The following is a 1,153,433-nucleotide window of genomic DNA, read 5'->3' as shown; positions in this document are numbered from 1 at the left end:
TCCATTTTAGTATAAAATCACACTAAAGTAAGATATTTGTCACTGCATAGATATGGTCAAGCACAGTGATATCTTCTTTAATACTATGCACCTACAAGATATTAGATCAGGTAATTAATATTGCCTTGAAGGTCAGTCACATCAGTGGTCATTGGAGATGTAAACTAAAAAGTCAGTCTAACATTTCTAAATTCAACATAAAGATACCATCAGAAATGCAGGCTTTAACCGTGGGAAAAGGAAATGCCTGTCTTGTGTTTTTTTTATGAGTCATTTTAAATCTTTAATGCTTCAAAAATTCATTACATTAATTACAGCGATAGGCTGTTCATTTCTTTTGTGTGGGATTGCACTGTGCTGTCATGAGAAGAATCTTTAGAGGGGTAGCTCAGGTTTCTTAGCCCCCAGACTCTAACATTAAAACACTTCATTTATTGTATTAAATTACCTGGTTTGGGCAAAATAAGAGGTGTGTGTAAAAGCACAGAAATATTTAGTGTAGGTCTAATTAATCTTTATATTTTCTTGCTCGGGATTTTCTAAGTCAGTGCAGTAATGTCCATGTAAATGTTTGTATCATCTCATGGTTGTACTTTTCGCATGTTTCAGCTTACAGAGAGCGAATATATTTGGTGAATTCCTGGTAGGATATTTCTCTCAAATGGAATTTTTTTTTTTGGCTGCATTGGGTCTTCGTTGCTGGGCGTGGGCTTTCTCCAGTTGCGGTGAGCGGGGACTGCTCTTCGTTGCGGTGTGTGGGCTTCTCACTGCGGTGGCTTCTCCTGTTGCGGAGCATGGGCTCTAGGTGTGCGGGCTTCAGTAGTTGCGGCATGTGGGCTCAGTAGTTGTGGCTCGCAGGCTCTAGAGTGCAGGCTCAGTAGTTGTGGCGCACAAGCCTAGTTGCTCTGTGACATGTGGGATCTTCCTGGACCAGGGCTTGAACCCGTGTCCCCTGCATTGGCAGGCGGATTCTTAACCACTGCACCAACTAGTAAGTCCCTCAAATGGAGTATTTTTTAAAAACAAATTTTTATCCAAAAACCTCTATTATTTCAGATTTTTATTTAAGAAAAGAATTATTATCTGTATTTGTCCCGTGCCATTAGTCTATCTGTGATAACTCAATATATACTTTGAAGCTTGCCCAACTAACTAAAAATCTTAAGAAAATATGAGACAGAAGCAAACAAAACAAAACACTGTGAACTATAGGGCAGGGACCTAGTCTGTTTACTCACTCATATCCTCTGACCCTAGAACAGGTTCTGGCAAATAGCTCCTCAGGTTTGAATAAAAGTGACTACAACTGAGACCTGGCGCAGCCCAAAATACATACATAAATAAATAAATAATTAAAAAGTGGCTACGGGGGTGACAAGCACTGGGGACAATGTGACAGAGGGATTTTGAGGGTTATTGAAAATCAATATTTAATTGATATCAATTAAACAGATAACACAATATTAAAATATTTAAATACATAATACACGAGAAAATTTAATTGGAGGATTACACTAAAGAAATACTCTTGGGACATCCCTGGTGATGTAGTGGTTAAGAATCCGCCTGCCAATGCAGGGGACACGGGATCAAACCCTGGTCCGGGAAGATCCCACGTGCTGCGGAGCAACTAAGCCCGTGCGCCACAATTACTGAGCCTGCGCTCTACAGCCCTCGAGCCACAACTACTGATCCCACGTGACACAACTACTGAAGCCCAAGCGCCTACAGCCTGTTCTCCGCAACAAGAGAAGCCACCGCAGTGAGACGCCCGCGCACCGCAACGAAGAGCAGCCCCTGCTCGCCGCAACTAGAGAAAGCCCGTGCGCAGCAATGAAGACCCAATGCAGCCAAAAATAAAATAAATAAATAAATTTATGAAAAGAAAGAAATATATTTGAGTGCCCATTATTTGCCAGACATTAGACATATAGATGTGAACACAAAGGTACAGTTTCTGCCCCAGAGAACTTCAATGGTGAACAGAAATAGACAAATCTTTTATAAACACTTAGGATGGTGCTGGTGCAAATGCTGAGAAAAAAAATAAAACCGAGTAAAAGGGATAAGGAGTCTCCAACATGCATTTGTTTTCACTTGGCTACTTCAAGTGTGGTGGCCAGAGAAAACCTCAGCAATGTGTCGACATTTGGATTGAGATAAAAGTGAAGAAGCAAAAATATGAGAACGTATGAGGAAAGAGACTCCTGGGTTAAGGGAATGTTCATGCAAAGGCCCTGAGGGGGGATGCTTTAGACTCTTCAAGAAACAGCGAAGAGGTCAGAGTGGCCAGAGCAGAGGGCGTAAAAGAAAGGAAGACCCACAGCAGTGTGGGTCTCAGAGGCCACGGCGGTTTGACTTTCATCATGAAGGAGATGGGAGTTACTAGTGGGCAATGAGTGACGTGGTATGAATTCTCTTTTAACAGCGTCTCCGGCTGCTGTTGAGATCAGTTGCTAGAGGGCGAGGATGGGATTAGGGACACAGGTGCAGGACTCTGTAATCATCGAGGTGGGAGCCACTTGCGGCTCAGGCCATGCTGAGGGTGGCGGGAAGTGGCTGGATTCCGGCTTTATGGTGAAGGCACAGCTGGCGGAGCTTGCTGGTTACTAGGCTATGTGGACTGAGTTGGGGGTGACAAAGGTAACCCCAAAGATTTTAGCTTGAGCAACCACACACACAAAGTAGCTTTCATTTGCTGAATCCTTCTGAAGCAGCAAGGTTGTGAGGTGGAAAATCAATTTATATATTTAATTAAGAGACTGAGGATTCAGTCTAACGTGGGTTGCCACTACTGCAACTTAAAAAATAGAGATTGATCCTAATAGGTGGGAATGCTTTTGAATTTCCTTTCTGTGTGACTCCTTTCAGCAGATGACTTTGGTGAGGGTCATCCAGGAGCAATTCATTGAGTCGGGGTACGGAGGTACGGAGGCACTCAGCACCGTGTGACACCTGATGACAATTAAATCGTAAGTAATAGTGAAAAAGATTTAACTTCAGCAATATGCATCCATGAAGTTAAATTTTCATTAGCTTTATTAATAACGTCCTCAAATTTCCAGCAGAGGAAAGAAAGTAAATATTGCTCTTGGACATAAAATGATCCTCCATTTGAAGTAAAGTACCTACTTCCATGTACAAGATGGTCATTTACTATTGAAGGTGCTAAAATGAACCTTAATGGAAGACCCGAATCCATGCGTTCTCCACAGGACCATCGTGCCTGCCCCCCAGGGGCAAAAACCGGTTGGGTAAGTTGTTACGAAAAACTCTTGTATTACAATGGTTTTTGTTCCTCCAAAGGGCACAGTACACAAATAGATACACACTGGTATTAACACCTAGTCACTGTAATTGGATATAATTGGGTGGGTGGTGATTCGGAAAAGAAAAAGGTTAAAAGGCTCCTTAGGGGAATAATAATGAAAAAAAAGTTTGAGAAATACTGATGATACTAGGTTTAGGGGCAAGGTTTACAGAGAGGAGGACTTTTCTTAAGCTATAGATTCAAAGTTTGTGTTTTCATCAAAATCAAACTAAACAATAGCTGGAGAAAGAAAAAATGGCGGACACGATGAGAGGAAACAACTTGAGCTGACTCCCACCGTCATCCTTGTGGCCCAAAGGGCCAAGCTTGTTTACTCGCTTAGTCTAATAGAATCACTAACTATCCTCACGTGTGCACAGGGACGGGGAAATCAGTCACTTGGAAGCTTCTGGTCCACAGAGAGCCCGAGTCAGGTCTGAAAGGGACAACCACAGATGTGTATCACACGGGCCAGTTTGCCGTACTGTCAGGTTACCCTACATTCTCACTGTCCGCATACCTGGAGCCAGACAAAGGGCTCAGGATAAGTGAAAAGGCATGGAATCCACATACCGTTCTAAGTTAACAGGCGATGAAAAACCGCTGCGTAAAGAAGACAGAAATGAAATGTTGCTGGGATTCTCCCCATTAGCACGACACAGACCCGCCTTCTGGTAATGTTAAGAAATGGGCCATTTACATTTGCTAGCTTCCTGCGTTCACTTTTCCTCTGTTGTATCTCCTGGATTCGCCTCCTGTGTCTTCCAGGCACCTAACACGAAACCTTATTTCTTTTTTTCTTTTCTTTTTTTTCTAATATGTATGATTAATCTATTTGTCTTTGTACCAACACAGTTGTAAAATATGTTTTGATATTTTTTTTCTCAGCACTGCTGGTGTAATTTGAAATGTGGTCATTTCTTTTTTAACACCTTTTTTGGAGCATAATTGCTTTACAATGTTGTCTTAGTTTCTGCTGATGATACCTTACTTCTGACTGCTGCAAACCCAGCTCTCCTCTTCAGTCGACAGCTCCTTGTCCACCTATTTATCAAATGAAAGCAAAGGGAGCCCAGAGGCATTCTCTCTCTGACCTCCTTCTAATCCCACTGTGGTTGTTTTAGCCAAACCAAAACGCTCCCATGACCACAGCTTCTATGCTGAGGAGTTCCAAAAATCAGTATTTCCAGTACTGGCCTCTTTTCTTGAGTTCCCAGCTAAAAGTTTGAACCTACTCCCAGGCATAACCAGTAGGTCCGCAATAAAATACATCACTTCCTCTATTTTTCTCTCCACTTTTCTCTCTTTCTCTATTCCTTACTTCAGTCAATAGCCCAACTTCTAATCCACAGTCTAGAAACTGAAGGAACATTTCATATTCCATTTACCCTTAGAGTTGGGTAAATAGTACCCCTCCAAAAAAAAAAGTTATGTCTACGTTCTAATTCCCAGAACCCGTGAATGAGATTTCATTTGGAAAAAGTGTCTTTGCAGATATAAATTAAGGATATCAACATGAGATCATTCTGGATTATCAGAGTATATCCTAAACCTAATGATAAATGTCCTTATAAAAGAAGAATATGTGAAAACAGAGGTAGAAATGAAAGTTATGTAGCCACAAGCCAAGGAATTCCTGGAGCCACTAGATACTTCACGAGACAAAGAAGGATTCTCCCCTAGAGTCTTAGGAGAGAGTGTGGCCTTGCCAATACCTTGCTTTCATACTTCTGGCCTCTAGAACTGTGAGAGCATAAACTTCTGTTGTTTCAAGCCACCTAGTGTGTGATAATTTGTTATGGCAGCCCTAGGAAATGAACACACCGTTCCACTTCTTACAGCCAATCAGTAAATAAATCTGGTTTACAAGGAGATTATATTTATTCATTCCCTAGTTCAGGGTTTTATTTTCAGACAGGCTCCTGTCTAATAATAAATAAAAATAGCTCACTAGCTAATTTACCAAATTACTAGTGAATATCATTTTTCTAGTGAACCATCTAGTGAATATCATTTTTCCTGACAATAAAAATACGTCTCTACTTTTATTTCATGTATTAAGGGGGAAAAATTGGGAGATTTCTTAGGTCTTATTATAGTGAGTGGCAACATAAAAATTAGCCTCTGCATGCATTGGTGGCTCTAAGGATATTCTGATCAAAATAGCTTAGAGGTTAAGACATGGCTTCTGAATTTGAATTGACCAGGACTGTATTCTGGGGTAATAGCTCCCATGTGACTTTGAACAAGCTATTTACCTCTCTAGACCTCAGTTTCCTCACTGACAGAACAGGAATATTAATAATGTTTCTTTCCTATGGTTGTCGAGAGGATTAACTGAAGTACACAGCGCAGAGCTTGACACATGTTAGGCTTTCAATAAACAGGAGCACTTATGACCACGGCCACTAAGAGTAGCGTCCACAGCTCGATCTGATGTCAATGTCAGTGAGAGGCTCTGATGACTAAGGAAGGCTCCAAAATCCATGGAGATTACAAGTAATCTCTGCTTGTTATTGCCTGGGATGGGGGTGAGGGTCACATCCCATGGCTCTGGGCAAAGATTCTAAATTTCAAGACACTCAGAAACTGAACATATGGGCTGTTTTTCTTAATAATTTCTTTTTAGATAATGTTGATACTTTTATATAATCTTTCAAATAAGTCTCCAGGTTCTAATATTTACAGTGACAAATAAAGTGCCTGGCATCTCGCCTCTCTCCTGTGCTCCTCAGTTAAGATGAGGCAAATGGAGAAAAACACAAAGCTCGCCACCTGCCCTCTAAGATTACCTGCAAAACTGAAACTTAAGAATTTTGTTAAATGCGGGACATAGTTTGTGAAATACCTGCCAATACTTAGTTTTCAGTAACAATGCCTAAATGGGCACTTGAATATTTTCAATATTTATGTACTTTTAAATGTCTAAAAGTAAGAAAGAGATACAGGCAACCTTTTATATCTGTAGAAGCCTTGTGTGAGATAACCCTCCACCAGAAGAGAACAGATTCTGTTTCAATGGCGTTAAAAGAGAAAAACACATCAGAATGAAGTGTGTCTCAGTACAATTCCTCTGTAAACAGCTTGTAGGAAAAAAATGTGCTGCTAGAAACGTACCACTGATTACAATTTCTAAAAGTTAAAAGGTTCTCCAAGACTTTCAAGTATGTTTCTTTCCAGGAGCAGTTTTCTCTAATGTTCAAATTCATAGAATGTCACAAATAATAACCTGAGATCAAGTTTTTCACAAAAGTTAATATGATTTAGATAGTTGAGTTTCGATTTATGAAAAACAAAAAAACCTAACTAGGTTTATAATGTGTCCTTACGTTAGCAGGCTTCAATACTTCATCCTGGCTGATTAGCTAAGGGTCACAACTGTGACCCTTCCAAACTTGCGGGACTCTAAGGCAATTCTGGACACGTGGCTAAAATGGGGTACCAGAGAGAGGAAACGAGCAATCAACTCCGTGGACTGGAAAGAAGAGTCAGGTGACGAAGAGAGAGCTGCCTCTGAGTGTGTGATACCGTTCCTGGCCTCAGCACTGCTGGGATATTTAAAACAAACAAAAACAGTAACTCCAAACATCCCAAACCCTGGATCAGACCTTCCAATTTTCACCGTAATGAAACCTAGTTTTATAAACTGCTCTTCTTTTTAACGGTATAAGTGTAAACAAGCAGGTCCATGTAATATTTAGAAGCAGAGACTCTGAACCCAAAGGTCTCCATTTGAATCTGGGCTCTACCCTAACCTCACAAGACCTTGGGCGGGTGCTCTGATTCTCTGTGCCTCAGTTTCTTTGTCTGCGTAATGAGGTTTCGAACAGTACTGCCTACGAAAAGATTAAAACAAGTTAACACGTGTACAGATTTTACAACAGTACCTGGAATATAGGAAATGCTGTGTGAATATTTGCTATTATTATTTTATTTCATACAATTGAGATTTTGCTTCCCAAATCATTAATTAATAAGGAAAGCAGGAATAAATTACATGCATGATAAATTGGAAGTTGGTATAACTACAGCACAGGAAACAACCAAAAGCTCTAATTCTACCATGTAAATTGAATATTCCGGAAAGGAGTAGAGGAAGTAAAGTTTTGCAGAAAAGAGCCATGGTTCAGAAAATAAGCTATAGGCCACTTGAATAAGGACTTTATTTGATCCACATAAAATATATCTAAGGGAAGTACTGTTAGTCTCATTTTAAACATACGAAAGGCAAAATGGTAAGTGATTTCTGTAATCAATGCTCAAAAACATGTAGTTTAATGTCAAGGCTTCACTGCAAATCCTTCCCCCACAAAGTGCGGATGACAGCAATAACTACCTTAAAAGTTATTTTCACTGAGAAATGAGTTTACCTAGGAAATGATGCTCAGAACGCTGCCTGGTCGTTGATAAACACCCTGTAAATGTCACTGAACAGACAAACACCAGTTTTAGGTATCTATCCATACATGGTCTTCCCTGTTTTTGTTTGGAACAACAATTAAATCTTTCTACCCAAGCCGTTTCCTATTTGGTTGCTCTCTGTGGGTTAATGGCAAGAAAGCAAGTTGTTCAAATGTGGGGCTCATTTGCTCATGATATCATGGACTCCCAGCTCTCAGCCGTGTCCTTTGCTATGCACCAAAGGACCGAACTGTCAAAAAGAATGCATGCCATTCTTACGTGACCCCAAGCGCGAGAGAGGGAGTTAGCATCTCAGTCATATATCCCTACAGAGCCGTGAAATTGATCCCTTGGGTAGCACACTTGTGTATGTGAGAGGAGAGGAGTTTCAGCCAGGAGCATGAGAAGGCAGCCGTACCTTCAGAGTACAGAGGCCTCTGCCTTCAGGTTAAGGAAAGAGACAGAGCTGCCCTCCACTCTGTCCTCAACACACTGCGTCCTCTTTACCTTATTTTCCCTTTTCCGTAGAACTGTTTCACCATATAAAATACTCCCCCTCCTTCCCTTCCTTCCTCCCTCCCTCCCTCTCTCTCTCTCTATACACACATATATATAAATAATTATTATAAATATATTATATAATTATTACACATTGCTAGCAATGTAAGCCTCATAGAGGCATACATCGTTGTTTCTTTTGTTCACAGGAAACTCCTAATGTCCAAGAAGAGTGTCTAGCACACACAGTAGTAAGTAACCAACGTGTGTGCAATGAATGAATGCAGATTATCTTTCTTCTCGTACAAGTGTGATCTGTGAACACTTAGGTTATACCGAAGCAGCGTTGTGTCACTTTGAGAACGAATTTGTCTAAAGTAGACGATGTATTCTGGGGATACACAAGAGCAGTGACCTGTGCCCCAGTGGGAAACTACCCGCCCTCTTGCCCAGGAAGGACAGCATGGAGCTCTTCAGTACCGTTGGATAATTTAAAGCAATTTGTCCCAAATACCTCAAGGGAGATCAAAGAGTTCCCAATGCCAAATGGCAAAACTCTCCAGACATTCTATCTCAAGATGGAATAGGCATAATATAATAACAAGAATGAAACTGAAGCCAAAAGGGAGAAGGAGAAATTACAAGGAGGGAGAGTGAAGCGAGAGGGTCCTAGCGAAGACACTGGTGCTGGCGTCTGGCTAATGAAATCATTCATCATGAGAAGTACTGGTCGACCCAACCTAAGAAGACAAGTACAGCTGACCCTTAAACATGGGTCTGAACTGCACAGGTCCACTTATTCGTGGAGTGTTTTCAATAGTAAATACTACAGAACTACACGGTTTGCAGTTGACTGAATCCCTGGGTGTGGAACCACAGATACCGAGGAAATGTGTATATGGAAGATCAACTATCAAAGTTATATGGGTATTTGTGTTCTGTGCAGAGGGTCAGTGCCTCTAACCCCTGTGTTGTTCAAGGGTCAACTGTCCTAACAAGATCCTTTAGGCCAGCACTAATGTGGCTAATACGGTCTTAGCTACAAACCCTCTTTTATGGCCACAGAACTTGGTGTTTCCCTTCATCTAATTTAGTCAAAATTATGAGAGAGAATCTTCATTGGTAGAGAGAACCCTCTGCTCCAGTGTCCTTTGTTCCTTTTTCTGATAGAAGAATGAACACAAAAATAATTACAATTTGAATCAAATTTAAAATACATGCAGCGCCTGATTTGGAAATAAATTCACTGGCTAAACCCAGTAAACTCAAAATAAAAAAATGGAATGGGAGGTACCCATGAGAGTATCAAGTTCTGTTTCCAAATGACACACAGACCATTTCAAGTATTTCTTTCCTTTCTAAAGGCCTTGATTCTCTGCTAGATAAAGAGACCACCTCTGTGGCACCTGCTGCCAGCAAAGCCCATTGTCACTGTCCCCTCAGAACCGGCACATAGAAGATGATCTGGGAAGTGGCCGCAAGGCCAGCAGAATCCCAGGCTACCCAGTGTCTACCGTCATGCTTGTGATGCTCTGACCAGGCTTCCTTCTGCAGCAAAAAAGCAGAGGACACCCTGAATGAAAACAGTAGAACATACTTCTTCACTATGCCAGTCCCCCTCTTTCTCTCATTGCTTCTTTGTTTTACTTGGCTTTAAGGAAGCTCACACTATCCCGTAACAAAAGGCAGTGGTGACGGCAGGAAGGTAGGGTAGGGCCACGCAGGAGAATCAATATTTGTAAATGAAACAGTGTGGTCATCTTGGTTCTCTGAGTAATAAAATCTCCCTGTTCACCTCAGGCTCCTGGGCAAATAGAAGATCACCTGAGCGTGGTTTTCATATATCTCTAAACCCTTTACTTCGCTTGCTAATGCGGGCTCAGATTCTTCAGCGTCATCCATTTTATAAGGATTTGGTTTCCTATCGTAGATCTAGGGAATGGTATAATATGATAGTTCAAGGGAATGGAAGCTATTCTGCTTTCACAAAAGAAAAGAGAGATGCCACAATTTAGAAACCCTGGAAAGTGTAAAAAAAAAAAAAAGTGGGGGGAGCACGATAGAGTGAAATGCACACAGAAAAGGCACATCCTGTGATGTTAGTTCAAAGGAGTTACACCCCTACAGAAAGAAGTCCATTTATATGATTCTCATTCTGTGTTCAGACATTTACAAGTAAACTACTAAATATACTAGATTACAAGTTCGCTGAATCAGAAGAATCCCAGCTTCTGGTCTGATTAAGTTTTAATTGTATTTCTCCTTCGGGATCATTAGTAGCTAATAAGCCCATGAAAACAGGTCTTTAAATAGCGGGAGAAGGAAAAGTCTCTCTGTGCACTATATTTTGATATGCTTGGTTGCCTAAGGCATTCTGCTGCCTGCAGACTCAAGTGTTTAGTTTTCATATCAATGAAATATCTAAATAATACTCAAAAAATCCTCAACTTTGAAATGAGGTGATATCAGACAGGTAGCGCATATCTGACAGGTAGTGCATATCAGACAGGTAGCGCATGAGATTTTTGTTCTTGTTAAACTAATCAATAGTCTTTTTAAAAATACTACTAAATCTTATTTATGAGAAAAGCCAATTTATAAGAGACATACCCAAAGGCACGTTTCATAGCTTTAAATAAATATATTAGACTAAAAATTTCTTCTTTCCTGCTGTGTCTTTGAATGCTACAAGATAGATACCATGTGTACGCACCTTTGTCTATAATAAGTCTAACTTTCTAGGTTGCTCAGTGTACTCTGATAATACACTAGTTAGTATCTTTTCATGTCATAAAGGTATCATCGAATAAACTGTAAATATCCACTATTTTAAAAATAAGTAAATAAGAGTAGAGTAAGAAATATGCAAACTCTTCCACGATTGCATTTTTAATACAGTGGGCGTGTGTAGGGGACATTTACGTAATTTGTCAAATTTGCTCACATTTTCTAAAAACACAAGAGTATCACTACAAGGAAGATTATTATTAATATTTTAGTTTCCTTAGGAGTACACCAGTTCTCAGAGCTATTCCAAGTTCACTTTTGGGCAAACTGGCACAGATAGAAATATACAATAAGTGCTAACGTTTTTTTGGCTGAAAGTACACTCAGATCAGCTTGCCTATCAGTCTAGCTCTGCCTTTCTCCTTTGGCTAAAATCCTTTAGTGTTGGGCCATTGCCTGCAGGTACGTCAAGTTCCTTAGCAAGTTTTACACCATTCATGAGCTTACTTGGGCCCAGTTTACTCTAATTTCTCTCTACTTTCTCATTTTCTCAAGCCATCCTATATGAACTAGGATTACTAAGCTCCCTATGGTAAAATTGTTAAGAGATTTCTTTTTGTTGGTCCTTTGCATAGGTATGGCCTTTACGTTTTTTTTTTAATTTATTTATTTTATTTATTATTTTTGGCTACGTTGGGTCTTTATTGCTCTGTGCGGCCTTTCTCTAGTTGCGGCGAGTGGGGGCTACTCTTCATGGCGGTGAGCGGGCTTCAGTAGTTGTGGCATGTGGGCTCAGTAGTTGTGGCTCGCAGGCTCTAGAGTGCAGGCTCAGTAGTTGTGGCGCACGGGCTTAGCTGCTCCACGGCATGTGGGATCTTCCCGGACCAGGGCTCGAACCCATGTCCCCTGCATTGGCAGGCAGATTCTTAACCACTGCACCACCAGGGAAGCCCTGCCTTTACCTTTGATCTGACAAATTTCTACTCACATTTTCATACTCATCTCAGACAGTACTTCTTTAAGAAGCTTTCTTAATGGCCTTCTTCACATATATAAAATTGTTCTCCCTCTTCTTAAATGGATTGCCCTTGTTTGGACTGACACGTCACAGTGTGGTATGTGTGCATAAATAGATGAAGGGATATCTTAATGGAAAGAATTGCATGTAAATCATTACAGTTCAATCCTCAGCACCTAGCAAGGTACCTCCGTAACACAGTAACATGTCAGTATCTGCTTGTTGAATGAAATCATTCTAAGAATTCTGAGTGTAAAACACAGTAAAAGGCTTCCCTGGTGGTGCAGTGGTTAGGAGTCCGCCTGCCGATGCAGGGGACACAGGTTTGTGCCCCAGTCTGGGAAGATACCACGTGCCGCGGAGTGGCTGGGCCCGTGAGCCATGGCCGCTGAGCCTGCGCGTCCAGAGCCTGTGCTCCGCAACGGGAGAGGCCACAACAGGAGAGGCCACAACAGTGAGGCCCGCGTACCGCAAAAAAAAAAAAAAAAAAAAGCACATAGTAAAGAATTATATGAGCATAAAATGAGCACTGTAAAAATTTACTATAAATATAGATATAGATGCAATATATTTGTCAACAGTATATTTCTACAGTAGAGGAAGTTTTACTTTTGGACGGCCACATTTATGCCTAAAAATTAATAAGAAATTTGATTCTTTCATAGAACAAGTTAAGTGTTTGAAGTTAAGAACTTTCCATGCTACCCCTCTCCATCATATAACAAACAAAAGTTTATTTTATTTTTTTTAACAGTGCCCGTTAAAGAGTTTACAGCCCCTTGGCTAAAAAACAGTGGAAAAGATGTTCTTATGGTATTTTTGACCTGACATGACATATATGTCAACAGAATCATTGCAAAAAGCAGCTCCCCCAGGATTACCTCCCAATTTTGAGAAGGCAAGAGGTCTGGATATGCATTTCAAAGCTAAGCCTTTTGAGGTTAGCTCATTATTACGATATTTCCTGCCCCAATCATTTTTAGGCTGCAACTGTCACTTCATTGATCATGTCCCTTTGCCCACAAAATCAATATCATTGAGTACCCAGAGAAAACAGTTGTAATAGACATGTAAGACAGACCTCCTGACCACAACTGAACAAAATATATCAAAGCACATTAACCATGGAATGATCTCTGAAGTTTATTTTGGTTAACAGGGATAATTTAAAGTAGAGAGGTGGCCCAAGAGAGAGATTTCCCAGATTTACCAACTTCTCTCTACTTAGGAACCCTAATTTCCCACATGTTCACAGCTCTCCCTGGTGACTGTCTGTGGTTTAATAACATATGTTGCCTTGAGGGCTACTGAAGAGCAGAGGCATCCGATTCGATGTTCCACTGTAGAAACTGGGAAAGGAAATACTCCAGCTTACAGTACTGAAAATCATTTCAGGTAAAATGCTAACACTTCTCAGATACACAATAGTTCTTAAGATTGTTAAAACATGGAGTGTTAGCAGAATTTATCTGAAGAAAACTTTTCCTTATTAAAAAAAAACACTTATTTAACCTAAAACTTCTTTACTCTAAAAACTTCTTACATGACTTACAAATATTCATGTTAATGAAATAGCTATTTCTCTCAAAAAGATGAAGGGCTTGCAAAATGTTTTGACTTCCCACCAAAGAGCAATCTATTTGTTTCCTGATTACTAATGAAAATCCAATTTTATAATAAATTCCAGCAAGTGACTATTTTAACGTAATAGTAAAGATAAAATGAGCTATTAGCCTTGAATTCAAAAAGGACCCAGACCTACTCATTTCTTAGCATCTCATGAAGAAATTGGCTTTTCTCTGTATAAAACTCAAGATGACTTTTAAAAAATTCCATACAGGTTTGGTAACAAAATTGTTGAAAATGAATTGCCAACGGTTAGGGAAAAAAAGGAAGGCCTTAAGAGATGTGAAGGGAGGTTAACAGATTTTAATACAAATGGATAGTGTGAAAGCATGCCCTTGGCTACAACCTTTTTTTTTTTTTTTCTTTTAACATCTTTATTGGAGTATAATTGCTTTACAATGGTGTGTTAGTTTCTGATGTATAACAAAGTGAAACAGCTCTATGTATACATATTTCCCCAAATCCCCTCCCTATTGTGTCTCCCTCCCACCCCTCTTGGAGGTCACAAAGCACTGAGCTGATCTCCCCGTGCTGTGTGGCTGCTACCCACTAGCTATCTGTTTTACATTTGGGAGTGTATATATGTCCATGCCACTCTCTCACCTCGTCCCAGCTTACCCTTCCCCGTCCCCGTGTCCTCAAGTCCATTCTCTACATCTCCGTCTTTATTCCTGTCCTGCCCCTAGGTTCTTCAGAACCATTTTTTTTTCTTTTAGATTCTATATATATGAGTTAGCATATGGTATCTGTTTTTCTCTTTCTGACTTACTTCACTCTGTACGACAGTCTCTAGGTCCATCCAATTCACTGCAAATAATTTCATTTCTTTTTATGGCTGAGTAATATTCCATTGTATATATGTGCCACATCTTCTTTATCCATTCATCTGTCGATGGACACTTAGGTTGCAGCCATGTCCTGGCTATTGTAAATAGTGCTGCAATGAACATTGGGGTGCATGTGTCTTTTTGAATGATGGTTTTCTCAGGGTATATGCCCAGTAGTGGGATTGCTGGCTCGTATGGTAGTTCTATTTTTAGTTTTTTAAGGAACCTCCATACCATTCTCCATAGTGGCTGTATCAATTTACATTGCCAGCAACAGTGCAAGACGGTTCCCTTTTCTCCACACCCTCTCCAGTATTTATTGTTTCTAGATTTTTTGATGATGGCCATTCTGACTGGTGTGAGGTGATACCTGATTGTAATTTTGATTTGCATTTCTCTAATGATTAGTGATGTTGAGCATCCTTTCATGTGTTTGTTGGCAATCTGTATATCTTCTTTGGAGAAATGTCTATTTAGATCTTCTGCCCATTTTTGGATTGGGTTGTTTGATTTTTGATATTGAGCTGCATGAGCTGCTTGTATATTTTGGAAATTAATCCACTGTCAGTTGCTTCATTTGCAAATATTTTCTCCCATTCTGAGGATTGTCTTTTCGTCTTGTTTATGGTTTCCTTTGCGGTGCAAAAGCTTTGAAGTTTCATTAGGTCCCATTTATTTATTTTTTTTTTCAAATTTCCATTTCTCTAGCAGGTGCATCAAAAAGGATCTTGCTGTGATTTATGTCATAGAGTGTTCTGCCTATGTTTTCCTCTAAGAGTTTTACAGTGTCTGGCCTTACATTTAGGTCTTTAATCCATTTTGAGTTTATTTTTGTGTATGGGGTTAGAGAGTGTTCTAATTTCATTCTTTTACTTGTAGGTGTCCAGTTTTCCCAGCACCACTTATTGAAGAGGCTGTCTTTTCTCCACTGTATATTCTTGCCTCCTTTGTCATAGCTTAGTTGACCACAGGTGCATGGGTTTATCTCTGTGCTTTCTATCCTGTTCCATTGATCTATATTCCTGTTTTTGTGCCAGTACCATATTGTCTTGATTACTGTAGCTTTGTAGTATACTCTGAAGTCAGGGAGCCTGATTCCTCCAGCTCTGTTTTTCGTTCTCAAGATTGCTTTAGATATTCGGGTTCTTTTGTGTTTCCATACAAACTGTGAAATTTTTTGCTGTAGTTCTGTGAAAAATGCCACTGGTAGCTTGATAGGGATTGCACTGAATCTGTAGATTGCTTTGGGTAGTAGAGTCATTTTTACAATGTTGATTCTTCCAATCCAAGAACATGGTATATCTCCCCATCTGTTTGTATCATCTTTAATTTCTTTTGTCAGTGTCTTATAGTTTTCTGCATACAGGTCTTTGTCTCCTTAGGTAGGTTTATTCCTCGGTATTTTATTCTTTTTGTTGCAGTGGTAAATGGGAGTGTTTCCTTAATTTCTCTTTCAGATTATTCATCATTAGTGTATAGGAATGCAAGTGATTTCTGTGCATTAATTTTGTTTCCTGCTACTTTACCAAATTCATTGATCAGCTCTAGTAGTTTACTGGTAGCACCATTAGGATTCTCTATGTATAGTATCATGACATCTGCAAACAGTGAGAGTTTTACTTCTTTTCCAGTTTCGATTCCTTTTATTTTTTTTCTTCTCTTAATGCTATGGCTAAAACTTCCAAAACTATGTTGAATAATAGTGGTGAGAGTAGGCAACCTTGTCTTGTTCCTGATCTTAGTGGAAATGGTTTCAATTTTTCACCATTGACAGTGATGCTGGCTGTGGGTTTGTCATATATGGCCTTTATTATGTTAACGTAAGTTCCCTCTGTGCCTACTTTCTAGAGGGTTTTTATCATAACCCTCTAGATGGGTGTTGAATTTTGTCGAAAGCTTTTTCTGCATCTATTGAGATGATCATATGGTTTTTCTCCTTCAATTTGTTAATATAGTGTATCACGTTGATTGATTTGCATATATTGAAGAATCCTTGCATTCCTGGGATAAACCCCACTTGATCATGGTGCATGATCTGTTTAATGTGCCATTGGATTCTGTTTGCTAGTATTTTGTAGAGGATTTTTGCATCTATGTTCATCAGTGATATTGGCCTGTAGTTTTCTTTTTTTGTGATATCTGTGTCTGGTTATGGTATCAGGGTGATGGTGGCCTTATAGAATGAGTTTGGGAGTGTCCCTCCCTCTGCTATATTTTGGAAGAGTTTGAGAAGGATAGGTTTGATAAAATTCGCCTGTGAAGCTATCTGATCTTGGGTTTTTGTTTGCTGGAGGATTTTTAATAGCAGTTTCAATGTCAGTGCTTGTGATTGGGCTGTTTGTATTTTCTATTTCTTCCTGGTTACTCTCAGAAGGTTGTGCTTTTATAAGGATTTGTCCAGTTCTTCCAGGTTTCCATTTTATTGGCATATAGTTCCTTGCAGTAATCTCTCATGATGCTTTGTATTTCAGCAGTGTCAATTGTTACTTCTCCTTTTTCATTCCTAATTCTATTGATTTGAATCTTCTCCCTTTTTTTCTTGATGAGTCTGGCTAATGGTTTATCAATTTTGTTTATCTTCTCAAAGAATCAGCTTTTAGTTTTACTGACCTTTGCTATCATTTCCTTCATTTATTTCTGATCTGATCTTTATGATTTCTTTCCTTCTGCTAACTTTGGGTTATTTTTGCTCTTCTTTCTCTAATTGCTTTAGGTGTAAGGTTAGGTTGTTTATTTGAGATGTTTCTTGTTTCCTGAGGTAGGATTGTATTGCTATAAACTTCCCTCTCAGAACTGCTTTTGCTGCATCCCATAGGTTTTGGGTTCTCGTGTTTTCATTGTCATTTGTTTCTAGGTATTTTTTGATTTCCTCTTTGATTTCTTCAGTGATTTCTTGGTAATTTAGTAGTGTATTGTTTAGCGTCCATGAGTTTGTATTTTTTTCAGAATTTTTCCTGTAATTGATATCTAGTCTCATAGCATTGTGGTCTGAAAAGATATTTCATATGATTTCAATTTTCTTAAATTTACCAAGGCTTGATTTGTGACCCAAGATATGGTGTATCCTGGAGAATGTTCCATGAGAACTAGAGAAGAAAGTGTATTCTGGTTTTTTTGGATGGAATGTCCTATGAAAATCAGTAAAATCCATCTTGTTTAATGTGTCATTTAAAGCTTGTGTTTCCTTATTTATTTTCATTTTGGATGATCTGTCCATTGGTGAAAGTGGGGTGTTAAAGTCCCCTACTATGATTGTGTTACTCTCAATTTCCCATGTTATGCATGTCAGCATTTGCCTTATGTATTGAGGTATTCCTATGTTGGGTGCAGAAATAATTACAATTGTTATATCTTTGTCTTGGATTGATCTCTTGATCATTATGTAGTGTCCTTCTTTGTTTCTTGTAATAGTCTTTATTTTAAAGTCCATTTTGTTTGATATGAGAATTGCTACACCAGCTTTCTTTTGATTTCCATTTGCATGGAATATCTTTTTCCATCCCCTCACTTTCAGCCTGTATGTGTCCCTAGGTCTGAAGTGGGTCTCTTGTAGACAGCATATATATGGGTCTTGCTTTTGTATCCATTCAGCCAGTCTGTTTCTTTTGGTTGGAGCATTTAATCCATGTACATTTCAGGTAGTTATTGATATGTATGTTCCTATTACCATTTTCTTAATTGTTTTGGGTTTGTTATTGTAGGTCTTTCCCTTCTCTTGTGTTTGCTGCCTAGAGAAGTTCCTTTAGCATTTGTTGTAAAGCTGGTTCAGTGGTGCTGAATTCTCTTAGCTTTTGCTTTCCTGTAAAGGTTTTAATTTTTCCGTCGGATATGAATGAGATCCTTGCTGGGTAGAGTAATCTTGGTTGTAGGTTTTTCACTTTCATCACTTTAAATATGTCCTGCCACTCCATTCTGGCTGGCAGAGTTTCTGCTGAAAGATCAGCTGTTAACCTTATGGGGATTCCCTTGTATGTTATTTGTTGCTTTTCCCTTGCTGCTTTTAATATTTTTACTTTGTATTTAATTTCTGATAGTTTGAATAATATGTGTCTTGGGGTATTTCTCCTTGGATTTATCCTGTATGGGACTCTCTGAGCTTCCTGGACTTGACTATTTCCTTTGCCCTGTTAGGGAAGTTTTCAACTATAATCGCTTCAAATATTTTCTCACCCTTTTCTTTTTTTTTGTCTTCTTCTTCTGGGACCCCTATAAGTCGAATGTCAGTGCATTTAATATTGTTCCAGAGGTCTCTGAAACAGTCCTCAATTCTTTTCATTCGTTTTTACTTATTCTGCTCTGTGGTAGTTATTTCCACTATTTTATCTACCAGGTCACTTATCTGTTCTTCTGCCTCAGTTATTCTGCTATTGATTCCTTCTAGAGAATTTTTAATTTCATTCTTTGTGTTGTTCATCATTGTTTGTTTGCCCTTTAGTTCTGCCAGGACCTTGTTAAATGTTTGTTGCATTTTCTGCATTCCATTTCCAGTATTTTGGATCATCTTTACCATCATTACTCTGAATTCTTTTTCAGGTAGACTGCCTATTTCCTCTTCATTTGTTTGGTCTGGTGGGTTTTTACCTTGCTCCTTCATCTGCTGTGTGTTTCCACGTCTTCTCATTTTGCTTAACTTACTGTGTTCGGGGTCTGCTTTTTGCAGGCTGCAGGTTCGTAGTTCCCATTGTTTTTAGTGTCTGCCCCCAGTGTGTAAGGTTGGTTCAGTGGGTTGTGTAGGCTTCCTGGTGGAGGGGACTGGTGCCTGTGTTCTGGTGGATGAGACTGGATCTTGTCTTTCTGGTGGGCAGGACCACGTCTAGTGGTGTGTTTTGGGGTGTCTGTGAACTTATTATAATTTTAGGCAGCCTCTCTGCTAATGGGTGGGGTTGTGTTCCTGTCTTGCTAGTTGTTTGGCATAGGGTGTCCAGCAGTGTAGCTTGCTGGCCATTGGGTGGAGCTGGGTCTTAGCGTTGAGATGGAGATCTCTGTGAGAGCCATCGCTGTTTGATATTACGTGGAGCCGGGAGGTCTCTGGTGGTCTAATGTCCTGAACTTGTCTCTCCCACCTCAGAGACTCAGGCCTGACACCTGATCGGAGCACCAAGACCCTGTCAGCCACTCCACTCAGAAGAAAAGTTTGAAAAAAAAAAAAAAAAAGGAAGGAAAGAAAGAAAAGAAAAAAAATAAAATAATGTTATTAAATTAAAAAAAATATTAAAAATAAAAAAATTATAAAGTAATAAAGAAAGAAGAGAACAACCAAACCAAAAAAGAAATCCACCAATTATTACAAGCACCTAAACTACACACAAAAAAAAAAAAAAAACAAAAACGGACAGACAGAACCCTAGGACAAATGTTAAAAGCAAAGCTATAGATAAAATCATACAAAGAAACAAACATACACACAAAAGGAGTAAAAGGAAAAAATATATATTAAAAAAAAGGAAGAGTGCAACCAAATCAATAAACAAATCTACCAGTGATAATAAGCTCTAAATACTAAACTAAAATAAACAGAAAACCAGAAGCAAATTAGATGCAGAAAGCAAACCCCAAGTCTACAGTTGCTCTCAACGTCCACCTCCTCAATTTGGGATGATCCGCTGTCTATTCAGGTATTCCACGGATGCAGGTACATCAGGTTGATGGTGGATATTTAATCCGCTGCTCCTGAGGCTGCTGGGAGAGATTTCCCTTTCTCTTCTTTGTTCTCACAGCTCCCGGGGCTCAGCTTTGGATTTGGCCCCGCCTCTGCGTGTAGGTCGCCGGAGGGCGTCTGTTCCCGCTTAGACAGGACGGGGTTAAAGGAGCCGCTGACTCGGGGGCTCTGGCTCACTCAGGCCGGGGGGAGGGAGGGGCACGGAATGCGGGGCGAGCCTGCGGCGGCAGAGGCTGCCATGACATTGCACCAGCCTGAGGCACACCGTGCGTTTTCCCGGGTAAGTTGTCCCTGGATCCCGGGACCCTGGCAGCGGCGGGCTGCACAGGCTCCCCGGAAGGGGGTGTGGAGAGTGACCTGTGCTCGCACACAGGCTTCTTGGGGGCGGCAGCAGCAGCCTTAGCGTCTCATGCCCGTCTCTGGGGTCCGTGCTGTTAGCCGCGGCTCGCGCCCGTCTCTGGAGCTCCTTTAAGCAGCGCTCTGAATCCCCTCTCCTTGTGCACCCCGAAACAATGGTCTCTTGTCTCTTAGGTAGTTCTAGACTTTTTCCCGGATTCCGTCCTGGCCAGCTGTGGTGCACTAGCCCCCTTCCGGCTGTGTTCACGCAGCCAACCCCAGTCCTCTCCCTCTTGGCTACAAACTTGAAGAGTGTGCACATTCCCACACAAAAGCAAAACTGAAGATTCATGGAATTTTTGAACAGACTCAGCAACTCAGCAAATAAACCCCCATACATAGACACACATGTGCACAAACACATAGACAAATCTCAAATCTCAAATTTAGGGGAAAGGTTGCACATCACTCCTTTTCTACTGACTAGCTGAGGATGACACCAGCAACTTGCTGTGTTAGTGCCCCCAGCATGCAACCCAGGTAGTGACCATAACACTCATCTGGGGAAGCGCATCTTTCTAACTATGAAGAGCCAAGTCAGACCTTTTGCTTAGCTCAGATCCGGGTCTCTTCTCAGCAGGGAGCACCAATTGTGCCAAATGGTGCTGAATTAATTGGGGCTGCTTGGCTCTGCCTCCAGTTGTGCGTGTTTGTGTGTGTGTGTGTGTGTGTGTGTGTGTGTAATTGAGATTCTGGAATATATATATATATATATATATATATATATATACATATATATATATATATATAAAAGAAGGAAAAATCACCTTGATATTTTTTATCCTTTGTATCACATATCCAGCCACCTTGAGTTCCGCTCAGATGTTTAATAAACTGACCACTCTAGAGCTTGAGAACTTTAACACAATACAGAAAAAAGTTCTTGTTTATTATGGTTTATCACTACTCTACCCACTAAGTATCATTTTGGATATAAATCCTGTTGGCATGGCTAATTCAGCATATTTTCAATTAATAACAATATTCACTCCATATAGAAATAAATTATAACATGATATTAATATTGCTATCATGGGGGGGCTTTTTTTTAAAAAACAAATGCTCATATGTACTATGAAAAATAGGTGGTAATCACCCATTCGAACATTTTGAACAATGTTGCCCATAGAAAATAGGTGCTATAGTTTGAGATAGACCACTTAAACAAGTTTTCTTGGAGTTTCTACACCCAAAGAAATTCCATTTGACTGGGAAGTCCCACTGGGTTAAGAATTCTTAACATCTGAAAGTACATTCATATACATATTCCAGAATCTCAGCTTGGTCCCATTCTAACTATGCAACTTGAGTTTCACATTTTTGCTGACATAGAAACCTGTTTTTAGTCAATACGCTTGATACTTCCTACTGTATTTTCTGGATTAATTCTGACTCCCTGAATTTTCTTCCCATAGAAAAAGCCTTCCTTCAAGGCTTGCCACAAGTCTACCTGCTTCCTGAAGCCTCTGGCTCTGGCCCATGTGGGTCTACCCTTCTCTTTTAAATTCTCACTATGCTTAGTGTTTTACAGAAGGTGTAGCCTCTGGTTACATCTGTGTACTGATGTCTTCTATTTCCTTCATGTGTGTTAACCTTGTCTCCTCAAACAGATGGTAAGAAACTTGAAAATACAGGTAAGATTTTAAAATTCTTCTGTATCCCTTGGAGGATGCTATTAGATCCATAGGAGATGCTATCTTAAAATTAAACAGCTGTTCCTGAGGAGGGTGTGAGTCCCTTCTCCCTGGAAGTATCTTGGCCTTAGATAACACAGCCACGTTAAGGTGCCATGTGAGAGGGGAACCTTGCACCAGGTGCACAGTTGTGCTACAAAATATGGGATTTAAATTTTATGTAGTTCCTACAGTTACTCCAAGTACTTTCTTAGGTACTGTAATTACATAGTTTCATTTTAGTCTGCTTCCATGTGTTAAATATAATAAACCTATTTATAATTGGAAAACCTGAAACTCAGAACAGGTGATTTCCTGAATACACGTAGAAAATACATACAGGAAATGCATGAAACACGATGTTTATCTTCTGGTTCTTCTTGTTTGTAAGAGACCCATTTTTTACCCGTTAAGTATTTTGAAGCAAATTTGTCATTATCTTACTTTCCTAATCTGTTACTCAGTATTCACTTCCTAATTGAATGGTGGCGAGTGGGGCTATTATCTTGCATGCATTTTGTATCAGCACGTTAATTATGTCTATAATGTCCTCAAACTCTAAAGTGAAAGGCAGACATTTCCAAGAAATGTAAATGAAGACATGGGAGCTACTGTAAAATCCATCAGCAAATTTATACAGAAGGTTATTCATATCTTCATCCTTAGAATCAGGAGTACACAACAGCATAAATCCAATATCAGAGAAGATGGATTACTCTGTATGTTCTGATGAACAGATTTTGCATATATTGTTCTCCTTACCAGTTCCAAGTAACTAAAAGAAGGTAAAATACCTTTAAGTTTGCTGGAAGACAATATTCAGTCTATAGAAATAATGCTGAGAAGTTTATGCTGTAATTTCTGCTTCACTTTGTTAACTCAAAACCCGAAAATATAAAATTATGCATGGTTCAACTCAGTTATTCATTTGTGCATCTTTTTACTTGGAGCATGTGTTTACCACAAAGCTGTATCTATTTAAATCTCTTTTTTTCCCATAATGAGATAATATAGAGTCCACTAAAAAGAATGAATTTGATTTAAATTAAAAAATAAAATAAAATCTATAAAAAATTTAAATTGTATCATACAGGTGAAAGGATGCTCTTATCCTGCAAACAGTGCAGAAGGTAAGAGAGGTTAAATGATTGGCCAGCATCTTTGTCCAGTGATGGAGAAACAGACTCCTGATAAGTTACGTCACTTAATCAAAAGCCACACAGTCAAAGAAAAATGATTAGAATCCAAGCTCTTTGTTTCTGGTGCTCACCTTGTGTTGGAAAGAGATCTGAAATTCTGATTGGATGAAAAATGCTCTGCCTAAACTAATTTAATCCTTCACTGGAAAGAGTATTAGGAAGATATTTTCATTTAAGCCAAAGCAACGTGAAGTTTGGAGTTATACAAATTCCTTTCTCTTCCCTTTTAAAGGACTGTAACAGGTTTCAGGTATGGATGGACTACGTTTCCAAGTGTAAAAGGCACTCCCTCGGTTGGAAAATAACCGTCTGAAAATGTTGACAGTGATAACTTGTTATCCAGTACCTATGCAATACCTTGGTCCACATACTGATATATAAGAGCGTCAGCTGGGTATGAAAAATGAGAGATAACCGCTTTGGAAAATTGTTGACAGTTTCTTATGAAGTTAAATGTGTACTTATCATATGACCAAGCAATTCCACATCTAGGTATTCATTCCAGGGGAGTAAAAACATATGTCCACAAACAGACTTGTTACAGGATATTCGTAATAGCCCAAAACTGCAAACAACGAAAACGTCCAGCAGCAGACAAATGAATAAACAAATTGTACTATACAATAGGACGTCACCCAACAATAAAAAGGAATGAACTATATGTAGCAACAAGGATAAAGGTTGGACTCAATAAATACTTTCATCCTGTTAAAAGGTAAATTAGAATATGATGATTTGTTTTTTCCCTTGTTCTAATAACTTGTATAAAGATATATTTACTTATTTTAATTGCATTCTTAAGCGACGGTGAGCTCTATTTAGTGCTGCTAGAATCATTGTTTTCAAAACAAAATGTGTGAGGTATTACCTCACACCTGTTAGAATGGATATTATCAAACATCAAGAATAAAAAGTGCTGGTGAGGATGTGAAGAGAAGAGAACCCTTGTGCACTGTTGGTGGGAATGTTAATTGGTGCAGCCACTATGGAGAACAGTGTGGGGGTTTCTCAAAAAGTAAAAAATAGAACTGCTCTATGATCCAGCAATTCCGCTTCTAGGTATTTATCCAAAGAAACTGAAAATACTAACTAAAAAGATATCTGCACCCCATGTCCACTGAAGCCTTATTTACAACAGCTAAAAAAAGGAAACAACCTAAGTGTCCATCAGTAGATGAACGGATAAAGCAAATACCGCACAACACATACACACACACTATGCATTATTCAGCCACAGAAAAGAATGAGATGTTGCCATTTATGACAACGTCGGTGACGCTTGAGGGCATTAGGTTAAGTTAAATAAGTCAAACAGAGAAAGACAAATACCATGTGCTCTCACTTCATGTGGAATCACAAAACAAACAAACAAGCAAACAAGCTCACAGATACAGAGAACAGACTGGTGTTACCAGAGGCAGGGGAGAGTGGCGGGTGAACAAAATGGATTAAGGGGGTCAAAAGGTACAAACTTCCAGTTAAGAAATAAGTAAGTCATGGGATGTCATGTACAGCATGGTGACTACAGTTAATAATACTGTATTGCGTACTTAACAGTTGCTAAGAGAGCAGACCCCTGACGTTCTCAGCACAAGAAAAAAAATGTCTGTACCTCTATATGGCGATGGATGTTAGTTAGGCTATTACAGCAATCATTTCCAAGTATATATAAATATCAAATCATTATGTTATACACTTGAAACTAAATAATGTTATATGTCAATTATACTTCAATTAAAAATACATAAAAATTTAGTTGGTATTTATAAGATGCTCTTTGCAGAATTAGCTAGAGTGAAAACATTAGGAATCACCTAATCACCCAACATTGGTTAAATACATTCTGCAGTCAGTAAGAGTTAATAGCAAACATTTAAGAATGTGTGATACCCTTGGAAAATGCTCAAAACATATTAAATATACCTACTATACGTATACACCTAGAGAAAGATTCTTAAAAAGTCACCAAAGGTTCACAATTGTTATCTCTGGTGGTAAAATTGAAGTGATTTGAAATTTTTCCTTTTCTGTATTTTCTAAATCATGTATAACCAATGTCATTGGTTTTATAAGCAGAATATAAAACACATGTCAGTCAGTTTGTTTGGGCTCTAAACATACAGAGATGACAGATAATGTGTATTTCGCATATTCTATTTTTTAAACCCAATTAATGATGCTCTTGAGGTTTTCCTTCCTAAGCGTAAAAAGCAGATGAAAGGACGATGAGAAATGCAAACTAAACGTCAATAAAAATAACCGCAGAATTGATTTAAATTAATCATAATTAAACATGTCTGACAGAAACATGCTCTTTCTCATCTCTTTCCCTTCATGCAAAGAACAAAAGCAGTCCATAATCATCCTTCCAATAACCTTGGCACTAACTTGATTTTGTCCGATTCCTCAATGCCACTTATTTCCTGCATTACTTCTGCTGGCGTGATTACTGAAGGCGCATACTATGAAATTCAAAACTTCTAGATCCTGGAAACCTTCAGGTGGTTACATGCAGGACACTTCAATTAGATTCCAGTCCCTGACACAGCAGGTTAGCACTAAGCATTAAGGGGGTCAGGGAGGGGATTTCTGCAACTTTCATCTTTTTGCTAAATTAATTGTTGTTGGTTACTATCTTCATTCCACATCTCTGCTATTTTCTTTCCCTTTTTAATAGTCCTTTACTTATCTAGGGTTACTTTGTGGTTTCATCAGTTATTTAGAATTTTTGAGAGATGTCAGTTCTGCATGTTCTCTTCTACCCTAGGATGATATATTTGGTTTCTAAGACACAATATTTGAGGAATTTGGGGTAGCATTTATTACTTTTTAAACTTCATCCAAAATTTTTAGTTTTGAAGCTACCTGCTGTTCTAGAAGATTGCTTAAAATGATTCCCTTTTTCTTAGGATATTTTGAAATTAATACACATACCTAAGTAAAGAGAAGCAACTGATAGCCCAAATGGAAGTCAAAGAACTGAAGAAGATACTTAAGTTTCAGTGGTAAGTATAAAGCCCTCCCAGTGTCTAACATCTATTTTACAAAGCATTATATTTCTCAGAAGTATTTATTTGGGCTATAAAGAAAAAAAATATGCATAAACTCATATCCTGTCTTCTAGTACCTTTCACTGAGTTTAATAACTATGTTTCCTCATCTATATTTTACCTATATATATAAATAAGTTATATATATATATATATATTTTTTTTATTTAGCCAGGGTATCATTAGAAGAAAGTGTTTGAGACAGATAACAAAGGTGAGCAAAACATTTCAAACAACATTCTATGGAACGTCTCTGATGCGCTGTAACCGTTCTACATGCATTGTGCCTGCAGCTGTCTGTACAAACCAATGTTTTGGGTATAATGAATACTAATGCTTCCTGGAGGTAACTGTCCTATTATATTCAGAGTTCAGCAGTCAGGTTTATTAATATTAGGTGGTACAATGTTTTTAGCTAGGCAATCAAGTTTGCTTCAAAGCGAGCTACTTCAGGTTACAGTGTTTACTGACTCTCCGGAATGCAATTATGAAAATATCATTGAATTTTCAGTGTTCCTGTGGTTAAAATATTCACTTACTGCAGGGTTGAGCTTCTACTATAAAAAGCTTAAAGCTACTGACCCTCATTTAGCAAAGTTCGATCTGGAGAACGCATATTCTTTCCCACAGCTTCTGCAATTATCAAAGCAAAACACGCTATTAGGTTCTTCAATCAATGTTTGTTTTCTACTTGCAGAAGCGGCTGCCCCGATAGGATATTTAGCACCTGTAAGGCTAATTTTAGGCTGTGTTTGACTCTTAGGGTTCCTGGGGTCTTTTATGGCAAGAGCTGTACTAATTTTCTAGCTCTCCCTGGGAATACTTGACCCTGAGAGCTTAACCCAGAGAGCAGTGGAAATGAGAGATGAAGAGAATAAAAGGATAGCCCAGCTCATCCTCCTGACAATGTAATGCTGATCCCTGCACCACAGGATTGGCTGCACCAGGTTCAAAGCCGTGAGGCTTCTGGAAATGACTCCAGCTACTTTCAATCTCATCCTCCTCCCTCTGTTTTCCTCCCTCCCTCCCTTCCTTCCTTTCTTATTTACAATTGTGACAATGTCAATTACTGCTGGTGAAAAAAATCGCGTCTCCAAGTCAAGCCTTAGTAGTTGAGAATCCACCTATTTAGCTGTAAAAATTTCCAGCTAGTTTCAAATTACTGACAATAAACATTTAAATGGTTGTGATTTTTGTATTTTGTTGTGGTGCTTTGGGTTGGGCTTTGATTCTTTGGATTAGGCTTCCCTGTGCCGGTGAGGAAGAATTCTAAGCATGGATTCCCTCTCTTCATTCTTGGAAAAAGTGAGGATGAAGAAAGGATTGATGAGTTCAGCTGGCTTTACAGAATAAGTGTTTAGTGGCCACGGACAGGACACTTGCAGATACCCACCTTAATGGCTGTATAGTCTGTTCTAAGTCTTTGCTTTCAAGAAAAGCAATATCAAAATATCATTTTAAATATTTCAGAAAAATCTTGAACCATAGTCCTTGTGGTTTTTCAGTGAGCTTTGCATGAAAAGATTAAAAAAAAAGAAAAGGTAACCACTACCATCTTGAGATAGAAGAGAGCAAGTGGGTAAAATGGTAAATATAGTTGAGACTGTCAACGAAAGCATCTATAGAAACATTTTAGAAGTCCGAAGAAGAATAATTCTGTTATGTGATCTCATGCATCTTTCCACGGATTGCTTGCTTCCCAGTTTATGGAAGAGCCAGTCTTTGTCATCACTTGATAAAGAAGATGAAGTAGGGGTTCTGAAAGGTTTAAAGCAAAACTGTCTAATAAAACTTTCTGCAATGATGTAAGTTTCTATAAACCTGTACTTTCCAATAGGGTGGCCACTGGCCTCATGTGCCTACTGAACAGCCGCAATATGGCTATTACATCTGAGGAAATGAATTCCAAATTTTAATTAATTTAAATTTAAGTAGTAACATATTGGCTAGTGGCTACCATATTGGACAATGCGGGTGTAAAAGGTCTGATAGCTACAGACTATTGCAAGCAGTGAACAGATTCTCAAAGAGGTAGCATGTTGCTTTTGTTTTATTTTAATTAGACTTTGAGGGGTGGAGTGTCGTACTCAACTGGTAATCACTGGTAACCAGTAACCAGCCTCGTTGGTAGGGAGAGGCTAGGCCTGTGATTCTGAGACCTTAGTGTGTTTCAGAAGCTCCTGCATAAGGGATGTGGGAGGTTTATCCCCTGTTTATGCACTGGTTGGAAATCCTGGGCCTGGAGACAGTTAAGACAATGTAGCACCTACTGGGATCCTTACACAGTACAAGAGTGTTTCCTGTCTTTAATCGGTGCCAGTGAATACCAGAAAGTTTCCTTTTCAGGAATTCAAAATTTAAGTATGAGTATGCATGCAGGTACTTTGTTAGATCTGATGAAACATAATCTTCTTAAAATTATAGATCTTGCGTGGAGTAAAGTTCTGATAGAAAATTTTCAATGAAAATGCTGATTACTTTGCCATTTTTAAGAAATTGGCCCTTTTAATTTGTTTGCATTCTTTTATTCAACTGATTTTTTTAAAAAAAATTTAGCTTCACTTACATAGTTTCAGGATTTTAAACAATGTATTTATTTTAGGGTAAAACACATTATCTCATCTAAATCAAAATAATCAAGAAGTGTGCAGATTTGGAATACTATTATTTTCCTCTTGATTGGAAGAGATCTCATCTCCATAAACTACAAGGAAATAGGTCGTGTCAGTATTCCCCAAGCTCCAAACATGTAGGAGGCATTTCCTGTAATAATATAGTTAACTTTGATTCACTGACCATTGAACCTACTGATCTGGAATTGTTTTTAATTGTAGGGGTTTAATGTCCTAGGAGGGAAATGATGGCTAACAGAGGGAACCAGTTTGTAGAATAAGATCCTAAAGTAAGCCAGAAAGAGAGCATACAAGGTCATAAAAAGAAGGGGCCAGACAGAGGGCCAATTTTACAGGGTGGGGGAGAGGAGAGGAGAGGAGGGGAAGGGAGAAGAAATAGGAAGAAGGGGGATGAAAATACAGATAATTTTGAAAAGGCATATATATTACTGGAGAAGAAAATTAAAGGGTCTCATTTTGACCAGTCTAAATCTTTCAAGTAGGAGACCAAGTTATCTGTCATACATGAAGAGGCCAAGAGAAGAGCTGGGGGCCTGAGATCAATAATGGTAAGGCTAACATATTAATTAGAGAATATATTTTATAGAATACTTCTCAAAAAAGTCCAATGGATTAAAAATATTTAAAGGACCAATTTTAGTACATTTTAAAATGCAAAAAATGAAATAGTATATCTACTACATACTATCTAGTATTTATACACGTTGTGAGAACTCCTCCAAACCAGACAGAAATAGTTGAGCCCAAGAAAAATGATCTGCATTCAAAGGGAGTAGGTCTAAAATTCTATCCGGCACTTTGTGCAAAGACCAGGTGGGAATGCAGGCAACCTACCCCTAATGTTTGTTTGTCAACTTGAGCTCAGTCAATGATGACTGGAAATACTGTTTTCGCTTTCTCCACTGAAATCATTTTGGATACCAAGTTGAGGTAGGAAAATGTGTATAGTAAATTCGTATATACTATTGGAGTAATATTTGTGTCCAACCTAATTCAGCAGTTGCTCACATTTCTAGATTCACTCAGATATACGTCTCAAATATACCTCAGATAATTAACACAGAGATCACAACATTTGCAAACATTTTGAAACATCTGATATGCATACTTAGCTCCTGGTTCAGGGAGTAAGGGTATAAAGTGTAAGGCAAAGGTGTTCAGAGTTTTAAAATATTCCACAAATTTAATATAAATTAATATAAATCAAATTAATGAATCTATTAGATAGCACTATAGTAATCTGATAAAGAAACAGATGTAGGGACAACACTTGAATTACTTTGGACTACGAACTGAACTTTAAATAAATTATCAGAATGGTATAAAGTCTCAGATACATAAAGAGAAATTTTCTAAAAAATGTCGATTTTTCAAAATGTGGTTTGAGGCACAACTTTAAAGAAGTATGTATATTGATGTGAAAAGTACATTAATATAGGAGACAATTACAGGCATATTTCACTGCTTTTTGATCTATTTCTAAGTAAATTTCACAGGATTTTAAAATTGGTAACTAAATTTATTCATTTAGAATTATTAATCTGTTCAACTGAGCAGTTTGCATAAAGGGAATTGATATGTTGATATAGATATAGAACACATGCCTATATACTAAAATATGAACTTTAAAATGCTAAATACCCAACATTTGTATCATACTCATAATTGCAAAGATTAACTTGGTATTTTTTCCTATTTAAATATGCTTTAATTTCATTGATGATTTTGAAGGTATTTGGAGATCCTATCTTGTGACAGTCATCTTCTATACTGTAACGACACCCTGAATTCCAAACCTTTATTTTAGTAACAGAACTCTTTCCACAAACAAAATATTATAAGGAAGCCAATCATGTAACACACACACACACACACACACACACACACACACACAAACCCAGCAGAGTTCAGAGTGAGGCAGGGTGAGGAACCTGGGTGCCCCAGGTCCTGCCTCTCTTCGGAGTCCCTGGGAATTTCTGGACAACACCCTGAAACTACCATCTAGAGAAGCCGGCACAAATTTTTCTCCAAGTTGTTTTGTATCAAATCGACACCATTATCTTAGTGACTAGTTTATCTTTACAAGATGGGATATTAAGAGGGTAAGATGGTGGGATTTTAAATAACCATGGCTTTTACTTTCCTTTCCTGTGATTAAAATTCAAAAGTAAACCTTCCCAATCAATCTAAAAATCTAAGTTTCTTTTGGTAGATTTAAAATTAGGAGTAAATGTAGATTCAGAAAAAGTGAAGATTTTTATAAGTTCATTCTAAATAGTAAGGCCGCTAAAAAAATAACTTGAACTAATGTTTTAAAAGATCCTATCAAAGTTGCTGGTTTATTTATCACTGAGATGGAGTGTGTGATTTTTCTGCCATTATTGCATTGTGTATTGGAGATACTGTGGTGAAACGGCCTATCTGTGAACCGAGGGCTGCTTAGACCGTTGGAGTCTTGCGAGTACACTTCAGGCAAAGTCTTCAGAATCTGTGCTAGAAATTCAACGTGTTGATACTAACTGTGCAATCATCTGTTTCCATTTGTCCCTGTGGTTGGCAGGGATTAACAGGCAGAGGCAGGAGATGGGCACAGCACAAATGGAAAATAATGGAGCATTTTGCACCAAAGGAGTCAGAGGATAAGAACTACAGTGGGCGAGGCCAGAGGAGGTGAGCAGGCTGGAGGCGGTGGCATGTGTCAGCGAGAGGCTGCGGCAGCCGGGGACAGACGCGGTTCAGCACATCCGCCCCTAATGAAGCCAGGGCCCCCCTGCAGTATGTCACGTTACAGTGTTGTTTTGCAGGACAGTCTACAGGCGCTTCTACAGGGTAGCCTAATTATGGATTCCCTGGGAAACTCGTGAGCAAAATCTATTTGGGTTACACTTGTTAGCGTTTCAGTGGAAATGATGTCAATGGACCCAACTGTACAGAAAAACGTTGTAATTATCATCCAAAATGTGGACTCATTATAAACAACAGATAAGTCATTTAGGTTCACAGGAGACACCCCACAGAGAAGCAGTTTTCTCTTCTGTGCCTTCAGTCAGGCGTCAGGATAGACACATGCCCATCAGTCACTCATCAAATAGGTGTTCAGTATCTGCTGATGTGGGCTGTGGAGTGGACTCTGGTGAGACTCAGGTGCTTCCAGGTTCCTAACGAAGTGGCTAGTAGAGTCCAAGGAAAGTTGAACAGAAAAAAAGAATGACGTAAAGAAAGCTATACCCATTTAAGGAGGATATATGTCTTGGGTAACTGTTTTGTTCTCACAAAAAAAAGCAACATGGGTAGGAATAAAATCGGGGAGGAAAAAAAAAAAAAGAGTCAAAACCCACAAGTCTATTAGTTTGCCATCATTGCTCCCAAGGGGAGTGAATGGCCAGCCTAAGTACTGTGGATCACCTCGGCTGCAGTCTCGCTCTAGTGAGGAGTATGGTAGACCAGCCTGTCCTTTAGGAGCTCTGATTTCATGCCCTTCTAAACTGTAAACCTTATGAGAGTGTGGACTGGGTTTATGGAGTATCTGTAGTACGTATCTACTACTATTTCTTGTAGATAGTCAAGAAATATTTGTTGAATAAAAAACAATGACTTATCAAAAAAGATGTGTACTGTAAATATGATAGATATTTTAGATGAAAGAAAATGAAAAATATTGAGATCACTGGTACTTAGCACCTCTAGTATAATTATAATGAGAAAATAAAAGTAAACTTGGGATACGCCCCTTTACTAATATGGGAGTGATTCTTCACAGGGAATATGAGTGCAGGCATGGAAGAGTTCTCAGGCCCCTTCCACTCTATGAATTTGTAGTTCAATAATTTTGCAAAAGTTGCAGAGTGAAGAATGTCCAGCTGACCTTCATTCCCACGTCATCACCTCTGCTACCAGTGTGATTGCCCTGAGCGCCTCTGTGCTCCATGTGGGACAAGAGAAATGGGTCTTAAAGGAATAAAAACTTTCTGTTCAACTTAAAAAAAAAATTACTGAGATCAAAGAATATCAACGTTGGAGTGGATCTCTTGATCAGGGATACAACTATTTAGAAAATCCTTTGTGTGACCAATTAAATGAAAACCTTTCAAAACTGTAAAATACATATTTTAAAAAATAGAAATATTTTATCCTTATACTTTAAATGGGTTTTCATAAACATTTGGTATTATGAATCCATAATGTGGAGCTGCTTTTTGTTAATTTTGTGCACATTCACAGCTAATGCCATTAAAGCTCTAAATGAGCATTTCCAGTGAGCAAACGCCTGCTAAGATTAATACACAACATCCTGATATCTCTCAACTGTCTCATTAACATGATAACAGGCCCAAAGGAGTTTCAAATCCCTTAACACACAAAAGACATATTTTCTCCCATTTTTCGTTCACACCACCATAAAAATGGAAATTAAACCACATAAAAAATCTTCCCAAAACATCAAGGGGCCAATCCAAATACATAAAATACTGCTTTTTTGTGTTTTTTTTTTTTTATATTAAACTACAAAAGCCTGGTTGAAATGCTACTAAGGAACTGACTTACTACACAAAAACCAAGGCGATGGACAGTTAGTTTATATTTTATCCCAAAGCCCAAATATTTAAGGCTATGGAAGAAATTGGGAAACAGTGAATGATCTAGTATATTAAGCTATTTGTTCTCCACAGATACTAAGCACCACGCGTGAGTTAAAGATGGACTTTCAGAAATCTAATTGCGCATGTGCTTTCCAGGGTTTAAATCAAAACCGTAATGTTATTGCACCAAATCCCTTTGTGGTCTAATAAGGAACAACATAAAAACAAACGACCCTCTTTGTTACGGAGGATGTGCTTTACGATATCGCTGCACGGTGACAACTCCGTGTCCTCTTGTCACTGCCTGTCCTTTAGAACATACTGCAGAAAAGCAATTTTCTGCCTCAAAAGCACTCTATTTTTTTAAAGTTTGTCTCTGGGCAATTTTCAGGTCTACTAGAGCTGTACAACTGTATACAGGTGAGAAAGACCCCAAACAGGGCAATTTATTTGATTCCTCCTTCTTCAAAACATTCAGCTGAGACTGCATATCCAACAGAGAAAGCCCAAAAAGAAAATTCAGGAGCAACCCACAGTGACATATATCCTTTTTGTAAATTTGCATTAAACATAGTTTCCAAATAACGTAGACATCCCGGAGTTGTTTTTCGTTTAATGTAAACCTTTAATGTAAAATTTCTCTAGGATATTAAAATCGAGTTCTACTAAATAAAAAAGGGCAAATCCCTAGAAATAGGTAGTTAAATACAGCATATGGAGTTTTCAGATGAAGAATCACTTAATTTTAAGTGGTCTGCTCATTTGAATCAGCAGTTTGGTTTTCTGGTTGAGGAGTAAAGGGCGCCTTTGATGCAAAAATGTATTCCTGAAATGTTCAGTGGCTGGTAATTTCACACTTACCAATGCCTGGTGCTGGCATGACCATAATCGCCTCCTGATGTAACTCTGCCCTCACACAGTATGGAATGTTCCACACTGGTCTCTTACCCCAGTCGGAAAACAAGTTTACCTATAATAGTGTCTGCACAGATGAATGATTTAAAAGTCGGATTTTTAGATGTAACACTCGCTGACACATTTTAAAAGCATGTAGTCTTTTTTTAATCATTAACTCTCTCAATGCTGAATTATTACTCTCTATTCATCATTAATTTTTAATGTGACGATAAATGTTTCCTTCAATCGAATATGGTATTGTACGATACATTAGAAAGTGAGCGAGATTAAACACGCTTCTGCTGACTAGCTAGCAAATCCCCACATCCCAAACTTAGGACTTTTAATTAGAAAAGAGTCAGGAATATAAACACAGTTTACAGAAAAGCCAACTCAGTGGTTCTATTATGCTCTGCCTTTCTTCCTACTGGTATGTGTGTGTGTGTGTGTGTGTCCGTGCGCGCACTCGCGTGTGTGGTCGGGTGCACCTGTGTGTGCACATCTGTTTACTTATCAGTCTCCCTCTCTTTTTCTTTCTCTCTTCTTTGTTCTGTCACTCTCTCTTTAATTTCTCTCTGCTTTGATGTACCTAGAGGCAGTTATGTGCTCTTAGCTTAATGCTAAACAGACAAGTAAGGAATTTTTTTAAAAAGCAATGGAAATTCTATATCAGGTATAGCTCTCGTACAAATGAAGTAATTTCAAGTCCAGTGATTTTTTTTAGCATAATCTAAAATCTAAAAGCCTTGTTAACTCTTCACAAGCACCATAAAATTATGTGACCAGTCGTTTCGTGATCTTAATTCCGTCTCACACAGTGGTTCCTAAACTATGTTTTCTTATACTGCCCCCGATTCTTCTCACAAAACTCCCTTTTCAAGTTTGAATCCAGCTTGTGCCCTTGTCACTGGGGAGAAACTGACCTTCAGTGAGGTCTCTGATGACCTCATTACAACTAAGCCCAAGGGCCAGGCCAGTTTCCACCCTCATCTTTCCTCACCCTCTTTGCAGAATTTGTCACATTCAACCATCTCCTGTTTCTCAAAATACTTTCCGATCTCAGCTCCTGATTTCTACTTAGCTGTCTCATTTTCTTCATCGTCTGCAATGTATTTCCTTTAGTCATTCTTCTTAGTAATGCAAAGCAAAAGTAGCCAAGTTGACAACTCTCTGCATTTCTCACCTGAGTCTAGGTGCTTAAACGTGAACCTGAAAGGTGTTCATCATTTGCATCATCTTCACTGTGTTAGGCTAAGATTTGCCATATTTCAGTAGACAATCCATCATCACTGCCTTTGGTCCTTGTCATTTCATGGGCCACCCCAGAGATGTACCACTTTGGCAGGATTTCAAGGACATAGCTCTAAAATCACTTATTTCCAACAAGTTACAAAGTCCTTTAATTTTAGACAGACTTAGTAAGTTATCTATACACACATCTCTTCCACGTTTTGCCTGATGCACTCTCCTTGCTAGGACAGGTATTCCTCATTTCTCTATGGCTACGCATCCCTCTAACACCTAAAATATGACATTTTTCTTCAATCAACGTTGGCTCAAGAAAAACCAGAACGCTTAGTCTCAATGAGTCTCAATAAACTTTAATCCATGCCATCTAAGAATACAACAGCTCAAAATTATATTTACGTGCATTGCAAAGAAGACCCATCCTTAAGTTTCATCTTTTCTTTGTAGAGTTCTGGGATTTGGGAATGCACTTTTTTTTAAAACATCTTTATTGCAGTATAATTGCTTTACAATGCTGTGTTAGTTTCTGCTGTATAACAAAGTGAATCAGCTATATGTATACATATATGCCCATAACCTCTCCCTCTGCGTCTCCCTCCCACTCTCCCTATCCCACCCCTCTAGGTGGTCACAGAGCACCGAGCTGATCTCCCTATGATATGCGGCTGCTTCCCACTAGCTATCTATTTTACGTTTGGTAGTGTATATATGTCCACGCCACTCTCTCGCTTCGTCCCTGCTTACCCTTCCCCCTCCCTATGTCCTCACGTCCATTCTGTACGTCTGCGTCTTTATTCCTGTCCTGCCCCTAGGTTCTTCAGAACCTTCTTTTTTTTTTGGATTCCATATTATGTGTTAGCACATGGTATTTGTTTTTCTCCTTCTGACTTACTTCACTCTGTGAGTAGGGTGGATCTACGTCCATCCACCTCACCACAAATAACTCAATTTCATTTCTTTTTACAGCTGAGTAATATTCCATTGTCTATATGTGTCACATCTTCTTTATCCATTCATCTGTCGATGGACATTTAGGTTGCTTCCATGACCTGGCTATTGTAAATAGTGCTGCAATGAACATTGGTGTGCATGTGTCTTTTGGAATTATGGTTTTCTCTGGGTATATGCCCAGTAGTGGGATTGCTGGGTCGTAAGGTAATTCTATTTTTAGTTTTTTAAGAACCCTCCATACTGTTCTCCATAGTGCCTGTATCAATTTACATTCCCACCAACAGTGCCAGACGGTTCCCTTTTTCCACACCCGCTCCAGCATTTATTGTTTGTAGATTTTTTGATGATGCCCATTCTGACCTGTGTGAGATGGTATCTCATTGTAGTTTTGATTTTTTGATTTGCATTTCTCTAGTGACTAATGATGTTGAGCATTATTTCATGTTTGTTGGCAATCTGTATATCTTCTTTGGAGAAATGTCTATTTAGGTCTTCTGCCCATTTTTGGATTGGGTTGTTTGTTTTTTTGATATTGAGCTGCTTGTAAATTTTGGAGATTAATCCTTTGTCAGTTGCTTCATTGGCAGATATTTTCTCCCATTCTGAGGGTTGTCTTTTGGTCTTGTTTATGGTTTCCTTTGCGGTGCAAGAGCTTTGAAGTTTCATTAGGTCCCATTTGTTTATTTTTGTTTTTATTCCCATTTCTCTAGCAGGTGAGTCAAGAAGGACCTTGCTGTGACTTATGTCATAGAGTGTTCTGCCTATGTTTTCCTGTAGGAGTTTTATAGTGTCTGGCCTTACATTCAGGTCTTTAATCCATTTTAAGTTTATTTGTGTATGGTGTTAGGGAGCGCTCTAATTTCATTCTTTTACATGTAGCTGTCCAGTTTTCCCAGCACCACTTATTGAGGAGGCTCTCTTTTCTCCACTGTATATCCTTGCCTCCTTTATCAAAGATAAGGTGACCATATGTGCGTGGGTTTATCTCTGGGCTTTCTATCCTGTTCCATTGATCTATATTTCTGTTTTTGTGCCAGTACCATACGGTCTTGATTACTGTCGCTTTGTAGTATAGTCTGAAGTCAGGGAGCCTGATTCCTCCAGCTCCGTTTTTCTTTCTCAAGGCTGCTTTGGCTATTCAGGGTCTTTTGTGTTTACATACAAATTGTGAAATTTTTTGTTCTAGTTCTGTGAAAAATGACATTGGTAGTTTGAGAGGGATTTCACTGAATCCTTAGATTCTTTTGGGTAGTACAATCATTTTCACAATGTTGATTCTTCCAATCCAAGAACATGGTATGTCTCTCCATCTGTTTGTATCATCTTTAATTTCTTTCATCAGTGTCTTATAGTTTTCTACATACAGGTCTTTTATCTCCTTAGGTAGGTTTATTCCTAGGTATTTTATTCTTTTTGTTGCAGTGGCAAATACGAGTGTTTCCTTAATTTCTCTTTCAGATTTTTCATCATTAGTGTATAGGAATGCAAGAGATTTTGTGCATTAATTTTGTATCCTACTACTTTACCAAATTCTTTGATTAATAGCTTTCTGGTAGCATCTTTAAGATTCTCTATGTATAGTAACATGTCAAATGCAAAGAATGACAGCTTTACTTCTTCTTTTCCAATCTGGATTCCTTTTATTTCTTTTTCTTCTCTGATTGCTGTGGCTAAAACTTCCAGAACTATGTTGAATAATAATGGTGAGAGTGGGCATCCTTGTCTTGTTCCTGATCTTAGAGGGAATGGTTTTAGTTTTTCACCACTGAGAACGATGTTGGATGGCCTTTATTATGTTAAGGTAAGTTCCCTCTATGCCTACTTTCTAGAGGGTTTTTATCATAAATGGGTGCTGAATTCTGTCGAAAGCTTTTTCTGCATCTATTGAGATGATCATATGTTTTTTCTCCTTCAATTTGTTAATATGGTGTATCACGTTGATTGATTTGCGTATATTGAAGAATCCTTATATTGCTGGGGTAAACCCCACTTGATCATGGTGTATGATCCTTTTAATGTGCTGTTGGATACTGTTTGCTATTATTTTGTTGTGGATTTTTGCATCTATGTTCATCAGTGATATTGGCCTGTAGTTTTCTTTCTTTGTGACATCTGGTTTTGGTATCAGGGTGATGGTGGCCTCGTAGAATGAGTTTGGAAGTGTTCTTCCCTTTGCTGTATTTTGAAAGGGTTTGAGAAGGATAGGTGTTAGCTCTTGTCTAAATGTTTGATAGAAGTCACCTGTGAAGCCATCTGGTCCTGGGCTTTTGTTTGTTCGAACATTTTAAATTACAGTTTCAATTACAGTGCTTGTGACTGATCTGTTTATATTTTCTCTTTCTTCCTGGTTCAGTATTAGAAGGTTGTGCTTTTGTAAGAATTTGTCCAATTCTTCCAGGTTGTCCATTTATTGGCCTATAGTTGCTTGTAGTAAACTCTCATGATTCTCTGTATTTCTGCAGTGTCAGTTGTTACTTCTCCTTTTTCATTTCTAATTCTATTGATTTGAGTCTTCTCCATTTTTTTCTTAATGAGTCTGGCTAATGGTTTATCAATATTGTTTATCTTCTCAAAGAACCAGCTTTTCATTTTATTGATCTTTGCTCTTGTTTCCTTCATTTCTTCTTCATTTATTTCTGATCTGATTGTTATGATTTCTTTCCTTCTGCTAACTTTGAGTGTTTTGTTCTTCTTTCTCTAAGTGCTTAGGTGTAAGGTTAGGTTATTTATTTGAGATTTTTCTTGTTTCTTGAGGTAGGATTGTATTGCCATAAACTTCCCTCTTAGAACTGCTTTTGCTGCATCCCATAGGCTTTGGGTCTTCATGTTTTCATTGTCATTTGTTTTTAGGTATGCTCTGATTTCCTCTTTGATTTCTTCTGTGATCTCTTGGTTATTTAGTACTGCATTGTTTAGCCTCCATATTTTTGTACTTTGTACAGTTTTTTTTTTCCTGTAATTTATATCTAGTCTCATAGCGTTGTGGCTGGAAAAGATACTTGATACGATTTCAATTTTCTTAAATTTACCAAGGCTTGATTTGTGACCCAAGATATGATCTATCCTGGAGAATGTTCCATGAGCACTTGAGAAGAAAGTGTATTCTGCTGTTTTTGGATGGAATGTCCTATGAAAATCAGTTAAGTCCATCTTGTTTAATGTGTCATTTAAAGCTTGTGTTTCCTTATTTATTTTCATTTTGGATGATCTGTCCATTGGTGAAAGTGGGGTGTTAAAGTCCCCTACTATGATTGTGTTACTATCAATTTCCCCTTTTATGGTTGCTAGCATTTGCCTTATGGATTGAGGTGCTCCTATGTTGGGTGCATAAATATTTAGAATTGTTATATCTTCTTGGATTGATCCCTTGATCATTATGTAGTGTCCTTCTTTGTCTCCTGTAATAGTCTTTATTTTAAAGTCTATTTTGTCTGATATGAGAATTGTTCCTCCAGCTTTCTTTTGATTTCCATTTGCATGGAATATCTTTTTCCATCCCCTCACTTTCATTCTGTATGTGTCCTTAGGTCTGAAGTGGGTCTCTTGTAGACAGCATATACATGGGTCTTGTATTTTTATCCATTCAGCCAGTCTATGTCTTTTGGTTGGAGCATTTAATCCATTTACATTTAAGGTAATTATTGATATGTATGTTTCTATTACCATTTTCTTAATTGTTTTGGATTTGTTTTTGTTGGTCTTTTCCTTCTCTTGTGTTTGCTGCCTAGAGAAGTTCCTTTAGCATTTGTTGTTTGGTGGTGCTGAATTCTCTCAACTTTTGCTCATCTGTAAAGGTTTTAATTTCTCCATCAAAACTGAATGAGATCCTTGCTGGGTAGAGTAATCTTGATTGTAGGTTCTTCCCTTTCATCACTTTAAATATGTCCTGCCACTCCATTCTGGCTTGCAGAGTTTCTGCTGAAAGATCAGCTGTTAACATTATGGGGATTACCTTGTATGTTATTTGTTGCTTTTCCCTTGCTGCTTTTAATATTTTTTCTTGCTTTTAATTTTTGATAGTTTGATTAATATGTGTCTTGGCGTGTTTCTCCTTGGATTTATCGTGTATGGGACTCTCTGTGCTTCTTGGACTTGACTATTTCCTTTACTATGTTAGGGAAGTTTTCAATTCTAATCTTTCAAGTATTTTCTCAGTCTCTTTCTTTTTCTCTTCTTCTTCTGGGACCCCTGTCATTCGAATGTTGGTGCATTTAATGTTGTCCCAGAGGTCTCTGAGACTGTCCGCAATTCTTTTCGTTCTTTTTTCTTTATTCTGCTCTGTGGTAGTTATTTCCACTATTTTACCTTCCAGGTCACTTTTCTGTTCTTCGGCCTCAGTTATTCTGCTGTTGATTCCTTCTAGAGAATTTTTAATTTCATTTATTTTGCTGTTCATCATTGTTCGTTTGCTCTTTAGGTCTTCTAGGTCCTTGTTAAATGTTTCTTGTATTTTCTCCATTCCATTTCCAGTATTTTGGATCATCTTTACCATCATTGCTCTGAATTCTTTTTCAGGTAGACTGCCTATTTCCTCTTCCTTTGTTTGGTCTGGTGGGTTTTTCCCTTGCTCCTTCATCTGCTGCATATTTCACTGTCTTCTCATTTTGCTTAACTTACTGTGTTTGGGGTCTCCCTTTCGCAGGCTTCAGGTTCGTAGTTCCTGTTGTATTTGGTGTCTTCCCCCAGTGGGTAAGGTTGGTTCAGTGGGTTGTGTAGGCTTCCTGGTGGAGGGGACTGGTGCCTGTGTTCTGGTGGGTGGAATTGGATCTCGTCTTTCTGGTGGGCAGGGCTGCGTCCGGTGGTGTGTTTTGGGTTGTCCATGAACTGAGTATGATTTTAGGCATCCTGTCTGCTAATGGGTGGGATTGTGTTCCTGTCTTGCTAGTTGTTTGGCATAGGGTGTCCAGCAGTGTAGCTTGCTGGCCATTGGGTGGAGCTGGGTCTTAGTGTTGAGATGGAGATCTCTAGGAGATCTGATTGATATTACACCGGGCTGTGAGGGGATATCTCTGGTGGTCCAGTGCCCTGAACTCAGCTCTCCCACCTCAGAGGCTCAGGTCTGACACCAAGACAGAGCACCAAGACCCTGTCAGCCACATGGCCAGCTACATGGGGATTTTGTTGCCTTTTGGGAAGTCTGAGGTCTCCTGCCAGCGTTCAGTAGGTGTCCTGTAGGAGTTGTTCCACATGTCGATGTATTTCTGATGTATTTTTGGGCAGGAAGGTGATCTCCACGTCTTATTCCTCTGACATCTTGACGGTCTGGGCATCCATTTATGTGTTACCAAATACTTAAAATTCACGTGGTAACATTAATTTATAATATAATAACATTAAAAGGAAAGTATATAATATGTGTATTTATATAAATCACTCTTCAGCGCTCCATGATCAAGAGAGAAGAGAAAGCATCAATCATTTGAATCTACATAGATTTAGGGCCTCATGATAACTAGTAGCTTCTATCTTTTTCACCTATACATGCCTTTGAACAGAAATAGTGATTTTTATTTAACATGGTAAAGTTGACTACAGTGTTACTTGTCTCTCCATTTCTATCCATCCTTTGAAAGGCAGTCAAGTGGGCGTAAGTGAATAGAACAATGAAGAAGAATGAAATGTTTTAGATAAATCACAACTTGAATAATTGAGGGTTGCTTACTAATTGATACAGAATCACAATATTTGGCCTCAAGTAAAGAAGAAGAAAGTCAGGCATAACCCATTTTCGTTAGGATAATCTCTTTATAAATACGCCAAAAGAGACAGCTAGAAAATGCATTTAGAACTAGCTTACCTTCTGCTTTTCCTGCACAATATCTAATTATGCAAGTTAAAAGTACCACAGTATGGGTCTTCCAGGTGACAGGTAACATTTCATGCCGGCTGGTGGCATCAGTCAGGCCTCAGTGGACATAACGCACAGACAGTTTAAGGTCCAACCACATGAGGCTGCGGGGTTCACTTTGGTTTCTTTAAAAGTAGGAGGAAATGGAAGAAAGGCACTGATGCATAAATTTACCTAGCCTGAAATCCTTTCTTTTCAGGAAAAAAAAAAAAAAAGAAAGAAAGAAGGAAAGAAAAGAAAAGTTGAGCTTTGCCTTACATTTGCATTGCACTGGTGGTTTACTTTTGTTGTACAATAAATATTTCATTTTAGCATATGTATGCATAGGAAAACAGTGAGACAAAGGTGACTGAAATCAAAACCCCTCATAACTGTGTGGGGCATAGAATGTAATCACCTTGCCTTCACACAGAAACAGGAATTTAGAATGTTTTGGGTTGTTGTCAGTGTGCATGTCAGACACATATTCAAATGATTTTCCTCCAAAACTGTTTTAAAAGATATTTAAATATTATGATATTTTGTGAAGAGATCAGAGAACTAGCCTATTAAAAACTTTCTGTGGTTCAGTTTCACAGAGCAGAAATGCTTTTGTATGGAAAGCACTTGTCCAGCAGAATGTTTTCAATAAATGTAGAGCGTCAAAGTAAATAAATGGTATTAGTTTAGACATTTCTAGAAGCCACGTGACCGCTCAGGTGTTGGCTATCATATATAATAGTTCAGCCTCAAGTTATACACAATGAGATCAGTCCTTAAATCTGCCGCTTTCTGCCCTCCACTGTGATCTTGTTTAGGCCGGGAGTCCTGCTGCTGCCCCTATAATGCGGCATCACATTTGAGGTCGGGAGTCCCACTGCTGCCCCTATAATGCGGCCCCAAATTTGAGGTCGGGAGTCCCGCTGCTGCCCCTATAATGCAGCCCCACATTTGAGGCCGGGAGTCCCGCTGCTGCCCCTATAATGCGGCACCACATTTGACGCGTCGTCTTTCTTGAACGCATCCTTTGCAGCTACCACTTCCTTTCCACTTCTTTGATGATTATTAAAACTTAACCTTTAATTCTGCTACTGAGTCCATCGTTTGAAGCAATATCCGTGCTCTGCCATAACTGCAGAGTAGAAAACATACAGTTTTCACCTTAGTAGCTAAAGGTCCCTACAAACCTGATTGAACCTCGTCTCTCACAATTGCTGTACAAAAACCTTTAATCCAGGCAATCCGATTCCAAACAACCTTTTCTCCTTCCTGTCCCTGGAACTTGCTTACATGATTCTCCCCACCTGAAATACTCTCCTCCCTTCCCTCTACCTAGCCAAATTCTCCATGTTATTCAAAGCTCATCTTAAGCTCCAAATTCACTGAGAAATCATTTCCCATAACTCCAGCCTTGGCCATCTTCTTATCCTCAAAATGCAATAGCAAGTCTACGTATCATTCAATCAACACTTCATCAGTTATTCATTGCGCTTTACCGTTAGGATTGGCTACGTAATTGCAGGACTTAGTACACAAAGAAAACGGGGGAACTCTAACTCAAATTTTTCAAAACATTTCAAGACAGCAACAACAGAACAATAAAGCAAGCATGGGACCCTTCTAGGTGCATGGCCCCGTGAGACTGCATAGGTGGTGTACCCATGAAGGTGGCCCGGTGTGCCTGTTCTATTGTCATCAGACATTTGAGATATATAATAAGCATTAGCTTCCCTATCTGGATCATAAATTGTTTCCGGAAAGAGTCGGGTACTTTGTTATTTTCCATAGTACCAATCATTATATCAACATTATAACGCTACAATAACTCATTTATTGTATATTTAGATCATGCCTTGCTAATAAACATTATTATCATAGGTATTATAGTAAATCAAGCTTTGAAACACATCTTGTTGAATAAAATTTACTTCAATAGGAATTTCCTACCCTGTCCCTCACAGGAATGACAGTTATGCAAGATGTACACATAACGCACTGTAATCAAGCAGTGATTATGCCATTTTACACTTTTTAAAATCTAAATATATTTGAAATACACCAATGTGTAAATTTAAGGTGTGAAACATGTTGAGTTGATACATTTATATATTGTAATATGATTTTCATTGCAGGGATACTCAGCACCTCTATCGTATCACATCATTATCATTTCTTTTTTTGTGGTTGGAATAATTAAGGTCTAGTCTCTTAGCAAGTCAGATGATGATAATAGAATACTGTTGTCTATGTTCACTCTACAGCACATCAGATCTCTAGGACTAGTTCTAAGAGATTATGCCACTTTAACTTTAAGGACATGTCAAAATCTTCTAGGCTTCATGTTATTTTTTGGTGGTCTAACTTTTACTAGGTTCCAACACAATATGATGTGCTTTTAAAGGCTGATACTAGGTGTCTCACTTCAGTTACTTAAACTACAGCCTACTTATCCACCAGTCACTTTAGCTTTTAGAGAGTGATAGGAAACACCAAGGGAAGACAAGAGGAACCAGTAGGTGGGGGGGGGGGGGGGGGAGCAGAAGGAACACTCTCAGTTGGTCGGAACCTTCTGAAGCTTCCAAAAGAGACCAGAGATGCCACATTCCCCTTGCCTCTTCTCTTCTCGAGCACTTTCCCAGTGGAGAATGGAAGTGAATGAAGGATGATTTGCAAAGCATAGGAGAGACTCTCACTGGACACTGTTCAACCTATGACACAATATGGTATCACTCTTAAAACTAATAAAAAAATAAACAGAACGGCATTCCCCCAAAGAGACTGACTGTTCATCTTCATTCAGCCTTTCAAAGTGCTTCACTTCAAGGTGACAGTGCTAAGCGTGGCCCATAAATCCGTCTCTGGCTTGCCTTCAGAGTTATAGGATATGTTAGATTTCTTTGCTCTGAGCAGTGCTCTAGACTAACCCTTGTTAAAAGTATTACTGTAGATATTTCAGTACCTCCAACAAAAAATGTCATCTTTGAAGTTATTTTCCTGCAAAATTCAAACTACATTAATCTTACTTCCATAGGTATTTGAAGTTTGGGCTTCCCCGAGTTGAAACCATTTCTCATGATACTAAAATAAAAATCAAGCTCTGTAACTTAAATGCCTCAGTAGCAGTAGGAAACAGACCAAAAATAGCCTTAAAAATCACTTTTAAGCAGGGAAATGGCAATTGAGGAAGGAAAATCAAGGGGAAATATCCACCTCCACACCAGAAATGATACAAGAGTGTCTAAGTGGAGTTCTTGGTAATTCATGAGAAAGTTTAATTGTATCATATATTCTTTAGATATTGCTGAATTATCAGCTGATTTTATTTTGCACGTGTTTTGAAAAAGCTCCTTTTAGTATAATGACTTACAAAATGTTTCATTGTAGAAGAATTTGCATAAAACTCATTTTAGATTCCCTTTGGTAATCAGGCACAGGAACCCATCACGTATTGTCTTGGATGACAGAGGAGCTACTTCTCGTGATTTGAAACGTTGAACTTGATGTTTTTTCTCTATTTTGCTTCCGAGATGACCGCATAGTTATGAAGCTTTATAATGACATTTTTCCCCCACATGTTCAGGTATTGTAAAAGCTACCTTTCTCTTGAGAAATCATTTTAATAATTATTTATCAAAAATGAGATACAGTAAAAATTTCTTCTCTGAATGCCATGAGAAATTGTAGGTAATCATGGGCGTTCAGAATGCAAGCTGCTCTTCTCGGGACATGAGACAATGAAATGTTAGATAAAGAGAGAGTTCTGAAAGTACAAGCGTGTCGCTTTTATTGTAACAATGAAAACAGAAACAAAACAACCATTTTCATATGTATTGGGGGAAAACTGACTAGAAAGTCAACGCGGCAATTCAGGAATCGGCGCAGTGGAATTCAGTACAGACTAACTACTCAGATGCTTTCCTGAATTCAGATCAATATGGAATATAAAAATGGAAGTAAAGTCAAACATGAAATTGAAATAACATAAATTTGAAAATTAAAGGAACGTGAGATGGAATACAGTAAAATGTAAATTATGCTGTAACTTACTAAATAGTAATAGTCGTTAATTTTACAAAGGAAATATCTGTCTTAACAACTATTTGGGGAAAAGGGAAGGGAAAATAGAATTGTCCCTTCAGAATTTTTGTTTATAAAAATTAAAAAAAAATGAGTTGGGCAACTGATTCTAACCTCTAATTCTTCAATAACTACATTTAACAAAGGCCAGTCCGGTAACTGCTCCCTTATGTCTTTACATCAGCTCCTAACCCATGGAAATATGCATAAGATATATACATATTTTCAAAATTTATACCAAAAGACTGCCATCAGGCTAGAGATACCCATATAGATGAGTGGCAGCAGGAGGTCCTGGCCATCCCTCCACAGAGCCAGCAGCCCACAGTATAATTTCCCTGGACACAGAAAGTAAGCATCATGTCGCTCCGTTATCCTTTTCCACCGTTATCCTGATGAGTAATCTTGCCAGTTAACACACAGCAAGTGTGCAGTTATTCTAACTGGTTCTAGATATTTTAAACAAAAGCTTCTTTGCCATAAATATCTTTGCCATGAGCGCTTTCACCGCAAATATTTTTGCTGCCTAACTAACTGGCTGTAAGGCAATTTTGCCGTAAAAGATAAAATAACTGGTTGACAGTTTGGCTTTCTCAAGCTGACAGATGCTAATGATTTGCCCCCCGAGTTGGCTTCTTATTTTGAAGCACACTACATTGGAGGCGAAAGACACCGAGGGCCTCGAAGGAGCAGAGTCGCACCCACACTTCCCATAAAACTTCAGAACGCCCGTCAAGAGACGTGTGACAACGCGCCAAGAAACAACAGTGCAGAGGATCTCACAACACAACGCAAGGCTCAGTTACAAACATGCATCCTAGTATTCGCAAGCTGATACCTCTCTTAAAAAAGGAAGACATTTTAGTGAAAAAGAAAAAGTGCAATGCTAAACGAGGAGACAAATCAACAAGCAAAAACAATGTACGATACTATGAAGAAAAGACCTGGAAGACAAGTTCTTAGAAACAGCTCACAAAATAAAGTCTGAGGTCTGCAAAGTATTGCCATGAATCTACATACATTTTAAATGTATTCAAACATTTTGTATTTCACAATAAAAGACTTTTTAATTTCGCTGTTTACTTTTCATGTTTTGCTATGTCCTTTTAAATGTCCCTCTTTTGCTTTTTATTATTTTATCATTTACAGCAAAATTGCCTTACAGCCAATTAGTTATGCGGCAAAAATGTTTGCGGCAAAGATGTTTACAGCCACAGAAGCTTATGGTGAAAATACTGAACGTGATTCTAGCCCCAAATGGTGATCCATTTTGGTTTGTAGCCACATCTAGAGGCTTAAGGGCCCGCTGGAAATGCCACCTTGAGCTCACTTGGGTAGAATATACTAGCTCCCTTCCTATACAGTATCTAGGCACTGCACTCGGTGCTTTTCCTCACAACAAATCTATGAGGTTTGAATCATTATCTCAGTCTTGCAGTGGAGGGAACTGAGGCCAAGCCTCTGGGAAATGGTAAAGTTACCATTTAAACCTCAGTTTATTGACTTCAATGAGAAATAATGCTATATATAAGGGTTACTATTCTGGTTCCACTATACTTGGTATAAACTCACAGACTAGCCTATGGACTTGAACCCCATTTCTAACAAACTGTTCATGGAAAATAAAATGCAGCCTCCAAAATAAGTTGAAATTTATTTTCATAATCATTTTTAGAATTTAAAAGCCATTGTCCAATGCATGGATGTGTAATATACAAAAAGTTTTGTTTCCAAGTTAATTTCTGGAATGTGGGTTGCAGGTAAATGCCATGGTCTCTTTTTCCTGTCTGTATATATATATATATATTCATTTCACATTTTTTTTCTACTGTACTCTGGCCAGGAAAATTAAGCTTCCATTTTCTGGGCTTTCAATTATACATCAATATCCCCTCATGAGATGCTGAATTTTAAGAACCCAAGGATTTCCATATTGGTCAGATTCATTGAATCTAGTTAAAGAACTATCTCCCTGTTACGTGAAGCACCACTCTTGACCTGGCACTGCCTACCTTTCTTTCTCTCTTGGGAAGCTTCTCTTTGCTACTCTACATTTTTTTTGGTTAAAAAAAAAAAAAAAAGAGTGGGAGGGTAGAGAAAGAGAAATCAAAATGCAGAGAAAGTAAAAGGACCAAGTTTGTGAAGACAAAGGAACAGTGAGAAAAGGTAAAAGAGGAAAATACTTAAGAAATGAGAAAAATGGATTCATCAAGTGTGGGGGAAAAATTACTACAGTCAATGACTTATTTTCTGCTTTCACTCATTCCAGAAATATTTCCTGGTTTTCCTCTCTTTAACCACTTTTCTTACAGATGATATGTATTTAAAGACAAAGATAAACAGTCCTTTTTCTAAAGAACTTTATACGTACAGTAGAAAACCTCAAGAAGGTTCTCAGACCTCCATTAATCCTGAGGGAACTTTTAAGTGTTTGCACTCTCATTATTTTCTTCTACGGGCTTAGCAATAACTAATAAGTCTTACAATATTTATCTAAGAAACATGCTGTCTTTGAAATCTCAAACACTGCACTGCACATACCACCCTCCTCAAACCCTGAAGTTTGAGGCTCCTCATTAAAAGGGCAGGTGATTGTAGTGTCATTGGTGGGGAGATGTGGGTAGTGGAGGATGGTAAGGTATAAGTTATTTATTGGTAAGAATTAAATTCTCAAATGCCATCCTACTTAAACTCCACCCTCTTTTCTAGAGGATTCTACAGCACTTTAACTGGGAGCTTCATTTTTTTATGATTACCAGACTTCACTTGCTTGCATTCTGCACAAACCTGTGATTCTATCCAAATCAATCCTCTTTCTTCTTTTTCTGTAACTCGAAGACTATCCTGACCCCCTCTCCCAACATATTCCTTCCTGCTTTCCTAGGGTGGCCCCGTGTTGGTTTCTCTTCTCGCTTTGCCAGAGACATCATTTGTAACCCTCTTCTCCTACTGTCAATTAAAAAAAAAAATGGGTACCTTTACTTTTCACCTTAGATTTCTCTCCGCCACATGAGGCTCTATTATTTGGTCAGCAGCACCATCGCGGTGTCCGGAGAGACGCGAATGCCGCAACAGCTAAGGAGCAGTAAATGGTGTTTTTGGCTTCTGTCACGATCTTAAAAAGCCAGGTTGAGGTTGAAGGACACTCCCCTCTGGCCAGGAGTGCAGTCCTGGTCCTCGGAGTCACTTTATCTGAAACAACTGCTCGAGCAATGCCTCTACATGATGGCTCATAATGCAAATGCAAAACGTGACCTTTATAAAATGCTCACCGTATGGTCCATTTGCAAAGAAACACAATGCAATAATCAAATGTGGTTCCGAAGCGCTTCACCTGCCCTTTCTCAACCAAGTAATGGAGACGGCTAAGTCGCAGGAATACTTCTGACAACCCCTCTTTCTCTCCCATCCCATTTGCTCCTGCAATATCCTCCTCAATACCTTAAGGAGTTGAAGTCCCTGAGTAGTTCCCCTTTTCCTCTAGATTCTGCAATCTGAATGGTCCCCCAAGGGATGTAGCAAGTACCTCCTTAGGATAAGGAAGTAGAAAACACTGACGAAACAAGGATAGGTCCTCTTTTGCAAACAGAGAAGAGCCAACCTAGGAAAAGGCTTCATTGGCACTCTGGTCCCATCGTACGAATCACTGCTAACTGTACTTGTAGTCTATAATACAGATACAAATACAGACCAGATACATCCAAGGTGTCCAGTGGCTGTGTTTTACCCCATTATATATTGAGTTTTCCATTTTGTTACATGAAACAAAATACTTCTCCCCAAAATGTTGTCTTTCAAACAACCTAGGTAATTGCAAGTTGGTTTTTCCCTCAGCTATAGAAATTAAGCAGATTTACTTTATTTGCAACGCTAGGGTTGTTCACATATATTATGTTATTTTACTGTATTGGCATATAGACTACTTGCATGTTCCTACACAGGTTATCTGATTCAAAATAATACCACTAGTGTAGATGCCTTGGGAAGGGCTAGATCAATCACGCATTAAGTATATTCGTCTATTAAATTACGAGAAGCTTCAAATACAAACATATCAAATCAGATCAATCAAAGTTTAAATAAAATCTGTTCCTCACCAACAAAAAATGTGCTGATTTCAGTGCTCAAGTCACCACTTGTCATTATTATGAAGAGAAAAAGTATGCTTTCAATATAATCACTTAGGAATTTTTTTCCATATCTAACAAGGACCAAACAATTTTCACATGCATATGATAAAAACAAAATGAAAAAATTAATATAAATATCCACTGAGCTCAGAAGTTTGATGTAAGATTTCTTAATGATTTGAAATATTTTTCAATTTAACTATTTTAATCCAGTCATCTGCTGGTCTTGTGGACGATCTGCTTGCCGTCGTGTAGCTTTAAAGACATTGAAGTATAAATGAGTGAGTCACATAACCTGGGATCTGAGTGCACTACACACATAACTACAGACACTATTTCCATCAGTCGTGGGGGAGGATGAATAATTGGACAGAATCGAACATGAATTTCCCTATGTATCCTTTTATGGGACCACCGTCGTAAGTGGAAAACCCATGGCAATCCAGGAAATTCTTATTACGGAAGAAAAGGCAGTAAGCTTTTCTTAAACATGAGAGGTAAATGTGCTTTTAAGACTCATGTTTGAGATTACTCATCCTTCCGTAATGCACCCGAATATTTTCTTGCCCACCTCTGTAGTTGATTGAATTTTAAATAGAGATTGCTTAAACATGCACAGCTCATAATAAATCTTTGCAGTTATTTCCTTGAGAAATAAATATGAAATAAAGGTATGGTAAGTCATAAACTATATAGCAAATTTATTTTACTTTTAAGTTTACCAATAGAGTTTATTCACATGATAACTAGTCAGCTTGAAAGGGTGCCTATGTTCATTTTGCACATGGAGACACTCAAGTGACTAGCTCTCCAATCCCAGGATGGTTTGAGAGACTGAAACCTACTAACAGCCAAAAGAAAAGAATTCGGCGGTATCCCCGTGGTGCCCTGGGCTGCGGTGGCAATGATAGTTTTATGGTGACAGTGGTGGCCGAAGCAAGTTCCCCAGAACTTCCTGTGCCAGGCGTAAATAGTGAAGATCGCGTTATTTGCTTTAAAGTGCACAAACCTTTCTACAAAATACAAACCATCCCACCCCGCGGCCCCGCAAACTGATAATGAATGATTATCCTCCTCTCCGTGTGTAGAAATAATCAAGGACCAACCCTACAGTTTGAAACCCTAAGGTTAAGTTTGTGTTTGTAAAGTGCCTTGTGCCTTGCTTCACACTCTATGGAAGTTCAATTAATATTAACGGAGGGACTTCCCTGGTGGTGCAATGGTTAACAATCCGCCTGCCAATGCATGGGACGCGGGTTCGAGACCCGGTCCGGGAAGATCCCACATGCCGCGGAGCAATGAAGCCCGTGCGCCACAACTACTGAGCCTGTGCTCTAGAGCCCGTGAGCCACAACTACTGAGCCCACGTGCCGCAACTACTGAAGCCCTCGCGCCTAGAGCCTGCACTCTGCAACAAAGAGAAGCCAACACAATGAGAAGCCCGCACACCGCATCAGAGTAGCCCCCGCTCGCCGCAACTAGAGAAAGCCTGCACGCAGCAACAAAGACCCAACGCAGCCAAAAAATAAATAAATGAATAAAAATTTAAAAAAATATATTAATGGATGTCCTGAATATTTGCTGATGCTACTCTATGGGTATTTTGTTAGTGAACTGGTTACTTGGCCTGGTGATTTCCTCTCACACTTTTGATATTTAAATACAATCTTCAACCTGCTTTGTGTTTGTAAAGTGAAATGTACTAAAGGAAGCCCAAACATGATGAGGCACTGAATTTTTTCCAAGTTTCCTTTGCGTGCATAGTTTTCCTTCACTGATTCCATTAAAAAAAACAAAACAAAACAAAACAGAAAACCCCTGCAATTGTAAGCACAGCACTGTTCTTAAGTCCCCATAGTTTAAAAATTATTTTTTAAACTTTCTCTTACATGGTGACTGCTTTCCCTGTGGTAACACCGATATTTGAAAGGCAAGGTCACTTTTAATGCCATAGAAGATGGAAGAAAAAAAACAAAAAAAACAAAACCCAAAAAACATGGGGGCTTTTTTTGTCTTCACTGATTCTGCCAAACCGAGAGCAGACATTGATGTTACGAGAGAGAAACGTTGTCACAGTCCCTTATTCCCAGCCCTGTCCTAGAAACAGCGAAAGAGAAACATTTTTTTCCTGCCGTGTATACAAAATATAATACAAAATATTAAAATATGTATATCCTTCCAGAGAGCAACACGATTGTTAACATTTGCTTTGAAAACAGCTTTCTGAAACATATGTAAAATTCCAAGAGTCAAAAAGAGCCTGAGAAACGGAATATACTTCTATGAAATTAATTAATCACTTTGAGGATTTAGCAGGAGGACATGCCATAAACATTTTATATGCTCAGCTGGTGGCAGAAGGAGGCTGAAATGACAATTTTGTTTAAAAAAATGGAAAGAGAGGGGAAGAGACTGAGATTTGGGATAAAGATATATATGTTTGGGAGAAGCAGAAAGAACATTTTATACCTACATGGGGCCTATAGAGAAGAAGGAGAAGGTTAATGAGGAGGATTTATTTATTTTTTTGCATTTTCTATCGTCTATGTGAATTATTACCTAGATGCCTGATATGTCCTAAAAGAAAAACTGTGATGAATAAATAAACAGCTCTCGAAATCTTCAATAGGGTGCTTTACCTTGCAGGGAATATTATCATTGGCTTTTGATACAATTTCTGCTGCAGGGAAAGACTTTCAAAGCTCAGAACGCTGAAGCATTGCCTGGTGCTCAAAGACCCCCTGCAGAGCGCGTCAAACTAAGAAATCTCTCTGAACTTGTCGAATTAAAAGTCATCTCCCTGTCTCTGCAACCCCTGCATGAGCTGGGAAGCTCTGTCCTCATTTCTTTTGGCCCCACCATGATAAACAAATGGAGCCTAGAGCATCTTTATTCTTTACAGCCATGCAATTAAAATTCTTTTAAAAAATGTAATTGAAGGCAATGAATTTCAAAAGGAACTTCCAATTAACAATGAGGGCGAACAGTCGGAGTGGGCCATATTCAATTGTGTTTCAAAGGTAAACGCAAAACACAGCTTGTTAAGAACCAGAGAAGTGTCCTTTTTCTATTTTTAATATTTTGATTGTACATCAAGAGTTTGTTCTAAACTTAAAACATCTCAGCAGGACTTATGGTTTCTGGAATGCCAAAAGACTTAATTAGTCAGACCGAAAAGAGGAGTACACTATTAACATGCGAACAAAGCCGTAAGAGATCCCTGTTTGCTACAAATCATTATTTACCTATTGCCACACAAATGAAAGAAGTTTAATTTGTGTTTGCCTTTTTAGGCACCACACTGCACATTTCTTTCTTCCCCCTAAGGTGTGTTCATAGCACCAACACCATGGTGACAATTTGGTACTCTGCCTGGTACTGAATTGATGGGTCATTACTATTACAAACAAATGCGGCAGCAAAGAGTTCCCAAATCTTTTACTGATAAGCAAAAACGAGGAAAGCATTTTAAATGCTTTCAGGAAACCGGAATGGGAGTGAATAACCAGTTTCAAGTGTCAAAGATAAAAAGTATTATTTTTAAAAAGGTTGAGAGTGCTACATGAACTCTTTGGGGAAGAATTTCTAAGGATCATGTGTTCCTTGGTCCATATCTTTATAACAGTACTTATACTGGTCTTATTAATTGCCCTCTGGGGTCTGAAATACAATCTTTGACGGTAGGTATGAGAAGCGAGGGGAGTAATGTTGAACCATCTGTCGTTACCCGATGAATCAGGGATTGAAGACGTGTGTGTGTGTAATTTTTTTAAAGCCTGTTTTGTTTGTAGGACTCACCCTCCTTCCAAGTGAGCGCCGTTGGTCAAGGCAATGGGGCAAAACCCATGGTTTAAGCCTGAGTATTTCACAGTACGTTGTTACCAGGAACAGAAATAACACATTCAGGTCAACGAACACACTGCGTAGCACGATTTTTAGTTACTCTGAATGCAAGGTGACGTTAAAGGAAGAAAATATTCAAACAGAGAGGAACGGGGCCTGGGAGAGATGTTATAAAAGGCGATGGGTCATCAGCATGGGGTCTCTGAAATCACAGGAAGTTGGTGAAGAAGAAGGAGCATCGATAGCACGAGATACCGAAGAGCAGCTGATGAGAATGAGACCAAGGAAAGGTGGTGGAAACTACTGCTTAGCAGCTTACCGCTTAAAGAAGAAAACGGTTCACTACAAGGGGTTAAAGAAAATATGTTTTACAAAATGCAGACGATGAGGAAATTATACTCATTGGTTTGGTATTTCTCAGTAAAGGGAAGAACAATCATTTGGTTGAGAGAGAGGATGATGGAATCTAGTGGGAAGATTTTGCTTTTGATTCTGTTTTTAAACATATTCAACACGGGAAGGAGATAAATGAGGACACCAGGTTGCGAAATAAGAAAGTGAGTGAAGATGAAGGGCCTGGAGAGGGAGCCAGTCGATTCAGGACCCAGGGCGGGTAGAGACCCAGGACCCAAAGCTAGCTTTGTAAAGAGGGGAGGTGTCTGTTGGTTTCACGCCAGCCTAATGTGAAAACAGTACATTAAACCAGAAAGAATACACATAGCTGATTCGCTTCGTTGTAGAGCAGAAACTGACACAACGCTGTAAAACAACTCTATCCCAGTAAAAAAAGAAAACACTGACTTACGCAACTTCAGCAGTATCTCAAGTAAATTGTTCCATAAATGTGTCATAAATAAAATCGGTTTTAACTATACAATGAAATTTTGTTATTTTAATTGAGTTTTAAATAAAATCATTCGGTAAATTGGACCAAGGTAAATATTCAAGATAGGCAAGGAGATTTTCTTAACACACCAAAAAAATAAATATTGTCACATCATTCAAAGTCAATCATCGGCAGCAGTCGGAATATTCCAATAATAGGACATAAATAGTTTAAAATTTTCTTTCTTAGTGTTTGGGTTATTCCTTGTCCTTCATTTTATTTAAGCTTTTGTCTTCGTGACATGGAACTAAACATTTAAAGTGTTACGGAAAATTGTTTTTAACTAAAAAAATTCTCTTAGAGAACAAAGTGTTGTGAGTTTCTCTTTCATTTTACAGAATCCAAACATGTTCAAACCACAACAAACTTATTTTTCTGCTTGGAAAAAATCAAATAAGAAACATAACATTCAGATATACATTTAAAGGAAGACTGTAATCTATTCAGAAGTCCTCGCTGATACACCACACATCTCAACCCGTTTCAGAAGACTTCCCCAGAAGCTTTCCTCTAGACACGTGTGTTCTTCAATCAGAACAAAGAGGGATCTCATTTTCTGATATTGCAGTAAAATGTAAGAGCAGCCCTCTAGGTTAAATTATGTGAAAATTGTTTCTTTGAAAAAGGATTCAGGGAGAATCAAGCAGAATTAGAATTGACTCGGATATCTGAGTCACAGTTCCAACACCCAGCGGATTATAAACAATTATCTCACTTGATTTTATTTACCTCCCTCCTCGGCCCCTTTTATTTTGTTTTATTTTATTTCTTTTGATGTCTGGGTTTGGAACGAGTTTGATTAGAACAAGTAACCGTTATGACAGGCTCTGCTATGAATCAAGGACGAGGAGGTAGCTCTCACAGAAGCGACTGCAGCACAGTCTGTAGCTCATTTTGCATTGAAGTTCTCAAATTATGTGCTTCAGTCATACTGCTGACACAGAACCGCTTGTCGTCTAAACGTGCTGTTGTCTTTGTCAAGGTGTACACGTGTGCTGGGGGTGGCCAAGCGCAGATGAACTGCTTCATTACTAGAGCAATAAGTTACTTTTTCTTAACAGTTTGACCCCCTCCAGGATGGAGCAGAAATCACTGTTATCTTTCATTTCAACAAAAGAGTATGAAGCAACGATAAGCTGCTAAAAGCTCTGTGAAGCACAGGAAATGCACAGACGGTTTCTCTTCTTAAATAACCTACCGTTTAGCCTCGGACTAATCTTCTCTCTATTGTAATTTTTATGTCTGGAGTTGTGTGGTGGACGTTCATCATTACTCTCGGGCACCTAGGCTTTGAACCACTTTCCACGTTTGAGAAAATTTCTATTTTACAAGTTTCGATGGAAGACACTCTCTACTACCTGCCCACGGCAGCCATGGAGGGGGCAGCACTCAGGTCTCCACTCAAGAGCGGTCCCACCGCAGGACGGAGTGTAGCTAAGCGTCAGCTGCTGCAGCCACGGGATTCTCACGGCGCCGACACTCAGGCCACGCTTTCCCGGGGCTGCTCACGCCTGAGGCCTGACCACCAGCCCAAGTGGAACGCAATAGCCTGCTTCTTTCTACCCATCGGGGGATGCTTCAGAGGAGGGCCCTGTGCCCCGGAGCTCTCCATCAGCCTGGCCGGGACAGACTCAGAGCCACGCTGTGGCCGGGGACCACTGCATGAAGCCCTTCTCCTACGACTCTTCTTTCCCCTTGCAGGTGTCTGAATGCCCTCCCTGCTCACTCCTGCCTTCTCCCGCCTTGATTCTTCACAGACATCTTCCTCAATCAGTCTTTTGTACATGGAAGTCCATTCTGCCATCTGTTTCCTGGAAGACCCAGACTGAGAGAATGCCAGTCCTCCAGCTTGTGCTGCATTCAAAGGATTTTTCTCCCCCACAGAAGGTCCGTGCACTTCATCAGCTTGGCCTCCCCCAGATGTCGACAAACAGAAGTAGGTCTAGCCTCACGCACTTCCCATGATAAGATATTATGAAGAGCCACCATCAATACGTCTGTTTCAAATGCAAATAGTTGGTTGTAGCCCAGGCGAGAGATCAGATGCCAGTGCGGTCTCTGGAGTGTTTCCCTGACTGAAGCAGCCATTCTTTTTGCAGAAATGCAAGAAGGAAAAGTGTAAAAATGCCAGTACTGTAACTCAAGGAATAACAAGGCTCATGGAAGTTTTGGCTTGTCTTTCATGTCGCAGGTAGTTGAACTATTCTATCATGTTACTCACTTGCTCGAATCTACTGGATTCCATGTGAAGAGAAGACAAACTGGAATGTTGAAAGGCCCTTTTATTTCTCAACCTTGGCTACATGTTTGCATTTACTCGGGAGTGTCAAATATTGATCTTTGTAGACAGGGTCATGAACACAATAACCACACTAGTCTACCAGTTTAACAGAGCAACAGTAGTTCACAAATCTCATAGGTATTGTCTGGGCACTGGAAAGATTAAACAGCATTAATCTATACTCAACATTCCCATAGCAAGTTTTTAAGGCAGTCTTCCATTTGTCTATCCATTTATGCATTTGTGGGCAGCAGACCATATAAGAACCAACAGAACAGGTAACTGCCTTCAAGGTGAGCCTGCGGGTACCGGAGGGGCCAGATGAACCGGTGTCATAGGGTCTTGAACAGGAGCTCTCTTAACGTCTGCTAAGAAGTGGTCAGAATCAGCGTTCCGAAGAATGATGAGACGTGAGCACTGCGCTAGGCAGCTCCTGCACTCGACTCCGTGCACACTGCATGTGCAGACACAGGGGTCAGAGTCTTGGGCCTCCTCCCGCAGTCTGCAGTCACTCTCTTGCCTGTGAGCCCCACAAGACGAGAGGGTCCTACGGGGTGGTTGAGGGCTCTGCACTCAGGAGGCCAGCTTCCGGACTGCAGCATTGCAGGTTTGGTCTGTGCTCTGCTCCAGCTAAATGGCCTGGATATTACGGTCCCAACGTGGCTCTATTGACCCGTTCATCTACACGAGACCAACCCCTCTGTGAACTTTAAAGACATGTGGCTGTGGCTCTCCCACTCAGGGTATCGCGGCAGGTACGTAACATTTAGCCGGAGGCAGTAACCCCGGGTACACAGGACTGCCCAGCACTGCTTCCGAAATACTGTAAACCCGCTGCCCAACTTAGTAACCTAGATTTCAGTGTCCACTGAAACCACTACTCTAACACTTCACTTTCTGTCTCACCAGTTCTAGCTCAAAGGCCCCTTAATTCACATTTCTAAATGCCCTTCAGAGATTGGTGTACTCAGAAATTGAGATAAAGGATTTCTTGGTGATCTCTGATATCTCGAGAATCTACCAGCAGGCCAACCCAAATCCCAGACCAGAAGGAAGTAATTTGGACTCGTGAGACTTCTACACACGGGTTTTTATTCCGTCTCACTATCTAGGAAAGGAAGTGAAACATAAAGGTGCGCCTTGGGCAATTGCTTTCTTGTTATCCAGGGCAAAGCTGTGGGAATGTAGGTATGGGGCTGCCTTTCCATCTTTTTGTGTGCTCTACAAGTCAATCAGTTGGCCACAAGGCCCGGAAGCATCTTTGGGATTTGGGGACTCCATGGCCTTCATATAGCAACACCATCAGGAGTCTGGGAATCTCTCACATTTGATTACCAGCCATACAGGAACCAAAAGAAACCAAAACCACCCCTTGCTAAGGTAGCTTGTGTGGACAAGGTTTGGAGCACAGGGTAGTGGGCTCATTGGCTAGGTGCTGCGGGTACCATCAAGCCAGGTTATTGAACAGAGCATGGACGTTTTGAATCTACACCATGAAAAGAAACCATTAATACACCTGCTGTACCCTCAGAAGACACACATGAGCTGCTTGAATACTGTCAGACCCCTGGTATCTGTTTCATACGGCTGACGTGAGGACTATATGAGTTAATATAAATCATGAACCTAGAACAATGCATACCCTGTGATCAGGACTACGTGTCGGTGTTCTTCTTGACAGATTTTTGCCAAATTTATATCGGGGCTTTCAAGGCTATTCCAAGGAAGCAGAGAGATGCCAGCGCTTCTGAGCTAAGAGATCAGATTATAGAGGGAGGCAAAAATAGGAAAGCAGATAAGCAAAGGCGGACCGGAAGAGACGCTGTGAGGGTTCCTCTGCCCTTCATGTGGTTGAAGGGGAAGAGGGGCGGGAGGGAATTAGAGGAAGATTTGTGGAGCTAGGGTAATTCTTAGAAAATTCATTCCCCAAGGACACTCGAAGGTCAAATCAAATTTGCAAGGTAAGGGAAACCTACAGGCATTTCAGGGCAGTAGTGGTTCATACAGTCAAACGATTCTGAATTGTGGGGAAAGGTGATGGGGTTTGAATCCAACACTAGTCAGTGGGTGGTGATCAGGGAAAGGGTCCAGGCTTCTAGGGACTGAAGTCTAGCAAGGACTTGCAGTTTGTCAGAATACCAAGCAAATGGGGCAGGGCCCTGCCTTAGACCGAAAGCTTTTCTCTCTCCATGAATTCTTAAGAAAATTAGAATGCTCAGTGTTTCACAGAGAGCCTCCTCTAATAAGTACTGGTTCAAAGAGACAGATAGTTTTTCTTCTGGAGCTGACCCAAATGTCTTCTCATTGCTTCTGTGTGTGAACACACACATGCATATGAGTATTGGCATGATATCATGTTTCGATTTTAACCTCAAAATTCTGGTGATTATAGGACATAAGGCAGGAAATGTTATAGAAATGAATGTATCATAAGACACGTTGCAGCAATAATATATATGGAATCAGATAAACATAGGTTTGAATCCTAGCATTTACTCCCTGAGTGAACTTAGAGAAGCTTATATCACTTCTCCAGAGTTTCTTCATCTGCGATACAGAGATGATAATATCTACTTCACGGCTCGTTGGAAAGATAAATTAAAATAAGGTACGCAAATTACTTATCGCAGTGCAGTGGTCTAGTGACTTTTCTTCTTAATCTTGGTTTTATGACAATGTTCAATAATCAATTAATTTATCCCCAAATTAAGGAATATTTACTATAGAATCCTGTTAGCCTTTCTACAGTATATGTGGATTCAGCAGGTATGGTGGAAATCATAAGGACTGCTATTAAGATATTTCTGCTAGACCAGGGTCAACATACTGTGGCCCACGGGCCACATCCAGCCTGCCTCGCACTTTGGAAATAAAGCTTTGCTGGGCACCATTATACTCATTTGTTAACATGTTTTCTACGGCTGCATTTGCATGAAGCCGTACAGTTGAGTGGTTATGAAAACTACAGTATGGCTACAGCAAAGCCAAGAATATTTACAATCTTACTCTTTACAGAAAAGCCTGTTGACCCCTCTTTTCGACTGTCAGTCCTAGATTTGAACAAAAATCCACTGGCTGACAAAAATGATAAAAATTTATAATACAAACTTTATGGCATAAATGCGGTTTCAATAACACTGGATGGATAATCCATTAAAGAAAATAGTAAGCATTATATGAAGATGTACGATGTATCAGTTAAACATAATGTCATCCAATTATCAGGCTCAGCGTAACCACTGATACAGTATTTAGAGGTACGGCCTGCAATGCGATTGTCCAACTCATCATAGTAACTCAATACTTCATCAGAAAATACTACTATTGGAAAACTATAATCAGAGGCAAAGGGATTCTGCAGCGTTACAAGGACATATTCTTCACTAGTCGTTATTTACTCTCAAGGCTGCTACAGAAGTAGCAGTCGCAGCACCATCAGCATCAGCTTCAGGAACTCATGCAGGGAGTCGGATCCACGTTCCTGATCAGTAGCAGGGGTCACGACTCCAGCAGAAGCAACAGGAGCGGCAACGGCCTCACCAGCGATGTCAGTGCAGAGTGTGGGCTCACGGGCTCGGAGCAACGCCACCTTCTCTCATTTCCTCGCCAGCCTGGAGAATGAGGGGAGCTGCCTCCTGCAATTTCTTCTCTCTAGCTAACACCACATCGCGCCTTTTCTCCCCTAGCTTCTCTAACAAACACTCTGAAACAACAAACATTTATTTCTCACAGTTCTGGAGGTTGAGAAATCCAAGATCTATGCACCAGCACACTTGGTGTCTGGTAAGAGCCTATTTCTTGGTCTGTAGACAGCTGTCTTCTCACTGTGTCCTCATATGGTGGAAGGGATGAGGTGCGGGGTCTCTTTTATAAGGTCACTAATCCCATTCATGAGGGCTCCACCTCCATGACCCACTCACCTCCCAAAGGACCCACTTGCTTTTACCATCACCATGAGGATTAGGTTTCAGCATGTGCAGCTGGGGGCACGCAGACACAAACCATCAGTCTACAGCAGACACTAACTGATGTACGCTTTATTTTTCAAATAGCCTGTAACTACGATAAATACTTTACAATACAATCAAAGTGAAACTATATTCCCACCAGGCCAACATATACTAAATCTGTGTGTTATTCCATTGTTTTCCACATACACAGTGGCAAAGGGCATGGCCTCTGGAGCCAAGCTGCCTTGTCTTTTTTTCTGTATGTATGTATGTACTTATTTCTTTATGGCTGCGTCAGGTCTTAGTTGCAGCCCGTGGGATCTTTCGTTGCAGCCCACAGGCTCTTTAGTTGTGGCGCGCAGGCTGAGTTGCCCCACGGCATGTGGGATCTTAGTTCCCCGACCAGGGATCGAACCCACACCCCCTGCATTGGAAGGTGGATTCTCAACCACTGGACCACCAGGGAAGTCCCAAGCTGCCTTGTCTTAAGCCCAGGTCCTCATCTAGCTACCTGGGTAACCACCATATGCTTCTTTTTCTTATCTGTATAATGGGGGAAATAAGAGCATCTACAGAGTAGCTGTGAAGGTTAAATGGCTTAAATAAGCATAAAGTCCAATCTTACTGTCTACCTACATGGTTTTTAAATTGACACAGACCTACTTTAAATTACATAATATACATTGATTTACTATAGTTAGCACCATACTAAACATCTTCACATATTTCTACAACAGGTTTACCAAAGGATGATCAGAAACCGATACCATCCTGAAATCACAAACCCTGAACAAGATTACTGTAAAAATTTCAAAACTCAATGAAACATGGTTCTATGTTACGCTTTCAGACTTCTTTTATTGAATCTTCACTTCATTCAAAGCTATGAGGTTTAATGTGATTTGAGGACTTTATAAACTTCCTGTATATTATCAATTCTGTTCACATTTGAGCCATTCTGGAGGGGGAGAAAAACACTTCTGCTCCATTATTATAAATGTTAAAATGTATTATCTTTAAAATTGCAATTATCTGCCAAAAACAGTTTTTCACTACAATCAAGTCTGAGTGTTATTGGGCAAAACAACTATATAAACGATCTCTGTGGGGTTAAATAATTAGGGGCGAGTCATGTCCCTTATTCAAGTTAGGCTTTTGAAGTGCTAAGCTGAAAAAAAGAAAAAGAGAAAAAAAACAACAACAACAGATGAGCTCCACTTTCTAAAGGCACAAGTGAGAGGATGAGAATGAACAGGTGACTGAAACCTCAGGTCCCCATAGAAGGCCTGAGAAAGCTAGTGATTCAGTGATCATTTTGACAGAACTGAATAAACTGCCCAGAATCCTCTGTAATCCGTGACTGAGAAACGCAAGTTTTCTCTCCTTTTTTTTTTTTTTTTTTTTTTCTAGCTGCATTCATACTGTAGTCTCTAAGGTTAGAGTTCAACCCAGCCGGCCAGAAGGTGAATGCCATGTTTTCACAAAGATCAGAAATGTGTTCTCCATGAACTTTTCTCTGTTTTGATGAGCTGACCAAGAGCATATATGAACACAGAAATGACTTCCTTGCCGAGTCCAGTGTTACATCCCCCTTAGCCTTTAGAAAACAGCCCCTCTGTTCACCCGCCATTAGCATTGCCACGGGACCACTGGAGATGTAAGTGGCCGCTAGGAGAATCTTGCTTAGAAGAGCTGAAATCACATCTCTGTGGCAATCAGGGTTATTAAACCACTGTGAGGCCAAATGCCTCCAGTCCTGACCTGGTGTTTCGCATGGGAAACTAGTCAATGTTGTTAAACCATTTGAATCCCGACATTCAAAATTATAGATGCAGACTCACTCTACTCTGACTCCAATAAAGAGGCAGAATTCAATCATCCTCATGACTTGCTTTTTGTGAGCAAATACTTTCTATTCCCTATAAGACCTAGGCTTTCCTTGGCATCAATGCTACCATTAATTCGGTCATTATTTTAGTGACTACACCCCCAGGATACCTGGGGTGCTGGAAACAGTATCAAACTAGGAGGCGCAATACCTGAACGCTTAGTGCTTAGTCCCGCCCTGGGTGGCCTTGGGTAAGTCCTTCAGGCCCTCTGGGTCTTCGTTCATCTTGACACGAGAAATCCAGACCACCTGGCTTCAAACGTCTGTACCATGTACAATATTTTATGAGTTTGTATAGAACACCTCTAACCATTTTATTCAGCAATTTCCCCATGTTTTTGTAAACCATTTTCACCCATAAGGTTGCCTTAAGAGTTAAAGGTATTACTGAATGAGGAATTAACAGAAGAGAGGAAACAGAGAACAGCTAAAGACTGTATTTAAAAGAAGTTGTAGCCCCACTTAAAACAAGCAAAGCTTAAACGACCAGTCAAGAAGATGGTGAGCGAGCTTGCAACAGTAGAGACGAGGTAGGCTCCAAGAGCAAAGGGACAGGGAAATCCAACTTTCATGGAACAGACAAGAGGGAGAATTGTACCTGGTGAGATCCAAGAATGAGAAGAAGACAATTTAAAGAGGGGGTGGTAAACTTTAAAAAGACAACCCAATGAGTAATGAAAACTATACTTCCAGATGGTACCTTTTCCAATTATATACAGGAAGCCTCACATTTGAGAAAGTCAAATGCAGTGTAGTCACAGCAGTCAGGGAAACAGGGCTGTTTGATCTGGATTTGCTCCTGAAAATATATCAAAGCGAAAAAGGCAGAACAGGTGAGAATATTATTTCGTGCTTCCATTCCGTAAGTGTCCCTGAGAAGGTTCTTCTTATTTTTAAGCTAAGTGAAATGCCACTTTACATATTACTTCTCATTCTCCAGCATCTTCTGTAGAGAATCCTGGCACCAGTGAACAATGGTCTATCATAGAACTGGTCTCAACAGTGAATCTGCCCTAACATAATAATTTTTTATTGCTACTTCACCTCACATGAGACACAGTTTATAACGGTATTTGATGAACAACAGTACAAGCACTAGAAAATGATTTTCAAATAATACTGGAGAAGGGCTAGGAAGATCAGCGTTCTACTGTCATTGTTACTTAGTAATCACGCAGTCTGGCAAGTCACTGTGAATCATTTTCATTATATGCAAAATCTGCATTGCTTAATTCACAGAATTGCTGCTGCAATGAAGTGAGCTATTTATGCACAACCCTAGATTAAAAATTAACTTTCAGAATGTCTGTAGGCTGATAGGAAGGAATCAAGTCACCAGGGAGAAAGAAGCAGTGAAGACACAAAACCTAGAGGATCTGGGCACCACACTTACGGTTCCTGACGAGGCTAGAAGGAATGACACTCAGAGTACAAGATGCAGTGACTCATTTTCTCTTGGCTGAAAAGGTCTGGGGGACGGAGACCAGAAGAGGTTCAGGGAAATTAGTAGATTTAGTGGCAGGTCTTTTGTTTCCACCAGAAAATGACTCTAATTGTAGGAGGTCAGGCTGCTGGCTACCTGTGAGAGGTGTAGTACTCTGCAGATACAGAGGAGGACTTGAAAGGGAGGTCCAGATTCATATGCAATTTTAATTAATGTCAATAAAATGCTTATTAAAGGAGACAAGAGTTTGAGGTATGTCTCCGAACACATCCCTCAGTTCTTTCCTGGAATCTATCACTACTTTGTCACTTGAAGCTTGAAAAGTTCTCTCACACACAATGCATATTCCTCTTCCTTTTAACCATGAAATGGAAACAATTCTAATTGATTCCTGCTTATTATATAATGTTATGATTGAAAGAAATAACTGAGAAGTTTTCTTGCAAGAAGAAGAAGGAGGTTCTGGAAATTTAAGACTTTTAAAATTATATTCACAATCCTGTAGAACTAAGAGTATCAGGTTAGGACTTGCAGAGGGGATTCAAGAAGGCTCTGATGTGAGACCCGCCTCCCCTGCCTGGTAATAGGCTTCCTAGGGGAGGATTTCCAGGAAGCCAAGTCATGGTGAGGCAGATGTGCGAGGGAACGGGATTCTTCAGAGTAGAGAACAGTATGAAATAATTCAAAGGGGTAAAACACGGAAGTGATGGAAAAGGATGCATTCAAAAACCATCGCGAGCTATGCACCACGTGGAGAGCATAAGCGGATCTGTACCTAAACCACTGGAGGTCGGTTTGCACGTCTCTGGAACTCTTCCTTTTTGAGACGCAGTAAACAGTCCTGCACACAGATTTCTTAATATATTCCTTCTGAGGAATATTTACAATGGAGGGAAGTTTTCCTTGGTTATATTCAAGTCCCTGAATAGTGACAGTTTAAAAAAAGTAATAAACATGCTATTCCAAAAAAACAACCTCTGAAAACAGAAATAAACCTTGTAATAACTTGGAAATGATTTCAAACCAGCCTTAAAAGGTAAAGGTAATGCTCCTTCTGCTGTCACACAAATCCTTCTTGGCCATACTCACATCTGAGTGGCGTCTACCTTTAAAATTATCCTATTTTCAATATAAAATATAAACTTCGAACTGTTTTCTTAACACTCAGGTTGGGCTGTATTAATCTATTACGGAGAGCATACACCAGTCACTATGGGAACGAAGTTTCCTCTGAATATATTTATTCCTCCAAAATTCTGAAGACATGAATATTAAATAAGATTAGAACTTTGAGAAAAACGCAAAGCAATCCCAACAGTCCAAGTGAATGTAAATAATGAATTAAAGCATCTTAGAAAACTGCTTTCTGCCTCAGTTAAACAGGAGAGGCCAAATACCTTCAACAATATGGAGGCATCTTGAAATTTTTATCATCATGCCTCATTGTTCTTCTAAGCACAGATGGGAAACTTTTCTGAAATTATGGAATAAAAGTGATGCCAAGAACCAGGCCACCTTGCTGCTAACTTTCCATTGCTCTGGTCTACAGCTGATTTCTCTGGGAAGAACACTTTTCTCTTACTTTTTTACTGCATCAATTTTGAGTATTTTGAGGGGCCGATTAGTGAAGAGGCGCCTGTCAACCTAGAGGAGAGAATTACTTGCTGGCAAATTACCCCCTGAATCTTTTAAGTTGATATAAATATCAAATGTTTAAGGAACAGTTTGTACAGTGAGCAATAAACTTATGTATTTTTGCCAAAAGCTGATGAAGTTAGGTGAAGAAAGAGGGGCACAGGTTTAGGGACAGGTAGTTATTGACTAACCTCTTAAAGTTTTTATTTTTCATCCTTTTTCACCAAACATTTCTTGGAAGGGTGTTTACCAGATATTTAGAATATATAGCTCGATAGTTGAGTGTCTAAATTTTTATTTAAAACATAACCTATGCTATAATTAAGGAGTTAGATGTCTTGTGGATAGAAACATATTTAAAATAATAACAAAATTTGTTCAATATGGTATTATTTAAAAGCAATACATGTGCATTAATTACCTATAAAAAGGTTTAAGATACTTCTGAATCTCTCACCCAAAGTCCTAATTTAAATATATTTAGTAATGCTAAATATATGTCTATATACACATAAATGTCTAAATATATTTAGTAATGCTATTGGTAATAAACAACCTAAGTAGTACCGACTTTTACTAAATAAATCCCTTTAAAAATAATCATGTCTTCAGCTAATGTTGAACACAGGGTTGTTATTTATTAATATGGGAAAATATAAGATGATGTTTTTTAGGAAAACATAAGGAAAATAATGATTTTTTTCCAACCCACTACTTGGCTCTTTTCACCATATCCCAAATTATAACCAGTTTTCTTTCTGTCTGTAGTGACTGGAAAATTCAGATCACTTTAGATCACAGGAAGTTAATAAAGAGCTTCATAAACACATACTGAGCTCCCAGTACCAGGGTCTGCCAGGTGCTGGGGTGCAGAAGGAAAAAGATACGGTTTCTGCTCTCAGTGGTGATAAACCAGCTGCTGGCAAACAACTGAAGTGTGTTACATAAGAGGTATAAGAGAGGAAAGTATAGAACCATGTCCAAGTAGGAGGAGTGCCTTCTGCTTGGGGATGGAGGGAGAGGAGCGGGTATGTGAAAACCAAAGTCACACCGGCCTTGCAGGATGAAAAGGGCTTTGCCAAGTGGACAGGGCAGTTAGGGTCCCAAACAGGAGAGTAGCACCTAGGTATACAGAATTAGTTAATACATATACGATTATTAGCAAGGTACCTGGACTGTATCAGAAAGGAAAAAGCAGAAATCTCAAACAGGAGGATTCTCTGGCTATAAAGACATGAAATCATGCACATCACATGCGTAACAAACCATATAAAAACGAAGAAGGTAAAAGGGGGGAGACAGGGAAACTGAAGGAGAGTCTAGGAGGTGGCGTTCCCACTTTTGCATTCAACTGCGATCCTGAGAAATTTTCATGTTGAGTTACAGAACACAAATCAATATTAGACCAGAAGTAACAGAAGTGTAAATTAAAAAAAGCACTCACTCAAAGCACTTCCACTGCAACAGATACAACTGTCTTCCCTTTTCATAATGTTTTCCAGTTCTTAATCATATAGACACCATTTCTGGATGATTATATAAAAACATACAAACAATATATTCTTTCTCAGTTAAGGAGAGAATGATCATATATTAGTCTTATGTCTGCCATATATTCCTGAAAATATTCTTTTAATCTGTGGATATGCTATAAAGGTTTTAAATATTTTTAGAGGTTGTACATTGTTTGAGTAGATTTGCCAAAATTTACTTGGAGTTTACCTGTTTAAGTTAAAGGCAATATTTTGTTCTCATAAACAATGTGGCAATAAACCTGCTTATGCATTTTCCCTTTTGAATTAGTTCCTTATGAGTCCTTCTTGGAAAAGAATGAATAGGTCAAAATATGTAAATATTTTAGTAGCTATTGATAAATATTTTTGTATTGTCTCTATAAACCATGCATGTTTAAGCATCTCTCTCCCAGCTAGTGTCCAAATTATTTGAGGCAAGGGACCATGCCTTTTTATTCACGGAATCCAGGACATAGCACGTTGCTTGGCACACCAAAGAGAAGCTCAATACTATTTGTTAAACTATTTAACAAATAATACTTGTTAAAATATTTGTGTCTGATTGGTATTCGCCACCAACTATGTATTTAAGGATCATAATTTGGATGTTAGCTGGTGTGTCATGAACCCACCTTGAAGGTAACCTCTCTTAATTTACCAAGCAAGCTATGTGTAGCTAATGTGAAATTAAATCCTGGCCGACGAGTACTGTACAAGATTTCCAGGGAAGTTGCTTAAAGGATGACAACCTAGCTGGCAGATTGCCCTTTTGTCTTTCCTATAATCATCTTTCCTGATGCCTGGAATGTAGAGGTGGTAGCTAGAGCTCCAGCAGCCATTTTAGAAAAGGAGTTAACATTGAGGATAGAATCCAAGTACTAGGCTAACAAAACAAAAAATAGAAGGAGCCTAGATCCCTGATAACCATGGAGTTGCCACACCTTCCCTTGAATCCCTGTCTTAAGACTTATGTTACATAAAAAGAATAAACATCTACCTTACTTAAGCCCATTTTATTTCAAGAATTGGTTGCTAAACAACTGAACTAAATAGCTAATGATAAAATAATATTAAATGAACTAAATGACTGATAAAAATAATGTCAATGGAAAGTATATCATCTGACCTCAACCTTGACTAGATATATATATATATGTATATATATATTTATGTTGGGGGTAGGAGTTTAGTAATTTATTTACTTATTTTTGCTGTGTTGGGTCTTTGTTTCTGTGCGAGGGCTTTCTCTAGTTGTGGCAAGCGGGGGCCACGCTTCATCGCAGTGTGCGGGCCTCTCGCTAGAGCGGCCTCTCTTGTTGCAGAGCACAGGCTCCAGACGCGCAGGCTCAGTAGTTGTGGCTCACGGGCCTAGTTGCTCTGCGGCATGTGGGATCCTCCCAGACCAGGGCTCGAACCCGTGTCCCCTGCATTAGCAGGCAGATTCTCAACCACTGCACCACCAGGGAAGCCCGACTATATATATATTTTAATTTTAGAATTTATTCACTGTATACATTGGAAATATCAACTCAGATTTTTAAAATTACATTTAATTTATTATTAGGAATGCTTATTTTACTAGCTGTACTTAATATTTTTGTGAATTGACTATCCATCACTTGACAATGTACTTATTTGAATCAGAACTCTGTCATCTGTTTTTATGAACTTTTCATATGGGATACAAAATACAGCAAAACATAATCCATGCCGCCACGTGAACTCTTCTCATCTGTCTTTGTCTATATCTGAGCTATTTATTGCTTTTGTAACAATGCACATTAGTATATAATGTATTACTAATTTTTCTTTGTAACTCTTCACAGAAGATAAATTTATGACCCTACAGAGAATGCCAAATATTCACATCTATTTATACTAGTTTTCCTAAAATTCGTTTTGAAATCCAAATCCACCTGAAATTGAATTTAGAGAATTGTGTCTTGGAATCAATTTTATTTACATTTAATTTTAACATGTCCTTGTATATTAAACATAGCAAATCACAGGAATGTGAATCCTGGTTCTAAATGATGCATTTCTTAACCTCATTATATGTCAATTTCCTCATGTGCAAAATTGACAAAATTTTAAGGAAAAACTGGGGTTAGAAATATAAAGTGTTGGAAATTGGTTCAAGATGGCAGAGTAGAAGGACATGTGCTCACTCCCTCTTGGGAGGGCACCAGAATCACAACTAGCTGCTGAACAGTCATCGACAGGGAGACACTGGAACTCAGGAAAAAAAAAAAAAAACCATATCCAAAGATAAAGGAGAAGCCGCAGTGGGACAGTACGAGGGGTGCAATCACAATGAAATCAAATCCCATAACCTCTGGGTAGCTGACTCACAAACTGGAGAACATTTATACTACAGAAGTCCAGCCACTGGATGAAGGTTCTGAGCCCTACATCAGGCTTCCCAACCTGGGGGTCCAGTGATGGGAGGAGGAATTCTTAGAGAATCAGACTTTGAAGGCTAGCGGGATTTGACTGCAGGACTTCGACAGGACTGGGGAAACAGAGACTCCACTCTTGGAGGGCACATACAAAGTACTGTGCGCATCGGGACCCAGGGGAAGGAGCAGTGATCCCATAGGAAACTGAACCAGACCTACCTGCTAGTGTTGGAGGGTCTCCTGCAGAGGCGGGGGTGGCTGTGGCTCACAGTGGGGACAAGGACACTGGCAGCAGAAGTTCTGGGAAGTACTTCTTGGCGGGAGCCCTCCCAGAGTCTGCCATTAGCCCCACGAAAGAGCCCCAAAGAGTAGGCTGCAGTGCTGGGTCGCCTGAGGTCAAACAACCAACAGGAGGGAGCTCAGCCCCATCCACCAGCAGGCAAGTGTATTAAAGTTTTACTGAGCTCTGCCCACCAGAGCAACACCCAGCTCTACCCACCACCAGTCCCTCCCATCAGGAAGCCTGCACAAGCCTCTTAGATAGCCTCATCCACCAGAGGACAGACAGCAGAAGCAAGAAGAACTACAGTCCTGCAGCCTGTGGAACAAAAACCACATTCACAGAAAGACAGACAAAATGAAAAGGCAGAGCACTATGTACCAAAAGAAGGAACAACATAAAACCCCAGAAAAACAACTAAATGAAGCGGAGATAGGCAACCTTCCAGAAAAAGAATTCAGAATAATGATAGTGAAGATGATCCAGGACCTCGGAAAAAGAATGGAGGCAAAGATCGAGAAGATGCAAAAAATGTTTAACAAAGACCTAGAAGGATTAAAAAACAAACAAACAGAGATGAACAATACAGTAACTGAAGTGAAAACTACACTAGAAGCAATCAACAGCAGAATAACTGAGGCAGAAGAACGGATAAGTGACCTGGAAGACAGAATGGTGGAATTCACTGCTGCGGAAGAGAATAAAGAAAAAAGAATGAAAAGAAATGAAGACAGCCTAGGAGACCTCTGGGACAACATTAAATGCAACAACATTCGCATTATAGGGCTCCCAGAAGGAGAAGGGAGAGAGAAAGGATCCAAGAAAATATTTGAAGAGATTATAGTCAAAAACTTCCCTAACATGGGAAAGGAAATAGCCACCCAAGTCCAGGAAGTGCAGAGAGTCCCAGGCAAGATAAACCCAAGGAGAAAGACGCCTAGACACATAGTACTCAAATTGACAAAAATTAAAGACAAAGAAAAATTATTAAAAGCAACAAGGGAAAAATGACACACAACATACAAGGGAACTCCAATAAGGTTAAGAGCTGATTTCTCAGCAGAAACTCTACAAGCCAGAAGGGAGTGGCACAATAAAGTGATGAAAGGGAAAAACCTACAGCCAACATTACTCTACCCTGCAAGGATCTCATTCAGATTTGAAAGAGAAATCAAAAGCTTTACAGACAAGTAAAAGCTAAGAGAATTCAGCACCACCAAACCAGCTCTACAACAAATGCTAAAGGAACTTCTCTAACTGGGAAACACAAGAGAAGAAAACGACCTACAATAACAAACTCAAAACAATTAAGCAAATGGTAATAGGAACATACTTATCACCAATTACCTTAAATGTAAATGGATTAAATGCTCCAACCAAAAGACACAGGCTTGCTGAATGGATACAAAAACAAGACCCATATATATGCTGTCTACAAGAGACCCACTTCAGACCTAGGGACACATACAGACTTAAAGTGAGGGGATGGAAAAAGATATTCCATGCAAATGGAAATCAAAAGAAAGCTAGCTGGAGTAGCAATCCTCATATCAGATAAAATAGACTTTAAAATAAAGAATGTTACAAGAGACAAGGAAGGACACTACATAATGATCTAGGGATTAATCCAAGAAGAACATATAACAATTATAAATATATATGCACCCAACATAGGAGCACCTCAATACATAAGGCAAATGCTAACAGGTATAAAAGAGGAAATCGACAGTAACACAATAATAGCGGGGGACTTTAACACCTCACTTACACCGATGGACAGATCATCCAGACAGAAAATTAATTAGGAAACACAAGCTTTAAATGACACAACAGACCAGATAGATTTAATTGATATCTACAGGACATTCCATACAAAAACAGCAGATTACCTTTTTTTCTCAAGTGCACACAGAACGTTCTCCAGGATAGATCACATCTTGGGTCACAAATCAAGCTCAGTAAATTTAAGAAAACTGAAATCATATCAAGCAACTTTTCTGACTACAATGCTATGAGATTAGCAATAAATTACAGGGAAAAAAACATAAAAAACACAAACACATGGAGGCTAAACAATATGTTACTAAATAACCAAGAGATCACTGAAGAAATCAAAAAATACCTAGAGGAAAATGACAACAAAAATACGATGATCCATAACCCATGGGATGCAGCAAAAGCAGTTCTAAGAGGTTAAGTTTGTAGCAATACAGTCCTACCTCAAGAAACAAGAAAAATCTCAAATAAACAATCTAACCTTACACCTAAAGGAGCTAGAGAAAGAAGAACAAACAAAACCCAAAGTAGGTAGAAGGAAAGAAATCATAAATATCAGAGCAGAAATACATGAAATAGAAACAAAGAAAACAATAGCAAAGATCAATAAAACTAAAAGCTGGTTATTTTAGAAGATAAAAAAAATGATAAACTTTTAGCTAGACTCATCAAGAAAAAGAGGAAGAGGACTCAAATCAACAGAATTAGAAATGAAAAAGGAGAAGTGATTATGGACACCATACAAAGCATCATAAAAGGCTACTACAAGCAACTCTATGCCAATAAAATGGACAACCGGGAAGAAACGAGCAAATTCTTAGAAAGGTATAACCTTGTAAGACTGAACCAGAAAGAAATAGAAAATATGAACAGACCAATCACAAGTAATGAAATTGAAAGTGTAATTAAAAATCTTCCAACAAACAGAAGTCCAGGACTAGATGGCTTCACAGGTGAATTCTATCAAACATTTAGAGAAGAGCTAACACCCAACCTTCTCAAAGTCTTCCAAAAAACTGCAGAGGAAGGAACACTGCCAGACTCATTCTATGAGGCCACCATCACCCTGATACCAAAACCAGACAAAGATATCACAAAAAAAGAAAATTACAGACCAATATCACTGATGAATAAAGATGCAAAAATCCTCAACAAAATACTAGCAAACAAAATTCAACAACACAGTAAAAGGATCATACACCATGATCAAGTGGGATTTATCCCTAGGATGCAAGGATTCTTCAATATACACATTTCAATCAATGTGATACACCATATTAACAAATTGAAGAATGAAAACCCTATGATCTCGATAGATGGAGAAAAAGTTTCTGACAAAATTCAACACCTGTTTATGATAAAAACTCTCCAGAAAGTGGGCACAGAGAGAACCTACTTTAATATAATAAAGGCCATATATGACAAACCCACAGCCAACATCATTCCCAATGGTGAAAAACTGAAAGCATTTCGCCTAAGATGAGGAACAAGACAAGAAGTCCAATCTAGTCACAATTATTCAACATAATTTTGGAAGTCCTAGCCACGTCAATCAAAGAAGGGAAAGAAATAAAAGGAATACAAATTGGAAAAGAAGAAGTAAAACTGTCATGTTTGCAGATGACATGATACTATACATAGAGAATCCTAAAGATGCCACCAGAAAACTACTAGAGCTAATCAATGAATTTGGTAAAGTTGCAGGATATAAAGTAATGCACAGAAATCTCCTGCATTCCTATACACTAACAATGAAAGATCAGAAAGAGAAATTAAGGAAACAATCCCATTCGCCATTGAAACCAAAAGAATAAAATACCTAGGAATAAACCTACCTAAGGATGTAAAAGACCTGCACTCAGAAAACTATAAGACACTGATGAAAGAAATCAAAGATGACATAAACAGATGGAGAGATATACCATGTTCTTGGATTGGAAGAATCAATATTGTGAAAATGACTATACTACCCAAAGCAATCCATAGATTCAATGCAATCCCTATCAAATTACCAATGGCATTTTTTATAGAACTAGAAAAAAAAATCTTACAACTTGTATGGAGACAAAAAAGACTCCGAATAGCCAAAGCAATCTTGAGGGAAAAGAAACGGAGCTGGAGGAATCAAACGCCCTGACTTCAGACTATACTACAAAGCTACAGTCATCAAGACAATATGGTACTGGCACAAAAACAGAAATATAGATCAATGGAACAGGATAGAAAGCCCAGAGAGAAACCCACACACCTATGGTCAACTAATCTCTGACAAAAGAGGTTAGGATATACAATGGAGAAAAGACAGTCTCTTCAATAAGTGGTGCTGGGAAAACTGGACAGCTACATGTAAAAGAATGAAGTTAGAACACTCCCTAACACCATACACAAAAATAAACTCAAAATGGATTAAACACCTAAGTGTAAGACCGGACACTATAAAACTCTTAGAGGGAAATATAGGAAGAACACTCTTTGACATAAATCACAGCAAGATCTTTTTTGACCCACCTCCTTCAGTAATGGAAATGAAAACAAAAATAAACAAATGGAACCTAATGAAACTTAAAAGCTTTTGCACAGCAAAGAAAACCATAAACAAGACGAAAAGACAACCCTCAGAATGGGAGAAAATATTTGCAAATGAATCAACGGACAAAGGATTAATCTCCAAAATATATAAACAGCCCACGTAGCTCGGTATTATAAAAAACAAACAACCCAATAAAAAAATGGGCAGAAGACCTAAGTAGACATTTCTGCAAAGAAGATATACAGATGGCTAAGAGGCACATGAAAAGCTGCTCAACACCAGTAATTATTAGAGAAATGCAAATCAAAACTACAATGAGGTATCACCTCACACCAGTTAGGGTGGGCATTATCAGAAAATCTACAAACGTCAAATGCTGGAGAGGGTGTGGAGAAAAGGGAACCCTCTTGCACTGTTGGTGGGAATGTAAATTGATATAGCCACTATGGAGAACAATATGGAGGTTCCTTATAAAACTAAAAATAGAACTACCATACGACCCAGCAATCCCACTACTGGGCATATATCCTGAGAAAAGCATAATTCAAAAAGACACATCCACCCCAATGTTCACTGAAGCACTATTTACAATAGCCAGGTCATAGAAGCAACCTAAATGCCCACCGACAGACAAATGGATAAAGAAGATGTGATACATATATACAATGGAATATTACTCAGCCATGAAAAGGAACGAAATTGGGTAATTCATAGAGATGTGGATGGACCTAGAGACTGTCATACAGAGTGAAGTAAGTCAGAAAGAGAAAAACAAATATCGTATATTAACGCACATATGTGGAATCTAGGAAAATGGTACAGATGAACCAGTCTGCAGGGCAGAAATAGACCCAGATGTAGAGAACAAACGTGTGGACACCAAGCGGGTGAAAGCGGGGGTGATGGTGTGATGAATTGGGAGATTGGGATTGACATGTATACAGTGATGTGTATAAAATGGATGACTAATAAGAACCTGCTGTATAAAAAAATAAAATTGTAAAAATAGATGAACTTTAAAAACAAAACAAAGAAAAAAAAAGAAATATAATGTGTTAGCATCATGCCCAGCCTATACCATTTAATTCAATATAGCCCTTTTTCTACAAACTAAGGCTTTTAGGGTCTTCATAAAAAGTAAGTTGAAGATAATTACCTTAGCTCAATCTTTACGTATTTTTAAGTACTAACATTTAAATACTAAAATTTCAAATAAGGCTGTATTTTAAGACTTACTTTTTAAATTTGTACTTTTTTAGAGGACCATATGTCATGAACATTCTTTTTTTCAAATCAGATTACATGTTCCTTGTTTTTACAGAGGGAAGCAGGTGTCACTCTGGTCATAGCAGTACAAGAAGGAAACAAATAGCTGAATAGTTAACACTCTTCTTACTAGATAGGTTTTTCCACTGTTTTCCAAAATAGTTGGAGGTGATTAATGCCTATTCCTGGGAAATTGATAAAGTTTTCTGGACTCTGGGTTTAATGGAAACATTTAAGTGGAGAAAGCTTCTGAGAGGTAAAACATTCATTTTCCTTTGCATTTAGTTCCCAAATGGAGACAAATAGCTTAAAAGCAATATTAACCTCAATGTGCTCAGGCCATTTATCTTCATAAGAAACCAGTCTGAAAACAAGGAAACAAAGCCCATGAAAATGATTTTATTTAATCACAGAAGTATATCTCACCAAAAATCTTTAGTTATTTCCTTAGGGCTTAATTCTAACCTCAGTAACTCATGCACAAATTCTATGGATGTCAGTGGAAGCCGTGCACGTGGAACTCTGGGCCAAATCTGGTTGTCATGGATGAATTAGCCAAAGGAGGCATTAGATCAATTTTTTAAAACATAAAGTGCTCTCATTCTGTAATCCTTTTCCATCTTTCCAAATTTATTGACCTAACCAGTAATAATTATTGAATATCCACAGCAGACATCAAACCACACTTCCATGCATGCGTCGTAGAGTCAGTGGCCTCAGAACATTTACCTTTCCACAGAAATGTAATAATCTTGCAGTAATATTTCATCCTAGCAAAAAGAGAGTATTGTGACATGCTTTGTGAGAAGGTCAGTTTCACTTCAGGAAAAATGCTAACGTTTTAAAAGTCAGCCATTAAATTGGAGTTATCATTGCATTTTTGTTATCTTATTACAGGACAGTCGTCTGATTTCTCTAGTGTCACAGTTATTTAGGTAGGCTTAAAAATATTGATTCAAAGTCAAGATGTATAAGTGAAAAGATCTGAATCATTTTCTAAGTTCCAAAGAAACTGTGTTTAAGAAAATCTGCCTTTAAAAATGTTTATCCAGATATTTGTGGCATGCACAGGTTTTCCTCATAAGCTAAAAGTTCTTCAAATTTCATGCAACTTGTTAGAATAATACTGCTTCCCTCAGGGTCTAACACGAGCTCTCTCCTTAGTGAGTAAATTCAACGTTAAATGTCTTATGTACCTTGAGCTACAGGTCATGACTGGTCTTATACCAAGTCTCTGCACCATCTAAAGGGAGAGCTTAGTGACTCATCCACTTTACCTGAAGTCATTTACTGTCCTTTTCTCAAGTTCAGTGCAAGAGTCATCCACAGACATTTTGACGGATTCAGTTACACTCAAATTGTAGTGTGCCTTAAGGGTCTTTTGCAGATGAAGATTCTTGGGCCCTGCCTGCCAACATTTTTAGTTCTGTGGTCTGGTGTGAACTCTGCATGTTTAATAAGCCCTCTAAGTGGCTCTGACGCTAGTCATCCACAGACTACACTTTGGATAAACATTGGTGTCAAGAAAGTGGAAGCTGAGTCTACAATAAAGAATGTGGTGAGAATTACAGGGACAGGAAGGCTATGTGTACATCATCATCATTTTGACAAACGCAGGGAAAGCTTAGTGTTGGGGGGCCTTGTAAGCACACCTGGCCTACGTATGGCCCTCAGTAATCGGGAATTAAATTAAATGCTATTTTTTACTGACTCTGCTATGTCTAGCAACATTGCCACTCTGATGCTATATGTTATGATTCTCATAACACTGTTATCCATGATTATGATGGGCTAAATTATATAACCCCCAAATTCATATAACGGAATCTTAGCCCCCCAGTTCCTCAGAATGTAACCATATTTGGAGATAGCCTTTAAAGAGAGTTTAATTAATAATTACACCAGGATAACAGTCATAAATGGAGACTGTCCCAGAAAACTGGGACCTCCATGAACCTCACTGTAAGACGTATCTAGCTGGAGCATAAAGATATCCTCAGGTTGCATTTCATGGCATTTGGCCTCATGAAAGAGCCAACCTGAAGATAAGGTAGCTTTCATACCTCCTCACTTCAAAAGCATGTGATTCACACCTGTGGTATTTTTTTGTGGACTGTACTTTTTATTAACATAAAAACACATTTGGGGGACTTCCAGTAATGGCAGCAGAGTGGAGTGTCATGCAAACCCTTTCGCAGACAATGATGAAATTTGAAGAAAACTTTAAGTACTATTTAAAGGACCTGGGAAGCATGCAGAAGTGGATGGAGTCTTGAAACTGCCACTAGAGGAGGGCGTTTATTGCTTTTTCGCCCAAACACGCATCCCAATTCCCAAGATTACGGGGTAGAAAACCACAGCCTTACTCTCTTGGGTTGGAGTGGCAAAGAGAGTGCAGAGCTGAAAAAACAGCAGAAAAGCATCAAAAACCAGACAGATGTCACTGAAGAGAGCACCCTTGAAAAGCTGCTGTGGAAAGGGCAAGGTCTGTGAGCTTCTCGCTGTCTTGACCAAGCCTGCTCCCTGAAACCTAAGGCAACAGAAAAAATGTAGCCTTACTCGCTTGACTAAAGGTGGCAAGGAGAACGCAGTGTCGGAGGAGAAACTCCAAATTTAAAGAGAAAATTCTGGAAGTGAAAAGAAAAGAGTAAGAACAGACGCCATATCTGAATGTAAATCTGCCCAAACCCTAGGCAGACTTCTTTTTTTTAATGAATTTTTGAATTTTATTTATTTTTTTTAATACAGCAGGTTCTTATTAGTTATCCATTTTCTACATATTAGTGTATATATGTCAATCCCGATCTCCCAATTCGTCCTAGGCAAACTTCTAACCTCTACGTGGGCAGGGAAGACCCAGGGGGCTTGGGGCAGGGGTGGGGCAGGCAGATACCAGAGCGAAATTTACCTCTGTTGCAACAAGACTCTGTTGCGCTGGCAGAAATTCTGTGAGTTTTTGCTGCTTTGGAATGGAAGGCGTTTCCTAACCCATGCTCCGCTTTGGTGGCAGAAAGCTGGAGTCTTACTGGGTTGAGGTGGCAGAAGCTAGAGTTGAAAACTGGCGGAACAGATGAAAATTGAAGAGGATTTCCTAGAGGCCAGGAAGCTACAGACAGTGTGAGCCACACCGCGGGAAGGTAAACGTTGCCCACGTGCTCCAGTGACCAGCAGATTCTACGAGCACAGGGGACGTGCGGGAGGGGCAGGCTGAAGACAGGAGCAATGTCTGAAGTTAGGGTCCAGACAAGGTAACTGCCTTTTTAAGACGAAAAAGGAAACAAGAGTCCTCTGCTGGAATGAAGAATACACAGGCAAGATGAAAATGAACACAAAGCAACAGGGATGCAGGGGTCCGCCTGGGTGCAGAGGACAGCTGAGGCCGAGGAAGCCCTTCTTCACCTGCCTTCGCTGCACTCAGTATGACAGGGGGAGAAAAAGCCCTGACCCTGGAGAAGAAGTGACAGGGTTTTATTCCCTGCTTCACAGCGTACTAGCTGTCCCAACGTTAGGAAACTGCTTAACTCCTCTGTGCCCGTTTTCTCGTCTCTAAAATGGCAGCAGTAACAGCACGTCCTGTCTCAGGCACTTGTGAGGATGAATGAGTTAACATATGCAATGCAGTTGAAAAGGGCACGTATCACGTTCACTGGAACGCTCGTGATAATATCAAAGACCATGATGATAACACAACCCTCCACCAACACCCACATGCAATCCTGGAGTGAACGGGGAGGAGCTGCAGGGAGAGACCTTGAATTTATTAAAAACACTCTGAACTGCCTTGATGTTAAATTACACCATAACAGAAGCACAGTATATATAGTTACGTGGAAAAATGTCTTATTTTGTTTCCTTGGACAACTCAACTTGTGGCCTTTCGATTTGTGCCTACTGCTGTTTACACACATACACACACATGCCTACATGCAAGCTCACACGTGCTCTCAGCTCATACAGGGTGCACTGGATTCTACCTTGCTTTTTTCATTCTGACTATTTCATAAAGAGCCTAATGGTAATTTTGACTTTCTCTCTTTTTTTAATCTAAAAATTCAGGAAGGTATTTAACAATTTGTATCTTTTTAACAGTTTTGTTCGTTTCCTTTCTGATATGACAGCATTCTGGGAAGAGGATGCCATTTATAAAACATACGGTAATAGTTTCAGTTCAGTTTTTACCAACGATAAGTTACACTTCTCACATCCATGTTTACTTTGTCTTCCTTGATCACACACGTACTCAAACCCTCATGGATGCTTTCCATGGATGTCTTGTCTGCTAAATATAAGGATGCAATGACGAAGAAAATCCAGTTTCTACCCTTAGAAGTCTCACAAGGCAATAGATACGCAGACAGACAAACGACACTTTAAATAAGTCATAGCAACATTAGTTGTAGGCAAAACGTGTGGTGATAGCATTAAGCACAGGATAATCAGCTCAAGAACTCGAAAGGTGGATCCATCCGCTTTGACGAAAGCAGCGCTGTTCGGGCACTGTTAAAGCACCAGGGGTATTTTCTAAATAGAGGAGAAAGGAATTCTAGGAGCAGTGACGGCTATGGGTAAGTCACAGCAGGACAAAAACTATGCAACTTTAGGAGTCTGTAAGTAATTCCAAATTTTTAAGCACCGGGGGAGTAAAGCCAGGAGATGTGATGGGCAGACAGGATTCAGATTGTATTTTGATTTAACTGTATGTAATGAGAGCCTGAAATTAGGTCCTGGAGTGAAAATTGAGACAAGAAAATATATTTTAAGCATGTCTCTACTAAGACTCAATAACCGGTCTGCTATGTCAGAGGAGAGAAGATGGTGTTGGGCGTGGATGTGAGACCGTGGGAAAAGTAAAGTGTCCAAAGGAACTTGTTTATTCAGATTTTTTGCCTTCGGTTGCTAATCACTTTATCAATGAACTAAGTTTTTATGATAAAGTATAAGCTGAGGGGGGGGAAGATGCGTCTGTGCTTGTGCACGGTAGCTTCAAAGTTCCTGTGGGATACCTGCGTGGTGCTGCCAGTTAGGGGGTTAGAAATGGAACCTGAAATTTGGGGTTCAAAATAGAGTTATGGGCTAGACACCTGTGCTTGGAAGAGAGTGAAGTTCTGAGAACTCACTTATGTAGAGTGAGACGATCAGAGAGCCAGACAGAGCCTTACAAGGCCCAGTTACCTAAGAGCAGGCAAAGAAGGAAAGTGGCAAGTGAAACCACACTAGGGTTTCCCAGAGAAAGAGAACCAATGAGATGTTTACAGGTGTGTCTGTGTATTATTCACATACACACATGTACACATAGCTCTACCTAGCTATCTATCAATCGATCTCTCTATTTATCTATCTTTCTAGGTTTATTTTAAGGAATTGGCTCATGTTATCAGGGAAGCTGGCAAGTCCAAACATCCACAGGGTAGGCTGGCAGCCTAGAAACCCAGGGGAGTTTCACTTGGCGTCCAAAGGCAGTCTGCTGGCAGAACTCCATTCTCCCAGGCAGAGGTCAGCCTTTGTTCTATGAAGGCCTTCAGCTAATTGGATGAAGCCCACCCACATTACGGAGGGTCATCTGCTTTACTCAAAGTCTACTGATTTAAATTTTAATTTCATCTAAAAATACCTTCACAGAAACATCCAGAAAAATGTCTGACCAAATGTCTATGTACTGTGGCCTCATCAAAGTAACACATAAAATGAACCATCACAGAAAATGAGGAGTTTTCAGTAATGAAGAGAGAGAGAGAGAGAGGGGGAGAGAGGGAGAGAGAGAGAGGGAGAGAGAGAGAGGGAGAGAGAGAGAGGGAGAGGGAGGGAGGGAGAGAGGAGAGAGAAAGAGAAAGAGAGAGGGAGAGAGGGAGAGAGGGAGGGAGAGAGGGAGGGGGAGAGAGAGAGGGAGAGAGGGAGGGAGGGAGGGAGAGAGGGAGAGAGAGAGAGAGAGAGGGAGAGAGGGAGAGGGAGAGAGGGAGAGAGGGAGGGAGAGAGGGAGGGAGAGAGGGAGAGGGAGGGAGGGAGGGAGAGAGAGAGAGGGAGAGAGAGAGGAGAGAGAGGGAGAGAGAGAAGGAGAGGGAGAGATGGAGAGAGGGAGGGAGAGAGAGAGGGAGGGAGAGAGAGAAACGGAGGGAGAGAGGGAGAGGGAGGGAGAAAGAGGGACAGAGGGAGAGAAAGAGAGGGGGGAGAGAGGGAGAGAGGGGGAGAGAGAGAGAGAGGGAGAGAGGGAGAGGGAGAGAGGGAGAGAGGGAGAGAGGCAGAGAGGGAGAGAGGGAGAGAGGGAGGGAGAGAGGGAGAGAGAGGGAGAGATTGATTTCACTGCTAAGAGAGGAAAGAACTTCAAGAAAAAACAAGTGGTCTAGAGGTTTTAAGCAGGATGTGAACTAAAAATAGGCTACTGGGTAAAGCAACAGGAAGGATGCCATTCTGATCGAAGAAATGGCCTTTGGCAGAAGCCAAAGAGCAAAGCGTTAAGATGTTAATGGGAGGTGAGAAATTGGAGACAACGTATGGCTTGTGAATAGAAGATACAGAATGACGGCTAAAGGGAGAATAAGGGTGAAGGGGATCTGCTCTTTCTAGAGGACGTGGAAAGAAATAAAATAAACCTGCTACGATTAATACCTTGGCCGACGACAGTCAAAGTGACTGTAGCTCAACACGTAACAGTCGAGGTGCAGCTGCAACTTGACAGGGATTCACAGAAACAGGACCGTCTCATCCTGAAGACTGCTTCTCTAAGAGTAAAATTTCAGTGAAATTTGTGGGAGGAGGGAAGATTTTCAATGCCTTTTAAAACAAAGTCACAAAGGGAGCTGCCTCTTTTGCAGGGCAGCTGGGGTGAAAAGTGACCATGAGAGTGGCTTGCCCACTTTTCACCATCTCCCCCCAAACTATTTTTCATTAGTGGTTAATACTATAATGGCTAACAAAGGGTATTTTAACATTCATAAGCAAATTCTTCTTCTATTAAAAATAACATTCTCATTTATTTCACAGCTCTTAGGAGCTAACCTTCTGGGAAGGTCAACACAAAGTAGTGGAAAGACAATAAAAATAAAATGTTTTGATGACTGGGCACACACATTGTCGTCAGCAGTGAGATCTGGACTTAGCTTTCGGCATCCAGGCCAGTATTCTTTCCTTTTGAAAAACCTATTCCAGTCTAAAGTTAGGAATGAATACACATCATAGATACATGATGCATAGATGAGTCTATTTCCTATTATGACCAATTATTCTCACTTATGTCGTAAAATAAGTCATATGCCCTATGTATGAAAAAAGCTCACATGATTTATTATTTGTTGTATAATACTGGCAGCTTCATGTGGTTCAAACTAAAAGTATTCCCACCTATGTATTGTTTTGTTTTCTTCAAAAAACTAATGCCCCTAAAAGAGGAAGAAAGTAAAGTCTGAGGTCCAGATTTTCATGCCATAAATGCATGGAAAGTATAAAAAAATCTTCCCTTGTAGGACCTCATAATGGATGTAAGTCAATTTTGGTCACTGCCACACAACAAACTTCCAACCGCCAGCAACGCGCATCTGACTTGAAGCCGGGAAGTAATCTCACTTGTTCCACTTGAGTTGGGCAACCTTGTGCTTTGCTGCGTTTAAAGAGCCTCCATTCAGTATAATGGGTTGGGGTCACTTTATCTAATGTACCTCATTAAGGGAACATAATGATTTCGGTAGCTTGTTTTAGATTCAAGAATGAGCAATTTTAATGTACCAAGGAAACTAGTCTCAACTTGTTTTAGTATCTGATAAAATACCAGTTCATGAGCCTTCCTTTTTTGAAATACCTGGATTTGGATGAGAGTTCAAAATAAGATTCAATCCTGAAGAATTTATTACCAAAATCTGTCCTTCACCTGATTAAGAGATTTGGGGGGAAGGGAGATTTTAGCATTTTAGACACCCTAGCATTCTCTTCCCTAACATGGAACAACCAGCAGCAATTTATTTTCGGTATGGATTCTTTATGTCAATGGCCAACAGCCAACTCAGCTTTTTCTAAGGGATAGAATAGGGACGAGGTAAAGGGCATTGACATCTGTACAGAAAGGACTCTGCACGTGTGATTTCACGTCATCCTTACAACACTCTCACGAGTCAGGTACAACTAAGATTGAACCATATGAACTCGCTTTGTAGGTCCAAAGTTGTATAATACTGGCAGCTTCCTGTGGTTCAAGCTAAAAGTATTCTCACCTTAACAACAAAGAAACTGAGGCTCACAGGGCTTAAATAATCTACTCAAGAGAAACAGCTGGTGTAATGCACTGTTATAGGTCAAACTGGTTTCTTTCCTCTGCCATTCACTTCCTTAGGAAGATAAGATTCAAAAAATCAGACTTCTAGAAAACGTGGAGTTGCAAAGGTCTTAAAATCCACTGCTAGATTTTATTTTCATGTTATGCTTAGAAGCAGCCCAATCAGGTATATCAAATGGACACAGAAGCCAAATGATAAAGCTCTCAGAGCCCAAAGCTGGAACAGTTTGAGCCAGTAAATAGGCAAAGTAGCACTGCATTGTAAACCACAGTGTCACGTTCATACCCAGCAGTCCACACTGATGTAAGTAAATGATCGAATGAATAAACAGGTGACGCAAAACAGACAGATTTCCCCTGCAAAATCCCAAACACTTTATGTGGGTCCCCTGGCCTCAGGGAGGCGGAGCTACGTGCCCAGTGCAGCAGCGAGAGCTGTGCGTAGTGACTTTCCTTCAAAGCGGGTAGCATGGAAAGGGGGAAAAGAAAGCAACGTTACAGCCAAGAAGCCTGACAAACATTAACGATCAAGGTTAACGTCAGTGGTGATAAGTCGTGCTGATAATATATCCCCTTGATGTGACGTGACGAGAATAGCACTTCACCTCTGGGACCTTCCTCACAGAAACTTATAACCCCAGTGCAATCATGAGAAAAAACCAGACACATCCCAACCGAAGGACATGCTACAGAATAGCTGACTAGTATTTTTCAGAACAGGATGAGTCTGAGAAACTGTCAGAGCCAAGAGGAGCCTCAGAAGACACGACAACTAAAAGTGCTGCAGTGTCTGGGATGGGGTCCTGGGACAGGAAGAGGGATGCCTGGTAAAAACTACAATCAGAACGAAGCATGGAGGATAGCTGATAATAACGTATCAACAGTAGACGTTAACTGTGGCCAGTGTACTCAACTGCTAGGAGAAACTGAGTGTGGGGTGTAAGAAGGATGATGGATTTTTACTAGCAATAGAGAAAAGTTGTAAGGACTCAGGCCAAATGGGAGAAGGTAATTCTGAATAGAATACGATTTTAAGCATCTCACATACATTATTAGATTATATATTTGTTATAAAACTTAGACTTCATAACTCACAGTGATGTGAGCTTTTAAGAAACCCCTGGTGAAAAGCTACAGATACATGGAGGCATTTCCAAAGAACATAAAGACTGACTAAACCGTTAGCAATATACAAGTGCTGTATTATATCATAAAACAAGGTACTGAGAATAAATAACAACATGTGCACGCTATGAATTCCCTCAGTGCGTTTTTCCTAGTGCAAGGCTGGTTCTGCTGACCATTCCACAGGCTGGTGAGAGAACTGGGAGAAAAAGAAGTTCACTTAACAGTGACATTCAAGTGTTGCTTCAGTGCAATTAGAGTAATTTAAAGCATGACCTGTTATTTAAAGAATTGGAATCTTTTCTAATAAAATTCAAGGTAACACATGCACCTCAATGTTCACTGCAGCACTATTTACAATCGCCAGGACACAGAACCAACCTAAATGTCCATCGACAGATGAATGGATAAAGAAGATGTGGTACATACATACCACGGAATATTACTCAGCCATAAAAAAGAACGAAATAATGCCATGTGCAGTGACGTGGATGGACCTATAGACTGTCATACTGAGTGAAGTAAGTCAGAAAGAGAAAGACAAATATCATATGATATCACTAATATGTGGAATCTAAAAAGAATGGCACAAATGAACTTATTTACAAAACAGAAATAGAGTCACAGATGTAGAAGACAAACTTATGGTTACCAAGGGGGGAAAAGGGGGGAGGGTAAATTGGGAGATTGGGATTGACATATACACGCTACTGTATACAAAATAGATAATAAGAACCTACTGTATAGCACAGGGAACTCTACTCAATACTCTGTAATGACCAACATAGGAAAATAATCTAAAAAAGAGTGGATATATGTATATGGATAACTGATTCACTTTGCTGTACAGCAGAAACTAACACAACATTGTAAATCGACTATAATAAAAATTAATTTTAAAAAAGCAATCTTTCAAATACTGAAATAATGCAATAGTGTTCTTGCCACAAGCATTTACAAAGACCATAGCTTCTTGGGGTTGATGTATTCACAGTCAAGGTTTATCTGCTCTCTGTGACCATTCCCATGCCCTCCCAGAGTCCAGCACAGATATCAAAATGTCTCTCGTCCCACGCTTATCTTATCAGGATTCCTGTTTCATACACTGTATCTGGAATGTTTTTCAGACTGGTTAATCAATTCAGACGTAGTAAAGAACTTGAATACTTTCAACAACTGTGCAAAGCACACTTGAGAACATGAGATATCTTCAAAAACCTCCAAAATAATTAGAATGCCCCATAAGACTTCCTGAAAACTCAGGTGAAACTTGATTATATATAAAACCCCTTAATATACAAATGCTTAAAGTTTATCAGATGATGTTGCCCAAGTATGCCATGTATTACATGGCTAATATTCTTCTGGTTAAAAAAAAAAAAAAAGCCAGGAGGAATTTATCTCAAATGTAACACATTCCCTTTTATATAACATCTTTAGAATGTAGTCATTTCATATCATCTATCACCTCTGTCACAATTTTCTTAAGATTTCTAACCTCTCAAACTTACTTCTCTTATTACAGACCACATGATTTATGAGTACCGCTAGCTCTAGAGACAGCTGTGAGATTAGCATTGTAACCCACTGCAGATCACCTCAGAAACAGTTTCTTCTGAAATGTACTGTCACATTGAAATGGAACCACAACACATTTTGGGGGCAATTCTGACATGTACTTTTAAACCTACTTGCTCAATTGCAGAGAAAAAAAAAGTATAGAAACGGGGGAAAACTGGGTTACATTTATTCACTTTAACATCCTGTAAAATCATATATAGACTTTTAATCAAAAGTTTACTGTAATGAGATATACTTTCATTTATCTAGTGTCTTACATATTTTCTATGTGTATATACATAAATGATTACACAAGTCATTAAGAAATCCTCAGACAAGAGGATGGATTTTAATATCCCATTGGGAACATACTAAAGTCCATCCTTTTGTGAATGATTTTGTGCCACAACAATGTTTTAAATTTCAAGGAAAGGAAATTTTCTTTTTTTTTTCTTTTTTTAAACATCTTTATTGGAGTATAATTGCTTTACAATGGTGTATTAGTTTCTGCTGTATAACAAAGTGAATCAGCTATACATATACATATATCCCCATATCCCTCCCTCTTGCGTCTCCCTCCCACCCTCCCTGTCCCACCCCTCTAGGTGGTCACAAAGCACTGAGCTGATCTCCCTGTGCTATGTGGCTGCTTCCCACTAGCTATCTGTTTTATGTGTGGTAGTGTATATAAGTCCATGCCACTCTCTCGGAAATTTTTAACTACAACAGTACACTCTGATTTGACATTGTGTGAAGGACCTGAGGAAGAAAATGTGAGAATGTGTGGCCTGAAAAAAATGTAAAGGCCAATATTCTGGGATAGAACTGTAAGAGATTTACGGCAACTTCTTACCGCATTTTTCTCTTTACCTCCATGTTCAGTAGAGCAAACATCAACTAAAGGTGTCCAAATGGCATATTGTTGCAAACCCAAAACAGAACGGCCAGCTCCAGCAGGAATGGCCCTAATATTTCTAGAAGAGACAGATGTTGGAGTGCAGGTGAGCAGCTCTTTACTGAAGATCCAGAGTGGCTCAGCTCAATAGCTTTCCCCAACAAACACTGGCTGCCCTGTAAGCTGTTATCTTGTCTTTGCTACTCAAAGTGTGGTCCACAGACCAGCAGCATCAGCATCACCTGGGAGCAGGTTAAAAATAGAAAACCTCAGGCATCATCCCACATAGATTCCCAAGTGCTTGATATTCACGTGGAAATCTGAGAAGGACTGACTTGTATCAACCATGGTTATCATCCTTGCCTGCTATGAGAATTAACTGGGGACATTTAAAAAATATCGTTGTCCAGGCTTTACCCTACACCAATTAAATCGGAATCTCTGGGTTTACAGCCAGCCATAGATATTTTGTAAAGCGTGGTTGAGTTAAAGTTGTCTGAGAACAGGACCAGGTTGATTTCATCTGTTCATTCCCACAGCATCTGAAATTCTTTCTTCCTAAGGAAGTGCTCAAAAAGCATTTAAAAAAAATGTACACTATGCTCCAAATTTATTTTACTCAATCAAACTCCAGAATGTGTTCTCTCCTTTCCCTTCCCCCACCTAACGTCCCCGTTCCCACCACAAATTCCTTCTGGTATATATGCATATACATATGCATCCTTTCCCTCTTTTAATTTTCAGAGGAAAGGATTTCAGGCCAAAGCCCTGGATTAGCCAGAAGGGTCTCCATCTCTAACCACAGTCATTCTGTTTTTCTCCACGGCCAATACAAAATCTTGTTGCTTTATAGGGGGTGATTTGACTTGATGATGGAGGTGGAGATGGCGGATTTGCTTTAAAATCTACCATCGGGGCTCCTATGCCTGGGTTAGATGCCTGGGTGCCCCTATGCAGAGCAGTGACAGAGCAGACTCTTAGGTCCCATGGATGGACATTTGCTGTAAACATGTCACGTTCAACCACATTGCTTACCCTTTCCCACACTCCCACTCCCGGGAGAGTTTCACATAAATTACAATGTATCACATCTTGAGTGACAATGGGGGAGGATAAACTACGTCACCTCATCAGCTACTGACTGTCTTGACCCCAAACATTCTCCACTGCTACCTACTCTCTTCAAGAGTGAATCTATTCAGAAAAACCCAAGCTGGCGGCCTTGGGGATTAGAAGCTGCTTCCTCTTTCTCGTCATTCAGGTCTGAACCAGTAGAGTGGCCTCTGGATATCACTGGAATCCATCTTACTCAAGGTGGAACATTTGATTTCTTCACCACCAGGGCTCCTTCCACTTTCAGAAATAATCCTCTTTCAATCCCTACTTATTCAAATAAAAATACCATCTCATATGAATAACATCTTTCCCAAAGAACTGCAAATCACTTTTTTAGATATTTCTTTAATCCTCACAGCATTCCTTTGAGGTAGGTAATGTCCATACAACAACTCTTCTCAACCAGGTCAGAATGATTATGCCAGGGTATTAGGTGCCCATAAGTATTATTGGACTGACTTTCGTTTCCTACAGAAATGTATTTACTGGAGATTGAAGCAGTACATTTATTTGAAAAATATATATAGGGGCTTAAGGATAAAAATCTGCCTTGGAATAATGACTGTGTTGTCCACAGTACTTTGACACTGATAAAGATACACAGCTTCCGGCGAGATGCAGTACAGCTCATATGGATACTGTGAGTACACATTTCTAGGCGGGCAGTTATTATTTATCAGGTTGAAAATATTAAAGGTACAATTCATGGATTACATAAAATAATATTTTTGGTATAGTAATTATATTTTTAAAAAAATCATTCTTTTTTCAAACATGTTATGGTTATTACAAGGGAAAATAAATTTTTTAAACTTTAGAGTATTTATAGAGATAAGACTGTCATGCGGTGGCCTAATAATTTGATCTTTAGGCATAATACACATATTTACTAAGACTAAAGAAAAAGTTATGAATTAAAATGGCATTACAAAACATTTGAACTGGCTAAATAAAAATGATTAAGTACACTATTTTAAGCATATTCGAAATACGTTGTTAGGTTCAACCCAAAAGTTAGACTAAAGACGGCCTCCTTCCCCTGGTAGAGTATAAAGATAATAATAGGTAACACACATAGTGCTGACTATGGGTTAATGTGGTTCTCAGCACATTAACTCATTTCTTTCCCCAAATAACAATTATCACCCTCATTTCCAGATAAGAAAACCCGAGACTCAGTTCCCATCACATCACGCATCTGAGGTGGTAAATTAGGACCTGAATCCATGCTCTCTGGCCATCAGATCATCATTCTCTGACGCTACTCTTCTGCTGATACATAAATACCTAAGACGTCAGCACGTGTATAAGAAGCATTTTTGTTTCGTTTTGTTTTAATGAAGAAATGTGAAGAGACTGGTATAAAGTGGGAACGACTGCTAAAGTGGATTACGGGATCTCTTTCCTTCCTTCTTGGGGAAGAAAGCTAGATAAATCCAACGTGCATCACACGCATAATTCAGTGTTGGAGACACTTTCTTCAGAGGTGCTCAGAGGCTGGCAATCCGCCCCACATAGTTCCTACTGGTGTGCACACCTCAACCGCCCCTTGACCTCAGCAGTGATACAACTATGTTCTCTAAAGGAGGACTGGAGGTTTGCATGGGCGCGAATGGACAGGATTAAAAACAACCTAACTTACAAAAATCCAAACTGTCTCCTGTGCCGTGGTCTGGAAGATGAAAATTTCCAGGAATTTTGATTTTGAATAGAAGAATTCATACTCTAAATGTCTCTTTCAAAATAACAGATCAGTTCACTTAAGGTTTAGGAAAAGCATAATTTACCAAATTTAATTTAAAAAAAATAATGTGCTGATTCACCTATGATTAAAATATAATTTACTTCCATGCAATTAAAATAATAGAAGTAGCTAACACTATCTGAGCATTAACTATATGCCAGTTACTGTGCTGAGTCTTCATATGTATGATGTGATTTAATTTTACAACATTACTATAAAGTAAGCAAAATTATTATTCCCATATTTCAGGTAAGATAACTGAGGCTGAGATAAAGGAAGTAAACATATCAAGTACACAGGAACAGTGTGTGACGGAGCCAGGATTCAAAATAAGTTTTCCTGATTCCTAACTTACCAGAACTATATTATTTAATAAATGTTTACAAATTTCTGAAGTTAATGAATATTCAGTGTAAAGATACTTAAAAGTAGCACTTCAAAAAACAGGTACTTATTTTCTAATCATAGCTAATATTTCCTTCATTCTGGAAAAAACTTCCCCTCCCTGCGACTCCTTGATACGAAAAGGCTTCAGAACTCACCGCAGGCCCACTCTTCATTGACTGGCATGGTGCAATGTCACCCATGAATATAAACATCTCAAACAAAGTATTAACGAACTACTATAACAATTTAAAAAGTAAATCCCACCCAGGATGGTTTTCTCTCAGAAAGAAATACAGAAATATATTAAAGTAATGACATACATACAATATATTGGTTTTGTCCTACAGAAATAAACTGAAGGTGGGGAAAATATATCGTATGTCGATAAATGCAGAAAGACATTCAATAAAATTCAATGTGTATTCTTGACTAAATCTATTTTTAAAAACTATAAATAGAAGATATACTTAAGCTGATGAAGAATATTTACAAAAACTCTGTAGCGATATTATATTTAATTATAAAATGTTTAAAAGCATTCTCATTAGAGTCAGGACTGAGACAGTTTCTCGCATGGAATATTCTACTCAAAGCAGTAAGTCAAGTAAAAGAAATCAGTATAAGGACTAGAAAGAAAGAAATCAAACTGTCAGCTGGCCGAAGAAATAACTGTAACCCCAAAATACCTAAAATATCTGCTGGACAAAAGTATGAAAACTTCAAGAATAATAGGAGAAAATATACAATGATGGCTTTATGACGTGGGGTAGGGAAAGACTTCTTCTGTACAACACAAAATTCACAAACGATTAAAGGAAAGGAGTGGTCCATTTGACTACATGAAAATGAACAATTCTGTTCACCAAAGGATAACAGAGACGAAGTGAAAAACCTAATCATAGTTTTGGGAGAAGATATTTTCATTTGAAAACATATAACCATAAAACATCTATGTGAAATTTATGAGCAAAAATACAAACAACTCAAAATGAAAAAATGAAGCAGCACTTCTCTAAAGAGGAAATCCTAATGGCCTTAACTATTAGAGGGACATTACTAGTGATCATGGTATGCATATGAAAATCACAATGGCGTGCATGTCATTTTGCGTTCACCACATTGGAACGATTTAAGAGTCCGCCACAACAACTGCTGCTGAAGATGTTACCCAAGTGCACCCTGGAAACTGCTGTGAAAGTGTTAATTTTCTAAAAACAAATTTTGAAACCAATTTGGCGTCATCTTAGAAACTGTATGTGCTTATACCCTATGACTCAGCAATTCCACATTAGAAAAGTACCTGTACTGCTGTGCTTCATATATATTACCACAATCCACAGTCAAAATGTAATACGTTACACACACATATAACAGAACTTGTAGAAAATAACTTATTTGTACTAAGTGTTATAAACTCTGATATCCTCTATTTTCTTCAAAATTACACACACAAAATATAAGGGGTTTTAACTCAGTGAACTGATTTCACAACCCACTAAAGGGTTACAGCTCACTGTTTGAAAAACACTGTCCAGGAGAAACTCCAGTGCATGTGGTCCAGGAGACAGATAAAAATGCTCATGGCTGTGTAGTTTTTAGTAGCAAAAGGTGGAAATAACTCAAATATCTATTAGAGGAGAACAAATAGGTATATTGTGCTACATTTAGAAAGTTAACAACAGCTACATACAGGGTACACCTTTAAGATTGTTAAGTGAACAATGCAAATTGTAGTAGGATACATGCATTCTAATTCAACATATATAAAGTTAGAAACATGTCAAACTAAGAACATACTATTATATCCACACACGGTAAAAATATTACAAACACAGAAAATAAGAAGATGTTTTACCTACAGGATTGGGGGAGAGCTGTTTGTGATCGGGGAGGGCAAGGTAAAGGCTTCAAGGTATTGGTTAGATTTTACTCTTGGGTCAAGGGTACCCTAGTTTCCTTATTTTGGTTTTTAAACCCTCCCACATACGTCATATGTACTCTGCTATGTGAGAAACATTTTGTTTTTTAAATTGGAGTATAGTTGCTTTACGCCGCTGTGTCAGTTTCTGCAGTACAGCCAAGTGAGTCAGCCACACGTATACGTATTTCCCCTTTTTTTCGGATTTCCTTCCCATTTAGGTCACCGCAGAGCACCGAGTAGGGTTCCCTGTGCTATACAGTAGGTTCTCATTAGTTATCTATTTTATACGCAGTAGTGTATGTAAGTCAATCCCGATCTCCCAGTTCATCCCAGCGCCCTCCTTCCCCCTTGGTATCCGTACATTTGTTCTCTACATCTGTGTCTATTTCTGCTTTGCGGATAAGAACATTTATACCACTTTTCTAGATTCCACATATATGCGTTAATGTACGATATTTATTTTTCTCTTTCTGACTTACTTCACTCTGTAAGACAGTCTCTAGGTCCATCCACATCTCTGCAAATGACCCAATTTCGTTCCATTTTACGGCTGAGTAATATTCCACTGCATAAATGTACCACATCTTCTTTGTCCATTCTTCTGCTGATGGACATGTAGGTTGCTTCCTACGTGTGAAACATTTCATAATTTTTGAAGTGTTTATGTGCATATGCACGTGTAAACATATGGGGGATTTGTTTAAAGAAAAGTATGGTATCGACTAAACTGAATATCAGGCATGTATGTTCTGGGGTTCTGATTAACAGTCACTGAAATAATTCTGGGTTAAGTTATAAACACCTAAGAATAAAACTGCTTTTGAAGTTTCGCCTATTTTCGGTCAGTGAACTGTCATTTGGCTTAAAGAGATTTGTTCAATGTTTTTAAAAATATGTTAGCAATGCTCTATAAAGAAATAGATGTCCAGTCTTAGCAATATCTTTCTAGATCTGTCTCCTCAGGCATGGAAAACAAAAGCAAAATTAAACAAATGAGATTTCATCAAACTGAAAAGCTTCTGCGCAGCAAAGGAAATCATCAGTAAAAGAAAAAGGTAACCTATTGAGTGGGAGAAGATACTTGCAAATGATGCATCTGATAAGGGGTTAATATCCAAAATACATAGACAACTCACAACAGCAAAATAACCTGATTAAAAAGTTGAGCAGAGGAGCTGAAAAGATATTTTTCCAGAGAAGATACACAGGTGGCCAATAGACACATGAGAAGATGCTCAACATCATTAATCATTAAAGAAATGCAAGTCAAAACCACATTAGATATCACCTCACACTTGTTAGAAGAGCTATTATGACAAGTCAAGAAATAGCAAGTGCTGGCCAGGATGCACAGAAAAGGGAGCCCGAGTGCACTGCTGGTGGGAAGGCAAAGGGGGCAGCCACTGTGGAGGACACTACGGAGAGTCCTTCAGAAATCAAGAAGAGAACTACCACACGATCCAGATATCCCACTTCTGGGTATTCTCCCAAAGACCACCAAAAAACGAATCTGGAAAGTTATCTATTCCCCCATGTTCACTGCAGCACTATTTACAATAGCCAAGATATGTAAACAACCTAAGTGCCCATCAACAGACGAATGGATAAAGAAGATGCGGGGTGTATATATACACACACACACACACACACACACACACACACACACACACACACAATGGAATATTATTCAGTCATAAAAGTGATGAAATTTTGCAATTTGGGGTAACATGGATAGAGCTCGAGGGTATTACACTAAGTGAAATAAGTCAGACAGAGAAAGACAAATACCATACGATTTCACTCGTAAGTGGAACATAAAAAACTAATAAACAAGAACAAAACAAATGAACAAACCAAACCAAACAAAAACAAACACGTAGACACAGAGAACAAAGTGGTGGTTACCAGAGGAGAAGGGGTGGCGGTGAGGGAAGGGAAAATAGGTAAAGGGGATCAAATGTCAAACACGTAGACACAGAGAACAGAGTGGTGGTTACCAGAGGAGAAGGGGTGGTGGTGAGGGAAGGCGAACATAGGTAAAGGGGCTCAGATGCATAGTGAGGAATGGAAATACATTTTTGGTGGTGAGGACGTTATAGATTATACAGAAGTAGGAACATAGTGTTGTATGCGTGAAACTTACATAACGTTATAAATCAATATTATCTCAATAACAAAAAAAGAAACAGATGCGAAGAAATGCAGGACGCTACTTTACGAGACTATTATTTACTAATTGTAAATAAGCAGGAAAACTATTATATACGCTATTGATATTTTCTTCTTGCCAATCTGTGATTACATTTCAGAAGTCTTGCTGTAAAAAAAATCGCACAAATGAACTTATTTACAAAACAGGAATAGAGTCACAGACGTAGAAAACAAACTTATGGTTACCAAGGGGGAAAGACGGGGGGAGGGATAAATTGGGAGATTGGGATTGACATATACACGCTACCACATATAAGATAGATAACTAATAAGAACCTACAGTACAGCACAGGGAACTCTACTCAATAGTCTGTAATGACCTATATGGGAATAGAATCTAAAGAAGAGTGGATATATGTATAACTGGTTCACTTTGCTGTACAGCAGAAACTAACATGACATTGTAAATCAAGCAGACTCCAATAAAAATTAATTTTAAAAAATCTGTAAGAAAAAAGTCTTGCTGAACAATCATATGGTATGATCATAGCATAGGGTTTATGATGTGTTTTCATAACTTTCTAAAAACTCATACAATTTTATAAATAAAACATTTAATTTGCGCAATTGTGACAGTCTCTTCAAACGCAATGCTTACTGCTGGGTAAACTGTACCAAGGGCAGCACTTCAACGACGGAGTTTTCTATAAGCCTCTTCTCTACCTCCGCATACTGCAGCAATGGTCTCTCTGCTTGGAAGCAACTGCTCTGGGAGAATTTAACAAGCCAAGTAGGAGGAACAGTATTGCCTGCAGGTCTAAAGGTACCTGAATCTCAGCCTAACTTCCAGGAAGGTCAGGGAAATGTCAAGTTCTCTTTGGAGGACCAAGTGTTTTCTTATAGACCCAGAGTAGATCTGAGCATAGCAGCTTGAAAGCAATAGTTCTGAACCTTCTCGACTGCTCAGGAGCTAACAAGACTGCTCTGCTTTCCAAACTAACCTAGCCTTCTCTTGAGGGCAGGGCAGATCCCTCGAAGAGTGAGCTCTGGCAATGCAAGTGATCCTAGCAGATGCACGTCTGCCTAGTATGTGCCACTTCATGTTGATGATTTACTACTCATTCTTCCAGTTTTCTGTACCTCTAGACTTTTTTTTTTTTTTTTAATCAATGCCTTTCTGCTTTGGGACAGATTTGAAGTACTAATTTTAAAATAACTGAAACAAGATATAACCTTTACACCTGATAATTGTATAATATGAGATCTACAGATGACAGAGTGGTGAGATTTTTGTTAATTGAGAAAAGTTTCCTTGATGTTCTCAGCTAACCTAATGACCTTTCCTGTGGAAGTAGGGGAGGTGAAAAGTCATCTTATCATTAGAGAGAAGCATAAGAAATCTTAAGTACTTAGTGCTGTTGTTATTAAAGGAAAATTAAGATTTTTGGGGGATGGGATATCAGAGAATGAAAAATGAAGGGAATTGCAGAGTACCTAACAACAACGACAAGAGTAATAATAATATTCACTAATTATCTACAGAAAGAAAAAATAACATGTCTATTAAAATTTCAAGTTCTGATCTCTCTATCGGTGTCTACTGAGGATGAAGGATGAGGGCTGGTGGAAAACAGCTGCCGAAGCAAAGAGTTGAATGTATGTGTGCCAGTAACCAGGAGGACGGGATCCAGCGTGGCTCCATTTGAGATTTCAGGGCTAAGAGACAACACAACTAGAACTCACTCATTCAGTACCCATCACTGGCCCCTGCCGTGAACAAGATACTGTGACAAAGCAGGAAACACTCTCAAGGCATAACTGTAGCTCAGAGACTAACTACAGGGGTGTGTCCAGCATATGATGGGAAAGATATTCAGACCGCAGAGAGGCAGCCAGAGGCAGTTACTGGGAGGGATGACGGATGCCCAAGCTGAGTTTTAAAGATGCCCAAGCTGAGTTTCTTTCAGTAGCAAAAGCAGCCTTAGTAGACCTGCCAGTGCAGAAGTATCACCCCCCTTCCTTATCTTCGATCCTGGCGAGAGCTTCTGGTTCACAGAAAAATTCTTTCATTTCAACTAAACAAGATTGCTCCTCTGCTAATTACTGTAAAAGTAAGTTACCCAGTCTGGATTTAGAATCTGAAGCTTAGAGAGGTGGATTTTGCTCATCTCTTTAGGACTCTAGGGAGCTTGGCCATCGAGCTTGCTCCCGCCCAGGCCGTGTGAAAAGTAGACACAACCCCCACTGCTCCACAGAGAGCTGACTCCAATCACTAGGCAGGAAAATAAAAATGCTAATCACAGAGAGCAAAATTATGTTTCAAATTCTGTCCTTTATTCTTGGAACAAAAATGCAGTGATCACTTTGGTGGTAAAACACTTTGGCATCTCCTCTGTCCTTGAAACTGAATGCATACAGATTTGTATCATTGCATAGTGTACACTGAATTTCAGAATTAAACGTTAATGCTCTGGACCTTCGTTTTCAGAAGAAAGCAGACGTAATTTAAAAACTTTTTTCAGGAGAATATTTTTATATTTTTTAATAGTTTAAGCCAGGTTTATCATGTATCATTGTACGTGATTCTTAGATGTAATACTGAGGGCTATAAGTATTCATGTAATTACCCATGGTATGAAAAAAAACAACTATTGCTATATTATGATTATTTCAACATACCAACTCAATAAGCGAAATCCATTTTTTAACAATTTATAAAATTTATCTTCAAGCTAATGAAAAATATCATTCATATTAAGTGAAAAATAGAGTTGAAAATGCACGGAAAATGCCAGGTAATTGAACCCGTGCTATCTTGCCAGCTTTTCTCTCAGTCACGGGAATGGGTAGCATCTTAAATAACAGACGCCCACGCTGCTGGTGTGTTTAAATAACACCAGCCTAACGTATCTGTCATAATAAAGAAGGGAAGGTAAAGGACTTCAAACCAGCCCTACTCGCTTTGTCCCACGTGGAGAGGAAGCACGGGAAGGCTCACCTGCAAACGTTTAGTCTGTCCAAAGCACAGTTATGTTCCCCTCCCCGGCAGCACGCACAGTATACTACCTAACACGCGCCCAGACAGCAGGTGTCGATTAGACATTTGCGCTCAAAATGAGAATCACCAAACAAAGCTACAGTTAAGTTGGCCCCTTTTCACTCTAGATATAGATTTAATGAATTCTGTAAGGGCTGAGAGATTCACAAAATTCAAATTGAAGGCGGGGTGGGGTGGGGTGGGTGGAAAAACACAAGTAGGAAAAAAGTGAAATAATTAAATTAACTAAAAACTATTGAAAATTCAGGGACCAGATAGTCACTGTTAGACAAGCTATCATTAGCTTTATACTGATGTTACATATATTAAACATATACAAACATATATTAAATTAAAAAAATAAAACTCTCCATTCTTACTAACCAATATTAGTTAGTTAGTCACGAATAATTACTAATTTATGCATTATGGGTCATGAATCTGCTCTTACAGAACCATGAAGCGTAACAGATCTCCCTCATGAGTGGTGGGATGAACTGGGAGACTGGGACTGACATATACACACTAATATGTATGAAGTAGATAACTAATAAGAACCTGCTGTTTAAAAAAAATAAATTAAATAAAATTCAAAAAAAAAGGCAATCTCATTTTTGGACTCCTGTTCTTTCCATTTAATTTGTTTTGGAAATCTGCTCAAGAGTAAGACGCATTTTTGCATCGAGAGTCCTAAGATGCAGGTCCAATTTCAATGTAATGCGTGTATGAGGCGCCTGTGAGTAATAATATACATACACTCATCTTTGGGCATGGAGAGAAAATCCGTTTTAGGCTTCTCTGCAGCATTGCAGCACTTGCAGAAGGTGTAGGTAAACAAGGCATCATCGTTACAGTTATGCGCTGTACAGTTATGCGCTGTACAGTTATGTACAGTTATGCGCGGCCGAGGCCGCCTACCATAGTGAAAAATGAAAGGGTTTGGCCTTGGATGAAACTGGGTTCAAATCCATGCTTTTCAAGCTTAATGTCTGAGTTTTTTGGGGGGGAAATTTGTGATTCTGCTTAACCTGTTATTTTCCAGCTCTGAAATGGGAATAGTAATAGGATTAAGTAGGAGAGAGAGATGTGAAGGGCCTACTTCACAGGTGCTCAAAATGGGCATAATTTTTATTATAGTTATTAGTTATTCTAGGTATGAAACAGCAGTGAATAATTAAAATCTTTTTCTTTTATCAAGATGGCATTTTGGTAGAATAATAGGTGGTTAGCAGACTGTGTACAGTAGGAAATGGTGTAGTCACAAGTTACAGTGGCAACGCAGCTGTTCGGAGACATAATTTTTCCTACTTCTGTCTGTTTGACATTTTACTATTCTTCAGGGAGGAAACGCTTCACAAAGGGTTCCATTGTTCCTGGGAATGCAGTTTCTGGTGGTATTTTTTAGTAACTCAAAGATGAGGCGTGTGTACAGAACCCACTATCAATAACAAAGCTATCACTACACATAAAATCCTTAAAAATAAGATCTACAGTCGTCAGTTCCTGGAGGGTTTCTAACCATGTGGCTCAATTTATACTTCATGATTCAACTCCTCTTAATGAGCACGAAAAAGGAAAAACACAGAACAAAATTAGTTATTTTCCACTCGTGATTAAACACTCTTGGCCCCTTACGGAGCACGCCAAAATCTCTGGGCAAGGAATATCCCAGCGTAGCTTGTGGACACAGAAGCTTTCAGGGAGCTCCTAGGATGGTGGATTGCAAGCTCATGGGAATATGAGCCTTAGGCGGTGCTGGTGGTATGTGTTCATTGGTAACTTTTCCCACTGTTAGGAGACTTTGCATGCCATGAAAACAAGCTCCCCTGCTTTATTGTATGTAAAGTTCTGACCTACAATGCAGGAATAACAATAACGCCATCATAGATTATTAAAGGGTATAATACATGTATTGTACTTAGCATATGTCTAACACATAGCGGGTGTTTCATAAATTTTGATTCCTTTCCTCATTTCTCAGTCTCTCCAGTACCCCAGAATCTAAGGTTCAGAGAATTTCAAGAGATCTCATGCTGGGTAATGTGCTTCTCATGGAGGACAAGTAGTAATTTTTGAAACAAAATCCAGTTCTCTTTTGAGATACTACTTCCATCTTTTGTCTTACTGTAACATATTGATAATGGTTATTTTAATGTCCTTGCCTGCTAACTCCAGTATCTGGGTAATCTGTGGGTCTGCTTTTTTTTTTTAATATTGATTATTGGTCCAGATGATGCTCTTTTACTCCAGAGGAGGTTATGTTTTTCCCTGGGGATGTACAGAACAGACACATCGATCCCAAGGGCTGTCTGGTTCGGGGTGCGTTGCAGACTGAATTTAAATCAGTCCACGGCTGCTTCATCCCCGTCCCTGAGAGGTGGCCTCCTAGACTTCTAGATTGAGATTCTGGCAGATCCGTGTCCACTGAGCCCTGGAAATTAAGTTACGCCCTTCAGAGGTTTGATTTTATTAGTTTAGCTCCCTACCCTACACAGCTTCGAACTTTGGCAAAGTCTTGGCAGGGAACCTGGTGTATGTTTGCGGCAGGTCATCTCAAGTGGGATCTCGTTTTCTAATCACTGCAAAACTGCAGGACAGTCCCTCAGCCTCCCATCCCACCTAGAACACTGTAAATATTTCCTGGAAAAAGCTGCCTTTGTGTTTGCAGGTTCCTTAGATGCCTATTCATCATGCCAAGCCACTCAACCACGAAAGCGCTGTTGTTTCGTCTTGCCCCCAGCGTCGGCGTGGCTGGGCCGAGCCCTGTCCTGGAATCCACACATGCCCTAGGAAAGAAGATCCGCTATCGACTTCAGCTCCCCTCATGAAGGCTCTTCCTTTTGGAGATTTCATTTTCCCTAGTCCCTCTTGCTTCCGTAGCTTTCCACTGTATTTAAAAATATGATTTCACTGCAATGCATCCACTTACTTTCTAGCTGTTGCCATGGCTTAATATATCATATCCAGAAAAGAAAATCTCAAAGATAAATAATTTTAAATTTCACTTAAGGTTCCATTTTTTTCAACCATATAGGTGGAGCGCATAATTACAGTAATGGTTGGCTCATCTAGCAGCTCTTTGTACGGACTACCTCTGAAACCTGCTGTGTTCTTCCTATAGAAAGGCAGCAGCAGATCTAGAACCGAGTTGCTTGAAGGAATGATAGACTGAATTTAAGGTTAGCTTCAGAGGATTATTCTTTTCGGGATGAGTATCTTTAGAGTAACCAGGAAGGACTTCGGAAGCTCAGACCCGTGGGGTATTGAGTCAGGGCTGTACCATAGCACAGCAGATTACTCAAGAGTTGAATTCAAGTTGAGATGGTAACGATCTGTGATTAGTCAACCAGCAACCTTACATGTTAAATATTTTCCAAGTCTCAGTTTTACTACCCATGGACATCATAACTAAGCACTGAACTTTCAATTACATTAAGTCTAGAAGTAGATTGATTTCCCAATAGAGGAGCACAGAAAGAGCTGGTGTGAGAGCTGTTTCTCCCGGAACTTCACTGCGGCTCATTGATTAATTTGTGCCCTCCTGCATTTTTATAAAATAGGAACAATAATGGTACCTGCCTCTTGGGGTAGTTTTGATAAGTACGTTTATGTATAAATGCTGAGAACAGTCCCTACCAAATAGCAAATTGTTATGTGTGCTTGCTGTCATTATCATCATCAATATTGTCATCGGCAAAAATTACAGGGAAATAATCACCCGAATTTGAGTCACCAGTCTCACTTAGTGGACTCGGGTTATGGCCTGCACTTCTCCATTTGCTAACTGTAGCAAATTCTTAACTATATTATTTTATATTCCCACCAGAGAAATGCATATGATCATTTATTCTTATTTGTACAATAAAAGAATGGTCCTTTCTACAGTGGAAAATTGATACATTAGTCAAAATGCTATGGAACAAATTTGTTTTTCAAGGTGGTGATTTTTCTCTACCTAGCCCAATGAAATGCTCATTTACAGTGATGAGGGCACTAAAAGCTATTGGCAGTGTGAGTTATACACACGGGACATGTGGCAAAAGACCACACAGGCTTCTTTAGTATTGAAAAATACCACCAACTATAGAGTCTGTCCTACTTTCAGGAAAACAAGAGCTATTGAAATGAGAACTGCTATTGCAGTCTCACTGGCAATACAGACTTGGATTACCCAATGGTTTTTTAGATATTTTAAGAAATAATTCATAAAAGGAAATTTGATGCCTAATATTGTCTCTTCGGTTCCTAAGACATATTCAAGGCACATGCTTTATTGAGTTGTTGAATGAGGAATTGTATCCTTCGTTGTCCTTGAGTTCTCTAAATTCCAGTAGAAAAAGAAATACAGTGCAGTGGAAAGCCTATGTCTGGTACAGCGAATGGTTCATTCTAGTAACGTAACTGGATATCCAAAGGCGGGGAGGCATCATCTGTTGCCTTAGAAAGCAACAATGACACCTTCCAAGGACAAGTTATTTGCAGATGGGCTACAACAGACAGAAGATGTCTTTATCTTTGCTTTAACATACTGAGAGCAGCTCAAAGAATCAGGCATATGAACTGTTGCATATATTATCTGGATCACAGGTGATTTTATTGGGTTCATAGGTATGTACCTGCATAGCTGAGTAAAAAAAAAATCTACTGAGTGGACAGCTACGCTCACTGGGGTGAAGCATTCGTGCTCAGTTATTCTGAATTCAATTCCCTTTAAGCATAATACTAAGAATTAAAACCATCTTCAGTTACAAACCTCAACATCTACATTAATATGAATTTACTTTCCAGGAATATCTTGCCTTGGATGATAACAGTTTGTTTCAGGAACTTACTAGAATTAGATTTAATCCTGATGTCCACAGAGCTAAGATCACGATACTAAAGAAGAATGGAGGGAGTTACTGCACAAAGTCTTAAAACCTAAAAAAAAAATCATTATAATGTAAACAAAAATAAAAGTTCAGCTTGACTTTATAACTACTTAAAAATAAACTACAGAAATGGATTTCAATTCTGGCCCATATGAATTAAAAGTACCTATGATTAAATGACTTCAAGTCAGGAACCTGTGTCAAAACATGAGTTACACCTAGAATCCCAATTCACGTTCCCATTGTTCTCACTAAAAGTCAATTTGCTTAAGAAAATTAAAGATGTGTCCATTAAGGGTAGTGGTATCTATCTAATAATTTTTAAAGTTTCCAAAAAGTTTAGGTTATTTAAAACAGACTCTTCTTTTTTATGTAAAATAACTTTAAAGTTATAAGTCAAAGAAAAACATCTCAACAAAGGTCTGGAACGTAAATGTGGTGATATTTTAAAGGTAGCTAAGAATTTAAGATGGAGGAAACAGAGTCCTGAAGGAAGTCTACACGTTGAATAATCCACTTACCCAAATGTCCTCCCCGCTACCAAGAAGTCATGTGCTCTGCTGTGTGTCCCAATGCAGGAAGCTGGTGAGCCCATCAGTTAGCAATAGAGAATCAAAGAGAAAACTTCCTTCCCAGATTGCCAGGAAAATGACAAGTGTTATTATGTAAATAGTCACACTTTTCCACAGAGGGTGGTGAGAAACAAGTACACCACGGACTTTTAAAGAAAACAAAAAAACAAAACAAAACAAACAAAACAAAAACTAAGTGAGGGAAGAAGATATTCATAGTTCCCATTTGGAATGATTCTTTGAAATAACTGAAAACCATAGGAATATACAGGAATATATAAGCATCCTTGACAATATCCTTTGTCACTCATAGATAATTTCAGCTTCGCTTGTGACTGTCCCTTTCATAATACTAATAATAACAAAAAAAAATTCACGGCCAAATGTGTTCATACGTTTAACTCCAGTGACAAACACAGATAAACGAAATCCATGGCTAACAACAAAGCTTTGTATTATGCCAACACTTCAACTTTCTAACTGTCCAAAAAGAGAAAACTGATTGAATTGGATTCTTCTCGTTCTCCTGTTCATTTTGTATTTCCAGGACTAAAGATGAGGCAGAAAAAAAGAGAGAGGAAGGGAGAGAGAGAAGGAGGGAGGGAGAAAGAAGGACAGAGAAGAAGACTGAAAGGGAAAGATCGGTCCTGGCTGTTTACATCCCCCATACCATAAACCAGAATAATTTTACACGTAAAATTATAATACGCCAAAACCCAGTACTCATGCGAAAGAAACTATATGCTGAGCAGAGAAAATCCCTTAGTCCATGTGTTTTTGAGCCTCAGTAAGCCATACCAATAGATAATTAGATATGATTTTGAAAATTAATGGGTCAGAATCACATCCTTTGTAATTAGGTCACCTAAGATGAAAATCTGACTTTGTTCTTGTTCACTGTAACAGTAACCTTTTGCTCCCCCTAGATCCCAAAAGGCAACAGAATGATTCAACCTTCCTAAAATCTCACCTCCAGTAATCCATTATACCTTAACTTACACATTAAGGTTTTAAACCCTCCATCTGGTGGACAGAACTTGACCCCTTTTGATTTATAGGCAACCTGTTTTCACAGGTAAGCACATTTCATTTTCCTTGACCACCTGGCTGAGGCGGGAACAGCTGAGGCAAGTCTGCTCTCTAGTGAGCGATTCCTGCACCACCAACATGCCATTCAGAGGCACGGATGCGGGGTGATCTACCGGTCTGTGGAATTAGAGCTTACGTTACTCTTGGAACCTAGAGGCTTATGAAATGACTCCATTTCATATTCCTAATCCGTGGGGAGATCTGAAACACAGACTACGTCAGCAGCGGGGGATTCAGTCCCCTTGCCTGTGTGCGCGGGATGAGCGGTGCTCTTGGTGGTTGAGCGAGGGGTACGAGGAACAGTTCCAACTGTACCCAGAGGTTAAGAGAGATGCTGTTACAGGCCGGGATTTCTCAGAGTGGGTCCTGCTGATCACTCACATCAGCATCATCCGGAGCTGGGATGGAGAGAGCGTCTGCTGAATAACGCAGCTTCTCTATATTCTTCCTGTCATTCTGAAAGTGATTACATATATATATATATATAAAATATAAATAATGTAAATATATACATAATATAAATATATATAATATATATAAATATATAAATATGTGTATATATATATATATATATATATATATATATATATATATATATATATTCCCCCTTCCTCACGGGATCAAAAAGTACCAGTTATATAAGGGCATGTGGGCATATAAGAGGAACCACAGGGGATAGTCAGGAAATGGGCTTTTTTTTTTCCTATTCATTTGTGTGAATAATCAAGTGAGGACATCTCGTGGAATAGGTGAACAGTGACAATGTTAAACTTTACCTGAACCTCGTATCTGGAAAACAGCGAAGGTTAAGGTATCTCCCCATCCTCTTCTACTCCAAAATACCCACCCTTTCGTGTCCCCCCAGGTGGCCAGGCGACAGGACGCTCTGGTCCGGCACATCCCCACCTCCGCCCTTCCTCAGTGACTCACACAAGACTCATCCCCATCCTTGTACGTGAGTCCCTTAAGACTCGTGGATAAGCCCCCTGCCTGCCTGTCTCTGTAAGCCCCGGCTCCCTTCCCTTCCTTGGAGACTTTCCTCATTAGTGAACGCTCTCCCTACTACAATAACTTACAGAAAAGCACCTCCTTAATCGTCCGGCGCATTCTGCATCCTTCACAATACACAGTATCCTCATCACGCCTAACCACTCTTCACAAACACCGCTTTGGAAGAGAACATGTGGACGATGAATTTACAATAGCCAGAGATTCACCACAAACCGGAGCCAACCAGCACAGAGCACTGGGGAGGCCAATGACTACCTGGCTGTGCTTTTAACTAGGGAATTACGATCAGGCTTGCATTTCGTGGAAAGGCCATTTTGGCAAGAGCACTAAAGACGGTTTGAAGAGATGAGACCGCATCTGACAGCCCACGGAGCAAGCTATTTGAACTTCTCACCTAAGACAATGAAGTTCCATTGAAGAGAAGGAGAGCGCCTTTAGAGAGACGCAGGAGTTAGAAACTCTGGGATCTTAGGAAATCATTGACTTTGGGAATGAAAATAAGGAAAAGCCAAAGATGACTAAGGTGCTTATCTTCTGAGCCACTGATTGAGCTGGAGAACGCAGGAGAGCATCAGGGTTAGTGGGATTGACTTATTTTTAAATTACCCACAACCAGATATGTAAAAATGATGCGATTTAATGTGACTTAGAGATATAGAGTATGATAAATGAAAATTTACGAAGTAAAATGAGTAAGCAAATTAAAAATTTAGGAACGTAATTACAGGAAAAATAACACAAAGCCTAGAGTGAGGTTGATGAACAAAATGCACACTTTAGATCCTATACATCTGTCACACAAATGAGTTTTCTGGCAGCCAGTGCAAGGAAGGGAACAAAATCAGCTTGTGAGACCCGTCTGTCTTCTCAAGAGAAGGATGATTACTTGGGAAACTAAGTATTGAATGACGGAGAGGTTTCTTCCCAACATGTTGAGTTTGAAGCTCTGAAGTAATTTAGACAGAATATTAGTTTAAAAAAAAAAACAGAATTTTTGTTTCAATTTAATAGCTTAACAGGCTGACAACTTATAATTGCCAGGAGGATTGGATAAATGGAAGTCAGAATTCCTGTGTCATGACAAAAAGAAGAGGCTGGAAAAGGAATAGAGTTGAGTGTTGAGCTTATTTTTAAATTTGGTTTTACCAGTTTACAGCTGAAGCAGATAATTTTTGACACTTAAAAAATATCTAGGTTTCTATCTGATTATGGTTTTCTTACCTCCAGGACATTGCTGAATAAACTACTTAATATATAAATAAATAAAATCAGAGAATCAGAACTTTGGGTTTTCTCTTTATTTTAATCCCTGTTACTTTCAAGGGTTACAAAACAATGTAAAATGTGGATTTAATCATTTCTTTTTGGCAAGAAGCCTGTGTAGGAGGTCATTTTAGTAGGTGCATTAATCATTTGAAAGTTTGACGTTTTATGAACCTCAAAGTAGCATATTATACTAAGAGGATTAAATAAGTCATTATGAGAAAAGGGAAACTTTTATTGACAAACTGTCTAATGGAAGAACAGAGTGAAGGTAAATTATTTTAATTTTTTGATAGATTGTTATGTGGATCATATTGTCATCTATGAAATTCAATGGTTTTTAAAAATTAGAATGATCTTTTTCTTAATTACTTAAAAATTATTTGAGATAGAAGGAGGGACAGAGCAAGAAAGACAAGTTAACCGTTCTCTGTTGTAACCATGCTGTGTGTCGGGCAGGATTTAGGCAATGACATGGCTGTTGGGGCTTTAAAGGAAGACGTCTAAGGCATAAGGGTTCCACCACGTACCGATGAGGAAACACAAACTCAGCTTCAAAGCTTGGCTTTAGGTTCAACTGTAAACAACTTTAAGAATTTGGACTGCAAGTCATGTGTCCTAATCCCAGATCAGTGCTCCGGATTCTACTATGCTAGAAAAACATCAAAATGATTCATTTTCTTTATTTTCATCCCCTAATAACGAGATTGAGGATTTCACAGGAAACAAAAACATTCGCCAATGCATAATGTTAAAATATCATCTTTTCTTAAAATGTAAACATGGCAAACAAAAATAAAAGCAAAGGAAGAGGCGACACTGATTATTTATTTGACAAAGTTTTACGGAGCGCCAGTCACCCTTTTTTAGACGAGAAGAGGATGGATGTATAAAGACATGAATGACACTATCCCTGCACTCATATTTAAGTTTGAAATTCAAATCATCCTTGGTATAAAAAAGTCAAGGCAGTATGTTATCTTCCACCACGATTTTCTAAACCTAACTTACGCATGTGAAATGGAGATATGAACTTTTACAAACTCAGGTATTTCACTTGTTGTAAAATGTTTTTAACCTGCAAGGTGAGGGCTGTGCAGAGATTAAGAGCACAGATTCTGGGGTCGGTACTGTCTGAATTTACATCTCCTTTCCACCCGTCCCCGGCTGTCATCTTCAAGCTTCAAGATGTTTGCCTGGAACAGGAAGGTAGGACGAGCACCTGCCTCGCAGCGCCCTTGAAAGCCTCAAATGAGGTGGGATGGGGCGACGGCCAGCAATGTGCCCGGCACACAGCAGTCATTTGTTCTAATAAGCTACTGGTGGTTACACTACTATTAGCAGCAGTTTGTGAAGTCCAAATGGAAAAGGTGCAACCAGCTCCTATTTGCAGTTAGAATAAACTCGGGAGTCTGGACTGCAAAATAGGTTGCTTTATCCCCTTCTGCCTTTGCCCACACCTTCACATACTTCTGTGGAACATAAGAATGAAGAAAGGATATATATATATATGTAATGTAACATGTAATATATGATATATAGATTATACACATATATATTTTAAAATTTCTATTAACGTCATATTGCCACTAATCTCCTAATCTGTCTTATCGTTCTGATTATTTTATAAACTCTTAGAGGACAGGTGTTGAAATCATCTTGTTGTTGGGCAGAATATTACGTCTCTACTTGGAACATCACGTACTTGAGCAGTTAATTGTTTTTGACTATATATACATTCAAGTCGATTTTACTATTATTATTTTTTAAGATAACAGCATGTGAAGACAGAGCGGATCAATGGCAGCGCTTCAACAGCAAAATCTTGAAAAGGACAGACTGCGGGAGAATTCTGTCGGCATCACCTTCCTCCCACTTTTCTGCTGTTCCTCCTTCCTCCTCTCTCTCCTCCATTTCAAGGACCAGCACACCCAGACACCATTCTAATTACGTGTGTGAGGTGTTTGTAGCTTTTGAGAAAACGCTGCCTTATTTGCAACCCACGATGGAGAAGAGACCTAAGAAAAACCACAGCTCAGAAATTAAGTGATCAGTCACTCAGCTCTCAAGTCGTGGAGGAGCCATTAAATTCCCTAATAAGTGAAAAACAATGTCATTCTTTATGCGTTATTTTCTCTTAACACTAATGATTCACACTGAAGATTCCATCTGTATTTTGAAGACAATTGGGTGTCTTAGATTAATGATGTGATCTGCCTGGGTTTTCTCCATTACTCAAAACAAGGGTGAGTCAGGTACCAGCCGGGCTGCCCCACCGATGGCTTGTGTCACTGATTTCTGAGAGGGAGGTGTTCAAAGGCCAGCTGTGAATGAGCTAGAATTCAATCACACCAACAGACAACAGTGACAGCCTTGGAATGATGTTGAAATTGTAAAGCTGTAACTTCTTGAAACTCTATTTTTTTCATACATCATAGATGTCCTAGAGCAGGATGGAATAATTTCCCAATTCAGGGTCAAAACAAGAAAAAGAAACAAGCAAAAAAACAAAAGTAAAAACAAAAGCAGGAAAAGTCTCTTCATGCCTTCACCTTTAGCCTTCTAGAACGTATTTACTTCATGAACTCTTCACTCCTGCTAGGTTAAGTGCCAGGGAAAGACTCTAAAATGCTAGTAGAATAAAGGCCATTCAAAATTCGATGCAACTCATTGTCAGTTTATGCAGAGAAACTGATTACCTTGTAGCTTCCTATGTGAAATGATCCCTGCACCAGCTTCTGCTCTATGCTGGGGAATAACTCAAAAATAAATATTTGATTGGGTTAACAATTGATCTAGATTATTTAACGTTCTCTGCATGTTCATTTGAAAATGTCTCTTTTCACCTTCTAAAAAGAATGTAACCATTTTATATACAAGTTGGAAAACAAAGAAAAGAAAAAAAAATGTCCATCATCATTTCACCCTAAACTGATACAGATATGAACATATGATACAGTTACGTGTACATATCATCAGTTTTGCTTTGTTTGGTGGTCAAAATCATAGTGCACATTTAATAGCTGACATAAATGTATATAGCTTTAATTCCTGCTTTTTCCCCTTTTAATAAGGACATCTTTCCTTGTTACTACATGGTCTTCAATAGCATCAGTGGCTGATGACTGATAGAGAACATCCAATAACTGTATCAATGTTTACCTAAGAATTCTCCCGCCATTGGATATGTGTTTCCAAATATTCCCTAAAGATACCAAGCAGCTATCCTTCACGATGTGTTTATGATGCCATTGTGATTATGGAAAAAACATTAGAAAACGATATATTTTTTATTTCTCCTTTATGAAAACAACTTTTTATGCAAGTCCATTTTATTGCTAAATTTAAAAAAAATTGGGAGTTTGGGATTGCCATGTACACACTGCTATACTTAAAATAGATAACCAACAAGGACCTACTATATAGCACAGGGAACTCTGCTCAATATTTTGTAATAACCTAAATGGGAAAAGTATTTGAAAAAGAACAGATACATGTATATGTATAACTGAATCACTTTGCTGTACACCTGAAACTAACACAACATTGTAAATCAACTATACTCCAATAAAAATTAAAAAAAAATTAAAGATAGAATTCCATATATTACTATGACACGTATGATATCTTTTTAGATTTACACTCAGAGTCACATGGATTCGACGGAGACTGGTGGAATAAATACCAACTCATACTTTCCAAAGAGAGTCTTTTCACTGATCATGTTTACTAATGTCCGCCAGCAGATTACGACGTCTAGTACCAACTCGCCAGATAACCTCAAGTTACCTCCATTCCTTCCTTCAAAACTTCCATTCCAGCTATATGGGAAAGGAATCTAAAAAAGAGTGGATATATGTACATGTATAACAGAGTCACTTTGCTGTACAGCAGAAACTAACGTAAGATTATACATCAGCTGTACTCCAATAAAAATTAAAAGAAAAATTCCGTTGCACACCCCGGAATCCCTCCTTCTTGGAACATTGTGTAGGTGGCTGGCTATCTGTCAGAGTACAAGCGAAGCAGCCGAGCCATCCCAGCGGTTACGCGGCAGCCTCCTCGGCCTCCTACAGCTCTGTGCACGAGGAAGAGCCTCAGCACGAATTCTCCCCCCTAAAGTGTGGCCAGCGTAAGAACTTCCCGTGGTTCCTCCCCTGTGACAACAGTGCATTCGAACCTCAGTGGAGAAACAGAATGAACAGGAGATCAGAGTCGATGGACCGAACCCCAAGTGTTAGTAGTAAAGTGTACTTTTCGGATATAGGTACTTAGAGAAGTTTTTTTTTTCTCTATAAAATATGATTCCTAACAGGATAAAACAAAATCTTAAAACAGTTTCCCCTGTGAGGCATGACTTGGGGGAGAGAGATTACATCTATGTAGCATACATACATGGAATAAATATACAGCTTAGCCCAGATCTGATGAGGCTTCAGGCTTCTTGGGGGGTAGTTCCTGAATCTGGGACAAGAAGAGTGTGTCTAATCAAAATTCTACAAGGTATTCCACCTTGTGGAGTACTGCGCGGAAGGCCAGCTTTAGGCTACATCTTTTCTTGGGTAAGGGTTGTCAGGGAACCGGCTCTATTCTGGGAAAATCTTCTCTCCCCAGTCAGGCACCAGTGCCCTCCTTTCCTCTTTTTGTAATCCCCAGGTCAAAACTAAAATGTGAATGGCTGATGACAGTTTAAAGTGTTACACCTCCCATGGGGAAGAGAATTTGCATAGGCGTCGGAGCTTTTAGCTAACGGGTGAAGTTCAGAGGAAGAAATCCCAAGTATCAGGAGATGCACTTTTTATGCTATGGCAGGTACAGTAGGACCCGGGAGAGCACCAAGGCCTTCCCAGCATCCTGAGCACACACCTGACACACAACCTTCCACTCTGTTCATATTTAAGGCCCAAATCTTGTAAGTACATACTGTATGGCGAAAATGTATATCTTTTTTGAGGCAGGTAGGGCAGGGAAGGGAGTCGCGTCCATGATTTAAAATCCCTTTGGCTTGTGGCAGAACCATGGGGTCTGATTCCTTAGGACTCAGATCTCTGCATGTATGCCGCTTACTAGTCACATTTTAGGCACGTCGGTTAATAAAATATAAATAGTAGTTCCTAACTTCCATAGTTGTTGCATGCGTTAGATGCAACATACATAAATGTCTTTGCACTCAATAAACAGTACCTCTTCTTTGTCCTTGGTTACATGCTTCTGAGGTATTCATGGTTTGGGGTCAGAGAACTTTAAAAGTCACGGCTATTAATACTCTAGGCTGGTGTGTCTGTACGTGTGTCTTAGCATCAAGAGGCACTTAATGCATTATTATTTTTTTAGGTCCCACATGGAAGTGATATCATACAATATTTGTCTTTCTCTGACTTACTTCACTCAGTATGATCATCTCTAGGTCCATCCATGTTGCTGCAGATGGCATTACTGCCTTCGTTTCGAAGGCTGAGTACATAAACACACGACTACATAAAACAGTCAGCGAGGATTATTGCACAGGGAACGCTACTCGAGTAGAGCACAGGGAATTCTACTCACTATTCTGTAATAACCTACATGGGAAAATAATCTGAAAAAGAGTGGATGTATGTATAATTGAATCACTTGGCTGTACACCTAAAACTAACACAACATTGTAAATCAACTACACTACAATATATAATAAGATAAACATTAAATTAAAAAAGACGCATTGAATGATGATATTTTGAGAAATCAAACACAGAAAGTGCTTGCAATGATTATTGCACCGTTTTCCTTATTAACCCTCATCCCTGTGTCCGTCCATTTGAGTAATCCGAGCTGTCTGTGTCCACATTAATGATTGTAACACTCCAGTGGTGTCTGACAGAGATAACAGTCTATAGTGGCAAGAATTTATATGAAGGATAGCATCAGGATGTGTCTGAGCAGATGTTATCTTAAATATTTAAAGACTGAGCCGTAACCATTAATTTTAGTGTGAATCAAGAGACTGCATTTTAGCGTGCAAGTTCAAAAACTTCTCTCTAAGTTCCGCAGGACTCTGAAGGGAAAACAAGACCGTAAACGTCGTGATTGTTTTCCATCGTCACTGAACTCGTGCAGAAAGCATTGTATATCTGGCACTTTTTAATGGTCTTCTGCATTCGTGGTCTTTTTTCAGCTCTTCCATTTCCCCAGATAGAGGCCAAATATGAATACAATCTTTAAATTAGAGTGAATGTTGGTAATACCTAGTACGACTAGAGCAGTAATTCCTAATGCCAAGGGTGCCTCACGATCACCTGGTCAGAGAGCCAGTTAGAAATACAGACTCGTGACGCTACCACTCCAGATGATAAACTGTAATCCCTAAGGTGGGAGAGGTGCACCTCTTCAAAAAAAAAAATCTTCGCAGGTAATGCTTCCTAGTAGCCAGCTCTGAACAGGTGGTAGGACGTGTGATTACAATGCACATGGCAGCTCCCTGTTGGTTCATGTGCAGACTAATAATCAAGAGGGACAGCAGAGGATGGGATTGACATTTGCTGCACGTGTACCTTAGTCACGTGTGACACTAAACATTTCTTTCCCATTTAACCAGCATTACTGGAAATGAGTACCGTGATATCTATTTTGCAGTTGGAAAACATGGCTTCAGGAGGTTAGTGATTCTGTCCAGTTGGGACATTTAAACATTCCATCAATGGTGGAGCCTGTATATGAACTCAGGTATATCTCAAGAGGCTGTTCTTGCTATAGGACCACAATGCCAAATATAAATGATGTGAATTCAGTGGGTTAGACCTTGTTGAATCTCTTTTTCAACCTCTCCTTGGTTAACTGCGTTTCTCCTAGTGCAAAATGTATAGCCACAAATCAATGATTCCTTTTCTAACATATGAAAAAGTCTCATGATGTGGAAGGTACTGGGAAAGCAGCAGAGAGGGATGTACAGAGCAATGAGAATAGAGTCCTGGCTTCAGGTAGCCTACAATCTATCTGGTTGTGACTGTGACAAATTCACAAAGAAAAAACCAAAAAAAACAAAAAAACCCCACAGAAGTCAATGAAAAGCACTAAGCACGTGGCAAAGAAAATCTTACACCTCATCAAATTGATCATTTCTCGTAAGACTTGCTATTATTAACGATACATATTATTCTGTATCCCATTAAGAAAAAAAAACATACAATTTAAGTTTACCAGCATATTAGTCCTGCAAATGCAGGAATGGCTCCTACCAGCGTCTTGTTGCTTTGAAATGTCTTTCATCCGTTCTCAGGGATTTGGAACTGCTCCTGCGTGGCTTGGCATGTGATAGCAATCCTTGTGCAAACTTCTCAATAATATAACAGCTCGGCTTCATCAACTTGTGGGTATTTTGCTTTCTTAGGTCCCATAAAGCACTTGATGGTTACTTTGAAATACCTGCTTCACTAATATCAAATTCATAGCCCTCCACTCTGTTTCCGCATACATACCCAGTAACTTGTGTTTTAGGAGTGAAGCATAGCGTAGTCTTTTAAAGGCATTTAATTAACCTTAACATGTTTAGGGTCAACTAGGTACATAACTCAACTGAAGAAATGAAAGGACCAACAGTTATGACCAAGCCAGCACACGCCCAGGCAGAGACCGCGACCCTGTGACATCTGCCTCATCGATTTCAAGGTGCATCTGGATTTCAGACACATAAAAAGGGGAAAAGTCATACATCTAAAACCAATTTAAGGTGGTGGTTGAAGCCTAATAAGGACTTCTGAATGGGATGTGGAGGGAAAGCACCGCAGAGGGGTTACTTCTGAGCTCATCAGGGACAGTGACGGCAAATGGATGCAGCGAGAAGCGAGAGAACTGCGGGCGAGAACTGCCAAAGCCAAGGGTGCAGTGGGGGAAACACGAGGAGTCCGGCCGGCGATCCCCAGACACAGGGAGCACGGCACTTAGAACACGCCGGACACCAGCGTCGGACGCTCTCACCACCAGCACAGAGGGCCTGCTGCTTTCTACGGGCTGTATAATAAAGTACCAAATCTGCAGAACAAGATCCAAGACCTTCATGCACTGGCCTCAGACTCCAGTTCTGTTTTCTCTCTCACTTAGCCCAGGGGTGCTTCATGTTTCACTATCTAGGGGAGCAAAATTTACCACCCCCAGAATATCTCTTTGGCATGCAGATTATTTCCATCTGAAAGCAACCAAGTCCCAAAAGACACAGGAAGAAATTTCGCTTCCCCTCTAGCTGCCTGAAGAACGCAGTTAGAGGACCTGCTCGGGAAGGGAGCTGTAACCATAGATCACTAGAGTATGAACCAGGCGTGTAGACGGAGGCGAACGCCGAAGAGTCTGTTTGTTAAAATTCCTCTCTGGGTCCCACTGTCTCTGCCTGGCCCAGCAAACGCTTACTTAACAAACGTGTGCTTTTCCGTTTCCATCTCAGTTGCCTTCCTTCCCTTTGAGGCCCATTCCGCTCACCACCACCCCCACCCCCAGCCCTGCTCACCGCCCACCAACATCCTCTTTTGCTTTAGCTGAAGACGGTGATCAAGGTGAGGGTTTGGCCATTTGGGCGAGTTACTCAGTTTTCTAGGGTCTCCCCCGTGTATACATGTCATTCAACCTCTGCTGGATTTTCTCCTGTTAATCTGTCTCATGTCAATTTATTCTTAGAGCAAAACCAGAAGAACCCAGAGGGGCAGAGACAAAAGTCTTCCTCGCTCACATGACCTCCCTGCATTGCCTGGAGCACCCAGTTATCTGAACACGGGTCCTCTGACTTGAGGACATTGACCATCATTCACAACGATGGCAGGAATGGGCATTTCATGACCGGCAAACCCTTCCGCAAGGCAACTACACACAGACTGCCTGATGGTCTATGCTCGTCAGAGCCATGGGCGGAAGCAGGGGCCACCTAGCTGCTGTGACTGCCTGTTAGGCTGGTCAGCCTGAAGAAGAGCCATCCTGATCACTCCATGCGCAGAGAGGGTGCAGAGCCATTAGAGGCTGCCGGCACGACACAGGCCTTGAATTACTTTTCTCAGCGTGACAGTCCGTGCTTCTCCTCTACTGGGAGGACGACGAGGTGGTTACCTGGAGTGTGCACCGTGTATGTTTATGTGGTGTTATTCAGGAGGTTAGACACGATCTCAGCCGACGTCATGGTTTGTCTCACTTTAGTGAAGCATTTCCTTGAAAAATTGCAGGTACCGTAATTGCATTTTAAAGATACATAATAAATTGCGATGAGGCTCTGTTTAGAAGGTATGCTGAGGTGTGAACTGACCATTTTGTTCCTTTCTCTCTTATCAATTGTTCCTTCAAACCCCACAGTCTTCGGAAGGCAAAAAGATGCACCGGAATATCAAAGGCTGCAGGTTTATTACTATACATTGTGAATAATCTAATGCCGTAACAAAATAACACCCTGGTAAAAGCCAACCAGTAATATTCTATTCAGAGCTGACTGGATAATCAAAGCCATTGAAGGTGCTTTTTCTAATACTAATTTAAAATTTGCATTATGGCTTTTTGCCATTATGGCTTTTGCCTTTCCAAACAATAACCTCCTATTTGGTGAGGTACACTGTACACCCTTTAGAGACCTTTACAATTGGGTTCAAAAGTACACTTTCACTATGTGCACCAGAAGGAAAATAATTCACATATAAAGAGTAATTTTGCCTTAACTATTCCATCTTTTCCTTATTCTATTGGCCTAGTATTTGAAATTCTACTGTCTACAGGTTTTCTGTAAAGTTCCCCAATGACTGTACTGACCACAGAAAAGAAACTATATAATACCATAATTTCATTAAAAAGTTAAAATTAGGTCACTGAGAATTGGCAACCTTCAAATATACATTGGTTGTAAAACTGGTTGGCCACACTGTGTAGACTGCAAACCATCCTTGATTACACTTTCCACTGATGTACGGGGTACGTCCTTCCCCATGAAGTCTGCCTACTTGATTTTTAGTAGATGGCTTTCCCAGTTGATCTTAGATGTTTTACTTTGTCTTTATACCCAGAGAAACACACTATTTACAACCTGTGGTAACAGGATATAATCCTACTGAAGAACACTGGACCAAGCTCTTTAGTCATCTTTGAATGAGTTCGTTAATCACTGGGCTGTGTTACGTTTAGTTTTGCTTTGTTTTGTTCTCCCATCCTTGCTGTCTGTAGTAGACAAAGGAGGAAAGCTCAAGGTCGCTTTCAGTTCTTCCAGTGATTCAGATCCTTAGGAAGACATGATGCTTTTTTCTTAAGGACTTAGACGACACTTAGCACATTAACTACTCACAAGGGACTGATTTAAATATTAGCCAAAAAACCAAAAGATACCCCATGTTCTCTTCTCACACACAGCATGTGCGTGATCGAGAACAGAATCACTGAGTTCTAATCATCAGTCACACAAAACGAGTGTCAGAAAGGCTAAGAGACATTTTCTGAGAGAAGCCTCTTGGGGCTACTTTGCAGGTAGAGGAAGAATGGAGATTATAGGGACAGCAGGTCTCCTGAGGACCAGGGTGTAGGTGCAAACTGCGCCTTCCGATCTGCCGCTTCTGCAAGCCTCACTCCCAGCTGGGAAATGACTGGTACTTTCTGGTGGAGCCAGGCCTTTTTATTGATCTCCATACACTCTTATCTGAGGACTTAAATCTGTATGTCAGTCAGCTACAGCTTCATAGAACTATGCCATCTTTTAAGTAATCAAAGCAGAGAATCTCTGAAATCAGGTGATAAAATATACAAGTAATGAGATTGATTTCATTCTGTTTCTTTTGAAGCAGCTGAATCGTAAAAGACTAAAGAAAGAAAACCCAAGCCTTTTCTGAAATGGCTCAGGCTGTGAGGCCCGCATTTTCATTTCTATTTAGACAGCAGCTTGAACATATTTGAGGACAGTTAATACAGAGTAGACTCGCCTATAGAAGAAAGTATCTGGGTGTTATTCAATATGCTATCCAACAGATCAGCAAAAATGTAATTACAATTATTCTTTTTCATTTTCCTTTTTCTTAAGAAAAGCTTCAAGTCAACTTTTATACTTAAATACAAATATTTAAACCCTTTGGATCAGTTTTCTATGACAATGAAATCCAAAGCTTCTTTGTAAACCTTTAAATGTCTTATCAAATGACAACAGATGATCAAATATTTTTACCTCTATTTAACTCTTCAAAGTAAGAAATTACAAATAGTTTATGTAGTCAGTAAGTCCTTTTTGAACATCTGCTTTATACAAGGCCCCAGATTATTCCTGGAGGATAAAACAAACATGAAGAGGATCATTTCCTTCAAGTCTAGCAATTTATGATCTAATCAGGCTTAATGTTTTCATGTTATCCTTTTCTTGTCGTTGTTATTCTAAAAAACACAGTAAACTAGCAGAATGTCCATTCAGTAGGTTAAGTCTGACTGTAGTAGGTTAAGTGTTGTCTGCTGTATTATGGGAATGAAGGAGAAGTGACGTTTATGAACACCTACTACAGGTCACTCATAGGCCAGTGCTTTACAAGCATAGTCTCATTTCCGAAAAACAGTTTCTTAAAAACAATTTCAAATGTACCGACAAACTGAAATCACAGTACAAGGACACTGAGAGACTTTGTTCAAATCTCACTCACCTTTCTGCTGACACCCTTGAAGGCAAAAGGTCCTAACCCAGGATCACATACTGACTCGCCAGTCCTGACTGCTTAGTCCCCTTCCATCCGGAACCATTCCTCAGTCTTTTCTTAACTTTCACGACCTTGACCTGTCTGAAGGTGACGGGTGAAACACTCTGTAGAATGTCCACCAGTGCAGGTTTGCCTAATGTTTTCCCACGACCGATTCAAATGAGGCACTTTGGGCTGGTACAGCACAGAAGTGAGGTTGTATACTCCCTACTGCTTCCTGTTGGTGGTACATCACGTTTATTCATCCCTTTACTGACAAACTCACTTTAAATAAACTTTATTTTCTGATTACAACAGGAATATATATCCGTTCTAAGTTCAAATGCCGCAAATACTACTAATGTGCAGAAGGAACGTTAATGATGGCTTCCCTGCCCCACAGCCACTCTAACAGATCGGCATAAAACCACCCTACGACTGTCGGCATATCTTAATATGCAGTGATCCTGCTTGTATGTTTCAGATTATTTCTCTTAATTCCCATAAACGACCGTACAAGGACTTTATTTTAACCACCATTTGCTAGAAAGGACATTTGCCCAAGGTCACACACAGGGAATTAGGATGTGAAAAGAGGACTTTTGACACCAAGCCCCGTGTTTCATTATTCACTGAGTTATATCAAGTAGAGTGGGCATGAAAAGGCTTCATATGTCAAACCAAACATCTTTACTATCTGTGAATGAAACAATTCTTTTGAATTAACAGGTACTGTTAACTATGGAGGTAACACTGTCCAATTGTGTGAGGAGAAGATCTGTCGTCTTTACAGTACTGATCCGAGTACTTTTTAAACATATGACTGTTTGCCGAACCCTCCGGATGGCTTTCTGCTTATGTCTTCCCTTTCACTTTGTCTACATTATTTGCAGCCAAATATTTAAAATTTTATAGCCAGTGTGTTCTGCTGAAAATAGTCCTGAGGTCAATGTTAAAGAACCCGGATCCTACTTCTAGCTTGTCGCTGACCAGTTATGAGACCTGAGGTCATTTTCTTAACTTCTCTGCGCCTCCACTTCTCTCCTGTAAACTCAAGAGAACGCCTCTCCTTGCTCTTCCGCATACTATGAAAGTTAGTGCGCTGCAGGCATCAGCATGTGAACGGGGGGGGGGGGGGGGGGGGACGGGGGGGACGACTTGCTTTCTCATCCTTCTGCTTTTCTCGTCTTTCTCCTGAACTTCTACCCAGTGAATCATGACCAACTGCGCCTTTGCTACTCAGGGTACAGGGGCCATAACTCGCCAGGATGGGACGAAAACCCAGTTTCTTCTCTGTAGGTTCAACCTTTAAACCAAAATGTGTTACTCCTTGTCTTTCTCGTTCTCATAAAATGATGTTTAGATGCCTTGAGGACCCTGACCTTAGAAAAAGAAAGGCCTGGAATAAATAGGGAAGGGGCTGCTGGCTGGTCAGGGAAGAGAATAACTTTCAATCCTGCCAGAAGGTTTTTTTCAAGAGTGAGACACAAGCTTAATCGAATCCTCAGTTGGTGGCTTTGCTGAGCTCAACTTAGCGTGCGTGAACCCCCCTTTCTTCCTCCGTGTCTTCCCTCTCGTCTCTCCCTCTCCACTTCCTTTCACCACACTCCTTCTCCCAGAGGGTTTCAGGTGTTTTTCTAGGAAGGCTCTGTTGCCTCTTCCCCTCCAACACCTGTCCTTCCTTCGGCAGAAGATGAAAATGAGAGAAAATATCTTCAGTCCATACAAAGTTGGGTGAAGTGTATACTTGGGCTTTCTGAAAGACGTTGCTTATTTTCTCGAGAGTGCATTCTCGGAAAAGGAGGGTGGTGAGTGCGTGAAAGGAAGCCCCGTGTGCTCGAAAGGCATGGAGGGGCAGGGAGCAGATGGGACAGCCCTGAAAAAAATACGAGAAATTCTCGTACGGGTGGCCTTGATGGTGATGCCTCCACCCATCTCTGATGATGATATATACCCTCTACCTGCAAAGCTCCACAATTCGGGCAAATACCTGTGTGTCCTTTAGCGCATGACTGGTGCGTGGAAATGAATTACTTGACCCCAGAATTAAATAAGTGATCAATGAATACACCTTAAGTAATATTATAAGTAGGTTTTTTTAAACATGTATTTTTTTTTCAACATCCATTAAGAACCTTAGATCATTAGAGTAATATTTCTTAGTAAGTGAATCATTTAAGATTTAGGTCAACAATTTTATAATTTAAAAATGTGGCATATGAGTCTCATTTTTTAATTTTCTTTTTTAAAGTATTGCCGATTTGAGGGAAGGAGTATACCCAGCTAGGATCCATCCTGTTCAAATCATAGCCTTATTAACTGGCCAGGAGAATGTAACAGGACACGCACGGTACCTCAGCCTTCATTTCAAGTGTCTGCTTCAATTCTGGGGTAATTTCCAGACAACGTTTTTAGCTGCTCTGAAGTAAAGAGGCCTCTCATTATACCACCGGCGTGCACCCTGCTTGAGAACGGGACTCCCATAGTAGCTGTGCACAGAAGCATATGCCACTGCGTCTACTCACATCCGAATCTGCTTCCATTTTCAAGTCCTGGGGTTTCTTGAAGGTTCACTGAAATACGCTGTCTGCATTTTACAAATCTCTTTGACCACCAAGCACCTCACTGGCCTGTGCTCACTGACAGATGGATTCTAATGTGTGTGCGGGCACTGGGAGCGCCCTGATAGGTGACGGATGAAAACTGGCCTGTCTGGGAAATTTCCCGGAAATCTGTCAGTCTTCCTCAGGTGCCCTTTACACAGCCAGCAGAGGTCACAAGTTAGAGGCAGACTGCTAGAGCTAGCCTGCAGATGCTTTCTTTTGGACCCACGTTGTATTTTTAAATATTTTTAATTATTGCTCACATTTAAAAATTAATAAATCTCCTCTAAAACTTATCTATTTGGAAGTTGCTAAGAGAGTAGATCTTCAAAGTTCTCATCCCAAGAAAAGAAAATCCGTTAACTATGTACGGTGCTGGATGTCACCTAGACTCATCGCGATCAATTCACAATATATACAAACATCGAATCGTTATGTCGTACAGCTAAAACGAATACAGGCAGACCTAGGAGATATTACGGGTCCAGTTTCGGATCACCACAATAAAGTTAATATCGCAATAAAGTGAGACACACAAATTTTATGGTTTCCCAGTGCATATAAAAGTTATGTTTACACTAGACTGTAGTGAATTAAGTGGGCAATAGCTGATGTCTACAAAAAAGAATGTACAGACCTTAATTAAAAAGACTTTATTGCTAAAAATTGGGAACCGTTATCTAGAAATCCAGAGTTGCCACAAACTTTCAATTTGTAAAAAAAAATGCATATGTGAAGGGCAACAGAGTATGCCTGCATAACGTTGTATGCCAACTGTACCTCAACTAAAAACAAAACAAAACAAAAGAAACAATCTGGGTTTCTGGCTTCTCTTAAAACAACAGAAGTGACCAAACTGGTCCCATGTCCCCATACTGGGGGCTGAGCGGAGGCCCTATTACACAGTAGTGAAGAGCACGGACACCGGGTTTATTCCTGATTCTGTTCTTAACTGTGTTCCACAGGCAAGTTATTTCCCTTCTCCCTGCCTCAGTTTTCTTGACCTTAAAATGGGGATAATAATTGGACCACCTCATTCAGCTTGTTGTGGAGATCAAATGAATTAATACCTGTAAATTACACAGAAGAGTGCCTGATGCATGGTGATGAGTTAAGTACCAGCAAGTCCTTGCGTGCTTTAGTTGGGACATCAGCTTGCTTTCTTTTTTTTAAGATGTTTTTGGTGTGCACCATTTTTAAAGTCTTTACTGAATTTGTCACAATATTGCTTCTGTTTTATGATTTGGTTTTTGACTGTGAGGCATGTGGGATCTTAGCTCCCCGACCAGGGATCGAACCCTCACCCCCTGCACTGGAAGGCGAAGTCTTAACCACTGGACCGCCAGGGACGAACCTGGAACATCAGCTTTCTACTTTGCCCCCAAACCCATACACTCCATTTCACGGACTATTCCGTAACTTGCAGATGTTGGAATTTTTAACTCTTTGAATCATCACCATTTTTTTTCCTGAAATGAAATGGTTGGTATAGGCTAACTAGTCTCCATAGACTAATAAATAAATGATTCAAAAGTTTAAAAAAAAAACAGTTTTTGTGAGAAAAAGGCAACATCCTATGAATTGCTAAAATATCTAAATTACCATTTGGAGAGGCAGATACAGATTTTATAATGAAGTTACATGCCAAAGACAGCCAGATTAAAGAATCTGAGACTCACGTTCTACCATCAATAAAAACAGCTTACGCGTGACAAGGCAAGCTTTTGTTCACCATTTTAGTATTTTTAGATTTAGTTGTGGAACTCTGGGAGCGGAACGTAGATATTTGTCTTTTTTTAAAAAATTAGATTTGATGGTAATAATGTTTCATGTTGAAAAGGACATAAAATTGATTTTCTGATAAGAGTTCAATTGCTCCAATTAAAAAACCATTAAAAGTGATTATGATAAGTAACCATAATACGTTTTCCAACCTTGTGGTTCCACAGGCTCTTTCTCACCAAAAGCAGCGGGTGAGACACAGCACTGCAAGAGGAGTCGGAGCCTCAGGTCTGCACTCTGGTGCCGCCACAGGTATCTGAGCGCTCCCCTTAACCCTTCCGGAAGCCTGCTATTCATCGACGCGATAGAGGATTCCCGTGCCAGGGCGTTTAGGAGGGCGAGAAGCATCATTAGATGAAATAAGGGAAACGTCATAAATTTTAATGACGTGCATAAGGCTAGTGGTTGGTTTTAGTGTTTTATGCACAAAATCCAATAAAATAAAATAATTGAATGAATCATCTAAGGCGTTTTACATTTTTCAGTTTTTAATGATCCTTCAAGTCTTTGACCTCCTCTTAAATACCCAGCGTATCACGTTAAGTGTATTGCATCTTATAAAAAACAATGTGCTAAGCAAAGGGGAGAGAAATCTTGTCAACCTCTCTTTCCGACAGTCTAGACTCTATTTGGTACCTACGAATACACAAAGCTAATAGAAATTGATGCTGGATTTCACTGTGCTCCCCAAACCAGTAAAAACCAGTGTCAGTGAAACACTAGGCTTTCTAGAGGCGAGATGCTGGGAAGAAAAACCATCCCACTCATTATTCTGGACAGATAAGAATTCTCCTGGGAAGCCTGTAAAAATCTACTGCAAAGAATAAAGCTATGATATACTGTCAGCAGCAATTTGCCTTGGACAAATTGTTAGGCGACGGACAGCACGATCTAATAGTCCCTTTTACTTCTAATTTCTATGATTCTATTTTTTTAAGCCTTACACAGTTCTCTTAACCCAGTTCTGTTACATACTGAGCCAGAATCCCCCTGTGTTTGAGCCGTTCTCCAGGGTAGCAGGTACTTCTGGAAATTGCATTTAACACTTTGCTCAGTGGGTTAACTCTTTTAGGACTTACATGCTCTGAAGAAAACCTCTGTGTTTACATGCAAAATATGATAATTCTTACAAGCTGATACAGAAAGTGCTTTTCTACAGGGTCAAGATGAGCAAAGAGCTGGAACTGGAGCTAAACTGTCCTCCTTATGTTTAGCTCTTACTAGTCACTGCCTCTGAAATCCTATTCTTCTATAGCAACACTGCTACTGCATGTCTCCCTACTACACAGATCTTGTTTAAAAACTCTTCGGGTCTCTTAGTGTCTACAGGAGAAAGACTAAATTCACTAAGACGATAATCCCCACAATTCCTACATTAGCTTATAGAGCATCTGTCTGCGTCAGGCACTGTTCCAGGTGCTGAAGATACAACAGTGAAACACAACAGACAGGGAGGCCAACTTCGTGTGGCTTTTGTAAATAAGTGAAATATAGAATATCCGGAGAGTGATGAATGCAAAACAGAAAAAAATACAGAAGGAAACAGGGACATGTGATGTACTAGGTGGAAGAAAGTTCACTTTAGCTCGGGTGACCAAGAAGGCTTCTTGCCACCATTGTACCTATATTGTACTATTTTTATTTTTACCTGTGTGTCCCCCACTCAGAGGAAGAGGCACTGTCTTCTACATCTTTGTATTCCAAATGCCAGGTAATATTAATAAATAGTAGTTAATTAAACGGTACATTATGATCTACACATCTTCTGGGTTTTTTTGGTTTGTTTTTTGTTTTTACATCTTCTGTTCTTAAAACAGAATCTGAATCTACTTTCTAAGTTTAGCAAAGATAAAATCGGGGACTCATTCTTGGGTGTTTGACTTTTACGAAAACCACAAAATACACGTTCTAGGAAGGCAGGGATATTGCCTGTCCTATTCACAACAGAATCCCGAGGGTGTAGAACTAGGTCACAGTTGGGGCTCAACACCTTTTTCAATGAATGAATGAAACATTTGGACAGATGAAAATCCAGATGTGCTACCAACAGAAAAGGAGATGACGGTGAGCTTCCCCTTGGCAGTTACGTGCTGTGCTACCTACCACTTGACAGAATCTGAAGACAGGAAAGCATATATGTTATTTTGTCCTTCTGCCTCTGATAAGACAGGATATTCCTTTATTCCAAGGAGAAAACGGAACAGAAACTGCTACTCTAAAAATCTACCATGTATGGAAAACACGTCTCATCGCAGATGTGCTAGAAAAGGACTGACTTCTCGGCTTAAATTAAAAAAACAAAAACAAACAAAAAACCCCACAGGCTCTTGTGACAATGAAAACAGTATTCCTCTACCTAATTACTTAGAATACAAAAATCCCAGTGGAAGGGAAGAGGGGTCAGAACTTGACACTTTTAGTGGTCATCATTGCTCTTTTAAAAATTAATATCAATGAATTTCAGATGGTTTCCTCTGGAGGAAATTTTCCATGGGATGATAATAGGAGGCAGTGAAGAGAGAGAAAGGAGATGGAGTACTTGCTGGGGGAAGGGAAAGGGGGTATCTTTCTTGTCTGTTTCACATGCTTGCCTGGTTCTGATTCTGTTTAAATTGGCTACTGGCAAAAACAAATACTACAAACGGAAACATCCACTAGTATTTTACACAGAACTTTTTGAACTGTACTTCTTAAAACCCAAAACAGCAAATGAAGTCTGGAAAAATAACGGTTAATACGTCCTTTAGTAAGAAAGAAGAATCGCAAGTCAGAAGAACTGGGATCAAGTCTCGGCTCTAACTTTACTAGTTATCTGTTCCTGGACCCAAATCCTCTTTGAAAACTAATTCTGTTATCTACTCACTGGAGATAAAAATACAATTACCAAGCATACCTTATAGGACTTTGTGAAAATCAAGTAAGAAAGTGAGAGGTCAGTGAAAGAATGGTGGAAAAATATTTATACAAATACTAGGCATGGGCCAAAGAATAAAGCAGACAGCTGTCTCTCATGCACTGATTATGCAGGAAGTAAAAAGGAGGAACATAAATTATATTTCTTTTTGCTGCCTATATATAATTTCCATTAGAATACCTGCTTTATAATAATTTAAAAAGTATGCACACTGTAGGCTGAGCTGATTGTTTCCCCCTGTAACAGTGTAGTATCTCTAGTCTTCCTGTCATTATGTAGCACTGGATTTTTTTTGTTGTTCCTTTAACATGGTTTTAGATACTGAATATATTTTCAAAGCAATTTTGGTTTTATGGATGATAATTTTTTTTTTTTTTTTTTTTTTTTTTTTTTTTTTTGCGGTACGCGGGCCTCTCACTGTCGTGGCCTCTCCCATTGCGGAGCACAGGCTCCGGACGCGCAGGCTCAGCGGCCATGGCTCACGGGCCCAGCCGCTCCGCGGCATGTGGGATCTTCCCGGACCGGGGCGCGAACCCGCGTCCCCTGCATCGGCAGGTGGACTCAACCACTGCGCCACCAGGGAAGCCCTATGGATGATAATTTTTAAAAGACTACACAAGCAAATGCTTGATAAAAATATCAAACTATAGTTGCTTCACTTCTTAAATTTAAAACTATAATTCTGCATAGAGTTCCTTGCAATAAAAAGAAAAATGATACGTATGATGGCTGTGTTAGCTGGCTGGTGGTGTGGTGACTATTTCCAACTTATACCCCTCCACAGCTTACTGGCTGAATTAGCATATATACCTTTACTGTTTTAGGTTACTCTTAGCTAGAGAAGTAAAAGTGCAGATAACTTTATTGCTTGTTTTCTGAACGTACAGACCAGGGACAGCACAGGAGGCTCCTCGAATCTACAAGACACGCTTTGAAAACCTTGCCTTGTTGTGTCCACCCGCCGTCGACCATTAGATCGCCAACTCGCCCAATCTTAACCAAGGTCCTGCTCAGAAGTTTCCCAAACCTCAGCAATATTTTCCCTTTCCTTTCCCTCTCCGAGATTCTTACTAAGATTCTGTAAATGTAGTCATCACTTAGTGCAATAAACAATAACCATGATTTTCCTCACCAAGAGGTGATTTTTGTGAGCTATACTCAGGGAATTGGAATCTGGAAAACTTGAAGAGATTTAAAAGGATTAGCAGCAAGCTTTTTTTTTCAGTTTGAGGAATTATTCTAATATATTCAAACATCTTTCAAATTGAATTATGAGGGCAAGAAATTAAATTATTAACTCCAGGAAGTGGGGTTTTTAACGTGACTTATACTTCTCAATACACTGAATCAATGTTCGTTTTCATATAAAAAAATACTTGATAAGCTAAAAGTTTGCACAGCAAAATCAGCTGATTACTTTGGCAAACCACACGACCCTTGGTGATAGTCTGTGGACTGTGCTACGTTTGCAAACGCAACTGGGTTGCATTTTCTGAATTCTGCCTTCATTATAATATGTGAGAATTTAATCCCGAGAAGCTTGGACTAAAACAAGTTTTTTTTTCTGACTTTGTCGCACAGGTTAACTCTTCTCACCTGAAATGGGTGTTACACATATAACAAATAGTGAACAGACTTTCATTATCTATCTATCAATCATTCACATTTATAAAGAATCCTTCATGTGTGTATTTTAAAGTGATGTACTAAAAAATGGAAATTATGCGTTCAGGTAAAAGCAGTTCTAAAAATATACTAAATGTGGGTTTAAATTTAGATAATGTGGCAGTAGATTTCACTTAAAAGGGAGAGGATTTCAAAGTGAAGGACAGCAAAGGAGGCCTACAGTCATACCAAATTTGTGTTTGACGGGTAGTAAGACTCATCAAGTCTATGCGGAGAGGTCTTGAAAACTAAATCTTAATGAAAACATGGGCATAGAGACTATGGCTCTAGGAGCATGTGACCTAGTCCCTGATGTCAGGCATCTGGTATTTGAGTGTGGCTCACGACTAACAACTTTATGAGAAGCTTTTTTTTTTTTTTTAATTGAAGTGTAGTTGATTTACAATGTTGCGTAGTTTCTGCTGTACAGCAAAGTGATTTTAAGCTACTGTAAACTCTCTCTTGTTTCTGTAGCTTAGGGAGTGTTAATAGAGAAATCAGTCTCCCTCTACCTTCCAGCAAGGCTACGGGTAGTTTCTGCTCATTTAAACAAAAGAACCAGAAGAATTCCCACCTAGGACTTCCAATTCTCAACCCTTCTTGATTCGATGGGTGGTCAGTTAAGAGGACAAAGGGTTTAAAGGATGGAGAGATGCCTGGGAGCACACATGAGTATTTTAACAACAGCTGATACAACTCCTAAGTAGATACCCAGGGAAATAATGGTTTACAGTCAGTAAACAGCTGACCACTGATTTTAAAACCAGTGGCATGTTTACTCCAAAAGCAGACTAATGAGAAGGTGTTGATAGACATTTCCAACCTTGAACAGGAAAAAAAAAAAAAAAGTTTTAGTTCCAAATAACTCCAAAAAAGTGGTACCAGAAAAAGTTATTTTAATTATCTAAATAGTATATCAAGCAAAAATGTTTACCTAGACCCCAAATCACTAACTTCATTAGCTGCATGACAGAGGTCAAAAAGAAAATCAAAACAATTACTGAAATAAAAGGAAAACTAAACTTATTGTTCCCGTCTCTCCCCAGTGCCTTGAGTCATTATTCTTGTGCTAAGTTCCACCAAGCACATTTACTATTTGGGGCCACGAAGGTGTTATTAATTCTACTGCTACAATAACATACTTTTTGAAAATTCTCATTTGCTAAAGAACCATCCTGGCCTTATAGGAGAACACGGTCCCACTGAGTTGAGATGACCATGATACCATTATTGGGGAATAATATGACATTTTTCAGTGCCTAGAGTTTTAGATGTTGGTCAGAAGAGTAAAGATGGGGAAGCACCGGAAGAAGGAGAAACAGAGGCCAGGGTAGGTGAAATATTGTGCTTTTAGTCATCAAGTGAGTGGCACGGATGCCGCCTCTCGTTCTCTGCACGTTAATGTAATTGTAAAGCCTGACAAGACGCTCTCCTATTAGCGAGGCCAGTGCAGGCTGCCACTGGATGGACAGCTGCAGATGTTCTTCTGGGGCTGGGTTCCGAGCCCACTCGAACACTGGAGTCTGCCTAGCAAGAGCGTCACACGCCAGAACCTGACCATGTTCGAGTAACGGTTCTAAACCTGTTAGTGTTGTGTTTACTTCACATCCAGAGAGGGTGAATTTCTAAAGTGTGTCTCTATTTGCATACGGTTTAATAGGCTCCCCCTATTTTGAAAAACTCACTTTAAATGTCAAACCTCTCACGGAACTCCCATTTTTAGTAGTTCGACTGTTGAGTGAAACAAAAATATTGACTAAATATACTATAAGGCAAACCTGTTTTAGGTGGATTTGCGTTTTATTTATCATAACACCTATATGCAATGAATAGTATTATGTGGAGACAAGCTATTTATTTAGTTCCCAGAATATGCCTGTTGGGAGGGACCCATATGTGTACTAAATCTGATACTCCTCTAAATATCTACAACTCACAGGTTGGAAACAACAGGCCTCAAGGATAGTAAGTGCTGAAAATCAGATCCACCTGCCTTTCAAACCGCACTAGTGTGTTAAGCGGATAAACAGATAATCTAAGCACAAGTGTATTTCCCCTTGAGCAAGAGATTTAACTCTTTCAAATTCCACTTGGTAATTTCAAAGAGTGTTTTGGTGAGAATTAGATAATATAACGAGCAAGACGTGTAGCACACTGCCTTGACACACAGTAAGTATTCAGTGTCTCTTAGCTCCTATTCTTTCTTTTAAAACTTGAAATTTTTAGATTCTCAATACATCTGTGAAAAACTGGACGGACTCAAAGTTAGAGAATATTCACTCCACAGAAAGAGTCGCAGTAGGACTACTTTGTACAGTAAACGGTGTACAAAGTGTATTTATACACCATATATAGCGTGTTTGATATACTGCTTAATTTGAAAACTTCTCACACGTGTACATATGGGTCAGAAGCATGTCCTCTGAATAGGGGTGGATGTCTCTCAACAACCTAGATAAACGATACTTAGCATCTGGTAGGATCATCCTCACTGCAAGTATGACTTAAAACATGCTGGTGCTTCCTAGTGACCTGAAAAGGTACGTGGCTTGTGAAAACGGGACCGTGATACTATAATAATCTGCTGGGATTGTTATAATAAGATTGTTTTTGTTGGTTTACAAGGGGAATATACACTGAAAGTATCCCATCATGCAGCTGCACGAAACCGTTCCGCTGGTCTCAGCTGACGCTTCACCTCCCGCCGTCCACTGCGGGAGGAGAGATTTTTCTAGTAGCAGCACGTGGCTCGCAGCAGCAGACACCACAAGCAGTCATGCTGGTAATTCTGAAGCTGCCGCTATGTTAGGACACTGCTGATAGGCCACACTGTCCAGGTAACTGTAAACACCAACTTGATCTTCTATTTTTCCTAAACACTTGATTTCCGGGGCAATGAACCTCTCTCTCTCCCTCTTTTTCTTTCTCTTTCCCAGTATAGTGCCCTGGGCATGGTCCACCGTGATAAACACACGGTCTTTCAAATGAGTATCTTATACCTTGATCCTGCCGTGTCCACTTTTAATGCTTTACCCTGTACGACAGCGGAACAAATCTCAGAAGACGATTTCTAAAGATGTTTTTATATTATACGCCCAGGAGGACAGCAAAAGCCTACAAAGTGCTTACATACATGTGCAGGACAAACATCACCTTACTACATTTTCATTCAATTCGTTTTATCACTTTGGTTTTGAGGGTGCCTTATTTGGTAGCGTTGCTTCATTGTTCTACTAGTTCTTTGGGTACTTAATATTCAGTCATTATAAGAGTTGTCATCTACCAAGCACTTAACTTTGTGACAAACAGTAGACCAAGGTCCGTTGATGTATTAACATTTCACGGAAGTGTCTGAGCCTACGTGTGATTTTTATTCCCATTTTACAGATGGAGACATTAAAGCTTAGAGGATTTCAGTTATCTGCCTAAGGCCATTCGGTAAGTGTTAAGTCAGGATTTGAACCCAGAGCTATGTATCTAAATTACTTCTTGGTTTTAACTATGTTAGCTATTTTCAATTGTACATATATGGCTTAAAACGTGTTTGGGGGATGGTATGACAAACCTCACTTTCTACAGTATTTTCTTGACAGCCGCTGAAAAAAACCTGAACTCCAAGTCAGCAAATAAAAAAGGACGGCAGAAACTGGTCAAAATGTGTTGTCTCTATCTCCTCAATTCAATAATTGTAGAATTTTATTTCTTAAAGTAGAATGCTAAGATGCAGAAACCGGAAAAACAAAGATTCTATGCAACCCTATGGAACAGCCTAGCTTCTGGAGGAAAGGTAACCCTATGGAACAGCCTAGCTTCTGGAGGAAAGGTTGTATTTGAGTAAAAAACATTTGAAAGAAGCGCTATTTAAAGGCGTTCTTTAAAGTGGAAGAATACAGTTTTCCATCTGAACCAAAAACAACTATAATAATAATAATAAGTTAATTGATTACCTAACTAACTTATGTAAAAACGAATCCACACGTCTTTGACCTCTTATGCTATTTTTTTTATCCCAGAAGGTAATGGAAATGCCAAAACCATGTTAGCTCTTGGGGCACCAACAGGGCTTCACCCTGTACGAACACGCTTTCTTTCGATGTTTTCTTCCCTCTTCTAAGCTGAACTCAGGAGGACAGAGGCGGGTCTGTGGTAGGACTGCTGGGAACCGCTGACTGCAGAAAAATTAGGCGAGAGTTTTAAACTGACAATGTTTAGACTGAGAGCTTCATTCCAAGCTCCTTCTGCGTTTCTGTGCTCCGCTTTTAATTATCGCTTCAAGTAAGTGTACTGGATATATACTTATCAACTCCTCATTTCCCCTGTGGACCACACTGTGGGTTACAAAATACAATTTCCATTTTGTCTGTGGATGGCCTAAATAAAGTACACACAAAACAACAAGGATGGGCTCCTTAATTTAGCAGGATAAGGTGCTCATGTAACAGTGGCCCTGGGGTTTAGACTAGAGGAGAAAGAGAACTAGATTCCACCTCAGTGGAGTTGAATAATTTCTAAAAGATTTAGCACAGAAGAACTGGGCCATCCCACACTATGAACACTTGGAAAATCTAACAATAACAGATTAATTTTTCTCACATTCTTTAATACGGGGATCCGTGGCATACATGCAATTATATCTTATGATATTTTAAGCACAACTATCACAGGAACAAAACTGAAAAAGAAATGTTAAGGAAGTGAATATCATGGCAAGGCTGTATTAAATATATATTGGATTTCAAAATATATTACATGCATGTCATGCATCACTGAATTCCTAACATTAGCCTCTCCACTGTGTAAGTAAACAATATGATAACATATCTTAATACAAAAATATATAAAAATAAAATAAATAAATAATTCATGCTTATTTTTAAAATGAATTTTCCCACCAGTGAGCTATATTATTTAGTTTATCATATTTCCTCCCAATATATGTGACCCCTTTCTATTCCAAGCCAACACATGTTCCAAGCCATAGTTCTTATCATAATCATTACTGTCATCAGCAGTGGCAACATTTAATGAGTACTCATTATCAGCTGGGTCTTAGGAATTCAGAAAGTTACACAATAGAGTCAGGAGTTAGCATGTTAGTGGGACTGTCAATGTATGTGCCAACCAGTGGAAAAAGCACGGTGCTTTGTGAAGGTCATGAGACTTCGTGGAGAAAATAACCCTTGAGATGAACCTTGTATAGTTAGGAATTATATAAGAACATAAGAATGAAAAAAATACTTCACTCCTGAAGCACGACTGGAACAAAGGCATACTCTACATAAGCCACTTGACTCTGAAGTTTTACATGATGAGAGATGAGAGTTGAAGGAAAAAACATTTTATGGTGGCTACTGATCTACGTATGGTATTTGTACTTTACACTGGAGGCAGTGAAGCTCACTGAAGGTTTTTGAGTAAAGGGAATGATAATGGCAAGTTTTATATTTGGAAATTTATCCATGGCCTGAAGGGAAGAAGCTATAGAGACCAGCTGGGACAAAGGAGGACATGTCTTAAATGACTTGGCATTTTCACGTACATATATGTTACATGTTTTGTTTCCACACTAAGGAGAAGATCAAACTTATTTGCCTATACTTCTGGAAAGTAGGATAAATGACACTTTAATACAAGGACACAGAGATATTCCAAGTACACTATAGATGCCACTGCCTAAAGAGAAGTAGACCTTGAGTAACAGAACATTCCAGATGACAGAAAAGATGTGAGAATGCCAGCAGAGCATCAGAGGAGACAGGGTTTGAGCTGGTTCTGTTCAGGTGTGTACGTCCTTAGGTCTTTATCACACAGTTTAAAGGGAAGTAGAAAACAACTCAAGTAATTCAAATTTGATTTTGATGCACTGATTTTCGTTGTTTATCTTCCCAGTGGACACAAATCAATTTGCACTCTCTGAACAGTGCTAGACAGTGCAGAGGATACACACACTGGTTGATAAAAACCAGTTTAACTGTAACGTATTGTTGATGATTCGGACAGGCATTTGCATTTACTTAGTAAGAAACGATTGTCTAATTTCAATTGTACCTTAGACGTTCTCCATGTACCTGTGGACACATGCCAATTTTTTAACATCTACCACCAAACAACAATTCCATTACCATTAATTCTAACTACATTTAGTGAATATTAATTTAATCTGATAATAAATTAAGAGCAAGGCAAGAGCATAATATATAGTGAGGATAACATCAGCCTGACCTCCAAACTGACCAAACATTAGGAACGTAATGTAGCGTGGAACCCGCATGAATGAGATTAATGCCCTTATAGAAGGGCTCCAGTGAGATCCCGAGCCCCTTCCTCAGGGTATAAGGAGAAGTCTGCAGCCCAGAAGAGGGCTCTTATTCGACCATGCGGACACTCTGGTCTCAGACTTCCAGCCTCCAAAACTGTGAGAAATACATTCCAGTTGTTTCTGAGCTACCCAGTCTCTGGAATTCTGTTACAGCAGCCCAAACAAACCAAGACGGCTGGTATTTACTGAACAAAGTGCTTATAATTTTCTTTGAGTCCTATCAGTCTGCACCTGTCTTCTTTGAACACCCTGAGAAAACCATAATTCAAAAAGAGTCACGTACCAAAACGTTCATTGCAGCTCTATTTACAATAGTCTGGAGATGGAAGCAACCTAAGTGTCCATCATCGGATGAATGGATAAAGAAGATGTGGCACATATATACAATGAATATTACTCAGCCATAAAAAGAAACGAAATCGAGCTATTTGTAATGAGGTGGATGGACCTAGAGTCTGTCATACAGAGTGAGGTAAGTCAGAAAGAGAAAGACAAATACTGTATGCTAACACATATATATGGAATTTAAGAAAAAACAATGTCATGAAGAACCTAGGGTAAGACAGGAATAAAGATACAGACCTACTAGAGAACAGACTTGAGGATATGGGGAGGGGGAAGGGTAAGCTGGGACGAAGTGAGAGAGTGGCATGGACATATATACACTGCCAAACGTAAGGTAGATAGCTAGTGGGAAGCAGCCGCATGGCACAGGGAGATCAGCTCGGTGCTTTGTGACCACCTAGAGCGGTGGGATAGGGAGGGTCGGAGGGAGGGAGACGCAGGAGGGAGGAGATGTGGGAGCGTATGTATGTGTGTAGCTGATTCACTTTGTTGTAGGGCAGAAGCTAACACACCATTGTGAAGCAACTGTACTCGAATAAAGATGTAAAAAAAAAAAAAAGAGTCAATGGAGACAGAGCTGAAAAAAAAAATTGTAACTTTTACCATTGTTACCCCTCATGCAATTCGTAAGTTTCTCTCTTTATCTGCTAATCAGTAATTTTTCATCTACATCCAGAAGGGTTGGAAATCCTCCTAAACAATATGTTTATAATGATGTGGTGATGGTATTCAAATCAAGCATTCTGTGATCGGGTATTTTAAAAAAGAAGGAAGAAAGGAAGAAAAAGATTCTTAGCAGAAAAATAAACAAAATATGTCTGTCAATATGCTAAGATTATATTTATATGTCCCCTTCCTTCCCACATCTCATTCTCTCTATAGTAAAATGATCTCAGCACTCCACTCTACCCTCTGATTACAGTGAGATTGCAGGACCTTTGCAGCCTTGCTACTGTAGCGCTATTTCCAACACCACACCGCTCCTGAAGCACCTGCCATACCCTTAGGCACCTGTTGTGATTCCTAACCATGCTCCCCTCCCCCCTTTAAAGACGAGCTCCCACCCAATAATCGGTCTAAAAGTAGGACACACAACAACTGAAGAAATGCAGAACTATAACTTGAAGTCTATTAAATGGCAGACTCTGCAGAGATCGGCGACACCTCAGCCTTTGGGTTCAGGTCAATAAAATCACAAGGTCTGTTTTTCATGAAGTAGCTGCTTTAGCAAACTGGCCACAGCTTCTTCTCTGAATTCTCATGCATTTTTTTAATCTCATGAATATGTTTTCCAGTGACATGTCATTGTCTTCTATCTATCCACCCATGGGCTACAGACACACACATATCAGGCAGGTGAAATCTTCTCCCCTGACTCCCTCCCTTTCCACCAGGGCCAGCCTGGGAACCAGCAAACACAGAGATCTGAGCCAGGCGTCGGCTTAGGGAGCTGAGCCCAAGCTTCCTGAGCGGTTCCTACAGGCACAAGCACGTGAGCTTCCTTTGCTTCTAGGAGGGAACGCGGAGCAAGTGCCTCGGCGGGAACCCTCTTGCCCACCGGGCACTCAGCTAGGAGTCCCAGAATATCAGACACAATTATATTCAAATGTAAGTACAAAAAGTCATTTTGACTCGAATATAAATGATTCTAGCGGCCATGTTGTATCACCCCCTCTACTGCGCCTCTCCATCCGCAGTGATAATCGAGCAATGACTACGTGCACTGAAATGATAATGTGATTAACGGTGCATTTACCTATCTTGCTGTTAAGCACCTGCATAAGGGGATTGTTTCCTATAGGTCATTATCACCATCACCTTCAGGCGCAAGCCACTGTGTCTGTAAGGTCCAGAGACAAACTATTACTGCATCTCGTGACAAGCACATCATTTTATCACTGTTGACCTGTGGGCACCTTGTCAGCTTTCATTAATAAGAAATAAGAAATGAATGCCATTGCATGAGAGAGAAGAAATGTAAACCTCTGCTCTCTCCTTTCGGAAACTGTGTATCATTTATATTCTTCTCACCCATCTTAACATTAGACCATGGGCTTCTTTTATCCAGTCATGAGATTTAAGGAGTAGAGTTTGTGATTTTGTTTTCTTTGAAATTATTTTAAGTGCTACCATTAAAATGAGGAGCCAGAATACTCAGCCACAGACGCTGAGATAGAGGAGAGAGACGCAGAGGAGAGAGATGCTGAGATAGAGGAGAGAGACGCAGAGGAGAGAGACGCTGAGATAGAGGAGAGAGCGCTGAGATAGAGGAGAGAGACGCTGAGATAGAGGAGAGAGACGCTGAGATAGAGGAGAGAGACGCTGAGATAGAGGAGAGAGCGCTGGGATAGGGGAGAGAGACGCTGAGATAGAGGAGAGAGACGCTGAGATAGAGAACAGAGCGCTGAGATAGAGGAGAGAGCGCTGGGATAGGGGAGAGAGAGATCTGTTTTTTCTAAAACAAACAGACAAACAATAAACATCCCTGTATCTGTCTAACAGTGTAATTCTACAAAGTACGTTCCCAGCATCTGGCCTATCTTGCATTAAATCCACCCAGAAGTTATAAAATTATAATTAATGATGCGACCCTATGTGTAGTACACTGACACCCTCACTAACTTAAATCTATATCTTATAGGTAAACAGAGTAAGTTTTATGTGTAATCATCTTATGAGACCACTCAGAAGGAAAACATACAAAGAGTGAAATGGTACATTTTCTTTTCTCTCCCACTTTATATTTTGAGAATATCAAAAGCACTAAGTGCTGTAACCCTTGGAGAAAGTCACGCCTGGTGGGACAGCCTTCTTTGTGTTTATTAAAAGAAGAAGAGCCTTTGTTAACGTGCTTTCCCTACGACTTTAATTTCATGTTGGCAGATCGCTACTCTCAGACCCCTGTAGACTTCCTGGTCCTGGAAGGAAGCTTTCTTCTTTGGTCCCCTGAGTAGGCTAGTGACAAGTGAAAACACACAGGTAAAACTAACACAGAGCAGTCGTTTCAGAGCCTATATTCTGCGGTGGCAAAGGTGCGCAGGCAGGTTCCTACCTGCCGGTGGTTGCAAGGAGCCTTTTCTACAGAGCAACACAGCCCAACTCACGTGAAACAGGGAATCCTTTGGGGAGTAATTTCGTCTTCATTGTTTCATTTCTCCTTAGTCTTTGGAAAATAGCATTTACATTCCCTCTGCTCACATTTATAACAAGGAAACATGACTTACATAATTCAGAGAGTAAGTAAATTCTCATTTCTTTGGCAAAAGAAATCACCGGTTTCCTCAATTAAATTCAGAGTGAAATGAAAAGCACTCAAACATCCGGAGAAACACCAGAGCAGGGCGTTATAAAGTCATTTAATGGAAAAGACAGAAAGAATAGTGGAGAAAGCGTGCCTTGCAACAGAGCTACCCTTGAACATATCAGTGGCTTTGGAGATATATTATGCTATTTAATATGCACACAATATCCTTGGGAGGGCAGGTGTCTCCCCATGTTATGGTTGAAGAAACGCAGAACTGGGTTATGTGCACTACATAGCCGGTAAGAAGAAGAGGCAGAATTCAAGCTCAGGTCCGAGTTCAAACTTCACGTCCTTCCTATCATATCTAGAGTATACTGAAAAAATAACTCGCATGATGGATGGCATTTCTACCCAGTGAGAATATTTCTAGCTGCTAGAAAGTAGGACAAAAATAAAAACTGTATATTATAAAAATTCACATTCATATCTATAATTTAAAGAAAAATATTTTGTTGTGAGGAGAAAATTCAACTTTTTCTCTTTATGGTAACTTACTTTTGATTCACAGTTATCGGACATCACCACTCCCCTAGTGTTAAGTAAACTCAGACATCAAGAATTGGGAAGAGAACGTGAAGCTTAGGGAGAAAGCACAAACCCAATGTTATCGCTCAGAAATTAGAAATAATCACAAAAGAATATGATGAAATTGTGACATTAAATAGTAGAAATAGTTGCTTGATTATGCTTTTATCAACCTCTCAGATGATGCAACGTAGATGGTCCCAAACTCCGAAAGGTCCTCCCAGGGTTCCAGGGAGAAGTCTGATAAGGCTTTGCACCCCTGGACAGTCCTGGCAGACGTAAGGTTGTCCCCGAGGGCCGGCTACGGGCCAAGGGACTGTATTTTACATCATTGCACACACGTGTAGACCCCAAACGAATCAGCGAAGAACCCTCACTGCACATGCCATCAGTGCGTAAGGTTAGGGACTGGAAGACGCAGATTATAAACCAAACCCTCCCACTTACCAGCCATGAGACCTCCGTCACATCCATCTCCCCTGTGAGCCTCACTGGCGAACTGAGGACACGATTACACTAACCCCACACACTTGGAGAGTCATGAGGGGTTCAAAGAAGGCAAAACTCATGGGGACATTCTGTAATTGTAAACACCATTCAAATGCAATTATTATTATTGTCAGGGCTGTTCTGTAATTTCTGAAACGCCTGCTACGATACTATTGCTAAAACAGCTGGCTACCAGGAGGAACCTGTCCCCTAAGCAACTCCCACCCAGAACAGTTTTCCTCCGCATCGAGTGGGTTTCCATGATGAGATGATTGCCCTGCATGGCTGGCAACCTAACGCCATGACCGTATTTTGAGAAATCAGTCATAAATAAATAGATTTCTTACATAGGAGGTACCTACTGTGATTAAGCATACACTACAGACTTGGGAGTGCAGTAACATCCTGATGACTAATAAAGCTTCACAACATCAGGTGGAAGGGGAGACATTTAGGTAAAAATACTTTAGGGTAAGCAGATGGAAAAATCTAAAACAGCACCATTTTAATAATTACATAAATATTCTCTCATCAGATTTTGGAACAAGCTGGCTTCTGTTAAAAACAAATCACCACCACCACCAACTCTGCTTGCTTTTACCCTTTATTCCTTTTCTAAAATAATAGCCTTTTTCTCTCCCTCTTATGAGGTCAAAAATCCCGAGTTCTCGCCACCAGAATCTTGGGTTTAACCCCTTCTGATTGTCCTGCACCAACACTTCATTAAAGGGGTTGAAGTTAGGGAAGTTTTCTGTATTGAATCTACATCGTGTCTGTGTTTTTGACCCATTTCCTACCTCCCAGTGCCATCCAATAATGATACCTTTTTAAGCTGGTTAAAAGAGACTCTGAAATTTTAAACCTTTTTATTTTTTTCTTTCCTCTGAGCTAGCCAGAAAAGAGGAGAATTCAGACTGAGCCATAGCTCCATCTTCTGGAAGTGTGTATCACTAGCAACAACTGAAGACCCAGAGGCACCCAAGACATTTCCTCACTGAAGCACTCACGCTCAGTCTGTGTGCAAAAGACCTTTTATATCTCACTCACGAAGCGAGATTCTTCTTCACTCCATCAGAAGGAGAGGAACACCCACCTTAGAAAACCTTCAGTTACTGAGGGAAATAACTTTGCCGGAGCACAACTCAAAGTAAGCCCCTGGCTGGCGATAAACCCCCTTCATGAACGCAGGCTCCGTACACCGGAGAGCTAGCTTACAGCCAGATGAAAGAACCCTTTGAGACACACAGAAATCACAAGTTATTTGATGAAATTCCCATGTCGGAAGAATTTTCAACTTCATTTAGTGCCATGTTCCATTTTAAATGTGAAATGACGACTTGCGCCGCACACCTGGCTTCTGGTGACTGTTTTCCATAGTGTTTTGCTATCGAGCATCTGCTTTTCTATTTTCATGTTAGAAAAATAAGGATTGGTTATGCAAACTTGATTTCTAATTTTGCATATTTGTGTTTCTATATCAAGCTGAAATGCGTCTGCGGTTCCCACGCTTTATTTTAAAACTCTGAAACAGTTACTGTCTATACTGTCCACTCGTACTTAAAAAAACAAGACAATGGGTTTTACTGCTTCCAATCATTGATTCCATGTTTCTCTCCCTTTGAGGTAACTTGAGGCTACGTAAAGTCTGAGAGGCTCAGGTTATGTCCAAATATATAATAGAATCCCCTAGTCTTCTCATCTTGTACATCATTAACACTTTTCTTGGTACACTGGAGCTTGGAAGGATATAAGCTGTGCTATTCGGTATGGATCAGCTGTTTATTAACAGATTATTTCAAAGATTTGAGTAATCAAGGTCAGTGAGCCATTAAGACTTGTTTCTTTTACTCTCCTTAAATGTTTCTCTCTTTTTCCACACCGAGCACTCCAGGGAAGCTAGACACCCACCTTCGTATTTTCTGTATTCTTTAAAATTGTGCTGGAGATTGAGATCATATTACATAATTGGTTTCTAATCTGGAAATAGAAAAAAAAATCTATATAACTATTAAAGGTGAATGAACTGAAGCCAGCACTCTGGTATTAGTAAAATCACCCCAATACACAATAAAACACAAAGTCCAATTTATTAAACAGGATTGGGAATATGGCCCTTTGGCAGAATGAATGTTGTGAGAAAACTAAAACTCACCATATTTGGGTGGATTGGATGAAGGCAGTCAAAAGGCACAAACTTCCAATTGGAAGATACTTAAGTATTAGGAATGTAATATGCAACATGATTAACGTAATTAACACTGCTGTGTGTTATATGTAACACCCGTTGAGAGAGCAAATCCCAAGAGTCTCATTACAAGGAAAAATATATTTTTTTCTTGTTCTTTTATTTGGTATCTATATGAGCGAACGGGTGTTTGCTAAACTTGTGGCAACTGTTTCATGATGTATATAAGTCAAATCCCTATACTGTGAAACCTGAAACTTACGCAGTGCTGATGTCACTTACATCAATAAAAGTGGAAGAAAAAGCCCTCCAAATCACCACATTCTTTTTAATTTTCAAGGAATTAAATATACAGAGACTACACTTAACATTAAAATTAGCTTAATCACGATGCTTCAGAAAGAATACGGAGGGCCTGCAGACCATTATGATAAACACCAGGTATCACTGTCAAGTACCGAAGAACTAGAGGACACAAGCGCTCACTCTAATGTGGTCCTGGAATCAGGAGATATTCCTTTAAAAATATTTCAGGGTACCTGTTTCTGTGCTTCTTATGGGTCTCTTTTTCATAAAAATGAAAGACAGAAAATGTGTGTGTAAATCTGACAGTTTCAACGGGGCTACGTGGATTTTGAATAAAACGAAAATGTGCCTCATGGTGAAAGTCTATACCTGAAGTCTCCCCGTGTCGTATGTGGCTTTCTTGATTAACGTGCTTCGTTCAGTGGCCTCAAAGGAGCCTGCATTTTAGAGGAGAGTTTTCTGTGGGCTTTTGGATGACTGGCTTGCAGCCAAAGCACTTACCCCACTATTCAGGATATACTGTAGAAAACCATATAACTGCACCTAAGAGTCTTTAATTGCTAATTGTTCCTAATAGCTGTTTAGTATATAATGCAAACTATAATACGTGATGTCGATTTGAATTTCAAGGTTGTTATTCAAGCCCGAGTTTCCGCTGTGTTTGTTCTCTTCCTGTGGTTAATGATGTCTGAAAAACCCTCGTGGAAAAAACAGTCCTGGCTTGGGTAAGGGGCAAGGCCTGTATTCCAAGAATAACAATAAAAACATAGAAAATAGAGGTTTGAGTGATAGCCTACTGTATGTCTGAACACAATATCGAGTACTGTACACAGTGAGATGAATGGCAACCTCTGTGCTTCCCATTACACGTCTCAGTGACCGTCCAGAGATTAACCGCGCTGCGGATTACCAGTGGAATTTGGCATCTCCTTCATTGTCACCCGCATCCAAAGAGGTTCCGTTATGCTCTGGGAATCACTTTCTCTAGGTCTTATTCTTAAAGAATGGAGACAAGAAGCTTTCATTACTTCTGAGGAACTCTCTCACAGATAGATGCTCATTGATCTGTTCTCCCTTCTCCTCACACTGGCTTAAGCAAGAAGATGGGAGCCTTCTTATAACAGGCAACGGAAAAAATGCAATGGGGCCAAACCCTGGCTAGCTAATAGTCTCTCAAGTACTCCTCCCTCTGTTCTCTCTGCAATTCCAGTCAGATTTCCCGCACTTGGGGTTTAAATGTCCTCTAGCCCTTCAGAAGCTGGCATCGAATTGCTTCTTCACGTTGTCAAATGACGAGTGTTTTCTTCATTGACTTGGTTTCTGCCCGATTCTGGAATAGACGGTAAGCAGGATGAGAGAGACTGGGGAAGTATAAAACTCACTCAGAGAAGGAAGAGAGCAGATCTGGGAGTCGGGGAGTGAACAGGGGGAGAGTACAGAAAAGCCAAGTAAAAAATTGAAAAACTGCAGATTGGGCAAAAGAATGGGGAATAAGCTTAGAGTGGAGTGTTGTTAGGGAAAAAATCTGCTTGTGTTTGAAAAACATGAAATGGGAATATCTATTGACACATGTGCGTGTGTTACCTACACATGGTGAGACATGCAGAACAATGTTCTGTCCTTCCCTACCGCCTTTCGGCACGAAAAGCACAATAAGCTATTTGGTTCATCAGTCCCGTTCTCCATTGCTCCTTATCTAATGCTGGTAGATCACAAAATGGCCACATCTTCCCTTTTCCTCGTTTGTGTGCCTTTTCCTTCGGGATTTAGAAGCTCCTCCCAACAACATACAGGTGTTATTTCTCTTCCCTTTGAATAAGATCTGCCTTGTGACTCGCTTAAGCCCGTACAATGTGGTGGAAGTGATGCGAAGCCTCTCTTCCGTGCTTATACGGGCCCTTTCAGAATCCCGCTCAGATGTTACGTGAGCAAAAGCTCGGCTAACCTGAGGAGATGAGATTCCACGCGGAATACAGCTGAGTCCCCCTAGCAGAGGTGATCCTAAGCTCGCCAGCTCCCAGACAAGCTGGCTGCACACACAGGACGCATGAATGAATACAGTGAAAAGAACAGAACTACCCAGCTGAGCTCTGCCCAAGTTCCTGCCCAGCAGAGTCAAGGGTTAAATTAATGTGTGCTAAGCCACTAAGTTTTGGGGTGCTTTATTATGCATCAAAGGCTAACTGCTGCAATCACCAACTTACATTGCTTGGGTAGCTTCATTTTTGTGTAGTGATACTGCATTAAGTATTAAACCTGTTATTTGGAATTCACATTTTTCTTATAATCTTCTTACATGAATCTCCCAAGAGCCTTACATGAACACCTGGATATATTAATCCTATTCGTGGTTCAAGATACAAGATGGTTTGAGAGATACTAATCTGTAATTCTTGCATTTAAAAAAAAATAACTTCAGTTAAGACGATGCCTATGGCACAGAATGAAGTCAATTATCCACTTATTTGTTCAGTACAAATGTTCATTTCCTAAAATGCAAGGCCTTTTGGTCTTGAATCCTAGCAGGTATTTTAAGACTTGGATTTTGGGGAAAGGATACACTTGGGGGAAAAGAGTTCCTGATACGGGCAGCCAAGATACATGGGCTCCAACTCTCATGAGTTTCTTCCTCCTCTAATTCATCAAAGAAGCAAAACTTCGGAGAAAGCTAGATTGTTCACCTACTATAATAGCACACAGATCTATCTGTCTGATCTGTGCTCTTCACAGCATCATTTCAGGATTCAATACCTCCTCAAAAAATTATTAGTTCTACCAACCTCATGCACTCAAGCAGTTTATTCATCGTCAGAAAGCTTCTTGGCTTCAGTGGCTCTGGTAACAGACAGAGGTGGTAATGGCATTACCTAATTCTGTGATACACAATTAATTCAATTTTTTCTCTATGTTTAAAATGGAAATGCCTCACAACTTAGAACTGCTGGTAAATAATGGGCTACAAATTCCACCTGAGTTTCAGGAATCGCACCATATGCTTGTGAGCAGAAACTTGGTAGAGTCGCTTTCAGTTGAAAAAAAAAAAAAGTAGCAAAATTGGTTCTGAATATAAAAAAGAGTATAAATGGATGAAATTGTACAAAATTCCAAAGGTTTCTGTTTCCATCAGGATTTAGGCAGGAAATAAATGGCATTATCATAGGGAGTCATCGAGGAGAGGAAAGACACTAGTTGGCAACCTGTGGGCAGGGGCTCCGTGCAAGGACTCGGAAATTAGGAGTAGTAGGCGGCGCTGCTGAACCCCTAGGGAGGGGGCAGTTGCTAAGCCCCAAAAGAGCTGCTTGGAGAGGACCACCTAAGAGGAGCTACGGATTCCCTGGGCAGCCACCAGGAGGTGATCTGTCAGGAAAGGGAACAGGACATAGCCCGCCTCCACACGCTTTCCATCCTTTCATCTGTCAGTGCCACAAATTGGCTCAACTCAACAAGAAGCCCAGGGGAAGCCCACTCATTAATTATATTCATTCAATTCAGCCCCCTGAGACGTCAAGCAGGGTGGAGGAGAGTGGAGAGTGGACCAGAGGGACCGTGGAAGACGTCCAGCACAGTTCCTTCACAAAGAGTAAGAGCTGAAAAGACATTTTAATGAGTTTTTAATTCTCTGAGAATAGTGGCATATCTAGCTGAAGGAACTCCTATCATACTTGTTTTTACTTAGAATGGTGTAGGGAAGAAAATCAAAAGACTGGAAATGTTAAAAACAGTAGGATGCAAACGGCTCTTTCCTCGCTAGTCCATTCTTAAAGCTCTTAGAATTGTACTTTTATGATCACCTTTCGAGTTCACTGCCATTTTCCCCAACATCATCATCATTTTCTAAACTCGTAATTATTAGAGTAAAATCATTTATTTTTTTCTGCTATAGAAATCTATAGAACCATCTATATCCATGAAAAGGAATGAGTCAAACTCATTCCTTTTGGTGTCGTTTTGGTTCTGCCTGTAACATGCTGCTAACCTGAGGCAAGTTGACAAACCTTTTCTGGCCTAAATTTCTTCATCCGTACAGTAGAGACAGTAAGAGTCCCTACCTCACAGGGTTGTTGTGAAGATTAAGAAAATTCTTACAGGTAAAGCGCTGAAAACTGTTCCTGGCACACAGTAAGCACCCCCAAAACGTTACCTAGTGGCATTAATAATGAGGGAACATTGATTCCGAATTTTACTATTGGATTAGTATTGATTTTCTTTTTTTTTTCTATGATGATCCAACGAGGTCTCAGTGCATCTTACGTGGTGAGACTCGGAACTAGGCAGCATGAACCACCTTCCCTAAACCCCTCACCAGGCTCCAGCCAGACAGGCAACACGCGTAAGAAAGACAGACACATCCGTTTAATCCGAGGCTTTACAAGATTTTAAGAACAGATTTTACTCAGCACCATGGTGTGGCGACGCAGGACGGAATGATGCAGAGCCGTGTGTGGAAGATGAGTTCCCAGAGGCAGAGTTCACAGCGGGACTGGTTCCTTTATTTACAGTCTCCACAAGCAGGAAAAAGACACACCCACTTGTAGATCTCAGAATTAAAATATATTGCCAATCAGAATGCAGGATCTGTGGATTTTAAACTCAGCACTTCGACCACCCCCTGGGTGCCCAGATCAGGTGCCCATCAGGGCTTCACCTCAATCCTCGCCTCGGGTCAATCTCCAATCCCAGCTCATCGGAGATGCTCTCTGACACCTTCAGACACGACACCCTCCTTGATAAAAATAGATTATTAGCTTTCTTTGTCTGGAGGCAATCAAACACTCTAAGAAGTGAAAGAAATGTGCTAAAGACAGATAATCAGCTAATTGGAGCTTTCTCTACCAAGTAATAAAAGAAAGAAACTCAAAGAACACTGACAGTGGGAGAGGAGTGAGGGGGAGTATACAAGTACTTCATCGGAATTACAATTCTCCCTTCGAGGGCAATTGTGAGGACAGTATCAACTTGGGTTTGGATCATCTATACTTCTTCCAAAATCAGAGATAATTGAGAAATTCTCACTTGGGCACTGAGGTGACTTTGTGAGTCTCCTTTTGAGATGCAGACAACTGCTCCAAGACGGAAAACCACAAACCACCTTTGACCCCTGCTGATTTTTCTATTATACTTCACCATCTACTCCGTCGCAGAAAATACTGGTTCCTGATGTCTACTGAATGAATTTGATGAAACCAAGGGCAGCTTTACTAGTACCACTGTCAGCGAAGGGCCTTTCGAGTTATCTGAAATACAGAGAGCACAAAAAAGGTAAACTAGTTCTGCTATAGCTGGAAAGAAGGGATGCGGGAAACCAAAGCAACACACAACAAGCAACACGATGTACAGATGTAACAGAAGAACGTGGAGCAGAGAGATGGGTAAACGGGGGCCTGGGGGAAGCTGGAAACTCTGATGCCTTCATATGTGCAGAAGTTCAGTCACCACGGATCCCTGCCGAGCAGTAAGAATAGTTAAAGGACTCCTTCCTCCTGTCATGAGAACAGCAGCAATGGACCTCACTGATAGAGCACTTACTCTATGCCAGCCATTAGCGTGGTAAGCGTCATCCTGAGCAATATAGTTATTTAGTCTTTTCAACAAATCTGCAAGGTAGATACTATTCCCACCCCATTCTACAGACAGAGAAACTGAGACACAGAGAGGGTCAGTAACAGGTGAAGATCAGACCATCCATTCCAGGATCTAGACTCTTAACCACACTTTATAGTATCCCTAAGACGTATAATAATCCACCATGAACACAGGGAGGGGCATTCCAGTGTCCTCTATGTACGTGACCACTAAGAGTGCGTGTTACAAAGAGAACACACACACACAGATAGGAGAAAGACACTGGGAGGCAGCAGGTGGAGATGCTGCATGTAAATGTGACGGGAAGTGGGAACCATCACCACGTTAACACACTAAGGCTCTCAAGAGGCTGCAACAAATGAAGTCGGAGGAGAAGCTTGGAAACGGTGAGTAGCTGCGGGGAGACCCGTAAACCTGAAGGGAAGCGAACAAGAAGGAAGGAGCCAGAGGAGAGGCCAGAGAAGCCAGGAAGGGACCACCTACCCCAGGCCCTCCAGGAAGGGCGACCATATGTCCCAGATTCCTTGGGACAGGCGTAAGTTATCCTCGTCCTGTTGTACTTGTTACAACTGTTCATTGTACTCTCCAGTATCCCAGGGTGAACAATACATTACATGATCACCTTGCCTCTCCGGCACGTTAAAGACTTGGGACTCGGGCGCCCTAAGTCGCTGAAGTGTTTTCCGGCGGGAAGGGGAGGGGGCGGGGAGGGGTAAAGATAGTCTAATATTTGACTTACAAGAGAACCGCTTTGGACTGCAGTGGGACAAATAAACTAGGGTAGGGGCAATAGTGGGTGAAGATATTCAGTGGTTCAGGTTTGTGAAGAAGGGGATAGAGGAAACTAGTCTGAAAAGTATTTAGGAGATAGAGTCAATGGGGCTTAGTGAGGCAGGAGACAGGATTCTTTATTTCCTCAGCATTTTAGCCACAGACTGTGTTACTTGCCAATACCAGAACTATGGGGAGAGGAACAGGTTTGCGATACAACCCAGGAAGGGGTTCAGTTTTAGACATGTGGATGAGGTGCCAATAAGGCTGTTTGCTCCCCGTGACTGGAGATACTGATCACACATATTCTCTATATGCCCAGAACACAAAGGAGGCATCTAGCAAGTTCTACAGAGACATCAAAATGTCAACATCAAAATGCTAGCTGAAACCATGGCAATGATGGAAATAATCCAAGTGCAGAGTTTGGAGTGAGACACAAAGATGATCAAGACAAGGTCTGAAGAATTCCGATGTTTAATAACGGAGTAGAGACAGTTAGACAAGGAACTTGAGGTCAAAGCTCCAGAGTGGAGGAAAGGAAGAGGAGATGACACGGAAATCCAAGGCATGGAGGAGGGAGTCAAGGGCGAGGTATGTCTAAAAGGTCGAAAAAGATAATGACAAAAAATGACCAAATCAATTATCATGGAGCATTTCGCGGGGTGGTGGGGCCGAGACAGATCAGGACGGCGTGAGGACACAGTGCACTCGGCACTTTAAACAGGAGGATGGTGGGAAGAGCGTGAGAAACAGGACCGCCTCTAGAGCGAGACGTGGGTCAAGTGAAGACCTGCTCACAGACGGAAGTTCATGCTTGAATGCCAAAGGGAAGAAGCCACTAGAAAGGGAAAGGGTGAAGATGTAGAAGAGATGGGATAATTGGTCACGCAGTTACCGAGGTGTTTGGGCACACAAAGAAGAGGGGACTCCTGACCTTAAAAGCAATGCCTCCTCCGCTGTTAACGTGAGAGAAGAGAGGACGGAGGCTGAGGCATCAGGCTTATGGATCTGGTGGTAGGGATTTGAGGTAGTTTCCCATATGCCTCCACTCCCAGGAAAAATGCTATCTCTTGTAGCAGAATATTTGGTCGTAAGAAATAAAACAACCTCAACAAACTCACTTGGCGTGTCAGAGAGAGACACTTCGATAGAGACAATGCCAGGCAGTCAGTGTGCGACTTGAGAGCAGGCATTTCATTTCATTCATCTCTGAATTCCCGAGGATGTAGCTCTGTGCCCTGCACATAGCAGAGTCTGGAACGAACGCTGATGAAATGGGATAGCCTACAAATAACACGCAGCTTCCGTGTCTAGATCTAGAGGATCCTTTCAGTTCAAAAGGGCAGAACAGAATTCGTGAAGCAACCAGGCAATTCACAAAGGGTTCCTGGGCATTCTTTGGCCTGGGCCTTCCAGACAGCTCTAAACCAACCATCTAGGTTCCCCAGGCACTCCCCTGTGTTCTCCTGGCACCCCAAGCCCGCCTGCTCCAGGGCAATCACACTGCACCACAGTCACCTGTTTGCACGTTCAACGTCCTTCAGTATCACTCGACTCTGAGTATTTTGACAGCAGGGACTGGACCTCAGTGTCATTAATAATATTCAGGAGAATAACTATAATCTTCTCATCTAATTCTCTCAACAGCATTATAGGTAGTGAAATTATTCCCATTTTACACTTGAGGACACGAAGGCTTATAGAGAGATTAAGTAACTTGCCTAAATTCATACAACTTATAAGCCAGCAAGTTTGGATTCCAATCCAGGACCGCCTGACTTCAAATTTTAGGGTCTCAATTACCAGCCCTTCCTTATCTGTCTGTTGTTTCCCCTTCCTTCTTTCCTTCCTTCCTTCCCTTCCTTCCTTCCCTCCCTCCCTCCCTCCCTCCCTCCCTTCCTTCCTCCCTCCCTCCCTTCCTCCCTCCCTTCCTCCCTCCCTTCCTTCCTCCCTCCCTTCCTTCTTTCCTTCCTTCCTTCTTTCCTCCCTTCCCTTCTTTCCTTCCTTCCTTTCCTTCCTTCCTTCTTTCCTTCCTTCCTTCCTTTCCTTCCTTCCTTCCTTCCTTCCCTCCCTCCCTTCCTTCCTTCCTCCCTCCCTTCCTCCCTTCCTCCCTTCCTTCTTTCCTTCCTTCCTTCCTCCCTTCCTTCTTTCCTCCCTTCCTTCTTTCCTTCCTTCCTTCTTTCCTTCCTTCCTTCCTTTCCTTCCTTCCTTCCCTCCCTCCCTCCCTTCCTTGTTCAATAACTAGCATAGTATCTGACACAAAAGTGACATGATGACATTTAATGCATATTTGTTCCAAAAACGACTGGATGGCGGAAGTTCAAGACAGAATCACGATCATGAAGCCGTTATGTCACCTTCCACAGACAACACATACCAATGATCCAAGAATGTGCCACCTGAAACACTTTCGGAAGCACATCAAACTACGTATCCTTCTATAATGACATGCATTTGGCATAAGACTGATCCTTTCAGGTAACATTCAAGGAATGGATTTTATTTTATTTTTATTTACTTATTTTTTAATATTTTTGATGTGGACCATTTTTAAAGTCTTTATTGAATTGGTTACAATATTGCTGCTGTTTTATGTTTTGGTTTTCTGGCCACAAACCATGTGGGATCGTAGCTCCCCGACCAGGGATCGAACCTGCACCCCCTGCATTGGAAGGTGAAGTCTTAACCACTGGACCGCCAGGAAGTCCCAAGGGATTGATTTTAAAGAGCGAGGTTTTGTACTCAGTGACATGAAAAGCATAAAGGAAAGAGCACTACCACCAGCCTCCTGGTGTTCCTTCCACTAGTGATACTGACAGCAAAACCCAGGCACTTGGTGGTAATAATTCCTAATAATGGAATGCATCACCAAAGTAAAAAAGAAAACAACTTTTCTTAAAAATGAAGGACAGAGAGTGCAGGATATGGACACAGCATGATCTCAGAGTCTGTCCCACACTCTTCTCTCCGTTTAATTTATGAAGAGAAAAATTACTGTGATAGATACAAGTTGGCAGTTGTGATCATTAACTGAGAGCTACTGCCCATGGGTATGCAATAAAATGTAGTACATATTGATTTCTTTTAACATTAACTATTTTGAGGTTGTGACTGAAAATTACTGTTGAATTGCAGATAACACTAGCTGTGCTCCACAAACAATAAATATAGTAAACTGGTTATAAGAGCAGTTATTATTATGTTTGTGTCATTAGATTTACTTTACTGGCATAAACAGTTCAAAACAACACACATGTATATGTCATTTAAGTACTATCTATTCAACTTAGTTTAACAAATAACACCGTACGCCATGCTACATGCAAATGCAAGAACGCAGGCTTCTTTCAACTTGACTGAGCAACCACTGCTCTTCTATTAAACTATTTTCATATCATTTCCATGGCACGCTTTCAGAATTAACTTCTTTGTCTGTGAGAGGAACTGCTCCTCCAAAGAGGGGAAAAAAGAGAAAGAAATAAAGCTCAAAGAAGGAATGAAAGAAAGGTGGGTTTACTGCCTATATATTCTGTGAAACAGATTGAATAAATTCAGAGTCAAGCAGCAGAATGCTTCCAAGCTGACAAAGTCTCCTCAGTAATTGGATGAAACCTACATGAAAAGCATCCAAACAGCTGTTTCTTCAGCAGCGTCCCTTTGAACAGGACGGCCTACGAGCAGCTCCCAGTGGAGTCCTTCTGAGGGCCAGTCTCTCGGGGTGCTGTCCAGCTCTGCCAGCCGCACCCCATGAGGTTCCGAGGCTTTCGCAGAGGCCGCCTTTGTGGTGAAGAGCCGGCATCTCTGCTAGGAAGATTTCATGGGGAAAATATCCTTACAGATCCAGCCTTTACACAGGCTGACCAAGACACTAAACTCTCCTGCGCACAAAGTGAATGAAAAGGGCTTTCTTAGTGGCCGTGAAAAGCCAGCGCATATCTTAGCTCACGTTCCGCCCTCTGACAGCAAAGAGACGCACTTATATGTTCATTCCACACCCCGATGGCCCTTGAGAGATGGCCTTTAGTCTTCTGTTCTCCTCTCTGTAAAACTTCTAAGGGGATGGTTTGGGACCAGCATCTTCTCCTTGTCCTTGGACAGCCTGTCATGAGGTAGCTTGGGTACCTCCCGAAGTGGATTCTCATTTGAGAGGCAACAACGTGTCATTCGCATCACACACCAAACCCTGAGTGTCGACAATCCAAGGTGGGCTACAGCCGCCCTTGCTTGAGGAGGGGCCTCAATGGCGAACGGCTCCCTAGGCGAGGAAGTACCGTATCTTCCTCTACAAAACCCCTCACTTCTGTGAGAGCTTGGCTTTTTAAAACACAGAGACGGGAAATTTGGACTCTTATGAACGAACACAAGTGGTAACGTGTGGGTATAATCCATAATTAACACAATCTGAAAGACAATGCTGGGAAATGATGGAAAACATTTGCGTAGATAGAATGGCAACAGGGATGTTACTTCTTCCAGTCAGAAAGGAAAGACGCTACTGAATTACTCAAGAATTCAAATGTAAGCTCCACGAGCGCAAGATGTGGGCAACACCTCCAAGGCCTAGCACTGGACACATAACACTAAACACACAGAACACATGTGGAAAAAAGATATTGAAGAGAAAATCAGTTTTGTCTACTTTTGCAAAAAATATCCATTTGGCACTAAATTACTGTCTTCTGCACATGCGATTTCTTGTGTACGAGCGTTACAACAAAAACACTCTTGTCTATGCTGTAAACCTCACTTTGACCGGACGCACATGTACGTTGATACGTGACTTAATGATAGTAGCTGTCAACTTGAGGACCGGTTGGTGGCTGCTTCCTTCCTAGCAGCATGTTGTGTTTTGTTTCGTTTTGAATCATGAAAATGACTCGGTCCTCATGTGCCCTCCGCCAGCCGCTCCATGCTGCTTGGCTTTTGAGCTATCGCTGGCTTTCCTACATCACTACACAGTATGTTCACCGCGCCCTTGAAGCATTTCTTTTGTCCCTATTCAGTCAGCATGCCCATCCTCTGCTGCCCACGTGGAAATCGCTTTGATAACCTGCTGTCAGCCATTCTCTTTACACGACCAACCTACTGAAACTGAATTACCATAAGTATGGCTTTCCCACCAGTGTACTGACGGTGCTCTGGGCCCTCATTAATGCACATCATTTTGCCATTTAATTTTAAATATAGCATACAGGGAGAATTGCCTAGGAACTGGGTATCGTATCAGTGACAGGCCTGACCAGAGCTCAAAGAAGTAGAATCCTCTGCAGTCTGCCAGGCCCTGAGTTCTCAATTAGAATTTCATGGAAGAAACCAGAATTGGTCCTATCACAGCCATTCTCTCCTCTTCTCTCTACTGGTGTTTTTTCTATATATTCTAATTCTCCTTTCTGTAACACCCTTCTGTCCTCTCTCACCTTACCATCCAACAGGAAAAAAGAGGGACGTGAAACAAACTTCTAAGCTGTCGTTATTACCGGTAGTTCCCTTATCAGTCTTCATTCAGACTGCAGGTGCCCTAGGTTCTACCATTCTAGGAGAAGAATAAACTAATCTTCATAATCCTCCCATGCTCAGGAGGACTTAGCTTGGGTGTGCTGCTTATGACAATCATTTTGTTTCTTATTTCTATTTGTTCAGATATCTACATATCTTTATTTTATCCATTTCTCTTCTGTGTTCTGTTGGATGCCAGGTTGGGGAAGTGGGTCATAGGGTAACATTTAATACATTTAAAAAACGTATAAGTAGATACAAAATTTAAAAAATGAGCGAGAGGAATGAATGGTAAAGCAATGGATCAGAAGTCTGTTTTGGGAGAGAGAGAAGAACTAGAAAAGAGGAAATAAAAGTATCTTCGTTTCTAACTTCCACAATCACCCGCTAACCTGTAACAGCAGGCTTCTGGTCTTATTAAGAAGTTAAAGGTAAAAAGGAAAATAAAACAAAGATGATCTTGCTGCTTCTCAAATGGGGAACATGAAATCAAAGATTTGAGATGTCCGTCCTCAAGAATGGTAGATGAAATTTTACACATCAAAAAATTTAAAAAGACAAAGCCATGGTTATCTAGCATTGGTGGAGGATGTCATTCTAAATGAAAACTTTTCCAAATAATTGAAGGTAGAGCTTCTTAAGCACAACCATTCTTTTCATTTTAACTACCTGTGATGCAAACCTTCTTAAAGTGCAAGGACATGTCCCAATCTTCTTAAGCAGAGAACACTGAACGTAATCTAACCTTTCCTTTTTGCCCTGGGGTTATCACTAGGAACATCATCTAGTGCATTTTGCTGTAACAGGATGATGCCCTCGGGGACTGCCTGGTGCACGCACAACTGTCCGACCTGACACAAAGTGAGTTCCGACGCCTGATCTTCAATAATTTTAATTTATTTCACTTTTTAAAAATGTAGGCTTTTAGACATTATTTGTTACGACTATCAGATGGACCCTGCTTACAGCAAAGTCACCCACTTGCCATTTGCTGTGGACCGGTAAGCCATAGCTTCAGACTGTGTGTGTGAATGTGTGTGCACTCTCACACACACATCATACATGTAATGTGTATATATATACATATGTCTATTTACATAAATAGACATATGTAGATAAAATTTGGTTCTGCAAGAGAGCCTAAAGGGCTCTTGTATTAATACACGCACAGTCCTTAGTGTGCACTTCTGTGGTATATACTTACTCTAGTCAAAGGGCCTGTTGTTTCCTCGTTCTGATTCTTACCTGCATTCCACAGCAGAACTTCTCAACTGTAAAGGAGCATTAGCTTCATCTAGGGAACACTGCTAAAAATGCAGATTCTGATTCTGGGTAGGAGCCCGAGATTCTGTATATCTAACAAGCTCCCAGAATCACACTCGGAGGTAAGATCTGAGGTTCTTTTTGGCAGTGAGGTAAAGCGATCTAGATCAGGAAGCAGCAAACTACAGCCTGTGGGTAGCCCACCACCCATTTGTTCATGGCCTGTGAGCTAAGGATAGATTTTACATTTTTACATGTTTGGGAAAAGGATACAAAGAGAAGAGGAAGATTTTGGGACACACGATCATGATACGGATTCTAACTGTCCGCCAGGGGAGTTTCACCGGCACACGACCACACTCGTGTAGCTGTTCCTGTGCTACAACAGGGCAGCTGCAGCAGAGACAGCACGGCCCAAAAGCCTGAAGTGTTTCCTCTCTAGCCCTTTACAGAAGTGGCTTACAACCCATGAGGCAGATGCCTGTACTTCATATTTGAACAGCACCTTGTAAATTACAGAGGCCTTTTCTCCCCTTTGGTCCTGGTGCTGCGATAGATGGCGCTGGTGCAGGACCACCCCGTGCAGCTGGCAGAATGCTCCCTGCTCGAGAGGACGCTCTGTGGGGAGCATCCTGCTTCAGAGTCACACGGGTAGCACAGCGGCTAGAAGATGCCCATCAAAGATGACAAGCAGCTAGTCCCGAACTACATGGCTGACAAGAAGGGCTGCCAGGACAGCGCGTGAAGTCAGCGCCTTTCCACCGCTACAAGGCAATGTGCTGGTGAGAATTCTTGTGAGGACGTTTCCAATTTTTTTTTTTTTTCTTCAACTAAAGTGTTTCAAAAGTAATGTATTTTCAATCATTTCAATATAAGTGATGGTCTTTTCTTCTGATGGTTAAAACACCTTTTAGAATGATAAAGTAGGCCCAAAGACATGTCAACTAATATTTTCTTCTGAAGTTGTGAGAGCCAAACCAAAATGAACACAGCAGAACTGATGTTCATTGAGAAACATCTATTCATCTTTTCCATTCAAACATTTACTGGCTTGTTTTCCAAACGCTTATTTGATATAAAACAGATTCCATTAAAACCCTAAACTCCACTTCTTGGATTTAAAGGGCAGCTTTCAAAATAATAGTAAGTCTTGGGTTCATCACTTGTTATTGTTCTTATGAAAGAGATTTTAGATCTATTGAAAATATTTGTTTAAATTATCCCCTAATTATTTAAAAATATTTCTTAACGGTTTATACGGTCTAATACAATATTTTCTCTTCCATTCTGTGATCTACATAATTTAATCATGATGGTTTTACAAATAAGAATGAACCATGGGAACAAAATCATTTCTTTATTAAACTTATGGAGGTAGTTTTGTCCTTATGTCAGCAAGGAATGTTCTGGATTTAGTTTCTTTCAGTTCCCACCAGAAGAGCTAAGAAAACAAGGGAATCCTTAGCTTCAGAAAGGAAGTATCATAGGCAACACAAATCCTCCTTTATTTCATGCAAATCTCTCTACTCTCTGTAAGGTTTCACATCAGATTTAGCCTCCATTGGATGACACGTTAAAGTTTATTACACTGAAATGTGAATACAAAGAAAACGGAAAGCAGAGCACAAAGAGACCAAAAGTCTGGCCAATCAAAATATATATTCTAAACGCCTGCATTACTGGCAATGCGCTGACAGACAAATTATTTGTCAGTGAAAATTTCTGTTGTTGGAATTGAGCTCTTTTGTTTCCAGCACTCGCCCACGGAAGAATGCGACAGCATTACCTTAAAGAACTAGTTTTTCACCTAAATGCTCAAACAGCTTGTGTGAGGCCTCTAAGACTCGCTTTTATGCAATAATATTCTCATGCTTGAGATGTTCTTGATATCTTGGTAGAATTTGACCTGGGTAATTGGCATTGACACTTCTGAACCTCAAAATCTGCTAGTTTCTGACATAATTATGTTTCATATATATATAATTTCTTCATAATTAGCTTCCTGCTATTTTCCGAATTTGCTTCCTTACTCACTTCGTAGAGAAAATGAAGGGCCTACTGTCTGACTGCGGTCTCCCTTGGGCTTTCTCCATCACTCGTCTGCCAAAGTACTTCAGTTCCAGGGAGCTGTTTCCTCCGCCTGGAATTTTTCCATCCTTCTCTCTCCCTCATCCTCTCCCATCCTGGTCCGATCACTCTGCCTCATGTGGTAGGGACTGACAAGTTGTTTACCAAAGCACTTCCTTTTTCCTTCTGGGCACACAGCTAGATTACATTCTTCAGCCCTCTGCCATGTTACTAGGTTCTGGACAGTGGAATACGGGCAGAAGTGATGTAGGTCATTTCCAGTCTTACCCACCCCATAGAAAGATGCAAGCCTACCCCTCTGTGCTTCCCTGCAAATGAATCTCCATCTATCTGTGCTCTCTCCCCATCTGCTGACTGAATGGAAAGAACTCCTAGAGCCTAAAGGAAAGCCCTGTTACAACACGGAAAGAGCCTGGGTCCTTATGTCACCGCTCAGAATGCTGCCCAGAAGAGACGCTCTTCCAAGGATTCCCATTTTGGACCACTGTGCAAATAGAAATTATTGAGGTAAGAAAGACGGTGAGACTTGAGTCCCCCTTAGTGGCTTAACTACAACAAACATTATGATATCATAGTTTCTGTGGGTCAGGAATTCAGAGATGACTTAGCTGACTTCCTCTGGCTCAAAGATTCTTACGAAATCAGAGTCAACCTACAGGTCGGGGCTGTGGACCCACGTGAAAGCTCCTCTTGGTGGAAGAGGGAGCATCTGTTTCCAAGATCACTCACAAGGCTGTTGGAAGGTCTTGGTCTTTTGCTCAGTGAGCTTCTCCAAAGGGTTACCTCCTGACATGGCAGCTCACTTCCGCAACAGCAAACAATGGGACAGAGACAGAGATGGGGGGTGGGGGGGAGGGAGGGAGGGAGAGTGTGTGTGTGTGTGAGAGAGAGAGAGAGAGAGAGAGAGAGAGAGAGAGAGAGAGAGATCACCCAAGATGGAACCAGTCTTTTCAAAACCTAAGTCCATCCCAACAATATTCTATTTGTTAAAAGGGTTATACAAGCTGTGAATTCTAAGGTAAGGGTCACTGGAAGCCGTCCTGGGAAGCTGGCTCCTATGCTGTACATTTCCTGATGGTCCCCCTTTTCTGGAGCAGAATTATTCAAGACCTCTGTCCTACTGTGCTATGTGAACATGCTCAGAGATGCCATGTGTAAACGGAAGACTGTATTACACGAGAACACTTAGTCAAGAGTTCAAAGGGGCTGAAATTCAGCCCATCCTCCTGAGTCACAGACTCTCAAAGACACCATACAGGCTAGAGATGCCCTTTATGGTGAAGCCCTCACCAAACTCGGAATAAAGGAAAACAGTTTGCAGGAAGTGATTCACTCCTCTATGTCTGGTTCCCTATACTGCAAACTGCAGTGGGTATCACCTCAATAAACATTTGTTGATCAAAAATGAATGAGTGCTTGAATGATGGATAAATTCTAGATACTTTAGATGGCTAGTCTGTGAACAAAAGTCTTATTTGGGAGGAATTTCAAGAAACTGGCTCCAGAAATTCTGGCAAATATCAAATACTGATTCATAGCTCCCAGATCAAAATGCACAGGGCGTTTCTAAATGCTTAAAGTTTCTCGGTGGTGTTTACATATATGGGACGATTAACTAATGGATATTCTGCTTGTACTCTGACAGTAATTGAGCTATAATTTGAAATCACAGAAATTATAATATTAAAGAAGAAAATTCCACAATAATGTGGACAATTTTCAGAGACATCTTTGCCTCTTACATATGCTTATTCAAGACAACATTCAGATCATAATATTTTCTAATTCATAAGAGCTTCTGTGAATGGATTTGACCTACTCCACGGATGATACACAGACTTTGGTCAACTGTAGCCATTTGAATTAACTCCACAGTGATATTAAGTTTCTTGGTGAATAACTATTACTATGACTGAGAACATGAGTGTCAACTAGAAAACTGAATACATGGGCACATGTATAAAGATAGACTGTGCCTTTCTTTAGTATTCTCTCCACTGAATTCTCAGTATTCAAAGAAAATATTGAACTTCTGTAAAGATATTGATGTTTACAAAGGTCACAGAAAACAAACATCGATACATTGTACTAATTATTGCAAATTTCCGCTACCACAGATGCAAACTTAGAAAACTTTCTATATAGCTAAATGTTAAAATACGTTACCACATTTATAGTGTAGCATATTAATAGCATTTTTAATTAAGGAAAATAGATGAAACTATTGCTAATGTTATTTTATAAGAGCTTAACATTCCAAAACCTGTTTGATTTTGTTTTAGTTGATGATTAATTTGTAAATATTCACCTATTCTTGAATATTGGGAAATTCCATTGTGAGAAATTTAGACAAAGCTATTATCGTAGAAAGAGGTTAGAATTAGACAAAAATTGAGAAAAAAATGCATCATTTGGGGAGAGGAAATACTACTAAAATAAGAAAGTCTCCCACACTCTAAATCCCTAAATTTATATTTACAATATCATCAATCTAAGCAAATTTTTAAAACAATTTCCCTTTAATGTCATCCATATAATAAATAATAAATATTCTTACAATTGCACTATTAAGGATCTTAACCGCAATACTAATTACGAGGTTATTAATCTTAAGGGCAACATTTATGTATTTCTACCAAGATGGGAGGTGATATGAGGTAAATTGCCTTGGCTTTTTTTTTAAAAGATAAGCTTTTGAGATAATGACAGTAGTTCATTAATCTTTGATTCCACGATGGCTGACACATGAGACATGCTTATAAATATTTCCTGAATAAATGAGTGAATGAATGAAGAAGAGGAAAGGGCATGGAAAGGAAGGGAAATAAATGAGTGAGGGATTAAATACGGAATCCAAACGTCTAGATCACGTAAGTTCTGTGAGCCAATCATCCTTGAGATGATTTGGACAAAGATCCCAGTAGTTGGAGGGCTTTACTTTTTTTTTTTTTTTTTTAAACACTCACTCTTACCTAAAGGAAAAACAAAATAATTCTACTACCCCTAAAGAGTCAATTCCATCAGTTGCCAGATAAGAAGCACAATCTTCCAAACATTATGTACAGTGTATTAGACTGAACATTTTTCATACACATAAAAACTGTATTTCCCATGAACATTATCGTCTCTCAGTACATTATGTGTTTCTGAGGATCAATAAATAACGGAGAATAACAATAACAACAACATCAACAAAGCCCCCGGAGACTACGAGGCTTGCACTCAGGCTAAGGTTTGAGCAAACAGATCGCTTCTTCCTTGTGCCCTGAAAGCAAGCCCCGTTGCCTTCTATAGAGCCACGAACGGCAGTAAATCCCTAAGCAACTGGCCTTCCATCGAAGACAGTCTGTATCCGGTCTCAGGGAGTTCACGTTGAGGGACGTGTGGCCAAGGTGTCTCTCAGTTGATCACTCCTGTAATGGGGCAATTACAGGCAGAGAGGTTGTCTGTGATGTAACCCAAGCCTCATTTCTACACAGCTGTGCAGACCATCAACTCAAATTGTACCAAGAAGGCAACTGGGAACCTATTCAGAATACGGGATATTTACTGGCTGAGGAAGGGGAAAGTCTATTTGTTCAACCACAGTGGAATTTACCTTTGTTAGCTCTGGGTGCGGACATCTGAGCATGTGCAAATAGCAGCGCCCCTCCTGCCTAGCAGGCTGCTCTGGGCTCTCCTCTGACCTGACTCTCCTGGGCCCTGTCTGTCACTCCTGTCTCAGACCAGCCTGCTCCAGGGTTTCCCTTTGTCCAACCTCTGACTCCATCAGCTTGTACATGCAGACCTCTTAACTTCTGTGACTGTCCAAATGGGTTTTTCAGAATTTTGATGTTTAATCAATATATAAGGATAAAAGGATTGCAAGTGGCAGTGAAGGCCCAGCTGACATTAGATGGCATGATTTTTTAATAGACTTTTTTTTTTTAACTTTCTTTGATAACCTTTGGCCACTTGGAAGTAAAACAGAGATTTGGTAGTGGGATTTTCCCAGCACCAGGGATTGGCACACTGGGTAAGCCAAGGAGGCAAAAGGTTTAGGATGGTGTTTAATGCACTGTTGTGACACCTGCCAACAGGTCGCAGACTAAGGAAGGGGTCAAGGGTACGCAGGGCAAAAATGATGGTGTGGTAACAGATGGAGGCCCAAACAAAGACTGTGGTGAAGATAAAGATGAGGCTTGTGGGTAAGGGAGTCTGAGAGGTGCAGGCACAGAGGGTCGTGATTAGAGAAGGAGAATTGAACACTGAATTCTGGAAGGAACCTGGCTGTGAGTGGTGAGAAGGTCTAAATTCTCCTGCCTTCTACTCCTCTAATCTGCAATAAACAGTTGATATGGACCTCAGGTAGTGAAGCTGGGTGTAGCAGGGGGAAACAAGGAACATTTCCTTAATCTGCTTCCACTGGAGGGGCTGTGAGGACAGAAGTAGAGAAAAGTCAGGATTCAGGTACGTGAAGAAAAAGGAATCTACAGACCACTTTCAACATAAAAACGCGCACATCTCTTATTACATGCGTGCAACTATTTGGTTGAAACCAAACTGAGCATTGCGTTATTATTAGAAGTCACAGCGGAATCCACAAATGTTAATGGCTTTTTAGTTCTGAAAGAAAAATGTCCAAGTCTTTTAAGTCAGGTACTCGGGTGGAGGCAGAAAGCAGGAAAAAAAGAGGGGGGGGGGGGAGAGAGAGAGAGAGAGAGAGAGAGAGAGACGGAGAGAGAGAGAGAGACAGAGAGAGGGAGAGGGAGAGGGAGAGACAGAGAGAGAGAGACAGAGAGAGCGAGAGGGAGAGAGGGAGGGAGAGGGAGAGGGAGAGACGGAGAGAGAGACAGAGAGAGAGAGACAGAGAGAGAGAGAGACAGAGAGAGAGAGAGAGAGAGAGAGAGAGGGAGAGAGGGAGAGAGAAAGAAGACGAGAGAGAGAGAGAGAAGAGAGAGAGAGAGGGAGAGAGAGAGAGGGAGAGAGAGAGAGAGAGAGGGAGAGAGGGAGAGAGAGAGAAGACGAGAGAGAGAGAGAGAGAGAGAGAGAGAGAGAGAGAGAGAGAGAGAGAGAGAGAGAGAGAGAGAGATGAGTCGGAGGGGAAAAAGGAAGATGTGATATGTGATGGGACAGGAAGACTTGGTCTTCTTTGTGTGGGGTGTGTTCCTGGGGCCACATTAGCACTGCTGACTCTACTGTGAGTGTGAAATGTCTTAAGTTGTCTGGAGTCAGTCTTGAGATTTGGGTCAATGAAGACCTGAATGTCTACAGCACTGGGCGGGGGGGGGGGGGGGGGGGGGACTTCAGGGCTCACTTTAATGAATGGGGTGTCCATGGAGAGGGTGGAAATGAAACTGCAATTTTCTAAGTGGCCCACAATGAGAAGGGCAGCACACAGGAACAGATATGTTGGAGTGGAAGGCAGAAATCACCCAGAAACTGAGAGAGAAGAGACGGGCCTTCTAACCTCCTGATTCCTCACGGTGGCTGCAGCTAAGACAGATATGGGACCCCTGAAAGACCAGACGCAGCAGCTCAACCACCTGTCTCTGGAGTGGCGGACTTCAGAGGGAAGCTGAGCTCAGGATGGGGCCTTTGCTTCATCCTACTTAAGTCTTCTGAATCCTTTTAAGCCCAATGGTTCTTTTTTCTCCTAAGCCATCCCAACTTTCTAAAACATTTTTGCAGGATTTTATAGTTATTTTCTTCGTAGGACACTTACTAGAAATGAGAACTTTAATAAAAAGTAATGATGTATTTAGTAGCAGTAGAAGTTAAATGGAGATGATAAATGCTTTCAAATAATCTAAATAATATCAATGAATTAGGGCCCTATAGGAAGATGGTACATGAATCTCTGTTCATTTTTGATAAAAAATGAAGCAAAGCGACAAAACCTAAGAACAACAACAAAAACACTATATTGGAAACGTTTATTTCTCAAGTTAAATGAACCCTTATTTGAGTAACATAGTCAACTCAGACACACGTGCTGGGTATGACGTCAACGGCCTCACATTCTACCTTTGTTACTGGAACTGACTTCATACCATTAACGTAAGGCTTTTGGCAAACAATCGATGCTGTACGGTAAAGAAAAGCACATTTTGATGCATTTCATGGAGATATAACAAATCTTGCTATTTTTCAGACTCTTCATACATAAGATATGAAAACCAAAATGATAATAAATGGAAAACCCTGGGATTATCTCAGAAACCTAACAAAAGACCTTAGAACTCAAGTTCACGCTCTTATTTTTACTGATAAGAAAACCTGGAATGAGCACGAGGGCCTCTACCAACTACCATGTAGTTGGTTGAACGCATAAGGCTGAAATCTGGGTCTCCTCGCCCCACAGTACAGCGTTATTTCCATTTTGCTGTTGCTACCAAGTAATTTATGGTCATCTGACCTTATCAAGGAGAAAACAAAGTATGTTTGATAAAGCAAAGTGCACTAGTAGAGAACTGTAATTTTTTTCTGGAAAGTGATCACTCCTTTCCAATTCACCTCTCCACTCAGCATGTAAAGGAAAGAAGCATGGATCTGCTGTCTGTGCCTTTCTTAGGTTTTAGACATTCAATAAGGCACTGATGGTGTGAAAACATTATTCAGTTGAATCAGGGAGCCAATTTCTATCTTAATTCTTAAAAAATGTTCACAGAACAGGAGGGATCAATTCTAAGCTTACCTTTAATCACAAATGGGGGGAAAATAAGCTGATTCATTTCAGAAGCAATAATGAGCACAACTGTTAATAATATTTCTAGTTTGAATTGAAATTTACAGGCTAATCTAGTCATCACTTATTGAAATTCTCCAACACTCACCCAGACACCGCGGGGCATGTTGACAAAGCATCAGTGATGATCAGAATTTCTTTAATTACTGAAAAGACGTGATCTATATTCCTAACACTGAACTAGGATAAAAGCTAAAGAACAAATCTGTGATTAAAGTACTCCCTTAAAATAAATGTGGGTTTTGTCAACTTTTCTATCTTTACAGAATGTTGATAAGTAGTAAACATTCAATCCCTCCTGAAAGAAATTGTGCATCCATGTGCTACCATGTGAATTATAGCTGAAGGAAAGAAAAAGCTGACCAAGTAAGAAGAAATCAGAGTTCCCAAGACTATATCCTGTTTGTAGGCACCAACATTATTCATATAGAGGTGTACTTCCACCACATTTATAGAAATGATGCATTGATCCAAATAATTGATTGACCACATGTTTCTTTTAATATACACAACTATTAATGTACTAACATCAGCGTGTGCCTAAAAAAGAGCAAAAGAAAGAACAGCTGGATTTTGAAGTGGTTAGAAAACAGAAGTACCTACATTTCTGCAAATCCCTTATGCCGCTTCAATTGGGCTTATTCGTCTCCAGTTTTAATAATGCTGTGTTAATTGTGTTATAAAACTAATGTTGTTAAATAAGCTCACCTGTCTGATATTGATTTGTATTGCTTACAAGTGACAGAAACATAATTACAGATACAGACAAAAGTTTTGTCAAAAAACAAAATGCTCTGAGGTGAAACAAACAGGAGGATGCTAAGGCATTAAGTGCAACCTTCTTACCTAATTCATCAGAAAGTTCTTCCACTTTTTTCTCCAAAAAAGATCCCAATTCCAACTACTCCTCCCTACTGAAACTGAGCAGGACCCTGTGGACCTCTGCGGGGTACAAACAAAGCCTTTCCCTGTCCCACATTTTCTGTTTGTAGGAAAAAGGCTTTCAGCCTCCTAGACCATCGCTGAGTTCCAAAGGGCAGATTTAAATGGTTACTAATTAGGGAAGTGAGGGAAAGCAGAAAGAAACAACAGTGCAGCCTTGGAGCAGGGTCCAGGTTCCTGCTCAAGGAATGTACAAAGCAATCTGATACAGATCTCAGAGGTTCTCCACAGGAACTAAGCGCCCTCCCCCCCAGGTGGAACATGGTAACTTCAGGCTGAGCACCAGCACAGGGACCCCAGGCTGCTGGGAACCAGAGGCAGATGACTGAGATTCCTGGAACACCACCCTGTCAGCTCCCCACCAGCCAATCAGAAGAAAGCCACACACCCTGCAGCTCTCCCGCCAAACCTTGCTTATAAAAGCTCTTCCCTGAAAACAATCTGGGAGTTTGGGCTCTTTGAACACGAACTGCTCTTTCTCCTTGCTTGGCCCTGCAACAAACCTTTCTCTGCTCTGAACTCTGACCTTTTGGCTTGTTCGGGCACATGAACTTGTGTTCCACGTGACCTCTACCACCTCCAGCCTAGCTCAAACCACCATCATCTTTCACCCAGACTATTACCAGAGCTTCTCGTTCCTACTTTTGCCTCAAAAGCCACTGTCCACATAACAGAAGGGGTGAGAGCTGACTCATCCTAGCCTGTGAATGTAGACTGTTAAACTATCCCTATCATGAGGGATTTTGTAAGCCAGTTGTTAATCACGGCAATATGAAACATTAAATTATATATACAAGTTACATTAAAAACAAAAGTAATCTCTCAATACTCATCACTTCATTCATGTAGGAGTATATTTTTCTATCATTTAAGCTCTTAAGATTATTATATTTACTCTGCCTGCATGGCGTAAATCACTTATAGTGGTGGGCTACTGTGCGTTCCCAAATCCACATGCAGTGACGTCACACTGATAGCTTCAAGTCAGCCATGATGAGGGAATTTATGTCATAGAAATTGGCAAATGCTACAAATCAGGAGTTGACCTACTATTCTGTTCATCATCTAGACCTAACAAAACTAATGGAGAAAATATTAATAATGTAGATTATGCTTAAAAGTGTGTTGAGTCTGTAGCCCCTATATTTTAAATAACAACAACAGAGAAATTGAGGAATCAGTCTTCCAATATTTGGAAACCATTATCTGTTTCAGCAAATAAGTGGCTCACATAACTGATGAAAGAGTAAAGTTCCAACACTCATCTTTGTTGTATCAGTTTCATCTTACTCATTATTGTAAATAAAAATATCAATCAACATTCATGACAGAATGAAATGTTTTTTGAGCATCTATCATATTCCCAGAATATACTAGGGGCTCAAAAAAACACCTCTTGAATGAATTCATTAACATAGGTTGAAATTTTCTCAATTCCTTTCTTCTCTCCCTTCCTTGTGTCATCGTAACATAGGAACCAGCGTCAGTCCTATTTCTACAAATGCCGGAATCACCAAGCACACTTTGGCCAGCTACTTAGAGTCTTTTTTCATCTATTGTTTCTATACTTCCTGCACAAAAACACCACCATCCCCCAACCATCACCTCAGGACATTTCTAGAAACTCAGTTGAGAACTTTACTATAAAAGCTGAAACTGAAAATAGATCCCCCCCCCCCGCCCCAGGGCAACTACAACCTAAGAAGTTTGGGAGGACCTTCAAAATATGATGTTTGCATACCTTCTTTAACACTTAAAATTCGCAAATGCAAGTCTCTTGTGCAGGAGATTACTGTTAAATGGTGAATGCCAATTAAAGTTGAATGGTTAATCTTCACTAAATAAGAAGTGCTTCATATATCATGCAAAATTATCTGCCATAGCATTAACACAAACCGATTAGTTAACTAGCTAAACAGATTAAATACAGATTTTCATGTTTATCGGAAATGAATAGGCCTTAACTTTAATAGTATGGAATATTCTTTCGTTAAATTTTATGACTCCTCATCCGGTTTCATTTAAAATGTCAAAATTGTAATGGTAGTGACATTCATTTTATAATAGTGTTTGAAACATATGCAGTAAAAGGGGTTGTAATAATAATGCTACAAATTACATGCTTATTTTTCCAGATCATACCTAATAGACTGTAATATCGTTTGCGGTCACAGTTCACCAGAGTTAAATTTAAAGCATAATATTAAAGTCAAGGTTCCTTCACATCTAATTAGACATTAGAACAAATGTGGCCAGGTCTGCATTCTGTTCAATATACGCAAATAATCCCTCAGAGGTAACAGAATCATTTAACAACATTAAAGGTAAAAGTAACCTGCTCTAAAGGTATACGATAAATTAGTGCAGATACACCTTCAACATCGTGCAATGTGATACCTCAGTTGCCGTAACACACCCCGAAGCATAAATCGCACCCAGCTTGTCTCACTGCAAAATATTCAGGACAAACATAGAATATTTTATGCTTAGAAGCTTAACTTCTGGAAATTATGCCAGCAAGCGAGGCAGTTCAACAAAGCACCTATCACTGGGGTATGGACAGCACCACTGCAAATCATGGCACAGTCATTTATTTTCAGGAGCAGCAGGGAAACGTGAAAAAGAATGCATTCTGTTCATTCTTCAAAAATCCATATAAATAAGTCTTAGTTATAGACAGTATGTTAGAGGGCGAGGACTGTTGTTTTTGTTTTTGTTTTTTTGCTTGTTTGTTTTCTAAACCCACTGTCACAAATGGTTGTGCTGTATTCATCCTCAGAAATGGATGGGGGAAAATATTTCCCTGAAGTTCCATCATGTAAGATCAGAGTTAGATTCTTCTCTACTTCCGTTTTTTTATCATCTTGGTAAAAATGAAATTGGGAAGTAAAGATGGATTTTATGACATTTGCTAGCCTGCCATATAGTTTGGCATGCTGACTATAGTTTTCCAAAGACTTCTGATTGGCTCTCCGTGGACCAATCAAATTCTCTCCCTGTCTTTAACCGCCCTCTTGCCATATTTAGAAAAAGAAGGCACTGGAGGCCTGTGATACATCATTACCTGAAAATGCTTGTCTTGAATATTCCTGTAGTATCCAAACATACGAAAAATGATTCTTTCTCTTAGCCACTATGTATATAGATACTGAAAACACTGTAATAAGCACTTGATATATAAATAGAAGTTCTTAATGAACAAAAAACCTACTACACCTCCATCTGATAGATCAGACCTATTGAAAATAGAACTTTAGGTTTTGTTTATAAACTTCAAGTACAATCACTTAAAAGTAAAATGCTTAAATAGTGGTCATCCAGTCAGTCTCCTGGTACCAAGTCTTGAATGATGGTTGTGTCAGAATTTTAACTCTGCTGTGAACCAGTCAGCTGCAGAGGAACTCTTTTCTAGATGCATTGCCATAAAATTAGGTCAACAGAAAGGTTTGGACATTCCAACTGACCATGATTTCTTTACAGCTGAGGACCAAACAATTGTATTTCTTGATATTTCTCTAGTAATAGTCCCCCTGCAGGGCAAATCCTGCCCACAAAATATCCCAGGATTCTTCATTTCTGTTGTGCTTCGCACAGTGACAGACCCAGGATTAAAAGTAATGCTAAGCCCAGGACGGCCAGCACTTTGCCTCCGTTAACCTTGGTGAATAGGAATTTGACACTTTACAGAGGAAAAGCTCCTACCGCAGCTATAACTAGCTTAGTTTGAGAGAGAGACTTTTGCTACTAAAACTAACAGTAATTCCAATTATAACATATATTAATTTAAGGATCCCCTTCACCACCTTTCATAGTATCTAATAGAAAAAATGAAGCTAAATTTGTATTTTGCCCACTGAACTGACTGAAGGAATTGCATAAAAGAAAAAAATGTAAATCGTACCTCCATAATTTTTAAAAAGGCTAATTACGGCTCTTGCTCATCAGTCAGGTATCCCATGCTAATGATGATCTGGGAAAAGATTCTTTCATAAGGTGAAACAGAACTTTCCAAATCATTTCTGTCTCCATTGGGTCTTGATTTTTGTTTTAGAACCACCAATGTACCAAATGAATTCATTTTGGGATTTGTATTTCTCCTAGAAAATTACTGCCGGACAGGTGTAGGAAATAAAAGTGCTACGGATAAGATTTAAAGAGAGAGCCACCCTTGCAAAAAATATTTCGTTCTGCATATCTAAGCACTTTCAACTTGCTAGCATTTGGGGACATCATCATTTCTCCAAAAGAACGAGGCTACTAACATTAACATTTGCTCTAACGCCTGATGAGCTGGACACGTGGGGAGTCTTGGAACCTATTTGCGATTCCAAGATAATATATGGAAGGCTGGGTGTAAGAGAAATAGTGAAAAAGGAATGACTGTTTCCTAGTGAGCATGATGAATAAAGCAGAAAAGAGTCTGAAGAAAAGACCTGCAATGATTGTCCAAACTGCACCTGTACAATCCATTCTGTGTAAAAGACCTGAATAAATACGCAATATTGTTCCCAAGGAAAGATAGTGTTTAGATGTTCCTAAGATCGGAGAGACCATTCTGGATAAGACGACACTGGTCAGAACACGAAAATACAGCACATTCTGCAATATTCAAACAATGTGAAGATCAGAAAATCCCCTGGTTCCCATTCCAGTCCCACCAGTAACTGCCCATCGGGCATGACTTAGCATCAAGGAGAGAAAGTATGAGCTGAGGCAGGTTCCATTATCTCCCTGGATATGTTTCTTTATTTTAAAAGCGAGAGAAAAAGCCAAGATACGGTCTGAGGTCTTCTTTTGTTTTAACACTTGATTATTTTGGTAGGTAAGGGATCAGTAATTTAAGAAACTCTGGGCCTAAATCAGTAAGGGGCTTCAAAAGTCAGAGGATTCTGGGCCACAGGAATGTAGCCTCTTTAGATAATAAACGTTTTAAAGAATTTTAAAAGAGACTTGTGCAAATTGCTTAGAAATACAAATGGATCAATTGTTGAAACAAGTAAAGAGCTGTTATTGGCTACTGACAAGAGCTGCTTTTGCTTTCCTCGTCTTTGTGGTTGTTTTTAACATCACTTTTGCACTCCTCTCCTGCCTGCACGCCGGGGTCAGCAGGAGGGAAGGTGTACAGACTCCACTGGAATTCCCAAGCCATACTTCAGACTGTAGTTGCAACATTTTTTCTCTGCAAAATCTTTTTCAGAGCAGGTAACACGTGGGACAATGGACTGACTTTAAGTTGCAGCTCTTTGTTTTCCAGGGCCTTCCCTCTGGCACAGCAGCCAGAGGGCCCCAGGAGGCTTGGAGGAAAGGATGACAAGAGGGGACTCACGCCTTTCATAATGACTTGTGAACAATCAAGAGCTGGTGGTATTCGTGAAAGGTTATTATTTGAATTAATGACGCAAGTTTAAAACAACTTGGCATTTCAGAATGTTTCTAGGTAGGCGTAGTTTCCAAACTGCAACTGCTGGGGAGTGTAATCCTGGCGTTCTGGGAAGGGTGCGAGTCTGCGTGCCTGGAGGGAAGGGGGTGGGGTCTGTCTGGATGCAGCCTCTGTCATCCTTTAAGGGAGACTTAGCAGGGGCCCAGGCAGATTCAAGCAACTTCAGGATGCCTTCTTCTTTGTGACTTGGGGAGAAAGGAAAGGAGGGGGGAGAAGGGGAAGAGAAGATGGAGAGAGGGGAGAGGGGAGGGACTGGGGAGGAGAGAAGAAAGGCAGACCTAAGGTCTCCTATAGCTCTGTGCTAACTGGTGAGCCAAGCAAATCACTTCCCTTTTCTCTTTGTTTTGGTTCTCCTATCTGTAGTAAAGATCTGATTTACTGCACAGAAGTATTGAGGGAATCAAATGAGGTAATGCTTGTGACAATAAAGGAACAATTCAGTAATACTACAGAGTCTGAGAAAGGCGACCTTAAGTAGGTAGGGTGAGTGGAATATGCGCCCGCCTTATCTCTCTTTGAGGCTGAAAAGTGGTTTATTGTAAAAGAAAAAACATTAATTGAGGGCCTACTGGGAACCAGACACTGGTCTAACCTATGTGCTAGCCAAGGTCTAGGGAATAAAAGATGGATAAGACATAGTCGCAGACATTCAGGACCTTAGAGCTTAGCAGGAGAGACAAATACTTAAACCGTTCTGATAAATTACGGAAACTGATATAATGGTCTGATATAAATTAACATAGAGGCACACAGGAAACCTCCGGCCTGGTCCTGGGGGCTTACGCTTGAGCTGGGCTTTTCAGACCGTGTATGCAGAGAGCAATGGTCTTGCCCACAAAACACCCAGGGCACAGGCTCAGAGATGGTGTGAAGCGTGCTGTGTGCCCTGCCGCTAACGCACAATCAAGTGCTAAATTCGACACAGACCTGGCAACCAGGGGGTCAGCGATGAGTCACCAGGGCTAGAAATGGGTGTGTTTAAAAGTGGGTTTGTGTGTTTGGGTCCCTAAATTAAGTAAACCAGAGAATTAAAAGTCTACTTTTGATGCACTTCATTAGGCAGGGATATTAATGACAGGCAGGAGGGTTATTTTTTCGGTTCGTGAACTTCATCACAAAATTTTGAGATGGAAGCATAATAGCGTTAATGACCTTTCTGTCCATCCTTGATTTTAGTGCTTTTAGTAAAGGTGCGCTAATGGTACCAGCCCTCCAGCTACTGTCTGATAAATCCATGAATCAAAAAAAAAACGGTAATGGTAGTTTAATTGTCCTATATTTTAGAGCTGGTGGAGTCATGTATTTTTGTGAAGCAATTTATAATTTCTGAGAACATTTTAGTATGAAATAACTCTAAGAGAGCAATATTCAAATACACGTAACTTCAGTTGTTTTCCAAGGGACTGCAAGGGAATGAATTCACAGAAGATTTAAAACAACTGTACATTTCTGGGGCAGCATATATTTAAGGACAAATCATTTCTAGAACATTACTAACTATGTGTGTTCCTGCAACATATCTTTAAAAAAGAAAAATATACTAATTGTCCTATGTACTAGAATATGAATAAGTAACCATTTAGCTAGTAATATAAAATGTATAAGCAAGCATGGTAGAAAAGGAAACACTGAAAAAACCTACCACAGCAACATGGATGGATCTAGAGATTATCATACTGAGGGAAGTCAGACAGAGAAAGACAAATACCATGATATCACTTATATGTGGAATCTAAAAAAATGATACAAATGAACTTATTTACAAAACAAAAACAGACTCACAGACATTGAAAACAAAATTTATGCTTACCAAAGGGAAAAAAGTGGGGAGGAGGGATAAATTAGGAATCTGGAAGTAATGTACACACACTACTATATGTAGAATAAACAAGGACCTGCTACGTAGCACAGGGAACTATAGTCAATATTTTTTAATAACCTATATGGGAAAAGAATCTGAAAAATAATATATATGTATATATAGGTATAAGTGAATCACTTCACTGTATGCCTGAAACTAACACAACATTGTAAATCAACTATACTTCAATTAAAAATAAATAAATACCCCAAACTCTTGAAAATGTCAAATATTTCTGAAACCAATTTGAGAAGTAACTTTTAAAATCATTTTAAAGTTTAAAAACTTTCTCAGGAATATGTGCCACTGCTGGAGAAAGAATAAATATCCAATTATGCCCCTTTCCTCAAGTTCCACTGAGCGGGCTTCTTTCCTGCCTCTATAACATGTATCAATCAACACACATTTACCGTGTATCTTAATTCCCTACAGCCAGAATGAACAACCTTGGCTAACAAAGTGGACAAAGAAAAACAATTTAAATGACTCAGCCGATTATTTAAACAATTAAAAATTCTTTAATTTAAATCTGATGGTTGTTTTTGTTGAATAGTCATAAATCCACACTTATGGTAAGATGGAGACCAATATTTCTGTGCCGAGTGGATGAAATAACTTTCTAATTTGTACAGTTCATAACCCCTTGCCCGCCCAGGCATAATGATATTCCAGACAGGAAAAATGATCAGAATAATTATGATGTCAAAAGGCTCAGGCTGTCATCGTCTCACAAAAATTACAATGTCTTCACTGAAAACCGTGACTGTCACATGATTCTTGAGAGCTGTCCTCACTGGTACCACAGGAATACTTTTTTTTTTTCTTTTTTTTTTTCAGTACGCAGGCCTCTCACCGCTGTGGCCTCTCCCGTTGCGGAGCGCAGGTTCCGGACGCGCAGGCTCAGCGGCCATGGCTCATGGGCCCAGCCGCTCCGCGGCATGTGGGATCTTCCCGGACCGGGGCACGAACCCGCGTCCCCTGCATCGGCAGGCGGACTCTCAACCGCTGTGCCACCAGGGAAGCCCCACAGGGATACTTTTGATTTTGCCACAAATACTGCTTCCAGGAGGTTTTAAACATTGGCTTGGGGCTGGTACATCCTCTCCCAGGTATCTCTTTGAAAGAAAGCCCTTTAGGAAGGAGCTTTTGTACGTTTAATCACTGCTTTCGTTTTGCTTATAAAAGCAATAGCAGCAGCAGAAGTACCCGCAGCTACATGACTATGTGGAATCACCTGCAGAGGCTGGGGAGAAGCACCCACCCACCTTCTGCTTGCTGACTGCAGTGTGACTCGGCCTGTGGATTTGTGCTGACTTGCAAATGGCCACTTAGGACCTCACAGGATATTGGCTGAATGGTTCTTGCACATGGCCTGAGAAAACGTTTCCTTAGCATCTTCCCCTGTATTGTCCACGATCTTCTTCTATTATTGTGTTGTATAATATGAGGAACAGACTTAAAGATACGGACTAAAGAATCAGGAGAAAAGATAATCATTACACACCTGCCCCACGCACATGTGACCCATAACTACAATTACCTGTCTTGAATGCTATAAGCTGTTACGTACATTATTCACCCTGTGCTTCTGGTTTTCATACTTGAAACAAAGAAAGAGGCCTATTAAAGTGTTCATGTAAACTTTGAAAGGCATAAAGAGAAAAGCCACGAGAGCAGGTCTGTTCAGCGTTCATTGCTGTGCAGTTAAATTCTATGTTAGTTGACACTGGAAAGAAAACCCTTTCAGCTACGTGCCATGTGCCAAACAGAGTATAGGATATGATTCTTTCTCTCAATCACATTACAGTTCAGCAGTAAGTACACACATCCAGTGAACTTTTAACCACTGCTCTACTCCTCTCTCACATGGATCTAGCCAGAACCTTGTTTTTACTGAAATTGTTCCACCAAAAATCACTAAGTCAAGCATCCTATTTTCTGATCACAGTTTCCTCGACTTTACAGTTTAATTATTCAACTACTCCCACCATGACCATTCTTCAACGTATTCAAGGATCCAGGAGGCAACTATCACTACCTTCACCCTGTGTACTGCTTGCCCTCCTGACCTCACAGGTCTCTCTGTCCAGATTACATTCCATGGTCTAGTCAATAAGCCTTTTGCCACTGACCTAACCTTCCTTGCTCCTCTGATCTTTGGCCGTTCCTCAAACTGGGATGAACCCAAATATCCTTTTTCTCCATACTTGCCTCCAGGCAGCTGAGTTCAACTATAGAAATGAAAGTGAATTATTAATAACTTATTAATAGGTCAGGATAACCCGACTCACCTGGATTGGTATTAAAATGAAGTCAGGATAACCAAACTTAACTAGACTCTCACTGCTTCATGAGGATGTTACTGAACTCCTCTGTCCGATCTTTCAGACTCTTTGCAAAGCTCTGATTACATCATCTTATTCTCTCATTACCCTCAGCAGATGTCAGGCCACCGAATTCTTGGAGAAAATAGGAAACATCAGACGGGAACTCACTCAAGTTCGCAGTATCAAAAATATACTTGCATTTGTAACCGTTTTTTCACTCATCTTCATCCATAACAACAGAACAGATATACATCCTTCAGGTTAAAGTCAACTATCCTCTGATTTCATTCTACTTCACCTTCTTAGGAGCTTTTTATTAGTATCTGCTCTGTCCCCCTGCATCTGAACCTTTTTTTAATACAATGAGCTTCCCATCAACATATGAAAATGCTTCTCTCTCCCTGAACCTCACTCTCCTCCAACTCTAGCTATTATCACTTTCTTCTTCCCATTCATGGCAACGCCTGTCTAGAAAGTTGTTTATACATATATTCACGAGTTCTGTTTTGTCACGTTCCACTTACTCAATCCAGCTTCTGCATTCATCACATAATTACAGGCTGTTGCAAAGTGATCCAGAAATTCTATTACTAAAAGCAACAGTGGTGCCTCAAGTCTTCGTCTTATTGAGACTCTCAGCTGTTTGACAGTGTTGACCATTGTCTTTCTTGGACCCTTTCTCATCTGGAATCTTGCTTCCTTCTTCTTTCTTGGCCTGTATTTTCCCATCCTCACTTATTGGCTTATTTTTCTCCATGTGGACGTATGCTCCTCAAATCTGTAGTTCTAAGTACACAGAAACATCTGGAAAATGTATCTCTTCGGGCAGCTACACACCTGCCCATGGCGTCAAGTGCCTTCTGCACCCAGACGATGCCAAACTTCAACTGCACATCCACAGCTTTTCCTCTGAGTTCCAAATCCATGTCCATCCCTATCTGTCATGTCCACTTTCATATTAAAATCAAACCTCAAAACCAGCCTGTCCACAGTGGTCCTGATGATTTTCTCACCCACACCAGTCCTTCAGCAATTCTGCTCTCAGTGAATCTACTCCTTCTACTTACACACTACAGAAGTAGAAGCCAACACACACCCAAATTCAATCCATCAAAAATAACTGTTAATTTTATCTCCTAAATGCCTCTCAAACCCATCCCCCCTCTTTCCATGGTCACCAATAATCCCCAATCCTAACTGTATCCCTAATATGCTTTGTCTCCTGTAATCCTTTTATGAGGTCTACATGCACTTACTGTGGCATTTTTTAAATGAATTTTCCACAATGCAGGTGAAAAGATATTTTCGAAATACAGAGACAGCCTTCACTGGCTACCGATTTCTCTCAGTACAGAGAACTGTATTCTTTACCTGGCCCACGGGGCACTCAGTGATCTAGCTCCTGACTCCCATTTCAACATCAGAAAGAGCCCTTTCCCTCTTATTTTCCACTTGCTGGAAGACTGGCCTTTGGTCCTCCAATTGTTTCTTCTCTTTTCTGTTTCCTGGGCTTTGTACCTGTGGTTTCCTCGTCTGGATTATTTCCCTCCTCCCACCTTCCCCTAATTAACTCCTACGAAGTTTAGGAGTAACATTGTCATTTGAAACTCATCTATCCACTCTTTTGTATCCTGCTCTCCAAACCAGGTCAGATATCCTTAACTAGTCCAGGGCGCCTTTCGATATGCAGTTATAAAGGTATGTGATATTTTTGATCGATATCTTCCTAACGCATTAAAATGTAAATTCTATGAATAGGGAGGCTGTAAATATTTTGTTCCCTATTGTGACCCCAAGGTCTAGGCCTGGTGCAAAATATGGAGATAGGTATTTGTTGGATGAATGAATGGATGAAATGACAGGAGTAGGTTGATGTCGATTGCCACATGCTGATGGAATCCCATGCCATTTGATGTACATATTAAATATCATTGAGTGCTGTTGGTTTAATTTGACAAGAAATCCTCGTACATATTTGACATGGCCCTTCAGTGAATGTACTTCACAGGGGCTGCTCACTAAATATCTGTTAATAAATGGCGATAGGCAGAAGAGAAGGCAGTTGCACATATTAAAAACCCACAATAACTCAATGCACAGCTGGTGAAATATGTTAGAAGGGAAAAAAGTCACCGCTCTTTTCTTCAGCACAATGAAAGTGAACGAACAGATGGCTTAACATCTTCAAGTTTATTAGTTGTTTCATACTAATCGTCTCGACTCAACGTTGCTATTCTCCAACATGTTAAAAGAAAAATAAATAAGTTTAAATAAGTGGGTTTTTTGTTTTATTTTTTTGAGAGACAGAGGATGAATTCTTGACATGAGGGTCTGGTTACTGTGTGGTGTTGTAGGATCTCTTTCTCTGAAGATTGTTAAGAATTGATGACAGTTTCAGTAGAGTTCTGCCTGGAGCGATGGCAACTAATTGGATGACCCTCTACTGATCAGCTTCCGCTGTGAAGAGTGCTACAGGAGGTCTCCCCGGAGATGGCCCATAGCAACTAGGACAAAATAGTCACCCGTCCAGAAACGTCAATAATCAAATGTCATGAAATGCATTCCAAAGAAGAGTTGGTTATTTATCACAAATATCTGAAGGATCTGGAACGGTTTACATTTTATATAATCTCCTTATTTTTATAGCCTGTATTAAGTTACCATTAGAATTCTGCCTACCCCAGTCCCTTAGTTGGATATAAATCAGTCAACTATTCATGGAGTGGCCACAGGGTGTTTGACAAGGCATTAGATGCCTGGAATTAGTTGCTCCTTCAGGATTGATCCATTAGTAGGACAGATAAAACCAGTGAAAACAAACTCTTCTTCGCTGACATAACAGGCAAAACCAGTACATACAGAGAAGTGCAATTATTGCGGAGGTGAACATGCAACTCTATAAGCACCATGAACAATGGGAAATATTTTTGGAAAAAGTAATGAAGAAGACGCTTGGGAGCTGTACAGAGAGGAAATGATATGTTTGTCAGACAGAAGGGGGAATTTATGTGACGCTCTTGGAAAGGCCTGGAAGACATTTCCACGAGTGGGAAGGAAGATTGTATAAGCAGACGACAAGACGATGGACGAGATTACTGGGAACAGAAGGTGCAGATCTGGTTTACTTGCGTTCAGGAAATAAACTGACCCTTTGGGATGTCTGTCTGGCTTCTTTAACATATGCGTACGGTATCCTTGGCAAGGTTACAGCCATTGTTCCCGGGAGCACTGTTCCATTGGGCACTGCCTATATCAGAGCTTCTGCGATGGCGTAAGAGCGGATTCAGTGCAGTCCAAAACCTAAGGTTATCACTTAGTTCAGCTATATTCTGTACTAGCCGTGCAACTTCAGGTAAGTTACTTCAATTCTCCAGGCTTGTCTCTTCATCCACAAAAATGAAGGTGTAGGATCAGACAGAGGTTCTCAACAGAAGCAGTAATGCCCCAAGGGACTTCTGAAAATGTGTGGATAAGCAACTTTTGGTGTTACCATGTTTGAATGCACTACAGTCACCCACTGGGTGAAAGCCAGGAATGACAACGCCCGGCAATGCACAGGACGTGGCAGACGGAGGGAAGGGAAGTCTCCCATTGTGTAGAGCTTCGGAGTGTAAAGTTTCAGCAGGGAACTCCTGTTTGCAATTATCGAACCCTATCACCTAACTCCCTTTAATTATGAACACAGGATATTTTTGGCTAAGTTTTAATAATCATAATTTTTTCCAGCAGTGCAAAATCACATAATGAAAGACTGCACTCTTTGTTTAGGATTTTACTAAAACTTATTCCTCATTACAGAAAATCATACCACCAATGGCAATCTGTGTTAATACACTGATAAGATTGCATTTATAACTGTGCATTCACTGTGCCCCTATGTGTAGGTGCAAGACGAAATGAGTTTACAGTGTCTTCTATTATAGAGACACACGAGTATTTATGTGCATGTAGACATATGTATTCTTCTATTACAAATTACTTTTATCTCTTCTTTATATAACTGCCTAATGTTAATTTTTTAAAATGATGATTATACGCAAGTTATATTTTCCATGAATTTCATTTCACAGAGTTTTTATAATAAACCATTTGGTGTGAAAGGGAGCTTTGACTCTGATAGGGCTGAGAACCAATGGATTGGACAATCTCAAGTATCTTTAAGCTCTCAAATCCATGGGTTTATAAGTTTTACTTTGATCTGCAAGGAAGGAGAAACTCTTAAATGATTTTCACTAGTGATATTCAGTTCAATGTCTAAATTCTAGAGTAAGAGAAAGAATGACTGAAACAGACTCTATTTATTTTACTATCTTTCCACTTAGTTCAACTGAGATAGGAGACTAATAGATAATCAGCACATGAACACGAGTTGAGAACTCACTGCACCAGGTACTGATAAGAACTCTAAAGAAAGAAATGAGAAAGTGTGTGTTGCCCTAATGACATCACTGAGACCGAGACTTCATTTTCTCAGACAATAGATTTCATTTTCTTTAAAGAAGGAAGAACTTTACTGTGTGTTAAGAAGTTAAATCTTTTCCTGTTACACTAAAATTCCGTTCAAGATTAGAAGAGGAAATAGGACACCGAGGCACACTGATCCCTCAGAGCACGTGTCGTATTTCATCATTTTCACTACTCTGGCATCTGGCTAACTCCCCTCTCCTTTGCTTTCTGTACACACATACATCCACACCAATCACTAAAGTAATTAAGTCAGGCAAGCCCACACCACCTCTATGGGGAGGACGTTGAAAGGTCTTCTAAATATGATGGCGTACAAATATTTTAGTAGTATAATCAATAAGTTCCATTCTATAGGGCTTTCTAATTTGCACGTCACTTCTTAAGAGTAAAGCGCAATAGAATTGGGCTTCTTACAGTCAAATGCCTCAATTTTTGTCTCGTACTTCACCTCTGAAATATGATGATCTACTAAAACAAAACCTACGGGGCAGAAAGGCATTTTCCCGCTTTGCAGATCAAGCAGCAGCATGAATGTCTTCCAGGATCTCTAGGAGCTCCGTACAGAGCTGGGCATTTCTCATCCCTCTATTAATGTGACCTTCAAGTGACAGAACTGGTTCAAGAATAACACATTTTGATGGTACTTGTAAAAGTAATGGAGCTGCTGTCAAAACCACCCAGGATGACAATGAAACTTTAATACACAGTAGGTACTGTGCGGGCGAGAGTAGGCACAATGTCTGCACCGTAAATGTTTCCGCCTAATTAGTATTTAACTCACAAACTTCTTTGACATCCAGTTTCAAGTGATTAAAAAACAAAAAAAAAATATAATTGGTCCAGTGGAGCCACTATGAGTGAAAGAAAGCTGTAACTGCCTAATAATGCTGGTGCATGCCACACTGACAGGTTCACTTACTCACTCATTCAGATATATTTATCAACGATCTACGCAAAACACCACTGAGTTGCTAAGGGAGATAAAACAGGGGCTAACGCTTTATTTACACTCAAAAAGGGCTACTGGTTGAGTCTAAGGAGCTAAAACTATTCCGAGGAATGTCTGCTTAGTGTCCTATTTCATATCACACGTTAGTCCATTGAAGAGGGAAAGATAACTTCAGTTTTTGGAATGATTGTAGAAGGCTTCTTGGAAGAGGTACCATTTGAACTAGCCCACGAGAGATGCACAATGATCCCAGCAAATGGCGCTCCAGTCAGGTGGAACCACATAAAGTCAAACACTCCAAAATGTTCTCTGGGGAATAAGGAAGAGTTCTATTCGACTCTCGGGTAGGGTCGTATTAGAAAAGAAGACCAGAAGTTAGGTTGATGACACTGCGGAGATGGATAACGCAAGGATAACAAATTTGGGTTATATTTAACAGGTAACTAAAAACCAATAAAGCATGTGCTCTAAGAAGATTTTTTAAAAGACGAATTAGCAGGGTGAATATGACATTTCTGTTCTTAAGTCTGTGCTCTGGGACTGATAACTTTTAATAATCCCGTGTCATTCTGTCACATCTTAATCATTCCCCAATCCTGGGTAAACACAACTATGATCTCTCTCTGTGCCGGGTCCCTGCAAAAGGGATGTTGCTGCTTTGGAAAGGAGTCTATTTAACTACCTGAGAGCTTGGGCTGCTCAAAGAACATTCTGAGCAAAGCTCAACACCTGATTCTACCTTGGCACTCACAGCTGATTGCACCAAGCACAGCAAGTTCACACGCCTGCCCTAGGAGCTCTGAGTGGCCAGCAGTTACAGCTCTGCCTCACAGGTTCCAGACGGACCGGATGGACTGATGAAGCTCTCTCCTCGACCGGTTTCCAAAGGAGACTCATAGAAAATGGACAGCAGAGAGGAGAGAAGCCAGGAAAGAGAGAAGGTGTCGGCAGAAACGAGGAAGGGGCAGGATATCTAGATAAGCAGAAATCACGAGGCAAAGAGAAAGAGAAGAGAGAAACAGGAAGAGTGAGAGAGGCGGAGTGTGAAGGAAGGGGCTAACCTAGCAGGCCTGACCGCTGCCCGCTGCGAGACTGCTCACAGGTTTAGCCCTTGGCTGGCACGAAGAACTTGGATTTTGAGAGGGCGTCCACCAGCCAAGCTCAGAGTGGCCCGCTGGGCCTGAACTGTCTGTGCAGACTTCCTAGGATGTGCTGAACACCTGCTCTCCTCCTGGGAGTCAGGACCCCTGCAGTGCTCCAGGCAGTGGCTGTCTATGGGAGCCTGCTGCAAGCAAAGCCCCGGCGCTAGGGCTCCCCGGGCTCCCCTGGCAGACAGGGTTTCCCACGTGCTGTTGGGGCTCCCTGCTGGGGTCACCCAGAGTGTCCTGTGACTCCGCCGCGAGACAACCCCTGGCAGCTTGTGCCTGGTCTCCTTCAGACTTCCCCATGCTTTGCCTTTGCTCCTTCCACTGTAATACATCATGGCTGTGAGGCTGTGAGTGTGACTTTGGTTGCGTCTTGTGAGCGCCGGTGAAACACTGAACTTGGGGTTGGTCTGGGGGACGCGGACACACAGCTGTGTTGTCAGTTGACAGCGAAGCCCATTCATTTACTCATGTTTGTAGGTGAGGAGAAAAGCACGATAAAAACAGATCTGGACGCCAGCGACTGGGGCTTGGTGCTCGGTGGTGGTAAAGCATTGCTTGGGGTCTGAGGTATCCTGAATAATTCTGAATGACTTTCAGTTTCACTGCGGACTCCAGGAAGATTCATTATATCCCCACACTCCTTTATCTGCAGTAACCCCCTGTTACTTAAGGCTAAGTCAAACAAGGCTCTAATTGTTTCCTAAAAGAGCCAAACAATTGCCAAAGCAAATCATACGGTCAGGTAAAGTGACTACGTGACCAGTGGATGGTTTCCAGCCTCAGTGAAGCCCTGGAGCTGCCCACAGTGCTGTTGGCTGGCTGGTTGGCTTTGCCTTTATTCAGCAACCTTGTGTTCTATCATGAAATGTCTTCTAACTTCAAGCTTCAGCTCGTCTTAGTTCTCTCCCGTGATTCTCTGCTGAGCAACTTAATCTCTTTGAAGAAAATGATATCCATTAAAGGTATGACTTCCACCTCCAAACCTACCTGCGGGGACCGCATTCTAACCGTCTCACCTCCAGTTCCAGAGGAACAATGGTCTCTTTTCCTGCACACGTGAAATTGGGGATGTAATTTCCACACCGTCTCTATCTTTCTCTTTTGTCCAAGTCCCGGCTCTCTCCATCGTCCCCTCGTCCCTAATATCGTTCATCTCCCGTCTTCACAATGTCTTTCCTCTCTGTACACACAACATTCAAGGCTCTTTCACCCTGACATAGCAAATCAATACAAACAAAAAGAAGTCGCTTCCTGTGACACAGCTGCTGTCACCTCGCAGAAACTCTGCAAGGTGGCCCACGCTTAGTCTTCACTTACTAAAATCACACTCATTTCTTGGTTTCCATCCTACAACCTTATTCAAAGACCTGTTCACTGCAAAATTCAATGTCTTCTTTCAGTCCTAGTCAAGCTTGTACCTGCCTGCATGACCACTTTAATTTTTGAAAGTTTCTTCTCCCACTTGTTCTCAAACTCCCTTTTTTCCCTGCATTTTCTCTGCCTTTTCTCATGTCCTCAGTAACTTCCTCTGCCTCTGCAGCTTGCCTTGCTAACACTGAGGGCTCTGCTTGTCCTCCCCTCTGCCTACATATGAGGCATCTTCCCGTGTGCTCTCCGTTTCCTCCCAGAGGTCCTACACCACCCTCCTCTGATGGCCCCCAGACCTGCATCTCTCCAGCTCACCTGTCCTCCCATGCTCCAGACCCGTCCTCCCAACGACTCCCTGAGTATTTCCACTGCGAGGAGAACTTCAAGTCAACGTGCCTGCAGTCAGATCCAGTAATTTCTCCCTAAGATGTGCTCCTACTTTTACTTTTGATCTGATGAATAAAAAGTATCATGTCTACATTCTTTGAAGCCAGAAGATTAGAATACAGAATATATTAGAATAGTAGAATATAGAATAGTAGAATATTCTCAACCTCTTTCTCTCCTTCACACAACCAATTAACCCCTAAATCCTATCACCTCACTTGCTCCAGTCCCAAAAAGCTCTCTCAAACTCGCTACTTCTTTCTTTCGGTATTACTACGTCCTTAATGTCCCCGTGAACAATGGCTCATCTAGGAAATGGCATGAGCTTTCCTCTTGCTCCTCGGGCGGCTCCCACTCTAACCCACCCTCTACAAAGTCGTCAGAGCTCGCATACCAGAAAACTAACCGTGAGCTTGGGCTTTTGAACCAGATCCCCTAGGTTTGAATCCTGACTCTGCTACTGTCTTGCTATGCAGCCTTGGGCAAATAATGCGCCTCCTCTGTGCCTGTCTTGATCGGTAGAGCAGAATACTGCTAACAGCTAAGAAGATTAAGTGAGTTAACATACGTGAAGCACCTACACGTGCATCTGACGTGCAGTAGGTGATCAGTAAATGTTATTTTATAATCATATATATATATTTTTTTCTTTACCTGTTTTGATACCAAACAAATATGCAACATCTCAGTGAAGCTTACTGCAACCATCCCCAAAAGAGTAACTGCTTCCTTTTCTGGGTCTTAGAGCTATGATTTCTCTTGTCATCATGGAATATGCACACCATACACCACATCACAGGCCTGCTGCAGAAGAATACAGGCTCCTGATCAGACTTATGTCAGTATTCCCAGAATGAATGAATGTGTGTGTGAACACTTGGATGTAAGCCATTTTATCACGGTCCAAATGAAATATTATTACATTTTTTCTGAAGTACCTGTGATAGATGAAAGTATCAAAAGGCAATACAAGATCAAAGAAACAAACAGCAAATCCACATGTAGAAATACCAGTGAGTATTTAGAATGAAAACACGGGCCTTCTCGAAATCTTTTGGAATTTATTCTATTAAGTAAGGGAAGTTCTAAAACTGTTAGAACAGCAGCTGAACTACTCATATAAATAAACGCTTAGGACTTCCCTGGTGGCATAGTGGCTAAGAACTCTTGTTTCTGAGATTTAATTCGGTGTTGCGGTACAGAGGCCGGATTCGGGTTCGGTATTAGTAGGAGAGCACGCTTCTCGGGGAGAGGCAAGAAAAAGAGTAGAAGAAATGTCAGAGGTGTGGTAACACCAGGGCCATCAATCTGGCAGCAAGTGAGAAATACCACAAAGTATACCGAGAGCATCACAGCACACGGCTCACCTTGGAGCCACCGACCGTAATTGGTGACTGAGAAAAAATTCACTGAACGTGATCTGTAGTGACACTTCCTAAATTTGGGGGTAGGGGTGTAGATCGGCTAAAAGACAAACATGCTGGAAATATTTTGGGGTTGCATCTTAAAGCACTAGATTGACAAGGGACAATTTCAGTGAAGATAGAACAGGCTTTGATATTCAAACACAGCATTCAAAATAACACCCCACGGACGGAAGGCAGGCAGGCATTCCAAACACAAACTCCCAACACGAAACGCTCACGGGGACGGTTAACACGAGCCTCCACGGGGCAGCTTCGTTCACTGTCCTGCAAATTTACGGTGAGTGCCAAGCAGCAAATTCATTAAAACCAGGAAATGGCTTACGTAGTTTAAAGTGACAAACAGTTCTAAAAATAAATGTTTGAACTACATGGATTCCAAACAGATTTATCACAATCAGAACCGCTAACAGCACACCTATCAGGACTAGAAAATTAATTCACGATAATAACGTGTCAAACTGTATGTTTCTTAACGTGTTCCCCCCCCCCCCCCCCCGCCGTTCTAAAAAAGAACCCACTTGTTAAGAAGCACGTTCCATCTCTACCCACCGTCACTCCCAGTCGCTGGGCCGTTTTAAGCGCGTGCTGACTTTTTCCCAGCCTACTTTGTCCTCTTCTACATTGTCGAGAAACGGCTGTAGATGGGAGCGCAGATTATCATGCAACAGGGATGCTCTCGCGCGTTTGAGGGAGCCGTACAGTCTAGTCTAACTGTGCTGTGTTAACATCACCCAAGTGCAACACTTTAAAAATGTGTACACAAATATTCACATTTATGCTTCATTATGGGCTGTTTTGCCAGAAAAATATCACACTTTATTCAGATATTACAGTTGTGTTATTCCCGTGGACATTTATTTTACGCAATTAGAAAGCACAGGAAGAGTGAGATAGCTACATGTTACGACCACACAGCCGCCCACGGCTGAGGCCCTCTGGTCGCGCTCCTCTGCCACGCACGCCCTTCAGAAGAGCTCACCCTCCCCTGCACTCTCTCCACTGAATCCGAAGGGGCAAATATAGCCCATGAGATACAGATGCAGTAGCTCCTGGCACACAATAATGACCGACAGCAACCTCAAGGGGAGCGGACAAGGGTATCCTAAATGCTGAGGTTAACAGAAGCCTGGCTTAAATACCATTAGTCTATGCAAGTCAGAAATTCCCAGCAAGTTTAGAAAACACAATTTTCTCTTAGTGGACTCCTGATTTTTTCTAGAATCTAAGATACCTTCTTTACTTCCTTCCAGGATCACTACTGGGAAGGAGAACACAGCCAAAGGAAAGGGTGGGGAGCCACGAGGTTGGGATGATTTGCTTCTCCTTCCCACCCTCAGAAATGTTTCCTGGGAATGGCGGCTGGTATAGTCTCCGAACTTCTCTGCAAGTGTCTCTTAGTAGACGGCCCCAAGAAGCAGCCACGTCATCAGTTAGCACAACATCAAGGCCAGTTGATTATGGTCACATCATGTTAATACATGACATTCAACATTAAACCTTAAAGCAGTCTGCGTAATATTTCAAGTATTGAATTTTAATCGGGGGGGGGGTGCATTGAATAAACAGCAACCTCAATGATTCACCTGAACATAGCATAGTTTTTGTGTTTGTTTGAAATATTGTTCTCACTGGGCTCTAAGTAGTTAGTTAAGTATGCATATTAATTATTACCAAAGTATAAGAATGTTCCTAAAAGGGCATCTATTGTCCACATAAATATCAAAGAAATTTTTTTATGATCAGCATGGTTTCAGTGAAAACCAAGTGAATTAATGTCATTGGTAGGCAGATCAAAGAAGAAAATGGGTTTCTCACTATTTGAAGTTTTCTCACCTGAATTCACTTAGTATTTAACTTATAATAATAGTATTCACAATACGTTATGCTATTTGTTGAAAGGTTTTTAGGAGTATGATTGTCATAAACCTTTAGAGGATTACTTTCTTGACAATGATGCTCAGAGAACATATGTATACACCAAATTCGTAAAATCTCCAAGAAAGTCTCAGCAAATATAAAGAATTGTTTAGGAAAAATACATTCCCCTTAGAATTATTTTTATGTTTTATGTAAAGAGGTAAAAAATAAACAGTGGAACTTTTTAGCAGCTCTCAATTTTAGGAAAAGGTCATAAATTTACTTACAAGGAATCTAGAAGTCAAGAGTGAAGTTCCATCACCAGCCTGCAAATGAACAACAACAAAACCTAAGACAATATGACTATACTCAGGCCACTTATTTGAACAAGACAGAAAAAAAAACAAACATGATCATATGCTTTATGATTCAATGATATAAATTTAGAGCATTGGCCACAGTAAATAATAATGGTAACAGTAATAGCAATGTCACGATCCTTTTCTCCAAAGATTAAACGGAGCATACCATAAGTCTTTTTTTTTTAAGTGCTTTTCTTCCACATGCTAAGTAGGTCAAGCTGTTAGTTTGTTTACATGCATGCTAAGGAAAACAACCAGAAGATTAATACAATAATTGAGAAGAAAACAGTGGAATCGGTACTCTGAACTATAGCACAACATATATTCACAAACCCAATTAAGATCACAGGAAAAAAATGATTTTCTATGTCACTGAGGTTTTCCAACAAGTTTTCACAAGTCATTGCATCTAGATATGAATACGAGCTAATCTACGGCCTCTCAACCACCACTGATGCAGCATTTGTAGTCTGGGCTGCAGGAAGCCAATGGGGTGCTGCACTGATGTTAGCTCTGCTGTTCTGACACTCTATCCGGATGCTCCAACTTTGCTTCAGCGCACTCAGAGCTGAGTCTGAATCCTCAAAGCACGGGTAGAAAGAGTTATGGTTAAGGCAGGGTTAGAGGTGCAGTGAGCCAGCATGACCTGCACTGATTTGCAATCCTAAAACTGGTGTGAAAACAGCATGGTGGCCTTGACTGGACACTCACATGGCTAAGGGCAAAATGGGACAGATATGAATTCAAGCGTTTCTCTTTCTTGCTCTCATCATCTCTCTTCTACACCATGATGGCTCAGTGTACAATCATTTTATGATAAAAGATACAAATTCGATGGAAGGATCTGTATTTTCTATAGCAGATAATCTATCGGGATGTTGTCTGTTAGGTGCTTAAATGTGTCGGTGCTTGTACGTATAACGTTAACAGCCTTAGGTTGACCTACATATATTATCAGAAGATTTAACACGGGTTTTGCTAAATTCCTTGTCTCTTTTAACCAGGGAAGTTACCATGAAGGTGATGCACAGAGCGCAAGCACAGATCTTTGATCTGGGAGGAGTCTCCAACAATAAGATGAGTTTCAGCGTAGATAGCAGCTTTTGTGCACACTGCATGTCAGGATACTTGACAGAGTTAAGTGATACAATTGAAAGTTAACTAACAGAAGGGAGAGGCAGTAAGGGGCAAAGAAAAGATAGAAAATTCGTGTTTTCAGATGAGATCTGTAAGGAGGAGGAGAGTCATCTGGGTAGGGAGACATAAAAACCCTCTACAGTTAACAGGAGCTGAAGAGAAATTGATTTAGAAAGAACAGAGGCATAATCACCGTGCTGAATAGCGCATTCAATAATGAGTCTGATTCTTGGAAACGCCGAGCTAAAGGTGGAGCCGGTAACTCTGAGAATGACACATGCCATGATTTCTGCAGAAACAGAGCCACTCCCTACCCCCCATCGAGAAAAGTCTACACAGCACAGTCTCAGAAGCTATGCTGAGTAGTAAAACTGAGGCGAGAGGGGAATGTACAAGTCTGAGGGATACAGCAAAGTGATGGAATTTCAAGAGAGCCCTGAAAGCGGTGGAAACACGCCACAGATCAGACTCAACAGTAACATTCGAACGTGCGGATAATACTGTCACCTGTCTTTAGGGGAAGGCAGCTGGATATAGCTCCGTATTTTGCAAAGATGTCAATTAAAAAGTCCCTCAGAGAGGGAGAAGATCGATAAAAGAACGTCAAGGTATAGCTCATTTGAAACTATCACAGAAATAAGGAAATGGTGCTGATTTAGTGACAGCCTATGTTCTCACAAACATCAGGTAGGAAGTGAATGTGTGTCTCTGTGGAATCACTTTTGATACCAAAATCTTTGCGTTCACAGTCAAGCATAACCACGTTCTGAAGCAGTAACCCAATGTAAGACGCAGGAGACGGGGGCAACGCTACACACACTGGGGCCGCCTCCCGCGGTCTGGCGCCCGGCAGGAGCTGGGACGGGCATGGACAGCCACGAGACTCTCAGCTGCGTGCAGACACCCAGCAGCCCCTCCGCGGTCTGTCCTTGCGTTTCGCATTCTCGCCAAGTGTGCTTCTGGCTCCTCATCCCCTCCCCTCAGCGCCTCTCTCTTTCCTGGCTTCCCCCGTCCCGTGGCTTCCGTAGACGTTTCTACACCAGCCTGTCGACACAGTCGGGCTCGTGAGCCTCGTGCGAATACACCTCAGCTCTGCCCACTGAATTCCATCCTTCTGTGCGCTACAAAGTCAGGTACTGCGTCCTGATTTGGTCCATTCCTTCTCACTCACCCGAGTCCTCTCACCACCCTCTTCTCCACCACACACCCATGTATACATACACCTCTTCTCCCCTGACCAGTTTGCTAAGCCATATAGCTATATATACACGTACATATATGTCCCTTGAGTCTAAAATATTCCAGAATTGCACTTTAAATTTTTATTATTCTAGAATGAGGCACTTGGAAATTACTCTAAGTTTATACTTTGTTCCAGAATTATATTGTCTAACCTTTCGGCATGTAAGAATTGATTCGGTGGGAACGCTTGGGAAATACAGGAAAGAGCACAATCTATCTGGGGTCTGCTATTTGTCCCAACTGCTTAGATTGTTTCCATTTTTTTAATTAACAGAACAGTGTCTGGCATCTGCGAATACAGCTCTGACAAACAGGAAGACTTGACTAAGAGAAGCTGGCATGTGGGTCGAATACTGAATTCATCAGGGGTGACTCTGTTTCACTTCGATGGCAGGACGCCCTTACCAGCTTGACTCCCCACGTTAGGTGCCTGTAACTTCTTTGTCTTAATCTTCAATTTTCAGTCCTCTTTCTCAGATTCCAGTCTCCTCTGCTCCCCTTCCCTGCTCTTGGCCTCCATGGCCCATCATGCACCATCTGCACTGTACCCACGTGGTGAATTTCCTGTCCACTTATTCATTCACCTTGCTGTGCACTTCTGAATTAGGCATGGGGGCGGGTTGATAAAAACGCACATTCACACTCTCCTTTCATAATCTATAACGAGGTGACAATCTAATTGTTAATCCCAGGATGTTTTCTCATGAAAAGCTTTTAGAAAATCATAGCAGACTATAATCGAATTCCAGATGAATAATATAGAGCTGTAGAAGGTAAGAGAAAGTAGGGGTCATGGTGCTTTACAGCAATTCATTCATTCGTTCATTCAACGCACACTATATCAGGCACTGGACTAATGTCGGGAATGCTAAAGTTATTAAAAAAAGAAAGACTAGACCACATAGAGTTTTCAGTTGGAGGGAGACACGTATAATGTTAGATATCAATGAATGCTGAAGAAAAAAGTAATGCAGTTGAAGGAAATAAAAAGAATAATGCAGGTGAGGGAGAACTTTCAATTTTAGATGAAATGGCTACAGAGGTTCTCACGGAGAAGACAAGATTTAAATAAGGACCTGTGCAAAGTGAGAGACTGAGCCACGTGGATATTGGGGGTAAAAGCACACAAAGACCTTGAGCTGGGCACGTCTGCAGCGTTAAAGTAGGAAACCTAGACGCGGAGCACAGGGGGACCAGTAGAAGATGAGGCTGGAGAGCACCGGGCCCAAGATCACGAAGGGACTTGTGGGTCACAGTAAGGAGGAGGGCTTCTGCTCAAAAACAGATGTCTCTGGAGGGCTTTAAGCAGAAAAGTGACATGATCTGACCCCCATTTTGACAGGATTGCTCTGGGTGGTGTGTTAAGAGTAACCTGATGGAGGGGAAGGAAGGACAGAATCTAGAAGACCAGTCAGGGGCTGCGTTGTCAGTCCGGGAACGAGCTGACGGCAGCCTGGAATAGGGTGGTAGCTGTGGGATGATGAGATGCTTTCAGATTTGGGGGGTATTTTGAAGGGAAAACCTGAATATTTGACTGACCAATTGGATACAGGATAAGAGAAAAAGAGGTACTGAGGCGGAAGCCAAGATTTCTGGCCTAAAAGCAAGTAGAAAACCAGACAGGTGGAAGGATCTTTAGCGAGGCAGGGGGGAGGGTTTTTCAACTTCTTCTTTGCCAAGTCAAGTGTGTTAACTAGATACCAAGTGGAGGTGCCAACTAGGCAGCTGGTCATACTAGTGTGGATTATGAAGAGACTCAGGATTGAAACATCTGGGAATCGTCAGCGTGCAGAACCCGTGAAACTGGACAAAATCAACGAGAGAGGGAGTGTAGACTGAAAAGAACGGAGATCCAGAGATGGAGCAGAGTGACATTTCAGCATCTGAGGGTGAGAAAAGTAAGGAGGAAGACGCGAAACGGTCTAAGAAAGATCTTCTGGAGAAGCAGGAGGGACGGCACGCCCCAAGGGTCCTGGAAGCAAAGTGAAGGGAGCGTCTTCAAGAGCAATGGTACGGCCTCATTTTGCCTTTTCAACCTCTTTTCCTGCATCACCTGTCCAAGTCTCTTTTCCATTTCTCTGTGCCCTGCAAAATGCCGAAGTGGTTCACCACCCTCTGCTTTTCTTCCTGTGCTTCCTGAAGAGGATTCGTGGACGGTGGTGAGACCACACCCGGGTGTCAGGCCACCAGTTCTGACACAGGCTTCAGCTATCCCTAGGGCGTTATTTAACTTCTCTCTGCTTTAATTTCCTCATCTTCAAAACAGGCACAATAATAGTAACTATTTGGGCCGGGAAGGACAACTAAATGACAATATATGTGTACGGAACTTCAAACGCTGCCTACACATAGCAAACGTTACCTAATTACACACAACTCAGAGCGTTTCTTCTCTCCACCTTGCTTCACTGAAACCCAACCAGAGTCCCCTCCTGCATTTAGTCAATTCCGTTCTTTTATTTCTCTAAAATCATTAGAAAGGCATGATCCAGGATCTGAGCTGCATGTTATTTTATGTAGACTAATCTTTCTTTCTACCCACCCATCTCTACTTGTGAAATTCCTGTGGAGAGACACACCTCTCCAATGCTTCAGCGTTTCTGTAATGCCTTTGTGCTTTCTCACTTTATATATTTGGCATAAAGCTCTAACGAGGGAAGATTCTTTCCTAAGAAGGACGCTATCAATCCACAGACGTCCAGACCAAGGATGAGGGTTCTGCTGCCGGCTTCATCTGGGTTCAGGAATCACCGCACCTTCCGACGCAGAGGGCCCATCGGTCATCCTGACAGAGCTGGGCCCCGGCCCTGGGGGAGGCTGGCCATTAGGAAGGAGATAGCAACAACTGGGCAGCATGTACAGAAGCCTGCTCTGAGCAACTGTGGCCTGGAAGCGGGGCGAGTGGTCTAGTCTCGGGAGTGAGCCCAGCAGGGGAGGCCGAGGTTTGGGCAGGGCCAGAAAGCGGTCCCAAGACCCGTGATTACACGCCTCACAAAAAACTGGGTTTGGGTTTGCGTCATCCTAATGGACAGTGTGTGCTGTCCTCACAAGTCAGCATTGTAGAAGCGGTAGTTACTTATTCTAGACAAATGACATGGGAAAGAAGTGGGCCACAGGCATTTATAATCTGCGTCTCCTTTACCTACTGTACCGTAATACACACTGTAACAGGCAGTTACAAACACAGCAAAGCATCTGACCAACCCTGTCCTTTCAATGCTTATATATTTGCCTTACTATCCTGAGAGATGAGGTTATAAGAACATATTCTAATTGCTTTACCAGCTCATATTGAGAGAAATAATACTTAAGAAAAAAATTCATAGAGTGTGATATTGCAGGGATGGGCTTCACTGGTATACCCAACCGGAAGGAACAGTATTAAGAGCTATTTTTGACTTGGGGCAGAGATCACTTGATCTTAATGAACGGTTTTTTCTTTATTAACGTCTCTGCAAATGAGTTTTATACATAAACCTGAGGGGTTTTGTGAAGTTTATCAAGGTAATATTTATAAACTGCCCTAAAATCCCTAGCTGAAAGAGAAAATGTCATGCAATATTACTTGTCGAAAAATGAGACCTTTTGTAAGCCTTAATTATAAATTTAAATTCCCTTATATCAAGGAATGTGAATCAGTCAATTATAATGAGCCATGACTGTGTGCACATGGTAAGTTCTTTAGGGCCAACAGGTGAGTCACTCATTTCTTTTTTCTTCTTCCACAGCATATACTCTGAAAATTGTTGTTGTTTATGATGGTAATACTACTACTGGTTAGTAATAATAATAGCAGTAATAATAATAATACTCTAATTGTCTAGATCATGGCATACACCATTCATCTTGCTGGGAATTATTAAACAAGAGGGTGTCATTCGTGGTTTACTGATTGGCTTCAAGGCACACGTCAGCATCAAAAATATAGTTACCATTAAACTTGACTCCATTTAAAGATGCCAAGATCCAAGGTGGAACACAGAGAGTAAGATTAGGAGTTGGAAAGTCACAGAGTACTTGGGCAGAGGTCAGAAACCAGCACAGACCCAGGGCAGCCATTTAATTTGTCTGTCTGTCTATTATTTTTTAACAACTTGGGGCGCCAGACGCCTATCTTGATGATCCTTCCCCTTTGTAGAGAATCCGCAGGAGGTTTAAGCTTCCCGCCCTTGCTAATAAAGTCTATTCTTCTTATTGAATAGAATGATCTTATTTGTTTAAAATTTGGTAGTATCCAGTTGAAAAGAGTTCTGGTGGGCCTGTGGTATTTTGGAGCAACGTTCTGCGATCATCAGGGACACAGATCATCTTCTATAGATTCACCTTTGAACATCCAGCACCTCGTACATTGCATGACACTTGCAAGAATAAACACATGTGGACAAGTGATGACATCCTTTGCCACCTCTGTCTTGTCGGTAGGATTAGGCCATGCAGAGAGGGATGGTTTTCCTCCAAGTCCTTCTTAATGTCTCCATGTTTTCTATCTTATGCATGACCAATACTTCAAGCCACTATGTTTAGTTCTGATATTCATGAATGTATTCATTTACATTTTTCCAGTTTAACTGAGATACAGTTGACATAAAACATTGAGTAAGTTTAACATGTGCAGCGTGTTGATTTGATACACATACACACACTGCAAAACGATTATCACAGTAGAGTTAGTTAACACATGTATCCATCACCTCACATAACTAACAGTTTTGGTGTGTGCACTCGTGTGTGGTGAAAACACTGAACATCTGCTGTCTTAGCAACTTTCGAGAATATAAGGCTATATTACTAACTATAATCACCATGCTGTATACTAGACCCTCAAGAACTTATTCATCTTAGAACTAGAAGTTTCTGCCCTTTGACCAACATCTCCCCAATTTCTCCCACACTCTGGCAACCACCATCCTACTCTGTTTCTCTGAGTTCGATGTTTTAGATTCCACATATAAGTGATATCGAATAGTATTTGTCTTTCTCTGACTTACTTCTCTTCACATCATGCCCTTAAGGTCCATCCATATTGTCACAAATGGCAGGGTTTCCTTCTTGTTCATGGCTGAGTAATATTCCAGTGTGTGTGTGTGTGTGTGTGTGTGTGTGTGTGTGTGTGTAATGTATTACAGACACACTTATATACATATATACGCACATGTATTTATACACACACATATATACATACATATATGTACACACACACACATATATCACATTTTCTTTTCATGCATCGATGGACACTCCGATTGTTTCCATGTTGTCTTGGCTATTGTGAATAACGCTGCAATGAACATGGGAATGCAGATATCCTTTCGAGATAGTGATTTCATTTCCTTTGGTTATATACCCAGAAGTGGGATTGCTGGATCACACGGTAGTTCTACGTTTAATTTCTGAGGAAACTCCATACTGTTTTCCACAGTGGCTGGACCACTGTACGCTCCCACCAAGAGGGCACAAAGGTTCTTTTTCCTTTACATCCTCACCAGCACGTGCTATGTCTTGTCTCTTTTATAATGGCCATTCTATCAGGCGTGCGGTGCTCTCTCAGTCGGTCTTGGTTTGCATTTCCCTGAGGATGAGCGATGCTGAGTACCTTTTTCTGTCCTGTTGGCCATCTGTCCGTCTTCTTTGGAAAAAGGTCTATTCAGGTCCTCTGCCCAGTTTTCAAGTGGATTGTTTTTGTTTCGTTTCACTTGACTTGGTATTGAGTTGTATGAGTTATTTATATATTTCGGATATTAACCCTTATCTGATATATACTTTGCAAAAATTTTCTCCTATTCCACAGGCTGCCTCTTCATTCTGCTGATCATTTCTATTGCTGTGCAGAAATTTCCAACATTGTGATGTAGAGTGGGCCTATGATTTACTGTCTATACCTAGACACTTTGAAGAGCGCAAAGGGGTATTAGTGTCACCTGTACCAGGGCAACAGACATCCTGTCCTGGGCTCAACAATTGTGTATGGTTACCGTAATTACCTGACCTTAGATGGCAGGGGAGAGTGTGCCTTTTGCTACTGTCTCCCATGCTTAATCAAAGTGGACTTTACTTACGGTAAAATCCAAGTACAGACCAAGGTATCTTTATTTCTCACCTTGTCCACTCCAGTAGTGTATATTCTGCTTCACCTGCAGACCATTCTTCAGAGAGTACTTTAATCACAGGTCACAGCAACATGCCTTTGCTCTCCGTAACCCCCCTGGTTTGCACAGCTCACACCTTTGACTTTGTTTATGGTCAAATATCACCTCTTCAGAGAGCCCACGTCAAATCATTCTATCTAGAAGTTAAATCTCTCACTTCCTCTCCTGCTTTGCTTTTCTACATAGCGCTTTTTCACTTCTGATGTAACTACGTGTATTTGTTTATTTTCTGTCTGTTAAACAGGCCACGAACTCCATCAAGGGAGGGACATCTTCTTCTACTTGTGACTCATTTAAGTAAGTTCTGGCACACAGCAGGCGTCCACTTCCTAGTTATTGGGTGAATATATAAATAAATGAATATGTATAAGGGTACAGATATTAGGTCAAATCTCAGATGGAAAAATTCAGAAACAAAATCTAGCACTAAAATCTCTTCCTCATTCAATCTTTTACCCTCTCCACGGGGACAAGGTGAGAAAAAGATCAAACAAGGAGCTAAAGCGTTAAGCCAGCATGTGCTAAAAGGACTGAAGGCGAGAAAGGAGAGAGCGCGCTGTTTATCTTACTTTAATGTAAAGCTTTAAAGAATCTGAGATTGTCCTCACTGAATGCATCGTTCCTTGTAAAGACTAGACATTCCTGCTTTTCAACCCTGATTAAAAGATGGGCGTCCTGCCATGCCCCAAAGATCACCGGATTAGTTCTACGTCGGCTAACGGAAGGCAAGGCGGTCCATAAGCAAGGGCCTGCTTTGGAAGACTCCCTGCCTCTGGCTCCCAGTAGATGGGTGCTGGGAAATGCTGGCAGTAGTACCCCAGCTGATCTCAACTGCCCCGAAGTTGCCCAGTGAGGAAGGCTGATCTCTAAGCAGTGAGGGCCCAACCACTTAGTGCTTTACAGACCACAGACAATTGCACTCAGAAGCAGAGGGCCAGTCGGTACTGAACTTCCGCGCTCTGATGGAAAATGTTCCCTGCAGCTCAATGCACACAGTAGCCAATCGACCCCCAGTTCTGCCCTAGGGGTCACTTCTGGATTTCTTCCAAGGGAGAGCAAGTTGCTTAATCCAACATCAGTATGGAGTTGCACAAAACCCAGCATCACTTTCTAAGTGAGAAGTGTACTTAGCTCACGACTAGCCTTTTGATGGGAACCACGGAGCTCATACCATTCAAAAATTATTTTTAATCGGGATGCCTTCCTGTCAAACAGTAAAGTTACTAATAATGCTGTAAATCTTCCAAATAAGTTTTGACAAGTTTGCTTTTTTGAAGAAAAGCTGAAAAACCAGAAATGTAGTTGGTAATGTTTGAACAGAGCTTTCAAAAGACCTTTACAGACAGTTTTTACTATGAATTCATTAGTTTCCTTTTTCAAATTTCAAAAAGTACATCATAATTTGCTAATTAATATGTGATTTTTATAGTTTGCCTGTATTTTTTTATCTGTACTATTCTCTATGTTCATGAACACCGCTTGGTGCGGTGCTGGTAGAATAAATTTGAATACAACAGTTCAGAAAAAGCGAATCACTTTCCCTATAACCTTGGGAAAGGTTAAAAATGTGCCCTTCACAAATGGGTAGCAATAAGGGCCTGTTATCATCCAAACCTGATGACCTCTTCCTCATGTTTGAAAATATTAGGACCTAAATGTAGTCATGACATATTCCACGTGTCTTACGCTTTCTGTTATAAGCTGCCTATGTATATATTATCATACTTGGTCTTCACAGCAGTCTTGGAGTTCTTTTCCTCAGTTTGCAAAGGAGGCTACAGAGACTCAGGGAGTTTACATAACTTGGCTACAGACACAAAATGAGTAGCAGAGTTGGAACTGGGCTGCAAATCATCGGTCCTAACCTTCTCACTGCTTATGTGTCACCTCCTTACCGTTGTCCATTGCGGCTCTGTGCCTTTTTTCCCAGCACTTCTGCATGTGCAAGTTTCCTACGGTGGAGCGATGCTGTGTCATGTAGACCACAGCTTTGATCTTATAACTCGTTTAAAAATGGCCTCAAATCCCAATATCAGAACACAGAGAAATTAACCTGTCCAAAGATACACAACACTGAGTCTTTTAAAAACTGTGAACTATTAAGAATATTTTCTAAATACGTTAAGTGCCTATCTCTAAAATTAATGAAATCAGATATCTTATTAAGACATGAGGGATAAGATTACTCTCGGCACAGTTCAACACAAGTGAACTTTAATTGCAGCGAAGACTCAGATGGCTTAAGCAAGTGGATTCTGACTTTGTGTATGGTGCTGGGAATGTAAAACGTACACCAGATTTGAAGACTTTGTACAAAAGAAGAATGTGAAATATCTCATTAATCACTTTTATACTGATTACATATTGAAATGATATTTTAGATATATTAAGTAATATGTATTACGAAAATTAATTTCACTTGTTCCTTCTTGTTTTTCAAAAAGTGGCTACTAGAGATAATTGAAATCTACACACGGGACTCCGAGTATATTTCTACAGGACAATGTTGGTCCAGAGCATGGTGGAGATACCTAAGACATGACTGCTGTCCTCACTAGAGGAGGAGACAAGGCTTATGTATGTGAAACAGAGGTGGAAGGACATATCTGTTTAAGTAACAAGTGATTGGAAAAGGAACATAGCATCTCTGAGAAAGTTCAAAGAAGGGGAGAATCAGTGTGGTCTACAATACATGGGGAAGGGCTGATGTTAAGGGTTGCAAGAGACTCTTTGGATGAGCTTGATGAGGAAAACGGACAGGACAATGTCACTGTCAACGTCCAGCGAAGGAAAGGAAGAGAGAATAAAAGGCGGCAGGAGCACAGTGGAAACCCTGACCCTTCATGAGCAGAGAAGGAATAATCACTACTAAGAAAGGAGTCCGATGTTTTCCTAAACTCTCTATTAATCCAATGTTGGCAAGTCAAATACATAACATTCTAGGCAGCCATCTGATACGATTTTTTTGTTCCTTAAAAGAAATAACGTTTGGTAGTCACAGCTGGAGTTTCCTCTGTCTCTTTCTCTTTTCTAAATTCAATTTGCCCAATTTTTTCTCAAAGTATAGGCGAGTTACAATATTGTATCAGTTCAGGTTTATAACAAGTGATTCAAAAGTTTTATATATTATACTCTTTTTAAAGTGATTATTAAAGAACTGCTATATTTCCCCCCGAAATAAAAAACAAATAAATAAATTCCATTTGCCCCTTTATTTCTACAAAATCTCCCATTCTGAAACAGCTTTGCAAATGATTACAAGCTTTCAATGTTACAGGGCTCATTGCCCTATGCATTTGTCAAAATTTCTGCAAGTAGAGAGATAACCTAAGGACATAAAAATTAACACATGTAGATTAATCACGGATTCTAGTTTTGGCTCTGAAATCAATACTAAAAAGAAGTCAGATTTTAAGCTTCCGTTAAAAAAGACATACCCAGAAGAGGTATAACTGATAACCTGGCTTGTTTCAATAAGAACACGTGCTGAAACCATCTGTCAAAGAACACCAGAAACACACCCGCGAGAAACGTTTGGTTTTTAAATCTGAAATCAAAATGGTAGCGTTAAAGCTATGTTTTATTCTAGTCTGAGAGAGTTGTCTCATTTATACGAAACACCGAAATAATGAAGTTGTTTCTGGGTTATTGGCCCCTTAATCTCGTATATTAATTCAGGTAATGCATCACTACTACTATCTTCCATTTAATTATTTTTTATTTATGTACCATTAAGCTCCATTTTCATTACGCTTGGAGGACAAAAAAAGGCCAAACCCAGGGCATTTGGGCAGAGCCATCACTTCCTTTACAATCCTCAGAAGACCCTTTTCTTGGTAGAGAACACAAATGACGGTCCTTGACGTTTTTTAAAAACATTTTTTACTTCTTTAATTAGGAGTTTCAGGCAGGACCTTCTGCCTGAAGCCTTAACGTTTTCAGATTCTGCCTCACTTCTCAGCCGGTTCTTCCTAAGTTTGTGCTGAATACATTCTTGCTTTGCAAGAAACCTGCTCTCAGGCCCTTTCATGTTCTGCTATAATCTCTCGGTAATTACAAAGTCTCTCTCTGCGACGCTGGGCAAATCCAGGAGGAATTCCGAAGCTAGCCCGCACATGTAAACTTGTATTTGGACATCTCAGCTCAATTTGCACCCTCCCGGGGCCTACAACTTAGAAAACAGTCCTGTCAGAAATGCAGAAAACCAGAGGAGCACAAAGGTTACAATGACAATAACTTTGTGTCAGTGCAAAACACTGGTTAAATAACGCAGGACACAGCAACTTTCAATGAAATATTTCATTTAATAGTGGGTGAATCCTAACCATAGAAGGTGCAGTTACTAGGATAGCAAATTCCAAACCACTTAACGCTCCACACATGACAATTTCTCACCCTTATGTGTTTCCAACCATGGGGAATTCGTACACCTCTTCCCCCTCTTTGCTTTACTATAATTACTTGTACACTTTTCCTCTTATTCTTTCTTTTCCCTTTCAGTCACTGATATAAAAGCCATATTAGAAATTCTTTAATGACACAAACGCAAGAACATCAACATAATATTTGTGTAATTATCTCATGTTTGGCTATTTGCAAATCATCTTATCACTAAGCATCAGTAATTGGCCATAATTGTTATGTTAGAGTTTTATAACGTGCTTTTTTCTCTTTCTTTTTTTTTGGTCATACATTACAACAAAATATACAGTTTGCAGAAATCCATTACATTACGATTTGGGGAATTTTTAAGTTTCATTCACCAAAATAACGTAAAATGTGTCTGGTTTTGTTCTAAAGGCAAGTACATAATACATTTCCTGCGGTCATCTGGACGTCTATTATTGAGATCGGAATTGGTAGGTAGTAAAAAACGTATGGCTCTGTCTGTTCTTTTATACTAAGGTAAGTTTAAATTGGTTTAGTAATGTAATAGAGGAATTGTCCAAATCAAGAAAGTAGAAAGCTAAGAAATGCTACTTCACATTTTTGCACATGCATTTTTAAAATTTTCCATTAGACTGTGAATTTTTGAGGAGCTGATTAATGTTCTTTTCTGCCCCGTCGTGCTCAGCGTCTATGCACTGAACATCACCTATGATAGCTACCCGCTTCACAATTTCTCATAACACTAGTAATTTCATGTCACTTCTAGATCAATTGAAAATACATACAGAGAAATAACAAAATCGTACTTATTAAAGATAGCACATAGGTAGTCAGAAATAAGTATTCTTGAGGGGCTTCTAGAGTGTTTTGCTTCTGTTTCACTGTAGGATAAAGTAAACACAGGGATTTTCAAACAGATCAAGAAGCACTGAGACATGACGCAACTTCTTCCTGTGATCCTGAGAATTTTTGACAGGTAAGTGGCATGTCAATAATCCTAATAATATTGAACTACACGGATGCATACAGGGTTAGGGAACTGGACCTCATGTGATCCAGAATTCCAGGGTACCAGAGCAGATTTTTTTTTAAGCAACCACAAAACAGACTGCAGGATGGATGCTAGAAGTCTCAGGCTGACGAGCCTCTGGCATTTATCCAGATTGTAGATTCTGAGACTAAAGGAGACCTAAAGTGTAGCCTCTATATGAAGGGGGAGACAGGAAAAGCCAAGTGACATCCCTTTAGTCAGTTATGTCCACTTTCACCAGATGTGAAGAAAACGATAAAAACTTGAGGATTAAATCTCAAGCAAGCACAGAGCTGGAGAAAGTGTTAAAAGCCACGATTAAGCTTTGGAGAAACACAATATAAATTGCAAAGAAAAATCATTCACTGTAAGCATTTATATACTCAACCCAACGGGCTTTTCAATAAACCATTCAAGAGGGGGAAAATGTACAAACATACATTTCCACTGGCAAAAGCTTGTTAAATCTCCGAAAGCAAGTTTTTGCTTTACCCCCTGCTTCCAAAGGACTCAGCTCAGTCTTAGAAACTGGTTGGGGTGGGAAAAATCAGTTCCTTAGGTCCTCGTAAACATTTCACTTTTATTTTTAGAAAAAAGAGATTATTTTCCAAACACTGCAGGTGTGAGGAACCTAATATTGAAAGTCTCCCGTGAACTGTTCTACACCTTACCCCATCAGAGTGCCCTTGGAATAAAACAAATTGGATGAAAAACATAAATCTTGTAGCTTCAGATACTCAAAAGCTTATTACAGCTGAAAATGAGTAAAATATTACAGCCACCAGGCCTATTACCATAGAGAACAGATCTACCTTAGGCTCAGATGTAAAAGTAACCTCATTACAGCCTCCAGAAGCAAGGCGACCTGTGCTCTGCTCTTCTACACGGGCTCCCATTTAACCCACACTTTAAAATAGTCTCGGTTTTCAGTTTAAATGACTAGTTAGAAGAGAACAAGCCAAGTGTTTACTTGCGAGAAAAGAAAATCTTAAATACAGAAGAGAACTGAATTTTATTCACTATTTCCATTCATAGGTAAAGAACACAGTCTCTCCCCAAATGCTACTGAATTTTAGTTTCGACATTCAACACCACTCTTATACGCTTAACACTCCCAGACAGGCACTGAGATACGCTCTTAGTTTACCAGAAGTACAAAACACATCTCTAGTGCAAGATTTTATGGGGAACTCATGTACAAACAACATTTGTTTTTTTCAGATTGACTAAAAGGTAAAAAGTGATTGAAATCTGTATACAAACATGGATTGGGATATTTGGGACAGGCTAGGCTCCCGGCTGAAATACAACTTTAGGATCCTTTTTCTAACTTCTACAGAGAAGTCACCTCTGACTCCACAAGGAGAATTCTCAGGTTTCAAAAAGAAATGTCTTCCTTTGATACATTTGCTACACACACACACACACACACACACACACACACACACACACACACACACACACACACACACGCTTTGTCAAATAAGTATATGAATGATAATAAAGAGAGATCAAATCATTTGCTCCTGAGGTTTGCCCAGCACTGTGGCGGGTACTATGAGAAAAATAAAAGGAGTCAAGAACCACCCTCAAGATTAGACCTTGTGAAGAAGGCCAAAGTGAGTGGATTCCTAACTTTGCTCTTGCTTTCTCGTACTTATGAGGATCTTTCTTCCTTTCCTCTTTCTTGAGTTCTTACGGGACTGAAATTTGTTACTAAGCCTACTCTAAACATATTCCAATAACAAAGTAACATTGATTTTTTCAGTCTCCTATATAAAGCTTATTTTCCAATAATTCAGTTTCTTAGAACATTTGCTTTCTGGGCTCTTTCCAGGTTTTCAAATTGTTTCTGCATGGAAACATAAGCTCAGCTCTTGGACCGACATGAACAAGGGTGCAAATAATTTTCTAATTGTGGCAAGTTATATCCTGCGTGTTACTAAAGATAAAGAATGTTGCAATTGGGAGTAAATTCTAAATATTTCATACTGAGATGAGGAAACTGATGCTGAAAGGGACTAAGGGATGTTCCTAAAGGAACGGACAGAACCGAGAATACAATGAGCTTTAGAATTCCAGGTCCCGTTTCTTCTGCGATGTGACACCCCATTCATGGTAACATTTCAAATAAAGGCAGCATATAATTTTTTTATCATTGGGTAATTTGTTTATGAAATTGCATTTCCATTAAGCAAATATTCTTTCCATGTGCTGGGGTAGAGGTGGTGTGCCCTCTGTTAACGTTTTTCCTGATGCAGTCAGTCAAAGCCATTTCTCTGAAATATTTGAAAGTGATCAAAAGAAAGTAGGGCTTTACCATTAGCATTCCATGAAAACCAAAAGGAATATAGAACTGTAATCACCGTGCATAACTTCTTACAGATTTTAGTAAACTAACAGCATCTACAAACTTGCTTAGCACCCAAACTCACCCACATCAATGACTAAGTCATAAGGGTCCTGGAGCTGCACCTGTATATTCCAGTTTCATGTGGTAATGGAAATCTGTGGATCCCTTTGACTATTTCACCATTCCCTAATAAAAGAAGTCATCTGCAAAACATTATGCATTTGCCTATTTATTTTTAAAAATTTGCTTAGTATCTACTCATGTCAAGTGCCTGATTTACTCCCAGGAATAGGAGAGTGACTGAGAAAGTGAGGGAAGCTATCCCCACTGATATGGATTTCAGGGGACCTGCTTGGGCTTGGAAGAGCAAAGACAGTGCCCAAGGTCAGAGCCAGAGACTTGTGTCCACATCTCAGCAAAGACTTCAAGTGGAATTGGGATACGGAGCCAGGAGTCAAGGGGTTGGAAATCAGTGGAAGAGTGGCTTGGAACAGCAAAGAGAAGGATATGTGAGCAAATCCACAGACAAATAAACCTGTGGTGAGTCCTTTCCGTGCTCCTGGGGCAGGCTGGTGGGGAACTGGATCCATTTAAAGGCTCTGAGCGGGCCACTAGGGAAACAAACGTGAATAAGACACTGCCTACTGTTCCGTGGTCGAGGGAGGGTCCTGCGGGGAGACAGTCCATAGCAGATCGCTGGGATCCCTGAGGAAGTGCCTGTAGATGCAGTACAATAACACGGACGCACAGAAGGAAAGTGAACCACTGTGTCCGGGGGTCTGTGTGAGTCGCCTGCGGACGCTGTAACACATTACCGCGTATTTAGAGGCCTAAAACAACACCGCATTTTTTTTTTTTATCTTACGGTTCTGAAGTTTAGATCAGAAATGTGTCGTCTTGTGGTAAAGTAAGTGCGTGAACAGGGCTGCGTTGTTTCTGGAGACTCTCAGAGACAGTCTGTGCCCGTGCCTTGGCCTGTTTCCATCATCGGCTACTCCAGCAACAGCTGCTTGAGGCTTTCTGATATCATATCACTCGAAGAAACGCCCACCTCCCTCTTTCACTTATAAGGACCCTTGTGATTGCAGTGGGCCCAAGCGGATCATCTAGAATAATCTCCCCGAGTAAAGGTCCTTAATCCAGTCACATCCCATTAAATTCAGTTAAATTATGTGTAGTCCCTTGGTCCCTCTGTAAAGTAACATATTCACAGGTTCAAGGGACTGGATGTGGACATCTTTGGGGCTGGGGGCATTGTACTGTCTACCACAGTGTCAAAGGAGATTAAGGTGACCTGGGAAGATTTCACATGAGCTGATAATGGTGGAGTCTTGCAGGATGAGTAGATTTCCAAAGAGACAGTGAATATGGGGTGGGGGACGGAGGGAGGGAGGGAGGATGCAGTCCAGGCAGAGAGAGCCCTAGAAAAATCAAAGTCAGAAGTCTTTCATCGTTGCTTCCTTGTTAAATATACAATCTGCTACATAAGCAAACTGCTCTGACACTTCTAGGCGTTGTGCTCACTACCAGCATCTGTTACTCTCCTGGAGATTTTCACAGATTAATATCGTATTTCCATAACTAGCTAAATACTAGGGTTAAGCGAGCTGATCTATTCAAAAGGTTCATTCTTTTCCCTCTCCTCTCTTTAAAAACGAATACAATATTTTCTCTTATTTAGAGTCCAAACATCTTTTCATCATTCAAACAGACCGAATACTATAATTACAAATAGCACTGAAATACAATCCGCCTTCCCCTTAAATCAACAAAGATCTCCATCATCTGGTCCTGTTGATTTGCATACACTATTTACATACTACTTAGACTATATCTATTTATATATATTTTTTATTTACAAAGTAATCGCCTCCCTCAATGGTTTATTTTGAGTCTTAAACCTTCCACAGGGCCAAATGGATTGGATGCAATCTATTTTTATTTGCTTTTCACCCAAAGAGGCTGGGTGAAGAGTACAGGAAAATGAATCAAAAGCAGAATTAACAGGAAGAGCAGGGAGCCAGACTTGGTAAAGCCACGATCACCCTTAAAGATGATCAACAACAAACTGTCAACACAATACTGCCTCTGGTTACCCAGCCGAAGTCTGGGGACATTGCAGCCAACCCCGCGCACCAGGCAGCACACACGTCTGCCAAAGATCAGCCTAAGACAGAAACATCGCGGAGTCTGGGAAGTATAATCAGAGTTGCCACTATTGCATAACTCAAAACCAGTAACCACGCTCCAGTCCAAAACTCACTGGAGATGTCTAGACGGTTCCAGCCTAGGGCTGGCTTACTTCTTCCAAGAACATTCAGCAGGATGTCTGAATCTGAGAGTTCCACAGAGTTTTCTTATAATTTACGGGTCTCAGATCAATCTAGATAATTGCAATGTTCCCCTAAGAGACTTAACATTTTGTAGTAGACTTAAGACTGTCTATTCTTAAATATCCCTCAGGTATGAACAAGCCACAAATTTAACTAAACCTCAAAGGTAATGTCACTAACCTCAAAGGAGGTATCATGACACAATGCAATTGGGGGTGATGTCCAAAATCTTTCCTTTTAACCATTATTTTTCACAGACTTGCTTGATTCTTTTGTTACGGAAAATATTTACTTGATATCTATCTATCTATATCTATATATATAAAATTAAAGAATATTTTTATGTTGCCTTTCTATAACAACATTTCTGTTTCTTTCGTGTTTTTGTCCCCTTACATACGTCCCTACCCTCTTGTGCTATTTCTTCGGATCTTTCCTTGGTGACCTAGCCTAATTTCCAAGGATAGTTGCATTCCCACTTGCTTTTCAGATTTCATATTGCCCTGATTTTTGCAAAGTTTGTATTTTTCTATTGTTTTAGTCTTTTCTACGCTTCGGGAATTTTGGCTATAGTAAAAGTTTCCCTTAAAAAAGCAACAATGCCATAAGGATTTATTTAACGAGTCATCTGGAAAATATCGCAAAATATATCCTGTGATCGTTTACATCTTGCTATTCATGACAGTGTCCATGGCTGTGTGAGGAACTCTAGGCATTAAAGGAACAACTGATATTTAACCAACGCCTGTCCTGTGCCAAGCACTGTGAGGAGAGCAGGGGTGTAAGGAGGAGAAGAGTGAGCGATTTAAGGATGTGCAGGGTATGGCTCCTGCCACGAAGAAAAAAGTCCAGAAAGGACACAGATATGCAAATAGTTATAATGCAATGTGATAGGTGCTTTCACAAATGTATGAACTAACTCCTCTGGGAGCACAGATAAAGGAGCAATTAATTCAGCCTGAAGGAGTTCGGGAAGCTTCAGATGAGAGGTCACGTTTCAATTGGGCCTTGAAAGAACAGTAGGACTTCATCAGGGACTTGGGATATCTAAGGATAGAAGGGAAGGAGGAAAGGTATATATATAACAGGTAGAAGGGTCAGCATGGACAGGCGCTCATCAAAGGTCAGTCCCTGGCACATGTTCAACTGCAATAAATATTTTTGAATGAATGACTATGAATGAATAAATATTCAAAGAACTGGCTACAAACTTACTATTCTTTCCCGGTGTAAAGTCTGGGCGTTTAGGAGAACAGGGCATAATGGTGGCTGATGACATACTACTCAAAGGGGTGACTAAGCTGGAGCTCCTCTGCCACAGTTACCATGACTGGACATGGAGACGGACGACGAAATCTCACGCTTTTTCCTTTTTGACAAGTAATGAGTGGGAGGTGCAATGCCAAGGAACTGCAACCTTAGTATTCCTCTGCTTAGCGCCGTAGCTTCTTCCTAGACTAACAGGCAGCTCCCAGGCAGTGATTTAAGCACTGGATTTAGAGCCAGGTAGCTAATAACGAGCTAAAGAGGAAGGGCGGGGGTGGGGGGGCGAACATGCCAGGTAGTCCGAACAGCAAATAAAAAGTCTTCTGAGAAAAGGAGCCTGGCTGGAGTGCAGAGAGCAGAGGAGAAGACAGTCACGGAGGACCTGGAAAAAGAGCCAGACACCAGGCTCTGTAAGACCTTGGAGAATAAGTTGAAAATATGGGTCTAGGAGGGATGAGAAAATTCAAAGTGATTTAGGTAGGCTTTTAACATGAGAAAGTTTGAGTTTCAAAATAAAAATCACTCTGCTTCAGGAAGGCCTGTGGATGGGGGAACGTGTATGTGGGTTGGTATTTGCGTAGATGCTGAGACAGGAGCCTCTGGTGCTCATTCAAGCAAGAGGAGAGGGCAGTGTGGATTCGGTGATGGCAGTGGAGGAGAAATGGACGGATCTGAGAGAGATCTGGAAGGTAAAACAGAAACTGTAAAACACCTATTACAAATTTAAGTATTTACTATATATTTGTGAAAACATTCAAATCCTTCCCACTAGGGTATTCACTGATTCCTTCACCTTTTCAACACATATCTACTCAGCAGCGATTACGGCCAAGGCACGGAGGACACAGTTGAAGCCAGATAAACAAGATCCCTCATCTACTGGAACTTACATTTTGGCAAGCGCGCAGATGATACACAAATAACTGTACGGACAGAATAATTTCAGATAGAGCCGTAAAGTGGGGCAGCAGGAAACTCCTTTAGATCCAGTGGACAGGAAAGGCGTGTTGGAGAAGAAATCTGAGGTCACTTGAGCACAGGAAGCCACAACCATCAGGGAAAGAAACACATACACCCTCATCTTGGAGCGAGATTTCCTACCACCCTCTTTATCATCTTGCTTGATCTCTCTCTTTTTGGAAGATTCAAAAGGTTTTTTAAACATGCCTATATTCTCAAGAGTTTTGGTCTACATGTAACCCCTCAGCGTCATGGCAATGAAACTGCGAGGGTCAGTGATCCCTCCCTCAGACGATGTTTTGCTGCCTTCTGCCGCAGTAACAGAAGGGACACCTATTAGCCTTAAATAAACATCAAAAGAATAGGGGCTTCCCTGGTGGCGCAGTGGTTGAGAGTCCACCTGCCGATGCAGGGGACACGGGTTCGTGCCCCGGTCCGGGAGGATTCCATATGCTGCAGAGCGGCTGGGCCCGTGAGCCATGGCCGCTGAGCCTGCGCGTCCGGAGCCTGTGCTCCGCAACGGGAGAGGCCACAGCAGTGAGACGCCCACGAACCTCAAAAAAAAAAAAAAAAAAAAAAAAAAAAATCAAAAGAATAACGTAAATTAAATAATTCTCTATCACACCACACAAATCCTTCTAAAAGCTGTTTGTTGAAACAGATTTGGGTTTAAAACAGATTGGTTTCATTATCTATTTCCTTTTTTAAAGAAACTGAATAAGAGCTCAGCATACATTTAATTGCTGATTAATCATTTGAACCCCTTGAATTCAATAATATTTATGGAAATACCAGATGTCTGGAGAAGTATTTCTCCAAAGGGTTATATATATTTTTTAACGTCTGTCAACTTTGAGTAATTTGTTTTGAGTCACTTATTTTAACTCTTCTAAAAAATTATTCTAGGTTGAAATCTTGAAAATATGTTGCATATTAGGGATTCATAATGACTAGAATTCTTATAATTTGGAAATAACCAAAAGATAGATGCATAAGTTAGTCTTTCTATACACCTATATCTATGCAGATATATTTTTATATACAGGTAAACCATTTTTATTTAGTAAATACCATAGAGTATCTTAGAATACAATCATATTGCTTGGGCTACTTCTATTATGTTCTGTCTGTAATGTTCATTCTAATTTCCCATGTTCTTGTAGACAAAGAATCCAAAACCTTGAGGGAAAAGGAAAACATACAAACGCTATTAAGGTTCACATTTCTGAGCAGCAGGAAGTCAGGAGTAAGTGGCAGAGATTGATCAGAATTGGGTTCTATATATAAACAACTGTCATCAGGTGTGCCCTGCTACGAGGGCATTCGTGCACCCCAGCAGTAATTTGAGCAATTTAGAACTTCAGGCAGCCTAGAGAGGGAATACATTATTGAAGAGTTTAACTTCAAGTGTAAAATGTATCCTTATGGCAGATTTCTCAAAGAAACAGATTCTGTCCTTTCACATTAAATTAGTTAGTTGGATCAAAATTTTTTTAATAATTTACATACACACACAAAAAATGTTGCTGCACCACTAGTTTTGCAGAAGTGGGAGATGGCCCCAAAGTGAAGAATAGATATACATCTATATTTGGTATTTTCTACCCACAATAATCTGTAAAATTAAAAAAAAAAGAGCTTATTACTGAAGACAAGTTGAGTTTTATCCAAACTTTGCTATCATTTTTCACACACTTGAATCCAAAGCCAATAAAGAGAGAAACAGGTACTAAGAATATGGGTACTAAATTCTTCTTTCCAGACTGCAACTCTAAATCATACTTATTTCTAGACTGCTCCTCTAAATTTTTATCTATTATTGAAAAAATAGTTAAGAATTCATTGCAGAATCCAGAATCTCAGATTACATTGTTATTAGCTTGGAATCCACGTCAGTCAATTGGCGCGTTCTTCATGTCAGAGAATTCACCTACGGCAGATTCATACACAATTTTTTTCCCCCATTATATCAGAGCTCCAGAGTTTTAGATTAGGTAAATAACTGCATTTCTAAACCTCCCTTAATAATGAGGACACATGACAAAGTTATGGTTACTGGGATACGAGTGGAAGTGGTCTGGTCCCACTGGCTGCACCCCTAAACAGAACGGGCTTGGCCTGAACTGGCTCATTCCCACTGTCTGGGATGCAGATGCTTTGTCTGGAGCTGTGACAGCCATCTTGAGCACAGAGGCAAAAGCCTTCAGTTCTTATTGGCTCTTGCTTGCTACACGAGAGACTGATGAACTCTTATTCAAATCAGTGTTTTGGGATCTACTTAGTCTATAACCTAGTACACACTTCTATATCATCAGCATCCATTTAACTCTTTCTAGTATTTTCCAACTTCAAAAATCTTACTCTTTATTTTATAATTTATAAAATGCTCACTTCGATTAGGAATTCATTTTAAAGCACTTAATATGAATCATTAAATTTGTTCTAATTTTTACAGACTTGTGTACCTCAAATGCAAATGAATGCTCTATTATTTTAAAATTGAAATGCACTCTTGTTAGGTAAAATTTTGAATGAATACGGAAATGCTAGAAGTACACATATAGCTCGTTGTATGACTGAAGCGTAGCTTTGCAAGACCGTGTTTGTGACGTTCGCTGTACCAGGAACTATACCATAGGACAGGTATGGAACCACGAGCCATCTCTGAGGGCTCTTCTGGTTACTACAAGCCCGCAAGTGAAAGCTGGAACGAACCGGGGACGGCACAAGACTGAGGAAGAAGAGGCGTGATCATGTCCCGAAGTAAATATAAACAAGTCACATTTGAAAAATGTTACAATACAATTTATAGCTTTTGGAAATCAAATTGCACTCTAGATAAGACAAACTCACTTCCCTTACTCGCTCTTAAGATTGAAAACTCTGAGGGCAGAGTAGCCACTTCTATTTCATTCACTGCTGTATTCCTGAAGCTTAACACAGAGTTTAGGTTAAAGAAACTTAGTACTGTTTGTTGAATGACGGAATTCATACCACTTATTTAATGTGATATTTGATGCTGGAATTCATCCTGTCTCTCTCTGTTCTGCAGATTGGCATCAAAAGAGAATATGAGAGTACAGAAGCGTAACACAAACATTCTGATGCTTAAAAAGTGATGCCTAAGCTGAATTTGAAAGAATGACTAGGAGGGGAGAAGGAAAGAAGATGGTTCTGTGGATGAAATAGGTCGTAAAAAGTCAGCCAAGCATGGGACGTGGACCAGTGAGGACCACACTAGTGACCCTAGGAAGATACAGGATCTGCAAAGTTAAGTAAAAAGATAACCTAATGAACCTACAATTCCACTCGTAGGTAACCCCCCCCCCAAACGGAAAACAGGTATTCAAACAAGTATACGTACATGTGTGTTTACAGCAACATTATTCACAAGAGCCAAAAGGTGGAAATAACCCAAATGGTCATGAAAGAATAAATGGATCAAATCGTGGTATGAACATGTGGTATATTCCATACATATATGATGGAATACTTAGCCACAGAAAAGAATAAAATACTGATGCATACTCTAACATGGATGAAAACTTGAAGACATAATGTTGAGTGAAATAAGCCAGACACAGAAGGTCATGTATTGTACGATTCCACTTACAGGAAAGAGTCAGAAGGATCCATCCACAGGAAAATAACACAGACAGGTGGTTACCAGGGGCTTCCAGGAATGGAGAGAAACTGCTTAATAGGTAAGGGGCTTACTCTGGAGGGATGGGAACACTTGAAACTAGATAGATACGGTGGTTGCATAACACTGTGACTCTGGTAAATGCCGCTCAATTGTTCATTTTAAAGTGGTTAATGATACGTTACACGAATTTCATTTCAAAAAATCGTTTTAAAATAACCTCTGCCTCAGAGTTCCATCAATCTCTTTTGAAGAATGTTTTCAGCAGCATCACAGCAACTCTACCATTGCGCCTGCATCTTATTTATGTGTCCCGAGTATATTTACGTTAGAGTTACAATAATCAGTTCCTGCTAGGTCTAGGCACAGATTTTCTCAGTGAAAACATTAAGTTCCTTAAAGTAGGCAATTGGAAAAAAAAAAAAAATCCCAGTCCTCTTAGTAAGAGGTAGCTGAATAAGACGGAGATAAAGAACCTGTGTGGTCCCCCTCCTGGAGACCATGTTGACAGACAGCGCGGCCAGTACCCAGCGGAGGCCTGAGCAGGGCCCGCTGCAGATTAGGTGCTGCCCCTCCTGTGAGCGGAGCCCCTGTTCCCTCCTGCATCGCACAGGGGACAGTGTCCTCTGCCCCTGGATCCTGCAAAGGCTTCCCCTCGCTGTTACGCACACGGAGGAACTGGAAGATCCCGATCACTAGCCAGTGGGAAGCAGCGGCATAGCACAGGGAGATCAGCTCTGTGCTCTGTGACCACCTAGAGCGGTGGGATAGGGAGGGAGGGAGGGAGACGCAAGAGGGAAGAGATATGGGAACATATGTATATGTATAACTGATTCACTTTGTTATACAGCAGAAACTAACACACTATTGTAAAGCAATTACACTCCAATAAAGATGTTAAAAAAAAAAAAAAAGAGGCAGCTCATGAATTTTCATCACGTGCACAGATGCAGGTACGGGTCAAGGGGGGTTCCGCTGAGTGTGAGAGGCGGTGTCGACACCTCCCACTCCCTGAGGGGGAAAGTCAGAAAAGGGGGCACTTGTAAGTTTTACATTTTCAGTAAAGCTGTCAAAATGAATTAAGCGTGATGGGAAACGGGAAGTGAGGTTCGTAAAGTAAACAACTCTTGTGCCATTGACACAATTACGCAATTACTAACAGTTTTACCAGATGCTAATAACGTGCAGTGGGAAAAGGTAAGCTGGTTATTAAAGAAATTGTATATATAAACTACCTCTGAATCACCTGTGATTGAGAAGAGTGATGTGTGGTGGGGTGTTCCAACTATCAAAGCTGCTGTGTATTATCCACATCATTGCTTTACGAGGGGACTGACTTGCGGAGTCCACATTGCAAAGGTAATGATGAAAACAGCGATAACAGGCCACATGGCTTGAATGCTCACTGTATCAAACGCTTTAACCTCATGAAGTTGAATTGCGTAAACATCCTTTTCTAGTATCACATAGGGGTTAAGCACACAGGCACTGGAATCAGACAGTTTATGGTCCCATCCAAGCTCCAAACTTACGTAATCTCTATGCCTCAACTTCCTCATCTGTAAAATGGGAATACCAATTCTACATACCTCCTAGGGTTCTTGTGACGGTCAAATGAGTTAATACACGGAAAGCACTTAGGACGGTACCTGGCGTACAGCAAGCACCATATAAGGGGCGCTCACCCTTCCTTGACAGAAATCCCATCAGTGAATTTGCTAAATGTTGCTCGGCAGAAAAGAAGTAAATCAAATTAGGTGCGGGAAGTTTTGAGACACCGAGAGTTTCTGCATCTATCCTTCGCCCTGCACGGTCACAGTGGCGCTGAAATGGCTGCTTTTGGCGGAGCCCCTGCTATGACCCAACCCTTCTCATGCCTCACTGCTAAAGTGCACCAGGCAGCACACAAACAGGGTGATAAAGGAGTCATTTGAGATTAAAAGGGTACTGACCAAAACAACTCCCCCAAAGCAGAATCCCCCATGGTTCTGACGAGGCGTATTGTTTTCAATTGCAGATGTCATTTCCACAAATTCTCATTCTGGCATCTGGCACACGCATGCTATGTGAAAGCAGTACTGCACATGTGCCGGCTGTTAACGTGACATTCTCTGGGGACTGCTTCCCACAAATGAGGTGAGAACTTATCTTTGTAAAAGAGTGTCTGTCACTGACCATTATGGTGACACCCCGCCAATGCCCACAGTGCGAATACAGAATGTCAACATGTATTTCTCAAGTTTTATGATTCAAGGAGGAAACGTCAGGCTTGAATGGAAAACCCCAGCTCGGTCTTCCAACTGCTGCACTTGTGTTGCCATTACTTAGCAGAAGTCACATTCGGATAAAGAGGTGAACAAGCTACAATCCCCCTGCCACAAAACGGGTCACTGCTTTAATGAAAGAGGGCCTTGTTCTTAATGTATCTGGAGCCCAAATCAAATAATGTAGGATTAGAGACTTTTTTTTTTTTTGACTTAACAGTCTTTTTTGTTGCTTCCGAAAGGCTTGCTTTTGTGCTGAGCTGTTCAACGGAATTTCTTTGTTAGGAAGATAACCAGGACATTTAGGCTCACATACCAGCTTTCTGCAAACTTTTCTATGGAATATTTTAGCATATATAAAAGCGACCTTAAAGTGTGTGCTTAGGGTTTTGAGTTGAATATAAAAGCCAAAACTCAAAGTGATACTTAGTTTATTGTTATTCACAGTGACAATTTCTTATGTGTTTCCTGAAAGCTTGATATGAACCTTGGCCTTTAGAATTTGAGGTTAATATTTTTAAGTCATAGCCCTGGTAACATATTTTAAATGAAACCACCAGCATCCCGTTACGTTTGACATTTCCCTTGCAATTTCTTACACAGTTTTTTAAAGCTATAATGGGACACGTGTAATGTACCAAATAAATGTTTACTTACTGTAAAACTGATATGTGCAAAAATATTTTGGAAGGCATTATGAATTTTAATAATATTACTTTTAATGTTCATTAATGCAAACCTGTGAAACTCTGGCTAAATCAGTGGATTAGGAGAGCTTCCGAGCTGAAATCATGGTCATTAAGTTTCAGATCTAGTACAAAATTTAAATACTGTTCTGCCTTGTTTTCTCTTTCTGGTTCTGGCAAATGTGACAATCAGCTCTGTTGAGCTAAGAGACAAGGGACGAGTCACTCTTTTTCCTCTACCGGCCCCCAGTTCTTGGCAAGTGTTATTTTATGATCATGCCAGTAGCTTGCTTCATGGAAGGTACAAGATAAAACAATTTCCTCAGTTACCATCAAAGGCTGTCTGCAGGGTATGGGATAATAGCAGAAGCCTTATCCTAGGATCATTTTGCCAATTCTACTCCCACTCAGGCAGTAAATCCCAGCTAGGAGCAACCAGGAGTAGCTAATCGTTATTGAGCGCTTTCTATACGCTAAGTGCTTGGCTTGTATTATTTCACCGAATCCTTGCACAATTAGCAGCTCCACTCCACTTCCACAGGGAAAGCAGGCTAGAGGCCAGCTCTCAGCGGCTCATGTTTATTGAGTACTTACTTTGTGCTAAGTGTGCTGCTTGCATTATCTCATTTAATCTTTGCACCAACCCTATGGTCTTGTAATCGTAGATTATTTCAGCTCACTGTAATTTACTGGGAGACCACGGTCCCTTGTCTTTGCTTCTCTACCTCATGTAAATCTGATGCATCCTGGACTGCAACTTGAAAATGAGATGACTAAAGAGAAGGAAACAAAAAAGAACTTAAAGAAGGAGGGAAGGGGAGAAGAAGGAAGAAAACTAATTTCTTGGTTTGCCTACTAGGTGAGAGGACTCAGGCTTCATTTCTCCTAATTTTCTCTGTAACTTTCAAGTTAGGTATATTTATTTTTCCCATGTGAAAAATGAGAACATTGAGGCCTGGCGAGGTTAAATACTTCTGGCAGGTCAGCATGACCTGCAAGTGAGCTGTCAAACCCTGGAAACCCACGTTCAAATCCTCAAGAGCACAGGCCAGGCACACCCATGCTGCCATGGCCTGACACCTGTGCAAACAGGCTGAGCCACAGGCCATCCAGAAGAGCGGGGTCACGGCTGCTTTCTCGAGACCCTGTGCTGAGGAGAAGCAGCAGGGAGAAGATGAACCTTCTGCCTAGTGGGACACAGCAGCCCTAGAGGCAGGCAGCTGCCCGTCGTACGATAAGTTATTGTGCAACGACCAAAGCACTGGCTTTGCGCAGCTCTGCTCACCGGCTCCACCTCCCGGGCCTGAGAGAGAGAGTGCCATGCTGACTCGTCACGCCTGACATAAATGCAGTCTCCTTCGCCTCTATCCGCGTCGTTGATTTTTAAAACTGTTATCTTTGTACCTATCTTCACAATTTAAGATGTCTCTCTTTTCCTTTAAGGGACATAGGGAGTGGTCAGTGGAACGTGAAGAGAGTTACATTATACGAATGTATTGCACCGTCTTTGGCCATTTAGTGTAACTGCTTTCCCTGGGCTTTGAGCATCTCAAGGGCAGGGACTTATTTTATGTATTGAAGAATCCCCAGGACTCTTCACAGGGCCTGGTCGACCCCATAAGTGCTTGCTGGATGATCTAACCAACACCACTCAGGTTTAACAGAAATACCGCATACATGAAAAGACCGAGAACCGCTATTTGAGTCACAGCCATGACGTGCTAGAAAAAATACTACGTCCTCAGACATTCTGGTTCATGCCTCCGGGGTTGAACTTTCCACCTACTTTTCTCCCCACTTTCTCTGATGCTGCCTCCTATGATTCAGACTCTAAGAGGGTGAACTCTGAGTTAGATCTGTCCTTGACACGTTGGCATTGGGTAGTCCAGTGGTTAGCGTGGCTCACTGCAGCCTTTATTCCATGATTCGAAGGCCAACTCGTTAGTCATTTAAAATCAGGCATCTATTTTTGTTTTACACCGAAATCATAAAAGATGGCTTAACTTGGAGCAAGCGCGTCATGCTGTCTACATAATCATCTCAGAAGATTTGAAGCACCATAGGAAGCTGATAAATTGTTTTTAAAGCTAAGCGAAGGCTTGGTCTAATGTAGACTGAATTGATTCAGTTAAAACACCCACCATGAAACACTTGAAAAGGTGATTGTGTTCTGCCCCTAAAGCCCTGAATAGCTGCCCTTAGTAGTAGGTTAAGATGAGAAATTGTTAAAAGTAAGCAGTATGTTTATGAAGGCTAAGGAATATTTGAGAGCAGTATTTAAATATTTTAAAAATATGTCTGATTTCACTTTCTCTTTAGAGTTACTGAGGCGCAAGATAAGACTAAGAATGTTCACCCGGCCATGTATATTTTCCTCCAAACATGTCACTTCAGACATCTTTCACCATGTATCTGGAATATGGAAAGCAATCTACGGAGGTATGGTGTGTCACAGCTCATTGACATGTTTATGTTTGTAAAGTCAATCAGATAAGGGCAACTATGAGGACTGCTTTGTTTTTTTTTATTTTTTCCTTGTTTGAGTGAATGGAGTCTAAAATGTTTTACTAAAAACAAAAATAAAAGAAACATGTAATGCATTTGGTCTATTTATCCTTAATTTTTTTTTTTTTTTTTAAGGAGAGAAATCTAGAGAATGATTTAGGTTATCATGTTCAAAAAGACTGGAATAAATGGCCAACCTGCTACAATATAAATACACTGATACACACTTTAGAAACTGGTTTCCAAGGCCAGGTTCTCACCCTACGTGCCAGAAACTTTCAGGAAGTCCAGAGCTACTAGAACCTCAGGTGTCTCTTCTAAAACGATGGCAAGAAGTACAGCTCTCCGCTTCCTAGAATGGTTCTAAGGATCCAATGGTATAAAGAGGATACACAAAATCACTTTAAAAAAAGTGTTCTATAGATAAATATTTAGTAGCAATGTAACAATTGTAATTATTAATTAAAACAAGTTATTGTCTTGGAAATGCTTCACCATTTATCATATTCTTAGTGTCTACACCCTGGAAAGAGAAATGCATGTTTGAAAGGACGTTTTTAGAAAACCGTACTGAAATGAAATGTATCTTATGGCAGAAACGGGTGAATGTTAGGCTGGTCAAAGGCAGGCTTTCTTTTAAAATTAGAATCTCAAAGGAATAGATTTTTACAATAGTCGTAATTCCTAGTGAAGATACGAATTTAATAATATAGGGGACAAAAGAAAGGAAGAATACCTGAATCTTTGTGCAGGAGAGAACTAGAGGAACCCGCTGTAAAGCCGTGTAAAAGGGAGACGTGCCTCCAGGCAGTAAAGAGCCCTATCAAAGGACACCTTACCGAAGTTTCCCAAAGTTCCGTTTCTTAACTTTCTTTAAACATCTTCTGATATATCAATTCCAGCAATATTTTGGCAGCCTAAAATTACACCCTTCTGACCTTGACATTAGTATTCAACAGCACCGAAGAAAGAATGACAGCTTCTCCATCCTAGTGGGTGAGCTTGCAAGCTTTTACCCTCATGACGATGGAGTTTCTGTCAAATGTGTTTCCAGGCGAATGATCACATTCTTTTGCATTATGAAGTGGCTGCAAACTGTGCTAATTGGGTCTGCAATGATGTCACTGATAAGGATCAAACAGCCTTGACTGTCTTAAAGTCACAAATATATGTCATTCTGTTATACATGTATATTCCACTTAGCCTAATCCGTAACTGCAGTCATGCAGAATTGCTTTGTTTAATTAAAATCGTCATTAAAGACCTTAAGATGAATTAGGGGCAAATCATAAAGAGATGAATGGAATAGCTGAGAGCAACTATAATGAAAGGTTAAATATCGTGATTATTTTTTTCATTATTGATGAAGTGTGAACAATATGCTTGGGAGTGAAGAAAAGAGTGAATAAGGTTCTACCTTCGCCCAGAAGAACTGAGCTACAAATGCAGTAGAACAAAAAGCACGTGTCAAGCCACAGAAACCCTAAGAGATAACGGCCTGAACTAAAGCAGCCGTTTCCTTTGGGGCATTACAAAGGCTTTTCTGTATCTAAAGACCCTGTAAACAGTAAGCTCCCAAAAGGCAGGGAAAGGACTGAGAAGAGTTTGTCATTTGCACCATGACTTCGTACGGTACGGTGGCATTGGTACCCTGCGTGCTTATGAATTACTATATGACGTAGACAAACAGTCACTGTGAGATTCTAGAAGACGACAATGAACTTCTACATAAGGTTCAGAGATCTCTAACCACAAAATTATACTGATACTTTAAATGGGTAGGATCTGAATAAAGCAGTTACACTTGGTAAATGTATCAGTGAGGTACTAAGCCACTGAACATCAAAGTGTAATAAATTCATTAAAAGATAAATTCGCCTGAGCTGCTCCATGAATTTAGTATACGCGCGTTGAATCGCTCATTAAATAATTTTATCATGAAAATTTTCATACCGAGAGAGTACAGGGATTGATATTTTAGAAACCCGGGTTCAAGTGCAACACTGAGGTTTTAAAAACACTAAGATTTTGCTATATCTGCTTTTTTTTAAATAGAGCAATACAGATATGATCACCGTGGCCTCTGTGTGTTCTGGTTGCTTAATCCCTCCCCCTCAGGGGGTGAGCGCGCTCCTGAATTTGCCTGTCCTATTTGTCCGTGCTTTGGTATCTGTGTATATTTTTGTGTTCTCCACCAACAACGTATAGTATTTTATGTGTTTTGTAATTTGTACTAATGATTTTATAGTTACTCCTACAACCCCCTTTTTTTTCATTCAGCATTAATTTTGAGATTGTCGATACTGATATACATAACTCTGGATCATTTATTTTAGATTTTTTATAGTGGCCCCGTCATTACTCATCTTTCAGTTAATTAACTATTTATTGAGCATCTACTACATTCCAGACGCCAGTCTGGATGATAAGGCCACAGCAGTCAACTAAACGGACACAACGGTGGCTGTTTAAAAGCTTCTTTCCTAGGGAACAGATCCCAGTGCATGCACCCTTTCTTTTAAGGATGTCTTCAAGTTTTTACTGTTACAAACAGCGCCACAATGACCAACCGTAACCATTATTACTTGTGCATTTGTTTGAAAGGAAACAAAAGAGGTGGGATATTGGTTTTGTAGGTTGAGCACACCTTCGATCTGACACCGTAACGCAAATTGTTGGGTAAATCAAAATTGTTATGTTCATTTTACACACACACACCAGGGTATATACAGCTCCCATGGCTTCACAGTCTCACCACACTTGGTCTTTTCAAACTTCGTAACTTTTGCCTCCTGATGGATGTGTAATGGTATCTCATTTGCGTTTTCCTGATTACACGTGAGTTGAGCGTCTTATATGTAATTGCGGATCACTCCTCATTTCTCTCCCATGGATTATCTGTTCTTATCTACTATCTATGCATTGGGCTGTCTTCTTCTTGATATTTTAGGAGTGTCTGTGTACACTGGAAATTAACTTATTGTTGACCAGGTGGGCGGTCTGTGTCCTGCTGTATGGCTTCCATTCTTCACTTTTTTAAAACATACTTTTGTCATGTGAAGGCATTTTATTTTAGTATAATAGTATCTACCAGTACTGTTTGTTAGCAGTCTGGTTAGTTCTCCCTCTTGCAGGAAATTATCACTTAACCTAATGCCATAAAGACACGCTGCTATATTTTCTAAAAGTTCTATGGTCCGATTTTTCGTGTATGTTTTTAACGTACCTAGAATATACTTCTGTACCTGAGGGAAGGGGCTAGCTTTAGTTTGTCTTATCACGTTTCTAGCTAAGGCAGTTACTACGGGTGCTCACGTATTCTAGTCGTCTTCCTGCTGAGCTCCCAGGAGGGGTGCTCTCTCCCAATCTCTTTGGCGCTAGATGTGCCCACGTGGCCTGCTTTGGCTGATGGCCTACAGGCAGAAGGATGTGTATGCACACCCAAGGTGATGCGGCTGGATCCAGAAAACAGGCAGGGAATTGGCCTTCCGCCAGCGTCCCCTCAGAGCAGAACTGCAAAGCAGGCAAAGCTCTTTAGGATGTGCTCTCTCTCTTCTACCTCCATCAGCGTTCCTCTCCCTCCATGTTCCCGGGTCCTCGCCAAGGTAAGGCCTTACAGGACTGACGTATACAGACAAGACCTTATCCTTGTGATTCACCTCTTCACCCAGCACCCCAAAGCAAAGCAAACACAACGTTATCTGTCCTAAGTTCCACTCTCCAAAGAACACTAAAGCTGTAACCACTGGACAGGAAAATGACTAAGAAATTAACTCCTGCTTTTTTTTTTTGCTAGTAGTAGATTCATGTTAGTAGGCTATTTGCATTATGATAGGGTATAATACGATAGAGAAGTCTTTAGAAATGTACTTCCCGGGGCTAGGGTTAGGGTTACTTCTGCCACGCACTAGCTGTGTGACTTCTGACAAGGTCCTTAGTCACCCCACACCTCAGCACCCTCAGTTGTACAGCGAACACAAGGATGCTTGTATTACAGTGTTAATACGGGAATGACAAAGCAATACCGTAGGTACTGCAAGCCTAGTATAGTGCCCGGCACCTGGTAGACACTGACCAGCGAGACTATTATATTTGTAGTGGTGGCAATGGTATGCGTTGATATTAGAAGAAATGGTTTAAGATAGAATACTATCCTATTATCCTGAAAGCACAAGAGGCAGGCAGCCTCCTGCTTTGCCCATTGAGGAGAATTATTCATGGGATCATTATCTCTTTTGAAGCTTCAGAGGTAATACAGGGAGGTCAGGAATTGATTATTTAGTCTAAAGCAATAATTGCAAATTAACTTGGCAAGAGTATCTTACCTGAAAAAAAAAAGGAAATAGGCGGACACGTATTTTTACTATCTTTTCCACCTTCGTCTTCACTGTCAGCTAATGCAAAAAGAATCCGTTAGCTCTCTAGAAAAGTAAAAGCACGTTCTGCCACTCTATCTTGGAACACACGTTTCCATTCATAGATCCATTTCCTTTCTTCCAGGAGAGAAGGTTAAATAAATCCAGTCAGAATTTTACATAGTGAGAGGTGGGACCTCAAAGTGTTAACGAAAGTACTAGAGATTTTAGATTCTGATTTTATGTCATCTAAATGGTATTTTTATCTCTATTAGGTTTTTAGAAATAATTCTTCCCACTTCAAAATAAATCAAATAAATTTTCCTTGCTTATGTGATTTCTTACAGAATGAAAAGACACTACATATAAACATCTCTCTTTTCACTTCAAAGGTTCATAGCAGTCAGATTATTTTCAAAGCTTACAAGTTGTTAAATAATACGACATATTTATTAGAAATTGAAATAAGAACAGTTGAAATACAAGTCAATAAAAGATGAAAGAATTTTCTAGTGATTAAAAGATGAAGGGATTAAACTCATCCTAAGAACCAGTTAACGGTGTTGATTGTGCAGGTCTCATTATTCCATGAATTATTAATTCATTTTCAAATAAGAAAAGTGTGAGACAATTTTTACAAAATGTTTGATGACATTATTAGAGGAAATGTGGATCAATATTACTATCACTTTATTTATTCAATGTGATTACAGCTTTCCTTAAACCTGTTTACTTGGAAAATACTTTTGAAAATAACTTGGAGAGTAAGTTTTTATGTATTGGTCTGTGTTGGTAAGAAATAAGCATAAGTCCCGAAAAATCACCAATACGGCCAATACTAAGCAAAATTAATGTCACCACCAAATATGTCAGCCTGAACTTGATTTGCAAGTATTTTTTGTGTTAATGTTTCACCTATAGAAGTTCTTCAGTGGACTAATAAACCTAGGAAAAATATTTTATACTGCTATACTATTTTTAGGTTTACAAAGTGCTTTCTCGGGTGTCCCTATATTTAATCCAGGCAACATCTTTTGAGGTAGGAAAGGAGATAGGGAACTCTCTTTTTATGAATGAAAAACTGAGGTTCCCTGAATTGTGCTATGATCCAGAGCTGAGAAGTGGCATCAAGACGAGAGCCCATTTTCTCTTATTCCTTGTGCAGTGCTCATGCCAGAGCAAGCATCTCATACTTCTTGAAGCAGCTTCACCTCGGAGCTCAGACTGCTGTGCACGTCGCTGCAGTGATTTAGCACGAGGGTGTGTAAACGTGTGTGCGTATGTACTATGCATGTATGTATTTCCTTCACCTATGAGAAGTGTGACCAAAACAGAGGATCATATTAAATAGTTATAGCATGATTTTGCATGTTTTAAAGCATTTTATAGTAACTCATTAAGACTTCAAAGTCATCAGCAAACATACGGAAAACCTAACAGGATGAATTGCTAAACTAGAAGAAAGTCAGGGTTAAAAGTTAAATTTTACTCTGGGTTCTTGCTTGAATATACTCTCCTGTCTTACTGAAGTATGGACTGGAAAGAGGCTTGTCCTTTTATCCCATAGTATAAAGTTTATACTTTGGGACATGCAGAAAGTAACCTTTATTTTTCCACAGGGTAAAAATGAGTCCAGGAATCTTCACGTTCAGCCAAAGTCCCTTTGAGTTAATAATTACTATTTGTGTTTCTACCAGAAAAAGGTAAAACAAACAAATAGAATTTTAAATCTGAATGATCAGAAAGGCTTAATATAGCACCAACTCATCCCTTGCTGAGAGATCCCAGATGGTAGGGGAAGAGGGGTTGCAGAGGAAGCCGGGTAAAGTGTATTGTCCTGAAAGTAACCACAGTTAATATCAATAGCATGACAAAGACATTGCTTTTACTAAAAACTCTAATTTTCTGAAAGGTTTACGTTGCTCTACAATGTGGTCTTTCTTAACTACAACCTCCACTTGTGCTGGAACCATTCTGATCGGGATAAACATCAATTTCACCACTGCTCACGTTCTGTCATTTATGTTAAATGATTAGAAATACAAATTATATTCAGCTCCTACAGTTGTATACTTGCATGGTTATGTTTCTAAGATTCACTTAAATTATGCAACTAGTCTTCACATAATCATAGCTTCTTTCTTTACAAAATAATCAGCATTGAATTTTCCTCCTTAGATCTCAAGGAGTCAACTTGATAACTGGATAATCTGCTAATGATATAATTGCACCTTTAAAATTTTTGATCATATCTGAAATCATTAAATGATGCTTTGAATACATGATTTTTAAAATTGACCCCTTCAGAGACTGCATTGATATGGGAAATGAGTCAGATACACCGATCATTGAAACTACACAGGGAAGACTCTATCATCGTACTGATGAAAATGCAAAAAGCTTAAGACCTATGTTAGAGATTTCCAATTTATAAATATATTTCTTGGCACTTCCCTGGAGGTCCAGTGGTTAAGACTTCTCCTTCCAACGCAGGGGGTGCGGGTTCGATCCCTGGTCGGGGAACTAAGATCCCACATGCCTTGCAGCCAAAAAACCAAAACAAAAAACAGAAGCAATGTTGAAACAAATTCAACAAAGACTTTAAAATTGGTCCACGTCAAAAAAAAAAAAAAAAAACTTTAAAAACAAAAACACAAAATAGAATATATTTCTTAATGTTTATTTTTAAATGAAATAGTGTAAAATCTCTTTTGTATCTCAGTCATCAAAGAACGCCAATTAAATTTCAAAGAAGTGAAAACAAACTGAATACATTCAATTCAAAAAAAAAAGAACAACAACTGTGATTAGTGTAAGTGATGACTTTTACGGCTCTCACCCAGTGAAACATTAAGGATTTGACATTTTCGGACTAATGCAGGGTTTCAGGAGTAATGCTGATTCATTCATTTGGTTAGCACACGGGCCCACTTAAAAGGCACCCTACCTGCTCTGACAGTGGCCGATTCCTGCCCACTAATGTCCGCACAAGACTCGGTTTGGGGTGACAGGATGACTCTCCTTACCATGCCTGTTTCCCTCCTCAGTACAAATGTTTGTAACCTTATTACCATTGGCATTTGCTCTTCATTAGGTGGCAACTGTAACGCCAGTCAGAGGCTTGTCTCAAGTATTTTTAGCGCAGTTTTTCCAAGGTCAAGTTGCTGTGATGAGTGGATAAGAAATGTTGGACCAATCTGAACACTACTGAGAGCGCTGCCACATTCACAGGTAAAACTAATTAGGATCCCGTTCATGCCACTTCATCACAGTGACACAAGCACACTCCTTCACACACATCTCTAATTTCTGTTCTCTCACGAAATGAAGAGCTTCCTACTTGCTAGGAGGCACGCTGTTCCAGCAGAAGGCCGGTGGGAGAGAAGAACTAACACGGAGAAAAAGGAAAACAGAGAATCCAGCCGGCAGTCTGGATAGAACAACGGGAAATGGAATTAATGGAGGTGTTTGAACCAGAGGAGATGTTTCCAGGGACGAGAAGGCCATATAGAAAAGGCCAGGCCATGAAGAGGTGCAAGGAGGTGGAAAGGCATCGCCAGGGAAGTGAGAAGACGAGATATAAGAAAATAAGATGAGAAAATCCCCCCGGAAGCCACATCCTGGAGAGAGATGATGGAAGGAGAAGCCAGGGAGCAAACATGGTCAGTAAGCAACTGGCATTCCGTCATTTTTATCAGGAAGAACTCGCCAAGGTGGGCGAAACACAGGCTGAACAAGCAGAGCCTGGCAATTCCGTGACTTCTTTTTATTTAAAGAGTAGTTCCAAATTCCTTCTGGATGAACGGGAATTTTATCATGCGTTTTGGCAGAAAGTTCAAGCCACAGAGTAGATGCACTGCAAGTTCATTAACAGACTGTTTCAAGGGAACTCGTCTACCAGCCTCAGGACTATGAGAAAAAAAATCATAGAAAACATATATTTTTCCTCTCGTGTTTCTGGGAAAACAGTTTTTAGAAAATATTTTATAAGAAACTTCTGAGTAAAGGAGAAAGGAAAAAATAAAGCACATGTCTGTGGTTACATAAAACCTGATTCAACTAATAACTTTTTGAGGGAGAACCAGATCAGTGTAGTTACAGGGGTTCAGGGCATGGGTTATATTATAGTTAGAGACAGAACTTGGCCTCATCAGTTTCTAGTTGTATGACATTAAGTCAGTTAAACCGTTAGCTGCTAGTAGCTCAAATGTAACATGAGGATAAGAACATGTATCATTTAGACCCTATAAGAAGGAAATAAGTTAATACCAACACTCAGCTCCAAGTAATACTTAATAATATCTATTAGTCATTAATAACCTTACAATCTAAATCATGTGATTTAGCATCAATTTTGTTTCCTATCAGCACCAATGATGAGCAGATTCAGGGTGTGTGTGTGTGTGTGTGTGTGTGTGTGTGTGTGTATGCGCACATATAATAAAATGTATAGTGACAACTCAAAGAATTCTTAGTCTCTTATCCTGAAAATGCCATTGCCCTGAGTGGGGCTCGTCCATGTATTTCCACATCCTGACTGAATGTATCGTCCTTTTCTTTCGATTACTAAAATACGAAAAATCCCCTGCTAAAGTCTTCCAGAGCCATAGTAAAGGCTACAGTGTCAGTTGCTAAGCAAGTTCTCGGTATGCGGAGAGTACATTTAAACAGTGCAGTATGGACAGGACAGATGAAAGGTGGAACGCTGCCGCAGGCCATCTTAGTCCACTTTTTCCTTTGATTTACACACTTGAGTCAGAAAGTAGAAGACGGAACGGCTGGGAAACTCCTGGTTCTAATGTCACCCACTTACAAAGCCCACACAACCAAAATGCCTGCAGAAATCTTTATGGGTGCTACCCCAAACTGGTGACTAGAATTTGGATTCCCGTCATTTCATTCGCTGAGGTGGTTGGGATAAGATCCAGGAGTTTCTGCTGGGCGGCCTCGATTATTTTGTGAACAGAACTGCTCTCCCCGTGGCCTCCGACAGCCCAGTCGGTTGACGGGCAGGTGCCCTGTCTGTTAAACTTATGAGTCTATCATATTACCTGACATCGGTGTTGGATACACGGTAGGGATTTGATATGTTCCTAACACTAAACCGCACCGTTGTTGGGCTTGCAAAGCACATCGCCACGCGTGAGTCTTGGTTAATTTTTAATATCTTGGTGGAAAATTCCCCTAGTGCATAAGACACGATGAAATAAGATGAGGAAATTTGATGTGAATTATGAGGAGTCTTAGACATCTCGGATGGAAAAATGAAGCATATTGGTAGGATCTAGAAGGGAGCCCAAGGAGAGTGTGGAAAAGAAAACAGAACTTTAGCATAAGAGACACAAGAACGCATAGAAAGAACACGTGTCGTATTGTCGTCCTGAGTTAACCAAGCTTCCGGGTAGTTAGGCTGAGAGCATCCATTAAAAGAAACGCCAATGACAAAAAACCTAAACCACCTATTTTCTTTTCTCGAGACATAAGAGAATCAGGACATTAGAGTGCCTCAGAAAACAGAACATATGAAATATTTTATAATAGAATTCCAGATTCCGACACAGCATTTCACTAAGCAACGGAGAGGGTTCTCCGTGGCCACGTCCTCCCATCCGCCCCCTCCCCCTGTGCGCTGGCTTATTCCTAATGGAGGATGGAGGTCCACCGCCCCACAGAGCTACGTGAGGATGGCGCTGTGGCCATGATGTTCCAGCTTCATTCTGTCACGGATCATCTCTAGAAGCCAGGCATGTCAGTCCTCTGAACTGATGAGGTAAGTAGTGATTAAGGCTAAGTGGATCTTGTTAATTCAGCAACGCTTTAAAATAATTGAACATGAATAAATGGCAAATTATAATCGAAGTCCTTCGGGAGTACATCTGAAAGCTCCGTAATGCCACAGTAGTTCATCATGACTAATACTATAACAGTTAATAGTAAATGATAAAATAATGACTGGCTTCGTATTCTGAATTTTCATGCTAGGGAAGTGATTCCCTGGCATCTGACACTGGAGTTAGGGGTGGGGCCAAAGGACGTGGAAAATGGAAACAATCACTTCATAGCACAGTTTTTTTAAACTCAGCGTTTCCCTGTTGAATTGCTTGGTTGGCCTATTCAGTAGTTGGACCAGGATGCTCTCCATTATGCTACGATGTTTAAAAAGAACAGAGACAACGCTAAGAGTCTCCTGAAGTGAATTCTGAGGTTTTAATACCCAAAGCGTGCAGGAGGCAGTAACATGTTTGCTTTAAGAGCCTCTGAGATGTAAGGAGTGACCTTTGTGATTCCAAGAAGGCCTGATAATTGAATGTAGACGCGGCATGTTGGAAAATAAGGTACTTGTAAGGCAGGAACCGTACTCAACCAGCCCCTGTAATTGAGGGGCACAGTTTACCCAAGACTGTGAGCCCTGCCTCAGAGAACCTCAATAATCATAAGCAGTGGGGGGATTAGCACCTTCCATGGCGAGGGCAGCGTGATGCTTAAAGCAGGTCGCTCAGAACGGGAGTAAAGAAACACACTGCAGCCGAAGCCGGGGTGTTCCCACGACACGGCTCCCGGAAAATGGGTGCAACATCAGACTCCCGAACACAGAATTCAGATTTGTGAGAGTATTTTTAGCCTATTTTAGAGGCTGACCGAAATCCAGCAAACAGCTGGCAGAAGAGAGAAGCAGAGGAGCACAGAATAAAAAACTAAAGTAAAAAACAACAAATGCACACATGGAGCTGAGTGGAGACGGGCGAGGCGGGCGGTGAACAAACGCACACGCGAGGCTGAGTGGAGACGGGCTTCTGTCTTTCGAAGGGGCTGGTGCTCTTTGGCTGGATGATAGTGAAGATGCCTTAAGTTCTTCAAAGCAGAAACTGACAGTCTGCGATGATTTGTTTGTTTAATGACTGCGATTTACCGCTTCCCCGCGAGGCATGTATGACCAGGACACATTTAGGTCAAGAGAAGTGAGCCCTCTGTTCAAATACAGTTCGCTGTCCTTTTGTGAACCACGGCAATGGATCTTCCCCATTCAGCGATTTTAAACCTCAAGATGTTAATTGGAGCTTCAGTCAAGTGTCTCATATTCCACCCACATCCTTTTTGCTGAATGTCCTTTTATTTTACCTTTACTACGGTGTGTCAAACGGTCCAGCTTTCACTGAAACAGAATGGCTGCCTGTGCATGCAGGTTCACTTTAAAACAACTGAAAGAAAGCTACAATCTCTGTTTTGCAATTTCATAAAACAATCAGCAAAGGCATGCCGTCTGCAAGTCCCATTTATCTGGCTTCTGAAAAAAAAAAAGTTTCCCCTAAAGAAAAAGAATGAAATGTGGTAGGTTTTACAAGGGTATAAACTCTGCTTTGTAAGTAGACTGGGTGAGAAGCTTTATAAAGGACAACTTGAACTTGAGCCTGTATTTCCTTTTCCTGAGTGCTCCCTTCAGTTCCAGAGGTAACCACTGTGACCCCAGATCGTTCCTCCACACTCTTCATTGTCTAAACTTCAGTGTCTTTCCCAGTATTTACGGGATGTTTGACCTCCTCGGCAGTGTCCTTAGTTAATTGGACCATAGTTTTGAGCTGTTAGCTTGACACCACGGGTGGCTGTGCTTTTAAGAAACATAATGTCCTTACCAAACTAAAACTAGAACTACCATATGACCCAGCAATCCCACTACTGGGCATATACCCTGAGAAAACCATTCAAAAAGAGCCACGTACCACAATGTTCATTGCAGCTCTATTTACAATAGCCAGGACGTGGAAGCAACCTAAGTGTCCACTGAAAGATGAATGGATAAAGAAGATGTGGCACATATATACAATGGAATATTACTCAGCCATAAAAAGAAATGAAATTGAGCTATTTATAGTGAGGCGGATGGACCTAGAGTCTGTCATACAGAGTGAAGTCAGAAAGAGAAAAACAAATACCGTATGATAACACATATATATGGAATGTAAGAAAAAAAAATGGTTCTGAAGAACCTAGGGATAAGACAGGAATAAAGACACAGACATAGAGAATGGACTTGAGGACACGGGGAGGGGGAAGGGTAAGCTGGGACAAAGTGAGAGAGTGGCAGGGACATATATACACTACCAAATGTAAAACAGATAGCTAGTGGGAAGCAGCCGCATAACACAGGGAGATCAGCTCGGTGCTTTGTGACCACCTAGAGGGGTGGGATAGGGAGGGTGGGAGGGAGGGAGACGCAAAAGGGAGGGGATATGGGGAGATATGTATACGTATAGCTGATTCACTTTGTTACACAGCAGAAACTAACACACCATTGTAAAGCAGTTATACTCCAATAAAGGTGTTCAAAAAAAAAAAAAAAATAAGAAACACAATGTCATGTTCCTTTCAGGTACAGCTATGAATTCACATTCTGCCCTAGTAAAGCCTCAGGAGAAACCCATCTAAGAAAACACTGTGCACAGAATGGGTATAGCTAAGTAATGAAATTTCCACAGTCACAGATGGAGTATAACCCTTTCTAAGAGCTCAGCTGAAATAAACTAAAATGCCAAACATACACAGCACCGAAAATCATATCTTTACACTAAATTTCAAAGGCAGATAATGAGAAATAAAGACTTACAATCTCTAACATGTTACAATGTTTCAGCATATTGCAAAATGTTCCAAAGCACGGTTATGTGTTTTTAGCATAATTTTATTAAATAATTACTAAATTAGAATCCCCTCCTGTAGTTACATGAAATGAATAGATATTGTTCAGATAAAATATTAAGATGTTCAGAGGAGAGAGGTAGTAAAGCATTCCAACAAAAATAAGACCAGTTCATACTTTAGTGGATATCTATAAATGAATAACTACATTCAATATTGCCTACAATGGACCAAAACTCCACCTATCATGGCCAGAAAGGACGAGCTCCAGCCCCCGGCCACAGGTGTATGCATTGGTCACAAACAGCATAGAAACCGTGGAGCTTACTAACGCAAGTATTCTTTCTAGAACGCCGAGATAACCAGTTATACAGCCGAATGCTTTCTGTGTCATGCAGCCACATCAAAACAACTTCTGTGCAACTTTTTTTATACTCCAACTTACTCCTTCTAACCTTTGGTAGAAATACGGATCATCAGCAGACTTCTGTCCTCCCTTACTTCCTCCTTTCCTTCCTTCCTTCCTTCGCCCCTCTCTTCTTCTTTTATTTTATTTTATTTTTGCGGTACGCAGGCCTCTCACTGTTGCGGCCTCTCCCGTTGTGGAGCACAGGCTCCGGACGCGCAGGCTCAGCGGCCATGGCTCATGGGCCCATCCGCTCCGCGGCATGTGGGATCTTCCCGGACCGGGGCACGAACCCGGGTCCCCTGCATCGGCAGGCGGACTCCCAACCACCGCACCACCAGGGAAGCCCCCCCCGCTCCTTCTTTCCTCAGACACCAACAGACAAGCTAATTCATCACTATTATTGTCCAGATGAGAAATGCAGGCCAAGTGGGACTAGCAGCTTGCTCAGCTTCCACAGGTAATAAGATTCAGATACTGAATATGTACCTTCTGCCTCGTGGCACACAGTTTCCTCTTTTCTACCACACCATCTGATACCTGTAATTTCTCACAGGTCTTTCCGTGTTTTTTACTAGAAGAAACACTCTAAGCTACGCTTTATGCCATTAGTTATTCAAGCATTTTCCTCCAACTTCCCTTTGACGTGCGCTCCGGAAATGCCTTCCCAACCACACAGCTTCCGAGGAAAACTCTGCCAGGGGTGGGCATCTGTGGAAAGGGTGGTAAGCAGATTTTGATTCCAATTATCCATCTAACCATTATTTCAATAAGTATTTTCTGATCACCTACTTTGTACCAGGCCCTGTTCTAAACATCGGGTTTAGCACAACATACCAAAACCATCATCATGGATCACAGGTCCTCACAGGGATACAACACACAAACTGATAGAGAAATAGATAGATAAAGAAAAAAGGGAGAGAGAAAGAAAGAAAGTCAAATTAAGTGCTGGTAATGTGATAAGTCTAGGGAGAGAAATGAAGCCAGGCAGGGGTTTCAGGGAGAAAGGCTACGATTTTATACAGGTGCTCAGAGAAGGCCTCAGGGACAGGGATTATTTGAAAAGATGACTGAAGAAAAAGAGAAAGGTCATGCAAAGATCTGGGGGAAGGATGCTCTAGGCAAAGGGAAACAAATGCCCTGAGGCTGAGACGTGCTTCACCTGTTCCAAGATGTCTGTAAGGTAGGAGCCAATAGAGTTAAAGGAAGGATTACAGGGAATTTAGAGGGAAACATATGTTGGAGAGAAGAGGTATGTGAGCACAGGTAGGTCTTTTAGAGCCTGCAGGATCTTAGTAAAGACTCTAGTTCTCTCTGACTATTGTGGATGAGATCGCAGAAATGCAACAGAAGAAGAAAAGGCTACTGCGATCCAGCAGAAGCTGACAGTAGCTTGGGCAAGAGGTAGAGACGGCAAGGTTTAGGAGGTACGACACTGAGTCCAGTCTGAAGGTAGAGCCAACAGGGTTGGCTGGTGGCATGGACTTGCCATGGGAGTGAGAAGAATCAGAGATGCCTGTAGCCCTCCCACTGGATATGTCAAGTAGACCATTGGATGTGCGAGTGCAGGGCTCGGGGGAGAGGTTTAGTCTGAAGACGTAACGTTGGGATTCATCAAGCTTAAAGGTAATTGAAAGCCATGAGGCTGGATACCATCACCTAGAAAGCCTCAAGCTAGAGAAGACATCCAAGGCTAAGCTCTGGGACACCCCACAGTGCAGGCATCAGGGAGACGACGGGGAGACAGCAAAGTAAACAGAGGAGGGCCTGTGGGGTGGGAGGAAAACCACGGATGAGTGGCGTGCAGGGTACCAAGGGGAAAACATGAAGAAAAGGAGGAATGACCACCTGTGTCCGATGCCACTGACAGAGTAAGAGGGGATCTGTGAGATGCAGCCAGCTTTGCCAAGGGGTTAACGGTCTTGTCCAGAGGGGTCTGGTGAAGTGGTGGAATCAAACCCTGCTGTTTTATGTGTCCAGTAGAAAAGGGGGACATGGGGAACAGAGACAGGTGTGGGTTGACTTCTGACGTGCTCCACGAGGGTGGCTGAGGAAGGCTTCTTCCAGGAGGTAAGAGTGAACCGGGCCCTAAACTTTGAACCAAGCTCTGACAGGTAAATAGCCTGAGGGGAGCGGTGCTTCAGATAAACTGAACTGCCTGGAAAAAAAAAAAAAAATACTGGTGGAAAGTGAAAAACTTGCTAGAACGATGACACCTAGATGAACACAGAGATACCAGAGATAAAGAAAGTATGGACTAAGGTGGTGACAACTGAAATAAATAATGAAAAGTGAGAAGCGGTCAGACTGTTCCGGAGGTTGGCCTGACAGGAGCTGCTAACTTCCTGGGTCTACACAGCGTGAGATGGGGAAGCGTGTGGAGCTTCTGGTGGTGTCATTACTGACGCAACAAACAGGACCTTCTAAACAGTGAATCTGGGATCAGAGTTAGATTTCTGTGCCGCTAACAAGGTTTGTGCCATTCATTCGTTCCCGCGTTTCCACTCTCACCTGTTTAGCTGCAGTAATCCACGATCTCAGTTACACTGATAACGACTGCAGTCTTAGCCTATTGCGTCCGAGGGATCATCAAGAAATCGTCAAGCACATATCCAAAGGGCATATAGAAAAGGACCTAAGGAGAACCTCTAAGAGTGGCCAAAACTTCGAGATAAATAATTGAGGATCGAGTAGAGAAGGATCTGTTTAGCTCCCGGCTGGGGAGTAGGACCTAGTCACGGTGGAGGCCTCCAGAGCTCCAGAGGGGTTTGCGCCTGGCAGCCAGAAACAGCCTCTGGTGGCTCCTGGCCACGCCTGCCTTCCAAGGTCTGCCCTCTGTGCCGGTGTACACAGAGTTGCCAGCTCCCCCTTGAGAAGCAAAGCCCTGGTCCCTCCATGGACACTTGTATGAAGCCTAAGCTCCTACCCATTTGAGAGAGACTCAGGCCAAGTGTTTGTAAAGGACAAAGAAGTTCTCCCACCCTCCTGTGTCATGCATTTCTCAATGTGTTTGAATCTACGCCAGATCTTTCCGCTCGCTTGAGTAGGGAACGTGTCCTTGGGGGCAGGATGCCTGGAACACGGGAGATGCCCAACAGATATGTGCAGATATGAGCGGCCGGGGCGCTCAGAGGGCATGGATACTGAGATCAGAGAAATCTGCTACTTTCTCACATCCTTGCTGTACGAGGCTGGACATAAATGAACAAAAGGCCAAAAGCAAACAGGAAGAGACAACGCCCTGCTTCTACATGCAATGCCTTCTAGAAAATACCTGTGAAAGGCAAACGGCAGAGAAGCAGATTCACGGGCCAGAATAAGGCCTTTTTCAGTAAAGTGAAATACTAATTTGATCTCGCCTCTGGATATAATTTCAATACAGTATTCTGCGTATCCTTGCCAACGTTTTTTTCCCCGTCCCTGCCTCTGTTCACATTGTTGCCCACATTAGGTCCAATGACAGGCTGAGTCTGAGAACGTACCCCCGTTAGCACACCGAACATCTGTCTGTTTCCATCACGTTGTGTTTATGAACGAGCTGCTCCTACAGCTAGTATCCGCCTTTGCTTATTTCAGCATTCCATTCCGACTTCTTAAGAAGGACAAAATGCCAACAAGTAGCTCGCAGGCACTGCGTCCAGCTGAGAACAGGTGAGCTGGTGAAATGGGGCTGGTGGCTGGCAGGGGGAGGCCAGTGACATGCGAGTAAGCGTTCACGGGTTCGTGAACAAACTTCCAAGCATGCTCAAGAAATGCGGCTGGGGCAGCGGGCAGCAGGGAGGCTAACACGTGCCGGTGCTTCTGGAGGTAAAGCAAGAGGATTGCGGTGTGCTTGTGAAATACACTCTAACTTTATGAATCTGATCGGACAGTTGTAAGACTGAGGCAAGGTACTAACATCTGTTGCATACTGAACTGTGCAGTAGGCGTCCTCCATAATGGATATATACTTTATATACAAATATATATTACACAGAAGAATACATGTACTGATGATTTTTTCACATGAGAAAACTGAGGTTCCAAGGTATTCATAACCTGCTCAAGGTCACACAGACCATCCCTGGTGAACGTGGGGGATGCGTGTCTGTCAGAGGCACTGCCGGCTGCAGCGCAGTTTGGGGGTTCTGTAACATAACCCAAAGCAGGAAGACTCTGTCTCGGGAGTTCTTGTCTTCAGGCTCTGCGTTCTTTGGGATTCTGCCATGCTGGAGCGACTTCCTTGCAGCAGAGAACAATTAGGTTCCCGTGAAAGACCCTGGCATCTGTCCATCCCCCACGAATGGAGCATGACATAACCCCCTCCACAGCCGTCACCGAAGACATACTGGGTTCAAGGCTAATACGTTATTTTAATAGTGAATTCTGGAAGCCTACCAGGAGCAGTCATCGTTTGAATTTGGCATGATTTCACTGATGCTTGTTGCTCATAATTTCATTATTCTCCAGATGTTAACACATTTCTCTGTGATGCTAATTTTTCTTTTGCCAATTATCTCTGTCAGAATTGTAAGGCGATGATCGTTCGGGCTGTTGATTTCCACATTTCTTCTGTTGAAATGTAAGCTCCACGAGGGGAGGGACCTGTGCTTGTCTCGCTTAGTGATTATCCCTTCAGAGTCCTAAAACGGTGCCTGACAGAGAGTATGTCCCATAGATACCAGCTGAGGAAATAAATAAGTGAAAATTGTACCCTCAATTTTACAGTTGTGTGGGAGCTATTCAAGTGGAATACTTCGAAATATTCTAGATTATTAGATGATTAAGAGGAAGTCAGTTCTCATGTTTCTACCCGTAGATCATCTAGCGGAATCTTAGGTTCTCAGGTGGACCCTTTGGATCTTAACCCCAGGGCAGCTCCCAGGCCCATCATGTGTGCTGGGCTCCAAGAAAACAAAACATTTTTTTAAGTAACCATATTAATATGAAACGACTGATGCTAAAAATTGTCCTATGTATTTTCAAGTAAAAATTGTACTCCGAATAATCCACTTTTTATTTTCTATATCACCTCTCCAGCCTGTGTGCCTCCTTAACTGGCAATCTGTTATCTCTATCTTTAATCACCCCATAAGAGATGGCATTAATTTTTCATAAGTCTTCTGTTTCCTCGGCTAAACACATACTTTTAAAAAATGGTTTTAAAATATGGTTCTTGTTAGTCATTTTTCTGTCTTTAGTGCTGAATTTTCAGTTGGCATTTTGGAGGCCTAGGAGGCACTGTTGTTCTTCTCGTTCAAGTTTAAAACCATCCTTTTCCTTTCCATACGAGCAACTGCAGCTCATACGATATCGGACATGAAGTGTTTAAGAAGTACTGTTCAGAAAGACCGCTGCCTGGGTATGATATCATGTAAAGTGTCATGGTGCTGTGCAAACAGGATATTCATTTTCAATTCAGACTCCGAGCCAGAAGAGACTTTTCCCTGCCTCGTTAATAGAGCGTGCACGCAGATTCGGCCAGCAAAGGAAGGATGCAGCCACCGGCCTGGAGGGCACCGAGCCCACGTCTGACACCCGGATTAGAGGACCGGCTCACAGAGCAGCGTGGGCGCTAATACGGTTAACAAGTCAGTCTCCAGACTCGTGGCCTCTTCTGTGGACAAGCCTGTAAGCAGAGAGTTAAGTGCCGCGACTCAAGAAGTAGTCATCTCAGATCACTTCTTAGGCCTCGGATTGGAGCAAGGAGGCAGAACAGAAACTCTTCTGTGCTTCTTTCCTGAGGAGGAACTGAAGGTGACGAAATAACCCAACGGGCATCCTTTCGGTTCTCTGTGCACTGGTCCCAATGGTAAACATTACGGGCTCGGTTATTATTAACACAAATGCATCTGGGGTATAAAGTCTGCGATGAAATCTCCTCTGTGAGCATCACATATAATGTTTAGATGCAGCTGGAGGAGCCCCGCTTCATTCACTGCGTCCAGATGATTTGCCCAGAACAGTCAAACCTACGTAGGCAAAGGTTTTCTGAGCATCTTCTTTCTGACCGAGACGTCTCAAACCTCAACACACATAGGAATCACCTGGGGATCTGGTGAAATGCAGCTTAGGACTCAGCAGGTCCGGGTTGGGCTTCATCCGGCATGTCTAATAAGCTCCCAGGGGACGCGGATACTTCCAGCAGGCGGACCACACTTTGAATGGCTCTGGAGTATGCAACCTTGTGAACAAGTGTTACACAAAAAGGATGCTGGTTAGAACTTCATGTGAATTTTTACTTTATCAGGGAATGACTCCTCTCAAGCCACCCGTGAATACTCATCGTTACAAGCTTTTTGAGTTTTTTTGTTTGCTTTTATCTTTTTCTTGGAGTGGGAGTCTCCCACCTCCTCTACTCTGAGGCTAACTCTTCACTCCGTGGCACCCGAGAAGGTTTCTGTTCACACTGACGGCCTGTTTGTCATTGTGCTTTTCAAATAAATTCGGATACCTTTGGTCTTGAGGACACAAAGGCAGTCACGTGACTTGGAATTCCTGGTGGTACCTTGAAGATGGCTGCTCCGTCGCTCAAGGAAGGAAGAGCAGAATAACATATGGCTGTGTTGCCGGGCTGCCCGTGCCATCTCCGGAACTGCCAGACCACGTCAGAAGGTACGGCAGATGGCCGCAGCAGCGGGACGTGCCGCACGCTGCACTCCCGCGCCCCTCGACAAGGCGCTCGCTCAGGTAGCAGGAGCAGAGCTCAAGAATGTGCTTACGGCCTTTCACAAGGACAGATGATCCGGCAACTCTTCAGACGGTGCTATCAGAATCATCGTACAGCGTGACGATTCACCTCAGCTACACACTGACAATTCAACCTTGCATCAGGGGTGGGGGGCGGGGAAACACTTGTCAAAAGTCTTGCACATATGAACTCTCCTTCCTGAGCTTGGGCGAAAAGCGCTCTTCTCCGATGATTTCATCCCTTACAACAGAGAGAATGAGTTCCATTTCCCATCACCAGTGAGGCTACCCCTCCCTTTCTGGTCTCATCTAACGTCCTCTAGAAGCCTTCTGTTCTGGACAGCGTCTTTCATCTTCTCTTCTGACTCACCTTTTCTGGCTGCCATGTTTTTCCTCTGAGGTTGGGTACCTTTCCGATCACACTTCGTGCTGCCTTTGAAGTACTTACATTCTACTCATCCTTGAAGATACATCTCACACATTAACCCCTCCTAGAGTTCTTAGTCTTTTCCAACCTAAAGAATATGGCCTTCCTCTACCCTTCTCATCAGAGTCAATCATTTGGTAGGTAAGTATCTTTTTATGATAATTATTTTATTTTTTTCTTATTTAATTTTTCAAACGGGCATGATTTCTCTCCTTATTTAACCTATCAGCACCTTAAAAGTAGCAAATTTTCTCAGAGTTTTAAAATCTATGAGAGTGGATAAATACATTTTGTACTTAGGTTTTGAGGTCGATCATGGAGTAAATACAGACAGCGGTCCTCCACCCGAAGGCCCAGGTCACTGAGCCTCAGCTAGAACTTCAGAGCTCGTGAGCACCACGCCAAAGGCAGTAGAGCTGCCAAGGCTGGGGCCTGTGTCCTCTTTGGCCACAAGAGGGAAACAAGGACAAAGCCCTGCTCCCTTCGCCTCCAGCAGCTCCAGCTGTTTGCTTCTGCTTGCTCTTCGGGGCGGAGTGCGCCGGGTTATCTGTGTTCACTCCCGAGGGGAGCTGATGCTGCCCCGTCTCGCGTCTTACTTCCCTTCTGATTACCCAGGAGACTTCCTCTTCTAGAAATTCCATAACCCGGGTCTTGATTTGTGTAGTGTGCATTTGGTTAAAAAAAAATTATTGTTAGTTGCCACAATAATGCCACAGAAAGTCATTATTTTGTTTTGAATCAAATCTGAAACCCTTCCTTGGAAGGAGCCTCCCCTCGGTTCAAGCCAACTGGCCTAACATCTTCATCACCCAGTCGTTCCACACACGCCGTTTCCAAGCTGTGCCGCATTCTTGGAATGCTCTCTCTTCCTGTCTGCCAAGTTATCGCTCTTCCATCATCCAAGGAACCCATGCAATCCCACCTTCTCTTCACAGTCTTCCAGAACTATCTGGAAAAGGTCTAGTAGCTTCTCCGTGCGCCGTCCGGTGTGAGCATTAGCCACGTGAGCCTCCCTCACTCCTCACTGCTCTACGAGTGTACGCGCTCCTGAAATGGACACCAAGCGCACACTCTGTTCTGCATTGTTCTGTAGTCTTCATGTCTTCGCCCTTGTATATGCTGTCTTTACATTCAGATATTTTTAGCCTCATGATCTATCGCTGACAGATTCTCCAGAAATAAGACTCCAGCTAAAGCCCTCTGCACCGTGCCGAGAATAATATCATGTAGAAACAGACACTTAATACATAAGGAGATTTCTCAGGTTTGCTTTTTTTAACGTACAAGGAATATGGAACATATTTAATATTTCACAAATCCACCAGGACCTGCCAGAAGAGCTCTTTTAGCCTGGGGCAAGGATGGTGATTTCCATGGGGGTTCATTTCTCAGATGGCAGTGCAGTGGCTGCCGCTGGTGGTGACTGCAGGCAGTACGGAGGGGAATTAATAAGATGCCCTCAGCGCGGAAGGACAAGATCCTGAAAGCTCATTCTCTGAGAGGGGAAACCAGTAGGAGTGTTGAATGGCTTAGAGCTGCAAGCTATCACAACTTCCCTTCTTTCTGAGAAGCGGAAGAACCACGCTGCTAGAAAGAATTGGGAAATCACCTTAGATTTCGCAGGTGCCTCACGCCAGATGCGTGCTCAGTGTGGATTTATCAAGTGAAAGAAGGAGCTGACTATTTAAAGCAACGACCCAATGGGTGCGCTCCAGCCAATCTATCTGAGGACATAACTTGCCGACTGAATGTTCTAAAAGGTTACAAAATGGACTAAGGAGGAAGAGGAAGTGTCCGTGTTTATCCAGCAGTGATGAAAAAAGAAGCATCCTCTGACTCAAAGTAGGTCTGGCCACATAATCTGCATTGCCCAGAACAAAACTGAAGCGCAGAGGCCCCTTGTCCAAAAGTGATAAGAATTTCAAGATGGCGGCAGCAGAGCGAGAACCTATCCCAAGCGTGGGGCCCTTCTAAGCACAGGGCCCTGCGAGACAGCCCAGGGTTTATGCCATGGAGACGTCCCTGTCCAGCAGACACGTTTAGTGTGCCTACAGATCGTGAGCACACGTAGGTCCCTGGACTAACCCAGAATCTGGACAGAATAACCCTCTTCACAACAAACCTTTGCTTAAACAAGACACATTTTGGTTGCAAACTTAATTTTCTAAATACCTTTATACCGTCAAGAGCAAACTCTGGATAAAAACGAAGGGCTCAGTTTCATTTAATCTGGTGCCTCTTTCTGCTTCTGTATCAATCATCTGAGACTTCAGTGAGCACGTAAATTGTCTCTGTTTCTGTGTTCTCTTCGTAGTTGGACGATCTTGTGTGAAAACCCTTGAGTTTCCCTTTCCTCCACTACTTCATCTGTCAAATGGGGACACCTCAGTGTCTCCCGAGCCGCACAGGTGATTCTCTGGCACCTACCAGTCACTTCCTTTCCTGTTTCTTTGCCTCCTTTTTGGCTGCACAGGTCCTCAAACTCACAGCCCTGCACGTGAATCTGCCATCTGGTCCTGGATGAGTAACCAAGTTCCGGGGCGTGCAGTGCTGAGGGCCTGCTCTGCACCCCGATGATCAACCTGGGAGGGACGTGCCTCGGCAGTCAGCTGGCCCACTGTCTCTCTTGGACACCCCTTAGCTGCAACAGAACCTACTAGGAGAGTCTGCAGAAAGTCTCCTGGGGAAGACGGAGATGGGAGAAAAGAACAGGAGCCCCAGATATTTCTGTCCCACTTCTCACTCTGTGGGCACTACCCAGTTCAGTCTCCTGACAGTCTATGTCGTCCCAGGGAGGAGGTCCGGATAAAAGAATGATGGGTATCAGGTGAGGACACAGGGAGAAAGCGAGACGGAAAACAGCGTCAGCACTTCGGCAAGCTGGGTGCAAAGATGCTCTAGTCTGTTCGATCAAAGTAGGGGAGAAAACGCTTCTGTCACACTGTCCGCTTTACTTACAGGTGATGCCACTCTTGCACGTCATCTGCCTCCTCGCATTAACGCACTTGTGTCTACATTTTTTATTCACTGTTGGATGATCAGTGTCCAAACGCATTTTTTTTTCTGCTACAGACTTATTTAAATTTGCTGAACCCTTAAGCCATCAGCTTACAGAAACTCCTATAATCTCTTCTTTACTCACATCCAAAGGCACGTATCACACGAGGAATAACAGAAGTACGAGCGGGATTAGGAGAACCTGGTGTCGCAGCGGACGAAGCACAGTCCGTGTGGTGCTTTAAAATAATGGCTTTTCTGTCTCATGGGCCAGGAGAAATAACTTCTCCACCACATAATACATTTATTAGACTTTCCGACCTCATCATTCCTACCTTAACTTAGATACAGCCTGAAAGACAAGAACATCTGTCTGACAGCTTTTTAACCTTCCCCTCTCGCTGCTCCAAGGTTGCTGCATGAGCGCCACCTGGTGGGGAAGCTGTTAGTTGCTCAACGTAACTTAAAAATGTGAAGAGTCTTAGGTTGGAACTTCCGCTACCCAAGGACTTGCTTTGGAAGAGCAACCAGACGCACTTAAAAGCCGATCCTATTCGATAACTGCTAACTAGAGCAACTGCCATCTTTGCACACCTTCCTTCTACTCACTGAAATGTTCCTGTTTTCCCTCTGTTCCTTCTTGTTCCAAACTATTTCTCCCCTGTGTTCCCAACTCCTTCCAGACAGAGCTGATCGTTTAATTTCTCTAGAAAGCTTCCCTTGGTCCTGCATCAGTCAAGGTCCCCAAGGAAACAGATGGCACGCTAAAACTGGATGATTTGAGGAGAGTTTAATTGAAAAGCCGCTGACAAAGAGGTACGCGGGGTACAGGGAACCCACAAATGATGGTGCGGAATCCTCGTAATAGTTACAGAGGCCTCTACTACCCTAGTTCTGAAGGCACAAGGGGACAGTGGGCTGTGCAGGAGGAAGGGGTGACACAGGTGTGATCTCTGCAGAGGGACTGCACTTTCCCATATCCTATAGGTGCCCCTCGACGGCCAAGCCCAACAGCAAACCAGAGGGCAAGGGGCCCCATCCAAGTTCATCTGGGGAGATACGGGGAGGGGAGGAAAGGTGTCGGTAAGCTGTGGAGTGACCCAACAGAAGACATCTGTGACTGCCCACGGCCTCCTCAGTCCTGGGCACCCACTAAACAAGACTGCACTTACAGACAGAAGACTGAAATGTTACATACAGAGAGCTCAACAGTTACGGGGAAGGACTGAATGATGGAACAAATCAAGATTGCCCACCATTTATAACTTCCTTCTTCTCAGAGTGACATCCACCCACGTGAAACCCCGTTTCAGCGCTGTGGCTCTTGAGAGATGTGTTAGCGGTCTGTTAATAGCAGCTCTGCTTCCGGTTCTGCTAGGAAGGGCCCGGAGTCATTCATCACTGAGGACAGACTAGAAGTCTGAGGATTCAGTCTGATAAATTATTGTTAATTAATATCTGCCATGTCTGGTCTCTCAGTTTTTGAAGGGTAGCTCAGACTTCCAGAGTCCTCTCTCCCTCTCTCTCTCTCTATCCATCCATCCATCCATCTATCCACCTACTTCCCTGTCTGTCTGACTGTCTATCTATCGTTTTTGAGATCAACATATCTTTGGAAGGTGCACAGGGTATTTAGGTAGGAGAAAGTATCAACAGCTTTAAATTCCAAATCATGAATGTGCACCTGGTCTTCCAGAAGGCTTTCACTTGCAGATCGGTGCATTTGTCCCAAAGAGGGGGACTCGCTAAACTAACATGTGGTTCATAGATATGCTGATCTATGGGAAAGGGTGGAGTCAGAGGAAAGGGGTGATATCAAAGCTTTGGAAAAGGCCGTTGTTGACAGTCACATATTTCTCAGAGCAGCTCATGTATTTTTTGTTTCTTTGGGGCTGCGTTGGGTCTTGGTTGCTACACGCAGGCTTTCTCTAGTTGCAGCGAGCAGGGGCTACTCTTCTCATTGCGGTGGCTTCTCTTGTTGCAAAGCACGGGCTCTAGGCACACGGGCCTCAGTAGTTGCAGCATGTGGCCTCAGTAATTGTGGCTCGCAGGCTCTAGAGCACAGGCTCAGTAGTTGTGGCGCATGGGCTTAGTTGCTCCGAGTCATGTGGGGTCTTCCCGGACCAGGGATCAAACTGGTGTCCCCTGCGTTGGCAGGTGGATTCTCAACCACTGTGCCACCAGGGAAGCCCCAGCTCATTTATTTTTGACAGGACAGTGCAGTAACCTGAACAATGGAATTTGATCAAAACTAACGTCTGGGCTTCCCTGGTGGCACAGTGGTTGGGAGTCCGCCTGCCGATGCAGGGGACACGGGTTTGTGCCCCGGTCCGGGAAGATCCCACATGCCGCGGAGCGGCTGGGCCCGTGAGCCATGGCCGCTGAGCCTGCGCGTCCGGAGCCTGTGCTCCACAGCGGGAGAGGCCACAACAGTGAGAGGCCCGTGTACCGCAAAAAAAAACAACAACAACAACAAAAAAAAACTAAGGTCTGTCTTCAAACAAAAATATATCCTATCAATTACTCATATCTGTAAAGCTTCCAGAAGATCTTACAAAATCCCATTCTTTTTCTGTCACTTGGTTGATCTAGTGTTGTCTCGACAAACAGCCCCATGATTATCATCAGAATAACAAATACTATTAATTATACACATTCTAATTTTTGTATGATCATCAAAAATCCCTAGCTATGAATTAACACAATGCATAGAACAATCAGAAACTGTTAGGCTATACTTTAATTATTTCATAAATGATGAGATTTTTTTAAGTCAGGAAGAAATTTTGTAAAATACTAATTCATACCTCTCAATTTTATAGGTGAATAAAATGGGATCAGGGTTTCAGTCACAAACCCAAAGACAGGGGCTAATTAGTTGCAAATTTAAAGCCACAATCCACATCTCAGGAGCCGTCTACCCAGTGCTGAGAAGGTTAGAGCAAAATGAAAGTTTACTATGCGACGGGGTGATTTTACAAAAACAAAACATGTAGTTATTGTTGTTATTGTTGTTCTGCAGTAGAATAAACAGAAAGACTGAAATCATTCTCTTTCACCCCTATCTTTTCACCCCTCCTTCTTACCCAATATAGCGAGAAAGTAAAAATACATACTTTCTGGTTTTGTGGTTCAGAGGCAGAGGAGGATTCTAGAGTAAATGTGGGGACTCCACAAACAGACCTCTACTGAGAGACGGTTGACTCCTAACAGACTGGAAACTGGGTAAAGGGGAAACGATGGGAGGGCGGGAGTGAGGGAGATGTGTGTGCACGTGTGCTGGAACACAAGTGTTCTGGGGTCCTTGAGGGTCAGAGACCTGCTCCCATTCTTGAACCTACACTTCCAGTACCAAGACCTCAGGGGAGGGATGGCACTGCAAGCCCCGAGTTCTTCATCTGCAGGGTCAACCAAGGGCAGACCAAAATTATTATTATTGTTTTAATTCCAGAAGCTTCCAAGACGCAAAATTTGAATTTACCACTCCCCAGAAACTAGTTACATAGCACTTACATTGTATTTACACGTATTTACATTGTATTACATATTATAAGTAAGCTAGAGATGATTTAAATATATATGGGAGGAGGGGCACAGGTTATGTGGAAACATTACTTCTTTTTATATGAGGGACTTGAGCACCTGAGGATTTTGGTATCTGCAGGGGTCCTGGAACCAATCCCCGGAGGATATCAAGGGAGGACTGACTCTACAGTGAACTGGGGAACCTTGTCGAAGTTCTCATTACTGATCATGGCATGGGTGGTCCGATTCTGCTAATAAAACTAGCTTCCTGGGCAAGTATCAAAAAGCCACCACACACCTAGTCTGTGTCTTTTGCTCTTTTTCTGTCCTGTGTAGAAGCCGCGGAGTTGTAATACGAAGGGCAGGAGACGGCCCCCCAAACTGACCGATAACGGGCTTCCTGTCAAACTTGATGACAGCAGCCTTACAGTGGATTTCATCTGACTTAGAAGAATGCAGGTGACGTTTCTTGCGCCCTGAGTACCACGGGGCAAGCAGCACCTGTGGTTAAGTGTAAATTTTCTGCTCCTATCATCTAATCATTATTTTGATGTGTCAGGGGTGAGAGAGCCAAGTACCTAGTAGATCTTTCTATCCACCAACTTTTTTGAAAGAAAGCACGTTTTGAAAGGATAATGTTTCTTACTGTACCATTTTTTTGGTCTACCTAAAAAAAGAAAAAAAAAATGGCTTTTTACAATTGTTTCTGTAGTAACATAAGCTCTTCAGGACATAGGGCTTGTGCACTGAATTGGAGCCCAGCATGAAATTTTATAGCTGAATTCCAAATCCTGCCAATAAAAGTTTACAACAGAACAGCCTGGCTTTTCTGGCTTTAGGACAGGGGTGGAGAGAATATACACGCTGTAACAGATATGATTATCCTGGAAATATGATATTAACGGCTGCACAATTTGAGAAAAAAGAATGAAAATGTCAGAATGAAGTTAATTAGAAATATTTGAGAGATGTGTCACGTACACCTTATTTACTTTGTACAAATGTAAACTCAGAATGATTTGACATCTCTTTCAATTTCAAAATTAAATTAGAAGATTTGCGAATTTGCAGGTTTTAAAATGAAACTTCTATTGACTTTAAATTATCCTTGTTGAGAAGGTAATAGAATGAATAAATTGAATTCACTCAACATACCACAGTATTGTATCATTAATTTCCCTCCCAAAGATGACTCTTTGCCTACTGAATACATTTACACTACAGTTACCCATGTAATAATGGATTACCCATGTAGTACTACTCCAAAGAATCAAAAGGGTATACGTTTTTTAAACACAGAATAATATAACTGGCTATAACCTATTTCTTATTTTTTTGGTTCGGTTCATGGGGGACCCCAGACAATTGAACAGAGTTGTTAGGTAAAATACATTTGCCAAATTGGTAAAAATAAAAAAAAAATAAGGTGCTCCATTTTTTTGGTTTGATTTTTAATAAAACTCTTGAATCTAGCATAGACTCTTCACAGGCATCCTCTCAACACAACTGTGTTTGAACACAGCGTGTTTACCATCCAGAGCACGTAGGAATTATGACTTGGATTACAGAGTACGGAGAACACCAGGGACGGACAGCCTGTGACTCCACCGTGGGCTCTGCCCTTCACAGCAGTGGGACCTGCGGAGTCGCCTAAGGGCCGAAGCCTCAGGCATTCTCCGGCTCCATGGGGATCACCACCCACCATAACCGAGACAAGCCTGGACTCAGCGTCTCAGCTAAGAGAGGACTTAGGCCATCAGAGCGATGTTGGGAGGATTTGCATAGGGTGTTACAGCAAAGCACTTTGTACACAAAAAGCACAGAGGCGTATATTAGCATTGTTTTTCCTTCGGGAAGGCCCACCTCTACTGTGAACTACAATAACCAGGATAATTTGTTTCAGGGATGAAATGGAAATCATTGCCACTATCAATAAAGGATGTATTTCCCCTGGGTTCCGCTGGACAAAGCCTTGTTTTCTCACGCCGGGGAGAAGCAGGCAATCGTGCAGTCATCCCTTTGTCTGGTGGTCGCCAGGGATTTAGCCTTTCCTCTGGGTCAAACACTGAGCTCACTGCTGGAGAGTCTGACAGAAATCTTGACTCTCCAGGAGCTTACAGCCTTAGTGGGGAGGCACCAGGCCAGCAGACAGACACACCTTAGAGTTACTCACAGCGTGAAACAAGAGTACTTGGGGTGGTATCTGCTGAAACAGTGGGAAGGAGGAACAGAAGACTTCTTAGAGGAGGTGACACTTGTTTAATCCATGCAAGTTCAGTGATGAGGACCCCTGGGCAGAGGAAAGAGCAGAGTGTTCAGGGAACTCTACCTGGTGACCACTCCTCCAGGGGTGGGTGGAGGCTGGAGAGAGTCACATCAAGAACTAGAGTCACATCGAAGAGTTACTTTCGCTAAAGGCAATGGGATCAGGACAACATTAGACTGCATTCCAGGAAGACGATCCTAATGACACAGGAGAGTGGATTAAAGGGGAGGAAGAAGGAAGCCAAAAAAACGAAGGCTGCTGGTTTTCTAATTTTCCACAATGAGCGAGACTTCTAAGTTCAGAACCCAGCTGCAGTGGCCATGAGAATGTACCCCTCAGATCTCCAACCACAAGGAGTGTATGTGCCCGAGGCCCGCTGGCTGAGCTCTGGGCCCTGAAATCTGTCACAGCACTAGCTCCAAAGCCACACTTCCAGCTGGAGCGGGGGATGCAGCCCACCTCCTGTGATGGAGAACTTTGAGAACTTCCAGCGGTCGCCTTGAGCCTTCGGTAGACAGCAGGACCAGACCCCCTCCCCCTTCTCTCTCCTTCCCTCTGGGTCAGACTTAACACTACAGTCAGAAAACTCACAGCTTTCTCCCGCTCCCTCCGCACGCTCTCTCACATCTATCTCCCCTAATCAAGTCCTTGCTGTGTTAGCCCATCTTGGCATCTGCTTCTCAGAAGACCTGGACTAATATGCTGGTACAGTATGATTTACTAAATAAGAATTCCTTATATAAACACAGAATTGTGAATAACTCGAGATTAAGATTGCCTTATTAATTCTCACTTTTAATCCCATTACCTGGCAAAGAAGACAGCCCAGCAGTTTGGAAAGAATAAATGAAACCAGGTCACGCCACAATATGTTTTCCCTTATAGTTCAGGGTGATCTATCAACCGTGCTAAGTTTTGACCAACACAACAAAAAACTTCAGAAGTTTTGTGCTAACTTTTGATCACTGAGCTTGACAAGAAAAGCCCTCTTGTCCAACGTGATTGGAACCAGTACTTTAGTTGTTTAACTTTAAAAAGTCAGCTAAAAAGGGGGAATCACAGAAATGGTTCACACCTTAACATTTTATTATAACTCAAAACATGTTAATGTGCACTTATGTGCCAATGTTTCATAGAGTCAAGAACTTTTCTTTGAGTGGGGTTCACAGAATGGACTTCTGCGCAAAACACGTCCATAGTATATTACCTAGAATTACCTAGTATATTACCTAGTATATTACCTAGAATGTCTGGCTTTGATGCCTTAAAGTTGAATTAGAAATTCAGTCTGAGTGTAAATTCCTTCCTGATTATAATGATTCTCCCTACATAGTTGATAGCCGTCTTCCCTCTACTTAACGTACAGCAATTGTGTGTGTGTGTGTGATTAAAACTTGCTGACAAGGTGCTTGTTTCCATCCGGAACAAAATCATTCAGAGTTGATCCTGCTGTGGTCACTCTCCCCAGTCTCTAGAGCAGGAGAAAAGGTAGCTGCTGGTTGAGTTCACAAGAAGCAGCTAAACTGGTTCAGATCACATACACTCGGCCCTCGGTATCCATGGGATCTGCATCCACAGATTCAAGCAACCACAGATCAAAGATAGTTTTTAAAAATTCCCAGAAAGTTCCAAAAAGCAAAACTTGAATTTGCCACGAACCGGCAACTATTTTCATAGCATTTGTATAGTATTAGGTACTATAAGTAATCTAGAGATGAGTTAAAGTATACAGGAGGATACACATAAGTAATATGCAATTATTACACCATTTTATATAAAGGGCTTGAACATCCTTGGATTTTGGTATCCTTGGGGGTGCAGGGGTGTCCTGGAGCCAATCCCCCGAGGATACCTGTGGACAACTGTAGTTTCTTTCTCATGAGCCCAACCTGTCCTCATGATAGATACGTTTCTGCTTCTCCACAAAGATGAGCTTTTCAGCCCTGCGGGAGAGCTCACCAGCTGCCCACGGCTGCCTATGACGGCACAGGTATGGCTGGGAAATTCTGGAATGACGCATTCCAGAGAGTGCTGCAGTAGCACCACTAAACGACATACTTCCACCTGAATTTTACTGGTAAAAACGCTGACATTTTGATTTCCACCTGCCGAACTTCCGTGTCCTCACTTGGGAGGTCAAGCATCCGTGACTCCAGCCATCTCTACAGCCTTCCAAATTACCTTCAGTGGAAATCATTCTGCTCACACACACATTTCATGTATTATCTAAGTTCACTACGTGGCACATGTGCAATATCAAGTACCTCGGACATAAACAGATTTGAGAAATTCACAACTGACTCTTGACAAATACTCCAACCAACACGCGGGAGCTGAGGTGAGAAGCCTCCTAGCCCAGAACATACGAGCAGTGTGAGTGCCACCCACCACCTGCCTTCAGAGGAGATGGAGAGCATCAGGGGTTTGGTGAGTCGGTTACGTAGAGATTGATTAAGAGAGCTTCTACTGCATTTAAACAGACAAACGACTGGCTAGAGTAAGACACAAGACCTGAAGTGCTACCAGCCGAGGCACTCATCCAGAGTGTGACGTTGCAGCTGGGCGTTGTTTACGTGCAGCCCAGCAGGTGCAGCGCCGTTTCCTTTCTGTCGGAAACTACATCCGACATAGATCTTCCCTTGATATCAGGCTTGCTCAGACCATGTGGACTCTTTAAAAGCGTGCCAGACTTTTGACACAGTGTCTTCACATCTCCATCAATGCTTAGAATTCCACCTCATGCCATGCCTTCCAAGACCTATAACCCCTCAACCTTTTGCCCTTTAGCATTTTGACTCCTTCCCCCTCTGCTGACTCCATCCCTGGGAATTTCAAACATATTTTACTTCAACAGCATGAGAAGTTTCCCTTGATCCTGCTGTGCTTTCTGGTTGACACCTTCCCATCCCCCCCCCATTTCTCTGCACCTGTTAACATGTCAAACTTCCTAAAAGCCCCCCTCCTCCCTCAGCATTCCTGAAGCTGCTCTTCTGAATGACCTTCTTGACAGAGCAGGTCTTTTTCTCATTTTTCATTCCCTCTATCCTTCCTCGACCATGACTTGAATCATCTCATCGCTGACTCCTGCTAAGTCCCCTTGAACGTGATCGAGGTGGTCTGTTACCCCCTTCCCCTCCTGCCGTCCTCTCCCGGCCCCCTTCTTCCAGCTGCCAGGAGTAGCCAAGTGTCAGAGGCCAGCACACCCTCTGCATCAGGCTGCCTGCGGCCAAGCAAACTACTCGCTGTGTCATCTGAACGGTGGGGATCATGTTAGTCCTTGCTTCAAGCTCACCGTGTGGACCACGTTAGCCAGGATACTTAGGGAGCAGTGCACATCGTCTGATGCACAGTAAATGTTCAGTGAATACAGCTGACTACATAGAAGCTGCCTTTTTCTTGCTTTTTGGTCCTTCTTTCTTTAGACTCGTTCTTCAATGACTTAAAAATATCAGGCTTCATGGACTTCGATATTCTTGTTTCCTAGTTCTTCATCTCTAAACCTGAGTGATCTCATTTATACTCTAATCACATGTTTCTAATCATCTTTAAAGCAAAAACACTTCAATATTGTCTTTGTTATTTCTGCTTTGGGACAGACTCTAACAGTGATCTTCTTGACCAACTTCCTTGGGTAATGCAAGTATTTGAAGAATGAAAATATTTCCATTCTTTGGTCACTTTCCAACCCTCCTCCAATCTTGTTCTGAGGTTTTCAACACCTGGCTCTTTAATGCTGGGATATAGCCCATTAATTGATCTTCATGCCTCGAGCCTCCCGCCACACACCCATTCACTTTAATTCGGTCAGTATTTATTGAATGTCCATCATTGGCCACTCGTTGTTCAAGACCCCTGGGAGGCTTCTGCAAACAAGACAGACAGGGTTCCCACCGCATGGGTCTCCCTACCCTATACCACGGCTCTTACTTTGGCTGTACATCGCCATCACCTGTAACTCTTTTGTCTGTATCCTAATGATTTTTATAATCACTTAAAAAAATTTGTACAAGGGATTATGATAAGGTGCAGGGTGAGAAACTCCAGTAACTCTTTTCCCTTACATAGCTCTCAGTCATCTTCCTAAGCCAGTGGTCTTCTCGGGTTAAACACAGGAGAGCACAATGGCTCTTCATCTGCCACTTTACCAATCCTAACTTGGCCTTGCAGAATTCTCATTATTCCGACCTCACCACGTCCGTCCAATCTTCTCAGGCTCTCAAGCTGTGTCTGCGCCATTTCTCAAACTACATCTCACGTATCACATGCCTTTATTTTGCATTTCAATCCACAAAGACTGGCCTTGAAGTCGCACCCTTACCGCAAAGCCACCGCAGACTGTAAGCTACGCTGACCTGTCCCTCTGTGTACACCCAATATATTTTAGAGCACAGCAGAAACATTAAGGGCACCCGTTTGTTTGGGAATCTGGCTGAGGTCCAAAGACGCCTAGAAGATGATCTGGCCTGGTGACCTAGTCCATCATGCACTTCGAGCTAAGGAGGTAAAGGAACAGACTGAAGGTGATAGGGGTGGGGTATTCCTCTGGAAAAAGCTGCAGGAGTGGAGTGTGTGACCCTCACCTCCCTTCCCACATGTAAATAAGCGAGAGCATATGAAGATCTCCCGCTGCCACCTCAAGTCAAACGAGTGGGGCTCTGAGAACACCAAGCAAATAATCGGGAATATCTGTCAGGAGAAGCAACTGCATCTCCCCGTCCCGCCCGAGCAGGGCCACTGCTGATCTAGGGAAGTCTTCTGCTTTCCCACTACAAAGGGTCTGGAACGGAGCTCAGGGTGAGCAACTGGAAACACCGTCCTGTTCCTCCTCAAGTCTGTGGCGCTCAAAGGCTGCTGTTCCCTGGAAAAGCCAGTCTACACAGAAGGCTTCCTGAAGTTCCCCACGTGGGCACCCTGGAAAGAGAGGGCTGGGGCGGGGTATCCCACGCTTCCCGATCTTATCAAGGTCAAGTGGACACAGTCAATGGCAGCGGACCTGGGTTGCCTGAGAGGGAGCCGTTCGAAAAGACCACTTGCCAAGAGTCAGAGACCCCAAGTCAAAGAGCTTCCTCGGGTGCAGGCAGGAGCAGGGAAGTGAGGAGGGAGTCACGAGCTCCCAGCCAGGGTGGGCACGGCCCACGCAGGGGCGGAGCTCACCACCTTCCTTCCTCTCCCACCGCCCACCCCGAAGGACCACAGGCGGTGAGAAGGGGAGAAAGAGCAGAAGAACAAGATGAAGAGAAGAGTCAGCGACGAAACCCGCGCCTGCTATGCGGTCCTGGGAGCCTGCGCTGAACCAGCGCTGGGGACGGAGGAATTCTTCACCGAATGAGAAATTAGAGTTTGCTTCAGATCAGACATGATACCGTTTGTTTAGAACCTGAGGGCGACCAGGAGAACAAAGAAGACCCAGCTCGCGGTTTAGTCTAAGGGTAGTGGAGGGAGAGCTCAGCAGAGCGCGTTACCACGTCAGCGGTGAACGTAATTAAGGTGTCTCCTGCTTGGCACCCTCCCAGTCCCCCTCTGTCCGTAACGCACGCAGAGGTGTCCACAGCTTACCTGACCCTTTTATTACTGCAAAAGAACAAGGTGGTGAGAGGGAAGCACTAGGTGCTCCTCAGCTACTGTTGAAGTCTCTCTACCCCAGGGCTCAGGGGAGGCCCCTCCTTGCCGTTCCTTCTGACTGATGGAGCATTTCCTCCCAGAGCTCTCTTGGGTTACACTCATTTTTTCGTTTGATCTATTTAATGTGAGAAGCACATGTCCCCCTCCTAGGAATGTTCTTCCTAGTGGCGCAACGCCCTCCCTGAAAGAATTCAAACAGCCCCTTCCTCTCGCCTTCTAGAAGATGCCTTCATTGCACAGTTGACACAGAACCAGACCCCAGTCGGGGATGCTGGAAACGACAGGGTCCCCTGGTTGCCCTTTGAGCACCTCCTGCAAACAGCAGATTCATCCTGAAGGCTTTGATGTTGTGGTGTATTGCTGTTTAAAATGTTTTTTTCTTCAACTCTGTGAGAAGATTTAATCCTTGACAAGGTGCCAGAGGAGTTTCGTTAGACAACAAATCCATTCAAGTCAGAAGGGGACGTTCCCTATGTTCTCCACCTTTCTGGGATTATTTGTCCCCCTCCCTTGGAAACGGATATGTTTAGTCTCAGGTACATTTAGTTCCTTCAAACCTCATGCCTCCCGGCAGACTGTCCCTCCCAGACGCCCAGGAGAAAGCTTTTGGAGTTGCTTTGCCTTGGTTTCTGCATTTAGATTATACAGTTCCCCACAGAGTTTTACACTTTACACATAGTTTCTAATTTCCATTTGTGTTTTTATAAATGATTCCCTAGGAGTTTATCCCCACCCCTACCTGTTTCCCTTTTCTTCTTATGATTATAGTTTGCCTTTTTTTTCCCCCAAAAGAAAGACTCCAAATGAATTGTTTCTACTTAGACTCCTTTAATTTTGAACAAAGTTGCTTAGCTAAACTCAGGCACGCCCGTTCTAACGTATCAGCCTGACTCAGCAAAGCAAGCCTGCTTTGAGCTCTGTCTTCCCTCCAGCACAAGGTCAAGGACATCTGTGAGTGTCAGCTCTTGACCACTGTCGGAAGAGACATCACATCCTTTCAGATGCGTCTCCACACCAGCTGACATACAGATTCACACACCGCGAGAGAACCAAATAATCAGTCTCTCTCTCCTCAAACACGAACACACACACACACACACACACACACACACACACACACACACACACACACACACACTTTAGAGCACCTTGAATCAGTCACTGCCTAACTGTCAAAAAAACAGGATCCTCTGAGTAGAAGGAGGTGGTATGATTCCAGATCCAATGTTGGGGGTACTCAGGTTTTTTTTGAGGGTTTTTTTTTTGTTTTGGATTTTTTTTGGCCATGCCACACGGCATGTGGGATCTTAGTTCCCTGACCAGGGATCGAACCCATGCCCCCCCGCAGTGGAAGCGCAGAGTCTTAACCACTGGACCACCGGCGAAGTCCCTAGTCTTTTTTTTTTTTTTAAGATAAACTTATGCATGTATTAGAGAAAGAGGTAAGAGGCGGTGAGTTCTGAGGAAACCAGTTAAGCCCAGAGAGAGAAGCTTTTGGAACTGTCTCTCGGGTGAGGGAAGGCAAATGGTGATGACTTTGAGTCACTCTCAGGCAGGTGTGTTCACAGTCTGACGAAGAACTCAGTTAACTTGACCATTGGAGCTTTTCTTACACACAGACACAGTCTTTAATAAATGCCTGTGTATTTATAGTTGTGCTGGAAGAGCCTCCTTAGGCCTGTTAACACCACGGTACTAAGGGGCCTAATAAGAGAGAAGACCTGCATTTGAAAGCTCTCTTATGAACAAACGTACGGACACCAAGGGGGGAAAGCGAGGGGGGAGGTGGGATGAATTGGGAGATTGGGACTGACATATATACACTAATATGTATAAAACAGATAACTAATAAGAACCTGCTGTATAAAAAAAAAAACTAAATTAAATTAAAAGAAAAAAAGTATAACCCCAGACTAACCCTGAGAAGGACGTCAGACAAATGCCAGCTGAGACTCACTCTACGAAACATCTGACGAGTACTCCGCAAACTGTCAAAGTCATCAAGTATCAGGCAAGTGTGACCAACTGCCACAGCAGCGAGAGGCCAAGAGGCTGACCCCAAAATGCAGCGTGGGGTGCTGGACGGGACCCCGGAGCAGGAGAAGGACAGTGCGTAAAAACTGAAAAGATGGGAATCAGGGATGGACTTACAATGACGTATCCACATTGATTCCCTAACTGTAATAAACATAGTATGTCTGTAAAGTGTCTGTAAATGTAACGTGTCTGTAACAGGGGAAACTGGGTGTGGGACATGAGAACTCTCTGTACTATTGTCACATTTTTTCTGTAAATGTAAAGTTTTAAACAACAACAGAAAAGCTTGTCTCTTACGCTCCTGAGTTAAAGCACCCTGGCAGGTGACGCGGCAGATGAGCCTGGAGGGTGTGTCAAGCTCCACGTGGAAGAAAACAGGGTGACCTTCTTATGGGCTGAGTGCACTGTCCCCCCCAAAATTCGTGTTGAAACCCGATCCCCCCGACACGTGACGGCATTAGGAGGTGCACCTTGAGAAGGCCGTTAGGATTAGAGGAGGTCATGAGGGTAGAGCCCTCGTGAATGGGATCGGTGCCCGGCAGGAGTCACGCGAGAGCTCTCCTCTCTCTGCTCTCCCCCGTGTGAGGACCCAGTGAGAAGCTGGCAGCCTACGACCCAGGAGGGAGCTCACACCAGAACCCGACTCCGCTGGCACCCTGATCCCGGACGGCCAGCCTCCACGCCTGTGAGAGATCACTTTGTGTTGTATGTGAGGCACTCCGTCTGTGGCAGTTGGTCAGAGCAGCCTGAACTAAGACTGATCCCTTGGTCCCCGTTCTTTACGCACGAAGAAGCCACACAGGAGAGGTGATTACGGGCATGTCGCTCTGGGCAAGCACTGAAGGCAGACTCGGAGCAGTGGAGGGAAAGAGAGAGATCTCCCCAGCTGTGTGGGCACATGTGGTGGGGAGGGACGACGGGGGCAGGGCCACGGACCATGTCAGGACGAGGAAAAGGCGGAGAAAGGTGTGTTCAATAACACGCTCTGCGAGCACATCCCTCAACGCACCTGACGCGCTCCTGAAGGCCGATCAGGGAGCGTTTGCTGAGCCATGAACGGCACAGAGCATTGTGTCAGAAACTACAAGGAGAGCATCGTTAAACAAAACAGGCAAAAATCCCTATTCTGACAGAGCTTCAATTCTAGCTGAGACGAAATAAGTAACATATTTAATATTATTAAATCATAAATAAGAAAACTAGAGTTATTATTAATGATATCTAGTTAGTTACATCACAGACTGTGATTGAATCCATGGAAAGGAAAAGAAAAACTAGATCAGGGTGAGGGAGGCTGGGAATACCGAGGGGGAGGTGGCTGGAGATGGTACACAGGGCAGTCAGGTTGGGTGTCCCTGAGAAGGAAGCGTCTGCGGGAGGATGTGAAGGAGGGGAAGGTGTTAGCCATGCAGGTGTCTGGGAGGCGCGAGAGGCGTCCAGCAAAGGACAGGGCAGTGCAGGGGCCTTTGGAGGAAACGAGAAGCTTCTGAATAGAGTAACAATGACAGGCGAGGAAGGCCAGTCTCTCCACAAGCGTTCCGCATTATTTACTCAACTGTTTGTTCTCTCTCCCTGCTGTTTCCTCAGGCTTCTCCTCTCAACTGGATTCTTCCTGTCAACATTAAAACGAGCACTCTGAATGCTTTGAACTCTACCCCTTTACTCTATCCTCCTCCACTTTCCCACCTAACATCTCCCCCGTCCCGGCTGCGTCTCTCGAAGGCTGACTGACGCCACTGCCTCTCCTTCCCCAGGTACCACCCTACGATCCAGTCCGCGCTCTGCCCTGCCACCACCACTCTGCTCAAATGATTCTTCCGCAAGTCATCAATGAACCTCAGGTTTCTACCTCCAGTGGAAACTTCTGCTTTCAATTTGCTTGACCCATCAGAAGGAACTCCCATCTTCTTGAAAACATTCTTCTGGGCTTCCAGGAGCCTATGTTCCTCCTAATCCTGTCAGATCATTACTTCTGGGCTTTTCTTTTTCTCCTCCTTCCTCCTCCTGAGCTCCATCACCAACAAATAGAGTTCTTCAGGGCTTAAGCTTGGAGTCTCTTCTCCTTTCACTCTACACACTCTTCTAGGGCATTATATCAACTCCGGGGGTTTTAAATTCCATCTACTTGCATGTCCCCCACATGCACATTTCCACCTCAGATCTCTCCCCTGGGCTACAGATGAAGCACATCCAACTGCCTTCTTGGTATCCTGGCTTGTTCTCTTCCAGCCACCTCCAACTGATTTAACAGGGCTACATCTCAACTCAACCACCCTTCCCCCAAACTCCCATCACAGATCTGCTCTCTTCCAGGGCCTTGAATTTCAGAGGATGGTACCTTCATGAAACTATTTGCACAAACCAGAAATCAAGGAGTTATGTCATCATTCGTACTTCTCTCTCCCTCATCACCCATATCCAATCCATTTTTCAGAAAAATCACTTGATTAATTTTCCCAAACATCTGTTTCCTATTCTTCACCCTACCTGCACTGCTATAACCCTATTCCAAGTCACTGTCGTCTGTCACCTGAAATACTGCCGTCTCCTTTAACTAGTCTCTCCACTTTACCCTTGGCCCTCTTCCATCCACTCTCCACAAGGCAACTGAAGTCATATTTTTTCCAAACACAAAATGCCTTCTGTTCCTTCCTCTGCTTAAAAGCCTTCAATTGCTTTTGAATCCAAAATCCTTAATCGAGTCTACAGAACCCTGCATCGCCTCATTCCTGTCTGCCGTCCTAGCCTCAAGCCAGCCACCCTCCCGTCATTAAGAAATCCAAGTCGCACAAGCTATTTGCTTTTGCTCGTTCCCTGTCTTTCCCCACCCCCCTTCTTTTTCTCCATGCTTCCTTTCCTCCTGCTCTCCTTTCCTTTTCCTTCCCCTCTCGCTTTCCATCTTCAAGCACGGAGACTCTATTCCTACCCAGGAACTATGCATGTTCGACTGAAAAGAGTCCCTTGGTCCTCAGTCCCTGTAACTCCTCAGCCCAGCTCCTTCACCCTTCAGGTCTTTCTGAATCCATGTTTGGATTGGCTGTTGATACATTAAAAACCTCCCCCCAACCTTAGTGGCTTCACACAAAAACCATTTCCTTTGGTTACAAATTTCATCAATCTGGACTGAACTCAGGTGGCCCTTCTGCTGGGCCCTATTCATACTGCCACATGCAGCTGGTGAGTCCACTAGTGTCTGGGACCTACTTCTTTCTCTCTTATCCCTCTCCACGTGGTGATTCGGCACACGGCTGCAAGGGGTCCCTCCAATAAAACACATGGCTGCTCAGGGAGCCCAAGGAGGCAAGGGCTGAACCAGCATCACTGTCACTTCCGAGCCATTCCATTTTAGGGACTATACAGAAGGTGGATATTGGAAACGTGTTCACTGAAGCCATCAATGTACATAATTATGACAATTCACCCTAATATAACTTAGCTGTTATTTAAAGGGGGGGACCTAGCCTGACAATACAGAAAATAGGGACAAATCTGAAACTGATTTATGGACTTATTACAGCTTCATATAGGAGAGAAAAGATAAGGAAATCCAATGATAGCAGCATGAATTTTGGTCTTGGCGACTAAAGATTTTATTTCAAGGGAAGAAATGGAGTCGTTTCACTGTGCTTTTTTTTTTTTTAAACCAACTTCTCTACAAAATCTATAAATCAGAGAAATTGGCATTGGCCACATGATTGGCAAAGGTTTACATTTACAAAGGAAAGTCCACTTAGCCACTTTCAACAATTCAACCGAAGATAATAACGTTGGGTTAAAGAGAGTCACTTAAACATTTTCAACGACATCTGTTGAAATTTTCTTTGCACGACTGAAGGATGGTCAGCGTCTACCTCGAGCAAACACAGTACGGTTGTAGCCGTAGTATCAGTATTACCGTCATTATTAATACGCCAGTTAATAGCGGTTTGGTCCAACCAGAGCGAGGAGAACAAATGGCGTTTGATGGTAGTGACGTGTCAGGCACAGCGAGAGGTATGAGGTCTTACAAGTGAGTAGTCATGGGCCCACCCCTGAGCTGCCCACGGTCTCTGCTAGCTTTACTGTAACGCCTGACTGTAACCCATCTCTATACAATTAAATAAACCTATCAGAGAAGCATGGAGAATGGAAATATAACGGAACAAGACTTACTGAGAGAGCGTTTTGTAATAGGTAGATTGCTTTATATATTTCAAGTCCTAAAAGATTCTGCCATAGATATTCAGGACTGTTCCTCACAGTTTTCATGGAACTAATGAAACGAGTACTGGTGAAATGCTTGGAGACTGAAAATGGTACTTGAAACTAACTTCATGTCTTCGTGTGTGTCTCCCAAAGCCAGTCTGGCTTCCAGAAGCATTACTGAGCGTGTCAAAGTTTCTGGACAATGCAATGACATTTAGAGAATTGGCATCCCATTTTCACAACTGAAAAACATCTCAAGATGGTCGCTGAACATTTTATAGGTTAATGAAAGTAACTTTGTAAAGAAAATATAACACTGTGTTTGAAACAAATGTCCTATTAGTAGCCCAAATCAAATGTTTGGCCTAGGGCTTCCCTGGTGGTGCAGTGGTTGGGAGTCCGCCTGCCGATGCAGCGGACACGGGTTCGTGCCCCAGTCCGGGAAGATGCCACATGCCGCGGAGCGGCTGGGCCCGTGAGCCATGGCTGCTGAGCCTGCGCGTCTGGAGAGGCCACAGCAGTGAGAGGCCCGCATACCGCAAAAAAAAAAACATACAAAAAAAAGGAATAAAATAAATTTCTTTGTGTAAACTTAAATGTTGTGGTGTTCATATTTCATTACAGGTTTTTATTTTATACATCCTGAATCTTTGAGAATATTTTTATCTTAATTGAGAGAGAAATACCCATCATGGAAAAATAGATTCCAATGTGTTTTTCTTTATTAATTGATATTTGTTAAATACTTCCCATCCAAAAGAAATTCTAACTATATCATAAAAAACAGAGTGGAGTGGACAGGAGAAAAACTGCTAATAGGAGATTCCCTTTAAGCTTGACATTTGGTTTTACTAACACCTCTAAATATCTACAGACACTGTCTTTAATCAAACATTTTTCCCTGCAAAACTGAATTGGAAATTGCTTGCTAATGCCTAGTTAATAGCCCTTTCCTAACAGCTAAGAAAAACCATGTATCAGAAGAGAATGAACTAGAAAATGACAATTCTTGCAACATATGACTTCTTTCCTAGCTTGCATCTATACCTATCTAAGCTCTTCCTGATCAAATTGAATAAAAGCAACATTCCCTTTAAAAGTCAATCTAACCTCATTCCAGACGTATATTTTGGACAGCTTGTACATTGTAAAAGGGAAAAAAAAGCCATTTTCGTGTCTTCTTTTCCATTTCCTTAACTACGGAAATCAGGATTTTCTTGATTCTATCAGGATATAATATGTATGTTTCAATGTGTCAGCTAAAGATACTATATTAAAATGTCATTTAACTCTTACAGAAAATAAACATTTACAAATCATTTGCTCCTTTACTGCATTTTGCTTTTTAGGTTTTTTATTTTATTTAATTATACTTTGAAACAAAAATCTGATCTAGCACTTTAGAGAGTTCACAGAATGTCTGGACACTATAAAATGGCACTCAGTCCATTAGGGACAGAACCGATCCGTATGCATAAAGGCACTTACTGCGTCCAGAGTTAAGACAGGAAAGTAAAATGTAAACTGTAACAAGCAACCCCACACTTGTCTGTCTTCATGCTTATAAAACATACTTAATTATTCACAGAGTATAAAAAGACAAGTATATTTCTTCCACTGTATTAACTCTGCTGCTAGCCAAAAGACATTTATTTTCCTCTTTTTACCTCGATCCTGTAAATCTCTCATTGTTCTGCCTTATAGCAATCAATAAATCACATCCTAGACGTTAGGGCTGAAGGTCCATTCTAAAATAACCACTGGGGTTCTGTCCCTCTATAAAGTTTGCTTTGTGATATATTAAGTGTATAGAAGCTGATGGTGGAAGGTGACAAACGTGTTTCAGAAAGTTTCCTGTGGACATTCCCTCATGAATTTATTCCTGGCCTGTGTCACATCAGGAAATGATGAAGGTTTGCCAAAAATAAGTTTAAAAATGTTATTTTGTTCTATAAATGTAAGTCCAAAAGAGTGTGTGATAGATTGTAAACTCCTAAGAGAAAAGGAATCATGCTTACGTATGTGCGGTAAAATGGAAAGACAAGAAGATTTTGGAATTAGAACAATGTACGTGGGAATCTGAGCTAAACCACTGGGTAAGTCACTTTGCTTCTGTGAGCATTAGTTTCTTCATCTGTAAAGTGAAAATAATATATAGCATATTATATATTCTATAATATAAACTTCATGGAGTAGGCATCTCCTTCCTGCAACAGGGCTTGCTAATACCTTTTAAAAACTGTCCACACGTCATCTCATTATTTTCCACTAATTGTTCACATCTCACCTGAATTGCCTTCTCCTTGGTAAAAATGTCACTAACTCCCCTTGCTCACTTTGGAACAAGTTCATTTTTTGTACTTTCACAGGACGGGAATTCTTTTCTTTAAGAGCCGGGATTGGCAGACTACAGGATTGAGCCAAATTCAGACTGTCACTGGCTTTTGTAAACAAAGTTTTATTGGAATATAGCCACACTCGATCATTTATGTATTACGTCGTGGCTGCTTTTAGACTGCAACTGCAGAGTTGAGTAGATTCAACAGAGACTGCATGGTTGGCAAAGCCTAAAACCTTTACTAGCTGGTACTTCACAGAAAGTTTGCTGACCCCTGCGTTGAAGAATTTATTTTATTTTCCATTGGTGCACTATTAGTGAGGCTATGTACTGCAGGACTCTCTCCCCCGTTAGGATATAAAGTTTAAACTCCATTATAAGTTGGATCATTTTTCTTCTTGATCTTCATTGGTTCTTCACACAGGTCAAGCGTAATTTGTCTAGAATATAGTTACCATTCAATAAATGTTGAATGAATGAAATGAACACGTGAATCAGTGAATGCATGAACCAACAGATACATTCATTTGAATTTAAAATTACCCTAGCATAATAATGAGTACACCATAAATAAAAGTGGACCACATGTTCATATGTCCTCCATACATTAAGATAAAACCACTGCAGACATAACCGGTTTAAGTGTTACATTGTACATTCAACACTGTCTAACCTACACACAACAGTTTGAAACAGGACTTGGTAATGAATGAGCGGCTCACGAAGCTCATGCATTATGGACTTTATAAAACATGCATAAATTAAATAAGCATTTGTCCCATATTAAAATACTTCAGTGACATGAATAATATGTAGGCAGAGGCTAGAGAGCTAATGACGATGGAATTACTTACGTCTTCGTCAGTTACTTTTGGCATCACCTCCACCGCTCTTCCGCTTTATTGTATCTCCTTGCCCCTCCTCCCATCTCTCTACTTTGCATAAACAATGTATCAGAAGGCACTTTACAGTGGATGCCCAGCAGCTCCTGGCCCTGAAGAGCTTATTCGCCTAATTGTGCACCCCTTGTGGATTTTTCACAATACTTTGCAGATCTAATTTAAATACTTTTACAAATTCATCAAATACATTCTCCAAGGCACATTTACTTAGCTTACTTTTGAAACTTCTAATGAATTCTCTCGATATGTAATTTTATACTCAGCATCATGATTTGAATTAAATATTATTGAACAAGGTATTCATTATTGGATGTGAATTATAATTAGAATGATAGGCAACCTTAACTCTGATAATAGTTTTAGTCAATTTCCTATGGGACTGCCAGTTTTCAATCCAGTACAAAGACCAATACCCTCTGCTCAATGTCTGTTATAAGGGTTACAAGTAAATTAAGCAATGTCAGTTCTAGCTGCTTAAAAGCTAGGATTAGCAGATACGATTTAACTCTTGAGAGGCAAATAGCAGGCTGTCATGGTGGTGCAAATCGGCGGCGCAGGATAGCTGACCTGCTTTACACGGCAATTTAGCACCTGATACTGAGAGATGACCTAGATTTTCCAGGAACCACATGTGAACCTTATAAACAACTGCTGCACCCATCCATTTCCCGTATGCGCCAAAGGCAGCCGAGAAGGTGGACTGTAAAGGAAATCTGAGCTACCGACACACTTGCTACTAAAATATGTTCCTATCTTTACATTATCAGGAGATAGCTTGTGTACATAAAAACCTTCTCTTTCAGTAGTTCTGTCAGAGTGGTAGACGGAGGACTTTTTCTTTACAAATATTGAAAAATGTAGGCATTACTCTTAATGTGAAAAATACATTTATAAATGAAGGGTAAGACCTACTATAATCAGGTATCACTGATTTATTTCTACTCAGTGAGCATTTTAACAAAATGTGATACACATCTACAAGAACACAGTGGGTTTCAGATCGTTGAGGCTGGATTGTAAGGGGAGACTCTAATTATCTTCGTAAGTACCTCCTGTCTCATTATAAATGACCTAGGACATGCCTTACACATAATAGGTGTTCGTTAACACCTTCTCCCCTTTGTGCATAATTATTCATCGGTCATGATTAGTGAACATATTAATTCTTTCTCCTTTCTATAACTTGGTATCTTCATTTATAATTTAATTACCTGGTGGTAAATGTGCCATTAACTGGACAATACCTCAAAGTAATGTTCACTGGAGATATAACTCAGAAATAAGAAAGAACGCCTGTCAATACGTTACTTTACTCCTTTTAATTGGTATTTTTCACATGGCATGTTGGGGACATTGAGGGGTTCCCTGCACTGGAGTGGACCATGTTTATGACATTTTTATGACACAGCCTGTCAAAATGGTTTTAAAAACTAAAGCTGGGTCACCTTAGTAGTATTTCACATCACCCATTTCTTGTAATGTGTCAGCCCATATCAGCTCTATTTCCTTTTACCATCAGCCTTCCTTCTAAAGGACACTACAAGTCCAACCCAGAATGATGTCTCCTCTTTCAGCCTTTAATCCCAACTATCTCCATGTTCCCCCATCTCTTGTAACCTCATTTTTATACCAGAACTCAGATGAAAACAAAATTCCTCTTTTTATCTCAACAATATAGTAACAATCTTTCCCTTCCTCATTTTGGATATGCTTACTTGTATGTCAAAGTATACGTATGTGTGTGTGTCTGTGTGTCTGAATACATGTTGCTTTTTACGTAGAGACAAGATGAGTCTTGTTGGGAGGAAGGAACAATCAGGGACTTGGTAAAAGTGTCTCATTCCCAACAATTGGAATAAACCATAAACAGCAAAACTCTCAGATAGTGATGATTAATTCATGCATCTCTTATAAGTAAGTAGATCACACTGTGGTTTCTCACACTTAGAGGAAATGTATTTCCCCATTTCAAAGATGTAGGTTGCTTAGCACAGGAAAAACAAAAAGATTTCCTCTTAGCGCATAACATACTGACATATGACTAATTTGCTTTTTTATGCATTTCTTTTTGTTGACTCAAGAAACGGGAGCCCAGCATCTGTGACCCAGACCCACTTTATCACCTTCAGAACCTGTATCTCATATTAAGGTACTGAATTTAAGGATTTCACAGGAAAGGCATAGAGAAGAGGCTCCCATCCTCACTGTTTCTTTTAAAAACTCTTTAAAGAGAGAAGAGAAGTTCTGAAAATTCGAGCACAACTTCTGTTGCCTCAGTTACCAGAAAAAAATAAACCCCCTGCTTTTCTACTTCACAGCAGGGTCCCCAGATATGTGGCAGACTTTCCTAAAAAAAGTTTCAGAATTTACAGCAACACGGCAGACCCCTTATAATACACAGAAATGTTGTTTAAAATGCAATAAACATTTATTTTATATAAATAGATATACTAAAAAAAGAAAAAAGAAAAAAATCTGTAATCTAAGTGCTGGAAATGAAGGGAGAAACTCTAAGACAGAGCTGCAAGTACATGAGCTGATGCCTCGGGGACTACGGAGGCTACAGTCTGAGGTACAAGGCCTCATGGAAGGAGCTAGGTGTGAATATCCACCAGCTGTACCACTGGTCTCTCTCTGCACCAGACAGGCAGCTGGAAGAGAAACCCTTGCACAAGCCAAAATCCCAGGAGGTGTCTCTTAAAGGAGAAAGAGCCTCTCCAACTACAGACTCTGGGAAGCATGAAGGAAGTTTTTCATCTGCTCTGGGTCTGGCTGGAAACTGAAACCTCAGTTTTCTACAGATTGAAACCTACTTTATGCAAACTGTGGAGTAAAAGAGGCTAAATTGAGAAATTAGCATCAAAAACTTGTCCCAGATTGATGAAAATACTGGGGTTTTGAGAAAAACAACTGCAGAACTCTACAGGGTTATTCTAGAACTTGGGGAGCAGGAGAGTTCTGTAGAAAAGGAAACTCACTGGAGATGAAGCCACAAGAACACTGTAACCACACGAGCAAACCAGCCCCCAAGGGATAAGGTGTCCTGACAATCAATGAGTCGACATACGTCTACGTGAACTTGCGATGGCAGAATAATGTTTCAAATCATCCAAAATGCTTCTGTTTAAAATGACTGCAAATATAGAACACTAGATTCAAGAAGGGTATTTGTAGATTTAAACTGGCAAATGTGAAAAAGAAACAATTTACAAACGTGAGAAATATAGTCACTTAAATTCACAATTCAACGGATGAGTTCAAAACACATTAAATACAGCTTTGGAGAGTCGTGAATTTGAAGATAGCTCTGTGAGATTACTCAGAATGGAGCTCGTTTTGATTAGAGATGGAAAATATGAACTTGCTACATGGGGGTGAGAGGGAAAGCACAATACATATCTAAAGGGTGTTCCAGACGCAGACGATTATTAGAAGTAGAGAGAGGCAATATTCTAGGAGTTATCAGCCGAGAATATTTTATAACTAAGAAAAAACTGGACTCCTCAGCTTGAAGAAGTTCATGGACCCTGATTAAGATTCATTCTTAGACTCATTTGCTGAAACTGTACACCATTCAAGATGAAGAGAAAATGTTTAAAGAGATTATACTCAAAGGAATAAGAAAGAGTTAACTGGCGGCAGGCTTATCAACTACAGAGGCCAGAAGACAAAGATATTCCATCTGCAAACGGCTGAGATAAGACAGGACAACAGGATCAACTGTAGGGCCTGTAAGACCTCTGCCTTGTTGGAGGAAAGAACAGAAACAATATTAACTGTTTACTCCATTAAAGGAGAAGAGAAAACACTAAAGATTAGTAATAATTATTTATAACTTCCAGGATTAAAAAGAGAGGAGAGTGAAGAAAAGAGAATTCAATCAATGAAATATTTGATAGAAGTCAGAAAAAAGGAAAGCATGGTCATTAAAATAATAATAAAATGGAAGGAGTGAGGCCAAATATATTGGTAAAAGAAATCAGTGAAAAAGGATTACGTCACCTATTTAAGGAGCAGACATTCTCATGTTTGATTTTAAGAAGACCGTTCAGAACAAAATTAAGCTATATGTTACCTAAAAGAGATAAACTACAAACAGGACGGCACCTACCTAAAAGATGAATATAGAGATACTAAAACACATGTGAGGGAAACACCAACTAAAAGAAGAAGGTGCAGCAATACTAATAATAGACAAATCAACAAGACAAAAATACACTTTTTAGTCTAAATGGGTCATCACTTATTTTAAAACCAGATCAACTCACATGGAAAAGGTAACAATCCTGATTGAACACTAAGCACCTCGAAGTCTGCAGAGCAAAGTGGTCAGAGAAATTGACAGCACCATAAACATTAACATTTCTGAATTTCCGGTTGATCGGCACAGCAGATAAAAAACCAGAACTCACAAATCTAAAGATCTGAGCAGCACAATTAACAAAGCAAACTCCTGGACAGACACAGCGGCCTCTCAAGGAATGCTCAGACGACATACGAGCTAGGTAAGAAGACCACACACACATTATTAAAAAGATGAATCTCTACACTTACCAAATAATCATTTACAAACAGATCACACAAGCTGACCACAATGGAATATACAGGTGACCCGTGAACAGCATGGGTTTGAACTGTGTGGGTTTACTTATATGCATATTTTTTTCAATAGACATACTGGAAAATTTTTCCGAGGCTTCTTACAGTTTGAAAAAATTTGCAGATGAACCATGTAGCCTAAAAATATTGAAAAAATTAAGAAAAATTTACGTACGTTAATGTGTAAAGTATATGTAGATAGTAGTCTACCTTTGTCTAGGCATAAAGTGAGTGATAGCTAATATAAAATTAATAATATGCTACTTTTCTTACTGTCTTATAACTTTGCTTTCAAAAATTACATTACCATACAGTATCTCTCTCTCTCTCACTAGTGTATAGGCCAGGCTACTGTGAAGCTATTGTATTGATTATAATAGGCTACCATAAGGCAATTATACTGCTGCTTTTTCATTATCAATGCATCAATCATGATACTTATAATAGTAAACATGATTTTTCAAATTATCTTTTCATTTTTGATATTTACTGTTAGCAATAAGTATAACATCTACAGTGTTTTGTATCCGATAAGACAATATTAATGCAGGTACTGACATACAATTCATCTTATAGACAGACAACATAAACTTAATGGTATTGTTAAATACAGTACAGTACTATAAATGAATTTTCTCTTCTTTATATTTTCATAATAACATTTTCTTTTCTCTAGCTTACTTTATTGTAAGAATACAGTATAACAACATGTGTTATATATAAAATTGTTCAACTGTTTATGTTATTCGTAAGGTTTCTGGTCAACAGCAGGTTATTAACAGTTAACTTTTGGGGGAGTCAAACATTTTATGCAGAATTTTGACTAGGCAGGGGTTAGCGCCCTTAATCCTGTGTTGCTCAAGGGTCAACTTTAATCTGAAATTGATAACAATGTTATCCCCAAATAATTATTCATTTGAAAATTTAAGAATTCAAAACTAAACAGTTCATGGGAAAACAGCAATCATAATGAAAATTAAGAAATATTTAAATGAAGTCAATGAAACACTACACATCCAAATCCAGAAATACAGCTAAAGGAGATTGAAAATGATGTCAAGAGTTAAAGAGGGGGCTTCCCTGGTGGCGCAGTGGTTAAGAATCTGCCTGCCAATGCAGGGGACATGGGTTCTAGCCCTGGTCTGGGAAGATCCCACATGCTGCGGAGCAACTAAGCCCGTGCGCCACAACTACTGAGCCTGCGCGTCTGCAGCCTGGGCTCTGCAATGGGAGAGGCCGCGACAGTGAGAGGCCTGCGCACCGCGATGAAGAGTGGCCCCCGCCCGCCACAACTGGAGAAAGCCCTCACACAGAAACGAAGACCCAACACAGCAAAAATAAATAAATAAATTTTAAAAAAGAATTAAAGAGGAAAGTAGATAATAAACAACTCAAGAAAGTAGAAAAAAAAATCAGAAATTATTTTTAAAAGAGAAAGTACAAAAACACAGCATAAGTAAATGAAAATACTAGATATTAGAAAATACTAATAAACTAGGGAACCTTCCAAAAAAATATGAAAGAATAAGATAAGTGAGCTTTACTAGGAATTGCAAAAAGGATAAAACTATCAATATATTAGAAACATGTAAAGAATGAACAAGTAAGTAATATTTCTGTGAATATATACAAAACCTTAGAGAAAATGAACATTATAGAAAAAGAATTTAAAATACATAAAACTTTTAAAACCTACAACTATTACTTCAATTGAATCATTAGTGAAAAATTCTAACCCCAAAGCACAATGTCTACATAATTTTAAAACTTTGAAAATACAAATGGTGTACATTTTTTTCACACTGTTCCAGAGAATTTTTTAAAAAAGCAGTTACTCAACTCTTTTTTTTAATCTGTAATAATATTAACACATACGCCACCCAAGAAAATTAGAGCAAAGGTAAATTATTGATGATTACTTCAGAAAATCCTGAACTAGTAGCAAGCCAAATGAAAAAGATGTTAAAGTTATGCTAAGATAAAGTAAGAGTTTTCCAAGGAATTCAAGTACTTTTTAGCATTCAAAAATCTGTTAGTGAAAGTAACCACATTCCAGATAGAGGGAGAAAATCATGTAATCATCTAAAGAGATATAGAGAAAGAATTTTATAAAATTCAGTATTTTTCCATGATAAATGTTAGCAAACAAGAAAATAAAATAAAAATTTAAAATACAGGGATTCCAACAAAACCAATACAAAAAGCATGATAAACGGGGAGCACCCTGGAATGTCTGGTATTACCTTTGTTTAACATTGGACTAAAGATATTAGATACTGCAGTAAGTGAAGAAAAGATAATATACACTGTTAGGATAAAAATAAAAATATTCATTATTACAAATGATTTAATTATCTTTGATGAAAATACAAGAAAATTGATATTCATTACTAATAATAAAACTTAGCATAGTTCCTGGGCACACAACCATTTCTTTAGACCAACAGAAGCCTATTGGATAACTTAATATAAAAACCCCATTAACAAGAGTGAGTAAACTCCTCTAAAATGAGTGGGAATCAATTTTTAAAATGTAGTGCAAAATGTTTATAGAGAAATAATAAGAAATTTGAAAAACATAGAAAGATTTCTCTCCTCGATAAGATTAAATATTTAAGATGTCATTCTCATCACATATTCTCTATAATTAATGTAATTGCAATAAAAATGTTCGCTGCACGCGCGCATGTGTGTGTGTGTGTGTGTGTGTGTGTGTGTGTGTGTGTGTGTGTGTGTGTACTCGCATGCAGGTATGCGTGACTCGTCAAGCACATCCTAAAATTCGCTCTTGGAGAGAACAGCCAAGAAGATAATAAAGACGGATAAAGAGGGGGAAAAATAGGTTCTGCTCTATATGTATTCTGTTTTTGTCTGTGATTGAATTATCTGATTAGCTAAAATTTCAAATATATTATAAAATATATGAATTAAAATTCATATTATTGGACAAAGGTTAGACAAAAATAGCCTAAGAGAACAGATCCAAGAGCTCAGAAACATGCCCATATGGGCATGAAAAGCTGGTTGATGGCAGAAATGGAACTTCGACATAGCAAGATGGATAAGAGAAATATCCAGTAAATAATCGAGAAACTTTGGTTATCCACATAAAATATAAAATTTGATCCCTAGTTCACAAAACATATAAAAATAAATTTCAACTATCTTAGCAGATGTTATGGGCACCCCATCCATATTCCCTGGGCATCGAATTTCAATACATGCCAGTGTGTCCTATGCAGGCATAGGTATTCTACCTGTGGGTTTTCACTCACTGATGGGGGATGGGGGGAGGCAGGAAGTACCTTGGAGTTAATACCCCTGGGAGAAGCCTCAGCCAGTGACAGATGGATGTTGGACTTTCTATTTCTGTCCCTCAGGAAGGATAACTCTCATATCCTACACTGTCTTCTAGGGTTTCCCAGATGGACTTAACCACAATGGCCCAGAGCTATAATTATTTGAAAATGTATCCTTTATTGGTTTCTTCCCTTTCCCTGTCTCATGTTCTCATTTCTCCATCAGTGCTGTGTTGTTCTAGCTCCCATATAAACTTATTGCAATTTAATCATTGCCTCTGGGCTTGATTTTAAGGAAGTCCAACCTAAAACAACTCTAATACTTTTAGAAGATACTTAACAATATATGATATTATAGTTGGGAGTGTGTTAATTAGATAGAGAAAGAGATATAGATAATCGGATACAGATATAGAAAGACATAAATTTAGTCAAATTATATAATATCAAAGTTAGAAATTAAATAAATGAAATTTTAAAATTTATATGAAAACTATATATAAAAATACCAAAGGTTAAAAACAATCTAAAGGCTAGAAGATATCTGCTGCACATATAATTAACCAAGGGTCCATATGGAGAATAGATAAGAATTTATAAAAATCAATGACTAACACAGGGAGGGGGAAGGGGAAGCTGGGACAAAGTGAGATAGTGGCCTGGACTTATATATACACTACCAAACGTAAAATCGATAGCTAGTGGGAAGCAGCCGCGTAACACATGGAGATCAGCTCGGTGCTTTGTGACCACCCACCTACAGGGGTGGGATAGGGAGGGTGGGAGGGAGACGCAAGAGGGAGGGGATATGGGGATATAGGTATACATATAGCTGATTCACTTTGTTATAAAGCAGAAACTAACACACCATTGTAAAGCAATTATACTCCAATAAAGATGTTTAAAAAAATCAATAACTAGAAAAATCAAACATTAGAGAAATGGGCAAATGCTACGAACAGGTAATTCACAGAGAATGCTAACAACCTGCTGATGAAAACATGAATTTCTCCTTTTCATATGCAGGTCAGCTGAGGTTTAGGGGGTGAAATAATTTCCTGAAGGTCACATAGCTAGTAAATGGCAGAGGAAGGATTCATACCCAGATATATTTAACTTCTAATCTTACATTTTCTACTTGTTTCATTATAGCATATCAAATGTCTTTCCATTACTATGCAGCTTCAGAAGTATCTAAGTTGAGGGGTTAGGCTATATACGTAGGATGCAACTCATCATACAGGATATCTGTCTCTCTTGATCTCCTTACTTACGAAAATCTTAAGGATTATAACTTTGCAGCCAAAAGTTGATTGTTTGTACTAGTGAAGAAATGACACTAAATGAAATTAATAAATGGTACCCAAATGACGTTTAAGCCAATATTTTAAATATTGAACATACTAAACACTTCTCATAAGATTTTCTAGAAAAAACAAAAGTTGATTTGAATTCCATCTTTTTGCCTACCTTGGGTTTCTCTCTTAGAACAATAACTACCCAAACACACACAGGGCTCAGCACTGTAAATCCCACACCAAATTCAACGATGCCAAGTAGATGCTTGGCTCTTTCTTAAAAGGCCAGAATCTACTGAAATTCGGGATAATTTGTATTTAATTCAACAAATACTGAATGTGTTCTGTATACAAAGATACATAAAAGGTAATTCCCAATCCCCGAATCCTCACTGTTTCTTATCTAAGTCAGTAGTTAGAATAAGACAAGTACACAATGACTACAGGAAGAAATAAAGCAAAAGAATTGTCAAATAAGGGCACAAATAAAATACATTTGGAGTGTGAAAGACGGGCCTTTCATTTTGCTAAAGAAGCATCATTTTGTATGAATAATATTCTGATATTCCTATATCGAGTTGCTGGTATTTTTAAATACAGGCTATCACTGACATTAAAAAAGAAAAAAAACAGATCTTACTCATAGAAAATCCATACAGTGGCATAACCTACAGCCCCTAAAAATATTAGAGCAATTTACTATAAAACAAAGTGCATGTAAATGTAAAATTTTTAATCCCATATTAATATTCATAGTGCCTTTCTGCTAATGGACATGTTTCCTCAGTGCAGGGGCCCATGGCAAACCTCGGCCTTAGAATCAGCACTTCCCGCTCTAAAATAGTGGCTTGCTTTTCCCTTTCCACAAGAGAGACATCTAGAATAAGTCAGCATAGGTGGTGATGGTTTATTGCTCTAGTTCATCTTATCCCATCTCTTCTTCCACTTCTAATTTGTTCAATTATTAATTAAATCAATGTTTATCAAGCATCTACAATATGCCAGGTCCCATTCTAAGTGCTGGATATACTGTACCGAATAGGATATAAATAGACCGTGAAACACATGGCATATCATACACTTAGATAAGAACATCAAGTCGCAATTCGTGGTATATACTACAGCGGAAAAGGACAAAATGCTCTGAAAGGGAACCATGGTGATTTATTTTAAATTGAATAGTCAGCAGAGGCATCACTGAGAAATGGTCCAACCGTGAACAAAGAGTGAGAAAAATCATTGCAAACAAAGGGTAGAGACGAGATCACATGCGAAGGTTCTATGGCAGGACTGTGCTTAGACTTCGGCAAGAGTGAGGCACCGAGAGAAGGCAGAGTAGCCAGGTGGCAGAGGGCACGATGGAGACGGGTGTGGAAAGGGCTGGCGAGGAAAGCAGGGATCCCCTCATGCAGGTCCTTGGTATCAGTTCCTCGGTATTCTAAGGTCAATCATAAGCCATTAAAGGGTTTTAATCAGGGGCATGATCCATTTTCTGTTTTCAGAGATCCTTTCATGGTTTGTGGGTAATGGGTCGGAGGGAGGCTAGGACGGGAATGAGAGGACGGATGAGAAAATCTCACTGGTCCACGGAGGAAACGGGAGCATGGCTTGGGGCAGTGGCGGTAGATGTGGAGATTAAACGATAGACTTGGAACCAAATAATCTGAAAATGGAAATGACTGGACTTCATATTAAAATTCCTGGTGAAAGTGAGATCCAAGAAGGAATCTGAATTAGAGAATTCAAATTAGAAATCGGAATTAGAAAAAGAAATTAGAATTCTCTTTCTCAGAATACACCACTAGCCTACTGCTGATACAATTCTGATTAAACACAGACACATGCGCTCACTGGAAACAGGTTACACGTTCATTATGACCCTTACTCTACCTTTCCTTGTCATCAGCAGTAGATCATTCTTAGCACTGCTAATGAGTACTTCTTTCTGAACTTCTTCATCGGGACCATCATCCAATTCCTCTGCCCTGTTCTGCACATGATCAGATGCCTTCTCAGTTCTCTTTTCGAGTGAGGTCGGTCCAGATCACACTTCTTTGGGATGCGCTGGTTTGCTACACCTTTCTTTGTTCCTGCTTTGCAAGGCTCCTTGCCTTCCATTTGTGAACATTCTAATCCTCTTCCCTCTGTCCTCTACATAAACACAGTTCTTCACCGACCGTGATATTCATTGGAGTGGCCATCAAATCAGACTAAACCTACAGGAAGACCTACTCAAGTAATTTCTGGATAATTACTAATCAATCTCAGAAATATTCTTTGGTTTTAGGGCGTAATAAACTCTTTAAATTCTATTGTTCAATATTAACAAGAGGGCTTCCCTGGTGGCGCAGTGGTTGGGAGTTCGCCTGCCGATGCAGGGGACACAGGTTCGTGTCCCGGTCCGGGAGGATCCCACATGCCGCGGAGTGGCTGGGGCCGTGAGCCATGGCTGCTGAGCCTGCGTGTCCGGAGGCTGTGCTCCGCAACGGGAGGGGCCACAGCAGTGAGAGGCCCGTGTACCGCAATAAATAAATAAATAAATAAATAAAATTAACAAGAGAAACTTTCAACAAATTGAGTACTAAGTTTAGAAAATCCTTTTTTTTCAAAACCAATTACATCTCTAACTTTCTCTCAATGCAGTTCCTTTATTCATCTGTTTAATGCTCACCCAGCGATCAAGTGTTCAATTATTCATGCAAAAGAATTTTTGCCAGTTACTTTCTTGGTGGATGTAGTGAATAGTTATTCTATCAGCATATAATCCCTCATTTTCATATTCTTGACGGGGTAATGACTTTAGACTTCCCCCCAACAAGATGCATTTGATGTCTTTTGCTAAAATCACTTAAACAGTAAGATGAGGTTCATATTCTACACCTGAGACCTCCCTTCTTACTCTAGGAAAAAGCACAGTAGCAATAGTTTTGAATATTTATTTAAAATTTCTCATATATTCATATGCCAAGTGCCCTAAGTCTTTTACTGCCTAATCCCAGTTCCCTAGCTAATCAGTAGTATTGTAATATATCCTCAGTCATTTTTTTGTAAAAGAATCAATTCCATTAGGTTGGTAATTTGCCTGAAATCTTAATAAATTGTATTTTAGATTAAGAGTTTATTTACCTGATTAGCGATTCTACTTATACCACATTTTAAAGCTACATAATCATTATTTACATAAGAAACATCACAGACAACTTCTGCAAAAATATCAACCATTTTCCTAGCTCACAAATTACTACACTTTTAAACTCAAAGGGTTTTTCATTATAATTAAAATACCCTTCCTCCTGGGGCTTCCCAGGTGACACAGTGGTTGAGAGTCCGCCTGCCGATGCAGGGGACACGGGTTCGTGCCCCGGTCCGGGAGGATCCCGCGTGCCGCGGAGTGGCTGGGCCCGTGAGCCATGTCTGCTGAGCCTGCGCGTCCGGAGCCTGTGCTCCGCGACGGGAGAGGCCACAGCAGTGAGAGGCCCGCGTACCGCAAAAAAAAAAAAAAAAAAAAAATACCCTTCCTCCCTAGCAATGACCTAGAAGCATTTAACAAGACTATAAACGCCAAATCCATCAGCAACGCAGGTCGTTCTGTTGGGGAAAACAACTGTGATGAATCTTCAGCTGTGTTTCTCAAAATCAGAGTCCATAAAGACCACCTATTGAAAAGATCAGCGTGCACACTTGTGAAGCAGTATTCCAAAGGTCTGAAAGGGACCTATGACTCCATCTTTACAACAAACCCCCTCGAAAGGATTCTTATGCCCACCAACATGTGAAAACCCTGGTGTTAGAATAGGCCGCCAGGCAGGTATTAAACGACTATGTAACAGGTCACTAGAAAGAGGATAGGATTAATCTATTAATTCAGCAGAAGGCTGTGCTGCTGATATAAAGGACATTACTACAGAAATGACATTTTTCTTTATTCCAGCCCTTACATAAAAGCAGAGAGAGAATCTGTGGAATCACAGTAAAAATAAAAATCTTGTAAAAATAAGTGAGTAAAGAGTTACCTTAAAATTTTAGGACTATAGCATCACACACAGAATTACAAACACTTCTCTCATCAAATGAAATTAAAACACGTTAAGCCTAACAATAGCTGCCTCTTGAAATCAATGGTATTGTCTGTGACGGCACGAATTCGCCACGATTTAAAGAGTGACAGCGCCACACAGCCACTTGCTGAGAATATTGCCTGTGAGTCGACCTCCCTCCTTGCCCAGCTGTCATTACTGTGTAATCAAAGAGATATCAAGTTATTCCTCTGATGCCTCTTTCCCATTTTTCTGAAATTTGTCCTTTTCTTGTAATGAGTGATGAGCAAAATTCTAACTGCAATACTGCTACACCTAAGGAGGTGCTTTCTTAGAAGAAAAAGAAAGCTGTGATGAAAAAGTCCCTTTTCCCTATGCATACTTGGAAGTAGCAATCTATTTGTAGGGATCTGGGGAAACTATATTTTTTTGTGCCTTAAAATTCAGAGCCCTCACCTACACACACGATGACAACACATAAAGAAGCAAGACTCATCTGACACACAATATATGTTTAATGAATGCTTGAAGAATTAATGGATGGAGAAGTAAATGAGATTTGACAGAAATCTAAAAATTAGAAAAATAAAGTCATACTTTGGATATGACTGGATACTTCTGAAACAAAGAGGGGGATGCCTAATCCCTGCAACCCCCAGAGCCTTTGCATATTACATCAATGTGGAGCATCAGAGCAAAACTAGGGTGCTCTTAGCTGGATAACAAACCCACGAGTTTTCCTGGTAACAGAAATAGGTCAAAGAGAAGTAAGTTGGTTTCTGGTAAAGCTGAAAATGTACGTCTTGAGCTTGAGATGATGACATGGCGATATAAAGCTGGAGCTTACAGAAAGATTGGAGCTGGAGAAAAATACTGAAGAGTCACGTAATAACACACGGGAACTACCACGTGCCAGGTGCCGTATTAAGCAGATTTGTCATCCCTCTTTGTCATAAAACCCTTGAACTGGGGTTGTTATCCTCATGAGAAACTAAGGCTTGCTCAGGGCCACACAGCGATTAGTGCTCACACGTCACAGGCAGTTAAGACATTCTTTGCAAACATTTCTGCAAAGCCAACATAGGACACACGTCATCGGACACCAAGACCCACCCTCATCCGCTTTCCCACACGGCGCCTCCCCCAGTGCTTTGCTGGCAGCATGTTTTGCATCCTGGAGCTGAAATGGCATCCAGTGGAAGGAGAACTGGCTCTCACGAGCCCAGGATTTAGCTCTATGTGTGCGTCTTATAGCGGGCAACACTTTCTGCCACATATTCCACTGATAATCATGTCAGAAGAATTGTTGGGAGATAAACGTGAATTAAGCATAGCTTCTCAGCGTTTGGAAAAAAAAAAGCATAGTACAAACTCAAGATAATTAATATTTATGTGTTTCCATTCTTGCATTAAAAATAAACTAAATAAAACTAATTTAATTATCTCTATATTCACAACATCTAGCATCCACAGAAGAGAGGGAAGGAGTTAAAGCCATTTTCTGCTGTCCAAAGTCATAAGAATTTTAAGGTGATTTCCTGTAGGGAAGCACTTTATAGAATATACTAAAAATTTCTGATTAAGAAAAGAAGTTTCTCAGTGCATTTTCCTTTCATCAACTCCACTGATCACCCTTATACTTTTGGAGCCTTGTATCCTGCTATAATGTTTTCCTAACTCTAAAAGCTATGCTGTCTTCAGACATTGTACATTTTCTCCATTGTCCACTCTATTCCTTTATTCAGCATATAGGAATTTCTTCCGTGTTTGAGAAATTCCCACTTCATATCCGAATGTGCCACTTATAATTGATTCTAAAAATGATCATTATGTTCAACAATTATTTCTTCAATGAAATGCACTGGGCAACAATTCTGTGCACACAAATGGAAAATTTCAGAAATCTATATAATTCAGATAGTAGCTCGAGTTGTCCAAATTATCATACAGCCCAGGGCTTCCCTGGTGGCACAGTGGTTAAGAATCCGCCTGCCAAGGCAGGGAACACAGGTTCAAGCCCTGGTCTGGGAAGATCTCACATGCTGCGGAGCAGCTAAGCCCATGCACCGCAACGACTGACCCTGCGCTCTAGAGCCCGTGAGCCACAACTACTGAGCCCGCTAGCCGCAACTACTGAAGCCCGCGCACCTAGAACCCATGCTCTGCAACAAGAGAAGCCACTGCAATGAGAAGCCCGCGCACCACCATGAAGAGTAGCCCCCGCTCGCCACAACTAGAGAAAGCCCGCGCACAGCAACGGAGACCCAACACAGCCAAAAATAAATAAATAAATAAAAATAATAAATTATAAAAAAAAATCATACAGCCCAGCACCAGTGCACATATGAAACACTTATTAAAATGTCCAGTGTTGTCAGAGATGTGGAGGAACCAGCAGTCACACCCACGCTAGCGAGAATTTAAATTAGAAGAGGTACAGCCGCTCAGAGAACAATCTGAGGCATCTCAGCCACAGTGAAGACGTGCACCCCTTTGACCAGGCAATCCCACTTCTAGGAACTTCCTGCACCTCAGCATTGGCCTAAGTATAGAAAGATACATGGACTAGGATTTTCATTATAGAAGATATAAAAGTCACAAAATGCCCACTAGCAGAAATATTAAATAAAACATGGTCATGTAAAGTATGTAATGGGATCATATGGAATAATAAGAAACATAAACAAATGGAAAGATATCCACAGTATATTGCAACATAAAAAAAAGCAAATCAGAGAACACATTTTATAGTACAAAGTCAAGAAAAAAATCTAGATCTATCTGTATATGTGTGTGTACATGTATGCAGACTTGAGTGTATGGAAAAATACCTGCAGAGACACCCAGCAAATCATTAGTAGTGATTACTTCTGGAGAACGGGATTGGTCGGGAAAACTGGGGTGAGAGATTTCATTGTATACCTTGTAAACCTCTATTATCTCCAGCGACAAGTGTCAGTTTTGTAATTGAGAAACTCAAAGCTGTATAGGGGTAAATCATGTACATTAAAATTCTTAGATATGAGAATGAGAAGATCCAAATCCAAGAACATATATTTGTGGCAACACGGTGTGGTGTCTTAAACCTCTAGAGAATCACCTGGGTAAACAAACAGGGGCGTTCAGAAGTTCACACCTAAGGATGATCCACACAGACTTTCCCTTGCAGAGCCGTCTCCTGAATTTAACTTCCGGGAAGGGGAAATACTGTGACGCCACAGGCAGTTTCTCTCCCTTGGTGACAGAATATGGGGTATGATAGCAGTAGAGGTGATTTACTTCATTGTGCCAGTGTGTCTCTATTATGTTTCTAGTTTGTTATAACAGTACGGTGTCATACTTTTCCTTTCTTCCTCTCTGTTTCTCTTTCTCTTTAAGGACAAAAATAATGAATTTTCCGAGCTGAAGTACTGAAACACACATTTTTCTCAGACTGGAAATGTAAGAAAATCACTTCTTAATACTGCATATTTCTTATAGTGTGCAAATCCCTACATCTAAAAATATTAAGAATGTTGCCATCAGACTTATAAGCACCTTATTTCTCCTGCAAATTTTAATGTACATTTATCTACATTAAAGAACTTACTTTATGCCATTACTTCACATTGGCACAGGCATATATAAACATTATTTGACAACAAATAAATTATCCTCGTGCCTTTTCTACTTTGCATTGATTGTCTCACTCCTGGTCCAGGGCCATGAATCTAGGGCTATTTATTAGTTCTCACTGATCGATTGACTCAGTTACTTAAAGGCTACATCTTGCTAGCTGTTGCTTTTCAAGTCAAGTAATTATAACTTGATTTTGTAAATGCGGCTTTAAAAGTAGAGAAAGAGAAAAACCTTTTTTTTTCATAAAAAGACTCAAGTTTTGAAAAGGTACAATTCAATATAATTACAGCAGGCGATTACAAAATGTCTACCTCATGAATCTGAATAGATTACCTATAATCACATGAATGTGATTGTAGCCTAGATTTATAAAGCACAGTTGATGAAGATGTAACATGCCTTCTCACACCAAACCAAGCACGGTCTATCTTTTTAAAAACAGAAACAGGAATACATGCCGCTGTAACTTCACTCTCCATTTTCCGCTTCAGTCTGGTTGTACATCATTAAGGTTTCCTAGGCAGGGGATGTTATTGTCTCAGGCTGGAGGCTGTTAAAGGCTTCTTTCTAGAGCAGCGTCACACCTGGTGACTGCTGGGAGGGGGTTATGACTGCAAGTTTCAGCTCTCATCACTTTAGGTCTAACAGGACAACTAACAGGTCAGGTGGGATGTTCTGGAATGTAATTTTAAATATTGCTTTAAGTACTCCTGACCAAACCCATTAACCTTCCTACATCTCTACCAGAAAAGCAGAAAAAGCTCTTCTGAGGCTCGGCCGTGCTGTGCCAGGCAAGTGCCCCAGCCCTTGGTGGCAGGTGGCTGGATCTGTGGTAACGAGAGAGATGCCCATTGCGGATGATCAAATTTTGCAGAGTAGCAACTGAGAGACGAACGTGATTTAAAAGGCAAGCATATATTTGTTTGCGTGCTTTAATTTTCAACAAATGAAATTCGAGTTTTCTAATTTAACTGGCTGGTATAATAGAAAGATTCAACGGTTTGGGTGTTTTTCTGTGTGTGTCACGCTCTTCAATTATCTCAGTTTATGAAGTAAACAGCTCTGGCTGCAATTTCAGAAGTAAGCATAATTATTTCAACAAATGTGAACGTGAGATTTAACGTAAGTGAATATGCTATGTAATCTGCATACCTGCTCATATTCTGTCGTAAAAATTTCTGTTTACATTTTACAGACGTGAAAATCCGTATCTTGTTACAAAGTACCTAGGAGGTGTAATTATCCTCTTTACACTTTCTTAAAGTCCCCTAAATACGATGAAGAAACCACCTCATCAGATTTGCTGCTGTTCTTAGCTCAAGTCACCGTGTGGCTCAATGTTCTAAATGAATTCACAGCACTCACATCATAGATGGAGACGTGGTAACCTTTGATGATTACTAACAGAGGAAAGACTTAATTCAAGCACATGTGGAACAGAACATAGATAAAATGTCCAATTACATGGAAATTCAGAAGTATTGCTAATTTTTCTTGATATGACAACGTGAAGAATAATCTCAAAATTTAAAGAGGCAGTGTTCTAACTAAAGCAATTTATAGACTGAATATTTTGTGTAAAAACACAATGTAGACCTCCAAATTATCCGTTATGATTTACATTTAAAATATTGGTGTGGTCCTCAGTCTTTTGAATTGAACCTACTGCCTAACATAAGCTCCTTTAATTAGCTAAGTAGATTTGCAGCCTCTCTTTTATTGGGTGAATTCCAATTTTACATCAGTTGGAACACTGCCTGTATCTAAAATCATTTGAAATAGCTGAGTTAGTCTCAAAAATATTAATAGGTACTCTAAAACTGCATGTATTACTAATACTGCCTAATGCTACACATGGTCTCTAATACCTTGTGAACAATTAATGAATATTCATAAAACTGAATTGACACCAATAAACATGAATAGTGTCATCTATAAAATACATTGGCTAATCATTAACATTAGGATCCATGTTTTTATCACAAGCTACATTGATACATTATTTTATTTTTTTGAAAGTCAAACAAACTTTAGAACTGTACCCTCAGGGTAATCTCTTACTATTTAGTATAGATATGTATAAACCCTAATGAAAGACAGTTACACTTAATATGATGAAAGGAATTTCACATTTAGTTTTCATATTCCAAGTCTACTGTGAATTTCAGGTTAAGAAATCAGAAGCAGCAAGATTAGATGCCATGAGGTTGATACCCAAATACTCTAGTTCACTGAAATTCATAGAGCTTCAGTTTTTATATACGCTCCTAAATTCTTGTTACTAAGGTGGCCTATTTAACTGGTTCATTAAATATTTCAACTCCAGTCTAGAAGATCCCCTTTTCAAAAGAAATCAGCATGTATGTATATAGCCCTTACTATATATATTTTTATGTAAAAAAGTGCAGGTCATTCATGAACTCAAAGGTGAATTTTACTCTAAATGTATGTTAGCCAGATGCGTGTTTGATTCAGAACAATTTATAACCCCGTTCCAAAGAAGTTCTAATATTTTACTTTTAAAGAGTTGTGCTAAAATGTTCTGATTTTATTATAAGTTAGATATCACCCTTCTGCTTAATTTTAAAGACAGTGGCTCAAAAATGTAAATGAGGATTTTCAAGATAAACATAAGGGTTAATATTCAAGCTTGGCCAGTGTCTCCCAGTACCTAGCCTATACCTGCTCTTACAAAATGAGGGGAGGAAACACCCATTATTATGTTTTATCCACTATCTCTTTCAGCGTTCCCTTCAAGCCTATCCTAAAGAATACCCGTAATTCTTTAATTTTTTTTTTTAAGTCAAATGTGTTCAGGTCACATGGTGCTAAGGAAATGTCATCTGAGTTCTCTTTTGGAGATTCTTAAGGCCAAGAACACATAAGTTGTGAGAAATCCTCCAATAAAAACCCAAAACAAACAACAACAAAGAAGCAAAGAGAAAACCCCCTAAAACTAGCTATATTCTATTTTTACCAAATGATTTCCAAATTTTTGAACAGATCTAATATCTGTCTATTAGCAGTCTGATATCTGGGACAATACCATTCTATAAAATAATTTTTCAAAATTCCCCAACCAGTTTCCAAGGCTCTTCAGAACTTACTTCATATTTCATGAATGAGGCTCATTTTTATTTATTCTTTCTTATGTCACCAGAACCTATACCCCGATTACTTTTCACGTGGTTTATGGAAATACCCTTTCCTACCCTTCTGCTTCAGTTTTGCAGCCCTCAAATTCATCTCACCAGCGCACGTCCAGCTTCATGTTTGTAAAGCAGTATTTCGTATAGTTACTTCATTGCAAAGATTCTTATATGTATAAACGCAAGCTCAGATTCTCAAATTTACAATTCTAGACATCTGCAATGCAGCCCATTCTTGTACTTAGTCCACCAGTTACCACGTGAAGCCCTGTTCTAAGTCCCTGACCACGCTGAACGCAACTTTCTGGCTTATGCACCTTTGCTCATTCTGCCATGTTTCCTAGGATGTGCCCTTCATTCTGATCCATGTAACCAGGTCTGCCTCTCTTCTTCAGATTCTCTCTATCCAAAGGAGCCTCACCAATCATATTAGTTTAAGGTGCTGGCTCCTTCCATGCCATTCTATTAGACCTTAACAACTTTACTACTCTTAATTGTTACCCTGAATCATCGGTGGGCATACCTGTCTACTGTTATCTCTTTATTTGTATGCCTTTATTCCACAAACAAATTTGCCTCCTGGTGGCCAGGAACGTACGTTTAATTGTGTTTTTGCATCGGGAGAGCCTCTAACCTTGTACCTTCCAGCAGTCACTCAATACGCACTGCTGCTTACACTCTCCATGTATTTATCAATCACTTATCCTTGAATCGTTCACCAAATATCTAGTGCCTATTCGCTGCCGAGTCCAAGGCTTGGCACATTTTATTAAGAGCGGCCAGAAGGTCTCAAACTCGTGTTCTGTTCATCTTGCTGCAGCGTACGGGTGTAGACTGCTGTTGAAGGACGGAAGAAGAGGTGATAGCAAGCAGTGAAGTATTTTGGAGGGATGAGGGCCACAGTCATGGGAGAAGCTACACAGAGAAGATCACGGTGGCGGCCTTCAGCCTGTGCACAGACAGCGTGGATCACAAAGCGTCCAATTCTCTGTTAACGGCACTATTAGCAATGACCGAATGACACAAACTTCTCAGCTAGTGAGATGAGGAATTCGGATTAAAGTCTGTTACAAAGCATGCTATAATTCTATAACCGCTTAATATTTTTCAAAGGATTTTACATGTATTATTTAATCAAATTTTATATTAACATCAATAAATCAGAAGGACCTGGCACATCTGGTTGGTCCGATCTTCAATTAAGCAGTGACTCCTCAGTGAAGAACCTGAAATATAACCCCACTATAATTAGACTGTCCTTACAGTACTAGTCTCCTTTGAGCAAGTTTATACAGACCCACTGTTGCGTATTAACTCTTTCAAGCACAAGGTTATCATCTATTTAGTCTATGAAAGCAGTATCCTACTGAACAGAAATCGGGTAAACTAAAGACTTGTTGCAAGTTCCCGAGATCCCCACTTTGTCTCGTGGGGACCCGCGGGGCCAGCCTCTGAGAGCTGTACCTTTCAACAGATCGAGACGACATTTAAAATCAGTTCCTTCTGTTATGCTATGCTTCTAGAACAACAGGAACGCTCCTCCAACAACGTAGGCTAGAACAATTGTGTGCGTTTCTCTAAAGGTAATAATAATACGAAAGCAGAGCTGGGAGTTGGGGACTTTAGTTTACAAACACCAGTTTACTGAAGCTGCTTCATATTAATACCTAAGTTCCAAAATGAGTCAAACAGAAATGGAATGCTGAACAATTAAGACTCTCTCCCCATAAGCCCATCTCTATCATTTTATTAAAGGCTACTGGGAAAACCCTTACTGAATAACTAATTCTAAATTATATTCGATGAAAACAAATTAATGTAATAATTTTCTTTCTGAAATTAATTTAAATCTCTGTGGATGCTGCAACAAATTTAGTCTTTACTATGCATACAAAAAGTTATGAAAAGCCTTATTGCACTCAAAGATTCATTGTTTCACAGTCGCTGGTAATGGCCATTATTTCCATTTAGCAAACTTGCTTTAATCAATCATTTTTGCCTATCTGGCTCAAATCTTGAAAATTACTCTGTATTTTGTCCATATATATAGCACACTTGCAAAAATGCTATTGGTACAATGTGTACTGTTTCCAAAAGGCTCTGTTTTGTTTCTAGAAATCCTCCCCCATGTATATTTTTCTCCACTTTTATTCTTCCCACTGAATTCAAACACAGGAAATACAATCTTCATGCACATTATAAAGTTCAGATGCTGCTTTTAGTTGATTATTTAAGTGCAAAATGAATCTTCTGCACTTACAATGGGGTTATTTAAGTGAAGAATCACTTTTGCTTTAGAAATGTTTCAAATTTATATCTGAACATCTACACTAAAATTACCCTTTTCTTCTTTTTAATCAAAATCATGCTATTAGGATTTAAAAATATATTCACATCAAAAGCACGTTTGCCATGCCTTAAAAAAATAAATCCATTCATAATTAATCTAACAGCTATACATATTAACTCTATAAAATACTGAATACAGAAAAAATTAATTGAAAAGTCACAAATATTTTTGATGGTGTGAGGGAAAAAAACATTTAGAAATTAATAAATTAGAATGTTAGAAAAATCTATTGGCATATGCCTGGTGGTCAGGACAGTGGCCCAAACAGGCATGTGTCCTGTCAATTCATCACCAGGATGGGGCCCTAGAGTCAGGGGAGAGGAAAAGAGAGTCCCATGTAACTCAGCAATCTCAGGGCAGTTTATGTAACCACAAGTCCAGTCCTTCAAGTTACCTCGATCTCTGTTTATAAGAACCTGGAGTGTTCTACTGAGAAGACCACAGATGAGCCCAACTCCAGATCAAAATAAGCCCACGGATGCCCTTAATCAGTGTCCTGACTACTACTGTGTCTGTCCCCTCCCGGCAGGGAGCTCCCCGGGGCTTCCATTAACTGAAGACCCCCAACTGGGAAATTCTTCCCAGGCTCTGAAAGCATTTCTCAGGGGACTGGCCTCTGCCCAGAGGTGAAGTCTCTGCTGCACTGTCCTGTACAGGCAGGTGCTGAAAACCTGCCAGGCTCAGGGAGTACTGAGCAGTCTCCAATGAAAGGCGACTGATCCTCTACTGCGATTTTCACCTTTGCCTTTTGCCACTGACACAGGCAGATCTCCACCGAGCACTCCACCGAGTGCAAGAAAACGTGTGCCACCAGCACTGCTCAGTCGGCCTTCCAACCTCCTTCCTTGATGATCTACAGACACAGAAGCCCTGGCTGTGGGCCGGGACAAGGCTGAAGCCCCGAAGCCTCTTTCAAGGCCCAAAAGAAGTAACCACTGTGACACATTGAAACAGGGGGTAATGAAGGTGTGAGGACTTTTCAGGGACCCTGAAGCCTGAACAGTGCTCCTCACTCCCCACTGTGTGCTGTTACCTATTTTATTTCCTAATGCTGTGCTTTCCTCCCTCCCTCCCTTCTTCCCTCCCTTCTCTCCCTCTCTGCCTCCCTCCCTCCCCACCGCTCTTTCTTCCTTTGCCATTGAGGCTCTTTTATATTTAGCCTCCCCTTTTTTCCTTCCTGGCTCCGCTCATTAAAAACTACCACTGTGCACTGAGTTTGTGTAGGTCCACTGTGTCAACAAAAAGGAAGAAAAATGCCTGGCTTCTGCCCTGACCCCATAATGAGCAGGGAAAAATGTACGTAGTATTCTAAGCATCTAGTTTTCCTAAGAGAATAATTTAAGCATGAAATCCATATGAGCAGGAAATTCAAAACAAAATTAAATCTTTTGTTAAAATAGAAACATAGGGTTGGAGGGTCAAAAACTGAGTGAGTCATTGGGAAACCCTATAAGCATGTGTTTTATAGTTTGTAAAATTTAATAACAATAAATTAAACAAATCTATGTCATTTATCTTTTTATTGGTAATAATCAACACTGTACAACTACTTTCCATTTGGTAGGCCTTACTCATAGGGCATTTTTCTAGATCTAGCCCACAACATAAACACTCTCCTCACAAAGTAGTTTACTTTGTGTTAGAAGGTGGGCACAAAGGCTCTCCTTTTCTGTGTGTGTGAGAACTTCATCTAAATGTTCAATACTCGTCTATGTGACTTTACTGTTAAAGGTCTCTGAATATGTGCCTTGATTCAGAACTTAGCATAGCTTGCAGCTTACATACTGAAATATAAAAGTGCAAGCTTATTGATACAGAGAAAAGGGGCGGGGGACAGATGGTCACAAGTGGTATGTACTTGATCTGATTTTCATTTTACGTAAGGGAAATCTGGATAGAGAAAGACCAGCATATTTTATTTATTCTAGTTTTGATTACTTTCCTCAGTTTCCTGCACATTAATGGAGTGAAACTACCCAAGCTGGTCCTCCTCCCTGGGTGCTAATGGTAGTATCAGAACGGGGCCGGGTTCCTGGGAGGCACTCGCCTTCCCAAACCTCAGCTTCATTTTCTACAGCATTTTCTACTCTTTCATCTGCTTAGAGAGCTGGTTACAAGTAAACGAGGGTGGGATGTGTGTGCTTTGACAAAACAGTGCTACAAAACAGCATAGTCTTCCTAGTTAATTGTAGCTTACTGAGATATATGGCATCATGTCACTGGATTTACAGTTTGTGAATGAAATAAATACTGATATCTTGTGATTTTCTTAGTGACATGGCAAATATCTGGAAGTAATCTTCAGATACATTTGGAAAAAAAGTAATAAGTTCCCGAATCTGAAAGAAGAAGATGCAGTTTAAATACACTGTCTGATCATCACCGTAAAAGAACTTAATTTCCACACATGCTTTAGTCCCTCTGCCAAAGCAACAGACAGGTTTTTCATCATCATCATCATCTTTTAGGTAATTCACGAAATGGTTTGTCAATGGTATAGTGGTAATAATTTAGCCAACTGAAATATATGTGATACAGTTTAGTAAATATAAAATATATATAATTTTCTTCTTATGTGTTAGATTCTGCGTATCTTAGGAAACAATCATTGCATTATATATATTTCATATTCTTCCATGGAATTTTTCTAACTTTTTAAGATGACATAATATAACCAAAGGACAAATACTCTATGTAACATCCCCAAACCATACTTTATGGCACGGCTTTTAGGACATTGTCTTAGTGGTATGTTAACTGTTCTATCAGTGTGAGAGGGGCATCGGAAAGAGCTAGGAGCGTCCACTCAGCCCATTACAGAGGCACGGTGACCAGAGAGAAGGAATCACTGGCTGGATGTGTCAGTTATAATATCACAAAGAATCCAAGAGTCTAGAGGATGGCAAGGGAGTATTTAATAAGGACGGTACATTGCCTTAGTCAACCTTGATTAACTCTGGAAGAGTATTTTAAACATACTGAAATGATAAACTCTTAAGGCTGATTTATAAAAGTTTTCATAGTCATCTTGGTCTTTAGCCAGATGGAAAGTTGGATTTAAAAAAAAAAAAAAAGGAACTGTAAAGAACTCAAGCAAGAAATAATCACACTTTAAATATGGAAAGTCATGCTGCAAGGTGCATCGTGCTTCCAGCAGCGTGCAAAAGCTGGGATTCTGATAAAGACGAAGACAGTAGCAGGCCCTCTCTCTTCCCCAAGAGACACTTTACATCCATCAGACTCTCAAAGCGATTGATGAGAAGTAATATCCCTGCTAACAATCAGTTCTAAAGTTATTCCTACCTATGAAATGAACCAATTTACAACTCTGTATATCTCAGTAATGACTATGTGCTTATTTAAACATAAAATCTATAAAACACACGCACAGAGACAAGCAATTCAGCAGCGTTAAAGCTATAGGAATTGCTAGAGGCAGTCGATGAAGTAATGCTGAATCTGATCCCATTTTTATTCAGGTAAATATTGTACCCATTTGTCTGTGAACTACTTTTTTTCCATGCTCTCTTTCAATTATTTCTCAGTGAAAGAGGACAAATCCCTTTGCTTTAGACCTTTGCTTTAATGGCAGCGTTAATTTGAATTCTCAGACCATTGGTGGCCTTGTGTTAGCGTTTATTAGGCAGTAATACATACACAGTCACTTCATCAACTGAAGTTAATATTCTCTGTGTATTTAATTAGATTTGAGAAGAAGAGGAAAATCAGGTAACAGTGTTAGATTTACTCCAAAAATAAATCCAAACATGGCCTAGATTAAATGTGGATAGGGAATAAATTGATGATTGCGTGCACTGTGGAGATGTGGAATCATTTAAAAAGGTTCGGTCGCGAAAACTGCATTTCCAGACTCACAATTTCATACGACACCATGTAAAGCCCCAATTCTGGAGGGGTTCTTTTAATTGTAGATTATTACAGTTTTACTTACTATAGACATTTAGGTAAACAGCCCACTGAGACAACCAGAGGAGGTTCTCATGGATTTCATGAATACACATGAAAAAAATTGCCAAACAGGGAAGCTATGATACAGAATCTGCGACATCACAATGGATCATACTTTAGTAATACATCACTTAAACCGCTGGTTTGAAAAGATAACTTCTTATGTGGATGTACCCCCTTTGTTACCTGAAATGTTACAAACATGGTTTTCAAGCAACAGCGGCCCAGGCCAAGTTCTAGAGGTTGCTCAGAGGTCCCCAGCCACTTAAGACAGTGTTCGTGTTGAAGGGTAAATTTAATCAATTAAATGCTATTAGATCACATATAAAATACCACCAACTTCTCATTAAGTGCCGTCAAAGCAAAAAATAAAACTTCCTTTCCTCGGTTTTCCCTCTGAGGTATCAGTTTGCTAATGCAGATGTTACAGACTCAGCTCCAGAGAGAGGACTTTTATTATCTCCCCATCACAGGTTTTCCATAGGATGGGCCTCCTGTGTAGGTGTATTTCCATTTAAAATTTTCTTTCCTGTATATGAAACCTCATGGCTGAATTTGGTCACCCGAGCTGGGTTTTGTTTTCATTGACAGTTAATTGTCATAAAAATAATATCTTACGTGGTATTTCCTTTTGTACCTTATAATCCTATTTTCTGGGAGAAGAGGTCAAAATTATTTCAAGGAACTCATTAATAGAACAACAGGTATATGGGAGCCTCTGTCTTATTTCTTTTTAAGCTCAAACAGTCCATTTATTAGCCGAATACTGACAGTTTATACTATTTCAAACTGTTTCCCAAAGTACTGCTGCTAATACTACTGATACAACTACTACTTCTGTGATTTCCACAAATAATAAAAAGATTCTTTAACTGAGAGCTTAACAGTAATAAGCACTATTCAGAATATTTATACAGACTAGAATCCTCACAACAATTCTATGACGTCAGTACTATTATCACCTCCGTTTTACAGACGACAAAATGAAAACAAGCGTTAAGCCACTTGTACACAGCTAGCAACTGGCCAAGCATTTGAACCAAGGCATTCTCCCTCCGCACTGACATGTTTCATCTCTAAGCTACCTCTGCATATATAACACAAGAATAAATTGTTCAGGTAAACAGAAATAGAACAATTTCTTCAAATAGTGAAATATAATTTATGATTGAAAAAATATAATACTTTTCAAATATTAAATATCAAAAAACAACATAATATTTAAAAGTAGGTTATATGTGACAACTGACATCTTTTTACATAAAAAATGTAAAAAGCAGCTGGGGCGCAAAGACATGAAATTATTTTCTTAGTTTCTAGTAATTAGTAGAAAGAACGAAGAGAGAATGCTTACTCTCAGAGGCTGATTTCCCCTCACTGAATTATATCACTATTACTAAGATGTTCCAGAAAAGTTAATTCATCTCCAGCAAGTTTTGATCGGATGTGAGGAGCAGCCTCTAGATGACTCTCAGGGACCCCTGCCTCCTGGCACTCATGCCTTTATGGAATCTCCTCCCTTAAGAGTATGGGCTAGATTCACACACTCACTTCTAATGAGTGAAATGCGGGATGCACTTCTGAGATTAGGTTACGAAAAGACCATGGCTTCCATACTGGTGCTCTTTCTCTCTCTTTCGATCCCTTTATCAATCAGTCCTCACTCTGGAGGAAGCCAGCTACTATATTGTGATGAGCCACATGGAGAGACCCACACAGCAAGAAACGCTCTCTACCCACGAGTGAGTACCTGGAGACAGTCAACAGGCACATGAAAGCGCTTGGAAGAGGATCCCCTACTCAAGCCTGAAAATGACCGCAGCCCCAAGCAACACTTTGATTGCAGCCTCAAGAGGAGTCAGCCTGAATCACAGTTAGGCGTTCAGATTCCTGGCCCACAGAAACTAAGTTCTGCAGGGCTTTTGGTGTTTGGTTTTTTTTTAAGCAGTAACACAGAACTACTATACCATGCATATATTTTAAATATATAGAGAGAGAGGCAGGCACAAATACTTAAACCCACGCAAATATACTTAAAAACACATACCTTCAAAGACAAAATTCTATTATACTTGAGTTAATGAAATTGTCTTTATTCCAAGTTATGTCAACTCATGACAAATCAGACCAAAAAAATAAATTTTGTTTAAAAATGAGGTCTAATTAAGAGTTAGTAGACAAAAGTTATTCTCCAAGGAGATGGAGAAGTAGTTAAAGAGGTTCCAGTTTTTCAACACAGAGATGGCCAAGTTTCTTCCCAAATGTAAGAATTCATTCTTCCACTTCCACATTCAGAAATTAGCCAAACCCATGTTCCTGTCTTTATGAAAATACAGCCACAGTTTAAGAAGTATCTTTTGTACTATTAAAAATATGCTGTAATCTTTTCATATAATAAATGGGATGTAACTATATTGCATTGGCAAATGTATTTTGAAAGTGATTCGTTGCCCACCTCAAAAAAATTAATCTCCAATAATTTGCACTGTTAATATCTCCTTGTTACTTTTATAAATTCAGCATCTTTTTTTAGAGTTCAAAAACAAAATTGTAAAGTGGATTTCTGTAAAGTGAATGAATTCTGAAATTCATAAGTATATGTTCAATCCTTAACCATTTCTTATGACACTTGTAGAGTTATCAACAGACTATGGGTTTCATCCCTAAGTACTGTCTTCAAAAAATAAATGCAAAGTAATAAAAAAACTTTTAAAAAAGAGAAGTCCAAATCACAGTGGAAGTTTTTACCAACATCTAGTCCAATCAAATTTCAGAGGAAATGCTAAGTATTTATCCACAGAATTTAAATGTGACTTTTCAGGAGCCTTTATGGTAACGTTCAATAGCTGTTCTATAGGGTGAAGCTGTGAGAAAATCCAGTTGTGATCGAACAGCGCCCACTGGGCACATTCAAAGAGAGGGAAAGGATGATGGGGAAGAAAGAGTCTGTGCATTGCTTTTAAAGTTTCAAAGCTGAAAGAAAACTGCAGTGTACACTTTACATAGCACATATTTTCCCCAAATTCATCAATCTCATTTTCATCTGTTCTTAAAAACACATCTCATTTTCTTCCTAGAGGCCATAACTCCTACTGAGAGAAGCACTACATAGGGAAATGCTAAGAATAAGGAGAAGCAATTCAGCTTTCACAGTTATAACCGCAGAAGCACTTGACTAACTAAAGGCAGGTTTTACGTAGATGCATTTTCTTCCATTTTACTTTCTTATTCACCAATATACTCATTACCTGACATTAATTTTTTAAGTTCCTTTAATGCCTTCATATTTATGTCATGATTCTTCCAAGTATTTGAAGTAAGCAAAACAGGAAAAAATGAGAACTTCCCGTGTCAATCTTCATTTGCGCTTAATGAGTACCGTTCTTCAGGTTAGTGCTATTGTTATCAGTGGTACATTAATATGTCCTGATTTGTGCTCGGGATTGTAATAACGAAAAATTTAAAAATTATAGAAAATAGTAAATGGAAGTTAAAAAAAAAATCACCGCCAATGGATATCTCGAATGCCAACTTGGGAAAAGACCATGGTAGTATTAGTATTGCCTTAAAAGGTAGATCAACAGCACTGACAAAGGAGGAAACTGCAGAATGGTTACGGTGGAGAGAAACATGGCCGGTCAGTCCCTCTTTCTGGTATGAAAAATTAGTTCAGCATTTCCTCCCTATTATTCTTGAACAAAGATATTAGATACAAAATATATTGATACACATATATATATTACATATAAAAATATATATATTTTTAGAAATCAGGCTTACTTTTGTTTTCCCCTTTAAATGACACTACTGGTATCTGTGTAGTTCAATAGACGTGATAGAACAATGTCGGTACATCTACATTTTGTAGTGACCCTACTCTAGTCTAGGGTCTGGCATTTGCAAGAGGGCAGGCAGGGATCCGACTGCAGTTTGTGGTACAGCAAACTGGCCCTGCATGAGCCATTTCAACACCACAGACACTAAGAACGGTTCTCACTGCACATGTATTTGGTTCTTTAAGTTTACCTTATAGACCGATAATTAGTAAATATTTAAAATGGAAATGACTACTATTTCTTATGATCACCTTTCAGGTCACCTTATATAGATAGAAGGAAGAGGTAAGAGCAATATAGCAACCAGAGTGATTAAAGGGTATTAAACCTCAGATTAGTAGGCATTCAAATGCAGAAACAATAATTTTTTAATGCTTCTTAAATTTGCATATAACATTATCAATATGAAGACCAAAAAACACATAAAATAAGGTAAATACATTTACATATATATATATATAAACTATGAGAAAATGCATAAATTTTAATATGGGACATGTAAATATGTATGCAAGAGTATTTAGACCTGGAATGAGTAAAAAACTAAAATTTTCTTGAACTGTTTAAAAAACAGTCCTGCTAGCGTCTTTCAAACCTACACATTTTAAAAGAGAAACCGATTCAGAAATCAGCTGTTTTGATAACCAATCAGATTTTTAACAATGACTCCTTTGGAAGGTAACAACAAAGGGATTTACTTAGCTTGCAGTTCAATATTTAATTCTAAAATCTTGTCAGCTGAGAAGTGGTGTCTTGCCTTAAGAAGAGTAAGAGGGATGATTTCATTATTGGATGTTTTGACTGTGCTACCATGATGTTGTTATTCTTTAAATATGTACTTCTTAGGACAGGAGAAGCTATATTTTAAGCTTCCCCTAAACTTTTCTTTACTTTTAGTAAGAAGGAGTACTTACAAGTAAAAAGTTAGACAACATTCGCCCATCAAAGGATTTTTTGAAATTAAAATTCACTGATCCATTACTTCTTCAGGGCCTTACATTATATCTCTGCAAGATATCGGAGAATCTTTTAGAAGTATCGCGCATACTTATTCTTCTAACAGGCTGCTTGATGACTTGCACAGAATGCCACGATTCTAAGTTGGTAATAAGAGCAGATGGTCCTAATTATGTAAGTAACTTGCAGTAAGCATGCAAGGGAATTCAGAATATTGTGTGTGTGTGCATGCATGAGTGTGTATGCAAAAAATAGTACGGAAAACCAGAGAGAGAGAGAGAGAGATGCAATAAATACACACACAATGTATATCTACTCTATAGTATTTCCTGTACAACAAATCCTTCAGGCTTGAAATATACTGAAGAGAGCAGTATGCTCTGTAGTGTAGGAATAGACTGCAAAAATAATTTCCTAACCTTTGTGCTTCCCTGTTTGGACGGTGTTCTGATGTCTTCGAGCGTCACATCAAAAGAAGGGAGAAGTGTTATTCACATTCATTCTACAGCAAACTATTTGCCATTTTAGGAATTGCCAAAGTGTCACACATTTAATATACATTCCCATTTCCCAATTTTGTAGAACTGACAACACTATAACCTTTTGAAATTAACTTTGACCCAAAGATTCTTTCCTTGCAAAAGCTACTGTCAATACCGACTGCAATGAATATATTAAATTGTATTCAATCCCTGGATTTGAAACTAAAATCACACAGAAATGTACGCTACATACTCATTCTAGCAGCACAAAAAGATTTCAAAGACTGACATACTTCAATTAAAGCAAATGAGTAGACATAAAATTGTAGAATGCCACATCCCTCCATAATTATGCACTTAACAGTCTGAGTTCAGTTTTGCCTAGTTAAACTCTGTTCCTGTGAGTAGTATCCCATAATGCCCAGTACAATGAGATTATTCAAATTTGTAACAGGTGAATCAAGCACTGGAGAAGCTGAATAAAATAATATTCAAATTATAATTTATGCATATTTAAAAGAGCTTAAGGTGTATTAAGGTGTAAGGTATAAACTACAATAAACGTTAATAAATTATTAATGGTGCATTCTGACAATAATTAAAGATGGGCTTGATTCAAATAGAATTCCTGCAGGGGAAAACATGCACATTTTATTTTATGATTTAAATTCTGCAGAGAGCACAGTTTGATATGCAACACTTCAGAGAATTACAAGCTCTAGAAACAATCAAGTTTCATTTAAATGATAAAAATTAATACAGATGTTATTTTAAATTAAATTTGAAGCACTTTTATAGGCAGAAAAAATGATTATGGAAATTATGAACCTTAAAATACTTGTAATCCACCAAAGATGATGTTTTAAATTGCAATCAACCTGTCATAGTAATTTTCCTCTTTAAAAATATATGTTAAGAGAGTAATTTTGGTTCAGAAAGTCAGTTTTCAGCTCTTTGTCATCTTTATTCCCAAATTAAAACTTGTAAGATTGATGATTTACGGGTCAAAATGTGAAGGTTCACAAAAATACTAAAAGTTTTTTGTGAAGAATTAAAGCAACACAGCTGAATAAAAGTTAAGGAAAAGATGGTTACACCTCAGAAAGCAAATAGGTGGCAAAAAGCAGGAAGATTAAAAACACACTCATACCAATGGCAAACTGACATTTTCCACCCGTACAGAACATCTTACTGTTATTTCCACCTGTACAGAACATCTTACTGTTATCATAGACTTGATGTGGAAAAGTATTTATTTACCAAATGGAATATGTACAAATTCTGTTTCCTTAAGACACCTAACACAGAGCAGTGAACAGGTGAAGATACCTTAAAATACCCTTTGAGTTGGCTCTGGCTTTATTAAAACTGAAGGAAAAACAAAGCCATACCCATCGGAAAGTGCACTGTGGCCACGAGGGAAAACCTGTGGACCTTTAGTGGGATGAGGGTTCAACAGGTCACGTCATGAAATCCTGTGGCCTCCATTCTCCAACACCAGACAATAAAAAACCTCATGTTCCTTTCAAACTCCCAGCAGGTGAACCTGAATGAGGAGCCCGAAATTTAGCATGGGGAAAACTAAACACTGAGGTTCAGCCAGATTTTCACTGAGTGGTTTTGGCAACGGTGGATAAATTGTGCACACGCCAAAGGTATTTCCAGACATCAGGCAGCCTTCACGGTAAAGGATGCTTTAACCTCTACTCCAAACCTCACTGTTCTATACTTTAAGTGTATTTTAAGTTATCTTTAAGCACTAAGACGTACCATATGCGGGATGTTTAATATCTAGGCCCAGAATGTCACGGCCCCAGGAGCAAACGCTCTGAAATGCAATGCCAGTTTGAGACGATGTTTCAGCACGCAAGCCATCATGCCTCATTTAACTTTCCTTAAATCCCTGAAATAGATGAGCGATAACACAGTGATTGTCTTGAATAATTTATAATGTATGGTATCACGTAATAAATTTGAAGGCTCAACCCAAAATTCCTGGTTGTGTGATTACTGGCCATTTTTGGATGTTTGTTAGATAATAAAATGCATTTCATTAAATAGATTTCCTCTGAAGTAACTGCATACATCTATATTTACGTAAGTCCATTGAAATGTACTTTTTCAAAAGGTTTTTAAGGATCTATTCTTCCTGTAGCGTTCTGAATTTTCTGTCTCTGTAGAATGGTAAAAGGTAATCTGGAGATGCAGAAGGAGAATGCATTATTCCTGTCCTGCCCCTTGTTCAACAGAACCATTTTTTTCTTTTTTTTTTCTTTTCTTTTTTTTTTTAAGATTCTGTATATATGTGTTGGCATACGGTATTTGTTTTTCTCTTTCTGACTTACTTCACTCTGTACGACAGACATAGCACAGGGAGATCAGCTCGGTGCTTTGTGACCACCTAGAGGGGTGGGATAGGGAGGGTGCGAGGGAGACGCAAGAGGGAGGGGATATACGTATAAGCATAGCTGGTTCACTTTGTTATACAGCAGAAACTAGCACACCGTTGTAAAGCAATTATACTCCAATAAAGATGTTTAAAAAAAAAAAGAGAGAGAATACATTACGTAAGTATTACTTTATTCTCATATCATGCTTAATGTTTGCAAGGTAGGGTCGTAGGTATACAGTAATAGTATCAATGTAGAAATAGTAGGTAAACAGGCTTTGTGTCCTTGTCAGTGACTCAGTTTATAGTAACAGAATATTAAGGGAGAAACTCGAATATAAAGTCACTGCTCAGCCATAAGAAAAGACTAAATCTTCCCATTTGCAATAACACGGATGGACCTGGAGGGCGTCATACTTGGTGAGGTAAGTCAGACAGAGAAAGACAAGTACTGTATGTTTCCACTTATATGTGAAAAATTTAAAAAATAAAACAAATGAACAAATACAACAAAACAGAAACAGACTCACAGATACAAAGAACAAACTAGTGGTTATTTGAGGGAAGGGGCTGGGGAGAGGACCAAAACAGGTACGAGAATTAAGAGATACAAACTACTAGGTATAAAATAAGTCACAGGGCTGTAATGCACATCATAGGGAATGTAGCCAATAGTATTTTAGAAAAACTTTATAAGGAGTATAAGCTATAAGAATATCAAGTCACTATGTTGTACACCTGAATTAATATAACACTGCAAGTCGACTATATGTCACGTAAAAACACAGTCACTTCTCTAGCTTTATAGAACTTTGATTTCACAAAGCTGTAACTCTGGGAGGGGTCTATGAATATAAAAGGGTATGTTCGAGCCGGTATATTAGGAATATGAGTTAATGCTTTGTTTACGTTTGGGTCCAGCCTAAATATTTTAACTGGCCAATATACTCTTTAATCTGCCCTTAAACTTTAAAAACCTATTTAGACTCTTTAGACTTTGCTTTATACCGGTATCTGTTTTAATAAGGCTACATAGGGTTAAAAATGTTTCAGTAATAGAATCTTTCAGTACAGAATCTGATGAAACTCACAGAAGCCAAATCTGCCATAATAATAACTCATACTAACATTCTATTTTCAGCTACTTTTGCTTAATTACAGAATGTACGTACTACCTTTGTTTAAAGATGAAAAATATTCTATTGTTGAGGGTTTAACAATATTGGGCTTAATAGCGATAACTTTATATGTATCTAAAAGTTACCTTGATTAGGAAAGACTATCGATTCTTACAACAGATAAATACTATGTTTAATTGTTAAGAAGAGAGTTCTCATTATTCACATATGTTGCAATGGTTTGTGAAACAGACATCTAAGCGTATCATTTTGATGAGTCTTTTGTCTTTAAACTATGTCATTCTTAAATAGTTGAATAACCATAAGAAATACAAATGAAATGCAACACAACTTGCTGACAGACCTCTTTCACTTAATAGAGCTTGCTTAGCACCTGGGATAAGATAAAAATTGTAAGTCTGCTACAATAGGCAAAGCCATAATAAAAAATGAGAAATTTTGGAATCAAACCAAGTTTCATCTCCCCAGGTAGAGAGATGTGGTCTGTGATCATCTGGATAACATATAGTATCAGCAATCAATTAAAGCTATATGATAACTGAAAATGTTGGAATGTGGTCATTTTTTTTAATCTAACATTTTATTCTGTCATAACTTTTTGTAATTTTTCAATAAAACCTCTATTTTAGATGTGCTCTAGATACTAAAAACTATTACGGCAAAGATCATGCGTCATGATAAAAGTAGGTAATTTACTTTTTCAGGACATCGAAATAGCACTGAATAACTTACTTCTTCACCATCTTTCTATGGCAAAGGATGCATCCTAGTTTTTGACTCACCCTTTTAACCCATCTCCCTTCTGTTTTTTTGTTTGTTTGTTTTTTTTTTTGCCATGCCACGTGGCTTGTGGGACCTTAGTTCCCCAACCAGGGATTGAACCTGGGCCAGGGCGGTGAAAGCACTGGAACACCGGGGAATTCCCAAACCGTCTCTCTTCCAGTCCTACTGTCTGAAAGGAAGAGGGCAATTCTGTGTGTGTTGGGCTCTGCACTGTAAACCAGCTCTTGGCATACGGCCTGGTCCACTAATATCTTTCAATAAACATTTATTGAATGGATAAATGAATGGAAACCAGACTCTAGTATATAAAACACAAGCCAATATTTGTTTTAAAATATCAGTAACCTCCAATAAGTCCAAGAATAGGAACTATCACTTATAAGTGGCTTTTTTCACAATCATCATCAAGACTGAAATAATTTTGAACTTCCTTAGAAAAGACAAATTGACATGATGAAAAGAAAGAGTACTTTGGACTGTGAGTAAAGAATCCTGGATTTTCATTTAAAAAAACTATGAATATACATCTGCCTCTAAAACTCTACAGTGACACTTGATATGAATTACTCAGAATGCTTTTCGAGAAATAAAGGTATTAATTAATGTGTTGCTTTATTTGTTCAGCAACAGTTTAAGGCGGGGCCTCCTCTATCCTGACCCCTGGTTTTACGTATCTTCTAAACAAAAAGTGGGGTAAAGGGTGAGACGCCAACTCCGTTACAATCTGCTATACTCAAGTTCCTACAATCATAAGGAAACTATCAGTCATGGACACTTCTGTTGCTGTCTTCTTAGCCTGAGGGAAGCCAGGTTAGAGCCCTATACATGGCATCACAAGTCCTGGTTTCCTGGACTTGGTGTGTTATCTGCAGATCCAACACACAGAGGACAAATTCATGTTTGCAGAAGCTAAGCTCACTGAGAAGTCAGTCAAATCAAAATCCGGGTCACACTGCTTGCTTAGTTTTATAAAGTCAGTCTTATTTTGATAATTGGCTGGGGATTCCCTGGTGGCGCAGTGGTTAAGAATCGCCTGCCAATGCAGGGGACACAGGTTCGAGCCCTGGTCCGGGAAGATGCCACATGCCACAGAGCAACTAAGCCCGTGTGCCACAACTACTGAGCCTGCGATCTAGAGCCCGCGAGCCAGAACTACTGAGCCCACGTGCCACAACTACTGAAGCCCGCGTGCCTAGAGCCCATGCTCCGCGACAAGAGAAGCCACCACAATGAGAAGCCCGCACACCGCAATGAAGAGTAGCCCCCCGCTTGCCGCAACTAAAGAAAGACCATGCGCAGCAACGAAAACCCAAGGCAGCCAAAAAAAAAAAAAAAAAAAAAAGGCTGGAGCTCCATTAAAACACCATTACAAAAAAGAAAAGTTTTAGAAACCTTTGAAGTTGAAGGGTGATGATGTTTCCCTAGAATGAGACATTTTGGATGGTAATTAATACAAAGTAGTAAACAGTCTTAGAACTTCCAGCCAGTGTGATGTTGGATGAGAGACCTGTTCTCTTTGGTTAGATTAAGTCTAAGGTCTTGTAGAGATGGATGATTCTATAATTTTAATACTTCAGATTCCATTTAAATGCATGTACCAGGAAAAAACAGTGAATTGGGGTAATTGGGAACATAAAACAAACCTTGACAAGTCTGACTTTAAGAGGTAAGCAGATTTGCTCTGTATTTATTCTCCCATGGATTTGCCATAGAAAGTGAACCTGAATATCCTTAAAAGAAACAATTATGAACTAATGAAGTTCCACAGCTCTGTAGTCCATCCCGCTTCACCAAATCGCTAGAAGTCATGCCTGATTGCTGTTAATCACAAACGAGGCTTCACTGAGTTCTGTGGTTTGCTCACATGCTGCTCAGGCCCATCATACACCTGAGGTGGAATTCTTCTCCAGTGCCAAAGCACTGTGCTTCATATTAATAACAAAATTACCCCGCCTAATATTAATAAAGCAGACACTGAGGAACTGGAGAAACTGCTCCCTGGAACACTGAGACCCCAAGTCATTTAGATGTACAGCTTCTCAACTGCACCTATTTGTTATTTCAAAACACCTCAGTCTCTGCAGCAGCCCTTGAAAACACATTTATAATGAAATCCTGAGAAGGTAATTCATCAAATTGTGATGTGAATTGGAACAGGTCTTACAGTAGTTTTGTTGTGAAAAAAAGAAGTCCAAAAAGCCAAAATGAGTAGCACTTTACGGAACACACAGAAGTGGGTAATATCAAATCAACTTTCCTGCTACAGGAATCTCCAAGGTCTTTACAACAATGACGAGTATCGGCGGACATCAGCTGAGGCCAGGGACAGTCACAACAGCACAGCTGCGAGAGCAGCCTCCTCCTGGTCTGGGCACCAAGGCATAAATAAAGTGCAGGGATTTCTGAAAGGGCTTCGTTTCTTTCTTATGTTTTATTATTTATTTAACAAATGTTCAAATGTAGACAACACATCCCTTGGCCACAATTTTCCATAGATTAGCTTTTAATTTTCAGCCAGTGGTCTTACCTACTGCGGGTCTTAATATTGAAAGTAAACAGTGATTCTGATTGGAATGAAATGTTATGGCAATATTTCATACTGGGATCACTTTCTGCAGATGTTTTCATTTTATTTTCTGTTTATTCAACCTTGCAGGGAAGCCAATATTAGTAACATACATGATATAATTCAAAACTTTATTTTTTGAGTGCAGAAACCGTTTGAGAGGGTATCAAATTACACTGAAGGTTATGTTTATATAGCAAAATTGCAGAGTTAATTTATGCAGAATGAAGGGAAATCATTAGCCTACATGCTTTATGAGTTACTTGTATAACAACTGTCAACTTTTTAATGAAAATAACAGTATGGCTATATACGTGTGTGTATGAGTGTGTGTGTACATATAAATACATGTATGTGTCCATAAACTGCAAGGGAATTTAGTGTTAATCACTATATCTGGATTTATTTTAAAATCTAAGAGAACTAAAATTCTACCATTTATGGAATAAACTCATTTAGTATGATGCATGTTACTGGCAGATTTATTAACATGTATAGCTGTCTCATACATATTCATACTATAAAAGACCCTCAAATTGCAAAATGCAACTTCTATAAAAAATAATGTGCCCTATCTAAAAAAGTACCAAATCCGAAATACAACATCCCACACCGACGTGCTAAAATACAGAAGGAAAAAATCAGCATTTTAGTATTTTAGTAATAAGCACATAGACTGATTTAATTTACATATTTTGTTCTATTATGTAAATTTTTGTATGATTTTATGGAAGTGAAATCTAAATAGTTTCATGCCACTAAGAATCTTAAAAACTACCTTTTATCATTTTTGTAGAACATTTATCTAAACCAACAAGCTCTACGATAGAGAAAAATTATGCGGAAGTGTGTGTGTGAGAGACAATGAGCATGCCACTTAGAAATACCCAAAGGAAAAGTTTTGTTTAAAAGCGACACGGACTGCAAGCCTTCTACGTATCAGCGCTTCCACGTGAAAAAATCCAGCATGAATCTCTGTTCACGTTGTTATGGGTTGTATTTCAATACAGGTGCACAGGTGATATAATTTTGTGATAATCTGCATAAAAGATGTTTACTTTTACCCAGAAAATACAGAATATTTCTTCTCTGTTTACTGCCCACAAAAGTTAACCAACACACTGTACATATATTAGGAAAACATAGGTAAAACCTGTTCCTAATCTAGTTGAAAAGATGAGAATGTTCAGACACTGCTTTCAAACTTAAAATTTGAAGCAAACCAAAAACAAAATATATTTTTTCTGTGATTAACTAGGAGTATTATTATTCACCTAAATACTTCTTTTCTCAGGACGCACAACCAAGAAGGTAACACACAATTCATACTGACTTTTTAAGGACTGCTCATTATTAAACCTATTTAGAAAAATGTATTTTCAAGAATATGTTAAAAATAAAATAAAGCAAGGCCATTTTAGAATTCTCTACTAGGAATACAAGTAGTGAGCATTTTTTAAGTGTCTCTTTAATAGAATGATTTTCTTTCTCTCCTTTTCCTTCTCCCTCTCTTTCTTTCTTAATAGAAAACATTCAGGTGAATTTTACTCTGGAGTTCAAATACCTTTCTCCTCCTTAATAAAGAGCTAAAACAGCCTTTTTAACAAAGAGATAAAACGTCATTTGAAACACAGGGAAATGAAAAACACACCTTCTAAATCCTTCTTCTAAGAGTACTGTTTCTCTATGAGTTTAAATTATCTTTGTCATATTTCAAACTTCATTTAGCCCACTCTGTACTTAACAACAGTCACCACTGTTTTCAAAGCACTGTTACAGCACTGTGATTAAATTTAAGAATTTTAAGGGTTATTTTCACACTTTTTCAACAGAAGCACTCAAAGACATACAGGAAGTGAAACAATTCATCAACAGTCTGTGCCCATCATGATGCAGCGATTATTCCAACTCCCGCTATTTTTTCCCTAGTCGATATCATCCCGATGCTGTGGTTCAGTTATATACAGAAAAAAATGCACGTCATGTCTGCCTCCATTAGCAGACCCTGCACAAAAAGGGTTACCGTTTATCTTTGTGAAGATTTCTCTTAGGAGCCTTTAAAAAAGTGTGAGCATAGGCAGAAATGCATATAGCTATGATGTCTGAGTTCATATTTGTAGCAAGATTCTTTTTAATGTACCTATTAGTGGGAGCTAAACAGTTTGAATGTTGAAAGGAAGGGGCATGTAATTGATGTATAGTTCAACGGTGGATGGAATGCAGAGCTCATTAAAGAGAATACATTTTATATAGCATCTTGAATTTTAGATAGTTCTGAAACCCTGGTGCTTAGTAACCATGCTAGTTCGAAATAAAGAATTAAATGTGCAACATCTTTGCTCTCCTTCACATAACTCACTCACTAAACTGGGGGCAAAATGAAACTTTGAATTCAGCCTCAATCCAATACGATGATTTTATTTAAGGAAGAAATCTGACTGATTTACAATAGTTACAGATTGTAGAAGTTTTTAATAAGGGCATATTATCTCCCAAGGGGTGCAATGTTATTGCAAATTCTACGGTGCCAACCACATTCCGACTCAAACATAAAGGGAAAAAAGGACTTGTTCAAAGCTAGCCCTAGGGGGAGCAAATTGGGTTCTTGCCTAGGGCACACACGCTTTTGGAGAAGGGATGGAATTTGAACACTTGCTACAGGTATTGCTGTCCGTTTCATATACTAACCTGCGGCTGTCTGTGCCAAGCTTCCAGGAGGCTGCAAGACTTCATGCTTAGAACTGCATCAAGACAACCTGACACAAGCTGGATATAGGATGCCTCAGGGCAGCCTTGAAGCGGAGTGAAGGTTACTGTGGCTAAATGAATGAAACTAGACAGAAAAACTGTTGGTGGTGGCTTAGAGAGAGCAGGTGATTCTTGGTAGTTTCAGGCATAAAATTTTTAGGGTAAGTGGTCACACCGGCATAAGGTTAGATGACTATCAAACCTAAGCTGACTCGTCTCCCCCAGTTGCTGTATTTATTGCCACCTACGTTATGGCAATGCTAATCTATAAATGAGTCTGCTGTTTCGCTATTCATGGGTCCTAGGGCCATGCTGCCACGCGATCCAGTCCAGAGTCGATCCAATGCAGAACGTTTACTAAAATTATAAACCGCTGCCTGACCTTGGTCTTTAAAGACAGAGGAAGCAAAGGAAATAGACGCCATTTTTTAAAAACTGGATTGGGAATTACTACGTGAATTAATTTCACTTTTAGCATTCCAAAATAAACATATAAGAAATACGACAGATAAAAACATACTATACTAAAAGGCGCTGTGAGATATATCACCATAGGGAAATCACTAATAATCAAAGAAAATGCATAGAAAACTTTCTGATTCAATGATTTACATCTTTCTGATTCAGTGATTTACATGTGAATTTTAGTTCTATAGTGCCAATTTAATAGGTTCAAGGTAACACACACACGCACACACACACACGCACGCACACGTGCACACACACACCTACGCGCACGCGCACACACACGCACGCACGCACGCACGCACACACACGCACGCACACAGGATATGGCACCTGATTCCCTATCCCATAGCTCAGAGACCAGGCTCTTGTAAACTTGGAGGGGGAAACTGTCTGTGGGCTTATGCACAGCTGAGGGTCTTGTAAAGCTGTCTTGAAAGGAATTTTGAAACTACACACTCGCATATCCCAGAGACGCACAGAATTCTCTCTCTAACATAGGTGGAGAAATGCATTATGGGAGCCGACAGCTGTGCAGCATGGCAGCTTGAGGAGAGCTCTTCTCCCTGGAGCTAAGGCACAGATTTGTGTGCTTCTGGAAGAAAATGCGAGAGGGGGATGAAAGACACACTACTGTACCCGATCTGGAAGGACTGAGCTCTTTCAGGGCTCCAGGGATAAACATACTATATTGTTCTGTGTTGTTTTTTCAGCTTTTTTTTACAGCTGCATCATCGGTAGATCAGGAATACGGAGTCGACGGTTTTTTGGTTCCCTCTACCACCTCTACCGCATAATGCCCCTTTCTAATTATTATGGTCAAATGGAGGTAAAGATATTGCAGTTACAAAGTAAACCAGATAAAACAATCACTTTTGAAGTATATATTTCTTTGACTTGGGAAGGTAAGTTGGTAAGGTGTGGAAAATATAAATAATTAGCATCATCGTTTATTGAAACAGAAATTCATATCTCTGACATCACTCATGACGATTTCAGGAAAAAAATTACTCTTCACTCTTTCAATCCAGCAGAATAATCTGAACTTTTACAAATACCTTGAGTGCCAAACTATGATTTTTGGTGAAAATTACTTTTGTTTCTGAAAAATTATAGACCCCAGCAATCACAGAGAAAAATAGTAAGGACTAATATTAGCCACAGACCAGGCTCAACATTAGTTGTTTTCCACAATTACCTCCTTCAGTGCTCATAACAGGTCTTGGAGGTAATTTTATTATCTGCATTTTACAGATGAAGAAACTGGGTCTCAAAGAGGTGAAGTGACAAGTGACCTTGAAGGCATCTGTATGATGTCACTTTCTGCAATGCTTCAAATGGCCAAGCACTGTCACCAAATTCTGCATCAGGTTCAAATAAAACAGCAGCAACAACTAGAAGATGCACTGAGATTCCAATATTCTCAACCATGGGCGGGAGGGGGAAGACAGGTATCTCTTCGGTGAAGATGTTAGCAGAAATTAGGTAGGGAATGCAATGAATCCAGTGTTTTGAGCAAAACTGGGCTCACCTTGCAAGTGCCATTCAAAGAAAAGAGAGGGCTTCCCTGGTGGCGCAGTGGTTGGGAGTCCGCCTGCCAATGCGGGGGACGCGGGTTCGTGCCCCGGTCCGGGAAGATCCCACACGCCGCGGAGCGGCTGCGCCCGTGAGCCATGGCCGCTGAGCCTGCGCGTCCGGAGCCTGTGCTCCGCAACGGGAGAGGCCACAGCGGTGAGAGGCCCACCTACCGCAAAAAAAAAAAAAAAGAAAGAAAGAAAAAAAAGAAGAGTATTTCTTAGTTTAAAAAAATCATACTTAATAGAATGTTTAAAAACGATATCCAATAAAATTAGCAAGTACTCTGTAATAGAAGACAGGTAGAAACATGTTTGCAAACACAACAAAGCTTAGGCTGTAGGTGTTAACCGATTACAGTGTTGGACACGGCAGATACCAACAATAATTTGTAAACTAGCAAAACATCCCAGGGAGAAATCCTAGATGCAATCAACCTCTGATGATGAGCAAGAGAGGAAGAGAACAGGACGGAGGAGAAAGAGAAGATGTAATGCATGTGTGCACACACACACGTGCCCACGTGACCAGGGTGCTTTCAGTGAAAAGGAAAAACGAAAGAAGCCCTTAATAAAGGCAGAGAAGCTCTACCAGAATTACTGGATAATAATTTTAAAAGATCTGTAGGAAGGCAGCTGCATAAGGTAAACTGATGGAATCAAATATTCTTTGGTGGCTGTGTGCAATTACTCGTGAGACATTAGACATCGTGTAAACGAGGATACATCCTTCCTTTGATCAGAACAACGAGGAAGCGCAGATGAAGCCTCTTCGTTGTACACATTCACCACAGTTTTCTCTCTTCTGCTTCATTTTAATAAAACAGCCGCACCACTAACAGCTGTGGAATTGACTTTAAAAATTACGAGTCTAGTGATCACTATTAAATTGGAATGATTCCAACAACTTAGGGAGGAAATATAAGTAAATATAGAAAGACAGGTTTCAGAAACTCAGTTCATGTCTCTATGTGTAAAATAAATTAACCATGATTCATCCTATTGATTCCCCAGAGCCGCCTTATTATACAGACCCATGGACCTAAGATCTATTCATCTTACGTGATTACTACCAAGTCAGAAGTTTGGTAAAAAATAAGATGATCATATACAGGTGCATCTGGGCGTCTGTTTTTGTGATTTTATCAAAAGCGCTCATAACTTAACTCATCAGCCTCTGTTCAGTTCATAGGAGTCTTGTGTGTTCTCCAACATCCAAGAGACACCAGTCAAGTATTTTCGCTTTGGTGCTAGTCATGAAAAGGGATAATTAATAAAACGCCTTGCCCAGCACGTCAAAAACAATCACCATAAAAAAAATCCTCTGATCTCTGTTCCTTACCACTCATGTTTTATCACAAAAATGGTAATAAACAACACTTGACTTTATGCAAATTCAAAATCCACTGTTTTCTACAATTATAAATATGACAAAAAGTCTGGTGCAGATATCCATATTACAACTTTTTAATTTACCTGCATTATCACTTGTCACAAAATGAAAAAAATGCATGTCGCCAATTAATTTTTGAGAGGTTTTTGTAAAAATAAAGACGCTGTAAACCATCAACTTATCTGTAGAGATTCTTCAGCTGGCGCTCCATGGCTCCGCTGAATGTTTCATCGTCATACAAAGTCACATCATTTTAAGAAAAGGCCAATGGGACGTGACTGTTTAACATCTTAGAAGGCCGTGCTTTCAGAACACAAGGGACATGGGCTTTTGAACTTGGTTTCAAAAACTGGCTCCATCGTTTAGAGATCCTGAGCGAGTCATTCGACCTTGCTGAACCTCAGTCTAATCAGGTGTAAGTAAGAAAAAGACTGTTTATTTTCCTGAATATAAGATAAAATAGATAATATGTGCATCTCATTCTTTCAGCATTCAGTGAATACTGGTTATCTAGCATGTGCCAGACACTGTTTTCAGTACTGGAGGACACAGTCTTGAACGTGGCAAACCTCAGCCTCACGGAACTTACTTTCTAATGGGTGGAAGAGGGACAGCAAATAAACATATTACAAATTAATTAAAAATACATACATACATACATATATCAGTATAATGTTAGGGACAAATGCAATGAAGGGATCAGTGATGGGATGAGTGGGTATTACCATATATGTTTAGATTCTCTACAAATATTAATATATTTTGTGTTCTTTCTTTTATCCGTCCTTCCTTTGAATCCTTCTTCTAAGGATTACAACCAAGACCGAAAACATGCACACATGCACACGTGCACACACACATACACAGCAAGTTGGATACTGGTTTGGACTATGTTAGTGAGTATCTCTGTATTTTAAAGCTATTTTTCTTAGGCTATTTTTTTTTCTCCTTCACTAAGTACATAACCATTCTATGTATTATTGCGCAAGCATACTGAGGTGGAAGGCATGCTGTGGCCTTGTATCTTTCTATCTTCTTTGTAACCTTCCCCAACATTTTGGAGTATATACGTGCAAGTGTGTAGGATATGATCTGTACAGCTTAATTAAACACTGCCCAATAAAACAGAAGTACATTGAAAAAAACAGGATAATTAATTTTTACTTCTTAAACAATTTCCTGATCAACTGTCTTAGGGATCCTTATTCTTCAAAAAGGTCGACTTAATTTTTTTTTGTCTAAAATACTGTATGATTTCAAGGATTTGCTTGGTCAAATAAATATCACTGTATAAGTAATCATATATAATGACTGTCATTATCATATATAATGATTGTCATTGCTCTTTTAAAATTGCTATACTTACTTTTCTTCTTCCAGTTTTATTTTGTTGTAATTGATAGACGGCACTGTATACGTTTAAGGAGTACAACAGTGATTTGACTTCCATACATTATGAAATAATGACCACGACAAGTTAGAGAGCACCCATCATCTCACAGAGATACACAATTTAAAAAACAGAAAAACTATTTTTTCCATTTGATGAGAACTCTTAGGATTACTGTCTTTACAGCTTTCGTATGTAACACCAGCATTAATTCTATTCATCACGTTGCACGTTACATCACTAGCACTTATTTATCTTATAACTGGAAGATTGTGCCTTTTGACCGCCTTCATCCAATTCCCCCTCCCCTCCCCCCCACCTCTGGAAACCTCAGATCTGATCTCTTTTTCTATGAATTTGTTTGTTTTTGAAGTACAGTTGAACTACAATACTATGTTAGTTTTTCTTACACAACACAGTGATTCAATATTTCTACACACTTCAAAATGATCACCATCCTACCTCCAGTTACCATCTGTCACCATACAAGGATGCTACATTAATTACTGACTAAACTCCCCACAACGTATACTCCCCATTTACTTTGCGACTGGAAGTTTGTACCTCTTAATCTCCCTCACCTATCTCTCTCCTCCCTGGATCCCCTTCCCCTCTGGCAACCACCTGTTTGTTCTCTGTATGTGTAACTCTGTTTCTGTTTTACATTTGTTCATTTGTTTTGTTTTTCAGATTCCACATATAAGTGAAATCATACACTATTTTTCTTTCTCTGTCTGACTTATTTCACTTAGCACAATATCGTCTAGGTCCATCCATGTTGTCGCAAATAGCAAGATTTCATTCTTCAGTAATATTAAAATTGCTATACTTATAAATGTCATTCACAGTTTCTAACCACCTGAGTTTGCCAATGTTACAAGTCAACAGGGAGTTGGCATAACTGTAGCAAAAGTGCAAATAACGTATCAGTCATTCATTTCAACCTTCACTGTTGTGAAAATTAAACTACATCTAAATATACATATATATGTGTATGTGAGTTTATACATATATACAATTTACAACAGAGTTGCGTATACAGTAAGTGCTCAATAAATGTTAATTACTTCCAGCTTTTCCTATCTAAGCTCTTACAATACCTTCCATAACTGATTTCCTACCTCTAGTCTCACCAGGCTTTGTTCCATATTCCAACTGTCACCGGGTAACCTTTCTAAAATACAAATGCAGGAGTATCACTGCTTTTAATGTTTCCTTATCACTTTATCATGGAACACAAAGCCCTTAGATACAGAGTAAAGGGGTTCCCACTCTTCTCTGTGTATCCCCAGCATCTCCTTCTTGCCTCCCTCCGGGGCTGACAAAACTCTATGACAAGTCATCTTTCCCTGTTTTTGTCACCATGATTACACTGTGAGCTACTCCTAACAGGGAACCCATCTCATTCACCCTAAGAACTTAGTGGGTGTTCAGAAGCTGTTTGGTAAATGAATGGACAGTTAATTGAACAGATAAAAATATGTGCCAACAATAGGTTGCAAACCAGACATGAACATTTGTTCATTGTTTTTAATAATTTGTGTAGTTGAAGGTCTCTTTTGCACAAACCCATCTGTTGAAGAAACATATTTTGCAGAAGTGCTTCCCTGATTTGGGATGGTTTTGCCCTTAAGATGCTGTTGTTGATATCTACACCCAGGAATCATTCTAAAGAGAATTGTCACCTTGCTTTCCCCATCTCCCCATATTTCCGTAATAGACACACAGCCTGTAAAAGGACACATGGCATCTCTCCAAAGTGCTGCTTTTAGAAAGAGAGAGAAAGCAGCCCTCTTGCTTAGTTTACACGTCTTCCCCTATGAAGACAAGATTCTCACACTGGCACTCAAGAGCTCCCTCACAGAACGCCCTCCTATCTTTTCAATGTCGTCAGCAATGGCCCTGAACTCCAGCAGGTCCTTATAGTGACTCTGACCCTCAAACATAATCTTGCTGATTCTCTCCTCCAATGTTTTGCTTGTCTCTTTCTCACACAAGGAAAGCGATGGTAGATGTGAAGACGTACGGCCCACGTGTCCCTTTAAGTAGGGACTGTGTGCCCAGCCTTTACCTAAATTGAGGGCAGGGCATCAACAGACAGCGTCCCAGCAGCTTCAGGATAGATCAACCTCAGCTGCAGAAGAACACCTGGCCCAAAGTAAGCTCTCCCATTTCTGACGACCAATCGAGAAAGGGTCAGAAGGTCCGTTCTGGCCGATTCAGGATCCTCTTACGGGGAAGACTGGCTGCAGGCTTCCTGTGGGCTGGCAGAGGCTGGGCCGCGCTATTTCCTAGTTCTGCTTCTCTCTGCGCAGTCCGGACTCTGCCCTGCCTTTCCCTCACATACACTCCTTCCTAATACACATCTTGAACCCCAGCTCCATCTCAGCATCTGCTCCCAGAGAACCCAACTGGCGACAGATGGCCCACATCACCCGTCATTTCACGGCCAGCTCACATTCTCCGGGTCTCTCTTGACTGATAAGGCCCAGCTTGAACGGATCCTGCTCTACCCTTCCTAGCACTTGCTACCTTAGCAGTTCATTGCGAGCAGCGTTTCCTCTTATGTGTATATAACTCATGAGTGTCACTGTTCCTTATCGATGTGAAGCCACGTCCTAAGGTCAGGGCTCATCTCACTCTTTCTCCTTCTGTCCACGGCAGGTGGTACAATACTTCACAGGAAGAACTACTTAATATTTACTGAATGGAAAGTAATACATCTTAGATAATTCATTTTTCCCCCTCCACTTATCTGTAAGTCATTTTTAAGGTAATTTGGTTAATCTTAAATTTGAAAAGTAAGTTCCTATGCATATTTCTCCATATATATATAATTTGAGTAATGCAACGCACTTCTCTGGAAGTGCTATAAAGGAAAACATTTAGAGTTTAGAAGCATCGTTACATTCTCGGTTCAAGATCTATGTATCAACCGAGGTGTAATTTTTAAAATCCCACATCCAGGGGTAAGATGAATTAACAATTAACGTGAAATCAGCACTGGATAATGTAGTAAAAGAAAGCCTAAACAAAGCACTAGCAAACACATTAATATCTCTAAATTATATCTGACAGAATCAATTCTGTTTGGTTATGATGTAGCAAGTTAAATTTCAGGCTTTATTTGAAACAAAGTATAATTTAAATTACTAGCAAAGGTATTGCAGATAGCTGTTATCATAAAAAATAAAGGTGCATTTAACTCACAAGTAACAAACCACCTCCTCAGAAGATGGGATGGTCTTCTAATTATTTCTAATAGAAACAAGTGGCATTTTTCCTTTTATTTTTCTATGGAAACCTGGGAAGATTAGGGGAAATCTTTATTTAGATGTTTGATTCTTACTCAGCTCCTCTGAAGCTTTCAGTTAAATCTAGAAATTGTGATGCAAGTTGGCAGAATGTAGATTTAAACTTAAAAAAAATAAAAGTTTGCAATAACATAAATGTGTGTTCCCAGAAATGAAAACCCTACTTTAACTTCCTACATGTGTCCTTCTGTTGATTAGAACAGAGCTGTGCTCCAGCTGTTAGTTTCTTTTATTCTTTTCAGAGTTGAAAGACACACATGCTCTGTCCTTGAAACTCTTAATAACTCTGCCTCTGATTGCTTGTTTTTGAGGAAATATTAAGTTTTGTTTCTGTTTTTTTTAAACTGTTGCTCTTTTTCTCTATTGCTACTTAGAGTAGTACGATATTTCTATCAAAGTTTCCTCCTTTTAAGAGCAGTAAACTAGTATATAATTTTAATCCTTTGGATACCACTTTGTTGCATGGTAAAACTGATTTTTGTCTGAAATATATAGGTTGCAGACAGCCTACGTGTTCATGTCTTTCTATATAGTACTTTAAGGCAAGATAAGCTTAAAAACGTGCTTAATGGGATCAATGATTAGCTGATGGCCTTTCTTATGGGAGAGTTGCACTTGTATTGGCAATCACTTATGGACAGAGAAAATAAAGCTTGGATTGGAGTCTGAAAACTATGATGAAAGCCCACCTCAGACCATCTTTTGAGCATAGAGAAGGAAAATTTCTTTGTCCTCCCTTGACACTTTGGCTTTGGGAAAGGAGCAGGGGTCTAAAACAGGCTAAAAGGATAAATAAACATATTTGATATATTAGTTTACGGAAGAGACTCTCAAAAGATGGATACTCCTTGTTATCTGCACAAACAATATACCATGTTTTCTAAAACACTTTACCAGAACTGTTGTAGTCCAAGGGAAGAGGAATTTCCCCTGAGATAACAGCACACACTCTGAAAGTAATCCCAGGTATGAGGATTAGAAAGATAACTTGAAGCTTCATTTCTTTTATCTTATCACATCTTTGCTCCCTCATAGGAGTATAAGTGATAAGTTCTGTTTCAAAGAACACCGCATTGGAGCTGTACAAACTGAAGCAAAAATTTTTCCCAACTTGTTATGGGTGAGAGGGAAGGAAAGACTGTCTGTCCCTTACTGACTCTCGGAAAGTTTATATAACGCATGTGACTGAAACGTCCCATCTTCAGGTCTGTGCTTAAACCTGGAGAGGGCAAATCACAGCGAATTTGAAGCGGCACATTCAGCGCTTTGGCACCGAGAAAGACAGTACAATTTAACCACAACAAGAATTTTTCAATACAGAAGACTTCTGGCATTGGGGTACGAGAGAGAGAGCGGCCGGAAGGGCACATCTCATCCTCCCTGCTTTGCATCCCCTTCTTAGGAAGAAGAGGACTTACGTGTCACCAGTGGGTTCTGAGGTTTGCATCAGAAGGTGCTGAAACCAGAGCTTCGGGTCTGGCGTGGGGAGCTGGGGAGACCCTGAACCTCGCACTTCTCTTTGGGAAAAGGGATGCTGACTCTTTAGTTGGTTTTGCTTCCCTTTAATTTTTGGTGCTCAAATAAAGTAATACACCTAAAGTAATTTATTAATGTGGTCTAAAAAGCAAAGTTAATATATGATGATATAGTAGAGTGATGCATGAACCGCATGACGAATAACAATAAGAAGAACTTTGGTGATGAAAAAGAATACGTATGTGTATAACTGAATCACTCTGCTGTACAGAAATTAACACAACATTGTAAATCAGCTATACTTCAGTAAAATATTTTTAAAAAGAAGAATTTTGGTGAACATAACTTGACATAAGTCAACTACTTTTAAAGGGATCAAGTTTAATACATTAAAAACGTGGTATAGTATAACATTATTAATTTAGACGACACACATCTTAATATTTGTGATCGCTGTATCAGATCTAGGTTGAAATAAATGCGTTTACTATCCGTGAGGAAAAGGCTTAAAAAACTGAACAAGATATGTGTAAAAGGAACAGAAATTTCAGAGGCCAAGGACTAGGGAAACGTGATGTAATTCCATTAAACAGAGATCGGAAATGGGACATATTTATTTTGGACACCAGCTGGAACATTTAATTACTAAGTCACCAAAAGGACCTTATTCTATGATGACCTTACTTATAAAGCAGTTTCATGGCTTGCACTCAAGGACGTTATTACAACAGGGCTCACAACACATCGCTCATATCCATTTCCTTTAATAATCTATTAGGGACCTGAATAGAGTGAAAAAGCAGCATTTCTTTTAAACTCCTCTATAATTCAGATGTTATCAGTGTGGGCTAAACCTGTGGTCAATTAAATCTGAAGTAGTGCAGTCTTTACGTTCCTTGAATCTAGTGGACTTGAAAGCAAATACTATTTTATGATATGTTAATAACACAAGGAATTTTACTAGCAATATTTAGTGGAACATAGAGACACCTAAGCTCTAGCTATTTGCACAGCAGCAGAATGGATCTCAGAACGGTCCCAACCATAACTCTTAGTCAAACACATTAGCACAGTCCATTTACACGGGAGAATTCTCAGTAGAGACCTGGAAATATGCTTTAAAGTCACAATCAGAATGTTACTCCAAATGTCCTTGTGTGTATAAATACCAAGCCTGGACTGTGAATCAGAAACCGTAACAGGTGGCTCTAATTTGCTGCAATCTGAAAATCATCTAATTTGCAGCTGAACCAAAGTTTTGCTTCTCCCCCAATCCTGAGAACCGATTCAAAATAAATGAAACCTTATTTTTTTTCCCCCCAGAAATGACTGAACCATACATTTTAAAACATCAAAATATTCTCAGAGCCCGAGATGGCCTCAGTATTTTATTTAACTTAGAACTCTGAGAGACAAACACTAGTGCCAAAAGGGACCATGTGGCCCAATTAGATTGCAGGTTATCAGTGGAATAATTCTTATCAATACAAAGTACAAGTAAAACCCATAGAGGTAAAGGGGAATTTTTTCCTTGCATCTGTAGTCTATGGATATACTCATTCCAAATAAGCCTATTCTATTTTGCTTCCTAGTTTCTTTTCCCTTCTGTAACTTCATACAATCAGAATGCAAGATCATTTTCTACTACCTGGATGATTATTTTATTAAGATCAAGTTCTCTTTTGTACAGAATGTGCGTGGTGTTATGCGTAATTAAGCACTTGATGAAAGCGACTCTTATACAATAAGATTATTATATCTTCAAACATTTAATCAGTTTTGCCCTAAATTATAGCTTATTATCAATATCCCACTTAGCCTCTGATAATCTGCTATCATGTTGATAGATGCTCTGATATAAAGATTTTTATGAGTGTTGATCAGTATATAGAATTGAAGTAACTATATTATGGCTTAATTTAAATGTTCTCATAGATACAGCCATTTGGTTCAGTTCTGATATGAGTTCAAACTGGAAAAGCTTTGAGAATATAATATTTAAAGAAGAATAGCACACTTCATGAATTTAAACATCAAATTGTATTGTATCAAGGGTTGTTTTAAATATTAAGTAGTATAACGTGGGAAACATGCACTGCATTATCAAAATCTTAGGAGAAAAAGATTTCTGTCTAAAATGTTAACATAAATTCATTTTCATTGAACATTATATTTTGGGGGGAAGAGTGTCATCTTGTAAGATCAGCATTATATTGCATTTAAGGAAAAAACTTAGAGATTGGTTGAATCTTATCTTAAGCTTCTCTTTTCATCTTTCATTACATACTTTCCTTATTAAAAAAAAAAGCCTTTTAACTCCCTTGTGAGGTGTTGATAGAACTTTAAAAATGAGAGTCAATTTCTGCTTGATTCAGAGGCACAGAGAGGGTAGGGCATGGTGAGGAATCCAGCTTCAAAAGGAAACAAAGCATGAAAGAAAGTCACCTTGTTCGCTGGCAGAGCAGTGTGTTTGCCTCAGGGATCGAAGTTGTATTGAATATTCCTGGTTTAAATGGTCACCATAAACTATGCCATCATTACCTACCTGCAGGTCCTAGATGAATCTATGCACCTACACAGATAGATGACAGGATTGCTGGAATTGCTTTATCTTAGCTCAAAATAAGCTAAGATACGATAAGAGAAATATGCACAGTTTTGCTGATTCAAATATTAATTTGGAAACTCTGGCCTTAAAGGGGTGAGGGAAAAAACAGAGGACCTTGAGTAATGGATATATTCCTGCCTGCTTTATTAGTTCTGTGTATTCCCACTGTATAATGGGGGATCAAAACATGTCTGGTGAATTTTCTTAAAAAAGTACAAGAAGAAGAAATGCAGACACTTATCTTCGAGGCTTAATTCAGTGTTCAGATTACACACAAACTACAACTCTATTTTATACATCAATTGGACAAATAATTAAACAATGTTGTTAATATACTACGCTTGGAGAATTTTATAACTTATTTCCTATATAACCTTCTTGTTGTTCAAAACTTTCCAGGATGGTGAGCTAAAGGATCATTCCTATAATGTTCTAAGAAAGGAAACTTGGAGTTACATATTATAATAATTGCCCCTCTTTGGGTACCTTTAATTGTATAATTTACCAAGTCATGCAGAATTGTTTCTATATAGTTCATATGTGGTGCAGTCTGTTTCTACCAAGGTTACTCAAGAGGGGTATCCTCTCTCTCCTGTATCCCTGCCATGGTCTCCTTGTTTGACCTCTGTTAATTCTCATTGTCTCCTCCCTCTTTTCACCAAACCCTACCTTACCAAAGGTGATTCTACATTTTGAACATAGTCTGAATGCTGAAGATACAGCAATTAAAAATCCCTTCCTTTAAAGAAGGATTGGAGACAGAGGGAGAGAAAGGAGCAGAGAGAGAGAAATTGAGCAGGCAAAAAGGAAACCGTAATTTAAATGCTGCTACCACAGGGCTAATCAAAGTTGCGTAGAGCCTATAGGAAGGGCAACTATGCTTTGAGGATTTCTTAGAAATAATAATTAAGCGAAGATTTTAACAACAGGATGGTTTTAGCAAGATTTTCCCTCTTTGGCAATATGTAGTTATGGATAGAAAAGCTTCTCTAGGCAAGGCAAGGCTCAGATGTGAGAGAAAAAAACTACAAATAGAACTACCATATGATCCAGCAATCCCACTCCTGGGCATATACCCAGAGAAAACCATAATTCAAAAAGACACATGCACCCCAACGTTCATTGCAGCACTATTTACAATAGCCAGGACATGGAAGCGACCTAAGTGTCCATCAACAGAGGAATGGGTAAAGAAGATGTGGTACATATATACAAGGGAATACTCCTCAGCCATGAAAAGGAATGAAATAGTGCCACTTGCAGAGACATGAACAGACCTAGAGACTGTCATAGAGAGTGAAGTTAAGTCAGAAAGAGAAAAACAAATATCATACAATATTGCTTATACGTGGAATCTAGAAAAATGGTACAGATGAACTCACTCGCAAAGCAGAAATAGACACACAGATGTAGAGAACAAACTTATGGATACCAAGGGGGGAAGGGGAGGGTGGGATGAACTGGGAGGTTGGGATTGACATATATACACTACAATGTATAAAACAGATAACTAATGATAACCTACTGTATAGCACAGGGAACTCTACTCAACGCTCTGTGGTGACCTAAATGGGAAGGAAATCTAAAAAAGAGGGGATATATGTATACGTATCACTGATTCACTTTGCTGGACAGCAGAAACTGACACAACATTGTAAAGCAACTGTACTCCAATTAAAAAAAAAAAAGAAACGAATAACCAATGGAGACAGGGCTCCTTAGAGAAAGTAATTTTCAACTTGAAACCTGGAAATCATTATCGTTTTACTTTGATTCCATCTTCAAGCCTTCACTGCATGTGAAGATGGAATCTGAGGAAAGTGGGAAGCTCTGGTAGGCTCCATTCTTCGAAAGAGTTATTTCCAATGATTTTCTCATCTTAGTTTTTTTTTAATTCACTTATCTATTTCTTCATTTATGGCTACGTTGGGTCTTCGTTGCTACGCGTGGGCTTTCTCTAGTAGCAGCGAGCGGGGGCTACCCTTCGTTGCAGTGCGCGAGCTTCTCATTGCGGTGGCTTCTCTTGTTGTGGAGCACGGGCTCTAGGCACGCGGGCTTCAGTAGTTGTGGAACGCGGGCTCAGTAGTTGTGGCTCGTGGGCTCTAGAGTGCAGGCTCAGTAGTTGTGGCACACGGGCTCAGTTGCTCCACAGCATGTGGGATCTTCCTAGACCAGGGCTCGAACCCGTGTCCCCTGCACTGGCATGGAGATTCTTAACCACCACACCACCAGGAAAGTCCCTCTCATCTTAGTTTGAAAGCTGGAAACTACAGGCCAGAGCTGTGACTGGAGCACACACAGCAGGTGCTGGACAAACTATGTTAAATCAGGGAAAGAATAAATATTCTATTCTTGGTGAAGCACTATTTAAACCAAATTGCATAGAGGTGAAGAACAATAAACATGGATTTTTATCCAATTATGGTAAATTGTTCTTGAAAATTCAATCTATATCATTCACACCTGTATTTTGTCAAAAAGTGTTCTATCTTGTACCTACTACTCACAGAATAATTGTAATAGGATAAATACAGATTGTTCCTCCATATTGGAAGCTCCCCTGTAAGTTTTCTGATCTTCATTCACTTTTTTGCCCAAAGAATTTGTGAGCCTTTGCAGACATCTGTTAAAACAAAGAGTTGTCCCCGTGGTTGATGGTTCTTTGATATACGGTTGGGATTTTTGGAGAAAGGACACAGAAGTCTTTGTCAGAATCATGTATTAATATACATGCTATTATCTAAAGGTTTGATGTAAACTGGATTTTACGCTTCTTTGCACTTTTAAAACATTAAAGAAAGAAAAAACTCCCTGGGTCAAAATTTAATAATAGATGTCATTAATTTTTGTTTTAATCCTCTAATTCAGTCTGTTAATATGACAAAAGCCAATAGTTCTCTGATATTTTAGTGACTTTTTTTGGTGAAGATTTTATTTGTCATTTTCATCATGTAATTGAGACAGCAACAACCTAACTAGTCACTAAATTCCAAAACTTATTATAATTGTTGACATGGTTGTATTTCTTACTTTAAACCAATATATTCAATGAAAAAAATTCAATGAGGTAAGAACATACAAATGTATAAAATCAACATGACAGTAACTTAGAATTATATAACACAATTTCTGCCTCGAAAAACAAAAAATTACATTGAAAAATTTTTAAATATTTGAGAATTTCCTAAGAGAGTTACAAAATATTCTCACATGAATATATCTAAAATGTTCTTTTAAAAAAATTACTTCCACTAATTTGCTCCATTATATCAGCAGCAAAACATTAATTTTTCAAATTAGATTAAAATCTTTTAAAAGAAGACTACAGGACAACACCACTTACTACTCAACACAGTTGCTTAAGCAATTTAAAAAGTGCAAGTTAACGATTCTGTTCACAAGATTTTACAGATCATTCCCCGTTTTGCAAAAAATTACTACTCATACAAATAACTTTTTTTTTTTTTTGCGGTACGCGGGCCTCTCACTGCCGTGGCCTCTCCCGTTGTGGAGCACAGGCTCCGGACGCGCAGGCTCAGCGGCCATGGCTCACGGGCCCAGCCGCTCCGCGGCATGTGGGATCTTCCCGCACCGGGGCACGAACCCGTGTCCCCTGCATCGGCAGGCGGAATCTCAACCACTGCACCACCAGGGAAGCCCCATACAAATAACTTTAATGTTCATACTGTCAAGTATTATATTTTCCATTTAGTGCTTTTATATACAATTTCCTTTTCCCAAGACTAAATATATATACTTTTCATATATATATATATATATACATATATATATATATATATATATATATATATATATATAATTTAAATAAGTAAACTTTCACCTTTGTCATAAAGCTCTTCCAAACAGACCAGAGGAAAGCTACCAGGTTATCTCTTTCACTGTGTTCTCTTCTTGAAGAATTACAGCCCTAGTCTCTTCATTTGCTTGTGTTTGCACTTGTTCTGTCATCCTATAAAGCACACCTAAACTTGTTATCATCCTTCCATATTTTAGTCTAATGCGGCTCTACTGCAGTGTGTATATATTGTGAACTTCTCTACAGGTCTTCCTGTTTGAAATGACGTATTCATAAGAGATGAGGGTGGATGACTATGGCTTAATAGACAGTGGCCCAGGAGACCAAATCCCCCTCCTTTTTTAATGACATCACCAGAAAACAATCACAGGCAATACGCCCATGCATTCTATATTGTTTTTGATTCATCCTTACTTTCTTAGTGTGCTACTGGGCAAACCTGCTTATTCTAGAGAGAAGGGACATGGGCTCTCTGGAGGAAAGAAAACAAACGAACAGTGGACCATCTGATACTATTTAGTTTAATGATGAAAAGAGTAATGGATGAGTTAAGGGACATTAAAGGGGCACTTTCATGCCTTAGAATCTGTTTAGACTGAATCTTTTCAATAGTCTCGACTGCCACTAAAAAAATTATGTGAGAAAGAAGGATTCTTTTCAACTTCATCACACATTCTAATAAAAATTTATAACTTTTGCAGGTTTTTAGACATTTAATCTTGAGCAGAGTGCCTTTTTCCTATAGGAATTCAATATTGGTTGAACTACACTAAATAGTGCACACACAAAGTCTGCTCATAGCAAGCTTCATTCAAGTTCCTAAATTCTAAAGTGAGTATTCTCCATTAACATTTTTGCTTGGATTTCTTCTGGGAGACACATGAAATCATACTTTTTTAAGATTATAATGTTATATATATTATGTATCACATACATGAATGAAAACTTTTTTCATATTTAAGTCCTTGAGTTTATTTTTTCCTTTAAATCTTTAAAATAACCTGTTCAGCAAAATGATTTTGTAGTTTTAGCCATCTGAGGGTCAATAATTGGGGGTTAAGTCATATGATACAAAATACGTAACAGAGTAGTTCGCTGAAGTGAGTCTATTGTAGTAACAATACTTTAAGAGAAGTAGACACAATCAAACTTACAGATAAATGAATTATGCACTAGTTTCACTGTCTGATATCAAACTGAGCTAAAAAATAAAGTTTTTCCTTCTCTTTTCACCAGTTAAAATAAGCAAAATTATATTTTAAAATCTATTAAACACTAAGAATTTTTCATATAGTGGGAAAAGGTTTAAAGTACTCCAACTGCTCAAAGTAATGCTTTTAATTTGAAAATATAAAAAAAAGTAAATACATTCTTGATAAATATAAAAAATATTAATAGTTCTTCCAAGGAGTATGCATTTTGGGATTCTTTTCCCACAAAAATGTATGTGGAGACCAGTACATTTCAGATAAGTTAAAAATCGAACAGGGACTTCCCTGGTGGTCCGGCAATCAAGACTCTGCGCTCCCAGTGCAGGGGGCCTGGGTTCGATCCCTGGTCAGGGAGCTTGATCCCGCAGGCCACAACGAAAAGAGCCCGCAGGCCGCGACTAGGACCCAGCTCAGTCAAACAAATAAATATTTTTAAAATAAATTAATTAAATAAAAATCAAACAATTCCAGATAAATTGAGCTTTCCTAGAAAACTTCTACCAGTAATGAGGAAAGGTAAATGCTATATCAATTTAACGTATATGCCACATGGATACAATTCAGACAAAATAACAGCACGGTTTGAGTGACATCACAGAGATGAGGGTTAATGCATGAAAGCCAGCCATGGCTTATCCCACAAAACAGACGGGATAACAGATCATTTCATGAAGATCTCCTACAAAGTACAACCTATAAATGCTCACTAGTTTTCCCACACTCCTTCCCACCCTCCCTATCCCACCCCTCCAGGCCGTCACAGAGCACCGAGCTCATCTCCCTGTGCTATGCGGCTGCTTCCCACTAGTTATCTGTTTTACATCTGGTGGTGTATATATGTCCCTGCCACTCTCTTGCTTCGTCCCAGTTACCGGGTGCTGCAGACTTTAAAAACAAACAAATAAAAATGAAAACCTGAGTGTCCTGAAGACAGATGATTTCTGGATCCCAGGGAAGTGCACTGTGGATCATCACTGCACGAATGAATAAATGCATGAAGGAAGGATTCATTTAGCTACTTGTACTTATCATTTGGACATTTAAAAAATAGTGGATAAATGCTATTAAGTAAACTAACAGAAAGTACACAAAATACCATGTATTTAACATGCACTAGGTACTTTAGAAGTCTCTTCTTGTTTAGTCATCAGGGCAACCCCCTCAGTGTCAACATTATCATCCTCGTTTTTCAGATAAAGAAACTGAGGATATGCGATGTTATTGGGATATACACAGATAATAAATGGAAAAAACATATTTTCCTCAGTATTGTTCTCTCTTCCCTATCTGCTGGTCTGCCATTACATCCTGAACCATTCGAGGAAAGAAAGTATTGATATTTCTCTTGTAACAAGGAAACACCTGGCATGATATGCACTTGACAAAGCTTAGTTCATCAATTACCATCTGACACTTAGCAAGGTCATCTTAAGTGAATAGATTTAATCATTTTATTATTATTTTCTTCTCTTTTTTCTCATTTCTTCTTTGGCCCAAGGGGTTCTTTGACAGTTTTATTACAACATTTACTGCTTTCCTCTCTAGCTGCTTTTGTCAAACTCAAATGGAGAAGAGTCAGGAGCTTGCCTTGTTATGTAGGAACTTAGAAAAATTATTTAACAAGCTGTGGGTATTGCAACACTAGACAAAACGTCTTCTGAGCCCTGGTCCGGTGGTCTTTTCATAATATTACGTTACTTTTCACGTCGTGTCCCAAACTTCACATCGTGTTCACAGAGTAGGCACTGAAATGTCATAAAGATACAGACACAGAAACAGCACACTGAATGAAGTAAATTACATTTTATGGTAATGGGCTGGGTCTAGAAACTTTAGAACAACACACAAATTCTAATGCTACATGTGTCTGTGAAAGAATAATATAGAATAGTGCTGGTCCTTGTTTCACTGGGGTTAGAGCGGGCCCCTTTTCGCCCCATAATTCCCCTAATTAGTCTCCACTGTGTTCTCCCTCGGAGTCTGCAGGCCAAGACAGTATCTGCTTTATTGCCATGGGAAGCAAGCTTGCTCTTACTGAGCTTTATTAGATGCTCCATTCTCTCATTTAGAATCCTATTAAGTTTCCCCTTGGCATTTTCTAAATCAATTAGTTTTAGCCTTACCCCCCTTAATGTGCTCCTTTTGGAGGCTCCTAATTTGAGTCCCTAACTCTGGTATTTGTAGTTGCCTTTCCCTTTTCTTTTGGGCAAAGATTTCAATCAATTTTCCCTGCAATACTGCTTTGCTAGCGTCCCACAGAGGCCTATCTGTGACCTCACCATTATCACCGTCTGCTAAATATTCAGCCCATATGTCTTTGAGCTTTTCCCTAAACTACTGCTGCCGAAGGAAGTAATTATTACTTTACCATCTTAGCACTCCCTTGTCACTTTTCAAGGGAAATAATTCCACACCCAAATGAATCATTGCAGGGTCCGAAACTAGAATCCTCGCAATAGAATAGCAACTTTGCCCTCAGTCTCTAGCGGGAATAAGAAAAAAAAAAAAAAGTTCTGAGAAAGGAAGAAGAGTTTATAGAACAAAATGTGACTTGTGGTCATAAGCCTATGCTTATTTGTTGAAAAATCAATAGAGATGGTTAGCAGATTGTACAGTCACAAAGAATTAGAGGGTAATGAAATGTTAGCACCATGAAGAACATGAGAATTCTCTATAACTGTCAGGGAACTGTTTCAGTAATTTATTCTGTAGTTCAGGCATTTGTTTTTATAAACACACATAAATAAAATGCATAGTAAGCTCTTAATTCACTTAAAATAAATTGAAAAAAGACTGGAAGGAAATATATAAAATATCATTTCTAATCTTATTTTTAAGAATGGATAATTATGGATCATTTTAATTTTCAAGTTAATACTTTTCCAAATACTCAACAGCAATCATATTTATCATTAGAAGGAAATTAAAAAAAAAATAGGGGCTTCCCTGGTATCGCAGTGGTTAAGAATCCGCCTGCCAATGCAGGGCACATGGGTTCGAGCCCTGGTCCGGGAAGATCCCACATGCCTCGGAGCAACTAAGCCCATGCGCCACAACTAGTGAGCCTGTGCTCTAGAGCCCGCGAGCCACAACTACTGAGCCCACACGCCACAACTACTGAAGCCCGTGCGCCTAGAGTCTGTGCTCTGCAACAAGAGAAGCCACCGCAATGAGAAGCCCACGCACTGCAACGAAGAGGAGCCCCCGCTCGCCGCAGCTAGAGAAAGCCCGCGCGCAGCAACCAAAACCCAACACAGCCAAAAATAAATAAACAAATTTATAAAAACAAAAAACAAACACATTAATACCTATGGACTGTGATCTGTGTAATTTGTGTTCTCTGAGATTCACAGACTAAAACTGTGATTATCTTACAGGACTAAGAAAATTGAGTTCCATTGCTTTGCAACTGTATATACTATGTTTCCAGTGAATGTACTATTCTAGAAATATGCATTACCTATTTCTGTTAAAATAATGTATTTTTCCCCCAAATAAGCTTATATGGTTTTAAGTAAATAAACTGAGATACATATATGGCACTACCAGCTAGTGTCACGGAACCGGAAAAATAAATTCTAGAAAAGATCGCATAAAGAAAAACACACAAACATAAAATCAGTGATGAGCCAGACCACAAGAATGCAATTGTTACTTTCTAAATAATTTTCAATAAGGCATGTAAAAGCTAAAGAAAAGTATTCAGTATTCAGTAATTCATTAAATACTAGATACCATGTTTTTGTAGGAATATGACATTTACGACGTATCAGTAGTTTGCAGGAAACACCATGCAATGTTCTGTGTTCCAGTATTTCAGTTGTCACTACAAACTTCACTTGGTATTGATGGGGAGGTCCACTGCAGTCACCATCCCCCTAGAGCACACTTAACATAACAAGAAAGCATCCAATAAAACCTTAACTAAACACATTTCTTTTCAAATTGTTTGGGAAGTTGAATCATAAACCCCGCACTAAAGGTGGCCCAGAGTGGCACTAGGAATGTTAAGTGCCGTAATTGCCGCTATGCCTGTGTTGTTTCCAAGTGTTCTGTTCACTAAGGACGCTTCTCCTCACACTTAAATTCTCCTATTACCATTTTATCAGCATCCTACAAGCCTTCTACATAGAGAAGTTTGAAATCCAAAAATGATTTTGCTGTAGAGGGGTCACAGATACTGAGAACACAATTCAATTAAAGATAACATTTTAAAGATCAAAATTGGGCAGTGGCATGAAGCTATTTTATCTGCATGTAGCTTTTTCCTTTGGATTCTAATGTTAGTTGTTTGGGCCACAATCATTTTTAAATTTTTATTTTCTGGTGACATTTACTTTTCAATTTATTGCATTTTACGAAAGCAGTGTCCAAGACAGATAGAAAATTTACAAGAAAATGTTCCTTCAACAAAATAGTTTGAGAAACACTGTCCTAGGCCATAAAAGACGTATCCACAAATGTCAAAGTTTAAATTTCACACAGACTACGTTGAATGACTACAACTCATTTAAGAAATAAATTAATAATTTAAAAAAATCAAAATAAACAATCAAGGGCAGACTCATGGGTCTAGGGGAGAATCACAAAGGCATTGAGGAATCACTTACAACTGATCAATAACAAATCAAAACTCGTGGGATCTAGATTAAGGCAGTGCGTGGAAAGAAATGTGCAGTGCTAAACGGTTAACTGGAAAAAAAAAAAGGAAAGCTGAAAATTAAATAAACTAAGTATCCAAAACTGGGGGCTCAAAAATGACAATAAAATAAGTCTAAAGGAAGTAGGAAAGAATATTGTGATATGAGCAGAATTAATAAAAAGGAGATAAAAATTAAATAAATGACTCAATAATCCAAAGCCTGGTTTGTTAAAAAGTTTCATAAACTTGACAAACCTAATCCAAAACCCAATATATACATATATAAAGCTGGCTTTCTTTGAGACACAGAATATTTTTGTTTTTTTCTTTTTTCAGAGGAATAATAGTTATTAGTAATTTTCTCTTATTAGTTATATTTGTTAGTCCCTATCTATATTCCTATTGTCAGCAGGACTGAAAGACATTTGCAAAAGAAACTACCAATTTCACTAGTCCTCTGAATGCAGTGAGACACTGCCTTATTCTGCAGCTAGTCAGTAGGTGGGAGTAGCGAGCAAGGGGAGATGAAGGCTTGCCCTGGGGCCTCAAGAACAGGAATAGAAAGCGAGGGCTTGTGCCAGAGGGAGGTATTGTGTTTTCAGTAGGACAAAGACACAGGGAAAAAGAAACAATCAAGTTATTTGGTGGCAGAGGGGAGGGACAAATATATTTCCGGTTTATTTTTTAAGGAAATGAATAGGTGAGTCTGCACGAGCCATTTGGTTTACAAGAGAAGCCCTTCTGAGCACAGCCTGGATGGCTAAGAGGACAAATGTGTTCCGAAAAATGAAGCAGAAGAATGTCGAGTTTCCAAATGCAGCTCTGGAGAGAGGGGTCATGGACCTGGGAAGAGGGAGAGGTAGGAAGAGTTGAGGAAGATTTAGGGTTGGATTCAAGAAGGAATCATCACATCGCTGGGTCACTGGGATGAGGGGTTGACTGGCAGAATACCGTCAATGGGAGAACTCCGACATGAAACACAAATTTTAAGCAGTTCCCTGTATTTTGATTTGCTGCAATATCTTTCCACAGTACCAGAACATCTGGAAGTGTCTTGTCTTAGTCATCTTCTGAACAAGGGAACAGAGGCAGTGTGCAGGGTTGGATAAAGTAGGATGAAGGGGGGAAAGGAAGGCCCTGGGTTCTCCGCTCTGTGTGAAACGGGATGCTCGGACATTTTTATTCAAATCTTAAGAGACAGAGAGACCTAGGAGGATGCAAGAAGTCTGAGAACCACCATAGCAACGCGGATTTGAATTACAGGGCCTTGAGGTACAGAAGATAATACCTAAGGCAGAACAGCAACTCAACATGTTTTTAGACGGTAAATAACTAAAGAAATAAGAAACATACTGTGACAGGACAGGAAATCCATTAAGTTATTAACATAAACTATATGCTCTTAAATTCCTGGTCTTACCTCTAAAAACTTTACTTTTATTTATAAGGACTAACTGACACCAAAACCAGGATGCCATCTTCAGTAACTTTACCCCTTCCCCACAATACATTCTTCCAGCTGAGCTAAGCAGGAGCTTAAATCTACATTCTATTTTCCTAGACACTCTGCTGAACCGCTTTTCTCGTAAATAATCCTTGTGCAGTGGCTCAGATCCCAAACATTTTCCACCACAAACTCTTCAGTCCTTTTGATTTGGGGGCAGATGGCTGTGTTCAGTTTAGTGAATTAGGGACAATGAATTGTCACCAGACATGAAAGCCCACCGGAGCCCAAGTGACTGGCAGTATTATCTTGCATTGACTGGACTCACAGTAAATATGAACATCCACAGTTCAGCTAACACATCATCTTTTTTGTTTTTTTAATAAATTTATTTATTTTATTTATTTTTGGCTGAGTTGAGTCTTCGTTGCTGCGTGGGGGCTTTTCTCTAGTTGCAGTGAGTGGGGGCTTCTCTTGTTGCAGAGCATGGGCTCTAGGCACACGGGCTCAGTAGTTGTGGCTCGCGGGCTCTAGAGCGCAGGCTCAGTAGCTGTGGCTCGCGGGCTCTACAGCACAGGCTCAAAAGTTGTGGCGCACGGGCTTAGCCGCTCCGCGGCCTGTGGGATCTTCCCGGTCCAGGGTTCGAACCCGTGTCCCCTGCACTGGCAGGCTGATTCTTAACCACTGCGCCACCAGGGAAGCCCAAACACATTGTCTTTTGATATATTAGCCTTCAGACTTTAAACGGACCTATCATCTCTCTCATAGAGTTCACTGATCCTGTACAAGGATACAGGTACAACTAGGGTGGGCAAGAATATGTGGCCATATTGTCTACGATAAAAATCCTTCAATAAGGAGTTAGGCAAAACTGGTTTAATATACATTTTGTATTTTATCTACCTAGGGTATTCCCAGTAAAAGGAATAATTTTTATCAATAGCATTTATCATTTGTTACGTATACTTTCCCATTTTGTGCTTTCATGTATATTATTGGCTGCCTCCAAACTGCCTGTTTCTCTCGTATCTAAAATACGTAAGCATGAAACTCTACGATAGCCATCCATAGACTTACGTGTTCTATCTGATCCTTTTATTAGTATCAGTATTATTATACATTAACTGGAACACAGAACCACACCTTCTATTTTCCACAAAGGCTAGACCCTGTAGCCGTGGGAGTCTTACACATAGTAAATTCATAACAATAATTTTTTGAACCAAGGACCTCTTTTTGAATTAAAAAATGGGAGGTAGTATAATCCTTTCTACCATGTCCAGCGATTCAAAAGTGATATAACTTGTCTGTCTCCCACACTTTACCCTGTCTGATTTCTGCTTTCCACGCTGGAGAGGGAGATGGGAGAGTTAGGGAAGAGTATTCCTCGCTTCCAGCGTTACAGTCCTCTTTCTTTTCCCTTCCAAGCAATTGATACAGAAAATGACAAAGAAGAGAGAAAATTCACAATTATACATACAAGTCAAATAAGCACAATCCTCCCCTTCTCCCCTTTCCACTATTTAGCACATTAACAGTAAGACGGACTACAGAAGGGACCCTAGGGGCTCCCACACAGAGTTTTCCCCCCTTACCCTGCCCCGTGAGAGTTATTCAACGCGCGTTTCTACAGCTATGATCCCTGGTTACGAGAAAAAGGCTCCTGCAAATATCCATTCTCATGCAAAAACGTAAGCAGATTTCAATCACTGCACAGAGTGTTTTACACCTTTATTAAAAATATTACAAAGCACGAGAAACAAAAGCTCTGGAGAATGAGAGGAGGAAGAAAGAATCCTAGCTTTTTTTTTTTTTTTTTGAATCCTAGCTTTTGAAAATAATTATCACTCTATAAAAATTAAAAATCAGTGCTATTGTAACAAGGATGTTTGTTATGCTGTAATATGCACATCGAATGCTGTATCTGAAAAGGGTTAAAGAACCAATCACAGGGGTCATCCTGACACGTGCTCCAGAATGCCCTTGATGGACGGCATCTCTCCCTAGTGCGTTAGGTACAGAGGCGCAATCACTGAAGCAAAGTTTATCGTGGTCACATCTATCAGCTGTTCAAATAACCAGGCCTTATCCAATCCTGTGTCAGCCTGGTGGACTTCGCTAGTTAAACATCACATCCTTCCAGTGCATTAAAAACTGTCAGTCTCCTATCTGGCCACCTGACCAAGAGAATGAGGTTTTGAGGCAGAGCATTTGATGTGACTGGGAATAACAAAATATTTATCTGCATTCTTCTTACTGAGGAAATAATGCAAGTTCATAAAATCAGGATGATCAGATCTCCTATTGTCAACTAAGAATGGATGGGGAATTTTTTAAAGATAATTTCAAGACTGAAAGCATGACTACCTTAAATGGCAAGGCTTCCAACAAGACCGGACGCTCAGGCCTTACACACGTAATAAACAAGCATTCATGTTGACCCAGAACTCTGCTGAAGACATCCAGGTAAGATTTTATTGAATTTGTGTTTCATTAGTTGTGAGACACAAAAAGCTGCCAGCTAGGACTTGTACAACTTCACCTCCTGTAGGACGATTCAGTCCCAAGACCTGAGCAAGTGTTTACTGTGGAATTTACCTGTCTCCACCCCAATACTTCACAGCAAATATGTGCTGGGTTGCTCATGTGGCATTATTTATTAAAAGTTCAAATCTTATATAATTTAGCTCTAGCAAACCTTTCTCAAGTAGATGTTTTTTATTATTCCTGTTTCACTGATGAGGAAATTGAGACATATTTAAGTAATTTGCTTGAGAGTAAACAACAAGGAAATATCAGAGCTAGGATTTAAACCTAGATATTATGACACCAAAATTGCTTTTCTCTGAAAAGCGTTTTAAGTACTTATGCAATCCTCAAGCTTATTCTGGCCATAATTTTAATCTTTTACTTAACAAAGAACTGAAGTCTGTTTCTTATAGGCTTTGAGAGTACTTGCGCAACGTGTTCTCCTGCATGTAGCAGATGAATCTTTTTAGAATATCCGAAGAATCATTATAGGACCAAATATCCATCATCATGTGTGCTTTTTTATATACCCTAGCGAAAGACAGAGCATTTCATTACAGGGATTCCTGCTTCCCTACTCATTCTCCTCTTTAAGAATGGCTTCCCACTAAACTCATCATCTGAGACTGACACTAGAGGGTGAAGATTACAGTCTACCAGGATTGGTCCTTTTCATGCTTCTCTCATCATTATGATGTAGTTCAACCTTAACTAATACTTATTAAGATGCTTTATGACATTTTGGCCTTATGCTGGATATTGTAGATTCAAGAATTCACGTTTAACATCTAGGACAGATCAACAGAGCTTGTATGTAAAGTATTCATTATCTAGTAAACCATCTTGAAAAGCTACTAATTTTCATCACACCTATGGGGGCCAAAGCCAAATGTTTTCTCCCTTAGCTGAACCCCCTATAGTCATGGTGGAAAAAATTGGAGAAAATTCCATTTCTTGGTACATGCCTGCATATACAAAGATTCCACAAAAAAATACTGCAGAAATCACATAACATCAAAACACTCGACTGCTGTAAGAACTATGGGATGGGGCTGACCTATATCTAAAGGAAGAATGAAGCAGAGAACAGAGCACCTGGGAAAGCTGACTGTGCTCAGATGTCAGTGGGAGCTCTGTGGGGTGTAGAACAAGATGAGAACTCACTGCAGCTGCACCAATAATGTGGATCATCACACAGCACACTGAGGAATGTTTTGTTAATGCTACCAATTTACCTTATCCTGGCTACAGGTATTTTTTGACAAATATAATGGAAGTATATGTGACAAAAAAGTGCTGATTTTGTAAGAAAAGACTTGTGAAGAAAGAAAAATAACAGGATCTATGTTTACAGATAAAAGAGACAGTGAAAACTGGTTTTTAATATAAACACAGAATATAGAGAGATGACTGAAGGCATTATGATAATGGATTTGCTTAGCCACAGTCGATGAAAAAGAAAATATACACATGTTGAGCATTTATGTATTGAACGCTTACTATATGGGTCTTATGGTGCTGATGAACCTAGTGGCAGGGCAGGAACAAAGACACAGACATAGAGAGTGGACTTGAGGATGGGGGGCAGCGGGGAAGCTGGGGTGGTCAGAGTAGCATGGACGTATATACACTACCAAACGTAAAACAGATAGCTCGTGGGAAGCAGCCGCATAGCACAGGGAGCTGGAATAGGGAGGGTGGGAGGGAGGCTCAAGAGGGAGGGGATATGGGGGCATATGGCTGACTCACTTTGTTGTACAACAGAACCTAACACAGTATTATGAAGCAATTATACTCCAAAAAAGATGGATTAGAAAAAGAAACTACATTCAAAGACAGTTTATTAATATAAATCCTCAAATGTAATGATTTTATTTTTATGAAGAATATTTCTGAAGGAAGTATTGTTGAGCATTTATATTATAAACTGGATCTTACAAGGAATAAAGGGGGAAATTTTCCAATGACAAAAGATTTTGACTATACACAGCATCAGAAACTCAATGTAATTTTTTTCTTATAGAGAAAATATGTCAACTCACCTGGAAATATGACCAGATTCATATCAGACAAAGCCAGTATCCTCACACTACAGATTACCTTAGAAATCGATGCATGGCCACCGTGACACTGACGTTTGCTTCTTCCGTATCGGATTCTGAGTGTTATTTTAAAATATGAACTGAATCTTCAAGAAGTCAGACATTTATAAACTGGAATGAACTGGCTATACTATCTTATTTATTTCTTCAATAAATATTTGCTTTTTGTTGGATCTGTTAGCTTTTAATAAAACTGATCTCACCTAATTGTATTTACAAATTCAACAAGAGCTAACAAAGGGGGTTTTATTTCCATTATAAGTTAGCCAAAAATAAAATCTGTGAATCAAGATCTAGACAGTTCTGTCACCAAGGTTTGTTACTTCAAATGAAAGGAGAAAATGAAAAATATACCATTTTGATTTCTCAGATAATAATAATTACTTCAATGATAATAATAATAGCCAACATTTATCACGGTTTACCACAAGCCAATGACCAGTTAGAAGAATGGGATTCCCATGGTTTGTTCAGACTAATCATTTCAGGTGGAAGTGCTATTAGAAAATGAACCACCCTGTTACTGTTTCCATTATACTCATATTACCAATGAGAGAACTGAAGTTTTGCGAATGAGGTCACCTGCTATAAAGGTGGAAGCCAGGCTTTAAAGTCATGGCAGCTCCCCACGTCACAGAAGAGTTCAGCATATCAATTACTGCTAAGTTTACATAGTTATGACATATAGTCTTACTCTTTATAAGTTATTACAATTTATTGTCCTTCCTTTCACTCTGTTAATCCTGAACAGGATCAAATTGAAGGGACTGAACACTAACATATATTATTTGGTATAAAACTTATTGAACCTTCTATATTATATTCAGTTACACCCTAAGCTTCAAGGAGTGATGAGTTGTTTCCATAGTCAAGTACAAAAGCCTTAATTCATAAAACATTTTCCTAGTTGAGGAAAATGAATGGCATGAGGACAATAAAAAAGTAAAAGTTACATCTGAAGTGAAGTGCAAGAGAATTAGAGACAATATATCCTAGCAAGCTGCATAAAAAACAGTGTGTGAGGGTGAAGTACTTGAAGACAGAATGAGAGGGAGGGAGAGAACAGTAAATTAAAGTGGTAATTAGGCTAATGACTTTTATAAAACCCACTATGTTGTAAAATACTCATTCTTTCAACCATAAACTCCAGAAACACGGTCCCTTTATAGAAATGGTTTGAGAAGACAGCTAGAGTGCTTCCATGAGGGATGTATTTAAAGTTTTTATATGTCTGTATAGGCAAATACATCAACAGAAACCTGGAAATATAACACTCACCATCATTGTCTGTGACATGTATTTCACTTTCCTTTCTAGCTTTGAAGAACACAGATGCTTAGTGCTCTATATGTGTGTGTGTGTGTGTGTGTCTGCGAGAGAGACAGCACGTGCACAAAGCAATGACTGAAGTTACACAGCAGAGACTTTAAATATTATAAAGTGACTGTACCACTCTTACAGAGATAGTCTTATAATACTTCTAATATTGTCTGGCTAATGAGAACCCTCCACCACAGATTTCTCTGTCAATACTTTTTTATTATTTTTACCCTACCTCCCTAATCCAATCAAAACCTCCCTTCAGCTACCACCAGCCATCACTTAGAAAGAATCTGATAAATTTAACTGTACAAAAGAACTTAGGCAGGTGCTGATATCTTCAAATAGTGACGAGCGAGGGTTCTAATGGAAGATAACGTGTGAGATGATAATTCTCTAACAGAGGAATGCGAGGTACAAGGAAAAATCTGAGGTCCGTTGACCCACAAAATCAAGGAATATTGACTGATTCCCATCTGGAATGAGTCTAACCCTAGTTGATGTATTTTCAAGCTATTTTATCATGCTGAAAATTTCGAATAACAAAAATATCTTGACAGTTCCATGGTATATAAGATTATTAATGTGAAGCCATTTCAAACTCCTTTTTAGAAAGTAAACACTTGTTTCAAAACCCCACACCTGAATTATGGTATACATACATATTTTATATATATTTATAAAATGTGTACAACTTACAAATATATTGACAATCCCCAGTGGCTTAATATAAGGCCAGCATTTACATATGAAATGTTTTAATACATTAAAAAATGCTGTAAATGAAGGACTCCAACGAATAGATCACACACAACCTTTATACTTACATTTGAAGAGCTATAGTAACTATTGTTTGTAGCTGAAGAGGTTCAACTGCAGGGTCAGTATCTGGCAGAAGCCATCATATTCTTGCAAGTAAAAGCAACTAGAGAGCTGTGAAATCCACCTGGCTGAAGGCCAGTAGCTGGGGTGTGGTTTATCACCATTGGAGCTGGAACTGCAGGTGAGAGTGGCTGACCAATATATACAGTGTTTGTATAAGTATCACTGAAAACAGAAGTCTCCTCAGTGATGCCTGCAGTAATTGATAACCTTTACACTCTGGACTGTATTGATTAAACCCTTCAGGAGACACCAAATTATTACAATGGGACTTTCCGGGTCAGTGATGCCCGCACAAAGCATTATGTCCTTATGCATGTTTTCAGTGATGTCTGCCGTAACTGATAACCTTTACACCACCCTCACATTGGTCAAGGCATTCAAGCCACATCAAACCATTACAAAGTGTATTTCTGGATCAATGACTACACAAAGCGTTATGGACAGTATCACATTCTTTTTCTCAGTAATGTCTGAAGATATATTGCATACTAGTGAGGAACAGTGTTTAGAAAATCAAACAATGTGCTTCTTTGAGGGATGCGTTTATTTTATTTGTGCTAAATGGAAACTTTTCGTAATGAACAACTTATCAGAACACACAAAGCGTTGAACAGCGGCATTACTGACTGGGTTAGGCTTTGCTTGAACTACTTGGTTGAACTGTAATGACCAAGCTGCCTACTGGGGATTCGATTTTTAATGACTTAATTTAATGTGCTGTCCATTCAAATGTCACCTTGTGAAGTGACAACTTATCGGCTTTCAGCTTTAGTGGGCGCCCGAGCACAGACAAGCATCACCTGAAACACAGCCCCCTCGGCAAGCCTGAATCCTACGGGCTTAGATTTGAAAGTAAGGTAACTTCTTCCCCAATGCAGTTTCATTTCTAAGTTGGAGACTCCATTCTGGGGATGAACAAGGAAGTAAAAATATAAACACAGCACACCTCGTACCTCCCCCGGCCACCCACCTTTGTTTTTTAACCAACAGCCCTGAAAGACCCTGGTATAAGTCAGTGGACCACTGGTACCCATTCAAACTGGATCACTGGGGTGGATGCTAAAACTGCAAGCCAGGTGGCATACTGAGAGCCTCAGTTCCAACATGGTGGGTGTACTTGCAGCAGGGAAATCAGAAAACAGTACAAATCAGAGCTACCCCCAGAGCCGGCTGTTAAACATGTAGCAGCACACCAAGCCCTACAAGGGATCAGCGTTAAGTTCAACAAATGCTCTTAAATGCTTTCTGTGATTGTGATGGATTGAATTGTATCCCCCATTCATACGCTAAAGCCCTCACTCCCAGTGCAACTATATTTGGAGATAGGGCCTTTAAAATGGTAATTAAGGTTAAATGAGGTCATAAGGCTGGGGCCCTAATCCGCTATATCTAGTGACCTTATATGGAGAGGGAGTGACACCACAAATTTGAGTGCCCAGAGGAAAGGCCATGTGAGGACACAGGGCGAAGATGGCCTTCTGCAAGGCCAAGAGAGAGGCCTCAGGAAAAGCCAAACTAGCCAACACCTTGATCTTGGACTTCCAGACTCCTGAACTGTGAGACAACAAATTTCTGTTGTTGAAGTCACTCAGCCTGCGGTATTTTGTTCGGCAGCCCTAGCAAACTAATATAGCGATCAAAGCGTTCGAGTGTGAAAAACACCAAGATGCATAACATGCAGCTTGTGACCTGAAAGAGCCAGTCACCTTGTTTGCCAGAGACATATGTGGAAGTTATAACGTGTACGTGTGCAAGTGTGCATGTGTGGCCCAGAGGACTAAAGCATTTGACTGGAGGGAGAGGAAACTCTGGTTGGAAGAGGAGGCAACTGAGCTGGGTCTTAAACAGAATTCTGACGGGTGACAATAAAAGGGAAGCCCAGGGCTTCCCTGGTGGCGCAGTGGTTGGGAGTCCGCCTGCCGATGCAGGGGACGCGGGTTCGTGTCCCGGTCGGGGAAGATCCCACGTGCCGTGGAGCAGCTGGGCCCGTGAGCCATGGCCGCTGAGCCTGCGTGTCCGGAGCCTGTGCTCCACAACGGGAGAGGCCACAACAGCGAGAGGCCCGCGTACCACCAAAACAAAAACAAAAACAACAAAAAAAAGGGAAGCCCGTAAAGTCAAAGGCAGAGACACAAGATAAACAAAACATTTTAAAACATTGTTGGTAATGTACTTTTGTCATAGCTTGGGCTGCAAGGTATAACAAGCACTGCACACAAGACGTTTTAAGATTCATCGGTGAGCTAGAAAGGACCGCTGGACAAGGGCACTGGTTTAAACATGAAAAGAGAGATGGAGGCCACACCTGAGGTCAGGAAACCAGCAGAGCCCAGAGCTGAGGACAGATTCTGGAGCTGAACCACCTGTGTTCAGAGCATCGCTCAGAAGTAGTGAGTACAGGAAGAGTGCTTAGATTCATTCCTGGCATGTGCTAAGTGCTATGCAGTCATTAAAATGAGGGCAGACAAACAAAAAGTTTTAATGAACACGGTAGGGATACGGGTTTGAGAGACGATGATCGTATTAGTCAGCTGGGGCTGCTGTAACAAAGCACTGAAGACAGAATGGCTTAAACACAGAGATGTATTGGCTCACACTTCTGGAGGCTGGAATTTCTAGATCAAGGGAGAGGCAGGGCTGGTTTCTTGAGGCCCCTCTCCCTGGCTTGCCGTCGCCCATCTTCTCCCCGTGTCCTCACCTGGTCTTCCTTCTGTACCAAATTTGTGTTCAAACTTCTTTATAAGGAGAGCAGTTACCTTGAATTAGGGCCCACTGTAATGGCCTTGTTTTAACTTGACTATCTCTGAATTCCGTCTCATTCTAAGGTATTAGAAGTTAGTACTCCAATGTTTGAATTTTTAGAGGACACAACTTAGCCCATAACGATGATAAACAGAAAATTAGAAAATGGTGTAACCACTGGTATGCTGTAGTGACTGTGAGAAGAAGAAAGAAAATAAATGATGCTTCCAACACGGGGGTCTATGGACACGACTGGGGTCCACTGGCATGACGATCTACAAGAGCGCAAACACTTTCCCCATCAGGTCATCTTGAAAGAGTGAAAAGCACACACTTTAGGATCAAACAGATTCAGATTAAATCCCAACCCTGCTCTAAGACCTGGAGCATCATCTCTCTAAACCTCAGCAAACACGTCTACAAATAACAAATTATAAATATTCGCTTTGTAGTACTGCCAGGAGGATTAAGTCAGAGAAATTCTGTAAGAGGGTGCAGAATATTACTGAGCACAGAATAAAAGCTGGAGGATTTTTTCTTCATCATGATTCTTGCTGTTATTACAATGTTATGGGGCAGCAGGGAGATAAGTAAGCATGCCCTCACCCCCAAGGTCTACCTCAACATTAGAACTCTCCCATGAAATGCTATCTTTTGCGACGTTGTGTTTATAGGAAAGTGTATTTACACATAACCTTACCCAGCCCCTAGCAGTCATCTGACTAAGGAAGGGTGTGGCATCAATAAAAAGAAGTATATAATGAAAAGATGACGAAATTTACTTTAAACAATTTTGTTCTAAGACTGACCATGTTTACAATGACAATTCTTCCTCTCAAAATTAAATTGAAAGTCAATGTTTACATTTTAATTTTGTTTCAGTCCACTTTGAAACCCCATATGATACACATGACTTGAATGATCTCAGTCTCATTTCAAAAATAAAGAGAAGACGGTGATCGTGATTTGTCTCAAGGAAATGAAAGCACTATAACGAACAGTTTAGAATTTGATACTCTGCTTAGTGGACCATGAAATGCAAAGTAATTAATTTAGAGCTTACGTATTACCACTGGAGCTGAACTCAGAGTGGAGATCGTATTTCATAGCTGAATGTCTGGTGCAGGCAGCACCCTCTCTACACGGCCTCTAGTTAGTATTATGCTACGGAGATACTGCGTTACAGAGCCCAATACAGTGATGATTCTATCAAGAATTGTATAATTCGGTCTTTATATCCACGGAGATGAAGGGAATACGCTGTACGAGACCTTTCCTTCTCCCTCTTCATAGAGTAGCCGTCTTACGTAACTTATAAAGTATCTAAAATTTCAATGTATCACATGGCATTTGCAATAGTTTTATTTTAAATTTAGGGAAAAGTGGCTACACTTAATTGACACACTTAAATGGTATGATACCCTGATTTTAATCATCTTTTAAAAAATGTTCTTAATGACAAAATGTATGCTCCTGCTTTCTTAAATAGAGTGCGTCAATACTCATCTCATTTTCCTGGATGCCTTAGAGTTTTCATTATTTACTGGTACATTTCCCACCCTAATGCAGGCTTAAGGACAAATTCAGGACTAGCGGGCTGTGCAGAGGGGACCGGCTTGCCCCCCCACCCGCCTCCAAAGTGTCTTAGAGTTCCTTACTTTAGTGAATCCACATGCCTGGATTTTTCTTGACTTTGGCTTTTCACTTGTCTATACTGGGCTGTCAGCTCTCTTTCATTCTTCCTTGTGTCCGCTCATCTGATTTATTTATTTTTTATCATGCTCAGAGGAGGGAGGTAATCCTCAAACACAGCACCGCCTATAACAGCACTCACCTTGGGCAAGTCACTCTCCGGAAATCCGGGGAGGGGGCAGTGTGGTAGAGGAGGACAGATGGAGGGACGCATGGCACATGAAGATCACCTGGCTTACAGAGGTGCATTTGCAGTGACTGCCCAAGACGCTCCTCATTAGTGACAGCTATCTGCCTGCATTCATGAAATTGCCAGAGATTTTCAAAACAGCACTGTGTTTTGAATTTATATGACCAAGAATGATATACCTGAAGAGTATCACGGCCCTCCACTCAAGGCAAGGAATAATGCCCGTTGTGTGTGTTCATTTAGTCCATGAGGAGAGGCATGAGATGGAAAGATAATTTCATGAGCTATTAAACATTATCACAACTACCACAAAGCCCTTTAGTTCAAGATATGAGACTATGAGTCACTAAATTATGTTTTATTCATAGGCATTGCATATCCCCTAAGGAGTCTCAAATCTGGGCTTCCCTGGTGGCGCAGTGGTTGAGAGTCCGCCTGCCAATGCAGGGGACACGGGTTCGTGCCCCGGTCTGCGAGGATCCCACATGCCGCGGAGCGGCGGGGCCCGTGAGCCGTGGCCCAGCAAAAAAAAGAGAAAAAAAAGAGTCTCAAATCTGTGAGGAAGAATACTTTTGAAGATTGCTTAATGATTTACTTGTGCATTTGCTGACAATGAAAATCCACTCCAGCTGAAAAAAGTCAAAACAAAATAAAATTTTTTCCAGCCATAAAACCCAAGAATGAACTTATCATAAACAAAGGACTATGTGTTACTTGTTTGGATGGAACAGGGGACAAAGGAAATTTACTATCCTGCCCTCTTTAGATCAATGAACCTCGATAACTATTTTGATAATTAATCTGAGTACCATTTATGTAGCATGGTAAGAAATCAGTTCTGCTCCCCGAAAACTTGCCTTTTACAAACGTAGATTTCTGGGCTTTGCCTCAGAACTACTAGACCAATCTTTTGAGAATTCTGCATTTTAAACTAGTTTTCCCTGCGATTCTTACGCATATAAAATTTGAGAAGTTCAGCTTTAAGCCTGGCCTTGTGATCTCAGATTTTATTTGTGTTAAATCATTAGAGTATAAAGGAATGCACCCATACAGGGTGCCCCAGACCTTACATGGATTCTTCGATGCAACCAATGTTAAATAAGCAATATCTCTTCCTAGTTATTCATTATAGAGGAGAAGGGAGCATGTGTCTGTGTGTTATCAACTCATTTAATCAATACCTATCAATTTATTTATTATCTCTTTGTTAGGGAATGAAGCAGTATGCCAGTATGTGTTGGGAATAAAACAGTGAGCAAAAGGAGACCTTGTTTTGCTCTCATAAAACATATAATAAAAACATATTATTTCTCTGATGCTGTAAAAAACATGAACGCACACACACAGGTTTTCATTTAGAGAATTAAATTTTAGCTAGTCAGAGCATATGACAGTGGAAAGACCACGCCATCAGTGAGGATGGGTTCATTCTGACACTGCACCAGGTTCCTGCAGCCAAGCCTGCAGGTGGAATGTCTGCCTCCGTTACTAAAACTCTTCAGTAAGTATGGGAGGTGAGGTTTGGGTTTGTAGTTCTGGCTGTAAAAAATTTCCTTTATCCCCAGAAAAGAATTCAGTCCACATTTGGACACCTTGGCATTGGATTAGCAACTTTAGAAAGCTGTAACAATTTAATCCCCAAAGGATTTTTCATACCAATATAATGGTTGGATTATCCTGAGGAAATAACTAGAAGGTTCCAGATAGAACTATACCCAATGGGGCTTTTTCAATCTCAGTGTATTAGCAATGGCTAATAGTTATCTGTTCATATTTGGAAAGTCCTCCTTTTTCTTCACCTTCTCTCCCAAAATACACACACACAGACACACAGACACACAGACACACAGACACACACACACACACACACACACACACAGGAGAGGTCTCGGACATGGCAGCAGTCAATATATTTTAAAACTTACATAATAACACTAAATATTGAGCACAAAATTTATAGAAAACCACTTGTTTAGACTGCATATGATCTCTAGATCTTTACAAAAAGCTGGCAATGAAAAGTGTTTTCACACCTACTTCATAGATGAAGAAACGCAGAGAGACTAAATAACTTGTCCAAGGTCAGACATCTGGACAGGAGTTACTCTGGGCTTTGTCTTGCCAACAGCCTAAGCACTTTCATTACATCACCCACAGCAAGGGAAGCTCTTGGGCACATAGAGGGGCTTGCGATGGAATTCGTACCTTGATGTTTCAGGGTACTCTCTTCCCCTGCTCTGATTTTCACATGTTCGTGAAACAGACAACAAAACTTAAGGGGCCTGAGTGAAGTAATGTAAACCTCACCTCCAACATCACATCTCCTTTTTATCGTGTGCTTATTGAGGGCAGGGAGGAATGAATGCCGTCTCCCCACACTTTGTATCTGGCACGGTGCTTTCCTGCCGCACCCTGAGGCGTGATTCTTACTCCATATGTGAAAACCGTTGTTGCCAGTTCCCTCCTGTTGCAAGTTCTGTGATTTCTATTAAGTGTCCCAGCAAGTTAGGGGCATCTATTTTTATGGCAGCCTACCAGCCTTTGATGGAAGATTCCGGAACAAAAATCTTATCATCTGTGTTCAATTGGTTCATCCAGGGTTGAGCACCCCCTAACTCTTTAAAAATATCATTGTCAACCCCTTCCTCTTTCCATTGTGCTCGCAGACAACATTCATCTCCACATATTCCTTTTCAACAACAACCCTCAGGCAGAACTCAGAAGTCTTTTTAGCTATCAGCAGTCAGATGGTCCTTTACTTCCAAAAATAAAAATAAAAAAAAAATGATTCACACAGGGTACTTTTTAAAGGCTGTCTTTGGCTATTTAATCACACGTGTTTCTTCATCCTTTAATTGGAGGCCTTGCTTTGAGCCCACAAACCCTCCTCTTCATGCCACAGGCGTTCTGTTGCTACACTAAGTTCTGTCTTCCACACTTATTTATCCTTCTGAAGACTTTTTAAATTATGCTCCCCGCTTGGATTCCATATGTTCTAACTCCTTCCCTAATCTCCAGTTCTGTGTTACGTCCTCTTTCTTGTATTCTTTTTTCTCAGACTTTGTTTCCGGCCACGCCGGGTCTGTTATTTTCTTTCTCTTTAATCATCTCCTCCATTAATTTCCCAACCTTCACCACCCCACCACCTTCCTCTTGTCTTCTACAGATTTCAGAGAAACCTACTTCTTCTGAAGTAAGTATTCCCTGATTCCTTTCAAATGTTTAAATTTTTCTTCCTTGCTGTTTTCATACCTAAACTGCATTCACCTCAAGCCTCATCACATCCCCTCCCCCTGTGGTCCATCACCATCACTCGCCATGCATCGTCTGAAGCCCCTATCAGGGCGTTCCCTTATCTTCATCCCCGGAGACATTGCCGCCTTCATAATGGGAGGTGTTACTGCTTTCTGATTTCTCTTCTCCCTTTTATTTTATTTTATTATTATTATTATTTTGCGGTATGCGGGCCTCTCACTGTTGTGGCCTCTCCCGTTGTGGAGCACAGGCTCCGGATGCGCAGGCTCAGCGGCCATGGCTCACGGGCCCAGCCGCTCCGCGGCATGTGGGATCTTCCCGGACCGGGGCACGAACCCGTGTCCCCTGCATCGGCAGGCGGACTCTCAACCACTGCGCCACCAGGGAAGCCCTCCCTTTTATTTTAAATTGTTGAATCTATCCCAGCTGTGCCTGCCTCACTTATTACGATATGTGTTCAACCAGTTTGCACAGGTGTGAGTCTTTTCCTTACACAGGTTACTGATGATTCTCTTTTTTTCAGGAAGCAATGCCGTGCCCTTGTTCTCCGTAACTAAAGTAACGTTCCTTGCCACATGTTCATGTATTTCAATGGATTGTGGAATCACACACACAGCGTGGAGGACTCCTACGCCAGCCAAATCCCTTCTTTGACTAGCAGCGGTAATCCTCATTCTGACTTGCCAGTTTTATTTTAATTTTATGTGACACTATGTAAAATCCTAAACTCACTTTCTGATTTTAGCTGAAAGTGTTTAAATAGAAAAAAAACCATTACAAACAAGATCACTAAATTTTCCACGTTTGCTTCAATGCTGAGAAAAAGAAATATCTTTGTCCTTGACTTGCTAAACAGAATGACACAGTTCTCTTTATACTTCGAGATTTTTTTCTCTTGTTGTCACCTCTAAAGTCAACTTTATCTCTCCATTGCTTTGAAGCTACTTGTTTTATTGGATTTGAATTAAAGACAACATATCCTCCTAGGTCAATTCTAATTAAATTAATGATCAGGGTCCCTTCCAAGACCAGCCTGTTACAAAGCCAATTGTTGTCCTTTCTGAAGGAGGAAGACACACACACACACAGAGAAGAACTTTTTAAATTCAAACACCTCTTTTTTTAAAATTAATTAATTTTTTGGCTGCTTTTGGTCTTCGTTGCTGCACCCGGGCTTTCTCTATTTGCAGCGAGCGGGGGCTACTCTTCATTGCGGTGTGCAGGCTTCTCATTGCGGTGGCCGCTCTTGTTGCAGAGCATGGGCTCCAGGTGTGTGGGCTTCAGTAGTTGTGGCTCACGGGCTTCAGTAGTTGTGGCTCACGGGCTCAGTAGTTGTGGCTTGCGGGCTCTAGAGCACAGGCTCAGTAGTTGTGGACACGGGCTTAGTTGCTCCGTGGCATGTGGCATCTTCCCGGACCAGGGCTCGAACCCGTGTTCCCTGCCTTGGCAGGCAGATTCTTAACCACTGCACCACCAGGGAAGTCCCCAAACACCTCTTGATATATTCTTAGAGTAACAGCCTACTAAGGCAATATGCTCAAATATACAGATTATTAATATGCTCAGATATACAGATTATATACAGATTATCTAGTTGAATTTCCTCCTTCTCCCATTCATCTCACACATGAAAAAAAATCTTTCTTTTGAAATGATTTTAGAACATTCCTCGTCTTTATGAAACCTTAAAAAGAAAATCAAATAAACAAATCAACTTTCTTTCCTTTTCCATTTCCTGTTCTCTGTTTTTCTTTCTTTCTCTAACACATTTTTTTTCATGGTCTTTTAAATAAATTCCTCCAAAATTCTCATTGACAAATCAGAACTACAGAGAGGAGAAGAAAATACTGGGTCTGTTACGTCCAAATTCTGCACTTCTACTTTTTCTGCTGCCGTTCTGACAGCCCCTTGCCCTTCCGTACTACCCTGCCCTACACGTCCACAAGCCCTGGTCCACTGGCCTGACTTGCTACGTGATCTCCTATCCCAGGTCAAGTGCTCAGCCCACAGGATCTATACTGGATTCTTCGCATCATATCCCAGCCATTCCTAAGTGAGAGAAAGGGAACAGTATTCATGTAGAGGCTCTTTTGTACGTCTGTATGCCAGATGTTCACTTTTGCTTGTTTCCTTTAATCCTTCAAGTTCAGATTAATCTAGAGTAGACTCAAGTATCAAGAACATCTGCTTTCACACACACAGCATTTCTATGACGTTAGTGAAGAGCATATACTATTACTCCTCTTTTCATAATTAAAGACTTGCAAACAAAGAAACCAAATAATCCGATGAAGTTCCTCAAGAACATCAGTGAGAACGCACGATGGGATGCTCGTCCTCTGACAGGTCCACAGCTCTAGACCCGTAACACCACCGGACGTGCTCACGGCCCTACTGTCTGCCCTATGCGGTGGTTTTATAAGTTACTAAATCACACGTACAGTCCTCTGGTGTGTATGTGAGGGTGTGCGTGTGTTCAGGGAGAACTGAGAGAATGGCAGGGTAAGTCTACTTGATTTTACTGACTTTTGGCAAATTCTCAAGGAGTAAATCAAAATCCTCTTTCGAAATAATTAAAAACTACATAGTTTTCCTTCATACGTACAATGGGCTAAAATTCATAAAATTTTTAAAATTGGGAACTAGTAGTTTTAATAATTTGGGGGACTATTTCAACTATTTCCCATGAAATAGATATTAGAAGTTAAATATAGGAACTCAATTGTGTATAATTCAATAAATATAATACAGCTCATATTAATGAAATGCTACCAACAGGCCAGGCAGCATGCCGGGCAGCTTATATGTCCTGCTTCACTTCATCCGTACAACGGCTTTATGAACTAGGTGGCTCTGTTACCCTCATTTGACAGATGAAGAAACTGAGAATAGTAATTGGTATAAACCTGAACAGTGTCTTATAGTAAATAACAGGTAGGGCTGCAATTCAAACCCAGAAGTCTGGCTACTCTTAACCATCAATGCTACATCACGTTACAGATATGTGTATATTGCTACCATATATAAAATGTGTTACTGCAAAGCTTCCTCAGATATTAGAAATATTTTCTGTAATGAGATCCCAAAGTGACTTTTGTGTATATTCATTTATTTTTTGGTGTTTTGTTTTTGTTCTTTATTATTACATTTTTCTATATATGATACATAGATATTCAAAAGTGTGACTCTGCCTAGGGGGCAGTTCTGACACAAAAAACTATGCTCTTAAAGGAAAAGCACTTTTTACATTTGAATTTCAGCATCTAATATTAATATGACTACTGTTTGTTGGTTTGAATCAGTGTGTATTATTTGTGCAACTATAATCTATAGCAAGATATAATTAAGCCGCAGAAAAATAACACGGTAATACCTTGCAAGATCATCAGGTAATACCTTGTTTTGATTCCCTGAGGAACTAATATCAGTTCAGTCTTTTTAAATGGGGGAAACTGATAAACATTTGCTATTAACAAAAACGACATACAGAAAAGACAGAAAAAGGAGGCAAACACAGAAATAAGTAAATATCTAAAAGAATTATGTTCAAAAAGAAGCAGAAAATCAGATTTAAAGATAGTAAGAATTAATTAAAAGGCACAAGACTTTCTTAAAAAGACATCATAGTAAAAATGAGAGATTGCAAATATTTCATTTTGTAGTCCATGTTGAAAAAATTAGATTTAGCAAATATTTTGGAATGTGTCAGTGCAGATGAATAAAATGTTGCATTTTAGAGGTTTAATTGTTTTTAATGTCTGAGCAATATCTAACAAAAGCATGTTTATTAATAAAAGCAATTATGCATGTATTTAAACATGCATGTCGAACATGTGTTTTGTGTGAAGCAACATACAAAATAAACTACATTATTGTTGTTTAAAAGCTCCTGTACATTTTGGTAAAACACATCTTTTAAAACTACGAAGAAAAAGAGAAAGAGAAGATAGAGCTTTATATACTTAGAGCACAAACCACTATAAGCACTATTCACCACCCTACCCTGAAAAGAAACTTTGAGTTACTACAGTTGACTGCCCTAATGTTATTTATCAGAGCAGTTCACTTAATCCTGTATGCTTCCTGGGAACTGCTAATACTGGACTCTTCCTCCTTGAAGGTACTAATGAACAATGAAATGACTCATTTTATTAAACTTAGCATATAATATGTAATGCATATCAGGAACAGATACACATGTCCTGATTATAAATAAGGGTGTCTGCCAAAAAATGTGTGTATTTCAGCACTGCTATAACCATCAAACCGGGATTTCATAACTTAGACCAGTCTTTCAGAAAAACACTTCCAGACTAAACACATCTAAAAAGCCATAGATACTCTGATAGCATAGATAAGATACGGCTAGTCTAACCCTTAATGAGCAAATTAACCCTGGTCATGTGCAATCAAACTGTATACGGATGAATAAATTCAAATATCTTTATAATGAATGAGAATTTCAAAATATGGGTTATATTGGACCTTTGTAGGAAGACTGTGGTCTACTTTTACCTTCACAGGTATCCTGTTAATATCCAATCAAATGCTCATGATTCCGGAGTGACAAGGAGGCACAGTCAGTAGCAGAGGGTAGATAATGACTTCTTAAAGAGTCAGCCCCTCATCTGACAACATGAAACTCTGTATTTGTGACCGTGACCCTCTGGCAGCCTGGATGAGAAGGGAGTCTATGAATCTGTGATTACTTGTATAGCCCTTTGATTTTAGAAAACAATAGAAAGGGACAGAAAAGTATATTATTAGGATGTAAAACTATGGAAGGAAAAAGAGAGTAGGTATTCTTCAAGTAGGATGTATCACAGTAGTACACATTCAGTTTTTACACAGTAGTGAGTTGAGAGATTTATGCATATTTACAGAATGTTAGGGAAATTTTCTGCTAAAGCAGAATACAATTAAGATCATATAGATTTCCAAGTAAGACAATCTTCTGTATAGAAAACCAGTTCAAGTCAAGGCTTCTGAAGAAACTGCAATCAGCTTCAGTACTTTTAAATGTTACAAGCTATAAATGTGTGTGTGTGTGTGTGTGTGTGTGTGTGTGTGTGTGTGTGTGTGAGAGACAGAGAGAGAGAGAGAGAGAGAGAGAGAAATGGCTGCAATGAACTGTCATCCTGGGTCTGGACAGTTACATGTACTTTGGAGCCAATCCAGAAGCATTAGATGAGCCTTTAACTAACTGAGGTAATTATGCTGATTTCTTTTGGAATGTACTTCTTTGAAGTCATGTTTAGTTTTCCTTCCAACTTTCATGACATGTTTATTGAAATCAAGTATAATTACTCAAGGTTTCCTTTCCGTGCCAACCGACAATTTCTTGGTGGTGTTTTATACTAGTATTTGCTTCTAGATGATGATTATTCAAGAGCTGAGTATTAACAGTTGTCACATGACTGAATATCTGGTTTCCATATTCTTTAACACTATGAATAATAGTTTTTAAACAACTGACAGAATGGCTACACTTAATTTTTGATTACCACGCTCTAACTTATTTAAAGTAAATGAAAAACATTATAAAGTAATACTGAATGGACTCTCTGTTGACTATATTTAATGGCATCTTGCAGAAAATAACAATCCATCATGTCGTGTGAATCTCTACAGTGAAAGAAGTGCAAGTTTTGCTCTTCTGTTGTAAAGAGTATTCACGTGACAGATCTAACCCTGAATTAATGCAAGGACACTATACTTGGTTTAAACATTTGTATTTATATGAGGCTGTTTTTAAAGGAAAATGTAAGTTTTATAAAAGAAAAGGGTTATGATATTTTGAACGCCTTAACAGTCAGAGAAGGAGGAATCGTTTTCTAAATATGAAAATAGTGTTCTTAATTGTTAGGGCTTTTCTTTAGCAACAGTTGCCAGCCCAAGGGCAAGTGCAAGACAGAGCAGACATAAAGAATCTCAGCGCCACTATTTTAATTGCTGGCATTCATAGCATTTAGCAGTCGGAAGTCTCAAAGGAAAACAACTACTTTCATTTCACCTCCTGCAGCCACCCTGTCAGGGGAGAGGTCTGGGCTCAGAAAATGCGGCTCATTAAAATGAAGAATTTTCCCCGACTTTGATATTCACAGTTCACTGGGGACTCACTACCTGTTCACCGCGCCATTTCGTCTGGAAGGAGGTTGCAACACAGCAGACTCTACCTTAATTAAACTTCTTTAATCAAATTCATTAGGTCTCTAACATTTATAAAGCATGTTGAATTATGCTACCGATATTCTTAGTATGTATTTTTTAAACTGTCAAGTTTTTTCCTTCCCTTATTTAATTGGTGCACTGAGCAAAATTCAGAACAATACTTTCATCTGCCTCATAAATGTCTTACTGGCATGCAAGGTACATGCTTTTTGTATTTTCTTACAAACAACTACTGCTGCTCTCAGATGCCTGTACCTATTTTCTCAGCCCATACACGTTTAGTTTTACAGTCATTATCTGGGAATGGAGGATTTGTTATTTCAAATTGAATTTTGTAAATAAAAAAGTCTTAATATTCTACTACTTACCTTTATTACCATATTGCAATTAGAGGAGAAAGGTTTAAAACATAGTCATTCTTCTAAAAAAGCTCAACATGGTAACACACAATCACATCAACACACTAATTGAGTAGTAATTGTTTATAATAGAGATATTGACTTCAGACTTGTAAATATTTCTTCTGACTAGCTGGCTTCTGTGGGCAGACTACAGAAGAACCCACTCCTGTGCTCCCTGAGACATTTTTGTTCTCTCTTTAATAGCTGCGAATAACTTTTTTGGCTTTTGGCACAAAAGGGCTTTGTAGCTTCTTCAACATCCCAGCAGAGAAAATGGAATTTCTTGGGCAAAGTTTAGTGATCCCTAAAATTCTTACTCTGTATGTAAATGTCAATTTATAAAATGATAGCCCAAAGGACATGAACTGGGGAGACGGATCATCTGTTCTGAGTTGACAGGAGACTATATTAAGATCATGATAAAAACAAGGAGTGAAGGTAGAAGATATTTTGAAAGAACACAACCTGTGGAAATGCAGAACTAGATATATGGAGAGCGACAGTAACCTGATGTAAAAATTCGGCAGTCTGACATACCGTACAACTAAGGAGGTCATAAGAGTACGTGAGGGCTTCCCTAGTGGCGCAGTGGTTGAGGGTCCGCCTGCCGATGCAGGGGACACGGGTTCGTGCCCCGGTCCGGGAAGATCCCACATGCCGCGGAGCGGCTGGGCCCGTGAGCCATGGCCGCTGAGCCTGCGTGTCCGGAGCCTGTGCTCCACAGCGGGAGGGGCCACAACAGTGAGAGGCCCGCCTACCGCAAAAGGGTACGTGAGAACGCTAAGGAGAGGAGAGAAAAGGCAAAGAAAGGAATTGAGAATTTAATTCTGGGAATACTCCACATGGTATAGGTAGGAAGAAGAAACATGTATAATTAAGGAGAGAGAGTTGTCAATAAATTAGGAAGAGAACTAGAAAAGGAAGCATCCTCATTAAAGCCAACAAAGGAAAGAGTTGGAGTAGGAAGGCTCATCGAAGAGTGAAATACCAGCAAGGATGAGAGAAATCAAGGCTGGCGACGGCCAGAGGACTTGGAGATGTGGATGCCATGGGTGAGGACAAAGCAAGGCTACAAATCCGGGGCACACTGGGCAGTAAAGACACGCGGCCCAGGTTAGGGTTAGCCTGCTGAGAATGGCAGGGTGTGAGAGACAGGGAAAGAGTTATAGAACAAAACGAAGGATTTTTTTTTTTTAATGAGGAGGGAGATCTAAGTTTATTGGGATAGAAAATGGAAACAGAATGAAGAAGGAGAGACTGAAACTGGTGAAAACGTAAGTGCAGGAGTTAATGGAGGAGAAGTGAGAAGTCATGGGGCACGCCTTATACCACTGATCCTTCCTCTGTATTGGCCACACTCACTGCACACCTGAACACCCATTTTTATCAGTGACCTAGAACTATTTTTGCAGTGACCGTGTTCGTAGTGAATCCACTGGGAGTCACAGTATATTAACGTATTATATTGTAAGAGGGGGTAAACCTGAGCAGGTGCACCTTTAGTGGACTTTTCTCAAGTTTCCTGTAAGTTCAAAGTATCAACCCAAAGAATACATATTTACTAAGGTGCACAGAAGAGCACTCTGATAGTGCTTGTAATGATAAACAATATCCTTTGAACATGTAGTTTTAATCAGAAAACCACAGAGGGAGGAAACATAAAACATTTGTGACACACACTCACAGTCACTTTGAGAACTGTTATCTGCGAACAGCCACTTTAACATGAATGATGTAACTTTGCGCTATTCCTAAAAAAAAAAAAAATCCCAGGGGCCATAGCTCCTAAGCATCAGAAGTCTAAAAAGAATGTCCAATTGTTATAAATTATGAAGCTAAATACAGGACATTTTGTTTGTGTCCAGTAGCCAGTGAGGAAGAACTATAACTGGGTCAGATTATGATTCACTTATTTCCCAGGGGATGTTTTTTCCCTAGGTACATGGGAAGGAATAGCTTTGAGATTTTCTGTAACCCTCTCCTTGATCTCAGTGAATTCACAGCTAACCACATTTCTCCTCTCTAACACCTGCAAGTAAAGCCATCCAAATCACTTAAGATCACCCTGGGACTACATTAAAAAAAAAGTCTGCTATCATTTCTTGATCTACAGAATTCAGAATTCTCCTAACCTCTTCTTTGCCTTTTTCATAGCTTTTACTCTTAGATTTCCAATTTTACCAATCCAAACACATTTCAGCTCCAATTTCAGTTGAGTTCCTTGAATTGACAACTATGATTTTGACCTAACATTCCCAGCTGACTTGGGCATGTCTTTAGGTCATAAACTCAAGGTCTACCTTTATCCTTTATAGGACACGACATTAGGTACAAGGTACAAATGGGAAAGTGGAAATGACCAGTTTGGCCCAAGCTACAGTCACCCAACATCTAATAAGAGAAGAGGACCAAACAAATTATAAATCAGGACTTAATTCTCAGATCTGTCCATTTACCTGGCATCATCTGAAATTTGTTTTTCAAGGAGATTGTGAGTCATTTGGTGACAATGTTTTACTCCAAAAGAAAACAAATCCAAATCAAAATATAAGATATAAATATGGGCAGGAGAGCCTGAATAGCTAAGTTACTCTTCTGCAACATTTCCACTATTGCAGTAAGAACAACATACATACGTATATACGAGCTACAAGTAGGTAATTTTGGCGATTCTGCATAGGATTAAATGCTCTTTTATTTGTTTTCAAAACTGGCATTGCACAATATAAAGATGAATGTTAAAATTTATGCTAATAATTTAATTTTTTTACTTAGAATGGTATTAAATAAAACATTTTTTTAAACACAACTTCAAATTGTGAGAGGGTCTGTGGAAGAAAACAGAAAGCTTTACATTGTAGTACCTTCAAACATACTCTTTTCTTGCTTTTTGAACAAAGGGTAAAAGTTTTTCACTGTGCCTCCCAAATTTGCAGCAGGCTCTGCTCTATGACATTGGAGGTGAGATCTTCGTGACAAAATTTTTCAAAACTGAAAAGACTGGAGACCTCCATTTCAGGCATAAGGAAACATCAGTGCAAATGACTATAGACGGGAACAAGTCAACTGTGTTTGTGAAACAGAAAGAAAGCCAACATCTCTGTAATAGCAAAGAAAGTGGTCCAAAATGAGGCCAGAGTTGTAGGCTGGGGCCAGATCACATAGGCCTTGAAAGATTTTCTCCTCTCTGTATTGGATAGTTTATTGAAAGTTTAACACAGAGGAGGCGCATGATTGATAAAGATCATAAAAAGATTATCTTGTTACAACAAAATGGACTGAACTATTGCCAAAGGATCCGCTCTAAGTTGTTACAAACACTTAGAAATGATATGTAATATGTAACAACAATCACCAACACTTAAAAACGTTGAGAGCTCAGGGTTTGAAATACTTTTGCTTCCACACAGAATAGAGAACAACTCACTGGCACAAGGAAGTGGAGAACAGGGTTGGAGTGACTCAAAGAAACCAAAACCTCCTACACAGATCGTTAAGATGAATCAGAACCCGATTAGTAAGACGGTGGGAGATTTGAACACCATATGCAAACTGGATGCAAGAGACATTTATTAGAATGTATGCCAAAAAGCGAATGCATATTAATTTCAAATGAAAACATGCATAAATATTCTTAAGTGACCCTGACAAAAAGCCAATGAAGTAACAGCAGATAGGCCACATAATCTGACAAAACAAACTCAACTAGACAGCTAATATATCCCATAGATTTTCAACTATGAAGCACAATTATAATAATTCACAGATCATATAAAACATGGAAATAATTAACTATTTAGAATCAAATGACTTTGAAGCACTACCCACCAAAATTTATAATATATCTAAAGTGGGATTAGAGAGAAATGTATGAAATTAGATGTAAGAAAAAAAAAAGCTGGACATTTAAGAGAAAAGCGCTCACTTCAAGAGGTTAGAAAAATGACAAAAGAGGAAGAACAATGAAAGTAAAGTGAAGAAATATTAAGATAGAAGCAAAAATGTAAAATCGAAAATAAATATATCATAAAAGATCGAAGAAACCAAGAATGGATTTTTTTTAAAAAGCTAATAAAATGGACAAACCTCTAACAAGACTGATCAAGAAGTTGCTAATAAAATTTTAATAACAGAAAGTGGGCAAAATTAAAGAAGGAGACAAACAAAAGTATCATAAAAGAATACTCAGAAGAACTTGACATCAATAAATTTGCAAACTTAGAAAACAGAAAAATCTTCAGAAATGCTGTCACAGATTTTATCAAGTCTTCAAGGGACCAATCACTCTTTTGTTGTAGAAACATACTCAGAGAATATCTTTTTATGAGACTAGTTTATTTTTACAGAAAACTTCATTAATGAACATTATAAAAATAAAAATGGTTGCATGAATACACATGCAAAAATGTTAAATACTATATTAAAAACTGGTTTCAACCAAATATAAAAAGTACCACATGCTCAAGTAGGGTCCACACTGCAAATGCAAGGACGAGGTAACATTAGAGAATCGTTCACTGTGATCTACCAAAGTATAAAGCGGGGGAAAAATACGATCATCTCAAAAGTGTGTAGTAGAGCACTTAATGGAATTCAACATCCAGTCACATGTATCTACAAAATACACAAATCAAGCTAGGAATTGTGTTTAATTTTATTAACTCTAAAGGGTTTCCACTAAAATTCTATAAAACATCATTCAAATGATATTTAAATTACTCAGAAGTCCAATTGCTCCATCACGCCTTCCTACTCAACATTACAATGGAAGGTCCAGTCAATAAGACTGGACAAAGAAATATGGGCATAAAAAGTGGACGAAAGAAGAAAGAAGAAGAAATTTCTTCTTCTTTTAAGAAGAAATTTCTTCTTCTTTTAAGAAGAAATTTTAAAATATTGTTCAGTGATAATATGATTATTTGCATAGAAGTAGTGAGAATGTATAAATAAGCTAGACAAAGACAAATAAGAATCCTGGATACCAGATACCTTTTAAAAAAACAACAGCATTCCTCTGTAACAGCAATACCAAATTAAATGGTGTTATTTTACTAATCCTAATCAAAACCGCACAAACCTTTAAAGTAACAGGTAATAAATCTAAAAAATGGTATGGTGTTTATATAATTACTATAAAATTGTATTGAGAGACACAAAAGGAGACCTAAATAAATGAGAAAAGAGGCCATGATTACGGATGAAAATATCTGAGAGTAAGACTGTCCACTGCCTACTAATTAATCTATAAAATGAGTTTAGGTTCTCCCCTAACATAGATTTTTTTGTTCTTAAATTTTTATTTTTAATTTAAAAATATATTTTGAGGACTAAGTCCGACAGGAATATATCTGGCTTTGAATGAGAGGAAAACAAATAACAGCTTCAAGCAAGCAAGACCAGAGGCTGACAGTCTAAGTCTGGCGCAACGGCTAGGGGAGGTCATTAAGGCAACTCCTACCGGCTCCATCACCCTGGGTGTGTGGCTTCTATCATGTTTAAGAGCGGCTCCTGTAACTCCAGGCAAGTGGTTGTGTTATACAAAGGAAGAAGCGAGAAAGGGCAAAATAAGACAGATGGGGAAAAAAGCAAACAAACAAACCTTCAATCCTACACTTCATCTACAACTCTGACAAATGGCATCCCAAGAGCAAGAAATTCTGAGAAGAGAGGTTTTTTAGGTTTCCAGTTCTCTATTACAGAGAAATTCAACAGAACGTGAGCTTTGTGAAGGCGAAGATCTTTGTTTTCTTTAGAGATGCTTTCCAATTGCTGAGAAAAGCATCAGGAATATAGGAGGCAATCAATAAATAACAAATTCAAGGCAAATGGTCATTCTGAATGAATATGGGTAGCCAGTTGATTGTATCTTCCTAACAGAGCAAAAGGCCAAGAAGAGTCAAGAGAATGGTGGAGAAAAGAATAGTTTGATTGAGATTGGGGTGGGGGATTGCTCTTCGAGATGTAAAGATTTATAACACAGTTATACGTCTTAAAGCAATTAAAAGAGTGCAGTAGTATATTTTATTACGTCAATGGACAAAATAGAGAAACTTAAAACAGACCCACACAAATATGGAAAATTGGCATATGACATGTAGCACTGCAGGCCGGCCAAACGGTGTTTGGACAATTAGCCATTCATGAGGGGAAAGAGTAAAGTAAGATGTTGACCTCACATTGTATATTTTAAAAAATCCACATGTATCAAGAACATCAATGACAAATTTAAAATTTTGAACTTTTAGAATAAAATCTAGAAAAACATCTTTGTTACCTTGAGATGATAAAATTATTAAGTAAGATTAATAAATTATACATCATAAAGGATAATACTGATAAATTCAACTATATTATAATTACAATTTCTTATTTGAGAAAATACACACAATTAAAAGACAAGCCACAAACTAGAAGAAAACTTGTGACTTTAACAGTTGACAAAGCAATACTACATATGCTTTACGTACACATGCGTGTGTTATTAGCATACAACGAGATCAATGAGAAGAGCACATATGAAGATCAAAACACAGTGAGGAAACATGGGTATTGAGAATAAAAAGAAATAATAATTTTTTAAAAAGTCAACTTTTTTACATTATTTCATCCTCCACAAAGTAAAGCTACGAGGTTATTATAACAAAATGTTAACACCTCTTAATTCTATGAGGTAGACATGGGGATTCTGTTGCATTATTTTCTGTACCTTCCTATGTGTCAACATATTCCATTTGAATTCATTCTTGTTTCCTACAGAACTGTCCTACCTGCTTTGTTGGGAAGGAATTGTAGGTGGCTGGCTTTGGAAGCAAGGGAATCACCCGGGCTGCTGAGGCAAGAGTACAGAAAGGAAGATGTTGGGGATTTGGTTTGGGGTGGTATTTGTAGGAATGAACCTAGGATATGTTTGGACTTAGAGACTGACTGGCTAATAATCAGAAGGAAGTGTGGCCAAATAAATTTGATAAATGCAAAACAACCCACAGGTTTTGGTTTGAGGGACTGAGCAATGATAACGCCATTTCAGTGATGAGAAGGGCTGGAGGAGATGCAGGTGTGGGACGAAAACCTGACTGGGGGCGGCGTCTTTTTCAGTTATGCTTGCATGCCTGTTAGACATCCTTGTAGAGATACAGTTGGATGTACAGTTTGCAGTTTAAGAGACAGGTCTAGGTTGACCTTGTAAATTGTGCTGTTATCTGCACTGAGATGGTTCCAGTCAAAAGCCTGGATGAAATACCTAGGGAGAGAGTACAGATATGAGGGAAAAGAAAGGGCCCCGGCTCAGTATACTTCAATATTTAGAGGCTGGAAATAGAAAAAGGAGGAGGAATCAGAGGAGGACGAAGAGAGGAAGGGTGGGAACAGAAGAAAGAAGGAAGTAATATCGATACGGAGATACAGGGAGCAGGTGTCAGTAAAGACCCAAACTTCAAATGTGTAGGAATAATAAACCCTTTCCGAACACTGACTGTTAACTGGGACATAAGTAACTAATGGATTCTCAGCCACAGGGAGTAACCTTAAGAAGTAGAGCGGTGAGAACGGAAGACATCTTAAAATTGCTACACTATGTTTTTACGCAGACAGGAATGGTCCATCGGAAAGGGAGATATTAAATATTTGGTGGAGAGTCATAACTGTTGGGTGAATTGCCTGAGAAAGCGAGAGTGGATATGATTCTGAGCAGAAAGGTCACTGTTCCTTCTATTCATGGTGAGAGATGTACAGATAGCACAGGTATAATTAATATTGGTAGTTGGTAGATGTCTATGAAAGGAAGAGAGAAATTCCTCCTTGTGATATGAAAATAACATAGTTTTTATCCTAATTTCTAATTACTTTGCTATTGCATACAACTGGGTGGCAAATATGGGAAGGTCAGATCCGGGGACAATTATGTTGGCGTTATCTTTTATATACTGGAAGTGGACTGCAAAGCTTCTTCCAGGCCATGTTTTAAATTTACCCAGTTATGTTTTACTGAAGCCAATGTCCAGGTATTTCTCACACTATGAAATATTCTAATGACTTTTTATTGCTAAAGTTTGTCTATTTCATGTATACTTTTATAGAAACTGCTCCGATCAACTGCCTCAGATCCAATGTCAAATAATATGACGATACTGCCTTCAAAATCATTTGAAGCTAAGTACTTCCCTGGGCCTGATAGCAGTGTAAAAATGTCTGAACCCTAGGGAATATGTGAATGTTCAAAGTACACCATTCCCTTACCCCTTACTCAACTCTCACTGAGTGAGAAATAAACAAACACTGTGTTACATATAATGAATTCTATGTGAAAGGATTTCTACATTTCTTAAAATAACGTATCATTTAAGTAGCAAACTGTTACAATTAGGTGAGCAATCAGGATGTATATTCCAACTCCCCCAACTGTTCCAACTGATTAGATTCATGTTTGAAAGGATACTAATCTTTCTTCTAATAGTTTTAAAGTGGTATTACTTTAGACCCAGAGACAAGAATCGTAGCTTTATTTACTGATGTAGAATTGTGGAATGTTAAAAGCTGGAGGAGATTTAGAGATTTAATCCAATTCCCTCTTTTTTCAAATGAGGAAATTTAGGAATTTTAAGTTCAGTGATTTGCCTGAGTTAGGAAAAGAGCTGAGATACAAATTCTAATTTCTTATTTAGGCAAGAGTTTATTCCAGCTTACATTTATTAGGTCATTACAACATGGACTCCATGTTGTAAATATATTTGCTATTTATCACCTGCTGCTGAGTTTATAAACTGTCTGCACTGATGCTAGTTGATTTATGTTGATGCTTCTCAACCATTTCTAACGCAAACCTACTTCTGAAGAGGACACACCTCCTGGGAGTGGGGTTAACCTCCCCCATTTCTATCCCCAACTCTGCCGAGACTCACTGCTGCTTCTCTGACAGTGAGATTTTGAGGAATTGTATTTTCCAGCTTTTATTACAGAAATTGTTACAATACCAAGCATTTTTTTTTCCCAAAGTACACGTCTTTAACCTACTCTGATTGTTACACACAACCCCCCTTCACAACACACACACACACACACACACACACACACACACACACACACACGTACTGAATCAGTGAATCTCATCTCTGATTAAGATGAAAACTCCTAGAGGGTAAAATCTGATTATTTTAGCCAGTTTGTTAAAGGACCCAATGAAAATCCCTCTCTCAATTATGTCCTTAATAATAATGTTGAATATTTAACATTTGATGAAATTATTATCATCTAGTTGGCATTTTTCACAATTTGTATTTGAAGAGTTTTTAAACTCATATTTGTCTTAAAAATCAAATTTATTAATAAACTATCTAAAATCTAAGGAATGTAATAATCCAATTACAGCAAACTAATGCTTTAGAATAATAAAATGTTCTTTTATATCCTTAATTTTAAATGAAAATTAACCTTCATTACTAAACAAAAACAAGTTTTTTTAAATGAATGTTTACTTGAGAAAATTACAGATGAGTCTACTCGATATTACTCTCAATAGTTTTTTGGGAACTGCATGAAGTGTAACAGTTGTTTGGATGAATGAGTATCATGACATCTATTCAATGACCTGAATATTACAATTTCTAAGTATTAAATTTAAAGCTTCTTATCTTCATTTAATTGTTCATGCATCAGTTTAACAGTTCAGCACACAATTTCCAATTTATCCCTCACAAAATGAAACTAAATAGCTTAGTGGGGGTTGGAGAAAAATAAAATTCTCTAGAAAGAAACAGAGTAGTTTGTAAAGTCTTTAAAATTCATAATTGAATGGATTGAGTTATGATATTAATAGGATGTAGATGAAGTAAAAATCATATAAGCAGAAAGATGAAACGAGCTTTGAACTCTCATTAAGTTCTTAAAAAAATATACTGAAATCCTTTATTACCAGTCTCTTATTGTCAGTGTTACGGTCCACTTTACCAGTTATCCTAGCACCCACTTATAGAGTAAAGCTTTACTTCCTTGATCCCCTTACAACGAACTGTTCCGGTTTTAGTTCTCTATTTTCACCAAGTTTTGACTTTTTAAAAAGCATATTTTGTATTTACTACTTATGCACAAAGCAGTCTTTTTTCCTAGAAAATATGCCTTGAGGATAGGGTCTGTCACATATCTTTACACCAATTACACATTTTAACTAAATATTATATACAAATTTATGACCTTCAGAGGGTTTTCAATTTCCTTATTTAAATTATACCTGGATTCTAACACTCTGGTTTAAGTATTTCCTGTATGTAGAACTTGCTTCTGTACATATGCCCACATACTGAGGTTTCTTAATTCAACACCCTAATTAAGGAATAATAAATTAATTATAAATAACAAAAATAACCATTTCTAAAGTACCACTGCCCAACAGAACTTTCTGCAGTGATGGGAATATTCTATATCTGTGTCATTCAATACCTTACCTGCCAGCTGCATGTAGCTACTGAGCACTTGGAATGTGCTTACTGTGACTGAATAACTAAAAATTTAATTTAAATCTTTTTTTTTTTTTTTTTTTTGCGGTACGCAGGCCTCTCACTGTTGTGGCCCCTCCCGTTGCGGAGCACAGGCTCTGGACGCGCAGGCTCAGCGGCCATGGCTCACGGGCCCAGCCGCTCCGCGGCATGTGGGATCTTCCCGGACCGGGACACGAACCCGTGTCCCCTGCATCGGCAGGCGGACTCTCAACCACTGCACCACCAGGGAAGCCCATAAAAAATTTAATTTAAATCTTAACAGCCACATGTAATTTTTGGCTACCATATTGGAGAGAAGAAATTCAAAGTACAAATTCCTCATCTTGGCTGGTTTTGATAGGTGCTTTGGAAAAAAATGGGGGTTCTATGGTCAATTTTTTTTTTAATTTGTGTAATAATTCCTTTCTTAAGAATTTCCTGTTCACCTAGAGAGTTCTGAGGAGCCATATAGTAAAACTATATGGATGTATATAAATTATATATATGTAACATTATATAGATACACAAACAATATGATGACACGAAGGTGTATATACATGTAAATATTTAATATATAGATTTAATTTATTTAGTTTTGCCCAACATAACTTGAGCATGAAAACTTCCACCCTACAATCAATCTCTTGGCATCCTGAGATTTTGTTTTGTTTTGTTTTTTTGGATGCCATTTGGTTTTCTTATTTTGGTTCTACTTTCTGCTTAGAAAGGCTACATTCTGATCTAGGGAGTAATGTAAAAACCCTTTAGCATGTCCTGAAGGTCACTAAAAAACAAAAGGCAAGCTCACAATATCTGCTCCAGTAAGACAGTTTATTTGTTTATTCTGCCTACGCTAAACATTTCCCACAATCTCTCATTCTGAATATTTTCTGTGCTACTTTCTTTCTTCTATTTAACTAAGGTCTGTGCACTTCAACGTAGAAAGAATCTCTCTTTAAAAGACTAAGAACCTCCCTGTTCTTTAAAATCTAATAGCACTTGTTGCCTCTGTAGACTATTACAGCCGTTAGAAACTTGTAAGGCTCTTTCTTCTAACACCATGCTTCTATTATTATCTCAGGCTCCATCTTAATCATTGTTAGTTATTTGGACATTATCTTCCTTATTAGTCTACAGTGACCTTGAGTGAAGGGACCATATACTATATTTCTTTTTTTTTTTTTTTGCCTAATGTGCATAGTCATTGAATGTGTGCAATAAATATCTTTGATCTTGTAAGATAGTCCTACTTTTCAATGACCTCAAAGAATACTCTCCAATATATCCTATTATTAAATGTATAGTCTTTTTTGTATCTACTGTAAATGCTTTGTGCCGAAAGGTTACTCTTCTCCTATTTTGAGGCAAAATAGGTGGGCCTGACTATTTTAAAATTAATTCTTAAATTTTATTCTTAAAAACCAATTCTCATATCCTTTTGTTATCATGAAAATTATCCTTTCCCTTCTCTTCTTTCAGCTCAATTATCCCAGTTTCTTTCTGCCTAGTCATCAAGTCTTCACCTAGCTATGCAAAATTTTAGCCATAAAGGAAGACAGAAAATAACTTGTAGTAAGAAATAAGGGAGGGATATACCTCGGGTTGGGGCAAGGTGTTACTATCCTCAACAATCGACCCCCAATCGTAAAGCTAGTCCCTGTGCTGTTCATCCTAAAAGAACACCTAAAAAGAAAAGCAAATGAAATTCAGTTTCTTTCTTTTCGGCGAGAAAAGATTAAGTCAGTCTTGAAGGACGATTTGACACTTAGACCAAAGACCCCTTTGATGGAAATGGCAGCAAAATTGTTCGTTAAAAACAAAAAAAACAAATAGTTGATCTACAAAACGGAAGAGCCAACAGGTATTAGAAAATTTCTGGTCTACAGTTCCAAACATTTCTCGTTTCTGACATTTTCAGGAGATTCAGTAAACAACCCGAAGAGAGTAAGCACTGGTTTATTTCCTTTGCATAATTTATCTATATGTTATCATATTTACTTATTTATTGATAATCTCCTTATATATGCTCAGAACTGCTTTATTTGGAAGCAACTGAAAATATACGCCAAGCTACATTATGCAAAAAATAGGAATTCATGGGCTACTATAACTGAAAAGGTGAGGAGAAGAAGTAGCTTGCTGGCAGCTTGAAGCAGGAGACCGAGCAGGACCTTGACTCTCTATCATGTTTCTCAACTCCGCTTCCTTGGAGTTGACACCACTGTCACGGAATGCCTCCACTCACACGTGAAAATGTTAGCAGCAGCTCTCACGGCGCATCTCCTCAACTCCAGGACAAACACCAAAATTTAGTACTCTTCCTTCAGTCTTAATCAAATCCCTGATAATGACTGAAATAAGTTAGGTTACATGCTTGCCCTGGAACCAATCACTATGGCTTAGGGATGAAATGCACTGATTGATGTAGGACACGCCCTACTGCTACAGTCTGAAGTGGTGACAATTTGACTCAAAACGAACGGACTGGACTGGCCATGTGAGAGGGATGGATCTTCAGAGTCAATTTAGGAGACTTTTATTATAGGACCAGGAGCAGATGGTAAACCACAGAACACTGTCAGCATTACGGAGGCAGAGCTCCTGCTTCTTTTCCTCCATCATGTCCCCGGTATCTAACATAGTGCCTGGACCAGAGGAAACTAATGAAGTTGCAGAATCAATGATGCATGAATACATTCCCACTGCTTCATCCATCTCTTACTTCTTCTCTTGCCCCAGCCCAGTTCATACATATTTCAATTCCTATAGGGTATGTCTATGTTGATGTTGTATCAACAGGTAAAGCAAAGTGGTGAGGCCCTTCTCCACACATTTCCTATTTCTGATTCCTGTCAATGGACTGCTTTCCTTAGAAATCATCGACCCACTTCCATCCTTGGCACACTTCCAACACATGACTTAATCATCAGTACTTGACACCCTAAAGAGTTAGAGAACCCCTGCCCGAGAGGTGCTGCCAACCACCCCTTATCCCGCTTCCGGGCTGAGATGCTCATTTCCTAGCTGCTGTGTGTTCCGGCTGTCATAGGTGAGAACTTCTAGGAGTTACCTTCAGGCAAAAAAAAAAGTGTAATAGTTTCATTATTTTTTTTGGAAATGTCTAATTTTGTTTACTCTTATGAAAGATCAAAGCATTGCAGAAACAATCTCAGATGTTATCTATTCAAATCTTCCGTTCAATGAAAAGATTTTAATATTTTGGAAAGGGGAAGATAGAAGAGTCAAAGGATCTCATAGGAAATGGGATGCTTCGTAAGTGTTCAAAGATGTGCAGTGAAAGATTTATCAGAAGAAAAGAAAGGAAAGAATATGAGCAAAGGGATGAAAGCAGGAAATGACATTTTATCATTAGAAACAGAAGAAATTTACTAGAACCACAGAAAGGGGTGTTTTGATATTTGGTAAGAAATGAGGATTCTTTTAGACTACATTAAAGGTCTTAGACTTTAACTCTTGGATAATTTGGAATCACTGAGGGCTTTGTAAAGACAAGAGTGACATAAGAAACATAATCAGATTTTATTTTAGAAATGCCTGTGGGTACATGCCATCAGTTCTAGGGAAATTAGAAAGGAACTAGGAAGGATTATCTGAACTACAATGAAGTGACAGTGTCTAAGTAGAGAAGGAAACAGATGTGAGGTGTTCATGTGCAGTAGTATCAAGTACCTATAAACTACTAATTGTGATATGAGATGATCAGGCAGAAGTGAAGATAACAAAACCTAAATACTTTGACATGTCTGTTCCTTAACCCCACTTTAAGTTGTCTTAACGCCTCTAATCTTACACTGAAGATAAACTGGAAAAATACAATCTTTATCTTTATGATCAAAAGCCCATATAAAATGCAGGTTAAGAAACAAGAAACTTTTAATAATGAATATTTTTGCATATGACATAGAGTGGGTTTCCCAGGATTCAGACTCTGAGGTTCCAGCATTTAAACGCAAGATATTTACCCAGGAGCGCTTTGGGGAGTAACACCGTGAGGAATGGGGAAGCAGGGTGGGGCAGAGAACTGCAGTCCAGCAATGCAGTGAGCAGGCATCGTAATCCAACGGGGAGCTCTGCACTGGGACAGCTCTTTGGCGATGTCCCGACTGGAGGCCCCCGCATATGCCTGTCCTTGGTTGCAGTGCACCCTGGGGAGGAGTGTGGCCTTGGATGTGGTGGCTCTTGCTGTGGGTTGAATTGTGTCCCCCCAAAAGGTATATTAAATTCCTAACCACCTGTGCTTGCAAATGTAACTCTAGTTTAAAATGGGGTCTTGGCAGATGTAATCAAGTTAAGATGAAATCATGCAGGATTAAGGTGGGCCATAGTCCAAAGACTGATATCCTTATAAAATGAGTGAAACTTGGACACAGACAAGCAGGAAGAACGCCAAGTGAAGATGAAAGCAGAGATTGCAGTGACGCATCTTTAAGTCAAAAAATGCCGAGGATTGCTGGCGACTTCCAGAAGCTGGAAGAGGCAAGGAAGGAGCCTCCCCTAGAGCCTTCAGAAAGCACGGCCCTGACGATACCTTAATTTTAGACTTTCAATCCCCCAGGATGGTGAGACAGTAAGACAATACATTTCTGGTGCTTTAGGCCATCCAATCCGTGGTGGTTTGCTACGGCAGCAGTAGGAAACTATTACACTTATTTTTGCCTGAAGGTAATTCCTAGGAGTTCTCACCTATGACAGCCGGAACACACAGCAGCTGGGAAATGAGCATCTCAGCCCGGAAACGGGATAAGGGATGGTCGGCAGCACCTCTCGGGCAGGGGTTCTCTAACTCTTCGGGGTCAAGAGACCCCTTTACAGTCTTAGAAATTACTGAGGACCCCAAGAACTGTTGTTTATGTGCTTATTATTCTTAAACATAACAAATATTGTAAACACATTTTCTTTACTTTAGAATATTATGTTCTAAAATAATATTTTAGATTAAAGCTTTAACATTTAGAGAAGTTTCTGAAAAGGGAAAGGGCAAAGTGTTCTTACTTGTGTTTCTAAGTATTTGTAAGGAAAACTTCAGTGTTTCAAAAATAAAGTCTTACTGGCTAGCGATGGCGAGACTGCGGCCTATGGCCAAAAGCCTGCTGCCTGCTCCAGGGATTCTCATGAGCTAAGGACGTTTTTTTAAAGTTTTTAAATAACTGAACAAAACACATCAAAACTAGAATAATTCATGACATATAAACATTGTATGGCATACAAATTTCATCGTCCATAAATAAAGTTTAATTTGAACATAATCATGCTCTGTTTACTCATCGTCTAAGGCTGCTTTCTGGCTACAATGCAAAGTGGAATAGTTGTGGCAGATTCTATGACCCACACAGCCAGAAAAATTTACCATCTGGCCTTCTACAGAAAAAGTGTGCTAACCTTCATACTACGCAAAAGTGAGGTTATAGCAAGTAAGAGCGAAACAGAAGTACTGGGAACAAATGGAACTAATCTCTGAAAAAAAACATATTTACACCTAGTACCTTAGAACATTCTAGAAAATACAAGAGTACAAAAACACACATTTCATTAACCATCAGAGAGATATTATCACATATCATGATTCTTCTGGAAAACCCCACTGTATATTCAAAAGGGAATGACAGTGAAACAGGGAAATAACGTTTTAGTATTGTTATTATACGAAAGGAGTTTTGTTTTCACAGACCTCCCGGCAGGGTCTCAGGAACAGTATTTTCTGAGCTACTATACTTAAAAAAAGAGAAGACAATGAACAGATAGTTTTTAATGTGCACATAATTTAAATAATATATAGTATACATAATATAGACATAATTCACGTATATAATATTACTACTGATCATCTCAAGTTTTAAAATGTCTAACATGATAGAACTTTTCAAAAGTGAAAAATCCTAATTGTAAGAATTTACAATTAATTGTAAGTAACTGTAAGTAAGGCTTTACCTTTAAGTACAAAATATAGAGCTGGAGTAAATTTTATACAGGATTGAGTGAAATAAATGGAAGGCTAGAATTTAGAAATGAAAATCCTTTGTTTTACCACAAGCTTGATAGTGTAAAAGGCCATTTATGTCAGCCCTTATGTCCTCGCAAAATGGCCTTGACTGATAAGACGGCAATTTGAGACTGAGGTACTTTACTTTTGAACTGAAGAGATTGCGGAAAAAAAAACCACAAGGCTTCTACTTTAGCACAGATAAGAGAAACAGAAACTGTAGATTCTTAAATCAAAACTATAAGAGGACAGAGGTCCAAGGATCCACGCAACAGGTAGTATTAATGAACAAAATCAGAGAAATGTCCCAGGACATACAGGTACCCATGAAAGAAATAACTCATTCAAACTGTGAGTGTACAGCAAAGGTGAATAAAAAGCCACCCTTCTGATTGGCATTTCTAGCCAAGTAATCTTGCCTCAGACCCTAAAGACTAGCTATATCAACCCAGTACAATGACATTTCCTGAAACAACGTATTTCACCAAGCCTGTTCCATTCCAGATTATTTTCCAAACACGCTCCATCATGCCACCATATGCTTTACCCATGTATCCTCATGTGACAGGATGTTTCCGCAACCTTTCTATTTATAATATACTCCTCTGGCCCATCAATTCACAAAGGTAAAAAGGAATACAGATAATGTATTTAGAACAAGAATGCAAATTTCTGTCTCACTGTCTCTCTTTTTTGTGGGCTTAAGGAAGAGAAAGATAATTTTTAAAAACTGCTTCTCTTATTTTTTGAGACTCGATTCTTGGTATCATAACTGACAAATATATCAAATATATCCTCTAACTTATCAATACATAGTAGAACAAAGATGGGCTTAAAAATATGTGAGCAGCAAAAAGATACAATATAAAAACACGTTATTAGAATATTACTACTATAACTATTTTGTATTTATGCTATATCGTGAAAAATACATCTACTTCAAATGGATGGCTTACTCAAGATTTAATTTTTATTTTAATATATGAAAATAATTAACATCACTCATCTTAATAGATCTATATATTAACAATAGGTCAGAGCATTTCAAAATATCACACAGTATTTTTCATCCAATTCTGCAGCGACCCGTTCTTTTTTATATAAGGCTACATATACACAGTATTTTTAAAGCAAATGGTACTTTCTGAAAACCTAATCTATGAAATCTACATAAATTCAAAAAGTCTTTTTGCTTCTAAAAGGAACAAAATGAAAATTACATTTTCTCTTCGCTTAATGTGTAACGTGCTCCTGATCTCCTTGTGCCTGAGGGTTTATCAAATTGGAAGCTATTATATAGATCCATGAAGAAAAACACGTCTAAAGCTAAGAATATGTAACCAATTAATGATAATAATGGGACATGATTCAACATCTGAAATGATTTTCTTTGATCAGATAGTTCATAATCTCCTTTGCCCTTTCTGTTTAAATCACAGAAGTGAAATTTCTACTTAAAATGAATTGAAAGTACACATTTTGTAAAATCGAAACGACAGGTACTCAACATCGCAAGTCAATTCTGTGACTTGCCTATAACCAATCTGCATCACTAAACCTTAGTAACTGCTCATTAAGGTCCATGAGCAGAGCTTCAGGGCCCTGAGTCCATATCAAAAGCTATACAACTGTTTGTAAAAATCAGCAGACAGAGTCTGACTTCCATGTTTTTACCACATTACGATACTTCAAGAAGTTCAGGATCCATTATATAAGCCACAATTCTATCTTGAAGGAAAAACAGACCTCTATCAGCCTTAATCAAGGAAGTTATAGTGCGTTATCCGAGTCCTTTATACAATATATATCCTCATATTTATCATAATCTGAGTAATGTACCACGTTCAAGTTTTTGTGTTTTTTTCTTCCACAGAGTCTGAGCCAGTTTGATGATCCTGAGCCGCTAATCAGAATTCTCACAGATACCAGCTGCTGCTTCTCCACCTTCAACGAAGCACTAAGAAAGTGCCTTTTGAAATAATCTAACCCTGTGACTTTACGCAATGAAATCTGAAAAGCCTGCAAACTATGACTAATGAGAGGGATTCTGGCCTATGAAAATCTGGAAAGAAAGCACATTTATATTTTATTTAATCATCAGATGACATAAAAAACGGGAATGAGGTAAGGTACCCCAAATAAGACCATGTCTTGAATAGGTATTTAGAATGGCAGAAGAAAAGGAAATTTCAAAGCCTGTTGCCATAATAAATACCAGAAATGTCTGCACACTTTATATAAAATGATTCTATGTTTTATCAAAGTGAAACTCTGAACGTCAAGCCCCAGAATTAATCGAAGTGGCTACAAAGCATTTGAGCAGAAGCAGAAGTCTGACAAAGATGAATTGTGCAAAGAGATGATGCTTCCAATTTTAGAAGAAAAATATTATACTCACCTTAATGAAGAAAGAGGTTTATGCATAGAAAACTCAGTAAGACTCCACACTCACAACTTGCTTGAAAATTCTGCTTACTGGAAACATGTGTATCTTAGTCCTCTATTCCACTTCATAATTGAAGTCTTTATGGGACTAGAGCTTCTATCAGCAAATTCTACAGTAACGTGCTGTTGTGTCCCAAATGCACCCCTGCACCTCGGCGGTTCATATGTTGAAGCCCTAACCTCCGGTGTGACTGTATTTGGAATAAGGAAATAATTTTAAGGTTAACCAAGGTCATAAGGATGGGGCCCTGATCCAGCAGCATTAGTGTTCTTCTAAGAAGAGACACCTGAAAGTCTTTTCTCTCTCTCTTTTCTCTTTTTCTCTCTCTCTCTGCACACACACACACAGGCCATGTGAGCACACAGAAAGAGAGTGGCCCCCTGCAACCCAAAGGGAGGGCTCTCATGAGACATCAACCTTGCTAGCTCCTGGATCTTGGAACTCCAGCCTCCAAAACTGTGAGAAAATAAAGTTCTGCTTTTTAAACCACCCAGTCTGTGATATTTTGCTGAGGCAGCCTAAGCAGACTAAGACATGCACATACCACACATGTCAAACACACACAGACACACCCCCTCACAGAACAGTAAAGAGAAATACTAATTATTGTGTGGAACAAAACCAGTAATAATCCTGTAAGTGGAAACTGAGGTGGAGACAGGATGATAAATACATAGATACAGCACTCCGGCAACTGAGAGCACAATGGAATGGAAACTAAGCAGAAAGAATCAAGGGCAGGTGAGAGTGAGAGTGGACATCATGTCAGCACTTACACTACCAGCAGGACTCTGCCTTCCTTCCCTGCCATCCCTCCCCTACTTGCCACCTTCTGCAGCATTATTCTTAATTTTTGCTCAATAGTTCAGTCATAATTGTGTAAGTAATAAAAACAAGCATTTATAAATATGTTGAGCTTTATATATATATAAATTATTTACTTTAACCAGCAGTTAATTAACTTAAGTAAACTCTTATTAAAAATGCACAGGACAGTTTTTTCCCTATTAAAATAGGTGTAATATCTGTCAACTAATCAGCCATTCCAACAAGTTTTCATTAGCCCATGTATTCAACATGGAGGGTCTATAATGTTAGACTCAAGCCCGGGCAAGGGAGAGATCACCATGTATAAGGAACACTCTGTTTCTGAGGACATCACAGTGTAGGAAGACATTGAAAGAGAAACCACAGTACAATATGATGTCATAACCAAAGTTGTGGTAAGTTCCGTGAGAGAGTTGAGAATAAATGCTGTGAGAGGCCCAAAGGAGTCACAAATCCTGTCTGCTAGAGGAGGGAGGACTTCACGGAGGAGGTGACACTGAAGTTTAGTCATGAATAGAGTCTCTCCACATGGAGACGGGGCTGGAGTAGGAGGATTCTCGGCAGAGAAAAGAACTGATAAAAAAAATTAAGACGCTGTTTAAGAAAATGGCACGTTTGTTCAATGGAGAGTGGTCTGCTGTGAATATATTTAAGTCCTAAAGCGGACAGGCAAGAGGTGAGTTTGAAAGTGAACAGAGGGTCCTTGAGAAGAACACTAATGGACCAGCATAGGAAGGTGAATTTTGTAAGTGTGGACCCTGGAACTTCGGGCCAGGAAGTCACATAGCCAGATATACTTTACAACAGCAAACCTCACGTCAGTAGAGGGGGAGAAACGTGCAAGATGTGATGAGCATGGGGAGGCCACCTGCGGAGACCAACTGACTTTTGATAAAGTCAGAGCGGGTGGAGATAAAATCCTGTATAAGAGCAGTAACAGAATCTTGGTATTTAGACATGAGAAGCATTCAGAGGGAAAAAAATATCTGTCTTTGATTCAACATTACAGGTAGTGAAGTAGCAAAAAAAAAAAAAAAAAAGAGAAGGATGTTTTTATTCATTAGATCCATTTTTAGGAAAAAACAATAATATAAGATAAATTAATTTTTAATTTTTTAAAAAAATTTACAGATAGTCACCCAAAGGAGGTAGTCTCCTGGGAAACAATTTGTGGAACATAATCATAAACTGATAATTTTCTCAAGATTCTGTCACGATTCTAACCCTAAAAACAAGTTATAAACAAAGAGAAAGAAGAATACCTGCCTATGAGTGCCTCGTAAATCTATTCAGTTGATACAGAATGAAGAAGAAATACGCAAACTTTGTGGAAGAAAAAGCCACTTCTGTTTGCCCCCCCCAGATTTCTCTATAATACACATTGCAAATGGGGGACCATGCTGAGGGGCGAAAAGGGGCATATGGACTAATTTATGATGGTTTCAGACTATAAGTAAGTATTATGAGAATAAATTACGGTTGGAACACTATAAAATAGGGCTGGCCATGATCGTCTTTTTCAATTATGCACTGAAGATCTTAATATGCTATGTTGTGTTTTTTTTTAAAAAAAATTATTTTGTTTATTTGTTTATACAGCAGGTTCTTATTAGTTATCCATTTTATACATATTAGTGTATATATGTCAATCCCAATCTCCCAATTCATCACACCACCACCCCTCCGCTATGTTCTTGTTATGGTGACTCATTTTTAGCAACCAAAAATTATTAGCAATATTATCCGGAAAATACATCTCACGATTTTTGCAGATCAGGATGTTTCACACTGTGACACATAGTAAATACCTATTAGAGAGCGTCCTCAGCATCTCCATGTGTATTTTAATAGGATTGGGAACTGTGTTAAACTCAAACTGCTTGTCTACCCTTGGGCAGACTGATATATTTTTATTTGTTTATTTACCGTAAATCCATGTTTGCCTAAATTCTGCTTATACGTGTGCAGGATCATTAGGCATATTCGCTGTATGATCATTACTTCTGAACTGGGTTTATAACTGGGACGAGAGCCATGTCAGAATAAAAACAATCTTTGAATCAGGAGCTTGAAAACTGGCCTTTGATTAGAGGGCGGAAGATAAGACTCTTATTTCTTGGGAGCTTAACAGGGTTAATCATTTCTCTTTTCCTCCTCATTCTGCACTTTTAGTGATACTTGATATATTGAGACATTTGTTGCCTCAGCAGCCCTGATTTTAGCTACATAATAGTAATAACTATGAGTAATTGAGCACTCGCTATTCATCAAGGACTGTGCATAGAATATATATAATTCGTACATTTTTTAAACAACCCTGAAGGTAAGTATTTAGCCCCATTTCACACCTGACTAAACAGAAGCAAAGAAAAATTGTGTGAGTCCAGGTCATACAATGAGTGTGGGAATTTGGACTCAAACCCAAGCCTGATCAAAGCACAGCCCACTGTCCTCTTCCCACTCTGCCCGCTGTTTCTCTGCAATTTGAAGCTCAAGGGTGGGGAACTTAATACACCTATACAGACCCAGATGTTCTTCAAGGCCTACAGACTCTGAAATATGTCAGAAGGAAATCTGTGGCTTCCTCCCCTTGTTGAATACCTAATTTTTTTTTTTTTTTAACTTTCTCAACCAAAGGTCTAAACTTATATTGCCTTCGCACTCAATGATGATGAATAGGAACAAATCATGTTGAGTGTTGAGGGGCTTGAGAGAGAGTCTATTCTTTCTATTCTTCTGTTACCCCAATTTTTTCCAAGGACTGACTGAGGCCCAGAGAGAAAGTGGTTTATCCAGAGTTTCAGTGAATTTTAGTGGCAGAACTGGAACTTGGACACTGTAACTCCTTACTCTGGGTTCACTGTGTCCCCTTCCTACTAGTATTTTTCAACATTACAGTTCATATGCAGACACCTAAACATTCAAAAAGCATTCACTGACCGTACAGTATGTGTTGTCAGGCGTGTGTATAGATAGGTAGAGACAGAAAAATCGTTTATTATATTCCCTTCCCTCGAGAATTTTATAGAGTATTGTAAAGACAGATGTGAGACAATGAATTTAAGCACAGTAGGAAAGTTGGTGTAATAGAAGAGTTTTGAACAGGGGAATAACAACAAAATGGTGTCAAGAAGGTTAAAGTAGGTATGGAGAGTAGAATGAATGAGATGGACAGCATCTGGAAATGGAGTCGTTAGAAGGCTACGGCAATTCTCTAGATATGACCACAAGAACACATTTCCCCCAGCAACTCTTCCAGCCCCCATCTGACAGGTGTTTTTGGTCTTACTTGGCAACTATCCATGTTGATTCACCCCACAACAGAAGCGCTTTTTTTTCAAAATCCTGGATGTGCCACTGAAATTCTGAATCATTCATTCACTGATTCATACTTACTTTTGCTCAAGAAACACCCATTTCCTGCCTACGACGTGTCTGACAGTGTCTGACACTGGAGAAACAAGAGCAAATGAAAGAACATGGTATCTGAGTTCAAGAGGTTTACGAATCGCCATCCAGTTGAGGAAAACTTATGTGGGGGAAAAAAAAAAAGAAGAAGAACACTGAGTGAATGGGAGAGACGGCAGGGAGAAGGGAAGAGAGGACGGACGTGACAGACACTTGATAATGAAAGGGAAAGCATCTGTTTCAGAAACTGTCTCTCATAAAACTTCTTTGAAAATAAAAGACAACTTACTACCAATGTAGTGGTATGTCAGCCTGAGAAAAGTCAACAAAAAGATAATTTTTCCTCTTTTCTCTGCCTCAGAATTTATCCCATGTAACTCCCTCATCAAAGAAAAATGACTGCACCAATCCAGTGCATAACATCTGGCTTTAAGGTTACCCCAAGGGGCAAAAAAGTAATATGCAAAGAGGCAGAGCCGCAAGCTCATATCCTGGGCTTTTGAAAAGACATATGATTTCCCCTGACATAGAGCAGCTGAACATCAATGACAACAAAAGTAAACAATATTTCAATCCATTTATTTAAGTACCTGGATAGATGTAAATTAAATTTCTGCAAAAACAGAAAGATAAGGAATACCTCTTATAATCGGAGATGTTAAAAACCAGGCAACAGGACTGGATCTCCTATATGTTGTTTGAAATGAATATTGTATAGGCATTCCATTGCCTCTTTATACAATAAAACCCGTACTAAGTAACAGAGGCAGAATGGCTATACTTTCCCTTGATAATCCTTTTGTGACGTCTCATTACTCCCCAGGGACGCGCATCCCATGTCCCCACGCATAGCACACAGATGCCCAGCCCTGGTACCTTGATTCACGCTGGCCGTCTGTGTCCCGCTGCCCTCCCTCTTCCCACGGCTCCCTCCTGGAGTCCCCGTCCTGAACTTCTTCAGGTAGTGCGGAACCTACCAACCGCGGTGGTGGCTTGTAAAACACCATCCCCTCTGTGCAGCACCGTGACACACTGACATACTGAACTCTGTCATCAGAACGACGAGCAGAAAAGTATGGTTTTACCATATGCACCCAATAGAGAATCGCAACCACTAGCACGCATGTTCACACACACAAAACAAGCTGCCTGGCTGTTTCTGAGTTTTCTGTTAAGATTCATTTGCTACTTGTTCATTCATTGTATCATCTGCTAGTTTTTGCTAGCAGGCAAGTTGGAGCCAGTGCCAAGGGCTTAAGGAAACTGTACAGAAAAAAAAAAAAAAAACAACTAAGGGAATTCTATGCATTTCCTTAATTTTATTTAAAAAGGGACGAAGGGAGAGCATTGCTTTTATGCCTGTAACAACTTAATGCAACTAATGGACCAAACTGGCAGAATTCAGAATTGGATGGCCATTGCATTCATTACTAGTGCTATTAGCCCTAGGTTTTCTGGGGCTGGTTTCCCAAGCGAAAGTCTACATTGCTCACACTCTTCTCTAATTCATTTTCTTTTATACCATGCATTTAATATCTCAATAAAAAAGAGCAGATCTTGTGAATCTTGGCTTTAACAACAGCTTCAATTGGTTGAGACTAACCCTGACCACCAATAATATGATAAAATTTGTAAATGTACCTGAATTTAATTAGCGCTATGAGGCTAGTGTGCAGGAATCTTCATTTATCTTGAGATTGAGCTTAACCCACAGCCTGGAATCTTTCACACGAGCTTAGGTGCTCTCTTCTGGTCACTACCTACAAGTGACTCATTAAGATTCCAAGGGGGAATCCCAGAAAGTTTCCAGGTATATTTCACTCTATTTTAAGGAAAGATATCTAAAATTGGTATTGGGATATTCAGGGATTTGGGAATGCTCTAAGGTCTCAGAGACGACACCTTGGGAATTTCAATGATCTTAATTCCTGTACTGTACTTGTTCCCTTTATCCCACACTCATGTGGTCTACAGCTCATTTATAAAATAGGGGGATTGGCAGGTGATAAAAACATAGAAGAAACTTATTAAATGCTGTATCAATTGTTGATGGAAAATTCAGTTTTTGAAAATATGTGTAACTTGCCCTATAACTTGCATTCTATTCATAAATACAGGTGCCAGGACTTTGCAGCGGTGTATTCCCTGCTCCCCAGTCTCATCATGATACTTAAATTACAATGAATTTTTTTTCTCTAGTAGTCAAAACAAAGCACAGACACTTTCGTATATGGTTTGTATGATCTTTATACACCACTTTGATGCTCCAGCTTTACTTGGTAACTATTGCCAAGGATCAACAGAGATTTGCAAATGAAGGGCAATTTTCCCCAACTGTTCCTCCTGAATCACGTAAAATACATTTTTCCTCCATAGCCGTGGTCGTATGGTAATAAGATGATAATGCAACTCATAAAATACAATGCAGTAATCCAACTAAGTGCAAATAATTAGATTCAGTCCTAGCATTTGAATATGTTATGTTTGTCCACACTTAAATTCAAATCTTCTTTACTTAGAGACTAATTTGTTAATCAGTCAAGTCACCCAGGCTAGAGAACATATCTATGAGAGTAAAGTTCTTATGTTAAATGTAGACATCTTTATTTTCTCTGCTGACTAATTCAATATTCATTATGGGTATAAAGGAAGATTTATGGAAAATAAATATTCTGAAATACAAGAACAGTCATAAGGAAGAGAACGAGAAGGGCTAACGCAGATTAAATGTTCCTGGCCGACCGTTATGCTGAGCACATTAAGTGCTTAACTGCTTTAGCCCTAGAACACTCCTAAATATTAGAGACACTCTCTCACCTCCATTTTCATGTGAGGGGATGGAGACACACACAAAGAGCTAACAAACGGTGGCAAATCTCAACTATCATGATTATTACCTCCCTAAAGAAACTTAGAATGTTTCTACCACTTTCTTTAAAACAAGAGCATAGTATATTCCAAAAAACAAACTGATTATTTCCTCCTGCGTCAAACCTCAGTCTCTCAGGCACACATTTACATGCATTTTCTGTTAGTATTTCCAGTGATATGTATAGCAGATGCTCATACCTGTGGAAGTTATTTTTATACACTTAAGTTTATATTCACTTATACCTTTCTTCTGAATCTTTCCCGAACCTACCATATTTCCTTCTTATCCTGAAGTCTATGATAGAATAATTACTAAGGATTTAATCAGAATTGTATATAATGGGCAATCCAATATTTCTATGCGTGTTATTATTACTGGGGTTATTATTGTGTCCTAGTAGCATTCTTCTGCCTTTAACTATGGTATTAGCTAATGACTCCGAATCCCTTTTTTATATTTTTTGCACTCCAAGACTATTTAAAAATGTTTCTATTACTTGCCCTGCTGCAACCCGCACTGGACTTACTTGTATACTAGTATTTATTTTCCCCTGACACCTCACTTACTGGATCTCACAGGATCTGCGCTCTGGAGTTCTGGGTTCTCTTACAGGATGGGACTTCTGGAGTGGGTTCAAAAACAAGCTCTTTCATTACAGGCCTTGAGGTCTTGGATAAGTAGACAATTACTTCATGTCCATTTCTTGGTGTTCTGTGAAATGAGGTTACTCCTAGGACCCACCTCACACAGTCGCGGGGAGGGTTAAATGTTCACGGCACTTAAAACAGCCTCTGGCACAGAAACAGCCCAGCCACTCCTGCTCCGCTGCTACTACTGTACCATTTTCCGTATAAGCCATTTTAGCACTGCCCCTTTCTCAAGCCCCTGCCTTAGTCAGTTCAGGCGGCTGTAACAGAAATACCACAGGCTGGGTAGCTTATGAACAATAGAAACCTACCTGACGGCTCTGGGTGCTGGAAGTCCAAGGTTGGGCTGCCCAGCGTGGTCAGGGAAGAGCCCTCTTCCAGGCTGCACACCTCTCACTGTGTCCTCACATAGCAAAAGGGGCCTGAGAGCTCTGTGGGGCCTCTTGCATGAGAACATTAATCCAGGTCATGAAGGCTTCACTCTCATGACCTAATCAGCTCCCAAAGGCTCCACCACTTAGTACCATCACCTTGGGCATTAGGATTTCAATACGTGAATTTTGGGAGACACAAACATTACAGCCATAGCATCCCTTCAATTCTCATCTAATCCCTCTGTCTCAACATATGACCCACCCATCTTCAGTTTTCCAGAAAAAATAGAGGCCAATGGGATCAAACTTTAACTTCTCACCACACTCCCCTCAAACTAAGGGACCTTATCTCCTCTTTCCTCCATCTTAGAGGAATGCCCTTCTATAACTTCCTTCACCTTTGCTCATAAATCTTAAAAGGAAAGAAATAACAAACAAAAACAACTCTCCTGTAAGTTACTGATTTCCTCCCTTTTACGGTCATAACTCTTGGTTTTGTTTTTCTTTTTTTCCACTTTAAAAAATTATGTAAGTTTCAGGTATACCGCATTGTAGTTCAACATCTGTATAACAAACAAAAAAACTCTCCTGTAAATTACTCATTTCCTCCTCTTTACAGTCAGGATTCCTGGGTTTTTTGGGGTTTTTTTCACTTAAAAAAATTATATCACTGTCAGGTGTAACGCATTATAGTTCAACAACTGTATACACTACAAAGTCATCACCACTGTAAGCCCAGTACCATCCATCACCATACAGCTGACCCCTTGCACCAATTTCAACCAGGCCCTCAGCCTCCTTACCCTCTGGTGACCCTATCTGCTCTGTGAATCTATGAGTTTGCCTTTGTTCAATTTGTTCATTTGTGTTACTTACTTTTAGATCCCACATATGAGTGAAACCACACAGTATTCGTCTTTCTCCATCTCTACAGTCAGGGGACTTGAAGGAGAATCTGCCCGAATACTTTCCCCCCAACATCTTCGCTTCCATTCATCCCTCAGTCACTGGAGTCTGACGTTCCCTGGAAGCACCCTCCTGAAGCTGTCCATGAGCTGTCCAGTGTCATATTTTCTGGACATTTCCTGTTCTTTATTAGAGCGAACCTCTTGGTATATGCAACATGGCTTGATCACATCCTTCTTGTTGTAATGCTTGATTCTTGGTTTCCATGACGCCACAGCTGTCCTATCTGTGTTTTCACTTTCCATTTCTTTTACTGGACTCTTTCTCCCCAACTTTAAATACTGATATTTTCAACTTTCTCTCTTGCTTATTCTCTTTTCAATTTTATACATCCTCATGATGGTTTCAATTTATCTATAAGCTAACATTACAGATCTCTTTTCTAATTGTGGACCACATACTTAAAAACACACTGGACATCTCCACAGAGTCTTATGAAATCCACCTTCTAATCTCTCTCAGGCCCATTTCTGGCTCTTCATCCCTACCGTAGGAGGGAGGATAATACAGTGAAAGGAGCCAAGGACTGGGACCCAGGCTATGTTTCAAAACCACATGCCATCTATGCTGGTACACAGTCTCGATGGAGATCCCTATCCTCTCCGGACCTCGGTTTTGTCTGACTACTGTAATTGGACATAATGACACCAAAACCATAGGATGCTGGTGAGAATTTAACGAGTTAATGTTTGGAAGGGACCTAAAACAGTGTTCAGAACTCAGTAAGCCATCAGTAAGTATGTCTTCCTCTCACGTAGAACAGGCTTTCACAGACCGTTGTGTGGACTGAAACAGTGGCTCCTCGTCGGACGCTCTGGCTCTACTCTCGCCTCCCTCGAACCCCATCTTCACACTGTGCCGAGTCAGAGCTCTAAACCCAAATTTTATCAGCTCGCTTGCCTACACGAACTGTTCCGTCAGCTCCACAGTGCCTGAAGGATGAGGTCGATTCTCCGAAGCTTCCAGCGCGGGCCCTCGTGACTCCTTCGCCAGCATCTTTTCCTGCTAGACGACTGCACTCCCTGGTCCCTTAAGTCGCCTGCTGGTTGCTGAAAGCCCCGTGTTCCCTCAGGCTGCTGTTTTCTGCCACCTCTTCTTCGTCCTTCACTTCCCTCTGGTCGACCTGGTAAATTTCTAGTAACTTTTCTGTTAAGATTCATCTCACGTGCGTCTCCTCTCTGACATTTGTCTTGAGATGGTAAGATTAGTCCTCCACTCCCATCCTAGTTACGCACCCTCGGGCTGAGTTCTTCTTTCACTGGATTGACATCATTCCTCTACCATCTCATCTCTCTTTCTCAGAGTTTTATCTTATCACACCTGTAGTCTCACCTTTGATAGAAAGTAGACACTCCCTAATCATTTGCTGAATTACTGAAAGAATAAATGGTTCTATTCAGCCCATCATACGTTCACAATACACTTACCTTTGTATCCCCTGCATCATTTAACACTTGTAAGTATCTCAAAATACTGGCTAACACTTACTGATTTCTCACTGTGTACTAGGAATAGGTTTAAGCATCTTACTGCATTCATTTAATTTGCTCAATAACCTTCTAAGTGCGGTTCCAAGGGTTCCAACGTAGAGAAGCTGATACATTTTCTTAGATGGAATAGCTTAGATTAGAAGCAGTCAGTTAACTCCAGAGCCTGGACTTTTAACCACTGTTCAGTATTTTGATGACTGTAGGAAGTATACGGTTTTTCAAAAAAAAAAAAAAAAGCAATTGTTTTAAAAGCTATGAGTATATATGTGTCATGATTTACCACAGAAATATTTTTTAAAAGAAAACATGTTCTTAGCTTCTAAGAAATTTTTTTCAGTTCCAAATTGAATAATTCAGGTTATCTCACCAACTTTAAATCCTTCCTTTTATATGGAGCCTCCAAGGAGTCAAATAGTTGGGAATATATTAACTGCAGGATTTAAATTACATGGCGGAGTTTAACACAAAGAAATTAATTGAAAAAGTTTTAAGAAAATCATGTTCTTCTCCAATAAATGTTGCTACCTGGGGGCAAAGAATAGCTAGAGGGTTTATTATACTTTTTTTCCTAAACTAATCTGGGATTTGCTGTAAATAATATATGCACCTACCATGCTACCCTTTCATTTTTTAAATTCTATATAAATAGAATTTTTTAATTCCATACAAATATAATGAGACTTCTGATTAAATTTCTCTGGAATAATACTCTCTCATGTTACCTTTAAAAAGAATTCCTCTCTTTTAAAACCTTTTCGGCAATATATTTTCTTGATGCAAATTTATATGATATAGCAAGACCTTACTATAGTGAACTTAATCTTCTGTCACTTGTGAATAGCATTTATGTTGAAATAAATGGTATTTCAACATAGCTGTAAGTTTATTCTACAAGTCTCCAGAGAGAATTTTCTATATTAAGTATATTCCAAAAAGAAAACAAAACAAATGAAAAACGCTGTCCTCATTTACAATAAAGTAAAATTTTTAAAATGCAACTTCATTCAATTAACAAAAGGAAAATAATCAAAATATCATACACAATATCTTACAGATATTTTCATAAGGAAAACAATTCCATGTACTTCTAATACTGCTGATGATAAATATCTCTTTCAGTATCTACATTTCTCTGTGGACATTTGGAAAACAATAAATTCTGAGCTTTTGATAGGCTGGTTTTTCTTCTAAATCTACTCGCTGTCAAGGCTGATAATATAAGGTGTGATAAATCTAAAATTTAACTCAGAAGTATCTTAATTCTGTCAACATTGTAGGAAAAGAAATGCTTCCATCCTACACAATTTAAGAAACAATTCCTCATTCTAAACCATCATTTAAAATTTTTCACGTTTCCATTCATTTGCTTACTAAGCTTCCCAGAGGAAATATATTTGCTATGAACCTACTGGTGAAGAGCCTACAAACTGAATATTTTTTGGAACTCAGGTCATCGACTTATTACTTAAAACAATGCTGCTCCCAGGACTGAGTCGGTGCATCACGACAGCAGTAAGCAATTCACTGGTTAGTCCATCATAAGAAATGATTTTAAAGCACTACCTAACTCATACATTTATAACACAATACACAACTTAAATACTACTAAATACCTTTTATGAGCCAAGAACTCTGACAAGGGCTGGGATAGAGAACCACGGGAAATTACATTTTAGAGGGAGAAGAAAGTCCCCTTTCAGTCATTCTCTCGTTTGAATCTAGACAAAGAAATCTAATAAAGAATGTAATTATAACATAAGTGCCTCAATTCAGATAGGTAAATGGATCCACCGGCTATCAGAACAAAGGGTGGCATATAATTAGGAGCAGAATCAATCCAATAAATGCCTGTTTAGATCCTTCTCAGGATCCAGGACTCACACGTCTGCAGTTGCTACAATTTGCTAAGAAAGTTTGCTATTGCCTTGTTAGTGGTCAACAGCACAAGTGCCCATTATTCAGTACCTTTAAACAAAAAGTCTGACATCTGTGTTAGGCTTTCTACAGTAGTGAATGCTTTATTAATAACTGTAGCCATGTACCTTACACCAAGAGGAGTAATAATTCAGATAAACTTAATCATCTTCGCAACAATGTCTAAACATGAACAAACCGCCAGTTAAGGTAAGTTGGGATTTACACCACGTCTTCTTTTCTTGACTGCAACTTTCCCTGAGCTGCTTCTAAGGCAGTGGCCCTGGGGTGCGCAGATATAAGCCACCTGGCGGTAACCGTCTCTCCACCTTCCACCGAAGAGCCATGTGTCCAAGGCAGTGGACTGCACCCAGGCCCTGGTAGTGTTAACTATCGAAGCAGAGCCTCTGTCTGTTCAGCTCAAGGATCACTCTCAACTATTAACTAAACATGGAAGAAGGCCACGTCCACCTGAGGCTCCCTCACTTCTTCTTAGTTAGGATGAGGAGCCTATGGACGCCAATGGCTGGGCACGGCCTCTGTGCCGGTCTGCACGCGACGTGCTACGGAAGGATACATGCGCACGCTACCTTCCAGTCTGCACGCAACGTGCTCCGGGAGGACAGATGCGCACGCTACTTTCCAGTCTTCCGGAGCTTGTCAGCTTCACCCATGGGCTTGTGCATTCAGCAGCAGAGATGCTTCTTCCATAGTCTGAGGTAAGTTTACCAATTAATCTCTTATTTAATGTGTGTGCCAGATAAAGTGAGCAAACAAAAAGTAGCAACAAGTCCTCGGTGAGAGTGGTATTTCCAGATGAGTATTTACTTGTATCAACAGAGAATGCTGAAAGTTTCTACTTATCACATTTATCCAATGTGGCAGCAGAAGAGGGCTCTTTGATGTGGGATTCTGAAAAGCTGAGATCTGTGCTTACCGTATTCCTTCTATTTTCAATGTTAGGGCCAGTGTAATTTCTGGTCAAATCTGATTTAAGTCATTTTACTCTCCCTTTTAAAACTCTCCAATGGCTTCCGATCTCACTCAGACCCTACATGGTCTGACCCCCATTCCATACTGGACCCTAACCACACTGGTCTCACCAAGGCTGTTACCGCTACCTAGAAAGCTCTTCCCATAGACGTCCAGGTGGCTCAGTCCCTCATTTTCTTCCAGTATTATTCAAATGCTTCCAATTCCTTTTTCCTGCTTAATACTTCTCTATAGCGCTTCTCACCACTTAATATAACACCCATTTTATTTCTTTTCTATTTTCTCCTCCTCTTCTAGAATACAAGCCCCATGCAAGCAGAGATTTGTCTCTTTTGTTCACGGATGCAGCCAAGTACATGGAAAGTATTAAAGTATTGGTGCAATGAATGAGTACATAATTTAACTTACTACAGAATATTTCACTCTTGCCTCGCCCTCAGTCTGCACCTGCCACTGACACTGCCTCTGTCTTCCTTAGTATGAGGATTCTCTTCATGGCTTCAACTTGGGTGCTTTCCTTCCAGTAAATGCATCTATATTCCAGGAATGAATACAACCATGGACTGGAACAGAAGCAAGGAAAGCATGCACAAGACTATTGCAATAACCTGCTAGAGAGATGGTAGACGCTTAACACATGTGCTGTAGCGATGGACACGGTAAGTACTGGTGAGACTCTGGGTGAATGTTCAGTATACAGCAGAAGAATATCGTGGTGGATCATCACGGGAATGTGAAGAAAGAGGGAAATTGAGGCTGATTCCAAGACCACTGGCTGAGGAAATGGAAGAATGAAGCTGTAACTTACTGAGGACTCACAGGGAGCAAGTTGTGACCACAAAGTTGCATGTTTTAGACATGTAAGTGTGAGCTGTCTGTTAGGATATGAAAGTCTAGAATTAAGGCAAGAGGCCTGAGTTGGGGATATACATTTGGAAGCATAAACATATTGACAGCATTTAAAATCAAGAGACTAGAGTGAATGTAACAGGAAAGGGAAGCCCAAACAGAGCGTGAGCACGTCACTATTTAGGGGACAGGAAGCTGAGAGAAACCAGCAAAGCATTCTGAAATGCAGCAGCTACTGTAGTTCCAACTTAGTGACCTGGAAGCCAAATGAAAATGTCTCAAGAAGCAGGGGAGTAAACAGCTCCGTCAAAGCTGCTGTCTCAAATTAAAATGACTGAACAATAGGGTTGTCAGCGATGATCCTGAACAAGCATTTACATCAGGTGATGGGGGCAATAGAAAACAAAAACGGATTGGAGTGGGCTCAAGAGAGAAGGAAAGGAGAAGAAATGGAAACCTCTCTCACGGACAACTCTCGGAGTCTGACCGTAAAGAAAGAGAGCGAAGTGTGCCTGGATGTAGAAGTAAGGATAACAGAAGCTTTAACGTTTTTCATTTGCTTTTTTAAGATGGAAAAAATAACAAATTTATAATCTGATGGAAAGATCCAATCGAGTGGGAACTACAAATATATTCATAGAAGCATATGATAAAAAAATGTCAGAAATAGAGCAAATATAAGTGAATGCATAGTAACAGATTACTGCTTAAGTTAAATACAGTGAGCCCAGATAATGGAAGTCTGTGAAGCTATCTAACACGGTGTAGTAACAGAACATGTGCTGACTTGGAAATATATTGGTAAATGAACAGAAGCAGGTTACAAATAACATGCAGAGCACAGGGCCTATGGCATCCAACGCACGAAGCCTTTATTTCATGTTTCAAATGTGTACGTGTGTTTGATGAACCAAAAATAGCACAAAAGATGTATATTAAAGAGTGTCGTATGCATGGTGGGATTATAGGTAAATTTTACGGGTAATTTTTCTTCTCTATTTTTTATTGTTTACCTATTATTTTCCAAATTTCTGTAGTAATCACACAACATATAACATTTAGAAAATGCTTAAATTGATATATCTGTGTGTGCATGTGTGTGTGTATAATTTTTGTTGATTTTATTCCCCTGCACACTACACTCCAACTTGTTGCTTTAATCAGATTGAGTTAGTATTTTTGAGAAAAATCAAATGATGCCTATACCCCTTTCTGTACTATTTATGTACACAGTACGATATACACAAACATTGTTAGTCATGCCATGGTATCACCTTAAAATGCTTGCAAAGAGCTTTCCAGTATAATCTAGCAATGGTATTAATTTTTATTTTTAACCACCACTTGATCGAGGACTCTTGGGGAACTGCCAAAATTAAATTTTAAAAATTAATGGTATATTTCCGGGTTCTTTCAGCGTCATAATGTTGAAATCTTTTCTGCCACAGCATCACCGTTTACTTGCTCAGAGGCTCTATCAAGCAGTAGTCATGAGATGTGGAACAGCAGTCAGACAGCCATTCACAAACATTCATGCAAACCACATGTACTTTTCCTACTTTAATAAGGAAGCGAAATATTAGGATGATTTGGGTAAGAAAACATGGGTTTTCAGGGTATGATCTGAATCATATTTTTTTATAATAAAGAAAAACAATTATGTGAAGATTTATTTTGCCATATTTTCAACTGGGGTTTCACACGGCTCAGAAAACTCCCACACAAGATACTTCCTGCCAAAGATAAATGAGTGCTTTATGACCTGTATGTGAACCCCAATATTGGACGTACGTTCAGAAAAGATGGTGCTAGTATTTTTATCCCTAACATTTTACTTAAAATTGAAAGAAACTTCCATTCCAAGTGGAATGTGTAATTGAAAATCCTAGGCAACACCACACTTGTCTATTTCAGATTCTGAGATAACTAAACTCTATACTTGCACATTATATCTACAGGCATATTTAATTGCTCAGACCCCACTGGCATTAGAGAACTAAATATAACTTTTATACTTTCATTTGAAAGAGGGATTTTTAAAGCTGAAGCAACTAAAACTCAAGACGATTTGGAAAATGTTCAAAGTTATACAGCTTTTTACTATCCACGTATGGTCCAAAACCCAAGTCTCCTGATGCAGAGTCTTGCGATTTTCACTTGTTTTTAACAGCCTGAGCTAAATGTAGAATTTATCTTATTTACTGCAAAGAAAGAACACGAGTACCCACTGAAATATGAGCATGTACGTGACTCTGGTCTCATCTTATGGCTTATTCTAGGTTGCCTGATCTCTGTTAACAACAAAAGAATAAGACTGTAGAATGGAAGCTCTATGAATTACTGATTTCTTGACCTTCACTGAAAAATGCTATGGATAAAAACACAATACACGACATTGTGGACCAAAAATCCTAGATCTGTTTTTCATATCAATCATCAAGAATATAGGCACTCGAGTCACATAACTAACAATTTTAGACAATGTGTATTTAAAGATATTTTAATGACCTTCATTTGAACAATCTGTAAGCTACAGACATGCAGTATCTTAAAATGTGATCCATTCACTCCGATACAAATTATCCAGGTAAATGAGGACATGCAGACAGCGTTTCCAGTTTAAAACCCTCTAATCTATATTCCGCACAGTCACTCGAGTGATCTTCCTAGAAAAGCAGATCTAAATATTTCACTCTTCTCTTTATAACGTTCTGGGGTTGCCCGATTACCCATTGGATAGAATCTACAATCATTAGCATGAAATGCCAGGCTCTTCCTGACCCTGCTCTTCGCCTGCACTGCTGGACACAGCTTTATCCCACCCTGTCCTCCTTCCCCTGAATGTACCTACAATTCAGCAGCACTGCATTTCTGGAAGACCTGTCAGGTGTTTTCCCACAGTAGTCTGTGGTGATTACAGCCATACCACAAAATTATCGTGTTCTGGTTACTCCCTTGCCTGTGACACTAGACTCCAGGTTCCTTATTGGCAAGGACCAAGTGGCATTTGTCTACGTATCTCCAGGGCTTTGCACAGTAATTGGAACTCAAAGAATATATACTGAAAAAGTAAAATAAAATAAAAGTAAATTGGGACTAGAAAAAATTTCACTGATTCATTTGAATATCTCATTTTGTCAAGTAGATTTGTGTTGGGAACACAAATTCCAAGTCCCTTGGCATGTTAAAGCATGTCCACACTTGCAACTCCATTTAAACAAGTAACTAGATAAGATACAGACCGCAGTTTCCTGTTCCAAGTTTCATTATAAGGAAGAACCCTCATTGATGTTTCCTGCCAAAATGCAAATCTCCCCCATCCCATCCCAAGATTACAATGCAGTCACTCTGTGGTGTAAGAGTCATGAAGAAAAAAGAAAGAAAGAAATAAAACATATAAAGAGATCTCTTATCATGTTTTCTGTGATAACCTGTATTTTGGCAATTCAAATATTTCCCTGCCAAGCACCTAGGTGTTAGATAAATGAAGATTTACTATTGTTTTATGCATTTAAAAGCCATTTAGTCAAACTACACTCATCAGTGCAATTAAATGGTGTCTGCCAACATGCAGGAAAAAGAGTCAGCAATTTTCTTTTTTTTTTCTTCCCAGCATTGCTAGATGGCTTTGATACTTTCTTCATGCCATCATCTACCAATGTCACTCACCAGTTAAAGTGATCAAAGGAAGCCGTGCATACAAAGAGAACCACTGTTAGCTGATCCACATTCACATTACGTAAATAAGCATGTACTACCGGTGTTTAGCTAATTGTCCTGTTTCTTTCAGAAATGCAGAATGAATAACTGTGTAGGAGGAGCTGAATAAACATATATTACTCCACTAACATCTTTTTCCTTCCTTCTTTCAATTTTGTTAATATATATTTGTGATTGCAAATTACTCAAGCCGTTCAGGTTATGAAACAGTGGGTCCAGCTGACTTAAAAATACAGAACTATGCCACGCAGACTCTTCGAGGAAGCTCTTTAAAAGCTTCTATTATCTGCCGAAGAACTAATGCACTCCCTTAATTGTGCCTGTTGGGTGATCCAGCACAAGCGCTGAGGAATTCAGGCCACAGAAAAATGCAAGGCGGCAAAAAGGACATTCGCTCAGCAAGAAAGGTTGCAGAAGCCCTATGACAAATGAGACAAAGCAAGTCAAGTAATAATAGAAGAGCTTTTTGAACATTTTCAGTAATTTGGTTATAACTAATTCTAGAGTGCATTAGCAGAAGATTCTTAATCAGACCCTACTTCTCCATTAGAGAGACTAATTACAGTGTGTCTTTTATTGGTAGATTTATTTTTCCTCCATAAAAAAAGCTTAGCAAATATAAACTAATTTGTCTGCATTTCCCTTAGCCCAGACCTCTGTTTTCTGAGCGACCTGATGCTGTCACATCACAGACTGCACACACAGAGGGCACTGTTCACTAAATAATCTCCGTTCTGCTGGCAACCGATTAAACCAAATCCACATGAATGTGAGATCAACTCCCATCCCTCAAATGTAGTGTCTGTTGTAAAATCTTGTTTTCATAAGTCTGGTTGAATTCTGCTATCTTAATTCCATTTCTTTTTGAAAAATTACTTTCAATCTGAGTGATTTATTTTCCTCTTGCTGAATCTATCTGTTGCTCGGCCAGTGATCTGCTTAAAAAGCTTCGAACTTGCCAGGCTGCCTGCGAGAAGGGGTGTTCGTCTCATGCCTGGGTGACTAGGATCACACTTAATCCAATGTAATACGTTTGTGAGATGCGTTCTTCATAGGAGGCAGAGTAACCCCTGCCTTGCAGGTATGATCTTGAAGACACAACTTGTAGAGAAAGAAAAAAAAATTAGGAAGATGCTTGAGTTCTGTTTAACAGTCAGTTTCACTCGCTTTTTTTCAATAAAGCAGTATTAATGGATTTCCAGTTGTATATGAGTCATTAATGGAAGAACCATGCTGAAGTCCAGAACCAGTTAAAATGAGAACAAAGAGCTGTGGGTATAACAGCCTATTAAGCAAACTAGGCAATGAAGGTTGAAAGTATCTGCATTACTTCACCCATGGTTACTGCAAAATTCAAGTAAGATTTTTCTCAATAAATATTTAGCAAACATATCATATGTATTATGTGCTGAAGACACAGTGACAAACAAGACAGTCTTGGATCCAAGATTTTTGTAGCCGACATTAAAAATAAAGTGTGATGAAAGTTATGGATTTTCTAAAAGCTTTGAAAACGTTTAGAATTACATAAAATTATTTTTTATGTATTTTTGGTTTCTCAGTCAAAAAAAGTCAAACATCAGCAAACTCACACGTTTTGGTCTAACTGCAAAATGTAGCTAATCACTGTGAAAACATTTTGCAACAACTGAGTATCTTGTAAGCTGTAAACTGCTTGATACAACTTAGCTATTATTACTGTGGCGTTAAAATAACTTTTAAACTTTTATCTTGATAGTGACAATAATAAAATCTTATCATGACACACTCTATTTGAAAAGTCAAGAAAATATATTCTTCACTATTTTTTTCATTATTTGTACATTTGAGAAATTTTAGGAAGACATCAGCTATGTTCTCCTTATCCTATTGTATCTCCTGTGTTTGCTGCTTCCAGATTTGTTTTACTTTCTTGCATTCCTGATATTGCTACTTATGATTTTGTAATTTAATACAGAAATATTTCCCTTTCTGCCCTATATGTTTGCTTTCCATTTAGTGATACATTGCAGAACAATTTTTTTTTTTTTTTACTGAAGGTAAAGTTTTATATCTAAGATATCCAGTCTAAATTATTGTCAGAACATAATAATTACACTTTATTGAGCATCTGTTATATGTCACCTTTTAACAGTTATATAAGTGTTATATATATATATATATTTAAGAGTTATATATCTAACTCTTGGAACACAACTTGATAGGTCTATTAGCTTAATACCCATATATGAAAATGACAGAATTCAGTCTCTGTCTTTCACTTAGGTGTGTATGGAGGTAAATATGCATATATACACACACATATACATATATATATTCTTCTATGCCACATTTTTACACTCAGTCATTCAGTAAATATTTTTTGAGCACCCAGGTTAAATAGTGAGGATACAACAGTGAATAAAACGACAAAATACTTGTCCTCATTTAAATGTGCATTTTAGTGGGAGCTGAGTTCACGAAAGAATTTAAGCAGTACAGAGTTACATAAACTCTAACCAGAGCATTAATTAATAAAAGCATAAAGAAAACCCTGGATTTACCAAGGAGCCAGAAATAGCACTAAATGTAATTTCCTCACAACCTGCACTGTTTTTCGAGGGTTTTATGAAGAATTAAATAAAATTATGCCATAAATCTTGTACGATGCCTAGTATTTGACAGATGTTTAATATGTATTGATCATACTGATGGATATTTTACTTATTGATATTATTAGTGGTGTTAGTATATATGGAACCTACATCTGGCTTTGGACTTTAAAATAGTCAATACAAAGAGGTAAATGTTGAAAGTCAAATGTTTGAAAAATTTCCTATAATAAAATCAACAATTATTCCAGATAAGCACCCGAAGTTATTTCTGGTCCTAAGACTTCACTGAAATCTCTCCCACCGATCAAAGGAAAGAAGGCAGTGTTTGATTAAAACCCTGACATCTTTCTTATGCTAGAGTCTGTACTGACTACATGGTTTTCCTATTACTCCTCAAAAAATACTGGAAGATACCAAGTGACTATAATCAAATGGGAGGATGAAATAAAATGAGTTCTGTTACTCAGCTCCCTAAGTTAAGAAGTAGTTTTCTATAATATATTATAGATACGGACTACGTGTCCTTTAAGAAAAACCTCTTAAAAATATTTCTCCTAACTCAGAGATAATATACGAGAATTTAAGATTACGCTGAACAAGAATACCTGGATTACACTTCTTTTTGCTGCCAGTTGAGTAGTGATCCACACGATTTAATAGATAAGTCAGCCAGAGACTTGGCCAACCTTTCCTTAGAAAGATGTGTTATCCAAAAACGTCCATGACTAAAGAGAGAAGACCTCTGCATACAACTGATGCTGTCTCTTTAAAGCGCCACGTTAAAATCTGTAAGTGACAAATAATGAAATCTGAACTTCAACCCAGGTCTACCTGATGCCACAGCAAATTTTTTTATCTTTCACACCAATATACAGAAATCTGTGTTAGACTATCGAATGTCAAAATCAGTTTTATTGTGTTTAATAAGTATTAGTATACTCAATAGTTACAAGCATACTTTTTGTATTTTTATTCACAATATAATTTCTAAACATTAAAAATTATATAAGAGAATAAATGAGTCGACAAGAGACAGAATTAAGCTGCTGTTACGCTGAGGAAATGTTGAAGAATAAAATAAAACAGTATTTGACTCAACTGAACCATGCTAGCATCAATCCACATCTAGAGTACTTGAAGTTAAAACTGGTCGCAAATGAAATTTTTTCTGATACAAACATGTATTAAATAGAAATGATTTTTACTTCTATAAAGCATTATTTACTAATATACAACTAGTCCCTCTATCTTTGTAAGTAAACACAGGAAGGACTTTTCCATAATTAGTAAGATAGAATATGTTCAGTAATAAACATATGTGAACTATTTATTACTTTTACTGAAGGCTATGGGGATGGTTAATTTTATGGGTCAACTTGGCTGTGCAACTGTGCCCAGATATTTGGGCAAATATTATTCTGGATGTTTCTATGAAAGTGTCTTTTGGATGAGATAAGCATTTAAACCAGAGGACTCTGAGTAAAGAAGATTATCCTTCATAACACGGATGGGCCTCAGCCAATCAGCTGGAAACCTTACTAGGACAAAGGCTGACTCCTTGGGCAGCAAGGAGTTCTGCCAGCAGATGGCCTTCAGGCTTGAAGTGCAGCTCTTCTCTAGGTCACTAGCTTCCCAGTCTGGCCTGCAGATTTTGGATTTACCAAAAGCTTCTACAACTGTGGGAGCCAATTCCTTAAAATAAATCTGTATCTTTGTCTCTGTTTCTCTCCCTTTCTGCACAGACATACACATACACACCCACATCCCCCTTGCTGGCCTGTTTCTCTAGAGAAACCCAACTAAATACGAACATAAATATAATTTGCAGATGAGTCCAAATTCATCAGTTTCTAGAACGTAGAAAATCTAAACACATACTGTATAATTCTTTGGATAATCTGGTAAATTTTTATTTTAAACGAATATAAATATGAACTGAATATAAATTAAATACAAGTGTATTTGGGATAGTTTAACTAAAGAGATACAAGAATAATTATTACACATCAATATAAATCAAGAGCAGAGGGTCTAGAGTGGACTAACTGGATGAATGAATGAATGAAAAATTAACTGATACTAAGCTATCACATGTGACCAGTAGGAAAAAACAAGTAATAATTAAACTACATTGAGCACAGAATGGCTCTTAACATTGAGACCAAAAAACAAAAAAAAAAGGTGAAGAATGGAATGAAAATATTTCCACAGAAAAGTTTTATTAAATGAAAATTTTAAAAGGAAACTAGTCAATTTTCTATAGGAGTTTTTATAACTGACCTTCATAAAACCTGCAAAAACATTTTCCTAAAGACTAAATTTGGCTGCATTAGAGTGTCTAGTGTGTGGCTGTAATAATTGAGTGCACACTACAACCGTATGAGGGAGGAATTACGTCTCCATTTTACAAACTGGGTAACCTGCCCACGATTACCTAACTAGAGAGCGCTGCAGAGGACATTCAAACTCAGTCTGCCCAGCCCCATCCTCCTAACACAGTATGGTGAGAAAGCCATACTGTGTTAGGAGGATTGGATTCTTAACCTTGAGTGATTTTCAAGTAAGTCAACAATGACTGTCTATCCTATTTCAGCTTAGCCCTCTCTACTATGAGCGTAAGAAACAGCTAATTTCCTGAGATCGTTTCCAGGTTTACTCTTGTATATTTGTTTCTGAAGTAATTAGTTTCTGTAATTTAACTAACCTCTAAGATATTGCAAAAATGAATCTTGTTTTCTGGGTAAACGCGCTCAGGATATTTAAACTGGCAACCAAAAGTGATCAAGACTACACTGCTGGGCTTTGAGGAAAAAAAGTAATTTTGTTTGAAAAGCATCTTTGTACCACACACAGTACATGGTTTATTTCTTGCATACATGTTCCCTCCATAATCATGAAACCACATTTAGGTCTCACTTCTCTGGGGAACACTCTGATTTTGAAAACAGAACTGCCTTTGTCCCCCTCTTCATGCACTTAATTGTCACTAATAGCTATGTAATAATGAACAAATGTGGGCCACAGTTTTATACCCTGAAGTAATTATTGGTGCCACAGAGATAATTTTAAAAGGGTTTATTCCACTTGTCGTTAAGTGTCAACACAGATCCAAACAACTGTATGAAGTCGTACAGGAATACTGCGTGCGCGAAAGGTGTACGTTTAATATGTAGCCATGTCTGTGCCTGCACACAGTCTTGATTTTATCACACACAAGGGCAGGTTCTGAATATTTTTATTTTTAAAAATGTGTTTTTGACACAGTATGTTTAAATATAGTTTGTCAAACTATCTCAATGTTTTGTTTTATATTAAATCAACACATTTATTTCTCCAAAACTAAATCAGTTGTTTTGCAGAGAGTCAGGGCAACAGCAGATGTCAACACCAGTTTTTGTAGAATTCCTACTTTTTCCATCATAGTACCATCAGATAATGTGACACATGTAAAGGTTAGGGGAAAAAAAGGCGGTGAGGCATTGTCTCTAGAACTGCTTGTATGGCCAAAAAACTTGGATGTCATCCTCCTACATATCAACAAAAGTAGGCAGAGTTTGTTGAGAAGAAAGTACCTAATTTTCAACATTTATAACATGAAACACTTATGGGGTTATCAGACTTCAGTTGAGAGTTGGAGTCAGATAAAATAAAACTAAAAAAATAAAAACTTCAGTTTGAGTCAGATAATATATTATGCTGAATTCTACGACTTTCTTGGTATTTGACCATGTGATCTACAAAATGGTAATTCCACAGGTTTTGACGTACAGGTAGGTTTTAGAGGAATCAGTGCATAATCATGACATAGCTTAGAAAGCCCTGGTGAAATGGTCAAAGAGAAACTCAGGGGAAGGTGGACTCATTTACGAAGCTCCAGTTAGCAACACCCTCACGTGTGGTTATGCACAGACCTTCCTTGGTTTAGGTTTTTATCACTGATTAATAATCAAACTGGAAATTGAATTAAAAATGATTTCTTCTCTAGTGATAAGCTGCCACTGGGTCACAGAAGTGGACAGAGAAGAATGAACATAGTTTTTCATTATGTCTCACTGCTCTGGAAAGGCAAGAGTTAGTGAGATAGTAAAACATCTAAACAGAAGAACTTTGGTTTATCTCTGGGCCAAGGAGAAGGAAAGGTGACAAGTTATTATGGGTACTTATGGCTTTCGAAGCTCAGCTCTCCTTCTGCCACCAGTATCCTCAGAACCACTCTCTCTTCCATAGTCTCAGAACAGGTCCTTAGGATGGAGCATACGCTTTTTCTTGCTCCTGTTGCCAAGTGAGAATTGCGTGAATCTGGCTACAGCTATTGCTTGAGAAATGTGTGTGACCCAATTTAGGCCAACGTGAGTTACGTTCAAGTCTTTGGTTGAAACCCTTGGGAAAGAGTTACTACTCTACTAGACTTGAACCTGGGACGATGCAGGTCTGTAGATGCTAAAGGCTGCAACGTAGGGAAGCACACCCTGAGAGTGAGGCCAACATGGAGGAGAGAAGAAGCAAGAAATGGAGGGAAACTGGGACTTGAAGTTTCTTTTCAGTTACACGGGCATACATTCCTTTTGGTTTAAGCAAGTTTCAAGCAGATTTTCTGAACTTTCCTCTTAAGAAAGTCCTGAGTAATACGACGAAAGGATGCGATGGGCAGAGGAAAGTGAGAAGTTCCTTCTGGATATACTCTTGGAGATAATGCTCCTTGCGGGGAGGGGGGCGAGTCTCAGCATCTGGGGATACCACCAGCCTGCTTTAGCTGTTCACATGCATTGTGCACAGGCTTACAAGTGTTACCCTTCAGGATCAAAAAGAAAAAAACATTATGAAATCCTAGATCCCTCTGGACCATTTCTCAAACTGCACCTATATAAGTATGATAATGGAGGTAAATGCAACTTCTATTGCATTCACAGACCCCTATCATTTTTCAGAACCTCTTACTGAAAAACTCTATTCCTACCTATACATTTGTAAAATGTATTCAAAACTTTCTTCAATTTGAAAATCTTTGTCAGAAAATAAATCATTCTTATAGCTCATGCTTTCAATCATTCTGTTTTCTGAAAAGTTCTTTTACTCACTTTTTCCCATAAAAGATCTTTCTTCCTTTAAGCTCAGATCAAATACCACCATCTCAGTGAGACCTTGAGTATCAGCTTTCTCTTTCAACCTACATCATAAAACACATATTCATTCACTTGTTTTTTTCTGTCTACAAATATTAATTAAATACTTATTAATGTGTTGGGTGCTTTTTTCATTACTAAGGATTAAAAAAAAAAATTCTAGAATATATCTCTGCCCTAAAAGACCTTACAGTCCAGGGGGAATTACAAATAAGTACATTAACAATTTACTAACCTCTGAAAAGACCTTCCCAATATATAATTACAAGTGAGAAAATCAGAAGGAAACAGGAGGTGCATGAGGTGATGAGGGAGGAGGTGACAGCTGATAAGGAGAGATTCTACTGAAGCAGGAAGTAGATATCAGGTCATGAAGATGCCTCTCTGCCCTTCGTGTATCATGAAGGGACGTAGAATGGAAAACCACTGGATGATTTTAAGTAAGAGAGCAACGTAACCAGGTTGTGTTTTAAATGTTCACTGTGGCATTAGGATGGAGGATGAATAGGACAATCTTTAGCACTGATTTGCCTGGCAGAGACTTTGGTACATGTTTGTGGTTTTGGTGTAATTATGAATTGCCTCCCTTCATTCTCAATAATGTCCTGTCTTGGCCAGTAAATTCTGTGGTCACCTTAAGAGTGAATTAAGAGACCTTCAAGATGGCGGAGGAGTAAGACGCAGAGATCACCTTCCTCCCCACAGATACACCAGAAATACATCTACACGTGGAACAACTCCTACAGAACACCTCCTGGATGCTGGCAGAAGACCTCAGACCTCCCAAAAGGCAAGAAACTCTCCACATACCTGGATATATATTTTTTTTCCTTTTTCTCTTTTTGCGAGTGTATATGTGTGTGCTTCTTTGTGAGATTCTGTCTGTAGAGCTTTGCTTTTACCATTTGTCCTGGAGTTCTGTCTGTCCGTTTCTTTTTTTTATTATTATTTTTTAGTATAGTTTTTAGTGCTTGTTATCATTGGTAGACTTGTTTTTTTGGTTTGGTTGCTCTCTCTTTATTTTTTAAATTACTTTTAAATTTTTAATATTTTTTAAAATTTTATTATTTATTTATTTTTTGCGGTACGCGGGCCTCTCACTGTTGTGGCCTCTCCCGTTGCAGAGCACAGGCTCCAGACACGCAGGCTTAGCGCCCATGGCTCACGGGCCCAGCCGCTCCGCAGCATGTGGGATCTTCCCGGACCGGGGCACGAACCCGCATCCCCTGCATTGGCAGGCGGACTCTCAAACACTGCGCCACCAGGGAAGCCCTAATTTTTATTTTAATTATTTTATTTTATTTTTTTCTTTCTTTCTTTCTTTTTTTCTCCCTTTTCTTCTGAGCCGTGTGGCTGACAGGGTCTTGGTGCTCTAGCCGGGTGTCAGGCCTGTGCCTCTGAGGTGGGAGAGCCGAGTTCAGGACACTGGTCCACCAGAGACCTCCCAGCTCCACGTAATATCAAACAGCGAAAATCTCCCAGACATCTCCACCTCAAGGCTAAGACCCAGCTCCATTCAACGACCAGCAAGCTACAGTGCTGGACACCCCATGCCAAACAACTAGCAAGACAGGAGCACAACCCCACCCATTAGCAGAGAGGCTGCCTAATATCATAATAAGGTCACAGACACCCCAAAACACACCACCAGATGTGGACCTGCCCACCAGAAAGACAAGATCCAGCCTCATCCACCAGAACACAGGCACCAGTCCCCTCCACCATGAAGCCTACACAACCCAATGAACCCACCTCAGCCACTGGTGGCAGACACCAAAAACAACGGGAACTATGAACCTGCAGCCTGAAGAAATGAGACCACAAACACAAAAAGTTAAGCAAAATGAGAAGACAGAGAAACTCACAGCAGATGAAGGAGCAAGGTAAAAACCCACCAGAACAAACAAATGAAGAGGAAATAGGTAGTCTGCCTGTAAAAGAATTCAGAGTAATGATAGTAAAGATGATTCAAAATCTTGGAAATAGAATAGAGAAAATACAAGAAACATTTAACAAGGACCTAGAAGAACTAAAGAGCAAACAAACAATGATGAACACAGTAAATGAAATTAAAAATTCTCCAGAAGGAATCAACAGCAGAATAACTGAGGCAGAAGAACAGATAAAAGACCTGGAAGATAAAATAGTGGAAATAGGGCTTCCCTGGTGGCGCAGTGGTTGAGAATCTGCCTGCTGATGCAGGGGACATGGGTTCGAGCCCTGGTCTGGGAAGATCCCACATACCGTGGAGCAACTAGGCCCGTGAGCCACAACTACTGAGCCTGCGCATCTGGAGCCTGTGTTCTTCAACAAGAGAGGCTGCGACAGTGAGAGGCCCACGCACCGTGATGAAGAGTGGCCCCCGCTCGCCGCAACTGGAGAAAGCCCTCGCACAGAAACGAAGACCCAACACAGCCAAAAATAAATAAATAAATTTATAAAAAAAAAAAATAGTGGGAATAACTACCACAGAGCAAAATAAATAAAAAAGAATGAAAAGAATTGAGGACAGTCTCAGAGACCTCTGGGACAACATTAAACGCACCAAAATTCAAATTATAGGGGCCTCAGAAGAAGAAGAGAAAAAGAAAGGGACTGAGAAAATATTTGAAGAGATTATAGTTGAAAACTTCCCTAATATGGGAAAGGAAATAGTCAATCAAGTCCAGGAAGCGCAGAGAGTCCCATACAGTATAAATCCAAGGAGAAACACACCAAGACACATATTAATCAAACTATCAAAAATTAAATACAAAGTAAAAATATTAAAAGCAGCAAGGGAAAAACAACAAATAACACACAAGGGAATCCCCATAAGGTTAACAGCTGATCTTTCAGGAGAAACTGCAAGCCAGAAAGGAGGGGCAGGACATATTTAAAGTGATGAAAGGGAAAAACCTACAGCCAAGATTATTCTACCCAGCAGGGATCTCACTGAGATTCAACGGAGAAATTAAAACCTTTACAGACAAGCAAAAGCTAAGAGAATTCAGCACCACCAAACCAGCTTTACAACAAATGCTAAAGGAACTTCTCTAGGCAAGAAACAGAGAGAGGAAAAGTCCTACAATAACAAACCCAAAACAATTAAGAAAATGGTAATAGCAACATACATATTGATAACTACCTTAAGTGTAAATGGATTAAATGCTCCAACCAAAAGACACAGACTGGCTGAATGGATAAAAATCAAGACCCTTATATATGCTGTCTACAAGAGACCCACTTCAGGCCTAGGGATACATACAGACTGAGAGTGAGGGGAGGGAATAAGAGTGAATTATACTGGAAGATAATTAAAATGCAACAAACGAGAAAGAGAGGCCAGTTGGAAGTCTGCTGCATGAACACTGCCTAGAGAGAAAGGTACCTAAACTAAGTTAGTGGCCAGGGAGATGAAGAAAAACAAGAAGCATTTTCTTTCTACTAGAGCCAATTACTTGTACCTTGATCTAGCACTTAATACATTTTGTTTTGTGTTAGGATTCATTGTTTATATGTTTATTTTCCCCAATCAATCTTAAATTCCTTGAGGGCAAGAACTACATCCTCCAGTTCTGCTTTCCTTCAGAGATTAGTGCAATGCCTTGAACAAACTGCTTACTGAACAAGTATTGATTTGAATTAATACAATTTTACCAGCATATTTTACAAAGAGAAATAAATGACTAAAGGCCTTTGCAGAGTTCTTTACTATTCATGGGGAGCAGAATTTTATCGTCATGAGTCAACAGCATGTAACATGTACAGTGTGTAATTTTAAGTCCTTCCCCTTAGTTCTACTGGAAGACTTCATCATATTGGGCCATCAAATGAGGTCTCTGCTACTTCACATTAACTCAGACTCTTGATATGAAGAGAAGGGGTGTCTACCACCAACTGCTGGCAGAGGGTCTTTGGGCTTCGTAAATAGTAGGGTCTCGACAAAAATTTTTTGAATGAATGAATAAATTCTCCATTAGTATAGTTGGCACAGATAAGCCTCTGTCCCTTCTATTCTATGCTTCCATACTATCTTACACATCACATTCTTTTCTACATGGCTTATAACATTGTATTAAAGTTACTTGGATATATGTCCTTGAGCTCCTCAGGGTAAGACCTATACTTAATGCATCATTACATTCCTATTGCCTGGAAAAAATGCCTGGTACTCAACCCGGGTTTATTCCTGTGGAAGCATCAACATTTAAGTGTTGACCTTTGTAGAAATGGTGCCTTAAACAAAACCATCCAAATAACAATCATTCATCTAAACCACTATCAGAGTAAAGAGGGTAATATTCAGAATGGTCAATCTGCTAGTACATGCAAAAGCAAGGGAGTATCACATAAGGCTGTCTATCCACCTAGTATTCATGATACAATAAGTAGAACTCCATGAACTACTATAATAAACATACAATATCAACTTACAGTGCTCAGTTTAAGCTTTCTTCTCAAATTAAATCGTTTTAGGGTTTCCTGGGGAATTTCTGTCTACAGTCTACCAGCAGGATAACTACGATTCCATACACGGAATCTTGCATTAAGTAGCAAGACCGCTTGTTACTTGTTGCTACAGGGTCCAACCATTTTCGTCTTCTTTCAGTACTACAGTTTCTCTCACCCCGAAATATCCACGATTCAATACTGTGTATGCTCAGTCATATTTAATTTGTCATGCTAAGAGCATAATTGCTTGGCAGACACCTTCCACATGAATCATGCTGACACCCACTCTTTACATTTCATGACCATCTATTCTGTCTCATTTTTCCAGAACTCAATAAAAATTATTTATGCCAAAAACTTCGTGATGGATCTATAACTCCCTCATATTTTGACCTACTTTTCCCCAGCAAGCCCAAAAGGTCTTGACCTCTATTATCAAAATCTCAATGCAGATGGAAGCTCTGATGAGATTCTAATTAAGTGAAAACCTTTCTGTAATTATACATGCTCACTATTTAATGAGAATCTTTCTATAATTAGAAATTTATTTGGCCATTTTAAAATTTCAGAGGCTGTTTCTGGAGTGTCCTAATTCAAGCAGTTTTCATTCATGAGGGGGCAAAGTTCTCTTCCCCACAAATGTATCACTGCCAAGGGAGAGTTCTCCTTTAATTAAGTGTGCTCTATTGTTGAATGATGACCCCGCAAAACTTATTTTCACTCTTCTTTTTCTCTTCTTAACACTTGGTCCAAGTTGGTGCCCTATGAGGTGTAACACTTTGGGTTAAGAATAAAGTGTTTAATGGCGGCCAAATAAACTTATAATTATTGTTTTAAAAATACTATGCAAGTTTTACCTTGGAAAGAGCCACAAAAGCCTTTGAGTTGGGGGTAACGGGGACAGTGGCAAGAAAAGAGAAATAAGGGGAGGGAACATGGACGAATATCCTCTTTGGCGAATGACTGGACCCGGCTGGAGGGAGAGAAAGCCTGAGACACGCCGTTCACAGTGGTGACGCTTCCCCCAGAGCTGTTTTCTTCTCGCCTCCTTTCTACACCTTGGATCATGTCATGTTACATCAGTTTTTCTTAAACAGTTTGTCCTTGTTCCTTCCTCCTCAATACTCTAGAGAAATCACACTCCTCCCAGACTCACGCATCCACAGGAAACCAAGTTTTACTCACAAGTAGAAGTTTCCACACTGTGAACCAGAGACTAATAAAGGACTAAACCAGGGCTGGGAATGAAGCCGCTGCACGATCCCGACCAAGCAATGGGGCTGGGTCTGAGGAAACCTTTTCTACGCTTTCAAAAACATATTAAGGCCTTTCGTTCGTTGGCCTGCCCTGGTTTAACATCAATTCTTCCCTTTCCAGCTGGGAGGATGCCAACACTCTTTCGGTTCATTTAGAGAATCGTAACATTCCCCATCGCTTAGAATAAACTTTAGTAGCTTTGGTGCAACATCTGAGGAAAGAAAGACACTGAGAGAAATAATTTGCTCCAAATATCAAAGCTCCTAGGTCCGTAGGACCAAAGTACCCCAAATCCCGCTTTGCGGAGCAGGGGAATCCAAGCAGCATTAAGGAAAAGATTCAAGAGAGTCAATAAGTAAATGAAATGTGCAACCTCTTTTATGACATTTACAGGGTCAAACAAGACAAAATTGAGCTATTGTTGGCAATGCTTATAAACATAAATCCTACCTGTGTGTCAGGTATTTTTTTTCTTTTTTGGTATCTAGGCATTGCTACTGCAGTACTTTACTTCTGATTTGCTGTGAATCTTGAAAAACTTGTTTCATGTGTGCGTTTAAAATTAGATTTTTAAGTAAGTAATTTGAGAATAAGGATGTGTTTTCTTGGTTGGACTGATAGGGTGATGGGAGTAGATACCTCCTCCACGCTGAACGTTAGTACAGTAAGTTAAAAGTGCCCCTTTTCTCCTGGGATAAACCGTAGTGGAAAAGAATACTTTAAAAAAGAATGCATATATGTGTAAAACTGAGTCATTGTGTTGTACAGCAGAGACTGGTACAACACTGTATATCAACTATACTTCAATTTTTAAAAATGAATGAATGAATGAATGAATAAATAAATAAAAGTTCCCCTTTTCGATGCAGAAACTCAACCGTGTGAAAATATAAATGGCTTTCCAGTAAAAGCACATATTTTTCAATGCATCAAAGATTTCTTATGTTTAGAAGATATGCAGATGATTTGACTATTGTAAATGTAAATCAATATTGCCCTGTATTGGAGCTTTCAAAAATTTTCAAACAGAAGTAGTATACCTATTATCTACCCTGCAGTATTTACACAGACTATTTAAATTCCTTACCTTTCAATTTCTTTGCCTCAGTGACTATTATTTACTCCAAGAGAAAGTTCAAGTTTATGGATAACATCATTTATTTGTGACAGAATAAATCTTTTAAATCTGATAAAAATTACAAGGTTATAAAGTATATTAAGTCCTCTAACAGATGACTTAACTTCTACACTTTGACATTTTCTGCAATAACATTTTATTTTAAATGTCAACCATACATAAATTCAATCTCGTCACAGACACTGAGATGTTCTAAAGTTCTCAATTTTAGACAGGAAGATGAGGGGCGACGGGGAATCAGGCCAGAGAGACAGAGAAAGAATAACTTTAAAATCCTGTATCTGAAAAAGCCTTAAAATGTTCATCTCTTCTGTAAGTTAAAAAAAAAAAAAAATGCCAGCCTGAAATGTGGCAATAAATTATGCAATGCATCATAAATTTTGAATTGCCCATAGTCACTGTCGCACAATGTTTCAGAAAAATGTCACAGAGAAGGAAACATTAAATACCACTTCTTCCTGCGTTTGCAATATAATTTCTTTATATATATTTATGGAAAAATAATAGCACGCATTTAAATTAAAGCAATCAATATTTTAGAAGTGAGATAGTTCCAAAGATGCTCAAAGAAGCACATTGACTTCTGATCTCATAAGTTTTAGAGGCCAAAAATTAATTTGTTTTATGGGCTATGAGTTTATATCTAGTTCTGATATGTAACAGAACTGGAAAAGTTTTGTTATTTTTAATTACTATAAAACACTGATGATATTTTGGGCATAAATTTTAACTATGAGCTACTTGAAATTAATTTTAAATATTGTCTATATAAAAGGATTTTAAGATTTTTTCTTAAAAATGCAGATGTTTATTAAAAATAGCACTAACTCAATAGCTAGTGATATTACACATTTTTAAGATTACTTCTTGTCAATGTGTACAGTTTCTCATACTCATATTCATTAACTTATAGATGAATTGCTAGAATAGAGCTCTATTTCTATTCTCCTTTATCCCTGCTGGGGGCAATGTCCCTCCATTGCTACTTAGGAAATGACTAGAAACTACTCATAGAGAAATAGAATGTTCTTTTAAGCAACAGTCTCCGTCAATAATGTTAAAGGGAGGCAGCATGCCAAATACACGTCCTAATGAAACATTTTAACAATTGCAAACATGTAAAGTTTATGCTTATTGCTACAACCTGCACAGTAAAACATTTAATAAATGATGCAATAATGAATAAAAATGAATTCTTTTTTCCCACCTGTGTGATAATTTTACATAGAAACTTGTTTATTACTAAATTCCATAGAGTCCCTAAAACTACCTATACATTTCCTTCTTGATACTTCTTAGAGTTCGTGAAGTTGAAGGGATGCGAGACAAGAAACGAATAACAGATTGGAAAGGATACTCTTAGCTACAAAGAAAAGTATGCCCATCTATGTGGTTGCATTCTTATTTCATGTAATTGAAATTAGTATTTTATAGTTAAATTTGATTGTATTCCTTTAAAATATATTTTGCAACACTGATAATTATTTAAGAATAATGTATAGTGATAAAGGTACAATTTAATTTTTTAAAATCCTATGCTAAAAATTATGAAACATCATGATGAAATGCATTTCTTATTTGATATACAGCAACTATTTTAACATTGTTTCTTCACACGAAGTTAAACGCAAACAAACACCACGGTCTTATTAAAAAATCTTTAAATACACACTCACACACACATACTCCCAATCAAACAGAGAAAAGTGTTAAAACACTATGTCTTACAATTTTTAAAAGCTTGATTAACCAGAATTCAAACAGCCAGCAAGAAGAATATTATTTCCCCCTTATCGATTAGGTCTTCTCTGATAATTTTGGGCTGGGGTGCTATCTCTCCTCTTTGATTCACTAAAACTACCGTTTTTTCTGGAATTATTTAAATGTACAATTAGAGTCCACACTGTATTTCCTTTCACTGTGTTCACATTTGTCTTTTACTTACAGGGACTCCTCACACACAACAACTGTGATATATTTAATTCATTTTTCTTCCTTTTACCCATGATTTCTCCAATGCTTGCAGATATGATAGTATATGTATAACACATTTTTAAAATGTTTTTCCACAAAAATATATGAAACAAGGTAGGAACAAATCTGACAGTTTTCTCTTAAGTTTTAGGTAAGCATGCTCTTCATTTAATAAGAATGAATGAATACTCCAAAAGGTTAGCAATTTATTTTATAAGCATTTAGGACTTGATATCAGTACCTAGTTTTTCTCAGTACTTGAACAGTCTCTGGTTAGAAGGATGTGACTATCAGTACTCTTCTAGCCACAGAAATAAGGAAAATTAAGTTATCTTCTCAGAATCAAATCTCTCTCGCGTGTGCGCACGCGCGCACACACACTGGCTAGATCATAAATTTGCAAAATACAGTTACAGGTAGAATGAATAGCAGGAAAGAATAAGAATTGACAGTAAGAAAATACCTATTGCTACTAATAATGGTGAAAATAACAGTCAGGAGTGTGTTGGGCACGTTAGTCTCCATGACACGGGGGGAAAAAGCAAGAATCAAAGTGGATGCCTGCGAGGGTCTCTGTCTGCACTATCACTCGCTTTTCATGATGAAGCCTATAGTTGCCTAATGTGGCTGCTCTAGATTGTTCCCCTACAAATTAGATTATTGGTTAAATGGGAGAAATTTCTTAGACAAAGGTGAGCTATTCAGTTAATGGAGTATGAGGAAACATAGCCTTACTGCTGGAACCTGCAAATAAACAGTCAAGATTTGAATGTGAGGGCGCGTGAGAAATACTTTCACAATTTTCCTCCCAAAACTCTCAAGGGAAATATGTCTGTCCTAGCAAATGAACTTACGCACTTAGGACACTGTGACAATCCTACTGCACTGTAGAGATGAAAATGAACTTATTGAACTTTGGGTCACCTGGTAGCTCTCCTTGCTTCAAAACCATACTGAACAAGCAACTATCTGATTTAAAAAAAAAAAAAGTTTTTTCATGTCATTTGGCCCAAACGGAAGATATGTATTTTTTCATACAGATAGGAGCATTCTGGTATGCATGACAGTGGTCAATTAATATCAATCATTTATTATGCTAGCTTATATATCAATCTCTCATAAGCTTCAGATAATGAGAATGCAGATTTGAGTGATGGGACTTATCTCACCGTGTGGATATAATCAAGATTTTCAGCCTCTAAAAATGAGCAACAGACCTCTTGGTAAACTAGAGTTTTACTCAATTTGGCAACCAGTAAATACTCATTCACCAAAGATGAGAGCTGTAATTCATTGTTTTTTATTTTACGTGTGTACATACGTATATATGCATGCCTGCATGTATATGCTTATGACAGAGTCATTAGTAAGTCCTACCAATTATATATAGATTTATTTAATCCTGGAGATAAGGATCGGCTGAAAACTGTAACTGATTGCTTCTCTAGTCATAATATAATTCTTTATTTCCACTTTACTATAAGAGTTCTCTTAAACATTCCATCAGCAGCTCTGTTTCAACATGGTTAACAGAAATCAAAATATTCCATTTGAAACCTGGCACTCCCTCTAATTGTTAATTACATGATCATCTTTCTAATTACTCAGGCTTAAAATCAGAGTCATCTTTTAGCCCTTTCCTCAACAGATCATGAGCTTTGGGAGACAGACATAACTGGCTTCTGGGACTACAGGCAATCTATTTCACATCTCTCATCCTCCATTTCTTGTGTATAAAATGGGGCTAATGATATAGTACTTGCAGTATTGTTCTAAGGGGGAAAAAAATGTGATGATGTCTGCATAAAGCTGAGCACAGTTCTGGCTCAAAAGAAAAGCTCAGTAAATGCTTGGCCAAAGACATTGCAGGTATATTATAATCTTGATGTAACCAGAAGCAGTACATGCCACAGTTATGCCAGGAAGACAGCTGGCTTTTTTCTTTACCAAACCACAAAATTATGAGATTTCTGTGGAATGGTGCCTGTGAAAAACAGGCAGGAGAATTCTGAGTGTAAGAGTGGTATTAAGTTAGGTATAAATCTTTTTTTTTTTTTTTTTTTTGCGGTACGCGGGCCTCTCACTGTTGTGGCCTCTCCCGTTGCGGAGCACAGGCTCCGGACGCGCAGGCTCAGCGGCCATGGCTCACAGGCCCAGCCGCTCCGCGGCACGTGGGATCTTCCCGGACCGGGGCACGAACCCGTGTCCCCTGCATCAGCAGGCGGACTCTCAACCACTGAGCCACCAGGGAAGCCCAGGTATAAACCTTTTCAGACACTGCAAACAACTGGCTGGGTATGTATTTCTGCACAATGGAAAACACGATTCAAACTGTCACCGTTTTTAAAGAATAAGTCTCCACGCACAAAACAACTTTGAGCTCTGGTGTATGGTAACCTCAGATGGTAGGCTGGTAACCTCAAAGCTGTTTTAGACATACTGAAACAGTCTCATAACTTGTGCGAGCAGAATGGAATCGTAGATGCCATCCAAATGTCTTCTTTTGCCGTTGAGGCTAATGAGAATTAGAGCAGTTAGGCTCTGTTTGCAAGGTCACCCTGTTGGGTAATGACAGTGTGTAAACTGGAACTCACGCTCTTTCCTCGTAAGCCTATGGTCTTTCTCTTCACTGAATCACTCCATCCCCTAAACCTGACTTTGAAGGTCAATGACCATGTTTCCCTACTAAATTTTATTCTAGGGTCCACTGGCATTTTCTTAACTCTAAATGCAGTGCAACAATATTATATATCTTTAAGGTACAAAGGATCAAACATGGAATTCTTGTCAAACATGTTCAAGTAATAACTTTCACACCCTCATGGTCTGTTTTTTCCATCTGTAACAAAATTATTATTATTTTTTTTAACTCAGGTCTACTAGTCAAGTGTTGGTTGTATATTTTTAATATTGATTTGATTTGTATGAAACATACATCATGTAATGTCACATACGATATTTTTAAATGAATATTGTATATACTGTATATTCAAATACTGGAGAACAGGGTTTGTTTGAGTGGGTGCAGGCAAATTTGGTAACAACAGGTTTAACTTCATGCTATCTTCCCTTATATCGCTACTAAAATTATGACATTAGAAATCTTGTATGTGTATGAAGATTTTTCCCTTCCACACAGAAAACAACACTGTTGAATTAAATACAAAATTAAAGAAAGCAATTTTTAGTAGGAAAAGAACAGCTTGTGGACTAGAAAAGAAATATTCATATAAATATTATTCACAATTTCTCCCATATTTATTGCTTATTTACTTAAACGTATGTTAATGTCTTTATATCTTCTGTCTTGAGGCAATTTTGTATTTCTTAGTTCTTGCCATTCAGATAAACAGTTGAATCAAACATTATGATCTGTAGTAAATAAAATCATCCCAATATTTTTCCTTTATACACATGGCATATCATCTAATCTGTCAGAGATTCTGAGATTAGGTAAACTTCCATGACATACAGCCAGACATTCTAATTTTCCACACGAGGAAGCTGAGACCCAGAGGGTTAAGTTTATTTGTGGCAGAGTTAGGACTATAATTTAGGTCTACTGACAAGTGTAGCATTCTTTGGGTAATTTTAATCTCTCTATGCATCGCTGGACAGGTTTTATTCATTATTTTATTTCTTTACTTCCTTTTGTTCACCCTAAATCACTTTTCATGAGGAAACCCTTGAGAAGGAAAAGAAAAAAATCTCCTAAACAAATCTACCAGTAGCAACCACAGCAAAACTCTATTATGACAAATTTGAAAGGAGGAAATCAAAAGAATGATGTTAGCTCAGCGGGTTTAACTGTTAACAGCATCCTAAGCACATCTCCATGATTTTGTTTATTCTATCCTCTCCACTTAGAAAGCTTTTCCTCCAGTACGTATTCCATTTCTCCCTCTTCTCTGAGACTAAGACCAAATATTATCTTCTCAGTTAAGCTTGCCTCGGTTTTGCAGTAAGAAATTATCACTTCTAAATTTTCATAGCACACTTCTCTTTACCCAGATGGGCCTACCACACAGTGTGGCATTTTGGTTGAATAAACGTGGCTTTTCCCACTTCAGCTGAAGTTTTGACTCAGTAAGAGCAGGAATTAAATCATATATCCCCCCTCCCGGCCATCCAACACTCAGTGAAATATTTTCTGAATAGAAGAAGCCACTCTCATGTTTAAAGGGGGAAGAAAACCCAATACTATAAATTCTAAGTATAACAGATTTGTTTCAGCTAACTTACAGAAAATAATTATGGTGAACTGGTACATCCTTCTGTGGTATCAAAGTAAGTAATCTAAATGATTCCTTCAAAAATTATAAGGCCTGCACATTTCAAACCCAGATACGCCTTAACTGAACCTGCTAAAAGACAGAATGCATGCCCAAAAAAAGGTAGAAAGGACAAACAAGAGACATGATGGGGAACTAACTTAAACGAGAAAGATCCTGAGAACATTTTTTCCTAGAGCCTGTGTTTGGGGCAGGTGGAGGCAGCCAGCCAGCCAGCCAGGGGTTTAAAGATGTGTGTATCCGCACATTGCCAGGGCCCTGCCCATAACCCCTCAGAAACCCCCTTTACAAGACAAAGACAGCTGACTGAGAACACCTACCGGGCTGCCCCCAGTTGTTTTTCTGTTCTGGTGGCCGAAGCAAAGTCAGCCCTGCCAGAACGTTAACGCCACTGGAAGCAGCCTCAGACAATGACGCACGTGGAGTGGGTGCAAAATTCTCCAATGGCTTTGGCTTGTTTAGAATAAATCTCCAAGGTGCGTTCTACCTCCCAGCATTCCTCATCCAGACAGAGCTCAGTCGTCCACAATCACAACTCGCTTGGTAACCGCCTTGGATACCTTCCCTTCCCTGTCTTACCTCCTCACTCCTATGCTGTTCATGCCTGGGGTCACGGGTCACCTCCCACATAAATTACTTAGACTTACATTCTTATCTCAGTGTCTTCTTCTCAGGAAAACACAAAACAAACACAATATCTTTTGCTTATGATGTGTTTCAGATGAAAATTTGCTGGTTATTTCTATTTAAGATGTTGACTTTAAAAATAACTCTCTTTCTGGTATTATGAATCTTCTTTAGAGTTTTACAGTCCATAAAATCCTTCATGGTCTAACATGTTTCTTATCTAAGCTAGAGCCCAAAGTTGGCTCTTGCCTTTTTTATAGATGACCCCACAGAATATTTTCCTCCCATGGCCTTCCAATTATAGGTACTGGGAACTTGAAAATCTGGCAATGTCATGGTTTAAATCAGAAATCTAACAAGATGAAATATGATATATAAAATAAACTATGACAGCAAAACATGGCTCATAAAGAGAAAGTCATTGACCCTGCTCATCAGGATACTGAAACTACTTTTTTATGGATGTCAAAAATCTGGGTTGGAAAGACGTGTGAAAGCGCTATCATGCTACACTTTAGGTATCACTGCATCTAATTCAAGAAAAACTGTAGCAGACAACTGCAAATTGGAGTTAATCAGACTAGTGTGAATGATGTTTTAGTGTATAATCTTTTAAATTTTATGAATATGCTAGTTGAACACTGGCTTTCTAATTGAAAAAAAAATAAATACATGTCCCACCATACCATTAGAGTAAATTATTTTCATTTGTAAACAATAGATGCATGTCTTTTTTCATTCATTCATTCATTTATTCATTCAAAAACATCAGTTCAGTCCTACCTAGTATCTCTGGTATTCTGCTTATGGGGAAAAGAGAGATGGTTTGTGTTACTGTTTTACTATCTAGTGGGTTTTTAATTGAACTTCATATCACACTTAAATGCTGAGCAAATACAAATAAATTCTACTTTAGTCATCTAGGAGATTTTATTGGAAAAATGTATGAAACTTGAATAAATATAGCTTTCAGGTAAAAATCTGGAATGCTACTGAGACAGTTGTTTATAGATTTATAAGAGATTGTGCCATTAGAAACAGAGTTGTAACAAGTATTTTTATACTTTGCGTATGTATTAAAATAAGAGATCTTTATTTTTATTTTATCCTGAAACATAACTGCAACAGATTTATGAATGACCTAGTTCTGTATCAAGTTTTAGCAATAAAAACTTTATTACAACACTTGTTATGAGAAATGTGACATAAAATTTTAAAAAGCAATTCTCAAATATTGTGTTTATTGCCTTGGCCTTCAAAGCTATTTTTCCCCATGATTAGCATGCCTCTGTAATTTTAAGTGCTTCACTGGTTTATTGTATGTTTAATAATTTAGGTAAGCATGAAAGCCAAGATAAGAGTTCAGATAAAATATCTACTCCCTCTACTCCACTCAAAGATCCATGAATCTATTAAAATAAATGTTTATACTCTTCACCATCCCAGAGTTCATTTACAGTATGTTAAATCACTAAATTTTATAATGTATAGGGCTTTGGGTCTTCAGAAATGGTAGTTGCTTTCTTAACTTAAATTCACTAAAGATAGGGAATAACGTCTTTTGTTTTTTTATAGGTATTTCTTAACTTTCAAAAAATCTAATGTGACCTAAATTAGAAAACACAAAAATCCCACCTGCTGCTACACTATCTCTGGAAAAAGTAAGATGAAATATAATGCCTAAATGTTAAATAATTCACTAAACTTATCTGATCAAATTTATTGGGGAAAAAAAACATAATTTAATGGAAATGCTGATTATTTTAAGGATTAAATGAGACAGTGCATGTGATGGCTTGCAAAATGTGTACCTCATAGGAAGTGTCTAATAAATATTCTGTCAAAAAAATAAAATAAAATAATTCTTAAGTATTTAAACATTTATATTAGTGTACAGAATCTTTTAAATATAACAAGAAAAGTCTAAGTAGGTTCTAAATAGATACAAATAATGCAATATATAAATAAAGTTAGCAGAATACAATTTCTCTAAAGGTAGAAATACTGCATATTTTCTTTGTTTCTCCAGAGTATCTTTTTCAGGAGGTGACCATAGTAGATGTGACTCAATCAACATTAGTTAAGAGAACTGCGACATAAGAGCTGGTAGCTAATGGAAAGGAAATAAACTTATGTAAAATGTCCCATAAATAAAAATATTTCATCTATTTGAAGCTTTATCCAATAAGAAGCATATATGTCACTCTTGATATGACAGAGTCATAAAATAAATGTGGTTTTACTGTATCTACTCATAACAGATTGTAGGTAACCTTTATAATCTTTTTTTTCATAAACCTAATATACTTTATGCATTTACTCATTCAGAGGAGGTCTGGATTCCTGATTTACAAATCTAGATGTCTGCGTATGTTTTTAGGTCTTTGCCCTATGTTGAACTGGTAGGACAAAAGACAGAAGAACTAGAGAAAAAAAAGAAAAAAGGTTTAAATCCACTATTTTTATTTGTACAGGAGGGAGAGTCAAGGCAATACCTAAAGGGAAAAATGGATTGATTGATGTCTGTTGTTACTCTATACGGCTCACTACAACCATCTTAAGTTTATACCTTTACAGCTGGAGAAACGCTTTCTATAAACCATGTCAGCTCCCTCACTACTGGGCGTGATAGATACAAGTGTTTCTCCAGACACAAAACCGGACACAGAGAGAAGAAGCACCTGCTGACCTTCGTAAAGCCGGCAAGTCAGGGAGACAAGACTCTGAACTCACTTTTCCCCACTGGATATCAGGCACGGCGTGTCAATAAAGCAGGCGTATACTTAGAAATAAACACCTGTGTTTGAGCGTGTGTGTGTGTGTGTGTGTGTGTGTGTGCGCGCGCATATGCATGTGTGCAGATCAATTACTTTATTTTTTGAATTTCTAAGTCTCATAGTGGCTGAAGGTACCACAAGTCAGGGTAGGAAGTTGAGATGAAAAAACACTGACTACAGACAAAGAGGTAAGTGGAAAAGAAGGATCCTTCTCTATGTTTATTTTGTAAATTGATCTTATCTCTGAGCTTCAAATTATATCAAGTCTCAAATCGGTACCAATGGATCTGATGCCATCTTCAGGTCTCCATTCCCAAGTGTTAACAAGTTATTTTCATCTTGATGCTTTTGCTGTCATTTCATAGCATTTTTGAAACATCTCCCATCTGTTTTCTTTGTCCTCGAAAGGACTTCACTCCAACTTACCCAGGTCCTCTGACTACTTCACCAGGCAATCAGCCAACTTCGGTATTTAAGCTATTAAACATTCCTTTGAAAACTTCGACAATTCATCCTTTTCTCTCCATTTTCTCTTCTATTGCCTTAGATTTGCTACTGCCTTAGACTTGCTACTAAGTAAAACAAATTTGTATCCTTTTCCCTCTTCTCTTCCCTTCCTCGTCTAATCCATTTTAAAGAGCCTAAAGATTTTACAGAAACGTCAACTTGCCTTTTTTGTTATCTTTCTCCTTTCTTTTCTCCTCTAGCTCTCTCTCCTCCTTTTATGTCTTTTGCTTCTTCTCCTTCTTCCTCTCTGAAGTCATCATCATTATTACCGTCATCATTATTTTCATTTTCATCACCCTCATCAATATTTATTGATCTTGTATGCTCAATGCTCTACTGAAAGTTTTACATATAAGACCTTATTTAAGTCTCACAACTATTATGTAGGTCAAAATTGAAACCCTGATGTTGGGATGAATGGTGCACTTATTTTTACACAGACAAATACAGGCAACGTGATTCCACTGACAGGTCATCACTGCTCCCCAACAAAACCTTCTAAAAATGTCTGATGTGGAACACAGAACTTTCTTCATGGGAAAGTATCATTCAATGGCCCATTAAACCTTCTTCCTCCAGACAGTGTTATCAGACTTCTTGTTCCTGCTGGTATACGTCTACCTGTTCTGAATATCCTTTCTCGTAAGCAGGTGAACCCCCTACAGAGTAGAGACTATTATCTAAACTTCCATCTACCCCTGGGTGCCAAGAGGAGGGCTTTTTCATGGCAGGCACTCAATACACACCTGGTGGATGGACCAGTAGGCTTTGCACAATCCCCAAATTCAATCATTGCACAACAAGCAGCTTAATAATAATGATCCTTTTCATCAAAGTCTTTCTCCATAGTTTTTCCATCATCTGGAGGAATATTTGTGTTTCTTTACCACCAGTACATGTCAATAGTTTCTCTTAAATGCAGATAAAAAATTCTCTCAGGGAAACTTTTCCTTGAGAAACTTACTTTATACTAACATATTCTTGATTCTGTGTTCAAAATGATGTTTCATACTTTTCTTCCCCTTTTCTATGTACCTTGCCTATCAGCAATACTGCAATTTTTATGAAAAAATCTCTTAAAAAATACCAATTTTTTGTGTCTTCTACATGCTCACTAAATTCTTTATAAAAATAAATATCTTCAGAATCTTCATTCTTAGCTATAAGAAAAGAATGAATAATACAGAGCCCTGAAAAGTATAAATTTTATTGCTCATAAGAAATTTGAATCTCTTCACAAAATAACAGGCAATACTGTGTATCTTAACTTCTGACGATATGAATGGCTTTCTTTATTGTCCTTTTTTCTCTTTATCATGACAAACTTCTATTAAGGATCTGCTAGATGCAAAGAGCAGTGTTTTTCTGTGGAATGATGATAATAGTAGAACTTGTCCCACAGAAATATGTGCTTCTTGTGAAGTATAAAACCAGCACATGCATTAGTGGAAGCACAGAAAACAAAGCAAACAAACAAAACCCAGCAAGGAGTGCCGACAAGAGCGTCAGGACGGTGTAGCATGCTGTGCGCGTGCTGTGACGTTAGAAACGCACAGCAACAAGGTTTCACCTGGGGGGCCTGGAAGGGTTCTTAAAGCTGTATATATTCTGGTAATGCACTTTCAAGTGGACAGATGAAGAAAGGCAAACGCTGAATGACTTGTTTTCGATCTGAATCTGGATTTCTGACAGCCACACAACTGTAATCTAGAGCTTTTAATAATTCTGTATATATTTAATCTCATTTTTATAACATGTTTTATATGGTTCTAGATTTGTTTCACATGTGTAACAGACAGATGATAAATAAGCCTGTAAGTATCCTAAGGGCTGGAACCAGACCATACACTTCTTTGATGTCCCTCAAAATACCAAGTAGGATGCTAAGCACAAAACCACTTTTCCTCAAAGTGTAATTTACAAACCACCCGCATCAGGACTATCTGACATGTTGTTCAGCGTTTAGGTTACTAAGCCTCATTCTAGACCACGTGAATCAGAAGGAATTAGAATTCCTAATAAGAACCCCAAGGGATTCCTAGAGCACATTAGGCTTAACAGTCACTAATACAATGGGTGCTAAGTACACGCTTAGTGACTGATGCAACACGGTCATATTGACTGAACTTTCAAAGCCGCTGTCTTGACAATCTAATTGGCATGTGTTTCAAACTGAGCGTTTGCAAGAGCATTTCTCTTTTGAAGGCTTTGCAAAATCATGCTGGAAAGGGTGCCTCAAAATTTAAACTAAGTACTTCATAATTCAGGCAAAGAGGCTGGAGTGCAGAGGATAAAGGGAAGACGAGTAAATAAACCAAAAATTCTGATTTTATGTGCTATACTACAACTCCCAACTAGTTCCCCTATCCCTGTCCCCAGCCCCAGCCCAGAACACAGTATGCAGGAACACATATGAATTCATAACACCCTAAGAATTTTCATTAAAACTTTTCTCTTCAATTTGGAGAGATGTAGTCTAAAGAATGAGCATGCAGCCTTAGGAAAGTCAGGAAAAAAGAACAATCTGAGCATGGAAATATTTAACTACCTCACTAGGACCTCAGCACAGATGTGAAAAATGACCAAAGTTTCCCAATACACTATGTGACATTAGGTTATGTGTGCGGAGGGGAAGAGAAAAGGCCAAAACCAAGCACAGAGGGACACACTCTCGAGTGAGCAGAGCTGACTACAAGAGGTGACTAGTACTGTTGAGAAGACAGAGTCCAAATCTCTACTCAGCTCCAGTGCAGAACATCTTCACCAAACGTATATGCCCACAGGCCGGAAAACTGGATAGAAAACAGTGCTCAGATTTCAAACAGGAACTACAGTTAGGAAACAAATCATTCTTTAAAATTAAGTCTCAGTTGAAAACATTTATTATATATTATATCAAATAGAAGGTCAGATAAATTGGCCCTTATTAAATAAGCATAAGCAAGAAGGGGCATGACAGATCTAGCATAGCACAGTACAACAAAAGAGGAAGTGCTAGGGTTGGAAGAACTGAAGGAAGAAACAACAGAGAAGAGAGAGGGGGAGAGAAGAGACAAAGAATCAGGCAAGTTCCTATTCTAGAATTAAAAGCAAAAAGCTAAAGAACAGAAATAGATTATCTAGGTAAGCTTCAAGCTCTGAAAGAGTTTAATAGGAATATAAACTTAATAATAAGATGGTGTTAAAAGCTAAGAAGACAAAACAACAGGAGATGAAAAGGGAGATTGCAATGCCCACATGAAAACCAAACTAAAATCTCTGTGTATCTAAATTGATTATAATAGTGGATTTCACTGGGACTACCTCAGAAGCTTTAGAAATACCAGCATCTTGGTCGCCTCAATATTTATTGACCTAATAGTTCTGAGGTGCAGCCTGGGCCTTGAAATTTTTTATAATCTTTACAGGTGACTTTAATGTGCAGACAAGATTTAGAATCACTGAATTAGTGACATCAAAATATGACAGCGATGTACTGAAACTGAAATAATGGAAATAAGAGCTTAAAATTCAAGTGAATGAAGAGAAAAGCCAAAGAACTGAACCAGAAAATATATAATAGAACAGAGGACAAAGAAGCTCTAACATAAGGATAATTGGTGTCCCTGAAGTAGATGGTAAAAGAGGGAAGAAAGTGATAATCAAAAGTATAATTAGTGAACATTTTTCAAGAATTCAAGAAAAAAGTCAATATGAAAATCAAAAATACACATTACATCAGGAAACTTTTATATAGAACAAGCAGCATGAAGAAATTTATGAAGTAAATTATTCAACTCTAAGGATTAATAAACAAATACATTTGAGGCATTCTTGCAGAGAAAAGTCACTCAAAAGGGACAGGGAGGGGGCCAGGGATGAAGAAGCAAGGTAATATCAGAATTCAACATAGCATTTTTGTTGGTAAGTGTAATGCAGTAATAGTCAACTAAAATTAGCAGGAACGGCAATAAGGTTTTCTCAAATGTAAAAAGAAAGAAATAGCAAGGAAACACGACACCAATAAACCATGCTTGAAAAACCCAGTCATGCGTAAAATCAAGACCACCTGCCAAGCCTCAAGACTAGCTGTGAACACCAAGTGCATCTGTACAGAAAGCTACGACTAAAGAACTGAACAAAGTACGGATGCAGAAAATTATGTTTCACTTTTATTTGATCAATAAAAATATGAAGTAAAAGCAATATAACATCTCATTGCTCAAAATTCCCAGATCCCCGAGTATTCTGGTCACTTTCTTTTTTTTTTTTTACTTTCTCGAAGGGGGGTTGACAAACATATTCTGTAAAGGGCCAGACAGTAAACATTTTAGGGTTTGTGGTCCTTACGGCTCCTGCCAAAACTCAGATCTGCTGTGACCCAAAGCAGGCACAGCACCCACGTGGCTATGTTAAAATACAACTTTCTTTGTACGCACTGATGTTTGCATTTACATACTTCTGTGTGTCATAAATAGGATTAATTTTTATTCAACCATTTAAATATTATAAAACCACTGTTAGCTCATGGGTCACATCAAAACAGGAGGTGGATCAGATCTGACCTGCGAGCTGTAGTTTGCCAACCTCTGCTCTGGACCAAAGTTTCTCATCTTCAGCACAATTTACATTTGTGGCTGGATAATCCACTGTTGTGGAAAAGTACCCAATGCATTGCCGTCTGTGTAGCATCAGCTCTGGCCTGTACTCACTAGATGTGCATAGTATCCATTAGACACTGAAATGTCTTCTGGTTGAGAACCACTGTTTCAGACCATTAAGCCAGTATGTACCGAGCACAGATAATTCCAAGTGTAGACTTTATTAACAGAGGGACTTTTCCCTCCATCTGAACACTAACTTCATGAGGGCATTTTAAAATTACCTGAGCTGCCTTTACGAGATTTATATAAATTTAGACAACTAAGCTACACCCCCGCCCCACAGTTTTCCTTCACTTGAACCACTGTAAAGTCAATCCTTCAACCTATACTGCTCTCTAAGAAATTCCATTCACACTGGCTTTCTAGGCACACTGATATAAATTAAAACTGAATAAGTAGCATCATTTAAAACATGAAAGCAAAGGGTAGAGGTGACTATTTAGCAAGACCACACACAATGTCTCTATGTTAAGTAGATGGATTCCTATAAATATTAGTTTAAGGTGTGAAACTACAAAAGACAAAATGGTTTAGGCATTATCAGGTCTAAATTTTAGTGGTTTTCCGATCTATTCAGCAAACGTGATTTTCAGTAGGACCTCATCTGTGTGGTGCCATCAAGAAAGGTAAATATGTGAAGAGGATTCAACTGTCCAATGAGATAATTTAAGTGAAAATACTTGGTGAACGGTAAAGCTATGCAAGCAACAGGTATGTCATTTGCATGTGTGCACTTGTGTGCACTGGTATTTGCATGAGTGGATTTGTGTGTGTGTTCAACTGGCTTCTGGGCCAGAAAGTCAGCATGAAGTAAACGCTTACTGACTGGCATAACATATAGTGCAATATCAACAACTCAGCTGACTTTTCCCTTTCCTGTTGCTTCTGTCATTACCTACAAATAACATTTTAAGTGGGCTTCACATTTCCAGTGTGACTCTAGTTCAATCTCGCATGCACAGATTAAATGATTGCATCCATGCGTTCACTTAGTGTTAACTGAGAAGCAACTATGTTCTGGGCATTGTGCCCAATCTTGGTGACCACGGAAAAGAATACAGAAAAATATATCAGAATTTATAGTCTTGCGGTAGGGATAATCATTGCGATGTCACCATAGAAGTCTCCAATTTAAGATCAGCAGCATTGCTTGCTTAAGGATGACAGTCACACTCTCTTCTGTGTCTTGTCCTTTACTGTCCCTTTCCAATTTTATTCCATGTACCAAAATAAAATGTTCCGTTTTTCCTTTCCTTGCTCCCCTGGCTACTGCAGATGCGTTAGCTCCTATGTTGGTCATCAAGGGATGAGCACTGTTTACGGCTACCTGAGGTTCTACATGTCCTATCAGTGAGAACAGCAATACGAACATCATAAAATCCATGAGAAAAAAAAAATCTAGTGAGCATCATACGCCAAATTCAGAACAGAAAATAAACATATTTCCTTTTTTATATAGTCCTCATAATGTCAATCTGACCTCTGGAAACTGTTCTGAGGAGGCTTCTTTCCCAGGGTTAGCCAGAGTCCATTTGTATATTTTATATATAACTTACAGAATCCAAGAGTATACCTCAGCAGGTCTCCAGAATTTGGGGGTAATTGAGGTCAACATGGAACCTGCTGGATGGGGGAACCTATGCACAACCAGGAAAACGCAATGAAAAATAAAATTTAAAACATGGCTCAATAAAGGCTTTTCACTGCTCAGAAGTCAAGTTCACCTGCTAATGGTTTGTTAACTTGGCAGGTTTTCTACACTGGTAAGTCTTTCGGTGTTAATTATGACCACCTGCTATCATCCATCCATGAGGCTACTCCACTCTCGTTGCCTTAGTGGATAAGAGACGCCAGTATTCAAACAACTACTAAATTTCAAGGATTTTTTTTTTTTTGGTAGTAGCGTTTCTGCAAAATCATCACATTCAGCTTGGGGAAAATTATTCAGGAAATAACTTTTCAATACATGTTTTGATAATCTGAATGCACCCAATTCCTTCAGTCATTAACTGTTTTCCGAATATTTTCACAGACTATTCTCTCCTGTCAGTATTTAAAGATAATACCTCTTCTAATCTTCATTTTCTGGAATGACTTGCCATATTTCTCCTCAAAAGACATGTGGTGTAGGCTAGAATCTTTACTTCAAATTATGACAGTGATTATTACACAATTTTTTTAAAAAAATAAGAGATGGCCCAGCTCTAATATTATACCAGGGTAAGTTTTGTAAACGTTCTGATAGAAGAAATTTATTTGATAAGGATTGATAAGAAAAGCAGATGAAGTGAGATTATAAACTGTTCAGAGTCCCTATCTCTTTTGGCATACCAACTCTTAAGAACAATACTGTCTGGAACAGAATGGTGAGGAAAGGATTGCTAAGATGTTTAATACAGTTCAGAAAATTCTGCTTGTAATCCTTGAAGATTCCTAATCAGAAACTTCTTAGCGATCCAGAATTTCCTCCTAATATTGGACTCTGAAATTATCATTCAATAGCCGCAGGAGCAGGGGATGTTATCTGCTTCCCATACCATGACACAGTCCTTAGGAGGAAGGCCTAGGGTTATGCTTATCTTCCAGTGAGAAATACTCGTAAGCACTATGGATGAGAGCTTCCCAGCTCCTGGTTTTAGGTACGAAGGTGCTATTATCACAACACCGCTAAGAGAGCATCCTCAGGGAAGCAGCTTGGGGCGAAGTGTCATGATCCACTTTTTAAGTTAATAAAACTCCAGCTTCACGGAGCAGATCCACCAAGAATTCTCTGGAGCCTTTACTGCCCCAGGGTCTCAGTATCAGGCTGGTATGCAGTGCTTCACCCACAGTAAACTTGAGAGAATCACTGAATTCAGAATCAAGGTATTTTTTCTCTCATATGTTACTGAACAGTGACATCTGATATGATTTTCATTTATGATGTGTAAGCACTCAAAGATAATTAAATCAAGGAGCTAAATATTATTTGTATTCTTTCTTCATTCATATTTTTATAGAATAATTTTGGAATTGCAATCTTAAAGAATAACCAGAATTTTTTATTTTGTCCAATTTTCCAAAATTTCTGTTTTTTTTAAAAAGGGGAAGCATATAATAATAATTATATAGCATTTAGAATTTTTTTCATAATAGTCACCAAACATTTATCGACTGCCTAAAATGTGTTAGAATTATAGATATATCTGTTTAAAAATGTGACTTGCCATTCTGTGGCCTATGATCTATTTAAGAAAAGATGAGGAGTACATACAGGACCACAGGGCAACTTCTCAATCAGTAACTCAGATGATTAAGCACAATGTCAAACAATGGTGTGCTCACCATGCATCTAGAAGGTCTTTTTGTTCCCTGAGGAATTCAGGCTGGAGACCAGTGTTTAGACTAATAGATGGTTGAAGAACACTCCACATAGTAGAAACATTAATGAGATATTTTCGCAGTACTTAGCATCTACAGTAGAAATGGAAACTCAAAATAGCTCAGTAAGCTTCTAAACATTTCCTCATTGAATCGAGAGCCAACAGTTTGATTATCCAAGTAAGTCTGTGAAAGCTTTGGCTTATCCCGGGTCTCTGCTATTAAATTTCATAATCTGAAAATTCCAATCAGTGATCACTTTCCTGGGGAAAAATATTCATTCGAATGAAAGAAAAAACTAATGATAATGAACAGAGTTCATTATAATGAGTGAGAGTTCCCATTACAAACATATACAGAATTCAGATGCCAAGAAGTGGGAAAGGCCTGAGACTTTACTGTACTTGCCGGCTAAGAAGTTAGTGTGCCACGGTGTAATGGATGCTGTCAGAAGACAGGCCATTTTAGGTCAGAAACAAGGGACAGGTTATTACCCACATGAATAGCAGAAGCTAATGTAGCAGCATTTGGAACCCCCGTTCCCACAGGGTCACACACAGAGGGCCAGATGATACTTGCTCGTGCAGTGGGCTTTGTTACTGGAGAGGAACCCTGAGGTTAGGGAGCCTGACTCTTTCATAACAGGCAATAAGCAAACCTCACTTCTGCTCCAGACAAAGACATTATCTCTGCTTTCCAAAGCCATTCACTCTATGAACTTCCTGGAGAATACAACCTACAACAAAGTCAGGTGGTATCTCCGCTGATAAGACAAAGACATGATCAACCCATGAAGAACTGCCTCTAAAATTCACATTAATAGCAAATATTTATATCTGAAGTCTCCTTACAAGTCTTTTGTAGACATTAGCAGAATACGAACAACTAGCCTCTGAGGTTACGACTTCAGGTGGAAAAGTGCAGCAAAGAAGAACGAGCAACTATCCCAAGGTGAGACAACGTTTCATTGTGAAACTGAACTGAGAGCCTGTCTTCACCACCATGAGCTACATCTAATGAACTGTATATTGTTCTCCTCTGCTACAGATACTAATCAGACTGTCACTAGTGCCTCACATAATTCATTAAGCTAGAAGACGGAGCAGTTCAGTCTCTACTTGAATACGGAACAGGATTACCTAACGTTTTACATTCAGATGTACCTCTATAATGTTTCAATTCTGAAAACATGATGCATGTTCAAGGTTTCAGGGATTCCAGCACAGTATTATCTTTAGTTCCTTTTGTAATAGGCAATCGTAGCATAATATTGGATCAATCATTAGGAAACCTGGGTTCTAGACTAACTGTAACATCACAGGAAAACAATGTTCTCCCTGTTGCTTCTGAGATTCCTTATATGTAAAGCAAAGTGATGCTCTCTAAAGTTGTTCTAACTCTACATTAAAGATGATTTCGTGTCCCTCCTGATTCCAGTATTTAATATAATTCTGTATCTCTAACGATGTTAGATACTTGGAAAGCTACAGAAAATATTAACTACTGTATACCTGAGGAATAAAACCTTCAGAACGAAAGAGACATCCCCTGCTCATCCTAATTGACCATGATGCCCTCCAGCTAAACTTCGCTCCAATACAGAGAGTTCTTTCTCAACGGAGAGTTCCAGGCAGCTGCTAAATATTGATTAGAATTGGTCTGTGAGAGAAAAGCACTTTCTCTCCTTTTCGGAGAATACTGTAGATCAACACTTTGGAATTACTGAGCTTAACAGAATGACAGTGAAGAAACTGAACCCTTTTACCATTTATTTATTTAAAAATGGGGGAGATCCAGTGATGAATAAGACTGCTGCTCTCCTGAGGGAACTTAAAATCAAGTATGGAAGAGGACACGTAAATAATTACATGTGATAAAGTGTGTTAAATGCTATGCTATAGATATTTATAATTAGCAGGATGATCAAAAGAAGAGAGAGATCAAATATTCTTAGAAGACTGCAGAGAAATAAAATTAGACGTGAAAAAGTTTATTAACTGGACATAAAGAAGAGAGTATTGCAAACTTGGAAAATACATGAATGTAAAGCATCAAAGTGGCTAATTCGGTGTGGCTAGTATGGAGGTGACAAGGAACGTGAGGGTCAAAAGGGATGCCAAGACTCGTATGCCATTAAGGGAATATTTACTCTCTCCTATAGAAAATCGCATGTAAATGGACATTTGTAGAGGCAGAGGGGCTAACATGATCACATTGTAACTTTGAAAATTTATTCTGGCTGGAAATATGATGAAAGCTAGTTTCAAAGGGCATAAGAACAGAAGCTGGTAGCTAGTTACAGGTTATTGTAACGGTCTAGGGAAGAGATACGCAGTTTGATCTCGGGCAGAAATAGGAGGGATGAAGAGGGAAGGAATGGCTTGAGAAGCATCTAATTAACCTGGGTACCTAGTGGACACTGGGCATGGGAGGAAGAGAGGCATCTGGGGTGACAAGTTTCTGTCATGAGGAACTGAGTGGTCAGAAAAATAATTAACCAGGGAAGGATGACACAGAAGGATAAAATCTGAGATCCAGAATGAGGAGGAGAAGCATGACAAGGGCAGTGTTGGACACGACAATTTTAAGATACTGAGAACCATCCTAGGAGAGACAGCAAATGGAAAAACTGATTTACAGACCCGAATTCTGGTAGCAGTGCTGTGCCACAGAATTGCTTAGGAAAACAATAGTTTTAAGGTTAAGAAAAGAACCAGGAACTGTATTGCCAAAAATTCCAACGCAAAATAATACAGTATTTCAAGTAGCAAGGAGTATTAAAGAGGAAATCCATCTTCTTCTATTAAAGAAGAAGGAAAGAGTCTCTCTGGAACTTGGTAAAAATGCACCGGTGCCCTTGGCCACAGCTGCTTCTTTGGGAGTTCTTTCAGCTATGGCCGGAGCAGGCAGAGGACTGAATAAGAGGAGGAAAAGGTGGTCTGCGGGAGACAGGTGCAAATTAGGGTGCTTTGTGATGACGGCAACAGAACCCAACTCCAAATAGCTTTGTACGAGCAGACTTATGATTTTACCTAACAGGAATTCAAAGGTTACGCAGGCTTCAGGGCTACTTAATTCAGCATTTCAGTGTAATCAGGGCATTTGTCTTTGATCCCTGCCATCTTCAGCAGGCCTCATCCTAAAACTGGTTCTTCCATGGCTTGAAGATAGATTGTAGGTACAAGTTTCTCTATTTACATTCCAGAAAGAGATAGATGGAAGTGCACACACTATCATGGACTAAAAGACAGGTCTTTTCAGTTTTGTTAGGCAAACTCAGGAAACATGTCTACCATGGGCCAATAACAGTAAGAAGGGAAAATCCAGGTGCTGTCCAACAAAATCCATATCTGAGGATGAGTCTGGTGGAGAGCTGGACAAAATGAAGGTTCTATCAGGAAAAAACTGGGGCGGGGGGAGCAATATGGTAGGTAGGCAACCAAGAGTGTCCACAGTAGGTAGGCTGTACATATACAGTGAAGAAAGACCATTCCCACAGGCCACCAGCTAACGGGGAAAGGCATACGAGCAACTTTGTAAGTTGTGCTTCTGTTTTGCGTTCTTTTTCCCATTGTTTTTTGAGATTTGAGCATGTTTCTATGCTGAAGGCATGTGTTGGGGAGGAAGAAGTTGATAGAAGAGACAGTAAGATCTACGGAATGGAGCCTCGGGAGGGACAGGAGTCGCGGGGATTAATAGCCCTTGACGGAGAGATCACTGGTGAAGAGGAGGAACTGGTGGACACGTGTGCTTAGGGTCTGCGGGGAGGCTGGGGCGAAGCGGAAAGCATCCTGACTCCAGAGGGCCTTTATTTCTCCTGTAGAGTAGGAGAGCGCAGGTCATCAGGTTAGAGTGATGGAAACGGAGCTGCTAAACGAGTCTGTAGGAAAAGTTCCCTTTCTTGCTGCTGCTTGCAATCCTTGCTCCAGCCCTAAGTCAGAGCGTCCGCGTGGTGCCCTTGGCCTTCGGGAGGTGCGCTTGGGCCCACCCTGTCTCACAGCTGTGCTCCCTGGACATCCTGGCACCATCAGTTTTAATCCCCTGCCCCTGCCTGTCTGCTCTCATGCCTCCTGGCGCCCTCACGCCCTGCCCTTTGCCTCCCTTGCTCTCCCTCCGGTGCTTTCTGCTCACGTCCGTATTTCTCCAGGGTCTTCTGTCGAGACCTTCCACTCCACTGTCTCAGAGAAAGCTAAAGGCTCCGTTTGAAAAGGATGAAAATAATCTTATTTTATCCAAAATAGCTTTTACTACAAGAGAAGAGAGTTGGGGGGCGGGGAGGCTGATACTAAGAAAATATAGCCCCAAATTCCATAAGAATAAATTTTCTAATTTTTTGTCATGAATATCTTATTATTTAGCACTTGAGAAATAGTATATTTATACTAGAGAATGGTAAGCTATTAAAATATAAAGATGAAAATGAAACTTCGTTTCGAATAAAGTATTTAGGATTTAAAGCATTAGGTAGTTATCTGATGTTTTTACTTTCCTCCTCATTGCATAAGTTTGATTTATTCAAAATTAATGACAATTCATACCAGAAACTTTCTCATTTGCCTAAAAGGTTTGCCATTAGAATAGTAACACACGTGGCTATTTTATGTAGCTTCTTCATTGGTGCAAATACTACTACGCAATATAAACAGCTAGATTTTTCAGTTACATAAAGTGTTTCAGAAATAGACCAAAGACTAAATTTTGGAGTGGGCCAAGTTTGCTTTCTCTTTTATAGGAAATGTACATAGACCTATTCTCCTTTCAGTGGCAGCATGACTATAGAAATTGTGTGGAGCTGTGATTTTCCTCAAGTTAGAGGGAGAAACAGCCCCTCCCTCCCTGCCCTCCTGCTGCCACGAAAGGGGAAGAAATGATCACAGGAGCTCTGAATACAATTTTTGTTGAGCTTTTTTTTTTTTTTCTCACCTTAGGTGACTAGATCGATAGACAGTCCGGCAGCAGAGAAAAAAAAATCAGATGACTGGAATACAGCCAGAGGCAGTTTCTCTAGTGCAGCAAGAGTCCATTCTGATATTACAAAATTTAAAATAAACGGTATCTAAGCAGACACTCACTTCTCAATAAATTTACAAAGGGAAATGCAGATATTAAAATTACTCATAATAATACTAATGTCAGAATCGCTCCTCCAAAAGATCTTATATAATGAAACAGACTTTCCAAGGCCATGAGTGGTGGTTTCCCACCTTTACAAGGTGTGTGTCTTCCGGGAGACTAACTAGTGTACGAGAAGCAACCATGGGGTGCAGGCTCCTCTACTGCACTGCAGGCCAAGAGGGCAGTGCACAAGCCCAGCCTCTGCACAGTGAGCAGCTTGGGTGCCCGGGAAACAAAGTGCAACGTCCAGTCTGAACACCAGCTGTCAGCTGGACTGCAGACGCAGTCTTCCTTCCCTGTCTGCACAAGGCACGCAGCTCCTGAAACTCAACTCGCTCAAAAAGGATGAGGACACTCGTGCGTCCAGCCCTCCTCTCCACTCTGGGAAATGTACTCACTCATCCACTCAGGCAGCCATTTATTCAAGAGCATTTACTGAGCTCCTATGGTTGGAAAGGTATCACAGGAGTCAGCACATCACAAAAATTTCAGGGAGGCGGGGGCTTGCTCCTGGGCCCAAGATATGCTTCTACATCTTAGTCACCAGACTTTCACCAGTTTAAAAAATTCACCCAAGTTCTTATCTTTTCTTGGAAGTCTTGACATCACTTCCTTGTCCGCCAAAAATCCTGAGAGGTATCATCTTTCTTATATTTCTTTATGCTCTATTTTCTACTATAATTTGTAAGGTAAATGACAGTGTGAATAATCAACGTGTACTGTTTGCCCTGTGTAAGGTGTGGCACTAAGTGACATATCTGCACAATTTCATTTAACTCTTGCAGCGACCGGCCTCACCCACACTGAGAGCGCCTCTTCGTGGCTACGACACGATCCTCCGTAGACGCAGGAGGTCTGCGGGCTCACGGCGCTCCTGAGACAGGCCCCTCCTCAGCTGCCTCGACACCACCCAATGCCCCAGGACTGGCAGCTTCCTCACAGACGGGGGGTCCTGCCTTCGGTGACCACCAAAACCTTCAGGAAAAGCTAGTGGCCCAGCTTTCTCACACTCTGCAACTTGAACTGATGATCTATCTTCCTGTGAACCCAAGGGTCCCTCAGAATCATGCCATCTTCCCTTATGTGCTTGTTTAGTTCAGTTACTTTAAAAAAAAACTCCCAATTTATTCAACTATTTTGATAAGTCTTTCTAGTCATCACTCTACCACTTGAGAGCACCGAGGAAGAAACTATGAGACACTGAATATGTACTACACATACTGAATTATGTAATATTCATAGTCACCACCATGAAATACATGCTAATATCCTCATTTTATACAAGAGGAAACTGAGGCTCTGTGGGCAAAAACTCCATTTAGTTTTCACAGTAGTAAGTGGCTCTGACCAGGATTCACACCAGGACCATCTGACTCCACAGCCTTTGCTCCCTTCACCTTTACTGTGTGTCCCTCCGCATTCCAGCTCTACAAAGCTCAGAGTAGATTTAAATGTGTTTATACAGTGAATTTAAGTTGTATGCCCTGTGCAGACTCACCATCTAAAGTAGAAGTTCCCTGCAGACAGAGGACAGTCCTGTGACTCAGTGATCTATACCTAGAGCTCTGCAGGCGGCGTTAGTCCCTGCATATCAATGACTCCCTAATATCTGTAACAGTTTTTGTCCAATTTGCATTGATTTATTTGGACAAAAAGCTCTTCAGGAAAAAAGTGTCTTTTCCCAGAAATTCTTCAAGAATGCTAATTCCAGTAACCTCCATATATCATTAATAGTCTGCTTTTATGGATTCAAATTTGAAAATAATGGAGCATTTGATAAAAAGTGTAGGATAGTAAATTCAAAGGCCTAATTTCACAAGCACTGGAAATGATACACCTGTACTTCCTATAATGAGAAATACACTGCTTGCTCGGATGTGCTATGAAGATATGGCGAATTAACACTGCATAGGCACTTGTATACAAAACATGACTTGATATCTCCCTGAACAGAAAAGGAATTTATTTTCTAAATTTCCATGTATTTAATACTGAAAGTGCTACGCTATACCTGCGTATGTGCCTAATGTGTACAGATATACTCTCTATAGCATGTGCACACTTACATATGTACACAGTAATGATAAACGGGACTATTCCAAAGGATATGCCTATTTGAAATTTACATCTAATGTTTTTTTAATGATCTTAAGTGGACAGTTATAGCATTTTTTTGCTGCTATGAAAAATGATTTTAAGAATATTTCCACAATGTGCATTCATCAGACAGCTTAAAATGTTGTTAATAAGCAATTAAACTGTCATTGGTATTCAGATGCTGAATCCATTTGCTGAAGATACCCCCACCTTAATGTGTTAGAATGTGCATTATATTTCCCTCATTCTTATTCTAGGAACTATGCCAAAATTCTTTCTCCAAAGGGGAAAAATGTAAGAGGCATAAATATTGTCTTGAAACAGAATAAAACCTTTGCCGAGGCACAAAAACAATTCTGTAAAAATTGAGGCTAACTTTTTAATCGTTAGCAATTTGAACATCTACATTTAATCTTATTAAAATCATAATTACTTGTATTATAGTGAGATAGGATTTTTTGATAAAAGAAAAAATATGGAATTTTTGGTTTAAAAAAACCTACAATGGACACAGATATAAATAAGCAGTACTAGATTTTCATCACATAAATTATTTGAAAAATTCATATTCTCAGAAAATTTTTTCTATTTAAGTGTTATTCTCAATTGAATGTTCTACAATTATTCTTGTAATGGGAACATTTCATAGTATTATCATTTTCAGGGAGGAAAATCCCCACAAAATTCGGGTTTGAATGACTTAAAACGTAGTGTTAAATATTTGTCCATTTTAATCATATCATAAAAAAGTCAGTCCCAGTATAATGGACCACTATTATTTATTTATTTCAAATGCAATTTATTAAAAATGCAGTCACTGGCTGAAGGCCTTTGGGAAAACACATGAAAACACAAAAGTACATGAATTAAATATATCAACAGCCCAACTCCTCATTAAAAACAATAATGGGTTGAAACAATGACACACCAAAAAGCTATATTCTGTGTTTTATGTATCTATAATTTAATGATGGTAGGTTGTTCACTATACAATCTCTACTGAGATTGATATAAGGATTTAGTTGGGTTCTGACTTCTCAATTTTTCTGACTTCTCAATTTTTCTTTTTTTAATTCTTAAAATTTTTAAGAGTGTGTGTCTATTCCAGTCATGAAGTGACCGTTAGCTATGGAAAAGCTACTATGGGGCTTTTCTGGTGCACAGAAAGGTCTTTTGGAACTTTATACGGGGCCAGATCCTGATCATTTAACAGTTTCCTTGGCTATTACCTAGTGTAATACTTGCTCTTCTTAACTGACTTTGAGTTCACTCTGCATTCTAACAGGATGAAAATACATGGCATCTACAGAAAGGGCCTAGTTTGTTAGTAAACAGTGTACGTTGAAGCCTCTTTGCTTTTCACTTAAGACTTCATAGGACCCCATCTGCCCCAAATATCTTCTCTGCTGATTATGTATGACACTTTAATTGCCAAGTAATTAAAAAAGTAAACACAGGGGAAGCTGAAATAGGTGACTATGGGTTGTAAATATCACACAGGACAGGAGGGAGGACGGTGGGCGAGCCTTCTCCGTTAGCAAAAGCGTTCAGATGAATTCATCAAATTTATCAGACTGTCTGGCTTTCACACTGGAAAGCAACAGTTAACATCCTGAGGGAGCTCAATAGGTAGATCTGAGCTGGAATGACACGCAGGTGAGGGAAGAACCTTTAGCACTGTGTTGGGGGCTTCTAGCAGAAAACAGTGGGAAAAAAGGAAAAGCAAAAGGAAAGAAAAGTGTTCAAGAGTATCTCTTCCTGCTTCCCAGTTTTGCTCAAGGCTAGCTCGGATCTGTTGCCAGACTGGTCTACTCCCATAATATTTTTTACTTTCTTTAAGTAAGTAATGTCACGTTGGGACTTTCCTGGTGGTGCAGTGGATAAGAATCCGCCTGCCAATGCAGGGGACACAGGTTCAATCCCCGGTCCGGGAAGATCCCACATGCCGTGGAGCAACTAAGCCCGTGCACCACAACTACTGAGCCTGTGCTCTAGAGCCCGCGAGCCACAACTACTGAAGACCCTACGCCTAGAGCCCGTGCTCCGCAACAAGAGAAGCCACCACAGTGAGAAGCCCGCACACTGCAACGAAGAGTAGCCCCTGCTCGCCACAGCTAGAGAAAGTCCACGCGCAGCAACGAAGACCCAACGCAGGCAAAAAAAAATTAAATTAAATTTTAAAAAGTCACATTATTATTATTAAGAAACACTAATATTAACATATCTTTAAAACAATTTTGATGGCATCTGACAATTATTATCCAGTGATTATAGGTCACAAAAGCACTGTACTCAGACTGGCTGGGTCTATAAAGAGAAACTGCTTCTATCTGAAAGAAGCAAAGAAAACTTAGTATTGGGTTGGCCAAAAGGTTTGTTCGGGGTTTTCCATTAAGACGTTACTGAAAACCCTGAACAAACCTTTTGGCCAACTGGATATTACTCCGAATGCTGCTTGTGATAAAGTGGATAATGAAATTGGATCCTGATTCAGAAATAACAGAGCTCTGATTTAGAATCTCACCCCTCTCCAGGACCAGGCTCCCAGCTACTCTCCAATGGTACCTTTCACCGCTTGCCTGGCTCACTCTGATATTCAACACCAAGACACCAACCTTGCTGTTCCTCAAACACAACAAGTCTCATGACCTTTGCACGTGTTCATCCTCTTCACCTACTCTCCTCTCTGTGTGACTGGCTCCCTCCTTTCCTTCAGATCTCCATTCAAATGCCATTTATTAGTGACGCCCTCCTGGACAACTCCGGCACTCTCATCCCACTTATCCTGTTTTATTTTCTTCCAGAGCACACACTGGTACCTGTCATACTCTATATTTAATTTTTTATTTTCTTACTTCATGACTTTTTGTGCCAATTGATGATCATATTCCCAATGTTTATACAGTTACAAGTTCATAGACACTGTTTAGTAAAGATGTATTGAACCAAAGAATGGAAGATACCACCACCCTATTGTACAAGTCAGAAACCCGGGTGTATTTCACCTTTTATCCTCTTTTAAATGCCCATATCGAATCAATAACAAAGTCCCAATGACTGTACTTCTGAAAGAGTACTTTGCCTCTCTCCACTGTCACTTCCTAGATCAAAGCCCCATCACATCCTGACTGGATTAATGTGACGGCTTTTAACTGGCAGTAACAGCTTCTAACTACCTACTTGAGGTCTAGCTTCAGTACATTTGCTTTAATAATGCAGTTAAGTGATATCCCTAGAATACAAATCTGACCATCTAGTTCTTTGCTTAAAATTTTGCATTTTCTCATTTCCTTCAGGTAAGACCCAAACACTTAACACGCTTGATTTTTTTTTTTTTTTAATCTTCAGCCTCATCCTTCTCTGACCTCTCTGCTCATTCCAAGCACCTGATTAGAGACACTTCCTCCAAGAAGTCTTTACCAGTCTCTCTAAACTGCATTAGGTGCCCTAGCTAGGGATCATTCTAAACTACGTTTTCTTTCATGTTGAACTTATCATACTGTATTCTATTTGCTTGTTTAATTACACCATTGCTACTAATTTGGGCCATGAAGTCAAAGAGCATATGTGTCTTTTTCGTTACTGGGCCTCCAGGGCCTGCATCTCAGATGTCGCCTTAATCTTGCACTGGACATTTTGGTGTAGTTACAGAAATAAGGTTTGTTTGCCTGGGGTGTCTTGAATTGGTCAGCAGCGGTCTTGAAGTAGTTGATGACATCTGGATAATAAAATTACGTAGCTGTACACAGACTAGACAAGCATGAACTCCTTCAGCAATTCTGTACTGAGGACTAACTACATGCCAAGCACTCTTTTAGGTGCTGGAGAGAGTGGTGAACAAGATAGATAAGGTCCCTGGTCTCCCAGATTACAGTAGTTAGGGAGACAGACAATGAACAAGTACATATATCAATAAACAGGATCATTTATGACAGCAAGAGCTGTTATAAACATACTAAAACAGGACGTGATGGTACAGAGCACCTGAGAGGGGAGTGTTTTTACATAGAATAGACAAGAAAGGCTTTTCCTCTGCGATGCAAGAATGAATTCTGATGTGAGTAACAATATGGACCCACATATGCAAGGAAGAAGAGGTTTCCTGGAAAAGGCCCTTTGGTGGCGTAATTTTGGAGTGTTTCAGGGACAGAAAAAGTGGTGTGATTGGAATGCCGAGACTTGAGGCAAGGGGCCACATTATATGCACCTCTAGAGCCATTGTGAGTGAGGGTGATCTTATTTTAAGTTGAATGGGAAACCATTAGAGCACAGCCACCACTTACAAGACCAAAGTTCATCTACACAGAGCCCAGTAAAACTAATACAGTGATTCACGCAGCACACACACTTCATACTACTTTGGTTCAGTTAACTCACAAATCATTATGATTAGGAGGCTAGTGGAAACACTGCACTCTCCACCTCCCTTTTCTTCCTTTCTTTCTTCTTACTCGTAAGCTCCAAAATAACTAGCCCTGGGGGGAGATAAAGTGATGAATGACCTCATTCAGCTCAAAGAAACAACAACAAAAAATCCCCAACTGAACGGTTCATTGCAAACAGCAAAATGGTCATTGTTTAGTGGATGACGTTTCCTCTCTTTAGTATCCAGGCAATGACTGATGATTTTCCTGAAAAGCTCCCACTTTTAAAAGAATGGATAAGCCCCAAAGGCCTCAGAGAGATAAGTATTACTTTCCTCCTGGTAGCTCAGCTAGTGACTGAGAGGGAAAAAGAAACTGGACAATATTTCAAAGCCAAGACCTCTATAGGTAACAGTAGATACCGCACTTCTATATTTCTAAATTGCTTGACACCCAAACATGATTTGTGTGTGTTTGTTTTTTACGGCATTCTAGGCATTTTCTGCCTTATCGCAAACTTACTCATCTGAAGTGGTTTTCCCTGAGTATGGTTCTGGGTGCCCTCACGTGAGCGTGACTGGATTTCCTGTGCTGCAGAGAGGAAAGCCATCTCCGGGACCCGGCGCAATGCTCAGACTCCTGGGAAGCTGGATGATCAGTGGTCCTACTGCACAAATAGGTGTTGTACCATACTTAGTATTTATTTGCATAGTTTTATTTTCTAGGGACAACTTTCAAACAACAGTAACAACAACAAACTACTCCAAAATAATTGCTTGCCTTTTTGAAGCAAAATAGCCCACTGATGGCTAATGGAAGGTTCAATGCATTCCTTTCATTCTCTCCTCTCTATAAGGAAAAATGTCAGGGGTTAATATATTTGTGCCCCACTGAGAATTAAAGAGGAAACACAGTACTTAGCGTTTGTAATGAGGCCACGCATTAATGTAGGAAGGTCATGCCGGGTCACATATAATAGATGTGGCAACGTCATTTTCCACAGTAGCCAAAGGGGACTCAACTCAATGATGGCATGGCTTTGAGAAATATTTACTTTTGATGTGAAAGGCAACAGAGCTAGAGCATTTTGGTTGAAGGAAGCCATAAATAAGATTTTCCCACAAAGGAGCAGAAAGCAAAAATGCTCTTCTCACAAACTGTCACCTCGAATTTCAAGGACTGGGGTGAAGGGATGGCAGGATTTTGTGATGGCGGTGGAATACAATGCCGAGGTTTCACACACTGAAATCGGTTTTAGTTCGTGGGAGAAATTATCAGATAAAATGACCCAAACATTGGTACTAGAGGTATTTTTTTTTAAGTTATAGAGAGGCAAAATACCTAAATGGAACATACTTCCACATATTTGAATTAATCAGCTAAAAATGAACATGGGCTATTTATAATATTAATCTTGTCAACAACCTCAGTTCTTATGGATTCCAAATCTATTTTGGAAAAAAACAACTTGATTTGAAATTTTTAAAGGTAACAGATGTAAATAAGCACCTTCAACACTCAGGATAAAAACTGAATGTATTGCATTTAAAGAAATAACCATTAATATAAAGTAGAATTTGTACGGGAATCTTTACAGTGTTTCACACCTTACAAAAACTCTTTACTACATACACTGTATTATAAGATGAAAATCCTAGGAAATAAATATAGCATATTAACTATTTAAAGAAAGTAGGGCTAACCTAAAAAGGTAATTCACAAAAGAAGACGTAAATGGTCACTAAATATACACAACAGGTTAAATACCCGCAGTGGGCAAAGAAATGGGGGAAGAAATTGTATCAAGCCTTTTTCTTTTTAATAATAAATCGTAAAGATTAAGAAGAACTACTCGCTGTTATACTGACGTTGCCAGGAATCTAAAAATTTCTCAGGAGTGTGATAATTTACAACACTGCTTATGGGCATTTGCATTATTAATTGCCTTTCTGGAGGGAAATTTGCCAATATATACTAAGTAATTAATCTTAACGAAATAACTATAAAGAAATGCAAAACATTGGCACAAAGATATAGCAAAATACTGTTTTTAGTAGTGAACTTTTGGAAACAAAGTATCCCACAAGAAAGGATTAATTTAGATACTGATGTTATATTTGTAGTAACAAAATACAACACAGCCATTAAATGCAATACTATATTTTGAGGGACGTGGGTGGAAACATTTTCATTCTCAATCCCTATGTTTCCCTCCAGGAAATTTAGTTAGCTGACACTCCTGATTCCTCTTCATCTTGTCACATTTCCTTATCATCAAGAAACGGCTGACTTTGATCAATAGAAAAAGAGTATAAAGAATGCTGCCTTTTCCTCTTGGGAATGAGTTTTCCTGCAGGTAGCATTAGCTCTCCTTTACTCCTCTAGTACTTAAAATTGTCTGGACAGGAGTGTTGCAGAGGAAGACCTACATCAGATCAGGACCATCTGTTCCTGGATGGATAAGCTGCTTAACTTGGGGTTCAGTATTAATATGGCCCTTTGACGGCATTTATAAGTCACATTTGCCAACCTAGTCTTCATCATACTAAAGATGAAATTTTGGCCCCATTCCACCCACACTTTTGTCTTAACATCAGAGATGGTTAGAACTCTGGCAAGAAAGAGAACTGCCCTCACCCCACCCCTGTCAACACAAGAGGATAACAGAAGGATGTTTTAACTCATACAAGTGTTCACAATGCACTGTTAAGTTAAAAAAACAAAAAAAGATACAAAAAACATAGAATAAAAGGCTTTAGGCAAAACTTTTTTTAAACATCTTTATTAGAGTATAATTGCTTTACAGTGTTGTGTTAGTTTCTGCTGTTTAACAGAGTGAACCAGCTATACGTATACATATATCCCCATATCTCTTCCCTCTTGCATCTCCCTCCCTCCCACCCTCCCTATCCCACCCCTCTAGGTGGTCACAAAGCACCAAGCTGATCTCCCTGTGCTATGTGGCTGCTTCCCACTAGCTATCTATTTTACCTTTGGTAGTGTATATATGTCCATGCCACTCTCTCACTTTGTCACAGCTTACCCTTCCCCCTCCCCATATCCTCAAGTCCATTCTCTAGTAGGTTTGTGTCTTTATTCCTGTCTTACCCCTAGGTTCTTCATGACCTTTTTTTTTTTTTTTTTAGATTCCATATATATGTGTTAGCATACGGTATTTGTCTTTCTCTTTCTGACTTACTTCACTCTGTATGACAGGGTCTAGGTCCATCCACCTCACTACAAATAACTCAATTCCGTTTCTTTTTATGGCTGAGTAATATTCCATTGTATATATGTGCCACATCTTCTTTATCCATTCATCTGTCAATGGACACTTAGGTTGCTTCCATCTCCGGGCTATTGTAAATAGAGCTGCAATGAACATTGTGGTACATGTCTCTTTTTGAATTATGGTTTTCTCAGGGTATATGCCCAGTAGTGGGATTGCTGGGTCCTATGGTAATTCTATTTGTAGTTTTTTAAGGAACCCCCATACTGTTCTCCATAGTGGCTGTACCAATTTACATTCCCACCAGCAGTGCAAGAGGGTTCCCTTTTCTCCACACCCTCTCCAGCATTTATTGTTTGCAGATTTTTTGATGATGGGTCAGAATAGGCAAAATATTTTAACAATACTTTTCTCTGCTTATAGATTGATGAGTGCTTCACATTTAACTTCCTGTATTTTAGTTTGTAGTTTTTTCCAAGTTTTCTGCAATTTGTTTGTGGTATTTTTCTATTTAGATTCAAAATGTTACTTTGGTGAGTTTTTGCAGAATTCAGGAATCTCCTTCTCAAGAGGTTATTACACATGAGTAGAGAAACTTGTTTTTGTGAGATGACAGCCCTGATTCTATATGAAGACAAGGTAACAAGTTACATGAACTCTCTAGTCCATCCATCCCAGAACTAGGACCAGTCACCACATATTTGATGACCTGTTGGTGAGAAGGATATCATTACTGGATTTTTTTTTTTATTTTTTAATTAATTAATTATTTAGTTTTGGCTACATTGGGTCTTTGTTGCTGTGCACAGCCTTTCTCTAGTTGTGGCGAGCAGGGGCTACTCTTCGTTGCTGCGCGTGGGATTCTCACTGCAGTGGCCCCCCTTGTTGCGGAGCACAGGCTCTAGGGGCACAGGCTTCAACAGTTGTGGCTCATGGAATCAGTAGTTGTGGCTCGCGGGCTCTAGAGCGCAGGCTCAGTAGTTGTGGCTCACGGGCTTAGCTGCTCCACGGCAGTTAGGATCTTCCTGGACCAGGGCTTGAACCGTGTCCCCTGCATTGGCAGGTGGATTCTTAACCACTGTGCTGCCAGGGATGTCCTCATTACTGGATTTTTAAATTGCTTTCCCTGACAATTTTACCACAGGAAAACTGAACACCTATGTGAACTTTTAATTTTTTAATCTATTCAATATCTGACCAGAACTATGGGATATGATGGCTTTGTGGCCAGATTTATCCAAGGTCTCTTCCCTTTGCATATTTAGCTATTCAGAAGTTCAGTGGAATTCTTCAGATTTGTGTTAAAAGGCAGACATTCCTCTCCAAAAAGCGATTCTTTAGAAATACATTTTGTTCATTAGTGACTTGAAAAGACTGAATTTTAGCATATTTTCCTTCATGAATGTATCCGTGAAACTTTATAGCCTGGTCATAACTCCATAGTGGAAAATCCTAAGCAACTCCCCATGAAGAGTTTTTCCCTTTTCTGCTCAAGCTAGCCCAGCTCTGTCTGGTAATAAACTCTGGGAAATTTGTAAATGTGCACAGAACAAATTTAAATTTCAGTAACCCCGGCTACACACACGTCAAAAACATTATAAGCATGTAAGAGCATAATTAGCAAAGTTTAAAAGCAACACACGTAAGATGCTTTATGCTTTCAAACAACGGCCATAGTTTATGATGTAGTCAAACGAATTTCACAATTTGTCGAAGACGTTTTCCACTTGCTGCTGCATGATTTCAGAAATTACATTCGTAATCCTAGTCCTATGCTCTTCCCACATGTTTAGCTGTGAGGAATGAATAGCAGTTTAACGTGCTTGTTCGCCTAATATTCTTGTCCATAGAAATTGGGATTTAAACTTTAAAAGAATTAAATATATTGCGTGGTAATGTTTACAACTGAAATAGACTCTTAGGAGGCTTCTTCTTGGAATCATAGAGTTTTATATTTGTAGCCAGTATCTGGTCTCTTAACATGCGCCTGACGAAGAGATGATACGTTTCTGGCCTATGTTATATACGAGCACTACCAACGCAGATGTACATTTATTAAGAAACTTTGGCCATTAGATGAGTCTCTCTCCCTTCAACAAAGTAGGTTTCTGAGCTAAAGCACTGAGCATAGAACAGCTCCAGAGCACAAGTCCAGGGGGACCCACTGACAAACTATGAGGTGGATGGTATCCCCACAGCATCATTCCTGTCTCTTCTCTAGGTCTACCAGATGTCAGACGTAGCCCCAAAGGGCAGAAAGCTTATAGTTCAAAACTAGCACAGCCCAAGGCCAGAAGAGCAAACTATGGTGGTGAGGGGAATCGTATATATCTTAAGGGGTCTTGGTATATTAAAGAGTGATTGAAAGTTCCACCCTTCCTGACAGCATTATAAGCTCAGATCTAATTTGAAATAGAATTATCAGTAGACATGCACAGCATTAAATAACGCACATGGTCAGAAGGAGCAAAGACAAGAGGGAAAAAGAGAACTGAGCGCGTTACTCTAGTTGATTATGGTTTCGGGCAGTGTACACTTGGTTCTTCTAACAACAGCCGTATGGCAACTTTATATAAATAAAGGTTTTGTGGCTTAAGTACAATGGAAATAGCAAAGTTATCAAGTAACGTAAAGAAAGAAAATGTGAAGGAGGGAAGGGAGGGAGGAAGGGGACAACAAATGGAGTAAAACAAACTCTATCCCTATGCCAGCAAGCCGCTAGGTTTATCTGGCATTAATGTGAGCCCAGGTTGTATGAAGGAGTTAAGTCCTGTCTTTTCCTTATTCTTTTCAATTCCAGAAACTGAAAAAAATTTGAACTTCCCAAAATGATGCAAATGATGCTTCCTGCTAATGGGAATATGCTCATTTGTTTAATTTTCCTTTGTTGAAATACTCTTAAGACATTTATTTCAATATACAATTAATAGCAGACAGCAAGGGAAGAAACAGTAACTCACTTTATTTTTGCATTAGATTTTGCCATGGGGCCTGACGTTTGAGGTTAAAAGAGCAATAAAACACAAGGACTATCATTCGTTCCTGCTGAAAACAAGGCTAATCGGGGATCAAAGTCTGGAAAATGAACAAGACTGCGTGATTAATTCATACATTAGCCTCAGTATCTTCTAGAGGGCATTAAAGTGCTCAGCACCTTCACAGTATCTCCCTTTTTTTATATCTAAATCCATGCAGGTAGATTTTTCTTAAGAAAATTTAGTTCCCCAAGAAACAGATGGAGATGGTGTAATTCCCTCCATCTGCACTTTCCCCAGGTTGTTAATGACAAATGCATTATATTTATTTATTACAAATAGATTAAAGGTGTTGGTATGGTTCAATTCACAGCAATCTTACACTTTTAACATGTACTGGGCACTGGGCTTCTTCCCAGTACTGACAATGCACACGACTGCTTTCAGGGAGGCTACGTCCCTCAAGAACACTTTTCTTTATGTTTATGACTTTAAAGAGTGAACGCACCATCTGCTCTTTGCTCATGGTTGTTTAAATTGTTTGGAACCTGAGGTCATGATGAGAATAACTATGGCGTACTTCCATACAGTTAATTCCATCTGTAAATAATTAGCTCTGCAGCTCTTTCTTTTAGCCTTGCAATGGATAACAATGAACCCAAAATGACCTGTAGAAGCAACACATTTCCCAGGACAGACCTCTCCAAGTGGTCTGCTGTAGCAACAGAAAAGCAGTTTTTCTTTTATACCTCAGTGTCATAAATACACATACACCACACAAATAAAATTCTTTATGATTAATTTATAGCATATAACGTTAGATAAATACTTGCATTTAGAGACTCTATTTAATCTTTCTTCTGAAACAGTTTAAGACAGGGGACAGACACAGGTCAAAAGGTACATCATGCAGACATGATAATAATTAGTCTACGCCTGCACATTCATTCCATAAACAATAAAACTATTTAAAATCTACTTTCATAGGAGCTATGCAGGCTGTAACATTCTCCTTAATAGCTAAACAATGGAAATGGGCAATAACAGAAACAGAGAAATATGCAGAATATCAAAAACTAAATGCACTGTAATTGGTTTTAACCTAAGGTCTATGAATATCCTGAAATTATATGCCACAATGTGGGATTTCCATGTATTTGTACATTTTCTGAGAAAGGATCCATCTGTTCGTTTTATCAGCTTGCCAAAGGTCTAGGATCTCTAAGAGTGTATAAATTATTTCATCACCATGTATTTTAATAAAATTTTGTATTTAATTATTCAATTCTTTTAAAGTTTGTTTAAAATGAAACACTGTTTAAATACACCAGGTACATGGAGACTAGATTCAGAAAACATCTGTCTTTTTTAAAAAGGATGGTAAACTGCAGGGGAACACAGGGAATTTAATAAGGAGAGACTGTTGTAAGTGTTCAAACTGTTAGAAAAATAGACTAAATGAAGCCAAAGCTGAACGTTTGTTCTGCTTGAGAAATGGGCATCGACTTCATAACTACGGTGCAGTAGCGTTTGATTCATATATATATATACATACATATATCTCCCCTTGTTTCCAACACTTTGTTTTTGTGGATGTTAAGCTTACTTCAGGCCCATCAGTGAAATGAGTGTGTTGCCATGTTCATATTCCTGATATTTTCACATTTGACAAGTTCTCTTTGTATTAACAGGGAGAAAACTATACCATATCTCTGGACTCAGAGGGAAGATGTTTCTTATATAACCATAACTATATTTTAAGAGAAACAGATTTAAGCATTTGTAGGCAACAAACTTACCTGAGGGCTTAATGGGGGAACAGGATGAGGGTGGGGTATTCTATAACTGTTATGGCTTCACGCTTCCTGACAAATATAAAAACAAATACCTGGCCTGTATTCAAGGTAACTGTATCAGACGTTTCAGTGAGAAAAACTGTTAACAGAGAACAGTTTCGGTATCCACCTTAAGAAACACATTCTTGCCTAGCTCTGAGCCCCTCCTGTTTGCCGGCTCAGACACGGGGAGGCCTTGCTTCTTCGTTGAAACACCTAAGACATTTTAGTGTAATTATAGGACTCTTTTCTCTCCTTTAATATTGTCTGTCCCAGTAAATCTTATTTAAGGAAGTAATTTGAGTGCTTTAACCCACATGGCTTTTCTATATAGTCTAATACAGAAGTGACTTGGAACTTGCTCACAATGACCTAAGAAGAAACAGTTTGAGGATAGGATGAACCCCAAATTTAAAAGAGAATGTTTTCACACAGAGATTTAAGTAGACATCTGTATCACAAAATAATATGGACCTTAAGTTTATTCTATTCTAATTCTTGTTCACAATGTTATTTCATACCATGTGTGACTTTGGGCAACCGAAAGTTACATTGCGTAGAATTGCGTAGAGCCTAGTGGTTACTTTAAATTTCTTGAGTTTGAGGGTTTTCCAGAACATGTTTCATGTACAATGCCCCACAGGCCTGGGCTGGGCAGTGGAATATAAAATGAAACAAATAGGTCACAAGCAGAAAGGATATCGCTGTCTTTTTTTTTTTTTTTTCGCTCTGTCTTATATATTAGTCTTCCCTGTAAGCTTCCCCTCGATTAAAGAGTTTCACAACTGTAATTTTCTTTTAAACATTGCTTTGTTCCAATTCTTTATAGAGATGAGGGCTAAAGAGGCCACATAATATGCCCAAACTCATATTACTAGGTAATGGAGAACTTTTTCCCCATTCCAAATCAGTTACCATTGAGTTCAATGTCCTAATTTATCTTTTTGGCACTAAAAAGTTTTGTAAGTTCAAATTTATTCACTACTTAACTAAAATATTGGATAAGGAATTAACATCTTGTAATTCTAGTAACCTGTATCAATTACTGTACTCATCAAGTACAAACTCTTTTTTTTAATGTTTGTCAAAAATTGTTTTATAGATTTTATAACTTTATTAATTGGTTACTGGAAAGTTAAAATAAAATTAAGTAAATTAACCAAGCAACATAGTGAAACAGGAGGGAAGGGAGCAGGGCACAACCTTTAAAAGAATGATACAGCCCAAGGACACGACATAAACTGATTAGAACCAAATGGGTCCAAGATGGCAGACGAGTCTGACTTCCACTAGACCCTGAGCCTCAGTATATGCTCATTTAAACACATCAGCAAACCAAATGACATACCCACCGGTGCCATGACAGTTCCGAGGCCAAGCACAAAGGTCAAAACGCAGGTGGCAGCCCAATTCCTGGAAATCACCACTCCTTCCCCAAAATAGCTGGAATACTCTTCCCACTCATTAGCCTATGAAATTACCCAGCCCTATAAAAGCTGACAACCCCATACCCTGCGGCGGCTCTCGCCTTCTGAGATGGCCCACACTCTGTCTGTGGGGTGTGTTTCTCTCTAAATAAATCCACTTCTTACCCATCACTTTGTCTCTCACAGAATTCTTTCTGTGACAGGCATCAAGAACCTGAGCTTCATTAACTCCTGAGACCAGGTGTGTGATCTCAGTTAAAAGAACGTGGGTTCGAGTCCCAGCCTGAGTTACACAGTTTCAATGACGCATGGGTCACTTTCATGCATGGGTTAACATCAACTTACTAGTTATTACATGATCAATTTCAGCACAATCGAATGGCTCCAACACTCAGCACAATGACAAAGACTCTCTCCCTGACCAAACTTTAGTCAGGGTCCTCTTAACCCTGAAGGGTTAATCCTCAACTAGGCCTCAACTTTTGGACTTCCAGGTCTGTCTTTGCATGACCTAATTTTAGCAAAAATTCTGCTAAATGAGTATAGTCAGAATCTCCTACTCTAGATGATATCTGGTCACATTTCGCACCCCTCACTATCTCTCAGGTGACGCCTGGTCACCCTTGACCTGCCTTCAGCAAGAATCCTATCAAATCGATTTAATCAGAATATACCCTTGATGTTTCTCCTTGGCTGTAAATCCCCACCTGTGCTTGTTGTACTGGAACTGAGCATGAGTCTATGCTGTCTTTATGCCCCTACGGCAACAGTTCCTGCATAAAAAAATCTGGTTTTGCCCCTTTACTGCCAAGCTCTGGGTTTCTTTAACATGCATCGTTACCAGACGAGGTTTTCTGTTGTTGTTTTTTGTGTTTTTTTTTACCTCTTATGTATGTAGGATTAATGAATAAAGATATTATTTTTGTGGTTTGCTTTTGAAAGTTTCATATATGTGGTACCAGGACATATGTATCATTAGACCCTCTTACAGAACTTGTCATTTTCCTTCGGAGAATTTACGACATTTTGTAAATATACTTACTTAAGTACTTATTTGATGAACGTGACCAGAGTAAAAGATTTCTGAAAGGAGTGACCATGTTTATTTCGCTCATCGATTATTACATATCGAAGGTATTCTGACTAAAGGCACTGCTGAGAAGGAAAGCGTCTTCAGAATAGAATGAGACATGGACCACTTGAACTCACACTCAGAAAAGCTTCATAGTAATATTTGGGGAAAAAATATTTTTTAAGATCGTGGCATTTTTCCTTCAAAGCATTCATTTATCACCCATCCTGTGCACTGACATTTTATTAAGTCATACGGAGGCCAAACTAAAAGACACGTTTTTCTGCTTTCAAGTAGATAGAACTTTCCAAGAACATCTGGAAATTCTTCTTAGAAACCAACATATTTGGCAGACTTCACTTCAAAAGTAATGTCCTCGGGTACTACAGGCTCAAGGATATACTGTGCAACATGGGGAATATAGCCAATATTTTGTAATAACTAAATGGCAAGTAATCTTTAAAAATTTTATAAAAATTTAAAAAATAATAAAAATAAATAAATTTTTAAAAATCTCTACCAGAAGCAATAGCTCACTGTGTAACCTTAGGCGAATTACTTAATTATATTGCCATTAATCACTCCTGTTTTCCCACCTACAAAATGTTAATAAAAAGAGTAAGTGTATCATTACAGAATGCAGCTACTATATGTGTTGTGTGGACCCCAAATATGTATCTATATTCTACCTCATGTTGAGTTTAAAATATCTGATGAAAAAATTAATAAATCTGAATATTTCCAGTGTTGCCGTGCATATAAAAAAAGGTAAAATCTCGTTATTATCTACTGAATCTGTTGTAACCCAGGTCTTGTCATAAGGCAGCCTGCAGTACGTGCTTAAAAAGTGACTCATAATAAATTACAAATCTTAATCAGTAACTTCAAAAGGATTCCTACACAGTTGCTCACTTCATTAACTGCCTTTACATTCCAAGATTTTCGTAACTAAACATCAATGTTACTTTTATGGATATCTGCCTGTACATGACAGAAAGCCTTCCACATACAATGATGATCCATCTGCCCTAAAGCAGGAACTCGATTCAAGATAATGGCCTACGTAGACGTGAAATTGGACATGTATGCAGAATGGCAAGACATCACAGATATATTAACGAGAATGCTTATAATTACAGTTATGTGTTTTCCTTATAATAAACTTTTGAAATGAAAATGCACATGTGATTTGTCCATATGCTTAATGAAGGGGAAAATTCAATCTAATTACATTCCCGATGAATATTTACTCCTAATGCAGTATTCTTTTATTTTTGCAATATTTTACTTTAAAGGCTAGCTTTAATAATAAGCAAAACATATTAAACCAGGAAAAAGCAGTTTTCTCGAAAACCAAGAAAATGATTTTTTCTTCCATTATACATTAAAATTACTCAAACAAAAATATATTTTAAACCTAAGGTTTACTTATGTAAAACTATACAAATATATTCATGAACTTCTACATATTCTCTTATAGAGATCACTTAGAAATAATAATCTTTCAGACTTGCCTGGTGGTGCAGCAGTTAAGAATCCGCCTGCCAATGCAGGGGACACAGGTTCGAGCCCTGGTCCGGGAAGATCCCACATGCTACGGAGCAACTACTGAGCCTGTGCTCTAGAGCCCACGAGCCACAACTACTGAGCCAGCACGCCACAACTACTGAGCCCACGTGCCCAGAGGCCATGCTCCGCAACAAGAGAAGCCACCGCAATGAGAAGCCCGCGCACTGCAATGAAATGTAGCACCCACTCGCAGCAACTAGAGAAAGCCTGCGTACTGCAACGAAGACCCAACGTGGCCTAAAATAAATAAAATTTTTTAAAAATTCTAAAAAAGAAATAATCTTTCATGTTAAAATTAAATGATATATACTTTCAATATTTTTAAAATAGCAAGCTATAATAGCAGTATATTCACCTATTTGATTTTGGTCTTCTTATTCTTTATCACTTAAGTTATTATAAAGGGTGATAAATACTTTGTTTTCATAGAATCTAATTATAAATTATATTTTGTTAGACTGCTATTCATGTGAGGAATTTAATAATCTTGTCAAACTTTTATTTTCCATCTAAATTGAAGTCATTTCTTCTACCTACTCATTAGTCTTCAAATCCTCTAACTACCAAAAAAAGCATGTGTTTGGATAAAAACAGACATTATACGCATCTGGGATACAGGTAAACATATTTCTCTATAAAATTTAAATCTGATCAGGAATTTATTTTTAACCCCACATGAAGACAAATCACACATGCACAGCTGGCTTGCATATCAATTGTGAGTCATTTTCCTCTCTGCCATATGCTATCTTTTTGAGGCAATATTGATGTGATAATAGAGGGGAAAGTAACAATGGATCGAATCCAGTTAGAATGGACAACTGCTGCTCCCAGTTGCTTTCAGAGTATCGTTTTTCTTTTCTCACTTTTAATTTTGAGGAGAAAACAAAAGGGAAGGGGTTGGGTGGGAAAAAATGATATTTGAGGGTAAAACTCTTTACGAAGAAACAAAACACAAACTTTATGAAAGGTAAGGGGTTCTCTGATACCCTGCACTTATTGGAGGATGGCAGCCCAGTCAACTTTTGTATGCAGAAGGGTGCTTAGTATGAATATATTAAATCAAAATGGCAGTGGTCTGGGCTACGAACTGGCTGTGCTCCACCAAATTATTTTACTTTGAAGTCCTCTCAATATGATGGTATTAGCAGGTGGGGCCTTTGGAAGATAATTAGGTTTAGACAAGATCACGAGGGTGCAGCCTCCATGATGGGAGTGGTGCACTTAAAAGAAAAGGAAAAGATACCAGAGCTTCTTCTCTCCACCATATGAGGACACAGCAAGAAGGCAGACATCTGCAAGCCAAGAAGAGGGCCCTCACCCAGAACCAAATCCCCTGGCACCTTTGATCTTGGACTTCCCAACCTCCAGAACTGTAAATATTAAAGTCTGTTGTTCAAGTCACGCAGACTATGGTATTTTGTTGTCTGAGCTAAGACAGTCTGCTATTTCTGTTTCAAGCCTACCAGAAACAGGAAGTCGCTATTGGCAGCTAAATACTTACTTGTGGCACTTGCTAGGAATCTGATAAAGGGGAATTTTGAAATCATAGTTGTTTTTCTTATTGCCCTTTCTAGGGCTGTCCCATTACCACAGTTTCTCCCCGGGTTTGTTTCCCAAACGGCTGAGCAGCAACTTTTGGTATCTCAGCATCTTCTTAATCAGGCAGCCCCTAGCTCAATGGATTAAAAACAAAAACAAAAGCAAAAAAAAAAAAAAAAAAATCCTTTTTTATACACAGGAATAAGAATAAAAATAACTGCCATTAGCACTCACTATGAGTCAGATTTGATACTAACTCATTGTACCCTAACTCATTTAACGCTTAAAAACCACCTTTTGAATTAGATAATATTATTGTCCCCATTTTACAAATAAGGAATAGAAGCATAAAAAGGACACACAACTAGGAAGTGTTCAGTCCAGGACTGTAATCTGAACAAGCAAGGTTCCTCGCTTTTTAACTGACTCACATTTAGTTTCTAAAGTATATAAAGGATAAAAAATTCAAGTTTAAAAATACAAAAATTTAAGTATTTAAAGGATAAAAATACTTGTTTATTGCTATTAGAACCAGCTGTATACATTTATAAATAACTCTTAGCACGGAACTTTCTAATCTCATCTTTCATTAGATTTTAGAAAGTATTTTTAAAAGTAGAGAAATTAGAAAATAAAGGATAAAAAATAAAAATAAAATCGACTATACTTCCCTCCTCTGATTACCATTCCAGCTTATTTTCTTTTTTTTTTTTTAATTTATTTATTTATTTTATTAAGTTATTTTTGGTTGTGTTGGGTCTTCGTTTCTGTGCGAGGGCTTTCTCCAGTTGCGGCGAGCGGGGGCCACTCCTCATCGCGGTGCGCGGGCCTCTCACTGTCGCGGCCTCTCTTGTTGCGGAGCACAAGCTCCAGACGCGCAGGCTCAGTAGTTGTGGCTCACGGGCCTAGTTGCTCCATGGCATGTGGGATCTTCCCAGACCAGGGCTCGAACCCGTGTCCCCTGCATTGACAGGCAGATTCTCAACCACTGTGCCACCAGGGAAGCCCTCCAGCTTATTTTCTTACAGTTATTTTTCTAATAATGGAATTATATTTTTCAAAATTTGGGCCAAATGTTATTTACTTAAAACATGCAGGTGACATGATTTTTCTAGTTTCATATGAAAAGCTTCCTATGAATAAGCCCTGGCCTCCTTTCTTTCATTAAAAGCAATTTAAGGTAGATAATGTCATGCTGTAATTATTCAGTACATGACTTTCTGATGTATTAAATTCTAAGCTGGAGATATAAGAATAAACTCATATTAATGAACTAGTAACTTTCCTTTTGGTAGTTTGTGTATGGCAGGAGAGTTAGTGCCTAATCTACTTATCCTAGTTTTGTATTTCATTTAGGTCTATACTGTGAAGTTGCCAGATAAATTACAGGATGCCCAATTAAATTTGAATTACAGATAAACAACAAATAGTTTTTTAGTATAACCATGTCCAAGGTAATATATATTTTTATTTGCAAAATCTGGCAACCCTATGTGTACTCTACTGTTTAACACTGCACCTGTGAAGTGTCTTTGTGCCTGTCTGATTTGGATGCCAGGATTTTTATTCTGAAAGGTTCTATGATGCAATAATACTAGCATTTTGAAAAATAGCCAAAGTGCCTAGGAACTGAGCTTCAAATTAAGATCTGATCAAAAATCAGTGTAATATTGTTTGATATAAAGTTGGAAATGAAAATGCAGAGTAAGATAAAATTATGAAAATCATGGAGTTTGATAATTATTCTGAGTCCAGCAGCCAGTATAATAAATAAATAAAATATATGGGCACAGAGCATGAAAGCATGTGAAGTACAAGGAGTAGAGTTACAGCGAATCCATGAGAAGCCCCTCCACCTCCAGCCCTCCTGGTGCGCGCGCGCGCGCGCGCGCGCACACACACACACACACACACACACACACACACACACACACACACACGCTGACTGGATTTAGTTTCCTTTTGTCCATCCTTCTCCAGCTCCGGCCACTGCCTGTGGAAACTGCTACTGCTAAGGCTTTCTTAAGATGTGTTAAAGACCATCAACACATCAACATTTAATTGAAGTTTTCTCCCAGAAACAATGATAAAAATCACTGGGGAAAAAAAAATACCATTTTACGCTGAATACACTATTTGTAACAGATTTTTCTATGGGCAAGGCTTTCCAGAAACTTGTGAATAGAGAAAGATGACCCAGTGATTGAGGGTAGGATCAGACTGTTCAGTTAGACCATATTTAATAGTATTTTCACACTTATTAACTGAGGCATAGAAATTTTAGACAATCATGCTTAGGGATATTACGTATAAGCTATTTTCTACTTAAAATAGCTTCCAGAGATGTCAAATTTAGGAACAATGCATTTTTTTCAATTTTGTTGTTTTTTTTTTTAAACAAAGGAGGCCCCATTTCATAGCTATTAAACAAATGCTAATTCACTTTTTTCCCAAATGCCTTGGCTTCTGTTAACTCCCTGAACCTGGCATATATGTTGTTCCCTCCTCAAAGAGGTTTTTTTTTTAACATCTTTATTGGAGTATAATTGCTTTACAATGGTGTGTTAGTTTCTGCTTTATAACAAAGTGAATCATGCCTCCTCGAAGAGTTTTGATATAAAGTTAAAAATGTTTTCTAGACTGAAACTATTTTATTTATAGCTCGAAAGAAGTTGATCCTCTTTGACAGTCATTTGTGGCTTATTCCATTTTTTTTTTTTTAATCACCAGCAAATGGTATAGTGTCTTTCATAGTGAGCCACCAACACATGTCCCTAAGATGATGGGTGAGTGAATGAATGAATGAGCTAAAAGCACTTCATGCTGCTCATCTAGGCTTTACTGTCCTGTGCATATGTTGGAAATTTCCTTTGGCTAAGCCACAAAATTGGTGGGCTATTTTCAGGGGACAATAGGAGAGTATTATAGGAAAAAATAATGGAATGATAAGTGAGAAGACATACAATGATGCAAAGGTTCTTTTCTGTTCTGGATGAAGAGTCTCAGGTAGACCTGTTCTCTCTGCAAACAAAAAATGCCTCCTCATATTAGATGTAAGAGTATAAACTGAGGGGCTTCTCTGGTTGCGCAGTGGTTGAGAGTCCGCCTGCTGATGCAGGGGACATGGGTTCGTGCCCCGGTCCGGGAAGATCCCACATGCCGCGGAGCGGCTGGGCCCGTGAGCCATAGCCGCTGAGCCTGCGCGTCCGGAGCCTGTGCTCCGCAACGGGAGAGGCCGCAACAGTGAGAGGCCCGCGTACCGCAAAAAAAAAAAAAAAAAAAAAAAAAAAAGTATAAACTGAAAGCAAGGGTCAACTGGAAACCCTCAGCAATGAATACATATAATTGAAGAACTGCATGTGGTTTCCAATTCTATCTTTACTCTCATAGGGATGCTTCATGTTGAACCAATGCATGTAACTACTGATGAAAAGGAATAATAGCCTTGTCATGAAGGTTATGGTTGTTTTATCTAAAATTACATTAAACCAGAAAATTCAATTGCCAAGTGCTGGGTCTGCCTTATACACAGGTATCTAGGCTGATCCACTGTCAGTCAAATGGGTTTTTGGATAATTCACCCCCCCGCCCAGGATGAATCCGTACTGTTTTACCCAACTTTGCATGAAACATACTTTGCCAAGACTGGGCTTGAATTCTGAACCACACAAGTCTGTGAATATCCCAGCTAGTCAAGAGTTAACCCTGAGAAGCCTGCACCATTACTACTTGCAAAAGCCACAAAGTCAGATGCTCAGTCAAATCCAGGATGCTACTTTTATTTCCACAAAAAGGAACTGATTATCTAACTGGGCAAGAGTACAACAACAGTTCTTTAACACTCTGTTCTTGGTATTTAAAAAGGCTGGGTTATCGAGCTGAGTGATTTCAATGAATATGAATTGCAGTAATTCAAAATGGAGCTCATTCTTACTTTTCATTTTTATCGTATTGCCAATTCCATTTTTGTTCTCATTTAGGCTTCCCTTTGTTTATTAAGGAATATTGACAAGTAATCTATCAATGCCCTACTTATGCTACAAATTGAAAATAAAATTTCCCAGAGATGGATTTAAGTCACAGTCTTGATATGGTATGTTTGAACATCCTAAGTTCTAGCTCTTTTTTTTTTCCTAACATCTTTTAAAAGCTTTTCAGCTCCCATAAAAGTATATATGTCTTATGGGTGATTTGATAACACAAATCAGGTGCCCTAGAGTTGGTGGATTTTTGTTTTGTGATTATGAAGTAGAGGTATAGCCTCCACTTCAGACTTATTTCACCCCTTCATGTCTATCCAACAAGGAGATGTACTATTTTCACACTAGCAAATACCACCCCAAGGAAAGTAAGACAGGTAGTAGTTATGTCCAGATACTGGGACTTGAGTAACTATAAAAATCGATTTTTCTTCTTTACAGTTAAATTGATTATCTACTTGATAATACTTAGAAGAGTCATTAGCATCACAGCGGCAAAGCTATTCTTTGTCTTAATTTCTGCCACACTGCTTTGGCATTATAGACTGTGATGTTGAAAAATCATGAAAGGATGCACAGAGTTGTAAATAACAAACGTTCAAAGCAGTTCACAGCTTCACAGAAACATGAAGACAATTTTTCCCTCCAAGGAATGAAGAGGTGTCTAGAGACAGACAGTACTGCCTGGATGTTAATTTCCTTTACAGCCTCTTTCTCTTCAAGGACTATCTACATCATCAGGTATAGAAACTGATTCCCCTTTCTGACTGACAATCTTCTGTTAGATTCCCGCCTCTGCTCGGTCCTCTCGGGTACATGTCCCCAACTTGTGCATTGGGAACTGTCTCCAAGGGAACACAGGTGAGCTAGAACTGAATTAGGACCTGACCTAGTTTTGACTTTGCTTATGCATGGCGACTTCTCTTACACCCTTACAACCGATCTTCTCCTCTTTACCCATCCATCCCTCTCTGCCTCAGTTCCACAGACTTCTCCTTTCTTGGCTCTTTCAATTCCAGTTTGTATGTTCAACATAACCTCAGGCTGACAATCGCAACACATGTAGTTAGGAAAGAACCTGTTTTCTCCATCCTGCTCTTAAGAATCATTCCTCCATAGATATTATCTTTAAAGTATATTATCAAATTCTTCACACAAAATTACAAGTAATATGTATTTAATTAAAAATTGAAAGATCTGGAACTCTGACAATATAGTCACAAAAAAATAAACTATTTTTACTTCCATTTTCGCAGTCACACAGAAAACAATATAAGGAATAAGGGACCTAAGTCAACAAGCCTGTGCTCTGACAAAATACTTCCTTTTCATTTGGGAATCAAATAGGCATGCAAAAAAGCACATTACTGGCATACGCTCACATAAATCCCTCGACTGCAAGACTATAAATATATTAATTAAATATGTTTGATTATTTAATTATGCTCTGCCTCCTTAAAAAAATATGTGAGGCAATTATATGAAAATATAATGGTAATACTTAAATGTAATATTGTATCTTATATTGAAATGTGAAAATATTAAAATATAGCCGCATGCGTGTTCTGAGATACTATTTGTACATTTAATGTATTGTCCATGTGGCACTTTCTCTGCACCTCTGAGGCTTGACATCACTGTAAGTTTCTGTAACTTGAGAATGCATTTTTTACTAATTATCTGAGTGATCATTACTTCACGTCGAGCAACACCAGGATTCTGTCTCTTCCTTTTTCTTATCCTTCCTGTTAATGCCCGTGGGGAGAGCATGTCAATGTATGATAAACCCACACCTTCCCCTTACTGGGGCTGTTTTATGACTTGCTAGATTATCAACATTTTGTTGACTTGGCAAAGGCACCTTATTCATCACTCACTGGTATTCATTATTATTTGGCTTTTCAACTACTGATTTTGAGGAAGACGTCTAATTCTTTTTCTCCTTACTTTTCCATTCATTTCCCAAAGTAGAGAATTTACAGTTCATAATATTGTTTTGCTAATTTGCTTTTCATTTCTTCATTTCATTGTCTACATGACTTATGCCAAATTCTTGTAAATTCGAACACTGTAGCCCTATGAGATTAACAGATACAAATTGCTACACGTAAAATAGATAAGCAACAAGGACTTACTGTATAGCACAGGGAACTATATTCAGTGTCTTGTGATAACCTATGATGAAAACTAATCTGAAAAAACATATCTATATTTAACGGAATCACTTTGCTGTACAACTGAAATTAACACAGTATTGTAAATCAAGTATACTTCAATTAAAAAAAAAAGCCAAACACTACAGCCCTAGTCAAAATTAGAGGCATGTTTGTATTCAGCCTTTAAATCCTTCAATTAAAACTGAATGATTTCTACTGAACGAAGCACAATGAAACCTCCCGCTACCTTACCAGCCCTCGTTTTAAAAACACACATAAAAAAGGTAATGTTTGGTTAACGTTAATTATGTTTTCAGGATAATTAATCTGAAAGGCATTGCTGGTAATCTTACTTCTTGTTCCAGACTATCTCCTGTGTTGCGTGCAATGAACAAGGGCCATGAAGCGAAGTCACTCTGACTCAGTGATGCTGCGCTAGGGTGTGACAGGCCTCAGTCACTAACTCTCTCAGGACTGAATGTTTCCTTTGGTAAACTTTCTCATGCTAAATGGCATTACAATCTGATAGGATCTTTAAAAACAGTTTCTCACTTTGATGTTTATACCTGAATAAAACATTTTTAAGTTGTATTATGAGCCTGGTACCCTATTTTAAATCTGCATACAACTGTCCCTGGATACTCTGATTTTCCCACATACTGACTATGGAAAATTTTTCACACTTATCTACTCAAGTTGGTAAACAGGAGCATATGGACAAAGTTAGAGAACTGGCAAGTGTTCTAGGGTTATCATTCCTGGTGTTCTCCCCTGCCAGTGTGAGTGAGTGAGTGAGTGTGTGTGTGTGTGAGTGAGTGAGTGTGTGTGTGTGTGAGTGAGTGTGTGTGTGTGCGCGCGTGTGCGCGTGCGCGTGCGTGTGTGTGCGTGCGCGTGCGTGCACACTGCCATAGAAAACCTAATTGCTTGATCTTCTCTCATAACAGCAGAATCCTAAGTGGAACAGTAGAGGTAACATTTATTTTTTAATACAACTTTCTCAACAGAAGCGCTGTGTCTCAGAAGAATGTCTTAAACGTGCCTCTTGTTCTTGCTGGGGGGTGGTATGTGGTAACATGGCTGCAGCACTCGGTAATTAGATTAGATATAAACGTTTAAGTAAAACTTTATATCTGCCACTTCTGCCAAGGCTGCAGTACTATGCACTATGCAAGTGAATTCTTCAGCGTTCTTAGCCATAAAGAAGATCATTTTTGGTCAGTAAACCAGAAAATATAATGGCCTGACCTGGTTTAGCTACAGCCCTGCTGAGCGGTATGAATATGCTGTCTAACCTCTTACGATACATTCCGTGAAGCAGCATTGTCATGACTACTGTTAATAGTTCCACGGCCCTAACATAGGATTGATGAGGATGTATCTCAATGACCTTGTATTTAAATCCTGCACCGGCCTTCTTTTTTTAATAAGCAGGGACCGAGTAGGACCTCTGAGATGAGGCACACGAATCTTCTGCTGACCTCCATCCCCACATCTGCTGCAGATAACAGGGAGCTTCGCAGTTCTACCAGCTCAGAGCACCATGGCCTCTCCCGAGGCCTCCACCTTCCAAGCAACAATGAAGTGGGAACCCCGGAACTCTGTCTCCTCTTGGTTGGGCCCCCAGCTCTCCTTCCTGTCACATCACTCACAGCCGTGCCACCACAAACTGCCTGAGAGCAAGGGGACTAACCTCACCCTGCCCTCTGCTCCTCACCTGGTGTGTCACCAAAGCAAGCCCTGGTCATCTGGTTCACAATACTTCTCTCTAGTGAACCTCATCCATCACTACTCTCCAACTCCGAAGCTCTTCCCATGGGCCCTCCGGACCTCATGGTCAGTTATTAGCAAAACACCCTGTACCCTCACCTCTGACCATTCTCTCCCCTCACTGCTCGTCCCTGGAGACACTACGTCCCCTGCAGTCCTCGTAAGCTGTAATGTGAGTTCCCTTTGGCCCTACCTACTTTGTATGACTAGCTTCTACTTGAGCTGACATGTTTTTAAAAAGACTGTAAAATTGTATTTTGGGCACTTTCCCACCCACGTTTTCCTTATCCCCATAATTCCCATTCTAAACTTTCACATTCCAGATGTCTAGAGTTTCATTTTCTTCATCATCCTCACCAAGGTACACCACCAGGCTGATCTTCCTTAACCCAGATTTGATATTTTTCAATCACCCCTCTCCTTCACAATAAATACCCTGAATTACAGGAAGAAATTTTTCGATACAGCACTCTTCCTCTCCTTTGAACACTTGGAAAAATTTAAGAAGCAAGGAGGTTCACTCTGTCAGCCAACCAGGACCCATTTCAAGGACTCTTCCTTCCACAAGCAGTGTTTATTTCTCTATGCTATCATTAGTGAGCCTTAAGGTACTGTACTCTTAGAATATGGATGACTTATCTGATCTATACTACATATTAAGATGAGATGAAATGTTGGAGTTTGAATTGATGATTGGATTAGTTATGATTCTAATCTATAAACTCCTATAAACCCCTCTCTTTACACAATTAAAAGGGAGATTGCTTTCAGCAAAAATGTTCCCAGAGCTTCACTCCTTTACTACAAATGTCCTCTGTATTAATTTCCGATGATTGCTGTAACAAATTACCATAAACTTAGTGGCTTAAAATAACATATATTTATTTTCTTATAACTCTGGAGGCCAGAAATCTGAAATTAGTTTCACTGGCCAAGATCAAAGTGTTGGCAGGGCCATGCTCCCTGCAGAGACTAAAGGATAATGCGTTTTTTGCCTCTTCCAGCTTCTGGTGGCTCCTGGCATTCCCTGGCTTGTGGCCATACCACTCTGATCTCTGCCTCCAAGGTCACATTGCCTGTTTCTCTGTGTGTTTGTAAAAGCTCCTTCTATCTTCCTCTTACAAGGACACAGTGATGGAATTTAGGGTCCACCTGGATAATTAAGGATAACCTTCCCATCTCAAGATCCTTAATTTAATAATACCCACAAAGTCTCTTTTACTGCCATATAAGGTAAGGATCACAGATCCCAGGTAGCAGGATGTGCATATCTTTCGGGAAGCCATCATTCAGACTCATATACCCCACAATCTTTTACACAAATGCCAAGAACTATGTGTAAATGCTATAACTTAAGTGAAAAGAACAATTAACTTATTAAGTCATCAACAACTTTTGTCACCGTTTAATTTATTTCAAATTTTGGATTTCTAAGTCTTTATGAATCATCTTACCCACTCTTCATTTTGCCTATATATAATTGAAATTATAATTCATAAATGAGTAAAGAGGAAATGTATAAACTCTGGAACTTTCAAATATACATCTGTTGGTTTTCTATTTTGCATGTATGGCTTCTTTTTCATAAGCATCAGAGTATAATTCTAAAAGTTTAATGAAAATGGACAAATACTATTACTCTATTTCAACTCTACAGTCCTGTATGAAAAAATAATTTGCACAGTATTTTCAATTCCATTATTACGGTTTTTGCCAGAAGAATGAGGTGTCAGATTTTTATTGTCTGATATGTATTGGGAATTAGAATTGCATGCACCACCACCCTGACCTTTATCCATACTCTGCATTTTGATTGGCTAACCTTTCTACTTCTTCCTATTTGTAGCTTTACTAAACTAAGAGGAACAGGTGAAATGTCCAACCAGTAAACACACAGAACAGAAGGTCAAGCTGAAAGGAAACAACCAAATTGCACATCGGGTGTGTGACATGCCAACGCCAGGACCTCACGCTCAACCAAAAATTTAAATTACAATATAAAACAGCATAACTGAATCCACTCTCTAAAAATGAATAAAAGAAAGGTGGCAAGTTTAACCCACTCTACATAACGTTGCAATTCCCTGGCCTTCCATGAAAACATCCTTGAAAGATGACTTGAGGTCACGAAGTCAGTTTTCATTATCACTAAAGTGATGCATACATTTGTATCTTAAGCCCTGTGTAAGGAAAACTGTTTCAGATCTGTCTTCTTTCTTGGGTGATACAAAATCACAGATTCATTATGACTTTCTCCAGCTCTTTCCTAACAGACCTTGTGCAGACGTACTCTTGGCAAAACTACAGTTCATGACTAGTAAAGACTAACAATTTTACTCCAAAGACCTGTATCACCATCAAACTTTTCTTCACACTTTTTTTCGAACCCAGGATTTCACTTGCAAGCAAACATCCACCTAGACTAACCCAGATCCGTTGCTTTAAGTTACATTAGTATTCTTAGTATATTTGTAATTAGAACAAGAGTGCCAAAAATTACCACCTAAATTTAGAATACACTATCTTTTGGAAACTGGACACTAATGACATATTTAAAAATAAATCTAAATTCCCCCTGGATTTTGAAATACAGCAATTAAGGTTATCCTCTTACATGTATATTTAAACAAATAAAAAAATCTTATATCCAGCAAATTTGTAAATAAATGTTGTTTCAAATGCAATTTTAAAAGATTGCATTACACAAGCCAATAAGAAAATAGTAAAGATTCTTCACAATTTCTTCTACACCTTGATTCAGTATGCCTGAAAACTTTGTTCATGGGAAGGTAGTTAAGTGTAAACTAATTATATACTTAAATTTTCCAAAGCCTTCCAGAAACATACATCTTTGAAGAGCATTCCTACTGTCTTTAAAAATAGGTACATAGTAAAAATATTAAAGCATAAACATATTTTTGTCTGGCCAAGGGAAACTAATAAGGTTTATACCATTATATTATACCATATATTATACCATCCTAGTATAATAGAGCTTACCAGAGACAACCCCTTATTTTTAAGGGTAAAGAAACTGAGTCTCAGAAACTAGTCACACAGTTAGATAAATTTCTTCCATCAATTCAAAAGACAACTAAGCTATATCAGCAAAATAAAATACAGTCTAAAAGATTTTTTTTTTAATTTTTAGAATGTAACAGTGCTTCTTCTTATTATTTACTTTTCACTTAAGTAACTTTATATTTGTATTACATCATGCTAAATTTTATCAGCATTTGGGGTCAAAACACAATATACTCTCTACTATACAGCATATCATGTATCTAGTCTAGTATGATATACATAGCGCATCATATGTCTCTAGAGAGAGACGGACATAGCTGGAGTTAGCTGGAGGGTGATGAGAAACTGGACAAAGATCTCTGTGTTTTTAAAAGTGTCATAGGATTTTAAAACTGTTTATTTAAAATCTAGTGGGAAGAATCCACTACAGAAGTAGAGGTTGAAAACAAAAGAAAAAGGATAACTAGACTGGAAATTTCTTGAGAGTGTGGAAGGGTATGTAACTGAAGCACATTCGAAGGATCTGGCCATGAACTGAGGACTCAAGGAGGATAGTGTGCATTTGTATCCAAGTTTAGGAAACTGGCAGTTCTACTGAAATCAGGGGTAACAAAACAGAAGTAAAAGAGGAACATAAGTGAAGGACATTGCTGACAAAATGGAAGAAAGTAGAAGAGTCAATGGAAAGAACTTTTTTTTTTGTTTTTTTTTTTTGGCTGTACGCGGGCCTCTCACTGCTGTGGCCTCTCCCGTTGCAGAGCACAGGCTCCGGACGCACAGGCTCAGCGGCCATGGCTCACGGGCCCAGCCGCTCCATGGCATGTGGGATCTTCCCGGACCGGGGCACGAACCCGTGTCCCCTGCATCGGCAGGCGGACTCTCAACCACTGTGCCACCAGGGAAGCCCAAAAGAACATTTTAATGAGACTAAAAACAAAAACAACAACAAAAAATCCCAACAGTCATAACTAAACAGTCATAGGAACATGACTGCAGATCTAGCTATTTGAACGATGCAGCAACTACAGATAATGAGAGGATTCTAGGTATGGACTGAGATGATGGTACCTAGTTTGTGGTAAGGGGTCTTTCTGGCAATCCAACATCCTACCAGAGAAGCAGTAATTCTTGCCTAAAATCTAATATTGGAAAATTACTGATTTGAAATTCTTTCTTTACATGTTGGTACTCAATGCGTAATAACTTACAGATTTTAAGGTGCTAAGAGCTAGTGAAAATAGAAAAGAGTATAGCATTTACTGAACTGAAAAAAAAAAAAAAGGAAAAAGACTAATGAACCAAACTGTCCAGTATGCATTTCTCTAAGAGGAGACAAATAATCTGGTAACTGCAGAGAGAAAAATCATTAGTTATACAGATTCTGATTTTTAGAGGTAATCTGACTTCTGAAGCAACAGATACAGGGTTATCCTGGGCAAAATGCCTTCACATATTATTTTTCTCTTTTTTTTTTTTTTACTTTATTTGTAATTTAAATTTTAATACCCAATAATTTATTTAATACCAGTATGCCCTGAGTTATAGAATTCTATCAGGACAATTGAAAAAAAATCAATGAAGCAAAACTTTAAAAGGACATTTGAAATTCTCAAGTCTTTATTTCACAAATCATAATATGAAACATCCTTTGAATGATAAAGTTTTCTAAATACACTTGAAATGAAATAACGAATCCTTGATCTTCATGCGATATGTTAGAAACAATCTAATACTAATGCAAAGTAGGAAAACATACTCAAATTACATCAATTTATTCCATTTTTCTCTTATTTAGAAATATGGACAGTATAAAGTATACAAATGTGGTTAAGATCTAAAAATGGAAGTTTTTAAAAGCCCTCGATTTGACTGATTACTGATAGCTATATTAATATACGCCAAACGATTTTTACAATGAATTGGCTTCACTAGTCAGTTGACTGGTATCAAGGTGTATCATTACCATGTGGGCTTATTTTATGTACAAACATCACCCTAACAACGAGGAGAACAAAACAATACTGATAGAGCATGGCCTGATTATGCTTAGACTACATTATTCATGATAGAAATTTCAGACTTTAATAGGGACTAGTGATAAGCAGTTTATGTTATAAAAGAATACAAAACAGATGAAAGTTGTGGACATTTTGATAAAGGAAATATTTATTTGAATTGGGTGAATAAAATGCTTCCGAATCTATAGGTACTTATTTGTAGATTTTGAATTCTATAGTTTCTCAGGATAAAGGACACGTCAAGATACCTAATCCAAGAGTAAATACAAGTCCTCAGTTGACCAGTAAGCTGAAGAAGCTATTTTGTAATCCATGTTTCCACCTATTTACAAAGAATAACTTTTTTTTCCTTTTAATCAATATTCTATACTTTTAGTTAAGGGATAACTTATCTACACTTCAAACTTATAAAGAATTTAAAACATTTCTCAAAACAATTAATTTAAAATCTATCATATTATATATAAATAACCAAATAGATATTTAGATATAATATAACCATAAAGGAAAATCAGATAGGAGAAATAAGAACAGGTATGAGTTTGGTGCCCAGAATTGTATACTGTTGCCTTGAGACAGTTACAAATTTGACTCAGTGCTTCACAGTTGCCCAGAGAAAAGGAAGTCCTATGAAGTTGCTGGAGTTGAGTTATCAATGAAAATAAAAGCGAATTGAGCTGGTCAGGAGTAGAACAGCAGTCTTGGGAATGAGATCCAGGAGGACTTCTTTCCCAGCTGGCTTCTCTCCGGTCAATAATGTCCCTGACAACTATATAAGCACCTGCATCTACGTTTTGTCAGTGACATGCTGTATACTGACCTGTTCTGAAGTACCTGATACACACAACCTTATTTTGATCCTTATAACCACTTAATTATTGTTAATAAGAAAGTGATATGAGGATCAAAGGGTTTACTCAACTTTTCTAAGTTTGCATAATTAGAAATTAGCAGACTAATTAGCGCTAAAAACAGATATGTCTGATTGCAATCCTCTATTCTTACATATCTACGTAATAGTGAATTCAACTTTGCTGAATTATTTCTTATAAATACATATGGAAGAATCATTTCACACCAAAGCATAATTCACAGAGAGTATCGCGAGAGTGCAGAGCAGAGGAAGACAAAGGGATGAGACCCAGCTTTCTGACTGTCTAGAATAATTTACGGGTCTTTTTGTTTTGTTCTGCTTGTTTTTAACCTAAAGAAATGGATCCCTATGAATACAGCTGATTTGTTTTGTGGTGGTGTTTTGTTTTTCCTCTTCAAACAGGTGGTACTGATTAAAAGATCAAATTTCCTAACAAGTATATGGAATGAGAGTGATTCATGCTGTCAGTTAAAGTCAGAGCCACGTGACTGGACAGTCAGTCGACACCACTCATAAAAACTGAGACAACTATCAAGGACACGGTCTGAAGGTAAAGCCAAGCTTTCTCAAGGCAGGATGGCCACACAATTCCCAGAAGGCAGGCTCCTCCCCCGGACCCAGTGCAGTCGCTCCACCTGCTCCGGTTTCCATTCCATTGGCAGAGTCCATCTTTCTTCCCATTGTCCTATTTAGAATATCCTGTTTTTGAACAATGACCAAGCTCCAAGCTAGGTTTACTGATAATTTCTCATTTTCTCACCTTCTTACCAGACACTTTTCTAGTCCACCTTAATGAGAGACAGGCTCTCACTTACCCTAGCCAGTAATTCTGTTTTCACCCATGGCCTACACTGGGTGCAAGCCACTGCAGGGGAACACAATGTGCCACCCCAAAAGATCTCCTTGGCATGTGGATTCTTTTGAGGTGAAAACAATCGAGGCCCCAACGACTCAGGAAGAATGCTTGAACTTCTCCCTAACTGCCTAAAGAATAGAGATAGAGGACCTCTTGCAAGAAGGGAGCCGTCACCACAGGTAACTACCTACAGTACGAGCCAGGTGTGTGGACACAGAACTGCGTTGTTAAGATTGCTCTCTGTCTCCCGTGTCTGTACACAGCCTAGCGACCATTCCTTTATCAAACATTTGCCTTTTCCATCTTTATGTCAACTGCCCTCCTCCCCTTTAAGGTCCCAAACCACTACCCACAACATTCTCTCTCGTCTTTAACTGAAGATGGTATTTAAGGTGAGAGTTTCAGCCATTTTGGTGAATTAGGGTCTCTCCCACGCATACATGTTGTTAAACTTTTGTGTGATTTTTCTCCTGTTAATCCGTGTCGCATCAATGTACTTCTTAGACCGGCCGGAACCTAGAAGGTACAGGAACAGGTCTCTTCCTCCTCAGTAGCTAAGGATACAACATTCTCTAACTCAAAGGAGCTGGAGCACTTACGTTAATCAGGCTCAAATGAGCCATTTAAACTGAACCAGGACATTGTAAGGGGAGGAGGGGGGCTGTAGAGGAGGAAGTGGTTTCACTTTGAAGCTATACTTTGAATTCATGAGGATAAAATCAAACTGGTACAGTTCTCACAAACACTGGATCAAGTTACTCTCTACACCAGAAGCTGCCATTTTGAGGAACGAACACAATTGAACGTGCTCTAAAAAGGGTTGGCAAATACAGGCCACACAACTTTGCATGTGTACATTACAGTAGTTTATTTTCTGAATTTGCCCCGTGGGTCAAATCTCAGGTAACTGCATCTAATCTGAGTTTATCTCTGCCGCTTGTCTTCCTGTTTTGGAAATCCCTCCACCGTTCCAATAGCTAATAGCTGCTTTTCCCCTGGCTGTTAAAGTCTCCCACTGCCCCATTTTTTGGGTCATTCTTCCATCACAACCTGGCTACCCTTGACTCCAGGCCACGGAGATCACTTAATACATGAAGTGACAATGGAAGATCACGTCACATAAAGTAAGTTATTTGTATGAGACACAGCTGGACAGCTTATTGCATCTGCTAGATATACTTCCAGAAAACACCGAAGTGGTCACTAGGAATTTCAAGCACTTGTATTTCTTCTACATAAGATGTAGCTAAAGGATGTATTTTTTGGTTAGAAAGGCCTCTAGGTAACTCTCATGTTACCTAAGTTCTTTTATCTTTTTTTTGCCGCACCGCGCGGCATGCAGGATCTTAGTTCCCCGACCAGGGATCGAACCTGTGCCCCCTGCAGTGGAAGCGTGGAGTCTTAAGCACTGGACCGCCAGGGAAGTCCCCTAAGTTCTTTTTAAACACAAAAGTTGACCTCCCCAACATACTGCTATGAGCTGTGAAGTCCCTCCAGTCATCTTTAATTGAAAAACCAGTTTAAAAGCAATTGCTAACAAAATACCTTGTTTTTCATTTTCACTGAATGAAATGTTTATTATAAACCAACACAGAAATAACCACATTAGTTACTTCAGATAATTTAATATTTATAGGCAGGTAAATCAAAACCCATATTCTCTTCAAAGGTAACTGCATGAACACATTAATATTATTTCAGAAATTGACCAATCTTTAGACGTACACAGTATCAATATTTATGGACCTTAAGGCCCTTTAGAGATTCAAGGAAGAAAATCCATTGTCCCAGCATTCTTGAGCACAATAAAAAGAACAATAATATTTTGCTAATTCGATCCACAGTGTATCTAAGGTCAGTATGGATCAATGAGCTGACCATGGAAGGCTGCAGCTTAAGGTTACCTGTCCTTTGAATTCTCAGTCAATAAATAGTTAGAGAGTTTATTACATGACAATTACCCTCAAGCAAGCTGAGAGGACATGACTAACAGATTTAAGTAAGCTTTTATTATTAATTCCATTTCTTGTCAAGGATGGTCACAAGGGACCATGTAGATGTAGCAAATTAATAAACTCTATGAAAAGTGAGGAATATTGGGTGGAATTTAAGCTACTGGAGACTAAAGCTATCTGGATAAGGGTGCCAGGAAGGCGAAGGGCTCTGAGACAGAAAAGAAGAAGGCTGAGAGGAGGCAGCTGGAGGACCAGTGCCCTTCCCAAGTGGAGGAGAACTGAAAGAGGATCAGTCACTTCATTTAAGCGACTGGGTGTAAGTTGTTATAGACCTACACAGGTTGGACGGGCTCTGAACGCAGGTTAAAGACAAACTGTGTTCTGCAGCTTCAATGTACTCCCTAAAGGGCTGTGAGCAAATAAATAAGTAAATAAATATTTTTAAAAAGAAAAAAAAATTTAAAGTGATATGACAAAAACAATACCTTGGATTAACCTGCATAGGAAGAAGAAAAATGTGTAATCAAAGACACCAACCATGAAGCTCTTTATGACAGAGGGGAACTGGAATTCATTTTAAAATGTTAAAGTTGAATTAGACAAAATCACTGATAAACGTTCCTTAAGAGAGTGAAGTATGGACTTGTTTGTTCTAAAGGATGATCTGATTATATATATACATATATATGTGAAACTTACATATATATATATATAAACGTACATATATAGACATACAAGTTAGTTTATAGTGACAATTTTTATATTTATATAGTAGTTTGTAGTGTTAGACAAATAGCTAAATGCAAATAGCTTAGAGCCAGTAAATAATATCATGGGGAGGATTCTGTAAAAAAATAGTCCAGGGCCGAAGTTACAGATTAACTCAGCTATTCACTGCTTCTTTTCCTACACTGCTTCCAACTGATTTCCCCCTGTGAATATCTCATCTGCAGATAATGGTAAAAGAAGATCAAAACTCCATTTATAATGAACATGCCACCAGGTGCGAAACATCCGTTCACCTACAGACCACAGGTAATGAACTCGGTTGTGTGCCATTAGAATAGAGAGCAACTTCATTTTTCCCTGTAAGATCCAAGTGTATTTCCCTCAGAAATAAGATATTCCATCATTTGGCAACACTATTATGAAAAGCTGGCATTACAGGTTTTTTTTATCTCATACATTTTAAGAGGTCAAGAGTAGTGAACTGTATTTTACACGCTGAGTCCTAGAAGTTGCCCTCGAATAACACTGTCCTAGAAGTTGCACTCTAATAACATTTTGTTACTCCAAATGTTACCATCTTTCAGTGAGAACTAACATCAATGAGTTTTATTAATGAATTTCAAGATGGAACTTGAGATTCTGAAAAAGCATTAGGAAGGTAGTTGAGAAAACTGTCTTGTTCTACAGTGCCTGCCCCCTTTGATTTGTTACCAAGGGCTTTTTTGTCAGTTCTGTAGGAGCCAGGTAGCTTTTGCTTATGCCCTTTATACTGATAAAGAAGAAAAAATCCTCAAATTATCAATGAGAAGGTTTAAAATTTTCTCGTTCTATTAAAATTCAGATGTTATTCACCAACATAACTGATTATGGAACAAGGATATAATTAAGTCTCTCTACTTCTAAAAGGTAAACGTTAAAATACATTTAGTCATGCATTTACTTTTGTGATTCAAAATCCGCATTCTTTTATGAGTGCTCTGAAAATCTAGATAGAACTGCATCGTTCAATATGATTTTTGGCACCATACGTGCTGTCCAAAAGGGTAGCTGCTCTCCACATCTGGCTACTGAGAAGCTGAAATGTAAGTGTGACTAAGGAAATAAATTTATAATCTGAAGTAATTTTAATAGTCACATGCGGCTAGCGGCTACTCTATTAGACAGTATATGGATGACAGAACAAGTGGTCATAACCATTCCAGCCAGCGGGTTCTACCTGGGCTCTGAACTAGACTCCATGAAGACTCCCGGTACCTCCCAGAGAATGAGGAAGAGGCTATTACCCTAACTTGAACAAACTCTTCCTGCTCTTACAACGATTCATTCTAAAATTAGCTTCTCTCCTCCCTCAACCCACTCCCCCTGTCATGAGCCTTCCAATCAATAATCAACCTGTAGGTTTCCTTCTTCACGCAGGACAGGTAACCTCAAGTAAATAACCTGGTCTCCCCTGTTCAGAGCTCAACTTTTTCAAGGCTTTGCTCTACCCACAAAACCACTTCCTTTGATGAGTCTGTCTAATCCTTCTTCAAAATCGCTGCTCTACTGGTATTTCCAAAATGCAACTCCAATGTTTCTTCCTGTTATAAAATTCACTAGGGCTCCCTTTTGTTTTCTGGGTAAAAATGAGATAAGATGCAAACTCCTCAGCACAGTCACAGATGTAATTTTATGCTCTAGTTCTCGCATTTCCTGTCACTCTGCAACTTTTCTTTTGTGCTCCCTAAGCATGTGAAAATGTTCTCATGTCACCTTGATCTTGCTGTACATACTGCACAGATAGCCTTCCCTTCCCATAGCGCCTGAAATGATTTCTACAGCCCCTTCTTCTCAATCTTCTCACCCCTATGCCCTCACTTTGGAATATACACACACAATCCAACACCACTACTTCAGTTACACACACCTATTGTGGTTCAAGAATTACCTCCTCCAGAAAACATTAGCTTTAGTTCTCCAGGATGACCTGAGAATTCACCCCTCTATTCCCCATTTTATCCTGATTCGATCACAACTCCTACCACAATGAACTGAAATGACTGTTAAATGTTTGTATTTTCTCCATCATCCTGTGGTCAGCTAGAAGATAGGAACTTAATCTTTCCTCCCTCTATCCCCAGTGTCTGAGACCACACACCTAGCTACACAAAAGCTGTTAAATATATCAATAAATGACAGAATAAGAACAGACTGAGACTGAAGATTTAGATATAAAATAAAAATTAGAATGATCCAAAGATAAATAAAATTCTGTGTGGGTATTCAAAGTTTCCTACTTGGGAACCCTAAGATATGATTTTGCTGATATGTGTATATACGTGTATATTTATATAAATATATATATTTATTTAAACACACATACTTATACTCGACTGCTCCTAGAAAGTATATACGCATAATTTGACGATTCAAAAATACTAGAAATGACTTCTAAGGAAAAGAGCTTTTAAAGTAAATGGGTTATAACATCATTTGTAAAACAGGCAGTCCTGCTGTGATGATTTCTATTCCGTTGTAGGGGAGGGAACACCCCGGCACTGATTTATGAGGCATTTTCTGTCCCTGTCGCCTCTTCCACATCCACAGCAAGACAGAGAAATAGTCTGAGTCATTTTACCAACCATTTTATATCATTTTTAGTCTATCGCAAAGCTAATACCAACTAACACTTTCTAAAGATCAATATAGTCTATTCACCAAAGCCTTTACTTACAACAGTATTAATAAACAAGAATTCCCCCAAATAGAAAATAATTTCATTTATAATACAGCATATCTCCGAAAGAGACTTGCAGACATTTGGTAAGTATAATCACTATCTATTCTACAGAACAACATTTAATGAATTGTACTCAAGGAAGACCCGTCATTGCCTGAGGAGGCCATGTCAAATTGAAGATCACTGGATAGAAGTTTTGCCAAACAGCTCAATGGTTGAGTCAGGAAGACACCCAGGAAATGGTATCAGTAAGAAACGGAAACCAGGATATATCCCAGATTACACAACACCCTAGAAACCTATCTGAGTAGAAAAGATACCAGGATCCAAATTACTTAGAAAATCAAGAATTAGAATTTGGAGAGCATTTTTGTCTCTCTAGAAGTTGCACTGAAACGGATACCTCTGGCAGTGAATTACATCTTTTTCTTACAAATAGAGTTTCCATTTAAAACCTCATATCTTAAATTACTTTAATTCCTGGATGAGCACAGAGCCTGCAGCAAGCTGATATTTCCCTATTCAATTTGGAATAGAGATAATTCCCAAGTAATTACATTAATGTAAAGGAAGGCACAAGATAACGCAGGGCTGGCAGGTAAAACAAAAGTTACTTACGCTCACATTTGAAATAAACACACAGATTTAAACCATTATGAAAAATATATTGCAGAAGAACTGAGAAGCTACTATTTAATCCCAGTTGGGAGAAAGAGGCCCCTCTCTTACCTTTTGTGAGATGAATACAAGAGTTAGTGACTCACATTGGCGTGAAAACAATTTAAAATGCACCGTTACAAAAGACGAATTTGAGTTGCTCCAAAGAAGTTATGAATGCAAAATAAATGTCCCAAAATTTAAAAACCAATTGTCAAATAATTGCCCATAGAAAACAGACTCTTTGTAAATCAGCTAATCAAAGAGATAATTAATGTCATTAATGCATAAGTGAAATTTATATAGCAAGACTGACATAAACATACTGGACAAAATGGAAAGACTTGGCTGTGGGTCTATTTTTCCTCATTATTAAAATGACCTGACATTAATCTATTAAAATTCTATGTAAAATGTTATTAGAGTGAATACAACTTATTGAAATTATAAAATGATAGGGTAAATTTAAATAACCATATTAACTTTTTTCATGCATTCAAGCATAATGGAGTTCCAAATATTAAGATGTTGCAGTTTTTAAAAAGTTATTGCATATACATAAGCACTTACTGTTACTTCCTTGCAGCAAGAATCTATATCCACCACAGGAGCTTGAAGTTACTGCCTGTTAAGTCACAAAAACAAGAATATGTTAATTTAAAATACAATAAACTTTAAATTGCAATAGCTAATAGGATTCTTTTATGTTCATAAAGAAGAAATGTTATAACTACAACCTCTTGATTTTGGTTTATTTTCATGAATTAAAAACTACAAAAGGCAAGTGAAAATTATTTCCCAATGCACACCGTAAGTTAAAAATACTGCTGAAAAAGGAAAAGAAAATTTCCATTAGAGAAAAGCAAAAACATCCTAGTCGAGTAAAGAATGTGTTAATGTCCCTCCCTCCACCCTTAATGTTCACAGGTAACTTGATCATTGGTTTATACTGAGTGAATAAAGAACAGTTTGAGTTATGTACTCATTAGAAGCTTATCCTTTAATATTTATCCAGAACTCTTTGATTGAACACATCTTTCCTAATCCATCAAGCAAATTTGAAAATAACAATAGAAAAAGATCTCATCGATTTAGAGACACACTACTTGAGAACAATTAGGGATTATATAAGGGCAATACACAGGGCAAATACACTATTTCACTCAATATTTGATCAATTTACTGAAGAAAAAAATAAATTGTTTATCGTATGCTTGATGTTGACTAGTATCTGAATATTCAACCTGAAAGAAAGAACTTAAGTAATTATCTAAATCACTCAGGCCAAAAGACTAATTTACAAAAATTACTCAGCTCACTGGGGCAAACATTACTGGAGAAGTCTTTTCCTTGAATTATTTCTTAAATGCTAATTTTACTTTTCACGGTTCGATGTTACCAAACACAGAAAAAAACCATAACGTGGTTTGAATTCGACATACATAATCACAAATAAAATCATCTGAAAATATATTTTTAAAAAATAAATTTTTAATCTTAAAAGATTACAGAAAATACTAAATCTGAAAATTATTTAATTTCTCTGAAAATACTTAAAAATATACTCCTCATTGAAACTTGATTTGAATTTACGTATCATTCCATTGTAATCATGCATTTCCACTTTAACTGTTGATCCATTTTAATTTCTTTTCCTTTTCCAGCTACTGTTAAGAACACAAGGCAATTTGCAAGTCTTTTCTCCATAATATGTGCAATGTTAGTTTTAAAAGCTTGAGATCTTGCCAAAATATGTCCTGCTTTATACAGCAGAAGAGGTAACATTTAATACAAAATTGGAAATGTTATTTTGTTTAATAAGCTTTTTCTCCCCCAATTAATCAAAATCTGCTGACATAGTGGAAGCTAAAACATTCTTTACATATTTCTCTACTATGCTGAGATTAAAAAAAAACACATCATACTACTTGAATTTGGAGAAAACAGTATCTTAAAAAAAAGTATTAAAATTTCTATAGTAAACAAGAAATAGTCTTCCGTTATATAGGCAAATTTTTTTTAATATTTTAGGGAAATAAAGTTATTTCCTCAAGGAAAATAACAAGATAAATAATAAATTATTTACTATCAAACCTCTTATTCAAACAGCTAACAGTTAACGACAGTTAATTTGAGGTTAAATTTAGAGAACTTGAATACAAATAATTACTAACCAGGAACTCCTGCGCTTTTAACGTTTTTGCTAGGACATGTTAGCATTTTGACATCGTGTCCTATAAATGCAAAACACTATTTTTATTAATGTAGGACAAATCTTTAAAATGTATGGTGTAAGTTTGCTTTTTTATTTTAAAATTAAATTTACACCTTATTATAATACATACAAATAAACTAATTTTTATTTCATGTAATAATAAAGCCACAGCTAGTCAAAATACCTTTACGATTAAAAAGAACATTCCTTTCTCTTTTTTTGAACTTTATTTTTTTATACAGCACGTTCTTATTGGTTATCTATTTTATACATATTAGTGTCTACATGTCCATCCCAGTCTCCAAATTCATCCCACCTCCACCCCCACCCCCCACCTCCCAACTTTCCCCCTTTGGTGTCCATACATTTAAGAACATTTCTCTCATAAAATTCTCCTAACCATAGGAATTACTGAGATATATAATCTTTCTTTGGGACAATAGAGACATCATGTGAGATAAATTTTAGTTTCCTTGTTTTGCTATACAGTTACATCTTTATTCCTTCACACTCCTTAATCACCCTACTCAACAGAAATACACCTGGACCACTACATGCTTTGCTCCTGCTGAGATGGCAGAAGTGACTAAATCTTGCTACTATTAAATGGGAGGGAATGAGAAGTTCCTGATTTTTAGATACGGGTTGAACTTAAGGTGGTTGAAGGAAGAGTAATCATGAGATGCAACACCCACAGTGAACTTCTTCAATATCCCCATGCTTCTATTACTCAGTATGATTACTTTCCGTTGGTCAAATGTCCTATCCTGGGTCTACTCTACCTGATGGCATCGTGGGTTCTACCACTGTTGAGATATCTGTGCTGTGGAAAGCTTTCTTTACATGAAATACTACTTGTAAACTGGAAGTTGAATGGAAGTCTCAGAGCCCTGTCTGCTCCCTGTATGCCCTCCCCACCTGCAGCTCAGAAGCTACCCCGGGATTTTCAAGGAGCAAAGTCTGAAATCCACTGCTCCATTTCCATGTTTCTTTCCTTTCAGTCAACAAACAATGGGTGAAGAGACATGGGAAGCTGTCACTTTTCGAGGAAAGAAAAAGGAAATGGAAGGTAAGAAACAAGGCATAGGATCTGAGTAAAAATAAAGGAAATAGAGAAAAAGACAATGTTTCAGGTAAGTTTGCCACGTATGGGCCAAAGTTTTAGAAAACTGGTTGGCAAACACAGCCCTAAAACAAAGGTACTGAAAAGAAATACTACAAATAAATGGAACGTTACAGACAACTTGCATAACTTCATTCTCGCAAATGTTTTATATATTTAAACCTCTGATTTTCTGGTATTTCAGGTGCTTTACAACATGACCCACATGATTCAATCTGAGACAGATTTTAATGGAGTTATCTTCCCAAGACAAAATATAAAATACTGGCTCACACCTAAGCATTCAATGACATCTGGCCACCCTCATATTATGCTAATTGCCTTGAAATTCTGCCACATCTTAAATTACAGAGGTTTATAGTTTAAGAACTGACTCAGAAGGTAGAGCTGCATTCCCTAAAATGTGACTGAGGTCCCAGACACCCTTTAGGGATGCTCTTCGTTATTGAACTAACATCTAATTACATTTGGGAAGAGGAAAAAAAAAAAGAAGAAGAAAAAATAACCCTCAGGTTCACGCAGCTGCTCTAGGATTCACACCCGAATGCCTGCAGAGTTTGGACAAACATTCTCGGCTTCCTCTGATGTTAATTCTCTTCTTTAGAGTGTTGGGAAGCTCGGCACCAAACCCTGCTCTCCAGCTTGCCAAAAGACATGCTGGTTTCTTGGTACGGTTTTCCAGCTCTTTTGTTATTAGTGCATGATTTGACAATATGCTGCCACGGTAACAATTCATTAAGGGCTTTCTGTTTTGTTCTGCCAATGAGAATTTTTGCCTGCATGTAGCGCTGGCTTCTGAAGGTTGCTGCATAGTATTTGTCTTATAAAGTCTTGTCCATCTCATAGCATGACTGATGCTACAAAATAAACCATAATGAGACACGTTCTCCCAGCATGAGCCACTCCCTGAGGGTAAATTAGGCACTACTAGAAAACACATGAACTTCCTCATCAAACTCAGGTGCTTCAAATAGACTACAGGAAAGTGGATGCATCATGCAGTCCCATCTTGCACCACTGCGTTTGTGGAACGGATTAGGAATGTAATCCTTCACGTTCATTCTTTACCATATCCCATTAGGGGAAAAAAAAATTTCATATTCTGACAATTTTCTTTGTATAGTCATTTCCAGAGGTAAGGTTTGCTCAAAATAATTGTGTGGTTGATACAGTAAAGGAAAAAAAAATGTCAATGTTTTAACCAAAATTTTCCCATGTGATTTCAGTAAAATACTTAACATACCTTGTTATTTTCAACTACATTTTTAATACCGCATAATTATATTGACCACTTGTTCTGTTTTTCACTATTGGATTGTTTATTCATCTTTTTTTTTTAACGGTGTGCAATAGCAATAGCTTAAAAATCCTGTGAAATCTTTTCATGCTAATGAGGACAAAGTCATGGGGCCAGTCCTCCTGGGGATTGGCTGGTTCCAGAACGAAGATTAAACTTTCCCTGCATTCTTTCCTTATATGTGTGTACGCGGTATTAGGGAGAGACTGAGAATGAATCGGGGAGCAGCCCAATAAATACACAGAAAAATAAATCAAAGTATACAATTGGATAAAGAGATGAAATGAGCACCACGTTTATTCAGGGCAGTGCTCTTCCCAATCGGGCAATCTGGGGCCACAGGGGGCACTGGACAATGTCTGGTCATATTCTTTGTTGTCACAACTGGGGGGCAGGGGTGTGCCACTGTGATCAAGTGGGCAGAGGTCAGAGATGCTGCCAAGCTGCTACACTACATGGGACAGCCCTCCCCACCCCCACCCCACCCCCACACACAGAATGATCTGGTCCAAATGACTACGGTGTCGCAGTTATCACACCCCGGGTTAAGGAAAGCTGGAAAAGAAGGGGAGAGGTCACATCTCACCTGTCTACACGTCACTGTAACTGGCTTACAGGGCAAGGAGGTGGAAAGAGATCTGCAAGGAGAACTGGCCTTAGGCTCTGAGGAGGGCACGATCTCTGCGTCTCAGGAGAGGTGAATCCACGGCTTCTCCGCAGCAGGCGAGAAGAGCGGAGCTGCCACACCACCAGCGTGCTCTGCACAGGCGTGTCTGCGCGGCACCCTGACAGAGCAAGCCGCAGATAAAGGTCCCACCAGACGGCCGGCCTAGCTGGCAGCTGAGAAAGGTGGCGCAACCATGGCTCTGAACCCGTGCCCCGCAGAGGTAGCGGAAGCTCATAACTAATAGGAACTCCTGCGCTTGTGCTGCAGAACAACGGGGAACGGAGCGGCTTGTTCAAACCCCTTCGCCTGTAAACTGCCTTCGCTGACTAAGCTCGCTTTAGCTTCTACGGGCGTCTTTCTCTCTTTTTTCCTCTCCTTAATTGCGTACCTTCCCAGCTTCACACGGCCTGGGTGTTCTCCAGGAACCCGGAGTCAGCTCCCACCAAGCGCGAGCCGGCTCAGGCTGGTTGGGACCACGACGCTGAACCTGGGCCTGCGCAGACGTCCCCCGACCGGCCTGTTGACTCCACCCTCAGGTCACGCAACATCCGCGCTTATGAATATGCAGAGGCACGGAACCCCTTTGCGCCTGCGCAGAACATCCGTTACCGCCCCTCTTCCCTGCCTCCCATCCCCTTTCCCCAGTCCTGAGGCCCTCCTGCTTGTCCCGTAAATGTCCCAAACCCCTGTGCCTCTCGGGAGGCGGAAATGAGACTTGCTCTCTGAGTCCTGGCCTGGCCGCCTTATGAATAAGCTCTTTCTCGGCTGAACCTCGGCGTCAAAGCGGCCCACTTGCAGCGCATCCGGCAAAGGGCCCTGGTTCCCTAACAGCTCGGTGTGCTCTTTGTCCTGTCCCTTCTCAACATCTTTGCCCCTTGACTACTTTTGTTATGTTACACTGTCAATGACAATTTTTGTTAAGATTCTGATACACTATTAAGTTGGTTTAACATCCCTTTCTGGGCTTTATTTATTTTTAAAATAAATTTATTTATCTATTTTTGTCTGCGTTGGGTCTTCATTGCTGTGCGTGGGCTTTCTCCAGTTGCGGCGAGCAGGGGCTGCTCTTCGTGGTGGTGTGCGAGCTTCTCACTGCGGTGGCTTCTCTTGTTGCGGAGCACGGGCTCTAGGTGCACATGGGCTTCAGTAGTTGTGGCTCGTGGGCTCTTAGAGTGCAGGCTCAGCAGTTGTGGCGCACGGGCTTAGTTGCTCTGAGGCATGTGAGATCTTCCCGGACCAGGGCTCAAACCCATGTCCCCTGCACTGGCAGGCGGATTCTTAACCACTGTGCCACCAGGGAATTTCCCTGGGCTTGTTTTAATATGTCCGGGAGGAAGAAATTTTCCTCTACCCTTCTAGGTTCTTCTGGCTGGTCTAAGAATTACATTGACATGAGACAGATTAACAGGAGAAAAATCACACAAAAGTTTAATAACATGCGTACACAGGAGAGACCAAAGAAAACTGAGTAACTCACCACAAGGGCTGAAAACCTCACCTTAAAAAACATCTTCAGCTAAAGACAAAGGAGGATGTTGAGGGTAGGGGTTTGGGACTTCACGGAAGAGCAAAGGCAGTTGACATGAGGATGGAAAAGTGAATAGTTGGTAAACAAACGTTTCCTGGGCCAGGCAGAGACAATGGGACCCAGAGAGGAATTTTAACAGACTCTGCTAAGTTGCCCTGTCTACACACCTAGTTCCTACTGTAGTCTCTATGGTGACAGCTCCGTTCCTGGAAGAGGTCCTCTGCCTATACTTTTTAGGCAGTTAGTGGGGAGGTCAAAAGTTCTTCCTGAGTTTATTAAGCTTGTTTTCAGCTTGAAATAATCCACATGCCAAAGAAACATTTTGCTATGGCAAATCTTACTTTCCTACAAATTCTTACAAAACGTTCATATTTAAAGATTCCAGCTCATTTTAAGAGATCGTGTGTGTAAATACACACACACACACACACACACACACACACACATATATGTAACTTAGTTGGTTCCTTCTCCTCATTCAAAAGACAGAATTTTCACCTTAGCATCATTATTGGAGTACTTTGAGGTCTCAGAGAACAGACCTTCTCCTGCTGAAAATGACTTATGTAAAGTAATAGTGTTTCACTAAGTGCAAGTAGTATTCACTGTTAACTTAGCATCACTGTCTCTCATTTCTTTGTCCTTTCCTTCACTCCCTCCAATCTTTTTTTTTCTTTCTACCTCTTTCCTCATCCTTACATTTATTGAATGTGTGCTCTATGCTGTGTTGCTAAGACACAAAAATAAACAGGGCATGATCCCTGTCCAACAGGCATGGAAAGCAGGGTGGACAGAAATGGTATATATCAACTGAGAGAGTGATGTCATCTATAAAATGTATTCAACAACAGAACAGATTTTTTTGTTTTCCCCTATAAGAATTTGTTTGGGGCTGATAAATGGTTTTGTTATGTTTTTTGATTATTTTGTTTTATACCATATTAATTCTTAGGTAATATATTTCAACTATACATGAACAATTGAAAATGATAATTAGTAATTGAGGAAAATTCAGAGTTTTACATTTTATACCATTTATAAATGATATCAAAAAGGCTGATTAAATAATATTTTTAACTAGCATCTTGTGATTTAAGTAAAAAGAGAGGTCAGCTGAGAGTGACTATCTTTCTGCTTGAGGAATTGGATGCAGGTCTGGGTGGGACGCCCAACTCTCATCACATTTTCATGTAAAGTCACATGGGCAAGCGTCCAGCCAAGAAGGAGAACAAAGACACGAAAAATATGGTAAGAAGTTATTTTAAATAAATGCTACTTCTACTCTTAGATTGCTTTAACTGAAGACATATTCTCTTCTTTCAAAGTTTGAAAAATATATCAAATAAAAGGCTTAATATCTTCTAGTGCATCTAAAGATAATCAACAATGTTTCCCATCACTTCAACTTCTGTTCTGATAACTATACAATATTTCCCTCACACAAAATAGAAATAAGTATTCGTGTCTTCTGCTTTCTCATAGAAGTAGAATCCAAATAGTTAAGCATTTTGATGATTCTAGCAATAAATCCTGAAAATGGTAGACAGTTTTACTGATTCACTGGAATAAATATAAGTAATTATAATCTGTCATTAATGTTATTTTTAAATGCTATAAAATAGTAGGATGATTTTATTAGATTAATGTAATTTTATTAGTTTATAAAAAATGTTTCCTTCTATAATCTATGGATAACAAAAAGGAAAAACTATATGAAAAAAATGTTTGAGAACGTATATCTAATATTGACTATTCAAATTAAAAATAAAACTATACTACAGTGGAAAGCAATAGGAATTTTGGGATGTATATTTCATAGTAGTAAAGAAGCCAATTTTCTCTAATGAAATAGATGTAAAGCTTGGTCACACACACCAAAAAAAAATACTAAGAACTCGGGTAGATCATATTAATTTGTAGTACATTTTTAAATAATGAGATTATTTTCCATTTTAAAAATATCAATATAATTGTTAAAGTATAAAATATTTAAAATAATAGTGGTTCATATTCTGATATCAAAATATTCATAATGATATCTACATAGGGGAAGATAACTTGATGAAATGTTAAGTCGCACATTTAAGTAAAATAAAAACAAATTAATGTAAAATACAAACAAATTAATGTAAAATACCATCTTCTAATAATTTTGTTTCAGGTTATAAGGAAATATGAAATCATTTCAGTCTTCTAATAAAAAATATCCAAAAAGATGCTAAATGACATTACATTCATGAAATAATTTTAGAATATCTAGAACTAAAACAAATGAACTATCAATGGCTGACACTATCTGATGTCGGTAATCATTATCAAAGAGGTAGGAAGGTCAGATACTAATTACATGGACTCTGGAATAAGGCTCAGGGTTTGAACTCTTGTTCTGTTACTTCTTACTTTTACAAACTTAGACATATAATCTCTAGCATCCTCAGTTTCCTCATCATCAGAATATAGAGATAAAACTGTTCCCTATTCATGGAACTGTTGCAGGAATTAAATGAGAAAATACAAGTACTTAAAACAGAACCTGTCACTGATTCAGCATTTGCTAAATGCCATTAGCATTTTTACATGACCAAAATGTTCCATTAAAATCAAAATCTAAGAGTTGACATCAATATGTAAACAGAGAGCCCCAAAGATTAGTCCCTTGCCCTGTAGCCATATGGCACCTAATAAGCATCAGCATCCTTCCTCAGACCATAAGCAAACCCAATTACACTCCCTGTTCAAACATCACTTTTAAATTGAGGAGGCTGGACTAAATGCTTTACAAGATTGTAAGCTCCTGGAGGGCAGGCAGTTTTAGACTTCTCTGATTGTATGATAAACTCCCAGAGACAGAGTTGCCTACTGGAAAGAAAAATAATGTTTAGAATATAATAGAAATAACTATGGGTGTCCACTGTTTCCTAGGCAGAGTGCTGGACACATAACTAAGACTTAAAGTATTAAGTAGCTTGCCACAGTTAACCAACCAGCAACTAGTTGGTTCTGGAGCCAGGACCCCCTAAATCTTTCCCAGGCTTGAAATTGAAAACAAAAACAAAAAAAACCCCATTATTTTTGTGAGTTTAAATTCTCGCAAAAATATTGATCACTGCAAATCAGTAAATGATTGCCAAATAGGAAATTAGCTTCACACAATTTGTAAAATCTTCATCAGTGGTTTCTACTTGAATCACTCAGTATAAGCTACTGTATTCCAATACCCAAATTGTTTAAAGTGCACATTGCTACCTGCACAATTTAAAGTTTCGAAACAGCTATTTTGGTATCTAGAGAACAGTGACTTGCGCAGACTACTGAGAATCACCCCCTTTCTTCCAAGCTTTTACTCTGCAGCCGGCTAGCTCATCTTGCCTCTGGATCCATCTAAGAGGGGCCTATTGGCTGCCTTTCCAACAGGGCCCTCTTGGTGTGTGACCTAATGGATAATTTTTATAAATGGTTTAAAGAAAAGTTAAAAAAGGATACTTTAACATTTTCGTGGCACACAGACTAATTGAAATGAAAAACAGTAACAAAAATGATACTAAAACATTTTAAAATAGGAAGCTTTCTAAAGAAGGCTACATGCACTCTGATTTGGGAGACAGTCCCATCAAAATCAAGGGAATAATTCTCCCGACCCAAACAGGATTGATCTAAAATTAAACAAGAAAACCGAAAACCGAAAAGCACAAACTCCAGTGTTGTATAAAATTCAGGAAAATGTGAATTATCCTGTGGAAGACATAAAGTCATTCGTGAACCCTCTAAGATCCTGTAAAATTGTACACAAAATTAATTTAAAATAAAATAACGAGAGTGCGCCAGAATTAAAGAGTATGGATGTCCGCATCCAATAACTCTATTCCGTGCTCAGGGTGCCTGAGCCTATACAGCTCCAAAATGAAAAGGCATCTCCACTTAAGCCTCCATTGAGACTGTTGTGACTCTAGGCAAGACAGAGTTCTGAGTTCTGCTCTGTATCTACTATTGCCAATAGGCCTGACGTATTATTAAGGACATTCTGAACTGTGATCTCAAAAGGTAATACCATTTTCCAAACCCAATATAACTGTTAAAGAAGGATACCACTCCTGCATCCGATGGAATAATCACCATGATAGAGAAACACTGCTTGGATGTAAACACTGTGACAGAAAACACTCGTGAGACATCTTAGTGGATCATAATGTAAAAAGTATGAAGAGATTGTCTCAGGAATGTGAGGCAGTAATAGAGGATCCTGGGCCACTTGGCTGTAGCATGCTTCTTCCTCTGGATCTATAGCATTATCTGTTTCTAAGGAAACCAAATCCAAATTCCTCAGCTTGACTCCTGACAGTTTTTACCAAGTAATCCAAGGTTGAATCTCTCCAACAACGTCTCTAATCGATCCACACAAGGTCAGACAGAGGTGACAGAGGAGAAAAAAACTATAAGTGTATTCTATTTTCCTCTCTCAGGTCTGGAGCACTCTAAAAATAATCCAAAATAATCCAAAATACGTTTTAAAAACGCAAGTAGCTTTTACATAAACTCTCACAGTAATCAACGATCAAGGGGCTTTTCGTTTCAAAACCTATGGTATCTTAATGACTCTTCCTTACATTCAAAATTCCTCTTGTCACTGTGAGGTCCTAACAGGTGAATGACTATGGTACAATATACGAGACAAAAATTAAGTCATGCAGGGTAGTATGTGGAAAAGCAAAGATTCCTGAGCTCCTCCAGTCCAGGCTCGGCCACTTCACTATTGTAAGGCCTTGGACAGGCCCCTCAATCCTACTGATTCTCAGGTCCCTCACCTGCAAAATGAATATTTATAACTATCTTCCTCTTTTGTTGTGAGAATTAGACATACAGTATGTAAATAAAACCCATGTTTCACTGCCAACCACAAAGAAGGTGTGTAGCAATTGGTTCCCTTTAGTAGTAACAGTAGCAGTGGTCACTGTAAGAATAATTTAGAATGGTAGTGATTATTAGTAGCAATAACCTTTATAATCCTTCAGTGGGAAATAAACAATCCTGCAAACATCTGGAAAAGCAGAAAAGAGCAACAGTGGTATAAACAGAAGGCATGAATGCCAATGAAGAGATTAAATGCACAGGAGAGATGGTCACTGTGACGTTGACCTTCACGTGTCAACGCGGCTGGGCCACGATGCCCAGGTATGTGGTCTAACATTATCTTGGATGCTTCTGGGAAGGTGTTTTTTGGAATGAGATTAACATTTGAATCAGTAGACTTTGATAAAGCGGATTACCCTTTATAATGTGGGTGGGCCTCTTCCAGTTAGCTGAGGGCCTTGATAGGACAAGGACTGACCTCCCCCTGACCAGGAGGAAATTCTGTCACTGGAATCCCTCTGCAACTCTTCTCTGGGTCTCCAGCCTAATGGGCTAACTTGCAGAGTTTGGATTTAGCAAAAGCCTGAACAACCTTCTGGCCGTTTAATCATCAATCAATCTCCCTCCCTCCTCTCTCTCTCCACACACACACACACACACACCCTGTTGCTCATGAGACCCCTGACGAATACAGTCCCTAAGGCCTAGCAGCAAACTTTAACCCAATAAGTAATAATTAGCATCTCCAACGTGGAAACCCGTGGAACACTTTGTAAATGTGATATTGCAGCACTGTATCTGATGTGTAACTTTAAAAAACAATTAGACCATTCAACTGCCTTCAGAGTTAGGTAAAAGATGTATAAACACTTGACCATCTTGATCTTTGATATTCACCACTAACACATAAAAGGGAGAATAAAAATAACCGCTGAAGGCTTCCCTGGTGGCGCAGTGGTTGAGCGTCCGCCTGCCGATGCAGGGGACAGAGGTTCGTGCCCGGGTCCGAGAGGATCCCACATGCCGAGGAGCGGCTGGGCCCGTGAGCCATGGCCGCTGAGCCTGCGCGTCCGGAGCCTGTGCTCCGCAACGGGAGAGGCCACAGCGGTAAGAGGCCCGCGTACCGCAAAAAAAAAAAAAAAAGATATTTCAGTAAATTTTATTAAGCATGGTTTTGGCTGGAATTATTCTGCATGTTTAACGATTTTATGGTGTAAGTACTATGGACTGTTGAGGAATCCAAACACAGGGAAGACGGTGGCCTCTCCCCTTGGAAATGCTATCAGACATGCAAAGTTTTCTTCCATAGTTTCCATTTGCTTACTTTCATGGGCTTTCGTGAATTTCCTTCTGACCTAAGTCTCCTGTTTCTTGAGTCTTCTCTTCTTGTCCCTCTGTTCTCTGCAGCCTCCTCCTTGGTAAATGCATTTATTCTCACTGCCTTAACTTTCACCTGACATAGATGACTCAAGTCCCACAATATAGCTAACCCATTTCACATGTGCACATCTACAAATTAAAATAGGTTGTCAGACGGGGTGACAGTTACTAAGAAAAGCTTACAAATCCCTTCCAACTCTCCCTAAGAGTAACGTATGTGTCAGTCAGTTGAAGACACAGGTTCAGCAATATTTCCTAGAAGTCTCCTAACTGACAGCATGATCAGCCTTTTGTTCACAGGATATATTTTGGCATCAAATTAATCTCCCTAAAATAGACCTAATTTAAATTTCAGTCGAAACAAACAATTTGTTATTTTTGGACATACTCAGTATTTGCCTACTTTTTTGCCTTTGTTCACTCTTTTCTGTTTACCTGAAATGTTGTTACCTTCTGAGCTCCACTCTCATTTTTTAAGTATCTACCGTCCATCAAGCCGTAGCTCAAACACAAATTCCTCCAAGAATCAGAAACTGCCTCATCACCCACGGAGATGCCATCTCACCTTCATTCAACTCCACAGTACTTTCTTCCCATCTTCTTATTGCATGGAGAGATTGCCTTTCTTTGTACATTTACACTTTTTTCTGATCATAATCACGAGAGGAAAACCAGCGACTCTCAGAAAATACCTAGTCTTCTGTCTTTTCAGCAGCAGCTGCCTGTGACTTTCCTGAAGCTGTAGGAAACCGAACCCTAGCAGTGAATCTCCTTTCTGCCCCAGCCATTACTCTTATACCTTAGACACTGAGCAGTGCCTCCGAAAAGGCTGCAGATGTGTGGCTGCAAGGAGGGACCATCACATTTGATTTTTTTCCATCCAGAAATAGCAAAGCCATGCTCCACGTGTGGTGGTGAAGCAGAGTAGAAACCGTAATGCAACTGAAGGTCTGCTTGTGGACCTTGTTAATACACCGTTTCAACAAGAGGATTAACACACACCTGGCAACTTTTACTCAGCTGATTTGTTGGAAAGACAACTTTTGTTAACCAAAATGTCAAAAGGAGAAAATGATACATTCAGATACTGTCTCCTCCTAGACATCTTCATTTTAATGAACTCTGACAATGCTCTTTATACCTCACATTCAATCCAGTTTATCTTCTCAGTACCTTTCTGACTACATTCTGACTGTGATCTGGTTCATGCCTCTGCCTCCTGTGTCTCCTCTGCTTTCCGTAGAGTATCATTCTTCTCTTGCTACACAGTTTTGGTATATACTCTTCCTGCTTTCTCTGGAATTCTCTTCTTCTCCTTTTGTAATTTCTCTGCATCCTCCAAATCCCACTGTAGAAGTCACTGCCCTAAGAGAGGTCTTCCTGATGCTCCAAACTCTTTATTATACTTTTTAAGAACCATTTTACTTTCATTGATTGTGGTGGACTCAGTGTAAAATTATACACTCGCTGGTGTAATAATGTGAGTAATTTTTTCTCCGAGAAAATGACAACTCCCTGAGCTCAGAAACTCTCTCTTCTTTTCTTAATTAAATAACCTGAGGCCAGCACAAACCCCTACTAATAGCAGGCCCTTAATACATGCTAGCTGAGTGAATACACAAATGAATGAATGAATGATTGAACGAGCAAACACAGGCATTTTAGTTGCTAAATGTGACACGTAACTTAAAGGCAAAGTTATCTGACTCCAAGTACGCTGGTACAATTCTAGAGAAAAAGGAGGAAAATGGTCTCCAACTTTTCTCCCATAACATCATCTGAAAAGAATAAATGCGACTTTTTCTAAAGCAAACAATACTAACAACAACAATACTGTCTCTTCCCCTGTTATGTCTTTCTCCTTTACAACCCTCCAATTTGCTCACCTTATCACCTGCCTCAATCAATGGTGCTTAGAGCTTCAAACTTCCTTCTTATTTACCCTGTAGAAATCCTGAAGAGCTATTTTTTTCACAACCTCTGTTTTGTGTCACCTTTACTCTTTTCAAAGTCCTCATCATGCAAGTCTAGATTCCTACCAAGGACTTTAAATTGACCTCTCTTTCAAGACTGAAATCTCTGCTTTAAATACCCTATTCAGTGTGTTATTTTGCTCCTCAAACCCATTTACTGGCTCTCAAAACATAACATGGGACTCATTTAACAGATTTCAATGCCTTTAATTAGTAGATATTATTCCTCCTATCAAATTTATTTTTCTTACTACCCAGACTTTCCACGCATATGTTAATTCTTGCTACTCTAATTTTTTTTGAGGTACTTGTTAATAAGGAATATTTGGAAATACTTATCTAGGAAACCAGCACAGGATTGAAAATGGACAGAAAAATGGTCAAACTAATTTGCTCTCCTTAACTTCTCAGAATTATTTTATTAGCTGTTTTGGAAGTTTTAAATGGCCTCAATGTAACAAATCATAACATTTTTCTCCACCAGGATATTTGGAGGCTGACCCAATCTACGACTTTAATAACACATTGAATGTATTCTAGCTAAGACTTATTTTAACATTATGGCAGTGGGTATACTGATATATGTTCATTACTATCATAGGCATATTACCTAATAAGCTCCTTAATTTTAGGCAAAATTTATAGAGTGTAAGAATGATTAATGCTTCCAGAAATGGAAGAGTATAAGAATGATTTATGCTTTCAAACCCATTTTGCAATGACAGAATTACCCTGATATCAAAACCAGACAAGGATGCCACAAGAAAAGAAAATGACAGGCCAATTTCCCTGACGAACATAGATGGAAAAGTCCTCAACAAAATATTAGCAAACTGAATTCAATAATACACGAAAAGGATCATACACCACAATTAAGTGGGATTTTATTCCAGGGATGCAAGGCTGGTTCCACATCTGCAAAGCAATGTAATATACCCAAAAAAAGAAAGGACTAAAGCCATACGATCATCTCAATAGATGCAGAAGAAGCATCTGACAAAACCCAACATCCATTTATGATAAAAACTCTCAATGAAGTGGGTACAGAGGGAACTTACCTCAACATAATAATGGCCACCTATGACAAGCCCACAGCTAACTCAAACTCAGTGGTGAAAGCTGAAATTTTTTTCTCTAAGATTAGAAACAAGACAAGGATGCTGACTCTCACCATTTTCATTCAACATGTATTGAAAGTGCTATAGCTAGAGCAATAGGCAAGAAAAAGAAGTAAAAGGCATACAAACTGGGAAGGAAGAAGCAAAACTGTCACTATTTATAGATGACATGATATCATATACAGAAAACCCTAGAGACTCCTCCAAAAAAAAAAATGGTAGAACTGATGAACAAATTCAGCGAAGTTGCAGGATACAAAATCAGTATACAAGAAAGTGTTGTGTTTCTATGCACTAGTAACAAAACATAAGAGAAATTAAGAAAACAATCCCATTTTTAACTGCGCACACACACATGCACGCACACACACACAACTATAAATAAGTTTAACCAAGGAGGTGAAAGACCTGTATGCTGAAAACTGTAAGACATCCATGAAAGTAACTGATGAAGACATAAATAAATGGAAAGATATTCTGTGTCCATGGACTGAAAGAATTAACATTGTTAGAATGTCCGTACTACTCAAAGCAATTTACAGATTCAGTGTAATCCCTATCAAGTTTCCAATGACATTTTTCACAGAAATAGAACAACCAACCCTAAAACCTAGTATGGAACCATAAGAGATCTCAAATATCCAAAGCAATCTTGAGAAAGAAGAACAAAGCTGGAGGCATCACACTCCCTGATTTCAAACTATATTACAAGGCTACAGTAATCAAAACAATATGGTATTGGCATAAGAGTAGGTCAATGGAACAGAATAGAGAGGCCAGAAATAAACCCACACATATACGGTCAGTTAATCTATGACAAAGGAGTCGCAAATATACAATGAGGAAAGAACAGCCTCTTCAATATATGGCGCTGGGAAAAGAGGACAGCCACATGCAAGAGAAGGAACCTAGACCACTTTCTTAAACCATACACACAAATTAACTCAAAATGGATTAAAGACTTGAATGTAAGACCTGAAACTATAAAACTCCTAGAAGAAAACGTAGGCAGTAAGCTCCCTGACATAGGTCTTGATGATGATTTTTTTTTTAATTTGACACCAAAAGCAAAAATAAAACACGTGGGACTACATCAAGCTAAAAAGCTTCTGCACAGCAATGGATGTCATCAACAGAACAAAAAGGCAGCCTATTGAATAGGAGAAAATATTTACACATCACATATCTATTAAGAGTTTAATATTGAAAATACATAAAGAACACATACAACTCAACACTGAAAAAACAAACAATCTGATTTAAAAATGGGCAGAGGATTTGAATAGACAGTTTTCCAGTAATGGCCAACAGGTACACGAAAATGTGCTCAGTGTTATTCATCATGAGGGAAATGCAAGTCAAAACCACAATGAGATACCACATTACACCTGTCAGAATAGCTCTTACCAAAAACAAACAAACGGGCTTCCCTGGTGGCGCAGTGGTTGAGACTCCGCCTACCGATGTAGGGGACACGGGTTCGTGCCCCAGTTGGGGAAGATCCCACATGCTGTGGAGCGGCTGCGTCCGTGAGCCATGGCCACTGAGCCTGCACATCCGGAGCCTGTGCTCCGCGACGGGAGGGGCCACAGCAGTGAGAGGCCCGCGTACCGCCAAAAAACAACAACAACAACAAACAAACAACAACAACAAAAAAAACAAGAAATAACAAGTGTTGGCAAGGATATCAAGAAAAGGGAACCCTTGTGCACTAATGGGTGCAGCCACTATGGAAAACAGTTTGGTGGTTCCTCAAAAAGGTGAAAATAGAACTACCATATAATCCAGCAATTCCACTTCTGGGTAGTTATCCAAAGAAAATGAAAACACTACCTCAAAAAGATATTATCATTTGAATCAGAGCTAATGTTTGGAGTTGAAGATCATTTTGCAAACAATAATTTTACTGTGAGCACTGATTCTCTATCTATATAGAAATCTCTCCAGAGGTCCATGCCTCCATAGAAACTCCTCTAAAGTAATTAATCAATCTTTCAGCAACTGAATGCCACTGAAAGTCCTAGGGTGGACTTACCTAACTTAAAATAATTGTAGAACAAAATTTTAAGCTGTTTCCAAAAAAATAATGCATATCAGATTCAACAACCAGTCTAGATCATACAGAATGAGATAGTTAAAAAAAATCTATTGCAGAATCTATAAAAAGTTTATATATGGATTTAAAGATAACTGCAATTCTCTTCAAGAGAAGCATTGTTCAAATTTACAGTGTTCAGATTTACCAGCAAAAGGAAATTAAAGAAGTTCATCTTCTCTGTGTGATTCATTTTTAAAACAAGTTTTTAGTCCCTTAGGCAACAAAGTTGTCTTAAAGTCTCACATAAATTTCTAATTAAAAAAATAATAGGTGAGGGCTTCCCTGGTGGCGCAGTGGTTGGGAGTCCGCCTGCCGATGCAGGGGACACGGGTTCGTTCCCCGGTCCGGGAAGATCCCAACATGCCGCGGAGGGGCTGGGTCCGTGACCCATGGCCACTGAGCCTGCGCGTCCGGAGCCTGTACTCCGCGGCGGGAGAGGCCACAGGGGTGAGAGGCCCACGTACAGAAAGAAAAAAAAAAATTGGTGAAAATTTTTTGTACTTTGAAGTGCTGCTCATAATGATGCTTTTGTAAACAAAGTACTATAACAAATGAAGACTGCTTCATAGCCTTCGGATTATTTTTTTATCTAATACCATGCAAATATGTTGCCAAGTAGCAACTAGAGGAGGGCAGCAGCAAAATTAAATGCCTACAATTGCCATTAGCAATTGCGAAAAATTATTAATCTGTCTGCAGGAAACTAATGGACATGATTAGAGAAACCAGAAGTCTTTATCTTATTGAAATCAATAGCCTAGATGTATTCCCATCAGATAATGAATTACAGTTTCGTGAGCTGAAGATTAAATATGCCTTAGTATATACAGCCTGCCCACACCTATCAATTTTATGTCTCTATTACTCCATCTGGTTTATACTAACACTGTCTCATAGCTAACCATCTCTATTTTCAAAAATGATAGTTATTTAGACACTACATAAAAAAGATACGAAAGTAAATCCACGTTTTGTTTCCTCAGGGCTTATAAACCAAATCAGCAACAATGGAATTCTAGTTAATTTATATCAAGTAAGGTGACTGGGAAATGAAAACTCGTTTCTTTTAACCTTTTAAAAACACACAGGCTATGTTTACATGTGTGCAGTTATATGAACTCAAAGTGAAAGATTTATGATTACGATGAACTCTAGATTATCCACACGCACATGGAAGTAAATGGAACAAAAGCCTATTTTTGAGTGTTTCATGGAATCACAAAGTAGACTGTTTGTGTCTAGTCCCTTTTGTGTATATGAATCGAACCTAAATCCAAATGTGAACATGAATATATTAAACTTTTATGCAACTGTGCTTTAGTAAATATCTACTGGAGTCTGGTTAATTGAGATTGGAACTTACTAGAAAATCTTTTATAGGATGCATATTTTATGCCAGAAGAGACATCTACTAAAAACTAACTGTGAAACAGGTCACATTAAGACAAGAATTCTGGGAGAGAGTGGGGAAAGTGTTGAGTGTACCTTGGATACCATTCAAGGATATTCAATTACAGAAGAATGAAAAGACTATTGTTGCAGGGAATCACGTATATGGTTTTCTCTATAAGGTGGTTTTAAAGTAGGATTCCAGTGTACTTCTGTCTGAGAACAGTAAACTTCTACTAGCTCTGGCATTCCCAGAGGAAGATGAATACCTGAAAGACACTGATTTGAACTAAAGTTTCTCATATAGATCCCAGTAAGGAAGGCTTTTCTTTATACAGTGTATTGCAAAGTGTTGCCTTTGATAATGTAAAATCTCTACCTCTTCAGCTCTTGGGTAAGAAATTTTTGTACTGAAATCCAAGAGCTGAGGGTAGTGGCCACAAAGTAGGAGAGGGCTCGAAAGTGGGTTTATTATGTGAGAATCCACTATACTGGTGGAGCAAATCACGTTGGCAGGACACTGTGAAGTTTAGAGTCACGTACTGCGAGTTGCCGTCTAGCTGATCTCAAAGATAATTTAAAGAGCTAATTTTAAAGAGGCAGTAGGTCACAGTCCACAGATGGGGCAACAATCTCTGTGTAGTTCTTAGTTACTAACTGTGCTTCCACAATTTCCTCTCACTGGGTATCAGTTTTCTCTTCTGTAAAATAGGGATTACACATGCCTGTTGCCCTGTCCACATGGTACTGTTCTCTAATGAAAGGTGGTGCTTCTTTTGATCATTTTAACATATATAAAGTAATAAGAAAATAATATAAGAATTAGCCAAGAGAAATAGCAAATATTGTTGGTTAATGCAAATACTAATGACCATTTTTCATGTCTGCAACTCCAAGGACCTAGTTACTTTCAGCTGATAGTCTCAGCCCTCTGTCATGTAACTGTTTGCTGACATAGTAAAGAACTGGTCCTTACAGACTCGTTATGTGGTGATGGGCTGCTTTTGCAAAGTGAAATAATCTGTGCTTTATGTGACGGAGCAGCAACTACCATTCAAAGAGCTAAATCAGCATAAAATTTCCCTTGTGAATACCATGGAGGGAAACTCATGGTTTGTGCAGGGAAACCTTTTGTGTCTCGTGAGCACTGGTGATGTTATTTTCAGTGCCGTCAGCCTTGTGTGTGGATCTGGTGACAGGTGTCAATCAACTCCAATCATTTACAATTTTGATTCGAGTAGGAAAATGTCTCTCACATTTGTCCTCTGGCAAACTTTCTGCAATATTCATCTAGTAGAGCAAAATTGGGAGGAAGGGCAATGACCATCTCCTCAATGACCCCTTAGTCCCAGGAGCGAAGTCTTTTGCCCTTGAGAATATCTCAGAATATTTTAGGTGGAATGGCTAAGCAGAAAATCAGAACTGGATTCCATACAGCTTATCACATTGTTTTCTACACTATAAAATGTGATTAATGCAATTGCAATAAAGTCACATTGGTAAATCATTTCTTCCCTCTATCCCAGACCCTTACATGTTTAATCATTTTTTCTCTGTGCTTATATGTTTTTCAATCATAAAAAATGTCTCGCCACACTTAGATCATACAATCTGCTCTCGTAGCCATGGATTTGACTTATTTATTACTAAAGATCTGGTGCATGGACTATATATTTGATGCCTCCACCTTCTTAGAATCTATTCACTTCCTCCTGAAAACACTGTCACTAGCCTATAAAGGCCTTTATGCCAGTGAAAAAAACAGTGTTCTCCATAAAAACATGTGCTGTCATCTGCCAGAAAATTGTCATGATCGCTATATACATCTGCACTTCTTCTGATGTAACCGACGCCTCTTAGATTTGGGTCCTACACAGCCTGCACAAACATAAACTTTGATGCTGAATGTAGGAAGAAAAGGAGAGAAATCAAAGATAACTCTTGCCTGAAACCTGAGAGACTGGGAGAAAAGCATTGCTGTTAATAGGGCTAGAGTCATCCGGAAGAGCTGTTTGGAGACTGGGAGACGATTACTTCAATTCTGGATAAGTTTGAAAAGTACTAAAGTATCAGATAGGCACGTCCAGTGTGCTGAATAAAACTCTAAGGCAGAATGTGAGGGTTAGAGGTAACGGTTTGGGATTTCTCTGCAAGAAGTGATATTTAAAACAAAGGGAATAGAAGAAGAGTGAGTTCCAAAAGAAATTAAAGACAAAGAAAGACCCTTGATAGGCCCGTTTTCTTAAAATATGGAAGGAATAGCAAGATTTTAAGGAGAGGATCCCTGCATACAGTTGCACGGTTGTGCACTGCACAACTCTGTCTGGTGCCAGCCATATCTTAGTCATCATAGATTCTCTAGGAGATGGCAGTAAAATGTCTTGATGGAAGGAGTCCTCTTTCTAACTTATAGAGAAGAATAACAGACTAGCATTTGCCACACCATAACGATCTTATCTTTCAAAATTTTTCTTGACTACATTCTCAAATAATCTTAAAGTAAATCTCTGACTAGGCCACAATCCATGTGTGACCCTTTAAAAATTCTTCAGATTTCCACACACTAATAAATAAAATCTGAACTCTTTAGACGTACATTCAGGACTCTCCACAGTACTGTCCTTTAAGAATTATGCCTTCCAGCTCAAATAAACTTCTCACTCTCCACCAAATATATCCTATACTTTCCTGATTTCCAGAGTTTTCCCATGCTTCAGCAGAGGGTATTATTATAACTGTTTTACAGATGATATAACTGAAGTTTAAGTTAAGTATTTGTCCAAGTCATCCATTTCTAAAGTCTGTGCTCTTTGTCACAAGGATATGCCGTTCATACTAACTGAGTCTATGTATTACTTGTATTTGTATAAATTACCTACAATATCATGTATATTTGTTGAATCAATTGCTTTATATATGCTAACATGTTTAAAACTTGAAATATGTGGAACCATTAAATATTTAAATTTATTAATATTATTATCCAGTTGTCAGCTTATGCTAAAGTAAAAGTCTCTGGGCAAAGAAAACATTTTGTGTTATTATTGGAATTTATAGACATGAAGTATCACAAAGCGTTACTAAGTATAAAATGACAGGTAGTCATGAAAATATTTCTTTGTTGCTCATGCCAGTAGACCTATTAAAGCTTCCAATAACCAGAGTCAACTCTCATTTGTAACTGTTGAAAATGATCCATGGTGGGGCCACAGGAGCTCACTCCTGGTGGGAATTCAAAACGGTAGTGCTACTTCAGAAGACGTCTTTCAGTTTCTTCCAAAGGCTAACAGTCTTACCATATGATTCACCAACTGCACACCTACGTATTTGCACAGGTTAGTTCAAAGTTACTTAGGTCCATAAAAACCTGCACATGCATGTTTATAACAGCTTTATTCATAATTGCCCAAAATTAGAAGCAACCAAGATATCTATCAAGATAAGTGAGTGGATAAACTATGGTATATCAGACAATGGAATATTACTAGGCAATAAAAAGAAATGAGCTATCAAGCCGTGAAAAGGCATGGAGGAACCTCAAACAAACATTGGTAAGTGAAACAAGTCAGTCTGAAAATGCCACATACTGTATGATTACACCACATGACATTCTGCAAACGGCAAAGCTACACAGAGTAAAAACGTCAGTAGTTGCCAGGGATTAGGAGGGAAGCGGCGGAGCACAGGGGATTTTGAGGGGACTGAAACTCTTCTCCATGATACTATAATGGGAGATAAATGCTGCTATGCGTTTGGTAAAACCTACAGAACTAACTGTACAACACAAATAGTGAACCCTAATATAAACTATGACCTTTTCCTAATAATCATTTATCAAATTGGTTCATCAATCGTAACAAATGTACTATGTTAACAATAAGAGAAACTGTGATGGAGGGAGGGGGGGAATACATGGGAACTTCGCAATTTTCTTTTTTTTTTTTTGGTAAACCTAAAACTGCCCTAAGAAATGAAGTCTATTTACTTTACAAAAATCAGTATTAAAATTAACACATATGTGACGTTATAAGAAATAAATATTTGGCCTCTGCTCTCAGTTTCTGGCAAGGAGGTTCTAAAACCCTTGGAATTTCCTGAGGGACTGAATGAAAGGAATATCTTTCCTTGTTCACACTACTCCCCTTTCAACCTGCCCTGGGTCTATGCTAATGAGGTGACTCCTGAAGGAGGGTCTGGCTGTCGCAGGAACCAGCCATGTGCCTAGACGGTGGGGACTCTCAGGGCCACACCACCCCCTTCCAGGAAGAGGAGGGGATTTAATTCAATCAATCCTCATTGGCCAATGATTTAATCAGCGGCGCTTCTGTGGACTCTCCGTAAAAATCCCCAAACAATGGCATTCGGAGAGTTTTGGAATTGGGTGCTGGGAGGGCGACTTGCTGGACAGGGCAGGAAACTCCCCCATCACTCACCCCCGTACCACCCTTGTGGGATGCACTTCTTCCATTTAACTGTTCATACGTTGTATGTGACTTATAATAAAACACTAATACTAAGCTGAGTATTCTCAAGTTCTGAGCCAACCCAGCAAATTCTGGAACCCAAGAGGGGCTTGTGGGAAACCCTGATTTATACCAGGTTAGTCAGAAGCGTGGGAGGCCCAGACTCGTGATGGGTGTCTGAAGTAAGGGGCAGTCTTCTGGGACTGAGGCTGTACACTGTGGGCTCTGTATCAACTCTGGGTAGTGTCAGCGGTGGTGTGGGTACAGTCATCTAATAGACTCTGGCCATTTTCCTGTCTCTCTCCCCTCGCCAGATGTTGGGGGATGAGACTGAAAGTCTCAACCCTCGAACCACTTGGTTGGCTCCACTGGCGTCCAGCCGCCATCCTTAAGTGCCTTCTAGAAGTCACCTCATTAACATATTCTAAGAGACACCTTCAAACTCCCATCACTTAGAAAATTCCAAAGGTTTGGGGAGCTATGAGGCAGGAACCCTGGATGAAAGCCAACTATATATGAAAAAATATTCCAGACATACTGGGTCATCTAAATGACCAAATCTATTTTTCTTGTAAATCGCAATATCACACCAGCCTACCTAATTGCTTAATAAATAATAGTATTAGTAGTAGCAGGAGTAACGACTTGACCAATATTCCTTAATTCCCCACTGGATTGTTCCGTGCTCCATCCCTTTTAAGATCTTCTCCCCATCAGCAGTTTTAAGAACCACACCCTGAGGGGCAAGTTTCAATTCATCAGTACCATGCTATTGGTTCTGTAGTTCATACATTTGATAAGGAAGTTTTATCCATCAGTATGAGAGGAGTTAGTCCCAAAGTTTATGAGCTATAGTCCAAGATGCTGCTTTCTTTTTAAAAATGTGCTGTAAATATAGCACTGTAATTTAAAATAGTGCCTCTAAATAGCTTGGAGGATAGAGTAAACCAATATAAGGTTGCCATATCTGCAAGGTGATGTTTTAGGTCCTCCTCAAGTTTCTCCATTCCTGATAAAATCCTATCTCAATGATTATTATATAACAGCTCTTATCATCTCTGAATTCATCTTAGTTTCATACACACACATACACCTACCTACATATAACTTAACTATTGGGATAAAAATGGACACAGTACCACAGGTACATACATATAAAAATCTTTTATGCTATCTGTAATGAATCATTCATTATATTGACGTTGCACAACAATTTAATCTTTCTGCTTGAAGCATAACGTTCTTCTCAAGGACAAGACTCTTAGATCCCTTTCCCTTCCTGCGGCATAGCAGAAAGCACAGACACTATTCACACAGTTCTTGTCTTAAAGTCTGGCTTCTCTCATTTACTGGTTCATTGATGTTAGCTAGTTACTGAAAGGTCTCTGAAACTCGGCTTTATACTTAGAGAGTTGTACGAGGATCGAAGGAGAAAATGATACTTAAGGTGCCAAGCATATTCAATGCACTTAATTGATGATGCTTATTATTATAGTTTGGTTGGCTTAGTCTCTAAATTTATTATACATGTAATTAATACTCACCCCTTGTCATTAGAAAAGTATGTCCACCAGAACAAATCCTAAGATAAACAAAACATGCTCCTTGATGGAATAAGCCATTTGTTAGGCAGAATTATAAAGATGACGCCTTACAATTCCTGTTCTCAAACTCTAACCTAGGTATTGCAGGGATTCTGTAGTTGTAATTAAAGTCCCCAGTCAGTTGACTTTAAAATGTGGAGATTAGCCATAATGTGCCCGATTTAATGACACATCCTTTAAATGGTAGAAATGGAAGACACAATGAGAAGTCAGGGATATTCAAAGTGTGAGATGGATTGGACACACTATTGCTGGCTTTGAAGATGGAGAGAAACCACAAGCCAAGGATGCAGGCAGCCTCTGGAAGCTGAAAACAACACCCAGCCCCCAGGCAGCTAGAAAATAGAAACCTCAGCACTACAACCGCGCTGATCCTACGAGTCTTCCTCCCTCTTCAGATAAGAGCCCGGGCTGGTCCAAACCTTGATTTTGGCTTAAGAGACCCTGTACCGGGGCCCAGGATCTCTGACCTATAGAACTGTGAGCCGATGAACAGGGACTGTTTTAAGCCATTCAATGCTTGGTAGTTTGTTGTGCAGCAAGAGAAAACTAAGTCATATTCTTTTGTTTCTGATGCTTTTTCTGGTGCAGTTCCTGGCTTATTGCGAGTGTGCAGCAAACATCTTTCCACGGAACGCTGAAATACGTTTTCAATGCCTATACTTATATTTTAAGAAAAGATATTTAAGATATAAAATACTATTTGTCCAGGATCCTACTGATGAAGAGGAAGGAGAGTAAAAAAAAATCAAAGAAGTGTATTTCTACATCATTATATGGGGACACCATTGCTGGTTCCCTCTGGGGATTCAGATTTTAAATGAGCCAGTTCAAAGGTGCCTTGATATCCTTCTCGATGTGTCTCACACTCTCTAATATATTTAAATTATATGCAAGTTGAAATCCCATCCTATTTCTATGATACAAAGTTATTGATCCTATAGCTAGCATGTTGCTATCCAATAAATGCCCAATTCTTCTAATTTTCCTTTCAAGTTTATTTTAATTTTGTACCTTAAGCGTCTGCATCATACTCCAATCATTTAAAGTAGTGTTGATGAAGACTCCTTTAAGGGCAGTTTAGCATGCTAACCTAGAAAGAAAACTCTCCTTCTACTTGAAACTGTTCACCGCTGTAGCTGCAAGCCTGGGGCAAGTTACTATCCCTCCCTGTGTCCCAGTAGCCTCATCCACAGAAAGGGGTGAATCACTGTGCCTATTTCAAAGTTTGTTGTGGGAAAACAGGGAGTGAATATACGCAAAGTCCTTAGATCAGCGCTCGACACCATAAGATCCACACGAGTATGTTCCACCATCACTTAATTTTGCATCTCTATATTCAAAAGTCAAACACTGCCTTTACATAGGATCTAAGCAGTTAGGAGCATCCCTTTGGTGGTAATGCTGTGAAATTTCATTTTTACCCCTCTGATGGCAACAAAATCGCTTTGAATTGCGCTTTTTAATACTCTGGCGTCTCTAAGCACTCACATTCCCAAAGGGGAAAAACTTTTTTTTTTTTTTTAAATTCAAAATCCTTCCTCCTATGAGAAGAATGTTAGCTTTTCTATAAAGTTAAAAAAAAACAAAATAGTGAATTCGAGGTCCATGGCCATGACATGCCAACGGGAGGCTGGACAGTAGCTGGTGTGTCCTCTGAAGACTGACACCACTTCCAACATGCACCCCTCGGTCTCTCGTAAATTACTGCCGAAACGTGCAGCCGAGGGTCACGGGCACGTCAGCCCACCGACTGGAACACAGAAGGCGACTTCTGAACTCGCTTTTCCAGGACTGAAAGGATAACGCAGCAGCGCCACCTAGTCGTCCAAGTTCAACGTGCTCCTTCCTTATACTTACAGGGAATTCAGGCTGCTTTGACAAGCAGGAATGTAACATCTGAGTTTCTGTTACTGCTGACGTCACCCCTGTATTTATTTTAAGAAATACTCCTCTTCAGCAAGCGACAGAAGTGATAACTTCAAGGTTCAGGTTAAGGTAACCATTCCTCTTGTTTGCTGCATTTATACCAGAGGGTTAACAAACTGCACCTTCTTATTCTCAATGCTGTTCTTGAATTTTGCTTGTATCTGAATTACGCATCTGCCGCAACAGCATATTCACTGTATATTACTGTCTGTCCCAGAGTTTCCAGCGTCACCAAGTAGGGCCTATGCTTTCCATTAAAGTTAAGACAGTATCTAGAATATTCCAAGGGTGAAATCAGGCATTTTATTACACGCTGCTTAAGAGATAACTGTTCGATTCTGTAATAAGGCACACACACAGTTAATGGTCTACATTCTTCACTCAGCCTGGGGGAGGTTTGCAGGTAGAATTGGAAGCTCACAGGTGACTAACTGCTACATACACTCAACAGAAGCGGGTTCTCTGAGTCAGAAGCACCTGCCGTCCTGCCATAGTCAGACCGGACTTGCACACCTGGGGTCAGGCCTGGGGATGTCTGTGCAGTGAGCTGGAGGAAAGTACAGGATTCTCAGAGGTGAGGGAGGGCCCACAGGAGGTCCAGCTCCATAAGAGCTGCCATGTTGATTGACAAGTGGTGGGAGTGGAGGAAACCACACCAGCAAAGTTATGTCTACAGGAGTAACCCCTAACCTATGACGTTACTGTGTCACCCAACTTCAGGATGAAGAAAGCAGAAATACCACCGATGAATCACCATTCCATCCCCTTCAATGTGCGCGGACAGAGTCCTCCTGAGGTGGGAATATGCTGCCAGCCTCCCTTCCTGTGCCAAAGAGGCTGGGAATCTGTTGCTAATTCTAATAGCCACAGGACGAGCGGTGAGGAAGAAGAAACCCCAAGACGTTGCTCTCAGGCAGCCCTTTCTTCCTTTTTATAAAGCACGGCTATACTCAGACTAGAGTAATATAATCCCTCTCCTTCTGCCTTTTCTTTTTTCCTTCTTCCCTTACATCTTTTAAAAAGAAATTTCTATTGAACTCATTTACTTGCTAAAATTAAAGACATTTCTGAGCTTTTCAAAGCTTCCCTTCTTTACCAGAAGATGCAGATTCAATACTTACAAAAAGTAAAAATCATGAAGACCGCTTTAAATCAAGGATAGCACTTAACAAAGTATCACTCAATCAAATAGTACAATGGTATTAGGAAAGTAATTTAAACACAGGAAATAGTTTAAGCTTCTAGGAAATCTATTTTCCTTAAAACGACAACAAAAGCCTATATGTACATATTTCATGTAAATTTAAAGTACACGTTCAGATCAACTTGTCAACCCGCTCAGATGTCGTCCACAACTGTAGGTAACTTTACAGTATTGATGGAAGATGGAGAGTTACGCAGGACTAAAGCAAAATACCTACGTGCGGTATTATCCCTTCCTCTCAAAGGATGCCTTAAGATCCCATATGAGTATAGATTAAAAACTGAGAATCTACACAAAGGTCTCGCTTTAGAGTCTGTGCTCTCATCCAACAAGTTCACATAAACCAGCTTCTGGAATGTATACCTGCAGCAAATACAGAGTTAAGTACTCACGGAGATTAATGTTCATGGGACGGAATACAGTCGATAGTATTACTGAAATCTTCTGGCAACCATTTTCCTTCCACATGGTGATCTGAGTGCTTGGCATTTAGTGTCTGTGGCGGCATCTGCTAACTGATCTTCAAACCTCTTACTACTTCTTCCAGAACAGACAACCTATATTTTCCTTTCTCCTTTGCGGTAACTTGCAGCGATAGATTGTGACAGGAAGTAATGTGCAGCACCTACAGACCTGACCCGTTTAAAAACAAAAACAAAACTGTGTTCCTCTTCACCGGCTGCTTGATGCAGTAAGCAGGGAACCTTGAAAATCAAATATTGAACATGGCTGAGCCGTAAGAAGGCTGGAAAAACATAGAGCCATGCTATAGAGTGGCAAAGGTGATAAATCCATGGTCCAGAGTAACTGGAAGGCAGATTAAAGGTAGCTCTAGCCGAAATGAATGGAAAAAGAACAGTAGTGTGTGTGGATGTTACTTTTACTTAGCAAAGAACTACAAGAAAAGGATGAGTTTAGGCATGGATTCTAAGCAGAAACGTAAAAGACGTGAGAGAATCTAGAAATATGGGAACTTTAAGACTGGAAAGGCCAATTGTTTTAGACCTCAGAGTAAGAAGTAAGGATGACAGGGGCTTTGAAAGACAGAGCCCACTAAGACCCTGACAAGGGCATCAATCAGATTAAGGGTGTGGACTCCCCCAGCTGGTCTGTTATCTCCAATGGCCTCAGGGTGGCTACCAAATGAGGGGAGAGAACGAGAGAGACGAAAATAAAGTCATAAGAATTCTGTCTGAGAAAGAACTTTGGGTTTGTTACTGATACACAGAACTTACTGAAAGCACATAGAAAAGTCAACTAGGTTTCCAAAGAAACCACAAGCTTGGACTCTCTGAATTTTAATCCCACCAGCAGGCCCTCTAGCAAGAAGGAGAAAGAGATTGTGAAAGTTTGCAAGCCTAGGAAGAGGGCCTGGTGCCCAATAGATATGTCTATGGGGAATAAAAGCAAGGAAGAAACTCCCAGTGGCTACAGAGAACAAGGCACAAGGTAATGCCTCACACAGTGCTGAACCGGCATCTAATCAAGGAAGTTTCCCTGCCCCCAGCTTAAAAGAACCTCTCCGTGATCACCCAGAAAGATTCCATCACTGTCTTGGACCAGTGACTGCTGTGTGACTCCCCTTCCTTCCTTTTCTAAAGGGGAATGTTTCTGCAGTTACCTTATCCTTGCCTCTCCAGTATGTATTACATGTCGAAGAGGAACTGATAAGCCGTCAGTTTGGTCCATGGGTCTCTGAACCACAAGGACCAATTTATAAAGGTGGCAAATTTAAATGCCTTGAGAGGCCAGGTTGCCAGCACAGGTGAGTTAAACACTGCATATATTTGAAGAACTGTAGAGCCTCTGTTGGACTGCAGAATGAGAGGTGGCTGCCACGGCTCATTTTCTAAACAGTTTTTGCCATGTAGAAGTGATGTTGCGGTTCCTTCCTTTTTTTTTCTTTTAAAGAATACAGAAATCTGGATTTTTCTGTAATGTTGGATCAAAATATTAAAAGGAATTTTACATATCATCAAAAAGAACGCAAATAACAAATGTTGGCTAAGATGTGGAGAAAAGGGTACCCTCGTGCACTGTTGGTGGGAATGTAAATTGGTGCAGCCACTGTGGAGAACAGTAGGGGGGTTCCTCGAAAAACTAAAAATGGAGCTACCGTATGATTCAGCAATCCCACTCCCGGGTATACATCTGAAGAAAAAACCCACTAATTTGAAAAAACACATGCAGCCCAATGTTCATAGAGGTATTATTTACAATAGCCAAGGTACAGAAGCAACCCAAGTGCCCATCAACAGATGGATAAAGATGTGGTATATATGTGTGTGTACACACACACACCCCCCCACACCCACACACACACACACACACACACACACACACACAATGGAATATTACTGACCCATAAAAAGGAAAGAAATTCTGCCATTTGCAACAACAAGGATCAGCTTGGAAGGTATTATGTTTAGTGAAATACATAGAGAAGGACAAATACTACATGGTATCCCTTATATGTGGAACGTAGAAAATGAAACAAACTAGTGAATATAACAAAAAAGAAATGGACTCGATATAGAAAACAAACTAGTGTTTACCAGTGGGGAGAGGGAAGGGAGAGGAACACATTAGGCGTAATGGATTAAGAGGTACAAGCTAGTATGTATAAAATAAATAAGCTACAAGGATATACTGTACAGCACAGGGAATAAAGCCAATATTTTGTAATAACTATAAATGGAGTATAATCTTTAAACAAATACATTTTATGGCTAACAGCAACATTTGCATAGTTTAAGCTGACCTGTGGGCTACCTGTGACAGTGCTGTGTTTTTGTTTTTTAATTTACTAATTTTATTTTACTGTGGTTAAGAACACTTAACATGAGATGTACCCTCTTCACAAATCTTTAAGTGTACAAGTTTTTAAGACTAATCAAACAGACAATGCCAGAATAAGATGATCAGGAGTAAGGCATCATTTTAGAGTAAAACATCCTGGAAGAATGCCAGTGAGCTCCTTAGGTGATGCAAATTCTAACCGTGAGTCGTCATAAAAATATTTTAAAAATTCAGATATCCCACAGAGAAGAGCCTTCATTCTTTGTGGGGGGGGTCCTATGTGCTACGGGGTGAAGTTGGAAGGCATGTTACCTTCAAAAGAGCAACAATAATCCTTAAAACCAAGAGTCAACAAATCAAGAGAACAGCAAACTTTCCGATGAAAACACCCTGAGTGTATAAGAAGGAGAGATGCTTATTTCTCACTTGTTTTGTCTGGATTAGTAATACCATCAGACTGAGAGTAAGTTTTCTGAGATGATTCCTTGCAGCTCTTGTTTTGAAAATGAACTTTGTTAATAAAGTATTTATTCAAATTTAAAATACACTTGAAATCTGTAATCATCTAAGTTTATAATTTTGGTACCTAACAGCATGGCCTTATTTTTGAGGGTGGGCTTTTTGAGTAGTTTTTAAAGAAGAAAAATCAAGGAAATAGTAGCCTTTGACAAAACAGCGATGTTAAGATGACAAAATTAAACCACTGACCAAGATGAACTCTGTAACGTATGTTTCTATTAGGAATAGAGCTAATGGAATACATTCTGATTGACTGTTTTTAAAATCCCTGTTGTACATTCTGTCATTCTGTTTTAAACACATATGAATTTTTCCATGAAATGACAACTTATTGATAAGAAAACAGAGCAAGTCGACAGTAGTAAGTCAATTCTAGCTACTTGTTATTCTTCACATTTGTATGTTTTGCTTTACCTTCAGAATCAAAGCAAAATGCTAACATCATTTAAATTGTATCTTTATCAGTAAGAGTGTAAAAATATCAGTAAATGAAATCAGCTGCAACTATGATGTTTTATTTACTGTTTTACTCAATTTATGACTTTTTCTGAATTATTTTGATCAGAATGTTTATAGGCAATAGATAAAATTAAGTTACTTTTTTCCCATCAATGCATATTCTCTCTGAAGCTATTTAAAAATTCTAACTCTGCATGATTTGTGAAGACACAACCTAAACAATTTTGAGAGTTGGTCTGTAAATTAGAGAAGCATAACAACTAGAATGAAATAAAAGGTATTCTAAATTCCTGGATATAGTATTAGTTCACAACGCTTAAGTCTGAAAAGAAAACTTTAAACCCATCCTAAGGTAACTGATTCCCCAAGTCTTTCACTTTATGTGTCTCATATTGCCCTTAAGTGGCCAAAGGATCTATTTACAGTATTAGAGGAGATGTACACCAGCTACATGGTTCTTCTGTCTCAAATATGAAAACACAACCAAGGATTTTCAGGTATTTGGACAACCAACAGCAGGAAAGAAAAGACCAAGTTAAGTGAATAAATATTAAAGAGAAAGACACTGGAATGGACACTTTGTAGAACAGACAAGACTTTTAAAATTCTCACTGAGAGTGCCCTCTTGATTTTATTGGTGGAATCATTTTTCTCCATGTTACCTCTAAATATTTGAGTTCCTCAGGCTTGGTCCGAGATCCTTCTCTCCTATTCTTTCCCTCTACCTATGTGATCTCATCCAGTCCTATGGCATCAAATAACATCTATATACTGACTACACCCAGTGGTGTATCTTCACTTTTGACCCCTCCTCTGAAACGTATATCTAACTGCCTACATTGCATCAGTGCATATCATATACACTGGATATCTCGGTGTATTTCCATTTTCACAGGTCTCTTACTACACCTCACACCCCAACATGCTTGTCCTAAGTCTTTCCCATATCTGTAAATGTCCTAGCCCAATTACTCAAGACAAAATGGATATCAACTTTCTTTCTTTTTGTTTTCTCTATTTGACCTCCCACATCTGACCTATCTCAACTGCTTCCTCAGCGTGAAAGAGTCTTCCCCAGATCTTGACATGGTTGCATCTTCTGACTTTCATGTCTTAACCAGCTTGTCACCTGCTTAGTGAGACTCTCCCTGATGATCCAATCTCAAATGCATGCGTACGGACATCAGTGAATTGTGAAAAAGAGGAAAAAGGATGGAAAGGATGAGAGAGGTTAGCTCTATTAGATATGCGAATATATTGTAAAATAATGGAAATATACGATAATGATACTAAAATATAGATGGCTCAAAAGAGAAATATTATTATAATCTAAAAATAGCAAAAGTGGAGAAAGGGAATTTACAGATATTATTTTAGCTTCACACTTAATTACTACCATAAGTCAATAAATTCCAAATAGATTGCAGAGTTAAGAAGGAAATCAGCAGAGAATGGACTACATTATTTATCCCCAAAGGTATTGATTTTAAAAGAAATAATTATAAAGACAACTCAGGTAAAGGAGAAAAATCTGCCATACAAGAATGACAAAAAGCAATAAAATAAAATGGAAAATGACTATAAAATATTTGTACAAACGGAATCAAAATTTATTACATCCTAAAGTAAGAATTTACATATGAGAATGTCACTTAGACAATAGATAAGCCCCCTCCCTTTAAATCCTGTATGAGAGGAAATTCAAATATTAACCTAATGTAACGAAAGTGTTCAATTCAATAGTAATTAAATGAAATTTACCTAAAACAGTTCTTTATTATTTTAATTTTTAAATAATCAACCTGAAAAAATGTAAAATACCATTCTGTCAGTGTATATACCCATAAGGTAATAAAAAAATCATTTCTTTGATTGCCTCTGGGACTTTATTCTAAGGAAATGATCATAAGTAAGAAAACTGTCAATATATATAGGAAAATGCTTATTGTAATTTTTTCCAATTGAAAAAATCCTGGCAGCAACGAAAATACCCAAGTAAATTATGACATCTTAATGTGAAATGTGTTATAATCATTAAAAAATTATGAACAGCATGTGGCAACACTGATTAACCTTAGTGAAAAAATGCTATGATAATTACGTAAAATACACATGTACTTACAGATAAAGACTGAAGGGTCATATGATATAAGGGGAATATGTGGATTGTTTCTCTTTTTAAATTTCCTTTAATAAATTGTGGATAATAGACACAAATATTTTTAAAAATTCTGTTGTACACAATAGAATAGGGAAGGGCACAGAAATCAATAAGCATAACTTCATCTCCATTTTTTTTAAAAAAGATCAAAACATATGTCTTAAGAAAATCAATTTAGCACAGTTAAGTAATGATTTGGTACTAACCTAGGAACACCCATATAGAAAGATATGGGTAAACTCACACTAAGTTCATGAAACAGCAAGTCCCCATTGTGCCTCTACCTATAGACTAGTTTAGGGCCATTTCTTTGTGTACCAGAGAGTCCGCTGAGTGCAACGGTTTAAACACAGCTCTGGAGCCAGTCTGGGTTTGGATCTTAGTTCTACCACTCACTTGCTACTTACTAATTCCTTAACCTTCTTTGGCTCCAAATCCATGAGATGGAGTATAAGTAGTATATCTCCTAGGGTTGCTGTAAGTCTTCAATGAATTAAGGTTTTTAAAACACAACAGCGCCTGGCATACAGGAAGTACTTAGTAACATGTTAGCTACTGGACACAAACGAAAAAACAAAAACTAAAGTTGCTCTTCTACCAGTCACTGATTTTTACCTAACCACGTTTTCTTTCCTTTAAAGTAGAAATCACTATCTGAATTTAGTGTTCTTGTATATGTTTGCTCACAATTCAACAGTTTAAGGGGAAAGCCAATGAAACAAGAATATCATAGTCCAAATACGGAACATACAGAAATGTGGTATTCGTTGAAGCTTTGATATTAGCCAAGTACTGACGAAGCACTGATGAAGATATCGTGATATTAGACCAGAGAGGAAATATAATCTAATGTACCACTTGTCCTGATACTGAATAATATTAATATACTCTTAATAACGTAAAAAAAACTACTGATTTAGAGGCTATACACACGTAAACATCCATAATCATATATACACACAAATATATGTACAAACAGAACGTATATTCAATACCTATACTGTGCTGCAGGACAGAATGTACACCGAAGAGCCTTGAATGTGTTCAAGTAACAGAAAGTGAGACACTAGGAAGAAAAACAAAATGGAGAAAAGGGCAAGGACAGTAATGGGATTATCAAGAGAGACTGTTAAAAGTGTACGGCAAGGGCTTCCGTGGTGGCGCAATGGTTGAGAATCTGCCTGCTAATGCAGGGGACACGGGTTCGAGCCCTGGTCTGGGAAGATCCCACATGCTGTGGAGCAACTGGGCCCGTGAGCCACAACTACTGAGCCTGCGCATCTGGAGCCTGTGCTCCGCTACGGGAGAGGCCGCGACAGTGAGTGGCCCGCGCACCGCGATGAAGAGTGACCCCCACTCACTGCAATTAGAGAAAGCCCGTGAGCAGAAACGAAGACCCAACACAGCCAAAAATAAAATAATAAAAAAGTGTACGGCAAAAAGTAGTAAAGTTTACATACATTATTTAAAATCATAATAGCAACTAATAGGAGTAATAATATAAATATCAAGTTTTGGGAAGCAAGAAATCAAGACGAACTGAATTCTCATCTGTTATAACTGGGAACCAATAGATAATTATCTGAAATTGAGGTCAGGAAACAGAGGTTTAAGTATAATTTCTAGACTCACAAAGGTAAACCTAGTAATAAGAACAGAAAAACTTAGTAGAACTTGCCCCTGGGGGTGGGATAGGGACAGAAGGGGAGGAACACAATCCCACTGCTTTCCCTAAGTTTCTCTGTACTATAGCATTTGTTCATATGTGAATGCATTACTTTGACTTTTTGAAAAGTTGAGTTAAAAAAACAGAAATTGCAGTTTGCTTCTTTATTTATACTCTTCAATAAATTAGGAGTTTGGGGGCATCTTTTTAATTAATTTTTATTGGAGTATAGTTGATTTACAATGCTGCGCTAGTTTCTGCTATCAATAAATTGTTTCCATAAAACATCCTTTTCCTACCTATCCTGTGACTGGTGTTCTCTTTATTCTATGTGCAGAGCCTTTTGTACTCCCTGCATCATGTGTGTTCTCACCTTAGCCGTCTTTGAATAGGGAAAGTTCTAGCCAGGCACATCGTTTACCCATAAACAGTGTGGGTGGATTCTATTCTTACAGCCCTTCTGTGAATGTCAGAATCTTCTTTTCCAACATTAACCTAGAGGGCGGGCAGTCGATATGCATGATCAAACAGCACTGTCCATCCATCATTTATCTGCTTTGGCTCCGCTGGTCTAAGGAGGGATCTCTTGTTCCTGCTCTCTGGTCAGTTGACCAAGCTGAGTGGAATTTACTGCTGAAGAGGTTAATCTAGGCCATGCTTCCCTCGTCAGAAAGAAGGCACGGAGCTCTTTGTTCCTCAGAAAGCCTGGCTCTCTTGGTTCTTCCCATTTGTGTTCCTTCCTGTTACTAACTTCACAGCTCGAGGTGAAATAAACTCTCACCACTTCGGTGCCTGTTTGTTCTGCACTGTTCTACGCTGTAGCTTCCACAGGGGTGTCCAAAAACGTTAATGTGGGGGCAGCTGGTGAAAAGGTACCGTGGCCAGAAAGTAGTGTCTATACAGTAGAAGGGTTTCTGTTTTCTGCTCCACGAAATTCCATAAGGAAGAATTTGCAGGCAAAGGGCATGGAAAGTATTATTTTACCTCCGTGCTTCTGTGCCACTGTCTGTCCATGCTTTGAGAATGGAAGTGTGTCCCAGGGTCCGGGAGAGCAGTGACCCTAATGGACCATGGCACACTTAAGATGGGGGAGGACAAACTTGCTTCCGTCTCAGCCATAAGTCCATTATTTGTATTTATCTATTATGCAAAATTTCATCCTCGTTATCCAACCATTTTATTTGCTTTCTCTGATTAAAGAAAATGTCAGACAGTTGAAGGCATCCTGAGGCAGGTAAAACAGAAGCCTGTGATCTGTTCTAAGCAGAATGGGAACAGTACGATGCTTGCCTGCCAGAGGGAGGGGCCTAACACTTGACCAAGGCTACAATTCTGAGCCTGGCCTTCAACTCCCCCCTCTACCACCCAGGCAAACTTTTAACTCCAAAATTTTACAAACCTAGAAAAATTATGTTAGCAGACCGTAACAAGGAAAATATAAATAAGTCATCAAATACAGGATTGGTAGGTAAATATTGTTCTTGTTTCCAAGGTGAAGTGATTGAATATGAAGGGGTTTGGGGATAATGTTGGCCCTTCCGTTGTTTTCTTCTTTGTTGGTTTATTAGTTGTCTTAATGACACAGCTGTACACCCTTAACATTTTAGTGTATGACATTTACTATGTAACATGCTTCAACAATTACACCCCAACCTGAAGGTCCAGGTCAGATAGTAATTGGTCATTCTGCTGAGGCACGAATCAGATGGATATTGATATAAGGCAGAGGACAAGAGCAGACTTCCAGGCAAGGGTATGCACCTTGCCACTTCCCATCATGCACATCTTACTGTGGCTGTTCTGGTTTTCTGCTTTTCCTCATGTGTGAACATTCAGCTAAAATATATATATATATTCCCTAAGCATAATTGTAAATAAAGAGATGCGAGAAAAAGTGACATTTTCAAAGCACAGTCATACTGAGTGAAGTAATCTAATCATCTCTGCATGGTATAACCACCTTTAAACAAGGAGGAATTTTGATAAAATCACTATCGATAAAACCATAAAAGTAAGTCACGTAATTAATAAATGTCATTTCCTGATGCTTTTCATTTCCTGAGTTTCCCCTTACCCGGTTTCTCAAGCTATACAGACTACTTCTTTCTGGTTTTAATTTATGTCAGAATATCATCTAATAGCTTTACACTTGATCTCAAAAAAGTTAATTTGATGCTGACTATTATTTTTCTAAAAGAGTTTAATGCTAATTTTATTTGTATTTTATAATACATATATATATACTTATATATATATGAAATACATATGTCAGGAGGAAACTTCAGTGTGCATTTTCCCCCTACTAAAAACCCCCCAAAATAAACATGTGAAAATATATTGTAACTAATGTAAATGAAGACTGCTGATTTTCAGAAAAAGAACCCAAGGATAATTGCACTGCTGACTCTCTAGTTATTGGGTTTGGGAAATTTGAAATACCTTCATCTTGGGTATCGTATATCTGTAATTGTTGGAAAACTTAGATGCAAAATCACTGCATGCAAGCTAATATTTTAAATAAATTTTATGTAAAATGTTATGAATTTATTAATTATTCATCTGAATATACCACTGTAATAATAATTTCCCATAAATAATTTGTTTCTAAATTAATTTTAAAGAATAGAATTGGTGAAGTTATCTTTACTTATTAAAGGATTAAAATGCTTCAGAAGTGAACGTTTTACCTATGTCTTCACAGGAAAAAACTTAACATGGAATTTCCAGCAAAGTACAATAAAAGTGTTTATGTCTCTCTATCCTATTTATATGACACCAATCAACTCATAATCCCATAAAGCATAATATGCCTGGTGTTAGACTTCAATCTTCTCTCAAATCTTCATTGATATTGCAGACCCAAGTGCAACAGAAGAGCTCCTTTGAATGTGCATTTCCATTGGTATATGAGGGCTGTGAGAGAGACTGTGAAATCTGAATCACAAATCTCTCTGACATAAGTCTCACTTTTCCAGATCCACATCCATAACGAGACACCCCCTGGAAGCGTCCCCACGCCCACGGAAACACATCTTCCGGGCAAAGAACCAACTGACTCCACGTGCAATGGGACACAGAAAAGAGAAAAGTGACAGGAGAGAAGGATGGCTATCAAACCATTTCTCTAAGGTTGCAACTGCACAAAACTTTTAGTCACCCCACTGCAACTAATCTCCAATGTTGTAAAAACAAGCGTCTTTGCTCATAAAATATTGTCATTGAAAACAGTGTAAAATTGTCTCAAATGTGACCTTAGCCAGTAACAGAAGTCATTCACAATAAATAAAAGTTCTATTATCATTTATAAAATAATTTAGAAAGAGAACAAAGCTAATATGTTAGAATTGTCTAGTTCATCAAGATAGATCCGTTTATGAAAGTAGTTTATTTTATTCTATAATTAGGCAAAGGCACTTAATTTTCTGCTCTATTATTTGATAGAAACAAAGTATGGTCTTTCCAGATTTCTTAACACAAATGTTGAAAAGCACAGTATCAACATTTTGTGTACATCAAAGTCACTCTCTTTTCCCCAGCTCCCTTGTTTGTTTCTGCTGAATCTCACACAGGGTGACTGGCTTTGTTTTATAGTTTTAATTTTGTATCTAGGGTTCATGTTTGACTAGGTTTTATTGTATCTTGAGCAGGTAGATTGAGCACACAGGCCTGCAGAATATAGCTCCTTCTACTTCTTCCGGCACTGCTAACCTGGGCCGCTTCATCTCCTAGCCTGTGTCCTGGACACTAGTACGGTCACCTCAAACTCTAAACCCACGTGAAGGCAGTGAGTGGTCAGGACTTTTATGCGCAAAAACGTGTCACCACATTTCTTTGTCCTTTCCTTTTGGGGACGGGCAAGTTATTTTCCAGTACACTCTTTGAGAGTCTAAAATTTCAAGGGTCATGGATAGATATTTGGAGTTCTCAGTCCCCCCTCCTCACCTTGCAAGGGTCCAAGGCCTTGTGTATTTTCCCTACATGGTTCTTCAAAATATGTTCCTTAGTTATGGAGCCGGGCACATGCCCCTCAAGGGCAGTCACAGTTCAGCACTTCTCACTTCTCCTTTTCAGCTCTCTTGTCTTTGGGGGTTTGGGAATTTCCTTTTTCTATCCTGAAACTCGGATATGTTATGAAACAATTTTGTTCCAATGTTTCCAGCATTGCTGTGGGTTTGCAGAAGGATGGTCTTAGGTTTCCTAATCCTCTTTATTTCAAGAAAGAGCAGTTCCTCCATTTGTTAAGTGAATGTAGGACCTTTTGCTTCCTTTGTCCAGAGAGAAGAGAGTCATGAGTCAGATCAAATAAGTGTCTTGCATGCTAAAAATAAACAAATAAAATAACTTCTAAGTAGCCAGGTAGGAAGAAGGGATAGCAATTTTGACTCCAAGAGGAAGCTAAAGATGAATGCTGAGCTCACCAAGTACCCTGGAAAGGACTGCACACGTGAAAGTACTTGGAACTTGGTCCTTCAGAGGCAGGAATCCTCTCAAGGGAGCATGAAACCAAGAGATTCACTCATCCTGGAACCTCCGTGCCTAGCTTTCCCCAGTACCATGCGCATTCAATCTCTGGGAACAGGTTTCCACCCCAAGCAGTCCTTCCCTCCCCTTTGTGAATGGTGGGGCTACCACTGAGCCTCTTGGTCCTTTCAGCAATGACTTCGGTATTAGCGGCACTAATCCAGGTCGTCTCCATTTCTACCTGGCCTCTGTGAAGTGACTGATAGAGGAGCCTCTGCTACGCTCTACCTCCATGAAAGTGGTCGCGTGGAGGAGAGTTGGGAGTGTTTGTGGCACGAGAGCAAGTTATTTGACAAGGAGCCCTCTTCACTGTGCACAGCTACAGAAGGAATCCGCCCATCTCTCCAGACCATCTGCCACTGAGTCCAGAGCCTGCCGTTCAGAACTCTGGGCTGGCCCAGACTCTGCCACATTCCCTGGATTCCACATGCAAAACTTTCCAACCAAGGTCAACTTGATGACTGCAGCTGGCTGTGGGAGGAGCCCTGCAGGAGAGGGAAATGTGAAGAAGGTCCTCTTGATGTGACTGGCATGTGAATTACCACGGACACTGCCCTCTGAGGGCGATGCAACACGTTATTTACACTAGAAACCATGTAAAGGAGATGCCTTGGTTACATAAGAGCGTGCTTAAATACCCATCACCAGAGATTTTACACGTATTAGCATCAACTCCCTAGTATCCATATACACAGGTTTCACTCTGGACAAGCCCTAACCTGTATTTAATCCCAGAGTGCTATATGCTGACACCATCTACTTCTAAATGCATTTATTCACTATAGTCTACAATAAAGAAACTTACTGTGATATTAACAGAAAACACACATAATTAGCACGGTAAATGAGCAGCACCCCCAGAGTTCTAAAATGCATTGCAAAGACAAGTATGGTTGGTGGTTGCATTGTCGTCTATTTTGTATATACTTTAAGATGAACAAATGAAATCAACCCTATACAACAGTCAATATTATCTGCCTCCTCTAGGCAATCTCTTCTACATCCCTCCAGACAGAACCTCAGATTTTTATCAAAATGTCCACTCGTCCCCCACAGAGCCAAAGGCATGTGTGTAAAGTGACCATCAATCTTACTTCAATGTAGCTTCTTATTTTTCTGAGATTAATATTATGCCTCTTGCCAAGTGCTTGTTGAGGAATGGACATATGATGGAACTCTGGCCAGTATACTACGGAAAGTTGCCTTCTGTGGGATTCTAGGAATAGTTTCTTCCCTTCCAGGAGAAACATACAAGAGTAAATGTATTGTTTTACCTTTGGGTTTCCTGGTAAGTGTGAGATAAATCTCCTTATTCCTTGAGTCAACTGGAATCAGAGTTCCTGTAACTTGTAGCCAAGAGCATGTTAACAGATAAACTAGGAGTTCAAAACAATTCAGAATTCTTTGGGCTGCTAATCCAAACAAGATAGGCTACAGTGATAGTTTATATCTACCATAAGATAAATAACAGTGTGATTAACATAGCTTAAAATGTACATGCTGAACTTGAAAGAAAAATACATATTTTTTTCAGGGATGATGATCTTAACTGCCGCTGATATCTATACCATCAGGAATGGGAAACCAGACTCTCGAACTCAATGGGAATGTAGATTTGGCTGTTTTCATTTGTAATGAGGTAATTGAGTTCTAGCTTTCACATATGTACTTTCACAATATGAAAAAGGATTTAGACCTATCTGGAAGGCTGTGTAAATATACACTAACAGGCTCCACATGTATGCTTTCCTTAGAGCTGGTCTAGTTTAGACTTCCTTTAATTATTTTTCTTCCTGAGAATCCCTCCTTCAATTCCTCTTCCTACTAACTTATTATATTCAAATATAAGACTATGATACACAAATGGTTGAAACCCTGTCACCATGACAACATTTGGAACACTTGTGCCCAAATGACAATGGTATGCTCTGGACTTGAACCAAGGCTATCTGAGAGCATTCCTGAAATCACAGGGTGATTAAAACAAATAATGATCTACTGAGTCAGCCTTTCTTCTCCGGAACTTCTTCTCTTCTCATTTATTAATGGTGTTTTTCTCCAACACCAAAGCACTACTGTATAACAAATTGCTCAGAAAGTAACATCTCAATATATGCCTTTATACAAAAGATCAGAAGAAATGCATTATTTGGTCCTCCTGAACACACTGCAGAAAAATCCCTAAATAAACGCTGCGGTTTATGAGTGTGACCCTTTCCAGCCATGACAGGAAGTTCACTCTATTGTCTTTTAAGCCCTCAATCTCTTCTCCACTTATAGTTCTGGCAGTCAGTAATGAAGGAGGAAGGTCAGCTCTACAGTAACTCTGCTCTTGCTGATCTCTAACATTTTCAAGAATGACAGATTCACTTCCCATTTGCTGTACCTGTGGAGACTATTCTGAAAGAAGCTGACAATTTATGCAGCTCCACAAACAATACAGCATAACTTTAAGAGACAAATGACACCTGTCTAGCGGTTCACGATGCTGGCTGATTAATGCCACCCTTTTTGCAAACAAGGGACTGATTCATCCTTTTCCATCTTCCTAAGGGCTCCTGGGCAAAGGCAAGGTGAAAATTTCATCTGTTCTGTCTTATAAGTGAGCGTGCTTATAATGATGGTATTGAATGTACCTTCAGACCTGTCTACTGGGCATTAACCTTGAGCTCTACCGTGTGACCAAATACAAATGCCAAGGAACAGTTCTATGAGCAGTGAACAGAATGCACTTCAGAGGAGCGGCAGCACAGGCTGCTGAGGCGACTTGGCGAAGCTTCCATTTATATCTCTTCCAGCCACTCAATAATTACTCTAAGTTAACTTAAATACAAATCAATAAATAGCCATACGTAATTTTTACTGCTATACCTGAACTTTCCTAATTCACATAAGAAAATACATTGTCCCAACTAAAGGAGAAAACATGACAGAGCACATGAAAACCACATAGTTGACTTTAATATTTAAGATATTTTTTCTCTGACCACTTTATTTTTGTTATCCTTGTATACATTACATCAAAATGCTGAATTTTGCTGAAAGAAGGAATTTAGTGAATAATGAAACAATGTACTTTAATCAAAGAAGTACATCAGGCATTTTTGCTTTAAGTACTTGAAAATCAAATAGTCCATAATTTTTTTTAAGTGTGACTTGTCTTATTAGGGAAGTATTCCTTCAGGAAGTATAATTAGTAAATTATTATATAGATTACAGTCTAGACTCTCTATTTGGATGTGAGTACCAAGCCTGCCAATTCCCGGCAGGATTCAGCTGGAAAAATTATTTAACTGTGACCTTTCCCTTCCTTGTTTACTAAATAAAGATGATAATAATATCGGATAAGATAAAGTATTTTTGAAGATTTAGAAGTTAAAAAAATCACTTATAACAATGCTTGGAACATAATAGGACCCAATAAATAAAAACTATTAATTAGTACTATTACCCTTCAAAAATGTAGTAACTCAGAGGATTTAGAATATGAGGATTTTAAGGGAATACATCAAGAGATGAAATTTTGCCTTTAAAAAACAGGAAAAGGTTATTAAGATTACTTTTTGGAGGAAGAAAATTAAATTATACAAAGGAAACAAATTTCTTTGTGGATACCCAACTCTATGTCATACCAGTTAAAATGCATACCATTAAGTAAAAAATTAAAACAAACAAAAACCCCTCAAATACAGAAAGACCTGGCTCTAAGTGAGTTCTGGCAATCATTCATTTAACACTATTGTTGCACACCTACTATTTGTCATATCAAGATGAGGATATAGTCCCTGCCCTCCTGCAGGATCTATTCTAGTGGAGAAAACAGACAATAAACAAACAATTACAGAATGTGGCCTAAAATGAAGAAATTAAGCACCATACTGGGAGAGAATGTTACGTAGTCAATGAAAGGGCGGTTACTCTAAGGATTATCAGAGACATCCTGTACAAAAACTCAGAGTTTCAGAATGAAAATTAGCTAGTCTTATACAAGCAGCAGAGAGTCAAAGATTCATATTTTCCGTTTGCCAGACAGCATAGGTACTAAGGATTCAGTGGTAACCTTACAGACAAAAGTCCTGCCGCTTCGAGCTTATAATTTATCCTATGCAACAGGAAAACACTGAGGGATATTAGCAAACATAATAAGGTAAATGCTTTTAAAGTTGGGTGATACCTTTGGTTGTTGACTAGATAGTGGGGTGTAGTCAGGGAAGACCAGCAGTAGAGAAACGAATGAGGCGGCCACGGGCATAGGTCATGTAAGATGAAGGGGGCTTAGGCTCCGACAGTGCAGCACCATGAGAACATACTACAGATTTCAAATAAGCACTGAACACGGGTCAAGAAACACAATGATGGGCTTGTTATGGGGGTGGAAAGGAAGAAGGAATTGATATGATACCCAGATTTGTGATTAGAGAAGCTACCCAGATCACGAAGTCACTTAACTGGGGAAGAGATGTGAATCAAAACAGGTTGAGTTAAAAATGTCTATGAGACATCCAAGTGGAACCGGCAAGATGATAAGTATAAAAATCTTAGACTCAGTGTAGAATTTATTTGTTTGTCTGTTTGTTTGTCTGTTTGTTGAGAAGTACCTAAAACCATTGGAATGGCTGAGATTACCTAGAGAGAAAAACAGAGAGAAATGGGACATGGATTATAACGAGACTAAATTTCGTGATCGTTAGGATCTAAGTGGGCTCTTCTCTCATCTGGAACATAACATTGACTGAATTCTCCTATTGGAAACACAAAATCTTCAATAGAGGAGAGGGAAGATGGCGGAAGAGTAAGACGCGGAGATCACCTTCCTCCCCACAGATACACCAGAAATACATCTACACGTGGAACAACACCTACAGAACACCTACTGAACACTGGCAGAAGACCCCAGACCTCCCAAAAGGCAAGAAAGTCCCCACGTACCTGGGTAGGACAAAAGAAAAAAGAATAAACACAGACAAAAGGATAGGGACGGACCTGCACCAGTGGGAGGGAGCCGTGAAGGAGGACAGGTGTCCACACACTAGAAGCCCCTTTGCGGGTGGAGACTGCGGGTGGCGGAGGGGGAAGCTACGGAGCCGCAGAGGAGAGCGCAGCAACAGGGGTGCGGGTGGCAAAGCGGGGAGATTCCCGCACAGAGGATCGGTGCCGACCGGCACTCACCAGCCCGAGAGGCTTGTCTGCTCCCCCGCCGGGGCGGGCGGGGCTGGGAGCTGAGGCTCGGGCTTCGGTCGGAGCGCAGGGAGAGGACTGGGGTTGGCGGCATGAACACAGACTGCGGGGGTTAGTGCGCCACGGCTGGCCGGGAGGGAGTCCGGGAAAAAGTCTGGAGCTGCCGAAGAGCCAAGAGAACATTGTTCCAGGTGCACGAGGACAGGGTGTTCAGATCACCGCCTAAACGAGCTCCAGAGATGGGCGCAAGCTGCGGCTAACAGCACGGACCCCAGAGACGGGCATGAGACGCTAAGGCTGCTGCTGCCGCCCCCAAGAAGCCTGTGTGCGAGCACAGGTCACTCTCCACATCCCCTTCCGGGGAGCCTGTGCAGCCCGCCACCGCCAGGGTCCCGGGATCCAGGGACAACTTCCCCGGGAGAACGCACGGCGCGCCTCAGGCTGGTGCAACGTCACAATGGCCTCTGACGCCGCAGGCCCGCCCCGCACTCCCTGCCCCTCCCTACCCCTGGCCTGAGTGAGCGAGAGCCCCCGAATCAGCGGCTCCTTTAACCCTGTCCTGTCTGAGCGGGAACAGACGCCCTCTGGCGACCTACACGCAGAGGCGGAGCCAAATCCAAAGCTGAGCCCTGGGAGCTCTGAGAACAAAGAAGAGAAAGGGAAATCTCTCCCAGCAGCCTCAGGAGCAGCGGATTAAAGCTCCACAATCAACCTGATGTACCTGCATCAGTGCAATACATGAATAGACAATGAATCGACCCAAAATTGAGGTGTACTTTGAGAGCAAGATTTATTATTTTTTCCCCTTTTCCTCTTTTTGTGAGTGTGTATGTGTATGCTTCTGTGTGAGATTTTGTTGTATAGCTTTGCTTCCACCATTTGTCCTAGGGTTCTATCCATCTGTTTTTTTTTTTCTTTAATTTTTTTTTCTTAATAATTATTTTTTATAACTTTATTTTATCTTACTTTATTTTATTTTATTTTATCCTCTTCCTTTCCTTCCTCCTTTCTTTCTACTTTTTCTCCCTTTTATTCTGCAGCACCAAGACAGGCTCTTGGCGCTGCAGCCAGGAGTCAGTGCTGTACCTCTGAGGTGGGGGAGCCAACTTCAGGACACTGGTCCACTAGAGACCTCCCAGCTCCATGTAATATCAAAAGGCGAAAATCTCCCAGAGATCTCCATCTCAGCACCAGCACCCAGCTTCACTCAACGACAAGGTACAGTGCTGGACACCCTATGACAAGGTACAGTGCTGGACACCCTATGACAAACAATTAGCAAGACAGGAACACAACCCCACCCATTAGCAGAGAGGCTACCTAAAATCATACTAAGTCCACAGACACCCCAAAACACACCACCAGACGTGGACCTGCCCACCAGAAAGACAAGATCCAGCCTCATCCACCAGAACACAGGCACTAGTCCCCTACACCAGGAAGCCTACACAACCCACTGAACCAACTTTAGCCACTGGGGACAGACACCAAAAACAACGGGAACTACGAACCTGCAGCCTGCAAAAAGGAGACCCCAAACACAATAAGATAAGCAAAATGAGAAGACAGAAATACACAGCAGATGAAGGAGCAAGGTAAAAACCCACCAGACCTAACAAATGAAGAGGAAATAGGCAGTCTACCTGAAAAAGAATTCAGAATAAGGACAGTAAAGATGATCCAAAATCTTGGAAATAGAATAGACAAAATGCAAGAAACATTTAACAAGGACCTAGAATAACTAAAGATGAAACAAACAATGATGAACAACACAATAAATGAAATGAAAAATACTCTAGATGGGATCAATAGCAGAATAACTGAGGCAGAAGAAGGGATAAGTGATCTGGAAGATAAAATAGTGGAAATAACTACTGCAGAGCAGAATAAAGAAAGAAGAATGAAAAGAACTGAGTACAGTCTCAGATACCTCTGGGACAACATTAAATGCACCAGCATTCGAATTATAGGATTTCCAGAAGAAGAAGAGAAAAAGAAAGGGACTGAGAAAATATTTGAAGAGATTATAGTTGAAACTTCCCTAATATGGGAAAGGAAATAGTTAATCAAGTCCAGGAAGCACAGAGTCCCATACAGGATAAATCCAAGGAGAAACATGCCAAGACACATATTAATCAAACTGTCAAAAATTAAATACAAAGAAAACATATTAAAAGCAGCAAGGGAAAAACAACAAATAACACACAAGGGAATCCCCATAAGGTTAACAGCTGATCTTTCAGCAGAAACTCTGCAAGCTAGAAGGGACTGGCAGGACATATTTAAAGTGATGAAGGAGAAAAGCCTACCAAGATTACTCTACCCAGCAAGGATCTCATTCAGATTTGATGGAGAAATTAAAACCTTTACAGACAAGCAAAAGCTGAGAGAGTTCAACACCACCAAACCAGCTTTACAACAAATGCTAAAGGAACTTCTCTAGGCAAGAAACACAAGAGAAGGAAAAGACCTACAATAACAAACCCAAAACAATTAAGAAAATGCGAATAGGAACATACATATCAATAATTACCTTAAATGTAAATGGATTAAATGCTCCCACCAAAAGACACAGATTGGCTGAATGGATACAAAAACAAGACCCATATATATGCTGTCTACAAGAGACCCACTTCAGACCTACAGACACATACAGACTGAAAGTAAGGGGATGGAAAAAGATATTTCATGCAAATGGAAACCAAAAGAAAGCTGGAGTAGCAATTCTCATATCAGACAAAATAGACTTTAAAATAAAGACTATTAGAAGAGACAAAGAAGGACACTACATAATGATCAAGGGATTGATCCAAGAAGAAGATATAACAATTGTAAATATTTATGCACCCAACAGAGGAGCACCTCAATACATAAGGCAAATACTAACAGCCATAAAAGGGGAAATCAACAGTAACACATTCATAGTAGGGGACTTGAACACCCCACTTTCACCAATGGACAGATCATCCAAAATGAAAATAAATAAGGAAACACAAGCTTTAAATGATACATTAAACAAGATGGACTTAATTGATATTTATAGGACATTCCATCCAAAAACAACAGAATACACTTTTTTCTCAAGTGCTCATGGAACATTCTCCAGGATAGATCATATCTTGGGTCACAAATCAAGCCTTGGTAAATTTAAGAAAATTGAAATCGTATCAAGTATCTTTTCTGACCACAACATTATGAGACTAGATATCAATTACAGGAAAAGATCTGTAAAAAATACAAACACATGGAGGCTAAACAATACACTACTTAATAACGAAGCAATCACTGAAGAAATCAAAGAGGAAATCAAAAAACACCTAGAAACAAATGACAATGGAGACATGACGACCCAAAACCTATGGGAGGCAGCAAAAGCAGTTCTAAGAGGGAAGTTTATAGCAATACAGTCCTACCTTAAGAAACAGGAAACATCTCGAAAAACAACCTAACCTTGCACCTAAAGCAATTAGAGAAGGAAGAACAAAAAACCCCCAAAGTTAGCAGAAGGAGAGAAATCATAAAAATCTGATCAGAAAAAAATGAAAAAGAAAGGAAGGAAACAATAGCAAAGATCAATAAAACTAAAAGCTGGTTCTTTGAGAAGATAAATAAAATTGATAAACCATTAGCCAGACCCATCAAGAAAAAAAGGGCAAAGACTCAAATCAATAGAGTTAGAAATGAAAAAGGAGAAGTAACAACTGACACAGAAGAAATACAAAAGATCATGAGACATTACTACAAGCAACTCTATGCCAATAAAATGGCCAACCTGTAAGAAATGGACAAATTCTCAGAAATGCAAAACCTGCCAGGACTGAATCAGGAAGAAATAGAAAATACGAACAGACCAATCACAAGCACTGAAATTGAAACTGTGATTAAAAATCTTCCAACAAACAAAAGCCCAGGACCAGATGGCTTCACAGGCGAATTCTATCAAACATTTAGAGAAGAGCTAACACCTATCCTTCTCAAACTCTTCCAAAATACAGCAGAGGGAGGAACACTCCCAAACTCATTCTACGAGGCCACAATAGCCCTGAAACCAATCCAGACAAAGATGCTACACAAAAAAGAAAACTACAGTCCAATATCACTGATGAACATCGATGCAAAAATCCTCAACAAATTACGAGCAAACAGAATCCAATAGCACATTAAAAGAATCATACACCGGGCTTCCCTGGTGGCGCAGCTCTATTTACAATAGCCAGGGCATGGAAGCAACCTAAGTGTCCATCAACAGATGAATGGATAAAGAAGATGTGGCACATATATACAATGGAGTACTACTCAGCCATAAAAAGAAACGAAATCGAGTTATTTGTAGTGAGGTGGATGGACCTAGAGTTTGTCATACAGAGCGAAGTAAGTCAGAAAGAGAAAGACAAATACCATATGCTAACACATATATATGGAATCTAAAAAAAAAAAAAAAAATGTCATGAAGAACCTAGGGGCAAGACGGGAATAAAGACACAGACCTACTAGAGAATGGACTTCAGGATATGGGGAGGGGGAAGGGTAAGCTGTGACAAAGTGAGAGAGTGGCATGGACATATATACACTACCAAAGGTAAAATAGATAGCTAGTGGGAAGCAGCCGCATAGCACAGGGAGATCAGCTCGGTGCTTTGTGATCACCTAGAGGGGTGGGATAGGGAGGGTGGGAGGCAGGGAGACGCAAGAGGGAGGAGATACAGGAACATATGTATATGTATAACTGATTCACTTTGTTATACAGCAGAAACTAACACACCATTGTAAAGCAATTATACTCCAATGAAGATGTTAAAAAAAAAATCTTCAATAGGGCATCACTAATATAAAAGTCTCTTTTGTTGATGATCATTATGCAACAATAAGTTTTGTATTGCTTTCTTTCCAGAAATGTCAAGGAAAACACTGAGTAAGATGTTGGTTGTTTCGAACTTTATTAGAGCTGTAGTATAAAAATTCCAAAAGTGTGTCAGTACTGTCAAACGCGAATCTACTTCAGCAATGAATATTAAAGAAAAAAAAAGACAGTTAATTTTCCATTTTTGATCACTGGTATATGGCATATATGATGATAATGTAATATCAGTATTTCTTAATACCTATTTTTTATTTTATAAAAGTCTATATTGTACATACACATACCTTTTTGATTACAAAAAGAGGGATTAAAATGGAAAGTATAAATTTCATGATAAAATGGCTCTGTGGCATTCAAGATATATTGAAGAAAATGTCCCAGAGGTTTCTGAAATATTGCATGGTATAAAATTGCTTGACATACTTATTTTGGAAACATTAGCATAATGGAATACAATCAACAGAATCTAATAATTAAAGCAAATCCATGTAATTCCCATAAGTAAACATGTGCTATACATGTTATACAAATTGCTATCCTATAAAATGCTTAATTGCATTCTATGTAAGGCAGTTCATCAGAAAACAAGACTATCTCACTCTTGAGAGCATTTCAGAGTTTATCTAACAGCAATAGCAATAAAGGACCAAATCTCCAAATACATGCAAGACCAAAGACTGGCACAACAAATATGTAATGTATAGTGACCTTCCACTCATATACAGTCAAAGTTTCTAAGAAGAAGGTTTAAGTGATAGCAAGAAAGAGGTTTCAAACTGAGGATTCCAGTAAAAAATACTAATAAGTAATATGAGAATTACCTCTGGCTTGGGACTTCCCTGATAGCGCAGCAGTTAAGACTCCACACTCCCAATGCAGGGGGCCCGGGTTCGATCCCTGGTCAGGGAACTAGATCCCCCACACATGCCACAACTAAGAGTTCGCACACCACAACTAAGGAGCCCGTGTGCCGCAATTAAGACCCGGCACAGCCAAATAAGTAAATAAATAAAAAAGAAAAGAGAATTACCACTGGCTCGCATTTTTAATGTCTTTAATGTGTGTTTATGTAAATACTTGTTAAATAAACTAAAATGACTTAATGACTTTTTCATTTCTACAATAAATTTCCAAGTTAATCAATAATGAGTATATATCGTGCTTGGTACCAAATAATTCAACGTGCTACATGCACCTACTTCACGTCATTAGCCTGTCGGACTTCATCCAATCCTGTCCCTACAAATTACACTTGCAGAAACAAATGGAGGAACAGAGCATCACCAAAAGAAACTATCCCTTCCTCCTTTTTTTCCACCTCTATCCAAGAAACACGTTTAAATAAAATTATGATGTCCGGACTAGACTGATTCCAAACCGAGATGATTAAAGTTTTATCTCGTGAATAGACTCAATAGGGGATTATATTTCTCTCCTGACTCCATTAATGTCTATTTTATCAGTACCTTATAAGTTAATAAGATATTTGGTGAATAGCAATCTCTCCATAGGTTTATTCTTCTAAGCACAGGAAAACTTAAGTTAATCACTGCTTCGAAATATTATACAATAAAACTAATTTAATTACACTTAGCAATGGCCACTAGACTCATTAAAATGTTAATGGAGCTTATAATTATTAAATTGCTTAATGATTGCTAATAAGAATAAATGACAAAATAAAATTTAAGTACAAAACAAAAATGCCCTCAGGTAATTTTTCTCAGCTTCAATCCCATTTGACATTGTATGTTAATATCCTAAGAAACATGGCAGATTTGAGACTTGTGATAGAGGACACAGCATTGAACAGTATTCCAAATAAATGTCTTTATGTCTAGCAAAGGCAATCAACTGCTTCATATAAAATTCCACAACTTATTTCCATACACTAATTAATTATTGATTAGAAACAGAAATATTATTAACAGAAATGGCATTCTGATATTTTGGTAACTGTACTTTGCTCAGCAAAGTGTATTATATTTACACATAGGTATATTTTTATAGCAATTAAATGAGTCAATATGTTTGAAATTCCATATCCAATTATTTTTATCTTTTAGGTTTATGCTTTGCTGCAATAAAGTTCTAAAATAAATAATATTTGCTTTGAGGTATTTAGATAAATTAAAATTAATTTTATTTTTAGACAATTAGATGTATCTAGGCTATTATAAAACTGGGCTCAGCAGTTACTCGTTTAGAGAAAAACTGTAATTAAATAATGGGAAATTATTATACACACACACACACAATATATATATATATATATATACACACACACGCACATATATATAAGGTTGGCCAAAAAGTTCATTCGGGTTTTTTCCATAAGATGTTATGGAAAAACCCAAACAAACTTTTTGGCCACCCCAATATATTCTTTACAAAGGTTACTGGCTATTTAATGTTCACTCGTATATCAGTTCCATTGATGAATTAAGAAACATGAACAAAACCAGGTCTTGCCATTCCTCTCAAAGACCCATAAAATGACATTGTGCTTTGCATCACAGTTTGAAGAATAACAATGAAAAATCTTCTGTCTCCCAAAACTTTGTGATGGTCTTGGAAACTTATAAGATAGAGTTGGTCTTCTTTTCTCAACTTAATAAGCCTTAGAAACTTAGAAGCATTCATTTATTTCTATTTATTTTTTATACTACAGTTGTAAACCTGAAACGGTCAAGGACTGTTCTAGCAACGCAACGCTGTTAGTATCAGGGTTCTGTCTAACAGCTAAAGGCTCTTAACTCCCAGAGTTTAAGTATTTCTTTTACACTGAGCAGCTGTGCCAGACAGAAGTATTAAGAAACCACGTAGTGCGCTTCCCTGGTGGCGCTGTGGTTGAGAGTCCGCCTGCCGATGCAGGGGACACGGGTTCGTGCCCCGGTCCGGGAAGATCCCACGTGCCGCGGAGCGGCTGGGCCCGTGAGCCATGGCCGCTGAGCCTGCGCGTCCGGAGCCTGTGCTCCGCAACGGGAGAGACCACAACGGTGAGAGGCCCGCGTACAGCAAAAAAAAAAAGAAAAAAGAAACCACGTAATGATCAGGACCCAGAACACAGTCACCGTTCCTCCCGTTTGCTGCCTATATGGATTGCACTCGGCTGTTTCTTCTGCCTCAGCCCACTTCCCCTTCCTCTTGCTCAGTATTTTCCAGCCACCTTCTTTTCCTTCTGTAAACAGCTCAGACTTGCTGTGAAATCTCAGGGCTGTTGGCCTTGTTGCTCTTTCTACTTCTAATAATGCTTTTCCCACAGATTTTCCTCTGATCTCCTCATCCTTCAATCTCAGACTGTCCTGCATGAGGTGGTCAACTACCCCCACATCCCAGCCCATCTTGTACATGGCCCCGTTATAATTTATTCATACCACTTACCCCTAGCTTAAATTGCTTTATACATTTGCGTACAAGTTTAATATCTGTCTCCTTCCATTAGGACGTTAGATCCTTCAAGGCAGAGATGTTGTCTCTGTTGTTTGCCGTGGAAGCCCCTAAATCCAAGGATGCTTAGCACATCGTGGACAATAAATATTTGTGACTGCTCTTTGTTGAAAACGCAGCTGAGAGTGAGGAAGCTGCGCACACAATTTATTCACTTCATGATCCCGTGCTGTTGTAGCTGCCTTTTAAAAAGCTAATTGTAGGGCTTTCTATGCAAGGTCATTGCTTTTATCCACTCTAAAACTTGTCTCGTTAGCTTTAACTCATTTGTCCAGACCTGATGAGGTTTTTATTGATTCTAATTGTCAAAGTTTTCTCCTCTGTAAAATATGTTTAATATCGACCACATAAAATTGTTGCGAAGTACTTAAAAATTATATTAGATACTTAAAACCATACTTAAAGGCACTTACAAAGTAAATGGTGCCAAGTGCATATTAAGTAACTTCTGAATGGCGGGCATTATGACTATTATGAATAAAGACAATAGCTGTAGTTTCCAGCCATCTCTCCGTTTATAGTTATGGCAGAGGAAGTACAAGCTTATTATCACTTAATGCAAACAAAATATGCGTTTCAGTCACTATTTCATAAGCACCCATATACTTTCACAAAACTGAGAGGAAAAAGTCCCTGCGAGTGAATACGGAGCTAGGATTCGTAATATAAACCGATCCGCTGCCACAACAGGCAGAGAGGCAATGGAGATGCAAGTTCCAAATGTTTCCCATTACCGGGCCCCATGTTTGCCCTACAAGGAGCATCTCTGCCAATATGGGTAGTTAAATCTCCATGGACCATTAAGTGCTGGCCTCCTGTCTGACACAGACAGCAAGGATACTACTTGTAATCACTCACATCATGAATTCTACACATAGCTCCTATGCACAGGAATTCTGTGTTCAACAGCTCATCTCATTGGGTCACTGATCAACCACTGTGTCAGTTTTAGATAAAACCCTGTTTGAATGCAGAGCCAAAGAGTAATGAGAGGTGAACTCCAGTACTGGCCACCTGTCATTCCCCTAGGCTATCAGATGACATCTAACATACAGTTGTTACTAGCTTAATAAAAGATATCTACTCGAAAACGAAAGTCAACATAAAAGATAGAAATCACGTTTTACATACGATTTCTTAAAACGCAACAGACACGTTTAAACTTAGCTAATAGAAATCATAGCAATAAAGATAATGTGTTATTTTGTCCCCTTTCTGAGGAGCTGAAGCTCTAATTATGAGATATTTGGGCCCCGAATCTATGATTACTTTAGGATATATTTCAACTTCCTAACATAATATTATGGTTTAAGAGAAGTGCATCCCTATGGGGTAGAGATGGGATGAGGAAACAAAGTCGTCTCTATGGCAATGAGCACATGGGAAGCCCACAGATACCCACAAAATGATCAACTCTGACAAGATGCATTAAATATAAGAGCTCAGTACATGTATCGATGGATCAATTAAAGCACCTACTGTGTGCTCGTCACATGCATCAACAACCATACCTGTTCCAGTAAAAGACATCTGAATGCCGGTTGACTCTCAGCATTCATGTCACACCAGTGAGGCGTGGGGACGGGTGCAACTGGTGCCCCATTGGTGTCTAAGGTGTTTTTCCAGTTGGTTGATTTTCATGGTTAACTTTACTAAGATAAACTACTTTCTCAGTAGCCTCTGTACTCTCTTAAGTCATAAGCAAAAAGGGCAAATGCATAGATCTAAAGGACATATAAGGTTCATATTGGTGTTTTGTGTTGTCAAATGCCAGTAAAATGCTTAAAGCAATAAAAGACATCCAAGGCCATATCCGTCTTACCTTGGTGCTGGTGTTAGGGTTTCATTCTAATTTAAAGAGGGGGGAAAAATAACCCAGAACTCTTGGGGGTAAGATGTGTTTGCCTTACCTGACTGTATTTCAAAAATATATAATGAAAGAATCATAGGTAATTTTCAGAGTCAGAAATAGAAATCTGACATACAGGAGGGAAGGGAAGTTGTATTTCAGAAGAGAGAAATGCCTAAAGAGACAGTCCAAGAGACTAAACTTAAAGCTTCGTCTATAAGGACTAATTATTAAAATGAATAAACCGTCATTATAATTTTTAAATGTGTGTGTAATTTGAGATGAAAAAAGAGTAACTAAAGGACCAGTAAGTACCCTGAAGAGTGAGCTACCTGCCAGGTGTACACACATAACTACTAAAATCCACCACCTTGCCCAGTCTGTATGATACAAGAAATGTTTGTCATCGACATTTAAACGCAAACCAATCTAACAACTAAAGACACATGCTCCTAGAAGGGAAAAAATGTTGTGAATCATTTGAATAGGATCTTGACTTGGAAACCACTTTCACTGTGTGAATCAGAAAAACGACTTTAATATGTATCCAGCTGTGCCCTGGCTGCAGCATCCCGAAGTGGGATCCTAGGAAAGAAGCACCCCCTTTTCCTCTGTATTTCTACAGTGTCAGAGTACAGCGATGAAGCCACAGTCCTCCCCAGTTGCTTACAGCAGGGAAGCACCAGTGTTCTTAGTTAGAAGGTGTTTTGCAGCCGCCTTGGGAGCAGCTGCAACCACTCTGGAAATGCCAACTATCAGAGAAACAGTGAACATGTACATCCAGTTCAGATCTGTTTACACTAGCCACAAGCAGAAAAGCTTTGCTAATAGAGCCAATCTGCCTCTGCACTACTGCAGGAAACCCGAAGGAGAGGAGAGGACCTTTTAATGAGACACCGTGGTGCTTCCCCTACTCAAGGCCAGATGAGGCAGATTGCTCTGATTCCCCAAATCCCTGCTCCCCCCCACTGCTGACTGCACATTCTGCCTGTGATGGGCTGACAGAAGGAAAGGACGGGTTAAAAAGCCATGACAATTGCTAGCAATGAGAAATGCCTCGTCTTCCTAAACCCAAACGTAGGGTAGAAAATAACCAATCCTTCCAGTTTTCTTTTTCTCCAGAGGAAGGAGCAGAAAAGTTGAGCGAGTTCTTTTGTATTAGAGCAACATATAAATAGAAGAGCTGTACCAGATCTCCCGATGCCTGCCTGATACTCGACGCCTGTCTGCAGCGAGACTCAATCCACCATGGACCTCAGGTAATTATGACTGAGCGTAAAAGGGTGGAAAGGGACAGATCCCAAGGTATTCATCACTCCTTTTGCAGATGATTCAGGAACCAGAAGTCAATCATTTAGATTAAAAAATCCCAGAAAGGACTGGTGAAACAGATGGAGTCATGTCATCCGTATGACAGGAAGTGGTAATGGTAGGGGGCAGACCGCAAGAAAAAAGAAGCTGAGGCTGTACGGCGTGTGGGGTAATCCCTCCAAAGAGAGGAATGGCGATGCGCCAGCCAGACCGCTGATAGGAGAGAGGGCAGATTTTCAGAGGTCTGGTTAATTAAACTGGCAACACATAACAGTAACACACTGAGAACAGTAGAATAAGAGACACCTATGGTATTCTGAAAGTGCCACCTCTCCACCTCTAAAGATAAGAGTCGCACAGGCGATTCTCAGAAGGTTGGTGGGAATGGAGATCCCAAAAGGCTGTGGAATCCCAGATGACAGATGACAAAAATCCCAGAGGACAAACATGGCAACAGAAGCTGGGACCCCAATGCCAGGGCCAACTTTATAGCGGATGGATTCCATTCGCATGTATTTCTTTCTCTTGACGCTGCTCTTAGAGAAGCAGTTTAACTCCATATGAAATTAGGTAAAGGACCCAAATGCTGCAACTTTTAAACAGCTAAAACCTTAATATGCAAATTCAGAAGACTCCTCTGCAGGCTGAAAGCATCTGAGTACAGTATACTACGGTGCCTTGACGGGAAAATCGTGCAGTCCTTTATCATCACAAAAACTAGTTAAATGCTTGAAAAAGTTTGGTATTGCCATGAAAAAAGCACCCTCCACCCACCTCCCTGGACAAACGCTTCATTTTATAAAGGCGTCTGTATCTTACTCTAATATCAAGAAACACCGAGGGAGCCGGAGTATGAAATCTCTACTGCTTAAAGAGGGGAAACAAAAAGCAAATGACTGAGCTATGGTAACTTACACTGACGAGATGAATTTCCCAGAGAGAAAGCTAACCAAATTGTGTAAATGGTATACAAGAAATCGGGGAGCATACAGCTGCTTTTTTTTTTTTTCCCCTGTCTGCCCAAACCTATTCAGAATGCAACGGTTCCCTTTGCAGGTGAAACACATTAGCTAACAAAGGTGTCATCAGTTTCTCTTAGCATACTTGGAATAATTCACAAGCGAACAGCGTTCACCGGTGATGGTTCTCACAGGACACTGGCATTCCTCCCCTCCAGCAGTTCATCTGCTCAGAGATTTCATGAATGCAGGCTAACTCTGCTGCCCAGAAGTTATCAGCCTGGTAAAGACATTAGGGGTCACGATCCTGCAGGCAGATGTGAAAGAACAAATTTTGTGGTGCACCTCTAGCAGCGTGTTGCATTAAAACTGAATTTTTAAAAAGCCTTCAGCAACGCTCACACCTGGACAACTGCCCAGTGAGGAGGGGCTGAATCACACCATTCTTTCTGGCCCTGAATATGATAGAGAATGAATTTGCTTTTCCTTATGTAAAATGGGATGTTTTAAAAAATTCAGTAATTTCATTACATTCTGGCATTATTTCTAGTAGTTTTAGGGGCGAGAAAGTGTAATAGATGTTTAGCTTCATGAACAGGTATAATAGAGTTGGTGTTCAAATTCACCTGATCAGAAGTATGAACAGGTATGATCGTTACTTACGAGAGACTTTAAACATTCCTGTTAGAAGGGGCAGTTACATGAAGGTGTCCACAGAGCAGAGAGGAGGATATAGTTATGGGTTTCAAAGTAGCTTTACGTGGTGTAGTTAAAACTTGACAAGTTTCCGAGGGACCTGTTTCAGCTAATTTCTGCTTTTCCTACTCACTCATCCAAGGAAGTTTTCCTCCAAGGCATAAATTAATGTGTTTTCCTCAGTTCCTGATAATAGTTTTCTTACTTTTATATCTCAAAAAGAACTTAAGGGCTTCCCTGGTGGCGCAGCGGTTGAGAGTCCACCTGCCGATGCAGGGGACACGGGTTCGTGCCCCGGTCCCGGAGGATCCCACATGCCGCGGAGCGGCTGCGCCCGTGAGCCATGGCCGCTGAGCCTGCGCGTCCGGAGCCTGTGCTCCGCAACGGGAGAGGCCACAACAGTGAGAGGCCCGCGTACCGCAGAGAAAAAAAAAAGAACTTAAAATAGTCTCCCTCTGTTGGTATTGGACAGACAGATATATAAACAGAAGAGATAGATTCTGACACATACAAAGGGATGTGGTTTCTGTTTGGGTAAAGTGAGGTATGTAACGTCAGATATTTTGTAGGTAATAGGAACCCGTGTTTTAACTATCATTGTGATCATTTTAAAACCAAGAAGCTGGCTGGTGTAAGAACCTCTGGGGGCTCTGGCTCCTGTTGGCTTGGCATTCCTTTTATAGGAGGTGAGATGAAAATCTTTCACTCTAGTCTGAGTGTGGATTTTTTGTTTATTTATAACAGAAAAATGAGCTTATTTCTTCCATTAGCAGATCATTCTACGACATTTCTATGACAGTCAATAGACGTGAATCGTCTTGAATCTCTTCATATGTGGGAATATCAAACGCCAAGTGAGATCACCCCAAACACTGTTCTAAGACTGAAAATTAACTTCTAACATTTAATGTCTTTACCCACACACAACATTTAATAACAGCTTTTTAAAAGCAGTGCTTCACTCTCCTAAGGCACTTCTGAAAATGCTTTGAAGGTCTAACGTATAAATGTCTGACATACAAAAATTAATATCCTTATTAAATTTATGGGAAAGTAATTATTACAGTCACTAATTTTTGCAGTTGAAGATTAGCAACACCTTCCCAGGAGGGGGCAGATGAGAACTTTCCCTGATGTTCCCTGGGAAATGGGAAATAGAGAACATAATTCAAGCACCTTCTTTCCCTCAAGCCTGTCGGGGCTGAGGCAGCCTGGAATCATGGAGACTGCTGGCTGGACTGTTAGATCCCTAGGGCAGGACTTCAGGTGCAGAGAAAGGGGTCAGGCTCAGCCTCAGTCCCAGGCAGTCTCTGCCTCTGTCTGTCTCTGCCACCTAACTCTTCCCCTACAGGTGAGGAAACTCCTTTTGTTGTCTGTCACGTTGGAGGGACCATGTCCCCCAAGCATGAGACAGCCTCAAAATATCTGTTCAACGACAAAGGTCACTTCTGTGTGAAAAGAGCAATTTGAATATGTCAATATACGTGAAAGCATCTACTGTGTGGCATTCAAATATCTAGAAGTTTGAAGTAATTTACATATGGAATTGGGTGGTCATGAAAGAAGTTGTAATGAAGTATCAAGTAAGATTGTTTCAGTTACTTTTGAGTTTATATATATATATATATATATATATAAAGTAAATGAGACAGAAAATCTATCCACAGATTAGCCTCATTAGGCCACAAACATTATATAATTTTAATAGACATGGGAGAGCATATTATCAATGTATTTTCTGAAAAAAATATTTACTTCTACTGTTCTCTAAACCTCCATTCTTGTAGTAAGTCCCATGTCTCAAAAACAAAAAATATTCACCCTGCCTACTTCGGGCACAAATCATTTCCTTAGTTACAGTGAGTACTGAAAGGAAAATTATTTCTTCTAAACTGAAATTCGAAAATAATACGTTTACTAAGTACACACTATAAGTCAAGGACTATGACACACATTTACACGCATTAGCTTTTTCTGTGGTATTTTCATTTGAAAACTGTTTTTCTGTTTCAAATTTCCTAGAACTTGAGAAACAAAGTAATTGAGAAAAATGTCTTTAAAATTCAAACTAGGTGTGAAATCTTAAACATTTATATACATTATTATGTTTTCTATAGGAGATAAGTATATATAATATACAGTATACATAAAATGTAAGACAACAAAGAACTTTTCTTCAGAAAATGAACAGGAGAAATCTCTACATGGTGTTTGAGACTGCAGCCTGACCTAAGTGTTCTTATCTGGAACTTCGGAATATTAAGTGTTCACAGTTTAGAGACGATTTTAAGAAGCTGCACAAAACAGGTATAAAGCATTTCTCAGACAAGTTCACTCTCTGATAAGGAAGGTCTAGATTTCAGCTTTCTATTTCTAAACAGGCTCAAAATTAAGATCAAATGTTAATGTTGACCTTGAAAAGTATTATCCATCAGTCATCATAGGAATTAAGGGCCCAATGCCTCGAAGTGTCCTGTTTTATTAACACTTGTTTCACTGTGGTCCCAAGGACTCTGTTTATTACGTGCCTGTAATTACATCAAGATCTTGCAGATTCATTTGTTTTCCCTAGTTGATTTTCAATCCAAGTCCCAAGTCCTTTGAGAAACAGGCAACACTGCTCCCACTATAGGATTTGGGTGCTTCTTGAAGAAATGCACCTTAAGGTGGTAGTTTTAGAAGAATGCCCAACAGTTCTGTCACTCAGACCAGGATTTTTGAAGAATACTCTGTGTTCCCCCCATATGTTCTGTCAATGCCCCACAGAATCTCTGTGTCTGTCTGTCTCTCACGGGGAAAGACAGAGAGACAGAGGAGACAGAGAAAAAGAGAGTAAGAAAAAGCGACAGAGACAGAGAGAGACTTCTTTACACATCAGGAAAAGACACTAAAGTCATTTCTTGCCCTTCCTCAGCAAAGGGCTTCTTTGCATGAGGTTCATGGCAGCTCAGGAGAAAAAGGTCAGTAATTTCTTCACCCCTGATTCTACTTGACTAGACTCCAGGGAAAGCCGCTTGAGGTATAATCCCTCTGCCAAGATGCAGTGAACGCAAAACCCGTACTGTCTTCTCCTGTGGTTACAACTCATAAAGCCAGTCCTGAAGACAAGCCGTAGTCTGTTGTCTGTAGTAAGAATTGTAAATGAATTGCTGAGACATCCTGCTTAGGGAATTCCGTTAAAAGAGGTTAAGTGTAAATTGCCCTTTGGATTAGTCTGAATAATCCCATTATAAAAGTTGCTGAAACTAGTAGGCTGAAATAAAAATTTCAAGGAAAAAAAAAAAGAATGCAGTTTTGGAAGGCAATGAAGAAATGTAAAAACAGGCTTATGTTCTCAGTAAATACTTATAAAATTATATCCATTAACAGCTTAAGTAATAACATCTTATTACCAGAGAAAAGGAAGTGAACCAAACGTTCATTTTAGAAAATAAATTCTGAATTACTACCAATCTAAAGAAATGTATTAGATTACTAAGAGCATACTGTTCTCGTAATACAAACTACATGACTCAAATATATTACAGTATTTCTCAAAAAAATCAGTGAAACTATATTCAAATTAAAATATAAATACAGTTTCAAAATTTCTAGGTCTTTATGATTCTGATTTTTAAAGCATGACCTCATTCCAACACATAAGGGAAATACTATAATTAAGATTGCCTGCCTTTTAAAAAATTTCATACAGAATGAATAATTTTACAATGTTAATATACTGTTACACATAGGAATTTTAATAATAGTTGTACAGAAGTATAATGAAAAATAATGGTCCCTGCTGTATCCTCACCCATCCCCAGGGCTGCTTCCCAGAGGCAAACACTTTTAACTATTTTTTCCTTTTAGTTCCTCTGGTACTTACTTCCGTATCTCTGGGTAATTTTTTGATTCATTAATATTAATCATGATTTATATACATATATATGTTTCTGCTATGATAGATGAGAATTAGCTGATTTCCTTTTCTTCTTTCCTACCACCCACTCATTTTTATGTTGCTATTTTAATTCAATTTGTGTTTACAGTTAGGCTTTGCAGAAGACAATTAAAATTGTGTCTTAGGTAATCAAGCTTACACTTTGTAAGATGCAGAAATTATTAGGGCTCCTGCTTTTCCTTCTACCTCTCCTTCCCATGTGCGTCAGCTGCCCTTAATTTTATATTTTAATGGTTGATAACATTCGCACTGCTTTGTATTTAACAGTCACATTATTTGTTACAAATTGACTCAAACACTGAAAATCACTTAGCAGCACTGATACCATTTTTATTATGAGAATATTGTACACTACAAAAGCCAGTTAAGGGCTAAGATGTCCTTCTCTGTGGCAAAACAGTCAGGACCTTTCTGCCCTTCCACAGAGACAGTTCAAACGGATTCCCCTCACTTCTCTGGAAGTCACTCAAAATAAATTTCCCTCATGTTTGACCATGAATTACTGGCATAGTTTTATTAATTTATGTATTTATTGTGTATATATTATTTTTTAAAGTATAAAGTTTCTTGTTAGGATAAGAAATACCATGTTATTATTATCTTTCAGATTCTCATTCATTCTGTTCAATATCCATTTCATTATATTCCTTTAAACTCAGTGACTTCCTTTTCTAATTTAATCTTATTTATTTCATAGTTGGACCATGACTATTTGAATAGCTTTTCTTCTTCCTGAAATTTCCAGGCACTTTGTTTTATTATTATATTTTGCACCTTTCTTTATACTCTAAAATTGCACTATTATGCATTTCAGCTGGGACGTTTTTAGTCTCTCCATTTGATGGGAGGATTTAAAGTCATCCATCTTTCTTTCTCCGGAAAAGTTTTCCTGTATCATTTCTCTGATAATTTTTGTGTAGTTCTTTCTGGAACTTGTATCAGTTGAACGTTGGATTTACAGGACTGACCCTTAGGTATCTTATAGTTTCATATTGACCTCATGTTGTCTTTTTTAAAAATCATGCTACACTACATTCTGGGGAACTCAATTTTCTGCCACTTGCACCATTTTTTAAAAAATCCATTATTTTTAAACTCTAAAAAAATTTCTTCTTTTCTGACTGTCCGCTTTTCATAGCATCCTTTTTTAGTCTTGTGCATACAGCACCTTTTCACATTTCTCTTAGGTTATTTTCAAAGAGTTTCACATTTCTGCACATCTTGTAAGTGGAAGTGTGGGCATCCTCCACTCCACATTATCTTTTCAAGAGCGTTTGTATAGCAAAAAGCTGTGGAAGATATAGTCTCCCTTTGGAACAAAGGGAAGGTCTGTTTACTGTCTAGTATAATAAAGATAATGTTGATTTACTCCGATGCAAATGTCAAGCAGACTTATTGCCCATTGTAAAAACTCCCAAGACCAGAGTTTCTCTCCTATAACTCAACCCATTGTATGGGACGGCATCACTTGGCAGTATTTGCATCAACTTCTGGGGATAAAGGCTTAAGGGATTGGTGAAAAAAATGTGAATATTCTGTCCACAGCTATTGTTGCGAGTAATTAACAGTCCTTTACTCTGACTCAGAAGTCTCATGTCTCTTTCAGCATCCACAAAACCATGACAGACCAGTCAAGGTGAGTAGGATAAAATCTCAGACCCGTCAAAATTCTTGACACATTATCTTTTAAGTTATCTTGTGCTGTTTTTATGATTTCTCCTTCCTCTGGAGTCAGTTTCTTTGTGGTTAATCATTTTTGTTGTTGTTTGTTTTGTTTTCTTTTGTTCTTCAGTCTTCCCTCAAATGTCTGGTTTTTATTTATCTGTTTATATTTAAGATTAGGAGAAACAGGAGAGAATTCGGCATCTCACTCTGCCTATGAGGGGCTTGAAATTAGCGAGCGTTTGAGGAGAGGTAGCAGAGAATTTAGATATTTTGCTGCAGTTGGAGTAAAGGGGTCAGAAGCCTAATGGCCAAATCTGCTGAGTTGGGTTCTGGGACATCCACACCTCTGCTGGTCTGGTTTTCAAAAAGTAGTTTAGAGAAGTTGTTTTGTTTCGTTTCCCCCCCAGATGGTAGAGGTTTGGCTGCTGGGTCTTCTGTACAGGGTGATGAGAGTAAGCCAGGTTTGCTCAGAGTAATTCCTTCACACGGAAGTCTACAATCAAGCCAGTGTAAGTATGTACAGTATCTCTTTGCTTAAAAATAAATGAGATGCACACACACATATATACACACACACACAATTTTTGTTCATGTTCAAAATGTTAGTGGTGTTCATTATAAAGAACTCACCCATAAACCCATAATACAGTGTTACTAAGTTTCTCCTATGGAGAACTAACTACTTCAGACTTCCCTCTTTTCTCTGACGTCTATTCATCTAGTCACCCCTACAACAATTTCTAAATGAAATAAGAGACTGGACTAAGTTCATGAAAAACATTAGAAACCCCAGATGCAAATGTTCATCATTTTCCCATCTGTTCAGTAGCTTGTTTTGCTTTGATTTCTTTCTTTCGACATGGGTGATGTGCGGCATACTTCTGACTCGAGGTTATTAGCGACCTTGAGTTCCTGAGCATTTTAAACTCACATACCAATGATTCAAGTGGTCTCACCAATAAACTACTAAACGAAAATATTCATATTTAAAGTATAAACATTTCTGTATTGTGTCACTTGGAGGGATAATTTTAAGAGTTTAAATATGCTTATTATTTTATATGCTAAAGGATTCCCCTCCAGAACATTCAGTAGTAAATCTTTATACTTAAACCTTCCAAAGAAATAGTGATTTTAACCTTGTCATTTGTATGTTTGATGACCCACAAACTCTAGGGTCAGACTGATTTACTTCATTTCATGTCATTATCTCTTATTTTACTCACATTAATCTAAGTAATTCTTCTACCACCTCAAGCCAGTCTTAGAAGTCTTCGCATTTCAATTAAGACTTGTGTTTTTAAACTATCATTTAGCCATATTACACCTTAATGGTTTGTGTTACCCTTCCATGAAATGTTTCCAAATGATTTTTACTCTGCCTGAGGGGATGGAAAAGGCCTTGTATAAAGGCATCAAGTTATGTAGAATTATTTGATGAATTACAAGGACTAGCAGGGTTTCTTCCTAAGTCTTCATTAGCATTATACTTGATCCAACTAACCAAAATTTTATTTCCCCTATTGCCTTGAACACTGACCGCTAAGGTGTCAGAATTCTTCTGTTTCAAGACAACACAAATTTCAGTACATTCATTTATTGTCAATTTGAACCAATTTTGGTAGAAATCATGCTAGTATACTCTTTCCCAATGTCTTAGAATTTTCTTCCTCTATCAATGTGTATATTTTAACAGAAACTTACATTTTATTTTTTTTTCTACAGCTGTAACATTTCTCTGTGATTACGTAAGGGTCTCACCATCTTTATTTTTATTTAATACACATTTCAAATGAAACCAACTGTTTTCTTCAAGTATATACTGATCACTTTTTATATGTGAGGTACTGATACTAAGAAATTCATGTTTTTGCCGGTTAGAACCTTACCATGCGGTTTCGCTGATCAGAAGATTATACTGTGTAACACTGTTTAATGTCACCTTTCTGTCCCAACTCTGATCATGTATTTACTAGAATAGTCTCCCAGCTGGTTTCCTGATCTCCAGGCTTGCCCCTTGAACTGATTCTCCATTCTGCTAACAGTAATCCTGCGAAATCAAATGCGACACTTGTACTTCAGCTCAAGCTCTTTGCATGGCTCCCCCTCTAGAGCTGTTGAAAATCTACACACTGTTATTTCTTTATCCTTCCCTTTACTGACACAGTCATAAAAACTGCTTGAAAATCTTCAAACATACCATTCTTATGCCTGTTTACCAATCTCCCTACACCCTCGCCCTTCTTCTTAAACCACCCTTCAGCAGTAGTCTTCTCCGGTAAGACCCTATGGATCTGGCCCTAGGTTACGGCTCTGACTACATTTCCTACCCCTTCTTCCATGTATTCATTCATTCAATCATTCATTTACTTCACCATAGTTTACTGACCTCCACATTTTTCCTCAAAAATATCAAGTATGTTCCTGTCTCATGGCCTTGACCTTTGCAGCTTTCTCTGCCTGGAGTGCCCATCCTTATTTGCAGGTTTCCTCTCTCCTCTCAGTGTCACCTCCTCAGAGAGCCTTCCAGATCACCCTTTATAAAACACCATTATGTCCACAACTATTTATGTGAATAGTGGGTAGTTTGTTCTCTATGGTCCTTATCAACACCTAACATCATATGTAACTTATTTATTGTCTGCTTCTTGTTCATGAATGTAACCTTTACAGGGACAGAGACTTGACCCGTTTGACTGACAGTGGTATCCTTAGTAATTCATCTAATGTTTAATATTTGGAGGGGTTCAGCAAATTTTTGATGAATGAATGAAATGAATGTGAATTTTTACTTGCCCTTCAAGATCCACTTTCAGTATTACTTCATTTATCAAAACTCACTTGATATTCCACACTACAAACTGACTTATACTATTTAACTACTCAAACTTGTATAATAGGGCTTCCCTGGTGGCGCAGTGGTTGGGAGTCCACCTGCCGATGCAGGGGACGCGGGTTTGTGGCCCGGTCTGGGAAGATCCCACATGCCGCGGAGCGGCTGGGCCCATGAGCCATGGCCGCTGAGCCTGCGTGTCCGGAACCTGTGCTCCGCAACGGAAGAGGCCACAACAGTGAGAGGCCCGCGTAACGCAGAAAAAAAAACTTGTATAATACACATCTTAATATTATTTTCCTTAATTGATGTGGAATGCTGTTTATCCTTTTAAATAGCAAAACACTATGACAAATATTTAAGACCATGAAATTAAGAGCTGATTTTCTAAGAAATATTTGTATGGGACAGAATAGAGGGCCCAGAAATATACCCACATGAATACAGTCAACTGATTTTTGACAAAGCAAGTCTTTTCAACAAATGGTGCTAGAACAGCTGGACATTCATAGGCAAAAAAAAAAAAAAAAAAAGTATCTAGACACACCTTACACCCTTCACAAAAATTAATTCAAAATGGGTTATGGTCCTAAATGTAAAACACAAAACTATAAAAATCCTAGAAAATAACATAGGAGAAAATCAAGATGACCTTGACTATGGCAATGACCTTTTCAGTGTAACACCAAGGCATGATTGACAAAAGAAATAATTAATAAGTGGGACTTAATTAAAATTAAAACTTCTGTGAAAGACAGTATCAAGAAAATGAGAAGATGACAAACCACAGACTGGGAGAAAATATTTGTAAACAACACATCTGATAAAGGACTGTTACCAAAATATACAAAGGACTCATATCTCAATTAGAAAACAATTAAAAAGTGAGCCAAAGACTTTAACAGACTCCTAACCACAGAAGATATACAGATGGCAAATAAGCATATAAAAACATGCTCTGCATCACAAGTCATCAGGGAAATGCAAATTACAGTAACAATGAAATACCACCGCATACGTAATAGAATGGCCAAAATCCAGAACAATGACACCAAACTCTGCTGAGGACCTGAAGTAACAGCAACTTTCATACTTTGTTGGTGAGAACGCAAAATGGTTCAGCCACTTTGGAAGACTGTTTGGTGGTTTCTTACAAAACTAAACATACTCTTATCATGTGATCCAACAATTATGATCATTGGTATTTACTCAAAGGAGTAGAAAACTTATGTCTACATAAAAAGACTGCATGTACATGTTTATAGCAGTTTTGTTCCTAAATGCCAAAAACTGGAAGCAATCAAGATGCCCTTGAGTAGATGAATGGATAAATAAACTGCAGTACATTGAGACAGCAGAAAACTACTCAGTGCTAAAAAGAAATGAGCTATCAAGCCATGAAAAGACATGGAGGAACTTAAAGGCATTCTGCTAAGTGAAAGAAGCCGACCTGAAAATGTGACACCCTGTATGATCCCAACTATATGATGTTTTGGAAAAGGCAAAACTATGAGGTAAGAGATCAGTGGTTTCCAGGGATTAGGGATAAAAAGTGGGATGAACAGGCAAAACACAAAGGATTTTTAGGACAATGAAACTACTCTGTAGGATACTGTAATGATGGAGACATGTCATTATACATTTGCCCAAAGCCGTATAATGTAAAACACCAAGAGTGAACCCTAATGTGGATGTATCACTGTAGGTACATCAACTGTCACTCAAGTTCCACGCTGGCAGAGGATCTTAATAATGGGGGAAGGCAATACATGTGTGGTAACAGGTGATATATGGGAAATACCTGTACCTTCCTCTCAAGTTTTCAGTGAACCTAAAACTCCTCTAAAAAATAAAGTTTTAAAAAGATTAGGATATCTCAGCAAAATGTAAATAATTAATTAAAATTCCTTTTTTTTTCTTTAGCAATCTTACCTCCCAGTGGTAACACACAACGCTGCAAGTGGTTGTAACCAAACCCAGAAAGTTGATGCTCCACGATTTAAATTGATTCACATTTTGGTAGTGTAGGCCTTTCTCTTGAATTCATTAATCAAAAGAAGCAAGGAAAAGTGTTCATTTCTTGGAGCAAAAATGCCCATTTGTCTTCAAAATCCCTTTTTTCCCCCAAAGGTACTGAAAAGAAGAAAATGGAGGAAAAAAGGATACTTTTTTTTTCCCCTTACACCCTTTTGGTTAGATGGTTGATTTGGACTATTAAAAAAATAAACACTCAACAAGACTCTCACATTTTTCTTATTTAAATTGTTTTACTCATATTTCAGTTTTATAAATATTTATTTCAAGGATTAAAAGCTGTACGTATATTATGAATAAAAGTAATATTGCAAGACATTTGAAATACTTCTCTTTTGAAAAAAAAGTGAAGTTATGAAGATAACCTTTGCTTTTTTCAAAGTTTGCTTTCATGCTAAAGAAACAATGTGAACTTAAGCCAAAGGCTGAATTAAAAAACATACTATAGGGCTTCCCTGGTGGCACGGTGGTTGCGAGTCCACCTGCCGATGCAGGGGACATGGGTTCGTGCCGCGGTCTGGGAAGATCCCACATGCCGCGGAGTGGCTGGGCCCGTGAGCCATGGCCGCTGAGCCTGCACGTCCGGAGCCTGTGCTCCGCAACGGGAGAGGCCCGCATCCGCAAAAAAAAAAAAAACAAAAACAAAAAACAAAAACAAAAAAAAACAAAAAAAACATACTATAGTCCCCAGCCAAGTAAGATGTTTGGTGTGTAGATTTGCAAATACCTAACAATGCAATACTGTTTTAGTATGGGTTTCAGTTCTTTCTCAAAGCCTTATATCTTTTACTTAACACAATCATATTAGAGGAGATTTAAGTCAGGATGTGTGAAAATAGTGATGAACATTTAACAGCCTGACCAGAAACCATGATTTTGATTGTTTGTATTTTTGCTTACCAATTCCTAGTAGTTTTGCTTTTCCTGAACTATATATTAGCAAACAACCAATGTGCTAAAATGTATATTCATCTCTGCATACATTTTCTTCCTTGTTGATTTTATTTTCTTATCTATGGTTGCAACTCTAATCTTCATACTTGTGACACTTAGCTATATTTCTGTAGGTTTCTCTCTCTCTTCCAGAGCTCTGAATACATTTCCAGTGGCCTATTTGCCATTTCCACTTGCTCTTTTTATTAACATATTTCAAGACTGACTTCCATTCACTCACGTTCTAAGCAGCTCCTCTACACATTTTATTATTTCTCTGCCTCACACTTTTCCTAGGTTGAAGTCTCTCAATCAGGGGTCAAAATGGGCAGCCCACGGACTGCGGCACAGCGGCAAACATGCTCTTTGTTTGTTTAATTTTCAGTTCTCATGATGTTGACCCAACATAGTGTTAACAAATAACATTTAAAAGGACCCCAGCACTGGAGGAATGGAGCAGCTGTGGAGGACAGGCAGAGACACAGATGGCCCGTTCAGCAACTTGAATGAATTCACAAACGTGCTGCCTTTTAACAGAGGGTCAAGGCCCTGTGCCACAGGTAAGGCTCAGGTGAGTGAACTACGGGCTACCATTTCAGCTACCACTTGCTTCCTCGGATAGGAGGGCTGTGTAGTAAGTCAGCTGACCATCACACACAGTGGATCTGGATACAGATGCTGAGTGCAAAACCATGGGTTCAGGGTGAAGCTGTAAAAATGGCTGATTCTAACAGGTATCACGAAGATGTAGATTGTGAGGTATTAGCAGGTGCTACCTGTGAGATACAGGAACCCTGTAAGCACTGGTTGCAAATCCTGCATTGAATTACTCCAGAAGATGACCAGGAACGATGCAACCTATAACTCCCTCCCTCCCCCCACCTAGGGTCCTGATTGCTCCCATGATTTTTTTTTTTAATTGCCTACGGACGAGTTCACCAAAACTACTGTTTCTGACGCACTAACCTCCAATTTGGAAATTTTTAATGGTCCCACACTGCCTACTTCCTAAAACCACTTAGGTCTTTTAGAAAGGATCCCTGATGACAATTAACATCTCATTATTTAGGATGTACCTTCATGATCTACATGTTCCAGTATAATTAAGACACTGGTATTTCCTGAGAAGCCCATGAATATACCAGAATATTTATCCCACTGAAATTGTATCTATGCTTCAAAGAATCTTTACCTCAGACCTTTTCAGGAAGCTCTTCTTATCACTCTAAATGATTGTTACTTCTTCTTGTTTATACTACAATAAATCTGTGTTTACACTTTACATAGGTTATGATATTTAGCATACATTTTCTGTATTTTAGATTAGGTTAAAACTTTGGGAAGTACAGAACATTACGTATTTTTCAACGTACTTGGCTTATTTTGTGCTACTCAATTGAAAATTCATTGAGGATAAGGATTTTCTTTCTTACTAAGACTTAAACTCCTGGAATGCCTACCTTGATACTACTTTCCTTAACTGACGTGCAGTTCTTGTACTGAATCGTCTGATTTAGGCTAATTTTATGCAAATATAAAGCAAAGTTTAGTAACAGATATCTTAGAGTATATGTCTATCTTAAATTTTCTTAGATTACATCTTTTTAACTTACAACACAAGAAAAATTTATTCAATAATACATCCAACAAATATTTACTAATACAGTGTTCCAGGAACCAGAATATATACTAAAAATATTTGTCATGGAATACAGACCAAACAGTTGGTTTAATCAATCAATCATCCCCTTTTCAACTGATTGTTTTACCATGATGTTTACACAACATACAGTCAGAAGTATAATAAGCTTTATCAGAAATGTCCTTTTTTTTTTACATTGTTTTGTAGAACACAGTTGGTATATACTCCTACTGCTCTAGGCCCCTGGGAAACAAGTTCTATAAGAAGCTTCATTATCATATGACTGTAATTTTCTCATAGCTAAGGAACAAGTCTCGTTTGTCTTTTTGTGTTCAGCAGTTAGCACAGTTCCTGAGCCAAAGTCAAAACTCACTGCATGACGCTGAATGACTGAACGAATGAACAACATGAGGGAAAATTTTTTATTTCTTTCTCCTCAGAAGTAGGCATGGATGAAGTTAAGAGCCAATGTATTCCTCCAAAAATAGAAAGGAAAAATATCTTATTTACATTTACACACATACACACACATACACATACACACACATATACATATACACACACATACTTCTCTCATCATTGTAAAGATCATATTGCCATAGGTACATGTGACCATACACACTGAATTATTACTGGTTGGTATTCATTAATTGGATTCTGTGATGACAGATACTATCCCCGACTTAAAACATTCTTCAGTTTTCAAAATGTAAAGTAATTATGCACAAAAAAAGCTGACCCTAGGTTTAACCTAGACAACAGAGCTATTTACCAATTTGTAAGAAATACAAGAGAGAAACGAAACAAGTTAACGCTACCAAGCAAGGAAGGTAAATTCAAAACGTGTGAAATTTTTACAGAATAACTGATCTGGTTTCTTTGAAAAGTCAATGGCCTGAGCAAAAAGGAGAGAAGGGACACTTACTCAACACTGCAATAAATGTAACCTACGGACCTTAACAAACAGACTGACTATGAAGAGATATTTTTAGGACAACTGGGGAAATTGGATATGAGCTGTGTATCAGAAGATACTAGGATATACTATAAATTTAGCTAAGTGTGGTTATGTAAGAAAACATCTCTGTTTTTTAGGATCACACGGCAGTATGTAGGAGGATATTGGAAAGATGTCTAGGACTTGCTTTGGCAAAAGAGTAAGTGGGGGAGGCGCCCACGTGAAGCGAGAGTGACAATATCATAACGATCATTGGGCGTGGGAGGTAGGGCTCATTATTCTCTACATAGTGCCAGTGTCCGAAATATTTCACACGCAAGCCATGTTCAAGAGTGCTCGGTAAAATGTTTACATCTCTATTCATTCCAATCTGAAGGAGGTTAAGTTAGGATGTTATTAAATGTATCTGTAAAATAATACGGTGGCATTGGAGGGGCCACTTGGGGCGAGAAAGATATACTAATACAAATGTACAACGAGCGGATAGAGGTGGTCAGGTGGAGAGAAGCTTGCAATTGCTGACTCTTCCCAAGAAGGAGTCTCAGCTCTGGGCCCCATGCTGTTTTCACTGTAATCTCCAGATTTGGTGAGCAACCGCATGCGGCATGGAAAACCAGCAGCAGAGGAAAGAGAAAGATATGGCATAGAGTCTATCAGCTATAAAAATTATCAGAGAAGGAGACAGCTGCACTGGGACCGAGACAGGGAAGCTGTGAGCAGCTAGAAAGTTTAGAACCAACTTTAAGAGACCTTTTCTTTTTTAATATCAAGCTGTTTCTTAAGCTCCGGATAGTCTCAGAGTGTCATATTATTAAGTGTCTCTTCAGGATTGAAAAAAATATATATATATATTCTAACAATTATAATACCTATGACATTTTAGACCTTATTCTTTGCCAGGCTGAGTTAAGTACTTTTAGTCCTTATTTTACTCAATCCTTAATCTCAGTAGGTAGATACTAATGGTACCATTTTAGAGATGAGAAAACTGAGGCTAACAAAGGTTAAAGAATTTGCTTGGATAAATAACAAGGTCCTACTGTATAGCACGGGGAATTATATCCAATCTCTTGGGATAAACCGTAATGAAAAAGAATATTCAAAAAAAGAATGCATATATGTGTAAAACTGAGTCACTCTGCTGTACAGCAGAGATTGGTACACATTGTAAATCAACTATACTTCCATTAAGAAAAAGAGCAATAAAAGAAAAGAATTTGGGGTGAGAGAGGGAGGGTGGGAGGGAGATGCAAGAGGGAGGACATATGGGGATATATGTATGTGTATGGCTGACTCACTTTGTTATAAAGTAGAAACTAACACACCACTGTAAATCAATTATACTCCAATAAAGATGTTAAAAAAAATTTGCTTAAGCTAGCAGTAGGCAGAGGTAGGTTCAAACACAGGTCTGTCTTCCAACATTTTGAAATAGATCTCTGAAATATAAAAATTACCATAATTTTGCTTAAAATTAATGTTATGTCAACCTTGTTTAAGATGCATTCATGATTTTAAAAATACATTTCATACATGTATATACACACATATGTATGTATATAACATGCATCCCTATGATGTTGCTGAGTCCTTTTTTAGCATCTTTATTGGAGTATAACTGCTTTACATGGTGTGTTAGTTGCTGCTTTATAACAAAGTGAATCAGCTACATAAACAGATATCCCCATATCCCCTCCCTCTGCGTCTCCCTCCCACCCTCCCTATCCCACCCCTCTAGGTGGTCACAAAGCACCGAGCTGATCTCCCTGTGCTATGCGGCTGTTTCCCACTAGCTATTTATTTTACGTTTAGTAGTGTATATATGTCCATGCCACTCTCTCACTTTGTCACAGCTTACCCTTCCCCCTCCCCATATCCTCAAGCCCAGTCTCTACATCTGCGTCTTTATTCCTGTCCTGCCCCTAGGTTCTTCATGACCTTTTTGTTTTTTTTTTAGATTCCATATATATGTGTTAGCATACGGTATTTGCTTTTCTCTTTGTGACTTACTTCACTCTGTATGACAGTTTCTAGGTCCATCCACCTCTCTACAAATAACTCAATTTCGTTTCTTTTTATGGCTGAGTAGTACTCCATTGTATATATGTGCCACATCTTCTTTATCCATCCATCTGTTGATGGACACTTAGGTTGCTTCCATGTCCTGGCTACTGTAAATAGAGCTGCAATGAACACTGTGGTATATGACTCTTTTTGAATTATGGTTTTCTCAGGGTATATGCCCAGTAGTGGGATTGCTGGGTCGTATGGTAGTTCTATTTGTAGCTTTTTAAGGAACCCCCATACTGTTCTCCATAGTAGCTGTATCAATTTACATTCCCACCAACAGTGCAAGGGGGTTCCCTTTTCTCCACACCCTCTCCAGCATTTATTTTTTGATGATGGCCATTCTGACTGGTGTGAGATGATATCTCATGGTAGTTTTGATTTGCATTTCTCTAATGATTAGTGATGTTGAGCATCCTTTCATGTGTTTGTTGACAGTTTGTGTATCTTCTTTGGAGAAATGTCTATTTAGGTCTTCTGCCCTTTTCTGGATCAGGTTGTTTGTTTTTGTGATATTGAGCTGCATGAGCTGCTTACATATTTTGGAGATTAATCCTTTGTCCATTGTTTCACTTGCATATATTTTCTCCCATTCTGAGGGTTGTCTTTTCATCTTGTTTATGGTTCCCTTTGCTGTGATAAAGCTTTTAAGTTTCATTAGGTCTCATTTGTTTATTTTTGTTTTTATTTCCATTTCTCTAGGTGGTGGGTCAAAAAGGATCTTGCTGTGATTTATGTCATAGAGTGTTCTGCCTATGTTTTCCACTAAGAGTTTTACAGTGTCTGGCCTTACATTTAGGTCTTTAATCCATTTTGAGTTTACTTTTGTGTATGGTGTTAGGTAATGTTCTAATTTCATTCTTTTACATGTAGCTGTCCAGTTTTCCCAGCACCACTTATTGAAGAGGCTGTCCTTTTTCCACTGTATATTCTTGCCTCCTTTATCAAAGATAAGGTGACCATATGTGCATGGGTTTATCTCTGGGCTTTCTGTCCTGTTCCATTGATCTATATTTCTGTTTTTGTGCCAATACCATGCTGTCTTGATTACTGTAGCTTTATAGTATAGTATAAAGTCAGGGAGCCTGATTCCTCCAGCTCTATTTTTCTTTCTCAAGATTGCTTTGGCTATTCGGGCTCTTTAGTGTTTCCATACAAATTGTGAAATTTTTTGTTCTAGTTCTGTGAAAAACGCCAGTGGTAGTTTGATAGGGATTGCATTGAATCTGTAGATTGCTTTGGGTAGTAGAGTTATTTTCACAATGTTGATTCTTCCAATCCAAGAACATGGTATATCTCTCTATCTGTTTGTATCATCTTTAATTTCTTTCATCAGTGTCTTATAGTTTTCTGCATACAGGTCTTTTGTCTCTTTAGGTCGGTTTATTCCTAGGTATTTTATTTTTTTGTTGCAATGGTAAACAGGAGTGTTTCCTTAATTTCTCTTTCATATTTTTCATCATTAGTGTATAGGAATGCCAGAGATTTCTGTGCATTAGTTTTGTATCCTGCTACTTTACCAAATTCATTGATTAGCTCTAGTAGTTTTCTGGTAGCATCTTTAGGATTCTCTATGTATAGGATCATGTCATCTGCAACAGTGACAGCTTTACTTCTTCTTTTCCGATTTGGATTCCTCTTATTTCCTTTTCTTCTCTGATTGCTGTGGCTAAAACTTCCAAAACTATGTTGAATAACAGTGGTGAGAGTGGGCAACCTTGTCTTGTTCCTGATCTTAGAGGAAATGTTTTCAGTTTTTCACCACTGAGAATGATGTTGGCTGTGGGTTTGTCATATATGGCCTTTATTTTGTTGAGGTAAGTTCCCTCTATGCCTACTTTCTGGAAGGTTTTTATCGTAAATGGGTGTTGAATTTTGTTGTAAGCTTTCTCTGCATCTATTGAGATGATCATATGGTTTTTCTCCTTCAATGTGTTAATATGGTGTATCACGTTGATTGATTTCTGTATATTGAAGAATCCTTGCATTCCTGGGATAAACCCCACTTGATCATGGTGTATGATCCTTTTAATGTGCTGTTGGATTCTGTTTGCAAGTATTTTGTTGACGATTTTTGCATCTATGTTCATCAGTGATATTGGCCTGTAGTTTTCTTTTTTGTGACATCTTTGTCTAGTTTTGGTATCAGGGTGATGGTGGCCTCGTGGAATGACTTTGGGAGTGTTCCTCCCTCTGCTGTATTTTGGAAAAGTTTGAGAAGAACAGGTGTTAGCTCTTCTCTAAATGTTTGACACAATTCACCTGTGAAGCCATCTGGTCCTGGGCTTTTGTTTCTTGGAAGAGTTTTAGGCACAGTTTCAACTTCAGTGCTTATGATTGGTCTGTTTATATTTTCTATTTCTTCCTGGTTCAGTCTTGGAAAGTTGTGCTTTTCTAAGAATTTGTCCATTTTTTTCCAGGTTGTCCATTTTATTGGCATATAGTAATCTCTCATGATCCTTTGAATCTCTGCAGTGTCAGTTGTTACGTCTCCTTTTTCATTTCTAATTCTACTGATTTGAGGTTCTCCCTTCTTTTCTTGATGAGTCTGGTTAATGGCTTATCAATTTTGTTTATCTTCTCAAAGAACCAGCTTTTAGTTTTATTGATCTTTGCTATTATTTCCTTCATTTATTTTTCATTTATTTCTGATCTGAACTTCATTCTTTCTTTCTGCTAACTTTGTTTTATTTATTCTTCATTCTCTAACTGCTTTAGGTGTAAGGTTAGGTTGTTTATTTGAGATGTTTCCTGAGGTAGGATTGTATTACTATAATTGTCCCTCTTAGAACTGCTTTTGCTGCATCCCATAGGTTTTGGGTCATTGTGTTTTCAGTGTCACTTGTTTCTAGGTATTTTTTAATTTCCTCTTTGATTTCTTGGTTATTTAGTCATGTATTGTTTAGCTTCCATGTGTTTGTATTTTTTACAGATTTTTTCCTGTAATTGATATCCAGTCTCATAGCATTGTGATCAGAAAAGATACTTGATACAATTTCAATTTTCTTAAATTGATAGTATGTGGAGCCAGAAGGTCTCTGGTGGACCAATGTCCTAAACTTGGCTCTCCCACCTCAGAGGCTCAGGCCTGACACCCAACTAGAGCACCAAGACCCTGGAAGCCACACAGCTCAGAAGAAAAGGGAGATAAAAAGAAACAGTAAAATAAAATAAAATAAAAAATTTAAAAAGTATTAAAAATTAAAAAGTAATTAAAAAAAAGAAAGAAGAGAGAAACCAAACCAAAATACAAATCCACCAATGATAACAAGCGCTAAAAACTATACTAAAAAAACCAACCAAACAAAAAAAACCAGACAGGACCCTAGGACAAATGGTGAAAGCAAAGCTATACAGACAAAAATCACACAAAGAAGCATACACATACACACTCATAAGAAGAGAAAAAGGAAAAAATATATATATATCTATAAATAAAAGAAAAAAAAAAGGAAGAGAGCAACCAAATCAATAAACAAATCTACCAGTGATAATAAACTCTAAATGCTAAACTAAGATAAACATAAAATCAGAAACAAATTAGATGCAGAAAGCAAACCCCAAGGCTACAGTTGCTCCCAAAGTCCCCCTCCTCAATTTGGGATGATTCGTTGTCTATTCATGTACTCCTCAGATGCAGGTACATCAGGTTGATTGTGGAGCTTTAATCCGCTGCTCCTGAGGCTGCCGGGAGAGATTTCCCTTTCTCTTCTTTGGTCGCACAGCTCCCGGGGCTCAGCTTGGATTTGGCCCCGCCTCTGCGTGTAGGTCGCTGGAGAGCGTCTGTTGTTTGCTCAGACAGGACGGGGTTAAAGGAGCCGCTGACTCGGGGGCTCTGGCTCCCTCAGGCCGGGGGGGAGGGAGGGGCACGGATGCGGGGCGGGCCTGCGGCGGCAGAGGCCGGCGTGACGTTGCACCAGCCTGAGGCCCACCGTGCGTTCTCCCGGGGAAGTTGTCCCTGGATCCCGGGACCCTGGCAGTGGAGGGCTGCACAGGCTCCCAGGAGGGGAGGTGTGGAGAGTGACCTGTGCTCGCACACTGGCTTCTTGGTGGCGGCAGCAGCATCCTTAGCGTCTCCCGCCCGTCTCTGGGGTCCGCGCTGGTAGCCGCGGCTCGCGCCCGTCTCTCGAGCTCCTTTAAGCGGCGCCCTGAATCCCCTCTCCTCGCGCACCAGGAAACAAAGAGGGAAGAAAAAGTCTCTTGCCTCTTCGGCAGGTCCAGACTCTTCCCCGGAATCCCTCCCGGCCAGCCGTGGCGCACTAGCCCCCTGCAGGCTGTGTTCACGCCGCCAACCCCAGTCCTCTCCCTGCGCTCCGACCGAAGCCCGAGCCTTGGCTCCCAGCCCCGCCCGCCCAGCCTCCTTCGGTATCTGCGGGGGAACTGGTTATGGGACCGCCCCCCATACCAAAATCTGCGGATGCTCAAGTTCCTTATGTAAAATGGCCTGGTATGGCTTGCCCTATGTATCCAATGGTTCCACATCCTGGAATTCAACCAACTGTGGATCCAACTTTGAATACGGAGGGCCAGGCTGTACTAGTCAAACGTTGAAGCTGTTGAGCAGACTGAATGCCTGCTCCTTGGGGCACTACCCGAGCAACTCTGGGAAACGTTACTTCATTTCCCTGTGCCTCAGTTTCCTCCCTTGGTGCACTACCTGAGCAACTCTGGGAAACGTTACTTCATTTCCCTGTGCCTCAGTTTCCTCCTGAATACGTTTAAATGTCTAAAATGGGGATAACTGTAGTTCTATTTTATAGGTTAGATGAGAAAATATCGATTTCTTTGCACAGCACCTGACTCAGGACAGTTCCTCAATACATGTTAACTGGTATTACCCATGTTATTACTCGTTTCCTTTACACTCAGCCGTGTCTTGGACCAGAGATGAATTGGGAATTCACGGGATATTAGTACTTAGATTGTATCTTTCAACAGTTACACGTCTTTGAATCTTTAGTAATTTGAACCCATCTAAACAAATAGGTTAAGAGAAAAAAAAAAAAAAACAGATAAACTAACCTTATTTTAATGATTCTCATACAGATTCTAAGAGTACTCCGCAAGTAAATCCGGGCTCCTTATTCCACTTAGATCAATTCAATTCACTTGCAACAGTGGAGCGACAAATCCAGACCCTCATTCGTGCACTTGATCACTTTACACGGATTAACACACAAGCGTCTTCCGGCTCCCTGGCTAGGAAGTTAGGCCACAACGTCATGGAATCCAGAGGAACACACAAAAAGGCTACTTTTAAAACCACCTGGGGAGAATAATGATGGAAATACCGAGAGGCTATCAGAGGAGTACCCCTGGCTGGGAAGGTTACAGAAGTTTCCTGGAGGAAGTGGTAAATGAGCCGCGTGGGACTTAGAGAGCTGAGGACGGCAAAAAGTAAACCTAGAAGCAGGTTGAAATAAAGTCACCGGGGTGAGAGTCAGAGTGGCTCGTGCAGAGAACTCAAGAAATCCAGCGGTGACGCAGTGGAACTGTCTGGCTGAAGGAGCCAGAGCTCGGTCTGGGGAAGGAGGTGAGGGCGGGCGGCAGAGGGTGCGCTCTGCTGCGCCGACGGGACGGCTTGCATCTCATCGGGATGACAACGGGCCGCCATTCAGAAGGTGCGGAGGCAGGTCAGTGACAAGGTGTTTCCGGACAGATTATTCTGAGCGCTGTAAAAGATGAACTTACTCGGATGGTGGTATGTGAGCCAGGTACGCGAGGCAAAGAGAAGAGGTGAGAGTTCCTGCACTAGTTACATGCAAGTTTGTTGGCTAAACCTGGGGAAGCTTGGCAGGGACTGTGAGGTGGAAAAAATAACTCATTATGATAATCTCTGGGGAGAAAAAACCCACAAAACGGTGACCATCAGTTAAATAACAGCAAACTACCCGAATCCGAGAGTAATTCAGACAAAAGCATGTCCTGTTAAGGAAGCATTCATGCAGGGGTGGCACAGCTACCGGGAGGGCACAGTCTGGCTCACACGGGACCTGCTCTCAGAGCAGCAGAGTCAGCTGGTGCCCTCCGCGTTGACTCTAGCGTTAGCCAACTCAATACCCCCTATCAGGGGACTTCAGTGTCTCATTCAGAGTTTCACAGCCTCAGTGCTGTTAACATTTGGGGCCGGATAATTCTTTATCGCAGGGAACTTTGCTGTGCCTTGTACGATGTTCAGTGGTAACCCCGGTCTCTACCCAAGTGACAACCGAAAATGTCTTCAATCTTGCCAACCTTCCTCTGAGGGACAGAACAGCCCTTCGTTGAGAACCCTTGGCTAAATTCGTCTTGAGAAGTGCTACACTAGCCTACCTACTGCAGTGCACACGGGACCCAGTTTATTCTAAAACGTCTAAGGGATGTCACGCGCACATGAGTGCATGTGTACAGGCTTTAGGAAGCAGTGGGCGTAATGAACGATCACCACCAAGTCTCACTGAGAACCGGTTCCAATACTATAAACGTCTGCTACGTTAGCGCCTCTCCATTAGATAAACATATTTATAACTGAACAAGTCACATCAAAAAAAAAAAAAACCTTCTGACTCTATTTGATGCCTCACTTTAAACAATCACAGGTTTTTATTTTCTGGAAATAAAAGAAAGCATTAGTTGTTAATATCAACACATCTAGAAATTGTGTTTAAAGTTCCACGTGAGGATGAATTACTAGATCGCCCGTTCACTGCCTGACTTACTAAAACAGAATCTCTGAGCCCAGAGCTTTCCTTCATTGCAATGGTATATAATGGTGTGGTTTTCTGGTATTTCTACAAATGCTACTACAACTAAGCAGTACCGTGTCCTACGAAATTCCCCGGAGAGAAATCTGAGCTACTCTTAACTGACCTTCTGACACCTCCAGCTCCACTGGAGGTCCCCGTGGTCCCAGCCATGCTAACTCTGATAGATGCATCAGCAGTGAGGTTGATTATTAAATTCCCTGGAAACTGTGCTTGACTCCTACAAAATGACCACAAACTCCATATACAAATAGCAAGATGTGATTACTAAATAAGTTAACAGAGCCGTAAGCATTCTTAGTAACTATGATATCCAATATACAAAAAAGAAGGAAAAAAGATTCTCACCCCTATCTGCATTTCTCAGTGTACGTCTAGAATATTATGGTTGTTTCTGCTGACATGTTTAAGAAGGAAGTTGATAAATTAGTGTCCAGAGGAGAACCACCAGAGTGGGCCTTCTAGAAGGTAACTTGCCACTCACCACATTTCACTCGTTCACACTGACACACTCAACGCTTGGAAACCCTATTCAGTGACACAGACGACTTACTCCGGCTAGGGATATTGCCATATGGTTCCTCAAAATCGAGCTGGTAAAAACAGAACCATGCAAAGAAGACAATGTGATACAAACATGGCAGGATAGCCCATGATGGAAACACAGTAGTTGGTGAAGATCAGCGATTCTGGAGATATTTTATACGTGGGCAGCGTGATCATGGTCAGTGTTTTTAAACCAGGTTTTGACACATCTCTTGAACCCCCTCAAACACGCCTGCTACTGATTGCTACTCATTTCACTCCAAGCTCACTTCATTATTACTGTTGCTAACAATACCGAACACGAACTAAGAACGCTGCCACGCACATCACAGACGTAAGCTCTGCCCCATGGGCTTACTGGCATCACCCCGAACCAGGATAAAATGCACGTCATGCAATAGAAAAATCAGTACAAGGGATTTTTAAAGGCTAAAGAAAATGAACATCACAGTGCAGGTTTTGCTGGCTCTGAACTTAATTTAAATTGAACACTGAAGTGTGCACAGCAGTCCTCTAGTATGATATATTTCAGCATTGTTTTACAGGAATTTTTTTTGTTTGTAGGGATAGAAACAAAAGCCTTTCCTAGTTGAATCATGAAGTTATCTCAACTCAAAACCACATATGAGGGAATGATTTATGTGAAGTACACTAAAAAACATGCAACCATTATAAAATAATGGTTTTGCTCAAAAAAATTTTCAAGCACAAACGATGACATATAAACATGGGAATAGATTATATGCTACCAAAAGTGTTACTTCAATTTGGTACTTTTCAGATGATTCACACCAAACATGTTTATTTTACATTCGAGTGTTTTTCAGTAGTGTGGCATTTAACTTCTCCCATCTTACACTTGTGTCACTTTGATATTCACTGTACATTTTTATATTCCAGTATTTTCCCTCACTGATAGAATAAATATCTCCAAATCTCCAAGAAGATTTTAAGTATTCTTCTCTACCTCCTTTTGAATTTAAAACTATTTAAAATCTACTGATTATGTTGAAGGAAAAAGCACTTTAAATTATAAATCTTCCTTGATTATCTCAAAGATTTTTATTTAATATAAATGCAAGCCAGAGGGAAATAAGAAATGTCAAAATACTGGATTATCAAATATGCGATTTGCAATAGAGTTAGTTTATTAAAATCAGCAATTATTATTCCACATAAAATTTAATTGAGGTCATTACCCTCCTGGCAAGTTATTTCAAAATTCTTTCCTGTAATAAGGTTTGTTATTGTAGCATTTTCCACATCACTGCTTCTCGCTCATATATACGCTTTTTATAACTATTTATAAAGATAATAGGCATTACCCATAAAGTTGACTGAATTAATAATCAAGTTATATATTTAAATGTCTGCTCAGGAAATGTGGTCCTTTTGTTTCCTTGCCGTTCACAAAACCAACGTGAAAAAGCCCAGCGAACATTTAGTGACTCCCAACAAGGCAAAATATCTGCGCATTCTGAACACATGAGACACAGGCATTGCAATTATGTTCCTGGAGAAACAATCCCTCGTAATATGTGAAATTTTCAAATTGTGACATGAGTTATGCATCACTACTCACTTCCAGACAAAGAGGAATCTTACGCTTGTTTAAAAGTCATTTCCCTGCTGAGGACCACTTGCCTGTACGAAACACTCTTGTTTCACTGACCTTAAACATCTGTTGATGAAGATCGTTTCCGTTTACATACGTATGTAATATTACATACGTATGTAATATTAATAATATGTAATACATATTACATACGTATGTAATATTACATATGACCTGCGATGAAAACTACGTAACATGCTGGGATTGTGCAGCAATTTGGTTTGACAACAGTCTATTATGGTACCTGGAGGTCAATTACCAACTTCCTTCTTTCCTTTTCTTTTCCTTTCTAGAAACATTGATTAGTTTTAGGCCAGTTACTGGGCTTTATATGGAGGCTTAAACCATTGACACAACACGGTCCCCACTCTCTAAGAGCTAAAAAGCCCATTAAAGACGACTGTCCTATACATAAGCAGTTATATTAATGTGTTTGGCATTATTGTTGAGAGACAAAGCACCCAGAGAAAAACCAGGACAACTGATTTTTTCCAAACGCGGAATATTTTAAGATAAATGTCAGCATTAAGTAAAAAACAAATCACAAGGAAAAAAAGCATACATTTCTCTTCGCCTGAGAGATTTGCTTTAGAAAAGTTGACAGCAATGTGAAGTTCTCTAAAAGGAATTCTACTTTCCAAATAACGTCTATTTTAAAATGGTAAATTTATTTCCATAACAGGAAATGTCCTTAAGTGACAAAAATAAATGCATTTAAAGAAATAAAACATCATTAGGCATGAGCACACCAGGTTCTGTAAGTGGTGGTATTTTTGCGGCACCTTCAAAGTATTTTCAGAAATACCTCAATTCTGGACTCACCCTATGCCTTTATGCCCTATTTATTTTTTACCTTTCAACTCGATTCCCTCTGTTCCAGCTTTCTATTCATATGATAATTGCTCACGTTTTTTTTTCTGACTCACAGAAAATCAATAAATGTTAGCTCTTCTTATTCTTATATGTATGCCTAAAAATCGGGGCTCAATTGTATGTAATATCAGTAGATATATAAAATTTTAACGAAAGGTCTACAAACTTATAGGTATTCTTGATCATAGGTATTTATCCCATTTTACTAGACTTAGATAAGAACACTTAGAATTAATTAGTAAAAGGACTGGATCAAGGTCAAATTGCTAATTGTCTCATTTGGGTCTAGTTTTCCTGAACATTATAACAGAAAGAGAATATAAGCTTTGGAAGAGAAGATTGATGTGTCCAAAACACAGATCAGTCACTTCCTAACTTTATGACCTTAACTTCCTTTAAGTCTCAATCCTGTTGTCTGGAAAACAGTTATAATTATAGGTTAGTCATAAAGCTTCAATAGGGTTTTGCATGCAAAATGTTTAGCACCATAAATCATGCACAGTTCGTACTCAGTAAATTATACTTGTTTTCTTCTTATCTATCAATAATGTTACTTCTCTATGTTCTCTGCTAGCCTGAATTAAGCATTCAAATGACTGAAAAGGTATAGCTACGTGAATAGAGTTCAACACTTGAATAAAAGAGATTTTATATATGAAAACTTTTTAAGCTTTATTTCAAAATACTTTGATTTTTAACTATTAATATAATAAATTCCTCCACTTCATGCTGTTGAGTAACTTCTCTTGGAGGTAAGATTTTTTTTTTTTTTTTTTGCTGTACGCGGGCCTCACTATTGTGGCCTCTGCCGTTGCAGAGCACAGGCTCCGGACGCGCAGGCTCAGTGGCCATGGCTCACGGGCCCAGCCGCTCCGTGGCATGTGGGATCTTCCCGGACTGGGACACGAACCCGTGTCCCCTGCATCGGCAGGCCACTGCACCACCTGGGAAGCCCTGGAGGTAAGATTTTTAATTCATGTATGAATCTCATTGATTCTTTGTAGTTGACTCAAAAAAAAAAGTTAAGAGGAATCCTGAGGTGAAGTCCAGGCTAAGTGTAAAAGAATATCATAATCACTTAATGGATTCAGTAGAGAGAGTGTTGATACAGTTTTATAACTTGTCATTCTTAATAAAAGTACAGGAATGAAATTCTTATTACAATATGTTTTCAGTCCATCCACCAAATCTTATTCTCCCAAAGTCACATTTGCCTTTTATAATAACTTAGCTTCTTCAAGTTGTGAGTGCATTTAACCATTTATTTATTCTGGAAATAATAAAATAAAAAATATCATACTACTCTGGCTTTTTATTTAAAATTATAGGGCGTGGTGGAAGGGAACTTATATTTACTGAGTATCTACTATATGTAAGTTCTCGTTTATATACAATGTAATCATCAACCCAATTAAGAAGACAATGTTTTGTCCATTTTATATGAAGGAAAACAAGTTCTAAGATGTTAATTAATTTTAGTTCTAATATATTAATTAATTTCCCCCTACATTTTACAGAATGAAGTGGAAGAACCAGAATTCAAGCCCAATTTGTCTGACTGGAAGCCAGTACCTTTTCTACTCTATATTTACTATGCTGTAAGCAACAGCCTAGCTAAAATGAAAGTAATATAGTCATGGGTTTATCATTAAATAATATATTTATAGTTTCTGCACTGAATTCTTAACTAGTGCATCTCAGTGTTTGATCAAGATTTCCGCTTGTCTAATAAGTACTGAAATTGGACCAAAACTCAACTCCTATGCCCCCTAAGCCCCCAGCGCTACTCCTACAGTCTTTCCCAACTCCATAAATGGAAATTCCAACCTTCCAATTGCTAAGGTCAAACAACTGAGCTCATACTCGAGTCCTCTCTTTCTCTTACACTCCACAACCAAGCAACCAGGGAGTCTTTTTAGATCTTCTACAAACCCCATCCTGGAACCTTCATGGTGTATCACTTTCACACCACAATCCTGATCTGAGCCAGCATCACTTCTAGCTTCGTTCATCCCAGTGGATTCCTACAACCTGTTGCCCTGCTTCTTCTACAGGAAATGTCTATTCTTAAACCAGCTGTCAGAAAGAGCATTACAAAACTCAAGTTGGATTCTTTCATGTGTATGACCCAAACTCTAGTGACTTCCTACTTCGCTCACAGTTAAAAATGAAGTTTTTACCATTGCCTATAGGTTTCCCATGATCTGATTCTGAACTAACTCACCAAACTCATCCCCTGGGCTCTGTCCTCACTCACCACACTCCAGCCACACTGGCTGCAGTTCTTCAAATATTGCCAACATGCTAGGGCATCATGGCCATTGTTCTTCCTACTTGGAATGTACTTCTTTTTATCTGCATTGACTCTCCACCTTTTCAGGCTTTTGCTCAAATGCCACCATTTCAAAAAGACCTTTGCGGGTTTCCTTCCTTACCCCATTTTATTTTCCCCATAGCACTTATCTGACAGAATGTACAGTTGATTCTCACTATTCTGTATTTGTAAGTTCACCTACCTCCTAAAACGTAATTGTAACCCCCAAATCAATACTGCTCTGTTTTCAGTCATTCACAGATATGAAGAGCAGTAAAAACCTTGTCGCCTGAGGTGCACACCCTCATGTGACTTTTTTTTTTAACATCTTTATTGGAGTGTAGTTGCTTTACAATGGTGTGTTAGTTTCTGCTTTATAACAAAGTGAGTCAGCTATACGTATACATATATCCCCATATCCCCTCCCTCCTGCGTCTCCCGCCCACCTCCCTATCCCACCCCTCTAGGTGGTCACAAAGCACCGAGCTGATCTCCCTGTGCTATGCGGCCGCTTCCCACTAGCTAGCTATTTTACATTTGGTAGTGTATGTATGTCCATGCCACTCTCTCACTTCGTCCCATCTTACCCTTACCCCTCCCCGTGTCCTCAAATCCATTCTCTACGTCTGCATCTTTATTCCTGTCCTGCCCCTAAGTTCTTCAGAACCACTTTTTTTCTTTTTTCTTTTAGATTTCATATATATATGTTAGCATACGGTATTTGTTTTTCTCTTTCTGACTTACTTCACTCTGTGTGACAGACTCTAGGTCCATCCACCTCACTACAAATAACTCAATTTTGTTTCCTTTTATGGCTGAGTAATATTCCATTGTATATATGTGCATCTTTTTTATCCATTCACCTGTCGATGGACACTTAGGTCGCTTCCATGCCCTGGCTACCGTAAATAGTGCTGCAATGAACATTGCCTCATGTGACTTTGGACAAGGTGACACCAGCTTCTTGTTTCAGCCATTTGTGGTCTACCCAGTGCCAGATTTTTCCCACATTTTTATGCTTCCTGTTGATAATTCTGCTGTTGAAAATGGCCTCTAAGCGTAGTGCTGAGGTGCTGTCTGGCTAAGCACAAGAAGGCTGTGATGTGCCTTATGGGGAAAATACTTGTGTTAGATGACCTTCACTCAGCTACGAGTTACAGTGCTGCTGGCCATGACCTCCATGTTAGCCAATATACAGAAACCAGGTGCTTTTTTAAGAAAGCACACATGAAACAAGGTTATATATTGATGGGTTAACGAAAATGGTGTGACCAGAGGCTCACAGGAATGTAACCCAGCATTTACCCTGGGAACAATGGTTCAGTAGTCACTAATTCAATGTATGTAGTGACTTTACAGAACACAACTACCATGAATACTGAGAATCAACTGTATGTTTATTTGTTTATTATGCATTATCTGTCTATTCCCACTAGAGTGAAAACTCCATGAGGGCAGATACACTTTGTGTTTCATTCACTGCTGTATTCCCAGTTTTGAAAAATAATAGCTCAAAGAATAATTGTTTAATGCCTAAATGAATGAATGCAGGAACCAATTATGATGATGAATAAGTAATGAATTAATAAATATAAGATAAATATCTAAATATAAAAATAAATGCAGTATAAATGAATGATAAATGCATAAATAAACCAATTACGACTGAAGCACAGGCCTTTATGCTAGGATCATAAAATTAAAAGATAAATAAGACATGAGTCTTACTCTTGAGTTTTCACAATTAATATAGTTTATAGTTTTGAGAAAACAATAACCTGCCCTTACCTTTCCAAACCAGCAGGTGGATATCATACCTATTTAAAAGACTGTTTTGCTCTCCAATGGAATGTTCTGTAAATAAAAGATGCTACCAGAAAACTACTAGAGCTCATCAATGAATTCAATAATCTTGCAAGATACAAAATTAATGCACAGAAATCTCTTGCATTTCTATACACTAACAGTGAAAGATCAGAAAGAGAAATTAAGGAAACAATCTCATTTACCATCACATCAAAAAGGATAAAATACCTAGGATTAAACCTACCTAAAGAGGCAAAAGACCTGTACTCTGAAAACTATAAGACACTATGAAAGAAATCAAAGATGACACAAACAAATGAAAAGATATACCATGTTCTTGGATTGTAAGAATCAATATTGTCAAAATGACTATACTACTGAAGGCAATCTACAGATTCAATGCAATCCCTATGGAATCACCAATGGCATTTTTCACAGAACTAGAACATTTTTTTTTCTTTAATTTGTATGGAAACACAAAAGACACCAAATAGCCAAAGCAATCCTAAGAAAGAAAAACAGACCTGGAGAAAACTGGCTCCCCAACTTCAAACTATACTACAAAACTACAGTAATCAAACAGTATGGTACTGGCACAAAACCAGAAATATAGATCAATGGAACAGGATAGAAAGCCCAGAAATAAACCCACACACCTATGGTCAATTAATCTATGACAAAAGAGGCAAGAATATACAATGGAGAAAAGACAATCTCTTCAAAAAGTGGTGCTGGGAAAACTGGACAGATACATGCACGTGAATGAAATTAGAACATTTTCTGATACCATACACAAATATAAACTCAAAATGGATTTGAGACCTAAATGTAAGACCAGATACTATAAAATTCTTGGAGCAAAACATACGCAAAACACTCTTTGACACAAGTCACAGCAATATCTTTTTGGATCCACCTCCTACAGTAATGAAAATAAACACAAATGAGACCTAATTAAACTTAAAAGCTTTTGCACAGCAAAGGAAAAACTACCAACAAAACAAAAAGACAACCCACAAAATGGGAAAAAATATTTGCACATGAAGTGACCAACAAGGGATTAACCTCCAAAATAAACAAACAGCTCATATAGCTCAATATAAAAAAAAAAAAAACCTGATCAAAAAATGGGCAGAAGATCTAAATAGACAAAAAATGGGCAGAAGATCTAAATAGACATTTCTCCAAAGAAGACATGCAGATGGCCAAAAAGCACAGGAAGATGCTCAACATCACTAATTATTAGAGAAATGCAAATCAAAACTGCAGTGAAGATCACCTCACACCGGTCAGAATGGCCATTATCAAAAAAATCTAGAAACAGTAAATGCTGGAAAGTGTATGGAGAAAAGGGAACCCTCTTGCACTGTTGGTGGGAATGTAGATTGATACAACCACTATGGAGAACAGTATGGAGGTTCCTTAAAAAACTAAAAACAGAACTACCATATGACCCAGCAATCCCACTACTGGGCATATACCCTGAGAAAACCATAATTCAAAAAGAGACATGTATACCACACTGTTCACTGCAGCTCTATTTACAATAGCCAGGACATGGAAGCAACCTAACTGTCCACTGACAGATGAATGGATAAAGAAGATGTGGCACATATATACAATGAAATATTACTCAGCCACAAAAAAGAAATAATGCCATTTGCAGCAACATGGATGGACCTAGAGATTATCATATTAAGTGAAGTCAGACAGAGAAAGACAAATATCATATGGTATCACTTATAGGTGGGATCTGAAAAGATGATACAAATGAACTTATTTACAAAACAGAAACAGACTCACAAACTTCCCAAACAAACTTATGGTTACCAAAGGGAAAAGGCTGGTGGGGAGAGGGATAAATTAGGAGTTTGGGATTAACATATACACACTACTATATATAAAGTAGATAATCAACAAGGACCTACTGTATAGCACAGGGAACTCTACTCAATATTCTCTAATAACCTATATGGGAAAAGAATCTGAAAAAGAATCGATATATGTAATATATGTAAAACTGAACCACTTGCTGTACACCTGAAACTAACATAACATTGTAAATCAACTATACCCCAATATAAAATAAAAATCAAATTAAAAAACTAATAAAAGACTGTTGATTCTGTGAATCTACTTTCGGTAATAGACAGGTTATCCTTAGGATGTGCCTTTAGTACCAAAACATAAACTTTAACTTAGAATGTATGCTGTTTCCCTCATTACTGCTATAACACCACTAACACGTAGCTTTATAAATACATAAAGTTTTAAAGGCTTACGTGTTCTTTACTGACAACTTGGGCAGTATCACACTGATGTTTTTAGCTGTGAGATCTTAAGCAAGTGACCTATAACCTCTTTGGATCTCAGTTTGCTTGTCTGTTAAATGGGGACAGGAATAACATCTCTTACAGGATTCAGTTAGTATATGTAAACCACTTAGAATAACTGTTGCGTGTTATGTGACCCAACTAAATCCTTTTCACATGGAAAAGGCCATACACTGCTGAAGCTTAAACTAAAAGAAGACAGAGGGCAGTGTACTGCCATACTAAGTGGAAGATATATGGATATAAACTTAATTTCCTGGAATATTTCAAGAGAGTTCACTGCATAGATTTTGTTACATGGAGGCATTTTTTTGTATTTAGTTTGGAATAAGTTTTATTACAACTTCATAATTTTGTATCAACATATGCAAATGTGCTCAGATGTTCCATTTCAGTGGTTACTTTATTATAAACTAAGAATGATTACTATGAATATCCATTTTCTTTCAAAATCTATCAGCATGAATTTTCCATTTTTTAGCAAAAGTGAATTATGCTAAAACATTAACTGTTGAGGTTAACTGTTTCCATTCTTTTAATCTTCCTCATTCAAAATTACTAAATGTTAACGTAATAAAAAGTTCTTGGTGATTTAAACATGTACCTATTTTGCTTTGTCTGTATCATACTTCAGTAGAAGAAAGACACCCAGATTCCCTACAGACTTCCTCCAAACCCAATTGTAGAGAAAGTTACACTCTTTTGGTCAGTTCAGGCTGCTATAACAACATAATACAGACTGGGTAGCTTAAACAACAAATACTCATCTCTCACAACTCTGAAGGTTGGGAAGTCCAAGATCAAGATGCAGGTGGATCTGGTGCCTGATGAGAACCCTCTTCCTGGTTTATGAATGACCACTTTCTTGCTATATCCACACATGATTGAAAGAGTATGTTTATTTAATTCGGGGAAGATGGGCACAGAGTTCTATATATGTCATTTGGAAAGAACTAGTTTTTTGTATTATTTACATCTTTTGTTTTTTTAAATCTACTTTAACTGCTAATTTATCAGTTGCTGCAAGTTGACAAAATTTCCCACGGTAATAATACATTTATCAATTTCTCTTAACATTCTGTCCCATTTTCCTTTAAATAAATGTATTACATATAATTTTAGATAAACACCTGTGTTTAATATTAAGATGGCTAAATCAGAGTTCTTTAGACTAGTAAATCATTGGCACTTTCCCCCATATATTTAAAACCTCGATTGATATGTTTTATAGATGTTACTTTTGTAAATAGCATTTACAGAATTTTTTAACTTAAATGTATGTTTTTATATGGCAGGTTCTAATTAGTCATCAATTTTACACATAAGTGTATACATGTCAATCCCAATTGCCCAATTCATCACACCACCCCCCGACACCCCCCTCCCCGCGCTTCCCCCCTTGGTGTCCATACGTTTGTCCTCTACATCTGTATCTCAACTTCTGCCCTGCAAACTGGTTCATCTGTACCATTTTTCTACGTTCCACATACACGCGTTAATATACAATATTTGTTTTTCTCTTTCTGACTTACTTCACTCTGTATGACAGTCTCTGGATCCATCCACATCTCAACAAATGACCCAATTTCATTCCTTTTTATGGCTGAGTAATATTCCATTCTATATATGTACCACTTCTTCTTTACCCATTCGGCTGCCGATGGGCATTTAGGTCGCTTCCATGACCTGACTATTGTAAATACTGCTGCAATGAACATTGGGGTGCATGTGTCTTTTTGAACTATGGTTTTCTCTGGGTATATGCCCAGTAGTGGGATTGCTGGGTCATACGGTAATTCTATTTTTAGTTTTTTAAGGAACCTCCATACTGTTCTCCATAGTGGTTGTATCAATTTACACTCCCACCAACAGTGCAAGAGGGTTCCCTCTTCTCCACACCCTCTCCAGCATTTGTTGTTTCTACATTTTCTGATGATGCCCATTCTAACTGGTGTGAGGTGATACCTCATTGTAGTTTTGATTTGCATTTCTCTAAAAATTAGAGATGTTGAGGAGCTTTTCATGTGCCTCTTGGCCATCTGTATGTCTTCTTTGGAGAAATGTCTATTTAGGTTTTCTGCCCATTTTTGGATTGGGTTGTTTCCTTAATGTTGAGCTGCATGAGCTGTTTATATATTTTGGAGATTAATCCTTTGTCCGTTGATTCATTTGCAAATATTTTCTCCCATTCTGAGTGTTGCCTTTTCATCTTGTTTATGGTTTCCTTTGCTGTGCAAAAGCTTTGAAGTTTCATTAGTTCCCATTTGTTTATTTTTGTTTTTATTTCCATTATTCTAGGAGGTGGATCAAAAAAGATCTTGCTGTGATTTATGTCAAAGAGTGTTCTTCCTAAGTTTTCCTCTAAGAGTTTTATAGTGTCTGGTCTTACGTTTAGGTCTCGAATCCATTTTGAGTTTACTTTTGTGTATGGTGTTAGGGAGTGTTCTAATTTCATTCTTTTACATGTAGGTGTCCAGTTTCCCCAGCACCACTTATTGAAGAGACTGTCTTTTCTCCATTGTATATCCTTGCCTCCTTTGTCATAGATTAGTTGACCACAGGTGCATCGGTTTATCTCTGGGCTTTCTATCTTGTTTCATTGATCTATGTTTCTGTTTCTGTGCCAGTACCATGTTGTCTTGATTACTGTAGCTTTGTAGTATAGTCTGAAGTCAGGGAGTCTGATTCCTCCAGCTCCGATTTTTTCCCTCAAGACTGCTTTGGCTATTTGGGGTCTTTTGTGTCTCCATACAAATTTTAAGACTTTTTGTTCTAGTTCCGTAACATATGCCATTGGTAATTTGATAGGGATTGCATTGAATGTGTAGATTGCTTTGGATAGTATAGTCATTTTCACAATATTGATTCTTCCAATCCAAAACCATGGTATATCTCTCCATCTGTTGCTATCATCTTTAATTTCTTTCATCAGTGGCTTATAGTTTTCTGCATACAGGTCTTTTGTCTCCCTAGGTAGGTTTATTCCTAGGTATTTTATTCTTTTTGTTGCAGTGGTAAATGGGAGTGTTTCCTTAATGTCTCTTTCAGATTTTTCATCATTAGCGTATAGGAATGCAAGAGATTTCTGTGCATTAATTTTGTAATCTTTAACTTTACCAAATTCATCGATAAGCTCTAGTAGTTTTCTGGTGGCATCTTTAGGATTCTCTATGTATAGTATCACGTCATCTGCAAACAGTGACTGTTTTACTTCTTCTTTTCCCATTTGTATTCCTTTTATTTCTTTTTCTTCTCTGATTGCCGTGGCTAGGACTTCCAAGACTATGTTGAATAGCAGTGGTGAGAGTGGACATCCTTGACTTGTTCCTGATCTTGGAGAAAATGCTTTCAGTTTTTCACCATTGAGAATAATGTTGGCTGTGGGTTTGTCATATATGGCCTTTATTATGTTGAGGTACGTTCCCTCTATGCCCACTCTCTGGAGAGTTTTTAACATAAATTGGTGTTGAATTTGGTCAAAAGCTTTTTCTGCATCTATTGAGATGATTGTATGGTTTTTATTCTTCAATTTGTTAATTTGGTGTATCATATTGATTGATTTGCATATACTGAAGAATCCTTGCATTCCTGGGATAAATCCCACTTGATCATGGTGTATGATCCTTTGAATGTGCTGTTGGATTCTGTTTGCTAGTATTTTGTTGAGGATTTTTGCATCTATATTCATCAGTGAGATTGGTCTGTAATTTTCTTTTTTTTGTAGTACCTTTGTCTGGTTTTGCTATCAGGGTGATGGTGGCCTCACAGCATGAGTTTGGGAGTTTTCTTTCCTATGCAATTTTTTGGAAGAGTTTGAGAAGTATGGGTGTTAGCTCTTCTCTAAATGTTTGATAGAATTCACCTGTGAAGCCATCTGATCCTGGACTTTTGTTTGTTGGAAGATTTTTAATCACAATTTCAATTTCATTACTTGTGATTGGTCTGTTCATATTTTCTATTTCTTCCTGGTTCAGTCTTGGAAGGTTATACCTTTCTAAGAATTTGTCCATTTCTTCCAGGTTGTCCATTTTATTGGCATAGAGTTGCTTGTAGTAGTCTCTTAGGATGCTTTGTACTTCTGTGGGGTCTGTTGTAACTTCTCCTTTTCATTTCTAATTTTATTGATTTGAGTCCTCTCCCTCCCTCTTTTTCTTGATAAGTCTGGCTAATGGTTTACCAATTTTGTTTATCTTCTCAAAGAACCAGCTTTTAGTTTTACTGATCTTTGCTACTGTTTTCTTTGTTTCTATTTCATGTATTTCTGCTCTGATCTTTATGATTTCTTTCCTTCTCGTAACTTTGGGTTTTGTTTGTTTTCTTTCTCTAGTTCCTTTAGGTGTAAGGTTAGATTGTTTATTTTAGGTTTTTCTTGTTTCTTGAGGTAGGCTTGTATAGCTATAAACTTCCCTCTTAGAACTGCTTCTGCTGCATCCCATAGGTTTTGGATTGTCATGTTTTTGTTGTCATTTGGCTCTAAGTATTTTTTTTATTTCCTCTTTGATTTCTTCTGTGATCTCTTGGTTATTTAGTAACGTATTGTTTCGCCTCCATTTGTTTGTGTTTTATGTTTTTTTCCCTGTAATTCATTTCTAATCATATAGTGTTGTGGTCAGAAAAGATGCTTGATATGATTTCACTTTTCTTAAAGTTACTGAGGCTGATTTGTGACCCAAGATGTGATCTATATGGAGAATGTTCCATGCACACTTGAGAAGAAAGTGTAACCTGCTGTTTTTGGATGGAATGTCCTATAAATATCAATTAAATCTATCTGGTCTATTGTGTCATTTAAAGCTTCTGTTTCCTTATTTATGTTCATGTTGGATGATCTGTCCATTGGTGTAAGTGAGGTATTAAAGCCCCCCACTATTATTGTGTTACTGTCGATTTCCTCTTTTATAGCTGTTAGCAGTTGCCTTATGTATTGAGGTACTCCTATGTTGGGTGCATATATATTTATAATTGTTATATCTTCTTCTTGGATTGATCCCTTGATCATTATGTAGTGTCCTTCGTTGTCTCCTGTAACATTCTTTATTTTAAAGTCTATTTTATCTGTTATGAGTATTGCTACTCCAGCTTTCTTTTGGTTTCCATTTGCATGGAATATCTTTTTCCATCCTCTCACTTTCAGTCTGTATGTGTCCCTAGGTCTGAAGTGGGTCTCTTGTAGACAGCATATATATGGGTCTTGTTTCTGTATCCATTCAGCAAGCCTGTGTTTTTTGGTTGGAGCATTTAATCCATTCACGTTTAAGGTAATTATTGATATGTATGTTCCTATGACCATTTTCTTAATTGTTTTGGGTTTGTTTTTGTAGGTCCTTTTCTTCTCTTGTGTGTCCCACTTAGAGAAGTTCCTTTATTTTAGCATTTGTTGTAGAGCTGGTTAGGTGGTGCTGAATTCTCTTAGCTTTTGCTTGTCTGTAAAGCTTTTGATTTCTCCGTTGGATCTGAATGAGATCCTTGCTGGGTAGAGTAATCTTGGTTGTAGGTTCTTCCCTTTCATCACTTTAAGTATATCATGCCACTCCCTTCTGGGTGTAGAGTTTCTGCTGAGAAATAAGCTGTTAACCTTATGGGAGTTCCCTTGTATATTATTTGTCATTTTTCCCTTGCTGCTTTCAATAATTTTTGTCTTTAATTTTTGCCAATTTGATTACTATGTGTCTCGTCGTGTTTCTCCTCGGGTTTATCCTGTATGGGACTCGCTGCGCTTCCTGGACCTGGGTGGCTATTTCCTTTCCCATGTTAGGGAAGTTTTCGACTATAATCTCTTCAAATATTTTCTTGGGTCCTTTCTCTATCTCTTCTCCCTCTGGGACCCCTATAATGCGAATGTTGTTGCATTTAATGTTGTCCCAGAGGTCTCTTAGGCTGTCTTCATTTCTTTTCATTCTTTTTTCTTTATTCTGTTCCGCAGCAGTGAATTCTACCATTCTGTCTTCCAGGTCACTTATCTGTTCTTCTGACTCAGTTATTCTGCTATTGATTCTTTCTAGTGTAGTTTTCATTTCAGTTATTGTATTGTTCATCTCTTTTTGTTCTTTAATTCTTCTAGGTCTTTGTTAAACATTTCTTGCATCTTCTCGATCTTTGCCTCCATTGTTTTTCCGAGGTCCTGGATCATCTTCACTATCATTATTCTAAATTCTTTTTCTGGAAGGTTGCCTATCTCCACTTCATTTAGTTGTTTTTCTGGGGTTTTATGTTGTTCCTTCATCTGGTACATAGCCCTCTGCCTTTTCATTTTGTCTATCTTTCTGTGAATGTGGTTTTTGTTCCACAGGCTGCAGGATTGTAGTTCTTCTTGCTTCTGCTGTCTGCCTTCTGGTGGATGAGGCTATCTAAGAGGCTTGTGTAAGTTTCCTGATGTGAGGCACTGGTCAACTCCTCCTTTTTTCTCTCACAGATTTATAACTTTTCCTTTTTCACTGAGCATTTTCAATTTCTCTATGCTGTGTTTAGGTGTAGACTGCCTTTTCTTCACCTCACCTAGGAGTCAAGGATCTATTTCAATCTGTTAAATACACACATTTATTTATTTGTTTGTTGGTTTGTTTGTCTGCCATACCACATGGCATGTGGGATCTTAGTTCCCCAACCAGGGATCGAACCCACACACCCTGCATCAGAAGTGCGAGTCTTAACTGGTGGACCACCAGGGAAGTCCCTTTTTTTAATTCTAGAAAATAATTTGGCATTACCTATTAGAAAAGGTCACTCCTGTATTCTCTAAATTTTTGTTTTGAGATCCTTCTTTTAGACATATGCTGGGCCTTCTCATTCTATCTTCCATTCTAGCTACTTTTCCTTTATATTCTCCATTAATTTCAATGTTCTGAAAAGTTTGATTTCTATATATCTACCCTTCAATGTATTGATTCTCCCTTCAACTATGTCTAAATACCTTTTAATCCAAATACAATTTTTATTTCAATACCTACTAATTCATTCCAAGAATTCTTTTTGCCCCTTTTACAAGTTTGTTCTTTTTTTCATTGTATATTGTTCTTGTTTATAGTTGATGTGGTTTATTTTGTATCTTTAAACACTGTAAATATGCTTACTATAATCTCCTTTAGATTATTATTGCATTTTATAAAGTTTTTCCAGTATTAATAGCCTTGATTATTGTGATTAAGTTTTCTTCATAATACCTTTAGACAGAACTATTTGATTTTGCCTCTGCCAGGGTTCTGATGGTTTTACTGTTTTTGTACCAGTTTTCCTCATAATCATGGCATGAGGTCCTATAACAAAGAGAAATGTAAATAGGGCGCACACCTGTGCAGAGACCAGAGTGAAAATTTGTGTTTTGCTTTCACAGGTTGGACAGCAGAGCTTTTCTCATCCCTGCTTTATGGATGAATTAGCGCTTTGAGGCTCTTGGCCTCCAGCAGTTCTGAGACCTGAGTTTAATTCCTCAGACATATTAAACTCCTTATCCACTGAGGTTTATATCCATGGAGTTAAACCCCCCACCAAATTACTGAGGTTTATTATTTATGTCTCTCTTTGCTGAGTTTCTACTTCTTTTTATAGCACTCTGATATGAAGTTTTATTTGTTGTGTGTGTGTGTATGCAGATGAGCGCGGATATGTGTTTGTAATTTGTTATTGTAAGTTTGGAATGGAAAGTGGGTTGGTTCATTTTAGGTCAGACTATTATATTTACTCAATCTTCACTCATTTTGTGTTTCCCATTCTCAATTTAATAATATCCATAAGGGGACTTCCCTGGTAGTCCAGTGGGTAAGACTCTGCGCTCCCAGTGCAGGGGGCCTGGGTTCTGTCCCTGGCTGGGGAACTAGATACCTCATGCATACTGCAGCTAGAGTTTGCATGCCACCACTAAGAGTTCTCATGCCACAACGAAGATCCCGCCTGCCGCAAGACCTGGTGCAGACAAAATAAATAAATATAAATATTAAAAAAAATATATCCATCTGGTAGGAGGGGAGATACTGAATGAAGAGAAGTACCTATTTCTTCCTCTTCACTATGTGATTTAGCTCACGGATTTATGGTACTCAAGTATAAAATATTTAACCACAATCAAAATTCAAACGTCTGTTCAGTAAAAAATATCAGAAAGGACATTACAGGAGATATTAAGTTGAAGATCAAATGTTTAAAATTTGGTGATTAGAAAAATATGAGAACAACCCCTCATGTTTAGCACAATTAGATAACTGTTACACTGAGAGTCTTTTGATTTTAGGGAAATTTTATGTTAGAATCAAGGGCTGGAGCACTTTTGAACATAAAGACATACCTTGTTTTATTGCACTTTATTGTGCTTCGCAGATATTACATTTTTTACAAATTGAAGATCGGGGCAACCCTGCACTGACCAAGTCTATTGGCACCATTTTTCCAATAGCATTATTTTTAATTAATACTGTTTTTTGCTTACTTGGGTTTTTTTAGACATAATGCTATTGCACACTTAATAGACTACAGTATAGTACAAAAAACTTTTATATGCACTGAGAAATCAAAAAATTGTGTGATCTACTTTATTTTGTTCTTTGCTTTATTGTGGTGGTCGGGAACTGAACCCTCAATATCTCTGAGGTCTGCCTGTATTTGGAAATAAACCTAAACTCAGGGTATATTTTGCTCATTTTTCTGAGTCTGGTTGTGTCTCTGTGATTTGCCCTTGGTTTACAGCAATATCATTCACAGCTCACAACCAGCTGTCTATTCACCTCCATTTAACATACTATGGGTTGGGACTGATATATACACATTACACATAAAATAAGGACCTACTATATAGCACAGGGAACTCTACTTAATACTCTGTAACAGTCTACATGAGAAAAGAATCTTAAAAAAGACTGGATGCAGGTATATGTATAACTGATTCACTTTGCTGTACACCTGAAACTAACACAACACTGTAAATCAAGTCTACTCCAATAAAAATTTAAAAAATAAAATAAAAAGTAACAAACTATCGGAACAGAAATTCACACCCACTCAGAACAACAACAACAAAAGGCACAGAATTTCTGGTAACAGAAATTTGTTTCCAGTCCCATTTATACACTTCTAATCAAAATGTCAGTCAGATTTCAGCTTTTTTTTTTATTCTGTAGACGAATAAATCTTGTTTGGTCTTAGCCATTAACATCTTTTATTCCAAATGAGAAAGAGGCAGAATTTAGGAAAATGAAAAAAGAAATTCCTTAAGACACATCTCATATACTTGCTTTTTCTGTAATACCAGATAAACAAATTATGCACATCCTTTTTAGAAACTATGTGGGCAACAGCAGAAAAGTCATTTATATTTGTGGCTCCTGATGTCACCCTGATCAGAATTTCTATTAAAAGTAACCAAGCCAGTATCAAAATCAGAGAAACTAGCTGCCTTTAATCGAGGACTTTGGCATTTAATCCTTTGAAGTATAAGAGAAGCAAAGATACGCTATATGCAAAGTAAAATCCTCTGCTCTCTTTGAAAATACCAAAGGTAACTTTTAAGTACACTTACCATTTTCACCTTTACAGATAAAATGTCTAGTAGGCAGGCTTATAGATGTTCATGGTTTTTCCCTACCACTTAAATGTTTTTGAAATGAACAACAAAAATACTTATCTTTTTTAAAAATCAAATAGCCCTTTAAACTACCTCTCTGTTATATACATATTTTTTAACATTCTGAGTTGACAAATATTATCCACTGAAATAGAGTCTTGTGTCTAGGTATACATCCTTAAAGCCACATTGCCTAAATTACATACATAAAATTTATAACTGAGTACAAAAACTGACTAATAACTTGCATACTTATTCATATAGGTACAAATATTCTACATGTCACAAATAAGCATGTTTAAACATATTACATATCTTATTTCCAGAAGCTTAAAAAATGGTTTATATAAAGCCTATGTTTCAAATAGAAATGCTTATATATAACATATAAAGCAAACTTTTCTGATGGTTATTTTTTGGAAAAGCTATGAAATTTAGCAAAATTAAATCGAATTTAATTTTCTTGGAAATCTTTTATTATTAATAATCTTTACCTTTCAAATTTAAAAAAAAGTAGCTTTAAACAAAAAATAGATATAAATATTTAGTTGTCTATGTGGGCCATTGCAGAAAAGGGACAGAGATCTTGTACTTTTATACAGAGACAATATGGCTGGTTCTTCTCTTTTAAAAGCATCTATTCCATCAACTGGCTATTACATCGTTATAACAATAGACGTGATGAACAAACACAACCCTAGTTTCTTGATTCCTATTGATGTTCAGTGTACTGATAATCAGGAGGAACACAGTTACCTCTCAATGCCTTCTTGGCAAGCTGAAAGAATGCTCCTGCCCTTAGAATCTTCGCTTCATTGAAGTGAGATTCTCAGACTTCAGCGGGCACGAGAATCACCTGGATGGCTTGTGAAAACACAACTTGCTGAGCCCCGTATCTAGAGTTTCTGACTGAGTAGATCTGAAGTGACACCAAAAATCTGCATTTCTAAATTCCTTCCTAAATGTTGCCAGCTCTGCTGGTCCAGGGACTACACTTTGAGAATCACTGAATTTTGGATTTTAACCATGCAGGGGAGTTAGAGCTTCTTAAACTTCCAGAAAGAGCAGTCATGAAACTTTTAAAATAATTAAGATCTGTACTATTAGGTATGTCAGAAAGAGAACTGACCTAACTTCTAATTTTTTTGGAACCTCCCCAGGAGATTTCAAAGCCAAGTGGAATTAATTAAATTGATAGAAACTGTAATCAGTAGAGCTCCCAAGAACATAACAGGAGCTACATTGCCTTATAGGAATACTTCTAACCTAATCTTTCATTCTGCATTTATCTTTATCTGCTAATATTTACTCAGTGATCAGGGAGAAAAGCTGGTTAAAAGTATGTCATTTGCTCAAAGGGCATTATTTTAAATGCCCTCCAAACTTGACTCAATATTTCCCAATGAGCTCTTAAGATTGTTTTGGGGAAAAAATGCAAAGTATAAATGAATTAAATTATATGCCTAGTTCCTCATCTAATGTCTACTTACAGTCCCCCAACAACTACTTAGAAGGCATTTATAAACTACGTAGTTTTTCAAAACTTTTCTTCAGCAAAGGAAACTTTGCTTCAGTTTTTGAAGACTGTTAGAGACAGCATCAGAAATGTGAGGCTTTGCGGGGACGAGGGAAGGAAATTCACCGAGAGGCATGAGATCTGTTTTCTATGTTGTCTTTGGCATTTATCAGGCGAGTCTGGTCTTGGGCAACTCTTTTAACCTCCAGCTGAACTCAGCTTTCCTATTTCAAAAATGACAATAGTAATTTCTTTCTACCACAAGACTGTTGGGAAAATCCAATTAGGTAGAGTCTTATTTTCTTATAAATAGAATTAAGTGCAATCTAACATATTCAGTGCTTTAAAAGGGTCGGATTGGTACCATGGTTAATACGAGAAGAGTATCTTTAGATCTCTGATTCTAATTCAGTCGTGTACTCCTAGCATTGCCTTGATTTTTAAAAAGTAATCGTGGTTTGTATCTTAGAACTGATGGATATACTACCTGCTTCAATCCGGATTTGGTCATGTGTCCAAATCTCATTCCAGTTCTGTGAAGTTTGCTGTTCTTCCTTGTGTGAGACAATGCTAGACTTGACAGCTTGTAATATCGTTTTTATCGCTTTTTAAAAATACCCAGTCAATATTCAGAATATTTATTCACTGGAAAAGTTATATTGTGGATAAATCAATGTTGATAATACTTTCCAAATTAACATTAAAGTAGTATGATTCAAGAGTGAAAGCCACACTGTCAGTGAACTATACTGTCTTCTGCTTTTTCCTCTTTTTCTCTGTGTGTACGACTGCCCTTCTTCTTTGCAAAACCCAGTATACATATCCACAGAAGGAGTTATTTCAGATTTCCTGTGTTAAATAATGTATATACGGTAGGGGCAAAAGTGAAATATCTCACTAGGAAATAAAGGTGTCTTATCAAAAAGACCCTCTGTCAAGAATGACGTCCTTTGTGTGCTCTTGGCCTCTGCTGATGACAAAAAAGTGGCAAGTCAGTGGCTCTGAATGGTGCTACTGAAAGCAAAGGAATAGTTTTGCAGGTGAACTTTGAGCCATGTGTCTGTATCACTTCTTTTCTAGAATGAGCAGCCTTATTAGAGGCAGCTTATTACGACTCTCAGATGATATTTAAACTAAATATGACCACCTATAAATGTCAGTTTAAAAAATCCTTCAAATTTATATCTATTACAACTATGTTCCAATTAAAGATGAAGCTTGAGTCCTCATCATCTCTTGTTTTCCTTTCACATTCTTTCTGAGCTTTTGCCTTTCTCAAGCATTGGTTAAAAATTCTAAGACCACATACTTCTTCCTGTGCTCTAGTCTCGGGAGAATGCAAAGAGCACCGAATACAGTAATTTTGAAACCAAACAGAAATGAATCCGCATTGGTTTTAGGAGCTCTCTCAAAGAGAAAAGAAAAAACACTGCCATCAGTGATTCCCCTGCTTCTTATCAACACATAATTCCCCAAGACACAAATATGTTTGATACGTATGGTTTGACACATAAAATCTGTGTTCAGCCATTCTGTGAAATCTCATAAAATTCTGAGATCCAGAGTACACAAACAGTATATTGCTGCCTCAACCCAGGCAAGATATAACTGTCAAGGGCTTCCTTTCATATGCTTTAAAGATGTATAAATGGGTACATAGGAAAACAGCGGCTGAAGACAGACTAAAAGAACTTTCTTGCTTTCCCACCTTTCCTAAAGTTAAAGAATATCAGATGAATTATTTAAGAATGAAGGCTTTATTTCAGTGCCAGGCACATAAAATCAAGATTGACCACCCTGTGGCAACTCTGATGCCGTTTATACCTTCACATACCGAGTAAAATAGAAAATGCCTAGTGGCAAATTCAAGACCAGCTGTTGGAGGTTTATAGCAAGCACTCTATTACTTTACAGTGTGAAACTTACCAATTCTGTCCCTAAAGAATGATTTTTAAGATGTGGGGTGTCTGAACCAGTAACAACTATTAATTGTAGATTACCACAAATCAAACAGGAAAACGTAATAGCGATGTCGGGATAAAATATTTTAAATATAAATAGAATGTTCATTCTTCTCCTCCCTTATAAAGACCAAATTTGTTTTTCAATATTCTCATGAATATTTAAAAGAGTATTTACAATTTTGACAATTTTTATCAATCAATAGGTCCATTAGATACAAAAATAGAAACTTTTGGGCTTCCCTGGTGGCGCAGTGGTTGAGAGTCCGCCTGCTGATGCAGGGGACACGGGTTCGTGCCCCGGTCCGGGAAGATCCCATATGCCGCGGAGCGGCTAGGCCCGTGAGCCGTGGCCGCTGAGCCTGCGCGTCCGGAGCCTGTGCTCCGCAACGGGAGAGGCCACAACAGTAAGAGGCCCGCGTACCGCAAAAAAAAAAAAAAAAAAAAAATATATATATATAGAAACTTCTAATAGTTGACAAAATTGCTATGATAGTCTTCTGTTACAACAGATACATCAGCAGAGTGGTATTGCTAGTATAGTAAAAATTAGAACTGCTACAATACAAAATTTCTTAAACAACAGTAAAATGACTTCAAGGAGGAATAATATAGGCAAGGCAACTGTATCTTCTATGTCTGATTCACTTTTCATTTCTCACACATTTACTCTTTTTTTCTTTACCTTTCCCTAAAGCTAGTGAGTTTAGATTGCCACTTCTATAAGAGCTTAATGGCTTTTGTGACATTTCATGTGGTGTTTCTTTAGACAGTTCTCAGCAGGACAGAACTTTGGTACTATGCAAGTGTGTGTGTGTGTGTGTGTGTGTGTGTGTGTGTGTGCATACATATACACACGTTTCTAAGCAAAGAACGTTCTCTAGACAAGTCCAACAGTTTTAATCTACAGCTGTACTTCAGACATTGCTTTGTGATTTAAGGAAAAAGAAATACATGAAACTGAAACCCCTACGTATTTAGGAAAAAGACGTCTGACATAGAAGATGCTAAGACAGAGGAATCACTCACACAGTGTGGGTGTCACTTCAGTTATATATGCTGGGTTTATGAGAAAGACAGCAATCTGAAGCTTCAATGCCTCGTCTGCCATTGAATGTCTAGTTTAATAACTTGAAATCTACTATGCTTTACACCAATGATGATGTTACCGTATAAATAGCTGCTTTGTATTTTCACTCTTCTCCCAAGTGAAGACCTCTAGTCCCTGGTGCCTTATTACTCGATGGTGATACATAAAGACAACCACAAAGGTCATAAACACAGTTTATGCTCTGGGAAGCAAGTTACCTAATCTCAATACATAAACATAGAGCTGAAAGTGTTTTCAGTGAGAAAAACTAGGATATCTATTTAAGCATTAGGCTTATTCTGATATTTAAAACTATGATATGGTCAATATGGTTGACATTTTAAAAGGAAGGCTGTTATCAGCTGATGAGATAGGATCTAGAACAGAGATTCCTAAACTTCATTTACCAGGGCAGCTCTTTCACACTAATACATAATCTCAGGGATATTTGTGGTAATTTTTAAAAATAGTTTACAATTCAGTGTTTTTGTAATTTTTTTCAGTAAAACTTATATTTAAGTCATTATATTATTAAATACTGTATTACAATGAAGCAAGATGGTAGATTTAAATGCAACCTATCAATATTAACAAATGTAAACAAACTAAGCATTTCAAATAAATGGTAGAGAACATCAAACTGAATTAAAAGAATACCCAACATGGAGCAAAAATTAAGTCAAAAATAAAAGAAGGATAAAAAAATATTATGCAACCCTAAGTAGAAGGTAGAATACTTATTTTAATATCAGACCTAAAAGACACCAAGACAAGCAGTAATAGCAGTTATAAAATGTGGCGTTTAGAAATGGTAAAAAGATAAAAATGTGTGTGCACCCAATAAGAGATCTTCAACATACATGAGCAAAAACTGGCAATACCAAAGAGAAAAAGAAATTCGTCCATTATATAATTAGAGATTTTAATAATTTCCTTTCAGCAACTAATAAAACCAACAGGAAAAAAAATCAGTAAGGATAGAGAACGGTGAACAACCACTATCAACCAAGTTAACCTAACTGACCTTAACAGGACTCTATACTCAACATGTACAGAGTATTCGTTCTTTTCACAGGTACTGGAACCTTGCAAATAGACACCATATGCCGAGTGACATTTATATTTATAGATAAGTATAAAAGTCCTTCTAACTATCTACCTATCTGTCTACATACTTGAATGTATATAGGTTCTCCAGAAGCACGTGCTAAGCCAGAGTTTGATATATGCAAGATATTTGCAAGACATTTACAAGGCAGATAAACCTGTGGAAGGTGCAGAGGGGTAGGAAGAGGTGGGCAAGGAAGCAGTCAATCTCTTCCAAGGCTTTGGTCAAAAACCTCAAGGGAAGCTTGGAAGCATATATGGCCTTTCATGCTTATCCCTCTTCGGGCTGAAACACCCAGGCGTTTATACTCCTGAGGTAATCAGTCACTGCATGTGGGTTTCTTCATGAAGGACATGGATTGGAGTGAAGGAACACACACACACACACACACACACACAACTTCCAAGCTCTGACCACTGAGTGGGCCTGGAAACAGTATCTCAAAAACAATGAGCACACCTAAATGCCATTCTCCACCAAAAGAATCCAGCGTTTCTTGGAATATTGGCTGTGAAAGGGAGAGTGCAAGACTGCAACAGAATTGGAAGATTCAGGAGGCCTAATATTTAAATAATATAAATTTCAGAAGGAGAAGACAGAATAAATGGAATATAAGCTATAATGAATACCTAATGTCTTTGATCTGAATAAATACTCAATGAGACATAGTTCACTTAGTTCAAGGACTGGTAAGGCAAGGTACCTACCAAATTCCAAGAACTGGTCAATTAATACAAAAAACACCAACAAAAAAAGAATAAAGCAAAATAAAAATGTCAACTTTCTGTCAGTAAAAAGTCACAAAAGAAATGAAATTCATCCAATAATGGACTTTACAACATTGGAAGATGGAAAGTGTTGGAATGTCATCTATAAACTGCTGAGAAAAAAATACATATATACACACACACACCATCATTTCATCTATAATACTTGTTTTGAAACACAATTTTGTTTCTATGTGACTGATATATTTGGGAACATTTAGAGCATTATATGAATTCTGAGTGAGTTCTGTGCTATTTCCTCACTAAAATCACCAGGTGGAAGCAGAAATCCTATGAGTCGATCCCAGGAATACACAAGATGCCCACATGCACACACCACAAACATTTACCAGCTACCTCAGGTCATTGCGTGTATCATCGTAAATGCTTGTGTTTTGTTATATTTTTCTTGTTTGTGAACTTTTCTATATGTTTTTTTTTTTTTTTTTTTTTTTTTTTTTGGTACGCGGGCCTCTCACTGTTGTGGCCTCTCCCGTTGCGGAGCACAGGCTCTGGACGCGCAGGCTCAGTGGCCATGGCTCACGGGCCCAGCCGCTCCGCGGCATGTGGGCTCTTCCTGGACCGGGGCACGAACCCATGTCCCCTGCATCGGCAGGCGGACTCCCAACCACTGCACCACCAGGGAAGCCCTATATGTATTTAAAAAACTCATTTCACATCTCAAATGTGTTTTAGCATCCTGGTTCAAAATGCCAAGCAAGGCAATGTGACAAGTAAATCGCTGTCTATGTGTTTAGACCTGAAAGGGACACAGCCAAAGCCTGCAGAAGTGACTCCTTATTTGCACCTATAGTGGCTGCTTCAGTGGTTTCAAACATCCCTACAATTTCCAAAGCCATCAGCTACGGAGCAAAGCTGCAGGTTCAAGGGAGATAGTTATAGTCATTAAAAAAAAAAATTCCACAGTAATACAGACAATAAAGAAGAAAGCTATAACACTGGATCAAATATTCAATTTTGATAAGATGAAGTATCTACTATAAGAACATACCTCAAAGGACCTATAAATCAAAGGCACACATCTGCACTAAGACCTAAGGCCATACAAGATGGCTTAACTGCCATGTTTGGGTCCAGATCAACAGCCCACACCCGTCCATACCTGGTGCTACAACCTGCCTTCCCATTTCAGAGCACTCCCCTTCCACAACTTTCCAATAACTGAGAAGCAGCAGCTCTTCCAACACTTCCACAGAAGACCTCAAAAACTTTATTTTGTTCAAAGGTGAAGTGTGTCATTTTTACCACAGTAATTATGTATTTTTAATCTACGTATTACAGATAAAACTACGCTACTGTTTTTACTGGTTCCTGTCTGTCTTCATTCGGTTTTTCACTGATGAAGATGGTGGGTTGTGTGCTCCAGCATCATCTTTCCAAAAGCCCTGTGGTTTTTATTGCTCAATTATGCACAGCATAGTGATTTGCAGGAATGCATGTAACATTATAGCAGAACTGATTGTGTATACATATATGCACACCAGACTCATCTGTATACATATAAAAACTGCATGTGATTTATAAGCACAAAAAACATTGGCCATGAAATAACCAGCTACAGGTGCTTCAATTAGGATAATACATTTTCCTAATTCTATTTTAGTTTTATGCCTTCAGATTTTAAACAATTATCATAAAGTAAAACAAATGAAGCTCTTTTCATTATGAAAAACAAAGTAAAGGAACAAATGTGGGGAAATTCTGGATTGTTCTAGCAGCAATTTTTTATCTCCTAGGAAAGGAGAAAACACCATTATGGGAGCAGCTTAGTATAGTTTAAAAGCACAATTGGATGATATTTAATAGCAAAAGCATTCATCTTGGGACAGCAGTGGGATCCCACAGCACTAGACAGCACACACATTCGGAAATGTAATGATGACCTAGCCTTATTATTATACTGCATTGTTCTACTTAGTGCCAAAATTTCATGAAAAAGTTACAAGGGTATGTGGGAGGATGTGCTGAGGACTCTGCCGGAATAATTTACTGGTACGTATACTATTTTGTTTCTCACTGAATTTTATCTTCCCACACCCACACCATCTTTGAGCACCTCTCCTCAGAAGAGGTTTGTTATTAAACAGCAAAGTAAAAGCTGTTTTAGAAGAAACTCCTTGGCCTGCCTTGTTATCGTGCAGTCTATTTGAAGGTTCTCCTAAGTGCCTTTGAAAGCAGCCAGAGGAGAGAGGGATGAGGCTTTAGAGGTTGGAGTGGTCTTGGGGGATGAAGACACCCAGGCTCACAGTCTTCGGGGACTGGGGAGACTTCAGATAACCTGGGGTCCCGCTGTGCCTGGTTAAATGGACCCTAGATTCTCAGCCTCAAAGGTTCTTGTGCCTCAATCACGACCAACAAAAACAGCGCGTCAACAGCTTGGCCAAGGAAGATATTAGGGATGTGACCTGAACACGGTGGAAGTGAGAGGCACTAGTCTCACCCACAAAGTCAAGTCCAGCAGCTCTGAACACCAAGAATAAAAACAATTCATCCAAACACAGTTGCTATCACCACTTCCTTCTTTACCTGACTAACTTTAGTGTGTTTCCATTCTTCTCCATCTCTCCATGTCCTGCCTCGCAGGCTCTTTCACTGCAACCACCTCTTCTTTGCTGTCGTCTGTCTCTGAGTCCAATTGTCCAGATCACAGCTAGAGTTCAATAGCAGTTTATAACGCCCCTAACTCTTGTCTTTTCTACCCGGGGCAGAACCGAGTGTAGAAAGATCACCTACCTCATATACTAGGATCTGCCAATTCACGACTGGGCGGGGGGAAGAGCAGTGAGCTACAGCCAACAAGGAAGAAAGAATTCCAGAATCTGACAGGCCCATCCAAGAACATACACGGCAAAAAAAAGTAATGCTCGTTTAATCAATTAGAATATGTACTCTAATCATTATCTACAATTAGAACAAATCTGCGAACCATGAGGGAAAATTCTAGGCTCTAATATTTGTAGCCTGTATACATTTAAAACAATAAATAGCTGTCTGCCATCATGGGGATCCTTTCTGTGTTTGCTTATTAATTCACTGGGATTCCAAAAGTGTCAAGGAATAGGTGCTATGCCTTGTCAGATGAAGAGAATGAACATACCGTACAAACGGCTTCAGAAAACACAAAAAGCTGAACGGCCTAGCTTCCCTGGAAAGTAAGTTACCTAAAGTAGTCCTCTCTATGAGCTGGGAAAGTTTATGTGAATAGACTAAGGGAAAGAGAACATAGTATATATTACACCCAATATTCTGCTGTACATTACTGAGCTTGAAAGATATTTTTCTACCAGGGAAGATACAGTCACTGCATTTTTCAAACCCTGTATGACATATACCATCACATTGTTTGTTAAAAGCAAGAGCCGGATCAATATGTGTACTTTCCAATTGTAAAGGCCTCTTCATTTTTCTGAGTTCAAGAAAAAGATAAACTAATACTCAAAAGTATATCAAGTCAACAGATATTTTCTTCACCCTACACATGCGTTTTTATTACACACAGTTCTGTAGCTTTCTGGAAGACATTTTATCTTGGGGAAAAAAATGTATCTTCTGTTGCTAGAACAACTGGCATCAAAGTAAACTGTAAATTTGTGTGTTCTTTAGGATAACCTGAAGAAGAAAACAAATTCACTTATTGTTAGTTTTGCGGAAATATTTCAAGCAAAACTAAGTGACCGCAACCTGGGAAGCAGGGGGTGGGTCTTGACTTTATAAAACTTGATTTTCTGGAAATGGTACTACCAGATGCCTTTTATTTGAATATTAACATCATTTATTCTATTGTTCTTTGATAACTTTATTATCCAATATTTCTGAAATAGGAAATAAATGATAGTCAGACTCCAGGGACATCAAAGTTTTTCTTTCCCTTTCAGGAATTTTATTTCCCTTTTAAAACTTCCTCAATCCTGAGCATCATAATGACCTTCAAACACTCCTGATGACCTTCAATACATACAGATGTCTGCATTCTATGTCACATTTTTAATGAGGCTAATTTTCAGATCTCTGTCTTGACTGAAAATTAATCATTCCAGATATGAACTGAGAGCTGTCAATAAAGGTGTGATTTCATGTAGAAATATTTCCAGCTTACTAAGTTGCCTTATTAACAGAAAATTATTTAAGACACAAAGACTTGGTAATAATGGAACTCCATATGATGGGGAAGCAAATGTTGGATGCTCATTACGTGTTTTTTTTCAGGGAGGGGTGGGGTAGTGCAAGCAGGTGTGGGGGGGAGAGAGCGCTGCTACTTCACGACCTCAGAATCATTCCACGTGCAAAGCCTTAGTGCTTCCACTGCAGGTCCTAATCCAAACTTACCAATGACTGGAGGAAACTATTAGGTTCAGAAAACCTCATACAATTAAGATTTACGTCAATGGATGAGCTGATTTCAGTAAGTTTACTTTAGGGAAATATGAATGGGCATGATATGACAGGAAGTTCTAAATATCATCTACAACAAATTTGCTGCGCTATATAAACTTGGAAAAAGAAAGATGAAACTGTATTTGCATATTTTTCAAAAGCTTTAGTCTCTTCATTTGTGGTTTTCTTGTATCTCCCTAATCCTCTACACTACTGATGGCACTGAATGAAAAAAATATTAGAAAAAAATGCTCAGCATACTGTGAAAATGTACACAGCCTCACCGTTTTGCATTTAAGTGCACTAATGATATCAAATACATACTAAGTACTGTGCTAGTTTGGTGAGAAAAGTCAGTATCCTTATAAACAAAATAATTTCAATAAAAATAACTGTATATCAGTTATGTCTCTAGGGTAAAAAGTAAAGTACAAACAGTAATTATTTTGAATTATCAATTTGTCAATTTATTTTTCATTGGCTATTGAATCAAAATGCCAAGTTTCTTGCTGTATATAACTACTAATTAAAAGCTGTATTACAAAGGGAGAATGAAACCAAACTTTTTAAAATTAACACACTGATAAATTTGTCCTTTGAGCTTCTTCATGTATAAACTAATTTTTACTTACATATGCTTTTCTACAATCTCATTACAACCTATCTGAAAATTTTGATATTGGTAGAATCTTTGCTGTATAGAGTCCAAAATACAAAACAGCAATAATAAAATTGATATAGAATATACCAAGTGCATAAAAAATGAAGGCAAGGTAACACACATTTCTCGACTGCCTATTTCAGCTGGTTATACACCTCACCTAATTGATTCATCTCAGTTGTCAGTAAAGGTAAATACTGTTATCTATATTTATATTTAAAGATAAAGTCAGGAAGCCTCGATGAGGTTGTATAATTTGTCTATGGCCTCACAGCTGATTGTTGGAGCTAAAATTCAAAGTGATTTCTGTGTGTGCTCTTTTAACGGGCAACCATACAATCTATAAAATGTATTTAAAACATGCTGATCTGTATTTGTATAAGGAACAGAGAAGAAAATCAATGCTATCCCCCCAATTTTTTTTTTTTTTTTTTTTGAGGTACGCGGGCGTCTTACTGTTGTGGCCTCTCCCGTTACGGAGCACAGGCTCCGGATGCGCAGGCTCAGCGGCCATGGCTCATGGGCCCAGCTGCTCCGCGGCATGTGGGATCTTCCCGGACCGGGGCACGAACCCGCGTTCCCTGCATCGGCAGGCGGACTCTCAACCACTGCGCCACCAGGGAAGCCCCTGAATTGTTTTTTTAAATGAGAATGAAAGTACATCTACTTATCTCTTTTCAGAACACACTACCCAGTGAAATTCGTATTATTTATTTTTCATGATTAAAATACAAAAACCATAGGATTTTACCTTTACCAAAATTCTAAGTTCAACAAAAATATATATTTAGTTCAAAATTTTGGGCGAAGAATCAGGATCTCACTAAAAGTTCACCAGCGAGTGCTACTAATAATATTCTCATGAATGGAAATACTTTTTCTTTGCTTTACAGATCCCTGCACTGAAGGAAAGTGCCTGGTTGACAAATAAAATTGGTATGTTTTGAATAGACTGAAAATAACACTTTTACTGAATGTTCAGTAGTCATACTAATGATTATCACTCTGGGTTTTCCAAGAATAGCTTGACTCTCAGAAGGCAATTTTAACAGTTTAATTAAAACTCAGAGACTTTCTTTTATTATGTTTTTTAGTGTACTGGATGGATACATATTTGGATCATCAGTTTTAGTCCTGGACATTCATGAAGAGAGGCATAAATTTATCATGTATTAAGGCTATCACAACTTAAATGAGTCTTGTATATAATTTCTTTAGTGTGAAATCTCACTTAACCTGTCTGTGTATGAACCTTAAATAAAAAATCACTATTGATATTTAAAATATCAACATTTCATCATACCTAACCATCATACATACCTCCTCTTTCTTTTATTTAAATTTAAACTTCTTAGTACTGCTACCTAACAAGGCACTCTAACCTAAATATACTTCACATGCACATACCTGAACTTTAACTGAACAATACCGTAAGATGACATGGCATTTAATTAATGCTTATGTGCAAGGAACGGCTTAATGCAGTAGAAAATTAAACAACAAAGGAGTTTTTCTTTCTTCCTTTCATACAACAAAGTATAGTTTCCCAAGAAGATATAACAGCCTTTGACATTTACACATCAAACAACAAAACGGTATTGAGATATATAAAGAGCGAACTATGAGGCATATAAGGAGTGATGTACAAAACTCTAGTTCTAAGGTTGCACTGTAGCATACAACTCTCAGAAAATGTTAGATCAAATAGATAAAAAATAAGTTAGGATATAGTCCGTGAATAAAAACAACACGATTTTATATCTATGTGTAGGGAGAGAAAGTTCTGCCCTGCATCAGAAAAAGAAAACACATTATTTCCAATACCATATGAACATTTATAAGAAGTAAATCAGACTAGAAAGAAAATCTCAAAAAAATCCAAAAAGTAAAATCATAAAGCCTACATTCTGACATAAATGCAGTTAAACTAGAGATTAGAAATAAAAGGATAGAAAATAAACTCTAATACTTGGGGCAAACAAACTCTAAAAACAGAATAATTGGCTACCTTTATGACATTTGGGATATTCAAGAAATAAATATTGAAATTATTATACATTTAGAAATGAACAATATAAGAGATACTGCGAATAGAGTACACACACATAAGTACATGTGAAAATTGTGACCTAAAATGTATAAGGGAAACAAAAAGTATAAAAATGACATAAGTAGGGCTTCCCTGGTGGCGCAGTGGTTGAGAGTCCGCCTGCCGATGCAGAGGACACGGGTTCGTGCCCCGGTCCGGGAGGATACCACATGCCGCGGAGTGGCTGGGCCCGTGAGCCATGGCCGCTGAGCCTGCGCATCCGGAGCCTGTGCTCCGCAACGGGAGAGGCCACAACAGTGAGAGGCCCGCGTACCACAAAAAAAAAAAAAAAAAAATGACATAAGTATTCTTTAAAAAAGATAAAAATAATCAACAATAAAAATGTGGAAGGAAGAAACTGATAAAAAGAAAATAATATTAGTAAGTTTAAAACAAAAGGAACTTCATCAATAAAATAAACTGCTTCTTGGAAGTAATCATAAACTATAACCTGCTTGTTGGACAAAGGGTCAAAAAAGGCATGGAAAATATAAATCACATTAATAATGAAAATGTCTATAATGCCGGATAGGGAGATACTGTAAAACTTTATAGAAAGAAAAAGTTTATACTCATTTGTATTTGAATATTTAAGTAAATATTAATTTAATGGACCTAGATTTAGAAAACGTGTAAATTAAAGCTCATTGAAAATGGTAGATGACCTAAATATCTTAATAATCAAAGAATAAAAAATTATTCAATTAGTGCCAGATATCTGTTTAAAATATATATAATTTCTATATTTTTTAAAACATTAGAGAGTACTTTAAAAAATGGAAATTTCACAACCAATATTCTGGTAACAAAATGAATAGAGAAAGTAAGAAGACTATGGATTAAAGTCACTTTCATGCAAAATAGATGAATAAAATATATTAATAAACAGGATTTAGCTGAGTACTAAAAGAAAGATACATCACGAGCCAGAAGGCTCCATCCAAGAAATGAAAGGATTCTTCAATATTAGGAGATCTAATATAACTTAGTACTAAAACAGATTAAAAGAGAAAAAAACATATGATCTTCTTAATGGATGATGAAAAGTCATTTGATCAAATTCAACAGCTATTACTAATTAAATTTTTAAAAAAGTTTAGAAAGCTAGAAATACAAAGACATGCCCATAACCTGATAAGGAATCTACCTGAACCTTATTATTGACAGTTAACATTAAAATAGAACCAAGGCAAATATGTTTATCATTAACACTACTTTCAATACTGTAATGAAAGTTCTACCCGATCCAATGGTATAAGAAAAAAAGATACATTAATCTTAGAATCTGTAGATAACACTGACATAAAATCTGAGCAAACTAACTGAAAAATTCTGAAAACAAATATATATTCTATAATGTAAAGAATGCAAGCTAAACATGCAAAAATCAGTAGCTTACATGCCAATGAGAAACCATTTTTGAAAGTTATGGCAAAAAAAAGAACCTACTCAACATAACAAAAACTGCAATATACTTAGGAAGTAAGCTTAAAGCAAAGTACACGATCTATATGAGTAAAACATAGAATTTTACTCAAGTACACACACATCAAAGAAACTGAATAAAGAAGTACACCATTCCCTGAAAGGGAAGACACAATCTTTAGAAGATATCAACTATGCCCAAATTCATCTACAAACTCAACGCCATTCAAATCAAAATCAAAATTGTCTTTAATACCACTTGTAACAAAATGAGCTCATTTTGAATTTCACATAGATGAGTAACTAAATAATGGCTAAGAAATACTTGTCAAAAATGTATAATAAGGAGAAACATGCTTCACCAAAAATCTATAAAGGTCTTGTGATTAAAATAGTTTAATCTTAACAGAGAAATAAAGAAACACAATAGAGAGCTTAGAAAGAGACAAATACATAAACAAATGGTATTTAAAATCTTGCTATAGGGCTTCCCTGGTGGCGCAGTGGTTAAGAATCCGTCCGCAGATGCAGGGGACACAGGTTCGATACTTCCCTGGTCCGGGAAGATCCCACATGCCGCGGAGCAACTAAGCCCGTGCGCCACAACTACTGAGCCTGCGCTCTAGAGCCCACGAGCCACAACTACTGAGCCTGCAAGCCACAACTACTGAAGGCCTCGCGCCTAGAGCCCGTGCTCCCCAACAAGAGAAGCCACCGCAATGAGAAGCCCGTGCACCGTAACGAAGAGTAGCCCCCGCTCGCCGCAACTAGAGAAAGGCTTTGCGCAGTAACGAAGACCCAACGCAGCCAAAAATAAAAAAATAAAATAAATAAATTTTGCTATAATGATGGACTATTTATAAATACAGATACAGAAAAAGACTGATTAAGAAAAAAGATATATGTCTCAGAAATATATGAATATATATTAAGAATTTATTTATAAGCTAATGATAAAAATAAAGCTAAACAGAACAAGAACAGATGAAGAAAGATGGAAGGGTGTGCACTTTCCCTACCTATTATGTTAAACTTAGGTAACCCGGTATGTTCAAACTTAAACTTAAATTTGGAGCTATGTGGCTAGGATTTACCTAAAATCCACTCTTGCATTATTGAGGGGTTGCAACACATCCAGCTAAATGTCCACGTTTCTCAGCATCCCACGTAACTAGCATGTATGACTGTATATTCTGACCCATCATATAGAAGTGAATGTTGTAGGGAAGGACTTCATGCAAGGCTTTGCAAAGAGGATCTGGCGGGTGTAGAACACCTTCCCCATCTCCCTTTTCTAGTTTTTGCTCCCTGGAAATCAGGTGCCATGGCTGAAGCACCAGCAGTCCAGGACAGTGGAACAGGAAGATACAAAGCGCATGGAGCTCAGTTCACTCCTGAATCTAACGTAACAGCACTGGACCTCCCATCTCTGGACTAGTTTCGCATGGGAAAATAACTGTGTGTTGAAGCCACTGCTATCTTTGGTTTTCTGTTATGTGTAGCCAACCCCAGCAATAAATTACTGAGGGTGCAAGGAATTTTGAGAGGATTGCAGATAATGATCTAAGTATGAGTGTTGTAGACCATACACGTTAGAAAGTAAGGATCTGACAACATGAACGTCCTCCCTGTTCAGCCTTACATCCTGCGTTTTATTATGGAATGAGAGCAGTTATTGTATTAAGGAGACAGTGAAATTCGAACAATTACACTGGAAAACATACTAGTAGGACTAAACACACCTCAAGGGTGTTCTTGGAATAAGTATACTCTAGTCCCATGTTGACCTGAACTTCATGAGACTTGTTTTCCCCTCCCTAAATTATTCCAGGATTTTAAGGGGCAGAGATTATACAGGACAAACTCCAAAATTCAGTAAAACCATGGTGTAAAATATCCAAAACCTTACTTTTAAATTGTTTTAGAAAGAATCACACTTTTACATGTGATTTATTAATCACACTTTTTTTTTTTTTTTTTTTTTTTTTTTTTTTTGCGGTACACGGGCCTCTCACAGTTGTGGCCTCTCCCGTTGCGGAGCACAGGCTCTGGACGCGCAGGCTCAGCGGCCATGGCTCACGGGGCCCAGCTGCCCCGCGGCACGTGGGATCTTCCCGGACCGGGGCACGAACCCGTGTCCCCTGCATCCGCAGGCGGACTCTCAGCCACTGCGCCACCAGGAAAGCCCCCGTTTTAAACATATTTTTAACAAACTGAAGCAATTATAATATTAGCATCGAGACTAGTGAACCATTAAACGACAAGGTCCTACTGTATAGCACACAGATCTATATTCAATATCCTATGATAAACTATAATGGAAAAGAATACAAAAGAAGAATGTATATATATGTTTGATTGAATCACTTTGCTGTACAGCAGAAATCAACATGACATTGTAAATCAACTATACTTCAGTTTTTAAAGATTGCAAGAAAAAGACTAGTGAACCATTTTAAAATGTTTTCTAACTAGAAGGCGCTGTGTTATACTGTTGATATTTTTAATGCAAGCACATATTTATAATAGTTATAAAAACAAAAATTTAACAACCTGACTTCATGAGTATGTGGTGGGAAATAACAGAAGGTTTATTTAAACCTTTTGTAGATTTGTTTTCCTCACAGCTTCTCAGTCAAATACCCAACGATTTCTGTAGCCAGGGGTTCCTACTGGCTACAGGACGATGGAGGATGGTAGCTGTGCAAGAGACCACCCACCAAAACTGTCAGCTCTGCTGGAGCTGACTGGAGCCCTCTCTGCACTCACTTAGAACAGCTCAAAGTGCAAAAGAACAGTGCCAGAAGCTCGGAGGCATTTGGGACGGATGAGATCTGGGGTTCAGGGAAAGAAAAACAAAGTCTGGTAGGCGTCTGCAATTGTAATTTTCTATATAATCTTACTTGGGACTCCTTTTCACTGTTGCTAGCATTAAAAAAATCCTGAAAATATTCTCATAACGAGAGACTGACGGTGGGATAAATGTCCAAACCCAGATAGCAGACGTGGGACGTGAAATCTCTCAAAATGCAGCCTGCTTTTCCCTCCCTGCTTCTACTGCCCATGGCACGTGCTACAGTCACCCGAGATTTTCACCAGCTTCTGAACATGCCTTTTGCTGTCACCCTTCCACACGCCCGAGGCTGACTGTTCACTCTGCTTGGAATGTCCGTCTCCATTTCACCTCCTGAGATGAGTCTAGACATTCTTTCAGGGCCTGACCTGAATCCTGTTTCCTCTTTGGCAAGTTAACTGATTGCTTCGTCCTCTTCCTTTCTCTCCTCTTCACATCAAGTATGTGGTTCACGGACCCATACGTTCATATGTTCCTCAGTGTAGCAGAGTATAATCTAGAAGTGGTTTGATGCGTTTCTGTCCCCCCTTCCCCCTCCCCATACACAGACACGGCCGAGAGGACTTCAAGAACAGGAATGCACCAGTATACTCGGGGCTCTGTGGTGCCCTGGATGGGTGGGATGGGTGCGGGGAGGAAGGTCCAAGAGGGAGGGGATATACGTGCCCACGCAGCTGATTCACTTCGTTGTACAGCAGAAAGTAACACAACATTGTAGAGCAACTATACCCCACGTAAAAAAAAAAAAGCACCTTGGACAGAAGGTTGCAGTGTGCTAGCTGAGAAAGATAACCTCACCAGAGGAACAGGGAGTAGTAATGAGAAGAGAACCGACCAGCTAGGCAAGTTCATCCCCTGCTTTAGCTACTCTCAAAGGGAAAAATGTACAAGCAGTTGACAAGAGCGCCCAGGAACATTCCACCTCTAAACCCTTCTCCTCATTTCCCCTGACTACTTCCCGCCTGTCATTTATGCCCAGCTTTCTGGCCCCAAAGCCACTCTCTATACCTAAAGTGGGAAAAAGAAACCTTGGATAAAAACTTGCCTTTAACTCTCATTTTCTTGGTGAGAGAGCTGACTTGTTCAAATACTCAAACCTCAAACAGTACAGACTGAAACCTGGAATACACCTCTTAGTAAGAGGGGCTTTCCTTTATCGCTCTGCTTTCTCTTAAAATTTAGAATAAATTATACTCTTCTGAGAGGTTCAGTAGTTTTTTATGAACGTCACTTTTTTTTTTAAGAATTGCGCAACTTCATTTTTTTATGTTCTGGATTAGTTTTAAGATTTTTTTTCTTTTCTTTTTTTTTTTTAGCTGCACAGCTTGTGGGATCTCAGTTCCCCGACCAGGGATTGAACCCGTGCCTCTTGCAGTGGGAGCGCAGAGTCCTAACCACTGGACCACCAGGGAAGTCCCTGAACTTCACTATTTTAAAACATTGTGTTTTTATAAAAGTCATTTGGACTTGTAAGAGAACTTACTTTTATAAAAAATAACACACTCTGTAAATTGATAATTTACTGTCTATAAATATAATGATACAAAGAAAGAGTGTGAATTCTATAGCTCTTTCTTTGATGCATCCTCAGAGCCCACAAGAACTGGGCAGATACTAAGATCCAGTGAACATTTCTGAACGATATGGCACGTCCTATTCAGAAACTGCTAGATTATTCATTATATACTCTCACAGGAAAATTAATGGTACAATATTGTACTTAATGTCTGTTGAAATCTTCTCATAGGAAGGTAGACACAGGAACAGCAAAGAGCACTGACTGCTGCCCGAGTATATGGGTGCAAATCCTGGTGCCAACACTCCCAAGCTCTTTGAACCGGGGACATTCTAATGCTGAGCACCAAGTGAGCGCACGTATCCCATTCTGCGATATTTCAATCTATCACTGGGCTGCACTCACCTAAAAAGAGAAGACTTCGTAATACATCCTGAGGAGATAGTTAAGTTCTCGATCGGTTGGTCGGCTACTCCTCTGATGACTTCCATTTATATGTATATATTCCTGAACTAGTTTTCTTTTTGTTAACCTATTGAAATTGTCACTATAACCGAAGAAAGTCGAAATGACATTTCTTATTAGAGACCGGATTTATGAATGTTTTCTATCTTTTTTCGAAACTATAAAGCTATTAGTTCAACTGCCAGCTGATGTAGAGATCCAATCCACACTGATATAATAATTCATTTGTTTAATATTGTACGTTTTGCATTTTGTTTCTACAGATATGAAAATGAGAAATATTTTTGTACTTCTCTTTAGAAAGAGAAGAAGAAGGTTTACTTAAATACCTCTCAGTAATTCCATAGTGGTTTTGGCATCATTAAATGCCAAAACTGGCATCATTTGGATTAACAGTCAAAAGCTTAAACGTCAAAAAAAAGGCATTGACATATATAACCACTGAATTTAATAGTCAGAAGTACTACCAATATCCACTGCACATATTAATTAATATACCTGAATCAACACAGCACCACACATGTAGAATTATAGCTTCCTAAATCATTATATCCACATTACTGCCACGGACTGTTTTCATAATCAGATAATGGCCAAATGAACTGCAATAGAGCAGAGCCTGATTTTGACATTTTTAATACTGTTTTTTCAGCATGCTGAATAAATGTCCAAGTCCATTATAAGAAAATAAAATTATGAGAAACACAAACTTTTACGTTTTAAAAATCCAGCTGACATGAAAATGTCTATTCATTTATCTTACCAAAGAGGCAACAACCCTAGGGCACTGTTCACAACTACACTGTTAATTAGCATATTCACATTTGACTTTAGAAAAGGCGGAAAAAACACCTCTATGAATTAGTGCAGTATGCAATTGGCACTGTCCTGTTCAACAGTTTTAGAGGAATTCTTGATATCAACATTGGTTCTGAACTATATTTCTGTGGTTCTTCATACAACAAAACACGGAAGAAAAAGTGAACTAAGAAAATAAATTGGAGGGCTTCCCTGGTGGCCCAGTGGTTGGGAGTCCGCCTGCCGATGGCGGGACACGGGTTCGTGCCCCGGTCCGGGAAGATCCCACATGCCGCGGAGCGGCTGGGCCCGTGAGCCATGGCGGCTGACCCTGCGTGTCCGGAGCCTGTGCTCCGCAGCGGGAGAGGCCACGACAGTGAGAGGCCCGCGTACCACAATAAATAAATAAATAAATAAATAAATAGATAGATAAATAATTAACTAATTAATTGGAGAACTCCTGAATAGTTCAGTGAGTTGCTGAGTGCTCTCTGAACTCCTACTGTGTGCCAAGCAGAAAGGAAAACAACAAATAGAAGACATAATCCTTAATGTCCAGGAAGCTCTCGATTTAATCAGGGAGAATAAAACAACCACGGAGCAACCTAGTAAGATACTTACATATATGTAGGCATATTTATGTGTAGCCTGGATTAATTTATAAATTTATCTATCTATAAACTTTATTATACACATATTTATTTACAAACTATAGATTGTATAAATATCAACAAATAGATATAACTAGATATATGTATATATTAATTTAACTGTCTATTTACAAGCTATCTATATAGGCATATATATACAATATATAAACTATCACTAGTTTATATTTGTGTGTGCACACACAAATATGTAAATGGTAAGTTCATATGATGTACTACTGAAAGATGGGCCATGTGGTGTCTACTATTGACAGAAAGGAACTAAGCACGAATTTGAGACCAGCTAGCTTTGTTCAAGGACAGTGTTTCACAGCCACTGAGGATGCAAAGGACATGGACAGATTACTCAGGAAAGACTCATTCCTACTAAAACGGTTTCACTGTATCACACCGTCCTCATACAGCCCCACAGCACTTTTTATGACCTTAAGTCACCTTCTTTCTTCACTGTTTATTAATAGTCGCAGTGTTAGTGAAACTGAGCAGAGCCCCGCGGTGGGCACCCCCAGGGTTTGTTTGTAGAAAAGCTCAAGTCTCCCAGGCCTCCCCGATTCACAAAAGAGCGGGGGCTCACGCAGTTAATGACTGGGCCAATAGTCAGAGAATCTTTCAGTGTCTGATGCACACTCCTGAGTTGTTTTACAGATACTCTAACTGCCACCAGAGGGAAAAACCTCACTGTATGATGACCAGACTGTAGCCATGACGTAAGCTGCTCCACCTGCAGTAGTTCGGAATCTATGGCCAGCACAATTCCAAGAACCGGCCTCTAGAGAATGGTATTAACACTACTGCCCATAATCATCTGTATCTTTGTGGGCATCAATGTAGTTATAGCTTGCTCTGCCCGCCTATGTAGGTGGGCACCTAAAACTGTCAGCAAAGGGATGCTACAGACCCACGTCGACGTTTTCCACTCTAAGAATACGGTGCCACGTGTCAGCATGAAGAACTTGCAGAAGACAGACCTTCACCCAAAATCCCATAGAAACAGATGCTGTCTAACAGTGGGGATTTGTAAGCGGCTCATGCGCCTCTTTCCTGTTGGCCTCTCTGCTCCTCTTAACCCTTAATTATAAACATGAGATCACCAGATAACAGTTAACCTGAATCTTGACTTACGATGTACTAAATGCATACAATACCTTGCTTGTTAACCTGTTGATTTTTTCCCCTAGATTAAAAGAAGTAGGAATGAAGAATTAAGTAGTTAAAGAATGACTAGCCCTCTACATCCCGCTTTTCCCTCTAGCAATCCTGCAGGCAGACCACACAGGCAAGATCACATCTGAACAAAGGTCATGAGGAGACAACCGTCTGCACCCAATGGAAAATGACACAGAACCTAACCTGCTGCCTGCATGATTCACTGAGATTCATTCTCCTTTTTCCTCTCATAACTGTCATGGCTGAGCAGAATCTTTAGAGCTGATTTGGGGACACGTGTCTACCTTCTGCCCAGGTAGCCATCTTCCTGATTAAAGCAACCTTTCCTTTTCCAACCAACGCTCGTCTCTGAAGTATTGGCTTTCAAGCGGCAAGCAGCTGAACGTGAATTTGGTAACATTAGCAATATTATTTCTCATCCTTCCCCTCCAGAATGTAAACTTCTAAGGGCAGAGACTTGGACATCTTAAAACTGTATACACACTGAACAGAGAAGCTGGCACACAGCGGATGATTAATATTTGCCAAGTGAATACATACATGAAGTTAAGGCTAATTCTTGGAGAGAAGATGACTTCGTGTATCAGATAATAATGATATTAATGATTATACCAAGATAAGTATTTTGAAAATGTAAATATACTTTCTCAAGCCCAGACACAATCCTTAGATCACGGTGGCATTCTTTTACCTGGGAGGACCCAGATGTTACAGAAGAATTGGAAACAAAAGAAGGAATATTCCACTGCTGATGCTGGTGTACAGTCCCTACCGCACTCTCCCCATCAGTTATTACATAAAGAGCCCAAACTAAAGCATCTGGCTTATAGGTCTACTCTGTAATTGCTAAAGGATATGCAAGGCGCAGAAAAGCTGACCCTTTTCTAGCCCAAGGGATTTAGGAAATGTTGAGGAGGGAGAGGGAGGGGGAGAGGAAGAGGGAACACCATGAGATCAGACACAAAAGACAGTGAAAGACGTTACTTGGAAAATCCTAGAAGTGGAAGATGGATAACCCTCCTGGCTACCCCACACTTACTTGGCACTGCGGGCTCTCTTCCATCACCATCAAAAGGGAGGTGACCCAACATGGCTGGGCAAAGGAGGGCCTGGGCCTTATTAAACTCATTGGGCTGTATCTTTCCTGAGGCTCCACCTTCCATCCCGAAGTGGCTTTAATGGGAAACACCAGTAACTGAAAAGGCCGGCTCTGGACTCGTGAGGGTGTACAGCGGAGCCACCACTGAGGTTGCCACCCAACCATACAGAGACTGGTCCTTGTTGAGCTCTGAACCCTCATAGGGGAACGACTGAGGCTGAGTCAGCGGAGGGTTCCATCCGATAAAATAGTGCCTGACTTCAACTGCAAGAGCCAGTAGGTTCGGCATCACCCCAGTGGACAGGAACATAAATCCTAGGGACAAGAGGAAGTAGAAGTATTACAGCCAAAGACCTGGACTTGTCATTACTGTGGGAGGCTGTGTAAGACTGTGCTCACAACCACACAGCTAGCGGCCGAGTTGGGGAAACAAAGCTGGAATTCAAGCCTGGGTCGTCTGACCCCGAGCCCTGCCATTTTTATCTGTACTTTTCCTCTTTTAAGAAACCTAGAACCCTTTCTCTTCACTTCCTGTTTTGTGCATTAACTTCCTACTCAACTTGATATACATTGCGGCAATCTAACTAATCATATTATGGGGAGAAGATGAATAGTAAAAGGGGGAAAAGGTAAGGGTTTCGGGGAGATACTGAGCTGGGTTTGAAGCCACGTTCCGCCTGTGGCTGGTTTCTACCTATGGTAGAATACCGCATTCTACCTGTGCGCCCTTGACCAAGTATAACTTTAGGTTCATTATCTATGAACACATATATTAGCAGTACTATTGCATAGGGTTATGGTAAGAGCACAGTGAGATAATGTGCGTAGCAGTGCACACAGGAAGAGCTAAGAAATGTTAGCTGTTGCTGCTGAGGAATAAAGACGTTGAATATCTTTTGGCGACACAGACACTGAAGAGAAGGTTCCAGTTCAAGTCTCCCCAGTCACAGCTAAACCCAGTTCTTTGCTATTTCTAACCACTGGGTTTCCTGTTCCAATCTGCTTCCCCCCAAAATTTGCCATCAATCTCTTTACCATATCCCTAAATGGCTTCCAACTTACGACCAGAACAAATGACATTTTGTCTGCATATCTTCCCCATACCACTGACTGGACATAATCTCCTCCTCATTTAAGTGATGTGGTACATGGTAACACTTCCAGGGCATTCGTCATTTCCTCCTCGGTAGTTATTTATGAATGGCACCTTAGAGGTGCTTGCGTAGAGAAGTACTTTCCTTGTTAGATAGTCAGCAAATGAAGGCGGGAAGCACACACCCACTTAAGCATCCCCTGTGAACTCAAAGCATATAGCTCTGCACGTAGCCGACCATCAAATCACTTACTGCAAGTGCTGGTGCCACCGTGTCCTCGCACTCTTCCTTACACACCTAGTAAGAGTTTTTTTAACTGACACAAGTTGGAACAGGAAATGAAAGGGTCAAAAGAAATTCTTCATCTTTGACTTTTTATAGGATTTTGTAAATGAGAAGCTTTGACTTTTTACCTGAGAAGCACGGTATTAAGATCTGAGAATGGAGAACTAGAAAGCATGGGTTGTACAACCATCCCTGCTACTCACTAGCTTTGTGACCTTGGACTAGTCACCTAACCTAGATTGAGCTGATTGCCTCTGAGGTGCCTCCTATCTCCACTACACATCCAAAGGTCCTTTTAATTCTCTAAGATACATAGAGCCTTTCCGTTTTAAACATCACTAATCTTAGCAGAGAGCCATCGTACTGGCTGTTATTGGCTTGGCCTTTACGGTGCAGAGCCCCCTGGGACACAGGACAGCACACCAGAAGTCACAGTCCACAGCTCAGACCAAAGAAAATACAGTTTTAATTATGGGTTGGCCACTTTCACAGTATCAACCTTAATGAGACAGCAATGTACAAGAAGTAGATCTCCCTTGCAAATACATACACACCTTGGCTTGCAGATTCTCTAATCCATAGTGACAGTACTGAGTTTAACTATAAATACATTGTGAACATTTGCAGCCCTGAAGCAACAGGAAACAATTTAATAAGAATATCTTGCAAGCTCCCAGCCTGTAGTCATAAAGCAAGACAGCCATTCTGAAACTCCTTCCCTTGCTGCCATTAGTGTATCCTAAATTTATTTCTACCACTGACTAGATATCCCATTTTCATCTCTTACTGCATGACAACCCTTCCTTCAAGGTCTTTTAAATAAAAATGCTAATGTCTATGAACTGCTTCCAACTAGTGTACTTAGTTTACCTAAAGAATAACATACCTTTATCTCACAAGCGTGGCAATCTCATCTTCTTTGATATGGTTAAGATCAAACCCACTCTTTGTAATCATTCCTGTGATGTGCCCCATGGCCAATCCAACCAGCACTGACCCCTTACTGTCTTCTCCAAGGCAGAAGAAATTATTGTGTTTCTTTATTATATTGAACCCCTCTATTTTTTCTCATAAGCTCATGCTTTTTGTAAAGATTATATTTGCAATGTCATCTTTTCCTTCCTTCTTGTTTTGAATTATAGCATGTTTATTCCCTCTGTAGATCTCTCCATACTTCACTCTGTGCTTAAGAGAAATAAAATATCTATTCCTAGCCTGCAGACTCTATGAGTTTGGACACTTGCCTAATTCTATAGCATCACCTCATTATATTACCTGTTTACCCCCCTTCAAATCTCACTCCGGTCACACCAAACCAGCCTGGTGGCACAAATACCCCAAAGTGGTATACTGGGTAGAAAGTTACAAGGTTCCTAGGAGAGAAGAAAAGATGTCTGTAACCATGTAACATCATACATTTGGGTGAGAACATCTAGGACCAGCTCTGTTTACAGTGACACATCACCAGTCATTGCCAATACCTCATGTCAACAGACTGCTTTGCTTCACCTCCTCTCTCTCTAACTAAGGATATCACTTCATTAATTGGCCCTTGGACTGGGAGACAGTTTACTCTCTTGGTATAGGGCATCCCACCAACTTACAGGGAGAAGAAGCATGCTTGTCAACACAACTTGCCGGATGAGTTCTTTATTGTCATTAACTTCTCATTTGCCGATTGGGATGTTTTAGGAGGATTGTGTCTTCAGTGAGTGTTCTGTTTCTTTATTATTTATTTGCATTTTCAAACATTTCAGGTTCACTCATGTCTGGATAACACCGGTTGACGTAGCAGATAAAGCAGAAATGAAAAGTCTGCCTCGTTAGTGAACCTGTACTGACCATCTGCACCCGTTACTTCTGTACAACACAGAAAAGTGGCTCATACTTACTGAGTACCCAGTATTATCCCAACAACCCTCAATGAGGGGGTGGGGGAGATATTACCCTCATTTTACAATGAGAGGAAAGCCAGGCGCAGAAAAATACAGCAGGTTTCCCGAAGAGATAGAGATCTGCACTTCTCCGTAAATTCCATTTTTTTGTACTTTTTTGTCTGCTGCTTCCATTGTCCACATTTGTAAAATGAAATCTTATGCTACCTATCGTATCTGACCCAAACGGGGAGAATGTGAAGATTATTCAAGCAAACGGCTGTCAACTGTCTTCTGTGGCTTGACAGGACTCAATATAGCATCAGCCTTTTTTCCAGCAACCTTTTGTTTATTGTTTGTACTAATACAAAGTGACAAAAAAGGATGGGGTCTCCTATTATTTTTAACCTCCTAGAATATAAACCCAATATTCATTTCTTAAAAAATCACTTTTGATTTAATCATTCTGAATTATGTGTCTCTTTGGAGTGTTCAAGAAATGAGATTAGGCCCAAGATAAAGTCACTCATGCTAAGCTCTACGTCGGCAAAACTTAACTACGTTTCCAAGCTCCGCCCTTCCAGAAGAGGAAGGCCTGGGACAGCCAATCAGCACTCGCCTGCTCAGCACAAGCTACCTGACCTGCTCCCAGAATTCCCTCTGCTCCATATAAGGGAAGTGACCCTGCTTGGACTAACCAGCACACGCTCGGGATAACTTCCTTGCTGCCGCTCACTTTGCACTATAAAACCCTCTTGAATTACACAACCCTTTGGAGCTCCTTTCTGTCTGCCAGATTGGATGCCCAAGGCAGGAATTACTGAATGAGGCCAATAAGAACTTTCAAATTTACTCAGTTGAAATTTGTTCTTTAACACGAAGAACACAGCCATGTAATTAAATCTATTTAAAGCATCTGTAGATTCAACAGGAGTGTCATAAAAAAATTAAAGGTTTATATTTATAGCTTTTTTTTTTTTAGCCTCACTGAGATATTTTTGAATGATAAGGCTGGTGTATCTGCGATGAGTCACTTAGCTCAAGTGAGCTTGGACCAAATCCCAGTGCCTCCTGAGTACGCAGCCAATACACACTTGCTGATGAATGATCTAAGAGTATCTTGTTTACTTTGTTTTAATCACTACGAACACAGTGCCTCTGATGAAGTGGTTTCAAAAACAAAAACCTGTCAATAGCCTAAGTTTTTGGTTCATGTTGTAACAGTAAATATGTACATTTTATACAGTTTATTTTGGTGGAGAATTTATTTTAATAGTTTTCTAGATGAATATAGAGAATATTTTTAGAAGACAAATGGATCACTTACATTTTAAACTTTTGTTACCACACTTTTGGGTAAATTTATATGTTTTGAAGAATTGCAGTATCTGGGGATTTAAGAGAGGGAATATATAACTAGAAAATGTCCACATTCTACTCTCGTGTGACGATAAAGGATTTTAATTTTAAATATTGTGAAATTATATAAATACTTTCTAATCGTAATACTTGCGTTATTTAGAATATCAGAAAATATGGATGAAAAAGTTTAAAACTATGTATGATGTACAACATGACTATATTTTCAGCTTCTAGTACCAGTAAAGATATAAAAAATGTATATTCATCACGTTCATTAAAAATGTGTCCTAATGTGGTAGTCTAGTGTTTTCACATACTTTTACCTCGTTACTATGTCATAGCAGGGGTAGTTTCAAGAGATAATGGAGGGAAAAAAAAACCCAAACCCCAGTATTTTCTTTCACCTTCAGTCTGACCTAGACTACATTATGTTCAAATACAAAAGCGAACTAGAAATAACATTAGCAAAATTCAGTATCATTTAAAAATGACACACTCTGGTTACAGCATTATAATTTAAGGAATGTAACTAATTCTCCCCTCGAGACCCAGGTCAGAACAGGAGTGGTTCTGCCTTTGATCTGTGCTCCGTCCTCCCCTGAACTCTGTCCTTGATTCTCCTCCAAATCTGGGATACCAGTTACTCTCCACAAAGCACTATCCACAGCTTCATTTATCAAACATGTTAGTATTCCACCTTCTGCTGTTCTTATTTCATAGTTATTTTCCGGTGACCATAATCTTCACAGCTCCTCCTTTACAGAACCATTAACCCATCCCATCATTCACATGAACTTATTAAGCACGTCTTCTGTGCCAACCCTACTTTTTGCTAATCCTTTCCCTTAATACTGCTTACATGTATTATTTATACATCAAATTCAGCCCCCTTTTCTTTCTCTCATTTTTAAAAATTTTCCTGCATATGACTATCTCTCCAACTCAACTGCAAATTTCAACAGGAACTCAAAAGAAAGAATACACTTCTTTTCCATCTCCCATTTTGTGTAGACTAATAGCAGTTAAAGAGTATTTACAAACTGCCCTTTCACTGACATAATTAATTTCATTGGAAAAGCGTGTTTGTGCCACGGAGATCAAGTGTTACCTCTGAGTGAGAAGCAGATTTGCCCTTTTCTTCTGAGGGATTATGCACTTACTATTACACACTGAACTCATGAATGACCATGGGTATCCTTTTCAGTTCACTAAAATTGATCATGTTCATTTGTAATTGTTAGGAATACCCTTAAAAGAGCGAGATAGCCTTGATTTCAATATGTGTTTAGATTTAATTATAAGAAATAAAGGTGAAATTACGTGAGCACGCATGCTGTGCTTGAAGATCCTTGAAGATTCCCATGGAGAAATCAACACATTAAAGAAGAGAAGAAATGAGGAGCACTTTTCCCATTTCAAATTAATTCTACTGTTTTTCTAATGAAAATTCACCTAAACACAAAGTACCTTACTAATTATCTAATCACAGCAGGAAAATAATAAATGGAAACTGTACGACTCTATTTAGACCTGTGCTCAGAACTTCCTCACACTTGGCTTCTCCCTAAGGTACGTGAACCAATAGTGCGGTTCTAAGCCATTATATCCTAACAAAACTCTAAATATTGATTTGTTTCTCCTCCTACCATTTTAAAATGTCTAAAATTTGTTTTTTTTTTGACCAGCAAAAATTTTGGATTCCATGCTCTCCCTCCTTTTGCAAGTTTAATTAAAGACTGGTTATGTATTATTGTAGGATGTTACAGTCAATGAAAAGAAACGTAAAGTTCAACTAATCAACACAAAATTCACCATCTCTTGATGCACATGAATTTTAGGAAGATTGCTAAAGTTACAATGGCTTGATGACAGTATTTTAGGAAAATTTTATTTATCCAGCAGTGCTTAAACTCTGAAATAGAGGAAAGACATTATTTAGAGAAAAGCACAAAGAAATGGCTGATTCTCAAAATAAGGGGTACTCCCGCTGAGTCTTATTTCTTTAGCCATCAACAATAAATGATTCTCCCTTTAAAAACTTAGGCAATTATTTCTTTTCCTTTCCTTTCTTCTCTAGCAATATCCCTCCCAGCCACAGTCAGAAGATAGAACTGTGCATGACAACTTGTGTAAGGATAAATCTATTTTATGTTTCTTTCTCTCTTTTTTCTAGCAATGAGAAGGAGGAGGCAAGGAGGTAATATATGGACTAAATTGGTCTAGGGATGATAATATTTTCAAATGAGTTCAAGATTTTAGGCCTCAGTGAACCAATCCCAAAAATGTATAAAAAGCAAATGCTATGATCTTATAGTTGCAACTACAAATATTTAAATAGTGGTTATTAGAAGAAGCAAAAGATTAGAAATGGGTAGACCAATTTTTCTCACATATTAATATCTCTTTTCTTATTTACATACACAAAATCTGAAAAAAATCATTAAACTATAGGACAGTGAGAAAAAAGTTGAAACACAAATCCTTTGAACATACAAAATAAAAATGATACACGCACTGGGAGGCAGTAAGTGCTACAAAACTCACATCAGTTACTTTAAGGATATGATTGGTTGGTTAGTTTATCAGGGGACTGCCATGGATTACCGTGATTTCAGCTGGGGTTTTGACAGGTCCTCCAAGCCTATTCTTGTAGAGACCATGTGCAGCTGGGAATTAGGTAACTTACTGTTTACTAGGCAATTAGTGTTTAGTGGATTGTCATCATCTTATATGGATATTTCCAAAGATATAACACAAGCCTAGGCAACACTTTGAATCAATGACTTAGCAAAAGGCACAGAAAATCTGTTTTACACCTGTGAAGATCACATTACAAAAAAATCAAGATTTAAAATTCTTTCCCTAGTTCACTACACCAAAGCTAACAAAATGGAATTTGAATTTTAACCCTAATTCTAGGGTTAAAAAATCAATTAAACAAATATAGGCAAAAGGTTCCTGAGACTGCAGGGATTCTTGCAAAAAAAAAGATCTGAATGCATTTTAACAAACTGTAATATAAAACAGCGATACAAAACTGCTTGAAGGTGAATATAAACAATAAGCATCAACAAAAGCTAAACGTAGCCTTAGTTGGAATAAACAGAAATGCAGTTTTAAGTCGACTGTTCACAGTTGGCACTAGTCAGACCAGCTTTACGGCACTGTTCCCTGTTCACATATTCATTGCGTGCTCCTTTACTATGATAAGCATCTTTCATATGCAATGTGAAAGGCCATTAAAAAAACATCCACCTGAATCGTCTTAAGGAAACTGACAGCTGAAGATTTCCAGGAGAAAAAGGCAATTAAAATGCTGAGGATTCTAAAAACCATGTCACATAAATAGTTAATGAAAACTGAGATATTTTCACTGACAAAGAAAATAGCCATTAAGAAAAAAACTTGTGCATTTGGAGGGCTACCATAATAATGTGGTTTGTGTTGTCTCATAAGGAAGAACCAAAGCTAACAGGTAATAATCATTGAAAGGCAAATACGAGACCAAAAGAATGAAGAATTTTCTAATAATTTGAGGTGTTTGGCAACAGAAGAGGCCCCCTTATAAACGTCCGTATTTCCCAGCGCCAGATTCCACAGTAAAGCAGGCTCTTAGGGATGGTGGAGGGTGTTCTTACCTAGGTAAAGTACAGCAGGTAGGAGTCCAGAACTGCCTTTGCAATTATGAATCTGCAACATGGCGTTCAAGGAAGGTACACGATCGGTCAGACACCACATTGCATAGATATCTTAGCACATTTTAAAAGATGTATCCTGTTTATCCTGGGAACAATCAGTTTTACCTTCTTCCATGTACAGATTTATCCCCAACTCTCCAAGCCTCAGGGTCCTTTTCTGCCTATTACCCCTTGTTCCACCTTCAGGGGAACTATTTCTGTGCTCTGGGTTCCTTACAGGATTTTTCTCTCAGGGTTTCAGTCCTAACTATTTAGCTTTACACTGAGTTCTCCGGAGCTGCCTGAACTCCAACACCCACTGATGCCTTGGTTTCCATGCTCAGAATATCCCTGACTAGCCTCACCTGTGTTCTAGGCACAGATCATCTCACTAGGCTCTTCCGAACTGAGCCTCTGTTTCCAAACAGCACATTCTGGGTTTTCCTTGGCCCTCTTTCCTGAACTTGCTTTTATGGATTTTCTAGGAATGAGCCGTCCAGCCATTTCAACACAACTCCATTTATCCACTGACTCTACCTTTTTCTCTAAATCCTAGGATTCTGAGCAACACATTGTCTCATTGTCCCTTCAGCTCGAACCTTCAAGGCATTCAATTTCTCATTAATTCACAATCTCTCTTTCAGTGGAATATCAAACATAGCCCTTTCAACTCTCACTTGTCGAGTACCTAGGCGCACTGAAGACAAAAGAAAATGTCTTTAAAATTGATTCAGATCAAAGGATGAAAAAGTGTAAAAGCCAAAAGAAAAATTAAATTAGTAACAGAAAACGGAGGGAGTAGTCATTTCTGAGGTTAGTGTCAATAATTTGGGGGAATAAAACAATCAAAATTCAGATTTCACAGAATAAAGGCCAGGGCCAGAGATGAACTAATGGAAACAGTGGTTGTAAACAGGAAAAGAAACTGAAGAGTAAACTGTTTGAAAAGGTAAGACATCTTTTTTTTTTTTTTTTTTTTTTTTTTGCGGTACGCGGGCCTCTCACTGTTGTGGCCGCTCCCGTTGCGGAGCACAGGCTCCGGACGCGCAGGCTCAGCGGCCATGGCTCACAGGCCCAGCCGCTCCGCAGCATGTGGGATCTTCCCGGACCGGGGCACGAACCCGTGTCCCCTGAATCGGGAGGCAGATTCTCAACCACTGCGCCACCAGGGAAGCCCCGAAGACATCTTTAAATTAGGATTAAGGATGTGTTTCATTACTGAATAGAAGACATTTGACAAGAGAAACTTTTTGGCAGGAAGAGAAAAAATTCTTGTATTGTGTATGGGAGAAAGGCTTCTTTAGGTATTTTATCTAATTTAAACCTCACCCATTTGGAATAAAACTAATACCTTGCCTTTCTTGTACCACGAGCAAATCATATACTAGAAATTAGACTATATTAATCCTTTAAATATATTAAAATATTTTAAAATGAACGATAATAAATGATTCAATACTAAATGGTAAAGCATTCCTAAGAAGGATGTTCATGGCTTTAAATGCTTATATTTAAAAAAAAAAGGCTTAAAATCAATGATCTACGTTTCCTCTTTAGGTAGCTAGGAAAACATCAGCAAATGAACAAAGAATAAGTAAAAGAAACTAAGTAAAAGAAAATAATAACCTGGGGGATTTGATAAGATATTTAAAAAGACAAAAAATATGAAAATCAACCAAGAATAAATTTGCTCCTTTTTAAAGATTAATAAAATTAGTAAAAGCTTTAAAAAACTCTAAGAGAAAAGAAATATGAATTACTAGTATAAGGAATAAAAATTAGAGGATTATGTGAACAACTTTATGTCAGTAAATTAAACATTCTGCATGAAATTTAAGAATTCCTTCAAGCATCCAATGTAACAGACGTGGCAGAAGAAGAAAAAGAAAATCTAAACAGTTCTGTAGCCCTTAAACTGAATTCATCATCGAAAAACCCTCCTACAAAGAAAATATCAAGCAGAGAAGTTTTCACTGGTGAATTGTTCTAAACATATAAGGATGAAATAACACTAAACTTACCATCTTACCATCTACATCTGTGAGACAGGTTACTTTCTTGTAATGTCATTATTGGATTTTCATATCAAGGGCATGCTGGTCTCATAAAAGGTGGTAACTTGTTTGTGGTTTGTGTTGTTTGTTTGTTTTTGTTTCTCTGGGTTTTTTGTTTTGTTTTGTTTTGGTCTTTAGACATAGATGGTAAAAGCCTTTGCAGAGTACGAGCAAATCCAATTCCATGATTTGTTGTACAGTTGATATATGAATAACGGTCACACACATCGTTCTTATCATCTTCCACAAACAGAAAATTCAAAGTTTATAAAGATATAATATACCATTTACATTAGTGATAAGTATCTAAGAATAAAATGAAAGATATTTAAGATCTCTACATAGAAAAGTATAAAACACTATTGAGGGCTTCCTTTGTGGCACAGTGGTTAAGAATCCACCTGCCAATGCAGGGGACACGGGTTTGAGCCCTGGTCTGGGAAGATCCCACATGCCGCGGAGCAACTAAGCCTGTGCGCCACAACTACTGAGCCTGCACTCTGGAGCCCGCGAGCCACAACTACTGAGCCCACATGCCAAAACTACTGAAGCCCGTGCAACTAGGGCCTGGGCTCCACAACAAGAGAAGACACCGCAATGAGAAGCCCATGCACCACAATGAAGAGTGGCCCCTGCTCGCTGCAACTAGAGAAAGCCTGCACACAGCAACGAAGACCAAATGCAGCCAAAAAATAATAAATACATAAAATAAATAAATTTAGAAAAACACTATTGAGAGAAATTAAAGATCTAAATATATCAGAAAGATGTTCTCATGTCTTTGGGAGTCTCAATATTATAAAAGTGACAATTCTCTTCAAATTAATGCTTAAAGCAAAACCTTTTAAAATGCCAGATATCTGTTGTTGTTGTTGGAAAAAACTGAAGAGCTAATCTAAAATTTATATGAAAACAAAACAAGCCAAGACAATCTTGAAGGAAAATATAACTAGCGTTTATTCATTACCAGATATCAAGATCTAATAAAAAAACTGTATTAGTTAAGAAACTATGTCAGTGGTACATAAAAGTGACCGTGGGACAGAAATGAGATTCTAAAAACATATCAACATGCATACAGTCATCTGATTTATGATCAAGATGACACTCTTTGGTAGTAAAGAAAGGACTATCTTAATAAATCATGTTGAGACAACTGGACACACATACCAAACCAAAAATCAATTCCAGAAGAACTGTGCATATAAATATTACAGGCAAAATGGTAAAGCCTTTTCTACAAAGTACGTGAGAACATCTTTGTGACCTTGGCACAGTCCAAGATTTCTTAAGCTGGAAACAAAAAAAGTACTTTTAATAAAACGAAAGTAAATAATAATCTGACTAAATATAATTATTAACTTCTCTTAGTAAAAGAAAAATAGAAGCCACCAATTAAGAAAGCACAATTAAGAAAGTACTCATATCCAGAATATACAAAGAAATCCTACAAATCAACTAGAAAAAGACAGACAGGGCTTCCCTGGTGGCGCAGTGGTTGAGAATCTGCCTGCTAATGCAGGGGACATGGGTTCGAGCCCTGGTCTGGGAAGATCCCACATGCCGCGGAGCAACTAGGCCCGTGAGCCACAACTACTGAGCCTGTGCATCTGGAGCCTGTGCTCTGCAACAAGAGAGGCCGCGACAGTGAGAGGCCCGCGCACCGTGATGAAGAGTGGCCCCCGCTTGCCACAACTAGAGAAAGCCCTCGCACAGAAATGAAGACCCAACACAGCAAAAATGAATAAAAACTAAATTAATAAACTCCTACCCCCAACATCTTCTTTAAAAAAAAAAAAAAAGACAGACAATGGGCACAATTCTTAAATTGACACTTCAGTAAACAGGATACATAAATGGCCAATAAGCATGAAAAAATGCTCAACTTCATGGGTTGATGAAAACTAAAACCACAAGATACAAAAGAACACCAGGATAGTAAACATTTTTTAAATAAATTAATTTTATTATTATTACTTTTTGGCTGCACTGGGTCTTCGTTGCTGTAGGCGGGTTTTCTCTAGTTGCAGCGAGCGGGAGCTACTCTTCTTTGCAGTGCATGGGTTTCTTATTGTGGTGGCTTCTCTTGTTGCAGAACATGGGCTCTAGGGGTGCGGGCTCAGTAGTTGCAGCTCGTGGGCTCTAGAGCACAGGCTCAGTAGTTGTGGCACACAGGCTGCGTTGCTCTACAGCACGTGGGGTCTTCCCTGACCAGGGCTCGAACCCGTGCCCTCTGCATTGGCAGGTGGATTCTTAACCACTGTGCCACCGGGGAGGCCCTGGAAGCATTTTTAAATTACAGCAAATGCCAAGTGTCTGTCAAGGATATGGAGGCATCTGGAACTCTACACACTGGAGCTGTAGGTGCCGGTTGGCTAACTATCTTGGAAAAGTGTAACTACTGAACACACATATATTCTGTGTCCAATAACTCTATGCTTAATAAGTATTCCCAACAGAAATGTATATGGATGTTCACCAAAAGTTATACAGTAGGATGTTCACAGCAGCGCTATTTGCAATAGCCTCGTGCTGAAATTTACCCAAATGTCCTTCAACAGTAAAAAAAAAAAAAAAAAAATGGGTGAATCTCACAAAAGACGAATGATGGAATCTAGACACAAAATAGTATATACTAAGGGTTTCATTATGTAAAGTAACAAAATAGATGAAATGAACCAAACTAATTGAAATCACAAGGGTGGGCGCCCTTCTGAGGAGAGCAGTGACGAGAAGATGAGTACTTGGGCTTCTGGGGCACTGCTAAGCTTATGCTCTTGATCTGGGGGCTGGGTGCGTGAATGAGTTCAATTAAATGAAGGTTTAGTAAACCATGTATTTATGAGAGTTGTATTTATCTTTATGTAAATTGCACTTCAATTAAAAAATTAAAGTACAAAATTTACACTGCATATATATACAAAACACTACATATTCAGTCCCAAAACACTGAATACACACTGTGGTTGATGTGTACAATCCTTTGCTCTGTTTGCTCCCTAGGCTCTCACTTTCTCCCACTAGCAATTCTGTCTCAAGCTCTGTTAGGGAACCTGCCCTAAGACTGAGGGGTAAATACTTGCAAGGGTGTGTGTAGGTGAGGTAGGTTATAATGTAAAATAGTGTTTTAAAAGTTTGAGGGCTCGACTTCCCTGGTGGCGCAGTGGTTAAGAATCCACCTGCCAATGCAGGGGACATGGGTTTGAGCCCTGGTCCGGGAAGATCCCACATGCTGCAGAGCAACTAAGCCCATGCGCCACAACTGCTGAGCCTGTGCTCTAGAGCCCGTGAGCCACAACTACTGAGCCTGTGCTCTAGAGCCCGTGAGCCACAACTACTGAGCCTGCGCTCTAGATCCCACGAGCCACGACTACTGAATCCCATGTGCACCTAGAGCCCGTGCTCCGCAACAAGGGAAGCCAACGCAGTGAGAAGTCTGCACACCACCACGAAGAGTAGCCCCTGCTTGCCACAACTAGAGAAAGCCCGTGCGCAGCAACGAAGACCCAGCGCAGACAAAAATAAATAAATTCACGTAAAAAAAAAAAAAGATTTGAGGGCTTCTTCTCTAAGGGGAATCTTGCAAATGTGCACAAGGAGATAGGTACAATAGTGGGCGGTGTCTGCTGTGAAAACTCGGGAACAGTGTATCAGCAGGAGCACGGATAAAACGTGCGTAGGGATAACAAACCCCGTGCTCACACATTGGCAAGGAAGGAGGGAATCAAAGTCAGGAGTGATGGGCAGGAATGTTCACTTACATCTGAAAGATCTGCTTTACAAAGGCTGAGGAAACTTGGGAAATTTTAGCCTTTATACGAAATGGGGGTGGGTGGGTACATGGGCGTTTCTCAGCTTTTCTATACTTAACCGTTTATTTGAAATATTTCATGAAAGAAAGAGATAGGGACCCTAAGTCCTCACTCAAACCACTCCCCCGCCCACTCCCTTGCCCTGATTAAAAAAAAAAAGAAAACAAAGAAAAACAAGTGTCGTAGTATACAGTGTGACACTTGCAGTTGTACCGTATGCTAACACGTATACATGGAATCTAAAAAAAAAGGTTCTTAAGAACCTAGGGGCAGGACAGGAATAAAGACGTAGGCACATGGACTTGAGGACATGGGGAGGGGGAAGGGTAAGCTGGGACGAAGTGTGAGAGTGGCATGGACATATATACACTACCAAACGTAAAATAGATAGCTAGTGGGAAACAGCCGCATGGCACAGGGAGATCAGCTCGGTGCTTTGTGACCACCTGGAGGGGTGGGATAGGGAGGGTTGTAGGGAGGGAGACGCAGAGGGAGGGGATACGGGGATACATGTTTGTGCAGCGGAGGCTAGCACAACACTGTAAAGCAATTATACTCCAATAAAGATGTTAAAAAAAAAAATAGCCAAGAAGGACCTACTGCATAGCACAGGAAACTCTGCTCAATGTTCTGTAATCACCTATATGGGAAAAAAATCTGAAAAAGAATATATATGCGTATATATACATATACATATACATGTGTATATATGTATGACTGAATCACTGTGCTGTACACCCGAAACTAACACAACATTGTAAATCAACAATACTTCAATTTAAAAAAAGGTTTAAAACAGTGGGCAGATAATAAACACAGAATTTTATGCTGTTATTGTCTGCAGAGGAAGCAGGGAGAGTAATGTGAGACGGGTTGCTGAGATCACAGGTAGCTCCCCTTTGATCTATAATATGTGGAAAAGTTAAATAAAGGTTTGAGAAACCAACAAAATAATTTTAATTACCTACTAGCTATAGTTAAGTCTCTAACGGCCAAATTTTACAGAGAACCATTTAGGAAAATAAAAACGGACCCGTTCAATATTAATTTATTCCTTCTTAAAGCAATGGCAATACTTCAATGGAATATTAAAGCATTAGTGAAAATATATGCAAGAGTCATATGAACAGTACATTAATTCATTCATAGTGGCACTAACACAAAATAAATTCATAAAGTTGCATATTTGAAATGCGTTGTTACCCAAGCATATTTTGTAAACATAAAATAATTTCCATCCTTTAAAAGCACTTTGTTGTTATAGATTAGCTGTCATGCATTTAGTAGGAAAAGAACAAGATTAATGTGCCCGTTCTAAAAGAGTGACCTGTTTCATAGCAAGTTATGTTGTATCTCTATAGATATTCAGAAAAAATTAGATTAACTTATTGTTAATTTGCATAATACTCATATACTCCCAGTCCCCTATCTCAGATATAATATAAAGAGTAAAGATAAAACTTATATTAGTTCAAATATTCTATTGCAGTTTTCATGTATCACTTTAACCTGCCTTATGGTTATTTTCTTCTGATGCATTGCCAGTTTTTCCCAATATTAAAACACACATGCACATTTTAATATTTTCATATCAAGGGTATGCATTTAGTAGAACTCAGGCTAGATGATAATCAGTATGGAATTTTCCAACAATCAAAATAATTTAACATAGGAATATGATTGTTCAGACCATTTAAAACTTTCCAGTACTAGTACGGTGTATCGGGGGGATATAATATTTTATTCTCATGGAAAAAAAGAAAACTGTGTATCCTACAGGTTTTTGTGACGTATGAGTGGATGCGAATGGACAGTATAGGACAATTCAAACAGAATATGGTTGAGTCATATTAATGGTAAAAAGACACTAAAGCAATGGCTTACTCTATAAAATCCAACTATCATGTTGGAAAGAATTCCTGAAATACCAAAGGCAAGTTTCACATTTGTTACTGTTGTAAATGCTACAAGCATTATCAAAAATTATTTCACTTTTACAGATGAGACCACTCATGCTCAGATACTTTGCGTGAATTGCCTAAGGTTAGGGATTCTGACACCTAGCCATTCCCATAGGTGTGGAATCACAACAATTCATATTTAGCATGTGCAAACTAAACCAAAAATAAAACAGAATACATGAGACAGAGGTAAAGACCATAAATAAAATAAACATTAATACTTCCTAAAGAACCTTCGCATCTAAAAGAGAACACGTTGTTTAATTCATTCAAAGGTGAAAGTCTATAGATGCTTTTATTTTTGAAATGATTTGAAAAACACCTAAAATGCTTTTTAGTAATGAGGCGAGGTATAAACAAGCAAACAAACATACATACATCTTATTCATTCGTTCATTTATTCATACATTCACTCTAATAAATGTAATGCAATTGAAGGGGATCAGAGTACACCACTGAAAAATACGACACTTTGGCATAAGGATTACTGAGAGCTGAAGGCAAGGGAGAAAAAGCAGACATGAAGAGCTCTCTACCCTTCCTTTATCTGCTTATAAGGCAGGGCATAAATCTCCCTTGTGAAGTGTTCCCTTCTCCCATACCAGAAGGAGAACAACCTTTATCATTGGAGAGATGGCACAGAGATGAGTCTGCACAAACAAACCTTACTAAATAAAATAATCCTTATCTACCTTTAGTTTCTCCCACATATTTTCTAGTCATCTTCCCATAATTTATCACCCACAGAGGCCCAAATACCCTTTCCTTTATCTAGTCAATCCCCACAATTTATTACTTTTTGTTAAAATGGGATATAAGTCCCAGAGTCTGCTTCTTTTTTTTTTTTTAACTTCTTTACCATGAGACCCCCATGAACATAAAGTTCAAAATACTGATCAAACTTCTTAGCCTTTTCTCCTGTGTCTTTTGTCAGTTTAATTCACAGGTCCAACAAACCAAATCTCAGACAGTAGAAGGAAAGTTTTTCCTCTCCTAGACATTATATAAATGTAGATACGAATTGAGTTTATAGAAATGCTGTCATTAAAATGAGAAAGTGAACCAATGTACAAACTACTCAAAATAAATTATTTGAGGCTTTTGATATACAGAATATGGTTTAGAAGAAAAAAGCCTACATGGTCATTTCAATCCTTAAATACACAAATCTGATTAAACCACAAAACATTACAGTGTAAAGCATAAAACAAACACTTTGTCACTGAATATTCTTCTCTGAAATAGAGTCTATTAAAGAGCAAGTTCTTATGTCATATTCTAGTCAAATGTTATAATATTGAAACTGAGCAGGACCCTGTGGGGCTCTCCCAGGTACAAAAGCCTTTCCATGTCCCCCGTTTCTTGTTCATAGGAAAAAGGCTTTCAGCCCCCTGGACCTTCCCTGAGTTCCAAAGAGCAGATTCAAACGGTTACTAATTAGGGGAGTGAGGGAGTGCAGAAACGAAGGAAAGGCAGTCAGGAAACAAGAGTGCAGCCTTGGGGCAGGGTCCTGGTGGTGATCGCTATGCACTTCCTCAGAGGATGCGCACAGCAACCTGATCTGTGTTCTTCCAAGAGAGCTGGGGCTCCCACCCAGGTGGAGAATGGTAACTTTAGGCTGAGCACAAACACATGGACCCCAGACTGGTTGGAACCAGAAGACAGATGACTGAGATTCCTGGAACACCAGTCTGTTACACACACCCGCCCCCCAACCAACAAGAGAAGGTCACACACCCTGCAGCCCTCGCAACAAATTTTGCCTATAAAAACTCTTCCCTGAAAACCATCAGGGAGTTTGAGCTTTTGAGCATGAGACACCCGTTCTCCTTGCTTGGCCCTTGCAATAAAACCTTCCTCTGCTCCAAAATCCGATGTTTCAGTTTATTTGGCCTCACTGTGTGTCAGGCGTACAAATTCAGATTCAACAATAATGTCAACTTTTACAAATGCATCGCAAGGCAAAGAAATACTTTCATGCAATTTTTCTAAGTTCATAAAGATAACTTTTTACTCTGTAGAATAGCTATTATTAGCTGTCTACATTTTTTATTAGATAGATAATGACAATATTGGTGTTTATGGAAAATGGTGACATTTCAACAATGATCCAAATTCTGAATACTGGCATGCACAAGTTAAACTACACGATGTGCCCCAAGATCTGGCCTAAACCAACTCGAGGCATGAAATCTAAAACTAAATTTAATCATGCCAGTATTTTTAGCAACATTTACACAACAAACTAAACAGAATTTGATAGAGATTTTTGTCTAAACCTGACAGAAGATTAAGAATTCTTGGCACATTTTAGCATTTGTTAGTTGCTCTTATCCTTCTTGATAATATTTTTACATAAAGCTGAGATAAATTATGAGCTTCCTTCTCTAATTGTATTTCTACTTTACCCTAAGGAAAACCCACTGTTATTCAAATCAATCTTTACTCCCAAAATGGTTGCTAGTGACACCCTGAAATTAGCATCTAACAGCCTCATCAATTCAGATGACAAAGAAATAAGTGCCCGTATTGTCTGATTAGGAGTTAGTTTCAAATCCAATGAATAGTCTCGATTAATTTCAGCATATTTTGAATCTTAAAAAAGTTCATGTCTTTAAAAGAATAAGAGGATTTTATGACAGATTCCGTTTTTACACAGGATATTTGAAATGGATACAACCTTTGCAGTTGTGCATGTGAAAACTGATTTTAATGTCTAGGATTATATTATACTTCCTGTTACACTCTGACAATATTTGGAAAACAATTTTTTTTTCTTTTTTTTGCTATTATAGGTTTCTTTGGTAAAGTCAAAATTCATTACCTTTAATTTTTTTTCCAAAAGGTTTTTCGCTTTTTACAACTATTAGAGAGAAGCTTGACTGAAAGCTTTCAGGTCAAAAACAGATCTGTATTTCAAATTCGAAAGGTCATAGTTTCTGGGTATTCCTCCCCATGCTGGAGAATATAGAATCGTCATATTTTGTTGCTGTTCAACTTAAAGGAGCTTGGAAGTTTTTCAAAAGACACTAATACACACATCTTTCCCTCCACTGTTGAGGTCCTTGAAGGGGGTGTGTGCTGCTCCATTTTCTTGGAATGGAATCACATTGGAAAAAAAGGATTTTTTTTTTTTTTAAGGAGAAAGAAAATAAGGTTATAATTCTAACTCTTGGCAGATTCTCTTATTTGAGAATATCAGTTTTTATTGGAGAGTTGTTCTGTTTTCACCATCTCTTTTCTTTTGAAAGGTACATTTCCAAAGACTGATTCTTTAATTACTTACTTCGGTGGTAAACAAAACAGTTGTTCCTTTCCTCATAGTCACTGTTCTAAGTATAACCAGGACTATTACGGGAGACAGGAGGGAGGGTTTAGATGCGAAGGCTATGAGAATGCTCTGCTTCTTCTAAGATCACAGCCTAGTCCGACCTTGGGAAACTGGACCTAAATTGACAAACACAGTGATATGGACTAAATTGGGTCACTGCCCCACCTCTCACCCAAATTCATGTGTTTGGAAATATGGATTTTAAAGAGGTAATTAAGGTTCAATGAGGTCATAAGGATGGGGCCCTAATCCCACAGGACTGGTGTTCATATAAGCACAGAAGAGATACCAGGGGTGTGCATTCACAGAGAAAAGGCCATGTGAGGACACAGCAAGGCAGCTGACAGCAAGCCAGGAAGAGAGGTCTCACCAGAGACCAACCCTGTGGGTACCTTGATCTTGAACTTTCAGCCTCCAGAACTGTGAGGAAAGACATTTCTTTTGTTTAAGCCACCTGTCTGTGCTATTGTGTTATGGCATACCAAGCAGACTTATCCAGACAGTTGGGATTTAATCTTCACAAACATCTAGGCCAGCGGTCCCCAACCTTTTTGGCACCAGGGGCTGCTTTGGCGGAAGACAATTTTTCCATGGACCAGGGGGTGGGGGGAGGGGGATGGCCCAGGCAGTAATGTGAGCAATGGGGAGCAATGGGGAGCGGCAGCTGAAGCTTCGCTTGCTCACCCGCCATTCACCTCCTGCTGTGCAGCCCTGTTCCTAACAGGCTGCGGGCCGGGGGTTGGGGACCCCTGGTCTAGGCAACAAATCCATATCCTGACAGTAGGGCAGGGAACATGAGGGGTGTAGGAGAACTGAACTCTTCACTCCAGCTCCACTGACCAGCCACCTTAAGTCAGGTGGCTTTTCACCTTCAAATCTATCTCCCTACCTGTCTTTCTTTCTTTCCTGTAATGCTCTTACTCTGCCTGGGAAGACCTTTCTGGATGCTTCTGTCCACTAAATCCTACACATGTCCTTACTTTCTCCATGAATTTACTCTCCATACAAGATCATTATTCCCACTCAAAAATTCTCATTGTAGTTACTGTCTTTGTCTCCCTTTCACACTCATTCTGTGCTACCCTTTGTTTATGCCACCCTCTTAACTAGGCTGGAATCTCCTACAGTATAGTGATCCATGATCATACATTTCTTACTATTCCCTACGGCTTAATAAACATTTGTTGGTTGGTTGTCATCTGACAAGAGAAAGAATTCCTCTTCTTACAGATTCCAAAGCTTCTCTTGATATTCAGATCCTCTCTCTATATATCTATATTGTTTTAAGAAAAAAAGAGTTTTTGAAATGCTTTAACTAAACTCATGTCTTTAGCACTGAGTTGAAGTTTTATAAGGTTTCTCTAATTTTTGATTATCTTTATATTCATTTTTGTCAATTAAGGCAAAAGCAACACAAACCAAAAAAATCTAGGTGGTATTCAAAAAATTAATGCCAAGGAAAATTTACCTTCCTTTAAAAATAAAAGTATTAAATATATAGTAATTATATACATGTGTGTATAAACATGGCTTATTTACATATGGCATATAATATATGGGTTATGTATTATCTGCTAGAATCATTGTCCTTGAGTTTGCCTTTCACATATTTTAAATAACGAAGAGACACTTTGTAAGTTGAGTGATGAATCAATTAAATATGAGTCCTTGAAATCCACTAGAATAAGCCATAATGTCTTTTTCCTAGGTTGGAAGAATAAACACGTTCCCCCCGCTAAGGTGAAATCTGTGTCATCTATTTGGTAGTGGGTCTGGTTGTAGTTATTTGGAGACCCCTCCTATATACCGGCAACAGGGTTCTCTCGTCAACATAACCCCTGGAGCCAACTTGGATGAGATAAATCTCTAAAAATGTAGGGTTAGGATGGTGGGCAGTAGCCTAGTTGGCAGAAAATACTCTGCTCCCTTGTTTAGCATCCTGAAAAAGTGGCCACCCACATAGTCCTCTCTGAACTTGTCTCCCTGTTGCAAAACAAAAGGGCTTTTTTTTCTTTTTTTTTTTTTCCTGCGGTACGCGGGCCTCTCACTGTTGTGGCCTCTCCCGTTGCGGAGCACAGGCTCCGGACGCGCAGGCTCAGCGGCCATGGCTCGCGGGCCCAGCCGCTCCGCGGTATGTGGGATCTTCCCGGACCGGGGCAGGAACCCGTGTCCCCTGCATCGGCAGGCGGACTCTCAACCACTGCGCCACCAGGGAAGCCCCCAAAAGGGCATTTTAATCCCAGTATGTCCTCTGTGGAAAGATGTGAGAGACAATTCCGCTGGTTTCTTTGGGAGAATATGCCAAGGGGAGTAGAAAACAGAGAGTTCAATAGCTTTACAAATCCCCTAGCCTAGACCTGTATTTCTTTTGAGTGTTTGCTGTAGTTAAAGATACAGGGAGAAACCAGATGCAGGAAGTTTGTAATACCACTCACTTTAAGGTTGATGTTGTCTGTCTTTTATTTCTCAGGTAATCAAGAATCAGAGACCCATCAGCATCTTTAGCCAGAACATAATATACCTGTGATTCAATGGTTTGGAGAAAATGCTAGGTTTAAACATTTCTACAGGACTTTCTAATCATTGTCAAAAGTGTTTCAAATTTTTTAGAACAGTTTCATAAATATTTACACCAGGCATCTTATCTAAGCCAATCTTGCAATCAGAGGTGTTTCTTGGCTGATCTAAATGGATTAGAAATCAATCACCCTTGTAAAAAATACAGTTCTTGTTAAGGATGCTTTAAATAAACTTTAATAAGTGAGAATTTAAACTTTTATGCTAATTCTCAGGTTTCTAATAACACAGTATTTGAACCTTATAGATCTTAGAAATCTAATTAGACAATGCTAAGTTCTTTCTAGTTGAAGCCACAGATGTTTCACACTGGGAAAATCAGTAAGCCCCAGGGTTTGTTTGGTCTAGAAGAGTGTCAAATTTTCATGGATAATTTACTAGCTAATAACTCTAATCCTTTCCCGTAACCAAGAGATGATAAACAAAGATTGCACTAAAACTGTAAAATTAACCCTCTAGGCTAATGAAATTTTTCAGGAACCACTGAGGAAATTAATTTCTGGTACTTAATGTTTCTTCTTTGCCAATCTTTCTAGTGTTGCGTTATACTTCATAATGTGACAGGAAAGGCACATAAACACATTGGAATGATGCAATTCAAGAAGAATTATATATCAAGGAAAGCTTCAAGTATCCTTCATCTCCTATTCTTACTGACTGATCTATTACTGGAAAAAAAAGAAAGATTCTTCAATTTGGGGCTTGGAGTGGCATTTCTGTTTTTCATACTTTTTGATTTGTGCCGCATCAGATAATGAGTTTTCCATAAAGAAAATTATATGTCCTTATGAAAAATGGAAGACGTGCATCAAAATTACATAGCATTTTGGGATACTTTGATGCGACATATTTTATTAAGAATATAATTGGTCAACTCAAATTATTACTACAAAATTAACTTCTGAAAATTTATATAGAATACTGGGGTTTCTAGGACTTAATAGTCATCATTAAAAAGAGTATAAACTATTAAAATGTCCTCTATCCCCGCCAATGATTCAATTTAAGCTGAAATAGTTTAATCTTTTAGAAATGTTGGATCAAGTAAAATTAAGCAACTTTCTGTTTTTAGTCTCTAAAGGAACAGTTATCAAAGCCTGCAGGTAGAAGTTAAGAGACCACAGGCTTGTTCACAGAGCATAACCCAACCCCAGAGATTTACATCATGTGGTTGAATCTCAATTCAACCTTCAAGCAACCTTGATGTTTGTAGCTTAGAGACAAAAGCTTTCCACCCAAAAGGAACTAGGAAATCGCATACTTTGAAATCATGCATTAGCACTTAGCATCTGGAAATCCCAGTTGCAATGGCTGGAGTTAAGTCAGTGCAGCTTTTTATAGCTAAGTGCACCCAAACATAGGGTAGCAAGAAGGCCCTTGGGTTAATACAGTATCATGCCAGACCCAAAGTTCCTCTCAATTAATGGAACACCTGCAGTATTCAACACCAGAGTTTCCTCACTAAGATTTACGATTTGAATCACCTCACTGAAAATTGGCCTATAAATGGTAGATACTCTCTGGAACCACAACTCTGGCCTCTTCTATAATGAGAGAGGAGAGTGCTGAGGAATTTCTCTAGACACCAATTTAAATTCTGTCTGTCTGAGTTCCTGCTATTGATTTTTCATAAAGGTTGAGATGAAAAATTTGATCATAACTCCAATAGGGCGAGTTGTGGATTAGGACAATAAAATAAATAAGAGATAAAGATAATGCAGACATTTTCTGTATTAAGGTTTGCAAAATTTACCTCATCATGTGGGGGGGGGGTTGGATTAGACGCATGGCTAAATCTGGAGTGCACTGATTTACGAGACAATGTGTTTTTACTATATGCGAAATCCTATTTTCTAGTGTTCTTTGCCATAAAGTCTTGGATAAAATAAAGTAAATAAACCTAAGCAAGATGAACAGTTTTTCAAATCACAAAAACTTCTACTAAAACTCACATAAGGGCTTCCCTGGTGGCGCACTGGTTAAGAATCCGCCTGTCAATGCAGGGGACATGGGTTCAAGCCCTGGTCCAGGAAGACTCAACAAGTCACAGGGCAACTAAGCCCGTGTGCCACAACTGCTGAGCCTGCACTCTACAGCTTGCAAGCCACAACTACTGAGCCCATGTGCCACAACTACTGAGCCTGCACTGTACAGCCTGTGAACCACAACTACTGAGCCCATGTGCCACAACTACTGAGCCTGCACTCTGGAGCCTGCGAACCACAACTACTGAGCCAATGTGCCACAACTACTGAGTCTGCACTCTAGAGCCTGCGAGCCACAACTACTGAGCCCACGTGCCACAACTACTGAGCCTGCACTCTAGAGCCTGTGAGCCATAACTACTGAGCCCACATGCCACAACTACTGAGCCTGCACTCTAGAGCCTGCGAACCACAACCACTGAGCCAATGTGCCACAACTACTGAGTCTGCACTCTAGAGCCTGCAAGCCACAACTACTGAGCCCACGTACCACAACTACTGAGCCTGCACTCTAGAGCCTGCAAGCAACAACTACTGAGCCCGTGAGCCACAACTACTGAGGCTGCATTCCAGAGCCTGCGAGCCACAACTACTGAGCCTGAACTCTAGAGCCTGCGAGCCACAACTACTGAGCCCATGTGCCACAACTACTGAAGCCCGTGCGCCTAGAGCCCATGCTCCACAACAAGAGAAGCCACCACAATGAGAAGCCCGTGCACTGCAACGAAGAGCAGCCCCCGCTCGCCCCAACTAGAGAAAGCCACGTGCAGCAACAAAGACCCAATGCAGCCAAAAATAAAATAAACAAATGTATACAAAAAAGAAATAAAACTCACATAAGCACAGAAGTTATTTAATAACTTACTATATATAGCTATAAATCAGGTTTCTAAGCTTTCTTTTCATCATATAGTTTTAGCTTACTATATTTCTCAGTATTTATGTAAACATGTAATTATCTATTTTTGGTTTACCCATATAAATATTCAGAAGATATCATTACTTTTCAAAACTCTAAACATACTGTTATTTTTCTTTGTGTTGGGAAATGTCAAATCATATACACGACAAGTGTAACCCTTCCCTTAAGGCTTAGTGGGCTCTTAAGCACAGCAGGTCACACTAATAACTAAGCAGCCAAACTCGCTTATGCCTGAGTGAGGGGTTTTTTTCAGATTTTCTTCTAGAGTTTGAACAGTGGGTTTTGTGCATCGTGGGGAAGCGATGCATACATCGAGGTAGTTGCTTCTGAGAAAGGAGCTGCCTTTCTCAATGCCCTCTGAAGATGAAGGAATCAGACATTTACAGTGACTTGAGGGAGGCACTGTGAGCTGCTTGGTAACTAAGGAGGATTCCCAGATGAAACAATAAAGCTTCATCAGCAGACTTGAAGTGGGCGATAACGGTACAGGGACAGTAGACTTGGAGTGGGCGATAACGGTACAGGGACAGCCGATGTGGAGGGCGGCGGCGCTTATTTCTCAATAAACTGGCATCTTGTAGACCTGCTGAGAGATGCAACATTTCAGCTGGGGCTGAATCTACCCATTCTTGATCTTGGTTCTTTCTTCCTCCACAAGCTACATTCATCCTCCCATCAGCCCTAGAAAGGGACGGCCCTTATATTTTGTTTGCCATTTTTTTCTCCAGTTTCATCTAAATGACTCTCAAATATGAACTCTAGACCTTAACTTTTCTTCTACCATCAGGACTCCTACACCTGTAATGTACTACCATTGCTTTAAAGCTCAAATAAGCCTAAATGAAACTTACTATCTCCCTCACTGCCCCCCACAAAAACCAGTTCCCTCTCCATATAATTAACCATAATATTGAATCTGTAAACCTTTGGGTGGCAGGAAATGATACACACACCTCTTTGATTCTCAACATCTGGTGGAGTGTCCTGTAATTGTCAAGTCAGTAAATATTCAGGATGAGTAAAGTGATATTTTAGGGGAGGATATCTCCCACGGTAGGCTTATGAATTTCTGAAATCAGTCTTTTCACAGAGTTCTTTAACTCTCTAGCCAGGAAGGTTATATCAGCCAGGTTTCACCCATGTCATGGGTGGGAATTCCGGTAGGTTGTCAGGCTCAGATTCCAATGACGCATCAGACTATGAAATGATTAGAATCCAATCCAGCACCTTTTGCCTTCTCTGTATTCTTTTTTCTTTTAGTTCTGAGTTTACACCCATGCAAACAGCATGGGAATATCACTCTGTATATACAGAAAATACAAAATACAGGACTGCCTGTTTCATGTAGAAACACTCCAGAAATATGAGATACCTAACAACAACAAAATCATATACCTAACAGATAAAAGTATACTTTTAGACGCTCCAGAAGAGATTTCTGACCCTATTAATTTTACTTTTCTTTTAGCATTTGTTAGAAGTTCATGATGATATAAACAAATTGGCTCAAGGTATACCTTCATAGGCAAGAGACAGAAAGTAAGGCAAATACAGCCTAAAAATACCTGCTGGTGAGAAAAGCAAGTTTTGGTGGAGATTGAGTCACTACCTTTCATGTGGCCAACAGTTGCAAGAGAGGTCCTCAAGAAGAAAAAAAAAGATTATAGCTTGAAAGAATGATGATATTCTATATAGCATATAGAATATTGAGGTAATTGTAAAAGATAATTTAGTAAACAAATATATATTCACCCATATATGTTTATATTTGAATTATCAAAACATGGTTATAAGCTCTAATATCCTATAATGAACTATATATATAATCAATTATTTTGTACTGTATTATTAAAAGTAATATTACTTATATTTCATTAAAAATGAATTTAAAGTTTTACACATACTAACCTCTCTTCAAATGTTATAAGCTTTCTATGGAAAATATCTCTAACAGCTGCTGAAGATAGAGAACTATTTCTGGAGTGTATTCATTACAGTTGTGTGTACTCAAAATTATTAAGTTTATTCTTCAGTATACTCTTGCTAAATGTGCCTACCTGTGCTATACGAATGCTGCTGTGTTCTGTGCTCCAGTGAAAGAGTGTTTCTTCTAAGTGGTAACCCATCACATATTTTAACTTACTGATCAAGTTGTCCCAAAGCCTTCTCTTTTCCTTGCTAACCATTACCAGATCCTTGACAGATTTAGATCTTTCACTCCATTTACTCTCCACTGCACATGTTGTGATTTCCGAACAATTCTTTGAAAAGACAGATCCAGGAAAGTAACATAATTCAGAGGAGTTTTAGACGACTGAATACATGGGACCATCCCTTCCTTAGTTTTAACTTCCAAAATGATAAAGCAAAACCATTCACCAGAAGCTTGAAATCACTGTAAGTTACAATAGAAATCTCAAGGAAAAATGGCTCTAACATTATAAATCAAGGAAACGTGCCCATTCAGAAAAATGTTCGGTGTTTTAGAATATTAGACTAGGGCTATGGTTAATAATGGGAGGAATTTTACTTTGTATTAGAATTAAAACAATGTTGTTTGGAAAAAAAAGTTTTCTCTTCTTTTTCTTCTTATTTAATTTCTCTCAATACTACCAGATAATACAGTTGCTGCATCTGCCTTTCCGCTTTCCTTGCTTTGTTTTCTGATTTTTAGATATGAAATTATACCACTAGCCCTAAAGAAAGAGAACTAATTAAAGGGCTTCACAGGATTATTAAAATTGGAAAAGAAATGCCACCTTGAATATTGACCATACAGCTCTTGTTGAAGACTCTCACTCTTAGCAAGGAGGACAGATCCTTATAAAAATTTTAAGAGTCTGAACTTTTCTGCACAGGATGGATGGTTTGCCAAAGCCTGTGGCACTTTGGCATCATGACTTTTTTTTCCTGCCTATGACGGAAAGAAAAAAATTTTTGACAACATGAAAAGGGAATATTCCACTGAGACTTCATTGTTAGATACTGTATTTGCCAATTCAAATAGGCAGAAATTCTGAATAAAGCATGAATGTCTTTAGGATAATGAAATCCAATTCTGTAGAGGAAAAGTTCCTTTAAAAACACAACAAAAACAACAACGACAAATAGTGCAGATATCTGCAAGGAACCAATCCTTCTCTTCTCTTTAGTCAGTCTCTAAAGGATGATTAGACGAACAAAACTGCCTCATAAAATATTCATACAATACAATTTAGAGGCAGCTTAATAAGGTGCCTACAATTCTTGCTGGCGAGAGTGACTGGAGAAACTCCCTTAAATTGCCAACAGAGAGTTGACTGGGGTAAAGGTTATACTACAGTTTTTCAAAGCAAACTTCTTCCTTCTTCTGACATTCTCCTGAGTATTCCATACAAATCCTAATTTTGGATTAATGCCACTCTGAGTTTTCTTGGATTCTACTCACTTTCTGCTGCACTCTTTGGTAGGAACACGAATAACCACAGAGCTCTAACCCATGACATATCCATTTCGCCCTTGGTGTTGCTTGGCAGTCTCACCAAACCACCTTCGCTTCCCTAGAACCCCTTCCTGAGCGGTAATTCTCAGAAATTAACAAGCTTCTTACACCATTACTTCAACTGTACAGCTCAGTTGAACAACCCTTTCTGGGTTGTTACCAAGTGTTGAGCCCTAAGGTAAAACAATGACTAAAAGAAAATGACTAAAACCCACAATTTTTTGTCTTCCAAGTGACTGCAGACTCATGTTGTGAACAAATCGAATGGTTTCACGAGTCACAGAACGCTCCTCTCCTCACTGTTCTTCATTTCAACAACGGTATCTAAGGTCTAACGTGCCAGTTTTAGAGAAGGGGAGGAAGGCTGCCCGTGAACACGTGAAAGGCTTCGTGATGGACCCCTGGGAATCCGCGCGGCAGACTTTAAAATGTGCATCTATATAGTCGTCCCTCGGTGTCCGCAGGGGATTGGTCCCAGAACCCCCGTGGATACCAACATCCTTGGAGGCTCAAGTTCCTTAAATAAAACGGCACATGGTGCATCAGGCTCTCCGCATTTGTGGTTAGGGAGGGCCGACGGTGCTTACATTTATAAATTTAATATTTGTTCCATTAAATTAATCAATCGATACAATAAATCAAGTTAAAGTCTCTGATAACCGGTTTTGCTCTTCCTTTCGTAGCTTTTGTCCGATTCCTCTTTTCATCTTCAGCGCAACGCGCTGAACATGAGGAGATGCCGTTCTTTGTTATTTAATATTTTTTTCTGAAGCCATCACTCCTGAGGTTGGCATACAGGCTGAACATTCTTCTGTCATTCCAATTCCTTCCTTCCTGTTTCTCCCCCGCACTGTTTAAGGAATGTGTATTAAAGCGAGAATTTTATAACCCAAATTATGTTTCCCTGTTCAGTTATCAATTCTGTTATTTAAAACAGAAGTGACATGCTGAGCTATTCCACGGTACAGAATTACAAAATTAAAGAAAGGAATGCTTTAAATTTTTGTGCTTTGCTGAAAATTCTTTTTCCCAGGGCCTATGAAACATTAATTTGTTTTCATATGTTACTAGTTTTTGTGGGTTTTTGTTGTTGTTGTTGTTCTTAAGTCAGTAAGTAATCTAGGACTAGCGTTATGTTCGCTAGACCCGGCGTTTGCTGACACTCAAGGTATTTCTACTTCCATCCCACTTCCTCTGCCACCATCTTGGCCGGGACCTCATTGAGTGCACACGTTACACTTGACATGATGGTTGATAATCTTGCTTCCATGAAATTTCATTCTACACGCACGCCGCTGAAAGACTTAGCACGTGACTCCCCTCCTCTGCCATCCCCTAGATGGTACCTCCTCATTTCATCAGATCTAAATTTCATATTAAAAGATTTCCATAAATATCTCTTCCCCAAATTTCTCAACATTATTGTTGTCACTGTTCCCAAACACAGTCTTTCCATTAGGTCAGACTCATTTATTTATATTCTTTGAATCTAACCTCCTAGCACATGTTAATGTTTTCAACCACGTTTGAAAATTCCACACCCCCCTTCTGTCATACGCCTCTCCGCACTCTATAAATTAACATCTTTCTGATGATTCCAAAACCATGTCTTTTTGGGGGGCTTTATCTCTCTATTCAGTATATATCAATGACTATACGAACATATATAACCAACCGATTATAGTATCATTGATTTTATATGTATAAACGGTAATGGTAATAATAATGGCAATAATATTTTACAACATTTAAGAGATTTCACTCACTGTCCTAAGGACGTTCCATATTTGTTAAGTGTAAGGGCAGATGCAAATTAAAAATAAGAGGCTTGGGCTTCCCTGGTGGCGCAGAGGTTGAGAGTCCGCCTGCCGATGCAGGGGACACGGGTTCGTGCCCCGGTCCGGGAAGATCCCACATGCCGCGGAGCGGCTGGGCCCGTGATCCATGGCCGCTGAGCCTGCGTGTCCGGAGCCTGTGCTCCGCAACAGGAGAGGCCACAGCAGTGAGACGCCCGCGTACCGCAAAAAAAAAATAAAAGTAAAAAAAAATAAGAGGTTTAATTCTCCCTGTTGAAAGTAAGGGAAGAGACTCTCTCCCCCTTCCTTCTTGCAGAGCATTTACCTTGGAAAGCTTGTAATTCTGAGTTTCTGGTCTCCTTGGTTGAGCTGTAGGTAAATTTTTTAAAAGCTCAATAATCTTATTCCAGCTTTGGGAGGCACAAATGTCTTTTTCAAGGACTTGGGAACCGTCTCTTTGAAATGCATTCATCAAGGAAGATGGCTGCGCTGTGTTCCAGTCGCTGTGGGAGTGCAGGAGCCTAGCTTCCGAGGGCACCCTGTTCCAAGCTGCAAAACTACCCTGTGTTGTAAAAATATGAAAAGTTTACCTATCCTTTAGAGAAAGCCAATTAACCAAACACACATCAACTCCAATGGCCAGATACATTCGGAATGAACGATGCGTGACTAATGGTGCTACCAAGTCCTCCTATTTGAGGACTACTTATTGTCAGCCTTGAGTACCTGTAGGTAATGAGTTGTACCTGCTTGGTTTTACAAAATGCTGAGATTTTGTTCTGTCTTTGTATTCTCTAGTAGATTGCCTGCGGGGAGGGGGGTGTTCTGGTTTAATTGTTGTCTGATAATAAAACGGTTTTCCTTCTCCTCTACCTTTGTGGAGAGGATTTTCTGGATTCATAGATTTTTTAAATTGTATCTCCCAACAGAACTAGTATTATCATGATGATGCCTATTTGACAGATGAGGAAACTGGTCATAGAGACATACTGCTACTGAGTGATAGAGCAGGAAATTATATCCGACTGCCTGGCTCTGAAGGCCATCATCTTACCCCTCTGCTATCTCATGCCCTATTTGGTCTCACGTGTGTAAGTCTCTGGAGTTTCACGGGGGCAGTAATCATACTTCATCTCCGCCCTTTTCACTCCCAAACTGATGGCACATAATGAATAACATTATTAATAATTTCTTTTATATACAGATACTCAATCTAGTGGGATTTACAGTAAGAGTGTATTTTTTTTTCTTTATAATATTTGTTAGAAGTCTATTCCTATTTCTCCGTTTCTCTCAAAAACAGTTTCTACTCATTCTCTTTGGAAACTTTACGTACGTTCCTGTTTGTGCCAAAGTTAAACAGCTTATTCAGTGTCTATTCAAATCAAGTTGGAGAGAAACTTACCCTCCTACAAAGACACAATAAATATGTCAAATACAAATTCAAAGAAAAAAGACACTTTTCTTCATTCTAACAGTATTCGAGAGTCATTGTCAATCAGATAAATTCCATCGATTGTTTGCGTCAAGTCTTTCTGCCTATTGAACTTTTGGGTTGTTTCATTAGAGCATGCTAAATTAGAGCACAGAAGTTAAAATCCAGGTTCTGAAGTAAAAAAAAAGAAAAAAAAAAGATCTTGGTTCCAGGCCCAGCTTACTTCTTAACAACTCTGTGATTTGGGGAGTGTGCTTTAACTTCAATTTTCTTATTTCTAATACAACTGGGATTGCCAGATGCAGCCAAAAAAAAAAAAAAAAAAAAAGTATAACCTTAACTTCAGGCTATGCCCAGTCGAAAGATGCATGTGAAGCATCAGTAGAATGTCAGGCGCCTTGTAACCACTAACAAACACTGGCTATTGTCATCATTACAATGCATTGTCTGAATGTCCTTCTCATTGTCTAATCCAAGTCCCGTCCAAACTTTCCTCCATTTGTACTTGAGCAACTTGAGTTCCATTGTTAACAAAGAATTCTATGAAATTACCCATGCCATCACAAAAATGCCCCTAAATCTTGATAGTTATAAAATACATTGTTTTAATCTTCTTCAAATAAACTCAAATAAACTTCAAATAAACTTAGACTTTACAAGTCTAAGTAATAGGTCTCTAATCCCTGTGCTAATTAGACAAATTTGAAATAATATAAAAGATAAAGAAATGTGATGAACCATTCCCGTCTTCCTGTTGATGTTTTCAACTATATTTGAAAGGTACATTTTGCTTAGCAACGCTTCACATCTGCTCTTGAACTAGACCCGCATTTTGTTTTCCGTGGCATTTTCCATCTGAGCAGTGTGACTTGAAATCTTCAGGCTCAATTATGGTGAATAAAGAACAAACAATTTTCCCTTATTTTCCTGAGGAAATTTTATTTTCCAGTCTGCAGTAGTAGGATAAAAGCAAATGTGGTACAGGAACAACATTTCAATAACGATAGACCTACTTATCTGCCCCACTAAAAGGAACTATTTTACAAAACCTGAACTTTCCTTTTTTCAGCTTATTCACCTCAAATTACTTTCACCTCAGTTTGTCTCCTTAATTATTTGCTTATGTGCATGGCCTTCCTGCTCATAAAAGATATAGACCTCCTCCTGTGCTGTCTTCAACCAAGAATACCGCAACACTACAAAGATAGGGAAGGGAGTCACATTACTGGGCACGCACACCTGTTATTCCCCAGGCAGAAGCCGCCCGTGGGGAGGAAGGAGGCAGGTAACTAAAACGCGCTTGGCCCTCTGAGAGAAGTTCAGGAGCCTGACCACTCAGGCTCTCACCCAAAACACAAATTTCTCTAGCAGCATCTTCACTTTATCAAAGGACCATGTTATTTAAAACAACTATGATGTGGATGCTGTCACCAGAAGGTAGATTTCTTTAAAGGAACCCTATCCAAGAGTTTCTGTTTTCTCATAAGCCAGATGTAGCTTATTGATTTTAAGTCCAAATCTTACAGTCTGGACTTTCTTTTGGCTTTACAGGTATTCATGATTGTTAACTATTTTATTCCCTCTACTAATGACTAATTTTCATTTTTTAGTTAAAAAATAAGAGATCTAAGAATAAACATATCTTCTTATTTCTCCATTTCCGTCTGATCATTTATCTCTTTTGATGCATATATTGTCTTTCTCAAGACCATGAGCGACATTTGAGAAAGGAGACAGAGATACATATGTGTGGGGAGGTTTTCCCCAAGCCTGAGACAATTAAGATTCTCTGGTGGAGTGTATCATTGATTCCTTGGGTATGGAAACTACCTTCCACTATTTGATGATCTACATAAAAAGTGCACCTCCAATACTCAAAAGGTCCCCTTATTAACCCATTATGTTTCTATCTCCATGAAAAAATTTGATTGCCTTTTGCACTCGTTGACACAGTCTGACAGAAGCGCTCAATCCTTCCTACACACAACTGTTGAAGAACATTCCTTGAGTGCTTCTCTCATCCCACCTCACATAGAATCCTTCACCGGTTTCCACTGCTGCTAAAATAAAATACTTCTTTGTTCTTTCACATCAGTTTATAATATGAAAAAAACAGTGGACCGTGAAGTCAGCAAATTGGCTTTCAGGTCTGGGCTCATTCTAACTGTGTATCTTTCAGCCACCAACAATTCTAGGAGCACTGAAGTTTTCCTCTGAAAAGGAGGTGATCAGAAGCAGTGATCATAAAAGCCTTTCTTCTGTAACATTCCACCCTCCCAGCCACCAATTTCTAAGGCAAACGGGACCTAGTTACTACTTACCCTGTAGTCACTCTGCTCTACCAAATGTTATCTGATCACTTTGCCCAAGTTACCTCTCCCCTATTTATTCATGGCCCATCCACACCTGAATTGCTACCTCAACTACAGCTCTCTCCAAAGAACCGTCTCTAAAACGAAGTAAAAATTCCCTCCTTTGAATTCTTGTCTCTGTTTCTTATGACACTTACCTATTCCCTCCTTGTATCACAATCCCCTGTGAATCTTCTAATCCATTTTCCTAAATTTTAAGCATCTTGAGAAAAGGAATTGGTGTTTACTTACACCTGTGTAAATTTTATATGTTGCAGATAAGATATAATTTGCATTTAAAAATCTAAGATTTTAAACTATGAAAATATAAGAGCTTTTTTATTAAATGTGTGAAAAAATTCTAGAAAATTCAATAGAGTGGAATACACATTTCAGATACAGTGTGATCTTTTCGTCTGTTTCTTTTCTCTTTCTCTTTTTATAACAGATCCCCCAAATTCAACAAGTTCTACAAAAAGTTTTTAACTCAAGTTTCACAGACCAGGCCATATCAGAGTTATTGTTCATTCAATTTCAATGGGTATTGGCATTTCAATTTGTACATGGTTACACATACTGTCTCATTTAATTTTGGTCATTCCCAATCGAACAAAGATATATAATTAAAAAAAATACTCTGCAACCCAGACTAGATCCAGTTTTATTACAAAGTATATGTACTCTGTCCCTGGCACCATCCTTCCTGGTTGGAATTTATGTATTAGAGAGACACACATCTATTCTGTCAGAGTAACAGTGGTGCCTTACACCTGCAAGGCGTTCCTTGGCTTCTCATCTCAAAAAGTCTCCCTTCTCTTTCTCAATGTCTCCCTTGCCACAGTGCATTTTTAAAGAAGCTGGTTGAAAGACAAGTAATTTGCCTATGACATTTCCCAGCTCCTAAAATCAACACTGCATTGTTAGAGTAAAGGGTGACAACACTTTTTGTCCATTTCTCAAAACATGCTGCTACATGTAACCAGAAAACGGTGAAGTTGAAATCCGCTCTGTTCTCTTACTTTATACACCATTTTGTAAAGCTCAAGGGGTCCTTGGAACAAGATTTATGCTTCTCTTATTTAAGAACTTCAGAGGGTCAAACCTATTTCCTGAAATTGGAGGGGCAAAACAAATGACTTCAGTTTTCAATTGCACAGGAATGTTCAAGGTCTAGCTCTGAGTTAGCACTTCCCCATTGGGTTCAAATCACCTCTGTCTTTCCAGTTGTCTACTTCGGTATTTAGTACAGAAGGAATATCCCCAACTGAAGCCAACCTTAAACACACAGGAGATGATGTCAACCAAACCCTTTATATATCAAGGCAAAGAAAAGGTCTCATTGTGGAGTCTGCATTTTTCTTGTTTTGGCCCAAAGTATAATGCTTTAAAATGCTCTTTAGGATAAAGTAACATGATTCATGATAAGGGCATGTTCATGCGGCAAAAGCAGGCTGCAAGGCATATGCTCGTACGTTGGCTTGGAATTTTGCCATCACCACGGTCGCTGTGGGCGTCTCTCTTTTTGGCCACACATTTTAAGCACCATTGCATGGCCCATTCCCAGCACAACACACACACACCCTGTTGTGTCTTTACTGCTTAATTACAGCTCACATTCCCAGCATATGCTTCATACTGTCAACAAAGGAAAAAAGCCTAGTTCAATTTGGACAAAATTCAGCGTCTTTAAAATATTCAAATATGCTGTTTTACAATAACATATGGCCATGAACAATGTTTTTCATTTTTTTTCCTAACAGTATCTCTCTTTAAGGATAAATCATGTATTCCAAGATTAGATTAAAGGGGCCCTGCTGTGAGAGAAAAATGCTTTTGTGCTTCCGCTCGGCTTTCTATATTCCTGTTTCTTAAATCTTTAAAAACTTAAATAACTGATAAACTTCAGGAATGTGAAAAATTACATGTGTTTATATTACAATGGATTTTAGCATATTAAGAAGTAACATTCAACCAAATGACTTTATCAACTACAATAACAGAGCTAGGCTTTAAGTGGTATTGTATCATGCTAACCTGCTTTATCAAACAAAGTTCTTGGATTTGCAGGCACTTATTAAAGCCTGTCCCATTTCCTTTCTTACCCTAGCAGCAGGCGAAGGTTGGTCACAGACATATCGTCCTCTGAGTAGCAGGGAAGGAAAGCCATCTTTCTATCCCCTCTTAATATTCACAACACTGTACAGTTACATTTCATTTTTAATGTTCTTCCACAACTGTGACCTCCTATCAATCTTACAACAAACTGTAGAGATAGTGGATCCAGTATTATCACATCACAGTTTTGATCTCACTATTCCTGCACTTACATGTTTCCAGTTGATACTTTCCTAAACACACCATCTAAAACAGATCCACCCTTTTTATTTTCTCTCAGAGCAGTGAGTTTATTTCCTTCAGGGCACCAGTGGCAACTTGTAATGATCTTATTTAAATATTCATATGCTTATTTATTTTCCATCCCCCTCACCAGAATATAAGATCTGTGAGGCCACTGTGTCCTCAGAACAGTCACTGGTTATGATAATTGAATGGATGCAGCTATGGAAGTTTCCTGTTCTCTCTAAGGTCATACAATGGACTCATCTCAAAATAATAATTGGAAGAAACAACCGTGGGGACACCAGCCAGCCACACTCTTCCGCCATGACTTTCATGCACAATTAGCTTGAGGACAATTAAGAATTATCCAGCGGCCCTTTGTAGTCTACAGTCATACTGAAGACCAACTACAGGAAAATTAGCTCAAGAGTAGTAATGGTTTGCCAAAAGACTGGGTAGGTCATAAAAATTGCCAATTTCAGATAAACAACTGTTTGGAATGGACACATTATTTTTGTTTCAGAATTATTCCTTTGCGGTTGGGTTGCCCTGCCACCTTGTATCATAGCAAGTAGAAAACAAGAGTTGGAAGCTACCTTGAGAAGTCATTGTAGCCTTTCCCTGCCCTATTATTAGTGCCCTGCTGTGCTGGAAAAGAACAAATTGGAAACAAACATCACATACTACTCTAACTTCCTGCATACTTAAACACTAATTCCATCCTATGCTTTAGAATACGTCATATACTATTAATGAAAAATCGCTCGTTGCAGCAATTACGCCCTAAAGAATACCCTAGGGACTGAAGGAATAAAGACGACATTCTGAACAAACGTCTTACTTTTACAGATTATCTTACTTAGATGGAGACTAACACCTTTGGAAGGCTTAATAAAATTTGCTTTAAAAATGCTAAGTAAGAGCTCAGCAAGGCATGAAACATTATTTACCTGTTTATTTGCAATGCTCTATTTTATTTCAAATAAGATAATTCGCAATATTAATTGGATGGTAGAGTAATTAGTATTCTGCATGAATGTTGAAACATTATATAAATGAGCGTTTTAATAGGATTATCTTGTAAATAAATGACATCTAATCAAATGGCTCATTTTGATATATACTGCCCTTCGTTATTAAAAGACACGTTATATAATTAGTCTAGCTGCATCCACAAAACAGGTATTATAAAAATACAGCAAAAAGTTTTCTTTAATAATAAACAAAAATGCATCACGTCTTTAAACAACTTTTTCTCAGTTTTCACAGAATCTGATTAGAGGATACACATGCATCTCATCTCTAAAACTACTTTCCCAGTGGATCCAAATCGGTCTTCACGCAGCTCCATCCCCTATCGCCTTCACCCCAGAACAGACATGTCACGTGGGTGATCCCCTGAGACAAGTAGGGAAAAGAGCTAAAGACAAAGTGGGCATCACAAGATCCATTAACGGTCTCATGTTCATTTGTCACAAAAAATCAAGTATAAATACTGAAGCAAAGTAGTGGTAACCTTGAAGTACTGAGGACAACAGGACATGGGCTTGAATGCCTAGAAAATGACCATCTGTGCATTCGGAGTCCCAGGACCCTGTCTGTTCGACTGATAATTGCCCTATTTCTCAACTACTGATGCACAGGATGAGCAATGGGTACCACTGTAAAGATGCTTAAAAAAATCCATTACAGGGCTTCCCTGGTGGCGCAGTGGTGAGAGTCCGTCTGCCGATGCAGGGGACATGGGTTCGTGCCCCGGTCCGGGAAGATCCCACATGCCGCGGAGCGGCTGGGCCCGTGAGCCATGGCGGCTGAGCCTGCACGTCTGGAGCCTGTGCTCCGCAGCGGGAGACGCCACAACAGTGAGAGGCCCACGCACCACAAAAAAAAAAAAAAAAAAAAAAAAAAAAGAATCCATTACAATTGGGCACTTGCTGACCCTGCTGCTTGAACTAGCAGAACTCTTTTTTCTTACTGTCCCGCTCCTTTCTACTCAACAGGGAAGGGGGGAAGATTTATAAGGACATTTCTCAAAGAGTTTAAAGAAAAATGGCACTTAAGCTAATTGATTAATGGAAACCCACTGCTGTCACTTAGACCCAAGTTTGTGGTGAAGTGAATAAACCTCAGACACACAGATGTCACTCTTGAGAATGTATTCAGGACAGGTCTCTGCCTTGGATGGCGGCTGAAGTAGAGAACTTCGGTCAACTGTTCCTTAAAACAGAAATTCCTCTGTTTTACTATATATTCACGTGAAAAGAAACCTCTACACTCTCTTGATGAAACGTCTGCATCTTCGTCTTACGGGTTAACGGGCAACCTTGCCATGGATAAGCTGTCGTGTGATCTGAACGGACTTCTTACCTCCATCACCTAGTTCTGCAATTACCAAGTACAATATGCCGAAAAGGAGACGTCAGCTTGGATCTGAGAACAACAGAGAAAAGCTTCTGAAGAATTTACTGATTTTTCTACCCAGGGATTAGAAGAGCAAAGGCCTGAGACAATGCTTCGTTCTTCACTAGCCATATCGCCTCTACTGGCCCTTATTTGACTGTAGAAAGGCAGCTCCCGTTTACAGAAGGGCTTTTGATGGGATGTTCAAAGCACAGAGAACACAACCTAAATATTTGTTGCAAACGATGTAAGTCTTTAGTTTCTCTCTTAATAGAATGCATGTAAATTGCTAAAAATAAGGATGCAGAGACCTCCCACAACCCACTCATTTGTTCCTTTCTGTTGATTGTGTGTAAGAGAAAAGAGTCGGACTCTAGCAGTATTTACTGAGTTCTGCACAGCAGGGTTGGAGGGTCCCTCTGTTCCTTCCTGCTCGTGTAGCCCCTCCCTTGGTAAAGGTCTTTACTGCTGTCTCTTGCCCTCTCCTCTGTAGGCTTCCCTTCCAAAACCATCAGTTACACTCTGCCCCCTCACACCCTGAGGAAAAAAAAACAACCTACGACCTTCATCGCATCCTATTTTGGTCATCATTCTGATCAGAATTTCACATAGGTATGTTTTCCCCCTTTTTCCCCATTTAAAGATAAAAGTAGAGTTGAAGGCCCTGTAGTAAGAGGATAAAGAGCTTGAGTTCTGGGACCAGGCTGGGTTTGGACTGTCCCATACTTTAGCAGATATACGACTTCGGACAAGTTACCTGACTTCAGGCAGTGGCAGCAACTGTTAGTATGTGTTTGAGTATAATTTTCCACGCAAAGTGCTCAGCCTCTGCTGGATACATTTTAAGTGGTCAATAAGCATTAGCTTTTTATTGCTAAGAATATCGCATTAAAGTGTATCCAACTGGGAGCTAACCCTACCACTTACACATTTTGTAAATGTGATACTTTTTTCTTTCCCCTCAGGATTTAGATTTCCTTTTGAATGTAACTAGAGAGAACATAGAATGGAGCAAGAGTGAATAAACTATAAGAAACTACCAAACTTAATTAACATAGAAAGTCTCAAAACCTAAGTCAGGAGAAAGAATACCTTCACCCCTGCAGAGACCACAGCACCTTTTCTTTTTTCAAGGCGAATTATTTTTTCAGCAATATGAAGCTTTCAGAGACAAGCGCTCTCTAGGCAACCCAGCACAACTGTTATAATCAAGTTTTCAAAAAAGTGCGAGAGAAACATGGGAAAGAAGTTATCCGACTGTGTGGGATTCCTTCCCAGAGAAGGTGGTATTTGAGATCAGTCTTGGGCCAAAGCATGTGAGGATGGGCATCGGGTAGGGGCTGCAGAAGGACCATTAAAAAGAGAAAAGGAGGTGAGAGAACATACACTATCTTAGAAGACACTATCTGAATAAATCACGGTGTGTATGGAGGAGGGTACGTGATGAAGGTGTAAGGGCAGACAGGGACTAGATTAGAGCAAACTTATTTCGTGCCCAGAAGTTCACTCCCTGCAGTAAATCCCCAATTCTTGGTTTCTCTCCTCTACACACCCATCACGTAAAACGACCCATTAAGTATAGCCACGCAGTATGTCATCTCACAAGGGTGTTGTAAGAATGGACTCTGGAGCCCAACTGCCAGGCCGACCGGCTGTATGAGTGACGTCAAGGTGCTTAAACTTTCTATGCCTCATTTCCTCTTCTATACAATGGGGATAGTTACAGTACCTCCCTTACAGGGTTACTAGGAGGATTAAATGACCTAACAATGGCCCGTAGCAAAGAGACAACTACTTTGTGAATTAAAAAAAAAACAACAAAAAACACTGTATTTCTTTCTAGGACCAGCTTAAGATAATTAAAGTCAATTCTACCAAGATTAACCTGAACCTGCTATTTTTAATTTCTTCTGAATTGATGTTTATGGTATACAGGGCAGAATCTTATAAATCCTCTATCCTTGAGACCCCCTAGTGAAGTTTACCTCAGTAGCTGTGCTCAAAATGGCTCTAGCTCTTTCATCCCACCATGCACTCAATGATTGTTTGTTGAAAGCTTACTAGGTACACTGACCTGAGGGATGAGTACGAAGTGATAAAGACAGACACTCTGGGACTTCCCTGGTGGTCTAGTGGTAAAAAATCTGCCTTCCAATGCAGGGGACACCAGTTCGATCACTGGTCAGGGAACTAAGATCCCACATGCCTCGGGCAACTAAGCTTGCGAGCCACAACTACTGAACTCTCGCGCCTCAACTAGAGCCTGAGTGCTGCAAACTACAGAGCCCACGTGCTCTGGAACCTGTGTGCCACAACTAGAGAGGAGAAAACCCGCACGCCACAACTACAGAGAAGCCCACACACCACAACGAAAAGCCCACACACTGCAACGAAAGATCCTGCATGCCACAACTAAGACCTGACACAGCCAAAAAAAAATTTTTTTTAAAAAAAAGAAAAAAGACATTCCTTGCCTTCAAGGGGTCAAGTCTAGTGAAACTGCTTCTTCATCTCTTCTTATACAAAATTGATATTTGCAATATCAAAGGGGCTTTTATAATAATTATTATATTTGTATTACACAGATGAGGAAACTGAACTGTACCAAAAAAAGTGACTTTCCTCAACTTCACAAATCTATCTAGAAATTGTGGGCAAAGTACAGACGTGATGGCAGCAGGGCACGTGTGTGGTTTACACAGCCAGCCTTCCTCCCTGAAGTGAGAACTTTCCATGAGTAGTGTTGCTGGTAGTGAGAATACTGGACACGGAAGACACTGGAGAAGACTGATGTCAACAAATGAACGGCAACAACACATAATTAACCTTAAACGAATGTGTGTTTACTGAAGAACCAAAACAGGAGGTGCACTGCATTGATTGCTGCTTCATTAAAACAGCGGGATACAGCATTTATGAACACATGCTATAGTCAATATTAATTGATAGATAATTACGTAGTATCTCATGCATTACTCACCACAACCTTATGAGGTTGAAATTATTACCCGTTTTCCCTGGGAGGTTCAGTCACTTGCCCAAGACCTTACAGCTAGGTGGCTGAGTTCCAGGACCTAACCATATTTCATCAAAATAATCAGTTAATACCCCTACACACAGTAGCATCAAGTAAGTACAAATATGCAGTCTCCGTATTGCATGTTGCGTATTTCTAGCTACAGAAAAAGTTAAACATGACTGTTATCCAGTGTAAACTGCATTAATCTCATCTATTTCTTGAGTCCCACATATTTTGTACTGCCGTCACCCATGGAGGGGGGGTCCTCTATCATGACACGTATGGGAATACGCAGACTATTCAAGGATCTGGACGTCTTTAAAGACGGCATCAAGCAATAACGAGCCGCACAGTAGCCTAACAGATTGGCTCATCTGGACTCTGAGATCCCAGAATGCTTCTTTTTTCCCCCTATCATAATCACGTTGAAATTTGTTTCAGAGATTACACAAAGAGAAATGGAAAACAGCATCTGAACCAGGAAAGGAACCTCAAAACAGCTGCTAGCCACCGAGCAGCTGTCGAACAAGGATCTGAGAGTCTTGTTCCTCTCTCCGCCACCACCAGATGCCATTCCTTTAAATAGGAAGCAAGATGGGAGAAGTTGAGGGTATGACAAGTATCTTAGTAGTTGGACAAACCGCATCACTGCTGTGCATCTCAGAGAAAGGGAGGAAAATCCCACCAAGTGTCCTGACGTGCACTTTATCATGGTCCTCTCTCCATTTTCGTGCGAAGGCTGACAGCTATCTTTGGAACAGAGGGCAATAAGGTAGATACTAATCTGATTTATATCCTAAAAAGAGGGGCATATGCTCCTTTTTTCATTCAACCTGCACCAGAGCAACTAGTGTTGTCATAAAGCTAATCACAGAAAACTAGTTTGGCTTTGTGGGTGGTTGCTAATTCGTTAGACCGCAAATTTTCCATGAAGAGTTATTTACATCTCACAAACCACTAGGTTCACACCTGGGGTGGGCAACACCTGGCAGTGTTCTTAATGAGTTCACCCCTGTTCCCAAAGAAAAAGCTGACATTAATAACTGTAATGTTACATTTATTGTGAGAAAAGCACAAACATAAATGTGGTGGATTAGTAAAGGTCACTGCAATCTAACTCCTTCTGGTGCTGATGTAGCCTGACAGTATCTGCATGCCGGGAAGGAGAGGGAGAAAAAGCCTCCTGTGATAACGAGATCTTTCATGGCGCTGCCGGAATGCATAAAGGCACCTGCTTAGGTGATTGTACCCTCAACGATGCTTTTGGCATTTTCCAAAATGGCACCTGAGTTTCTGTCACACTCTATCCAGTCTGTCACTAAATTCTACTGATGATTTTCTCCATATTTCTCAAGTCAGTCTCTTAATTTCCATTTCCCGGTCTGCCAGATTCCTGGCCTGACCTGACTGAATTAATTACTGCAACTGCATCCAAGAGAGTGAAGTAAAGGAGAAAAAGTGACTGACTTTGCATATGATGTTGTGACTAATCCTGAAACCCACGAATAATTACTGAACGCCGGTTAGGTACCCAGCCCAGGGCTTGCTGCCGAGGGAGCGGGCAGTTTCTACTCCCCAAGAGCTGGAGACTTAATCAAGGACACAAAAAACCCAAATAGTAGTCATGAGGAAGGGCAGCGCCTGGTAGGTATGAAACGAGTTGCTTAGATCATACGTGACAGGTGAATTCAGAGGATGGCGAGGTCATCGCTGAGTTTTTAGTTGACGCCTGAATTTCTTAAATTTCTTAGTCCTCAGTCTCACAGTTCTTGTTCCAATAAAGCAAAGCTCCCTTACATTTCCACAACCAGGTCGTTCTCTCGCGCATCCTGGGATAACACACCACTTCTGCAATACTGTTTACATCTTCACCTTCGCCATCAGTGTCTTTAATCTGCCTCTCATCTGGGGAGATGCTTATTCTTCCTTACCCGGTTACGGTCCTTTGAATTCACTCCAGGAACACCGTGTGTTTTATATTGTTTCTGTACTCACATCTGTTTCTATAGAGCTCTTACACTTCTGAACTGCTTTTTTTAATTTAACAACGATAAGCATGCAGGGGCTGGGTCCGTGTGTCTTTCTTTGTGCACGAAGCTGGGACAGCCCTGGGGACGGGAAAACCTTACTGAAGCCTTCCCCAAAGCACCTGACACAGCTGTGCCCCCTTCCCGTGTGGCACACGCATGCTCATCATCGCTGGCGGCCTCAACCCTGATTCAGCAGGCTAACGGGTGAACGAGTGCCCGCGTGCGCGTGAAGCTGGGTTTTGCAGGAAAGCTTCCTTCACCACGTCTACAGGGCTATTTCTATTCCTCCACAGCCTCTTTAGTGGAGCCACGTGTCCTCTGGCAAAATATGTCTGGACAGGGCTTCCCTGGTGGCGCAGTGGTTGAGAGTCCGCCTGCCGATGCAGGGGACGCGGGTTCGAGCTCCGGTCCGGGAAGATCCCACATGCCGCGGAGCGGCTGGGCCCGTGAGCCATGGCCGCTGAGCCTGTGCGTCCGGAGCCTGTGCTCCGCAACGGGAGAGGCCACAGCAGTGAGAGGCCCGCATGCCGCAAAAAAAAAAAAAAAAAAAAATGTCTGGACAAAAGGTCCTCTGAGAATAACCAAGATCAACATGCCCGTTGAGGGTTTCACACTTTGTCCCCAGGAATTCCTATACCTTTGATCTGATGACGGAGGCAGCAGCTCTTCCTCACTGCGCACTCTGTGTTAGCCCACCAGCCCCAGCCTCTCGCCTTGGGACGAGATCAGTGGATTAGTAGACGTACGTCAAGTTCTCAGAGGAGTCTTCCTTCAAGCCCCTCCCAACCCCTTCCTTTCCTGCTGAGCAAGCCGGACTCAATTACAGCTACATCTCTCTCCAAGTCAATCTGCACTTGCTCTATCCCATGCCTTTGGTATCTGATGTATCTTTGGTGTCTAAATTGAAATGCCCAGTCTAGCATCCTGGTACCCTAGTGTATTAAAATGCAAATTCGCTTAAGCGTCATTCTGAAAGCAGCAGGGAGCCATTGAGAAAAGTTAAGCAAGAGTAGAACTATCAGATGTGGATGGAGATAAGGCTATTGGATGGTTTTACTACAAACACTGGATGAGTTTTGAAAAATGTTCAATGCACATAATATTATATGTATAAATCATATGGACGATTTTGGGGGTGTGGGTACACACCTTATACAGACTAGACCAGTAACTTAGCTCCTCCTTTTTCTGGGATGCGAGAGAGAACTGGATGACATACCTGAAATCCCAATGGTTGCCCAGAGTTGATCCATCTAACCTGTAAGAACCCTCTTCTCTTACTCATCATTCCATGCCTTTCTTCATAAAAGTTCAACAGAATGAGTGACAATTCCAAATTAAAAACCTCCTTAGGAAACTGTAGTCCTATGCTACAAGCCTGAATTCCTTCTCAAATAGAAGTGCAGTTTATTTGTTCTTTCTTTCTTTCTTATTTTACTTATTTATTTACTTTTGGCTGCATTGGGTCTTCGTTGCTGCACGCGGGCTCTATCTAGTTGCGTTGAGCGGGGAATACTCTTTGTTGCAGTGTGTGGGCTTCTCATTACGGCGGCTTCTCTTGGTACGGAGCATAGGCTCTAGGCACGCGGGCTTCAGTAGTTGTGGCATGCTCAGTAGTTGTGGATTGAGGGCTCTAGAGCGCAGGCTCAGTAGTCGTGGCGCACGGGCTTAGTTGCTCCGCGGCATGTGGAATCTTCCCGGACCAGGGCTCAAACACGTGTCCCCTGCATCGGCAGGAGGATTCTTAACCACTGCGCCACCAGGGAAGTCCCCTATTTGTTCTTTAAATTTCTCGTTCATCCTACCTAGTTACACGGGGATCTTTCTTGTCCTTTTAGGTGTCTGAGGTTCTCTTCTAGTGTTCATCCAGTGCTAACTAAAAATAGAGCTACTATATGATTCAGCAATCCCGCTCTGGGACATACATCTGGAGAAAACCATAATTCGAAAAGATACACGCACACCTATATTCATAGCAGCACTATTTACAATAGCCAAGATGTGGAAATAACCTAAATGTCCATCAGCAGATGAATGAATAAAGAAGATATGTTACATATACAATGGAATATTACTCAGCCATAAAAAAGAACAAAATAATGCCATTTGCATTGACATGGATGGACCTAGAGACTGTGATACTGAGTGAAGGAAATCAGACAGAGAAAGAAAATATCATGATATTGCTTTCATGTGGAATCTAAAAAAATGGTACAAATAAACCTACTGACAATACAGAAACAGTCACAGATGTAGAAAACAAACTTATGGTTACCAAGGTGGAAAGATGGGGAAACGGATAAACTGGGAGAGTGGGATTGATGTATGCACATTACTATATATAAAATAGATAACTAATAAGAACCTGCTGTATAGCACAGGCAACTCTACTCAATACTCTGTAATGACGTGTATGGGAACAGAATCTAAAAAACACTGGATATATGCATATGGATAACTGATTCGCTTTGCTGTACAGCAAAAACTAATACAACATGGTAAGTCAACCGTACTCCAATGAAAATTAATTTTTAAAAAGTGCAGTTTGAAGTTTGGATTTGAGTGTAAAGGATTTACACATAATTTCCTAAAAGTCATAAAATCTCAGGATGTAACAAGTCAAAGTTTGGCAACTACTGCTTTGGAATTCAGGATTAAGAGACACTATGTTTGTGTGTTTGGTATTATTCATGGAAGCCGCCAGCACTGAATAAACAGCATGGGCTCCAACAACTCAACAATTCATACAACCTGCTTCAAAGTTTACATATTTTGCCATAACTGGCTTACAGAATGTATAAGGCTAATTCACTCTTTTAATAACTTTTTTCAAGCCATTACAGAATAACTGTAACCACTGGGCATTAATTTGTAACAAGGTATCTATAGTCATCTATTTATCATTTATAACATGGATAGCAAAAGCATTACCAAACATTTGTTAAGCATTTATAAATAATTTTTCCTACTTCTAGCATGTATTATAAATATATTATTCTTTCTAAATTATTGATAAGAAATCCTTGAGACTGAATATGAGGGTAACATTCATTATGTAAATGACATTTTGTCACCCTTGAAATCCCCGTCCTAGGCTAAGTATATGTCTATCAGTGGAAGCCACAGGCAGAGGTGAGGAAATGATATTTCTCATTATTATATGTGGAAACACATAATAGTTAAGTTAGCACTTCACAAGGATGATGTATTTAATATAAATTTCATTAAACCTGATTTCTAAGATTTCAAAGCGAAAATTCTATCACTTGATCAGGTGCTTTGATGGGTAATTGGGTTCTCTATGATCACTGTGTAATACTGAATAGAGATACAGGTTAATACACTGCATCTTTCATCTGTTTTGCTTATTTGCAACATATGCCATACACCCACCCAAGAGAAGATATTCATTGCACTAAGACGGTATAATGATGCATGTTAAATCTTCCAAGCCAAGTGAATATTACTAGAACATCAAAGAGGCGATACACTTTTAGGACATTGATTGAACTACTTAAGATACTTGGGGGAACTGACCCAGTATTTCTCCTCTTAGGCTATAGAGTAAGTATCACAATAGCCCCATGAAAAAATTGTCACACCTACTTAGATCTAAGTTGGTATGCTCCATTAGAAGGGGAAAAAACTGTCACACCTACTTAGATCTAAGTTGGTATGCTCCATTAGAAGGGGAAATGGCAACTTGTGTTTCTCCAAACACAAGAGTCATGGGAACTGGAGTTAAAATAGTAGTTGAGTTCCAGGATGACTTTCATGGTTTCTGACCACTTGAAGCACTTTTAGACTACTTTTCCTTGCCTGGTTCCCACTCCATAGATTCCCAGAGAGCCATCCAGAGATCGAGGGCCAGGAGAAATCTCTGTACTCCCCAGAAACACAAGAAAAATCAAGTCAGTGCCCTCAAGATTTTAGAACCTTATGTTGAAGATTTATATCAGAGCAAAACCAATTCATTATCTGATTCAAGGTTCATTTTTAAGAGAAAGCATTTATTTTCATGCCTTTCATAAACCACACTGTTTCTGGAAATTTTACAATTTGTTTCCTAGTTGCTGATTTAATTCCGTAAGTACACTTTACCTCCTTATTGTTGGTATATTATTGTCTTCACCCATGTTACAGAGAAGTTGGGAGAAGAGTACGTAGAATGATCCAAAATATTTGGAGTTAACATGATTAAAGAAACTAAGACCACAAAAAGTCACCATCTAACACTGAGGCTAAACAGTACTCACTATGCAATAAAATAACCTGAAAACGCCTACAGGAGTTTAGAAATTCAACTCCCTGAAAATATGACTGCACAAAAGTAGCTTTCTGCTTCCAGGCTGAAGATCTTAAAGTATCCTTTAACATGCTATCATGGTGGTGTTGCTGCTTAGTTTTTACCTGATTTTACCAAGACTTTGTGGTTTTTGTAAATGTGGGGCAAGGCTCACAGAGCCGATGAAGTGCTAAGCCCAGCCGTCTTTTCCTCCACTCCACACACATGCAATCAGTCACTTCTCAGTATCATCCCTGCTTGAATAGTGGGTGGTATTTGATGAGTACATTCATATCACACAAAGAAAGAAGCATACAGATGGCCAAAAAGCACATGAAAACATGCTCAACATCGCTAATTATTAGAAAAATGCAAATCAAAACTACAATGAGGTATCATTTCACACCGGTCAGAATGGCCATCATCAAAAAGTTTATAAACAATAAATGCTGGAGAGGGTGTGGAGAAAAGGGAACCCTCCTACACTGTTGGTGGGAATGTAAATTGATACAGCCACTATGGAGAACAGTATGGAGGTTCCTTAAAAAAGTAAAAATGGGGGCTTCCCTGGTGGCACAGTGGTTGAGAGCCTGCCTGCCGATGCAGGGGACGCGGGTTCGGGCCCCGGTCTGGGAAGATCCCACATGCAGCGGAGCGGCTGGGCCCGTGAGCCATGGCCGCTCAGCCTGCGCGTCCAGAGCCTGGGCTCTGCAATGGGAGAGGCAACAACAGTGAGAGGCCCGCATACCGCAAAAAAAAAAAAAAAAACTAAAAATGGAACTACCATATGACCCAGCAATCTCACTCCTAGGCATGTAACTGGAGAAAACTCTAATTTGAAAAGATACACGCACCCCAATGTTCACTGCAGCACAATTCACAATAGCCAAGGCATGGAAGCAACCTAAGTGTCCATCAACAGATGAACGGATAAAGAAGATGTGGTACCTATAAACAATGGAGTACTACTCAGCCATGAAAAGGAATGCAATAATGCCATTTGCAGCAACATGGATGGACCTAGAGGTCATCATACTAAGTGAAGTCAGAAAGAGAAAGACAAATATATGATATCACTTATATGTCAAATCTAAAAAAGATACAAAAGATCTTATTTAGAAAACAGAAACAGACCCACAAACTTAGAAAACAAGCTTATAGTTACCAAAAAGGTGGAAAGGGGATACATTAGGAGGTTGGGATTAACTATACACACTACTATATATAAACTAGATAATCAACAAGGACCTACTGTATAGCACAGGGGACTCTATACTCAATACTCTGTCCTAACCTATATGGAAAAAGAATCTGAATAAGAATAGATATATGTATAACTTAATCACTTTGCTGCACACCTGAAACTAACAAAACATTGTAAATCAGCTATACTCCAATATAAAATAAAAATTTAAAAAAAGAAAGAAAAACACATCAAAGCTAAAAAAAAAAAGAAGGAAGCAAACACTCCTATGTGTAGTTCACCACTATGTACAGTACGTGCGCTGTCACTCTGGCTACTGTCCCTTGTCTTTACTAAGGTTACATTTAAGACATTGGGAGGGAACTATCTCCACCTGACCACCAGTGAGTAATCAGTGCAATCAGTCCAGACAGACCAAGGATGAATCAGACATAGTCTTCCATTGAGAAGTCACCTTCTGCTTTGCAAACAATTTACACAGAGGACGCAAGAAGCCTCGGTTCTAGCCCTGGAGGTGTTGGCCCAGTCACCTAAACTCACCGAGGCTGGACTGCATCCTCTGTACACAGACACTGCTACCCCAAACACACGTCCCAACGTAGAACACACACGGTCTTCAAGATACGCAATTGAACTTCCCCTTCCTGTCCTTTGAAAGCAAACACGAGTAAAGCTAAATTAAGACACATTTGGAAAACTCAAGACCAGGAGTAAGGGAGGTGGGAGGAGACCAGACAAGCTCACACTGATAATACGAGACATTGAAGAAGATGGAGAAGTTGAGACAGAAGTGAACACCTTAGTGTTTTGCATCCAGGGTGGATATGTTTGGGGAAACCAGACCTGGAAGATACCGTGTAGTGTTTGCTTTCTTATTCTGGGCCATGGCCACGTCGGCAAGTAGATCAGGACTGTCCTGAGTGGGTTCCTTCCACTGCACCATTACCAGTCATGTCACCCCCGGACCTCTGCACGCCCCGTCCTCTTGGTCACCTGCTCCCATTTAGCTCTGCCCTCTCACTGAGCCATGAGGTCCTAGAGATTTAACTCTCCTTGAAGTCCCAGCAAAATGCTTCCATCCGTGTCCCCAACTCTTAGCCACCAATTAAGTTGATAGATAAATACAAGACACCAACCCTGCTTGGGTGGTAGTCACTCCTTCCTAGTCACTTCTTTATTAAGAGGCAAAGCCTTCAGCCAGGGGGAAGGAAAAAAAAAGACTCTTTAGAGCCAAAATTTTATGTCTTAAAACAGGAACTTCACCTACTTTGGAAGTTCACGAGATGGTAAGTTAGAACTCAGCAAAAGGGACAGTTATTTTATATTTTAAACAGCTGGTCACTATGCACTTGATACAGTACCTTACTCACTGGGCCTGCAGTTCGTGTTGCCCTGAAGTCCTCAGCCTTGTGGGGAGCAACACCGCTGTACTAGTGATGCTTTAACAGTGTCATGTGCAAAAGAACAAAAGAAATACTCTGATTTTGCTATTCTGAAAAAGAATGTGTTTATGCACAAACTGAAATTGACTATGATCGTGACATTATAAAATAACAGCCTTGTTTCAAGTGATGTGCTATTCTCATTTCACTGGATTGTCGTACCACATCCTCGAGACTGAAGATATGGTACCAGAGACACATGGATGTCAAGTGCATTTCAACTCCAAGCTTCACAATTACTATACACGCTCCTCCATACCTGAGCGTGGCAGGCAGCACTGATTCTTCAGAAACTTTTGGAAAAGTGTTTGGAAATTCATGCATCAACACTTTTCTCAAACATCCTTACCAATCTCAGACTCACTGCATTGTCAATCCCCAATTTTCTACATGAAGGGACTGCAGTAAGTTGTCTTTCAGTATCCGAACTGCACTTGTTTTATATGACAGTGAATATACCTGTATTATTCTTCCTTGAAAAGTCCGGAAAATTCAAGAGAGTTCAAAAGATAACTTTAGAGCTGTGAAACCCTGCAGTGAACTGCGAAAACTCAAAGCTACTCCGAGCTAAGTTGCAGTGTTTCCTTATTTCCGAGCCAGAGAAAATAAAGAAAATTTTCATTTCAGTCAACTTTGCATTGCATTATTGTCTTCACAAACTGGTCTTTGTATTGCTTGATATGGAGTAACTGACATGTACAATAGTCTCAATAACGTTATAAGAGCAAGCATATGTTGATAGAAATGTTTTCAATTCTAGTTCCATAAAATTAGTACATTTTTCTTTAGGTTGTACGATGAAGATCGATCTTTGTATCTTACAAGGATAATACAGCCTTGAAATGAGCCAGAACAGGTAAAAAAGTAAAGGAAGTGCACTTCTCAAGTACACGACAGGAGACCAATAATACTAATTAATTTGGGGGCGAATGCAGCCAGATTATACTTATGGATGATGTAAATCTCTTACAGGCTAGCAAAGAGATGGCAAAGGTCATCCAATCAATGCAGGTAAATAATGAAAGTCTTTAGAAAAAGTCAAAATGTGACAAGTGAGAGGGTGGTCATATCATTCCACTGGGGGAATCTAAATATTGAACAGTCAATTGTTTGGGCATTAAACTAAAATGTCTTGAGTCATGAGAGATGAAGAGGAAAGAAAATCTATGTGTTCCTCTAGGTTGCACGCTAGGTTCCCCCAGGACCTAAATTGTTCTCTAGGGATAAATTATACACTCTGGTTTGTCTCCTGTCTCTGTCATACCGTTACAAGCCCAGTAAGAACATCACCAAAAAGGAAGAGCTCTGGTTGCATAGCCAATCTCCCATCTTCCCAGGAAGAGCGGTTGTAAAACACAAAACAGGGTGCTGTCACAGACTCTTACCCTTCCAAAATGTGCCTGCTCTTCCATGCCCGTTATAATGCCTGATGCACGAGTTTAATAATGAATATTATTGTCCACAGGGATCCAAAAGATGTTCTGATACAATCCATCTCAAAAGTAATCAGATAAAGACAATGAAAACAGGTCAGGATAAAGGTTAGCAAAAGAGCATGAATTTCAGAGCCCATCTGAAGTTTTTTCCTGTTCTGCCACCAGGGGGCACTGTGAGAACAAATAAAGCCACACACCCCGGGCGACCTACCAGAAATGCACACCTAAAAGGAATCTGTGACACCCCTTTCCCTCCTATGTTATTATTCCCACCTGTTGGGGAAAAACAAAACAAAAAACCAAAACCAAAACCAAAAAAAAAAAAAAAAAAAAAAAAAAAAACAAGGAAAAAAACCCTGTAAGATACAAAATGAAATCTGAGAATTTATAGTCCTAGAAGACTAATGTTTTGAAGAGGACCAACAAGGAAGAGTTTTTCTAGGGTTGACGGGTTTTTTGTTGTTGTTTATTTTTTGTTTGTTTCTTTTTTTTACATACTCTTACATCACAGTATTATGAAACTACGGTAGCCTAGCAGTGTTGACCCATATGTAGTCCTAAAAATACTCTCATCAACCTCCCAAAACATGACATGCTAGCTTTCATCTACTGTCTTTCCCTATACTTTCTTCCCTACAATGGGTGCTTTTATTCTGAGACAGAGCATTTCCCAGACCTCACAGAACAGGATGGTGTGAGGCATGGCCCACGGTGCTGACAAGTCCTGGTTGAGACTGAGGAAAGCGTGGTAGATGTGCAGTCCTTCCTCTATAAGCAGCTGCAAACGTCAGTTCCTTTTCTGTCCCCTGCAAGTGGAGGAACTGAGAGTGGTTACATCAGGTTTTCTCTAGACCAGCTTCTCCAGAAAGGAGCAGAGTTAAGAATGAACAGGAAGCCGAATAAATAAGAACGTTTAGATTTCACACGTGCAAAAGACGTTTAGTCAGATGTAAACCTCTTTGGGCCTGAATTCGATTTTACTTTAGTGCAAGAAAAGTGATGAGAAGCAGGAAATAATTTTATTGATTTTTTTTTTTTTAACCCTGTGAATTGCAGATACTGTGTTTTGTATGTCAAAGAAGATGATAAAGACAGCCTGGAACATGAAAGTCTTCCAAAAATATATGAAATGGGATATTACAAGGTTCTCTACATAGCAATCCAAGAGACCAAATCAGCTGTTAAGAAATTAGGGTATTTCTAGGAAAGACTTTATAATAATCTACATAAATTATTCAGAACCAGGGCTTCCCTGGTGGCACAGTGGTTGAGAGTCCGCCTGCCGATGCAGGGGACACGGGTTCGTGCCCCGGTCCGGGAAGATCCCACATGCCGCGGAGCGGCTGGGCCCGTGAGCCATGGCCGCTGAGCCTGCGCGTCCGGAGCCTGTGCTCCGCAACGGGAGAGGCCACAACAGTAAGAGGTCCGCGTACCAAAAAAAAAAAAAAAAAAAAAAAAAAAAAAATTATTCAAAACCATACAAAAAGTATAACTTTTTGTTATGCATGCCTCTAAACATAATTATTGACAGGAAGTCTAATGTAGGAAATATATCACATGAATACATTAAGTAACTCAAGCAATGAGGCCCTTGATAATGTTCTAAGATTTGAATCATATGTGCCCATTTTCCCTTTAAAAAATTTTTGAGACAGATTTAAGCTTTATTTTTGTTTAGAATGAATTTTCAAAACACTGCCATCACTCATTTTTTTCATTTTTCATATCCTCATAAAAACATTTTCATACTGAACGCTTTAAATTAAAAATAGTTGCATGGTAACTTGTACTACTGTGTTGAAAACATAATCAAGTGTTTTCTTTGAAGATACAGGCAAACAAGCAGAATTTTCAGAGTTTGATATTCAAAGTAAATCATTTAGCACAGATATGCCTTTCCTTTGAATAAGGACAGCGAATATCAGGACGCATGAGGGGCTTAGAAACGTCAACACTGCAGCCTGAAGCCCTCCTGGCTGGGAGGAGACCATGCAAAACCATAAGTACGTGACTACGCTGCCACCTAGTGGTGTCGAGGACCAGCCTTCTAATAAAGATGGACATTTCCTTTATAAGAGTAAGAATTTTATACCAGATGGCTGAAAAGGCCTAATAAGAGCCTCTATTTCTCTTCTACGTATTCCTTTGCCGAAGCTTTATGATTCTCATTGATAAAAACCTCAAGTGTCTGCAGAAAAGCTCTGCAAACTCAGCATAAATATCCACGAGCTTCAAGCGTCTTTGAATAAAAATGTTACTTCTTATTGCTTTAAAGCAGTCTCTCTTTTATAAAGTCAGCTTCGGATTGAAATTAGATGATAATGTTTGAAGGACACAAGGCATTCATTCCACTCCATACACATCTCCTTTTTCCTCCCATGAAGACCCTGTGCTGCAAAGTCCATTTACAGTTACCTAATGTAATCCCTAACTTTCTTGATGTGGTAATAAGACCAGGGAAGTAAAGGCGGGCAGAGATGGACTAGGGTCCAAGTCTCTTACTTCCAGGTAACCCAATTCTCCCTCCTACGTCATTCTAGTCTCTCTGTACAAGTCTAATGTATTTTACAGTTTTCTGGGTTTTGTTTTAAGGCATGGATGATACCCTCAACAGTCCGACATTAAATTCTGCAGCACACAGTATTTCCAAGGACTTGGAAACTGTAGTATTCATTATTACACTACACTATTTTAATAAATATAAAAGCAATGTTTATTCACTTGAAGGTCATGACATCTATGAAGTGAAGGGTTTTCACAGCAACGAGCAAATAGTTAAATACCACACATGGAAGCAAAACAACCATTTGTCCACCTGGGCTGCTCAGTGCCTTAATTACTTATATTGCAACTTGTTTCAGACCCCTGAAGACAGGGCTATCTAAAAATCCCCAGGCAATTAAGGACAAAGCGTGTGCAAACATGAACAGCTCTTGAAGAAATAAACTGAAAGACCAGGTTTTATCTATAATGTTATTAGGTAGCTCAATCACTGGAAAGAATAAACGGGGGGGGGGGGGGGACAAAATAAAGTGCCAACTAAGATTAGCCCTGTACAAATCTCCCTGGAGAATATGCAGTTTTCCCCACGAAATCGATATCAGTTCAATTGAAGATAAATTACAAGAGAAATCAAAAGCGGACATTTCATGCCCAACTAACGATAGTATTGTTTCCTTCGTTACAGAGTAAGATCTGATCACAAAGCAGTGGGGAGGGGAACACTTTATATCTGTTCACTATTTTCTCACTCAATAACACAACTTTTGGAGACACTGATGTCAGAATGCCTTGTTGGCACTGCATTGAGTTTTTGTCTTTTTTAATAAATCTCTAAGTTTCCCCTAGCTAAAAAGAAACTGTTGTTTTGATAGGTTCTATTTTCTCCAGTAGAAATACTCAGATCATATATTATTCATGTTGAACATTCACAGAACCTTTAAAAATTGTCAGTGCATGTCTAAAGAAAAATATTTTAAATTTTTTCTTAAATTCTATTTCCTCTTCATTGTAAAAGATATTAAAAATCATCACACCAATATCCATAACTCTACCTACAATGCAATGAAATGGGCTCTATGCACAAACACATAAAATAACGCACCTACATAATAAGTCTACCGCTTGTGACAGGAACCAGTCCGGAAATGAATCAAAAGGAGATTGAGGTGATAAAAGATTTCAATACGCAGTGATGATGATAAAACCACATTTGAGTGTATGATACTAGCATGAATAGGTCTTTGAAACTACTTCCTTCATAGACATTGTTTGATATTGTTATTGATACAGACATTTAAATGCTTTCTTCTGAATGGGTATTTTTAACACAGTATTCCCAGGCATTGAACGGGAAAGGCCACCAAGCAAATTTTGACCTGAGCAGTGAAAAACACTATATATAGTTTGGTTGCATGTGTTTTTCAATTATCAAGAACAAACAAAAATTTTAGAAGTGAGAACTCATGTCGAGAAAACTTGAAGTATCTCTGGAGATGTCACAATTAATTGATTTTTCCCTATTTTCTTCTAATATATGTGAATTAAGTAAAAGCACAGAAATATATAAAGTTAGTGCTAGAAGTGGCCTCAGAGTCTGTTTAATAATCGTTTAATGTATAAATGGAAAAAGGGAGGCATGGGGACCATTTACAGTAACATTTCTGCAGACATTCACAAATGCCTAGATTTTTCCCTTGGCTTCAAAGTCTGGGATAAATGCTTCATCTGGGTTGACTATGAACTTGTAAAAGAAAGTCAAGATATAAATTTTCTAAAACAATTTCTGAATTCTCTAGTGTTGGAGATTAGTCTGTTCAATGTTGCTAGAAGGCAACAGATACGGATTTGAGAGGACTCATCTAATCTAGGCAAATGAACTTTTTTTTTTTTTTTTTTTTTGAGAACATGGACTAACTATTAGAGCCTCCTGAGTGGAGAGCAGAACATATGAGCACAGAGCTGGGTTGAGAGAAAAGTGGGTCACGTATGACTAGGACAGGACTTATGATGTTAAATCTAATCAAAGTGATCCTGTTCTTTTCAGAGAATGAATGGATGCCCCAAAAGATGGTGCACTGAAGAGATTTAAGGCCATGTCGCCCTTCTTCGTGAGGAGGGTGACCCACAGCTGAGAACCAATATGCTTTGATAGGTGAGAACAAGTAGACATGTTCTGAATAGAATACTGATTAATATGAATTTTCCATCATCTGCACTATCACGTGATTTAAGTAATTAGATGCTAAATCCTTTTTACAATCTATACATACCATTAGGTCATTGTTTTACATACATTAGTATGTAACGTACTAATTACATAGTAATGTAGATAGTAGGATAGACAGATAATACAGTTATGTATTAGATAGGATATGTATGTAGATAGGATAGACAGATAATACAGTTATGTATTAGATAGGATATGTATGTAGATAGGATAGACAGATAATACAGTTATGTATTAGATAGGATATGTATGTAGATAGGACAGACAGATAATACAGTTGAGGAATATAGTCTTACAATTAGCAAGTGAAAACCATAAAAGTGAAACAAAAAAGGCAGACATTTATGTAGAGGATCCAGGTATATGCAGAAGAAGAAGAGCACAGAATAACTAGTGGTGTTTCTGGGGTGTTAACTTTTTTAGATCCTCCGTAGTAGGACAAGAGCAACAGCATCAACGGCGTATCTTCTTTTTGGTGAAAAGCAAAATATGGCACATTGTATAATGGAAAAATTATTTAAAAATTAAGCACTGAAACTCATATAAATATACAGAATCAGGAAGTGGGAAATGACCTGAGGGCAACAGAGGATAATTTGCTGTTAATACTGCCATGTTTAACCTCTGAAGAAGGATGGGGGGGAAAAAAGACGCAACGTAAAAGAAGGAGAGGGACGGCAAATTAGCAGCGTTTCAAGTCTTGCAAGAATATTGAAGCCTGATATTCACTGAACATTCCAGAAGCTGAGAACTCGAGAGCTATTGGCTACAACTTGACAAGAGCTACGTCTTTCTTTCAAACACTACATGTATCCAGCATCAGACTTCCTAAGCCTTCCAGTTGAACCCAAGCATACGTTCCTTCACCCAAATTTTTGGCTGAAATTCCTGAACTAATGAATTCCCCATAGGAGAAATCTCTAAGGAACTGCAATCTGGTTGAGACCCTCTTCAGTCGTCTGATGTGAAATGACTTTCTGAATACCCCGAGAAGATGACTAAAGCTGAGAAATCAGAAAACGGTGCCCAGATGTATGTAGAAAACACTAGCCGTCTTCCACGGGGAAGATGTATGGTCACCTAGGCACGTCAGGAGCAATCTTATAAAGATCATCACTTTCTTTTCAGTCGCTCGGGAATCTGGGTTTTATCCTTACACCTTCTTTCATGAGCCTCATCCAGTCAGTTGCTGAATCTTGCGAACTGTTTCATTTGGTATCTCTAGATTCCGCCCACCTGGCACTAAGTCAACTACCTACGCTCTAGCCCCGTCTGCATCATTCTTTGCGCTGACTTCTATACCAGGCACCTAACTAGTTGTCTTGAATCACTTCTAATCTAGTCTTTACTCTTTAATCAGTCAGAAGGATTCATTTAAAACACCGATCTTCTCATTCCCCTTTTCAACCCCCTGAGATCACTTCCTTTTGCTCCTTAGCTCCAAGCTCCTTTATCTGTCCTGCGAGACCTTGCCTGACTGGGCCCCTGCTAACCTCCCCACCGACACTGAAGGCCATTTTCCGCTCTCACGTCGACACTTCAAGCACGTTGATCCTATTTTTACTTCCTGAAACATCACGAACATGCGTCTATCTCATAGATTTAGTTCATATTGCTTTACTCTTCCTTTTCCCAAACACTGACTTCTTTCTAATTACTTCTCTAGTAAAGTTAAACATCATTTGCCCCAAAGAAGCCTTCCTTGACCCTAATATCTACATCCGTTTCCCCAGTCATTCAGGAGACATCATTCTCTACTTCTTCATCGTCTTTGTAATGTTTGTAACCGTTCAAATCCGTATTCTTTGCTTCCTTTTAGATTCCACTGGAGAAAAGCCAAGGTTTCTGTCGTTACCTCTCCATCCCTCAACGCTTGGAGTATTTCCTGGTCCAGAGAAGGTGCTTAATAAATCGTTTTTCAAGGTACAGAAAATCATTAATACATACGTAACATACGTATCAAATGTAAAATAAAACATTTGAAAGTGATCTTTATACCTTGGTCCATACCTTGTTCCTTATAAGAGAGAACAAGCCACTAAAATACTAGGCATTGAAGCCTAAAGCTTATGTACTTTGGAAGGATTACTAATATACCTGCAGCTCTCTGATATTGACCGTGTATGATAATATTACAATAATTGACAATACTGACAATGCGCGACAGCACTGATATATGATGATATTACAGTACATGACAACGAGTCAACACTGGCAGTTTCCACTCTTGCTAGATGACCTCTTATATGCATGACGACGTTAATGTGCGGCCAGCTCCCCACAGAACTACAAAGCAGGGTTACGTGAGCCTCACATGCTGCAGAAGAGCATCACTAACTGACTGAGCAAATCTGGCCAATGAGCAACCATCGATCATTATGCATTCCGTCATCACATTCCAGTCATAACCTGGAACTCTGCAAGGTGCCAGCAATCCTGTTCAAGAATGTTAACAACAACAACTACGAACACCAGACCGGCCGCCTCACCGACTGGGGAACTCCTCCAGTGGTGAGCACTGAGCCATATGGTAAAGCAACAGAAGATCTGACTTTTTTTTCTGGTAAGAAATTAAAGTTATTTTTCTTCTCCAGCAGGGCTGCAGCTAGGGTAGGGTGAGTGAAGCACTGGCCTTAGACACAAAACTTCACACACACACACACACAGACACACACACACACAGACACACACACACAGAAACACACACACACAGACACACACACACAGACACACATACACAGACATATACACACACAGACACACACACAGACACGCACACACACACACAGAAACACACACACAGACACACACACACAAACACACACCCACAGACACATACACACAGACACACACACACAGACACACATACACACACAGAAACACACACACAGACACACACAGACACAGACACACACACAGACACAGACACACACACACAGACACACACACACACACACACACACAGACACACAGAAACAGACACATACACACACAGACACATACACACACACAGACACACATACAGACATACACACAGACACACACACACACAGACACGCACACACACAGACACACACCACACACACACACCAACCACACACCACACACACAGACACACACACAGACACACACACACAGAGACACACACCACAGACACACACACCACAAACCACACACACAGACACACACACACCAACCACACACACACACACACAGACACACACACCACAGACACACACACAGGGACAGACACACACACAGGGACACACAGACACAGACACACACACAGACACAGACACACACACACAGAAACACACACACAGACACATACAGACACAGATACACAGACATACACACACACAGACACACACAGACACGCACACACAGACACACACCAACCACACACCACACACCCACACAGACACACACACACACAGAGACACACACACAGGCACACACACACACCACACACACCACAAACCACACACACAGACACACACACACACACCCCAACCACACCACACACACACAGACACAGACACACACATACAGAGACACACACAGACACAGACACACACAGACACACAGACACACACACAGACACATACACACATACACATACACAGACACACACAGAGACACACACACACAGAAACACAGACACACACCAACCACACACACAGACACACACATAGACACACACACAGACACACCAGAGACACACACACGACAAACCACACACACAGAGACAGACACACACACACAGACACACACACACACACACACCAACCACACACCACACACACAGACACACACACACAGACACACACACACCAACCACAAACCACACACAAAGACACACACACACACACCACACACAGACACAGACACACAGACACACACACATACACACAAACACACCAACCACACACACACAGACACACACACACACCCTTAGTGATCAGGATAAATTATATTTAATGTACAATTTTAAAATTCAAAATGAATGCAAAGATTTTTGATATTCTCTTCATCACAGATGTGTTCTATTTCTTCCAATTTCTTAAGATATTGCCCTAAGCAACTTTCTGTCTTGATAACTGAGGTGTGTTTTCATCTTCTGCTGCCCCCTTAAACCTGTACCTCTCTCGCCCCAGTCTCTGTCCTGTGCTGTAATTCCTCAAGTTGGTGAGCAGCAGATGACAGGCAGTGCTTCGTCGGAGGCCTACCGTCAACCTCCCAGAAGGCAATACCGCGCCTCCAGGTCAGGGCGCGGAAAGGAGCCCCTTTCCAGAGCCCAAGGTGGTGCACAGAACAGAATGCAATCAGCCACGCCTGACCTGAGCACTCGCTCGGTGCTGTGAGGCTGGTGTAGGAGCCGCACTCAGAATGCATCCCCGTGCACTTGGAAGTATGTGAACATCAAATGAAAGACTGCAGCTGGAGGCTTCAGCTTTCCACATTATTGGGAAGAAAGTCAACTCCTCAACGTTTTCTCCACGATGGCCAACACCCTGTGGATGAACTCTGTTGCATTCAATAGCAGCCCCAGCTTAGCACATGAACTATATACTTTGCCATCTTAATAAATTCTGCTTTCCTCGAACTGTAGTGCAAGTGTTTGTGTTTTTGTTTGGCTTGGAAAAGCTAGACTACTTACTGTGGTGTAGCACCTTTTTTTTTTTTTTTTTTAAAGGACTTCACCTTTTGCGTACTTCTTTTAAAACCACCCCATTTAGTCACATCATCGACACAACATTCTTCTTCCCTGGAGATTCCAGTAGCAATTCTGGGACAGAATCTATGAATGTGGGAAAAATGAGAATACGCACGTGAATTCCTCTAGAGCAGAACCCAAGAACACAGACCCACAGCAGCTAGATGTTCCCTTAGGAAGCGTGGCCACGGAAGGTAATCGCTGTTAATAATGCAATAAGAACTACTCCCTTCTCTTCCAGCAAACTTACCACTTCAACCACTTTCATCAAGCTTCCTAACTGGATGCGGAGAAAGGGCACATATGGCTTTAAGAGCAGTAACAGCTAACGTTTGTACAGCATTTTATAATTTTCAAGGCAGTTTTCATAAACATAATCACTCCTCACAACCACAGGAGTAGTCAGGTGTTATGAAGATCATCTACATTTTACTAACGAGGACTCTGAGTCAGCAAGGTTATAAATTCGGAATACGGCTGCGTCAGTAAACCCAAATAAAACGTCTGGAGTGTACAGAGATTTATTGTTTACATAACAGGTCATCCAAAATTTACGCAGCAGCTAACGCTGGTTCACCAGTTCCATGATGTCTGCACCAAAGTCTCCCTATTTTTTTTCTTTACTTCGTGGCTCTAGGATGGCTACATTCTGGCAGTAAGAAGACAGGAGCAGAAGAAAATGGAGACCAAGCCCGCCCAGAATTACAAGGTAGACCCCGACCCCTGTGCTATTTTCAGACTGGGTCATGCGGTCACCTCTCTGGAAGGTAGAGATGGAAAAGGGATGGATAATGGAGACTGGGAAAGCCAACCATCACCTCCCTTAGAGTGGAATAAAGAAATGTTAATTTCCGTCGTCTTACTCCACAGTTCGTTCCTCTCCATACCAGACAGCACATCAACGTGAAAGGAATATGCAGTTTACATTGTTCGTATACTTATGTGTTTGCAATTAACTGTGAAAAATATCTAAATAGCTGGTTAAAAAAGTGAGCCATTGTTTACACGTGACTTACTTTTATTCTTAAAACTCCCATGTCTTTGAAGAATCATTTGCACTCATGACTCCCAATTCCATAGCTACGCAGTTCTCGCTCAGGTAATATATGTGTGCTTTTGATCTACTAACTAGATCTGAGTTCACAATTCTAACTGGCTAGGAGGAAACTTCCAAGTGAATTTCTCACTCTCTCAAATCCAGCCTATCTGAACATTTACCCCACGCTGTCAACTTCATTTCCATACTGCCATGAAGGCTTTCCATAATGCCAATATTCTCAAGGTCCTAGATGCAAAGGTGAAGTGATATTTGCTTCTCCAGTCCTTTATCCTTCTATGTCGAAGCAATCTCTTCTTCTGCCATTATGTTTATTGGTCCTGTGTCAGGCAGTGTTCGGTGCTACGGCTATGCTGGGAAGGTAACTTACATCAGATTCATTACAACACTGCTCTTCAGATCCTCCTGCATCAGATCTATATCATCACAAAAGATTTCACTTTCTTTTATCCACTCCACATAATAAGAGAATCAACTTTCTAAAAGAATAACATCTATTATGCTTGTCTCGATTTCAATAAATTGTGGCGTTTCCACAGTATTAACTGCCTCGACTTGGAACTGCTATGCATCCTGTGGAGGGAAGAATTAAATGTATCTGGAGAAGGTTCTGGCCTTTGCCCTCACTCGGCTCCAGGGGGGGAGATCGCTAGGCCTCTGGAACGCTCTGCCTGGTAGGAGTGTCTTTGTTTGCGTGGAGGCTTTGGTCCCAGGACAGTCCAACGGTGTGATTTACAACAGGGGTTCTGGGATATGTCATAGAGGTTCAGAGCTCCAGAGGAACTGGAGACTAAAGGTATTAGCTCTAACCTTCCGGGAAGGGCTGGAGACCAAAGGTTGGCCACATATGCAATGTGACAGAACCCTAGTCAAAACTCTAGCCACCAAAGGCTTGGGTAAGTGTGGCAATTTTCTATATGTATTGTCCAAAGGAGAAAATGCCATCCTTGACTCCATGGAGATGTCTGGAAGCTCAGTGTTTAGATCCCGCCTAGTCTCTGTCTTACGGGTCTCTTCCTTTAACCGGTGGTTATTTATATCCCTTCCCTGTAATAAATGTGACCACGCATATAATAGCTTTCAGTGAGTTCTGCGACTCTTTCCAGTGAATCATCAAATCTGACCGTGGCCATGGGAACCCTTGAATTTGCAGCCAGCTGGTCTGAAGCGATGGTGATCCTGAGGACTCCTGAACACTGGTGTCACAAGGGACAGCAACCTAATGGGGACTGTTCCCTCCGGTGTGAGGTTTGCCTAAACATTGCACATCTTTCTGCAAACTCTTAGCTTTCTAACCCAGGCTCATCGGCTCCATAGTTCGGTTTTGCCTTTATTCTTGTTGTTTTCCCCTTACCCTGAATGATTTCTGACCTTTTTTCTCTTTCTCCATATTTGTCACATCTTCAAGGAGAATGTCAAGTCCTGTGCCCTTCACGAAGCTTCCTTTCGCCAGACGACCCAAAGTACATGCACGCTGTTTCAACTAGGAGAGCTTTTCATCTCCTAGATCGTGCTTTGTTTTTCACGTGTTGTAATGTGACCGCACTAGAATGTAAACTTAGTAAGACGAGGGGACTTATGCGTCAGTTATGTAAGCCTCCTCCCTACAGGTGTTCTATCGGCAATAATCCCCGGACTCCACATTTGTAAATGCTGATTGAAGCACGCCTCTTTCTGTCCAAAAACAGAATGTGTCTACTCAGACACGCAGTGGTTTCCAGTCAAAAACAATGTGATTATTAAAAATAATATGGTAGATTTAATAAAGGAAAATATGTCCTTGAGCCACCCTCTGTGTCCCCAGATGAGCATAACAGGTTGTTTAAATGTTTCTTCTAAGGATTTACTATAAGCAAAGTAATGCATTCGCACCGCCTGAGCAAGTTTCCTTCTATAAAATCCACTACGTTTGCTTTGTTAAAAGCACAGACAATAATCAAGAACAACGCTCCCACGGACTGACCAAGAACTGAAACAAGCCCACTCAGCTCTCAGGCTCTGCCTGCCTTGCCTCAGACACTGTCCTAAGCGCTTCCTTTGGGCTGTGGTGTGTGCAGACAACTTGCTTCCCAGGAAAATCTATGAGGGAAGCGCTGTTGCCATCCCCATTTCACAGACGAGGAAACCAAGCACAGAGCTTAAATAACTTGCCCAAGGTCAACCGGCTAGTCAAGAGTTGAGTCGGGATTCTGCCCCAGGAGGTCTGGATACATCATCTCCGTTGCACTTACTACCACTTCCTAACTCCTGCACACTTGTGTAGAGCACAGCTGGACCCTGCTCACGTACGATCACACAATCTTGTCAAATCTCTTGCCACATACCAACGACCCTTCCCAATGAAAGTGCAGCTAAAATTTGAAAGTCTTTATTCTTCACGTGTGGAGCCACCACAGCAGGGCTTGTAATTCATGGAAGTGATCCTGCGCTGTCTTCTCTCCAGAACAAGTTCGTGGCCCACCCAGTGTCAGAGGAGGAAACAGAAGCAAGAAACAGATAATCTCATTTCATGTCAGTTACTCTTCTTGTATGGTCTGCCATTCAATGCTCACGTGTCATACTACTCATAATATATTGTTAAGTGGAAAGAGGTTAGAAATGCCTTTTGTACGTATTATCCCACGTTATGATATATAAGGGCATTTAGATATCCTCAGAGACGATATTCTTGAAAAGCGTTAACAGTGGCTGCGATTAGAAGTTTGGTATGTTCCCAGGTTTATTTGTTGCAGCCTTTTACTACACCAATTTTCTACAATTAACGTAAAATAATTTTACAAAACGTAACTGTTATAGTTTTCATGTTAGTCTGATTAGATGAGCCCACATTTAAAAAAAACAGAAACAATTCCAATTTAACTTGAGACCTACAAAAGCAATATTTAAAATCGTATATACATGTTATCATTTTTAGCCATCTTGTCTTTTAATAACTTGAAAATTATTCCTTACAATGATCTCCACATTTATAGCTATGTAACGAGTGTTGTAACATCAAAGTTTTAGAAGTCTCTTTCATGCGTGTATTCAAAGAGAAAAAATCCTGTAGATGAGGCCACTGATGTACAACATTCTTTAGACAGGCCAGTCAACATATTTGTAAACATTTTCCATTAATCTGTCTAAAAGATGCTGCCTGGATGCTGTCTTCTTTTGCTGCCAAATTCACAAAAAGCAGCAACAGAAAGATACAAAATCTCTCTCTTCTGGAACAGATTTTTCAATCACAAAAAGAGACAGAGTTTGGTAGTTGTCAGTTTCAAACCAACCAACAATTTAAGTCACAACCATGCTTTTTCCTCCTTTAGAAAAGATATCTAATTATATACTTACACTCACATTGAATTCATGATCAACCTCTGTTGCTCAATAAGTAGCTTCAGAGAATAAATTATAGAGCCAGGCATGTGAGCAGGTATTGATTAAAAAAAAAAAAAGACCACCTGCTATAATTTAAAAGGTATGGGGAAAAATTTTATACCCTACATTAAAACCAGAACCAAAAATACAGTAATTCTCTTTCACAGCAGAAATCCTTTTTTATATGCAACCCTTTGCATTAAGGAAGCTCTCTCTCTCCCTAGTGTCTTTAAAATTTCCTTTCCAAAATGTGTTACAGGAGTCTATTATTTGCTATGCAAGAATCATTAACTTACGATCTCACTCTTCTAGGCAACAGAAGGGACCCAGTAGCAGAGGAGCACCTCAGAGCCCTTTCACAGAAAAGAAGCTGCCTCTGAAGAACCACCTCCATGCGCTTCAAAGTTGTGCCCAGATGGGGGGAGACTCAAGGGCCCAGTGGCTCTGCGGGTGTCTCTATTTCCTGGTGATACAGTCAGTGTCAAAATCCCCTTTGGACATGCACAGATTAGTTTCTATGATTTACTCTAAGCCCAGAGTCAGGAATTTGTTTTCCACTGAGGGCTGCTGACACATGGAAGGAAGATGGATTACAGGCTCACAGAGATATAGACACTATCGAATCCAGAGAGAAAAAGAGACCAAGTTGGACAGGCAGGCGCAGGGAGAGGAAATAGAAACCGCTATCCAGGGCAGAGGGTGTGAGATGGTTTGCGTAGAGGCCCTGTCCTGTGGCCTGCTCAGTAATACTAGCCATCACCTCCTTGACGCAGCTCTGGCAATCACTGGCAGCAACACAGTTCTCATCTGAATATCTACTCCTTATTTCGTATAACAGATTGCTTGCAGCTTAAATATTTTCAACATCCTAAAATATTTGGAAAAATCTCAGTTTCTGTCTGTGATTGCTGTTGCTTTAGGCAGCATTTACGATGTTAATTCTAAAGGAGAGAAGCCATTTAAATCAGGGAAGTACTTCTTTGTGAAACACTTTGCTGAAGAAGGACATTTCGGTCAATTCGGATTACTGCTGTTTCAAGAATGGTAGTTATAAAAATATTTGACCTCAAAAATTTTGTAAGCGGTAGCATATTAATTTTTAGTAAAATATTGTAGGAGCAGCTGGAATTTAATATGATAGACTTTTAAAAATCTGAATAAAATATAAGTCCTCTGTTTCTTGAGCTAAGAAATTATGCATAATTCCTGATTTAATTTTGAATTATTTATGAGTTCTTATGGAATTAACTGGATTGCACATGACAAGAAAGCAACTGTTTAGAAAAAGCATACATGATATTTAAACACTGTTTCTATAATGATGAGAAAAGAGGAGGTCATTTATACTCAGCTGGTAGAATATATCAGCAAAAGTCCTAGGCTTTCCTTATTTTTTACATCTTGAAATTTACACTGAATATTGACTTGGAAACAGTTCCGCTGGCTGGCATTTATCATCTGTTGGTTCATATTGTCCCCTATATTCTTACTTGTTATATCTGCATTATATATCATGGTTACTGAAAGAAGAAACAAAAAAATTCAAATATTCTGCTGATAAAAAATACTATTGATAATATTTTAAAATAAATTTAATAACACCAACTAATTTTTTAAAAAATATTCTGTAAATCAACTATACTTCAATAAAAATATTTCGTAGCTTTTGAAGTGTTCTCATGGACTATTTCTACCTCATTATTTCCATCTTATTGATTGGAAAGCTGCTAATTTACTCTGAAAGTTATACTTTCTTTCTTTTAAACAAAGATGTGATTTAAAAACAAAAAGCCACAGTAGTTTGGGAATGCTAATTCCATGCTTGCTTGCTTTTCAAGACCCCTTGGAAAAGGAGAAATACGACCAGGCACATGGGAACAACAAGATTTCTCTTACGAGTGGAAAAACCTTCAAACACCACACAGTACAGTCAGCTCTCTGTATCTGCAGATTCCACATCCACAGATTCAACCAATCTCGAATTGAAAGTATTAAAAAAAAAAAAAAATGACAGAAAGTTTCTAAAAGCAAAACTTGAATTTGCTGTGTGCTGGTAACTATTTACATAGCATTTATGTTGTATCAGGTACTATAAGTAATCTAGAGATGATTTAAAGTACAGGCAGACCTCGGAGATATTGTGCATTTGGTTCTAGACCACCACAATAAAGCGAGTATCTCAATAAAGTGAGTCACACAATTTTTTTTGGTTTCCCAGTGGATACAAAAGTTATGTTTACACTATACTGTAATCTATTAAGTGTGCAATAGCAGTATTAAAAAAACAATGTACATACCTTATTAAAAAACACTGTATTGCCAAAAAATGCTAACCATCGTCTGATAGTGCAGAGTTGCCACAAATCTTCAATTTGTAAAACAATGCAATATCTATGAAGCACAGTAAAGCGAAGCACAATGAAACAAGGTATGCCTGTATACAGGAGGATGAGTGTGGGTTATATGCAAATACTACGCCACTGCACCTAAGGGACATGAGCATCAGAGTATTTTAGCATCCTGGGGGCGTGGGAGAGGGATGGTGGTGCTGGAACCAATCCCCTGCAGATAAACGTGGGCTGACTGCATTCTAACATTTAAATAGCCTTCATCAATTTATATTAAACAACATTTAAGGTCCAAGTGAAATGATTAAAATGGTTCTAATTAAGCCCATCTTGACTAATTCTTAAAATATTAAAACTAATTTTGCTCCCAATTAAAATAGAAATTGCATTCTATAATGATTCCTCTTCAAAACAATTTGTTCAATTTAGTACTACTTTCAAGAAACATTAATATGCTATACATAAAAAGGGTATTAAAATGGAAGAACAGTTACCATTTTGAGAGGAGAAAGGAACACTTACTGATCATGTTCTTTTATTCCCAGGAAGAAATTTTCTATTGCTTGATTTTTTTTTTCAGAAATGATTCGTCATTTTAATCGTAATATTCAAAGGCTTAAGGTAAACAGTAAGATGAAGCAGCTCCTTAAGAACGCTGCCTGCCTTTTCTTTCCCACATTAACTGGTATTCATCTCAACTAAATTGAAATTCTCTTCTGTTCCCAAATCAGCCTCATCCTTTATTTAATTCAGTGAAGAATGGCTAACTCCTCCATCAGTCCCCATATTTGTTTGAAAAAGACTCTGCATAACAAATGAAAACAATTTTACTATGTGGGTTTCATTCAGTAGAGGCGATATTCAACTTAATGCAATTAGCGATGAGAAGAGTAATTTTCTGTTCTCTCTCTATGGTGGCTTTCCCACTAAGAGTCTTAAACCTCAAACACCATCGCAGTAGCAATTTGGATACTTAACACAGGTTATAAGGTAGCATCCTTTCCTTTAATAACCCTAAAGTCTTAATCCAAGATTCTTTTTCTAAATGTCATAGACCTAACAGATGGCTGCACCTCACAAAAGATTCTACTTAAAAAAACTCCATAAAAAAATCAAAATTAAAAGAACATTCAGTATTTATGGATCAAATGACATCTTATCCACTGTGTGCCTATGATTGAAAAATTTAAGAAAAAGCTTAATACAGGCTTAATGAGTACATCTTATTCAAGGCACTTTACAGAAATAAATAGCAACATTATTTTAATGAATATTTGGGGTGACATAGGTGATACTGAACAAAAGGTAAACGGGGAATATCCTGCCTGACTTTATTAAAATTTAGCTTTGAACTGGATGAAGGGTTTTTAAATGCAGCGTTGATGTTTCTTGTGATTTACATTCAAAAACAATGAATGATAAATGATAACGATGAGGTCAAACTGCCAACAGCAGAGAACTGACTTTCCACCCCTCTTCGGTTCCACTTTATAAGCTTCCTAAAGTAATAAAATGTACAAAACTGAATCAGATGACTGAACACTCTAAGATGTACCAAAATACCCATGGCTGATTAAAGGCAAATTTTCTGTAATCATGGTTCTGCACGTGTCAGCATGAAGTCGGAACAATATGCAGTATATCTTGACCGGAAAACAAACATGAAAAAAAGCCCCACCACACGCGGTGGCAGAGGATGCTCTCTGAGCGGTTATTCTGATACCTGATGTATATTCTTTATTCTTCCTTAAGCGACTTTGATTCTGTGCCGGCCAAGATACAGCCCTGAAAAAAATGCTTCAAAGCACCCAAACTCTGAAAGAATCTCCAGTGTCAAGTAGCAAATTGTGCCCAAGTGCCTTACAAGTAGTCTTGATTTCAATTCCACGGAAAAGAGTCTCAGTCTCGTTGAACTGGGAGATGTGCAGCTGACTGGCCGTGTCCCTTACATTACAGGTAATCCTAATTGATAGCACTTGGTCCACTTTCAAAACAGTTTTTATGTTCAAATGGATATTAAATGTCATAGAAAGATCATCTATCACAGTTAAATATTCCCCCCCCCGCCAAATTTATACAGATTCAAAAAAAATCATGAATATTACCAGGGAAATAAAGAAGATATTTAGGAAAGGATGTAAGTCAGATAATCTTCTCGCTGCATGCTAGAAACAGGTACCCTGAATATCTTTAATTGACTCTAGAAGGATAGGATGTTGTTGAGAGAATTCAAGCAAAAAATACATTTTAACTTCCATTTACTACATGTTTCAAGCAAATATATCTAAGAGTCTGAATCTTTTGAAAATTATAGTTTCTCCTTTATACTTCATCGGACTTAGACATGCTTAACTTGAGACAAAACCTCATGTGAGTTTTAAAACTTGAACTCTGGACGTTGTACGCTGAAATATGTATTATTGGGTTGGCCAAACGGTGTGTTCGGATTTCCCGTGAGATGTTACGAAAAACCCAAGTGAACTTTTTGGCCAACCCAATATAATTTGGTATCAGTTATCTGACCGTTTTAGAATACGTGAATAGATAACACAGGATCGTGCTTCTGGCTGGAATGATCGTGACAGTTTTCTTAAACCTTCACTACACCCATAAAGATGTGACCATGGTTATATAATCTGAACACTGTTACTAATAATCCCTACAAAATAGCTGGCCATATTATAAAATACACCTAACAGGTGCTTCCTCTATACTTTCTTGTGTTGTTTGGCCATAGTGTCAATGTTATAATCAGTGATACTGTTAGCTGTTAACAATTTCAGTGTGGTTTAAGGCACAGTATAAGATCAAAGAACAAAAAATATCTGTTTGGAGGAAGCAGGTAGCCAGCAAAGGAAAAAAGGAAGGAAAGACATGAATCTATTTGTAAACCGGATGCAACTTGCTTTTTCTACATTAGTTGTGGCCTGAGTTACTCTCTTTCTGCCCAGCTACAAATGGGAATGAAAAGTCCCCAGTGGGATATTTTCACATCTTGGTACAAGAAGGAACAAGGGGAGAATCATGGCATGAACCAAATACCATCTGGTGTGTTGATACGTCCTTACAAGACAACCTGCATCACAAACCCTGATTTTCTCCTTAGTAATGACAGGGGAAATAAAACAGGGGTTCTAGTCGAACGGTTGAGGATCCATTGTTTGGTTGTTGCTTGTTCCTGAAGGGGCCAATGGCAGGGGATAAGGTAGGCACCTTTCTAAGTTTTGAGCACCTTGTGGCTGCAATATTGAAACGTAATCCAAAAAAGATGAGAAAGAAATAAACCCAGGCGTCTTTCTTGGCCCAGCAGTACCTGGAAAGTATTCGAATCTATTAGTAATCAACTTTGAACTGCCACTTTCAGCCTTATGTCAACTGTGCATGTCCCATCTTCCCTTCCATCCCCATCTCACACTACTATAAGCTGAGGATAAGCTATTTTAAAAATACCTTAAAATGTGCAAAGTGCTTTTAGCACTTACGGGTTCAAACAGTTCTCAAATGTTTAACAACCCCTCCCCCCTCTCAACTGACTTTTGATGATAAACAAGGTGTTATTACGCTTTGCTAATAAATGTTCAAATGCCATTAATTTAATCTATGGTAGACGGTACAATAAAAATAACCATTCACAGCTATCCACTCTAAAACAAATGGTGACATCCATTTTTGCTAATTCTTAGAATTTCTTTGTAAGGAAAACAAGAGGGAATGCAAAAGAACACTTTAGGGTGATTTATTAATTCAGGTGTCTACTTTCTAAAGGAGCAAAGTCAGCCAAAAAAAAAGGAAAAAGAAAAAGAAACTTTTTTGGTGCTTCTTACATATACTGATGTAAGAAAAAATTGCAGAATAATTTACAATACATAGTGTGCGTGTGTTGCCGAGACGTGTGGACAGCACCTGGACATAAGTCATTTCATAATATGTTTCACACATGTTCAGGGGTCCTTTCATTGATTACTTGAAATCATCAAGTCTTTGTGGTAATCGTCCTTTAACTGATAATTTACAGGTTTTAAAATAGTTTGGAAATGTTCTTTTCTAACAGCCTAGAGTATTGCTAAAGTGGGTCTAAAATAGTATTTATATTTACTATTATATATTTACATTTTATTGGGTTAAAATCCAAAGGGAAATCTTGTTTTTAATAAAAATTCCTACGACTTAGAAGTCCAAAATCTAGTCTTAATTTTGTTGTTACTTAACTCCTTTATTCTACTATTCTACCTATGGAGTTTTTATTGTCTCCAAGTTCGTTTTTTTCATTGCTGTACTATGCTATTACTGACTATCTGTAACCAGAAACACTTTATCCAGTACATATCTGGGAATTTTCATCCTAAAATACTAAATACAATACTCAACAACAAAAAAATTGTACGCCATCTTTCCCTGAAGGTGAATTCTTCAGATGCTTGATGCTGCCAATCCCATGGAATCAGACATTGCAGATGGTTTGCAAAGTTCTCATTAAATCTGGGTACAAAACACCACGCAGTAATGAAAACACAAACAGTCCTATTACTGCAGCGTTTGAATCCTTCTTACCAGTGATTCAGCAACATTCATCAATGTTATAAATAACAAAATGATATAGTTGCAGTGTTTTGTTTGATCCCTATTTATTTTTAAGTCATCAAAGACTATTGTTTTAGTTTCCAGAAATCACGTATCTTTTCTAACTACTATGACATAGTTCACGTGTTCTCTAGAAACAACCAACTTCAAATGGAATTCATTAAATGAATTGCATGCGCACCGTAAGACAACTTAAATCGGTTCTAATACATGATGTATTTATCTGACGGTAACAAATACTTTATTTAGAGTCTGTCTTCACCAAACACTTATCTCTATGGCCTGAAGAGGCGTTGTGACCTCCAGGTAGTAAGAGAACAGAGTATTCTTCCTGACCTACACGGCGTTTTAATTGAACTGTTAACCGAATGTCATATGTGAGATTACTCTGAATTCCGCAGCGAAGGTGAAGGTATCTTACCCAAAAATTGTAGAAATTAATTCAGTCACACAGAGTTCTTTGTTTACATACAGGTCACAATAATTCAATGGGGACTCTGCTAATTTTAAATGATACTTCTCAGAACTACATTCAAAAGGTCTTCTATGGCTGGGGTACAATTTTAGGGAATCTATTTGTTAGACAGCACAATTCTAATATTTCTTCTTTAAGATGGAACTTATTTACTCCATCAATATAACACACCGAACTGAATGATTCAGGAGAACTGAATTCTATCTTATATGTCAGAACTTTTCAGCAACTACCCATTGTTAGTTTTAGGTATCTTAGAGAAACAAATTTTACCTTAAAACATATATCAATACTTAACTTCAGCATTCCTCTAAATCTTTTTAGACCCTGTGCCTGCTAAGAATAGGACTTGCAGTTCTTTTGAAAATGTGAATCAGAAAACTTGGAAATAAAAAATGAATTGAAAGGAAAAGCTGAAATTAACAGAACGGGTAATTGTCCAAAGCCACTCTTGCTTGGGAACAATCTGAAATCTACTAACAATAGTTGTGTCCAAAAGTCACAAGTGGCAGAGAAATTAGATAGAAGAAGATGGCAGTAGGCAAAGTTCAAGTTTTCCTCAAACACCATTTCCTTTGTGGGCCCCCAGGGAGCCCGGCTGCAGGGGGCGGCGTCCTCGCCCTCAGGCGGAACCCACATGGCTCCAGAAGAGAGGGCACTACAACAGGCAAAGCCCAGCGGCGGAGTCAGGCAGAATTGGGTATTCGGTCGCAAAATTACTGGTGAAAATATATCTTCACGAAGCTGATCTCGAGTTAACCTCCAGCTTCTCGTAGAGATGAGGGCGTCCCCTCAGAAGGAAAATACACATTCCTAGAACGCTGACCTTCTTCAGTAGACCTTTGCAGGTCCTCTTCTGTAACCAGCTTCAGAACCACACAAGGAAGTCAGTCTCATTAATTTAACGTGAAGCCTCACACAAAACAGCAAGTGTGGCCTCTTAGGTCCTGCAGCCTTAGACAAGAAATTGGGACCCCGGAGCTCAGAATCTCTTTGGCCCTGTTTTCACTGGTCAGAAATGAACATGGAAGACAACCGTCCGTGGTCAGGTAAGCAAAAGTCTTTCTTGCAACTATCCCCAAACTGCTAGGCTTCCTCAAACCAGAAATTGATTCATGACCTTTTTAAATTATGGATTTAGAGTTTACAGTTTTATGCATACTTTAGGCCATGGTTTAAAAAAAAAATCTTAAGCATTATTTCTAATTTTAAATAGTATAAATTATTACATTATACAAGAATTTCCCTATTCTATTCTGATGTGAAAATTAGCAAGAATTATTTGCAACTCCAGAATCCGACCAAATGGTGGTACATGCACCATGTTTTCTTTAGATTGAGACTGAATTTCATTCCTAACAAGACTTACTTCAGCTGCTTGAATGTGTGCTGTAACATTCCTGTGCATTTATAAAGTCAAAGGAAGTGTAAAGAGGTACCGGTCTAGTGAATAGAGATAGTTGAACTTCTCTAGAGTTTTTGGTACCAAACTTCATGTTTTATTTTAATCAATGACTATCTAGTTGTCTTTACTTGAATTTTATAACAAATTCTGAATTTTATACAACAGCATCTGTTCAGAATCAGCAAGAACACAATGACAGTCTTTTCTGCAGAGCAATGAACTTGAAAAATCCGTATTTTCTCTATTGCAATGATTAAAAAAACTCTTAATTTTACTCAATATTCATTCACTCATCAAATATATATTGAACACTTAAGACTGTGTCAGGAGGCATGCTAGGATTTGGGGATAAAACGGTAAAATAAGACAGCACCTGTTGCATGGATTCAGGGAAAGACAGACAGGATACCTAATGTCAAGACTGACACATGCAAGCATCGCAGAAGAATAAAATAGAAAGACACACCCAAGTGGGCTTCCCTTCGAAAGCCGGCTTTTACCAGTGACCTCGACTGTGGCACCTGCTCCGTGTGACAAGTTTTCAGGAACATCCTGGTAACGTGCTATTTCTTACACACGAGCTTGTTTACACTTCTCCCGGTTTACGTTTTCTATCTCATTCTTGGCTCCTCTAGAGATGAAATTATACAGTTTACCAGCTTCGCAGAGTCACTCTCTCCATATGTTGGCACAGTATGTTCTCACATTCAGACCCCTTCTATGATCATTTCATACGCTGAGATTTACCCCAAGGATGGTTAACCCACTCAACTGATGAGAAAACTGAGACTTAGAGAGTTTATTCTTTGCCTAAGAGCAAAGACTTCAATAAATCCAGGCATTATCACAAGTTTTTTTCCCTATGCTACACCAATTATTAAATCAGAGGCCATGAAATTTTAAAAATTAAGCATAATGTACTTTCAGATAAACAGATGTATGTCCAGGGTCTACTATGTACAAACATGGTGGCTGCAAAGAAACTGCAAGGATTTATATTTAATTAATATCAGAAACATCATTTACATAAAATATAAGCATGACAGTATTTGTCTTGTGAAATTTTTTTTTTTTTTTTTAAATTTGTAGCTTGTCCACCAAAGTCCCCTGCTGATTTTTGTCAGCATAGGCAGGGGCAGAACATGCCACAGTCATCCAGCTCACAAGTAAAAATGCTAGAATGTTCCTTTCTTTTCTGACTGACAACCAAGAGAACCAAAATGTATGCAAAAGGATGAGGGCATCTTTGGCTCTTACCCTGCCTGTCTCAGCCTGTATTCTTCTAACATCCTCCATCTGACTTTCTTATTAATAATTTTGGGTAAACTGGCATGAGATCCACTGTCCAACGTAGTCAGTAACATCCCCAGATTTTACCATTTTCAACATGTAAATAATGGAGCACGGGGGTAGGGGTAATAATAGGTTTTAGAACCCTTGGTGTGGCTTTGGGCAAGCTACCTAAACTCTCAACTTGAGTATCCTCATTTGTGAAATGGTACTGCAAGCAACTACTGGACAAATCTTTATGTAATAAAGTAATACTGTGCACAGTAATACTGTGCAAAGCAATTACAGAGGGTATATAAAACACAACTGGCACTCAATAAATGGTAGGTGAACCATTCCATAATGTCACCCCCGTTCCTTTCACCACTTGCCCAGACACTGAGCATCTTACTTCTTGCATCACTTAAGGGGTTCTTCAAAGCTGAAAGTCATTTTGGAGCAACGCTTATTTATGGAAGAACCACTGAAGTGGCCCCTTTAGTTATGTAGATATGAGATCACTTGACACCCCACTTGAGGAAGAAGGGTTTGGTTGGTGGCCTTAGTCCAAACCAGGAGCCCAGCTGTGTAGGGAGATGAGGTTGGATCTGTGGTTGTACCCCTGGCTCTGTGGAACCTCTGCATCTGAGTAAAGAAGGGGCCAATGCCAAATGCACAGGAGTCAGGCACTCTTCAGGGAGGAACGGATTCATCAACCAGAAACCCCTTCTCTTTGTATGCAACATACTGCACCCACTGGAGAGGTAGTAGCAGCCTGACAGAGTTTAGAACATCCCAGAAAAGGAAGGATGCAGACCAGTGTGACCAAGGATCAACAAGCAAACAGAAGATGCATCCGAAGGTTGCTTTTGGAGACACGACGGCCACCCATACAGGTGCCTGTGTCACCCGGCACGTCACAGGGACACAGACCTGAGTGCATTTCAGCCAAAGCTCCGCCAGTGGTGCCCTGATGCTAGTACCCCAGGCTCGGGTGAGATGCTCTCAGGGCCCTGGTGGAGAGCAGGGAAGGGGGTGCTGTTAGCAGATCCACCCAAAGTTCCAGTCTATTTTCTTTCAAATAATAGAAAACAGACCTGACCCTTTGCACTGAACGTGCAACTTGGGGGATTTAGGTGGAGGTGGGAAACTTGGAGGAGGAAGGCCCCTTCTGGTGGGTAATGTTGGTAAGTGTGATTGTTATTCAGCTAAGACAATAAAATTACCTAACATTGCTTGTTGGCTATCATGTTAAACACTAGTTTTCGCACTACTAAGGCTGTAACTTGTTTATGTCCATTTGTACAACAGAAAATAGCTTATATTAGTTACTGATAGGAAATCATCAAAAATGGTTTTTTAATACCTTCAATTCTTACAGCATATCAAGAACCCTCACCACTAAACGTAGGTGATAGTTTAGCTTGAAAAAAATCTCCATTAGGATACATATGAGCATGTTCTAATATATATGTGTATAATTATATATATATATATGTGTGTATATATATATATATTATACACATACACACACATATATATAGCTCACAGAATACAGTGGCAAATACAAATTCGTACATTTTGGACAAATTTTAAAAAAATACAGATGTACTTAGAATGGTAGTAGTACTGTCTTCCATTTTTCATACATGATTATGTGGAGTGTTTTTGAGAATATAAGAGTACCTGATACTGGCACAAAATCAGAAATACAGATCAATGGAACAGGATAGAAAGTCCAGAGATAAACCCACGCACCTATGGTCAACTAATCTTTGATAAAGGAAGCAAGAATATACAGTGGAGAAAAGACAGTCTCTTCAGTAAGTGGTGCTGGGAAAACTGGACAGCTACATGTAAAAGAATGAAATTAGAACACTCTCTAACACCATACACAAAAATAAACTCAAAATGGATTCGAGACCTAAATGTAAGACCAGACACTATAAAGCTCTTAGAGGAAAACATAGGCAGAACACTCTATGACATAAATCACAGCAAGATCCTTTCTGACTCACCTCCTAGAGAAATGGAAATAAAAGCAAAAATAAACGGGACCTAATGAAACTTAAAAGCTTTTGCACAGCAAAGGAAACCATAAACAAGATGAAAAGACAACCCTCAGAATGGGAGAAAATATTTGCAAATGAAGCAACTGACAGTGGATTAATTTCCAAAATATACAAGCAGCTCATGCAGCTCAATATCAAAAAAACAAACAACCCAATCCAAAGATGGGCAGAAGACCTAAATAGACATTTCTCCAAAGAAGATATACAGACTGCCAACAAACACATGAAAGAATGCTTAACATCACTAATCATTAGAGAAATGCAAATCAAAACCACAATGAGATATCATCTCACACTGGTCAGAATGGCCATCATCAAAAAATCTAGAAACAATAAATGCTGGAGAGGGTATGGAGAAAAGGGAACCCTTTTGCACTGTTGGTGGGAATGTAAATTGATACAGTCACTATGGAGAACAGTATGGAAGTTCCTTAAAAAACTAAAAATAGAACTACCATACGACCCAGCAATCCCACTACTGGGCATATACCCTGAGAAAACCATCATTCAAAAAGAGGCACGTACCACAATGTTCACTGCAGCTCTATTTACAAAAGCCAGGGCATGGAAGCAACCTAAGTGTCCATCATCGGATGAATGGATAAAGAAGATGTGGCACATATATACAATGGAATATTACTCAGCCATAAAAAGAAATGAAATTGAGTTATTTGTAGTGAGGTGGATGGACCTAGAGTCTGTCATACAGAGTGAAGTAAGTCACAAAGAGAAAAACAAATACCGTATGCTAACACATATATATGGAATCTAAAAAAAAAAAAAAAAAAGAGGTCATGAAGAACCTAGGGGCAGGACGGAAATAAAGACGCACACCTACTAGAAAATGGACTTGAGGACACGGGGAGGGGGAAGGGTAAGCTGGGACGAAGTGAGAGAGTGGCATGGACATATATACACTACCAAATGTAAAATAGATAGCTAGTGGGAAGCAGCCGCATAGCACAGGGAGATCAGCTCGGTGCTTTGTGACCACCTATAGGGGTGGGATAGGGAGGGTGGAAGGGAGACACGAGAGGGAAGAGTTATGGGGATATATGTATAGCTGATTCACTTTGTTATAAAGCAGAAACTAACACACCATTGTAAAGCAATTATACTCCTGAAAAGATGTTTAAAAAAAAAAAAAGAGTATCCAATATTGGCCAGTGTCTACCAAAAATAAGAGTCTAATCACACTTTGTTTTTTATCTTAAAATGTCTACTCTGCCATCACTCTTAATTATCTACCATATATTCTAATAATCAGCATAGACAAAGATTATTCATCTTTTTAACTAACTGTATTTCTAGGTCAAACGATATGCCCTGGTATCCAGTAATTTGCAGAAGCTACCAGGGAATTTAAATTATTTAAATTATTTTTCCCCTATTACATCAGTGTATTGGGGAGGGAACAATAAAACACAGTGCCCACCAGAGGGACTGATGCTGAAATCTTTGGAGAGTTTCCAGACAATTTCAGGTTGATGGCGTTTCTTTTCCAAGGCTGTCTACCTGTCTTCACAGCTGTTTTATGCTTTGACTCATTTCAGGTGCAAGCACTACTTACTAAAGCAATCTATCCTTCTTTCCCTTTGGCCCTGGTGTTATGGGGAGATGATGCTAACGGTAATCACTCCACATGTACCTTAATATTGGCAACAAGGCTTACTTGGTCCAGTGGTTCTTCCCACATTTTCAGTGGGTCTCTTATGTCTTTAATAGCCCCTGGCAGCCTTGGCTCACAAGCTCCAAAAGCCCTTGAACAACGAGTCAATAAAGGGTGGCAGGAGAGCATGAGGTCCCACACAGATGCAAGTGCCCTTGAGTGAAGATCTGGATTAAATGCTGGGTGAGGGGATGGGGAAGGATCCAGCAAGAGAAGGGACAGCACCGACTGCATGAGGGCTCCATCTCAGCGTATTCAGGCTGCTATCGCAGATTACCTTAAACCAGGTGGCTTACGAAGAGAAACTGATAGGCTCTCGAGGCTGCAGTTCTGAGACAGAGTGCCAGTACAGTCGTGTTCTGGTCAGAGCCCTCTTTGGGGCTACAGAGGACCATTTTCTCCTGCCCTCACATGGCAGAGAGAAGGTGAGAGAGCTCTCTGTGGTCCCTGTATAAAGGCACTAATCCCATTCAGGAGGGCTCCACCCTCATGACCTCATTGCCTCCCAGAAGCCCCACTTCTAAATACCATCACACCTGGGGTGAGGACTTCAGCACACAAATTTTGGAGGGACACACACACCTTCAGTCCAGTACAGGCTCCCAGAAAAAGTATCTCTCTGCAAGTGGTACAGAGTCAGCAAGCCTAAGACCAAGAACTGCTGGATCAGAACACATGCCCACAATATCCCTTTTAACTACCATACTAGCCACTTGCCATCATCTAGCTCTTCTGGAGCTTTTGCATATTCATGGTCTCATTCCCAAAATATTTCTCAATACTTCCTTTAGTTCTGTCATATTGCCTTTTTCAAGATAAAAATTGGTTTCTAGTTCATTATGTTAACCATCTTAGACCTTGGAATATATATATTTTTATTGTACTTGATTTAGAGAAATGTCATGTCTGAATTCTTTCTTTATATTATTAATAAATAAGTTAAATAAACCTGGATTAACTGCCATTTTCTTGCATGCATCGTCGGGCACTTTAATGCCATTAAAATAGCGTCTATTTCTTCCTCAGGGACAGAGCACGTTGTGACCCAGGTATTAGCAAAGTACCTAAGGCATTAAAATGCAGGAAAATTACACCGAAGGCTGCAAAAGTAACATCTTTTCTACTACAACTTGAAAATGCCAAAGCAATATAGAGTTTGAAGGTAGTCTTAGTTTTGTCTCTTGACAAATCCTGGTAAGCTCACTGTTAAGCCACGGAGAGCATTTCTCCTGAGAAGTTCTGCTGTCTCCGTCTCTAAATCATTCCATATGTCAGGATAAGCTTATCTATATATCACAAAGCCTCTCTAAAATATAGCTTACTCAGGGAAAAAAATGCCACCTTAATGGATTATGTTATAATTAATCACAGTTCAGAATGATAAAGATTCTTTTGCAAAACAAGGGAAGTAAAATAAAGGGGTTTAAGATCTAATGATAAATTGTACTCTGAATGAGTTTAGAGTCTTTGTTTTTCTGATGCTTCTTAATCTAGAAGGCTAGAGGATACTGTCGTAATCACTGAAGGAATTTTATTCTTCTCCTAGAGCTGTTTCTCCCTGGCAAAACAATTAGGTGATTAAAGGGCTTTACACAGTGCGTCACTGTGGTCTAATAAGGATTTGTACTTGACATTACCAGTAAATGAAATTCACAGGGGAAAATCTGACTCACGTGGGCTTTTATGTAAAGGCAAAGCTATCAGTCAATCAGCGTGGGACTGGGGGCAAGAGCGTGAACAAAGGAGCTGTGCCAGATGTTGAAAAGCCAAATGATCCAGCTGATGGATTTTTTTTGTTTTGTTTTTGTTTTTCCAATGGTTGCTTGCCAAACAGACACGTGCCCTATTGTCCAAAGGAAAGGGGATTTCATCTGCTTTCCAAGAGTCTTTCTAAACTCAGTAGCAGCTCCAAGAATGGAAGCAACCACTGCAGTAAAAAACACAATCTGCAACTCAACAGTTTTCAGGATAAGGACTTAATACTCATCGTAAGGAAGATTTGATTCATACTTCATAGCCTTAAAATTGAGTGAGCATTAATTCATTCTACCTTTCCAAAAGCTAACAGTTCCTTCCTTGTCATTGGTATCATGTTTTCCTTTCCTGGAATAAAAACGAAGCACGTTGGCTAAGTAAGAATGAGTCCACCTCTCCAAGCTGCCACCTTGGTCTTAACCCTTGAAGACAGGGCTCTTAAATATTTTATCATACTCCTATATTACGTATATTGCTTGTATATATAATAGTCATTTGCTCCTTTTCTTTCATCCTATAAAGTCCCTGAAGAGACTGGCTTTTAGATACTAGATAGTAACGACTACCACTGGTGCTTTCAGATACTAGGCACTGTCTGCTTGTTGAAAATAATGAATAAATGGCCTGAAGATATTCCATCAGAAGGACAAAAACTGACTCTTCCCTGTGAAGAAAAGCAAGTGTTCACTTAGCTGTTGTCATTGTTAGACTGAAACCTGTCCCTTAATTCTTTATATCATGCCTCATTCCTAAAAGCTTCAGCTGTTAGAAGATTGTCATTTGGTGTGTACTTCCCGGAATACAGTCTGTAGGTCGTGTTCTAAACTGCCGATCTTCCATCTGACTTTAATTTCCAGGTACATAGCTTATTACCCTGCCTATCATGTGTGCTTTTGGTTTAAGTTCAATCGTTAACCTCATGAGCTGGTATCAGGAAGAGTGGTTAATTTATTAATCAACCTGTTGAGAAATATAGACTATCCTAGTGCATCTACTAGTCACAAGTTAAAGGAGCCTGCCGGCTGTCCAACAGATCAGCTAACTTCTCCTGCCATACTAACTGCATTTCAGATGCAGCAGAGGTAGACATGCGGAGTCCAGTAACGTTACACAACTGTCCTTACAAGTGCTAGGATCTTCAGGGATATTCCTCTAACTTCTTAGAGTAGAAACCCAGCTCACGCGGTCCTGCGCTGTCAGGCTCTTCCTGCAGTGCCTCTGATCGCAGGACTGATGGCGAAACACATGGGCCTAGGCAGGAGCAGAGGACCACTCGAGTGAGCCAGTTGGTGTGTAGCAGATCAGCGAGTGTGCCTCTGAGTGTCGTGCGGCCCACCTGCTCCCCGCAGAAGGCGGAGACCACAGGCACCGCAGCGTGGAGGGCGCCCAGTGGTGCAGCCCGATGCACCAGAAAAGGAAGATCGTAAAAGATTACCCTTGGGAAGTGGTACAGCCAAAGCGGGCGGTGTAGAATCCGCTTCGTTGTTTAAAGACGAATTTGGTTGTACGACAATGGGTTGGAAAGTTCATAAACAGACCCAGGATTATCGAGGAGGTGTTTAGAGGGTATTTGGTTCAGTGCTGACTGCCTGGACGCAAACGCCGGCTCCATCACGTCTGAGCAGTGGGACCAACGCGAGTTGCCTGTCCATCTTCCAATTGCTTCACCTGTAAAACGGAGATTCCAGTACCTGCCTCAGAGAGCTGCTGTACAAAGTCAGTCAAAATCTATGAATTTCATGGAACAACGCCTGGCATGTTGTAACGATGATCAATTATACAAGTATTAGCATTGTCATCACCACCACTGTCACTTTTATAGGAGCAGTGGAAAACAGTAAAAAATGAAAATTACAGCAGTTTCGTAGAAAAATGAAGAATTATAGAATAAGGGGCCACGAAGGGTAGCAAACACTTCCAGGTTCCTAAAGTATTACACGGATAGTCAAGAGTATTCCTCAGGCTTTTACTGACGTGGTTTTTGGATCTTTATAAAGGGATGTGCCCAGACCTGCCCCTCGTATAAGGAAGAAAAGGTCTGGGAGAAAAATCTGGGCATTGATTCACAACAGATCCCATTGAATAAAGGCGTGAGTTAAAGGAAACAACACACTATGCACTTCTTTTTAGATTTGTGAATTACCATCCCGGAGTTCAAGTGTATATAAAGGCAGAAATTTAAGAAAAAAAAAAGTCATGAAAAACCTAGGGGTGAAACAGGAATAAAGACACAGACTTACTAGAGAATGGACTTGAGGCTATGGGGAGAGGGAAGGGTAAACGGTGACAAAGCGATAAAGAGGCATGGACATATATACACTACCAAACGTAAGGTAGATAGCTAGTGGGAAGCAGCCGCATAGCACAGGGAGATCAGCTCGGTGCTTTGTGACCACCTAGAGGGGTGGGAGGGAGGGAGATGCAAGCGGGAAGAGATATGGGAATATATGTATATATATAAGTGATTCATTTTGTTGTGAAGCTGAAACTAACATACCATTGTAAAGCAATTATACTCCAATAAAGATGTTAAAAAAATAAAAAATAAAAAATAAAAAAATAAAAAATAAAAAAAAAAAAAAAAAAAAAGGCAGAAAGAACAGCAATGAAGCGCCATCCTTCATCATCAGCACCAATAACTGTCACTTCATTGTCACCAAGTTGGTTTCAGTTATATCCCCATCTCCTTCCTACTAAATTATATCTGCATGTATTCCTAAATGAAAGGCTCTTCAAAAACATCGCAAATTGTTGATATTATCAAATATCTAGAGACTTTAAAATATGTATTTTTTTTTTAATGGGAGAAGCGAGGTTACCTCTGACCCTCTACTTGCTTATTACTTACACTTTAAGTGTGGACTTATTTAGCTCCTACTGTTTTCACATATTTTGGGGATGTCAGTATATATCAATATAAGATATTTGATTAAACTAATTATCTCCTGGAAGGAACAGAGAGTGCAGATCAAAAGGAAAGACGTTAAAAACAGCACATTCTAATTAGGGGACAGAGAAAGTACTGGAAGGGGAAGAAGGAAGCATGGGACTGTGGCAGAGCTGGGCAGCCTGCAGATTTAGGGGAAATGGGCTGGCGCAGAAGCCCTACTGCGGGATGACCCAGCCACTGCAATAGGGCTGGCACTGAGAGAAATGGCCAGGGTTTGGCTGCGAAACTAGAACTTTCCTGGGCAAGACGGCAGGTGTTTTTACTGTTGCTCTTTTAGGGAGAATATGACAAGAAAAACAATGGCATGTCACAACAAAGTTTGCAATTACATGATTTTTCTTTAATTAGAGTAGTTACTAGCGAATAAACTGGCACGCATTACATACAGAATGAAGACAGACCAGGTTATTAACATAATTCTACTGTGGGTATGTACTGATAAACGCTTGTAAACATTTGTATATGGTAAACCACATATTATATTTATATATAAATATGTAAATATTTATGCTTATGCAATAGTTACATCTTTCATTGTAATTTATATTATACTAATTGCATTTCTTATTTATAAACCATATACAAACATTAGAAATACATAAATATATGTAGAATTGAACAGACCTGATTTTTTAATGAAATTTTTAAATTATAGTTGATTTATAATGTTGTGTTAATTTCTGCTGTACAGCAGTGATTAAGTTATCCATATATATACCTGCTTTCATATTCTTTTCCATTATGGTTTATCATAGGCTATTGAATATAGCTCCCTGTGCTCTGCAGTAGGACCTTGTCGTTTATCCATTCTGTATATAAAGCTCACATGTGCTGACCTCAACCTCCCACTCCATCCCTCCCCAACCCCCTTCCCCTTGGCAACCACCAGTCTGTTCTCTATGTCCGTGATTCTTAAACAGACTTGATCTTGAATTCCACCTTCCTTAATTGCTGTATGGCCTTGAGCAAGTGACTTCCCCTAATTGAGCCCTAGTTTTCTCAACGAAAAAATGGGGAGAGTTACACATATTCTACAAGGTTGCTGTTGAACTTCAATGAAATAAAAACAGAGTGCCTAGTTCAGTGCCTGGTCCAGATACAAAATAAAAGATGTGTATTTGTTACACTGTAGCAGCTGTATTAGACGTACAGGTATAGCTGTAAGAGTACTGTTAATATTTCTCTATTCCAGCCAGCTGCTCTCTGCCTGTATGCCATCTCAGAAGACAGAAACGGAAGGAGAAGGCAAGGAGAGGGATAGTACATATAATGGCCAGATATTCAAAGAAGGCAGATGGGATCTGGGGTGACTTAGGAGTCAAGGAGTAGGACAATTATGTGGGTATTGATCTTCAGTTGGTCCTTAACCTCCTGCCTTTAGAAAAAGAAACTAAAATAAGACTACGTGAAGTTTTTGTTTGTTTGTTTTTAAACAGAACTCCCCATAAATGAGGTTTGGAGAAAAGTACAGACAAAAGAAACTACAGTAATAAACTTTGTTTAAATCACTCTTTGCTAAAAGCAGCCTCCAAAGATAAATTGGAAAGAATATGTCACCAAGAGACAGGAATGAACAGTCAGTTGAGCATGCTTTTTATTTAGGCAAAGTATAATTTAACTTCAAATAACTGAATTAAATATCATACTGCCTTCCTTGAAACTAAAGTCTGTAGACCATATGATGCTTTAACATCGTGATTTTGCTAAAACTTAAAGGTGGGACAGCGTGAGGATCACGTAACGCAGCCGTTTCCTCTTTCCTTATGATACTGTCCTTATTTAGAAAAAGGACTAATTTCAAAAGAGCCCACGCAAAATTATATATTTTGCGGAGGTTCCATTTATAACCTGTTAAACTTTGAGAGAGACCCATTTAAAAGATGAGAGAATATCATGGCTCTGCCTGAACAGTTCATTAAAGCTCTGGGACTGGTCTAGAGATCTATTCATATTACAGCACTCATAATATCAAGGAGTAGAAAGGACAAAAACGCTATGACCTTGAAAAACCTCAAATAAACTATAGTCTATAAACTTTGCTCTCTCCTTCATGGATACTGCAATGCTTTTTCCCCTTTCTTTTTAATATATGGCCTGAGTTCAAAACAAAACAGAAAAATAGCTGTTTTATCACGTTTTTGAAGGGACGGAGATTGAATCCTTTGGTGAAAAAAGTTCGATATCATAGAGGCTAATATTAATTATGAATCTTATGCAAAATGGCATGCCAAATTAATTACTGATGAGCTATTTTAGTGGAAATATGCCAGGATTCAGATTGTTTTGGGCAGAGTGGCTCAGTAATAAATATTTAACACACTGTGGGATATTCTGGTTGCCCTGGTCAGCTGTTCATTTCCTTTGATCCCAGGAAACTAATTTTTGTTGCAGTCAACTGTAACTGATTGCAGACAGCTTTTTTTTTTTCCCCCTTAAACCAGGCACCTAATGCACATTTTCCCATTTGCTTTTCATCTGATTGTACCTCTATCGCAGAAAGCAATGAGACATACTACCTGGGTTTGCTGCTATCTGCTCATCATTTAATACTTTCGATTTTAATCTAATCTTTCTGATATTTCTAACTCGATTTAAAGTAAGGCATTTCTATAGTGAAAAATCACCTTGACTCTAGTTGAAAAGCAGTGTGACTATGCTAACATTTTTCCCCATTAAAAACCTAGTTGTTCCATTCTAGTATTTTATAAACCAATAGCACTACTGTTTTCTTGAAGTCTTATCCTAAAGTGTTTTCTTTTTCCACTTCCAAATATGAGATTTCAAAATAATGAGTTGGATATATTATCAACTTTAGTATGAATCAGAGTTTATCAGTATAATATAGGAATCATTCAAATTATGCATCTGTAGCTCCTATTATTACTTTATCATGGCAATGATGGGTAGAATTTTTAAGTAGAATCCCTCAGAGTAGCTTTCAAGACTAAATGGAAAATCATTTAGAATGTTTTTATTCTTTGATAAAATATCACGGGTTAGAAAATTAAATCCCATAATCTACTTCCAAGCACAAATTTAAACTCATTTCAGTAATGCTTATAAGCATAGATGCAAAATGTTCAACTCTTGCGCTGCATTAAAATGGATAACTTTCCAAGGAAGCTTTTCCAGAATCGTTTAGAACTACATTAGCCAATGGTAGCCACTAGCCATCTAGGGTTACTTGATTTTAAATTTAAATTAATTGAATTAAATCAAATATTAAATCCCGCAGTTGTCTTAGTCACATTTCAGGGCTCACCAGCGACGTGCGCTGGCGGTCACTGAACTGCACAGTCAGTCACAGAGCACCTTTATCCTCACGGAACGTGCTAACGGACAGCATTGTTCTAGAACGTTATTGTTTTTCTAACTTTTGAATTTTAATATTCACTAATCTCAGAGATATAACACCTACAAATAAAAGTCACCATGTATTGAGGACCTGTATGCCAAGCAGTACACTTGATGATTGTAATAACATAAAGCAAAAGTTATGACCAATTTGACATCTGTTTAAAAACCGATGTTAGCAAATGGTTCTATTTTGAAAAATACACTTTTTCTTTGGTAACCTTTAAAAAGAATTTATTTAAAGACAGAATTTTCAATATCAAAGATTGAAATCTATCCAATTATAAACAGATTATGATATTCTCTTATCTGAATGTATATTTAATCCAAATGCTAGTAAACATTTCACAAACCACAACTAGATTAGATTAATAGCAACATAAGATGAAGTGACTGAAATATCTTCCAGGGGTTAATTATACACATGTAATATAATTATGTATTTGTGTGTGTGTATATGTACTATACATATGGTTATGATTAGATCAGTTTCTCCCGTACTTCAACTTATTACAAACCTTACACATAAATCTAGTTTTTGTACTTGAGAATTGTAGCATTAAATACTTCTTTTCTTTTTTTTTAAATTTTAATTTATCATTTTGCCTGCACCATGAGGCATGCGGGATCTTAGTTTCCTGACCAGGGATCAAACGGCGCCCCCTGCACAGGAAGCACGGAGTCTTAACCACTGGACCGCCAAAGAAGTCCCTAAATATTTCTTTTCTCTCATATGTCTCTAAATCCTTCTCTATATAGCATGCAAACAATAAAAATATTAAATAGCTTTTCAAGGCAAAATTATAAATGGCATTAATTATCATAGACATGTTATTCCTCAGAGTGTTATATTTATTACCCTACAGTATTTTAGAAGTCTAATTAAAGTATGTTCAACATATAAAAAATACTTTCATGAAACACTGTATATTTTTGAAATGCTTCTTTAAAGAATTTGTTTTGTTATACAAGAAAGTTAAAATTGTTTACTTGATCGGTGCCACTATATTTGCAAGGTGTCATTGTAAAGTTTATAGTTCCTGGGAAGGGCACCTCCTTGACGTGTGCAGTGCAAAACTGGCACAGCTATACACCTCTGTGCCCAGACACTGAAAGAATGCCATCTTTTCCTTTGATTTTATTTGAATACTTAGGAAGAATACGGCACACCCTTTACTAAGTATCAAGAACAAAACATGGGGCTTCCCTGGTGGCGCAGTGGTTAAGAATCTGCCTGCCAATGCAGGGGACTCGGGTTCGAGCCCTGGTCCGGGAATATCCCACATGCCGCGGAGCAACGAAGCCCGTGCGCCACAACTACTGAGCCTGCGTTCTAGAGCCCGCGAGCCACAACTACTGAGCCCACAAGTCACAACTACTGAGCCTGCGTGCCTAGAGCCCGTGCTCCACAACAAGAGAAGGCACCGCAATGAGAAGCCCATGCACCACAACGAAGAGTGGCCCCCGCTCGCCACAACTAGAGAAAGCCCACGTGCACAGCAACGAAGACCCACCGCAGCCAAAAAAAGAGGACAAAACATGCTCACTGCTGAGATAATGGCAGCCGGCCTTTGGAATGCCTGGGATACAACTACACTTAACTGAATATGCTGGAACACCTAACTTCTTTTATTTATTCATTGATTTACTCATTTAAAAAGTGTCTGAGTACATATCATATATCAGGCATTGGTCTAGGACTATAAAAATAGAACAGTCATTGTCTAAAAGTTCTTAGAGCATAGCAGAACAGAGATATGGAGAGAAATAATTAAAATGCATTATTTTAACTGCATTCAAGTGGACATGTACAGGCTATTAAGGAAGTACAGTGGATCATTACCTAGGTGTCCAAGTTTCTTAGGGAAATATTACCTTAGAGAAATACTAAAGTCTGAGCAGGAATGAGCCAGGTATAGCGGAACTAATTCAAAGCATTCTGGACAGATGTCTAAGCACAGACAGAGAAGGAAAACTCAGCGCTGTTTTTCAAGGTTACTCGAGGCTGCAATAAATTATGATAATCATTAATAATTATGCCTATTTGGCAGAAAGTTTTAGTGTCCCCTCAATACCCATTCTTCCCCTTCTTTCTTTAAAAGTGGAATCCCAGAATTACAGCTGGGCACTTGACTGGACATCTAAAGACTACATTTCCCAGTCTCCCTTGCAACTAGGCAGGGACTAGAGGTATATGAGCAGAGGTAAATTGTGTAATTTCAGGCCATGCCTTTACGGGGAAGAGGCATGACTTCTACTCCTCCTCTCTCCTTAGTGGTATCTTGAATGCAGATAGCTGGGCATACCTAGAGCAGCTATCTCAGAATCACTAGATTAAAACTGCACCCTGAGGATGACTCAGGTGAAGGACTGGGTCCTCCACATTACAGAGCCACTAAAGCAGGACCACACTGCTTACACCTGGACTGTCATGTCAGAGAAAAAAATACATTTCTATCCTGTTTAAGCCACTAGTATTTTGAGGTCTTTGCTAGAGTAGCCATTCTTGATTATTAACAGATTGCAAAATATTTTTATTTTTTAAAAAACATTTTAAACAATAGTCTACATTTATCTTTATATTATTCCTGTTACTGGATTAGAACTCCTGATGGACCACTGAACTAGCATTTCCATCGGCAGGCACATTACATTAGGATTTGTAAGGTGACTTTAAAGAAGTATTTGATCCTGATTGGTTTTTGCTAGCTATCTGATACAATGTCCAGAGGTTCTGAAGCATACGGCAGTTGATTTCAAAGATCTTTTAAAAAATAACTTGACAGTGTAAATTCCTTTAGTGACGTTTTTCAGCCATATTTTTATTATTTATTTTCAACCTATTTGCATGTATGATCTTGAAATACACAATGGAGACATTTTATGAAGGCACAGTTTGATAGAATTTTCTTCCTCACTTTACCTGAAACAATTTAAATGTTGTCCACTATTCTCTGAAAATGAAAAAATATATATATATATTGATATATTGCAGATAAAACATACTGCAGTACAACCAAAAACAGTGACTGCATGTTTGCAAAGTTAGCCACTTATAATGTATTCTTACTCAGGTATGCAATGCATTTTAATGACATAAATGCCACATTTATTGTTTCACATACCATTGTGTCTGATTTATTACTAATGTTGCCCGAAGAAATTAAGACAGCAAACTTTATGACAATATACCAAAACGATGCTCAACACTATAACATCGAGATAATTCAATCTAGACTAGGAACGAATTATAGTTCTTTAGTAGAGGCAGATCGTTCACTAGGGATGAGGCAAAATTGATTAACTCATGTGCACCAACAAATTTCTCTTACAAACAAGTTAATATTTTGATACTTCAACTGATTTAACCTCAATCATAGAAACAAAAATAGGTATCATTGGATAAAACATCAGAAAAACAGAATAAGAGTTATGGCCTGTCCTGGTGAGTTAGTCAGAGTTGAATGTTAGTGAGACCTTACTTTATAGATCAAACGGAAACCTTGGGTGATGAGTTTTATCTAAATTTGACATTACAAAGTTAAATGTTCTTTCATCTCAATGATTCTGTGAGGAGAGAAAGGTAAAGTGGGGACAGAGCTGGTATGTCTATGAAGGTCCCAGAAATCCTAACTGGGCAGCTGAAATGAAAGGTATTTTCTAAGTGACAGCCCAACAGAAAGCTGAACTTATTCTCATTCTCTAAAAGAACTTTCCAGCCACTCAAACATACAAAACCCGATTCCCCCCAAGAGAGTCGCTCCTGTTAACATCTTCCTTCCAAGGTTGAATAATCTTCACGATGTATTCTTTATTTATATTTAATACTTGAGGAAATATCATAGGTCTGTTACGGCAACAGCTGTAAAGGCAGGACTTGCCAACGATTTTCTGTGTAGCTCGTTAGATTAAAAAAAAATCAGGGTCCTATCTAAAGAAAATTCAACGTTCAATGACAAGCCAGAACAACCAACTTCTGCTCATGACAAATCCCCTCTTCCAGCCCATGAGCGTTATGTGCTCTGACGCAGAAACTTTGAAGTCGATGTATTTGAACTAGAGAGGACAGTATAATACTTAAGCAAGCAACTGGGTGAGCTGAGGGACGACCGCAAACTGATACACGCAAGGAACGCTACACGACACACACTCCAATATGACACGGCGGAGCTATGGCTTGCTAGCAATCAACCATGGCGTCAGCCTGCTGCTCCCACAGTGAGGGTGAAAACCTCCCAAACAGAGTCACGAACGCTTATGCGGCTTGAAACTTTGGCCACAGCAGTGATAAGCATTAAGGGAGGAGTGGAAAGAACTGTAAGGCGTATTAGATCAGCAAAACAGTGCTTCCAGAAACAGCACTTACAGATGGGGAGCAGGAAGAAAAAGATACTTGATTTCACGTGTGAATGTTGAATGATCACTTTTACCTCTACAAACTACCAGTATAACCAATGTGAATCACGGGCTCCTACTTAGAAACATGAGGCACCGTTAGTCCTCTAATTTGAAATAAAGTACACATTCACACTAGATCACATACGTCGTCAGGTCACGACAGGAAAACACCCGTTTGTTGAAACTCCCCAGCCCTTGTTTCCAAAAGAAAAATAGAATGAAAATTACTTATACAGATAATCCTATAGTAAAAGAATATTAAATCCTTATGTAACTTCACAGCTTCAAATAGTTTGGCCGTTAAAAATATAAATTATTCAATGGAAATGGAGTATTAGTTTATATATTTTAAACAGATAAGAGCCCTTGCTTCAGATTTTGAAAACTAAAGTAAGAAATGTCAGTTTAGCCCCTTCAAATAATTTAGCTCAGCAAATACTTATTAAAACTCTGAAATCTGTCAGGTGCTGCACTAGGCAATGGAGGTGCGAAGATAATTTATACACTTGTTAGTTTTTTCGAAACATCTTTCTGACTCAGTCTAATAACTTAGCATTTATTTTATGTCAATATAAGCCGTCCCACAAATATACTGAAATATTTAGCAATTCAATCAATCCAAAGCTAAAGTATGTACATACAAATGTGCAGCCATGTCTATTTATTCCTAATTCTGCGTGTTGTACTCACACCCGGTTGTACTCACAATGCTTGCAGGACACATGAACACATATGAAGATCACCCTGTCATCTGAACCAAGACATTTTCCTTTTGCTCCTTTTACTTTTACCAAGGTTTTCTATACTTGAATTTTTCAAGGATCATCAGAAGTGATTCTCAGATCCCTAGCGTTAAAAACACGATGAATTTTCTTAGTACTAGTTGTGAGATGAGGTTACAAACAGACCACAATGGGGAATAATCATGGGGGAAAATAAAGAAAATAGGGGGAGATTCCAAGGCAAATCTGATCCACGCAGGTCCTGTGACCCCCCAGGTCTCTTCCCTTCCCTATGCCCATCCCCTCTCTGGCTTAATTCTTCCTATTTTGGGTCAGACAGACCAGAATCTGAGTCCTACTCAATTCTTTGCTATTTGCAAGATCTTGGACGATGTACTTAATCTTCTGACTTTAAGTCATCTTATCTCACTGCCTTTGATGTTTTTTCATGTTGATATTGTCATTAAAACCCATACTACTCTCACTGTCACACACTCGGCTTGTTTTTGTATTTACTTATTCATTCACTTATTTCTGTCAAACCGGGATGGCTCATTCATTTACCAAATCAATAAATCGAATTAATGAAAAAAACAGCTATGAGATGCCAACTAACGTAAGATAGTTTCTTCACAGGCCAGCACAGATCTTCCAGGAAGCCAGCAAAAGGTTGCAACACAGCAAAGACACATTTCTTGGTCCTGTCTGCCCATCCACGGCAAATGATGAGTAAAAAAACGAAACAAAACAGTGACCCTGAAACAGCATAGAAGACAATTTTGAAGTCAAAAGTATTTGTGATCTTCTAAATGTCTCCGATAACCTAGTTCCTGAAGGAGCTGAATTGTTCCACTTGTTTTACTTCTTATATTCACAGAGTGAATGACTCAGACATCTTACGACAGGTCCTTTGTTTGGGGGTCTTTATGGCCTTCTATAATAGTTAAATAACAAGTATCCTTATTTAAGTACAACATTCTCCCACCGTTATTTAATAAAGTTAGAAAGATTTTCTTTCCGCATTGCTGGAAGCATTAACATCCTACACTAAAGCCAATTTTATCCTCCCAGGGTCAGAAACACAGACTACATGGGACTCTATCACCTAATAATAACAATATACTAACGTCATTTTCTTTTGTCCACCCATTGTTGCACAAAGAAAAAACTTAAAATTTCAGAATGAAAGCACAAAATAAGTTAAAAGTAAACAATATAAATGGTATTGATTAATAAAAATTGCTAGTAGAATTCACTTATAAATATGAATATAAAAGATTAACTGCTTGGTAACTATTTGTCTATGAATTTGCCACCTAAGAGGTAATGATTCCATTGAGGGCAAGGCTTTGTCTTCCTCATTTGTTTTTATTCCCAATACTCAACAGTTGGTAGTGTAATTTTTAGAATGTATTGAAAATATAAGTATATATTAATCTATTTAATATAAAGTATATTAAAAGGTATTTGCTGTATAAATATCCAAATGAATAAAAAATGACACATATTTAATGATTTAAAAAAATGAAGATTCCACGTACATGAAATTCCAGGGACATGTGTAGACTTAATCTTCAGATGATAATGAAGGTTGATTCTATGACATGCATGTCTCCTACCTGTGATATAATCTCTCAATTGCCTACATTAATCACTCTGTGTTAAGACACTGAAGGCACAAGTTAAATGGGAGCTGATGGTGGCAACATCCAAACCATCATTAACTGTTAGAATTTTAATCCCATTAAGTAAATGAATTGATGTAAGAATGAACAAGTCATCATGAAAGAATGTTCCTGGCAGCACTGTATCATTAACTGATTACTTATATAACTTGTACTAATTCTAGAGAAATTGGTATTGCTATAAATTGAATTGTGTCTCCCAATTCATACACTGAAGCCGTAACCCACAGTGTGATGCTATTTGGAAATGGTATCTTTGGGAGGTAATTAGGTCTCCAGGGTAGAGCCTTCATGATGGGATTAATCCCCTTATGAGAAGAGACACAGTACAAGAGATCTCTCTCCCTGCCATGCGAGGACCTAGCTCTGAGAGCTGTCTGCAAGCTAAAAGGAAGACTTCACCAGAAACCAAATTGACTAGCACCTTCATATTGGATTCCCCAGCTTCCAGAACTGTGAGAAAAAAACATCTGTTGATTAAGCCACCCAATCTATGGTATTTTGTTATAGTGGTCCAAGCAGTCTAATACAGATACCCAGCAAACCCAGACAGAACACTTAGTTTCATTGAGAATTTAGTTAGTTATGTGAGGCCAGGATCTTAGCAAAATCCTAGAAGGAAAGGGATGGAGATGATCATGGTTGGTCCTGAGCGCTCCACAATAAAGAGCGACAAATGAGAAAACAAAGAGAGGGCCTCTCAAAAAACAAAAAAAAATTGTGATTTAAAAATAAATTATTTCTATCTCCATTGACTTTAGGAAACAATCTATTACTCTGGGAGAGGAAAAACTATAGATCTAAGGACCCATTTATGTGCACCATAAAACAAAGAATTCAGTTCATAAGGCTGCAAAAATAAATCTGTGTTGATGTTATAAATACAAACATACGCGTATCTAAAACAAGAATAGTAGCGGACTTCATAGACTGTAGCATGATCTAGAAAACGCACAGTAATAATTTAACTGGGCGCTAGACAGCTCCTAATAAGCACACTGTTCTAACCTTGGTTTTATAACTTGATGCTTTAAAATTTATTTGCCTATGCACAATGGATATTTGTTATCCAGAGATGCTGAAAAAATGTATTTACTCTTTTCAAGATGATGAATCTAAAGGTATTGAGAATTTAGAGACTTAGGATCTTACAATCTGACATACTGCAAAAGATTGAAAAGCTATTTATGTTCTTTTGAACCATGGGATGTCCTTTGAACTATGGGTTTTTGAGAACATTACCAACTTTTAAGCTGGAAAATAAATTTCTTTTTTTTTTTTTTTTTTTTTTTGTGGTACACGGGTCTCTCACTGTTGTGCCCTCTCCCGTTACGGAGCACAGGCTCCAGACGCGCAGGCTCAGCGGCCATGGCTCACGGGCCCAGCCGCTCCGCGGCACGTGGGATCTTCCCGGACCGGGGCACGAACCCGTGTCCCCTGCATCGGCAGGCGGACTCTCAATCACTGCGCCACCAGGGAAGCCCAAGGAAAATAAATTTCTTATTTAGAATACTAGAGCTTACAGCTCTGTGTATAGCTTCATGAGATGCAAGAGAGTACCTTCCAAGGATGTTTTGCCACTGGGGAGATATCTGCCTTAAACCCCTGGAAGAATGACCTGAGAAGGAAGGAGTCTGGATGACTATGACCGCTTCAAGTTAGGTAGATATTTTTCATCTTAAAAGTTAGTACTGTCAACAGGAAAATAATCAAAGAAAAACAGATTTCCAAAGAAAGTCAATTAAAGGTAAGAGTCTAAAGGTCCCATTACAGAAGAGTATTGTAAAATGCTGATATATCAAGTTCACTTTCTTCACCAAATGAAATGCATGTAACTCTAATTTCATTTTCAAGAATAAAGGATGTAAATATAGGTAAACTGAGTTGGAGGCAGATTCAGCATCTTAGGGAAACATTATTTTCACTCGGTTTGACTAATGCCCCTAGTCAAGCTAGAGAAGCATTAAACTATCACTATTAGACAGTGTGACGATGGGAAAATAACAGTTGTTCCCACAGTCTCTTGGAAACGTTTTTGTACTATAGAGGGCAAGAGTGAATTCAATCCAAAGATATTAACTCTCAACGGACAATAGTAAAATCCTATGTTTTGAATTTGATTAAAATAACATAATTGGTCTCATATAAGCTGACGCATTTTTTTCAACATGGGAATTGGAAAAGGGCTTTTGCAAATAACTGGCATAGAGTTTATTGTTCTAGAGTCTACAACAGCAAAACTATCTTTGGGAAGAAATAAGCCAGGGCATACAGAAGTATTTTAGATAAAATTTGAACTATTTTATGCACACACACAGCATTATCACTGCCAAGGTAAAGTCTGTTCTCAAAATTTTCCATAGGTATGTAGACAAAATAGTTATATGCAACTTTCATCTTTGTGTTCATTGTAATTGTAAAGGAAGACACACAGTTATGAGATCTTTACCTCGGTTTCTTCAGTAAATTCAATTTTGCCATTAGCATTACCTAATATTTATTGAAAAATGAATAAATTCTGAACAATTAACTAATCATTTACACAGTTTTTATGTTAGAAATATCGCTTAACAAATGCTACATAATCCTGTGAATCTCTTAAAGATATCTGACTTCTGATTTGATTGGTCTCCATTACCAGGGGGATATCCTAGACTCCTTCAAAGTTCAGTTTTGAGAATCGCCTACCCAAATCCCTAAAAACTGTACACTTCTGCAGGACTACCTGGCTCCCCCTCTGATGTAGCCCCCTGTAGTGAGCTATGATACCTTCTTGACTTATGTCTCATCTCCTAGTCTAACCCTCTATAAATATATCTAAATAAGCACTACTGTTGTTCTTTCTTCCATTCATTAAGGCATTATTCAGCACTTCAGGGAATACAAAGATGACTGTGTCCTGAAGGAGTTGACAGCTGAGTGTAGACAGCTTAGGCTACAGATTACAGTGATAAGACTTTCTGCTTCATTCATTCCAAAACCTTGCAATGACATCATCCTAACTATCAAGCCCATTCTCTTCAGTGCGCTGATCACAACCCCCTACCCATGTTTCTAAAATGACCTCCTCCCGCATATATAACTTGAATTATTTGGAGGGAAGGTATGATCATTTTACTCCAAATCTCTGAAAATACTAGTTCCCTTGTCAGGATGCCCTTATCATATCTCCACGGCTCCTTGAGATACAAACATTTTTCAATATCCAGTTTTATGCCCTCTAGTATCAAAATGTCTTTATTGACTTTTACAGTTACCAGTTATACTTACTATCAATGTATCGGTTAATTTTTGACCAAATGGTGGCAGCTCTTATACTGTAGCTGTGTATTTTATCATAACTTTCAAATGTGTTTTCCCTTCATCATCTCCTGAAGTCCTTTACACAGTGATGTGTGATCTCCAGAAAATATCTGCTGAATTAATGAATGGATCATTTATGATACTATTATTTCTCCATGGGTATAAACTAGGTCAGAGAATGCCTTACCTTAGAGGGATTAAGACTCAAATATAAATATAATTTTTTTATGTTTTTTTATGGGAAAATAAATTTTTATGGGAAAATAAACCCATACTTGTTTATTCTAGGGAATGCAGAGATATGAAACTGATGATAGAACTAAAGCAAAACAAAGTCCCAAAGAAACAAAGGACAGGTTTAACAGGAATATTATTAGCCCCCAAATAATTTGAGTACAAATCTAACATTTATGGAAAAGAGTAGGTGGGCTGTTCAAGAGATACTAAGACTGTAGAGGACTATTGGTTATCCCAGATAATAAAGAGTTGATTTAAAGATGGCTTAACAGTAGGTACTAAGATGAAAATGCATAGATAAGAATTCAGGTACGGAGGCATCATTAGGAAATCTTTTCACAGAAATCCCTGATAGGGGAACAAAATAGAAATCCTTAAAGGGAGCTGTAGGGGAGGGGTGGACTCTGAGTTTGGGGTTGGTAGATGCAAACTATTACATATAAAATGGATAAACAGCAAGGTCTTACTGTAGAGCACAGGGAACTACTGATATATTCAATATCCTGGTATAACCATAATGGAAAAGAATATAAAAAAGAATGTATATATGTGTATAACTGGGTCACTTTGCTGTACAGCAGAAAATTAACACAACATTGTAAATCAACTATACTTCAATAGCAAAATAAATTTTAAAAAAAGAGAGTAACTTTCACTGAGGGCCTGAATTATTTTATGTATTTCTACACATAATATGTCACTTAATGAGATGCTATATAGTAGTATACACTCATTTTACAGTTCAGAGAATTGATTCAAATGTTAAGGAATATTATGGCCATGTCTATTAAAGTGACCGAGCCTCAATTTGAATGTAGATCCCATGGATTTCCAATTACCACATCTCATTAATTTCCAATTTTTTAAGACTTGTGACCACCTTTTACAGTAATATGTACTCTTCTGTGGCCCCATCAGAATTAAAAAATAATTATCAATTTTGTAAGGTAGAAGATAAATAACTGACAATATGAAAGTATATCAGATTCAATCTATTATAAATTATACTATACATTTATTTTAAAATAAATATTTAACATCATTTATAATCTTTGCATATAAAACCAATCCAATTTTCCCATTTAATAAATAAAGCATATTGCTTAATATTCTACCAACCTCATAAGGGGAGGAAAAAAACCTGTTTCTTTTTTTTTAATAGTTGACCTTGACAGTTGTTTATTAACAACCATTTTCCCCTTCTTTTATGTTTGCAAAACCTAATTTTGTTTTTTTTTCTACCCCAACTAAGTAGAACATTCTAATCAATCAAAAAGCGTGGTTTTTTTAAACACAACTCCAAAAAGTGACATGTGGATTTTAGAAACAGATTGAATTTAACTACCTATTACTTTACTCAACCAAAGATGACTTTACATGTTGCTTATTAACTTTTATAAGATAAAAGTAACATAAAACTAGTGAGAATGATTTTAAGGTACAACTACAGGATTCTGCAGAACTAGTATTTCTATATTCCCTATTTACTTGTTCATTTTCTTATTGTTATCCAAGAGCCCATTCTGTATATAAATAAACAAGCCTAAGAACAAAATTATTTACAACGGAATGACTTTCTAAACCATAACATCAAGTAAAATCCTGCTCAGTGATAAACTAAGTGTCAGGATCAAAAGCAATCCTGAGACTTGTGGTAACCAATTTAGCATATTCTTAACAAGCTTTCATGAGCACTTAAACTACTGTATTTTGAAAGTAAACAGATTAAAATGATTATTTTCTGTATTACTTTTTAAAGAATGGAAATTGATACACACTTAAGAACGTATGTATAAATATACATATACATGGAAAGTATCCATGGAAATATATACATATAGTGGCTATACCAATTGATGTTCCTACCAACAGTGCACAAGGGTCCCCTTTTCTCCAAATCTTCACCAAGACTTGTTATTTTTTGTCTGATGTGTGATGTGGTATCTCATTGTGGGTTAGAATCGCATTCCTCTATGATTGGTGATGTTGAGCACTTTTGCATGTACCTGTTAGCCTTTTATATATCTTTGGAAAAATGTCTATTCAGGTGTTTTGTCCACTTGTAAAGTATCTGTTTTTTCTTTCTTTTTTTTCTTGCTATTGAATTGTATGAGTTCCTTACATATTTTGGATATTAACTCCTTACTAGATATATGGTTTGCAAACATTTTCTCCTATTCTGTAGGTTGACTTTTCATTTTGTTGATTGTTTTCTTTGCTGTGTACAAACTTGCTTAGTACTTGTTTCTTCACAAAGTCCCACTTGTTCATTTTTGCTTTTGTTGACTTATTTTTTGGTGTCAAATCTAAAAATAAAAACATTGCCAAGACTGAGGGTAAGGAGCTTATCTCCCATGTTTTCTTCTCGGAGTTGTATGGTTTCAAGTCTTACGTTCAAATCTTTAATCCTTTTTGAATTGATTTTTTGTTAAGTCTTGTGGCCTAATGTATGATCTATCCTGGAGAATGTTCTCTGTGTTCTTGAGAAAAATGTGTACTTTGCTGCTGTTGGATGGAATGAATGTTCTGTATAATTCCGTTGGGTTCATTTGGTCTAAAGTGTAGCTTAGGTACAATGTTTCATTATTGATTTTCTGTGTGGGTGATCTATCCATTGTTGAAAGTGGGGTACTGAAGTCCCTTACTATTATCATACTATATTTTACCCTTATTTATTTTACCTGTTAAAATTTGCTTTGTATATTTCGGTTCTCCAATGCTGGCTGCATATGTATTTACTACTGTTATTTTGTCTTGACAAATTGACCTCTTTATCATTATACAGACACCTTCTTTGTCTTTTATTACAGTTTCTGACAATCTATTTTGTCTAATTTAAGTATAGCTACTTCTGCTCTCTTTTTGTTTCCATTTGCATGGAATATCTTTTCTAATCCTTCATTTTCAGCTAGCGTGTGTCTTTAAAGCTGAAGCTGGTTTCTTGTAGGCAGCATAGAGTTACTATTGTTGTTTTAATCCATTCAGCCATTCTATATCTTTTGATTGGAAAATTTAGTCCATTTATATTTAAAGTGATTATGAATAGGCAAGGCTCTACTACTGCCATTTTGCTAATCATTTGCTGGGTGTTTTGTAGATTCTTTCTTGCTCTCTTGCTGTCTTCCTTTGTGATGTGCAGGCAACCTGCAGTGGGTGGGGAGGTCTGCTGCAGATATGCTGGCCATTGTTTTCATCAGTGGTAAATGCTACTGGGGTCCAATATAGATAAGCTTGCTATTCCGCTCGGGTCTACGAGGGGTCCCCAGTGTTAACAAGGGCTATTGAGGTTCTCACTGGCAAAGGCTGCTGGGGTCCTCTGCAGAGCACGCCACTGGGAAACACGGTCACTCCTTCTGCATGGAAAATACTGGTAGCCTTGCCCTTTTCCTTGTTCCTAGCATCTCAAGAAGTCTCAGCTATGCCAGTCCCTGGGTACAGTGAAACTGAAGGTCCTTTATGCAGTTCCTTGAAAGGCTGGGGAATCTGGTCATCTACCCTGCTCTCCTTCTCCAAGGGAGGGACACTCAGCCTGGGGAGTTGCCTTTTGGTGTTCAGCACCAGCCTGAGGGATGAGATGAGGCAGGCAAAATGGAACTGTTCTTCCTACCCTTTTTGTGCAGTTATTTTCAGTTTTTTTGCTCCTCTGTGTTACAGAAGTTTCTAAGGTGGACTCCTGAGCTCTCTATTTTTGTTCATGGACAGCTGTCTTATAGATTTTGCTGTGGAACAGAGCCAGGGTCTCCTACAATGCTGTCTTGCTGACATCACTAATTGTGAGGTTTCAATTTATTTAAATGAACTTTCAGAGTACAATAAAATATCAGAGAGGCAGAATTATTTTTTTGAATTCCTGAGGGGATGTTTACTAATGTTAATGAACTAGATGAAGGAGTTAGTGTAAGCTTTATAAAAAGACAGAAACTGCATCATACAAGTAAAGAGTTCATTTTGAATTCTCTTCCAAGTTCTTTCCTCGTAAAATTCTATGCTATATCAAAGTACAAAGCATGATCTCTCTCTCTCTCAATGTTTTTCATTTCAAACTACCACGTGGGGTCACTGTATAGGATTTGCATAAACTGGTTCCCTGAGGGCAGGCAACTAGTAAAATGTTATCTTCCTTCAGGCTAGAGGGCTGGTTGGAAATACCCTTTTAGAAGTGAGATTGTCTGCATCTGCTAAGATCATTGGAGCATTTGGCCCTCATTTTCTTCGCTGGAGGAATGAGTTTTGGGGAAAAAAAGGGATTACATATACATGGGGAACCATCAATCAGCAACATTTGGGGAACATAAATGGATTAGAAACATCTTTCATGCCTTAAATCTCAGTTCTTCTCAGTCATCTTATATTTCCATTTTGAACTGTGCGTCATTTTAATGCCATCTCATTGTGCCCTGGAAAAACCTGCTTCATCATTTCCTTCTTTCTTTCTTTTAGGATAATGTGCCTGAAGACAGGAAAGGTTTCCTTTCAAAATGGTATTTAATGACATTAGTTCTCAGCCTCACTGTCTCAGAAGAGAGGGTAACATAATGCCTTTTCAATAATGAAATAAAGGGATAACAGCAACCGTAAAATAATGTTTCCTGTGTAATATACTAGTGAAAATGAAGATCACATTTTAAAACCTCATGCACTAAAAGAAGAAATAAATAGGCAAGGCACAACAAGCAGATCCAACAAATGTTGTATAAAACACTTCAATTAAGTTTTCCTTATGGCTATACAGTGACTAGCCAAGTTTCAAGAAGTAAAAGTGAACCCTAACTCTACACTAACTTTATTTTTTTTATTTTTTGCAGTATGCGGGCCTCTCACTGTTGTGGCCTCTCCCGTTGCAGAGCACAGGCTCCGGACGCACGGGCTCAGCGGCCATGGCTCATGGGCCCAGCCACTCTGCGGCATGTGGGATCCTCCCGGACCGGAGCACGAACCCGTGGCCCCCGCATCAGCAGGCGGACTTCCAACCACTGCGCCACCAGGGAAGGCCCTCTACACTAACTTTTTAGGAACGTAGGCTGCATTTCTTTCATCCTGTAGCTATTTCAGGTAGGAGGTTAATGTATTCCCAGTACTTTTAAGACAGCCAGGTAGTTAGCACATTTTTCTCTATGCCCAGTTATGGATGACTCAATGATCACCTATGACATTCAGGTCTAGATCGTCCTCTGGAACACTTGACATTCCTGGGTAAGGGATTGTCCAACTGAGTATCTAGATCGAGAGATTTTGGTTGGATCCCACAAGATCAGATATCCTTGTACACTCAACTATCATAACAGCTAACATTTATATTGAGCACTTACTATGTGCCAGGTAGTAAGTATTCTAAGTACCTACATGTGATTACCTCATTTAATCCTATAGCAACTCCATGATAAATGTACTACTCTTACCCCATTTTACAGATGATGAAACTGAGGCAGAAAATTTAAGCCAGAAGACAATGGTCACTCAGGTAGCCAACGGCAGAGCAAAACTGCAAACTCAGGCAGTCCGGCTCCAGGGCCCTTATCTTCCTCATTCAGCTCTGCTCTGCTCCCTGGACCAAAAGCTCCCTTTTCTAAGATATGGTCATCTCCTCCACCTGCAGCAGGATGGAGGGCAGGGATTTTTACCTGAGTCTTCTAGGTGATTCCGCACTGATTTTAATTGCCCTGTTGTCAGTTGTTAGGGTGGGTTATAGAGCAGCAAAGTGAAGACTGGGATGAGTGGAGAGCCATGACTCTCATTATTTAACAACTTAACCAAGATTGGTCCTGCTGCTAATCATAATTCTCCCCACCCCACCCCTACCACCAATTTAAGAGGTATTACTTTCTTATTTGGCTATGGGGGGAAAAAAAGGGCAGCTTTTTCTTATTTTTGCTTCCGAATTGGCAAATTCCATCTAAAAAACTGCATATACATACACACACACACATCTACTCTATTATGTTTCTGTTTCCCCTTTAAAATTACATACAACTGGAAGTATAATTGGAGGAAGAGATAAATTGGTATGTTCTGTAATTGCAAAGAGTTTTAGTTTCTAAAGCTGAAAACTGGTTGTGTTCATCAAATTATTTGGTAATACCTGCTGAATGATGCTCTTCTAGATAATTTTGCATGTATTTTTATTGATTTATTTTTGTATCTATTTTTGAACAGAGGGAGCATTCAATGAGGAAGGGGAAGAAAGGGTTTCATTTCACTGTTAATGGTCTGAATACTAGCCTTGTCGTTTATTTTGGATGTCCTCACCACATATATCTTGCTATACATGTAGGGAAAAAAATATTTGAAGGCAAATAAAACAGCTCAGTTCAGGCATAGTTATATTGTCAAGACACAGTTCCAATAGCAATTAAAATACAATGCCCTGAAAATGATATTTTGTATACAGGCATGATGGAATCGACCGTTATGACAGGGGCTGGAATGTTTAAAAAGAAGACAGATCTGATTGTGTTTTTAACTGACTCTTCTTTCATGACACTTGCTTAGCTAAGTACATCAACAAGACTGATAACGACAGTGATTTATAGGACATATCGTGATATTATTCTTACACTATTTAATGTGGCTCCTTCTTCTTACTTCGGTTCAACGTTAAGTAACTAAGTTAAGAAGATTTTCCAAAAAAGATTAAGAACTTCTGGAGGACGGTACTTTTAGCACACCCATGACGATGACGATGATTTTGACGATGATACTGTTGATGGGAGCAGCGGCCATTTATTGAGTTTTGGTAAATATCTAACTATACGGACAAAACTTCATTCAATCTTCCTAAAAACCCCTATGGACCAGAAGTTATTATCCCTTTCCATAGAAGAAGAAAGTGAAATTTAGAGGGATTACGTAAATTACCAAAGATAGCCCAGTAAAGAAGTGGTTCAATCAGGATTTAAATCTAGGTCTTTATGACTCTAAAGCCCTCGCCCTTTACTGTCACAAACTACCATCCATAATTTCCAATTCGTGACATTTTCTCCAAAATAAAAAGTTTAAAAAAACTCACTGAAAAATGAAAAATATAAGGCAGACATGGAAAACATTCTACTGAATATTCGAATCAGGAAATGGATATCCCATGATTTAGTTTCACTGAATTCAAAAACATGTGTTTTAACTCTAAATAAACTTTTCATGAATTATAATAAAAACTTGTTTAGGGCTTCCCTAGTGGCACAGTGGTTGACAGTCCACCTGCCGATGCAGGGGGTACGGGTTCGTGCCCCGGTCCGGGAAGATCCCACATGCCGCGGAGCGGCTGGGCCCGTGAGCCATGGCCGCTGAGCCTGCGCGTTCGGAGCCTGTGCTCCATAACGGGAGAGGCCACGACAGTGAGAGGGCCGCGTACCGCAAAAAAGAAAAAAAAAAAAAAATAACCTTGTTTACAAGCTTTCTGGGATATTTCCTGCTGAATCTTATACAACAACATTGTGTCCAAATTGCATTCTGTCCTTCTATATGTAATACAGGATCTTTAAAACTTTAGCGATTAAAATTTTGTACACAATTTGAACGTCTTCTGATATGCAGGGTATTATGGCTGCAAAACAAAACCTGGAGGCATGAACCTCCTATTTTTCTATGTCTTTTCTTGCCATGAAATCAACTGTTCTGGATACCCATAGTTAATGTATGAATCAATCATCTCATTAAGATTTTATACTGTTCACTAAAAAATTCATTTGCATTGCTCATGGACAGTATATTTCTTGGAATGTAATTTTTCTTTTCAATAAATATAGTGGGATATTAAAAGAAAGTTATTTGTTATTTGGCAACTCCAAAAGCACTTCCACCTGCCTCTATGGAACGCTGCTGCTGGTTGGCCAAAGGTTCTTTTCAGAGCTTAGGATGCAGAATTCTTAGACTTCACTCAAGCTTGCTGTACCTTTTAGCCACTGGCACTGAACCATATGCATCTTTGCAATTCATTCTTTTTCCCCCAAGGCACATATACACAAAATATTCTACTAAATCCAAGAACTATGCAAACAGAGGGCAATGTCAGGTTGATCAAGGCCATGTCAATTTCAACATGCAAAATATCCATAATTAACGTAAAAAGAGAATCGAATTACCAAAAAAAATTGCATATTGTTTTTTTCTGTCAGGGGCAGCTGGGACTTTTTTATTTTATTTTATTTTATTTTGCGGTACGCGGGCCTCTCACTGCTGTGGCCTCTCCCATCGCGGAGCACAGGCTCCGGACGCGCAGGCTCAGCGGCCATGGCTCACGGGCCCAGCCGCTCCGCGGCATGTGGAATCCTCCTGGACTGGGGCACGAACTCGTGTCCCCTGCATCAGCAGGCGGACTCTCAACTACTGCGCCACCAGGGAAGCCCTGGGACTTTACTTTTAACGTATGGTGTTTTATAAAGAAAAGATAAAAATATAGAGTAATAGAAATTTCAGTAATCATGAAAACTAGTAATTTTGACTAGAGATTTCTATTTCTAAAATTATTTGCTTGAACAAATCTCTATCAATATTCATGAAGAACAGAGTTTAGGGCTTTAGACTGGAGTAAGAAAATTTTATTTCTGCCCCAGGAGTACATTTGATATACCAGATTGTCTCTGATGGCATAATTCTGCCAAAATCATGTACTGACTATAATTCTTTGGATAATAATAATTTAAAGATCTAATGGATGATAACACACTGATACCTCAAGTGGAGTTAACAGCAGTAGGTTGAACCCGTAATTCACATCATAAGTTACACAGCAGTCGTGCTGTGAATAAGACACCATCTATATTCAGGTGAAAAGGGGAGACTTCACGCAGAAATACACTAGCACTTAAATACTGAAATACTACTTTCTGCAGTACTGTGTGACTATTCTGGGGAAAAAAAGACCCGATTATTTAGTTTTTCTCAGGCAAAACTCTCAATGAATTCACTGAAAAATTTCCCTAAGTAAATAGTGCAGAACTAGCTCATTTAATTTTTCTTGAGCTATTTTATGGTTATATGATAAAGTAGAATATATATGTCTCATAAAATTTGTTAAGAGTCAGCTAAGGGATTTGTACTTATTATTTTATTGTGTACAAGTACTTGAGGTATATATCTTTATTTCCTTATTATTTATTGTTATTTCATATCTTGACATAAGAAGTATTGTACCAGGGCTTTGATAAATATAGTGAAACTAAACAACCATTCAGTCTACTCCACTAAATTTGCAACTGTGTTCCCCATGATGATGCTGCATTTTATACTCTTTCATATTTCAGAGTGGGTAGGTCACCTCCTTCAATAGTGGGGAATTGCACACACTACGAAGCAAAGCCCTAACACATAGAAGTGTCAAATTGATGAAAAAAACAAATTGAAAAGAAATGAAGCAAGCTGTAATGAACGGGCAAACATGACTTGTTTGGCACTGAAAAATCAAAGAGGTGAAACAGTTTCCCTCACCAAATGAATAAGGTGAAAATCAACCTATCATTAAACCCTATAATTTCTCATCTTCATTCCAAAAATCCACAAGGTACCACCATTCTAAAGTGTCTGATTTTTATCATTGAAAGTATGATAAAGTATGTTTATCAGCTCCCACTTACTCATTAACTCTTCTGCTTTTGATTTTTTGTAGAATCTCAGTAGTCAGTCATGACCTAGTTATCAGAACCAAATACCTTCTCCAAGTCTATACTACTCGTGCCAGCTCTTCTACCTTGGTTTCGACGAGACTACATTCTTATTATTCTCATTCCAGCTGCTTAACAGCTGCTTTAAAATCTTCCATGGTGTTCACTGTAGATTGAATGTTTGACCCCCCACCTCCAAGTTCATATATTGAAACTCTAACCCCCAAAATGATGGAGGTGTGGAGCCTTTAGGAGTTAACGATGTCATAAGTGTGGAGCCCTCATGAATCAGATTAGTGCCCTTATAAGAAGAGACACAAGAGCTTGCTCCTTCTCTGCTCTCCACCCTGTGAGGATACAAGAACACAGCCATCTGCAAACCAGGAAGAGAACCCTCAGCGGACATCAACTCTGCTGGTGCCTTGATCTCAGGCTTCCAGTCTCTATGGTATATTTTATATATATATATATGGCAGCCTGAACTAAGACAGTGCTTTTTCCCCATCACCTTTACCTCATGCATAAATGATAGAAATGCCCAAAGCTTTTGCCTTCCATATCCTCATTTTTTTTTCCTCTTCCTGCTTTCTTCTCCCTACTGCTCATCTAGCACCTTCAGAATTTCAACTCTAGTCCCTATGCATTTAACTGCAGAATATATACCTACAGTTCTATTTCCCTCCCAAGCACCAGTCTTGAATGTCGACTTCTAGTGAGGTGTCTATGTAAATGTCCTATGAGCAGTTTAACTCCTTGGCCTCATGCTGCCTTTGTTATCATTTGTTCATCAATTCCATAAGTGATCTTGCTATGATGCAGACACTTTGCTCACCATTCAGGATACAAGGACGAGTAGGACAGAGCCATGGTCCTTGTGCTATTCACAATGGAGAAACATGTAAATAGATACATATAATAGAACATGACCATTAGTGCAACAGACCAAAGATCTGTAAGGACACACGGCAGTTCTTTCTTCTAATTGTATCACATTTACCAGCCCTCTAAACTCAAAATCTCAGCTTTATCCTTTATTCCTCCGGCTGATCATTACTTTTGCATCTGTATCTGCTTTGTAAAAGCCTCTTGCTTTATATTCCTTTCCCTCTGGAGTTCATCTCCTCCTGTAACACTCTAATAATCTCAATTCCTTCTGCCTCTGGTTTCCTTAACATGCATTAAGGACTCTACAATTTGGTAGCAACATATTTTCTGTTCCTTTTTAACACATTCCAACCCTCACAATTAAATTGGGCAACATACATTTCCAAAACAAGTCTTTTGGCTAACAGTGTCTTTCCTCCTCTTGAATTACTCTTATCACTGGCTCAGAAAATTAAATCCTGATATGTTATCAAGGTTTAGGTCAAATCCCAACTGCCTGATAATATTTGCTAATCCTTCTACCTAAACATCACTTTCTTCTCTAAATTCTCAGGGACCTTTGTTTGCACAATGTTCAAACTTAGAATATTCTGTCACGTGCTGCAGTTTCATGCACATACATGCACACACAGTTTTTCTCCTTATTAGATGGGGGAGAGAGCCTACTGGAAAGAGCAAAGTTTTAGAATAAGATAGATCTGCCATTTACAAACGAATAGCTTGTTGAGTTACTTAACCTCTGAGTCTTCATTTTCTCATCCATAAGCTTAAATGTGATAAATAATGTAAAGTACCTTGCAGGGTACATGGAGTATTGCAGGTACTCAATAAAGGCTAGCTGTAATAAGGAATACTGTAAGTAGAAACTTATGGTAGAAAGGAACTATGCTCTTCTATTCCATTATTTTTGATAGGATCTAACAGAGCCCTTTGCCTGTACTTGACCCTCAAGAAATGCATTTTCTAAGGATGGATATATAGATGTTATACTCCCTCACAATATAATTTTCTTTCTTAGAACATATCAGTGCTGCTTCAGAACTAAGATTACGTTCTTCACAAGAAAGTCTCTGTACATTTCAACTATAAAACAAAAGCTTAGCACACACGTGCTTCATCATGTATGGTTTCATTCACGTTTTTAAAGTGATTTTGGAAATATCTGTACAATTTAAAATGTGTACAAGGTTTACTTTCTAAATGAAGCATATGAATGTAACACACATTTGTGTTTTTAGTACAGTGTTGAGGCTATCACCTTGAAATGGTCAAGCTCTATCACCAAATGTTCTATCAATATACTAAATATTTTATATAGTTAAGAATATACTTTGACGTAACCACTCAAACATGGAGGTGGCTATTTTCTCCTATGCTCTGCAAATATATAATGGTGTTTCATATTGCATTTTAAAATATTTTGGCAGGAGGAATATCTTCCTATGTCCCTCTGCAGTTAAGATACACTTTTTCAAAAAAGGCAAAATCATAACTCTTATATGACTTTCAAAGGAAAAATTGTAAAATTTCTATTCAACTTGATTATTGATGGAACAATAAGATGGTAAAATTGGCCCAAAGAGCATTTGAGAAACTAGGGATTTATAGGCAGTATTAGGATAACATTTCTGGGTTGGATATGAAACTTGTTGATGTCCAGCAGGGCCATGAACTGGAATCTCTGGGGTTCATTTGACAGAAATATCCACATCTCTACTAGACAAAAATCTGTAAGTTAACTTCTACAAAGCTGTAAAGCAGGTCTTACCAAAAAAGAGTCAAGTCCAGCACTGCTCAGAAAGAATACTAAGGGATGTCTCTTCCCTTTGTCTAAATTTCAGATAATATTTCTGACATAGATATTTTTGATAATGAAGTAATATCTACTAAGATACACTGGCATGTATTGGCAACACTGGAAATGTTTATTCCTTTCACTAGAATCCTCTGTATCTTCATCTGTTGTGTTTACTTTAATGAACTGAAGGCAATGTTCCCACAACAAACTCCCCTAAAATGCTCATTGGAGAAATTCTAGAACGTCTATAAAGAATGAAAACTGTCTGAAGAGCTGAGAAAGAAGAGAACACAATCAAATATACTCGTGGAAGTGAATTCACATGAATCAAATGAAAAGATTTCTACACATAACCCATTGCCACCTAATAATCCTTATTTCCTGGCAGTTCTAACAATTCATCTAAATCAATTAATCGATCACCTATATATTTATAATTACTAATAACCACAGATTTTTACCTTATAGGAAAAACAGCATACACATCAACAGCACTACATTTTATTATAAAATGTGAACTAAAATAGCACAAATAGAAAAAGTTTTCAAAGTAGTAACAAGTCTATTCTTATACCTATTCATTAAGGTATAGTGCAAAGAATTGCATTATTCTATTTATAAACACATTATTGTGTATTTTTGTATTTCCAACAGTACCTGTCTTGAATAATATTTTACTATATCCACTCAGACATGTAACAGGCGTTTTGCATATAACCTGTCTAAATCATTCCTGACCTCACCATTCTTTTGTTTTCACTGTTTTCTCTGTCTCAGTAAGAGGGACCCCCATCTACGCAGTTGCTAAAACCAAATACATAGGCATCATCCTCTAGTGTTTTCGTTTTCCACCCTCAACACTGAATCCATCAGAAAGCATTCTGATTTCCTCACCTCTCCCAGCCACTGCCCTGGTTATCACTGGCTATCATGAGCTCTTCCCTGCATTAAAGAAATACATCATCCCTTACGTCACTGCTTCGGAACCTATGTCTGCAACCGGTATCCTTATTCAACAGGCAGCAGCAAGAACTACTTTTTTAAAGCCCTATTAGATCACTCCCATGCTTTGTACCTTCTAATGACTTCCCACCCCAATAAGAGAAAAAAAAAAATTAAAAACCTTACCATGACCTAGAAAGTTCTATATGATCTGATCTGTGTAGTTTCCTGACCCCACCTTGTACCCCCTGGTCAACAGGTCTTGCAGTTTCTCAAAAATGCTAATCTCCTTCCTTCTGAGTTGTTTTGTATTTTTTTCCTCCAGATTTTTCCATAGATAGGTCTTTCACATTATTCATATCACTTCTCAGAGAGGTCTCTGATTGCCCTGTCCAAAATGTATCCCCAACGTTTCCTATACCTTTAACCTACTTTACTTTCCCTTGTGTCACTATCCACTCAGTAAGTTTTATTGTTTACTTTTAGGTTTACTTATTTGTTGTCTGTTTTTCCCACTACAATGAAAGTTTCACAAAAAAAGGGCTTTTCAAAAAAATATTCCCAGTGCCTAAGACAATGCTTGGCACCTGGCAGGTACTGACTAAATATATGTTGAATTGATAAATTTAAAAGCAAATGGCTAAGAGGATGACCTAGAAAATATTAACTTAAAAATTAATTTAAAACATTTTCACTGATATATATGATTAAAAAATGCTGAAATACAAACATTCTGTATAATTTTATACAGAAATAAAGCTCCTGTATAATTCAGCTTTATTTCTGATATTTACATGAAATAACTGTCAATAGACATGTTTATCCTATTAATACTGAAGAAACCAATAGTCACAACTGAGCCATCATACTTTCTGTACAAGGTTAATGATAAAGCAGATAAGTTAATAAAATTTAAGAAATACACGTTATATTCAAAATCATTTGTCTCTATGTCATTTGTTAAAATGTTGACTTTTCCTCTCTAGTTCTCTATTTATAAACATACCCTTCTAATGTTAATAAAATTCTGGTAAAGATGCAGTTCTAAAATTTATGCACCTCTTTAATTTTACATATTCTGACATTAGGCAGAAACTCTTAAGGTCCTATATTTCAAAGCTGACTCCCCAAAATAACCAAATAGAAATTTTTAACACATATTTCAACCTTTTTAATGAGAGCTATTTTAAAAAGTCACAATATTTGTTCTAGAGGTTAGCAAAAAAAAAAAAAACCAGAATCCTAATATTATAATTTGACAAACGGAACAAATAATTATTCTAATGTTAAATAATCATACCTTACAACAAGTAACACTATGCCTCATTTTGTTTTTATTAATATGGATTCACATTGTATTGTTACTCCCGATTGAAAGACTACATAGAAATTAAACATTCTATTAAGCATTTTGAGAAGTGTGATCAAAAACAAGTAAGCTTTCATTAGAACACCATGCCATACTAACAACTTTTCCTTTTTGATGGACTCATTTGACCAGAAGAATAGCCATAGACCTGGCTATGAGAAAAAGCTGAGACAGAACGGGTTTATTCCAGGATTCCCCGTGGGCAGGAGGGGCTTGAGTCCTTGGGTGGGTGAGACTACAGCTCTGACTCATCATCTTTTATGACAGAACGTCTCACTTGCCACTTTTAACCTGATAACCAAACCCTAACTCACTTAATCTCCAAGGTTAACAGAAATGACAGGCACATCTGAGAGTCTGAAGATCACGGTCCTCACCCATTTCTTGGCTTCGTCTAAATCCTGTATCTTGACAGCTAATAAGACCTCCTTACCTTAGTTTCCTGTAAGGAAGTCATGCCTTAACTTGAGTTACCTTCTAATTATACATTCCTTCTCCAGTTTCTGGAATGTGGTGTTTTAATTTTTTTTAATGTTGTCCAGTGTTTCTTACATAAAGTCTCATGTAATAAAGATCTTTAAAACCTATTTTGGTGCAGGGAGTCCTCTAACCGAAGAACTGACATATATCCCTTCAAATAACTGATAAATAATCATGGAGTCCATTTTGTTTCAGAGGCCAGGAATGTCAGCTCTAAATAAAAAATAAAATATACATCTTTAGCCTCTATTTGTTATTATGCTTGAAGTCTCCTCCTTTGACATGAGTTGGGGCCCTCTGTTTCCATTTTAATATTTTCTGCATAATTTAATTCAATCTATCTTCAGTTGCCTCCAGTAATTTACTGTGGAGGCACAAAGGCTGTTAAAGTCAACAGATTTAGGCAAAATGTAACACCTAGTAATAGTGAGGGGGTCAAATGAGATAGTATGAACTGCCTTCCAAACTGTGAACCTTACCTAGAAGTCTTAATTTCTTATAATGGATAGTTTTGGTTAGTTACTTATCTATTTTATTCAGGTGTTATACTTTGTGTGGTTTAATTTTCTTTTCATCTTCATTATTAAAAACAATTAGATGATCAATTCCATTTTACAAATGAGGAAACAGAGATTCATGGTGGACCACCCAACTTGCTAAAGGTCGTGAAATTGGTGAGCCAGAAACTGAACGTAACTCTAACTTCACCCCTGTATTCCATCCACGGCACTTCCTCCCAGTGCTTCTAGAAAAAGAGACTGCTCAATATGGGGTAATATGTTTCACAGGTAAAAGCCCCATTATTTACTAATTCTGCTGAGTGTGGCAGGTATGGGACAATTGGCACCATGGATAGATTTCATCTCTCACTTTCCTGAGGTAGACATGGATGTTACAGTTATTTTCTATTTGACTTGGTACCTGATATACTGTTTGAAAGTTTAATACTTTAATCATTGGGAAGATGTGCTGCTCTCTCGACATTTCTACAAGTAACAACCAATTCTTAGCAAAATAGTTAATGAATGCCTAGGATTTGCAGGTACTGACCTAGGACCTTTGCGATGCATTAGAAAACACCCTAATGTGGCTCACAGAGTAGCTGGGAGAGATGAACAAAATTTAATAAACAATAAATAATAAGTTATATAACAAGTCAGTAGTAAGTGTTATGACAAAAGTAGAACAAGGTACGGAGGATCAGTAATGCAGGGAAAAGAGAAGGAGAGCAAACTGAATTTTAAATAGAATTGCTCAGGAAGACTTTGTTGAGAAAGCTGTTTGATCAAGACTGGAAGGAAGTGTGGCGTGAATTATATGGGTACAATAGAGAAGAGTCTGGTGGGCAGAAAAAAGATCCACGGCAAGGGGTTGAAGCCCAGCATGCTTAGAGCAGAATAAATACGGGGAACTGAGATGGGGGCGGAGTCTGGCAAATCATGAGGGGTCTCATCTGCCCTTACAAGGACTCTGTCCTTTACTCTAGGGGAAATGGGAGCCACCAGGAGTGCTTGTGTGCAGGAGTGACATGGTTTAATAACGCCAAGGTCTAATCATTTTATAGTGATCAATCGGGCTGCTGTATTGAAAATGGACGTTAGGGGAACGAAGAAACAGGGTATCATGGAGACTAGTCAGGAGGCTCTTGTGTTATTCCTGGGGAGAGATGACGATGGCTCAGCCTAGGGGAGCACAAGGTGATGAGAAGTGCTGGGATTCTGGTTTTGGCTTTTAAGTTACGGCCAGCTGGACTCCCTACCAGCTGATGGGAAAAGCTGTAGGGAGTCTAGGTGTGAGGGGGTGGGGGTCACAGAAAAGCAGGAGTCCTGCTTCAGCTACGTGGTGTCCCAGACACCTACTAGGCACCGTATCTCGCCACTCTCCTGCATTTGTTGAAGTCGTTTGTAACAACCGTGGCGCCCTTTCCTTGAACCCAGGTACAGACACAAAGTCTGTCTCGATAAAAGCTGGCACTGGAAGAGGGAGCCGTACGCCATCACGATGAGTTGCTGGTCAGCTGAAGCATTTACCAAGTGCGTAATACAGGTGTCCCTTCCACTCTGACAAATATTTAAAACGCTTTTACTTTACATATGCATTTCAGGTATAGCTTTATTTAGGGTGCATTATTCAGATCATTCTGACAGTGTAGTATGGCCACTCCAGAGTTACATTTCCTCTGAAAGTAAAATGCTTTCTTCTTGACTTGGAATCGTTAAGAGCTTGAGATAATCTGCACAGTTTTTAAGCTGTAAATTCAAAATTATCATAATAGTATTTCTGCATCGCTTGTTTAGCAAAAACAAACTCAAAGGTAACCTATTTTCGGTTCCACTTGTACTTTATGTCACATTTCTGATAAACTATAATTCTGGGTCAACATCTTCTTTTAAGAGCATTTGAAGGTCAGTACTAACATGCTTTCTTTCTTTCAAACAGGGAGCTAGTTCACAGAAAGTATGCTCACATGATACATCTGTGTTAACAGGGGGAAGAAATTAAGTGAACCGGCAAGCAAGCGATTTGGTAAGTATGAAAAATGTTCAGAGAGTAGAAAGTGAGAAAACAAGAATTCATTAGCTTGTTGTTGTTCCTGCTGTTGCAACAACCATATCTAGGAGAGTTCTGTTTATACCTCTATTTATAAGAAAAAATAAAGAAGATACATAATAACAGTTACGCGCCTCTAAGCACCATGACGATGAATGCACTGCACGTAAGTATTAGGATCCAAAAAGATATCGGCAGATGGAGTGATGGGCAGAAACCAATAAGGATATTTAATAGGGAAATTACATTCATAATTTAAGAACTTTTATTTCTAAGGATATATAATCTTGTGAAAGCATCCCAATGTTTTAAGGATAGGCAAAATCTATTACACTTTAATACAGCAAAGCACAGAGAGCCTGGACACCTAGAATACTGTTCTATATCCTTAGAACACTATTTATGTGGCATTGGCAAATCACTGCTGAAGCCCTGTTTTCATCACTCTCATAATGATGGAGGTTTGCCTTGATCTCGAAATCCCTCTTGTTTTACATCCAAAAACTTCTATAAGCCCAGATACTGACTAACACGATGTCAATACAATGTAGCCAACCACTTCTCCAGCTTTTAATCACCCTATAATATGTAAGGTAATACAATACATGTACATCAACTAAGTTCAGACTGCAGAAAACTGAAAAGTTTTAATGCATCTGATTTCTGGGTCTTAGGAAATTTTCCTACACATTGTCAGAATCTGATTTCATGTGAAGGCAAACACAAGATTATATTCTTAGAAAACACTGCCTAATATTTACTTAATAACGTTTTTGAAAATCCTACTGTAGAAGAGAAATCATGCAATGTCTGCTCTCAGACCACAACAGAAGTAACAGAAAGATAACAGGAAAAATCTAAAAATAAGTAGAGACTAAATAACATGTTTCTAAATAACACACGAGTCAAAGAAGAAATTTTTAAGTATTTTGAACTAAATGAAAATGAAAACACAACTTATCAAAATTTGTGAGATGCAGTGAAAGTAGTGCTTAGAGGGCAATATATAGCATTTAATACATATATTAGAAAAGAAGAAAGATCACAGATCAATCACCTACATTTCAACCTTAAGAAACCAGAACAAGAAGAGCAAATTCACTCAAAGTAAGCAGAAGAAAAGAAATAAGAATTATAGTATAAAATCAATGAAATTGAAAACAGGGAATCAATAAAGTCAACTAAACCAAAATCTGGTTCTTAGAAAATAAAAATAAAATTGTTAAGCTTCTACCCACGCTAATTAAGAAAAAAAGAGAAAGAACAAAAATTGCTAATGTCAGAAATGAAAGAGGGGACATCACCACAGATGCCATGGACATTACAAAGATAATACAGGAATACTATAAACAACTCTATGTCCACAAATTTGATAACCTAGATGAAATGAACTAATTCCTTCAAAGACACCACCTGCCAGAACTCAGAAGAAATAAACAATCTGAATAGGTCTATATTTAAAGAAATCGAATCAATAATTAATCCTTCCAAAGGAGAAAACACCAGGTTGGGATGGGCTCATTAGTGAATTCTACCAAACACTTGAGGAAATTACACAAATTCTCGACAATATCTTTCTGAGGATAGGAGCAGAGGGAAGACTTCCTAACTCACTCTATATGCCTAACATTTCCCTGATACTGAAACCAGACAAAGCTGTAACAAGAAAAGAAAACTACAGGCAAATACCTCTCATGAAATGGGATTTATCCCAGGTATGCAAGGATGGTTCAATATTTGAAAATCAGTATAATCCACCCCATCTCATGATCACATAAATAGATGCAAAGAAAATATTTTTGACAAAATCCGATACCCATTTATGATAAAAATTCTCAATAAACTAAGAATAGAGGGGAACTTTCTCAAATTGGTAAAAGCTATCTACAAAACACCTACAGCTAACATCATACTTAATGGTGAGAAACTGGAACCTTTCCCACTAAGATCAGGAACAAGGCGGGGATGTCCCCTCTCAACACTCTTTTTCAACATGGTACTGGAAGACCTTGTTAATGCAATAAGGCAGAGGAAGCAAATAAAAGGTATACAGGTTAGGAAGGAAGACATACAACTGTCACTGTTGACATATGACATGATCATCTATGTAGAAAATATGAAAGAAAATTGACAAAATACCTCCTGGAATCAATAAATAATTATAGCAAGATTGTAGGATACAATCTTGAATAAGTGGAATTTGAAATTTAAAACAGAGTAATTTTCATTAGCACTCCCCCAAATGAAATACTTACGTATAAATCTAACAAAATATGTACAGGATCTATACGAGAAAAACTACGAAACTCCAATGAATAAAATGAAAGAATTAAATAAATGGAGAGATATTCTATGTGCTTGGGTAGAAAGACTCAATATTGTCAAGATGTCTGTTCTCCCCAATCTGATCTATAGATTCAATGCAATCCCAAGCAACATCCCAGAAAGTTATTTCATAGATATTGACAAACAAATTCTAAATTTTATACACAGGGGCAAAAGACCTAGAAAAGCCAACAGGATAATGAAGGAGAAGAGCAAATTGGAGATCCGATGCTCCCGACTGCAAGACTCATTATAAAACTACAGTAATCAGGACAGTGTGGTATTGGTGAAAGAACAGACAAACTGATCAGAATAGAGGGTCTAGAAATAGACACACCCATAAATACAGTTGATTGTTCTTTGAAAAGGAGCAAAGAATGCAATGGAGCCAAGACAGTCTTTTCAGCAAATGGTGCTGGAACAACTGGACATCACATGCAGAAAAATGAACCTAAGCACAGTCCTTACACCACTCAAAAAATAAATGAAAATAGATCAGAGATCTAAATGTAAAATGCAAAACCATAAAACTCCTAGAAGATAATACAGGAAAAAACCTAGATGACCTTAGGTATGGTCATCTTTTAGATACACACCAAAGTCACAATTCATACAATAATTGGTGAGATGAACTTCACTAAAATAAAAAATATAGACATGTATCTGTTCTGTGAAAGACAGTGTCAAGTGAATGAGACGATAAGCCACACATGGAGAAAATATTTTCGAAAAACACATCTGATAAAGCACTATTATCCAAAAAATACAAATAACTCCTAAAAACTCAACAAGCAGAAGACAATCCACCCATCCTTTACAGACACCTGGTGAAAGAAGATGTGCAGATGGCAAATATGCATATGAGAAGAGGTTCCACATCATATGTCACTGGAGAAATGAAAACTAAAGTAATGATGAGATATCACTACACGGTTATTAGAAGGGCCAAAATCTGAAACACTGACAACAGCAAATGCTGGTCAGAATGTGGAGCAAAAGGAACTCTCATTCATCGCTGGTGGGGATGCAAGATGGTCCAGCCACTGTGGGAGGCAGTCCGGTGCTTTCTAACAAAAGTAGACATACTCTTACCATACAGTCTAGCCTTTTCACTCCTTGGTATTTACCCAAACGAACTGAAAACTTATGTCAATACAAAAACCTTCATACAGATGTTTATAACAGTTTTATTCATAACTGAAAAAACTCAGCAGTGACTAAGATATTCTTCAGTGGGTGAATGAGTAAATATGCACTGTAGTGGTCCAGATGATGGAATATTACTCATCACTAAAAGAAAATGAGCTAATGAGCCTTGAAAAGGCACGGAGGAAACTTAAAAGTATAGTACTAAACGGAAGAAGTCCATCAGAGAAGGCTGTATACTCTGTGATTCCAACTGTATGGCCTTCTGGAAAGAGCCCAACTATGGAGACAATACACAGATCAGTGGTTGCCAGGGATAGGGGGTGAGGGAAAGATGAACAGGCAGAGCATAGAGGGTTTTTAGGGCAGTAAAAAAACTCTGATAAAAACTGTACCATTCTGGTGAGCGATGTTGATAATGGGGGAGGGCCATGCATGTGTCGGGGCAGGGGCTATAGGGGAAATCTCTGTACCTTCCTCTCAATTTTGTGGTAAACATAGAAATGCTCTAAAATATAGTCTTTAAAAAAAATCATACTACATTAAAAATAAACTAATTTCAAGATACATCTTTATTAAAAATTGAAAATTTCTTTAAGGATAATTATTTCATAAGATTTCTTTTTCCTTCAAAGTCAATGGCTCTCATCAGTTTTCACAAAAAAAAAAATCACAGATTGTTATAAGATGTGCCTCTCTTTCGGGTCTCTATTTTCTGTATTACACCTCACACTGTCTTTAGTCAGAGTATAAGTCATGCCTGTGTAGACATCAAAAATTTCTTCAGAGAAGGCTTAAAATCAAGCTTTAGACAGCTCCCCCCTGCAGTTATTTTTAACAGTAAAGGAAACAAAAATTCTGTCTGAGTAAATGCTACAGCTCAATGGGCCAATTACTGGACATTACCTGTAAAATTCTTCTGCGTATGTGAAGAGCATCGTTCTTTAGAACCCAGGAAGATTTTATCAGCTTTCTGTTGACAGTGCAAATCCAGAATTAGTGATAGTAAGCAAAAGAATCAATTAGTAGTAGCCTTTGGCCTTCTGACCTGCTTAAAAACCCCACCAACACCCTGCGCAGCCACTGCTGAACTAAACTGTGATCTGCAGAAACTTCCCATGAAGGAGAAAACAGACCGTTTCTGTTGTGATCCTATGTCAGGTTCATCACCAAAGCGCGAAACAACGTCAACTCTTTCGACAGCTGGCCCAGCAGGCAGGTCTACAGAGCGTACGTGACAAGGTCTTCAGAGCACGTCAGTATCCCCGTACTGATTAGAGAGTAAATGTGAGACTACGTCACTGGGGCTTGAGAAATCTAAACCTACGCTGTCCTAGATACAATGGCAAAGTTGACTTATTCAAGATCAATTTTGACCCCAAATGGTATGCTAGGGTTAAAAAAAAAAAAGGCTAGGAACGGAAATGACTTAATGAAGCGTAATTTTTCCCTATTTTGTATGTGCCACTTAGGCCAGGAAAAGTCTGTCTGGAAGGACTTCATTGGGCCACAGGCAATGGAAAGGAGATATATATTTGTAGAGCAATAGTGGGGACCTAACTAGGGCTGATGGCAAAGTTCTCAGAAACCCTGCGGCTTTAGGAGTTTATAAGATAAATAGTTTCCAGGACCATAGGAACCTGCAATTCCACTCCTGGTCATATATTTGGAGAAAACTATAATTCAAAAAGATACATGCACCCCAATGTTCACTGCAGCACAATTTACAGTAGCCAAACCATGGAAGCAACCTAAGTGTCCATCAACAGACGAATGGATGAAGAAGATGTGGTGTGTGTGTGTATGTATACGCTTATATATACACGCACATACATACTGGAATATTACTCAGCCATAAAAAAGAATGAAATCAGGCCATTCAGAGCAACATGGATGGACCTAGAGATTACCTTCCTAAGTGAAGTAAGCTAGACAGAGAAAGACAAATATCATATGCTATTGCTTATATGTGGAATCTGAAAAATAAAAAGATATAAATGAACTTATTTACAAAATAGAAATAGACCCACAGGTGTAGAAAACTAACTTATGGTTACCAAAGGGGAAGGGGGGAGGGATAAATTAGGAGGATGGGATTAACATACATACACTGCTCTATATAAAATAGATAACCAACAAGGACCTACTGTATAGCACAGGAAACTATACTCCATATATTATAATAACCTATAAGGTAAAATAATTAAATAAATAAATAAATAAATAAATATATATATATATATATATATCTGAATCACTGCTACACACCTGAAGCTAACACATTGTAAATCAACTATATTTCAATTTAAAAAGATACTTTCCACAGGTGTTTTAGAAATAACCTCACAGCCTCATGTACCAGTTTTCCCTCAGATCTACTGAACCACTGGGACAGAGGAACTGGTTTGCAGATAACTGTACTCACATGGCAGCTGTGTACTCTGGCTGAATCCAAACATTCCCACATCCTTTGAGCATCCGCTACGTACAAGTGGCGCCATTCACAGAGGACATTGCAGCTGCTGACCCTCAAACCTGTCTGGCCTGCCCCTTTCTGTCCCACCCTGGAAAATGTAGTACTTCGTAACCTGGCTATAATTGATACCAGAGTGAAACAATCATTGCTTCAAGATAGAAACGTCATATATACATCCTGCTATGTGATACTTAGAAAGGGATTTTATGCCATTACTTTACGTCAGACATTTTTCTGTCTTTTATTGTAATAAAAGTGTTTCATAGTTTCAGTGTGTTTGAGTATATTACGAGCCTAACGTTACCTAAATATGGATAAATTTATCCATATTCATAAATACTTAGTGCAAGCCTAAATGAAAATGCTGTCACCAGCAATCCAATGCTTCCTTTATTGCATATTATATATGAATGAAACATGTATCTTACATTTAGACACAAAATTTCATGTTTTCCCTAATGTCAAGTCTACAGGCACGCTGTCACTGTTTTGGAACACCCTTCCTCTAATTTTAATTTAGGGGCAATTAATTGACCTTTGCTGAAGGAATTCATCCCTCCGTGATCAAAACAATATCGCCACACATTGTAAAAGTTACAACTCAAACCAATCAACCAACGAAAAAAACCTGTAATGTTTTAGGTTTATCAGTCTAACTCAGTCTCCTTTTGATGTAAATCTTTTGTTTTCTATAATCTCCCTTGATTTTAAAATACATATTTCAATCTTCATACAGATATATATCTCATCATTTTAGGTATCCCCCTGTATTCACCATGTATTCTTGAATCGCTTTTCCAATGTACCTCACTCGATTTTGAAATGCATTTACTCAACGCGTCCAAAGCCTCCTTCCCTTGTGGATCCCAAAACAATTCCTGGAATTTGGGGGCTAGGGGAGTTTTCGACGGATATTCGAGAACCTTAAAATGGATGTGTTACGGGCAGAGATCTAACCGCTCCCTGCATTCTGTCTGACCTCCTTCACGTCTTCCTGAATGCAGATCTTAAAGAAGCAGCAAAACCCCATTTCAACATGTGCCGTATCTGTGTTATACTCGTATCATACTTTCCAACTTTATTTCAAGAGGCACTTCCCTTGGCACGGCTCTCCCTTTCCTTGGGCAGAGGAAATGACTGCCTCTCTCTACTCTTCTGGCATTTTTCTCTTAAATTTGTTATAACTCCTACTACTTGTTATATTGCAGTGATGCATTTATCTCTCTTTCGCCCTCACCAGACAGTGAGTTTCTTGTGGGCAGGAAACACATCTCACTGTACCTGACATACTGACTGCTGGGAAATCTGTATTGACTAAATCATTACAACATGTAATCTCTTTACACTTCTTGTCTGGGACAATATATACTCTGCTATAGGAGGTACTATTGCGCTTAGTTACAACTCTGTTCCCAGCTAATATATTACACCTGAACTGAATCAGCAGGGGAGCCATGACGATGCATGACAAGAATCAGCGAATGGTCATCAGAACAAGCTTTTGTTTTAATATGCTTTTCTCTGAATGCCATTTAAAAAGCTTACATGTTGTGCTTTTCAATCCCATCCAATTGCCTGAGGGCTCTTTTGTCCCAATCTAGAAATAAGTGGAAGCCTACTCTGGTAGGATAGCAGCAGGTTTTTTAGGTTTTGAAAATCCTCGATCTTCTGCTTTCTGCCCAAGGGTCAACGCCAGAGGGACAGGAAGCTCAGATGCTTGCCCACCTGTGGTCCCTGCATCTCCCCATGGCACAGGCCTTTATGTTACTCCCTTTGTGGAGGTCAGATGAATCCTGTCTCACAGACCATTTCAAGTATCTCACTTTCTTCTCTCCAGATTTTCCCTTCTTTCAAGAAGGATTTTTTATTTTTGTTTTCCACAAAGGAGGCATTGCCTACATCATATGGTGCAGACTTGCCATTCTATAACTTAGAATAAAACTCTAGGTCCATCCCTCCAATCTTGGGCCTTAACGTATAAAGAGATACTTTGGGAATGCAAAGTCTGACTTTCAAGAAATGTTTCTGAAAAGAGCAGAAAAAACTTATCACTGAAGACAAAAGCAGACACAGACTTTTGCTTTTCCTTTGCAGGTCATGTATCCTAATTTTGGCGACCACTGAGCTCTCTGACTTAACAGGAGGAAGACCATACAAGGAAATGTGGATAAACAAAAACTCCTTAAACACAGTTGAATTTTTCATCTTGATGCAGTAAGAAGTCCCAGTAAATGACTGTCTATTTTGTGCCAACCCTAGCACTTACTTTTCCCGTATATAATTCATATATGCCCCTCCTCGTGACCATACAAGTTAGAAAATGAGACTCCATCTTGCAAGAGTTCACAAGACTGTTCAACCAGAAAACGAAGGGCGGCAAACCCTGTTGATTTGCAACGAATCTCTAATATCAAGCATGTTTTTTATGGTTTATAATATTTCCTTGTCTTAAATGTCTGCTGTGAGATGAGTACGATCTTAATTACTTTAAGAATGATATGGGAAAAAATACCCTTTTACTCCAATAAATCACATTTCAATTAGGGAAACTAAACACACATACATGAAAAACTTCAAAAATTCCATGTGAAGCAACACATCGAAAAGTGCAAAGAGTTTAGATGTTTAAATAAAGCATTACATTTTTAGTCATCAAAATGGCTAAATTTTTTAAATACTTTCAAAATACAGGATACTTCTCTACTTACTTACATGTGAAACTTACATGTGATATTTTGTGGAAGTATCATAAAATGATAGTACCATTATAATGAAATATTTAAAATAGTTTTCCAAAAAAACATACATTTCAATTTTAGATATTAGAATTTAATTTTAATATTTCATGGTTTGGAAACACTTTAATTAGAATTCCTGGGAATAATTTTTTAAAATCCTAAACACATTCAAGGAGAGAGGATCCAGCAGAAAACTCTGAGGAGAAGGGGGCCCCTCAGGAAGAGAGCAAGCACTCCAGTGGAAAAGCTACTGTCTGGCATGGAGCCAGGCTGGGGACCTGACTCTGGCACTTGCGTCTGAGCTCTGTGACCCTGAACAAGTCACTTCACCTCTCTGAGCCTCAACTTTGCCAACTGTTTAAGAAAACTGAACGGAATGATCTCAAAGGAATCTTCCGTTTCTAAGCTGCATAATCACGCCACCTGATAAACTGTTGCCCAAAAACCTTTAAGAGGCTTTCAGTGGATGACAAAAATGGAAAAAAAAACTTCCAACTTTTGGGTCAATTTGATTAATTTGATAATGAGCTTTTCTCCAGCAGTTGAAAGTAGGAACCTGAACTTGCTGGTGCATTAACCCTCCAAGTTCCTCAGGAATACTGTATTCTCTGCTTTTCCAATGCTCGTCAATTTCTGAGGTGATGGACATCCATCCTGGATACAGTGTGATTGAACAGAAGCAGGATATACCTAATTTATGCTTTACTTCCAAATTTTTATTTCAAATACTTTTCTTGAAGCAAGTCAATCTTCATCTTAATATGCTTTCCAAATTTAGCAATGAAGATGATCAAACTTCTTTTTTCCACCCAAAATTTGAGAGATAATGACAGTTAGCTAGAGTTGAATGACACACTTGCCTTTTTGAACGTGTGCACAAACACAGCAGATTCTGTGGACATGTCAAATCTGTTATATGAAATGAAGCTATTTAAAAAGAAGCCTGACAGGATCAAGTCGAATGATGTAGCCTGGGTCCCCAAACCCAAAATATGTCTTGAAGAAGTGAGAGTTTGGAAAAGGTTGCTTCTCATTTTCTTCTCAGATTCAGATTATTTCTCTGTCCCCATAGAGAGGCAAATGAAAACCACAACTTTGTTCTATACGTTGACAGTTATCTGAGTCAAGCCCTCTTCTTCTGAGAAACAGACTCGAATGGTAGTTATACCCACAGACTGGAGTCAAGACTCTGGGCAGATCTTTACAGAATGTCTATGTGATGCAGCCTCTGACACCCGAAGGTTGCAAACATACAACTAACATCACTGCCCTCATGTCAACATATGCCACCACAAAGTTCAGTAATAATACATCCAATATGATTAAAGTGATAGGCCTACCAAGTGAATAAAACCCCTTTAAAATCTGACTTGGACCCGGTACTTAAGTTAAGCTGCCAGAATGGAAGGAAACACAATTCAAGATGGTCTTTCGCCAAATGTTCACCAGACCATGTTCCAACTCCCCTTCAGTATTCAACCTCACAAGAGTATTCTCCCAACATTTACTAGGAGAGTGGGTCTTGCTTTCCATGGACTTTGAATATTGCAGAACTCCTTTGGTTGGCAAATACTGGTTGAGGTCCTTATTTCATATTTGGACCTTTCTATATTCAAGACTTTTCCACGGGTTTTTCACTGTCTTCCCAAGGTCAGGACTCTTTTCTCCTGGACAGTCTCAGTACCATAACTGAAGTCACCTAGACTATTACAGCTGGTTCAGCTTTTATCCTTTGTTGCTAATTACTGCCAGATGCAATCTAATTAAACCCACCAGGTGTCTCCCCTCCGGTTAGAGTAGCTCCTAGAACCTTGTTATGAATAAAATATAAAAAAAAAATAGAATGCCAAGCATGTAATGAACCTTTCATGGAGAGTTTGATAGGTAGGGTTTAAACCATTTTTTTGGATGATTATAATAGAAGGAATGAGAATAAATTAACTAAAAAATATGTAGGCCATGATGTACAAGATTATTCTGTCATGCTATTGCTCATAAATATATTATTGCAAAGCTACTTTTCTTAATCTAACTGAAAATGTTATTCATCATGCTAAGTATAACAATAAAGCTAAAAGTACGACGTGGGATTATTCAAATAGAACATACTATTTTACATTTACTTTCTCAAGGATAGGCACATAATAATTAATATAAGCAATATGATGAAATGAATTACTTTCTTCAACATAATCTGTTGCTTTTAAAACAACATAAGGTGACATTTTGATGCAATATTCTGAAACTAAAGTTTTTTTTTTAAAAATTCTTCTCAAACTATTCAATAGTCCAGCATTTAGAAAGAAGATATTCTTACCACTAAACATTTGCATGTATTTGATATTTTTGTTCTTCAGTGCTTGGAGAACATTTAAGTCAAATATAGAATTGCCAGTTTATTCAATCTCAGAAAATAATTTTAAAGCATTTTTATTCTAACTCCAACGTGTCTCCAACGTGCCATCTATGTGTAGTTTAAACAAGTTACGTATAAATAATTTATATTTAGATATAATTTACGTATAAATTTAAGCAAATTACATATATGTGAATAATGTGTAATATTTATATTGCCTAATTGCTTATCCTGCAAATGTGTATGACTGGACAGGAGAGAGAAACTCATTTGAGACTAGTGCATTTGAAATAACTTTCGTTGGAATTGTTAATTCACCTTATAAATCTAAAATATAAATTTTCTTTAGTTTCTAAAAAGGGTGAGAAAGAATTATTTTCACATATCATTGACTGTGTACTATTTTGGTGTTTATCTTATTAAGTTTTTGTGTATAAATTATTGTTTAATATTTCATATGAATCATTCTGAGTTAATATATTTGACAATCACAATTCCATAAGCATTGATGTATATGAACATATAACTGTAATAACCTAAGACTTGATAAATTTGCTATCTATAGGTGATAAAGTCACTGGCTGTGATAAAGTTCAAAGATCAAATGATTAACTTAACCTGTAGTGTAATTCCTTGTTGCTTACGCAAAATGTTTCACTTAAAATATACAATATTATACCTATGTATACAAATACAGTGAACTTACTGATATTAACATACTGCACTGTGTATGCAAGTTAGGTCTATCCTTTTGGTAATTTTGATTGTGTTTTTCAAAATAGCCAATTACTTTCCAGGTTTAAAAAGTCAACTCAAGTATTTTAAAACAACTTAGGTATGATAATTAATTTTTATTAAGGGAAACAAAATAATGTAATAACACTTTGAGCAAAAACAGAACACACAGAAAATTTACCATTCATAACTCAGTTATTTTTTTTCTATCCTTAATTGTTTTTCCAGTGAATGCATTTTAATAAATTATGGTGATATAAAAAGCTGAAAATTCTGAATCTGCTTCCTTCCATCAGTAAAAAATGACAGATATATCTTATGGGTGAAATTATATTGATCTTTAAATATCACTTATTACTGATTTAGATTTTGGTTTTTTCAAGTGTGATGATTAAATGCTTACCTATACTATCTCTATTTTGTTATTAAGGCATTTTATAACAATATTTTTCTTAGACTTATCCACAACTATATACATACTCACATTTTTATAAACTAAAGCAGTTTTACAATTAGCCACCCCCAACACAGTCCCAAAGAGTGGCCCTATATTTCTTCTCATATTAGTGTTAAAGGCTATATTTGATTTAAAATTTTCAATCTATGTCATTACCACTTTACTGACATATCTTCAACTAATTTTTCAAAAGCTCAATCATGGAAGGCAATATTACACAATGGTAAGCTTTAATTATTCTCTTACATTAGATAATACTAGTTTTCAAACAGAAAGTCAACATATTCCAAAATAAACAAACGCGCAATATACTGGAATTTTCTGTTCTATTGCTAGAAATTCTTAATTATCAGGCTAGGCTGTGCTTTTGACATTTCTTCCCTGGACTTGCTAAACCACACTTCAAGGCTGCAATAACTAGATTAAAGTAATAACACACCAAATGTAGCGCCAGGCTGTACTTTTAGCTGACACAAATCATGTTTCACTGGACACGCTATAGTCTGTAACATAAGATGACTTGGCTGGAAAAGCTAGTGTTTGCCAAGCTGGGGTAACATTTACATACTGTCATCGATTTGCAGCTAGGTACCACGAGTTTTTGTGAGTTTGTAATAAAATAGGGCTGATGTAGTTAAGATATCTTAATTATATTTCTAAATCACATCAGCTTTAACCAGTACACCATATGATTAAATGCCATCCAATCTTGTTTCCTATAGGTACCTGAGAATTTCTGACTGCAGGTTAACTTAGGTTCATTTATACATTTAAAACAGTATATTTGTCTTCGGTTGGGAAAAAATCAAACCGGTAGTTTAAATGCAAAAATAAACACCTTGCATATTTGGCTGGGTTATAATAGGTTGTAACAAAATCTACTCACATCATAAAAATGTCTGTGCTAAAGGGATCGAAAATGTATTTTACATAAAATTTTGGTGTTTGATTTTTACTGATCTGCTTTTCGCAATGTCTGTTTACAAATATTTTAACAAACAAGTCTGAATCATTGATTGCCTATCTACACGTCTTTTGGAAAACCAGTTTTAAAAGTCAGGTATGAGGGGTTTATGATTTAGTTGGTAATGTTGAGTCCAGGAAGAAATATAAAATAAAATATGCTTTGAGGGGTGTCAAATCCTATGAGCGATATTACTATGGGTATTTCTACTTTATGTAACTTAAACACTTATTTCCCTTACTTATTACAAAGAAGGAAACATAGGTGACTAACAAATTATAATTAAGGGAAACATACTGCTGATAATACAATAGTAATACTGCCTGTATTACATATCAAATACTGCCTGATTTTTTCCTAAAGAAAATAGTTAACTCCGTACAACCATAAAGGAAAACAGTTTTGTCAGAATATCCCCGTTACATTTTCCCCTCCTCCCATTCCTGAAGTTACATGCCCTTTAAAATATAGAACTATATTCGACTTTAAAGCACATTTTGCAGATAAAACAGGGGCTTCCCTGGTGGCGCAGTGGTTGGGAGTCCGCCTGCCGACGCAGGGGACACGGGTGTGTGCCCCGGTCCGGGAAGATCCCACCTGCCGCGGAGCGGCTGGGCCCGTGAGCCATGGCCGAAAAAGCACATTTTGCAGATAAAATACTGAAATATACTGGAACGTGTGTACTGAAACAGTATTACCAATAATGTACTATACCATATTTTATTTCTCTTCTTTGAATAACTTTGAGACACAAAAACAAACTGTTGGTGTTTTCGAGGTAGCATATTATCTATGAAAAGAAACATACATTTATACAAAAATAACAATGAAAATACATGTATACAAAGGTATTACTTTGATAGTCATATTGTCTCTAAGAATTTGTATAGTAATAGAATAGTGATGTAATTTGTCTTAGGAGGCCATACGAGATTTCTCAGGAGGAGCTATAAGTTAACAGGCCAATGGTCCATATGTTTGGGGCTTCACTTTCGGCATTTATTTACATCTTCTTAATCCTTGGAGTAATGCATACTAATTAGGTTTAAATTATTTTTAAATGAGCACTGGTATAGGCAGTGATAATTATTTATGAAGTATTACTGAAGAACACTAGAAGCTACTTCACAAAATGAAACAGCTATCCTTTAAATTGTTCTCAGAACAGGCAACAATGTAGGTGATTAACAGATGTAACTCTTAATGGAATTCTGTTTTATGAAAACAATTTCAACCAAAAAATAAATATGAAGTATTTAAATCTAGAGTAGGTTTTCTTGAGTTCTAGTCTATTTGTTTCCAAAGTTATGCGGGCCTGGGCAAATTCTAACACATGGTGCTAATAAAAAAAACACACACGTAGCAATGCTGTCTGGTCAGAATGTTGCCTACCCGGAAAAACAGTCTAAAACCTAGCTAGGGATTAATCATCTCCTTTTGAGGCTGGAAGAAAGTTAGGCTGTATTTCATGGAGAAATAAAATGGGCCAGTTTTTCCATTCTGTTCTTAAGTGGAATAAGACAGGTGTTACTTAAGAAAAGCCCCAATACTTATCTCAAGGAGAATAAATCAGTGGAGCAAAATCTTCTGTTACCATTTGGACCCAGAAAAGGAATTAGGGAAGTTGGAGCCAGGGTACCTGTCTTCAGGGTATTTGGCCACCTCTGATGTATTCAGACACCATGTATTCATGATGTGTGTGTATGCATGAAGTATGTATGTATGCCTGACGTAAGCGGCACACGTGCGATGTGTGTGTGCACGTGTGTGTGATAAATGCATGCATGTCTGGTGTGCACGTACTGTGCTTGCAGCATGAATGTTATGGTTAATACGATTCGGTCTTATTTTTCTTTGAGGACCGGGGTTTCCTTGGGTTTGCCTTCTCTCTGCAATTCTGCAAGATAAAGACCCTACATGATACACAATGTACAAAATAAGCTAAGTTGTTGCTGCAGTTCTTAGAGCAAAGAGGTACCAACTTTGAGACAAATGTTTCACTTAAAATGGCCTGTTTTCATGTTATTAGGTTCTATGTTGCTTCCAGCATGTTTCACTCTCCTTAATTCACTTTTCCAGAGCCCAGTTAAAATAAAATGACTTGTCTTTGCCTCTCTGACATCAATTTCTCCTCATCCACCCCACCTCATCTTGTATTGCTTTTGTCTTTCCTTCCTTCCTATCTCCCTAAAAATTTTCCACTTACCTCATGAAATAGTTCTCCTTTCCTAAGAACATTTCTAATTTTAGGTGCTGCCTAAGACACATCCATTACATTTGTTAACGTTTGGAAACCTGTGACAGTAATAAAAAGGTAAATAAGAAAACCATGGTAAAATGTCATGTTCTCTAATTACTCACTGTCAACATCATTTGCTAACGTATGAAAAATGTGACCAAACATTTCAATGTATAATATTCTCTTTAGTAAATCACATTAAGCCTACTGAAATAAGTTGCAGATATATTGCTATACTTTTAGAAAAGTTGTTTTCGCGTCAGTCTAAGTCATTAGCATACTGTGATTACGCTTCCAGTCAGCAGGTATCAGACTTTACAAGTTTCTTGTTTACAAGTGATTTATTACTGAATTATAACTATGTTGGCAGTAAAATGGAATATTTACTTTTTCTTTTCCCCCCAAACTCTTTTTTCTCCTAAAACCAGGATAGTGAAGAGTTTTAAATCACCAACGGCTGTAGATTTTAAGTAGTATTAAAAACTAAGAATTTTATGGCTATTAAAATGCTGTCTTTAGAATTACTGTTTGCTATGTGGACCCAGAACTAACCACTTAAAAGAAATAAAAAGTACAGTAATGGTATCCAAAAGAACTCAAAATAGTATTGTACCATAACCTCTCTAAATCACATGTCAAATTCTACCTAGCTGACTTATTTCAAAATATACTCAAATAATTTAAGTATTTCAAAACAGATGTGCGACAATAACATTTTTAATGGTTTTAAAAATAATCACTTTTTAAAGAATCACCTACCCTTCTGCAGTCTGGAGGATTGTTTCTTTCCCATTTCCCTCTGTTAAACTAAATGTGATCTTGCCTAAAGGTGCAAGTATACTTATATGTGCAGGGGCTTCAATAATTCATATTTTTGACATCCAGACATTATACGACCCACTGAATATTCTTAATTAGTTGAAGGAGGAGGCATCTGTATGGATTCACAAATTATTTTATACATGCTTTTAAATATTTTAAATTAGAGCTTCCAATTAAAATTGTACATGTCACATTGTCTCATTTAATTCCACTGTTCTTCAGGTGGCACAGCCTCAGCTGAACAAGCCTCATTGATGTGAGCTGAGCTCAATTAGTTTCTGATGTTCTGTCAAATTGCCTCATTACCTGTCATGCAAACACCACTGACACGTTTACAGTCAAGCACTTTGCACCCATGCTATTCTCTTTAGACCAAAAATGATTATTCTCATTAGAGTGGTAAAAATAAGCAACCTACTAATAAACAGTAAACCAACAGTGATGGGACTTCTATAAATCAAGTGTGTGCTCACACACGTGCACAGATGCACACACGCACTCACACAAGCTTTTTAAGTTATTTACCCTGTGGCTCTGCCATGAAATTCTTCGAGCCTTGTCATGGCTGCTTGTCCACTGGGTTTTCCAAATTTCTTCCAATGTACAGATGATCAGAGAAACTAGGAGTTTTCCATTCTGTATGTATCTGAATTTAAAATGTAGTTCACCCTAGGATCATGAAACATACATGCGAAGCCCTGCACAGCAGGCTTAAAATGGCTTAAAATACACTTACGCCACATTCTAGAAGAGACAGAACAAACACCTACTTCAAACAATCTTTATTTGTAAATCCTGCATTAATGCTGTTTAACCCTTATCAAAATATTGACCCACGGGTAAAGATTTATGTGGTTTTAACCCTTCAATCTGGAGTCACCTGAATGACTCTTCTTTCTCCCTTACCCTTTATTCCTTGCCTTTCGCATGTGGATAGAGGAGTACAGAAGGTTAGAATCTAATTAAAAGATAATGTTTTTCAAGGTTGGTCTGTACAGATGACACGTATTGAAGCAGAAACTCATTTTTTTTTTCCTGAATGGCTGGCAGAAGATCATTAATAGAGCAAAAATCTTGCATTCCATTAACAGTTTCAGGATACTGAAAAACACTCCAAAGTTTCTGCCTGCTGGTGGCTTTCAACCTCAGCTGCACGTTATAATCCCCTAAAGAGTTTTTAAAAAATACCCATGCCCAGGCTCTACCACAGACCAATAAAGTCAAGACCTTGGGTAAGACTTCTCTGGTGGCACAGTGGTTAAGATTCCGCCTGCCAATGCAGGGAACACGGGTCCGAGCCCTGGTCCGTGAAGATCCCACATGCCGCAGAGCAACTAAGCCCGTGCGCCACAACTACTGAGCCTGCGCTCTAGAGCCCGTGAGCTACAACTACTGAGCCCGCAAGCCACAACTACTGAAGCCCATGTGCACCTACAGCCCATGCTCCGCAACAAAAGAAGCCACCGCACCGCAACAAAGAGTAGCCCCCGCTCGCTGCAACTAGAGAAAAGCCCACGCGCAGCAACAAAGACCCAATGCAGCCAAAGAAAGAAAGAAAAAAAAAAGATCTTGGGGTATTTGCTAGAGGTATGCATGTTCTATAAAAGCTTCTCAGCTGACTCTCTTGTACAGCCAGGATTGAGAACCATGTTCGAAGGGCATCTGTCCTTATAGGTGAGAAATAACCGTGGGCAAGAATTGCAAGCACGTGACTTCCTTTGGACCCCGTATCTACTGTTTCGAGCAAACTTCAAAGAATTCTTTAAAATTAACATGAACGTAATTTTGTCTTGCTTTAAATATTGTTCGATACATCTATGCCTTATTACTGGAGTTTGTATTGCCATACATTTGTGAGTTTTGTAATGGAATTTGGGTAACCTATGTAACTATGAATTTGTGGAACTAAAAATACATTCTTTTTTAATTTCTGCTTGAGAATGGAAGTATTCTTTTTCTTCCATGATGGGAGATTAAGTGGAAGAAATCTTGCTGTTGCCTTGGATACAAACCTGGGGTAATTATTAGGAGGCTGGACCATCTAAATTTCTTTCCCACTCAAGTTTTACATTGATCTTATTATACATGCATTGTTATCAGCCTCGGAAAATCTGAATAACCCGGAGTCTGCAAACACTGAACAACAGGACTTCCCAGGAAAGAAAATTTGCTCTTGTGCTGTAGGGTTCATGCCATCAGCAAATACCACTGCAAAATCTGTTTTCAGCATCCTTTCACTTAGCAGGGCATCTGCAAACACGTAAGGAGATTATGAGAATAATCCACTGACTGCCCACTACGTTTCACTCAGCGCGGCATGTAATGTTCTTACCCTCCATGCAGCTCTAATTCAGCGATTCTCAAGGTGGGCAATTCGTCAGAGTCTCAGGAAGGGGCTCGGAGGCACATGTAGCAATGTGTACACAAAGCAGTATTTTCCCCCGTTACTTTCATTTGCTTTAGTCACAATATTTAACTTATTTTTTAAATTTACAACCAATATTACAGGAGGGTCTAATATTGTACTTAAAGGATCAGGGAATAAAACTGAAGATTACTGTTATAAATTAAATATGTTTACAACTGGCTGCCGTAAATAGATTCACAAAGTTTTCTTTTAGCCTCTTAGCTATACATTCAAAATTTATTAATATTATAAGCTCTATGAAGTCCCATGTATTCAACTCAATAGTTTCAGGGGATTTCTGCAACTGCGGAGTGAACCCCATATCTTAAATACAAACTGAATGCTAAGAACCTATTCTAGGTGGCCTTGGCCTGGGATGATTTAGGTTTGCCAGGGGATGGAAGGATGATGGAAAGGCCATCACACTTTCTTTCTTAGCCTTCGCTGTGGCAAAAGGCAGATGGCACTTACAAGACTCGCTGTTATAAGGAAATGCATGAAGCAGCAGACTGTTACTTTCATCTAGCTGAAGTTAAATGATCCAAAGAGTGAGCAAATCCATGGCTCTGGCAAGATTGGAATCCTATGCTACCTGGCTGAGTACCTGGGCCAGCCCTGAGTGTTCCTCCTTTGATGGCTGTTCAACTTGGAGCACATGTCTGGGAGACGCAGCATTAATACCCAGCCTTTATTTATAAACTATTTTTTATATTTTAAATAGTTATGCTGCATGGCTTACAATGCTGTATAATTTCCTATTTTGAACCTTTCTGTAGGACCACTGACCATAATTAAAGAAGCCCTTTGCACCTCTGATTCTCCCCTGCGTATGAAACTGCTACCTCTCTTCCGCACCATGAGGAATTCTTGGTGCACATCAAGCGTTCAGTCTGGTAAAGTGTGGTGTTGCCCAAATGTTCATGTGAGTTGCAATCGCACGAGGGCTTTAAAATTTGCAGATACTTGGGTCCTCTTCCTTGGCAAGATTCTGCTTCCCCACCTCAGTAGTGCTGGTTGGGGGAGAGTGAACAGAGAATGTGTTTTTGTTTGGTTTTTGCTTTTAGATCATTACAGTTGGTCCCAATTTCCTACCCTGCTGACCACATTCAGAAGAACTGCAAGGAAGACACTGAACCGCGGGCCGCGAGGCTGTGGTCGAGGTTTCATTTCACCTCCGTGTCCCGTGTGCTGTGTCAACGCCTCCTCAGTTGCCCTGTTTGTCATGTGGAATTAAAGTGTTCACTCATTTAAAGCAGTGCTCTGGGTCAGCTGACCCTGGAGAAGATTCTCCTAATTCAGGGTTTCTCGCCCTGGGCACCACTGATACTTTGGGGAGAATAATTCTTTGTCGTGAGGGGTCATCTTCGGACTGTGGGATCTGTAGCAGCGTCCATGTCCTCTACCCACCCAAATCTAGTCCCACCCTTCGAAGTCACGATAACCTAAACTGTTCCTAGACACCGAATGTCTTCAGGGGGGCAAAACTGTACCCCACCTCCAAGTGAAAACCACTATGCTAATTCAAGTTTTGATATTTTACTAGTCCATTTTATTACTCGAAGAATGCCATATGAATACATGTTTTCAGTTTCATAATCAAACTATATTCCTAACATTTCAGACAATGACGGCCATTATGCCATGAGTTTCAGACTGGCATGTGTTTCCTAATCACAGAGGAAGCTTCGTTCCTACACTGCTCTGTGAATAGATCACTAACCATTATTTCTCCCATTCTTTGGTTTGCAATGAGCCACTTATTACAATTTCCATTTTGCCAGTTTTACCTGTCTTATCAATGCCACGTTATGTAGCCAGACACCGTGAATGACCCAGATACAGTTAAAAAAATAAGGCAAGATTAGATTACACATCACTCCTCTTGGTAGGGAAGCTGAGTGATATCATATGAGTTATGAAAGTTTTTCCTTTTCTGAATCTGAGAATAATAATGACATTGGATGATTATAGTTCTAGAACCCTTCAAATAGAGATATCCTTACTGTATACGTTAAGAGCCAGAGGCCCAGGTAATTTAAAGGCTTGTCAATGACTCTCATGACAGCTTAGTGTTAGAACCCAGATGGACCACGGCCAACCTTTGACTCAGTCCACTTTTCATTTGATTGCAGTTTGCCACCTTCCCTAATGCTGTGAAACCATATATATTACTACAGTGATTGCTAAAAAAGAAGAAAAATAAGAAAACTCTGACAGCAAATCCCAAATCTGCAGTATGTGTTACTTATGCTAGGCAGGTAAGACATTTTCCCATGACGTTTATATCTGTCTCTATTGGAACGTATACACAAAAATTAGCCTTGTGAATGGCTATTTATAGAAAGACTGTCCCTTATAAGCCCAATATACATTCAGATGGCTTCGCCAGATGGTAAACTACTTCTAACTCCTGTTCAATCTCTTATTAATAGTGTTCAGATTGAATTTTAGTTTGCTTTTCTGATAAAGGCGAATAGTAATGAAATCATCATGAAAATTGTCGTTTTTCCAAAAAGACTTCACACTTTGGGATTTTTACAAGGGTCTTGCCATTTCCCTCCACGTGCATCTTAAATGCATAGCCAACCTTCAAAGTTATTATCCATGTATTCATTAACAAGAGGCCTCTTCCTTTTGCATCCCTCTACCCTCTGTTGCCTGTCTTGGAATAATTTCACTACACCTAAGCACATTTATTAGAGCCGATACAGGGGGAGAGAGAAAGAAAATTCAGTAAAGTTCATTTTCTATTCCAAAGCAGGTCCTACAAGATCTCATGGGATTTACGCTGCTTTGCACCCCATCTGTGATTGCTGGCCCTCAGTCCCTTGACTTTAAGTTGTTAGTTTCAGCAAGTTTCTGCTACATAGCTTCTCTTACCTGGCAAGTGATCACCTCACTGGGCTCCCACCCCCCCCTTTCTTTCTCTTGTTCTCTTTCTCTATACAAACACATATACGTATAGCTTTTGACTATAAATCTTAGGTATATTAGCACAAACCTTAACCCCAATCTAAGGAAAACCCTTGAGCCAGGTTCACATAATTTTCCAAAACTTGTAAAGTCAATTCCGGTTCATACGTGTGTTTCTAAGTGGGCCACTGTAGCTCAGTACACATTTTCCCACTGAAATAACATAAAAATTGTGGCTACGCAGGGGCCTTGTTGAGGATAATAAATGTGGCAAATGTCCTTACTGCATATAATAAGAAACAGAGGCCCAAGTGCACTAAGTTCTCTTTAAAATAAGGTTCAAAATTCTGCTCCGCTACTAGTAATTTGCTGCAGTCCTTCTGTTGGTAATGCCACATTGTCAACAACCCAGGTTATATGATGTGAGCAGGGTACGCCACTCAACTTATGCCTAAGCTTAGATATCTTAGAAGATATAACCCCCTGGGCAGCCTGGAGCTTCCATCCTACAAATACTCATAAATTAATATCGCGTCGCAGAAATTAAACACATTGGAAGAAAATGCTTCGAATTAGCATGATTTGGGTCATGACAGGTGCACAAAATAGCAACAGAGAGTGAGTGAGCTACTAAAAAAAAGGTTTGCTGGGTGGCACTCACTGACTTCCATGATGAAACTACTCCAACCACAGCTGCCATCAAGCTACCAACTTGTTATCACAGAGTGTAGAGCTGGGAAGAGATGTGCAGAGTCAGCTCTGGATGTTTCGTTTGCATCCAAGAGGCAGAATCTGCACAGATGATTTAGGAAGAATTCGTGCACGCTACTGCCCAGGGGCTCTGCATTGGAAATGGACAGTTAAGGTAAATGCAACAGAACAAGATGCTCCACAGCCTTAAAAATCAAAGTGTTCCCTGAGGATTAGCACCTTTGGCCTTGTTATAGATCGAACGTTTGTACCCCCCCAGCCCACTTGTATGTTCAGATTGTACCTCCCCGTGTGATGGTATTAAGAGATGGAGCTTTTAGGAGACGATTAGGTCATAAGGATGGAGCCCCCATGGATGGGATTAGTGCCCTTATGAAAGAGATCCTAGAGAGCTCTCTGGCTCTTTCCTATCCTCTAGGACACAGCAAAGAGACAGTCATCTTTGAACCAGGAAGGTGGCCCTCACCAGACACTGAATCTGCTGGAGCCTTGATCTTGGACTTCCCAGCCTCCAAAACTGTGAGAAATAAATGTCTGTTGTTTAAGTCACCGAGGCTACGGTATGTTTTCATAGCAGCTGGAATGGATAAGATATACACCATCCACACGTGTTACGAATGCAAAATCTCAGGCATTTATCCCAGACTTAATCAGAACCTGTATTCTACAAGATGGTTGGGTGATTCCCATTAGATTTTGAGAAGCTCTGGTCTACAGACCCATCCCCATTGTAACATACCCAGACTTTCTGCAATAGACTGCCCAGTCCCATCAATTTCCCCATATTCTGCTTCTGGACATCACCTGGCAACATAGCACAGGACTGCGGCAAGAGGAGATGTGCCCTTACTCCACCTCCCGGGTCAACATGTGCATCCTTGGGTTAGTGAATTTGCCAGCTGAACGGATTCAGAGATGAAGACTCACATCTCCTAGATGAGAAACTTGTCCTTTACTCATGATGCCCCAGGGAAAGAAAAGGTTCTCATTGAATGCTTTTCCCCTCTGTGCATTTTATTCACATTTTATAGATCAGCCGACATCTTTCTACAGTCAGGGCAGGGTGTATAGAAATACCAAGCACAGCGGAAACTTGGTGTTAACCGGGAAGAGTGGATGACTGTTTCCGGCAGGGGAACAGCGGTGACAGGGTCAGACAAGCAAAGCACAGCAGAAATAAAGGACCTGCCCTGTCAGGAAGGAGAGAAGGATAAGACCATGTGGGTTAGGCAGGTTCCTCCTCCTCTGTCTCCAAGGGCCACCTGTGTCCTGTGCTGGACATCAACTCCTCTCTGCTGCATTCCTGAACCCTAAGCAAGTAAAGCAGCCCCTCTGTTCTCTGACACCATCTCCTTCACCTGTGCCCCTCCCTTCTCTTCCCTCACTACCTCCCACCAGCTCTCTCTTTCCATTGTTCAGATCGCCTCTGACTTACATCTCCTTAGATCTCTCACAGGAGATCTTGTTATTCAGCCATCCCTTAGGGAGGCAAAGGTTTATTAAAAACATTTCATTAGGCTTTAGGCCACTTGTAAGTTTATCTCAGGCCTAACACTTCCTAGCTGGATGCCTTTGGGTACTTTACCTCTGAGCTTGTATCCTCATCTTTAAAATGGTCCTGATATTCAGAGGCAAAAGGATCCACGAGATCACGAGCTCCCTGCTCCCAGCGGTGTCGGTGTCGGTATGTGGTTAGAATTTAAACGTGGTAGCTCTTCTTATTCCTGTCTTATTAGTTAGTACATGTTAAACCCTCTAACGAAACTGCTCCCTTGAAAATCACCAGGGATCTAGGATTGGTCAAGTTCATCGCCCCTTTCCCAGACTGCAGTCTGACTGAAGCCTTTTGTTCTTTTGCCACACTTTCCACACAAGTTTCCTGTTTCACAGTTGTTATCACTGTTGACTGTAACTTAGGCTTGCTATTTCCGACAAAGCGTTTTGTTCCTTTCTAAAAGCTTTAATGAAGCCTACACTCTCAAAACAGAAGAATTTCACCCTTTCTAGGATTTGGGCAATACTCCTGGGTAGCAGTTGCTCAGAGCATCACGAAAGTACTGAAAAGATGATGAATAACGGTATCAGACAAATCCTGGTTCTGCCACTTATTACCTGTGATCTTGAGTAAGTTATTTAAAATCTCTGAACCTCAGCTTCCTTTGATGAAAATTACCTATGTGGAAGAATCCTCAAGCTTAGAAGATAAAAATTATGTGAAAATACTAAGCATAATGTATAGTAGCTAATCAATACATAGCACTTCTCCTTTTTCTTTTCCTGTTTCATAGCGCATGTACTAATTGTTTCACTGTCTGAGGGCGAAAACAATTTGGATTCTATAAGCCTATATTCTTCATTTTAGTTCTGTAATGATGCCTTTTTCCACTTATTTCTACCACATTTAACCATGAGTCATCATTACTGCCTTGTAGATTCATCACGCTTAACATCTGGAAACAAAATTTGTATTCCCAACTACTATGTATTGCTTTTATAAACGTATTCTCCTTCTCCATTCAAATCCTATAATGTGTTATGCTTTGTGAAAATGCATTTGATGATAACATGCCTTCTGAAAATACAGCATTTGGGGACAGTATATAAAAACAGACATTCTTTGAAAGGAAACACTTCAGCAGATAATGGAAAACACCTAAACCCAAAATGATTTCATTTGGATCTTGAGTAGTGCAATGCACAGGTTCTCTTCAAATCAGACCTACCAAATCATCAAAGAACAACCCTCAGTTATTCCTTAATTAGGGTTCTTAATTAGTCAGAAATACTTCACTACAATCTTGATGATGATGTCCACTCTCTTTGACTGATGTACTCACTTTGAGGTACTCTATTAGTAGAAACTCAGCATTTTTGCTAAAAGGATCCTGTGTTGAGATGTGGAAGAAATTAAGGACTTCATTTTCTTAACATAAATGTGTACATCTGACCCTAAAACACTCAGCTCCCTAGAGCCACAGAAAGACTTGGATCTGGAGAGCTGAATGCAAAGTCGGGACACAGTAAAGAATTGATAAGCATTTCTCTGTGCCTTTATCGCTTTCATACCAGGGTCTGTGCTAAGTACCAGGAACATCAAAACGAGAAGATACGTTCCCTGCCCTCAAGGACGTCACATGCCACATAACCCAAGGCCAAAATCACAAAGCAAAACGCTTGCGACCTCAAGCAGAAGAATGCGGCAACGCTCTGGGGTTGGCAGGGAGAAGGATTTAGTGTGTGATGTCTCAGCGTCACACAGAAATCAGCAACAGGTGACCAGTGTGTGTTGATGACTAAGGAGCCAAGGGAACGCCGAGGTCAGAGGACAAGAGGGTGTTTGCCCTCACCTCCCTTTAGGTTTGGAGATGGAGATAGTGACTCTCAAATGTCGTTGACGACCCCACGGTTACCAGGAGATTAATCTGCAGACAAAACATGAAGCCCTAACAAACTCATCGAGCAATGTACTGCTTTCTTGTTACACCTGGAATGACTCATAGAAGGACTTCAAAATGCCACCTTCTCTCCAGCAGTGTCCACTGAAACCGCATCATGAAAACCTAATGAAATTAAAGAATGCACCGTCACTCCTGAGAAAGGAAATGTGTGTACGTGTGAGCTGTGCATGAGAAGTAGCTTTTAGGTTGGAGAGGTGAAAATAGCCTGCCTGGGTTTCTTTATTAAAAAGGTGTGAGGTGGAGTTAACAGGTATCGAGAAGAAGGCTGTAAATGTTACATGTAAAATGAAACAATACACATATTTTATGAGGTAAGAAGTGAAGTCGAAATTAGCCATCTCCAGGTTTTAGAATTGGATGGATCAATATAAATTAAAACACCATTTGCGGCTCAATCAATGGACAGTGTCCATTTTTAGGGTGAGTGGAGGAGACAATTAACAAAATTTAAAAACCCAACTTACATTTCTACCCCTATTAACACCACCACGTCACGAAGAGGCAAATGTCGCAGGCAGTGTATAATCTCAAAATAAAGGAGCTTTTATGAAATTATTTAATTTCATAAACATCTTCCTAGATGCATTCTTATTCTTGCCAGGCACTTACACAGGCCCCTGAACTAGCTTTTAGGAACCTCTGTCTCAGATCACTTACAATTGGGATTTGGAGCCTCCTTGGTCAGCAGACGGAAAACACCCTTTTGCGGAATGTCTGCTCTCTGTCTCAGTGCCCGACCTGCTACTACTTCAAGAGCAAAAACTCTCTGATAGTACTGTGTGAGTACAGCGTGGTGAGGCTACTAGGGTACAAAGGACAGCATTTTCACTCGCCCCGCAGCTGTAGCCTCAAGTCCATTACAAGAGCTACGTTCCACTTTGTAAAGCAAAGCTGCGTCCATCTAGGCATAAGGAAAGACACCGCATGAGGAAGAGGGGTAGGTTAAAAAGGTCAAGGAATGAGGGGCAGAGGAGGTACTCTCTTCACACCTTACCAGTTATCATCTGACTCGGAAAAGGATGTTGTCTGTCTCTGCACAAAATGCTTAGAAGTCCCTGCAGTAAGAAACACTTGCAGTTACCTTCACAAAGGGACGAAAACATTCACTTGCGTGAATATGGGAACGCTTTTTAAAACACATGCACTACACTGCCCCAGCCCACTGCATCCTTGAGCACCTTAACATACTACTGTAGACAAACAGGGCATTTTTGGAAGCTCTTATAAACGTTCCACAATGACTTTTTAGACTGTAGATTTTTGAGAATGAGAATTTCTCCAGCTCCAAACAGCTTATGTCGCACGTGCCACTGGTCCCTCTAAACGTAGTTTTTGACTTGAGCTGGATGGCTGTAAACTTCTGAGTCATCTAAGTGACCATCAAAATCAGAATCACAAACAAGCTGCTCAGACCAACGTGTTTTATGTTGCTTCTGTCCACACTTGCCAGTCCCACTGTTTGACGCCTCAATGCACGGAAACGGCTGTCCACAGCACACCCACTTTCAGTGCCACTCGGACACAGACTCCCACCTAAGTCAGTTAATATGGGGCCAGAGTGAGGGGCTGTGACTTGAATCCACTCTCTGTCGTTTCACGCCCTCAGTGTTTGAGCCATCACGTACACAAAGGGGCTTTCACCCCAGAATGATCTGACTCTCATTTCAAGACACACAGCTGAGGGGGTAAAAACCATAGGAAGAGATAAATCCTGTCCCTGATTCTCTGCCGAGAATCATTTCTTTCCCTGGACTTGTTTCTGGGGGAAAACCAGGGACTCAAAGTGCATAGTGTTGGTTCTAGTTACTCACTTCTGCCCTAGGTTACATGAGCTAATAACGGAGGACTTTGAAACTGGTGAAATTGATCAACTGCTAATTTTAAGATATTTCTTGGCTTCTTACTTGGAGCCACGGACAACAGTGTTCTAGGCACTAGAAGCAAAGTGGTCAAACTAGGCAGACAAGAGGCCCGTTCTCAACGAGCTGCCTTGTGAATGGGGGCAAGACAGTCAATGAACACCTAGAAAACAAACAGGAGATGACTTCAGACGGCTGTGAGTGCTGAGAATAAATCACGCTGGGTGGAAGGCTAGACCAGAGAGGAACTGGGAGGGCCTGTGTTGGAGAGAGAGGGCAGGAAAAGCTTCTTCCACTGAGTGAGAACTGAAACCTGAACCCAAAGAAATATCTAAGTGAACAACTTCAGAAAAAATAGAAGCAACTGTGAAAATCTTCAGACAGGAAAGAAAATCTTGGAGGAACTAAATCAAGGCAATGTGACTGGACCAAGGTCACGAAGACAAAAGCAAGAAACGAGATTGGAGAGACAGCTAGCAGCAAGAGGTAGGGGTGCGGGATTAAAGGGAACAAACTATTATATATAAAATAAGCTACAAGGATACAGTGTACAATACAGGGAATATAGCCAATATTTTATAACAAATATAAATGGAGTATAACCTTTATAAACTGGATCACTATGTTGCATACCTGTAACTTATATAATATTGTACATCAACGATAGCTCAATTAAAAAAAGAATCCAGCAGAATCTGGTAGAAACTGATGAGCAGTTTACAGATCATCTCCAGTAGGTCAACGCTGTCTATGCTTTGGATATGCAAATAAATTAAAGTGCCCAGAAATCTAGAGCACCTAGAGTTAACTGAAAGAGGAAATTCATTTCTCCCTTTTCCCCCTAAATATAGACAGAACTTACCTGCTGTAACTTGGAATCTTCTAACATCACCATAAATATGCGTGTCTTTATTCTTTCTCTATTTTTAAACATAAATTGGGCTTATTAAGATTTATTTTATACAGCTAAATTATGACAGAATGTAATTATTTCTTCCTAATGTTATGCTCACTAACGGGAATTGTGGCATTTTTGCTCTGATGTCTCTCCAGGTAGCTTTTTATTTACTTGGAAATCTTCATTTCTGCTGTCAGACGCACCAAAATAGATACTTAGGTGCTTTCTGAGAAGCAAATACTGCATCCACTCCATCCCTTCTGCTATCCACCCTGTCATGCATTTTGAGAAAGACAAAATTAAATTAAAAATTTTAACAAAAGTATAAGTAGTCTGTATTTACCTCTGTATGCTGACAAATAATTCAGTACCAAAGACTGATCAAAGATGTCAGCAAAGTTCAACATGTTTGTTAATGAATGTACGGAACAGAAGAAAAGACAGTTGTTGCACTAAGCTTTCTGCAGCATATCTGAACGACTTTTACTTGGGGGGAGGCGTCATGCCTACAATACTTGTTTTTAGCTCTCTTGTTTCAGAAAAAAAAAGTTTTTAAAAAATTAAAAGTGATCCAATATTGCTTTATTTTATAACAATCATCTTGGAATTCCTTCTTGAATAACCAAAGATATAAATATAGATAGATAGAAATATAATTTTTTTTTTTGCTTAAAAACATTTTTGGTTGTTTAAATGCCTCTTTTCGAGATACAAGCGCTCAGAATGTTTCAAGTGTTACCTGAGGGATTCCATTCTCAGATCGGGGAAAATTCAACATGACATTGAGTAAGTCTCCTTGGCTATATCCGAAGCATAAAAATTTCCATTTTGTTGTTAATATGCCTCAGTGCATTCAAAATAAAGCCTTTTACATTTCAAATGCGTAAGTGATGGGAACACACTCTTTCGTATACAGAGTCCCAAACTCTGACTTCAAACAACATGTAAAAACTTGGATGGCCCATGGATTTTAAGTCCTCCAAATGTTACTTTGGCCACCAGACAAAAGTAGTGTGAATTAAACTTGTATTTGAAAAACATAGGACCTTCCTAAAATTAAGCAAAAGTAGTATCTTAGAAAACCTTTAAAGTTCTCAAAGGATGGAAAGGTTTCTAAATGCATCCCATATGTTAAAGGCATGTATTTGTAACTCTGAGTATGCAAGAAAAGTATGCAAGGTAAATGTACCTCTGCAAGTCTTTGCTATTTGCCTTTTTTTAGGAATTCAGAGGACTACTTTTGTTTCAAACATTAATAATTATTGATTCAGAAAAAGCCCATTTACAACTAATACTATAATTTAACTTAATGTGTCTTAAAATGCAGCTGACCTTTATCCATTAAATTATGAATTGAGTTCAAAACTAATGCTATGGTTCGTGGCCATTTAAAAAAGAAACAAGCGCTGAGGAAAAGCATGCTTATTAACAGGCTGCTTTGGGATTGGATTATTTTAGTAATTTGGGCTTTCTAGCCAAATGAATTGTTGCCAGAGATCCTTCCCCTTTTAAAATATGATACGAAAAGCCATCCTAAAGTCTGTTATTCCCAGCACCAGGGCCAGTGTCTGGAATATAATAGTCGCTCAGTAAATATCTGAAATGTTTACAAGGAAGTGCTCTGAATTGAATGCAGGAGTGTTCCCTGAATGGTACTCCTCAGGATGTTCTCTACAAACCATCACAGGAGGAAGGATGGCTCTCTAGTCCCCAGACATATTTCACCATGCGGAGGAGCTTTGCTATGTTCTGTTTGTGTTTAAATTCTCCTTTCACCCTCAACTCCCAAAAGAGATGAGAGCACACTGTGTGTCAGCCCTTTTATAGACAAATCATTTTTCTAAAATGTTTTTGTATCTTCCCTTGTGAAAGAGACAAATCGTATGGAATGGTGTGTCTTACGATACATTATTTCGAATATATTAACTTTAGACGATACACCACTGTAGTCTAGTGGTGTATGATACAGTCACACACCACTAGACCATAAGCCCCCACAGAGAGAAGCCCAGTGACTTTATCGATCTGTGCGTATGTAGCACCTGCCAGAGCACTCAGCACAGATTAGAAACGCACCAAGTATCTCTCAGAGACATTAACAGATCTGAAGACTGAACGAACAACGCAAACCAGGCAGGAAGAATGTGCTGTTTCCTGATGTGTATGAAACCAGGTTTTCCTAGGTAGGTCAAGGTAGCTAAGCTCCTATAATTAAGTCCTCCACTTTTCACAGTGGTATTCAGTCCAAGGGTCTCCACTGAAAAATGATCCCCTTCTCCTGGCTTCTCAATCATGGAACAGGTTCTCTATTTTAGAGAGTAAGAGGAGAATGGAAGGTGGAGGAATGGTCAAGGAGTTGTTACTAGAGGATCCCAGGGTCTCCAGACACAACCGCCAAGGTTAACACATCTCTCCTGGTTCCATGATGTCTTAAGAGCCAAAACACCACCTTCACTTTCCTTTTTGGACAGCAGCCTTGCAGGGATCCAGGCTAGGTGAAAAAGTGTTTAAGGTTTTGTTGTTGTTGTTGTTTTTCCCTTTTGTGAGACGTTCCCAAAACAATTAACCCTTTGTTCACATAGAATGCATATGTACTCGTCGATTACACTGACAAGTAAGCATGTGTGTTGACCCTGTTCATCTAAGAACACCCATGAGTAGAATTAAACTATTTTGCTGGGAGTTATTGCGACTGCTGGACTCTGAAACATAATCACTAACTGTATACCCTCTCCTCTCACTATGACATGAGCTTCCTAAATATCCCTGAGCTTACCGGGTAGCTTTCTTCAAGGCATAAACATTGCTTCACCTGAACTGGTGATTCTTTTCCTAGTTGGAGCTCTCACTGGCTTCTGGACTCATGTGGACTCTATGAGAAGCAGATATAAGGAGAAGGCTTTAAACTGTCTGAGAGAAGGAGAGACAGGCAGTAAATCTAAAATGCAAAATTAATTAAAAAGTAATTCGGGAAGAGACTATAGCTTGCTGATTTTACTGCCATCTTCAAAGCAGACTGGGAGATGGCAACATTCCCTTTGACGAGCAACATTAAATAGTCAAATATAAATTCCATTTTAGTAACTATTTTCTTTCACTTAAAATGGCCCTCACTTTAACAGACAGGGACTTGCAGAACAAATACCAAGTATAATAAACTTCTAATTATGTGTTATGTTAATGCAGGATATGTGGTCTGGAAAACTCAAAGGGATCAGCAGAGACATTCAACTCTGTTCGGGAATGATCAAGAATCGACCTTAGCTTCCTGGCACATGGCAGGAACAGACTGGCCCGCCTGCAGCCAAATTCCACCTGCCATCCAGCCAGGCCCTATGGACAGCTGGTTCACCTTCACTTATTTTTTTTAATTTTTTTTGCGGTACGCAGGGCTCTCACTGTCGTGGCCTCTCCCGTTGTGGAGCACAGGCTCCAGATGCGCAGGCTCAGTGGCCATGGCTCACGGGCCCAGCCGCTCCGCGGCATGTGGGATCCTCCCGGACCGGGGCACGAACCCGTGTCCCCTGCATTGGCAGGCGGACTCTCAACCACTGCGCCACCAGGGAAGCCCCACCTTCACTTATTAAAGAGAGTAAACCAGTCACAGGATCCCCAAGATGAAAGGGATTGAAAAACCTTTGGGAACATATACAATAATCCTCCTTTACTATTATTCAGGATCTGTTTTGTTTTTTTTTTTCTATGACAGCTTTTTTAAAAAGCTTATCATTTTGGATTGTGAGAGAAGGAAACTTGTTGGTTTTTATTTTTGAGGGCTAACAGCAGTTGGAATGGAAATCATTCTTCTTTTGCCAAAATCATAAATGTTATATCATGTGAATATGTCAAAAGATTTATTGTGAGGGTAGCTCTTTATAAACCCAAAATCCAAACAATGCATTATTTTAACGCATATACAAAAAATATGAGGATTATACACACACACACACACACACACACACACACACACACACGCACACACACCATTATTTACATTGGCAGAGATATTCTGGAAAATTCAGTGTCAGAAAACATTCATGACCTTCAGGATGGTTTCTTGCACATCTGGGGCTATTTCTCTTCAGCCTGCTTTCTCCACCGTCAGACTTCAGCCTGCCCTCGAACCCCGAATGTTCTCCAAGAACTAACTGAAGTCTTACCTCCTCTATGGAGGCCTCTGATACATTTCACTTTAAGAATTTCCCCTTGCTTTGAATTTTTCAGACAATGTGCACCATGGCCTTTACCAAAATCTTTAATACTGACGCACCCTTCTTTCAGACTGTTTCATTCTTTTTAAAAATGTAGTAACACCAGTAAAATAAGCCACATATTATTGATGCCTATAGTCTGAAGCATATCTATTTAATCCCCCCAATAGGTTCATAGCTGGGGTGGCATTTTGTTCAACCATAAATGGGGCTGTAAATATTTTTCTACCTCTCCGGAGGATCCGTTCTCCTTCTCGGCCCAGAATATTCCTATTCACTTTTAAGAGCCACCTCAACGATAGCCCCTGGTTGGTAGGCTTCCCTGATTTCACATGTGGAACATTCCTGCCCTTCTGAAGCAACCCCAGACCTCTGTTTACCTTTACAAGAGACCACTCTGGGGCTTCCCTGGTGGCGCAGTGGTTGAGAGTGCGCCTGCCTATGCAGGGGACACGGGTTCGTGCCCCGGTCCGGGAGGATCCCACGTGCCGCAGAAAGGCTGGGCCCGTGAGCCATGGCCGCTGAGCCTGCGCGTCCGGAGCCTGTGCTCCGCAACGGGAGAGGCCACAACAGTGAGAGGCCCGCGTACCGCAAGGAAAAAAAAAAAAAGAGACCACTCTGCATTTCATATTGTACTGCACTGTCCTCTTGTCTACCCATCAGTTCCTGCAAAACAGGATCATGTATTCATGTCTGAATCCTTGGTAGCTATCATAGTGTTCACAGTAGAGGCAAACATTACACGTGCCAACTAAAGAATGTCACTTGCCATCAGGCTCTAAGGGATTAGGTCATTAGTCATCCCAGCTGCTGACCTCTGACACACCTCGAAAGAAGTTCAGGGCAGATATCAGGAATGAGGCACTGTGATCTGGAAGAAACTGGAAGCACAGGCCTTCAGATAGTTAGATATTTTCAGGAAAAATTGTATGAACCCAATTTCTTACATCTTCTCATACCTAGAGAAGCACTAAAATCATTAACGAAGACACCTGCTCCTCTGATGAGCCGCGACCTTTTAAGGAGTTGCGTGCACGCCCTCAAGCACACGACTGTCTCCCGGGCTAGAGTCCCCAGTAAGCCTCCCCCAAAACTGAACTCACGGCTCTCAAGATGCCTGTGTATTGCTGCTGTCGTTTTTCTCCCCGTCCACGTGTGTGAAAGCATAGTGAGAAGAATGCTGGTCACCATGTAGACTCCTGTGCAATGCTGCACACATTCAGCTGTTTTAAAGACAGTGGTAAGTCAAAAGGATCACTAATCTCTTTGGCTTTTCATCAGTAAAAAAAATGGTACATATTCAGCTTGGCTAACGTCACAGGACTTACGTTATCAAGACGAGAGCTGAAGGAAAAATGAGGAAGGAACTGAAAGAAACATGCTTCAGAGATAGAATTGTGTAAGTGACTATGAACACAGGTTCCACCACTAGTGACAATTTTTGAACTGTTTCAACTTTAAACTTCTCTAAACAGGATCATGAAAATATTTACCTACTCTACCTCTGGTCTGCAAGTATGCACTGTTCTCCCTGTATGGAATACAATGAATAATTAACACCTCAAAAAACAATTTAATGCTAAGAATGGAGTTAACACAGAATTTATCCCCAAAACACAGAAAACACAGGAGTGTGGATTGTGGTAATCAATCACTTTTATTATCTCTTTGAGAATGAAGGTCATAAGATAATATTTTTTTTAAGTTGATGCAATGATGGATTTGAACACTATGAGAAATTTGCACACTCCACTGGGTTATTAGAACATTAAAAAAGTATTTAAATCTAGCAGTACTATGGGAAAGAAATTCTTTAGTTGGCTTAGGTTATTGTGATATTTGTATACATGATTCAAGTGTTACTGAAATCCTTATTTGAGATAAATTTTAGAGCAATGATTCCCAAAACGTGTTGCCCAGACCATCAATAACAGCACACGGGAACTTAGAAATGCAAATTCTCATGTCTCTCCAACACAAATGAAGTAAAAAACTTTAGGGTTAGGGTGGGCAACAGAAGTGTTTCCATAAAAGCTTCTAAATGATTCTTATGTGTACTGAAGTCTGAGAAACCATTGTGTTAATTTATTGAAATCTAAAAATCTGTAACATCTAATTGGAAATTCCGAAAATAAGAAACAAAAGGGAATGCTTTAGTGTCTGATGTGAATGTTGAATCATAGGATGTTCTCATCTCTCTTTCCTCCTTCCTCCTCTCTCACAGCTCTTCACTGCTTCATTTTCCCCATTTGTCCATGAGGTTCCCAAAGGCAGGGACTATTCATGCTCTTTCTGTATCGTTGGCACCTGAGTCACGTGATTATTATTTCAGCTAGAAGAACCTCTGTTGATAGTTATTTTTGACTTCTAGAATCCTTTGTCTTCCTTCTGAAAGAATCTTCACCAGATAGTGCTTGCTTTTTTTGGTTTGTTTTTAGAGCTGAGATTGCTTTCCTAATTCTTGCCCCACTTCTGGATCTGAGAATAAGGAAAGGCTAACTAGGCCCATAATACCAACCTGACCTCAAAAACACTAAGTTAAATGAAACAGGATTCAGGAGAAACGTAATCCATTCATCTCAAACTGCTACCTATCGCTACCTATCGCTCAAGTCCCTTATTTTTGAGTGTGTATTTATTTGTACTTTCTCAAATTTGCCTAGAAACTCTTCAGTATTTATAATATTCCTGAAGAATTTTTTAAGAGAAACTTTTAAAACAAATCGTACTAAACTTCTCATTTTTTAATTTTATATAAAAAGAAATCAAAGTTTAATATACAAAGTTACGTATACATGTGTCATATCTCCACACACGTATATATGTATGTATATACACATTTACATGTATACACATATATTGCTCAGCAATAAATCGTGCTCCTACCTTTAAGCAGAAGATCACAAGAAAATAACTCCAACTATTAACTTTGCTTTTCATTTTCTAAAAGGTTAAAAGGTTCATTTAAAATGTCAGTATAATTTGTTTGCATTTTTTATTCCCTAAGATTACAGGAGTATTACACATATATATGCATTTATATATACACACTACATATATACGTACACATATATGTATACACACATACATGTGTATATATGTATAAATATGCATTTATGTTTATATATATAAAATACAATATAAATTGGGTTAGGAGTAGGAGAACAAAATACATTCAAAGGATACAGGAATTTTTGCACACTGTTTCTGGGAAGTTGTTTATAAGGTGCTGTTTTTAATCTTACAAATATCTTTTCTGATAAAAATGAAAATAAATAAACAGAGGGAATAACCAGTCTTCTGTCATTTATTCTCTTGATAATCAGATCCTATAATAAAATTTGACTTTATAATTTTTGCTCATAAATAAAATAAGAATAATAGCATTAGTTTTGTAGCAAAGTCCCGGATAAGTCACAGATTTAGTACAGAGGAGTGAAAAAGAAAAGAGAAATAAAAAGTTTAAGATACCAAGTGAATAGGCAATTTTTAATAGCACTATTAATGCTAGACTTATTTTGCATAGTAACACCATCAGTATTTTTGTTCTATTCATGTAAACTCTTAGCTGCAGCTTTGTTCAGCCTGTTTCAGTTCACAACATCCTAATGAGTCCTTACTTTTCTGAGTTTTTCCCCTCTTTACTTTCCCTGAGATGTTTATAGTACTTCACCCACTTTTTATTACTACAGTCTGCATCTGTTAAGATATCTGTTCAGTTTACCGATTCATAGTAAAAGTAACTTTACACAGATAGAACGTGTCCGGGGAGAAGGGATTTTGGAGTACCTTTTCATGGAGACTCATTTTAGAGATAAGGAAACCAAGACCAGGATACTGGCTAAAATTAGCACACAACAAAATATAGCTTATATCTGAAGCACATGAAGTCATATAAAGAATGGAATATTCTTTACTGGGGGGACGTTTTTAGTATACTGGTTAGAAACCCAGACTTTAGTTTCACACAGTCTTAATTAGAATCCTGGTTCTTCAACTTGAATGTATTTTTAGTAAGTTTTGTAACTTCCCTAAAGCCTCAGTATTTTTATTTGTCAACTGGGGATAATAATGGTTCTTACCTCACAGCTTCTATGAGAACTGAATACAATGACATATTTAAAACACTTATTATAGTGCCTCACACTAAAAAGCTCTCAACTCCTGTTCTCTCGTTTAAGTAGTGGATTTGTTGGATTTTGTTTACCTGGAGAGACTATCGGTGATGTCAGTGTTCTCACAATGGGAGTCCACGTGAAGCGCAGAGCCATTACTCAAAATACATGGGATTACGATAATGGAAAGCAAAGCGAAATTCAACGTCTGCACATGTCCAGCTAACTTAATAACAGGCAAGATGTGAAGCAGGGATGGTATTTAGTTTCTTACTTCAGTGCCAATCCAAATCAGCTGGTGGTGGCTGGCTGGAGAAATAGGTTTTAGAAGATTCTCAGGCTGAGTCTAAGCACAATAGGAAAGACTGCTCTGATAATTAGGTCACTGACATCAGAAGGACCTATCCATGGACACATCAAGATTTCATGCAAGTCAAAAGCTAGCCACATTAAGATTTTTGTGTGTGTGTCTTAGACAATGTCCAACAGGAGAAACCTCAAAGATTATCTGATCTGTGTAGTTTTCTTCATTTAAATGCACACAAAAGTTTCCCTGATTTTATCAATGTAATTATGTAAGTTTGACTAAGTTTACTATATTGGAACCTACTTGCTTACTATTAAAATCACTGATATTTTAAAAGCCCACTTCTCAATCTGATTTACCTAAAATAGTGATTAATGTGTCCATAAGTGCTGAAGAGGGTATGGAGACTAGGGAACCCTCCTACACTGTTGGAAATATAAACTGGTGCAGCCACTATGGAAAACGGCATGGAGGTTCCTCAAAAAACTAAAAAGAGTTGCCATGTGATCCTTCAATCCCACTCCTGGGTATATATCTTGAGAAAACTATAACTTGGAAAGATACGTGAACCCCAATGTGCACTGCAGCGCTATTCACAACAGCCAAGGCATGGAAACAACTAAAGTGCTCATCAACAGATGCACAGATAAAGAAGGTGTGCTACATATATACAATCGACTATTTTAAATACATTTTATTATTTTAAATTTGCAAAATAAATTTAAAAAAATTTTAAGTGATTAATGTTAGTTCCTATATCCATTTTATCCATTTTCAGATAAAAATCACAATTTCATTTTCCCCTAAAGTTACTTTCCAATGTTCTTTGGTTGGTTCAAGTAATAAGTACCTAAGTAGACTTCTACATGGGTCACATCCCTCCCAGAAGTGTTTTCACCAATTCTTTTAAGGTACCATGGAGTCTGGACTCTATGAATGCATTAGTGAGGAATAAACTATTTGAAAAGTACAAACATATCAAATGGGCAACTAATACCTGCACATAAGACAGGACATGTAAAACTTCCCCCTGAATAAGTTGTTTGTTTGTTTTTTCCGGTATTGAGCGTTAATATAAAAATAAATTGTTATACATGTTAACTTAATATAATGCCTTAAAATCAGGTGATCCTTGAAAGTAAAATAGAAATATGAAAAATTTTCCCCAAATTTCTAATCTAACCTAGCACATCTTTAGTAAAAATAACAAAGGTATAGTTTTGATGAATGAGTGCATTTATTATAAAATATTTAAGCAGAAATAAAACTATACCTTAATTTCCTAATGATGAAAAAGTTTTTAAAACATATTTTTATGATCTAGAAAAGAATTCCTTTCTATATTAGCAGATAATTTTTGTGACAATTTGGGTATCATTAAAAAAATGTGACCAAGTATGAAAAATACTTATCCTTGCCAAGGATACATTTCTAAAATGTAGGTTTGAATAGAATGTTATTCACAGCTGAACCCTGATGCTGTAAATCAGTCAAACAGGCTTGTGTTTAAAACCATCCAAGTTTCAGATTTTAGCAAATACTTTCAAGTGACTTATTTGCAATCCAATGACACCAACAATTTCCTAAAGAGTTTATGCTCAGAGTGAACTGTACACTGATCTCTCATTTATCTTAATTGGCCTCATCGCACGGTGGCACTGTCAAATGTCTGTTACCATAGAGATACATTCAAGATGCCAGGACGAGAGCACGTGGGTTTAATGTCTTTGCATTACTTTGGTAACGTATCACTGTCATTAGAAAATAATTAAATTAATTATGCTGGCCAAATAACACATGACAGTCTTGTATCTAAGGGGAAACGTCAATCTCCTATTTTTGCTTATAAGGCTGACAGTAGTTTATAATGCTGGACGTGATTTTTTTTTTCTATAAGCAAAAGAAAACTCCAAAGAGAGATAGTTTTCTAAAAAGTGGAGTTCTACCAAAGCCAAAATCAATATTCTGAATTTATAATGATTCATTGATCCTATAATGTAGACTTTGTTATAAAGCGTATTTCACTTTCAGCCTCAAAGATGGCTTCGTGCAAAAAAAAAGATTTGGGGGGAGGATTCTACCCAGACTGAATTGCAGGAAATCGTGTCCTAACAATATACTTGGTTCAGAGAATGGGTTCAATGTGTGTTTGTTGGAGAGACTGATACACGACTGGATGACTGAACAAATAGATCTGACCAATCAGAAGGTGGGTGAGGAAGCAGTCATCTGTAAGGCATTGTTCCCCCAGCCCCGGCCGACCCGCCATCAGCCACAGCCAGAGATGACATCCTCTTTGTATTACTGTGTTAGAAAACCTGTCTCAGATCTCTAACCCTAACCTGAACACCCTGTGAGATTGTCATACTGAGTGAAGTAAGTCAGACAGAGAAAGACAAATACACGATATCGCTTATATGTGGAATTTAAGGAAACGGTACAAATGAACGTGTTTACAAAACAGAAGTTGAGTCACTGATGTAGAAGACAAACTTGTGGTTACCGGGGGGGCAAAGGGGTGGGGAGGGATAAACTGGGTGCTTGGGATTGACATATACACACTCCTATACATAGAACAGATATTAAATAATTAGTAAGAACCTACAGTACAGCACAGGGAACTCTATTCAACACTCTGTAATGACCTACATGGGAACAGAATCTAAAAAAGAGAAGTGGATATATGTTTATGTATAACTGACTCACTCTGCTGTACAGCAGAAACTAACACAACCTTATAAATCAACTACACTCCAATAAAAAATATGAATACAAAAAAAGAAATTATTCAATCAAAGATAGTTCAGCACACCATCTAGTGACAATCTGGCTATGATTTCTATAGACAAAAGTTCTACTTGGCCTTCTTTGAAGATTCATACAAACAGCAATAAATAACAAAACAATTATAAAGAGCAAAACAAGTTATTATTATTATATAAAGAACAGGGGCATCTTCTCTCCTTTATTTACGAATCATTCAGGTGGGGCTTACATTAGGCACCAAATCAAGGACTCTGTTACACTCCAAGCTGCCCATATTTCCTTCCATGGTCCTTTGGTCACTCCTCCCCATGTGTTTTATTTTCCTGGCTAGTTGGTCATGTGTGATAATGCTTTCACTGAAACAGTACTGGCCACTTCTCTGAAGCGTGTAAAAAAATTAAACCCAGCTGGTGACGGACTACAATTGTGTCCCCTTAAAGTCACTGTGATGGGATCACTGTATTTGGCAACAATCCAATAAATACTCAGTTGCTTTTACTGTTTGCTAGAGCAAAGTAATCTCTTTGAATGAGTGCACCTGTAGTTAAGTATGGGCTAAATGATGGGCTATGAAACATGCATCACCTATCATTTATTCCTGTATTGTGTTTCCTAGGGTTACTTGTTTGATGCATGGGATAGTCTGATGGTTACTATTGATTCATTTGGTTCTAGCAGTAAAGTCATGAGACTGATAGAGTTAAGGTCTGAAAATTATGGTTTTTTGAGCTACATTTAAACTTCAAGCAGGAGGGTGTTCAAAGAAATATGGGAGCAAGAATACAGGTCTTTTTCTTATGTGTGGAGTGTGCTTTGAAGGGATTGTATCTGAAGTTGTTACAGTGCAGAGGTTTGAGGAAGGACTACTGGGGTCTTTGTTTCACAGAACATGACAGCAGAGAAATCTGGAGAAGCAATTTCCTCATGCAGTTCTTGAACAGTCTTCCGGTAGACTCTTTTCAAGTGTTTTCCATTTTTCCTAGTCACAAGGTACAAAAATAAAGTTTAAAAAGTGATGGAAAAGCAACCTGTTATGGGTACAATGAGAGAAGCAGGGTACACTGTTAAGTGATGGTGCTGGCCTGAGCACAAGTATTATGTTGTATGTACACGGTTCCTTTCTCTGGACTACAGGAGGTGTCAGCCCAGCCAGAGAAAACTGTTGGCTCCCTCGGGAATTATTCTCAAAAAACATGTGATTCTGACGCCAAAGTGCTTTGAATCCTGCTGGTAATTCAAAGCACTGTAATAGTCATTGTCTACACCACGGAAACAACTCCTAGAAATTTTCAGTAACTTGATCATCTCCACCACAGTAGGGCCCTACCATGGTATTCAGTCTCACTGTTCCAGTTCCCCTAATGATTGTAATCTGACCCAGAAAGAAATGGATGACTTCTGTACAGCAAAGAAACAAACAACAAAATGAAAAGACAACCTACAGAATGAGAAAGATATTTATAAACCACCTATCTGATAAGGGGTTAATATCCAAAATACATTAAGAACTTATACAGCTTGAGAACAAAATCACTAATAATTCAATTAAAAACAGGCCAAGGAACTCAATAAACATTTTTCCCAAAGAAGATATAAGAATGGCCAACAGGTACATGCAAAGGTGCTCAACATCGGTAGTCATTAGGGAAATGTAAATCAAAGCCACAATGAGATATCACCTTATGCCTGTTAGAATGGCTATTATCAAAAAGACAGGAGATAACGAATGCTGGTGTGGATATGGAGAAAAGGGAACCCTTGTGCACTGTTGGTGGGACTGTAAATTGATACAGCCACTATGGAGAACAGTATGGAGGATTCTCAAAAAATTGACACTAGAACTACCAAAGACCCAGCAACTCCACTTCTGGGAATATGTCCAAAGGAAACAAAAACAGTATGTTGAAGAGATACCTACATCCCTGTTCACAGAAGTATTATTGACAATAGCCAAGACATGGAAATAACCTAAGTGTCCATTGCTGGGTGAATGGATAAAGAAGTTGTGATATAGATAGATAAATAGATATCTCAATACAATGGAATATTATTCAACCATAAAAAGAAAGAAATCCTGCCAGTTGTGACAACACGGTTGGGCATTATACTAAGTGAATTAAATAAGAGAAGACAAACGCTGCGTGATTTCACTGATGTGTGGACTCTAAAAAAACCCAAAAATCTCATAGAAAAAGAGATCAGATTTCTGGTTGCCAGTGGCAGGAGATGGGGAATGGCAGAAAGTAGTCCAAAGGTACAAACTTCCAGTAATAACATAAGTAAGTACTGGGGATATAATATACAACCTGATGACCGTAGCTAACACTTCTAGGGGGGAAAAAGAAAAAAAAAAAAAAGTATGAATCCTGTTTTCTGACCTTGAAATTGGTTGCCTAGAATGAACAGTCCCTCCCAGGTCAGTCCAGTTTCCTATACCATCAGGCTTAAAACCTACACCTGGGTTTTCCAGGCACAGTTTGCCTTCATGGCCTCTCTTATAGTACATATTTGTACCATTAACTATGGCTTCATATTCCATATGGAAAGGTCTAATTCGTTGTCACTTCCTGGCTATCCCTACTCTGTTTTCTCTTACTTCTGAACACGGTCCTAACTTTTTAGTTTCTTTTTTAATCTTTCAGCCATATGGAGGTATAACTGACATAAAAGCATAAGAAATGTAAAGTGTACATTATGTGAGTTGGTCTGTTTATACATTGTGAAAGGATCCCTCCCATCTAGTTAAATAACACACCCATCACTGAACATGTACATTCTACTCTTCGCAAATTTCAATTACACAATACAGTGCTATCAACCACAGTCACCGTGGTTTACATTAGACCCTCAGACATGATTCATTTTTAAATTATATCAATTACTACTAGGAACCTAGAAAGAAACAGTGCTCTGTCTTTAATGTTTAAATACACACACACACACACACACACACACTTTTTTTTCAGTCAGGAATATGCCACTTAAAGCACATGATTTGAATCACTAGTGTATAAGTAATATGTATTTTAATTATGTACGCAAACTAGGGCCACTCGAGAATGTAACGAATTAGAAGCCCGATGTACAGTATGAAGCGCTTTACAAAACACTGGGAGGTGGTATAACCTGTACTACAACGTACAGGAGGAGAGTCCTCACAAGCTCCTTTCATGAAGAGGAGTAACAGAGAAATAAGGACTTCATCTGTTAAAATGCAAAATCTAATCAGGAACAAGTTCAAATATTGTACTAAGGCCTTGGCCGGGTGAGACGAATCCTTAACACACTGGTTAGCGGCTACCTGTGATGTTTGCGGACACAGACCGAGGCTCTTCTAGAGGGTCCACTAGAGGGTCCTGCTGAGACTGACCGCCGCTCGTTTCTCACTTGTCTCCCACCTGACTCCCATCGCGCTGGGTGGCTTGCCTGGAACCACGAAATTGGCTAGAACTTGGAGTTGGCGCTATGTCCTCACCTGGCTGATAGGAATGGCTAGAGGAAATAGTGTCTGCTTGTCCAAAAAGAAAAATAATAAAAATGAAAAGAGCAGAAAGAAACCTTTTAGGTCTTTCAAACAAGAAGTGAATATGGGTGTTCCACTGGTAATATCTTTGTTACTACAAATGATGGCTACGTGCGCTCGTACAATGTAAATCAACAGTTGTTGAAGTGAGCTGAAAACCCAGCATTCTGCATGTTCAGCACGACCCATGGCCTATAGTAAGCAAAGCAGAACATTAATTTATGACTAGTTTTAGTCTCACTCTTTTTGACTACTTTTACAAACGTTTCACAAGGCACACAATATATTAGTATAAAATACATGCAATAGATTTATAAATATTCTTTTATGTTGGGTATGCATTCTCAAAATATGTTTACTAACGCAGTTCCACTGTGGACATATATACAGATACCATGGTTTATATACAAGGCGTCGATCAGCTTTACCGACAGGCTGAGATCTCTGACTGCAATTTACAGTCTAACTAAAACAGTCATTGTGGGAACACTGTAAATAAATCATTAGAATGATGACTGAAATATGAATTTCTGTTACTAGCTTATGTGATTATTAGGAGCTCTGCTTGAAGGCCTAATGAGAAGAAAATGTAAATTCTTACTAATAATCCCTGACTCTTGCCCCCGTTATCCCAGATCAGCTTAACCTGCTATTCCGTAACTGGTGGATGGATCCCTCCCAGGCTAGCCCATACATCATGTCGACAGGACGAGGCAGAAAACTGCAGACTCCTTTTTACTGAGCCACATAATGATCTACTTCACATTTCTACATCACCTGGCAGGTAACACAGATTTCCCATCCATGATGTCAGTACTCACAAGCCTCTTGTTTCCTGGGATTCTATTATCCCAATTTCTCAGCAGTGATTTCAAGCACTGACTGCACTTTCCATTCACACTGTTGGCTTTCTGAGATCTTGCCTTTCTCCGTGGATTTTACTTTCCTGAAGGATTATGACGACCTTCTCTAATCTTCAGAATGCACGCCTCCTCCGACTAGCGCTGTGCCCTGCACACAGCAGACCCTCATCTCTGCTTGTGGATGGCTTGCTTCATATTCTCCAATCTGACTTTCTTCCTCTCAGCCATGCCCAGGGCTTGAATGGGCCGATCTCCTTCTTCCACAGAACTCTTACCTTAAGCCAGTGGCTACCTGAAACCCCACAAAGATTTCTCTGACTCTCTCATTCTTCATTCATTCCACTATCTATTTGTAGTTTCCATTTTCTAAAACAGAATTATTTTTTAGTCCATATTTGTATTGACTTCACATACTTTATTCACATCCACATCACCAGCTCTTCTGGAAACGTTTATCTACATCGCTGAGATATAGTTAATTTAAGAAGTTATTACGGAATGTTTAAGTCTATGGTTTATGCTGGTGAATGTGAATTCGGTTTAGCAGTAATCACTTTTTCATTTAACCAATGTGTACCCTGTATTTGAAAAGAACAAACAAGCTAGTTGGTGCAGAGCTTAGGTTCTGGGGGTTAAATTACATGCGAGGTTGTACCCAAATAACTATGATACCAAGTAGACTGAATGTTGTCTTTAAAAATACTCAATGTGTTTTCAAGTCCAAAGGAAGAAAGAGAACGTACAACCAATGCTGACAGGTTTAATAACGATGAGAATGATTCGTGAAGTCCCTACTTGTGCACAACACTTACTAAAAACTCAATTAATAAAAAAGGAAAAACCTCACTCCCTGTGTTTTACAAGCATGTGCTGTTTTAATAATAATATTTAAGGCATAAAATCGAATAAGTATTAAACACAAATACAAATTAAATGTTAAGAGTAGTAGCAGAGAAGTGAAAGTGATGAAAATTTAATATTTCTCAAGCTGTCCCTCCTTACTTACAAGTGATTTAGAGATGTGAATGTGGCAGACAAGCCTGAGCGATTGGGAGTCATAAAGAAAATGGGTAATAGGGGAATTCTACTGCATTGAAGCACCCTGGCATTTTGTTCAAGGAGATGTTAGGGCTTTGAAAATAATGCCATTGGTTCCCTTTAGCAAGATGTGGCTTCAACATCCATAATTCAACTTACCTGTTCCTTCAATTACAGTGATTCTGCCGAGAGGTTTGGCAACCACATTCTCCACAGGAAAACAGAATGACAACAGAGAGAATGTTCTCAGGAAACTGCTTGCCAGCCTTCCTTCGACACTCTGTCTCAAAGACTGACTTCAGGGATACAAGTTATTTTCATTGTAACTGCTTCCCCCTACCTTTAAAATGCCATTTACGCAAAATCTAGGAGACTAAGGTAATTAACACTCTCTCCCCTATATTTTAACTATTTAGCTGGAGATAGTTACCCAGAATTTATACCTATTTAACATTTCATGATTGAACAGAAATGCCTATTATAGCTTCCAACCACAAGTCAGCCTTTGACAAATGAGTTCTCGAAAGTGCCATGCAGATACCTGTTCCTTTCACAAATGTGTACAGAGCAAAATCCTAAGTGCGTGGGAATTGCAATGCTCTGGCATGTAATATTTATGCCTTTAGGGTACAGAAAAATTGGCCAAAAGCCAGTGTCTAAATAAATATGCATTGTTTCTACCCTAAAGGCACTTCGATCATATCTTACTAATAAGGATGTTGTTTAGAGGTGGCATTACAGAGGTCAGAGCCTAATGAAATAGAACGTTTATCTTGTTTCCTCCTGAAGAAGTGAGCAAGAAATTAAGACTGTACAATTTGTTGCCTAAATGAATAGAAAGGGTCCCCAAAGTGTCAAAACAAATAATCTACGTTAATTAGTCTATGGCTGAACTGTCAGAATATTGATGCTCTAGATTTTCTAGGGCGAAAATCTAATGATAAAGGCCAACATCTCTTTGAATGTATATTTACATCTGTGTAAATGATCTGTTGGAACTGCTATTATAAAATTCCTAAAAGCTTTCTTGAAATTGTGTATTTGAAAAACGTTTCACGCTGTCGTTCTTTAGAAGCTTCTGAACTAATTGCACACAAACTTTTTGCTCTGGCCCGTTCTCTGAACAAACCTGTTCTCGTTCAGTTTTGCTACCATTTAGTAGTAAAACTTTTGTGGTCCATGCTTCTATGTGTATTTTGATCATAAGAGAAGCTACAACTGCCAACGCAAAGAAGTGAAGCGTATTTGAGAACACATATGTGCAACACCATCTGCCTTGCTAGTCTCCAATACCAGGCAAATCAATGGCTCTCTGTAGCTGGGCAGTGGTCTTGGTAGAGGAAAAAACTTCTGAGTTTTGAAGGCTGACATCAGAGTGGGCAACTGTATCCTCCTATAAACGTGTCTTCTGCATCACCGGACATAATATTCTGGACTGATTTGCTGACCGAATCAGCCACAGAGCTGAATTTGTCTGACATGTCCTACATTCTCAAATAATACACAGAGGTGAGGCCTGAATCAATTTCAGGGGGTTGTCAGTTTCCCCTCGAAGAGAATAATATATGATGTCAAGATTTTGTTATATGTTTTATATGATATGTGTGAAGTTATCCTGATTTACACCTACAAATAATAAATGCTCTGCACTGAGGATAAATAGTACTCGGAAAGTTGGTTGTTTTCATATGCATGTGGTCAGGTATTTTTACTTCTGCAAAATATCTTTTCCGTGTCTGTGCATTTTGTACTTAGTGTAACACTGAGTGTTCGGTAAATTAGGTCTGGAGCTAAGTAGTGTCTAGATTCTTAAATGGAGTTGCTTACATACAAGGAACACCCGTATTTTAGTATCGTGTAGCTAATTCGGAACTCCAGAACTCCTTAGAGAATTTACAGCTTGTCTCCTTACTTCCTTCAAAATATTTACTTTGTGGTGGTTTTACTTTATTTTGCATGGAATCAGAGGTTTTATTCTAGACCATTATTGCAGAGCATATAAATAATGTAACACCGTTTCACATAAATATATCTTAAAATATGTTATAGTTTTAATATAATGAATATAAAATCAAAACTACGGCACTAATGCAGCAAAAAGTTGAGTGCTATAAGGCTAAAAATCATTCTACGTGCTACATAGGAAATGAAGTTCCACTCGCTCCAAATTTATGATCTAACTGGAGGAATATTAAAGCACTTCCAAATATCAGTAAATATAATCAATGAAAAATCAGGGATCTGTACACTACCTGAAATGGGGGTTCACAGGGGGATAATACAGGCAGAGACTGGACACAGGAAGAGTCATAGAAGACAGGCTGAAATGAGCAAGTGCACTTTAGAATCATGAGTACAACAGCCTTTCTGGAGCACAGGGTCATCCTATAGGGTAGGAAGTTGACATTTAGAAAGATAGGCTAAGAAGGCGGGACATCGAATGCCAATGTAAGACCTTTGGACGTGAAAAATACACACTGTCAAGCAAGTGAAAAAACTCTTTGCAGAGATTATTTTAGCAGTGTCAAGAAAAATGGTGTGGAGTAGATGGCAGACTGAAGGCAAAATGGTTAAAACTATGTTGCACTATATGCAGTAAGAATCATACGCAACAGTTATTAATAAGGAGTAATGTTGCAAAATATCTGAATCTCACAGTGAAACCAGAGGCCAAGAAGGACCTAGAAATACTCAAGCAGATCTTTCAGCACCGAATGTAAGAACTCTTCACACCTTGCTAAGGTCTGGTCTCAGTGTGCTTAGAAATTTAATCATCTTCCAAATCCTTCCATGATTCCCAGCGAAGCAGCACACATGCTCATCTGGTTACATAAAGCTTTCTGGAAAGTAAGTTCCAGATTTCTAAACACTGTAGCCAAGATATATGTTTGATCGAGAAATATTTGTATGTATCATGACCAATGCCCACATTTTTCACAGAAATTCCTGAGCTAATTTCAGGGGACAGATTACAATTTAACTTGCACACTTAATGGCTAACGGAATACATGGGAAAACTTGCAGTGGGGAAAAGGCATGGTTCAAAAATAGATATAATCCTCATCCTGAGTGCTAGGAGAATAACCACTATTAAGTGTTTCTCAAAATTTAGCAATGAACATTTCACATATGAAGCAAACTGACACTCATGCCTAATTTTGATTTAAGTTACTTCTATTGTAATATTATTTATCTATGTATAAACAGAAAATTAGCCCTGATGACTTTTTAAAAATTCATAAATATAACTATAAAGCCTATACGATTCAAAATAACAGGCTTAACGGACTTGAGGATATGGGGAGGGGGAAGGGTGAGCTGTGACAGGGCGAGAGAGAGGCATGGACATATATACACTACCAAACGTAAGGTGGATAGCTAGTGGGAAGCAGCCGCATGGCACAGGGATATCGGCTCGGTGCTTTGTGACCGCCTGGAGGGGAGGGTGGGAGGGAGGGAGACGCAAGAGGGAAGAGATATGGGAACATATGTATATGTATAACTGATTCACTTTGTTATAAAGCAGAAACTAACACACCACTGTAAAGCAATTATACCCCAATAAAGATGTTAAAATAATAATAATGACAGGCTTAATATGTTATCACCGATGATGTTGTTTATATGAAACTAAATTGCCACTTCTAAGGGACTGCATTGCTGAGTTTTAGCATAGAGATTTTTGTAAATTCCACGTGGCTGTGCTATTATTTGTCATGTAATAACGTGCCAATTCTTCGAACAATTTTCTACATTCTAAATATACTGAAATTTTGTTTAGCAAAGCCTTCTGGGTTTCAAATGTCTTTAACATTAACACACTATTGCAATGATCTCTCTCTCTCCCCCTCCTACTCTGATTTCTTATTCAATCACAACAGTACAATTTGAAATTGCAAGGCACCCAAAATTATAAGGTGTTTAATTAGGATCTCATTGATATGTCGTATCAATATTTTTTAAGAGTATACAGAATAAACACTCATAGATATACGCTTATTCACAAAGATCTCATAGGAAATCCATGGGCCCCGGAAAACAGATCTGAGGATGTCCAATTTCTGAGGAAACCAAGTTTGAAACACACCCACAAAACATTAAAAGTCGTGAGGAGAAGAGGTATGTTAATGGCTTTTGTTTATTATTTGTTTTCCAGGAACAGTGATTGATTTTTGTGGTTAATCTGAGGTAGAAATGATGAGAGAATGTGTGAGACGAGGATGCATTAGACGAAGATTTTACTTTTTCCTTTGCAAGAGCCGCTGCCCCCAAATACACATTTTCCTCAGTGAGAACAGTGTTTATAATATTTATAAAGCACTCCAGATTTTCATTCTGTAAATCTATTCTTTCTGGGCTTTTAGCCAAGATGTAGAAACATGTTGATAACTCTGGTGACAATTTTTGTATCATCTAGGTCATTATTATAGTTACAAATAAAGTACTTGAGTTGAATGCAATTTATAATTCTATTTAACAACAACAAAGCAAAGCCTGGATTTTTGTTTTATTTCTATTTCAACTGCTTCTGTTCTTTGAGAATATAAAGACGGGCATCTACATGATTGAAGACTGGCCACAACAGTCAGTCTTAGGTTACTGAAGGTGGGGGAGAAAAATAAAAGTTTGAAGGAAATCATTCAACTCTTAAACATGAAGTTGCTGAAGGGCACGGTTTATTAATTAATTCTGCAAATACTCCAGTGTGGTTCATAGCTTTAGCCCCAAGTGTTCTTATGCTGGATTCTCTCAGTTCTTCTGCTACTCCTTCAGGAAACGTAAGCTTCCTGTCCTGAATAGGGAAGAGCTGGTATTTGGGATGACCGAAGCCTGGACAGATGTAAACTGAAGGATTTCTAGCCCATTGTCCTCCAGAGCATTGAAGAGCCCTCTGGTAGCAGAGTCTCCATGGCCCCACCTGGCCTGGTTTTTAGGCATAAAGGATCTCCTATTGCTAATGCAGCAAAGTGGGTTGATGGCCCTTTGAGGAAACAAAACGGAGACTGTACACTGAGGAAACCATAGAGTCTGGAGATCCAGTGTCTCATTCTCAAGCAGTAGGACTTAAAAGTGACTGCTGAACGGCTTGAGGTACCACAGAGCTAGAACAGCCAAAGGATGACCCATAGAGAGTGTTTCTTTGATTACAAATCTGCAGCACTAATAATAAAATACCATTTGGAAACTAATTCTAGTAGTTCACTTTTGGGAGTTTATCCCAAGGGGTTAAAAGAGGATGTACAGAGGTGCTCATGGCACTGCCACTAGTCATGGAAGACTGAAAACAAGGTCAGTGTTCCATCGTGGTGTGTGTGGTGCATGAAGGTATCAGAATGTGGTAAAATGATGCTGAACGGCACGCCAGGATGTTCAAGACATACTGTAGAGCCCAATGAAAAGCAGGCAATAAAAGAATTTCTAAACTACAGTATGAGTCAATGTCCCGACTAGAAACAGATGGCGCACTCAAGTTAGGATAATTCTCAGATGGCTTAAGAAAGGACTATTTACAAAGATACGTGTGGTTCACAAAACCCATAGGGTTCCACAGGAGAAGGCTTAGCTCGCCAACCCCAGTGTGGCAGGAACAGGGAAGCAGCAGTTCCTAGAACCCAGGGAGCTGTCTAGGGAAGCCGCAGTGGGAGAAACTAAGCTTCGGCTGAGGTTGCTGGGAGCAACCTTGGAAGGAAGGAGCCAGGGAAATAAGAAGCTGATTCTTACCCTCCTCTCTCCTTCTGGTCTTGCAGGTCTCTCACTCACTGAACCGAAAGAAGCTGGAGGGCCAAGGAGGCCTTGGCGCCTCTCGGGACAGAAAGATGGAATGAAATTCATCTATCTAAGAAAAGGACTGAAATATACCAGCACAGGTGTAGTCAAATTTTTATAATATAAATGGATCCATAAAAAAGGAGGAGAATACACTGAAATGCCAGTGGCAGTTTTCTCGAGGGGTGGTGTGATGGAATTATGGTGAATTTGTTTCCTTTAAATTCAACACAGTGCAAAGGCTACAGCTGGTAATGTTTCTACAATGAACATTTCATTGTTGAAACAGAAGTTTACCCATATTCATTTTATTACAGAATCCAAGTTTTACTATCTATACTTATTTTCAATATGAGGTTTTTATACTGGTTTCTTTCTTTAAATAAAGAAAATGAATCACTGGGAATGTTGAGGACAGACAGGTGGTTCACGCACTTCTCTCAATCCTTTCTTAGAGCTGAGTGAGACAAACGTATTCGCTGCAAGGTAAACATAAAGGCAAATAATAATACGTAAGAAAAAAAGGAATGAATGCAGAGTTTTATTCTACACAGAGTGAAACTCACTAAAACATAATCCAAAATATTTTGGGTTTTTGTCCTTTAAATATTTACCTGAAACAGTGATAAAAACTTAGGTCTCATAAACATGCTAATGATCAAACTGCCAGTGAAAATATGTCACCAGTTGGAAGGTATAAAGAAGCACAGAGCTAGATTCAGAATGAAAGAAGTACTGTAGTCCAAGAGAACTTGATACAATGTTCTTCAGACACCTCCAAATGATTGGGAGTGATGATCAAAAGTAAAAGGAAGATCACTGAACAGCGCGAGGAAACCAATGGTATACAACGTAGCTTTTAAAAAATGTGTGCAAGAGAGGACATTCTAGATGTAGAGAAACAGATTTTTCAGTCTTCTAGGAAAAATTGGATGATAAAAATGGAATTTTTTCCACAAAGGTTACCTTTAGTTCTGAGCGCTTCTCATAGAGTTACAATCCTCACAATACACAGACACTCCTACCCAGCTCGTAACGTATTCAAGATAAACTCATTGCTTGGATGATTACCTCGAGAATGATCCTACTCTTAACGATCATTTAACCTCACTATCTGAATTTATCAAAATTAATAGTTATTTTTTTAAACAATCAAGAAGCAGATAAAAGAAAACATCCATTTGGCCAATTAGGGAGAGTTTCTGTTATGACAGGTGTAATTGGTAAGTTTTGGGTCAAGCAGAGTTAAGCAACCCATTGGCTCATTACACTCATGTAGATCAAAGAACTGAGATGAAAAAAGGTATTTTCTAGAAGCGTTAGAACCCAGCAGTCATTTTGCAGTAATAACAGAAAATAAATCCACGTAAAATTTTGAGATAAAAATCAACAAATATTCATAATTTTCAATTCTTTATTATTAAAGCAGCTGGAATGACATTTAAAATTTTCTCTGGGGAATCCACCGCCTTTTTTTTTCTCGCCAGAATTAGTTAACTGTGTCCAACAAAATGTAGAAAGCAGGGTCTTCTACTATTGCGTCAGAAACTTAGCAATGTCATATACATATTCCATTATTTAAGCAGAGAATTCTATTTAAAAAGGAGTTTCTCATTTATCATTTGTAAAGTATTTTCTTTTTTGGCTTTCTGCTACAAAAATTTCTTTTTCAAAACCAAGCTCCCTGTCAACACTGAGTTTATCCTGGCAAGCAGCCTAGTGAAAGTCTGGCTTATTGAAGAGCTGAGTCACATTACCACATGCAGTACATTTTGTTTGGTTTTTTTTTTTTCCTCCTATTTCCATACATATGAATAAATCCGTAGAAGAAAAACAGCATATAAATTGCTTTTACGTGATAGAATAATGTCTGCCTACCTGGACCGTACTGGGTGTCAGAAGCCCTAACTATTAACCCATCTTTGCTCTTCTGACGGGCCAAGTCACCTCATCCTGTTTTCTGATCAGAAACAAGATATGACACCTCCCAACCTTAATGGAATTGTTTAGCTAAGGTATATGAAAATTTGTGACAAGTAAAACAATTAAAAACATAAATTATTCTTAAGGTTTTGAAAGAAACTAATATAATATATATTAGTTTATAAGGGATTGGGGAACAGAAGAGAGGAGATTTAAAATGGATACAGAGGAAAACGTGTTCACAATTTTCAGAAAAGGACTGGATATCAAACTCTGTCAGTTTAAAGTTTTTTTATAGGCAGTGAGAGGGGAAAGAAAGCATGTGAATGAGAAGTCATGCACGCAACGCAGAAGCTTCACAGTAAGGATGGAGAGGAAGCAACCCTCTTTTTTATAGTTTACAGGGCTGCCTGGCAAAGATTAATGGCCTCAAGTGATTCCCCCTGCCACAGAGAACATCATATTCCCCTGTATTTAGGTTAAACCATTACAAAGCTCATTAAAATGTAAATATTACCTAGGAAGGCTATTAAACCATTTTCAACTATTTAACTATCCAATTACCCAGCAATGTTTTAATAGAAAGCGTCCGGAAAAGGAGGTGTTTTCCTAGATAATGGAATAAAAGAAGCAAGAACGGGGCCCTGGTTCCAAGCTTCAGCGTCCAATCGTCTCTTGGTATCCAAGTAGGGAATTGGATCCAAGACCCCCTCAGATACCAAAATACACAAATGCTCAAGTCCTTTATATGAAATGGGGTAGTAGTTGCCTATAACCTACTGCGCATCCTGCTGTATACTTTAAATTATCTCTAGATTACTTGATACCTAATACAATGGAAATGGTGTGTAAAGAGTTGCCAGTGCACAGCACATTCAAGCTCAGCTTTCTGGAACTTTCTGGAATTTTCTTTTCCAATGTTTTTGATACGCAGTTGGTTGAATGTGCGGATGCAGAACCCTAAGTAGGAACACTGAAGGAAAACCCAATTTTTAAGGTATCTGAAGAGCCACTATACAATGAGAGTTGTTTGTGTTCACGAATGCTTGTTGGACAATCCCCTGGGTCTACACATGGACTCCAACAACAGAATAAAATGAAATTTTTACACAGAGTTCAGCAAGACACTACACCTTTATGTCCAAAATGACAATATCCTACCAAGTCAGCACAGCCAAACTTTACATACACAAAAGAATTACTGTTTTATCAGACAGAGCAATAAGGAGTTTGTCCATAGTAAGAGATTCACTCTTAGAAAGCAGGGAACTGACAAATCACTTTCCGGCATCTTGACAGCAATCTTGCAACATAGGTATGATTACACCCAGTTTGAAAAATAGTGAAAATGTTCCAGAGACGTTAAGGAGCTTATCTGACGTTGCTCAGATGGTAAGAGCTGGAACTAGGTCTACAAGTGAATTCTAATTGACTCCAAAGCCTGTGTTCTTTCCACCACAGCTTGGGCGGGTACACGGGGAGCTGGAACAGGTTTGAGAATTTAACTTCTTTTGGTTGTTCTCTGTGCAACGTGGTCTGAACACTGACTATAACTTGGATGTCACACATTTATCTAGTTAAGATTAAACATTAAAAAGACTTCATTGTAATTTTATCATAGCTAATCCCCACTATGACAGGGAGAATTTGAACTGTGCTTTTGGAAATACCTCTTGGTCACTTAACGATGGGCTCCAACCATGACACCACATGACTTTGAAAAGGAATAGTGTTTTTTTTCCAAAACACACTTCTTTGCTAACTGAACAACTTGGCAGGTGGTAAATCAGGCTAACATACCAAGATCACCAGACCACAGAAACACAAACCATATAAAGAAACAACTATTAGGCGGCGAAAAGAAAGATAATTTATGAATTTACTCATCTTAACAACATAACTACGCAGAAAGCGTCTCGGTTACTATAACCCGCAGCAGGGTTCAGTGGCCCAGAGACAGCGAGTCTCTCTTGTTACAGCATCCACAAGTGTAAAAGTAAAAATGTGAAGGTAGTCGAACCAACATACAGAAACAAGTAAGATTTGGAACCAAGATCAGTGAGAGAGATCGATGTGTGCTACGCAGGCCGCTGAAGGGCACCATTTGAAGACCAAGGCCATGGCTTTTCAGAGAAACGGAACTTCTGTGCCAGGTACACTGTGATTGATAACCCCGTCGTGAGGTCACTGCCTGACGAAATGCTTCGAGAAAGGCAAGTGGAGACACCAGACCACGTCCTGGTCGTTTCTTGTTACACAGTAAGCACAGCATATACTATGAATATATACTAGGACTCTATTAGGACTATACTAGGATTCTTGTACATTTAAATACTAGAGTGAATCAACAATGTAATTTAAATCACAGTTAAACCCAATATATTACTAACATTTTAAAAGTCTATGTATTCAGTGAAGAATATGTATAGTGTTATTGTCAAATACTACTGTGAAGATACAACCATTTTCCACTTTCAAAATGACAGAGCCAACCAACCAAACAACTAATAAAGACCAGTAACAAAAACAGCAACCACGCCCCAACCGGCTGCTAAGTTCCATGAAAATCGTCAAAACAAAATCAGAACTGAAGCAAATGTAACAAAACTAAGCTGTGTTCTTTGTATCTTACTTCAACAGGTATTTCTTTTAAAGTCACCAGGTTAATTAATTATTCCTACTAAAACAGGAAAACGTGCCAGTCTGTCCTTTATGTGCAATGTCTCCACCACGAACAATGATCTGGAGCTTAAGATAATTAATACCATATACCCTTGCCTTTGAACAACACAGCTGTCAGCCATGAGACTTAAAATTAACAGGCCCTGTGAAGCTATAAATCAGAAACCGTGATGATTTTATAAAATATTTCTTAAAAGGCACTTACCTTTTCGAAGTGAAGCACACTGCTGGCAGCAAACTGCCTGTTAAAATAAAACATATCATTTATTGGTCTCCAGTAAATAATACAAAGGATGATGCATTGTTATACGTAGCATAATTATAGGCCAACTTTAAAAACTCTTCCTGATCTAATTGAGGTTCTTTTTTTACTAAAAATTAAAATCACCTCCTTGGTTGTAATAAATAAATGCCTTTCTGTTCCGTGCATGTGCACTGAAACCACAGAAGCTAACGAGTTTCATGTTTGAGAGCAAAACAGAAATTACGGGGCACGTTATCCAGGTCACGGCTGTAGATTTCAGTACCTTCCATTCACTGATTGTAATGAGATGCCCAAGAGTTAATGTCGATGAGGGAGGTTTTAAGGGTTAGGTGTCACAGCAAATTTCATTTTCACTAAATAAAAATAAAGCACCATCACATAGAAATTATTAATATAAGATGTACTCTTTTCAAGTTTGCATTAGTTATTTGAGTGTCTTATGTACTTCTCACCAAACTGCATTAAAATCTGGGAGATTTTAATTTACAATACTTCACAACTATCACTGAGATGAAAGGAAGCCATGGTTCCACACGATATGCAGCCAAGATTGTACTTGAAACAACACTGGCTTGAATCAATATAACATTTAATCCTAATCAGAGTCTGGGACATAGTAGGAGAAACAGTAGCTGTAGAAGAAACTCTTTTGATCATACTTCCTTTCTCAAAGGACCTGAATTCATTTTCTCGAAGCGAATATGAAAAATATCAAGAATTTCCTTAGGAACTCTGTTTGCATATGTAAGACTACACAGGTGCGTCTTTTTCTACTGTCTACACATGTCACAAATCCTGACACTGAGGTGCCTCTAGGTACTGAAAAAAAAATTTTTTTAACTGAGTTTAATCATATCCTCAAAACAAGTGAAGATCCAAAGTCTTGCAAAATTGATAATGTTTAGATATTCATTTGTAAACAGAGGCGGTTCCCCTTGCAAAGTCATCTGAGCGCACTTGAGCGTTACACTGTCAGGACGGGAAAATCGCTTCTCAGGCTAGTCCTAGCTGGACTCTCTAATGAGATTTACAGACGGGGTAGGAAGTGCTCAGAGATGGATGGAGAGCCAGTCTGAGAAGGCCAATGGCTCCAGGGGTAGGCTGTGCTCCCAGAAGACCCTCTGCCACCCCTGGTGCCCCGCTGTCCCTCTGTCTGCCCCATGCAAACATCAGGCTAAATTCCCTCTCCAAAGCTGCCGCTCTCAGCCATTCAGGGCAAAAGAGATTGAGAGTAAATCACACAATGTAACTATGCCCCTGCCCACAGAGATGACTTCTAGATATAAACGGAAGCATTTGATATTTATATTTATATCAAATGCTTCTATTTCGCTTTGATATAAACGGAAGCATTCAGGACAAAAAAAAAAGTTCAAGTCCTGTTAATTCTTGCACATCAACAGTTTACGTTTCCCCAGAATCACTACAGTAGCTGAACTTCCACAGTCTCCCACGATGGCTGTCATTCAGCTTGTTAGGGGGTCTCTACAACCCACTTCTGTCCACACACCTCAGCCCAACCCTAATCCAATGTCCACACAGATGGCAGACTCTCTCTTTTATGAGTAGATACAGTCAAGTTTCAGCACTACTTAAACCTTTTTGTTATCACTCACAGAATATGAATTTCAGAAGCCTTGCCGTGGCTTCTGTTGCCCTGAAGCCCGCTGACATCTCTAACTTCTCACGACACCCTCCTCTCACCACACTGCAGATACGGGCTTTGTTTCTGCTCAGCTCAGCCACCCTTTTCCTCATCTCAAGTCAGGATCTTAGCCAACGTGAAAGCCAAGAAAGTCCCTCCACCTGTGTGACCCTTGACCTCACTTACAGATCTCAAACATTTTTTCCTCCAAGTCTTCCCAAGAATCCTAAACTGGATTCTCTTTTGCAAAACAGCAGTTATGTTTTGTTCAGCTCCGTCTTCTCAAGCACTGCAGAGGGAAGGTTTGAGCTCAGTTCCCCTGCGGAAAAAGTGAACCTAACATCTACTGTCTCAACGGGCGAACTTCTCAAAGAGGGAATTAAGCAGACCAGGTGCCTGTGCACTACACGCGACCCAGGACGGGTCTGAGCAAGCCCGGCCGTAGGACACACACTATGTGGAGGAAACGTCAGCATTTATGTGCAGGCTAAGAAGGGCAGCCCAACTTTAATGTTTAAAGGGAAAGCATCTAAACTGATGGCTTTAAGAACTGATGGTTTGTGACACACTATGTCACGTAAAGTGTAAAATGTCTTCCGTGTTCCTTTCCTGTACTAAGCAGCTATCACTAAAAAAATAAAATAAAATAAAATAAAAAATTCCCCTAAATATTTTCAAGTAAAATCAGAACAGTATGCAACGAACTTACAAGGCTGGACCCACAGCGCAAATCACGGCCACCAATTACAGGCAACCTGGGCTCATTTCCGGGCAAGCCCAGAGCTGCCACTTCTCACCCTCTTATCAGCTTCTCTCTCTGTCATCAACACATTCACACTCATCAGCTTATTTCCCGCCACGGGATGCAGCAGCTGACATTTCCTCCCCCACCTGAATGTACGGATGACGGGCTGGATGTGAGGATCGAAGAGAGGTAGACATTCAACACTTCTAAGAGCTTTCTACCCTCTTTGTAATCAGGTCAACGCAAAATCCTCTTGGAGCACAACTCAGGAGCAGACTTCCCCTGAGACTCTCAGTTGTTAAGTGAACTCTCCACAGAGAAGGATAAATAAAGAGCTGAATATCTGAGCATGGAGGTCCTCGAAACAGGCCTCTTCTTTTTAGATTTGTACATCTAAAAATCTCTGGTTAAGTTCATCTCCTTGTGTGTGTGTATGTGTGTGTGGGGGGGGGGAGGTGTGTGTGTGTTGCACACGCACTATTGGGGCGAGCAAGGTAATGTATTTTCCTCTTTGGAGACTGAAGTCAAAGTGTGAATCTTGAAGACTGAGTGGGATTTAATCAGACAGTGGCAAACGAATAGATAAAAGGTAAAGACACGGGGGAAGCTGACAGCCTAGAGTTTTCCTCAGTACATCACTTTGGCTGAATTAGAGACAGAAAGGGGGAATGCTGAAGGGCCCAAATCCTTATGCTGTGTTGAGATGTTTCTACTTCTTTACCTGAAGAACACAGAGGATTTTAAAAAGGAAGGCTGAGACCATAGTTTTAACTTTGATAATCGGGTTAGCAGTATGGTGGCTGGTTACAGTTGGTGAAATAGGCCTGTTGGGAGACTTTTGATGGAATCCATAATTGAGAAGGTGAAAGACTTGACTGAGAGGCTGGGGGAAGTAAACAAAGGGAGAACTGAGCGACACATTCCCAAGGTATTGAGGAGGTGTAACTGACACAGAGTTTTGACCACCTGAGAACAGAGGGGTATAGAATATCTTTCCACATTTGGTCTGAGTGATGAAAGCACCCATTAACACCCATTTCCAAATGAGGGTATCATTAAAGTAAGAGGGATGGAGAACGAGAGAGACAAGAGGATGTGTTTGTTATCAGACTTTTTAAGGTTTCAGATTTTTGAAGTTCAGCAAAAACTTGGCAGACTCGGCTCAACACTCTGATACACACTCTAATTTTATAATTGAGCAAATTAAAACTAAAATATATTATATCTGCTATCTCAAGGTCATACAGCTACTAGGTAGTAGAGGAAAGATTTTACTTCTACTTTCTTGACTCCAAATCCCATTCTCATTATAGAATTGGCTCTTGGCTTTTCAATCCATGCCTAAATATCACAATTTTTCAACTGTAATTTGGCGATGGTATCTCTCCCTTTGATTTATCTAAGACGTCGTGATGTTAAAATTTAGTACACACAAGCAGTCCTCTCTCCAGTGAATGTTTCCGTTCTCTTGGCGTGAGATCCTTTGGAAACCTAATTATTGATGGACAATTACCTTTTCAAAAAATTAATGCAAATGGTCTTGCAGCTTGGCCCTACCATTCCACATTGATTCCACTTAATTAGGGGACCAAAAACCATGTCCACGTCTATGTTGATGAGGACAGTGGGTATGGAGCATGAAAAGAGACCAGATGGTTCTTAACATTGAGTCGCCGACCTAGCGAGAGAGCTTCTCTGATTCTTTTTCATTTCTGTTTCAGGCTGGCCTCTAACATCCTTTTAATGGAGATTTTTATTTGTGCATTTCATCACTGTTATGTGAATCTGTTGCTACGGAATCTGTTGCATACCCAGCCTCTTGTGAAAATTAGTATGGTTCTTTGTGGTTATAAATAACAAGTATATTCTTTTTGATAGAAAGGACAATTGAAGGGTTTTCTGTAATCTTTTTATTCTTAAACTTTGCTCATATTGATTTATTTGGATTGTTAATCATGAAACATAAAGGATTACCTCAAATAAGAGCATGTCACGTAATGTCTATTTTGCTCTTTGCTAGAAATGGACCATTACTCTGCCAAGATGCATTGTTAGAGTGATTTATTTTCCTGGGTTCCACCCGACTATGCAGAGATATGTTAGTATATTCCTCTGAAGTATTGCATTTTCATCGAGGATAAACAAAGAATTTGTCATGCGTACCAGAAATATTATTTATCACCGAAGTTAGTGAAAGGCTGAGACATCTTTAATCGTGCAGTGTATACAGCAATAAATCCACTTCTGGAATTTTAAGAAGTTGCATTTAGAGAGAAAGAACTCTTTTACTTTAAAGCCATAAAGCCCTTTACAAAGTCCATTATATTATTTGTCAAAAGCGAGTGGCTAGAGGTTAAGGATATTGACTTGAGAATCACAATGCCTGGGTTGAAAGGGCACCTCAGTACTTCTTACCGCAGTGTGACCTTCAGCAAGTTACTTCTCTCTGCCACTGTTTCTTCAAACGTCAAAAGAGGAAAATAATAGTCACTATCTCATAGGGTTACTGTGAGGATTAAATGAGCTAATGTATGTAAAACATTTAGAATATGGCTGGGCACATAATTCACCCTCGACATGTTAGCTTTTATAATGATTTGAGTGACTACAGTTCTACTCTCTGGTAGAGTAATTATCAAGTGATACTTGTTATGTAAGCTTAGGCTTTGCTGAATGTGAAATACCATAATGCCTCAGTGATCCTGAACTCAGCAGAAAATCAGAGCGTGATAAAAAATATGAGCAGCAAGTAGGTATCACAGATTTTATGCACAATATCTGAAACAGGTTAGCTATACACAAGAGCCTCAGGTTTTTTGGGTTTTTTGTTTTTAAGGTCTGGCACTATGCTACAAGTGATGCAAAGATACAAGAATCTTTACCCTTAAGCAACTTGTAATCTAGTCGAAAAGGAAATAAGAATAAATACAATATCAGGTAATACAGAATTATTTCTATGAGAAAGTGACAACAGGAGAGAGATGAGGGAAGTCCTGTTATTTTTGGCAGGAAGGCAAACTTTTGGAACACTGTCTATGCTGTATCATCTTATGTGGACCCACACTGCTGTCTGGCGATATTTTTATTCAATTTTAGAATTATCAGCTCTTGCCTCTCTACAAAGTTTTAGTATCAGCCTAACAGTGAATGCCTTATTTCTAATTATTTGTACTGCTGAAAACCATAATTGGTGTAACACACGTTTATTGAGTACCAATTAAGGTAGAGCACAGGAAGAGAGCAGCATAGAGCCTTTGAGTGCCCTGAGGATAATAAGAGAATGACCAAACCATGGAAGACTCAGAAGAGCCAAAGCAATCTTAAAAAACAGCAAAGCTGTAGGCATCAGGCACCCTGATTTCAAATTATATTACAAAGTTATAGTAATCTAAACAGTATGGTATTGGTATGCAAATGGACATAGATTAATGGAACAAAATAGAGAGCCCAGAACAAACATGGTCAATGATTTATGAGAAAGGAGCCAAGAATATACAATGGGGAAAGAAAAGTATCTTCAATAAATGGTGGTGGGAAAACTGGACAGCTACATACAAAAGAATAAAACTGGATCCCTTATTTACGGACTCCTAACCATACATAAGCAATGCTTCAAAATGGATCAAAGACTTGAAGGTAGGAACTATAGCCATAAAACTCTTAGAAGAAAACAGAAGTGGTAAACTTTTTTATTTTTTTAATTTTTTATTGGAGTATAGTTGATTTACAATGTTGTATTAGTTTCAGGTGTACAGCATAGTGAATCTGTTATACATATATGCACTTCTTTTTTTTAGATTCTTTTTACATACAGCCATTACAGAGTATTGAGTAGAGTTCCCTGTGCTATACAGCAGATTCTTATTAGTTACCAATTTTATATATAGTAGCGTGTATATGTCAATCCCAATCTCCCAATTTATCCCTCCCCCCCACTTATCCCCTGGTAACCATGATTGTTTTCTACATCCGGGACTGTACCTCTGTTTTGTGAATAAGTTCATTTGTACCTTTTTCTTTTAGATTCCACATATAAGCAATATCATATTTGTCTGACTTCACATATTTTATGACAAAATATTTGCAAACGAAGCAGTAAGCTCTTGGACATTACTTTTGGAGACAGTTTTTTGTACTTGGTGCCAAATATACAAGTGGGACTGCATCAAAGTAAAAAGCTCTGCACTGCAAAGGAAACCATCAACAAAATGGAGTTAACCCAGTGAATGAGAGAAAATATTTGCAAATCATATCTGTTCATGGGTCAATACCCAAAATACAAAAATGAACTCACATAATGTGATAGCAAAAAAACAAATCTGATTAAAAGATCTGAAAATTCATATTTCCAAAGAAAACATACAGGTGGCCAACAGTTACATGAAAAGGTGTTCGACATCACCAGTCGCCAGAGAAATGCAAATCAGAACCTAAATGAGGTGTCACTTCACACCTGTCAGAATGGCTATCCACAAAAAGACAACAAATAACAGGTGTTGGTGAGGATGTAGAGAAAAGGGAACCCCTGTGTACTGTTGGTGGGAATGTAAATTGATGCAGCCACTGTGGAAAAGAGTATAAAGGTTCCTCCAAAAATTAAAAGTAGAACTACCATACGATCCAGCAATTCCACTTTAGGGAATATGTGTGAAGGAAACAAAACACCATGTCAAAGAGATATCTATACCCCCATGTTCACTGCAACATTATTTGTAATAGCCAAGATATGGAAACAACCTAAGAGTCTGCTGATGGACGAATAGATAAAAAAGAGGTGGTATGCATATACAGTGGAATAAAATTCAGCCGTGAAAAAGAAGGAAATCCTGCCATTTGCAACAACATGGATGGGCCTTAAGGGCATCATGCTAAGTGAAATAAGTCAGACAGAGCAAGACAAATAGTGTGTCTCTCACTTATAACTGAAATCCAAAAAAAACCACCACCATCACCAAATAACCAAGCTCATGGATACAGAAAACACTGTAATTACTGGGGGGAGAAATACATGAAGGGGGTTAAAGAACACAACCTTCCAGCTATAAAAAAATAAGTCATGGGGATGGAATATGCAGCAATGGTGACTACAGTTAATGATACTGAATTGTATATTTGAAAGTTGGCTAAGAGAATAGGTCTTAAAAGTTTTCACGACTAAGAAAAAAAATTGTAACAGTGTATGGTGATGGATGACAACTAGACTTATTGTGATAAGCATTTTGCAACATACACAGATATCTAATCACTACGTCGTATACCTAGAACTCTATAATGCCATTTATCAATTACATCTAAATTAAAAAGTACTACTAAACATGAACAAAGCAGTTTAAGTACTAAGAATAAGAAAACAGGTGACACAGTGCCAGTGGATGGGAGAGGCCATTTCATTTTGCACGGCCATGAAAGTACGCTCAGAAGATGTGACACTTGATCTAAGACAGGAATGAATGACAAGCAGCAGCCTGTCTAGGAGGGTCTAGCAGCAGAACCTTCCAGGAAGAAGGAAGCACAGAGGGAAGGCCTGAAAAAGATAAAAACGTTACTATCTGTGAAGAGAAAGACTATGAGGAAGAAGGCTTCTGAATAAGGTCTGGAAGATGGGCATGCAACCAGGTTTTGAGTTAAGGGCTATTTCGCAAGTGCAACTGGACAACAGCGAGGTTTGGAAGGAGGGATAATATGATCCAATTTATGTTTTTAAAACAATTCTTTAGTTGTTGTGTGAAGTGATAGCAGGGGTCAAGGGTAGAAGCCAGGACAGGAGTTAAGAAGCTACTGCAGTGACCAAGCAAGAAGTGATGGAGCTTGGACATGCCAGCTACAACGGTGATGGAGAGACACGGATGATGGCAGAATGACGTTTGGATGTAGAGCTCACAGGATTCGGTGATGGACTGGAGGTGAGAATGAGAGAGACAGGAATTAAGTCCTAGGTCTCAAGAAGGCAAACTAGATTATGCCGCCATTTACCAAGATGGGATTGAGGGAGGAAAACACATAACTGGGGAAGAAAATACCGATTTATATTTTATCCTTATCTAGCGTGAGGACCACACCGACACGTAAACGGTAACGCTGCATACATGGTTCTAGAAAAGAACATGTTGGGTCTACAGGGTGTTTCAACGTCCACTCTTCACTTTTAGGCTAGATGTTTTTGTTGTAGCTGTGGGACTGTCCTATGCTCTGAACTAGCCCACAAGGCACACGTGCATCTCCTGCCCCTCTCTGCCGGATGACACTATATGCCCACCCACGTGAGACAAAGTGTTTCCAGACACTGCCGAACGGCAGGAAGTATGGGAGGCAAGATTTCTCTGGGGTGAGAATCACTAGGCTCGAGCTATACATTTAGATGTAAAAATAAAGACTGAATTTGACACCGGGGAGATGGACGATCTCATTATGAGGAGCGGGAGGAAATAGTAGGTGGCTCACCCCGGGGGACTCCAAAATTAGGGACTGACCAGAGGAAGAGGCTCTGGCAAAGAAGACAATTAAGGCAGAAATCAAACCTGATAAGTGTGGTGGGTTGGAATCCTAGAGAAGCAGCTCTTGCCAGCAGGAGAGAGCGAGCATATGTGGTTCGTACGAATGAGTTTGATTAGGTAAACAAGGGCAGAAAAATAATCACTTCCAGATCGGTGTCTTAAGAGAACTGGCCTCTGAAAGTCATGAGGCAGCCTCAGTGTAAGAATTTCCATCATCTTAAATTATTTTAGCAAGACATTCTGCTTGGGTAAGAGTCTGACAAGAGATGGGAGGTGGTTGGTTATCAGCCTCTCCTCAATTTATTTAGCTGTGTTTGAGGCTTGGTGCTCAAGGGGCCAGTAGCAGGTGACGTTGGAGCTAATGCTTCTCCCAGGAATTTGCACAAAGGACTGAGATACCTCTAGGGAGACCCTGAGCTCCCACCTGTCCCCTGAATTGGAATTCTATACAGACATGTCCGATGTCTAAACTGCTGCTGACCAAGGCCAGACTGCAGAAAAAGGCAAAGTGTTCGTGAGAGGGAAGTTACCCTGAGGTTGAAAGGAGTCTGGGAAAGTCAACTGGTCTCCAAGGACAAAGAGTCAGAGGGGAGAGCTACCCTGAACCCAACATCTTTCTGATACTGAAAACTTTCTTGTCTGCCACCCTGATCCTGTGCACATTTGGGGAGGAACTGCTATGTGTGTATGAACTGAATGAGCTGCATTTCCAAAAATGCTTAAGTCTCAAGACTTGAGAAGCCTGACCTCATCCACCCAAAAGCCAGCTCTCTCAATTCAAAAACAGCATGAGGACAGAAGGAGAAGGAAGCTTCTGAAGACTGTGACTAGGTGGGTTGGTGGCACCTGGAACTTAGCCAACAGCAACGGCAGCAAGTTCAGACCTCCAAGACCACCGTAAGTAGTGCTGACCTAGATTTTCAGCTCCATCATGACTGATCTAGCTCCGATATTTGAGGTAACAAGGGACAGATAAGGAAGTGGATCTGTACACAGGTGGGTGGAGAGGGCTGGGAAGTAAGAGTGAGGAGAGTTGAAGAATTCAGCCACACAGGAACTTATTGCATGTATATATTTTTTTCCCTCTAGAGTTAAATATGCTGGATGAAGGGATATACAGACTTATAATTTTAATAGCTACTGACAGATTATACTTAAAAAATTTATAATTCATAACCCACTAGTAAATTAATAGTGCCAATTTCCCTAAATTTTCACCAGCTCTAGATGTGAATCCTCCTTAATTTTGGCAGTCTGATGTGTGGGGGAAAAAAAATGCTATCTCACTCTTGCTCTAATCCAGTGGTCCCCAACCATTCTGGCACCAGGGGCCGGTTTCGGGGAAGACAGTTTTCCCACAGACTGGGTGGGAATGGCTCAGGCCGTGATGCCAGCGACGGGGAGCGACGGGGAGAGATGGGGAGCGACGGGGAGAGAGGGGGAGCGACGGGGAGAGAGGGGGAGAGACGGGGAGCGACGGGGAGCGACGGGGAGCGGTGAGGAGTGGCAGACGAAGCTTCACTCGTTCTCCCACCGCTCACCTCCTGCTGTGCGGCCCGGTCCCTAACAGGCTGAGGACCATGGCCCGGGGATTGGGGATTCCTGCTCCAATTCGTATTTTATGGCCACGATTGAAGGCAAACTTCTTTCCATATAGAGCTTATTTGTATTTCCTTTCCTGAAAATTGCCTATTCACACTCTTTGCCTATTTTTCTGATAGACTCTTGATCTATTTCATATTCATTTGTAGAAGCTCTATATATTAGGGACATTAATCTTTGTCATACTTCAAAAGATCATCTCATTTAACATGCGTGTATTTCTGCAAAACAGTTCAGATGTTCCCTTACATCATCAATGCAGGCCCGATACCATGCCCCAAAAGACTAAGAACTTACACAACTCTGTTGTGAAAATCTGGGAATGTAACCCCAAGCCTAACATTCCCATGTTAGGAGTGGTGTTCTAAATTAGGTGATGGTCTAATTATTAAGATGTAGGTTATTAACATGGTTTTCTAGAACAGGATTGGCAAAAAAATTAACAAGCTGGTTGCTCTAGGATGAGGATGTGGCTCATCATGCTTCTGCTTGGAAAGACACTGGATCTTTCTAAACAGTCATGAGTCTCTTCGTTTAAGGTAGATTTCCAATGGACTTCCCTGGTGGCGCAGTGGTTAAGAATCCGCCTGCCAATGCAGGGGACACGGGTTCAAGCCCTGGTCCGGGAAGATCCCACATGTCATGGAGCAACTAAGCCTGTGCGCCACAACTACTGAGCCTGCGCTCTAGAGCTTGCAAGCCACAACTACTGAGCCCACGTGACACAACTACTGAAGTTCGCGCACCTAGAGCTCAGGCTCTGCAACAAGAGAAGCCACCGCAGTGAGAAGCCCGTGCACCACAATGAAGAGTGGCCCCCGCTCGTTGCAACCTGTACGCAACGAAGACCACAGACAAAATAAATAAATAAAATTAATTATAAACAAACAAAAAAACAAAACAAAAAAATGGCAGATTTCCCGAACTAAATGTGTTCCCTGGGATCCTATTATGTGTTAAGGGAGAAAAAGAGTTTGTGGCCAAATATATTTGCAAGTGCTTTTGTATAAAGTGTTTTTATTGAAAGATTTTATAGACACTTTTAAATGCTAATGTTCATTATCAAGCTCTAATAAAACCTGAATGTGTAGAATTCCCCATATTATTGGACTACAGCCCTTTGAGATTTTTCAAAGTATATCACCAGAGCTAGTATTCATAGAATAAAATTGTTATAAACGCTGACTTAAGGAAATAGCTATACACTCCCTTGTAAATGAACAGCTTTTCTGGGATATTTGCCTTAGCATTGCCATCGTGTCACCACAAATCACCCAGAGACAGCAACAAAACTTATATAAAATTACTAGGGGACCATTTGAGAAGATTCATAAGTTCAAAGTTTGAGCTGAGTTGGAAGAACCTTAGTGTAGTTAGAAGTTATAGAGTCATTGTGTGTGTGTGTGGGTGTGTGTATGCAAGACCCATAACTCCATGAAGGTTATGAAAAGGGGTCCTCTTAACTCAAAGAATCGATGGAGTGATCGGTACACAAAGATGAGAAATTTACTGACAAGCTAAAACAAAATATAATGTTCAGAAATATTTTTAGTATGATTTTTGCTTATACTTATGGCGGATTTTTAACTTCATTTAAAAATTCTGTCTTTTATTTTTACAAATTTATTTGCTATAAGTTTTCAGGACCTACTCTGAATTCACTTGTTAATATAATTTTAAAATTTAGTTTTAATTTTTCCCACTTTAAGTTCACATTTATGAAGAAAGGAGGTAAAATGATAAGGGAGTAATATGCTTAAGAACATTATCACAGGTAACCTCCATCGACATGACTTGTTCCCTGTCCATTTAATTAGCAGGTACTATTGATAAAGGTAAGTAAATCAGGGATAATTTCTCACCTGGGTTCCTAAGTTTGCCATTTTACCTGTAGCTTTCAATAATTACTGGTCCCTTCACTCTTTAGCACATAGAAACACTCCTAAAAAGCAAGATTATGCCTTGCCTATTAAAGTCATTGCCAGCAGCTCAGAAACTGAAGTAAATGCTTTCACAAGTAGCATTTCCAATGAATAATGCTGAAATCAGACTTTTTTTTTCTCATTGAAAGTGCCTCAAGTAGTTGGCTCCTTTCCCATCGGCTACTTTGTAACTGCGAATATGACAACATGACGGTGATTCACAGATGCCAAAATACGACGAGCAGAGCAAATCTGTGTTCCAGATACGATAAGGTGAGAAAAACGGAACTCTTGGCCCCAGGTGATTTCCGTGAAGACACCTACGTACAGTGGGGCTCACTATCTAACCCATGCAGCCGTCAACTTTAATAACCGGAGAGGGAGAGAAACACATCTAAAAATGCAAATGGATGAAAAAATAAAACTGGGTTGCATAGTAACATCTTAAGCAGATTTGAGCGATGTATGTTTGGAAAGCCTAAGCTTCCGCCCCGGAAGATGCTTTTTGTCGTATTCAACACATATTGGGTTAGAACTGAGAAAAATACATCCAAATTATGGGTGGCTTTAAAAAATTCCTTCTCCAATCCACCAAGCTTGTAAACAATGTGATATTAAGCAAAGTAACAGCTTGTTTCTGGTTTCTACCACAATATTTAGAAGCTTATTTTAAATGTGCATCTGCTTCATAGCCGAAGGACTACAGTTGTATCACTGGAACAGAAAAAAAATAGATCATCCGCTTGCACCTTCAAAAGATCAGCTCTACGTTCATACACACCACTTCTCAGTTGTGCGATCTAGTATTCAGGACTAACAGAGTCACAGAGTACACAAGGCTGCTTTTACTTGTCGCACATACACATTTATGTACAATTCTATGCATATGTTCTGATCCCCACCGAGTCTGACTGGCAATTTAAGTCATATAAGCTCATTTAGGGTCAGAATTTATACCTAACAATCAATGTTTCTCCCTGTCAAATCCAGGCTAGGCTTTCATTAGACATAACATAATATAGATGATTATCACGGTGACTTTACCAGAATCATGGGAAAATTAAAGGTATTTTTATGCCAAACTCTGAGTCTAAATACACTGTTCAAAATCTAATTTGTAAATAAGAAAAGGCAATATTTCTTTTAATTCATCACATGGGCATTATTTGGGTATGTCTCATGTTACACAACGGTAGTGTTTTGGAAAACTACATAGTACAGAAAAAAAATATAATTTTGGTGTAGATGTTTTCCTAATTGGTTTTCAAGAAAATGTTCCATGTCAATTTTTATGTCAAGATATAAATAAACTGAGAAGTTATTTAGAAATGGCAAGCTCTGTGAGACAAGGAGCGTTGTTTGTTTACCGCTGTATTCTAACACTTAGCATAGTGCCAAATATATAGTGCATATTTAATAAGTATTTGTGGAATGAATAAATAATTGAAGTCAATTAAGTAAGAAATGAGGCCTAACCAAGGTATTTCACAAAATATACAAACTTAGCAATTAATGTAAAATATTAATAAAATATCTTATGCCTAACTCTGTAAGTTAACTTAAAAATTGGATTTTTTGGCAAGGAATTACTCAATATTTACCATTTTTTTTCTCTTTTTTTGGGTGGCAGGCAGTGGGAAAAAGAACCACTTACCACTTAGAAACCATACTTTCAAATGAAGTTTCAAAAATACTTGAATTCGGGGCTTCCCTGGTGGCGCAGTGGTTGAGAGTCCGCCTGCCGATGCAGGGGACACGGGTTCGTGCCCCGGTCGGGGAAGATCCCACATGCCGCGGAGCGTCTAGGCCCGTGAGCCATGGCCGCTGAGCCTGCGCATCTGGAGCCTGTGCTCCGCGACGGGAAAACTTGAATTCTACAATACAGTGCTGCTTATTCACAGCAAGTCTATGAAGAAAGGCTCATTCAGCACCCAACTGCACCTCTTCTTCTCAGCCAATATGGCACCCTGGGCTGAGACAAGGGCCATAGGATCCCCACAGTAAGATGTTCCATTAAACACGCACCTACACACGTTTCACACATTTCTGACAGCATAGTTTTATTCTTATTATTGGGTGCTTACTATAACCTAAGCACACACCGACTTCTATATAATATGATCTCACTGAAGTCAGCACTAGTATTAACCCCATTATACAGACAAGAAAATAAAGGCTCAGATCGGTGAGGAACTTTTCCAAGGTCATCGATCAAGGAAGTCGTAGCATAGGGCGTTTAACTAACAGGCAGAAAACAAACAAAAAAAACCCCTCAATCTCTCAGCTAGACAGAAGAATCATTATAAAGAACGGTATTAGAACTCAAGAGAAGAGATAAGTTTAGAGAGACTAAAAGAATGTACACAAAAATAGAAAAAAAAAGGAGGGGGGGTCACCAAACAGTTTAAATTCGAAATACAAAGGAACATGTAAAAGCTACTAGATTAACTTATATAGATCATAGTTAAAGGACCAGAACATTCAAGGTAACATCTGAATGTAACATGGAATCAAGTTAGCACTAAGCTCTACCAGTTCTTTTGTTTTTTCTTAGTTTGAAGCATTGGTTGTTACTATGATGTACATCACCTCATAAGATACGGACTTTTACCACTAATAGAATAGATTTTATAATTTAATATAGCAAAGGGCTATCATTAATATATAAAACCATTAATATTTAACATCCCAATATAAGTTATTATGCCAAAGTGGCCCAGAGGAAAAAAGAAAGTCCAAGTGTGGAATTAAATCTATGTTCAAAACTAACACTTCAGGAAAGCCTCTCATTTGATTGGATTTGTAGCAGTTACTTTGCAAGTAAATAAAGACACAGATTTCTCTCTTCTCTTTTTCTGTGTTTCTTTCTCTTTCCCTCCATTCCTTTCTGCTCTTTTTTCTTTCTCTCCTATTACTCTCTTTATCCATTAAAGCATATGTACATTAAATGAATCTACAAAGAATGTCTGCAACATTGAAAACTTCGTGCACTACTTAATATTAAAAACTGCTCCTAAGGGATACTTCTATTAAATACCACCTTTGGCTACTATGTTATAAAATCTAGTATTAAAATCCTCACCACGAGCAAATGCACAGAGGGGGTGACTAGTATACTGTGTAAGGGAAATAATTAGGATGCATCAGTACATACTGGGATTGGATTAAAGGATCCTTCCTTGCCAGTCTAAGAATTTTTGACTTTACTCAAATGGCCAGTGTCACGTGCTTGAAAAGAAAAGTCTGACAGCAGTGCTTGGATCCTTCAGGAAAGAAAAAAAATCTAGGAGCTGGGAAATTACTTAGGAAGCCCATTAAGTTGTGCACAAAATTGTACATGTGTCTGTCATTACCGATCAAAATTAGATTTAAGATGTTTATCTTGTTCTGAAAATTAGTCATTCAAAAATCGTGACAAACAACACAGACTATGATATTAGGCACTAATTATACCTCATACGTCATACGACTATGAATTAAAGAAGATGTCTCAAGGAGTAATAATGTTGGAGCATGTTTAGAACAAAAATATGTCTTAGAGGTTAAGAGAAAGAGAGAAGGGGGGAGAGAGACTGTCAGAATCCTGTGAAAACTTGCCTACTGCACTGAAAAATTACCCTCTAGTGAACCGCCTTCAGGCTGCATTTTCAGAAATTATATTCTAGTAGTGGTCAATTTTTCAACCAGAAGGATGAGATTTTTCTCCATCAATTTGATTCCCAGTCAATATTTCTTATACATAACATGATCTAGGTATTTCGGTTAAAAATAACCAAGGTTAAAATGTCTCATAAATACAGAGTATCATTAAACATAGCCACATAAGGTGAGTGCCAGCATGCCACTGCTGAAGCTAAACGTGTTATTGGTCTGTTTGTCACTCTTTCTTCTTAGACAATTTCAGCAAAAACAGTGAAGCCCATTCCATGCAGTTCCCACTGTCAGAAGCTGCCATTCCCCTATCCAAATAGATGTGCTAGTTAGTTAGTGAAGTTAGTTCAACACAGGAAGTTGATGAAGATGTAACCAATTCCGTTTCGGTTCATTTGAAATACGTGTTGATTTCTTGAGATTACAGCCCTCCATGTTTAATAAACCTGTACCCTCTTTTCTCCCCCTACATGACAGTCTGAATCGGCTCAAGCTAGATTCGGCCACAGCGCTCTGCACCCCGGGAGTGCGTGGAGACTGCCTGAGAAGCTGATACAACCTGATCTGCAAGTGGTCCACACTCACCTCTCTCCTCCAACCCATTCAAACTGACTTCAATCACTGCTCCTCTGCTACAGGAGACTTCATATAAGTCTCCAAAGCTTCATTTCCACCCAAGTTCTTTATTCACAACTTAATACAAAGCATTTAACTTGTTGGTATCACCTTGAACACAAACTTTCATCCACTATTGAATTCATTCTTTTTCCTACAAACTGATTCTTCCTGATCACAGTCTACTAGCCATTGGACTCACTGGTGACATCTAGAAACTCTGACTCGCTTATGACTCTGCTCTTTCTATCAAGGCCTAAGTTGACAGCACCATTTTGTGAGTCTCCAGTTTGTAGATTCTCTTTGATTTGCTTCTTCCCCTTTCTTCCATCTTAACGGTGGAATTCTTCACCCTAAACAACTCTTAAGAGCCTTCCGGCTGTTTTCCTGGCCTCTGGTCTCTCCTTGCCAATCTACCCTTTGCTGACCCACACTAATCTTCAGAGAGCACAATGTTTACCAAGACTTCCCTACTCGGGAATCTAACAGAGCTGCTTTTGTCCCCGTTTAGCTGTGAATGACATCCATAAAGGGTCTTACCCAAGAAGAACAGACCTGTGTGAATCTATGGTGCTAAATGTACGAAGAATGTTAATCATAAATCTAAATCATGGTTCAATTTGGGGTCAAAAGAGATAAATAACATTAGTGGGCATTTCCTAATGAAGCTGTAGGCTTTTTATACCCATTAATTGTTCTGGTTAAAGGTTAATTGTTCCAGTTAAAATTTCCTCTACTTAGATCTACCTACTATGCCACTTGGAAAAGTTCTTCAGAAATGGAAAATCCTCTACTTTTATTTTTATGGAGGGACAAATATTTGTGTGAATGGTGGAAAATTTTTTATCCATTAACTTTCCTTTTCTTGAACTGGATTCTTTTTAAGACAGGATCTCAATATTGATTTGCGGGCTTCCCTGGTGGCGCAGTGGTTGAGAGTCCGCCTGCCAATGCAGGGGACACGGGTTCGTGCCCTGGTCCGGGAAGATCCCACATGCCGCGGAGCGGCTGGGCCCGTGAGCCATGGCCACTGGGCCTGCGTGTCCGGAGCCTGTGCTCCGCAATGGGAGAGGCCACAGCAGTGAGAGGCCTGTGTACCGCAAATATATAGATAGATAGATAGATAGATAAATAGATAGATTTGTTTTTCATCTCAATGCATTATTTAAAATCAACATTGAAAGCAACCGGAAACAGTGTTGTAAATCAACTATACTTCAATAAAAAGATAGTGAAGAAAACACCATTATTTTATAGTTTTTCAAGTGAACTTCTGCTTTGTGATATCACACCTCATATAGTCTCTGGAAAACTCATTGCTCACCAGAGGATGAAAGAGGCAAATCATGTTTTAGCATTATCTTTCGTTGTAGTTTTGAGCTTAAGAACACCCTAAAAGGAGACTGAAGAATCCTAGGATTCCCCTGACCACACACTGAGAAGTGATGCTTTATGGGAAAGTGTCTACAAGAAGGTTGATTCTCTAGAATAAAATGGAAGAGACTGCATAAATCTCACGGTTTTGACCACTAATGGTTACTGCCAACTTATTATTTCAATATGTATCCAATTTTGCATTCTCCAAGGTTTGGGGATGTGATATTGTTTACCCTGGGAAGAAAAGGTGTGGTTTTCTACCCATTGGGACAAGAATATTCTAAGGTAAGCAACCTTTTCCTCCAAACAACTACCATGCCATCCTGGAAAGTTACCTTTGCCTTGCTTTTTACTCATTGATGTTCACGGAACCAGCTCTGAAAGCACAGAGTTAAAACTAAATGGAGGAAAATCAGATTTCCATTCACCTAGTTTTCCAGGTAACATTCTCAGGAAATGAAAAATCACAATAAATGTGGAAAAAAAAAGGAAAAGAAAAATATTGCCATACAGTATATGCTGTTTAGATATTTGGCTAAAAGTGTTATGAATACTTTAGACTTCAACTGATGATATAAAGTAAAATAGAGTAAAAATACTTTAACCAGAAAATAAATTGTTTCAAAATTACATTTTAAAAAAAAGCATTTTGATAACTTATCTACCAAACCCAGGGTGAAGGTGCTCATATGTCAACATTCTTTTCCATTAAATTAGAGTACCATGGTTTTCCAGTAAACAAGGAAATCTTTTTTTTTCTTTTTACTTTTTAAACTCTAAATATGGAGAATGTCATTAAGTTAAAAGAAATTACTTAAAGGAAAAGGACACAAACTCTGTAGTGCCAAACACATCTGACCAGTGAGTTAACAAAAGACAAAGTACCACTGCCTAATACAATTATGTCCCATTTGTTTTTGTGTTGAAAGCTCCTAAAACAGGATTTAGCACAGTAGCAAAAAGTGATGCTGATGATATTGATTTCGTGATTGCCATGTGCCAGACACTTTTTTATACATTTGCCAATTTGTTCCTCAAAACAACTCCTGGTAGGTGTTACTAATCTCATTATACAGATGCAGTAACTAGAGCACAGAGAAGTTGAGGATTTGTCCAAAGTCACAGAGATCATAAGTTTGGAATCAGAGTTTGATCCAGGCAGCTTCTGACTTGAGACCTAGTGTCGCTACCACCAGACGGTATCACCATACTCAGGAAAGAGTGAATACGTATATGACGAGGTTAAGTGCATGTCTTTTCTTAAAATGTTAATGTAAACTTGTCTTCTCTGTATACTTTATACAAGGAAACAGTTGACTCATTAGCAGAATAGTAATTAAAGCTGGCCAACAAGTCAAAAATGAAAATTCCAAAGGCAACCTAACCATTGGCTAAGTACATGAATTTAAAGACAGGAAATCATGCTACATTTCTAGCCACCAAACAGCCACCAGCTTGCTCCTCCTTCCCTATTCCAGTCTCTGAGAACAGTGACAACTTCCAAAGAAAGAGTCTCGCCAGATACTTGGGAGACTTCTGAGATGTGGTTCTACCACCGCACCTCCCAATCCAGTTAGCTGCCACGTCTTCATTCCACCTGTTAAACACCTGTAAACCGAGCGTCCCTGTCTTGAGCTCTGCTCAGGTCCCCGCATCACCCTTCGAATTGCCCAGGCGGACTCAGCCGGAATCCACCTCCTCATTCCGGCTTCCCCACCCCTGGAACTTCCATCATCAGAGGTGAGATTCCCAAATTATGAATCTGATCATGCCCTGCCCTGTTTAAAATCTTCAGACTTTCCATTTTCACAGGATAACTTTAAATCTATGTAACATTTTATATATATGTGTGTGTGTGTGTGTGTGTGGTGTGTGGTGTGTGTGTTGTGTGTGTGTGGTATGTGTATGTGTGTTGTGTATGTGTGTGTGTTGTGTGTGTGTGATATGTGTATGTGTGTGTGGTGTGTATTTGTGTGTTGTGTGTATGTGTGTTGTGTGTGTTGTGTTGTGTTGTGTGTGTTGTGTATGTTGTGTGTGTTATGTGTCTGTATGTGTGTGTTGTGTATGTGTGTTGTGTTGTGTGTGTTGTGTGTGTGTGGTGTGTGGGGGTGTGTATGCTGTGCGTGTTATGTGTCTGTATGTGTGTGTTGTGTGTGTATGTGTGTGTGCTGTGTGTGTGTGTGTTGTGTGTGTATACACAATGCCAAATGCCATCTGCTCCAGCTCACCTCTTTCTTTCCAGTTTTTACCAACTTCCTCTCTTCCCCCAAAGCTTGAAACTCTGTAGTTTGGAAAAGCAAAATGTATACCTCACGCACCATCTTTTTACATGCCCGGAATTTCGCCACCCAGCTCCTCCATCTAGCTGCTACTCACTTTTTACAGTACATCTCCTATCAGAAGCTTTCTCTAATCTTTCTATTCCACTGCCTTTGTACTTCCTCCAGGCTGGTATTAGGTGCCATATATCCCCATGACAGGCAGTGTGAACTTTGACATAGGGCTTTCTGCTCTGTTTACTTGTCTCCTTTCTCCACTTAATGGAAGCAATGGTACCAATCATCAATGCATTCCCCAGTGTCTACTACAGTACCTGACATGTAGTAGGTGCTCAGTAATTACCTGCTTAATGAAAGCCACCATTATAAATGCTAAGTGAACACTGCTTTATTTTACCTTTACTATGCTTTAAAAAAGAAATTTGTGGGCTTCCCTGGTGGCGCAGTGGTTGAGAGTCCGCCTGCTGATGCAAGGGACACAGGTTCATGCCCCGGTCCAGGAAGATCCCACATGCCGCAGAGCGGCTGGGCCCATGAACCATGGCCGCTGAGCCTGCGCGTCCGGAGCCTTTGCTCTGCAACGGCAGAGGCCACAACAGTGAGAGGCCCGCATATCGCAAAAAAAAAAAGAAATTTGTATACTGCAGAGCTAGCAATATGTTTCTTTTTTTAACATCTTTATTGCTAAGTGACTCTTTGAATTCTCAAAGAGGTGTCAATAATAACTATTTAAATAAAAGTCAGGTTATTAGTTTAATATTGAATAAATTAAACATATTACTTTTAAACAATAGCTCAACTGTAATGAGCTGGAAAAGAATCAAGTAGAATTTCATTTATATATTCAAATGAAATTGTTGGAATTGCTGGGTTTTTTTTTTTGTAATGTAGTACCCTCTGCTCCCCTAACAACATTCTGAAAGAATTTACTCATCAATTCATCTCAAAAGAAAAAAGCCTGTCATGGTTTAAAAATGTTTGATACAGCGTTTATTCACAGGCTTTAAAATTTGGCTGCGATTGTTAGAGGGTTCTTGGAAAATTTCAACTCCTTTGTGCATTATGACACAGTATTTCGATCGCTGGTTCTAGAGTTAGCCTATTCTGGAGTTAAATTTTAGCTCTCTGTGACTTCCTTACTGTGCAATTTAAGGTAAGATTACTTAACCTCCCTGAGACTCAGTTTTTTTCAGCTGTAAATTAGGGCCAACCACAGTGTCTACCTCTTAGGTTGCTGTGAGATTGATGTAAGATAAAGCATGAATAGAATGAAATGCATTGCCAGACAGAGTAAGGCTCTATAAGTAATTCCATGTGTTGATTTTATTATCATTTTTATTATAAACTTAATATGCTATTTAAAATTGACACTTTTCGGGAACACATCCCACTGAGTTTCACTTTATTCATAGCCCACATGTGGCTGGCAGCACTGCTAGGCTGTAGCATCATCAGCTATGTCTTAAGAGGCATGGAAGGATTTAGAGCATCTGGCTCTTCAAACCCAGCTGGGCTGTCTCATAAACCCTACCTCTTGCTGTCCAAGTTTCCAAAGTCAGCATGAAACTCACAGGGGATTACAGGAGAACACAGAGCTGGCACCACATAAACAAGAGTTTATGATGCTACAGAGTCACAAGTCATTGTCTTCCTCAAGAAGGGAAACTCTCGATGTAACCACAGCTTTTGCCTCAATTGCTCTATCAAGACTTTTAGAGATGAGTTCCGTACTTAATACTGGTGTAGGGGCATAGGGCTAGCGTGACTGCACAAAGAATGAGTTGACTTCTTGGGCGGATAAGGACATGCAAATAGTCTGGATCAAGGCCAATATGGGATATAACAATGAGGACGGCCAGCCAGGTGCACTGCAGTTAGGATCACACATGAGCCCTGAATTCCCAGTAACCGGTATCAGAACCAAAGACAAGGATTAGAAGAAACCAGAGGGAAGATGTTTTGTTATTCTGTAACTCTTGACACCTCTCATTTTGTCCATACCACGTTCCTCCTTCTATTAAACTATTTATGGAACTATTTTATCAACACTTGATTGTGAATTCCTTAAACCGGGTTTTATACCCCGTGTTGTTACGTGAGGACTGACAGAATTTGCCAAAGGAAGATGAATAAATCAATTACTAATAAAATGTCCATACTCAAAGCTAACTTAAAATATAATGCTAAATTCTGATATATGTCTTAGACATTAGCCATAAAGCAAGGTAAGTAAGCACACCAATTGGATAACCACAATAGGTAAAGCTATTATGTTTCACTAGTACAAGAAGACTGTCATCATTTATATTTCATACTTATGTAAGAAGAATAAAAGGTTAAAAGTAATATTTTGGAGCAACCACTGGTCTTCAGTATTTAATCAGAAGAGGAGGAAACAATCTCTTGAATGGATTTGTAAGTGAATGCATCTCTAAGACTCCATTCAAGATATGAAAAGGGAAGGGGGAAGGTTAATTATGAAATAAAATAGGCAAGATGGATATTCACTCGCAGACATAACTCAATTGCAGCTGAGGAGCATATGTGTAAAAAACCAGGTGGATCAAATACTCAACGTCATTGTTTCTTTTTTTTTTTTTTTGGTAGCATTGATTGACTAAGTGTCTCTAGAGAAGAAATGAGAAGAATAAAATGTGTGAAAGGAATGTAATGAGGTCTATAAAATCCCTCAAGACAAACTGGGTTTATAATCTAAATTAGATTAACAAGGTCTACACTCAATGGAGGTTTCAATTAGGCAGGATCAATTATAACAATTGTACATTTTCAACAACTGAAAAAGAGGGGCAAAAGTATATTACATCAATACTACACGTAAGTAAAATTAATTCACATTTCATGACAAGATTCCCAGGTATAGTAAAAAATCTGACAACAGTAGAGAATTTGAGATTTCATAGATGCTGTTTTTATGAATGTACCTGAGTTCCTAATAGATATGTATCCATATAAAAATATAGAGTTAAATTATAAGTAATTCTTTCAGCTCAGGACAGCTAGATAAGGGAGGTGGCCAACTGTTTTGCTTTGTTAATCATCTTTTTATGCTTTGTGAAAGGAATTAATGGGAATTACATCCTTTCACAGGCAGAAAATTGTCTTTCAATTTAATTCTTACTTTCTATATAAGTCATAATCTCTAAAAATAGAGGCTTCTCCTGTACTTAGAAAAACCTAAAGTACGTGTTCAGTCATGTGTGAATATTTTTAAAAACTGAGCCTCTATATCCAATGGAATTTCAAAGAGTTATCCAACATTTATACCAATTTTTAAGAAAAGATTCCATCTCCTGAAAATGAAGAAGGAAGGAAGGAAGGGGAAGGAATTAAAGACAAATAAAAACAAGAAAAGCTACAAAAGTTTCTTTTAAAGCAGAATTTTAATTGTTTAATATGTTTTCTATAGGAGAAACGGTAGAACAGTATTAGATTAGCTGAAGAAGACATAATCAATAGAAAGATTAGGTAAATTTAAAAATGTTTGTTAATTCATTTTTAAAACAAGGATCTCTAACATCTATTTTATTGAGCTAAATTATGTATCTATATTTGTATCTATGTATCAGCTAAAACTTTACATAATCTAGTACTTGGGATGTTGAACTTCTACCCCTAATAATTAAGAGCACAGTTCTTCCTTCCCATACGAATCTCTAATATCAAGTTAAAAAAAGGGATAAATGTATAGAGACAAGTTTACACTCTCTTACATCAAAAAGTGAAAAACTATTAAGGATTGTTTAAGATTCTGTGCACATATATAGATTGTTATATCTCTTTTGACATGGAGACTATAGAATCCAATTATTCTTAAGCCACTATAGACAAGCAATTTAAATACTTAATAAGGTAGGACCATTTATTTCAAACTTTAATGACCGTGACTCAGAATAAAAAATATAACGTATCAATGTTTCAACCTAATGCGTACACATACTATATAAGTCTTATGAGACATATAGACCCTTACCAAGTGTAATGTATAATATTTCTTAATTCTATATTTTCTATTTTAGTCTAGTCAAAGCTGCTCATTTTTATAAAAGTGTTTTTTTAAAAATGAATAAAATTATTTTACAACTCCATTAATGGTATGTGAACTCAGTCGGGTCTGAAGTCCTTTTATGAAGGCAGTGTGTTCTCTTCGTAAATGTAACGGTCTAGAAAAGCCAGATTTAAGATTCAGATATGAATTAACAGCTGACTCCAAATGCAACCTTCAGACACTGTGCGATAGAGGAATCTTGATTATAAAAATAACAGGAATTTAACAGGGCTTTAAGAGAATCTAACAAGCATTTATGTAATGTTTACTATGTGACAAGCACTGTCCTAAGTGCTCTGTGGATGCTGTTTCATTTAATTCTTCTACCAATTCTTCATGAGGTCCCCACTCACGGATAAAGAATCTGAGGTACAGAGTGTTTAATGTCCAAAGAGCTGTCTGTTTATCAATGGAGGCTAAGTTTGCAAACGGAGTATTAGTGACAAGAGATGCCTGCTCATGAATACTGAGGACTCAGTTGCTAAGAACATCTAGATAATGCCTAGGAAATCTAGACACTGGCCAGAACAGAAATACAGGGAGGAAAATATCATTATAGATTAATCTGGTATACGCTAGGGACTCATGCAGTTAGGTAAGGGACATTAGCCTTATTACTGAGAAAATACCGTACCAACAACAATGGCAGTTAAGAATGGTTAATGTTCCCCACTGGTTTCAAGGATTGCCCTGAAGGGTCAGAGGATCTGAGTTTAAAATGCTACTGTGTCTTCTAATCAAAACAGTAAAGTACTGGCGTAAAAACAGACGCATAGATCAGTGAAAAAGAACAAAGAGACCAGAAATAAACCCACACATACATGGTCAATTAATTTATAACAAAGAAGCCAAGAATATATAATGAAGAACAGACTCTTTAATAAATGGCACTGGGAAAACTAGACAGCCACATGCAAAAGAATGAAACTGGACCCCTATCCATACATAAAAGTTAACTCAAAATGGACTTAAGCCTTGAATTTACATTCAAGTACCATACCTGAAACCATAAAACTCCTAGAAGAAGACAGGCAGTGAACTCCCTGCCCTTGGTCTTGGTGATAATTATTTTGATTCTGGCATAAAAAGCAAAGGCAACAAAACAAAACAAACAACTGCAAGTATATTGAACTAAAAACCTCTGCACAGCAAAGGGAACAAAATGAAAAGGCAATCGACTGAATGAGAGAAATTATTTGCAAATCACACACCTGAGAAGGGATTAATTTCCCAAACAGACAAAGAACTCATACAACTCAGTGTAGGAAAAACATAATCCAATTAAAATATAGGCAGAAGATCTGAAAGACGTTTTTCCAAAGACAACATACAGATGGTCAACAGGCCCATGAAAAGATGCTGAGCATCACTATCAGAGAAATGCAAATCAAGACTATAATGAGATATCATCTCACACCTCTTAGAATGGCTAATATTAAATAGACAAATGATGAGTGCCCGCGAGGATGTGGAGAAAAGCAAACGCTTGTGAACTGTTGGTGGGAATGTACATTAGTGCAGCCACTATGGAAACAGTGGCTTTAAACAATATAGCAGTTTCTCAAGAAATTAAAAATAAAACTACCATATGAATCAGCAATTCTACTTTGGGGAATATATCTGAAAAAAATTAAGACACTAACTTAAACAAGTATCTGTAACCTTATGTTCATCACAGCATTTTTAACAATGATGAGGATATTTTTAACAGTAACCGAGGTATTTTAACAACCTAAGTGTCCATTGATGGATGAATGAATAAAGAAAATGTGGTTTCTATACAATGAAATACTTCTGGCCATAAAAAAGGTTGATTTTTTTTTCTTTTTTAAGATATGAGGTCCTACTTTTTTTAACATCTTTATTGGAGTATAACTGCTTTACAATGGTGTGTTAGTTTCTGCTTCATAACAAAGTGAATCAGCTCTATGTATACATATATCCCCATATCCCCTCCCTCTTGCGTCTCCCTCCCACCCTCCCTATCCCACCCCTCCAGGTGGTCACAAAGCACGGAGCTGATCTCCCTGTGCTATGCGGCTGCTTCCCACTAGCTATCTATTTTACATTTGGTAGTGTATATATGTCCATGCCACTCTCTCACTTTGTCCCAGCTTACCCTTTCCCCTCCCCGTATCCTCAAGTCCATTCTCTAGTAGGTCTGTGTCTTTATTCCCGTCTTACTCCTTACCCCTTCTTCATGACCTTTTTTTTCTTCTTAGATTCCACATATATGTGTTAGCATACAGTATTTGTTTTTCTCTTTCTGACTTACTTCACTCTGTATGACAGACTCTAGGTCCATCCACCTCTCTACAAATAACTCAATTTCGTTTCTTTTTATGGCTGAGTAATAATATTCCATTGTATATATGTGCCACATCTTCTTTATCCATTCATCTGTCGATGGACACGTAGGTTGCTTCCATGTCCTGGCTACTGTAAATAGTGCTGCAATGAACACTGTGATACATGACTAAAACGGTTGAATTTTTGCCATGTGGGACAACTTGGATGGACCTTGAGGGCATTATGTTAAGCAAAATAGGTCAGAGAAAGAGAAAACACCTTATGATCTCACTTAGTATGTGGAATCTTAAAAAAACAAAACAAAACAAAAAACTCAGGGGTACAGAGAACAGATTGGTAGTTGCCAAAGGCAGAGGGTAGGAGTGGGCAAAATGGGTTAAGGTGGTCAAAAGGTACAAACTTCCAGTTATAAGTCATAGGGTGTAATGTACAGCATGGGGATTATAGCTAGTATTAGTTTATTGCATATTTGAAAGTAGCTAAGAAAATAAATTTTATAAGTTCCCATCACAAGGCAAAGAATTTTTGTAATTTTCTAAGTGTGGTAACAGATATTAGCTAGACATACTGTGGTAATCACTTTGCAACGTATACAAACATCAAGTCGTGTTGTACACCCAAAACTAATACAATGTTATATGTCAGCTACATCTCAATTTGAAAACACGCTAATCTGTGCCTTTCGGCAAGTTTTTTACCTCTAATTCTTCACCTGTGAAAGGGGACATTACAAACCTGTATATCATTGAGGATTATCATGAGAATATATGGGAAGCATCTAGTAAGTAACCTCGTATGCAGGAAAACCATTATAAATGGTTTACAGGCTATTTTTTTATTTTATTCTCATTACTGTCAATTTTATTGTTTGTGTTGTTTCTTCCTCCCCAAGCCTGAAATCAACTGTGAAATGAAACTCAATCTATAGGGAGAGGATAACTGGCCCCAGCTTTAAAGGAAAGATATGAGATGCAGACTGGATTCATGTATTCATACTTTGCAATGACTAACTTGAATGTCTCAGTTGCGGAGAGTTCTTTATTTTACATCAAGTGTTTGCCTCCATCTGCTTCTGAGCATGTTATTAAATATACTTGGCAGGAAAGAAGCGTAAAGATCATGTAATTGCCATTTCCCAAGGAGAGAGGGGAAAGGACCAAACTGATCCACTTAAAATTGTCAGGTTTAAGTATTTTATGTTGTAAACCTTCAGTTCTTTTTTTTTAAGATTAGTAAAATACTCCCTATTGCATATATTCCCAAAGAAACCTAAGAATTTGGTATGGATGTCACAAAGGATGCTGTTCACCTTTGCATTTAGTAAAGCATTTTGATTTCTATTTTGATGCCTATTTTCACAATTCTTCAAAAATTGATGGGTACTGCAGAAGTTACATCCTTAGTCTAGAGCCATAGGGGTAAAAATGCAAGAGGAAAAAAAAAGATTGAAAACAGTTACTCCTTTTATTTCTTCACCAGTGAACTGAAAATTTGACTAAGAAATATGCCCACATCTCCCTCTTGGCAGAAAAGCGATAATACAAACAAGTCACTAAGGAAAAGAATCAATCCCTTTGAAAACATAATTAAAGCATTCTGTAAGTAGTAATCAAAAAATGAAAGTCAAATGACATTCTTAGAAAATATCTGCCCCAAGTATGCTAACTGGGTTATAACCCTCTATATACAAGTTCTTAGAGATAACAAAAAATTTTAATACCAAAACATAAAATTGGACTAAGAAACAGATAACAAGTAAATGAAGAGATAAAAGGCTAAGAGTTTGACTTCAACCTTAATCAAGTGAATAAACAAGTTACCATTCTCGCCAAACTGGTTTTTTGAAAGTTTTTTTTTTTTTCTTTCTTTTTTGAAGGGTCTTAGGTATACAGAGACTTACTTGTCCATACATTACTACGGATGCTTCTGAAGGACAGTTTGAAATATGTCTCAAAGATGTAGAAAATTCTGTGGAAACTCACCTAAAAGAGTTTATCAAGGATTGAACGAACTACTTTTCTCTGCTGTGTTCTTTACAGGTTTTGGAAACTAGTTTGTGCCCGACTTTTTAAAATTAATTAAATTCTGTCAAGAACCAAATAGCATTTCCATCTAGTATGAAGATAAATTCTATGTAATGCTTAACTTTTTTTTTTAACATTTTAATTCCATCGAGACATTCTGGTGTCCCACAGATACAGCCATACAAAAGCTGTATTACAAGACACATATGTAATTTTCATTTCTCCTATGTCACATGAAATTTATAGGTCATTAAAAAATAATTTGACACAGTCCAACTACTAGAATACTCAGAAGTTAGATTCCGATTTAACCCTTACTGAACTTCTAGGTTTTGTTTTTGTTTTTTTTTAAAGAAAACACAAGTGCCAGTGTGATTGCATGGTAGGGCTTACTTTCTTGTGCTTCTATAATCACAGAAGTTTCTGCTCCTCCAAACTCAGAATGAAAACTCATGGAGCAGAGCCAGCACACAAGAGGAGTGACTAATAAATGCTTCTTATTCTCCACTGAAATTCCTATTCTATGATTTCATTTATTTGAATTTGTAGAAAAAGCAAAATTATAAAGACCAAAAGCAGATCAACTGCTCCCAAGGTCAGAGGCTAAATGTAGGAACTAACTGCACAACAACACAAGTGGAGTTTTTCGTGGTAAAAATATTCTAAAATTGAATTCTGTACAAGTTTACTACAACTCATGAACTCCAAACTTAAAGTGGGTAAATTTTATCCTATGTAAATTATACGTAACGTTGTTTTAAAATTTAATTTATATTTGCTATATTAGGTGATATATTTTATTTCTGTGATATTCTGTTTTACAATTATCAAACTATTTTAATTGCATAGATCAAGTTATCTCTGAGTGTTTTAACAATGACATCTTAATTTGTTCTACACCTAAATGATTGAAATCCATAAAATTTTGAAGTTTCCTTTATAAATATCAATATCTTACCATAATGTATATCTCATCAAGATGTATATCTGAGCCAGACTATAATCATTTTATGCTTTTATTTCTGATCACACACGCCAACTTTCCTCATCCTCTGCCACGTTGTAGTTGCATTGCAAAAATCCAGATTATTATGGAAACAGTTTTTAAAAGTCACCATTTAGACAACAATGCATTTTCTAAAGTCTTGCCTCACTCACACTTTCTCCATGTTTGTAACTCGATTCAACTTTATCTTCTCTGTTCTGGTAACTCTCAGGTTCAGTTTGGGGAAAGGTCCAAGAGGCCATGCTAACTCACCACTGTTCTCAAGTCCTTCGCCAAGCATATTTTTTCAGTGAATGTTCATCACCCTGAACTTTATTATAACTCACTTGGCAGCCGTCATATTCATTTGCATGCCTATTTCTTGTTTTATGTATATGCCTACTTTCTGAAAAAAATAATGGGTTCTAGTTCTTCATTTATTCCTGCTTAATCACTACGTTTACCACACTGATTCCCCCTCACCCCGTCCCAGGAAATGTTCTTTGATAATGATGAGGGTAACTAATGACAGTGATGACTGTAAAACATTTTCATATTTCAGGAATATTCTATTTTCAAAGACACAATCCATAAATGAAGCATAATTAAAAAATAAATCACGGTCACTTCCAGAATTCTAGCTTAAAGGAACCAACGTATGCAAAATAGAATTTTAACCCTGTCCCACCTCATCCAAACTTGAAGAAACAAGAGATTAAGAAAACAGATTCTTGGCACTCATCTTGTCTGTGATGGAATAGCCTGAGAACAAGCCGATAGGTAGTGAGCTTGCCAGTAAGATAGACAAAGGAAAGTAGAATTCAATGACTATACCCAAGATCCTAAATGGATAGAAATGAACATAAAATCTGAGTTCCTTTATTTTGGCTAAAATCTCCATTTCTCTCTTATATAGGGGCAAAAGTTACATTTATGCCAAAAATCCCTATACTGTCTAGAGGAGAGTTTGTTTCTAATTTTGTTTCTAATGTTTAAGGTCACTTGTATGCGAGGAGTTGAAGTAACTAGTTCGAAAGAGAAAAATCTTTGTAAATGCTACTACTAGTAAATGGGGATTGTAGACAAATTTGATACTGAAATCACTAAGATTGGGAGTAGGTTAATTAGACCACAAAATTATAGGCACATGCCACTGATTTCCATCCACACCCCCTTTTCTTTTTACTAACACTGCTTTCTGCTGCAGGAGACGGTATATGATGAAAATGTCCAGCCCACTAAGTACCAAAGACTGAGAGAGCAAAGATGACCCGTTCATTCCAAACGAGAGGTACTAAAATCAAGGCATCCTTAGCTTAGGTGTTGCAGCTCCTACAAAGCCTTCTGTTTTCCTCTCCTGTTTTGTTCAAGGAGTCTAGGATGAAGGTTTGGAAAGCTACTTATGTAGAAAGAAAGGGAATCTTATTTTTCCACAGAAACCATTAGGAAATCTTTTATCCTTAAGTAGAGAGTGTAACTGATGGGCCAGTAGCATCAAAACCAGGCTTACTACTGAACAACAAAGGGCTGTTTTTGTTTTTTTTTTTTAAAGGAAAACGCTTTTAATGGAAGCCTCTTTTTCCTGTATTGGTCTCTGTGTAGGATTTCACTAATTAAAATGAATTAAAAAAATTAAGATACAAGAACAGGATCAAAGTTAAAAACAACAAAATTGTCAAAGCTACTAACCTACTGGCAAATTACCAAAAAGAACTTCAGGAAATGAAGTTATTCTAGACTAATGGTGACCAATGTGTCCTCACTGGTTTGGAGACAGCCCAGGCTTCACACTGCAATTCCTACATCCCAGGAGGTCAAGCAGACCATGACACTTGGTTACCTCACGACTCGAATCTTAACTACCATAGGCTTCTCCACCATTTTGAAAATGATAATGCTACCTTTAGACGTGAAGGGTAGAAGTCTAGAGGAGACCAGCTTTTCCAAATAGCGTATGACGAAGGGCCTCTCATGGGGTAAGTGGAAACTCTCCCTTCCTAATACTAAGGCATGTGATCTTCTTGATTAATGATCGTCTCATTTACCCAATATGTTCACCAGGTCTGTGTAAGGGACAGAAGCCACTCACTACTCATGTCCCTCTAAAAATAGGGAAAAACCTGAAAACTTAAGCTAGAGCATTTCATCTCTTATGGGATTTAATTCAGTATTCAACTCTCAACCTAAATAATCCTGGACCTGGCATACTGTTCAAGAATATCTCTGGTCTTATTTTTCTCAATATATTTACTTAATAATGTATTGAGACACGTAACTGCATTAAGACCTAATTGGTATAGAAAACATAACAGAGCCCATGACTGTTCCGGGGATATTCTGGTACCTTAGACGATCAACATTTCCATGACCCTTGGAAAACTACAGAAATATTTCTAGCATAGTGAACTATAGAGGGACAAAAGGTACATCCTACTTGAGGCGTGGGTTCTGAGAAGGGAGTTGCTGTAGAGTTGTGTTATGCAACATCAACAGCATTTGATCTGAGTATTCCTTGATCATACCAATTTTGCTTAATGTATGTATTAAAACATCTGATGTGACTCTACTGACTGAATATATAAAGCTAGTTAAAATAACTCAAGTCAAAAGTATATGCAAATGATTATAAATTAGGAATTAGGAATTAAATTAGGAAAAATGTACAATCTTTAAACTGCTAAGAAGAATGAAGTAATGACAGATGATTAAATTAATTAAATGGGATGGATAAATGTGACAACTTAAGTTTGTGTCCAATCAAAAAACATTCTTGTCAAAATTGCAAAAATTCAACTTGTTCTCCTGATATTTTAGTAACATTCAAATGTTCAAATACACAGATGCTTGGACTCACCGTGTAGACAGAACATCCTGAACTGACTGATTGTTCAGCGGTCTTTCAGATGACTAGCACTATGTGGGCAGTCTGAACTTTCAACAGTTTGTCTAATGACAGTCTTGGAAAAAAAAGAACTTTTTCCAGAATAGATTTTTCTCTTCCAGTCTTGGGCACCTTCAGATGCCAAAAGTGATTTTCCTTTTTATGTTGCTTAATTGAAAGACTTGAGTATGAGGCTGATGCAGAACCATCCGTTTTCCCAGGCTATCTATATACAGATCTGAGCAGACTTTGGCATCATTTGATTTTGAAACAAAGAGTAGTAAAATTAAGATTATGGATTTTATATATAAATATATATATATATGTTTATATATAGACTGTTCAATGGCAATTGCCAGATTGCCCTTTCAAATCTATGTTCGACAGTTTACTGTCACCACCTTTTATTGTTCCTAATTTTAACAGTAATATTCATTGTAAAGCCCTTCTAGGAAGTGCAAAGTGCAGTTCCAGAACCACATTTCCATTAAGTGCTGGATAGAGCACAGGCACTGTCAGCCAGCCGTCCATTTCAGGTAGGTATCAGGACTTAACTTCACAGCTAGCTGTGCTATTGGTGTTAAGAGAACTTCAGGAACCAGTGTTTTCTGGATACTTCAAAATACTCAACGCTTTGTTGCCTTAAATGCAACAAAGTTGCAGGATACTCTATTCTTCCAATAGTATTAACATTATGTTCTAATTTCTCAGCATAAAATGTGGTTTTACTTCACAATAGGGGAAAAAATCTTAAAATACATGAAATTTCAAGGTACTATTTATCATTTTAATTGTATTATAAATAACTATTTTTTGCTATGTAGACAGTACCTTTCTTCCAAAAACACTAAGGTACCGTCAAAATGCCTTTTATACCAGAATTGCAGATTTTAGAACTAGGTAAGTGAATGAGATTATGAATTAGTAATTTGCTGCACTCCTCTTGTCACCTTTCCATCCATCTTCTTGTCTTTCTAATACCACTGTTGTTCATTTATAAAAATCACTACTTATTCTGAGTCCTTGTGACATTAGAAAGCTCCCTCCTTATTCTGTTTGCACATATTTGGGGAACAAAACGAGTCACGCCTTCCCTTGAAACCACCTTCTTTCACTTTGTCTTCTAGCTGGATCAGATTGTCAGTTAAAGCCCCCAGTTGGACAAGCAATATAATCTGCCTGGAAACACCATACTGGGAGAAAAAAGCGTTAAAATTTATTGAAAAACCTCTAGATTCTAGACAACGTCCTCAATTATCAATATACACCTTTGATTATCTCTGAGGTAAAAAATCTGTTTTACTGATGAGGAAACAAGAACTCTCACATGACAGATATTTAGGAACTTGTTCAAAGACATAGTGGCAGGGCTGATATTCCAACTGAAATCTATCTGGATTTTAAAGTCTTTGTTCTTTTCACTGTATCTCACTAATGTCATCCTGGGAAGTCCAAGTAGGGAATTTAGATTATGAAAGTTTCTTAATCCTTTAGACCCAGATGGAAGGCTATCTGAAATTCTTGCCCAATGTGAATGTTTCATGACACTATTGAACTACAGGATGCCATGGTTCCCATCCTTGTTCTTTTGCTCATAAGTTACGTGATCTTGAAGAAGTCATTTCATCCTTTCCAAATTTAGTTGCACATACATAAAACTTAAAGAAAACTCTTCAAACATGAGACTCTCATTACACCCTGATACACTCTTATTTTACCCTTATTCTACCACTAATTCCAAAAGTAGAATTTTAGTGAAAATATGTTAATTGCATTATTTTCGGTTTTTTTCTGTCTTTGAGCACAAAGGGGTCTAATTGTTGACATTTATTGTTTGAGAGTCCTGTCATATGATTCAAAATGATATAAAATTTTAATTCATTCAAACAAATGTCAACTTGAGTATGTATGTTATATACATGTAAGGTCTCAGAGGCAAGATTAATTTGAATTTTAGGAGAATTACATAACTACAAATGGTGAGGCTAGAGACTCATGAAACTCAGCCTGAAATAATTGTCAGAGTGTAATTCACATAGTTTTATAATTGCACAACCTTTCTGTAATGTGCCCACTGCAAACGATGAGTAGCTGAATAATCTATAAGACGCTTATGTGTTAAACCCACAAATCAAATCACATTACTCGTCATGCAAATAAAAGTAGATCAGTAACTGCCATTACTCCTACTTCTCTCTCAGAAGCAAATAGAAAATGCTACTGGCCATGGCTAGTACACTAAGGACACAGTAACAGCTAAGATTTACCAAACAAACAACAAAATAACTTCTCATGCTATTAGTTACGAATTTCTTTTAGCAATTATCATCATTTGTATTTTGAATGTACATTTTCAGATATATGGAAAACACTTCAGTAAAATTTCATGAAATTTATTTGCCATCTCTTGGTATAAGTTATTTATTGTAACAATTTGGTAAATGAAACAGATGACAAAGAACATACAGGTAAATGGAAGTTATTTAGCTGGGGGGAGGGTTCATGACTGTTCAACATATTAAAAACAAATGGAAAGACAAATGGGTACATATATTTCTATGATGAGAATGTGTGATATACCAAGGATGAATCAATTCTGTATAAATGAATTTTCTTAAAAATACCAACAAACCGACTTGAAACTTACGTTTAATTATTTTTGTTTACCTTACTATTTTGAGCTAGGTAAAAATTAAATTTGAGAAACAAGATCTTTTAAAATTGTAACGGGCAATAATAGAATTTCATTTAAGTGAAATAAGAAAAAAGGAATAACCACCTTTGTGTAACTATGGCAGACGAACATTAAAATGTATAGTTTCTATATCGGAAACTCATTAACATGTATAAATTAAAAGTTAAAGATACTTAATATTATAATCATTGAACATGCATTTAGTACAATATTGACAACTCTACTCATAGTGTCCAACATTTAAGTTAATTCACAATTAGTGACTGGAAAGTAAGCGTGCTCTTGAAATAAAAGATTATTTTTTGTATGACCCACTGGAAAGTGAAACGTTTTAATAAGTAAGTACATTAGAGATGAGGCTAATGACTGAAGAAAAGCCAGAATTTGAGAGCCAGATGTGCTCTGATCCCCCTTTAAAATACATCCTTAATGAAATAAAGAGGCATCTAGCTCTTCCTTTGATTAATTAAGCAGGTGCTAACTTAAGTCATCCAAACAGCATCATATCCAAGGTTTACTATGGGTAGAGAATCTAAGACACTCTTGCTTTATTGTAATTATCGGCACCAGCATCCCCAAATCCTTCATCATCATCATCTAAATCATTATACCTCTAAAACTCTCATAACTCAAAGACGGCAGTGTTAGGAGCAAAAGTAAGTTCACCCGATGTGTAGAGGAGAAACAATATTGAAATACAACGTTAAACAAGACAGCATATGCTATTTACTGCTAGGAGATGCCAGCATCATGTAGCACGCAGGAATCGAAGTGGCCATATCATTCAATGGCAGCAAAAATAGACTACAGCTTCCAAGGTGAAGGGACAGAAATATGGACAGCAGTTGACCCTGCAAACCACAGCCACAAGCTGCTACCCAGGAGGCATACAAGTGAGAGAGAAGTGAGCTTTCAATGCAAACTATTTGAATTTAAATCACAAGAAGAGGAACCAAACTCTCTTCATGTTTTGAATGCTGTTCCTTTAAAATCATTGCCACATTCAAGGCCACTTATTGTAATTTTATCAAAATACAATTATTTGCAATATGATTTAATATACAAGTTACTACATAGGAAAATACAGTTCATGTATAGGAAAGAATCCCAGGTTATTCTAGTATTCGGAATCACTTCAAATCTGATAGAGGTTTGTAAGTTATAGATATTTCGGTGTCATGTCCTGATTTATTTGGCAGATGTCTAACATACCTGTACCATATGGTCTACTAACGATAACATTGTCAAATTCAGTATGTAACTCCTGAGGTTCAACTATGTGCTATTCAGTTATTTTACTGACACTATCTCCTTAATTGTCTACTGGGAGAAAAAACACAGCCTTACAACTCACTGGTGTCAGGTACTTTCGTAGGTACCCCATGTACAATTTTGCACAAAATAATGTTCCTGCCCTAAGAAAATAATATTCTAGAGGCCAAGAAAGACAAACATGTAAGCCAATAAGTAAATACACCGCATCAGTCTAATCGCATTAGACTAATATGTTGGTAAAGATGGTGAACAGTGGCTGAGTGGAAGATATTTTGGAGAAACAACGCACATACTACATACAGATTTGACGAAGAGGGTGATTAAAAGAGTGCTCAAAGCAGTAACTTCTCAGCAACTGATCTGTACTACTGTTATGATTCCGTTTACCTTGATGGGGGAGAAAATAGTTTACAACTGGTTTGGACATGCTTTATTTGAGATGTCTATAAGGCATCCAAGGAAAATGAGTTGTATACACACATCTAAAAATCGGAACAGAGGTCTAGGCTGGCCCTAAAAAAATCAGGAATTGTGAAAAATTAGGTGGTATTTAAAACCTTGGGCAAATTGATGACCCAAAAATGAGTACGGTTTGAGATGAAAGTAGCAAGGTGGTAAACCAGATCCTTAATCCAGAATTTCAGCCTGCAAAAAAACGGGTGGAGGAAAGACAGAAAAGAATGCCAATACAAGCAGCGAGCAAAGTGAAAAGGATGCACTGGCTCCGTGGAAGTGTTTCAAGGAGGAAGAAATGATCAACTGTGTTGAAACCTGCTGGAAAACAATCCATGCAAATATAATCAGGAAACACGGGGTAATGCAGAATCCATTGTTATTCCTGATGAGAAAAGCCTAAGTGGATTGGTTAGGGGAAGAATTCAGTTTGGGGTGAATGGAGTAGTTAATAAGAGAGGAACAAGGGATAAAGTAAATCTAGCATATATTTTTTAAGACAAGTTAAGAGATGGAGAACAAAGGGGAAGAATTCCTTGAATAAGGTTAGGGAAATGGGATCCACAACACCGAGAGAATTTTTTCTAACGGGAAGAAGGTGGAAAATATTGGTATAGATGTAGGTAAGTCTGCAGGTAACATTGAACAATGGGGAGATTGTTGTTCCGCGACTTACATTTCTCCATCACGTGTGGGAAAGGGTAGCCTGGAGTGGAAGGGACGGGAGGCTTTGTCAAGGATTTTAGGAGGAAGGATGCAGTTGGTCATCTCAAGGTGTGGGACAGGCACATGCTAGAAAAACAGCATGACTGCAAGGAGTGTTGATTCTTCACTTAAGTTTAGTGTTCTGCGAATTCTAAGTAATTTTTTTTCCTCCAGAAACTTAAAGCTGCTTATGTTTTAGGCATGGAGAACCTGTTTTGGACAAAAAGGAACTCCACTTGCAGTCCTGGCATTTCCCTCCGCTTTGCCAAATACCTGTTGGCTCTATTATGCCTACCTGTGGCCCTTCACAGGTTTGTTCTTTTCCAATTCCTTCTGTGCCTTTTTTAAACCTGTGTACTTTGTCTCCTTTAAACTTGTTGGGTCTCAGTTAAAAAAAAAAAATCAGTATATACGGATTTATAACGAAAGCTACTCACCCATTATTAGGATGTGTCTATTCATAGAATCCTAAGCTCTAAAATTAACAAGTGTGTGACAGTGATTATACCTCCCTTTACAATCTTTCACTGGCCTCTGGCTGACTCCAGGATGGAGTTAAAGCACCACATTTTTTCACTGAAGGCTTTTATGTTCCCCAGTTATAGCCTCTTCCATCCCGATCATCCTTCATGCAGCATAGAAAATAAGAATATGCTCATCACTTTTAATTATATCATCTTAAGGATCACATTAAATTTAGTTTTTCTTTATATATGTATCTATCCACCTAACTAAGACATTCATAAATAACTGGATTTTTTTTTCATTTAGCCTTAAATCATGGATATTTCCACATGCCACTGGCCATTCTTCTACCCTGAATCTCATGTCTACTTAGAGTTAACTCCTATGAAATTGTGATGATTAATTTTACAATATACCACTTTAGAGGCACATGCATCGCTTTTTAACCATTCACATTTATTAGTAATGCTTGATAACTTCCTTTTCACGGAAAAGTTTTAATGCATCTCTGATTGTTTCCTAGAACTTAAATGACTTGGCCAAGAGAGAGAGGAGGATCTTCAATACATTGACAAATTACCACTTGAAAACCCTTTACTCGGTCACACTCCCATCAGAACTAAATGAGATTGTATATTTCCTGCACCACTGTCATCTCATGTTAATATTTTTTTAAAACTTAATTTCTTATGAAAAAATGGCCAATACTACCTGTATACATACTCCACTGATCTATCTTTATGACTGAAGAGTGTGGTGAGTACAATGAGGGGACCTGTTGTGTCTTATTGATGGTTATATGATTCCATACGCCTGGATTACAGCACTCAAAGGTCTGATGTTTGACTGAGTAGGTAAACTTTTCCTGGGTCTCGAGTCTATAACTGCCTGGGATATAGCTCTATCTAATGAACCACTGAAACCCCAAACTCCAAATATTAGAAGTTGAACTCATGTAGCTTTCCCAACTTGATAAGATCCACAGTCATCCCCAGAGTTACCCAAGTTTGAAGACTTCAGAGTCATTTTCGGTGGGTTTTTGTTTTGTTTTGTTTTGTTTTCCTATCTCAGTCTCCGTTCCATAGGCTACCAAGTTGCATAGATTCTTCTTCTTAAGTCTATCTATTGGGTCTCCTTCGAAAGTTCTTTTAGTCTCTCAGTTCTGGTTTTGTTTTCTGTCTGAACTGTAGCAATAGTCTCCTCAATGAGCCGTCCACCGTAGACATCTCTTTCTAATTGCCCCACAGGCCACTTCGGGGGTTCTCAGCACTACTGCTATGTTGGACTAGGTATTCTTTGTTCTAAGCATTGTCCTTCGTATTGCAGGATGCTTAACGCACCCCAGGCCTCTACCCACTAGATGCCAATTAGATCACCAGCTGTGACAACCAGAAATGTCCCTAGACATTACCAAATGATGCCTGGGAAGCAAAACTGTCCTCCACATAGCCCCTTGAGGATCACTGATCTACACACTATAGCTGGCAATCCTTGCCAGGTTCCTCATTTCATGGAGACCAAATTTATCATGACATTCAAGTTCCTTAAAATCCAACCCCATTCTACTTTGATTATTTATTATCAACTCTATTTCTTTCCTATCTTTCCCCTCAAGTCAAATAGAACATCTTGATACTTCCAGAATATACCATGTGTTCTATTATATATAGAACCTATACATTCTTGAAGATCTCTCTCTCCTGCCAGCATTTCTATGACACTCTTCCTGGTTCATGTGTTTCAGTAGCTCTCTTACAGCATTTACTACTCTGTTCTATATACTGATATGTTGCCTACTTGTTAAGAGCAAAATTGCTTTCCATTGATCTTTGTGCGCCCAATTCTGAGCAGCGATCAGCCCATGGTGAGCATTCAATAAATACTTAATGAAATTCAAGGGCACGACTGATCGATTGTTCCAGGTGTACACGCATACCTCAGCGCAGCTAAACCACAGTGTTTGTTTTTTAAGTGAATGGCTATACGTTCTGGAATGATCTAATACCACCTCACTCTAAATACCAATACAGTATTCTTTTCATATTTGAAAGTATTTTTATATATTGTACTTATCTCTATTTTTCTGATGTAGTCCTTCCATTAGTTTATATAAGGGAGTAAACTATATAGAAATATTGTACAATTTTCATTAACATAATGTATAATTCATATACATAAAAGTCCCACTGTATATATAATGTATAACTATATTTTTTCACTAATCTGACTCTGGCTATCATGCCTCTGAATTTCCCCCTATTCAGCCTGGCAAATCTAGAGTTGGGTAAAATTCCATTTTTGATTTGAGCACATGTAAACTGAATACTTAGCTGGCTTATTTCCTTCTACTTAACTCCAAGAGATAATTTAAGAGGAAAGTGGGAAATGGATATCTCTCGAGAAGGCCTGAAATATATTCCTACTGACTACTCACAATGAGCAGAAGGGATAATGATGAAGTACCTCTGAAGCATACTGATGGGTTTCCTTGAAAAGGAGACTGTTAGAAACAGTGGGTTGGAGAAACATTAACTATGGTTTCATGGAAAAAGCCATCAGCCATCGTCTGAGTCTGTGCAGAGGTCAACATTGTAACACAGGTGAGGTCATCCTTGAAGCAGTTTTCTCACGTACCATTATCTGTTAGTGTACACATTTTAAGGCAGTAGTTTAAAATACCCGATAAATATTAATAATTTATTAAACTGCCTACATTAGAGAGGTGAGAAATGCTGTTATTTTCACATGGTCAATAGAGAGATACAAGTAGATATTAAATGACTTGATCATTAGAGCAAAATCAAAAAGTAAGGTTTACATTAGAACAGAAAACTCAATAATAAGCTCTTTTCTAGAAGTCAGTGATTGGCCTTTAAGCATTTAGTGTCTAGAGTTAGACCTAAGAGAAAATACACACATACCGTCTAAACGTAATTCAAGTATTTGGATGGCAAGAGTCCTCGATTTTCCCTGTAAAATCCCCACAGAGCTCTCTATGTTGAGAATTTTCCATGAAAAGCCTTAAAAAATGGAAAAAAAAACGCCACCCATATTACTGCCTCTTATATGTAATGAACAAACTTAAAGCTTTATTATCTCTGGTAACAAAACGCTATTTCCTTGCTTAAAATAATTCAGATGTAGAAACCAAAATCTGTCTGGTCGAGTGAGAAAGAAAACTTGTTCAAAGTCTGGTTTTAGTTCAGTTCCTGTCTTGACAACTGGTTAACCATAGCACCTAGAATAGCCATTTTAGGGAGATTTTAGCCATTATACATCCCTACTCCTCTTGTTTTCCGAATTTGGGGTTAAAAGGCAGAAGTTACATAAAGCAGAAAAAAAAAAAAGATTTTCACACAGGTAAGAGAATTTATATATTCTTCTAAATGTCAAAATCTCTGGGGGAAATGGAGCTATGAAAATTTCCTCACTATTCAACCCTAAATTGTGATTGTTTAGATGGTTTTCTCGAGAGGGGGAAAGGGAGAATTGAACTAGACAGCTTGAAAAAATTAAGTAGGCTAATATATAAATTTTGCAGGAAATCTATTCACCTCCTTTCAATGACAGAAAACGTAAAAATCAGAAGTGTGAAAATTTTGACATAACTAAGAACGAACCACGGAGCCTCTTTAATCCAAAAAATTCATTATATTTGGAATTGCTTACAGGTAATGAAAAAATGTAAATGATAGAAACAAAACTGATGACATCATTCAGAGTTTAACAGTGGAAAAAGGATATTAAAAGAAGCCAGTTTCTATGGGCCAAATCACAATTTCTCATTCACTATAATTGCAAATATTGCTTCCTGAATGCAGAATACAAATGGAAGAGAATAGCACCTTGGCAATGCAATAGTCAAAGAAAGGTAATACATTTAAATAAAATTGCATGCATGTGTCCATCTGCATTGTAACTGAAATGGTAATTTGAGGGCTAAGCACAAAATTATCTTAGGTATAGAGTATATACTGAAAAATTTATAATTCTGGTTGTAACCTGACAGGCTTTTGAAATACTCAGTGTGAAAAGATGGGTACTTGAAATATGACAGAAGAATGGAAGGTAGAAAGAAGAATTCTCTGTAGTTATTTTTCTAATTATTTTATTCCTAAGGTTAGCATGAGTAAAATTCTATTATTCATTATTTAGAATCTTTATCCTTTAAAAAAGGATGAACGAGGTACCTTCTCTACTTCTCAAATTACCTTCTATGTTTTTCTCATACTGTAGCATTAAAGGTTAAGAATACCTTTTCAATAAAAAAAATACCTTATCTATAAAGTACAAATGATGGTTGCTGAATATGGACGGGTAATCAACAGTCCTCAGCGTGGAAGAAAAGCCTTTTCAGTTGTTTTTTTTTTTAGTTCCTTGAAAAGGGATCACACAAGAGTAATTTTGCTGACTCTGACAAAACCTTGTTATGTTATGCAATTTTCCTCTTCTGTTGAGACGGGGAAAAAGTTGAATAGGTAATTGTATTTTCACTTTAAATTGGGAAGTTCAAAGAGCAAAGTGTATGAGACTACGACATATACTACACAGTCCACGAGAGGCCATCTTTTATTCTCAGAAAGCACCATTTGGGGCCACTCAATCGCACTGGGCTGTTGACTCTAACTCTTAAGTGAGCTGCATGCAGGATTTGGGGCAACTGTCTTAGCTTTCTACCCCTTGAAGGATCTGCATGCTTTGTCCCCGGCAAGAAACAAGCCACCCACCTGGGACGTCTGAGCTTCTCCCTGGAAGCAGAATGATTCTGACTAAGAGCTACTCTTCTAGGCCTTTCATATATATTACATGACGTTCAAGAATCCCAGGTGAGGTGAGACTTTCTTGTTCCGCACAGGCTGAGGCTCCATGAGATTTGGTAGATGGCACAAGGCTACGTAAGTCACTGAGTCAAGCAAAGGGAGCAGGACTCAAGGCTAGGACTATCTGGTTCCGAAGCATATACCCCTGTCCACAGCATTAATCCTTTTAAACCAGCATACTTCTGCGACTGGCGCTTGACAAGGACTTCAGAGTCTCCTGTATTGAGTAACAAAGCACTCAACATTACAGATCTTTGTACCTGATGACCAAACGGGGAAAACTTTTCTGCATTTCAATTCAACTGAACTAACAGACCCTCATCGGACATTCCAGGATGTAGATAAGAAGCCAAGAGCTGACTGGCCATTGTTTCTGAGCATTTGGGGAGTATAACACAACTATCACCAACATAAACCAGAAAAGTTTTACCATGGATTACAAGACTCGACCTAAATTACCAGGGCCAACAACCTTAATTACCTCTGCATGCTGTAAGGGACACAGTGTCATCAATCACTGTACCCCTAGAGCAACATCTGGAAAAATTAAGTCCCTATACTTTATCTTCCCCACACGCACACATTTTCGGTGACTATTAACGTTCCTAAGAGTGTCCTAACAGCTTGGTGTGGAGTCTGCTTGTAAGCAGGCTTGCCCGCCCATACAACACAAAATACAGGCCAAGAAACACTTTCTCCTGCTTGTGAGTTACTTGAATCACCAGAGGCCCAAAGCGTATCCTGACCTTCTTTCCCTTTGATCCTATGCTTCTAGTTAACACATCAATTTCAAAGTACAAACTCAGGGGATTCCCTGGTGGTGCAGTGGTTGACAGTCCGCCTGCCGATGCAGGGGACACGGGTTCGTGCCCCGGTCCGGGAAGATCCCACATACCGCGGAGTAGCTGGGCCCGTGAGCCGTGGCGCTGGGCCTGCGCGTCCACAGCCTGTGCTCCGCAACGGGAGAGGCCACAGCGGTGAGAGGACTGCATATCGCAAAAAAGAAAAAGAAAAGTCCAAACCCAGTCTCAATTAGGATCAATATACTATTTCAATATTTATTTCAGTGCATAGATTCAATGTTTATCTTTCTGGATTGTGACCAAAATATCTTTGTACTTGGAGTTTTGCTTCTTCTTTCAGAAAATGTATCCACGGAATGACTTCTGCAATGCCTCATCTGATAATACCAGTCTACACCCAGGACCTGTGTCTTTGGATGCTTTAGAGAATATACACGTACTTCTTTTTCTCTGGCCATATAATAGTCCCTCTTCTTTCTAAACGTTCTGAATTTTTAAAAATCACTATATCCAATTAGAGTTTTAACAAAATGTATGCCTTTTTCTTTAAAAATTGTAGTGATTCTGGTAGTTTGATAAAAAGAATGAATAGTTAATTTAACATTCTAGGCAAATATGATTTGAGATGGGGGAGGGGTACATATATTCATTCCTCCTACCAACATGTACTAATAACTTGTTATTTTTATACGATGTTATATTGCTATGTGTATCGGTTAAGAATTTTTATATTGTAAGTGACTGAAATTCATTGAAGTCGACTAATTTTGACTTAAATTTTAAAAGGTAAATTATTAGATTAAGTGACTGAAGAGTTTAGGGTTCTTCTGACTTAGGCTTGTCTTGAATCAGGGCTCATATGACGGTGTCAAGATACATCTTTCAGCTTTGCATCTTTTATGTGATACAGAATGACTGATTCTTCACCAAGCTGGTTTACTTTTCCTCCTACCACACACCTAAATTGTATTACACAATCTCCTTTGCACTTAATGTGGCCTTGAACCGGATTCTTGACAATAGCATGTGTGCGTCGCTCATTAAAATCCTTCAGGCACTATCACCCAACCTCCTCCCCCCACCAGCAAGCGGGCTGTCAACTTCACAATACAGATGCTGAATATGGGCCCTTCACCAATCTAGGCTCATGGAGAAAAGCACCACCACCACCATGCCCACCAACTGGAATTTAAGGGAGTAAAAGATAAACTTCTATCCCACTAAGCTCTAGAGATTGCATTTGTTACAGCAGGAAGCACTGTCTTAATTAATCCACTTATTGTTGCCTGTATTCTTGGGACGCCCTCTTCTCAAGGTCACAAAATGTCAGTATTTCCTTGACAGGGGTCTCTTCTACTAACAGCAAACAATTCCTAAGCTTCACTCTGATTGGACCATTACAGGTGATATGCTCACTCCTGAGTAAGTTTACCAGGTTTCACCTGTAAGCTCCACCCCTGGAGCAGCTGGCTTCTCTTAGGCACCTAGGTGTTGATGGTGAGGGACCCAGCCAGGAGGGGACAGATAACTCAAACAAAAACGGTGGTTGTGTTACCTAGAATGACAGGAAATGGTATCTGGGAAGCAAAATTCAGCATATGTTTGCTACACTAGAGACAAACATGAGGAACTCCAAGTTTAGTTATCTTAACCGCGTCATTTTTGTTTTTAGTAACAAATCTAGGGTGTGTCTCAACTAGTCTCTAAAGAAATCTTATGGTCCAAAGGAATTCTAAAATAAAAAAAGATTTTCAAAAACATATTTGTTAACTCCGTGGCTTGACTGCTGTACATATTCACAAATTCTTCTCTATTTGGCTGAAACTATAATGGGATAAGTGTTTTTGATTACAAGCATGTGTTTGTTTTTATATAATTACTGTCATCTTTTCAGGAACTTTGTTTTACTTCTGTATATCTGGCATTTCTAGGCATATATGTAATATTTAATAGACGTCCAGTATCTTCAGATGTGTAGCTGAGTTGATTCCTCATTTATTTACAATCATCCTATACACATATCTGCTTACAAAGTTCTAAGCATGTTACTGTTACAATAGTGACAATACGATTGACTATTAGTAGTATTAATACCAGCGTATTTAATAATTTGCAAACTTGTCTAAGAATATTAATACCAGCTGCATAACAGCTACTCTATAAATACTTCTTCAAGGTGTGACATAAGTTATTGAAGTATTTCATTTCTTAAACACTGATTTTTCTCTTTTAAATCTTTGGGCTTCTATAAAGCAAATTATTGGAATTTCTTTCAAATATTGTTAGCTTACATTTAATGAGTTTTTCATGATACAACGTCCCTTTTTGTAATATGACAAAAAAAGAAAAAAAGCAAATTAGAAAGAAAAAATACACACAGGCACACACTCGACAAAGGAGAGCCATTGGGAAACATGTTTGCTTTGCTCTTGATCAATGGTTTTCTACTGAGACCAAATTTTCCCCATCCCCCAACAGCCAGATGGCAATATCTCAAGACATTTTTGGTTGTGAAAACTAGGGAGATGCTACCATGCTACTGGTATCTAGGGACAGGCGCCAGGAATGCTACTAAGTATTTTTAAATGCACAGGACAGTGCTGACCCACAACAAATCATCCAGCCCGAAATGTCAAGAGTACCAATGTCAGTATACCCTGCTGTTGACCTTGGTTATAATTTTTTAAATAAAATAAAGAAAGCTTCTATATGAAGTGATAAACCTAAGCTGACCCTCACACAGATTTGGGTCCTGAATTCACACTGTAAATCAAAAACATTCAAGATAAAAAAAAAAAATGTTCTCTAAGCTAGCTCTGTGATGTTAATTATGTAAGTGGTAGAATTTTTGAAAGTGGACGAATCTATACTGGCTGGGACTTCTTAGCAACGATCGTGAAGGCAGGAAAACACTGAACACGCTTGAAAATATCTAAAACTTAATTGAGTTTAAAGTACTTACAAATTTTTGAATTATGTATTTAAAACACTGGGAGAAAGCTCTATTAACCTAGAATGCGTATCATGACATTTTTCAAAATTGAGGGTGAAAAAAATTCAGGCAAAAAAAAATTGAGAGGCTTTAATTTAATAGTATTGAACCCTACCAAAGCAACCTTTATAGAAATGTCTGAGATATAAAAATAACTGGTGATTAAAGAAAACTGGTGAGCAGGATAGAAACTCAACGCAAGAGGATAAAAATAAATTCAAATAGAGAGATGACCACAATTAATAAAATGAAATTCTTCAAGGTGTAAAGATGGACATATTTCATTTAGAAATCCAGTTTTATGTATTTCAAGGAACAAGCTTAAAATGTGACACATAAAGAGATAAAAATATACTAACCAAAAGAAAGTTTCATGGATATGTTAACCTCAAATAACTATAGCAAGAAAAATTACTAGATACAAAAGGTATCAATATATAATGATAAAATGTTCAATGAACTAAAAAGTTATATGTGTTTATTATTATGTCTTGAACATACATAAACCACAAAATGAGACCTTCAGGGAGAAAGTTACAAATTTACCATTAGTTCAGTGGATTCTAACAAATGTCTCTAAATAACTAATCAGACAAAAAAAGTCAGTAAGTCTATAGATAATTTTCTAGACAATAAGCCTCCCCCCTTGTCACTCACTTATAGCACTGCCCTCAACAACTGAAGAACACATTTTTCCCAAGTGCACAAATAAAGTTTACCAAAAAAAATGTCCTTATACTTGGCAATAAAGGAATTCAAAAAATTACAATCGGTGTCATTTAGATATGTTTCTGACTGCGATTTTATTAAGTTATAAATCAACAACAGAACCAGAAAAGCTGCTAAAGTGATTTTAAAAATAAAATAGAGGCTTGATGTTACAAAAGAAGAGATCCTGAAAATTAATGAGCTAATAACCTATTTTATGATATGACTACTGTGTAACAGATATACTCTACATGTCTGGATGTAGCGTTTTATTTGTTATTACACAGTACGCGGTATTTTCCATGTTAATTTCCACTTACAATTTCAACTTATGAGTTATTTGAAAATTTATTTTTAAATGCATATGGCATCGATGATGCCATTCTCTTGGAAATTTGTTGAGAATTCAGACAGGTAAGAAATGACTTATTATAATTGTTCACCTTTGGATGGGGGGGCATACAAAATAATTATAGAATGTGGCCTTGGTCATAAAAGTAGAGGATACAACCAATAATAGAATACAGCAATACAGATCAATATTCCCAAACCTAACATAATTGTGTCTAAGAATTAAATGAGGCATCACCATAAGACAGATTAAGTCTTGCTTTCAAAAGGCTTCAACAAAATAATCTTTTGGCCCAATGCATGCTGAGGGAAGCAATGTCTAGAGGTGCCTTAAGAAGAACATGGAGCAGCCTCCCACGCCCGGGTGTTCACCATCTATTTCCTACATACGTCACCAAAATAAAGCCAATTCTAAGGCAGAAACAATGACCTTTCTCTACGTGCACAATTTCAAAAAGAGTGCATTCCACTGCACACACCCCGAACTTGGAGGCCAGCACGAAGGTCCTTCGGTAAAAATAGTAAATAGCTTTGAAAAACATGCAAGGGAAAAGAAAAGCATCACGTGTCCTCATGAATTGTTCTTTTCACAATGCTCAACAGACCGCATCCAGGAAGCCTCCCTACAGAAATGCTGGAAACACCCCTTCATCCCGATACCCTTGCATCTGTTTCAGGTTCCACAAGAATTTGCTAAATGACGAGATGGAACGATAGAGAAACGCTGAAAACAAGCTAGCTAAAACACTCATTTGGTATTGAATTCCATCATTATACGGTACCACTTGGTTAAAGAACCCCTACCCAGTGTGGGACCTTTTTATAGTTTCAACGTTCACTTCCTTTGTATTGTTGACCATTCTCAGAAAGGTAGGCCCTAAGCAATGCGAAGCCTAGGTTACCAACAGAAAGGCACTAGGGTCCCAGGTCTGGAGGTGAAAGCACGGAGAGAGCCTCTGAGAGACTTTCCACGGCAGTGACAGGTAACAGACTATTCAGTCTCACGCTTCAATAAAATACATTGTTGTGCTTAGAAGAGCATGGAGGTGAAAAGAGGGAGAGTTTATTCCAAAAAACTACAAACTACGCTGGATACTCAGCCATCAGAATTATATTTAAGTAGTTCCTGAATGTGAACAGTGAGGAAGGAAAGAGCGTTAAGGGAAAAGAAAGCGGGGGGTGGCACTATTTTCCAGGGAAAACTGTTAAAAGTAAATTGGGAGGATCTTTTCCATCAATCCCCTGTGCCCCTTTTGAGGGGAGAAGGAGGTTTATCAAAAAAGCAAAACAGAACTAATCAACACCTTCCTTAAAAAGAAAAATTTAGAGAATGAGAATCTATAAATTCCCCGTGAAAAAGTTTTCTCATTTTTAGCATAGGAAAGAAACCTTAGGAAAAAATTTAACTTGGTTTTCTCAGAAAACAAAACGCTCTACCTACAGAAATGATGTTGTTTTCTTCCCCTAACCACAACACCTAAATGCAACTGAATATTCTGACTAGAGTAAGTAGACTTGGTAATACCATTCTTATTTACTGATGTTACTTTCAGCCCTTTGAGTTAGTCAGCAGACCCTGAAGGGAAGTCATACACTGTCCAGTGGTTTTCTTTGGGAGTTTCTCTCAGCTTTGTTCTCAGTTGAGAACTACTACACTATGACAAGTACACGGCAGTCCAGTTGGAGATAAAGTGGATCTATTTTCCTAAGATTCAGTTCTGTTATTTAGAGCTGAACCTGTTCTGTTTGGTGTTTTAAATCTGTTTATAAAGGACAGAACACCTACTGCAGACTTGTGAATTGCAACTCTGACGTCTGAAGTATACGGCGCCTGACTTTCTGGATAGTAACAGTGGGGGAGACGTGATGCACACAGCTCTACTCACCTCTCCTTACTGCTGGCCAGCCGCTAGCTGTTGATGATTTCTCCTTGGGCTGAATTCCAACCACCCATCCATCGGTAAACCCATATGCTGGGCTCACCCACCTTCACGTACCTGTTTCTGTAAACTATGGACTTGCAGGCTCAAACATATATATACTCACAGCTTTTCACAAAGGAGAAGTGAAAGAAACTTTTCTTCTATCTTTGCTTTCGGATACAATTCTTTGCACTTTAACTGAAACCTAGAGGAAGTTACACAAATGTCTTTGCATTCTGAACTCTCTGAAGCCTTCCTGAGTATTATGTATAGTTCCTTGATTCTAAAGCAGAGGTTGGCACACGTTCTGTCAAAGGCCACATAGTAAATATTTGAGGATTTTCAGCCTGGATCGTCTGTCCACAGTACTCATCTCTGCCGTGGCTGCGCAATGCAGCCACAGGCCACACGTCAGTAAATGAAGCGGCTCTGTTTCAATAACACTTTACCTATGGACACTAAAACGTGAAAATGACATGAAATTCACAGGTGACAAAATATTTTTCAACCATTCAAAATGTAAAAAAAACAAAAAAACAAAACTTTGCAAGCCATACAGAAACAAGCAGTGGCCGCACTTGGCCTACAGGCCATGGTTTGCAAACCTGTGCTCTCGAGCACAGGACCTACAACTCCAGCTCACTCACCTCTTCCGTCAGAAACTTTGTGCTCTACATTTTCCATTTAACAACAAGACAAAAACACGAAGCATCACTACAATCTGTTTCTACTAGAGAACGTAGGCAACCTTTTCAGTCCTAAATATTTAAGTGCCTATCTCTTTTGGAAGCGTACCATCATCCTAGATATTTCAAAGCTCTTTGCCTAAGCTCCTTTATAAACAACAACATTTATTTCTTTGCTTGAATCTTCTAAGCATTTTTCCTAAGGTACTGAGTCAATTCTGCGTTCTGATCAATGAAAGAAACACGTCATCTGCACGTGGCTCTCCAACAACTTAAAAGCATCGCTGGATTCTTTTTCTTTCTTTAACTTCCAGTCGGTGCAAAACCAGAAGTGAATCAGGCCCGTCATGACTCCAAACAGTCGCACAGCTACTGTACATCCAGTAACAAATTCAAGATCTAGAAGATGTTAGAAATTAAGCTTTCTGCTACCCCGGCATCATGGCAATATTCTTCTAGGCAAGCATGAGGATTACACAATAGCCTTGTCTCGAGGTATCCATTTTTCTCTCCAAACTGCTGACAGGATTATCATCTGTACCTTCGCCATGACTAAATAAACTGCATCTTTAAAACTTAGTGCTTGGGCTTCCCTGGTGGCGCAGTGGTTGGGCATCCGCCTGCCAGTGCAGGGAACACGGGTTCGAGCCCTGGTCCGGGAAGATCCCACATGCCGCGAAGCGGCTGGGCCCGTGTGCCACAACTACTGAGCCTGCGCTCTAGAGCCCGAGAGCCACAACTACTGAGCCCACGTGCCACAACTACTGAAGCCCGTGCGTCGCAACTACTGAAGTCGGCGCGCCTAGAGCCCGTGCTCCGCAACAAGAGAAGCCACTGCAATGAGAAGCCCGCACACAGCAACGAAGAGCCGACGTGGCCAAAAATAAATAAATAAATAAATAAATTAGTGCTTGCCTCAAACTACTCTGCAACAAGGAAATCCATGAGTTAAATTGTTGAAGGTCACTTATAAAAGCAGAATGAAAAGATCACTCTTCCAAATTTTAATCATAAACGTTTCCCCTCAACATTTCCTATATCTTTTATTAATATAATCTATAACCTTGAAATGAAGTAACCATTCTATTCTTTCAATGATAGAAAACTAGTATAGACAACTTAAAACCTCTCCAAGGTAGAACCACCATTCAATGTCAGAGGGTTCAGTTTTCCCAGCATGCAATGTGTGAATGATACTGGAATCTGAATGATACCAGCAAGGTTACTTACAGACCAACTGCAGAGGCAGTAAATAGAACGAGTTAAAAAATAAAGAAGGGAAATAGAAAAGTAAATACATTTCCTTTGTCACTCTCCATTCACTCAAATCCCTGAATAAGTCATACTTTCTCTCATCCTGTCTTCACCCATAATGCTTACTCAGCTAAGAATGTCTTATCCCGCCATGCAAATGCTGAACCTCTACTGCAAGCTCAGAGTCCAAATGGACTTGACTGATCTCTCCAGGCAATAAAGCACTCCCTCCTGAGTTTCCATACTGCCATGTACACGTTGAACACCAAAGCCCTTATCGTATGGTTGCAACGAAGGTTGCACATGTTGGACTCAAAGTTTATTTTAGACAAGATTCTTTCACTATACTGGCATCCAAGTCACCTAGAACAGTGTCTATCAATAAATCCTTAGTGAATGGATAAATGAAATCAAGCAAGCAAAGCAGCGAGATGAATCTGATTCAGTCCCATCCGTAACTACACTAGGTACCACTCTATAAACTTTCTAGCTCCGTGTACTCACCTGGCCAAATCAACTGGCACAGTCCATCAGCGGAAAATCAATGTAGTTTCAGTAGTTAAGATAAATATTAAGAAGAGTATTTAAAATATTAGCAGTATTCATGAAACAATAAGTTACTGTTTGCTACTCTGCTAAGCTCCGCATATATTTTACTTTCTTATACATCTTTTGCTACGGGAATGAGGGCTCTGCCCTGAACGTACAATGTGCAACACTGTATACAGCAGGGGCTTAGTTCTCCTTTTTCCCCATCTTCCCAAATTACTGTCCAGCCAACAGGTTCCTGCCCAACATTCACACTCTGCCTGAAAGGAAGTTCTTATTCTGTGCCCTTTTTTCACCCCTTTCAGCCCAAATCTAGTTTGTCAGGAAATGAGAGTGCAGCAGTTTGTATAATTGTTAGAACAGAATCCATCTCGAATTTCTCATCATCCACAAATACATTAGGAAGAGAAAAGATAAAAAGCTAAGCAGAGAGAGGAAGAAGTGCAGTTATCAGTGATGATTCATTTCAGTGTAATACTGCGTATTGGCTTATCTCCTGCTCTTCTGTAAATTACATTTGTGAAAGGCGGAGAATCTTGTTACATTGTAGTTAAGTTATATAAGCACGTCTTACACAAGTTAATGAGAATGACATAAAAGGAACAATAAATCTCTTTCTCAATGAAAATGATTATAACTCTGTCAAAAGATTTAGCATTTAAATGATTAAATAATGTTTTCATTTAAAAATAATGTCCACATTTTAGTTATTTTTAACAAGGTCATTGAAAAACCTTATACTCTATCGTACTTAATATTAAACTGCAAAATAACACCATAGCATGTACTGTTAGGAAATCTTATTTCATTTCAATGTAAGGGACACATTCTTAATGGCACTCTCAAATTTTTCCAAAATGATCCATTCCCTATGCATTACAAAAATGTAAGTCCAAAAACGGATGACTTTGGTGAATTTAAAAATTGATAGTTTTTATCTTCAAATATTATTGAAATTATTTGAAACGTGCACAGTATTATTTGTAGCTTAAATTTACTATCACTTCCCTACAGATTTCAGAGTTAAGAATTTTTTTTTTTTTTTTTTGCCACACCACGCAGCTTGGGGGGTCTTAGTTCCCTGACCAGGGATGGAACCCATGCCCTCGTCAATGAAAGCACTGAGTCCTAACCACTGGACCGCCAGGGAATTATCAAGAATTTTTCTTTTAAATATATATCTCACATTTACTTAAAAGAAATATCTTTTAAATATATTTTATTTAAAATAAATATTTCTTTTAAATATATATCTTTAAGATTTGATTTAAAGTCATCAACTGAATCATTTACATGAAAACTGTAAAATAATTACAAATAAAATTGGAAATTTGTATACAGGCCATTATTTCCAATACATGTATCAGCTGTGTAATTTCAACTCCATCTACTGTTACAGTAAATCACTGTGTCCAGTTAACCTTTATTTTAAAAGTACAGCCCAGGAAATTACTACTCTACGGCCAGCTGTTGCTATTTTATAATAAGATGCATTTCATGTACATTAACACCCCTGATGAGACCAGATAGCAATTACTCCTTTTAACATTTCTTAAAGTATTAATTTATTTCAGTTTAATTTTTGTTGTGTTGTACACTGGGCAGTTTAAAAGGTAACATGTTCAAGCTCAGGGTGAGAATTTGCCGCTCATTTATAGCAAGATCATTAGTGAAATTCTGCTGTCATTTTAATTAACTCATTTTGGATGCATCTAAATTCATCACTATTGATGGTTGTTTTCATAAAAGTTCTCTAATAATGCTGTACCTTGCAAAATAAGAAGTAACGTTAATCATGCTTAATAATCAAGCTGAAATATCTTCTTCTATATTTTAAAAGCAAAGCTGTCCATGGAGTTAAGTATTAGACACACATGAAATTTGAGGCAGTTCTTAGCTATTTATCGTTATGATAAAATTCTTAATTCTTTTTGTACACTACCGATAAGTTTTAAACAATTCATTTCAAGGCCTGATGATTTTAAGTGTATTAATAAACTAATTAATGACTAACAGTTAATATTTATTGAGTAGCTAGTAATTGGGCTAAGTTCTCTGCTTAGGTTTAACAAACCTCATTATTTTTATTGAAGAAAGATAACAAAATGGTTAGTCCTGTGTTTTTCAACAAAATCTCAAGGATTGCTTTAGATTTGAGAAATCTTGTTTTATCTAAACTATTCCAGAAAGATTAATGCTTGCAAACTAGTCTTTCAAATGTCTACAGAGGAATATCTAATATTTGAAATGCATTCATCCATCCACTCATCCAGTATATACTAATGAAACTTCAACAGTATGCTATGTGCCTTTCTAGGTACTGGAGAAAGTGTGGTAAATAAATACAGGCAGTATTCCTGTCCTCATGCAACTTGCATTAGAGGGAAGGTGAATACTAAACAAATTCACAAGTAAATAAATAACATATGTGGGTGATAATGCTTTCAATATTTCAGAATCAGGATGTGAGAAATAGAAAGCCCTAGAATAATGGCTGGTTGTTATTTTTTGAACATCTCACACACTTCACACATAAAAATTTAGCATCTCCTCACAATTTATAGAGAAGGACCTGAGAATTAGTAAGATGTACGTAAATTAAAAGGATGAGGACAATTCCAAAAGGTGATTATTCCCTTTGAGAAAAGGTTGAAGTTTTCGGGAAAAAAAAAAGTTTTTGAAAGTTTGGGAGCAGAGGGCGTTACACCATTTTAAAAAAATTTTCCCGTTGGCCTGGGCCTTTAAACATGTGAACCAGTATCTGATTGCTCAGACCGCCTCCCATTTTGTCTAATAAATTATATTTTCAAATTAGTGAATGAAAAATAGCCTCTCTGTAAAAGGATATCACGCGTTCTGGAATCTTGGTAAAGAATGTCTCATTAATTCCTACAATACTCTTCCTAAGTTAGGTGCTACTGTTTCCATGATACAGAGAAGAAAATTTAAATTGCAAGCAGCTAAGTCACTTTTTCAACATCACAGAGCTGTAACCACGCGACAGACCTGAAGTTCAAACCCCACCTCTGGTCGATTTCACATATTCCATGACAGGAACCTTGAGCTATTCTATTCCTCCTGACGGTCGGGGTCATGAATTAGGGAACATTTATTAAGTTAATAAAACATAAGGACTTTCTGCCAGGGCTCAAACTATACTATTGAAACTTCAGCTTGAAATTCAAACATGTAAGATAAAGCTAGGAACACAAACTATGATTATGAAACTAAAGCAAGAAAAAAAATACCGAAAGATATTAAAGAATGAAATCCTTCAAGATGGCGAAAGGTAAGAAGACACTGGTGAAAGACCGCTAACGTTGGCAGAAGACAGGCTCAAGAACCAAAAGTCCAGACCATGAAATGATCAGACATTTAAAAAGAAGTGAACAAGCATGGAAGATGTGAACAAAGACAAGGGAATATGACCATGAACAATTTGATCCACATTCATTCTTTCATTCGTCACTTGTGTATTACCTAGCAATGGTAAAGAAAATGATATATAGATAATTAAAATCACATTCCGTCTGGACTCATACTGTATGAGGCATATGCTACCGAAGTGTCAGCCTAGGGACAGGTCACGATGACAACTGCAGCAGGGGTTCGATGGAGTGTCACGTTCTGTACAAGAGTCGATGGGGCCTTCAGCCCAGGTGCATCGTGTGCCATCAGGCTTTATATCCTTCACTGCACATGTTGTCAAAAATTGACCAGAAAATGGACTTCACCTAAAGAGATCAGAATCCTAGTGCTACAGCTGTTCTTACCTCCCTTAAGGTATGTGAATACCTAGTTTGAGCAATATATAAAAAGAGAGGGTTAGAATAGAAAATCTTCGGAACCTTACTTCATGATGAAAACATTTGTGTATATTTTTATATGTGTCTGTACATGAATGTGTGTATGAAACATCAATTGTTTTCCTGAAAACTGAAAAAAGTTAAGATATTAAACGCACATTAATTTTTCCTCCAAAGTAGTGAAATCAGTTCGTATAAGGACTTATACTTAGTGAATGAGCCTGGTTATAATTGGACTGTAACTTGTAACAGGATTTCATTTAAATCAGGATGAAAGCTTATGAGAAAAGTTGAAGAAATTAAATGAATATAGAGCAGAAACACCTGACCAAGCTTATTAAGAAGCTGGCCTGCGAGAGGAAATAGGAACGAATTGAAGAACTCTTAATGTGCAGTTTGTGAGAACATTTGTTCTTGCGGAGGTTCAGGAAGCAGAAAAGCAGCCAGCACTTCTTTAGTTCTGAAACACGGAAAGGATCCGAATACACATCGGGCTATTTCTATCTCATTTAATGACCACTGTGGCAAATGCCACAGAAACCATTCACAAGGATCAAGTGGAACACGTTTCACATTTTGATTAAGGCAAATACAGGTAATTCACAAAACTCACTTTTCTTTTAAAATGCTGTTTCTATCTTTCTAGCACAAAATAATCACATCACATGAACGTTCTCCGAAGTGCCTGACACTTTCAAGCTTTAAGGGAAACGCTGAATAGTTAATGACACTAGCCATTAGATGGAACGTGTACTTTCAACATATATAATGTTAACTAAACCTTAGTTTGGAAACATCGGAGGAATTTGTCCCCCAAAAGTTTTTACTGTAGATCACAAAACACCCTGGAAAGTAGCTTGACTATCAAGAAAAGTAAATGTTTATAAATGAAGTTATAGCATTTTGAAATGTTAGAAGACTGTTCAAAAGTTATCTATAAACCAAATAAACAGAGTAGGATACTTCCTATTTATATTCTGCAGTTAAAGACAAGTGGGGTATTTATTACTATAAGCGTCCTTCTTTGATACAAAGCATAGAGATGAAGTATCAGAAAAATATCCTTGTAAGAGGAGGACTTTTTACCGCAGTATTAAAGAGACAATGATTTCCAACCCTAATGAAAGTTATCATCTAAAAAAACAAGGATACACGTAAAGGAAAGAAATTCATATCCTCAATAAACAGCTTGAACGTAAGTATATATATATAGTTAATTAAATCATATGTCGAACATAAATAATTAGGAAATCTGACATTGGCAAAGTAAAAAATCAATTTCAAGCAAAATAAGAATGTTGGGTTTTCAAGAGCGACTACTCAGAGTTTTAGACTACGTATTCTCTTTCAAATCCAATCAATCGTAAGAAACATATGTTCACGACAACTTCTGACAACCTCAGGAAAAAAGTGGCAACATCAAGACTTGACAACTCACTCTTTTAAGTCTGACCTTAAAAAAATGCTCTAAGGTAATTTGGTTATTTGTTCCCAAAGGAGTTTAAAATGTGAGAGCAAATATAACTATATAAAGATTTAACTAGAGTATACTTTATCCCTCTATCCCAAATGAAAATATGCACCCTTGATGGCTATGAATTTTCCAGATAGAAATGAGACCAGTACTGCCTGTCTCCTTTACTCATGGTTCCCGCTTCCCTAAGAAGACCTCACAGACCAAGGGTTAAAAGAGGAGGTAACTAAATTGCCCTCCCTTGGGAGAACTCTCTTCACTAAATTAATCTAGATACACACAGTGGTTAGGTTGTGGACCTCAAAAATGTCCACATTCTACTTCATGAAATGTGGTGGTATGTTTCCTTACACAGAAAAAGGGACATTGCAGATGTGATTAAACTAAGGGTTTTGGGATGGGGAGATTACATTGCTCCTATGCAGGTAATCCAGAATAATTACAAGGGTCCTTATAACAGGGACAAGGAAGCCAAGAGTCAGACCAGGTGTGAGCCTGGAAGCAGAGATAGGAGAGCTGTAGGGCCAGGAGCCCAGAGACACAGGCAGCTTCTAGAAGCTGGAAACGGCCCAGAAATAGATTCTCCCCTGGAGCTTCCAGGAGGCAAGCAGTGCCCCTGCATCCATCTTGGTCCTGTGGTCACTACAACTATAAGAGAGTGAACTTGCGGTGTTTTAAGCCACTGATTGCAGCACTTTGTCACAGCAGCCATCAGAAACTGAGGCACCGCCTAGGTGGCAAACTGACCCCGAACTGAATCATTTGGATTCTAGTTCTTCATAAGCATTTTCACATTTAGTCTACGCGACGGTATTCCTGCGTGGTGATCCGTGCCATAAAGACAGCTGAGGGCTAATAAGCAAACTGTAAATGAAAGAGTTATATTTCTTGCATGATTAAAAGAACAAGTGCCTATTAATTATGTCTCTGCTTAAAGACCACTGAAGGTTAAAAGACACTTCAGCCTATCACGTGAAAACAGCTGTCAAACGGTACCTTCTTTAAAGGCGCCTTTGAATTTAGGGAAGCCTGGTTATATAATGGCTTTCGATTACACTAATTTTTTAAAGCCAGCAAAGAAACATATTCATGGGATTTTTTGAATCCACAAACGCTCGGTGAGAGCCGTAGTTTCAAGTACAGTATACACACTGCCAGTTTTTAAGCGCTATGAGGTTCAGCCACTGCCTTAGGTATGTTGAAGAACAGGTAGCACCGACAGACACATCTCACGCCAGCAAAGATAATTCAGCACAGCCTACATTGTTAAAGATTTAAACAAACAAAATAAGCATCTGTTGCATGTTGATATGCCAGGCTCTGGATTGGACACCAAGATTAGTGAAAGACGGTCTTTTTTTTTTTTTTTTCTTGGTGTTCACACGGCCACAGAGGAGCCTCCGGGCAAGGTAACAGAGTATCTATTAGCAGCACCAATGGTTAGGTTTTTCCCAAGGACTGCCCATGCAGAAGGTGGAACGCAGGCATCATTATTAATAAAAAGCCTGGCGTAAGATGAACCACTACCCTTGGGAACTTTTCTCTGACTCTTAACCGGAAGGGACCTGGGCTGCTTTGGAAATTCTGCCACAGTTGGCTTGTGTGACGTCTAGCATACACAGGCACCACAGGTTGAAGTAAGATGTACTGTCTCTTATCTGCTCTCATCCAGATTGTAGGTTCTTCGAGAACAGGGATTTTGTCTTCTGAATGTTATATAATCTGCAGGTAAAGAATCTGCAAACGCTTTTGGGGTCGTATTTTGACAATGTAAGTTTCTTCAATGCCTATTTTCATCTTTGTTTATCTTTATGAACTGTAACAAATGCGTCTAGCTCTTGTCCAAAAAAAGAATGATTGTGAAATATTCCAGTATTAAAGCCGTGACAAGGAAGCGTTTTCTTGAACTTTGCTACTTTTTTCTGTAAAGCGTAGATTCAATCTTAGATTCAAGGAGTAAGTCTTCCTAATGTTTCCACAAATTAAGCTTGTGCAAATTATGTGTGACTGCAGAAACAATGGTTGTCAAATAGTTCAATTATACAGATTTTTTCTCTTTGAGTCATCTATAAACTGAAAGAAGTTATATTAACATTATTACTTTATAAATCTAAATTGCATTTTAGGAATAATGGCCTTAGATGTTTATCAACAACGTTAATGAAAATATTAGCTCTAGTAGTGTCAAAAAATCTGATATGTAAAATTAGTTCTGGAAAGATTTGTTCTTTTTTGTTATTGTTCTTTTTAACCAAAAGCTCTCGACTCTTTAGGCATAAAATTTTAGTAAACTCTGCTACGTGACAGTTAAAGAACAGCAATATAACAACTACATAATCAGCTAATAAATGTATATATGCTAATATGCATTGGGAACCTTAAAAAGTCCTTCCAATCGAATTGTTTTCCTGTGTGTCGCTGGGATGCCACATTCCTATTTTCAGGGCTGTTTAGACAGATTTGCTCTGCTTTCACACACAAGCGGAAAATGTCAGGTTTCCAATTCAAAAGAGTACAAATAAAGGTCAGCGTGTGTGAGTGTGCGTACACGCACCCAGCGTCAACTGGAGGATTATTTTTCTCTAGATGAACTCTAGAAAACACAGCCTCGGGATGACTGACTTCTGATGCTAATTGCTGATCTCCTGGTACCATACCCTTCTGGGTCCAGACAGTTATGACAGAAAAGGTGCTACTTCCATCATCGGTTCTGACGTGAGGGATGAGACGCCGGTAGATGGTGTGGAAAAATACGGACCAGACATTTCATCCATAATTGATTACAAACCTAATGTATTATTCCAAAAACCACAATTCTAGTCATAGCTCATTCTTGTTAAACTCTGCTTTCCTGTGGCTGTTTTGCTCTTTATGGAGCATTTCTGTGACTTTCTAAAAATAAACTATTAAACTAAGACAAAGATCTCCTACAGAGGCTAGAGCTACTCAATGCTTGTGAGCCTACATGCTTCCTTGAAATGACCATCTCCATCAACCACACACAATCCATTCTGCACAAGAGGATCTGGAACACTAACTGAAAGATCCAGTTTTACTTGGAACCACATGTGATTTTTTCCTCCACAAAGAACAAATCTATTAACCTTTGAAGAGCTGTAGGTGAATGAATTACTGCATTTGAAGTATGAAAAATACAGTTAAATAGTATTTTAAGGGTATGTATCTGCTAAAATGCTTTATCACATTTTTTTTTTTTTTTTTTGGGCTGTGTTGGGTCTTCGTTTCCGTGCGAGGGCTTTCTCCAGTTGCGGCGAGCGGGGGCCACTCTTCATCCCGGTGCGCAGGCCTCTCACTACCGCGGCCTCTCTTGTTGGGGAGCACAGGCTCCAGACGCGCAGGCTCAGCAGTTGTGGCTCACGGGTCTAGTTGCTCCGCGGCATGTGGGATCTTCCCAGACCGGGGCTCAAACCCGTGTCCCCTGCATTGGCAAGCAGATTCTCAACCACTGCACCACCAGGGAAGCCCTATATCACTTTTTTTTTTTTTTTTTTTTGTAGTACGCGGGCCTCTCACTGCTGTGGCCTCTCCCGTTGCGGAGCACAGGCTCCGGACGCGCAGGCGCAGCGGCCATGGCTCACGGGCCCAGCCGCTCCGCGGCATGTGGGATCTTCCCAGACCGGGGCACGAACCCGTGTCCCCTGCATCGGCAGGTGGACTCTCAACCACCGCGCCACCAGGGAAGCCCTATATCACATTTTTTTATTCTAGCTTTTACATTTGACTATATAATATTTAACAGTCTTAATTCTTTGTAATCCAACTTAAACATACATTAAGTTAACTTATATTACTCAGAATATGTAATTTTCTGAATACCTCTAAGAAGCCTAAAACTTCTAAGCTCCTACGCATTCTCCCTTTCCATTAACCAAAGGTAGGTGATCAAACCTTTACCAATGACCAACTCTGTGTCAGGAACAGAAAACTTTACTCAAAAATTACCTATTGAAAGAATCAGTGGTTGGTTTAGTAAAGGAATTAATCACTACCTAAACTCACCTAGTTGCCTAATTACATACTTGTGCGTTTTTTTCCAGAGGATGTGGTGGTTTATTCATTCGAATGTTTGCTACACGTGCACTATGTTCTAAGTAGTCTGCTCGGGGCTGAGAATGAAAGCATGTGCCAAACACACTCACTGATGGGAAGGCCTGTAGGGAATTCAGACCAGCAGTCTCGCAATCCCATCATTACAGAGTGTAGGGTGAGCAAACTAAGGCGTTTTAGGAAATGAGGCTTCTTGAAGGAAGGGAAGACTACATCAATACCTGAATGACAAGCAAGTAGTAAGAGCAAAGTGAAGCAAAGACATGAGTGGAAGCGAAAATGACTCCCAGCAGAGGGAAGGGTGTATGCAAATGTCTGGAGGCGAGAGATAATGTGACAAATTTATTGACTTGAAATAAAAGTATATTAGACTGGAATACACAGTGGATACGAGACACTCTAGAAAAAAACATTACTTGGATGCCAGCAAGAGCTAATCTTTATGGACATGTTAGGCAAATTAATAAATGTAGACTTTTCCTGTGGGCAACCAGAAGCAATTTAGCCTTTTTTTTAGAAGATGATTACAACAATTAGATTTGCACCCTACCAGTGCAGCAAAGGGAATGGATGTCATTCCAGCCGAGAAAGAACTGACCTGTAGTCACTGCAATTTCTGCTGTGTAATTTAGCTCAATCCAATACCCTTTCAACCAAATACCTGGTTGGCAACACTGAAGTAAAGGCATTGCAATAGTTACTTGTAATTAAGACTTAGGGAAATTTATAGCTTCCCTGTTACTATTAATTTCCATCAAAAATGAAGCATACACAAATAAATAATAATAAGTAAATGAAACCTGCTAGCCGTCTTTCATTCTTAACTATATGCTACATTTTTTGTCAGTGACTACTTAGTCATCTCACTCTTTTGACTTATTAACCCTTGAACGATATTAATAGAGAATATTTGAAAGTATTGATAGGTAGCATTTCAAATTAAAACCTTTATTTTTTGTAATGGATAAAATAAGGAAATAGGGATAATAAAATATAAGCTTCAAACTATTTTTATAAGTTTGAAAACATGCATATGTATAAGTATGTTTACATGTGTTTATAGACCAATCTATCTAACTTTCTCGGCCAAGTCTGCATTTTTCATTGCTCCAACCTTAAATATACAGTCATGTTGTTGAGATTATAAAGAGCAGAAATTTAAAACATTGGAATTTTACATATTATATCTTTATGTTGTACTTATTTTGTAATTACTAACTCTGTGGAACCTGATACAAATTGTTTTGCCATCTCTTAGGTTCTTGAAAACATTAAGCCCATCTTTAAGTGTATTCTCTGCTTTTTTGGGGCAGTCATCAAAAACTCTATATACACAAATATTACGTTATGAATTTACGTATATAACAAAAAAGAGCTGAAAGAAAATTGGAACACGCATACCTGAATACATTATAGTAGCGACAGTCCCTACCAAAGTAGGATTTAAAAGGCCACAGACCAGTTCCTCGGGTGTCCTAACATTATTGATGCTGTTCATATTTATAATCCAGACACTTCTGCAACAGGATGTATGCCTTTGGTGTTGCTACTTTGCTGTTGCCATTAATATTTTTTAAACGTTTTTGAATGATGATATGGGATCTTAAAAAAATACAAATAGAAGACGTATCAACAGTTCCAAGTATCATAACTATAGGGCCGGCTGCAATAGCAAATACCACTCCTGGATAACCTTGTCTAATAAATCTTGTAAGCTGCAGCGGGCGTCCTCATTCATGTCTGTATGCCTCTCCTCTGGTATTTTCCTGTTATTTATCTCTCGATCGTACTATATGTTATTTATGCTTCATTATTTCCAAAAGGGTTTGATATACTTTATAGAAATACACTTAGTTCAACAAGATAAAATGTAAAAAGGATGAGGAATTGCCAGAGAGGAGGAGGTTGTTTCTGGTTGCAATGGAAACAGTAAACTACGTGTTATGAGCTTGGACACCTCAGTAGGTCAAAGACCAAAGCCTTCTTTTCCAATCATAGATTCAAAAGATCAGATTGTCTTCCCCTGTGAATTCTCTATTTCAAAGGTAAAATCATAAAATCTAGGCCACAAATTGACTTCAGGTCATGAAATTTCCTGAATCTTACTTTACTAATACAGTTTTAGTGGTTATTTACATTTCAAACATTTATTTTCAAGAGGTGACACTGATATTCTTCACTTCTAAAATCAACAACTTAAATTGTTCTCAGTTTTCCAAGCCAGATGGCTTTGCAACTCTCTTTTCCAAATAAGGTATAATGAAGATACATAGTTTAAAAAAATCTGTCTTTCAGAGTGAAATTATAAATGTAAACAGGAGGGAAAGTGCATCTTTTTATCCTCCTCAATAAATACATGTCAGTAGGAAATATTTCTGATACCTAAGAAAAAGGTCAAAGATTTTCATGGTGTTCATCAAGGATTACTGTTAGATATGATTCTGAATTGCTTATAAAAACAAAATATTTTCCCTCCAATTCTTTCTGAAAATGTGTGATCAGTGATCATCACTGAGGAAAAAAATAACTTTTTACTGTCACTTGTCCATTTCATATACCTTCAATGCCCTACATTTATCAATAGTGTATTTAACCCATTATCCATTAAGAAGGACATTATCTTTCATACTGCCTTCTTACTAGATCCATAGACAATGTGTCAGGCACTGTGGGTGATATAAAGATGTCTGTAATGATTAGATAAAAGGTAACAGTGTAAGTGAACACTCAAAGAGATTCTTCTTAAAGATTATATGGGATGAACGGTGTACACAGTTATTAAGTACTGCTAGAAGAGGTAGGGGCATTCGAATTTGAATAAGGTCATGAAGAATGAATAGGTCTTAGGTAGGTTGAGAAAAGGAGGGAAGGAGGAATTCTTTGAAAAAAAACTAAAGGAAACAACAATGTACATTTGGCAAACACTGGGGAGATAATCTTCAAGTATGACATAGAGAAAAAGTTGGAAAAGTCTTAAAGCATTATATAAAAGAAAAACATCTGAAAGAGTTTGAACTTTGGAGGCAAACTGCAAAGGTAGAAAATATTCAGGGAAAGATGTCCACAGGTTTTGTAAAGAAGTTATTTTAACAACAGACACTCACAGATAAATTATTAGTGTGCACCCTAATTCTTCCAATTATTACCTGGTCTCTATTAGGCAAAATGTTTTGTTGCAAATTTTATACAACATATTAGAACTGCCAAGTTCACACTAAAACACTGTTGCTCCTAAAACCATTTAATTGCTCCAATGTGTGTAAGCAAATGATAGAATTCAGTGAGATGGGAGGATGAATTAATTCAATGAGTCACCTTTATATTTCGGATTAGTAATTGTTAATTGAAAAGTAGGAACACAGAGCAAGCCACTGCAACAGCTGGCCTTATGTTAATGTGAACGATGTTTGACATTTATTGAATGTCTATTGTACACCAGGCTAAATGCATTAATTACATATCTCATTCAAATCTCACAGCAGCTCTTTGAAATAGTCTGATACCTTCTTTTAGAGATAAGTAAAAGTAGACCTCTGAGAAGTTAAGTGAATTGCCTAAGGTCACTCAACTAGTAAAGGGAGAATTCAGGACTTAACTCGAGACAAGTCCCTGAACAACAAGGCTGTCAGTTATTCTGCTAAAACTACAGAATTGTTTCAGAAAGGATTTTTTTCCTTGATTAAAACCATCCTCCCAGGGCTTCCCTGGTGGCGCAATGGTTAAGAATCCGCCTGCCAATGCAGGGGACACGGGTTTCAGCCCTGGTCCGGGAAGATCCCACATGCTGCAGAGCAACTAAGCCCTTGCGCCACAACTACTGAGCCTGAGCTCTAGAGCCCGCGAGCCGCAACTACTGAAGCCCGTGTGCCTAGAGCCTGTGCTCTGCAACAGGAGAAGCCACCACAATGAGAAGCCTGCACCCCGCAACAAAGAGTAGCCCCCGCTCACTGCAACTAGAGAAAGCCCGCGTGCAGCAGTGAAGACCCAATGCAGCCAAAAACTAAATAAGTGAATAAATAAATAAATTAAAAGGAAAAAAAAAAACATCCTCCCAAAACATCTGTTTGAGAATGTGGTTGGTAAAGCATTATTTAATTCTACAGTTGTTCAGCAACCATTGGCAAAGAAATTAAGATGTTGCAAAATATTCAAATGCTCATAACAGAAGAACATGTGTGTAAAGAGACTATGCAAGTCATTTTATTTTAAAGATGCATTTCATGCCTTTACTGTATATAGCATTTGCATTTTTATTGGATAAAAGTTGTCAACAACATCTTCACAAGTTCACAGCAAAAACCCTTCATGAAAATCCATTGCCCGTGGCATGGCAACGTTACACTCTACCCTTAGTTTTCTGCCAGAATGATCCAAATGTTCAAATGCCAAACAATCCTCTGCAGTGCTTCAATACCGAGGCCACAGGCTCTTTCCTCTGGAGTAATATTTTCTCAGTTGACTTGGTTTTCGGTATTGTCATCGTAGGCACTTTCAATATTACAAAGTCATTACCTCTTATTGCTATTAAATTGCTAAGTATGATTCTCTCCCCCCCTCAAGGGTGAAAGGTACACTCTTCAGTCACTATTTCCCCCTTTATCTGTCTCTTGTACATGGTACTGGAACCGAGCAGGACCCTGTGGGGCTCCTGGGCATGGCAGCATTCCTGTGTTCCCCATTCCTCGTTTGAGGGAAACAGACTCCAGCCTCCATGACACTCCCTGAGTCCCAAAGGGCAGATTCAAACAGCTGCTCATCAGGGAAGGGAGGGGATGCAGAGACAAGGGAGGAGCAGTCAGGAAACAACAGTGCAGCCTTGGGGCAGGTCCTGGTTCCACCTCAAGGGATACACATAATATCTTTTGAGCTCTTTATAGAACTGAAATCCCCAATAAATGGAAGATGTCAGCATTCTTCATTCCAGAGAAGACCACCTGAGGCCAGATTAAAAGGAACCAGAGAAGCTCTTCAAGAGATCACCTGAGACCAGATTAAAGCAGCCCAGGCCCTGCACACACCCTGATCTTATCAGCAACCCCACCTTTGATCTGTTGCTACAAAACTCCTTACCAGATCCTCCCAGGAGGGACACGTGGGCTTTCAGGGGCACGAGCCCACCGTGGCTCCGTATGCCTGGCAAAGCTATTCTTTTCTACTTCACCCAAAACTCTGGCTCCGAGATTCAATTCAGTACCAGCGCAGAGAGGCCGAGCTTCCGGCCTCAGTACTTTGAAAACAGCATTAAAGAGAATACATGGAAATTCCCCTCGGAACAGCAAGAGCCACTATTTCAAAACCAAGAATCTGATGAAACAGTCCTAATGACTTGGGATTTCCCACATAGAAATCCATGCTCACAGTACAGTTGACCCTTGCACAACTCAGGTTTAAAGTGCATGGGTCCACGTATACATGGAGTTTTTCAATATTACATATTATAGTATTACAAAATTTGGGATGGCTGAATCCTTGGATGTGGAACCGCGTATCTGGAGGGTCAAATACAAGTTGATTTTCAACTGTGGACAGTCAGTGTCGCCAGCCCCCTGCACTGTTTAAGGGGCAATTGTATACGCATAAAAATTGTGTCCACACTACTATAAACACAAAGGAGATAAGCACAGGTTAAGGCCATTTACTACAGCATAAAACCTAAGGGTAAAAACTGCGGAATAAGTTACAAGTACCCTACTTGTCTACATTTTCAGAAAAGATACAAAGACAGCCCTTTAATCCAAATCAACTTCAACTTTGGATATTGCCTAACTTTTCCATCAGAAACAGTTCTTTCCTGCTCAATAAATTTCCTAAAACTGTGCACAGAGATGAGCATCAGATGAAGAGAAATCAGAGCCGTGGCTCAAGACCGCATCTGTCCAGAGCAGTCCAATGAGGTCAGAATTACAAAGTTTCTCTTATTTATGACCATCAGACCATGCTACCTCCAGGCACTACCTAATGAAACTCCTTGCCCCTGGTAACACATTTCAAGCTGCCAGAATGTGCAACTGAAGGAGAAATACAATATGTTTAATGCACAGATTAAGCGGTGGTTATCACCACTCTAAACAGAACCTGTTTCCCTCTCCTCTACCCTCAGGAGAAACACCTCAGTATCAATGGATCACTGAGAGGCTCAATTTTCAGTAAAACCTTGTCAGTTGTGTTACACATATGGTTGAACTCTATGCTTAACATACACGATGTTATGTCCTAATAGTTGAAAAATCTCATTCCTGATTTTTGTCTACCGGGTCTCTATTGTTTGTGTAATTTTGTTTTCCAGATCACACCTTCTTCGAAAGTTTTAAAATAATGCTCAAAAGTATGCACAGTCAAAAGCAAGAATCAAATCTGAGCATCACAGTAACTCTTTTACTCAGTTACCATCGTGTGAATTGCTTTTCAATGAGTTTTGCATGAGCGCTTGTTCACTAAACTAATCAACCCAAGCAATGACATCAAAGGAGTAGTTTTCAAAAACAGCTTTTAGCTACATTGACTCTTTCCTGAGTGAATCTGCATAAACAAACCTAAGTTATTATATGAAAATGTTTTCGGTGATAACATTTTTAAGCGGCTAGAAACAGTGTGGTGAGATCTAAAATTAAATTAATTCAATCAAATCAAGTGAGGTCTGAGATGACATTACAAATTCCAAAGCAGTATCAATGCAAATCTAGGGAGACAGCAGTGGGGTGAGCCAGTTCCTGTAACATAGTATGAGAATATAAATTACTTTGAAAAATTGGGAAAGCAGTCAGAAATAAATTTGATGCTGCTCGATCTAGATAAATGCTGAGAGGAAAAAAAAAATCAGTATGCAAATCCTAAGGGTAAATAAATAGAATGACAGCAAAAGCTCATCCCTAAAAAGGTCTGAAGGTAATTCACGGGCTTATGCAGGATTTTCAATCCTTTCAATTCACCTTGCTTTACTCTTGGTTACTATGAGATAAAACTGTGATGTGATAGTTTACTTATTCACATCAGACCTAACTCAGAAAAGATTATATTGTCTAACAGGATCAGTTTTTTCCACATCTATTGAGTATACATGACAGTTAAGTTTATTTATAAATCTCAAAATTATCTAACTAGAGTCAGTTTAAACATTGGTTAAAAAACTGAACAGCAACAATTTACGTCAGGTAACTCTATCGTCTGTTTTTGCAAAGTGAGAATGCCAATCAGGGGGTCAAAGAAATGGCCACATTCTGAATCCATAATAATTCTGACTCTGTGTACCTGTGAGTAGGTTGAATCATGGGACATTAGCAGGATTAAACTTGCTTTGCTTCATGAAACTGGTAACTTCAGGAAGTTCAACACAATCTGTTAGATCCCTCGAATTGTGGTCAGAATCTCTCCAAAAGTAGACAAGAAGTAAAGAAAGGTTTCTTGCAGCTACTACATGGAATCTATGCCATCTCACCCCTCAGAAGTGAATGCTGCTGCAGACTCCACTGACCTTTCAACAGTGAAAGATGTCTTCTGCATTCCTATTGTGGGTTGAAGCGTGTGCACCCCACGCCAACACGTGCTGAAGTCCTAACCGCTGGTACCTGCGAATGTGACGTTATTTGAAAATAGGGTCCTTGCAGATGACCCTGGGAGCTGTCTTATCCTTCCTACCATGTGAGGACACGGCCAAAAGAGGGTGGGTCCTCACTGCCTTGGTCTTAGACTTCCCAGCCTCCAGAACTGTGAGAAATAAACGTTTGTTATTTAATCCAACCCAGTCTACAGTATTTGTTGGAGTGGTCCAAACAGACTAAGCACAGTGCACCAGGGAGATGAAACCTTCTGTGTTTGTTCTGTTGCATTTTACCTGCAGTTCCCGCTTCCCTAAAAAATGCAATGAGCAGTTGGTGGCTGAGATAAAGGGCAGTCACCATGTCATGTCAGAATTTGCCCTTCCCCATCTCTATGAGCGTTTCCTTCTGTTTAACAACACTTATTTCATAACAAACTCATGGATTGGATTGGGAGTGAGGTGGTGATGGTGTAAGAAACTGTCTTCCAGAAATAGGGGGCAGTATGTTTGAATTGTACAGCACATATAGTGTAAACTCAGCTGGGAATAATCCATTTCTAGCAGAGTCTATCAGATTTCTGCTTTATGAATTTTCTTGTGTTCTTAAATATCTGTGAAATACCTTAAATATTAGTACAGAAGTAGGAAAAAGGCAGGTATTTATTACATAGATGTTGGGTATATGAAATGTATAGAAAGAAGAGAATATCTTAAGAGTAATCAAGAAAAAGTTAAATTCTTAAATAAATATATATGGAATTTAAAATGTATTTTGCATGGTCAACTACCAGAGTAAACCAAAAAAAGTGGGTAAAAAAAGGATACGTCAAGCATATCTATACAAACACGAGCAAAGCTAGTAAAATTCCCATAAATTTCAGAAAGCTACATGTATACTTAAATTCAGAGACTCAAAGAATGAATATGATCTTACGAACTTCCATCATAATACTGAAAGGGTTAAATAATTCTTCATATTTGAGGGAAGCAGAATATGCCACGCCCAAATGTGCTACTTTGGCCTGTGGATTCTTTTGAGCTGAAGGCACTCAAGACACAGCAGACTCAAACTTTTACCTGTCCCTTAACTGGTTAAAATGATGTAGGTAGAGGGCTTGTACCAGAAAGAGAGCTACTACCTGGAACAACGTTTTTCATCTGAAAGACTTAACTGCATGGTAGGGCAAATATCTAATTTCAATCACCTGCTCCTATCTCCCTAAGAACCACCCTCCGCCCCTTCGAAGCCCCAGGCCCCCATCCCACTCCTTAGCACAGGACAGCATATGAACTTCAGTGGCCTGACATGACTTTGGGTCTCATATTTTATGGGATTCCCTACGTATAAAATTAAATTTGTTTTTCTCCTGTTAATCTGTCTTGTGTCAACTCAATTATTAGACCAGCCAAAGAAGCAAGAAGGGAAAATTGTCCTGTGCTGTAGTATTAAAGAATTAGTAAAACATTTTGAAGTTTGTGAGAGAGAAGGTATATTGAGGGTCAAAAAGATAATTCAGAATAGATGAGTTTTTAAATAAAAAAGGAAATATGAGGATGATTTTTACCACCAAGTGGTTAGATTTGGAAATGATGGGCTTGAATGTAGATAGTGCGTATGATGTTCTGAGAAACTTTAAACAGACATAGATGAATCAGTAAGCCCACTGGATGGTAACCTGGGAGTTTGAGGGAACTAACAGTGAGCTTCGTAAACGCCAACTGCTGTTGGTTGAGACCCAACTTGAATGTAAGTTTATTCAGGCTGCACTCAGAGTAAGAAATTGTCAATGTAATACCCTTCTAGGGAAGTTTTTCACACCTAATACCCCTCCCTGTTTGAGGCACAGGTCCACTCTGCTTGTTTATGTATCTCCTGGAATTCACTGACTTTTGATATCCACGAGCAGGTGGGAAACTCTCCTCATTGTTAAAACGGGTGCTGAGCTGGCGAAGAAGTGGACTGTTGATGCTTATTCATCAACAAGGCAGGGTGGTGGGGATTATAAAGTGCACCTTCATTAATGAAAAACGACTTACTGGAGAAAAATGTTCAAGTAAAAGTAAACCAGAATCATCATAATTGGGCTGTAAGCAACCTATTGGCATCATTTTGAGAAGATAGAGGGCTATATAGATGAATAGGATTGAAAGGTTATAATTTACTTGAATATCTCTCAAGTCATTAATTTTCCTGTCACTGACTGTTTAACAAATGTGATGTCCAAGGGCATTTGCAAGAGAGGGGCCGTTTCATCCTAAGTGAAAACACTTTAAGCTAATAAACAAACAGTCAGTCTCTATGGTTATTTCTTTGCCTAAGAAATATAAGGAAGAAACCATGTTGATATAAAAACGATTAGGCTAATTAAGTATGAACATACAGTAAACATTTTTATTCTTTATCATAAATATGCCCTTATTCAATGGAAATTAGGTCTGAATAGCAGTTAAAAAGCTCATGACTCTCATCTCCTGCTTTACTGAGGTTCATCCTCTCCAGAACAGTCCTGCAGACGGGGCCACAGCTACCAGGAGTTAATCAGGCCTTCTGGCCACGACAGCATCGAGCAAAAGGTGGAACCAGTTTACCAAGCTCTCTAATGAACACTTCATATCCTAATTTTTACATATATTTTGAGTATCTTGGCAGGATTGTAAACAAATCTAACTGTTGCTGAAATGTTATCCCAATTCCAGAATGCTAAGAAAACTCATTTTTGTCACTTGTATAATATTTATGTATCTGGGAACAGCCTTATTCAGAGATAATAAAAGGTAGGATCACTGAGAGTTTTCTTGGGCCCAGCATGCCACGGCACTGGGAAAAACCGTTCACTTATCCAGCCACCATATGAAAACTTTTCCATGTCCTCCAAAAACAGAGGAGCTAGGAGGATACCAACCATCTCTTCGTTAAGGTGCAAAAACCTGTCTTGCAGTTTTCTAAATGCAGAAGACATGCATAAAATATGTCCTTTGACTACAGACCATAGTTAGCTGGGTGCTGAGGCTGTCAGTCTTAATAAATAAATAACACTTATATTAGTATTTTATGGCTATTGCCAAAAACTGAATGAAAAGAAACTTATCTTTTATATGGATTTTCCATGGTCTGTTTACAGATGTATGAATGCCTAAAACACAGTCTTTTTTAACAATGACAGTATACTTACTAACAGGTAAAACTAACCTATTGAGCTGCAGTGTCTTCTAGCATTATGCAATATTTTTCAAAACTCTGAAGTAGTTTTCTTATTATCAGCCTTATAAGACGTATTTAGATAAGAAACAAATACCGTATTTGAGTGTGTAGAGAAAAAAGTATCATCCTGAGCAATTTCAGTTTTAAAAGAAGGTCTCAGAAATACTCATGAAAATGTTCACAATTTGATGATAAGAATGGTCATTATCAAAATACAGCCAATACCGAAAAATTGAAAATAAATTTAACAATAGAAAACTAGTTAAATCAATTATACATTCATATTAAAAGGCAGTATTGTGCAGCCATTAAAAATGATACTGGACAAAGTTTTCAACATTACAAATTTAAAACTCCTACGAGAAAACAGGGGAAAACCTTCATGTAATTGGACTTGACAGTGATTTCTTTGATACGACACCAAAGTACGGGCAACAGAAGCAAACATATACAGAAGGGACTGCCTCAAAGTCAAAACATTTCTGCGTCAAAAGACACAATTAGGGCTTCCCCGGTGGCGCAGTGGTTGAGAGTCCGCCTGCCGATGCAGGGGACACGGGTTCATGCCCCGGTCCGGGAAGATCCCACATGCCGCGGAGCGGCTGGGCCCGTGAGCCATGGCCGCTGAGCCTGCGCGTCCGGAGCCTGTGCTCCGCAACGGGAGAGGCCGCGACAGTGAGAGGCCCGCGTACCGCAAAAAAAAAAAAAAAAAAAAAGACACAATTAACAAAGGCGACCTATGGAGTGAGAGAAAATATTTGCAAATCATGTATCTGATAAGGGGCTAATATTTCGAATATATAAAGAACCCTGCAACTCAACAACAAAAAAATCAAATAACCCAGATAAAAAATGGGCAAAGGACTTAAACATTTCTCCAAACATAATATACAAATGTCCAACAAACATGTGGAAAGATTCTCAACATCAGTAATTAAGAAAGAAATGCAAATAAAAATAACGATGAGATATCACCTCAATCCATCCATTTGCTGTGCATGTAGTAAAACTATTACTGGAAGTGTTGAGAGTTTATTTCAGAAATGAAAAATGCTTCAGTTATGTCAGATTGCGATTTCATAAAATTATTGATTTTCCTTATAAGAAAAAAGATGAGATTGGAGAATAATTACTGATGTAAAAACGTAAATATAGGTTAAACAAAAAGAGTAGATTAAAACTAAAAATACAAAATCCAAATTTAGGAAAAAGAACTACCAAAGAAAACTGAAATGAATACATCCGTACAGAAGTTAAACACTACAAGTATATCCACAAAAATGTAAACAATGGTTTAGGCTAGGGTGCTGGGGTACGGTAGCACTTTTCATTTTTTTCCCCCTTAAACCATGCCAACGTTCCCATTTCTAACATTAAAAACACAGTGCTGTGTAATTAAGCAAGAAAAATTTAACTTTCAATGAGTATGATTCCTAACTCTCCCTTTTATCTTTGTATGTAAAATGACAGAAGACCATAAAACACAGTTTCCAAAATTTAATTCTCTCTGGTTCTCAGAAAAATCCACTGAGTTATCACATTGCTACGTAGAAAATTGAGATCTCTGGCACAGATGCATAGTATCTATCTGATCTGGCTTAAGTGAAAAGGGAAGAGCAAATAAGCCAGTCCTAGAAATCAAGTTCATACAAGGAAAACCGAGTTGCATTTAGCAAAACCTATCTCCTAGAACGAGGGTATGACTTGGAAAACAGAAATGACAGTGACATGGGCATAGCTGATGAGATCTCTATGGCTTTAACTACAAAAATTCCTGAGTGAAGGATATGAAGTGAAACCCCCAGCCGTCATAACAAGAAATGCTTAACGAAAGAAAACAAACAACGTTTAAAAATTCTTTCTGACAACAGATTTATGACAAAGAAAATGAAAAGTAATTTACTCTGAAATGTTTTATAGGATAATGTATGCTGTCAGTTGCCGCATTTGTTTTTCATCTTGTCATTGAAAATGTCTGTGCTTTGTTTTCTAACAAAGCTGTGTTGAAAATGTTGTTCAGAAATGCTTAGAAACTCTGTATTTTTTCCTCCTATTTTGGCCTTAGGTAAGTAGAGAACTGAACTGAAACAGCGAAGGCATGGATGGTTCAGGATTTTGTCTCTTTATTGATCAATTTAGACTGTTCCATGCTCAATTTAACCATAATAAACCAACCCATCAAACTATACCTATCCAGCTGTTCTGCTGCGACAGGTGATTTAAGTAAAATCAAGTAGCATCTCAGCAACCATTACCTTCCAATGTTTTTTAAAAACCTAGCAGTTGTAGTTCCTAGCACAGTCACCCCTACAAGATAAAAGTTCAAACACATTTAAATGGTTTATTCTCCCTGCCAACACTTGCTTGGGATTTTGCCATGTTTCTCCAATATGTTCATTTGGACAATAGATATTGTTGGTCTAAAGTTTATCAGCTATTTCATGATTATGTTACGTTTAATTTCTTTTGAAGCAAACTTGCCTACAACCTATACTATGTGCAAGACCCTGGAAGGTGGCAGACATTCAAGTAACAAGGATGGAACACAGCTCCTGCCCCCAAGAGGGCACACAGACTGATGGGACGTAACCACCTCATACGGCACGTGTCCTGGGGTCACGGTCTAACAGACGTGTACAGTAAGTGCTCTGAGGAGAAGAAGCCGAGTGAAAATTCATCTCTCACATCTTTCAGGGAACCTTAAGTAATGCCACAGACTGTAGGATAAATATGGAGCAAAGGAGGAAGATTCGAGAGTGAAAGCTAAGCAGGGACCAGACTTGAATAATTGTCTGAAGTTATTCTCCTTGACCACAGCCAAGAAGGTTTCAAAATCTATGTCTTTGTCTGTTAGCTTCCCCTTTCCCTGTGGTTTCAATTTATGAAATGATTCATACTATATTTTCTTAAAATATGTGGAAAAAGTCTTCCTACAGGATAACAGGATATCAAAAACACCTGAAGCACTAACGTGCTAATAATGTTTCTTTCCAATGAGAGGATTTTTTTAATGATAAAATTATCTTATCAGCATAACTAAAGGAGTTCAAATGTAATAACGGGTCTAAGATTAATATGTTACACTTGTATGAATATATAAAAACTCATAAGTAAGTGATATATACTCATGGTATTTAATTCTTATTTTTCAGTTATCAAAAGAAAACTATAATCAATATATTTCTAACTATAACACTGCCAGACTTTTAGTGTATTATTCATCTATATAAACTTTAACTGTTATTGATTAAAATACAACCTAAAACCTAAAAAATTCCAATCCAAATGTTAACTGTAATTATTAACTTCAAGTGAAATATTTTCACATGTGGCAAATAATGCACTATAGTTTCCTCATTCTGAATATGACTTTTATTCTCTTTCAGCAGGTACAAAACAAGGCAATAAAGATGATTATTAAAAATAACTGATGGGGCTTCCCTGGTGGCGCAGTGGTTGGGAGTCCCCCTACCGACGCAGGGGACACGGGTTCGTGCCCCGGTCCGGGAAGATCCCACATGCCGCGGAGCGGCTGGGCCCGTGAGCCATGGCCGCTGAGCCTGCACGTCCGGAGCCTGCGCTCCGCAACGGGAGAGGCCGCAACAGTGAGAGGCCCGCGTGCCGCAAAACAGAACAACAACAACAGAAAAAAAACAAAAAACTGATGAAGATACCTCAAAGGATAGGTACTATACACTTAGGCCATATTTGGGGGTTCTGAAAAGCTAGATGTCTAAATATTTATCAAACTTTAACTTCAAATGATTTTGAAGAGGTGTTAGTTCAGAATTCATCTAAATCCTACTATCAGCTTTGGGCTTTGTTTGAACAAAATGAATATGAAATAATTTGTTTAACATATAAAAGTGGTATAAAAGATAGACATTCTTCTCCAGTCATAAGCACAGGGCCATAGTTTTAGCTCTAGAGAATAGGATGGAAGTGGAGGAAGTTACCTCTGTTGGAAGAAGTGAAATATAACACCGAAAATTTCATGCGAAAATTCCAAAGGGAAAACATTAACTGATGATGTCATACATAATCGTCAAGGTCCCTAGTACCTGGAGCACTAGGAATGCACGCACTCTTGTTTCAGGTGCTACCAGAATACTTATGTCTTAATTTTTCTCACTCTCTCACCTTCTTTCTCAGGTTGTCTCTACAGCAGGGAATTCCCTAAAATAGAGGGAAAAGTTTCCAAAAATTAAAACCTGGTCACCTATCGCTTTTGACTCTATTTATTGTGGTCACTGAGATACACACAACTGAATTACAAAACAGTCTTTCCAAAATGTGTCGCTTATGCTTTGACTCCGCATTCAGCACCTCCAAAACCACTGAACAAAATAAACCACTGGACAAAATATGTGTACGGCCCATCTGTTTCTACGTATCCATTCCTGCTTACTTATCATTCCTGGAAGGAGCCATGTGTAATTTTTATTTCCTGACGTCTTTGGTCATGCCGTTATCTGACTGCAATACCCTTTGAACTTCTCCCTCTCCTTCTGTGCTGTCCTCAACCAATACTGCTGTCAGTACAACGTTTTTAGCAATGGAAATTCTATTCACACATCGAGACCAAGCACAAAAGATTGATTTCTCTCGAGTCTTCCTCAACCCTTCCTACTTAATACCAAATTAATTGCTCCTTATCAATGCTTCCACTCTATTTTCTCATTTTATGAGATTTGTTTTATCTATATTTTAGTTCGGCCTCTTCGTTCTTGCCTTTCCTACCCAATGGTCAGGGCCTTGAACGTAGTAGAACATTGTCATAGCTAAAAGCACAGACTCAATGGGTACATACACTTCACTGAACACCTTTTATCTTACAAACTAAGGCATCTGGTGAATCGTTTAACCTTTTTCGCCACCTTTATATTCTTACGTGATTAACAGCCTCACAAAATAGTATGATGAGAATTAGATTAAGTGACATATTACATTTAAGTATGATGCCCCAAAGAAATGTCCGAAAAAAATTTGCTAAAGTAAATGCTAGAAAAACTTTCAATTAGCTGCAAGTAGTGGCCATATAACGAGCACTACTCATTTTATGACTTTCATGAAACCCAGCACAGTGTCGTGCACAGAATTCCACGTTTGAGCCCCTGTTAAACTGATATCTGTAACTGGTTTCTCTAAATCTGAAAGCCAAGAGCAAATTTCTTTCAGTGACTACGGTATTCAGGAATTCTGAGGTTCAAAATACTTTTCTTGGGTTGATACGCTTCTGTAAATTACCTGCATGATTTTACGTTTCAGTTGCATAAGCCGTGGTCTCTGCATAATATTGTTTTTTATGGATAAGTGAGTGAAACCCAGAGCATAAAATCCCAGGTAGATAATAAAAGCAAGGGCTACACAGGAAAAATACGTAAGAGTTTAAGACTACATATCTCTCATTCTCCTGTGGTGCTAACAGCACCTCTAATTTCAAGTTACCAGCAACAGGCAGTCTTTACAAACCACCTGGATGTGAGAGAGACAGTGAACCTGCACCCTGTGAAGGAGAGAATTTCGCCACACATTCTCCGGGCTGCACAGAACCAGCTGCTTAGACCAGTGGATAATTTCACTCTAGCTGATCTGGCATGAATGCAAGGAAAACAAACCTCTTTAGTGGACTTGACTCTCAGGTTCATATCAATCTTGCAATAGTGAACTCTGACGATTTTACATTACTGTGTTGTAGTGAAGAACATGATTCATATATATTAAGCACTGAAATCACCCTTTAGAAGAAAATCCTTTAAGATCTGAAGAGACCTGTGTAGGTTTTAATCTTGTAAGTTCTATTAACAAAGCAGTCAGAATTTTCCTTTTGTATATATTTTTATATTTATTCTCCTAGCCAACTCCAACTCTTTTCTCTACCTTCTTCTAAATTTAATGGTAATAGTAATAATACTGAAGTACATTTTGGAGGACTACTATTTTCTCAGTGAAGGTTTAAGTACTGAGACTGAGGAGAAGCAGCTTGAATCACAGACAAGAGGAAAATTTGAGCATCACAGAAAGACCCTAGAAATATCTTCTGAAATGTTTTCTGTAACAATTCCCTTCAAGCCAGGAGGGCTGGTGCTCTGTTACTAAGTGAACTGAGACGTGGCGACACTGCTGTCAAATTCGTTCTTTACCAAATTGTTTCTTTTTTAATTAATTTATTTTTGGCTGCATTAGGTCTTCATTGCTGCGCAGGCTTGCTCTAGTTGCGGTGTGCAGGGGTTACTCTTCGTTGCGGTGTGCAGGCTTCTCATTGTGGTGGCTTCTCTTGTTGCAGAGCATGGGCTCTAGGCGTGCATGCTTCATTAGTTGTGGCATGCGGGCTCAGTAGTTGTGGCATGAGGGCTCAGTAGTTGTGGCATGCAGACTCAGTAGTTGTGACATGCAGACCCAGTACTGTGGCACATGGGCTTAGTTGCTCCACGGCATGTGGGATCTTCCTGGGCCAGGGATTGAACCACGTCCCCTGTATTGGCAGGTGGATTCTTAACCACTGTGCCACCAGGGAAGTCCCTATCAAAGTTCTGAATGAAAGAAATAATGAATGTGGGACTTCATTAAAATTGAGATTTTATGCTCTCTGAAAGACAATGTCTATAGAATGAGAAGACAAGTCACAGCCTGAGAAAGTATTTTTCAAAGACACATATGATCAAGAATTTTTATCCAAAATGCACAAAGAACTCTTAATACTCGGTAATTGCTAACAACCCAATTAAAAAGTGGTCCAAAGACCTTAACAGACACCTCACCAAAGAAGATATGCAGATGGCAAATAAGCATATGCAAACACGATCCACATCCTATGTTAACAGGGAAATGCGAATTAAAGCAACCGTGAGATACCACTACACACCTATCACAATGGCCTAAACCCAGAACACTGACAACAATAAATGCTGACAAGGATGGGGGCGTCAGGAATTCTCATTCATTGCTGGTGGGAATGCAAAATGGTCCAGCCACTTTGGAAGACAGTTTGGTGGTTTCACACAAAAGTAAACATGTTCTTACCATACAGTCCAGCAGCCAGGCCCCTTGGTATTTATCCATTTCCCCAAAGGAAATGCAAACTTATGCTGACACAAAAATTTGCACATGAATGTTTATGACAGCTTTATTCATAACTGACAAAACTTGAAAGCAACCAAGGTGTCCTTCAACAGGTAGCTGGATGAACAAACTTTAGTACACCCATACAGGGGAATATTATTCAGAGTTAAAAATAAATGAACTATCAAGCCATAAAAAGACACGGAGGAAATTCAAATACATAATCGCTAAGAGAAAGAAGCCCATCTGAAAAGGGTACATACTGTATAATTCAAACTATATGACATTCTGGGGAAGGCAAAACTGCGGATGCAGCATAAAGATCAGTGGCTGTCAGGGGTGGAGGGGCGTGAAGGGGCAAATAGGCAGAGCACAGATGATTTTCAGCCCAGTGAAAATCCTGTTATGATACCTTAATGATGGATATACGTCACCACACATTTGCCCAAACCTACAGACTGTATGACACCAAGAATGAATCCGAGCAAACTGTGGACATTGGGCGATAATGATGTGTCAGTGTCGGTTCGTCAAGTGTCACAAATACAGCACTCTGGTAAGTGACATTTATAATGGGGGAGGTGATGTACGTATGGGGGAAAGGGACATAGGAATCTCCATACCGTCTTCTCAGTTTTGCTGTGAATCTGAAACTGCTCTAAAAAAATAAAGTCCTTTAAAAGATGTGTGACGTTATGTAGCATACAATCTGAAACAGTACAAATGAGTTTATCTCCTTAGATATTTAAATATCCAGAATGAGAAGCCGTTGTAAATTTCTTCTAAATTCTATGTGAGCATAATGTAGAATGTAGTAGGATTTTTAAGAGATAATATTGATACAATAACATAGCTACTATTCAGCTGAAGAAAGTAGTAGTTTTTCAGACTGTACAAGGTTCAACATGTTTTAGAATTATCTTTTTTTTTTTTTTTTTTTTTTTTTTTTTGCGGTACGCGGGCCTCTCACTGTTGTGGCCTCTCCCGTTGCGGAGCACAGGCTCCGGACGCACAGGCTCAGCGGCCATGGCTCACGGGCCCAGCCGCTCCGCGGCATGTGGGATCTTCCCGGACCGGGGCACGAAGCCGTGTCCTCTGCATCGGCAGGCGGACTCTCAACCACTGCGCCACCAGGGAAGCCCCCTAGAATTATCTTAAAAGTAATAAATTGACATCAGTTATTATCTTGCCATGATCAGTAGGTTTATGAGTTTTACTTTCATGCATTTCTCCATTTTCAAAACTTTGAGAGGGGCAAACTTTGGCTTTATACTAAGAAGAGATATGAAACCAAATGAAGCCAAGTGATTGTGATACAGATTAGTAGAGAAGCAGCTTCAGTTGAGATCTGTGTTTTTCTACTTTCTGCCCTAACTTTCTAATTCACCTTCTAACACCTTTCTATAAATTATAACTATATTAATAATTATTGCTGGCATTTTACATTTAAAGGTTCATTTCATTTAGAATAAGAAAAACTAGACAAGGCACTTCAGTGAAAACATCTTGTAGAGTTTGAGATGTTTATATTGTCCAAAAAAAGTCTATGCAGCCTACAGTACTTACTCACCTGCCCTTGGATTACAGACAAAATCTTAGAAGCACGGAAAGAATGAAGTAAGAGTTCATATCTAGTTATCAACAGCTAATTCCAAAGTCCCTTGTAATCCCACCTTACACTTGAAAATTACTGGCAAACTGTATTACTGTACCAAATTTGACTTTATATTAGAAGGAAAGGCAAAGAACACACTAGTCACACCTGCTTTACTCCCATCTCACCAAATGCCCAAATCATGGGTCTCCAATTAAGAAGCTAAGAGATTTCTGCCAGAAACAGATGGGAATCAGGGCAGCCAGTTCTGGGGTTTCTCTATACCATCCCTACAGCTTTCTTCTTCCTTGAGTCTATCAATTCCACAATTCATCCAGCTTTCTTTTGCTTTTATTTTTCTAGCAACTTTTTTTTTTTTTTTTTTGCGGTACGCGGGGCTCTCACTGCTGCGGCCTCTCCCGTTGCGGAGCACAGGCTCCGGACGCGCAGGCTCAGCGGCCATGGCTCACGGGCCCAGCCACTCCGCGGCATGTGGGATCTTCCCGGACCGGGGCACGAACCCGTGTCCCCTGCATCGGCAGGCGGACTCTCAACCACTGCACCACCAGGGAAGCCCTCTAGCAACATTTTTTGCATTATTTATTTTGGAATTTTGGTTGTGAAAAACATTTTTGATATGAACAAAGATATCCAAGGAGAAGAAACCAAGCTCTCAGCACGGGGATCCAGCACCCCCCTGCCATGTGTTCAGTGACCATTTACTTAAAGGTACAAGTATATGCGCTCACTTAGTATCAAAAAATGGAAGACGAGACACCCAAACACAGAAGATCCTTTCACGGCGCTATGGTCATTTGACAAATTTTCCATACTAAAATACGATATATTCTAATTTAGGGAGAGTGAAATTGAGACTGAAAACTGGTTCCTCATTTCAGATGCACAACACCTCTCAAAAAAAAATGCATCTGCCTGGTTACAGGGCTACGTGTGTCTTAGGAAACTGATTTCCCCTCATGTTGCTATAGCTACACTTGTGTACCTTTAAAAGGCTGGCAAAAATGAATTCCATTATATTGGAGAACAAAACACCAGAGACATTTGACTTGACAGAAATTTTAAATCTACCTCCTTACAGAAAATCCGTAACTTTTAGTCACTTTGCAGGTGAATGGCCTGTTATTGTAGCTGTTGCATTCATTACATGCATAAATTTCCAAGACTCCTGCATTTGCACAGCACAAAAGAAATGTTTGCATGCTGGGGCATAATGATAATCCAGCACAATGAAAAGTTTCAAAGCTTGTGTAAAATGCTTAGTTTAATAAGCTTAGTTCTTCCATCTGGGAATATACCAAATGCTTTGGTAAGCTCCTGTAAATTAGAAAATCCCCCCTTGCCCCTTGTAAAATGCCTGTGGACTATGGGTTTAAACTCTGGCTTGGCGTAGTCAAGAAAACTTGATAGAATGGAAGAGAAAAAAGGGATTCCTTTTTTTCTAAAATAAAGATTATAAAAGTCCGCACTACTTCACACTAGAATAAAAAAATCAAGATTCACTTATCAACATTCACATTGTTTATGCAACCGTCCTACTAACAGTATTTCAAGGTACCAGCCTATGAGCCCTAATGTTCTCGACCATTTTCAGTATCTTATTTTCAATGAATTCCTTTATACTTTTTTCTTGTTGTACACAGGCAGCATCATGCCACGTTTACAAGCAGAACCCTTTATGTCTGAGACCTGGGCTCAAAGGCTACGAATATTCTTTAATAGCTGGCCTATCTTCCTTATCTTTTAAATGGTGCTAATCATAAAATCTACTTCATAGATTGCAAAGAGTTCTCATTTAACTTCATTTAGCCCAGTAAGTTCAGTGCTCACTGTTATTATTGGTGTTTTTGCAGGATGAAAACTAATAATGCTAACTTGGGACATGCCAAATCCATGGTAAGCAGAAGAGCTAAACCACATCTATCCTTATGACCTCAGCTATTAATAATCTAAATCTCGAGTACAGTGCTTTGTTTTCATATTTCAAGTTAGCATTAACTCTCAAGCAAAGGCATTTAAAAACAAAACAAAAAAAGAAACCAATAATACGTTGTTTTTCCCTAGATGTAACACTGACCCTGAGGATAACATTGCAGTTAAAAAAAATTCTCAGAAATTCATCCAGCCTGCAGGTACTTATAGAACACTGTGTCAGAGGGAATGTAGTAAACAGAGATAATCTGTGTCCTGGCAATACTCAAGTATTAACTATATTTAGATCTAAATTTATATCTATATCACATTCACATTTTTATCTACATATGGAAATATAACTAGTAATAGTAATCTATACTTGAAAAACTATAGTGCAGCAATAAATTTTCCATTTTTGCAAATTTATGTTACTGATAGCATCCTCTTTTCAAAGGCATTAGGGTGAAAACCCCTCAGCTGTCACACCCCTGAACTACCTCCCAATCCTGTTTTTCAGATATTCCACTTTTGTCTGTATCAGACTGCTAAGACCACATGCCAGCCCCTTATTTTCCACTTATTTTTAGCTTTGAGTTTTGTCTTCCTTCATGATCACTGACCATCCTTTTCATGCTGCCCCTACTTCAGGGTGTAAAGATGGACCTCTGCAAATAAACTTTGCGTTTAAATGCTTTGTTCTTTTCTTCTGTCTTCGACAGCTAAGTTGACTCTCCACCTGGAAAGCCCATATTAAATTAAGCAGACACAGCTTATGATACAAGTTAAACAATTCTTTCCTCCAGGACCTAGAGTGATCCCCAATCCCGTTCTTTCTTTTGATAACGATCCCATCCAACGTTATTTGTACATGTTTAGTACTAACTTGTACAATTTTTGTACCACAAATTTCAGCCTTCTATATCTCAACGTCTATCAAGACACAAAGTATCTTCTGCAAGTTTAACAGTTAAGTCCACACACACCTTCTAGCAGAGCCTTTCATGAACTCAAGAGTCTCTTCAAGAATATTTCAGTCTTTTAAACACTGGGCATGACACACCCATGAACACACAGGGAGGGAAACAGGCCATCTCATTTTATCTGTTAGCATAATCTTCTTGATAGTAACACTCAAACCATCACCTATAATTCCTGTCAGAAGGGCATTCTAGCACAGTATGAGATGAGTTAGCAGAATAACATGATTACCAGAGCTTTAAAAATCATTTTTTTTACTTTCCACTGTTGGAGAGTATAAGGTAGACAGAGAAACAGGCAGATTTCAGGTCTCTCTTGATGAAATGTGGTGACAATAGTGCCCACAGTTCCTCACGTTACTCATAAAGAACTCTCACGAACAACAGAGTAAGATTTTTTTTTTTGCTGGCAGCATAGGATGTTAATGATGTGAGTTGTGATAATCCTTTCTATCCTTCTTAACACGGGAGAGACTAGGGGAAAACTGGGTTGAAATCCTCATGTTGCCACTCCCTAACTTCGTGACCTTGAGTGCATTCTTAGAAAAATGCCTGGCACTTAATATACATTTGATATTACTTATTAATTTTAATCATACGGGTACATTTTAGAGAACTCAAACTACAGCTGTGGAGATGCATATATGGCAAGAATAAGTTAGAGGGGATGGTTCACTTTGCACGAACAACAGCGTAAGCTTTCAGGAGGTTCTACAGACCCTAAATGGCCCCTCTGCTCCCTTTCTTCCATTCCTAAATTTTCCTCATATTATTAATCTAAGACTAAGTTGAGGACAACAGTGTACCATAAAACATAATTAATCAGTGAGGAAATCAGCTATAGAAAACTAGCCAAAATATTTCAGAAATGAAGTCCTCAAATTCACAAATCGGCAGAAAATGACAACGATAAAAATCTCTAAGATACTGACCTATGTAAAGCCAAAAATAGGTTCTGAACATTTCGGGCTGAGACTTGATTTAATTATTTTGTTCATTTATTCATCTATTTCTTAGACATTCCTAAAAACTGAGGAAGACGCTTCATCAGCAATTATATTTTTAGATGAATTCAACCATACATAAACTCTTTCACTTGTTTTAAGTTCATTATAAGCAGTGAACAGTATTCAACTTAATTATGAAGAAACGTGCACTAATAAGTGGTCGAGAAAACTCTAAATTATATACACACGTATATATTTTTCTGTAATATAATGCTAGTGTCTGAATCAAAAGTTATCCAGAAATTGCACAGTCATGAAATTTAATGGTTTCAGTTTCACTGTGTTTGGAGAAAATTTAATGTAACTGCAGTGCAGTTCTATTACACCTTCTCAAATGTAATCATTTTCAATTCTGGGTACAGCTAGGTGCCGGTCAAATGTGATGCCACACATTTGTTTGATTTCATGACATAGACATAAATATATTATTTACATTTGATCACTCAGCAAAAAACTGTTGTTATATAGTGTTTTTATAACAATCACTTTTTCGTTTTGTTGACTGGGCTTTTTTTATTTCTTCCTGATTTGAGAGATACAACTTGCTGTTTATTCTAGAGAATTAAAATATGCAGATGAGTTAAGCTATGTATGTATAATTTGATTTTCTTCAACGGTGCCGTAATACAAATGTGGAAACATTACTTTCTAAATCTCTGGGGATGCATAATGCAAAATTATAAATAACTTTACATTGAATATGTTCGAATTTTTACTGCTGATTCTTCCTGTATTTCATGATAAGGTATAAAATGTATTTTTCCTCCAGGTACTGGATACTTTAAATAACAAATGCTATTTTTACAGTACATTATAACATCATTTAGAATAGGCATCGATTATGCATACTAAATTGAGTTATACATCATTCATACCCATAATGCTCATTTGTATACATTTCTGTCCTAGCAACTGTGAGAAGATGGGGAAAATCACTGAACATTTGATATGACAACAGAAAAATCCAGACAAAAAACATTTGGCTCTGGACTGAATCCAATGCATCTGATTAAATCTAAATTGCTATAATGCAACATTTTTTAGTAATGTAAACATAAAGCAGCTGCTGCTAGGATCCAAGTTTACCTTACAGGTGTCACAGAACTTAAGCAGTGTTGCTAGAATTTGAATCTTAGGACGATTCTACAGGAGCCAAGTATATTCAAGCGTTCTGTGCAATCTGCCTCAAGATGTCTTTTCCAGTAATGATCATTTATAAGGCTTGTAATGAAACACAAAGACAGGAGAACACATGGTTACGTGGGTGTTAGAAGCCTCAATTTAAATTCTGGGTCCTGGAACCAATTTCTTGGAAAGGGCTTCCCTTTCCTGTTACTCCATCCTATTTCCAAACACCTAATTATACTTCAAAAGTGGAAGGAACAAGTTAAACAAGGGCAAGAACCAGTGTTTCACTATCATTGCCAAAGTGCAATTATGAAACCATACCCAAACATCTCACTTAAACATCTTGATTTATTGGACAGGATAAGAGCAGGGGCTGGTAACTGACTTCTTAGTTAAATCTCTCATGTACCTATGGGACTCGTGCTTATACAGAGTGCTTTCCTTGTCTGAGACCTTTCATTAAGAATAGGGACTTCCCTGGTGGCGGTGGTTAAGAATCCGCCTGCCAAGGCAGGGGACACGGGTCTGAGCTCTGGTCCAGGAAGATCCCACATGCTGCAGAGCAACGAAGCCCGTGCGCCACAACTACTAAGTCTGCGCTCTAGAGCCCATGAGCCACAACTACTGAGCCCGCGAACCACAACTACTGAAGTCCACACGCCTAGAGCCGTGTCCACAACAAGAGAAGCCACCACACGAGAAGCACGCGCACCGCAATGAAGAGTGGCCCCCGCTCGCCGCAACTAGAGAAAGCCTGTGCGCAGCAATGAAGACCCAACACAGCCAAAAAAAATTAGAAGAACAGACTGTAAGAAACGGTAGGAAGCCTGTCCTGTCTGGGTGGGGGATTTCTGAGCAAAATGGCAGACCACCACCAAGAATATCCATCCAGAGTCAAGTCTGAAAGCAGAAATTCAAGTATGTGTGGGTCCCAGACGTTCAAAGGTGTTCTAACATCCCTCTTTGGCCCTCTTTTGTAGAATGACTCCTGGACTAAATTCCCTATATATGCTCATTTTATCAGTAAAAGCCATTTGAGGCATAGAGCAATAGGAATGAATTAACTATTGCTATGTACAAGAAACATGCACCAGTCTCCTAAACACAATATCAAGTAAACAGAAGCAAGACAATTACTAATCGTATGGTTCAATTTATATCAGCTTCTAAAACTGACAAAACTAATCTAAGGCGTTAGAATTTGGGACAGTGCTTACACATGGGTGTGGGAAGTATAAGACAAGTAAAAGTACATGGGAGTGGCCCCGAAGGATGCTGGTGATGCTTTCCTTTTGATTGAGGTACCAATCCCACAGGTAAATTCCATTTGTGAAGATTCTTTCAACTTTAATAAAAGTTGTACTTTAATAGATGTTTACTTATAAATGATGTGGGGCAATCACAGAAGGAAGATATTCCTTTATGGTGTACAGTGATCGTATACACTGTGAAATCAATAGTGCCAACCTATTTACAATAACCCGATTAATGCACAGAGTCAACTTTTTAAGCACAGATCAGGTTACCTTGAAATAAAATCCTTGTCTCATAACAGACTTCCATTTCATTTGAAATAAAAAATGGAAAATAATGACATCTGAATTCCTACTGAAGTAATAAAATCAGTTTCCTCATTTAAAGGCTTTACCGAAATGACACAAACACCTGTACACTCTTTGCCCAATACTGTGTTGCATGCTTGGTAAATAGCCAATTTTACAATCAGAAAAAAACCATCAACAAAACAGACCTTTCAAGTATCCCTATTTGACAAAAAGGGGAAAATGAGACTCAGAAGATTTAAGCAGCTGAGGTTGAATTACCACTAGAAAAAGAGGTTGGTCTGACATCACATTTTGTGTTTTCACTCATCTCACTAGTGGTTCTCAAAATTCACTGTGCAGCAGATGCTTGTTAACAACAGACTCCTACATTCCACCTCCAGGACTTCTGATTCCGTAAGTCTGGGGTGGGCTGAACAAGTTACATTTCTAACAAGTTGCCAGGTGATACTGATGCTGCCCGCTGTAGGGACCACACCTTGGGACCAGAGTACCAAGCTGCATGTGGTCTCTCACCTGCATGTCCTCTCCACGAGAGCTGCGTCAGGCCTCCTATTAGGCACCGCTCTAACCCCTAGGGCCTAGCACAGTGTAAGGTTGATAGGAGATATTTAATAAATACCTTTGAATCAATAGGTGATTGAAGGAAAGTCTTTGACATACATGCAACAACAACACACCCCCTTTCTGAATCTATTAAGCCTCAAAACTGTGATAGAATAACAGAAGGTAAAGTCTTCATTTTGCAGGTGAGGGAACCGAATTCCAGAGCGATTGTGACTGCCTGAGCGTCCCCAGGCCAAGGCAAGAGCAGTTGTCTCCAGTATTTCCCTTATTTAAATAGAGCACATTAAGCTCTCTAGGGAAACTACGGGGAACACACACTACAAACCACTGATCTTAGCATTCTATCTTTTGTACTAAACGGAGATGTGGAAAATATAAGAATTTGGATGGGTATGCCCAACGTATGTTCTATGGCTGGGATGTGGCAGCCCTGGTGGAGATGAGACTTCTAAACCACAGTCCCTTCCGTCAACGTTTTACCTTCTAGTTAGGGAGGCAGAATTCACACACGCATCACACAAGAGATACTAGACAGCATGAATTGAGAGTAGCCTGGTACTTACTATACACACACTGCACTGACAGAGAAAGAGCTTATTGGAGATGATAAAGCTCCACAGAAGAGGATTTTGAAAAAGGCCTTAAAAAAAAAAAAAAAAACTGGACTGGCAAAGGTAGAGAGAGGCAGGGAGTGAAACGGCTCAATTCAGATGCGCTACATAATATATGAAACAGACAGGCAAACACCCATGTAGAAATGGGGCTCAAAGACATACCTGGGGGCAACTGAATTGATGGAGTTAAGTAGAATCCAGGCATTGACAGTGTTCTGGAAAAACTGAGAAGTCATCCAGTATTGTGAACAGGTCACGGTTACTTGGGAAGGGTGACGACACAGTGGCAGGGAAATCTGAGCGCTTGCTCTCACCTTACGGTGGCCACTTTCACGTCACCCCAGTATCCACTACAGGCAAAAATATTAAACTTTTAACAAGTCTGTGGATCTGAGACCCTTTCCCAGTGTTTAACTTATCTCTGGCATCCATACGATTGCCAGCAGGGAGTGGCTGTCTTGCACAATCTGAGCTGTCTCCGTTTACTTGCCTGTATATGAAGAACTCGGACAGCTTAGTGTGTAGCCACTTCCTTGGTCCCTCCATTTACAGAAACCAGGCTCCTTGGACCCTCGGCTGCCATGAACCCTGCCACTCACCCATATGCATTTGCCCCGTCGTCCACCAATGACAATTATCTCCTGGGAATTACCTTGGTTTATGACCAAGCTTTTTTTTTTAGTCTGTTCTTTGATTGTAAGTCAAAACTGCTGTTCCTAGAGTTACCTGAAGCTCAGCGTAGATGATTCCCTGGGACTGTTCCCAGAGAGATTCCCTAAATTCATGTCTCCTCTGTTCTGCCTCCACCCACCTATATTCAGCCTTTTGTGTCTGTGATCCGAGCAGCCCACCTGCTCCTCCTGTTTTTAACCATTTTCCGGCATACCAATTCGTTCAGCAGGCTCCCTCGTCTCAACAAGGCCATCCTGACTCAGTTATTTGTTCTCTGCCTTCTCTTACTGAAGTCTCTCTTTTACCTTGAAAGGCTGCCCCTCACGCAGCTTCCAACAGCAACTCACCCCTATGCAGGGTTCTACTGTCTCCACTCCGCAACTCAGCGTATGCCTCAAACATTTTATTTCACGGGATAAATTTTAGGCATCACTCAGGAACAACCTCTATTATTAACCTCCTCCAAACGAAGGATTTTCTTGCCACTTTCTTAGAGCCTGTATGAAGACGTAACGAGGATGTGACTCTCACGAGAAGACACACCTGAAGAGACTGGTATTTGTGAACGCGTCTGCTGCTAATCTTTGTGACATTACTGAATGCCTCCTGCCAGATTTTGTTATTCCAATAATACAGTTGCATGATTTTACAGACTTTTTAAAACTATATAAATATATTTTAGTTATCCTGAAATATTATACCACACGTATTTAGTTGTCAACCTTCCTGAATGTGTATCTTAAAAATCTAAGCAGTTGAAAATCAAGTATTTAGCTTGGAAGTTACATGAAAGTTTAACACAGAAAAAAATGGACCAAGAACAAAGAACCACCGCCTCCCACCTGAGTCCCTGTATTATGTTAAGTCACCAGGTGAAATAAACTCACAGCTTTTATTACCCTACTTAAAAAAAAAAAAATCAGTCCTAGATTATTAAGTGAACTCAAATTGTAAAAAAAAAACCCAGTATGAAAACTGACCAAGCATTAAGTGATGGTTGGAAAGTATTACCTATATTATCTCTGCATTTTTGAAATGTATTCATTATTGGTATTAGTGCCTGAGTATGGGCTGTTAAAATAAGAAGTAATTTATTACAATAATAAATGTTTCATGTTGCTAACCAATAATTATTCCGAAAGATCTTTTAATTCATCAGTCGTTTTATAAACCACAAGGCAAATTAAATACTTTAGTAAAGAACACTTTTTGTTTTAAAGGCTCTTTTTTATAAAGAAGTTCAATGATTGTAAACAACTAAATAGTGACTTAAATTTTAAAATAGTGGCTCATAAAATTGGAAATATGTAGTGATTTTATTGTTTCTGAAAATACTTGAAGTCTGTGTGGTGTCTACTCACTTCTAAATTTCTGACTGTATGCTAGAATGAGAACTTTTCGCGTTGAAAATCCATTGAAGGATTATTTTTGATATAGGATAACAATATATTTCCTATTTTTCCACTCTGATGTATACACAATTACAGCTACTCAGCACCCATACCTTTAGGGAAGTTTATTTCAGCCAAATAAATGTTGAAAATACCTGTTAACATCGTATAGTATCTACCTAGCTATGGGTAATTACATGGGAAAATGTTTTAACTGGCTAAAAGAAAAACTATTACATATTCTATGTTGCCACGCTCATTAAGTGAAAAGCATGAAAAAAGTCATTTAAAGTTACGCTCAGCGGGTGAACTACAAGTCGCTTTCCCTGGACATGATCACTTCTTCCTCTTCCAGGTGTGCATGTGTGTGTGTGCACACGTGTGTGCATGCATGCACGTGTGCGCGTGCGATATATACAGACCATAAGAATAAGATGACAAATGATTTTAGAGGCTTCCACGCATTTTTGTTATGTCGATTTACCAACACACGGTTTCAAGCGTATGTGTTCCCCAAGGCAATGAGCCTGTGCAGATGTTATGGGAATCAACTTCCCACAGTGCTTGAAACACAAATCATTAACTTGTTACCAGTCTACATTGGAAGTCAGAACACAAAACAGTTTCAGTGTTAACTTAGAAGCAGTCAAGCTTTCTCCACATTCATCTGAACTGTTGAGAAGTGAGTACAAAATCCACAAACTTCCTATGCCTTGGAGGGTTCCTTTGTTCACGTAAGAATACACTACTATGTCTGAACACGTTCTCTACCAATTTCTGCAACTCAACAGTTTGATACATTCACAGTGAGGAAAAAATATATAATTCAACATAAAAAACAAGGAATACGGAATCTTACTGGGTGAAGCCATGCCCACAAGATTTCAGTGTTCAACTAATTACTGAAATGTACTCGGAACCACGTGCTAAACAGTTGTCGCACTTCACTGTGGTTTAAGTGACTCAGCCCATTTCAGATCAATTCACTCATTTAACTATTATTTGCTAAGTGCCTGCTGTTCCCTAGAAAGTGTTCAGGGAATGTAAGTTTTCATTGGTGGAAATAGAAGATCCTATTATATCCAAGTTGGGGGAGGGAAACAATAATTTCGATGTTAGAGAGTTAAATGGTAGTAAACACAGGTAAGTAGGCAGAGTTCCAGTTTGAAGCAGGAGAGTGAAGCAGGTCTCACGGAGACGGAGAACAGACCTTAATGAGAAGTAAGCTAAAGGGCTCTTTAGAGAAGAACATCCCAGAGAGAGGGAAAAAAAATATGGGCAAAATTCTTGAGATTTACAACGTCATGCCATTTTTCCCCTCCATGTAGCTTGTTCAATTACTGAACATCAAAATTCTCATGCCCAGCATGGCACCGTGTAGTCGTATGGATTAAATGATGAATGCTTGCAAAGAACTTTGCCCAGAACTTGGAGAACAGTAGGAATTCTACATTTTACCCATTGTGTTCATAAGTTGATATCCTATTAGTAGCTTATTCTTTCAATCTTCCTCCAAGATACCGTCACTATAAAGAGCGACGTATCAAGCAACTGTGTTGTATGCTCAGGAAATGGCAGCATGAGACATGTACTGAATTGCAGCATTTCCGTTCTATAAAGAAAATAAATGCACACATAATCATGCACGTATAATGCAGAGCCTATATGCTAAGGAGTCAGTTACTGTAATACTACCAATTTTTGCAGTTACCTGTGCAACCATGCCTGGAGATAACTTCAATTTTTAATACTGGTTTACATGGTCGAGTTCGGCTTCTAACAGGATGACAAAAATTCACCAACATTTCTTTACTTGACCTTCATGTCATACCACATCTACAGATTTTGCGTAGTCTATTATAGCTTGGAATGCTGCTGGAGGATTTCTCCTGTTTACAGAAATTTATTTTCTATGTATGATTAAAAAAAATCACTGAAGACACTGATTCCTTATTCTTGGAGTAATAAGGGGGGCTCACAAAATCAATATCCATATTATCAATTGGCGCTTGCTGGTCAGATTGACCCCATGTCTTTGCAGACACTGCTTCATTTACGAAGAAATAAGTAGAAGCATTCAAGTCAGTAGCACAAATACCAACCTGCCTTGCAAGGGCATTAACTTACTATTGATGTGGGAGGAGACCATCGCTCTACTAAAAGAACTGTTGATACATCGGCCAATCTCTTCTCTACTTAAAACCTAGCACCTTAAACCCCACGTTTGAAGTATAGCTTCATGTCAAGTGTCTCATGACCAATACACGCTTCCTTCACATTGAAGATGAAACAGTATTTCACCTTCAAAGATAGAAGAGACACTGGCGTTATTCAGAACACTTAAGGTGAAGGGATAGAACATGAAAGTCCTGAAGAGATTAAAGAATAGTAGAATAAGAAGGCAGTATTACATAGACACCTATTCTCACATAATGTATTAACGTGAGTACAAATTAAGAAGAGCATTTCGAAATCACGGAGGACAGAGAAATATTTGCAAAACGCCCTAAACTCGCTCACTGTGAAGAGCAATTGCACGAGGCATTTCTTTGTAAATGTTGTGGGACCTGCGGCTTTGCTATGCTCATGACTTTACAGAGAAAACGTAGGCAATGCCCTGGTCAGCATTCACCCAACTGAAACTATGCTTCTGGGAATATTGCAGGTGGGCTAAGTATCTGACAACTCAAGATTAGTTTTCTACTTCTGTAAGTACTTCTGCAACATGCTCAAGGTGGAGAACGTTTTCCCCACCCTGATGATTCCTCCCACGTGCAGGCATAGCGATTAACGGAACAATTCTGACTTTCCTCTGCCCCACTCCTCCATTGCAGCGGAAGCAGATGAATGATGACACTGGTAAATTTGGTAAATCACTTCCTCTGAGCTCTAGCTTTCTCCTTATGAGCAACCTTTCTAAGGGGAGTAAGGATCCAGCATGCCTGCTGGAGCAGGCAACTCCTTACCTGTTAACAGTTACGCTTTCGCCTCAACCTGCCACACGATCAATTGTTTGGAAGCAGTATGGGGAAGATGGTTGCTTTTTATGAGGGCTTTCCAGAGATCGCGACCATCCCGGCCTTGTGTGTGTGGAGGGATGGCTGTTGTAATGAACCAGGAGAGTGTCATTTTGGGTAGTGTTTCCAGTGGAATGACAAGGACTGCCTTAGTGCTGCATGTCCAGACATGACCCACTGAATTAGTAATAATAATGTTCTAACGTTGAGGGCTTACAGTGTGTGAAAAATTATTTTAAAGACTCTATTTGTAGTAATCCATTTAGTCCCCTCAACACCATCTTACAGATGATGAAAGTGAAACAGACAAGTTGAATAGCTTGCCAAGGTCAATCAGAGAGATGGAAAAGGATTCGTACCTAGGGTGTCTTGTTCTAGGGCAGCACCCTCAAGCCCTGTGCTGTACAACTAGAAGCAAGAAGAGAACCACCATGTCTTGGTCTACAAGCTGAGCACAGGGCCAAGGCATAGCCATGTCCTGTCTCAGGGAAAATGCACCCAGAATATCTGAAACCTCTCTAAAATGACCAGTTGACTGCCACTGAGGTGAACTGATTCAACAGGAGACTGAAAAATGATAGAGAATCTGATAAGGAATTTAAAATCCCTCCCCACTCCTTCATGCCATACTTATTTATAGTGCATACAGGGCAAGTCTGGGGATGCCTAAAATGATGGATTTTCTCATAAGAATAAATATCCTCATTTTAAAGCAGCTATACACCAACATTTAATAGAAATCTGAATTCCTGGCCTGTTAACAACTATTTCCATTTACGATGATGCTGTGAATGGCGTTGTGTAATTCCATACTTGCGGCTGATTCTACTACTACGGTGAGGATTTTAACCGAAGTTTCTTCTTTGATAGAAGGTTAACTTTGCTCAAACCCTTCTTTTTTAACACCCTTTCTTTGCTTCTGGGAAAGGATAGTCTGCAAAAACACTATACTCCAAACTAATATATTAACTCTTCCCTGATTATCATGGAGTCATTTTCATTTGTATCTTTGTTCCCATCATTTCCATTCGAAAATAGCCTCTTTCTCTTTTTAATTCAAATATAATGTATCCTCAGGACTCAGCTCAAATCTCACATCATTAATACCTTCACTGATGAGGTTTTCCCCCTGAAATGTTTATCCATATTTGTAGGTCCCATTCATTTAATACATAATTACGTGCATCCCTTTTATTACTTTCAACACTTCCATTGCTCACTTTCTTATTTGTATACGGCTTCTCTCATAACCCTACAGCGAATTCCTTTAAATGACCAAGTATTAAATGATTTGGGGATCCTAGGGAACCATGCATTCAACTTGACCTTTCAGTCAGTGAGAATACACATCATAGTACTTGAAATATGACAATCACATCCAAAATAAGCTAGCAGGCTTCAAACGAGGACCACAGATTTTGGAAGCTAAAAGGTATTTGTGATAGCTCTCCTAAACATTAGTAATGAATATGGAGTCCCAAGGAAGCTACGATTACTCTATATCCAAATTCTTTAGTATTTCCAGTGAGAGATGGAAAATAGTACAATTAAATATGGGGAATAAACTAAAAGCTAAATAATGAAATGTGATAGGGTAGGTAACTGCAACATTAATTGTAATGCACGAAATGTATGAGTAATGGAACTATACTTTGACAGTATGAAGAACAAAACGTGACAGGTTACATAGCTCTCTTTATCTAATAAAAGCACCACCAAATTTTGCAAATGAAGGAAAAGGTTATAAAATAACCAAGAACCTATTATGGTCAAGACAATATCATTTTATTATCATTTAAATTCCCCAAGAGCCCTATGAGATAATGTTGCCTCTTTTACAGATGAAAAAAACTGAGTCTCATTGAGGCTAAAAAGGTAGTACAAGTTCTTTTTAATAATTAGAATCAGAGCCTGTCCTGGAACTCAAGTCCACTTACTTCCAAAACCACTTAAAATTTTAATGGGGGGATGGACAAGATGTCCCCAAGCAAGAATAAGATGGTGTTTTATCAAAACATCTTTGGACCTACTCAGGGCTTCAACTCCGAGCCATAGTTTTGGGGGGAAAAAAAAAAAGACAAAATGTGTCATTTCCTAGAAGAGTCTGAAGTGGAGTTGTCAGTTATCTGCTTTTAGCATTAGAGGATTTTTTTTTTTTTTTTTTTTGTGGTACGCGGGCCCCTCACCGTTGTGGCCTCTCCCGTTGTGGAGCACAGGCTCCGGACGCACAGGCTCAGCGGCCATGGCTCACGGGCCCAGCCGCTCCGTGGCACGTGGGATCCTCCCGGACCGGGGCACGAACCCGTGTCCCCTGCATCGGCAGGCGGACTCCCAACCACTGCGCCACCAGGGAAGCCCAGCATCAGAGGATTTTTAAGATGACTCTTGTGGAACATAAAATCTTGAGCAGACTGCTTCCCAGTGGGTTTGCCAGGATAAGTCATCTGTAAACCTACCCCGAGACAACTAAATTAGTTAACCTACTGAATCGAGTTGCTTACTGTTATCCATCTGGGTGATGTACAGTGCCAAAAATAACAATTTCAGTTTTGGCATAATTTATATTTAGCCCTTTTTTCCTGAAAGAAACTGGCCAAGAATTTTATTTGAATCTTAAACTCAGTACTGAAATATAATAGTTAAGATACTTAATAACAGCCTAAGGAGAATGTTTGATTGCCTGTTCACTATGGTAGAGGGATAACCGGTAACCTAGAAATTTTATAAATTATTACTGTGTATTCCCATTGAATGGTACCATTCTCACTGAAATTTTTTCTGTAAAGTTTACTCTAGATTGCTCTGATTCTCAAGGGTGTACTTTTGATAACAGCCTTTTCATGGCGCTTGGAAATTTAGCACCACCAGGGGGAGTTCTGAGAAAATTAAAGAGATGAGGTTCCAGTCCATAAAGTAAGGGTCCTCTGAGTTTTTGGCCAATCCCCAGGTAAGCTGGTCTATCTTTTATGCTCTAATAATATTTTATATAGTTTATTTTTCCCCAGTGGCAATCATGACACTCTTATTGTGTACAATGTCCCCATTACCCCTTTAGATTTTAAGTACCTTGAGGGTGGGAAGTCTATGTCATTCTCTGTGTACCAAGACATCATTCAATGGAGGCAGAAACACACAAACACACACAAACTTGTTGAATAAACAAATGTCACAAGATATCAAGTTAATTGAAATAAAATTCACAGTGATCAAAACAGACAGGTGATTGTCTATCATGACCAACAGAAGAAAAATGGTACCAGCAGGACTAGCTGTGCCTCAGAACATCACATCAGAGAGGACTTGGCCTAGAGTTTATACGTAAAATATGATTCCGCTTTGCAGAGCTATCCAGCCATTCGCTGGGCATAGGATGATCCAATGTCTAGTCTGAGATGGAAAGGGCAGAAACTGGAGAGAAGGGTGAAGAGGGCTGATATACGTAATTATATCTAAGATATTCCCAGTATTTCCTCACTATAATTTTTCCTCAGCTGTTCCTCTCCAAATGGGAACAAAATAGAGCAGTAAAAGTATACTATTAGTCATGTAACGGGTTTAAGTATAGGTAAAGGAGTTTCAAATATTTAGCTTTACAGCTGAGGTGATGATCACAAATTACAAAAAAAAAAAATCACGGGAAACTCTCCACATCATGAAATTCCCAAGCGCTGTTTCTTTGCTCTGCTCCAGATTTCAGTAGCCATTCACATATCAAATTAGAAAACATGAAGTGGGAAACCCTAAGTACTCTAGCGTTTCCTACCTGCTTACCCCTCACGGTCATTGTCAAGAGTCAAGTGGCTGACTGCCTGGAAGTCATGGATCAGGATCAATATAATACCATACACTTCAGGGAGAGTTTGCAATTACTGCCTTGGAGAGCACTCTCGCCTAATTTCAGTATTAAGTCAGTGCTCTAAATGCCTGGATTTTGATCGGTGTTACACTGGCGAAAATGAGAAAAGATGTTTTAATCTGATTCTTGAGACAGGTTAATGTGTATATATGGGGTTGGTGACTATTAAAGACTATTAAAGACGTAAAAACTGAGGAAGGCAGCCAGCACTAAAACCACTTCTCATGAGACAATGTTTATAGCATGTAAATGAAGTGACGTAAAGCATCTTAGATGGACCAAGTGCTGTTCTGTCGTTTTCATTTCAATCTATCCCACGATGTGCAAAGGTACTATAATTACACGCTTTAGAAGTCTATTTATTGGATAATGCAGGAGAAATCATTTAACTCTGGTTGCAGAAAACAAACTGTCTAAATGATGCTGGGATTTGTTACAATAACAAAGCTTTCTTTCTCCTCAATAAGTGACCACCCCCCTTCAAGTTCTAAGCCTGAAGGACCTGTTAATCTTAAGATGCTAACTTGATGTGGCTGTCTAGATCACTAGGGCTTCCTACACAGTCACCAAGAGTTTAAAATAAGAGGAATTATGCTAACAATAAAAATGCTTCAAGCCTCTATGTACTCTTATCAGAAAATTGCTGAGAGACGTTTTAGAAAGTTTTATTTTCAGCAAGAATGTCAAGTGCATTCTAATGAATGTCATGCTCAATACTTTTTTGCTTCTTCGCAGATGATTTTCCTAACACTTTAAGTGAAAGTAGATGTGAGTTGAGTCAATGTCCTCACCGACAAAGGCCAGAATGTTGCATTTTCAGTTTTCTGAAAATAGGACAGGTATTTCAACTGGACGAAAACATCTTGATTTGTAAATAAAGTTTTAAAATACATGCCATTGGGACCTATGCTGCACAAAAAGAAAAAACAAATAAAAACTGCGTAACTATTTGTTTATAAATACCATTTCAGGAATTTCATAGGAGTCAACAGAAAGCGGCTGTGGGACTTTCTACAATTTAAAGTATGTTTTCCTATATATTTGATAAAATTTAGTAATTTTTAATTAAGATGCACCCTGTAGAACAGGCAGAACATGGACTTTCGCCTCAGACCCAAGTGGGACGTATGTACATACAGTCCCCATCACTTACCAGCCCTGGGATCTTTGGCAAATTTCATCTCTGAGCTCCTGTTTATACACTTAAGTAAAAACAGCAATCCTTATGTAAATAAATATTGTGAGACGTGAACTGCTAATGCATTCAAATCACCTAATAGCGCCCACAGCTCAGGAAGCGCTCCATAAGGGAGATGCATAACATTACTATTAGAAAGAGGAGTATACTCAGAAAAGGATAAGAAGAAAAGAAGGGTGTTCTTTTGGACAGCAAACGTTTTTAGTTCCTGCTGGATTGAAGCAAGAGGTACAATACAGATGATTTCCTTCATGTGTTGAGGCCTAGCAACGTTAGCAGTCCCTACAGTCTGGTTAATACGCATCATCTAAGTGAACAACAAAAAGGTGGCCGAGGGGTAGTCTACTTTTGAATCTCCCCTTTCCCCCAGAAAATCCAGACAAGGACACATGGAAGAACTCCTTTGTCAAGCTGGTGGGCTGAATAACGTCACACGAGCAAACAGGAACAGACTTTGGGGTAGGTTTAGTAGATGTGTATGTGGGCGTATCTCAGAGCAAGAAGTGCTTTTAGGTGAAGGTGATAGATTGGTGACCCCTGTCGGTAAAGGTTTGGTCACAGAAATAGTTTGGGCTGAACCCAAGGGAGTTACTATATGATTCAGGAGATCATTTTTCCTGAATGAGCTGGAGATTGACAGATAGGAGATTGGGAGAACGAATAGGAAGAAGACCTCAGTTATTGAACATTCTCCATTCAGGAAATACTCAGGAAGCGGACTACAGCGTGGAGGTGTGGTGACAGCAGTATGTATAGTGTGAGGAGGGGAGGGCTGACCTGGCTGAATGGCCCATTTGTGAGTTTTCTCCTGTTGGTCTTATTATATTGCAGAACTTGAGGTTCAGGGGTCAAGTCCCTTCAGATAAAAAGGTCCAACACTGTGAAACACAATGGAAAACAGCCAGTGTTTGATCAAAGCAAAATCACCATGGATTTAGAGAACTGGAAATGTGTCTGACTCATGTCAAAAGGTAAAGCAATGCCCTGCAGATACCAAGGGGCAACTGCACAATCGACTACAGCTCCCTCCCTAGAGTTCGTCTCAAGGCCACAGCAGACATCACTCCCTTCTTGACCATACTTCCTAGCGCCCCTCACACTCAGCTTCTATTTATGGTGGTTCAGGTGAGTCAACTGATGCTTTGTTCCAGACACCTGCTCACGAGAGTTCTAACACCCGGTAACCATGCTATTCTCAGGCCATGGTTACTACATTTGTCCAGTTACTCTCAAAATTAGGCAAGACAAATGAAGAGATGTTGGGATAAATCACCTTTATGTGAAGGGAGGAAGGTGAACCATTTCTCCACGACCATGTCTTATGGAAGCATCCCTGTCTCCTCCTGACAGATCAGTGACCACTGCCGCTGCCAGGAAGATGACTCCTTGTTGCCCGCTGTCTCTTGGTGTAAGATTCAATGAGCCTCTGCAGCAGCATTACTTCAACTCTAAGGGCTCTTGCTGTGTCTCCTGTTTCTCTATAAAAAATAGAACACCCGCAGAGCCCGATGCTGGATAGCTAGGAAGAACAGTTACCCCCAAGTGAGTCACTGGAAGTCATACAGATCCACACCTCCTTTTACCACTGATCCCTAGGCCTATGCATGTTACACGCAGGATGTCATCTCAGCTGTGTACCTCAGCTGTGCCATCTGTGGGCTATTCCATCACTTTACCAGGTTGGCAGCCCATGGATGGCTCAGTGTGCAACCAGAATGGCGGATTCGGTTGTGCTGTGCTCACAGAAGCATCGCCTTGAAAGACGAAATAGTTATCAGTATATAAAGCTAAGCATATAATTTAAATATGATTTTACAGTAGTAGTGGTTTATGAACAGGTAGAAACAGTCATGCTAATAAAATGTTCCAGATGAAAGCTGTCTTTGTTTAAAGGATAATTTTAGCTCTTGCTATCCTGAGGTAATAATCCTATTTGGCTCAAATATTAATTATTGGATAAGCCAACTTTCACTGTACTTACAGTCTTCCCACTGGTTTCCCTGATCTAATTTATTAGTTTTGTTAAGTGAGTACATACTGCAAGCAGATGAGGAAATTAAAAAAAAATGGTACGGGGTTAAAATAAATGAAAGAGTGAATATTGTGTGTAATTCGGAGCTAACCCATTTTCATAGTGTTTAAAAGTTGAAATGTTAATTTTCTCTGCTGTTAAATATTTACCACTAACTGAATATTGAATTACTGAATAGAAAACAGATGAGTAAAGCAAATCAACTACGTACAGAGCTTCTCATTAGTCACTTGGAATATATTTTAGTATAGCTTTATATCGTAAGACCTTTTATATGGTATTTCAACACATGCCAGGCCCCTTTCACTCGTACTACCAGAGTACGTGTAGAATGGTCCTATGTTAACTACCTTGTCGGCACACATTCTATGTACTCTAACAAGCTATTAAGTCTGATTTTTAACAATGCTAATTTCTTCACAATTTACAGGACTTTTCACAGCTTAAAAATGTATTTAAAAGGAGCTCTACAGGAAAAAAATACTCTTCAACAGACAATACAGGATTGAGCTCTTGCTTTTTATGTTGCCGACTTTTTTTTTCCCCAAACATACGGCTATATGATAAGTCAGATTACTTATTTGATACTTTAGGTATAGTATATCATTATAATGAATCAGTTTGCTGAATTTCAATGTATTTGTGACAATTACTAAAAGAATTAAATGTCTAGTGAAACCAAGCTGTATTACTATTCTTGCAATCATTCAAACACTCTAGATTCTTTCAAAGTTATCAATGCTCATTTTTATTGGGGTTATTTTAATCAAACACCATTTAACTCACATGGATTGATTCATGCTATACTTTACCGACAAAGCTAAGCATTTTGATTCTTTAATGAGGCACATCCAAAACATTAGCACCAAGCCACGTAACTGCCACAGACTCAGTTTGCCTTTCCTTAATACCAAGTATGTCACTACTCTTGCCCTGAAAGTCTCTAAAGATTCAGATACGAAAATGCTGAATGGCCGCATTATAAAAGCACGTATACATTTTGATTATTTCATCTCAATGAAAAAAGTGAGCCACAAAGATGACCCAGAAATCACAAAACTTGAGTTGTTTTTACTTTCAAATCTATCTGACATTCACAAGTTAACTTGAGAATAGTAATACTCCCTGGGTTACCTTATAACTCTGATGCTTTGCAAACTATAAAATTACTGCACTCAAGCATTACTTTCCCATAATAAATAACAAAAGAACCCTGATATTACTGAAAAGAGAAAGTTACTTTAAAAAGCAGACAAGAGCATAATTAAATGATAATGTGTTACGCTCTAAAAAGAATCACACTTTTTAAATACAGAAATACAAAATTTTTAAAAAGGGGCTAGCAACATAGAGCTAGTGTGCAAATACATTAATTTTTACTTTTATCATTTTATATATATACACCAGCAGAAAAACATGGGCTATTTTACCACAGTGAATGCAGACATCATGTTGCGGACAACTGAGAAGTTGTCCAGGATGAAACCACACTCTTACGAGAAGATTTTTAAGCAGAAGCCTGAAGAAACCAAACATTTATGGACAAGTAAACCATGCCGGTGTTACTTCTGAGAGTGTTCCAAGAGAACAGTTTTGCTCAATACTTGAAAGAAAAGCACCTGGGACCTTTATATTGGAACTGTAATATTATGAAGTCACTATGTAAGTCAGGTGGAAAATCATTCCTTTTTCTCCCTTTCAAGCTCAAGACAGTATTTCGTCACCTAGAATCCTAAGTATTAACTCAGTTAAAGGAATCACTGGCCAAGATGTTCTATGTTTAGGCTCTGCCTGCCTAACTGCTAGGCAGCTTCTAATAATGGGTATGTGGTGTTTCCAAGGTTTATGGGAGGGAAAGGAATAGCATCTTTAGCAAACAGTATGCTTGGTCTCACAGTCTTCTAGTTACTTTTCAAGCCTACTTCTCTGCAGTGCTCAATACTCAATCTCAAAAAACAGATGGTAAAAGATAGCATTTCGAACTTCCAGGCATGAAATGCTGAAATTCTTCTGATGTTCTAAGAAAAGCCAGGGGGCTGGGTAGAACTGAGCTTCCAGTCAGACGTACTGACCAGTAACTAGACACCTAAGAATTATCATGTGAAACCTGACCCTAAACTGCCTTCTTCGGTGTAGACAATTCAGTACCTGTTAGATTCTCCCCCTTCATTCTTACTTACTCTTTAATAATAGCCAGAATTTGAAGAGTGCATCACCTTCTATCACCTTACAGAATCACTTGATGTTGAAACACACTACATGTATTTTTTTTCCAGTGAGCTCTTTGCCCCAGATCAGAAGGCTCTGCAACTCCAACCCTTGACTGACTGTCCAGCTTCCTTTCCTGCCAATTGCCCACTCACTAATTAAGCAGACACACCGACGGTTCCTCCAGTGACACCAGCTCTTCTCGCCATTCAGGGCCTTTGCCCCTTTCTTTACTGTCTGCCAGGGAAGCTGTCCCCCCAGATCTTCAGGCTGTTTCTCAAGTTCCAGGTCTCAGTAAATGTCAAATCCCTGGAGAGACCTTCTCTGAGCACCCGTCTGAAGACTGTTTGACTCTTCTCTTTCAGGGTGCCCAGTTAGCACTTTCGCTGTAGAATTTTTTATTTGATTTGTTTATGTCCCATGTCCCTAATTAGAATATCATCTCCATGGGGTTAAAAAAAAAACCAAAACCCGCATTTGTCTTGTTTATATTTGATTTCTAGAATCAATGTGTTCTGCAGGTGTGAAGTGCATGTAGGTGCCTGGTAGTCAGCAGAACAGACACACTCTTTGGCCTCAGGAAGCTCACTGTCTATGAGGCTGGGGGTGGCAGGGATGGGGATATAGGGCTTCCAGTAAATAGAACCTGACAGAGACAGGTGCCCAGTAAACAGATCTTTATTAACAGGATACGTAAGTTTTCTGACTTCATTATCATCATTCATTTCAGCTATTACCAGGACATTACTTTGGTGATAAATATTCTCTGGGAAGAAAAATGAATTTTCTTAAATAGCTCCAGATTACACACCATGCTTTATAATGCTGAGGTGAATTTATAAACAAACAGCAGGATTTTGTAAGTGGGTATACAAATCGGTGATTTTTAAAACTTCAATGTGCATCAGAAAACACCTGAAAGGATTCTTAAAACAGGATTCCGGGTCCCGTCCTCACAGCTTGATTCATAAGGTTAAGAGGCGGTTCTAATCCTTTCTCAGGTGACGTTGATACTGATCAAGCACACTGAAAACCACCGCGTTCAATCACAAATCCTACATCGGAAACATTACGGTATGATTTTCCATTACGTTCAATCACAAATCCTACATCGGAAACATTACGGTATGATTTCCCATTACGTTCAATAACAAATCCTACATCGGAAACATTACGGTACGATTTTCCATTACGTTCAATAACAAATCCTACATCGGAAACGTTACGGTATGATTTTCCATTACGTTCAATAACAAATCCTACATCGGAAACATTACGGTATGATTTTCCATTACGTTAAATAACAAATCCTATATCGGAAGCATTACGGTATGATTTTCCATTACCGTATATATTTTACTCCTGGCCCCCATTCCACCCACACTCTTTTGCAATATCAGAGTAACTGAGGTATTGACAAGTATCTGAATTGTCCCACATCAGAGATAGATTCTTCGGTAACATCTCAACTGCAAAGCTAAAAGTGTAGAGGATTTGAGAGAAACTTTCTAACGATGGAGAGACAAGATTGTGTGTCTTTTCTACCTTTCTGGGTCAATGTTACCGTATGACAAATGTAGCACTTTGTATTTCGTATGATTTTAACCTCATCTTGTTCATATTTTTGTTGACTACGTAACTCCTGTGAAATTGCTAATATTACATTTGAGCTCTTACACTTAATTTAATTACGTGAAGATTTTTTCATTAAGAATTTTTACATTTCACTTTTATTCAAAGTATTTAGGCTACATGCAATTCGAAAATGTACATGGCAATTTTCACACCTTTAACTGGCTTAAAAATACGATATACTTATAAAGAATACTTTCAAGTATTCTTTTCCAAGCAGGTATTTGAAAAGTACCGTATAAGTGGCATAAACTACCATAGACGACAAGGCAGAGTAATAGTCTGTATTGCATTAGGATGAAAAGGAAATAAATTGCATATAATCTGTGCTCTAAAAGACAATTTCGTCAAGTAGATATTGAAGACTTCCTTTTAGACTGAAGACAGACAAGAATAAAGAAACATTGTTACAAGGATGCAGGGGAAAGAGTAGTTTAGATAACCAGATACATGGAAGCACTGCAGGAGTGCAGAATATGTGGCTGGGAATAGAGATCTGGGTGTACTTGCAGAAAGACTTAACTGCCACATATAGAGGTGAAAATGAATATAACAGGAGAGTGGACATGGAAGGATTTCGAGTAAGTGACAGACACATTCAAATCAGTTTTTTAGCAAGATGAAATAATAGGTGGGATGGCGTTAAAAAAAAAAAGCTCTAAGGGCAGAAGCAAAGAAAATGGCATTTCAACGTCCAGACAAGGATGATCACAGTAGGATTTGAGAGAAAGAAACGGATTACTGTTTCACCATCAGCTGTGAAGTTAACCTTTGATATCATGAAACCTGATTGTAGTGACGAAAGCTGTGGGAGCAGGTTACGTAAAAGGGGAAAGTTAAAGCCAGGAAGTACCTGAACTCTCTTAAGAATATTTAACTAGAGAAGGAGGTTCAAAAGATTTAAGGACTATTTCCAATTCTAAAGATCAAAAGAAATGATCTATGCCAAGTTCCCAGCAGTGGGCCCTAGGAAGTAAGTGATCAACACGTACAAATTCATTTTCCCATTCCAGTGTTTCCATTTTCTAACAAGGTGGGGTGAGAGTCAAGAGGAAGAAATAGAAGACGCCAGTGAACCAAGGATGAAACTTTATTTGGCGGACAGTGGAGACGAAGAAAAGAAGAATTTTAGTGTTCTGGATGACTCGGGACACAGGAAAGAAAGAGGTTTTGCCAGAGACACAGGGGCTCCCAAAGCTAAGGTTCTGGAGGGAGAGCAGCTATGCAGAGTCACGCCAGGGGAAAACACAGGAGTCATCTAGTGTACGACTGGATTCTAGTGGAGATGGCGGGAACTGCTGTGGAAGATGAGACTTAGATCAGAGCATTAGATGAAGCCATCATATGGATTTTTAAGTAGCAGAACATTGGCTATAAAGCTCTAAGCAAGTAACAGAAGTTCTTAAGAAGAGTGTTTTGAAGTCAGCAAACGATAGGATTCAGTATACAGAGATGTTTTAGAAAGTTCAGTTTCCAAAGTAGAAACACCGTCCAACCATTTTGACTGAATAATGAAATGTTGTTTTCATCGGCAGGTAAAATGCCAAAGAGCACGATTATGCCTCCGATCTCCCTCAAGTTTTGGAAAAGCAGAAAAAGGGTTCCACTGAGACAACTACAGAAAAGGATATCCACCGATGGTTTTGGAGCAGAACAAACTAACTCTGAGGAAGCTTTCTCACGACAGAAAGGAGACCCCACAGTACCCAGGGACTGTTACCCCGTCTCATCATAAGAGTTACTGTCCTCAGCAGTTCAGTAAATTGCAAAAGCTTCAGCTGATGAGCCCACATTTGTCCAGATTCCCAAGTTTACGGCTGGATTCTGCTTCAGAAACATCCTCATACTGTGAATGTTCTGTAACTTGCAGGCAGATCTCTCAGGACTCACACTGCCTGCCTAGGTCTCTAAAGCCGCCCACGGTCTTACTCCAGGGATGTATTCCATCAAGCACAGAAGAGGCCAGTGTGCTTCAGGAACAAAAAACAAAATACACAGCCTGAGATCAAAGCACAGGCAACGGATGGGGAAGCTAATCTGGGCTGTGGCGGTAGATATTTTTAATCGGCAAACTCATTAGCCAATCCCACAGGCATCTCTCTTGTCTGCCTATTACTCCAGGGCAAGAAAGGAAGTATTTTTCCAGCCTACCTCACAATTTAGCGTAACTGTGGAGCCAGTTCTGTTCAATGAGACATCAGGGGATGTGTGATGGGCACTACTAGATTCTTCCTCTAACCTACCCCTTAGTCACTGCCCTTGCCCTCTACTGATTTTTCCCTATGAATATTATAGTGATACCTCGAGAAGCTGGAGCTGTATCGTGATCGTAAAGCAACAAACAGGAAAATGAGAAGCTAGTAGTTAATGATGGATACTAATAAGAGCCTTGATCCATACGACAGCCCAAGAAGCTGAAACACTATTAACCGTGTTCCTACAAAATTCTGTGGAAAAATAGTGTTTCTAATGTTTGACACTTTATTTTTTCCCATTACTCACAAACAGTTCAGACTTGTCCAAGTGCCCCAGGGTAGATTTTAAACCAAGCACAGTAGCAGTAGATAACATGCCTGAGGATGTTAGGAGTAGACAAAAAGGCTAAGTACCATGATGTTGACAAAAAGAATTCTGTTACATCTTAAATACAATACAGTGTATTAAATATACGAAAGCAACCATCATGGAGGAATATCAGCTATGTAGTTTGTGTTTGTGGCCAGGAAAAAGAAAAGAACTTAAAATCTAAGATGTTAAAATATGGGTTTAATTTTTCTTTTTTTTTTTTTTCTTTTCCAGAAACATCTTAAGTGCTCTGGTAGAGTTACTTTCCATAGTGAAAAACTGGAGTTATTCAGGTATAAAGCAAAAAGGGGGACTGTCATGATGGCAGCTTGGTGGACCAGAGTCATCAATCTAATATCCTTAAGGGGATGCGAAGAGACACAAAATGCTTTCTTCAGTAAGACTGAACCTTTAAAATGCTAAGTCTTAGAGTTCAAAGTAAATGATAATCAAGTTATACACATTAAGTTCCCCACCATGCAACCATGAGGCACATTTCCTGTAGAGCAACTGAAAGAAATGATGAGTGACCTGAGGGGAAAGAAAATGGATCATGAGTTTACATTTCACAGTCAGAAAAAGTGTTGGATGAAGCTGCAACATCTCAACTCAAGGAAACTGTTTCAGTGAGGAAACAGTCTTCAATTAATGTGTTTTAAGTTGCTTTAGTGTTAGTATTTACTTCGATGTCTGTTTTCTACAAAGTGCATATTCTTTGGCAGTTTCAAAGTACACAGTATCTTAATGACTTCTTTTCAATTGGAGTATCAAGTAATTCTTCTGTTCTAGTGATTACCTTTGGTCTCTCTAGGCCATCTTATAAATCCAAGTCGTACTGCACAAGATGTGTTCAGACCTTACTGACCACACTTATTACTGCAAAAAAAAATGCAGAAGGCCCTTATACTGCAAAAGATATCAATTGCAAGATACCAACTGAACAGATCCAACATGTTTTTAAAAAAACATACACACATAAGATATGTTACTTATGCACTCAAAAGATAGGTCGTTTAGATTTTTGGAGGTCAGTTTAAAATTTATTGACTGTGTTTCAAGATAACTTTGGGAACAAGTATACATTTTTCAGAGTAAGAGTTAAGATTGACATTTGGAGGGGTTTGGCTTTCAACAGAAATGCATATGGCAGTCTCTGTCCTCCAGTCATCCTGTCACACCAGGGTACTGAAGCATGGATTGTAAATGAAAGGGCACCCACTGTTCAGAGATCTCCCTCGTATCAAGTTGCAATAGTTTAAGAAATGACAGCCTTAGGCTTAGAGATAAACTTACTAGGCTTTTCTCTTCAGTTCTGACTTTTTAGCGCCATTCCCTTTTTATTAACTCCCTCAAATTTTAATACATGTTATCACAGGAAAATGAAGCCATTACTTCCTTCCACCTGATTTCTATTCACATTCTTCCCAAATCAGCACAAGTGCATTTACTCACATTTTCAAGTCTTATTTCTTTTTTGCCTTAATGGAAAGGGCATTGCTGTCACAGGGAAAGAGTGAGAAATTGGAAAATGGAAAAAAAAAATAATGCATAGGTATACAGCTGTTAGCAGAACATCAGCGTTAGTTGATGCAACATACAAGAAGGGCACATAGTAAAATGGAAATTCAAAATCTTTATTGTAAAAGGAGTTCAAATTCAATTTTAAATGTAAAGTTAGTACCTCTACCTTTGTTTTAAAGAAACTTCACTTGGGCTTAAAATGAGGTTAACCAAAAATTTCTACATTACACTGAATACTGTATTTTTTAAAGATGTTATAATAAATAAAAATAAAACTACTTTCAGCTGTGATTCAATCTTTGCTTTCATTTTAACCTGAGCAAGTAGTATATGTATTTTCCTAGTTCAGTTTCAGAGATCATTGCTTACAGCTTGTAAATATACATGTCAGTGAACTGAAGATTTTTGAGCTCTAACAATATGAGACCAGAGTGAGACGGGGGGAGAAGAAAACGGCTCAAGGTGAAGGGTTAGGAGTGGGGAAAGGGGTGCGAGGGGCGCGTGCTAAGGCATTAACAGCGCTGACAGGTGGCGTCACCATTGAGGTCACAGAAATATAACCCATCAAGAAAAAAATCAGTTTCAGATTTATTATCTTGCTGGCTTTATGCTGGTTCTTTATTTTATTTTTTTGCCAGCGTGTGTCTTTTCTTTTTTAAACGTTTTTATTGGAGTATAATTGCTTTACAATGGTGTGTTAGTTTCTGCTTTATAACAAAGTGAATCAGCTATACGTATACATATATCCCCATATCCCCTCCCTCTTGCGTCTCCCTCCCTCCCCCCCATCCCACCCCTCTAGGTGGTCACAAAGCACCGAGCTGATCTCCCTGTGCTATGTGGCTGCTTCCCACTAGCTATCTATTTTATATTTGGTAGTGTATATATGTCCATGCCACTCTCTCACTCCGTCCCATATACTGGTTCTTTAATTGAAGTCCTAATTTCCCGAGTTAAAGTGATGTTTGAATATACTGTGCCAAATTTGGGTTTGCATTATGACTCCAAGTCAAAATACTGCTTGTGTTCCTAGTAATAAATATCCTACAATAATTTGGTAAGAACAAGCCATGTGAGAGACAGAAACTGGTCCAAACAGGGCTGTAAAGATGGCGAAGCACCTCCTTACCACCTGCAAAGGCAACTCCTAGGCCTTCTCATGCACATCATCCCTCCTTTTGTTAATTTCTACAACATTCCTTAATATTTTCATTACATGTAGTTCTTTCTTACATTGAACCCAAGTTCTTAAGAGTTTGCATTGATTTCCTCATGGTCTCTCAAAAGGATATTATATTAAGCACATTTGCCCTTAATATAGAGAATGATCAAGAAAAGAAACATGAAATGGGCATAGGACATAATACAATTAAATACAGAAAAAGCTATATTTTAAAAGGTTATTCTTTTACTGCTAAAATTTCTTTTAAAGTATCCCCTTTTAATATGCAGATGACTTAAAAAATTCAAGGACTACTTCATCCAAAGCGGCAGTGTACTGGGCAAGCCTGAGGCATCTAAAATAAGACAGATTGGGTTAAGTCCTGCTCATAGACTTCTGTGACCATGAGCAAAGTATTTAACCTTTTTACGTCTCCATTCTCTCATCTGTAAACTGGGGTAGCAATGTTACCTGCCTCATAAGTCGTTCACAAGTATTCATTTGAAGAACTTAGTAGGACCTGGCACATAACTGTAACCAGATTATAGTTTGTTTTAATTATTAAAAGCATAGAGAACACTATATGGCTCAAATATTCTTCTTGGCTTATATAGATTTAGATATTCTGAACCGTACTCATGATTAACATACTCATTCATGCTAAAATATATTATCAAGAATTAAGGCTCTTTTATTAAGAAGCATTACAGAGAAATGTTGCAAAGTAAAAGTCTACCTAGTTTAAATTCACCTTTCATCATTTTATAGCTGAGCTATAAGGTTAGAACCCTTATAGGAGAGGTTGACAATTCAGGTCAAGTTGTGAAATCAATTTTATCTTTACTGCTTTCTCGCTTTTCTCTTTTCAGATTCGCCATGCCAAGCCTTTTCAAGCCCTATTACAGAGGCACCTAAAGGACAAACAGCCCTGAACTGTAAATTAGATCATCTGACTTCTAGAACCAGCTCTGAGTTCACCTTGTAAACTTGGGTCACTTGTTCAACCTTTCTCAAATTCCTCATTTACAAAATTAAGTGCTGGGATTGGTGATGAAGTCCTTTCCAGCTTTAATAGGTGACAGTTCTGTTCCATTAATAGACACACCATCTTCCAGAAGAGCTCAGATTTTACGTCAAATTTCCATTTTGATTAAGGAATGAAAATGTAACACGTTGGGGATTCTCAATTTGATTTTAGCATGAACTCTGAGACAGAATCCATAACTTTTCTGTCACTTTTAATTATTAAAACCAGTCTAGTTTAAAGATTCCTTGGTCTACAATCATGGTTACTCCCCTCCCCATTTCTTCTCAAAGCCCAGATCAGAGAGCAATGGGGCTGGCAGAGGCAATGGAGGTGTAGGGGGCAGGGCAGGAGTTTTTAAAGGAATTTAAAGATCCTGCCCTAGCTTGCTTTGTTTCCATCTGTTTCTGGTTGCCTTTCTGGAAAACCTAACATCTTAAAAGAGCTAGGCCTTCCTGCAATAAAAACTAATATACTTTCAATAAGTTAAATCACAAAGAAGGGATAACTCAGTATCTATGCATTAAAAAAAAAAAAAAACCTCTACCTACTCTCACCGAGAATAAAAGGCATTAAGGAAATCAACTTCTTTTTGTTTGTTTCTGTACCAAGTTTACTCAGCACTGCAAAGTTCTGGCCAACTGGATAAGAAGAAAGGTTTCATTTTTATCAGGCACCTTTATGATTCCTGTCATTCAAATATTTTTGAATTTCATATACCTCCTTTGAAGATTATTCACAATCTTTCAAAGGACACTAATCTAATCAAGAGTACCAGCTGTAATGATATGGTGCTCTATGTAAGAATTTCAGTGATTTCAAAGAGATGTTGCAAAATTAGAGTATTAAAATGTATTGTATCTGCAGTTCTGTTTTCCAAAACATTTTTTCTTCTTTAAGTTCTTAAAGGGTATGTTTTTCAAAGTGGCAGTTTAGAAATGTTTTAAAGGTTTCATTTTAATCTGGCCTGGAACAGCAAGATTTCCGCATGAAACATGGAAGATTTAGAATTCAGGAACAAATGACAGTATTGTTCTTGAGCAGTCCTACGGCACTTTAACTTGTTTTTCTTAGTCTTAAGAATATAAGGCAGATCCTGGTTGTTGAAACGCATTATAGTCCACTTTTTTTCCCCTGACCTTTGTCTAAAGACAAATTAACCAGTGTCACTTACGATGAGTCACTGATTCTCTTTAGCTACGCCGTTTCTTATAGTTCAACGGCGGTGAAATGTGAAGAGCGTATTTGGTGGTTTCTGTGGCCCAGGCCATCAGTACCCAAGGTGGCATGAGGTGTGAGGGCCTGCGGAAGGGAGTAATCAACAGGCTGACACAACATTTGATGGTACTGTCCCTCCTTTCTTATCTTCCCAAAGGCAGATTATCAAACATCTTAGCCTCTTTTTCCCCTCAACCATATGGTCTCAATTCTAAAGTCTCTTTGAGTTGTACGTGTAGCAAAACTGTAACAACTGTATTACTCAGCTCTTCTATTTTAACCGGAGACTAAGAGCCTTTTTCTTAATGGCAGAAAAATTCCACCCCAAAGTCAATGGTTTAGCGTGACATGCAGCACGTGCTGCATGCATTTTGAGTTCACTGGGCAGGGCAGGGGTTTTTTTTTATGGTTGTTTGTGCCCAGTGCCTGATATATTTTAGTCTTTAATAAAAGTAGAAGAAACAATGAAATGTTAAGGTAAGCCTTTCAAGATTTTTCAAAAAATCACATTTTTATTTATATTTGCTCTCAACTCCTTAAACAATGATCAGGAAAATAAGAATGGAGAAGGCTTCCTGTTGTTCACATTTATAAAGCCAATTTCAGACATTTTTCTAGGAAGAGTGCCCTCTGTTTACAGCTGAGTCGACGATCTTGTCTCATATAGGCATTTAGTGGGCAAAACATTCTGCACCGTAACAAGTCCCTAATGCACACCTAAAGAAGAGTGATGTCTCAGCAATAACAATAGCACACCATTATGCGCTTTTTTAAACACATTTGCCGTGTATGATATTGACAGATAAGAGCTTTTATGGCTTAGAGCAGGCTTCTTGGGTTCATATTCTTGAAAGTACCTCTTCCCTGGGATTTCACCACTTCTGACAGGATATATTAGATGTTTTGGTAATAAGGACAGACTTTTGTTTACCAGTTTGGCATCACAAACCTTTCAAAAACAGTACGCAATTTGCTTCTCAGTGTCATGTCAGTGTACACTGTATAGTTCAACAAGTCTCAAGTTGAGAAGTAGTCTATCAACATGACTAGAACTGTGTGAACTGTTTCGCGTAACATCTGATATGCATATAAGCTCTACAGGCTCACCTGACTGCAGTGGAGGCCTGTCACTCACTTCCTTTACAAACACGTCCCCTGATTATTTCGGAGGAAAAGCTTTCTAGGTGGCACAGCAGGTGATGGGAAAAGTGCAGTCACCTCTCACATCTGTCAAGGAAATCGCTTCTCTTAATGAGTCAGACCAGGAGCGTGAGCGAGTTAGATGTGATCCTCAGCCACGTGTGTAAAACCACAATCCAGAACAACCGGCACCCCTTTTTCTCAAAACCAAATAAAACATCTAGACCATATTGATGACTATTTCACTACAGGATTTTACAAATGTACATAGCGCCTACCTATGATTTACAGTAGCTACCACATGCCCTTAGGCAATACCCTGTGGGAAGTAAAAAATATTAGAGGGCTTCCCTGGTGGCGCAGTGGTTGGGAGTCCGCCTGCCGATGCAGGGGACACGGGTTCGTGCCCCGGTCCGGGAAGATCCCACATGCCACAGAGCGGCTGGGCCCGTGAGCCATGGCCCCTGAGCCTGCGCGTCCGGATCCTGTGCTCCACAGCGGGAGAGGCCACAACAGTGAGAGGCCCGCCTACCGCAAAAAATCAGTAAATAAATACATACATATATATATATATTAGAAAGGTTTTATAAAATAAAGACATCTAAGATGGTATGCAAATAATGGATAAGAGCCAAACCAAAAAAAACAATTAAGTTGAAAACAAATTTGTATTCAGTCTGGCTCTTAATGTAGATTTAAAATAGCTGACATTTCAATAGGTGAGAAGTGTTTTAATATAATTAATAAAGATTTCAAATGTCTGTGATATACTTTATTTAACATTATTTTATTTATTTATTTATTTTTTGGCTGTGTTGGGTCTTCATTTCTGTGTGCGGGCTTTCTCTACTTGTAGCAAGCGGGGGCCACTCTTCATCGCGGTGCGGGGCCTCTCACTGCCGCGGCCTCTCCCGTTGCGGAGCACAGGCTCCGGACGCGCAGGCTCAGCGGCCATGGCTCACCGGCCCAGCCGCTCCGCGGCATGTGGGATCTTCCCGGACCGGGGCACGAACCCGTGTCCCCTGCATCGGCAGGCGGACTCTCAACCACTGCGCCAAACAATGTTCATTTTCCAGATGTTACAATATGACTATGTAACAGAATAGTAATATTCATCAACATTGAAAGGCTGAGTTTGAATATATTGCTACCAGACTTTTCAAAGTTTGTTTGTGTAACTATAAAGGAAGAGTCTAATTGTTATCCTGTTTTGTGAGATGAAAATTTCCATGATATTTGGTCCATCTGAACACACAGGTAATGACTTTGCATCACTTTAACATGATCTCATACACCTTTCATACGTTCACTATCAGACGCATCTTTAATATCTACTTTTTGGAAGCTGTGCTTGTCTGGATTGTTTCCTGCCGTGATTTCTGTTTGCAAAGATACTTTAACAGCAGCACAACGAAAAATAGATCATTCAGCATTCATTCATCACCTATTTCTTGAGTATGTTCTTGGTAACCAATGGTTAGATCAACAGTTACTACAGAGATGCAGCTGCACCAGCTCACAGCTTCATGCACAGATATAAGAGAGAACCAAGATGTGTACAACAGCGTTCGAGAAATATGCTACCGGCATATGGTAGGTCTAGGTGGTTCACTTAAAGGTTTTGGATGGATTAACAGGACAGAGAGGCTAGGTATCTGAGCTGATCGCTGAACAATACCAAGTTGGGTGGGCAAATGGTGGGGTATTCCTTGTACAAAGCATGGGACATGGGGGCAGACGGACATGTATGTTGAGCAACAAATTCAGTATGCCTGAACATTAGTGCCTATAGAAAACAGGTGGGGCGTGAAAACAGGGACCAGGGATTCACTATGACTTGGACAGCATGCTAAGGAATTTAAATTCTATCCAGAAAGCAAAGGCCAATTGCAAAAAGAGGTTAAGTTGAGCAATAACAATTTATTTTGTGTTACAGAACTATGTATCTGTCTCGAGTGGGAAGGATGGATTAGAGATCATCGTAATTAAAGACTGAGGGTTTTGTTAGGAGGATGGTGTAATACAAGAGAATTCATAACCACTAAAGTACATCAGTAGGTGCTTAGGAGGTAGATTCTCAGCATGTGGTGACTGACATTTTGTTTCTCTGTTTTACTTATTTTTATCTTGGTAGGGAAGGAGAGAGAAAAAGTTTAAATATAAAGTTAATACATTCTTACTATAAAATAACCCAGGCAATTTAAAACTATAAAAAGGGAATTAAAATTGACCATAATCTTAACGTTATCATTTTTATCTGTACTTTCATATTTTTCCTATTAATGCAACTTAGATTATGTTTTATATTGTATACATACTTCATTTTCATCCATTAAAATACTTAACTCAAAAAAACTGGTGTAAGTTTATCGTAGTGCCATATTATTAACTCTAATTTTGAACCTTGAAATTCTTGATTTTTTAAAATGTATCTGCTTCTCCTAACTTAGTGTATACTTAGTACACTACACTGCAGTTTTTCATGTCTGTCCAAATATTTCTACCTGATATTAAATGTTAAATCTAGCAGCAATTCAACTGCTTATAGGGATGGAGTAGTTTATATTATTACTAGATAAACAAAGCTGAGCTAACTGGAAGTTCAAGTATTTTAAAAATGTATTCTAGTGTTCCAAACCCCATTTGAAGTTCTCAAGTTTCCTAATAACTTACTTATTAATGTTAATGAAATATGGGATTAAGATATATATTCGTGAAGAATATGCTTTAGATAATGGAAAATATTAATGGATTTATGGCAATGAATTGATTTGTAAAGAGCTCATTCAAATTGGATTTAAACTGGCAAAATTGGACAATATGTCATAAATGGAAAATCAATTATGTAAGTAAGGTCGAAGGGGAAACCAATACTTTAGAAAGATGAAGTTCAAGTTAACATGTAGCCAGGAAAGATGATGAAACAATGGACACCACAAATATGATTTCCTGATTTTATCCAAGATAAAGTATCTTCTAGAATAGAAGATGATCATGAAAATAGATTTCCTTAATGGGCTGACAAGAATATCGCTTTGAGGCCACGAGTAGAGAAGTGAAATTAAATAGTTTTTGTTTAAGTTTGAGATCAGACCTTTTGTTTCCTTCAATCAATAGAAACTATTCTGTTTTCTTGCTCTAATTCCACATTCGTGAAATAATCTTTCTGGACTAAAACCGATATTCTTAACTGGGTATATGTTTGTTCTATCAATTAATCAGTGAATATTTTTGGACCTAGAATTGACATATCAGAGCAAGAAAGAGAGCATGCTAGCTTGTTTTTAAAAATGTGCAATAAAACATATAAATTCATGTGAAATACAACCATAGGCCTTTGAAAACTATACCATAATAAAGAACATTTCAAATTATGTATCTGTATACACACCTAGATACAGATACACACTTCAGGAAACAAGAAAGTCTTCTACAGTCTAAAATTATATTGGCTTTCTGTTCCTGAATGAGAATGATGTGAAGTAGTGCAGTATGAGCTGACTTCTTATCGTCTGATCAATGCCAGACAAACTAGGAGATCATGAACAATTTAGTAGAAAGCAAATGTTTTTTACTCATTAAGCTATCAATTTTAATTGAGCACCTTCTTTTTTTCAGCATATTCTAGGCTAGTATCATTGAGAAATCAGAAGTTTCTGTACATTTCTAACTTATTCTAGCAGGCAAGGAAGGCAATAGTAAACATATCCATTAAAAATGTATCAGATGGTTATAAATGGTATGCGAAGAACATAAAGGATGCTAAGTATATGCCAGATGTGAGAGAAAGAGGCTCTCTGCTGAAGTGTCCAGGAGGGACTCTGGTTAGGCAACATTTGAACAGAAACAAAGGAAAGTAGGGGGTGATCTCTAAGAATATGTGAAGGAAGGGTAGGTGCTTCTAGCAAAAAGATCTGCAAAAGCAAATAACCTTGATGCAGGAGAAAGCTGGGCAGCTTCTACGAAGTGCAAGAGATGCAGTATCTAAGTGAGAGGTGTCTGCAAGGGTGGGGAGGACAGGAGATGAGGTCAAGTGCATTGCAGGGGGTCGGGGTAGACTGCGGAGGGGCTTACAGGTAGGAGGAGAACACTTCCTCTTTGTCTGGGATTGTGTCTGTCTATGCATGTTGTCTGGGAGCAATTATTAAAAGTGGCCCCTTCCACTATGGAGAAGGTTTTTGTTTGGGGATGGTAAATTAGACGGGCACCCTAATAGCAGCTCATTCTAATGATTTTAGCTTTTACTGTTAGCGAAATGGGAAACCATTTGAAGATTTTTTTTTTTTTTTTTTAAAACCAGAGATGTGTCAATTTTTAACTCAAATGTTAGCAGAATCACTGGCTGGTGACCTAAGCATACACCGTAGGAGCACAAGGGGAAACAGATTAGTTCAAGGAGAGCATTGAAATAACCCAGGTACAATTTGTGTGGTGGGTTGACCACAAGATTTTTTTGTTGGATGTGCAGATGCAGTAGGATTCTGGATATAAATTCAAGTGAATACGAACACGATCTGTGGCTGGAATGGATGTGGGATACTAAAGCAGATGAGTCGAGGGTGACTCCTAGGGTTTTGGCCTGAGGACGAAGTTGCCATTTATTACGATGGAAGAGGACTGGCACGGATCAGGTTTTGTGGAAACTCAGGAATTTGGTTGAGGGGGGCAGTGCAGGTTGGAGATATAAACTTGGAAGATGTTATTTAAAGGCAAGAAGTTGGATGAGCTCACACAGGAGTTACCTAGGTGGTAATGAACAAGAGTTGCAAGAAAAGTACTTCATGCTCCGAAGTCAGGAGGATGAGAAGAGACTAGTTAACAAAACTGAAAATAGCCTGTGAGGCAAGAGGAGAAAGGAGGGCAATGGGATACCAGGGGCCAAAAAACCTGTTTCAAGAAAGAAAAAGTGAGCAAAACGGCATATGAGACGGGGGGGAAAATTACCCATGCAACTTAACGTTGAGGTCATTAGTGACCTTAATACTAGTTTTTTTTTTTTTTTTTTGCGGTACACGGGCCTCTCACTGTTGTGGCCTCTCCCGTTGCGGAGCACAGGCTCTGGACGCGCAGGCTCAGCGGCCATGGCTCACGGGCCCAGCCGCTTCGCGGCATGTGGGATCTTCCCGAACCGGGGCACGAACCCGTGTCCCCTGCATCAGCAGGCGGACTCTCAACCACTGCACCACCAGGGAAGCCCAATACTAGTAATTTTGATGGCATTATTTCAAGAGCTATTTTAAAGGAGTGACACAGAGTACAGACAACTTTTTAAAGTAGTTCTCATGTCATCTGGCAGCAGAGAAATGAAGCAATATTCAGAAAGGGATATGGGACCAACGGAAAGTTTATTTAAAATAGAGTTTCAGTTTTGCAAGCTGGTGGGAATGAGCCAGTAGAGAGAAGAATTAGCATAATGCTATAGAAAGGAGGTAACTAGAGAGAAGTATCATTGGATGGAAGTACAGATGAGATCTAATGCATGAAGGAAGGCAGGGCTCATCTATAGAACAAGAGGTAGAAAGAAACTGAAGGAAGTTCGGGTATGTTGTGCTGGAAAGACATAAAAGTTCTTCTCTCATTTACATGGGAACCAATGTCATCAGTGGATAGTGAAGATGGGGAAAGATATGTTAGAGACTGATATACAACGAAGAAGTTTTAAAATATTCAGGAGAGTGAGTGAAAGACACTAAGAAAACAGAAGGCTGCCAGAGATCTGCAGTCATTAGAGCCTAGATATCAAAATTTTAAAGGAAAGAAAAAAAAAAAAAAGATTTCTCTTCAGCTGCATGGGAATTGTCAGAAATTATAATCGTAGGATTTTACATGGCTATTCCAAGAAGAGAGAGAAGGGCAAGAAAGCTGGTGTAAATAAAAACTCCAGAGGGCATAGTTGCAAGGGTTTTGCCCTCTTGGGAGAGAATGAAAGGTTAGATTAGGAAACAGGCAGAGCCCCATGACTCAGTGTCAGGGAGATGAGACCCAGATGGGCGTAGGGCTTTTCTGGTGACTGATTTAGGCAGTGCCAAGCACGTGACAGCATTTGTTGTGGGATAATAAAAGCTCCTGGTGGTGGGAGACCGATGCTAGGGAAGAGGTAAGAGCGGGGATCCTGCTGAAGCAGGAATAGCCCTGAGACTCTGTCATTACTACTCTATTTCAGAGGGGGAGGTGGGGAGAAGGCGGTAGTTAAATGATGGATCCTTGGTCTTAAGGAGAGAAGCACACTGGAAACACAGCGACAGAGTACACATAGTCACGTGATTTGCTGCATTTAAAGATTCACATTGGCCAAAAGTTCGTTCGGGTTTTTCAATGTTACAGAAAAACCCAAACGAACTTTTTGGCCAACCCAATACAATGGGATAGTGTCTAGTCTAGAGGCTTTCAAACTGTTCTACAGAAGCTTTGAGAAAGGCAAAAGTTTCTCAGAGTCACCTTGTGGGGAGAACTTGAAGAAAGCCATTCAGAACTCTGAGTTCCCTACGTTCGCTCCAACCAGAGTAGTCTGACTACTCGTGAAACAAACACGTGGAGATTATGTTTTCAAAATTCTGTCAAAACAAACCAAAAAACTTTGAAAATCATTGATCTGCTCCAAACCACAATTACAGTCTTGCTTGTGATTCTATTGCTAAAACATGTCTAAGGCTAGATTTAAACACAAAAATGTCTTCTTCCAAAGCTCATGTTATTTACATTTTACTTGGCTTCTTTACAGCTTCAACTCCTACACTTAGGTTCCACAGTTTCGCACTGGTTACACTTACTTTACATGACAAACATTAGGCCAAAAGTTAGAAATTACAAGTGTTTTCATTGTTTAAGGTAGACTACTTATGTTTTTAAAGAAATTATTTTTTTAATTTATTTATTTTTGGTTGGGTTGGGTCTTTGTTGCTGTGCACAGGCTTTCTCTAGTTGTGGCGAGCAGAGGCTACTCTTTGTTGCGGTGCGCGGGCTTCTCATTGCGGTGGCTTCTCTTGTTGCGGAGCACGGGCTCTAGGCGCACGGGCTTCAGTAGTTGTGGCACGTGGGCTCAGTTGTGGCTCGCGGGCTCCAGGGCGCAGGCTCAGTAGTTGTGGCACACGGGCTTAGTTGCTCCGCGGCACGTGGGATCTTCCCAGGCCAGGGCTCGAACCCGTGCCCCCTGCATTGGCAGGCGGATTCTTAACCACTGTGCCACCAGGGAAGCCCCAAATAAATTATTATTTAGGAGACAGAAAATTCTTTTTCCTTAGGAAGTTTTCAGACTTTGTAAATTTTATGTAAGTAACAGGAAATCACACTAAGAATTCATACGAAATTTAATACTGGACTCTAAGGAGTCATGAGTCCTGGAGGAATCCCTCCCACTTCTTATGTGACAATCAGATGAAAAAAAAAAAAATCAGTAATAAAAGCTTCCCTTGGATCTAGACAATAAACACCACTCTTGAGAACAGGACCTTATAGTACTCAAGTCATAATGCCACAGAAGGTAACTAGATCAAAGAAACACCAGGACTGTTCTGAAAATACACTTAGTGAGTAATACCAATTCTCTCTAAGGTAAGCACCTTCAGGATATCACAAATAAAGTCTGTGAAAGGAGATGGTAACTTAACGAGTCACCAACGGAGTATTTTTGGATTGAAGTACAAACATCACAGCAACGAGACATAGTATATATTTATATAAACACCTTGTCAAATTTAAGTGTATTTTTTCCCAGTAGACAAATTGCAAACTATACTTCATTCCTGGTCAATTCTAATAAAGAAAGTAGAGTGGCATGGACTCACATATACTACCAAATGTAAAACAGATAGCTAGTGGGAAGCAGCCGCATAGCACAGGGAGATCAGCTCGGTGCTTTGTGACCACCTAGAGAGGTGGGATAGGGAGGGTGGGAGGGAGACGCAAGAGGGAAGAGATATGGGGATATATGTATATGTATAGCTGATTCACTTTGTTATAAAGCAGAAATTAATGCACCATTGTAAAGCAATTATACTCCAATAAAGATGTGAAAAAAAATAAAATACATCCATTAAAGGAAGTTCTGCAACCTCAACAAGAAAAAAAAAAGAAAGTAACTCAACAGATTCTAGAGTATTTGGGGGAAAACATCTCTCTTAGCAATGGGTCTTACAAAATAATGCTAGCATCCTAAGACAGAATTCAGTAGAAAATGAAATAAAAGTGTAACGAAAGATCAGTAGGGAATTAGTGCTAAAATCGGTAGGAAATCCACAGTGCTCCAGACAATAGTTCAACCAGCTGACTACTGATAAACGGGCTGGGGGGAGGGAAGCCAAACACAGCGACTCAAAGCAGCGGGAAAATGCGGAGCATCGGCAGGAAACAATGGAGGCTGCCAGGGGGTCCACTGCAAAGTTAACTGAAGCAACAAGCTGAGAACTAAGTCAGACAGCAGACTTGGGGAGACAGGTGGCAAAGTGCAGCAAGAAGGAACTGAAATAACAAGGATGAAAAGAAAGCAGACTGTGCCATGGAGGAAAAAAAGTCTCAACCTGAGCTGAGTCTTCAGTAATCCCTGGCCACCCAGGAGGGCTACAGATACAACTTTAACAGCTAGCCAACAATCACAGAAAACAGACCATCACATGTTCAATGCAGTGGAAAACACACGTTTGAATTACATGGGAAGATATGGGTCATCTTTTCCACTACGTATTTATTTTAATGGAATTAAGTTTATTTAAATTGAATGTCTCATTAAAAACAAAACATCAACCAAAAAAATCCAACGGGTTACTCTGAACTACTACAATTCAGAAAAACAATCAGTAATAATATAGCAGCCCATACAGTTAATAATAAATTATGGATACTGAAGTTCTGGACATGACACAGGGAACTATATTCAATATCCTGTAATAAAGCACAATGGAAAAGAATATGAAAAAGACTGTATGTACAGGTATAACTGAATCACTTTGCTGTACAGCAGAAACTAACCCAACACTGTAAATCAATGATACTTCACTTAAAAAAAAAAAAACGAGCTCTTCTTCTCTCAGGTTCTTAGAAGCAGCCAACTGTATATACAAGTTGCTCTTTGCTCTACAGCCCCTCGGTGAAACATACAAGTATGTTAAACACAGGTGATATTACGTTATGCTAGATCAGACTCCAGGAAAAAAATCCTTTAAGAACCAATCCATTTTGGGGGATTTCCACTACACAAAAGTTTAACATTAGGCAGAGGTGGGCAGAAAGGAGTATCTGAGCAAACTCAGCTCAGAAGATGCAGTCGTTCAGAAATGGAGGTTATTTGAAAGATAAGTAATCACAAAATACACTGAAAGATATGGGACCACATTTCCCTCTCAGTGTTGAATCTGTAAACTGATTTATTTAGTGTTTTTAAGCGTTATTTTCTGAGCAGTAAACAGGAAACTCATGTTCGCACTGCTACAAAAGGTAATTAGAAAGGTATGCATAATTTCACTTCCTTGATAAGACAAGAAATGAGAGTATACAAAAAATCCTGTTCCTTCATTAAAAAACCCACCTTTGCTTTAACTGATTTATCAAAAATTTAACAAGTTATCAAGTCACAGTGTATGTACTTTGTGATCAAAGAATTAAGGAAGAACAAAGTTCATTAGGCAAAGTTAATTAGACAAGAATGAATGGCATTTTGAGCTAGAGAAGAGAACTAACAATTTTTAAGAATGTGGTAGAATCAGCAATTAGATGTGAAAACTTAATTCATTCCTAAAAGAATATTCCTTTGATTAATATGAATTATTTAGTGTGGGTAAAATACTAAGAATTAAAGTACAAAGTAACTCAATGTCAGTTTACTAGAAGATTCTAATACAGAATTCCGGATTTTACTGATTTTGAAGTGTCATAACACTGTTAACTGGTTTCATTTTTAGAAGACCCATAAAAATAATTTGAAAAAGATTAACAGTGTATGAAAGAACATCTTTTTCTTATAGACTATACTAAATCCCAGAATACAAGCATTTTGGAAGTTTGGTTCATATAATGAGAGATTGTGTTATTTATATAGAGTCTGATTCTTAATTTACTTGATTTGAATAGAGTTTTTAAAAAGACACAAGTCATACAAAAGTGTGTACTGACGATTAAAAGAATCATCTATTTTGAATCATCCTATAAGGCGTTTATTAGAACTTGACTCTTGTGTTAGCTGACATTTCCTGCTGTAGTCATTAGGCTTTTTAGAAGATGACTTGCTCAACATTTATTATTTGTCAAGAATTCTGATTATATATATATGATTGCATTCCTTCCTTATCGTAGGTATTATCTCCAATTTATAAATGAGGAAGAATTTGGGGATTAGAGACTAAATAAATATACATGATAGTCATATTGGCAAGATAAAGTTAGATTTTTATCAGTGTACAAGCGGGAACTATGGCTCTCATAATGAGATATAAGAAGTTATTTTCAGACTGGACTAAAACTATTATCAGAAAGCGTCTTTTAAATACACTCTGGAAAGATCCTAGAGGGAAATCAGCATTTATTAGGTGCACAGGGTGTGGTATTTGTGGAAAGCTTAAGTATATGTTCAATCTCCAGATTCTGTTCTCATCATCTTCAATTCTTGAAGCACTGATAGATTAGCCTGTTAAATTAGAAAACCAGCGAAGGGGAGAAAATGTCTCTGACAACCGTTAGCCCTGAAAAACAATGGAAGAGACAGAGAGTTGGACCCTGTGTCAGAAGACCTGGGTTGGAATTCTAGCCTTTCCTCTTTAAGTCTGAGCAAACTATATCGCCTTCTTGAACTTCCTCCTCTGAAAAACAAGGATAACACCACTAAACTATCCACTTGACACAATTTCAAAAGGTTCAAACGACAATCTGCTGACCAAAAGGATTTGCAAAACTACAAGTTGCTACCTTTACACAAAGCTTAAAATGTAATTGCTATCAAGGTCCCTATTATCCTATATACTCACTTGAAAGTTCAACCTGCTTTTTAGTTTTCATTTGAAACACCGGCGTTATAAAGCATTGTACTGTATGCCAGGAACACTGGAAGGAAATACTGTGTGGTGAATAAAAATACCTCTTATTTTGATTTCTATTTCTAACTTTTAAGAAACTGAGCAGTGAACAACATTCTAGAAAATACAAAAGCTTTTAAGCCTCCTGTGGTCTAAATGCTGTTGGAAGGAAGGGATCTTAGAATGTATACAAAGGGAGAAAACACTGTTCTAGTGCATTCTGCTTGCCTTCCATAGTCTACTGGCCACACACAAAAAATCAACAAGAAAATTTAGAATGCACATTTCAAAACTCCTCAAATGTTTATGCCATAAACGAAAAGTTAAAATAGAGAATTCAAGTGATAAAACAGACATTTCTACCAGGGCTTGGTAAAAATATATACAACCACCTTTTAAAACTCAAGTATATTACATCATGTTTCTTAGGAAATGTTACAGACACCTATGGATCAAGGTTATTTTCTAACTGCTATGATAGTTGTATTAGCAATAAATCTTTGCAAATATATCTCTTGTACCCCCCAAAAATGAAACTGAATATAGTTATTCAGGGAATCTTATTAAAAATAATTATCTTTTAAATACAAATATATTAATGTATAATATAAAATTACAATATTTATAAATGTATTGATAATACATTAAAACGAACTCTTTCACAAAGATATGTTGGAATTATTACACAAAAACATAAATTTGTGACCCCCAAGTCTTCAGATGTGTCATCTTGAAAACAAGTATGTATTCAAAAGGGGTGATCAGACTATCATTAGATGAAATATAATTTAACCATCAAAATAGCCATTTTATGGCAAATGAAAGTAGGATTTATAGTTAAAAAACAATTATTTCTGTCTTTTCAGTATTTTAACAATGGTATGTATTTTTTGACCCATATAAAAGTGTTGGGCTTCCTTTGTTTGGCAACAAAATGTCATTAACTATTAATGAAGAAGCAACAGAGCTGAAGAACCGACACTGAACTCCACTGCACTTAAGGCATTTTTCTGGAACTGGACATGTACGTATCATATACAGATTCTGCACTTGAGGAAAGAGGAAAATATACACAAGGGAGGCAAGTCATTAAATCAGCATTATAGAAGGCAGGAATATAAGGGAAGCAAGAGAAATGTTTCCTGAGAGCCACTAGATAGATAGTGGCTAGCTAGTGGGAAAGCAGGGATTTTAGCAAGAAGCTGTAGGTTAAGGAGAATTTATTTCAATAGTCAGAAAGAGGTGGCTTCTAGGAAAGGGTTAGAAATCCAGGTATAAAAATAGACGAACATCGGTACTTCCCTGGTGGTGCACTGGTTAGGAATCCACCTGCCAATGCAGGGGACATGGGTTCAATCCCTGGTCTGGGAGGATCCCACATCCCACGGAGCACCGTGCGCCACAACTACTAGGCCTGCGTTCTAGAGCCCACGAGCCACAACTACTGAGCCTGCGTGCTACAACTACTGAGGCCCGTGTACCTAGAGCCCATGCTCGGTAATGGGAGAGGCCACACAATTAGAGGCCCGGGCACCACAGTGGAGAGTGGCCCCCCTCACCCCCACTGGAGAAAGTCCGCATGCAGCAACGAAGACCCAACACATACAAAAATGAATAAGTAAATTTATAGAAAAAAGAAAGAAAAAAATTATTTAAAAAAATAGATGAACAGGGGCAGGGTGAGAGAAACTGAGGCAGGAGATAGATGGGCCCCAGGCTGAACAACTGGAGGCTGTCCCCTATGGACAGATATCCACGATGAAGATAACAGCAGGTGGGAGGAGAAGCTGAGCCCTGCCCAGATGAGATACTACACCTTCCTCATTCTCGAGCTCAAGGAGACCCTCCTGACTATGCGTGCGCAGAACGGCTCCTCGGAGGTCAAAAGGGAGGGGGCGTCACCCCATAGTAAGTGACGTCAACCTACCCATAGGCCTCTGCGCCAGAATCCATCTCGGCTAAGAGATGCGCGCGCGCACACATGGGAGGACCCTGAGATAAACCAAATACAGAAACAGGCAAAGCAAGATGATTGGTCAAAGGGAACTTGGAAGAAATGCCCCATAGAAGTGCTTCAAACTAGCACGAGCACACCAACTCTTTCTCTGAGCCCGCCTGTGTGTCTAACCTCATGTACTCTTTTTCCCCCTAATAAACACTCCACTTGTTTCACTAATTTCCGTCTCTTTGTGGAAATTTATTTCTACAAAGCCGACGGGCCAGGGCCTTGTCACTGGCCACTGTCCTTACTGGTCTAAGTGGCTAGGATTCAGTGCTCTCACTGCCACGGCCTGACTTCAGTCTCTGGCCGGGGAACTGAAATCCTGCTTCAAGCCACGGCAGGCTGAGGCCACCTGAGACGAAAACTGCAGATGGTTTACGAAAATAGGGATTCTCTGCTGTAAGCAGGGGAATGATGGTAAACAGTGCTGGGCAGGCGGGTAGAGGTTGGAGTGCCCGGGGCCTGAGGCTGTGATGGACGGCACACCTGTAAACATGGACCACAGAACCAGGAGGCCAGGATCAGGGAAAGGAGCGACACACTCACCGAGGAGTCAGGGCAGCCTACGCAAAGGGCTCAGTGCAACGTGAAAATGGAGGGTGTTTTGTTCAAAGAGCAGGATAAAAGTGCCTTTAAATGCGCTAAAATGCAAATTGTTCCTTCAGTCTCCCGTTTTGACATGTCATGATTTTTTTTTATTATTATTGGTTGAGCCTGTGCTCCATTATCTCTTCAGACTTCACTTACAAAACACAAACTCAAGAGGAAATGAAGAACTTTTAAGACGTGATCTCCGAGTATTAAACCCAAGAGCAGGGCTTGCTGTGCACAAGACCCTACACAGCTGATGTCACCAACAGCCCTCACATTACATGCCAACAGCCTAGAGTCAGGCACCATTAGTGGGAATGGAAAGGCGCAGGAAGTAAAAAAATATAAGATACATACAGATTCATGTACCCATTTGATACGCACTATGTTGGCCATTTGATAAAAAATTTGAATATGAGGGTAGACAGAAAACTAAGGTTCTAGTTTGGTTTACCAGGTGAATAATGATCTTATTAAACAAGAAAGAACTCCAGAGGGAAAATATGATGTTTGTGAAGGAAGGAGATACTAGACTTAAGCCATGTTTAACATGGCTACTAGATTTTTGTGTGGTGATAGCAAGGCTCGTAGCAATATGATCCGGCTCCCGGTCAGAAGAGTATAGATTTGAAGATCGTTCACGTAGACTTAACAGGAGAAACAGTAGTGAGTGGAGGGGGAGAAGCGTAATATTCTCTTATAGGAACTCATGCCAGCCCAGGATAGCTCAAGCACACTTGTGTCAATTCTGAAGAAAAACAAAAAACAAAAAAACTTTGCTCAGTACAACTTCAGAACTGGTGCAACATCACTCAGCTAAGTTTTAAACTCAAGCTTTAATTTCTTCAATATATTAATGAACGAACACAGACACATCAGGCAAAGAAAGAACCGACACAGGGCTCCTCCAATGGCGGGGGAAAGATACAGGGAAGCAGATTCCGTAAGTGTTCAAGAGGGTAGCAGAAGAAACAAGAAAGCATTTACAGACAGTGGAACCAAGAGATGAAGGAAGGCAAACAAGGTTTTATATTTTGCCGACTGTGACATATAAACTTAGTTCAGCAACCAGTTAACCAACAGATTCATTTAGAAGCGTGATAATTTTCATAGGCTTTATTTTACTATTTTTGAGAAGAAAAAATAGTAACTCAAGTTATCATTTACTCCATGCTCTTTAACACATCTGAAGTCAGGTTTTCTTATCTATATAAAATATTATTGACTTGGGGGAGGTATCATAGGCTACTGTCATGGCCACAGCGATTTTCCCACAATTTAACATTTTAAGTGTACCTATCTACCCCACCCCCTACATTTAAAATTTTAACATATTCATAAACCGATTATTCAAGAATTATCAGTGTATTTAATAATTGTGTTGGATATATAGAGAATATGTCTCAAACATTTTATAACAGGTATTTGTGTATTTTGTTATGCTAAATGTTTGAGTATAAACGTTAATAGATGTTCTCAACTTTATAGTATTTTGTGTATACATGCAAATAGGTCTAAGTATGTACATATTTATTTATATATATAAATTCTACACGGATGTATTTATACAAGTTATTTATTTTAAAAACCAGAGCACGTCTGCTCTATCATTATGCAGAAGTCAGAGGTGCATTATTGAGAAAGGCACTCTAATAATATCATGGCTGGTCTATTGTGAACGTTCTCCCTTTTAAACAGCAGGAATTCTTCTATACTGTACGTGCCATGTAATTACTTCCGTTGAATGCAATACTTTAATGAAGACCAGTTTAATTAAATTAAATTTCTCCCTTGTGGTAACTCAATCAAAATGCATCATACCCTCATTACAATGTTATCTGTAGGAGTCCAACATCGTAAGTGCTATAAGGAGGGTTTACTTTAATAGCGGCAGCAATAAACTATCAAGTTATACAAAGTAATATCATAACTGAAAATTTCATGTTAAGCTCACAGCATATGCATTTTAGTTCCTAATTAGTTTAGTCTTTTTATGTTGCTTTATTAGAAGTAACGCCATTCAAATAATTATCTTTTGTTTGACTAATATTTATGACAAGCCTCTACTTAAACTGGCATAATTAAATTTACATAAATAATTAAACAATTTCTTTCCAAGCCAGTAGTTACCATCATAAGCCTGGTTTAAGCACAATTCACTTTTATTTCATAGAGATGTATTTCAACCTGAAAGAATTTCATCTATGCTCTAAGGGGTCAAGTTGGGTTCAGGAAAATATTCAACACACAGTGAACTAGGTGAAACAGAAGGGATTTAGTCTCATTCCTTATAAATAATGGTATTTTGAATAAGCATACTGCTTATGTTTTGATGAGATCTAAAAATATCCACACTACAATAAACTATATGATTCTTTCTTTTAGGTATATTTAACTAGAACATGCATCTTCAAAGAATACATTCCTTAGGCTAATAATGAAAAATATAACAATAGTAATTCTCATTATTTTCAACCAAAAGCAAGTTGTAAAATTATAATCATGCTCCAGATTTTCATTTCGGACTGATTTAAAGCCTGAGAGACAGCACAGTGCACCAGTGAGATGTCTAGAATAAAATTATATTTTCATATACTGGCCTCACTACTTAGAAGGCTCTGATGCATCCTGGTTTTCAACCTCTCTCCCCTACTCTGGGATTTACTGGGTCACTGAGCTCAACAGATCATACACAGCACCTAAGCATCTCTTGAATCCGTCCACTCCCTTCTATCTTCATTGCCATTTTCCTAAATCAGGTAGATTTGACTATTCCAATAGCTTCTTGGTCTTTATGCCTTCTGACTCAGCCCCTTCCAAACCATCCTGCATATTGCTTCCAGAATAACTTCCACATGTCGTAGAGGCCACACATTTTCATTCCAACCTTAGTCTAAGTGAGAGGGACCCCTACCTTAGCCTCTGCCCTGTAGAGGGCCTTGTTCTTTCCTTCCTCATCCACACCCCTTTCCACGGTGCAAGGATGTACAGGGCAAATGGAACGCGGCTGTCCAGAGCCTACCGCATCTATGCTCGAAGACCGTAACCCCTTAATACCACTGAGGCAGCAACCAAGGCCTGCTTGAACCTCTTCTTCGGGTCCTTCCTCTGACCTGAGCAGGGGCCCAGGGGCATCTGTTTGGAGAGCTGGATTGTAGAGCTTGGCCACGTGGGCTGGGCTGAGGCTGTCGGGAATGGAGCGGGAAGGGGACAAAGCAAAAGCGCTGGAATCTCCCTGTACTGCCATGGAATAGCGTGTAACTCTGAGTAACAAATATCAGAGTCAAACACAGCCACAGGGCTTCCCTGGTGGCGCAGTGGTTGGGAGTCCGCCTGCCGATGCAGGGGACGCGGGTTCGTGTCCCCGTCTAGGAGGATCCCACATGCCGCGGAGTGGCTGGGCCCGTGAGCCATTGCCGCTGAGCCCGCGCGTCCGGAGCCTGTGCTCCACAGCGGGAGAGGCCACAACAGTGAGAGGCCCGCGTACCACACACACACACACACACACACACACACACACAAAAAAAACAAAAACACAGCCACAGACATCGCTGTACTTGCACTGGAGAGTGTGTGAATGTGCTGATGTTTGTATGTCCATGTGTATAATGTCCATGTGTGTAATTCAAGGAAAGGGCCCAAGAGTCAAATTCATTTTTGTGTACTTCCTATAGATACATTCTACGCACAAAGATATGGCAAAATGCTCCATGAACAGGATCTGTACGAAACAAGAACCCCAAATCTGAGGTGACCACAGACAGAAAGTACACCGGCGTCTGCGGAAATCTAAGGATGGGCATAAGCTCATCCACCAATCCCAAAGCTCGTCAATTACTGTCCATAATCACAGCACTGAGGTGACCCAAGATGACATTTGGTTACATGCTGGTGAAGTTACTAGTATCTAAATATATGGGAACAGAAGGTCCAGAGCTAAATGGAACAAATCACTTCAGCTCTGTTAGTCTCAGCTACCTTGTTTGTAGGATGGTAATTATTGATACAATGAGATTAATATATTAAAGTACTTCCTACTTGTCTGGTATATAACTGATGCTCAATGTTTCAGAATTTGATTCTAAATGCTTGATAATATATTTAGATGTTAGACTATAAGTAAACAGATTTTTCCTAGGCAAACTATTAAACAGAAAATTCCCGCTGGAAGTTTGGTAGGAGACCATGGAGCAAAAGTTCTTAACCTGGACTCTCCAGACCTTTGACTAGAAGTGAAGAAATTTTAACAGGTCAAATTTGTGAAATTTAAATTCTTACCGAAAATTTTTAATGTACATATACATACACATCTCCCTGGGAAGAAGGAGTGATTCAAGTCCCGCTCAGCCCTTTGTGTGCAGAGCAACGGCCAGGCAAAGCATTGTCCTGCTTCTATATATTCCTATCTCCACCCTTCCTCAATTATTCAGAGTAAGACTCATCTCCATCCCTCCTCATGACTCCCTGGCCCTAGAAAACTCCAGGCTCCCTTCCTTTTGAGATGTTCCTCATTAACGTTCTCCCAATAGCAACAGACTGAATCAAATCATCTCCTCAATTATCTGGTGCACATCATCCTTCACAACTCCCACTACTTACCTGCAACTCAGTCTTTACGAGCCGCCGTTTGTTCTGTGCCAGGGAAAAGACTCTAATAACACTCCAGTGAGTGTGTGGCTACGTGTCTGCACTGAAAAAAAATGTCCTTTAAAATTCAAGGCAGAATATAACGGCATTTGTGCTTTCTTGACCACAAAACTGTAGGTGTCATCAGCATCTTCTTGTTCTCAAAACAGTTTTTTGAAAATCCTCATTTAGTCTGCTGCACTGTTTAGGGTAGCCTCACGTGCTTAATTTAAATGAATTAAAATGAAGGAAATTATCAATTCAATTCCTCATTTGTACTAGGCACACTTCAAGTACTCAAGAGCTGTACGTGGCTAGTGACCACCACATTGGACTGTGCAGACACAGAACATTTCGCTGACTGCAGCAACTTCCAATGAACAGTGTGCTGGTCCGGACCCCTGGCAGGAAAAGCTATTATGGCATGTATTCATAAAAAGGTGGAAAGAGAAATAAACTGGCAGACCAGTTACCAGGCTCTATCTTCAAATGTATCACTTTCAGAAACAGTTTTCTATGTCCCTGTCCTTCAGATTGGGGGGTGTAGACGATGTGATCCTTTCCAACTCCAAGATTCTTTCCTTCAACACAAGAGAGTTTTCTGGTACTATTAGTAGTTGTACTAAACATTATACAGGAATTCAGAAGTTTCCATGTCATTTCTACTGCTTGAAAATAACTAAAGTTTAGTGAGTTATATAAACACACAAGTAGATATAGTATGAAAAACTTCCCTGATACTGTAATAAACATGTTAATTTGACTAGAGCTATATGGTGAGGGATTTCCGGAAGAGACCTTACGTCAACTGGGATGCAAGGGATGGGTGGGATTTTGACAGTGGAAGTGGAGAGAAGACAGTCCATGCTACATGAGCGCACAAACAAAGAAACAGCAATGGGAAAGCACATGACGGGCTCAGAAAACCGTCAATTTCCGGGCTAAAATGTGTGTGGAGCAGCAATGGGTGTGCTGTATCAGAAATGTGTGGGCAGGTAGATTGGAGCAGATCCTAAGGCGGCACTGATTTCCTTGATAAGGTGTTTGGAATTATCCCTTAGGCAACGAAAATACTGATCCGTACCTTTTGAAAACTGTTAACAGTTTGGATGATTACTAAGACAAAGAAGATATTAAGAGACCCACTAGATGGCTTTGTAACCAGGGCCTAAAATAAAGTTCAAGCAATAAATACGGACGGTGAGGTAGTTCTTAAGGCTATTTCTAGAGTAGAAATGACACAACTGGCAAACAATGGAGACTATAAAGCAGAATGTTCTAGAAAGAGACTAAAAATTTTATCAGAAAGTGAAACTGGAACAAAATATATTTTGACTCTCCAGTAAAAACATTCTTTGCTAAAAATATGACTATATATGTTACATATGAAATTAAATATTCTAGAAGAGACCAAAAATAGATAATGATTAATTTTAAATTCTCTGTACTTTTCCTAATGACTCAAATTTGCTGCAGTAACATGTATTAACTTCCTACTCTGTATGCTCCTCTCCTTGTCTCCAGAGACACAAAAGATGAGAGAGAACAAGTTCCCAACCTCAGAAAATTTAAGTTCCACTGCTGGAGATAGACATATGAACAGATTGTTTTAATATGTTCTATTAAATGCTAAGGCGAAAATCACTCCTGGGGTACTCTGTGGGCATTGAAGAAAAACAGGTAACCCATACTGAAACTTTAGGATTTGTTTCCTGGAGGGGGCAAGGCCTCACCTGTTAGAATTCTCTTGCATGGATGCCGCTTGAGAAAACAGTTTTGTGTAAAAGGGACCAGTTCACGTCTTCCAGTAACCAACAGAGAACACCACATGCATTCACCGGACGGTGAGAAATCATGCTAAGAAAGGCACAGGCCGGGGTTCAGAACAGGAACTTTGTTCAGAAGCTTAGACTACTCTGTAGGATATGGAATATGGGCAAATTTTAACCGTCAATCAGGATAGGATTAATCTTAAATACAACACTAGCTGCAGTACAGATGATGGCAAGAGGTTGACGCTTAAGTGGCTGCAGCAGTAGCATAAGTGAGAGACGATGTCAACTACGTTTGGCTCCTTACCGTATAGTAATGTTATTTCAGCTTCCGTGAGACGCTCCGGTCTTCAGTGCACTGTGATACCCCAGCCTTTGTAAGTCATGGCTCTAAAAACACTACTCAACTCCATTTGTACTAAAGTATAACTGAATGTGTGACAGTTCTCAAGAATGGGGGAAGAACACTTTTCACAAATTTCTTATAATCTTAAAGGTTTGAGTTGGGATGTCACCCATTTCTACCGAAGATTAGTTTATCATGTGCCCTTTAGTCAAGGTCTTCTACTTTCCTCCACCATTTCCATGGTAACTTGTTTGCCCTATCTGTCCTGCACGATGGGAAAGTCTGTTGTTTCTTTCTGACCCAGTTGTGGTGTCCTAGGCCCCTCCACTGGACCCACCCTGAAGTCATAACTCAGCACAAACCTATCCCCACGCACATTAACTAGATATGGATGTTTTTAATCTCGAGTTTCATGGGTGGCAGGGAAGAGAACTCACTCATCCACACGGCAGAAAGGCTATCAAATTCCCCACAGGACACCTTTTTAGTCCCTGTATTTCCTCTCCCTGGCTGTGACATTAGTACTTCATTCTCTCTTCCTTTACACAGACTCTAAAAGTCATTTCTATTACCTTGGACTAGGTGGCGGCTGCCTTTATTTAGTACACACCACTCAGAAAAAATAAAGTAGTTAAGTAAGTACTGTCCCAGACCATCTGCTATTCTTCAAGCATGTGCTCTGAGTAAGCACTCACGTGCAACAGGTCCTTGGGGAGGCGAGGGAAGTTCTGCTTCTAAGAAAATAAGAATCTCTACGTATTGTAACAGGCACAGAGTCTGTCCTTATTGAAATTATTAGACCACTTAGTATTTGCCAAATGGACATTGTGCCTGATGGCAATGTTTTCCTGAAGAACCATATTCCTGTTTTGAACAACCAAACTTAAAACCTTGTTTGGATGGGAATATGATACTATTTCCTCAACAGGGATATATGTCTAAAAATACCAAACTAGAGTTAGCAGGAGGTGGAGATGGGTTTCTTACTGTCCCTGTACTTCCAAGTTGCTTGCAAGCTCTTCATTTATACAAAGTCAAACGTCTGACTTCTTTTTTTTCCTTATGTAATTCACCTCTGGGAGATGCAAGTTAACTGTCACTGTCTTTTTAACCTTCTTCTTTACTTTTCGTCCTTTTTAGCCCTTACATAATTTACTTCACTCACCTTAGAATATCTTTCCGACTATCTTAACTACTGGCAACCTTCATACACAGAGAATGGGCTCTCTGCCTCTGATTACCAAGCTAACTTTAACGGGTTTCAAACTCTAGATGTCTGAATGTTTTCCTTAGTAGCTCACTTAAACAGATATTAAGAGCAATTCAAAAATTATCTTAACACTTATTCTCTCATTGATCCTTTAAAAAATCAATTTCTATTTTTCATCTACCTAGATAATCTTGAATTTTCAAAGTAAATTTTGAAAATATAACAGAAAATAAAATGTAACAACAATACCACCACTAATAATGATACGAGTGAGACACAGCTGCAAACTTCAGCACTCAGATGTGTTTCAGAGTCCCTGAAAAAATCCATTTTAGGCTTTCCTAGGGGACAGAGGTGTCTGCTTCAACTAACATCACAACTGAAACTTTTTCAATTGGGAATTTTTCTGTGTTTTGCAATGTATTTTTAAAGAAAAGTGCTTATTTTAAAATTTATGTATTCAGGTATGCATGTAATAAAGAGATACCAATGATGTAAGATACTTCAACTGTGTTCTTTAAAGTACACAAAATTGATTAAAATGTGGTCCCAACTCCCAAGGGGCTTCCATGTTAGCAGAAGTAAAGCCACAAAAATCTGTAGTCATCGCTAGCTAGCCTGGGATGCTGAAAAGCAGGGGAGGAGCTCAGAGATAACCAGAAATAAAGCTTAAAGCTAGTGCTGGGTAGGCTCCATCTTCTATGTGGATTAAAGTTCTTGAAGTCTTGTAGCAAGTATGTATTAAATAGAACCCTGGGTCTTTGTTCTGGCCTTAACACTTAATCATTACCAGTAAGAGTTACCTGATGCTAGGGAAATACATTGTTCCTGATCAGGATCAGCATATCCCAGTTGCCCAACCTCCATCTAAGTAAAACTACAGCCAGCATCAGGGCCAGATGCGATTAATCACATAGGGAATCAATACTATAGGACTGCCTGCTTTGCATATATTAACGATGTACAATTATCTACATATCTACGTTAACAGAAAGCATGTGGTCATCATAAAGTAAGGTTCACTGACTGTAAAACCCTGAGCTTCCATAACTCAGTGGACCTTGCTCCTGCCACAGGGCTGCATATACCCCTTCCTTCTCTAGACATTTGCAGGTTGAATCTTAAAGCTCTGCACTTACATCAGGACAGCTCTCATACCTGGCCCAATCCAGGGACAGGCAGGAGCTCTGGGGGGAGAGCTGTGGGAAGAGAAGAAGAGGAGCGCAAGAGAGGGGCCCATATCTCTACAAAGTAAGTAATGAGTCATTACAGTGCCCCTCTACTGGGTATGAACTGTGGCCTTCCACCCTTAGCCCCAAGAAATACATGCACGTTTATATGGTATTAGTGGGAAGGCCTGCTTTAGGTACGCTGGACGATCACATATTGGATACTTTTTGTTTTGTATTTTATATTCGATAACCTTTGTAGCTGAATAATTCTACAATCAATCCATGTAATTTGACAAGTTTGCCTCTGGTCAATTTCCCCATACTTTTCCCAAAGCCAGTGGAGTGATGGCGACAGGTCTCAGAGTCCTGGAACTTGCTGACCTCCCTCAGAGAGGGGCCCCTAATGAAGCAGCTGCTGTTTTGTTTGGCCTTGCCTAGAACTCCCACTGGAAAAAAGGCTGTGGAGAGTGAAACACACGAGGTTTCCAGGCTGCCGCGTGGGCTCCAACCAGAGCGCTTCTTCACCACCATTTGTTTTCTCTTGCTTGTCTCCATCCCCAGGGGATTCTGATTATTAATGTTCATCAACCACTGCGAAAAGGTGTAACTCCAAGGGAGATGGGCCAGACCCTACTCCCTGCTGTGCTTTCATCATAATTAATATGCAAACCTGATTTACCCTGGTTATCTACTGTCTGTAAACCTATCTTTGGCAATACAAAGAGGTAGGCACACAAAAGCACAGGACCAGACCAAACACCGCAAGCCTTTAGAAACAGCACTTATCAGGGCAACTAAGGAACTCTCAGCCTGATATTCCACTCCACAGAGGGACCCACTGGGTGGGTCATGGGGGCTTTGCAGTTTCCTAACTAGGGGATACCAGTCCCTCCTCTGAGATGACCAGGGACTGAGGTCCTACAACAGTATCACAGGACAGAGCCTTGGCCTCTGCCGCAAACTCTTCCTAACTGGGATGTCAGCCTGCAGGATCAGTCTTAGTTTCTCAAAGAGAAATAGAATATGAATACTTCCCAGTCCTTAGGGAAAGGATTCTTGCAGAAGATGGTATGTGACCTAGACCCGTGTGAATGCACAGGATTTCAAAGGGCAGGCAGTGAAGGAAGAAAATTCCAGGGGAAAGCTCTTCAAGTGGTCAAGAAGTTAGAAGAGCTTTAAGAGAACAGGGGAGTCAGCATACGTACTAGACATCGTCAGGCCAAGGTTTTCGGTTTCATTTACGTAGTTCTATAAGAATTATCAGCAGATGGGATTAAGGAATTAAAGAAGGTACAAGAAAATAGGAGACAGATTATAAAATAGATATCTGAAGGTGAAAAATGGTAATAGGAATGGAAAGTTAGTGACATGACTTATCTGACTGAAGCTCTAGATAATCAATAGAGGCAACACACATTAAAATGTCAAACCGGCTCTTTTTCAATTAATCTCTAAAAACGAAACCTCTACGTATACAGTGTTATTAGAAGTAAGCTCACTTCTAAAAAGCAAATAAATTTCTGACAAGAAACTTAATACACTCAGTGATTTGAGGACTTCTGTATTCTAAAGCTGAGATAAACAGCTACAGCTTTTCTAAAAAGTAACATTACTATTTTTTTATTTTTTGTTGCAGTACGCAGGCCTCTCACTGTTGCGGCCTCTCCCGTTGTGGAGCACAGGCTCCGGACGCGCAGGCTCAGCAGCCATGGCTCACGGGCCATGTGGGATCTTCCCGGACTGGGACACGAACCCATGTCCCCTGAATCGGCAGGCGAACTCTCAACCACTGCGCCACCAGGGAAGCCCCCCATTATTAATTTTATAGCTTTCTCTTGGAATAATTTTTTATTTGAAACTATCATAATTATAAAAATCACCTAAACCCCCTCCTACAGCGGAAAACCTCTGCAATATAAATATTGAATCTTTACTGATTAAGACCATATGGTAATTGCAGTTTATTATTAAAAAACATAAAGCCAACAGTAGCTGGTTTTTTTTTTTTTAAACATTTTTATTGGAGTATAATTACTTTACAATGGTGTGTCAGTTTTCGCTGTATAACAAAGTGAATCAGCTATACATATACATACATCCCCACATCTCCTCCCTCTTGCATCTCCCTCCCACCCTCCCTATCCCACCCCTTTAGGTGGTCACAAAGCACCGAGCTGATCTCCCTGCGCTATGCAGCTGCTTCCCACTAGCTATCTATTTTACGTCTGGTAGTGTATATATGTCCATGCCACTCTCTTTGTCCCAGCTTACCCTCCCCCCTCCCCGTGTCCTCAAGTACATTCTCTACGTCTGCCTCTTTATTCCTGTCCTGCCCCTAGGTTCTTCAGAACCTTTTGGGTTTCTTTTGTTTAGATTCCATATATATGTGTTAGCATACGATATTTGTTTTTCTCTTTTTGACTTACTTCACTCTGTATGAGAGACTCTAGGTCCATCCACCTCACTACAAATAACTCAATTTTGTTTCTTTTTATGGCTGAGTAATATTCCATTGTATATATGTGCCACATCTTCTGTTTTTTTGAATGAAACAAAAAGGCTGCGTTAATAATGTACAAAGACTGGGCTTCCCTGGTGGTGCAGTGGTTGAGAGTCCACCTGCCGATTCAGGGGACACGGGTTCATGCCCTGGTCTGCGAAGATCCCACATGCCGCAGAGCGGCTGAGCCCATGAGCCATGGCCACTGAGCCTGCGCGTCCGGAGCCTGTGCTCCACAATGGGAGAGGCCACAACAGTGAGAGGCCCACGTACCGCAAAATAATAATAATAATAATAATAATAATGTACAAAGACTGTTTATAGACTTATTAACAAGTCAGCAACAAAACATACCTCTAAAGGAATATTAAAACAGTCTGCTGTATTATTTATTGTAATTTTAACTTATTATGCACTTCGTCTGGGAAGCTGCTAAACTTCTGTATGGTTTTCTTGTATCAATTATGTAAACTATAAAACCGCTAGGCCAGCATCTCCAAACCATTTTTCCATCATTTAGACTGTATTTAACATGCTCACATCCACCTAGTATCGAGGTCAGCAAACCCAGCCCATGAAACCAGAAATGCCAGCCTGCAGTCCAGGTAAGTGACGGTCCCTTGTAACACAGACATTCTGATTCACATCCTGTCTATGGCTGCTTTCACATGGAGATGGCAGAGTTTAGTACTTGCCACAGAGACCATACACCCCAAAGCCTAAACTACTACTACCAGCCCCTCTAGAGAAAGGATTTGCTGACTATTGACAGGACTGTTTTATTTTTTTTCTTTATGCATTTATATTTTTGTGAGCCTCTCTTAAAGTAGGAATCCCTGCCACCTGTGGCTCCCTTCTCTCCCATTTTGCAAATCTGTCCTGTCAGTATCACTCAGCTCGCACCCCCATGTTCTTCATTAAAAAACATGTGCTTTCTGATAAACCCACCAGGGTTCTCTGAAGGGTCAGGACATACTACTTTATGGAAGAAAGATAATTAGTCTCTTTACAAGTCATTTTGTTTAAACCTTTTAGGGACATAAGTCTACTTTGTTCTAATTTTCAGTAAAGGGTTACATTTATTTTCTTTAATAAAGTTCACAAGTAGAATGGAGAAGCACAATGTCATAATAAATGTGTTGGAGGATCTTTTCTGTCCTTAGATTTCTTAGGAAATGTTGTTTGTGTTGAAACCTCTTATCAAGGGCCTCACAGTACTTCTGAGTACGAGATTCCTTAGAGAATCTACACCCACTTATTTTATGCTAAATCCCACTCCACCAACTCAGAGTTAGAAGAGGGCTCCTATGCATTCATAAATACTACTCACATCCAGAAGGGTAGCCAACCTTAAAGATCAAGAGTATACAGACTTTAGAAAAAAAAAAAAAAAAAAAGAGTATACAGACTTTAAAAGAGCGTTCTCGCTATCCTTACTGGAGACAGTGATGAACGAAAATTATTGCCATAACTAGATTTCCTAATCCAGAGTATTCTGAGGAAATACGTGGTTTATTTTCCAGTTAAAACAGAATATTAATTATTAATAATTTAATAAAATGATATTGAGATATGATCTTATCCCTTCTGTATAGATAAAGAACTCCTCTCTTTCTGTAGAGTTTACTATAATTCAAAGCTCATTAAGGGCAGGCAGAGAAAATTAGGTTCACTGTTATACTGTCACTGCCTAACAAGACATTTGGCAAATAATTAGTCAATATTTATTAACCAAATAAATCAGTGAGTGAACAGGCACATGCATGGATGGATGAATGGATGTTTGGATGAAACAAGTTTTCTTGCTTTATCATGTATTTGAAATGGTTTCCCTTGACATATACAGAACCATTAGTGATCTCAGCATAGATCCCACTGATTAGATAACTAGATTTTTTCCTTATTCAAATGCTGGGATGAAGGAAAAATCTAAAGTTGAACCAGTGCCTGGGTTTTACCGTAATTCTATTATAAAGTAAGATTTTCTACATTCCTAAATAGTTTATTTTGTATAGCTTCAACATTTTTAACTATATTGCTTAACATGTAGGACGAATTTCACAATTGGAAACAGATTTACTAATCTGAGAAGAAGTAGTATTATCCTGGACAGATTTTATTCCATTTAAAAAATCATTACATGTTAGCTTCGGTTTGTAGGTAATATGTCATGGTGGTTAAGGCCACGGAACCAGGAATCAGAACTGGGTTTGATTTTCTATTTTCTTAATTGTTCAGTGTATAATTAAGAAACACACTTCAGCAACACACTTAGATCTCTATTTTTACACTACTTAAAAAGTGGAGCATGTCCTATGCTTGCTGGAGAGGGTGTGGAGAAAAGGGAACCCTCCTACACTGTTGGTGGGAATGTAAACTGGTACAGCAACTGTGCAGAACCGTACGGAGGTTCCTTAAAAAACTAAAAGTAGAGCTACCGTATGATGCAGCAATCCCACTCCTGGGCATATACCCTGAGAAAACCACAGTTCAAAAAGCTACACGCACCCCCATGTTCATTGCAGCACTATTTACAATAGCCAGGACATGGAAGCAACCTAAATTTCCATCAACAGATGAATGGATAAAGATGCGGTACATATATACAATGGAGTATTAGCCATAAAAAGAAACAAAACAGTGCCATTTGCAGAGACACGCATAGACCCAGAGACTGTCATATAGAGTGAAGTAAGTCAGAAAGAGAAAAACAAATATCGTATATATGTCGCTTATATGTGGAACCTAGAAAAATGGTGCAGATGAACTTACTTGCAAGGCAGAAAGAGACACAGATGTAGAGAACAAACTTAGGGATATCAAGGGGGGAAGCAGGGGTGGGATGAATTGGAAGATTGGAATTCACACACATACACTACTATGTATAAAATAGGTAACTAATGAGAACCCACTGTATAACACAGGGAACTCTACTCAGTGCTCTGTGGTGACCTAAATGAGAAGGGAATCTAAAAGAGAGGGGAGATTATATTTTTATATATATATATATATATATATGTGAGTCACTTTGCTGTATAGCAGAAACTAACACAATGCTGTAAAGCAACTATACTTCAATAAAAATTTTTAAAAAGCGGAGCATTTCCTTTATAAGGCTTAAATGAGATGAAGAGAGAAAAATTAATGATGGAAGATGGAAAGAAAGGTTGCAGAGGGAGGGAGAAACAGCATTAAGGAACAAGAGGAAAGTCGAGGAAGCAGGACATTAAAGTGAGGAAAAGCAGCAGCTGTTCCGATACTTCACCGCATCACTAAGAAATGCAGTGAGCTGTCTCGGAGGCCTCGTGTTTGTTGTAATCAAGTCAACATTGAACATTAAAATTAAATACTGGGATTTTATACACTTACCACCTAGGATTGGTAGACAGTGCTCTCTGTTTCAGTATCAAAGGGAAAGATAATGTGTATTGTATACCTTAGAGCAAAAAGGTATGCTTACTAAAATTATAATTCTAAGCAAATCAGTAGTGGTAATTTTAAAATGAAAAAATAAAAAATTATACAAAGTAAAATCAATTTTAAGTCTATAAAAACTGGTTCTTAGCCAGATGCCCCTGAACATCAGGAAGGGCATAAAGAAAAATACTTGGGCAAATTAGAAAGATGCTCAAGAAGATGTACTTCTGAGATATAAATATCCTAGAGGTGAAAAGTGATCGATATTAATTGTAAGGGAGCAATGGAGAAAAAGCACAAGAAACCCAGAAAATGAAAATCCAGAGGAACGGCATGACCTAACAGGAGTTCCCTTAAACTGGAACAAATTCAACCGCAGAAAACATTCAAGGAAGTCAGTATTAAAGATGAAAGGTAAAGTGCTTAGAATATGAAGGCAAATAATTAGGTACCTGATGGAGATAATGCTCCTTTAATGGGTCCTCTGGAAAATTTAAAGCGAACTGTGAAAGCAGATACGGATAGTTCACTAATTGAATTACTATTTCATGTTAACTTTGACGATAGTGAGAAAAGTGGTTGCCACGTAAGTTGTATGATGGAATTACAAATGCTTAAAAAATGCACATCACATCGCCTTAGCGTTCAGGAGGGATAATTAATCCACTTTCAAGGAATAAAAGGTATTAAACAAGGTAGTTATTTTCTTTCCATGTACAGAAAAAATAAAGAAGATAATCTCTCTTATGTTTTTGTCCTTTTGGAGTGCAGTAGAGTAAAAACACTTAGACAAAATAATACAAATTGAAAATGCAGCTTTGTCCTTCCGGCCACATCACTGATGAACTGGTACAGGACAAAAGCACTCCTCCCCAAACCAGCTCTAAAACTGGACACACTACACAAAATAAACCATTAGAAATTCTGGCAAACAGGCAGCACAGGACTTCCTGAGGGAAGACAAACAACCACACGAGCCCTCCCCCTGCTCAGGCTTTCTGCCCACGGGTACTTTCCAGGCTGCATTTCAAACAAGTGATCCCAAGAACGCAGGTCTCCCTGAGCAGAGGCTGGAGGCGTCAGAACTGGGGGCCGCTGAGACTGATGGGACTTGCCGGTCAGAGCCCTCCAGGGGTGTGAGCCATGTCAGGAAGGCCCTCCGGAACTCTGCGTAGGGGGCCCCTCGGGACAGTCTCTAGACAAATGCTAAGCTGCACATGAGCCGATCAACACTCCTAGAAGCTGGCGAAACAAAACACAAACCCAGAAAACCCCAGCTACTCGAAGCTGGGAGTTCAACTCAAGTGACATACGGAATCCGTAAGGAAAAAGAAGTCTTTAGCTGGTGAACCTTTCACAGCTTGCGAGGGGCAGAGAAGAAAGTAAGGCTGAAGGTCCTTAAGTCTTTCCCGAGGTCTCTCCATCATCCAGACTGGGGAGGAAAATAGAATCTGATGGTGGTGAGAACCACGTCCGCCGCCACCACCACTATTTCCTTTTCTAGCCTGAGATAGAATTGGCACAGAACGCTGCATAAGTATCAGTGTAATGACTATATATGTGGCGCTGCAAACTGCCACAGTAACATGAGTCAACGTATCCACCACCTCGTATAGTTATAATCGTGTGTGTGGTGAGAACCATTATCTATTCTCTCAGCAACTTTCACATATACAATGCGTGGTATTAACCAAGGTCACCACGCTGCACATTATGTCCCCAGCACTTAATCACCTTCCACCTGGAAGTCTGTACCCTTTGACTTTCACCCATTTCTAGTCACCACTGTTTTACTTTCATTTTCTCTTCCCTCCCTCTTAAAATCTTCCCTCTTCTTTGCAGACAGTCTGAAGACCATTCTTACTTTTTCCTTCTCGCCTGTTCGTCCAGAAGTGAGGCCAGTCAACAAGAGATAAAGAAGCGGGCTGAACACACAGATGCCAGCTCCGCTTTCCTGGTCCCGTGACACCCGATTACTGAAGAGATTTTCAGGCAGAAATATTACAATATTGACTAAAACTACACCCAATCCTAGTTTGTTAAGCTGCAAAGACTTCAGAGAACATGTATCTTAATAGTCTTCAAAGTATGATTTATTCTCCAAAACTCCAGGCTCACAAAGTCTGTGCTATCTGGCTCCATTTTCCATTTTAAATTAATATTATTTTTTGACTTTATATCATTCTGAAAAGTCACTCTCTCATGTCTTTATGTCTCAGGAATTTTATCGTTAACCATTATTTTAAACTTTCTGCTTTTACCCACATTTAATTTCTTCACTCTATCCTTTTCTTCTCATAAATTTTCATTTTATTGCAATTAGCAATTACATGTTTTAGCCAATCCTTAATATAATTAATTATAGCAAGTCATTAAAAAGTTTTAATGCTAAATAACAACAAAGTATAATAAACTAGGTACTGCTGATTAAAGTTATAAACTAATGTGTAAGCAAGTAACCAAAGAAAAACTAAATACTGTGTGTGATTTGATACACGTAAGTTACATTTAAGGAAAATACATATCCCCCTTTTAAAATTTTATCATAAGATATCAATGATATCTAACCATTTGTATTAATCTCTTTCCATGGACTTCATTATGTTGAAAAGACCTCAGTATTTGTACTTTATATTTCACTTTAATACAGAACTTTTTTTTTTTTTTTGCGTTATGCAGGACTCTTACTGCTGTGGCCTCTCCCGTTGCGGAGCACAGGCTCCCGACGCGCAGGCTCAGCGGCCATGGCTCACGGGCCCAGCCGCTCCGCGGCATGCGGGATCTTCCCGGACCGGAGCACGAACCCGTGTCCCCTGCATCGGCAGGCGGACTCTCAACCACTGCGCCACCAGGGAAGCCCAATACTGAACATTTTTGCTGATTCACTTTGACTTTTGTTTTTTTTTTAAGCTGGTATTGTTTACCTTTTGTGAGACAGCCTTTGAACAGGTTTTGTTGTTTCCTGTCCTGAACAAAATAGCACTGAGGACTCCACTGCAAGGCTGGCTTGTGACAATGTTTGTCAGCCAGGTGGCCTTCTGCCATGCTCCCATTATGCCACAGAGAGTTTGGAAGTTTAAGGGCAGATAAAAAAGGCTGTATGATCTTTCTTTATTTTTAAATCTTGTACCTGAGGATATAATTCAGTTTCAAGAATAACCTATTTCTTAGGTTTTTCTTTGTCACAAAAGAAAATACCATGAAATAAAATAATTTGGGTAAGTGTATAGAGATATATTCACTGATTCACACATTATAAAATAAGCCTACTTTTAAAAGCAATTTTTAAAAACTTCTGAGTGCACTTTTATAAAACCTACAGATAATTTCATCTTTGTCAGCTTCAGACACTGAAAAGTTTGAGTAGAGCTGACCTAAATTCCTGTCCTGAGATGTCCCCTCTAGACCAGGTCCTATAATAAGAGCCATGCTTTGCTGTCTATTTCTCAATGCTTCCTCTACTAGTACAACTTTGTAGACTAAGTCTATTAATGGCCCCAATTTTCCATGCTTCCCTGTATCCATGCCCTTTAGCTATATCCTCCCACAGTGAGGTTTGGCCAGGCCAGCAACACTTGGAAGTCTAAAAAAAAAATAAAATAATTATTTTAAGCCTTGAAGCAATAGCTACTTAATACAACAGCCCCTGTCAGATCTAACTTTATAGCTTTAGAGGAAGAGAGGGCTCAGAAAATCTCTGATATGAGTCAACTCGGGTTTCTCAAACTTTTGCCCCCCAATCCCTAAATTTTGCTTCATTATTACACCAGAGTGAATTCTATATATGAGGATGCTAACCTTCTAGCGATCCAAAATTCCTTATTACTGTAAGAATTCAACTGTTTTCACCTAGTAGCCCTTGTTTAGTGTGATGAACAACTCCTGGCAGAGGTGAGAAAAATACACCACCAAAGGTCCTCTGTATTTTCAAAGAAACCCATATGGTCTTCTGTGCAACCAGTGACTTTATCTGGTTTGGGGTAAAGGATGGTTACTACCAGGCTTTAAACCTTAGAAAGACAGAGAAGTTGCAGGTGAAAGTGTGAGAAATTTCCTTTTTTTCAATTTCTGGAGGCAATGACTATGGGCTTCACAGTAAGGCTTAGAGGAAGACAGGCATTATATTCTGAAAGACCACAACCCTCCTAAAGTGACTCAAAAAGGCAGTGGATAGATGAAAAGCACAGAAAGGCACAGAGAACGCTTCTGTTAGGGGGAAGCACTGACTGACACCACCCACCCTGGCCAGGCCCTACAGTAACCATTTGCATGAGTTATTTTATGACAGGAGGTCCTGGTAAGGAACATGGAAGTAACAAGCCACCACCAACCAGAAAAGCTTGGGAAAGGTGAAAAGGAGACGCCAGTCCATATGTCCTACCAACCTCCCAGAATCCTCCTCGCTGGAATCCATCTTTGCTATGTGATGCATGCACCACTGGGAAGGACCTTGAGTCAGAATGATTGGCCAGAGACAACCCAGAAACTAACCCATCGCCGTAAAACCCAAGACTGCAAGCCACGTGGCAGAGCAGTTCTCCCGGGTTCCCTTACCCAGCTGCTCTCCATCCAGCTGCCCCTTCCCAATAAAGCCTCCTGCTTTGTCACCACGTGTGGCTCCTTGGGCAATTCATTTCCTATTGTTAGACAAGAGCCCACTCTCGGGCTCTGGAAGGGGAACCTCTTCCTGCAACACTTCTAAGCAAAGGAGAATGATATGTCAGAGAGTGACAGCAGTCGTCATGAGCCTTGGGACAGGAAGATTCCAATTCCTCCTGTAGTGATTCTAAGAGCTCTGGAATGATATTCAGGTGGGACTTAAGATATTGGGAGGATCACAGTTATAATTTCCCTATTGTACAGCTCATCTTTTCTTATAATTGAGCCTTTCTCTAAAATGTTTTGTTGGTACTTGCTAATGTGCTGAAGCGCTATAATAAAGGACGAAGCTGAGATCTGGGGTGGATTTCTATAGTACTCCTACACTTATGTTTTCTTGAATGCCAATTCCCACACTCTAGAGTCATCCCTAACACATCCCAGAGTCATGTCCAAATCATGAGCTATATTAACTCAGCTATGTACACTCAGGCCAGTGAGTCTAAGTAGCTTATTGATACAAATAGCAATGGATATGCCCAGATGAAACTTTAGGAAAAGGGAATAGAAACTTGAGAAGTTTCCACTAAAGAAATAACTTACTAAACTGGATAGATTCATGAGGAGGTATTTAAAAAGCACATACACACATACACAGCGTGGTATTTGGTATTTTTTTATGCTTCACAGTAGTTGATTTCATGGCAGAATACACTATAGAATTTATTTGCGTTTAAGGCATGATTTTTCACACTAACCCAGGTGAGCTGCTAAAACTGAGCAGTAGTTCCACTGGTCTAATTATTGTTCTAGCAAATATAATGAAAGAAACAAACACGCAGACACAGAAAGCTAACGGTTTCCAGAAGGGAGCTGTGTGGGAGGGTATGGCAAGATGAATGAAGGAGATTAAGAGGTCCACATTACCAATTATGAAATAGACAAACCTCAGGGATGTAAAGAACAGCACAAGAAACACAGTCAATAATATTATAATAACTTTGTATGGTATGTAATTATAAAAGTATCCAATCACTATGTTGTATACCTGAAACTAATATTTTAAGTCAACTACACTTCGGTGTAAGTAAATACAAAAATAAATATTGTTCTCTCAAATAGTCTACATACCTCTACAATTCTTGTCTTATGTTTTAGAAACACAAAGCATCATGGATAACCATAATTAAAACCTTCAGAAAATTTAAGAGATAAAAATATTTGCATAGAGGACCTTCAAGATGGCAGAGTAAGTCATGGAGAGCACCTTCCTCCCCGCAAATACAACAAAAATACATCTACATGCGGAGCACCTCCTACAGAACACCTACTGAAAACTGGCAGAAGATCTCAGACCTCCCAAAAGAAGCCAGAGGGCGACGTACATGCAGAGGCGGGACCAAATCCAAAGCTGAACCCCATGAGCTGTACGAACAGAGAAGAGAAAGGGAAATCTCTCCCAGCAGCCTCAGGAGCAGCGGATTAAATCTCCACGAGCAACTTGAGGTACCTGCATCTGTGGAATATGTGAATAAACAACAAATCACCCCAAAATTGGGGTGGTGGAATCAGGAGCAAATGTAGACTTGGGGTTTGCTTTCTGTGTCTGATTTGTTTCTGGTTTTATGTTTATCTTAGTTTAGTATTCAGAGCTTATTACCACTGGTAGATTTGTTTGTTGACTCGGTTGCTCTGTTCTTACACATATGTATTCTTTTTCCTTTTTCTCTGTGAGTGTGTATGTGTATGCTACTCTGCGGGACTTTGTCTGTATAGGTTTCTTTCACCATTTGTCCCAGGGATCGGTCTGTCCGTTTCTCTTTTTAGTATAGTTTTGAGCACTTGTTATCATTGGTGGATTTTTTAATTGGTTTGGGTGCTCATTTTTTTAAATTACTTTTTTATCTTTTTATTTTAATAATATATTTTATTTTTTATTTTAATAACTATTTTATTTATTTTTCCTTCTTTCTTCTTCTCCCTTTTCTTCTGAGCCGTGTGGCTGACAGTGTCTTGGTGCTCTGGGTGTCAGGCCTGAGGCTCTGAGGTGGGAGAGACAAGTTCAGGACACTGGTCCACCAGAGACCTCCTGGCCCAATGTAGTATCAATCAGCAAGAGCTCTCCCAGAGATCTCCGTCTCAATGTTAAGACCCACCTCCACTCAACGACCAGCAACCTCCAATGCTGGAGACCCTATGACAAACAACTAGCAAGACAGGAACACAACCCCACCCATTAGCAGAGAGTCTGTCTAAAATCATAATAAGGTCACAGACACTCCAAAACACACCACCAGACGTGGTCCTGCCCACCAGAAAGCCAAGATCCAACCTCACCCACCAGAACACAGGCACCAGCCCCCTCCACCAGGAAGCCTACACAACCCACTGAGCCAACTTTAGCCACTGGGGACAGACACCAAAAACAATGGGAACTACAAACCTGCAGCCTGTGAAATGGAGACCCCAAACACAATAAGTTAAGCAAAATGAAAAGACAGAAATACACAGCAGATGAAGGAGCAAGGTAAAAACCCACCAGACCTAACAAGTGAAGAGGAAATAGGCAGTCTACCTGAAAAAGAATTCAGAGTAATCATAGTAAAGATGATCCAATATCTTGGAAATAGAACAGAGACAATACAAGAAACGTTTCACAAGTACCTAGAAGAACTAAACAAACAAACAATGACAAACAACACAATAAATGAAATTAAAAATTCTCTAGAAGGAATCAATAGCAGAATAACTGACGCACAAGAACGGATAAGTGACCTAGAAGATAAAACAGTGGAAATAACTACCACAGAGCAGAATAAGCAAAAAAGAATGAAAAGAATTGAGGACAGTCTCAGAGACCTCTGGGACAACATTAAATGCACCAACATTCGAATTACAGGGATCCCAGAAGAAGAATAGAAAAAGAAAGGGACTGAGAAAATATTTGAAGAGATTATAGTTGAAAAATTCCCTAATATGGGAAAGGAAATAGTCAATGAAGTCCAGGAAGTGCAGAGAGGCCCATACAGGATAAATCCAAGGAGAAACACGCCAAGACACATAGTAATCAGACTATCAAAAATTAAATACAAAGAAAAAAAACATTAAAAGCAGCAAAGGAAGAGCAACAATTAACATACGAGGGAATCCCCATAAGGTTAACAGCTGATCTTTCAGCAGAAACTCTGCAAGCCTGAAGGGACTGGCAGGACGTATTTAAAGTGATGAAAGGGAAAAACCTACAACCAAGATTACTCTACCCAGCAAGGATCTCATTCAGATTTGATGGAGAAATTAAAACCTTTACAGACAAGCAAAAGCTAAGAGAATTCAACACCACCAATCCAGCTTTACAACAAATGCTACAGGAACTTCTCTAGGCAGGAAACACAAGAGAAGGAAAAGACCTACAATAACAAACCCAAAACAATTAAGAAAATGGTAACAGGAACATACATATCGATAATTACCTTAAATGTAAATGGATTAAATGCTCCAACCAAAAGACACAGACTGGCTGAATGGGTACAAAAACTAGACCTGTATATATGCTGTCTACAAGAGACCCACTTCAGACCCAGGGACACACACAGACTGAAAGTGAGGGGACAGAACAAGATATTCTATGCAAATGGAAATCAAAAGAAAGCTGGAGTAGCAATTCTCATATCAGACAAAACAGACTTTAAAATAAAGACTATTACAGGAGACAAAGAAGGACATTACATAATGATCAAGGGATCAATCCAAGAAGAAGACATAACAACTGTAAATATTTATGCACTCAACATAGGAGCACCTCAATACATAAGGGAAATGCTAACAGCCATAAAAGGGGAAATCAACAGTAACACAATAATAGTAGGTCTTTAATACCACACTTTCACCAATGGACAGATCATCCAAAACGAAAATAAAGAAACACAAGCTTTAAATGACCCATTAAACTAGACTTAATTGATATTTATAGAACATTCCACCCAAAAACAACAGAATACACTTTCTTCTCAAGTGCTCATGGAACATTCTCCAGGACAGATCATAACTTGGCTCACAAATCAAGCCTTGGTAAATTTAAGAAAACTGAAATCATATCAAGTATCTCTTCTGACCACAATGCTATGAGACTAGATATGAATTACAGGAAAAATTCTGTAAAAAATACAAACACATGGCAGCTAAACAATACAGTACCAAATAACGAAGACATCACTGAAGAAATCAAAGTGGAAATCAAAAAACACCTAGAAACAAATGACCTTGAAAACATGATGACCCAAAACCTATGGGAGGCAGCAAAAGCAGTTCTAAGAGGGAAGTTTATAGCAATACAATCCTACCTCAATAAACAAGAAAAATCTCAAATAAACAACCTAACGTTACATCTAAAGCAATTAAAGAAGAACAAAAACCCCCCAAAGTTAGCAGAAGAAATCATAAAGGTTAGATCAGAAATAAATGAAAAGGAAAACAAGGAAATGATAGCAAAGATCAATACAACTAAAAGCTGGTTCTTTGAGAAGGTAAACAAAACTAATAAACTGTTAGCCAGACTCATCAAGAAAAAAGGGAGAAGACTAAAATCAATAGAATTAGAAATGAAAAAGAAGTAACAACTGACACTTTAGAAATACAAACCATCATGACCAATTACTACAAAAGACTATATACCACTAAAATGGACAACCTGGAAGAAATGGACAAATTCTTAGAAAAGCACAACTTTCCCAGACTGAACCCGGAAGAAATAGAAAATATAAACAGACCAATCACAAGTACTGAAATTGAGACTGTGATTAATGATCTTCCAACAAACAAATGCCCAAGACCAGATGGCTTCTCAGAGGCAAAATCTATAAAACATTTAGAGAAGAGCTAACACCTATCCTTCTCAAACTCTTCCAAAATACAGCAGAGGGAGGAACAGTCCTAAACTCATTCTATGAGGCCACCATCACCCTGATACCAAAACCAGACAAAGATGTCACAAAGAAAGAAAACTACAGGCCAATATCACTGATGAACATAGATGCAAAAATCCTAAACAAAATACTAGCAAACAGAATCCAACAGCATATTAAAAGGATCAGACACCATGATCAGGTGGGGTTTATCCCAGAAATGCAAGGATTCTTTAATATATGCAAATTCAATGTGATGCACCATGTTAACATATTGAAGGAGAAAAACAATATGATCTCAATAGATGCAGAAAAAGCTTTTGACAAAATTCAACACCCATTTATGATTAAAAAAAAAAAAAACCCTACAGAAAGAAGGCATAGAGGGAACTTACCTCAACATAATAAAGGTCATATATGACAAACCCACAGCCAACATCATTCTCAACGGTGAAAAACTGAAACCATTTCTGCTAAGATCAGGAAGAAGACAAGGTTGCTCACTCTCACCACTGTTATTCAACATAGTTTTGGAAGTTTTAGCCACAGCAATCAGAGAAGAAAAATAGAAGGAATCCAAGTAAAAGTAAAAGAAGTAGAATTGTCACTGTTTGCAGAGGACATGATACTATACATAGAGAATCCTAAAGATGCTACCAGAAAACTACTAGAGGTAATCAATGAATTTGGTAAAGTAGGAAGTACAAAATTAATGCACAGAAATCTATTGCATTCCTATACACTAATGATGAAAAATCTGAAAGTGAAATTAAGGAAACACTCCCATTTACCACTGATACTACAAAGCTACAGTAATCAAGATAGTATGGTACTGGCATAAAAAACAGAAATATAGAACAATGGAACAGGATAGAAAGACCAGAGATAAACCCACACACCTATGGTCACCTTATCTTTGATAAGGGAGGCAAGAATATACAATGTAGAAAAGACAGCCTCTTCAATAAGTGGTGCTGGGAAAACTGGACAGGTACATGTCAAAGAATGAAATTAGAACACTTCCTAAAACCATAAACAATAAACCTCAAATGGATTAAAGACTTCAATGTAAGGCCAGACACCATCAAACTCTTAGAGGAAAACATAGGCGGATCACATAAATCACAGCAAGATCCTTTTTGAACCAACTCCTAGATAAATGGAAATAAAAAAAAATAAACAAATGGGACCTAATGAAACTTCAAAGCTTTTGCACAGCAAAGGAAACCATAAACAAGACAAAAAGACAACCCTCAGAATGGGAGAAAATATTTGCAAACAAAGCAAGTGACAAGGCATTAATCTCCAAAATATACAAGCAGCTCATGCAGCTCTATATCAAAAAAACAAACACCCCAATCCAAAAATGGGCAGAAGATCTAAATAGAGATTTCTCCAAAGACATACAGATGGCCAACAAACACATGAAAGGATGCTCAACATCACCAATCATTAGAGAAATGCAAATCAAAACTGCAATGAGGTATCACCTCACACCAGTCAGAATGACCATCATCAAAAAATCTACAAACAATAAATGGTAGAGAGGGTGTGGAGAAAAGGGAACACGCTTGCACTGTTGGTGTGAATGTAAATTGATACAGCCACTATGGAGAATGGTATGGAGGTTCCTTAAAAAACTAATAATGGAACTACCATACGACCCAGCAATCCCACTACTGGGTATATATCCTGAGAAAACCATAATTCAAAAAGAGTCATGTACCACAATGTTCACTACAGCAATATTTACAATAGCCAAGACATGGAAGCAACCTAAGTGTCCATCGATCGATGAATGAATAAAGAAGATGTGGCACATATATACAATGGAATATTACTCAGCCATAAAAAGAAACGAAATTGAGTTATTTGTAGTGCGGTGGATGGACCTAGAATCTGTCATACAGAGTGAAGTAAGTCAGAAAGAAAAATACCACATGCTAACTCATACATATGGAATTAAAAAAAAAATGTTTCTGAAGCACCTAGGGTCAGGACAGGAATAAAGATGCAGATGTGAATGGACTTCAGGACATGGAGAGGGGGAAGGGTAAGCTGGGATGAAGTGACAGTGGCATGGAAGTATATACACTAGTAAATGTAAAATAGATAGCTAGTGGGAAGCAGCTGCATAGCACAGGGAGATCAGCTCGGTGCTCTGTGACCCCCCAGAGGGGTGGGATAGGGAGGGTGGGAGGGAGATGCAAGAAGGAGGGGATACGGGGACATATGTATAACTGATTCACTTTGTTATACAGCAGAAACTAACACACCATTGTAAAGCAATTACACTCCAATAGAGATGTTAAGAAATATTTACATAAAGTATTTTAAGAAAATTATGAGAAGCCTTAATATATAGGACTAACATATCTACTTTGCTAAACTATAAAAGGTGACTTTTGGAAGACATAAGAGATTATGATATTTAGAAAGATGTAAATCTGAAAACTGCAACTGGATAGAATGCCACATCTTTAATAATGTAGGCCTCTTTTCAAAATTTTTGTTTAGTCACATGAAATTGCAATTAAGTGGAATTAACTAACATTTCTTGGAAGTGACTTATTTTTCCCATACCATGCATTGTTAAAAATATCCAGTATCTTACATCCAAGAGCTGCTAATAAACATCCAGTTGCTTCTCAATTTAAGAGTAGGGCAATTACATTATTCCATAATCTCACATAATTCTGAAATAACAGAATTGCCCATTTAACTCATAATTGTTTTTATTCTCTCACCCTTACCTGTTCGGCAAAAACCTACAGTTGCACTTTTATTGCAGCAGCACAATAGGGTTCTAATATTCTACTAATATTAAGTCATAAAATGTTACACAGGGAAAAACTCACATTTCGCCAGTCATGTGGTACACGTTCTTTCGTGTTATGCAGTTCAGATAAAATCATTATCATCGCCATTAGGTCACTTGCTTTGTAGAGGAAAAGACGAAACTAGGCATGTAGTTTAGTTTCCCATGATGCAGCACTAGTTACATTCCTTGGAAGAGTTATAGAGTAGATTCTACTTACAGCAAGTGCCTTTCTGAGATGATTTCCACAGCTATAACCTTATCAAAAGGGTTAACAGCTAACCAAGAAAGTATATTTCAAAGATAGGTATGTATATATTCATATAGGGATAAGCATCAATTTATCAAGTGATTAATTTATAACACTGGTCAACACTGAGTGTTTACTGTATGAAAGTAGGTGCTTTGTATGGATAAATTTGATCCGTACAAAATAATCCTATGTAGAAGGCATTACATTATTCCCATTTTATAGGTGAGAAAACCAAGACACAAAAATATTAACTTTCTTCAAGTTATTTAGCTAGAAATGGAAAAGCCAAGATTTTTTTTTTTTTTTTTTTTTTTTTTTCTGGTACGCGGGCCTCTCACTGTTGTGGCCTTTTCCATTGCGGAGCACAGGCTCCGGACGCGCAGGCCCAGCGGCCATGGCTCACGGGCCCAGCCGCTCCGCAGCACGTGGGATCTTCCCGGACTGGGGCACGAACCCGCGTCCCCTGCATCGGCAGGCGGACTCTCAACCACTGCGCCACCAGGGAAGCCCGCCAAGATTTGAATTCAGGCAGTAAGGACCCATTGAGCCATACAGCATAATGGAACACTGACTGAACCTGTAATTCCTTATTTTTTAAATCAGGCAAATGTCAATAACTATAGTGGTTCTTTGGGAAAAGCACCTGGCACTGATGTATCCTTTTCCTCGGCTATAAAATGAGGAAAATGGGCTGCGTAAGTGTCTTTGTGACGACTAGAATTGCTTATTTGCTCTCTGCAACTTTGAGACGACATCATTTGCACAATTTTGAAAGATGTCTACTTGAATTTTATTTTCTTTTGTTTCAGGGTTATGTCTAATACTTGACACGAACCCCAGGCTCAACCAAAGTCCATTTTTTTAAAAATCCCACTTTCAGGAAATGTAAATGACATGTTCAATCTGTTAATTTGTAATGTTTTACCTTCAGTTATGTAGACAAAACACTGCCCATATCCTGCCCATGTGACTATGGTCCACAGTTGAAGCCACTTCTTAATGCTGCTCTAGATGTTTTAACCCAGCACTGAGAGAGAGATGAGCCGAAGTTACACTTGGTCAACACTCATCACTACTTCTTGCCTATCTTCCAATCATGAGCCCTCAAACAGATGGGCATGAAGGTAAAGAACCTGCTTTTAAGTTCTGCCACTGTCTCCTAGAGTACGTCAAGGGCTGAAATAGGTTGCAGCCATAATTCACACAGAAGCCTGCCCAACTTAATGGAGGGAAAAAGGGAAGTCCATCATTTGGAAATCTAAGACTTCTTAACTTCAGGGAGGTGAAATGAGTATTGGGCTTGAGACCGGAGTGTAAGGAACAAAACCGGATTCATCATGTGGTTGGTCAAAGAGCTACATGTTGAACCCAGAAATCTGGCTCCAGACACAAGCAGTGACCATGGGGCTCACGTGGCTGTGTTAGTGTGAGCACCCCTCCCATCATTTGGTCTTATCTTCACAACCAAACGCATCAGGTTTTTGCTCAGCTGTGCGACATCACTGAATCAGGTTACACCCATTTTGAAAAGATGCATAAAGACTTCCTCCATTAATTCAGTACACTGTCAATTATGTCAGTGTCGTGAGCTCTTCATCTTAAAAATTTCTTTGTTCAGTTTTGTTTGCTCGACTGGATCCCTGGGCACTGGGCCCAGACTGGTTAAAGTTATGTTTATGTGATGTTTATGTTATCAAGTGGAGAGACCCAGTGCTTCCTCTTCAGTGGCTCACTATGAACTGTCATCATTACAATCTGCAAACACATGTGAAATAGTCCCACACAGGGCTCAGGTTTGATCATTTAAATTCCTGATTAATACTCTGTTTTAGGGATATTAGAACTTATAATTATCTTCAGCAAATTATCAAATAAAAATCTCTACTTGTTCAACCTGACAACCTCCTCTGAGAAGTTCTGGAAATGAGACTTCATTATGTTTAGTTCTGTTCAGCTAATAGCGTCTTAGAAAGCTACGTTTGAACATGGGTTCTTTTTTCCATCAAATGCTATGAAGATTTTATTCAACAGTTGAGTGGCAATGTTACAGAGGTGAAATAAAGGTTACAATCAACCGAACTCAGTTACAAACATTCCCAGACAAAAGCAGCACACCAAAAATATCCTCTACCCTACTGAATACATCAGCTCCTGACGTTCTATAGAGGAAATAAGTATAGAACCACCTACTGATGTATGGTTACGTTCATAAAAATTGGCATTTGAAATATTTTTAAAAGAGAGAATATCTTTCATTGTCACTATTGGTTTGAAAACCTTTGTTTTTCCTTATAAAAAACTGTGAAGTCTTCATCAGAACAAATCTTTTTTCTTCCAAAAATTATACCACAAACATTCATGGAATTCCAGGATCTCTAGCTGAATAGTGCAAACATTCCATAAAACACGTTGGCATTTAAAATATTTCGAAAGGATTGAAGATTTAAGATGTGTAATATTAGAAGAAACCTGCAAGACGGAAACCACTGCCATTATTTCCACATTAAAGGAGATGATCTGTGTGTTACCATAACCAAGTACACATGTTGCGAATTTAAGATTCACTCAAGAAAGGAAAACTGAAATGTGTAAGTAGAATGAAATTCTACTCTTACCTAAAAATTTCATTAGCAAACTCAGTCCATGCCAGATAGGAGAAATAAAAGTAAAATTGGTCAATTTAAGTTATACTCCAACAATGCCACTCAATATATTTTCCACAGAATCTAAGAATTAAAATGCTTAGATGAGCAGCTCCAGACCTGTTCGTGCTTATCCTCTTGATCCACTGCTTCCTTGAAATTATCAGTAAAGCTTGATTCTGGGTAACATCTGATTTGCCCGAGTCCGATTTAACAACCAATCCTTAATCTAATCCTTTGTGTGAGCTCCACACCTTTAACCAATGATAGAGTCAAAAAGCTCTAGAACGCGATTTCTGTAGGAAAGCTTTCTACTCAGTAGCACTTCTCAGGACAGGAACTGAGAAAAACAATTTGTAAAGTTTTAGAAAACATGACTTGGCATTAATGCCAGTTGAGTAGAGATGTTTACAAAGAATATGCTTTTTTAAAACAGTGGTATCAAAGGCTAAATCTAGTTGATACTTGGATTACTTCCTTTCAGTCTTTTAAACTAAAAACATTAATGAAGAAAGAGCAGAAACTGACTTGGATTTGATTCATTTGCACTTAGGGGGAGAAAAAGAATGAGAATACCCCAAGTGTCCACACCAGCCAAAATCAGAGTCATACCCAGCTTATCATGCAGTATATTTAGAGCCCTCCAATCATTTCTCATACCCATAGGAATGTTCTTTTTAATCAAAGTAAGATTTCTATGTTTTCAAGCCAATTCTTAAGAACACAAGCACTGAAATTTTCATTGTACATAACATTTGAATTTCAGTTATAAAAGCCTCTCGTTGTGAATCTTCAGAGTTTTGATGAATATCCCATTAGGATAACGATTCAGTCAGCTGCAATATTGTTTATAATTTTAAAGCCTTTTAGGCTGCAATGAAAGGGCAAAATTTTGTTTCATTTAAAAGAGATAGTTCTGAAATAACTGAAGGATATTCAAGAAAGACCGTTCTATTTTTCTTTCATGTGTATTTTATTACCCAAATTAGGTTTTATTAGTCTATTTTACCAAATGGTTTTCTTAAACCAACTTATACCCATGTAAAAGCTCTGCATGTCTCCTGTTCTTACTTAATATATATGTGTTTATTGTGACACTAAAGGCAATGAACCAAAGAAGACCCAATTCTCCTTTGCATTACAACCATAACCCAAGAGGTAGCGCGGCCTTAACACCTTGAGCTTTCTAGCGGTACAACAGCTTGAACATTTATGAATAAGAGAATTTCCTCAATCTTCTGAGACTATAAATGTTAATAAAACCAAGCCCACTTGTCCAAAGTTAGTAAATTTGGTTTTGTTTAAAACTTCACCAATCCTCTTAAGTTTCCTTCATAGCAGTAGATATGTAACAGTTAACCCAATTTTGAGATAAGTAGAAAGTACATATCGTTCACTGAAAGCCACAGTTAATATATGAGACAAAGTCTGTCTTATAACCTGAGAATTTTAAGCCTGACTTACCTTCTGGCATAGACCTAAGAGGCAGAAGTACCAAAAAAAAAAAGCTCATACTTCTCAAAAATCAACATTGAACCCATGAAATATTCAGCAAAGTAGTTTAGACACTGAAATGTTGTACAATCTAACTTAGAAGTAAACAAAACCCGAATGACTTAAGGAATTAAGGATCATGCAATAAAACCTAAAGTGATTTATGTAGTTAAGAGGTTTTTAAAAAACAGAATAGGCCCAAAAGTGTTGCTAAATGGTCAGATAATCAATGGTACCGAAGAGTTTCAAGATGCCTCATCCTTTAATCAAACTGTGAACAAATTAAGCCAGATATTAAAAGCAACATCAGAATTACTCACATCTCTCGTGGAATCCTGCTTACGGCAGAACCGCAGGGAACGCCATGCTGCACCGAAGAGACGCCCTCCAAGATGGAGGAATTTATACCCCCACGCTGCTGGTTAGGCTGCCCTGGGCCTATCAGCTTTCTCCTGAAATTGCCTTCAGCTGAAGAGCTGCCTCTTTCAAGGCAGGAAACCCTGCATCCAATGTTGGTCAATAAGGAAGGACCAGGGCCTGGTTTGCTCGCTCCCAACTTAGGACAACTTGGAAGGGCAGCATCAAACTCGCTATGAGATCGGCGGACACCTTCTAAGGACTTCATCGCAGCCTGAAGTCTCTCTCTGTTCAATCTTGCTGCCTTTCCTTTTCCACAGGTGTGGGTGCTGATTGACTGGGCTTTCTCAGTCTAATTATAGGGTCTGCTCGCCAGGGAATTTAACCAGCAACACCTGTCGATGTTCACCTAAAACTGCAGGTTTTAAAATCCTGATAGTTTGCATTCTCCTTCACAGATATCCAAATAATTGTAGCTTGATGAAAAGCGGGATGAACAACTGAGAGAGAGAGAGTTTACAACATTTTCCAAGGCAACTTTCTAAAGACACTTTCAAAACCATAGGCATGAAGGGGTAAAAATCTGAATTATTTCCAGATGCTGGCAATTAAGAATAGTGTGATTACTATCTTGGTACAAAGCCAAATTTCATTAACTTTAGGAGGTAAAGGAAAATTTCAAGGAGATGTGGGGATAAGTTGAGAAATATGATTATTTTTGATAGCACAGCAACTGGGTGAAAGCAATCATTTCTCAATGCCCGGATTAAATTATTCTGCAGAGGGGCTTCCCTGGTGGCGCAGTGGTTAAGAATCCGTCTGCAGATGCAGGGCACACGGGTTCGAGCCCTGGTCCAGGAAGATGCTACATGCCATGGAGCAGCTAAGCCCGTGCACCACAGCTACCGAGCCTGCGCTCTAGAGCCCACGAGCCACAACTACTCAGCGCGTGCGCCTAGAGCCCGTGCTCCGCAACGAGAGAAGCCACCGCAATGAGAAGCCTGCACACCGCAAAGAAGAGCAGCCCCCGCTCGCCGCAGCTAGAGAAAGCCCGCACGCAGCAACCAAGACCCAACGCAGGCAAAAATAAACAAATTAATTAATTTAAAAAAATTATTCTGCAGAAACCATAATGAAAATATTTCTTGCATTATCTGGGTACATTAAAATATTAAGTCCAATAGGAAGTGTTATGTAATCAAAACTGGATACAGAACCACCGAAATGATTGATGATTGCTTTAAGAATTCTGGCAAATCAAACTTCCCGAGAAGATATCACAGCACCATAATGCAAAAGACTCCTGATAAGGCTCTGTTAGCTACAGGAGTCATGGTCAATAGCCAGTGCTTCCGGAGACCCGATCCGAATGATGAAAACCATAAGTGGTTGAAAAACCACTTAAAAACGGGAGATTCACCTTGCCGTTATTCACTTGCTAAACTAGATTTATGAAGAGTTTCTGAAAATACCTTATTCATGTATTCATTCTCTCTTTATCGTGTGCCTAGCAGTATTAGAGTGTTGTAGAGGACATAAACCAAATATAAGACAGCCGTAGTCCTTAAAGAGCACTTATTTGCATAATGAGAAATACGGTAATCATTATCACAACCTCAATAACTACAGCCACCATTTACTAAATGCCTCCATTTGCCAGGTACTGGGCTATGTGATTTATGCACAGTACTTTTAATTCACATCAGCCTTAAGAAGTAGATGCTATTTACCCTGCTTAATAAATGATGAACCACTGGAACGAAAGGAGATACATCTGTTGCCTAGTATTTCCCAGATAATCAGTAGCAGCTTTGGGGTTTGAAATTAAGCGCATACAACCCCAAATTCTTCTTTTGCTACCGTTCCAAACTAACTTATGAAATCTTAAATAGTAATACAAGGAAATTAACAATTAGATTTCACAATGATTGATAAAAATAAGCACCCAAGGGGTTAAGAGGAAAATAAGAGAGAGATTGAGAAAACCTTCAATACATTCTGCCCTCTTTCTTAGGAAAGTCTCATATTCACCTTTAAGAGAATTGTTAAAAAATATAATTATATGAGGCCCTTCGGCTATGCAAAGGAAAAACAAAGTTCTTGGTCTAAGACAGTAAGAAATTAAAATTTTCTTAAATAGGTGGTAAAAATTTAAATGCATTAGTTCTAAAACAGAAGTGTTCTCAGAAGATACATGTATATAATTATATATGCCATTTCCTAGAAATGTGCCCATCGATCAGGATTTTGAATTGGATATTAACTGAAAGATGGGGGGGGGATGTACCTTTACCTTATGCTGTGGTAGAAGCTTAAAGTTTCCATCCAAGAAAAGCAAATTCCCTGACATACTGTGCTGCATCCTCAAAATAGTGCTATTTAATATTGACTAATTCATACTTTAGGAAATGTATTATTGGTGAATTGTTGGGTTCTGCTAGGCTATCCAATGGGAGAAAGGGAAAGAACTCCAAGCCAAATCTGTAAGGAAGAGGCAGGCGTGAAGATGTTTTTTTTGTCTGACCTAGTACGCTTACCTTCCCTTTCTCGCCCACCCTACATAGAAATTGGATCTACAGGCAAATGAAAACTGGACTGCGGGTGGTAGAGGAAGGCCAACAGATTGTCCTCTGCGAACGGGAGGAGCCAGAAATCAGAGACACCTTGTAAAGAGAGGCACCCTGGTGCAGGCTTGTTTTCATGTAAGTTTTAAACTGTTCAGTAATTATTTATTTAGTCATTAGCATGTGAATGCAAATGTCCTTAATATAATGATATAGTTTAGTTATTCTGCTTTGGAGAACAATCTCACATATCAAATGATGAAGATTTTTATCAATCGAAATGAAAAAAGCTCAGGGATGCTACCACATAGAAGCCCTTAAACAAGTGAGAGTTCTCCAGTGACTTCCAAGAGGTAACCATGTCAGATTCTGCTAAACTGGGAGAGAAGGGTGGGGAAACTAACAAGGACTTATAAACTTTTAATGTTTTTCAACAATATCCAAATCAGCTAAAGCCTATAACTGGGGTAAATATTCGACACAACCATAGATGCTGAGTCCCATCAGTAAGTCCTCTGATACTCAAATTGATTAAAAACCAGCTTGTAGGGCTTCCCTGGTGGCGCAGTGGTTGAGGGTCCGCCTGCCGATGCGGGGGACACGGGTTCGTGCCCCGGTCCGGGAGGATCCCACGTGCCGCGGAGCGGCTGGGCCCGTGGGCCGTGGCCGCTGGGCCTGCGCGTCTGGAGCCTGTGCTCCGCGGCGGGAGAGGTCACAGCGGTGAGAGGCCCGCGTACCGCAAAAAAAAAAAAAAAAAAAAAAAAAAAAAAAAAAAAAAAAAACAGCTTGTAAAGATCTCAGTATTCACGGGGCCGTGCTTCACACAGGGAAACCACGAAACCACTGGGGGGACATGTAAACTCAGAGGAGTCTCAGATTTTTCCTTCCTCTTCCTTGAAGGAACACTGCTTGGCGTGGACTGATTCAAGGCAAAGCTTTTGTTTGACAAATAGGAAAAAGGTCGGTGAGATACTTTCTTAACATAGCTTGGGCGAAGCAATGTTTCCAGCTACATTACTGTTCAGAAAACAACCGTGTGCAGGATTACACAAATAGGTGAGATTGGACATAACCCTATTTAATTCATTCATGCAATTCTAAGTATATAATTGAGGAAAAGATAATTTGAGTATAACTAGGACATACTTCCAAAGTACGAAATCAACATTGTATTTTCTCCTCTGTTAATATCTAATATAGCTGAATATATTAGCAGCTACTTAGTTAAATTATATTATACAAGCTAAATTTATAGCCTTCCTATTTTTATTTACAACCAAATATAATACAACCCATAAAGCATAGCTAGAAGCAATTTTTGCTTACTTCGCTATAAATAATAATAAACCACATATGTTTTCTTGAGAAATTCCATAAATGCTATTATTAATCATAGAAAATATTATTCATTTTAAATTTGCTTTAAGAAGCCCTAAGATCGGGCAATAACTTTAGACCCGATGATAATTTCTGACATTCATATTTATGAAATAATGACACTAAAGTGTTCATTTGAAATAATAGCAGTTTTAAAAATAGGCAGGCTGGTTAAAATGCACAGAGAGCAGATATTTACAGCATGATTTAAACAGAAGTTCTTCTCACTTGCCAGCCAGTCGTTCAAGGGAGAAAATGAGTAAAGGCAACATTTCGTGAGATCCCTTTTATGCTACTCACTATATGTCTCAATTCCTCTCAAATGTCATTGAATGATTCAGTTTTAGATATTCCTAGTAATAAATAATTTTCTTTAACAATGGCCTTTATAACTCCATGGCCAATTCACTTAAACCGCAAATGTAATAGATGAAAAAGAAAAGCCATCTTCTAACTGTGCTCTTCTTTTGTGGTCATTTTCCATTAATGGCATCACAGCATCTAATTTTCCAAACTTAGATCTTTAGAATCATGATTATATCTTCCCTTTCTCTGCTCTGTGCAGCCTTCCATCCCCATTTAAACAACTAGAATCATGCATTCTCTTCTTCCTTTCCAACTCTCCAAACAACTTAGCCTACTTGTGGAAGCTCTGTGTACCACTGTATTTCTTTCATGCATTCAGTAAAGTTACTGAACGTCTATACTATGACTACATACATTATAGGAACTGGAGTCAGATAAACCAAAGGTTGATTCCTGACCCCACCATTAAGCAGCGTGTGAACTTCAGGAAATGATGCCGTGTCTCTAAGGCATAATTTCCTCCTCTGTAAAACAGAGGCCATAGTGATACTGATCTCCAGGTGCTGGTGCAATGAAGTAAGTGAATGCACGGAAAGCGGATCAGACAGTGCCTGCCACAGGCCAAGCGCTATATGAATCCTCTCCTTCTTCCTCCTCAATATCACCTTTGTATTTCTGAACTAATACTTTCTGCCTTACATTGAGTTGTTTATGGTCGTGTCTCAGCACGCCTACGGGATTTTCAGAGGTACACAAGATTCATCTCTATATTCTCATCATTTAGTGTAGTATCTTGCACAGCTAGGAGTTCAAACCATGTTTCTCAAACGTATTAATGCCAATATGCTTTGCTGACAATTCAATCTTGATGTGTTCTTTTCTAGGTAATGAAAGGCTCTATGCCTTTTTCATGTTCATTTTTGCTCACTGAGAATCTCCATGAAGAAAAAATGGATAGAACTTTAAAAAATGAGCCAGTTAATAAGTTGATAATTCAGTTTTTTTAAAAAAAATCTTATTTATTTAACTTAATTTATTGTGTGTGTGTGTGTGTGTGTGTGTGTGTGTGTGTGTGTGCGTGCGCACGCACGCGCGTATCTCCGAGAATCAGTAATCACATAATTTTCTATCCTCTGGTCTATAATCATACATTTTTACAGAGGTATTAAGCAGGAAACTGTCAGTGTTTGACTCCATTCCTATTAAAAAAAAAAAAAGATCAATTGTTAGAGTCCTCAGTTGAATTTTATCTATTATGGATATGAAATAGGATGAAAAACCAGGGTACCAAGGATGCTTATATAAGGAGCAAATAGATGAGCAACATATACAACTGGAATAAATAAATAAATAAATAAATAAATATATATATATTTTTTTTTTACTGTTTTTCTCTCTGGATCATTCTGCTCTTTTCCCTTTTGTATCATTTTATTTTATTTCAAACCTGTCCATTCTTTGATAAATGTTTGAACTGAGAATTGCAAAATACATTGTTTGAAAAATTAGATACTACGTCCTTGTGAAAGATAGACACCCTTTTATCAAACACAAATATTATGGCAACCTCTGCCCAAGAAGGAAATGAGATAGTCCACTTAATTTCCTTTATAGTTAAAGAAAAAACAAAAAACATGAGATCAAGAAACCAAATTCTTGTGGGTTTCTTATTGACTGTGACAATGCAAAGTATTAACGGCGAATAGGAATCAACCTCCCTCCCAAAAATTATGAACGCTGTCTCTCAGCTTTTTTACTTTCTTTAGGAAGAAAAAGGATGTGGATTCCTTCCTTTCCTCCTGGCCTCCGTCCCTGCCTTCTCTCTTTCTTCCTTTGTCTTTTCTTTATTTCTTCCCTTCCTTCCTTCCTGCCTTCCTTTCTGATGTCTTGACTGACACACTCAGAACATTTTAGGTTTTATATTCTTATTCATAGGTGTAAAATCTCTATAAAAATAATGTATTTCTTCAATAATTCATATTTTATTCTCTAATAATTCCAAAGTGCTCTTAAGAATACCTAATATTTGATGTAGATTTTCTTCTTAAGAAATACATTTTAGTGGGTGTTTATGGATATAGTAATTTGAATTTGCATCAGAATAGAATTGAGAGTGTTCTTTTCCAATTATTTATTTTTGTGTGTGTGGGCAAAAATGTGTTCTGTAATATTAGTCACTCTCCCCGCTGGTCTGTAAAAATACAGCCCCTTTTGCTCTGAAGTCCTAATTCAAACGCCAACTCTCCTGGATCTTTCATGAGACTTACTGTTTCGTGAGACCGCCTCTGTTGTGCCTTTGTTGTTTACCCGTTATATGCGCTTGTTGCCCTGACAGGCTGCAATTTGTTGAGGAACTTACTTATCCGTGCACACTAAGTAGCATAGGCTCATGTACACAATGCTTTGCAATTTACTGAACTGAATGGAATATGATGCAGCCTTTCTTTCATTCCTTTTCTCCTTCATGAAGTTTTCCTCATCTGGATATGAAACCACAGGATACAGCACATCGATGAGATTTTCAGACCATGTTTATATTGAATAAGTTTCACAGTGACACCTGCCATTTAATTTTTTTTTAATCTAACCTTTAAAAAAATAACTTCAAGCATACTATTAGTACTGGGTGTGTATCTTTGTGTACATGTCTTAAAAACAAGGATATTCTCTGACAACCTCAGAGTAGGCATTACATTCAAGAAATGTAACTCTTATAGTGGGCATGGGGACGCATCCTCCTGATGCTGGGAGAGGGTCAGCAGCCTACCTAGTTAACTTGTTCAGGGCTTGCTTAACTGCAAAGAGCAGCCTTGAGCAAGGGCACGGCCATGCTGGGGCAGTCCGCAGTCAGTGGCCAACCACCAAAGAGGCATAAAAGTGCAGCCATTTCGGCCTAATGTGGGTTCAGCCTGAATGGTTACGCTCCAAAGCTCCCCCCAGAATTGAACAAGGCTTTGTCATTAAACCTGCGTTGCTTTTGACTTCACTCTCCACCCAGTCCTTCAACAGGGGTTGATTAAGGGTTATTTCTTTCCTGGGAAAATGGCAGTTACTCATGCCTTTAGTTTTGGACTAGAAATCTCTTGACAAGAAAGGAAAACTAAAAAGCTTCCTCCAATGAACTAGCTGGACTATATACGCACGCTTCGCGGGGAAGATGTCTCACCGTCCACGTAATTTTACTGCTCACCTTTCTTGATGTAGAGCCAGGGATTATATTTTTCATCCTTCCTCGTGTATAGGAAGGACCAATAGAATATGAGTGGAGATGACTTTTTATCTTTCATACTTCATTCCCTGATCTACCAGCTGAAGGACTTACAGGAATCAGAGATCTTATGGCAAGAGATCCACAACCAGGAAGATGCTGGAGTCTATGACTCATCACAAGGAAGGCTACCTGTTAATGAGAATGACTTGCAGTGAATTATTACCTGAGCAAGAGAAGAAATGTCTTTTATTGTAAGCCCCCGAGATCTGGGCCTTATTTGTCATAGCAGTAGGTGCTATGCTAATTCATTCAAACAAATGCACACTGTAGCATGTGACATACACATATGCAATTAAAAAGCTTTTCTGTTTTGTAAATTTTTGCTTCTGATCCCAAGAACTTTCCGACACAAAACACACAGCTGCAGTTAACTTTAGTTTTCATTTGAAACTTAACTATTTACATGTACGAGAAACGCTTGTCATTTCAATACATAATTGTAATAGCACTTATCATACAATTTGATAACTGCTGGTATCTCTTAATAGTATAGACGTTAGAAAAAGACAAATATCAAATGATTTCATTTATATGTGGAATCGGAAAAGATGAAGCAAATGGAAAACGCAACAAAACAGAAACAGAGTCACAGACACAGAGAACAAACGGGTGGTTGCCAGAGCGTAGGAGAGTGAGGGGAATGAGAGAAATACGTGAAGGACATTAAGAGTTACTTGCAGTTACAATATAAATGAATTACGGGTATGAAACGTACAGTGTGGGGAAGAGTCAATAATAATGTAATATCTTTGTATGGTGACAGATGGTTACTAGACTTGCAGGGGTGATCGTGTTGAAATGGATAGAAATATCGAATCACTATGTTGTACACCAGGATTTAATAGTGTTGTCAGTCAATTATACTTCAAAATCAAACAAACAAACAAAAAAAAAAAACCTCAAAGAAAATGATATTAGATTTGTGGTTATTAGAGGCAAGGGACAGGAGGAGGGGAAATTGGATGAAGGTTGTCAAAAGGTACAAACATCTAGCTATAAGATAAGTAAGTACTAGAGATGTAACATGCAACGTGATAAAGATAATTAACACTGCTGTCCGTTATATATGGAAGTTGTAAAGAGAAGAAATCCTAAGAGTTCTCATCACGAGGAAAAATATTTTTCTTTTACTTTTATTTTGTATCCATAAGGAGATGATGGGTGTTCACTAAACTTCTGGTGGTAATCATTTCATGCTGTATGTAAGTCAAATCATTTTGCTGTGCACCTTAAACGTATACAGTCCTGTTTGTCAATTATATCTCAATAAAATTGGAAGGAAAAAATATTTACATATATTAAAAATGCTTATCATCTCAAAATACATAATTGTAATGGTACTATACCATTTGGTAATTGCTGGCATCTTGCAACAGTACATAATCTCCATAAGGTAGGAGGCTTCTCCCCCTCACACAGTTGTTTTCTCAGTGCCCAATACACTGCTCACTAATTGTCTGAATAAATAAAATTCATTCTATTTCTGTATACTTAATCTTTTACCTAAAAAGTATAACTTTTGCTCTGAAATGACATATTACAATAATACAAATATAATTTAATAAGTTCTCATTGATTTCTTCTTTCAGATAAGTGCATATAATTATGTACTTATAAATATAATGGCACAATAAATATTGTCAGGATGAATCACCTCTAAAACAACTAAAGAAGCCTAATCAAAACAAACCCATTTTTTTTTTTTTGGTTATACTTGTAATTATTGGCCATACAGCTGACAGTCAGGAATTGATTTGTAAAAATTAATATAAAGTGACACATTTTAACAGTGTGTCACTACAGTGATAATGTAAATAAACATTTTACTAAAAATATGTCTGATTATTGAGGGTAATTAAAATAATATTGTTCTCACTTATATAGGCATGAAATCCAACATCTTTTTCATCTTCCTAAATGAAAGATACTCTTGAGAGAAAATGGGTAAATTTAGTAGGTTAATTTGGTAGATAAAGTTGGTAGGTTATTCCACACTTTACAAAAATTCTGGTATGTCTTCTTAGCCTGGGAGGATACAAAAGCAAAAATAAACTTTTAATATTTCCTGTGGGATTGTGTTCCTACAATTATTACATTTGAGTCTCATTTAAAATTCTCTTGGACAAATCAGCATATTCACGGTGACTTTAATAAAACTAAAGTTCTCAAAGATAACATTTATTTATTAAATGTTAAGTGAATTGCAATTAGAAGTCATCCAAGGACCTCTCCATCTAAATATTTTGGTCCAGTTGATCCCGTAGGGTCACGTATTTTAGTGGTACCCAGCCATCAGCTTACTTCTCACCTTGATTCTCCTTTAGAGCAACATTTCCCAATGTCTGTTTTGCAGTGCAAAATAATACATTAGCATAAGGAAAATTCCATGGTTAAGACAAAATATCTGTCCAGAGCAATTTAACAGTTTTTCTGTACTTTATTAACCACAGAATCTTTTATTTTTAAAATTAATGGGGAATAATTTTACATGGAATGCACTTTAAAAAAAGGAAAACTATTCCAGAATCATGCTCTCTGTATCATTTGCATCTCTACCTAATTTCTGGGGAATCCTACATTTAATGTGAACCTCTACTATATGGTGACAGGTTTTTTTAAGCTTTAATCAGAATAATAACATTCTTTATTCACTGACATTGCACGCTCAAACTCCATCTATGATTAAGCTCAATTACAACATTTACATATAAAGATAGAAACTCCAGTCTTATGATAATTCTATGGAGGTTACATCTGCGATTTTACCATTTCCCCCTTATCACCTTCTGCTGTGATTAGAATTACAAGTTGTACATCAATCTGAGAGCCCTCTGCTGACTGACGGCATAACATCAATTCCTTATCTCTCTCTCCTCAGCCTTTCTGGCAGCGTTTGAAATCCAACAACCTCTATTTTTATACTTGGCCTCTTTAACGTCTGTCAAACAATTCTTTTTTAAATTCCCTCTTTCTCTAATTTTTAAACCCTTTTCCTGAGTCCTATTCTTCCTATTATCCTCTAACATTGAATAGTGTTATATGCTCAGTTACACCTTCTCTACATTCATTTGTCTGTTTGTTCATCCATCCATCCGTCCATTCATTCCGGTCTTGTGGTTTACTCTCACTTTACAGTACCAAGGACAGCGACCACAAGACAGTGTATTTCCTAAATAGCACCAAGACAGAGCACCTCTCCTGATGAAAGGTATGAATTCTCAAGTCAGCCAGATCTGACTTCACCTTACTTCCCCTGGCTAAGTGTGATATAATGACATCAGAGAGTTTTTGTGAGAATTAAATGAGATGAAGAATATGATCAGAAAATTCAGTGAGAAGTAAGCCTCTGATGTCTAAGGCAGTGTACACTCAATATTTACTGAATTAATATTAACTCTATTCTAAACTGCACATGTTCAACTAAGCAAGCTGTCCCCTAGTTTATATGTTTTTGGGGTATAAGCGCTACCTAAACTGTAAAAACAGCTTATTTCCTCTCAGTTGTTATTTTTTAAATGTAAACATATATTAAAATATCTAGAAGTACATTATAAATATTTTATAAGCTGACTTTCTACATTCCTAACATTTGGAGAGTACTGGCCTACATAAATTGTTAACATCATCGAACTGAAAAAATTTACACATGATTAATGAAAATGATTAAAAAATTTACCACCTTTTTCCTAAATCTTTAATTACTGTAAACTGCTGCTTTATCTAATACCATTGATAAAATCTTAGTTGTGTGAATTGAGTTTTAATTTATCCTAATGCTTTATACTTTGTATACAAAACTTTTTCAAGTAATGTGTAATTAATTTTTTGTTTCTAAAACTTAACCTTGGCTGACATGAAAAGAAATTATTTGTTTATATTCATCTGTTTTAAAACACTAAATATTTTTATGATAATAATCAAGGTCAGGAATATTTTTTGTTTTCTTTGTTTTAACTTGATAAAGAAACTGCAGAGAGGAAAAATAAAAAAGAACCACTGCTTCTTTCTGACTTTTCCTAACTTTTATTCTTTTTCTTCATTCCTACTGTTATAAAAACAGAGCCCTTAATGAAGCATCAGTCTAAAACATCCATTCAAATTGATCTAGGACTGACATGGCATATAGCTAGGGACCAGGTAAAATAAACAGAGGTGAGATCACTGTGAACATCTTTTCAACAATCATAAGACATTTGCTCATTTTCTTTACTGAAACATTCTAACATTTTTCACCTCTTTCACATAAATGCTGAAGCTGATTTTATGGTGCTATCTATCTTAAAGCTGACTTGTTAAAATAGCCATCATATATAACTTGCAAGTTTAGATTTCAAGAATTCCTGCTCTCTAAGGGTACTTTCAAACAAGTTACAAGATACAAAGAACATACTTTTAACAAAACATGATGAAACAGAACTTAAAGACTTTAAATTGTGATTTAAAGTCATTTGAACACTCATTCACTTCTCAATATTTTTTAAATATCTCCCATTGTCAGGCAGTATGTTAGGGTTTGAGAATAACCAGACAAACTGGAGACTATTCTTTCCTAGACAGTCACAATGTAACAGGAGAAAGAAAACAGTATGACAGATTGAAAGATGAACCATTGGAACAGAATTATGATACTGTATATATGTCCAAAAGAGATATGTACAAAGTGTTATGGGGGAGCACAGAAAATATCTCACAGGCACACGCACACACAGAGATTTTTAAAAAGGCAAGGACAAGATAATTTCAAAAGGAAATTATCCTTTATCGGGCTATTTAAAGAGAAGATGAAAATTCAGAAATCTCTCCTAGATTAGAGGGTCAGGACATATAAGCCAAGGGAATAACAACTTCAATGACAAGGACATGTGAAAGGTCACGGTGTGGTCAAGAAACTGCAAAATGCATTACTTGTGTATGACTTCAGTGAAATAAACGTGGAGGGGTAAATGTTATCCAGAATCTTAAGCCATCTGTTCACTCTTCCATGGAAAGCTTGAGAAAACATAGATATTCCTCAAATGACCATTTTATATAGTCTTTGACAAGTAGGAGAAAATTTTATCTCTTGTCTGAAAATGTCATTCAAAGAATTCTGCAAGAATAGACGCTGTTCTTGGACTCTTAAAAGCAAAGTACGTTGAATGAATTTTCAAGGTCTGAGTCTGTGGGCAGAAGTTTTTATCAGGATATCTAAGATGAAACAAAGCTGAGGAGATTTTTTTTAAAATTTTATTCTCTTAGGTAGGAGATGGTTTGAATAGGAAAGTTTTGAGGAAAATAAATTGGGTGATATTGATTGCAAGGTGCTTAAATCTAAATGATTATGTTTGGAGAATTATATCAGTTAGAGACCATAACTTAAATGGGGTGGTAGGGAAATGGACCCCTTAATTAAGTCATATAAAATAGAATTCAACAATTTTTAGGAGGTTCCTATCTCTCTGGCCCTCTCTTCCATTTTTCAGACCCCAGACACCCACTCAAAAACAGATCCACTCAATGGAGATACTGACCATCTATTACTTTTCTTTCTAATCTCAGGGCCTTATGTGTGGAAGTCACAGATACGTGTTAAACTGAACTTAATATATTGCCAGGATATGATTGTATTGTGGAGGCAAACAATCATGTTAGCAATAAAGTTTTTAACTAGATATTACCTAGAAAGACGACTCAGAAACAACCTCTTTTTATATTTTGTCCAGTCCAGTGTGGTGCAGAGGAAAAAACAAAAGAATAACAACAAGATAAAGAGGAGGATTTGAGTCCTTTGTGGGCTGAAGCCTGGCACTTTCTCTCTCTCCCTTAAGGGAGATGACAATATGGCAGTACTCAGTCCAAAGGTGTCAGGGAAATATATAACTGGTGGACATACGGACATACGGCAGCAGAAATGCTGAAAAAGTAAGCAAAGGACAAAATGTGAAGAACATTCAAAGTTCTTCTCTAGATTAAAAATCCTGAGCTCATTATGCTCCAAAGAGTGAGACAGAGAAAATCCGTATTTAATTCTGAAAGAATGGCTTTCGAAGGCACTATAAATATAAGAGGTATAAAAATGAGATTTCTATGGGTTTCTTTTATCTTAGAAGGTAAAATACTGTTTTAATATTTTTAGTACATGTCATAAAATATTTGTTTTTAGTTCATATGCCACATACACATATAGGACTTTGAATAAATTACATGTTTCAAAAAATCAAACCTTGCCCATGTACCATCACATTTCAAAGGTGAGCATCTAACAACGTATAAGCCAATTTAAGAAAATTCACTTTGGCTATTTAAATCCAAGTTACACAAAAAAGTACTTTAAATTAAACATCAAATTCATTTTATGTTTCTCTAAAGTCTCAAAAAAATGAGGAAAGATTAAAAACTGAATACCATTCATTAAAAGCTATCAGTTATATTAATTACTCATGTTAGTTAAAAATTATAAATTTTAAAAGTTCATTTTATTTTATTTTATTTATTTTTTTAATTTTTGCAGTACACAGGCCTCTCACCATTGTGGCCTCTCCCGCTGTGGAGCACAGGCTCCGGACGCGCAGGCCCAGCGGCCATGGCTCACGGGCCCAGCTGCTCCGCGGCACGTGGGATCTTCCCAGACCGGGGCACGAACCCGCGTCCCCTGCATCGGCAGGCGGACTCTCAACCACTGCGCCACCAAGGAAGCTCTAAAAGTTCATTTTAAATACCTTTAGATTAAGTAGAAGAACATACATCTTCTCCAGTTTTGTTCTGTTACTGTTTTTCTTAACAATATACAGATATATCAGAATCATTCAGATATGTTTTACCTGAAACATTTCTAAATGACAGCATTATCATACATACTCTCTCTACTAAATGTATTCACATCGTTCATGTGCTTACAATTGTTCTCTTTTTATCTATCAGAACTTAGGTTAACGTATAGTATACAGTCCAGACTTAAGAGCTTAGATTATTTGATTTAGTAAAGAAAGATACTGTTTTCCTGGTACACCTATTTGAAATAATAAAACCTTATAAAGAAACCTTAGTACTTCAAAATAATTAAATTTAACAAAAATTAATGAGTAATTTTTAGGTCTTAATTCACAAGTGTCTATAACCCAACTCATAATTACTACTTATTAAATCTGTTGAGTATTTATCAATGCTCTTTTTATTCTGCCCACATAATGACTATAAAGTTTCCCTTAGAAGGTAAGTCATGAATATTGATTGAATTAGAGATTATGTGATAATTGCAAATATGCAGATATAGAAAATGCTTTGTTTTTAGTTTCAAAGAGACAAGAGTCAGAATTCAGTTTAGGGTTGTATATTTTTATCATACTACTGTACTACTACCGTGTAACTTTATTTTTAAGTACGAAGGACACTATACGGTTTTTGTACATTCAACTATGCTTTTGGAAGATGTTACAATCCTTTTCAATGGGATATAGATTTTACTTAAAATATAAATCTCAAATAATTGTCTTTCACTCATAATTTTGTGTGTCAGGCTGTTTTGTGCTCTGACAATGAAAAAAAATCTTTGAATTGACATTGTTCTGTTGAAAGGAATAATTATGTTTCTTTCTGTAAGCCAGCATAATATTTGTACATTTTGGACTAATCACCAAAGAAAAGTGTGTCATCCCTAAGGTTCATTGGGGTCCTAACCACGAAACGTTTTGATAAATTAGCATCTCCTTGAAACTGCCCATTGAGTATAGAATCCTCAGTCATTACAACCAACATCACCCTAAAACACTCAAAGAAGCAGGACCTTACTCATCACACAAGGCAGTTGTCTACTATGACAACATCAAGCTCTAATATTCTCATTATAAAATCCGTACCTTCCATATTGAACATCACCAATCCCTGGGGATATCAGGATAGAGCCGGAATCAGCTAGTGAAGACTGCTTCTCTGAAGTAAACGCCTAGTCAAGAGAACCCAGACCTACCCTTTTGTCTTTGAGTCATCCTATTTACTGTGATGAGATTGTCATCTTATCCATTTACTGGGTTGGCCAAAAAGCTCGTTCGGGTTTTTCTGTAACATCTTACGGAAGAACCCGAACAAACTTTTTGGCCAACCCAGTACAATGGTGAGATTATTATTACTTTTCAAAAAAACTGAAAGATAGTAACAAACATTTTATTCATTTATCTCTCCATTTAATCTCTGCTTAATTAAATTAAAACATTTTAATTAATTTATTTCTCTTGGCATGATCTACTTGCATAAGAGAATTTAGATACACTTGAAAATTACACTAAACTCTTTGAAGCTACTAGTTCCTATTCCAAAGCAGTCATTTTTACCTTAATTTGGTGCAGATTATACACTGGGAGAAGTACATAACAAATACTTTTATATAGACTTTTTTCCCATACTCAAAGTTATCTTAAATTAATATTTCTTATCTATGTTATATATATATATATATATACTTCTTAATTCCTAAGTTTCTAATGTAACTATAATTTGTCAGGAGTTTATCACGTATAAATGTTGTATTATTATAATTTATGTTTTCAATACTTGGCATGCTTATCCTATTTAAACTTGCAAAACTGCCAGTAAGTTTAAATTCTAAGTAAACTTCAATCCCCCATGTTGCATTCATTAATCAGTGATAATTTACACTAATATAAGTTCATTGATCTTTTCTTCAGGCTCTCCCTTGTGAGTAATTTCATCCTTTAGAACACATTATTAGATACATTAAGCAGTGGTATTCCACTCCAACAAATGAGCCTGGCTTGTCTGCTGGAGAAACACCCAATTAATAATGACATATAAAGTGATTTGTATAATTTTTCATATTGTAACATCTAATTTATCACAATCCTGGAAAAAAATCCATGGTAGCCATTCAGAGATAAATTAAACATCATCAGAAAATGCACATCACTACAGTATTGATTAAATCAACTGAGATCAACATTTATTTCTCGTGTTTCTCCTTAACTATACTTGACATGAAACTTTGGCTTCTTTAGTTAAGTTATATAGTGAACATTTAAAAACGCTCTTGACTTAAACCTTCAATTCATTAAAGAAATTTTGAGGTTTTTACTTTGGAAAGTTTTCACTGACTTTATTAGTCTTAAATGTGCAGTCTCAAAAAAAAAAACAAGCGGAACATGAACAACAACCAAATAACTACTTCGTGCCCTCTATTGCTAAGAATTGTTTCTTTTTTGCTTTCATAAGGCTGTTTTTTTTGTTTTTTTGTTTTTTTGCGTTACGTGGGCCTCTCACTGCTGTGGCCTCTCCCGTTGCGGAGCACAGGCTCCGGACGCCCAGGCTCAGCGGCCATGGCTCACGGGCCCAGCCGCTCCGCGGCATGTGGGATCCTCCCGGACCGGGGCATGAACCCGCGTCCCCTGCATCAGCAGGCAGACTCCCAACCACTGCGCCACCAGGGAAGACCCATAAGTCTGTTTTTAACTTAACACATATCATGACCACAGGGAGAAAAAGTTATTACAGTGTTATTATTTTTTCATGCGGTTTCACATTTTTGAAGAAGAAATTAAATACTACTGCTACCATTACTACTACTACTGGAAAACCAGCACCTTAAATTTATTGTATTATTTGAATCTAAAACAACTCTGTGAGGAGCACAGTGAGATAAGATTTTGTGATATGATGCTATCCCTCCCCTTCTTGCATTTCTTTATACCCTGTCACCTTCCACCAATTTATTCCGTAGCATTCATTGCCTTAACCAAGGGAGAGATGAAAGATGGGAAAAAAACCACTTCAAATTCCAAAATTTAGGCTCTTGTAATGCTAGGTTCTTGACACTAGACGAGATAAAGACCAAATTCCCGACTTGATAAATGACCCACATGCAAGGACTAGAGGCAGAAGGACAGCAAATAGAGCACAGGCGTGGAGGAAGACCAGGGAGAAGCAAATTCCCTCCTGCAGGGAAGCCACAGATCTGGCAGGTTCCCAGCAATCTCCATACTGGGCACTATCTCCACATCTGACTCACCTCCTAGACCCAGCTCAGAAAGGTTTACAGACAGCAGCAGGATCCCACAACACTAAGACCTGAGGTTCGTGCGGTTGGGAGACGGGCTGGGATAATCACCGCTGGGAACGGATCATCAAAGGACCAGAGGAAACGGGAATATCTTAGCAGGTCTTCATGTGATTTCATTGATCCATTCATATACCAAATACCTATTCAACACTTACCAAGTTGCAGGCACCTTTCTGATGGTGAGGTTACAGCAGGGATAAAACAAACAAAAAGACTCTGCAATCGCACTTTTCTTATACATTTCCTAAGGAACAAGAATAACCAGAATGCTGGAGAAGCTCCTCCTAGGTGGGAAGAATTACTTCAAGAACCAAATGGATCTGAGCGGCTCAAGGAGTGCACTGTTGTATATACTGGGAGCCCAAAAAGCTCTTCACGTCAGTCAACGCACCCGTCCCCCAGCTGCTAGGAGTGTCAGCCTCTGAGGACATACTACTGGGTCTCACGCTGGGATTAGCCCCCAGCTACAGAAAACTGCCTCTCCTGGTATTACACCCCCTCCCAAGGGCGGCCTGTGGCCGATGACTGGCCAAGGCCCGATACTCAGCCTCGCGGTCCCAGCGCGGGACAACTCTGGAAGTCCATCCCAGCTGCAGAGTTCCCGGGAGAATCAGTTGCAGTCACTTTGCAGACAAGCCTCTTCTGCCCACCTGCCTTCTGCACTTCCTTACAGGTGTATCTCCTGAGAGCACTGCCCAAGGCCAAGTCCCCTTCTGCACTCAACTCACCACCACAGAGTCATTTCTAGGGAACCCAGTCTAAAACACAGGGCTCAAGGGTCAAATGAGTTGAGTCCTGAGGACTCCAAGGCAGCTGTGAATATTGCTGAAAGGAAAGAGAAGTCTTGCGAAGACAAAAGACCTCTGAGCTCCTACTTAACTCCTAATGGTGGAAATGTGCTCACAGTTTGACTGTAGCTCCTGGGAATCCTCTTGACCTCTGCCTGTATGCCCCGCAGAGGAGCCCCAGCGAGGACCAGCTCTGACCCCAGATCCTACAACTGGCTGGCCCCATGCCCGCCAGAATTTAGATGCAATCCCGGCAGAACAGATGTGGTCTGAACCCCCGATTTTCGGATGTGAAGTTTCTAACATCCACAGGGCTGGGAATTATAATTGGAAAGTAACTATTGTAATAAAATAACAAGGAAACCTACTTTAAACATCTAATCTATTGACAGAAATGTGTGACAATTATAAAAATGGATATTGTTCATTTTGCAAATGGAGAAACTAAATTTATATATATTTATATATATATATATATATATATATATATATATATATGTGTCACTCACACAAGTTCATCTTTATCAAAAATGTCAGAGAAAGATTGGGACCCAGGACCATCCGCCTCCAGCCCTCATTCTTATCCCCATGGAGTATCAAAGAGTTAAACAATTATTCTCGTTATCCGAAAACAGTATTATAAGTATCTCTAGTTTTCTATTTCTGACTTTTTTAGGGATTTAAAGCAGCGTAACCAATGTTTTCTCATAACACATACATGAAAGCTTCTCTGATTAACAGACACCTGCACATTTTTATTTAAATATTTTCTTGCACTTAGAGCTTTTAAAGCTTTAGAGCAGTGGGTAGGGTTAAAATTTCCAAATGCCTTTTCTGAAAATTTAGAGGATCAGGTAAGCACTGACTGCTTTAATTTTTTTCTTTTACTTCGTTTTTCTCTCCATAAATGAAAGGCTTTATCTGTGTCTATTTTCTTCATTCGCTTCACCCCCAAAAAGGTCTCCTTAAGAGAGAATATAGGAAGCTATCATCCTATTAATATTTCTTCTTCAAATCAGAAGTTTAATGAAAAGAGAAAAAAGATAATGGGTTCTCATAAATTACCTTTGAGCTTAAAAGTTACTTTCAGGATTTCTCATAGAGCAAGATGAAAAGATATTACAATATCTAAGCAGAGGAAATGATACTTGCAAACCCTATGAACAATTGCTACCCGCAAGTATTGTAGGATCTTCTTTTAAGAAAAACAAACAAATATTACCAGTGACTAATGTACAGATAACATTTGTGCTTTCTTATTAAATATACTGGGTGACTGAATTTGTTTCTCTTTTATCAGAATCTGATATGAATCTTTCATTTCTTAATACATTCTTTCATAAAAGTATTTATCACAAAGTGTTCATGATTTCAGCTTCTTTCAGATTTTCCATGATTTATTAAGATAACCCTTCAAATGACAACTTTTTTTTTTTTCTTAACTACAGAAAAAGCTAAGTAGATACGTAACAATGCTTTGGAATTGAAACCACTCATCATACCACACGAATACGGAGAGGGCTGTTTCTGTGTGTGTATATGTGCGTACATATCTTCTTTCACACAGAATGTTAAATATTATAAAAAACTATTGAACAATTTATGGCATATTCACCATATTCAGTTCATTAAGCACAAATGAATGTATCTGTGCTTTGAAGAATATAATACCAGATTAACAACATTCAAAGAAGCGAAAACTTGTGATACCTTTCATATACTGTGTATTAACTGATTTGTCAAACATGATGCACTGGAGTATATTTGTGATTATTTCAATTTATACCTTGGAATTAAAAAGCTACTATTGCTTTATTAGTCTGTTGCATGGTGTTAGGTTTGGGTTTATTTCTAAGTGTTAAAAATATATAAATTACGTGAAATGTCTAAAGAAAAATAAACTGATGTATCTGAAATGTTATAATTATACTAAAATTAGTATAAGGTTTAAAAATTAATAAAATGAAGGGCCATAACATAAAGATGGTCTTTTGAACAAAATAAAAATGATAGTATTGCAAATACCAAGCATAATAATAATGTGGGTCAACTTTGGACCTTCTGGGAGGCAAGGGACAGTTAGACAGTTTGGCCAAGCTTGCATTTACTATAGAAGAGATGAATTTCTATTGCTTTTCCTTTCTTTCTTTTTTTCTTTTGGTTTTATTTGAGAAAAAGACAAGGAGAAGGATGAGAAGGAGAAGATGATTAGAACTTTCTAAAAGACACCACAAGTATTTCTCTCTGGGAGCTCAGGATGAGCAGAAGACATGCTAAGATGGAGACATGCCTGACTGAAGACTACAGAATGATGCCGAAAGGGAAGAGTATTACAATGGTGAAACTGCAAATAAACAAAAATCCAGAATTGAATCCTCTGAGAATTCAAACAGAATGAGACCATTTATTTCCTTGACTACTAGAATCTGCAAGGGCTGTTTGAACCATGAATTCCTAGTCATTTAAACCTATAAAAATTCTGAAATTAAAGGATAGGTTCAGGATTCTTAAAAGACTGATAGTAAATAGGACTCGACTGATAGTAACTAAGAGTCTACTAAGAGCAAGAGAATTGGGGCAGCAGAAAGGCGACTTAAGTTTAAGATCTACTTAGGATGGCAGTGCTTCTATGATCTTTTATATAGCATATCAAAGGTCCATATCGTCTTTTATATAAAAGAACCACATTTTATTTATACATATTTTACATACACATTTTATGTATAATATATAGTGTATATATATATATGAAAAAGATGTGGTTCTTTGATACAGAGCAAAAGTAAATGAAATGGTTATCTTCGTGCTCATTAGTAATTAGGCCCTGGAGAATTGTGGTGATTTAATAATTTAAAATTTTGCTTAAATAGAGACGAAGGCCAAACAAATGTTTAAGGAATATTGTGAAAGGCTGTATCCAGCCAACTCATTTTATATACAATAAAAGCAAATATCCAAATATCGAAACAGATGTATCCATCTCCCCACTCAACTTCCCATCCTCATATTGTCGTAGTTATTCTAACCAGGTAACAAGTCTAGAGCTTGGAGCTCTGTTTGATTCTTTTTCGCTGCAGATCTCCCAACAATAATTAATTCCATGATTCTATGGGTTCTTCCTTTGAAACAAAAATCAAATGCTCCTGTCTGCACTCTTTCCATTGCTAACACTCTTATTCTGACTTTTCTCGTGCACTTCCGTTTCACCTTCACAGGAAGCTGAATCCTTAGTCTTGAGTCACTCATTATTTCAACTTACACACCACTGTGAAATTAATATTTTTAAAACACTGAAGGCTCTGACAATATATATTACTCTTTGACTCTCAGATCACCATATATAATATATATTATATTGTGGGAAAAAAGATTAAAGTAAAAGTAATTATATGGCTTCCCTGGTGGCGCAGTGGTTGAGAGTCCACCTGCCGATGCAGGGGACATGGGTTCATGCCCCAGTCCGGGAAGATCCCACATGCCACAGAGCAGCTAGGCCCGTGAGCCATGGCCACTGAGCCTGAGCGTCCGGAGCCTGTGCTCCGCAACGGAAGAGGCCACAACAGTGAGAGGCCCACGTACCACAAAAAAAAAAAAAAAAGTAATTATAGATGACAGATGATACATAGAGATACACACACGTGTGTATGTTTGTGTGCACACGTTAATCAACTCAGAAAACTTGGTAATCATTTGATCCAAACTACTTAACATACAAACCACAATAATATTAAGATCTCTATGGAAATATTGAAGTAAGCAATTTGAAAGAAATCATTGTAAACCTGTACCTATATTCCATCACACATCATAGCATAACCTTATTCAATCTGGGGAAGAACTAAAATATTTAGTGATAAACAGGGACAGATAGGTGGGTACGTAGGTAGGTAGGTAGATACACAGATATATAGATACGAAATATAAAGTGAAATAAAGAAAACTTTTACACTTGCTTGCTTTTATAAAGAAGTCCTGAATTAATCATTCCCATGACAGAAAATAGAGGACAAAAAGGATATTTTGGAAGGAAACAGCAGTGACTTAGAAATATAGGACCTAGGGAGGTAATGGGAGTTTTGGCCTCAACCACAGATTCGTTCAAAGTCTGTGGAGTAACCTACCTATTGAAATAAGAATTCCCATTTCATGGATCATTAATTTCTTTTTCAAGTGATTAAGGATGTATTATAGAAGAAAGTCCTACCCAGACCAGGAAGTAGGACATTCTAAAGCGGCTTTTCTATTAGGTCACCAAAGGTTTTATCTTGTCTGTTTTTGATCATTTCTAAGCACTCATGTCTACACGGAAGAAGATTCTTCTTTCTAATTGTTCTCAGTGACAGAAACATTTTTCATTATACTTAAATTTTTTATCTTTTTAAATCTTCAGATCATTATTCCTTGTTCTAAGACCTTAGCCAGCTTAAATAAATCTTCCTTCTCTTTTATACATACCGCTGCAGGTACTGATTTATAGTTATCATATTCCCTCATTTGTCATCATATCCCTTAGCTATATATATTAAATAACATTAATTTTTATTATTAGATCATAGGCCTTTTTCCTTTTATCATTTTCACTATCTTTTGAGCTGACTCTAATTTTTTAAAGTGACTCTTATGGTAAAGAAGAGATAGGAGTGAAAAGAAAAATACGAGAAGTAATTAAAAGATATATATTTTCATTATAAAAGGCAGGCTTTTATATGTGGCATCATAACACAACTATCTAATTTTCAATGAGAGCATGAAAAAATTACATTAAGCTGACTTTTGACTTACATTAACATAAAAATTAGTCAATGATTTCAGGTATTTTATAACTGCACACTACTTACTATCCAGGAAGACCCTTAAGAAACACTAATAAATACTGGATTAAGAGCATGATTCAAGAAAGTAAAAGGAAGGTATTGCTGTGCACTGATTAGTAACCAGGGATTTCACCATTCCACCATAGAGTGACCCTTCCATTTTTGGTATCTGGGTTTGTGAGTCATGTGTGTGTGTTTTAACAGCTGTGGTTATAATAACAGTTATAATGGCTTTAAGACTGCCATTATAGTATTTAGTCTACTGAGTTGGCAAGATTTTTATAAAGAGAAATTAATAAACCAGAATAAACTTCTCTGAAGTTGTTTCAACTTTATTCCGAGCACACACAGCACAATTTTCATTTGAAGGGTATTTATCACATATTATTGCATTCCTACAAAGAGACAAGTATTTTGCTACTTACAGGAAATGCAATGGTGAGAAAACATGTTTTCTGCTCTCAGAGTGCTTATATTCTAGTGGTAAAGACTGTAATTAATCAGATAATCATACAAATAAATATTAAGGGTTAACCATGTCAGACGCTTTATAGGTAAATGAGCTTACGAGGCCACTTGCTGTTCTTGTCATGATTTTTCTCACATTACAGCATCTGGAGATGGGTCTATGCAGTCGCTTCCCTGGAAGCTGGAAGCTCCTTAAGAAGAGGCATCAGGTCTTCTGTTTCTTTATATCCCTCATAATGTCTAATACAGATTCCATAGCAGGTACTCAATAAATACATGTTAAATTGAGTGCAGGTGTGCTCACCGAGGATTTTTTTTTTTTTTTTTTTTTTTTTTTTTTTTGGTAACAGCATCAAAGCAGAGTTTGTAGACCACCTGCATCAGAAATACCTGGGGTGCTTTTTAAAAATGCCAGCCCCTGTGGATCAGTATCTTTGGTGGAAACAGAGAATCTAAAATTTCAGTTAAGTTCCCCAGTGGTTTTCTTGCACACTATTGTTTTGGGAATCACTGGAGCAGAAGATATGGAGCACATGTTTAGAAAATAATTTACTGCTTGATAAGAAAAAAGAACTTTACATTTAAGACACTTAGTATACCAAGTACGAAAATAAAAGACTAAAATTTGGGGGGGCGGGTATTTCTTTGTATTAAAGTTGAAGCTACTTAACAGGCACACTATATCACAGATAATGTTTTTTTCCCAAGGGCCTCAATGAGATTATCCTATCATGTGTCTATAAGTAAAGAAGCAAACAATACTAACTGCCGACTCAACATCCTTCCTATCTTTCACACTAACAGAGTCCTGATTTTTGTCCTGGGTGACAACGTGCCTACAGAAAAGTAGGAATGTCTCCTGGCTACTTTGCAGCAAGACGTATCCATGTGACCTGGCTGTGGTCAATGGTCAGAAGTCACTCAGAACACATTGAATAGAGGTGAACACACACGTCCAATGGTAGAGGGGTAAAAAGGTGCCTGTGATATTGATAACAATGTGGAATGTATGTCAGACTTCTCATCACTGGACTCTTTGTTATGTGAGAAATATAAACCCTTTGATTGTATAAACCACCACGATAGGATATATATCCTTGCATTCTTACAGATATCCCCAAACAAGACATCTTTGGTAGGCAGAATAATGGTCTCCCAAAGATGTCTCCATCATAATCCCTGGGTATGTCACGTTACATTGAGCTTGCAGGTGGAATTAAGGTGATATGAGATCATCCTGGATGATCCGAGTGGGACCAACGCAATCACAAGAGTCCTTAAAAGTGGAAGAGGGACGCAGAAGAAGCAGAGTCAGAGTGAAGCGATGTGAGAAACATTGGACCAGCCATTGCTGGCTTCAAATACAGAAAGGGGTCAGGGGCCAAGGAATGTGGGTGGTCTCTAGAAGCTGGAAATGATAAGATATAGCCACCTTAATTAAAATTCTCTCCTTATCCGAGTTGGTGCTACTTAAATACTACACTCTAAATATAAACACAGACTTAAAAGAGGAAACAGAATACCCAGCAATTATGTCCACATTGTTTAGAGTTTAACTTGCACCAGACAAAAGAATTATATTTTCCAAACTGACGCAATCTCCTGATAACTTTCTAACACTTTTGATCCATGAACTGACTGTCATTGTGGATGAGGAATACAATGTACAAGAGAACAATCTAGAAGTAAGTGATTTGGCTTGAAGAAAGAAAACAATTCAGTTTCCAGGCTAGAAATATTTGACTATTCAATCATATGCACATGAATTTATAAATAAGAAACATGAAACAAAAAAATGTTCAGTTCACTTAAATATTTTATGAATGATTTTATCTGTGTTGCTTTTTTGTCAGGACTTAACACAACTTGCATAAATTGTATTACCAGTTTTTTGTTTTCACAGATTCATTTACGTTCTCATAAACTCCTACATTTTAAAAAGTTTCTTCACCAGGGAAATGCAAATTCAAACAATAAAATACCACTACACACCTATCAGAATGGCCAAAATACAGAACACTGATAATAAGAAATGCTGTTGAGGATTTGGAGAAACAGGAACTCTCATTCATTGCTGGTGGGAATGCAAAATGGTACAGCCACTTTGGAAGACAGGTTGGCTGTTTCTCACAAAGTTAAACATACTCTCATCATAAGACACAGATTATACTCCTTGGAATTGACCCAAAGGAAACGAAAACATACGTCCACCCAAAAATCTGCATATGGATATTTATAGCAGCTTTATTCATAATTGGCCAATTTTGGAAGCAACCAAGATGTCCTCCAGTAGTTGAGTGGATAAGTAAACTGTGGTACATCCAGGCAATGGAATGCCACTCAGCACTAAAAAGAAATGACCTATCAAACCATAAAAAGACATAGAGGAGACCTAACTGTATTTTACTCTGTGATAGAAGTGAAGATGAAAAGGTCATATACCATTTGATTCCAACTTTGTGACATTCTGAAAAACACTAAACTATGGAGACCATAAAAAGATCAGTGGTTGCCAGGGGTGGGAGAGGGGGGGAGAGATGAATAAGCAGAGCATAGAGGAGTTGTAGGGCAGTGAAGATACTTTGTATAATATTATAATGATGGATTATGCTACACATCTATCCAAAACCATAGGATGCACAACATCAAGAGTGAACCCTAAGGTAAACTATAGACTTTGAGTGATTATGATGTGTCAACATAGCTTCATCCTTGGTAAAAAGTCTACCATTCTGGTAAATGATATTGATAAGGGGGATTCTGCACGTGTAGAGCAGGGGAATATATGGGAAACACCTGTACCTTCCGCTTAATTTTGCTGTGGACCTAAAACTGCTCTAAAAAAGTCTATTAAAATAAATGAACAGTCTCTTAGGCTAAACCCTAGATACCAGATGTTAAATCTATCTTTTTTCTCATAACCTAATCCCTTGTTCTGGAATTAATCTCAGAACATATTTGCTATCATAAAAAAAATGCACTATCATTAAAGAATTTAAGGGTTTTTTAGGACTATTTATCAGGACATGAAGTCATTGATTCATATTCAAGAATTTATGCATGGAATAGTTTATTGTTATTTTAGAACCTAGTTAAACGGGTTTGGCAAATCTTCTCACTTTCTCCTAGAGGTTTCATGTTCCAAGGTAGAAAGAATTTTAGAAATCAAGTGGACAGACCCTTTCTTGTAATGTTGAAGAGATTGAATCTGGGAGATTTAAGATGTTAACGTCACTAAGATAGTCAGTATTACAACCTTGGTTATAACCAGTATTATAACTTCACTACAGAAACCTACAGACCATTACTCTTTCTCAAAGGCAGCTCTACTTTTGGATGTCAGTGTCACTGATATGTGTTCTAAGAAAAGATAAGTGAAAATTTTTAATTTACAAGTGAATATTTCAGTTAAGGCACCAATTTAGATGCATTTACTGTGTGTGACTTTACTATGGGTGACAAATTCAAAGATTTTTCTTACACACAAGACAATTTATCATAATAAAATAAATAAATTAGCTAATTCTTTTGAGTTCACTCTGTAGGCACCGCCACAGTCCTTTGATCATGCTATAGACAATGAAAGCCAATGGAAATCACCCTGTAAACTCCTCTTCTTGTTTATTTAAATAACCTGGGCTATCACTGAACATTGGTATCATATTTCTAAGTTCCCCATTATACTCATAACTAAAACAAACAGACAGTAAAAAATAAAACAGTGGAACCTTATAGTTACAAATACTATAGACTTCAAATTAACATAAAGCCTTATCACTTGTAATACTGGGTCAGATACTGAACTATTTTTAGATTTTAGCAAACATGATTAATGTGCTTATTATGTCATGTTTTTTTAAGGGTTATGATTATTAATTCATCTAATCTTTATAACAGCTCTATCAGATTGGCACCATTATTATCTGTATCTTACAGATAGAGAAATAATGTCCTCTCTGCCAAGAAAGTGATAAATTCAAATCCTGACAGTCAGACTTCAAAATCCACCTTCCTCATCTCCCTGCTGTGCCACATCTTGGATATAACTATATTATTTGCAGATTTAAGTCCATCAGATAAAGCATTTTTTAAGGTAGATCTGAAAAATGCTGAAACAAATCTGAAATCAATTGAAAATATACTATATATACTACTGAATTTCATAGTGAAATAATAGGTTAGACTTTACTTTTTCCTTACTAAAATCAGTACCATGTATGTATATGTACATTGTAAAATGTTTTAAAAAGCTGATACTTTGTAGGGTCATTAAACTGCATTTCCCCAAAGATACGATATTTGTATAATATATGGACAAAAAAGAAAGTAACATAAACAGAATCAGAATAGAATCTAAAAAGATTCTGACATACTACAGAGATGAATGCCATAACATGGGTAAAAGCGATCTGGAACTCTTAGGATCAAAAAATAATTTAAGCACAGGAGAATAACTTAACACAGACACACCAAAAGGGCATTTCGAGAAGTTCAGCTAACCATTGTTTTGAACGAAATTTTGAGAAAAAAGCTGTTAAACTACATTAATGAAATGAGTTGTTTAGAATAATAAGGAAACTAACCCCTTGCTGTTCCTTGAACAGGGCCTTTGCATTTGCTGGTTTCTCTTTCTCAGATACCTTTTCTCAGCTACCTCTTGACTCACTACGCACATTAGTCATATCCCGACTTTAATATTCTGCTATGAGAGAGTTCTCTTCTTACTACCCTACTAAAAACAGCATCCCCTTCTCACCCTCTATCTCCTGTTTTATTTTTAATTCATAACACTCATTTTAATTTAATTTTTATCTTTCTCCTCCAAAAAGTAATTTTCTAAGAATAAGGAACTTGTTTAATTCAGTGTCTAGAAGCTGATCTTGCCTCATAGCTGAACTCTAATAAAAATATTAATCGAATGGATTTAAGGACAAAATACCATGGCAATATCATGTGTGATACCTCACTCCATTATGCTACTCTGAATTAACACATGAAAGAGTAAACAATGCAATTTAAGAATTAAAATATGTGATCACTGTTAACAAAATTATCTTCATGATGCAAAGATACAATTAAAATGCAACACAGTTTGGAAGCAGAGAGGTAGAGCCTGCAAGGAACATGTAGCCTGTGGGATAAGGGGAATGTGCCCCGCTGCAAATGTGTCACATTCTTGGGGAGTAACTGCAGTGCCAAAGCTACTAATGTAAGACTTTGGTTAGGAAATGGGCCCTGGAGGTTTGGTTGGAGGTAAATATAAAAGCTTAGACTCTGATGCAGGGAGAGCTGAGCAGAGAGAGAATTCAACTTAACATGAGCCTGCTAGGCAAAATCTGAAAACAAATGAGAAAGATTATGCCAAAAAAAAACAGAAAAAAAAATCATTAATTGGGAGATGAAATCATTCGGGATTTTTTTTTTTTTTTTTTTTTTGCGGTACGCAGGCCTTTCACTGTTGTGGCCTCTCCCGTTGCGGAGCACACGCTCTGGACGCGCAGGCTCAGCGGCCATGGCTCACGGGCCCAGCCGCTCGGCGGCATGTGGGATCCTCCCGGACCGGGGCACGAACCCGCGTCCCCTGCATCGGCAGGCGGACTCTCAACCACTGCGCCACGAGGGAAGCCCCATTCGGGAGTTTTTAAAACAATGACATATAGGGCTTCCCTGGTGGCGCAGTGGTTGAGAGTCCGCCTGCCGATGCAGGGGACGCGGGTTCGTGCCCCGGTCCGGGAGGATCCCACATGCCGCCGAGCGGCTGGGCCCGTGAGCCATGGCCGCTGAGCCTGCGCGTCCGAGCCTGCGCAACCGGAGCCTCTGCTCCGCGACGGGAGAGGCCACAACAGTGAGAGGCCCGCGTATCACAAAAAAAAAAAAAAACAATGACATATAGGTGTGAAAAGGAGTTTAAAAATGAGTATATTTAGGATACTAAAGGAGATAAAATAAGGAATAACATCTGTTAAAGCCAACAAGAAATAATGAAACACGAACAGGAAGAAATGAAGCAAGAACATATGGAATATAAAATGAAAAGAATGAGGGGGGCTAGTCAGAAAGTCTCTGAAGGAAAAATTGTCAGGGTAAGTAACCACTGAGCTGAGATGCAAAAGGAGTGAGATACTGAGGCAACGGTATATTTTGAAAAATGTTTTCCACTAAGACCAGGTAAAAATGTACTTGGTGTATTTTGGGAACAGCAGAAAGTCAGAGTAAATAGATGATGGGTAGATAAATAGATAAAAGAGAGAGATAGTTTTAGCAATTGTTTATAAATATATGATTGTCGCTAATAGTCTACAATTTGACATCATGTAACAACAAGAAATTACATCATAAAAATACAGTAAAAAAAGCTGGGAAGTCCTAGTTCAAGATCTTCATATAATCTACTGCATGTGAAACTACAAGCGTACTATTTTTTTAAGTCAAGTTCATTCAAGTAATATTTCATTGGAAAAAGGCAGCAAATTCTTTGTGTCTCCAGACGAAATAGAAAAAACATACGTGGATACAAACAGAGTAGCAACAAACATAAATACATATGAATACAATTAGCAACAAACAAAAGTAAGATTGTACAGAGGCAATTAGAAGGGATAATCAAGTGTTGACTAGAATGTTAGAATACTGTAATGCTACCTCTGTAAGCACTATATCATAAATGTGGCTTTAAGAAAGTCTATTGGACAAACAGTGCTTTTAAGAATCCTGAAAAATTGTTAAAAGGAATATCAAAAATTATTTAGACGTACAGAAAGAGTTGCCTTGTGTTAAATGTGGCCCTGTACAGTCTGTCTCCTTGCTTCACAGAGCAGTGCCCTTACTGAAGAAGTGCTTAATTAAAGGGCCATGGCTTTTGCTGATTTTTCACAGCTGCCAGTTGATATGGTCATACATTATTAGGTGCATGGAACACGGGACCTTGCTGAATATTATAAACTGTCACTTAACAAACTTGACAGATGACACCAACCTAAACATTTCACTTGATAATAGGGCAATGTGAAGTCTCTGCTTCACTCAGAAAAATTAAAACATGTTACATAAATCATTCCATCTATGAATTTAGCAGTGTTTTGAAGGTTCTATTAATGTTTCTAAACGGCCAAGCCAAATGAATTAAGAAAATGTGTGAACAGAGGTATTAAACTCATGAAATATGACTATGTAACTACAAACCCAATGCTAACTGGAGGACACCTTCAATTTGCTCAGGGTCTACTATGTGCCACTTAATTTACAAGCACTATCACTAAACTATGAAACAGAGTCTAGTGAAAGAAAGGCCAGGCCCACATAGCACACCAGTGGTAGACTCAGAATTCAAATCCATGAAGTTTCCTTCAAAACCTCTGGCTTTCCTCTACATTAAAATAAAACACTCTTTCTATTTAAATATCTAGCAGGCCCTTCCTGGCTGTCTAGTGGTTAGGACTCTGCACTCTCAATGCTGAAAAAATAAAAATCTATGTATATTTTAAGGCAAAATTATTTTATTGATTATATTAATATCATCTTACTTTACTCCTATAAGAATCAAATGCAAGTCCCTTCTAGTCTTTTTGAGAATCGTCCTCCTTCAAGTCAACCTTCCCTCCATCACTAAGCTCCCTCACTGTACTGACTGATTCCAACTAGCCTCAAAATATACTCTGATATATCCAGTCTTTAAACAGGTTACAGGTCATTTCCTTACTATGCTTACAAGAAAACTCAACAAAAATTGTCTGTTTTCTCTTTCTCCAGTCTAATCTCTCTCCCTCCCCTCTCTCTCTCTCTCTCTCGCGCTCTCTCTCTCTCTCTCTCTCACACACACACACCAATTCACTCATCAACACACACTGATATGGCTTTTTCTTTCTTGTCTGCCCACCAATGGCAGTGATACTTTTCTACTTTTATTTTATTGAAATTCTCAGCATTACGCCTTTGACGACCTCCTCCTGCTGGAAACACTGAATTGCTTTTGGAGAGACTGTGTGCTCTTAATTTCCTTCCATCTCACCTCTGGTTTTTGCTTTTTCTCCTCCTGCACTGGTTCTCTGTTGCAGGGCCTCAAAGTCAGTCCCGAGGTCTGTTCTCTTGTCTATTACTTCTCTGCACTGAAATACCGCTTTACGACGTGTATGGTCACATTACTGTCAGAAACCCAGACCAAAATATCAACACGCCTACCTGACTTCTGCATTTAAATGTCTAGCAGTCCTTTCAAGTCAACCTTGGTCAAATGGAGCACTTGGTCACCACGCTGCACTTGCTTGGTCCTCAGGTCTCTAACACTGTAAATGACAGCACCATCCATGGCTCTGTTCTTTGCTTTACCCATCACCCATCTCTTTCCTTGACCTAGACCTCTACTTGCATAAAGTTGAATATGTCAGCATCTCTCAACCCTCCCTGCCAACTTCCAGTCCAGACACCATACATATAGAGTTTTCTTCTTGTTTTTTCTCACACATCCCTCATACAGCAGCGGAGGGATATAAAAATGTGAATTAAATCATTTCACCCCATTCCCTCTTCAGATCATTCACTCATTTCTCATTGTATGTAAAGTCCATGTTCTTTATCAAGGCTTTACAATGTCCCTGAAGAATGTGACTTTTTCCTGCCCTTCCAAAATAGCTTAGTCTACTTTTTTCTTTGCACCCAACCTGCTATCTCTAGGGTCAGCTTTCTGTTCCTTGTTCACACTAAGACGTTTCTGTCTTCGAGATTTTGATATTTTTTATCCTTTTGCTTGTATCTTCCCATTTCTGGTCTTTTAGTAAAAATGTTACCGTCTTAGAGGAAGTGCCTTTTCCAATTACTCTCACTACAAGTTTTATTTCCTCCGTAACATTAATCATGATCTCAAACTATCTTATTTACTGACTCATTATTTTACTTTCTCTCTTCTGTTTCCCTCACTGAAATGCAACCCAAATGAGGGCTTTTTTACTGTTACATCCCTGACCTTAGAAAATGCTCAATTAATAATGGATTTAAATGAATAAATAAATCTTGACTAAATTCACTAAAACCAAATGTTCTCCTTTTAATTAGGTGGTGTTTGCTTGTTTAAACAGTTTGTTTGTAGGTATTCAAGAACCTTAAGTAACTGAAAAGTGTTTGAAGACCGAGGTCTAAGTCTTGGTTACAGCCAATTGAATGGTTTTACCAAGGCGCCAGCTGGGCTCCCACTTGCAAACTGTAAAAATTATGCAAAACGCAGATATGCTAGTGTTGAGTATATGGTGTTAATAATGCTTGTCTAATCATGGAGCACTGAGGTGAGCAGGAAAAACAGGGCAGACCAGCTTCACTAAAGACAGACACCAGGCCACTGAAATAGGCAAGAGCTTTACTGCTTGGTTATAAAAGTGAACCTTCTCCTCAAGCATTACACAGAGCTGAAAAGCTACCAAAGAAATATTTTAACAACTGCTGGTGGTTCTACAGAAGTACCGTCTACCGTCATGCTGTAGGGGGTTGGGGTTAAAAATTGTTTTATTTATTTAAGGTTTTTTGTGTCTATTAATTCACTTAAGTCTGCTACAGATATCTTGAGTATGTGAAAAAATGACTCAGATGCCAAAAGATTGGGAACAATTGCCGTAAATGCCTGGTAAAGATTTGAGGAGAATGTCTGTTTCTCTAAAAATTTGCCTAAATATTTATAAAGAATCAGTAAACCTCTTTGTCCCACTGAATTTACAAAATGTATGACATTAAGTACTTAGGATCCTGGATTTTTTTTTCATTATGTGTCTGACAGCCCAAGAGAGTTTCAGTTCAGATTTCAGTGGATTTCTATCAAGAAGTTAAAAAGGTCTGTGTATGGGGCTTCCCTAGTGGTGCAGTGGTTGAGAGTCCGCCTGCCGATGCAGGGGACACAGGTTCGTGCCCCGGTCCGGGAAGATCCCACATGCCGCAGAGCGGCTGGGCCCGTGAGCCATGGCCGCTGAGCCTGCGCGTCCAGAGCCTGTGCTCCGCAACGGGAGAGGCCACAACACTGAGAGGCCCGAGTACCACAAAAAAAAAAATTTAAAAACAGGTCTGTGTATGACCAGATTAACAATATTGTAAGAGTATGCTAACGAAGCAGACATCAGCTAACAAACATGTTTGTCAACAAACAAGGACAAAACAGAAACACATGAAGAAACCAAAAATTGCCAGGTGAGGTGGAAAAGAAAAACACTGAAGGAAAAATGTTAGTTGTGCTTTTCCTAAGTTCCTAGAGAAGCAATGCTGTATAACAATTAATAAAGTGAATTATCTATGAGCATGATTTTTCTCTTAGAAATGAAACTGATGAATATTAATAATAATGTACCCTATGCCGAAGACTCAAAATTTATCTCAAACTAAGCAAGTAATTTTGAAAATGTCAAAATAATAGGGACAGACTACACATCTGTGTTGTCAGGGACTAGGGACTCACTGTGAAGGGTCACGAGGGGCTTTTTGGGGGCTGATTGATTGATTGTGGTGTTGGTTATATGACTGTATGCATTTGTTAGAATTCATTAAACTACAACTAAGGGTGAATTTTACTGATGTAAATTATACCTCATTGAAACCAACTTAACAAAATCACCATATGAAACAATTAAAATGATAAACCACAAACCAACATATACTTCTTAAAAGTACTACCTACGTTGTATATGAACAGAAAAATTACAAAGCATGTGAAAATTGCCTTTGGCTACATTATCCTCTAATCTGTACATTTTCTCACAGCATGTATGAGCAACTGTTACAGGTACATTGACTCTAGTTATTAATTTTATATATGAATGACAACCAACATCCACATAAAATGTTTAAATTTTGCTAATTTTAAGAGTATATGGCTAAAGGAAAATAAATCCAGATTAATCTGACTTGTATTTATCAACATTTGCCTTGATCTGCTGTCTATTTTCTTAGTCTGAAAAGTCAGAACACATGTAATGAATAAAAATATAGCCTATGCCAAATGTGAATATTCTGATAGAACATATTCATTCTCTAAGAAAAAAATGAATATTCATGGCACTTAAAATTCACCTTAAAAATGTCAATCAATGAAACTAATTCAAAGCTTTACTGCAATACATTATATATAATTGAGTTCCTCAGCATCATGAGATTATTTCATAATTAGTTTGGTCACTTAAAATAGTATATCTGTTGCTTTAAAATGTTTTGCATTAAAAACATTTTAGAATATTTTGTTATGATCTGTTTCAGGGCTTATTTAGACTCTATATATGAATATATTGATAATTCAGTACTCAGTTGGACAAGAGACCAGGGAATGCCTTTTATTCTATTTGTTGGCTATATGATCACAGGAGAGCTTGTAAGTTTTCTGAAGGCTGTGATCAAGATGAACTTTTGGGGAAATGCTTGATGAGAAGGTGGTTTAGTGAAGAGGCTAATAAATTGAAGAGAGGTTTCCAAACATTTAATTTTTTCACATAGTACTCTTTATGAACATTTGACATTATGCCCCCTTAGCTCTCGATTGTTTTGTTTTAATCTTTGAATACTCAGTTTGGGTTTCTACACTGCACCTTCCCCAGAGCAAGGACCAAATCTGTCTTGGTCATGATCATATCTCTGTTCCCATCATAATACTTAGGACCCAGTAGGGCTCAATTAATGCTTAGTGAACGAATAAATAAAATAATAAATTATACCAATAGTAAATATATTGGAAACTTCTAGTGTTACTGACTTTCTGGCTATTTGTCTTTTAGAATACATTTATTAAAGATATCTATTGTATTCTATTCCATTCTTTTTTCAATATTTAATATTAAATTTCAAAATGTATGGCTAACAGTGATGGCTTACTGCTGAGTTATATAGTTGGTTATATTTTACAAATGGGAAATACTTTAGTGAAAAAACATATCACAAGTCAGAATTTAAACTAATGACAATCCAGAAACACACTTGTCAAGAAGTTAACACAACTAAGTTCCTCAACCAGAGAATGAAAAATAATATATAACTCTGGACAAACCTCTGGCAGGGTGACAGGCCCTCAGAATTCAGAAACATACCTAATCAGAGAGAGAGAGGAAAGAAAAGCAAATCCTCTTTTTTTTTTTTAGATTCAATTTATTCTAGTGTTCCTAGAGATTTCTATAAATCCCCTACCATCCACATAGTAAACGTATGCTATATTTGGGGCTAATATTGACTCTGAAACGCCATTTTGAATTCATTGTAGAACTGAAACCAAAAATCACACAGGCTAAAAACAATCCTAGTAAACAATTCCAAATAAGGGATTGAATAAAATAAATGAATTCATCTAACCGTGACCTATTTTAGTACACACATCTGTACATCAAACATTTGTCTCTATGATTTCCATGCTGCAAACGTTTTCAAATCTTTGACCCTTGAGATTTCTGTCCAGCTTAGCATGCAGCTAAACGACATTCAAACATCATTTGCATATGTAGTACGATTTGGTAGACTAAACCCCGAGATGCTCTTCTCAGAAGAACAAGCTCTGTGTTTACTCGTGAATTTACTGACATCATGCACTTTAAATATGAAAAATGTGAAAAACTCTCTTCGGGGAGTTTATAGGAATAGTGTTCTCTTCACATGGCTGAATGATACGTAAATACAAACACTTTTGTTTCACTTTCTTTTTAGTCTGTGCGCAAGTTATATACAGGTATTGAATGACAAAACACAGCAATAAGCAACGCCTTGGACTTATCAGGTTTCAGAGTAACCTTCACTCTCCACCATTTTTAAGGTGGGAAGGCTGGAGCGGAAGTGACCTGATCATTGATCAATTAGATCATTGTAAGATAAGCGTAATCTTTACATTTGTAATCTTCAAAATAAAATAAGTTTCTGTTGGATATTCGGAGTACGAATGCAAAGAAGTATGCCACAATCCCGGCTCACTAGGGAAACTAGGTTTGACGTTTAGGGAAGAGATACATCCTACCCGTGAAATGTTAATTTGGTAGCATAATTTAAATTAGAAAAGCAAAGAGGTATTTCTTCAAGAATTCAGTGGCTGGAGAAATCATCTGGGCCGTGGTGCTAGGAGAAGTTTTCAATAGAAGGGAACCTAGTATTAAAATATGGGAAGAACTGTGTGGGAGAGAGAAGGCCGAAGATCATGGTTGCTTGACTCATACTGTAAAGGCAACGGAAAAGTAACCTATTCCTCTATTATGCAGGTTAATTTCAGAAGGTGAGGACAAAAGTCTCTCCTGTTACTCCAGCCAATGCTCTCCTTCTCCATCAATTTTAGTAGCTGGACATGCCGGGATCACCAGGGTCCAAGATGGGCACCTGGGAAAGCAGAGTGCAACACAGAAGATAAAGTAGATGGCCCTGATGACCAGGAAGATGGACAGGCCTAGGACACAGGTTTTGTGATTTCCCAAGTACCTCAGCCGGCTTGACAATGATATCAATCAAAATTTGCTTTGGCAAAAAATGTGAGAATTTTTATCAACAATCTTTGTTTTTCTATTCTCTTCAACAGCCAAATTTAAAGGACAGAGAAACCTTTACAGTTGTGTTGGGTATCACATCAGCTATTATTACTCAAGCCCATATTTTTTTATGCAGAAGCTAACATCAGCTATCTTTATTCTCTAAAACCTTTTATGCCTGTGTACCTGTGTGTTCTGTGAGCTGATGGTAAGGGTAAGTCTTGATATTTTATATTCATTTCATAATATAAATTACTTGTGATAAATTCCAGTTACCTTGGCTAAAGGGAAGAGTTTTCTCCCACATCTGCAGTAAGGGGACGTCCTCTGCTCCTCTGTATCCAGGTAAGATGGTAGCTTTAATACTGATAAAAAGTTTGGGGGACCAGGTTCATCATAGCTGTTGAGATCTATCTACATAGCTAGTGCTTTAAAGTTTGTCTTTTCTAATAATAATACCTATACTGGTATTATTTATCATGTGCTTACCATGTACCAAGAGATACACTAAGCTTATTAATTACTTTATTTTATTAATTTACTTAATAACAAATTAATAAATAAATTTATTAATTTACTTCATTCATTACTTTAATCCTTGAGAATTCTCTCCTTATTCTCTGGGTGTATGTGTGGGTGTGTATACATGTATGTATACACACACACTAAAGAATAATATGGAGGTTAAGTAATTTTGCCAAGGCCCCCAGTGTAGAATATATGGAACCATATTTTCAACCCAGGGAGTGAGGATTCAGAGCCAATACTCTCAACTGAGACACAACACCGCCTCTTAATACAGATTTCAATACTTCTTAAACCACAATGTCCATGAAATCATGTGAATCAGCTACAGGTTTTTTTTCCCTATTGTTATTACCCATAAATGAGATCATTAAAATTAAACGATATCTAGGAATGCATGGGCTAATGGAGGTGGGGAAATGGGAAGGGGGTGGTATATATATATATGTATATTCCTTTTACAGATTTCAAATACTAATATATATGAACTTTAACACAAAACAGTCTTTGAAATTATCATCATTTTTGACCCAACAATTCCCCATCACTTATTAGGTCTTCCTATAAATGGAGTACTGCCGGCTTCCACCCTCCTCCCAGTGTAACTTCTCTGTGCAGGAGAGGATGCCAAGGCCCATTAACCCGTAGCTATAAGCCTCCACTGAAAACATTCTGAGGAATTTATAAAAAATGTTTCTGCCTTCAACACTAACTTCCATTGGAAACTTGGGAAAAACCCTTTCCTTTCTTGGGCCTCAGCTGTTTATGATGTAACATTGTACCATATGAACCCAAGTATTTTCAAGCTTTAAATCTATTGCTTATAATAAAATCCTTCAATGGCTTCTCTTTACTCTCTTTACTTGGGCCATTCCAAGAATATGTTCGGCTTTCTGTCTGTACATCCCTTCTCTCGTTTCCTTAGAAGAGCCAGGTCCTCCTAGCCTGACAGTCTTGTACATGCTGTTCCCTCTGCCTGGCGTTCCCTGCTCTCCTGCCTTCCCAACCGTGCTCAGGAAATTCCTGTGTATCCTTCAGTGTTCTGTTCAAAAGTCCTGAAGGAATTCTTTTCTGACCTCTGCTACCTTCTCTCACATTACCCTGTACTTCTCTTTTAAAACACATAATCAGGAAGAAATAGAAAATATGAACAGACCAATCACAAGCTCTGAAATTGAAACTGTGATTAAAAATCTCCCAACAAACAAAAGCCCAGGACCAGATGGCTTCACAGGCGAATTCTATCAAACTTTAAAGAAGAGCTAATACTTATCCTTCTCAAACTCTTCCAAAATATAGCAGAGGGAGGAACACTCCCAAACTCATTCTACGAGGCCACCATCACCCTGATAACATAACCAGACAAAGATGTCACAAAGAAAGCAAACTACAGGCCAATATCACTGATGAACATAGATGCAAAAATCCTCCACAAAATACTAGCAAACAGAATCCAACAGCACATTAAAAGGATCATACACCATGATCAAGTGGGGTTTATTCCAGGAATACAAGGATTCTTCAATACACGCAAATCAATCAATGTGATACACCATATTAACAAACTGAAGGAGAAAAACCACACAATCATCTCAATAGATGCAGAGAAAGCTTGCAACAAAATTCAACACCCATTTATGATAAAAACCCTGCAGAAAGTAGGCATAGAGGGAACTTTCCTCAACATAATAAAGGCCATATATGACAAACCCACAGCCAACATCGTCCTCAATGATGAAAAACTGAGAGCATTTCCACTAAGATCAGGAACAAGACAAGGTTGCCCACTCTCACCACTCTTATTCAACATAGTTTTGGAAGTTTTGGCCACAGCAATCAGAGAAGAAAAGGAAATAAAAGGAATCCAAATCAGAAAAGAAGAAGTAAAGCTGCCACTGTTTGCAGATGACATGATACTATACATAGAGAATCCTGAAGATGCTACCAGAAAACTACTAGATCTAATCAATGAATTTGGTAAACTAGCAGGATACAAAATTAATGCACAGAAATATCTGGCATTCCTATACACTAATGATGAAAAATCTGAAAGTGAAATCAAGAAAACACTCCCATTTACCATTGCAACAAAAAGAATAAAATATCTAGGAATAAACCTACCTGAGGAGAAAAAAGATCTGTATGCAGAACATTATAAGACACTGATGAAAGAAATTAAACATGATACAAATAGATGGAGAGATATACCATGTTCTTGGATTGGAAGAATCAACATTGTAAAAATGACTCTACTACCCAAAGCAATCTACAGATTCAATGCAATCCCTATCAAACTACCACTGGCATTTCTCACAGAACTGGAACAAAAAATTTCACAATTTGTATGGAAACACAAAAGACCCCGAATAGCCAAAGCAATCTTGAGAACGAAAAACGGAGATTGAGCAATCAGGCTCCCTGACTTCAGACTATACTACAAAGCTACAGTAATCAAGACAGTATGGTACTGGCACAAAAACAGAAATATAGATCAATGGAACAGGATAGAAAGCCCAGAGATAAACCCACGTACATATGGTCACCTTATCTTTGAAAAAGGAGGCAGGAATGTACAGTGGAGAAAGGACAGCCTCTTCAATAAGTGGTGCTGGGAAAACTGGACAGGTACATGTAAAAGTATGAGATTAGATCACTCCCTAACACCATACACAAAAATAAGCTCAAAATGGATTAAAGACCTAAATGTAAGGCCAGAAACTATCAAACTCTTAGAGCAAAACATAAGCAGAACACTCTATGACATAAATCACAGCAAGATCCTTTTTGACCCACCTCCCAGAGAAATGGAAATAAAATCAAAAATAAACAAATGGGACCTAGTGAAACTTCAAATCTTTTGCACAGCAAAGAAAACCATAAACAAGACGAAAAGACAACCCTCAGAATGGGAGAAAATATTTGTAAATGAAGCAACTGACAAAGGATTAATCTCCAAAATTTATAAGCAGTTCATGCAGCTCAATAACAAAAAAACAAACAACCCAATCCAAAAATGGGCAGAAGACCTAAATAGACATTTCTCCAAAGAAGATATACAGATTGCCAGCAAACACATGAAAGAATGCTCAACATCACTAATCATTAGAGAAATGCAAATCAAAACTACCATGAGATATCATCTCACACCAGTCAGAATGGCCATCATCAAAACATCTAGAAACAATAAATGCTGGAGAGGGTGTGGAGATAAGGGAACACTCTTGCACTGCTGGTGGGAATGTGAATTGGTACAGCCAGTATGGAGAACAGTATGGAGGTTCCTTAAATAACTACAAATAGAACTACCATATGACCCAGCAATCCCACTACTGGGCATATACCCTGAGAAAACCATAGTTCAAAAAGAGTCATGTACCAAAATGTTCATTGCAGCTCTATTTACAATAGCCAGGAGATGGAAGCAACCTAAGTGTCCATCATAAGATGAATGGATAAAGAAGATGTGGCACATATATACAATGGAATATTACTCAGCCATAAAAGGAAACGAAATTGAGCTATTTGTAATGAGGTGGATGGACCTAGAGTCTGTCATACAGAGTGAAGTAAGTCAGAAAGAGAAAGACAAATACCATATGGTAACACATATATATGGAATTTAAGAAAAAAAAAATGTCATGAAGAACCTTGGGGTAAGACAGGATAAAGACATAGACCTACTAGAGAACGGACTTGAGAATATGGGGAGGAAGAAGGGTAAGCTGTGATAAAGCGAGAGAGTGGCATCGACATATATACACTACCAAACGTAAGGTAGATAGCCAGTGGGAAGCAGCCGCATAGCACAGGGAGATCAGCTGGGTGCTTTGTGACCACCTAGAGGGGTGGGATAGGGAGGGTGGGAGGGAGGAAGATGCAAGAGGGAAGAGAGATGGGAACATATGTATATGTATAACTGATTCACTTTGTTATAAAGCAGAAATTAGCACACCATTTTAAAGCAATTATACTCCAATAAAAATATATATTAAAAAAACACAGCAATTATAATCACTTAATTTGAAATTAGGAATTGAACATCTGTGTCTTCAAACAAAATGTAACAGATCTGCTTCGTTCACTCCTATATCTTTAATGTGTTTAGTACTGTTTGCATGTACTAAGCACTCAAGAAATATTTATTACAAACGTAAATAAATGTAAAAGGAACCAATTAATGAAACAAGAATTTGCCCAGCCTTCTTTGTAGGGGCAATAATTCTTATGAAAGCGATATTTCTTCTTATATTTTTTTCTCCATCTGATATCAAGTAGTCATCAAGAGTACAGATTTCATATCTGTCTCATTTCTAAAGAACACTTTTAGCAGAAATATTAATTATCCGGCAAAAGTGTCAAGAATCCCCGACGCTTTGTAACAAAAAGCACTGTCGGCTCTCAAGTATGTTTCTTTGCCAAACAAGTGAATGTTGAGATATTTTAAAAATTCACCTACTCTCAAAAAATTTTATTTTAAAAGTTGTATTAAAAATACCAAATGTAAAACAGATAGCTAGTGGTAAGCAGCCGCATAGCACAGGGAGATCAGCTTGGTGCTTTGTGACCACCTATAGGGGTGGGATAGGGAGTGTGGGAGACACAAGAGGGGGGAGATATGGGGATGTATGTATACGTATAGCTGATTCACTTTATTATACAGCAGAAACTAACACACCATTGTAAATCAATTATACTCCAATAAAGATATTTTTAAAAATCCCTTATTTTTCAAATCAAAAAAAAAAAAAAAAAGTGATGAACATAGCCAGTCCCCCAATTAAGTATCTGTTTCTTACAAAAGGAAAAGTAGAAGACGTACGAGTAGAAATAGTGCATGAGTTAATGTTAGAAGAAAAAAATATATATTTTTTATCCTTTTTGCAGTGGAGAGCAGAACGCCATATGTTTCACCCTCATACATGACAGAACTCGAAGTGCTTCCCTAATTTGCACTTATATGTAAAAATCCACAGGGCTCATTTTCATTTTGAAGACTATGTTTGCAGTTTGCCAATGTGCAAATTAACAAATTTCTAGGGCATGGAATTTCTTCCTTCTCAAAGCCACATATAGTTCTTTTCTTCTTCATTACCATCCGAATATGAATAGTGTGCGACTTTCACTCCCTAGGAGGTCAGTGTCACATCCACACAGGGGGCTTTACACAAGGAACCAGTGCCTGAGCCTTGTAGGCACTGCTCACAGGCGAGGCTGGTGTGAGCCAATGCACGGCCCCAGCCCACACTGTGATTGTTGCACTACGGATACCATCTCTACATCTTAAGTAGCAAGGAAAAGGGTGCCTCCATTAAAAGCTATTGGGTAAGGTGACTCCCTTATTTTCAGACTTTCTCCTTGCTTTGTCCAGCTTTGTGTTATACCCTGTATTGACTGTGACATACTTTCCCATAGGAGGCAAAATGAGCTCTCTTGATTTTAAGAGTAAGCAGAGTGTAACCCAGCTCTCTCCCTTCTTCTCCCTTCCTCGTTCCTTTTTAATAGGACTTTGGAATCTTCAGGTGGTTTCCCACTGGACGCCATCAAGTCATATTTCCTACAGAATCCATTCTTACCAGTAAGACAAGAAGCTACTCAGGAATGTTCACAATAGGAGGCAGAACAGGACGTGAAAAGCTAAAAACAATATTCAAAGCGAACCCTCATGCACTGCCCGGGCTGATGGTGTCTAGAGGCAAAGCAGTCAAAACGGCTGAGGGCACACTATCAACGTTCTATCAGAACCTCTGCAATTTCAACTCACAGCAAGGAATTCCACTTGGAGTACTTCCTCTTAACAGCTTTCCTAATTCAACAGCCAACTCATGTTGAACATTCCAAGCAAAGAGATCCGTCAGTAGTTTTGGTATCAAATCTATATTCTCTATTAAAAGAGATGTGCTTGAACTCTCTCTGCCAAGACCTTGTTTGAGGGCATACGTTATCACAGAAACAGAAAACTTCCTTGCCACCTAAGAAAACATACTGCATGAGACCACTGATTGATTCACGGTTTTACAATAATAGCATATACGATCCAGCCCTATTTGTGACACCTTGTCTGTAATCTCTTTGAAGGATACTCAGGGTTCAAGCTATGAACAAGAATGAGTATTTGTTCAAAACACAGAGACAAAAAATTTCAAGCCATTTATCTATTTCATTAAAGCCGTTTGCAAGTGGGTAATGAGGAGATCATGAATTGTTATTTTTTTTTGTTGTTTATCACAAAAAACTTTCCTTTAGGAAAACTGATTCACTGGAAGATTATCATCATTATTTCTCTTCTTCAAAATGAGCCACCATTTATTTGGTAGTTGTCAAAACAATACAAAAGATAATTCTGTGTAAGTTTTGAGTAAAGGATCATGTGGATTTTGTCTTTATTGAGAATAGTGGTTCCTAATCTTGTTTAAAAGGACCACGTTAATGCTTTCTTTTAGTGTTGCGTTTCTGTCAAAATCTTCTTTTAAATACCAGCAGTCTTACATTTCCACATAGAAGCCTTTTATTTAATAACTACTTACGATGTATTTTAAGAATAAAGCCTGCCTTACAAATAATATAATGCAAAATTGTATTTTAGAGACTTTAACTAGAATTTTTCAAAGTGTCAGTTCATTAATGCATCATTCTCTAAAGAATGATCATTGCATGCCCTTTTCTCCAGCTCATCAAAAAGTGATGCTTGCTTGGAGATTTGCAGTATCTCAACTAATTAAAGTCTTTGTGTTTGCATTTGGTAAAGGATTCAAAAAGAGATCACTAAGCAAAGAAGATTAGTGCAGAGTTTTAAATATTATTTCAGTACTGACTGATCTTTGTATGTAACAAAGGTTCTAGCAATCCCTCTATTAGAAAGACCACAAAAGATTAAACTAAGAATTTGAAAATAAAAATAGAGAAATACATACACATTTAATTCTATTTTCTACTTGTTACATTTTGTGGGTAACACTTTTTTTCCTTTGAAGAAATGGCTTTATTATAAGTATTTCCTATTTTTTTATTTATTATAGTATTTCCTTTTGGAGAAATATATATTTAATTATTTCAGGTAACATCTAGGTCTATGACGATAACACTAATTAATGAGTGGGCCAAAATATAAAAGTCAAAACAATGAAAGCAGTCCTGGCATTTGTGTGTGTGTGTGTGTGTGTGTGTGTGTTTGTATATGCACAAATATGAGAAGGAAGGGGTTATTTAATCATTAGATAATAGAAAAAAATAGGTTTTCATAGGGGCTAAATAAAGGAGGGTCATATAACTTTTATAAACCAAGTTATAGTCAATTACACAAAGAGTAAAATAACATTTACAGCTCTTATCAAGAATTATTTTAAAATTAAGCCATGCTTCAATTTATAGGGTTCATTTATATACTTATTTACTAATGAAAATGGGTATTTATTAAGTGAGAAAGTATTAGACATAAATATGTTCTACAGATCCCTTTTCCTACGAGCATTCCTCAATATTATACTGCTTTGGTGATTAACATTATAAACCAAGAACATCAGAAAATGCTGCAGACAGAAAAAGTTACAAAACATTTCATTCTGAACACTGGTTTTATTATGAATTGTATATTTTTTTAACATCTTTATTGGAGTAAAATTGCTTTACAACGGTGTGTTAGTTTCTGCTGTATAACAAAGTGAATCAGTTACACATATACATATAGCCCCATATCCCCTCCCCACTGTGTCTCCCTCCCAGCCTCCCTATCCCACCCCTCTAGGTGGTCACAAAGCACTGAGCTGATCTCCCTGTGCTATGCGGCTGCTTCCCACTAGCTATCTGTTTTACATTTGGTGGTGTATACATGTCAATGATACTCTCTCACTTAGTCCCAGCTTACCCATGAATTGTATTTTAAATCGTCTATCTTAACATCTTAACACATGGTAATTCCTGATTTTTTCCAATGAAAAAATGTGTCTCCACTGCTCTTGGTGTGTGTATGTTGGGAGGTGATCGATCTATTTATCTATTTATTATCTACCTCGTAAGAGTATGATAACGAAAAGAAAAAAAAAAAAAAGCCATATCTACCTTACCTACCTCTTACAGAACTGGCCCACTTCTGAAGTTAAGAATTTCAGGCCATAAACTAATATTCCAGGGTGGCCTCATTGAGAATTCCAAAATATCAGATGAAGTTATATGTAAGGTCGAGCATCTAACTGCACATATTTCAAAATCCAATGTAAAATGAGTTTAGAATTATCCACTGTACTAATTTCCTTTATAATCATTCTTAATGAGGAACTGACTATACTTTATCAAGAGAGTTTTATTTTTTGCTTATCCTAGTTACCAATTCAAAAAGAGTCATACAACAGCAATTTCACTTTAAAAGATGTATTAAGCACAGATAAAACATATTTCTGTTTATGAAAAGAATAATTCTCCTATTTAATGGTTTTACTAAGCATGCTTGTAAAAATTATGTTTATATAACCTTGATATCAAGTCCATTAAAGAGGTTTCATTGGACATCTTTTTTTTGGGGGGGTGTGGGAAAAATTCAGCCAACCAAAATTAAAACTTAATCCACAAACGAATTTAGCTTTAAAAATTTTAAGATAAGCCATCAGTCATCCAATATAAAATTATGAGGCAAAACCAGCAAGTATCTTAAGAGTATTACCTTAAATCACAAAGACATATATAATGCGCCTCAGCTATGTTCTCATCCTTAACCAAATCTTAAAAGATCTGGAGGTAATTTTATCTTGTTTTTTACATCAGTTGCATCACTTTTTGTATTTACTAGATGGACGATAAAAGCCCATATAAATTTCATTAACTGTAAAAGTTGCTTTTGGTTTGAAATCCATTTGAAATGGAAAATATAATGCCTCCGTGATTAACCAGTATGCAAAAAAAAAAAGCTTGGATATAAGAATACACTATGACTTAACTGGATATATAGTAAATATCTGGGCAATAGTTAAAAAGAAAACACATAACCACCAACTACTGTTTCTACAGTACACTGCAATAATACTTGCACAGGTTTTCAGAAATTCTACTCTAGCTTTTTACGCCATGTTTCTTAGTCTTTTGCATAATATGCTGAAGCATGTCATTCCTGAGAACTTGCAAGACCTATTCTTTAATCTCCAGGTCGCAGTTAAAAGCACATTTTGAAAATATGGGTGGTAATGAAAGCAGACAGCACGGTACCAATGGATATGCTGAATGAATAATGAGGAAAAACAGTAATACTACAGTCAAAGATCTGCAGTTCTAGGGTACACATCTAAAGGACTAATGCAATCCAGTCATTTTGAGTCTCATTTAAATACAAGAGTCTGTTTCTATCTTTAATCTTCTAATTTCAGGAAATTAGATGTAAAACTCTCCTCATTCATTATAGGTACAGAATGATCAAAAGAATAGAAATTTCATCACAAAGATAATTGCATTGTCAAATGACCTCATACATAATGAATCATTAAAAATGATCTATTCTGTAATAATTGTATGCTGCTAAAGGTTAAAATAGCTTTAACGTGTGGGAAAAGAATTGTAATTGAAATAAATTCCAGCTTTATATTGCATTTGCCAACAATGAAATTAGTGGATGGTATTTGAGTTTTATAAACTTTATCTAATGAAAGTGCTCTTTTTTTGTGTGTGTGTGCTGAAAAAGAAAATCTCCCATGACATAAACACTCTGAGACTGATATGAAACAAACTTAGAATATCATCAACATTGATCTCGGGTAATTAGCTCTTTCAGATCTTTAATTACAGTTACTTAGCAAGTTATTTCAATCCCAAAGAATCAATTATCAAGCAGGGGAAATTATGGTATTTCCAGTGAAGACTTCCCCATTAGGTTTGTTTTTTTTTTAAAAATTCAATAAATTCTATTCATCTATCTATATAAATTAATATTAGACATAAAACCCTCAGCTTATACTATTGTTGAAGTGGGACACAGCCATTTTGCCATCAAGAACAGAGAGAGTAATGAGTTCTAGAATGCAAGTACCATAAATAAGAATAAGGTCCAAACAGAACAAGATCAAGTTCATATCAACCCGTTAACCTCTTCTGTGTAAGTAAAGTTAAATTACTTTAAAACCAGGAGATAAAGATAACGGATATTACATAAAATACAAGATCATGAGGATAAAAAGTGTTGGTAAATCATCAATTCTCAGCCATACAAGGTAGGTGAGTGAAAGAGTGTCATTCAGAAATTACCTAATAATCACATTTTATCCAGTCTAAATTCGATTCAGTAATAATAAAGCACCTGCAATGGTAAGCATTTATTGTCCAACTGAAGTGATTCCCGATAAGGATAAAGCGTGATTGCTGTTACAGTTTTGCACTGAATCAGAAAGTATGTCGTGATTATGCTAATGATATGGCTTTGAGGTTTAAGATTATGGGGAATGTTTCTCCAACCTTATCCCCAAATATCAAAGCCGTTCTACTGAGAGTGATCTTGAACAGTGACGCAACAGACAAAGGCAGAGGAAAACTCTTACAAGTTTTGATTTGGGGGTTGACCCAGGCAAGTGTTCAGAATTTCAGAAGAGGGGAGGTCCAGTAATGGTCTCCAATATGAGAGATGTCTCTAATCGTCAAGGACAAGAAAAAAAAATCTCACCTTCAAGGGTCAGAGAAAAAGAATCTGACTTAAAGATTTTAAATGGTAGGGAAAAGGAATTTTTTATTAATAATCAGAGAAAGTACCCAGATCAGAAGTGGGTTGTGTTTCACAAGATGTTAATGAGTTGTCCCAATTTGCTAAATGATTTTACCACCAAAACAATATTTCTAAGTTCCCAGGATATTCCACAAAATTTTATTTGAACTAGACTTAATATACCATATTTTTAATTAAAAAAGCACTGTTTTCAAAAATATATAAACACAGGAAACTTAACAACAACAAAAGTAGCTGATGTTTAAGTGAGAGCGGGTTGAATGAAAAGGCCATTACAAACTGGCCCCATGCTTCATCTTCTGCTATCTTACCTTCTTTCTGATCACGCTGTACAACCATTTCCTCATACCTCTAGCCATCTCCTGTCTCCATTATATTTGCAAATGTTGTACCCTCTACTTGTATAACTCTTCCTCACTTTTCAACCTAGGAACGCTTTACCCATCTTCAGATGTAGATCAGCTCATTCTGTGAAGGCAAGCCAATTCTTCAACACCATCCTCCATGGCAATAAGTATACTGCATCACCATTTATCCTTTTTACAACTTTCTCTTCTAGTCAATCATGAGTTCAGTTAGGAAGGGTAGGGACCATATTCTTAGTGTTCTTGCTATCTCCAGAAGTGGGATCAACAATGCCTCCCTCTTAATTTGACCCTTAACTGAAGGCCAGGTACATATCTGTATTCTCCAAATTATAAATTAGGAAGAAATTTCTTTGTATATCTCCTGAAAGCTTTAAAAATGAACTTAAAATGTTATATTCAGAAGAAAATAAACTCATGTGATGTGTTTAAACAGTGACAAAATTAGCAACTACAACAAATAAAATCTAGCCCATGTGTACAGTTTAAGGATCTTACGTAAAGGATATATGAAGAACTAGAAAATTGACATTATAATCCTGTGAAGGACTCAGCTCAGTTACAGTTAAGATACAGGATCATGAACATATCAGTGAACCTCTCCAGAAACAAGTCGGTCAGACTGATGCTCCATGTGCAAGTTGCCTGCCAGGCTAAGATTCGGATAATCAACATTGTACGTGGAATGGAGAAGTCTTCTTCCAGAAAATGGAGCAGAGCTATCACTCTGGGACATGGCATATTACTTACCTGAAAAAGCAAACTGACAACTGCTTACATCAGATTGTAAGGGAAAAATCTGCATCTGACACTAAAGTTTCTACAGTTTGCATGGCACTAGCCACAGGGATGTAATAACTGTATGAAAAAGTCCTAACACGTTAGGAATCCTTTTGGATTTCCTAGGACATTGCTCTTAGGGAAACATATCAATTCTGCAGTCCTTTTCAATTCATATGAGAGGCATGCAAAATGTTCTGTTTTAGGCTTTTATTTATAAAAGATGGTAAGATGTGACAATATTATCTTCAAGTTCGCAGGAAGATGTGTACAATACTTTGAAAATGCATTAAAAAATAGATAATAGGAAGCCTTTAAAAATAAAAATAATATGCTATTTACTGATACAGTGAAAGGATAACTTTAATAGAAAAATGAATCTTTCTAAGGGGTCCTAGACAATTCAGGAGGTTTTGCATTTTGCAGGTTTTTTTATACACCCATATTTTTAATAATTGAAATTTCTTTGAATGAATGGATATCTGATGTTCAAGGCAAACTGGAAAGAGGACAAGGTGTGGATATTTGCCCTAAGAATGTAAGTGTTCTATAATAAAAATTAAGCTAGACTATTTAAAACATTATCTACTGGCCTGAAATTTATTCAGAAACAAAGAAAGAGCTCAGAAAAGATTCACTGTACATGATAGAAATGTCACTATATGTTAATATGAAAGGATAAACCATTCAATAATGGACACTCAATAAAACTGCCTCATATTAGAAACAAAGATACTTTCCTGCTGGAGAATGCCCTAAGTGTAAAAAACCAATAAAAACAAAACAAACAGAATGTTACTAAAAATTCTTTATTTTTAATTAAAAATAATATTTTCAACAGTACAAAATAATTGCCAACTGTAAAGTAAAAGACTGCTAAAGTTTTCTATATCAAAATCAGAAGCATATTATAACAAACTGAATGTTAAAAAAAAAACACCAAAAACTTGGGAGAAGATGTCTGAAAAGTATATAACAAGAAATACTTGATTATAAAATGCAGAATAACAGATACAAATTAGTTAGCAAAGGCATATAATCCAGTACAACAATGGGTAAATAAAATGAACAAGATCTCTGTAGAGGGTGATGTCACCAACACGATGGGAAAGAGTTTTCTGTCATCTTCCCCCTAAGCGAACAGCAATTTAGACGATAACGCACCAATGAGAGTGCCTTTGCGGGAGGCTGGGAGCCTGGGAGAGAAGTTCCAGCACACCTCTGGAGCAAAAGACAATCTGAGGTTGGATGCATTGAAGAGGGTAAGAGGGACAGGTTCACTTTACCTGTATCAACCTTCCCCCGGAGTGGCACAGCTCAGTGCCAAGAAAGATTTTTTGGACCCTGATTTTTCTCCTATGGGGAAATGTGAGGGTCTGTGAGTACCTGGCTTCCCCAGCTGTGCAGAACGTTGCCAAAGAGACCCACTTCTTTCTCTAGGATACTAAGAATACTAAGGTGTGCAACCTGACTAGGGGGCAGGAAGCTGCTAGACTAGCAGTGAAGGCACTCAGAGGGCTTCAAAGGAACAAGGGAATGAAGATTCTACAGTACTAAACACAGACCCCATCAGGAAGCCTGTCCAGGAGCTGCTGGGGATGCTCAGTCTGTGGGTCCCCCCCATCTACCCTGTGGGTACCTCCAATGCTCTGCATGTCTCAGCCACACATTCCCCCAACCCCAAGGCCAGCTGCCTGTGTCTACCCCGCAGGGCAGAGAGCTAGTCAGCATGTGCAGAAAACTGGCCAGACTCTGCAGGATTGGAAGAAAACAAACCAACTCGAGCATTTAGATCCTTGCCAAGACATACTGTAATAACACTGTCTAAAATCAAAGACTGAGAGAACGTTGTAAAGCTGTAAGAGAAAACAATGTACATACAAAGGAGCTCCCACAAGGTTATCAGAGACTTTCTCAGCAGAAACGTTGCAGGACAGAAGAGAGTGGGATGCTATATTCAAAATACTGAGAGGAAAAAAAACCCTGGAAACAGAGAATGCTTTACCTGGAGAAATGAAGGCAAGATAAAGACTTTCCTAGACAAAGAAAAGCTGGGGGATTATAAGAAATGCTGGAAAAAAGCCCTTTAAGCTGAAATGAAAGAACACAAATTAGTAACATGGAAACATATGAAAATATAAAAGATACTGGTAGAGGTACGTACATAGTCAAATTCAGACTACTCTAATACTGTAACGTGGTAGTCTGTTAACTATGTAGCTCTAGTTGAAAGGTTAAAGGACAAAACTGTTGAAAATAACTATTGCCACAATAATTTGCTAACGGATCCACAACATGAAGCCGTGTAAACTATGACATCAAAGTACAAAATGGGGCTTCCCTGGTGGCGCAGTGGTTGAGAGTCCACCTGCCGATGCAGGGGACATGGGTTCGTGCCCTGGTCCGGGAAGATCCCACGTGCCGCAGAGCGGCTGGGCCCGTGAGCCATGGCCGCTGAGACTGCACCTCTGGAGCCTGTGCTCCACAACGGGAGAGGCCACAACAGTGAGAGGCCCGCATACCACACACACACACACACACACACACAAACACACACACACACACACACACATACACACACACACAAAAACAAAACAAAACAAAACCAAAAAACCCCACAAGACCCAAGAAGTACATGCTGCCTAAAAGAGACTCACTTCAGGTTTAAGGACACACACGGATCAAATGAAGGGATGGAAAAAGTTATTCCATGCAAATGGAAAACAAACAAGAGCAGAGATAGCTACACTTATATCATATAAAATACACTTTAAGACAAAGACTGTAATAAGAGACAAAGAAGGTCTTAAATAATAATAAAGAGGTCAATCCACAAGAGAACATAACATTTGTAAGTATTTATGCACCCAACATTGGAGCACCTAAAATAAAGCAAACATTGATATTAACAGACCTGAAGGAAGAAATAGACAGCTACCATCATAGTAGGGAACTTCAACACCCTACCTGTATCAATAAATAGATCATCCACACAAAACACCAATGTGGAAACAGCAGACCTGAACTATACTTTAGACCAAATGAACTTAACAGACAAAAACAGAACATTCTATCCAACAGCAGCAAAATACACTGTCTTCTCAGGCATACCAGAACATTCTCCAGGATATATCATATGTTAGGTCACAAAACAAGTCTTATCAAACTTAAGGAAATTGAAATTATACCAAGTTTCTTTCTGACCACAATGGTTTGAAAGTAGAAATCAGTAATAGGAGGAAAACCAGAAATCTCACAAATGTGTGGAAATTAAACACAGTACTGTTAATAACCAATAGGTCAAAAGAATAAATCAAAAGGGAAATCAAAAAACAGAGGAAATCTTATGAGATACAGCAAAAGTGGTTCTAAGAGGGAAGTTCATAGCAATAAATGCCTACATTAAGAAAGAAGAAAAATCTCAAATAAACAACTTTACAGCTCAAGGGCCCAGGAAAAGGAAAACAAACTAAGTCCAAAGTTAACAGAAGGAAGGAACTATCAAAGAGCAGGGAAGAAATAAATGATATAGAGGCCAGGAACACATTAGACAATATCATAACAATGAAGAGCTGCTTTGTTTCTTTTTTTTAAAGATAAATAAATTTTAACAAAAGTTTATTTATATTAAAAAGAAAATAAGAGAGAATACTCAAATGTTCATAATCATAAATGCAAGAGGAATGATTAAACCTGATGTCATAGAAATTTAAAGGATCATGAGACTACTATGAACTATTATACAAAAAATAAATTGAATAAATCCTAGAAACATACAATCTACCAAGACTGAATAATGAAAGAACAGAAAACCTGCACAGACCATTAATGAGCAAGGAGATTGAACCAGTAATCAAAACCTTTAAGAAAAGCCTAGGATCAGATGTTTTCATTGGTGAATTCTACCAAACATTCAAGAAGACTTAACACTCATCCTTCTCAAACTTTTTCAAAAATTTGAAGAGCAGGTCACTCCCAAACTCATTTTATGAGGTCAGTGTTACCCTGACACCAAAGCCATATATGAACACGACATAAAAGGAAAACTACAGGCTAATATTCCTGATGAACAAATGCAAAAATTCTCAATGAAATACTAGCAAATGAAACTCAACAGCACATTAAAAGAATCACACACCATAATCACGTGGGATTTTTCTCTGGGATACAAGGATGGTTCAACATACACAAATCAATAAATGTGATACACCACATTAATAGAAGATAAAATCATATAATCATCTCAATAGATACAAAAAAGCATTCAACAAATTCAATAGCCTTTCATGATAAAAATTCTCAGCATATTGGGTATAAAGGAATGTAACTCAGTATAATAAAGGCTATATATGACAAGCCTATAGCTAGCATCATAATCCACTGTGGAAACGAAGAGAAACCCTTTCCTCTAAGATCAGAAATAAAACAAGGTTGCCCACCTTTGCCACTTCTATTCAACATAGTATTGGAAGTCCTAGCCAGAGCAATTAGGCATGAAAAAGAAACAAAACACATCCAAATTATAAAGGAAGGAAGAAGTAAAATTGAGTCTATTTATAGATGGTAGGTTCTTATATTTAGAAAACCCTAAAGACAGAACCAAAAAACTGTTAGAGCTAAAACATAAATTCTATAAAATGACAGTTTAAAAATTCAACATACAAAAATCAGTTGCATTTCTATAAACTAATAATGATCTATGATAAGAACAAATGAGGAAAACAATCCCATTCACAATGCTATCAAAAAATTAAAATACTTAAAATAAATTCAACCAAAGAGGTGAAAGATCACTGCACTGAAAACTGTGAGACATTCATGAAAGAAATTGATGGAGACACAAATAAATGGAAAGATACCCCATGTTCACAGAAGAATTCATATTGTTAAATGTCCACACTATCCAAAGCCATTTATAGGCTCTATGCAATCCGTACAAAAATTATAATGGCATCTTCACCGTAATACAAAAATAAATTTAAAATTTGTTTGGGACCACAAAAACCCCCAAACAGCCAAAGCAACCCTGAGAAAGAAGAATAAAGCCAGAGGCATCACACTTCCTGACTTCAAACTACCAATATATTACAAAGCTATAGCAACCAAAATAGTATGGTACTGGCATAAAAGCAGACATATTGATTAATGGAACAGAATAGAGAGCCTGGAAATAAACTCATGCATATATATGGTCAATTAATTCATCACAAAGGAGTCAAGAATATATAATGAGGAAAGGATGGCCTATTCAATAATGATGTTGAGAAAACTGAACAGCCACATGCCAAAGAATGAAACTGGACCCCTCTTTTATGCCATCCATAAAAATCAACTCCAAATGGATTAAAAAGTTAAATTTAAGATCTGAAGTCATAAAACTCATAGAAGAAAACATAGAGGGTAAGCTCCTTGACATCAGTCCTGGCAATGATTTTTTTTGGATTTCACACTAAAAGCTAAGACCACAAAAGCAAAATAAACAAATGGGACTACATCAAATTAAAAAGGTTTTGTACAGCAGAGGAAACCATCAACAAAATAAAAAGTCAACCTACAGAATGGGAGAAAATATTTGAAAACCACATTTCTGATAAGGAGTTAATATCCAAGATATATAAAGAACTCATACAACTCAATAACAAGAAAACTACCAATCCAATTAAAAATGGGCAGAGAAACTGTATAGATATTTTTCTAAAGAAGACCTAAAGATAGCCAACAGGTACATGAAATGATGCTCAACACTACTAATCATCAGGGAAATGCAAATCAAAACCACAATAGATATCATCTCACACCTATTAGAATGGTTATCATTAAAAAGACAAGAGAGGGGTTCCCTGGTGGCACAGTGGTTGAGAGTCCACCTGCCGATTCAGGGGACATAGGTTCGTGCCCCGGTCCGGGAGGATCCCACATGCCGCGGAGCAGCTGGGCCCGTGAGCCATGGCTGCTGAGCCTGCACGTCCGTAGCCTGTGCTCCGCAACGGGAGAGGTCACAACAGTGAGGCCCGCATACCGCAAAAAAAAAAAAAAAAAAAAAGACAAGAGAGAACCAGTGTTGATGAGGGTGTGGAGAAAAGGGAAACTTTTGTGCACTGTTGGTGGGAATGTAAGTTGGTGCAGCCCCTATGGAAAACCATACGAAGGTCTTCAAAAAATTAAAAATTGAACTACTATTTGATCCAGCAATCCCACTTTGGGGTATTTTTCCACAGGGAATGAAAACACTAACTTGAAAAGATCTGCACACCCATGTTCACTGCAGCTAAGACATGGAAACAACCTAAGTGTAAGGATGAATGAATGGATAAAGAAAATGTGTTAAAAAATATGTATACACCTTATATAAATACACACATACATAACATATATATGGAATATTATTATTATATACTCAATATCCATATTAAAATACACAGTGGAATATTATTCAGCCATTAAAAAGAAGGAAATTCTGCCATTTGCAACAACATGGATGAAACTTGAGGGCATTATGCTAAGTGAAATAAGTGAGATAGAGAAAGACTACTGCATTATCTCACTTGTATGTGGAATCTAAAACAAAACAAAAATACAACTCAAACTCATAGAAACAGAGAATAGAAAAGTGGTTGCCTGTGCCTGAGGGGTGGAGGAAATAGGGATATGCTGTTTACATATTTCAGCTAAAAAGGGTACAAATGTTCAGCTATTGGATAAGTAAGTTTTGAGGACTGAATGCAAAACATGGTAACTAGAGTTGATAATACTGTTTAATATAATTGAAATTTGCTAAGAGACTATGTAGAAATTCAATGTTCACACCAAAAAAAAAAAAGATAAACTGGGAGGTAATAGATGTGTTAATTATTTGGGGGGAGTCCTTTCACCATGTATACATAAATCACCACAATGTACACTTTAAATATTTTATAATTATATATGTCAGTTATACCTCAATAAAGCTGAAATAAAAAGTAAAATTATAAAACTAAAAAGAATAACAATTTAAGAGCCAGAATATAATGTGCTTCTAAATGATCTACCATAGAGTCAAAGAAGGGTAGAACAACCATCATGCTACCAAAGACTTGTTAAAATAGGATGCGGGTTTATACACTTAAGCTAAGAATGCAAAAGAAGGGTCCACTCGTATGTAGAGTTTATTCAATAGTAAATACTACGGTTCCACATAATCTACTGTTGGTAAAATACACAGATGCTGAATCTCAGATACAGAGGAGCCTTGTACACAGGGGACTGACTCTAAGTTATACTCCACTGTGGTAGTATAACCACTGCATTGTTCAAGGGTCAACTGTATATACTCTATTGTGGTCCACGGAAGGCTGCTACTTGGTGGGCTGTTGGTATGAGTATAGAGTGAGGTAAAGAGCTTTGGTGCCAGGTAAGATGCCTGATATGAATCGACTGTAACTATGTCAATAAACTAATTTTTTTTTTCCCTATAAGACTTTCTTGATGAATTAAGTCCTGTGTCAGTTTATACACTGGCTTAAGTTCTTCATCTCATCACGCACTTCCTGTGTGGGTACTCAAGAGAATTTCAAGAGCACTGAATGAAAATAATAATTTTCAGAATGATATGAGAGGCAGCATACCTCACCTACAGGGTGGTGCTAAATACTGTGCATGTCACAAACGTCTAAGTACACACTTAATAATAAACAGGCTAGACATTAAGCTCATGCTGATTATTTCCTGAGTAAAGAACGGATGAGGCTGGGAATTTTCATTCTATTTCTAGTCCCTTATTTTTAATTAAAGACAAAGAAAAGGTATCAATATTAACTTCAGTTTTGCATGGTAGGTGTTTGGTAGAGTATCAGAGGGAAGACAGTATTTTGTCATGGTTCCCAGGACTGAATCAGGAGCCAGACTTCTTGATTTGAATCCATTCTCTACTGCTTAGTGGATGCATGGCCTTAGGAATATTGCTTAAATTTTGTGTCTGTCTCCTCATCTGTAAACAGCATTAATAGTACATAACTTTTTGCTAAACAGACTCTCAATAAATGTTAGCTCTTATTAATCTATATAAGATTATATTATAAAATTATAAATAATTTTATGCCATCTTTCTTTTTTAACTGAAATTTAAGAGGCAAATGTTAACAGGCTCGGTATTTTGGATTTCTAGGTTTTAAAACACTGCTAATGAGGAAGAGGAATGGTTAGTGGAAAGAGATGGAACACATCAGGCTTGAAGATTAGTGGTCATTTATTATTCAATTAATTTTGATCAAAGTCATTTATTTCTCCAGAGCCACAGTCTTCTCATGAGAGCAAAGGAGTGTTATACAACTCTTGTAAGTTTGTTGTAAATAAATCATATAAGTTAGAGTTCAGTAAATACACATATTCCCTTTCCTTTTACTTTATTTTAAAAGAGTAAATAAGATCTTTAAAAGAATATTTGTTTGTATGATACAGTTCCTTCTATTAAGCTTTTAAAACACTCCTTTTGTCTCTGTAAAGTTTTCTCTGCTGGATTTTACATAACTTTTAACCTTTTAAACAAAGTTTATTTAATGGTCAATGCTAACATTATACATAATGCTTTTTCAGTAAATTTTCAAACAAGCTTAGCTATTAAAAATGTAGGTATTTACGGGTCTTCAGACTAAGTATCTTCTCTTGGCTAATTATTTTCTATGAAGTTTATAAATACTGTAATATAAATTATGTACTTACAAGTTAGTAAAAGTTGAAAATATTTTACAATCTTAATTGTAAAGTAAATAGGAAAGTTCTTGAATTGGCTAAAGCTTATGTTTATCCTTCTTCAAGTCAGTTTCTTTTTTTTTAATGAGCATCATTATATTTTGAAATTTTCTTCAAACGAGGAGAATCTGAAATAAATCACTTAGCACTGGAATCCAAAAACAATCCTGTGGCCCTGGACAAGTTGTACATATATGAACTTTGGATGGTAATATTATTGTGAAGATTAGATAAAATGAGCCATTTAAAGCACCAAGTACAATAAAACATCTAATATTCAACGATGTACAGTTTAATAAATGTCCTACGAATATTCAGCAAATACTACTAATTAACAACCCCATGTCAAAATCATGAACTAGATTTTAAATAGGAATTAATTTTGAGCATAGAAGTACAAACATATGTTTGCACGATTAATAAGGAGCTTAAACTTTATTTCTGTACCTCTGTCAGCCAGATTTTTTTTTTCTCGAGGCAGTATTTGTGTGGATAAAGGCTGTGTGTGTGTGTATGTGTGTGTGTGTCTGAATAAGAGTGAGACTTCCTTAACTGATCAGCTGATTAGAGTAGAAAAGGCACCTGAAAAAAGCAAAACAGAATACTAGATGATTTATTTAAGAAATACTTTTTTAAATTCAGAGGAAAAAGAAAAAAAGAAATGGAAATATTGAGAAAGCAGCAGTCAGTATGGAGGACAATTCACGGAAACTCAAACCCCATAATTACAGGTCTTATAAAAGAAGAAAACAGGACAAACGAAAGAGAAGCAATAAAAGATAGTATAGCTAAAGGCAAGGTTAGTGGGCTGGAAACAAAAAAAAAGGATCTGTGCTTGGCAAACTGAAAAGGCTCATTATGTAAAAGGCAAAATAAATGTAAAGAGATTCATATCTGGACATATCTTGGGGAAAATGCTAATGGAAGGAAAAAATGCCCCTACTCCCATATAAGTAGAAAAAATAGTTAAACTATAAAGGGTGTTAAGAGCAAAAAGGCATAAAATCGTCAGTAAATGCTACATGACAACAGAATGTTAAAAATATTTAACAGGAGAATGGTTCTTACTTAGTCATTTTGAGGCCAGTTAGGCTGTTAAAGTGTAAAAACAATGGGAAAATATTTTCAGAGACAAGAAGTTTTGAAAATGAGAGATGAACCAATATGTCAGAATCATGAAATATTTAAGAATGTAATGACTTGGGGAGGAAAGATAAAAATTAAACCAAGAATGTGACAAAGGAACAATAAACAGACTTGCTTCAGAATTATGAGAATTATCCTCAGCAACATTGGACACCAATGAAAATGTCAAACTCTCTTCAAATTTCTGATTAAAAAGTGGTTCGAACACAGAATCCTATTCTCTGTCAAACTAGCCTTCAAAAGGATGTCAACAAAACAGGTTTGCAGAGGAGAAACAGAAAACTCCACCACCCAGAGGAAGATTTACATTGTAAGAAACAGTGACAGGTGAAGGGAAAACTGAAGTATAGAACTTAAAAGAAAAATGGTACCACGAGGCTTTCTTCATTCCCAGATGTTCCCTAGGACAGAATTTGGGAGTCTGGATTGAGAGTAAGGAAAGCATGTTAAGACGGGGGTTGCAGAAAACAGAAAAGACAATTAACTCTGGAAACTAATTTTTTTAAATGTTTAAATATATGTGTTAAATATAGCAATACCATTTAGAGAACAAGAAATAAAGGTACAAAATTTCAAAATACTAGACAAATGACACCAAACAATCTAAGTACATATAAAAGATAACCAACAGGCAAGCAAGATATACAGGAATACAAACTAAATGGCATAAATCAGAACAATACAAATGACAATAACAATGAAGAAGTGTGACAAAGAAAGATAAGGTTACATGATCAGTCATGGAGAGCTCTTCAAAGTAAACTTGTAAGGGAAATGTAACACAGAATGACACACTTTGGGGAGCACAAAAGAATAATGATGTGTGGAAATGTACAGAAAAAGAGGAGGAAGGATAAAAACCATCACCTCTGGGGAAGGAAGCTGGGAGAGAAGAAGGGAGGGAGAGAGAGAGAAAGAATGTGTGTGAAAGTTCAAAGGTGCATATACGTGTGTGTGCAGGGGACCTGCTTCATGTTTTATTCCGTGCACTCCATATACATCCTGTGCAAGCTTTTTACATAAGAATGGCTCTTACATTACTTCTTGTGGAATACATGAGCAGAGACAAATGAGAAAAAAATGAGAAAGTTATCAAAGTTAAACCATTCTCAAAAGTCTCTAGTCCCAGAAGATTTTATAGCTGATTGCGGACAAGTGTTTAAAGTTTGGTTAATCCCCATGCTTTTATTGTTTAGCATAGAAAAAAACTGAAATGTATCCATTCAGTATAGGAAACAAAATGTAACTTTGCAAGAGAAGCCAGCAATGAATGTAATTAAAAAGAAAATTACTGTCCCTTCTGACTTTTTGGTATACTTAACAAAATTACATACGAAATGTAAAAAAATATAATCCAGTTGCATATGACAACATTAAATCAAGAAATGTGATACGAGTCCTATCTCTCAAAATTGTTATAACCCATTCATAGGTGAAACAAAATGCTCACTGAAGAAGACATCTGTCTGATTCTCTAAGTTTTCCTTACCACCAAAGCCAGAACAAATAAGCGAGTTTCTGTTTGAAACCAGTAAGATACGCTCAGAACACGAGTTTATTGCTTCTCCTTAATAAAATCCCATTGAAGTGACAGGAAAGGAGAAAAAGATAAATTTCTGGACAACAAAGGAAATCAGGAAGAAAATATCAAGAGCAAGATATTCCAAGACGTCTCTGGAAGATGAAGTAAGAGTGGATACATCACGGCTCCCAAAACTAAGCAGACGCTGCCACAGCACAGAAAAAACAAATAGGGCAAAAAAGGACCGGAAGAAGGAGCAGAACCTGCAGAATCAGGAGAGAAAGGTCAGCATATTTGCAAGTTTCTAGTGAACCGGGGAACTGAAAACAGTTCCTGATCTACGCTTCTCTACCCTGGTTTGCGGAAGACCCAACCATCACATGCTCACCCTGTGGCAAAAACAGGATTTCTTACAAATAAACCAGCAAACGAACGCTGAAGACATTGTTCTGAGAAACGTAGACCGGCTGGCTTCAGAAAAGCTACTCCAAAGCAAAGTCTGCCTCACTTTGGTATTCTTTGCATTCCTAGAAAGTAATATTTAGCTCCTCCAAAACCTGTTTAATAACATGATTTTATTTTGCCTGTAAAGCTCACAATTGTTGTTTTTTAATATCACCTTATTCAAGTATAAAGGGAACCAAGGATCACCAGACATTGAGGAAGTATCAACAGCAAAATGGTTATGAAACTGTGTACTCATAACTTCAGGAAATACTTTGGGAAGAAAATTCAGACAAATTTTTTACATTTCAACGTATTTTGTGACAAATAAAAATGAGAAAACTATACACAAGTGCTTCGTGCTTAACAATTTCTCCTAGTGAAGTGATTTGCATAGGGAAAAAAGTACCTTAATGAAATGGAGAAAGACTCTTATTGAATAAAAATAACTTACAGGGAGGTTAACAGGGTACTTTATAATTTACATTTATATTCTAAAAGATGGCATTTCATTTGGCAACGGTAAAATCAGACTAAGGAACAAGTACTTCAGAAAATAATCTTGCTTAATTATTGAGAGTTGGTTACAAGTACTTTACAAGCATTAGCCTAGCTTAAACATTAGAGAAAGTAAGAAAGCTAGATATGGATGTTTTTCTAAAGGTAATAACATTTCAGTATGTATGACCACGTACTATTAGCCTGAATTCAGTGAGCGAAATAGATAAAACCACACACACCAGAAGAGCTAAAATTAAAAGGACTGGAGGACTTCCCTGGTGGCGCAGTGGTTAAGAATCCGCCTGCCAGTGCAGGGGACACGGGTTTGAGCCCTGGTCCGGGAAGATCCCACATGCCGCGTAGCAACGAAGCCCGTGCCCCACAACTACTGAGCCTGCGCTCTAGAGTCCACGAGCCACAACTACTGAGCCCACGTGCCAGAACTACTGAAGCCTGTGTGCCTAGAGCCCGTGCTCCACAACAAGAGAAGCCACCACAATGAGAAGCCCGCACACCGCAACGAAGAGTAGCCTCCCGCTCTCCGCAACGAGCGAGAAAGCCTGCGCGCAGCAACGAAGACCCAATGCAGCCAAAAATGAATGAATAAATAAATAATTTCTTTATTAAAAAAAAATAAAGGACTGGATATCCCACGTTAGCAAGGATGTATAGCAAAAAGCACTCTCTTGCACTGCTGATGGAAGTGAAAACTGGTACAACTACTTCAGAAAACAGCTTGACCTTATCCACTAGAGGCTATGATCAGACTCCCTATGACTTACTCACAGGTACCAACCCCCCAAAATGGGTTCACATGCATTCCAGAAGGAAGATAACTCATTAAGTTGTACATTTATGCTTTGTGCATTTTCTGTATGACTGTTATATTTAACAGAATTATCTATAAATAAATGCAAATTATATGATTCTTTGTGAAGACTTGCCGTAAAAATTTCTTTTCAAGTATGGTATTATTTCTATTCTACAATGTAGGCAGAGGAGTAGGTCAGTTCCTTATCGGAACTGGAATATGGACTCTGACCATAGTTCTGTATCAAACTTTAATTCCAATTTCATGTGAACATAAAGTTAGTAATATTTAAATTTCTAAGAAGATTTAATTGAGAACATCTGTATCACTCATAAACATATTTCTGGATGAAACATATTTTAAATTTTCATTTGAAAAGTTTAAACTATTATAAAATAGATATGCTTCATACTCTTTAAAGCTACTCAAATTAATTTAAAATTTAAGTAAATTTTGTTTATCCATCTGTTCATTCATTTCATTATCCATTCACTCATTTAGATATTCAACAAGTATTAACTGGACCTTAATCTATACCAGCCCATAGGATCCCTGCTCTCATGCAGCCAGTCTGGTCAGGGAGAGAGACACCCAAAGAGAATAATAACAAAATGTATAAACACTGTACAATTGTTCAGTGCATCTGTCAGTGTATCAGTGTTAGTGTATCAGGATAGTTGATCTGTGACACTGCAAGAACAAAGAAGTTCAGGGAACTAACTAATCTACCTTAAGAGGGTCAGAGACAACTTTGTAGGGACGTTGATATTGGAAATAAGTTTTTTTTTTTTTTTTTTTTGCGGTATGCGGGCCTCTCACTGTTGTGGCCTCTCCCGTTGCAGAGCACAGGCTCCGGATGCACAGGCTCAGCGGCCATGGCTCACGGGCCCAGCCGCTCCACGGCATGTGGGATTTTCCCGGACCAGGGCACGAACCCGTGTCCCCTGCATTGGCAGGCGGACTCTCAACCGTTGCGCCACCAGGGAAGCCCTGGAAATAAGTTTTAAGTCAGAATGTGAATTAGTCAACTGGAGAAAGATTTCTTGGATCATCGAAATCAAGTTTTTGAAAAAATCAGTTTATTACCACCAAATACTGAAAAATGTGTCCTTGGGAACAGCTTGGTGTATTATTGTAAGTATATCCTTCTGTTTCTATGATTTCTAACTGCTTAATCTCAGATCATCATAATTATCTAGAACTATCAATATTTTACAGAGGAACTATGTAATTGTCATATGTAATTATTAAAGTTGATATTTAAAGGAACAGTTATCCAACAGTACCTCATTTGTACAGAAACTAAGATTTCTCCAATCAGATGCAAATGCATTACACACACATCTTATACCACTAATCATTTAAATGAAAGGCAAATTCAATCATGGGACAGATATTAAAAAGTAATTAAACAGAATGACTTGAAAAACTGTTAATAAGCCAAATCCAACTAATTTGACAATGATGACATGAGGTTTGTTTCCGGGAAGGGGAATCCTCAGTTTGCTGAGAATGTTAGATTTCTCAGTTTCAATAGATTAAAAAAATAATTCAGTTCAAATTTAGCATTAAAGGTTATAATAAACTAGAGTCTAAAAGAGAATAACTAGTGCTTCTGGGTGCCTGAAATACAGAGAGTTTACACTGAATATACAGAGAATTATTGAGGTATTTGAGAAGGTTTACCTAGGGAAAAAGAAACCCATTTAAAGAGCTATTGCTGGGAAATGTAGATTTATTTGACCATTTCCACAGTGTAAAACTAAGCTCTATGAAAATATTACAAAGAGGATCAGAAAATATATTAATTATAAAATAAGTATTAGATATCATAATCATTATTAAATGATCTCTAAAAGAATGACCTGGCTAAATGGTAGGTAAATCCAAAGGACACATAAATTATTTAATTATTGCTCAGAAAACTATAGATATGTGATAAAGAATAAAATATTTTGTTTTGAGAGTAACACTGAGCTGGGCAGACTTAAAGGCTTCTTTAAATTCTATGACCCATAAATTTCTTGATTCACACAGAGTATGGGGAGACAGCTTCTCCAAGAACCTAATATGGTTCCCCTTGAATTGGGAAGCCAGGGACAAGAAGGAAGCCTACATTTGTCTATACTGCAGATGAAGTGAGTTTGGAACTTGAATTCCACAATGGAGAAGAAAGATCTATCGTCAAAGATATTTCTGGAGGATGGGAAGCCCAAGATCAAGTTGCTGGCAGATTCAGTGCCTGGTAAGTGCCTACTTTCCGGTCGACAGATCCGTCTTTTCCCTGTGTCCTTATATGATGGAAGGGGTGAGGGTTTTCTCAGGTCTTTTTTTTATAAGGGCACTAATCCCACTCATGAGGGCTCTGCCCTGAAGATCAAATCGCCTCCCAAAGGTCCCACCTTAAATATCATCACACTGGAGATTAGATTTCAATTTATGAAATCTGGGGGACACAAACATTTAATCCATTGCAGAATCTAGCTACTTAAGCTGGAAAATCTAAAACAACAGCAGCAACGAAAACCCCTTCAGTGTTGAGCTATGTCAATATTTTTAGCTGTTAATTTCCCAAATGTCTAAAAGAAATGTAAAAAAAGAAAAATGAGAGGAATATTATTACTAAGTCATGTTTACCTTTTATATATGACTATCACTGAATCAATTAAAACTTATTTTTGATTTGTAAACAAAAAATGGTTTAAAATTCACCAACAAAAAGGTGCTAGATATACAATGTGCCTTAAAGTCTTGTCATAACAATGGCATAAATACTATCCTCGCTTATTTTTACTAAGATAAGTATACTGTTACATAGTCATTTATTATTTGGTCTAAATATTATTTGGTATAACGTTTTGAGTATTTAGCCATTTAATTATTATTTGGTCTAAACTTTTGAGTATTAAAACTTTTAGACCTGATTCTTTTCTCTTATGGGCCTTTGGGTTGAATGTTATGAAAATTAAGGACATTTAAGGATATTTCCTATGTAGGACTAGATTGTTAGGGAGTTTAATTTTAAAATATTTCCTGAGCTCCACTTCTGCAAAACTGCATTGATTTTGTCCTAGCCTGTGCCCAAGATTAGCTTCTCATTTTTAAGACAAAAAAAATTCTCAAATATATTAGTCAAATATCACATCGCTATTTTATTATAAAACTTTACTTCAAAATTATGTCACTTCTCAAAAAGAGAGAGTTGTTTAGATCATAAAACAGTTGTTAGCCAGAAGAGACAGGATATTTTTAATAATCAAGCTTCACATATAAGCAATTAAAATACCATACTACTAGACTTTGTCAAAGGGAATAACAGCACTTTAACAGCCACGTGCTTAAATTAAAGTTTAGAAAAGTCCTCTCCCTCTGGTAAGTAGAGTCCCCTGTGATTTTGCAGACAGAAGTTTGATCGTTAACTTCAAATGTCTTTGGTAGATACCAAGTAAAGAATAGGTAACGCAAATACTTTGAGGAAAAAAAGAGGAATCTTAAAAAAATATGTTAATGCCATTTCTCTAAAACTTAGGAAAATAATTATAATGAATAAACCTTAGCAACTTATATATGGAACTCAATGTCACACTATTTATTATTCAGCATCTCTTGAAGTTCAGTCTAAGTTCTTGCCTTGTAGAAGCATCTGGGATACTGGTACTGTGAGTGCCTGAAATGGGACCCATAACAAAGTATTTCTGAATAAATGATAACTTGGTAAGCAGCAAAGCCAGCAAAGAGAGACTGCTATGAAGGTCTCACAGTCTGTCTGCCTAAAGGGCTCAAGTTCGAAAACTAGAGAATTCTTGACTTGCAAGGAAACAATACTCCAGAGCAATCTATCTTTATTAAAAACAAACAAGCACTGGAAATCTCTCCTGGTGTATATTTGAACAATCACACTGCAAAAGGGTGTGTGCAGGACATAGTACCTGCCCCATGTGCAGGAATGTGAGATAAATGGTCTGAGGGACCCATCTGCCAGAAACAGATCCCGGACAGTCACAGCTCCCTGTAATTCTCATTATTAGATCCCTTCCTTCCGTAGTTACCTTGCCAGAATACATACATGCTACAACATAAAGTCACTGTGCTATAATTAGCTCCTTTGTGCATCTTACATAAAATATTTTGTTTCTCAGATCAGTTCACGACACTCACTTAATAAGATCTCAGAGGGATAAGAGTACAGCGGATAATTTGAATGAGCAGAGAATGGGAAAAAAGTGCAGCCAGAGCTCCACATGGAAGAATGAAAGGTGGATGCAATGAACTTCTAGAAGATCTGAGCGGGGCACTGCTTTATTTCACCTCTGTATATGTCACTGAATACAAAGTGTTGGTTTAATTTTTTTAAATTTAGAGAAAATTTTACAATGTTCTTAAGATAAGAAATTTGGATGCTATTAATTTATTCTTTCAGTGGATAAAAACTAGGATTGGAAAGATATTTGTTGATACAAAATCTAAATCAGAAAAAAAACAAACAAACACTGTCTTGCTAGTTTGAGGTTAACCTTTGAATATGTGGTAATTTGGTGCTCATGAAAACATACTTGATTCTTCCCTGTTTCTATTATACCATTTAAAAATTTACCTGCCTTGTTATCAAATAAATGTATAGTTTGATAAGTCAAATATACTTTAAGTCTAGTAACATACAGCTATCTACGTCTGGGAGCCACTTTCAACATTTGGCTGATTTCATGGTATTTACCGTAATATTTCCAAACAGTGTGCTTAAAGTGCTATTTCTTGATTTCTCAATTTTGGAGAGTAGGTAGTACCTTCCAAAAAAGAAAAAGGAGGATTTAGGTTTCTTTTTCCTTTAAAACACACACACACAGCCTTTTATGAGTTGTATCAGAATTTTAAACCAATATTATTCAAAACTGAACCACAGACAATATTGTGATTTTCTTCTGATGTACCTGTTTTTGAGGAAACCCTCCAGTAGGGAAGTCCTACTTCTTGTCTTTGTGTGTGTGTGTGTGTGTGTGTGTTGATTTATTGCTCTATGTACCTATCACTGCTCTATGTACCTATCACCGTACCCTGAACACTCTGACAGAAAGGTAGTTTTACAACATGGTCAAACACATGAAGTAATCTATCAATTCACTTATTATTATTGTTGTTGTTATTGCTGCTGTTAATTTTACTATTATTTTTTATTGATATTTCATTGCTTTTAAAGCATGCTGTACACTGTCATTTTGGCAATCCCCTTCATGTCACTTTGACATTCCGCAAACACCATCCTGAGAAGTAATTACTTTCACGTTCTTCCTAGGTTGAAGCCCGATTTCCTGCACCCCATCTTCCTATTTATTTATTTACTTATTTATCCTTGAGAATATCTTCCTATAATCTCCCGAGAAAGTGTTCAGGGGAAGAAACATTTTTGAAAACTGGTATAGCTGATAAGTATCTTCATTTTATTTTCACACTTAATAGTTTGGCAGGGTATGGAATTCCAGGTTAGTGACTGTTTTACTTTGTATACTAAGACATTTTCTTCCACAGTCACTTAGACATCAATGTTGTTAGAAGGCTCGTAACTATGAGTTTGAAGCCCAGTCCTTTCTATGGGGTCTGTATTTTCTCTGGAAACTTTTGGGATTTTCTCTCTACCTGTGACAGTCTGAAATTTCATAACAATGTATCATGAGGAAAGCATTCTTCCACACATTGTATTAGGTAACTGGTGGTCCTTATCAATCTAGAAACTGTTGTCCTTCAGTTCTAAAAAAATATTTGGTATAAGTTATGTCTTATTCTATTCTATTCTATTCTACCCACTTCTATCCCCCATCCCAGTACCATTATATGAAATCTGGTTTTCTCTCCCTAGAATGAAAATAATTTGTTATTGAACCTCCTAAATTGGTATTTTAGTTTTCTTACCTCAGTCTACCTTTCTAATACTACTTCTATTTTTATTTTATTTTCCTTTAGATTTCCATTTTTTCCACCTAAAATTTGATTTTTAAAAGTTTTGCTAGCATATTTTAAATTCTCAACAGTATTTTGTCATTTTTATGAACATTCCCTTTTTATAGCCTCCTCTTTTGTTTACTGGATTCAATTTCTACTGTTGGAACTTCGAGAACAGACTTCATAGCTTCTTAACAAAAGCTTTTATTCTGTTCGTGGCTTTATCTCTGTTTCCTATAAATTCCATTTATCTACTTCCTTGCTGTAGTATATATTTTTCCTGCTACAGCTCTCCTCAAGTGTATCATGATTATTAGTTGTTTAGACCTAAGAAGAGTAAAGTAATCTAAACCCAATGGAAGCACAGTACTTGGGGGCGGAGGAGTATGTAAACTGGTGGAGGGGCAGGAATTCCCCAGGAGAAAACGAACTTAAGTAATGGAAACAACCTGAGTGTCCATCGATGGATGCATGGATAAAAAAAGGTGGTATTTATGTACAATGGACTATTATCCAGCCATAAAAATAATGAAATCTTTCTATTTCTGACAACATGGATGGATATTGAGGGCATTATGCTAAGTGACATAAGTCAGAAGAAGACAAATACCATATGATCTCACTTACGTGTGGAATCTTAAAAAGAAACAAAAACAAAAACCAAGCTCATAGATACAGAGAACAGACTGATGGTTGCCAGAGGTGTCAGTAGGGGAGGTGGGCAAACGGGTAAACGGAATCAAAAGGTACAAACTTCCAATTATAAAATAAGTGATCCTGACGTAATGTACAGCATGGAGACTACAGTTAATTATATCGCATTGCATATTTGAAAGGTGTTAAAATTGCTAAGAGAACAGACCTTAAAATTTCTCATCACAAGAAAAAAATTTTGTAATTATGTTACTATAACAGATGTTACCTAGATTTACTGTGATGATCATTTTGCAGTATATACATATATCAAATCATTATGTTGTACACCTGAAACTAGTCTAATGCTATGTTTCAATTATACCTCAGTAAAAAAGAAATCACTAAGAAAAGTGTCTACAGGTCCAATAGAGATGAAATAAAAATACAGTATCAGGTAAAAAAGCATAAAGCTAAAATTAAACAAAAACGGGCTTGCCAATATAACTTAGCCAAAAGAAAAAAACAAGTCTGTGGTCTTACAGTAAGTTGAGCTGAATTTTTGACAGGTTATATTAGGGATGTCTGAGAGAAAGCTAGATGACTGTAGAACACTGCAGGCAGTTGTAAATGAAGCTCTGCTGTAACTGATGTAAAAGTGATAGTCGAAACCAGGAGGTGGACGTAACTGCCAAGGAAGACAAGTACACAAGAAAAATGTCACTGCAGCCACTGAGCTTAATAAATTAGTACTTAAAATTTTCTTTTCAGTTTTTAGGAATAACTTCCACATAAGCAACAGAAGAACAACCATCAGAAAAGAAAGTGTTGGGTGGGAAAATTGTCCTATTGTAATTATTCACAAGTGTCACATTTAGGAGAAAAGCAATTAAGTTAATTGGGTTGATGATAAAAATGTATCACCATCAGCATTCTAAGCACTTACTTAATTCATAACTAGTAAGTACCAGACTCTTCAAAGAACCCTTCGTGTCGTGGATTTCTATGGTGAGGTATAAAAATCTACTGAAGAGTCATAAAGTCTTCCTGAAATCAATGACAACTTTAATAATTACATGGAACTGTTAATTAAACTGGGATGCGCACATTCATTCACTTATCCATTTATTTTCATACATATATAAGATGCCTAGATAATAATGTTTGTATTTTTATATATATATATATACACACACACACACACACACACACACACACACACACACACACACATATATACACATATACGCTTTAATATACATACAGGGTACCTGGAGATACTGTGGGTTCTTTTCCAGACCATTGCAACAAAGCAAGTCACAAGATCTTTTTCGGGTTCCCAGTCCATATAAAATTATGTTTACAAAATACTGTAGTCTACTAAGTGTGCAACAGCCTTATGTCTAAGAAAATGTAAAATTACTGCTATAAACTGTTATCACCTGAGCCTTCAGGAAGTCGTGATCTTTCCATTGGCAGAGGGTCTTGCCTCAGTGCTGATGCTGCTGTCTGATCAGGGTGGTGATTGCTAAAGGCTGGGATGGCCGTGACAATTTCTTAAAGTAAGACGCCCGTGAATTTGCAACAGTGATTGACTCTTCCTTTCACGAATGATCTGTCTGTAGCCTGCAGTTCTGTTTGATAGCATTTTAACCAAAATGGAGCTTCTTTCAAAACTGGAGTCAGTATCTCATACCCTGCCGCTCTTTATTAACTAAGTTTGTGGGATATTCTAAATCCTTTGTTGTCATTTCAATCTTCATAGCATCTTCATCAGGAGGAGATTCCATCTCAAGAAACCACTTTCTCGCTCATCTATTAGAAACAACTCCTCATCCATTCAAGTTTTATGCTGAGATTGCGGCAAATTCAGTCACATCTCCAGGCTCCACTTCCAATTCTAGTTCTCTTGCTATTCCTACATCTTCACTGACTTCCTCCACTGAAGTCTTAAACCCATCGATGTCATCTGTGAGGGCTGGAATCAACTACCTCCAAACTCCTGTGTAATGCTTCTATTCTGACTTCTTCTTATGAACCACAAATGTTCTTAATGGCGTCTAGAACGGTGAATCCTTTCCAGAAGGTTTTCAGTTGACCTTACCCAGATTCCTCAGAGGAATCATTCTCTATGGTAACGACAGCCTTCCAAAATATCTTTCTTAACTAATAAGACTTGAAAGTAGAAATTACTCTGTGATCCATGGGCTGCAGAATGGATGTTGTTAGCAGGCACGACAACTTTTATCTCATTGTACGTCTCCTTCGGAGCTTCAGACCAGGTGCCTTTGTCAATGTGCAGTAATATCTTGAAAAGCAGTTTTTTCTTCTGAGCAGTAGGTTTAACAATGGGCTTAAAGTACCCAGTACACCATGTTGTAAACAGATGGGATGCTATCCAGGCTTTGTTCTTCCATTTAAAGAGCACACGCGGAGCAGATTTAGAAGAAGCGCCCTAGGAGTTTCAGAATGGTAACTGAGCATCGAGTTAAACTTCAAGTCACCAGCTGCATTAGCCCCTAACATGAGAGTCAGCCTGTCCTTTGCGTTTTGAAGCCAGGCACTGACTTCTCCTCTCTAGCTAGGAAAGTCCTAGATGGCATCTTTTTCCACCAGAAGGCTGTTTTCTCCACATTAAAAATCTGTGGTTTAGTGCAGCCACCATCATGAATTACCTTAGCCGGGTCTGCTGGGTAACTTGCTGCAGCTGCTACCTCAGCACTCGCTGCTTCACCTTGCACTCTCACGTTATGGAGACGGCTTCTTTCCTTAAACCTCATGAACCAACCTCCGCCAGCTTCCAACTTTCCTTCCGCAGCTTCCTCACCTCTCTCAGCCTTCACAGAATTGAAGAGAGTTGGGGCTTTGCTCTGGATTAGGCTTTGGCTTGAGGGAATATTGTGGCTGATGTGATGCTCTAACCAGATCACTAAAACTTTCTTCATATCAGCAAAAGAAATGTTTTGCTTTCTTATCATTTTTGTGTTCACTGGAGGAGCAGTTTTAATTTTCTTCAAGAACTTTCTCTTTGCCCTTACAACCTGGCTAACTGTTCGGTGCAAGAACCCTAGCTTGCAGCCTGTCTCCGCTTCTGCCAGGCTTCCCTCTCTAGCCTTAATTATGTATACCTTTTGATTTAAAGTGAGAGGGGTGTGACTCTTCACTTGAACACTTAGAGACCATTGTAGGGCTATTAACTGGCCTAATTTCAATACTGTTGTGTCTCAGAGAATATGGAGACGCGAGGAGAAGGAGAGAGATGGGGGGGGACAGCTGGTTAGTGGAGCAGTCAGAACACACTTATCGATTAAGTTCTCCACCTTACACGGATGTGGTTCTTGGCATCCCAAAACAATGACGTAGGAACATCAAAGATCACTGATTACAGATCACCATAACAAATACAACAAAAATGAAAAAGCTTGAAATAATCTGAGAATTGCCAAAATGTGATACAGAGACACAAAGTGAACAAACGTTGGAAAAATGACAACAGTAGACTTGCTCTACACGGGTCGCCACAAATCTTCAATTCGTAAAAAAAATTTTTTTAGTTAAAATAATCAAACACACAGAAAAACAAACAAAAAACACCCACAATGTCTGCAAAGCACAATAAAGCAAAACACAATAAAACAAGGCATGCCTGTACACACACATACTTGCCTTTGAACACAGATTTAAATTTGGGGAGTTAAGGGAGAAGACTGACTGTGGGATATAACATGCTAGTAGCTTTATCTAAGCCATTTACAGTTCCCATCTGGAAAACTAGAAGTCAATTTCCTGCAGATTCTCATTTATATTCAAAATTTAAAGTTTTTAAGTTAAATGAAAAGTAATTTATGGTTATTTTGCCCTTCTCTTGATACTTTATATTTCTATCTGTGATCTTAACCATGCCAACTTCTCACTATAAGGAAAATGTACATGTTTTCATTCATCTACCATGGATGAATGTGGGACTGGAAGACCCAGCAAGTACCAGTATTTTTCCTCTATGATCCTTATTGCATTGTCCATGGTAATTTCAGAGTAATAGAGTGAAATCCAAGTTTCCCACGATACAGGATTCATCATCTATGATGATATTAAAAACAATGGAGAAAGTATTACACTGGTTATGCGACAGGACCAGCGATCAGGGTACCGAGGTTTGAATTGTGGTTTTGGTGCTCATAACAGGTATGAACTTGCCACTTCTGTAAGAAGCAGCAAATGAAATTATCAAGTGGCTTCACAAGGTTATAAGGAGGAAAAATATGAAGCACTTAACACAACACCTGCTATATAATAAACATCCAATAAACTTTAGCTGCTATAATAATGAGAACAAGAGCTGATGTTCCAGAGCTACCCTGATCCCGGCACCACCAGTGGTAATACTATCTTCTTTCTCTAATTTGTCCATTGTCCTGCAGAAAATAAGTTCTCGCTTGATTTCCATTTACTGCTGTGATTTGAAATTGGTTTTGCTTCATAAGCTACAGTGCTCGATCTCTGTATCTGAGATATTTTCTGATTTTCCACTCTTGTTCTTGCACTTTCTCCACTGCTGATTAAGAACAGCAGAACTGGAGAGGGGAAGGTGGGAACACTGCACATGATCAACAGCCTTAAGTTCTCACTGTCATTCAAGACAACTGGATAAAGGAGTAAAACCAGGAGGAAGAACTTAGCACAGTGAAACTACCTGCAGTTTAATACAGCCAAGCTGCAGAACCAAACAAAAACCAAACATAATAGCTAAAAGTCATGTTTGTTTCAAGATTTATCTTAACTATATGTAGAAAAGAAGGAAAATACTTTTCACTCTTTAGTGTGGTATTTCCAAAAATAAAGGGGCTGACATTTTCCAGAAACATTATATTGTTAATTGAGTAAGAAGCAAAGGGAAGCAAGAGCAACTAGAATTTTATTTCCATAGAAATGGACCAAATCTAAAATGAGTCCAGATATTTGAACATAATTTTTAGTGTGGCAGCTCCCTCAAGTAGATTAGTGACAATTTAGTTCATTCATGAGAATTCTCCCATTTTGAGACAGGACTGGAGTTTCTAACCTCACACCAACCCACTGTAAGTATTAAAATAGCATCTCAAGATATATTTAATAAACCAGGGCCGCTTCCATATCTAGTAATTCTGAGATTCAAAGCAAGTAAAGATATATTTTTCTTAATTTTTCACCAATTAATTAGAGAATTGTACCTGTGGAAAAGGGAATTATATAACTTTTATATATTTGATTAATAACATGTAAAAAGATTTAAAGGGTTCTTTTCTAAGTCCAGAGTACAGAAAAATCTAATGTGGTATTTACCTCAGTTCCCTAGGAACAGTCTGTTTCGGTGTGTGTGTGTGTGTGTGTGTGTGTGTGTGTGTGTGTGTGTGTGTGTGTGTGTGTGTGTGTGTGTGTGTGTGTGTGTGTGTGTGTGTGTGTGTGTGTGTTATGTGTCTGTTGCAATAGGTCTCTTGCATACACCTAAGGACACCTAGAATGAAGGATCTGCATTATGAATGTTATGTACTGAAAGCCATATTCAAATACAGATTTTGCTTTGCTTTGTTCATTTTAAATTATGTTTTACCAACTTTTGATATTTTTCTAAATATTCTACAGAAAAAGAAATATTTCCTATCAGGAGTGATAATAAAGACTCAGGGTTTTATTTCAATCTCAAGTGTAATAAGACAGCGATAGAGAGGATTTTGGTAATGGTGAATTGAACACAAATAGTTTATTTTCTGTTACCAACTCCAAATCTGCCTTTGTTGATTCAAATTGCTGCTGAGCTTCTGCTGGCTGGGTTGGACACACAGAGTGTGGGCGATCTGAGGATGAAAGATGATAACCGACTGAGGGAACTCAACAGGCAGAGAGAGTGAGAGATCCTTCAGAACAAAGCGAAGAAGCAACCAGCAAAGTAAGGATCCTCTCAGAGCCGAAAGATACCTTTCACAGAGAACTAACAAAATTATTAAGGGGATTCAAGTACAGAACAAACAAAGCAAAGGGAAACAGAACAAAAACAACAGCTATAGAAACCACGATTGTCCAAATAACAACATGGAAGGTAAATCATAGGACAGGAATGAAATGTACTGGAACTCTTTATGGAGGAAGAATATCAAAGTACTGTGCATAGAAAAAAAGTGAAAGAAATCTTGAGAAAAACATAAAATGATACGACCTGGAAATCTAACATATAAATCACAGGCATCCAGAAGAAGGGAAAAGACAAATGGAGGAGACGCATCAATTAAACAAATAATGGAGGAAGATTTCCTGAGGGCAAGGAAGATTTGAGTCTGCACGTCGAAAGAGCTTCCTACCGTCTGGACTGCACTGACGGAAACCCCTACCTAGACGTATCATATGAAAATGACTGAGCTGTAAGTGCAGAGAGAAATCTCATAGGCCTCTGGGGAGAAAGGATGAGCCAAAGACGAAATGAATCACACTGTGATTATCCTTTGCTACGTCTGAAGCCGGTAGGCAGTAACCAGGCATCTAGAGTCTCCTGAGGGAGTGGAACTGGGAACCTAGCATCCTGTATCAAAATGACACAATTTTCCTATCTGAGTAAAATAAAGTTTTAAAGATGTAGAATTTGTAAAGTAAACCATACCGGTACTTCATCTGAAGAAAGTAATAGAGAAGAGGGTAACCGAACAGCAAATGGCCTGGAACAGAGACCTCAAAAGATAGAGAAGAAATGATCACAAGCTCTGAGACTCGTGCCCTTCCAACAGACACATGTGCACGCACATACAAACACACACTGATGGGTACTGTAAGAATGTGCAGCAGAGGTGATAAAGAAGAAATACTGAAACAGCAGCATACTCCAAAGCAAATTCTAACTGTGGCCCAGAGCACAACGCACTACAGAATCCAAGCAAACCTGGCTATGGGGAAGGTTTGAGGTGGGAGGGAGGTGATAAGTCAACTGTTTCATTGGGTTAGAGGAAGCCTGGGAGAACAATGGGCACGAGGAAAGTAAACATATTCTACTAGTCTCTTCTGGCTAAAGTTGGGGGTTGAGGTGAGGACAGCGTAGGGAGGTAGTAGAGCTTTAAGGATCACTGAATATTTCTGGGGAACTATGTTTTTAAAAAATAATATATAGCAACATATATATCATTAGGAGTTAAAAGAAGAGGAAAATAACCACATAATATAATAAAATAATGTATGGAACTTCCAAATTAACAAGGAGAAATAAATATACCGGATTGAAAAATGATAAGTCTAAAGCAAAATTTAGAAAATAACAAAAGAAGAAATAATAACACATTAATATTAAGATTGAAAGAATAAAACCATGTAAATCAGTCCCTATAATTAAATGATGAAATTTGTTCCTTAAAAATCTGAGACTGTCATATTAAATTTTAAAAAACAAGGTATCTGTATGTTTTTTAACAAAAACAATACTTAATGTTACAAAGGAAAGTTGAAAAATTTTAAAGATGATGTAAAAATAACTTACAAATGCAAACGGAATACGGGAGTTGCGATGTTATTTTCAGAAAAATCATGATAAAATATTGAAAACACTAAACACTATAAACAAGAAAACTCTGTAAGGATGAAAGCAGGCGCAAGGGACAAGGAGAACGTACCTCCAACAAACTAGTATTTACCAAACATCATAGCATCATCTATAAACCAGGATATGATGGAAATAAAATGCACATGGAGGCCTGAATAAAATACTTTTGGAATTTAAAAGACCTAGTAAACTTAGCATACAAAGGATAAGAAGAAATCAACAGTACACTCAAGGTTTTTGATTTAACATACAAATATAGAACTCTACAGCCTTTGAACCATGGGTGTCAATGTGCATTTGTGTCTGTGTGTTCTATGTCTACAGAATATTTTACATATCCATCACATAATTGGGCACAAACAAAAACAACTTTAAAAAAATTAGTTTATAAATGAACAAACATCGTTACTTGGAAATTAAAATTAAAAAAACCAGATTAAATTGCCCTTGGATCAAAAGGAAATCACTAACTAGCAAGAAATAATGAAAAAGCTAACACTTCTGAACAAAACTGATGAGACACAGTGAAAGCTGTCCTAGGAATGAAATGTATGGCCTTAAATGTTTTCTTTATTAAAAAAGAAAGATGGAAAGATAGAACTTAATACAAATAGAAGCAAATGGAAAGAGAATTACAGAGTATAACGAAATAAACAAGATGGAAGAATTAATAAGGTTAAAGCCTGAAATTAATGAAATAGAAAAAAAAAAAGCAGGAAAGATATATAAAGCCTAAAATGTGTTTGTAAGATCAACACTTTGCAAGCCTGATGAATATTTTTAAAAAGAAGGGGAACTAAACAGACATATTAGGAATAAGAACAGATAAATAAGTACAAATATGAGACAGATTAAAAGGAGGAGAAGGGGCTTCCCAGGTGGCACAGTGGTTGAGTCCACCTGCCAACGCAGGGGACGTGGGTTCGTGCCCCGGTCCGGGAAGATCCCACATGCCGCAGAGTGGCTAGGCCCATGAGCCATGGCCGGGAGCCTGCGCGTCCAGAGCCTGTGCTCCACAATGGGAGAGGCCACAACAGTGAGAGGCCCGCGTACTGCAAAAAAAAAGAAAAAAGAAAAAACAAAAAGGAGAAGAAAATACTATACACTCTGATGGCAGCAGATTTGAAATCTTAGAGAAAATGGACAGTTTCTATTCCAGTTTCTAATATTAACTCAAGAAGAATTAGACCACTTGAATAACTCTATTACCACAGTAGAGATTTGGAGAGAAAATAAATATATACCATTGAAAAAGGCATTAGGAACAGCTGGGCTCACAGATGAAACTGCTATCATTCTTAAAGAAGTCATAATTTCCATTTTATTTACAATGCATTTGAATTTAGAAAAACAGAAAGTTCTCAAATTCATTTTTAAGATTAAATCAAATTCATTTATTAAAAAATGAGAACTTGAAAACCATTCTCATTGCATAAGTAAAACGTCTAATTAAAAGATTAACACAAAAATGTATTAAAACAATAATACCTTATTTCCAAGTAGAATTTATTTTGGAAATGAATTTAACCCCATTCAGCATATGAATTGAACATACTTTCAGTTAGAGTCAGGACAGGTTTTGTTGTTGTAGTTATTTTGTAAGATACTTGTAGAGAAGAAAAAATGTCTAAAGCAGCTATGAAGATACTGTTGTGTGTGTGTGTGTGTGTGTGTGTGTGTGTGTGTGTGTGTGTGTGTGTAGGAGACATGGGCTTTGCTTACAAGGGTCCAGACTATGCTTTAAAGATATATCCTATAGGGCTTCCCTGGTGGCACAGTGGTTGAGAGTCCGCCTGCCGATGCAGGGGACACGGGTTCGTGCCCCAGTCCGGGAAGATCCCACATGCCGCGGAGCAGCTAGGCCCATGAGCCATGGCCGCTGAGCCTGTGCATCTGGAGCCTGTACTCCGCAAGGGGAGAGGCCACAACAGTGAGAGGCCCGCGTACCACAAAAAAAAAAAAAAAAAAAGATATATCCTATAGATGTGGGATATATAAAAATATCAAATGAATGGAATAGAAAATATGAAAAGAGATTCCTATATGTTTAGTATGTGACAAAATTGATGTTTCATCCTGTGGGAAAGGTATGGATTCTTTAATAAACTGCTTGCACAACTGATTATTCACATTGAAAGAAATATAAAAGGATATGAATCTTTTACTGTATACAAAATTAAATGCTAGATGGATTAAAACTGAAATATGAAATGTAAAATAATTATAATCCTTCAAAAACACATACCATAGTATATTTAAAATATTAAATATCCCAAAAGAGTAAAACTAATTTGTAGCTACATTCATAAAAAAACGAACACATTCCACAAACATAATAGTAAACAAAGTGTGCAGAGCCGTATACTCAGCATGGCTCCATTAATACAAGGTCATGAAGAGAACTAAACAATACACTGTTCAGGAATATGTATATATATTCTAAAGCTATAAACAAACGGGAAAGGATTATTAACACAAAAATGCAAGACACTGATTATCTGCAGGAGGATAAAAATGAGATGTTATTGGGAGAAAACGCTATAATAATTAAGCTGAGGTGGCACATGGATGTTCAGTATACTCAAACATTACGTATATATTATAGAAAGCTACATATATACGTATATAATACATATTTATGACAAACTCAGAATTATAAAAATTTGGAACACTGCATGTCTACTTTAGGGGTTAGGAGAATTTCTTAACTACAACTGGAAACCCAGAAATTGCAGTAAATACATTTGTATAAATAAACATAAATCTTTTTGTACAGCAAATGATGTCATAAATAAATGCAACACACAAGCAATAAATTTTGGAAAATGTACAGAGCGTATATATATATATAAAATGCAACAAGTCTTTTCAAATTGACCAAGGTAGGTAAACGATTTAATAGAAAAATAGAGAAAATACAGGAATAAGCAATTTATAAAAAATCAAATCAAAATGATTAGCAAGTACATAAGAAGACATTCAAACACATTAGCTGCTAGGTTAAGGCAAATTAAAGTGAAATGGGATATCACTTTCCACTCATTAGCTGGAAAGTATTAAAATAAATACTTTTAATATTTTAAAATATTAAAACAATTCAAGAAGTGCTAAAACATACTGGCAAGGATATGGTAGAAAAGGTGGTCAACTACTTTGTTGATGAAAATTATTACAACCTTTGAGGAAAGCAATTCAGAAGAAAATTTAAGGAAGTATTTTCTTTGACTCAGCAATACTACATCTGGGAAAACATGACATGAAAATAAAAGCTCCATTATGGCATAATACTTGAACAAGTTTTTTACTGCAACATCGTTCCTACTGGCAAAACCTGGAGACAAAAATGAATGTCCACAAACAAAGGAAAGGCTGAATAATTTATAGCTCATCCACACAATCAAATATTATGCAGCCATTAAAATGCAACTAAACCAGTTGACCTGGAAAGGTTTCTACAAGGTACATTTAAAGAGGAAAAGCAAAATGCAACTCATGTATACTCTAAGTCTATTGTTGTATAAAACTCATTTTAAAGTCCTATGTAAGTCTAGTATATATTTATACCTGATGTTACTAGCATAGAGGAAATCACGAAGGACTGCGTAGCAGGTGGTCAACGTAAGTAACCAGTGGTTGTAAGAAGTTATAATGTGGGTATAGAATGGGGAGGAGTGGCACATGTGGGAACAAAAAAATAAACCAACGACCTGCATTCTAAAAATCAAATTAGAATATGACTATATTTGTGATTTTATACAAAATTATTTGTGTATATAATGCAATTAAAAATATTGTAGGGCTTCCCTAGTAGCACAGTGGTTAAGAATCTGCCTGCAGCCAAAAATTAAATAAATAAATTTTTAAAATAAATAAATAAAATTAATCAATTAATTAAAATAAAAATATTGTAGTGATAGAGATTGGCCATATTTCTTAGGGGAAAAATAACTTTCCCCCTATTGCCTAACATAAATGTAAATTAAAATGGGTTAAGTATAGAATTAATCCACAATATAAAATAGAAAAAAAGGCACGGAATTCAGGTTTTGAAAACTAGAAGTGCAAGAGGGATTTTTGGCAGGATCAGAATACACATTTCATTTAGTTTCGCTGATTCTATCTATAAAGCTCAACTTCCATAAAAAGTACCTTGACATTTCACATGACTGGAAATTCTATATAAACAGAGTGACCGTATTAAAGGATCTCACACACACATACACACACACACACACACACACACACACACACACTCACACAGAGAAGTTATCTGTAACAATTAGAGAAATGTTTTCCAATGACCTGAAGGAAAATAATATAAATAATCTAATTGCAAAAATTAAACATCAGAATTATTTCTAACTAATAATAAGCTGTACTTCACATTTTTAGTCTGTTCTCTGATTATCACAGCTGATCTCTAAGTGTTCAAGTTGTATGCCACTTCCATTCTGATTAACATCACTTAACTAAGAATTGACTCGTTTGCTTGTATTAACAAATAATAAATTCTTTCTGAAAAGGCAGCTAGAAATTTTAATCACTATCATAGCAATGCTTAGTTGGCTTTCTTGTTTCAGCGTTGAGAAATCCATACTTTACATTTATGCATATGCAACAGTGAAATAACTTCTGTGTTATAATTGCAATATGCAACTGACTACACATTACTCCTCATCTAAACAGTGGAGTAAAATTTGAGGTAGTTTTTGATAAAAGTAAGCATAGCCTATAAATGCGTTAGCAACACATTAGAAGGAAAGTTGACAGAAAGGGAAACCTGTGGCATAGAGACGTGTTTTTTCCTGTACATAAATATGAGCAACGGAAATATTTAGTAAGTTTGTTTCAGGGCTCAGAAGGTTAACTCCTTACTCTGACTCTGATGTATATCACCTCTAACTTTGAATTCTTCAAAGGTGTGTCTAAGGCCTCTTATCATCAATAATCAAAGACTTGACACTTTCTGGATAACACACACACACACACACACACACACAGACACACACACACACGCAAACCTCACTGATCACCTTTTTTAAAAAAATGTTCTCACTGTATTTATTCTCATCTTAACTTGGGAGCATCAAATTCAGACTTTTATAGAGAGCACATCTGCCACTGGATAATGAAAAATAGCTTATGTGTTTTTCAGAAATTTGAAGTGAGCTGATTTTATTTTATTTTATTTTATTTTTTTTAAACATCTTTATTGGAGTATAATTGCTTTACAAGAGCTGATTTTATTTTAAGGAGAAAAAGAAGGCTTGCTCCAGTGGCCATATATTGGATGACATAGCGGCTCTGAGGAAGTCCTTCGGATTTCAGCTCCTTTGGGTGAATGTACTGGGCATCCTGCCAAGCCCAGCATTTTGCCTGGCAAATGCTGGTTATATTAAACCCTAAATAGCCAGAGGTCCTCAGATCAATCCCGTTATGCCAATTTTATTTCTTAATGCATCACTACAAGGATTATCTTTTTAAAATAAGCCCCGCACTACGTTTCTTTTTCTGTTCAGATGTAAAGGAAAGGTAATTTGTGGCTAAATGCATCTCTATGTAAAATTCAGATACTCCTCTCTCTTCCCATAACTACTAGACTGAGTCTCAATATTGCGGTGATAGGTATGAGCCACAAAACCAGGTCTCAGCATTCTGACAAGGCTTCCGTGGCTGCAGAGGAAATGTTCTGGAAGATTATTCTTTCTTTGGTACAATGCCCTGGGTATTTCATTATAAACATATTATCAAAAGCACAGTTAAAGAAAGAGAAGACAGCCCATAGCCAAAATATACAAAGAACTTTTGAAACTCAACAATAAGACACTTAACAACTTGACTGAAAAAATGGGCAAAAGGTCTGAACAGACAACTCACCAAAAAAGACATACAGATGGGAAACAAGCATATGAAAAGATACTCAACATCTTATCTCATTAGGGAATTGCAATGAAAACGACACACCACTACACACCTACTAGAATGATGAAAATCCAAACCATGTCAAAAACACCCAAATGCTGGAGAGCATGTGGCGACAGGAACTCTCGTTCATCGCTGGTGGGAATGCAAAATGGTCCAGCCACTTTGGAAGACAGTTTGGAGGCTTTTTTACAAAACTAAATAAAATCTCACCAGCAATTGTTCTCCTGGTATATACCCAGATGAGCTGAAAACTTATGTCCACATAAATGCTGCACACAGACGTTTACAGCTGCTTCATTTATGAACACCAGAGATGTCTTTCAGTGGGTGAATGGATAAATAAACTGTGATACCTCCAGATAATGGAATATTATTCAACACTAAAAAGAAATGAGCTATCAAGCCATGAAAACACACAGAGGAATCTTAAATGCACATTACAATGTGCAAGAGGCCAGGCTGCAAAGGTTACACACTGTATAATTCTAACTACAATTGACCCTTGAACAACAGGGGTCTGAATTGCTCAGGTCCACTTATACATGGATTTCCTTTCACTAAATACATACAGCACTACACGATTTGAGGTTGGCTGAGTCTGTATCTGCAGAATCGCACATATAGAGGGCCAACTATAAAATTATACAGAAATTTTTGACTATGGGAGGGGTTGGCACACCTTAACCCCATGTTGTTCAAGGATCAACTCTATATAACCTTCTGGAAAAGGTACAGTTATGCAGACATTAAAAACATCAGTGGTAGCTAGGAGTTAGCGTGGAAGAAGGGATAAAAAGGCAAAACATTGAGGATTTTGAGGGCAGTGAAACCATTCTGTATGATATTATAATGGTGGATATACATGACTATACATTTGTCAAAACCCATGGAATGTACATCAAAGGTGAACCAGTGGAGTTTGGTGACAGTGACGTGCCATTGTAGGTGCACTGACTGTAACAAATTACCATCTGGTATGGGATTTCACAGTGGGAAGGCTGGGGGTACTGGGGGCAGAGAGTATAAGGAACTGTATTTTCTGCTCAATTTTGCTATGAATCTAAAACTACTATAAAATGTCTATTTAAAAAACTGCACAGTAACTTTTGAACTACCTTTTTAATAGATTTTTAAAAATATGGTGTCTCATACAACAACCAATATTTCTATAGTTCTGCTTATAGTTGCAATATGAAGGATCATGTTTTTCAATTGATAGCTGACTAGCTTGAATCCTAGAAAATAACTAATTTGGCTTTTTTGACCTTTAAAAAGGGCAACTTACTAAGTTACAATTTAATAAAAAGAGCACTTAAATTCAGTATTATTCTGACAAATTTAAGTACCTGTTAATCCTCTTAAATCGTTTCCTACCATTCCCTGGATCCCATTTTCCTCAAACTATTTATTAGCCCTCTACCACACTTGACTCTAGTCAGTATTTTACTTGAAATTTTATCTGTAGATAATAAAAGTATATTTAATTTTAATGTATACTGAAGAACATGAATATTTCAATCTCGCATCTGTTTTCACTTCCTCGTTAAATTATAAATTTTTTGATGCTGAGACTATGCTTTCTTTTTTTTTTTTTTTTTCCTGCAGTACATGGGCCTCTCACTGTTGTGGCCTCTCCTATTGCGGAGCACAGGCTCCAGATGCGCAGGCTCAGCGGCCATGGCTCACGGGCCCATGGGACACGAACCCGTGTCCCCTGCATTGGCAGGCGGACTCTCAACCACTGCGCGACCAGGGAAGCCCGAGACTGCTTTCTTTACATTTCATCATCTACTGTTTTCCTAAGTACCAAGATCGGCATCCGGTGAAGACTTAAAAAAATATTTTGAATGATAACTGATGGCTATAGGTTCAGGAACTATAGAATAATTCTTTGTAACTATTTCTTGCCTTCAAGATAAAGCTGTACAAAACAAGTTCTCCCTGAGATTGGAGACTTTTTACCGCCTTGATCAATAACCTGGGCCATGTGAATGATAATCATAAAAATCCTCACTCTGAATAGAGCATCTGCCCTACTCCTTAAGGAGACACACAGAACAGCCCCTGTAATGCCCAAAGGCTGGTTCTTGACATCTGGCAGCAATCTCTCCATCCATGTTTTGAGTCCAAAAGGTGACAGATGAGAGAATGTTTGACAACAGGGCACGGTCACCACTTCAAATCTATGTGCACAATGATGGGAATATCAAGATCATCATGGAAATATAATAAACCCTTGCAATAAACATTCCTCCTAGCTCTGCAATGATGCTTATAACAGGACAGTTCTTAAACTGCTCAAAGAAAATAACTGTATTTGAAATAGAAATTAAGCAATATGCAAGTCCTCTTACTACAAAATAATAGACCTTATGCATGATAGCAAACTGGGTTTTTTTTCATTTCATCTGTAACTTGAACAATACACAGAAAGGATAATCTCAAGATTTTAAAATAATTTTAGTACACTCTAATTCAGAACTCCTCATAAAATATCTGAGTTTCTATGTGGTTTATTCAAAAGGGAGTACTATCTTGTTTTAACCACAAGCTCTTGTTCTTATATATAAATAAGACTGCATATATTTAAATGTGAACTCTTACCCTAAACTGCTGCATTTTTCTCTACACACAGAATAATGATTGTATCTTTTATCTCCGGAAAAGGAAGGTTTTCTATTGCTCACACATCATTTCTAGTAAGAAATAGGTTCATGTTAGAAAATCCTTCAAAGGACAGTTAACATAAAATCCCTTAGCTATAACCCATCACCTCCCAAAGAGAAACTACAATGGACAGTAAACAGTGTGCAGGAACGACCCTGTGGCTGTGTTGAGCCCGTGATTTCCATGTGCTGGATTGACCTCTGGCCCCATCTCTTAACTCCACTCAGCCTCCTTCAGTGACCCTTGGCGGTCTCCAACTACTCAAACTGCAAACAGACTGAAACCAATTTGTTGTCCTTATGTTTTTAAAGCCACTAGCCCGGTATGCTAATTAGAAATAAATCGCTTGACCCGTGAAAGAAACGGCAGGAAACCTGAAATGAAGGCATTATCCTACACTTCATGCACCTTAGTGATGCCATTTTAAATATTTCAGACAGCCTATAAATAATTAAAACCTCACCGCAGCAAATTATGTCCTATTATGCAAATAAATAGCCTCCTCCCCGGTTTCATTAAAGATTCTAGATGACAAGCTGAACGGTTTCAACAGAGCAAGGGACTGCAGTGAGGTGAGAAATCTTTCAATATTTTTTTTAATTGTGAGCGCCAAGTTTCATGTGGATTTTTACTTTAACACTTTAATTTGCATGAGCAAATAAACCTTTAGAAAACCTTTGGTAGGCGGAGGAAATGCATCATTTAATTAAATTTGATTTGTTGTGAAACTATCGTGCCTCATGAATATTTAAGGACCACAAACTCTCTTTTACTAAAAAGAGTACACTATTTTAAGGAAGGAAGCGATTTTCAAGAAATTCACGGTCTCTGAGAGATTACAAATAATCAATACATATTCAGGTAAACTTTTCACTACAACTGACAAACCCTGGCACTTGTACAAGTTTCAATCGCATGCTTACACTTACCCACTTCGGGTCAAGTTTTATGTAAAATTTTTAAACCAGTGATATCAAAAACAGGTTAAGTGTGACTGCTTCAGAATTTGTCAAAAATGTTCAGTCTTATTTTCTGTTTTTAAGGTATTTTATTCGTGCTAAATTAAAAGAATCCCAAGGTTTATACAGTAGGATATAGTTACTGTAAAACACTGCAGGGGGGAAAAAACCCTGTTTTTAGTTTAAAAATACTCTATATATCATACCTAAATACCATACAATAGAGAAATGAGCTGCAAAGTATATAAATATCTTTTCCCATAAAAGATTAAAATATTACCTTCCTCTGAAGCACAGCCTCTCATTTTGACTTCAATTAAATTATAAACATCAAAGGAAATTCTTCTATAATTGTTTTACTGGCAATCGATTATTAAGGCAATGTCTGTCACTTTGTAACATGCTTACAGAGCAATGCTTATTGCAATAATTAAGGTGACTTTCTCTCACGCAGACTGGAGGGTTTTAAAAATTCACCCTAAAAAAAAAAAAAAAAAAATTCACCCTAGGGCTTCCCTGGTGGCGCAGTGGTTAAGAATCCGCCTGCCACCATGATGAGAAGCCCACACACCGCAACGAAGAGCAGCCCCCGCTCTCCGCAACTAGAGAAAGCCCGCGCACAGGAACCAAGACCCAACGCAGCCAAAAATAAAGAAATAATGAATCAGCGTATTAAAAAATAAAGAAAAGAAAATACACCCTACATAGTGGTTATTAACAATTAGTGAAGGCCACTGTAAGTTTGAAAAATGTGTTCTATGCAGTATAAGATTATGATTCTATGAAATCTAAATGAAAAATAGGTTATCTCCTCTAAAAAATAAGGTTAATAATACAACTATTTATTAGTAATATTAATATAAATGACCCCTATGATATTTCTATTCTAAAATGTTGTGACACATTCATTCAATTATAGGTTGAAAGAAGTCCTGATCTTTTTAGAAAATAATTTTGATATACTCATGATTTTTTGGAAATCCATGAAGGCCGTTAGTACAGCCAATAGTCAATGTAATATAATGCTACTTGCTAAATAAAGGAGTAATTCAGTAATTATTATTTTTTTTTAAGAGGCTTGGACTTTGCCAATTCCTCAAACCATCAAGCACCATCCTAATTCCCAACAGATGAACTGCCACTTATTTGGAAAAAGTAAATTCACCCCTCTCCATCCACCTCATGCATTCACCAAAACCTCTGATTCCAACCTTTTATCCTTTATTCTGATCTCAGAAGAGGTCCCCCTCCTCTAGATCATCCCTTCAACAGGCTTGTCACCGTATTTCCTCATTGCTCATCTAGGCAATTCCTCAGTCATAACTAAGTTGACCTTATTCTATTTTCAGCTTCTCTTTCTCTGCCAGCTCTCCCTTATCATTCTCTCTTCCCATCAACATAAATGAATAAGCAAACAAGTCAATAAATGATCCCCACACAGACAAATAAGACCAAGAGCAAAAGCTTTCCCTCTGCTCTGGGCTCCCAACTCTCATTTTCTCCCACTCCTTGTTAATGAATTCCGTTCCCAGCACATAAATTTCTGAAAACAGTAATGGACATTAATATTTTTACTTTCTAAATTTCCACTAACTACTGACTCCTAATATAGCTTCTGCCATGAGTAACTGTCATGGGCAGTGCTTTCTGAAACGATCTGTTTCGTGACACTAGCGTACACTGATCTTGAACTCTCTGCGGGTTTTGATACTCTTAACAATTTAGTCCTGAGAATAGGTCTTTCTTGGTTTCCCCTCATGACCTTCTCCCAGTCTCTTTACTGCTGCTTCTTTGCTCTTGTGTCCCTTTTCAGGATTATATTCAGTCTTCCCCCCTAACTCTACTCTGAGATGATGGAATCTACATCCACGGTTTTAACAACCAATTCCGTATCTACAAGGCCCGCACTTATTTCTATGTGTGCTTTTTTGTAAAATCTAAATATCTAGCTGCCTGTCAAAGAACTTCACCCAGATGTTCTGTAACTCTTCAAAATGTCTTCATTTCACACACACCCCCAATATCTCAAAAATCTACCTTCTTTTCAATATTCTAACCACTGTTTCTTAGTTCAGTATTTGGGGGGATAAAGTGGAAGGACTGTGGGTTGATAGATGGGAAAAATGGATACACACACGGATAGTCACCAAATGGTATAGCTTTCATCATCTCAAATATAATGACTCAGCTGGTTTCTCCTCTCCTCCCTCCCAATATTTGCTGATGTTGACAGTAATTTCGTACATTGAAAATCTTTTCAGGTTATTCTTCTGAGTAAAATTTTTAGTTATTCTTCTCATGCACAGAATAAAAGTTCAGATGTCTTCGCATAGCACACAGCGTCACCGTGATTAGACCCACTGCTCTCTGTTTCCATTTTCTTCCCACCCCCACCCCGTATCCCCATCTCCTCTGTTGGCCTACTGAGTCCCCAATAACCCCCTAACTCCTGCTCAGGCATCACCCTTACCATGAAACTTACCTTGAAACACCCAGATACTGAATTCATCACCACCTTCTCTGGAGGGCTCTGCTCCTTCCATTTAACCTCTACTCACGTATCCCACCACAGTGTAACCAACTGTTACATGAATTTTCCCCCAACGAGACTGACAGTATCTTACCTTTGTATCCTCTGCACTCAGCCTGGCATTTGCCACATATATCATAAATTCCACATTAAATGATCTTAAATGAAACGGATCTAATTGTTTGTTATTAGTTATTCAAAAGAAACATTGTTAGTTATTCAAAAGAATAAGTTATTCAAAAGAATAACTAACATTGTTAGTTATTCAAAAGAAACAATCAATTCCATAGACGAGAGGACAAGACAGAAGGGAAGAAACTATACTTCATGGTTTCATAGTACCATGAAGAGAGTACTGGCTTGAAGATTAAGAAACAGCAATGCAAATCCCTTTCTAGTCTTCCGCAAATCATTTAATTTCACTGAGGTGCAGCTATCTTACCTGTAAATTTAGAAAATACTCTATAAAAACATAGAAGTTAGGCATATAAAATCTGTAGAATGGGGCCTGATATAAAACGTTCACTGGGAAAAAGTTGTATCTACTATTATTATTTTCAATTACTTTATGGTGATCCTTCCCTAAGAAAAATCCTTCCCCAATGGCTGACTGTTGGTTAAATTACAAAATTTAAGATTCTCTGATCTGGATAAAATTTTGTGTCCATTAACTATGATCTATTCTTAGATAGTTAACACAGCAATCTGTAGAATATATTTATACATTTTTATGACTGAATCCATCCAGTTATTTCTACACCCTAGTTTTTCACAGGAGAGAAAGAAAATACGTAAAAATGGGTATGGTAGTTAGAATCCTTGGTGAAGTGGGTGGGAAGACAAAGGTTGAACGATTCTTAGAAAGGAGATGTTGATCTTACAGACAGATTACTGTAAAAGCTTGGACCAAAGTAACTGAACTGGTATAAAGTAGTATAAATATAAATGACCATTACCGATGGCAACAATGCTGAGATTATGTCAGTTAATACGATTAGTCATAAGATGTCATCATGCGCTAGATCATAAAGAATGCAATTTCATGTTTTGCTAAAAATTGCACGTTAAGGAAAGGAGAGTAAAAAGAAATCCGTCTCCTAGACTAAGACTAGCTGAGAGTCAGATTAAGAAAAGTACTGTATTGACAGGAATCCATGAGAACTATTTAAAAAGCTTGTATTAGCGTTAAATAACTTACCCTCCAATTTGCACGTGACCATAGGGGAGCACTAGTGCTTGGCATACTATATGTATCTGATTATAAGTTTTATTGTCGTTGCTTGTTTCTTTTGTAGTTTATATTTTTATATTAAGAAACATTATCGTAACTTTCATATTGATGCTACTTATTACATATGCTAGTTCTCTGTACTCCTTCAGGCTAGTAATGAGCTAGCGTAGTAGAGCTACTGTACAACCAACATCTATGTTTTATGCCAGTTTAACACGATTAAAGTTGATTTCTCATTTACTGCAATGTTCCACTGCAGGTAATTCTGGTGTTCATGTACCTACTGTCATTCAGGGAAGCAGCCTTCTGCCATCTGACAATTGCCTGCATCTTGAGGATCTACACAGTCAGCGGGTGGAGAAAGGGCAAGAACGATGCGGGTTGTGTGGCGTGTAAAGGCAAGTCCCGGGAGTGATGCGTATAATCTCCTTTGACATTCTATTAGCTCGGGCTCAGCCACGTGGCTGGAATGGGACTAGGGCATGGACCTCATACGCCTAATAACAGAGAAGTAACGGACATTGGGTTGGTGAACAGCTAGGCGAGCTTTCCTATAATGGTTTCCTCAAATTTATCAGTGTTCTTTTTTTTTTTATTTTCAAATCCCAGCAACTCCTACCTCATGGTTAGCAATGATATCCTTTCTTAACCTACACTCGCATCATTGATTTTCACTTTCAGATAATATTAACACTGTTAATAATCATATATTATAGACTCAGGTAGGTTTTACATCTATCAATTTATTTAAACCTCAAAACATTCCCTCAAAAAAAGGATTATCTCAATTTTCTAGGAAAAGAAACTGGTAACAAGAGAGTTCCAAAATAAGATAACCAGTCTAGCAAGGCTAAAATCTGTTCTCTAAATTGTGCTACATACGATTTTTCTTTTCAAGTAAAATTATGGGTGATCCTTTTTTTTAAATGCTGATTTTTACGCTACAGTTCAAGTACCATGCAAATATAATATTTCTTACATAAAAAGTGAGGGTACTTTCAAATGTATACATCTTTTTAAAAATGTTTATCCCATATTGATTTTTCATTTTTTTAAAATTAATTAATTAATTTTATTTTTGCCTGTGTTGGGTCTTCGTTGCTGCGTGCAGGCTTTCTCTAGTTGAGGCGAGCGGAAGCTGCTCTTTGTTGCGGTGCACAGGCTTCTCATCACGGTGGCTTCTCTTGCTCCGGAGCACGGGCTCTAGGCGTGCGGGCTCAGTAGCTGTGGCACACGGGCTTAGTTGTCCCGCGGCATGTGGAATCTTCCTGGACCAGGGCTCGAACCCGTGTCCCCTGCATTGGCAGGCAGCTTCTTAACCACTGCGCCACCAGGGAAGTCCTGATTTTTCTTAATATAATCTTAATGGCGTAGAATATCTTTCCATTATTTATAATCATAATCAATATGAAAATCTTTAGGCTTTATTTTAAGCCTATGGTTGTCACTGACAAGAAGTTTCAGAGTAATACGAACAGAAACTATCGCTAATATATTTGGTCTTCAAGTATTTAGCAGGTTTTTCCTTCTCAAATTGAAATAATTACTTGTAAAACTGTACTGCATATATTTTAAATAGAATATTTTAAATTGCAGCTAACCTTGAAACGTTTAATTATTTATTTTTGAGTTTTCTGTTTCTTGACATAAGAATGTTGACTAATTTAAACCTGCTTAAATATTTTTATACATTTATGTATTTATCCTCTCAGAAAAATTAGCAGGTACTCTTTACTAAGTGTACAGAACTCTCTATCTTAAATTTTGTCTTCCTCTTATTTTTCCTACCTTAATTTTCTGCTTCTATTAATATATTCACTTATTCCTCATCTCATTTTCCTTATATATTTTATAAGTTGCTATAATTCTCTTTATTATGAGATATACACACCTATGTAGTTTCTTCGAGCAGACTCAAAATGATAAATTATATTTAGTCATTAGTAGTCTCTGCATAGCTTCTATGTACAGCTCTCAATATTTTGCTAAAAGATGAGTAATTCCAGGTGAGAACGTAGGAGAATAATTCAAAGATACTAAGTCAGTTTGCCGTTTATTATGAGTAATTATTTGGACTAAAGTGCATATAAAATAGACGTTCTTCGGGTGCTATCACAACTAGGTTGTGCAAATGAGATTGAGTTAAAATGCACTTCTGGGGCTTCCCTGGTGGCGCAGTGGTTGAGAGTCCGCCTGCCGATGCAGGGGACACGGGTTCGTGCCCCGGTCCGGGAAGATCCCACATGCCGCGGAGCGGCTGGGCCCGTGAGCCATGGCCGCTGAGCCTGCACGTCCGGAGCCTGTGCTCCGCAACGGGAGAGGCCACAGCAGTGAGAGGCCCGCGCACCGCAAAAAAAAAAAAACAAAAATGCACTTCTGTTTATTCATTTTCTAATCACAAATTTATTTGCAGATAATTATAAATTCACATGCAGTTGTATGAAATAATACAAAAAGATCCCAAGTGTCTTTTCCCCAGCTTCTCCCAACAGCAATCTCTTACAAAACTACAGTTACCATAGCACAACCTGGACACTTGAGACTCATTAAGTCAAGACGCAGAATATTTCCATCACCGTTAGGATCACTCATTGCATTAGTTTCTTAGCATTGCCCTCACAAATCACCACAAATTGTGTGGCTTAAACAACAGAAATTAATCCTCTCGTACTGCTGGAGGCCGAAAATCTGAAACCGAGGTGTCAGTAGGGCTGTCTTTAGCTTTCAGAAGTTCTCAGAAGTTCAATTATGCTCCATATGGATTTCTCTTGTTTAAGGTTTGCTCAACTCCATGATTCTGTATTTTCATGAGGTTGCCAAATTTGGCACAATTTTTACAATTCATTATTTTTTTCAACTAACTTTTTTAGCCTTGCTTCCTTTCTCCTCTCCTTCAGGAGCTCCAGTTACACAATTTTTTTTTTTTTTAGTATTTTTCGTTATAGTTACATAGATCCCTGAGGCTCTGTAATTCTTTTCTCTGTGTTTGGATCAGGGAATTTATCTCATCTTATCTTGCAGTTCACTGATCTTTTACTCTGTCTCTTCCATTCTGCTGTTATGCCTCTCTACTAAACTTCTTATATCAGTTATTTCATTTCTAAACGCTCAGATTTCCCCTTGGCTCTTCTTTACAATTTCCAGTTTTTTGCCAGCACTTTGTATTTGTAATTGCTCACTAAAGCACTTTACCATGCACTTTATCATGGCCACTTTACCACTTTTTAAGGTAGTTGTACATCTCTGTCAACTTGATGTGTGTATCTGGTGACTGTCTTTTTCATTCAGTTTTAGATCTTTCTGGCTCTTGGTATGACACATGATTTTCGATTCAAATTTGGTCATTTCCTAGTATGTTATGAGACTCTTATTGAAACCTTTGGTTTTAGTTGGCTTTCTCTGATTTCACTTGGGCAGGAGAAGGGGATGGACGCTACCTCATTACTGGTAGGTGGAGTGAGAAGTCCAGATTCTCCAATTAGTCAGTCTCATGACACCTGATAGGACTCTCCATTCGGGCTCTTTTGACCCATCCCAGGAGGGAAGGAGAGGGATGTCTCCCCACATGATCTCTGCTGACACAACGGTGGGGTGGTGAGGAGGGTTTGGGACCTCATTACAGCCCCAAGGGGAAGGAACATTGAGCTCCCCACTCAACCTTCATCAGCGGGGCTGCGGGGTCATACTTGTCTTTTACTGTGACATTTCCCTGGAATTGATGGCTTATGTCTGTAACTGTTAAGTCTTGCTAGGCTGCCCCTTTCCTGGCCCTTTAGCTCGAAAATGCAAGCTTCTGTTGGTGTCTGTATTTGTCTGCACCCATCGCATTTCTGGGTGGCTCGCTTCTTCAGAAACAAGTCATAAATACACGAGATAAAGAGAAAAGACAGAAACTAATCATCAAGGCTTTCTTCAGGCTCTAGGGTCACTAGCTGTTCTGAGCTCTCTCCACCTTTGAAAGTCTTCATGTTCGTTTTGCATGTCATTTCCAGGGATCTTAGTTGTGCCTAGAAGGGAAAAAATACACCTCTTCCATCTTCCTGGAAGCAGAAGCCCATTTAATTTAAAGTTAGATCGAAGGAACTCATTTTGAAACAAAGGCTAATTTGCTGTATCAAATATTCCCAATGAAATATATGAGCTTGGCTTTTCTATATTTTGAGTTATCTGTATTGAAGATATCTGAGTTATCTGTCAGAGCTCTCACCGAGTAGCATGTTTTTGCACTGGGAAATTAAATCTTTAACATTGCAATAAAAATTCCTCAGAAAATTATTTAAAGGCTATTATTATCATTTAGATACAACAAATAGGTTTTATTGGAAAATCCACAGTCATTTTGTTGATATTTTCTTTATCCTTCAAGTATTTTACAATGATTATAAATCAGTAGTGATTTTTAAATTCTCAGAATACATGGGAAAACTAAACATATTAGAAAGCATTAGTCTCTACAAAATAAATGAATGCCATGTTCCCTTTGACTAATGAATACAACGTATTATCCCATTATTCTACCTCCTTTTATATGTACACATATGCCTCACTTCTGATGTGTGCATTAGCCATTAACTCTTTCAGTTTTCAACACTCTGTTGATACTGTGGAAATGTTCATTGTGTGTCCCGAATTGCTCATATATAAGTTATCATTCTGACTTCAGAGCTGTGCCTGGTACTTCTAGGTTTCTAGATTCAGTTATACATTGCTTACTTCTCTTGCTGGAAGCAAAATTTTATGCAACCCCCAGGAAAAAAGATCAGAAACTAACTCAGAACCGTTGGTGGTGAATGCAGAGCTTGTACAGACTGTCATCCCTAAGCCTTATCTAGACGGTTAGGAGTGGGTATCCAAACGTTTCATCAATTGTTAGTATGCAGTGTGCCTTATGAAGTATTAAATGGTGCAGTTTCCCAGGTTAGGGCTTTAGCTCCTCTGGGCCCTGGATTTCTGGAATAGTAAAATCTCTTTCCATTTCCCATTATCTTTTTAAATAACTATCAGCTCGCTCTCTCTCCTTCCATGCCAGTCTCTCTCTCTTTTTACATTTCAGTCTAGTTGCCTTAATTCTCCTTGGGAATAGAGCCACTCCACACTCTTTTTTTGTTGTCCTTGGAAAATATATCTACTTTATCCAAGCTTGCTATTTTTATATACCAAGAGAAAATGACCTGATAAACAATTGTGTGTGTGTGTGTGTGTGTGTGTGTGTGTGTGTGTGGTATGCGGGCCTCTCACTGTTGTGGCCTCTCCCGTTGCAGAGCACAGACTCCGGACACGCAGGCTCAGCGGCCATGGCTCACAGGCCCAGCCGCTCCACGGCATGTGGGATCCTCCCAGACCGGGGCACGAACCCGCATCCCCTGCATCAGCAGGCGGACTCTCAACCACTGAGCCACCAGGGAAGCCCCTGATAAACAATTTGATGCAAACATTTCAATAACAGTTTGGCAGTCTAGTTTCCAAATATACATGGTGAAAATTCACTCTGAAATTCCTACACTGAAGCCTTGTTTCTTAAACGTGAAATAAATGCAACTGGCATCAATTTAAGAGAGTATATCAGAATCATTTCTGTAAATGTATTTTGGTGATTCTTACAAAAAAGAAGAAGGTAAAAATTCTACCTTGATACCGTTGGCGCCAGAAATGACATGGGCTTTAGAAAGAACATGTGTGTGTGCTAACTTTTCATGAAAAATTTTAAATACGTGCAAGATAAATTTTTAGCCAAGAATGTTCTGACATTTGAATAGTCTTGTGTGTTTTGTTCTTAGTGTTATTTTAGTGTAAAACATCATTTTTAGAAGAAATTACAAAGGAAATAATACAGATTTTATAGATGGCAAATTGTTCAATTTTCAATAAACAAAGTAAAGAGTTGGTAGCAATAATAAATATTCCTATCATAAAAATGGATACTATAAACACAAAAACCCTAATCGGTGAATGCACAGGGACTCTCACAGAGTCATGAAGCCTGAATTTAGTGAGCATTTATATTACTTAAATGAATACAAAAAACTTAACATATAAATGGTGAATAAATACGTGGAAAATGCTCAACCTATTAAAATGATTCAGATTGGTCTCTATCTTAACATGGAGAGTTATTAACGTAAAGATTTTGAGTGAAGTAAGCTCTGAAAAATGTTTTTCTAATGAATGTAATTTCTCAACACATACCAAATGTCTTCAAATAAAGGGTTCATAAGATGATGAAATAATTCACATCCAGGAATATATACTAAAGACGTACCTATTGGAAAAGATTTTTTTTCTCAAAGAATTTTTATAGTAATCATTCTTTATATCTGAAGACTTGAAATTAATGTATATGTCCACAACCACCAACTTTTAAACGAGGTAAAAATATACTGTAAATGGCGTGGTAAACTATTGATCACTGAAAACTACTTTTTAACCATGTCAGAAAATAACTATCATAGAATATCAAATTAAAATAAAAAGGACACAATTGATCTTACACGTCTAAATGACAACTATTGCTTATTTGCGACAGGTAAGACCAGCAATAACTTTTATTCTCTTCTCTGCCTCTTTCTATAGTGTTCAAGTTCGCTAGAATGCAAGGATATTACATTTATAACGTGGACTGATCTTGAGGATGAAACAAATCATCCTTTGCTAATTGATAAAAAGCTAAACTATAGTGGCAGAACAGACTGGTAGTAGAATTTACATCTTAATCTGAAGTAAGTATATGCAACACTAAAGAACTTACATGGAAGAGGGTAGGAGGGAAGAAAGTACCAGGAATTGGGGGCTGGATTTGAACTTGATGTATTACTCAGATGTAGAAGTGGAAACAATCCACGGAAAAGAGCTCCGAATGAGTAATCACACCATTGTGTGATGCAGACTGTGTTTTTCAAGCTGACTCGTGAACTTAGCCTGCCTTCAAGATTCCCTGTTGTGGATGTTTGATCTCCTCCTTGTAGGGAGCTCGGGCTCCTGGCAAGGCTGTGGCTGCAGTCTAGGGGGAGAGCTGCTGGGAGCCAGTGAAGAGCATGAAAGCTAACCACACTTTTCCTAGCAAAGGATAACTCAATCAAAGACAAGGGATGAACAAGGAATTTTTTTCCAGTACATTTTAGCAAGCAGGGCAGGCTTAGAGAACAAAGTAACACCATGTAGTGCAACAAACCCAGAGCTACAATGAAACCTCCCAGAAAGCTACAAAAATAAATTGCTAACAATATCAACGCCGAATTCTGGAAGATGAAGAAAATTATAACTAAAATAAAAGCATATTTGTTGAGAAAAATAGATATTTTTAGAACACAACAGGTTTATTTAAAACAGTGGATGGTGTGACTTCTTTTGCAGAAAAAGTATGTTTCTCTGAAAAGTTAGTTTCTATATATGTTTTATTTATAACTTATCTCCTCACTCATGATCACTTTCTCTACACTTACCTCCGACAAAAAAAAGCATGGGCAGTTTAATATTTGCCTTAATCATCCCAAAGATATTATGAATATGATTTTATTTATTTTTATTTCGCATCTTTGTGGGAGCCAGAACCTAGATATTCTTTTTCTCACTGGCTACATTAGGAAACCAAACTCCAAGGGTTAAAGACAAGCCAGATACAGGTAAATTTGGCATTTTGAAGTTATTTTTTAGTCATTAAAGCCAATTCAATGTAAAGCATATATGATCAACAAAGTTTATCTAAAATAATTTTAGCATAATTTTCAAGTTATAGTTAACATAAAGGCTCTCCTATAAAATAGCAAACAGTCAAGATACCAAGAGGTGAGTAGTATTACATACATTGCAGTAGTGACAGAAAAGAAGTAGAAGACAGTGTCAGCTCTTGAAATATCAACAATGCCACTGTGATTTGTAATTGTCAATATTCCTTCACCAGTTCCTAAAAGGGAATGTCTGCTGGGACTTGTGTTTTGTCAGGTAAGTGAGCAAAGGATGCACCAATACCCAGTCTCTCCAGTGTTTATGCATTTTTAAAAATTATGTAACACTATAATAATGCTAATATTTCCTAAGAGGTTAAAAAGTACCCAGTGCTATGCTTAGGACTTTACATGATTAGCTGGTTTACTCTTCATTGCATCCATAAGAAACTGATATTTATACATCATTTTAAGGATGAGGAAGGTAAGATCCAGGTAGCTCAGATTCTTTCTCAAAAGTCCCAGTGCTGCAAAGTGGCAGAAGCAGGATACAGAGAATTGTCTATTGCACTTCAAACTCGTCTGGTTTCAGAGATAAGCTAACGAAATATGCCAAACTGAAAGTGAAGGGGGCAGTACCCCAAGAAGGGAAAATCAACAAGGGATGGAGTGTTGCCATTTTTGAGCTGTTTGTGTGTTTGTTTAATTTGGTCTGGAACCCAGTCCCCAGGTATTAGGAAATGTGGCATCCATTTCAGCACGGAAGACCTCTTTCTTACGTTAACATCAAATTTCAATGTGGTTCAAAATTAAAACTTCTTAGTCCATTTTCAGCATTTACTCCTTTATCCCTGTTCTTATTCACTTTTTTAAAAAGTATTAGTATTTTTTTCTCACAGTAAATTTTCAGTTTCTTAAGTAGCCAACAAAGCCTGGCTACAGGTACTCATGCAATGCAGGTTAACTGTCCTCTATCTTTCTGAGGATAGACTGTGTCTTAATCACATTTTCAGCCCCAGAGTCTTTTAGTACCAGGGCTTATATATGAGGTTCTAAATAAATGTCGTCAAAGTGGACAAGTCTATGGCCATCATTGTTCTGTGATGTCAAATATATACAGTCACTCAACTTAGATACTAAACTAAGCATTTCAACTTTAGGGCTCCAGAAGACAAAATGATTTAATTAGTGTCATCCTTATCAGCATCTATTTCTACAATTCAAAATCACCCCCATTTTTTCTTCACTCATCCTCTTTTATCTCAAATTGTAGTTTTCAAGACTGCTGCCAGACAGCAGGAACAACGAAAGGCAGAGATAAGAAGGGGAAGGAAAAGAGGCGATGATAGAGAAATCGAACTACTGCACATGGCGGCGGATGAGTTCATTAATATATATTAATCCAAATAACTTTCAAAAGCAGAAACATCTGATCACAGAAAAATGATTAAAAAATAATTCTTAGAAGTAATGATTCAAAACCAGTATCATATTTTTGCATTCAAGCAGTTTTCAATTAAATTCAGAAAACCAACATAAGATATAAAAAAAGCCACAGAGAAATATACAGAGACTTACGTTTCCTTGTAACTACTTTTTATGTCCATGTAAAGCACATACTCTGGTTAAAAAACTAGCCACAGGTGAAGTTTTGTTGTTGTTGTCGCTTTTAGGTGTGCTATAGATTGTTATACAACGTATTTTTAAAAGTGGTTTTGTGCCTAAGAGGAGAATATTAATATGGTAATTCAATGAAGTTAATGATAACTTCATTAGTGATTTGACTGGAAAGGAAAGGTTTATGACAAGGGGATGGAAATAGAGTAAAATTCTAATGGCCTGGGAATGGAATAAGTAAACCTTATTTAATAAAACATTTTACAATGAAGCAGTGATGTTTGGACAAGTCATATTTTACCTAAAACTGTGCATCTTATAAGAAATGAAGCCCGAACTTAAACCCAAGACTGCCTGACTCAATGGAGCCAACTATGCTTATACATGTTGGAAGAGCAAAATAATAATCAGCCTTTCCCAGATGACGAGAGACGTGAGCAAGGGAGAGAGTGAAATGGCTGAGGACGAAGGGTGGAGCTACACTGTGACTGCCAGGGTAAGAAGTCATCCATTTGATGTGCTACGAAAGAAGAATCACGAAGGATTTGAAATACTGGCAACATGCTCATTATATCATGTTATATCAGATATACACATAAATCTATCTGAGGAAGAAAAAAAGAAGTTTGATACTCTGTATAGTCAAATTAGGTATGCTGAATAAATATATAACAAAAAATCATCACAACAACAGTAATAAACCTTTTGATCAATATATCTTTCCTTCTATATATAATAATACTTAACAACTCATTAATGTCAAATGTTTCCATGACATCCACTTCATTTTTCAGAAATTTTCATTATAATATCTCTCTATCATTCTTGGTGTTAATATGCTACTTAAAGCAGAGCATCTATTTTCAAGCAGTATTGGAGGCCAGTAGCGTATTTCCTTTCTACTTTGCAACAGGTATATATGGGTAGTCCTAAATTATTTTTCTTCCATGATTGTTTGAAAATATGTTAACTGACTATGAAGTAAAGAAGTATTACATGAAATAATCTCATTATATAGACAAATCATTTTCTTATCAGAGAGTCTACAGGACATAATAAAATCTCCCTTTCAAGAAATAATTCTTCTGCTATTTACATAAATTTGAAAGCATATATTCTATTATACTTTAATGTCTAGAATTATATTATTCCATTTCAACCTGAAAAACAATATTCAAAGTATTTTTCCACATATTCTCAATCAGCATTCTTTACTTGGTTCCTCACACAGTTTTTAGCCTACTGAAGGTTGTAATATTACAATTTATAAGAGGTCATTTATAACTTTATAAAGACAATAAAAGGTGCTATATACTTGATGTGCATAAATACATTTTATATGACAGAAAATTGCATCTAAAATTTTTATCATAAAATATAAAATGTGAAAACAAAAAGTATGTGAAATACTTACTTTTGAAATGCATAGTTTCAAAGAAGGAATATTTTAACTTAAATTTGATTTATCTCAAAATGAATAAGAATTTTTAAATTTGAGCAAGAATGAATAAGATAAAATACCAAGAGAAAAATAACCAATTTAGTGGTATGGAAAATAGTGAACACTGTGAGAATAATGAAAATATTTTAAACCTCAGAAGAACAAGTTTATTTCAAAAATTTATAGTTTACCCATTTTTCAATTGGTTTGTTTGTCTTTTGATGTTAAGTTTTATGAGCTGTTTATATATGTTGGATATTAACCCCTTATTGGTCATATCATTTTCAAATACCTTTCCCATTCAGTAGGTTATCTTTTCATTTTGTCAACCGTTTCCTATGCTGTGCCAAAGCTTTTAAGTTTCATCAGGTCCCATTTGCTTATTTTTGCTTTTGTTTCCTTTGTCTTAGGAGACGGTTCCAAATATTGCTACAATTTATGTCAAAGACTGTTCTGCCTATGTTTTACCCTAGGAGTTTTATAGTATCTGGTCTTACATTTAGATCTTTAATTCATTTTGAGTTTATTTTTGTGTATAGTGTTAGGGAGTGTTCTAATTTCATTCTTTTACATGTAGCTGTCCAGTTTTCCCAGCACCACTTATTGAAGAGTCTGTCTTTTCTCCACTGTGTATTCTTGCCTCCTTTGTCTTAGACTGACCATAAGTGTGTGGGTTTATTTCTGGGCTCTTATCCTGTTCCACTGATCTGCATGACTTTTTATTTATTTATTTTTTTTGCCAGTACTATACTATTTTGATTACTGTAAGTTTGCAATATAGTCTGAAGTCAGGGAGGGTGATTCCTACAGCTCTTCTTCCTTCCCACGATTGTTTTGGCTGTTTGGGGTCCTTTGTGTTTCTATACAAATTTAAAAGTTATTTATGCTGGTTCTGTAAAAAATGTCATTTGTATTTTGATAGGGATTGCAGATAGCCAATAGGCACATGAAAAGATGCTCAACATTGCTAATCATCAGGGAAATGCAAATCAGCAACACAATTAGACACCTCACACCTATCAGAATGGCTATCATCAAAAAGAACACAAATAACAAATGTTGGTGAGGATGTGAAGAAAAGGGAACCCTCATACACTGTTGGTGGGAATGTAAATTGATACAGCCACTGTGGGAAATGGTATAGCAGTTTTGCAAAAAAATAAAAATATAACTGGGTATACATCTGAAAAAAACAAAAACACTATTTCAAAGCCTACTACATACACCCCAATGTTCACAGAAGCATTATTTACAATTGCCAAAACATGGAAGCAACCTAAGTGTCCACTGACAGATGAATGGATAAAGAAGATGTGAGATATATATATATATATATAGATAGATAGATAGATAGATAGATAGATATAGATATATATATATATATATATATAAAGAGAGAGAGAGAGAGATGTGTATACACACACACACACAAAAACAAACACACAATGGAATACTACTCAGCCATAAAAAAGAATAAAATTTTGCCATTTGAAGCAACATGGATAGGTCTAGAAAATATTATACTTTGTGAAGTCACACAAATATTATATTTTATAACTTATACATGGAATCTAAAAAATATGACAAACTAGTGAATATAATAAAAAAGCAGACTCACAGATATAGAGAACAAACCAGTGGTTACCAGTTAGGAGAGAGAAGGACAGAGAGATAATGTAGGGGTAGGGGATTAATCAGTACAAACTATTATGTATAAAACAAGCTACAAGGATATATTGTACAACACAGGAAATATAGCCAATATTTTATAATAACTATAAATGGACTATAACCTTTAAAATTGTGAGTCACTATATTGTACACCTCTAACATATAGTACATCAACTATAATTCAAATTAAAAAATTCATGGTTTACCAATAAGTTTCTCTCCATCGTTAGTATATTCACATTACATTTGTTCATGCACATTTTGTTTAAGCATCTACTACCATAAACACCTCAGCACTTGTACTTACACATGACCTTGCCTGACTCTATGGCAGTATTTCAGTCAAGAGTTCCCACTGATGTTATGATATGAACCATTCAAGTGCAACTCCAGCAGTTAGTGAAGACCAGCTCATTAACGAAATCATGATGCCAGCTTAGCAAGGAATTTTCAATCTATCAAATTTCCTAAAACTCTTGGGGCCAGTAAATATGCAAAATTATGTAAAAGAATGTTACATATAAATTAAAGATACTCCAACAATGAGAAACAATTTATCATATGCCATATCACAATAGTTTATTTGTTGTAATGTATTAATTTATTTCTTTACTAATTATTACACTATCATTAAACTCCAGTATAACTGTGTAGAAGAAAAAAAACAAACCTGAAGTTCCAGATTAAGGAAAAAAGAAACAGCATTCCACATTGAAATAGTCTCTATGGCAAGTTGAATGAAAGTGCTTTATTCAATAAACAGATTTTAAGGGAAAGGCTTTCAAATAAACAAACAAAAAGTACAAAAGGAATAAGGCCCAAATTATTCTATACATTTTTAGTATTTATTTTTATTTTACTGTTCACAGAACACAAAAGTTAAGTAGTTAAGTATATTTAAGAAAACATCCACCTCATAGCGTGTAATCCATTATGTAAATTGATATGGTGGTGAAATTTCAACAGTTTCAAACCTCACAATGCTGTCTATAATAACAGACTGAACTGTAATAACCATAGGGTGAAGAGAAGGGGAACTTGGGCTTCTACTGAAAAAGCAATTTGTTCAAACCACATCTTCAACGTCAACAAAGGAGAATTAGATTTTCATTATACATGGGTTCTTTCTAAAGTTTTTGATTAGCATTCATGAAACATTCATTCTTAGGCACATCAGGCTCATTATTATTATGAGCAGTTTATATTTTTGTTGCTTTTCAAAAGAAAAGTTATTTGCCTGGGTGAAGAATAATACTTGACATACTACAAAAGGTATATAATTTAAAAATCAAGTAGGTACTTGAAAATGACAAACACATCTAAAAGCTAAAAATACCAAAGTAAAAAGGATCACAAAGATAATTAGTTAATTGCTTTTTACTAAAATAGACTCATTTATGATATTTTACTTTGGTTAATATTAACATAAGTTTGTATAAACAAAATCTCATTCAAAATTAATGACTAATATTTCTGGAAGAAGTAAAAGCTTAGATTTTATTTATTTATTTATTTATTTTATTTATTTATTTTTCTGTACGCGGGCCTCTAACTGCTGTGGCCTCTCCCATTGCGGAGCACAGGCTCCGGACGCGCAGGCTCAGTGGCCATGGCTCACGGACCCAGCTGCTCTGCGGCATGTGGGATCTTCCCGGACCGGGGCACGAACCCGTGTCCCCTGCATCGGCAGGCGGACTTTCAACCACTGCGCTACCAGGGAAGCCCTAGATTTTCTTTTTATTTATTTTCCTTTTCTTGATTTTATGTCAATATATCTTTCATGAACTATCTAACAGTGACCTGTATGTAACGCTTATGTCAGACATGACAATAAAATTAATTCTAATACAAGTGAAGTAGGATATGTAATTATGAATTTAGGAGAACTGATAAATAACAGCTCCATTAAAATTTTCATAAATATTTAAATTATGCAATTAAAATAGAAAGGGTCAATATCTAATTTCTGAGTTTGTACATAATATGGGGGACAGAAAATCAATTATTTCTCTGTAACATGTAATTATACTTTTCTGAAAGCAGCACATATGTACTAATCTACTAATATTTGAAGAGTTATTTCTATGTAGTTTTGGGGAAAAAGCATTTAAGAGCAAAATGAGCAATCACACTATTTTAAGAATTAAAATAAATTATGCAGTTAATATGACTGCTATTCCTGAATTAAAATAGAAAGAATCTGACTGCTTCACTTCAGGACTTCAAAGCACACATAGCTTTGTATATTTGATAGCAATATCGATAGCGTTTCACATATTCAAAACAATTAACTTAGAAATGATATATGTTAAACTATTTTAGGTTGTTTGAAATATGCAATTCTTATCATAGAAATATATAATTCAAACTATCATATAATTTATAGAGTTTTAACATTTCATGCACCAGATTAAACCAGGGGAATGGTCTTGTTCTGGTATATTTTATCCTCCACTGATGTAAATGACTTGCCGTTTTCTCATAACTTGCCTTGTTGTCCACCACTCAAGTAATAATTTTCAGTACCGTGGTCCTCTGGTTTGAAAACAACATGGGATTCTTTTGCTGAGCTTTGTCTTAATTCATACATGCTGAGAAACATATATATGTACAGTAAGGTACATTATGAGAAGATCTCACAAATTCTATGTATTTTCAAACCAAATCCAATTTTTTTCCAGATTCAGATTTTAATTTAAAAATAAAATTTGTACTGATATTTAGAAAAATCAGCAATAATGATCACAAAACTAGCATTTTAACACTATTTAATAAGATGTGCATTATTAAATTATTATGGAAATTATCATTCTTTAAATGTCATAATATTTTTTGGAATACCTCTCCTAGAGTTTTCATTTGACTAGCAATTAAGGGGTTACACAAAGAAATATAACATTTCAAAGAAAGAAAAACATGTTTCATGATAAGCTTTTCACATTAATCTAAATTATTAATATGCTATTTCTACTTTCCAAATAGGAATCAATTTCTACATAAAATGCTTTCTTGTCTCAATATAATTTTGGCATTGAATCAATCAGAACATATACTCATAACTTGCATTCTTTTTAGAATATTAAAATACTGTATTTTTACAAAATACCATTTATTCTAGACACTACTAATTATTCTTTGAATGAAGAAAGTAGAAATCATTTTATAACTATTAAGGTCATTTAAAGCATCTAATGCAGTTTATAAAATATTTCTCAGCATTTCTTTCTAATGAAATACATTCTGTCAGAAGTGCCTAATGCAAAATGAAATGTTTATTTTCTTACTTTTATTTAAGTATTTGGTCGGTTATTTAAAAATTCTTGAGTCATTAAGTTTCCACTAAAACAGCACTTGTGCATAAATTATTATTAATTACTAGTTAAAAGTTTCAAGACGTCCATAGTAAGCGCAAATTTTTTTTCTTTAAAAGAGGCAGTGGAACACACGGCGCACCTCAGGGTGTTGCAACGTCACACCAGCCTCTGCCGGTGCAGGCTCACCCCACATTACAACTATAACGACCTTACCCCTCCCTCCCCCCAGCCTGAGTGAGCCAGAGCTCCCTAATCAGCTGCTCCTTTAACCCCATCCTGTCTGAGAGAAGAACAGACGCCCTCCAGTGACCTACACACAGAGGTGGGGCCGGACCCAAAGCTGAACCCTGGCAGCTGTGCGAACAAAGAAGAGAACAGGAAGTCTCTCCCAGCAGCCTCAGGAGCAGCGGATTAAATCTCCACCAGCAACTTGATGTACCCGCATCTGTGGAATACCTGAATAGACAACGAATCATCCCAAATTGAGGAGGTGGGCTTTGGGAGCAACTGTAGACTTGGGGTTTGCTGTCTGCAACTGACTTCTTTCTGATTTTTATGTTTATCATAGTATAGTTTTTAGCGTTTGTTATCATTGGTAGATTTGTTTATTGGCTTGGTTGCTCTCTTCTTTTTTTATTACTTTTTCACTCTTTTATATTAATAATTTTTTCAATTTTTTAATTTTAATTATTTTATGTTTTTTAAAATGATTTTTTCTTTCTTTTTTTTCTCCCTTTTCTTCTGAGCCGTGTGGCTGACAGGGTCTTCGTGCTCTGTCTGGGTGTCAGGCCTGAGCCTCTGAGGTGGGAGGGACAAGTTCAGGACATTGGACCACCAGAGACCTCCTGGCCCCATGTAATATTAATCGGTAAGAGCTCTCCCAGAGATCTCCATCTCAACGCTAAGACCCAGCTCCACTCAACAACCAGCAAGCTCCAGAGCTGGAGGCCCCATGCCAAACAACTAGCAAGACAGGAGCACAGCCCCACCCATTAGCAGAGAGGCTGCCTAAAATCATACTAAGCTCACAGACAACCCAAAACACATCACTGGATGAAGCCCTGCCCATCAGAAGGACAAGATGCAGTCCGACCCACCAGAACACAGGCACCAGTCCCCTCCACCAGGAAGCCTACACAACCCACTGGGACAGACCCCCAAAACAACAGGAACTACGAACCTGCAGCCTGCGAAAAGGAGACCCCAAACACAGTAAGTTAAGCAAAATAAGAAGACAGAAAAATATGCAGCACATGAAGAAGGTAAAAACCCACCAGACCAAACAAATGAAGAGGAAGTAGGCAGTCTACCTGAAAAAGAATTCAGAGTAACGATAGTAAAGATGATCCAAAATCTTGGAAATAGAATGAAGAAAATACAAGAAACGTTTAACAAGGACCCAGAAGAACTAAAGAGGAAACAAACAATGACGAACAACACAGTAAATGAAATTAAAAATTCTCTAGAAGGAATCAATAGCAAAATAACTGAGGCAGAAGAATGGATAAGTGGCCTTGAAGATAAAATAGCAGAAATAACTACCACACAGCAGAATAAAGAAAAAAGAATGAAAAGAATTGAGGACAGTCTCAGAGACCTCTGGGACATTAAATGTACCAACATTCAAATTATAGGGATCCCAGAAGAAGAGAAAAAGAAAGGGTCTGAGAAAATATTTGAAGAGATTAAATTCAAAACTTCCCAAACATGGGAAAGGCAATAGTCAATCAAGTCCAGGAAGCGCAGAGAGTCCCATACAGGATAAATCCAAGAAGAAACACGTTAAGACACGTATTAATCAAATTATCAAATGTTAAATACAAAGTAAAAATATTAAAAGCAGCAAGGGAAAAGCAAAAAATAACATACAAGGGAATCCCCAAAGGTTAACAGCTGATCTTTCAGGAGAAACTCTGCAAGCCAGAAGGGAGTAGTGGCAGGACATTTTAAAGTGATGAAAGGGAAAAACCTACAACCATGATTACTCTACCCAGCAAGGATCTCATTCAGATTTGATGGAGAAATTAAAACCTTAACAGACAAGCAAAAGCTAACAGAATTCAGCACCACCAAATCACCTTTACAACAAATGCTAAAGAAACTTCTCTAGGCAGGAAACACAAGAGAAGGAAAAGACCTACAATAACAAACCCAAAACAAGTAAGAAAATGGTAACAGGAACATGCATATTGATAACTACCTTAAATGTAAATGGATTAAATGCTCCAACCAAAAGACACAGAATGGCTGAATGGATACAAAAACAAGACCCGTATATATGCCCTCTACAAGAGACCCATTTCAGACCTAGGGACACATACAGACTGAAAGTGAGGGGATGGAAAAAGATATTCTATGCAAATGGAAATCAAAAGAAAGCTGGAGTAGCAATTCTCATATCAGACAAGATAGACTTTAAAATAATGACTATTACACGAGACAAAGAAGGACACTACATAATGATCAAGGGAACAATCCAAGAAGAAGCTATAACAGTTGTAAATATTTATGCAACCAACAGAGGAGCACCTCTATATATAAGGCAAATGCTACAGCCATAAAAGGGGAAATCAACAGTAACACAATAATAGTAGGGGACTTTAACATCCCACTTTCACCATTGGACATATGAACTAAAATGAAAATAAATAAGGAAACACAAGCTTTAAATGACACATTAAACAAGATGGACCTCATTGATATTTATAGGACATTCCATCCAAAAACAACAGAATACATTTTCTTCTCAAGTGCTCATGGAACATTCTTCAGGATAGATCATATCTTGGGTCACAAATCAAGCCTTGGTAAATTTAAGAAAATTGAAATTGTATCAAGTATCTTTTCCAACCACAACACTATGAGAATAGACATCAATTACGGGAAAAAACTGTAAACAGTACAAACACATGGAGACTGAACAATAGGCTACTAAATAACCAAGAGATCACTGATGAAATCAAAGAGGAAACAAAATAATACCTAGAAACAAATGCCAATGAAAATGCGATGACCCAAAACCTATGGGATGCAGCAAAAGCAGTCTAAGAGGGAATTTTATAGCAATAAAATCCCACCTCAAGAAACGAGAAATATCTCAGATAAACAACACAACCTTACATCTAAAGTAATCAGAGAAGAACAAAAAAACCCAACATTAGCAGTAGGAAAGAAATCATAAAGATCAGATCAGAAATAAATGAAAAAGAAATAAAGAAATGATAGCAAAGATCAATAAAACTAAAAGCCAGTACTTTGTAAAGATAAACAAGGGCTGCCATGGTGGCGCAGTGGTTGAGAGTCCACCTGCCGATGCAGGGGACATAGGTTCGTGCCCTGGTCCGGGAGGATCCCACATGCCACAGAGCGGCTGGGCCCAAGGGCCGTGGCCGCTGAGCCTGCACGTCTGGAGCCTGTGTTCCGCAACGGGAGAGGCCACAACAGTGAGAGGCCCGCGTACCACAAACAAACAAAAAAAGAAAAAAAAACAGATAAACAAAATTGATAAACCATTACCCAGACTCATCAAGAAAAATAGAGAAAAGACTCAGATTTACAGAATTAGAAATGAAAAAGGAGAAGTAACAACTGACACTGCAGAAATACAAAGGATCATGAGAGATTACTAAAGCAACTATCTTCCAATAAAATGGACAACCTGAAAGAAATGGACAAATTCTTAGAAAAGCACAAGCTTCCAAGACTGAACCAGAAAGAAATAGCAAATATAAACAGATCAATCACAAGCAACGAAATTGAAACTGTGATTAAAAATCTTCCAACAAACAAAAGCCCAGGACCAGGTGGCTACACAGGCGAATTCTATCAAATATTTAGTGAAGAGCTAACACCTATCCTTCCCAAACTCTTCCGAAAAATAGCAGAGGGAGGAACACTCACAAACTCATTCTACGAGGCCACAATCACCCTGATACCAAAACCAGACAAAGATGCCTAAAAAAAGAAAACTACAGGCCAATATCACTGATGAACATAGATGCAAAAACTCTCAACAAAATACTAGCAAACAGAATCCAGCAGCACATTAAAAGGATCAGACACCATGATCAAGTGGGGTTTATCCCAGGAATACAAGGAATCTTCAATATACGAAAATCAATGTGATGCACCATACTAACAAACTGAAGTAGAAAAACCATATGATAATCTCAACAGATGCAGTAAAAGCTTCTGACAAAATTCAACACACATTTATGATAAAAACCCTCCATAAAGTAGGCATAGAGGGAACTTACCTCAACATAGTAAAGGCCATATATGACAAACCCACACCCAACAGCGTTCTCAATTGGTGAAAAACTGAGACCATTTCCAATAAGATCAGGAACAAGACAAGGTTGCCCACTCTCACCCCTATTATTCAACATAGTTTTGGAAGTTTTAACCACAGCAATCAGAGACGAAAAAGAAATAAAAGAAATCCAAATCGGAAAAGAAGAAGTAAAACTTTCACTGTTTGCAGATGACATGATACTATACATAGAGAATCCTAAAGATGCTACCAGAAAAATACTAGAACTAATCAATGAATTTGGTAAAGTAGCAGGATACAAATGCACAGAAATTGCTTGCATTCCTATACACTAATGATGAAAAATCTGAAGGAGAAATTAAGGAAACACTTACCCATTTACCATTACAAGAAAAAGGATAATATACCTAGGAATAAACCTACATAAGGAGACAAAAGAGCTGTATGCAGAAAACTATAAGACCTATAAGACACTGATGAAAGAAATTAAAGATGATACAAACAGATGGAGAGATATACCATGTTACTGGATTGGAAGAATCAACATTGTGAAATGACTCTACTACCCAAAGCAATCTACACATTCAATGCAATTCCTATCAAACTACCAATGGCATTTTTCACAGAACTAGAACAAGAAATTTCACAATTTGTGTGGAAACACAAAAGATCCCGAATAGCCAAAGCAACCTTGAGCAAGAAAAATGGAGCTGGAGAAATCAGGCTCCCTGACTTCAGACTCTACTTCAAAGCTACAGTAATTAAGACAGTATGGTAGTGGCACAAAAACAGAAATATAGATCAATGGAAGAGGACAGAAAGCCCAGAGATCAACGCACGCACATATGATTACCTTATCTTTGATAAGGGTGGCAAGAATATACAATGGAGAAAAAGACAGCTTCTTCAACAAGTGGAGCTGGGAAAACTGGACAGCTACATGTAAAAGAATGAAATTATAACACTTCCTAACACCATACACAAAAATAAACTGAACATGGATTAAAGACCTAAATGTAAGGCCAGACACTATAAAACTCTTAGAGGAAAACATAGGCAGAACACTCTTTGACATAAATCTCAGCAAGATCTTTTGTAACCCACCTCCTAGAGAAATGGAAATAAAAATAAACAAATGGGACCTAATGAAACTTAAAATCTTTTGCACAGCAAAGGAAACCATAAACAAGACAAAAAGACAACCCTCAAAATGGGAGAAAATATTTGCAAATGAAGCAACTGACAAAGGATTAATCTCCAAAATTTACAAGCAGCTCATGCAGCTCAATATCAAAAAAACAAACTACCCAATCCAAAAATGGGCAGAAGACCTAAATAGACATTTCTCCAAAGAACATATACAGATTGCCAACAAACACATGAAAGGATGCTCAACATCACTAATCATTAGAGAAATGCAAATCAAAACTACAATGAGGTATCACCTCATACCAGTCAGAATGGCCATCATCAAAAAATCTACAAACAATAAATGCTAGAGAGGGTGTGGAGAAAAGGGAACCCTCTTGCACTGTTGGTGGGAATGTAAATTGATACAGCCACTATGGAGAACAGTATGGAGGTTCCTTAAAAAACTACAAATGGAACTACCATATGACCCAGCAATTCCACCACTGGGCATATACCCTGAGAAAACCATTATTCAAAAAGAGGCACGTACCCCAATGTTCACTGCAGCTCTATTTACAGTAGCCAGGACATGGAAGCATCCTAGGTGTTCATCAACAAATGAATGGATAAAGAATATGTGGCACGTATATACAATGGAATATTACTCAGCCGTAAAAAGAAACAAAATTGATTATTTGTAGTGAGGTGGATGGACCTAGAGCCTGTCACGCAGAGTGAAGTAAGTCAGAAAGAGAAAAACAAATACCTCATGCTAACACGTATACATGGAATCTAAAAAATAAAAATGGTTCTGATGATCCTAGGCGCAGGACAGGAATAAACACTCAGACAGAGGGAATGGACTTGAGGACACGGGGAGGGGGAAGGGTAAGCTGGGACGAAGTGAGAGAGTGGCATGGACATATATACACTACCAAATGTAAACTAGATAGCTAGTGGGAAGCAGCCGCATAGCACAGGGAGATGAGCTCGGTGCTTTGTGACCACCTAGAGGGGTAGGATTTGGAGGGTGTGAGGGAGACGCAAGAGGGAGGGGATATGGGGATATATGTATACATATAGCTGATTCACTTTGTTATACATCAGAAACTAACACAATACTGTAAAGCAATTATACTCCAATAAAGCTGTTTAAAAAAGAATTTAAAAAAAATAAAAAGTGTTGCAGTGATTCATTTTAAAATATTTGCATATATTTACATACATTTGTAGTTTATATATATATATTTTAATCTATGCATATGGAAATTTGACTCCAACAGAAATTAATATAAGCAAGGTCTATCCAAGGACATTTATTTTTCAAATTTTTGTATTATTTTATTAGCGTTTATAATAATCTACATATTGTAGCAAGATGCTTAATGTTATGATTGAGAGTGGGTGAAATCTTTTAGTAGTAATGTATCCAGAATAATTATGGGGAAGGTAGTGAAAATCAGAAAACCATTCAAGAGAATTTAGAAAAATAAAAGATATGTGGGCTGCAGTAAAAATACAGATGTTTCAGTGGTGCAGTTTGAGCTGTGGCCAGAGGATCCTCAAGCAATACAACCTGAATAAAAGTGAAATTAAGATTTCCCTCACACCTTGGGCAGTCTCATTTGACATATTATAAATGGGGAGGCCAGATGGTGTTTGGGCAAACAGTCAGGTCGATTGCAAACCTGTCCTCTGTTACACACACATACAACGCAAGGCTGCTATGCTACCAAATTCTGTCTGAATAATGATAGCAAGAGAACTAAAATCCACTGCACTTCTATAAATAGACTATCATTTGATATAAAACATGTTCCATGTAGCAACCGAAAATGTTGTAAATCATCTTCTCAGTATTTTCTAATTCGAGATTCAGGCTGTGAACACAAAGTTCACTCAATTCAGGGATTTATTTGAGTGGCATACATACAGTTTTACTTCTTTGTGTATTAATTGCCGTATTCACAATGATCCGTGGTCACATCACTGCAGTGGGGCGAGTTTTAGCTACGAAAGTTTAAGTGGAGCCACACATTACAGATTTTGTTAACATTACAGGGGTGAGGCGACATGCCATTTTCTGAAAGTTTACAACGAATAATTAAGGGGCTTCCCTGGTGGCGCAGTGGTTGAGAGTCTGCCTGCCGATGCAGGGCACGTGGGTTCGGGCCCCGGTCCGGGAAGATCCCACATGCCGCGGAGCGGCTGGGCCCGTGAGCCATGGCCGCTGAGCCTGCGCGTCCGCAGCCTGTGCTCCGCAACGGGAGAGGCCACAACAGTGAAGGGCCCGCGTACCGCAAAAAAAAAAAAAAAAAGACTAGTCTACATCCATAGAATTAAAATGTATGCCTTCTTATCCTATCTCATTTTTCAGTCCACTGGTATTTGAATTCCATAGCTTCTCTTCCTGTTGCAGTAACAATGATCTAATTTATAAATAACTGAATTTTTCAATCCAGTCAGTGTTTGGAGGCCCATATCATACTGAAATCTATATTTTACTTGATAGCATTGAATTTTTGTTATTTCCCGAAACCATTATTTTTGCTTCGCAAAACACTGAACTTACATGATGCTTCCTGACTGCTGCCTTATCTCTTCGTGATTTCCTCTCCTTTGATCTCCCCTCTGCATATCAGTGCTCCCCAGACTTCCATACTCAGCCACCTGTACATACACCTTTAAACTCTTTAACTGGACTTCATGGGTTTAACTATCTACATTTTGAGAACTTAGAAATCAACATATTTAGCATAGGCTTCTCCTCCAACAACCATATTCTTCTCCAACTGCATAATGGATACTTCATTTGGAAAGCAGATAAGCGCCTCAAATTCAACATATACAATCCTCAATTCATTGTCTCTCCCATCAAACCCCCTTTCTCCTCCTAACTCCTTAAACACATTTAGTGGCCAAGGTCCACTCATTGCTACCTTCTAAATTAGTCACATATTTCTTCTATTGCCTTCATAGAGCTTGATTATTTCATGACATGGTCATTGAATCCAAGCTTTTAACATGACCTACAAGGCTTTCCATCCTCTGGCTCTTGCTACCTCCCCAGCTTTCTGTCCTAATTCTTACTTGTGCTCCTGAATCTGAAACTGTGGGACCTGCATGCCATCCCTAAGTGTTTTGTCTTTGCCCATGTCCTTTACTTTGCTTCATCCATGCATCATGTCTCTACTTAGATAGAGACCTCATCTCCTTTAACTCTTGGCTAATCTACTCCACAAGATCTTCATAAAGCCATGGCTGGGTTTATATGACTCTTCTTTGTATTTCCTACGTGTCTGTGTTCATCCACTGACTATCTGTGTGCCCTAATATAATAGGAACAAAACAGTATCTTATCTGTTTTGGTATTACCAGCACCCATCATAATTCCTGAGACATACTACGGACCCCCAGTTAATTATGTTGTTAACTGAATATGAGCTAGGTAAATATTTGAATGTGCTAACTTCAGTTGTTTCAATAATGCTGCACACTCTTTATTTTGGTCCTCATTCTTCCTTACCGGAAAACCTGTAGCCATAATCAATTCCAGAAAAGCTGAGTCAATTTCAGGTTGATGCTTCATCAAATTAAGGGCTCTCTGCTTTTCCTCTTCCTCCCTGCAGAGATGTATAAATTTGTGGCACTGAGATGGCAAGTGGTGCCCATTTGCTGCCCAGTCAATACTACCAATTTATAAAAGCACCCACTGATACGTACATTGTCTCATCCGGTCCTCAGGTATGATCATTCTCCCACATGGGAACGCAATGAATGGTCAAATCCTGTCCTTCCCTTAACCTTAATGTACATTTATGCCTCTCAGCCCACTCGGTGCATCCTTCAGAGACTTGGAAAACGTTTAGATGCTCTTCAATGGAAATCAGTGGAAATAGTGAGGGGCTGCTTCAGGCTCTCTCTGCCTAGACACACCATGTCAGGACTCTAATCATCTGCTTCCTATCAGGAAACGAAAAACTCATTTTCTTCGCACGGCCTCTGCTCAAGAACCAAGACACGGCACCTCTTTTCCAAAGACCCAAATAAGCATTTTTTCCACATCTGTCTTGTACCTGGACCACGGCTTTGAAATTTAAAAGTCATGTGTCACCCTTCTTCTGTTTCCATGTTAATTTCTCCCCTAAGCAAATTCTCTTGTTTAGTAGTTCACATGGGGGAAGGTTTGTAACAAAATAAAAAAGGGACGTACAATTTACGGGAGGTAGGGGAAGAACTGAACAGTAATGTCATTCCGATATAAATGAATAAATGTCACCTTTAATGAATCTCACCACAACAAAAATTTAAATAACTATGACCAATTTACCCACATTAGACACAATTGCTGGTAATAGTTTCTGCTATCAACTTTTAGTTTCCTCATACTCATTGGCTGTGTGTTATTTTTATATCCTTTGAATCTTCAGCAAGAACTGCCCAGGTCTTAGCTGTGCTAGAGTATTTCAACTGCTGGCACAGGACACATTCTTATTTTGATTCTTCAAATCATAAGCTTAAGCTAGAAGATCTTATACCTGCTTCATGAGAGCTCAGTTCTCCAAACAACAATTACTTTTTTGGAGGTGTATCGCAAGACTTGCAGACAACTAATTTCGAATTTATTCTTCAATTTAACAACTCTTCTATACCCTCTCTTGTTATGGGGTGGGATATATGATACGTATCTGTAAAATTCAGTCTTATATTTTCATGTGCCTTAACTTCTAGATACTACAGTGATTAACTAGGAACATAAATAACTTCTAGATACTACAGTGATTAACTAGGAACATAAACAACTATTATTTCAAGAAAATAACTTTATATCTATTTCATGAAAGTGGGATTTTACTGTATGTCCAAGTTGGTATATTGCACTTTTTGAAAAAAAGTCACATTATATTGTAAACATTTTACAATGGTCTACAATGGTCTTAAATATCTTTTGAAAATACGATTGTAAAGTTGTATAGAATTATGTGCTGTGGGATAAAACATAACATCCCATTTCTAACTGTTAGATATGTAAGTCTTTACGGACATTAGCTAATTATAAATCATGCTGCAAAAAAACATTTCTTTAAACACATCATTGTCTACTGTATATTTCACTGTGTTTTGCTTTTGCTTTTTAAATGGAATAGATTTCAACCTGTTTTATAGATCAAAGAGAAAAAAAATTTTAGACTTGAAACATTGCTTGTATTCAGTGATACATACTTTAAAACACTTTCCCTTTAACACTCTCCCTATATTTAAATTAGACTAAACACCTTGGTATCAAGAGAAAACAAATGTAGTGGAGAGAATAAGCAACTGAATTACAATTAATTCCTGACTTTACCCCATTCCTGATTAATCAGAAGACACTTAGGCTGAAAGAGATAATCTATGTTAAACCCCTTAAAAAACGTTAGATGGAGAATTAACACCAAGGAGAAAAAGTAGAGTGTAAAACATTCTGAGTATAGAAACTATTTTATTAGTTATTATTAATACTTAATATAACAACTGAGTGTTTCTAAGAGACTATAAATTAATATTAGAGAAAACCATATTTTAATTAGAAACTAAAATTTGATGAAGTTTCTTTACTTTTCTTTCTTGTTTTTACTTCCAAAAGCTATAGGATTTTTATGGCATGCATAGCTAAATGGAAGCTGTGAATTTCCGCATAATACAGGGTATACACGGGTTATACACAAACTCTGTATGTGATATTTGTTAATTCTATAAAATGACCCTTCCAGGATTTGAAGATTTGCATAGCACTGTCATAAAGAAGCTAATGCAAGAGTGCACCGCCTAGTGTTGACAACGTGGAAATGCAGACACACAGTCCAGAGGCCAAGTAAGTGTAGGGATATATGTTAACTTTGTATTTATGTGAATACAGTCTCCTTAACCTGAAAGGTGAGTGAAAGAAAATATGAATTCTTCAGTTTCCAAATTCTGGCTGCATAACATTTTTGAAAAAGAATTAGGAAATTCAATTACAATATCCAATCCACAAATTATCAAGATCACTTTTAAAGGACCTAAAAAATATTTTTGTACTAAAGTCTCTTACCTCCTAAAATCTACAAGCTGATAGCAAGTGAAGTGTAGCCACAGGTGTTTATTTATCTCCACACTGAGAGAGCCCTTTGCAATCTATGGAGTTGTAATGCTAACAATCTTTAGAATGTTTGGCTATTTCAGATTCTTATTTTAATTCTAAACGACTTTCCATTTTACAGCCTGTCATCATTGCTTTTTTCCTGTGTCACGGAACTTAGAAGCCATTCGGTTGAGTCTAAGTGAGGGGTGCGTATTCCTTATTGAGCAGCTGGGGTGCAGTGGAAAGAAAGTAGACATATATATGAAAGGGGAACAGTTTATTTTGTAACATCCAACCTATAGTCCTAGCTGGTGAGGAAAATGTAGGGCCTGGTACTCACTGAATACTCAGATGTGTGTACCAGGTAGGTGAAGTGCATACTATGTTCCTCTTGGTTCTCTCCACCCAGGAACTTTGGGCCCTCCTTGTAAGTATCAGTTGCTTTTCCCCATGAACTGGGAATAGCTCAGTACTGGTAAACACCCAGAATTATCTTTCCCTCCTACTAGAATTCTAAAACAGGGGAAACCTATGCAGATAAACATAGTTCCTCTTTTGCATGACATTTGACTTGCTAGTAGTAGACAGAAAGATGGTATGAGATGATTAAACCTTCATCATTGGTTTGACCCGGCATTAACAAAGCCCCCAGTTTTTAACTCTATGTACATGTGTATACATATGCTTTATGCAGAATAAATATAAGTATAAATACATAATGATTAACTATATATTATTTGAGGCAAGGCTTCCTGGATTCAAATTCCAGGTCCACCACTTGCTAGCTGTCGGAACTTGATATTTTTAAATCTCTTTGTTCCTCACATCCTCAAAGGTAATACATGGTATGATAGGACCTACCTCATGGGGTTCTTGTAAGGAATACAATGGTTAGTATGTATAAAATAGTTGGTAAGTCTGGTGCATGGTAAGCTCTTAAAAACATGTTTTAGAATATACGTCATTTCAATGGAGAGGAATGTAGGATCGCTGTACATTTCATTGGGTGCTATAGGATTGTGATTGGAAAATGTTTACTTAGATTCTTTTCTAAAACTCATTTTGACTAAGGACAGAATGAGGACAAACTTCCTAGCCTCTTCAAAGTCACCAGACATTTTTGGTGACAGTTCTCAAGCCGGATTTGTACTAAAAATTCAGTTAGAAATATAAACTTTTGTGAAAACTTCATATTTAAAGATCTCAAACATAATCCTTTAATGTGCACTGTAATATTAAGCATCTATTCTTTCATTAAGCTAAGCTGATATTTTTAAAGCAAGAAACATCAACACTGTGGGTGAACTTCAGCCATAAAAAGAAACGAAATCGAGTTATTTGTAGTGAGGTAGATGGACATAAAGTCTGTCGTACAGAGTGAAGTAAGTCAGAAAGAGAAAGACAAATACCGTATGCTAACACACATATATGGAATCAAAAAGAAAAAATGGTTCTGAAGAACCTAGGAGCAGGACAGGAATAAAGACGCAGACGTAGAGAATGGACTTGGGGCCATGGGGAGGGGGAGGGGTAAGCTGGGACAAAGTGAGAGAGTGGCATGGACATATATACACTATCAAATGTAAAACAGATAGCTAGTGGGAAGCAGCCGCATAGCACAGGGAGATCAGCTCGGTGCTTTGTGACCACCTAGAGGGGTGGGATAGGGAGGGTGGGAGGGAGACGCAAGAGGGAGGGGCTATGGGGATATAGGTATACATATAGCTGATTCACTTTGTTATACAGCAGAAACTAACACAACATTGTAAAGCAATTATACTCCAGTAAAGACATAAGAAAAAAATCACTTCATTGTTAAGAAACATATTTCATAATTATTTTAATAAATAAACTCCATATAGCATGTATCTACTATATGCTAAAAGCTAACAGGAAGTAACTACTTATCCAAATTCATTTTGGATACTTCCCACTTTGTATAATTCACGCTGTAAATTAATAGACATCACGCTTTTTCTACAATTTTTTTTCATAGAATTAGGTTGTAAGACTGTTGATCTGAGTGTAGTCAGACAATTAGTTCTCTGTGAGATATATTTCTCAGTTCATCAGATTATATTTGTGGTTCTTAGCAATTATAGTTGCAGTTGCCAAAACAGAAGCTTATTACGGGGACCAAACAGATGGTGTAAAGAAACAATAGATGTCACAGGTCCTATCATAAGGGAGCGTGGACACTGAGGCAAAATAGACAGTTTAAGCCCCATCTAAAGTGTACACACACACACACGCACACACAGACACACAAACACAGACACGCACACAGACACACACGCACAGACACAAACATGCACGCACACACACACAAACACACACACGCACACACAGACACATGCACACGCGCGTGCGCAGACACAAACGCACGCACACGTGCACACACGCAGAGACACGCGCACACACACGCACACACACACTCAGACACGCGCACACACACGCACACACACGCGCGTACACACAGACACGCACAAAGACACAAAGACACGTGCACACACGCACACACACAGACACCCATGCACACACGCACACACACACACGCACAGACACACACACACATGCACACGCGAATATTATTTCTAATATACACATATGCATATATTTTCAGTTGAGGTGTTCTTTACTGTTCTCGGCTTTCCGTGGACACAGCAGGTGGAAGCCCCACCCAGAATTCCTCCAGACGTGGAGACTGAGGACACCACGCATGCACCAATGAGGAACGGAGCCAGAGTTAAAGGAACTTTAACCTTATTATTCAGACACACGGGACTTTCCAGAAGGAGCCAGGAAGGTACCAGCTAGGGCAAGGGCAAGAGGGCAGCAAGGTGGGCGGCCTGGGTTTTGTTATGCTGAGCAAGTCAGGCTGGGACAGAAGTTCACACAGACAACTAGCCTCTACACGGGTTGAAATTTCTGTCAGTGCCAAGGAATGGGGAGCAGCCCAGGTGTGGAAGAAGAGGAGAGGGGAGCGCGGGGACCAAAAGCTGTCAGTGAAGTTTCCCTCCTTATTACATACAGTTCCTCTTAATTCACACGCACACACAAAACTAGAAAATAATGCTGCATTACTGAAGTTGTTATATTAAAAAAGGATACTCGACTACTTTATGATGATTTCTACCTTAATTTTTTTTTTTTTTTTTTTTTTTTTGCAGTACGCGGGCCTCTCACTGTTGTGGCCTCTCCCACTGCGGAGCACAGGCTCCGGACACGCAGGCTCAGCGGCCATGGCTCACGGGCCCAGCCGCTCCGCGGCATGTGGGATCTTCCCGGACCGGGGCACGAACCCGTGTCCCCTGCATCGGCAGGCGGACTCTCAACCACCGCGCCACCAGGGAAGCCCTGTCTTAATTTTTTATATAAGGATGCGGGTGGGAGAATCACAGCCACTGTGACTACACATCTCCTGAGCAAAGAAAGAGAAACACACTGTTGTAACACATGGAGAAAAGACCCATAATCTAAAAACGTTTTCAAAGGCTGTCAGGCATGAAGAAACTGCACGTGGGGAGGTGTCCTAGGCCGGGAGAATGTATGTTTCTGTATACTATTTAGAGGAACATTGTAGATGGGATATTAAGTCCAAAGAGTCGCAAACATCAGAATTCATCAGAAAGAGACAAACGTGCATATTAATGCTACACTTTGAGAATGCCAGTTTATTTTTATTACCTTTGTATATCATCTGGCTTCTGTGTATAAGAATTTCTTGAATTTGTTTATGTAAAGAAATACATATATTTTAAAATATCAATGAAAGAAAGAAAATACAGAAAAATTGAAAATTAAATTAAATTTTAATTAAAATTAAAGGGGGGAGGGATAAATTAGGAGTTTGGGATTAACATAAACACACTACTATACATAAAATAGGCAACCAACAAGGACCTACTCTATAGCACAGGGAACTATACTTAATATTTTGTGATAACCTACAAGGGAAAAGAATCTGAAAAAATAAGTTTATCTATAGAGATATATAGAGATATATAACTGAATCACTTTGCTGTACACCTGGAATTAACACAACACTGTAAATCAACTATACTTCAAAAAAAAGTTAAAAAAAATTAAATATTTGCTATTATCTTTCACTTTCTATAAAATATTCCTTAAATTCTAATTTTTATATATGACCTTCCACGATGTTTTATTTTTTAGCAGCAATGTTATTATTTTAATGTGTAGAGTGCTGTCATTCACATGTTGATAAGAACGAAGAAGAATACTGTATTATACATTTAAAAAATTTGTTCTGTATATTATGTTTTGGCATCCTGAAAACCCTTCCGGCTGGGGAGAGACAGCTCCTCCCAGGGCTATAGCTAAAATGGTTAACACCTGGCCCTAGAGCGTGCCTTTCATATGCAAACCAATCCTGGGTTTATACCTCCAACTACCTCCTTGCCTCATTCTCACACACCAAGCCAGTATTTCCCCTGCTCTAAATCAGCCCAGGGCCAGGTACCAGGCAACCAGTGACTAACCATATACCCCAGAGCCCTCTGCTGTCATTCAAAGGAGCCAATCCTACACTGTTTACGCTGGCCCGTCTTGCCTTTCCTGTAAAGACACCAATAAAGGCTCTGGCTTAAACCTTCTGCTGCTCCTAGCCCGTCTGCCTCTTGATGGACGCTGGTGTCTTCCCCGTGGCCCTCTGTGACATGCGGTGATCCCCTCCCTGGGTCCTGGGAGCATAATAAACTTCTTCCTTCCAAGTCTCATCTCACTTCCTCCTGTGGCTACACCAACTTTATCACACTGTCTTCAACATACACAACCTTAAAACAAACACCACTTCACACAGTTGTCCATGGAATTCTATCCAGTGCCCCAGTGGTGTTAATCCACGATCCACCCAGCAAGTTTCCGAGTATCATTTAAAATAGGGATCTGATGGATTTAATAATGTGTCATTGACCTTATCAGAGACTTTGGTGGGCTGGCTTTACTATGAATTTCTAAGAGGTGGAAACAGAATTCACTGTTTGGTAAGTTTGTTGCTACAAATAGAATTAACTTCCAGGGTCCAGTGTTTTATTTCTAGGGATGGGAGATGAGTTGGATAGCTTTGATTTTATTCATTTCTCACTGTGGAGACGATGTAATATAAATGATGGAGGCCTAAGATTGTTTGACCTGAACACCAACTGGAGTTTTATGTCCATGTACTTGGGTTCACATTAGTCCAGTTTCAAAATATTATAAAAACCTTCTTCAGAGTGTGTCATTGAAGATATAGGTATCCTGGTTGCCTAAATGGGTTTCCAAGGTCATGGATCAGAAAATATTGATAACACCTGTAGTAGTATAAACCCTAGGCACCATTTACAAAGTACCAGTGTGGCATCCAACACTGGTTACGGACATATGGAGTCAGCACTATTTCTCCATATCATCAGATAGCGGTATTGCCAGGCAATGAACACACATGCAAGTTTACTGTAGCAGCACCACTGCATTTCTTTAGAAACACTGATGCAGTGTCGTCAAAGACAGAGATTCCCACTCTCAGTAACTCTGCTCTGAGAGTGGGTGGCAAAGGCTTAGCACCTATCTTTAGAGTCCAGTCCTTTGTACCGATTTTACCTTTTCTGTTTCCTCAAAGGTTCCGAGATTGTCTACTGTCTATTACAATAGTCAGCATACTTCTTGTTTCCCCTTCCTTTCATCTAATCTCAGAGATCCTGTGAGTGACTGGACCTGATAATAGATTCACACGGTCTAGCATCTTCCTGGCTTCGACTGAAACATTGATTCTCAAAAATTACACTCATCCATCAGCTACAGCATTGAGATCACAGTGTCCTACGTTCTGCATTCCTTGAGAGGGTATTCTGAAGTCATTATCACTCTTGCTGAGTCTACTTTCATACCTTAGGCCTATTAAGTTAACAGTGAAACACATTGGTAAAATCTTTGTTCAGTTAATTGATGCTTTCTTTCATATGTAGTTAGATTTCAGTAACTTTAGACAACAGTTTCCCCACATTAAACCATTAAGCACTAGCTCCACTACAATGGAGGGAACAGTTATACAATCCCCAAACAAACAGTATTATGTTTAAGCACACAAAAAACCCACTGAACGTGCAGGCATTCTTCTATTTCTGGTTGGAGGTATATATTCTATACCAAACAGTCCTCCCCCCCAGGTTACAACTGTAGTGGGTAGCAACTCTCATTCTTGTTACTTGGGTATGCAGTGGACATGTCTTCCCTGGATGTAGTAGGTTGTCTTCCAAGATCCATTTCAGCCCTCCATGTTGTGAATGTGATTTGCAAGGGATGGTTTTGACCGGCCATCCTTACTGTGGTTGTTGATTTAGAGATGACCCAAGGTAAGCCACGTTTATGATCTGTGTTTGATGACTATGAGAATGTCCTTTCTCCCACTAGATGTCAACAGAGTATAGTAACAAAAATAGCTATACTTTATGAAGTGCTGATTATACGCCAGATACCATGTATTCCATCATATGAATTAGCTTATTGAAATCTCAGAATACTTTGTTGAGATAGAGTCTGTGCTTGCTCCGATAATCCGTATGTGAGAACTGAAGAACACGGTTCTAAATGTATGTACAAGGTCACATGTACAATCAATGGTTGAGCCGGATTGCGAACCCAGGGAATCTGAAGCTAGGACTATGCACAGTTCCAATGTACTGTCACCGTTTTCTCCATGGGGGAACCATATAGGTAGTAACCCTAGAGAAGCAGCAAACTGAGAAAATCAAAGATAAATGGAAGCTGAGCCCTAACTGAACAGCGCCTGAAGTCTGCTCCAGCTCTGAACGTTTCAGTTTCACAAATAAACCCTCTCTACTGTCTAAGCCAGTTTGAATTCGACATTTCTGTTACTTGCACCTAAAAGCATCTTACCCTATCAATTCATGCAAGGAAGACATAGTCACAAAGAGCAGATTTTACTATGTTGATTTGGTTGAGCAGAAAAGGGAGAGTAGAGGGCTCTGATGACATCTTTATTCTGGGTGAGCACCTGATAATCCCTGTTACAGGTTAACAGTTACTGACTTTCATCCAATTAGGATAATGACCTTCTTCTTGCCTCAGTGATTATTTGGTAATGCATCTGGAACAGTTCAAAGTCACAGAGTGCATGGCGTTCCCTTCACTTCCATGATTTAGGGAAAGAGTAATTCAAGAGAAGATAAGGACTTGTGCTTGACATTATGGAAGTGGCTGTCTCTCCCTCTTTCTGCGTGTCAAGGAAGAGCTATGCGGCTAGCCGTATTTGTCTATGGGGAAAGACACCTGAAGTCGAAGCCACCCTTGGAGAAGTGCAGAACCAAAGATACTGAAAGGAAACAAAGGAGGAGGCTTTGTTTAACTCTCCTACTTTATATATTTTTGGTTACATGAGCCACTGAATTCCCTTTACTGTCTATGATACAGCCAGATGGGTTTTGTGGTGCCAGGCAATCTTCTTTTTCTCACCTGTGTCATCTAGTTTAATTTAGTCCTTCTCCTTCTGAGTTCCAATTTTTTGTAAGCTTAGCCTCCTATGCAAGTTATCTCAGTGACGAGAAATGAAACTGAGCATCTTGAAGATGGAGAAAGGGTCAGCGAGGTGCTGACCATAATATCCCACCATATTATCTAAGAGATAAGGTCCCGGTTCCAGTTGATCTATTCGTGTGAAACAAACCCCTCTAAACCTTAGTGGCTTAAAACGGCAGCCATTTATTACCTCTCCTAATGTTATGGGTCTCTCTGTTGCACATCACGATGCTGGTTAGGTCACGCATGCAGTGCATTCAACTGGAAGCCGGGCTCCGCTCTTTTCCATGTGACTACTTTCCTCCTGTGAAGGTTTAGCCTCCAAGACCTCTCCCATTAGTTTTTCCCGCCAGCAGAAGTGCTTAGATTTCCTACAGCATGAAACCAGCCCCATAAGGGAATATTTCAAGACAGCAAGCCCCAACGTGCAATTCTTATCAAGCCTCTGCTTGGATCATTCTTGATAACGCCTACCGGCCAAAGCAAGTAACATGGTCAAATCCAGAGTCAATACGTCAGGAACTCCACGGGGCATGATGGAGTGGGTGTGTAGTTCACTGGGGGTCACCACTGTCACATCTATCATAGGTAATGAGACCTTTTATGTCTCCTGTTAGCATCTCCCAAAGGTTCTATCTAAAGCCAATAAACTTCTGTGCCTTTGGCTACATCAATGAAAATGTCCCTTCAGTTATCAGAGCCACAGTATAATCAGAAATTTTCATGACTCGTGAGGGACATAGGTGGGGAAACAGAGATAAAAACCCATTTCATCAGACCCCCTTTCTATCTGTCTGGTTTGAGTATATTTCTGTTCCTTGCAAACAAATACTCCTGGACAAAACAAATGAAAATCTTCTTTTTTTTAGAAAATGGAAATGAATATATTATTTGGGATTTGGTAGTATATTAATTAGAATGCCTTACTCATTTCGCTGTTTAATATTAATCATGCTTTATATCAAGTAATGTGTTAGGTGATTTCCCATGAGCTAAATCAATGGATTTCATCATCAGATACCAATTTTTTTCTGTCTTTGAACATTTGAGGAAATTGGGACTCGGCACGTTTAATAACTCATCAATGTCACATTAGTAGAACGTAGAAGAGCCAATATTTGAGGGAAGATTGGAACTGCATTTTTCTAAAATTAAATTACAGAAGGCGGGTAATTTGACAGACATTTTTGACTAAGATTCAATTATTACTAAAGCCTCACCCCAGCAAAAAAAAAGAAAAAGAGAAAAAAAAAGGTCCACTGACCTCTGGATATGAAGTGACCTGGCCTTGACATCTGCAATCCTACTGGCCTGTGTTGACTGAAGTCCCCTGGCTGCACACGTGTGCCCTTGCTCCCTGGCAGCTCCACTGATGTCCTCTGAGAATGCCCACTTCCTGGAGGGAAAGGTTCACTGCTCCCCTTTCTCAGGCTCCACTGGCATAGCCTTTGAGTCCATTTTTTTTTATGTGCTTATTAGACAGGCCACACCCTTTTTCATCTTTGTAAAAATGAAGGTTATTTTATAAATAACTTTGGTCCCTCTCAGGGAATGTAGGTTAAGGCCAGTTCTGCCGAGTCTCTGTGTCAAGCATCTTTAAGCTTAACAATCCAGCAAGAAAGTAGGTCAGGAATTGGGGTCAGGCGTACAGGATATGACCGGCAACGCACTGAGACCAAGGTGCAAGGTGCGGAGATAGCAGGAAACAGGAAGTGAAGTCGGAACAAAGGAAATATGAATTCACCTTCATCAAGATTGTCAACTCCAGTCAAGGACAGGGCATAGGAGAGGGAGACGAACTGAAGAGGTCAAGGTTACAGAATATGACCTTGAAAGACTACAGTTAGATCATGAGCAGGAATGAGTGTATCTGAGATCGCACAGGTCCAAGGGTACTTTATTTTTAGCTTCTTTCACTATCCTTATTTCCCACAGGGACAATAATTTCCTACATCAATTATTAAGGTGAAATATTCTTATAATAATTTGGTTTAAATGTTTATCCCCCTCACGAAAATTTGTACTGCTTTTTGCTGTCTTTCCAGAGAAATAACGGAATCATTTGACTTTCACGACAAAAAAAAACGATACATGTCCGTAGTGACCACGTATTCATCTCAGCATTTACTTACATATCTGTAACATTTCATTTTTAAATATATAGCACAGTGGGGAAAGAAGCAGAATGTGTTTCTTATTGGTGTGAAGAAGCTAGAATGAAATCTTCAGTGTTTTATCTCACAAATGACCTTATAAATGTACTTACACTTTTACTTTTGAATGTAACTTTAACTATATAATATGTTAAGAACATTTATATAAATGTTTTTCACCTTAAGGAGGCTCCTTATCCAGGATTCAAATATCCGTCAAGTATTGCCAAACAAATATGACTCATCTTTATTCTTAATCCAATATTGTTTGTTTTTAGGGGATTGTTCTAAACAGAAGTATCTCTCCTGTGTAGTTAGATTAATCAGGATGTTATTTTGTATTGCCTAGAGCAGTGTGTTTACTGATTGGATAATTTGTCTTCCCCATCACAGTAATAGTGGACGGAATCAGTACACTTGCCATGAAGAAGTTTGTTTCTGCTGGAGCTCAGGGAAAATCTGACTACTTCTATCAGATTAATATCCATTTGAAAATAAATTATTCCTGTAATCATCAACAGAACCTAAAAGCCTGGTAGGCCTTCCTGAGGGAATTACTATTGCAGTGAGAAGAGAGGGGAGTGGAAGGAGGGCTGGGGAGGCATCTGAAGGGGGTGACGAGGGAGGAAATCTGGGAGGTGGCATGCCTTCCCTTCATGCTCGAGCATCATTCTGCTTATAAATTGGGAGACAGAACTAAATCATTACGATAGCATTGGCATATGGCTTAATGCTGCAGAATGGCATTGTGCAATGAAGATCACACACAAATGTGCTCTACAGGGCTGCTGTGAGTGGAAAAGAAAATACCAGGACTGTGTGCACTGCTTCGGTAAAGCCGGGTATTTGCAACTCTTCTACGTCTGAAGTCAAAAGCTCAGCAAGTGTGGCTTTCTGCCCTGATCACTACTGGGTATAACTAACTGCTACTGTATCACAGAAAAGGCCATTTTATGTCCATATCTCTATATGAATGTCTTGTCCGATACACACACACACACAGATACATATCTGCATATATGCTACAAATTACTTCCTTTTCACTTTTCACTTATTAGCCATTAGAACATCTTAGCACAGTCCTTTACACACGGCACAAAGAAAGAATGGATTTCTTTTCAGATGTAGGAGTATTGGTGGCAGAACCTCTCAGACTCTGAGTAATTCTTGTCTTTTAAAATTCTAATATTTCTCTTCATAGCTGCAGGCTCTTTTGCTATCTCAACAGTTCCCTCATTTTATGACTTGCAAAATAACTCTAGAGAAAAAGAAAATAAAAGTGTCTTCGTTTCAGTTCTGTTTTTCGTCTTTGTCTTTGCATCCAGTTTTACCAGCCTCTATTCTCACCACAGAAATAAAAACATGGAAACACAATAAAATGCGAAAGTCATCTCTATGAACCGTAAGGTCTCCTTGAACTCCCTCTCCAATCAGAAGGATTCCTGCCCATCTGACAATTTATAATGTAGGCTGATGAAAGAAGTACTCCTCTGTCACTAGTAATCCTTCCTTTATTGCTTTTTTTATTAATGACTGTTAATAATTAGAAAAGTATAGATTACCTTTCTATTATAGTCATTTCTATTTGAATTTTCAGATGTGGCCCCTTGTTATACAGGACTCTGACATTTATATGATCTTGTCCTCCAAAAGAGATGACGAGTACTCATCTTAAAAGAGGTGGTCGTCTTAGACATTTCTCTTTTAGACCTCCTGATTTCACATTCATGACTATTTAACTTATTTAAAGATAAAATGTTAACATGATTCAATAGACCTAAAATGTTTTCATGAGCATCTTTGACAGGGTCTGTTCCTTATCTTCACTGGAACTCCTTCAAAGCATATTTTCAGACCTTTGTATTGCAAATGCCTTTTCTTCGGAATTTCTATGAACTAATAACGATTCTTCCCCAACTAATACAAAAGAAAGATACTACTGGACTTTCGATCAATGGATCAGCCTATCACTTAGTATGCACAAAGTTCTCCTTTTAGTTTGGCCTGAAATTAGGTAATTTCCTTTTTTATAATAATGGCTTTAAAGAAGAAAGGATCAGTTGTTCTCTCCAGCTAATAGCAACTGAAGTTTATATATTAACTAGGCTCTTTTACCACATGAATAAGTATGTTTTTCTCTTCCTAACTTTGCATATGAAACTCTCTGCTGACCAAATGTTTGCTCAACCGAATACCTCCTTTCTTTATTACAACAGAAGAACCATAGCAGTTGTAATGATTGACCTGTTTTCCATGGTTGGTTACAGTGTTTCAAGCTATGCCCTATACATTCTTCGGCATTAGTTTTGTTATTTATTTGTTTGTACCGATCTATGCATGTGATTCCTGTAGCCCTGCTCACAAATCATCTTTCTAACTCTTCCTTTCTTCAAAGACATATTAACTGAAAGGCACTCACTATACCAGCTCTTCACAGAAAAAAGAAATGTTGATACAATGACTAAAATCAAGATTCTTGCAGGTAATAGTCACTGAGGGCATGGTAGCTATCATATCCCAGGTACTGTATTAGTTACTTCACAGGTATTATCTTCATTCTTCATAAGATTCTATAAGGTTGACATTAGTTCCATTTTATAGTTGCAGAATCTAACGAGAGGTATTTTATTACACTTTGCTAAGTCTATAGAGTAATTGAGAGAGACGGACTTTGGACTCATTTTAGCCTTGACACCAAACTCAAGGGCCCTTCCAATCCTCAGACAGAGAATTCTATGAATAAGATGAGTTCAAAAAAAAAACAAAACACACAAGGAAAGTTACAAATAGTATTAATAAGCAAAGACAGCACAAGAGAAGAATGCTATGGGGACGCAAAGGAAAATGAGCTTAATTCTCATTAGAGGGAGAGAAAAAGGTACCTGAGAAAATATAGTTTTTAAGAAGTACCTTGAAAAATATGATGGTAGTGACTATGGGAGGATAGGACAGCAGTTCAGGGGTCGAGTAAATTATGATTTAAAATAAAAGAGAAGAAAATACTGGTGACTAAAGAGCAATCTTGTTTTGTAAAAACATGGACACCAATAACCTTAGTATTAGTTTACCCTGAGTATAATCGTTTATACACTGGTGTATAAATAAAATACAAAATAAAATATAAATAAATAAAAATAAAAAAGATTCCTCTTGGGTTCACAATATTTTCCCTTTAGAAAACTAACTTTCTTTACAAGAATATCCCCTCATCTTCCTCTAGTTTCCTTTATAGAACTATGTACTCCTGTACCTTATACCATTTGGTATTCTTAGTCAGTGTTCTATGGGGCATATAACTTGAGAAAGGAAACTAAGATTACGAATCATCTAATGTATGTGGAAAGATCTTCAAAATTGCTTTCTTATTTAATTTACAAATTACTCTAAGAGAAAAGCATTATTAATCCAATTTTGCAGTCTGACACTGAGTTGCTAAGGTCAGTGGTAAAATTAAAGTAGTAAAATTAAAATTTGAACCCAAGTCTACCTGACTCTTTCTGCTGCACCCAAAGGCTCAAAGTAGAAGAGTTTTAAGAAACATCTGGCCATTAGTGGCATCCAGAACTACTTGAATATTAAGAAGAATAAGGAAGAAGAGAAGGTATATTAGAAGGGAAGTTTCCAGAATGAAAGAGTGAGCAGGTCTAAGGAAGTAGAGAGAGTGAATGCAATCTGAAAAGTTGTCAGGAACAGACGGATATCTTTGGGGAGAAACAGAAGTTATGAAAAACATTTCTATTTTTATTCCTTTAGTGTTGAGAAATACTTAATATTTTTGGAGGCACAAGCCAAGAAGCCAGTGGTGACAGATTGGAGATTTGAGTAGAAGAAGTAATAACTGCTATACTTCTGTGCCTTAAATTAGTTTGTGTTCTTTCGAAGAGAAACGGAGTTGTAGCTAATCTATAGTATGCACTGGACCTTCAAGGGCTCTTTGATTCGGGACTGACCAAGCAGCAGATATAGAAGGAAAGAGGAGACAGACAGAAGTAGAGAAAATGAGAAACCAGGTGGGTCAGGTCCTGAAGGGTGGAGGACAGGATTACTTCCTGGCAGTATCTCATTCAGTTTCCAACAGACCTTGCAGTAGCTCAGCTCCTAAGGCAGCACACGATGTCATCTGTTGCCAAATGCCTCCTTCAAGTTAAGTCTTCTCTACTTGAGTTCATTTTATGGATTTTTTTATTTCTTGAAACAAAGGATTGTGGAATAAAATAGGCATAAAATTCACATCTCATGTAACATTTAGTGAAGTATATTTCAGAAGAAAAACATGAAGTTGCAATACAAGGTCATATGGTAGATTACATGTCTTTCCTCATTTCTCTGAGAAAAGAAGATAAAGCAACAAAAAGGCAAAGGTAATGAATGAGGGTAGAAAAAATCGTGGGGTGTGAGGATGGGATTTGGAGAATACATAGAGATGGAACAAAGTACATACATCTAAAAAAAGCCTCCAGGGAGGATTTAGTGAAACAAAACTGCTCGTTAGACTGTGCTTCCCATGATGCTGCAAATAAGGGCAGCTCTGCTTTACGTGACTTGTACAGACACTTGGTTCACATTTTTAACAGGGTTATCCTCCTGTAACATCATTGCACTACCAATATTATTAACCACTGTGGCATCACTGCTCTTGGTACATAGTGGATACCCAGGATCCATTTCCTATCGTAATAGAACCCAAATGAACCCAAGTTCTTCCCAGGGTAGTAACTATCCTTTGTGCAGTCCTGACAAAAAAGTGGTTCCTAGAATTCCTCTCCACTACAGAAGACTCGGGGGCCAGATTTTTCTTTTGATATTGCATGTGTATGTGACCTCAACTTGGCAAATTAATGCTCTCACCTGGAGCTCTGAATGTTAAGCAGTGACCATGGACAAAAGATAGGGTAGAAGAATATTTATTCTAAGGCAAGTGGTGATTGTAGAGGCAGTACTGGCAATCTCTGTCTGGGATATTCAGAGCTCCAGAAATTAATATGCTGCTTCTTTCTTTCTTCCAGAACTTGGGTTATACCTTTGGATTCTACCTCAAGAGCCCACCAATACTCTTCCAGTAAATAATCTTTGCTGTATGTGGGTCCAACTTGGTTTCTGTTTGCTACCACAAACTCATCTTTTACTAGAAACCCATAATATTACTAGAAGTACTCTGAAACTCTATTTTCCTATCAGGAATCTTTGGAAAGATGTGTGGTAGCGATTTTAGAAATGAATTTACTAATGTATAAGACATAGTTATCCCAACTGCATTGTGCACTACACTGCATGGGACGGATATGATCCAGCCACAGTTTTCGTCATTACACTGGCTTTGCATACGCTGTGTTCTAATTCTATGGTTCAGATATACCACATTTGCCACGTGTCATTCTAAGTAGCAAAGGTTACAGTCTCCCACAATAAAATTGTAAACTTCCTCTAAAGAAACGATACACTCATTCTCATGTCAAATTTGGGAATGTGTACTTTATGAAGAATGCATGTTCTTGGAATCAGAGCATGAAGAACAGAAACTTTTGTATAACTTAAACTCCACTTTCAGGGACTAGTTGCCTGTAGTCAACTGGCTAAGAGTTTTCTTCTACGCTGCTGCCTCTTAGCAAATGGCATTAAATGCTTCAGAAGATGTACAGATGTATGGTGGTGGCACTATTGTGTTTTAAGACTTCCAAGTTGGTAAAATTTCATTTTCTTTAGAAGTACTCTTTATGTGTGTTTTCATAATCATTTTTTTAATTTTATTTTATTTTTAATACAGCAGGTTCTTTTAGTTATCTATTTTATACATATTAGTGTACATATGTCAATCCCAATCTTCCAATTCATCCCACCACCACCAAAGAAAAAGTCAAAAGTATCTCTTTTACACTAAAAATGTATTGATCCACAAGCATTGGGCACACCAAGCTTTCCCAACCTGACCCTTCAACCCCCTCACAGTGACTCACATGATGTGCAGACATCACTGTTGTTTTTTTTTTTTTTTTTGTGGTACACAGACCTCTCACTGTTGTGGCCTCTCCCATTGTGGAGCACAGGCTCCGGACGCGCAGGCTCAGCGGCCATGGCTCACGGGCCCAGCCGCTCCGCGGCACGTGGGATCTTCCCGGACCGGGGCACGAACCCATGTCCCCTGCATCGGCAGGCAGACTCCCAACCACTGCGCCACCAGGGAAGCCCTGTTCATTCTTAAATCATGTATATATTCACTTTCTTGTTTTGACTAGATATACACTGCCATGGATTGAACTGTGTCCTCCAAAATGATATGTTGAGGTCCTAACCACTGATGCCTGTGAGTGTGAGCTGACTTGGAAATAGGGTCTTTGTAGATATAGTCAAGATGGGCTCATTGGGGTGGGCCATAATCCAGTAAGGCTGATGTCCTTATAAGACAAGGAGAAGTCCAGGTGGAGACAGAGACTCGGGAGGGCAGAAGGCTGTGTGGATGGAGGCCGAGCCTGGAGTGCGGCAGAAGCACACGCTAAGAGCACCGGGCATCGCTGGCAGCTGTGACAGCTAGCAGGAGGCAAGGAAGGATCCTCCCTGCAGGTTTCAGAGGGAACACGGGCCTGCTGACAACCTGATGCCGGAGTCTGGGCTCCAGAACTAGTAGGCAACACATTTCATTTGTTTTAAGCCACCCAATTTGTGGTACTTTGTATCCAGCAAGCAACCCGAAGAAACTGATACACATACGTCTCCAAATGGAAACATTTTCTACATTCATTATATTACAGGGGAAAGTTTGTTCCCATTCACCCCCTCACCAGCAAAACACTAGTCAGAAATTGGTCGCACTCTTTCTTTCCCCTTAGCGTAGCCTTTTCAAAAGTCAATCCACAATTCAAATAATCTTATTTTTAAGTCCTCAGGGCAAATAAAAGAATGATTACATATTTCTGTATTGTTAGTAAACTACTGTATGGATTTCATTCTGTCTCCATGAGAACATTAGTTTCTCACTGATCACATAATCCTTTAAAAATATTTAGTAACCTCATCAGGCATACTATACAAAAAGACAGTTTATTAAACAGACCTTCCCAGAGAAGAAATACTCTCTATGTACCGTCAAATCCCTTCTATGCCTGTAGCCAAATACCCTGAAGTTTGGAGCCTCTTGTCTCTGATATAAGATCCTAAGGATTCTTTTTAATTGTAAACTTTGGGCATTTAAGTATCTAGACCAAATTTTAAAAAAACAAAAACAAAAAACACTATTCTACAGATACCAGACTCTGAGATGCTTCCGGATTTATCAGTCTACCACCTCAGCCTACAACACACTTACTCACAAATATCAATTCTGTAAATGACAGTCAAGTGTAAGAAACATAAATTGGTGTGACAGAGTTAATTCTCAGCCTACATATATTTGTAAGTTAGATGTGTTGAATCTGAGCACACTTTCCCATTAAAACAATTCTGTAACTTTCCACTAAATACATAAGCGTCAAAGTGGTCGATTTAATTCAACATTTATCAAGCGTCTCCTAAAAACGCAAACCACTATGACAGATAACAGCACCATCACACTGAATAGCATCCCTGCCCTTGAAGAGTTCACAGCCTAGAAGTTAAGCGTGAGAACTTGAATTATGATGTGAACTACAGTCTGTGCTCCAGGGCTCCTTGATCCCAGCCTGTGGTGTGAATGGGGCTTGCAAGCAACACATGCTCAAGTTCATATCCTGAATCTGTCTCTCAGTGACCATGGTCAAATTAAATTACTTTAAGCTAGTTTTCTTATCTTTGGCAAAGTAAAATAATGAATACCCTGCCTTGAGGGGTTTCTGAGAGGATTGGCAGGGGAAAAATTTGTAATATGGGTACAGAGAAGTCAATAAAGCAACGCCAAAGGGAAAAGAAAAAAATTTTTAAATAGGAGTGTTGAAAGCGTCAGCCAATATAGAAGGATTTAAATGATATTTGAGAGCAGACTCTAGGAGATGCTATAAAAATCACACACTGCTTCGTAGGTGTAAGTGATGGTCAGAATCAAGCATTACTCATTTCGCTGACAATCCAGCGCAGTCAGTAAATGAGTGCCTCTTATAAAGATGAGGTTGAAATAGGAAATGAAGGTCTTGCTGAAGGAAATAAGTAATTGGTATTAGGAGCTAATTTAGGTTATCTATTGTGGAGTTAACGCTATTACAGCTTTTCCCAAAATATATAATGAATGCATGTTAATTTGAAAAGAATTACCAATGTCAAGTAAGTTTGGGGAGCACTGCATTAAACAAAGTGATACAGGTTTTAGTGCTGCAAGCCTTCTGAAAATCTTCAAACTAGGGAGGACAGATAACCGGTGTTCTCTGACCACACAGGACCTCAGGGTCCTTTATCCTGGCAGTGATTCCCCGCCCATTCCACAGGTTTTTCCATTTCTTTTTTCATAGAGCTCTCCCATAATGGCTCTATAAACCTCACTTTGATAACTACTATTCTATTTATAGGAAATATTCACAGCTGCCTAGGAAACAAGGCAAATTTGTGACTGAGGTAATTCTAATAAAAAATATTTTTTGGCACCAAAATATTTCTCCAAAACAACACAGTTTGATTTTATATGACACACAGCTAATGGGTTTTTATAATTGGCAATGCATTGTAATTTTCTTAATAATCATGATGTAAGTCATCCTACAATTATTTATGACTCGATTTTCTTTCCTTTGGCTCATGGCCAGAAGTTAATCTATAAATTTCAAATGATAAGCATTCTTCCTCTGAAAAATCATAGATGCGTAAGGAACTATTACATAAACCATCACAAAACACAGCTAAAATACATGTGTGATTTAGACAAAATACGCAATTGTATCTGGGATAGAGTTTAAAAATTAGTAAATTTAATGAAAAAGAACTGCAGTATTGTCATCGAAATATACCTATCAGAAAGACTTTTACTCTAAAATCTTCATTTGAAAGGATTTGAATCCTTAATCACATCAACTGATGTAACAACTGAATTATCAGTTCATTCAATTTAATCAGGGCTAAGCTGTGCTAAAATTGTGATGTACACATGGTTGTTATTTGGGCATATTTGGCACCATCAGATTTTTAGCACTTCTCCAGTGCCCTAGTATACCTCACTTTATGCTCCAAAGCGGGAGAAAAATATGATTAGTTATACTAAATGATAGCCAATCACTAATGGTAACATATTTCTTTGACATCAGTTTTCTGCATTTAAAAGCCTTCAAATTCTTAAATACAGCACCTACGAATTTTCTTGCATCTTTCAATGAATATGTATGGACTTGTGGAAACAAAGGGCTTTTCAAATATCTCTAATTTACATCATATAAGGAAACCTATTTTCTCACATAAGTCTGGCCCTGAACTAAATAGAAGTTAATTTTAGAAAATGTATCCTTTATTAATTCAATATATACACATATATGTAATATTTAAAATGTTCTGTTTACATAATATTTTCTATATATACATCTATTTCATACAAGTAATATAAATATATTTGGGATGTTCTTCTTCTAATCTCACATTCTGGTGATTTTCTCAGTCTTTTTTCGGTGGGTGTATTGGCCTGAGTACAGGGAGACGTGCTTCCCACATAAAATTATTATGCGCTCACACAGCTATTTTGTTAGTTTTAAGTGGCTTGGCTTTATTTTTCAGCTTATTTTATCAGCATAGCACATAGACAGGCCAATAACTTTGGCACACCAGTAGGAATTCTTCAATTTCTAAAATCACTACTTTGAAATTATGTTTCTAAAAACTAAAGGTATCTTCTTCATTACACAGGTAGTCTCAATCTTTCCTCTTCTAAAGAGACTTGAAATTCAAATAATGACATCTGGACAGAGAAGAAATTCTTCAATCTGAGGTTAAGAATGTTAATTACCACCTTACGGAGATGCCAGGATCCAGAGAATTAGAGAATTGGGCTGTTAGAAAAATCAATATGCTGCAGAGCTGCAAAGAAACTCAGCATTTTACAGTACTTTTAATTTAGTTCCCATCGGTCTAATAGCAAAATAGCATTCTGGATATGTATTTCTCCTTTACAAAGATTTCAGGACAACATTTAAGCTTTGGACTAAACACTATGAGGTTGACCTGCTCATTTTTCCATCTTTCCTCCCTCTTTCCACTAACTGAACAAACTTGTTTACTCTGTTTACACTGATTTATTGATTGTCTGAATGACGGTTACTTAACTGTAAATAAAAATTGTACATAAGATATCATTTTGAGGAATTCAGTTGATTTTTTAGTTAAATTATTCAATCTACCTGTGCCATTTTTTCCTCCAATAGGGCCAGTTATATAGTCATTACGTTCTCAGGCTACTGTGAGAGTAACACTCAATACATCAGAGCTATTACTTATCATGAGTGGAAATGCTTCAAACTATTTTTTTTTCTTTTGGAAATTATATTCTACTGAGTATATCTATATGAAAAGAATCAGGATGAACTGATAAGACAGTATCATTTTCTGGTACAAGGAAGTATCAGTGCCAAAGAACTACACTTTTTATCTAATAAATGTAATTCCCCTTAACTATTTTAAATTGCGTTCTTTAATTCTTATTAAAAAAGAATGTTAGGGGCTTCCCTGGTGGCGCAGTGATTGAGAGTCTGCCTGCCAATGCAGGGGACAGCGGTTCGAGTCCTGGTCTGGGAGGATCCCACATGCCGCGGAGCAACTGGGCCCGTGAGCCACAGCTACTGAGCCTGCGCGTCCGGAGCCTGCGCTCCGCAACAAGAGAGGCCGCGACAGTGAGAGGCTCTCGCACCACGATGAACAGTGGCCCCCGCTCGCCACAACTAGAGAAAGCCCTCGCACGGAAACGAAGACCCAACACAGCCAAAAAAAATAATTAATTAAAAAAATAATTTAAAAAAAAATACAATATATCATTTAAAAAAAAAGAATGTTACATAAATATTATTTCATTATTGTAAGTAGAAAATAAAACATAAATCGTTCTTTCTAAAGCACAACTTATTCTATGTAACTTAAACGCGCCCCTGAAGTCACAAAGAAAATACATCTACGGACAACATGTGGTCATTAGCATTTTTTTTGCTTTTTAACAATCAGGATTAAATTTGTGGTTTGTCATGTCTCTGACAATGTATTTTAATGATTAGCAACTAGCCTGTTTTATTCTGAGGACATTTTCAAATAAATGAGTTCTATTAAACTTTCCAATTAGATGTCATAATGTTAGAAAACAAATATTCCAACCAATTATATGTATATTTCCATATGTGTTCACACCTATATATATTTTATAAATATAAAGATATATTTCACATCATAAATAACGATATAAAATGACATTCATGTAAACATACATTAAATGTTTCTTAATGATTCCCTCAATTTGAATGAATAAGTGAACACTTAAAATTTAATTAAGAGGGTTGTGTAAATAATTACCTAGTAAAACGTCCAAGTTCATCCTGATATAATAGAATATATTCACTGTCTCAGTGGTTTGACCCAAACTAAGGCCATGTTTTGTTGGGGATATTTAACATAGAGCATCAATCAATGGGTGCCTGGGTATCACCACTCCATCGAGTTGGCTGTTACTATCTTTCTTATAATGACAAGAAAAGGAACTATATTTTCTTTTTATGATTTGTGAAATGTTGTCAATATTCCACTTATGCTAATGAAATAAAAAGTCCATTTTTCAACGTTAGACTCTTAAGACCAAATTTCCCTCTAGCTACTGTAGCACTTATGCAAATATTAAACATGCATTTATTTTTGTGACTGAGAGACATTAAGATGAATGTTTTAGCAAATTAAGTAACTGAGAATTTACAAAGCTTAATTCACATTTAATAAGAAATTTCAATAATAGGTTATATATATGCACAGAACAGAACTACTTATAATCTTAGAGTTTATAGACTTTTGGCCTAATTTGATTCCTGGACTAATAAAAGGGCAATATAATTAAATAAATGTTGATAGATATTTATGTAATTTTATAAATGCATACATGTATATATAGGTTCACATTGGTATATATAAACATTTATTTAATTTATTATATATATGCATGTATGTACATACATATGGGTGTATTCATTATACCCTCTCTAAAAATTCATTCTTGATTTTTCCAGTAATCCTTCATCCTTTCCTATCTCTCCTACATTTAAATATAATATTCTTAACTCAGAAAGAAGCAGGTATTTAAAGAGGTTAATGTGCAAGATAATGACAATCATTATTTCATAAGAAGTAACTTAATAAAGCATTTTCAACACTTAAAACTAGGAGATTCCATTTGTACAACTACATGTAGCCTGCTATTGAGCTTTCAATCACGGAAGAAAAAATTACAGATCACACAATGATATGGATCCGGTCAATGTCAAACTGCGAATGGACAAGACCTTGTGGTAGTGAGAGGGCTGTAGGTTACGGGATGAAGTGTGTTCATACCGCTGCTTTAATCACTGACAAGGCTAGGAACCCATCTAGGTTTGCCTTTCAGTCTCCACCCTTTCACTTACGAGAGTTCACCTGTCCTATACTATTTCTCTTCATTCAATGACATATATTTGGACATAAAAAAAGCAATTTGCTTTCTTCACCTTTATTTATAGTGAATAATATATATATATATATTTTTGTTTTGTTTTGTTTTGTTTTTGCGGTACACGGGCCTCTCCCTGTTGTGGCCTCTCCCGTTGCGGAGCACAGGCTCCGGACGCGCAGGCTCAGTGGCCATGGCTCACGGGCCCATGCCGCTCCGCGGCACATGGGATCTTCCCGGACCGGGGCACGAACCCGTGTCCCCTGCATCGGCAGGCGGACTCTCAACCACTGCGCCACCAGGGAAGCTCAATAAAATATATTTTTTCAAATGCTGATCTGGAGAACAGGCAATTGGCTTGATTCTGACAGTGTCCTCAGAGAAGACCATTAAGTACAACAGCCTGATTTGCTTTGCAGGCACGTGTTTTGGATACCGCTTTGTTTTTTCCTTTTTTTTTTTCACACACACACACTGTATTTTATTTTTACAAGAGATAAATAACCTGACACCAAGCATTGTAAATGGATGGCCACAACAAAAGCAACAATGACTGCAATTACCGAACACGGAACACACTCACACTGTGTCATAATATTGACATTCAGTCCAGGAATCCTCCACTGTAACAGCTCCTTTACTCTGCAGTGAAAATTGATTTGTATATTTTTTGCCTCTGAGTCCTTGTGGGATTTTTTTTTTTATTCAAACAGAGAGTCGCAAAAATTATAATCATCCTCATCAGTTCACTCAGCCCCATCTAATTAATTTTTTCTTATCTTGATCTTTTGTTAGCACTCTTATGCATTCATCAGTTTTCCATTAGAGTTCTGAAAATGCTTATTCATTCAGTTCAGCAGTGGATACTGCTTTCTAATCATACATTAGTTCCCTCAGTTTCACTTCTGATATCAACTGGGCTATATTTGCAGGAATAAAGATTCAAACTGTACTATTACGAAACTTTAAGCCTGAGATCCATGTGCTGCCAGGACAACCATGCTGGTGCTACTTTTGCTATATTTTGTCATAAAACCAATTTTCCTACGTACTGAACTTCTTTACAGAATGTTCTTTGAACCACTTTGTGCATAAGAATCCACTAAGCTTGATGTATAAGTAACTGAATAGGATACAAATATTCAGAAGGAAATGTCTTGGACTTTCTGTGAAAGTGGAAGCTAATTGCCCACCATTCCAGGTAAGGTTAATGTCCATGAAGGTCATCCACATTCGCGAGAGCTCACGTGTCACACTTTTCTTCACTTGGACTCTACCTCCGAGCCATTTCACTCCCCACTCCCATCCCTGAATCCATCATCATCACCCAGGACCATAATAATCCTGACATTTTAATCCCTAAACACAGCAACTTCCTATAACCTTCCTCGAATATTTTTCCTCCTTTTGGAGCTCTCTGCTACTTGGGTAACCCTTCCCTTTTACCGGCTCTCACAAAATCTTATTGTGCCTTTTCCCTCCAATTACAGGCATTCTCTCCTTTGCTTGTCACCATCCATCTAATAAGTGCCCCAGTCAAAGCTGGGGGGCGGGTGACTCCTCTTTGACCAGTAATAACTTCTCCAAAATTATCTTACCTCTCTCACCCTGAATAATTTTTCCAAAGCCACCTTACTCCCTTCTTTAAAATAATCCCACTGTATCCCACAGCCTTCAAGATAAATTCCAAACTGCTTAGCTCAGCAATATGGGGGTCTCGTTCCCTCACCGTTCTCCTCCTGCCGCCCTCCTCCTATGTGTGATACTCACATGGCATTCTCTCTCACCTTCCCGCATTTACATATGCTGCTTCTTTTCCCTCCTTCTCCCTCCCTACGACCCTTATCTCAGAAGTCATCTGAACCAGGAAGTCTCTGCTGACCCCCTGGCCCCCAACATACCCCATGCATGCACATACGTCTGTTTCCACAGTACCCACTATCAAAGAACTCATCACATAGTACTGCCATCGTCTGCTTAATTCCACTATTTTCTCTGCCAATTTAACAGCTTGGAATAAAGAGTCCACATATTTTCATGCACGTCTCTGGCATTTAGTACAGCATGTGCCACTGAATAGATTTCAAAAACGTTTCACCCTCAAAGACTGGATAGGAGACCTCACCGCGATAGTGGCCCTAAAAACAGGCATGTTTCATAACCCATCTCTCATGGATGTTTTGTGTTTTGATAATAACCTTTCTGGCAGAGCCCAGCACGACTCTTGATAGCTCTATCTGATACTTGGTGAAACATTCCTTAAAATATTGATTTTCATACAATGAATAACTTATACCCAGGTAAGACTTTTTAAAACAGTAAAGTACTATTTGCAGAGGATAAACATAATAGTTTGTGGAATTGAATGATTTTTTCCCCATGTGCTATCACATTGTAGACTATGGAGCTGCAGTCAGTTTTCAGACTGAGCGGGTGTGTCTTTTCTTTCCTTTATCTTCTCTGATTTGGCTTTCTCAGTCCCAATCTTAGCACCTATCTTGAGATATCTTCTAAATCCACTTCTCTGGATATCAACGAGGAGGTAATTGTTGTTCACATTAAGGATATTATTACAGAGGAAATACTGCTATGGGGAAAAAATGTCCTGTGATAACACTGAATCCTTTAACATGTATAACACACAAACTCAATATTCAATTAATATATCCCATTCTTTTTCGGAAAATAGTATTAGTCTAATGATTTTTGTTATTGTCAACAGATTTCAATACATAGAAATGATGGACTTACGTAATGTTTAAAAATATTTAAACAATAACTATGGAATATAAATAACTGTATTCTAAACCACTATTTTGGTTAAGACTAGAATTTAGTTCTCCTGCTTCTTAGCTTTTGAACTTTTCCTTTCTGACCACATAAGAAATATGTGAATTTTACTTTCACCTTCTCTTACATAAAACTTTAGAGAATTTTCCCCCATGGGAAAATAATCTCTAAATAGTATAGCTTTACGTGGAATACTACAAAATTATTAACCTAACGCTGATTTTGGTTCTTTTATTTATAAGAGGACGTCCCTGGTGGTGCAGTGGCTAAGAATCTGCCTGCCAGTGCGGGGTACACGGGTTCGAGCCCTGGTCTGGGAAGATCCCACATGCCGCGGAGCAACTAAGCCCGTGCGCCACAACTACTGAGCCTGCGCTCTAGGGCCCGCAAACCACAACTACTGAGCCCGCACTCTAGAGCCCACGAGCCACAACTACTGAGCTCGTGTGCCACAACTACTGAAGCCCACATGCCTAGAGCCTGTGCTCCACAACAAGAGAAGCCACCACAATGAGAAGCCTGTGCACCGCAATGAAGAGCAGCCCCCGCTCGTCGCAACTAGAGAAAGCCCGCGCTCAGCAACGAAGACCCAATGCAGCCAAAAATAAATAAATTTAAAAATATTTTTATTCTAATTCTACAATACACAATTAAGTTAAACAACTTATTAATAGTTATTATTTTGTAATAAGGGCTTCTTACTACAAAACATGAAGATCTGTACATTTCAGGCATGACCCAGGTCTACGTATAGTAATTGTAGGTCCCAGTAATTTGAGGGACAATGAACTACCCCACTGCAGAGAGATTCTCCCTTGCCCTTCATCACTCCTTACGGGCTCTCTGTCCATATTCCTATGCACACATATTTATATTTTTAATTAACTGGGGTATATAGTTATACCGCTTAAAATTTTAATTAGTCTGTTTGTGGTAACAGCAACATCCATTGTAACTGGGTAGAAAACAAATCTCTGAAAGACGCAAAGGCAGAATTGAAAGATTGGAAAGAAATATTCAAAGAAGAGAAGAAAATTTTGTTCACAATCAACTTCATGGCCTGGAACTAAAGGGTGAGGGGATATTAAAATGTTGAGAGAGAGAGAGAGAGAAAGAGAGACAAAGTTTTCTAAAATGTTCTAACTTTCATTACTGACAAATTCTGTTTAAGTTGCTCCGTACGGAGAAATACTCTAAGATCTTGAGCTTCATTTTTATTGATGTTTTACCTAGTCAAAGCATCTTTTCTTTAGCGCCAACCTAATTTCTTTTCAGGATTTGGCCTTTGGGTGAAAGATAATCTGCATGAAAACTAAGTTAAAAAGGTACATGATGAGGTTGTAATTTACAGAGTACTGAATTTTATCTTCTCTTTAATACCTACAGTGATTTTGAGCATCTTCGTAATATGTGCTTTATTGAGAGAAGAAAGAGCCAGTGCATTAGTAGATGTATTTGCTTGAAATATTGATGTTGTTTAAAAATAGTTTTGCAACTGACAATTTACTGAATGGAAAACCACATTATGTTTTTAAGCATGATTCATAATCTCTTAACAAACTACTTAGTTCAGAGGAAAGAAAAGTGGGAATTTTTCAGAAAGAAGAGTGTTCTTCCTACAATAGAATTTCCTGAAGGATCTAGTACTATAAAAATTCAAGGATATAAATACCTAGATTCCTTCTGTCTTAACAGAAGATTAAAAAATACAGTTGAAGAATATCTAACAATGATATGATTTGAGTTATACCATCTGTAAACCTAAAAAGCATATCTAAATGATAGTTTTTAATTAAATGACACTGTTAACATCTCACACTGATACATTCTAAAATAATCCCTATAATAGATTTTAAAGAGTTAACATTTCCAACCTTTACTATATGTACATAAGTAGCAACATTATAAAATCAAATTGTGCAAAATAGTACTATTAGAAGGACAGCCAAGACACTGACCTTCTACTGATAACATTCATGTTGTTTTATGGCTACTACTTAATAATATGAACATTAACAGACAGGATTATTTCCATTTTCTGATAATAGAATGAAATAGAGAAAATAATTATCCCATTGACATAACGATTCTTTCAACAAACAGGCACTGAGTAACTATGATTTTCTAAGCACTGTTCTAAGAGCTTGGGATTCAACAATGAATAAGACAGACACATCTGTTGCCTGTTTAGAGTTTATATAAAATATATGCTTATGATCATCTAGTAAATCAAAAGAACTCCAGGTCTGCTATCCAGATTCCTTTATATCTAGTCTAGTGTTTGGTGTGTAGATTCTCTAACCTGTTAGAAAAAATGACATATAACCTATCCAATACACTTAATAAAATACACAGTAAACATTTTATTTGTATATTAACGATATTTGGGCCTAGCTTACTTAATATTTATACAACGAGTAAAGAGTCTACATTCACACTGAATGAATTACAACTTACCAAGGCTTCTAAACTAATTTTTTTTTCTTTCAGTAACACAAATCAGTTTATGTGTAACGGGGTAATAATTATTGTATAATGCCCCCTAATCTCCCAAATCTACTGATTAATCCTGATGGAGCTATATCCTGGTTCAGAATATTTAATCAGCACCTTTTGTATGCCAGGGACCCTTCTGGACACTTAAGATTTATCACTTAGAGAAAGACAAAGACCTCTGTCCTTGTGGGCCTTTCAGGAGAGGAGACCAAGAGCAATAATCATAATGAATAAGTAAATCATACATTATGTAAGGAGGTGATGAGTTCTATGGAGGAAAATCTTTAGAACGAGATAAGGGAAATCAGGCATAGTGTTTCCAATTTCTAAAAAGTTAGTAGGCGAAAGGCATCATTGCCAAGGTGACATTTGAGTAGATACCTGACGGAGGGGAGAAAGTTAGCCTTGCAAACACTTTTGAGTATGCTTTTGAGGGAGAAATCCAACTTCATTTTTTTCCATATTGCTAACCAGTTGCCCTTATACCATTTATTCTTCACTGAATTGCAATGCCAATTCAGTCATACACCAATTTTCCATACAAAATGGGTCAGACTCTAAAATGAGGTGTTACGGGCACCTGCCTCATAGGGCTGTTGTGAGGCTTGAATGATTCCAATCATGTAAAGTGCTGCGAACAGAGACTGGTACTTAATCAGCAAATAGCAAAGTTTACCCTGGTTATGATAGTTGTTGTTTGTGCCTCTTTAAACAAAAATTAAAAGTTTGTCTTTATTGATCTTACATGCAGCTACCTACCTGGATACTTATTTTTTCTATAATCTGTTTGGAGAGTCTGTTGTGTCTTTTACATAAACAATCTTATTTTTTGTAAATATTGACTTTAGCATTCTTCCTTTTCAACAGTTACATGTTGTATTTGATTGTCTTAAAAAACTTAAGACCTTCTGAATAAAGCTGAATAGTAACTATGAAAGTGTGTATCATTAAGTTTCATGTCCTTTAATTTGTTATACTTCTTATGAAAAGTATACAAACTTAAAAAAAAATCTTTTCCACATCTTTGTCTTTACTAAGACGTTTAGTCAATTTATAATTATTAGATTTAATCGTATTTTCTCTGCTGAATTGGAAATTATAAACTCAGTATTTGCTTCATTGTTGGATACTCCTGAAATTTTATAATATATAATTAATTTTAGAAAGCTTCAGAGAAACATTGGGATGATAGTATACTTTAATTCTAAATATCCCTCTTGTGACCTTTAGGACACTATTATCCAGTACTTTACATATACAAACACGTACAACTTGGCATTATTATCGTTCCACAAATACAATGTTTGTTAAGCATGTATAACAACATCTTGGCTCATCATTAAGAAAACTTGGTTAGTGGATAAATCGCTCTTGTTATTTTTTAATCTGAACATGAGTTGCAACCTTCTCTTTCTGAAAAAGATTACTCGGCACCCATTTCTAGATTGGCAGTCCTTATATCTCAATGCCTTAAAGGTACTGTCCAACTAAACTTAGGTTCAATCGATGCTGCTGAGAATTGCACTGCCAATCTAATTATCACGGTTTAGGAATTGAAGAAGCATCACTCTAAATTAGGAAATAGCCCAAGACTGCTATTGACTCAGACTCGAGCTTGCCTTGGGTACCATTTTACCACTGAGACTTAGTTCTCTCCTAAATCTCACTTTGCTACCCAGAGCCTTATCTTGAGAGCCTACCATTTGGGTCTAGGCCCTGAAGTCAGACCTGTGACTATAACCCCACCTGCTGACACCAACCCTAAGGTCTTGCACAGAATTTGTTGTTCCTCCTGAAATTCTGTGGAATTTGGGCTCAGACACACCTGAGACAGAATTCTGATTTAGTAACTGCATTACTTCAAATCCATTTACTAAATTATATGTGCTTCAGTTTCTGTACAAAGACAGTACCGATAAAATACTATTACTACTATTATTATTAATTATAGCAACAATATGCGGCTTATAATATGCTAGGACCCGTTTTCAGCATTTTCATGTATTAAAAATTGCATTTTCATGACAGTATTTTGAGGTACTCTTATGAATTTTGCAACCATCAAATACCTGCAATCTAGTCAGCATTCAACTATCCAATACCTGTTATTCCCTCTTACTAAAATATGTGAAATACATTTGATAAGTTTATCAGTCTGTATGTCATTACTTAGATTATTGGACTTTAAATAGTAGAAAGTAGATCATCTATGAAAAAATATGTATCCTTTAACCTTCTTTCCTTTTTAATCTCTTTCTACCAACATTTTTCACATATTCTAAAGTTTCCTCATTAACACACAAACAACCACACAAAAGCAACATCAACAACAAAAGCTTTCTTTAAAGGCTTTTTTTTTTTCTTCTTTACCCTCTTTACTTGATTCCTTTCTTGATTAACAACAAGACTTCTAAAAATATCCGTGTTTCTTCCTAGCTTCTAGTCTCTTCCATCAATTAACTGAAGCAAGAAAAATTGATATTTCCCAGAGAGTCTACCAAAAAAATTTTTTTTTTCCTCCAGAGTCACAGCTGACACTTTTTTTTTTTTTTTTTTTGCGGTACACGCGCTTCTCACTGCTGTGGCCTCTCCCGTTGCGGAGCACAGGCTCCGGACGCACTGGCTCAGCGGCCATGGCTCACAGGCCCAGCCGCTCCGCGGCATGTGGGATCTTCCCGGTCCGGAGCACGAACCTGGGTCCCCTGGATCGGCAGGCGGACTCTCAACCACTGCGCCACCAGGGAAGCCCACAGCTGACACTTTTAAATCAGAGGCTTTTCATTTGAACGTTTTCCTGCCATCCTCAACTGCATGGTAAAACCCTGTCTTTATTTATTTATACCTTTCTCTTGAATCTCTTTTCCATGTTTTCAAATACTGTTTCCTGATTCCTTTGGTTGACTCTTAAGGATCTCTGCTTTCTGGTCCCCACCATATTATTCACCATTCTCCAAAACCTTCTATCTTTGGTTGCCTATAGTTTCCTTCTACCATTCTGGTCATACAAGTGACCGGACCGGGGCACGGGTTCGTGCCCCGGTCCGGGAAGATCCCACATGCCGCGGAGCGGCTGCGCCCGTGGGCCATGGCCGCTGAGCCTGCGCGTCCGGAGCCTGTGCTCCGCAACAGGAGAGGCCACAGCAGTGAGAGGCCCGCGTACCACAAAAAAAAAAAAAAAAAAAGAGTGTCATCACTGTCTTATCAGATGCCATATATCGTATTTTCTTTATTTCATAATTATCTCCTTGAAAGCCAGTGACTTTGAATTTTTCTGAACCCCACAGGGTCTTGCACATGAAAAGTCAACAGATCTTTACTGAATAAATAAAATGCTATGTAAAAAAATCCAGAAATTTGTGATAACTAAAAGGTGTAAATTTTGAAATACTGACTTTGGGTTTTTCTTATTTTTCTCCACTTAAAATGTATTGATTTAAACTTTTCTTTAGAAACTCTGGTAAGCAATTTACACATATTTAAAACATATTTGTCTTTGTTGAAATTATTGAACTGTTTTGTTTTTTCCCAATGTTCCCACCTGCTATCAAATATTTGCTGGTGGTGCTGTCTTTGCGCCTACATATAGCTTGAGTGTAGTATATTTCATATATACGATGGTATCCTATATCCTGAGTGCTTCCCTTTGGCCTTTTAAAGTACAATAGCTACATTCTAATCATAAATGATTATGATTAAAAGTAAATAAAGTTATAGTATAATGTGAGCCACAATGACTTGGGGATGATATAAACTAACAGCTAAGAGAAATGTTTGATCATCTCTGCAGGACTTACTAAGGGTTTGGCCCAAAGCTGGGTCTTCCACCTCTGTCCCATCATCTACCTAAATCTCATATATAAATAGAGAAACATGGGTAGTGAGTATCTATCGGAAAGAATTGTTAGAATGCTCCATATTTCTCCCCCATGCCTCCAACTTCCTCAAATCAATCACCCAGAGAACTTGACACCGAGACCCTACAGTTTGGACTACAAGGGTACACGACTCCAGTTTAGACATTTTTATAAAGTAAAGCTGAGGAAAAAGAGGAAGAAAAGCGAGGGTCAGAGAGGAAGCAAGAAACACTATTAAAAAGGGTGAAGCACAGGTACATCGGGTCCACAAGGATAAGGAAAAAGAACAACAACAACAAAATGAAAGTGTTACCATCTTTGACGCTGACAAGATGAGTCCATCAGAAGGAGGTCCTCTAGGGTGTTAGCACTAGAAACAGGAAGTGAAATGGGGTGAAGGTGCTCAGCTGGTAGTATTCTGACCTCATCTGGAAGTGCTGCAGTGGGAGGTCCCTCAGGGGAGTTTAAGAAGAACCCGAAGCACAGCCCCTTGTGACATAAAGGATGCTTTGGGGTTTCTTTCAAGGCTAGGGCACCAATGCCAGATTACAGATACACTAGTCATTTATGACCCTCGCGTGATCTTTAAGGAACCTTCCCCTCTGAACCTGACTAGAGGAGAAGTAGGAAAGGACAATGATTACTGAAGAAAAGAGTCAGGAAAAGAAGACAGAAGAAAATGACCACGCAACCCTTTGTGATGCAAGTTTCTGCACCTGAATGGGGTTCAAGCTATTGCAGAGGAAGAAACGATGAATTGAATGAAAGATTCACAGTTTGTTTTAAATAAGGCTGAACTTTTTATTACCTGAAAACTATACTTCTAATACTTAAAATAACCACCAATGCTACAAGATCTGCTAAAAATGCTGTCCAGACAGAAAAGGGAGATCTACTATTGTATGTTTGGAAGACAGTGGTACGAGGAAAAGAAATGAAAGCATTTCATTATTTCACTTCCTGCAACTCTGTCCCCTTCAATATCTAGATAAGGTATGAGATAAAATTAAAATATATTAAATGATAGTTGTTTCCTCGTCTTATCAATTAAGTGTCTGCCTGGGCCATCTGGATGGTCCAGATTTGCCAGTAATCTTGAGTTAGTTTATTTACACCCTGAGGGATAAGGCTATGTTCAGTCAGATGGTGTGAAATTTCTACATCTGGTGCAACTCTCTCTGCAGAGTCATGCCTATTAAGATGTTCATCTGAGAGCATCTTCCGGGAACGGCTTTCAGCCACCTCTTGGAATTGTTACCCAGAGAACCCTGTGAATAGTACACGGTGTGGGGGGGGGTTTCCCTATTTCTGCACTTATTGCTGCTTCCATAGACCTCCTTCCTATTTTCTTCTGCTTTCTCTCCAGAGTAATCTTTAATAAAGATTCTCCAAGGAAACTATTCTAAGACAAATAAAGACAGTCATAAAATTAAGTTGCGCATTCTCGAATGCCATAAAGTCGTCTAATATTTGTGATGCAATGCTGGTGTAGTTGCATGTGAAATTTATTAGTAACTTAATCACAATAGTTGTCTACAATCACCCTAGAAATATTTGTGTCCAATAATCACATTGTACAACAACAACTCAGAATAGTATTACATTCACGAAGTGGGTTAAAGTCACAGGACAGATTTAAATTGGGCTGAGGAAACACTTGTAAATAATATCCAGTTTGCTTCCTTTTGACCTACAAAAATCAATTTTTATATTTCAGTGAGATTTTCATTCAATGTTTAGAACATAATTTAGAGGTATTTTCTCAAGGGTTAGAAATTTTACTATTTTTAAGACTCTGAAATATAATATATCCAATATCTACTTCTACGTTTGCAAATACTTAATATAATTCAGAAAAAAATAACAGTAATAAAATTTTAGTGCTGTCAGGAAAATTCAACAGTAACAATAAAATGAGCCCCCAGAGAATTAAACCAAGACACTTCTTTGGCACCGCGTCCACGGACTCAAAGTCTATACCTGTGCAGAAAACACGTTGCAATTTCTCTCTCTAGACTAGAGTCCCACCCCACTTATGCTGGGTGTACAACAGCAAGTAAGAAGTGCGGCACTGTCTTAGACTCATAGACATAAGGAACAGACCTGTGGTTGCCAAGGGCATGGGGGGGATGGGCAAGGAGTGGAGCGGGAGGTTGGGATGAGCTGATGCAAACTATTACATACAGGACGGATAAACAACAAGGTCCTGCTGTAGAGCACAGGGAACTATATTCAATATCCTGAGATAAACCCTAATGGAAAAGTGTATATATATATAACTGAATCACTTTGCTGTACAGCAGAAATTAACACAACATTGTAAATCAACTATACGTCAATAAAAAAAAACAAAAAGAAGGGTGGCACTGTTTTAAGAACCACCTAGAAACAAGGATCAAGTATTGACCACACACGTGGAGTGTCACCATTTGGTAAAAAATTTTTTTTTCTCCCATACACACACTGGTGATAACCTTGTATGAGACCACAGTGATGACACAATCATTGTTTAGTGAGAAATGAAAACTATGGGCTCCATCACGTGAGCACTTCCATCCCATCTCTAGGCACTGGCTTAGTCTAAAGCCAAAGTGCATAAGCATCTGAAACTTACTATTTCCTCTTTCAGGCAGAGCTTTGAGTGAAAAGCTTCTAAGGAGACAGAATCATAGGTACGTCTGTTTTTCAAAATGTGTCTTAACAGGTTTTAGCTGTAATATTATAAAAATAGCTGAAATTGATCAAATGCTCACTATGGCCACAGACAGCTATAAACACTTTAACGCATGCTTAAGTGATAATTTAATTGCCTAATTTGGGGTTTTTCTTCACCTGCCTTTCAGAAGCATTCAGTTGATATATGGTACAATTTGTAAGGCTTTTGTCCTCACAGTTCTTAATTATATTAGGAGAAAGATATGGTTAGAAATATCTATATTTTAAGGCATAACCTAGTAAGTGTCTTAGGAGGGACAGTAAATGTAAAATGGGCAGAAAAGGAGTAGAAGGTCACTTCAAGATGAATTAGGAAAGCCTCATACTTTGGATTAGCAAATATGTGTGCGGAAGCTTTCAAGACAGCAGAACACTTCAGTACAACTGACTGAGCAGACAGAAAGTGTCCTGCAAATACAGGAAAAAGTAAATATCCTGTAACTAGAGGAAAAAAGGATTCTTTTTTGAGGAAGGCTGAGAGTTAGGGCAAGAAAGGGACTTTGGGGTCAGGGCGTGGAGGGCTGCAATGTCACGGTGTGTAGAATGGAATTTATGGGGCTTTAGTTAGAGTCATTGAGAATATCTGTGATGTTCTTAGGAAAGATGTGTACAGCGGTGGCATACAGAATTTACTGTGCTGGAGATTATCTCACAATTACATTTTATTATTCTAGACATGAGACAAAAGTGACCTGGCTCTAGAAATATTAAATGAAGGAGGTAAATGCCATGTTAATTAATGCTTACTCATTGGCTAATGTTTTTAATATGCCTTACATGATTAGGAAGAATAATATTATTACTTCTGTTATAAAATCTAGCTTCACTTCACCATTCTTAACAAATAAAGCTAAATAGTATAAAACCACATTTTTTGTTTGAAAATTATATCATCTTTAAATTCACTTGTCACTTCTAGTTCTATGCCATATATATTTAGCAATTTCATCAAGCATTTCTACATGTTCTGGTAGACCAGAAGAGCTGTGCAGTAAATTTGAATATATTTGAATATTTAATGGTACCATATTTTAAGGCATGTGAATAATTTTCTTGCACAATTTTAATAAGCATCTGTATGATGATGGTACCCTATTATATGGCAGGTCTGTTAAGTAGTCTTTATTTAATGACAACACCTTACATATGACAAAAATGTTGTAGTATAAATCTCTATGATTTCTTAAAGTTCATAGAATCTGAATGAATTATGAAGAGCAGTATTTTGATAGAGCTTCAAACATGGAAAATAATAATTTTAATTAACTCTGGTAATTTGCACATATGGGGGGCAAGAATATATAGCTAGTGTCGCCCACAATTAAAACATATGCTGTGAGAAGATTATTATTTTGTCTCAGGTAAGATTCCTTTGGCCTAACTTATGCATAGAGCACAAGAGTGATAAATTTCATAATGGATAATATATTCCTTTTTTAAAGAAAATTCTGCTAAGAGAATATGATTATCTCAAATCTTGGCTACTACTTTTCAATAAAATTGGATAATTGTATAAATTACTAATACAAATATATTAAATTAACTTTACAGCGATGTATCTGCAAAAGAAAATATCCCACAAAGAAGGTTCTTATAGATTACTAAGGTATAACTGAAACTTCCCCATGTTCCTGAAAAAAAAGCAAGATGGAATTTACCTATTTTCTTTTTTCTTTTCAATCTATTCTATAGGAGAGCTAGGAAAAGTTAATGATTATTTGATGCAGTAGTTAAGTTAAATGTCAATGTAACAGTTAAATGTCAAAGGCACTGAAAAGCAAGAATAAGCTGAAAAATTTTCTAATGTTCTAAGTATCTGTTGGTCTTCTACACAACTGCATTTTGACAATTTCGGAGTTATCTACACTGAAGTTTTCAATAAAGAGTGCTGCATACCATGAAAAAGGTGACTTTGTGCAGGAGTAATAGTCCTATATCACAGAATGAACAAGGGACAGAAGTATTTTGGTCCTTTTCATTGTTTTTTAATGGTCATTTTTCTTATTATTACATCATATCGAAACATTATTTCTTCACGAATTATGGTCATCGTAAGTTTATACCATGGCTCTCTCTACATGTATTGGTGCCCACAGGCCTGTTTTTTTCTCCCTCTAAATATCTTTAATCCTTGTATATACTTTGAGCACACAGAACATGTTCATTTTGGACTCTGTTTTCAGACTTTCTAGAAGTGATCCTCCCTCTGTGGTTACTAAAATAAAGCTCCAATTCTGATCTCCAAGAAATCAGAAGTCATGCACATAAAAGCTGAAGTGATAATACAAAATCAGGAGTAATACTAGACCCTTTAGCTTCCTGGTAGAATACACTGATGTTAGAATATGATTTCAAAAGCATTCCTGACAGCTGTACAGATTTTTTTTTTTACCATCACTTTGCTCTACATAAAATCAACCTATTCTTCAAACGTATTCCCACCTTCCTCAGATGATTTTACTGTATTTTTCTTTCTTTCAGACTATGTCAATATATTTATCTATTTGGCAAAGAAAAAAATATCTCAAAGGATCCGTTGCTAAAATACAGAATGCTGTCAGAATGTGTAAGGAATGAAGTAACAAAAAAGGTATATTATCATTCTCACAAAGAAGCTTTAAAGGCACTGGTTTCATATATTAAACAGAGTCAGCATCTGACTGTTCAAGTGTAATGTATATTTTCAGCTTCCAGTATCAGAGTTATGAACTTCATATTTATTCTCTCCATAATGATATTTATAATTTTTCTTAATGTGATCTTGAAACGCTTATGTTAAAAATAAGATCTACTATATAGATTATCTTGTTTGTAAGCACCTTACCATGTGAGTCAATAAACATATATTGAAATAGTAATACTATAAATCAGTTCGCTGCATCACTTTACTACCACCACCAAATTAGGATAAAGTTACACTGCTTTAGGCATATTTAAATTAGGAATCTGAGGTAAAAGATACTCTCAGCCTTCAAATTTTCCAATGTCCATTTCTCTACTCTTTATTTTACTCCATATTATTAGGTTATTATATTTCTTAGAAATTCTAGTTTTTTCATCTGCAGGCCAATTAAGATGGTCTTAATTATAGGTCAAAATTATATATTTATTTAACTATTCCTGATACTATCAGAACTAACATAAGCACGTGGCTTCTACCATTGACACAACTGTGGGAGAATGACCCAAAGTAATCATTATATATTTATATTTGAACTAAAGTGGTAGAACTTGAATAGACCCTTACACTTTATACATATCTTTGACTTGGACAAAATGATTTTAATAAATAATAAGAGTTTATGCTTAATATTATACCATTATAATCATGTCTTCCAGCAATATGAACATTTATAATTCTGTTTTCTAGACTTTTTAACGGTTAGTGGAAGTCCCTATTAATTGTGCTGGAAACTTGCTGTATTTGTTGCTGTTGATACTGGTCTGACAGCACTGAATAGAGCAATGTACAGGTCTTTGATTAATTCTTCCCCAATTTTTTCCTTGTATTTTGGGAGGAATGCCTTTAAAAATGCCCCAGAGAAGGAAGGTTAATAAAGGCATGATACACTTTGTTTATTATCAGGGATATGGAAAATGTAAAATTAACAATACTACAGATTCTTGTTGACTTGAGCTAGAATTCTTACAGAAGTAAACATACAGGATTAACCAGTCAACTTTGTACCAAGTTTATAAAAGCAATGTTTATTTACCTTTTATTCCAATTACCAAAGGGTTAGGACATGTTCATTTGAAAATTTGAAACTTTTTGAAAAATATAAAGAAATATGACTGCACTCCATCCAATAAGGCAGCCCTGAAATAAAGTACTGTTGACAACTTGCTATTTTATTTTTTTCTTCTGTTTTTGATTTTTTTTTTGTAAAAACTACACTTATTTTTAAAGAATTAGTATTTGTCTTCACTGATGCTCTCTATTGTTGCTTCATTCCATATTTTGTTTAATTCTGCTTTTATAGTTACGATTTCCTTATTTCTAATTTCCTGCAGTATAATGTATTTTTCTGGTTTCTCGATTTGAATAGGCACATGATTATCAATTATTTGTTTCTTAATTAATGCATTCATGTTCTGTATTTACTTCTAACTACCATGTTCAACCACTGCAAAGTCTGATATTTCATAATTTGATTTGTGACTTTAAATACTTGTTTAAGCACCAGCGTTATTAGGGTCCCAGGTGTGAAACCAAAGGGCACACATAAATTAGGATAATTTCAGAGGGGGCTGGTAACGGATTATGTAAAAATGGGGGTGTAATAATATGACATGGCTGGCCCCGGGAGTGCCAAGTGGGCTAGGAGGTGGTGTTGACCAGGAGGGTATAAGTCCAAGCCGTGAAATCCCTGGAGCTCAGAGATGAATAAAAAGGGATGAAAAAGGGCGGATAGTGAATGTGGAGCCAACTGAAGATATGTGGCATATTTTCTACTGATACGAGTTATTTTTGGTATGTTTACCTTTAAATCGGTATTTACTGGCGTAACAGCCATAGAATAAGATCTCTATCATAGCTATTGTTCGAAATTTGATGAAACTGTCTATGTGGCCTAATAATGTGCTTAATATTTTTTGGAAACTTCTCCTTGCCTGTTGGACATGAAACATATTCTCTATTTGTTGGATAAGGCCTTTTCTACCTATATCTCTTAGATCATACTTGTTAAATTTGATTTTCAAAAACATTAACACTATTTGTTTAATTGAGCTCTAGAACAGTGTAAAATTCTCTAACTATACACTTCATTTTTTATCATTTTTTCTTATTTTATCATTCTTTCGTATAATTTAAGGCAATGTTAAATACATACAATTCATAGGTTTTATATTTTCTTAAATTTTTTTCTACTGTTTTTATTTGTATTTATTAGTGATATTTGTCCTAAGTTTTATTTTGTTTGATACTAATATTGCTATACTATCTTTTTATTTTAATCTAGTGTTTAATGTCTCTTCACTACTTCTTATTTACCAATTTCTGTATGATTTATTTCAATTGTATCAAAAGAACATAACATATATTATAAAAGTTTAGTAAGTGAATTAAAAATGGCTTTAATGTTTTCATTCCTTAGATTGTATTTTCTTCTAAGAACCCATAAAGTTACATGTCAAGGAACTGTGAAGTGGTTAACAACCTCAATTCCTCTGTAAACTGGTATTGGGTAATGATAAATGTCATGCTTCAAACACCTCTGAGTCTGTGCTCTTATTCAGCCATTTCTTGCAAACAAATCAATCAGTTATTCTCCTTTTTAACAGGTGAGTTTAATCTGGTTACATTTATTGTGGTTTTCAAGTACTTTTATAATCTGATTTGTTCTTTTTAATACTCTTCTTTCCCTTCTTTTATTATTCTTTCTTGCCTTTTATTGTTAAAAAGCAGTATTATTATAATAGTAGAATAGTATTTGTTGATAAATACATTGTTATCACCACTTCATCTCCTTCCACTCCCTCAACAAGTTTGTGAATAATAGATAATATTTCTAAACTTCACTATCCAGGATTTGTGTTTATCTCTTGATCAAGGGCTTAGCAAGCTTTAACCTCCTACTGGATTCCAGATCCAGATTATTTTATCTTGAGTTATAGTTTCAATTTTTTATCACAAAATAGTATTTTGTCAAATGGTAATTAAATTACCAGTAACTCATTTTTATATCATTTTTTATACCTTACTATGGCTTCAGTATTCTCCCAGCCAAGCCATATTCTTGAACAGTTGTTTCAGAAAAGATCTTCGTTGGCTTATTCTCTTAGGGCTCATCTAAAATTATTTTTATTTTAGTAAAACTCTTGAATGATATTTTGGTGGGGAAGATATATTATATGGGTAGTTATTTTCCTTCAGCTCTTTGAAGTTATTATATATTATATTCTGACAACTAGTTTACTGCCAAGAAATCTGTTTCAATCTCATTTTCATTTGTTTAGATGTAAACCTTTCTTTTCTCGGTGCCTTGAAGATCTCTTAATTTTTCATAATCTGCATTCACAACAGTGTGCCCAAGAGGTTACCCAGTTTTATTTATCTGGCTTAATATTTTCAGTGTGAGGATTTAGTTAGTTCCTCAAAACTAAGTTAAAACCAAAACCCAAAACAACCCTCAGCTAGTAATCTTTTTTTTTTTTTTTTCGGTACACGGGCCTCTCACTGCTGTGGCCTCTCCCGTTGCGGAGCACAGGCTCCGGACGCACAGGCTCAGCGGCCATGGCTCATGGGCCTAGCCGCTCGGTGGCATGTGGGATCCTCCCGGACTGGGGCACGAACCCGTGTCCCCTGCATCGGCAGGCGGACTCTCAACCACTGCACCACCAGGGAAGCCCAGGTAGTAATCTTTTAAATTTTATTTTTGGATTCAAAGAATTCTATTATTTTACTTAAGTTTGACCACCACATTATATACTTTTTCTACTTGGTTATTTTTTCTATCTACCTATTTTTGTTTTGTATCAATTGCTTACATTCCATAAATTTCTTTCACTTTATACATGTCTGACCATTTATCACTTTGGGGCCATAAACGTATTTTAAAGTCTTTTTCAAATTATTAAATTATTTTGGTTTACTCTTCTGATTATTGATATATTTGGCTTTTGTCACACTAGCTGTCTTCATTTACTGAAATCATAGCTCAGAGGAAAAATTTAAGCAGAGTTTTTCCCCCTAATTCACTCTTTTTCTATTTGTATTACCTTTGCTCTCCATGGTCCCCTTGCATAGTGGTTATACAACAAGCTCGATCTGGCCACTCAAATTTCAGAATGCAAACCCAGGTCTCATATTAGCAGTCTGGTCTCCCTGCACTATGGCAATGTTGAGAAATTGATGATCCAAATGATCCAATTGCAAGCTTGGGCCTGTATCTTCCCACCTCCTATAAGTAGTAGCCCCATTTAACAGCTTTCTTATGCCTCCTATCACACGTGGGAAATCACGCCACCAAAGCCTGAGCTTGAACCTGACTTCACTCCTCCACCTTACAAAGAGCAATTCTGAACGTTACGTGAGCCAGACTCCCAGTCGCGTGATTTTGACCGCATCAGGACCCAGAACGCAGCAGGCTGAGGGCTTCAGCCAGGCCCATCTTATTCCTTCTGTTTGGTGTCTGTGACATACCTTGCCTGTTCCTTTTTATAATTTATCTATCATTGCTATAGGTTTGGAGTTTGCGTAGGGGCAGATGATCGAAGTATGACCCAAAGTACCATCATCTTTCAACACAGACCCAGAACTATCTCCTTTCCGTACTTGAGGAATATTGATTCAGTGTGTATGTACATTTTCCATTTTATATTATATTGTAAGCACTTACCACTGAACAGTACATTGTTTGATTTATATGCTTTATTATGTTATAGTGGACGTTTCTTTGCCTTCCACTTTTATGCATACTTTTCAATACTTATCCTTGCAATTGCTTGTTGCAAGATCACTTCTGGCAGTTCTAACAAATAATTATTTTTATTTTTTAATTTTTAGTTTTTATTTATTTTCTCTTTCTGTCTCTGTCTTACTTTAGGATAAATGATAACTTTTTTTTTTTTTTGGGGGGGTGCGCAGGCCTCTCACTGTTGTGGCCTCTCCCATTGCGGAGCACAGGCTCTGGACACGCAGGCTCAGCGGCCATGGCTCATGGGCCCAGCCACTCCGCGGCATGTGGGATCCTCCTGGACTGGGGCACGAACCCGTGTCCCCTGCATTGGCAGGCGGACTCCCAACCACTGCGCCACCAGAGAAGCCCTAAATGAAAACTTTAAAAAAACTGAATTTTCCTATCTGAAATTTTGGAATGCTTTTAATTTGTTCAAGTTATTTTCATATTTTTTACATAAAGAACACAACATAGATATGTATATGTATATATAGATTAGATATAAATTTGTTCCTTAAGTTCATTTCCAGGTACCTTATATTTGATTTGTTATGAATAAATTAATAAGCCTTATGTTTTCTAAATATTTGTTATTTAAGAGAACTATAAATGCTTTATGCTTATTTTGTATTAGCACTAATACTATTATTAATTTGCTTAATGAATGTTTGTTGATTTTATTGAGTTCTGAAGCATCTAATGATATGATCTGCCAAAACAATGATTGAATCTTCTTTCTCTTTGCTTCACCGCTTAGTATAGCTTCCCAGTCTTATTTCATCTGCTACTTTCAGAAAGAAAGAAAATACAAGTTGTGATAGCAGGTGTCTTTCCCTTTCACTCATCTTTGAAAGGATTATCTTTACTCCTTATCAATTTCCTGTGAAATATGACAAGCACACTTTTGATTAAGTTACGGGATTTTCCCCTTGTTAATTATATTTCTTTTCAACATTTACAGTTTCAAATTAGAAAAGGATAATGAAAGAAAACTTTAAATGATAAGTGCTTGGGCTCATAATTATTAACTGTCAAATTCATATAATATTAATAATGAAGATAATTTATAAAAGAATAACTATTAACTTCTGGGTGTTTATCATGTGCCATGTAGTATTCTAAACTGTTGAAATGTATTAACTTATTAAATCCTCATAAAATTTCCATGAAGTAGGTACAATTATTATCCATGGAGAAGAGAAATGAGGCACAGAGAGGTGTAGTACTTTTCCCAAGGCTATAACTACTGAACTGAGATAGGTCTCTGTAATTATCTTAGAGATCCTACCTTCCAAACACTTACATATGTACATTAAATTTTGTGGCTTACAAGATGAATTGATTACAAAAGTGTATTTTAAATGTTAATACAATAATTGGAAGTAATTTTTTATAAAGTTATGATTTGGAGATTGGTGATTCATCATGTGATGACAGTAGTACTATATCTAAGTGCGAATACTGAAAATGGTAAAATTCATCAGGTTGTATTCTTCTAGGAAGCAGAAAGAATTTCAAAACACGAAGCAATGCTGATTTCATTTCTCTTTAAAGTAAAATCAGCGCTTAAATTGCTAAAGGGCTCACTAGCCTGATCTACCTTTAGATTTTCAGTTATTTAAGGTTCTGTACAATTTCAGTATGATCTTGTCCACTGTCAATTCATAATAACTGCTTTTGGGCAATGGACAAGTAAATCACCTCAGGGAAATAAAGAGAAAGCAAAAGTCAGAAATTAAGAAAACAGTCTGATTATTCTTGAAATATTCCAAGTAATTCATGCCCAAACTGCCTTATCAGCATACTTGTCTCTCAAACCATATAAAGGCAATCCCTTCAGCTTGCTGACATTTCCAATACTTTAATTGGGACACTAAGCCCTTATTATATTTTGCTTCAGGGATCCAATAGTACCTATGCAACATTCTAAATTGAATAGTCCTCAGGCCAGTTTCTCCACTGTGCCCAAATGATAATTGGTGAATATACTTGTCTTAATTCTTTATTTTAAACTGGTCCTTTTTCTCTTTTGCTCCTCATTTAAAAATTTACATTATTTTTGCATTATTCCATTGGATAGTTGGTATATCAGATTATCAGGTTTTAGACATTGTGCTATTTAACTTTAGTTAAGTGCTACATTGTTTTTTTTTAAAAAAAGGTGCTTACGGCTTCCCTGGTGGTGCAGTGGTTAAGAATCCTCCTGCCAATGCAGGGGACACGGGTTGGAGCCCTGGTCTGGGAGGATCCCACATGCCGCGGAGCAAGTAAGCCCGTGCGCCACAACTGCTGAGCCCGCGAGCCACAACTACTGAAGCCCACACGCCTAGCACCCATGCTCCACAACAAGAGAAGCCACCGCAATGAGAAGCCCATGCACCACAACGAAGCAACTAGAGAAAAGGTCGCACACAGCAATAAAGACCCAATGCAGCCAAAAATAAAATACAATTAAAAAAAATTAAAAGGTGCTTAATTCAACAAAGATTTACAAAGAATACCTTTTAGATATAAATATCTTAATAGTCATCAATGAATTTTGTGAACTTAAATTAGATGATGATAATCTAGATTGTCAAATGAGTCATAAAAGAACAATGATAACCTGATAAAGATTCTGGAAATATTTTTAAAGTGATTATAAAATTCATACTATTCAGATAGAAGGGTTCTCTTTTCTACTTTTTTTAAGGATAAAAGAAGAAAAAACTGAACTTGTAGCTCAAGGAATTGGGGTAATATGTAATTAATTACATATTACAACATTTTACTGAAGAGTATTAACCATTAAAATTAGTAACTAAAGATGTCCTAGAATATACAAGGAATGCAAGATTTGCTGTTTGCAGTTTGAAATTGTACGTGGAAGAGACAGACTGAAGAGCCCAGGACTTTGCTTCTTGATTTTATCTTCCCCAGCAAAGAGAAAACAAGACACAGTTGGAAAACTCCTAAATTAGGGGGAAAAAACCAAATTCATACTTCGACAAATACACACCAGGGTTCAGTTACGTCTACAAGGTTCTCTTCCAGACAATGCGTCAATAGAATAATGACTAAGACATGAATTCGACCTTCAGCAATTAAAATATACACTCCACTCCAATAAGAAAGTAAACAGGTATGTGAGTATGGGGATATAGAGAAAAGGTCCATAAAAGAAGCACAGAAAAAGAGCCATTTGTGTTGAGATCAGGGAGAGATACGGATGAGTTTAAATAGGCAAACATTAGGGAAACGCACGTATGCTCAGTCTTGGAAGACAGGCAGAGTTGAATATATGTCAAAGGCGGCATGCTAGAGGATAGGAACAAATACAGCGGGGGGCACCCAAATGGGAAACTGGATTATGAATACGAGCAAGAAGAATGTAGTTTACTGCAAGAGCAAGCAGTGAAATTATTCCCTCAATGCTATTTTGACTTGAACCTGGCCTTCAGAGAACATGGGAGGTTTTTGAGGAAACAACTGACTTAGACAGGGTTTAAACTTTCATAGTAATACATTATGGATTGGAGGAGAGATCAACACTCCAAAATAAAAAGAAAACAAACAAATATAAACGACAATAAATTTCTAACAAAATTTCAAAACAAAATACATTCTCATCTGCCCAAGACGAAGAAAGAACTGACTTAATGACTCATCTTCAGCTCTATGATTCCAATTTGAGTTGTTTAATATCCAATAGGGTTAGCAAATCACATATTCCTTTAGTATCAATAGCAACAATTAACTAAGCATATAAATAAACACTAACAAAAACAGTTACCAAAACATGAATAAACTTTAAAAAACTGCTACAAATTTCTATGGATAAAATAAATGATATCATAAACTTTTCTAAAGAGTGCATATAAATTTTAACTCAAATTCATGTTACTACCATTGATTCTTTAGAAACTGTCTTAAGAAGTCTTTCCACAACATTGAACATAATCTAAAACCCTCAAAGAATGAGATTTCAGGAATATAATGTAGATTTTAAAAATAGGTAACAAAGTATTTAACAATGTATCAAGTTCCCTTCTCACTTGCTGTTCCTCCTTGCTTTTTTTGTGATCCGATACCCTTAAGACAGGGACTAATATATCCTCAGTATTCAGCAAAGAAAGAATAAATATGCAAATAAGTTTATCGACAGATAAATTTCACTGCACATATTTGCTGAACAAAGTACTAATATTTCAATTCTGTTACTTTGCACATTCTATTCTCTTAATCTTCATTCCTTCTTTCCCTCACCTCTTCCAAGTTAAAAACCCTTTTCTGCATTTAAAAACCAGATCAAAGAAATACAATCCTTGCCGTTCTTTTAGGAATTGATAATTTCATCTTTTGCATTACACCAGCACTTTATACATAATATTGTCTTGAAATTTGGTTGTGTATATGTTTTAGTAGACTAAAAGTTAAAATTTAAGCACCATAAAATGTCATATTCATATTTGCTTCCTCTCTATTAGCTACCATAGTGAAATGTCTCAGTGTATGTGTTCATAAGTCTGTGCATTTATGTGTATGTATATACACACATAAATATCTACATACATTTCCAGGTTTAACTGATGTTCATATACATATGCATATATATACACTCATATATATATTATTCTATACACTAATAAAAAACCATTGTAAAACGTATTTGAGTTCCATATTGATGTACAGATTGAAGTGGATGAATCTTAGGTCCCTTTCAGTTATAAACTCTTATGATTATGAAGAACAATGTATTTCTCAATGGTTTTCAACACTGAACTTTACAATCAGTAATAAAATGCTTTCGAAACGAACATTTTGAGGTTAATTTCCTTGCCATGATGATAGTTAAGTCTAGAGTAGTTCTCAGGCTTCCAATTTGGGGAACTTGAAGGTTCTACTGTAAAGTGCAGCCAGAATTCATAAGCACTGTCATATAGGTACTATAAAGGCATATATGTCTGTGATACTTTGTCAACTTCTCATTAAATTTTTTTTAATAAATTTATTTATTTATTTTTGGCTGCACTGGGTCTTCGCTGCTGTGCACAGGCTTTCTCTAGTTGCAGTGAGCGGGGGCTACTCTTCGTTGCGGTGCACAGGCTTCTCGTTGCAGTGGCTTCTCTTGTTGTGGAGCACGGACTCTAGGCGCGCGGGCTTCAGTAGTTGTGGCACAGGGGCTCAGTAGTTGTGGCTCGCGGGCTCTAGAGCACAGGATCAGTAGTTGTGGTGCACGAGCTTAGCTGCTCTGCGGCATATGGGATCTTCCCAGACCAGGGCTCGAACCCATGTCCCCTGCATTGGCAGGCGGATTCTTAACCACTGCGCCACCAGGGAAGCCCATTTTCATATAATAATCCACAGTTCTTGCCCACTGTAAGGATAACTATACGTTTCCTCTGCAAAATTTCTCATTTATAAAATGCTTTAAACTGGACAAGAGTAGTTTAAATGGCATAAAATGCTTTCTGCTGGAAGAATAAAAAAGTGTACTCAATTACAGTTTACACCTCTTCAATAGCTCTGTCAAAATTTCAAAGCTTGAGTGCCCTGAGCTGGGGTTGGAGCATTTGTGGGCATAATTTTCTTCTATTTATTTTTTTTATTTAGATACTGCTTCAAAAGAGGATGGTAAGTCCAGGTGTATAAATACGTATACAATTATTACAAAAACAGGATGTCTGTGTCTATTTAGTTTTGAGTAATATTTGGTTATTATAAATACATATTCTTAATTGCATAATAACATTATAGTCCTTAGGACTACACCTTCAAACAATTAGCGTTTTTTATCATGAACGTTTTTGCACAATATCACACACTTGGAATATTTGCTGGGTTCCCTTAAATCAAGACCATTTGCCTCTTAACTAGAAATGGACTGTGTAACTTATACATGCAGATCTTTATGTATGAATGCTCTTTTTTAAAGTTCACCCACTATTCTTAGTAAATAGGACTATTTTCTATCACTGTAGTTACCAGGTGGTGGCTCCCTGTCTGATTTGCTCAACTAGAGAGTTAAATACATACAATCTGGCATAATATTCCCAAGGTAGTCTCTTTTTTCATCTTTTCATCTTCTAATTTCCATCCCTTTCAGATGGAAATCACTTCAGTATAAAAGATAATTGGTTGTGCTTTTCAGTCTGCCTTAGGTTATGACTGTCTCTTAAATTAAGACAGACAAAAATAATATCTTAACTTTTCCTCTCCCACTATCTCATAATTTGTAAATGTACTTTCATGACATTTCTTATCATTTTCAATAAGGCCCCCAATTTTTCTCTCTCTGCATATTGTTTTTATTTAATGCTTTTTTTTTTTTTTTTTTGCTTCTCTCCTTCCCTCACCTTCATCCCATTTATTACTAAAGGAATGTTCTGCAGCCTATGTATAAGATTCAGAATTACAGTTAAGAATCATCTCACAAAGGGCAGGAAAACAGTTTATAGAAACAAAACTCTTTGGACATCATGTCTTCATTTGTGACAGTATCTGCAAAAAGGATAGAATGCGGCTCTCCAAGCACATTTCCAGTCTCTTTTATGAGACGTTTTTTTATTATTTGCACAATTTGTATAGTCCTCTTGATAAATGTATATGTATCACCATGTCCTTCAATTAGTACTTTTTATCCTCTTTTGGGCTCTTTTTATATTCTGGGGTCTGGATCTTAGGGACTGCACCCCATTCTCACTCCTAAGACAGCCTGCAGTGCATCTGCAGAACAAGATTCTTCCTCACTGTGCTTTGCCCACAAATGCAGTGCAGAGCAGAGTGTTATTAATCAATACAATGAGGAAAGAAGGAGGAAAAATAATCGGAGAAGAGATGTCTGATTTTGGACATTCGGACTTTGGAATCTCTGATCTATGTAGAGTTTGTTAGTAACCTAACAGAAATAAAATTAAGGATCATTATTACTATAATAATAGATGTGCTCTCCAGAAAGGAGAATCATCTTTCTTCATTCCTCAGAATGCCAATGCCTATTACTCTCAAATTTCCACTAGAAACTCAGGGCAAGATGAGAAATTCTAGAGTGAGAACATGAAGTAAAGACAAATTACACCCTGCTGCACTGTTGATGGGAAGGTAAATTGATCGAGCCACTATGGAGAACAGTATGGAGGTTCCTTAAAAAACTAATAATGGAACTACCATACGACCCAGCAATCCTACTACTGGGCATATACCCTGAGAAAACCATCATTCAAAAAGAGTCATGTACCACAATGTTCATTGCAGCACTATTTACAATAGCCAGGACATGGAAGCAACCGAAGTGTCCAACGACAGATGAATGGATAAAGAAGATGTGGCGCATATATACAATGGAATATTACTCAGCCATAAAAAGGAATGAAATTGAGTTATTTGTACTGAGGTGGATGGACCTAGAGACTGTTATACGGAGTGAAGTAAGTCAGAAAGAGATAAACAAATACTGTATGCTAACACATATACATGGAATCTAAAAAATAATAATAATAATAATGGTACTGATGATCCTAGTGGCAGGGCAGGAATAAAGACGCAGATGTAGAGAACAGACTTGAGGACATGGGGGGAAGGGGAAACTGGGATGAAGTGAGAGTGTAGCACTGACATATATGTACTACCAAATGTAAAATGGATGGCTAGTGGGAAGCAGCTGCATAGCACAGGGAGATCAGCTCGGTGCTCTGTGACCACCTAGAGGGGTGGGATAGGGAGGGTGGCAGGGAGGGGATATGGGGATATATGTATACATTCAGCTGATTCACTTTGCTGTACAGCAGAAACTAACATAACACTGTAAAGCAATTATACTCCAATAAATATGTGAAAAAAAGACAAATTACATAAAATCATTGACTTCCACCCAAGAGACAGAGTTTCTGTAATAAAACAAGGGTCAAGTTTTGTGCATAACATATGGCAGATGAAGAATGGTGAGTTTCAGAAATATAAAATGTGATGACTACTGTTTTGCCCACCATTAGACATAAAAGTCAACATTAAGGTCTCTGTTCAACAATTAAACTTTCAACGTATGTGGAAAATCTGTCAGTCTCCAGATCCTTCTGGGAAAGCAAGCAAGTCATATACTTTTAGCAATAATCAATATTTGCTTAAGTCAAACAATATACTAAAACAAATCAAAATACGGTATGTGGTTCTGAGTACAAATAAACATCTGAGAATTCTCAAAATACGATAAACATTCTATAGAATTATTACTTAACTTATCAAAAGGAAATCCATTAACAAGTGGAATACAAAATGAAATGATTCCACTATGTTAAAATTAATTATATAACTGGATGATATTTCTAATTCCTTAATTCATATATTTTAACCTTTAAAAGGTCTTAGGCGTGTAAATAAGGTATATATGACAACTCTACTGGAAAGAAAATGGGCAGGCATAATTAAAAGACATACCGTATGTAACAGTTTAACGTTTTTCATTTATATTTAAAATGCAACGCCTAATTTATGAGTATGTTGAGTTATAAAATTTAACTTAAAAGCTATATGGAATTTTTAATCCATGTTCTCTTATTTTTTTATTGTGGTCATGCAAGAAATACCACTTAATCCATTAATTTATTCAACAAACGTTTATAAAATACTAACTGTATATGCCATGTGCTACATTACTGTGGAGGATACAGCCATGTGCAAGACTGATGCGGTTTCTTACACACCATTTAAGACATTATTAGTATATTAATAAAAGACCACCCAGTTATTTTTAGTATATAATCATAGACTAAAATGCCTCCATAAAAAAAAATAAAATGGGCTCACAGTTACATTTAGTAATGGCATGAAGAAATTTACTCCAAAGTAAAATCTGCCCAAGGTATGGACGCTCAGGTGATCAGTGCAACACAGCTGGGTAAGGGGAGTTGATACTTTCATGGTTCTATAGGATTCTACCTCTTTCCAAGTTAATAGCAGGGATGAAAAATAACTTCTGACACTCTAGTGAACAATGAGGATATAGTAAATTATTTTTGGTCTCTCTGCCTAACTCAGTGACTTCCATTCTATGAAAAACAGGGTTCCCACTTACATGGACGGCCCATGACCCCGATGACTCCATGGTTACATCCTTTTGCCATAAGTGATCTGATAAGTGATGAGAAAGCCAATAAACTGAGCAGAGAATTCTAAGCAACTCTGCACTCTGGAACATTCAGGCAGTCTTCCGGGAAAACAGGAGCCTTTATCACTTTGATCAAAAACTGTGGAATGCTGGATTGATCAGAGTCTCACTTAATCTCCAGCATTTTTCAGCCTTTTGCCACATACCTGTGGCCCATGTCAATGACAACTCAGTCTTATGTCCTTGGAAAAATGTTCATTACATTTTTCTTTCCCAGCATTGACTCTTTATCTAAAGTTCTATATCCGGCTTGATCTCTTGTGCCATAATGGTAACCCACTTCTCGGGCTTCTGGTATCAGCTTGTTGAGTGGAGCAAATGCCTTACGCTGGTCCAGTCTGTTAAAACACTAAGTGTGAAGGTTGACTTTAAAAAATAATAATTTATGGCATGTACCGTCATGAGAGTTTTTCAAGTTTTTAAGTAATGAAATATTTCCTCTATTTATTCTCCATTTGAAACACAGCCCTACCCTGTGCCTTAGCACAAAGAGAATGATTTTAATGTCATTGCAGTTTCCGGAATTTCCTTCTCCATCCCAAGACTCATCGTGGCTTGTTTTCAGTAGCTCTCTGTTCCCTCTCATGGCAATCATCTAATAGCAGGCACTGTAAAAGTATACTCAAGGATAGCATCTATATACCAACTTAATCTAAAGTATATGTTACATCCCAAATCCTAGTGGAAATCCCACGGTGCTACTAAGTACACCTGAAGCAGGTTTTGATCTCACTCAGCATGTTGTCCAGTCAATAGGAGTGCCTTTACACAACCCAAATAAAACATCAAAATACAATTGAGTGGTTTTTGTTGTTCTACAAAGAGATGCCAAGGAAAGATTCCTTGAATGTCACACAGTTATATGTCCAAACAATCCTAAACTAAACTGTCTCACCAGAGTCCTTAAAGCAACTGGTCAGAAATCTCATTCCTCTCTTGCCCATTTTCCTTTCCTGCAAATGTCAGCCCATACTATTTTTTTTTTTTTTGGTCCATTTTTCAACTTTTGTTCTCATCCTTATGTCTGCATTCCAGTTTCTAGTATTCTATATGCCCATCAGAGCTGAAGATACAGTTCTTCATTTATTTCAGGAAAAAAATCCTGTTTTATCTCTGAAAACTTTTACTATTCCACTTGTTGGTCTTCCTTTATTATTCTTTCATATTTATGGCCTTTTCTCCCGATGCAAGAATTGCTAGATTTCTTTGCTCAGCCTTCCCTGTAATTTGCTCTTTTCCTCTAGGTTGTGAACTTGGGCTTGGCTCGGGCTAGTTTTCTGACTAACGTGGCAGCTTTGCTTACATGTTCTATTTGCTCTCATACAGTAAACCTTGCTTTTGCCATTTTGCCTTTCTTGATTGCCTTCACCATAGTTTCAGCTAAAAAGCCACCCGAACTTTACAATTTCTGCAGCCAGAAAGCATGAAAGTAAGGCGATGGGAGTGAGGTCTCCTGCTGAATGTAGCTCTTTCTCGGAAACCTGGCTTCTGCTGTCTAGAATGGGCGTCACGACATTCAGCCCGTGGTGCTCTCCGCTCCCAGCCTGGCACTGTTTCTGGAAGAGAAACTCTACGGTGTGGGAATATATGGAGAGTGATATTCTTCAGTTTCTTTGATGTTTCTACAGTCTGCCTACTCAATCCCTTTTTCCCTTCTCTCTGAGTTATAGTGTTTCATTCTACTCAGAATTTTGACAGCTCGTATTCCTTCCTCAGTACTGCCACAGAAGGTAGGATATAACTATTATATTCAAACGTACATCATAAGCCCTTTTAAACTTGTGTCATTCTAATTCATACAAAGCAAGAGATGACGCTTGAAAGCCTTGTTAAGCAACCCTTATTGTAACCTTTGTCACGTGTTGTATTATGTCATTTTGATTAACTAAAATTGAGACATGATACATTTTGACTTCAGTTAAATGAAACGTGGACTTGACTGTAATGACAGTAATGACAATAATGTACAAAAATAATGGCCTAGGTTGAAATAGAGTCTTGTCACTCATAAATATCTTGAGATTAACTCATTAAAAGAGATACACAGAGGTATGTGTCTAAACAGGGAATGAGAATAATTCTGTTTTGTGACAACAGAAGTTGTACAAGTCACTGAGAATCACCATACCACTCAATTTCCTAAGCTGTAACATATACAAAATATACTGTATGACCTGCAGTGATATTTCCAGATCAAAGTCTGTAATTTGAATTGTTTACTGCTTTTGTGGCTTCATTAGTCATTATTCTAAAAATAGACATATGTATTTTTGACATTATAAGAACTTCACATAGGAATGGATATATTTCAGAAGATAATTATATCCTTATTTTATTGATAAATTTCAATTTGATGACATTAATCATTATCTTAAATGCTATTTTAGGTTTTGGAAAGTTTGTAAACCTAGAAACATTTAAATTCCAAAACTTCCTTTCACAAATTGATTTATTAATCTTCCTCTTTTTCATAAATATCTTAGAGTCTAAAATTTATATTTACTACTAATTACTACTATATACATAGTATATGCTTCGTAGTTTTCAAAACTATTTTCCTACAGTGCTCAGAGAGGAAGAGAATATAGGAATCCCTTTTAATTTGGTACCTTATGTGCAGACATTGAATATAAGCTGAAAAAAACGAGTAAAAAAGGTGGTTGCTTTCCATTTGTTTGACTTTGGAACAAATGTTAACGGAGAAGACAGGCCCTTTGCTACCTACGTAGAATTTCTTTGGAGACAAATGATAACCAACAATGTTTGTATTAGAGGAGGATGAAGACTTTTTCAGATTCTTATTTATAAAACTCAATAATGAGGATGAAAATAAGACCTGCTAGGATGATTGCTTTGGGTTTTTCTTTTTTATTTATTTATATTTTTGGCTGTGTTGGGTCTTCATTGCTGCACGCGGGCTTTCTGTAGTTGCGGCGAGCAGGGGCTACTCCTGGTTGCGGTGCACAGGCTTCTCATTGTGGTGGCTTCTCTTGTTGCAGAGCACGGGCTCTAGGCGCGAGGGCTTCAGTAGTTGTGGCACATGGGCTCAGTAGTTGTGGCTCGCAGGCTCTAGAGCGCAGGCTCAGTAGTTGTGGCGCATGGGCTTAGCTGCTCCGCGGCACGTGGGAACCTCCTGGACCAGGGCTCTAACCTGTGTCTCCTGCATTGGCAGGTGGATTCTTAACCACTGCGCCACCAAGAAGCCCCTCATTTATTTCTGAAACTGATTTATTGTATTTTCATTATTCAGCTTCTGTTTTCTGCCTTTATCTTCCTACAGGTAATGAGATCCACAGGTCAATTCTGAGCTTAATACCAACATTTTACCTGGTAATATGGAAGTTATACTAGATGTGTGGTGATTTCATTTTCACAATGAAGAAAAGTGATACTCGTACTAGGCATGGCATGACGGTTGCTTGTGTTAGAATTATTCTAATATGCAAAACAGTTGTTTACTTCAACTAATTTTCAGAGCTGAAATGAGGCTATAGAATGGTGTGCTGATCTTAGGAATCCTGACAACCTCCAATATAATTCATATTTTTGATACTGTAGTTTTTTCTAATAATCAAACAAGACTACAGCCTGGAAGTTAAAGGGACCACATATATGACTTGACAACCATGCAAAACTACTGGAGAGCTAATTAAAGACGATACGAGGGACATATCAGGCGTTCAATGAATAACATAGATACTTTTTGTGGGGTTTTTTCTATGTATTTTCAAATTAATAAATGTCAACCAAATTTCTGTTAGAGCTCTCTTTCAAAGTGAACAGTCCTGCTGCATACTGTGTAATACTCTTATCTACCATTTCCATACATGTTTCTATTTAAACACTTTCACTTATCTTACCTTTTCTAGACTCCTATCCTAAATGATAATCTTATTTCTATACTTATCCATCTATTTCTGTGGGGTTTTTTTTTGTTTTTTTGTGGTACGCGGGCCTCTCACTGTTGTGGCCTCTCCCGTTGCCGAGCACAGGCTCCGGACACGCAGGCTCAGCGGCCATGGCTCACGGGCCCAGCCGCTCCGCAGCATGTGGGATCTCCCCGGACCGGGGCACGAAGCCGCGTCCCCTGCATCGGCAGGCGGACTCTCAACCACTGCGCCACCAGGGAAGCCCTCTGTGCATCTTTTATATGAAGTGTTTTCAGATGCTCTCTCATCCTTCTTGCTTTGTGTCTCCTCTCAAACCACAAAATTTACACGTATTAAAAATGCATCTGGAAATTTTTTAAGAACACATTTCAAACAAATTTATCTGATTTGTCTGATGAATGGTCTTCTACAGCTTGAACCTTTTTAAGATATAACTACTTTTGCTCTGATTATAGGTCTTCCTTCTCATCTCAATTCTAGCATCAAACTATCATCCTTCATATGTTACACATTTTTCTGTTTTCAGATAGGCATTCTAATCTTTACACTCAAACAGCTCCCAGTGTGACAGCAAAGGGTCTGAACCAAGGCCTTTTCCCATACAGCATTTATGTATTCTTTGCTGTTGCCTCTTTTTTTGTTGTTTCTAAACTGTCTCTCCTGTATACCTAGGGTCTGTATCTGCCCCATTACTCTTATTTTTGTCTTCTCAGCCAATTCTCTCTAGTGACCCTTCTCTTTCCCCGTATAATGTAGCTTTCTCTGAAGTATTAAAAACAATATACAACCATTATCAACAGAAAGAGGTATATTTTTTCTTTAAGGTAATGACCTTTCATCAACTCTTTACCTTTTTCTTTGAAAGCACCACTAAATAACTGAATAGAAATTGCAGATACTTTGAATCGACTGCTTAAAAATAATATTCTAAATCAATCCAAAGTACTCTTTTAGGCCACATTAAAATCCATCTTGCTCTGAAACTCTTTATTATCAATGCAGTCAAAATAATGTCTGCAATTCTGGCATTTCTTAATACTCATCCTACATTTATAATGATGTCTCATGATAAATCTAGCCTATCTTCTAGCTTACAAATATTCTCCTTGAAACTAACTTAACCATCTTTTAAAAGTTCTGATTAAATGGTTAAAAAAAAAAGGCATTTTCAGCTGTCTCTTTAGTCCAACAAAATAATTAAAATATTGATTAAGAAAAAACTAGATTTGGGTAAAATAACACTTATTTTATTATACTGAAATATACATTTGAGAAAGAAATTAAAACTGTAATGACAAAATTAATTTTTGATATTACCATAATACAGCGTTTCTCACAAATAAATGTGATTTTTTTCAATATGCCTTAACATTTGGTATGGTGTTTTGGTTTCCTCACAGTTATTATAAGTCATTCCCAGATTTCCCATATATCTCGTCAGAAAGTAGCAAAAAACATTTGCTCTGTGTTTCTCTTTATGAAACTTTAGAATTGGCTAAAGAAAACCACAAATCTGAGTAACGCTGGTTACTGTGTAGCGATTCGTTTGGGGACAAAAGGACTGTGGTCTCTGCTGTCACTGTATTTGATTAAAGACAGACTTGCATTATCAGATGAGGAATGGTCACCAAAAGCTAGAGAAATAAATTTATCTACTGGAGTTACATACATGTTTAACTCTAGTGATCAATAGCTACAAGTACATATCAGAAAATAGTTCTATTAAAATTTGAAACTAATCATACATTCACAACTATTTTACTTAAAATATTAAATGGTACTACTTACTTTTCTTAGTCTCAATATAGCCTTTTTCTCTAGACAGAAAGAAATTTTCCATTCAAAATAGCTCATAAAACTTCTTGTCTTTGTAATCAAGTTAAAACTAGAGGAAATGACTTGCCTCTATCAGCAGGATACCATTTTATTAAATTCAATCAAATGTTCTATTTACACACTTCAATCCTCGATAAAATCCAATTTTATTATTTGAAACCTATAATCTTCAGTGAAATTGAATAAGTGTATTTCACCAAAGCTGAAGTGCTCTGTTTTATTAATCAGCTAGACAAGATTTTATAAAAGGGTCGGGGGTATGGAACAAAAGGCAGCATTGGTAATGGTCTGTATTTTACCAAACTGTTTTAGCCTCTATTAGAAGTTAATCGGGTGGGAGGGAGGGAGACGCAAGAGGGAAGACATATGGGAACATATGTATATGTATAACTTATTCACTTTGTTATAAAGCAGAAACTAACACACCATTGTAAAGCAATTATACCCCAATAAAGATGTTAAAAAAAAAAAAGAATAAAGAGGATATAGAAAAAAAAAAAAGAAGTTAATCAATTTTTAGATGTAATGTCAACATTCTTATTAGATAAATGCTACACACTGGAAGGGCCTCTCACTGTTGTGGCCTCTCCCGTTGCTGAGCACAGGCTCCGGACGCGCAGGCTCAGCGGCCATGGCTCACGGGCCCAGCCGCTCCGCGGCACGTGGGATCTTCCCGGACCGGGGCACGAACCCGTGTCCCCTGCACCGGCAGGCGGACTCTCAACCACTGCGCCACCAGGGAAGCCCAAAAATGTTCACATTTTAATGTAATTTTTATGTTTCACATGAAGGGTTTTTCCTTGAACATAGTTAGAGAACACTAATATTTTAGTATATTTAATTTACAGAAATCCAATTATTTAGCTTATGGAAGAATAGGCATCACCTGCTTAGGAATTCTAAGAAAAGACAAAACATGAAATATGGTCAGTATAATTAATAAAAGAAAGTACCTAGTTAAAGTGCTTTGGAATAACCTTAAGTAAACTATGCCTTGATAACCATACATATATGCATATCTCAGTAAGTTTAAGCCACAAGGACGTGGATTCAGAGGAGCCAGCACACCCTGCATGGCTCTTCACGCTGTCAGTGAAGTCTGCTGAATGCCTCTGTGGCTCTACTCTGAGAAAGTCCACCGGATACGTTTCTACTTTATCAATAGAGCAGAGCAAATAGCACTGGATTATGAGTCAGATGCCCTGTTTATAGCCATGGATTCAGAGCTAACCATCTGGGCAACTTTGGGCACGTGATGTAAAATCAACTCTCTGAGTCTCAGCAACTATGCTACCAGACTCCATGGCTCACCTGTGGTAGGTAAGGCTAACTGATTATGACACGCTTCATACATTCTAACACAGTGGTCCAGGCAGCGAGTTCCAATCAGTCTAAGGCAGCATTAATCTTTCAACTATTGCCATCCTAAGATTGGATAATTTCCAAGGTCATTACCACTTACAACATTCTGGGACTCTCAATGCCGCAAGCAATTAATTGATTCCTTGTACTAATACTCATAATGACTCCAAGGCTCTCAGCTTCCTAGATAATCCTAGTGCTACTTAGGAATGTTTTCTGCAGGTTCCTAGCTCAGGGCCCCTTAATCTGATTGAGACGGCTAGATTCTGATTAATAAAACTGAAGTTTACTAGAAATTTATATACATACATATATCTATCAGATAACATATATACACATATACACAGTTTAAAATTAACTGGAATATTTATAATTTAAACAATGCTTAAGTCACTTATTTCAACTGGCAGTCAAGGATAGCCTGGCAATGTTTACGAATGTTACGTAATTGAAGGAAGAAGAATTATGTAATAAGATAGGATGTCTCTTGGTTTTGAGAAATGTTTTTTGGAGTCATTACGCTGTGCAGTAGAATGGTGGAAATGTTATTCTGAACTCAATCAATCCCCTTGACTATTCATCTGTCTCTAAACTACCTCTAAAACAGAAAGTGACTAAATGTGATATGTGACAAAACACCCAATTAAATAAGTCTTGTTGCATAGACTATAATTTAGGCTTGGCAAAGTGCACTAAGGATGTGTATTTCCTGGATTTAAGTTTAAGAGATTTATCAAGAAGCCCTATGATAGGGTAAAAAGAGCAACAGACTTGGAATTAAAAGACAAGGATTCAAACTATGTTGTTGATCAATGAAGTAATAGATTTAATAGTGATTTTTTAATATAAAAATTGTATAAATGTTATCACTAGAAAAATACATAAATGTAATTATAATAATAAATATAACTATAGTTATAATACTTTATATTAAGCCAAAATGTGATTATATTATACACATATTATATACAACATATATCACATTATACATATATTTATATATATATATAACTGTTATATATATAACCAGTTAGTGAACTAGTCAGTTTGCTCTGTCATATTTTTACTTAAGACACTTAAAAGTAACTAGAAGGAAACAGAATTTAATATAAGTAGATTTCATTCCTTACGTGTGGCAGTAAGTTTACAAGGTTTTTCACTGTAAAATATCAAGACTCATCTATGTGACACTTTCCAATACTCTAATGGTGGCCCTCTCACAGCAGATATAAAGTAACATGTTCAAAAATAATAATTTCCATGATAAGGACCCTGGCTTCCTTTCCTCTAAAAACGTGTTAGTTTGAAATAAATGTTTATGATTTTTCTCTCCAGGCCTCTTTTCAACAATATTTGTGCCCTTTCCACAATATTCAATTGCTTCTTTCTTCCCTCTAAGGCAAAATAGTCAATTACGGAACAGGATATCACAAAAGTTACCAAAATATATTTATTTAGTTATGGGGAAATGTAGATCATATTATAAAATTGTTATTTTATGTAACAAATGCTCTCAGATTGTGTGTGTCTGTGTGTTTGCGTACGGATTAACCTGAAGGAGTATAACATCAAATCATAAGGGTATTTCTTTTAGTAAGTGAGTAAACTTGCAAAATGATCAGAAAATATGGTAGGTGATGAATATGCAAAAGAAAATAATATGTATATTTTCTTTAAAACATTTCAGTTTAGTTATAGCTTATGGTCTTTTAAGTTGTGACTAGACATTTTCCAATCTTCTTTTTTAACATAAAAATATATTCAAGGAACTGCTACAACACATTACTGCACTAACATATTCAAAGTGCCGTTAACAATTTAAAAGTTATTGCTCTTAATATTGAGACTATTGAAAACTTGGACAATTATCTTCTCATGGACTTTTCACATCACAACGAACTATAAACATTTAAATATTAACAAAAAATTCAGATGTTCATAATTTGTTGTATTCCTCAGGCAAAAAGAACTAAAATAGCTCATAATTTTTGAAGAATATCTCTTTAATCAAGTGTTATGTTTAACTCTATGATGTACACAACAGGATAAAGAAAAGATATCACTACACTGACTGGCATTTTGGGGAAATTATACCATTAAGCTTGCTAGCAACTCATGTACACCTTATAAAGTGTCAAAATACTGTGGCACAGGTATAGGAAAACTTCATCAAAAATAATAAACCTCCACCTCACACCAGTCAGAATGGCAATCGTTAAAAAGTCCTCAAATAACAAATGCTGGAGGAAGTGTGGAGAAAAGGGAACCCTCCTACACTGCTGGTGGGAATGTAAGTTGGTGCAGCCACTATGGAGAACAGTATGGAGGTTCCTCAAAAAACTAAAAACAGAGTTGCCATATGATCCAGCAATCCCACTCCTGGCCACAGATGCAGACAAAACTGTAATTCAAGAAGACACATGCACCCCTGTGTTCATAGCAGCACTATTCACAACAGCCAAGACATGGAAACAACCTAAATGTCTATTGACAGATGAATGGATAAAGAAGACGTGGTACACACACACACACACACACACACACACACACACACACACAATGGAATATTACTCAGCCATGAAAAGAATGAAATAATGCCATTTGCAGCAACCTAGAGATTAAGTCAGTCAGAAAGAGAAAAACAAATACCACATGATATCACTTATATGTGGAATCTAAAATACAACACAAATGAACATATCTAGGAAACAGAAACAGACTCACAGACATAGAGAACAGACTTGTGGTTTCCAAGGGGGAGGAAGGATGGAGTAGGGAAGGATTGTGAGTTTGGAATTAGCAGATGCAAACTATTATATATAGGATGGATAAACAACAAGGTCCTACTGTCTAGCACAGGGAATTATATTCAATACCCCGTGATCAACCGCAATGGAAAAATAATATGAAAAATTGTATGTATGTATAACTGAATCACTTTGTTGTACAGCATAAATTAACACAACATTGTAAATCAACTCTACTTCAATAAAAAATTAAAAAGTAAACCCCTGTCCCCAAAGCACACAGAATATGAATATTTTTATTAACATAACTTTGTCTACATACATTCAGTTACACAATCCAGTGTGCTCTCTCTGTTCCCAAGGTGCTGAGGTTGACACTGTTTTTGAAAATCATACTGATGCTTCATATGTATTGATATAATTTGTAATATCATCAACCTAACTGTGATTCCACATACAGTCTCTTGTGGTCCTCTCCAAACTCTGCGGCCTAGGTAGAACCTGAATCACCACCCTTATTTCAAATAAGAGGTAGAACTTAAATAGTCTCACCAAAAAAAAAAAAAAAGTAAATATGTGCAGTGATAGTTAATTAACTCAAATCCTTTCACAATGTATACATGTATATGCATATCAAACCATTGTATTTTATACTTTAAATATCTTACAATTTCATCTGTCAAGTATGCATCACAAAAGCTGAATAAAATAAGAGGCAATATACGCAGAGACATATATGTCAATTGGCCAATGACACAGACTCATCACTGACTCACACTGGACTAAAAACCTTCCTTCTCTCCTTCCATTATTCCTCTCCTCTCTTCTTCCTTCTCTCCCTCGCTTCCTTCTTCATTTAGTAATCGTTCATGTACTTGGCACCTGTATCAGGTGCTGTGAAATGCACAGATAAATGAGAACCTCCAGAAAGTTACTAGATCTATAGCCCTGCTCCTCTTTCGTAAGTGACATAAAGCACCTGAAACGTAGGACTGAACATTTCAGGCGCTGGCTCATCAACAGATGGACTGTGCAGCCTCAAACAAAAAGGAGATGACTTTAATAAAGACAAAGATTAGAACAGAACTCACAAGCCATGCTCGATATGACGGCGGACAAAGTGGTATGCGTACTACAAATCTCACTATGTAAAGGTCTGTGTGTGTACGAATCCATCTGCTACATGTACACCTGAGATATGTTTCATTGTTAGGATATATAAAGCTAAATTAAGTCTGACCTATTATTTACTTTATGGAAAAGGCTCTACATAACTTAAGGACATGGGCCAGCATTACAATATATATATTACATTTTTACATACTAGTTTTCAAAATAACCATTTTCTTTTCTCGCATGTTTTCTTCAATTTAGGATATGGCCTTTGTCAATAAAGAAGGCTCTTAAAATGCACTAACACACCTTCCTGAGCAAATTTATTTAAAATATTATCTGCTATTTGTCTTATTGTATATTGTCACTTTCCACTGAGCGCTAATAAGTGCTTGTCGCTGAAGAGGTCTGCATTTAACATCTGTCACCAGCATCTAGCAACAGCACCGAAGGGGAACTGTCAGGGAGACTGTCATTCTCCTTTGTAACACCCTGAATCTGTTTCACATCATTTACATACAGATAGTTACAGGCATTCATCATTTCATTATGCTGACGACTTCACTATTCTGATGTATAATGTCTCTTTAATGAGCCTCAAAAAACACAATATTCCTTGATTTATGACTGCTTAACTGAAAAATTGTACAAATTGGCAAAAAAATTACTCATAATGTATTTTCATTTTTCCTCCACATTACACTTATATTTAACAGTGACTCATGAGTTAAGATCATGCATTCTTGACAAAAGGAATGATCAGAATTTGACTTACTATGTTTTAGTACCACTGAGGTTTATGGGCATATTTAAAGCTTCCTTGTAAAACTGTGCTGACACGAAAAAGTAGCAAATTAAAATCGATCTTTTTTTTCCCCAAAAACTGGACAACCAATTTCAATGGCATCATAAGTTTGATAAAATTTCTTAAATTGTACTTAAAGTTATTAGCCTAATACTCATTTTTCCCTTTTGTAAATAGATATGAAGATCCTTGATACCAGAGAGAACTGTATCAAGAAACAAAGAAGGTAGTAAAGAAAGAAAAACCCCAGAAGTAAACTGAAATGGGAACAGAAGCTTGGAAAGAGGGAGAAGTTGCTGATTCTTTCACTGCTTGTTAACTCCTAGGCTCCTCCTGGGATGGCAGTTCCAAGGTGTCACTAGCCTTGTTTCCTAGTCTCTTAAAAGTTACACCATTGAAGGTGATGAAAAGTGTTCTATTTATTAATTAAAAATCATTTCCCAAAAGAAACTGGTTGTGCCCCAAACAGGCAAGAGTGCCAAAGAAGTATAAATTATTCATATGCTGCCAGCTTTTGCAAAAATAGGAAGCCTCTGAGTGTAGGGTAAATCATATCAGAATGAACTCTATATACAATTAAGAATAAAGATGAATCCTGACTCTCAGAAGAGCTCATAAATCAGCATGAGTAGACATACAGGAACAGAACAAAATTTAGGAACTGGCATCCTGAGATTTGATATTAGCCTCTCTTAAGTTTAGCTTCGATTCAACACACCTGAGATTATTTGTAGCTTTCAATTTCAGGAAGAACAGGAAACTAGGCTAAATTAACCCAGAGTCACGAGAAAAGCAGCGGTTCAAGTTAAATGAAAGAAAGCACAGAACCGTTCTCAGGTAGAACAAGTGACAGGATTCCACACAGAAATCCTAATAAAAGACATATAGGATACACACACGTACTCTGTAAGAAAATGTCCATTTATAAAATACATACAAGAAAATTAGTTCTATTACTTTAATACTACTTTTTTATTCCCTAGCTTGATTAGTCACTTTCACGCTCATGATAAATTACTTTTGGTTATATCTAAACATGTGACTCACTCACAGAGAAAACAATCAACGTTGAAAGAAAAAAAACTGCAATTCTTCAAGTATTCTTAAATAGAAAGGATTCGAAAACATATTTAAATGAATTTAGCATCATTTGCAAGAAGGGTTTATGAGTTCTTAGTCACTACATGGAAAGGAGCTTGATGTCAGAACTGTTTTAGGCAGGTTTTCTATCATCACTTAAAGGGCAATATTAAATTGTTAATTCCTGTGCTAAAGAAAGAACATTCATTACGTTTTACATTTGAGGAGTATAACATTGCCAGCTCACCGACAAAAAATAAGATGTGCCTCACAATGTATATATAAAAGCATTCCCAAACAGATGTACACAGTTCTAGGACAAAAGAGGTCTTATTTCCAAACATCTTGGAACTGGCCAAAGGTTTATAATTTTAGAACAAATGGGGTCCTGATTTTTACTTTTCGTTTTGTTTTTTTATTTTTTTTTAAAAGGGATAACTGCTAACCAAAACAATATGGTATTACCTCCCTGAGTATCATATTTCAAATCTGCCTCAAGAAATACCTATCATTCCTCCTTCATTCTAGTCTCAGGGGACATGCTCCCCTACAGATCTCTTCATCTATGAGGCCAACAAGAAGAGCAAACCTTAGGAGTTCTCACTGTAAATCATTTTTCCATACATTATAACATCTAACCTTCACAATAACCCTCTTAGATCAGTATTATTTTTATCCACATTTTAATGAGGAGGAGACTGAAGCTTTGAGAGATTAAATGCCATCGCCGAAGTCAAAGCCGTGGGGGAAGCCAAGGCCGGCCGGCATCTCAATCTGAGATCACTGCGGGAACTGTGCTTTCAATGGTATTCCCTCTTCCATGTATTTTCAACTTCTCTCTCTCTTTCCTGGTACTCTCTAAGCTTCATATCACTCTCATTAAAAAGAGGGAGGAGGAAAAAAAAAACATCCGCCACTAACCCAATAGTCAACAAACAATAAGGAAGCCTACCTTAATTCCATGGTCTCCTTCATTTCTCAAGTCGGCTTCTCCTCCATCACTGGCTGTTCACGCCCCAATCTAGCGCCACATGGCGTCTGCCGCTCGGCTCTACACATCCTGCGCTCGCTACGCGGCACAACCTGTGGCCTCTTAGGGATCCGCTCCCAGGGAAGTTCACCTTCGACCTTAATTCGCAGTGGGCTCATCATCGTCACTTCTTTCTCTTTAAAACTCCCTTGAAACTGACTTTACTGATTCTTCCCGTCCTGCTCCGACCTTCCCTTCGATGCCTCACTTCGCAGTTCCCTTCTCTCTGCTCTCTTATTGGATTCCCACGCTTGCCGGGGCCCCATTTCTCTTCCAACCGGTGATTCACATGCTTAACTGTCCGCAAACTACCTCCACCTTGCACTTCAACGGGCGCATCCTCAAGATGCCCAAAGCAGAACGCCTCTGTTTTCATAAACCTCCCCTTATTTCCACAGTGTAAGGCGTCATGCATCAAATGAAAATGAAAATGAAAAACTGCATGGGACATCTTCCTGTTTCTCCTCTCTCGAGCTCCAGTTCACTAACACCTTCGATCCTGCCTTCCCCGTATATTCTTGTCTCCATCTGACCCTTGTCTGAGTTCTCAGCCTTTTACATTGCTCACTGCTTGAGCGGTCCTTCCTCAACCACTTCCCGCAGAAACCCAGTGCCTATTTTCACTTCTCCCGTAACAAATTATGCGTTATCTCTGGCCTTCGAGTATTTTCAAATAGAAGTGACATGCAACGGCTGAAGTACATGGCCTCTGAACTCAGCTCTACCGCTCGCCAGCAGACAGGTGACCTAACCTCTCTCAACCTTAGGCAATCTCTGTTCTCACATCCACAAAATGGAAGACGACCAGAGCACAGACGGAACAGGGTAGCGGCGAGGGTACAGCAGAGCATTCCGAGCAAGCCTGGCAGGTATGAAGCATGCTTCAATGCTGCTACAATACTGTTTATAAATAAGTATGTTTCCCTCTGGACTCCCCAGCGGACTGCATCCCTTGAGGATGTGGGGATTTATCTTACGATCACTAGCGTCACACACCAAGCACACAGTCAGGGCCTCTATACGCTGGAATCGATTGAATAAGGCTCTCGAGACAACTATTCTAAGCAGAAGACCGATTTTATTGGATCCTACTCCCTAATTTAAACCCAAGCTGAGTTCAGAGGCCACATTTACATAAGATTGGCAAGGAAGATGATCACCAATGAGGAAGTTCACTTCAGACCAAAACCCTGTGTGTGATTTTTCAGGCCTGATCATAGGCTATACCTGGCAGGCCTCAAAGGGGAAAGCCTCCAGCCCACCCCTGCCCGGGGTCTTTGGCAGAGGTGGCGCTTTCTCCAAATTAGCTTCTTGCTTATGTGACAGCAGCAAGTGATTAAAGCCTTGACCATTACTTTCATTCTGGGTTACTGTCTTAATTGACACCTCGGACACCTGGCAGCTCTACATTCTCCAGCTCAGCCCTCAACAACTAAGGAAGAGATGGATGAGGGAAGGAGATTGCAAAGGGAAGACACCCTGGAAAACAATATTCTGCTAGTCCTACTTTATAAGAAGATATAATCTTTTGAGTGGTTCCATGATTCAGAATCAGGATACTCTCAGATGAGAAGACATCTTAGAGACTTCATAATACAATTTATTCATGAATATATGGTAGACATGAAGAAGAACTCAGGGGAAGAGACAAGGCTATATTGACTCTTCATTTGAAAATCTAACTTCCATAGTGCTATGTATTATATAGGGTTGAGTCCGGAAACACACAAGTTCCAGAATATCCTGTTTCTTGGTTCCCTTTTTGGAGTTAGTGTCTGTGATGTCAGTAAATCATACATGATGTTTATACTCCGAACCCAAGTGGCTGGAGAAAAAATAATAGGATAACCTGAGACCAGAAATGTAAATATATGTGTTTTGGTCACACAAGCATGAAACATCAACTTCCTCAAGTTTCTAGATGAACTTATTTCAGAGTGAAGGCTAAAGATTTAAGAGTGTATATCATATCCCTCAATCACCACAGGCTTCAAGTTGTTTAGAGTTAGAGAGTGAAAGAGTAGATCTGTTGGCCAAGAGGCTTTAGCATTTTGTTTTAAAGCAGTTTTCATTGGAGACTTCTAAGAATGAGGGTGGCACAAATAGAGATAAATGGAGACCAACCACAGGTTCACCAACTGCATGAATTCTTCACTGAGGAACAGTGACAACGCACACATTTCCAGAAAAAATGGTCTCCAGCCTCGGAAGTGCGGGTACGACTACAGTGAGGCAGGACTGTGACTGCTCTCATCTTACAGTAGAGGGCACTGAATGAAGCTGAGAAGTGATGACGGTCTTCAAAAATCTCCTACAGCGCTCTCTACCACAGGACATTTAGCGGTTACTCTGTGAGCCTCATTCCAGAGTCCAAAATAAAGTTGCAATAAAAGACAGGAATTCAAGGAAGTCACCTTTGAACACAGGTCATCTCTGAGACTCATCTTTGCGTCTTAGACTTTTCCAGGTTATGCTTCCAGTTCTACCACTCGAGTTTCCCCAGTTTTCTCTGGCTATGTGTCAAATGTTAATACTGCACATTTTCTTTAAGAAAGAAATACAAATACTGCTGGCATGAAGCTAAAACTTGCTCCTTAATAATTGAAACACACTTTGTAGAGGTACCAACTAAAGGTCCTTTCTAAGCGCAGATCTTCTATAATAACACCCAAATCTAAAAAATAAGTAAATAAAAGAAAACTCAATGGAAGCATCCCTAAGTATTAATAAGACCATTTCCTTTAGACCTTAAAAGGTATGAAAGATCTCAGTAAGAAATAAAGAGTTAACTATTATTTATCCCTCACTGTGTTGTTTATTTAAATGGAAATCTTAAATTCATAAATAATGTAGTTTTCCTCTTAAAAATGCTTATTAACACCATGCATATGGAACAGTACAAGTATGTTTTAACAATAGACTCAAGGATGAAAGTAACTGATTCAAAAAGTGTGATTTATCACCTAGTAGGCTGTTCACTTCTTCAATGTTAAGTCTATGCATTTAAACATTTTACCCTAAGGTAAAGATTTTATTTTTTAGAAAAAACACCTAAAGTATAGCACAAATTATCTGCCAAACAGAACAAATAGGAATTTGCAAAAAGCTAACGCTCAGGGAATGTTAAATACCTGTGCCTAAGGAAGAAACAAACAAACAAACAAAAACAACTGCTTTCATTAAGCAAACATCACAATGAAATATTTTACGTATTAATACCACTAGAGGGCTTAATGCATTTTGCTTAATAGAATTTCTTTCACAAGTTTGTTTTCTTGGCATAAATGAACTTCTATATATTCATCCTACAATCAAGGTTATTTAAAAAAACATTGACACAAAACATAATAAAGTGACTAGATGAAAGGAAATTTTATAGATTGAATATTGTGTTAAGCAATTTAAGTGTGTTAAATAAACGGTATGGCTTCAAATATCACTTATTCTCAAATGACATTATTTCTGCAAATCTGTATTTAACAACATGGTTCTGACAAATGGTCTGAGCCATTTTCAAGGAAGATTAATAGCTTGAAAGCAACTCGCAAAGTTCTTTCAGTCACAAGTCATCAACAATATAAATTAAAAATAATTGGCCTTCATTCAAGCTAGTCTCAATATTTCATAGGAATATTTACTTTCGTGAAAATTTGTCTATGATTCTAACTTAGAGAAATTATATTATGGAAGACATTAAAAATGACTGTCTTTAAGTTCCCTCTTTAGTAGGATAAGTCACACATTTAATAAGTTTGATTTTGTCTCGAGCGGTCATTTATCTTTAAATCAATCTCATTATTCAGTCATATTGTGAATACATTTATGAGACAATGAGAGAATAAAAATTATAAGACTCAGCTAAAGAGAAAACTCTTACACCGACTCTAAAGCCTCTACTTACCCATTTACAATATGAACGAGTCCAGCTGCCCCGAGTCTTGGATGTGGGTAAAATAACACTACAAATAAATTTTTCATCTTTTGAAGTTGAAAATCTAAGTTATCACCACATTTTATGATAAATTACCTCTGTAATTCTGAAAAAAACTAATGAAATATAAACTGTTTCATTCACAAGGACTTGCCCGAACTCTATGTTCAGTTTTGGGGAAAAAAATATTAGACGTCATAGGATATTAAAAAAAATCTTTCATTATCTGAATAAATTTTCTGGCTAATAACACAATTCAAAACTTGAATGGTGTTAAGAGTCAAGACATACTTGACTGTAACCTGGGTGGCAGGCGTTCAAAATACGTCGCCATCTGTAGTACGTGGGCCTGACCGGTCAGAAGGTCCTGCTGGTAAGCTCTGAGTACCATCTGAGATTGCTACATATGATTTCAAAACCCAAAGAAACCCTAGTTGTCTGGAGGTTTTACTATTAAATGCAACTTCCTGAATTCCCCCCAGAGGTTATGTTTTGCTGTGTAATTCGCAGGACCATCAAAGACATTGCCACCTAAGAGATATAACCTGCCACCTTTATTCCACCAGCAAAATGGCTAACACTTCCACCTCTTTACCAATCATAATAGCACTTACCCGTGAATTACAGCAGGGTGCTGTGAAATATTATATGGAAAATGCATTTCTTTGGTTATATGACCAAATCAAGCCCTCAGGTCAATTTACAAGGTTTTTACAAGGTTTTTTGTTTGTTTTATTCTTTATGAAAACAATAGTTTTATATGACTAAACTGTAGATGCCGTGAGCAAAGGGCTTTTGAAAACTTAATTAGGTGCAGAGTGAGCATTCTAATAATTGAACTTGGTGCTATCATCACTGATAATTCAATAGGTTTACTCGTATCACCAAAATGTAAGCAGTCGGCCTTATGAAAGTTTCTCATTCTGTACTTTTCTAACCTGTATCTCATAACATACTGATTATTCATGGTAAGATTATCATTCTTCCCAGCATGGTTATATGAATATTTTACTTTCTCATCAGAATATTATCACATTACTAAATGTATTCCGGCAAAGATCACCATGACATAGTAAAAAAATCATCACATTGTCCCGCACTTTACTTTTGTTTTCACCAAATATTTATTCTGTAATTAAGTTCTTCTATATCCAGGATGATCTTTTTCTTTCCAAGTTACTATGATCTTGTCAGTGGTGTTTCAGGAGTTCATAGTATTCCACCCATTACTGCTCTTAGAATACATATGTTACTCTTAAATTCTGTTAAAGTGTACTCCATTCGACATCATCAAGGCCAAAAAAATTAACATTCTAATTTCATTAGAAAAGACTTACAGTGATACACCTCTAGTAGAGATCTTAATGCTTCATCCAGAATAAATATCACACGAGAGGAATATCCAGAGGTTATTTTTATCTCCTTTCTCTAATTTAGATGATCGCTGCATTCAAGTCTGAAAAATAAAAAATTTAAACTATCTTACTAAGTACAATGGCATAATTTCAATGTACTCTATAAAATAAGAAAAATGCTAGAATATTCTCCTGAACATAATGTTTCCAAATACTGAATGAATGTATCATGAAGAATTTTAATATAATTTGTATATGATGCAAAAATCATCAGGCCCACCAAACTTATATTAAAAAGTACATTAAGTCATGCTCGATATTACTTCTTTTACTTCCCAATAAGAAATGAATCGGCACACAGTGAGACATCTTAATCACATATATTGTATTTCTATAAAAAAGAAGTGTATTTAGGATACTAAGAAAGGTACAAAATGTAATCTTTCTTTTTGTTTTAACAGTTAAATGATTATAAAACCGACCTAGAATTATTTTGGTGAACTAGCTTTTAGTATTGAAGCAGTCACAGGGAAGTCAATTTTGTCCTTTTATATCCAATTAAGGTACGCATATCCACATTACATTTAACAAAAAGGATATGTATTCAAATATTGTGAGAGATTTGTAAAAGGAAGCTACACAAATAAAGTACCACCTTTTTACAATGAGCTGACTCTGGAGAAAAAAAATCTAAGGATATCCTCAGATTCAGTGGGAGAGGGACAGCCCTTGTTTGTTCAAGGGAGGTTGCCTATAGCGCAGCTATCAATTGAAATCAAATCAAACAACTTTAATGGAAAGGACTTCCAATGGAAAGGCTCCTTAAGGCTACTGAGCTGTTTCAAGCTGTTTTAACGGAAATAAACTTAGTATCTAGTAATAAAAACTACAATGTTTCAAGATACTGTGGCTTTAATTATTAAACCCAAAAAACAACGCTATTTTAACTACAAATGCATTAACACTCTCACCTGCACCTCCCAAAGTTAAAACTTCGTGGAGTCACTGTATGTGAACCCTCAAGATTGTAACAGAGAATAATAGAAGTCACCCAATGTGACCCTTGCAATCTCACTCACTGTGAGGGGAGGCAGCTTAAAGAATAAATAATTGGATAAAAGACCTGCTGCTACAAGGAAAAAAAAAAAAAAAAACTCTACCTCTGAATGTAATTACTAATGTCAGTCAACAGTAGCTTTTTTTTTTTTTTTCATGTTCAAACTGGTTTACTAATCCTCTGGGCAATGACAATGAGGCAATGTATCATGTTAATGTTCTGAGCCTTTTTGCCTTTTTTATTTCTTTGCTCTTTTTTTTTTTCCAGTAGGTTCTCATTAGTTATCTATTTTATACTAGTATCAATAGTGTGTATGTGTCAATCCCAGTCTCCCAATTCCTCCCACCACCACCCCCAGGCCGTTTCCCCCTTGGTGTCCATACATTTGTTCTCCAAGTCTGTGTCTCTATTTCTGCTTTGCAAATAAGGTCATCTATACCGTTTTTCTAGATTCCACATATACGCATTAATATATGGTGTTTGTTTTTCTCTTTCTGACTTACTTCACTCTGTATGACAGTGACTAGGTCCATCCATGTCTCTACAAATGACCCATTTCGTTCCTTTTTATAGTTGAGTAATATTCCATTGTATATATGTGCCACATCTTCTTTATCCATTCCTCTGTCGATGGACACTTAGGTTGCTTCCATGACCTGGCTATTGTAAATAGAGCTGCAATGAACATTGGGGTGCATGGGTCTTTTTGAATTATGGTTTTCTCAGGGTATAGGCCCAGTAGTGGGATTGCTGGGTCCTATGGTAGCTCTATTTTTAGTTTTTTAAGGAACCTCCATACTGTTCTCCACAGTGGTTGTATCAATTTAATTCCCACCAACAGTGCAAGAGGGTTCCCTTTTCTCCACACCCTCTCCAGCATTTATTGTTTGTAGATTTTTTGATGATGGCCATCCTGACTGGTGTGAGGTGATACCTCATTGTAGTTTTGATTTGCATTTCTCTAATAATTAGTGATGCTGAACATCTTTTCATGTGTTTGTTGGCAAGCTGTATGTCTTCTTTGGAGAAATGTCTACTTAGGTCTTCCACACATTTTTTGATTGGGTTGTTTGTTTTTTGATACAGAGCTGCATGAGCTGCTTGTATATTTTGGAGATTAATCCTTTGTTGCTTCATTTGGAAATATTTTCTCCCATCCTGAGGGTTGTCTTTTCGTCTTGTTTATGGTTTCCTTTGCTGTGCCAAAGCTTTTAAGTTTCATTAGGTCCCATTTGTTTATTTTTGTTTTTATTTCCATTTCTCTAGGATGTGGGTTACAAAAGATCTTGCTGTGATTTATGTCATAGAGTGTTCTGCTTATGTTTTCCTCTAAGAGTTTGATAGTGTCTGGCCTTACATTTAGGTCTTTAATCCATTTTGAGTTTATTCTTGTGTATGGTGTTAGGGAGTGTTCTAATTTCATTCTTTTACTATTGGTAACCCACTTTCTTTCTGATTGGTATGTCCAGTCTGATTTTTAATGCCTCCTTTGTCTCTTGTACATGACTTTTTTTTTTCCTTCCTGGTTGTGTAATTGTTAATCCTTGCTATTCAGGAATTTCAAAGGATAATTTTATAAACTGATAATAATTCTACATGAAATTTTCAAGGTAAAGAATTGATCGCAGATTCAAGAATTTCATTCAGAAGTATTTTCAATTATAACTTCAAGTTTCCTTTTTATCTGTTTGTTCACTTTTCTGTCTACGAACTCCTATAATGTATGCATTGGTTCGGTTACTTTTCTTTAAATCTCTCATATCCTTTCTAGTAACTTCTATATTTATGTTTATCCTACTTTTTTTTTTTTTTTTTGCAGTACGCAGGCCTCTCACTGTTGTGGCCTCTCCAGTTGTGGAGCGCAGGCTCTGGACGTGCAGGCTCAGCGGCCATGGCTCACGGGCCCAGCCGCTCCACGGCATGTGGGATCTTCCCAGACCGGGGCACGAACCCATGTCCCCTGCATCAGCAGGCGGACTCTCAACCACTGCACCACCAGGGAAGCCCTATCCTACTTTATTTTTTGATAAATATTTCAAAAACATTTCATCATGTCCTAGGCAATTATTGTAACTGAAAAAATCCGTTTCTGTAATTTTGATTTCATTTTAGAATGGTTTCGTACATTTCTTTAGTCTTTCAGTATTTTCCCCTAGAGTCTGAGTGCTTGACCTTCATTTCCTTCTGTTGCATTATAATCACTTTTTGAAACTTGAATTTCTTTATTATGCTCTCACATTTTAGAGATAATATTTTGCTTCAACACTATGAGACAATGAATTGTCAGAACTCTTTCTTGTAACACCTTGCATCATTTAAGATAGATATTTTTCACCTCCTGTTCATTCAAGTGACTTACCTACTCTTGATATGTTGTAGGTGTGTGGTTTCTCTGTATACATATGATGATATTCCTTTTTAAATTGCTGAATGGGACCATTCCGTGACTGAAATACTGTGTGTGCAAGTGTATGTAATCACCATTGAATGTCTTTAATTCAAACATCCCCTCAAAAATGTTGTTTGTTTTGTTGACTGGAAACCAGTGACCGTGCTATCAGAAACGTTAACGAAGGTTGTTAGGAAAAGGATATCATTATCCAAAATTTGGCAGATTAAAATCGACCCCTGAAAAATTTTGAAACAATTTTTCATCCTGATATTTCAGGCCTACTTGGAAGTAATTATTGATTGTTCTGTAAGCCTGGGGTAGGATACTGGTAGCAATATTTACTCCCATATGGCCCAACAGACACATTTCAGGTAAAAACCACTGTACTAGCTTTTCTGAACATCTGACATCATTTTTCTAGTCAAGAAAACAACGTGCTGGAGAACAGAGAGTTATAAGCTTGGAACCAAACATCAAAAGTGTGGTGGGGAGGGAGATAGTGACTCTCCCACTCAACATTCCTAACTCATTCATGCCTCCTCTCATTCCCACTCAACGATCAATGAAAGTCAGGTCTGTTTTGCTCTTAGCAAGGACTCCCATCCTCAGCATCCTCTTCTATTAGTGGACATCTTGCTGCCTCACAGGAATGGCTGGCAGCAGAACCCAAGTGCCTCCCGAATTCCTATGCCACCCACAACCAAAAGGGCTCTTAAAACTCCATGTTCTGAGAGAGAATAGGGCTCTTGCTAGTATGTAAATTTCACATATGACATATTTAGATTTGTTTCTATGACCAAAAAAAACACAAACACACAAAGACAAAAACACAGTAAACTCTGAATGACATCATTTACAAACCAAACATCTAACCTCAAAACTCTCTCGTGTATCCTTTGATGCTTTCTGCAGCTGTCACTCAACCAAGGTTTTTGCACAAATAATCATCAAGACAGTTAACTGAAGAGATTAGCTGTTGTCATCAGGCTTGTATTGCCGGTCCTTCCCCATTTGATTCATTCAAACAAATTATTTAAAAAGGACTTGACTTGATCGGCCAACAGTTAATATTACTTATTAGTTGTTATTTAATTTCATCGTTTCTTTTCTTTATGGACCCATATGGATAAGTATGTCTTAATATGCCTCAGTGATATTTTTCTATGTTAAATTTTCTAGAGTTAGTATTCAGACATTAAGAAATCTGTAATTTGTGGGGAAAAGAAAGTTTGTTTTTTCTCGGAGAATTTTAAAATTAGAAGGCTTTATAGTACAGTACAGGAAAGTCACATGTAAGAAAGAGGTCAGATTTCCAGGACATATTTGCAAGCTGTCTGCTTGATTTTGGGTGTAATATATCATCTGCTGTAACAATTTTCTCAATGGTATTTAAATCCCTAGAATATTCAACTACGGCATCTACATTTTGGCTTTATTATATTTTGGTAAACACGTCTGGGAACCAAGCCACCACTAAAAACACAGATAATTGTCAGAAATGAACAGTGCATTCTGACTTCCAATTTGGGATTCAATATGCAGAGGACAGTACTGTCCATTTCCCCTTAGCATCCCACACTCCTCAGGGGAAGTCACTGTTACCTTGCAAAGTGTCTGCCTTGCTGTCACACACTGAAATCCAAAACAGAAGCCACCAGATATCTGGCTAAAACTGAACACACACATTTGCATGACAATAATACAAAAGACTAGTAACCAACACTTACTAATTGCTCAATATATGTCGGGTCAACACTGTATAAAGTTTTCATTCATATATGAGATAAGGAATATCATTATCATCTTCAGATTATATATTAGGAAAATGAAGCTAAGAAATATTAAGTGGTTTTCTCAAATCATGTACCTGCTAGTAAACAACTTTCATGATAATGTTAATCCCAGATTCTTTCCATCAAATTATGCTATTTAAAAAACAATTATGTTATTTTGTGATGAAACTATAACAGAAAATGAGAAGTTGTTTTAACCGAGTATGCACTGTCATGATATACAACACATTACAGGCAAGACTTCAATTTTTAAAAACTAAAATGTACAGATATCTGATACAATTTTAAATAATTAGAAAACATACGGAATAAACTTGTTAAGAACTGAATCCTCTGAAGTATCATATTCACATGAAATTAAACAATAAGGATATGAATGTCAACATGATAAAATGCTGAATATCTAAGTTAAATCATTATAGAATATACATGGCAAATAAAAAGGAAATATTTATGTGACTCTCAGAAAGATACAGTTCAAATGTAAATATATCCTACATTTTTGAGGTTTCCATAAACATGAGGGAATATATATATATATAAATTTTTAAAAACCTGATTTTGCAAGAGTAAATGCTAAAGAAGATTTAAAACAGAATTTTCACACATAAAAATGCTTATACACTGAGTAGCTTAAATCAATATTTACATAAGATAATTCTATCTAATCCTATGTCATTCATGTTAAAATAAATAACTGAATCTCTAATTAGCACTGCATTAATCTACACCATATAAATGCATATTTTGGACAAGAATATTTGTAGGGTATCAGATTTTTTTCTTTCAAAGTAAACCAACCTAACAGCATATAGTGTGTCTCTATGGGATAGGCTGGTGTGGATTGAATTCTGAAAATTTTAAATAATTTCATACTATACACATTATTTTCTCATTAAAAAAATCTGTACAGAACGTATTCTACATGACCATTAATTACAGCTAATTTTACATGAGGGAAGTTTGTTAGCTATTTGTTGCTATAGTTTTTGATTTTGTGTATGTTTACTTTACAATTTCATAATATTTCTTTTGCTTACCAAAGAAACTCTTAGCTCTCACAAAACCCAGTATGTCAATCAATGATTTAGAGATTTGCTGATAAACTTCACATGCTATAGCAAGAGAAACGAAAAAAAAAAAGCCTATTTCTGCAGGGTAAAATCAAGCAATCGGCTAAAAAACTGGAGGAATGCACAAATTATAACCTCAAGAAGTATGTCTCTTCCTCATTAAGAAGTGTGAAAGTTAATCATGACTTAACGTAAGTTTTTCTTTTTTAAAATCTAGGCAGAATGGTGATATCGAGGATTTCATCTAATATTTTTTAGGTCAGTAATTGAGAAAAACCTTTGTACATGGGAGAAAAAAACCTCGGCAGTTTAATAATCCAAATAAGGACAAAGAATTTGTTTTCAAGGATCAGCCTGGAAAGACACAGCACTGACAAAACTGAGAACAGAGGATAAAGGCTAAATGCACATTGGTCCAAAGTGATAAAGTTGTCAAAATGCTGAACTGATTGAAGATGAATTCTTTTCTGTCAGTAGTTTCACAAATTACAGCCAGTGGTGCTTACTTGAAAACTGCAGAATCACCTAAGGGAAAAGCAATTTTTTGTGCAGTAGGTTTATGATTTTGAATGCTTTCTTTCACTTGTGTGTATAGTCACTGGGATTGAGTAACAAAAGAGCAAACTGTGATTTTGGAGAGTTTGGGGATATTTTTCAATTTTTATGCAGTTTTACATCATCTGTATTTCATTTTCTGCCAAATAAGGCAGCACTTCTTGCTGGATAACGTTTTAATATTTTTCATAAAAGTTTGTGACTTCAAGCAGTCGCTCCAAAAGAAAGTTGTTTGAAAATAAGTTTCTAAGCATTAGTTCAGGCAGTGTTAAACTATTCACATTCTACAGTGAGCTGTGTAAATTGTACTTGCTAATTAAACTGTCTTATCTAATTTTTTCAAGTGTTTCAGAAAGAAATAAAAATACTTATTCCATTTTAATTCAGTGATGTACTTATCTGCCAGACATATTTTCACTCAGGTTATGTATTTCTTTTATATTTAATAAAATATTCTTCATATTAAAATGTCAAAAACAGTTAAAAAGCACATTAAAATGTGAAATTGGAAAATGAGATTTATCTTGATCATTTAACTGCACAATGCAATAATCATGTTCACTATATTACATTTTACTTTAAGTATAATAATACAAAATTAGTGTTTTCTTTCTTTGAATAGTCATATACATTGCCATACCTTTTAACCTAAGAACAATTCCACACAATTAGAGAAAGCTATTCCCTTGGTTAGAATAATCACTGGTATTAAAAGTTACCAGACATTACTGGCTGATCATTATTTTTAATCATACAGGTAACATTAGTATTATGCTCTGAGAGTTTGACTAACCCCTTTTTTAAAAGTACTGTTGCAAATCTTCTTAACCGATTATTAAGGTCTTAGTTTTCTTCCATTTTATAGTTTAAATATTTTTTGTTTCTTTTGAACAACTTGTTTTCGATCATCTTTTAAACTAATTCACGTATTTCTGAAATGATGGGAAAGTTACAAGGATAAAATGACATCTAAGATTAAAATATTTATATTTCTAAATATTTAAAATATTAAAAACTATTTGATATATTAAAAATTTAAATACTAAAAATACTTTAAAATACTGAAAAAATCCCACTGCATCAGGCAATTATTCATACACAAAATATAAAAGGCAGAAAAATGTACGCTCATGGATTTTGCAACCCAATTGCGGAAGGGATGAGAGCAACACACACAAAAGAAAAGGCTGGGCTCTCTCTTCAACCACCCCAAATCAGGCATTGTTCCTCTAAACAACAATCACAAAACACCTGTCAAGATCAAAAAGTCTTATCCTTACTTTTAAATCCAGTGGTCAATTCTGAGTCATCGTTTGACACAGTTTACTGCTAGCATGTGACCCAGTGGACCAGCCCCTCCTAAATAAATTCATCCTGAAATGATTTCTCCACTTGACCTTAGTTCCTCACTGCTTTCGGTCCCTTGTGCCGGTTCATCCGTCTCCACAACTAAGGGCTTAACTTGGGGTGACCAAGTGTTCAGTTTTCAACTTCTCCTGTCCCTTTACATCCTCACTGTCTACAGCCAGACTGTCCAATACAGTAACAGGAGCCACGTGTGGCCATTTAAATATAAATTTAAATTAATTCAAATTAAATAAAGTTCAGAAAATAGCCACTCCAAAATCTGCTTCCTCTTATATGTCTTTCACCCCCGACATCCAAATAATCAGCAATTCATTTGGGCACCACATTCACAATATTTCCAGAATCCTGTCACTTTTCATCGCTTCCAAAACTATCAATGTAGTACAAGCCATCACTGGCTTTTCCCTGGGTTATTACAATAGCCTCCTAAAGCTATGTACCTAAACCACAACATGCATGTTTCTGCCACAGGGCCTTTACACTTGCTTCTTGCTTTCCAAGAACTCTCTTCCCACAATCCTCCCTACTCTCATCTTCAGTTCTTATACCCTTGCTTCCCTTTAGTCTCTGCTCAAATATTCCTCTCTGGGACTTGATCACAGTATATAATCTGATCTTTCTCCCTTACACATCTCACCCTGATTTATATTTGGAATAAAGGAATTCCCTCCCCCATTACCCAGATTTATGCTTTGGCAACTTTCCAGGTATAGCCCCTTATATATCATAGATAATCATATTAATAACCTTACTTTAAAAACCACAAGCATTCTATTTTATGATGTGGCTTTTTACACTACAAAATACGGCATAACCATCTTTCCAATTCAATAAAGTTTATCTACATAATCCACTTTAATAACCTCAAGATTGTTTTTAGTATGTATGTTCCATCATATAATGATACTGAATTTGTTTCTGACTTAGAAGTATTCAAAACAGCACTGAAATGAACATCTTTGTGTGTGTGTCTTTGCACACTGGTCCAATACTTTACTTACTTCAAATCCAAGTAATAGAACTGATATGACAAATGGTATTCACATTTCCAATCTGGATAAAGCATTTCAAAAGTCAACCTTCCTACAACAGGCACATGAAAAGATGCTCAACATTGCTCACATTAGAGAAATGCAAATCAAAACTACCATGAGGTACCACCTCATGCCAGTCAGAATGGCCATGATTAAAAAGTCTACAGATAACAAATGCTGGAGAGGGTGTGGAGAAAAGGGAACCCGCTTGCACTGTTGGTGGGAATGTAAATTGATACAGCCACTATGGACAACAGTATGAGGGTTCCTTAAAAAAACTAAAAATAGAACTACCATACGACCCAGCAATCCCACTTCTGGGCATATATCCATACAAAACTATAACTTGAACAAATACATGCACCCGCATGTTCACAGCAGCATTATTCACAATAGCCAAGACATGGAAACAACTGAAAAATCCATTGACAGACGAATGGAAAAAGAAGATGTGGTGCATATAGACAATGGAGTACTACTCAGCCATAAAAGAGAATGAAATCATGCCATTTGCAGCAACATGGGTGGACCTAGAGATCATCATACTAAGTGAATTAAGTCAGATATAGAAAGACAAATATCATATGACCTCACTTATATGTGGAATCTAAAAAAAACGACAGATGAACTTTTATACAGAACAGAAACAGACCCACAGACATAGAAAACATACTTATGGTTACCAAAGGGGAAAGGGACTGCAGAGGGATAACTTGGGAGTTTGGGGTTAACATATACACAGTACTACACATAAAACAGAAAACCAACAAAGACCAACTGTACAGCACAGGGAACTATATTCAATATCCTGTAATAAACCATAATGGAAAACAATATGAAGAAGAATGTATATTTTAAAAATATTATGAGACCTACATAAAAAAAAAGCATAATCAGCATTCCTAATCTACCTAAAGACAGTAAATACAACCTTACGTATTAAATTACTACTAACCCCGTATATTTTCACTTAATGTTCTTGAGGCTCAACCTTTTAAATAATCTGGTTCTTTTTTGAAAAGCTTCTTACCCCACACCCTATTCCTCTGCACATTTTTCTAATGAGTTGTTGGACATTTTTTCATTGCTTTGCAATGAATTATGTGTACATTTAGGTCTATTAACACTTTATCTGTTACATACACACAGACATATACACATATATCTATATTTAATATAGAAATACGTACATACACACATAATTTCGTTTATGATATGTACTATTTTCTTTGCCATTCAGAAGTTGTAAATCTTAATTATTCAAATCCACTGTTTTGCATTAAAGTATTTAATTTCTGAATTTTTCTCTAAGAAACCGTTTTCTTTGAATATTTTCCTAAATTTTCCCTCTGTATATGTATGCACTCTAGTGTATAATTAGTATAAACGTAGCATACATCTAACTCTTCAGGCTCTCTGGAACTAAGTCACAAGTCGGGGATTCCGCACTGTGTGTTTGTTTCCCTGCACCCCTTGCCCCAGTGACTACATAGTTGATTTGTAAAGTTATCTTGAATATAAACTAAATCTCTCTTAATGCAACAGCCAGCTCCTTGGCTTTCTGGTTTTTTATACTAGTTTGTCTCTCTATTCCCATTTCAGATTCACTCTTCTAGTCTTAAATGTTTACTCTTCCAGATCAGAGATTCTCAGTTGACATGTGGGTGCTGAGACAACTGAGATTAATATAAGTCCATGCCGGGTGGAGGGAAGACTATAGAAGTCACACATGTGCTTCAGAGTTTGTATTTTTTTTTAGGTATAAGTCTTTGAAATAATCTTGAAATTACTGATCTCTGGAGGCCTATTACCTCTTTTTTTCAGTAAATTACAAAATTTCACAACACAATCCAGATTTTAAAATTTACTAGCAAAGAGATGTTCAAAGTTTTTCCAGTATTTTGAAAATACAGTCTCCATCCATGAAAATATGCTGTATCTGTTGCAAGTAGATAGAATGGTTAGCTAGTTGTTGGTTGATGAATTTGTTACTTAACTTCCAGTTTCAACTTTACTGAGTCTGTTTTCGGATCCCTCGGAGTTTTCCCACCGTCTTGCTTTCATCACTGATTCATTCTTACTGTGGCTGAGCAGGACATGTAGTGGAGTATTTAATGTATGTACTTGATAGGTAAAGAGGCACCTAGGAGGTGGCGGCACTGGAACTCCCAGGGAGGCAAAAACAGTGTAACGAACACACATTTTAAGTTTGAAATTCATAAAGATTGTTTCATTATATAAAAGATAAGATGAAGCTCGACAAAATCTGAGTTGTTAGTAAATATAAGCAGAAGATACCGTGATTTTTACTAGACCTTTTCACCATAGGGCAACGGAATCAGTAATCGCTTATGTTTATCAAAGGGAGGCGTAACACTGTACCCTTGAGAAACATTTAAAACAAAAACATCTTTCTCATTATATTTTAGACTACTACCACAACCATATATGGGTGTATACAAATATTTATGTACACATAAATATATAAAGAATTCTAAAAATTACAAAAGGAAATGCTAAATCATTAGACAGTTTCAAGGAGATGTACTGTAGTGTACTAAGTTTCATTGTAAGTGTTGTTGACTAGGAAACAGATGTTTTACTTAGTATAATTAACCAACATCAATAATAAATAGCTGTATTTTGCAAATGCAAACTCAAATAACACAAATATTACACCTTTAATAATAAGGACACATTTCAACAGGCAACAAGACTCAAAGGTGACAATAAACTGTAAATGTACAGAATTTACAGTATAATCATCTGTTTCTCAATTGAAACATGTAGCTACAAAGCATTAAAACATATAAGGAAATTTTTTTTCTAGTGAAAATGGTACAATTAAACTAATGCAAAATACTCTCAACATATATTCTTAATTTACCTTCTCTTCAATCTGCTATTTCTTATAGTGGTACCTCCCTATGTCTGATTATTATAACATATGATATTCCTTTTTCTTTGGCTTTGGACACCATATTTTTGTTTATTTGCTTTTTGATAACTGCTATTTCTTTTTTTTATTTATGAATGCAAAATACCCTGTTTACACACAGCATCAATAAAGAGTTAAAATATGAAGTATGTAAATTTATAATGGCCTAGTTGTTTAAACATATTTAAAATCATCTCAAAAGAATATTACATAACTATTGCAAAACATAATCATTAAGAGCCCTACATTTTAAAATACTAAGTAGAAAAGTAGAATACAAAATTTTATTCATGTAATAAGAAAACACATATAAAGAATACATGTAAACAGGACAAGAAGTAAAGGGACATGGAAATAAGAAAACCATTAGGAAAATAATGGAAAATGAGTGTATTTTTCTGTCATTTATATTATTTCCTTTAGCATTAAATTGCTGTATGAACAATAACAAAGTTTTGAAAAATTATTTTTATAAATTAAGGCCCAAAAGGCTCTGACTTTGGGCTTTTGCTCCTGTAACCTTGTTAATTAAACTTCCAGATCTAGTAATTGGAGACACACACACACACACACACACACACACACACACACCCCCCAAGCATAACCATGACTCACAACAGAAGAAGTTACTGAAAGTAATAGCTATTGTCTACTCAAACTCACCATCATGTACAGACACCCACAGAGAAATCTGAAAAACAACAAGAACCTCAGATTGTTAGTTCAGATACTCATGATGCCTCCTTTATAGTCCAGATGTACTGCAAGCTGGTACATAACTAATGAAACTTATAAGACAGGCTTAATTAAGACCGTTTGAATTCATTCCATTCTGCTTGTTTTGCATAGGTCTATACAATCAAAACAAGTGGCAATTTTGTACTGACACAGAAGATATATATGTATTTATCTATATATTCCTATGTTAAATACTGGATTGTTCATATATTTCAATATAAGTGTTCACCTAAAGTAAATAAGGTTCTGTGTTTTTGGAAATTGTTATGTGAATATTATGTGTAAACCTTAATAAGAAATTTTAAAACATTTTATTTAAATAGCATATAAATATTATAACCAATGCAAAAGTAATATGGATAACCTAGGCCTTTTTTCTTAAAACATAGCTAATTCTCTTATTACTAGAAGCCTTCATATCCTAATACAAATGCTTGATTTATTTTATTCATAATGTCATTTTTTTTTTGGTCTTAGTGGTTCATTCTATGCTATGCTAATTCAAGCATCAAGACTGTAACTTTAAATAGAACCTATTTCACAAAATCAGATTCCACTTTCTACCTGAAACTGTGCTCATGAGTAATCTTTATTGGGGTAATAAAGATTACCTGGTAGCAATAATTCATTTTATAATGATTTATTTATTCTCATGATTTTTATTTCTTCAAAGTAATGTGTAAATTTCCTGTATCCCAAAGGACATTCTTCAAACCTAGTAGCAGGATGTTCCCATTTGGTGAAGTATTTCAGAATATATTTCAGACACTGACAAACTTGACTACAGAGGAAAAGTGATAACACAGTAACTTGATATCTCAGCTATACTTCAACAAAACATGAAAATTTAAAGATGAAAAGAAAAGATAACTTGATATCAAACTGTGCCCATTCATTATTATATACATATTTACGACAACCTTGGCAAAGCTATAATAGCTTTAGGTGAGGACATCATTCTTCATGAAATGCTGTTGGCAGCACAACGGTGGGATTCATTTGGAATATTGTAGATCGTAAATAGACAAGCACATTATCACATTTTCTCAATTCCAGTATCAATATTTCTTCACATTTTAACATTACTTAAATTGGGATGCATTCTGCAATGGATTTTTAAAGGAAACTTGCCAGCCATTATTGTTTTTTCCCCCAGGAAAGCTGATGTTAAATCAATGGTACCTTGTACAGATATTGACATCTTAGAATTGAGGATACAGAGTGTAAGCTGAGCATCTCATAATGGCTGATGCCAGCAAGAGTGTAAAGCAATATATTATCTCTACTACCACTAATTACTTTATTTTTCTTGAATGTGTCCATTTTAAACATAATTCAAACATATCCAATACAGGTTTGGAATAATTCCTTGTTTCATTAGAAATTATTTTTTTAAAGCCCTGCCTCTTTTCTGAACTCGAACTAATGAAGGTTATTGAAATAACTACCTTCCACACCGAATGTTATCTTAATGCAAAGTATCTGAATAAAATTCAACAAGTTTTGCATAACAAACTGCTTTAAGAATGGGCGGCTTCAAAGGAACCCAGAAGCTATATATGACTTATTTTTCATTGCTTAAATTCAAAGCTAGTAATACTTCTTGTTTTTACCTTCAAAATCGGATTTGGTGTTAAAACATAAATACTAGCTTATGAGCATCTTAAAAATGAATTATAATGTCAAATATATCACACCCATCATCAAGCCCGCTGCACAAAGAAAAACCGTACAACATTAACAGCAATGTGTCAGTGAGGTGTTAGAGTTAACTTAAAAAGAATAACCAAAGGAAAGAGAATCTTAAGTGTAACTAAAAAGTACATGGGAAAGTATACAGTTGAGTCAAGACAGGATACCACCTATCACTTTTTAAAAAGTTAACAAACCAAACTTCAAATAGCCATAGTCTCATTCATGAAATATTTATTACAAAAACAGTTGTTCATTTAGAATGCTTTTGCTATGTGTCACCACTAAGAACTTGCTTAAAATACATCAGCATGGCTTACCAATAATTTGAATGGGCCAGTCGTGTTGGATCACAATTAATTTACAAGTTTATCCAGAGTAGACTTTTGTTCCTATCATATGATGATTCTTTTCTCTCTCTGAGGGCATGAGAGACACGTGGACAGGAAGTCTGCTTAATGAGCCAGTTTTTCTATAGGACATCGTGAATTTACATATTTGAAAACTCAACGCTTAAAATCTCATAAAATTGATATGAATGCCACATATTCACCAAACGTAACTATTACTTTTTCATTACAGCAAAATTATTGTCGCCCGCAGGTCAGCAGTGGTGTGAGGGCGCTGTAACCCAAGCTCCTGCTCTGATACTTGCTGCACTTCTTGTGGAAAGTCACGCAGCAGAACCCTGCCCCTTCATCAGCACCTTCCGGTCCTCCTGCCATCACCGCATCCCAAGCAATGGCTGCGTGAAGTCACAAACACAACCTTCGCATTCGGGGAAAATGTCTGCTTCTCTTTCCTCTATGGTCAGAAACTGAATGGTAGCCTTTGTTGTGAATGTATTTTAGCACAGCTCTTTCCTCAGCAATAGAAACACACGATATGTCAGAGGAGGATATAAAAACACAAGATGTCCAGCTCTCACATCCAGTAGGCTGAATTATGTTTTTCTCTTTCCATAAGTCCCAGTATTTTCTGGAAGTTTTGAGAACAGTTTTTTAACCAAGGACTTACTAAATACTATGTTTTAAAATTTTTAAACAGCACCTAGGTATCATAATTTTCAAAAGAACTCACACGGTCTATTCAAGGATTGTGCCCTGGAAATAAAGGCTATAATATGAATCTTTCTGTCTTGAATGTGGGTAAAACAGAAGCCATAGTAAAGTTAGAAAGAAAATATCCTTTTCTTTCAGAATGTTGGGAGTAGCAGTAGAACAAGCATTATGAAGCAAAAAATAAAAAAATAAAATAAGACAAAGCAACGCAGTAGTGATAGGGAGAAACTAGATATCATGGACAAAGAAAGTCACCTGTCATATCAGTAAAGAAAGGATGTTGCGGCCATCAAGCTATCAGCCGCTGCAGCCACCCCAGACTGTGCACCCTGAGGGGATTTGGGATGGGAAAAAAACAGGATACTGGCCCTAGACGGGTAAGGTGCATGTCGAAGAATGATTTCAGTGAGCCCAAGCTCCTGCATCTTCCCATACGTAGAAAAGTGCTAGATTCGTTAACTTGAGGTGTCTGGTCTTCCTTTAATTAACAGTAATCTTCTGATGTTCTGACCACTTGGTCTTCATTGCAAAAACTCCTATGTATCCTGGCTCCTCCCATACCTCTTCAGAACAGTTTCTCAGAGCATCTGAGAGCCTGTCTCCTAGGCTTAGGTCCTCAGTATGTCCACCAAATAAAACATAATTCTCAACTTTTAGGTTGTGCGTTTTTTCCACTCGACAGCATTATAAGGGCAAAATAATTATATGTACATAAAATTCAAACCAAGAATGGGGTAAATCCTATGGAATAACAGTTTACTTTTATAATCAACAAAGGGTATTGAAAGCTCATATATTCAACCAATATTCTACTTGACTAGCTGCTTACAATGGTATAGAAGACATAGCTCTGTTCCCTAGGTGTTTACCATCTTGGGAAGAGTAAAGAAAAGCAAAATACGTATATATGTAACTCTAATATGAAGCAATTTTTAGAAGGTGAGTTTAAAAATTATTTTTGCTGATTTAGGGAGCAAACAAAACCTCAGCTATAAAGTTCTTCATAATTACACTATGCCTACATAATTCTTCTTTCACATATAACAAATTTTCTTCAGCCGTGTCAATGCTCATTGTTTTTTTAAAAATACTTATGAAATCTTCAATTCTCTCCTGCCCTGTTTGAAACCCTGGTAAAACAACGCTTTTAAATAACTGGGCCTCTGACCTCAGTATACATATCGGTATATATATCAACAGCAAAACTAAAATGTGTAAGTGCCTTTGGATTCTACAATCTGAAGTCCAGAATGCACGCTTTTCTGTAGCATCTTTATACCTCTTTCAACACTAACCCCTGATACACGAGTTCAATATATTTGCAAGTATCCTACATTAAAAAATGCATCATACTTGCTTTTATTTTATTCCAATCCTACCTTTCAGTAAGTTACAAATGATAGACAATTTCAACAGAAATCAAACAATGATACCCACGTTTTTACCCATTAATCCTATCACAAAGGCAATCTAGTTTGGACCTTGGAGAACTGGAAATACAATCAAATGAAGATGATATATGATCATTCCAGCGGTATCAGAGAGTGAAGCATGGCACAAGACACATGCTAATGATCAGGGAAGGAGAGCCAGTTGCATGCTTAGGATGATGTGAAATCTGTCAGCAAGTGTGCACCACAGAAGGCATCAGATAAATTCTGAGATGATAGGTACCATTCATTGATAGGACAACCAATTAGGAGAACTACCTTTAAGTGCCACTGTAAGTACCTGCTGTTCTCTACTAGCCCAGAAGTGAGGGGTGGTTCTGGGAATAGTCCTTTCCAGGGATCCCAGTGGAAAAGGAAGACTGCTGGGACCAGCCTCTGATGCTTTTGTCTCCTTGCAGCCCTGGACAACAGATTGAGGGAGGTGGGAACAGTCTGAAAGCATTTCAAGTGGTAGCACTCTCGATCGGTCTCCTTTTTTGGACTCTATCAGAAGTAAATTTACAGACAGACATAAGTCAGAGCATACCAGGGAGCCCCTGCTCACCAGGCCTGCTGAGAACGCCCGGGGGGCACGCTGTGGAGCGCATGCTCCAGCTCAGACTGCGTCCATCTGAAGATTTTCCCGACAGCTGCCAGAGACCCCTGCTCTGCCTTTCAGTCCCTGGTGTGGCTGCATCAGTAGCTCCAGGACCGAGTTCTCTGAACTCTCTGAGGCTCTGAGTCTTCCTTTGCTTAAAAATGACTATTTCAGTACTTGAAAAGATCTCAGTGGCTTATTCTCTCATGTTTTAGAAATTCAAACCACTCCTCTTTACCTTTAAGCCTAAAACTTCCCTCGTAGCTGTGTTCCTTATGTCTTTTTACCCTGCTGCTTTCTTTTGTGCCCGAATCTGCCCACTGAAATAAAGCTCAAGTGAAACTCAGGCAGTCACAGGCAGGACCGCAAATCCAAGGTGACTGTCCAGTACAGGCTGAATGACCGTCTCAAAATCTGGACTAGACTACTCTGGTCAATGAGTTCTCACTCAGTAGCTTAGGCAGAGATATGAAAAGTACCCACAAACACTATCTTGCCTTATTCCTTAATTATCAAATATTAACAAATATGCCAAAAGACCGATGATAAAATATAATGCACTTAAATAAAAAATCTCTCATTTTTTCTCTTTATCTAAGTGAACCTAACTGTATTGCATGTTACACCTTATTTTTTTTAAGTTGTTCACAGAAAATGAGTTTAATTAATGAAACTTCCCATTTTAGCAGGTCCATTTTGCAACTAAGTCAAAGCGGCGATGGTTTTGATGTTTCTCCTTGTTTTACAGTCGAGTAATGTCAAAGATAGAGTCGACACCGTCCTCATCATGAGGAACGTGCACAAAAAAGGAAACCCATGGGCTCTGGAAAAATAATAGAGTCGTGTTAACAGTCAGTGAGGGAAAAAAAGATGTATATCTTTGGATGCCGCTGGTTTATGGGCCAGGCAGTGGCCTGGAAGCCCAAGACAGGGCTTTCTTATAGCACTGGAGCCTGGAGACTGGAGCCTGGGAGGTGAATTCTGTCAAGTCAGGCAATCACTCTACCCAGCTACACTTCAGGTAACTAACAAGCAACATTGGAGCAAGGCTCTACCACACAGCTGATACCCTAGGTGCTTGGGGAAGTATTTTAGCAAATATACCCTAATTTTTAAATCACGGAGATGTACAGATGTTAGAGATCACCTGGTCCACTTCACCTGATCCATAAATTACCTCTTCCGCCTACATACCAAGTATCAGTTCAGTCTCTGCATCTTGCGACAGGCTGCTCATGAGGTAGTTAATTCCAAATTGGACCAGCTCTAAATGTTGAGGAATTTTCCCTTATCTTGTGTTGACAGCTGCCTCCAGAAACCGATATCCACCGGTTTGGGTTTTGATGCGACTTTCACGACTGGCTGGTTGTACATTTGTGCCTATTTTTTTAAAAATTTTTTATCGAAGTATAATTGATTCACAATGCTGTGGTAGTTTCAGCTGTACAGCAAAGTGATTCAGTTTTATATATATATGTTATATATATATTCTTTTTCAGATTCTTTTTAGATGATACACCTAAATTTTATTTATTGCTGCTTTAATGGAATTAGAAACAGTTGTGTGGTCATATTACTTTACTGAGGAAGTTTTATGTAAATCACTTGCATATTTTATTGCTATTTTTAAATTTTTACTTCTCTAGAAACACAATTGATAATAAAACCAAAAGCTAATGCCATCTTTTCTATTCATTTTTAAGTATAATACTTTTATTATTGCAATGATTACATTAAAACACACTTTGACTGCATTAAAATTGCATTTCGAAAGATGTTCATATTCCTCTTTAGAAAGAAAAAATAGCATATATGGGTGTATTAGTGCTTTCAGGAGGACCACAGAATTTTAGGTTTAAAATATTATTTTGAGACTCTCCTAACTGTTCCATCTCCCTTAATTTACGGAGTGAGAATGATGGGGCCCAGAGAAAGTTAGTAATTTGCCTTCAGTCACACTGGATTTTAGTGTACAAACTAAGATTTCAATCCTAGTCTACTAACCTGTGCTTTTTTTTCTGTTTTAAACATTTCATCCACAAGAGAGGTGTGTATTTTCTAAGTTTAAAGCTACGCTATAGTATCTTTCAAACATCTGAGGGTGTTAAGTAAATGGATTCTCTGTGCTGCAGCTTACTTTGGAGAAAAGCAAAAGCCAAAGAGACGTCTTGCTCCAGATACACATTGATGAACACGGATCTCATCAGGGGAACGAGGACTCCTAGGTTCTGTCTGATCTTTCCTATGCTGATTTGTAGGCAGTTCAGCTTTCTTTCATGTGTTGTAACAAGAATTGGCTTTTATTCGACTTTCCCATTCCTGACCACAGATTTTAATAGTCACTGATGATACATTTTATTGTTAGCATTTTAATATCCATATAAAATAGAATCATTAATAGACAAAACGTGCACATATATAAACCAAAATATTGGTGAAAGCAATGAACTAGGTCTGTCTCTGCCCCCCTCTGTGTTTTGTTTGCAGTGTCATGACGGACAATTCACAGATGATACTTTGGAGACAGCTCTTCAGTCAATAAAACTTTTACTCTAATCCACCACCAAGACTTTTGCCTTATGAGACAGCAAGTCACATCCAACAAAAATCTGAACTACTGTCTGTTTTGTCTCCTGGTACAGAGTATGTTTCTTTCCTGGAAAAAAAAAAAAATCAAAGAAAAAATAAGAAAAGAAAAAGAAAGATGGGACTAAATAGAAAACGTAAAAGGGATCTACCTGATTTCCTGATGACTAGAAACAGTAGACTTTGAAGATGGAAGCAGATGGACATATAAATAAGATAAAGACCCCACTTCAATAACCTGTATATCAGTGTTTCTTAATCAGTGGAGCGTTGATTCTCTTTGAGAATGATATATAAAGGTATGTATGTGTCCATGCCCTAAAATAATCCTGAACTTAGATTTTTTGCTTATTTATTTTATTGCAATTAAAAAGCTATTTCTTCACATGGAGAGAATTCATAATATAATCTTCATAAGCAATTGTTTTTCTCTTTTTAATTTTTCATGCAATTAACTGCTTCTTCTTGAAAATAAATTATAAATTTTGCAAGTAAAATTGCAAAAAAAAAGCCCACAAATTTTATTTCTGCACAAAAAATAGATTTCTGTGAGATTCCATATTTCATTTTCCCAAAAAAGAAGGTAAAATGTTCAAATCTTAGACTTAGCCTTGATAAAATATATGCCATATATATGGTACTTGGTATTCATACATATAGTAATTTTTTATTACAAAACTTACAGACTACATGATGGATTGCCTCCCCCAGTCTCACTCTCAAGAGACGACTATTATTAATGTTTTGTTGTATCATGACAAATTTGTACCTAGGCAGCAAAAAATACCTGGTGTTTTTAAAGAAAACTGGAATCATCTTCTTCAACAGTACTGTAACATTTATTGTTTGTTTTAACAATACTATCTAATCGCTTTTGCCTTTTCGTATTGATATGAGTTAGAAAACGCTGACTATAAAATCCGTGTAATTAAAAAAAAAATACAAAGCTGAAGTTGCCATTGGTGACACTGCTGAGGCTCCACACTGAACGCTCTGACCCACTATTATTATCCTTGTCTTCACCTGAAGGAAATTATCTGCAGCAAATCCTTCCTCACCGTTCCTACCTGTGTCAGCAAGAAAGGATTCTGAATGTATATTTCATATTTAAGGTCATCTAAGAATTTATGTTCAGAATGGTTTGCAGGGTTTTAAGGTGTTTCTAGAGTTTCCAGTTGATAAACACTGTTACTCATTTTCACCTTGGTCCACATGAGGCTTAACTTTTCAAACACTGGGAAATGTGAACTGACATCTGCCTCTGATGTCTTCTTGCACAATGGCTCTCACCTTTGTTTTCAGCATCGTTATGATGACCACACAGCCTTAAATAAACATGACTTTTTTTATTATTTACCCAAATAACCCATGCATTGTTCAGGCCACATTTATTCTCCTTACGTTGGCCTGAGAACGATGCTGTATTTTTTTTGTTCCAAAAAATCAACCCACCAGTTTTGCCTGAATTTTAACCAGGTGCTCCAAGATGCTTGCAAGAAAGCTTTATACTATCACATTTTCATTTCTTAGCAGAACCCTTCAGAAGGTCCTAACATTAAGTGCCTTGACAAAGTTCAGGACTGCAAGAAAATACTTTTAAGAATTTTTGTCAGAATCTCTGATGACAGAGCAGCTCATGAAAAATCATGATTCAGAGCTGTGGTTTTCTTTAGCAAATAACCAAAATCAGATAGGATGTCAAGTCTATAATGGTTTCCACTGCACACAACAGTCTGAGATTTTTCTTTCAAATGATGTTTTCATCAGTAAAGTAACATTTCTATTTTTTTAAAAAATCAGTGGTCCCTGAAGTTTTCAAAATGGGCTCCCCTAAAATTTCACTGATGGTGCCAGGATGTGCATAACTGATAGACGTTATTAGTTCTTTCATTTACTTATTAAAGGGAAATCCTGTAGCTTTCATTTCTCTTTGATATTCAAAACATTCAATGAAGTGTCAGTGATCTAGGATTAATGTTACAGTTTGAAGGAAGCTTTTCAAATATTTTTTCTTTATCTATCTCACCCCCAAGGGGCCAGGGAGCTGTAGTATTTCTAGGGCACCAAGAAACCAAGGTATCTCAAAGTGCTTGTGGTTAAAAAACAAAACAAAACAAGGTAATGCCATAAGCAAATCTGCATGAAGCATAATGATATGTTTGTTTGTTTTGGAAAATTCACATATCAAAACAATAAGGTTCTAGTCATTTTAGATCAGGTCTTTTTTTCCCATAAGAAAGTGCATATCTTTCAACGCACTCTTTCCTTACACATTTTACCTTGAGATAATTAAAGATTCACATAGAGTTATAAGGAATAATAGAAATCCTTTGCACCTTTACCCAGTTTCCCCCAGTGGTAACATCTTGCAAAACTGTAGGGCAAATAACAACCAGGATATTGATATCAACACAGTCAAGATACAGAACGTTTTCCTCACCACATTCCTTCCCCGCCCTATTCCTCCTTCCTGAGCCCTGGCAACTACTAAACTGTTCCCCATTTCTAGAAGTTTTTCATTTCAAAAATGTTATATGATGGAATCACCCAGTATGTAACATTTTTGGAACCAGCTTTCTTTCATCCAATGCAATTCCCTGGAGATTGAGTCAAGCTGTTGTGTGTTTTAATAGTGTGTTCCCTTTTTACTGCTGAATAGTGTTCCAGGGTATGAATATACCACAGTTTAGTTCACCATTCACCTGCTGAAGAACATCTTGGTCCTTTCTAGTTTGGGGCTATTACAAATAGAGCTGCTGTGAATATGTGTGGACAGATTTTTGTGTGAATGGTTTTCCTTTCTCTGAGATAATGTATTTTTATGATGGATCAATGTCAGGGATCTCCTTCAGCTTTGCTGAATTAATATTTCCTTTAATATCACTTTTTCCCATGAAAATAACATGTAGCTTTTGTGTCCTATCTCATCATTCATGAAAATAATACCACAGATCTCTAACTGAGGATTCTTAGTTTCAAATGAGGGACATCGATTTCCCTGAATAACACAGAAAGGAAATATACTGAAAGGTTTTAGAGTAGCTCCCAGAATCAGCAAGTAGAAGAACTAGGTTCCCAAAAAGGGCAGGGACGAGAAATGCCATGCCATACCCAGGACCATAGCAAAAATCTAAGAAGAAATATGACAAAGGCACTACTCTGATAACAGTGGGCTCTGCATTTAACACCACTGCCCAGGGCTCTTCTGCAAGCCACTGGACAGTGTTTCCACTGATGCCACTTAACATTCTTACAAATTGGATTATGCTGTTGACACTGCCACACCTGCCAAAATGGATCTCCCATTGCCATTAGTACACAACTATGTGCACATTCTACATATCCCACAGAATGCCCCCTCAAAATCTGGAATCCCAGAGAAAACAGTATACTGAATTTATGGTACATTTTCTCATTAACAATTGAATTGGTAGCTTTAAATTTGGGGCCACTTTACTGAAAAGGTATCAGCAGATTGAAGAAACACACAATGGGCATATTGTATAAAAGCATAATTTACCTATTATATAAAAACAAGTTCCTTCTATAATTTTAAAAAAGAAGAAGAAAATAATAAGGGTTGGTGAAAAGAGAACGTGGGAAAACTGGCGCTTTCATGCACAGCTGGAGGAAATGTACACTGGAGCAGTTGCTTTTGGAAAGTGGTCTGGAAGTTCTCCAAATGGTTAAAAAGAATTTCCACACGACCCAGCAATCCTACACCTAGTGACAAACCCAAGAAAATTAAAACATACAGCCACGCAAAAACTAATGCATGAGTGTTCATAGCAGCATTATTCAAAAGAGCCAAAAACCAGAAACAACCCAGATCAGATATTCAGCAACTGATACAAATCTGGCATTCCATGCAATTGGAATATTAGTCAGCAAACAAAAGAATGAAGTATTGATTCATGCTACAACACGGACAGACCGCAAAATCATTAGGCTAGGTGAAAGAAGTCCATCACAAATGACCGCATAGCCCATGATCCTATTTATATGAGATATCCAGAACAGAAAAATCTATAGGAAATAAGGCTGTTCGCCTATAACTGGGTAGGGAGAGCAAGATGGGAAGTGAAATTAGATTATGTTGACGGTTGCACAACTCTTTAAATCCACTAAAAAATCACTGAATTGGGGGCTTCCCTGGTGGCGCAGTGGTTGGGAGTCCGCCTGCCGATGCAGGGGACACGGGTTCGTGCCCCGGTCCGGGAAGATCCCACATGCCCAGGAGCGGCTGGGCCCGTGAGCCATGGCCGCTGAGCCTGCGCGTCCGGAGCCTGCGCTCCACAACGGGAGAGGCCACAACAGTGAGAGGCCCACATACCGCAAAAAAAAAAAAAAAAAAAAAAAAATCACTGAATTGTGCATGTTAAATGGGTGAATTTTATAGTATGTAAATTATATATCAATAAAACTGTTGAAACAAATGAAAAATAAGTTCATTCTGTCCTCTGTTTGAACACTCCGTAATTTCCTCTCTATACATTATACACATACCAATAAACAGATTAATAGCTACTGATATTTGTATATTTAGTCTCATTTTTATTGGCCATCTTATTAATCATAGAGATTGTAATAAGACATCAACGAGGCCATCATAACGTTTTGAAAGTTTCAGACACGGATTCATCCACCTGCCCTTTGGATTCCCTTACCTCTTACTCTCAACGACCTTTTGCACCATTATATGTATTGCCTTTATATATTAAAGATGATGATTAGTGTATTCTCATGGTCTGTTCTCCACTTCCAGACCTCCCAGTAATTTCTGGCCCTTTTCTGACCCTACCACTCTGCTGAAACGCTTCTACTTCCTCTAAATTGACAAATTACTCTCATTTTTCTTTATACCTCTGCATTATTTAACATGTTAATCACTCACTTCTTCATCAATTCCTGTGGCTTCTTAACACCCACTCCCTTGTCTTTTTTTCTGTTCTCAAATTATCCCCAAGCACATTTTCACTTTTCTCTCCTATTTCTTAAGTGCAGGTGTTCCCAAGGGTTTGAGTCTTGGTTTTCCTTCCTCCTGTTGTCCAGTCTTTCCAGATGATCTCATCATTCACGCCAGGTCTTCGAGTCACACCTACTGATCTAGTAACACACTCATTCGTCTATCCTGGCAGATCTCAGAGATACTAGAGGTTCTAAGTCCCCGCAATAGAGTATCACAATGAAGTGAGGCACATGAATAGTCTGGCTTCCCAGTGCATCTAAAAGTTACATTTACACTACACTGTCGTCTGTTAAGTGTGCAACTGCATGTTTTAAAAAAGAACATACACACCTTAATGAAAAAACACTTCTCTGCTAAAAACGCTAACCACCACCTGAGCCTCCAGTGAGTCATGATCTTTTTGTACTAATCGTAACACCGAAGAGCACTGATCACAGATCCCCAAAACAAGTATAATAGTAACGAAAAAGTTTGGAATATTGTGAGAATTGCCAAGAAGTGACACACAGACATGAAGTGAGAAAATGCTGTTGGGAAAATGGTGCCAACAGACTTGCTCGACGGAGGGTAGCCACAGACCTTCCATTTGTGAAAAACGTAATTCCTGTAAAGAACAGTAAAACAACACATGCTTATATCTGCCTAAGTCTATTCTGCAGTACAAACCAAAGTCACAAGTAATCATCAAAACTGTAGCCACAATCACCAATACACCTGTCAGGCCATGTTCTATATGCTTTCCAGAGAATATAACACCCAATTTTCATGGGGACAATACATGGTGTACAAACTTTGTCCATTTGATAGACGAAGACACTGACGTTTAGAAAAGTAAATAATTTATCCACAGGTACAGATTTTAAGTGGCTGGGTTGGGATTTATACCTGGTCATTGTCTCTAGAGCCACAGCGAAAACGTTACGTTGGCCTCCAAACCTGTATTTCAGATGGCTTAGTGAGCATATCAGTGTTCCCCGGGCACTTTAAAACTCACATAGGAAACGTGTTTTCCTAAAAACCTGTCCTTCCTATTAAATTCCTTAATGGCACACAGTCATCTTAACAGGAACCTTGGGTTTTATTCTAAACTCCTACCTCTGCCACAAGCCACATGCGTTCAGTGTCACCACTGCTCTCCACCTGTAACACCTGTTTCTTGTTTCAGGGTCCTCACCATCTCGCCCCTGGACTACTGGGAGTCTTCCCCACGACCTCCTCCTTAACCCACTCTTCCTTATCCTGTGGCTAATGTATAGTTTTGCTGAAATCCTTGCTTAATGACGTGCTCACCTAGAGGGTTAAGTCAAACCTCCTGCATTGCACACAGCTCTGTCTTATCACTCCACCTCTGTCCACTCCCTTTCGGTCTACTTTCTACTTATTCTGAAGTGCCTGTGCTTTCGAGAAAGACTCCTTTTTCTCAGCCTCATCTGTGTTTTTGCACTCTCTGGTCCTCTTCCAGATTATTTCAGGCCATCTCCTGTGGAAAGCTTTTTCCGACCACAGAATGCTCTGATTAACCCCTCACTCCCACTGTGCTCCTTTTCATCTGAGAACTCTTTTATCTGGGAGAGGCAGCATGAGCTTTGAAGCCGTATACACCTGCCCTAGGAACCCATTTTCTATATTCGAGATCCTGAAGAATTAACTTCAACAAGCTGACTTCCAGCTTTCACATCTATAAAATGATTGCACTGACACCTACATCAAAATGTTGTTGTGAAGATACTGTTAATATAAATAGCCTCTCCAAAAATGCTAGACATCATTGTACTCTTCCAACAAACTAGACAGCACACTGTATCTCTCTCCCACCACCAGGAGTGCAGCTTCTTACTACTCTTTTGACTTCTCCAGTCCTTTGCATGATAGGTGCTTAATTATGTTTCCACACACAAATGAAGTTTTGCTATTAATGGCTTCAAGTTACAGATATTCATAAATATACATTTATGTACAAATATAAATATCTAGTTATCCAAAATGCTGACATGTGCTTTCTATTATAATTACATATCTTTATTCTTAAAATGCTAAAATCTGAAATATAGAATTTTTAGACATGGTTGATACACACAAGCCAATAGTACACACGTTTGTTCCAAACTGAAAGAACAAGCGCAAACGGCAGAGGGTAGAATAACCAAGGAGACTGGAGGAAAGTGAAGGAGGTCACCAAGGTAGCAGAATTCTGAATCACAGGGAGTGCACGCACAGGCTAGCAGAGGCCTGGATATAAGGGGCTGGAGAGGACTCCGGGCTTAGGTGAAGAGCCATGGGACCTCTAGGAGGACCAGACGCTGACACCAGCTGTCTTACTCTGTGGACAATGTGCTGTGAATGGAGGCTGGAAGCAGAAAGATGAGCCAAGATGCTACTGCAGTGGTTGCAGGAAGAAACAGTGTAGGGATGAAACGTTCTTAATAATAGTGCACAGCTTTTATATCATCCTATTGGACTCACTACACTGTTTTCTTCAGAGCGTTAACTTTTCTATTCATTACTTCATTTGTCAACCAATGTTTCAGGAATGTCTACCATGTGTCGGGCACTGTTATAGGCACGACCGACAGAGCAGCAAACAAAGAGACAAAAACAAGTGACCTTTTGGAACTTTCATTCTACTGGGGTTGGGGGCAGGGGAGACAAAGAACCGAGCAAACAAGTGAAATAAATAGTATATTTGAGAGCGACAGATTCTAGCTGGAAGGATAGAAAGAGCCACGATGGGTGAAGTACTGGAATTGAAACAGGCTGAACACGGAAGTCCTCCCTGAGAAGGAGATCCTGCCTCAGAATTTGATTGGAGGTAAAAACCAAGTCATGATGATATCTTGGGAAAGAACGTGCTGAATTGGCAAATGCAAAGAGAAACTGCAAACTATTCTAGTCTGAGTTTACACAGGTGATTTTGCAGGGTAATCATTTGAATTCTTATGATGGTCCCCAAATCACTGCACTCTGTGGCCAAAACACTCAGAGCAGTGAGACAGGAGAGCCCGGGCTCACACTTCAAAACACGCCTCCCCGATGGTTAGTCTCTTCTGTCAACACTCAGCTTCCTTCCACAACTCTACTGTCTTTCTATCACACTGACTTTAAGAAGAAGCTATAAGTCATACAATGTCACTAGTGCAATCGTGCGTTAGCTTTGACTCCTTTGGAGAAGCTATGATGTAAATCTCCATCTTCAAAGGACATTAGTAAATGACTTTTTATTTTTAAGAATCAATTTTATTCATTCATTCATTCATTTATTTTTGCCTGCATTGGGTCTTCGTTGCTGCGCGTGGGCTTCCTCTAGTCGCGTCGAGCGGCGGCTACTCTTCGTTGCGATGCGCGGGCTTCTCATTGCGGTGGCCTTTCTTGTTGCGGAGCACGGGCTCTAGGCATGCGGGCTTCAGTAGTTGTGGCTCGCGGGCTCTAGAGCACAGGCTCGGTAGTTGTGGTGCGCAGGCTTAGTTGCTTCGCGGCACGTGGGATCTTCCCGGACCAGGGCTCGAACCCATGACCCCTGCATTGGCAGGCGGGTTCTCAACCACTGCGCCACCAGGGAAGTCCCAGTAAATCAGCTTTTATACCAAAAAACCTAGCGTGTGCTCCAACTCTGGATCCTTCAAGATTATAGGAAAGGGAACAGTTTGAGAGGTTAGAAGAATCACAGCTCTGAAGGCAGGCAAAACCAGGAGAAAATAACCCCCTGGAATGGAACATACTCCATCAACAAGTCCATTGGCTTTGGTCGGGTGTCCACTGTCACTGTTTCTTCTGCTAGCTGTGGCGATCACTCTTTGAGGTGAAGGTTGTATTTCACAGAGAACTATGGTTTCTGCCGAGAACCAGGGCCATCTAACCAGTCGCCAGGATCTCCAGCCTTGTTCTTGCATGATTCCTGGACAAGGCAAATTCCTATAGATGCCGCTGTTTCTACACGTGCTGCTGCCACCTCCCTGCAGATACTCTACTGGGCATTGCTTTCTGCATTGCAAACGTACAGGGCATAGCAGCTCTCTGCCAGGGATCACCGCTCAACACCTGACTATATGAGCCCATGATCTCTTCTGCTTTTGGTGTTTTGGTGTTACCACTCATTATTTGAATCATTCATGGATTTAGATTACTTATTTCATAGCAGCCTTTAGAAAACTTACTGAGAAAGACCTTGTGATCATTAATTTTAAAAGTCACCTTGACTGGGCTAGAAGATGCCCAGATAGCTGATAACACATTATTTCTGAGTATGTCTGTGAGGATGTTTCTAGAAGAGAGTGGCATTTGACTCAGTAGATGGAGTAAAGGGATCCACCCTCACCAATGAGGGTAGGCATCATCTAACCCCTTGAGAGTCCCAACAGAACAAAAAAGCAGAGCGAGGCTGAATTCTCCCTCTTTGGTGGAACAGGGATGTCCACCTTCCCCTGCGCTAGGACATTGGAACTCATGGGTCTTGGGTTTTCAGACTCTGGAACTTAGACACCAGTGGCCCCATGGTTCTCAGGCCTCTGGATTAGAACTAAATTACTCCACTGGCTTTCCTGGTTCCTCGTCATGAAGAAGTAGGTCCTCAATCTCCATAACCATGTGAGCTAATAACCCCTATAAAAATTCTCTTGAGATATATATATATATATATATCTCCTATGGGGTCTATTTTTATGTAAACCCATTGGTTCTATTTCTTTGCAGAATCCTGATTAACACAAACCTATTCTGTCCTCTTTCCAGTATATTATTTTAAAGACATTTCCAAGTTATATTAGTTGCGTCCTAATATTTCACGAAGTTCATAAAAGTGTAATTTCAATTGTTACTTACAGTTCCCTGTGCACTTCATGCCACAGGTGGCTCATGCATGAAATAAATACAACTGTCAGTCGCCAGGCCACATTCAGAATGCTACCTCCCTCTGAAAACTAAGACTTCCTCTCTGAGCCAACCTCTTTATGCCTGGGACTTTATTCCTACACAATGATTTATCCTATGATAAATAAATCAGTCTTCATGCAAATGATTTTCTTGTTGGCCCATCCTGCTTGTGTGTTAGACATTTCCTAACGTAGCACCACTCAATATAGACTCAAACTGAAATCCCTGTCGCAGATAAATAGAGGAGAAACAATAAATAAATAGGTATTTGTTTTGTATACCAAATAAAGGTATATATTTGAAATATCTATAATCCATAAAAAAGATTAGGGCTTCCCCGGTGGCGCAGTGGTTGAGAGTCCGCCTGCCGATGCAGGGGACATGGGTTCGTGCCCCGGTCCGGGAGGATCCTGCATGCCGCGGAGCGGCTGGGCCCGTGAGCCATAGCCGCTGAGCCTGTGTGTCCGGAGCCTGTGCTCCGCAACGGGAGAGGCCACAGCAGTGAGAGGCCTGCGTACCGCAAAAAAAAAAGTTACTACTGGATAGCAGCAATGACGAAGTGAGTGCCCACTGACTTCTCCATTTTCTTTTTACCTTCTTGCTCCAGGATCAATGCTAAGGGCTCAGGACTAAATAAAAGACGTTCCTAGTCTGGTCTGATTTTAGCGTAGGCACATCGTCTAGAGGCTCCTCCCTCTCTCCACCTCACACTGACCATCCAGTGCGATCCGAGGCTTAATATGAGCTTTTACTTTCATCTTCATCCCAAGTTTCTATTGTTGTAACTACTTCACACTTCCACCCCTTCGGTTTCCTTAGTTTTGTATCTGCAAAGTATTATGCACTCAATAAATGGTCACTGAATGAATAATATACGACTCAAAACAAATAGAAGACTAGATAATTCAATTATAAAGAGAGCGCTCATTAACGAATTTGTGATCACTTCTTTACTACAGCCGTCAGCCTTCCAGCCTTAGCCATGGTGTTCGGATTTTATTTGAATAGCTGCTGTAGTTTATCGTGTCCTCCAGATCCTGTAAAATGTCAGTGTGGTTTTTATCGTGTGATGTTATGAAAAAAAATGAAATAAAATATCACTAATTTCTACTTCATTAAATTTGGGATTTGTGATATTTAACATGCTCTGGCCTAAAGGCTACCTTTAATCATACACTAAACAAATGAGTAGCTTCCAGTACGTAACAGGAGGAATGGCAAAACCCCTTGGAAAAAGCACATTGTTCTTATGCCAGCTGCTGATACTCAGTATAAGTAAAATTAGGTTGAGTATATCTACTGCAAAGCGCGTTCTGCTTAACTGAAACCCAAAGAAACCCACAGAAAACAGAACCAAAAAAACCGCATACTTTTCTTTTTAAATTAGGCTTTTCATTTAATCGTAACAGATATTTCATTTATTCCTAATAGTCTTTTATATAATCATAAAAATTATGTGCTGGATGGGGCATTGCAAATGATGTCATGCAAACTCTCATTTGGAGACATGGAAATTGAGGCCAATTGAGGTAATTTACTGGCATTCCCAACGTGACATATCCACCTGATGTGTCAGCCTGGCCTTCACATCTCAGATGTATCGTGTATCAAGTATCACTACCGTCCCATGATACTTCTGTCATTCTTTCTTCTAATTAAAACAAACTAATGAAGTTTTACTACCGTCACAGCACTTTTTGGAAAAAAAAATAACTTGTTGGCCTCTGTTTCATAAACTATAAAATAAAGGCAGACTAGCTGGTCAGCTCTAAAACTGTATCAGATGCTAAAACTAAACAGTCTGCTTTTTCTGAGCTCTGAACAACTTTTTGTAACTTCCTTAAGGAATATTCATTTTCTGTCATATACTGCAGGTATCAGGCTCTATTACATATCTTGTACAAGACTGTAATTGCTCTGAAGGCAAGGACTCCCTTAGACAATCATTAAGCATTTGTAGAAAATGACGCAAAGATCATAAAACTTTTTTTGACCTGAGAAACTGAGTTAAGAAAACAATGCTATGATTTCAAGTCTCAAATATTTCACTGGGTCTAAGGAAAACAGATATTGTTTTCCCCTATTGTGCATTGCTCACATTATCTTAAATTGAGGTCTATATTTAAATAATTGAATAATCTTGTGTGTACTAATGGGGAATTAAATGTTTTGCTTCAGCTTTTAAAAAACATTTTTATGCACCATTATATCTTCATGTACCTATATATCTCAATGACATTTCTAGTGGAAATATCAATGAAGTTTTAGTCATGGAGTTAAACATTGATTGATTTCAGCTTAATCTCTAATCATATTAAAACCAAAACATATACATATACATCACAGCAAGTTACTTGAAATATTTTTGTCCTTGTTTGTGGCTAGTTTTCAACAGATATTATTTAAAATTAAGATCAGAGAAAAAAGTGTTTTAAAGTTTTAAAACTTATATTCAGTAAAAGCAATGTGAACTTTTTTTTTTTTTTTTTTTTGCGATACGCGGGCCTCTCCCTTTGCGGAGCACGGGCTCTGGACGCGCAGGCTCAGCGGCCATGGCTCACGGGCCCAGCCGCTCCGCGGCATGTGGGATCCTCCCGGACCAGGGCACGAACCCGTGTCCCCTGCGTCGGCAGGCGGACTCTCAACCACTGCGCCACCAGGGAAGCCCAATGTGAACTATTCTAACTTTGAGATCTGTCATACAACACAAATAGGGTTTCTATACATTTGGCAAGTCAGCTATACTTAAAATGAAATATTTATCCACAGGCATGAATTATTATTTTGGGGAAGATGGTAAAGAAAAATTCAATTTTGATTTGTGTTTATATTTTTTATCAAATCACTCCAACAATTACTAATTTTAGAAACAGTATTTTTTATGTAACAGAAAATCTTTCAAAACACGGAATTCCTTTTATTCCTTTGTATGGAATCATTCCCTGAATGCAGGCTACGGTTTGGCACAAAAGATATTTATTGTCTTGAAAAAGTAAAGTCAAACAGATGAAGTACCTATGAAATGATGATCTATTGACTGAGCGTTCATAGTTAAATGTAAACTATCTTTGTTAAATTTTGAATCTGAAGCTCCTAAAGTCATGGCACCAATGAGAGCCTGCCAGAGTTACAACTTCCCACCCTGTGGCCTCAGAAATGATTGCAGTGGCATTGGGGGTCAAGCCTGCGGTTGGTAGAACAGAGCCGGGGCTACCACATCACTCATTTCATCTCAGCGCATTGGCGTGTTTCTGGAAAAGGAAAAACTGCTGTATTGAGCCGTCTCCAGACATGAGTCAAAGCACCTCACATGCTGCCAGCTGTTTGCTGGAAACCCCTCCTGTTAGTACTTGAGGTAGAAAAACACCACTGCCTCCCGCTTTCCTTTCCTTCACTTTTAGGTTAATGCAGCGTATGTGCAGCACCCTACCTGGCCTTTAAAAATGTTTTTGACATTTCATTTATGTTATTTCTTTTTCTATCCTACCATTTCTTTCCTGTTTTTGTCCACTCTTCTGCCTTCTAGCTCCTTCAGTTTCCTAAACCATGAGAAAAGGTGTCAGAATTCATGTAAGCAACGCTTCCCATTTTCTCCACCAAAATTTCTGTCATTCAACCAAGAGAAAGTTTCAATACCTAAGAGAGTCAGGAGAACAAGGAAAATGCTTGTATAATAAGCAGAAACCTATGCAACCAGTTGACTTGTAAAGAGCTCTTTTCTTTATCTTTTCCTTCGGTAAACAAAAAGTCCTAGAGGCTAATCTGCTTAAAGAGTCCATGGGCCCATCTAGGAAGGAAGACCAGACTATCATATTTCTCCCTGAGATTTAATGTTAGAGAATATTGTTAGGTCAGCATATTTTTTACAAGCAGAAGTAGGAGCAATAGGTAAGCAGAAATTAGAAAAATATGGCCACTGAAATAAAACAAATAATTAGTGTATAGAAGAGCCTGGGGCCAATGATTGGTCCTGATACAAAGCTGGGTCCTGGGGTAGGAGGCAACTCTGGGTTTAAGAGAGGAAATTATTTCACCCAAGCCTCCTAAGGCAGATTAGTAGCATGGGGGAAGCACTATGTTTATATTTAAAGAATTGAAACATTGGGAATCTAGGTTATCCTTTCTACCAAGTATGTCACATTACGAGTAATTCTGAGGGGAAGAAAATAAATGGAAGCTCAGGCCTATTTAAACTTCAAGCATATTTGTTAAACTGGTATAGAACTAAAATGTCTTCCTCTAGTATAAATAAACAAATTTCATAATAAACTCCTTTAATGTTAAGTGTACACTGCACACATCATTTCTGTTTCTTGATTCAAAATTCTCACAACTTAAAAAAAAGGGGGCGTGGAATAGATGATTTCCAACCACAATTTTTTTTTTGTCTTGGACTAGTTTGCTGTTAATCTTTTCATGATCTGTAATAACTAAATAATGTGGATTATAAATAAAAGATCAGAGTCACACACTCCTTATATTTCAAAATGAGTTAAATGAAGGCATTTTTGTTTGATAAAACCACTAGTTTGTTTTAAGGACAAAGCTTTCTGATGTTCTGATTTCAACAGAGGGAATTTTAAATGGCAGACTTGCACCTGATGTTTGAGTTCATATATAGACTTAAAATTTGTAATAATCATGTACTCTGGAAGTGGAAAGAGAGTTGAAAAACCATCCAGTCCAATGTCCATATTTTACAAATAAGAAGAATAAAAATGAGGAAAGTTATAAGAACTTCTCCCAAGCATAGGACAAGTTCAGGAAAGAACCAAGATTAAAATTCAATTTTAAACCAAGATTAAAACTGAATTATCACCATACTATCTAAGATATTCCTGAAAAGCTAAATTATTTAGTCCCAAAGACACCTGACATATGATTTACAAACTGAACGCAGAATTTGTACAACTACTTCTAAACAGTACAGGATGAAAAGAAAGACTAGATAAATATTATTTTATGAGAAGCTTGGTATGAGAAATGACACACAGATGTATATAGTTTTTGTATGTTTGTTTTGTTTTTACTGAAGTATAGCTGATTTACAAAATCGTGTCAGTATCAGATGTACAGCATAGCAATTCACTTATATATATTATATATTATATATTCTTCTTCAGATTCTCTTCCTTTATAGGTTATTACAAGATATTGAGCATAATCTCTTGGGGTATACAGTAGCTCCTTGTTAACTATTTTATATATAGTAGCATGTATATGTTAATCCCAAACTCCTAATTTATCCCTCTCCCACGCTCTTTCCCCTTTGATAGCCATAAATTTGTTTTCTATGTCTGTGAGTCTCTTCTTGTTTTGGAAATAAGTTCATTTATATCTTTTACTGTTGGTAAGTTGTCTTTCTCAAAACTGCTAAGAACTTAATGTTGAAAATCTGAATATTTATTTTCCTAAGCTTTATTTTGTTACATTTTTATAATGCCTTTAACTGCAAAATAAATGTTTCCACTGGTAAAGTAAGGATACATTTTAAGTACCATGAATGCTAAAAAGTAAAAAAAAAATTCAGAATTAATGTTCAGTTATTAACCATATCCTGTGAGAAAGGGGATAGTACCTCTGCTTGGCATGTTTCTGGGAAAATTACTAAATATAATTAAAAGACATGCTTTAGGTTCATGGAAAGCTTAAAAACTACCTAAAGGGAAAATTTAAGCAAACAAACAAAAACCTCCAGCTACACTTTAATTCTTCCTTGCTTTCAACAAACATATACTAAATGCTGGGAATAAAACATGTAGTGGGATGGGTGTATTCCGACTTCCACACATTTGAAAGGGAAGACATCGTAGGAGAGTGAGCCCGGGAAAGGACAGTCACAGGGTGTTACAGAGTACCAGTGATGCGCCTGCCACCGTAAGCCTGCTAAACAAAGACTGGGGAAGGAAGTGATAGCCTAGGCTCTCCGAAGTCTGCAACAGGTGGAAGGGATGTCTGATGAAAAGAGATGGTTCCACGTAGAAGGATCAGTATGTGCAAAGGCTGAGCAGCTTGAGGAAGGCTAGAATACTTGTGAAAATGGGAAGGTTCCACCCTGACTAGACTATGTCTACATGGGATGTGGCAGAGAGAGGCTACTATCAAGAAAAAGATCCTTGTGAGCCAGAATAGGATTTTCCAGTTTGTTGTCAGAGCAATGGAAAAATTGAAGGAGTTGAAGTTCAAATTAAACTTGAAGAGTTTATCAGCATAAACTAGTGAGAAACAAAAATTAGATGAATAATTGAGGACTGGCTCTGGAGGACTCCTTATGTGCTAGAGGACGACAGAAAAGCTGAAGGTAAAGGATCACTGGAGGTGTAAAGTCTTCCAGGAATAACTGGACTTCAGGGGGACTTAAAAGGTAAGTGATAGTAAAGACGAATAAGAGGACTGTAAGAGAAACAGGTAACCCATGAATAAAAGCCGGCACTGTTTGTGATACTGAAAGAGAGTCGATTTGACAAAAACAGTTTTAAGAGAGATGGATAACTAAGATCCACAGAATCAGCTAAATCACGGAGACAGAAAATAAGAAAGTATAATTTATCTTCAATTTAAAATTCTGATGACTTTTGAGCCATGTAGTATGGGACGGAGGGGATTCCTTCTGAGTCCAGGAAATCCATTCAGAGACTATTTCAGAAACTAAGGCTGGAAATGGCAAGGAACTCTGCTAGGCTTGGACGGGAGGTCTGGAAGAGCTCACAGGATAAACGCCGGGGCCAGTGTGAGTGGGGCACAGCTGTGGACCGTACAAGAGCAGGGCGCCTCTCTGTCCCATCCCTGCTGCATCCCCACTCCCAGCATCATCTCCCCCTTGTGCATGCACATGTGGCTCAGGAGGAAGGCTGGAAGGCGGAGTTGGTCTGTCTACAGAAGGCTGATGCATTTGTCTTTGAACATGTTTTTTTCAGCATGTGGCCAATTACATGAATCTCAAGGTCTTGAGGAAGGACTAAAACAATGGCAAGAATTGAGATCTTATGAACTACAAGAGCCCCGAGGAAGAGGATATGAAGAAATAAGCATCGAATTTTCCTGTTCACCCTTTAATCTTCTGGACAGAAGTGGTAGGATTAGGAGACATGCTGATGGCAAATGTAATTGCTCTCAAAGTAGCCAAGTTGCTACAGAAAAGCCTGGCACTCCCTCAATGATACATATCAACACAATTTCAATACAATTTTGCATCAGCGGCAACAGAACTCAATTATTCTTGAATTGCTTTTACAGTAATAACTCGTCATCATTCTCCCTTTATCTTGTCTATTTGATCATTTCTTTCTGCTTATTAGTCTCTCCAAAATTGAAGAAGGTAACAAAGATATAAAAATAAAGATTAAAAAATGCATGACTTCTTTGAGATCTCATAAAATTTTTGATGAGAAATAAGATAAAAATTAATCAATTCTCTACTGACTGGTGGAGATTATTATGAAGTAGAAAAATTAGAAAATATTTTAAATAAATGTATTATTTAAAATAACATTAATTATATGTTGTTGGGTAAAGGGTGTAGATTTTTGAATAAGTACATTTCAATTAATATGGTTTTACCTACAAATTACTCTTTCAAATATGATTTAAAAGCATTTTTTTCTAAAATATTTCATCTTCTCTATCCCATCATGTTTGCAGAACTCTTTTCCTTACGTGTAATACAAAAACCGACTTCAGTTTGGTACTAACAAATTATTACAAATACTAAATTAATAAAATATGAATTAATGAAGGTTTATTAAAAATGCTTAACTGAATTTTACCAAATTTTAAGTTTTTTCCTATTTCTCGCTAGTACCTATAATTGGAAATTTGCTATTTGGTGGAATAAAATCACATGAAACTTTTTTTTTTTTTTTACTATATATATATACCTTGTGTGTGTGTGTGTGTGTGTGTGTGTGTGTGTGTGTGTGTGTGTGCTGTTAACCCTCATTTCAGCAACAAAGAATTTAGCAAAATTCTGATGGTCCTCTACTGGTATTTAAATTGAAATTTTAACAACTACAGAAAAGCAGAAACTATTTCTCTATGAGTGTTGAGCAACTTCTACCATAAACAACTCTCCTACTGTTACAAAGAAATAGATCAATAATAAAGAGGTTTATGGCATTTGATGGGACAGGTATCCTTTAATTTTTTAATTAGTCTCCTTTTAAAGACTCTGAGTGCCTTTGAAACAGGTATTGTGACAAGACCAAAAACTCCATTAGCCTCTGTTTAAACAAAGAATGAAGATTGAGGGAGTCACATTTTCCTTCTCCTACTGAATCTGCTTCAACGTAACAGGGTCTTATTTCATTTACACAACGGCTGCCACGCCTTCAAGGGCACTTTCTACTGAACAACAATCCGGTTGTTCTCTGAAACATTTCATTTCCAAATTCATCAGCATCTTTTACCACACCAGTCAAAGCAGTTTAAATTATTTACCTTAACATATCCCTTTACTCATAAGCTACATCAGAAAAAATAAAACTCTATGAAAAGGTTGATTAATAATACTTAAGGGACTCATAGAGATGAATATGTATATCTTAAAATAATTCAATCAATTCAACTCTGTCAATCTTAGGTTTCTGCAATTTTAACAACTGTATAAATTATTTTTTTTAATTCTCTCAAGAAATCAACAAACCAAGGGAGTCAAGAGAGCAAAACTAATTTTAAAATATTTGATTAAGTAAATCAGAAGAAATATCAATAAGAAAATCATAATAAAAACTAAAATGCAGGATAATATTTCAGAATTTACAAAATTTTCATGAAATATTTATTTCATTTTCATATAAGAACAAATGTAAGCATTGTAAACAGTGATGACTTTTTTCTCTTGTTAAACGTTTTTGCTTTCCATTCTTTCCTTAACACCATATTTTTGACCCAATCTCATCATTGTCACAAAAAGTACATTTTTAACCATCAATTTTGCTTAACACAAAAGGTGATATGAACAAGATGGTATTAGGGGGCTATCATCATTCAATTCAGTAATTCATAAGAAATGGCCCCCACGTGCAAAAGACGGACAGAGGATACAGTGACTTGTGAAACAGTTACATATGATACAAACTCCCTCAAGTTCAGCGTCTACTGGAGGTGTATAATTGTGCAGCCTTAGAAAAGAGTGGCAATTCGTCCTAACGCGAGTACCAAGAACGTAAGCTACTTAAGAACAAACTAACATTCTTGTGATAGCACCACTGTCAGACTAATCGTTTCAGATCAGAAAGGAAAATAAAGACTGCCACCTATAAAGATGATTTTTTTTTCTTTTCTGCAGCTCCCCCCACCATAAGTCCCCATTCTTTATCATCTACAGAATCTCACGTGATGATAGCCTGAGGTGTCATCAGCGCAGCTTTTCAATGATACTTAGCTCACACAAAGACTAGGCAGATAATGTATTATTACTGGAGATCAGAATTTGCCTGGAGGTTGTGTGATGTTGCTAATGTGATTTCTGCTTTTTAAAGAAGCATTTTCTACCCATCAGTTACAAGTTTTTTTAATTAGGTTTTTTACATTTTAAAGGTCTTTGATAATAAATCATCCACAGCATGTCTACTGCCAACCACAGGTGCCATCTCTCTCAGCGCTGTTTTAAACATACTTTATAATTAATCACACAATTAACTGCTTTTAGGAAACAGTTTTGTTTCCATACCCAGTCCATTATTTCACCTTCTAAATATATGCATGGTTCATGAAAAATACAGCGTGGAATGCACGGTGTAAAAAAGTCATGGAGTATTATAAATGCAGAGGCTAGATATAATCAAATTAATCTCAGTTATGGTCAGGCGTATGTTCAAATATGTTTCCTCTCCTTTAGTCCATCAATTTCTAAACCTATTACTCAAGCGCCAACTCAAAGTTCATTTCCTCCACGGAGTAATACTATTACTTGTGGAAAAGTTAACTAACACACTAAGGAAATAAGGTGTTCTAGGGCTAGGCAATAGAATATAAACAATGTAGATCCCGACTTCAAGAAGCCCAGTCTAGACAGAAATAGATGACTACAAAACAAAATTGCAAGTTCATTAATAGACACATGCAAAAGTTAGTATGGAAATAAAGAAAATGGTCCTTATTTTGTTGTGGAAGTCAAGGAAGGCTTTCTGGAAGCAGAGAGGTATCAGTTAGAAGGAGCAGGTATCGGTCAGGTGGTTGGTTGGCTGGGGACAGTGGGAGTGACCCGAGTTACGGGGAAAGAGCAGGGGGTAGGTCTCCCAAGAGGAAGTGGTAGCAAGAGCAAAGGAACAGAGTGAGGAACAGCATGGGCTGCAGGAGCGCCACAAGCAGCCTGCATCACTGATGAAAAGGAGGGAAACCAGGAACGAGGAAGCAGTGGGTGAGGAGCCTGCGATGTGTGTGCACAGAGGCTTGATCAGCAGGACCTCGCAAATTACATTTAGGAGTCTGGAATTCACCTCAGGGGCAGTGGAAACCATCCAAAGGTTCTGAGCAGGAAAGAAAAATCCCAGGTTTGTGTGTTATGTTTTTCGTCTTGATTTGTTTTTTTTAATATATTTGTTTTAACCCCAGGAGGGTACTGGAATAATGTCTTTAAGAAGTATGGTTCTAAGGAAAGTAAGGGTATGGATGCATTATTTCAGCATAGTAATAATGAGCACAAAAACAAGGGTATTTTGAAGGGATGGAGACATTTGGGGGAGGACAACATGTTCAAGAAATACTGGGGAAGCGAGAGTGGATACACGTATATATAAAACTGATTCACTGTGCTGTACACCTGAAACTAACACAACACTGTAAATCAGCTAGACCCCCATAAAAATTTTAAAAAAGAAATACTGGGCAAGTAAAATGACAAGATAAGGCACTGTTTTAGAACAGAGGGTTAAAGAGACGTCAAGGACCATATGGTTCAACATGTGGCCCCAGTGAGCATTCCAACGCCACCCTTCCTAAGTGACTTTTGGCAAATTATCAATATTTAACACATTTTAATTTACGCACCAAAACTATAAAATGGAAATGAAGTGCGATCAGCCTCATAAGCTGTTAATATTAGTTGAAATGCTTCATACAAAGTACCCACACAGTGAGGCACACACTATGAACTCAATAAAAGCTAGTCAGGTATTAATAATGAATACCATCAGGAATTGCATATAGATATGAGTATTGCTGACTGAAAAAGAGGAAAATAGAAGGAGTGATCAGTTTAGCAGAAAAAAAAAGATGGGTTCAATTTTGGAAATTCCTATGTAGGAACTATGATGTAGGAAGACATCTACGTGGAAATGCCAAGATACTACAGTACCAATCTAATCCCAGGGAAAGTATGACGGTTGAGAAAATCAATATGACAAAGTTATGGAACCACAAAAAAATGTGGAGCGATAAAATTTAAGATAAAAGAAAAATGATAAGCCCTAAGGAGTGAGAATAGAAACGGGAGGGGTGTCAGTCTAACTTGAACGGTATAGGGTCACAGATGCCATGGGTATAGGGAGTCTGAAGGAGAGAGAGGCTAGCAGAGATAAAACTCAAAATAAAGTCCAGTAAGACAACTGAAGGTACTCAGTGGATGTAGCAAATAGGATTCTAACAACCTCCTACTGGCTAGTGAAGTAAGTCAGAAAGAGAGAAACATATACCATATGCTAGCACGTATACGTGGAATCTAAAAAGAAAAAAAAATGGTTCTAAAGAGCATAGGGACAGGAGAGGAATAAAGATGCCGATGTAGAGAATGGACTTGAGGACACGGGGAGGGGGAAGGGTAAGCTGGGACAAAGTGAGAGAGTGGCATGGACATATATACGCTACCAGACGTAAAACAGATAGCTAGTGGGAAGCAGCCGCATAGCACAGGGAGAGCAGCTCAGTGCTTTGTGAGCACCTAGAGGGGTGGGATAGGGAGGGTGGGAGGGAGACACAAGAGGGAAGAGATATGGGGATATATGTATACGTATAGCTCCTATATAGGAGATATGGGGATATATGTATACTTTTAGAGGAGATGTGGGGATATATTTATACGTATATCATTTTGTTATATAGCCGCTACTAACACACCAATGTAAAGCAATTACACTCCAATCAAGATGTTAAAAACAAACCAAAAAAAACAATTGTGTGGGCCAAGGATGTGAGGCCAGAAGGAGGCAGGCTGAGCAGGAATCCAAGTTGAAAGGTTAGAGCAATGACTGTAAATTGCTCTTCCAAGAAATTTCATGAAAGCAGTGAAGAGAAGAACGACAGAGGGGAGACTGGCCGAAGGGAAGCTTTGTGTGTGTAGACGCACATGTGTGCCAGAGTACGGTAGCTATGTCTGTTTTTAATTATTGCAGAGCGGAGGTAATAGTTCTCATTTGGAGAAATAGTTCTTAGAGAGGAAATGACTGGTGACACAAGACAGGGAAGGGATGAATCGGGCGAGGCCTTGGAGGAAGCAGTAGAGGTTTGTGTTAATTGTGTGGGTAAATGATTTGGCTTTGAAGCAGCTATCATCTCCTGAACCTAAAAGGAAATAGGTTAGAAAGGTACAGATGGACATAGGTTTGTAAATAAATAGGTTAGAAAGGTATAGATGGACACAGGTTTGTACATATTTTGGAAGATGAAATGAAAAAAAAAATTTCCAGATGCTTGAAATTTTCTCGATAAATGACAGAAAAAAAGTCATCTGCCAGGGAGCCAGGAGATCGGATTTTGAAAAGACTGGTGAAGGTTTGAGATCACTGGAAGCAGAAAGAGAATGTGAGTTGACAAAGGACAATAAATGGCTTGAAAAGTATCTACAGATGTCTTGCTGTAACTCAGACAATGGATTTATCATGGATCTCAAATGCACAACAGTGTGACTTTTTCCAAACAGATTCATGGCTGAGTGTAAGAATATAAACAGTGAACGCTGGTGCTGATGCCAAGTTACTGAATAAGAATATATAGAACATTGTAGAACATCGAACAATTGGATGAAATAGTCATGATTATCAAATATGGGGTCCAGGCTCTAGAGAATGAAGAGTTCTGGAGAGACTAATAGAACAGAAAAAATAAAGCACTCCAGGGACTGGAGAGTTCAACAGGGTTTACTAGAAGGACCCCCTTCTCCATTCAAACTCCTGGCTCCCTGACTCTGGTAAAAGCTCACACACATAACAGTTCACTGCTGTGGCCACTGGGGTTGACATCTCAGCCAGGCTGGGTCAACCATACACCTGAACCTGGTCACTCTGTTCAGGCTGGGTCTTCCTATTCCCTAAGCAGGTCCATTAGGGTCCTTCCTGGGATCTATCTAGCTGAAGCTGGTGAGAAAAGTCTTCCTTTTCTTTTGGTGGAATTCTGAGTATGTAAGTTCAACCTCATGAGGGAATCAAGGCAATGTTACAAGAAAGGTGGGTGTGAGAGAGAAAGAAGGAGACGACAGAGGAAGGGAGTGAGATGGGAGAGAGGAGAGGGAGAATGGTGATGATGATATTATGGCTGTTTGGGCTTCAAATGATCATTGTGAAAAAAAAAAACACACACACACAATGAAGGACTAATACAATGATGCAGAGTCCCAACCCACAGCTTTCTGAGCAGACGTGTCTTCACATGCATGCACTTTTTCAAAGAGCTACGTCTTTATTTGTAGTTTAATAAAGGCAGCTGAATGAAAATCAAGCTAGCTGAATTATCCTATATATCTGAACACTTCGGCAAATATCCTGAAGAAGAGGGCGGCAAGCAGCAATATCTGCTCCCAAAAAATTTTAAAAAAACACTTTTTTCCAGTTAAATGATTCTTTTGCTGCATTTTTTTTTTACATCATCCAGAAGTTACATACTAAATTGAGCTCATATCAAATTAATCTCAAAGCAGTCAAATTTTAAAAATTGTCTATCTGGTCTAATTCAACTATGAATGAACGTTCAGTAGAGCTTAAAATGTAGAGTAGCGAAAAGAAGTAATAAGAGAATGCTTTCATTCGGCTGTAGCAGAAGTTACCAATTTTATTTTTTTTACATTAGTCTTATATAGATCATTCTATAAAAGTTCGCTTTAGAACTTATAAGAATGATTGGAATTAATAACTTCTGGAGCAAATAAGCCAATTCATCAAATACTCATCAGGTGAAAACTGTTCAAGTATTTACTGATTGCTTACTATATGCTAGTTAATCTATTTATATCAATATGTCAATAGATTACAACTCTCACACACAAGAGTAAGATAAACAGATAGAATTCATCTTTGCCAAATTTATGGGCCTCGAAACCATATTAAGACTTACTTGAGGGACTTCCCTGGTGGCGCCTGCCAATGCAGGGGACACGGGTTCGAGCCCTGGTCCGGGAAGATCCCACATGCCGCGGAGCAACTAAGCCCGTGCGCCACAACTACTGAGCCTGCGCTCTAGAGCCCACGTGCCACAACTACTGAGCCCATGAGCCTACAGCCCGTGCTCCGCAACAAGAGAAGCCACCGCAGTGAGAAGCCCAAGCACCGCAAAGAAGAGCAGCCCCTGCTCGCCACAACTAGAGAAAGCCTGTGCACAGCAACGAAGACCCAAGGCAGCCAAAAAAAAAAAAAAAAGATTTACTTGAAAACTGTAATATCTGAAGAAAGGGAGCCGTTAATTTAGCAGGTTCTACCATGTGGTTACGTTTACCCTTTATTTATAGCTCAGGCTCATTTCCCTACCCAGGCTGACGTATGAGATTAATTCCCCCAGATCACTCACTTGCAAAATTTCTCAACTTTTGAACAGCTCAGTCTGAATACCACTCCGTCTTGGCAAAACCTCCCTTCGGGATCAAGCCTTTGTTCCTCCAGGAGAGCTGCTGCTTTCAGCCTTAGCCAGACCCACCACCATCATCTCTCCTGAATTGCTCAGATATGTCATGCATGAGACTAGTTAGATTTCCAGCACAGTGAGTGAAGATGGAGAACAGTGGCCAGGACCGAGGCCTGGGGCATTCCCACCTCCAGACATCAGGAGAAGAGACGTATCAAGTCAGGAGTGAGCAGTGAGACGGGAAGAAAACACCCAGGTCAGATGCTGCAGGTGAGTCAATGAAGACGGGCACTGAGAAGTGACATTAGACTAAGCAGCACGGTGGCTGCTGCTGCTTCTAACACGAGCAGTTTAAACAGACAGACGTGGCAAAACCTGACTGCAGTGGGCAAAATATAAAACGAGAGCAGATTAACTGATAATCTTGTCTAAAGAGAACTCACTCAAGGGGTTCTGCTGCAAAGAGGAACAAAGAAATCAGGGTAGTAACTGGTGGAGGAAGTGATGCTAAGAAAAGATTTCTTTTAGACGGAAGAAATAAGAGCTGGTAGGAATGACAGAGTAGAGAAGAAAATGTGATAGTGAGGTAGAGAGGGCAGAGAATTGCTTATCGATGGCCTTGAGTATGTAACAGAAGATGGAATTTGGTACAAGTAGCACTTGTGGAATGAATGGAAGAATGAATGAGTGAATAAATGAATGGATCATGTAAAGGCTTTTAACATTTACAACAACTATATTAAAATATTTATAAATAAGCCAAATTAAATAATATTCCATTCATAGAGTCTTAAATAGTAGAAGAAAAACAGAGCATGTTATACAAATATTAAATCAGTACGATTTTGGTGAGTACCTGTTATAGAATGAGTAACATCTGATATTATAAAAGTCAAAGACATGTTTGCTACCCTTAAAGTATGTAATACATAATACAGAAAAATGTAGCATCTGTAATCAACAAATTTATCTACGTTATTTAGTATTTAAAAGGTATTTGTTATATTAACTATTGATATTAAATATAATTACACTGTTGTTATTACTTTTTGACGGATGCAAGTAGGATTGTTAAGCTACTCCAGGAGAACCTAATCGTCCTTCCTTAGTCAGCTTCACGTACAGCCAGGTCTCACACTGGTCTTAACATCCTGGAAATTTTCCTCTTTTGCCTAGCGTTCACCCTGGGATTAGGACTCATTGCCCTCAGGACCATATTATTAGGGGTGTTCTTTTATTCTTCCAAGGCAATCTACTGCCCAGGACACCAATTTTTCTTCATTGTTGGTTTCCTTTTCCATTTTCCTACCACAGACTTTCCGCATACAATTTTATCATCTTAGTGCCACTAATGGTTCAGAGCTCGGGCTCAGAGCCAGGCTGGCTAGGGTCTCAGACGCTACCTGTAGAGACATCTGTGCATGTATTAACCTCCCTGTGCTTCAGCTCGTGCATCTGTAAAATGAAGCTGATAGCACATAACTCATAGAGCCTTCGTGAAGATTAAATGAGTAAATATATGGGGAGTAAGAGGCATGTGTGGCAACAGTAAGTACTCACTGAATTGCAATCAATTGTATTTGATCAGCTCCCTGTGAACTGGGACTCAGACACCTACAAGACGTGCCACTGAAACAAGAGAGCGGCCCTAGGTCTGCCTCAGTCCTACGTGGCAAAAGTGACGATCGTATCCAAACCACGCAACCAGCGTAAAAACTGGGATTCAAATCTAAGGCTATCTACAACTGCCTATGAAAATACCCAAGCCTATAACATACTTTTCATATCAACTTTTGGGACTCACACACTCTCAGGGTCTGCACTGCGGCAGGTGCTTTGGGGATTCCTAAACCACACGCCTACCTCCTATAGTGCTCTGCTCCGAGACCCAGGTTCACTTCCAAATGTCTTCTCAATGTCTCCACTTTGGATGCCCTGCTGGAGTACCCAGTAAAATACATCTGGAGCCAACCTTGTGTTCTCACTACCCACATTCCCTACTTCCCAACCAAGGAGTCCGACTTGTAATACCTATTTTTCCCACCAGTGCTACAATCTTTCTCCACGTCATCTCATTTAACTCTTAAAACAACTTTGCGAGCTGTTAAGAGTCCCATTTTGCAGATGAGGAAAATGAAGTTCAGGAAGCCTCAACCACAGCACAGAATACCACACAGCCAGTAAAAGAGTATTTCAAAAGCAAGGTTAATTATGTGGGTAAAACTCTCAAAAATTGTTAAGTGAGGTGTAACAACCAAATTTCTAATTTTTTTTAAATAATGTGGATATACTATATGATACATATATGCAAATAGTAAATATATAGTGTACATACGTGTGTGTGTCTTAAAAACTGGAAGACACTACATCACACTGCTAACAGCGATACTCTTCTCTGGTAGGAAGGAGATTTTTGAAATTTGATTTGGGGCATTATTGCTTGTCTACTCCAGCTGATAATAAAGAAAAAGTGAAGACAGACTTTCAGGGGGTATAAAGGGACTGTGCAGAAGGTAACAGGGAGCACTGCAGACAGGTGAGGCGACAGTGACAAGAGTCAGCAGCTAATTATGGGAACACAGGCAGGGAACTAGAGAATCAGTGTAAGGATCAGAAGTGGGAAGAGAAAGGATGCTTGAGTATCTGAAGAATGACTAACACAGAAAATGAGTTCATCTCTTCATGGTAAGCCTAACAGATGAGAATTTTCTCTGACGCCTATTTCTGATGCCTAATTGAGAGAATATTCTCCACACTACTTACTGAAATACTGCTGTTGCTGTGTTTTGCTCACAACAACTGCCCACAATGAAATGCCCTCCCTGTCAATGTAAACCTCACTTTGAACTTGTGACTCAGGCTCTCCACTTTCTCCAGCTGGTCCAGCTGACTGGGATTTTTTTCACTTTTGAAGGGCTATAACTTTTATCTGGTCAACTTTGCTGGTGTTAATCACATAGGGATTCTACTGACATACGAATATTGCAATGCATATCTTATCCTGACAACTATATTGTAAGTTTCTTAATTGTTAGTACCGTACCTTATGTTTTTATGTCATTGCATAAAGCTTTTAATGTAGTGTCTTACATGTAGATCTATTCAATAAGCACTTGCTAATTAATGCACCGAATTTTAGATGCACAAGAAGTCTTCACAAGTAAAAATATCAGCAGAAATAAAGACCTGGTTATGATCTCTACACACTATTTCAACATAATTAATGTGTATGAATTTAAAATAAAACTTTAAATAAAGTGTTAGATTTGAGCGTTGAGATTTCCATATAATGAATCAAGAAAATTCAAACTAATGTTTCCCTTAGCAACCATAACTGATTTCTTTATGCACATATAATATCCCATTGCTATTAATATACAGTTAAGTTTTATATATAAGTATATATGTAATAAATAATCCTGACAATAAAAAATATAGACTGCTACCATAATGCCTAAAATTACAGTACACAGGAGAGCTTGCTACCTCTACTTTAAAATTAAGAATATTTTTGAGAATTTCCCAAAAGTGGCTCTCTAGAGTTACACATTCATGTAATATGCCATCTGACCATCTGTGTTCACCACTTCTTTCTACTTGTTCAAGTCCTCCCCTGGCAATAACTTTCCCACATATTCTTCTATGATTACCTTAGCCTTTGAATATCTCTTAGACTTTAACTCCTAAAACTCTTAGGAATTATACTTATCATATATTTATTGAATTTTTTATAACATAGTATTTTTAAATCAGTTACTACAAACATTTCTCACAATAAGCTAGTGATTTGTAAAAGGCAAGTGTTCTCATACTAATTTTAATTGGGGACAATGAATTCAGTGTAAATGTTAAAAGACACACATCAAAGGACTGCTAAGAGAGTAACCACGGTCACATTTTCTGATTCTTAATTTAATGTTCTCTGTATTTACCAACAAGGTCTTCAGAGTCTTAGAACGGATCATTTTATATTCTTATAGTGTCATTAACATTTTCATCTAGGTGCTTTAATTTCCAAACCAAAGTAAAC

General features: G+C 38.6%; 1 long non-coding RNA gene across 1 annotated transcript; it reads right to left on the bottom strand.

Annotated features, from left to right (window-relative positions):
* Positions 1-185,899: 185,899 nt before the first annotated feature.
* Positions 185,900-1,104,554, bottom strand: LOC132417654 (uncharacterized). Its single transcript, XR_009517905.1, has 4 exons — positions 1,104,470-1,104,554; positions 758,248-758,284; positions 462,360-462,414; positions 185,900-185,930 (listed from the first exon to the last, which is right to left on the bottom strand). It is a non-coding gene; the product is annotated as an uncharacterized lncRNA (long non-coding RNA).
* Between the last annotated feature and the right edge of the window lie 48,879 nt (positions 1,104,555-1,153,433).

The sequence above is a fragment of the Delphinus delphis genome, chromosome 21, assembly GCF_949987515.2.
Source record: "Delphinus delphis chromosome 21, mDelDel1.2, whole genome shotgun sequence".
NCBI classification, from domain to species: domain Eukaryota; kingdom Metazoa; phylum Chordata; class Mammalia; order Artiodactyla; family Delphinidae; genus Delphinus; species Delphinus delphis.
The sequence above is the reverse complement of the archived record's forward strand: the minus strand, read 5'-3'. Positions and strand labels throughout refer to the sequence as shown.